Here is a 1,153,433-nt window from a genome sequence, read left to right as displayed (position 1 = left end):
GTTTACATTCTAATGGGGGAGACAACATGTACATAACTTGGTACATATAAGATATGTACAGAATGGAAGGAAGGGAATCTCAAAGGGGAAGGCACTGACAATTGGGAGAGGACCTCTTGTAGAAAGACAAATTTGAGCTGTCTTTTTTTTGGCAAGGCAGGGCTAAGTGACTTGCCCAGGGTCACACAGCTAGTAAGTGTCAAGTGTCTGAGGCTGGATTTGAACTCAGGTCCCCCTGAATCCAGGGCCCATGCTTTATCCACTGTGCCACCTCGCTGCCCCCCTTGAGCTGAGTCTTGAAGGAAGCTTGAGAAAGCCAAAGGTAGAGGTGAGGAGGGAGAACATTTCCAGAGGGAGGGACAGCTAGTACAAAGTCATGGGGATGAGAGATGGAATGTCATTTATGAGAAACATCATATGGGTCATTGTAGCCATTTTATAGAGTGAATGGGGGGCAGCTAGGTGACCCAGTGGATAAAGCACTGGCCCTGGATTCAGGAAGACCTGAGTTCAAATCCGGCCTCACAAACTTGATACTTACGGGTTGTGTGACCTTGGGCAAGTCACTTAACCCTCATTGCTCCGCCAAAAATAAATAAATAAACAAACAAACAAACAAATAAATAGAGTGAATGGAGAGGAGAAAAGTACAGGAAGATTGGAAAGGTAGAAATATAGTACAAATAGCTTTAAATGCCAAACAGAGGACTTCACGTTTTGATCCTGGAAGTAACAGCCACTGGAATTTATTGAATATTTTGTGTGTGTGTGTGTGTGTGTGTGTGTGTGTGTGAGACAAAGGAAAACCTACACTTTAGGAAAATCACTTTGGGAACTGAGTAGAGCATAGATTCTGGCATGTGGATAGGGGAGAAGGGAAATGAGGTAGGGACACCAAAGAAGGCTATTGCAATAGCCTGATGAGAGACGATGAAGGACTGAACAAGGGAAGTTGCTGCATGGATGGAGAGAATGTGTATGGGAGATCTTGTGAAGTTGGAAAGCAAATCTATGACAATGGACTAGATATACAGGGTGATTGGATATATAGGGCAAGGGAGACACAGGAATTGAGGATGACACTGAGCTTGCTAGCCTGGGCGATTGGGAGGACAGTGGTGACCTCAACAGTAATAGGGCTTTGGACATATTGAGTTAGAGATGCCTATGGAATATCCAGTTCAAGATGACCAATAATAATCATAGCTAGCATTTATAGGGTTTGCAAGGTATTTTATGTGTTACCTCACATGATTTTCACAAAAATCTTGTGAGGTAGGTATTATTATTATTATTTCCATTTTGCAGATGTGAAAAGTGAGGCTAAGAGGTTAAATGACTTGCTCTGGGTTACACAGCTAGTAAGTGTCTGGGGCAGAATTTGAACTCAGGTTTTCCTAACTCCAAGTCCCATGCTCTATCTATGATATCACCTAGTTACCTAAAAGGCATTTGTTGATACATGACTGTAGCTCAGCAGAAAGGTCTATTATGTAGATCTGAGAATTATTTGCATAGAAATGATCACTAATAAGAAATAAGTTCACCAAGTGAGATTGTATAGAGGGAAAATAGAAGAGAACCCATGACAGAGCTTTGGGGGGACATCTGGGATTAGTGCGGGAACATGATGTAGATGAAGATTCAGCAGGTTTGGTCTAACAAATGGGAGGAAAATTAGAAGAGAGCAGTGTTAGGAAATTCTAGAGAGGAGAGAGAATATATATACAGGATGAAAAGGTGTTCAACAGCATGTGCTGCAAAGTCAAGAAAAGAATAAAGACTGAGAAAAGACCATCATATTTGACAATTAAGAGATTATAACTTGGGAGAAATCAGTTCTAGTTGAGTATTGAAGGTGGAAACCAGACTGTAGAACTTTTAGAAGAGAGTGTTAGGAAATGAAATGGAGGCATCTAGTGTAGATGGCTTTCTCAAGGAATTTTTCCTAATTAAAGGTGAGATAAAGGATAATAGCTATTAGGGATAGTTAATTCAAATTATAATAATGATCATAATAATTCATGTTTACATAACTTGTTTATGCAGTTCTATGATATTTATTTATTTATTTATTTATTTTTTTATGAGGCAGTCGGGGCCAAGTGACTTGCCCAGGGTCACACAGCCAGTAAGTGTCAAGTGTCTGAGGCCGGACTTGAACCCAGGTCCTCCTGACTCCAGGGCTGGTGCTCCATCCATTGCGCCATCCAGCTGTCCCGGTTCTAAGAGATTTTTAAAAAGCACCTGCTTCAAAAAATCCTGTGATTTCAGGTGTAAAAGTATTTTTTTATTTCATCTTACATATGAAGAAACTGAGACTTGGAGAAGTTAATGATCATAATCTAGTGTTTCTGATCTGTTTTTCCTCTACAGTCTTTCCATTTCATTCTGCAGCCTAGCAGATATTTGAAAGAGAGGGGTGAAAAAAGGGAAGTAACAATAATAAGATCTCACTCTCAAGTAGCACTTTTTTCCCCTGGGTTTGTGATTTTGTTGGTATAGGTAAGCAAACTCTTTCTACCAATGCAGGTTGTCACCTGTGCTTCAGTTTATTATAGCTTCAAAGAGTGGCTTGGGCAGCAACATTTAGGTGACTTGTGCAGCATACACTGCCACTGTGATATAGGCCTTCAACCCAGGTTTTCCTGACTCTGACTTTCTAGTTAGTAACTTCATACTAGATCTCATAATGAATCTTATCATTAACTTATGAGAGTATTTCGGGGTGCTGGGTGGTAGAGCTCATCACTCCGTAAGTCATGGTCAGTAGCCACAGCTTGACCTAAGTGGAGTCAAATGAACCTTATTTGCTAAATTGTAGATGGCACAATGGACAAGGTTGCTTAGAAGTTGGACCTGGGTTTGAATCCTGGCTAGTCTATACATTGTGGACAAATCATTTAATCTCTCTGAGCTTCTCTGCTACCTCAAAAACAAAAGGTTTAGGCTCAATAACCTCTAAGATCCCTTAAGATTTGCTATGATCCTGTGGATGTCTTAGCTCTTGTGCCAGCTGAATGGGCATTGGTAATTTTGAGGGTCTTCCAGAAGATATATAGATCACTCAGGGATAGTAATAGAATGGCTTTATTACAAGAATAGTCAGGGTTATTGAGGGACTTAGTTTTTTCAGAGAGAGTGGAATCAGCTCTGGGCAGCAGTCCCATAAGCATAAACACTAAAGGTCCTGCTTCCTCCCTCTGGCATATACTGGATCCTGGATAGCCAGTATGAAATAGAGATCCTTAGCAGAAGTTAGCCCTCACACATGAAGTGACTCACCCTTCTCTAAGTGCTGAGGGGTTTTCTATTCCCTCAAGAAGCTTGGGTGGAAAAGTGCCAGCAGTGCCCTCATGACCTGAGTAGGGGATGTATAGCTGTCTTATCTGCCAGCAAAGTCTTATGCAAAGGCGAAAAATACCCTATTCAGTCAGGAGCCAGGGATGAATGGGAACTGTTTGCCACACTGCTGTTTGTGGAGTTAATGCTAATTGCTATAATGGACAGCTGTTGTTTGATTATGGTAGTGGGAATGAGGCTGCCAGATGTAGGAACAGAGATGAGATGGCAACGAGCATCTGCCCAAATCAAGAGTCAAAGGAGAGCACCAAGCTGGAGGGAGCATTGAGATATAGAGATGGTGAGTGGTACAAAGCTTTGTTGAAACAATGGATGGGCAGTCAGCAAATAGCCTGAAGGGAACTCAAAGATTCAGGGGAACTGAGGTCAAAACACCAGAGAAATAGTTCAATTGCAACAGCAGGAGACATCCGGGAAATTGAGATGGTTTGTGAGGATGGCATGGGTTTCTCTTTTCATCCTTTTTGTCATGAGAAGCGATTCAGAAATTTCGACCCAGGCACAAGGTTCTCTCTGACTCATAGATAGGGTGCCAGAAGCCATGCAAACTCTGGCCAGGGGCTGGACGAAGGCCCAGCTACATCATTCTCCTTCCTTGCTTCCCTTCTGCTGCTGGCAAGGAAGTGAGGCAGAGTTAAATGGAGCCATGCCCAAAGTTACTGAGTTTTCTGAATTCAGTCTTGTGCATTTAGCCAATGGGGCCCATTAAGTGTCATCTTACTTCTGTCTTCAAATTCAATGAGACTGTAACTGGTGAGCCATGGAATTGTGAGTTCTGCCCCTTTTTTCTCAAGCTTTTTTTCCTCAGGGAGGTGAGGGCAGCCTTTTCATATAAGTCATTCAATAGTTCTTTATATATCTCCTATTTTTCATTTTTAGAGGAATACTGCAATTCTATTACATTGATATGCCACAATTTGTTCAACCATTCCTCAATCATTGAGTACAGAGGTTTTTCCTAGGTTTGTGTTTTTTTTCCTATTACAAATAAAACCACTATTATTATTTTTATGTAGACAGGTTATAGAAACATAGATTTTGAGAAGAACCCTCAGAAGCCATTCAGTACAATCACGGCATTTAAAAAAATTTTTTTTAATTAAAAAAATTTTTTTTCGATCCCATCATTTTTATAGAAGAAGAACCTGAGACCTACTGAAGTTAATAAACTTGTCCAAGGTCACATTGACAGTAGCAACAGAGCCCAAATTCAAACCCAAGTCTTTAAACTACAAATCCAATATTATCCCCATGGTGTCTACCTTAAGACTTTTTTTTTTTGTGGGGAAATGAGGGTTAAGTGACTTGCCCAGAGTAAACACACCTAGTGTCAAGTGTCTGAAGTCGGATTTGAACTCAGGTCCTTCTGAATCCAGAGCCGGTGCTTTATCCACTGTGCCACCTAGCTGCCCCCTACCTTAAAACTTTTAAAACCTGAAATGATGCAAAGTGAAGCGAGTGGAACCAGGAGAATAATTTATGCAATAACAATACCATAAAGACTTTGAACTCTGACCATTATAACTTTGAAAGACTTGTGAACTCTGACCATTATAATGTAACCAATTACAGTTATAAAGGACTCATCTACCTCTAGATAGTGAGCTGATGGACTCAGTGCAGATTGAAACATTTCTTTTTTGGACTTGGCTAATGTGATTTTTTTTTCCATTTGATTATACATATCTGTAATGGTTTTTCCCATTATGATTTTTTTGCCATAAAATACCAAGGATTTATTCATTATAGTAGGACCTTTGGGTAAAAGGGTCCATTCAGTCTCATAACTCTTTTTGTATATTTCTAGATTATTCTCTAAAAACATTATCAGTTTCTAAATGTAGCAGAGCTCTTGTTTCTCCACAGCCCTGTAAAGATTTTTTTTTTTGTCTGAGGCCAGATTTGAACTCAGGTACTCCTGAACTCAGGTACTCCTGAATCCAGGGCTGGTGCTTTATCCACTGTGCCATCTAGCTGCTCCAGCCCTGTAAAGATTTAATTTTGTTATTTTAAGATATTTTTGCCAGTTTGCCAGTTTGATTGGCATAAGTATGGGCTTTATTTTGAACTACATGTCTACCATGAGAGGCATGGCCTTGCAATTCAAAGAGCTTCATCACCATTTTCTCTAAGTAGAGGTCATAGCCTTATCTCAAGGAAGGGCAGTAGACTAACCTTAAGGATCAGTTATTTGGAAGGTGGGGAGATAAATAACATCTCTCCCTCTCTGCTATAGCTAAATTGTGGGATGTCTCCAATACAATCATACCTACCTTATCCCCCATTCCCTTCCCTCTACTGTAGTCTCCCATTCTGAACCAATTGCCCTTAGAAGGTGGGCTCCATGCTTAAGGTACAGTGATAATGGATAATAACTATCACTCTCTTTTTAAAATTTTAGGTGGGATGGGGTAAGTCACAGATGATGAGAAGGCATGGATGGTCACTTTATGATTATCTTTTGTTTTGTTTTGTTTTTTGAGTGGGCCAATGAGGGTTAAGTGACTTGCCCAGGGTCACACAGCTAGTAAATGTCAAGCGTCTGAGGCCGAATTTGAACTCAGGATCTCCTGAATCCAGGGCTGGTGCTTTATCCACTGCACCATCTAGCTGCCCCCTACAGATTATTTTTTGCTCCAAACCCATTCCTATTCCAAACTTCCCTATTATTTTTGTGGACACAGTCATCCTTCCATTCACCCAAATTCTTACAACCTTGGCAAAATTTTTGATTCTTTATTTTCCATCACCCCATATGTCTAACAGATGTCAAATCTCTCACATTTGTCCCTTTCTTTCTGCTCGTACACATTCAGGTCCTCACTACCTCTTGCCTAGATTAGTTTTTTAAATGAAAAAATTAATAAAAATATACTTTATTTTCTTTTCAGAGTTCTAGTTTTCCTCTAAGGCTCAGCTCAATTTCTTTTTTTAAATAAGTTTTTATTGATGTATTTTTAAAAATATCTTCATAATTTCCTCCAGTATCCTTCTTCTCCTTCCCAGAGAGCCATCTCATAACAAATAATATTTTCAAAGACAAAGAAGAAAGATAGAGCTAAGGAGAAATCAACATAATTGATCAATATGTTGGAAAAAATTTAAAATATGTGCAATGTACCATACTCATGACATCTTCCACCAATAGAAAAGGGGGTCAGTGGGATGGGAGTGTTTTCTCAGATCTCTTCTTTGGAGCCATGCTTGCTTTTTGTAATTTTACAACATTCATTTTTTATTTTTTTGTGGTGGTTCTCTCCATTTATATTGTTATAGTTATTGTTTATATTCATTCTTGGCTCTGCTTATTCCATTCCATATCAGTTTATGTAGATATTTCCATGTTTTTCTATACTCATCAAATTTGTTGTTTTATACAGCACGGTAATATTTCATTATATTCATGTACCATGATTTGTTTATCCATTTCCTGATTGATGATCATCTATTTTGTTTCTAATTCTTGGAATCAAAAATGTTGCAGCAAATATTTTGGGGTATGTGAGGACCTTTTTCTTAGGTGGCCTTCTTGGGATACAATGGAATCTCAAGGTAAAAGGGCATGGGCATTTTGGTAATTTTGTTTTTATAATTCTAAGTTGCTATATTGATCTATAGCTCTACCCATAATTCATATATGCTTATTTTCCTACAACACATCCAACATTAACTGTTCCCCTCTTTTGTCATCTTTGTCAACCTTTTGGGTGAGAGGTAAAACCTCAGGATTATTTTGATTTGCATTTCTCTTATTATTAGTGATTTGGAGCATTCTTTCATATGAATGTTGATAGCTTGGAATTCTTTTGAGAATTGTTTGTTCATACCCTTTGACCACTTATCTACTGGGGAATAACTTTTGAACTCAACTTCGTATTTATAATATACACATATCTCAATTATTTCTATATCTTAGATCTGAAATATTATCAGAAAATTTTATACAAAGTTTTTTTCCTCATTTGGTTGCTTCCCTTTTTATTCTGTGAGCATTAATTTTGTTTGTTCAAGAGCTTTTCAGTTCATGGTAATCAAAGTTATCTATTCTTACTTTTGTGATTGCCTCTATCCCTCATTGGTTCAGAATACATCTACCCTAAAACCAAAACCAAAACCAAAACAGAATACACCTCTCCATAGCTGTGATGTTTCTCTTCTAAATTTAAAAAATAGTATTGTCTTTAATATTAAGATCCTATATTCATTTAGAATATATTGTGGAATATGGTGTAAGGTGTTGGTTTAAGCTAATTTTCTGCCAAACTGCATCCCAGATTTCCAAGATCTTGCTTAGCCTCTTAATTAGAACCCATGGTTCACTCTCTCCCCATTACAATTCATTCTTTCCATGTGCATGCCTTATCATGTTACTCCCCTATCCCTAAACTCCACTAGCTTCCTATTGACTATAAGATAAAATATTATTTCATATTTATCTCATTCTTTAAAAATTTATATTTTATATAGAAATTATAATATACATAATCACCAGTATAGTGTACACAATATAATTTATAAATAAGTAAATACATACCTTGGAGTGTGTTAAATTTTTTTTGGTAGGCGTGTGCAACCAAGTTTAGTGAATATTGCTTGATGGGATGAAAAAGTTTTGAGCCACAGCAACTATCAAGCACCATAATACTGGATGTTGGAGTTGTAATTTAATGGATAGACAAAATTACAGACCCTTTAGTATTGAAATTTTGTGGCATTTTATAATTGGTTTAAGTTGTATTTAGCTGTTTAGAGAATTTGGAAAATTTCTAAAATAATTATTTAGAATTTGTGTTAAGTATTTCAAAAATTTCATGTTCTTAATTTAAATGTAGAACACCAACAGTCACTCCCTAGTAGATAGGTGGTCAAAGGATATCAGTAAACAGTTCTCAAAATATTTGCACACTATAAATAAACATTGGAAAGATTGTTCCAGATCTTTTCTAATAATGTAACTATGTAGAACAAAATATTTATAGCAGCTCTTTTCATGGTATCCAAGTTTGGACTTAGTTTCCAAAGGGGTATTATCCCATTGGAGAATAGCTAAACAAATTTTGGTATATGAATGTAATGGAATATTATTGTGCCATAAGAAATGATAAAATAGAAATTTCAGAGAACTGGGAAGATTTTATGATCTGATGCAGAGTGAAATAGAACCAGGAGAATAATTTATACATTACCAACATTATAAAGTGAAACAACTTTAGAACTCTGATCAATATGATGAGAAATAATATATCCAAAAAGAATGAAGATAAAATATGCTACTTGCTCCTGACAGAGAGGTGATGAACTTAAAATGCAGAAAGAGACATACATTTGCTGACATGGCTAACATGGGAATTTGTTGTTGCCATTATCCTGTCTGATTATAGACATGTGTTGAGAGATTTGTTTAGGGGGTTAAAAAATTTGCTCAAGGAGTAGGGTAGGGAGCTAGTAGGAAGTACAGATGGGTAAAAACACTTGTTACTTGAAAAATAGAAATAATAAACTGAAAATCACTAATAATAAGATAAATGCCAATCATAACAACTATGTGGTTTTACTTCACATCCTGAAAATTTGAAAAAAATGAAAAAGATTGGATTTGTGAATGTTGGAGGTGTTATAGAAAGATAGTTACAATAATATAATGCTGATGGACCCAGAGACTCAACTCCTACACATCTGTAACAAGGGGGCCAGAAAGAGAAAGGCCCCATATATACAAAAACATTTATAGTATTTTTTTTAGCAAAAAATGGAGACAGTAGAAATTCATCAATTGGTGAATGGCTAAATAAATTGTGATATATGAATATAATAGAACAATATTTTGCTTTAATGAAGAACAGGATGAATACAGAGAAACATGGTAAATGAACAAATGCAAAGTGAAGGAAATAGAACCAGGGAAGCAATATACACAGTGCAAATGGAAAGAAAAAAAAATAGAAACTAAGCACTATGTAATTATAATGTCAAGCTTGGCCCTGATGAAGAAGGATAAAAATGTATCTTGTTCCTTTCTTTGCAGAGGCAGAGGACTAATATGGAAAACATTGTGTAAACTTTACTATAGGTGGCCAGCTAGTGTAGTGGATAGAGTGTTAGCTTCAGAGTAAAAAGGCATGAGTTCAAATCTAGCCCAAGATACTTACTAAGTGTGTGACCCTGATCAAGTCACTTAACTTTTTTCTACCTCAGTTCCTTCATCTGTAAAATGGAGATAATAATAGCACCTTCCTTCCAGAATTGTTATGAGGATCAAATATAATAATATTTGTGAAGCCCCTTGCAAACTTTAAGGCATAATATAAATCCTACCTGTTATTATTATTACTATGACTACTACTACTAATATTACTACTACTGCTACAGACTATTGATTTATTCTTTGATACAAGAGTTGGCTTTCTGGTTAGGGAAGGAAAATGAATTTATTTGTAAATGAATGTGATAGAAAACCAAAAATATTAAAAATCACATGTTCTTATTCTTTGACTTTTTAATCTACTTGGGAATGAATATTACTCCTTTAAATTTGTATCATTTCCTTATAGATTCTTGTGTGAGAATTTTTTTGGCTATTTACTGCAAAAAAGAAAACAACAACAAAACAACCTAATTCTCCCAATCTGTTTCTTTCCTTTCCTTTTTATTTTGGGCATGTTGTGTCTTGTTATACAAAATCTTTTTAGTTTTCTATAATTAAATTCATCCATTTTGTTTCCAAAATTTTTTCTATTTATTTGAAAGATAGACATTTTTTTTTCTTCTTCCCTCTCCCAGACTTAAGACCTACCTCTTCTTACTGAAACTTTCTCTCACCCCTCTGTGTTGCCAGCCTCTGTGCTTAATTCACATGGACACTCCAGTAGGGACTTTTGAGCTGTAATGTTCTCTTATTTCATGCCTTCAATACCTGTCCATATGTTCTTCATGGGGTATTCCTTCCTTCTGAAGGAGAACCACACTACTCAATCCCTTTTTTAAAGAATAGACATTTCAAATCCTTTCTCTCATATCAATTCTTGGGTTATGGGGAAAGTCTCCATACTAAGTGGTCAATTTAATTAAAAATTATTAAAGGTATATATGTAAGGCACTAGTCAAACAGGAATAGAAAGAAAACAAGGCAATCTATTTTTAATCTAGGAGGAGAATAAGATAAATGTGTAAATAACTAATGACACAAAAGATAGATGATGTCCCAAAAGTCTTAGTGCAGTTTTAAGTTTTTTTAAAGCTATTTAAAGCTTAAAACTATACCAAGACTTTTAGGACACCCTGTTCAAGTACATAAGAGATGTCCAAAAAAGAGTGGCCTAAGAGATTTTGGAAGGGAGAGATAAATTCTAGCTGGGGATAAAGATGATATGGAGGGAAGGAGAGGATCATGGGCTACCTTGTGAAAAAGCATCATATTGATGGAAGAAGGAAATTCTGTTAGGAGATGGGGGTGGAAAGGGAAAAGAGGGAGGCCATTCTTGGCATGGAAGACTGCCTGAACAAAGGAAAAGAAGGGAAGGATTAGATCAGGGAAGAATAGGTAATTAGTCTTCATAACTATTGTGAGTCTGTTCCATAGTGACCATTTGCTGTTTGGGGCATAAAATTATCTATAAGAGATTCTTTTTTGGGGGGGTGATGCAGGGCAATGAGGGTTAAGTGACTTGTCCAGGGTCCCACAGCTAGTAAGTATCAAGTACTGACCCTGGATTCAGGAGGACCTGAGTTCAAATTTGGCCTCAGACCCTTGACACTAGCTGTGTGACTCTGGGCAAGTCACTTAACCCTCATTGCCCTGAAAAAAAAAAAAGAAGGCCAAAGGGACAGCTAGGTGGTGTAGTGGATAACTTAATCCTCATTGGCCAGCCCCAAAAAAAGACATGTTGTAGGAGAGGAAACTCCTAAGGAAGAAGACAGCCCAATGCAGGAGGACCTGCTTTATCCACTGCACCACCTAGCTGCCCCAGGAAATTCTTTAGGATCCTTTCTGGCTCTGGCATTTTAGGAGTTCAGAACCAAAGCTCTGGGCTTACACAGACCAGGCTTAATTTGGTGAGGGGGGGGGGCTCTTCTCAGTAATCATACTCTTGGAATGCAAGTTTGATAAATGAAAAATAATGAATGAAAAAGAATTTATTAAGCACTTACTATGTGCTAAGTACTGTGCTAAGCCTGGAAATACAAATAATAATAGATATTTGATATAATGCTTACCTGTGTCAAGCACTATGCCAAGCATGTTATAAATATTATCTCATTTGATCCACCTGTGAGGTAGGTGCTATTATTATCCCAATTTTACAGATGAGGAAACTGAGGCAAATATTGCCTAAATAATTTGCCCAGTGTCACATACCTAGTAAGTGTCCAGAGGCTAGATTTGAATTCAGGTCTCAATGCTCTATCCATTGCACCACCTAAATACAAAAGCAAAAACATTCTTTTCCCTCAGAGAGTTTATGCTATAATAAAGTGGCAACGTATATAAAGAATAGTGACACGGGAGGGATATTTTTTTTTTTTTAGTGAGGCAATTGGGGTTAAGTGACTTGCCTAGGGTCACACAGCTAGTAAGTGTTAAGTGTCTGAGGTCGGATTTGAACTCAGGTACTCCTGACTCCAGGGCCGGTGCTCTATCCACTGCGCCATCTAGCTGCCCCAGGAGGGATATTTTTGTTTGGAAAGTTACAGGAGGGTAAGTGGAGCCACAGGAGAAGAGATTGCCAGTATTGATTTGATTATGGTTACAGAACTGGAAAATTCATGTGTGGGAGTAGGTAGATGGTGACATAAGATGGGTATGAGGGTAGAGTAAAGTAAGAAGATAGCTAGGAAGTAAAGTGATATATGTATGGTGCATAGCTGGATCTGGACTAGGTGTAGTGGGCCACCTGAGGCACTCACCAATCAAGACAGCAGGGGCTTCAAGGTGGGAGTTGTGGAGCAAAAAGGTCTATACCCTCTAGGACACGGTCTCTAGTCTAGAATGCAAGACAGCCAGGAAGAAGATTGATAGAGTAAAACAAATGGGGCCCTCTCGATCAGTTAAGTCCCCCAGGTAATGGAGACAGTGAGTGTGAGGGGTTTGACCCTTTCAGAGTTGCATTCATAGCCTGCAAAGGGGCATTAAGCACTTAGGGATTCATATCTGGTATGACCTCTTAGGTTGTAAAGGGGAACTGGCAGTGATCCACTGACATTATGTAAAGGGGTCACCTTTTTCAGATTTTCCTGTGCTTATATAAAGGAAATGTAAATGTTTATACTTCTTTAATCTTTTAGGTGGGGTTAGAGGGCAGCTGGCTAATGAGAAAGATCAGCTATTGTCTCTGATGACCTTCAAAAAGCAAAAGATACCCAAGGAGATTCAATTGGAAAGAAAGTCAAGAAAAGAGACATCTATGGAGGAAGCACCCAGTTCTTGAGAGGTAATTGTTCTTTTCCATGTGCTGTTTCCAGATCTATCTAGGAGATGGGATTTCCCTCTTCCCCCATCATTTGGCAAGGACGCCTTGCAGTGGAGCAACTGGGTAAGGGTTGGATTAGGTGGCTGCTGAGATCCCTTGCAATTCTCAAATTCTGAGATTCTGTGAATTTAACCTAGTAGTTCAGGAGATGTTGCCTAGCAGAAAGCAGGCCAGCTGCAGAATTGATTTGAATTGTAGAGGTCAAGGGAGTCTATTGGAGTGACTTATGCATCAGAGATACTTCACTCAGAGGGATGAACTTGAGGTCACCATAAGTGGAGAAAAACATCTGGACCCTCCCATGCCAGGGGTGTGAGTTGCCTTGGACAAGTGGGTGCCTCTTTATTAATGTACTCTATGTGTGTGCCCACTTTTCCCACTTGTAATTTGTGGGAAAGTATGCCACAGTTTAATGGGGAAAATGTTTTATTAGTACTGTGTGTGCTATGCCATTTCAGTTAATACCTTGGTTTCAAGCTAATTGTGTCATGGTTATGAAAGGTGAACACACCTGTGGGGGCTTATTAATGATAATTTTTAGAATGCAGATCCACAGAGAACCTGGGGTAGTCATTTCCCTGGGAGCAGGGAGAAAATCCAACCTATGGCTTTGAATTGAGGGGTAGCACTGAGCAGAGGTGCTATACTTTTTTTGGCTGACCCCCCATTTTCCTTCAGAACATTGGATTTTAGCTTGTGACAGTGTTTTCATAGAAAAAGCAAAGAACTCTTGTACTCCTATGCAAATATTTAGGCTGGAAAATAAAGTTGACACTTCTTTTCACTTGAATAAGCTCTGTTTCCTATTTACCCTTTATGTAACACCATCCTGGAGTTGAGGAACTCTCAGAGGTAAGCACTTGGGATGATGAGAGAATTATCCCCATTCTTATTCTTTTTTCTTCCTTCCTTCCTTCCTCCCTCCCTCCCTCCCTCCCTTCCTCCCTCCCTCCCTCCCTCCCTTCCTTCCTTCCTTCCCTCCTTCCCTCCTTTCTCTTTTGGTGGGGCAATGAGGGTTAAGTGACTTGCCCAGGGTCACACAGCTAGCAAGTATCAAGTGTCTGAGTCTGGATTTGAGCTCAGGTCCTCCTGAATCCAGGGCAGGTGCTTTATCCACTGTGCCATCTAGCTGCCCTATCCCCATTCTTAGACTCACATAGTCCATATAATTCTCATAGTGAAGGACACATTTTTGTTTTTCTTCATCATAACACTGTTACTTGTTCTCAGATGCCAATTGTTCTGGGAGCTCTTCTTGGGCCAGGAGGCTTTGTCCAGGAATTTCTCTGTTGCTTTGCCATTGATATTTTGCTGCTTCCAGTTTACATTCCCACAGCTCCCAGATTGGCTCAGAAACTCTTCCCTCTGACTACTGACTCTATTTGCTGCCATCTCTGAGGCCGTGTGATTCCTTTTCTCCACAGGCCATACGGACACACAGGCCTCGCTCCAGGAAATCAAGTCTGCTTTGAGTATAGCCTTTTGCTTTTCTGTCTCTCTCCAACTCTAGCTCCTATCTGCCTTTCTCTCTTTTAAAGGTCAAGAACAAAGGTGCACAAACTGACAATTAATCTTTCATTCTCAATATGGTATTAAAGAGGAAAGGGGAGCAGGGTCAGGGGAAGAGAAACTTCATATTTTATCAAAGAATTACTTTAGTCAAGGGATTAATACCTCATTAAGGAGAAAGAAGAGGAATTCAGGATGACCTTATCAGGATCCTCCTGGACACACATGAAATTGCTAGAAATATTTCTGGAATCCAGTGAAGATATATCCATGTATAAAACATAAAAGTTATAGCATAAAATATTATGAAAATGGATCTTTTCTCATCAAAGTTTCCCATCTCTGCTCTCGTCAAAGTGTGGAGAACAGAAAGGTTTGGTACAAGGGAACTTGACCTTTTAGGGTAGGAGATTCTTGACCTTGTCTTTTAACATGTATGTCTGTGACAAAAAGAATCTTCCTAGAGCTAGGGTTCAAAATGTTGGAAAAAGATTTATTCTAAGTCATTCATTTTACAGAACAAACTGAAACCCAGAGGATAAGTACTAATCTAAGGTTACATGGGTATTTCTGACAGAGATAGCTCAGGTCATCTGATTCCAAATCCAGAGCAGTGTTCTCTTCATGCTCAATGTATGTATGTATGTATGTATGTATGTATGTATGTGCGTGTGTGTGTGTGTGTGTGTGTGTGTGTGTGAGAGAGAGAGAGAGAGAGAGAGAGACATGGGGGAAGGAGAGATGTGATTAAAACTTTCATAGTATCAGGTAAATCTGCCTATCCTGACAATGGTTATAGATACCTAAGAGCCAATTGAGAAATGAAAAATTGGAAAATTGGGCCTGGCAATGTAATCACAGCAATCATAGTAATACATGAGCTGCTTAGTATTTATGTCTAGTTACTATGCAGCACAATAGGGACTATTGTCTAATGTTATTTTGGTGTAATGGGCTGGACTCAGAGCCAGGATGACTTGGGCTTTATTTCTGTCTCTGATACATGTTGTGTGACCCTGGGTAAGTCACCTTAACCTCTCAGTAATCTAGCTAACTCTCTAAGATACTACCTTACAGAGAAAGTGCCAACCTGCATGGGTATAAGGAATTTCCCATCCAAGAGTTACCAATAATAATGAAAGAATAGGTATAGCCCTAATCTTGATGAACTCTGTTGCAAATTTTATTTGAGGACCTTTACTTTCATAGGTAGTTTCATAGCTTAGTTCATGCAGCAAAGTCATCTGCTCACAACTTAAAAAACATTAGAGAGAACATTGCCTGAGGTCTGATCTCCATTTATGTCTTTTAATTCCATTTTCCTCAGAGGCTAGGCACACATTTTGCCATTAAATTATCAATGTCTAGGCTTAGTTTAGGCATTCTCTACAATCTTACCTTCCTTTCCTTCCCTCAGTCTATCCTTCTCTTGATCCACCCTTTCTTCTATTCTTCCCTTTATCCTTCCATTCTCTTTCTCCCTCCAAATTTGACCATTTTCATATAGAATCTCCCTTGTTTTATTTCCCTAAGAGCCCAGTGATAAAATGGCATTCCTAAGATGCTAAACCAGAGGAAACCTGTATCTCATCGAACATATCTTTAGGCAAAAATGATTCAGAATGAGAAGGTTTCTAGGGGCCATGAACTGTTCTGATGAAGTGAACACCCAACATGATTACCTAATGTGCCAAAGTGCCAATAATGGAGAAGTAGGTTATCAAATAGATGATGCGATTTTGTCACTAAGCTGAGTGAAATAATTACTGAAGTAGAATGACTCTTTGGCAATCTGGTCCATTGATTGGTAATAGGCCTATAAGAATCTTTAGACCTTATAGGAAAGAATAAGACTGGATCACCAGAACATATATTCTATTTGGGGAAGGCAATACAGTTTCTAGAAGGGAGAATTATAGCTCACTAACTTATTAGAATGTTGTGAAGGGAAAATAAGCATGTGGATGAAGAAGAAACAGTGGACATTGTTTATTTATGCCTTTAGAAGCTTTTGGCAAAGTTTCATTCCAAAAGCTACTTAAAAATTGGTGCTAGCATGGAAAATGTTTTGATATGGAAAATGCCATTGATAGGGAACTAGATAAATACTGTGAAAGTTCTTCTTGGATATCATGATATTGATGTGATCCTGGGCACTAACAATGGAATACCTGTACTGGTAGGTACTACCAAGCTAGGAAGGCTTCAAGGATGGGATCAATGATGTATGTTGGGGGCAGCTAGGTGGCGCAGTGGATAGAGCACCAGCCCTGGATTCAGGAGGACCTGAGTTCAAATCCGTCCTCAGACACTTAACACTTACTAGCTGTGTGACCCTGGGCAAGTCACTTAACCCCAAATGCCTCACCAAAGAGAGAGAGAGAGAGAGAGAGAGAGAGAGAGAGAGAGAGAAAGAAATGATGTATGTCTATAAACCGAGGCCTTGCCTGACCTGGCAAAGCTAATCATGAGAAGGTTAGATACCAAATAATGAAATTGTTTGTTTGTTTGCCACTACTTATGAAGACAGTCTATTAAGGCATGAAGGGGTTTTGATCTGGGAAAGGTTTTCTCCAGAAATGAAAAGATCTTTTGAAGTATTGAATAAGGCAAAAGCCTTAGCAACAAAACAAAAGGTGGGGATAAATGATCACCTTTGTTAACATAAAAGGGTATTTACCTTTCCTGATTCCTCATTTGTTATTTAATTGTACTTTTTCTGGGATTGATCTGTGCATGTAAGCCTTCTCTCCCCAACAGGATTGTAAGCTCCTCGAGGACAGGGACAACTCTTGATATTTCTTTAGTCTCCCTGTTAACTGTCTTGGTAGATGCTCAATAAATACCACATTCGTCCAAATATAGACTGTGCTTTTCCCCAAATCTGGCTTATATAAAACCTTAGTGTGAACTGTAATTATGTTCTTAGTAAAAGAACAACAAAAGTGATGAAGATAAAGAGTGAAATGATGATAAAATGAATAAAACATCTTCATTTGAATTTAAAGAACTATAAAAATATCTTTCCTTGGTAAATATATTTTAACATGGTAATTTCTTGCAATTGTTGTTTGTATATTTTAATGTGTTTTTCTCCTTTCAACAGAATCACCTTTTAGGGATTCACTCACTATTTGATGGCAGTCTATATTCAGGCTAATATGGTATTTGTTGAATGAATGAATTAAATTAAGGTAGTGAGGTGCCCCCCTTCAACTCCCCCCCTTCACCAGCCAGGGATCTATGCTGGGCATAGTCTTATTTTCATTTTTATAAATGATCTGGAGGAGGGAATGAAACCTCCACATTTGCAGATGACACTGAGCTGTGCCGAGTAGGGAAATGCCAAGTTGATGGTGATAAAACCACCGGGAGATCTCACAATGCTATGTGAGTGGGCAGAGAAGTGGCAGATGATGGGCTTCAATGTGGGCAAGTGCGAGCTACTGAATTTAGGAGAAAAAAAAAACAATCCTAAGGATACTTTTTTATCTGATGGGTTCCATGTTCTTGGAGACAGTCCAGAAGAGGAACTTAGGAACCATTGTTGTAGTCCATGTCCTGAAACTCTTGGCCTCATGTACTGTGGTACCCCAAAGAGCATTACTAGCTTTCACTTCTCTCCACCTTTATAAATCCTACCTACCCCTCAGGGTCCAGTTCAATAATCACTGTTCATCTTCTCACTCCCCTTCAGCAAGTCTTCCTTAATTATTACCATAGATAAGCCACTTCTTCGACTTCCTAGAATACTCATGGCCATGCAGTGCCCTCCAGTTTGGCATTTAATTACTCACTAATAGTTGTGTTGAGGCACAAGCAATGGTGGGCTAGGCAAAGCACTGAATGGAGTAGGAGCCATAAGTTTGAATCTTAATCCTGCAGCTTATTATTATAGTGTAACCATGGGAAAGTTATTTCCCCATGCTGGGATCAGTTTTGTTTTTCCATCCATAATGAAGAGGTTGTACTAATTGATTCATAATCCACCTAGAATGATGAAGTTGGACTAATTGATCTCTTTTTTTAAAAAGTATTTTATTTTTTGACACATATATGACATATATAATGTAAATTTTCTACATTATTACATTTAGATATACCAAGATATATTCTTCTTTTTTTGTGTGTGAGGCCATTGGGGTTAAGTGACTTGCCCAGGGTCACACAGCTAGTAAGTGTCAAGTGTCTGAGGTCCTCTTTGAACTCAGGTCCTCCTGACTTCAAGGCCAGTGCTCTATCCACTGTGCCACCTAGCTGCCCCTAGATATATTCTAATACATATAACGTAGTATTTTAATTCCTTAAGTAGCTGTTTTATAAATAACAAATACATATCAATTTATATGACAAATTCATTTAAATAGAATTACTATGTAAATAATACCTAAATAACTCATAAATGTACAACATATATATTTATGTGTGTATATAGATACATATATACCTCCTGTCCTGTACCCATCCCAGCACACCCCTCCCCCAGCTTTCCACATGAAACATTTTAATTTATATTTTTCGGGTCCAATCTCTATCCCTCCCTTGCCCCCTCCCGGAGGTGGTAAATAATTCAAAAAATTGATCGGATAATTGATCTCTAAAGTCCCTTCCAAGTTGCTATGATCCTATTTTGCTACTTGGCTATGGGATCTGAGGCAATCCATTTACCTATTCATACCTCAGTTTGTCCATAAGATGAATATAGTTTTTATGGGTTTAAAAGGGTTAAATTGGTTAGAGGCTTGGATAAATTGGTTCTTGGGTTGGAGATGTGGCTTAGGTCACAAAATCTTAGGAACATAGATTTAGAACTGAGGGAGTCCTTAGATGGTGTCTGGTTCAATCCCCTCATTTTTCCTAGACGAGGAGCTCAGGCCTAGAGAGCTTAAATGCTTTGTCCAGTTTTATGCAGGCAGTAACTAGCAGAGTTAGGATTTGAACCCAGGCCATCTGATTTCAAGCACAGGATGCTTTCTACTACTGCTTCCTATATGGATGTGAAGTAGAAGACTCCTCAATGATAATTCCAGCTTCTTCTTCTTTTTTTTTGGTGGGGCAATTGGGGTTAAGTGACTTTCCCAGGGTCACACAGCTAGTAAGTGTCAAGTGTCTGAGGCTGGACTTGAACTCAGGTCCTCCTGAATCCAGAGCCTGTGCTTTATCTACTGCACCACCTAGCTGCCTAATTCCAGCTTCTTTTAAGATTATACTGTGATACATGTACAAAAATATTTATAGCTGCTCTTTACGTGGTAGCAAGGAATTGGAAGTTGAGGGGGTGCCCATCAATTGGGGAATGGCTGGACAAGTTGTGGTATATGAATACAATGGAATACTATTGTGCTGTAAGAAATGATGAGCAGGAGGAGTTCAGAGAAACCTGGAGGGTATTACATGAGCTGATGATGAGTGAGATGAGCAGAACCAGAAGACCATTGTACACAGTATCATCAACATTGATGGACTACTGTGATGGACTATATTCTTCTCACCAATGCAATGGTTCAGAAGAGTTCCAGGGAACTCATGATGGAAGAGGATCTCCAAATCCAAGGGGAAAAAAAAAAGAACTGTGGAGTATAGATGCTGATTGAACCATACTATTTCTTTTCTTTTTGGTGCTGTTTTTTTTTTTCTATTTTGAGGTTTTGCATCATTGCTCTGATTTTTTCTCTTATAACAGGATTAATGCAGAAATAGGATTAATGTTATTATGTGTATAGATATATGTGTATAGATATGTATGTATATGTATATAGATATATAGATATAATGTATATCAGATTACCTGCTGTCTAGGGGAGGGGGGAGGGAGGGGAGGAAGGGAGAAAAATCCGAAATTGTAAAGGTTGTATAAACAAAAGTTGAGAACTATCTTTACATGTAACGGAAAAAATAAAATACCTTATATGTAAAGAAAAATTTTTAAAAAAAGATTATACTGTGATAAACACATTATCCCAAGCAGAGAGAGGGAGGCAGGATGCAGGGAAGGAATGGAGAGGCAGTCTTTGACCACTGGGACAAAAACAGGTTCCACCAGATACTAACAGTCTTCTTCCAGAAGAAGACTCCAGGGATGCAGAGCCACTGGTCAAGATATCCTGAGGGTCAACTGAGTCCTTAAGTAGGCAAACATGGAGGAACTTTCATTTGGAACTTGAAGGAAGCATGAACATGAGTAGGACTATGAAAATGGATGCCAGTGATATTATAACAAGGGTAAATTATATTAGAGGTTGGTCATCTAGAGAGAGAAGTCAGGAAGGAACAATGGCTTCCAGCCTGACAGCATCAAGGTGGGGTTTAGAAGAGAGTAGAATTTTCATTTTTTGACTACCAAGCCATGTATACAAAAAAGTATGTGGGTTTTTCATACCTAAATGAGGTAGTTTCCCATAACTTTTTTTCTTTTTCTTTTTCTTTTTCCTTTTTCAGTGCAATGAGGGTTAAGTGACTTGCCCAGGGTCACACAGCTAGTAAGTGTTGTGTCTGAGGCCAGATTTGAACTCAGGTTCTCCTGAATCCAGGGCCAGTGCTCTACCCACTGCACAACTTAGCTGTCCCATAACTTAAAAAAAATTTTTTTTGGGGGGTGATGCAATTGGGGTTAAGTGACTTGCCCAGGGTCACATAGCTAGTAAGTGTCAAGTGTCTGAGGTCGTATTTAAACTCAGGTCTTCCTGAATCCAGGACCAATGCTCTATCCACTGTGCCACCTAACTGCCCCTGCCCCATAACTTTTTGATGAAGCTACATAGGCTTAGCTTAGATGAAGAATTTTTAATCTTCCTTCCTTCCTTCCTTCCTTCCTTCCTTCCTTCCTTCCTTCCTTCCTTCCTTCCTTCCTTCCTTCCTTCCTTCCTTCCTTCCTTCCTTCCTTCCTTCCTTCCTTCCTTCCTTCCTCTCCCTCCCTCTCTCTCTCTCTCTCTCTCTCTCTCTCTCTCTCTCTCTCTCTCTCTCTCTCTCTCTCTCTCTCCCCCCTCCTTCCCTCCCTCCCTCCCTCCCTCCCTTCCTTTGTGTACCTTTGGCAGTCTGGTGAAATCTATGGACCCATTCTCAGAATTAAGGTTTTTAAAAACATATAAAACAAAATAAGTAGTATTAGAAAGAAAACAAATTACATTAAAATACAATTATCACAATATATAATTATATTAAAAAACCCAAATGTACAGGGCCAGGGTAAGAATTCCTGGCATCTTTTCCATGTTATCTCCTGCCCTCATGGCCAGAATAGGAAGGAAAGGCTGGGAGCAAACCTAGTTGTTATATTTATATTGGCTACCTGTGAGGGTTGTTAGGAAGATCAATGAAGCTAATGTATATAACAATGTGCTTTGTCAATCAGTTAAGATGTATTTAAGTGTTTACTATGTGCATTGTGCTAAATGCTAGAAATACAAATCCAGTCATGAAGAAAGATAGTCCTTGTCCTCAAGGAGCTTACTTTCTAACGGAAGAAGACAACACATAAAGGAATCTGTAAAGTTGGCCACAACACCCTTATTGTTATTGTTATATTATTATTACTACACTATTGTTGCTGGTGTTATTTTGAACCACACCTGAGATTTATTGCTATTGGTAACTTTCAGTAAGGGACTTCTCTACTGCAGCTTAGAGTCTTGGAGAGGTAACAGTGTAGAAGAATATTAGCCTTGGGTCAGGGAAATCTGGGTTCAAGTCTGACCTTTGATATGTACTGGCTGAGTGACCCTGGGTAAGTCACTTACTTTGCCTCTCAGGACCCCAGGTATTAATGCTCTTCATATTGGAAACTCCACATGAGACCTTTTACTTCCCTTCTGTACGGCCACATGGCCACACCAGCCTAGAATTCCATATGTAAGACTTGCCTCTCTCTGGAGCTCGGGGGGAATACTTCAAGTTGCTTCTCAAATAATTTCATGTGTATATATTTGTATTGACATTTGAAAATCCCAAGAAAGGAAAATCTTAATGACTCAATCCACAAGAATTTGGACAAACCTGCTATTGACTGAGCACTGTTATGTGCTCAGAAAGGTATAACAAAAGGAGAAGACACGATCTTATAGTCTGGTTGGAAAAATGAGGACTCCTTACATTTCTAGAGACTTTATGGTCCATAAAGCCCTTTCCTTCAAACAAAATGGGTGGTACAAACATTGTTTCCCCCTATTTTTGGTTTGGATGTACTAACATCCAATGTTCTATATTCTAAAGTCCTTCCTAACTCGAATATTCTATTGTATGCTCCGAGGTGCCTTTAGTTCAAACATCCTGTTTTCATTTCTTTTTTAAAAATTTTTTATGGGGCAATGAGGGTTAAGTGACTTGTCCAGGGTCACACAGCTAGTAAGTATCAAGTGTCTGAGGCCAGATTTGAACTCAGGTCCTCCTGAATCCAGGGCCGGTGCTTTGTCCACTGTGCCACCTAGATGCCCCCTGTTTTCATTTCTAAGGAGACATTTAGCTCTAATATTCCATTGTTCTAAGATCCCTTCTCATTCTAACATTCTGTGTTCTAGGGTGTAGGGTCTCTTCTAGCTCTAATATTCTAATGTTCCATGAGTTTCTTTGACTTGTGATAGCAGGAAATGGGGGATTATTGAATGATATTTAATAGGAGTGATATGACAAAAGTGCCTTTTAAAGGAGATGAATTTGGCAGCAACATGCAGGGTGGATTAGAGGAGGGGAGACAAGGAAAACAGCCAGGGTATTTTTGTAATAGTTTAGGTATGAGGACTTGAGAATATGGGCTAGCCTGGTGGTAGTGAGAATGGATAGGAAAGGAGAAGTGCCTTAGAGATCTCTTCAAAAGTTTGTGCAACAGAACTCGGTGACATAATAGATATAGAGAATGAAGAAGAGGGAAGAGTTAAAGTTTTCTCTAAGATTTCTAAATTGGAAAAATGGCGATTTCCCTAAGAGAAATGAGGTAGTTGGTAAGGGGAGCCAGATGGCAGGGAGAAATGATTAGTTAATGAGTTAATTTTTTACATGTTGTATCTTAGGCAAATTTGAGACATAGAAGTATAATAATAGCTAAATAATCATAGCTGAATTTCTTTCAGTATGTTAAAGCTCATGAAGTATTTCCTTCACAATCACGATGGAAAGTAGGGAGTGAAAAGAATAATATCTACCTTGGAGGAAACTGAGTTTCAGAGAGGTTAAATGATTTATTCAGGGTCATAGATAGGAAATAAATGAGAGATCCAGGATTTGAATACAGGTCTTCTGACTTGAAGGTTAGTGCTTTTTCTACTGTATCAGGTTGCATCCCCTGATGTAGATGTGCAATATAGGTAGCTAGCAAAATAAGATTGGAGAATAAATAGAGGTCAAGGCTGGAGAGACAGCAAAACGTTGTTCAATCTTAGAAAAGATGGATTATAGATAGTGAAGAGTAAAAGTCTGTGTAAAGATGGCTGTGAGGAAAACTCAGAGGATGGAAAGGAGGTGAATCAGCAGAGATGGCTAGACAGAAATAGTCAAAGAGGAAGGAGCAGACCTTTAGAAAAAGAACAGTGTCATGGAAACCCAGGAAAGAGAAAGTTTCAAGGGGATCAGGTGTGTTCGTGTGTGTGTGTAGTCAAGGGCACAAAAGAGATATTAATCTGTCAAATGCTATGGAGAGAACAAGGAGAGGTCTGAGAAAAGCCATAAAATTTGGCTAAAATGATAGAGAGACGGGGCAGCTAGGTGGCGCAGTGGATAAAGCACTGGCCCTGGATTCAGGAGTACCTGAGTTCAAATTCGGCCTCAGACACTTAACACTAGCTGTGTGACCCTGGGCAAGTCACTTAACCCCCATTGCCTTACCAAAAAAAAAAATGATAGAGAGACTTTCTCTATAATGATAGAGTCAGAAGCTGGACACCAGAGAGTTATGATGGGAGTGTACATATGGTGTGAAGACATATTTTAGAGATATTTGGTGGTGAAATGGAGAGGAATTCAAGGGTAGTTAGGAGTCAAGATCAAGTGAAGTATGTATATATATATATATGTATGTATATATGTATGTATATATACATATATAAATACATAGGGAGTGTGTTTGATGGTGGAAGGGACAGGTATCTTGGGGAAGACATTTGAAAATTCTGGAAATGGAGGGAATATTTATGAGAACATTTCCTGTTAAGGTAGGAAAGAATTGAATTCAGAATATAGGTGAAACAGTTGACTTTAGAGAGGAAGGAAATTTCTTTTGGTTTCTAAAGGAAACAATTATCCTGTGTTTAGTATCATATCAAGGTTAAGGCATGTGTAAATGAGGAAGTTCAAGAAGGATATAGTCTAACTTTTTATCCCCTTGTAATCTGTCTTCTAACCTTATCATTCAATTACAAGTGATTATTCAAAATATAACTCATTATCCCCTCCCTTCCACCAAAAAAACTCTAATCCTTCCAACTTCCCTATTTCTGTTAGTGGCTCCATCATTTTTTTTTTTTTTGGCAGGGCAATGAGGGTTAAGTGACTTGCCCAGGGTCACCCACCTAGTACACTAGTAAGTGTCAAGTGTCTGAGGCTAGATTTGAACTCAGGTCCTCCTGAATCCAGGGCCAGTGCTTTATCCACTGCATCACCTAACTGCTCCTATGGCTCCATCATTCTTATAGCCACCACAGTTTGACCTTTAGGAGTCATCCTCAATTCTTCATTTGCAAGACCTCTGTCTTACCCCACCCTGGAATTTCTAATCATTTGCCAGTTATTGTTGATCCTACCTACTCAACAACTCTCACATATGTTTCTTTCTCTCTATTCACTTGATAACTCTACCAGTCAGGACCGTATTGGTTTTGGCCTACACCATTGCAATTAAAACAAAAATTGATGACCCCAAATTCAGTCTCTCCCCCCTATCCAATCAATTCCCCAAATAGCTGCCAAATTGACAATTCTGAAGCACAGGTCTGACCATGTTACTGCCCTGTTCCAGAAGCTTCACTGGCTCCCTATTGCCTCTAAGACAAAAACCCAAACTTCTCTGTCTGGCAAAATACCTTAACAAACTCATTATGATCTATTCTTTTGGACTAATTATAAATCTTTTCCTTTTTATACTGCAGCCAACTTGGCCAGTTTTCTGTTTCCCATACATGCCATTCTATTGCACAGGCTTTCTGGAATACCTTGAGTTATCTTCCTCCTTACTTTCACTTCCTGGAATCCCTAAGTCCCTTCAGGACTCAGCTCAAATGCCACATCTTTCTTTCTTTCCTTTTTTTTTTTTTTTTTTTTTTGCGTGGTGCAATAAGGGTTAAGTGACTTGCCCAGAGTCATACAGCTAGTAAGTGTCAAGTGTCTGAGGCTGTATTTGAACTGAGATCCTCCTGAATCTAGGGCTGGTGCTTTATCCACTGTGCCACCTAGCTGCCCCAAATGCCACATCTTTCAAAAAAAAAGCCTTTTCTTATTCCTTCTGTTATTAGTGCCATCTCTTTCCCCAATAAACATATACTTATTTTGTATCTAGCTTGCATTTACTTATCAATAATCTTGCTGCATCTTCTCAGGAAAATATAAGATTCTTGAGGGCAAGGACTTCCTCACTTTTGTTTTTGTAGCTTCAGCACTTGGTATAGTACATGGAATGTAGGAGGTACTTAATAAACGTTAATTGATGGATCTATTGCTTACTCCAATGACTGTTTCTCAATACTTATCCTTCATGTCCTTTCTGTAGCATTTGGGGTTATTAACTACCCTTCCTTTTTGAAGACTCTCTCTTGGTTCTTCTACTTCTGTGGTTACTCCTTCTTTTGCTTATCATCTTCCTTAAACTTGGCATTGTTTCCTACCTCCGTACCATTGCACAGTATATCCCCTATGCCTGGAATGTATTCTCTCTCTATCTCCACCTCTTTAGATTCCCATCTTCTTTCAAAATTCAGCTCCCACGCTACCTCCTTTCAGGAAGTCTTTCCTGATTCTTGTAGTTGTTCGTTATGTCTCCCTTCTCAATAATTATACATTACTTATGTGTTTATATTTTAATGATCTTGAACAAATTGTTTGACCTCTATGGGCCTCAGTTTACCCATCTGTAAAATGAGCAGGAGGATTAGATCATATAACCTTTGAGGATTCTTTAAGCTCTAGAATTATGATCTTATGATTCTATTTTCTATCTCCCAAGTAGAATATAAGTCCTTTGGAGGAAGGAACTTCATTTTTTTTGGTCTTTGTATTCCCAGAACCTAGCAGTGTTTTGCATATTTTTAGGGTGTTCAGAACCATGATATCACTGGTGTAGGGTTGATGTAGGGAACTCTCAGTGTAAAAATCCTCTATACCAATGAAAATGAGTAACTTCTGCAACTTATAGTCTTAGAGAGTTGCCTTGCATCTACTAGGTTCTTTTTAAAAATAATAAACCTTTTTATTTAAAGTTTTGAATTCCAAATTTTATCCTTCCTTACTATCTCCCCTTCCCCTTTCCTGAGGCTGGAAGCAATCAGATATAGGCTTTAGATGTGCAATTATGTAAAACATTACCATGAGTCATTTTGTATAAGAAAACTTGAATAAAAGAAAAAAATGAAAGAAAGTGAAAAATAGCATGCTTCAGTCTTTGTTCAGTCAATATCAGTTCTTTCTTTGGAGTTGGGTAGTATGCTTCATCATTAGTCCTTTTCGATTGTGTTGGATCACTGTATTGCTAAGAATAGCATATACTAGGTTCTTAAGGAATTTTTTTTATTGAATAATAGGATTTCTGAACAAGAGGAACGGACTTATTTAAGCTGGGTAGCATGGATTTTTAGTAAGCCAGTTTCAATGTTTCTCTATCTTTCCCCAGCAGTGGTCTGAGAAAGGTGGGATCTAGTTTGGCATTGGCTTCTGGTATCTTCTTGGGAAAAGATCAAGAAATTCAACAGAGAATTTAGGGTTCTGGAGATGTGATGTTGAATTATGGCCATGTTTTCTTGGCCAAAGAGGGAATTCGGTGAAGCCAAGTAGGGTCTGGCTACCTGACTGAAGGTCTGAGTGAACTAACATGACAGGGAATATTAAGAGACTACTATATGAATACAGATTAAAGGATAGCACTCTTTGGTCTGAAAGAATGATGGCTGAAGGAATGTGAAGTGTATAACATCATGAAATGTAGGACAATGAATGTAGAAGGGTTGGTACAGTGAGAAGAGTCTTAGAAGGGCTAGTAGAAGAAGACTTGAGTTCTAGCCAGAGCTTGCCATCCAAATACTGTGTGACCTTCCCTAGTCCTATGAACCAATAGATTCAATGAGTAAAACAAGGAGGTTTGGAGTAGAAGAATGCTAGACTTTCCTTCTATCTCTGGAATTCTGAGACATGGTTACCTATCTGGGAATATTGGAGCCAGAGACATCCTTTAAAGCTTGACTTGAAAGAGACAATTTTAGTATAAGTAAATGGGTAGTAAATTATACAATTTATCTGTTCTAAGAAATGGTTCAGATTGGAAATAGAAGTAGTTTTGAGAAGTGTTTAGTCAATAAGTAAACTGTAAATATATATGTTAAATGTCTAATCTGTACAAGGTGTTATGAGTACTGTCCAGATAAACTAATATATGATTTTGTTCCCTATTTGGGAAGTTATGGATATTTGGGCCTGGTCCCTAACCTTTGAGGTTGATGTCAGGGAGGACGCTATGGGCCTTCCATTACAAATTCCTGGGGCAGCTATGTGGCACAGTGGATAGAGTACCAGCCCTGGATTAAGGAGGACCTGAGTTCAAATCTGGCCTCAGACACTTAACACTTACTAGCTGTGTGACTCTGGGCAAGTCACTTAACCCCAATTGCCTCACCAAAACCAAAACCAAAACCAAAACCAAAAAACCCCAAAACAAATTCCTAGCAGTCTCTGTCAAATAGAATTCTGGACTTAAAGAATCCATGGAATAGACGTAGCCTGTCTCTATTTGGTTTATGATGCTCTTACAAGGTTATCAGGGGGCTGCTGTTTGTTCTTCTCTCCTGTGGAACTCCAGCGCTAGACCTAGCTTTAGTACCTTCCTTTCTTCTCTTGCTGCTCTGAAGACAATGGGGATCATTGGGGACAAAAACACTTTGGAAGCTCTTCTTTCCCAGTGAGGAGAACGAAGCAGGACGCAGAAGCAACTGGTCACCAGGGCACCACCGCTCCCTTAAACTCTTTTTTTCTCCCTACCTCCCAAACAGTGCAATGAGCTTTTGGGTTTCCAGGACAAGACTGAAGTGTCCTCTAACACTGCCCAATGAGTGTCTCAAGTCTTCTTTTTAGGTGATTGGAAGGGATACTTCAGAAACTTGGCTGTGGAAAACACAAGTGATGAAAGCTTCCCAAGGCAGAACTCTGAACATTTGATAGAGGGTAAATATCTTCCCCTCCGCATATGATTCAGTGACATTGACCTTTTGGTTCTTCCTCACATATGACACTCCATCTCCTGACTCAATGCTTTTTCACTGACTTTCCCCCATACCTGGAATGTTCTCTCACCCCACCTTCACTTCTTGGCTTTCCTCACTTCCTTCATGACTCAGCTCAAAGTCTACCTCCTGCAAGACATCTTTCCCAGTCATTTCCTCTCCCTCCCAGTTCATTAGTGCCTTCCCTCTGAGATGACCTGCCATTTACATTGTATATGTTTTGTATGTTTAGATATCTTGTCTTCCCCATTTGAATGTAGCTCCCTTTAGTTAGGGGACCATGTTTTTACCTCTCTTTTTAATTCCAGTGTTTAACACAGGGTTCAGCACACAGTATTGTTACTTGTCCTTCATTTTTTTTGGTGGGGCAATCAGGGTTAAGTGACTTGCCCAGGGTCACACAGCTAGTAAGTGTCAAGTGTCTGAGGCTGGATTTGAACTCGGGTCTTCCTGAATCCAGGGCCAGTGCTTTATCCACTATGCCACCTAGCTATCTCTTTGTCCTTTTTTTCAGAGCAATGGGGGTTAAGTGACTTGCCCAGAGTCACACAGCTAGTAAGTGTCAAGTGTCTGAGCCTGGATTTGAACTCAGGTCTTCCTGAATCCAGGGCCAGTGCTTTATCCACTATGCCACCTAGCTATCTCTTTGTCCTTTTTTTCAGGGCAATGGGGGTTAAGTGATTTGCCCAGAGTCACACAGCTAGTAAGTGTCAAGTGTCTGAGGCCAGATTTGAACTCAGGTCCTCTTGAATCCAGGGCCGGTGCTTTATTCACTTCACCACCTAGCTGCTGCTGTCTTTCATTTTTGAAGAGGACCAGTGACATAACAGGGTGACACCTTATGAGTGAATTGGATTTAAGTGAGGCAGAATTGCACAAAGTCATCAGCCTCACTCTCTCTTCCAGAGTCATCAAAGTCCAGTGAGAAGACAAAAGTCAAGATGACTGATGATAGCCCAGGATGCAATAAATGACCTCGTTGTCTTCAATGTCTGATCAAACTCTAAGTGCTTCATAGCACCTGCTTCAGCCTCCTTTATGCTCATTGGAACATTGTTCTGATCTACCCATTCTGTCAGGGTAAGTATTCACATACTTGGGTAGACACCACCCCCCAGCTCACCAAGGATTCTGAAGCCTGTTGGTTACCCTGAGCCTGGTTTAGCCCACCTGGTGAGATGGTTTTACTGGAGTGTGGCTGCTGCACGTGCTACAGCTTTTTGGAGCCACAAATGAGGGTTGAGTGCCAGGGAGACCCCAAAGGTGGATGAGCAGCCCTGGTTAGCTGCTTGGTAAGCTTTCGCACCAGAGGTGCTACTCCTCCCTGAGCACCTCACCCAACCCACAGTAAGTACTTATTAAATGTTTGTTGAAGATGATAATGGAGACAACAATGAGAACCTGGTAAGGCTATTTCCCTTGGCCCAACTCACCACTCCCACCACACACAAAGATGGAACTCATAAGGACTAATCAGAGAGACAGATGTCCCATCATTACATGTCTATACAGTGAGAAGGGGCTGAAAAAATACTCCAAGACTTCAAAAGATTTTGTGACTTCATCTGTGTGGTTATTCCCTTCCCTGATGTAGATTGCAACTCCTTTATCCCCCTTAGAAGATGGTATTCATGAGCTGATATGGCCCCAAAATCCATCATATGCTGGTGAACCTTCTGTTGATGAACCTCTCTAAACTTAGCAAGGCTGTGTGTCAGGTAACAGGCATAGAAGCCTTTGCTAGATTCAAACTCAAAAGCTATTCTAGCTTGGTAAGATCTAACTTCACTATTCTGCTAAAAAACTTTCAATAGCTCCCTATTGCCTGTGGGATAATTATAATCTCTGTAGCCTGATATAGCCAGCGTCTGGCTTCATCTTATATTTTCAACTTTATTTTGCATTAGTGTCCTTCATACATTCTCTATTCTATCTTGGACTATTAGTTGTTTTCCTGAGCTCAACATGCACCATACATTTGATGACCATACATTTGTACTAGCTCATTTTCCATGCATGAATGCAATTTCTTCTCATTTCTACCTTTTAGAAATCTCTTTTCCTTCAGGGTTCAGCTCAGGTACCACTTTCTCCATGAAATCTTCCTTCCTTGTTCCCCCATATTTACTACCTCAGCTAAATGTGTTCTCAATTTTTAAAATTTCTCCTTTGTTTTAATCACTCTCTACTTTATATTCTACTCAGCTGAGTATGTCTTAAATAGGATGTAAATTCCTTGAGGGCTGGCACTATTATTTATTTATTTATTTATTCATTCATTCATTTATTTCTTTTTGTGGGGCAATGAGGGTTAAGTGACTTTCCCAGGGTCACACAGCTAGTAAGTGTATCCACTGCACCATCTAGCTGCCCCTACTATTATATTTTCAATATTTGTATCTCCGGTGTCTTTCCCACTGCTTTGCATATACTAAGCATTTAGTAAGGTTACTAAGTGGATTGAATTGCTAGAACCTGTTAGAGCTCACACTTGACTGGCTTACCCTTTGGGAGGCCAGGTTACTTCCACACTGCAGTGAGCCAAATAAATGGCAAGGCATGAGAGTTGGAAGCAACTATAAGGAGATATTACCATCAGCTTATGCATCTTCCCTGAAAACTTATAGGTATCCAGTAGCAATCATGCCCTGGTGCCTGTGAATTGATCTGGCTTCCTGCCTTTGCTCATATAAGGCAAGTTATTGCTGAGAGAAATTAATACTGATAGACAATTACAGTGACCATTTGTGTTGAGTCTGTGTTTCCCTCGGTACCCTGACATTTGGGTCTGGGTCCAGGAAGTAGTGTCCCATTTGTATGTTTCACTGGAGGGGAAGGGATCCTTGATAGATGTACCTCTTTGTGTCTTTTGGGAAATAGCCATGGTGATCTGGCAACTGAACTTGGTGGATAAATTTTGGAAGGGGAGTCAGTGGGCCATAGATTAGGTTAATTCAACTATTGCCTAATAAAATAATTCTGAGGACCCTCTCTTCCATAGGCACTACACCTTGGGGAGAAACGAGTGCCTTTACAGATAGGCCACAGCTGTGGTATTTCACCAACTAACTACCTATTGGCTGATAGGAGAATACTTCTAGGCTTAGGAAAAAATTCAGCCAGTGGCATTGTTAAATCCTCATATATGGTTCAAGGTTTCAGTTCCTGGCAGCTCCCAGGGGAGAGAAGTTCATATGGTGCTGGGAAATCACTGGAGTAGGTAAAAACTTCTGCTTTCTACCCAAGTTTTATGCCCTGCTCTTGTATAGGCACCAGAATTTTTCTAGGAGGAAGGGAGAGGGGAAATGGCTTCTTGTCTTTTTCTCTCATCAAGAATATCCAGAAACAGATTTGCTAATGCAAGAGTATTAATTTTGAGGGTTAGGTCCTCAGAGAGAACTGAGATCACAGAACCTTAGAATACAGAATGTCAGAATTGGCATTGACTCTAACTCCCACATTTCATAAATAGGGAAAATGGGGTTCACAGAGGGGAAATGACTTGGATAAGGTAAAACTATAGTATGTTTTAGAGCCAGAACTCATGGATTTACAGACTATAAATCTGAGAGGAACTTTGGAAATTCTTTTCTCCATTGTACCAATGAGTAAAGTGAAACTCCTCAGCATGGAGGATATGACTGGGGCAAGTAATTTGTTCAAGATAAGTTAATGCCAGAGCTGGTACTCAAATTCAGGTCTCTTGACTCTTAATCCAGAGATCTTTCTATAAGATTTTATTTCATTGTTCTTTTCCTGTCACAACATGAAAACTTTTATTTTTTCCCTTTTTTTGGTTCACTTTAATCTGAGGCTGTTGGTGAAAGAATGGAATTTAATTTGGTTCCCCTGGCCTAGAGATCTGTCAAACTTTTTCCAGGTCCATGACCAGTCTGTTGATTTGGATGAGCAGCCCTGGTTGGCTGCTTGGTAAGCTCTCGCACCAGAGGTGCTACTCCTCCCTGAGCACCTCACCCAACCCACAGTAAGTACTTATTAAATGTTTGTTGAAGATGATAATGGAGACAACAATGAGAACCTGGTAAGGCTATTTCCCTTGGCCCAACTCACCACTCCCACCACACACAAAGATGGAACTCATAAGGACTAATCAGAGAGAGCTATTTGTGTGAGATTTTAATTCATTGTGTGGTGAATGTAGGCATGCTGTTTTCCATTTGTGAGTTCCTCAAGACTGTTGTGAAGGACAGGTGACAGGATTTCTTCGATGCCATGTAGCACACATTTGGGAATATTGTTAAAGCACTGGCCCTCGATTCAGAAGGACCTGAGTTCAAATCTGGCCTTAGACACTTGACACTTACTAGCTGTGTGATTTTGGGCAAAGAATATTGTACTTCCCTCTCCTAGTGATGGGCCCTTCAAAATTTCTGGGTTTCAGCATCTCCAGAGTGGAGGAAAGATTGAGTTTGGGTTCAAGGTAGATAAAGCAGAAAAGGGAAGGAGATGGAGAGAATTGGGTCCCAATTCAAATGAAAAGTAATTTCTTAAACATATGCTCTAAGCAGAGAAGTTGCTAGGTACTGGGGGAGATGTAAGGTTTAGTTAGGACACATATCTGCCCTACTGGACAAAAGGGTCCAAGGGAATATGATAAAATATAAATAACAATAATATAAAATGGAAGTGTAAGAGAGGTACAAAATATTATATGAGAACTGAAGAGAGAGATAATTTTCAATGGCAAAAGGGAGGAATAATCAGAGGAGCATTTGAATTAGGTCTTGAAGAATGGATAGAATTTCAACACATGGAAATTAATGGGAAAGATAGAAACAAATGCAGGAAGGCAATAGAATCCCCAGGGCATATACTGGGAACAATGAATAGTCTAGTTTGGATGAAATATACAATATGTACATGTATTTTCCCCCTCCCCCCATTAGAATGTAAACTTCATGAAGACAAGGGAGAAGAGCAGTGCATGATTAGTTTGAAGAGGTGTGGGGTTGGAAGAAGGTGAGATATATGTGTGAGATTATGGATGTCCATGAATTCCAAGGTAAAGGGTTTGAATTTGATCTAGTAGTTGGTAGGGAGACATATTTGAGCTGAGGAGTGATAAATTAAATTTCACACTAAGAAGAAGGATGAAGGATAAAGGATGAAGGATGGGTTGAAGGAAGGAGAATCTGGAGGCAGGTAGGCAGATAAGGAGACTGGTGATAGGTAGGCTCATAGGAACATACATATAGAGCTGGAAGGGTTCTCAGAGGTCACCTAGTCCAACTATTTCACTTTACAGTCAAGGAAACTGAGGCCCAGTGAGGTTAAATGACTTGCCCAAGGGCACAAAGTAGTGGTGACATTGAGTCTAGAAAGGAGGGGGTGGAATCAACAATAGGACTTGGTGATGTTTGTGAATTGAATAGTTAAATTGAGTTGAGGGGCAGGGAAATGTTAAAGATAAAGATGAAGCTTTAGACATGAGTGGAAGTTAAATGGTGGTTTCATTGACAGATATGGAGAAGTCAGAAGGATTGGGTTGGGAGGTAAAGATGATAATGCTGAATTTTGGTCATGTTGGCATGCAAGTGGAGATTTTCTTTAGGACACTGGAGATTTGGGTATAGGTCTAGAGCTTGTAGATGTGAGTGAGTTCTGGGTATCAAGCTCATACAGCTGATAGCCCGAGATCAGGTTTCTGAATTTGTTTTCTTCAGATAGGTTTATCCCCCTGTTGAGAAGAGTTTTCTATTGACTATTGATTAACACTAATCTCATCTGCCTGACATTCCACATCTTCCATAATCTGGTGCCAGCCTGCCTATCTAGCCTAATCTTTCAGGAATCCTCTATGCCTGTCAAATTGAATTGCTTGACATTCCCCCGCCCCCCAACTTCGTGTTTTTTTCCTACCTCTGTGTCTTAGCTAATACAAAAATACCAGGTCCTCCTTGTCCCCATATCCGTTTATATTTATCCTTTGAGTCCCAGCTTAAATGTCACCTTCTCCAAGAAGCCTTCCACAATTCCTTCTCAAATATCACCTCTCCTATAAAAAATTATTCTGCTTTCTTTGGACGCCCAAAGTATTCTATACTACTACTATCTACCTCAGAAATCACAGAATGTTAGATGTGGAAGGGACCTTAATGACTGCTTTGCCCTATCCTTTCTCTTCACAGATGAAGGCCCAAGGAGGTGAAATGACCTGTCCTAGGTAGCTTCAGAGCCAGGAATGAAATGCAGATCTTCTGATTTCAAAGTCTACAGTTTGATGAGGCAGCAGGTTAGAGAGAGTACTGGGTTTGGGGTAAAGAAGACCTGATTTTTAAATCCACTTCAGACTTTTATCAGCTATGAAACACTGGGCAAGTCACTAAACCTTTCTAAAACTCAGTCCCTTAATCTTCATACATTAATTACACTTACCTCTTAGGGTCATTTCAAGGATCAGATGAAATTAAGCAAGAAAACATTTTATAAACCTTAAAGGTCTCTATAAATGTTAGCTATTCTTATTATTCCCAATAGAAAGTCAGTTTGTTGAGGGTAAGGATTTGCTTTCTTAATTGTATCTCCCTGGTACCCCAAAGAGTGCCTTGCCCACCATATTCATGCCTTCTCCTTCTTTAAATTGTATTATTTTTATTTATGTGTTTTATCCCCCAAATATTACTAGACTATGCATTCCATGAGGGCAAAGATTGTTTTACCTATACTCCCCCCTCCCCCAATACCTAACATATTGTTCTTTATATAGTAAATATTTAATAGATGTTTATTAATTGATACTGAACTGTGAGCCTCATCAAGCAGGGTGTTCTCTTCTTTTTTGTTTATTACCTTCAGGACCTAGGATAGGTCCCTATGTATAGCAAGGGATGGGAAAATGTTTGACACATGGAAAGGTTTATTGTTGAATAGAATGCCATAGATCAATCAGACTAAGCAGAATGTGTCAGGCGATTGGTGGGAGCTCCGCTTCCTCCTGGCTCTATAGGGCGACTTGTTCCACAAAGACAAGGAAGAAACAAAACACCTCCAGTTCAATTGGTTACAACAAGGCAACATTTTTAATAACACAAGCGCTCATGACATTAGCCGTGTCAGTGCTTGAACGTTCTTGATTTCTAGGCAATTTCTTGTAACATGTAACTATCAGGTTAATGATTCCCCCTGGGGTGGGATTCCCAAGTCACTGGATCTGCAGAGGCTCAGTGTGGATGGATGATAGGGATATACACCTATTCACATGATTGATGGAGCCCTCACCCAATCCATTTGGGACTCCTCCGGGTCCTTTCTGATGAAGAGGAAAAGAAGGCCAAGATCTTTCTAGCCAATGAAGGAAGAGGAGGGAACATCTGGCACTGAGAGACCCAGAAAGTGATTGGTCATGTAGGGCTGGCTTCCAGGCTGGGACCTCAGAAAGGGAAACTGTCTCAGAAAGGAGGGCCGAGGAATAAAGACTGGTGGGGGGGTGGGGTAGGGCTGAGGCCCATTTGGTTTTATTCTTTATAAACAAGGGTTTCACTGGTAATACCATCACGGGGACTATGCCATGCAATCTGACAGACACCTCTGTACACTTCCCCCAAAGGCTGCACTGGGCATGGGAAAGACTGGGCAGAGGGCAGAGGGCCAAGGTCCACTCAGACAGGTGTGGTGCGCCTGTTGGCAGGGTTATTGTGCAGTGACTCCTTGAACTCTTTGGGAATGGAGTTGTGGAGCTGTAAAAACGTATGATCTCGATCGGAGTTGAGGAGGGTCCCCATTGTGACCTTGGAGGGATCCCGGGAGAGGGTGAACATAGAGATGTCAGTGGAAGGGATGGTGTGGAAGCCTTTGCTGATAGGGGACAGGTCTCGGGAGCAGGGTTCTGTGGACCGGGAGCTGGATCGCCTCCGGAACCTGTACCTGTAGGGTGGGAGGCGGGCGAAGGTGGATTTCTTCAGCAGCTCGGAATGTGACTTGGCACGGATCTGCCTGTGCTTCTCAATGTATATGTGCACGGCGATGACACCCACAATTTCTGCGATGATGAAAGATAAGGCTCCGAAATAAAAGGACCAGCCGTAGGAGTAACTTTTTTTGGAGTCACTTTGGCCAGGGTCTCCAGCATTTGCTGAGATATAAACTATAATCCCGATGATGTTACTTAACCCTAAGAGAAGGGAACAGAAAAATGTACCTTTTTATAGGAAACAGAAGTGCCCTTACCAAACTTAACCATGAAACATTTATAGTAAGTGTGTCAAGAGAAGGACCAGAGATCTCTGAACTGCTACTAGTTTGTTACAAATGCTTCTGTAAATCCTTATAAGGTTCTGTCTCATGGGAAGCACTGAAAATAACAGAATCAGAGAAGGTTAGAGTTGGAAGAGAGGGGAGAACATAGAAAGTTAATTCCATTAAACAAACCTGGATTTAACATCTGTTGTGTACAAGACCCTGCTGTGTGCTTAGAATACAAAGAAAAGTCCCTGACCTCAAGGAACTTCCATGTTACTGGGCTAGTAGGACTGGAAGAATGTAGATCATAGAGCATTTCCCAAATTTCCCCCACAATGTGAGAAAATGTTGATGCTAGCAGTATTTCTCCATTGAAAAGATTAAATATAAAATTATGCATCTATCAAGACACTTATATCAGGTATTTTTAGGCATAAAAATAGGTTTGGTTTTCTTTATTTGGCCCCCACATTTCCTTAACCCCCCTTTTTTGCTGGTGTCTTAGATCTCAAATTCCCAATGCAAATATTTATATGGAGGTTGTTTTTGGAGGAAGTCAGTCTGTTTTCAGGTCCCAAGTGTTCTATGGCCAAACTAGTTTGGGAAATGTTGACTTAGAACATGAGAGTTGAAATATCTTACCTTAGAGATTATCTAGACCAACTTCTTTTATTTCATAGCTATAGAAAGAGGGGTCCACAGAGAAGTGACAGGTTTAGTAACAAAGCTTAAGTGGCCACAGCTGGACTCAGTCAGGTCTTCCTGATTGAGTCCAATGTGATATCTACCATGCTCAATCTGTTCACACCAAGCTGTGTTTCAAAAGGTTCATGTATAATGGCTCTGTGGAACTTGGAAGGTATTTCTCCACAGAACTGACATTATACCTATTAATTAGGCTCTCTGGTGAGCCCAGGGAGACCTACTTAACCCATAAAAATGTGGAAGCCTATTTGTTTTGTACCCTGGGTCACATTTTCTTAGGGATAGTGTATTTAGTGTCCTAATTGGGGACAATAGGTGTATTCCTCTGGTCCTTTGGTGACATTGGTGACATTGGAGGCTACATGGTGACATTGCCTGTGTGTATGTGTGACAGAATAATGGTGATAGACAGTGACAGAGAGACAGACAGACACATACACTGACTCTCTTCAATGTACCTATGAGGAAATTGCTTTCTTGGTAAGAATGTTCCCCAGGTATTGTGAAATGAGAAGCAAAGCACAGCTGTCCGTTGGCTAGGAGGGTCTCCAGACTTGGACTCCACCTGATGACTGTGCTTTTTATCAGTTGTTCACAAGTTGAGCATCCCGAAATCAGGATGCCTACAAACTGGAAAGATGACTGTATTTGGTGTCATAGGGTTATCAGTTTAGAGTGGGGGGAACAAGATGGACCTTTGATGTATTCTCTTCCAACCTTCTCATTTTATAAATGAGAAAACTGAGACCTAGGAGAGAGGCTATGACTTGCTCATGGAGACACAAGTACTAAGTGACAGAGCAATGATTGGAATCCACATCATCTGACTAAATCCAGTGTTTTTTCTATTTTTTTTTGGGTGTTGTTGCCACCAGTAGTTTGCATGACCTTTCAAAAGTGACTTCTTTCTATTGTTAGTAAAGTTAAGGGTTTGGATTAGGTAATTTCTAAAAGCCCTTCCAGGCTTGACAGTCTTATGTTCTCTGGCTCTTTCTGGTATTATGGGAGTTTTAGGGTATCCTGTAATCACGTGACAATGGGAGGTTTTCCTAAAAGGAGGCATGCTGGGGAAAATACTTCATGTCTGGAGTCCAGGACTTTGAAGAAGGCAGAAGAAGTGAAAGTGATCCCAAAGAACAAAGTATATTATTGCTTATATTGATAAATGTTCCTCATGTGCCTGTTCAGTCTAAACATGGGAGGTTTGGATTTCAAACTGACAGTCCTTCAGCAGCTTATGTGTGGGTATCTCCCTGGGAAGATTTAATAGGTGGAAATGGTGAGATTGTCATTATGGCTCAGGAGTGCTGATATCCCCTTAGATGGCCTTGGTTTGTATAAAGTGATAGAAAGTTAAAGCTGGAAGGAATATTGGAACATAGACCATAGAATCTTAGATCTGGAAGGAATCTTAGATATCTCATCTGACCTCCACATTTTTCTAGTCAGTCGCCTTAGGCTCGAAAAAGAAAGGGACTTTGTAGCATGTAGTTGAGTCCTTTCATTTCACAGATGAGAAAACTGAGGCCAGGAGAAGGGGGATGACTTGTACAACATCATGCAATTAGTCAAGGTGAGGTCAAATTACTGGTCATTTGACTCTTACTACTATATTGGGGTAATAGGAGTAGTTCATTTTGTCATTATTTTGTATGCTATGAATGTAGTGACCCACTATGACCAATATGAGGGACCCAAAGACCCTCAGACTTTACTCTTCCTTTCTCTAATCTTCCTCAGCACCAGGAAGCTGATTAGGTAGATTGTCATATCTTTGTATAATGTGGAGCCTTTAGCCCAGGGCCAGATGCAGCCTCATAGTTTGATTTCATGTAGCCTTCTGGGTGCTATCTTGCTTTAGTCACTGGGGCTTTAGCTCAGAGTATGGTTTCCTTCTTGATATGCTGTTGGGGTTATTCTGTTTGGGTTAGATTCACTAAAGATTTATGCATTAGAGCTGGTAAAGAAAAATGGTTGGGCAGCTAGGTGGCGCAGTGGATAGAGCACCGGCCCTGGAGTCAGGAGTACCTGAGTTCAAATCTGGTCTCAGACACTTAACACTTACTAGCTGTGTGACCCTGGGCAAGTCACTTAACCCCAATTGCCTCACAAAAAAAAAAAGGAAAAAAAAAGAAAAATGGTTAATCAGCTAATGAATAGCATCCCCTAAGAAGTCTATAGCCCAAGTCAACAGAGATGACCTTCTACTCACATTTACCTCAAGAACCATTGAGCTTCTCTCCTATCATCTCCCCCTTTTCTGTCTTCTCTTGATCTTTGTGCATTTCTAACTCACTTCATCTTTCCCCTTGTCATTCTTTTTCTTACTCCTCTTTTTCTTTTCTTTTTTCTCTACTTCCTATCTTCCCACTCTCCTCACCCATCCCCTTGACCTTTTGGGCCTTACTCTTTGACTTACCCTTAGTGATCCTTTGTCGTTTGTCTTTTGTTCTCAAAAAGGACCATGGCATTGGGGCGATGTCATGAGTTGCACTGAATTGGATTTAAGTGAGGGAGGGCTGTGCAAAGGCACCAACCTCATTCTCTTCTCCAGAGTCATCTGGGTCCAGTGGCAAGATATGTATCAGAATGACTGCAGATGGCTTGGATATTTAAGGCAATTGGGGTTATGTGACTTGCCTAGGGTCACATAGCTAGTTAGTATCTGAGGTAAGATTTGAAATCGGGTCCTCTTGACTCTATCCACTGCACCACCTAGCTGCCCCCAGGTGATCCTTTAGGACAAAAGTATATGTGCATTGTGTGTATATGTGTGCATTTGTTATGTTTGACAAGTGAGTTGGATATTTTATGTGTCTTTCAGGACACATTCTATATGAAGCCTTCAGTTGTATTATTTTTCCTGTTTGGCCCATGTTAGGAAAAAAAAAGCTCCTCACACTAGTCTAGAAGGATGATTCATGGAGTCTTTAAGCACCGACATGGACAATGAGCATTTTGTCCAATCCCTTCATTTTACAGAAGAGGAAAATGAGGCTCAAGGAAATTAAATGACTTTCCCAAGGCTGCGTGGATAGTATCATAGCTGGAATTTGAACCCAGGACTTCTGACTGCATCCGCCCTAGTACTCTGCCTCCCCGCAGAGGCTGTCTTTTAGTGAGTGGGTCTTGGCTCAGTTGTGTCCTCAGCTCCCCCAGTACTAGAACTTACCTGCAGATACAAAAAATATCCCCGCACTGAGAATGACATTGTGCCTGCTTTTGTAGAACTCGCTGGCGGCCACACAGAGACCCCCGAAGAACAGCAGTCCCACACTGAGGATAGGAAAGACGCTGGATGCTCTGACAGCTCCTGTGTATTTGTGGAGGAAATGGCAGAAGATCAGAGAAGGCTGCACTGAGCAACTAGAAAGGTTCAGGGTTCAAGATCGCATGACCTTTCACTGAAGAATCAAATTTCTTTCAATTCAAGACCATTTATTAAACACCTACCGTGTTCAGAGGTCTGAGCTAGGCTCTGAGAAAGGAAAAGACAGTAAAATGAGATGTGAAAGAGTTTCCATTTCTAGGGTGCTTTAAAATTTAAAAAGCGCCTTCCTGGCAATAACCTTGTGAAATGTTTTATTTTATATGTTTTATTTTATTTTGTTTTTTTTTTTGTCCCAGATTTGTGATTTCATTGGTATACAGAGCTCTCTGTGAGGAACTTCCTCTGTTGAGCAGATTGGCACCTTTTCAGTAAACTTAGTCAAATCAACAAGCATTTGTTTTATTTTATTTTATTTAATTAATTATTTATTTTTTGGGTGAGGCAATTGGGGTTAAGTGACTTGCCCAGGGTCACACAGCTAGTAAGTGTTTAAATGTCTGAGGCTGGATTTGAACTCAGGTCCTCCTGACTCCAGGGCCGGTACTCTATCCACTGCACCACCTAGATGCCCCTCAACAAGCATTTATTAAATGCCTATAGTATAACAGGCTCTTTGCTAAACATTAGAGATACAAAGAATGGCAAAAATCACCCCTGCGCTTGAGAAGCTCATAGTGGAATGGGGGAAACAACATGCAAATACCTATGTACGTTCAAGTTCTAGTCAGGATGAATTAGAGATTAATGATGGAGGGAAGGTGCTAGTATTAAGGGGGATCAGGAAAGCTTTCTTGCAGAAGGTGAGATGAGGAGGGAGATAATCTTGTAATTGGCAGAAATGAGGAGGGAGAGAATCCTAGTCTTTTTTTTTCCCTAGGGCAATGAGGGTTAAGTGACTTGCCCAGGGTCACACAGCTAGTAAGTGTCAAGTGTCTGAGGCTGGATTTGAACTCAGGTCTTTCTGAATCCAGGGCCGGTGCTTTATCCACTGTGCCACCTGGTTGCCTCTGAGAATCCTAGTCTTAAAGAGTTCTCTAGGGGGTTGAGAGGTTAAGGGTTGTACAGCTAGGCAAATATAATAATAGAAGCTAGCTTTTATAGAGTACTTCTAATTTTTTCAAAGTACTTCTCATATATTATCTCAGTAGATCAACATACCAAATCTGTGTGCCATAATCATCCTCACTTTATAGATGAGGAAACTGAAGTACAGAGAGATTAAGTGACTTGTCCATGGTCACACAGTTGACAAGTGTCTGTGGCAAGATCCAGACTTGGGTCTTTCTGACTCTAAGTGCATCGTTCTATTCACTACATCACCCAGCCAGTTCTTGCCTCTTGCAGGATATGATGATACCGTATGGGTCCAGTCCATGCTGTAAAATGGTGGCATTGGTGACTTATAAGTAATGGTTGTATTGATTTACTACTCGAAATATTAGTATCCTATTAGAGAGAGGATTTGGACACTGGTCTTCATGATTCCCAGGATGGTTATCTGGTTATTGTCACACTCTGCCTCTCAAGTGTAACTGCAAGTATTATTATTACCACTTTATAGAAGATAAAACTGTTGTTGTTCAGTCATTTCAGTCCTGGCAAAGATGCTATAGTGGTTTGCCATTAGAGCCAGAGAAATGAAAGGATTTCCCCAAGGTGATGCAAACAGTAAGTGTTGGAGATGAAGCATTGACCCCTGAGGGTTCTGGGTCCTAAGAACATGCTCTTTGTATGATAGCACTTTACTCTTGCAGTACCTTAGTCTCTACCTTATTAGTCCAATTCAACAAATTTAACTAGCATCTACTGTTCTGGAGGTCCTGTGGTAAGCACTGGGGATGTGGAGAACCTGTGACCTCTGTCCTCAAGGAACTAATAGTCTAGTAGGGAAGGTAAGGCAGGGGCATGGTTATAATAAAAGAGGATAAATGCATAAGAGAGGGACAGACACAGTGCTATAATCTTGAAAGTCAGTTGGAAGAAAAAAGGCTTGGGTGAGTTCAGGGGAGAAGTGGGAATAAATGTTAGAAACAAGATAGAAACTGACTCAACAACGGGGTCACCTAGTCCCACCCTTCTATAAATATCCTCTAAAACCTCTCTGACAAGCGGTTATCAAGCCTCTCTGCTTGATAACCCCCAGAAATAGAGAACTCATCATCTCCCAGAGCATCTTATCTGATTTAGAGGAAGACCTAATTGTTGGGGAATTTTCTCTTAAGATGAGCTAAAATTTGCCACCATTGATCCTAATAACAATAATAATGATGATGATGGCTAGCATTTATATAGGCTTACTATATGCCAAATATTGTGCTAAGTGCTTTACAATTATGATTTGATCCTCACAACAACCTTGAGAAGTAGATGCTATTATCCGCCCTCCCTCCCCGCACTTTACGGTTGAAGAAACTGAAGCAAATAGAGGTTAAAAGACTCGTCTAGGGTTACACAGCAAATAAGTGTCTGAAATTGGATTCAACGTAGATTTTTCTGACTCCAGGCCAAGCTCCAACTACTATACCACCTGGCTGCCCCAGTAATACCTGTATATGACTTGTATAGTAGTAGCTGCATATTCCAGTTTAAAATCTGTTAGAAACAGAGGGCATCCTTCTAAGATTTGGAAGGGACCTCAGGGATCCATCAGTGTAACCCCTGTAGGCATCTACTCTGTCAAACTTCTGAGTTGGTACAAATTAGTTCTATCTATTGGTTTGGTTGTGTCTTTGGGGACAATGGAGAAGAAAAATCTCTCTGGTTTCTCGATCCTTCTGTCTCCTTTCAGCCCCGTATTTCCAGGCTCCTACTCCTTTGGGTCTTCACTTATATTTCTAATACCTCTATGGAGAACCTGGATTTGTTTGAACAAATAAATCTCTTTGGGAAAATCTGTAGAAATATTTCTGTCTTACCTCAGAGATTCATGCTGGTCAACCTATGCTGCCCAGAAAGAACCAAAGCATTTCTTCATTGGAGGGGTCTTGGAAAAGCTACCTAGTTGACTCTTCTGTCTTCAGACTAAACTTTGTCCCCATAACCCATGTCCTCCCAAATTTGTTTTTTTAACTAACAATGAGACTACATTAAGTTAAAGAGAAGCCAAATTTGGTTCATCATTAAAGAATACAACTTTCTGACCATAAGATTGGCCCAGCAATTAAGCATGCTGATTGGGTAGATAGTGAGCTCTTCACCAAGAAATGTCTTCAAGTGGAAGTTGAATGACCACTTGTTAGAGATGTTGCAGAGGTATATTCTCAGGTATGGGTTGAAGAGGATGAATCTGAAGGCTCTTTGGAGTTCTTGATTGCATGAGTGTTATACTCTGTGCTGGGCACAATGGAACAGGTTAAAAAAAGAAAGATGGAGAAGCAGTCCTTCGCTCAGGAAAGTTAGCCTCCACTTTGGTAGATGCATCTCCTTCCTTCTCCCTTTGCCTCCTCCCCACCCAATGACTATGCAAGCACTGAGGGTATATGGAGTGAAAAGGTGATAAAAGTGGGATAGGATTAATCAGGGAAGGTCTCCTGGAGTTTTGAATTAGCCATTTTCCTGTTGATTAGGGGGATCTTTTTTGGAAACCTTGGCTGAGTGCCAAAGAAATGATTGATTCCCAAAATGTTTGATCCAATTTGGTCTCTCAGACAGCTCACATCTGGTTATTTAGACTGTTTCAGGAACTGAATTGGATTGACTGCTTGGTGCTTAGCCAGTAGGATGAAAAAGCTCAGTTGGCTCCAGAATGATCGATTCAGCACAGCTTGGGGGGTGTGGATTCATCTCCTCTTCCTTTCATTAGCTCTATGGCTCTTGCCATCCAGGGATTTCTGGGGACAGTGGGGTCATACTCCTTATAGTTACTTATACTAAGTACTTCTGGAGACCCTTTAGTAACAATGTCTTGCACAGGGTCCTGATGTGGTCACAAGCACTTGGTATGTGCCTCATTACTGTGTAGCACTGACAGCTCAATATCCTAGAGGCCCTCTGGCTGTGTCTAGTGGTGAGTCTCAAAAAACTACCAAGCAAAATTGAGGAGGCAATGTGATATAATTGAAAGTGTACATACAATATTGGGAGTCAGGCCAACTTGAGTCTAACCCTTGTTTTTCCTCTTACTCATTTCTCGACATTTGGCAATTCACTTAATCCCTCTGTGCCTCAGTTTCATCATTTGTAGAGTGAAAGGCTGGGATAAACTCATGTGATTTAGACGTAGGAAATATGGTGGAATGGAAAGAGTATAAAGACTATAGGTCTTCTAGACCAGGGTTTATTCACCTAGGGTTTACAATTTTCAGAGGGTCTAGGAACTTAGATGGGGAAAATTGCATTGTTATTTTTACTATGTTCCAACTGAAGTTTAGCATTTCCTTCAATTAAAAATATAGGCAATGGGGCAGCTAGGTGGCGCAGTGGATAAAGCACTGGCCCTGGATTCAGAAGTACCTGAGTTCAAATCTGGCCTCAGACACTTGACACTTACTAGCTGTGTGACCCTGGGCAAGTCACTTAACCCCCCATTGCCCCCCCCCAAATCCAATAAAAATATAGGCAGGGGGCAGCTAGGTGGTATAAAGCACTGGCCCTGGATTCAGGAGGACTGGAGTTCAAATCCGGCTTCAGACAATTGACACTTACTCTAGCTGTGTGACCCTGGGCAAGTCACTTAACCCTCATTGCCCTGCCCCCCCCATATATATATATATATACACACACACACACACACACACACACACACACATACATATACATATATATAGAGAGAGGGGGGGGGCGGGCAATAGGTGTTATTCTCAGGAGGGGCCCATAGACTTATCGGACTTGTCCAAAAGGTTCGTGATACAGGAGACTAGTCTATGTGAATAGATCCCTTCTATAGCATCCTCCACAAATTGTCATTCAGCTTCTGATTGAAGACATTCAGGGATGAAAAAAACCCAACACTTTTCAGCTGCTTGTGTGGGAAGGATGTTTTTCCTCATATAAAACCCAAATCTGCCTCCCTTTAACTTCAATGTATTGCTCCTCACCTTGTCCTCCTGAACGGAATACCTCTAACACATGATAGCACTTGAAATAACTAGATGGTTATTAGGCCTCAACTCTTCTTCAGAATAAGTATTCCTGATTTCTTTAACCATTCCTTTCACAGCATCGTTTCTTTGTCTTGTATATTCTTACCTGGACGTGCTCTAGCTTGATCACTGCCTCCTAAATAATCTCTCAGGTCCCTTTAAACTCTTAAGGATATATATTCCATCCTAAGGTTCCTTTCAGTTTTAACAACCTTTCCTTAGAGCTTCAAGTCCCTCCCAGTTTGGAAAATTCTATGTTTCTATTAAAATATTAATTATAATTAACTTTAATTTAAAAAGAAATACAGAATGTACTTTGGCAGCATGTCATTTCTCAAAACTAATGAATAAAAATAGGACATCAACAACTACAACTAGGGTTTAATCTGGTCTTGCAAGTTAACACGGACCATATCCAGACAGTGGAGGTTCAGGACTGCAGGGTTGGGGGGAGGGTCAATTTCTGGGTACTTTACCTCTTGTCTTTATTCCAATAGGTCACTAGACATCGTAGGTGTATTTACTAGCTTCTCCAACCTGTATTTCTTTTCTTTCTTTCTTTTTTCCTTTTTCCTGATCACAGAAACCTCATTAGTTATTTTAAAAAATGACTGAAAGAAGACAGTGTAGGGGAAGAAAGAATCCTAAGCTAGTTAATCTCTTGGGTCCCTTTCAGCCCTAGATTTAAATCTTCTGACTACGTCTAGGATCTTATCCTAGCTCTGTCATTGATTAGTCGTACAACCTTAGTCAAGTCATTTGCCTCCCCTCGACCTCAATTTTCTTCAACTTAAGAAAATGGGAATAATCCTAGCCTGAGCCTAGGGGTCTGAATGAGGTAATGTATGTAGAAAGTGCTTTAAAAATCACAACTTATTTTATAAATGTTTGGGAGCTTTTATAGTAAAACTGTTGGATCCAGGTCCTATGATTCTCAATCCTTGCTACCATATGCATACCATATTCTAGAATCACAAAATGTCAGAATGGTAAGGGATCTCGGAGGAACTATAACTTCCCTCATTCTGTGAATTATACTTTTGTTAAATTATTGTCATTGTTGTTGCATATATTTGAAGGTAGAAAAGACTTTGGAGGCTTTCTCATACAACCCCTTATTTTATTTATTTATTTATTTTTTGCGGGGCAATGGGGGTTAAGTGACTTGCCCAGGGTCACACAGCTAGTAAGTGTCAAGTGTCTGAGGCTATATTTGAACTCAGGTCCTCCTGAATCCAGGGCTGGTGCTTTATTCATTGTGCCACCTAGCTGCCCCAACCCCCTTATTTTGCAGATAAGGAAACTGAGGTCTAGGGAGGTGAAATTTCTTGTCCAAGGTCACACAGGTAGTAAATGGCAGAGCTGAGATTTGAACCTGGGTCCTCTATGTCCGATTCATGTACTTCACTGCATTGGGTTACCTACTGTAGCCTCTAAGGTCACATGAGCTTTCTTGGCCACTGTGTTGCACTGTTAACTCACCTAAGGCTTGTTGTTAAAACAGTCAGAACTGTTAACAAGTACTAGGGGACCAAGATGTATTCTCCGGCTCCTTTTAATTGGACTTGCTATGGTTCCTGCTTTGAAAATGAGGGTGAAGGGTAATTAATTCCACGAACTACTCTTTTGCTATAACTACTGTCTTCAATTTAAATTACTCAGGTTTGAGTCCTTATTAGACTACTTAAAAAAATCACACACCTATTTACCACTCCTGTGATCATCTAATTCTGGTGATTAAAAATGAAAGGAACACTTTTTTTGAGGAAATCTGCAGTAATTGATGAAGTCAAGAAAAAATTACTGTCTTGATTTTGCTCTCTGAAATCAAGAGAAGCAATGTAAGGAAATGGACTTAGAGAATCAGAAGAGACCATTCAGCAGGTCCACTTGCACCTAATGGCCTGTGAGAGTCAAAGTTGCTTACTGGAGAGAGCTAGGGGAAGCCCCTGAGCTGGATAATGATCCGGGACCAGCCAGATATGAAGCAGAAGTTCCAGACTATGTGAATTAAACAACACTGAATCCAAGGTCAAGGGATGCTGTAGGGCTTCCCTAGTCATAGAACATTGTGTTAGAGATGAGAAGGGCCTTAGAACTTAGAACATAGACTAATTAGAGGTGGAAGGCACCTTGGAACCCTTTAATTTGCAGAAGGAACTGAGCCCCAGAGAAAGGATATGACTTGTCCAAGGTCATCCAGGGAATCATGTTGGTGTTGGAATTAGAACCAAGATGTCTTGACTCTGAGAACAGGGCTCCTTCTGGACTGATTCTAGCCCCATTTTCTGTAGGGGAACAATATTTATTGGCAGAAAACAGAAGAGACCACAGACATGACATGTTTACCACTGCCACCAGTCCGTGTCTCTCAATTCCACATCCTATGAGTGGAGAAGCTGTACCATAAGCCTGTTCACTCTTGGGCAAAACCACAATAAAGGTAAAGTTTTATAGCATAATATAGATTATGCTATAGACTATTGATATGGACTATTGAACTCGGTGTCTGAAGACCCAGAGAACTGGCTCTGTCACTGACTCATTGTGTGATCTTGGGGAAACTATTTCTTCCAGCCTCAGTTTTCTTACCTGAAAAGTGTCTAGATGATCTAAGAGACTGTTTATACTTTTAATATTCTATATTATAAGGTCACTTCCAACTTTAATGTTGCATATCCTAATATTCTATGTTTTATTTAAAGGGCCCTCAAGCTCTAACACTGGGTGATCTAAGTTCATTTTTAGCCTCTCTGTCATTGGATTTAAAGCTGGAAGGTTTCTTAGAGTCCATTTGGACCATCACTTTACAAATGAGGAAACCGAAGCCCAGAATGGTCACACAGGAAGTAAATGAAAGAGCCAGGATTTGAAATCGGGGTCCTCTGACTACAAATTTAGCCCACTTTCTACTATGACAAACTATTTCTATTCCGACCACCCAAACTATAGAATAGGGACTGAGGTGCCCTTAGCGTCACGTGTCTAGAGATAGATCACCATCCTTTCCCTCATATTCTTTCCCCTCCCACCTCCCCAGGAAAAAGAGGAGAGTGGAGAGACTTACTCAGCAGATACTCGGCTGTATCTTGTTCATAGTCTGCATCTTCAGGGAAATGGTCAATTTTCTTACATACCCCTCGGAAAGCACCTGCAGAAACAAATTCAACTTGAAGAAGTCCCCAGAGGACTCAGCTTTGGAGCTCTGTCCTTGGTGATGTATGGGGAGGGGCGGGGGGAGAAAAAGAAAAACCATTCCAGTTTCCTGGAAACACACATCTATAATCAAAAGGTCGCAATAATGTTAGCGCCTTGCAATTGGCAAAGGACCTTCTTCACACAGCCAAGTATGGTTATTCCCATTTTAAAGATGAAGACTGAGGCTCAGGTAAGGGAATTGAGTTGCCCATGGTCACACAGCTAGTTGCAACTGGAATTTGAATCCGGGTCTCCCAAACCAAATTGAGTGTTCTGTTCACCAAGCCAGCTTCCCAAAACATGTCCCTTGCAACCTTTTTATTTTCTGTAACATGAATGGGGATTCCATGAGAAAATGTCAATGATAGGGATGTTTTTCCTTTGAAAATATTATATTGGAAACTATGTATGCCTTAATAAGGATTTGTTATATGTGGTGTGATGAACACTTCTTTTTGTTCCAAATTTCCTTGACATGACTTTTCCTCCTTACCCCAGAGATATTCCATACCCTCAGAGATCCTGGATTAGTATTTTAGGGTTCCATGAATATATTTCATGACCAAGTATGTTTTGTGGGGAAAATTAGTGTGTGAAGCATTGCTTTTGCTGGACCCTAGTCTCTACCTTTTCCTCTTTTATACATTTAGTTGTCTTTGGGGGCCTCTGTGGGTTCAATGCAGGGGGAGTGGGTCAGGGGAGAAGGTACAAGTGTCTTCTTCCTCTGCTGTATGGCAGAGGACAGCAGTCCTAGAACTGGGCTTACTTACCTACCTCAGTTGAGGGGGTCAGGTCTGGAGCATCGAAGATTGCAGAAGACTATGAGACAGATGAGGGCAGATCAGAATGACCAATGGAAACTGGTTCCATGGTGGAAAGGGCATGGGAGCTGGGGGCTGCTAGTCAGTGCCTGGGCATCCAGGAAGTTGCTGATAACATGCCTTAGCACTGAAATAGCTTAAAGGTAGTGTATAAACCTATATGTCTGAGGATTTGAACAGCAAACAGCATGGTGGAAAGGAATGGACAGGGTTAGGTTGGGGAAGGGCAGTCAAAAGGACCTGGATTTTTCCTGTTATCTTCTGATGATTAAATTCATGACATTGAGCAGCCACTTCTCTGGATCTGTTTTCTCTTTTAAAATGGGAGTTGAACAAGAGAGGCTGATCTCTTAGGTCTCTTCCATTTTTGACATCCCGTAGTCTTAATATCAGCATATATGTACATATTTAATATAATAATACACTATATTATGTGTATTATACATAATTATATGAGATAATATAATGCCGTTCTCATAACAACCCTGTGAGGTAGGTCGGTCAATAAACATTTATTAAGCACCTACTACATGACAGGAACTGTAAAGCACTGAGGGATACTAAAAAGAGTAAGAGAGAGCTCCCCCCACCCTGCCATTCTCAAGGAGCTCACAGCATAATGGGGAAGACAACATGCAAATAGCTATGTACAGACAAGCCATATACGGGTTAAATTAGAAATGATAAACAGAGGGAAGGCCCTAGAATGAAAGGGGAGAGATAAAAAAAAAAGTCTTCCTAAAGAAAGTGAGTCTTGAAGGAAACCATGAAACCAGAAGGTAGAGATGAGGAGGGAGAGCATTCTAGGCATGGGGAAAAGCCAGTGAAAATGCTGGGAGTTGGGAGGCAACAGCAGGGAGGCCTGTGTCCCTGGATTACAGAGTACGTGGAAGGGGTGAGAGATGCAAGGTGTAAGAAGAAGAAGAATGGAGAGATGATAAAGGTGGGTAATAAAGGGTTTTGAATTGCAAACAGATTTTATAGTTGATCCTGGCAGTGATGAGAAGCCACTGGAGTTTATTGAGTAGAAGTGGAGTAGGGTGGAGAGAGGAAGAGAGAGGAAGAGAGAGGGAGAGAGAGGGAGAGAGAGGGAGAGGGAGGGTCAGATGTGTATATGCTTTTGGAAGATAAATTTCACATTTAAGTGGAGGATAGACTGTAGTGGGAGAGTCTTGTGGCAGGTAGACCAACCAGCAGATAAGACAAATATAGTCATTCTTATTTTGAAGATGAGGAAAATGAGTGTCAGAGAGATGAAATAATTTAAATGGTAGATAGAGCCAACCTTGAACCCAGGCCTTCTTGGTCCCATGTTCTTTCCAATATGTGCCTGCAATTGAAACCCCAAATACCCTCACCCCGCCTCTTATAGAGTCTGTGATCTATTTTACGAGATCCTTGCAAGGTTTGACATTATATGTTCATTGATATTTCTAATATTGTCTTTTATGTTCATATATCATAGATATAGAGGTAGAAGGGTCCTTAGAAGGTATCTAGTTCGACTCCCTCATTTGACAGATGGGGAAACTGGAGACGAGGGTGGTAGCACAATGACTTGTTCCAGGTCAAAAAGCAAGTAAATGACAGATCAGGATTTGAACCCAGGTCTCCTATCTATAAAGCACATGCCCTTTCTGAAGTACCATGATGCTCTTAGGTCCTCTCCATCTTTGACAGTCTCTTCTGTGATTCCATGAACTGATCTCCTCTTGAGTTCCTTCTCTTCTACCTCCTGAGAGGCAGTGTGTATCGTGTGCATGGTATACCAAGCCTTTGGAGTCAGGGAGATCTGGGTTCAAATCCTGCCTCATATACTAGCTGTGTGACATTGGGCAAGTCACTTAACCCCTCTCTACCTCAGTTTATATTTTGTGGCTTCTAAGTTCCTCTCTAAGCTCTACATCTTCAGTCCTCTAATCTTTCCTCCCATGCTCTGTTGGAATTGGCTTAATGGAAAGCTCATTTGGACATGGTGTTGAAGGATCTGAGTTCAAATATTACTTCTCTCACTTGCTACCTGTATAATAGCCTTGAGGAATTTTCTTGGCCCTTTCTGGTAGACTTAGTTTTCTCCTCTATAAGATGAGAGATTTGGGCTCCATGGTCTCTAAGGTCTCTTTCTAGTTCTAAATATATGATCCTCTAAAGAGCACTGCAGGCATTTCTTTCCAAATAGTCTTCCTGGTCTGTACCTCTCTGCCCGCTCCTAATTAGGAGCAGGATCCATAGGGGCATTTCTCACTATGGTAGATATTTGGAAGCAGAGTTAATCTCTTTCTTTATTTTCAAGTCATTTGTGCTCCCCGGACTTAATACTTTCTCCTCTCATAGCGCTGGACTCAGAACTACAATTGCGGTTCTGCCCTCAGACAAACTAAATTACACACACACACACACACACACACACACACACACACACACACACACACACACACACGCGCACGCGCAGTATCAGGTATGGTTGTATGTATTGCATTCATTTGCTTCCTGCTCTGGATTTTACCGCAGCCCTATTCAGAAGCAGAATAAGGAGACTGCCTACATGTGTGAGAATTGCCATAGTCCTCTTTTCAGTTATCAACCTCACTGAAAGGCCAGAGGCAGCTAAACTCCCAAGACCAATTACTCCTTTAGGTTAGTGTATTAGAGCCTTTCCTTAAGAAGTGAAAACATTAAGACAATGAATCATTAACAGCTCAGTGGGCACTCATTTATCAGATTATCTCTTTTTTTTTTTAATTTTTTTTAGTGAGGCAATTGGGGTTAAGTGACTTGCCCAGGGTCACACAGCTAGTAAGTGTTAAGTGTCTGAGGCCGGATTTGAACTCAGGTACTCCTGAATCCAGGGCCGTGCTCTATCCACTGCGCCACCTAGCCGCCCCTCAGATTATCTCTTAATACCACAGTCCTTAAGAAATGGGAATGAGGTTTGGGGAGTTTGGTGGAATAAATGTAGATTTATTACCATTAGGGAGTAGACTTGAGTTCAAATCCTGCCTCAGATACTTACGAACTGGGTAATTCTGGGCCTCAGTTTTCCTCCTATAAGACATAGACTCATTTATTTCTAAAGTCCTTTCCGGCTCTAAATCTATGATCCAATGAGAAGCAGGTGTGGATAAGAGAGAATTTCCTGGCAGATGGGGGTCCCTGGGACTTGGTGAGGTTCTGAGTACTTGGGGGTGGGACCAAAAGGCAGCAGGAAACACAACCAGGGAAGAGTGGAAGGAAGGGGTAGTTGGACATATGAATGTAGTATGTTTGGATGTTGTAGTATGGATGGATGAATGCATGCTGCTTAATTGAAAACTAGTTTAACCTGCTTCACAGCATTCTACAAGGCATACCTGTAATGTACCCTCAGTTCTCCTGAAGGTTTAGAGCTGAAGGGACATCAGATCAGAGAATAGAGAGTGTCAAAGCTGAAAGGGACCTTAGAATAGAATGTCTTTTTGTTGTTGTTGTTGTTGTTGTTTTGTGGGGCAATGAGGGTTAAGTGACTTGCCCAGGGTCACACAGCTAGTGTCAAGTGTCTGAGGCTGGATTTGAACTCGGGTCTTTCTGAATCCAGGGCTGGTGCTTTGTCCACTGCACCACCTAACTGCCCCAAATAGAATGTCTCAACAGGAAGGGACCTAGGAACTTGAACCGTCAGAGCTGGAAGGATTCTTAGAATGTAGAATCATAGGATATAAGAGATGTAAAGGACCTTTGAACATTAGCATGTGTGAATTGGAAGGTCTCCATCCCACCTCTCTCGATAATTAAGCCATAATATCACACTGCCAGGCATGGGTATGTACGGAACACCAGTAGAAGATGTTAGGTCTGAACATGGTGATTCACTGACTCTGCTTCCTACGCAGCTCCATTTATTTATGTTTCCTTTCCATCACTATTGTCAGCAAACTCTCTGGAACAAGAAGTATGACTTGGACTTGGTTTATCTGCATGGCCCCTTTCCCCACTTCTCTTCATCTTTTTTTTTTTTTTTTTGGGTGGGGCAATGGGGGTTAAGTGACTTGCCCAGGGTCACACAGCTAGTAAGTGTTAAGTGTCTGAGGCCTGATTTGAACTCAGGTCCTCCTGAATCCAGGGCTGCTGCTTTATCCATTGTGCCACCTAGCTGCCCCTACTTCTCTTCATCTTCAATTTATAGCAGTGGTTCCCAGGGTCTCGACAGGTAGAGGGAAAAGAGCAATTCCAAGTATTATGTTTAACAGTTTTCTCCTTGGGGCATTGCCTCCCAGGGAGAGACCTGACGCTTGGGAGATGTTGGCATTGAATAAACCAAGGGCAAATAAGATGCAAATTACCAGGTAAATTCACTCCCGATATTTTAGAGTGAAATGTTGTTCATCCCCTAATGGTATAATAATGATGATGACGATAATGATAATAATAGCTAACATTTGTATATCATTTTAAAGTTTGCAAAGCACTTTGCATACATTATCTCATTTGATCCTCCTTGACAACCTGGGAGGTAGGTGATGTTATTTACTCTATTTTAAAAATGAGGAAACTGAGACTGAGAGAAATTAAGTGACTCGCCCAGGGTCACACAGTGTCTGAGGAAGGATTTGAACCCACTTCTTCCTGACTCTATCTACTATGCCACTTAACTGCTAGAAGAACTAAGTAGAATTAGGAGAGAACTTAAACTCCCCAACATTTACATTTGCAACCACCATTCAATAATGGTGGTTTTCTACCTTTTCCCTTTCCTTTGCTCTAAAGGGGAATTGTATCTCTGCTCCCTCCTGTCCCTCCCCCCAACCCCATCAGGCACTCTTCCACGCATAACCCACTTCCCCCTCCAGAGCTGAAACCAGAGGACCAAGTCGCCTGGGCCCTCACTGTGCTTCCTAGGGAAATCCAGATGCTGTTTTGGGGGCAGCAGGGGAGCTGCGCAGGCTTGCATGGAATCTTGCAAAGATCAAGCTTTTGGTAAATTAGACTCATCCTGGGGTGCTCGACTGAGATGATGAAAGTCAGAAAGCTTTTTCCAACCTTTAATTTCTCCCTCTGCACTGCTTCTTTTCCCTCTGCCTATAAGCATGCTTAAGATTTTCAGACTCTAAAACATTTTTTTTTCCTTTTAAAAAGGCCTTCTTTAGACCTTACTACTCCCTCAGGCTAGTGTTTCATCTCTCACTTTCCTTCCACAGCCAAACTTTTAAAAAGAAGAGCCTGCCTTCATTGCCTCCGCTCCCTTACCACCCACATACTCCTCAAATCCGTGCAGTGTGAATTTCAGCCTCACCACTCCATCTCAGTTGTGTTCTCTGAGGTTACTAATGACCTGATAGTCGCCCAAATCCAGTGGTCCTCACTGTCCTAGAGCTTTCTGCGGTATTTGATGGTATTGAATAGCCCCATCTTCTTAGAACTGTCTCCTTTCCTTCCGTGCCATCACACGCTCTGGGGCATTTCTTGGCCAGCCGCTTCTTCCCTTGGCTCCTCTTCCTGCTTCCGTCTATTAAATAATAGCTTCCTTTGTCCCTGGCCCTCTCCTTTTCTGTCTCTCTAACACAATCTCTCTAGGAGAGCTCATTCATGATCACGACTTCTGCTGTCCTTTCTATATGTAAGTGAAACCTGTGTCCCCACTTCTGACTCATCTCCTTTTTATTGGGAATCATAAAATCATGGGTCCAGAGCTGGAGGAGACGTTAGGGACTATATGATCCATGTCTCCCTCCCCTTTCCCCATTTTGCCAACCAGGAAAAGTTCTATGAATCAATCAATTAACAAGTATTTAATAGATGCTATGGGTCAAGTGCTCCAGATGCCAAGACAGAAATGAAATAGTTCCTGTCCCCAAGGAACTTAAATTCTATTGGGGTGGGGGGGGGAGATCCTGTTTATGTATACACATATAATAGCACATTTTCTTTTGGATACCCAGCTGGCAACTCAAACTCTCCATGCCCTGAACTAAATCCATCACCATTTCACCCAAAAGGAAGCTATCCATTTTTTCGTGATTTACCTCTTGCTGTTAATGGTGCTTTCCCTAGGAATACAGGTTTGTTATCTCAAAATTGTAGAGTCCACAGTCTGAATATATAAGTGAGTCAGGAAGGCACTTGAGAGATGTTACCTGTAATTATGGCATTATAGCTGTGGGCTAGGGAGGGAGGGAGGGTGCGCAACTCCAGCAGTTGTCTTGGAAAGGTTGAGGACTTCTCAAAGACAGCTTGATATATACAACTGAGGCTACTATGTGGCATTAGCGGATGGAGCCGTAGCCTTGGAACCAGGAAGACCCTAGTTCAGATCCTGCCTCAGACATTTAATAGCTATGCAACCCCAAGCAATTCACTTAACTTCTATCTACCTCAGCTTCCTCATCTGTAAATTAGGGTTCATTATATATACCACCTTCCAGGGTCGTTGTGAGGTTCAAATGAGACAATGTAAGTAAAGCGCTGTAAACCGAAAAAACTGTGTACGCGTTAGTTGTTACTTTCCTAAGATTGTGCATCCTGGTTCCTGATCTAGCTTTCATTCCCTGGCCTGAAACTTTGCTCTAGTAATTTTTTGGGGGGTGGGGGGGCAGGGCAATGAGGGTTAAGCGACTTGCCCAGGGTCACACAGCTAGTAAGTGTCAAGTGTCTGAAGCCGGATTTGAACTCAGGTCCTCCTGAATCCAGGGCAGTTGTTTTATCCACTGCACCACCTAGCTGCCCCGCCCCCCCCGCCCCCGTAATTTTTTTTATTCCTTTCAGGCTACTGGATTTTGGAACCCTGATACCAATTTGGCTTGCCTTCCTCAGCTTCAGCTATGCATCCAGGACCCAAGTCTATTCCTAGGTAAAAACTGTTCATACCCAGAGGGGTGTATACCTTGACCTAGCCTCAGGTAGGATATGACAACAATCTTCTTTAATTCTTCCTTCTTTCCCTCCCAGTTATTATGTTAAATCAACTTTTTTGTGTGTGTGAGGCAATTGGGGTTAAGTGACTTACCCAGGGTCACACAGCTAGTAAGTGTCAAGTGTCTGAGACCGGATTTGAACTCGGGTCCTCCTGACTCCAGGGTCAGTGCTCTATCCATTGTGCCACCTAGATGCCCCTAAATCAACTTCTAATGTGCACGTTACTTTTATAGTATCTCTCAAATCCATCCTCTCTTCTCTCAGGGCCAAGTCAGCAGTTTCCTTTTCTCCAAATGCTCTGGGATCTAATCCAACTGGACTAAGCTCCCTAAACATGCTGTGTGCTTTCCTACTTCTGCATATGTACTTAAACATTCCTTCTGCCTGCAACATACACCCTTGCCCTCTTTGCCTGTTGAATCTCTACCCATCCTTTAAAATCCAACTCAGATACCACCTCCATGTTCTCCCCTGTTAGCAACACCCTTCCTCTTCAACTCCATATAATACTTACTGTGCACTGACTTAGAACTTATCATGTATTATTGTGTATTATAATTAATTAAGTATGTATACTGAAGCTGAAGCTTAGATGCTTTGGCCACATAATGAAAAGACAGGACTCATTGGAAAAGACCCTGGTGTTGGGAAAGATTGAAGGCAAAAGTGAAAGAGGATGGCACAGGATGAGGTGGATATATAGTGTCATGGAAACAATAAACATTAGCTTGGAAAGACTTTGGGACATAGTGGAGGATAGAAGAGCCTGGCATGCTAAAGTCCATGGGGTCACAGAGTCAGAAATGACTGATAGAATGACAACGTTTGCATCTTCTTTGACTAGATGTTTATATGTTATGGTCTATAAACTCCATAAAGGAAGAGACCTTTTTCAAATCTTTTATTTCCAGAGTAGATGCTTAATTAATATTAAATAAATGCTCAATCATTAAGAATTGATTAAGCAATTAATATTTCTTCATTATTTAAATCTGATTTTATTTATGTAAAAGCTTTTCATAATTTTGTTCTTATAGTTCCTGGGTTTGTTTTGGTAGGTTTATTTTATTTAAGCACCTACTAAGTGCTGAACACTGTTTTAGACACTGAGAACACATAGACAAAGATGAAATAGTCCCTGTATTTAAGGAACTTGCATCCCATAGGAAGGAGTGGAAGGAGTAACTGCTAAATAACTGTAACCTTGCAAAATCTGTTTTCTGCTGCTAATACAGCACTAAAACTGCTTTATGGAAGATTGGCAATGATATTAGCTTGCTGTATGACTTTGGATGAACCATTTGTCCTCTCATGGACTCATTCCTCAGCTGTTAAACTCGTGGGTTGGACTAGATGAGGTTGAAGATCCCTTCCAGTGCTACCATTATGACTCGAGGACTTAGCAGTCACTACCCATTAGGGGGAAGACCATATATGTAAACAACACAAATGTATGTCACTAGGTAATATGGAAGGCAAATACATATGGATCATGTGTAGCCAAGGAACATACACAAAGAGCTACATACCAAGAACCCATGTACTAAGGGTACACATGCAGGGGATATATGTGGTTGGACATGTGTGGGCAGGTAATTTGAATCTGAAAAGTTGTAGACTGCAAATGTCTTCTGGTGATATCATCATGTTGGTTTCTGCTGATTTTTATTGGGTGAATCTTCTCTGCTGAGCACATTGTTTCTGTGCTGGGGTAAGGCAGGACAATATGGCGGAAAGAATACTGGATTTAAAGCCAAGAGATCTGGCTTTGAATTCCAGTTCTGCTACTTAACTACCTGTGAGAATTTAGGCAAATTACTTCCCCTCTCTGGGTATGAGTGGGGCAAATTCCCAAGTTCTTTCCTGCTTGAAATCTAGGACCGTTTTATCATATCAGTGCCATATATCTGTTGTCCAGTGGGTACCACATTGTTTCTTCTGGGCATCTCTAGTGGCATCTCATTTGCTGTTTATCTGTGCTATCAGCTTGGGGGCCACCTGATGGCTATCTCAGCCCCTGTCTGCTAAGATGTGATGACTTGCAAACCTTTCCCTGGTAAGAGGAGGCTGACATCTCTTTTAGTTCACAGTCAATGTGATGATGCCCAACTATAAGCAACCGAACAAAAGCTTGGTTGAGTGCCTCATCCTGTCACTGTCTGTGTTAAATAGTCTGGTGCTGAGTAGAAGTCTCTTGTCCCAGACAATTGTTTGAATTAAGGATATAAATTCTTTGTAATTCTAGTTTAACCCTTTGTGGGGAACCTATTAAAATCCATTTTAGAGAACTCTGCCAATTCAGAAGTCCTACAGGAACTGAGTGGGTATTCTTTCTGACAATTTGGTTCACAACCCATTGGTGCCTTCCTGTCCCTTACGATTCTCATTTACATCTTTCTATAAGGGCATCCAACCAATATTATGGAGGTATTCCTCAAGTTCTTTTGACATTGTGAAGATACCAGTGAAGTCTGTGGGCTGGCCATCAATTACCTGTCCCTTTCCTCATATGACTTGCTCGGCTTATCTTTTAACTACACGTTTCTTTGATGACATCCTTTTACCACTTATAATTGTAATATATCACAGTTTTCTCATGTCCACCATGGGCCACTCCATTGTCAATGTGATTCTTGCTTTCAATTCTTCTTTCCTCATCATGGCTGTTCAATAATGAAAAATAATATAATAGGTGTTATTTATTAAGATGATCAAAGTATAAGATGCATATAATCTCATTTGATTCTCATATCAACTCTGGAAGGAAAGTATATCCTGAGTAGTATTATTCTCCTTTTATTGATGAGCATGTGGAGGCTCAAAAAGATTAATTTACTTGCCCTTGGTCACACAGTTAGTTCAGAGGTATAATTTGAACTCTGGTCCATTTCGACTCTAATTCCAGTGTTTATTCCATTTCATCAAGCTAAATCAGCAAGTACTCATTAGCTAAGTAATTAGCCAATCATTGGAGTGACTAATGACTCTTGGACAATTCTTAGAAACCACCAGGAAGCCATAGCCATTTCCCAGAACATGATAGCACTGTGTTTTACAACTCCAATATATTCTCTGCCTTGGAACATCTGAACATGTCCTCTTCCCATTTACATTTGATTATCTTTTCATCTCTTACCAGTACATGGTGGGCAAGGTGCCACCTCTTGAATGGATCTGGTAAATATCACCGGCAGGGAGAGAGAGACACAAGGTGACATTTCTTCTGAACTTCTAGGCCCCAAAGGCTCTTCAGGAAAGAAACCAAACTTTCATAAATTCCTAAGGCGCAGAAAGGGTCACCTGTTTGATTCTAACCTGGCATGAGGGTGAGGGACCAAGTACTGTCAGCAACAGTTAACTTATACTTCAATCCTGTTTTATGGTTTGCAAAGAAAGTTCTTGAAACCAATCTTGTGAAGTTAGGACGAATCCGAGGCTCAGGGAAATGAAACGAATTGATTGAGGTCATAGAACAAGTAACAGGCAGGAGTAGGACTTGATTCCAAGCATATTTCCACTCTTCCTCCTGTGACAGCCAGCAATGAACTTGGCTAGATGCCCACAGCTAAGAAGACAATTTCTCCCAATGATTATGATTGGAAACATAGACTGTGGGTCCTTGGAGGGGGTGGCCCTCTGGAGGAGAGGGGCCTAAGAAATCCAAAGAGCACATAGGGGCTCTCCTGACTGCCCCCTTGAGAGCTCCTCAAACCTGATGGACAGGCTGCCTCTATCTGTGGTTACTGAGTGGCCTTTGCAGACTATGGGAGGGCATGGGGAATTGTGCTCATTATGTACATTACTGCTATTGCTTAAGCAAAGCAACTGTTTGGTTGCTTCTTTAAGAATAGAAAAGATTTTGAGTTTTGATGGGGACAACCACAGGGACTCTTTTTGTTGTTGTTGTTCCAGACCCATGATTTCATCAGCATGGAGAACCGATGGCATGGAAACACCTTCGGCTGATTTTGTTGTTCTTCAGACCTTTCAGTCCTGTCCAACTCTTTATGACCCTATTTGGGGTTTTTGTGGCAAATATACTGGAATGGTTTTCCATTTTCTTCTCCAGCTCATTTTACAGATGAGGAAACTGAGGCAAACAGGGTGAAGTGACTTGACCTGGATCACACAGCTAGTAAGTGTCTGAAGCTGGATTTGAATTCAGGTCCTCCTGACTCCAGGGTCAATACTCTATCCACTGCACCCCTAGCAGCTGCTGTATGTAATTTACACTTAGAGATTTGCTTGGAGCAGAAAGAGGTTAGGAGACTTGCCCATGGTCACACAGCTGCTATGTGTCAGAGTTAAGACTTAAGTCCAGGTCTTCTAGATTCTAGGACTAGCCCACAAACTATTCCACAATGCTCTTTCACTTCTCATCTATTCATGGGCAATTCCAAACAAGCCCTTCCTGTAGCTAACACTTCTCTTACTAATGCAAAGACTTGATGGAGTAAGGCTATGAAGGTAGATAGATGTTGAAGCAGGGACATGAAGAGTGTGTGCGTGTGTGTGCGTGTGTGTGTGTGTGTGCGCGTGTGTGCGTGCGCGCAAAGTGGGTGGGTGGAGGGGGATGGACCCAGAAAAGGGAGATTTTGGATGAAGAAAAAACTTTTTTTTTTGATGGCTAGCAACCTCAGGTTCTTAGGTTGCCTTGGGAGTTTGGGAGGGAATAGTGAAGAGGCCAGTATAAGGTCACAAGCCTGGGGGGTACATGGGAGGAATAATTTCCATAGATGAAAAAGTACGGGATTTCTCTTTGAAAATAGAAAAGTTAAATTTCCCTCCTTTCTAGCTCATGTCTGAGAGAACCAAGAAGATGGTTCATAGTCATAACTATGTTTGATTTAATCCAAGGAGTTCTGTGCGGTGAAAGGGAAAGAACAATAACTTTGTAGTCATGGGACCCTGGTTCAAAACCCTGCTCTGTATGACTTTGGTCAAGTCACCCAGGGCTCCAGGCCTCAGTTTCCTCATCTGTAAACTAATGGGTTGGGCTAGGTGATCTCTAAGGTTTCTCCCAGCTTTAAAGTCTGTTATCCCATGAAGTCAGTTATTTGCTTCATTAGGAGAAAAACCTGGGCATTTGTTTGAAATCCTATAATTTTCTTGTTGTTGTTGTTGTTGCTTGTTGTTTTGTAGGGCAATGGAGGTTAAGTGACTTGCCCAGAGTCACACAGCTAGTAAGTGTCAAGTGTCTGAGGTCAGATTTGAACTCAGGTCCTCCTGAATCCAGGGCCAGTGCTTTATCCACTATGCCATCTAGCTGCCCTGAAATCCTATAATTTTCAAGGGTCAGACCAGATGGATCTCAGACTGAGAAGGGTTGGTCTAGAATGGGACTTAGGAAAAATAATTTAATTGAATGTATTGGAGAATTGGGGGCTTTTGAAGACTTATTTCCAAGAACAGCTGGGTTCCTGTGTCAGGAGTCATTGTCTAAATAAAGGTTTATTTCTCTTTCCCTAACCTCTTTCCTGAAATAAAGTTCCCAGAAACCAGAAATTCAGAGAGAGCATATTAGATGAAGAGGGGACCTTAGAACACATAGAATGTCAGGGTTGGAAAGAAACTTGGAACATAAAAAATCCAAACTTTTAAGAGGAACTTTAGAATGTAGAGTATAAAATATCGGAACCATAAGTACAGAGAATAAAAATGTCAGTTAGAAAGGACCTTAGAACCTAGAATTTAAACCTAGAATATTAAAGTTCGAAGGTCTTTAGAGATCATTTAGTCCAACCTCAGGCACTTACTAGCAGTGAGACTCTGGGCAAGTTACTTAACCCTGTTTGCCTCAGTTTCCTCATTTGCAAAATGAGCTGGAGAAGGAAATGGCAAACCACTCCAGCATCTTTGCAAAGAAAAACCCAATTGGGATCATGAAGAGTTGGACATGATGGAAACAACTGAACAATGACAAAGTCCAACCCCTTTTTATAGAGGAGGAAAATGAAGCCAAGAGGGCAGTGGCTTGCCCAAGGTCACACATGTAGTACCATCTTTTCTCACAAAATTTCCCCCTTGACTGTCACTTGCTCCCTCTTTAAAATAGTAAATATGTCTTCCAGGAAAAAAATCTCCTTGGGAGGACCAGTTTCATGTCTGGTTCTTCCATTAAACATAATTTTCACCTTCATAAAGCCAAATATACTTCCTTTATGTCAGGAAGGAAGAGTGTTAAAAATTCAAAAAGTGATGAGTTTGCAGTACCTTCATGATCTCTACTGGCTGAGATGGAAAGGGGCTGGAGGAGGCAAGGAGGAGTTCACTCCTTTATTTTATTCACTCCTCTACTTCTGTCAGCCGCCTCTCTCCACCTTTTTCCTCTCTCTGTCTTCCTCCCCCATCCCCTGTGCTGTTGAAACTAAACTTGTCTTCTAATTTTTGGACCCTGAAAGAAACTGAAAACTGGGGCTGAAGCAGCTGACTGGTCCTTTCTTGACCAGACAAAAGGTGTTTAGTCCTTAACCTTTAAAGAAGAGAACATTCTAAGTATAAACATCTCCTTTCAATCATTTGCAAATTACTTTACATTAAATTTCTTTCCTTGCCCAGTCTTTCCTTCACAAATATGTCGACATGCCCACTCTTACACCTTCACACAGTCTCCATAGTAATTCCTTGTTAAAGGTTTTTCACTCTAAGCTGAGGATGGGGGTGGACAAGAACTCAGATGCTCCTATAATCCTCCCCAGTTAAGAGTGAAAATGCCAGAATATTCAATTCAACAACAACAAAAAAATTCAACACATTTATGGAGCGCCTGGAGAAACTCTAATGATACTTCACTTTGGGAAACCACTTTAGTTGGGCAAGAATTTTCAGATGCATTTGGTCTAGAAGTCAGAAATCTTGGAGTCAATTCCTAGTATTGCCACTTAATAGTTGTATGATGTTGGATAAGGTATTTCACCTTTTTTCAGACTCAATTTCCTCACCTATAAAATGAGAATAATAATATTTGAACCCACAGGGTGATTCTTTTCTAATTTCTATTTTTTCAAGAAACAAAAATCTATTTTCTTTCTCTTTCACCTTCTGTCTTCATGTTGGGGGATGGGGGGCAGAGGAAAAAAAAAACCCTTTTCTAGCAAATAAGCAGAGTCCAGCAAAACAAATTCCTCAATTGGCCTTATCCAAAAAAATTTTTTTTTATTCTACGTTCTGAGTATATAACTACCCTGTATGGAAGTGGATAGCTTTCTTCATCATTGCTTCAGAGGGTAGTTTACAGTGAACTGTGAAGTATTATATAAATGTGAGTTACTATGACTGAGATTCATAATAAATAATGTCAGGGGCAGCTAGGTGGTGCAGTAGATAGAGCACTGTCCCTGGATTCAGGAGGACCTGAGTTCAAATCCAGCCTCAGACACTTATTACTTACTAGCTATGTGACCCTGGGCAAGTCACTTAACCCTCATTGCCCCACCAAAAAGAAAAAAACATAATAAATAATGTCATTGGGTTTTTAGAGTTGGAAGTGACTTATGCATGATCTAAAGAAGTCCCATTCCCTCAGCTTACACATATGGAAACTGAGGTCCAGAGAGAAGATAGGTCACATGATTAGTCAGTGAGAGATGTGAGGGTGGAACTCTGATCTTCTGCCAGCTCTAGTGCTTTTCTCAGGATACTGCCCTACTCCTCATTTGCATAATATGGATGCAAAGCCCTGCTCCTGAGAAATAATAAAACATGAGTCATGAGAGTGCTGGAGTGTTAGATCAGGATTCTAAGTCCCTCCTGCCCAGGTTTCTTACCCTGTTGAGTTTGACACACCATGATCCAGTTGCTCCTTCACACTGGAACTTTCCTTAGTGCCTGGGACCTTCTCACCCTTCCATATCCCTTCACCACTTTTCCTTTGGGGCCTCTATATTGCATTCCCTTCCCTGTTGTGTTTCTGACTCTATGGATTTTGACCCAATGTCCCCGTGGGGGAACACCTTTATCTCCCCCACCTCTACCTCCTTTTTACGTGTTGTTTAACTTCATTAGAGCTGGAAAAGGAAATGGCAAACCACTCCAGTAGCTTTGCCAAGAAAACCCCAAATGGGCTAAGAAGAGTTGGACATGACTGAAAAACAACTGGACAAACAACAACCCCCATTAGAATGTAGGGAACTTGAGGGCAGGTGCTGACTTTTTGCTTGTATTTGTATTCCCAGAACTTAGTATGGTGCCTGGCACATAATTAGTCATTAATCAATGCTCTATGCCTTGTCTTGCCTTTCAAAACCTTGGAATGTCCTTAGGATCCTCGGATTTTAGATCTCGAAGCAACCTTAAAGATCATCTCATTCAACCCTTTAATTTTATAAATAGGGAAACTGTAGCCCACAAGAAAAACATGACTTGCCCCAAGGTCATATGGGTAGTAAGTGGCAGAGGCAGGATTCAGTTCTCTAGGCATACCTGGTCTTGGAAAGGCAGAGTTGGGGTAATGGCGAAAGCACTGGATTTTTGAATGAGAAAACCCAGTTTCAGATTCTGCCTTGCTACCTCTTAGCTGTATGATCATGAGAATCTCGTTTTCCTTTTCTGAGCCTCATTTATCCCATCTGTAGAATGGGAGAATAGTATTTGTGATATTTACTTACAGGGTGGTTGTGCTCTACTGCAATTTTTGTTTAGTCGTTTGTACTTATCATCATGAATTTCTTGAAACTTGGTTTGCTCATGAAGTCATCTTGGCTGGCATGTTATAGTTAAGAAACCAGTTTATTCAGACAACAATTATAAAATTACTCATTGGATTTACATTTAAATGCTCTTTTCTTCCTTGCTAACACCCGCCAAACCTGGCTTGTACAAATCTAGATTGGCAAGTCCAGAGAGGGTGTCAGTCAGTGGGGCTGCTGGTGGGAGAAATGAAAATATGGGATTGGAGTGGGTGAAGCTTTCCTTCTTTTTGGGTCTTTCTTTTAAGACTGAAGAATTGTTTGTCATTTGGAAAATGTGTTAGCAGTTTAGGGAAAGGAATAAAGATGTTAATGTATCTTTGGATCAGTGAACCCACCCCTCTGCCCTAGTGGGCACACATCCTGAAAAGACTTGGAATCTTCCATTCATGCCCTGGAGCTGCCCACTCAATAGCGGTTTTTTTTTGTTTGTTTTTGTTGAGGCAATTGGGGTTAAGTGACTTGCCCAGGGTCACACAGCTAGTAAGTGTCAAGTGTCTGAGGCTGGATTTGAACTAGGGTCCTCCTGAATCCAGGGCCGGTGTTTTATCCACTGCACCACCTAGCTGCCCCTACTCAGTAGCTTTTTGAGCTTTGACAATTTATCCAAACTCTTTGAGCCTCAGTTTCTTCAGTTGTTAAGTGGGGAGGTTGTTAACTGCTGTGAGAGAAGGACTTGGCAAACTGTTGGTAACTATAGAAAGATTACTTTATAAAGGGTTCCTTCTTCCCAGGCATTTTCGAGCTGAATGATAACTTGCTGGGGATATCATAGATGGGATTTCTGTGAAGAATGGAAAGAGGGCCAAACATGGAGTGAGAGGATCTGGGTTCAAATCCTCTCTCTCCCACTTTTTACCTGTGTGACTTTAGACTTTCTCTGGGTCTCAGTTTCCTCATCTGTCAAATGAGAAAGTCGAACTAGATAACCAACTATAAGTCTCTGATTCTATATGGCCATTGAAATCCCTTCCAAGTCTCATTTTGTGAAGGTTTCTTCTTTCATCAACCTATGATGTTTATCTTGTGATTATTTCTATTCTAAATGTACACGTACGTGGCCATATTCACAGCAAAACACATAGTATGGGACACCATGATGGAGATTTGTGAGTGATCCCAATGTGTCTTCAACCTGAAATTGTCCAGAGTAGGAAAAAGTTAGAGTCAAAGGGGGGGCCTTCCATCAGAGCTGATTCTGTGGTCCTCAGTCCTTTGTGGCTGTGCTATTGATTTAATGCTGATGTACAATGGCTTAATCCATTCTCTAAGATACTGAAATTTCTGGGATATTTTGATGGTTCCCATGGCCATCACCCTCACCTGGCCTCTTAATGGGTCTCCATTCTTCGTCTTTCTTCTCTCCAACCCATCCCCCACAAAACCCAAAATGAATATTTATAAAACAAAGGTTTGGCCATGTTACTCCCTTGCAAGACGCTCTGGTGGGGCCCTATTGCCTCCAGGATAAAATAAAACCTCTTCTGTTTGGCAGTAAAAGCCATTCATGATCTGGTCCCAGTCTTTCTAGACTTGTTCTCATGTTCTCTCCCCCTCCCGCCCCCCCTCTTTCTCCCTCTCTTCCTCCCTCTCTTTCTCCCTCTCTCTCTTTTGTATCCTATATATTCCAGCCAAATTATCTTACTTTCTGTCCCTCATAAAGACATTCCATTTCCCACCTCCCTGCCTTTGCACAGGCTGTCCCTCATACTTGGATGGCACTCCCTCATCATCTCTACCTCATTAGAACCCCTAGTTTCCTTCAAAGATCAGTCCAAGTGCTTCTTCCTCCATAAGTTCTTTCATAATATTTCTAACTGAAAGTCCCTCTCTCATGAAATTACTTTTCATTCATCCATTCATTCATATATTCATATATATGTTTCCTCTTATAAAATCTAGACTCTTTGAGGACAAAGACTTTTTTATTTTTGTCTGTATTTCCAGTGCCTGGCACATAGTGGTCCCTTAAAAATGCTTGTTGACTGAGAAAGAAACTATTTGAAACTGGTAGCTTTAACAACCACAGATATATGCTACTCACAATTATACTCCCTCTCCTATGAACTAAGACAAATTGTGGGCAAGGGAAGATGTAAATTTTTGTAACAACTCATATTTGCCTGACAGTTTTCAAGATGCTTTCCATATCTTCTCTTATCTGATCCTCACAACTCTGTGAGGTAGCCCATGCAAGCTGTATCACCATTTTATAGGTGAGGAAACTAGTCTCAGAGAAGTTACAAAACTTGCTTGAGGACACACAATTAGAAAGTAGTAAAGCCAGGTCTCCAACACAGAACTTGGAGTCTCCCATATGCTAATTTTGCCTCATAGGTTCCTGGGGGAAGCGAGTAGGAAGGGGATGGGATGTTGGGACCTCTCTGATTCAGGGAATGTATGTGTTCCCCTCACACCCCTTCCTCAACCTCCATTAGGTACCTCCATGAAGTAGTTTCCACCCTCCTTGAGCAGCAGATCTTGGCTAATGGCCAAAAGCAACTTTTCTCAAAGAGATATTATTTATTGTTTTGTCTTTTTATTGGCAGGGCAGTGAGGGTTAAATGACTTGCCCAAGGTCACACAGCTGGTAAGTGTCAAGTGCCCGAGGCCAGATTTGAACTCAGGTCTTCCTGAATCCAGGGCTGGTGCTTTATCCACTGTGCCACCTAGCTGCCCCTGAGATATTATTTAGAGGAGAAAAAATCCCATATTTTGAAAATATTTGGTATGAAACCAGGAGAAAAATAAAATCCAGCGACAAACCCATGTTCAGTGAAATTTCTAATCAGTTCTCTTGAAATTTCCAATCCAGTTTCCAGGCCAGAGGGGCCAATCGTGGGATGTTCTGAGGATCCAATCCATATTTACTACCTCCATTGCTAGGGAGTTTATTGAGGGCACAATGGTGATGGGAATTCTCTTGTTGAAAGGGATTCAGAAGAAGTTAGTTGGAGGGTTGAAACTGCTGGTCATGGGGGTGGGGATGGTGATTCTGGTCCTATGTTGTGGAGCTCAACAACTTGTAAACACCAATGTGATACTGCATTCCAGAAACTAGACTTTTCCTCATGACGAGTTTCGCCTTCTGTAGACCTCTTGGACTTAGTTATGATCTGGTTTTGTGCTGAATTCCTCTTTGGAAACCACTATTACTTTAGACCCCTTCAGCTTCTTGGCAATTAATGACTCCTGACCTTAGCTTCCACTTCAGGCACTTCTGTTACCTCTGGCCCATTCATTGCAAAGATCTATAGCCCTGATCACTAACCTTTGCACACATGTACTATGTTTGAATACTTTGCTACCCTCCACAGCCTTAGCAAACTCAAGCTGGCTGCAGCTTCTCCTTGGCTGCCACCTTCTCCTTTGTAAGCATTCTCTGTTTGGTCAATCTCATTAGACAGTTAATAAACATTTATTAAGTGCTTGCTTACTGTGTGCCGGGCATAGTGCTAAGGCCTGCTAAGTCTCACACATTCAGAGATGAGAGCCAGGAAGGATTATAGGGTCATTAGGCCCAGTCTCCTCATTTTACAGATGAGGAAATAGGCCCAGAGATGTTTAGTGATTTACCCAGGTCACATAGCTAATAAGTGTCTGAAGTAGGTTTTGAACTCGAGCCAGCCATACTCCAAGTATAGGACTCTATCCACTGTACCACACTACCTCTCATCTACTCCATGAGTATGGAGCTTTGGTCACTGCCAATGTCAAACCATAGCCACTACTTGTTCCAGTGAAAACAAGAATAAGATTCTTTTTAAGATCATGGGATAATAGACAAAGGTTTTTCAGAGGTCATTTGGCTGACCCCCCTCTCATTTGGCTAGGAAACTGAGTCTCAGAGAGTTTAGGTGATTTGTCCAAGGTAGAAAGTGGCAGAGATGAGATTTATATTCAGGTTGCATGGCTGTCCACTTACCCACACTCCCATGCCATCACTGACATCTTCCTCTCTTCTCCCATTGTCACTATTCTAATTCAAACCGATTGCCACAACAGTTGGCTTCTTAACCTATTCCCTTTATTCCATTTTCCACTTCAATATTCAAACAGCTGCCTAAATAATCTTTTGGAGGAACAGATCTCCCCTTGTCAGTTCTTCACTTAAGAAACTTCTGTAGCTCCCTACTTCATATAGGATAAATGACAAATGCTTCAGCCCAGCATTTGAGGCCATTCTCAGTGTGGCTCCCACTTATATTTCTAGCCTTATTTCTTACTAGGTAATCTACCTTCTAGTCAGATTGGACTAATAAATGTTTTCCAATCTTGTCCACCTCGACACATCCCCCTTCCTCTTCCCATTTCTCTATTGCCCATGCCCGGAACTGTCCCCTCAGCTCAGCCTGTTGAAATCCTTCTCTTCTTACAAAATCCAGCTCAGATACATCTTCTCCCATGAAGATGTCCCTAATTCCCTTGGTTGAAAGCATTTCTTCCCTCCTCGTGTTTTCCTGGGGCACTTTGCCTGAACTTCACCCTTGCTCTTATCACATGCTATCCTGTATCTTGTGTACGTGATATATTCCCTTTCCCCATCCTCCTCCCATTAGACTTGAAGGTCCTTGAAGTTGCATGCTGTTTTTCATAGTTTTGTGATTCGCATCTTGCCTGGCACATAGTAGGTGTTTAATAAATGTTCCCTGAATTTAATTCTGACTCTGAGATTCCATTATTCCAGGACCCTACTGATCTAGCCTCCTAGAGTCCTTGATAACTTCTAGTCTAAAATTCAACTCAAGAAACAATTATTAAGTGCTTGCTGTGTGCTGATTTTGGCATAGTGAGTAGAAAGCTGGCCCTGAAGCAATGATGACCCAGGTTCAAGTCTTGTCTTCAACAAATACTTGCTATGTGATCCCTTAACTTCTTAGTGCCCTGCGCAGTTCTCTAAGACTAAATCTTATAGACGGAATTTCTTTACATCGGAGGAAGGAAGGAAACAAGAATTTAGTAAGCACCTACTATGTGCCAGACACTGTGCTAAGTGCTTTATAAATATCATTTCATTCTCACAGCAGCCCTGTGAGGTAGGTTCTATTATTATCCCCATTTTATAGTGGGGATAAACTGAGGCAAACGGAAGTTAAATGACTTGCCCAAGATTGCAAAGCTGATGAGTCACAAAGCTAATAAGTGCCTGAGGATGGATTTGAACTCGAGTCTTCCTGACTCCAGGCCCAGTGCTCTATCCACTGCACCAATACCAGTGAAGTCACCAAGTCTAGTCCCTATCTCTTATATACCAGGTACTAAATCAGCTGCTAGGGATATGAAGATAAAAACAAAACAGTTCCTGCACGCAAGGAGTTTACATTCTATAGGGGGAGGGGAGAGAAAATGCACCCAATTAAGTAAATACAAAACTTATAAAAAGTGTTATTAAAGGAGCAGCTAGGTGGTGCAGTGGATAGAGCACTGGCCCTGGATTCAGTAGGACCTGAGTTCAAATTTGACTTCAGACACTTGACACTAGCTGTGTGACCCTGGGCAAGTCACTTAACCCTCATTGCCCCACCCCCTAAAAGTTACAGAGCATGCTACTGTATGGTGGGATCCAGAAAGGCATCATGTGGGATGGGACACTTAAGCCTGTGCTTTGAAGGAAGGTGTGTGTGTGTGGGGTGTCTACAGGGTGGATGTGTAGACATGGGGGGAACAGTTGGTCACTGTTCAAGGTTCTGGATGGAATGTTGCACCCGGAAAACTGCTAAGAGGCTGGTTTTACTGAAGTGGCAAATTCAGGAAGCAGAGTCATAAGAAATAAGTACGGAAAGGTAGGTGAGCTCCAAGATGGGCGAAGCTTTAAATGCCAGGCTATGTGTGGCCAGGAATGTACCTGGGCCCTATTACCCAGACTGGTCTCATCCTTCATTTACCTCTATTTCCAGCTTTGTTTTGGGGGCTGGGGATGTCGGGCTAAAGCTTGTCGGTGAGTGTCTTAGGTTGGGGGCTCAGACCAAAGCCTCTTAACTGATTAAATGATTCAATATCCCGCTGCCCCCCGCCCCTTGAATCTCCTGGGTAGACAGAAGGGATTCTTGCCCAGGAAGCCCCAGCCCTACAGGAGGATGTTATGGACAAATGATTGTGTGTTCAGGGTGAACAGATCTCTGCTAAACCAGGACAGGCTAGACCACAGAGAAGGGCCCAAATCTAGACTGTAGACTTACAGAGCTTAGAATTCAGTTCAGAGCTGAGCACCCAAGGATCAGAGCCAAAGTGGCCATCAAGAATTTAGAGAATGGCGCTGGAGGGAGAGGAGAACACTTACTAGCATCTGAGCAGGGGTGGAAGGAAGCTGGGGGCCCATCGGGGCACACAGCATGGTCGTGGGTCTTTGTTCTCGATGTCCAGGGCCTTTGCTCTTGTGGCTGAGTCCCTAATCTGTTTCTGTGTCTTCTCTAAATGAGGCTATGTAATAACGACTTCAGAAAGCACTCTGTTGGCTGAGAGCCACTGTGATAGACTGTGAAGCCCTCCTTGACAGGAAAAGGCCCAGCGAAGACATCATCACTTATACCTTTGCTTGGTAGGAACAGTTTATATGAATCCTCAGCCTTCCATTAAGTCACACAAAGAACCCTCAAAGAATCACTTTCGCTCTAGAGCTGAGGCAATATCCTTGACCTTGAGTCAACACCCTGTTTTTTCCAGAGCTCTTTTCCCTTCTGGTTTTTTTTTTTCCATCAGACCCTAACAAAGGTCCTAGGTCATGAGCAGGCCAAGAGTGAATGAAACTCTTGAACATACAGGGAAACTGAGTCACGGGGAGATTGAATGAAGTGACAAATAGCTGGCTAGTGTCAAAGCCTAGACTAGCACCCCAGGGCTTCTGTTTCCTAATGTAGGGCCATTTTCACAGCATATGTAAACAGTGAGCACCATGTCCAGTCAACATTGACTGCTGGGGCTTCCTGACCTATGCATAATCAAATCAGTCAGTTCACCCATCCTTCCCAGGCCTTGCCATCTGTGTATAGTCAGGCAGTTTCTGACCTGGTGGGTGAACCTCTCTGGGCCCCAATAATAAACAGAGCAGAGTGAACTGAGGAGAGACATGAGTGGCCCTCAGTGGCTGTTTCCAGTCTCAAAACAGAAGGCTCACTTGAACCTGAACAGGTCAAATGTGCCCAGTGATCACAGGTCTCAGCTCCCCAGCAAATCTGTTCTGTGCATTGACATTTATTGAGGATGTTTTATTTCATTCTATTCATTAACCACGGGGAGTTGCCATGGCAACTCTTAAAGGCATATGCTGCCCAGGAATAGATAGAATTTCTTTATGGTTTTAGGAACAAACATCGCAATAGCATTTAGTTTAGGAACCAAAAACCTGCCTTCTCAAAGACACGCATGGGCTTCCTTGGCATTCGAGGCCCTCAGTTTAGGCTGTCCTACCTTTTCCCTCCCTCCTCTTCTTCTCTCTCCTCCCTCCCTCTCCCTTCCCTTTCCCCTTTTCCTTCTTTTTGCCCTTCCCTCCCTTACTTATTCCTTACATCCTTCCTTTCCTCCTCCCTTCCCTCCTTCCTCTTTTCCTCCCCTTCTTTTCCTCCCTTTCTTCCTTCTTCTTTTCTTTCCTCTCTTCCCTTTCCTTCCTTCTTATCTCTTTTCCCATTCTTCCTTTTTCTCTCCCTTCTCTTCCTTCTTCCCTCCACTCCCTCTTTCCTGTTTTCATTCCCTAGCTTCCTCCTTCCCTCTGTAGCTTCTTCCCTCCCTAGTTTCCATACTCTCAACTTCCTCCCTCCTTCCCTCCAACTTCCTCCCTTCCTCCCTAGCTCCCTCCCTAGCTCTTCCTTCCTTCTTCCTTATCTAGGAGTGGGCAATTTTTTTCTGCTTAGCTATTGGGGTAGAAGTGTCTGTGTTTGGAGTCAGTGGTGGTATTTGTAGATGCAGAGGTGGGGCGTTTCTATGTGAATGTGCACAGGTCTGAATGTGTGAGCAGGTATGCATTTTTAATGTATATCTGTGTACAAAGGGGTGAGTGTATATATGTGTGTAAGGGGTAGAGGAGGAGTTGGGAGGGAGGGAGGGGTAGCTGTGTGTGAGTTATTGTGCATGGAAGAAAGAGGGAATGTACTATGTACTAGTTCTATGTGAATATGTCTAAATTTGTGGATGGAAGTAGGTGTATGTTGTATGTCTGTGTGTTGGGAGGGGTGGGATAGGTATGTATATGAAGTATGAGATTATACATGGAGGGTAGGGGCATGTGCGTGTTGGGCTTAGTGGGCATCTATGTGGATGTGAGGGACATATGTCAGTGGGAGGGTATGTGCCTAGGCGTGTGTAGAGATATGCACGAGTATGAACTGTGTGTGTGTGTGTAACTTCTGTGACTGTTCTCTCTAGGTTCTCTTACTTCTCTGTTTTTTTGTCTAGTCTCCTTTCCTACTTCCTTCTTCTTTTCTCTTTCCTGAAGGGTTAGTGGCCCTTACCTTGCTGTCCTGTCTTCCATTCCTTTTCTCCACACTCCCCTTCCTGGTAAGTTTATGCACTCCATGATTCCACTGATTACCTTGATGCAGAGGACTCCCAAATTCATATCTTTGGCCCTGAATGATCCCCTAGTCAACCATCTGACACAACTGTCCACCCCATTGGACATCCCCATCTCTGGGTCTGGTTAACACTACGAAGCCATCTTATCCAAAAGCTACCCCTTCCTCTAACTACTGCCGCCACCCCTCTTCTGATCACCCAGGTTTATAATCTGGGATTTATCCGTAGCTCCTCCCTCTCCCTCATCCACCACACACCTCTTTCAGGCTCCCATTTGGGTTATTGTAACGGCCTCATAATTGGTCTTCCTGCCTCTGACCTCTGTACTTCAATCCATAATTTATATGCTCCCAGAATAAGCTTCCTAATTCACAGATCTCATCATGTCCCTCGATCACGCATAAACCTTTCATGAGGCCCCATTACCTACAAAATGAAATCTGTACTCCTGTGTCTGTCATTTGTGCCCCTCCACAATTGGGCTCCTTCTCATCTCTCCAGCCTCATTTGACACTATTTGCCTTTGAGTTGTTCGAGACAAGCTGAACTTCTCACTCTTCTCTGATATTGTCCTGCTCTTCCTTCCTCTTTACATTTGCACATGCTGCCACTCATGTCCGGCATATGTCCCCGGGTATCCTCTTATTGAAGTTTTTCTCTTCCTTTTAGACCCTGCTCAGATCTCACCTCCTATCTCATACCTTCACCTATCATGTCCTTGCTGGAAATGATCCCTCCTTGTCTTATCCCCTGCTAGACTGTAAGTTTCTGGAGGGTAAGGAAGTTGCCATTTATCTTTTTATTCCTAATTCCAAGTACAGGGTTTTGCATTTAACAGGTGCTTAATAAACATTTTAAAAATTAAACTGAATTGATAGAATGGGGACATATGTGTCTCTGTGGAAGAGGTATGTGAATTGTGTAGATGTGTTTGTGGGTAGGTGAGTGTATGTGAAGGTATGTGAATTCCTGTGTTCATAAGGAGTGTGAGTAGGAATATATGTGGGGTAGGTAGACATTTGGACAGTTAGGTGGTTCAGTGTATAGAGAGACAGGCCTGGAGTCAGAAGACCTGAATTCAAATCCCATCTCAGACACTTACTAGCTATGTGATCTTGGGCAAGTCACTTAATCCTGTTTGCCTCAATTTCCTTATCTGTAAAATAAGCCAGAGAAGGAAATAGCAAACCCCTCCAGTATCTTTGTCAAGAAAACCCCAAATGGGGTCACAGAGTCAGACACGACTGAAATGACTGAACAGCAACAAGAGGTAGACGTATGTATATCAATGTTTATATATGTGGTATGTGCGGGGTACTGATGAATGTACATTGTATGAATATGTGAAGAGGTTAGAGGGATGGATGTGTATGTATCATGTGCATACATATGAGTGTGGGGTGGTATTTGTATAGAGGGTGCAAAAGTGTGTGTGTGTGTGTGTGTGTGTGTGCACGCACACGCGCGCACGGACAAGTGTGTATTTGGGGTATGTGTCCAAGTAGGGTACAAGTGTGTATATGTAGAGGGCATGTCTAGGGTACAAGGTGTGTGTCTGTGTGAGTTTGTGTATAGAGGGTACGAATGGGCATGTTCATGTGCTGGGTTGTCTGGGTGCCTGTGTGTATGTGGGTGGTTAAGTGTAGTCATGACGATGTGTGTGTGTATAGATGTCTATGAGTTTGGGGACATTTGGGGATGTCGATAGAGGACAGGAATATATATTTTGGGACATGTTAGGCCTTGTATAGAAGACACAGGAGGGAGGATAAGAGACTAGGAAAGGAGCCCCTTACGGTCCCCTGTATTCTGTCCTGTCTTTTGTGGGTGGATTCTGCTTCTCTATTCTGAGACTTACTGCTCCATTCTCACTATCTCCCTGGAGACTTCAGCCTGGGGGTGCCAGGTTCACGGATTCAAGGGTAGAAGGGGCCTCATAAGCCATCAAATGCCCCATTTTACAGATGAGAAAACTTGGGCCCAGAGCACTGGCTCTAGAGTCGGAGGTTCAAATCCTTCTTCTCACTTAATATATATGTGTGACCTTGGAAGTCATTTAATCTCATTAGACCTCAGTTTCCTCATCTAAAAATAGGGGTGGGTGGATAAAACCCTGGCCCTGGATTCAGTAGGACCTGAGTTCAAATTTGACTTCAGACACTTGACACTAGCTGTGTGATCCTGGGCAAGTCACTTAACCCTCATTGCCCTGCAAAAAAAAAAAAAATAGGGGTGGGGGTTGGACTAGGCTAGACTAACTTTTCTCTGGTTCCTTATAGAGCACTGAGCCTGGAGACAAGAAGTCCTGAGTTCAAAACCAGCCTCATACATTTATAAGCCATCAAGAAGTCTAATTCCCTCATTTTACAGATGAAAAAAACCAAAAACAACTAAGATATGGAGCACCAGCTCTAGCTATATGACCTTAGTCAAGTCACTTAACCTCCATTTGCTTCAGTTTCCTCAACTATAAAATGGTGAAAATAGTAGCATCTACTTCATGGAGTTGTTGTGAGTATTGAATGAGATAATATTTTTAAAAAACACTTAGCCCAGAGCCTGGCACATAGAGGGTCCTAGATAAATGCTTTTTCCCTTCCCTTCCCACCTTAGAGTTGGAAGGCACCTTAGAGATAGTTTATTCCAACCCCTTCAGTTTATAGATGAGCATACTAAGACCTAGAGAGGGGAAGTGAATTTGCCCAAGTTCACAAGGTGGGTACAACCAAGTCCAGCACTCTGTTTCATGTCCTTGTCTGTATCCTGTCTTAATAGTCCCACACTTTCCCCTCCCACCAGCTCTCACCACGACCACATCTTCACTTACTCATCCTTCAAGGACCATCTTAAATACCACCTCCTCCATGAAGCCTTCCCTAATCCCCTAAATGGGAATTCTTTCCTTCTTTGGATCTTCTAGCCCTTTCTACTTCTTTAATCCACTCATACTATAATATATATTCTGTTCATCTATGTATGAATATAATATTTCACTTCCCCTACTAGACTGTAAACTTCTTGAGGGCAGACATTCTCTCCTTTTTCTTTGTATTGCTCTAAATGCCCATCCCAGGGAATTGAAGATAGTAAGTGCTCAAGGAATGTGTGCTGAATGAAACAATGAGTAAAACAGAAGTAGAATTTGACAACATGCTATAAACATAAACACAATATGGGAGTGTATACATATGTGTGCACCCCGTGTGGCCACATGTATATGACATCTTCCCATAACCCTGTGAAGAAGATGGTGAATCATTATCCTCATTTTACAAATGAGAAAACTGAAGCTTCAGAGGGTTGGCGTGTCCCATAGTGGTTGGTCCAGGGCAGAGCTGAGATGTGGGTCTTTCCCATACCAAATCTATTTTTCTGTTACACTGTACTGCCCAAAGAACTGGATGGATTTGGGCTACATGGGCACATCTTGAAAGAAGTAATAGTGACATCATGGTACCATGGCTGACCCTGCCTTTTCATGATGCCCTCTGGTGTGACCTGCTCCAAGGTGTTGTACATTCCCATATAGCTGGTCCCAGTGAGGCTCTTTCGCTTAAGTTTGTTTGGAGCAGCTCTGCTGGAGTCGCCTGGAGTCCTTTCCTTCTGGCTGGTTACAAATAACTCCCAAACTGCCTTTCTAGCTCTCTCTCCTACATCTGACCTCTTGCCTGGAATATCTTAATAGGCTCCCGACTGGTCTTCATACTGCTAGGTTTTTTCCTCTCTCCAGTCTATCCTTCACACAGCTGCCAAAATCTCTTCTAGATGCACAGGTCTGACCATTATTCTCCTGCTTAAAAACCTTCAGTGGCTCCCTATGGTCCAATTAATAAAATTCCAATGACTTAGCTTGGCATTCAAGGCCCTCCATAGTCAGATTTTTAAAAAGTCTTATTTCACTCTATTCTCCTTCAGGCTGGTTCTTCTTTGTTTGTTTGTTTCCTATTATCTTTGTGCCACCTCTCTTCTACCCCCTTCCCATTTATGTAGGTTATTCCCCATATTTGTAATGCAACCCTGAGAGGTATGTGCTATTATTGTATCAATTTTGCAGTTAAGGAAGCTGAAGCCGACAGAGGTTAAGTGACTTGTCCAAGGTCACACAGCTAGTGAGTGAGGTAGCATTTGTATTCAGTTCTTTCTGACTCCAGGTCCAGCATGCTCTAACCACTATTCCACCTTGCTGTCTATTATGATAATAACTATTCAATTTGTATCCCTAGTGCCTGGGCTAGTGTATTTCTCATATTCTTGTTGTTATTATTGCTTATCCTTTGTTCTGGAAGAGTATCAATGACATCAGGAGGGTGATGTCTTGACTTGCAAGTGAACTGGATTTAAGTGAGGCAGGGCTCTTATATATATATTAGGTATTTATTAAGTGTTTATTTAATCAAATTGAATTCTCTTGCTGGATGGTTTCATTCCTGAAATACACCGTGTTCATTCCTATCTTTCACTCAAATCACTTGGCTTCCATCTTCCTCTCCAATCCTACCCAACCTTCCTCCTCCAGGAAGCCTTCCCTGACTACTCTAGTTCCCAGCTCACGATTGTCACATCTCAAGAGAGTCTGTGGTTTCCAAGGGTGACCAGGGCACTAGGGGCCTGACAGTGGGATGCTGAGGCTTCTTTGGCCAGGGGAGCTACAGAAAGATAAGCAAAGCTTTGCTCTGGGTCCAAACCCTCCCAAATCTGTGGGAGTTTGATTAGCAAGTGGGGGTGTGTTATCAGGCAGCATCAGCCAGGACTCTGACACAGGCCTGCCCAAGAGAATAGGGACATAGCTGTCATTTGCCATATGTCTCAAAGTCATCATCGCCTAAATTCTTCGGTGTTTTTTTTGTGCCCAAGACTTCTGGTCAGCTTTCAGGATAGCCTGGCATGTGTAACTTCTCCAGGGACACACACAGTTCGGGGGAACACAAAGGCACACATGGGGAAAATCCCTAGAGCCACACTACTTTGTTTCACAGAGGCCTCCCCTGGCTCATTATCTCTCCTTTTTCCAAAGACAAATAGCTCTGCAAAAAGCAGTAGAATGAGACAGCCTAACACCAACTAGGAAGGCTTTCCCTTCCTGCTTTTATCTGCTGTCTGCAGACAGCCTCAGAATTAGAGAGAGGTTGGTGCCCTGCTCAAGGGTATTGCCTACAGCGGCTGCCTCTCGGCTCCCAAAGCTCAGCTGTTCTGGCTTCTTTAATGTGGTAACAGGAATCCAAGCTGTTAATGGGGAACCCTTAGGAGAGAACACCATGAAAAGGGAAAAGAGTTGTGTATCACCAAAGCCAAGAAATGATAACAACAATTTACATTTGTATAACTCTTTATATTTTACCAAGTGTTTTTGAAAAGGGAAGTCTGGTGAGCCAGTCAGAAATAAGTATGGAACAGGCTGGAATGAGAATCTGAGATTTGAGAAATGTTAGTCAACAAGTCTTTATTAAATCTTTACTATGTGCTGGGCACTGCTCTCAATGCTGAGGATACAAAGAAAGGCAAAATAGCTCCTGGCTTCAAGAAGCATGAATGCCAAAGGGGGAGCCAACATATTAATGGGTACATACAAACTATACAAAGTGGAGATGGAATGTAATCTGGGTGGGCAGAGCACTGAAAGCTAGAGGAAGCAGCACAGGCCTCCTGCAAAAGATAGCACTTGAATTGATTCTTTTTTTTTTCCTTTTGCAGGGCAATGAAGGTTAAGTGACTTGCCCAGGGTCACACAGCTAGTGTTAAGTGTCTGAGGTCATATTCCTGAATGCAGGGCCAGTGCTTTATCCACAACGCCATCCAGCTGCCCCTCTTTTGCCCTCTTTTATATCTCCAGTGCTTAGCACAGTGCCTGGCCCCCTTGAAGGGGTCCAGCCAAGTGGGCATCTGACAACAGTGATCTTTCCTTCCTCTAAATTTCAGAGTTTAGTAAGTGTTAGAACTAGGAGTAGGACCTGGTTTTCCCATTCTATGTATGGTACCATTTCTACTATCACACACGGTTTCTTTAGACTGGGAACTCATTGAGTTGCCAAAAGAACTGATAGGAAGAAAGAAAAGCTACAGCTGGAGCCCATGTCCTCAGCGGAGGACCAGTAATCAGGGAGCGAGGTTTCAAAAGGCAGGGTTTTGGGGGGTGGGGAGGTGTCTGGTTCCACAAGCAACACCACACTTGGAGCATACAGCTCCTGCTTTCCATTCCCCACTGTGCCTACCTGAGTGTCTTCGGAGTGGGGGGAGAGGGTCTATGCAGGAATAAAAAAGAGCAAGCGTAGGTGGGCAGAGGAGGATGAGCCTAGAAGCCTTTGGAGGATTTGCCGAACTCCAGAATGTATCTACCACATGTCTGCTTCAAGGTTGCCACCACGCCGGGGAGGCTGTGGGAACACAGGGACGTATATATACCGTGTATGCTGCAACAGCCCACACTTGCAGAAGGCTTTGGCAGTTAATAAATAAATATATGGAAGAAATTGCTAGCCTTCCTCTCAGACACTTTCAGGAGCTGCCTTTTTCCTAAATACACCCAGTAGGGTAATTATGAGAACCCCTAGATCCTTGCTTCCTTAAACTGTGGGTCTCAACCCCATTTGGGGTACCATACTGAATGTGGGGATCGGGGAGAATCTGGCAACAGTAAAAAGGTTATGCATACCTCTTTTATACCTGTATACCTGGGGTTGTGTAAAAACGCAAAGGCCAAAAGTGGGGTAGAGAGAGGGAAAAGTTTAAGAAGTCTTGTCCTTGATGTCTCCCTGTCCTTCCTCCAGAGCAGATGTGAGATAATGCGGCTTACAGGGGGATGGGAATAATCCCACCAGTTACTTGGCCAAAGACACTAAAATCCCAAAGTCCTTTGAGGCCCAGAGGGAAGGGAAATGTGGTCCAGAAGCCCAGGAAAACCATTTTGAATTCCAACTCTGTCATTAACTAGCTGTGGGGACTACTTCCTCCTCTCTGGGCCTCGGTTTCTTCCTCTGTACATCAGAGCTAAGACCTGAACTCCCTTCCTCATAGGTCTATTTTGAGCTCCAATGAGCTAATGAAGACCTAGGTGATCTTCATAAATGAACAAAACCCCTTTTGTTAGAGTCAAAGTCACTTATAGCATCACTTATGTGATGCACATTTCCTTTGTATATATACTTAGGGAATTGTATTTTATTGTATAGAGGCAAACTTCAATCGAATATTAAAATGTAAGAGATGGGCAGGTGGCTTAATTGAAAGAGCACTAAACCTGTAGTCAGGAAGACCCAAGTTCAAATCCTATTTCACATGCTTGCTGGTTGGGTGACCCTGAGAAAGTAGCTTTACCCTTTCTTTTTTTTCTTTTTCCCTCAGGGCAGTGAGGGTTAAATGACTTGCCCAGGGTCACAGAGCTAGTAAGTGTCAAGTGTCTGAGGCTGGATTTGAACTCAGGTCCTCCTGAATCCAGGGCTGGTGCTTTATCCACTAAGCCACCTAGCTGCCCACCCCTCCCCCTGCTTTACCCTTTCTTAGCCTCAGTTTACCCATCTGTAAAACGGGGATGATAATAATAGTGGGTAGGACAATACTACACACATGTGCTGGTTCTACTGTCTCCTTGAAGCTGGTTCTTAGCTCCATTTTAGGCGGTCTGGGTATTTGCTAACTAACCCCTGCCAAATTAGCACTTACCCCATAGGGTGGTTGTATGGACCAAATGAAACAACATGCAAATCTTAGTGTTATATAAATACTAGGTAATATTATTTAGATTGAAATGATAATTACTCATTAAATAAACTAAACTAAAACTTTAAAAAAATGAACACTTATCTTAATTAGGAAATTAAGATTTTTGCAAAGGCATCCTTGAAATCAAACTCTTCAGTTTACTCTAAAATATAGAAATACCCTTTTCAGTCTTATCTTTTTGGCTTAAAAAAAAGGCATCTTTTGAGTTGGATCCAGCTCACTTTGCCCCACACTTAGCCATGATGGGCGGGTGGGGAAGTTTAACGAGATACCTCCTTGTGAAATTTAATGTTTTAACTGTTCTGTCTTCCTCGTCACTAACAGAGGCCCAGGCTGAGACATGGAAAACAAGGTGGCCAGAGGAATAAAAGGGGAAAATAATATCTAATATCTAGGTGAAGTTTCCTTGAATTGGCTACTGCCTGGAGATGTTGGGGAGTTGGGGGAAGAAGAGAGGGAGGCACTTCTGGGGCCTGGAAGGATGGCAGACAGCCTATATCAGACCCAGAATCTGGGCTCTGCCTCGAAGTTCTATGGGAACAAATGGGAACATATCCTGGCTGAGGATAGTCAGCCCTGGGCTGTTGGCTACCCAATCACTAGGCATGCTTCTTCCTCCCTCATGGAAGTGAGGGAGGGGAGGAAAGGAGCAGGATACATGGAGGCCAAGTCACCCTTATTCCCTTTGGGCTTCTGATCCTGGGCTAACCTACTTGGGTGAGAAGGAAGCTGGGTGCGCATGGCACACCCAATACTCAGGCCTAAGCTTACATGTCATTTATGTAGATCTTCATTCATTACGCTTCTCTTCCAGGAGGGGATGGTGGGTCCGGTCTTTCATGGACACTGAGATTCAGAGCCCTTGAATTTGCTGGTGGAAGATCTGACTCTCTGTGCCCTACAAAAGTAATCCTAGGGGGCAGCTAGGTGGAGCAGTGGATAGAGCACCGGCCCTGGAGTCAGGAGGACCTGAGTGAAAATTCAGCCTCAGACACTTAACACTTACTGGCTTGTGTGACCCTGGGCAAGTCACTTAACCCCAATTGCCTCACCAAAAAAACCCACAAACAAACAAACAAAAAGTAATCCTAGTGGAAGCGGCCCATAGGGTCATCCTATCAAATCTGAAGTGTTCCCTGGAGGCAAGTGGGCAGACCCTGTGTGTTCGCTGGAGGGGCCTCTGGTTGCCAACTGTGGCAGCAACAGTTTGTACTTGTCCCTCCCTCCCTTCCCCCACTTCCTTAGCCATAGTCTGCCTGGAGATCACTTCCCACTACTTGTAGCAGATGCCCTGGATTTGTTAATGGCTCACTTCTGGCCTAACACACTCTCACACTGATAGAGCTTTTTACAGTTTTTAAGGCACCTTCACATTTTTTTGACCCCTGCCATAACCCTATGAGGTATATAGGACAAGGCAGGGCAGGGCAGAGCTGAACAGATGTGATTTTTGTGGTACTTCAACAAATTCTCTTCGTTTTTGTTGTTCCTTCACAGAAGATTATGCCAAATTCTATCTATTCATAATTTAGCTTGCAAAACCATTTCATCTCCTGTTGGGCTACTAGTAAGTCTGGGATGGTTCTTTTAGGAATCACAAAATCTGGGAACTGGAAGAAAACTTAAGAGATTATTTAACTGAACCCCTTTATTTTATAGCTGAAGAAAATGAGGCAGAAATGAGGCCAGTAATGGGAAGCAGCTTGTCCAATTTATCACAAGTGGCAAAATCTGGGTCTTTTTTCCTTCAGTGTTATTTCCTTTACAGCTTCCTTGTTAAGGTGGCCACTCTTCTTTTATCTATTTTTCCTAGATGGGGAAACTGAGGCACAGGTGAACTAAATGACTAATTAGAACTAAACAAGGGCAAAGATGTGTCCTGGTCTTTTGTTTTCATAGTTCTCAAGGACTATATCTTGGTAGTTGGCTAGGAGATGAAATAACTTAAGTTCAGCATGCTGGAATCTCTGAGATGTCATTCTAGGGAATCTGAAGTTGAGATGGGAAGGGGTCGTGCTTGCTAGTTCCTTTCCATTTATTGCTTTTCCACCTTTCAATCAGTGACACATTTCATTTCTTTGTTACCTAGTGCTATACTGCCTCAAGCCCAGCACTTGGGTTCATCATTTCTTCTGACCATCCCTTTAGATTTCCAACAAATTGGTAAGAAGCAAATTTAACTTTCTCCACAATCAACCAAGTTATTTAAATAAATTATTCAGAATCAACATATTATTCCCTGTGGCTCATCTTACCAGTTGGAAACATTCTTATATGAGCGGTTCTGCCCGGTAGTAGGTTCACAATTGACTGCACCAAATTCTATCCTTTATGGAATTTACATTTTAACCATTGATCTCCTGTTGGATGGTAAACTAGCAAGTGCACACTTAGGAGCCATTGGCCTTGGGAACTGGAAGGGACCTTGGAAATCATGCTGTAAAAACCAACTCAAATGATGCCTCTTCCATGAAGCCTTCCCTTGGTCCTCCATGCTAGTACTGACCCTCCCCACCTTGGGCTTCACAGATCACTTTGCTTGTACTCTCTCATGCTCTTGACATAAATTATTTTATATTAAAGTTATTTTCATTGTATAATCTCCTCCTACTAGACTGTAATCCCTATGAGGGCTAGAGTTTACCTAAACTTTCCTGACTCCCAATCTTCCCTCATAGAACATCATTGCTTCATTCATCTATCTATCTATCTATCTATCTATCTATCTATCTATCTATCTATCTATCTTGCTGGGCAATGAGGGTTAAGTGACTTGCCTAGGGTCACATAGCTAGTAAGTATCAAGTGTCTGAAGTTGGATTTGAACTCAGGTCTTCCTGAATCCAGGGCTGGTGCTTTATTCACTGTGCCACCTAGCTGCCCCCATCATTGCTTAATTTAAACCCAGTGAATGCACAGTAGGCATTTGCTGAATGGTTGTCAAACTGAATTAAATTCGTCTGACTTCCTTATTTTACAAATGAAGAAAAAGGCCAAGAGAAGGGAAACTCCTTATTCATAGTCAAGCAGTTAATGGAAGATGAGGCTTGAATCAAAGCCTCTTGAGTCTTAGTCTATTTTACTTGCTGATAGTCTAATTCCAAAAGCACTACTAGCAACTTTTGCTTCTGGGTTAAATGAGAGGGAGGAGTGGGGGGGAGGAAGGGAAGAAGGGAAGAAAGGGTGGGGAGGAGGAGGAGAAGGAGAAGAGGGAGAGAGAGAGAGAGAGAGAGAGAGAGAGAGCGCGCGCGAGCGAGCTTGAGCGTGTGGGTGTTGGGGAGGGCAGTAAGGTCACCTATGTAGAAGTCCTTAATATAGTCCATGAACTTGCTTTTAAATATTTGGACAAATGAATTTCAATATAAATGGTTTCCTTTGTAATGTTACATATTTTATTTATTTAAAAACACTGTTCTGGGTCAAGGTTCATAAGCTCCGCCAGACCACTAAAAGTATCTGTGATGCAAACAAAGAAATAATTAAGAACCTCTATCCTTGAGTATAGCTCCCAGGGAAGAAAGTATACCCTGAGATACCACACTGTTTCTCAGCTGCTAAAAGAGGAGGAAGTCTACCAATGAAGCTTCCAGGTCAGTCAAGAGCTGAAGTACATTTTATGATATTGATATCAGCACCCTTGAAACTTTCTGCCCTGCGAGATCTTGCATATGTTGTTGTTTGTCCTTTATTCTCAAAGAGGACCTTGACATTGGGGTGATGTCATCACTTCCACTGAATTGGGTTTGAGTGAGGGAGGAATGTGCGAGGTTACCACTCTCTCCTCCAGAGCCATCTGAGTCCAGTGGCAAGATACTGGATATGGCCCCAAATGTTTAAGGCAATTGGGGTTAAGTGACTTCCCCAGGGTCACACAGCTAGTAAGTATCTGAGGTGAGATTTGAACTCGGGTCCTCTTGCCTCCCAGGGCCCATGCTTTCCTCACTGCGCCACCTAGCTGCCCCACTCTGGGACAAAAATAACAGCTTCTCCACCCTAGTCTTGGCTCTGAGTATGCTGTCTCATTTCTTATCTTCTTTCAAAATCATCATGGAGGCAGCCTCAAAGATCTCTATAGACAACAAGGTTAGTTCTTTTTTTTTTTTTTGGTGAGGCAATTGGGGTTAAGTGACTTGCCCAGGATCACACAGCTAGTAAGTGTCAAGTGTCTGAGGTCAAATTTGAACTCGGTTCCTCCTGAATCCAGGGCCAGTGCTTTATCCACTGCACCACCTAGCTGCCCTAACAAGCTTAGTTCTTAATGAAGGAGCAAGGATTAGACTGTCTAGACTTGGATTGGAAATGGTTTCCTTTGTGTTGGGTCCTAGTGCAATGGATGAGAAGAGAGGGCTTATGGGGAGGGGTAGGGTAGTACTGAACCCCAAAGCCATGGCCAGCAGGAGTTGGGTGTTGCCCTTGATCTTCATTCTCCTGACTAGGGGAAGCTCTGGAGCTGGGAGCCTCATTTGCATGATTTGGAACAAACCTGGCTTCTTTACATTGCATCCTTTGGGCATAAATGACACGGGGGAGTAGTTCTATTAAGACATGCTGTGTGACCAAGTCTGAGTCACTCTGAGCTGGGTTTAAATGAATCAATGGTGTCTTTTTGCTGATCTCTGATGACAGAAAAATGTGATGTTTCCCTCCTGCTCCAATGTCCTCCCCCTCTCTTTCTCCCTCTGCTTGCCTCTCCTCTTCTTTTCTCCAGTATAGTGTATTACAGCCCCTTGGCTCCTTCTCTTTCTTTCTGGGATAAATAATAGAATGGAAAAGGACAGACTAAAGAACATAAAAAGCAGGGGTGGAAAAGATGCTAGGACATAGACTCTTAGAGTTAAAGAGACCTTTGTAACATAGAATGCCAGGGCTGAAAAGGAACCACAACTCTTTTATTTAAAGATGAGAAAACTGAGACTCAGAAAGGGAACATGACTGGCCCTTACATAGCTAGTAAGTAGCAGCCAGGTCTGAAATTTAGGCCTTCTTAGTCCCAGTTGAGAGTCTTTCCTTTCTCCCTTCCTCTTTTGTTTCTTCCTTCCCTCCTTCTCTTCCTCTACCTTTCCCTTTCTCCCTTCCTCCTTCTCTACTTCTTTCCCCTCCCTTCTTTCCCCTCTTTCCCCTTCTCTCTCTTCTTTCCTATACATTTTATTGGTGACTTGGAATCAGTTATTACAAGATATTCTCTACCCCTACCAGTTCTAGAATTAAAACTCTCCCGTATACCAAATAAAAATAAATAAGGAAAAACAATTGATATAGTATCCACATATGACAATATATCTGACATTGTGGCCTCCTGGTGCCCTGTCTCTCTCTTCAAAAGAGGAAGGTACATACAATATGTTGCATTATCTTTGCTCTGGGACCATAATTGGTTTTGAAATTACTCAATCTGGTTTCCTTTTAGTAATCATTTCAGTTGTATTCTTCTAGTTCTCATTTCATTCTGCATCAGTTCCTACAAATCTTGCCATTTTTCTCTGAATTACTCCTATTTGTGATTTCTTATTGCACAATAATATTCCATTACATTCATGTGGCTTAATTGGTTCAGTCATTCCCCAGTCGACAGACACCCACTTTGTTCCAGGGCTCTTTTCACTCTATTGACCTGTATCCTCTTTTGCTTCAGACCATGCATCCCACTTTCTTTCCATGACATTCCTGAGGAGCATCTCTATCTCTCTTTCTCCCTGGGATGAAAAACCTGGACTTACTCTTCACTTGTGACATCTGTTATGTGCATAGGAGTTTCACATCTGCACATTAGAAGTTTCCAAGAACATGATACACAGTCAGTCCATGGGCAAAGAGCCACTTCTGCCTGTATGAGCTGATGTCAGTGAACCCGTCAGGCAAGTAAATAGTTTAGAAGCCAATGTTAGCAGCCGTGCAGAGGGTTAAAGCCAACCTTTCCAGAATTATTCCACTGGGAGGGAATGTTCCATCCAGGACTGGTGCTACTTGCAAAGTCAGCTCTTATCTTGGGAGTAAATCTTATCATTTCCATTGGTTTGAATCCTCTTCCCCAGCCCCCACCCCATATCCCCTTTCAGTCACCTAGCCCCTTGCCCCAGTCCTAGCTCCTCTATGGAAGCAGGGAGAGGAGAAATACAGCTTGGGCTCTGTACCCAGGTACTAGTAGGCTTTGCTGTGAATGAACTAGAGAAGGGAGAAGAATCTCTGTTGATATTCCAACCTGACAAAAACCCCAAAACAAACCCAAACCCATTAGCCTCTAATGGGGTAAGGGGAATGGGAGGTGAACAATGGCTATATTCTAGTAGGAATCATTCAATTTAATTCAATTCAACTCGGCAAACATTTACTAAGCATATGTGAATGATCGTTCCAGGCTCAGAAGATATAAAGATGAAAAGCTTCACCATCTCTATCCTCAAAAAATAAGTTAGGAGCAATGTCCCCTCCAACTCATACAAATGCAAACTATCAGAGTTATCAAGGACTGAGATCATCTAGTTCTATCTCCTTTCTGAAATGTAAATCCTACCATAACATCCCTATGAATATGCTATCTCTATCTCTGTCTCTGTCTCTGTCTCATCTCTATCTCATCTCTATCTCTATCTATCTGAGTAGACTATAAACTCCTTGAGGAGAGAGACTGTGTCACTCCAATGCCTGGCATATAGGAAACAATAAAAGTTTGTTTATTTCTTTGATTGAAGCTGATTGTTTGATTGAAAAGGGATCATTTAGCCTTTTCTTGAATATCTCTAGTAAGGAGAGAACTTACCATGTTCTTGAGACTATGCCCATTTCACTCCTGGGCAGTTCTAATTGCTAAGAATTTCTTTCTTATAAAATGAACCAACTTCTGTATCTCTATAATGTCCATTTCCTGGTCCTAATTCTGTCATGTGGCCAGAAAGACTAAGTTTAATCTTCATTCCACATGAGAACCTCTCAGGTATTTGAAGACAACTGTGGCTGTCCAGTCATATTAATGAACTCCAGTATATTAATGTTCTGCCTAATCTATGAAACTGAGAACTGAATATCATATTCCAGATATAGTGTGACCAAGGCAGAGGATATTAGAAATATAAACTCGCTGAGGAGACCATGTTAATGTAGTCTACGATACCATTAATGCTTTTTTGTCTGTCATATTGAACTTGAAGGCCACCAAGACTGAAATCTTTCTCACATGAGCTGCTTACTAGTCACTTGTATTTGTGCCATTGATTTTTTGAACCTTGTTATAAGTCCTTACTTTTATCTCAGTAATTCTAGACTATCTAAGTTTCTATTGTCCAACGTTTTAGTTGCCTCTTCCCAGTCATGTTATCTGCAGATTTGATAAATATTTTACAGTTTATTCCAAGTCTTTGGCAAGAATGTTGAACAGAAAAGGGCTAAGGACAAAAACCTGGAACATTCTACTTCTACACTGTTCTTTGGAACTACGCAAAGAGAGTAATATGCAACATTAAACTGGAAGAGACCTTTCAGGTCATGTAGTTCAACCCTCTCATTTTGCAGTTATAGAAGATGATTGTTCCAAAGTCACCACTGACTGCTGAGTAGTATGGCTGGAATTAGAACAAAAGTCTCCTGACTTTCAGAATAGTATCCTTTCTGTGACAATGTACTATCTAGGGATTAGGGAAAGATGGGCTGATAGGGTAGTTATTTTCATTGCAAGAAAATCATAATTAAGAACTTGATTGATTTACCATAAGTCTATATTGTTCCCTATGGTGTAAGACAACAAGCTACTTTACAAACTTGGGCTAACAATGTGTTCTCTGTAAATTGGAACCATAGGGCAATTGATCCTATAATGATTCTCCTGAGGCCTACAAAAGCATAGAGTACCAGTCTGAGTAGCCCTTAGGGCAACATTCAGAAAGCTAAAGAAAGGAGTGGAAGCAGCAGGTGAGGAGAGACTTTGTGTCTAGCCAGATGAGGTTGCACATAGTTCTCTGTCTCAGCATTATTCCCCATAGCTGCTTTGCAAGAGGCATGGGAGAGGGAACCTGGAATCCTTCCTGAAGTTGGTTTCCCCCAAACATCCAGAGGACCTAATGCCTATTTTTCTATGATACTGAACTTTCACATTTGTGAAGCTTCTCTTGATGGAGATAGCTAGATGGTCAGGAAGAACTGAGTTCAAATTTAGCTTTAGACACTTAGGAACTGTTTGACCCTAGGCATATCACTTAATTGCAGTCGGCCTCGATTTCCTCATCTCTACCAAAATAGTACTGACATCATAGAATTGCTGTAATGATTAAATGAGATAATATCCGTAAAGTGCTTTGCACACCTTAAAGCGATATATAAACGCTTGCTATTATCACCATCATCCACCAACATCATCTGTCTTCACAAAAGGTAGTTAGTGACATATGACTGTTTCCATTTTATAGATGAGGAAACTGGGACCCAGAGGGGAATTAACTTGTTTGAGGTCACAAGCCTAGTAAAGAGGAAGATCCTGAGCTTGAACACAGATCTGATTTCAGATCTGTTCTTTTTTTCCAAGGCCATTCAAGAAATATTTATTAATTGGGGGCAGCCAGGTGGCCCAGTGGATAGAGTACCGGCCCTGGATTTAAGAGGATCTGAGTTCAAATCCAGCCTCAGACCCTTGACACTTACTAGCTGTGTGACCCTGGGCAAGTCACTTAACTCCAATTGCCTCACCAAAAAAAAAGAAAAGAAAAGAAATATTTATTAATTGGATATGATGTGCAAAGTCCTATGCTGGAAGCTGGGGGATAGAGAGACAAAAACAAAAGAGTTCCTGCCCTCAAGTATCTTATAGGCTATTGGGAGAGGAGTATACAACATGCCCCTGAAGGCAATACTATAAGGCAATTTGAAGAGAAAGAGAGAGGAAGTTGACAACTGGGGAAACAAGGTGATTATTCAAAGGTGATGGCCCAAGAACTGAGCATTTAAAGAAGAGGAGGGGGTGGTGCAGTGGATAAAGCACTGGCCCTGGATTCAGGAGGACCTGAGTTCAAATCCAGCCTCAGACACTTAACACTTACTAGCTATGTGACCCTGGGCAAGTCACTTAACCCCCATTACCCTCCAAAAACCAAACCAACAAACAAATAAAAAAGACGAGGTTTTGCATAAGAAGGATAGTAAAAGGTATTGAGATCATGCCTTATGAAAGTTGGCTGAATGAACTGGAGAAGTTGAACCTGGAGAAGAGAAAATTTAGGGCATAATATAATAATTATCTTCAAGTATTTGAGGACTGCCACTTGGAAAAGGGATTAGACTTACTCTACTTGGCTTCAGAGGACAGAATTAGGAGCAATGAGTGAAAGAAGTGTAGAGGTAGAATTAAGTTTGACATAAGGGGGAAAAATACAACTTCCTAACAATTAGAACTATGCAAAAGTTGAATGGAGTGCTCCATGAGATAATGAATCTCCCCTCATTAGAGGTTTTTAAACAAAAATCAGATGATTATTTATTGGGTAATTTGTGCAGGGATGAATTGAAGTAGATTGCTTTTAAGGTTTCTTCCAACTCTAATATCCTGGAAAAGTGAGATGGGGAGGGAGTGAATCTTAGGTATAGCAGCCTGTGCAAATGAACAAAGGTGGGAAATCACTAGTAGGCTACCTTGTGTGGCATGAAGTTCTAGAGTTTATGAAAGTGAGTCATATGAAATTAGTTTCCAAAGACAAGTTGGATCTAGACTGTGTAATGTTTTAAATGTTGGGCTGAGGAATTTGTATTTTAATGTAGAGGCAATAGGGAGCTGCTGAAGAATTTCATTTAGGGGAGTGACATGGACAAACCTTTGCCTGGGGAATATTGTTTTGGCACCTGTGAGGACAGATTTAGAAAGGGAAGAGCTTGAAAGTGGAGATACTAATTAGGAGGCTGTTGCAATGAAGGACCTGTGATAGGGTGGTGGTGATATGAGGGGAGAAAAGGGGGTGAGTGGCAAGTAAGTACATGAAGATGGAATCAATGACTTGTCCAACCGAGTAGAAATAGCAGTGAGGGAGAGGGAGGAGGTGAGGATATTTGCTGTGTTAACAGACCTTTCCTCTACACTAAACTGGCTCTCTACAATAGTAGACCAATCTTTAATGTCACAGCTTTCATCTGAAAGGTTTCCTGAGTTTCTAGCTGGAAGATAAATGTTTTTGAAAAATAGACTTATCCTTTGTGTAGAACTTTTCATCAGGTCAGAGGTAAACCAGGTCAGAAGGTCTCAGTTACTGCTCTGCAGGGGATTTCAGGGATGGGAAATTGAAGAGCAGAGGAAACATGCCACATCTCTCTCTACCATTCAATTTCATCTTTGTTTCTGCTCTTAATTCTGGTGGGATGGTGGGGTGCTGCTGGTGGCCTCGATTTGTAAGGGTCTTGCGTGGTGTAGTGTGTGGTGGAATGAGAGCTGAATATGGAATCAGGTGACTTGGGTTGAGTCTTCCTACTGTGGCCAATCCTGTGATCTTAAGATTTGGAATTGGAAGGGATCTCAGGGGTGATCTAGTTGAACTCCTCGATTTTACAGATGAGTAGACTGACACTTAGATGTTTCTGAGCCTCCATTTGCCCATTTGTAAAACAGAATTCACAATAAAAGTAACCTCCCAGGATTATCATGAAGAAAGTGCTTTATAAACCTTAAAGGGTTACAGGAATGTGAGTTATTATGACAGGAGGTAGCATCATACAGTGAAAAGAACATTGGACCAGGAATCAAAGGACCTGATTTGAACCTGGCATCTGCCACTTAGTAGGTATGTGGCATAGGACAGAATCACTTCAATGCTCTGGGTTTTCTCATCTGTAAAATAGAAATGATACTTCTTGCCTCATGGACATACTTAGGAAAGTGCTTTACAAATCTCAAAGGCCTAAGCATAAGTTTTTTTCTTGTCTGCTATGTTTTGCACAACTGCACATGTACAACTTATATTGAATTGATTGAGTTCTTAATGGGGGATAGGGAGAAAGGATGAGAATTTGGAACACAGAGTTTTCAAAATCAATGTTACAATTTGTTTTTCTATGTAAGGTGGGGAAAATTCTAAATCAATCAATCAATAAGCAAACAAATGAATAAATAAATAAAGGTCTATGCACTATTATTTTTATTAGCTTAGTTGGGAGTGGATAATGGTGGATTCCTGTGTCCACCTGAATCCCTGGCTCTTGAGACATACAGTGCAGAAGAAAGGGAAAGTCTCTTTGAACCCTGAAAGCCTATAATGATTTCATCTGCTTATGTATCCCTTCCATTCAATCCATTTCAAACTGAACTCTTCATTCCCCAGCCTCCTCCCCTACTTCAAACTTGGTTCTTCTTTCTGACTTGCTTTTGTATGTCAATGATACCGCCAATCATCCAAACAGATTTGGAGCGGGATGATAGTTTAGACACCATCTGGCCAGCTTCATCATTTCACAGTGAAGGAAACTGAGGTTCAGTGCTTTCTAACTGACCCTATAGATAATAGGTGACAGAAGTGATATTTGAACCCAGGTCCTTTGACTCCAATTACATTGTTCTTTCCAATGTACCACATTGCCTCTCAATTAACCTTAATCATTGTTGTCTTTCTCCTTCTTTTATTAGACCTGATCCTGTCGACTCTTCCTATATTTAATCTCACATCTTTTTCTCCTTACCATCTCCACTGCCCCCATCCATGTTCAGACCCTTATTAATTCTCACTTGGACTCTTCGATAATTTCCTTTCCTGTTTCCAAGTCTTTCTTTCCTCCAATCAGAAGGAGCTTCTTTTATGTTACAAACATAGTCCAACAAGAAGAGATAGAGAATTCCATTTAAAATAACCATAGACAGTATAAAAGACTTGGGAGTCTACCTGCCAAGACAAACTCAGAAATTATACAAACACAATTATAAAACACTTTTCACACAAATAAAGTCAGATCTAAACAATTGGAGAAATATTAATTGTTTTTGGGTAGGCCTCTACCCAAATTAACTTATTTATTCAGTGCCACACCAATTATTTTATAGAGCTAGAAAAAGAATAAAATTCATTTGGAAGAACAAAAGGTCAAGCACATCAAAGGGAATCAATAAAAAAAATGTGAAGGAAGGTAGCCTACCTGTACTAGATCTCAACCTTTATTAAAAAGCAGTAATCATCAAAACATTATTGTACTGGCTAAGAAATAGATTGGTGGATCATTGGAATAGATTAGGTACACAATATACGGTAGTAAATGACTATAGTAATCTAGTGCTTGGTAAAGGCAAAGATTCAAAATTTTGGGACAAGAACTCATTATTTGACAAAAACTGCTGGGAAAACTGCAAAACAGTTTGGCAGAAACTAGGAATAGACCAACATCTCTACTGAGTTAAGGTCAAAATGGGTATATGATTTAAACTTGCAAGGTGATATCAAAGCAAATTGGGGGAGCATGGAATATCTGACTTGTCAGATTTGTGGATAAGGGAAGAATTTATGATCAAACAAGAGACAGAAAGCATTGTGGAATGTAAAATGAATAATTTTAATTACATTAAATTGAAACACTTTTGTACAAACAAAAGCAATGCAGCAAAGATTAGAAGGAAAGCAGGAAACTGGGAAAATTATAACAAATTTCTTTGATAAAGGTCTCATTTCTCAAATATATAGAGAACTGAGTCAAGTTTATAGAAATGAATCATTCCTCAATTAACAGATAAATGGTCAAAGGATATGAATAGACAGTTTTCAGAAGAAATCAAAGCTATCTATGGTCTCATGAAAAAATGTTCTATATCACTACTGATTAGAGAAGTGCAAATTAAAGTGTCTAAGGTAGAAGAAAAGGAAAATGACAAATGTTGGAGGGGATGTGGAAAAAGTGGGACAGTAATCCACTGTTGGTAAAGTTGTGACTTGATCCAAACATTCTGGAGAGTAAAAACTATTCCCAGAGGGCTATAAAACTGCATACTCTTTGATCCAGCAATATCATTACTAGGTCTGTATTCTAAAGAGTTAAAAGAAAAAGGACCTATATGTACAGAAACATTTATAGTGGCTCTTTTTTTATGGGGGTAAAGGATTGGAAATTGGGGGGATGATCATCAATAGGAAGATGGCCAAACCAGTTGTGATATACAATTGTGATGGAATACTGTGGTGCTATAAGAAATGATGAACAGGATGGTTTCAGAAAAACTTGGGAAGACTTACATGAAGTGATACAAAGTGAAGCGAGCAGAACCAGGAGAACATTGAACACAGTAACAGCAATATTGTACAAAGACCAATTGTGAATTACTTAGCTGTTCTCAGCAATTCAGTGGTCAAAGACAAGTCTGAAGGACTTAGATGAAAAATGCTATCAGGGGGCAGCTAGGTGGTGCAGTGGATAAAGCACTGGCCCTAGATTCAGGAGGCCCTGAGTTCAAATCCAGTCTCAGACACTGTGTGGACCTGGGCAAGTCACTTAACCCATCATTGCCCCACCCAAAATAAATGAATGAATGAATAAATAAATAAAAGTAAATAAATAAATGCTATCCACCTCCAGAGAAAGAAATGTTGGAGTCTGAATGCAGATCAAAGCATACTTTTAAAACCTTCTCTATTTTACTTGTTTTCTTTTTGGTCCTATGTTTTCTTTTGCAGCATGATTAATATGGAAATATGTTTTGCATGAGTGCACATATATAATTGATATCAATTTGCTTGCCTTCTCAAGGGGGAGGGAGGGAATTTGGAATTCAAAATTTTAAAGAAAAATGTTAATTGTTTTTATATGTAATTGAGAAAGTAAAACAGTAATTAAAAAATGCTAGATAGGTATATTAGAAACAGGAATTACTTGAACGTCAGAAAAAAGAGGTGAACAAGGAGTCTTCATTGTTTTCTAGATTCAATATGGAGTCCTTAGATTTTTTGGCAGGATAGCAACATGACCAGAGCTGATCATTAGGACAGTTAATCTAGTAGTTTTAAATATGATAATGGAGGTAGGAAGCTTTACAACACTCCAAATGAGAAGCAAAGGAAGTGAAGGCAGTTAAACAGGATGCAGTAGGTATATATATGTGTGTGGTGTGTGCAGAATGGGCAGTGTCACCACAATCAAGGTATGAGAGCCATTGATCTATGGAGCATAAAGGCAACATCTGTTGCCTGCAAACTTAATGAGGTCTTCCCACTCTAAGACTACATTTAAATATGATCTTTTTAAGAATTGCTATCTAGGCTTGTGCATTGTATACTACAATGTCAGAACAGTATGTATTAGAAGGAAAAAATAATAAAAGTAGATGAAGCTTCTCAAAAAAAAAAAAAAGGTCCAGAAAAAAGCAAACTCAATCATGGAGAGGAATTGGGAGCTGAAGGCAGAAGGAATTGCTGTGCACTAAGAAATTGGAGGATAAAACAAGCCATTAGTTATATGAGGGAAAATAAAGAATGCAGGTCCTTGAAAATTATGAGCTATTGATTTAGGGTTCCTTATATTATCCCTGCCTAGGGAAGTATTTAACTTGGGACATTGGCTAGAAATGGACATAGAGTTAGGGTTAAGTATGTATAGTTGATAAGCATACTGGAATGACAAATCTAGGCAGGTAATTACAGTGAAATTCCCCCTGCATTACAAACGAGAACCAATCTTTTGGTTCAGAAGGTTTTTTTTTTGTTGTTGAGGCAATTGGGGTTAATTGACTTGCCCAGGGTCACACAGCTAGTAAGTGTCAAGTGTCTGAGGTTGGATTTGAACTCAGGTCCTCCTGAATTCAGGGCTGGTATTTTATCCACTGTGCCATATAGCTGCCCCGCGCATGCCTTGCTGCCCCAGAAGGTTCTTAATAAATGCTTGTTGACTAGGGGAAAAAGATGCTTCATGGGATTCTTTTCTTCCTTCAAATTGAAGATCAAACTCTAGTTACTCTCCAAAGCATTTCTAGATCCCTTCAGCAACTAGGGCCCTCCTTCCTAAATACCTTATATTTAACTGCTTTGTATTTATTTTGCATATAATTATATATGTTTGGGTTATCTCCCTAGATAGATATAAGCTTCTTGGGAGTAGGAATTGTTTCATTCTTTGTATCCCATGCCTAGGACAGTGTATGGCCTAGTAATATAATAAGCCCTTAATAAGTCCTTGTTGATTTATTGATTGACTGATGCCTGGTTCTGACAATGCCAGTCCCCTGCTTATTTATTTTATTTCGTTTATTTAATTTTATTTTGAGGGTAATGGGGATTAAGTGACTTGCCCGGGTTCACACAGCTAGTAAGTGTCAAGTGTCTGAGGTCAAATTTGAACTCAGGTTCTCCTGAATCCAGGGCCGGTGCTTTATCCACTGTGCCACCTAGCTGCCCCAAGTCCCCTGCTTATAAATCATCAATGACTCCCTATTGCCTTCTCCCAAAAGTCTGAACTCCTGAGCCTCACATTCAAAGCCCTCTACAATCTGGCTCCGATCTATTTTTTCCAGCCTCATTTCACACTCTTCCCCCTCCCATATTTTATACTCCAGCCAAACTGGACTATTCACCATCCCACCTACATGCCCAGAGCTTTCCCACCTACGTTCTTTTGCTCATGCTGTTCTCAGTGCCTGGAATACCTTCCCCCTCATCTCTGCATGCTCAGCCCCACATCAATTTGTACCTTTCTTAGGGTTGTTGAATGAATGAATGAATGAATGAATAAAAAGCAAGGGCTTCTGGGGTTAGAGGCTTGTTCCTTCAATAAGTACTTAAAATCTACCACCACCTGTGGCTCAGAGACAAAGGGACCATATTTGGGTTAAAGATATTTGCAAGGTTGCTTATATTCACAACCCCCTCTCTACTGGTGCTGTTGCCTTGGTTCAAACTTTTCTTTCCTGTTGCCTGGACTTTTAATAACCTCCTAACTGGTCTTCCTGTCTCCACTCTTCCCCCTCCAAACCATCCTACACATGCATATGCTGTCAGATTAGCCTCATTAATGAATAGCTCTGGTAGGTTCAGTCCTCCTGCTCAAAGAACCTTTAATGGCCACTATTATCTACATCCTGGACTGGTCACATGTGGAAGCAAAGTAGGTGACTGCCTATATGATTTCTTGGGAGCTTGGAAGGATTTTCTACCCTTTCCCCTAAAATAATTTTTCCATATATTGTTCACATGCTTTAAATTCCACATCAGGGTTTCATTCCTTTAGCTAGTGCCCCATTGAAATGCAAGTGCTATCAGGAGGTGTCAAATCATTAATCATTGATCCTTTGGTATGAATGATATTATCAGGTTGGTTTCTGAATGTTGTTTTTGTTAAGGGTAGTGCAAGAGAGAGAGAAGGGAGAGGAAGAAGAGCATAGGGGTTTAGGAATACTTAGAAAAACTCATTTCCGGGGGTAGCTAGGTGGCACAGTGGATAAAACACCAGCCCTAGATTCAGGAGGACCTGAGTTCAAATCCGGCCTCAAACACTTGACACTTACTAGCTGTGTGATCCTGGGCAAGTCACTTGACCCTCATTGCCCCCCCAAAACCAAAACAAGACAAAACAAAAAAACTCATTTCTGTGATACCTTAAGGATTATAAAGAACCTCCCTCACAACAATCCTGTATTGTAGACAGCACAAATATTTCCCCCATTTTATAGACTGAGTCTCAAAGAGGTAAAGCAGATATCCCATGGCCATTCTGCTGAGAAGTAGGGGAGCTGAAAGTTGAACCCCAAGTTCAGGGTCCTTCCCCCTACCTCATGCTGCCTCCCCCTCCTGAAGGCTTAAAGGAGGAGGGTGAGAAGGATGTTCTAGAATGCGAAGGTCAAGGGGGTCAAAGACAACTCACCTTGACACTTCTCCCTAAGCCAGCCCTCCGTGGCACAACAAATCTGAATTCTTCCCTGCTATCATGACACTTAAATCCTTCTGCAATCTGGCCCTAATTTACCTCTCCATTTTTCTGTTCTCTCTTCTTCACTTAGTCAGTTCTTCCCCACCCTCGAGGGCCCACCTCCTCCAAGAAGCTTTTCCCAAGGTTCCAATTTATAATGATCTCTCCCTCTTCTGTCTGCCTGAGGTAACACTCAGTCATAACATAGAACTCTAAGAAAAAGTTAGGAATGGACCATAGAGGTGGAATCCACCCCCTTCACTTTACATATAAGTAAACTGAGGCTAGGAGGGGCAACATGGTCATAAACCAGTAGTCTCATTGGAGGGATTTGAACCCAGATCTTCTTGATTCTAACTCTGGCACTCTATCCATTAAAACATGCTGTCTTTAATACTTAAATTACATTACTTTTCTACCTAAAACCTTTCCTCTCCTTCATTCCCATTGCCTGCTGAATAAAGTATAGACGCTTGATCTTGGCATCCAAGGCCCTCCACAATCTGATTTTAGCTTACTTTCCTATTTTATCTTACATTACTCTTCTTTAGAAACTCTAAAATACAGTTAAACTACCCTACTCACCATTACCCATTCTTGCCTTGTCTCTTCCTATTTACATGTTTTTGCTCAATCAATCAAAGGCATTTATTAAGTGCCTACTGTGTTCTCTGGGGTCAATATTGGTCATTGTAATGAATCTGTTACTCTGCCTTTCAGGGTGGCCTTCTTTTTCATTTACATCATCATGATCATTTTCTATATCAATTCCCAGTATCTTTTCTCTTTGCCATGCAGGCAACAGTAGAAATAGGCATTACCATGTCATAGTTTTATGTATCTATCTAATCTTCTTCCCTGCCACCCTTTCCCCTGACTCCCCATCCAACAACCATTTGACTATGAAATCAATGAGGGTGGAATCTATGTCTGATTTCAGCATCGTGTCTTTCCAGTAACCAGTACAAGATGTTGTAAATTTTGGGCACATAATATCTTTTGAATTGAACAGGATGCTGTTTGTTAGTTTATTCATTATTTCACATAGGGGTCTTTTAAACCACTTGAGGGGAGACCCCATGTTTGATCCTTCTCTTTTGTGAGAAGGATCTCTGTAGATCCCCTCTACCACAAGGGATTGATTGGGTCATCGTAGATGCTTATCAAACTTTTGTCAAATGCACTTGGACATTCTAAACTAAAATATCCAGTCAATCTCAGGGTGTCGGAGTAATCGCTCATATCATTTAGGACTTTACAGTTATGAGTCTTTCCTTTCCTTCCTAGAATCCTAGAGAGGGGTGTAGTGACAAATATTTTGAGCCTCATTTCACATCTGAGGAAATGAAGACTCAGAAAAATGAAGTGATTTGCCAAGGGTTACAGTTATTGATTTCAGTCTGCAAATTAAGTCTTCTGGATAAAAATAATGTATTATTCTTTACAATATACCACACCTGCTTTTCTGGACAAGAGGGACCCATAATCCATAGATTTCATGGCCTTGATTGATAATGTGTAGACCCCATTTGTTCTTAGGGTCCATGAGTTGGTATTCTGTCCCAACTAAGATCTTACCATCTATAGAATGCTTTTCCAGATTTCCCTTAATTTTAGTGCCTTCCCCCTGTTGTGCATCTTCAGTTTATCCTGTATATATCTTTTTTATACACGGTTGTTCACATGTCATCTCTCACATTAAGCTGGGACTTCCTTGAGAACAGGGACTTTTTTTTTTTGGCCTTTCTCTGTATCTTTAGTGCCAAGCACATAGTAGCCAATTAATAAATGTTTATTGATTGACTTACTGACTTTGCAAGAACTTGACATTAAATGCCAGCACTGGATTGTCCCCTGAGAGTTGAGTGGCCCTTGTTTAACACTATAGATAGCAGAAATTCTTCCCCTCCCTGCTCATAATGGATGGTCCAGTTTATCCTATCTCTATATAGATCACTTCAAAAGACATTTATTTCAATTCCCTCCTAAATGTAGCAATCTCATCTACAACTTCCCAGGCAAGGTCTCATCTGGCCTCTGCTCTAACACTTTTTGCAATTGCCATCTTCCTCTCTGCTGAGGTAGCCTGTGGCAGTGCTATATGATGGAAAGAGCATGGAACCTGGATTGGGGGACTCCCACCTCTAACACTTACTACCTGTGCAAATTTGGGCAAGACACAACTTTGTTTTGAGCCTATTTTCTTGTCTATGAACTGAGAAGTTGGAATCTCCATAGGAAGGTCCCATGAAACTACAAGTATAGGATGGTAATGTTGTCATGGTATAGTCGAGTGTTGGCCAAACATTTAAAATGTCAGATTTGGAAGGAATTTTAGAGGTCATCTCATCCAATGGGTACTTGGATGAAATGGCAGCTGGGTGACACAGTGGATAGAGCGCTGGATCTTTGTGGCTTCTTCCAGCTCTTAATCTATGATTCTTTAGCAAGCGGCTCTAATGATTAGGAAGTCATCCTTCTATCTGCCATTCAAAAAGTCTTAGAGTCATAGAGTTAAAGAATCTAATCCAATTCAATTAAGTGAGCTACTGAAAGTCAACTCTTTCACAGAATCCCAGAGCTGGAAGGGACCTTGGAGGTTACCTGCTCCAACCCCAACTGGAACAAGATTCTTTTCTACAACATCTCCACTGAAAGGCCTCCTATTGGTGACATCTGCTGGGAACTCACTGACTCCATGCCTCTTTTGGACAGTCCTAATTGCTATGAGGTTCCTCCTTAGCTCAAGCTGAGGTCTGCTGCTTTCTGACCCCTGTCACATTTCCCTTTTTTGAAATTATACAGAATAATTCTAATCTTTTGTCCCATAACAACCCTTCTAGTATTTTTTGTTGTTGTTGTTTTTCAGGGCAATGGGGGGTAAGTGACTTGCCCAGGGTCACACAGCTAATAAGTATCAAGTTCTGAGGCCAGATTTGTACTCAGGTCCTCCTGAATCCAGGGCTGGTGCTTTATCCACTGCACCACCTAGCTGCCCCCAACCCTTCTAGTTTTTGAAAATGATTGTGTCTTCCTTGCCTTACATCTCCTCTTCCTCAGGCTAAGCATTCCCAGTTCCTGTGGCAGTTAGTCCTCATACCTAGTTTTAAGTCTGATGACCTTCAGTTTAATTCAATTCAATGAGTACTTTTTATTTTCCAGGGTAATACGCATTAAGTGACTTGCCCAGGGTCACACAGCTAGTAAGTGTCAAGTGTCTGAGTCCAGATTTACACTCAGGTCCTCCTGAATCCAGGACCGGTGCTTTATCCACTGCGCCACCAACGAGTACTTAATAATAATAATAATAATAATAATAATGATGATGATGATGATGATGATGATAAACATTTATATGGTACTTACTATGTGCCAGGCACTGTATTAAGATGGTGAATACAAAGCACTGGGCTGAGTGCTGGGGATGCAAAGACAGGAGTGAAACAATCACTGTTCTCAAAGAGCTTACATTCTATTGGGAAATATGACATGTACATAGATAAGCAAATTTAAGGCAATTTGGAGAGAGAGAGAGAGAGAGAAACCAGGGAAGGTTCTAAGTAGGAGGTTTCTCTTTCACTGTGCCTTAAAGGAAGCCAAGCAGTCTAAGGAACAGAGATGTATATGTAATTGTAGAGAGGAAGTGAATTCCAGATAAGGGGGTGCAGCTTGTGTGAAGGTAGGTGACGCACTGCTGAGTTCAGGAAGTAGCTAGTAGGCCTGTTTGGCTGGAATATAAGTACGTCAAGGGAAGTAATATGAAATAACTCAGAAAAGGTAGGCAGGAGACAGATTGTGGAGGCCAAAAATGCCAGGCTGAGGTGTTCATGTTTAATTCTCTAAGTGATAGGGAGACACTGAAGTTTCTGCTCAGAAGAATGGCATATCAGATTTGTTCCTTGCAAAGATGATTTTGGTATATGTATGAAGGGTAGATTGCAGGGGGCAGTTAGGTGGCACAGTGGATAAAGCACCGGCCCTGGATTCAGGAGGACCTGAGTTCAAATCCGGCCTCAGACACTTGACACTTACCAGCTGTGTGACCCTTGGCAAGTCACTTAACCCTCATTTCCCTGTCCCCTCCCCCCACCAAAAGAAGGGTAGATTGCTGATGGGAAGCTGGGAAACCACTTAGGAAGTTATGATGGTGGTCCAAGGGAAAGTTGAAAAGAGTCTGGACTAGGATTGTAGCTGTGTGAGCAGAAAGAAAGGAGCAGATTTAAGAGCTATCATGAAGAGTGAGTCCACGAGACCTGGCAACTGCTTTGATGAGGGAGATGTGGAAAAAGGAAAAGTGAAGGATGGCTTGAAGGTTGCAAACCTGAGTGAGTAGAAGGATGGCGGTAACTTCATCAGTGATATGGAAGATGCAGAAGGGGCAGGATTCGCAAGGAAGATTAAGAATTCCATTTTGGACATACTGAGTTTAAAATGTCAACGTGCTATACATATACATGTGGATCTATCTATACAGTAGACAGTTGGAGACAGAAGTTGAGAGATTAGAGCTAGATATACAAATTTGGGCATCATCTGCATAGAGGTAATGATCTAACCATGGGGGCAAATGCGTTTGCCAAGGGACAGAGTATAGAGAGCAAGGGAGACTAGTACAGAGCTGTTCTGCTTTTTGTGTGCTCTAGATTGTCAATGTCCTGCTTAAAATGTGACATTTTTGACCCTGGGTCCTTTACTGTATAAACTCTCTTAAGATGAGCTTGACATGCTTCCCATTTGGGGCCTGACAAAACAAGCAGCTTAGAATGGTCCAACCTTTGGCTTGTGTATGAATGCAAATCAAGCAATTGATGGGACATCTCAGGTTGGTGAGTTAATTTCCACCCATGTTCTTAAAGTTGAAGAATGGACAGACCATTGTAATTATTGTCAGAAGACTTGGATTTCAACCCCAGCTCTTCTACTTTTTACTTATGTGACCTTGAACAAAGCATTTCCCTTTCCTGGTCCCCTTGTTACCCCTTCCACTGAAAGGGACTGAGAGAAGTATTAAATTTCTATGCTCCAGATCCTGTGAATTTTTATACTTTAGAAAAGAGGTGTCAAACTTGCTGGACTTCAAGGCTCCCAAGTGCTGCCCAAACTAGATTAAAATGTAATTGGGAAATATTTGACAAAATAAATAAAAATAAAATAGAACATAGATAATATTACTATGTGGTTCTCTGCACCAACATGATGCTGCAGGGATCCTTATGCGTGATTCAGTCACTCCCATTTCTATTTGAGTTTGACACCACTGCTTTAGAAGATCCCTAGATCAATTCAACTCTCATGGTGTCACTTTAAATTCTCATGACAGAATGGATAGGGCACTGGACTGGGAGTCAGGCAGACCTGGGTTGAAATTCTGTCTGAGACACAAGTTGTGTGACTCTGGGCATGTCATTTAATTTTTCTGTGTCTCAGTTTCCTCATCTGTAAGTTGAAGAGTTTGGGCTTGATGGCTTCTAAGGTCCCTTCCAACTCTAAACTTATGATAATAAGTTTGTCATTAATGAATTTATTGGGTAAATGATTCCCTTCTTGCCTCAGGCCTAAGCTTTTTTCATCTATAAAATGGCAGGGGGTAGGGAGTAGACTATATGATTTCTAAAGTTCCTTCCAGCCTCAACACTATATAGTTCTAGGAGAAAGAGGTGCAGAAGAAGAAATACTGAACTGGGAGTTGGAGAATGTGTTTAATTGGTGAGAGACTCTTCTGTTGGAGAGTGGTCTCAAAGCTTCCTTGTGCATAGTAGGGTGGGTAGAAGCCTTGTTCTGGCTTTGTGGAGGATCCATCATGGGCTTCCATAGGAAGGTCCTACAAAAGTAAAGATTTATGATGGTAAAGGTCATCATGGGATAAGTGTTGGCCAGACACTTAGAATCTCAGATTTGGAAGGAATTTCAGAGGTCATTCATCCAATTGGTACTTGGATGAGATGGTAGCTAAGTGATGCAGTAGATAGAGCTCTGGTCCTAGAGTCAGGAACATCTGGATTCAACACTAGCTGTGTGACCCTGGGCAAGTCACTTAACCCAGTTTGCCTCAGTTTTCTCACCTGTTAAATGAGCTGGAGAAGGAAATGGCAAACCTCTCTAGTGTCTTTGCCAAGAAGATCCCAAAAGGGGTCACAGAGAGTCAGATAAGACAACAACAGTAAAACTTGCTAGGTATATGACCCGGGACAAGCTGTTTCACCTCTGCTTGCCTCAGTTTCATCAACTGTAAAATGGAGAGAATAACAGCTCTGTTTTGTGAGGATCAAATGAGATGATATTTGAAAAGCCTTTAGTGTAGTGTCTGGCATATAGTAGGTACTACATAAATGCTTGTTATCTTTCCCTTTCTTTCCACTTGACTGAGAATCCCATATACAACACACACCCCTCTCAAAGGACTTAAATAGCTTTTGTTTGAAGAGTGACAGAGAACTCATTTCTCCCTGAGGCAGCCCTGCCACTTTTGGACATATCAGATCTTTAGAAACATAAATCACAAGATCATGGCTTTAGAACTTGGATGGAACTTGGAATTTAGTCCAACCTCTTCATTTTTTCAGATAAAGAAACTAAGACCCATATTGCTGATAAAGGGAATTGTCCAAGGTCACATGGGTAGCAAATAGTAGAGGCAAGATTTGAACTCCAGTCTTTTGACTCCAAATCTAGTGGTTTTCCCACTATTCCATGTTGTCTCCCTCAAGTGCTTCCCCAGACTTCTCTATGTTCATTTATCCTCATGACAGAGAGTTGTCCATGCCAGAATGTTCCTGGCTTCCAAAGTGATGGAAGGGTAACACCATTATCACCATCATACATCATTATATCAATACCATCTCTCACATTTTTCTAGAACGGGACAATTTGGGGCGGGGGAGCTTTCTTATCCACTACCTCATTTGATTCCCCACAATAACTCTGTGAGGTGGGTGGGGCAGAACCTTGTTCCTATTTGATGGATGAGGAAACAGAAACCTAAAGAAGAAAATTATTTGCCCAAGTGGCCCAGCTAGGACTAGAACCCACTTCCTTGTTCTTTCCCTGGCTCCCCCAGGCTGCCTCTCAAACCTTTGTCCCAGGAGCTAAGTGTGAGACGGCATTATCAGCCTTGCCATCTTTTCTAGAATGTGCGCAGTCTCTTGACCTCCCTCCCAGTCAAGCAACCTATGGCAATATAAACAATTATCTCCTCCAATGCACTGGCTTTGGGGCCTGGCTGTTCAGTCAGGGATGACAGACTTTGAATGCAGCCCCGTGGGCTCAACTAATGAACAGCAGCTGTGAGTTCCCCCTCCTCTCCACTCCCCTCCACTCCCCCCCATCCCCACCCCCAGGCCTGCCAGCAGAGCCCTAGCCAACAGCAGGAACAACAGCAGGCTTCTCTGCACACTGACAGGTGTGGGGGGGTTGGCATTTCTTATCAGAGGCCAAGGGTTCACTGGCAAAACTGCCCTGCCTGTGGATCTACCTGGCACCTTGCTATGATGTCCTTGCTTCCTGGAAGTAAGGACCTAGAAGTAAGGACCTGGCTGGGAGTCAGGAGACCTGAGTCCCAGCTCCAATTCCACTGTAGATCTGTGGTGTGACATTGAGAAAACCGTGAAGCCTCAGTTAAATGAGGGGATTGGACTAAAATGATCTCTAAGGTTTCTTGTAGCTTTAAATCCTAGTGTCCTTTGAAGGAGTTGGGAGATGTGGATTCTAGTCTTGGCATTGTGTGACCTTTAATAAGTATGTGCCCCTCTTTGAACCTCAGTTTCTATAAAAAGAGGGGTTTGGATTAAGTGATGTCTGAGGATCCCTTTAGTTCTAATATGATATATTCTGTGTGGCATTCCTCTCATTCCTGTCACTGTACTCCCTCTCCTCCTCTGGACATTAAGGAGCAGCGAATGCATGTCACTGTCTGGAAGCATTGGTTAGGAAGCCCAAGAGACCATAGGCAAGCATAGACCATGCCCACTTCATTCTGTTGAATGCCTCATGTATTAAAATGATGCTGTTGGGTTGGGAGGAAGGCAAAGTGATGACTAGAAGCCAGTCCTGGCAAGCGAAGAGCTCTGGAGTATGATTGAGCCAAGTAGCATCTCATCTAGTCTCTTCAGCCAATCTGCTGTGTGACCGTAGTTTAGTCACTTGCCTTTTCTCAGGGCCTGAGCTTCCTAACCCTATAAAATAAAAATGATGGACCGAATCTCCAAGCTCCCTTCCAACTCTGACACTTTTATGCTCTGAGTTCCCTTCCAAATCTTAAAAAGGTCTTTTCTTTGAATGATCCAGTTAATACAAGTCACACTCCATTTCCTAAGCAATTCCAATAAATGACATCCTCTGAAAGTATTTTGGGCTATTTATTTGGTACCTGCTTACATGATGTTTTGTATGTGTTCAGTTATGGCTTTCCTATCTTGTCAGCTGGGTTATAAATTCCTTGTGGGAAAGAACCACGTGGTTTGCTTCTTCATTTATCTCGTGGTCTCCAATATGGGATAAAACACCTTTCAATAAATGCTTGAGAAAGGGAGGAGGAGCAGAACCGTAATTAGGTTGGAGTGACTGTGGCCGTTCCCCAGGGCTCTGATTTTAGAGAACATTGGTGGAACTTGCAAACCTTCAGCAGTGTAAAAACAATAGCACTTATCATGTAATTTGCAAGAATAATTCATTAAATTGAAAAGCTCCTGGATGACAGGTTTCAGTAAACACTCTCTGTCCCACTCACCCCTACCCCACTAGGGGTTGAGACCGTATCTTCCAGTTTCCCAGAATCCTCACCATCTCCTCAATTAGATAATGTCCCACGGGATATACTTCCTCTACCTTTACACGGTTATTCCAGGAAGACGTCTTCCCCTCCTTCTCCCTCCCTCTTCCCTTTTCTCCCTGTTCTTCACTCAATTAGTGAACCCCAAACATACCCTAATCAAAGCTAATAAGCATAAAAGTAGTTCCAGTGATGCACTGTTTCAAGGAAATGAAAAGCCCTAAATTCTGAAGTCTAATTAGGAAGAATAGAAACAGTGCCATCAACCGCCAAAGCCTTGGAAAGTGTCCAAACGTGCCCTTCAGAACCTCCTCAAGACTCCATTTACCTTGTCTTCCTCATTTCATTGCAAGCACTGCAATGAAAACCAATCACCTCTTATTCAATTTTATTATTATTATTATTGTTAATAATAATAATATTTTATATACTAATACTGCAATAGTGTTGTTTCCTATTCTTCTTCATGACAAATAGCCAGGTCCCAGTTTACAATTGGGTCCTGTTCTAAAAATACCTTATTTGGACCTTGGAGCACACTTCCCCACAGAAGCAGTGCTATAAATGACGCTTCGATTTCAGGCCTCTTCTACTAATAGTACTTTAATGCTAATAGTTCTATTTCTGTTGTGTTGGGGATTAAATAGCTCTCTCTGGGCTAGCCTGTGAACCTATTCACCAGGTATAATGTGCCTCCCAAGGAAATGATGAGCCTTTGGGGTTTCATGGGGAGAAGGATGTATGAACATGCCTTTAAATTAAAGGGACAGTAGAAAGAGCATTTGGCTCTGGTGTCAGAGGTCCTGGGTTCAAAGTCCACCTCTAGTACTTCCTACCTGTGTGACCTTGGACAAGTCACCTTCCCTTGACCTCAGTTTTCTGCTCTATAAACTGAGGGAGGGGACAGACTCGACCTCTGTGGTGCCTTTCTTTCTATATCTCTGATCCTGTGATCTGCCAAATCCCCTCGTCAATCTCCCAGGCTTTGCCAAGGAACACTGAGGGGACTTCAGCTATATTCATCTCTTCCCCCACTGCTGTTGGAGCTAGAATAGTCATTGTAGATGCCTGGGATTAAAAAATTAAAAAAAAAAACTTTTAGAGATGGAAGTAGACCTAGTTAGTCTCTTCATTTCATATATGAGGAAAATCAGGCAAAGAGAGGCTGTGATTTACCCAGCTAGCAAATGATGGAGCCAGAATTGAAACCTAGGTCTCCCAATTCCAAATCTCAGTACTACTCTATAATGCATTAATGTCTGAGCCTCAAATTCCTCCCTTCTCCAATGTGTGTTCAACATGGATGCTAGTGATTTTCCTAACGCACAGGTCTGTAGGGGCAGCTAGGTGGTACAGTGGATAGAGAATCAGGCCTGGAGTCAGGAAGACCTGAGTTCAAATCCAGCCTCAGATACTTACTAGCTGTGTGACCCTGGGCAAGTCACTTAACCCTGTTTGCTTCAGGTTCCTCATCTATTAAAATGAGCTGGAGAAGGAAATGGCAAACCACTCCAGTATCTTTGCCAAGAAAGCCCCAGATGGGGTCACAGAGTTGGACGTGGCTGAAACGACTGAACAAAAACAAAGTGCCCGTATTGAATTTCAGCTACACTAAATAGGCTTTGAGGGGGGGAAGCAGGGTACACACTCACTGGGAAGCCTAAGTAGCATTTATAAATACTTTACCGTTATGGAATAATGCATTCTGAGTTCCAAACAACTGAATTACAAATGAGATTTGGGAACATAACACATCTCTAAGTTGGGGATTTCCTGCATTAGAGACTGTCGCTCAGATACCTAAACATGTCCCCATTTGAAACATCTCTAGGGGGTAAATATTTAAAGTTATCAGCCAGTTCTCTTACAGAAATTCTCTTGTTAACCACAGTGTCTCTACTCTTAGGGTCTTCAGTCAATTGAGATTCACTGGTTGTTGTCAGAAGCCAGGAGGGACCTAAGATGGGCAAGTAATAACAGCCGTGCTGTCCTCTCTGTAGTCTGTAGGTATTTTGGGGGTATTGGGGAGAGCTCCACTGGAGGATCTCCTCCTTTCCCTCTCCCCACCCCCTCACTGTCTGTAGCTTGGCTAGGCCCCATCCCCTCCCTTGAACTGAGAGGCCTTCCCTTCAGGCTCCTGGCTGTATTGGCTGTGGGTGGTATGCAGATGGGAATAGCATTTTACAAACTGCTGCTTGGATCACAGGATTTGGTGTGTAAAAGGCACCTTAGAGATAATCTACTCTGGGAACTCTTCCTTTTTTTGGTGTCATGGACCCCCAGTGGCAATATAGACCCCCTTTTCAGGATATTGTTTTTATATGCAGAAAACCAGATGTGTAGGTTTACAAAAGAAACCAGTAATATTGAAATACAGTTATAAAGATATTTAAAAATCAGTTCATGCCCTGGGCAAGTCACTTAACCCCAATTGCCTCACTAAAAAAAAAATTAAAAAAAAATCAGTTCATGAACCCCAGTTTAAGAACCTATCTCCTTATTTAACAAATGGGGAAACTGAGGCATAGAGCGATGAAGTAATGAAGTTACACAGCTAGTAAGTGTTGGGGTGGGGTGAAACCCAAATCTCTTGACTCTGAGTTCAGCATTCTTACTTTTGTTGTCAATAACCACCAGGACAAATCCAAAAATTCCCAAGGGAGATTCAGTTTTGAAAATACAGGTGAGATAATTTGCCTACAGTTTCTGACTTGGTCCCTCCCCCACCCCTGAGCCCTACCTCCTACAAGGAAATACTTTAATATAATGATAAGAGCTTTAAGATTTACAAAGAATTTTGTATATGTTAATACATTTGATCTTCACAACAACCCTAGGAAGTAGGTACCTGTAAACTGGGGATGAAAACACCTACCTTCCAAGGTTGTTGTGAAGATCAAATATGATAACATCTCTTAAGTGGTTTTCAAATTGTAAAGCTATACCAGTACTTATTATTATTATTATTATTATTCCCATTTTACAGATGAGGAAACTGAGGCAAACAGCTGTGAAGCAGCTTGCCCAGGGTCACACACCTTGTAAGCATTGCTGTTGTTCAGTCATATATAACTCTTTGTAACAACATTTGGGGTTTTCTTGGCAAAGATACCGGAGGGGTTTGCCATTTCCTTCTCCAGCTCATTTAACAGATGACAAAACTAAAGCAAATTGGGTTAAGTGACAACCATTAAATGTCTAGGGCAAGATTTGAATTGAGGTCTTGATTCCCAAACTCTAAGTCCTATAGTCTATCCACCAAAGAACTTAGCAACCAAATATAAAAGACTTCCAATTTCATCTTCATCTAGTAAAAAAACCTCAAACATTTATAAAGTGGCCATTGTACTAAGTGCTAAATATATATATATATACATATATATATAATATATCATTATAATGTATTTTAAGAATTATATATTATATAATGTTATATAATATATTACATAATAATAATAGGTATGTATATAGACTACACACACACACACACACACACACACACACACACACATACACACACACAGTAGAGCAACTATCACCACAGTCAGAAAACTTGGGTTTAAATCCTGACTCTAGCATGTCACCTTAAGCTAATCACTTAACTCCAGTGAGCCCCCATTTCCTCATCTGCAAAATGAGAATAAGAATACTAGCATTCACAGAGTTGTGAGGAAAGTGCTTTAAAGAATATAGAATTTCTGGCATTTGTTATTAGTCAAATAAGGCATGGTCCCTGCTTTTTTGTAATTTAGATTCTAGGAGAGAGTCAAGACACCAACACAGCCATGGGACACATTACATAATGAATGCATCAAAGTGTTATAAAACAAAATGCAAGGTGAGGCTTGAGAGGGCCTCCATGCAGATCACTACTGTACTTTCCCTTTAAAAATGATTAGTTTCATGTGGCCAAAAATATTCATTGCCTAGTAGCCAACCATCTGGCAACAACTATATGGGTTGTCAAAAAAAACCCCAAACCCAAACCCAAACCCCCAAAACCTAATGAAGCAGTAACTCTGCTAATATACGTCTTGCCTATTTATTGCTGCCTATTACATCATAGTTTCCTCCATCAAACATATCCACAAAAAGTTCCCAGACACCTCAAGGATCTTTGGCAAGAAGGTCTACTAGTCTACCTGGCAGGGTACCTATCTCTTTTAAACAATATATTTCTCCCAGTGACCAGCACAGTATCCTGTATGCATTAGGTGTTTAATAAATGTTTGTTGAATGAATGAATCATCAAGGATTCCCTAGTTCAAAGAGAGTCCCTAGCTCAAGGTAACCAAGGGCCTAAAGGGTCAATAACTCTGGCCACATTGACCCATTGTCTCTCATGCAGGAAGCCAGACCATCATCCAGACATATCCAAATACCCAGGTGTTTGGCACTGGGTAGACCAGAAGTCCGGATGACTAGATGGCTTATTCAGTTCTCATTAGCTGGTTTGAGAGTCCTATAAACACTGCCCCAAGCATGGTTTGCTTTCTCTCATGCACAGTGTTCACAAAGCCTTCCTCCCCACCCCTCCCTTCCCCCTCATCCGTCTGGGAGCATTGGGTTCTTTCCCCAATCCATTTTTTAGTATAATTTTTGCTTTATTCTAGTCTAGGTTTTACCCAGATTTCTTAGGACTGACTCAAAGAAAAAGGCATTTTGCTAAAATAGCTATGTTGCTTTGAAACAATTCTTACTCCTACTCACTTTTCTTTTTGGAAGACAGTGACTGAATTTAGATTTGAGAGAGAAAAGGAGGGAGAGAGCACACTGGAGAGAGAGAGAGAGGAGGTAGGGGAAAGGGGGAAGGGAGAAAAGGAAGGAAGGAATCAGGGAGGGAGAAATGGAAAGAATGAGGGAGAGAGTTGGAGAAAGAAGTGAAAGAGATAGGGAAAAGGAGAGAGGAGGGAGGTGGAGATGGGGGGAATTAGGAGAGACAGGGGGAAGGGAGGAAGAGATTGAGGGAAGGGGGGAAGCTGTAGAGGCAAAAAGAAGGGAGAGAGTAATATGGAGGAGAGGGGTGTGGGAGAGATGGAAGGCAAAGAGAAGAAAAAGACAGTATGATATGGGGGAAGGGAGGGATATAGAGAAAGGGGGAATGGAGGAGGACAAAAATAATATATAGATAAGGGAGGAGGGAGAGATGGAGAGAGAGGGATAAAGGAAAGAAAGGGGGAGAATGACAGATGGGGGTAGAAGTGGGAGGGAGGGAGAGAGGAGAGGAAAGAGAAAAAGAGGAAGAGAGAGATAAGCTTAAGGGCAGACCTGACCGGGTAGGGAAATTACTCCAAATCTTGAAAATGTATAGCATTTCTAGTTGTCTGTCTTTGTACCTGAACTCTTGTTCATTGACTAGAGTGGGGCTCACTCATTTCCCAGACTGATCATGTTCTCAGGTTACATTGAACAGAAAACCCTTTCAAACATGCAAGGAGATGTTTCTAAGCTTTTCCTAAGCAGAGATTGTGCGGCCCACTGGGCAGTGCAAGATTAGGACAGACTCAGACTGGATGCAGTGTCCTGGTTTACATTGACTCCTCTTTCTCCACCTGGCTGAAAACAGATTCCAGAATGTCAGGGTCTTCAGGAAACACTTCATTCGACTCCGTTGCCCAGGCGATATGACTGAGGCCCACAGAAGTGAAGGGACTTGCCCAGGGTCCCCCAGTGAGTCGGTGACAGGATGAGCGTCCAGATTCTCAGTTAGTTCTGCCCACCTCCTGCTCCCACAGCACTGTCTCTTATGATTGACATGGAGGTAGTTAGAATCCTATAAATACAACTCCAACTGTATCTTATATGAACAGGCTTCCAGTTCCAGGTTTATGGGAACAGAGCTATAGCCAGGATCTGTAGGGTAGGAAGAGGAGTGGGGTGGGATAGAGAGGAAGCTTTTACTTTTTGTTGTGGTCTTCCAAACTGATTTCTAGTCTGTATCTGCCCCTTTCCTTTGACCAACCCTAGGCTAATACCAACAAGGTCTTATTACTAAGGCCTCTTTCCTGTGGTCCCTTCATCTTCTGCTTCTTCTGCAGGGTTAGGGGGTGGGAGACCCTTGACTATATAGCACAGGCATGGACCAGAGTCTGAAGGATGGGCTGTCCCTTCTCTAGGGTCAACTGCACCTGGAGCAGACTGTTTTCTGTGTGACACCCACTCAAATGAGTTTGACCCTTAGTGCAAGAATTCCTAGTTATAAGCCTGGATATAAAATAATGACAGGGGAAGGAGAATTCATCTTTAGCATCACCCACACATGCAACTTGGAGTTGATTGTCTATAACCTTTCCACATCTGCTTCGATCTCCCCTTCCTTACCTTCATTTCACATTATGAGGACCCACACAAGGAAGCCCAATCCTAGCCTTCCCTGCTGGACAGATTTCTTACACTTGTAATACCCCCCATACATCCTACCCATACTAAGTACCATCTTGTCCATGTTTCCTGGATCATCCCTACAGGGACAACATCTCTGAGGTTTACACAATCATAGTACATCAGAGTTGGAAGGGACCCCTAGTTGACTAGGGTCATCTAGTCTAACTAATTGCCTAATTGCCTTGAAGGCAAAACCTCTGTCTTTTACTTTTTTTTTTTTTTTTTGGTGAGGCAATTGGGGTTAAGTGACCTTCCCAGGGTCACACAGCCAGCAATTGTTAAGTGTCTGAGGTCGGATTTGAACTCAGGTCCTCCTGAATCCTGGGCAGGTGCTCTATCCACTGCACCACCTAGCTGTGCCTGTCTTTTACTTTCTTTTTTTAAAATTTTTTTTTAATTTAATTTTTCTTTTTTTGGTGGGGCAATGAGGGTTAAGTGACTTGCCCAGGGTCCCACAGCTAGTAAGTGTCAAGGGTCTGAGTCTGGATTTGAACTCAGGTCCTCCTGAATCCAGGGCCGGTGCTTTATCCACTGTGCCATCTAGCTGCCCCCTTTTAATTTAATTTTTCTTTTTTTGGTGTGTCTTTTACTTTCAATGTAACTGTCATAATAGCTTGTAGATTTGCAAAGTGCTTTACATAGATTAATTATCTCATTTGACCCTCACAACAGCCCTATAGGTAGGTTCTATTATTATCCCCATTTTCATATGAGAAAACTAAAGCTAAGAGAAAAAAAGTGACTTAAGCCCTTAAGAAGGTATTGTTCTCAGAAGCTAGACTTTGAACTTAACTTGAGAACACCTTGAAGTTCAGTGAACCAATGGATTTGGAGGACACCAACCAATCAGCTTGAAGCAGTGTGTAAGGACCGCCTCTGTTCCAGACCTATAAAAAGCTTCCACAATCAGTTTGCTAGAGAGTTCGTGGTTGAAGCAGGCTGGTGGGGGAGGACTTGAGGAAGAACCCGACCAGGCTGGAACTCTAGGCTAGGTAGGCTTTTCTTAACTTTCTGAACTCCATGTGAATACCTGTATGCTTTAATAACTATTTAATGTCCAAAGACTGGTGCTGAAGCTTCTAATTTAAGGTGACCACAATTTAGATTTTAAACATCACAACATCATTTATCATATCCTCCCTAAGTTATGCAGGCTAGATATTCCTAGTATGTGCAAGTGCCTGACACACAGTAAGCATTTTATAAATGCTTGCTGACTGACTGAAGTGTGGTGAGATTCCAATTTGTGACATGGAAGAACTACCCATACCACTGCTCCACATCACTCTATTGCCTCATATAGAGCTTTTGATCCACTAAGATTCCTAGATCATTTTCACTTGAACTATTGATATACTTCTCCTGTACTAATGTAGTATATTTTAAAACTTCTAGGGTGATGTCCAAAAAATGTGTCCTAATCAGCAGATTGTTGAAATTTCAGTGTGAACATTTACACCATGGAAATCAGTAAATGCTACAAATCAGGACTTTATTTATTGTTTTGTTGACCGTGTAGACACAAGAAAGTGGTGAATAAAATGTTATTAATGGAAATCACACTTAAAAGTCTGTCCTGAATTTTTGGAGACCTACATCTATTAGCATACTACTAGTAGTATATTTCAAAATGGGTTCTCTAGAATCATGCTTAGTTATTATGTTCATTAGAATTCTTATGTCTTTCAAAGTGGTTAGTGCAAGGGGATTATGGGCAAGGAGAACATAAGCATTCCAAGGATCATGAGTCAGAAAGTTTATTCCTCACAAACATAAGCCTTTGGCCCCCTTGTCCTGTAGTCCCACTGGTACAGGGTACAGTGGTGGCTGGGACATACAGTGTGATATATAGCCTAAATCTCCTGTGTCTCTGCTCTTATCTCTGATTGTTGTTGTTGGACAGATTCACAGCACCTGAGTGGGATGGGGATCTTAGGGACTGTCAATCTGCAGGTGGTTTGGACTGCAACCTCCTGTATCAAACACAAGGGGATTGTGACTGGTAATGCTTGCTAACTTCATATACTTGAATTAGATGAAGTTTGCTAAGCTGGTAGTTTGCTAACCTTGCATTCCTAACCCTAAATGTGGCTGACACACATGGGTAAATATAAGCTGGTCAATCAGTGGTTAAACATGGAGCCACTTCTGTCAGCTAGGGCCTCACAATAGGCCAAACCTCACAGTTTCTCTATAGTGTTGGTCATTGAATAAAGTGTTCTCTTGGTTCTTTACTCTGCATCAGTTCATACAAGTCATCTGAGGTTTCTCTGTCCCCTTTGTCATTTCTTACTGCACAGTGGTATTCTATTGCATTCATATAACATATTTTTGCTTGATAATGTATTTTATACAATTTATGACAAATTTACAAATTATGATAAGACAAGGATTTTGTTTTTCATTTTCTTTTCAGTGGGAATGGGGAGGTGGGAAGTAGACAAAATATTCTTGTTAACTAAAAAAAAAATTTAAAAGACTAAATGAGGGCATTGGGGAAAAGAAATCCTTCTAGGTAATAGCCAGATAATTTGATAAGCAAATCAAGTGGAGATGCTAACGAGAGAGAGAGAGAGAGAGAGAGAGAGAGAGAGAGAGAGAGAGAGAGAGAGGGAGAGCGAGAGCGCAAGCGAGCGCCCAGAGACCTTTCTTTAGCTTCTAGGCCATACATATGCAGAGATTTATTTGCTTCTGAGCCAGAAAGGACCTGAGAGAACACCTAAGATGGCCCTTTCACTTTGAAGATATAAATACTGAGGCCTAGAAAAGTTAAACAACTTGCCCAAGATGGTGACATAGTAAGGAGAGGTTAAAATTCATCAAGCCCAGGACTCTTGATTCCAAATCCATCGTTTTTTCCCCCTGTACCACAGGGGATGCTATGTATCAGAAGGCGGGGGGCAGTTCTGGAGATGATATGCTCCTCTTTTTTGCCTATCTTGTTATTGATTCTAATAAAAGGGATTATATCGCACAACACTATTTACAGGACACTTTGCTTAAAACAAATTTATGAGGTGGTTAGGTGCTGGCCCTGGTCCTGGAGTCAGACAAGAGCTGGGTTTGAATCTTGCATCTGGCATTTCAGAGCTGTACGTGAATGGCAAATTACTTAACCCCTCTGGTCATCCTCAGATTTCTCAAGTATGAATGAATAATAATACTTGAACAAGCTTCCTCATGGCCTAATTATGAGAAAAGTACTTTGTAAAGCTTGAAACAGGATAGGAACATCCTGTAATATGCTCATTTTATTGAAGAAATAAATGGACTCTTGAAGAAATAACACATTTCTTTCTAATTAGCCAGTTAGTTGATACATGGGGTCAGGACTTGAACCCAGTACTCTATCCTATACCACACTGCTTCTCATGGTGGGAAATTCAACCCAAGGAGGAGAGGTGAGGAGAGTGAGACTAAGACTATTGGTGGCAGGTGGGGTTGTGCTGTGCCCTCCAATCACATGGCGGTAGGCACCCACCTAGTCCGCCTACATGTAGGACTTGGTCCTGTGATCATACCAACACTTGGAGATGAGAAGCTTTGCAAAACACTTCCCACTCTCTTCCAATTCAACTTGCTTTGCTGACTTCGGTTAGAATCCTGCCAACTTTAAAGTTTATCATTTCAGCTGGTAGGGAATTACACAAGCCCCCAAATGCTAGGGTGCTTTTTTTAGAGTGACAGAGTTGCATGTCTTCCCCCCCCCAAACTATTTGAGAGGGTTTTTGCAGATTACTTCCATATATATATATATATATATATATATATATGCAAATATATATTTATATTTATTTATATATCTGCAAATTTATAGTTATATTTACATATCTGCAAATATATATACACACACACACACACACACACACACACACACACACACACACACACATTTTTAAAAAGATCTTTGGCTAAAGCCCAAGAATGGAAAATTTCAGGGAGATGTCAAGGAAGTTCTCCAGGCTTATGATGAAGGGAAATAATTGTAGTCCCTCTTCCAGAAGAGATTCTAAGTTTGCTATGAAGGATGCTGCTTATCCACAGCTTTCAATTCTTTGTCTGGAGAGAGCTCTAGCTACAGGTAGTACTCTTGGCTGAGAGCCCCTGAATGTCAGTGCCTAGGCTGGGAAATGAGCCCTTCAGACAGGTCTTCTGTGAGGACTCTAGCCGACAGTAGCTGAGAAATAATACCCCTTGAGCTGGTGGCCACTTTTTCAAAATATATAATCACTCTATGGACAATATTTTCAGACACACACACACACACACACACACACACACACACACACACACACACATACCAGTTGCTGGATTTATTTCTCTTTGGAAGCTCAAAGCTCAAAGGAACCTTGGAATGTAGAACACTGGACACCAGAGCAAGAAAACACAGGACTGGGGCAGCTAGGTGGTGCAGTGGATAGAGCACCAGCCCTGGAGTCAGGAGTACCTGAGTTCAAATCCGACCTCAGACACTTAACACACACTTACTAGCTGTGTGACCCTGAGCAAGTCACTTAACCCCAATTGCCTCACTAAAAAAAAAGAAAGAAAGAAAGAAAGAAAACACAGGATATCAAAAATGGAGTCTTAGAATTTAGAACATGGTAGGATCTTAGAACATAGCACAAGATTGTTAGAATGGGAAGGAACCTTAGAATCTTAGAACATAGAACACAAGTGGGATCTTAGAACATAGGACAAGATTGTCAGAATGGGAAGGGACCATAAAACATAGACCACAGGCTATCAGAGAAGAGACCTTAGAACATGGGCCATCAGAGCTACAAGATACTTTAGAGAATAGAATAAAGAATATCAGAGCTAGAAGGGGCTTTGGAAGAGAATCCAGGTTATCAGAGCTGAAAGGGAGCTCAGAACGTAGAATATAGGATGTTAGGGTGAAAGAGACCTTAAAAAGATAGATTGTCAGAGTCGGAAAGAACCTTAGGGAACAGAATATAAATGGACAGTCAGAAGTGACTTTAGGATATAGATGTAGATCTTATAAATGGAAGGGACTCAAGAACAGAGAACACAGTATTCAAGCCCTGTAAAGGGTCATAGAACCACTATAGGTCTAGCTAGAATCAGAAGTGACTTTAGAGGTCATTTAACCCCATAATGTAACAGGAAACTAACACCTAGGTAGTAGGATTTGAACCCAAGCCCTCTGACTCCAGAACCAGGGCTCTTTCCACTATACCACACTTCTTTTAGTGATTATAAAACTAGAATGTTAAAGCTGGATAATATCTTGGAACGCAGCGCATAGACTACCAGAGCTGAGCCAAAAAATCTTCCCCAAACCAACCCCATTAAATTGAAGAGTATGAAACATGATCGGATGTCTCCAGATGGGGAGATCTTCTCCTTGCAGATCTCACACAGCTCATTGTTTTGCATTTTGAGGGCCCTTCTCATGTATTACTGTGTGTTACAGTTATTTCTGCTTATTTCCTAAACCCCCACACTAATGTCTTATCATCACAGATGATGGAGGCTATGCCTTTGGAATGAGAGCTCCAGCAGGTCCTAGAAAGTGACAAAGGCTTCATAGATGTGCTCAGTGTGCTTATGATTGTTGGTCCTCACAAAAATCATAGAAGCCATCACCAAGTTAGCTTTGGGGGGAGGAAAAGAGGTCACAGTTCTCAAAAATGACATAAATTGTGGGTGACCTGTGATCTGCCTCAGTGGAAGGGATACCTATACTGACAAAATCATAAAGATCCTTGAAGTATGCATGAGTCACATGTCAACCACAACCAACAACAATGACTGGCACTTATATTAGGCATCTTATGGTTTGCAAAGCATTTTAGAAATATAACCTCATCTGATCCTCACAACAGTCATGAGAGGTATATGCTAATATTGCCCCATTTAACAGATGAAGAAACTGAGGCAGAAGAGGTTAAGAGATATGCCCAGGGTCACACAGCTAGTAAGTGTGCAAGGCTGGATTTGCACTCAGGTATTCCTCGATTTGCTGTGCTGCCTAAATGCCCATTGAATTGCTTAAAGTCACATACTCTACCAAACCATGAATTCCCTGAGGGCAAGGAACCTGTCTCACTTAAACTCTCTATCTTCCTCAGATCCTAAAGCATTGTCCTTTTTACCATTGAAGTATTTAAAAAAAATATTTGCTCAATTAGATCAGAGCTAGAAGGGATCCTAGGACATTGAATGTGAAAGGTGGAAGGGAATCTCAAAATACAGTATCAAATAATGGCTTTGAAAAAAAATAATAATAGCTTTGGAAAGACCCTTAGACTATTTCAGCTTGAAGGGACCTTAGAACATAGAACATTATAGTTGGAAAACAGAAACAATCTGTCCAGTCTTTTAATTTTACATGTGGGAAGAATGAGGTCCAGAGGGAAGAGTATTGGCCCTGAAGGCAAAGGACCTGGGTTCAAATCCTGCTTCTAATGAAGACTTTTTTGGTCTCTTGGTTATTTTTGTTCTTTTTACTTTGTGTGTGTGTATGTGTCATGGACACCTTTGGCAGTCTAGTGATGTCCATAGGCCCCTTATCAGAAAAAAAGTTTTAAAATTAATCAAATAAAAATGGACTGCAAAGGAAATCAAAGATTAGTGAAAATAGGCATGTATTTCCCCATCTGAGTTCATGGAACTCCTGAAACCTATGCACAGACCCCAACTTAAGAATCTCTGCTATAATATTTACTACCTGTGTGACCTTGAGCAAGTCACTTCATCTCTATGCTTATCAGTTTCCTCATCTGTAAAGTGAGCAGACTGTAATAGCTGACCTCTGAGGTATCTTCCAGTTCTAAATCTATGTTAATTTATGGTGCTAAGACTTTGCTTAAGGGAACATGGATGATTAGGGTCAGATCTGACACTCAGATTCCGTCCTCCTGATTTATTCCTCCTCCTTTACAATAGTACTAATTGTCAGACTCTGTGTGTGTGTGCATGTGTTTAGATACCACAAACACTCCCGCAGAATGAATCAGCTATACAATCATTTTACAGTATTTCAGCCTCAGATTGCAAACATCCCCCAACAAATAGGATTCTTGCTTTCTAACGAGCTGGGAATGTGTGGAAAATATAATCAATCACATTAGTAGTGAGCCACAGATGTTCCATGGATCAGGCAGGCTGTTCCAAGCTCAGACAGAGTTTGTAGCAAGGAGGGGTGGGGGGTGGGGGGACAGGGATCCAACTGCTGTCCACTCTAACAGAGCATCATGAGATGGAGACAGATGGGGACATGGATTTTGGATTCCATCGATGAAGCTATGACCTTACGGTACTACTGCTTGTGGGACTACCTCCTGGTATTTCACTTATGCTGACTCTCCCTGAAATGCATCTGTTCTCCAAACCTACTTTTCAATCTATGTATCCGGTCAGCAACCATTTTTAAAGCACCTACTATGTTTGATGCATTGCACTAAGCTTTGGGAGAAGTACAGAGATGAATAAAACACAGTCTCTATCCTCAAAGCAGAATACTAAGACAGATCCACAAACATTCTATGACTCTTCAGTGAATCAGTAAGAGTCAAAAGTGCAGGTGAGGGGCAGCTAGATGGTGCAGTGGATAGAGCACCGGCCCTGGAGTCAGGAGTACCTGAGTTCAAATCTGGCCTCAGACACTTAACACTTACTAGCTGTGTGACCCTGGGCAAGTCGCTTAACCCCAATTGCCTCACTAAAAAAAAAAAAAAGTGCAGGTGACCCTGAGGGCAGTGCCCACAGAATGGGGTGGGGGTGGGGGGTTAAAGGGACATCAATGATTTGCACGGGAAGAATGAAGGAAGAGATGATCAGTATAGCCAGGTCCTGATTAATGTGAATAATGAATTCCCTGATGGAATCATATCTATTCAGGTCTGCATTATTTGAAATTATAGTTATGTAAAATATGATAAGTGATTCTAGGCCAGTGGAAATATGCAGAGTGAATTAATGTGACCCTTGATTATTCTCATTGATCAGAATCTAGCTCTAATAGCTTGCCTTTAAGCTCTGAAAACCATTTTACATAGCTCTTACTTGATCCTTACACCGACCCAAGGAAATTAAGCGCTGCTATTATCCCATTTTGCAGATGAGGAAACTGAGGACAAGATAGTTTAAATTAATTGCTCAGCTAGGACGTATTAGAGATGGGAGGTTGGCCTCAGATCTTTCTGTACTAAGTTCAGGGCACCACCACTAAAGCCACCTCCAGGGCAGAACATGTATAACTGGAAAAGGCTATGGGTCATGTACTGAAAGTAAAGGGTGACTGATGAATGGCCCAAGGACACATCGATGGCCATGGAATATTAAAAGGACTAGAAATCTAGAATATTGTGTAGATCCATCATTATGTATTATTATTATTATTATTATTATTATTATTAAGCATTTATATGGTGCTTTGTTTTGCAAAGTACTCTCCATATATTATTTTATGTGATCCACACAGTTATTCTGTGAGGTAAGTGCTATTATTATTTGAGGAAACCAAAGTTCATGTAAGTGACCTTCTTTAGGTCACCCAGCTAGTAAAGACAAGAATTGCACAGGATGAGAATGGATGGAAGGATTGCAATTTCCCCTAGTAGAGGGAATGCCCACACTCATGAGATCAGCAATCTATCAAAGGAACAAAGTAGCCATATATGATATGCAGAATAGATTAATAATGCTGTATAGAATTTGATAAGTCAAGTTAATAAGAAATTTAAAAGTCCCTACTAAGTGCTAAGCGCTGGGGATATTGAGAGTAAAGCTCTGTGAGCAATATATAAAAGAAAGATCATTTCTAACTGGAGGTGGAGGAGAAATCAGGAGAAGCTTCGTGGAGGAGGTAGCATTTGAGTTGGGCCTTGGTAGAAGAGTAGGATATCAATAGGTGAGGAAAATGTAATTGAAAGGCACCATGTAGTGGGAGGTTTTTATTTGTCAGGCTAAAGAGGATGGACTTTCTTTTAGAGGTGATGGGAAGCCACTGTAGAGTGTAGCATCTGGGAGAAGAAGGAATGATGGGAGAGAGGAGATTCACAAAGGGCAGCAGAGTATCTCAGGGTTCCTCAAGGCCAAACTTCTCATTTTGGTAGTTCATGCTTTGATCCAGATCACCCTTCAGCTCAGCATCACCCGGAGGCAGGGCCTCTTTCCCCCTTTACTGTCTTACTTTTGGACCTGAGACTTGGGTACTAGTTCAGGGGAGACAGGTTGGGTCCTTTGTGTCCCTTGGAAGGTAGAACTCTTTTGCTCTGCTTTTCTGAGTGTCTTTGGTACACCATCTTGGGGACGCCATCCTTGCTTCATGTGTTGTGGGGTAGGGTTGACTGGGAAAAGTGGAAATTCCCTTTGGGCCAAGAACATGGGATCTGCTAGTCCCAGGGCTATGATGAAATGCCTATCTCAGCAGCAGGTACAACAGTGGAGAGTATACTGCAGGCAGCAACTGGGGGTTAAGGCTATCAAAGATGGATACTTAAGCTAATCACTCCTGCAGTTTGATTGGTTGAGAGTCCAGTTCCTGACCCACGGGAAAACAAAATGACCAGGAGGCCTAGACCAAGACACTGCAGTGGTGGTCAGAAGAATCATGAACCTCAGAGTTGGAAGAGACCTTAGAGTCTTCCCCAGATGGGAATAAAATCCTCTCTACATAGACCTTTCAAGTAGACATCCTATAATACTAGATCTGGAAAGAGACCATAGAATTGAAACATTTTTTGTACAGAAGAAGAAACTGAGGCACAGAATAGGCAGGTGACTCCCCATAAATCACCCACCTGGTGGGTGGTAGAGTACTCTCTTTGAATCTTGTCTTTGCTCCATTCCTTACTTTTTTTTTTTTCAGGGCAATGAGGGTTAAGTGACTTGCCCAGAGTCACACAGCTAGTAAGTGTCAAGTGTCTGAGGCTGGATTTGAACTCAGGTCCTCCTGAATCCAAAGCCAGTGCTTTATCCACTGCGACATCTAGCTGTCCCCATCCCATTCCTTACTACTTCTGCAAACTTGGGCAAGACATTTAACTTCTCTGGGCCCCAGTTTCCCTGTTCAGAGGTTGAGAGGGTTGGACTTAGATGATCCCTAAGGGTTCTTTCAGCTCTAGAGCCTATGATTCTGTGTTCTGGAAAAGCTTACTGTGTTGGGGGGATGGGTATCAGGTGGAAGAAATCCAGGGAGAAAAAAACTGCCAGATTTGACAAGCTCCCTGACTCATTGTCTGTGAGGCAACAGAACCTGTTTGTATCTGGGGGAGAGGGGGGGTTCATATCCACAGCAAATCTTGATTATTGTACCATCCCCCTAACCCCCCTCCACAAATACTTCCTGCTTTACTTACTGCAGTAGTTGATTATGAGTGAGCTCCCTGATTTGTAAGGCTGCTGATATGCAGAGGTTTGGAGTTAGGCTCTGAGTTGGACAATTTGCCAGACATTGGTGGTCACTGATAAAACTCTTGAGGTTCAACCCATGTCTAGAAGACAAGGAAGACATGAGACAACCCAGGCCCCTTACAGAGCCTGCCAATGGCAGTCCCACCAACTAGATGATGAAAGATGGGGCCATCCATCCCCTGACTCAGCGTGCCTTTCCCTGAGGGAAATTTGGTGTCTACCAATCGATTTTATAGGATTCAATAATGGCCATGACTTTATTGGTCATTTCTGTCTCAGATAGAGGCAAAGCCTTGTAGGTCCATTAAATTTTTTATTGTTTTTTTTTTTTGCTTTTACTTTACCTTCATTTCCAAAAGTAGTCCCAGAGAACCATCCTCTATACCAAAGAGCAAAAAAAAAAAGGAAAAGAAAAAAGAAGAAAGAAAGAAAGAGAAAGGAAGAAAGAAAGAGAAAGGAAGAAAGAAAGAAAGGAAGGAAGGGAGGGAGGGAGGAAGGAAGGAAGGAAGGAAGGAGGAAGGAAGGAAGGAAGGAAGGAAGGAAGGAAGGAAGGAAGGAAGGAAGGAAGGAAGGAAGGAAGAGAAAGAAAGAAAGAGAGAAAGAGAGAAAGAAAGAAAGAAAGAAAAAGGGGGAAAAGAAGTTAATTAAAACTAATGTGTTCATCAAGCAAATAGGACAGTTTGGGTGATATTCCAGATCCATAGTCCCCCACTGTTACCAAAAAAGGGAGGAAAGTACATTTTCTTCTTTCTTCTTTGGGGCCAAACTTGATCATTATAACATGTAGGTTCACTTTGAGAGTCCTATAGGAGAGAATGATTGCTTCTAAGAATTTCAGGTATTGCATTAGGAAATAGGAAGCCTGGGCATGTAGAAATTAACCTGAGAGAATGGATCTAGAGAAGGAAGAGATACCTTGAAGGGGCAGCTGAGTTTCTCAGGTTCAGATATCACCTTTCTTTGTGAATTCTTCCATGATGTTTCAGGTAGAAATTAATTTTTCCTTCCTGACACTTCTTTTATGCCTTTTGTACTTTTTATGGATACATTCTTTCATGGGCAACTAGGTGACATCATAGTTCACAGAGCTCTGGGCCTGGAGTCAGGAAGACTCCTCTTCCTGAGTTCAAATCTCATCTCAGACACTTACTAGCTGTGTGACCGTTGGCAAGACACTTAACTCTGTCTCCTCTTCTGTAAATGAGCTGAGAAGGAAATGGCAAACCACTCCAGTATCTCTGCCAAGAAAACCCCAAATGGGGTCAGGAAGAGCCAGACATGACTGAAAATGAATGAACAACCACCATATTCTTTCATAGCTATTTGTGTATGTCAGCAAGGCATGGGATCTCAAAGTTGAATGGGATTCCAACCTCCAACCTGAACATGAATCCTCTATACTATATCCTGGGCTTATGATCAACCTGTTGAAAAGTGTGTAGAGTCCTAGATTTGGAGTCAAGATCCAGTGTCAAATCCTGCCCCTGAGACTTGGGCAAGTTGACCTTTTTCAGTCTTGGTTTCTTCATGTGTAAAAGCGGAGAAATGATAGCCCTTATCTCATAGGCTTGTTCTGAGGATAAAATGAGATACTGTATATGGAGTACTTTGTAAAACTGTAAAACTTTTCATTAATGTAATAACTAGTTTTACTTGAAGAACTCCACAATGGTGAACTCACTACCGATTTATGGCAGGCTGTTCTATTTTTCTGTTAGCTGTGATTGTTAGTGTTCCCTTATATTTAGTAAAAATTTGCCTCTCTGCAACTTTTTACCCTTGCTCCTAATGCTAACTCCGGGAAGCTGTCCAGAAGTAACTTAATTCCTCTCCTATATTAGAGTCATTCAAATATCTGGAGATAGCTATCATTCTCAGAATTCTTTGTTTCCCCCACCTCCCTTCCCCAGCCAATGCTTCTCTTATGCTAAACGTCCCTATGTCTTCAACTGATCCTTTTATTACATGTCTTTGTTTCTCCTTCCATTCTTGTCTCTTTCCCTTGAAGTTTGCCAATGTCCGTGAATGAATGGACAAACAAAAAAGCATTAAAAAAAAAAATTTAGCACCTCCTATGTGCTAAGTACTCGGGATACAAGCTAGAAAAAAAGATAGTCCCTCCTCTCAAGGAACTCCCATTTCACTGGGAAAGACAGATACCACACATGGGAGGCTTCATCTGCAAGTCAGATGAAAAGGTCCCGGGATCCTTAGGGTGCAGAGGCAAAGCAGATGGTAATGAATCGTGATGTTCAGAAATGAATGCAGATCTTTGGGTACAGAATAGCCAGAGGAGACTGTAATCTCTCTTGCTTTGTTTGTGATGTGCTTCATCACCTGGCTGCTCTGTGTAGCCATGGGACCCTAATCTAATAAGACAAAATGTCTTTTTTCCTCTTCTTAAAAATTTTACTTTTTTATTATTAGTTTCAAGCCATTATTCCAGCTTGCTGTATTATTCTTTCCCCATCTGCTTAGACTGTAGGCTTCTTGAAGGGAGAGATTATTTCTTTACGTTTCCTCACCATGTCTAACAGAATGTTCTTTTTTTTGTTTTTATTTTTTTTATTTTTTATTTTTTTGGTGGGGCAATGGGGGTTAAGTGACTTGCCCAGGGTCACACAGGTAGCAAGTGTCAAGTGTCTGAGGCCGGATTTGAACTCAGGTACTCCTGAATCCAGGGCCGGTGCTTTATCCACCGCGCCATCTAGCTGCCCCTAGATTGTTCTTTTAATTATAACTTTTAAATTATTAAGTTATATATATATGAATTTAAAATTATTTCAAAATTAATAACTATTGGCTAAATTAAATTGTATTGAATTGGCTGTTAGGAGTACAGAGAGCCTTGTTTGACTTGCTCCCCATCACACAGCTAGTAAGTACCTGAGGTGGGATTCAAACTCATGTCTTTCTGATTCCAAATTTAGCATCCTAGCCCATCCATGGTTCAAAGAGAAAGTTCCATCTCTAGTCTTTATACTCCAAAGGGTTTTGATGAAGGCAGTTTTTTTTTTTTGATGAAGGCAGTTTTTAATAGTTTTTTCTGTCAGAGTATTCAGAGGCTAAGGAGAGTAGGAAAGGGATTGGCATGAGTGGCTTGGTAGGTACAGTGCCCCAGTCTTCATGCTTGGAGAGCACAGTAGTGATGGACTGTGGCTTAGTCTCCTAATTTCTGCTATCATTTTTCTGATGTTGAATGCCTGCTCCTTTGGTCTGCTAATTTCTAGAGGCAGCTAGATGGTCCACTGGATAGAGGGCTGGACTACAATCTAGAAGACCCAAGTTCAAATCCAGTCTCAGAAACTTACAAGCTGTTTTATCCTAGGCAGGTTATTTAATTTCTGTCTGCCTCAGAATTTAATTAATAATAATAATAATAATAATAATAATAATAATATTACACCTGTCTTCCAGCATTGTTTTGAGGGTCAAATGAGATAATATCTATAAAGATCTTTGCAAACCTTAAAAGGTTATATATGAATGTTGTAATTATTATTAAATTATCTATTGCCCCTCCAATCCCGGCCTGGACTGACATTCTGACTCTATTTTTACCTCTGCTTATAGTCATAATATCTGACTTGTCCTTTCTCACAGGACGCAGAGAGAGAGGTTTCAGATAATGTTTTCTTGGCTCCCACAGAACTCCCTACCCCACCCCCTGACTGTCTGTTCCTAGATTAATGGCCTCCTGGGTATGTACCTATGTTTAGATCCCTGGCCTTCACCCAAACCCTTTGGGGATATCTGGCCTTCCCCTGGCTTGGCTTGTTCAGATTTATGATCCTATATGATGAATGCCAAGCCAGCATCTGAGACAGGCCACCTCTCTGCTCATAGGATTATGTAGATGCTATAGTAAATCATGGAACGCAGAAAGGGTAGAGCAGAAAGGGGCTTCACTACATAAAGCAGAGGCTATTAGAATTAAAAAGAGACTTTAGGTTAGAACATAGAATGTTAGAACTAGAAGGGACCTTGGAACATAAAAAACATTATAAGGTACCTTAGATGTTATCTAGCATGATAACTGAGCCTTCATCAGACAGATGAGGAAACTGAGGGTCAGAGAGGAGGAAATGATTTTTATAAGGCCTCAAGTCTAACTACTTTTTTTCTTTCTTTTTTTTTGTGTGTGAGGCAATTGGGGTTAAGTGACTTGCCCAGGGTCACACAGCTAGTAAGTGTCAAGTGTCTGAGACCAGATTTGAACTCAGGTCCTCCTGACTCCTGGGTCAGTGCTCTATCCACTGCATCAACTAGCTGCCCCTAAGTCTAACTACTTTCAGAGCTGGCTCTAGAACCTTAGTCCTCCAACTCACAGTTCAATGTTCTTGCTCTCCCATCACCTAGTTGGCCATTATAATTATACAGAGCCTAGATTATCCCTCTACTTCTGAGGGAAACCCTTCTTTTAATACCCCTCCCCTCATCTACCCTGTTTATTTAAATAATAAATAAATATTAATTGAAATAAATATTTATTAGGTAGCAAATGTATTATCAGTCAAGGTATTTTCATTTTGTATATATCTAGTATTTGCCTTTCTGGGTACACATTGTATCCCCTCTACTAGAATGAAAGCTTCTCGTGGGCAGGTACTGTCTCAGTTATTTATTTATTTATTTATTTATTCATTCATTCATCCATTTATTTATTTATTTAGAGAGGCAATTGGGGTTAAGTGACTTGCCCAGGGTCACACAGCTAGTAAGTGTTAAGTGCCTGAGGCTGGATTTGAACTCAGGTCCTCCTGAATCCAGGGCCAGTGCTCTATCCACTGCGCCACCTAGCTGCCCCATGTCTCACTTTTGTATTTGTGTCTCCAGTACCTTGGGAAGTACCTGGCACATAGTAGACATTTAAATGCTCATCACTGGATTGATTGAGTGTACTAGTATAATACACATTGAGATTATAGGAGAATAATTGGTGTTCTCTATCCCTAACTTTAACATACTTAATATTAGTTGATATTAATTAGTAAATGTTATTTAATGAGTTACTTAATGAGACAGCACATTTAGGATCTAAGTCCCATGTGTCCTGTACCCAGCTTACCCAGGGTACACACACACATATTTTAATAACAACTAGGATCTATAGGTAACAGAATGTCATAGGAAAATGGAGTTGGACATGTGCTTTGGGCATGTTATCCTGGTTACATATGTAGTACTTTATAGGCACCAAGCACAAGTAATAGGGAATATAAGAGGAGAAATGGAGATTCAGAGAGATTAGGGTACTTGATCAAAGTCATGACCAGGAATAAGAATGCCACAGTCCTACCATACCCATGTTTCTTCTAGAGGTCTGAGTTCAGTTCTAAGGGCCATTCTTTAGGAAGGACCTTCCTTGCCAAAGCAAGTGTGTCCAGAAGAGAGTGTCCAGGATGATGAAAGTACTGGAGACCCTATCATGGAATGATGAATTGATGGAACTCGATGGAGAAGTTTAGCCTGGAGAAGAAAAGACTTGTGGGGAGGGGAATATGTTCTTTTAACATGTATTTGAAGGATGTCAATGGAAATGGGATTAAATGTGTTGTCCTTGGCCCTAGCAGGAAGAACAAGGAGCAAGGAGGGCAGATTTAGATTCTGTATAAAGGAAAAAAGAATTCTAATACTCTAACTTCCCCCTAGGAGAAAGACTGCCTTGGATATAATGTGTTCCACATTACTAGAGACTTTGAAGTAGAGGCTGGATGACCAGTGGGGAATATTACAAAAGGAATTCCTATTTAGGCAGGGATTTGATGAGATGGCATTTTTTTTTTAAAACATAACTTTCAAACTTGAAATTCTATTAAGTAGTGGAGCTATGACTAGAACCAGATCTCCATATCTAGGTCCAGGGCTCTTTCCTACCTTTCCAGGCTGTTTTCTGTTCTCAAACTATCTCTGTGACCTTTGGATGACATAGACTTCTTGTCGGGTCCTCTTGACATGCCCATATTTGTCTCAAGCATACGGTATCTTATAAGGAATACTGAGCACAGACTTTTTCTAGTCCCCAACTCAGAGCAAGGTAATAATGAGGAGCCACATGACCCCAGCTCTCAGACATATTCTTCAAGCCTGACCTATATCAGATGCCTTGAGGCCAGAATGACAATTAGTCAGAAATCACAATTTCAGATTGCAAAAGGTCATCACTATGAGAGCAAGCTTCAGAGTTCATGTTCTGATCACAAGATAGGAAGGGGTGGGGGGAATGGTGGCAGATGATGTGATAAAGTAGATCATATTTGGTACGCCCCAATAAACAACAATCAGGTTGCCAGGATCTCCATGTATTCATAGTATTCTGACCCTCACTGAATGTTGTATCTGTCAGTGTTCTGCACACAGTAGCTGCCAACAATTATTTGTTATCTTGAATGATTCTTTATATATTTTCCTGGTTAAAATATCTAAATAGGAAGGGATGCTATTTTTGAATACAATAGACAAGAACATCTGTAGATCCCAAGAGGCAGCAGGCTATCTATCATTTGAAAGAATTCTGTTCTGGAAGTCAATGGACCTAGGTCTGAGTACTGGTTGGGCCACTAAATTTACTGTGTCAGCTTGGTCAATGGATGCTACTTCCCTTAGCCTCAGTTCTCTCATCTGTAAAATGAGTTCAAATAAATTAGATGATCACTATTTCCCCTTCTAGTTCTATATTTTATGTTTTTTATTCTTTTCCAGCTCTGACATTCTGTGATCTGTCACTTTTATGACATCTTTTGTGCTGTTCTTACACCCCTTCTAGCTCTTATGTTCTGTGTGCCAAGCTCTCCTCCAGCCCTAACATGTTATGATCCTATTCTTTATGTACTTTGGGGGAGTAATGCGTTGTAGTAAAGGGAAGAGGAATTGATCTGTGATTGGTTGTCAAATTCTGGTGCTAATTTTCCCACTAATTTAGAGACAAATAATTAACATCAGTATGTTTCCCTTTCATCATTTTTGTAATGGAGAGTGATCATATTTGCCAGGTTTACTTTCCAAAGATATTGTGAGGATCCAGTGAGTTTCATTTCTATGTGTACATAGGGAAAGAGTAAAGATATAGGTATGTATAAGAATGTATGAGTATGTGTGTGTATGTGTGCGCACACATGCATGCAGGAGATGGTGCAGCAACTCACATAGAAAATCCAGGTTGTGGAAAATGGAGTATATGCTAGGGTCATGTCTCATAGCATCTGTAATAGGCAGGAGTTCTATGTGGTCAAATGGAGCACACCTAAGGAAGTTTGTATCTGCTGAGCCCTGAACTGTGTTCTCCTGCCTTTGGCTAGAGCCATGTGAACCATCAACTCTTAGCTACACATAGGGGCTTGGAAGGAGAGAACATAAGTTCATTGAGAGGAGGGACTTTTAAATAACTGGATTTGTTTTTATCTCCAGTGCCTAACAAAATACCTTGAAGTAACTTCCTTGTCACTTAATAAATACTTTTTGAGTTGAATTGAGTTGATTGAACAGCAGAAACAAAGTTGAAGATTTGAAGCAAATTTCAAGAAGAAATGAACATAGGAAATGGGGAGGGGTGGGAGGAAGGAAATGAAGCATGCCCTGTCTCCTAGGAGAGCTATGAAAGGAAAGGATAGGAGATAGTAGTGAATTCCCCATCAGTGATGATCTTCAGGCAGAGACTGGATGAACATTTTTCTGATATGTTATAGAAGAGTTTTAGGTATCAAAAGATTAGCAAGCCTCTGAGATGCCTTAGAGTTCTCAAGCTTCTGTGATCTATAAGAGAATTTATGAACTCTTACTAGAGGAGCATGGTAGGAAGTTGCCTTGAAGGGGAACATTCATGAGAATGTGTTATAGAATCACAGACTTTTTTTAAGTGTGATGGGACTTCAGAGTTTACTTACTCCAACAGTCTTTATTTTCTTATTTATTTATTCATTTATCTATCTAAATCTATTTATTTATTTGTTTGTTTTTGGTGAGGCATTTGGAGTTAAGTGACTTGCCCAAGGTCACACAGCTAATAAGTGTCAAGTGTCTGAGACAGATTTGAATTCAGGTCCTTCTGACTCCAGGGTTGGTGCTCTATCCACTGCAATACGTAGCTCCCCCCCATACCTTTTTAAAAACAGTCTTTATTTATAGCTTCTCCTGGCATAGTTGGAAATATACTGAGTTTGGAGTCAGAAGACCCGAGTTCAAATTGTGATGGTTATTTCCTATGTGACTTTTGGCAAGTTTCTGGGCCTCAGTTTCCTTATTCATAAAATCAAGGAGTTGAATTAGATGATCTTTAATGCTACTTTCTTCTAACTCTAATTCTTTTCATCCCTTACAGGGGACCATTCAGCTTGTAATTTAAGAGCTCCACTGGTAGGGAACTTACCACTCCCAAGACAATTCATTTCCTTTTTAGACATTAGTAAGTTTTTTTTTACATCAAGGCTAAATCTGCCTCTTCCTATCTTCCACCATTTGGAGGAAGCTGGGTGCCCCCATGGATAAAAAGCCTGGATTTGAAGTCAGGAAGACTTGTATCCAAATCTATCCTTAGACACCTTACTAATTATATGATCCTGGGCAAATCACTTAACTTCTGTCTGCCTTAGTTTCCTCTACCTTCCAGGGATGTTGTGAATATAAAAAGAGATCATAGTTGTAAGGCATTTAGCATGGTACTTGGCATATAGCAGGTTCTGAATAAAGGCTTATTTTTACTCCTTTCTTTGCAGCCCTTCACAGATGAGCAGAAAAAGCAGAATTGTCTTTTCATAAAACTGCCTTTCAAATGCTTGAAGATGATTATTGTTCTCTCATTAGTCTCCTCTTTTTCAAGTTACACATCTTCTGTGCCTTCAACTAATACTTTTATGACATGACTTCAAGACCCCTCACCAACTCAGTAACATTCCTCTAGAAGTTCTATATAAAGTCAGCCTTCTTCCAGCTGCAGTAGGGGTTGGATTGGAATATAGTCCATGGACAGTGGAACCTGTACCCAAGCCACTTCAGAAAAAAAAAATAGATCAGGTGGCAGCTAGGTGGTGCAGTGGATAAAGCACTGGCCTTGGATTCAGGAGGACCTGAGTTCAAGTCCAGCCTCAGACACTTGACACTTACTAGCTGTGTGACCCTGGGCAAGTCACTTAACCCTCATTGCCCTGCAAATAAGAAAAATTTTTTAAAAATTAAAAAAAAATTAAAAAATAGATCAGCACTGAAGTACTTGCAGGCTGTGGGGTGATGAAACAATCTTATTGGCATCTGAGCAGGGGAAACTGCTGATTCAGCATATCTTCAAAAAAGTAATAAGTAACTTCTTCCTCTCCTCTATTTAGAGTCTTTAAGTCTTTCTCTAGAAGGGGTAGGTAGTGGAGGCAGAGTCTTTACCTGGTTCTTGGGGGGAAAGGTAAAACTGTGAGCATATGGGAGGCTAAGCCTTTGTATACCCCTTAGGCAAGCTTGATCCCTGGTTCTGGAAGCCCCTAAGCATTATTTCTGTTTTATTTCTTTCTGAATATGTGATCAAATATGTGATCCTGAGATGGGGATGTGTGTAGCCTTTGAAGAAGCCTTGTGAATTTGAGGGGTTCAGAGATCCTGGATTTCTTGGTCATAGCTGACTAGATGGAGAGGGAGATTCTGTATTGGAGAGGTTGGCCACTAATGGGAAAGGGGGACGTTCACCCTGGGACTAGATTGCCAGAAGACATGGTCTTAGAGGGAATTGATTGGACAGTGCACAGCTAAAGTGAAATGTAAAATGCCTATTGAGCAGTCTCACAGACATCTTGATGTTTTAATTATCGATATTCTAGGAGGATAGAGCAGTACTAAGTTATTGCTGCTACTTTAACATTTTCTGTCAATAAGTGTTTGTGGCGCTTTTATGTTGAGCATTTCTCCTTATGAAAAGGAAATAAATAGCTGTCCTATGTCTGATCTACATTAAATATTAGGTACCTTTCCATCCCTCATTTTGAGAGAGACCCTAGAAATGAGACAAAACATAAGTACTAAGAAACTACTCCCAGGCCTCGGGTGGAGGTAAGGTATAAAGAGTCAAAGAATAAATAAGGCAAAAGAACCTAACTCCTTTCTTTCAAAGTCAGACTCCCCCCAGTATTAAACCTGGTCCAATATATAGGTCTAAGGCTGAGAAGGGGACCCTTTAGTGGGAGATGGATGGTGCACAAAACTCAGTGCCCTTGGGTCCATCATCTATTATTTAGTGTTATGCTGAAATGTGGCACCCATAAATTAAAACTAATCCAGATATGGTCTGTTCAAATCGGAGTATCCAGCATCTAATATCTCCTTTGTTCTGGGTACTATGTTAGTGCAGCCTGAAATATCATTAGCTCTTTTGACTGTTGTAAAAACACAGTTGACTTACATCAAGCTTGTGGTCTACTTGGACACCTAGTTCTTCTTTTTTACATGAACTGCTTTCAGTTTCTTCAAGGGAAGAGAGCAAATGATCAGCAAGGTAGAACTCCAAGTATCAACTCACTTTAGACAAATCTAAATAATACATTTGTAGTGATTCAGATTCTCCTGAGGAAGGACTTTAATATGAAACAGATCATGAGAGATTATATTAGGAGAGAAAAGACAAGGACTGCTAGGAAGGGACTGTGTTAGAGGTTCCACTGGAGTAAATCAGGCTACATCCATTCTTTTCAGTATTAAAATAGTGGGCTAAAGGAACTTAAAAAAAACACAACCAATCTAACTATGTTTAATAAATTGGAATAGGACCTGTAAAGGGGGGCAGGCTCTTTTGGGGTTTGGGAGCTGTGAATAGAGTCTGCAGGGAAAGGACACTGGAATGGAATTCAAGAGATTTGGGTTCAAGTTACAATTCTGCCATTAACTAGAAGTGTGATTCGGGGGGAAACCATTTCTCCTAACAGAGCCTCAGTTTCTTCAAAAGTTAAACCAGGACATTATATCAAATGGTCTCTTAGACCTTCTAGTTCTGACATTGGATGGTCCTCTGGTTCTAGAATATTTGAACAAGAACCATAATAAAGGGAGGAAGAGACTAACTTGCTACTAGGGCCTTTTCATTTAGGGACAAGAGAAGGTTTTGTTTGGGATGAGGGATGGCTAAAGGCTTACAATAGATATGACTCATGAGACTGTCTGAGTGCATTGTCAATTCAAGAAGAGCATTGTAGGTATAGAGACCAAGAGACTAGCAGTTTCTTCTGTAAAAAGAAGGACAATTTGGTCAAACATCCCCTAATCAAATTCTAGTATGAGAGAGACACACTTCTGGGGACCCAGGAGAAAAAAGAGGAAATAAAACAACAGAACTAGTAACATCTGCTGAAATTGAAGGCAGGCAGGCCACCTGGAAAGATAAGAGCCATTTATTTAGAGGAAGTTTCGGGAAGAGGCAAGGAGAAAGAAAAGATTTGCTTTGCATTGTGGTTGGGGAAGTGAAAGAAAACAGGAAAAGAGGAATGAGAAGTATATGAGAGAATCATAGGATTTGGGGCTGGAAGAGATTGGAGATCATTTAGCTCAATTCTTCAAATGTTACCTATTGGAGAAACTGAGGCCCAGGAGGAAATGGAAAAAAATGAGTTGCTCAAGGTCCTAGAGTTAATAAGTAGATAGTCAGGATTTTAATTTAGTTTTTTTTGACTACAAATCTCTATTCACTATTTCTTCTGCATCATCATCCCCTCCCCTTGGTCGGCCTCAACTTCTAAAAGTATCTTGGTCATAAATTCACTGGCAAGTCAATTTGGAACACAAATCGTACTTTTTCTATAAAAAAACAATATTTTAAATGGAAAGGTTAGGGGCCCTAGGCTAAGCCACAAAACTATTTATAACCCACAGCGTAGATAAAATATTTTACATGTGCAATGAAAAGCAAGTTTAAAATACTTTCAAACAGTAGCATTAAGCAAAACAGAACAACAAAATTAAATAAACAATATTTATCTCAAATGCTGACATTGTGAGGGAAAAGCAGGCTTAATTAGAAGAGGTGAAGAGGTAATGTAAACTTTCATGAAGAGTCTACAGAGAATTGATTAGTACATTTCAAGGGCTTTAGAGGTTGGTGACTTGTTCATTATTCTCCCCTCCCCAAGCTTTATTTTTTAGTTTTTACTTGATCTCTCTCTCTCTTTCTCTCTCTCTGTCTCTCTCTCTATGTCTCTGTTTCTCTGTGTCTCTGTCTCTGTCTCTGTCTGTCTTTCTCTCTGTCTGTCTGTCTGTCTCTCTCTCTCTGTGACTCTCTCTCTCACTCTTTCTCTCTCTTTCATTTCTGGTTAAATCCCTCCCTCTTCAGCAAGCCATCCTTTGTAACAAAGGATCAAAAGGGAAGAATAAAGAAAGCAGTTCAGCAAACCTAAGCAATACATTAGCCATCTCAGATGGTACATGCAATACCCCATTTCATAATTCCTGCCTGTACCCAAGATGGAAAGAAAAGGTATGTTTTTCAGCTCTTCTTCAGGACAAAGCTTGATCATTAGAGTATACAAGTTCAGGGGTTCTTTGGGTTGTTATTGTTCTTTTCATTTACTCCAGGTTTTGGGTTCAGGGATGTGGGAGCTTGGATTATTTAGAACAGGTGAATCGAAGCTTCTCTCTGCTTAATTTCTGGCAATGGGCAGCCTGCCCAGTTGTGACCTGGAGATTATTGCAGATGTCCAGATAGAATTAATGTTTAGGTGTGACTGAACCTGTTACATGGGCACTGTTTGTGGGACTAGGCATGGGCACCTGAGTGTCTTTAATGTGACTTCCATGTCTGTAACTGCCTGTCTTTGTAACTGAGCTTCCCAGTGTCTCTTTCCTTTGCAAGATGAAGACTGCTAGCAATTTAGTAGCCCAAGGCTTTCATGATAATGACAGAGCAATCAGTTGTGATATGATAATGATGTTGTTAGCAATCAATAATGATTTGAAACCCAGGGCTTTTGACTTTAAGGCTAGTTAATCTCTTAAAATGCTCTGTCCAATTTCATTTTTTCCTTTCTCTATCATTTCCCTCAGGGGAACATAACATAAACTCTATCATAAGGGAGAGAGTCATTATCATTGCCTTAATGACATTATTTTACTGATAATTCATCCCTCCAAAAGGTGAAAGTAGTGACCAAAAGGAACTGATGGCTTTGATTGATTGCACTAATAAGAAGGAACTGGTTCCTAGAGCTGAAATGATAAGAATCCTGGGGATAAGTGACTACTCATTATATAATTGCAGATAGAAAAGGATAATGAAAGCATTCTATAAGTACTTATTGTGTACCACACTCTGTGCTAAGTACTGGGAAAACAAATAGAAAAGGAAGACCCGTCCCTGCTTCTCAAGAATTTCACATCCATTGGAGGAGACAACACCCATGGAAGGTTTCAGCTCTGTCAGAGAGAAAAAGTTCGTGATCTGTGGAGGGCAGCAATAAAATATATGTAATGCTTCTTCTGCTGTCACTTCTACTGATAAAATCATGTTTCTGATGTTGAACAATTTGACAAGTGCTGAAAGAGAGGGACACTATGCATAGGATGACGCGAACCCTACAAATTTAAAGAGAGCAGATTTCAAAGGGATCCAATGGCCCTAATATTTGAAAAAGAAAGTTGGCTAAGAAGATTACAATGCTCTTTATTTATTTATATATTTCCTCTATTATTTGTTTTTTTGGAGGCAAATTGGGGTTAAGTGACTTGCCGGGTCACACAGTAGTAAATGTTAAGTGTCTGCGTTCGGATAGAACTCAGGTCCTCCTGCATCCAGGGCGATGCTATTATCTACTGCACCACCTAGCTGCCCCAACGATGCTCTTTAGAGAGAAATTGTGAAAAACACAAGCAGAAATGATTCTAGAGAAGGACAAATGACATTGAAAAAACTGTGGTGTAGGGGGCAGCTAAGGTGGTGCAGTGGATAAAGACTGGCCCTGGAATTCAGGAGGACCTGAGTTCAAATGCGAACTCAGACACTTAACATTTCTAACTAGCTGTGGTGACCCCTGGGCAAATCAGTTAACCCCTCATTGCCCTGCAAAAAAAGAAAGAAAAGAAAAGAAAAACTGTGGTTTTTTCGGGGGGGGGGGGCAGGATGGTAACGTAACTATACCATATAAAGATTGCTTGAAGGAATTGGGAATGTTTAGCTAGAAAAAGACTTCATGGAGGGGACAGATGGCTATCTATAGTGTTTGGAAGACTGTCACAGAAAAAGAGGTATTCTATCCCAATCTGCTTGGCTCCAGGGTGCAGAATTAGGAGGAATTGGACAAAGTTGTGGAGGGGATAGAGAGCATTACAAGATATAAAAGGATAATTTTGATTATATTAAATTAAAAAGGATTTCCCACAAACAAACCAATGAACCAAGATTAGAAGAAAGCAGAAAACTGGGGAAAATTTTATAGCTTGTCTGTCTGATAAAACTGAGTCAGATTTAGAAGAATATAAATCATTCACTAAAATAAATGGTCAAATATATGAACAGGAAGTTTTCAGATGAAGAATCAAAGCTATCTATCATCATATGAAAAATGCCCTAAATCACTATTGATAGAGAAATGCAAATTAAAAGAAATCTGAGAACACCCCCTCATACCTATCAGATTAATATAACAGAAGAGGTAAATGATAAATGTTGGAGAGGAATGTGTGAAAATTGGGACACTAATGCACTGTGGTGGAGTTGTTAACTGATTCAGCTTTTTTGCGAGAGCAATTTGGAACTATGCCCCAAAAGGCTATAAAACTCTACACAACCTTTTATCCAGCAACACCATACTAGATTTGTAGTCCAAAGAGAGAAAAAGGGAAAAGACCCTATTTGCAACAAAAGTATTTATAGCAGCTCTTTTTTGTGGTTTCAAAAAGTTAGAAATTGAAGGGATATCCATCAATTGGGGAATGACTGAACAAGTTGTGGTATATGATTGTGACGGAATACTGTGTTGTTATAAGAAATAATGAACAGAATGGTTTCAGAAAAACCTGGAAAGACTTATACAAACTGATTTAAAATGAAGTGAGTAGAACCAGAACATTGTACTCAGTAACAGCAATATTGTATAATGATAAATTGTGAATGACTTAGTATTCTCAGCAATACAGTGATCCAAAGACAATTCCCAAAAGACTCTGATGAAAAATGCTATCCACCTCCAAAGAAAGAACTGATGGAGTCTGAATGCAGATTAAAGCATAATATTTTTCACTTATATGTTTCTTTTAAATCTGTGTCTTCTTTTACAATATAACTAAATGGAAATATGTTTTGCTTGATTGCACATGTATAACGTACTATAAAATTGCTTACCCTCTCAGGGAGAGGGGAAGGGAAGGAGGGAGGAAGGAGAATTTGGAACTCAAAAATTTTTAAATGAATGTAAAAATGGTTTTTACATGTAATTGGGAAAAATAATGTATTGTTCAAATTAAAAATAAACCAAAAACAAAAGCCAGAGTTGTAGGGGGACAGATTTTGGCTTGTAAGGAAAATCTTCCTAATGGTGAGAACTATACAAAAGTAGGATGGGCTGCCTTGGGATATGTCCAGAGAAGGGGAGCCAGAAAGCTGAAGGAATTTGAAACCATATCATGGAAGGGACAGTTGAAGGAACTGGGATATTTTACCTTGGGTGCGAAATGTATTTATGGGGAGAGCTCTGTTAGTGGTCTTCAAGTACTTGAAAGGCTTTGTTTTGCTTATCTCTTTGATGATGCCTTTTTGTTAGGTTTTGTGTTCCTTTTTTCTTTTCCAATGGGAGGAGAGGAGGAAGGGAGAGAAAACAAATCCTTGCCCAACTGAAAAAAATATTAAATAAAAATAGAAAAAAAAAATTGAATTAGGGAATAATGGTGGAAGTTATAAAATAACAATTTTGGGGGCAGCTAAGTGGCGCAGTGGGATAGAGCACTGGCCCTGGAGTCAGGAGTACCTGCGTTCAAATCCGGCCTCAGACACTTAACACTTACTAGCTGTGTGACCCTGTGCAAGTCACTTAACCCCAATTGCCTCATTAAAAAATAAATAAATAAATAAATAAAATAAAATAACAATATTTTTTCATTCATCTAAGGAAGGACCTCTGCAGGGTAGCCTAGAGAAGGAGTGCTGAATCTAGGAGGTAGAGGATCTCAATTCAAATGTAGTCAATGCCACTAATTACCTGAGTGACCTTGGGTAAATAATAACCCTTGTAGACCTCAGTTTCCTCATATGCAAAATTAATTGATTGAACTAAAACATCTGAATCCCCTTTTAGATTGAATCTAATAAAATTGGATCCATCTACAATGGATTTTCTTGCGAGGTGGTGATATCCTCTCAATCCATGGAAGTCTTCAAGTAGAGGCTGGGTGTGATTGTCCAGAATGTTCTTAAGAACTTCCTCCTGTAGCTGCAGAGGCAGCTAGATGGTATGGTGGATAGAGCACTGCACCCTGGAGGTCAGGAAAGACCCGAGTTCAACTCTACCATCAGACATTTACTAGCTGTTCAACCCTGGGCAAGTCACCTAACGTCTGTTTGCCTCAACTTTAAAATGAAGTGGGGGGAATCATCTACCTGTTGTACTTGTGACAATCAAATGAAGATATTTGGAAAACTCTTATCATAGTGCCTGGCAAATAGTAGGTGCTTAAGAAATGCTTGTGCCTTCATTCCTACTGGTTAGATCCTTCTAAGTTCCCTCCCAACTGTGAGCCCATAAGATATTTCTATGACTAAAAACATCATACTGCAGCATAGTCAGATAAGTTTGCTTCCTGGTTTCAGGATGCAGGTTTAAACCCTCTCAGGCCAGGACTGAGTCTCATCTGACCTTTAATATTATTGAGTCAGGCTATAGTGTGCAGTGTTCCATGTCACCTTCCTCCCCTCCCCAGTCAGGTAATTGGCCTGGCTGAAAGCAATAGATTCTTTTCTGGGGTAGTGGCAAATGAAGGAATGATCAGGAAGAATAACCTTTTTGCTGCTATACGAAGATATGTGTGTGTGTACTTGTCATCCTTTATAAGTAATTTCCCTATTAAAAATACATCACTCGCTTTGGGATGGCCAGAATTCTTCTATTGCTGCTTCCTTTAGATAGCAGAATTTGGAGCTATGGGGCTTAATTTTTCTCTTTTTTACTGAAGACTTCTTTTCCCTTCCCCATGAATGGAGGTTTATGGAAGGAGCTTAGAGCTAAATTTTTAGACTATCTGTCATCTGACTAGAGCAGGGGGTTCTTAACCTGGGGTCCACGAAACTTAAATTTTTTTGATAACTATATTTCAATAAATTCGTTTCCTTTGCAATCCTATGCAGTTTATTTTATTCATTAAAAACGTTATACTGAGAAGCAGTCCATGGGCTTCACCAGATTGCCAAAGGGGTCCAGGATACACAAAAAAGGTTAAAAACCCCCCTGGTCTAGATATACTGCTGACAGACTTTGGTCCATTCCTGCTCATGAAATGCTGCAAACTCTTATGCAAAGGGCAGCACTGGCATTTGAGAAAAGGAGATAATTGATATCATCCCTAGGCATCCGTTTCTACATTTGCAAACTGGAGAGAGAATTGTAAGTATGGTAGAGTGACCAGGGCTTGGCCTCAAGGTTCACATTTAGAGGACACTCTTATGTACCCCTCCAACAGGTGGTGACAAGTGAGATTAGCCCCTTAAGAGCAAAGGTTGTTTCATTTTTTGTGTTCCCATCTCAGCACTAGAACAATGTCTGAACATTAGTAGTCACTTAATACATACTTCTGATTGATTGGTTATTAAAGAAGAACCATTAGTTAAAATAGTTATCATATGGGCTTTCTTGCCTACCAGGAGCTCAAGTGGAGTTCCTCCTTAAAACTAGCCCTTTCTCGTTTCCTCCTCTGTCAGTGGTCAGTGTTACTGTATGTCACCAAACAGGGCCCTTACATCCCCCAAATTCAAAGTTTCTTTCCATATTTCCCCAAGGATTTGTTCTTAAAGCCTTTTTATGAGGGTGCCCTTTCTTGCCTAGGGGGATGCATGACTGCGTACTAAATAATAGCTAACAATTTAATAGCAATTAATTTGTGCCAGTTACTGTCCTAAGTGCTTTATAATTATATCATTCAATCTAACCTGTGTAAGACTGTGCTTTTTGTTGTTCAGTTGTTTCTCCAGTTGTGTATGACTCTCTGTGAACCCCATTTGGGATTTTCTTGGCCAAGATACTGGAGAGGTTGCCATTTCCTTCTCCAGTTTGTCCCTCCAGATGACGAAACTGAAGCAAAGAGGGTTAAGTGACTTGCTTAGGTCACACAGCTAGTGTCTAAGGCCAGATTTGAACACATGAAGATGAGTCTTTTGATTCTAATCTGGCGTTCTATCTCCTGTATCATCTAGCTGCCCCAAGACCATGGTAGATGATCTCAAGATTCTTTCTACTTCTAATATTCTATATTAGATGCTAGAAAATTTCGAACAACTGTAATATCTGGGCCTTTAACGTCCTGAGGTTCCTACCACGTCCTAAAATTCTGCATTCTCAATTCTGGAGTTCCTAATAGCTTTAATACTCTATATTCTTTGTTATTACGTCCCTTCTCACCTTGAACATTCTATGTTCTATAGTTCATCTGGAATGCAACCATTGTATTATTTTAAGGAAATTTCCATATGGTTGAATATTATTATTCCAACAAATACATTTCCCCTACCATCCCTCTCTCTCCAAGCAATGTTACACATGAATTTCTTTCTCTGACTGGTCCTGGCTTTGTGCCAAGTTGCACCAACCCCAGTGCAAGCAGTAGTAGCCACCCACCACTCAGGAATGAGGCTATCCTGGAGTGACTTGTGAGAGGCTCTGTTGCAAGGAGATAAGCTTTACATATGGGGATGAAAGTACTTACAAAGAAATGGTCAGGGTACCATTTTTTCCCTATTGCACCCTGAGAGCTGACCTAGCATTCTGAGTGCTGATTCCCTCCTGAGCCTTGAACTGTCTTTGCCTTTAGACATGAACGATGGGATCCTGGGTGGAAGTAGTTAATCTCTGCTTGTAAAAGTCAGGAGTCCTTTTTGAGTGTGCAGTCAAAACAAAAATTTGGGGATGCTGCGGAAATAAAGGCCTCAAACGGATTGAGACTTTATTAGAGCAATAGCTGATACAGAGCTGTCTGTGAGCCAGAGATCTCTCTGCTTCTGACCCTCAATTACCTTGAATCACTTGATTTTGCCTTAAGCATGGTCTCTGGCTAATACCTCTAACCCTGTTGACACAGGCCACCTCCTTCTGCTTTCCCCCAGTCTTTGAGAGTGACATTAACTCTGCCGAAACCTTGACTGTCTAGCTCTGGAAATGCCTGAGTTCTCCCATCTATTTCATTCTATCCTAGGGTCTCACCTGGGGCAGAGGTAGAGTTCCCCCCTCTTCAGTGTGAAACAGGTGACTGCTTACTAAAGGTCTTAGGATCTGTGAACTAGTTCCTCTAGGTATTAGAACAGAATGCCCCCTTGTGATATACAACTTTTGCCACTTATCTGATAGGATCCCTTTAGGCACAACTCCAGGATCTCAGTCCCACACTTTCATGGGGTTGGTGAGAACATGGGTGATACCTGATGACCCACCTTAGAGCCAGAAAAAATACAGGATTGAGTAGGTTCTTCCCACTTACCTAGTAACCTGTACTACCTTGGGGTTCATCTCCCTAAGCCTCTAAAAAATGGGGATGTCCTATTGTTAGTGTGATATATTCCATAGGGATTATTGTGAAAGATAAGGTGAATAATTTAGTGAATTAAAACACTTATAAAAAGACCAGTATTTATGGAAAAGCATGATGGCCATGCTTTTTTCTGATCAGGATCAGAGTCAGGAAGACCTAGGTTCAAGCCCTGCCTCTGACGTATATTGCCTATGCGATCCTGGATTAGATATTTGATCTTTTAGTTCATAAGAAACTTCTAAGAACAAAAGTAGCATAGTAAGTACCCATCTGCATGGTGAAGGGAGTTTTCCTACTGGAAAATCCGTACATGGATGAAATATCACCAGCCTGGTCTCCACTTATCCTTTCTGCTTTCCCCCCACCCATTAAGAATGTACTTCCTGCTAACCACTAACGTCACTTTAGTAAGAGAAAGGAGAGAGAGTCTTCCATTCCTATAGGGAGAAACAAACATGTGTAGGACAGTGATAGCCAGGGCACAGGTTTTGGTTTGGCAAATTACTACAAGATTGTGAATAGAGCCACTGGGAAACATGACCTTTCTAGAAACAAGGTAATATTAATTTGATCATAATTCCCAGAGCAAGAAGTTAAGAGGAGGATGGGTGTATTGTTACATGAATTTGTGGCAGGTCAGATGGCAAGAAGATGACTGAGGTGGATAGCTTCATGGGGATTTGAAGAATGGCCCATTGGTCTGGGGCTGGCTAGATGTGGTAGGCAATGTAAGTTTGTTTTATTCACCAGAACAACTCACCATCAGAGGAGAGTTCAAAGCTGAGTGGGTTGTCTCTCAGGGGGCTTAATGAGATTAATTAGAGTAAAATTCTTTTTTAGCTAAAACTGAAACCTGGACTAGTGATCAAGAAGATTACTGAGCCATTAGCCCCGACCTGTGGGCCATGGTTCTCATTTATTTTAGTAGGATTTAGAAACTTAGACTTGAACTTCCTGGGACCATGCTTCTTCACCTTGGTACCTCCTGACCTGACTAGTATATCATTCCTTCTTTATCTCTACCACATAAATACTTTCCACCTCTTTCATTGAGAGTTTGTCAAATCAATTGCTTCTGGAAAGGTCATGTCAAACATCTGCCCTATTATTTCACTCGCCATTCCTGTGACCTTCCAGACAAAATATCTTTCCTGCCTATCATTCACTTCTACTTTTGTTTACACCATTAGAATATAACCTCCTCCTTTCCAAATGCCCTAAACAAAGATACTTCATTTCACTATAACCTGACGAATGCCCACAACTGCCTTGACATCATATTTATCCAGAATGGAGTATATTTCCTTAGTCTTTGGCTTATGCCAGGGAATTTAATGGACTTTTGACCTTGGAAAAACCTCTTCAGAACTCTAACCTACACTTTCTTTATGAACAGTCTCATTTGTAATATATCAAAATCTAAAGTCAAGGTTCACTTGTCAAACACTCCCCCCCACATACTGATAGAGAAAGAAGGAACCACATGTATGAAGCTGCTCTGGAAAGAGTTGTGCATAAAGAGTTAGCAGATTTTAGGGGCAGCTCCTAGGTGGCACAGTGGATAAAGCACTGGCCTTGGATTCAGGAGGACCTGAGTTCAAATCTGGCCTCAGGACACTTGACACTTACTAGCTGTATGACCCTGGGCAAATCACTTAACCCTCATTGTCACACACACACACACACACACACACAACACACACACACACACACACACACAAAGAGTTAACAGATTTTGGTTCAAGTTTCAATTCAGCCACTAGTGAGCCATGTGGCTTTGAGGAAGTCATTCTCTACTCTGGCATCACTAAAATTTGGGGGTCAAACTAGATAATCTCTAACTGTCTCTTATAGTCCTGATATTTTGTGTTCTAAAGTCCCAGACATTCCTTTCTTTTCTTTTCTTTTTTTGCGGGGCAATGAGGGTTAAGTGACCCAGGGTCACACAGCTAGGAAAGTGTCAAGTGTCCGAGGTCAAATTTGAACTCAGGTCCCTCCTGAATCCAGGGCCAGTGCTTTATCCACTGAGTCACCTAGCTGCCCCCAGACATTCTAACAACATATATGACTCTGCCTCTTTGGAGACTAATAATTCCACATACTCATAGACCTTTAAGATCTACCAAGCATTTCTGTATAGCAACATGAGAGATGAGCAGTGAAAGAATTATGAGCCTCATTTTAACGGATAGGAGTAACTGAGATGTAGAAAGGTTGAATGACTTTTCCATGGTCACACAGATAAATCATTGTTGCAACCTTGAATAAAACCCAGACTCTTCAATGCTAAGCTAGGTACTCTATCTACTATATTAAACTGCTATTCTCAATAAGAAGTTGGACTTTATTCATGCTCATTGCTCACACAGTAATACTAGTCACCATTTTGAAGCACAATTTGTTTTTTAGTTAAAAGTAGCCTATGAGATCAGGTAGATGAAGTAAAAAAAAAAACACACACCAGGAAGCCCCCATAGGTGTACACCTGATATTTCTTGACTGTAAAACAAATTAAGAAAAGTGATGTTCACTTCCATAGACCTTTCCCCAAAACTCAGACAATAAGCTCTGTGGCCTTTATATGCATAGGTATAGTGAAAGACACCTGGACTTGGAATCATCAAATCCTGCATCAGTCCCTTTCCTAGTTGAGTGACTCTAGGCAAGCCACTTAGCATGCTATAATGGGAGAATGCTAGACATTGAAGTTAGAAAACCTGGGCTAAAATCCCAGATTTTTCTTTCACTCCCTGTGTGACTCTAGGCAAATTGTCTAATCTCTCTGGACCTCAATTTCACTGTAAAATGGGGACAAATAATGCCTATACATTCATCATCTCATGGGGCTATTTAAAGATCAAATGTGATAGTATGTTGAAAACATCTTGCACACTTTAAAACACTATGTAATATCACCCAAAAGAGTAGTTTGTGGCATAGTAGATAGCAGGGCTGGGCCTGGAGTCAAGAGGACCTGAATCCAGCCTTAGACACTTATTGTGTGACCCTGGACAAGTCACTTAATCCTGATTGCCTCAGTTTCCTCAACTGTAAATGAAACCAACAGGAGGAAATAGTAAATTGTTCTAGTATCCTTCCCAAGAAACCACCCTCCACAAAGGGTCACAGAGAGTCAACACTACTGAAAACCACCAAACAACAACTGCAAACATCAGCTAAGTGATATCTCACCATTCCCTACTCTACTTCAGGGAGTCTGATGAAGGACTTTAGTCCCTGGCCCATGTCTTCCCTGCTCTTCCACAGAAGTGATGAGGAATTTAGAGTCACATCTCAGATTCAAATATCCATCTCAAGCAGTTACTGTACCTGATTGATTAGAAAAGCTATGCCCACAAAGGCCATTTCTGGGAACTGTTCATCAATCTGCAAAAAGCTGGTCCTTTCCCAACCCAGGGAGGATACTGGGAAAGAGGGTTGATTCAGGTCCCTGTTGTCAGGACTGCTTCCCCCCACACTAAGCACAGAAGCTCTGATAAGAGGAGGTCAGACCTTCAGCCTCCAAGCCTAGAATATCTTCTGCCTCTGAGCTCCAACCCAGCTGACTTTCACTGCTGAGCCTCAAATCTGGCCAGAGGCTATTGGCCCTGGCCTTAGGCATGGATATTGAAGGCTTGGGGGTGGATAGATACGATTCCCTGCTTGAAAAGGTCAGGACCTATCAAGGTCCAATTAATCCCTGAGAGTTCTGCTCTGTGGGACAGAGTTGACCTGAATAAAAGCTTGCTACTTTAGCTAGAGCAATTCCCATGGAGCTGTCCTTAGTCCTGAAACTGCACCCTGCTTGAGACCATCTGACTGCCGATTACCTGACTGCCTTTTACCTTGGTCCTATGCTATTGACGTTAACCCTCTGGTCTCAGCTGGCTGATAAGGCTGTCGTCTGAACCATGACATCCATACCCAGGTCTTTGTGGTCCCTACTCTGTGCTGTGTGCTATCCACAAGACCAGCAGGGACGGGCTTGATGCTCTCTGGGCTACCTTAGCCTATATAATCATTAGTTGGATTCTGCCTAATCAAACCCAGTGTTGTTTGGGACTAAGTTATGGGAGACCTCCCCATCCGTTCAGAAATGACCTTTATTTTCTCAAATCTTAGGAAGTCCCTTATTTCTACCTTTGTTATGCATTGCTCTATTTGTGTTGTACTTATCTTTGTATGCATTTTATTTTCCCTATATTACAGTGAGCTCCATGAGCAAGGATAATAATAGCTAGTATTAATATAGTGCTTTAGGGCTCACAAAACACTTACAGATATTATCTCATTTTGTCCTCACAATAACCTTGTGAAGCAGATATTATCCCAATTTCACAGATGTGGAAACTGAAGACAGTAGTTAAAGTGACTCAACTCATCTTTTGGAATCCCCAGCATCAAGTATTGTAATCGTACCCAGTAGGTGCTTAACATTTGCATTATTGAACTAACTTTCAGTCTCTTTTGAGGGGAGATAGAATATTGCCATCCTACTTACCTACCTTTATAAGATCTCCGAGGATCTCAGCTTTATTATTGGAGAAGGCAGAACCAGACTGCTGATATCAGCCCAGTCAGCTATTGACAAGCAGTGCTCCTGGAAAAATTTATCAGCCTCTGACCTCAATGACCTAGTAAGGTATCAGTAACCCAAGAAATAAGGAAACAGAGTTCAGATGTGGCAAGAGCCTGAGGACCTAACTCTGTTGTGGGGGCTGTCTACCAAATATGTAGTAAAAAAAAAAAACCCTTGAGCTGTAGTCCCAGGTTTATCACTTCCTAGTTGTGTAGTCTTGGGAAAGTCACTTAAATTCTCTAGACTTATGGTTCCTCATCTGTAAAGATGGAGGTGACACATTTGTATTCCAAATTGCTCATGCTTGTGAGGATCAAATGAGATAAAGTATTCAAAATGTTATTTAACCTTTAAAGTTATATATAAATATAAATGCTAACCCCTCTCTCTACTTCTTTCTCTTCTCTCTAATACTCCTTTCCTTCCCCTACTCTTCCTTTGCCTTTCCTTCCCTCACCCCCTCTGCTATTTCTCCCTTCTCTCCCCTCTTCCTCCTTTTCTCCCATCCTCCTTTCCTCCTCCTTCTCCCTTTCTTCTTCCCTCTTCTTTTTTCCTCTCTCCCTTTCCCCCTGCTCCTCACCTCCTTACTTTCCTCTTCTTTTTTCCTTCCTTTCCCTGCCCTTCCATGCTTCTCCCCATATCATTCTTTTATTTTTGGTGGGGCAATGAGGGTTAAGTAACTTGCCTAGGGTCACACAGCTAGTAATGTCAAGTGTCTGAGGCTGGATTTGAACTCAAGTCCTCCTGAAATCCAGGGCTGGTGCTTTATCACTGTGCCACCTAGATGCCCCCTATCATTCTTGAATGCTTACAGTTTTATTTCCCTTCCTCTGCCCAAATTCTTGGTGAATGTTTGTAGATCTATGTTTATAGTTATGTATATGTGTATATTCCTTTAAAAAACCCATTTTAGAAGTGAAAAAAAGGCTGATTTCAGTGTGATCTATATTTATACCAATAAATGATTTCCTGATTCCAAGGCTATGTCTAAATAAGGTCTGATGGAAGCTTAATAATCTAGTCACTCACTTAAACGCTAAAAGTTATACAGATATTGGTGATAACTATGGGTGGGAGAAAACACCCTGACCCAGAAAGTCATGGGAACTGGGTTTTAGTCCCAAATCTTTTTACAAATTAGTTGTATTATCTCTCTTTGGGCACCAATTGGCTCCTCTGTAAAGTGAAGGGTTTCAATAAGATGATCAGCGAGGCCCCTTTTAGCTCATATTCTATGACTGAAACAAGAGTTAGTATGCTTTAGAGACAAGAAACAGATTGCTGATGGCATTTTTACACTTCATCTGTCTTTTAGCCCCAAGTATGGCCAGCTAACTCTACTCACTCATTTGAATAGCATTTTAAAACTTGCACAGTGCTTTTCTCCTGACACCCCACTTTCTGTAAGGTAGGCAGCACAAATATTATTGTCCCCATTTTAAAGAGGAGGAAACTGAGGCTCAGAGAGATGTAGCTACTTGTGTATAGACATTTGGCTGATAAGTGACTGAGCCAGAATAAATCATTTAAGTCCCAGGGCAATGTGGAAGCAAGATTAAAGGATCTGACACTCAAGGCCAACCTTAATTAGTAGATTTAAGATTCTTGAGGGCAGGGATATGTTTCACTTTTTGTCTCTCTCCAGTTCCTAGGATGGTAAAAAGTGCTTAATAAATGTTTACTGAAGCGAATTGAGTTAAATTAGGAAAGAAACCTCATGCTGAGATGTGGGTTTGTCACATGTGAGTGGCACATGTGCAAGACTCCCAACACCCATACAGACTGCAAGCCTCAGCAGGTTTCTTTACAGAATGAATGATTTAAAAATACCCCAAGGTGCATTCTCTTTAATTAGAAGTTGCCTGGATGGCAAGGATATAAGTTGTAGCAGCACTATCATTAAGCTGAGTAGTAGCAGTTCGGTTACTTTGTTGTGCCTGACATATAAGACATATGAAATACTGCATTGTTTCCTGTACAGAGCCCTGAGCATTTGCCTGGGCTCTGTCAGTGTTCAGGAACAAAGAATCGAGACACCACGAATAGCCCACAGGCTCCGTCATTGCTTTCCTGTGGCAGGATGGCTTTTTAATCAAAGCACTTCTCTCGGTGCCTGATGAAAGCTTGCTTTGCCCCCCTTACATCTTGGTTCAGGCTGAACAATGGCTTGCTATAACTTGAACCATATAGAACTCAAGAAAGAATACCAGAAATCTGTTCAGTGTTGATGTGCTGGCCTCCAGAGGACAGGGACAGCAAAGATTCCTAAAGGAGAAGGAAGGAGATGAGAAGGAATGATGGCACTGAACCAGAAGGAAATAGCCAATTCAGAATAGAGATGATCTCTAGGGTCTCTTCCAACTGGAATCTAGAATAAATCTTTCTAGCTTTATTATACTACTCTATACTCGACCAAACCAGACTATTTACCCTCTCTCATTCACTCAGCAAATATTTATTAAGGACCTATGATGTGGTAGGTAGTGAGGATTCAAAGACAAAAATAGAAACAATGCCTGTTCTCAAGAAGCTTATATTCCTTGTTTCTCATCTGACTTCTCCCATCACTGTGACTTTATTCGTGCTGTCCCTTATGTCCTATCTACACTCTCATATTCCCCTTTAATGGATTATCCATGCCCCAGACTTCTTCACATCATCTACATGTTCTATTGATTGAAATCATTCCCTTCATTCAAGGCCCATCTCAGGTGCCACCTCCTTGATGAAACTTTCTTGGATCTGTCTCTACCACCATCCCAAAGTTGTGGTAGTGGAAAGTAATATTGGATTTAGATTCAGGAGCCCTGATTTTGAATCCTAGCTTTTCCACTCATTTTCTTTTTTTGTTTTGTTTGTTTTTTGTTTTTTGTTTTGTTTTCAGGGCAATGAGGGTTAAGTGACTTGCCCAAGGTCACACAGCTAGTAAGTGTCAAGTGTCTGAGGCTGGACTTGAACTCAGGTACTCCTGAATCCAGGGCCAGTGCTTTATCCACTGTGCCACCTAGCTGCCCCCTTTGCCACTCATTTTCTCTGTGATCTTGAGCAAGTCACTTACCTTCCTGGAGTTTCAGTTTCTTTAGCTGTAAAACAGTGTAAAACAAATATTTACATTGCCTACTTCACAGGGTTTTTTTTTTTTTTGTGGGATCCAAGTGAAAGAACTTATGCAAGCATTTAAACAATAAAACACTACATAAATGTGACTGATTACTATTTTGAAGTATTACTGCTTGTCTTAGCTTTCTGATGAGGCTATAAACATAGTACATTGGAAAGTGCACTGTTCTCTGAGTCAGAAGACCTAGGTTCAAATTTCAGAATTTTCATTTAATGGCTCTGTGGTCACCTTTCTTCATCTCAGTTTGTTTATCTAAGAAAATAAGGTGCTGGACAAGATGGTCTCTAAAATCCCTTATAATTCTAACATCTTACAATTCTAGGTCTTATATCCTGTGTTCTATGATTCATTCCAGCTCTAAAATGCAAAAACTCTATATTTTAGGGTACTGTGCTGCTTTAATAGTCTCTCTTCTAGCTCCCTTTAAGTTCTAGCATTTATGATTTGGAGTCCTGGGGAATGGGGAAAAGAAAAGAAAGGTTAAGTAGCATGGAATAAATATTTATATAGTACCTAATGTCTGCTAATTTTTATATATTTACAAGTATTATCTCAATGATCCTCACAGCAACCTTGGGAGGGGTGGGTGTTACACTTGTCATCATTTATAGTTGAGAAACTGAGGCAAACAGAGGCTAAGTGACTTGCCCAAGGTCACAGCAAGTAAGTGTCTGAGGCTGTATTTAAATTTAGGTCTTCCTAATTCCAAGCCCAGTATGCAATCCACTCTACCACTAGTTGCCAAAAGAAGGAAAAGGAGCAGGGGAAACAGTGATTCCTCACACTGGTCTTTTGTTCTATCAGAGAATCTTGAACCTGACTTCTGTCCCCTCCCCTGCCCCATCCTCCCATCCCTAGAATATGTGCTTTTAAACTTTTAAAAATGATATTCTTTCCACTTAGGTTCTTCAAAATGGTCCATTTTGCATTAGACACATTACAAAAGAATAGATTTCTTCTGTGACTGATTTTAAAATTCCTACATTCTGAGTGGAGACCCATCCTTTCCCTCCCTCCCCATGTTTCAAATATTAGGAGTCACCAGATTAGATTTCTGTCTCTGAATTTGTCCATTACATGCCCTCTCTGCACTTTGGCTTCATTGATTCATTCCTATATTGAGCACCTTGATTGTACCCAGCACTATACTAGGCTCATGGGAAAAACACAAGGATAGTAGAAGACAGACTTTCTTAGAGTTTATAGTTTAGGAAGAGAGAAAAGATATACAGATAAAAAATCTCAGTGGTCATAATAGCTTACATGTCTGTAGGTTGTTACAGTCAAAAAGCATTTTATATCGATTATTAATTTTGATCCTCACAGCAAGCACATGAGGTAGACAGAAATGTATTGTTCTTCCATTTTTACAGGTGAACAAATGGCAGGCCAGAGACTTAAATCAGTTATCTAAGGTCACATAGCTAGTAAATGACCAAAGCTAGGATTTGTATCTAGGCGATTATGACAGAGGAGAAAGATGTGGAATTCATCTACAAAAAATAGTTCATCTGAAAATGCACTGCAAGCTCTATATGGAAGTCAAAAAGCAAACACAACTTTAGGTTCCATTGAGAGAGACATCACATCTAGGATGAGGGAGGTGATGCTGCTGATGTACTCTCTCTGTTCTTAACACAACTGGAGTATTGTGGGGGGGTTTTGGGGTGCTCTATCTTAGGAGAGATACTGATAAGCTGGATGATATCTAGAAGAAGGTAGCCAAAGTGGCAAAGGGAGAGGAGTTCATGCTATGTGAGGGCCCTGGCTACATTAAGCCTGGAGAAGAGAAGACAACAGAGACGTGCTAGCCATCTTACGATATTTGGAGGTCTTGCACATGGATGAGGGATTAGATGTGGTCTGCTTTGTTCCAGATGCAGAACTAGGAGTGTCGTGTTGAAGTTGCATAGAGACAAAGGCTTGATGTCAAGAAAAAAACAACAAACTCCTAATGATTAGAGAAATCCAGTCGCAGGAACTAGTCTCCTTTCTCCCTGGAAGCATTCAAGAAAGGGCTAGACAATCACTTGTTGAGTATGACTGAGCGAGAGAGGATCTTTGTTCAGATGGTGTTTACACCAGATGGCCTCTGATGCAAAACTTTCAACTGTGAGGTTCTGTGATAATGTGGATGAGATAGCTGGGAAGGCTCATGGAAGGCGACAAACTGAACTGAGTACTTAGGGAAACTAACTTATTGATATGGATTGGTGAAGTGTCTTCAGTTGTAATATAAGTTCCTTGGAGGGCTAAGCCATGCATCCCTACGCAATTGGGAAATGTCTTCTGGGGCGAGCCCCAAGCCAGTCTTCTTGGGTGAGAACGGATCTAGAATTTTAATAGGGGACATTGCTGAGTGTATTCTCTCCAAGGGTGAGACTCCAAATAAAATTCATTACAAGCAGATTGCTTAATTCAAAGGTTTCAGCCTGTGTCCACTAGGACACTAGGATCTTGGGCCACATCTTTTCCTCTGTTCACACTCTGCCCACTGGTGTCAAAGACCACATTGGGTGTCAGAAATGCAAAGCAAAGGTCTTTGGAGACCCAATTACTGTGATCTCCAATAGATCTTTGGCTCTGATTAACATCACAACCACTTAATTTTGTTTCAAAATACCTCAAGCAATTCAAGGCTAGCATCTTTTACTAAAATCATTAAAAACATACACACCCCCTCAAACCAGTGCCCACTGTGAGTTATGCTTTTGCCAAGGGGGTTGTTTTAATCTGATAAACATCTAATTTGTTTAGGTCTCATGTAATTTTCAAAGGGTCATAATGCTTTGTTTTAAACATGATTCTAAATGCCCATGGCTTCAGCGTTGAGTAGATTTGCATGACTGAGAACTGGCATTTCTATGAAACTATCTACAGAGGATGAGAATGGCAACTGTGAAATAGTATCCCCTTTGCAGCTTGTTGCTATAATTCACCAGGGTTTTCCCTGCATTTCAAAGGCTGTACAGTGCACACTGCAGACCATACAGCAAAGAATATTTTCCTGGTCAGAATTTCCATTTCCTTTAGATCCAGGGAAAAGTCATAAATTCTTAAGCATCAATGAGGAACAGACCCCTTAGCACATATACTCCCCCTTTCAATTTCCCCACACTTAAACTCTCCCTTGAAATAATTGAATGGTTGTCACAGGGAAGAGGCATTAGACTTATTCTGCTCAGCCCTGGAGGGTTGAACTAAAACCAATGTGTGGAAGTTACAGGGAGTCTGATTTGATTTCAAAATAAGGAAGGAACTTCCAACACTGAAGCAGTCCTAAATGAATAAAGAAGTGCTTTTTGCTCTCTATGTGCCAAGCACTGGGGATAGAAAACAAAAAACAAAACAACCCTTGCTTCTAAGGATTAGACATTCGATTTAAGGAAGACAGCATATATAGGAGGACTTCTGTATGTTTACCTTTATCTAGTCCAGTCCCTTTGAGAAGAGACAGAAGGCAGAACTAGGCTTATGTTTTGTTGTTTTTTTTTTTTGTTTTTGTTTTTTGGTTCAGAGAACTCTCAGTGAGTTGACTTGGCTCACAAAACTAAATATATACCCAAGGTGGGGTTTGAATTCAGATCTACTCCTACTTCTAGCCTTACTCTTTATCCATTAAGCAGTACCATACTACCTTCAACCATTGAGTAGTGTCACATGTGGAAGGAAGAGAGATCAGGAAAGGCCTTGTGGATGAAGTGGTTCCTCTTTGAAAGAAGGGAAATAGTTCAGTAGGTGAAGATAGTGTTTGCAAAAACATGAAATCAGGAGGGGGCAGATAGGAGGTGCTCAAGCAATGCTCATTGGGTGATTTGTTAGGTAGTGAGTTCATTGGGGGTGTCTAAGCAGAGACTGGATAACCACTTGTGAGGAAAAGGGGTAAAAGGATTCCTTCTCATGTATGTATGGCTTTGACTAACTTAACTTTGGTTTCCTTCCAATTCATAGGTTCTATGATTCTTTGATTAAAAAAATAATTCAATTAGTTCCTATTATCAGTGGTTGCAACATCAAAAGTGACAAAACAATGGATTTCAGGTACAAGATATTTGGTTATTATGTTCTTTTGATATAATTTCTCAAGGCTAGGGCTTCCAAATAAAAATTCCTGACAATTAGGTTGCCTAACTATACAGTTGTATTATATCTGACATTCCCAGGGGAGTCTGGGCTAGGATTGTGTCCTTACAACCCTCAAACATCTGATCAATTCATTTAGATGTTTTGATTACTTGTTACTAGTAGCTAAGTGTCATCATAAAACAGAGTGCTGAACCCTAGAGGTCAGGAAGACCTGAAGTTCAAATCCAGCCTCAGATACTGATTAGCTATATGGCCCTAGGTAAGTAATAATATCTAGCATTTATATAGCACTTTAAGGTTTGCAAAGCATTTCATAAAATCTATTTTATCATCACAAAACCCTGGGAGGTAGGTATATCCCCCCCATTTTACAGATGAGAAAACTTAATCTCTGTCTGACTCAGTTTTTGCATCCACAAAATGTTAATAATATAGCACAATGTTGCTTTGAGGAGAAAATGAGGTAACACTAGTAAAGTCTTTTGCAAACCTTAAAGTGCTATATAATGCTAGTTATCATCAGCATCACCAGAATCTTCATCACCATTGTTATATCAGTTGACATAATGGTTTCCTATATGATGGAGATTGTCTAGCAAGGGGTTGAGGGGAGGGCATTGAGAAGGGGAAAATTAACATTCGATGTATGTCTTTGCAGTTCACTATAACCCTAATTACACTTTCCTACTCAGTATCTTAGCTTCTAGACTTATAGAACTTTATAATACCTCTTTTCTTTCCTTCTTTCCTCCAAACATACAACATCCAGAACATTGATGAGCTACTACTGATGAAGCACTTTAAATAATTTTGACATGAGCTGTCATAAAGACTTAGTCTACTTGGTCCTCGAGGACAAAACCAAGACTAACGAATGAAAACAACAAGAGTGTTTCTAGTTCTTGTGACCTGAAGCAGGATTTCCCTCTATATCAGGAGCTCTTCACCTTTTTTTTTTTTCCTGGACCCCTTTGGCCATCTGATGAAGCCTCTAGACCCCTTTTCAGGAGAATGTTTTAAGTGCATAAAATAAAAGATGACATAGGGTTACCAAGGAAACCAATTATACTGAAATTCAATTATCAACATTTATTTTTAAAAGTTCATCAACCTCAGGTTAAGAATCCCTTCTCTAAAACATCCCCTTAGTTGGTTGCAACTCTTTATCACCTCCAGTGATAGAGAACTATCTGCCTAATAATGAGATGATATTTATATGTTGCTTTATGTTTCACAAATCACTTAGTACACTTTATCTGAGCTTCACAATAACTCAGTGAGATAGACCCTATGGGCATTATAAACCCCATTTCAAAGATAAGGAAACTGAGGATCCTCAAGAGATTAAGTGGCTTGTCAGTGATAGCAAAGCTAATAAAGGTCAGTATGTGGATTTGAACCCAGCTGTTTCTCTTTTTTTGATAGGGAAAAGGCTTTTCATTATTACAATTTTAATAAAAATCTTGACAGATATTTTAATGGTTCTTTAATATTCTTCATATTACAGCCTTAAATGCTCCTGGGGTGATTGGGAGAATTGGATCTCTGGCCAAGTTTTCTGTAAATATATTTTCTTCCCGTTGTTCCTCACTCTTTTTTTAAAAAAATACAAAAACAATTGTTAGCATTCATTTTTAAGCCAGTTCTTTCTAACTCCAAGTCTAGCATCCAGGGGCAGCTAGGTGTCACAGTGGATAGAGCACCGGCCCTGGATTCAGGAGGACCTGAGTTCAAATCCAGCCTCAGACACTTAGCACTTACTAGCTGTGTGACCCTGAGCAAGTCACTTAACCCCAATTGCCTCACAAAAAAACAAAACAAAACAAAACAAAAAACCCTCTGGTAACCAAGTCTAGCATCCTATACACTATGCCGAACTGTTTTCCAAGATTTGTTGACAGCTAGATGAGGCAGTGGATAGAATCTAGGAATTAGAGTCAGTAAGACCAGAGTTGAAATCCTGCTTCAGACACTTACTACCTCAACATTCTAGCCAAGTCACTTAACATTCATATGTTTCAGTTTCCTCATTTGTAAAAAGGTGATAACAATAGCAGCTATCTCACAGGCTTGTTGTGAGGGTCAAATGAGATAACATCTAGAAAGCACTTTACAATCCTTAAGGTGCTATATAAATGTGAGCTATTAGGAACAGGGTTGATTGTTAGTTAACTAGCACTTAGTAAGTGCCTACTATGTGCCAGACACTGTTCTGAATGCTGGGAACACAAAGAAAGGCAAATTTATAGTCCCTGTTCTCAAGGCGTCCACTGTCTAATGGAATGGGGGAAACAGTATGCAAAAAACTATGCATACTTGTTATGACGTTCTTTCTTATATTTAAATCAATAGAAGGGACTGAGAACACTGAATATCAGAAGAATCTTTGATCATATAGTTAAATTCTAAGGCTATAAAACTAGTCAATGACATAGCCAGGACTAGAGTTCAGAACTACTGCTGCTTAGTCTAGGTGGCATGGTATTAGTTTAAAAAAAATTAATTTGGAGTCAGAAGCTAAGTGATCTTGGACAAGTCATTTAACCTCTTTGAGTCTAAATTGCTGTCTACAAAATGAAGATTAAAAGGACTTGTACTATCCATCTCACAGGCTTATTGTACAGGACATATTTTGTAAACCTTTAAAGTGCTGTAGAAATGGTGAGAGCTAATATTCTTGGTCATTTGCCATACAATTTTCAACACTGCATGTGGATTTTCCCACCTTGTGACATGATGATTCCCCAGATACCCTGCAGAGGCAAGAGGAAAGGGCCCTGAAAAGCATCCGAACCTACTCTGGCTGTTTTTGTTGTTGTTGTTGTTTGTTTGTTTGTTTTTTGTGGGGCAATGAGGGTTAAGTGACTTGCCCAGGGTCACACAGCTAGTAAGTGTCAAGTGTCTGAGACCAGATTTGAACTCAGGTCCTCCTGAATCCAGAGCCGGTGCTTCATTCCCCTGTGCCACCTAGCTGTCCTACTCTGGCTGTTTTTATGAGCTCTTGTTTGCATCTGAGGTAGGATCCAACAAAAGAGTACATTTCTCCATTTGCTTTATCTGGCAAAATGAAACTCTGGAGTTACATAAATGGAGACCAAAAAGGCTATTCTTTGCCTGATGGTAGCACAATCCTCCCTTACCTAGGAAACCCTTGTAGGGATGAGAGTTAGGTCTACTTTTAGTATCATGGGAAGGTTTGTCCCAAGGAAGGCAGAGGGGTTCCATGGAAAGAACAAAGGACTTAGAACCTATGGACTTGGCTTCAAATATTGGCTCTAGGGGCAGCTAGGTGGCACAGTGGATAAAGCACTGACCTTGGATTCAGGAAGACCTGAGTTCAAATCTGACCTCAGACACTTGACACTAACTAGTTGTGTGACCGTGGGCAAGTCACTTAACCCTCATTGCCCTGCAAAAAACAAATAAACAAACAAACAAAAAGCCCAAAACAAAACAAATATTGGCTCTGCCACTTAATAACTAAGCAAGTAGGTAATTTCATTTCTCTGAACCTCACAGTCTCCCTCCCTATTTGTTCATCAGTTATATAGCACATGTAAATTCAACAAGTATTTATTAAGCTAATGTATACACAGTGCCACACTGGGGAGAGATATGAAATTTAACTAATATATTTATTCTCTGCTTTTGTAAAACTCACAAAGTAGTAGAAGGAGAGGACATGAACACAGATAGCTACTTGAAAAATAACCTCCTGAAGCAGTGAGAAGAGTAACAAATAATGTGCTATTAGAGACTTGCGGGTAGAAGATCATTCAGGGAAATCAGGAAATTCCTAGTGGAAGCAGCATTGTAGTAGAACTTTGAAGGGTAGTTAGGAACCTCACTAGATGTGAAAGGACGTTGTAAAGTCCAAATAGAAATGTAACCTATTATGATCATTCTTGAGATGGCCATGAGGCAGTATGCAAAACATCATGATGGATGACAATGAATATGAAATGGTCTTTGTGTGACTTTGTGAGGCTGAAAACTTGGTTTAGCATAAACATGCCTTACATAAGGGGAAAAAAAGGAGGAATGAGTAAGGACAGGGCAAATCCATATTGCTAAGGAAACTGAGGTACAGGTAGGGAAAGTATCTGTTCCTGGGAGCCATCAGGCTCATTGATGGAAGCGAGGATGACAACAAACTTTTATTAAGTGCCTATGGTGAACAAGGTCCCATGCTGAACTGTAGGAACCACAAAGATGAAATAAGCTAAAACCCCCTCCTAGTATGGGTTGGGGAAGGGAATAAGATATTTCCATATTGCTATATTACAATTTAGCACATAAGAGAGCTCAAACAAAAAAGAACAAGAGATTCAGGGACAGAAAGATCAGTTCTAGGGAGGGCTGAGTAAGAAAGATCAAGGAAGACTTCATGGAGAAGGTGGTGCATCTGAAGAAAGACAAAATGTTCAATGACAGGGATTGGAGCTTGGGCAGCGTGTCTTCCCAGAATGGGAGATAATGTGAAGGCACATGGAGTCAGGAGAGGGAGAGCAAGATGAGACTGGAAACAGAAAAGAGTTTAGTTTGGTGGGAGCATAGAGTTATAAAGGGCAAGTAGTGTGAGATAAATCTGGAAAAGTCAGTTGGAGCAAGACTGTTGTTGTTGTTTGTCCTTTGTTCTTGAAGAGGACCTTGACATCAGGAGGTGATGTCATGACTTGCAGTGAAGTGGATTTAAGTGAGGGAGGTCACCAACCTCACTCTCTCCTCCAGAGCCATCTGGGTCCAGTGGCAGGATATATATCAGGATGACTGGAGATGGTCCTGGATGTTTTTAAGGCAATTAGGGTTACACAGCTAGTGCCCAGGTTACACAGTTAGTAAGTATCTGAGGTGAGATTTGAACTGACTCCAGGGCCAGTACTTTATCCACTGTGCCACCTGGCTGCCCTGGAGTAAAACTATATAGAGTTTGAATGACAGTCTAAAAAGTCCACATTTTATTCTGTAGGCATTATGAACTAAAGCTCCTGATACCACCTAAGATCTATGTTGGAGGTGAGCATAGAGAACCAGCCACTCATTCATCTGATTGGAGAATGACAAGAGGTAGCTTTCAAGAGCATCTCAAATATCAACTAGATATTGTCAAAGATTTGGGACTCCACTGGAGGACCCACCCTAATGGAGGGGGGAAGTTCTCAGGAAGATGTGTCAGATAGACATGCAGCATGTAGCTGACCTGTGGGAATTCTCTTAATCATTGGTCTTTCCTCTGGTGCTTGTGTTGCCCCTGTCCCCATGTCACCTACTCTTGTAGTTTCTAACTAATGGTGGCAAGGTTACTCCTCCTAGGGAACATAACCACTAGACGCATCCTCTGGGTGATCAATTAATTAAGCTGATCGAATCCCTTGGAATGCCAAAGAAAGTCATACATAGGGGAAAGAACTTAGGAATCTATGACTGAGTCAGCACCGTATGATAAAGGCCAGTCTCAAATGCCTCTGACATTCAAATTGCCTGGCTCCCTAGTTTGCCATGGCAGATGACTGAGGGTCACTTTTTTCCCTGTGAGGCTATGAGGGTTAAGTGACTTGCCCAGGGTCACACAGCTAGTGAGTGTCAAGTGTCTGAGGCCAGATTTGAACTCAGGTCCTCCTGAATCCAGGGCCAGTGCTTTATCTACTGTGCCACCTAGCTGCCCCTTGAGGGTCACTTTTTTTGGGGGTGGGGTTTGTGGGGCAATGGGGGCTAAGTGACTTGTCCAGGGTCACACAGCTAGTAAGTGTCAAGGGTCTGAGGCTGGATTTGAACTCAGGTACTCCTGAATCCAGGGCTAGTGCTTTATCTACTGCGCCACCTAGCTGCCCCCGAGGGTCACTTTTTCAATCACCAATGGCATTATACTGCTGAAGCACCACAAAGTAGCATTGCTTAAAGGTGTCAGCATCCGTGCTCTGCTCTCTCCCTTTTCTGGATTGTGCCCCTGCATGCTGGGGACAGAAAGAGTTGGGAAGAAGCATTGTGGTGAAGTGGAGAGACTGCTGTATAGAGAATCTGAATGTTGTTATTGTTGTTCAGTTGTTTTAGCCAGACTCTTCACGACTCCCTCTGGGATTTTCTTGGCAAAGATACTAGAGTGGTTAACCTTTTCCTTCTCCAGCTTATTTTACAGATGAGGAAACTGAGGCAAATAGGGTCAAGTGACTTGCCCAGGGTCACACAGCTAGTATCCAGTCTGAGACTGGATTTGAACTTCGAAAAAATGATCCTTCCTTATTCCAGGCCCAGCAGTCTATCCACTATGCCACCTCGCTACCCCCATGGAACCAGAATACTTCTGTTCAAATCCTAGTTCAGCCACTTGCTAGCTGTGTGATCTTGGGGAAGTCACTTTTCCCTTCTGAGCCTTAATTCCTTCACCTGTAAAATGGGCAGAAATGACATTTGCAATCACAGGGTTGTTTTAAGGAATGTGTAAAACATGAAGGACCATGGAGATAGTAACAATTATCATTAGAAAATCTTGAATACCCTCAATCTGAGTGAAAAGCCAAGAAAACCTCCTTTCTTTGGCTCTTAAAGTCCTTCACAAATTGGCTTCAGCACACATTATGCCATTTCACGCACTGAGTTACAACAAAAGTAGTCTATTTACTGTTCCCCATACACAACATTTGATTTCCTGCCTTTGTATAACAATCTTCCATGCCTAGCATTCATTACCACCTCTCATTTAGCTCTGAGAATTCCTAGTTTCCTTCAACACTCAGCCTAAGTAACACACCTTCTGCATGAGGTCTTTCCTGGTCTTTCTCTTCTCTTCCAGCTATTAGATCTATTTTCCTTAGATTGGATATATTTTGCATTTACCTATGTATGTACATGTACCCCATCCCCCAATTGATTGTAAATTCCTTGACACCAGGGACTATTTTAATTTTTTTGTCTTTTGTGCCAAGTACCTAGCAGAGGGTAGGTAATTAATTAATGCTTATTGAATAAATACACAAAACTAGTTTAAACTAGTTTCTGAATTTTATATCACTGCTCCAAAGTGGAATTTCCTTCTTATAGGTGGTTCCTTAAGCCCACTACCAAGGATCTATTGATTTAGCTAGGGAAGATTGATATCAGATTGGGAGTGTGATGGTGAAGGGAAGAAGTGCTCCAGGGGAAATTTGCTATGGAGTAATATAGAATCCATAGACCTGTCCATGGACTTGTCCATAAATAGATTTCAGGGAATCTTCCAACTCCAGGGAGAAATAATTACAATTTCATTTCAATATGATTGGTTTCCCTTGTGGTCCTACACATTTTATTCTATGCATTTAAAAACTTTTTTTCCTGAGAAAGGGACCCTAGGCTTTCTTAGACTGCTAAAGTGGTCCATGACCCCCAACGGGTCCAGAAGCCTTGCTCTAGAGGGTCTGGAAAAGTGGCTACATTAAAGAGTATCTGGGGTCCAAATATCATCATGAGCCAAGTTGATAATGACTACAATTGGCTTTCTCAAGATAGTTCGCCAGTCCTGGGAAACAAATGGATCATCTTCGTTTTTGCTTTTTCTAATTCTCCCAGTAAGGAACCTAAAATGTCTGGATGGAAGGTATGAATCGCTTGGTTACATTCCAGGGCTTTGTCCAGGTGAGCATGGGTACCTCTTGAGAGGAAGCTCAGTGTAATGGAAAGAACACTAGATTAGGAAATGTTGGCCCCAGTGTTATCTGTCACTTTCCAGGTTTGTGGCCTTGGGAAAGCCACTTCAGTTTTCGGAACCTCAGCTTTCTTATCCATAAAATGGGGAGAATAATACATTACCCTTCTCTGCCTTCCATCTGAGATTACCTACAAATATATCCCATATGCAATTCACATATACATGTATATGCACATGCACATTCATATTATATAGGATATAGGATACATACAACATGCAGATTGATATTATGTCTATATCCCCATTATAACCCATGTATGCATCATGTAAATGTGTGTGATATACATGTGTGTATTTATTTGCATGTTATCTTTCCCATTAGACTGTGAGCTTCTTGTGGGCAGTGGCTGCTTTTTCCCTTTCTTTTTGTCCCCAGTGATTAGGACAGTGCCTTATTTATGGTAAGTGCTTTAAAAAATGCTTGGTGATTGCTTTGCTCTTACTCATCAGATCATTGTGAAGATTCAGTGAAATAATGTGTGTAAAGTTATTTGAACTGCAAAGTGCAGCTCTTGTTTTTATTGTCTGGATGCTGAATAAAAAGGGGGGGCGTAAGAAATCCTAATGGACTTTCTTAGAGAAAATATTGGGGTAAATAAGAAGGTTCCCAAACTGGACCTCCCTGACAGCAGCTGGATTAAGAAAATAGCACAAGCCTATTCCATTGTAGTGTTGAGCAGTATCTGTGGGCAAGTCACTATCTCAATAGCAGGGGCTGATTCTGCCTTCTTCCCCCATTCCAGGAGCTGTGTATGCAACTGCGGCAAACCATACCTGATTCCACTGTACTGCCAGAGACCCTGCCTGGTAGGAATCCTTAGCCTGGTGCTCTGGCAGCAATGCATGTTGAAACTTCAGTCAATGGGAAGGCAAAAATTCCCTAATGTGACTGACTGCACTAGACAGTCACAGTACCCTTTGCTTTGCTCATAATTAGAGGAAAAATTGACGTGGAATAATCTGCTACCATTCAGATGAAGTAAGAGTGGATGACGTCAGAGCTTTGTGTGACACTAATATATGAAGGTAGCAAGGGACCTTAGAACATAGAATGGTGGTATTGCAGCAGAATGTTAGACAACAACAACAACAACAACAAAAATCAGACCTGGGAGGGAAACCATAGAATGTTAGAACATGCTAAGACTTGGTAGGGACTTTAAAACAAAGAACATCAAACGTCAAAACTGGAAGATGACTTAAAGATCATCCAGTACTACCTCTTCACTTAAAAGATTTGGAAACTGAGATTCTCTGTGGTGACAGAGATAGGACCTAGGTGTCCTGCCTCCCAGTTGAGCATTGCTTCCACTAGACCAAATTGCTTCTCAAGTGGTTTTTCCACAGCTGCAGCCTCACAAACTGCAAATTTGTAGTATTGAAGACTGAAATAATTTTAGCTGTGCTACAATCAGGACAACAGTTTTCCATGGTGTCAGGACTATGGGAAGAAGGCTGAGAGATGATGTAATATTCCACTGGCAAGTGAAGTCATAGCACTAGCTACTGAGGCATTTGCACAAAGGCATTTTTCCAATTAGTGTGTGAGAAGCACACTATTAAAAACAACAATAATAGCTAACATGTATATAAATCTTTGAGGTTGTCAAAGGGGTGGTGTGATGTAAAGAAGGTGGGCAGAGGCCATGTGGTATAGTAGAAAGAATGCTGGATTAGAAGCCAAATGAGATAGATTTTAGAACTATGCTGCCATTAACTATCTGTGTAATGACCTTGGGTAAGTTATTCCTCAGTTTTGGCTTTAGTTTCTTCATTTATAAAATGGCTGGGATGAGGGTATGACTATGGGATCCCTAAGATTGATCCTAGCTTTGATATTCTGCTTCTCTGCAGCAATGGTATTATATGATGGAAAAATTCCAAGTCAGAACTCTGCTACTAACTTGATGCAAGACCTTGGACAAATCACTTCCTTTTCCTGGGTCTCAATTTCCCCATGTGTAAAATAAGGAATTTAGACTGGTGGATTTCTCAGGTTCCTTCAGCTTTATATTTGATGCACCTGATCTCTTCTCCCATTGATGAAACTCTGAAAAATTGTGTTACTTTAACTAATTTCCCTTCCAAGTCATTCATAAAGCTTTTATACTCACTCAGTAAGAGCAGCACCAGTTGCCATGTTGGACTCTCATCAGTATTCTGAAACAGTTGTCTTTTCCCTGCCTTATTAATCACTCACTTGGTTTGAGGTTTTTATTCATCCGTATTGGTAAGTTACACACCAACAGCAACACAGACATTTTTCAGTTAGTGGGTAAATGGCAGTCATTGAAAAATCAGCATAGAAAGCATGTGGATAGAGGGGAGGAAGAGACCCTGGCTGTTCATAAACTCAAAGGATGTTAGATATAGGAGAGACCTTAAACATTGACTGTTAGAAATTGAAGGCACCTTAGAACATATCACATGTAATGTTCGATCCAGAAGGGACCTTTGAACGTAGCACATGGGATGGCAAAGCTGGAACAGACTTTAGCAGTCCATGAGTCCCATTCCCTCAATTTGAAAATGATAAAACTGAGGTCCAGAAAGGGGAGGTAACCTCTCTGGGTTCCAGTTTCAGGATCCTCTTCAGGTGTGCAAATCACTGTAGCTCTTGCTCCGGTTCAAACATTCATCACTGAGTCTAAGGGAACCTCAATCCTGGCCTTCTTTTTTGATCAACTCCCTCCATCCCCTGATCCCTAAAGAACCTTTATTTTCTACATGATCTGCCTAATAGTTTCTACTTGCACTTGTACACTGCCCTATCCCTCTTCAAACCTCTTTTTCTACAGTTAGAACAAGTTTCATAATAAGAAAGATTAACCAGGACCTCCTACCACAGCCAAACAAACACCTCTGGGGAAGGCAAATATTTGGCCTATATTTCTAATTACAATTTGGAAGATACCCTTCTAGTTTAAGCCAAAGACAAATTTTGAATTAGAAAAACCAGTTGCAATGCTTCTGTGTCTTGAGGGATCAGTCCTGACACCTTAGAATCATCGCATTTTAGATCCACAGAATATTAAAATCATATGATCACAGAATCTTAGAATCACAAAATCTTAGAATTGTAGAATCAGAACCACAGAGGTAGCCTCACAGACTATAGGATAAACCCATATACAAAGCATTCATTCCCTACATGACGTACCCAACAAGTGGCCATGCTTCCACAGGCTGCTTCCAGAGACAGGCAGCTCACTACCTAGAAGGTACCCTATCAGTCTAAGGGGGTCATAAGGAAAATATAGACTATAGAAAGAATATAGAAAGATAAGATTTGAGGAAAGAAAAAACTCTACTTTTTGGCAATAGATGCTTTCCTGGGAGTTGTCAGCCTGAATGCTAAGGTTTCAGCTTTCTTTGATGTGACAGTGGGTGGCAGATACCCTGATGTGAAATAGGGGGGAAGACGATGAAGTTTTCCTTAGTGTGTGTGTGTGTGTGTGTGTGTGTGTGTGTGTGTGTGTATGTGTGTTCGTTCGTGTGTGCCTGGGTTTAGTAGGAGTGTAAGTTACCATGACACTGTATGTTTTTGAAGGGGGAGGGAGTATATGGGAATATTGAGAGGGACAAGGAGTCTGTGAAAGGCACCCACTTGGGAAAAAATAAGACTAGCTAGGGTTTCTGGTGAGAGATGTAAAAGGGTAAAAAACTCTAAAAGGATGGAAAACTGTCCCTGTCGTACATTGCACCCAGTCTGGTGCAGTGTAAAACATGTTGGACTTGGAGTCAGAAGTCTTAGGTTAGCGTGCCCTGTTGACCACTTATTAGTCCTGTGACCTTGGGCTAGTTACTTCCCTCTCTGAGCCTCAATTTTTTCCTCTGTCTGCATCCCAAGCCCTTGGGAGGAAGGCACTTCGTAAATTGTGAAGCGCTATGTAAACGAGAGCTTTCAAGAGAATGCCTCCTCTGGATAACTCCTGGCCAAGGAATGCGGATGGCAACTAGTACTGGGGAGAACCTTGGAAGCCAACACCTCCTCCTCCCCCCTCTTTGCCGCCCCCCACCCCCAAGCTCTAAGAAGCCTGAAAGACATTGGAAGGCTCTAGGCTTTGGCAAATGACTTCCTTAAACACCGTTGCCACCTACAGTCCTGTGGAGTCCCAGGCCAGCATGAATCCATTCCTCTACCTCACACAGCTACACATCTCTTGATGCTATTCCGAGTCTACTGTCTCAGCCTGAGTACTGGACACCTAAATTTTCTCAGCAATGCCCTGAACTAAGCACCCCCTGCATCGCCCCCATCTCCCACTCCACCCCCACCCCCATCTCTTGGCTTGATAGCGCTTGGGAACCTTGAGAGTCAGTGCGAGGAAAGATGTAAATACCTTCCAGGCAGCAGGTCCTCCAAAGCCCTGAATGGGTCATGACTTCCTCGTTCTTCCGACTGGTTTCGTTATCACTTGTAGACTTAGTCCTACATACGCCTCGGGAATACAGCCAGTAGTCTGTGCCCACCGCAATGGTCATTAAACTAAACGCAGCGAAAGCTCCCACTGTGGTGATCAACATCTGGATACCTCTGTCACACATCCTCATAATTCTTCATGGTACGCTGGTAGATTGGGGGGTGGGGGGAAGAAGTGGAGGGCGGGGGTCCAGGGCGGGGATGGGAGGGAGCTGAATTACCCCACAGCTAGACAGCTGGAGCAGGCTGTTACCCTTGGAGATCCCAGGGCAAGCTCTTCAAACAAGCAGCTTCTTCCCTTGCCTGGGGCTTTGGCAAGGCTAGGACTGGTGCTGCTTGTCCGGGAATGGTCTCTCTCCAGCCCGCCGCCTTGTCTATTCCCCTCCGAGGGGGGCGGGCTCCACCGGGCTTGCCAGCATCTCCTGGTCCTCCCCAGAGTCCCTGGGACTCCTCTCATTCCTCTCGGGCCTCGGGGCTTGATTCTGTGTGGGGCATGGCCCCTATGGCGGGAGTGGAGGGTTCCGGGATGCTTGGCTGTCTGGGGAGGATCCAGGCGAAAGAGAATCAGAGAGGTGGCAACCGGACTGTGTGCGTGCGTGTGCGCGCCTCTGTGTGTGTGTGTGTGTGTGTGTGTGTGTGTGTGAGAGAGAGAGAGAGAGAGAGAGAGAGAGAGAGAGAGAGAGAGAGAGAGAGAGAGAGAGGGAGGGAGAGGGAAAGCGAAAGCGTGGGGAGGTGGGTGGGTGGGTGGTGAGGGTGGATGGTAAAAAATAGCTGTTATTTCAGCTGTGGGGACCAGCCCTTGAGAGGAGTGCCCTCGCCTTTCCCAGCCTCAGGAAAAGCTATCTGCATGTCCCTGAAGCCCCCGCCCAGTTGGGGAGGAGACGCTGTCCAGGGGACATAGCCAGCGGGACCAATAGGGGCTAGAAGAAGGCAAAAGGATCTGTCTGTGGTCCTGAATGTACAGCTCCCAAGACTCAGCCATCCAGCCACTGGGCTGAAGTTACAGGGCATTAGTGGGATAGGTTGGGGGTGACTAAATGACTGTGTGCGTGTGTGTATGTGGTAATATTGTGTCGATGATGGCTGGAATAGTGCAGATTGCTCTGGCTGCCGTCCTCAGATGCCAGCAGCCTCAATCCCACCAAGACACCAAAGTTTCTGGGGCCAAAAGGGCAGTAGAAGGCTCCCTACCCCCTGACTTACCAGTCAAGTTTATATCTTGCTGCGGGCTCCACCAGAACCCACTGATGCGGAGAGAATGAAACCCAGGAGAAGACTCCTGCTTAAAGGGACAGGCTGCTCTGGGGCGCTCTACCAGCCCAGCAAGAAGTGTTGTCAGCACAGCTGTGTGTAGTCTGTCTCAATTTGTCCCCACAAAACAAACCAAGATGTCTACCCTTCTTTCTCTGGAGTTCTGGCTAACACCAGATATGATAATAACCACTTAAATGGTATGTGTATATGTACACACACACACACACACATATACATACATATATATATGCATATATACACATAAATACATAAGTATATAATAAACATATAAGTATACATAAGTATATAATACATATATACATCCATGCAGCCATACACACATATTGAATGGTCAGAGGAATTTGTCTTTGTAGATCACCTTTGCATCAATATCTCTTATTCTCTCATACTAGAAACTGGTTAACAGAATATTAGACCTTTGCATCTGAGGTAATCATAGATTACAGATAACTGAAAACCCTTGCAAACCCTTTCTAGGTTCAATGACTACAGCATCATAGAACCTAGAATGTCAAAGCCAGAAGAGACTTTATAATAATAACATATTTAAAGAGCCTACATTATGATTTATAAGGTCCTTTTCTTCTAACAATCCTGAGATATCAATAGTAAAACTATCCATTTAACATACAAGGAAACGGATTTCCACTGCATCATACTACAAAATTCTATGTTCCACTTCAGGGCATAGAATATAAGAGCTGGAAAAGACCTCCAGAATAATCTAGTCCAAATCTGCCATTTTACAAATGAAGAAAGTGAGACCTTGATTTGGAAAATGACTTGACAGAGGTAAAGAATAGTCTAGAACTTAGATCCCTTGATTTGCAATCAATTGTTATTTCAGTCCAGCATAAGTACCATCCTAGAAATGTCATTCTGGCTGTGAAAGCCTAGGGACAATCAAGATATGGAGCTAAGGAAAGACTGAAGTAGGCTTGTATTAATGAGATTTTTGTAGGGGGGAGGAATATGTGTCACCTTTAGAATGATAAATAACTTGTTATGACATGGTTAATCATTTTCTTTTAGATTAGTGTCATGGGAAAACAAAATGACCCAGGAGTCAGTTGAGGAATGTCAATGATTCCAAAACTATGTTTGCTGAGTGATTATACAAATTAGATCAATAAGCAACTAAAGATCCTCTAGCCTAAATAAATAAACTAACTAACTAACTAACTAACTTTGCAAAACTTTCTAAAATAAGTTTGGTCAAATAAGTGATTTTTATTCTATACCAGTCCATCCTACTTCCCAAATGCTCCTCCACTGTCTTCTCTGTAAAATAAAGAAGTTGGATTGGCTAATCTCTAAGATCCCTTGAAGCCCTAAAATGTATTCTAAAGTTTTTTTCCCCCCAATTCTTACATTTTGTGTTCAATATCCTAAAATCCATTACATCTTTTACAGTTTAGGTTTTAAAGAACCTTCCAGCTCTAACAATCCATGTTGTGAGGTTTATTCCAACCCTAAGATTCTTCAAGACTCAGAAAGCAAAATCAATGAAACCCATATTTGTTGTTACTGGACTGCTACTTTCCTAGCCCATCCTCCCAGGATATTAGGTTCTACTTCCTCCTTGCAGATTTCTGCTCCTGGTGATTTCAGCCAATTTTGATCTCTCCTTTCTCTGGCTCCATTTGCTTTTATTGTCTGTACCAAGCAATTTACACCTGATCACAGGTATAAATGGAAGCAGCTTGGTGGTGCCATGGGTAGAATGCCAAGCTTTGAGTCAGGAAGACATGAGTTTAAATCTGGCCTTAGATATTTAATAGCTGTGTGACCCTTGGTCAGTCACTTAACCTCTGTTTGACTTAGTTTCCTCATCTGTGAAATGGGAATAATAATAGCACCTACTTTCCAGCATTGTAAGGATTAAATGAGATAATAATTGCAAAGTGCTTAGCATAGTGCCTACCGCATAGTAAGCACAATATAGATGTTAGCCTATTATTATCCCAAGCCATCCTGTAGGTAGAAAAGAAAAATGCATGACAAATAGATGATATTTTAGAGAAGGAAGGAAAGAGTGACTGAGAGAAGATAGTGAAGGACATATAGGATATAGAATATAGAAGGGTATAAGTTATAGAAAGGATTATTATAGAGAACACAGAATGTTTATGGGATGGTGAAGAGGAGATAGGGTAGTAGGAAAAGTAGGAGTTAGCATAAGTTTTGGTGCCAAACCAATTGAAATATGAAGAATACCTTTGGGGTCACAACTGGATGGGCTCCCCCCAAAACTCAGTGAGCATTATTAAATGATGACCTTTCTGGAGCCAAAGACCTCAGCAGAAGTCCTAGTGCCTTCATGTGAGCTCAAAGGGTCAATTCCAAGTGCTTATGAAGATGTTCTGATTAAATGAGAAGCTATCACAGAAGGGATAAATAGTCTAGTAGTGCAAAGTTACTCTCTGTGTGCTGGAACTAAATCTGAAGTGATGATGGTAGGGAGGCTGAGTGTTTTCCTGATGTACCATTCCTCTCATCCAGACCTGAGCCTTTTATTGTCCAGGAGAATAATCTCAGAGATGGGGCCTGGGAGAGCCCCTCTGGCAATTCATCTTGATTCAATTTAATCCATTTCAATAAACATTTATTAGATATTTATAGTGGCAGACATTGTTTTAGATGTTTGAGGAAGTTTGGCCCCTGCACTCACAAAGTAGTCCAGTAGCCCTAAAAAAACGGTGTAGCAGCTTGGCCTCTGAGGCAGGACAGCTTTGGTTCAAGTATCGCCTATCATTTAACTTCTCAGTGCCCTAGAATCTAAATCTCTAAAACTATAAATTGTGGAACAGTTGCCTATCTCAATTGTATAAAGAGTCTCCTGACCTGGAACTCCTCTCCTTACACTGATCACTTCACAAGTCCATATTAAAAAACACACACATCTTCCTGAGATGCTTTTTTCTGTCCCTTTTTCCCCATCTCTATATTCTTATGTTCCTGCTCCTCTACCCACCATCTTTCCCCCCCTCTTTTCTCTTCCATCTTCACTTTTCTCTTTGTTCTGTCATTTCTTTCTATTCTTTCATTTCTCTATTTTGTTCCCTTTTCCTCCACCTTTTGCTTCCACCTCTTCCCTTCTTTCCCTCTTCTCCTTTCCTGTTCACTTTCCATCCCTCTAGTTCCCTTCTTCCTCCTTTCTTTGCTTTCCCTCTCATTCTTTCCCCTCTCCTTTGCCTTATTACTTTTTCTTCTCTCCCTTCATCCTATATCCTACTCTCTATGTGTGAGTGTACCCCAGGTTATTGTTCTAGGCCATTTCATCTTGTTCTCTCTGTAGATAAACTCATCAACTACCATACAGAACTCCTGATCTATATATATCCAGTCATAGTATTTCTCCTGAGATACAGTCCTGAATTGTCAAGTGTTTGTTGGGCATTTCTCACTGGATGCCCTAAAGGCACTGCAATATCAGCATACTCAAAAAAGAACTCAATGTCTTTCTCCCAAAATTTACCCCTTTTCTTAACTTTCCTATTCCCATCACTTGGGTTTGCAATCTCACCATCATCCTCAACTCTTTGTTCTCCCTCAACCCCCACATCCAAACAATGAGCAAATCTTGTTGATTCCACCACCTCAAAATCTCTTGTATTCTTTCCCTTATCTCTATTCACAAGTTTGTCATTCTAATTTAGGCCCTCATCACCTTCCTCTAGTGGGTCTCAATGTATGGGTCAGGGCCCCCGGGAGTGTCCTTTCAAGTCAAAACTATGTTTATAGACACACTAATATATTATTTACTTATTAAAATTTCCCACTGGATAGATGAATGATGCTGGGGGATTTTTTGTGTATACTTTACCCAAAACATATTACAAAAGATTTAATGCAGAAGCAGATATGGAATCCAGCTATCCTCTATTAAGCCAGACATCAAAGAGATTTGTCAAAATATGTAAAACAATGATATTTTTGTTGCTAACATTTTGTTTTAGAAGAAATAGTTATTTTAAAAGGAATTAAATAATTTTAAACTATTCATCTTAATTTTAATATTATAAACATCAATAGACATAACTCACAAAAACAACTCTTTGAGGTCCTCAATCATTTTTATATTCATTAAGGAGTCCTGAAACCAAAAAGTTTAAGAACTGATGCTTTAGACTACTGTTAATGGTTGCCTAATTGATTTCCCTGGCTAAAGTGTCTTTTACTTCCCATATTCATCCTTCAAAAAGTTGCTAAATGGATATTTCCCATAGCACAGGTCTGACCAGATCACATTCATACTCAAAATTATTTGGTGGCTCCCTATTGCCTCTAGGCTGAGATATAATCTCCTCTGTCTTTTAAAGCCATTCATAATTTGCCTTTGTCTTATCTTTCCAAGATTATTGTGTGCTATTCTTCTCCCCACATTCTACTTTTCACCTCACTTGCTCTTTCCCATATACAACATTCCATCTTTGATCTTTGTACAAAGCACAATCTGTTTCCCTAGACTAGAGAGTACTCCCTCCTTCTCCTAGAATCCCTAGCTCCCTTCAAAATTCAGATTAAGTCCTATGTCTTAAAGGAGTCATTTCCTGAAACTCCCAGATAATTCCCTTGCACTGATTAATTTTATAATCTTGCACATATTTTGAATTTACTTGTAAGTGTATTGGGTTTTTTAAGTGTATTAGAATTTTAAATTTTTTATTCTCCCCCCCCCCTTTTTTGGTGAGGCAATTGGGGTTGTGACTTGCCCAGGGTCACACAGCTAGTAAGTGTCAAGTGTCTGAGGTCAGATTTGAACTCAGGTCCTCCTGAATCCAGGGCCAATGCCTTATCCACTGCACCACCTACCTGCCCCTAAAATTTTTTTTCAATCAACAGCAATTTATTTTCTTGCCCCCTTCCCTATAATTGAGGGGGAACAAATGAAAAACAATTTCCTTGTAGCAAATAAGCATAGTCCAGCAAAACAGACGTCCACATTAGCCATGTGGAAAAAAAAAGTCTTAATTATCATCCTGAGTCTATCACCTCTCTTACAGGAGATGGGTAGCATATTTCATCATGGGGCCTCTGGAATTGAGACTGGTCATTGAATTGATCAGAGTGCTTGTGTTTCAGAGTGGTCTTTACAATATTGTTGTTATTGTATAAACTGTTAAAGTGATTTTGCTCACTTCACTCTGCGATAAGTTCTTAGAAGTCTTTCTAGGTTTCTGTGAAACCATTTTATTTGATCATTTCTTACAGTATAATAGTATTTCATTACATTCATATACCATAATTTGTTTAGTCATTCACCAGTTGATTGGTACTCCTTGTTTACCTAGGTAAACAATAGGGTAGGGACTATTTTTTTTTCTTCATATGCCAAGTGTCTGAAACATAGTAGATACTTAATACATTTTTTATTGGTCGAGTTAAAGTCCTATCCCATATATCTCTGAAATATCAGACTAGTTATTATAAGTACATTACTTATTTAAGTACTAAAATGAAGTTATATATCTTTTTCTTAAATAGGAATAGAATGGGTGTAGAGGGCATGGGAGATGGCAATGTAGAATGAGAAGGGCAAAGCAAGAGGGGGCACCAAAGACAAATTGATTTCTTCAACAATTTGCCCAAGATTGTCTATGAAGAAAAGCAGATACTGAGGAGAAATGCCTTAACTAGAGTTGATTTTGTTTCTGGGTCTCAGGATCTCCATCTATTAAATGAAAAGTTTAGGCTGAATGATTTCTAAGGTCTCTCTGGCTCTAGAGTTTGAAGAATCTATGATTCCATGGTTTTATTTTTTATTTTTTTGGGGGGCAATAGAGGTTAAGTGACTTGTTATGGGTCACACAGCTAGTAAGTATCAAATGTCTGAGGCTGGATTTGAACTCAGGTCCTCCTGAATCCAGGGCTGGTACTTTATCCACTGTGCCACCCAGCTGCCCCCAGTTCTATGGTTTTAAATCCTTAGGAGCAGGAGGAGAATGGGGGAATTGTTCAGCACTATCAGCTTCCTCTCTTCTTCTTGACAATGTGATCACTCCATATCCCTGCCCTATCCCTTGACTTCCACATAGCATTCTTTGCCATGAGCCTACTCCACATCAGTTCATTCTCTCCTTTGGACCTCATGGAATGAGTTCATTTGGTCTCTTTCCAACTCACAACACCCCTTGCTTTTAATGAAGTTTTTTTCCTCTCCAAGAGCAACTCAGAATAGACCTTAGTCTCCCCAATTTGCCCGTTCATGTTCCCTAGTTATTTCCTGAACCAAGCCCAGTCCCTGCTGGAGTTTACAAGACATTTTATGACTCAAAGTTATAGAAAAATAAACATAGAGTAAAAATGACAAATGTGGGAATAGTAAGAAAATTTCACAATAAAAGTTATCCATGGACAATAAATGGAAGTGGGTCTGACTTCTCTTAATTTCCTGGTTCTATAGCTACATCATTACTTTTTTCTTATCATAATTCCTGTAGGCTTTTGTGGTTCAAAAAGCATTTTATATATTGTTGTTGTTGTAGTTACTTTCATCTTCATCATCAAACATTTATTAAGTGCCTTAAGTGTTCTGGGCACTATGCTAGGTGCTAGGGTTACAAAGGAATGAAGCAGTTTCTCCCCTTGAGCAGCTTGCATTCTAATAGAAAAGACAACAAGAAAAAATATGTTATGCTGAATAAATATAATGAGAATAAATATTAATAAACAAGTTATATAGCAAGGACATTAGCAGTTGGGGAGATCAGGGAAGACTTTGTGTAGTAAGTGATGTTTGAGCTGCATCTTAAAGGAAGAAACTGACTCTAAGGTAGAGTTTAGGAGGGAGTGTATTCCAAGAATGAAGGCACAGAGATGGGAATTCAGAGTCATGCCTGAGAAACAGAGATGGCAGTTTGGTTAGATCATAGCATGTAGAATAGGAAGTAATGTACAATAAAGTGGAAAAGATAGGTCTAGGCCATGTTGTGAAGAAATATAAAGGACATAGTAAGAAAGTGAGGAGACAAGGATAATACTCAGGCTAAAATCTGGAGAAAGGAAGAATGGTGGCATCTTCAGTAGAAATAGGGGAGTTTGGAGGGCAGCTAGGTAGTGCAATCGATAAAGCATTGGCCCTGGATTCAGGAGGACCTGAGTTCAAATCTGGCCTCAGACACTTGACGCTTACTAGCTGTGTGACTCCGGCTAAGTCATTTAGCCCCCATTACCCTGCAAGAAAAAAGAAAAAAAGAAATAGGGGAGTTTGGAAAATGAATGGGTTTGAGTGGAAGATCTGTTTTGGCCATATTCAGTTTATGGAAGATGCCTCTGGGACATTCAGCTGAAATGTCCAATATGTCATACTAGATTGAAACTCAGGGAAAAGACTGGGGGCTGGATAGATCTGTGTGACCTCTACATAGAGGTGATAATTAAACCCAAGGGAGATGATGAAGTTACCAAGAGAGAGTAGAATGAGAGAAAAAAAAGAGAGCTTAGAACAGAACTTTAGAGATCACTCACAGTTTGTTGGGGAAATATGGATGGCACTGCAACAAAGGAGACCAATAAGGATTGATCACAGAGGTAGGAGGAGAATCAGGAGACAGTGGTTTCAGGTTCTAACCTGTGGGTCACGTTCTATAATTATTAATATAGTTATATTATAGATGAAAAATTGAGACCATGTGGGAATAAATGGTTTGCTTTCATTTAGACAACTGGGGTTAGAGTGGAGACTCTCAAAATCACTTTCACATTCCAAGTCCAGTGTTCTTGCTACAAATCCTCTGTACACCTTTAGTTTCCAAGCTGGTTTTCTCCCCATTGATGAGAAAGTCTCCATCCTAGGCGCCTTTTCCCCCTTTTCATTTGCAAACCTTGTAAGTGGAGGAAAAAATAACTCTATGTTGTAATGATGGGTCTTTGGGTGCATGAAACACAGAAGGAAGATTTGTCTTAAAGAAAACTTGGGTATTATGTCTCTTTCTCAGGTATCTTCCTTCTTCACAAAGGAAGGTTAGCAAACATTGTCTTACTGTGACTCATTTAAGTTTCTATTTGACTGGTCAGTGGCTGTCAGGGCTCCCCTCTAGGGAGAACTTAAGCCTGAAATCAGCTGGAATTGGGGCTATCCTTGGGTTTCTGTGAGGACCCAAAGTAATCCCTATGGGGAAGAGATCCAAGGATGTACTTGGCAGTGTGATTTGGGAACTCAGAGTAGCTTGTAGAGGAAATGTAGGGCCTGAGGTAATCCTTAAGAGGGACTGTGGAGGGAGCAGCTAGGTGGTACAGTGGATAAAGCACCAGCCCTGGATTCAGGAGGACTTGAGTTCAAATCTGACCTCAGACACTTGACACTTATTAGCTATGTGACTCTGGGCAAGTCACTTAACCCTCATTGCCCTGTCCAAAAAAAAGAGGGGCTGTGGAGCTGTTGACTATCTTCTGAGTTGTATGATGGTCCTTGACAATGCCTGTGGAAGAATGACTTAGAGTTAAGCCTCAAGGTTGAGGGGCCCAGACCACCCTTAGTAAAATTTAAGGTATTGTGTCAATTACATCTCCCCCTCTCCACACTCAATTTGTATGTTTGGTGGAAGAGGTTAAAATTAATCCTTGAAGAGGAAAAAGATCACCAAAAGGAAGAGAAGGGACAGTCCTAGTCCCCCCCTCCCCTCCTTTGCTTTGTCAGTGGTGGGATACTATTGAATACTTGCACGTGCAGGAGGCTTACGTTGTTGTTTTTGCCCAGGAGATCATTATTACCAGCTAAGGCCCGAGTTATTTGTCTAATTAGCTTATTGGCATGATGCTAGCCTGGTGTCTGGCACCCTTGGATAAAGCAAGAACTGGAAGACATATCTGGATGGTGCTTTTCTTGGTAGTATTAGCATTAATGCAGTCCAATTTAAGCAACATCCTTGCTCAAACTAAGGGGTTCAGGCTCCCCACGCCACTAGATTCTGGTACCCATGTACCATGTAGAGATGACTATTTGCTGTGAAAGATAATGAGAAAAACAAGGGTAGCAGAAAGCCTTCAGATGAAAATAAAATCAGTAGAAGCTAGTAGCCAGGGCCTGGTCACATATACCTGGGTTAAAAATGCAAATGCACTCATAAAATGTTGAGTGCAACAAATTATAAAATGCTTGTGAAAAATAAGTATTTAATTGATTTTAAATGGCATATTATTTTTCCAAACCCCTCCCTCCAACAGAACTCTCCCTCATAACAAAGAAAAATATTGAATGAAAGAAACAGACACAGTGGTTTTGTTTAATTGTAAATGAAACATTTTACACCTATAGTTCACTACAGGGGTGTGCTGGAACCAGCTCTAACCAGAAAGCTAATTGTTAAAATTTTCAGTGTGAGGGGATAGCTAGGTAGTGCAGTGGATAAAGCACTGGCCCTGGATTCAGGAGGACCTGAGTTCAAATCTGGCCTCAGACACTTGACACTTACTAGCTGTGTGACCCTGGGCAAGTCATTTAATCCTCATTGCCCCACCAAAAAAAATTCAGTGTGAGCATTTACACTGAAAATTAGCCAACTATAAATCAGGGCTTGATTTATTATTGTTATTTTTAAACTACGTATACTTAGGGATTAATACAGATTAAACTTAAAAGGATATGTTCACACATGTTCCCTCCAGAGAGCCTCATGGTTACATATTTACTAGCATACCCCTGTTTTGCTCTGTAAACCATGTTTGTCTCAGCAGAAATGCAGTAGATGGTTCAAATCACCTCTGGACTGAAGGCCTTGTGACTGTAGGGTAATCGTAACAATAATAAAAATAATTGACATTGTACCATTCCATAAGGTTTGCAAAGTGCTAAATTTACATACATCATCTCATTTGAGTCTCACAACACCTTTGGTTCACCCTCTCTTCCATATTGGGAAAGCTATGTTTCACGATCAGTCCTTCAGATCAGAATTGGCCATTGCATTTAATACACATTCTGAACTCTTTTAATATTTATTTCATTTACATTATTACGGTCATCATATTCTCTCTCTTTTTTTTTTTTGGTGAGGCAATTGGGGTTAAGTGACTTGCCCAGGGGCACACAGCTAGTAAGTGTCTGAGGCCGGATTTGAACTCAGGTACTCCTGAATCCAGGCCCCGTGCTTATCCACTGTGCCATCTAGCTGCCCCATCATATTCTCTTAGTTATCTTATTTTGTTCTGCATCAATTTTCCAGGTTTCTCTGATTTTTATCTCTAGTAGGCAACAGTAAAATAATATCCCATTACACTCATCTGCCATAATATGTTCAACCATTTTTCAGGTGATAGGCATTCACTTTGTTTCTAGTTTGTTTTTGCTACAAGAAAGATATTGTTACTAACATATTGATATATTTGGAGCAGTTCTATTTATGTCTTTAACTTCCTTGGGTTATATTCCTAGTAGTGGGATCAGTGGGTCAATGGGAATAAAGTTTCATTATTATTATTGTTTTAAATAATAAAATGGATTACAGTTAGTTCATCTCAATAGGCCATGGTGCCAGATGGTAGTGCACCTCTGCCTTGTTACTCTTAGTTTTTACTTGCATTTCAATGTATCTTTTTCTTTGACCCTATTAAAACCAATGTCTTACAAATACCCTATTTGTAGGCCAGTGTAATCTATGCCAAGAATCATCATTAGGAAGGGTATCCATTCTTCAACTTGGATACCTTAGGAAAGATTTGAGCCCATGTAGACATGGTATTATAGTCATAAAATATTTATTTGGGGATATATTTTTAAAATTCAATTTTAATTTATTTTCAGTTTTGAATTCTCTTGTTTCCATCCCCCCACATGCATTGAGAAATTAAGAAAAATAAAACCCATTACAAATATGCAGAGTGAAATAAAAAAAAATTCTACATTACTCATATCCAAAAATATGCTTTAGTTTGTACTCTGAGTGCATCACCTGTCTATCTGGAGGTGAATAGCACCCTTCAACCTGAGTCCTCTGGCATTGTTGTTGGTTATGGGGTTGAACAGAGTTAAGTCCTTCTAAGTTGTTTGTCTTTACAATATTGCTATTTTTGCATACATTGTTCTACTGGTTCTGCTCACTTCACTTTGCATCAGCTCATGTAAGCCTTTCTAGGTTTTTCTGAAATCATTCCTGCTTGTCATTTCTTATAGTATTCTATTACATTCATATACCACGACTTGTTCAGCTATTTCTCAATTGATGGATAGCCCTTCGATTTCCATTTTTTTTTGCCACCACAAAAAGAAGTGTCATAAATATTTTTGTGCATGTGGGTCCTTTCACCCTTTTTGTGATCTCTTTGGGATACAGACTTGGTAGTGGTATTGCTGGATCAAAGGGTATGCACAGTTTTATAGCCCTTTGAGAGTAGTTCCAAATTGCTCTCCAGAATCACTATATCAGTTCACAACTTCACCAACAGTGGATTTGAGTTTGAATTTTCCCACATCTTCTCCAACATTTATTATTTTCCTTTTCTGTCAAATTAGCCAGTCTTATAGGTGTGAGATGTTACCTCAGAGTTGTTTTAATTTGCATTTCTTTAATCAGTAGCGACTTAGAGCATTTTTTCATATGACTATAGGTAGCTTTTATTTCATCATCTGAAAACTACCTGTTCATATCCTTTGACCACTTAACAATTGGGGAATGGCTGATACTTTTATAAAGTTAGCTAAGTTCCCTTCATATTTTATAAATTAGGCCTATATCAGAGATACTTGCTGTAAAAATTGTTTCCCAAATTTCTGCTTTCTTTCTAAACTTTTTTGCACTTGTTTTGTTTGTACAAAAACTTTTAAATTTAATATAATCACAATTATCCATTTTACATTTTGTAAAGCTCTCTGTATCTTGTTTGTTCATAAATTCTTCCCTTCTCCATAGATCTGACAGGTAAACTATTCCTTGCTCTCTTGATTTGCTGAATAAGTAAATTAATCTAGGCAAAATTGTCATTTGTATTATATTGGTGCAGCCTACCCATGAGCAATTGATATTTTTTCCAATTGTTTAGATCTGATTTTGTATGAAAAGTGTTTTGTAATTGTGTCCATATAGTTCCTGGGTTTATGTTGGCAGATAGACTCCCAAGCATTTTATATTGCCTATAGTTAGGGATGGAGAAAAATCTATTATGCTTCAGCTGAAGTTAAAAAAAAAATGCAGGGGTAGCAGTTATTATTTCAGACAAAGCAAAAGCAAAACTAGACCAAATTAAAAGAAAAAAAAACAAGGAAATTATATCTTGCTAAAAAGTACCATAGACAATGAAGCAATTTCAAGTGGGCATCAAGTAATGCCCACTATCTACCCTCCTATATTCCTCTCCACTATAATGGATCTTTCATACCTCTCCATGTGAGATAAATTACCCCATTTTACCTCTCCCTTCCTTATGCTCCCTTGTGTAATCTTTCTCACCTCATAATTTTTAAATGTCCTCCCCTTAGTCACCTTATATACACATTCTCTTTGTATACTTATTTTAACTATACTAATAGTGATATAGTTCTTAAGAATTACAAGTATCATTTTCCCATGTAGGAATGTAAACAGTTTAGTCTTACTGAATCTCCTATGTTTTCTCCTTCCTTTTTTACCTTTTTATACTTCTCTTGAGTCTAGAAATTGAAAATAAAATTTTTGTTGTTGTTCAGCTCTGGCCTTTTCATCAGGAAAACATAAAAGGCTTCTATTTCCTTGAATGACAATTTTCACCCTGAAGGATTATGTTCAGTTTCACTGGGTTGGTGATTCTTGGTTGTAATCCTAGCTCCTTTGCCTTCCAGAATATCATATTCCATGCCCTCTGATCCTTTAATGTTGATGCTGCTAAATTCTGTGTAATTTTGACTATGGCTCCCTGATATTTGAATTGTTTCTTTCTGGCTGCTTTCAATATTTTCCCCTTGACCCAGAATTTGACTATAATGGTCCTGGGAGTTTTCATTTTCAGATGTCTTTCCCAAGGTGATCAGTGGGTGTCTATTTTACCTTCTGCTTTTAGGACATCAGGGCAGTTTTCTTTGATAATTTCTTGAAGTATGATATACAGGTCGTTTTTTTTTATCATGGTTTTCAGGTAGTCAAGTAGTTCTTAAATTATTTCTCCTGGATCTAATTTCCAGGTCAGTTGTTTGTCCAATGAGGTATTTTACATTTTGTTCTACTTTTTTACTCTTCTGATTTTTTGTTTGATTCTTGATGACTCAGTCATTAGCTTCCACTTGTCCAATTCTAATTTTAAAGAGTTATTTTCTTCACTTAGCTTAATTTTTTTTCCATTTAGCTAATTCTACTTTTAAGGGAGTTGTTTTCTTTGGTAAATTTTTGTACATATTTTTCCATTTTTTGCTACTTCCTTTATCAAGCTTTTGACTTTTTCATGATTCTTTTGCATCACTCTCATTCATTTTCCCATTTTTCTTCTACCTCTAATTTGATTTTAAACTCCTTTTTGAGCTCTTCTAGGAGTTCTTTTTGGACTTCAGATCAATTCACATTTTTCTTTGAGGCTTTGCACGGAGGCATCTTCTCACTGTTATCCTTGTCTGAGTTTGTGTCTTGATCTTCCTTGTCACAATAACTGTCTATGGTCGGGTTCTTTTCAACTGTTTGTTTTTGGCTCATCTTTCCCAGTCCATTTTGTTACTTTTAAAGTTGAGCTCTGTTCCTGGGGAGTAAGGGGCACCACCTCAAGCTTCTTGTGCCAAGGGTTCTGGGCCCTGGCTGTTTGCCTGGTGCTGAGCTGGGGCTGCATATTACTGTTCTGAGGTATGGATAGGGTGGGTGGGTTGAGGGGGTGGCTGGTGCTACTTGCAGCTCACCTGGTGCTGCACTGAGGCATGTGGTGGGACCTGGTGCTGGCATTTGTCTGTTCACCTGGTCCTGTACTGAGGCTCAGGGCCTCCCACTGACTTCCAGAGGCAGGGCCTGCTGCTGGCTTGCCAAGATTCTGTCTGCTTGGACTGTACTCCCCTTTTATTTGGGTGAGACATACCTTTCCTCCTAACTATCCAAGTTGTCTTGGGCTAGAAAATTGTTTTACCCCATCTTTTTGTTGGTTCTGCCATTCCAGAATTCATTTTAGTGAGCTATTCTATAATAATTTGGAGATGAATATGGGAGAGTTCAGATGATTTCCTGCTAACTCTGCCATCTTGGCTCCCAGAAATCCTAGTTTTCTTATATGTAAAGTGAATTTATTAAACTAAAGTATATCTACAGTCCCTTTCAATTATGATGTTCTTATGGTCTTCTAAGGTCCCTCTAAGCCCAAACATTCTATGTTCTACAAAGTCTGAAGACTGTGTTCTTTCCAATGCTAGACTTATATGGCTTATTTCCTAACATGCTTGGCAGTGCTAATATTCTAAGTATATGAGATTCAGTGTTAAAGATGCTGATCTTACTCTAGGAAGCTAATGGATGAAGTTGGGTTAAAGAAAAGATAGGAGACAAGTACCAGCCAACAAAATAGACTCATTAGGGAGAGTAATCTTGGGGTATAGAAAGACTTTACCTGATCCCAAATCTCCCTATTCTGGTGCCATGAGATACTGCAGCATAACACCTAATGTATAATTGTGGCCTAGGTACACTCTGACATCTCAAGAAAAAAAAGTTATATTTTGTTTTCTTTTTCAAGTTTGTATTTTGTTGTTGTTGGGGTTTTTTGTTTTTGGTGGGGCAATGAGGTTTAAGTGACTTGCCCAGGGTCACACAGCTAGTAAGTTTCAAGTGTCTGAGACTGGATTTGAATGCAGGTCCTCCTGAATCCAGGGCCGGTGCTCTATCCACTGCACCACCTAGCTGCCCCAATGAAATTATTTTTAATTAATGACTAAACTTTACTTTAAAAACACAAACTTGAGGGGGCAGCTAGGTGGCGCAGTGGATAGAGCACTGACCCTGGAGTCAGGAGTACCTGAGTTCAAATCCAGCCTCAGACACTTAACACTTACTAGCTATGTGACCCTGGGCAAGTTACTTAACCCCAATTGCCTCACTTAAAAAAAAGAGAGAAAGAAAGAAAAAGAATTTCATTAAGTATTTGTTTCTTATGATGAATTTGTGACCATTTAATAAATGCTGACATCAAAAAAAAGTAAAATTTCTTGGCTGCATACACTGTGCTTGCCTATGTCGTGGGATCATAGCTTTGGACTAGAAAGAGACATTGAAAATAATGAATCCAATCCTATTATTTTAGAGATGAGGAAAATGAGGTCCAGAGAGAACTTGTCCAGGTTCACATAGCTAGTATTTGAGGTGGAATTGGAACCCAAGGCTTCCTGATTACAGGTCCAATAATCTTATCCAGAAGCTATCATAATGCCTCATCTAACCTTAAGGTCTACGCGAATATGTGAATTTCATCTTGGTTAAGACATTAGAGTTAGGGTCACAAAATCTTGGAGTTAGAAGGGGCCATAGAAATAATCATAGATGGTCATCCCTCCTGTGCTCTCCTCCCTCCATTCTCTTGCCTAAACTAGCATTACCTTTTTCCTCTGTCTCTTCACTTATGGAGTTCTTCTTGAAAATCTAACTCAAATCTCTTTCATTCCATTTCATTCTTCTTGTAAGTAATGACCTTATAATTCCCCTTTGGATCTCACATAAAACTTCATTTTGCATATTGTTAATATACTTATTGAATAAGAAGAGGTAGAAGAGAAGAGTAAGGTTAGTTTGCAGTCAAGAAGTTCTATGGTTGACTCTCAAGGTTCACCCTGACACAACAGCCCATCTTTTTTTTTTTTTTTAGCACAATATCCTCCCAGAGATTCCTATATGCCTATGAATCAGTAAACATCATGATTAAAACTGTAGGTGAGCTCCAAAGGGCAACACAGAGAGAGTCATATTGGACATAAATAGACTGCAACATTATACCAGTGATGACTTGTACACAAGAGAGGGCATAAAAAAAGTGTCACCCAACACATGTACCATTGAAATGGAAAAGGATGTGGGCAGACCATATCGTGAGAGTGAGGGAAAACAGATGGACAGTCTGAGTAATGCTTGAGTACCTAGAAAATGGTAGAAGACCCAGAGGAAGGTTTCTAGCATATGGGGTATCAATATTACTTGGAGAATTTTTGGGAGAATGTGGATAAGTTACCCATGATTAGTAGGCATAGATGGAGTGCTATATCCACATCAATAAAATCATAAATTGATTTTAGTATTTGAAAAGTATTACTGGGGGCAGGTAGGTGGCACAGTGGATAAGGCACTAGCCCTGGATTCAGGAGTACCTGAGTTCAAATCCAACCTCAGATACTTGACACTTAGTAGCTGTGTGACCGTGGGCAAGTCACTTAACCCCCATTGCCCCACAAAAAAGTAGTTACCTCTATACATGACTGATAAGTCATGTGTCTTAGTAGTCCATCTAGGCTGCTCTATAAGGGCATAATTATACTATTTATTAATCTAAACATTGAGTTTTCTAAGTTCCTCATTCTTTAGGTGAAGAAACAGGAACCCAAAGTGTGAAGTGATTTATATTCATGGGCACACAGCTAGACAGCAGGAGGGATAAGCAAACAAGCACCAGTTTATTTGATTTACCTGTTATCACTTATTAACTATGTGACTTTGATTGAATTCATTTGTCTTTCTGGGCCTTCAGCTCTGTGAATAATAGCAGAACAGTTCAAGGTTTGCAAAGTGCTTTACATGTGTTATCTCATTTGATCCTCAAAACAACACTATGAGATAGGAGCTGTTATTTTCTCCATTTCACAGATGAGGAAACTGAAGCTAATAGAGTTGAAGTGACTTGCTCAGGATGACATATCTAGGGAGTGTCTGAGGCAGGATTTGAATGCATCTTCCTGACTCCCAGCACTCTATCCATTGAACCACCCAGATGCCTGAAATTGGGGGAGAAGGAGTAGGCATAGGGAGAGAGGGTTGGATAGACATCCTCATAGAATGAAACCAGAGTTCTGGACTGGGAGTGGAGACCTGGGTTTTAGCCCCAATTCTATCACTAACTAGCTGTATGACTTTGCATGTGTCATTTCCTCTTTTGTGGAACTCAAGTGCATCCTCTGTAAAATGAGGAGAGTTGGATTAGATGCCCTCCAAGATTTCTTCCCACTCAAAGGATAATAATAAATCAATAGCTCACATTTTATAGCCCTTTCAGATTTTTAAAGTACTTTGTGTTTTGTATATATGATATATATATTTCATAGAAATAAATATAGTAACAGAGTAATGTCAATAATTAATATTATATATATGAGGGGAAGGGAGAGAGACAGAAAGAGGAGGAGAGAGAGAGAGGTGGGGGGAGAGAGAGGGAGAGGGAGAAAGAAGTGTTTCATTTTATCTTCTTAAACAGCCTTGGGAGGTGGATACTATTGTTATCACCATTTTACATATGGAGAAACTGAGGCTGTGAGAAGTTAAAGGAATTATCCCAGGGTTACATAACTTCTAAGTTTCTGAGACAGGATTTGCTCAGGTCTCTCCTGATGCCAAGTCCAGTTCTCTGATAACCAAGTAGCACTAGCTAACTATATTTATATCTATATCTGTATGTATATGTATATATATATATATACACATATATACATATAGTTATATATATAGTTACACATAGTATACTCACATATATAGTCTATGATTCTGAGTAATCATATATAATCTTTAAAAATCATATATTATAAAAACCAACATGAAGATTTGAGAGTCATGCAGGGACAAGTGGCTACATTTTGTGAGAAATGAAATAGAAACTCTGCCTAAGTGACATAGTAGGCAACTAGTAGAAAGGACTAGGAAGCATGGGTGGCCCTTAGGAAAAGAAGTTTTTCTCTTTAGCTTCTGGAATCTGTGTGTCTGAAGTAGTGGTCAAACAAGGCAGAGACTATAATAGCCGCTGTGATTTTAGGGTATAGAATGTGTTGCAGCAACTCGGGGGAACATTCCCTTTAAGCCTTCCCCCAGGGGTCAGTCTGGGTACACCTGACACTCTATAAACATCTATGTTTTAGGGATAGTATAAAGGGGTTAAACCAGTAGTGGGCTATGGCCATGGGCCCTTATTATTCCATGTGACCTACAGAGGTCGACAGTGACCTCAATGAGCAATGAAGTCACTGGCCCAAAGGTGGTAAATGTCCCTACTAACCAAGTCCATGAAGTGAAAGGAGTATTGGAACTTGATTATTGATAGTCATATTCTATGCATACCTCTTCCAGGGAAACATTATGCAACCCTGAAGAACAGGGTTTAAATTTATCTGGTTGGGCCATGGTAAAGGCTCCTTAGTGATGATGAATGAGGCACTTTGTTCAGTTTGGAGGCAACCTCACACCAGACTGCTAAACTGTACTGTTTATTATGCTTTTGTTACTCCTATTTCCTGAAACTTCTTCAGTTCCTTGCCTTCCATTACAAAAGGCTGGCTCTTTATCTAAAATGACAGCTAGCCAGAGCATTTATTTTCTTCGTATCTATTCTTTTACTTTATCTTGAGCCATGGCTGGGAACCTGGCCTCTAAACCACCTTTCATGTTGAGGAATTTCTCCACCTGAGTTCTTGGAGAGCCCAGGAAGAATCTTGCCTGGAGATCAAATAAAATAAGCAGCCAAACTGAAAAGAAAAGAAAAAATTAGAACAGAAAAGAAAAGAAACCTATTCAGTAAACTCCAATTTACTTCTGATAGCGGTTTTAACTTCCTATTGGCTTCTAAGATTTGGCTTCCAAAGTTTTCCCAGGCCTGCTTAGGAGACACAGCCAATCAACAGCATCCTTCAACACTGAATGGACCAATGGGATTCATTCTCTTCCTATAAGGAAGTTGGTCTAAAAAGTCCCTAGCTGTTATTGGGTGCATATTTGTGGGGTCCTCTGCAGCCAAAAAGTACAGCTCATCTTTATGTATTGAGCCCAAGGTGGAATAAGTTTTCAGCTCATAGTTCATCCTTCAGTTTTTGAAGAGAACCAATGATAACGTAAGGTGATGTTTGACTTGTACAAGAATTGGATTTAAGTGAGGTAGAGTTGCTCAAAATCATCAGCCTCACTCTTTCTTCCAGTGTCATACAAAGTCCAGTGGCAGGACAAAAATCAAGATGGCTGGTAATGGACTGGGATGGAGTGGATGACATTGGTGTCTTGAGTGTCTGGCCAGGCTCAAAGAGCTCTGCAGGACCTGCTCCAGTCGCCTTCAAACACTGGAACAAATTTTTCTTATTCGCCCATTCCACTGGGAAAAATCTTCACATCCTTGTGATAGATGTCCCACAAACTTGTCAACAGGTTTGAGGCCTGTTGGTTACTGTTAACCTGGTTTAGCACATGTGTTTAGATGGTTTTACTGGTGTGTGTGGCCACTGCACATGCTACAGCTTCTTGGAGCCACAGGTGAGAGTTTAGTGTCAGGTAGACACAAAAGGTAGATGAGTAGCCCTGAAAAGGGCTTGGCAAGCCCTCAAACCAGAGGTATAAACATCCCATATACCCCTCAGACCATAGTGAATGGGAAGGGGTGTCCACAGTTCAGTCAAACAACATCAAGGCTATCTTCTATGCTGGGACATGTGTCCCTCCTTCTTCCTCTTTCTAAGTCCTCTTCATGTGTTTTCTTCTCCCATTAAAATATAAGGTACTTTAGGGCAAGTACTAGCTTGCTTGCTTTTATTTCCATCTCTAGCACTTAGCACAGTGGCCTGGCACATTTTTATTATTGTTCAGTTGTTTTCAGTGGTGTTCAACTCTTCATGACCCCATTTGTGGTTCTCTTGGCAAAGAGACTGGAGTGGTTTGCCATCTTATTTTCCAGCTCATTTTACAGATGAGGAAACTGAGATAAATAGGGTTAAGTGACTTGTCCAGGTTACACAGCTAGTAAGTGCCTGAGGCCAGGTTTGAACATGGGAAGACTCCAGGCACAGCTCTCTGTCCATGGTACCACTTAGCTGCCTATCCTGGCACGTAGTAAATACTTAATATAATTTCTCTGTCTAACTTAGTATAACAAATATTTAATATAATTTCTCTACTTACCGACCTACCTCCATTCTCACCCACTTCTGCATAGCAAACAAAGTAATAACAGAATATAACATGTAACCTTTACATATTTGACTCCTCTTGATACATTGCTTCAGATGTGCCTGACAAACATTTGTTGAATCCAATTGGGTATTTAGGAATTGCTCCTTAACCACCAAAGACTAGATCCTTTCTGTTCTGGGTTTGGAGAGATTCTGGATGTTTGAAGGTTCTGGAGTTCTCCTCTCTGAGTAACATAAGGTTTGACTGTGTCTAGTGTGATTTCTTCACACTGTGATTAAAGTCGATTTACTTCCTCAGTGGCTAACTGAATGTGGGTGGCTCTGGAGAGGATACTGGGAAGAAGGGGGGTACCAGAGTGAACTAAAGCTTAACATGGGACTTTTCCTCTAGTGTGGGTGTTCATTGAATGCTACATAAGCCAGCGATTAGGAAGGCCAGGGTCCTAGTATCTAGCAACACAGAAAAGCTGATATAGTGAAGAAAGTGGGGGTGATGGAGAGAGGGGGATGGAAGATAACTAGCATGTAGCTATATTAATAAAATAAAATAAAAACATCTTAGTGGGAGAAGTTGCATGGGACCATCACGTCACTGCCATCTACCACTTGCCATCATGATGTATTCTCCTTGATTCTGACCTGACTTTTCTGGCCACTGTTATAAACGTTTTTGTTTCCTGTCTCCTGAAGAGAGCCTTGTGTTTGGTCACCCCATGAATTATCTCAGTGCCGTCTGCTGTTTACTCTCTTAGATCAGGACTCCAACCTTGCCCTCTTTCCCAATGAAGTTTCTTTCATTAGACACTGCTAATTGTCCCCTAATCACCAGCATGAGTCTGGTCTAACTCTCATCCTCTCCCCACAGGGCAGTGATTTAACATTCAGAGGTGAAATGTAAGGAGGAGAAAGCCCTAAACACTTGGGTTGTGGAGGGAGGGAGGGAGGGAGGGAGAGAGAGAGACAGAGAGACAGACAGAGAGACAGAGAAAGAGAGACAGAGAGACACAAAGAGAGACAGAAAGACAGAGACAGAGAGAGACACAGGACACAGAGAGAGAGACATATAGAGACAGAGAGGAGAGAGAAAGACAGAGACAGACAGAGACAAAGTCAGACTCTGACTCTCTCCTTTTTGGGGCCTGATGTGGGGTTTCAGGTGGTCACTTGGAGATTCACCTGTGTCAGAGAAGACAGTGGTCTCAGCATTCTCCCTGCAGCATCTCCACCACTCAGCGCAGAAGGCTCAGAAGATGGTGGGTGGAGTAGGCTTCTTCAGCCGTGAAATTAAGAGAAGAGAAATAGTTACATTCCTCATTCAGCCAATGGGGCTCTGGCTCAGCTCCCCCAGTGAGAAGTGTAATCTGCTAAAGCCCATCCGTCCATCCCCCTCTTCCCTTCAGTCCCCTAACACTTCCATTGCAGTCCCAGGATATCTCTGGGTTTTGTGATGATGCTTCCCCAAGGCAAAATGATGTAATGCTAGTTTTATGCAGTCAGAGCAGATCAGTCTGAACCCCCTTTAATGGTGTTAAATGGAGAATGACAAGGGATGTGATATAAGCCTCCGGCTTCAGACACACCCAGGTCCTCCTCCAGCATCCCTGCTCTCCTGAGGCCCTCCTGTCTGAAGGACACTGGTGACATTCTTTTCATTTTACATTTTAGCTTTGCAAGTTCAGCACTTAAGTCACTGCTTCCTGCTTCCTGGATATTCTGTCTTCAAACAAGCTACCCTGTTCCCCAATAAAGTAGGAAGTAGCATTGTTATAGGGAAAGTCAGATGGGTGTTTGGGATAAGGGTCCTTAGGAATTCCTCTTTAAAGAATTACACCTTCTTGCACACAAATCCAATTAGAATAAAAAATAGTTTATTAGGTGCTAGGGAAAGGAAACCAAGAGAGAAATACTTGGACTTCTCATGGGGAGAAGGCATGGCACAGAGGCATGGCTCTCTGAAATACTTATCTCCCTGAGCAGAAGACAGGCAGATACTTTTATAGAGGACTGATGGTAGTGGTCCGATGGGGTCATCATCTGACTGTGGGGAGGACCATCCCCCCATTGATGGTGGTTGGGGGAAGTTGGGTGAAGGGTGGCTCCAGATCTCTCAAGCCATCTCTCTCCCCCTCAAGCCACAAAGGCAGCAACTACACCTAATCTTATCTCCCCAAGGGGTGGGGAAGACTGGAATGAAGGGTGATGGTCCTGGAGCTAGCTCAATCCTGACCTGGTTCACTTATCTCTTTAGGTGTACCTGTCCTTTGGTTTAGTTTCTCAAGGAGAAGGTTCTTTGATTTATCCCAGAAAACTTCTGAGGTACCCCAACCTATTCAAATGAGGAACCCCAGCCCATAACAGCATCTTGTAGGTAATAGAACAGAGGCTATGGAAAACTGGTCCTTGAATTTTTTTTTTGTCATATCTGACTCCTTGTGACCCCATTTGGGGTTTTCTTCAGAAAGATACTGGAGTGGCTTGCCATTTCCTTCGAATTTTACAGATGAGGAAATTGAGGCAAACAGAGTTAAGTGATTTGCCCAAGGTCACACAGCTAGTAAGTGTCTGAAGCTGAGTATGAACTTGGAAAATGAGTCTTCCCGACTCCAGGCCTGGCACTCTACCCATTTTACCATCTAGCTGCCCTTCTGAATCTTAGCTCTGATATTTCTTGACAGTGTTACTGTGATTAAGTCACTTAAAACCTTGAGACTGAATCTTAGCATCTGTAAAATGGAGACCATTCTACCTACTTTATAGGGCTCTAAGGAAAGTTTTTTGTAAACATTAAAGTGCTCTAGAAATGGGACTACAGTAATTCTTATCCTTGTTACAGTTTCCTTTGCCTAGCACATAAGCCTTAGCTATAGGTATAGTTAATTGAGAGAGTGAAAATCATCCATTCACTACTCACTATTTTTTTAAACATAGAGAAATAGACCTCTTTAATAAAGCAGTTAAAAATAATTGGTATTACTAAATTCACATCAAATAGAATAGGATTTTAAAGAAATAGTCAAATATAATTTGATACCTTTCTCAATAATCCTTAACTATTAGCAACCACCACTTTATCTAACTCTAGTTTTATCTTTTGGTGTTAGTAAAAAACTCACTTCTAACTTACCGTGTGATCTGACATTCCATAACACCCCCTGTTTTGTTCTTTATCTCCCAATCACCTGTGCTGTCATTCAGAAGCAGCAGACACTTCCTCTTTTGGAGGTCAGCTTTTGGGCCCCAGTTTTCATCTCTCTTTTTCCTTGTCATCCTTTTCTCCTCACCTCAGTCCAAATCATGCAGAATTCACAACTCAGTAGGTCATTTATAATTTGGTACTCAGCTGAGACTATTCAGGGTATGGGCTAATGTACAAGAGCAATAAACATTAGCTCAGCTTACATTTTTGTTTGTTTGTTTGTTTTTGGTGAGGCAATCAGGGTTAAGTGTCTTGCCCAGGATCACACAACTGGTACATGTTAAGTGTCTGAGTCTGGATTTGAACTCAGGTCCTCCTGAATCCAGGGCCGGTACTCTATCCACTGTACCACCTAGCTGCCCCCAGCTTACATTTTTTAGTTTTTATTTTATTTTCATTTAAAAAATGTTTTTATTGATAGCTTTTGTTTTTACCTCACCTTGATTTCCCCCAATATTTCTTCACGACTGATTCCACAGAGCTGTCCTTTATATTACAGATTAAAAAAAAAAAGAAATACCTGAATTAACTACAAAGGACATATGAAGGAAGCCACTTTCTACATCCAGAGAAAGACCCAATAAATAGAAATATGTAGAATGGAGAAAATCATGTAGAGTGATTTTACATATGCATACATATTTGTGTCTAATGCTGGCTAACTCTAGGGTGGGGATGGAGGGAGAAAAAAAAGAAATTTACATGATAACTTTATTACATATTTAAAAGGAATAGCAAGTTGTACATAATAGATTTGCAGTTTCATGTGCAATCATCTTTTTTATTACATTATGTTATGAAAATGCTTGTTTTATTCTATAAATTTAAAATAAAAGAATTTTAAAAAGGAAAAAAGAAACAAAGGAAAAAATAGGAAAAAGAGAAAAAAGTCAACAAAACCAATTATTACAGTGGGAAAAATCTTATATGCAATAGTCCACACCTGTGGACTTCCCACTTCTTAAAAGGAGCCATGGGAAGTATCATTTCATTTCTTCTTTGAGGCCAAGCTTGTTCTCTATAATTATAAAAAATCCATTTAAAAAATTGTTTTGTGGCTTACTCACCTTTTAAGACAATATTAAGGGGGCAGCTTGGTGGCACAGTGGATAAAGCACTGGCCCTGGATTCAGGAGGATCTGAGTTCAAATATGACCTCAGACACTTGACACATACTAGCTGTGTGACTTTGGGCAAGTCACTTAACCCCCATTGCCCCGCCAAAAAAAAAAAAAAAAGACAACATTAACCACATAAGGGTCAGGAAGTCTCAGGGGTATTGCCTGTCTTCATTTGGTGTCTTTACTACCCCTGCCTTCTGTCTTCAGGCAATCTAGTTTTTATATAATTAATATAGGTATTCAGATATACTCTATGCTCCACCCTGCAAAGACATGTGTGCACACAAATGCACATGTACATGTATGCATGCATACTTTTTTATACTTTTGTTACTGACAGTCGTTTTCATGTTTCTGAGAATCTTGCTTGATTTCTATCTAACCTTATGAGAAAGACCTTGAGAAGATGTATGTCCATACACGTATGTGTATGAATGACCCACTACTAACATCTGCCTTAAAGGCATTCTTGTGATGTGGAAGTATGCTAGGCAGCACAAACTTTGATAGGCCATGCCAAGCTGGATATACTCCAGGTACAGACAAAGCAATATGCCATGTATCTGTCACCTGAGGGCCAGCCAATTAAGTGCAGAGGGGTTCTTTACCAGGTTGCAGAACTTATCTTTGTTGGTTACAGTGACTCACAAAAGCTATCTACTAAAGTTGTATAGGACTGGGACTTGTAAATTTGAAGCCAGTGCACCTTCACTAATGAAATCATGAATCTTTTGAAACACTGACATACCCTATTGCTGTGGGAAATGGCTGACTGAACATCTGGACCTAAAGAGGGATGATTAATGGATTGCTGAAAATTTGGAGGAAGGTCTCTCTGGTGGATACAACAGGACCCTCTTCTTTACCTTGCTTCTGTTCAACATGTTAATTAATGGTTGGGATGCAGACATGGATGGCATGTTTATCAAATCTGTGTATGATATAGAGATGGCAGCAACAGCTAATACATTGAATAAGATGATTAGGATCCAGAAAGATTTAGACAGACTGGAATGCTGGTTGAATCTAATAAGGTAAAACTGAATAGGAATAATTATAACACCTGGGACCACTGCAGAGGGACAAGGTAGGAGGGAAAGGTGGCTGGGCAACAGTTTGTGTGAGAAAGATCTTGGAGTTTTTAGTGGATTGCAAGCCTAATATCAATCAACAGTGAGATGTGGCAGCCAAAATAACTAATGCTCTCTCAGGATGCCTTAACATAAATGTTGTTGTTTGTTCTTTGTTCTCAAAGAGGACCGTGATATTGGGAGGTGATGTCATGACTTGCAGTGAATTGGATTTAAATGAGGGAGGCCTGTGCAAAGTCACCAACCTCACTATTTTCTCCAGAGCCATAGGGGTCCAGTGGCAAGATATACATCAGGACGACTAGAGATGGCCCTGGATGTTTAAGGCAATTGGGGTTAAGTGACTTGTCAAGGGTCACTCAGCTAGTAAGGGCCAGTAATCTGTCTGCTGCGCCACCTAGATGCCCTATGCAGAAATGTAGCATTCTGAACAAGGAAGCTGCTAATTCCATTGATCAGACCAAATCTGGTGTATTGTGTCTGGTTCTGGGAAGTATACTGATAAACCATATTCTGAGTATATCCTAAGGAGAGTCACCAGAGATGATGAGAGGACTCAATTCATGTCAAATCTGTTAAAGCTGAGTCTAGAGGACATATAATCATGGTCTTTGAATATTTGAAGGTCTTTGAATATTTGTTGTTATCTCATGTTGAGTTCATATCATGTTAAGTTCACCTGGGCAATAAGCAGCAGAATAGGGATTCGAACCCAAATCTTTTAGCTCCAAAGCCAAAACCATTTCCGTTAGACCATGCTGCCTCCACTTAGAACGTTGGAGCTGGAATTGACCTTAGAATACAGAATATTAGAACTTAGAGGAATCAATTCAATGAATATGGAATGTTGGAGCTGGAAGGCATCTCAGAGGCCATTTAGTTCTGTCCCCTAATTTTATTAAGGCAAGGGCAGCTAGGCATCACAATAGATAGAGTGCTAGGGCTGGGGTCATCTTTGTGAGTTCAAATTCAGCCTTAAACACTAGCTGTGTGACCCTGTTTGCCTCATTTTTCTCAACTGTAAAATGAGCTGAAGAAGGAAATGGCAAACCACTCCAGTATCTCTGCCAAGAAAACCCCAAATAGGGCCACGAAGAGTCAGACATGAGTGAAATGACTCAGCAACAACAACAACAACAAGGAAGTTTTAGGAATGATGGAAGTGAAGCCAGTTCTCCGTCACTGGGAAGGTGTTAAAAATACTCATAGAAGCCAGGATCCAGGTTCTAAGGATCATAGATTTAGAGTTGGAAAGGACCTTGGAAGCAAAGAGCCCATGGAAGAAATGAGAACTAAGGAGACAGTAGTCAGAAAGGGCAGGAATGGGTTTATTAAGAATAAATAATTCCAGATTAGCCTTGGTTCCCTTTTTAATAGGATTGTTTGAGTGGTAGTTTAGGGTAAAAACAAGGCTGTAGTATGCCTAAATTTTGGCTGTGTATTTGCCAGTGGTCATAGAGAAAATAGAGAGATGTGGATTAAATGATAGCACAGTTTAGGTGGGGACTGGAATGTTTGAATGACCAGACCCAAGGAATGATAACCAGTGGGTTAATGTCAATTTGTGAGGAGGTCTCTTGTGGGATGTCACAGGATTCTATCTTTTAGTTAGTTCATTTCACCATTTTCATCAATGTTATGAATGAAGACATTAATGACACTCTTATCAAATGTATACGTAACAGAAAGTTAACAGGCATAGCTGATACATGGGATAGTAGAATTGTAACATAAAAAAACTTTTGACAGGTTGTAATGAATAAGTAGGATCTAATAAAAGACAGTTTAATAGGGATAAATGTAAAAGTCTTGTGCCTAAGCACAAAGAAATCAACTGAATTAGTACAGGGATAAAAATGTGTGGCTATGTTCATTTGAAATTGGATCTGGGACTCTGAGTAGACTTCATATGAACCCTCACTGTGACATAGCAGCCAAAAGATCTGATGCATTCTTAGGCTGCATTAACAGAAATATAGCATCCCAAATAAGGGAGCTGATAAATGTTAACTGGCTAACTGACTTGGACTTTGCCCAGATGGACACCATCAAATAGTGATGGGGATTAAAACCCTGAGTACCACAGTGGATAAGGCTCTGGGCCTGGAGTAAGGAAACCTGACTTCAATTCCAGCTTCAGTCACTTATTAGCTGTGTGACTACTGGGAAAGTCACTCAACCTCTGTCTGTCTCAGTTTCCTTAACTATAAAATTGAGATTGTTACTTCATAGGTTTGTTGTCAGGATAAAATGAGATGTTTTTAATGTCCTCAGCACTTTGTCTGACACATAGTAGGCACTTAATTATTTCTATTGTCTTCCCTTCTCTCTTGCCATGTGGGGAACAGTCAAATCTCTGACCTGGAAAAGAAAAGACTTAGCCAGTCCATGGCCACTATCTTCCTTAAATAAATTTTTTAAGTTCTCAAGAAATACCACACAGAGTCTTAGCTTTCTATAAATTATAGATTTTTATTTATTTTCATACATGCAGCAAGTAGAACTGAGGTTATATATCCATCTATGATGCAATCTTTAGAATTCCTTTAGTCAAACACATTAGATTTAAGATAATGTATCAAAATTATCAATACTTGCAGATGAAAAGTCACAGTAGACACAAAATGAAAAGGCGGATCATGGCATTTTTGCATTCCCCATGAAACATGATCAGAAACAATGCTATGTGGAATCCAAAAGCCCCTTGAGAGCCCTGCCTCTTGTGGGGGACAATGTAGACAGCCAGGCCAGGCTCTTCCTCCTCCTCTGGGGTTGGACTCTTTTCAGGTTCATTTCACAAAGAACAGCCATTTTGGCACAGTGCATGGAATCTAACCTACTTAGGGCCACTTCCTTTGGCTAGGCCAGCAGTGGATGGTGTTTGGGCTTTCTGGAACTTGTGTGGAGAAGCAGGACTCCAGGCAGGAAAGAAGAATGGCTGGATTGAGCTCAAACTCTCCAACTCTGCATGCACTCTTTATTGGTTGGTGCCTAAAGCTCTGGGGGTAGGAGTAGGCCCTTATATAGCTTTCTTCCTCTACTGTCAACCTTGGTCTCGTTTGGCTTAGATATTCCCTTCTTTTTCCCTTAGAGAGACAGAGTTTGGTTTTTGAGTTTTTTCAAAGAACTTCACTAGTCCTTAGGAAAAGTAAAAGTACAATAAATGTACAGATCTTTAAAGCTACAAGCCCAAGAATCATAGGTTAAGAAACCCCATTGTTAACCAAACTGGCCAGCACAAACTACCAGGGCTTAATCAGGTCTCCTTTCCTCTCTGGGGATTGTTTCCTCACATGCTTTGGGGGCAGTCTTACTGGCCTGTTTGAAATAAATGCATCAGACCTAGAATCTATTCATCACATTGGTCTTGAGGCCTTGGTCACCTCTGCTCAGGGAGTAGCCTAGGAAACTCCCTGAGAGCATTCTCATCTCATCCGTCAAAGACTGCCCACACTAGGACCTCTATAGGAGGTCCTAGCCAATAAGTGGACCTGGTTTAACTGTTCTACGTCACATGGGAAATTGGGCCCGGTAATTGATCAAAGGTGGTCCATCTCCCAGGAATATAATTTGCATTTACTTTTCTTAGTACATGTTATTTCCTCTCCCCACCCCCACCCCCAGGAGACTGCACGTTCCTTGAGGGCAGGGACTATTTTGTTTTTGTATATTCCAGTCCTTACACAGTTCCTGGCACACAGCAAGCACTTAATAAATACTTATTGCATTGGTTTTGATTGAGACCAATCAAGAGTTCAGTCTTCAGCAGCACTGGGAGACCTGGGTTTTAGTCTTGGTAACATAATTTTCCTTCTTTAGGCCTGAGTTTCCTCCTCTATGAAAGGAAATGGCTGAACTAGATAGCTTTTCCCAGCTCTGACATCCCATGCTCAATATTCTAAGGTCCCTCCTAATGCTGAGCACCTGTGTCCTTGTTTGAGAGCCTCTTCCAGCTCTGACTTTCTCTGTTCATTCGCAAATTTCTAAGACTGTTAAGTTGTAGAGCAGATGCTGATAGGGGTGGGTGAAGGGGGTTCCCTTAATCAACCTAGCTTGAACTAAAATTCAGCTGAGCCCTATGGCTTCAAAGAGCATTTTGGATAGAGTTTGGCCTTTGTCAGTTTGACATGGCTCTATCAAGGGGACAGTAAAAAGAGACTGGGAGGATGATGTCAGACATAAGCCAGAAGGACAAATAGGGAAAAGTTTGTTTTTTCAGGGTATTGACAAGTTTTATTTCTCCCTATCTGTCATCTGAGAGGAAGGAGAAACATCCAAACCGACTTAGGCCTTCTCAGGCCTCTATATATCTTTATGATGATCTGCCCCATTCCAGACAAACTGTTTAATGGCTCTCTCATTTTTTAGGTGAGGAAATTGAGTCCTAGAGAAAATTAGTCCCAAGGTTACATGGCCAGCTGCTCTTTATTCTGTTCACTTTGTTTTGACACATTCGGTGGATTTTTGTTTTGGGGTGTGTGTGTGCGTGTGTGTGTGTGTGTGTGTGTGTGTGTGTGCGTGCGTGTGTGTGCATGTGTGTGTTGAAATATTTTTTGCCAAAAAAGATCTTTTCTGCCCATGGAAAAAGTGGCTGTGGCTGGCAGAGGGATGTGGGGGAGAGCAGTTGCCAGGATTGCTACAGCTTGCTCCCTTAATATATCATTTCAAAAGAAGATGTGTCCAGTGGGAAAACATTGACATTTATAAAAATGACAATCTGTTTTTTCATAATAGCTTGCAAGAAGAATATATACATTTTCTAACCCCCCTCCCCCAGCTTCCATTCTCTGGTTCTTGATGGGTACAAATTATAATGGGCAACACTTCCAAGTCTTTGGGAAGATAACCCTAAAATCTGGTGGGTGCATGTGTGTGTGTGTGTGTGTGTGTGTGTGTGTGTGTGTGTGTGTGTGTGTGTGTGTGTGTAGATGGAACCGCAAACATCTTGACACAGGTCTTAAGTCATAAGATAAGAGCTGTACTGGGCATGAGGTGAGTGAGTGGTGGGGGCGGGGAGGACTGTGAGTCATCTTTGGAGAGCATCACAATTCATTTGATCTGACAGCAATGCTCTTTGCTACTGCCTACTAGCCTTGGCAGGAGCAGAGACCTCTTGCATGGTACATCCAGCCTGGGATTACCATGTCTTCACAAACCAAATCAAAGGGGGAAACAATATAGAAAGAAAAGCAGAAGCAAATAGCAGTGGGACTGGATTTTGAGCAGGGCTGGAAGACTGTTGAGAAATGTATGGAGGCTAGGTAGGCCCTAGCTAGAAGCCTCCAACCTGCTTACTTTTGTTTTTGCATGCTACATAAGGATTTATGGGGATTTTTAGGCCTCATCAGAGAAAGGCAGAGATGGGCCAAAAGGAAAAGCATTCATCAGATGTGTCAGAAAAAGAATATAAGGTCCTAGAATGTCAGAAAAGAAATGTTAGAACAGAGAGTGTCAGGGCCACAAGTCTCCTTATAACTTACCTAGTCCAAACCTATCATTTCACAAAGGAGGTGAACATAAGGCATAGAGAAAAGGAACTTTCTCATGGCGCAGAGGCTCCATAGCTTGCCAATGACCTCTTGAAACCACTACTTTACTGTTCTCTGCTGAGTTTAATGGGCAAACATGTCTTTGGAGAGAGGAAGATAGACATATACCTTTTACAGAGTAAGGAAGCCCTCACACAGCTCTAGGGTCTGGGCCGTCCCTCTCTCCCATGCCTTCCTCCATGGGGTGACTGCAGAAAGAAGTACCCTTTTAATAGAAATATCCTATTCAGTCAACTCAAAGATAGCGATTCCCCAGGAGCCATTCCAACTTTATGAAGTTGGCTTTCTCTTTTGCTTATTTAGTGCTGCGTAGACTTTTTTTTTTTTGCCTGAGTCATTAATAAACATGAAAAACAGTGAATGAATGGCCAAGTGGATACATTTCCTATGAGCGAAGGAGGAAGACATTAGCTTCATCAAGCCTGTTATACTATATACAATGCACTTAAAAATAGGAATGGGTAAAGCGTACATCTTCAATACATTAATCAGATTTAATCATCTCAACTTCTTGAACAAAAGGTTCCTCTAAGAGACACTAAGTTCACAGTAACAGCAAAGCTTACTCATAACTCTTAAAAATACCGACCATGCTTAGCATTCGAAGGAAAAAAACAAAAACCCACTGTGGAATAACTGTAAAAACTTGACCAGAATGTCAGCTTCTGATTTTAAAAATTACAAAGATGGAAGCATTTTTGGGACCAGACACAGGAGTTGGAATATCTTTTTTTGCTTGTTCAATGCATAACTAAGGTTGGATTAGAGGTTGGAAAAGTCAGACCTCTTGCTATTAGGTTAATGCATTTTACTCCAAATGAAACATTTTCAAATGTAGAAAACAAACTGGCAAGATACACATACAAAGATAGGCCCCAGAAAACAATCTCTCCACATGGTGAATGGTGGCATATGCACCACAAATCCTGGAAGACTAGAATTTCTATTTACAGCTTGGTCTGAAGTCACTGACCTCAGGCATGACAGAAGGGTTACACATCTCATCTACACATTAATAACAAATTCTGGGTTAGTGTAGGAGAATCCAGCAAACTCATTTTGGTCCAAGTTCATGATGAAGAGTTTATCAGTGGGAGTGAGTTCCACAGGCTGTCTGGTGAACTCTTTATCGAAGTTGGACGTATCACGCTTGTCCCTCTGTCAAACGGAAAGCAGACACATTAACACAGAATGAGAAGGGAAAGAAACAAGACAGAGAAATGCCCCATCACCGAGATTCTGACACCTTCTTGGATGCAACATCAGGAGGCATCAGTGTTTTTGAAAGTGGGACCGGACACGGCAGCATAGCACTGGAATTTCCATTAAACATTCAGTATTCACTTCAATACAAGACACCCAAGCAAACTTGATTGGAAGTTTGCAAAATAATAAACAAACGAACAAACCACAAACAAAAACTGTTCTGTAACAGATGCCTTGACACGATGCAGTCTTCTTGGATTATAAAAGATTATGATGTAAATATTCTTTTTATTTTCATATAGTTGTCCACACAGAGACAGAAAGACACAAACACACACATATACACACATATACACACTCACACACCTGTGTGCTTTGTCCTTCCAGTGGAATTATTTTTAACCACTACATTTTTTTTAATATGCAAAACAATTATTGGAAATAATTGTGGGTCAGCTCTCCCTGGAAAAAAGCCAGTTGATTACTGCCCCGAGTGCCCAGAAAAGAGTTCTTGGTACCCCTGTATTCGGCCATTCAGGAGGCTGGATATGAATCATCAGAGGATTCCTCTCTGCTTTCTGCTTTAGTGCCACAGTTTTCTTTTTTACTGAGGCTTGTCCAAGTGACCACATGGGAAACCAAGTGATGCCCAAGCTGAGCTGTAGCTGACAGCTATAGGGAGGGCCCAAAGCAGGAGATTTTCTCCAAGGGCATTCAGGACTAGATAATAGCACTCACATTAGTAGTAACAAAAGCCCCAAATGGAAATAAGCTACAGATGTGTAACCTTTACCAAATAGGATCTCTCCAAAATTGGCCCTTAAACAAAAACAATCACTGAGCTGATGTTATTATTTTAATTAGGTTGATAGTCTCCTCAGAGTCATTAAAATTCAGTCAGTTAACAAAGAGCTATAGTTGGCCCCCTGAGTTGTACCAGAGAGTATCTTGGTGGGAGTTAAAGCCCCTAGCACCTGTGTGGAGCTTTTAATTTTCCCAAAGTCCTTTCACACTAGTGTCTGTTTTCCTTCTCAGGACAACCCAATGAGGATGGTAGATTGCTTATTACCATCTTTATTTGATAGATGAGGAAACTGAGGATGAGAAGTGAAATGACTTGTGTAAAGTCAGCTAGTGGAGTTAATGAATGAGATGAGACAAGATTTCAAGAATTATGTTGACTCTGACATGCAGGCTTGTTCTAGACTCCAAATATCTAATTATGGCCTGGTCACTCAACTCCTCTGGCTAGGAGCCAGTATGGTGGGAGAGCAATAGTGGCAGGCCCTTTTTTGGGTCAGGAAGCTGAGTTTCATTGATGCTACTGAGAAGAGAGTTTCAAGCCATGTAGTCTGGGCTGGTGTCTGATCAGTGAGGCAAGGTATTCTCAGAATTGTTCAGAATGGAGGAATAAGGCAATTCAATTTCTTGTTAGAAGTTTGGCCTCTAACAGAATCCTGTCTTGAAATAAGGACTTGAGGGTGACCTAACTTGGTGGCATCTAACAATTTACAGTTTTTCTGCTGAGTATGGCCCTCTGTTCTTTTCAGACTTTTTCTATCCATTGACCATGTGGTCTTCCTCCTGCTCTCCTTTCCCCACCCCTCCCATACCTTGAACTTGGTATACTCCCAAGGCTCAAGGATCGCATTGTGAGATCAGATGAGCAAATAGCTGTGAAGCAAATGGGCTGGGAAGGATGATTGTCTACAGTCACAGGGTGGGTGGAGTTAGAGGGGGCTGTTCAGGTAAAGGCCTGGAGTTACATCATGAAAATGTGGCTGAGGGTTGGGACTGCTGAGTAGTTTAACAATTACTGCTCCACTAGCTTATTCCACCCCATGTGGCATCACATTGTGAGACTGGGGCTTGGACTGTGACTGTGAGACCCTTCCTTCCTTACTGCTGTTTAGTTAGTATAGGACACCAACTCCCAATGATTATTAGACTTATCCTGCAAGATCCCAAAGGACTGAGCTAGAACCAAGGCAAGGAAATTGTAGGGAGATATATTTTGGCTCAGTATAAGGAATAGCTTCCTCTCTCTGCCTCTCCCTCCCTCTTCCTCCCTCCCTCTCTTTCTCTCTCTCTCTCTCTCTCTCTCTCTCTCTCTCTCGCTCTCTCGCTCTCTCGCTCTCTCGCTCTCTCGCTCTCTCGCTCTCTCTCTCCCTTCTTTCCTCCCTTCGTTCCTTCCTTCCTTCCTTCAGCATTCATGGTTAAGTGACTTGCCCAGGGTCACACAGCTAGTAAGCATCAAAGGTTAAATTCAAACTTAGGTCCTCCTAATTCCAGGCCTGGTGCTCTTTCCACTGTGCCACCTAGCTGCCTCATTAATCTTCTGATTATTAGGGTTGTCTGATGATAGTTAGATCTCGCTCAAGGAAGTGAATGGTAAATCAGAAACTGAATGACCACTTGAGTTGTTTTAGAGGGGATTCATGGTGCAGGTAGAGGCTGTTCTCTTTGAGAACCCATAAGTTACTCTCTAATTTTGAGACTAAGGAGTCTATATGAATGGCACTGAGATGTTCAAGAGGACCCATTTCAAGTTATCTCATATGACATAGTGCCATACTGTGAGCCCTTAGCCTTGACCCAGATATAATGATACCTCTCATAAGCAGTGGGTCAAGGCTAGGATTTTCCTAGAGTTTAAATTCTTTTCTTTAGTAACTTTTCTTTAGTAATTCAGGTTTGTCATCTTATTGGCCAGTATTCATGGTACCCATGTCTTTAATGCATGTTCCTAATAGGACACAATTTTTGTGGGAGCAAAGTAGTGTTTCTCTCAGCTCAGAACAAGCCCTTTTAGCCAGAAGGACCACAAGGGAGTTTGGCCTATGAAAAGGTCTTTTATGGTCTTCAATGGTCTCTGAACTCATTCATGCTATTTTTGGTCCTCCATTCACTAACTTTCCCTTCTTGAAAAAATTCATTACGTGTCTGAAAGTTGGAAGGAATCTTAGAAATAATCCTGTCCATTCTGAAGAGGAAGAAATCATGGCCCTAATATGTTAAGTGAGTTGTCTAAGGTCACATAATCTAGACTACTGACTTTGAACTCAGTGTTCTTTCTATTATTTTAAGATGCTCTCTTTCAATTCTCTGCTCCCTCCATCTAACTGTTTTCTTAGAAGGCAGTGTAACATAGTAGAAAGGACATTGGTTTAAAGATCAGAAGATCTTTTAAGCATTGGCTCTGCCATTTCAACCCTGTGTGTAATCTCGGGGAAGGCACAGTTGCTCTCTGATTCTCTGTTGTAAAACAAAGGGCTCAATGATCCTAAATCTCAGCTTTCACCTCCTAGGGTTTAAGGAAGTGGCCATGTGAGGTGAGCATCTCCATAAGAGGTTGTTCTTGCCCTTCTAGCTGTATGATCTCCATAGTTCTTTAATGCTCAGAGCTCTGGCTCATTTCATAGAATCAGGATTTCCATTTGTCCAAAGGAAAGTCTGCCAGTTTTTAATTATTTTCTCTTCTTTCTAAAACAAAAGAAAGTAGACATATTTCTTCCTGAATAAATTCGGGAAGCTGTTCTTAGAAGACACTAAGGGACAGTGAGGCCATAAGACAAATCAATTGCTTAATCTTTTGGAGCTTTGGTTTCCTTATTCACAGGAGACACTTAAAAAAAAAAGATCCAATGATAAAGTCCACAGTCATAGAGCTCCATACATAGATGTATGAATTATGGGTGATAAATGAAGACTACTGGATATCCTAATACAGGGAGACAAATTTTACTTTATAGCTATCACTGAGACTTTTGATAGGATGTGACCAGAGACTAGAACCAGAGATGCTAGCAAGGTACAGAATGAAAAGAAAGGAGATGGTAGCAGAACAGCCTAGTAAGATAAAAAGGTATATTCATATAAGCACTATCCACAATCCTGAGTGGGTGAAACATGGTGGGAAGCCTTTAGGGAAAAGTGATGGAGAAAACAATAGAAACCTGGATAAGAATATTCTACTTGGTCCCAGAGGGCACAACCAGCAATAATGGGTAGAAACTGCAAAAAGAAAATTTAGGTTTAGTGTAAGGAAAAATTCCCTAATAATTAGAACTATTCAAAGGTAGAATAAGTGGCCTTGAGAAGTGGTGGGTCCCTTGTCTTTGGAAGTCTTTAAGGAAGGGTTGGATAAACACTCGTTGGGTATATTCTGTTGGAGATTCCTTTTGTGTATGGGTTAGCCTGGAAAGCTCTTGAGATTCCTTCCCATTCTAAAATTCTGTGATTCTATAAGTGAGAAAATAAGAGTTAGGAAGCATCACAAGCCTGACACAGAGAAATTATATAATAGTATTGGTTTTGGGGGGGGGCATACTACAATTATCCGGACATTTACTAAACTTATTACTCTATGTTAGGCAGCGCTTTCAGTAATTCCTTATATGTGCTTAATGATGATTTTATCCTTCAAGAGATAGAGGAATAAATGAGGGGAACTCTATTCTGGATCTGATTCTTATAGCAAGGAGAAAATGGTTGCTGGTTTAGAATAGATGGGAACCTTGTGGGTAACATACAGTCCTGTCTCAGAATTTGTGCTAGAGGAGAGGAAAGCCAGGGACAGTTAGTTATACATCCAAGATTTTGAAAGCAGATTTCAAAGGACTCTGAGGAAGGGTCCTATGGGGGAAATGTATAGGGGAAGTCCACCTAAGAGCTAGGGAAGGCTCTTAAGGATGAAGTTTTGAAGAAATCATTCCGATGGGAAAGAATAGGAAAAGCTGTCTAAGATGGACTCATCAACCAGTAAAAAAAAAAAAAAAAGACATGCAGAAGATAGAAGCAAAGGCAGGCAGGTAACAGAGAATGAATACCAAATGTGATGTGGTCCTGTAAAAATCTTGACAAGTGCGCTAAAGCTCAGAATGAGCTGAAGCTGGTGAAGAAAGTTAAGGCCAACAAAAGGGATCTTTTGGCTATATTTGGGGAAAGAGTAGGATCAGAGAAGGGATAGAGCCACTGCTTAGGGTGAATGATGAAAGATGTCAGAGTATGGCGTTGCTTGACTTTTATTTCTGCCCCCTCCCCCAAGGAGAATGATATTTGGCCTGAAAAAGAAAAAAACAAAAAATGGTTAATAGGGAATTGTTGTCCAAGATAACCTGGAAGATTTGGGAGAGTGGGAGAATGTGAGGATGGGAGGAATGCTGCAGGGTTGGAGAAGGGCAATATTTTTCTTTAATGAGGGGAAATAGAATGGTACCTGAAAATAAGCCAGGGAAATTGACTTGTATGCTTGGGAAAATGCTAGAGCATACTATTAAAAAGGGATAATTAGTGAACATTTAGAAAAAGTAGCCTCCAGGATGACTTCATTAGGAGTAGGTCATGTCAAACTTACCTTATTTATTTATTTATTTATTTTGGACAGACCTACTAGAAGCTCTGTAGAACAGGGCACTGTTGTAGATATGGTTTACCTAGATTTTTAGCAGAGCATTGAACAAAAACCTCATACTATTATTGTAAAACAAGGGAAGCGAGGTGGTCTAGATGGACACAGGTGGGAGAATTTGTAACCTGTTAAATGAGCAGACCCAGAGTCAGTGGTTTAATGTCAGTTTGGAAGGAGGTCTCCAGTGTAGACCCAAAGACTCAGTAATTTAATGTCAATTTGGAAGGAGGTTTTCAGTGTAGGCCCAATGAGTCAGTGATTTAATGTCAACTTGGAAGAAGGTTTCCAGTGTATTGAATAAGAAATCTGTGATTGACCATGTACTTTTTGAATAAAAAAAATCAATGACTTGGTTAAGAGTGTAAATTACACATGCTTATCAAATTTTTAGATGTGTGTCATCTAAAATCTGGGAGGCATACTTAACATCAAGGATGACAGAGACAGGATCCATAAAGCTATGGACCAGATATTTCATTGGAACAAAGATAATGTGATTCTAGCTAATAAGGACAAATGTAAATGTTGACATTTGGGGGTCATTATTAACTTCACAAGTGTAAGATGTGGGAGATCTGGCTATTTCTAAAAGAAGATATGGAAGTTTTACAGGCCTGTGAGCTCATTATGAGTCACCAGCCTAATACACAATCAAGAAAGCTAATGCACATTTAGTTTTTGAGACTGATATAGTGTTAGAAATGACAGTTGTCCTGCTTTCTTCCCTGGTCAGATCACACCTAGAATATTGCTTTCGGTCTGGTTGGCTCATTTCAGGAATTGATAAACTGGAGAGCATCCAGAGAAGAGTATGAGGGTGGTGAAATGTCTTGAGATCACACCTGTTAAAGGATGTTGAAGGAATTAGGAATATTCAGACTGAAGAATTAAAGGCAGGAAATTTGTATTTGAATGTTTAGTCACATGGATGAGGGATTAGACTCTTTCTGTTTGGTCTTAGAGGACAGAACAGGAAACAGTATGTAGAGGCTGAAAATGAGTAAATTAAGCTTAGGGAGAATTTCACAATTATGGTTACCCCAAAGTAGAAAAGACTAACTTCAAGTCACAGTGGATTCCACCTCACTGGCTGCCTTTGAAAAGTGGCTGCATGACCCAGTTGAGAAAATTTCTAAGTCACAGGGTTAGATGAAGAAAAACCAAAGTCTCCAAGCCATAGAAAATAGGTTTATTGAGAGAGGGCCTATCACACAATAAAGCTGGTCTCAGGCAGGTCTACGGCCTGAAAGACCTCAAGCCACAGGGAAGAGGGATACTTATACCCATAGAGTCCCCAAGATTAAAGCAGTAAAAATGCTATTAGTTATTTCTGCGATAAGTAATTATATAGCATTGTCTTCTCATCTATTGGTTCTCCACATCAATGTTGCTGGGTTACATAGCTCATGACTTTCACACTTCGGCAGTAGAAAACTCATCAAAAACTTTAGAGGCAGCCATCTTGGGCCTAGCTATTACACAATTCTGCCGCTTTTAAGTCATTTGGTCAACTTTGAGGGTTGTCATCAAGGTCTTGCTTTTATTACTTATTCTACCAGTACTTATTGGTCCAGAGCTACTCTAGAGTAGCTATTTTGGGAGCTCTGACCTTTTCCCTGATTATTCCATCCTAACCACAGACTTTTAAAGGTTTAAGGAGAATGCTTAATGTATGAAAAGACAAAACAGTTACAGTCTATTCTATATGAGAGCATTTATAGTCTATCCTGTATGAGACGAAAGACTGATTCAAGCCTTTAAAGCATCTCTATCTGTAGAGAAGTAAATTTTATATATATATATATATAGGGTAGGGAAAATCTCACTCTCAACCCCTGGTTGGAATGTTATGGTGAAGGTCCTGATTCAGGTATAGCTTAAACTAGATGGTCTCTGAGGTCCCTTTGAATTCTGAGATTCCCATTTATTTCCCCATGTATTTAGGGATATTAATGTGAAGAGAAGATATTTGCCTGGTATGAATCCTTAATCTTTTGTTAAAGTCATACACCCTTTGATGCTTCATTGGCAAGGAGGTGACCATGGGTTCTTGAAACCACATTCAATAGAGGTCAAAGACTGGGAGGTATTCCCAACTCTTCCTCAAAATCAAGTCAATAATCTTATGCTCTGGGGACTATTTGGAAAGGGCATAACTCAGTCAATTTTCCAGGACCTTAGAGAGTCTTTCAGCTTTAGTTAGGGCTTAGACTATGTGTCTGTAAATTTCAGATGCTTGTCATCCAGGGAATAGCCTAGCTCAATAGGAAAGGCTCATGACCAGGAAGTTGGCTTACCCTTATCAAACCTGGATCCCTGGAATACAATTCCTATTAAGTTCCCTTATTTTTTCCCTTTAAAGTTCTTCATTGGCCCCTCTGACAACAGTACTACTAGAAAGACTAGGAAGTTCAGTGATAGAGTATTCTGAGGAAGAAAGGAAACTACCATAGAGAAGAATTAGGGTCTACATTGATATTTCTAAGAATGAAATAATTAAGGTACAGGTTAAACTCAGTAAGGAACAGGTTGAATCTGAAATATGATGTTGAAAGAAATATTTTTTCTCCCAACACTGTCCATGAGATAGTCTTACATCTGACATTTGCAAGGGTCAAATTGGTCCTTTGTTACACATTTCATATGAATTAATGGCAATCATCTTTGCCAGAAAAAAATGCCTGTGTTTACCAGATGGCCACTCTGAAATCAGAACTGTCAAAGGAACTAACAGTTCAAATAGTCTAATTAGAATGAACAGCCAGGTGAAGATTCTAAGAACTCAAGTAGCCTGTCAGCTGGTGGATGTGGCCCAGGGCTAAATAAGAAATTCTGTTTTGTGTGTTTTGTAGTGTAAGGGGCAAAACAATGGAATGAAAGTCAGGAGACCAAGGTAGTCGTGGCAGTCTTATTGACTAGCAAATCACCTCTCATTTCTGAACCTCATTTTTGTACTAGTTGACTTCTGGGGTTTTTTCTAGAGCTAACATTCTATGTTATGTCTAGAATAGACATCTCACATTTTGTGAGTCTAAATGAATTAAAGACCAAGGCCACTGGTCCTTCCTAAATGGAAAAGCAGTTTCTGCTATCGAGGATTGTTTTCCTTTTTCACAGAGGAAGAGCCACTAACTCCTTTTGAAACTTTATGAAAGTTACTTCTCTTTGAGCCTCCCTTTATCTGTAAAATGAGTTTTGGGGTCTCATTGGTTCCTAAGTTTCCTTCTAGTTCTAATATTCTACCGCTCTCAGCTATAACTTTATTTTTTCCATTGCTTGGATTGTAGGCAGTGATAGCAGAGAAGGAAATCCCATGGTATAGAATGATGGGAAGAGAAAGGGCAGAAGAATAGATTTCTGGCTTATAGGAGATGAACAGAATTCTGGAACATTTTTTCCCTTTAAGGATAAGAAATCTTACCTCAGTGCTGTTGGTCAGGTTTTCTAAATGCCTTTGATGATCTTTTGGAAGCTCTGGATCTTGGTGGAATTTAAGCTCCTTGAGGGTAGGAATGATTTCATTGTCCTCTTTTTATCCTCAGTACCTAGTTCAATGTCTGACATATAGAGTAGATGCCAAATAAATGGTGATTGACTGATTCTAAAAGATGCCAGGACTCCAAGGAGATCCAAGCTGAGAGCCACGGGGGATGGCAGGGAGGTCATTTGGGAGTGTTGTTATCCATCCCCAGTGAACAAACATTCCTCTCCAATAACTTTTGGGTCCTTTCATTCATCAAAGGAAAAAAACCCCACACTTATTTTACTAGTTGGGGAGGTGGCAGTAAGAGTGTGCACCCACAGGAACTCTTCCAAACCTCATGAGAATTACTCCCAGTTTGGGCAGTGGAGGTTTTTCAATCCTGTCTCCTTCATTCTTCCCAATGTACAGAGTGGAGATCAGGGAATGCTTTTCTTGGATCTACTTTGGCCTCATCATTCAGAGCTTCTGAAGAGAAGAGAGAAAAGCCCATCTGGTTCTTTTTACTGGCCCAGATAAGGAGAATTGACTTCAAGTTGTGACTCTGCCCCTAGCCATGGGACCACAGGTGAGTCACCATCTCTGCTTGCCTTTACTTCATATACAAAATTAAAGGTATGGGCTGGCTGCTTTATAGGGATCACTTTCATCTCTAAAATTCTGCGATTCTACTCTTTCCAACAAGTTACAGTAGCATCCCCTCCCCACATACTCCCTGTCTTAGGGAGCATTTGGATGGGGCATAGCTCAGCACCTCCTCCAGGGCCCTGGTTCAATTGGAGATTGGTGGCTGGTGCCTGATCAACCATGGGCCAGAGGTAAGGAGGCTGGGCTGTGGGAAGAGCACTGAACTTGGGAGTCACAAAATCTGAATCCTAGTCCTCGCTCTACCACTGACTAGTTTGGTGACCTTGGACAAGTCACTCACTTTCTCCACTGGATCTCAATTGATCCTCAAAATCCTTTCTAGTCCTAATTTTATGTTTCATGATCTAAAATCTGTTCCTACTCTAATATTCTGGTGTCTTTGCATCCATCTGTATAATTCCAGTTACAACCTTCAAGCAGTTTTGAAAAGCAGACTGGAAATGGAGTCAAAAGACTTAGGTTCAAATCTAGGTTCTTTGATTTACTAGCTGTGTGACCTTAGGAATGTACCTTTACCCCTCTGAGCCTTTTTTATCATCTGTAAAATGGGTTTAATAATATTATGCTACCTAACTCATGGGCTTGTTGTGAAGCTCAAACGAGGTTATCTCTTTCAAAGTGTTTTGAAAACTGAGAAATGAAAGTGGCAATTGAAATTATTAGTTGTTGTTATACTCTAAGGTCCCTTCCAACTCTGACATTCTATACTCTCTGATTCTGAGGAGGAAAAGCTAGAGTAGACTGTGATAGGATAAGCCCAAGGGAATGAGAAAGAAAACCAAGAAGAGAGGACAGGGGTCAAGCAGAAGAGGATGGAAAATAGGGCAGGAAAAAGGTGAAGCAATAAAGGGTGGAATGAGAAAGAGAAATCCACATACAAAGGATTAGATGAGAAAATCAAGAGCCTGTGGAAAAGAGCTAAAAGAGAAGTGATACAGGGCAGAAGAGTATTGGGAAGGAACACAAAGGGCTTGGCTGACTTGTCTTTTGCTTGATTTGGCCGTGGAATAGAAACATTTCTGTTAGAGGACTTCCTGAGTTTTACCTCCAGCTGTTATCCCAACCCCAGGTAGCCAGTATCTGCTCTTTGAGCATAAGTTGGGTTGTTGGGTCATTCAGGAGAAATTGTCTCTACTGGGGCAAGAGGGGTGGGGCACAAGGAAAGCTCTCTTATCACCCCCAAATATATCTTGTAATTGAAAGGAAATGCTAAGAAAACTGGAGTTAGACACCAAGGAAACTTGAGAAAAGTTGGGGAAAGAAGTGAGGAGTAGGGGATGAAGTTAGGGAATTAGGGACTCTGGTCCCTAGTCCTCTAATTACCATAAGGAACATGCTGTCAAAGGTCATAGATCTAGGAAAAGAGTGGGAATATTGGTGACTAATGACTATTTTTCTTTTTGTAAGCTTTTTATTTCACTCTTTCAACTTTACCTTAGACCACAAGGCCAGAGCCAGCCCCCTAATCAAGGGCTGACTAGACCTGAAAAATCTATCCTTAAACTTCTACAGGCTATTTTGTCTGACCTTTGACACTGCTTGACACTGGCATAGTGATAGAGATTGGACCTGTGCTTTCACAGGTAAAGAGAACTCTCTGATGAGTAAACACCTTTTACCAATGTATGTCAACACTTTCTCTGCAGTGTACAGTTTTAGTTGCCTAAAGCCCTAAGAAGTTAAATGGCTGGGGATGGTGTTGATGATGAAGAAGAAGAAATGTTTGAATCATGGTATTTATGTAACACATTGTATGGTTTACAAAACTTTTATATCTGTTTCTCTCATGTGATCTTCACAACAGCTCCATGAAGGCATGTAGAATTTCCCTTGTCTTTTTACATTTAGGGAAACTGAGACTCAGTGAGGTTAAGTCACTTGTTCAGTGTCACATAGGTAATGGCATGGCAGAGCCAGGCCTCAGGAGAAATTCGAGCCTCAGGGTCATTATACTTTTTATAAGAAAAGGAAGAACTTAATTTCGAGGGAATTTAGGTCTTTGTTGGACTCCTAAGTTTGGTCACTTTAACTCCTAACTGATTCTCCTGTGGTGACTTACTGTGTTCTGGTTTGGGCTTCAGGGTTCCATGGTCAGTGTCCAAATTTCTTCCCCTCCCAATGAATGTTAGATGACCCTGCACCTTTCTATCTCATCTGACTCTCTGCTGGTACATGGCATCAGAAGGCCCCAAACTATAGCACAAGTCAGCATTTATCAAAGAGAGCAGTTATCTTTTGATTAGCTTTCTTTCCATTTTTATTATATCTCAATACTGGAAAAAAATTGGCACATTACATATATTAAGCATACCAATACAAACTGACACTTCCACAAACATCTCACAAAACATCATAAAAGGAAAAATAATAAGACTGTTTCAAGAGACTTGTCCTTCCCAAAGCTCTTAATTATCTTCCCAACGGCAGAAACAAATCCAGACAAATCCTATATCCAAAGGCAAGTATCTGCATGAATATCCATTCTGACACTTTTTTTTTAAAACAGGTGTGGTTAGGTTTCACACGGCTCTTCTTTTTTAAAATCATAGCAGTTCATTTTTGTTAACATTTTGGACACATATTTGAAGCACGCATAACAAAGTGAATAACTGTTTTGGCATTTGGATGACAATTGAACCCCACTCCCCACCCCACCCCCACCCCCAAGAAAATCAAGTTTGGAATGTAATGCAAAACCATGTTATGTAGGGAGCTAACTAGAGTGACCATGAGCTTTCAAGAGAGTGTTCCAAAGTGCCTTTTTCAAGTAGTTTAGAGATGGTGGTGAATATGTGCTAGTTGGAAGCAAAAGCATTTAGGCTGAGTACTGCATTGTAATATGGCCATGACAGTAACATAGCAAGCAGCCAGATCAGATTACCAGCAGCAGGATTCCCATCGCTGGTTCTTATAAACTAGTTGCCTATATGGCAGAGGAAGGGCTAGAGAATGACAACCTGGATCAAATGCCTGTTTAGAGTTGATTCTTCCCTCAGTTCTACCATAGAAATAAAAAAGCATAGCCTTAAAGGAGAATGTGTAATCTTAGTTTGTAGATAAAAAAAGGAATATGGTTCCTTTTCTGGCTTTACTTTAAAATTTTATTATTTTCTTTTGACCAGGAAGGATAAATGCACCCTTCATTTCTTTGGGAAAAAAGGAGAAATTTTCAAATATTAGGTTACTCTGTTCTGGATCCTGTGACAAATTTAGTGCTAAATCTTCCAGTCTTTCCTGCTAGAACAAGAAGATGGCTAGTCTACCAAAGTGGTCTCAGATTGTTGGATTAGATATCTTACCCAATGGTCAACTAGATCCTTAGCTAGCTCTGAGGATCAATAAAAATGATGGGGGAGAACAAGAGAGATGAAAGGAAAGATAAGATTCCTTTCTTTTAACCAGGTCTGGTTAGCTAACATATGGGTAGAATCAACTCTGAGCACAACTTGATAGTGTGCATTTATGTGCTGTGGCATTTTATTCACCACATCTGCATGACCCCAGACGTTAGTGATACTCAACTACTTGAAGACACTTGTGGCTTTGAAATATGGTCACTCCAGTTCAACTACAAAAAAAAAAAATCACAAATGCAACTTTGCAATGAAAAAGGTCACCAAGACAGCTGTTGGGATTGCATGATGGAAATGAAGGACGGAGATCTACACAGCTACTTAGCTCTTGACTTCAGGTTTTAAAAATTCAGAGTTAACAAAGGAAAATCCTTCGAATTCTGATTGGTCAATGTTCCTGATGACTTCCTGGTCAGGAGGTGTTAGGACGGGTGGATGGCGGGTGAAAAACCGGTCGAAGTTTTCGGCATTTCGCCCACACTATGAGAGGGGAAGAAAAGAACTTGTGGTGGGTGGAAACCAAAGCAAATTAAACAAAACAAAACTGGAGTGTGGTTCACTTTCTTCCCATTCACTCTTTGTCCAGATTAGTTCAATGATCAGACATGATAGAAAAGAAAAGCAAAAGCAAAATATTTATGACTTTGGGTTTCTGCCATGTTGGGTTAGCTCATGAGTAGCTCTTATGATTTTGCAGCCCAGCCAGGGATTGTGGAATAGGAATGAGATGGCAGGGCCAATGACATGTGGCGTAGCCCCCCAGTTCCAGCTCATTGGAAACAGTGAACCGGACTTTAGAAAGAAAACTTGTTACTTTAATAGCAGCTTCTGTCTGACATGCTTAATTTCTTACAGTATGCAAACTGATATCTGGAAAACCATTTATACATCACCTGAGAGCTTCCAGTACCTTGCTGCTGAGCAGGCACAATCCTGTCTTCCTGTTCTTGGTGAGAAAGCAACAGATGTTTTCCATCTTAGCAGAACATATAAATTTTAAAATTCCCATTACCTGGATGGCGTTGAGGGGACTGGGAAGTTGCATGGCAAGGCATAGATCTTAAGGTTGGCAGGTCAGGTCAGTCACCCATGAGATGTTTGTTAAATATTTGTTATTTCAACAAGTTAATATGTCAACACTTTATAGGGATACTTAACTTCTTGAGCAAAGTAATTTAATGAGCAGATATGGGGAGATCTTTAGAGTTATTCTCTTAGACAAGACCCACTTACTTTACTTGGTCTGGGGCCAGGTCTCCTCAGCAGTGGCTACCCATTGTAATCTACTTGGATCTTCCAGTAGTCTATAGCTAAACACAAATCCATTCTCTCCCATTCACACACAAACCAAACTCTATTCCCTGGATTCAGACCTGGATAGGCCAGTTCCTAGGGAACATCCACTCACACAGTTGAACAAGAAAAGGGTGTGTGTGTGTGGGAAATCTCAATACTGCAGATGGAAGGGTTCCAGTTCCTGTGGTGCTATGAATGTTCCAAGGCACCAAACAATAGTTCATCCAACCTTAATCCACTCTGCCCAAGCAGAAGCAAGTGGTCAGATCATATCACCAAATGATAGTGTCTGGGAGAAGCTGCTGGCTTTTATGGGTGGGTTGACTTGAACTTGTCCCCATTGTGTGCCTACTGATACTGTTCTTCCCCTGTGCCATGACTGTACATTGGTGCTTTTACTTTCTTGGTGTATCTGATACCTGCCTCCATTGTTGCTCCTTATCTTGAAAGGGTGTGGTTATTTACCAAGTGCTTATGAGTGTGTGGATGGTTTATATGTGTAGGTACACATTGCTTTGTAGCTGGGAGAACTAGGCAGGAATTATTCTAGATAGTTAAGTGAGGTGTGTGCCAAATAATGGCTAAGAAGGAATTTTCCAGACCAAAGGCAAAAGTCATTGTTCCTCTCCAAACCCCCTATTCCCTAGGTTCTCTCCAAAGATTAATACCTACTAGCCACTGACAGGACAGCAGAAGCATCACTACACTCACAAAACAGATTTTTCCTTGGGGGAACAGTGAAAATCCCAGATCTAGGAAAGGTATGAAATACAGTGTTCTTTGCTTCTTCAAGAAATCTTCACTAGAACACAAGAGGATGATTCAGCTCTGGCCATTAGTCATATTCCTAGACTCCTTGGCCCCTATCTTGTTTCCTTCCTCAGATCAGACCCTGAGGACCAACAATAATGAAGATCTGCAAGGGAGAGTAAGAACTACCAGAAAACTACTAAAGAAACCCTGGGGCCCTTTGAACTTTATCTTGGTGGTTATAAAATATACTGTCCTCTCTAAATCCATTCTCCTTAGCAGATTAACCTTTGTTGTGTATAGATAACATCACATCACCTCTCCACTCAAAATATTTCTGTGGTTCACTATTGCCTACCAAATTTCTGAGCACGGCATTCAAGGCTCCCCCCAACAGGATACTACTTTGGCTTCCTAGACTTATCTCCTATGCACCAAGCAGGACACCTGGTCATTTTGCCAAAGACTGCTGCTCTGTAATGTTGAATGTTCCCTCCCTCTACCCTTCCTCATCCCTCATTTCTATTGAAATCCTAACTCATCTTCAAAGAACCCATATGGGGTACTGGCTGGAGAGCTGAACTTAAAACCAAGAAAATTGGGGTTCAAGTCATTCTTATGACACAGACTTGGCAGAATGGCCTCTCAGTGCCACAGGCAACTCTCTAAAGCTAGAGATTTCAGAAAAGGTGTTGACTTGCATTAGTGGAGAGATTGTCAACGTGGGAGAGCTACCAATGAAATCATAGTCAACAGTTGATGATGGAGGGGGTATTTTCCTATTATGGATATAGGGAAGACTCTTTTGGTTTGGTGCTATGGACCCCAAGGAGGGAGAAAGAGCTCTCTTTAGGAGCAGCTAGGTGGCACAGTGGATAAAGCACCAGCCCTGGATTCAGGAGGACTTGAGTTCAAATCTGGCCTCAGACACTTGACACTTACTAGCTATGTGACCCTGGGCAAGTCACTTAACCCGCATTCCCCCCCCCCCCCAAAAAAAAGAACTCTCTTCATTTAATGAGGATCAGCTTCTGTGTCTACCAAACTTACTTCTTCTTGGCAGAGGTTCCAGTGTCAATAGGCATCACATCCAATCATCTCCAAGGAGGTGGATTTGGTAACTAAATTCAGAGCTGGAAGGAACTTTAGAAGTCATTTAGTCCAACTTTCCCAATGAAATTGATGAGGAAACTGAGGCCTAGCAAGGTGGAGTAACTTGCCTGAGTTCATGTAAGTAGCAAGGAGCAGAGCCAGGATTTCAAGTCCAGATCCGGTCCTGGTCCCTTTTCCACTCTGACAAGGGTTTCCTGGGAGGCACATGACCCCAACATGTGTGGCCAACAGGAGTGGGTGGGGCTTCTGGGGTTTTGTACTTTTTTTTGTTGTTGTCGAGGCAATGAGGGTTAAGTGACTTGCCCAGGGTCACACAGCTAGTAAATGTCAAATGTCTGAGGCTGGATTTGAACTCAGGTCCTCCTGAATCCAGGGCCGGTGTGCCACCTAGATGCCCTGGGGTTTTGTCTTTGACTTTACTTCTTGCTTGCCTTCCAGAAGTGGGGGCAGCAGGAATCTGGCAACTCTATGCCTACGTTTCTTTTTTTCCCCCTTTTGGTGGCCCAGGAGAACTTTAGGTCTCCTTCCTTCTTGACTCTATGTGCATGCCTGGATTATTATTCCCATTTTTATTGATGAGGAGACTGAGACCCTGGAAGATTAAGAGACTTGTCCTTGGTCAAATAGTTAGTAGCCATCTGAAGTAGGATTTGAGATGAAATCTCTTGATTCCAAGGCCAACACTATTCCCTATGCTTATCCTGACTCTCAGTGTTTATTTATTAAAGTCTTCTTCAACAAATTTATTGGAGAGACTTCTATCCTTTCCACAAACATACTTACATCATTAAATCTAAAGCACCTAGCCTTGGGGAACCTGTGACTTTAAATGAAGCCTTTCTTGATTTTCCACAATTCTAGTCTCTTCCCTCCATTGGGTATTTCCAATTTATCCTGTATATAGCTTGCTTAAGTGGTTGTTTGCTTACTGTCTGCCCCATTAGTTTAAGAGCAGGGACAGTCTTTTACTTTTCTTTGTATGCAGAGTGCCTGGTAAAATAGTAGGCGCTTAATAAATGTGTACTGACTGATTTCTGGTGATACGTTTTTTTTTTTTTTTTCATTCTTCTCTAAGCAAACAGAAACTGGAAACTGATGTGGATACCAGTTAGTGTATGCTAACAGGTGCGTAAGAGAGAATGGGTTTTGTTTTTTTTTTTGGGGGGGGGTGCTTTATGTCACAATTGTTTATTTCTTTACTGCCCCAGGAGCAGTTGTAATGTAGTTACATAAAACTCAGCAACATTTCTCCCTGTTTAAAATGGGCCTCATGCACTCGAAGAGCCTTGGTGTGAATCAACATTTTCACACATGACTCGAATCAAAACCATGGCTGTGATCACAGATGTCAGATGCTCATTTGGAAGACCAAATGAAATGGAATTCAAGTGTCACACCAAGTTCTGAGTTTACAAGCAGATGCAAAAGGGCTCATTAAATGGGGACTGCTTCTTGGTAACTTGTGCTTTGATTATGGTAAACATGAAGGACAGTACTAAAGGTTGGCCAACATGGGGTGCTTTTTTATTTTTTGGCAATTCATGGAGCCTAAAAAAATGGAGGTGCTGTCATGTCTGCCGATAGATGGAATACTCATTTCTGATGGAATCCTTGATCTTTTGAAGGAGTGAAATGAATGTGAAGGGATATAAGCAACTCTGGTAGGGGCATAAAGCACCTACTATGCCCCAGGCATTGTGCTGAGTGCCCTTTAAAAATATTATCTCATTTAATCCTCAACAATCCTGGGAGATGGGTGCTTATTATTCCCATTTTACAGTTGAGGAAACTGATGCAGACAGAAGTTAAGTGACTTGCCCAGGGTCACACACTAGTTAGTACCTGAGGGTGGATTTGAATTTGAGTACTCCTGACAAGAGAACCCCAGTTACTATTTTGGGGAATCTTTCATAAAGTCTCTCTGGATCATTCCGGTCACACCTACACAAACTCTGGGCATGTTAGTGAATGACATTTCTCCAAAAGGAGTGCACTTGGCTTCCCTGCCAGTTTAAGGCTAAGACATAAAATGTAGAACAAGTTTTATTTAACACAATAAAAATACACTAGAGACTCGTACCTAAGCCTATATAATAGGCAATAAACTCTCCTCTTTTTGGTGCCTCTTCCACACCCTTCCAACAGGAACCTACAGAATCCTCTTGACTTTTGTACTACTTATGTATGAGTGCCCTGCCCAATAAAAGAAAGGGAAAGAACTAGGCATTACTAGAATCAAGCAAGCCTCCCTTCCAATTTTGTGTATCACTAGGGCACTGAGTCCCTACACCTGCAGAATCTATGTGACCTTCTGTACCAGTAAGGGTCAAGGTCTGAGTTTATTTTTCTAAATGAGGGGGACCCCTGTTGCTCCTCAGTGATCCCCCTCAGTGAATTAGTTAATTAATTCACTGGTTCCTATCAGGTATGTGTCTGTCTCCCCATTGATCTGTGCCTCCACTGCCATGGCTCTAACTATAGGATGCCTTGCTTGTCCTCTGTCAATTCCTCAGGTGGGAACACCAGGGACCCTTCTCCCTACCTCTTACCAGGGCACACCAGTGTCTGCCCTTTTCAGTGTTCTGTCCTCTGCTGCCCCTATTTCTGCTGTTTCTTGCCACTGTCTTCCTCAAGAAAGTACAACATCAGGGGGCAGCTAGGTGGCACAGTGGATAAAGCACTGGCCCTGAATTCAGGAGGACCTGAGTTCAAATCTGGCCTCAGACCCTTGACATTTACTGGCTGTGTGACCTTGGGCAAGTCACTTAACCCTCATTGCCTGGCAGAAAAAAAGTTTATTAGCTTTGGGGCAGCTAGGTGGTGCAGTAGATAAAGTACCGACCCTGGATTCAGAAGGACCTGAGTTCAAATCCGGCTTCAGACACCTGACACTTACTAGCTGTGTGACCCTGGGCAAGTCACCTAACCCCAATTGCCCCAGTCCCCCCAAAAAATAAAATAAAGAAGAAAGTACACCATCTCTCTCAAGGATGTTACAGCCATAGCCTTTAGTCATTTACTGCTTTCTGTTCTTTTTATTCAGGTCTTACCATCCTGTCCTTCACACAAAAGGACCCCAGGAGGTGCCTATGAAGAACCGCTGACTTATTCTCAAATGGAAGTCTGGATCCATTTACCTCTTCAGTGCCTGAGTGCCCATCTGGTTCAGGTATCTCTCTGCTCTTGATGTAGTCACCACCAACTCTTGGGGCTTCTGGGAATTGGAGCAAAACCTATCCTACACCCTTTTTCATTTGCCATTCTATTTCCTATCATCCCCTAATCTTCACTCTAGTAATTGGGGTTAGAATATGCATTTTTTTCCTTGAGACTCTGAGAAGCCTGGAAGAAGTACTAGAAACATCAGTGTAGTATAAGGACCTTATCATTGCCTTTCATGTGAATTATTGGAACAACCTCCTAATTGATCTTCTTAAATCCAGTCTCTCCCCTCTTCCGTCTACCCTTTGCACAGCAGTTAAGTTAATATTCTTCTTCCTTTTTTTTTGGCGGGGCAATGAGGGTTAAGTGACTTGCCTAGGGTCACACAGCTAGTAAGTGTCAAGTGTCTGAGGACAGATTTGAACTCAGCTCCTCCTGAATCCAGGGCCAGTACTTTATCCACTCTGCCATCTAGCTGCCCCCAGTTAATATTCTTAAAGCAAAGATCTGACCTACCCTGCTCAAGAAGCTACTGTGTTTCCCTAATGCCTATAAGATAAAATGTAAACTCCTGTTTGGCCTTTAAAATCAGGCTTAACTGATGTCACATGATTCTCCCTTGCAGTTCCCCAGCACACTTATCTCTTATCTCCTACCTCCAGATTCCTCTTCCAGCTGGAATGTTCACTCCACCCACCTCTCTTCATGGAATCTCCATAAATCAAGACTGCTCAGGTTACAACTTTCAACACAAAATCTTTCCTGATCCTTCCCCTCTCCAACCCCAGTTGTTAAAACTTGCATCCAAATTACTTTGCATGGTAATGCATGTTTACATAGCACTTTACAAGTTTCATTTCATTTATCCTTACAACAATCCTGGGAGGTAGGTGTTATTATGGTCCCCATCTTAAAGATGAGGAAACTGAGGCAGATAAAGGTTAAGAAACTTGCCCAATCTAGTCAGTGTCTCAGGCTGGATTTGAACTCAGGTCTATCTGGCTATAGGTCCAGCATTCTATCCACTGTATTATGTAGTACATCTATCCATAGACAGAGAGAGTGCCTATGTTTTATATTTACTTATCTATGTATGTGTTGTCTCCTCCTCTCCTTCTGTTGAGAAGAGGTTCCTCATCTCTGGGCTAGCTTTCCTTCACTAACATAGGCTCAGTATGTGATGCTAAGAAATGGGAAACCTAACCATTTTATTCTTTCTCCTCCAAGGAGTATACATTTGTTGGGAGAAGGAGGTGTTGAGGACTTTTACTATTTCAAGGTACTATTGCTTACTTCCTTGCACCTCCTCTTCCCCACCCTCCTCACTTCCAAGGCTCTGACCTCATCCTGTCTAGGGTGCTCCAGTCAAGGTTTTCATTATGAGAGGCCATATTCTATATAAGGGACATCTGGTGCAGATGTCTCAAAGACAGAGGCTCCATCCATCTACTTAATTGGTACCTGAAGCCCTACTTTGCCTACTTTGGCCTTGAGTAAGTCATTTTACAGTTGAGGTAACTAACAGTATTATCTATCTCATGGGGGCTATAGTAAGGATCCAATGAGACAATGTCAGTAAATTGTTTTGTAACTGCAAAATGTCTTATATAAATGTATCTCTCTAATTCAGGGGTTTTTAATCTTCTTGTGTGTGTCATAGACTCCTCAAAATGTTTTTTTAATTTCCTAATGGATGGAAGGAAAAGTTAAATTTCAGCTAGAGGTTAGTGAAAAAAAAAAAAGATGTAATTTTTTTCCCATCAAAGTTCACAAATATCCTTCCCTTAGGGCTCCATGGACCTCAGGCTAAGAATCTCTATTCTTCACTAAAATCTTCTTTTGAGGTGACCCTGTGTTATCCAAGGCTAAGCCAGTGGAAGTTCTGTTGGTTTCTATTATGCTGAAAAGACTTTAAGCATAGAGATGGACTGCATGTCTATTTACCAAGGACCTGCTTAGTCAAGTCTGGACACATTCATCACTAGAAGATTGGCCACTGAATGTTTGAATCTGTTTGGTCAGAGCTGCTCACAAAGATTGTCTGCTGAGGGATGGAGGGAATGAAAGTCATATTAGTAGAAAGAGCAAATCCCCCCAGCAATGAAATAATGGATCCTTTTAACTATTGAAGTACGTAGGAGTGTTACCCATTCTCTTGACTTACATAGATACCACCTTAATGCAGGCTCCCATCACCTCTCTGCTCCCCTCTCACCCCAGGCCATCCTAAATACTATTTTTGTTGTTGCTCAGTTGTTTCAGTCGGGTTTGACTTTATGACTCCATTTGGGTTTTCTTGATAAAGATACAGGAGTGGCTTGCCATTTCATTCTCCAACTCATTTTATAGATAAGGTACTGAGGTAAACAGGGTTACGTGACTTGCCCAGGGTCACACAACTCATGTCTGAGGCAGGATTTGAACTCGGGAAGATGAGTCTTCCTGATTTTAAGCCCAGTACTCTATCTACTGCACCACCTAGCTGCTCTTATATGCTATTACAATGTAATTTTCCTTAAGTTCAGATATGACTGTGTGACTCTTCTACCCAATCAACTCTAATCCTCTGTTTAACTTTTAAAGACCTATGTAAACTGGCTCCAATCTGTCTTCCTATCCTCAGTGGACACGATTGTCTCTCTGTTACTCATACAAGATACTCCATTTTTCAACTCTGTGTCTTTGCTTCAGCTGTCCAAAATATGGCCGGAAGATACTCTCTGGACTCTTTCCCATCCCTGCCGCCCCCTACCCCCATGGTAGTAGCTTCCTTCTCATGCTACTTTGTATATATTATATTTATTCACTTTATATTTATGCTGCATATTATTTTTATATGTACTTGCCTTCCCCATTAGACCAGAAAGAACCTCCTTGTGAATAGAGACTGTTTCATTCTTTGTAGTGTCTAGTATAGTTTCTGGTATATAATGGGTGTTTAATAAATATTGATTGTTGTAGACACAGCATGGTATAGTGCAGATCAAACCAGATTGGGAATTTTAATTGGGAAATTGAGAGATATTTAAGGAAATAACTAAAACACAGATAATGTTTGGTTTTCTAAGTCAATATGTGGCCCCCAGGGATTCTCATTTACAGTTTAATGGTCCCATTTCTATTTGAGTTTAATTCTACTGATTAGTGGATGGAAAGCTGGCCTTGGAGTCAAGAAAAATTGGGTTCAAGCCCCATCTCTAACACCCTTGCTGTGTGCCCTCAGGGCAGATCATTTAGTTTCTTAGCACCCTCACATAAAGCTCAAATGCTAAATTGTAGAGCAGGTCTTAATCTGAATTGATAGAAAGAATTTCATCAACAGGAGTTCTTTGTTCCAATGAAATTACGGGTCTGGTCCAAAGAAGCTATAAAAATTGTTATTATTCTTGCAGATTTTCCACCCTTCTCCTAGGGAGATCCATGATTTCTCTGTAAGTTTTGAGACTGAAAACAAAGCATGTGGAATAGAGGTGAATTTATAAACACATTTAAGTTGATGACCTAAGATAAAAAACTAAAAAAAAACAACAACAAAAAACAACCCCAAAAAAACCTCTCTCCTGCCCTCCTGGGGCTGTGAATTCCTCAAGGGCAAGTCCAAGTCTCAGGACCCAGACAGATGTCTGCTTAGCACATTGTCCTCATCCAAGGAGTATCATTTCCAATTCTGCTCCTTTTCTCTAGTCCCTCACCAAACCAGAGATCCTCGAAGGCAGACCTGAGAACATCTAGATTAGTGACTTGAAAAAAAGGTGCTCTGGTCTAGCAGGACGGTAGAGCCCATAGAGAACTGGACTTCATGTTACAGATCCCAGAATGTTAAAGCAGCAAGGGACATTAGAGATTATCTAGTCTAGAATGTGATTTGACCTATTATCAATGTCCTTCCTAAAAAACAGCAGCCATAGCTAAACATAGTACAGGTATCCCTTCCACATCATGATTTGCCCCATCACAGTTTCAATATATCACAGATTGGCATAAGAAATCATACAGGGATTTGGGGGGAGTTTTGCAGAAGCTGCAGATGACTTGTGAAGGGTCAGCAGATGACACAGAAAAAGTTTAGATACTCAGAAATACATAAAATACATGTATAGTATTGTATAATATAGCCTATGACCGAATACTCAACCCAAATTTTAATAGGTTACTGTAAACACTTCGTAAAAGAAAAAGAAAAAAAAAACATTCAGACCTCTCTTGTACAAAGGGAAGACTCAAAAATTTGATGTGGATTTTCCAGATCACAGGGTGCCCCTAACTCCCGCAATGCAGAAGAGATAACTATACTACCTTTGGGGTCTGAACAAGGCATGGTGGAACCTTATCTCCTCATTCTAGACACTATGCCTCATTCAATGTAGCCTAAGACTTTGTTAGGGTTTTTTTTTTTGGGGGGGGGTGAAGGCTCCCATATCACATCATTGACTCTTCGTTCTCTCTTTTTGTTGTTGTTGTGGTGGTGGTGGTTTTTTTGGTGAGGCATTTGGAGTTAAGTGACTTGCCTAAGGTCACACAGCTAGTTAAATGTCAAGTGTCTGAGGCTGGATTTGAACTCAGGTCCTCCTGAATCCAGGGTCGGTGCTCTATCCACTGTGCCACCTAGCTGCCCCTACATCATTGACTCTTATTGAGTTTGTGGTCCACATGAACCCCAGTATTTTTCTTATATGGACTATTGTCTACCCACATCTCCCCATTGTATTACTTAATTCTTGAACTAAAGCACAAGACTTTATATTTATACTTATTCTTCTCATTTTATGACATTTAGCTCACCAGAGTCCTGGTGTTGGCCATCCCTCCCAGTTTTGTCATCTTCAACTTTGATAATCACGCTGTCTGTGCCCTCATCTAAGTCACTGACAAACATTCCCAATAGTACAAGGCTAAGGGCAGACCTCTCAACTTGATGTGGACTAAGTGACGGACTCCTGTTTGATTCTTTTTTTTTTTTTTAGTTTAGTTTAGTTTAGTTTAGTTTAGTTTAGTTTAGTTTAGTTTAGTGTTTTGTGTGTGTGTGGGGCAATGAGGGTTAAGTGACTTGCCCAGGGTCACACAGCTAATAAGTGTCAAGTGTCTGAGGCCAGATTTGAACTCAGGTCCTCCTGAATGCAGGGCTGGTGCTTTATCCACTTTGACACCTAGCTGCCTCCCTCCTTGTTTGATTCTGTTCCATGTTCTGTACTATCACCTGGCCTACCTAGTTCCATCTTGTCAGCAGGGATAGTGCAATGGACTTTGCCAAATACTTTACTGAAATCCAGGTAAGGATATGTTTATGACAGTCTCTTGATTTAACAGTCTAGTAAACCTGCCAAAAAAGGAAATGAGGTTATTCAAGCATGACGGATTCTTAATGAAGCCATTCTGGTTTCTAATCCATACCTTTTCCCTTTCAAGATCATCCCTCATAAATCGTCCTTTTAATAATTGGCTCTTGAATTTTTCCAGGAACAGCAATAATAACAGTATCAACAATAATAGTTGCCACTTACATAGCACTTTAAGGTTTACAAAATGCAGTATGTATATTATTTTTCAGATGACAAGAAAGCCAAATTGGTGATGATGCAGTACTGTCAAATTAGAAATGGGGCCACTAAACTGTACATAAAGATCCCTGTCAGCTGCATATCAACTTAGAAAACCACATATTAACATTATCTACATTCTAGTGGATTTTTACATATTTTTGTCAATCACATTTTATATTTGTCTCTCTCCATATTTATGTATATATATGTCAATCAAATTTTAACCTGGTCCTGGCTGTACTTGATAGTGTACTTGACATCCTCTCATCCAGAGGATGGCCTCCCCAACCGCTTGAAGGGAAATAGGCCCAATCTACATAAAATAGGAGTTGCTTCCACTACAGCCTTGTGTTTATAATATGCTTCCCTTATAACTACTCTGTGAGGTAAACATAACAAATATCATCCACATTTTACAGATAAGAAAACTGAGGCTCAGAAAGGTTATGCCAAATGAGACAATATGTGTAAAAAATGCCTAGCACAGTGCCTGGCATAAGAAGGTATTATATAAATGCATGTTCTCTTCCCTTAATGTACTCCAGGGTGATATGGCTAGTATTAGAGCCAGGATTTGAACCAGATTTCTGCATCCAAGTTCAGCCCTCCTTCCACGTCACCATCCTGTTTCTAGTGAAGATAAGAAGAGAGCTTCTCTCTTAGGTGCCTAACAAGTTCTAGATGAAGAGACAGTTGTAAAATGTACCTTGCAAGAATATGCTCCTGTGAGCCTTGTGGGAGTCACTGATTTATAGAGAGAACACTTGCTTCCTGAGGAGTTAGTCTGCTCCATGCTAGTATTTGCCCCTGACTCAATTTCTTCCTCCAGATTGTTCCTGCCACTCAAGTTGCTGAAATGGGTGGCATCTTAGGACAGGGCAGCAGGCACAAGCTCAGAGGAAGGCTAGCCTGGGGTGACTCACATTGTCTTGCTCAGACCCCTGCTGTCTTGATCAGTGTACAACCTGCCTCCAAACCTTTCTTGTTCCACCCAAATACACAGAGACCATCAAGGAATTCTCATAGGGAAGTCTTGTTCTCTGAGGGACACAGTAGACAAACTGCTCCCCTCCCGGGGCACAGAACAATGCATAGCATAGCATCTGAGAGCTTAAGGGGATCTTAGAACAACATCCTGATTTTATGGATGAGGAAACTGAGGCCCAGTGCTAACATGACTTATCTGTGATCACCAAGAAAATTGGGTGCAAAAATGGGACCAGAATTCAAGTCTCTAGACTCCTAACTTGTTACCCTTCTCACTACATGACAAAGTAGGGCCTAGTGCTCCTAACAGCAGACACTTTAGACAGGGGACACAGCAGAGCTCCTTGGAAAGAGGATTCTGTCAGCAGCTCACCTGGTAGGTGAGGAGAGTCATTGTCTGGAAGCAGTCAGGTTATTATAACTAGTCTTGGATCTCTGTTTTGTGCTGGGGCAGCAGCTCTGTGGGTGATGTATATATAGCTCCCACATCTGAACTCTGGGGCAAGTGGGCCTGCCAATTACCAGACCGCCCTCTTTCTTCAGCAGATGTATACACACATGTATATGTGGATATATGCTTGCATGTATATGTATGGATAGATAAGTGTATATATAAACATGTGTATAGAAATATATGTGCACATACAATTTTTATATTTATATGTGAAAATCTAGTGGGATGCCATTAGAACACTAGAATTGGCTGCCAAGGAGAGTACATGGGTTCTAAGTGGTTAGCTACCGAGTTCTCTCCTGTGAGATTACTTTCCAACTGGGTAAAGGAGGAGGCAATATCTCAGCAGTAGCTCTCAGGTACATGTTAGCCAGCAGGGCATGTGGTCAATTATCATCATAGAGAAATTCCTGCTGTGTTCTTTGTGATCCAAAGCACATTCCTCACAATTCTAATTCTCTCCTTTAGCCCACAGACCCACAAAGACCATTTCTATTCTCCAAGAGCTCAGAGACAAGCCAGGCTCCCTATGGTTGATTTCTATAGAAGAGTACCAGTGAGAGCTACACAAAATCCATATGTAGTAAGGAAAAGAATAGGGCCCAATGCCATTAAGGAGAGATGGGAGCTCATATGGATGTTTGACTCAACTTGTCATCATGCAAGTGTGCACCAATGATTCAATAAGAGATAACTGGAGAGATTCCCACTATCCCGGTACCTCTCCTCTCTGGACAAGCTCTAGTTGGTCAATATCCTTTCCTAAATATGCTACTCAGAACTGATGTGGGTTAAGCAGGGCACACAACAGCCTAATGTAGTACCGAGCAGCAACATAGCACAATGGAGAGAGGGATGGCCTGGTGCTCAACTGGAAAATGAGGATTATGATAGTACCTACCACCCAGGACTGTTGTGAGGATTGAATGAAATAGTATTTGTAAAGCACTTAGCACATGGTAGGTGATTAATAAATGCTTATTTCTCCCCTCAGGAGACCTGGAGTCAAGTCCCATTTTTTATACATACTAACCGAGTGTCCACAGGTAAATCACTTAACTTATCAGTGTCTCTCTCAGACAAATGCTCTGAAACTAAATTACAGACAATGTGTTGATCTTTGTTTATTCAGGGGTGCAGGGAGGAGTGTCTATAACCGATCTTTTGCCACACCAACAAAATCACACACAAGAAATAGAATGCTATTTTTTGGTGTATATATATATATATATATATATATATATATATATATATATATATATATATGTATATATATTGGGTTGCTATACCACATAGAAACTTAACACTGAATGTACAGCCAACAATAACCCATTGTTGCACGTGAAGCCTTGCCTCCTTTGTTTTGTACTTGTGCAGTGTCGTTTACAGGATGTTCCATTTACCCTATGAAAATTTCATCTGGCTTACTTTGATTAGTCAAACTAGGTTATCAAGGTCTTTTGAGTCTCTAATAGAATATATTAGCTGTCCCACCCAGCACCCTGCTACCTGGATGCTGGTAAGCATTCTTCTATCTATGTGTTCATCTCAGTATTCAGGGCATCTCATAGCCTATTTTGTGGCATGGACCCCTTCTCAGAATAACACTTTTAAACATACAAATTAAAACACATCAGAAACCAAGGATGTTGATATACAGTTGTTAAAATATTTAAGAAAAAATAAAGTTCATAGGTCCTAGATTAAGAACTCCTAATGCAAGTCAAGTGATAAGAGGTTGTCTAGTCCTCCAGAACCATTGGTTCATCTTGACAGTCACCAACCTTACAGGAATTGGTGTCCTGCCTCTTCCATGTTGCTCTTAATCACTCCCCTGGAGGACAGAATTGCCCACAGCTGACTCCAGAATGCTGGCCTGCATTTCCTTGTGCCTGACTGCATGCTCTTCATGTTGACATCTCCTATTTTGACACGGGAAGAGAGTGTACCCTGGTTTCTATGAGATTTTTTTTTTAATCTGGACTTACTGGCATTTTCTTAGTGACAGCAAAAGAGATGAGATATAATGGCTCCAGAGGACCAAGGAACACAAATTGCCCTAAAGGGTAATCAAAGTCTTGGGATGGCAGAGGGCTTTCTCAGGAGACTTGCCTGAACTTCCCTTTCTCTTCAGGATCATCATTACCCCTAGAAGAACTGATTGTCCTTGAGAGAAAGTGTAATGACAGAAACAATCCCCTCCTCTTTTTGCTCATTGGCAAGTGGAGACTGATTGAGAAATTAATCATGTGATGGCTGAACCCCAGCAGACAAAGGTGGGTAAAGCTAATGTGCCTTTGGTTTCACAAATGGAAGTAGATAAATTATCCATTTAAAATGATCATACCAATAAATGATATCATGGCAGTGGGGTGGAACAACTTGACCTCACTTACCAAGCTCTATCCAAAGTATCAACCTCCAAGATATTAGCAATGTTACTGGCTCTGCCGTACCCTGATATTCTAGGTCTAATACTTTCATCCCTCATATGCTGAAATCATCTAATAGTGCATCTGATATTAAGACAAACTAAAGGTACCATCAAATACAGCATTTGTTCAGGATGTCGGTCTAGTTATCTTTCCTGTGGCAAAAATTGAGAAATCTTATTTCAAATTATGAAAATTCATTTCCTATACAAAGAGATGGTACTAATGTAATAGGGTTTTCATCAGATTCATAAATCTACTTATTAACTAAATCAAATCAAAACAATGAGAGTGACAATTCAATTCAACGAATATTTACAGAGTACCTACTATATGCAGGACCCTCTGGGGAACAAAAAGAAAAATAAAGCATAGTCCCTGCCCTTATGAAGTTTACAGTATTTTAGGGAGTGATAGAGAGAATAAGAAAGGAACACAAATAAATGTAGTACAAAGTAGGATATGCAAGTAAGTGCATACTAAGACAACTAGGTAGTACAGTGGATAGATAGCTGGACCTGGAGTCAGGAAGATCTGAGTTCAACTGCCATGATATCATTTATTGGTTTTCAACTCTAGCCTCAGACAATGAATAGTTATGTGACTTGGAGCAAGTAATTTAACCTCTGTTTGCCTTAGTTTCCTCATCTGAAGAATGGGTATAATAATAGGATTTTAGCTCCCAGGGTTGTTGTGAGGATCAAATAAGAGAATATTTTTATAGCCCTTTGCAAACCTTTAAGTGCTATAAAATGCTAGTTATTATCATCATTATCACAATGTGCTATGAGTTAGCTAGAACCCATGTCACCTGATGGTAATCTTGAGCACTTTCTACCATACTAGGCTTCTTGGTGCCACTTAGGAATTACCTTTTTTTAAATCAAAGATTATGAAGGAATTAGAATTTTACATAAAAAATTGCTCAGTAATTTGGAATATCCCATCTCAGCGTCCCAGTCTAGAATTAGATTGTGCTTAATTAGCTGGCAATACCATGATTTTCTCATAAGACAGCAAATTGTTATTTAGTTGGATTCCACTAATTCAAAATTTGGGAGAATTTGAATATGGCCCAAGTAAAGCTTGCCTGTGTACTCCTTCTGGGGGAAAATGTTTGTTGAACATTTAATAAGATTTTAGGATGAATATAGTTAGCCAACTGAAGAACAATTGTTTCTGAGGATACTTAAAACCACACCAGCAGTGCCAGTTCTGAAGTTGCATATTATAAATGATTGTTGTATATCTATGCAAGGTCTGGAAGGGTAATGACTTTGTAACACCTTATTAGCTACTGACTCTATTATGTTATATAATTCTTCAATGTGTCTATGACCTCACCATTGTGGGTACTGTAGAGAAAAAGAATCTGATATTGCATTTGATTTTGGGAAACTTCCAAGATTATAAGGTAGATTTTCCACTACTTTAGATAAGACTCCTTATTCCCATTACTTTACTTTTTCATTAGGATCTAGTGAAGCCTGGATGACACAGTGAAAAGAACACTTAACCTTGAGTTACAGGATCTGAGTACAAATCCTGCCTCTGATGTTTACTTCCTCTGTGACCTTGTACAAGTTACTGAGCCTCATTTTAGTTTTTAAAGAATCTTCTTTTTTTTCTTTTCATAGGCAGAAGAGGAAAGAAGCTCCATAGACCTAATGCAGAAAGGAACCTCACAGACCATCTAGTCTAACTCTCGTATTTCATGGATTAGGAAATGTAGGTTTGGGAATATGAAGTGATTTGCTCAAGGTAACTTAGGTTTTACATATCAGAAGAACAATTCAAACCTAAGACCTCTGACATGAGGGCTAGTGTTGGTTTAGGGTTTAAGACTATATTTGTCTCATAAAATGATTCTAGTAGGGTGCTTGCTTTCTTTACTTTTAAAAATAATTGGTAATTATGGGTATTAACTATTCTCTAAAAGTTTGATAGAATTCACCTGTGAATCCATTGGAACTAGGAATTTTTTGCTTTGGTAGTTCTCTCACACCTAGATCTTTTGCTGAGACAGGGTTATTTAAGCTCTTTATCTTATCTTCTGATATTTGGGGTATTTTGGTTTTTTGAAAGTATCCCTCTATTTCTTTCATGTTCTCAGTTTTGTTAGCAAATAACTATAATATGTTCTCATTTTTAAAAATTTCTTTTGGATCTGCTATAATTTCATCTTTCTCATTTGCTATTCATTGATTTGACTTTCTGCTCTTTTTAAAAGCAGATTGGCTAAAAGTTTATCAATTTTAATAGTTTTAAAAATGTTTTAGTTTTATTTGTCATTCCTATTGTCTAATTTGTTTCCAATTCATCTATTTCTCATCTGATTTTTAATATCTCTTCTTTTGTGCTTATTTAGGTTTATTGCTTTCTCATTTTTGAAAATGCATATTTAGTTAATTAATCTTCTATTTTTGTCTATTTTGTTACTGTCTATTTGTAAGGATATGATTTTTGCCCTAAAGACTGCTTTAGTTGCATCCCAGGAATTCTGTCATGTCTATCTTTATCATAGCATCATTATCTTTTACACAATTATCATTTTTTCTGATTTGTTCTTTCACCCATTCATTTAGTACTTGATTATTACATCTTCTTTGGGTCTATATCTTTCATTTTTGGTCACTGAAACAATTCCCATTTTTATTACATTATGGTCTATAAAGGATGTATAAACTATTTCTACCTTTTAAATTTGTTTGCAATATCTCTGTCACTTTTTATAAAAGTTCAATATGGTGCTGAAGAAGTATGTATATTCTTTTGCTGTCCCCATTTAGAAGATGTCATAAGTCTTTTGACTCTATATTCTTCAGGAATTTGTTCAGTTTCATATTTTCCCTTTTGTTTATCTGTCTGCTAGACTAATTAAAAACAGAGAAAGGGATATTGAAGTCTCCTGTCACTATTGTGTTACTGTTTGTGTCATCTTGTAGTACAGATAATGTTACCTTTATGAATTTTAGTGCTAAGACATTTGATGCACATAAGTTTATTACTAATGTTTATTTGTTGCATATGGTTTCTTTAAGGATAGTTTTCTTATTTATCACTTTTGTGAATACATTTTTATTTTGTTAGCATGATTATAACTTCTGATTTTTAAAAAATTACTTGAGGCATAGTAAACCCCCCCCCCTTCACTCAGTTTTATTTTTGTATGTTTTTAAAATGTGTTCTTGTAATCAACAGATGGTAGGATTTTGTTTTCTTATCCAGTCTGTTACTCTTTTTCATTTTGTTGGATTGTTTAATCCATTCGTATTTAAAATTATGAGAGGAAGGTTATATTTTCTTCCATCTGTCTCTAAAATTGGGTTTTTATTAAAGTTATATTTCTTCTCTTCTTTTGTAAACACAGCACTATGTTCCTTTAACAATTTAGTCTTACTCTTTTTAAAAGTAGCTCTGTTGCCATTGGCTTTCTTCACTCACCCCTAATTCCCTCCTCTCCACTGTTATTCCTTTCCCTTTGGGGTTTTGCTTATGTTATTTTTTTCTCTTGTGCTTTTATCTTGTTACATAATTCTATTCCCCTCTTCTTCCTCTCAGTGAGTCAAGTAGGTTTCTCCTTTCCTCTCCTCCCCTTCAACTAATCCGGTTCATTAGTTTTTTCAATTTCATTTTATGAGCCCCTTTCCAAAAAGGATTTCTCTCACTCTCTTCTATCTTCTCTAGACCCTCATTTTCTGATTTATGACCCCTATAATTATCTAGTCTCTTTCTTTTCTTTGTATTCCTCATGCAATCAAAGTTTCCAAGGTATCCATTCTAAGCTCTGTCTTCTAGGTGGTTTCTGCCACTGCCTTAACCCATGGGACAGAGCTTGTCCCATAGATTGCCCTTTTCCATTGTGCCTCACCCCCAGAAGAACGCTGATTATTTCAGATGTCAGAGAGGACACTACCCTCATGATAAGGTCCTTTTCTCACCACATTCTTGAGTATTCAGCTCACCACAGATCTATGCTCTCCCCTGGTTACTTTTCCCCCTCCTTTTGCCTCAAAATCTCCCCCCTGAATCCATGCTTTCTTACTCCCCTAGGTGCTAGTTGTCCCCGGCTCCCTTCACCAATAGGAACATTCACCAGTGGAGTTCCTTTCCACTACCAAAGCAAGACCAATTCCTTTCCCCCCTTTTCGATCCTCTCCCCTTCCTTCTCACCCACTCCCTTATAGTTTCTTCTCTAATACCACAGAAGTCACCTTTTCTTCATTCTTATCTCTTGATTTGATCCCAGCACATTACACATTCCTCCCCATCTCCTTGCTCCCTTCCTCTGTTTCATGTTTCCTCCCATGTGGTAATGTAATCCCACAAAAACATTGATTCACCTGTAGGCAGCATGTCACCAGGTTCCGTCTATAATGCCCTCTATCCTTCTCTTCACTGATGCCTCCACAGGACTTCTGCCTTCATCCCCGTCTCTTTGTTAGAAAGGAGTTTCTCATTGGTCTCTGTGTTTTCACTCTGTTGCTACTGCTGTTCTTATCTATTGCATTTATCCACTCCTCCTATGTTTCTGTTTAGTTTTTTTTTTGGGGGGGGGTGTTATAGAAACAAATAATTTCTTCACTTCTGGTTTTCTTTCTAAAAATGTTTCAAACACCTCTGCTATTTAATGCCCATCTTTTTCATTTTATAGTTAAGCTCAGATTTGTGGGGTGGATCACTCTAGACAGAATCCTAAACTCCATTGCTCTCCAGAACACATTATTCCATTCCCTCTTACGTTTTCTGGAGGATGCAGATTATTCTGCATTATTAGAGTTTCCTTTCTTTTGTATTTGAAGGTCTTTTTCCTCATCACTGGTAGAACTTTAATTATTATGTGCCCTGGAGTTTGCAGTCTTAGGGTTTTATTTTGTTTTTCATGAAGGTGATTTATGTATTCTTTCAATTGGCATTTCATTTTCTGTCTTTAGAAGTTCTGGTTGGGGGCAGCTAGGTGGCACAGTGGATAAAGCACTGGCCCTGGATTCAGGAGGACCTGAGTTCAAATCCAGACTCAGACACTTAACAATTACTAGCTGTGTGACCCTGGGCAAGTCACTTAACCCTCATTGACCAACAATAACAAAAAAAGTTCTGGTTAATTCTCTGGTGTTGTGGTTTGTCATGTAGTGTTCTTGTTCTGAGAGACCTATGAGCCTTAGGATATCTCTACACATCCTGTATATGAGATCAGTATGCTTTGCTTGCATAGTGAACATATTTTCTTTTAAAGTTATTGTCTTTTGTTTCTCTTCTTCTAGCTTGGCCTTCACTTTCATACACTGGAATTACCAATCTATTGTTTTCTCTTTTGTCCTTTATTATTTTTGTTGTGCACACCATACATTCTGTTCTCATAATTCTCATTTCTCTATCGAGCCACTCAGGAATAGCATGTTATGGTTCCATGTTCTCTTCTCATTCCACAGGGTCCTTTGTCTCATCAAGTATTGAATTGTTTTCCCCAATTTTGTAGTATTTATTCATAGATGCCTGAACTTGTTTACTAGATCTGGAGGCTAATATTTCCTTCTGTTGTTTGTTTGTTTGTTTTTTTAGTGAGGCAATTGGGGTTAAGTGACTTGCCCAGGGTCACACAGCTAGTAAGTGTTAAGTGTCTGAGGCCGGATTTGAACTCAGGTCCTCCTGACTCCAGGGCCGGTGCTCTATCCACTGCGCCACCTAGCTGCCCCTCCTTCTGTTGTTAATGTTTATGTCTACGTCTTCTTCTGAGGTCTTTGGTCATCTCTTTTTCTTTCTCTTGATTTTCCCCTGCTTACTTTCTGACTCTGTCCACTCCAATAGTGCTTTCCTTGGGGGCTGGATCTTGAAGTGTCTCAGCCTCCTCTCATGCTTGGCAATTTATGGTTCACTAACCGAGGTTTCTGGCCTAAGTGACTTCTGGGTGGTCAGAACTGGCCTCAGCGAGATGCTGTGTTTTTTCCTTCAGGCTTAGTGGAGTGATGCCCAGCCCCCCTCTTCCCCCTCACATGTAGTGTCTGGTACTGTTCTACTCCCTTTGTTTTTCAGTTCCCCAGCAGATCAGAGAGTTTGTGAGTTTGTCTCCCAAGTCCTGGCAGTTTAGAGCTTTGTTGTGCTGGTTCTATGCTGTCATGGCCCCCAGCAGGCCTTTGCTTCTGAAAGGCTGCAACTTGTCATGCTAGCCATTGCTTCCTGAGCAAACTTCTACACCCTGGATCCAGGGTCCCCGTAGCACTGGGAAGAGGGGGTGGGTGATGACCAGGCTGTGCAATTGGGTTTTGTTGCAAGCCCTGACTCATGTGTCCAGTCTTTGGGTCTGCTAATGCAACCTCACTGCCCATAGGACAGGGGAGAAGTGCTGAGAAAGTTCAAGGTCAGTGAGGGTCAGTTTTTTTGGTTTCTGGACATCATAGACTATAGCATTGATTTATCATGCAGTTTCTAGTTTGGATAGGTTTTGCAGATAGAGAAAATGTTTAGTCTTCTATCTTGTTGCTCATGTGACTCCGAAGTCCTGGCCCTTCCTTCTCAAAGGCTAAGGAAGTGGAGGGCCAAGCAAGCTGGAAGGCTTTGAGTATGGGTCTGATATAAGGACCAGCATTGCTAAACTTAGACTCCCTGGAAGAGTGACCACCAGGTGAATTGTTTTGACCATAGCAACTTATTAAGCTGTCTTCTAAGGCTCAGGGGGCAGCAACCCACATACTGCTAGGAGTTCTCAGTCTGATGAAATCATAGCCTTTCTGAATGACTGTAAGATCAAGTAAGTTCAGAGAGATGTATGGCTTATACACCTCTAGACAACCCAAATTCTGTGCTCTCTTTTTCAATATTTGAGGACCACAACAAGTGGTGAATACAGTTTCTCCATAAGAACTTTGCAAAAATCTCAAAACCTGGGGGCAGCTAGATGGCGTAGTGGTTAAAGCGCTGGCCCTGGATTCAGGAGTACCTGAGTTCAAATCCAGCCTCAGACACTTGACCCTGACTGGCTGTGTGACCCTGGGCAAGTGACTTAACCCCCATTCCCCTGCAAAAAAAAAAAAATATATATATATATACCTCAAAACCTCTCCAGGCAGTCCTTTCCAAGCTGCAGTAGCTGTAATTTTCAGGTGAAAACCATCCTGATATCAATGTCCCAATCCGGCTCCTTAAAACTCCCACCCACTGACCCCTGTTTTACTCTTTTGGGCCAAGCAGATTACGTCTAATTTTTCTTTCACCGGGAAGTCTTTCAAATGCTGGGAGACAGTTATCATGCCCAACTCCCACTCTTTAATTTTCTCTTCTGTAGGTGGGAAAAAAATAGGGATTTTTAGCCTAAAGGGAATCAGATATGTCGGGGAAGGGGGAGCAGATGATTGCTGATTTCAAACATTTGAAAGGCCCTCTTTTTGATTTTTTAAAAATTATGAATTTCATCCACAAAAAATATAAACATTTCACTATACGAAGGAGATCAAAGGACAGGATTGTATAATGGAACCATGAACTTTTGTCATATTATTTTTACAAGAAATATTGGAGGGGTCAGCTAGGTGGCGCAGTAGATAAAGCATCAGCCCTGGATTCAGGAGGACCTGAGTTCAAATTTGAGCTCAAACACTTGACACTGTGTGACCCTGGGCAAGTCACTTAACCCTCATTGCCCCCCCCCCAAAAGAAATATTGGAGTTACTCTCCTTGATCCCAGAGAGGAGAATTGAGACCAGTGCTTTGAAATAAATATAAACAAGAACTTCCTAACAATTTGAAGACTGAAAAAAATCTAGAGGGGAGGGATCAAGGGTAAGAACAAATGAGTACTCATTGAGTACCTGCTATGGGCCATGCTAAGAGCTTTTAAAAATATCTCATTTGATCCTCACAACAACCTTGTGAGGTAGGTGCTGTTCTATTATTTTCCCCATTTTACAATTGAGGAAACTGAGGCAGAGGTCAAATGACTTGCCTAGAATCACATAGCTAGTATATATCTGAGGCCGGATTTGAACTCAGGTTTTCCTGACTCCAGGCCCTACACTCTATCCACTGTGCCACCTACTTGTCTGTTTAGGGAGGCAGAGCCTTCTCATGACTAGAATTTTGAACAAGTTTCCAGAGTAAATAATTTCCTTCCTTTTTTCTGCCTAATGCTTCCCATTGAACTCCTTGGGGTCAGAGAAATCCTGGGGCACTGAATCAGATTTACTCCAACTCGCTGGTCATGTCACAAAGGCCTGGCACAAATCGTTCCGTGAAGAGTCGACCCAGCAAAGTCAGCTGAATTGACTTCTCATTTTTCCTTCCTTCCCAACACTCATCCCTAAAGATAACATATGCTTCCTGCAAGGGGGCGTTTTCATGGTGCTTAACTTCTATTTACAGAGAAAATGGACTTGCATTTTTAATAAACTCCACGTCAGATTTTAAAGCACACACTCATTATTCAAGTCCAGTTCATGTGAGCTGTAGTTTCACAGGCTCAGGAGGGAGCTCTCTGGGAGCCAAGTATGCATAATCACCTCCTGACAGTCAGTTTGGCTTGGTACACTTGACCAATGTGCTCCTGAACACTCTATTTTCTCATTTGATGGAATTAGGGATAGTTATTCTGAAGAAGAGAAAACTTAGGGGGCACAGGATTAGCTGTCTTGAAATATCTGAAAAGCTATGTTGCAGAAGAGAAAAAAAGCCTGAGTTTGCTTAGCCTCAGGGGTCCCAGCCAGGAGCACTGAGTGAAAGGGGAGGGGAAGGAATAAGCATTTAGAAGCCCCTAGTCTCTGTCAGACACTGTGGCTAAGCGCTTTATAAATATTATCTGGTCTGGTCCTCACTTCAGATGAGATGAGTGGAAGTCACAAAGAGGCAAAATTCTGCTCTCCATAAGCCAAAAAAACAAACAAACAAAAGTCTTACCTTCCTTATAATTATAGGTGTCCGTGAGTGAAATGAGCTACTTCCAAGGGTAGTGAGCTGTTACTAGAGGTTTTAATTGGAAGTTAGATTACTACATGTCAAGAATGTTGTAGAGGGAATTCCTGTATGGCTTTGTTGTTGGTGTTCAATCATTTTCCATTTGTGTTGGACTCTTTGTGACCCCATTTGGGATTTTCTTGGCAGAGATACTGGAGTGGTTTGCCATTTCCTTCTCCAGGTCATTTTACAGATGAGGGAACTGAAGCAAAAAGGGTTAAGTGACTTGCCCAGGGTCACACAGCTACCATCTGAAGCTAGATCTGAATTCAGGTTAGATCTTGTCTATGTTGAATTTTAGCAAAGATTTCAATTTGCAGATAAATTACACATCTTTGCCCAATCTCCCCCCTGGAATATCCTCCCCCTTTCCTATCAAGTCTTGGAAGTTCCTCATTAGTTGTAAGGATTAAAAGAAATTAAATCATTTGCCCCTGCAGGGGAGGTACCTGACTACAGATTGAGGGACGTATATTCTGGTCTGGAGCTCCTTCCAGCAATAAATCTTATGACTACATCTTCCTGTACTTCCAAATAATTGGAACAGGGAAAAAATTCCTTTTTTATCTTTAGCCAGTTTCTTTCTTCTTGTGGGATTGCTTGTCCTGGAACACAAGCTACTGAAAGTCTTTTGCCCTCCTTTGTAAAGCAGGACTAGCCTTAACATCTGAACTAGCATCTGTGACTGGCTGTCTGCATATCTTTGGGATGCCACATAGTGGAATGGGAAGAGAACTGTAATTGGAATTAGTAAATTGGGATTCTAGTTCTGATTCTTCTCACTGTGCCACAATTTCTTTATCTGTAAAATTTGGAGGTTGAATTAGATTAAATCACTGAAGTCACTCTTCCCCATCTAATCTAAAATTCCATTTGGGAAATTAATCTCTATTCCATTATAATAAAAAAGCTCATATATTTGTTGCACTTGGCAATTAACAAAAGACCTTTCATCTATGATCTCATGTGATTTGCCAATTTCTATTATTCCCATTTTACAGATGAGGACACAGGCTCAGAAGGGTAAGTTGACCTGCCTGAACTTGCAGAATTAGTAAAATTCAATGCTCTTTCTCTTTCTTCATTCCTGCCCTAGAAAAAATGGCTTCTGAATCAAGAAAATAGTATACAGCCTTTATTCCTTCCTCTCAATGGCCCATGAAACTGAGGTCAGCACCTGCCCTTTTGGATGAAATAAATACCATATTTCCAAAAAGTCAGAGAGGACAAGCAGGTGCTCTGGGGTATATTGTTTACATTTTTAAAAATTAATCTTTGAATTTGACACAATATACTGTATGACACGCGACTCAGCGGCTGGCACACAGAGAAAGGTCTGGTGAGACTATATAACAAAATTTTCCAATCATTAATGTCTAGCTATACAATAAAAAGGTCACTATGCACATTGGAGAGGGAGAGAGTTATACTTCCTGCCTCCTTTCTTCATCTCTCTTCTTATTGATTAAATGAAGGTAATTAGGCCCCCAGAGTATCTCTCCCCTTTTCCTCTCAAGGGATTGGTTGTGCCCAGCCAGCCCTGGATAGAAGAACTCTCTAATTTTGGGAGGTGTCTTGGGCCTTATATAAACTGATTGCCCAGGCTTGATGCTTTCAAAATTGTTGCTCGAGAACAAAAGAATTGATGTGAAATCACCCCAAGCTGAACAGATAGTTGTTACATTTAGGCAAAAGGAAAGGAGAAGGGAGAAGGGGAATGAATTGCATGGTAGAATTGATTAACTGATTAGGAAAGGAAGGAGAGGAAAAGGGTGCCTTCCCTCTTGATCATTTGGGAGTCCCAGATCTCTGATCTGTTGATGAAGGCTATAACACATTATTCCATTCCATTCTATTCTTCAATACATTCATGTATCTGGGCTTCACCTCCTTGTCAGAGCTGTCCTATGCCGACCATCCAGCCCCACTTAGCTCCTGCTATTTTTCTTAGTGTCTTTGTTCTTTAAGAATCAGAACCACAGGGGCAGCTAGGTGGTGCAGTGAATAGAGCACTGGCCCTGGATTCAGGAGGACCTGAGCTCAAATCCAGCCTCAGACCCTTGACACCTACTAACTGTGTGACCCTGGGCAAGTCACTTAACCCCAATTGCCTCACCAAAAAACAAAACAAAAAAAACCCCATCACTTTAAAAAAAAAAAGAATCAGAACCACAACTAGGGTGCAGCAGCTGGAGTTTTAGCCAGCTGCCAGCAAGGATAGAGGAACATGCTTCCTACTTGTGGCTCGTACCTTGTGGCTACCCCATCCCTGAACCTCGTCTCTCCCTTCCCTCTCCCCACTTCCACCTCCCTACCTCATCCTCACCCAGGGAAAAAAGCAGGCCTGGGAGAGAATGAGAAGTTGGGTCAGAGGCCAAGGAAGATATTGGGGCAGGGGTGGGAAAATAAGACTTTCTTATGTACATATTTCGCTCTATCATTATCCTTTGTACCCCATGCCACCCCTACCCCAGCCCCTCTTAGCTCTTCCTGCCTCATTTAAAAAAATATCCATTTATATTTCTTTTTTTAAATTTTTTTTTTTTTAGTGAGGCAATTGGGGTTAAGTGACTTGTCCAGGGTCACACAGCTAGTAAGTGTTAAGTGTCTGAGGCTGGATTTGAACTCAGGTCCTCCTGAATCCAGGGCCAGTGCTCTATCTACTGTGCCACGTAGCTGCCCCTCCCATTTATATTTCTGCTAGGATCTATTCTTTATTCTGAATGATTGGCCAGGAAACTGCATACTTGGTTGGTACCTAAGCTTTTCAAAAGTAAAATTGCACCTTCAGGGGATCCCCGCTCTGCCTGTCTCCTGTCAGACATCTATTTTCCATCAAGGCACAAATTGCAAAAGGCAAGTTGAAGCAGTTGATCCTTTGCCTTCTGATATTATGAAGTGCATCAATTATTCCCTGTACGTGAAGTGGAGATGGGGTCCTTTGAATCTTCCCCTCTGGAATGCTGTAGCACACAGGCCTCCCTGACAGAAGGCTGCCCCGTGCTGCCTTTTGAAGATGCCACAACAAATTAGAATTCCTACATCCTCTTGGAACGATGCAGTCTGTTGTCCCTGGGGACTAAAGTCTGTGTAGCCTTCCTCCATTAAACCCATAAGCTTTAAACTTCTTAATTGAACTTGGGCAGGGAGATATCTGTTGCACTGACAGGCAGTTTTTACGTGGAGGGGAAGAGAAGACCTATGGCTTTAGCTCACATGCATACAGGACCTGGGCTTCTGCACAGAGGGGATTAGCTGTCAATTTGACCACAGGAAGAAGGGATACACAGTCCTGCCACCAACAACAATAGTAATAATAATGACAATCACTTTCACTTATGCAATAGTTTATGGTCGGAAGAGTTGTCACAGATGCTCTCTCATTTGCCCTTTGACATTGGTAGAAGGAAGGAAGGAAGGTAACAAACATTTAGTAAATATCTACTTTATGCCAGGCACTGTGCTCAGTGCTTTACCAATATTATCTCAGCTAGGGGGTGCAGTGGATAAAGCCCTGGATTCAGTAGGACCTGAGTTCAAATCCGACCTCAGACACTTGACACTTACTAGCTGTGTGACCCTGGGCAAGCCACTTAACCCTGATTGCCCTGCAAAAATAAAATAAAATAAATTTAAAAAATGAACCTGACAACAATCCTGGGAAGTAGTAATCCCCATTTGATTGATGAAGAAACTGAAGTAAAATTTGAACTCAGATCTTCCTTATTGCTATAAGCACTTATTGCTCAGCACTCTATCCACTGGGCCACCAGCTGCCTTCTAGACTCATTTTACAGGTGAGGATCCTAAGAAAGAGAAAGTGACATGAATTGCCTTAGGATATATGGCTAGTAAGAAACCAGCTCTTCTCATTCCAGGCCTTTTTCCAAATTAAGTATATGCATAGCCAGCCTCTAGACCACAAGTATAGAGGGGAAGGAGAGAAGAAGTGTGGCAGTCAGTGGGGCTGCTGATGGGCATAGACTGTTCTAAGGAGGTTCCTACCATGTTGTGGCTATAGCCAGAAGCTGCTAGGAAGCAGGCTGCCTGCCTTGGCACTTCTGCCCAGGGCTTTGGGAGGCAGGGCAATTAAAGGAAGCAGGCAGAGTAAATAGACTGGGGCATTCTCATGAAAACTGGCTGTGACCTCTTCTCTCATTTAGCAGCCAAAGTGACTGAAGTCCAAGTACGATCAGGCCATACCTCCCCCTTCCCTCCCTCCACTGGCTGCCTCTTACCAAGATTAAGTAGGAAATCCTCTGTTTAGCTTTTAAAATCCTTCACAACTGGGTCTCTTTCTAGCTTTTCCAGTCTTCTTAATGAATCCCTTCCAAATACTCTAAGATCCAGTGACACTGGCCTTCTTGCTATCCCTTTGACACAGTACAGATCATCTCCAACCCCCATTACTTGTCCCCCATGTCTATAATTTTCTCCTCTCCTTCTACTTCTTGGCTTCCTTCAAGACTCAGTTCAAATCCTACCTTTTGCAGGAGGTCTTTCCAAATTCTTCACACTTCTCTCAGAGACTACCTTCCATTTACACTGTTTATCTTGTATGTATATTGTCATTTGCACATTTGTCTTCCCTGTCAGTATGTAACCTCCTTGAAGGCAAGGCCTATGTCTTTTTAAATTTTTTTTTAAATTTTTTGGCATTTGGGGTGATTTGCCCAGGGTCACACAACTGGTAAGTGTCTGAGGTAATTTTCTTCTTCTTTTTTTCTTTTTTTTTCTTTTTGTGGGGCAATGAGGGTTAAATGACTTGCCCAGGGTCACACAGCTAGTAAGAGTCAAGTGTCTGAGGCTGCATTTGAACTCAGGTCTTCCTGAATGCAGGGCCAGTGCTTTATTCACTGTGCCACCTAGCTGTCCCTGAGGTCATATTTGAACTCAGGTCCTCCTGACTTCAGGGCCAGTGCTTAGGCCAACCTAGTTGCCTCATTATGGGGTGTGTGTGTGTGTGTTTGTTTTAAACCATTCCTTGTAGCCTTGGTTCTTAGTATAACATAGCAACAATCTAGTTGACAGATTGAATGGTCAAGAATTGTATGTGAAGGGGGCAGCTAGGTGGCACAGTGGATAAAGCACCAGCCCTTGGATTCAGGAGGACCTGAGTTCAAATCTGGCCTCTGACACTTAACACTTACTAGCTGTGTGACCCTGGGCAAGTCACTTAACCCCCATTGCCCTGCAAAAAACAAAACCAAAAAAAAAAAAGAATTGTGTGTGAATATGAATTAAGAGTCAGGTAAGTGGTTGTGACTGAACAAGAGGGACACAGCAGTTGAAGATAGTGCCAAGCCCCCTTGTATGTGGCACTTACATATTACTCTCAATTGCCTTTGGGAATTCAACTGTGGTCTTTGTATCCTGGAAGTACAGCCTATGGGATTTGGTGACCTTGCTGCACATTGCTTGGGAGCCAGTGCATCCGAACCCTCATCCGTAGATAAGGCATGCCCAAGTACCTGGTGCTCTATCCCTTTCTGAGTTACTCCCTCATCTTGAGGGCATCTTTGTACCTGCAACCCTAGTAGGAAAAGAGCTGAATATTGGCTGTGGAGCCTATAGAATGCACCTCTCCTCACCTCTTCCTGTAAGCACATGAAGATCCGGCCCCAGAAATAGATCATAGGATCTTAGATTTCGGGTTAGAAAGGGCATTCGAAGCCAAAGGGTCCAACCCCCTCATTTGAAAAATGAGAAAACGGAGGCACAGAGAGGTCATGTGATTTGCCCAGCTTGTAAGTCTCTCAGGCAGGATTTGAACTCAGTTATTCCTCAATTCAAACCTAGGACTCAACTACTGTGCCACCAAATAGTTACCTTCTCACTATCCTCCTTCTTATCGTCCTCATCACTACCACTGACTTCCAGGCCTGGAAACCACTCAGTCCCTCACTGCCAGTGAGTACCGCATCTGCCAGATATACCTAGGAGACTTTGAAAGGACATTTTTTAGAAGTTCTCTGGCGGGAGGAGGGGGGAGAGGGGGGCAGCTAAGTGGTGCAGTGGATAAAGCATCAGCCCTGGATTCAGGAGGACCTGAGTTTAAATCCAGCCCCAGACACTTGACACTTGCTGCCTGTGTGACCCTGGGCAAGTCACTTAACCCTCATTGCCCCACAAAACAAACAAACAAAATTCTCCAGAAATGGGATTTATGTCTTGCTCAGAAGAAGTGGCACCTATCACAATTTACATGTTGCTTCCCCCTCCCAGCCCACTTATTGATCTCAACAAAAAAAATGCACTCCAAAACATGAAGCTTTTTTTTTCATGTGTGTTGGGATTTGCCTCAATTTCTTGAACCAATGGGAATATTGTATCACATTCTAGCCACCATTTGAGAAAAGACATTGGCCAGCTCTCATAAATCCAGAGGATGTTGGCTGAGATGATATGGGGGAATGAAAAACAAGCCAAATGGGGAGTTCCAATGAAGGAACTGGGCATGCTTTGTTGCAGAAGAGAAGATTTAGGGAGCACATAATAGTGATTTCCAAGTATCTAAATAAAGGACTGTCACATGGAAGAGCAATTAGATTTGTCTTGCACGGCCCCAGGGAGCAGAACAAGGATGAATGGGTAAAAGTCAGTCAAGCGGAATTCAACTTGATAGGAGGAAAATTCCCTAACTAAGGTTTTATCCAGAGGTGAAATGGGCTACTTTGGTGGGCTCCCTCTTCCTGGAGGGTTGTCTTCAAGCAAAAGGTGGCTTGACCATTGGTCAAGAACACCAGGATGACTTGCAAAGGAAGAGAATGAGCATTTAAATAATACCTACTACACGTCAGGCCCTGATCAGAGTGAGTGCTTTACAAATATTATCTCATCTGATCCCCATGACAACCCTATGAGGTAGATGCTGTTCTATTATTGTCCCCATTTTACAGTTGAGGAAACTGAGGCAAATGGAAGTTGAGCGACTTGCTCGGGGATATACAGCTAGAGTGTCCGAGGCCAGATCTGAACTTAGGTCTTCCTGACTCCTGGCCCAGCACTCTATTCATTGTACCATCTAGTGGCATTTGGACGTTTGACCACTGATGGCCTCTGAGGTTCTTTTCCAGTCTGAGATTCTGTGGAAATCTTCATTTTGTTTCCTGTTCTTTCTTCTCCCTTCTATGACTCCATGCTTAGCCCTTGGTGATAGATTCTCAATTGGCTCATTCTCCCTTTGGGATGCAGATTTTCTCTTTCCCCATAAGACCTTGGTCCTGATGTCTACAATCTGTATGTGCTTTTTGGTGATCCCTGTTTTGGTGGGAGAGCTTCCCCCCCTTTCTTTATGAATATCATTTCCTAATTTCATCATTTTCACATCCTCAGACAACTGTCCCAAAATTCTTGTATGTAAATAGTTATTTGAATGTTGGGGCTTCCACGAGAATGTGAGCTTTTTGAGAGTAGACTGTGTTTTTATCTTTTTTTTATATTCCCCCTCTGTCTTGTATGGACAGAGAGTCCTAAGGTCCCTTGGCATGGTACCTAGCATATAGCAGGTGCTAAACAAATGCATATCGACAAACTGAGACCTTTAGAAAGGCCAAGATCACCCACTGCATCTTGGGCCGTCACCAGTCATCTTGACTTTTATCTTGCCACTGGACCACAATGACTGGAGGATAGAGTGAGGCTGATGAGTTTGTTCAGCTCTGCCTCACTTAAACCCAATTTGCTTGAGCCCAAGTCAAGACATCACCCTCATCATGTCATTGGTCCTCTTCGAGAACGAAGGACCAACAACAGCAACAAGGTTGTCCTCCTGGCATTTAAAGCCTTTCTAGTTCTTGCCTATCTTTAAAGACTTTTTCCCCCTACACTGCTCCATTTAATACACACGTTCTATGTTCCAACTAAACCAGCCTAATTATTATTGCTTCCTAAATGCATCCTTCCAGCTCCTGCTCTCTCTCTCTCTCTCTCTCTGTTACCTTTCTTCAAGGTTCCACCTCAAGAACCCTTTCCTGATGGTCTCCCTCCCCTACCTGTTAATGCTATCCTTTCCCTCCTGAAATGATGTTACATTTCCTTATCTGTATAAAGGTTGCTTGCCTCAAGCAGCCACAGCAGCAGTGGCAGCGGCTCACATTTCCAAAGCAGTTTAAGGCTTTTGCAGTCTTTTACACACTTCATCTCATCTGGTTCTCCCAACAGCCCCAAGAGGTGGGTGCTATTATAATCTTGGTTTACAGATGAGGAAACAGAGGCTCAGAGAGTGACTTGGCCAGCGTCACACAGCTGGTGTCTGAGACAGGGCTTAAATCCAGACCTTCTCTGCTCCCTGACATGTATTCTTCAGTCCAGCGACACTGGCTTCTTGGCTGTTCCTCAAACCAGACGCTCCATCTCTCAGCTCCAGGCATTCTCTCTGGGCTATCCCCTATGCCTGGAATCCTCTCCCTTCTCTGCTCCAACTACTGACCTCCCCACTAGATTCCTTTAAGTCCCAACTAAAATCCCATCTTCTACAAGAAGCCTTCCCTAACCTTTCAATTTAAGTGCCTTTTCTCTAGTATTTCTTCTTCTACAGGAAGTCTTTCCCAATCCCAGTGTTTTCTCTCTGTTAATTATTTCCTATTTATCCTTCATATAAATCATTTGTACATGGTGGTTTGCATGTTGTCTCTCATTAGATTGTAAGTGCCTTGAGGACAGGAACTATCTTTTGCTCCTCACTGTATCTCCAGTGCCTGGCAAACAGCAGGTGCTTATTAACAAATTTTTGTTGATATGAATAATGACAGTAAAAATAACATCTAACATTTCTATTCTATAGTATTTTTTAGGTTTACAAAGCACTTGACAAATATCTCATTTGATCTTCACAAGGACCCTGGGAGATGAGTGCTATTATTATTCTCATTTTACAAATGAAGAGACTGAGGCAGCACATGAGTCACTTGTCCAAAGTCACACAGCCAGTAAATGTTTGAGGCTGGATTCGAACTCATCTTCCCCAACTCCAGGCTCAGCACCCTATTCACTGTGCCACCTTGCTGAATTGATGGCAGAGACAGGCTTTGAACCTGGGTACCCTTGTTTGGTGTTCTTTCTGTTACCTCAGTGATTTTTCTCCTTCCTCTATACATGCTGCTGGTTTTGACTAATAACCTGCTGTGTGCACTCCACAGGCCACAGACTGGATCTCGGTTTTGCTCTGCCCTGTTTATTTCATATCTCAGGCAGTCTTTTATCTAAGAATTCTTTTCATCTCATTTCCCTCCAACCTTTCAATGACTGTTTTATGTTTTTATTACTTTTATTATTCCTGCAATAGCTCTTTCTATGGACCTCTCTCTTTTTTTGTTCTTTAAGGGAGGCAGCCTGCTTTTCAAGGTAAGAAAACTACTTCTAACCAAATTTAATGAGTATCAGTAGAAGAGATTTAAATATTGAAAAACAAATCTGTCAGGAAAAAAATCTAACTCCTAGCCAAAGAGTTCATAGGCTCTTTGGCCATATTGTTGCAAAGGAACCTGGATATCAATGAGATCAGCGTTCACATTTTGTTTGCAATGAGGAAAATGAGGTACAGACTCCAAAAACCACTGGCCTAAGGTCACATAGCAAGTTGAAGGCCTAGAATTTTAATTCATTCACTCCAAATTCAGTGTTCTTTCCACTGTACTAGGTTCATAACCATTGTATGGCAGTATCTCCCAGGATCAAATCTTGGGAGACCTTCAAGGGTGGTGGTGTGGGGATGAGAATAACATCGGATTTCTGGTCTGAAAGGAGCGGAGGGCGGGATGGGAAGAAGGTACCCAGATAGCTAGCTTTTGTTTCCACAGTGAGCCAGCTGTGTGACATTAAGCAAGTTCTACTCTCTGAATTTCAGTTTCTTCTTTTGTAAAATGAGGTATCAGAATAGATGGCTGTATTCTAAGATCCCTGCCAGCTCTAACCTTCTATGTTTTCACCTTCTATAAGAAATCTTTCCTGGGCTATTCCCCCTCCCCGCTGTTAATATCTTCCCCTTTCAGATTGCCTAACATTTACACTGTAAAGTATGGTATATGTAAATGTATGTATATATGTATGTATTCACTACGTCCTAAGCTCCTTTCTAATTCTGACATTCGATATCCTTAATGTCTATAAGTAAAGACAGACACCTGCTTATTCACTATATCCCTGTTGCTTACGAACTTGGAAACTAGAACAAGTAAAAGGTCTCCAGAATGTTCTCCCCATCCCCAAATTTGTGACTGTTCCCGGTGGTCTGCGTATTAAGCCACAGGCTGGGCTATCAGATGGCAACGTATCAGATGGGAGATGCAGCAATGCCTGCAAATGCTTTCAATTTTGCATCAAAACCAGAAAACAAATTCATCCAAATGATGCTGCTCTCCCTAAAGGCTAAGTGATCGCGCAGACAGATACGGACTCTGCTCAGCTGCCACTGTCTGAATCCCCACTGTGTCAAGATAAAATTAAATAAAATAAATCTCTCGGTGAGATAACTGAGAAAATATACAAGAAAGACTGGAGGTTATCAAAAGGGTAAAATCCAGCCCAACAAGATTTCCCTGCTAATAAGCAGCTTAAGGTAATCGTGGATCATATCCATCCTATTAAGTCTTTGGGTGCTTTTAAAACCTGGTTGTCACTGCCCATTAGTTCCCTGAGATCTTTGGGCAAAGGGGCGACAGCCCATCTGAACTGTCTGACAGCACTAAGCCTGCTGCTGCATCCTTTGAAGCAAACGGACTGGCTGGGCTTTCGCCTAATAGTGAGAAGGCGTGCTCACATAACAGCTCCTTCTCCGCTTCTCTCAGGCAGGAGGGATAGATTTCTGTCTCCCTACCCTCAGCCACAAAGGCAATCAATGATCCCACGGTCAGAAAATGCCCACAGGGTGCTGGATAGCCAAGATGCTGGAGAGAAATCCACTGCTCACATCTGGTATTATTTACCAAGGTGAGGCTTTTCCAGATCTGAAAAAACAGAATACCAGGATTTTGCACTTTTGGAAGGGGTTTAGAACTGTGAGACCCAAAGAGCTTTGAAAAAGCACATCTGTAGGATGTTTTTCTTTTAAAAGAATGAAAGTTGTGATTGTCTCATAAACATCAAACCTCAGAAAGTGCCAAGAATTCAGGTAGATTCCAAGTCTACGAAATGAGGGCCTATTCTAGAAGACTAATTGGCTTAAGACTGACTTTCAGCCTGAGATCTCCTTTACTTAATAATCCATCTTAACTGTACCACCTGCTACCCCCATCCTGACAATGGCAGAGTGTATCCATTAATCATTCAACAAATATTTATTAAGCACCTGCTGTATGCCAGGAATTGTACTTGGTACTAGAAGATAGAAAGACAAAAGTAAAACAGTCTCTATCCTCAGGGAGCTCAGTCTAGAAGAGAGGCAATGTATGGCATATCTATATCCATTTATGTATATAGACATATATAATATACTATAACATACATGTATGTTATAGTGCTTGTAAAGACACATATCAGACCACCATTTCATACACACATATATGTGTATATATAAATACATATACACTAGGTTTGAATGTGATTTATAACCTGAATGGCCCTGAGCAAGTAACTTTTCCTCCCTAGGCATTAGTTTCCTTATCTGTATGATCAGGGAGTTAGACTACAAGATTATACCTTGAAATCCTATAATCTTAAATCCTATGAGCCTACTTCCTTGGAATGCTCTTCCATCTTCATCTGTAGTATTCAGATCGTAGCTGAAATACCATCTCTTCTGTGAAGCCTTCCATGATATGCCCAGCTAGAAGTGAATCCTTTTCCCACTGATCTCATAGCAATTTCTATTTCTCTTATGTTGCTAATCACATTTTAATTTGTATTATATTTATTTGAGTCCATGTCTGTTCCTCCACCCCCTTCTAAACTATAAGATCCATTAGTGCCTCGATTATGTCATATAGAAACTTAGTATATTCCCCTAGCTCCTGAAATACAATAAAAATAAATAAAATAAATTTAAAAAGGTTTGGATGCAATAAGTACTTAATATGCGCAAAGCACTGTGTTGTAGTGGAAAGAACACTGAACTTGGAGTAGGGAAACTTGGGTTCTGACTCAACTCTGACCCTTTCTAGCTCTGTCACCATAATCATCAATAAATTCTCTGACCCTCATGTTTCTTTTTTTCTTTTTTGTTGAGGCCATTAGGGTTAAATGACTTGCCCAGGGTCACACAGCTAGTGTTAAGTGTCTGAGGCGGGATTTGAATTCATTTCCTCCTGAATCCAGGGCCAGTGCTCTATCTACTGGGCCACCTAGATGCCCTCATGTTTCTTTTTTTTTTTTTTTTTGCCCTCATGTTTCTTAATTTATAAGAGAGAATAAAACACCATCCACCTCATAGAGTTGTTATGAAAAACATGCTTTGTAAACAGCAAGAGCTAAATGTATGTATGTATGTATATATATATATACATACACACACACATACACACACATATATATGAAATTATGATTATATGCTTGCTGTCTACGTTCAGATAAAATGTGATAAATAATCTTGGTTCCGGAGGATGAGTGATTAAAACCTATCTTATTCCTGCTCAGTAGGAAGGTGGGGGACTACAAAGCAGAATGTTGTATATGCAGCAAATCCAACATATCCAAAAGAGAACTCACTACTTTCCCCCTAAACCATTTTCACTACTAAATGTCCTTTCTATGAAAGGCTCACTATTTTTTCAGGCTCCCAGGTTAGTAAACTTGCCTTTATTTTTGACTCCTCACTCACCCTCATTCTATATATCCAAACTGTTGTCAAATTTCTACCTCCAAAACATCTCACCCCTTTTCTCAACTCACAGGGCCACCAATTTAACATGGGCCTTTGTCACCTCTCATCTAGACTATGATGATGGCCTCCAAATTAGTCCCCCTGACTCAAGCCTCACCCCCACTCCAATTTTTTCTCCACAAAGCTACCAAAGTGTATTTCCTTAAGCGCAAAGCTGACCACATCAATCCCCTACTCAGTCAACCCTAGTAGCTTTCTATTGTCTCTAAAATAAAATATAAACTCTGGTTTTTAAAGTCCTTCAACAGCCTAGCTCCAAAGCTGTTGTTTCAGGCTCATTATATATTATATCCCTTCTCACACTCTGCTGTCCAGCCAAATTGACCTTTTCTTTGTTTTTAACACATGGAATTCCATTTCCAATCTGTATGCCTTTGTGCACTGGCCCTCTCCCATGCCTGAAATACATTCTCTCCTCACTTTTACCTAATAGATTTTTTTTTCACTTCAAGATACAATGTAGGAAATGTCTATATTATCTTTATCACACTAACAGTCTATTTTCCTTCCCACTTTTTAACTTATTGTGTGTGTGCATGTGCATGTTGTGTCCCTGGCTAACATGTAAGCTCCTTGAGAATTGTGATTTTGTGTTCCCAGCACCTAGTTCAGAAATTGTCACATAATAGGCATTTAATAAATAAATACAGGTGGGTGGTACAATGGATAGAGCGTCAGGCCTGGAATCTGGAAGACCTGATTTCAGATCTGGCCTCAGATACTTGAGAGCTGTGGAATGCTAGGCAAGTCACTTAATCCTGTTTACCTCAGTTTCCTCATCTGTAAAATGAGCTGGAGAAGGAAATGGCAAACCACTCCAGTATCTTTGCCAAGAAAACCCCAAATGGGGACACAAAGAGTTGGACATGACTGAAATGACACCAACAAAATGCTTATGATTGACTGATGCCGTGAGATAGGAATCACTGTGTTGACTGGTTTTGCTCTTTGGAGACAGTGTAATGGTAAATGACTATGATGTCAAAATAAAAGCTATCAACACACCTTAAAAATGTTTGCTGAATGAATGTCTCGCACAGTGACCTACCACTGGGTCTCTGGACCTAATCATTACTATTCGATTTTAGTAGGTTTCCTGATCGATAACTGTGATGGTACCGCTAAGTCATGACATCAGATGGTCTCCACAAGCAAGATTCTAGGTTGGCATGGCAAAGGCCTTGGTGCATACTGCCCATGTTCTCCTCATCTAACTTTGCCTTTTGTTAATATCTTAAAATACAAGACCCAACCCAAATGGAATCTCCTTCCTGAAGCCAACCCCGATTTCTGTAGCTCAATGTGAACTCTTCTTCAGATGGATGATAGTACTTTGGAGCTTTCCTAATGCACTGATCACCTCCCTCTTCGTATAATAACTACATGTATAAATGTCTTATCCTTGCTACTAACTTTTTGAGGCTCTCCTCATTATTCTTTGTATCTCTAGAGCCTAGCAGAGTGCTTTATATACAGTTGGTGCTTAATAAATGGTAACTTGAATTGTAGATGAATTTAGTGTCTTGGGCTGAAATGCTAAAGAGGATCTGAAGTGGGGGGGAGGGGGGGGCAGAGCTTAGCTTTGAAAGGAACCAGGCATTCCAGGAAATGGAAGGGAGGAAGGAAAGTATTCTAGGCATCAGAGATTGTCTTTTAAGGTGGGGTTTAGTTTTTCTTGGCTAAATGGATCATTATTTTAAGAGGTTAGCAAGGAAGTCGGTGCCATGTCATCGTATAGTACTATACCTGAAAACAAATGTGCTAAGGGATGAAATGAAGGAAAATATTGTTGGTCTCTGTCATCAAAATACTTTTTATATCCTCACACCAGCCTAGAACTTTCTGATTATTGTTATTTCCATATTGTGTGCTGACAACTAGTTACTCCATTAGATTATAAGGAGAGGGCAGAAACTGTCTTGCTTCTTTTTGTATCCTTTGCCATTAGCACAGTGCCTGGTACATATTAGGCACTTAGTAAATGTTTACAGAATTTAATTGAGAATCTAGTTTCTCTATTTGCATTAGCATCCTTCTCTTTCATTATTATTACTTTTTTGTGGGGCAATGAGGGTTAAGTGACTTGCCTAGGGTCACACGGCCAGTAAATGTCAAGTGTCTGAGGCTGGATTTGAACTCAGGTCCTCCTGAATTCAGGGCTGGTGCTTTATCCACTGTGCCACCTAGCTGCACCCCCTTCTCTTTCATTTACAGGCCCATAGGAGTTGGATTATATTAAAGCTGGATGGAGACATGAGAACAAGGAACACAGAATCTTAGACCTGGATGCGATAGATGATGCTGACAATGAGAACAACTGACATTTGCATAATTCTTTAAAGTTTATAAAAACCTTTTGTATGTTTGTAAAACTTTAAAATAAATCTCTTTTGAGGTTCACAACAACCCTGTGAGTTAAGGGCAAGAGGTATAATACCCCCCTTTTATGGATGAGGAAACTGAGGCAGAGAAAGGAGAAATAACTTGCCCAAGGTCACTCAACAAGACTAGAATCTAGGTCTCCTTGCTCCCAGTTGAATTCTTTTCCTGCTACACCAGTCTGGTCAGAATCATATTTTTGGCTGCAGAAATAAAGTTACTTATGTGACAGCTTTTCATTTTTCCAATACACAGTTTCATTTCTAAAAGGAGAATGTACATATGCATAATTTCTCCCCCTTCTCTTCAAGAGGAGGTGACAAAGCCTCTGTCAAAATGTCCCTGGCTTCGGTCTTTACCATATGGAAGACTCCCCTCTTCTCACTATGCCAGTAGAGTACTCTAGTGGTAGGACCTTGGGAAAATAACAATGTCACAACCTCAATTTCACTATCTGTAAAATGGGGACTTGAACTAGATACCTCCTAGGGTTTGAATTAGGGCTACCTCATTTAGAAGGCAAAATACAATAATGAAGGTGAAATAAACATTCACTCAACTAATATTCATTAGAAATTTGTTACTTAGATCATGTTCACTTAATGATTCTTCCTTCTATCCAGGAAATGGAGTTAGGGAATCAAAAAATTTCAGAGGTAGCAGAGGTCAAATAGTTCAATCGCTGCCTGGAAAAAAAAAGAATTATTTCTACAGCATCTCCAACAAATAAATAAATGGTCTCTTTACCTGGAAAATAGAAATGAACCACCTTTAGATAGCTCATGAGCCCTAGAACACTTGTGGGAAGAAGTATAAACCACATGCTACTCATTGTTCAAAGCCCAGCTCCAGTGTCGTAAAGACTTCCAACCTAGATAGAAATGACCTCTCTCTCCTCAGATTGCACAGCAATTCACTTGTATTAAATTCCTAGAAATTAATTATATCCTAATTTGCATTATAGTATTTCTTGTTTTCCTATCAAACTGTAGGCTATAGGAGGGTAAAGAGCCAATATGAGCTAAACCTCATACCTCTCCCTATGCCGAGAACAACATTCTCCAAATCAGGTCCTTCCCTGACTTGGCATTCTTTGTTCTCTGGGTGCTCAATAAATATTCATTGGAGAACCAAACGAATTGGTCATTCCACATTTCATCAGAGAAAAATGATTGATTTAGGACAGTTTTCTCCTCAAGCCACCAACTACCCTTACCCTTTTCTTTCTCAGTAGGCTAACTTGTATTTCACTGTCCTGAGAAGATTGAGGTCATCCAATATGAATTTCTTTATTTCTTCTACTTTATACCTCAAATGATATATTACATTTTTTTTTCATCTTCTACTTTCCTGTGGATGTGATAGCCTTCTTCTTTGCCCAGGAAAATCTTTCTACCTGTATCCTTGATCACTTCTTCTTCCAATTCCTGTATTGTAGCTCTATCAATTTTTCCTCCTTTTTTGCATCTTTAATGTGTTCCTTTCTATTGAGTTCTTTCTTTTGGTCTACAACAATGTTTAGTTCTCCCCATACTTAAAAAAATAAACAAAAAAAAAATTCCTTGGTCTTGGCTACCATCTCAAGCTATTGTACTTTCTCTTCTCTCACTCAATGCTAAACTTATAGAAAGAATAGTACATGCTTACATTGTCCACTCCTTCACAATCCATACACTTCCTAATTCCCTGCATTCTGGTTTAAATTCTAACCACTCTACTGAAATTTCACCCTCCAAGGTCATGCTGACAGCTTATTTGCCAAATACAATGATATTTTGTTAATCCTCATTCTCTTTGACCTTTATGTAGTATTCAACAATCATGACCACTTCTCCCCCTTCTTGACCTCATCTCCTCCCTTGGTGAAAGGGAAACTGGTTTTGTGTGTGTGTGTGTGTGTGTGTGTGTGTGTGTGTGTTTTCTGGTTCCTTCTTAATTTTCTGAGAACACCTTCTTAATCTCTTTAACTGGTTCCTCTTCCTCCTTTCTTCTCTCCATGAAATGAAGGGATTGGACAAGATGGGCTCTAAAGACCCTCCAGCTCTCAATCTATGATCCTTTCCAATTAACTCCTTATATAATTGGTCAAGGTAATAATCTTAATGTATAGATCTGAGAATAAATTACTCCTCTACTCAAAAATATTTAGTAGTTTTTACAAACTGCATAACACACAAAATCCTTAGCCTAATTATTCAAGCCCTTTTGCCATATGAGTTTGATTTTTCTATCTTTATTTCACAGTTCTGTATTCTCTTTCATAAAGGCTGTGTTTCCGCAAAAGTGATTACTAGCTATTCCCTCATGGACAGCATTACTAGTTGTTTTCCAAAAGACGTGCTGTCCCTCATGACTATATTTGATTTCTCTTTTGCCATTTTTGTCCATTGAAAAATTCTCCCTTAAGACTCAGCTCAAATACTTCCTATTTCCCCAAACCTTTCTTGTTACTCTTACAATTTCTTTCTTGAATTTCTTATGCATCTTTTTGACCTCTCCAATGTACAATGATTATTTAAAACTTGTATTCTAGTTTTTGTTTTCATTTCTAATTATACACTCTTCCCTGCCTCTGTCCCCCATGTATTATTTTTCCTTTCTGTCCTCAGTATATAGACCAATGCTTTATCCATAGTGAACATTTAGTTAGTGATTGTTGAATCATATCGTATTCTGAGTGTCATTTTACTCATCAGTCACAGAGTATGTAATCTGATGAATAGAGCCCAGAAGAGTTAACGTTTTATGGCCGAAGACAATCACTTTTTTTGGACCTAAATTTCATAGAACTCGTTATTATTACTTAACAATATGGGAAACTCCTCTTTTCTTTCTTTCTTTCCTTTCTTTCTTTCTTTCTTTCTTTCTTTCTTTCTTTCTTTCTTTCTTTCTTTCTTTCTTTCTTTCTTTCTTTCTTTCTTTCTTTCTTTCTTTCTTTCTTTCTTTCTTTCTTTCTTTCTTTCTTTCTTTCTTTCTTTCTTTCTTTCTTTCTTTCTTTCCTTCCTTCTTTCTTTCCTTCCTTCCTTCCTTCCTTCCTTCCTTCCTTCCTTCCTTCCTTCCTTCCTTCCTTCCTTCCTTCCTTCCTTCCTTCCTTCCTTCCTTTCTTTCTTTCTTTCTTTCTTTCTTTCTTTCTTTCTTTCTTTCTTTCTTTCTTTCTTTCTTTTTTGGTGGGGCAATGAGGGTTAAGTGACTTGTCCAGGGTCACACAGCTAGTAAGTGTCAAGTGTCTGAGGCCAGATTTGAACTCAGGTCCTCCTGAATCCAAGGCTGGTGCTTTATCCACTGCACCACTTAGCTGCCCCCAGGAAATTCCTCTTTTTCCAGAACCCAAACTATTAAAAAGTACAAATAAACAGAATTTTTCATGGGCATAAATTAAAAGGGGAATTTGTTTCTGGGAAGTCCTTAATTTTAAATTTAAATCCTTAAATTGAGGCTGATCATCATATCCATTTAATCTCCCTACAGATTCAATTTCTTCATCTGTAAAATTATGGGGTTGGACTGCTCTGCCCCACCCCCACCCTCAATCTGACATTCTCTAAAGCAGAGGTGACAAATACCTCTAGGATCAGATTAAAATGCAATTAGGAAATATTTAACAAAATAAATAAGATACCATACAACATAAATGACATCACATTTTAAAAATAAGTCGGGGGGTGGCTAGGTGGCGCAGTAGATAAAGCACCGGCCCTGGATTCAGGAGTACCTGAGTTCAAATCCGGCCTCAGACACTTGACACTTACTAGCTGTGTGACCCTGGGCAAGTCACTTAACCCCCATTGCCCTGCCAAAAAAAAAAAAAAGTCAATATGCCATCCCCACTCAAAGATCCTTATGTATGGAATAGTGGTCCCCATTTCTATTTGAGTTTGACATCATTGCTCTAAGGCAAAGCTTCTTAAACTGCGGGTCATGACCCCTTATGGGGCCACCTAACTGAATGTGCGGGTCATGAAAAAATATGGCAACAGTATGAGGTTAGGTATGCCTATTTTTTTTTTGAGGTATACCTATTTTTTATACCTATACACCTGGGTCCATGTGAAAATTTCTCAGGCAAAAAAGGGGTGGCAGCATTGTGGAGAAGAAAAGAATCCTGTTTCAAGAGCCCAGGGATTTGGGGACAACTCCCAGGGTGATCATGGTCTTGTTCTTTTATTTTTCTTAAGTCATTTTGTTTCTCTGTATTTATCAGTAAAGAAAGAGTTTGGACAGCTTTATGATTCTGATAACCATGGTCTATTTGGGAAATGGCAGTGAGGTAGCACAGTGGATAGAACACCAGGCCAAGAGTTCAAACCCACCTTCAGATGATGACTAGCTGTGTGACCCTGGGCATGTTACTTAACTCTGTCTCAATTTCCTCATCTGTAAAAGGATCTGGAGAAGGAAATGGCAAACCATTCCATATCTTTGCCAAGAAGACCCCAGATGGGATCACAAAAAGTTGGACATGACTGATAAGTGACTGAACAGCAGGTTTTAGTCATTAAGGGTTTAGGGCAAGAAGAGCCTCATCCAATCCTCTCTACCCCATCTATCAGAGGAAGAAACTGAGGCCCAGAGACTCTTAAGGGACTTTCAAAGAATTACAAAACTATAGAATGTTAAAGCAGAACCCAGGGGTTCTTCACTTTTTTGCATCATAGGACTCTTTGGCCAATTCATGAAGCTTATGGGCCCTTTCTTAGAATCATAGTTGTTTTTAAAAAAATTCAGAACGGAAATAAATATTAAGTTTTAATTAGAGTTTCATAACACTAAAGCTGTACTTTTTTCCTATCCAAGTTTATAGACCCCCTAAAATCTGTCTACCCTAGTCTAACCCAACTATTCCCATTTCATTGTATAGCAGAAGAAGGTGAGACCCAGAAAAATCAATGAATTTGCCCAAGGTCACCAAAGCTGGTCAGTGGCAGGTCTGGTACTTGAGTGTTATTAAGGCTGAAGTCGAGTAAGGGCAGATGTACTTTTTTAATCTATGCTAATGTCAGAGGCTTTTTCCACTCAGTGCTAGGACATCTATTTTGTGTTTATCTTGGATGGGAGAAAAGTGAGTAGAGAAGAAGCTCTTTGCTCCTAACTTCCTGGCTTTTTTTTTTTGTTCTTTCTTATCACCAATCTTTAGATCTATTTTTAATAATAATCATAATCCCTACAATTGTACAGCAGTTTAAAAATTCACTAAATTCCTTCATTTATTATTGTACTCTGACAATAGCCCTGGGAAGTAAGTAGGGCAGGGATTATCATCACTAACATAAAGGGCAACAGAGGCTCAGAAGGAAAATGTGATCTCTGGAATAGAAATGAGACCTGTGTTTGAATCTTACTTTATGCTAGTCAGTTGAAGAATTGAGTGAGATTCAAGTTTCCTGGTTTGTGATGCAGGGCTCTCTCCTCTGTGCCATGCTGCTGATCTGATGGGGAAAACAATTTTCATGCTCACATCACAGGATGGAATGAGATTTGCGAAACGGTGGCAAACTAAGGCTAGGGATACTGGATTCTGGTTCAACACATCCAATGGTAACTCAGTCACTGATAAATCTGTACTCTCTTTTCCTGGAGTCTATTTACATGAATCTCTGCCACCATGTTTTTTGATATAATGGTCAATGGCACCATCAGAGGTGGGGAATGGGGTGAATATAGGAAGAAAGAAAAGGTGGTGAAGGGTAGTCAAAAGCCTGGGGGCTCAGACCACAACCAACATCACATATCCCATTTCCTCCCACTATCAAACTGAGCTCTCAAAGAAGCTAAGGATTCTATAAAAAACAGGAGTGAGAAGAGAATACATTTCAGGCATAGAGGAAAAACATTTTTTTGCAAAAGCACAGAGAATGGATGTGGGAACGACAGGGAACAGCTAGCAGGACATTGTGGCTGGAACATAATTGTTGTTGGTGGTCCTTTGTTCCCAAAGAGGAACATGACATGGGATGATGTCATGACTTTCAGTGAACTGGATTTAAGTGAGGGAGGGCTGTGCAAAGTCACCAGCCTCACTGTCTCCTCCAGAGCCATCTGGATCCAGTGGCAAGATATATATATCAGGACAACTAGAGATGACCCTGGATGTTTAAGGAAACTGGGGTTAAGTGACTTGCCCAGGATCGCATAGCTATTAAGTGTCTGAGGTGAGATTTGAACTCAGGTCTTTCCAATTTCAGGGCCAGTGTTCTATCTACTGAGCCACCTAGCTGCTCCTTCTGGAACATAGAGTTTATGAAGAAAAGTAATTTGTAATAAAGCTTCGAAAAGTAGGATGGAGACAGAGTCTGCCAGAGGACTTTGGGGCAATAGGGATCCATTGAAGGTACTGGGGGAGGGGAATGACTGATCAGACCAGCACTTTTGCTTGCAAAACCTTTTTGTCATGATCAATGCCTTGTTCATTATAGGTGCTTATTAGACATTTTATTGAATTGGATAGATGATCTCTCCCAACTCAAAGATTCTATGGGCTTGTCTACATCTTTCATTTTACAGATGAAGGAACAGAAGCCTAGAGAGAAATGGTTTGCCCAACATCGCAGCTTTTCAGTGACCCCATCTAGAACTAGAACTGATGTCTCCTGACTCACAGCTGAGGTAACTGGCGGGGGAAGGGTGGATTTCAAAGGTCTTAATGAGGTTATGGGCCAGTGCCCTGGAACACAGGCCATGTTCTGTTCCTGTTCTAAGATTGCTATTCCTGGACCAACTTCAAACTGCCCCAGTTAATGGTTTAATTAGGAGAAAATCCTTGACACTTACATAAAGCCTTCCCTATGAGGAATGGAAAATTAAAAAAAAAAAAGCCAAGGCAAAGTGTGAGTAAGGGGAGCTGTGGGGTCAAAGCAGATCCTAAGGCTGCTTTCTCTGTCCCTGAAGTGTTAAGGCGAGGATAAACACAAGGGCGGAGGGACACATTTCCTCACCCGCACAATAGATTTATCCACTTAAAGAAAAAATCACAATATTGAGGTAGTTTCACACCCATCTTTTCAAACAAAGTTGTTGTTTTTCATACCCCACTTAGGGGTAGATTTTTTTTTTAACAGAAATTGATATAGTAAAACAAAAACCAAGATCTGTTCCTTTGCCTTTCTGGGTCACGGCTGTGTCCCTTGAACGGGGGATTGGAGGACACAAAGCTTTCTTTAGCTCTAGTAATGACAGAGGAAAAGAAGCAAGGCCTCTCCCACCTGCAAAGAACCAAAGTCCCAGGGATCTCTCAGGCTCCCAAGGATGAGGACATTTGATTATATGACTTGGAATAAGGGCCTCTGACTTGGGGTAAAGAGACCTGTTTGAGTTCCAACCCTGGTGAGGCAGTTGAAATCATAGATTAGAGATTTAGAGCTGGATAGGATCTCTAAAGTCATCTAATTCAAATTCCTCATTGTTAGAGATGTGGAAATTGGAGCCCAGGGAGATGAAAAGACTCACCCAAGGTCACACAGGCATTAAGTTGCAGAGCTAGGATTTGAACCCATGCCATCTGACTCGGAATAAATAACCACAATCTGTACTAACAATGTGGTCCTGGGTGAGTCATTTAACTTCTTGAGCTTCAGTTTCATCATTTGTATTATGGGAATAGTAACATTTGTCTTAGTTACTTTTTCTCTGCTGAATTCTGGTGACTCCGTATTAATATTACTCTTTAAATCAAATATACACTTTTCTGCCTGGTAATTATAGCCCTTCACATGCTGGCTTCAACCTACCTTGCTAGCTTTAGAATGTTTTATTCCTCATCATGTACTCTTTAGTCTAGCCAAACTTGCCTTCTTGCTGTTTTTTTTTTGGGGGGGGGGGAAGGGTGGAGGGGCAATGAGGGTTAAGTGAGTTGCCGAGGGTCACACAGCTAGCAAGTATCAAGTGTCTGAGGCTAGATTTGAACTCAGGTCCTCCTGAATCCAGGGCCAGTGCTTTATCCACTGCACCACCTAGCTGCTTCTCCTCTTGCTGTTTTTTTTTTTAACACATGATGATCCATCCCCTAACTCCATACCTTTCCCTTGCCTGTCTCCCCACCTCTTTCTGTCCCTCCAAACTTGGAATTCAATCCCTCTTCATCTCAACTTTGGAGAACTCATCTCCTTTAAAGCTCAGCTCAAATGTCACCTCCTACATAAAGCCCCTTCCTTAAACCACCGCCTCCCCAGCTGCTCAGCTCTGCTCATTAAATTACTTTGCATTAGGTACACACGTTTGCATTTTGTCACACCCTACCTACAGAATACAAGTTCCTCAAGGTCAAGTATCCTTTCACCTTTGCCTTCACATCTCCAATGCATTCCATGGCACTGGGCTCACAGGAGGTCCTTAATAAATGCTTCTCGTGGATAGGGACATGTGGAGGAAGAGTTATATAAAAGGCAAAACATGATGGAAGTGTCAGCTATTGATAATACTATTGTGTCATATCCCCCTGATACCTTCTAGGATGGTCCAACTTGGATGTCTCACCACAGCATGGCAGCAACCCTGGCTTATTGAAGAATATTCCATGGAATACAAATTCTGGAAGGTTCTAGTTTCCTGGAAAGGCTTTCGGGATGGTCCCAGCACATGACTGTATCTTCAGCTCAGGGACCAGACTAGTTAAGTATGGAGAAACTTCGCAGCAGTAGGGTAGCCACCAAGTGAATAATTCTTTGGCCATGGAAGCCCATGAAATGAAGAGAAACAAAAAATGGCCCATGGTGTTGTGAAGTTTTCCTTCTCATTCTCTAGTGATGGTAGCAGAAGGGGGTGGGGAGGGAGCCGGAAGAGAAGGCTAATAATCATGTGGTTTTTGGATGCTCTTGAGACCTTTATTTAACTCTTGCTATGACAAATGTGAAATCTTTGTCAATAACCGGTGAGCTGACATACTCCTGGAAGAAGTGAGCCACATGAATACTGATCTTCACTCAGGGCATGGGATAATAAATGGGCCACCCAAGGACTGCATGGGTAGCCATACAATGCTAAAAGACCTTGAGAAAGTCTTCCAGGTCATTGGGTAAATACTTTATAGAGGAATTACAGGAAGAGCATGGTAGGCAACTTGGTAAAGTGGAAAACACTCCCATTCTAAAGCCAGACATCCTGAGTTCAAATCTTGTTACTGACACTGGGTTGTGTGACATTGGACAAAGTCATTCAGTCTCCCTGGCTTTCAGTCTCTTTGTGTGTAAATCGAAGGAGGGGTTTTACCAGATGGCTCCTGAGGTCTCTCCTGGCATATCTCTGATGCTATGACAAGAATTACACAGGATCAGAAGAAATGGATGAGAAGGTTTGTACCTCGGGGGCATTCTCCACCATCATAAGTTCACAGATTCATGAAAGTATCTCCTCACTCAAGTAGGAACTCTATGGAGGCAGACACTGTTTTATCTACACCTCCCCCTCCCCCCACCCCAGAGCCAGGCACAGTACTCTGCACCTAACAATAAATGAAAGATTTTTCATCTCTGAAAAATAGCCTTCTTGACTATGTATTGGCAGTGGGAAAGCAGACTTATACTTCACTGAGATAATTTCTAGAACTCATCCCTCACTTGCTTCTATGACCACCAGACCCCACTGCTCCATCAAACATTTTAAGCCAGGACAGGAAACAGCATAAATCCTGTCTTGTGATGGAGTTGGATTTTAATAGATATGAGGCAATGTACTATAGTGGATGGTATAGTAATAGGTATGGAATAAGAAGACCAGGGTTGGAGTCCAAGTCTTCCCTCTTCTAGACATTGGGCAATTCAACCCAGGAAATATTTATTGAGTTGAGTTGAGCCTACCATTTACAAAGCACCAGGATATGGGAGATGCAAATGCAAAGGTAAAGAATACAATTGTTACCTGTTCTCAAGGATTTTATGCTACAGTATCTTTCTGGGTCTTAGAATATAGAATATTAGAGGCTTCAGAATCTATGATTTATGGTATTACAACTGGGAGGGCTCATTTATTTTTTTTAGATGAGTAAACTGGCTCTTAACATCATCCTACATTCAAAGTTTCCTCCCAATTCTAAAATTCTGATTCTTTAAGATCACAGATTTCTCATAATTCCAAAATCCTGTGATTCTTCAGATATTATGATTGAAGTAATGAGCACCCTAACATCTTTACCACTTTAAGATCTACCCCCTTGGGGCAGCCAGGTGGCGCAGTGCATAGAGCACCAGCCCTGGATTCAGGAGGACCTGAGTTCAGATCTGGCCTCAGACACTTGACACTTAATAGCTGTGTGAGCCTGGCCAAGTCACTTAACCCTCATTGCCCTGAAAAAACAATCTACCCCCATGACTGCTGTCTAAACAGGTTCCTGTTATGTGCCTCAGTTGGTTATCTTCTCATCTCCAGCCCCGTATAGGAGGTATTTATGAGAACTGACTATCTTTCTAAGTCAGGGGTTATTAACTTGGTGCCCATGAATTTAGTTTAATTTAAAGAAAAATAAATAATTGTACTTCAATATAATTGATTTCCTTTGTAATCCTAGGTATTTTATTTTATACAATTATACATTTAAATCCAAGGGTTTCATCAGACTGCCAAAGGAGTCTTTGAGACAAAAATGGTTAAGACCCCTTGTAAATAAAAGCCATAAATTTGGGAAAGTAAGAGGCTTGTTTGTTCCTCCAGAAACATTCTCGTTATGAGAACAGAGTCTCATACATTTAAAATGGGGCCCATTTAACTTGAATTTCAAAGGGCTCTCCAGCGATTCATACATTCAGATGGGTTAAGTGTTCCTGACCTAAACCATGGTTGGTTAGTTCTTAGTCACTGGCTGAATCTAGGCCAATCTCGTGGATGGAATAATAGGAAACTTAGAGCCTGGATCCTGAAAAGAGCAGATAAAACAGAGCAAAGAAACATGAGCTCATTAATAAGCCTTGTCTTAATACCTCATCCCAGATTCTGAAATGCCCTGTTTCCCTCGGTTTGGTGAGCTCTTGTTAATGACTGCTTCTCTGTGGAAGCTGGCCTTCAGGGAACGAGTGAGATTTGCATCTTTCTAAACTCTGACAGTCGATTACAGAAAGTGTGAACATGCTACGTGTTTGTTGTCATCTTTTAAAATAAACTTTGAATCATTTGAATTCTATTAATTTTTGGTCTTTTCTGTTTCATAACCAGCAGCATTAGAGTATGTTATCAAGATGTTCTCTGCCCTCCCTCCTCCCGCCAAACCCAATCAATGCAATTACAATACTTTAGGAAAAAAAAAATCAGGCTGCCCCCAACACAGGACATCCCCAACAGGGTCATTCAATAGCCCTGGGGGAAATAGAATGATTCATAGTTATCAGCCTGATTTCTAAAGGTTTGTACAGCTTAATACCTTTCACTAAAGAATTTCAAAGCAATATTGGACATTACATATCAACCCATTAAATCACTTCTGAGAGGAGAGGAGAGAAGGAGAAACATTTATAGCTGGGAAGGATCTTAGAAATAATATAATCCAACTTAATTTTTACAAATGAGGAAGCTGAGGTACAAGACAGGGCATTAAGTTGGCCAAGGTCTCAAAGATAAGAAGCAGCCCTTTGGAACCAGATCTTTTGACCCCCCAGCCTAATGCCCTTTCTACTTCTCACTGCTGCCCACACCAGAACTGTAGGAGGCAGACAGGGGGAGAATTATTATCTCCATTTTACAGAGAAGGAGCTTGAGGATCTAGAAAGGTAAACTTAATCTGCCTTTGATCACATGGTAGAGGCAGGGCCAAAATTCAAACCCTGGTCTTCTGATTCCAAATCCATTATTCTTTCTCACATAAAGCATTTTCTCCTCTTTTACTCAATGAATGGATGTGAGTTTCGATTTCAGTAACTCATGGGTTTCATACCCCACCCCCACCCCCTGCGCCAAAAAAAAAAAAAAAAAAAAGCTATTGTAGATGTGTCTTTGGGGTCTTCTTATAGGAAATGAGATGAGTCTTCCTCCAGGCCAGAAACTCTAACCACTGTACCACCTAGCTGTCCCAAATGTGGGTTACGAAGAGTCAGGCATGACTGAAAAATGACTCAACAACAAGATTAAGTTTGCATGATCTTTTTTGGCTACTGTTGACTCATGCTGAGCTTGCAGTCCACTAAAATCCTCAGATTTTTTTTTTTCTGATGAACTACTCTATTGGCCATGTCTCACTTGTCTCCCACTCGTGAAGATGATTTTTTGAACCCGTATAAGACTTTATTTTCCCCTATTAAATCTGACTCCATGTTCTTGCCTATAACTTGGGATCCTGACTCTGTCACTTAGTATTTTGGCTATCCCAAAAAACTTTGTGTCACCTACAAACTTGACAAATAATGACATCTATACCTTCCCTTGGCATTTAGGACAAATATCAACAACACAGGGCCATGGGTACGGATCCCTAAAGCATCCAAAAGAGACCTCCTTCCAAGCTGAAACGACCATATTCAATCTTTATTTAGGTCCAGTCATTCAACCAATACCTAACCACCTAGCTGTATTATAATGTAGCCTAGATCTTTTTTTTCCACAAGAATGACATGAGAGACTTTGTAAAACACTTGCCCAAATCTAGACAAGTTATGGCAACAGCTTTCCCTTACTCTACCAGGTCTAATAGACTTGTCAAAAAAGGAAATGAGGTTAGGCCGAATCTCCTTGGTCCTAATGAACCATGCTTTTTATGCTCACTGCTTCTTTTCCCAGCTGTTCATTATTTGTTATTGTTGTTGAGTTATTTTTTTCAGTCATGTCCAACTCTTTGTGACCCCATTTGGTTTTGTTTTTTGTTTTTTTTTGGCAAAGACACTGGTTTGCGATTTCCTTCTCCAGCTCATTTTACAGATGAGGAAACTGAGGCAAACGGGGTTAAGTGACTTGCCCAGGATTTCACAGCTAGTCAGTTTCTGAGGCCTGATGAGTCTTCCTGACTCCAGGCTGGGCATTCTATCTATCGTGCCACCTAGGTGTTCATAATACATTCTTTTTTTTTTTTTTAAGTGGGGCAATTGGAGTTAAGTGACTTGCCCAGGGTCACACAGCTAGTAAGTGTTAAGTGTGCAAGGCCGGATTTGAACTCAGGTACTCCTGACTCCAGGGCCGGTGCTCTATCCACTGCACCACCTAGCTGCCCCCATAATACATTCTTTTAATAACACATTCCAGACTTTCATTTGGAACCAAAACTCAACTCAACTTTAGAGTGTATAGGCTCCATTCTCTTCCTTTTGTCCTTCTGCAATGTTATGGTACCTTCTCCCTTTCACCATGAGCCCAGGCATCCTTCTCCGCTGCCTCACTGTGCCATGGAGCTGACCCCAGATTCTCAAAGGCTATTCCAGCAGACCACAATGTCTCCCAGTCCTACCAAGCTGGAAAGGCTCCAAGAATGGGTCTGGCAATGGATTAGGCCCCTGTCGCCTGAACGCCAGTCTAGATGAATATAGAAAGGTTCATCACCAGGGGGCTGGTTATTTTGGTCACAGTTACCTGTGAAGACAACCTATCTACCAGCAAGGCACAGAGAAGTTGTCATCTGTACATGGCGCTCTATGCTGCTAAAACTGCTAATCTGGTGAAACATGGCCACGAGCATCATTTTGACAGGGAAGGAAGGAGGAGGAAAGGTAGATAGAGGTAGCCAGAAGCTTGACTTTATATTTAAGTAAAACATATTAACCCAAAGTTAGATCCATTATTTAAAAGTAGCATTTGGATTTGGGGTAGAAACAAAGGCTCTCCTTTCTCTCTCTGATTGGGAAACATCAGCACATCAAACACACTCGCCCGAGCAGAGCTGCTGCTTGCAGAGTTTAAAGGGCAATTTGATTTGGCACAAAATGTTATACTAACAGAATTTCATCTCATTAAAACCCAAGTTGAAGCTTTTGGCCTGAGATAGATAAACAATGTTTTCAAATAACAGAATTACTGCAAATCTGAGACTCATGAAGAGCCTTATTTTTTTTCTGAAGCAATTCATCACTGGAGCCCCCAGAGAGATCTGAGTAATGCAATATGATCGGGTGATCTACGTGGGCCATGAACATGGCATTTAATTAAGGATAGTATTAAAAGTAAATGGGGGAGGAGACCATTGCTCTGTCAGCCTTCCAGATCCCTGTTTCCTTATTTCAAACTGTTGACTGTTTAAACTGTCTGTGAAGGGAATGTGATTAAAGAGAAAACATGGAAGCAGCAAAATTGACAATTATCTCTATCAGAACCAATATGGTGAGGTCCAGGATTGGCAGGGGAGAGCTATGGGGATGGGCAGAAAGTCAGGGCAGATGGCATGTAGTCTGTGGACCTTTGTCAGAATGGCCACATTTACCTCTCCGTGTTGGGATCTGAAGTTTCTCTCATAAGTAAGGAAGGACCAGAAAAGCTTCCCTTCCTTTCTCTCTCTACCCCCTGCCCTCTCTGGCTCACCCCTTCCCCTCCCCACCCCTTTCCTCATTCCCCATTCCCTGTTTCCCATTCCCCTATCCCCTACTCTGGGCTACTGTTTTCTTCATGGGATTATGTCCAACATGTGGATACTTATACAAGTGAGATCAGCGATGGGCACAAAGCCTGTATGCCAGGTGCTCTCCCCACCTTTCTAAGTGTCTCAGATGGTTTAGAATTTATTCTTTAATTGTTTTAAAATTCTGAATTTATGAATACAAAAAAGAGCATTCCAGCATACAAAGTAGAAGAAAAAACTATATATGGAACAATAAATCTCTATTACATACTTGTTTTTTTAAGTCCATAATAAATTTAACATGTTGCTTTCAAAATTGTTCTGCTTAATCTGTTTTTCCCTTTGGATTCCCTTTTCTAAGTGCTCATTTTTCAGTTGCTATATTCCCAGACTTTGATAAGACCATGTGTTAACTGACTATAACTCCCCCTCCCCAAATTTTATCCCAATAAATTTGACTTCAGATACATATGTTCTTTGCATGGGCATCCATCGGATGGGTTACTGCTAAGTGGCCCACTTAGAGAGCGTTTGCTGCTAAATGGTAGAAAAGACAATACGTGCCCTGAATTATCCTTTAACTCAGCACCATATTCTACATGCAGGAGTTCATGATGTTCTTGGTTGAATTGAACTAAATGATTTCATTGCCTACTTTACAGGGCTATTGTGAGGATCAAATGCTTTAGCTTCTTTGCTGTAAACTAAGGGGGTTGGACTAAATCATCTCTGAGGTCCTTTCCAGATATATTTTGTGGAAATTCAGTTCAAATGAGATAATCTATGGAAAGCACTTTGTACACCATAAAATGCTTATATAAATGTCAGTTATCATCAGTAGTCTCATTTGTTATTGATTAAGTTTTCTTACCAGTGCCTCTAACAAGTTTATGGTCAAAATGAAATTGTCAGCTTCAGAAGAGTTTATCTCGAAGTGTTTCAGGTTCAGTTACTCAGAGATCGGAGCATAGCGTTGAAAAAGACAAGTTGCAGGGTTTAATACTCTTTTTGACCAGTAAACTTCACACTGAGAATAATACTCTACTCCACTATAATTTATCTATTCATTCCTCAAGCATCTATATTAAATACTTGCCAAGGGCAAAGTGAACATTCCCAATCTTGGCCTCAGAGAGTAACTTCTTAAACCCTACCACAGAATGACCCTCTTACTCCCATTTGGCCGTTTTGTGAATTTTAACTACTGGTCACAAGGAAGGCAGACCAAGAGCGTGGCTGGTTGACAAAGTGGAAAGAATCTCTGGATTTGGGGTCAGAGAACTTTGGTTAGAATCTTGCAGATGACCCATGCCAACCTTTGAGACCTTGGCAAGTCAGTGAACCCCTCTGGACCTCAGTTTCCTCATCTGTAAAATGAAGAAGCTGGATTAGATACCTCCAAAGTCTGTTCCTGTTCTAAATACAAGATCCTAAGATCATCCTTGATCCTTGAAAACCAATCCTGATCTCTGCTTCATTGATGGTGGGTATGAAGCAATAATTGTGTACATGATCTATCATTCCATGGAAACATCTTCACCCTGGAAGTTCTCTCCCTCCCTGAACCACTTCTCCATTTACAAAAACCTTCTGATTGGCTGGCTCCTCTCAGAACCTCCATTTAAGGAACAGGCCTAGGTCAACCATGTCTTTATTCCTCTCTAAGGAAAGGTATTCTCATGACTCATCTCCACAGGACTTAGTCTATCATGCCCTTGCAGAAGGCACCTTCTATGAAGAAGGGATGATCCTTCCTCCACTTTTTTCGGCTCCTATTTATGTGTTGTCTTCCCCCCCGCCCCCATTATAATGTAAGTTTCTTTCTTTCTTTTTTTTTTTTTGGTGAGGCAATTGGGGTTAAGTGACTTGCCCAAGATCATACAGCTAGTAAGTGTTAAGTGTCTGAGGCTGGATTTGAACTCGGGTCCTCCTGAATCCAGGGCCAGTGCTCTATCCACTGTGCCACTTAGCTGCCCCTAGAATGTAAGTTGTCTTTCTGCTTGCATTAGTATTCTCAGCACTTAGTACAGGCACATAGTAAGCACTAAATAAATTCTTGTTGACAGGCTGAAGAGTAATAAAATTTTAAAATGTTATTTCCTAGTAACTGGACCATAGATACAAAGGGGCCTTTCTGAGGAGTGAAGCTGGACCCATATTCCTTTTGGAAAGCAATAGCAGAAACCTTCTTGGGACCCACTAGATTCTAACGGCTCAGAGGGCAAGGGCCATCTCTTACCTAAATGTTTTTTACCTTCTCTCCCTCATCCCTACCCAGTACAAAAAAAGGCCCTTAGTATATACCTGTGGACTTCAGCAGAATGATGACAACAGTAACTTGCATTTCTCCAGAGCTCCTTGGCTTACAAAGTATTTTCTTCACACTCCTTTAAGGGGAATAGTGTATTACATTTTCCAGATGAAAAAAAGTAGCTCTCTCTCTCCAGAAGCTTCAAGTAATAAAAGTTCTAACTAGTTAAGAGTGGGCAGTAGAACTGCACTGGAGGGCAGGTCTTCAGATTCTGAGGCCAAGGTCTTTCCTAACCACGAAGGTTCCAGGACCCAGTGGCAACCCTGCTGCCATTTTTAGGCAGGTAGGATGTTGTTCAGAGAGATGTGTAGGCTATTAATCATTGTGAGAAATGCTGGGAAAATGCCTAAGGAATTCAAAGTTGCCTCTTTTCCTAGATCTATGTCCTGTCTCCTTAGCTAGACTTCAGGTTCCCATGGGGCATAATAATATCAATCAATATGAATTTCTTAAGTCCCTATTGTGTGCCAGGTACTGTGCAATAATAGGTAGGATTTGAACCCAGCTATTCTTGACTATACTACTTTTTATGACTATACTACTTCTTTCCTCTTCCCCCATAGCTCTTAGGACAGGGCTGGGCACATGCATTTTTGTTGATTGTTTATACTGAATGATCTAGTATGGTTTTGGGGGCAGCTAGGTGGTACAGCAGGACCTGGGGTCAGGAAGACTCACCTTCCTGAGTTCAAATGAAGCCTCAGACATTTACTAGCCATGTGATCCTGGGCAAGTCACTTAACCCTGTTTGCTTCAATTTCCTCATCTGTAAAATGAGCTGGAGAAGGAAATGGCAAACCACTCTAGAATCTTTGCCAAGAAAACCCCAAATGGGGTCATAAAGAGGCAGACACAACTGAAAATGATTGAATAACAACAATAAAAGTGTGGTTTTAATTTTGGTAGTCATCTCACTTTTTGTTTAACTTCCCTCAAGATTCTAGAAATCATCTAAAGTACCTGACCTAATTTTCTATGAATGGTCTGCTTTTGGACCTCAGTACTGAAAGGATTTTTTCCCCTTTATCACTTGGTTTTTGAATTCTTTTTTTTCAGATTTAGGAAGAAATAAACCCACAAACAATAAGAGCTGACACTAATATAATAGTTTATTAAGACCAACTGCTTTCCAGCCATTAGTTCATTTGATCATCACACCCACTGAAGAGGCTGGTGATGTACACAGGAAGGTTTAAATAAAAGCTGATTGTCACAGAGCATTGGAGTTTTGTCTCAGAACAAAGAAGCCAGAATATCAGAAGTGAAAGGAATGTTAAAACATCGACCATAGAATGTTAGAGCTGAAAGGGGCTTAAGTTGTCATCAGGTGAAGGCCCTCTTTTTTTGTTGTTGCTTATTTAAACAGTGAGGAAATTGAGGCTCAAAGAGAGGAAGTGACTTTCCTAAGGTCACACAAAATTAGTTACAGGGCCAAAGTTAAAACTCAGGTCACCTGACCACCAAACCAGTATTATTTCCATCAAGCCTTGTTATCACCCTGGATTTTTTTTTTGTTTTTTTGTTTTTGTTTTTGCAGGGCAATGAGGGTTAAGTGACTTGCCCAGGGTCACACAGCTAGTAAGTGTCAAGAGTCTGAGGTTGGATTTGAACTCAGGTCCTCCTGAATTGAGGGCCAGTGCTTTATCCACTGTGCCACCTAGCTTCCCCCTCCCTGGATGATTTTAAATTGATAAACCAATATACTTAAGGAGCTCAAACTTTGGAATATAATTTCCATAATAGGGGTGCGAATATAATAAGTTAAAATTTGTGAAATGACTTAAAAATATTTTATCCTCACAAAAACCTTGTGAGGCATGTGCTATTATTATCCCAAATTTATGGATGGGTAAACTTAGGCTGAGAAATGATCAGGGACACAACTAATAAATGTCTGAGGCATGATTTGAACTCAGGTCTTCCTGACTCCAGGTCCAGTACCACCCAGCTGCCTTCAGGGTCACAGGCAAAAACATTCATAAAGATTATTCTCCCACAAAACCTTTCTTTTGCTGTCCACCTATACTTGCTCTAGGAACAGCATCTCCTTTATGAGTAGCCAGCCACCTTCTCTCTCTCTCTTTTTTTTTTTAGTGAGGCAATTGGGGTTAAGTGATTTGCCCAGGGTCACACAGCTAGTAAGTGTTAAGTGTCTGAGGTCGGATTTGAACTCGGGTACTCCTGACTCCAGGGCTGGTGCTCTATCCACTGTGCCACCTTCTCTTGCAATTTATCTTCCAGAGCCTTCAGAACCTCATGGCACAGAATCATACCATCTCAGATGAGGAAATCACCTCAGAGGTTATGTGGTCCAACCCCTAGTTAAAGCAGAAATCTCCATATAACACCCATAACAACTAGTCATCTAGGACCGGTCCCAGGGAACGCTCGATCTGATGAGGCAGGTATATTCTATTGTTGGATGTCTCTAAATGCTAGAACATTCTAGTTTCTATGAGCCTAAATATACCTCCCTTGAAACTTCCACCTCTTCATCCAGATCTTCAGATATATGGCCTGCCTCCAAATATGTGAAAACCCCAAGCCTTCTCTTCTCCAGGCTATATGACTTTGTTCCTTCAATCAATTTTCAAATGAAACAACTTAGACCTCTCTCACCATGCCATTCTCTCTGCCCTGGAGGCTTTTGGCTTTTCAAGTCTACCCCTATAACACAACTCTTCAATCTGGACATGTTTCCTGATATAATCCAACCAAGCAGCACTGGGGTTTGTTCTTTTGACCCCTTTGTCACCTGTTTACTTCTGGATACACTGGTTAGGGGTCCCCTTCCTTTGCTGATTACCCATCCTTTCCTATCCCATCACCATACTTCGGTCTGCCAGGGGAGAAGAATTGATCCCATGTGGATTCATTATAGTGGATTTGAGAGGGCAATATATTTTCCAAGCAAAACCTGCAGGCACCAGAAACCTGAACTGATTCAGTTGCACAGATTGCTCTCCCTTGACTGTTACTGAAAGATTTCCCAAGGCAAACCATTAGGAGAGAATCGATAAAGCTCGCTTCCCATTTCAGGGCCTCAGATTGAAGAGGACATTCATCAGGATGCAAGGGCAAATTGCATAGAGTGAGAAGTGTCTTCAGAAAACATTTTGGGCAGATCTTAGCCCTTCAGATGAAGGATGCCTATAACATAACCCTTTGGAGGAAGGCTGAGGACTTGGAAAACCTGGAATCTGAGGAGAAAGAAAAGAAGCCAAAAACAGAAGATAAAAGTAGAATTTATGTATGAAAGAGGAACCTTTCCTTTTTTTGTGGGGCAATGAGGGTTAAGTGACTTGGCCAGGGTCACAGAGCTAGTAAGTTTCAAGTGTCTGAGACCGGATTTGAATTCAGGTCCTCCTGAATCCAGGACTGGTGCTTTATCCACTGTGCCACCTAGGTACCCCAAGAGGAACCATTCCAACAGGATTTAGGGATGCTGGACACAGTCAAGAATAACAATGATCTCTTATTACTTCTGTCCATAGTTTCTCTGTGTTGCCATCTTGGTATGACCTTAGGCAAGTCATTTCTACTCTTTGAGGTTGAATTTCTTCCTTATAAAATGATATAGTAAGATTAGAGGACATCTAATGTTCTTGCTGGGTCAAACATTCTATGTTCTATTTTCTGAGGCTCTTTCTAATTTGAACATTTTAAGTTCTAAGGTCCTTTCCAGGTGTAACATTTGATGAGCTTCATCTACCATTATCTTGGGATTTAATGATTGAATTGATGACATTCAATTTGGGCTGGTCCCTGGGGATTCAGAATTCTGGCTCATATTCTGCACTGACTTTCTCCTTCATTAGTTCACCAGCGTTTGCTAACATGACACTGCCACCTTCTTACATTGAAGGGTCCTAGAAAGTTGAGACCCCCACTAATTGGTACTACTAAGTAAGAAATTTACTTCTCCTGCTTCCCTAATCCCAGCCATTAGGGCAATTAGGTAGCATAGAAGATAGTGTGTGGAATTTGGAAACAGGGAGATTTGAGTTTGAATCCTGCTTTGGAACTTATGAAGTGGTTATATAACCCTGGGCAAATGACTTAACCTTTTCAGCCCTTTCCAACCTCCTATGGGTCTCCTTCCTCCCATCCTCTCAGTTGAAAATCTTTTCTCATATTTTTTGGAAAAAAATTGGTGCCATTCTCCATGAATTTCCTCATCTCCTCACTCAGATGCCTCCTGCTACTATCTCCTTCACCCTTGTCTCAGAGGAAAAGGTAGCCTTACTCCTTACCAAGGACCGCTTTCCCACCTGCACAATTGATCCCAGTCTATCCCATCTCCCCCAACAGACTGCCCTTCTGTCACTCCCACCCTATTACTTAGCTTCAGTTTTTCCCTCTCGATTGATTCCTTTCCTACTGCCCACAACATGCCCGTGTTTTCTCCATCCTCAAATAATCCCCACTTGATCTTCATATCCCTACTACCTATCATTGGACCATGAGTTCATTGAAAGCAGGGACTATCTTTCACTTCTTTTTGTCTCCTTGGTGCTTTAGCAAAGTGATCTCTTAACTGCTGTATCTTAACAAAATCCTCATTGTTCTTGACCTTTTTTTCTCTTTTAACACTGTGGACCACTCCCTTCTTCTAAACATTTTCTCCTTTTGTTTCTGACACCGTTCTCTTCTGGTTCTTCTCCTTGCCTCACCACTCCTCAGTTACCTTTCCTGGATCATCATCCATCTCTTGCCTCTGTCTAGCTATTCATATGTTTTTTTTCTTTATACAGTACACTCTATGAGGTATCGTCTACTCCCATGAGCTCAATGATCACCTCTTTGCAAGTGACTCCTAAATCTATATATCCAGAAATCATTTCTCCTCTGAGTTCATCACTCATCAAATATCTGTAGCCTTCTCTAATTCATGTCTAAAATGGAACTTATCTTCCTACCTTAACTTGTCTCTTCTCCAATGCTTCTTTACTTCCAATGAAGTCACCAGGTTTCTTAAGGCATCATCCTTGATGCCTAACTTTCCTTTATCCTCCATAGCCTACCAGTTGCTGAATTTTGTTGATTCAACTTCCACAAATATCTCTTGGTATCCATTACCTCTTCTGCACTCACATAGCCAGCACCCTCACTCAGAATGTTATCACTTCATGCCTGAGCTACTTAATCTATCTCCCTGCTTCCAATGTCTATCTTCTCCAATCCATCTTCCACTCAGCTGCAGAAATAATCTGAAAGAGCATGGATTCACCCCTGTTACTATTCTGCTCATTTTGTGTTACCCTATTTTGTGGCACCCTATTGTTACACTGATTTTTAAAAATCCAAACCTAGGATTTTATTGTTATGGTAAACTTCCAGGATGTAGTAGTAAGGAGGGAATTCTTTCCACTGATGCACATCCACAAAAGCAATGGTTCTGGGATTTAAAGTCTAAGGAGAGGGGCAGCTAGGTGGTGCAGTGGATAAACACTGGCCCTGGATTCAAAAGGACCCAAGTTCAAATCCAGCCTCAGACACTTGACACTAGCTGTGTGACCTTGGGCAAGTCACTTAACCCTCATTGCCCCCCCCCAAAAGTCTAAGGAGGCTTGCTGCAGGCAATAAGCAATTAAATCAATTGCCTAAGATTGTCCAGAAAATGCACATCAAGGCAGGACTTGAATCCAGGACTTTAACCCTGGCCCTTTATCCACTGCAGCATGCTGTTTCTTAAACTTCTTAGTCTGGCACTGAAGCCTCTCTGTAATTTGGGTTCCATCCACCTTTTCAATGTCATTTATGCTAGCCTTTAAAAAAACAAACTCTAAATTCCACCCAATCTGGACTATTAGCTGCTCCCCAAACTTGATAATCCATCTTTCATCTCCAAGCACTGCCCAAAGCCATTCTCCATACCTGGATGCATGCTGACACCACCTTTGCTTCTCAGAAACCCTTTTTACTTTGAAGGCTCAATTCAACCCCAACTCCTTCATGAAGCTTTCTCTCCTGTTTTCCTTTCCCCCTACACCCTGCCTGAGTTGTTAGTGCATTCTCCCACTTTCATTTTTTATGCTTATTAAGACATGTTTTTTCTTCTGAGTGAGATGTAAACACTTTGAGAGGCAAAAGCTACATTTTTTTGTCTTTGTATTCCAGAACCTAGCAAAGTGCCTAGGTGCCTTGCCACCTCTGAAATTCTGGTTTCTATATGTATTTAGCTCTAGCACTTTTATGTTCTAAGGTTCCAAAGAAACCACCATATGATAGGATTCTAATTTACATTTCTGTCATGTATGTCATGCTGGCTGTCAAGTTTGCTATTCCCTTCTGGGTTCTTCTATCCCATAGAGCTTTGGCATCCTTTGAAGACCAGTTCAGATATCTGTCCAAAGAGCTGCCCTTTCTCTGAGCTTGGTTCCTGTATCTCTCTGGTGCCCATGGAGCTCCGGGTCCCCCTGAGGGGTTTGCTCAACAACACTACAGCTATGCTATATTTCTGCACAATTTCAAACAAAGACCTCTGAGGAGCCATTTGCCTCTGGAATGGATAGTGCTGAAAACAACCTTTAGAATCCCTTTTTGAAATTATTTTCCTGAGCATACAATAATAGCATGCTTTATTGCTCTTTGAATATTATCCTGTTATTGTTACTTGAGTTTTCTATTACAACACTTGGTTTAATAGCATCCATGAATCAATAAGTCCTGACAGAAGAATTTATTCTTTTTAATATCCTTTATGTAACACGTATCTTTGTGCACATGCTTTTCCATAAGCCACTGGAAACTGATGGCATATACAACAGGTAGCTAAGAGGACAGAGGTGTGAGAAGGGAGGCTACCTCAGGTGCTACAGATGGTGCTACCACAGGGCAGGTAGGTCTTAATTTGAATTACAGACAGGAGGTAGGAGGGGGTGGGTGTGTATATGTTGTGTCTGTATGTATACTTGTGATTTGATTGGCCTAGGGAACTGTTGGTGGGGAAACTGTCCATCAAGGCAGAGCTACAACTACTCTGCAACTTACAGGAGCGTTCCCTGAGGTACTAAATGGTAAAGTGACTTGCTCAAGGTCAAACAGCTTGTATATGTTAGCAGCAGGACTTGAATCCAGGTCTTTGTGACTCTAAGGCTAGCACTCTGAATGTTCTACCTTGCTGCCTATGGGGGAAGGTCTTAGGATCAAATAAATGGCAGAGCTGCACTGTATCTTAGCCTATAAGACATAGAATGCCAGGGCTGAAATTGTTCCCAAATAGGAAGTAGATACTCAAGGAAGGAAAGGATCCTATGCTTTGCTAAAGGTAGAAGAGAGTATGGTTGATGTTTACATGGTAGTGTCCAGTATACATCCACTGAAGCTTTCCTCCAAGAGCTGGCAAAAGAATGAAGATGACCTTGAGATCTTGAAGTCTATGTCCACAGAGTGAAAGCTATCATAAACCCGCCAAACTAGAAGGGCTCCGAGAATGGGTCCAGTGACAAATTATGAATTTGTTGTCTGTGGACCAACCCAGCTTAATTCAGAGACACTCATCCCCAGAAGGTGGTAGGACACAAGGTGATGATTTTATTTTGGACACACAAACTCATGAAGACTGTTTAGTGAGACTGAAGATGCTGTGATTTGAGTAAAGTGATCCAGTGAGGTAAGCCCATAGTAGGTCTCAGTTATTCATCTACAAAAGAGAAGAACTGTACTAGACAATGCCTAAGATCTCTCCCAGTTCCAAATCCTATGATTTTATGACAAGTAGCAGAGAGAAGGGGTACCTCAGGTCCTTATCACATCACTTCCCTAAACTAGTTTAATAGCTTTTTAATGTGGTACTCTGTTCCCAGTCTTTCCCCTGCCCAGTATATCTTCCAGATTCTATTAGAGCAATCTTTATGCTGTAAAGCACAGGGTTTGACTAGGTCACTTTCCGAGTTGAAGATCTTAAGAGGCTCCCCATTACCCAAAGAGTAAAGTACTGACTCATTAGCCTGACGTTCAAGGCCCTGCAAAATCTGACCCTAAACTACCCATCCAGCTTTATCTCACACTGTTCCTCTTCATGCACATTATATGCCTCTTATACTAGACTGCCCTCCAGGCCCCATTCTTGTCCTACTCTCTCATGCCTCAGTACATTTGCCCATGCCAGCCCCTGTGTCCACTTTCTTCCACATGTCCAATTGTTAACATTTTTTCCCCTTCAAGGCCCAGCTCCAGTGTCACTTCCCTCCATGAAACCTTCCCTGAGGCTTCCAATGGGAAATGACCCTTCCTTTTCCAACTTTTCATGCCTTTCTGTTTGGTATCCCCAAGTGTATACTTAACATCTTTAATCCTGACTTTTGTATGGGGATCTCTCCTGCATTTACAATGTCCTTGAAGTCAAGGACTACAGCTCATCATCTTTTATGTCTCCGGTGCCAGCTGGTATGTACTAGGAGTTTAGGAAATGCTAGTATACTTAGTTCGAATCCCATTTCAGACACTTTCTAGCTGTGCGACTTTGGGCAAGTCACTATGATTGCCTTATTTTCCTCATCTGTAAAATGGGGTGATAGTAGCACCCACCTCATATGGTTACCATGAGGATAAAATAAGATTTTTGTAAAGTGTTTTGCAAAATGTAAAGCACTAAATAAATGCTAGCTATTGCATTTGAGTGATACTCTCTTAGTCCACTGTCTATTGCTGAAAAAGTAACTCACTGGGGCCTAAGCACCATCTCCAAGGGGCAAAAGGACAAGAGGTCATTTCTCTTAAGAACCCATTCTTTGAGGACACTTTCTAGTCTAGGCTGCATCAGCCATTGTGGAGTATGGGACATCAAGAGTATTTGCAGCTACCCAAACTTTTAGCACTAAGAGGCGGTTGTGGGTTTGGGTGTCCACTCATATCACTCAGAAAGTTTGGGATTCCCCTCTCAAATAGAGGCATCCCCTTCCCCATCCCAGGGTGGGATTTCCTAACCAATGAGCTCCCTTTCTTTACCCAGGCTTCATGTCAAGCCTTGTCCCATGTAACTCATGAATTAATTTTAAGTGGCTATCTCAATGAGGAGATACTTTCCCCACCTTCCTTCATGTGACACTTCAGAGAAGACTACAGCCCTGTGAGCATCTTCCCTGTCCTTCAGGGACATGGCTGTCAGAAGCAGTTACATCAGTGCCTTAGGGTACTCCAGATTCACCCATTTTAAGGGCACAACAAACAACACGCCCCAGGCATGAGATGATGCTGGCTCAATGTCATTGGACCATAAAGGGGTCTTCAAACTACAGGACAGGCCTAAGCCTCCCCACTCCCATTTTCTACATTCCACGACCTAAGAGCAGTGTTTACAGTTTTAACGAATCACTAGAAATCACAGCAGGCCCACTGCCATCTACTTAGGAATCAGATACCCAGACAAGTAAGAAGTTATTTGCCCAAAGTCTTGGAGCTAACAAGTACCAGAGCTGGGATTCAAACCCATGTCTTCTGATTTCAGATCTGATGCTTTCTGTTGTACTATATTTTTCTGTTCTTTATAAAGGAACCAATCATCTAGAAGGTGGAGAGGCAGGAGAGAAGACTAAATATCTTTTTTTTTTTTTTTTTTTAGTGAGGCAATTGGGGTTAAGTGACTTGCCCAGGGTCACATAGCTAGTTAAGTATTAAGTGTCTGAGGTCGGATTTGAACTCAGGTACTCCTGACTCCAGGGCCGGTGCTCTATCCACTGCGCCATCTAGCTGCCCACTAAATATCATTTTAATTGATCGTGGTCCTATTTACATTACTGGTATTTCAAGGAAGATTCCAGGGAAATGCAAGCTCTGATGGGTCTTATCAAATTCCAAAAGGTTTGGAGTAGAGGACCAAGGACAAAAAGCATCTTTCCATTGAGGACCAGTTGGGCTACCAAGTTTGGAGAGGTTTTACCCCAGGTGATCAAGTTGTCACCTGCACAGGCATAATGAACAAACAGCTACCCTGAAGAGATTACAGATCTTTGAAAGTGTTTCACATAATGATAATTGGTCTGAACTAAGCCCTTTAGAATTTATTAGAGTTGTTATATCAGTCAGTTAATTAACTTCAGCAAGGCATTCAACAAAGTCCCTTATGCTATCTTCATGTACAATGTAGAAATATAGCTTTGATAATAGCATAGTTAGTTGGATCTTGAAATGACTGAATACCCAGACTCACACAGTTTAGTTAACCTGGAGGTGAGACTCTAGTCTAGTCTAGCCCAAGATTTTTAACAGTGACTTGGGTGAAGTTCTCCCTGGACTCTAAGGCTGGGCTTCTAACCTTCTTGAGTTCATGCTGCCTCTACAATCCTGTGTCCTGTTGTTAATCCCAAATCTGTCACTTGTTAACTAATGTGACCTTAAACAAGACATTTAATCTCCTTGGGCCTCAGTTTCTTCATTTGTAAAATTAGGGGATGCATTAGATCATGGCTAAAGTAGCGTCCAGCTCTAGATCTATGATTTTTGGCCTTGGAATTGGGAAATACTTGCCTCTGATTGGCTATATGACTAGAGGCAAGTTATTTAATTTCTCTTAGTCTTCACATATAAAAAGGGGATAGTGATATCTGCACTGTCTATAATAATGAGGCTATTGTGGTTATAAAAGTATATGTTACATATAAAATATATAACATGTATACACAAATATGAATAACACATTTCTGCATCGACATATACACATAATTAGCATCCCAAAAATCTTAGTGCGATTTCAAGCTTTAATAGATGAAAACTGCACTAAGACTTTTTTGTTTGTTTGTTTTCATAGGGCAATGAGGGTTAAGTGACTTGCCCAGGGTCACACAGCTAGCAAGTGTCAAGTGTTTGAGGCCAAATTTGAACTCAGGTCCTCCTAAATTAAGTGCTTTAAATAAATGCCAGTGCTTTATCCACTAAACCACCTAGCTGCTCCTGCACTAAGACTTTTAAAACATCATGTGTAGGTATATGTGTATGTGTTTGTATGTATAACATATTTTGCAGGCTCAAAAAGATACCCCAATGACTGGCATGAAGATATGGATGGAATGATAACCAAATCTACAGATGACTTGCCAATATGTTAAATGACTGAATTAAGATTTTAAAAAGTAATCTCAATGGAATGGAATAATGAACCCAAACCAGGAAGTGATGTGTCTACTTCAATATTTAGGATCACAGAAATGTTAGATTTACAATTGGAAGGAAACTTGAAGGGCATCAACTTTAATCCCCTCATTTTACAGACAAGAAAACTGAGGCACAGAAGGTTGTCTTGTCAACAACTCCTAAGTGTCTGAGATAGGACATGAACCCAGGTCTTCCTGATTCCAAGTCTGGACCTGTCTCCACTACACTTTAAGGACCGGTTACTGTATCAGTTTTCTGTGTGTGTGTTTTTTTTTAGCGAGGCAATTGGGGTTAAGTGACTTGCCCAGGGTCACACAGCTAGTAAGTGTTAAGTGTCTGAAGCCAGATTTGAACTCAGGTCCTCCTGACTCTAGGGCTGGTGCTTTAACCACTGCGCCGCCTAGCTGCCCCTACTGTGCATCAATTTTCTACAACTCAGACTCCACACCTCCCATGCTTTAGTCCAGAAGTATCAGACTTTTGGGCAACATGTCTGCATCACTCCCAGGAGCTATCTGAGCCATATGAAAATTTAAGTGGAAAATACTTAACAAAACAGAAATACAAAATTTAAAAAAAAGACATTTAAAAAGGAAGCTAATATGTCAATATGTGACCTGCAGGGATTAGTAGGCCCCTATCTCTATTTGAAGTGGATGCTGTTGCTTTGGTTGACCATCTTCAGGATGGTTGTGATCTTCATGAGAAGCTGTGTACGAACAAACAAGAAACATCACTCAATATCCAACTTGCCAGTCATGATTCTTCCTGAACTTAAGTAAGCTCATCTTCCAATGACAAATTTTGTTGCCAGGCTCATACAAGAAATCTTTTCATTTGGGAAGCTCCACTCCTAGCTTGCATTGCCCTAAAAATAAACATAAGGAGGGGGCGGCTAGGTGGCACAGTGGATAAAGCACTGGCCCTGGATTCAGGAGGACCTGAGTTCAAATCTGACCTCAGACACTTACACTTACTAGCTGTGTGACCCTGGGCAAGTCACTTAACCCTCATGGCTCTGCAAAAAACAAAAACAAACAAACAAACAAAAATAAACGTAAGGTCTTGCATTTAGGTTTTTAAAAAATCGAGTCAAAAGAATAGGATCAGGGATGTCTGGCTTGAGAGAAATATGTGGTGGTGGGGGGGGGTATTTGGCTTCTACTCAATCAGAGCTCAATAGGAGCTAAAAGGACAGGGCAGCTGCTAAAAATATAAGTAAAATTTTAGTTTTTATCAGTGAAAAGTTGAAGGAGATAATAGATGCATTGTACTTTGCCCTGAGCAGAGCACATGTGGAATATTATTTCCTTTCCTGGGACACTTTAAGATGGACATTTACAAACTGGTGAGAAGTGTCATTTCTCTCAGTCCAAGAAACAAAGCAGCAAAGCTGTGGAGGTGGGAAGGAATCAGCTGCTTCCAACAGCTCTAATAAAGACCTCAGCTTCTCTCCCTCTCTCAGGCTGCCTGTTAGCCTGTAAATGCAGAGAAAGTTCAGGCCTCTCTGCTGGCATTCTCTAAATTGATCCTCATACTCTGTTGTTAAGTGATGGGTATTGATAGTAGGGAAAGAAAATGAGCCAGGTGAGCCAGATTATGGAAGAGCCGCAGCTCTCTGGGGAGTCTGCTTAGCTGGGAGGCTTTCCACTCATCTTTATGTTTGTGTCCCCCAGTATGTGTCACTGAGAAAACTCATGGGCTCTGGGCTGTGCTGTAAACTGTCTGAGGTCTTAGAGACAAGTATCATAGCAAAGGGCTAAACAATGATGACTGTGTCATAAGGACAGCAACAGCTGTGCCCTTGAGAACTCCTGAGCGCTCCTCTATTTTCTCAGGCATACCCACGTTAGCAAGTGAGAGACCCTTAGAGTTTTGAAATTGTGTCATATTAGAAATATTTGAAGGACTTAGGGGAGGGTGAATCTTTTTTCCAGGAAGAATAGATTCAGTTGGGATGTGACTGCTGTCTTCAGATATTTGAAGGGTTGTTATTGGAAGAAGTAGGTATTCTATGTGCTTTCAAAGTATGAAAGACCTGAGATCTGACCTCAATGTAAATGAAGCTGAGCCTCTACTGATTATAGACATCCATCAGTTCAACAGGCTACTTTTCAAAGGAGTGAGCTTCCTGTCAATAGAGATACTCAAATTAAATTTGTCATGATTGTAAGAGATTTCCATATTGAATGAACTAGCCTACCCCTAGATTTCCTAAATTTCTACAATACATAATTCTAAGATCACCCTAAGATTGAGTTCTTCCTACACAATAAAACTATGAATCAAGTCATAGAGCCCCATCTTAAACTACAAATATTAGGTAGAGTTAAGAGACTTGGGTTCTAATGCTGGTTTTGCCTTTGACCAGCTATATGACTTTGGACAGGTCCTCTGTAGACTTCAGCTGCCCTTTTATTGTGAAATTATAATGATGTACTAAAAGACCTCTAGAATCTGTTGCTTCCATTTCTGAAACTCCTTGACCTGTGGCCTCTAAGAACTAACCTTCCTAAGTGAGGCATAAACAAAACCTGAATTAATCAGAGGACTAATTGTTCTTTCCCGTTGGGTCCTTAGCTATGACAAACCCTCTCAGGCACAAGGGGAAAAATTAATAAGTATTCAAGAACACACCCACATGTGTGTGTACACACACACACACACACACACACACACACACACACACACACACAAAACTGTGTAACTTAAGTTCTTAAATTATAAAAGCAAAAATGCCAAGTCTATTTCCATTGCCAAGATCCTCGGGGTGGGGGGGCGGGGCTGACTAACATTCATAAACTATTCCAGCTCTGATTTGTCCTGTGTTTCACCTTGGGCAGAAGTGGATCAGAGAATTACCACGAATTACTGACTCAGACAGCGGGCATGTTTCTGAATTAAATTTAAATATGGTTGAGATAAACAATGTGACCTTTTCAACACCAGTATGAAGAGAAAGTGACATAATCAAACCAATGGAAAGAACCCAGGTGAAATTAGATTCTTCATCACAGCCCACAAGGAGAGCAGGACTATTTGGCTTCATGAAGAACCAACCATTCTCCAAAAAATTTCACCTAAGACACTCATTATAATTACAATCATAAAATCAGAACTCAATAGCCCTAATACATTTTCTATAACTTCAAAGGGCAGATGGTCTACATGTGGAATTAGAGTTCTAAATCTGTTGGTATGTGGTTATTTTGCAGACATCCATATGTTTTGGTATATAGGCCTGTGTAGACGCATGAGGAAGTACATAAATACATACAGCATGTCTATATCTCACAGTGCCAAGAGCACACATACCCTAAGGAGGAGAACGGAAGAGAGAATATGTCAGAGGAAAAGAGAGAGAAGGAAGGAGCAAAGGAAAGAAGGGGGAAGAGAGAGGGGGATGGAAAAGAAGGGAAGAAAAGGGAAAAAGTAAAGAGGGGAGAAAGAGAGAGGAGGAGGGAGGAAAAAAATGAAACAGTTGACTTACAGCCTTTGGCTTGTATGGGGGCTGGATCTCCTTGCGTTCAAGTTTCTCCCAGTCAATATATCGGAAAAATGCATGTTCCTTAATATCTCGTTCACCTTCAGGCCCACATCCTAGACGTTTACCTGGGTGCTTGGTCATCAGCTTCAAGAGAAGAGAAACATTTCATTCAATTGGTTTCACAAATGGAATCAATACCCTGAAATATTGTTTCCCAGCCGAATTAGTAAAGGCAATGAATAAAAGAATTTAAAAGGTTTGCCCTCCATCCATCCATCCTTTATCCAGATGTTCCTTGCCAGCATCTGCCTGTCCCTCATCAGCCCTAATGTCTAATGCAAATTTATCTCAGAAGTCTCTCAAACAAAACCAACCTGAAGCCTAGTCAAATGTAAGCTCCTGGAAGCCAGGATGTTGTATTTAATTTTGTATTACCAGTGCTCAGCACAGTAATTTGGACATTTTAATTTTGGAAAAGATCTCTCACTTCCTTGGTGGAGAGAATTTCTGATGTGAAATCTTATTCTACCAATTCAGAGCTGCACCTGCTTTCCAACTTAGTATGAGAGAGTTTCTTGGTGAACTGAGAAGTTAAATGGCTTCCCCAGGAAGCCATACTGGTCACACAACCAGTATGTATCAGAGTGGGAACTTGACCCCAGCCACGTCTTCCTAATTGCAAATTAAGCTTTCTACCTATTTCACCACATTGCTATGTTGCCAAGTGCCTTGGATATAGAATGCACATTATACATGTTGGTTTGGTTTTTAACTGTTGGACTACTCCAACACAATCATTTCTTCTAGGAAAAAAATTTGTGAACCTATAGGTGTAATTCATGAGGATGCCTTTAAATCCTTCAAATTTCATATCTACAAAATCCATTGAGGGAGGCTAGTTGAGTCGACAATAAAATCACTGTAAAATATTAGAGTTGGAAGGTATCTTAGAGTTCATAGCTATGACAAATGGGGTAGGGGAGCAACTAGTTCCATTCCCCTCCCCCATTTTTCATAGATGATGAACTCTAAGATGCCTTTCAATTTTACCATCCAATTATAATACCTTACCCATTTTTTCCTAGATGGGGGAGGAGCAGAACTAGTGGCTCCCCACTTTTCATATGAGGAAACTGGGGTCCAGAAAAAGGAAGTAACAATCAAAGTAAGGAAGGAATACAACCCAGTATCCTATCTCCCAGTCTGGGGCTCTCTCCATTACAAGAGGCTGCTTCCCTTAAGAAACTGCCAAAATATTAGCGCAAACATTGGTCACCAGTAATTACTTTTTAAAGCTCATTAAATAGTCAAAACACACATAGCTCTTTTTTCCCCTGGATCACGCACCAGGCTCAATTCCACTGAGATTTCTCTGGTTTGCTGTTTAAATTACTTAGTTATCAACCTGACATCTTTGTATCTTTGAGCTAGTGCAAAAAAACAAGATGAATAGCAGCTCTGAGACACAAACAAAACAGCCTTCCTTTTTTAACCCAGTCTAAAATGCTGTGAAAATTTATTTGATCTCAAGTCTTCAATATATTTGGGGGCAGTTGTGAGAGGCAGCTGGTGTAGTAAAAGGAGCATTAGGCAGCTAAACAGAAAAAACCTAGCCTTCAATCCCCTCCTTGCCTCTCATTATTTACATGAATAACCTTGATAGAGCAAGTCAATTTACCTTTCTGAGTCTCAGTTTCTTCATCTGAAAAATGGGACTGATGCATTACCCACTTCACAGGGTTGTTATGAGAAATGCTCTTAGTAAACCAGTAAGCACTATATAAATATTATAATATGTATAATATATATATTATAATGTGTATAAAATGTGAGCTGTCAGTCTTATTGTAACAATGATTATGGGACTGTGAAAGAAAAAACAATGATGAGCAAGAAGGCATTCAAAGGGGATGAAAAAGGCTGAAGAGAAAATATAAAATATTAATGGCCATTAAGTACCTACTGTATACAAAGCACTGAGCTAGACAATGAGGAGACCCAAGGTTTATTACATGAGGCAAGCTCATTGCCCTCCTTTAATTTAAAGCCTAGTAAAGGGAAAGAAAACCTACACAAATAATTATAATACAAAATAACCCAACATTTCCAATCAATTCAACAAACATGTTTTTGGGTGATCACTACGTGCAAGGCATGGGAAATACAAAGAAACAAATGAAAGAGACTCTGCCCTTGAAAACTTACTAAGGGTAAAGGACTGTAGGTAAATAAAAATTGTACAAAGAAAAATTAGGTGGGAGATAGACCACTGGAGGGATTGGGAATGGCTTCAGAGTCTAGGTAGCATCTTTGCAGAGTCTTGGGGAAAAAAAACCAAGAGTACCCAGTGATGAAGATGAGTAGGGAGGTGATTTCAGGCACAGGGAGCAGCTTCTGTGAATTCAGCAAGGTGGGAGATAAGAGTGTCAAGATCAGGTAACATCTTGACTGAAATGTAAATGTAAATTTGGTAAATGGGTGTATAGGGAAAAGTATGTACGAGCCAGATTGTTAAGGGTTGCAAACATTAGGTTAAGGAGTTTGCATTTTATTCTATGGGCAGAATAAATGAATAAAAGAGGTACAAGTGAGTCTTGGGGGAGACATGATGATGACTATGAAGAAGACAGTGGTGGTGATAAGGATGATAATAAGATTAGGTCTATCTGTCTCATTCAGGCTGAAAGTACAGTAGCCACTCATGGGCTGGATCCCAATGCTGATTGTTTCAGTAGCCTTGCCCAGCTCTATCCTGATCTAGGCCATTTTGCCCCTCCATAGGCAACCTGGTGGCCTCCTGATGCCAGGGCTTCACCATACTGCTACCAGACTTAGTGTGGAGTCCGACTGACTTCTGCCCTTCTACTGCTCAGAATTTCCAAGTTTATGCATTCCATGAATCTCAATCTCCCTGAGAAAGTGACTTAAAGGTAAGCACCACCACACTTGGTTAGAATGGTCGTTTTTGAACTGTGGGGTCAGAGTAGGCTTTTTTGGAGGAGGTGGCCTTTGATTTGGGCTGCATAAAGTACATAGGAGTTCAAAAGGAGGAGAAGGGGAAAGGAATTTCAGGCTTAAGAAACAATGTCATTTGAGAATCAGAGGTAGAAAAATAGAAGGTCTCTAAGCAAAGGCTGGATAAACTACTTGTTGAATATACTATAGAGGGCATTTTCGCCTGGTTATAATTTAGACTGACCTCTTCTATCTCTGAAATTCTATGGGGTGTGTGTGTGTGTGTGTGTGTGTGTGTGTGTGTGTGTGTGTGTGTGTGTGTGTATGTGTGTGTATGTGTAGTATGTTCCTATAGGTAACAGGAAGTAATTTAGTTTGAGTGGAATATAGAATCATACTGTTGTTGTTGTTTTTGTTTTTGTGAGGCAATGGGGGTTGTGACTTGCCCAGGGTCACACAGCTATTAAGTGTCAAGTGTCTGAGGCCAGATTTGAACTCAGATACTCCTGGATTGAGGGCTGGTGCTTTATCCACTGCGCCACGTAGCCGCCCCCATATAGAATCATACTGTATGGAATCATGCAATCATGAAACTCAATAATCTATCAGGTCCAGTGGAGGAGGAGGAGGAGGAGGAGGAGAAGAAGGAGAAGAAGAAGAAGAAGGAGAAGAAGAAGAAGAAGAAGAAGAAGAAGAAGAAGAAGAGGAAGAGGAAGAGGAGGAGGAGAGGGAGAGGGAGGGAGAGAGGGAGAGAGGGGGAAGAGAGGGGGGAGGGAGGGAGGGAAGGAGAGATTACATAGATACTAAGAAAGAATTGCTCTTTTCCCTGTGTTGATTTTTGAGAAGAGAGGAAAGGAGGTGGTTTCATAAATACACTATTAGAAATATATATGGGTGACTAATATGGAAATGTTTTACATAATTGCACATGTATAACCTACATCTAATTGCTCACTGCCTCAGAAAGAGGGAAGGGGAGAAAGGCAAGGATAGAATTTGGAACTCAAAGCTTTAAATAAAAATGTTTATCTAAAAAAAGAAATATATTTGGGAAGTAGAGTCATGACCAGCCCTTTGTTATCTGACCTCTCCAGCCCATCTTCCAACCCAGCACTAACACATCTACTAACCAGGGATTTCTGCCCTTCTGGGGTAGGATAGTCCTCCCTAAGGCTGAACCAAGTAGTAAAAATATCCAGGAAGACACATATTCATCCAGGTGTCCCCTACCTCCAGGGACATGCTGACATCTCACATCTGTAAAGTGCTCTTCTCATTATGACTTGAGTTAGTCTGAGCTAGGTTAAGTTTCAGATTTTGGCTGTTCCTCATAGCAATTTAGTAGCAAGGCCTTACCCCAGAAATTCCAAGGGAAGTCAATTGATGAGCAGATCACTAGTGTTAGAGCTGTCTCTGTCATTGCCTTGTATATCCTAGTTGTTAATTGCTTTCTTGAGGAGGAATCAATTGATCAACACTCACATATTAAGTGCCCATTACATTCCAGACACTAAGAATACAAAGATAAAAAGGAAATAGTTCCTGCTTTCAGGAGGCTTATAATCAACTGGGGAAGACAACATAGTCACATATAAGTATAAACAGAAGAAACACTATTAAAAAAAAAAGATAAAGTAGTCTAGGGAGCGAGGGAACTAACATTTGGAAGGTTGGGCTTCCGGTAGATCAGAAAGGTTTCCAGTCAAAGATGGTGCTTGATCAGAGTCTTGAAGGAAGTAAAGGATTCTACAAGGCAGAGATGAGGAGGGAGTTCTTTCCAAGAATGGGGAATGACCAGTGCAAACGCATGAAGACAGGAGATGGAGCAACATATGTGAGGAACAGAAACCTGGCCAATTCAGCTGGACAGTAGAGAAGGAAAAAAAAAAAGGAAAGCAACACACCACAGAGCTGGAACTGCAGTAAGGGCCAGGCTGTGAAGGACTTTAAAAGTCCAACAGAGGAGTTTGCATTTTATTTTGTAGGCAATAGGGAGGTATTGAAGTTTAATGAGTAGGGCAGTGACATGGTCAGACCTTTATTTAAGGAAAATCACTTTTGTACCTGTGTGGGAATTGACTTGAAGTAGGAAAAGACAGGGCAGCAAGACCAATTAGGAGGCCAATGCAATAGTCTACGCAAGAGGTGATGTGAGGTCTTAAACTAAGGTGATTACTATGTGGGTAGTTAGAAGGGAACAGGCGAAAGCAAAATGGTAAAATTTGGCAACTAACTGGATATGTAGGACATGGGAGAATGAGAAATAGAGAATAATGACAAAGGATGCTTTGTGCCCACAACAGAAACAGAGAAGTTTGGAAAATGAGTTTTAGGATAAGAAAATGAATTATTTTGAGTAAATTTGAGGTTTCTACAAAATTTAGAATGTCCAATAGGCAGTTGGTTATTAAGGAATGAAGTTTAAGGAAAAGACCAGAGCTGGATATAGAAATCTGTGTCATGTACATAGAGATGATGCTTGATATGGTTACCGCCACACCTGGATATTTACTCTTGTCTCACTCTACCTCCCTAGTGGAAACTCACCCATCTGTTTGTGACTGAATGGGGGAGGAGGATGTTCTTTTCCAATGATATGTGGCATTGTTTATTTCTCTTTTGATTCCTGCTAAATGACAGATATATACAGAATGTCTGGAAGAGAGATTGCCCAGAACTGTCATGAAAACTGACAAATGGAATTACCACCATTTTGTTAAGCAAAAGCAGCATGGTTATAAAAATGATAGATGACATACTTTCATCTATTACCAAGGGTTCAATGATCATCTCTATGTAGATGACATACACCAAGTATGTCTAAATCTAAATCTCCAGTCCTGCATCAACAACTAACTACTCGACATTTCCCCCTTGATGTCCCTATTAGCTCCTGAAATTCAACATTTCCAAAACAGAATTCCTTGTTTCCTCTTCTTCAAACTTTCTTGCTTGTATCGAAGGCATTGTCATCCTCCCAACTCCCATATTTACAAGCTTGCAATCACCTTAGACCATCGATTCTTAACTTGAGGTTTACAAGTAGATTTCAGGGGGTCCAGGAACTTGGATGAGGAAACACTACATCTTTATTTCAATAAAATTGGTTTCCTTTGTAGTTTCATAAATCTTATTTCATGCAATTACAACCATTCCAAGGAGTCCATAGACTTCATGAGTGTGCCAAAGGGAGACATGACACAAAAATGGTTATAAATCTCTGGATTAAATGCTTTTCTCTCCCTCATTTCCCTTATCATTGACCAAATCTTATCAATATTTCTTCCATGATATTTCTCTTATCTATCTCCTCTCCACTTACACAGCCATCATCTTAGTATGGGCTCTTACCACTTCTTGCCTGGAATATTTTACTTGTTCTCCCTGCTTCTAGTCTCTCTGTTCTCCAATCCACCCATATAGCTGCAAAAAGAAACTTGCTAATCTGGCAATGTCACTCATCTACCTTAATACCTTCAGTGGCTCCCTAGGATAAGCTCCTTAGCCTGGCATTTAAGGCCCTCACATTCTACTTCCAACCAATGTTTCCAGCCTTATTACTCTTTGTTCCAGGCAAATAGGATTACTAGATGTTCTCTGAACCTGACATTTCACCCCCTTCCTCTGTATATTTTCCTAAACCAGAAGTCTATGCCTAGAATGCACTCTTTCCTAAGCTTTGCCTCTTCCCAGTTATTAGCCTTATCTTCCTTTTTAGCACAGTTCAGGTACCACCTACTTTGGGAAGCTTCCCTGACACCCTGGTGTTTGATTATCTTTTCAAATGACTTTATCTTTACTTATATGTGTTTATGCTATATCAGTCCAGGAGAAAGAAACCTTCAGGAGAGCAGGGATTGTTTCCTTTTTTTTATTTGTTTAATAATGGGTTTTTGATAAATGTTTGTCAAATAATTTAAGTGAAAGAGATAACTTGCATGTTGAATGAGAGAATCAGGTAAAAAAAAAATCTCAAGTGGCTACAATAATAGGTTAAATCTAATGGGATGGAATTAATAAGGATAATTGTTAAGTCCTACAGCTAGGTTCAAGAAATCTACTGTTGAGTAGAAATTCTGGTGTAATGGCTTGGCAGGACAAACTGTCAATAAGTGATGTGCTACTCTTTTAGATTTCTTTGCATATCCTTGATGTTTTCTTTGGCTTATCTCCTTAGAATTTAAGATGTGAAATTCCTGGTCCTGGTGTAGAGCTCACCTGACTTTTTTTTTCTTGGAAAATACTTTTTTTTAGCCAATTAATTAGCACATTTGAACCAGGAAACCACTCCTTGTATAAATGTTGTGTAACTGGTAACCATCTACCTATTACCAGGTGTCATGGCAACAAGACTTGGATCACTCCTTAAGAGTAAGAAATTAACAAGGTGTACAAACACGGATTTCCATTCAACATCAAAAATACTTAGATGTTTGTGGCTTGTTCTAATCCTTTTCCATGGACCTGCTTTTTGCTCTTCTTTGCTTATTCCAATGTTCCAAATAAAGCCTGTAAAGTCTGAGTTCAACTCTTTCTTATCTCGAATGTCAAATGCATTAATACTTTGACCACCATCTTCCTTCAGATCCCAATGAAGACGTCTCAAGACCCCAAATCCAAAAGTCTTGGAAATAGCAATGCTTTAAACCTAGAGGTAAATAGTTCAACATAAAAACACTGATATGATTTTATCCATAGAAATGCTAGTTTAAAAAGCTGCTCTGCTGTTGCACTCTTATGACCTCGAGTCCCTTCCATCTGACTCGTAATTGAAACTATCTCAATGTGTCATCTCCCCCCTTATAATGTGAGCTCCTTGAGAGCAAGGACTGACTTACTTCTCTATTTGTATCCCCAGCATTTATCACAGTGCTTTGCACATAGTAAGTCCTTAATGCTTTATTCATTCATTCAATGTCATAGTGCCTTTTCTTTTTGACTCTGGCCTTTGATCTTCACTTCTGGCTACCTCATTTGCTACCTCATTGCTACCTCTGCTCCCACTTTCAGACATAAAACACTCTACCCTGTGCAATTTTTTTTAAAAAAAATTATGTCCTTGACCAATAGCGTTGCAGGTATTATTCTTGTCTTTATCTGGATAGACAGGGATATGTCTGGATGTGATGACTCTTCTCACCAAAAAGAAGAGTTGTGGTCTCAAATGGAGGGTACAAAAGGACATCTTCTCTATACTTTTTTCCTTTATAGCTGTGGATAGGAAAGAATATACTTCATACTTAGAGAGCTGCTCAGGAATTCAATGAAGATGACTTGAAGACAGCTGGTTGGTATAGAGGAAAAGGTATTGGACCTGGAATCAGGAAGATGTGAGTTCAAATCCTGCCTCAGACACTTACTAGCTGGATGACCTTTATCAAGTCACTTAATCTCCATTTGCCTTAGTTCCCTCTTTTGTAAAATGGAGATAAGAATAGCACTTGTCTCCCATAGTTGTAGTAACAAATGAGAAAATATAAAGTTCTTGGTAAAGGGCAAAGCATTATATAAATACTAATTAATTAGTAAAAAGTAGTCTGGGGTAAAGTTCTCTCACCAGACTTGTATAAAGACTCCAATAACCTCCCCACCCAGGATTGTCTAGAAGCTCAAATCCCCTGAATCACCAACAGAAGTGAGGTTATGGGGTTTGAACATCAGCTAGCCACCCATTTCCTGGATGTTCACCCCTAGTAAAAATCAGCACTAGTCCTGAAGGCACACCAGGTCCAGGCTCCCTGCTTCCTCTCCTCAATGCCTGGTCCTTCTTGACCTAGAAAAGAACTCTATAAAATCCAACTGGCTTTACCAGTCTCGGGGTGTTCTACTAGGGGCCCCATTGGGATCTGATGTTTCCATCTGCCCTGACTGTCCCTCTGATTGTATTTCTTATCTGACTCATTTATTTTCTCACTTCCAACTCCCATCTTCTGCATATTGTCTTGTGATCTTCTGCCCTCCCTTGTAGTGCAAATTGGAATCCTGAACCTCACTCAAACTACATTAAGTGAAGTAGTCCAGCTGGAGAAGGGCTACAAGGGTAATGATACCCAATAAAACTATAGGAAAAAAACCCGAAGGATCTACTTCAAGAAAGATTCAAGGTTAACTAATAAATTAGGGCCTGTTCCAATCTGAGACAAAACCAAGGTTAGATTAAAAAGCGAATAAGGCTAGTGAGCAACATTAGTTTATACACCATGTTTATATTCTTTTAAATTTTGCCCTAAAATTTTTATCAACTTAATATAATATTATTCTAATTGTTGTTCAGTCATTTTTTCAGTCATGTCTGACTCTTCTTGTCCATTTTTGGGGTTTTCTTGGCAGAGATACTAGAGTGTTTTGCCATTTCTTTTGCCAGATCATTTTATAGATGAGGAATCTGAGGCAAAGTTAAGTGACTTGCCCAAGGTCATACAGCTAGCACATGTCTTAGGCCAGGTTTGAACTCAGGCAGATGAGTTTTACTGACTCTAGGCCAGCCACTCTATCCACTGCACCACCCAGCTGCCTTATTATCCTAATACTAGTTAATATTTAACAAAAAGTATGTGACCCTGGGCAAGTTACTTTATAGTCTATACAGAAAATGATGGAGGTCTACTAGTTAACCTTTAAAAGCCTTTCTAAGCTCTAAGATCCTGTTTCCTATGACCACTGAACCATAGTCAATATATCACTGACCATATAGTGGCAGCTTACTCAATTAGCAGGTATAATACCTAAGGGGAGAAAATAAAGACAGCCATGCAAAACCAGATGTGTAAAGCCACTGCAAATACTACATTAACTCTCCTGGAATGATTATTTTCCTTTTGTGTCCTGGGGGTAGAAACTCTGGCTTTTGCAGGAATTAAATCCATAAGGTTGAGGGGTACTATGCCCTTCAGAGCCTCAGAAAAGCAGCTGAAAGGGTGGGGGTACAGAAATCTGTGGGAGGGAAGAGCAGCACACAGGAAGCAGGAGAACAGAACAATGTTGGTTTAGAAAATGCAGACAATATATAAAGGAAGGATTTTTAGTAGTAAATGTTTTGTAGGCCTGTAAATATATGTTCCAGGCTAAAGATTGGTAATACTGGGGAAGAAGTAGACTAGAAACTTCTTGAGGGTATGGGACTTTTTTGGTATACCACCTTCCTCACTGCTTAACATAGGGCTTTTGAATACAGTAAGCACTTGGGAAATGTATACTATAGTACATTTTTTATTTTATGGACTGAATGAAGCAGGGTAAAGAGAGATAGTGTGAATTATAGTACCTATATAATGTCAAGGGATCCAGAGCAAAAACCCCAGCACCTCTTCTAGAAAAGTTACAGGAGGACATGGAAAACAGTCACAGAGGCATCACTTTGTCCATAACGACACTGAGCTCACAGATAAAACCTCTCGTGAGATGGGAGAGGATGAGATTGGATGGTGTGGTGTGGTATGATGCGGTATCAGTGTGCTATGGCATCATGTTGTATCATTCTATTATATTGTGTTATATTTTCTCATGTTCCATCTTGTTGTATTATGGTGCATTAAAGTTTCTCATATTCGAAGCCAGTGAGGAAAGGGACCCTTGAGAATTGGAAATTGAATTTAGGATTGCTTGGCTGTCTTTTGAGAAAGGAGACTGGAACTTTTAGCAACAAATGGCCCATTTCGGTGTTCTGTGGTGACAAATAGGGGTTCCCACTAAGAGCCAAGAGGAGGAGAAGGAGAGTGAAAAGAGAGAGACAAGGATGGAGAGAGGAGAAAGGGGAGGGGCCACAAAAAGGTGAAAGGTGGAAAGACCAAAGTTAAGTGAGTCAAGAAGAGAAGATCATTTGGGAAATTATCATCCTCTGCCTCTGACATGACTTTCTAATCACTTTTTCTTTCATGCATGTCTTCCTGAGTTCTCTCTTAAAAGTCTATTCTAGTGGAGAAGAGAGAATAGAAAATGATCTTACTGGGTCTGGAGACCTGGAAAATTCAGAGAAGGCTTGAGAGAAGAGTTGGCGGCGGCTACCAGAAGGCTCACTAATAACCCCTATAAGGGAGTATAACACCAGAGGTCACTTAAAGAGATCACCTTTATGAAACAGTTCAGGAGTTGGTAGACGGTGTCCTTTCCCTGCTACTTCAATGTGTGTTTGCTTTGTGAGGTCTCTGATGGTCCTGTGCACAGCCAACCCTACTTAATGATTGTGGATGACTCCATATGTGGATGATGCTAACGAGAGTATTCATGGGAGCAGTTGTGATGCACTCCTTATTAAGACAAATTAACCTTGCCATAGACCCACAGGAAGAATAAATCATTGTGGGCAGAATGGCTTACTCATTTCTAAATTTTGACAGTCATTAATTTAGCAGGTGTAGCTCAACAAAAAGTCAACCAAGGATTAGGCAGGCGATTTGCAGGGTACCCAGAAAAATGCAACAAGGAATACGCTAGAGTAGGTAGCATGTAGATATTAGATGGTTAAAGGGGGTACCAAAGAACAGGTGTTATATCTTGCCCAAGGGCCTCTATGTGCATGTAGGTGTTTAGGTAAATACTCAGACAGGGAAAGACAATCCCTACCTGGAGTACAGGATACAGGGTCTGAGTTGGGAAGGGGGTAAGTATTCATGATGATGATGATAGCTACCATTTATGCAGCACTTAAAGCTTTGCAAAGCATTTAACATCTATTATCTTATTTCATCCTTAAAAAGTCTCTTTGAAGTGGCTGGTATTATTATGTCCATTTTACAGATGGGAAAATTGAGGCTGAATGAGGTTAAGGACTTGCCTAGGGTCATATAGCTAGTAAACATCAAGAAACAAAACTGTAGGGAGGTATAGGGAATCAGCTATTTGACTCAACCCATCTTCCCCAAATTTCTTTTTTGTTTGGTTTTATTTATAAATAATAAATCAATAAATGTCATTTATTGAATTTCTACTCTTCATTCCTGTGCTGATGTGGTCAGGAGTGTAGTCTTTCATGCCTTCTGACTCAGCAGGGCCCAGAAGGCCATGGAATTGGGACATAGGGGATGAGATCACAGCTGAATGGGAGATAGCTTTGATTGGAAAGAAGAAAGCTCCTGAGATTAGAGAGAAAAAAAATTCCAAGAATTAAATACTGCACACATTTTCTAATTCCCTTCTCAAATACTCATTCCCTACAGGGTAGATGCTGAGAATATCCCCACACTTATCCTCAACCTTTCCTAGAGCTTTACTCTTCACTTTTGCTTAGGACTACATTTTAGTGGACTCGTGCCCCAGCCTTCCTGGAATACACTTCATCAGGGCACATTCTTATTGCCACCATTGCCACAGAACACAATTTCTTCATGCCTTTAACAGATGGTCTTCATGAGTTATGTTTTTCTGGTCAAAAATAGTCATCATCCAGGGCAGCTAGGTGGCGCAGTGGATAAAGCACTGGCCCTGGATTCAGGAGGACTGAGTTCAAATCCGGCCTCAGACACATGACACTAGCTGTGTGACCCTGGGCAAGTCACTTAAGCCTCATTGCCTTATGCCCCCAATGAATAAGTAAAAATTTTAAATTAATTAAAAATTTAAAAAATAATAGTCATCATCTGGTAGCCACCCCTAGCCACACAACTAATCAAGCCCTAAGATGATGGAAATAAAATCTGTCACTGGGTCTGTGGCTGAAGCCTTTCTACCTTGAAAGGATTGGCTAAAACTTGTGCTCTACACAGAATCCTTAGGCCCCTAGGTCTGTAATGAAGGGAGGGTTGGAAGAGGACTTTGGTGCAGGCATTCTCTTTATACATTTTAAATGCTGCCTCCCCCTCTTTGGCTGTTACCAGTGTGATGTTGTAAACAACCACCAACTCATCAATCAACGGGCATTTATTAAATGTCTACTATGCACCAGGCATTAAGATTGGTTCCCAATTAAAGTACTAGAACGTTTTATCTGGAAAGAACCATAGATGTTTCAAAAAACAAAAAATACAAAGCAGCTTAGAGCATCTGTTCTGGGTTGTTAATTGGTCAAAAGTGGAAAGAATGAAAAAAATTTAGAGGCAATTTGTCATTGTCCTTTATACAACATTAGGACATAGAAATGAAATGTTAAATTATTATTGTTAAATATCATACTAGTAAATACCTGTTCTTTATTAAATGTCTTATTAATCTACACATAATCTATGTGTGTGGTTTTCTATTTCATAGATCAGAGTAGTCAGACAGGCAGACCAAAAGGTTCTTCAGTTTGGCCATTAAAATGTAATTGGAAAATATTTTACAAAATAAATAAAATACAATAGAACATTAAAAAGGAGGGGGAGGTTGATATGTTAGATCTCTGAGTGTTTGGATGTGTGTGAATTCTCTAGCACTGTTTATGTACTTTCCTCGATATTAGTCTTCATAAAAGCTTTAACATCAAAGACCATTCCTTTTTATTCTGGCAGGTAAAATGAAAAGCTCTCCTACTTCCTAGTGGATATTAAACCATATGTTAGCCTAGAAAAAAAAAAGAACCTTAGAGATCATTCCATACACAGATTGTGTTGTGGAAAGAATGCCGGATTTGGAGTGAGAGAGCCTGGGTTCCAGTCCCACCTCTGTTACTCTCTGTGTGATCTAGGGCAAGTCAAGGGGCTGCTTTCCTTTAGCCTTGGTTTGCTGCTTTTTAAAATGAAGGGGTTGTATTAAATAGCCTTGATAGTTCGTTTTAATTCTATATCTATAACAGAGCTGTTAAGTAGCTATAGGTATACTCCCTAACTGTGCTGGGTACTTTTTTCTTGCTCTATTCTTTCACTTGACTTCATCAATTCCCATCCCTATGCAGAAAATTGCCTCGTTTCTATATCCAGCCCTACTCTCTCTTCTGAGCTGCATTTCCACATCCCCAACTGTCATTTGTATATTTTGAATTGTACGTCCCATAGGCATCTCAAACTCAACATGTCCAAAATAGAACCTCTAATCTTTCTTCTCCAAATTTCCCCTTTGCTGCATTTGTCTATCATTGTCAAGGGTACCACAACCTTTGCAGTCACCTATATTCACAGTTTGGTGTCAGCCTTGACTCCTCACTCTCACTTATGCCAAGCAATTATCAACTCTTGCCATTCATCTTCACAATATTTCTTGCAAATGCCCCCCCCCTTCTCTCTGTTCCAAACAGCTAAGTGATGTGTGTAAAGAACACTGGGCCTGTAGTCAGGAAGACCTGAATTTAAGTTCTACCTTGGCCATTAGCTGTGTGACCTTGGACAAGTCACTTAATCTGTTTGCCTTAGTTTCTTCAAATGTAAAATGGTTATAAAAATAACACTTACCTTGCAGGGTTGTTGTGAGGATCTAATGAGACAATATTTGCGCAACACTTAGCAGAGTTCCTGGCACATAGTAGGCTCTCTATATAAATGCTAGTTATCATTATTTTTATTATTGTTATCTAGTCACACAACTCTCTTAATTTAGACTCTCATCACTTCCTGCCTGGACTATTGCAATAGTCATCTAACTGGTTTCTTTGTCTCAAGTCTCTCTTCATTCCACTCTTTTCTTCATATAGCCGAAGTGATTTTCCTTAAGTATGGGTCTAATTATGTTACCCTGTTCCTCAACAAACTATAGCTACCCATTACCTTAGAGAACAAATATAAACTTCTCTGTTAGACATTTAAAACTTTTTCAGAGCCTGGTCCCACTGTACTTTTTCAGCCTTCTTAGGCAATTTTCCCCTTCTTATAGTCTATGGTTTAGCCAAAGCTATCCACGCTTTTAAAATTTTTTTTGTTTGTTTTTTGTTTTGGTTTGCTTTTTTTGCTATCTACTCTCTCACAAATGATGCAATCTACCATCTCCATGCCTTCATATTCATTATCCCTCATGCCTGGAGTTCTCTCTCTGTTTTCCTCTGGCTCTGAGAATCTTTTGTTCCCTTTAAGACACACCTTAAGTATCTCCTTTTCCAGACAAATTTAATAAATGTATTTATTTGCCCTTCATGAAGGTACTAAGAGTACACTTTTTATTTTAAATATTTTATTTTCCCCAATTACATATAAAGACAATTTTAAACATCCATTTTTTAAAATGGATGACAACTGAGACAGTAAGCAATTTGATATAGGTTATACATATGCAAATATGCAAAACAAATTTCCATATTAGTCAAGTTGTTAAGCATCTCCTTCTACATGAAGTCTTCCCTGGTTTCTCTAGCTGATACTGGCTTTCCCTCCAAGGTTACCTTTTATCTGTATCTGCTTAATGTATGTTCTGGATATATCTAGATATGTAAAAAATAATAGCTAGCAGGTCTGTATTCCAAAGAGATCAAAGGAAAATGAAAAGGACATACACATATGTAAAAGAAATATGGCAACTCTTTTTTGTGGTAGCAAAGAATTGGAAATTGAGGGGATGCCCATAGATTGGGGAATGGCTGAACAAGTTATTATACATGATTGTGATGGAATACTACTGTGCTATAAGAAATTATGTACAGGATGGTTTCGGAAACACCTGGGAAGACTTACATGAACTGATACCAAGTGAAGCAAGCAGAACCAGGAGAATGTTGTATACAGTAACAGTAGTATTGTAATGATAACCAGCTGTGAACGACTGAGCTACTCTGATCAATACAGTGATCTGAGACAATTCTAAAGGACTCATGATGAAAAATGCTATCCACCTCCAGAGAGAGAACTGATGAGCTCTGAGCATATTTTTCCACTTTCTTTCCCCACCCCTTATCTTTCTTTTTGCAACATGGCTAATAAGGAAATATGTTTTGCATGATTTCATATGCATGGTTGATATCAAATCACTTGCCTTCTCAATGAAGGGTGGGGAAGAATTTGAAACTTTAAAAAAATGTTAAAAATAAATGATATAGGGCAGCTGGATGGTGTAGTGGATGTAGCACCAGCCCTGGAGTCAGGAGGACCTGAGTTCAAATCCAGCCTCAGACACTTGACACTTGCTGGCTGTGTGACCCTGGGCAAGTCACTTAATTCCAATTACATCACCGAAAAATGATAAATTTATCTAAAATAATAATAATAGGTAGCATTTAAACAGTGCTTCAATTCTTGCAAAGTACATTTTGAATGTCATCTCATGTTATCCTCACAATCACCCTAGGAAGTATATACTGTTATTATTATCCTCATTTTACAGATGAAGACACTAAGACTGAGAGACATCAAGTGACTTGTCCAGGGTCACACAAGTAGTAAATGCCTGTGGCTGGATTCAAACTCAGGTCTTTCTGATTCCAGGTCCAGTACTTTATCCACTGTGCCACCTAATTTTCTCATGCTGTTTATCTCTTCCACTGTATTGTGGGCTCCTCAAAGTCAGGAAATGTTTCTATTTTTTTCTTTATGTTCCGAGTTCTTATGCCCAGTTCTTATCTGCCTAAAACACAGCAGATGCTGTGGTATGGTCCGTCATTTTACAGAGAAAGAACCTGAGAGTTATGGATCTGACCAAGGTCACAAAATAAGTTGAGGCATTCATATGCCTGGCCTCTTCATTGTCAGTCCGGTGCTTTTTTTTTTCCCCCTCATTACAGCAAACTGGGATATCGGCCAATCTCTCAATAAGTATGTCTAATTTTTTCATTTTCCTTGAAGTACCTAGAAATTTTTTAATTTAAAGACAAAACTGTGGTCTCTAATTACATTTTACTGTTACATTTCATGTCTCTTAGTTAACAAGCCGCGAACTGGCTTTAACCACCAGATTCAGGATTTCACAAAATTAAAAATTTAGAGGTAGAAGGTACCTTCGAGGTCATCAGACACAGTTCCCTAATTTTTCAGATGAGGAGAGGCTCAAAGAATGACCTCTTGGGACTTATTAAGTATCTGAGGAAGGATTTGAACTCAGGTATTCCTAAAAAATGCTCTATCTGCTAAGCCACCTCATTTCAGGATGATTGTTGTTGTTTGTTCTTATTTTTTTGTTTTTCATTTTTCTTTTTTGTTTCATTGGTTTTTGGTTTTTTTTGGCAGGGCAATGAGGGTTAAGTGACTTGCCCAGGGTCACACAGCTAGTTAAATGCCAAGCATCTGAGGCTGGATCTGAACTCAGGCCCTCCTGAATCCAAGGCCAGTGCTTTATCCACTGTGCCTCCTAGCTCCCCACTTTGTTCCATTGTAATGAAGAATCTTGGTAACATCAATAACCAATGGTGTGATGCTACATCAATAAGAGCCAGTGAAGTTAAGGTTTGGGAAACTATACCCTTAGGCTCTAGTGACCTCCGGCTGTATGGTTTGACTTGACTAGGAATGTTTGCTACAAGCCCTGCAGTAGTGTTTGAGCCCAGAGGAAGGTGAAGCCATGCAAATACTCCCCACATTTGTTTGGGTGAATGTGGTATGACCCAAATGACTCCTGTGACTTTGTACTATATATGTATTCTGTATTTAATTATATGTGTACATGCTATTTCCTTGCAGTAGAATAAAAACTCCTTGAGGGCAGGGACTATTTTGTTCCTCCTTCTTTCATTTCCAGTGCCTAGCAAAGTTCATGGAGCATTAAATGCAAAGCATTTAATAAATGCTTGTTGAATTGAATGACACTGTATGTCATAATCCCTCTTCTACTGTTATGCTCTTCAGTCTCTTAAGCTGGTCACGTGCTACTTCAGGAGAGAGTCCAGTGACAGGAACCAAGGAAGCAGCTCTGACTTATTTGCTTTGTCTCTCATTTCTTTCCTCACTCAAACTCTGACCCCAGAAATGCCGATCACCTTAGTATATAGTGATCTCACATATATGAGCAGTGAATTGAGTACCCATACCTTTAGAACAAGGGGTTCTTTGTGTCATGTACCCCTTTGGAGGTCTGGTAAAGCCTATAGACCCGTTCTTGGAATAATACATGTATTTATTATATAAATGTATTTTATACATATATATGTATATGTATATATATACATATTATTTAATTCTATACTATATAAATATATTGTATTAATATTATAAATATATAATTTACATGTATAAGAAAAATATGTAGGATTACAAAGGAAAACAATTAAAGTGTAATAAAAATATACTTCATGAACTTCCTGAAATCTATTCCTGGACCCTAGTTAAGAAGCCCTACTTTAGATGATCTGGTAAGACAAGCATAGCTTACCTGAACAAAAAGTCTAGTCTGCTTTAATCTGATGCAATGTTTTCCCAACCTCCCTACTTCAGAATGTTACATAATATTGTCTGAGTTCTCTACGTAGTGATCTCCCACACTCTAATGGAGTGACTAGAATTGTACAGTCTGAAGGGATGAAAGGAAGCTCTGTACCTCATCTGCCATTCTTTGTCTGACCTAAGCCAAAAGAGATTTGGTCCTACTCTGAACTACCATGGTGCAAACCACTTAATTGCTGTTTTCCTCAGTTTCCTCAACTGTAAAATGGGGATAATAATAGTACCTACTTTTCAGGGTTGTAATGAGGATCAAGTGAGATTAGTATTTGTAAAGCTCTTAGCACAAAGCCTGGCAGATTGATCAGTCCATCCATGCATCCATCCATCCTTTCTTTCCTTCTTTTTTCCTTCCTTCCTTCCTTCTTTCCTTCCTTCCTTCCTTCCTCCCTCCCTCCCTTCCTCCCTTCCTTCCTTCCCTTCCTTCCCTTCCTCCCTTCTTCCTTCTTATCCATTCCTTCCTTCTTTGTTGCTTCCCTTCCTTCCTCTCTCTTCTTCTCTTCCTTTGTTCTTCCCTCCCTTTCTTCCTTCCTCCCTCCCTCCCTCCCTCTCTTTCTTCTTTCCATACTGTAATGCAGTATAATTCCCCCAAAAAGAGCACTGAATTTGGGAGTTATAGACCTTGGGTTCAAATACTGTTTCTTTTACCAGCTGTATAGGTTCTTGGGAAATCACTTCATTTCTCTAGGTCTTAGTTTCCTCATCTGTAAAATGAAGCTTTTGTTCTAGATGACCTCTAAGGGCCTTTCTTACTCTAGCTCTATGAGTCTGGTAAACTATGGACTGAAAAAACATTCCTCTCTTCTGGAACTGTGACAGTCTGGCTTTGATTCTAGGTATCTATACACATGCTAAATCTCTCCTGCTCTACTGAAAGCTTTCCTTGGGAACTGAGACTATGTCTTAACCATCTCCATTTCTTCCACAGGACTGAGAGCAAGGCTGTGCCTGGAGCAGGTCCTCAATACATAGATGTTGAATGAAGGAATCTCATTTGCTCTGTCGCCCTTTGCTGCAGAATTCTAGCAGAGTCTTATTATTAATATTTAGCTATGCCAGTGGCTCTGGTTTCTAATATCCTCCCTTGCTCCTTTTTCAAATTTCACAGTTAATAGCCCTTTCTGTCACTGGCTTAGTCATTTATCTTTTCTCCCTCCCCTCAATACTTGATGAAACACTCAGCTAACATTTGCTACAATGGCCTTCATAAGCTCCCTGGGACCCAGCTGTGAGAGAGACCATCACACCCAGATACACTTCTCTCCTTGAACCCTGATGAAACGCTTTCATCCTTATTCTTGCTGACATTTCCTGAGTTCTTGACAGTTTACAAAGTGTTTCACATCCCTTATCTCATCTGAGTTTCCTAACAACCCACTCGGATAGGTGGTGTCAGTATTATTATGATTTAGAAATAAGGAAACTGAGGCTCATAGGGCTGTTATGACTCATGCCTAATGCCTTTCAGCTATTCCGTGATGGAGCTATCACACACACACACACACACGTATATATATGTAGGTTTTATGATTCTATATTAAATATTTTTCTAATACATCTTGCCCCCTTTCATGATATTTTTGCATTATTTTATCTCACTGATGCCCCTACTACCTTAATGTCTTTACCCATGGATCACTAGTTTAATGTTATTTGTTAATTATAATGACTAAACTCTGTACTTAGAAGAGTTTAGAAAATGTACTTCCTTTCCTTCTTTGCAGAAGTGGAGGATTATGGGTGTGGAATATTGTACACACTGTCTGATAAGTAAGTACATTTTGCTAAATTGCCTTTCCCCCCAATTTCTTTTTTTTTGTCCTCCCACTTTCTTTTTAAATATTTCCTACGAATAATGACTCAGTGGACAATGGGAAGTATATATTTGGAAATAAATGTGATATTAAAAAGGCACATATTCATCAATAAAAGTAAAATAAGCATTTTTAGCACTAGGCCCACTTCTAAGAGTTTAGTGAGACTCAAATGAGATAAATGCGAGGTACTTTGCCAACCTTAAAGTGCTATATAAATGCCACTTACTGTCATTATTATTATTACTGCCATTATTATTATTGCTACTACTATTAGCCTCTAGTCACCAGGCCTCTAATCTGGTGATGATTTTATATCCTGGCATGTAAACACTTGCTTACTTGTTTGTTTATTTTTTTCCTTCTTTCCTTTAAGCCTTCTATTAAACATCTGTTGAGTTCAAGCAATGTTTATGGAGTAATAAGGAGCATGGTGATAAATGTTTAACAATCAGGCTCTTTGAGAGAAAAAAAAAGCATGCTATATACTCAAGTCAAATCTACATTGTTAATACTTTTTAAGTCTAGAAAATGAACCAAAAAAGCAGGCTCTGATTTATAAGACTGCTGATTTCTGAGGTGTAACTCTTCACACTGAAAATTTAACAATCAGTTCTCTCAAGCAGGTTAGTAGTGGAGGCATGGGGAAGGGGTTAGTGTAGCAACTCTGAAGTCTGAGGATCTAAGTTCAAATCCTTCCTACCATGGATAGCTAGGTGGAGAAGTAGAATACTGGGCCTGGAGTCAGGAAGACTCATCTTTGTGAGTTCAAATCTAGCCTCAGACACTTACTAGCTGTGTGAACCTGGGTAAGTCACTTAACAATGTTTGCCTCAGTTTCCTCATCTATAAAATGAGTTAGAGAAGGAAATGGCAAACCACTCCAGTATCTTTGCCAAAAAAATGGGGTCACAAATAGTCAGACATGACTGAAACAACTGAACAACAACTTGTTTGACCTTAGACAAATTACTGAACCTCCTTTTAGTTTTAACATCTATAAACTGAAGATTACTGGACTGGATGAGTTCTGAGGTTTCTTCTAGTTCCTTCCTATGGCCTATGACCTTTTCCAACCTCAGAATTATTTCAAGTATTTCTTGAGCATCAACTATGTGCCCAGTTTTTTACTAGCCTCTGAGGAATTCAAAATACAGTTCAAGACACAGTGCCTGCCCTTAGGATGCTTATAGTTAAGAGAAATAGTGTTAATGATATATGAAGCCATGATTAGGGAAGGATAATGGCTGAAATTAATCCATGACTGAGTTCTGTCATTTATTAGCTTTATGACTTGAGACAACTCATTTAACATCCTTGGGTCTTAGTTTCCTTCCCTAAGGTAAAGGAGTTGGACTAGATGGTCTCTGAGGGCCCTTCCACCATAAGATTGATTGATTGATTGATTGTTTTTGCAGGACAATGGGGGTTAAGTGACTTGCCCAGGATCACACAGCTAATAAGGCTGGATTTGAACTTAGGTGCTCCTGAATCCAGGGTCAGTGCTTTATCTATTGCACCACCTAGCTGCTCCCCACCTTAAGATTTATGATCTAGACTCTGTGATCTACTAGCCATGTGGATTCAGGTGAGCCACTTAACCAATGGGCGCAATGACCCTTACCCTACCTACCACACATGGTTAAGTGTGGGGATATAATGAAATGAAGTAAGCAAAAGTACTCTGTGGATTGTAAAGAACTGGGAAAAAGTTAGGTGGTATAATTCCTAATATAATTTCTCCACTAAAGTTGCCCTTTGTAGCATCCCTACAATGAAGAGGTAGCCTTGGGATGGAGATAAGGAGATCTCAGCGTTTAGCAGGACCAGCCAAGGTGGAAAGGCTTTGGGAATGGGCCTGGCAATGGACTGGATGTCTGTTGTTAAAGGAGTGAAGTGTGGGGACTGTGCTTTTTCCACCCCAGAACTTCATGGAAGTTTCTGTTAAGTGGGGGAGAACCCTTGTGATCTACATAAGTGAAAGGAACCCTCACACTTAAGTTTCTCATTATTTTGAGACAGTATAAATGCCATATTGTGTGGGACGGACAAATTTTAGAGAAGTAAGTTTCAAGGAGGGAGAGGTAAGTGGAGAAGAATTCATAGAAGCGATAGGAAATTTTATAGTCCTGCCCCATCATTTTACATTTCTCTCTATAAAGGGAGGCCAAAGTAGTAATCTAGGCATGAAAGCCTGCATTAGTGATGCCATAGGGGGATGACAGTAGAAATGGATTAGAGATGGGTATTAGAGATAATGTGAAAGAAGAAATATCAATTCAGGATTATACATCTGGAGGAACAGTAGTGATGGTAACGAAGACGGGAGGGAGAACTTTCTTGGCTAAGATGTTTTGGTCACTGTGGGAGATGGTAGTGGCAACTGGACAAAAGCTGTCTAGGGGATTTAAGGGTGAGGTCAGGCCTGGGGATTTAAGTAACCAGAGCCACCACTATACAGGAAATACCTATATCCATGGGAATGGATCAGGTTTCTGAAGGACAGAGTGTAACCCTAGCCTCTGATGTGTACCAGGTGTATGCATGTGTACCAGGTGTGTGACTATGGACTTAACCTGAATCTCAGTTTTCTCATCTGCTAAATGGGGACAATTGTACTCACAATACCTGTCTCATAGGGTTGTTGTGAGGCTCAAATGAAATAATGCATGTAAATTATTCTGTTAGCCTTTATTATCAGTTATTATTATTACAAAAACTGAGTTCTGTATTCTGAGGCCCAGCATAGGCCCACAATTAGAAGGAAGGAAGAGGGATCAGAAAGGGGAGTAGAGAGAAGAAGGGGGAGAAAGAAATGGGAGATGGGGAGAAGAGGGAGAGGCAGGGAGAGGGGGACAGGAATTGGGGGAGAGAGAGAGGGAAGTATAGAGAAAGGGAAAGGAAGAAGGAGAGGGAGAAGGGGAAGGAGGAAGGATAGAGGAAGAATAAAATAGAAAGAGGAAGATGGGGGGAGAGAAAGAGAGAGGGCAAAGGATTGAATAAACAGAAATGTGGGAAGAAAAGCTGGATCACATGGTGTTACAGAAACCAAGGAAGAAGAGGGAGGTCAGAAGTTTCAAATGCTACAGTGCGGTCAGGGAAAATAACAATGAAGAAAAGGCCATGAAGTTGGCAAGAAGGAGGTCACCAGTGACCTTTGTGAGCAGTTTCAGGACAGTGATGAGGAGGGAAGCCAGATTGCCGGGGGTTGAGGAAGGAACCATGGTAAGGCAGCAGGTGTCAACCCACTTGTTCAATAAGTTGGGTCTTAAAAAAGGAGAGAAATAGGACAAAATAGGCCATAAGGACTAACTTCATTTCTCCTTTATTGTGGTTTCTAGATTTGCAGTTTAGGGGGATGCCACACATATTAGACCTACTAGGATTTCTGCATGGCCTCTGAAGAAGTCTTTCCCATCCTTGTGGGGAAGACAGTGGAAGACAGCCCTTAGGTGGACTCATAGCTGGTGGGAAGACTACTTTGAGTGTTAATGTACTACCCTAACCAGGAATCGGGGTGGGGTGGGGCTCTCTCGAGGCATGCTGCATGTTTTTAGTCCTGGTCTGTTCAACCTTGATATAATGGCTTAGACAAGAGCCTAGATGCCCTACTTAACAAATCTGCAGGTTAAACAGAGCTGTGCGTGGGAATCCAGTGCCATGAATGACAGAATCAGGATCCAAAGAGATTTCAACAGTCTGAACTATAACCGAGATAAATAGAAATCATTTAGGTCCCCCAAATCTACAGTACAATTAGAGATTAAGGAAATAGGTTTTAATAGTAAATCCCATGAAAAATACCTAAAAGTAGTATTAGACTAAGGCAGAGGTGGGCTGGAGAAAAATCTTAGCAGCTCTCAAGAGCTGATTATTAAATTTACAGTGTAACTTGACATTTACTAGCTGTGTTACCCTGGGCAAGTCACTTAACCCTCATTGCCCCACAAAACCAAAACAAAACAAATAAATAAATTTACAGTGTGAGCATTTATACCTGGAAAATCAGCAGTTGCTATAAATCAGAGATTGAGTTATTGTTTTATTTATTGTCCAGACTTAAGAAAGTGATGAGGAAAATGTTACCAAAGAAGATTAAACTTAAAAGGGTATCATGGGGGCAGCTAGGTGGCACAGTAGATAAAGCACTGGCCCTGGATTCAGAAGGACCTGAGTTCAAATCTGACCTCAGACACTTGACACTTACTGGCTATGTGACCCTGGGCAAGTCACTTAACTCCCCATAGCCTCGCCAAAAAAAAAAAAAAAAAGGTGTCATGTCCACACTATCCCTATAACCAGAGTTGGTTGTTAAACATTTACCAACATACCTCTACTATAAGGTTAACATGGGCCAAAAGTATGACATAAATGTGTCCTCCTTCCAAAAAAAATAGTGCTAGTAGGTTTATCAAATAGAGATATATAGTATCTAGAGCATGAGAGGTGATAATTCTAAGCTCACAATCTGTTCCACAAATCCTTGGAGAAGCAAACCTGTCTCCTCTTCCAAAGAACTTCATGCAGTTCTGGATATCACACTTTGAGATAAAGTGAGAAAAAGAATTTTGTCCAGAGGAGAAAAATCAGGATGGTGAAGGTCTTGGGAAACGTGAGGATCAGTTTAAAGAAATAGAGACATTTAACATGGAATTCAGAAGAGAGAGAAATGGGGAAATGGGAACATGGCTGTTACTTTAAAGAATTTGAAGGGTTAATACATTTAAGAGGACTGGGTTTGTTCTGTGTGGTTTCAGAATGTAATGTTGACCAAATAAATTAATTAGGACCAATTAGTAGTTGCTGCAGGGAAGCAGATTTCAGTTCAATGTAAGGAAAACTTTATTCCCCCCCGACATACACATACATTTTTTCCAATGCTTTAAGCTTTACAAAGCATTATCCTATTTTGGGGGGGAGCGGGGCAATGAGGGTTAAGTGACTTGCCAGGGTCACACAGCTATTAAGTGTCAAGTGTCTGAGGTCGGATTTGAACTCAGGTCCTCCTGAATCCAGGGCTGGTGCTTTATCCACTACCCCACCTAGCTGCCCCCCACAAAGTATTATCCTTGACAACAAATTTATGATGGAGGGAGTCAAAATATTTTACTGACTTGCCACAGTTGGTGTTGGCTATGGGATCTGAATCTAAGTCCACTGCTTTTTCTTTCTTTCTTTCTTTTTTTTTTTTTGGGCAGGGCAATTGGGGTTAAGTGACTTGCCCAGGGTCACACAGCTAGCAAGTGTTAAGTGTCTGAGGCTGTATTTGAACTCAGGTCCTCCTGAATCCAGGGCCAGTGCTCTATCCACTGTGCCACCTAGCTGCCCCTACACTGCTCTTTCAAAATACCACTCTCATCTCTAATGAAAGTTGGGAAAAATGTGAAGGAGGCAAAGTTTGCCCCTGGAACAATCCTACCTCCCTTCCATTCATCCCTCTATCCTCTTTTAGTACCACCTTACTCTCCCTGTTTTGCTTCAAGATGAGTATTTTCAATGGCCAAGTATATGAGCTTGAATTGAAGGGCTGAATATCTTGAGTCAATCTAACATAATATTCATATTATAATTATCTGTGTTGCTGGTTTATCCCTCTACTTTAATAGAACAGCAACAATAGTGAGTATTTACATAATGCTTTCTTGTTCAATTGTGTCTGACTCTTCGTGACCCTATTTGGGGTTTTCTTGGCAAAGATACTGGAGGGGTTTGCCATTTCCTTCCCCAGCTCATTTTACAGATGAGGAAACTGAGGCAAACAGGTTTAAGTGACTTGCCCAGGGTCACAAAGCTAGTGTCTGAGGCCAGATAAGTCTTTTTGACTCCAAGACCAGTGAAACTCTACCCACTGGATCACCTAAGACATTCCTAAGCTTAAGACTAAGAGTTGGCTAATCATTAAATGGGAAACCATGGGAAATAATGGGTGCCCCATTCCTCCCGTCAAGCAGATGTTGAACAAGCATTTGTTGGGGATATTATAAATGGATGTCTATTCCTAACAGGGATTGGACTAGCTGATCTCTGACACCCCAACTCTAGGATTCTGTGGTCCCATGATTTTAATGAACAACAATATGATTCCAATAAACAATCCATTCTGAAGTATGGTTTTATAGCGTCATTGCTGAAGATTCCATTTCTTTACACAGATCTAATCTTTTTCCCATTGTAACATTTTGTTACAGTGGCTGGCTCTGTGTTATAGATGCCCAAGATGAAGGGCTTATTTTTTTTCAAGCAATCTTTGCTATATCAGGTTCTAAGAAGGCCAAATAACGGAAATGGGTCCTTGGAGTTTCTGTCAGAGGATTTGACCTATATTTGCTTTCATTCTCATTACCATGGAGGTACCATCTGTTATTGAAAACCAAGGCCTGCTCAAACCAATGGACTGTTCCTCCTGACGTCAGGAAGAAAATGTGTTTTAAGTATGTGTGTTATAGGAAACAAGTTTGGTTTCATTTGGGTGGTAGAGTTATGACAAATGTACTTTGGCATATGTAGTTTACAATCTCACAGGAGAGAGAGGACATATATACATATGTCGATGAAAAGATACAGCATAGAAGGCAGTGTATAGATGTTAAAAATATTTCATAGAAACATGAATTTAGAGCTAGAAGAGATCTCAGAGACATCTATGCCAGTGAGGTCAAACTCAGAAACAGGAACCACTAAACAGTACATAAGGACCCCTGGAGACACATACTAACTTAGAAAACCACATATTAACATTCTATATGTTCTATTATATTTTAATTTTGTTAAATATTTTCCAATTTTATATATATATATATATATATGGTTCTAAGTCCCTCACTCTAAATCCAGTCTCTTTTCATTGTACTATGTATGATGCCTACAGGGAAAAAGTTAATCATAGAATGTTAAGAGCTGGAAAGAACCTTAGAGCATAGAATGTTAGAACCAGAAGGGGAATGAGAATACAAATGCTCAGCGGTCAGACAATAGAGACCATAAATTCATAGATTATAGGATTATTGAACTGGAGCTAGAAGCAACCTTTGTTGTTGTTTGGTCATTTTTTAGTTGAGTCCAACTCTTCATGACCCTTTTTGGTTTTTTATTTCTTAACAAAGAAACTGGAATAGTTTGCCATTTCCTTCTCCAGCTCATTTTACTAATGAAGAAACTAAGTCAAATGGGGTTAAGCGACTTGCCCAGGGTCACACATTTATTACATGTCTTTGGCCAGATTTTAACTCATGCGGATGAGTCTTCCTGACTCAGGCCCAGCACTCTATCCACTGTGCCACTTAATTGCCCAGAAATTATCTTAGGCATCATCAAATACAGTCTTATTTTATGGATTAGGCACTAAGGCCTAGAGATCTTAAGTGACTTGCTCAGGGTCTCACAGTTAATAAATTCTCTGAGGTGGAATTAGTAACCAGGTCTTTCTTATTCTGAGTCCAGTGCTCTGTCCACTATAGCCTGTTGTCTCTCCAGGTCAAACTTCTTCATTTGATAGATGAGAGGGGAAATTATGTGGCCAAGGTCACAGAGTTAGGGATTGGTTTATTGGCAGCACACCAATCCCTATAAATCAAAGCTAGGACAAAGCTGCTTATAACCAGTGACAGCTTTATCTTTGGGCCTAGAGGCTATAGGCTGGAGTGTAGTAAAAGAGAAGTGAGGGTGGGGCCCCTAACCACTGTGGATGAGAGGAAGGAGAGAAGCAGACTTAATGCCTTTGCAGCATTTCTTTGCAGCAGGATCAAAATAGTGCTTGAGAAGCTTGATTCTCATTTCAATGTATCCATGGACTAGAATGGGGAGAATGTTGAAGTCAGGGAAACGAAGGAAATAAGGGGGCCTCAGTCATACAAGCCCTGGTGATCTGAGACTAGAGAGCGAGAATCAATCAATATATGAAGTCCTGATTGAGTACTACTCCATGCAAGGCATTGGGAGAGCTATGGCTAAGACATAAAACATAGCTCGCTGCCCTGGTAGTTAGAAGGAGAAGGAGAAAGAGAGGGAGAGAGGAAGGGGAGAAGGAAGGAAGGAAGGAAGGAAGGAAGGAAGGAAGGAAGGAAGGAAGGAAGGAAGGAAGGAAGGAAGGAAGGAAGGAAGGAAGGAAGGAAGGAAGGAAGGAAGGAAGGAAGGAAGGAAGGAAGGAAAAAAGAAAGAAAGAAGGAAAGAAAGAAAGAAAGAAAGAAAGCTGTTTTAAGTACAGAAGAAGAGCAAAAAATAACTGAAACCCAGAATCAGAAAGTCTTCACCTTTGAGGAAATGTTGTAACAGGGAAAACGTCCCTAACAAAATTTCCCCAGAGCTGGAGTCAGAAAACTTGAGGTTTGAATCCTAGCCTTTCTATTTACAACCTGTGTTACCTTGAACAAATCATTTGCCCCCCCTCTGGCCTCAGTTTCCTCATCTGTAAAAAGAGGGGCTTGAACTCTATGAACTAGATAGGGTCCCTTTTAGCTCTTAGTCCTGGTATCCTAGGAGGGGATTCTTAAGCTGGGGCTTAAAGGGTTCTTGGAATCCAGAGAAACAGAGCAGGTATTGCAGGCGGAGGGGGTGGGGGGGGGACAACTCCTACCATTTTTATCACTAAACTGATCTTAACAAAACCCCACAAAGCTATGGAGGACAATAAAAAGTCCTGACCTGCCTGGGGCAGAGGGATTTATAATGGGGAAATAGTGGGAGGTCAGGAGAAAATATCATGTCCTGTTTTACACAGTATTATACTGTGAAGACACTGACAAACAGGAATCCATTCTGAGGGGACTATCCAGGATGGTAATACTCATTCCCCTCATGGAGTTTTAAAGGAACGAGGGCTGTTTAGCCCAGAGAAAAGAAAAATTGGAGGGAGAGGGAAGGAGAAGATAGCTGACCTCAAGTATTTCAAAGTTTATTGTATAGAAGGAAGATTAAAGGATTCTGGGTAGCTTGGAGACAGTAGAACGAGGCAGGAAGATACAGAGAAGCAAGTTTGCCCATAATAGAAAGAAATACTTTGGGACAACCACCACTATCTCAAAGTGGGATGGGTTGTCTTAGAAGGGAATAAGTTTCCCTTCACTAGACATTTTCTAGAGGAGGTCAGATGATCATTTGTTTTGGGATTTGATTGAAGGGATCTTTGGTCAGATATGGCTTGGACTAGATCCTCTCATATCCTATAATTATGAAAAGGGTAGGCGGGTTGGCCTTTGAGTCACTCAATAAACATTTCTAGGTACCCTGCACTATTCTAAGAGCTGAGGTTAGAAAGAAAAGAAAAGACAGCCCTTTCCCTGGAGCTCATGGTCTCCTGGGGGAGACAATATGCAAAGAACCATGTATCAACAAGCCTCACACAGGATACATTTGAAATAATCAACAGAGGGAAGATACTAGAATGAAGGGGGATTGGAAAAAGTTTTCTACAAAAGGTGAGATTTTATGGAAGACTTGAAGGAAGCCAGGAAAGCTTGGTGGCAGATTTGAATGCCGAACAAAGGAGTTTATGTTCTCTTTCATGCATCATCATTCTCAGGTACTACTGAAGTGTTTTTTGTTTTTTGTTTTTTTTTGGTGAGGCAATTGGGGTTAAGTGACTTGCCCAGGGTCACACAGCTAGTAAGTGTCAAGTGTCTGAGGCTGGATTTGAACTCAGGTCCTCCTGACTTCAGAGCCGGTGCTCTATCCATTGCACCACCTAGCTGCCCCTCCACTGAAGTGTTTTTAGAGACACCCTTTCCCTCTTTTAAGCCAACATGGTCTCATTCTGAGGACCGTTAGCATGATGGTCTGAAATTTCTACTTTTTCTACCTTCGTTTTTTCTGACTCTCATTTCAAGAGTCCTCTTCTCTATTCAGTGAGATCTTTCACTTTCAACCCCCACCTCCACCCCCCCCCACCATGAGATAAGCTGTGGAGAGTACTTTGTAGATTTTAAAGTGCTATATAAAAATCAGTTATCATCATTATCTCAAACAGAATAAAGACTTCTAGAGAAGGATGAATGTGCAGCAAATCAAATGAACCAAAACGGGATGGGAGGGATTTGGCTAGATAAGAATTCATCTGAAAAAAAGATGGAGGTGAGTAGGAGTTGGGGGTTTGTGAACTAAAAAGCTCCATATGAGTGAACATCATGGCATGGAAACAAAACAACATCTTAGATGTATTAGTAGATACATGATGTCCAGAAGCAATGGAACCGATAGTTTCTACCATACTCTGCTGTGGCCAGACCCCAGTTGGAGTCCTTAGTCCAGTTTGGGGTAGCATTTTTTAGTATAGATTTTTGACAAACTTGTAACATGCCCAATGAGGGTGACCAATGGGAAGTTTCAAAGTCATCATATATGTGGATTAGTTGAAAGAATTGGGAGATATTTAGCCTGGGGAGAAGACTTGGGAGCACAGAAGGGATATGACTATTGTTTTCAAATATTTACAAGGTTTCCAGGTGGAAGAAAGTTTAGACATACTGTTTAACTTTACAGGACAGAACTAGGTAACTTTAAGAGTTATCTTTCAACTCTGATATCCTATCATTATGAATAGTTAGTGTATGATTGTGCTTTGAATGCCAAGTTAGATGCTGCTTAACCTCACAGATTCTCTAGATATTGGGTAGTGGTGGTGGTGGTGGTAGATATTGGCTCAATATAAGGAAGAATTTCCTGTCTATAAATGCTACTCCAAAATGAAATAAATTACTTCTTGAGTCAGTAAATATTTATTAAGCACCTACTATGTGCCAGACTGTGAGTTCCGTATTACTAGGGGTATTCAAACAGAGGCTGGATAATTATTTGTTTGGGATGTTGTAGATGGGGCTCCATCTCAGGTATAAGCCTATTTGCATGAGCTGAAATTCTATGATTGGGTGATTTGGTTAACCTAGTCAAAGCTCTGATGAATTCCACTCTATTAAGGACTATTTGGGCTTCCATTTTTCCATAACGGGAATGATTATGCTTTCATTCCTTCTTTTTAGGCAAGAAAAATACTTTTCACGAAATGTACACAGACTAAGGAGAATAGACTTAAGAGGAAGGGTTCAATCTTTCTCCATGCTAGGGGACGTCTGGTAAAGTGAGGGAAGTCATCCTAGCAACATCCAACAGCTGTTTCCATCATGTTCTCATCTCTGCCCATATCCAGCCTTCAGGTCCAGACAGATGTGACAGAAATGATGCAGACAGCTAGATGTAATCACTGCTCCCCTCGCTAATCACTCACCAGAGTGATTCCCCAGGGCGCATGGTGAATAACAATGTGTTCTGCTGTACTGTTAACCACCTCGCCTTCTTCATTTAGAACCAGCCTTTTAAAAGAAAGTAGTCCAGATCTGGCCTAGCTTTCCACTTAAAGCCCAATTTCTCCCCCTTTCCCCCTATATTGCAATGAAAGAAAAATGGTTTAGTTCACTAACAATGTTGTAAATTCCAAAGAAATACGATCACACCTCATCATAACGGCTTTCTGTAGATGAAATTGACTGCTAGTTGACCTGGAAAAAAAATTAACTTCTCCATGACCCATTTAAAAACTAGAGCCCTTCAGCAGACTGGCCTGGCCAGGGGCAAAATGGGGGAGTTGGCAATGTTTGCTTTTAGTTTCCTAGCTCCCCTGGCAGAATGTATTGAAAAGACCTATTTTCAGGTCTTGAATTCAGAAGACTGGTCATGTTATTTCTTACCTGCATAATTATCTTGAGCAAGTCACTTTAGTCTTCTAAACCTCAGCTTTCCTCATAGGTAAAATGGGTGGGTTGAACTAGATGATCTAAGGTTACTTCCCCTTTTAGTATTTTATGATTCTTGTAGTGTATTTCTATTCTCTTATAAACCATCCCCCCCACTAAAAATTTCTCTCAGTGACCTTAGGCAGCCCCTCATAGCAGGGCTTCCCATGGTAATGCCTTTGCCCCAGGCCTTCCCTTTTGCTACAATGCTCCATGATCCAAATCTCTTTGTCCAAACTTTTAAATTTAAATTCCCTAATTGCCCTTATCCTACCTATTTATAAAAGGCAAGGCAAGATAAAACTAAATCACACTGAAGTATTAATGAATAATGTTTTGTATATAAAGATCTCTTAATAAATGTCACAATTTCCTTCAGAAAACTTTACCTTTTCTCTTAACTTCTCTACTACTCTATTGGTGACACTGTCATTTCCCCTGGCCCCCAGGCTAAAAACTTTAGCATCATCTTAGGAAGTATCACGGTTTTGTGGAAAGAATGAGTGCTGGACATGGGGTCATTAGAGACCAGCGTTGGAATCTTGCCCATGACACTTTATAGCTGTGTGACCATGAACAAGCCATTTAACCTGAGCCTCACTTGATTCATCTGTTAAACAGGGGAAATACCTACAATTCATACCTCCCAGGGGAGTTTTGAGGACCAAATGAAAATGTCTGTAAAATGCTTTGCCATCTTAAAGTGCTGAGCAAATATCAGGATTATTATCTTTGACTTTCCCTTCTTTCCGTCTAAGTTGTTGCTAATTCCTTTTAGTTCTATCCCCACAACATCATCTCTTATACCTTTTTCCTTTCCATTCACACAACGTAACATCCTCGCTCAGCCCCTTACTATCTATTGCCTAGAATACTGCAATCGTTTTTTGGGGTTTTTTTTGGTGGGCAATGAGGGTTAAGTGGCTTGCCCAGGGTCACACAGCTAGTAAGTGTCAAGTGTCTGAGGCCAAATTTGAACTCAGGTCCTCCTGAATCCAGGGCGCCACCTAGCTGCCCCTCTGCAATAGTTTCTTAACTGGTTGTCCTGGTGTTGCTTCCTGTCTACCTCCTTTGCAAGTTATTATTATTTTTTTAATTTAGGGAATAAAACAAGCATTTCTGCAACATAGTATAATAAAAAGACGATTGCACATGACACTGAAAATGCATTAAATGCAACTTGCTATTCCTTTCAAATGACTATTATAAATACCTAAATTAACTATAAAGGACCTATGAAGGAAGATGCTATCTGCAGCCAGAAAAATAACTGATAAATAGAAATATGTGAAGAATTCTTTTCCATATAAATGGCAGTCATCTCCAGGGGGAAGGGGAAAAAAAGAAAAAAAAGAGAAATTTAAATGCAAGCTATTCTTCACCACAATACAAGTAGCTGTCTTAGTCTGATCATGTCTGATCAGTCATGACCAAATCTGATCATGTCACTGGCTTGCTCAAAGACCTTAAGTGACTCTCTATTGATTCCAGAATAAAATACAATCCTGGCACTGTATGTTATTGATTGTATTCATACAAGACGCTATAAAATTTATCAATAACTCCAACTTACCTTTGCAGCCTGATCTCCTATTACTCTTTTTTGTATACTTTGCAGTGTCTTAGTCAATAGGACTGGTAGCTATTCTTTTGATCTCAACCTGTCTTCCCAGGCTCCCAAACATTCTCCTGGACCATCGCTATTCCTGGAACACATTCTTCTCCTTTATATCTCTGCTTGCTGAAATTTTTTTTTCCTTTTAAGGTGCCACATTCAAGGTATATCCCCTAATGTTCCTAACTGAAAAGTGATTTCTTTCTCCCCGTGTTCTTCACTGCATTTTATCTACATCTTTCCTTTGCTTGTCTCCTTCAGTCTTGCATCATAATTATTTGTGTACAAGCCATAACCCTTTCACTAAATTTCAAAGTTTTTTTTTGAGGGGAAGGACAATGGTGGTTTTCGGATCTGTGTCTTCAACTCCTATCACTGTGCTATACACACAGTAGGAACTTGATAAATGCTTATTGAATTTAGATTACTGGTGAATTGACCAAAGGGATGATTGAAAATTCACTGAAGCAAGAGTGTGGCAGGCCTTGTGGCAGGGTGATGAGAGACGTTTTAGGGATTGCAGGCGTGCCCTGAATCCCTCAATTCCCACCACACAGATGCTTACCTATTCTGCCTAGGCCTGTTCTCCTATCCGAAGGAATCCACAAGCTCTAACAGTCTGATTCTACACTTTTCTACAGCTTTCTGGCTTTTAAACTTACACACAATCACAAAATGTTTAACACTAACTGGTTAAATACTGAACTGCAACTCCCCAGAAACTTTTGCTGCTGTCCTCTGACACACACTGCCCATTTTTACAGGGAACTTGCCCTTTTCCCCAGAACAGGGCCTTTTGAAAACATTAATGCGAAGTACATGGAAGGTTTTTGAACAGTGATATAAATGTGACTTTTCTCTAGTCTTTCTTGGCTTAAAATGTCTAACAGGAAAGGGATTGGAGAGTGAGGTTGTCCTTGGTTTTATGAAGTAATAACTCTCCCTTCAGTTGGCCTGTTGTTATCTGGACCATTAGGTGATAAAGATCCCTGGGGGATTGTACTTTCCATTGCCTTTTGAAGGGCCCCTGCTCTCCTTTTAGTGTGCCCCACACTGTGGAGATGCTCAGTAAGCATGGCTGAATACTTGGCTTTATCCCTAAGATTCTAAGGCCAGAACTTGGTGGAAGAACTTGGCCACCTAATGACTCCCTCCACATTGCCTGGGTACCATGTTTTCCTGACCCACTGGGAAGGAGTTATGTGGAATTTCCTTGTAGAAACCTCAAGGATCATTTTTCTGCCTACCTGTTCACCATGGTTTGCAATAAGAATTATTTCTGGTAGATGCATTTGCTACATTCAACTCATCTAGCACACAGATCTTTAAGATGAAATAGTGGGAAGACCATTGGATTTGAAGGTAGAGAATTTGGGTAGTTAGGTTGCTCAGTGGATAGAGTGCTGGCCCTGGAATCAGGAAAACCTGGGACTGGCCTCAGATACTTACTAGCTGTGTGACCTTGGGCAAGTCATTTAATCTTGTCTGTGTTAGTTCCTCATCTGTAAAATGAGCTGAAGAAGGAAATGGCAAACCACTCCACTATCTTGGCCAAGAAAACCCCATACAGAGTCGTGAAGAGTCAGACATGCCTCCCAAAAAAAGTGGGTTCAAATCTAGGTGATGCCTATCTCCACGTCAGGTGAGGCAACAACTTTCCTGGGCCTCACTTTCCTCATTAATAAGATGGGGGAAAGGGAAATTGAATTAGATAATCTCTTAGATTTCTTCCAGCTCTAAGTTCTATAACCCTACAACAAGCAATGGCCATCCCTCTGCTACATCTGGGCTGGTGGAGCTCCAGGGGCATCTCTTCTCCTTCCTATACTAAGTCAACTCACCACAGGCACTGGCATTAGAAAGAAGCTGGGGGGAAAACAACTTGGAAAGGGATCTTCATCTCTTATAAATTCCTTAAGTCCATCTAAGCGGATCACCCTGAGGACAGGGAGAGGGGGGCTAGCCCCAATCAGAACAAGCTGACTCTATACGGCAAGAGAAGCAACATCAAAACCCAAGGCCCAGGAGAACTGGAGATGGGACATCTGGTGCTGTATCGACACAAAATTCATTATGGAACATTAGAAGTAGGCATGGGGTGGGAGAGGGAACAGGGAAAAAAAAGAGACTGAACTATATAAACAGTTGGGAAATAAAAGAATGAACGGGGATGATCTTCAACTCAATTCAGTTATTATGGAGTGCCTACTATGTGCAGAAGCACACAAAGCATGATGTACTCTGGAGAAAACATATGCTTAATTCCAAATCAGCTTGGGGAAGTAGATTTCTGTTGGCTTATGGAGGCTCATTTTGTAAGGTTAATAAATATTAGCATAATAAGAATGACAGTATTGGTGTGTGGGAACAGAAGAGTACAGATGGGATCACATACAGGAAATGGCCCTCTGTTCTTCCCCCTGTTCTGGGGCTACAGTGAGCAACTGTGCTGAGTCTGCATCAGCATTTCCAGCTAGGGCTGCATTAACCAGGGTATTAAAGAGAAGGGAGCAGACAGAGTGGCACTTGAGGGCTGATACAATTTTGTACTTTTCAGATTGACTGGGAAGTCAGAGTGAGGACAGGAAGGAGCCAGGTGAGACTTTTAAGAGTGGGTGGGCAGCACAATTCATGGTGCTTGGTGGACTTAACTTTACTCCTGCTTTTAGGTGCTCTTTTTATAACCCTTCCTTGTAGCAGCAACTCTTTCTAGGACAGATTGTTAACCTTATTTATGTCATGTATCCCTCTGACAGTCTGGTGAAGGATATGGGCCCATTTTAGAATAATGTTCTTAAATGCATAAAATATAATCCATTGGATTATAAAGGAAACCAATTATATTAAAATAAAGATATAATTTTTTCTATCCAATTTTACAAACCCTCTGAAGTTTATCCACAAATCCTTTGGGGTTTGTGGTGCCCTAAGTGCTGCAAAGCACGTGTGTGTGTGTGTGTGTGTGTAGATATACACACATGTATGCATGTGTATCCTTGGTGTGTTACATCTGTGGCTCACAAAAACACAAAATTATAGCATTTAGATCTGAAAAGGAACTCAGAGGTCACCTAGTCCAATGGCCTCATTTTATACATGAAGAAACTGAGACCAAGAGAGGTAAAAAAGCTATCCAATCAAAACCATGCTGGTAATAGGTAACAGAATTGTATTGGTCACCATCCTGTGGTTGGACCTTCCTAGATATGAGGGTTTAAATGTGAAGCAGCATCTTCTATGGTTTCTGTGAGCCACTTGTCAACCCCTGAGAAGCATGTCTCCCAGGGGTATCCAATATAATAATAATGTGCTGCTCATGACCCTGTGCTTAGAGATTGAAGAAACAGTCCTGGGACCAGTACTAGTAAGCTGGGAGTTAAGTGTTGGTGAATGCTTGACTTTCCCCCTAGGACTCCAAGGCAAGAGCTTGGTGGGGAAAGCTTGGCGACTATTTTTGCTCCATACTGCCTGAGTACAATGCTATCCTGATCCATTGGTAGGGAGAGGGCTATGGGATGTCTGGGTCCACTCTAGAGTTTCCTGTGGAAAGTGGCCAATTCTCACATCTTTAACCCTTATTCCCACCAAGAATTCTAGCCTATAAGAAGAGGAATCTGAAGGGGCCAAGACCAAATGCCTTCTCCTTAGCTTAGAATCCCTGTGGAGTTTCTGGAACCACTGAAATCCCAAGGAGAACTTGGAGAGTTGGTTCAATCCCTTTCATGCCTAGAGGAACTCACAATCATCATGGAGTACATAGTGCCAGTCTCTATTTCTGATACTTATACGTGGGTCATTTATAAACCAGAGCTTGCCCCATACTGAGAAGAACCCCTTATGGGAAGGGTTATATGTTTTGGGATTATAGTATCATCAATTTAAAGTGGAAGTAACCAGAGAGGCCATCTAGTCCAACCCTCTCACTTCACAGGAGAGAAACTGAGGCTCATGGAGGTTAAAGGACTTGCCCCAGGTCACACAGGCAGCAAGTGGCACAGTCAAGATTGGAACTCAGTCCCTCTGACTCCAAATCCAGTGCTCTTTGAACAACATCATGCATGCGATATAGCAGGAACTCTGTTCCCTCTGCTTTCCCCATCCCTCAAATGCAGACATAGCTGTTCCAAGTTCAAGTATTCCCTTACCCCTTTGCAGATGGCCACAGCTTCCTTTGACATGGACTTGGGGTATGCCACGTTGTGCTCCATGATAGACTGGAAAAGCTCATCTTCATCTTCGCCTTCAAAAGGAGCCTATTGTACAGAGGTCAAGAAAAGAAGGGACAACAATCAGTAAGGAAAGAGGCTGTCTTTTGGGAGATCTGGGGGTGACCAGTATGTCAGGTGAATTATTTGAGTTTTTAAGGCGGTTAGCATATTGACTTTCTAGTCAATATTGACTATGTAGTCAACATTGACTTTCTAGTGACTTGGTTTTCCCTTGGCTGGGAGAGGGAAAGTTAGATACTGAGTGATTTAAGAAGAAGGTGACTGGAGCAACAAATGCCTGCTAGTAATCAAGGGCTATCATGGTTGGCAGAGAATCAACCCAGGTCTATAGAACAGGCAAATGAACTAGATTTAGGATGGCTAGGTGGGAAAATCCCAAATTTGTGAAGGAGAGATGAAGGGGAGGGAGAATATTCTGGGTTAGAAAATGACATTCTCTTCCATCTTTGTAATGACCAAACTTGGTCCCAAAGAACATAATGAGAAAATGTACTTCCTTCTCATCTTTGCAGATGGGGACCCTATGTATATGGAGCTTTGGAGAGCTTCTAGTGAGTTGGTTACTTTGGCTGCATTGTCTTTTCCCCCTTCTTTACTATAAGTTCACTGGATATCAGAAGGGTGAAAGATACATTGGGAAATAAAAGTGATATAAGAACAAAATATATCAATTTATTTATTTTCTTTTTAGAGAAATCCATTCTCTGGTATGGGCTGTGAGAGTGCTACATGCAACAGTATAGGATTCCAGAAGATCATGAGCCATAGATTAGCTTAAAGAGTTTAGGCACCATGCAGGACAGAACTCCCATACATGTTTCTAATAACTTTATCTTGGGTTATAAGTTTCGAATGATATGTGTATGATATTATATGTGATATGATATATGATATGATATATCCTAGAAAATCCAATCATGTGGTGTGGAGTGTCCATTAGACAAGGATAGTAGAAATGGGTGTCCAGTTAGGGTGGCAGCAGCAAAGGGGAGAAAAGGTAATAAAGGGAGAGGGGAGGCAAATTTCTGAACTTGGGAAGCCAAGCTGACTCAGAGACTTTAAAGAACAGAAAGCCTAGCACCTTGAATTGGAAGTCAAAGGTCAGGTTACTATTTTCAAATGTAGTAAAGGGGAAAACTATGAGACTAATAGCAAGGTCCCCTGAATTGGTTCCAAGATGGAGCCAGAATCCCCAAGAAAGTGGCTCAAGCTCAGCAAGCCTAATGTCTAGGGCTGGATCTAAAGCATCTCCCTCCATATAACTTCTCTTCATTTAGGATATTGGCTCATCCTAAGTAATGTATCTTTTCCTCCTTGGATTACCCTCTCAGCACCAAGGAGGAAGAGATTGGACTGGCGGCCTTGGGTGTGGCCAAGAAGGAAGAGGATGACAGGACAGTTGTGATCCAAGGCTAGATATTTTGAGCTTGGCTGCCCAGAAGGTCAATTCCCTGTCTTTCATACGCTATAAACAACCCCTGACTGGATGCCTATTAGCACATGGACTATTGGTGAAATACACAGACCAGGAGGAAAGCAAGTCCTGTGTGAGTCACTTAAAATTCAATTACCTGGCCAGCCAACATTTCATACAGCAGCACTCCAAATGCCCACCAATCTACCGACTTCCCGTAAGGCTGATAGGCAATTATCTGGAAAACACAAAATGTGCCATCAGGATTATGAGCAGATTTGCGTCGCTCTGGGCAATACCACAAGATAAGTCTACTAATGATAAAGACCTGTACCCAGAATATGTGCTACATTTAACTCATATACACCCAGTCCCTTTCACAGTGTCACATGCCAAGACTGTGTTGACAGTTAGGAGAGGAGAATGTAGTTATTAAGCCTTTCCCTCCAAACCTCAAGCAAGGCAAGGAAATTTGGACACCTGGCAAAGACCCTTTGACCCCAATCTTGTCCTGTCCTCTCCCACCTCCCTCACAGACCCTCAATTCTACCTTTTAAAAGCCTTCCCTCCCCTCAAAACCAACTTCAGGTGCCATAAAGTCTTCCCTGATTCTCTGTGTTAGAAATAATCTCATCAGCTTCAAATGTCCTGATCATACTCTAAGCAGATCATGGTGATCTGTATGTGGTCATTTGTGAGAAACAAAATGCTACAGTGGATAGAGAGCTGGCTTTCAAGTCATGACACCAAGAGCTCATGTCCTCTCATTTCACATACCATGACCCCCTTTCTTCTACTCCTCTAAGTCACCACTTCTCAGGCCCTCTGGGCCTGATTTCTGTTGGCAGAGGAAGATTCCAATGAAATCCTAGATCTAAACACCATAAAATTTCAGTAGGGGCTTATCTCCTCCACTAAACTACAAGGGAATAGAGACTATGTAATTTTTGTCTTATTTCCCAAATGCCGAGCGTGCATAATGCCCATACAGAGCGAGCACCTAAACATTTACTGAACTGAATTAAATCAGCTGAATGGATTTGAATTGAGCTGAATTGTTGACAGGGGAAAAAATACTTGCCAAAGCTTTTCTCTCATTTGACTGTATTAGCTATGGCACATTCTTGTTATGGAAGAAGAAGTGGAGTTACATAAATCATAACCTTAGAAAGAAATAGAACTTTAAAGGAACAGGAGAGAAAATCAACAGAATAAATAATATTAATAAAACACAGGTCTGATCATGTGACACACACCCTCTCCCCCCCCCAAACTCTTCAGTGCCTCATATACTATATACTACTGCCTCATATAATATAAATTCATCAGCTTGGCACTTGTAGTTGTTCAGTCATTTCTGTCATGTCTGACTCTTTGATCCCACTTTTGTTTTTTCTTGGCAAAGATATTGGAGTGGTTTGTAATTTCCTTCTCCAGCCCATTTTACAGATGAGGAAACTGAAGTAAAAAGGGCTAATGGACTTGCCAAGGGTCACACAACTTGTATGTGTTCAAGGCCAGTTTTTGTTTTTTGTTTTTGTTTGTTTGTTTTTGCAGGGCAATGGGGGTTAAGTGACTTGCCCAGGGTCACACAGCTAGTAAGTGTCAAGTATCTGCGGCCGGATTTGAACTCAGATACTCCTGAATCCAGGGCCGGTGCTTTATCCACTGCGCCACCTAGCTGCGCCCCCAAGGCCAGTTTTGAACTCATGGAGATGAGTCTTCCTGACTCCAGGCCCAGCACTCTACCTCACTGTTCCACTTAAATGCCTCTTTAAGCCTCTGGCACTTAAAATCCTTCATAATGTGACTACCACCTACCTGTCTTGTTTTATTTCCCATTTCTCCCCTTTGAACAATACCTGTTCTATCAAATTAGCCTGTTAGCAATATGGCTAACATAGAGTCTATCTCTATGCCTTTGTATAAATGGGTTCACATGACCTAGCCATGCTCCATCCTCATCTATACCATATAGAATTGCTCACTTTCTTCCACACACAGTTCAGGTATATAGCTCTAAAAGGAAACCTTTTCTTATTGCTCTAGTCATTAACACCCTTCCTCTTCTGAAACAATTTCATATTACTTTGTATTTACTCATGCACATACTTCATCCCCTACTAGAAAGTAAGTTCTTTAAAAGCAGGAACTCTTTCCTTTTCTCTTAGAATCTCCAGTTCCAGCAGAAAGAGCGGGTGCTAATAAATATTTGTTGAAATGAATGACCATGTTCTCAAACATTTGTCTAACATTTAATAAACTGGTATTACTTGCTTTTACCCCCCAAAAGGTATTTTCCAGTAAAGCTGACTATGAAATGAATTTCTGCAAAGGCAATCTATTTTTCTATTTCCATTTTCCCATTCTCAAATTTTTAAAAAAAATCAACATGTTATCATTGGGTAAAAACAAAGAAAACATTACACTGAAATGAAAATGTTGCTGATTAAGGAGTCCTGGTAAACCTGAGCATACTGGACATTACACTGTAGCAAAAGACACTGTCTTCTGGGAGTTGGGGAAAGAAAGTGGAGTATAATGGAAAGATGGCTGGACTTAGAGCCAGAAAAGACTGGTTCAAATCCTGCCTCAGATACAAACTAGCTGTGTGATCATGATAAAGTCATCCATGTTTTTCATCTTTAAAATTGGGTGGGTGGGGGGTAGTATTACCCACCTTGCAAGATTAGTTTGAAGACCATGAGATCATTCATAAAGCCCTTTGCAAGCCCTGTTGCAGCTGTTTTAATTTAGTTTCTACCTAACTTTGACTTGTCCTGGTCTTATTCATGGCCCAAAATGGGCTGTGGCTAAATAATTCTAATGATGCTCATCAAAGCCCTGTGATTTAGAGAATGGGGTCTTCTTTAAAGAAGGGGAGAAGTTAAAGGATGAGAATCAGCAGATTGGCTTAATGATCCATTCATTCAAGATTTTCACCCCAAGGAATTCCCCTTCCAGATGTGCTTTTGACTCTCTCTAGGTTTCCCCATCATGACTTCGTTTTCTTCTAAGAACTTCAAATCTTCTCACCCTTAATTATCTTTCTGCCATACTGGTCCCTACTTCCATTGGCTCCCAGGGGCCTCCATTTTGGGAATAGGCCCAGGCTGGCCAGACTTCAATCCCCTTACAGCTATGCTTTTAACTTTATAGATTTTGACACAATTCCCCCAAGAAGGGACTACTTCCCTTTCAGCCCCCTGCCCCCACAACTTTTTAGCTTTCTTTCATGTGTTGTCTTCTCCCATTAGAATATAAACTCTTTGAGGGCTAAGATTTTCTTTATTTTTGCTTTTTTTTGTATCCCCAGGGTTTAACACAATGCCTGGTTCACAGTAAACACTTCTGCCAAGGGATGTTTAGATAATTAATAAATGCTTGTGAAATTGCATTAAATTCATATGTCTATGTAGAGGAGCTGTAATCACAGAATCTTATTATAAGAAGGGACTCTAAAAGTCATTAAGTCCAACCTCCTAGGAAATACAATTCCCATTTCAACATCAATTATAGCTAATAAGCTAGTCTTTGGGTGAACACTTCCATTGATAGGAAGCTCAAGACTTTGTTTTTCCTCTTTTTTTTTTTTGTAGGGCAATGAGAGTTAAGTGACTTTCCCAGGGTCACACAGATAGTAAGTATCAAGTGTCTGAGGCCAGATTTGAACTCAGGTCCTCCTGAATCCAGGGCCACTGCTTTATCCACTGTACCACCTAGCTGCCCTGAAGCTCAAGACTTTGGAAGGCAAATCATTTCCACTGGGGGAGGAAGGTAGCTCATAATCTTTATATTTAATAAAGATGTCCATTTGGAATAACACAAAATAAACTTTTTCCATCTACATGAAAAGTCTTCAGACACATAAACTTAGCCAAGTGGCACAGTGGATGGACTGTCAGCCATGGATTCAGGAAGACTTCCACTTCCTAGCTGTGTGACCCTGGGCAAGTCTTAACCCTGTGTACCATACTTTCTTCATTCATAAAATGAATTGGAGAAAGAAATAGCAAACCACTCCAGTATGTTTGCTAAGGAAACCCCAAATGGAATCACAAAAAGTGTGACATATCTGAACAACAATACCAATCATGTCCCACCCAAGTCTTCAGTTCCCTAAGCTTAACATATGCCTATTTCCTTCAGCCATTTATCAAAGGACAAGCTCCCTTGTCCTACACTTACATAATTTATTTTTTAAATCCTAAATGTAGAATTTTATATCCTTGAAAGAGAATGTTATTCTTGTTACAGCTCATTTTCCCCCTAGCATTCCAGGCTGTTAAGATAAATTTAAATCTTTATTCTATCACCCAACCTATCAATGACCTCTGAGGGCCCTTAAAGCTCTAAATTTATAATCTTGTGATCCTCTAAACCATCCCTCCCAGCTCCATGCGATCTATAAATTAGTTTTTTTAAAAAAACTTCTATTATTCTGGGAAGCTTGTATATAGTATATTTGTACTGTTAACATTTTTAAGGAGGATGAATTTTCACCTACAATGACATCATTGTACTTTCTTTTTTTCTGTACATTGTTTACCTTCTTATGTGTTATATTGTCCCTTACATACAGTGCTGCAGGATTCCAGCCCAACTGGCCATGTTTTGCCTAGCGAATTTTTACCTTGGCAGCACTTCATTCAAAACTAATACATTCATGTTTATATAATACTTTAGAGGGCAACTTGGTGGATAGAGTGCTGGGTTTGGAGTCAGTAAGACTCATCTCCATGAGTTCAAAACAGGCCTCAGAAACCTACAAGCTGTGTGACCTTGGGCAAGTCACTTAACCCTGTTTGCCTCAGTTCTCTCATATGTAAAATGAGCTAGAGAAGGAAATAGCAAACCACTCCAGTATTTTTGCCAAGAAAAACCTAGATGCAGTCACAAAGAGTCGGACATGACTTATCAGCTCAACAAAAACAACAAAACAGAGACAATAATAATAGCATCTATCTCCCACTGTTGTGAGGATCAAATGATATATTTGTAACGTGCTTTGTACAACTTAAAAGAATGATATAGACGTAAACCATGATGATGTTTTCATAGGGCATTTCATATTTAGCCAGAATTTTATATTGTTATCTTATTTTTAAGCATTTAATTTTTGCAAGGTTCTATGCTTGGTTCTGGGGAAGACAAAGGATAAGTAAAACATGGTTCTTGCCCTCAAGGAGTTTATGATCTGGTAGGAGATGTATATGGTTATACAAGTAAAAGACAAAGAAGAATGTAAGGACAGATTGTTGCGGGGCAGCTAGGTAGTGCAGTGGATAAAGCACCGGCCTTGGATTCAGAAGGACCTGAGTTAAAATCTGACCTCAGACACTTGACACTTACTAGCTATGTGACCCTGGGCAAGTCACTTAACCCTCATTGGCCCACAAAAAATACAAAAAACAAAACAGATTGTTGTTGTTGAGTCATTTCAGTCATTTATAACTCTTCATGAACATATTTGGAGTTTTCTTGGCAAAGATAATGTAGTGGTTTGCCATTTCCTTCTCCAGCTCATTTTACAGATGAGGAAAGTAAGGCAAAAGGGTCAAGTGACTTTGCCTAGGGTCACACAGCTAGTGTCTGGAGATGCATTTGAAATGAAGTTCTCCTGACTCATGGTCTGGAGCTCTATCTCCTTCACCACTTAGTTACCCTGTAAGAATAGAAGAGGGGATCAAATGAGGCAGATATCATTGTCAGATGGAAGGATTAAGGATGGTTTAAAGAAAGAGATAGAATCTGAGCAGGGACTTGGAAGATATGTCAGCAGACAGACTGAGATGGGGGCAAGTACAGCATTCCTTTTATATGGAATGGAGTGAACAAAGATACGAAATCAAGAAATCAGTGATCATATTAAATAGTAATCAGACCAAGTTAGTTGTACTTCTGCTTTTGATTTTTGATACTATAAGGTCAAGCACTGGGCACTGACTCCAAACTTCCTGACTTTACAATGTTGCCTGAGCTTAGCCATCCTAATACCTTTGTGTTTAATTTTTATGGGAATCGGTGTTTAGGAGGGAACCCTTTGAATTTAATGGATACAGGGAGATGTTGGTACGTGTATCCCTCAATTTAGAAAATAGGTGCATTACTGACATACTGTGTATAATTTTGTGATATTTTGGATAATGATGGCTATTTTTCCTTTGACTTTCATTAAAAAAAAATGTTGGTTTTGGGTAATTGGGAGGAAAATAGTTTCCACAACTGAAAAGTTTAGGCAGAAAGAGGGTTAAAGTTAGGCCTTGATTCTAAGGTATGCTAGCTAGTGTACAATAGACATGCTGTGCCTGCTGGGCTTATAGCCCTTACCAACCATCCACTATAAAGCTGGACTAGCTCTTCAAAGGATTAAAATAAAAGCTTTGCTAGCATGAACTCTGGCAATCTCTCTGGCTACCATTCTGAAGGGCCTTTTTAGTGGGGCATCACTTGAGATGGGAAAAGGAGACTCGGTGGGGAGCTGAAAAATTCATAACTATAAAAGATAGGGTAATGTGTGGGGGAAAAATATCTCAGCTTTTTAAAGTTCACAGAGTTACAGAATCTTGAAGCTGGAAGGAACCTCAGAACAGAGAATAGAGAATTCTGGAGCTGAGAAGGACATTAGAGCATAGAATATTAAAGCAAGAAGAGACTTTAGAACTTGGAACATGGTATATGTGAGCTGGGAAGGACCTTAGCACATAAAATGTTAGAGCTAGAAGGGATTTCAGAGATCATAGCATCTCAAAAGTAAGACTGATCAAGTCCTCTGAGCCTCAATTTGTCTCATGCATGAAATGGGGACACCTGAATAGCCTATTTATACATTGTTGCTGTGAGGGACAAATAAGATAATCTGTACAAAGCATGGAAGGGATTCTTAACCAGTGGTCCATGGAATCCTAGGGACTTGTAACTAGATTTCAGAGGCTCTATTTATTTGTATGAGAAAAATATACATCATTGTAGTGGTTTAGACATTTTGCAGTTGTGTCCAACTCTTCCTAACCTCATTTGGGGTTTTCTTGGCAAAGATAATCGAGTGGTTTGCCATTTTCTTCTCAAACACATTTTATAGATGAGGAAATTTGCCCAGAGTCACATAGCTAGTAAGTGTCTGCAGTTAGATTTGAACTCATGAAGGTGAGTCTTCCTGACTACAGTGCCAGAGCTTTAACCACTGTGTCACTTAGCTGCCCCCAAATAAATACAAAGTAAATAATACAAATAAAACAAAATACATAGTTTTACAAAGAAAAATTTTTTTTAAATATACATGCATATTACATATTACTGGAATATATATTTAATATGAAGATATATTTGAAATATACATGTGTAATATACACATATATTTGAAATGCATGTAATATGCATGTATATATATATTTGAAAATGTAATACGCACATATATTTCAACATAATTGATTTCCTTTGTAATCTTATGTATTTTGTTTTATACATATAAAAATTATTCCAAAAAGAGGTCCACAGTCTTCGGACTGTCAGAGGGGTCCAGGTCAAAAAAAGGGTTAGGAACCCCTGATCTAGACCAACCACCTCATTGTATAGATAAGGAAACCATGGTTCAAGGTCACATAGTTAGTGGGAGAGTTGTAAGGGGAACCTAAGTCTTCTGATTATCCTTTTCCTATTACACTTAGGGAATTACTCAGAGTACAGAGGGACCTTGTGGCATCCATTGCAAACTTTATTGTCTACTTTCTCCATTTCTGGGGCAAATTCCAGAAACTCTAGACCTCTTCTGGGCCTATGAATAAACAATGATTGGCCTAGTACATGACCCAGCTTGACAACTTTGCATTTTCAGAAAAAATGAGTCCTCTCCCTCCTGCTATGAGGCTACCTTTTTATCTATAACTAGTACAGTCCTACCATGACCTGCAGACCCAAGAGTTTGGGCTATTTTAGAGGAACATTAATCTTTCAAAGCTTCATGGCCAAATGCCAACAGGCTATCAATCTTAATCTAGACAGTGGCCAGAGTGAATAAAATACATCATCTGAACTAATAGGATGTCAAATACATTCCCAGGTACCATAAATCACAACTGAGTTTAGAATTGCGATAACTAATTCAACACCTTCAAAAAGGCAATTTGTATCCTAGGGATCTTTTCATCTTCAGGTGCTGCAGTTTCACCAGAAGAGGTGAAATTTAAGAAGCTGAAATGAATATGTTTTATAATGTAATAACTCCATGTTTGTGAGAAATGTCAACATCAAAAAAACTATAGAACTTGGACAAATACTGTTATATCTATGACAAAAAGGCCGCTCATTGTGTGTGTTCTCATGTGTATTGGAACATTAAGTCTTCATGAGATTTAGTTGATTGGCATCAAGCTAAAAAAGTGTGATGACTTCCTATTGGGGAGGTATAGAGGCGAGTCCAGTATTGGATGAGTGGCTGGGCTAAATGAACACTAAGATCCCTTCCAATAGCAAGATTCTAGGATTCCTATATTTTAAGTTTGTCTGATTCTGAGTCAGATTCCTTGAATCTATGATAAGACATGTGACGTCTGATACTAGGTTGTTTATATTGCCTATGACAACACTGAGCTTATCCCTAAAAGTCAAAAGAATGGCAACTCAGAAAGTATGGATTCTCTCTTCAGTTATAATCTAGGATATACAAAGTACCTATTTCAGACTTTAGCCAATGTCCTTCCCTTTAGTCTCCAAAAGCACTTAGTTCCCCTTACCTTCCTATTCTCCTTCCCTGCTATCCCTTTTACCAACATACATTCACCCAGAAGAAGTATCTGTATTCTAGTTCTTTTCTAAGCATCAATGATTGGGTTTTTTTCCTAAAGAAAACTGTCAATGCACCAATTTCTAATGGGTGAGTTATTGGGAAAACTTGCTTGCAGTTCACCACAACCTAGGGAAAATGTGCTACAGCCATTTTGGTTCATTTAAATCTTAGTCACAGGAAGAAAATATCAGGCTTCTTATGGCAGACTCAGATGCAGGTTCAACATACCTATCAGCCCACAAACCATATTGCTACCCAGTCAAGTTTCACTAGCTCATCCCACACATTCCAATTTCATAATTATGAGATTATGAGGCATCAGATGGCCATGGACAGCAGCAGCTTGAAAAAGGACCTTATTGATGCTTGGATCATAACTTCAAGTTTTGCTTAAATTCCTACTTTTCCAAACTTTGATGTGTGTTGGACACTGGGTCTTGTATCTCTGCCAAACTGACTTATGTGGCTACCTGTACTTAGAGCCTAAAGGGAAGGTTTCATATTGATTGCAAGCCTGAAAGACCAGGAAGAGATTGTGGCGGCATGGAAAGTCCAGTAAATTTGGAATCAGAAGACTTGAATTTGAGGCCTGCTTCTGACATTGACTAGACTGAGTTTTTTGGGCAAGTCTCTTTACCCATCTGACCTTCGGTTTCCTTACTTGTAAAATGGTTATAAAAATGCATCTTCTACCAATCTCACAGGATTGTTCTGAAGACCAAGTGAGATCACGAGTGAAAATTACTCTGTATATGATAAAGCACTATATTAATACAAACTGCTTTTAAGCTTGTACTAGCAGACACCCCCAAATACTCTGTCTATTGTGACTACCAGGGCATGCAATATCCACTTGGTCCACTCTGCTTACTTTTCCCTTGCAACTACAGGAATAGAAGTGGGTTTCAAAAGGCCAGCAATTATGTTTGTTTGTTTGTTTTTTTGTTTTGTTTTTTTAGTGAGGCAATTGGGGTTAAGTGACTTGCCCAGGGTCACACAGCTAGTAAGTATTAAGTGTGTGAGGCCGGATTTGAACTCAGGTACTCCTGACTCCAGGGCCGGTGCTCTATCCACTGCACCACCTAGCCGCCCCCGGGGCCAGCAATTATGAGAAAGCAGACAAAAATACAAAACAAACTTATAGAGGATTATAGCTTTGTGATATCCTCTTTGTGTGGCCATGAAATAACTGGTGCCTGGCTGCTTGACTTGGATAGCTCCAGTTCCCATCTTACTAGAAAGGAGTCCTGGATCTACATGGTGGCAAGCTGCCATCTTGCTTGAGATCAACCCATCTCTTTATCTACTGGTTCAACTGAACCCCTAATAGTAATAATAATGATGATGACAGCAAAAGTCACTCGATATGATATAGTATGTGAAGGTTTGCAAAGTGCTTTACATGTTATCATATTTGATCTTCACAAGAACCCTGAGAGATAGAGTTATTATTACTATTTTATTACTATATCATCACCCCTATGTTTACAAAGGAGGAAATTGAGGCTGAAAGAAGTTAGATCACTTGTCCAGGCTCACAGAGCTAGTAAGTGTGTAAGGCAGTATTTGAAGTCAAAATCTTTCTCATTACAAGTGTTCTTTATCCCAGGCAATTGCTTTTATCCCAGAGCAACTGTCCTTTATCCCAGGAAGCCTACCACTACAACCCAGTCCTTCCACATGTTTTCAGGGATTTTAGAAGACTTTATAAGTAAGTCTTCACCCACTTCTCAGGAATAGTCGACTGATGTCTCCCTTCCACCCCAAGGAATGATAGGTATACCTTTCCCTCATCATGGAAAACTTGGAGGGTTTTAATAATACACGGCAATAATACATGGCTGATACATAGTCATATACCCACATCCGACCTTCACTCAAGGTATGGGATTTCCTCCAAAAAGTTCAGAGACTGGACACATTTCTAATTAACTTGCTCAGCAGTTCAGTCCATCAGGATTGCCTTCTGTTGCTACTAGCCTTACCTCAGGAGCAATGTAGTCTGGAGTGCCACAGAACGTCTTAGTGGTCACCCCATCCCAGATGTTCTCCTTGCACATGCCAAAGTCAGCAATCTTGATGTGGCCTTCTGAATCCAACATGACGTTGTCAAGTTTTAGATCTCTGCAACAGAATTACGAAAGGGGATTTGTATTCAATCTTTCAGTGGAAGTATGATTTCATCAATGTGAGTATTCCCTTCATTGGTGCAGAAATGGGCATGCATCAGCGCTTTTGGTTTGGTTTGATTTGACTTTGTCGTCAAAAGAATTTTAAAGCTTCCCTTTATGTTTTAAGAAAACCCTCCATTTGGAAAAAAGATACTCAAAGGAAAAACTTACTAATGGTCATAATATCAGAGTGTTAGAGATGGAGGCGATATTAGATATCATGTAATCTAACCCCATTTTAGAGTTAAGGAAACTGAGGCCAAGATATGTTAACTGACTTACCCAGGTTCATAGAGGTGGAAAATGGCAGAGCTGGGACTCGAACCCAATTCTCCACCCTCCAAAGTCAAAACTTCTTCCATTACACCAGGGCAGATATTTATACAAATTGAACCTTACTATCCTGCTCTCCTGGGCCCAACAATGTACTCTGACTGGCCTGTTAAGGAAGAAAATCTCTAGAATCTGCTCCTGTCATAGGGGAAGCTAAAATCTCCAGGCCCTAGGGAGGACAGCTCTAAATGGATTTCTGACACCTTAAATGGTGACAAGCAGGACTGAAGAACTGAGGGCATGATTTGGAAAACCATTCATTTCATTTCATAACATTGCTATCATAGCTCCCTTATAATTATTTTTATTTTATTTTCTAAGATATACTATATATATATATATACATATGCACACACATATTCATATATATATACAAATACACACACACATATATATATTGTGTATACATATATGTACACACACATACACATATATACACACAGAACTAGGTAGTACAGTAGATGGAGTACCAGGTTCTGAGTAAGTCACTTAACCCTGTTTGCCTTAGTTTCCTCAATCTGTAAAATGAGCTGGAGAAGGAAATGGCAAACTATTCTAAAAACCTCGAACTGGGTCATAGAGGGTTGGACATGACTGAAAAAAAAGACTGAACAACAAAGTATGTATGTATGTATGTATGTATGTATGTATGTATGTATGTGTGTATCGATGGATGGATGGATAGATGGATGGATGGATGGATGGATGGATGGATGAATGTATAACCTTCCCATAACCCCAAGTAAGCCTTCCCTTTTCACAAAGAAAAAACAATTAAGCAAATTAAAATAATAGTGACCATGTCTAATAGCATATATAACATGCCATGCCCCATAGTTTGTCATGACTCCAATGAAAGGAGGAAGATATATTTTCTCATTGCTTCCTTACGACCAAGTTGAGCCATTAAATTTCATGATATTTGGTTTTATTTTTATCATTCTTTTCATTTAAATTGTTATAATAACTCCATTTTATAATCCTTTAGAGTTTTAAAGCACTTTCTTTACAATGACCCTACAAGCTAGGTCATCATAGCTTTAATATAACGTATAAGACAAGGATTATGCCTGAATCAAAGACTAAAGGGTCTCCATCATCTCTTATTCTTGGGCTCTCTTCCTAATTGTCCCTTTTAAGAAACTGTCCAGGAAATCCAAATCTAAAAAGTGATACTCTTTGGAAATTTTAAGTATGATTTACAATCAGAAAGGCCATTGCTGTGTGATTAATCCATTCGTCCTTCATAATCAAAAGCAATATCTGAATGGTTACTTATTACAGGAAAGTAATTGTTTCTTGAAGAGTTTGTGTGTGCCTTTATTTATTCCAGAATGGACACAAAAGCAGCAAAGCCTACCTGGCCCATTGCAGTCCTCTAAACCCTCTAACTTCAAGGAACTTGCTGCAAGATTCACATTAGTAATCAGCCCCGATATACTTGATTCTGTCATCAGGTGATGGATGGCATCTATGCCACATGGACTGAGCCCATGTGGTTGGTACTCAGCACATCAAGGCCTCAGAATAATGACTGTACAAGTGGCTAGAGAATCAGAGCTTTCTCATTCTGTTTAAAATCCTTATCCCCAATCTCTAGCATCAAGGTTCTGTCACCTCTGACTTCCAGGGTCCTGTACCTTCTGACACAGGAATGGCCAAGGGAAAAATAAAGGGCTTAGGAGACATTTGCAAGGGCAAGGCTTAGCTTGATCTTGTTCTATAGAGCCATCATGATCCAAACACTTCAGTGTTTACTTGTGCCCAAGACCTTGGGAGCCTTGTAAGCAAAGTATAATCAAACAAGATTTTCCTAAGGACACAAAACATGCAGGACAACACAGAGTCATATTCCAGGTGTTGATCCACCCAGAATCAATAGGCCACTAAAGTGATACTGCTGATGGATGCGCAGAGGTTTCACCTGCCTCTTTCTCTTCTGTTCTTCATAGTAGTCAACTGTGTGAGCAACAGTAGAATGGGTCAACCTAGGGGACAGCTAGGTGGCACAGTGGATAAAGCACCGGCCCTGGATTCAGGAGGATCTGAGTTCAAATCTGGCCTCAGACACTTGACACTAGATGTGTGACCCTGGGAAAGTCACTTAACCCTCATTGCCCCACCAAAAAACCAAAAACAAACAAACAAACAAAGAATGGGTCAACCTATAATACCTTGCCAGGAGGAGAATTCTGCTGGTTTTTACCTTTTGCCTGCAGATTGTCTCATGGTAAGAGATAAGCTGGTGCAGTCCTAAAGGTTACTACTAGTCAATTAATAAACAACCTATTAGGCGCCTACTATGTGCTAGGCACTGTGATAAGTGCTACAATAGTACCCAGAGATCCTGCCTGCTGGCTCCACATCTCAGTAGCCTTGGCTTCCTTTCTCTGGCAACATCCAGCAATTAAACTTATCTTTCCTTTCCTTTGCTATTTTCCTCCTCCTCTTCTAATATCTAGTTATCTTTGAGTGTGAAAGCGAAAGTATCCCCATGCCTTTCTTTCTCACTTTTCAAGGCAATAATTTAAATCAAAGTCCTATTATAGATAAGTGTCAAAGCAAGAACCCTAGCCCACAATGGCCCTGATTTCAGCAAGAATAAGGCATTTTACTCTGGTAACAAAGTTGTTATAATTTAATTTACTTCTTGAAACAAGTTTAAGTTCTCCATTAGTGACTCTGGACCCATTCTGACTTTTTTGTACCAAGGAAGGAGGTAAAGACTTAGAAATCATTGTCAACAATAAAGTTTATTCTTCTGACTTTTGGGCACAGATTTGCCATTAGTAAGACCCCTTCATGTTCTCTGCGATGGAGTTTGGGCAATTTGAAATCACTGCCCAGCACACAAGGCTTCACTAATGATACAACACAAGAGAAATGAACTCGGACACATTGGGAAGGCCAACCAAGGATACTAGACCCCTGTAGCTGCACAACTCCAATATAAAGGCTCCATACTTGGCTTTTTCTTCCTCCCTCTTTTAAGGCTAATTAACTTTGCATTGGCTATACTATTGGGCAGCTGTCACACATTAGCAGACAAGCCCTGCTTCTCCAAGATTTTATGTGCTGGCTATACCACTGTGGAAAAAAAGCCAGTAATTTTATTGGGCTACTGGCTAGAATTGCTACCTTCCCATCCCCAAAGTTCAACTGCCTTGCCTTCCTTAATGAAACAACAGCAGGAATCTTGATATCCCCTGATTAGCAAAAGAAAAGAGTATGTCAGGGGTACAATCCCCAGTCTGGAACTAGATGTCCACTTTTTTTTTTGTTTTGTTTTGGGTTTTTTTTTTTAAGTGAGGCAATTGGGGTTAAGTGACTTGCCCAGGGTCACACAGCTAGTAAGTGTTAAGTGTCTGAGGCCAGATCTGAACTCAGGTACTCCCGACTCCAGGGCCGGTGCTCTATCCACTGCGTAGATGTCCACTTTTGTTGTTGTTGTTCAGTCATTCAGTCATGTCTGACTCTTCATGACCCCGTGGACCATAGCATGCCAGGCCCTTCTGTCTTCTACTATCTTTCAAAATCTGTCCAAGTCATGTTCATTGCTTCATTCAGGACACTATCTATCCATCCCATCCTCTGATATTCCCTTTTCCTTGTGCCTTCAATCTTTCCCAACATCAGGGCTACTCCATTTCTTCTAAAGGATTCTTGTCCACAGTAGTATGCGTAATGATTGCTTGAATTAAATCCAACTATTCCCATACATTTGAGTTCACTGACACTCAAGATGCCAATTTTTAATCTTTCCATCTCTTCTTTGACCACATCCAGCTTACTTTAGTTCACAGATTTTATATTCCAGGTTGCTAAGCTATATTGATCCTAACAGCATTGGACTTTCCTTTTGTAATCAGACATGCACAACTGACTTTCCTTTTGGCTTTAGCCCAGTCACGTTATAGCTACTTGTAGCTTTCCTCCACTCTTCCACAGTAGTATGCTGGATACCTTCAGGGGCTCATCTCCCTAGGGGCTCATCTCCCAGTGTCATGTCTTTTATCATTTTAATACTGCCCTTAGGGGTTTCTTGGCAAGGATATTAGAGTCGTTTGTCATTCCCTTCTTCAATGGATCACCTTTTGTTAGAACTCTCCACCATGACTTGCCCATCTTGGCCAACCCCGCATGGCATAACTCATAGTTTCAATGAGCTACACAATGAGTTACATTGCCACAAGGTAGTGATACAGGAGAGGCAGAGTCCACTACATTTTGGATTTTATGGTGTTTAATAAAGGTTGTAGTGGTATAGGGAGTTCTCTAACTAAAAGGAACTTGTTAGCACATGGCCACGTGTGTTTGGACAAAGGTAGAGGGTGGTCCTGACCATACAGAGTCAGGTTTAAAACTCTCATGTAATGTGATAAATTGAACCCACTTGATCAACTACTGAGCAAAACCATTTTCTATTACTATGCATGGGAATCGTGTAGTTTGAAACCCAGATCTTGCATTTGACTACTCCCAATCTTCAATGTTATTGTTAATTTCTAGCTTGACCCTGTTTTCTTTTTGTACATCACCTCCCCTACTGAGTCCTTTTCCACTTGTTGACTCATATCCTTACTTGCTGACATTGGCTTGGTGCGCCATATTCCTCACCTCCACAAGTGCTGGGACTGCTTCACTACCTTTTTCTCTTCTTCTCAAGCAACCAACTATCAGCCTGTTCATGATTCTCACCAGATCCCAGCACGGTCTCCTGCTTCTCAGAAAAGCAGAGGGCAGACTACATAATCACTTGACATGATTAAGTGTGTCAGAATGACAATATTTTACAAACAGAGTGGTTCATGCCTAGGACAACTGCTATGATGCTTACTTGGACAATCTGAAGGCTGAGGACTTGGCATGATCAAGCTCACTTACCTAGAATCACAGGATATCTGACATGGCAAGAAAAATAATACAGGCATTAAGAGCACTGTGTGCTTTTTTTTAGATAGCCTGGTACCACTTCAAGGGAGAGTGGTGTGAACAAAGAGACTTGTTTTGTCCTCTTTTGCAAGCCTGAATGAAATGATATATGCACAGATGCTTTTGCCTCTTAAAGAAATATGTATGAGGAACTACATCCTGAATCAGTAGTAATTAATTTTTTGAGTACTTCTGTATTGCTATTTTATTTTCTAAACGCATCCTTTTTTAATCTTCCACCTTCTCTCTAACTTCCCTATTAGTGGATATACCCCCAAGTATGAACATAGGTGACTGGAAGTTGGTGCTGCCATCTTTGACTTTTATATCCCATATCCAACAGATGTCAAATCTATCATTCCTACCTTTGCAATACTTTTTGCCTTTGCCTAGATCCTCTTCCTCCCACTTCATTGACCCTTGGTTTTATGCCCCCTGCTTTTGGTCTCTCTAATTGATCCTCAATTTGACACATAAGTAATCTTCCTAATATGCCATTATTATCTGCCATTTCTCTAATTAAAAACCTTCAGTGGTTCCCCATTGCCTTCCAAATAAAATATAAATTCCTCATCCTGGAATTCAAGGCTTTTCACTATCTGAAATCATTCCAGCTTTTCTACTACATCTCATACTCTGCTCCAGTCAAACTAGCATATTATTCATCTCAGCTTCTCATGCTGCTCTCACTCATCACCATTGCTTTGCTCACACCATGGCTCATCTCAGGAGTGGACTCTTCTGTCATCTTTATCTGCTGAAGTCTCTTCTTTCCTTTAATCCCCAATTCAGATGTCCCTTTCTCCATGAAGCCATTTTTTAAAAAAAAGGATTTAACATTTTATTTTCTCCCAATTACATGTAAAAACAATTATAGCACTTAAAATTTTTTTTGAGTTCCAAATTCTCTCCATCCTTCCTGCCCCTCCTTCCTCATTGAAAGGGCAAGCAATTTGATATAGGTTATACATGTTCAATCATGCAAAACATATTCATGAAGTCTTTTCTGAGCCTTTCAACCAGTATGAAATGAATTTTCCCTTTTTATACTTCTCAAAGCCTGGGAACTCTACTTTGTACTTATTTCACCATCGTTTCTGACAGAGTTACTTGGGTACTTATCTTTCCCCTCTCCACTAGATTGTAAAAGCCCCTTTAGAATAGGGTCTCTTCTGTAACTGTAACTATACTCTGAATGCCTAGGACAGTGTCTTGTATATAGTAGGAACTTAACATATATTTGTTTAATTCCATTGCCTATGGAATCTATGAGAAAAGGTCAATGACCCATTAATGCCTTGAGGTCTATATAAGACACAAAGTCCTTTTCCTCCCCTGGTCTCAAGAGATAAAGAAGAACTCCAAGATATCATTTGATCTGGCTTGTGTGGTCAATGAAAAACTTTAGAACTTAAAAAGTAGTGGGATGGGATGGTTTTGTGATGCAAGGGGCAATTAAGGGGGATAATATGCTTGTTATATTATTAAAATTTATTGAATTGTACACTATAAATTTTAGGGGTAGACATCTGCTCCCAAATACCTGGCTGGTGGTGTACGGTCATTGAGGGGAGCGAAGGATCCAATCTTGGCCTCCTCACATTGGTATAGTACTTACTCTAAAACATAATTATTCTAAATACATTTACTGTGATGTCACTGGGCAATTGCAACTGTTTTCCACATGTGCCTGGGAGCTGCTCACGGCAGAAGGTCATTTAGTAAAATAACTTAGGTGAGCTTAGCCAGCATGTTCATTCAATCAAGAAGAACTTATTGGGGGCAGCTAGGTGGAGCAGTGGATAGAGCACTGACCCTGGATTCAGGAGAACCTGAGTCCAAATCCAGCCTCAGACACTTGACACTTACTAGCTGTATGACACCTTGGGCAAGTCACTTAACCCTCATTGCCCTTGGGGGGGAAAAAGAAGCCCTTATTAATCACCTACTGTATAACAAAGAATTCAGTCAGTTGAACTGGAAACAGATCTTTTTTTGCCAAATGTGGTTGAGCACCTGGTTTACTGAACTCTTGCTTGGCATTTTCCCCCCTTTCTGCCCCTTGGATCTCACTGATGTACTGCTCACCTATACTTTACTCAGAAGCTCATCTCCTGCTCCTGTTCCATGTCTTTTGGTTCTGATAAGAGACCTTGTTTTCTCCATGGCCACTGAGGTCCCTCAATTAACTACTTAACTGCAGTGTTATCCTGGAAGATGACCTTTTCCAAGGTGAGGCCACATAGATCATTCAGGAGTAATTCCTGACTCAGTCTGCTAGCAGCCTCACCTATAGGTGTGACACCATGAGCCCTCCATCCAGGGACCTTCTCTATCCTAACAGTAAAACATCAAAACAGCTATGAGTAGAAAACCATTTTTAGCTGTGCTCAAGAGCCCCAGCTGAATACTCCATTTCAGAGGGAAAGAAAACACGAAGCTATGTAGACTCTGTAGAGGCAACTGGTAAAAATCTCTTCTTGGAGCCATATTCCAGAGAGATGGCTGTTTCATGGAACACAATCAAAGCTGTGGATGCTCTTTATACCAGAGAGTTAATGGTGTCCAACATGCCCTGTGAATATGAGACTCCACAGTGAACTTTGCAGCCAGTGTGGCATGAGGGGAATGACACAGATGGGTCTTTGTGATGAAAGAACAACTTTAGGTTCTGTGATCTTCTTAGCTAGATGTCTAGACAATCTAGATAAACCACGTATGAATCATGAGGCTAGGATCAAGTTTAATCTCCCTTTTCATCCAAACATACAAATGCTAAGGCTTAAGTTTCTCCTGAAATGTCAAATTGGCAGAGGAGGGGAGAGGTCAGAAGCATTTATATAGCACCTACTATGTGCCAGGCACTGTGCTAAGGACTTTCAAAATATTATCACATTTCAATAGACATTTACTGAACACCGACTGAATTGTTTGTTCCGGCTACTGGGGATACAATGACAGTTCCTGCCTTCAAGGAGCTTAAAATCTAAGGGAAGGGGCAGCTAGGTGGCGCAGTGGATAGAGCACCGGCCCTGGATTCAGGAGTACCTGAGTTCAAATCCGGCCTTAGACACTTAACACTTATTAGCTGTGTGACCCTAGGCAAGTCACTTAACCCCAATTGCCTCACTAAAAAAAAAAAAAAATCTAAGGGAGAAGGGTGATGATGGAAACGTGTAGACAAATAACAAAAATATAAAGGAAAATGTGCTAATGACAAAGGAGAGGTGGGGGAAATGTATGATGGGAAATGAGAGATAGAGTGATCATATTCACTTGGGAGGCCAAGGGCATTTTCATAGAGAGGATGACACCTATGTTAGACTTTAAAGGATGGGAGAGACTATGACAGAGATATAGTAGATGTAGTAATTTCCATTCCCAGAACATGGGTGGGCCAAAGTCATGATGTTTCAAAAACTTTTTGAAAATTATTTTTTCTTTATTTTTTGCCATTTATGAGATTTTATTTTTGTACTTGTAATGTAAATTCATATGTATGCACACATACATATATATATATATATATATATATATATATATATATACACATGTATATATCTATATGTACACATACATATACACATTCTGTATATAATACTCTGGTATTTTAAATGAACTCTTTTGTGACTTTTGGCCCACCCTGTACAAAGAAAGCAGAGGGTAGGATGAGAATTGGGAACAGAGACAAATCTAGTCTGGCTGAACTGCAGAGTATGTGAAAGGGACATCAGGAGTTTCTATTGTATTTGCCAGGCAGCAAGGAAGCCATGGGAAGCTTTTAAGTCAGGAATTTCAGGACTCAAAATATTTATTTCCAAACTAATAGTTAGGACATGATAAGGCTGTCACATCCAAATGACAGCTAAACTGCTTTTCTTCCTGTAGAAACATATTATTTATGGGTAGGAGAAACATCAATGCTCCATTTGTTGAGCCCCCAGCTCCGTGGCATAGAGCAAAGGATGAAATATATTCCTGCCTAGCCCTGCCCCTCTCCACTGTAAAGAGCCACCAAGCCCATTTAATGTCCTTGTCTCCAGGCTCCCAGGGCTAAATAGAGCCCCAGTGTAGTCCCAAGTTGAATCAGCTACAATTCAAGGAGTCCCTTGTATTTCTGTTCATCTAAAATTCCAATTTGGAGGTAATTCTTTTTTGGGGAAAATAAATGAGAGACAAGAAAGGAAGGAGTAGAGGAACAAGGGAAGGGGGAAGGAATAAAACGCTCACCCACCGATAAATGATGCCTTTGCTTTGTAAGAAGAATAGACCGATAGCAATTTCTGCGGCATAGAATCTGAAATACAAAAAGAAATCAACAGAATAGGCCTGTTAAAGCAAATATGTTAAAGTTGAGTGCTTTCTAAATCTCATTACACAAAATTCAATTAACTGGATACAAGGTACTAAAGTCCCGCCAGCCACACAGCATGCAAACATGTATTTATACAGGTAACTTTTAATAGCACTGACAGCGCAGGATAATAAACAGAGTAACGGCCGCCAACTACAGTGTGAGAACATATCTGTTCCTTTTAAATCATATGGCTTCGAGGGACCAGCTGGCTGAGAGAACCAGTTTGAGAATCAGACCTCCTAGGCAGAGATCTGATTCCAAACCATTGTCACCAGGGACACCAGCAGTCCTGAGAAACCTATGTGACACCCACCAGAGAGCTCGGTCTGTTATCTAGCAGATAGAAGCCAATGGCTCATCTGTGAGAATATGGATCGGAGAGGCCACATAGAGGAAGAATCAGCCTAAGAGAGTTTCTATGACTAGCACTGATGTTGGGATAATGGAACACTTATTGACTACTTTAGCACCAGAATATACAGGTGGGTAACTATGGTTTCTGAAAGAGAGATGATTAAAGGCCCTAAATGTGCCCACTTTCTTTTTGCTTATCTTGCAAAGGGCAGGGGGAGAAAGAGGAAGGCTCTCACTTAGGGATAAATAATGCTTTTGATTTGTAAGAAGGACAAACTAGCGGTAATTTCTACATGGTTTATACATTCTTTACACACAGAAATACGTATGATACAGGTTTCTATCTTCTCCCAATTATGTTTCTTGCTCCTGTTTGTTAACTCATAGAATACAAGACCAAAACGGATTCAGAATTTTCCCCTCTCCTCTTGTCATTGTTGGGGAGAGGAGTAAAGAAAAAAAAAAGTCTGACTAGGTCAGTACTAAAAGATAGACCCAAGATGTAGGGCACAGCAAAATGAAACAGAAATGGGGTTAGCCTAATTATTTCCCCTCCCCTCATTCCCACACATCATCACCTAGACCCTGGACCTAGATGACCAAAAATGATGATCCTCATTCTCATCGAATACCACTCATGTGGGTCTAAACCAGTTCCCGATCTTTTCTATTCAACCACAGTTATAGACTCCCATATTATAGCAATTGAATATATTGTGTTGGAACTAAATAAAGATGAGGCATCTAGCTGGTGGAGTGGATAGAATGCAGGGCTTGGAGTCAGGAAGACCTGAATTCAATTTTGACTTCAGACACTTACTAGGTATGTGATACTGTGCAAGTCACTAAGGTTCTGTTGGCCTCATTCCTCCACTGTAAAATGGGGGGTAATAATAGCAATTTTCCTCCCAGATTGTTGTGAGGATGAAATTAGATACATTCGCAAAATGCTTTGCAAACCTTCTAAAGCACTATACAAATGCCATCGATTTTTTTTTGGGGGGGGGCGCAGGGCAATGAGGGTTAAGTGACTTTTCCAGGGTCACACAGCTAGTAAATGTCAAGTGTCTGAGGCCGGATTTGAACTCAGGTCTTCCTGAATCCAGGGCCGGTGCTTTATCTACTGCACCACCTAGCTGCCCCAATGCCATTGATTATTAAAGATCAAACTGACAATGCTTGGTAAATATATGGATATGTAGACATTTTACAATAATTTCTTTCCACCTTCCCCTCTTCTTCACCAAGGGCCCTGGGAACCACTGGTGGGAACAACTACTCTCAAGTGTCTTTTCTGTTTCCTCAATTCACGCCAACTTCATCTAACCCACAATTTGCTTTTGTGTGGATATGGTGTCCAGTTAGGGAGCTGTGTCTGGTAACTACTAGGGTTAATTGTTTTCTGAGGTTATATTGAGCCCTATGCACCATTAGGCATCTCCAAGGGGGTCATTTCCTCAAAAGTGGAACACAATTAGGCCCTTTAGTTAAAACTACAGTCACTGACCTTAATCTTCTTGACCAAACTAGCTGATGAGCATGCTTGATAATCCCATACAATCCACATATGTGACAAAATCTCAGACTCTCAAACTGTAAACATTATCTCTCATACTGTCTTCTCCCTCTGCACTTCCACAGTCTCTGATGACCTGTATAACCTACAGATAGAGCATCCTACCTGTTCTAGGGCAATTAGAGGTCATCTAGCCTAATTGCCTGGCCAATAATCCTAGTAAAGAGGCAAAGAACAGAATTCACCTGCCATTTCCAAAAGATATAGTCACAGACAATGGTCAAGACACTGAATGGAAAGAGTAGGGATGCAGGTAGAATATCATAAGCAAGAAGAATGAGCTGAACTGAGACTGATCTCTACAAATACTCCTTTGCTTTTCTGGTAGCTGATAAATAAAATCCTAGAATCCCAGAGTTCTAGATAGGTGGCATAGGTTAAACTTGGAGACAGGAAGATCTCAGTTCAAATCCTGCTTCAGACACTTATGCCCTATGTGACCCTGGGCAAGTCATGGAACCCCTTTCAGCCTCAATCTTATTACCTATAAATGAGGCTTCTAATAAAATCTTCCTCACAGGGTTGTTATAAGGATCAGATGAGATGATCTATGTAAAGCAATTTTGTTAAAGTGGGCAGCTGGGTGGCACAGTGGATAGAGCACCGGCCCTGGAGTCAGGAGGACCTGAGTTCAAATCCAGCCTCAGACACTTGACACTTACTAGCTGTGTGACCCTGGGCAAATCACTTAACCCCAATTGCCTCACCAAAAAAAAAGTGTTATATAAATGTTAGCTCTTATTTTTTATCATCATTATTATTTTTATTAGATGGAAAGGGACTCAGAGGTCATCTAACACCACTCCTGTTGTTGTTTGTCCTTAGTTCTTGAAGAGGACCATGACATAGGGGTGATGTCATAACTTGCAGTGAATTGGATTTAAATGAGGGAGGTCTGTGAAAGGTCACTAACCTCATTCTCTCCTCCAGGGCCATCTGGTTCCAGTGGCAAGATATATACCAGGATGACTGGAGACGGCCCCAAATGTTTAAGGCAATTGGGGTTAAGTGACTTGCCCAGGGTCACATAGCTAGTAAGTGTCTGAGATGAGATTTGAAATCAGGTTGTCCTGACTTCAGGACTGGTGCTCTATCCACTGTGCTACCCAGCTGCCTCTAACACTACTCCTATCCATAACATGAATACCCTCTACAATGTCCCAAAATGTAGTCAACTTGCCTTTGCTTAAACTATCTCAGGGATGATGAACTCACATCCCACTTAAGCAGCCCATTAAATTTCTGGACCATTCTGACTATTAGGATGTTGTTTCTTACATTGAGCTGAATGAAAATGCCTCGATATTCAAGGTTTCCCATGCTGTACTTTCTTTAAAGCCTGATTCAGCTTTTAAAAATAATTCAATATAATTTGAAACTCATGCAGATTGCATAATAAAACACAGATATAATTCATCATATAAAAGATAAATATAATAAAAATAAAAGTTGCTACTTACATAACACTTCATAGCATATAAGGCATTTTACTCACAAAAAACCCTATGAGCATAAGCAGTTTATGTGATTTGCACATGGCTATATGCTTAGTAAAGGATAAATCCCAACCTCAAGCCCAAACAGTTTGTCTAAGTCTGTCATTTTGACTAAGCAGACTTACTGGGTTGCCTCAGTAGGCAATGAGTTCATCATTCCTGAAAAGTTTCAAGCAGAGAGAAAGGAAGGCAAGGGAATAAAAATTTATTATGCACCTACTATTTGCCAGGCACTGTACAAAGTGCTTTACAAATATCATCTCATTTGATTCTCACAATAATCCTTTGAAGAAGGTGCTATTAATGATCCCCATTTTACAACTGAGGAAGCTGAAGCAGGCAGAGGTTAAGTGACTTGTCCAGGATCACACAGTTAGTTGAATTCACTCCCCCTCCCCCACCCCCCCCTCCATGGCAATGAGGGTTAAGTGACTTGCCCAGGGTAACACAGCTAGTAAGTGTCAAGTGTCTGAGACCGGATTTGAACTCAGGTCCTTGTGAATTCAGAGCCAGTGCTTTATCCACTGTACCACCTAACTGCTCTAGAGGCAGTTAGACTACATTTTAGGAAGCTAGTGAGGATATTCAGGTCAGGTCAGAGGTGGGATATCTTAGACGACCTTTCTAACCCTAAGATTCTACCCTGTTATGTATCAGTCATGGGAAAAGCGTAGCAGTATCTGAGGAAAGGGCACAGTCCGATCCCTTTTGAGGATAGCTACGGTTAAAAGCCACAAGAGAAAGAGGAAGGTTGATATCACTCAGGCAGGCCTATTTTCCATTCTGGCAGGTTCAGATGCTAGACTCACATGGCCCTACTTAATCCACTTATCCAGGTGGCATAATAGGTAGAAAGTTAGACTGGGAGCCTAGAAGTCTTGACTTCAAATCCTGCCTCAGACACTAGCTATGTGACTCCAGGCAAGTCACTGAACCTCTTTCATACCCAGTTTCCTCATCTATAAAATGGGAATAATAATAGCACCTATCTTCTCCCCCCCAGTTACTTTGAGGATTGAATGAGGATGGTCAGATGAGGATCACATAAGAATAGCTAGCAATTTTGATCAAATGATTGAATGTGCAGAGCTTTGCAAACTGTAAAGTACTAGATAAATGCTAGTTATTGATTTAGAGGGCAGCAAGGAGTTCAGGCCTTCTCATTTGAAAGGAGAATAATGCAGGAGTCTTTAGGACATGGAGTGAGAATACAGAGCCAAGAAGGACAAGTCTGGGGGCCCTCATCTCCCCTAATGATGCTTCATTTAGCATTCCCTTGGCAACTTCTCTGCACTCAATAGTCCTTATCAGAACCCTAAGAAATCTGTAGGCCAACTCCCAAATCATAAGTGAATCCAGCACTCCTCTCAGGAACAGTGTGCCAGATGTTAAATATTCATCAGAACCAGTCGAGTGAAGTCACCACCACTGGCCTGCAACAGACTGAAGAAAGGGCCTAATTCGAAATAGAAGCCAGAGGAGAAAAGCAGTCCTCACCACTCCTGGTGGTGAAGGGGGGGGGGGTTATGTTTTCAAGCATGGAACTCAGACCTTGCTAAGACTCAGTCTGCTAAGCTGATCTAGGAGAATCACAGGCTTCTAGACTGGCAGAGCTAACAGGGACCTCTGAGGTCACTTGCCTCATCTTGTTGCAGATGAGGAAAACTGAGGCTGAGAGCAGAGAAATGATGACTTGTCCGAGGTTACACCACCTAGACCAGAAGGCCCATCATGTGGCTTTTGTGTACTCTCCTTGGAAAGAGAATATAATCCCGGGGTAGTAGCACCTCTGCCATAGAGTTCAAGCAGAGAAAGCAGTATGCATAGCCTTGAGCTTCCTTAACTCTGAGCTCAAACAAAGCACCAGAACAAAAACCCTACAGAGCATCTACTAATCTGGGGATGAGAAGAATATGCAGCCCAGGAGGGGAGAGTTTAGAACAATGAGTGGGAGCTGCAGAAAGATTTAATTATGAAATCAGGGAAAACTTCCTAACCACTTGGCCCATCTGCAAATAGGATGGGCTGCTTTAGGAGAGAATGAGCTCCCTGTCTCTGTGGGTAGCCAAGCAGAGTCTGAATGATGACTTTATGGGAATATTGCAGAAAAGGGTTCTTGGTGAAGTCCAGGTTGGATTACGTGGCCTTTGAGGTCTCTTCCTGTTACCCTTTCTTCACAGAATCTCACAGTTGAGAGGAATTCCTGAGGTTGTCTATTCCATCCCCTACCCACATAGCATCTGGAGCTCTGATGCTGGGAGGGAGACAACGTTTTAACCTCTAAAGAGAGTGCCCCTCTCCTCTGCCATGGCCAGTGCCTCAGCCTGTGATATCTATTTGGTGTAACTTATGCTGAAGTCTGTTGTTATATATTAATTACTGGATCTAAAGTTTTAGCATTAGTTGGTAATGGTAACTGGTAAGAAGTGCAACTCCTGTTTCTGCCCTGACTCTGGACCCTCTCCCCTTCCCTCCCCTCCCTCATAACATATCCAAGGAAAGAGGCATTGGCTCTGGGAACAAGAGACGAAAGAGAAATATTATTGAGTCAAGTGAAAGCTTGAAACCACCTTCCTCAGTGATAAGTGAGGAATCAGTAAGTAGACAAAAACAACAATAATAAGATAACATTTATAGAGCACTTACTACATGTGCCAGATACTGTGCTAAGTGTTTAACAATTAATACCTTATTTGATCATCACAAACACCTTGGGAGGTAGGTGCTATTATTATCCCCATTTTACAGATGAGAAAACATAGTGGATAGAGTGTCAGACCTGGAGTGGGGAGAACTTATCTTCTTGAGTTCAAATCTGGCTTCTGACTCTTACATTTTCCATTTTTTGTTTTTGGTGGGGCAATGAGGGTTAAGTGACTTGCCCAGGGTCATACAGCTAGTAAGTGTCAAGTGTCTGATGCTGCATTTGAACTCAGATCCTCCTGAATCCAGGGTTGGTGCTTTATCCACTGGGCCACCTAGCTGCCCCATCTCTGACCCCCCCCTCCTGCCACCCCCTGCCCCAGGCAAGCCATTTAGCCTCAGTTCCCTCATCTGAAAAATGGACTGGAGAAGGAAATGGCAAACCCATCCAGTATGTTTGCCATGAAAACCCCAAATGGGGTCACAAAGAGTGGGACACAACCGAAAAGAGTGAACAACAAATAGGGGTTAAGTGACTTGCCTGGGGCCACACAGCTAGTAAGTATCTGAGGCCAGATTTGAACTCACGTCTTCCTGACTCCAGACCCAGTGCTCTATCCACTGTGCCACCTAGATGCTATGATGAACAATGATAATGATCAATGGGAGAGTTCAGCCTATATATGCCAGGGTACAGGGAAGGTAGGAGCTGGGAAAAAATAAGAAAATATAGGCCTCCAGGATTGAAAGGTAATTTAACCAACCCCTGGTCAAAATAAGACTCCTTTTTACAACATTGCTGACAGGTGGTCATATATCTAGCTTCTCTTTGATTCAGAACTTGCTGACGCCCGAGGCAACCCATTCCACTTTTGGACAGCTCTTAATTGTTAGGAAGTTTTCCCTTGTATTTATCTTCCTGTAACTCCTGTCCATTCCTCTAAATTCAGCTCTCTCTAGCCAAGCAGAACAAGGCTAATCCCTCTTTCACATGACATCCCTTCAAATACTTGAAGACAGTTATACAAGGGAAAATGGAGGACATGGGTTAGAACAAGTCAGATGAAGGAAAATGGACAGAGGCAGTGAAGGCTGAAGAGTTTTTAAGTGGGAAGAAATCTAACCTGGCCACATCTGGATTTTATATATACAGTTCAACAGTTAGAGGGATGGATGGTGGGGCAGGGTAAAGACAGTGTTCCTAGATTGCTCCTGATGGCTGAGTACAATGAAAAATGGCTAACCAGGAATTAGGAGATAAAGTGGTTAAAAAAAGTATGTTCCTTTAACCCCAGACTCCCAGAGAATGGAGAGTCTGCTAGTCTCTCCTTCCATTCATCTATCTTCCTTCTATGTCCTATTGTTTTTAATCCATTCTGCCTATAATCCTTTCCCTGAGTCATAGAAGATCAAAGTTAGAGGATATATTGTACAATTCAAACCTGAGCAGGAATCCCTGCTATAAAATCCCTGAAAATTTCACATCAAGCCTTTGCATCAATCCCTCTAGGAATGGGGAAGACACAATTTCCCATGGGAACCCATTGCACTCTTAAGGGAGCTAGGCGGCATTAAAAATAGAATCCTGGGTTTGGAGTTGGGAAAAACTTAATTCCAACCCTATCTCAGATTCATTGAACAAGTTACTTAACTTCTCTGTCTTGGTTTTTTCAACCAATCAATAAACATTTATTAAATTCTTTTTAATTTTAAATTATTAATCCCTACTATGTGCCAGGGCATTAGGTGGTGCAGTGGATAGAGTGCCACGTCTGGAGTCAGAAAGATTCATCTTCTTGAGTACAAATCTGGTCTCAGACACTAACTAGCTGTGTCACCCTGAGCAAGTCACATAACTCTGCATGCCTCAGTTTCCTCATCTGCAAAATGAGTTGGAGAAGGAAATAGCAAACCACTCCAGTGCCTCTGCCAAGAAAACCCCAATTGGGATCATGAAGAACTGAACTGAAACAACTCAACAGCAATAGCAAGAACAACAACATGCCAGGCACTGTGCTAAGTACTGGGGAAACAAAGAGGCAAAAGGAAGTCTCTGCCCTGGGGGCAGCTAGGTGGTGCAGTGGATAAAACACCAGCCCTGGATTCAGGAGGACCAGAGTTCAAATCTGACCTCAGACACTTAACACTTACTAGCTGTGTGACCTTGGGCAGGTCACTTAACCCTCATTGCCCCCCAAAAGAAAACAGTCTCTGCCCTCAAGGAAGTTATGATCTAATGGGAGAGACAATAAGGAAACATATATTTCACAAAGGTATATATAGGACAAATAGGAAATAATTAAAGAAAGGGAAGGCAATAAGGAGATTAGATTCAATGTTCTCTAAGGTCCCTTCTAGCTCTAAACATTTGATCCTATGAGCTCCAATTTTTCAAAAGTCTCTTATTACATCAAATCAAATCCTCCACTTTTCTCTCTAGTTCTGTCCTTCTGGGCTGAGTAGAACTAGTATAATCCTCTTCCATGTGACAAACCTTTTAAACACTCAGCAATCATTCTCACACCCACGTCTTGTCTTCTCCAAACTAATCATCCCTAGTTCCTTCAAATGGATATCTTATGGTCCCCTCACCCTCCTGGTCACCTTCCTCTGGACAGATACCAAATTGTCACTTGACTTCTTAATATGTAACATCTATAATTTTATGTGATCTGATCAGGGCAGAAACTAGTGGAATAATCATTCTAGACACTAATCCTCTCTTTTTTTTTGCAGGGCAATGAGGGTTAAGTGACTTGCCCAGGGTCACACAGCTAGCAAGTGTCAAGTGTCTGAGGCCAGATTTGAACTCAGGTACTCCTGAATCCAGGGCCAGAGCTTTACCACTGTGCCATCTAGCTGCCCCACACTAATCCTCTCTTAATGAAGCCTAAGATTAGATGATAATGTTTGGTTGGCATTGTTGATTATGGACTGCATCCCCCAAGACCCCTACATTTTTTCCCCATACAAGTCTTTGTTTAGTAACACCTCCTCCCATCCTATACTTAGGAAGCTGATTCCTTGAACCCAAAGATAGTATTTTACATTTATACCTTATAAATTTCATCTTATCAGATTCATCACATCATTCTGCCCAGCACCCACTCTCCTTCAAACAAGAGACAAGAATGATCATGGTAGAAACTTACACAGCATGTGGCTCCTTAAATCGTCCAACCTGCTGGATCTGGTACATGAGATCTCCACCATTCACATATTCCATCACAAAATACAGGCGATCCTGGCAATGGGAGAAATGGAAAAATTAGTCCTCTGTGGATCACTAGCTTTGAGTGTGAAAAAACCCTCTGTTTTATAGTAAACACCCCCCCCCAATTGTGATTCCAGGCAGCCAGATGGTGTAGTATATAGAGCACTGGACTTGGAATCAGGAACACTCATCTTGCTGAGTTCAGACACTTACTAGCTATGTAACCCCGGGAAAGTCACTTAACCCTGTTTACCTCATCTGCAAAATGAGCTGGAAAAGGAAATGGCAAACCACTCCGGCATCTGTCAAGAAAACCTCAAAATGGAGTCATCAGATACGACAACAACTTTGTGATTATGGCCTAGCATATTAAATACAAATAATGAGATATAGAAAGTTGAACAGAGGCAAAGAAATCAGAGATGGGGAAAGAAATGGGAGATGTATTCTTCTATAGCAATACCCTGGGAATAAGCAGACTGTGAGTTTGTCATTAATGTACTTTGTAGCCTTGGTCCAGTTCCTTCATCAGCTTCAGGTTTTCTCATCTCAACAACAAAGTGGTTAGACCAACTTATGTCCTTGCATGGGCTCTCCCTGCTAAGTACAAAATGCACTCTTCCCACACACTATTTCTCAGAATTTTCTGCTTCCTTCCAGCTTCAACTTACATACCACCTCCTACAAGAAGGTCTTCCTTTTTAGTGTTCTCTCCCTTCTCAAATGATCATGAAACATCCCATGGCCTAGGTTTTAAGGTCCCTGCCACCCAGCTCTACCACTCTATAGTTCCAGAAAAAAGAAACCAAAATAAAAAATATACATGAGCTCCACAAAGTAGTGGGTGCAGAAGTAGGAAGGAGGGGACCCAAGATGGAAACTAAGAGAGCAGGCCAAGAAAAGAGGGGGCTCTGCAAAGGAAATATGAAAGGTGCAGTTAGAGTAGGAAAGCACAGGTAGTTGACAGTAAGAATAAAGAAGCCAGGACAAAATGGTACCCAATAAATAATAGCAGAATGTATATAGGTATAAAGGATCTTTCAATCCTTTCAAAATAAGCCTCAAACATTTTAATATTTATGTTTACATTCAGGTTTATAAAATGCCTGGAAAGTAGTCAAGCAGTGATTATTATTATTATTATTATTATTATTATTATTATTATTATTATTATTTTCAGTGGGGCAATAAGGGTTAAGTGACTTGCCCAGGGTCACACAGCTAGTAAATGTCAAGTGTCTGAGGTCGGATTTGAATTCAGGTCCTCCTGAATCCCAGGCTGGTGCTTTATCCACTGTGTCTCAAGCAGTGATTATTATACCCATTTTACATACAATGAACTTAAGGCCCATACCAGTGAAAAACTAGAAAACCTAGGCTCTGAACCTAGGTTTTCTGACTCCAGGTATTTTGTGTGTATATATATTTCCACTCTATTAGGCTGCCTCTTATTATTCCCTTGTTTACCTCACTGGTAAAAATAAAGGAATTGCATCCTTTGCCACTATGATTAACTATTTCAATTCTATTTATAAAATAAGTAGTCATCAATGGATAAAAAGAATAGTCCCTGCCCTTAGGGAACTCACATTCCACAGGGAAAAAGGTTAAATCATTGTTGCTTGTCCTTCCTTCTTGAAGAGGACCACAACAGATGACAGATGTCATGACCTGCAGTGAATTGGATTTAAGTGAGGCAGGGCAATTCAAAGTCACCTGCCTCACTCTCTCCTCCAGAGCCTTCTGGGTACAGTGGCAAGATATACATCAGGATGACTGGAGATGGTCCCAGATGTTTGAGGCAATTGGGGTTAAGTGACTTGCCCAGGGTCACATGAGGGGTCAAACAAGTAATCAGAAAATGCAATTTGGGGACAATTTGAAGAGAGAGAAGTCACCAACAGAAAAGATGCTCTGTCAAAGGTAGGATCTGGAATGAGTCTTTAGTATAGCTAAAGATTTCAAGGAGCAAGGTAAGGAAGGAGTGCATTCTAGGCTTGGTAACCAGACTGTACAAAGGGAGGGAGGAGAGAGATGTTATACTGAATTTGGACAACAGCTAGTTTAGTATAGAACATGGCATGGCTAAAGAAAATCAATGGAAAATACTGTTGGAAAGGTATGGTGGACAGGCTCCAGATTCTGAAGGATTTTAAGTACCAAGCTGAGAAATTTACTGTAGAGACAGTAGTAGCTACTGAAACTTCTTGAGCAAATACATGTTTTCTTTACAAAGATTATTTTAAGAGGAGGGTAGAAGATGGATTGGAGAGGAGAGAGACTGTCTACAGAGAAGGTAAATTAGACTATTATAATAGTTCATGTGAGAAGCAATGAGCACCTCTACTAGGGTAGTTGCCATGAAAGGGGAGAGGAAACAGATTCAGAGGATGTCTTATTTAGTCCTTGATTCACCTATAGTTCCTTAACTATGTCCCTTAAATTTGCAGCAGCTTCCAGAACCTACCTCTTGTTTCTGATTCTATAATTTTTTCCAGTTGTATTTTTCAAATGGAAAATGTTACAAGGAAAATACACTTTTGTGTTTTCTATTCCCCAAAAAAGTCTATTTGGGAAGTATCCAGGACATAGCAGGCAGATGCTTGTCCAGAAAAACAGAAAAAAATCACATTTGGACTGTTCAATGTCATTTTGGCAACAAAAATTTCAAAACCAGAAAAAAGTATAACTGAGGAAACTAATGAGTCCAATCTAAAGGGACAATGCTAATAATAACTTCCACTCAGAGTGTTGTTTTGTTTTATGGGGCAATGAAGGTTAAGTGACTTGCCCAAGGTCACACAGCTAGTAAGTGTCAAGTGTCTGAGGCCACATTTGAACTCAGGTCCTTTTGAATCCAGGGCCAGTGCTTTATCCACTGCACCACCTAGCTGCCCCCACAGACTGTTTTTAATTTCTGGAGAGTTTTCTACACAGCCAATAATAAGGGCAAGTATTATAATGACCATTGTATAGATGAGAAAATGGAGGCCCACAACAGAAATAACTTGCTTATGGTATAGTATTATGGCTAATAAATTTTGGAGTCAAGACTTGAACCCAGGACTCCTGATTCCCCATCCAACATTCCTTCCATATTATGCTATCTCTCAGGCATGAAGAACCAAGGTGAGATTAAAGCAATCAAGGAAGCCCCTTGTCAATGGGGACCCTAGACTGGATTGGAGCATTGGAGTCTGGGTTTCCAGCTCTGAAGGAGGGACCATTTAAAGAAAAATGAACCAAAACCACCTAAATGGAATTAGCATCTGTCCAGCCTCAAAACCTTGGATGAAATCCAAAGTCTTCCACTCTGAAAACTTGGGTTTCCTTAATGAATTTTTCTCAGGTCATTAGCCATGATAATATAGTGCTCATTAGAGGCTCTTACTAATGCGTATCCACTCCTTTGTGCCTCCTTTAATGGACGACTCATGCTGTCTGGGTCAGTTAATGCATGGCCATGCTGGACCGTAGAAGGTCCCAGGTGAATGTATGTTCAGACTTATCTGGGGGCTGGGAAGACTTGCAGAGGTTCGTGAATTTGAGTTTTATTCTGTAATAGAATCAATTCACATCCCTATTACTATTCAGAGCATCACCAGCCCCCTGGGCTCAGATACTTGGAGTCATCCTTGACTGTTCTCTCTCTCTCTCTCTCTCTCTCTTGCCCATCTAATAAGTCACCAAATACTGCTGATTTTACTTATGCAGTATCTCATATACTGACCTTTCCTTTCTACTCCACTATTGCTACCTTCATTCAGGGCTTCATCTGCTCATACCTGCTCATACCTTCAATAGTCTCCTCACTTCTACTCTTCTCTGTCTTCAGGCCATTCTGCACACAGATCAATCTTCCTAAAGCACACCTCTGATTATTCCATTCCCCTGCTAAAAGACTTCTATTGTCTACTGTCTATAGTCATACCTCCTTACTGTGGCATTCAAAGCTCTCCAAAATTTTTCCCCAAATTCTATTTCTGATCTTACCTCTTGCTACTCCCCATTCTAGATTCCAGTGCAAACCAATTTGCATACAGTTCTCTGAATGTAACCTCATACTTTCTCACCTCTGTGTTCTTTCTGTTATCTCTGTCTGGATTGCCTATAGCTCCATCTACTCTTTTCTTCATTAGTGATGTGTGATTTCAGCACTGTCTGGCTAATGACATGGATAGCAAGCATTTCTATGATTTATCAGAGAGTCTTTGGGAGTTTCTAGAACTGAAAAAGTCAACATTCTATAGCCAATATGATTATGGAACTCTGGCCAGTGCTTTATCCACTGCACCACCTAGCTACCCCCACCTATTCATTTAATTTTTAAATTTTTTGCAGGGCAATGAGGGTTAAGTGACTTGCCCAGGGTCACAGAGCTAGTGTCAAGTGTCTGAGGCTGGATTTGAACTCAGGTCCTCCTGAATCCAAGGCCAGTGCTTTATCCACTGCGCCATCTAGCTGCCCTCACCTATTCATTTTAAATGTCACTTCCTATAAGGACTCTTTCCTCTATTTCTACCCTCACCCACAATAAATAATATTTCAACCAAATTCAATTAATATTTGTTACCAAATATATGCAAAGAGCTCTGCTAAGTGGAAGAGATATATTTTTTAAGTTCCTTCCCTCAAGGAGCTTACATTCTATAGGGGAAATAATAACAACATGATATACATATACACAAAGAATCTGTGATTTTACTGCTCTTGGTAATTCCTGAGGCAGATTTCCTTCTACCAAAATAATAAAGTAATATCAGCCTATGATTTATTGGATAAATCCTAGCTTGACATCTTGAGTTTGAGATGTCAATGGGGTACCTAGATGGAGGTGTCATTCAGGAAGTTAGAGCTAAGGGACTAAGGTTCAGGAAAAAGGTAGAGCTGAATAAATATATCTTACTGTCATCTGTGTAAAGTTGATATTTGAACTCAGAGTTGTAATGATATTTCCAAGGGGAAAAGGGTAGAGAAAAATGAGGAGTAGACAGAGCAAAAAGTCATCCACAATTAGGGTTTCGATTGACTGATTGATTGTTGCTGTTCATCCTTCATTTTTGAAGAGGAACAATGATGTCACAGGGTGGTATTCTGACTTGTGCATGAAATGGGTTTAAGCAAGGCAGAGTTGTTCAAACTTGTCCAGAGTCATCAAAGTCCAGTGGCAAGACAAAAGTCAAGATGACTGGTGTTACCTCAGGATGCAATGGATGACCTTGGCATCTTTGATATCTGACTAAGTTCTAAGCACACCACAGAGTCTGCTTCAGTGGCCTTCATAGCCTTTGGAACAAATTGTTCTCATCTGCCCATTCTACCAGGGTAAGTCTTCAATTACTTGGGGTAGCCATCCCCTAACTCACCAATGCATCTGAGGCCTGTCAATTGCCCTCCACCTGGTTTAACCCCATCTGCTGAGACAGTTTTACTGGTGCATGACTACTGCACAAACTTCTTTGAGCCACAGGTATTGGTTCAATGGATAATGACTCAATAAAGAAGACTGGAGAGTAACATCTTGATTGATAGGAAAGAATGCATATAAGTCAAGGGAGAAGATAATATTGGAAAAGAGAGTATATTTCAAAAGCTGCAGAGTTCAAGGAGGGTGGAAATGGAGAAGAGGCCATCATTGCATCTAGCTGTGAAGAGATCATTGGCAAAGGAAAGCAGTTTTAGTCGAGTGGTGGAGTGAGAAGCCAGATTGCAATGGGATGAAAAATGAGTGGGTGAAATGAGTGGGCAGTGAAGATAGAGAGGCAAAGTATTAATTTTTTTTTCTAGGAGCTTGGCAGTAAAAGATGGTAAAGGATCATATCTCGGACCTCAGGTAGCATTTTGTTTGCACCTCTCTTACCTACTTATATATTATCTTGTATTATTATTTCTCTCTCTCTCTCTCTCTCTCTCTCTCTCTCTCCCTCCCTCCCTCCCTCCCTCTCTCTCTCTAATATATCCATTTGAATGTAAGCTCCAAGAGGCCAGGAAATGAATGTTTGTGGAAATTTGCATATTTCCCAGCATCTACCACAGTAACTGCTTAATATATTTTTTCTTGAATGCTAACTCATTCAAGTATCCATTCCATTAAAAAACCCCAGATATTTATTAAGTGCTTAATTTTTTTTAGTGAGGCAATTGGGGTTAAGTAACTTGCCCAGGGTCACACAGCTAGTAAGTGTCAAGTGTCTGAGGCTGGATTTGAACTCAGGTCCTCCTGAATCTAGGGCCGTTGCCCTATCCACTGTGCCACCTAGCTGCCCCTATTAAGTGCTTAATAAGGGAAGGATACTGAAATTTGTGCTATGAATAAAAAAATAGCTATATCACAGATCTACCTCTCAAGTAGCTTCTAATAGGGGAATGACATTTGCTCAACTAACCAAGAGCAGGAGAAGAGGGCAAAGTAGAAGCCTGGGCAAAGAACCATGAAAAACGTAGAGAAAGAAATCACTTTCACCTTTGAGGTCTGCCTTGGAATTAGATTAACCTTTCAAGAAGAGGTAACACTGGAGTTAGGCCTCGAAGGGAGGGAGGGAGGGAGGGACTTTTAGCAGATGGAGATGGAGGCTGAAAGAAGTCTATTCCAAGCATAAATAAAAGCATCAAGATAGAAAAGAGTAGGATGAGAACTGGGGGATAGAAAGGAGTCTTGCTTGGCTAGGACATAGAATATGTGAAGAGGAGTATATAAGATAAAGGAGGAAAGGTGGGCTGGAGTTAGATCTTGGAGGCCTTGAATGCCAGGCAGGAATAGGAGTGAATATTTTATTCATTAGGTGATGAGAAGTTAAAGAAACTTTTGAGGTGAATCCAGTAATGTGGCAGACATGTTCATTAATCAAGGGTTCTTAATTTGGGGTACACATAACCTCAAGGGGGTATGGATAATACTATTTATTTGAGAATTATGGAGAATATTTATTTACATGTGTTCTGATAGACTTTTTAATTTTTTTTTTTGCAGGGCAATGAGGGTTAAGTGACTTGCTCAGGGTCCTCCTGAATGCAGGGCCAGTGCTTTATCCACTGTGCCATCTAGCTGCCCTCTGATAGACATTTAATAAATTTATCATGCCCAAAATGCTATGTACTAAAGTTTTCTTTGTGAAAAATTAATTTTTGTTTCTTATGTGCATATGCATAGTAGAATTTATTTCCTTTAATATTAAACAGGAAGTAGAGGAAGGTTTATTGAAAGCCAAGAGGTATGGGAATAGAAAAAGGGTGGAAACATCTGCCATAATCTAATAGAAACACCAAATTAATGGCTGGGAACAGAAGTATCAAACTGGCATGGGACCAAGAAGGTTTTAGGATGATGAGAGAACTTAAAATCATATGATCTAAGAGTCAAATGAAGGAACTAAGGATATTTATCCTGGAGAACACTCAGGATGGGGGAGCATTCTAATAATAGCAAAACATGTTACCTCTATAAATTCATTTGAGATAATGATGATGACCCTGCTATAGTGGGTACTAGAGACATTCATTATGCCTGTTTTACAGGTCATTTTCCTGAGCCTCATTTTCCTTTGGTGATTTCCTCAGGGGCCTAAAACATCAGAGAAGGGATTTGAAATTTTGGGTCCTCCAAACTCTAAGTCCAAAACTCTTTGTACTATAGAGTTACTTCTCATACTATTCTTTTTTGGGGGCGGGGGGCAGGGCAATGAGGGTTAAGTGACTTGCCCAGGGTCACACAGCTATTAAGTGTCAAGTGTCTGAGGCCAGATTTGAACTCAGGTCCTTCTGATTCCAGGGCTGGTGCTTTATCCGCTGCGCCACCTAGCTACCTCTCTCATACTGGTCTTTCAATGATCATAAAATTTCTGGTTGAAATTGGAAAGTGAAGCAAACACAGCACATGATAGAACTGGGGCTCCAAGGAGATTTCAACATGTTGTAACTATTGTTTGAAACTAACTGGATTAATAATAATTAAAATAATAATTGATAATTGCTAATAATAATAATAATAGATATTCTTATAGTATTTTAATATTTACAATGCAAATTTTTATATAATCTTATTTCATACTTATGTGAAAGAAGCACCATGGTAATGATTATCCCCACTTTACAAATGGAAAAATTGAGGCTAGAGAACTTAAGGGACTTGCTCACTGTCACAGAGCTAGTAAGTGTTAGAGGTAGGACTTGAACCCAGGTCTCCCCTTAGCATAAAGGGGAAAATCAATTACACATGTAAAGTGTAGAGGATGTATAGCTAGAAAATAGTTCCTGTGAAAAGGATTGAGGGATTTTTATTGAGTTACAAGCTCAATATGAGCACCAAGTATGATGTAGCTGCTAAAAGACCTAATGCAATTGTACATGGCATTAACAAAAGTATAAAACCCTGAACAAGGACAGTTATAATCCTATCATAAATAGTCTTTTTTTTTTTTTTTGCGGGGCAATGAGGGTTAAGTGATTTGCCCAGAACCACACAGCTAGTAAGTGTCAAGTGTCTGAGTCCAGATTTGAACTCAGGTTCTCCTGAATCCAGGGCTGGTGCTTTATCCACTATGCTACCTAGCTGCCCCTATAGTCTTAATCAGGACACATTTGAAGTTTGGTATTCACTTCTAAGTGACAAATTTTAGAAGGGATGAGGGACATGTAGAAGATGGTGATCAGGATGGTGAGGTGAATTAGAATCTTGGTATATAGAAATCATTTGAAGATACCAAAGCATTTGGCTTGGAGAAGAGTGGACTTTGGAGGGGCAGCTAAGTAGATAAAGTGCCAGGCCTCAAGTGAGGAAGATTCATCTTTGTGAATTCAAATCCAGCCTCAGTCACTTACTAGCTGGGTGACCCTAGGCAAGTCACTTAACCCTGATTGTCTCAGCTTCCTCGTGTGTAAAATGAGCTGGAGAAGGGAATGGCAAACTACCCCAGTATCTCTGCCAAGAAAACCCCAAATAGAGTCATGAAGAGTTCGAAACGACTTAACAAGAAGAAGACAAATTTCAGAGAACACAATGACAATTTAAAAATATTTGAAGGGTTGTTATGTGAAAGGGGGATTCACATATTGGCAGCTAGGTGGCGTACTAAATAAAGCACAGGCCTTGGGCAAGTCACTTAACCCTCATTTTCCCGCAAGGAAGGAAGGAAGGAAGGAAGGAAGGAAGGAAGGAAGGAAGGAAGGAAGGAAGGAAGGAAGGAAGGAAGGAAGGAAGGAAGGAAGGAAGGAAGGAAGGAAGGAAGAAAGGAAGGAAGAAAGGAAGGAAGAAAGGAAGGAAGAAAGAAAGAAAGAAAGGGAGATTCAATTTGTGCTGCCTAGCCCTAGAGAAGAGAAGTAGGACTAATGGAGTGCAAGTTACAGGAAGAACTGTCCAACAGTTAATGCTATAAAAATAGAATGGCCAGCTTTGGTTGGAAGGGAGTTCCCCATTACTGGAGACAGTTATGCAGTAGCTGTAAGAAAACTGGTGGGGTTGTTGTACACAGGGTTTGGATTCATGGTTTGGACTATATGACCACTGAAGGCTTACCCATCTTTAAGGTTCTGATTGACTGATGCTATGACATTTTTCCAAATATATTCTCTATCTTAATTACTTCATTTTTCCTAACGCCAATGCAATCTGACATCTATCTCCTTTGGCTTTAAGTTTATGCAGAACTTTGGAAATAATTGCCAGCATTGCTCTTACTCCAGAAACCCAGGCAGCTCAGCTCCCATGGGGTAGCCTGGCAGGACGAGCAACATGACAACATGGCTGCTCACACCACTTGGATGATCTGGGAATCACTAACCAGTCCTTTCAGTGAGATGGAGGACCTCCAAACTCTACCATCTGCCTTGCCATTGTGTCCTAGTGTCATCCAGGCCTCACCCCCTATCCTGTCATTGGGCCCACTATACTTTTGTTAGCTGCCATTCGACCTAGTGATATGCCCTATAGATTCCTGGGATTTTCCCAACTGAAGCATGCTTAGGATGTCAGGACCTTTCCATTCATCCATCAAGCAGCTTAACTTTCTTATATGTGTTGTCTACTCCAATTAGAGTAGAGTTACTTGAGTGTAGCAAGATGAGAGGGATCACCTTGATTTTATTTACTTGTATCACCAGCGTTTAGCATGAAAACACATTTTCATTTATTCACTCTTTCTTTCATTCCTTCATTCAATAATACCACCTCACTGGACACATTGATGCATGCCCCAACTACCAGTGAAGCTGAGGCTGATTGATATCTTGAGTTTATAAGTTCTGAGCTGCAGTGGGCTATGGCCATTGAGTGTCACACTAAGCTAGGAATTAATATAGTGAGTTCCAAGGAATGGGGAAGGGAAAGGTGCTACTAGGTTGCCTAAGGTGAACTCCCTTAGAAACAAAGCAGGCTAAAGCTTCCACGCCAATAAGTAGATGATTATGGTCTGTTCATAGACCCCACACTTCCAGTCTGGGCAAGATTGACCTAGTTTTTTTCAAAAAATAAACAAATAATGTTACCTTCCCCCACCCACTCCTCTGTTAGTTGCCCAGCAGTCATTTTCTAATTTCTTTTTTCAATCATCATCCTGTTGGCTTTTTCAAAATGGTTACAAGTCCCTCCCCCCATCCTTGATATTTTATGATCCTATCACACTTAACTGATACAACAGGGCTCTCCTACCAGTCTTTCTTTGTCTCTTTTCCATCCCATATTTTCCTTTTTATCTCAATTCACTGTCCTTCCCTTTAAATATGAGCAATGCCCACAGTTCAGTCTCTGACCCTCTGTTCTTCCACTTCCTTCTTCCCATCTATAAGGATGCATCACAAATTTCATGGTTTTGCCTGCCAGGTGCATAGAAGACTTTTAAACCTGAAATGGTAGTTGAACCCTCTCATTACCACTAATGCCTCAGTTGGTCAAGAGGACATCCCCATTTATGTGCCCCACCTACCTCTGAAACATATTGGGAAGAACTGAAAATCTATTCTAATGAATCATCATTCTAAGCTCATTATCCTTTTTCTGTCAATGGTACTCATTATTCAATCCAAACGTTACCTCATTTCTCAAATTGTCCTTTTGATTCCTTCTCTTCCACAGTGATTCAAAACCCAAACTACAGAAATAGCCCCGTAGCAGCTCCCCACAACAGTAATCTGCCCCAACCCCATGTCAATTTAACTCCAAAGAACAGAATCATGTTCAAACACTATTTTGTTCCTGTCACTCCACTTTCATAAATCTTCAGAGGATTCCTCCCATATGCAATGTGTCATCAAGGCCTTCAAGGCTTTCTCCATTCACTTCTTATCTCCTCCTCACTTTTCCTCATGGATTCTCAATTCAGTCTAACAAGCCTGTTTGACGTCTTCCTTACCTGGCTTGCATCTTGGGACAGGTCACTCTGTTTAGAATGCTGCCCTACCTCCTTTCCACCAATTATATCTTATTCTGAACTTATTTCTTCCCCTAAACTACACATAACTCGAATCACTCTATTACTCTGCCCCTTTCAAGCTCTCAAACAGTTTACACTTTATGAAACTGGACTTATTTGTAGGTTTTTAGTCATTGTTTTTATGTCATATTTGTGGTGCTTCCTCAATTTGATTGTAAACCCAAGGGTAGAAATCAAAATCTTGTTTCTTTTTTTAATCCCCCTGAAAAGATTAAGACAACGTTTCACACATAATCATGATCATTCATCCGTTCAATGATTCATTCAAAAAATATGTACTGATCAACTATAACATACAAGGTACAGATATGAGGGATACAGAGAAGAGTAAGAGAGCATCACTGCTTAAGGGCTTAGATTCTAGTTGGGGAGGTTAAAGCATACAACAATAACTAAAATTATATGGTGTGATAAATGCCATAGAAGACATAGTAGTTTTCTTCTATTTTTTTTTTTTTGCAGGGCAATGAGGGTTAAGTGATTTGTCCAGGGTCATACAGCTAGTAAGTGTCAAGTGTCTGAGGCTGGATTTGAATTCAGGTCCTCTTGAATCCAGGGCTTGTGTTTTATCCACTGCACCACCTAGCTGCCCGTACTTCTTCTATTTGTTGTTGTTGTTGTTGTTTTTTGCAGGGCAATCAGGGCAATGAGGGTTAAATGACTTGCCCAGGGTCACACAGCTAATAAGTGTTAAGTGTCTGAGTCTGGATTTGAACTCAGGTCCTCCTGAATCCAAGGCCAGTGCTTTATCCACTGTGCCACCTAGCTGCCCCCCTCTCATATTTGTTGTAAGAAGCTTTTTAGGCATGCTAGAGGTAGCATGTGGCAAAAGAACACAAGATTAAGAGTTAAGTTCTTACTCTGACATTATCTGGTCATGTAAACTTTGGGTAAGTCTTTTAATCTTATTAAGCCTCCATTTTCTCATCTGGAAAATAAGATGAGTGGATCAGATGAAGCCTTTACAGTCCTAACATTCCAAAATCTAAATGATCTTCTTGATGTACCAAGGAGGTGAGGAGGCTAAATTTTTTTTGCCCCTATTTTCAGAGTGCAGGTCACATGAGGATAAATGATTTGTCAAAAGGTCACAACACAGCAAGCTAGAGGTAGAACAAAGACTACAACCCTAGTCTCCTGATTCCTGGCCCAAAATTCTTTGGGTATTTGGTAGAAAACAAGACTAAAAATACCACTTGTCTTCGCCTCACTTTGAAAAACTAAAACACTTGCTTTTAAAAATTATTTTTAAAATGAGCAGATGGCACCTGCCACAAGAAGAGAAGAAAGTAAATGAGTGCTGTTGATAGAAGAAGAGATTTCACTCGGGGATTCTGCAAACCTCAACCCAACCTATCATGCAGATACCCATGAATCAGGATGTTCTAGGGGCCTTTTCCATTTCTGAAAAAGAACTCAAACAAAGCTCATATTCCACACTCGGTCAGTCAACAAGCTCTCCTTAAACAGTCACTAACTTTATTAAGCACTTATTGCTCTGGGCCAGCCACAGAGCTAAGGACTAGGGATACAAAGGGGAGAAATGGATTCCTGGCATTCAAGTGTGAAAATGTGGAAATTAATCATCTCTATATACTTCTATACTTTTTTAACATATTGGTGCATTATATGTAATCAATAAATATTAAGCACCTACTAAGTCCCAGGCAATATCCCAGATGCTAAAGATACAAAGACAAAAGCAAAAATCCCTTCCTTCAAAGAGCTCACATTCTAAGGAGGGGGATGGTACACATATACATAGGTACAGAAAAAAAAAATAAACCAGAGAAGAGATACAAAACAGTCTGAAGGAAGGTGGAAGGAGAGAGGGAAGGGACAAATCATTAGCAACTAGGGGGAAGGGGGAAGTCCTCCAGCAGGAGGCAGCTCTTAAGCTGAGTCATGAAGGAAAGGAAAGATTCCAAGGTGGTGGAAGTAAGGAGGGAGTTCATTGTATGTTACAGGGGCCAGTCAGTGTAAAGGCACAGGGACAGGACATAGAATGTCATGAGAAAGAGCAAGAAGGTGAATTTGGCTAGACCACAGAGTATGGGAAATTGAGTGATGTGCAAGAAGGCTAGAAAGTCTGGATTTTGGAGAGCTTTGAATGCCAAACATAGGAATTTCTCCTTAAAGGTAATAGGAAGCCACTGGAGCTTACCAAGGTGGGAGGGGAAGGATAGAAGTGACACAGTCAGACCATGCTTGAAGAAAATCACTGGTAGCTTTTTGAAGGATGGATCAAAGTGCAAAGAGATATGCAGCAGGGAGACTAAATAGAAGGCCATTTCAATAGGTAATGACCTGAATGAACTAGAATGGGGGCTATGTGAATAGAGAGAAGGGGATATGTCTGAGATTTTATTGAGGGGAGACACAATGAAATTTGGCAACTAGCTGGATATGGAGTGGGCTGGAGTGGGGTACTTAAGGATAAAGAGTCAAAGTATAGGGGCAGGTAGGTGGTGCAGTGGATAAAGCACCGGCCCTAGATTCAGGAGGACCTGAGTTCAAATCCGACCTCAGATACTTGACACTTACTAGCTGTGTGACCCAGGGCAAGTCACTTAACCCCAGTTGCCTCACCAAAAAAAAAAAAAAAAAAGTCAAAGTAACACTAAGGTTGCGAACTTCGGAGACCAGAAGTCACATGAAATCAATAAGCATTTATCAAGAGCTTACTATGTGCTGGAAAAAGACATTGTCCCTGTTCTCAAGGAGTTCACATTCTCATGGAAGAGACAACACAGAAACAACTACATGCATACATCACACATGTATGTACGTGCATATACATATAGTGTAAATTGGAGGTAATCTTAAAAGGAAGTACTAGAAGTGGTGGGGTGGGGGTTGAAGGAGGGGCAACAAGACCAGGAAAAATCATAGTACTCTCAATAGAAACAGGAAATTTGAAAGACAGGAGATTCTAAAGAAAAATAATGAGTTATGTTTGGGCTATGTTGAATTTGGGATGCATATGAGAAATCTACTTCAAATTTCCAATCAGAAGTTGGTGATAGAGGGCAGCTAGGTAGTGCAATGGATAAAGCACCAACCTTGGATTCAAGAGAACCCGAGTTCAAATCCAGCCTCAGACACTTGACACTTACTAGCTGTGTGACCCTGGGCAAGTCACTTAACCTTCATTGCCCCACAAAAATAAAATAAAATAAAATAAAATAAAGTCAGTGATATAGGAATGGAAGTAGAGAAAGGGACTGGGGCTGAATATGCAAATCCAAGAGTCATTTGCATAGAGATGACAGTTAAACCCAGGGACATGCTGGTAAATGTTTAACGAATGGTTCTCCAAAAATGAAATGGTGACATACTTTTAAGTTTAATCTACATTATTACCATTCCCTCACACATTTCTTAAGTCTAAACAGTCAACAAAACATGATTAGTTGCATTTGTTGATTTCTGAGGTATAAGTGCTCACATTGAAAACTGAACAATTTGGCTCTCTCAAGTTGGTTCAAGCTGGTTCCAGCAGCACTGTGGTTAAATCCATGGGAGCTGACAAGGACATCAAATGAAAGGGTTCAGAGAAAAAAAGAGAAAAGGATGCAGAACAGACAGAGCCTTTGGAAACATCCCCAGGTAGGTATGACATGCACGACGATCAGACAAAGATGGAGAAGGAATGGTCAGTCAGACAGGAGGAAAACCAAGAAAAATAAGTGTCACGAAAGGAGAACGGAGAGTTTGGTCAACTGTGTAAAAGGCTGCAGAGAGATAAAGAAGGATGAGGATTGAGGAAATGTCATTAGATTTGGCAATTAAGGAATCACTAACTTGGGTGAGAGCAGTTTCAGTTGAGCATTGAGGTCAGAAGGTAGTGTGATATAGAGGAAAAATCATAACTTGTTCATGGAATCCTCTGAATTTTAATCCTGGCTTTGCTACTCACCAGATGGGCAAGTCTTGACTTCTCTGGGCTTCTGCTCATCAGCAAAAACAAGAGGTTGGATCCAGTGCAATGTAACATCCTCTCCTAACATCCTCTAACATAGTCTTTGATTTCCAAAATAATAAATCCCATTTCTTCTTTATGTTACAATTTAATCATTATAGTTCATACCTTCTTAAGGAGTTTTAAAATTAAATGTCTTATTGAAAACAATACAGAATATCAATACAACTATTTAAACTTGTTAAGTAACCATTTAAGTTAAGTGAATCAGCTTCAGTGGCCAGAATTTGGCCAGAATTGGATTTCTTTCTTTTTTTCTAAAGGTATAAATGCCATTGAGCATAAATTCATCAACATCATTTATTCTGACTTTTATATATGGCTCTCCCAAATGTCCCAGCTCTAAATGCCTGGTCCTAAGTTTCTCTTTCTCAATTAAAGCAGGAATATCATATGATATCTTTTCAACAAAACTACAAGCTCATTGGAGACAAATTTGGTATTTCTTTATTCCTTTTGTCCCATCAGCACCAAGCAAAGGGAAAGACTGGCCAGTAGACATTTAATAAATACTATCAGATGACTAAAAATACTATATACATTTACATAATGCTCTATAATTACAGTGCACTTTCTGTTCCACACAACAAACCAGGGTAGGGTAGGAATTATTATCTATTTTATAGATAAAGCTGTTTGTAGATTAGCTGTTTTATAGATAAAGAAACTTAGTCACTGATTCATTAAGATAAGACTTAGAATATTCTCATGTTCTGACCCACAAGGTGAATCTGGCTGTAGAAATACAAATGATAGAAAGTTGGCCATTTCTAAATGGGTTTCTAAGAGTTCATAGAAAGGATCTTTATAGTAGAATATTTAGGACTCCATATTCTAAGAGTCTAAAGTGAAATCTTAAGAAGTAGTATTGTAGTGAGTGAATAGAGCAAATGGGCTAGAGTCAGGAGGACCTGAATTCAAATGGAGCCTCAGACATACTAGTTGTATAACCCTAGGCAAGTCACTTGACCTCTCTTTGCCTCAATTTCTTCTGCTTTAAAATTAGAATAATTGAAATAAACAAACTAATTAATTAATTAAATAAATAAAAACAAACAAAAAAATGAGAATAATTCACCTACCTCACAGGGTTGTTGTGAGGATAAAACAGAATATTATTTGTAAAGCACTTTGCATCCTTAAAACACTATATGAATGCTGGCTATTATTATTAGGTTGAAAAAGGGTAAGACTGTTATAAATGAAATTCTAATAAAAGAACATGCAGGATTCCAAAAAAGAAGTGAAACATCATGCATTCATAAGTGCATAATGTCTAGAACCAGATAGGAAGGAGTCTTACAATATTTTTCCATAGTAAAATATACCATAAGCATATCACAGAATGTACACCACTTAGACCACATCTGGTACATGGAGACCATATATAGTTCTGCAAGGTTGTTTTGAGGATAAAATGAAACAATATTTGTAAAGTATTTTGCAAATGTTGAAGCACTATAGAAATGCTACCTATTATTCTTAGTGCCATATTTTCATAAAGTTATTAACAAACTGGAGTGCGAGTAAAGAAGAGTTGCCTTGAAGTTGAGAAGATCCAAGATTGCGCCACATGAAGATCAGTTGAAGAAGCTAGGAATGTTTAGCCTGAAGAAAAGAGCCATACCCAACTTCAGGCCCCTTAGGTGGAGCATGGCTGCTGTGTGCAAGTATTTGAAAGGATGATATGACTTGTTTTCCTGGGTCCCAGAAGTCAGAATTATGAACAATAAGCAGAAGTGACTTAATGGCAGATTTTGACTTGATGCAAATTTTACAATTAGAAAGGTGGATGGCTGGACGGCTATTTATTGGAGTCATTATATAGATGACTCCTGTTCAAACCAAGGTCAATAGCTCTGTCACACTCCAACCGTGATGATCTAGAAGTCAGAGGCTTTTGTTCAGTTACAGGGTATATATTTTGCAGGCATAAGACCCCTGGTTCTCTTATATCTCCATTTTTTTTTACCTTTGTTATGTTATGGACAATGTCAAGCACATGAGCATAGCACCTAATCCTCAGCATGATGTAATGGAAAGGATACTGGATTCAGAATCAGAGGACTTTAGTTTGAGTACCTAACAACTTAATAGCTTTGTGACCCTGGGTTGGTCACTTAATCTCCCTGAATTTCCCTTTCCTCATGATTAAAATGGGGATAAATGCTTGTCATGCCAACTTATCATCAGATTATAGATTTAAAGATGGAAAGAATCTTAGAAACTGAGTCCAGTCTCTTCATTTTACACATGAGGAAACCAAAGCAAAGAGAATTTAGGTCACTTGACCCAGAATAATATGGCTATTAAATGAATGATACAGAATTTGAACCCAAATCTTCCTAATTTCAAGACCACTGTTATAACCATTCTAGCACATTCTCTCTCTATTCATAGGGTTGTTGTGAGAATCAAAAAAGATGTGTAAAGTTTCTTGAAAACCTTAAACTACTACATAAATGATTAACTACTAAATTTAGTTAGAAGATCAGGGTCCAACTCCTGGCTCCACCTGTAATATGTTGTGTAACACCAGGTAAGACAAGTCACTGCTCTGGACCTCCAAGGCTATTGGATTCCATAATCTCTAAAATCCCTAACATGTTATACTTAGTCTTTTAAAATTTCTTCTAATTCAAGGTAATAATTATTTATAAAATACCAACTATGGGCAAAGTTCTGTGCTATAGGAAAGGAGTGACAGTTGAAAAAAAATACAATGTGGTAGGTAGCAAAATGTTAAAATTGCTAACTCAGAGCCTGGAAAATCTAAGTTCAAATCTAGAGACCCAGACAATTATTAGATGTGTGACTGTGCAATTCACTTAACCTCTCTCAGTCTGTTTCCTCATCTGTAAAAATGGAGTTACTAGGGGTAGCTAGGTGGCAAAGTAGATAAAGCACAGGCCTTGGATTCAGGAGGACCTGAATTCAAATCTGACCTCAGACACTTGACATTTACTAGCTGTGTGACCCTAGGCAAGTCACTTAACCCTCATTGCTCTGCAAAAAAAATGGAGTTACTAATAGGATCTACCTCACAGTGTTGTTATGAGAATGAACTCAGATGATATATGTAAAGTGCTTTTCAAACTTTAAGGCTTCACATAAATGCTACTTATTATTATTATCTTTAAGGAGCTTAGAATCTAATGGGGACATTCAGACAAAAACAAATCAGTATGATATAGGGTAGAACAGGGCTTCTTAAACTTTTTCCACTCATGACCCCTTTTTGCCCAAGAAATTTTTATGTGACCCCAGTTTTATAGGTATATAAAATATGTATGCATAACCTTTTACTGTTGCTAAATTTTTTGCAACCCCCACATACAGTTACATGACCCTATATGAGGTCACAACACACAGTTTAAGAAGCTTTGGGGTATAATATGTAAAGACAAAGGAGAGATCCAGAGAAAACACAGTAAGAAAATCTGAGGCTGGAAAGATCACTCCTACCTCTCACATACTATTCTCTTTGATTTGCCAAAAGGCACCCAGTGAGGTAGTTAAAGAGAAAGATTAAAATCTAGGCTTCCTGATCTGAAATCCAGAGTCCATACACTACAATCTGTTGTCTCTCTTAGTCAAGCAGGAATGAGAAGAAAAGCAGCCCTTACTGAGAGAGTGGATTAGAACAATTAGGGAAGGAAGTGATGTCTCTCAGTAATTCAAAAATAACTAAAAAAAAAAATCTAATTGGGAGGCAGGGGTAAAAAAAGCGCTGTTCACTTATGCTTGATTAAAAAGTTCATTAAAATAGAGAGAGGCAGGAAGTTATAACAAAAAGAGGGCAAGACTGAGAGACAGAAAACCTATGTATATTTAGGGGCTAGCTCTGCCTTTCCATGTGAACTTAGGTAATAATGATAAGAATAATTATTAATAATCTAGCATTTATATAGCTATAGAGATTTTCAAAGCACTTTGTAAAAAGTATCTCACTATCCTCACAACAACCCTGGGAAGTAGGTAATATTAATATCATATTATATAGATAAAGAAACTGAGGCAGGGAGAGATTAAGTGATTTGTCCAGGTTCACACAGCTATTAGATGTCTGAGGCTAGATTTGAACTCAAGTCTTCCTGAAGACAGGTCCAGTGTCCTCTCTCCTGAGCCACGTAATTGCTTAAATCCTTTTATTGCTCTGAGCCTCAAATATCGTCAATCTGTTAACTTGGGACAATAATATTTGCAATACTGTGGGGAAGCATATTCAAAACCTCTTTTTAAGTTAAGTTGAAAATATTAAGGAATAACATTTTTCTCTAAAGCTCTTTCCAGATTCTTGGGGAAAATCCTTTAGGGAGGTAGGTGATGGGTCAGGACAAAAGGTACAAAATCCCCTTTTTTCCTGGGTAAATGGATTAAAGGTAGAGTATTAAAACAATATCTCTTCTTTGGGTCATATCATTGCTCTCCACTCCCCCCCCCCCACTTGAAGCGATTGGCACCATTATCCACTGAGAAAGGATTAAGAGATCTACTGTGGGGAGGAGATTCCTTTGTTTAATTCCTCCAGTGAGGGGAGGAGTGAAAAAGGAGGGAGACAGTAACTTAGGGGCTTAATTTTGGAATGTTACCCAAGACTTCTTCATGAGGCAATTGGGGTTAAGTGACTTGCTCAGGGTCACACAGGTAGTAAGTGTCAAGTGTCTGAGGCCAGATTTGAATTCAGGTCCTCCTGACTCCAGGGTTGATACTCTATCCACTGTACCACCCAGCTGCCCCCCAAGACTTCTTAAAGATATTTTTTCCACTGTTTGAGATGCCTATAATTGGGTTACCTGAAATCTTGGTATAAACTCATGTGGGAGGGGGGCATGGGGATCATGCTAGTTCAGACATCTTTTTTTCTCCAAGCTAGAAATGGCTTGGCTCTCAGATTCATGATAAATAAAATAAAATTGTTTCTGGCAGATTTGAGACTCAATCAAGCTTCCTCAGTATAATTAGATGGCCCACTGAATAGTGTTCTGGAGTCAGAGAGATTTGAATTCAAATATGGCCTCAGGCACTTACTAGCTGCATGAGACTGGGCTGAACCACAACTTCTTTTTGCCTCAGTTTTCTCAACTGTAAAAATGGGGATCTTAAATGTACCTATGTCACAGGGTTGTTGTGAAAATCAAGTAAGATAATATCATAAATCACTTAGCATAATGTAGCCACATAACAGATGCTTAATAGATGCATGTCCTCTTCTTGTCCCTTCAATTGCATGTGACTCTGTGCGTGTGTGTGTGTATTTTGTTCTTGTTAATGTCGTTTCCCTTTAGCATAGGGAAGAGAAGGTGCTTTTAAGTTGTTGAATGCTATATACACACGTACATGTAAACACACAAATGAGCTAACATAAATTAATTTTCCAGTATTGTTATGTTATTCCATCTTTATTAACTGAGTTTAATATCTTGCATCAAAAGATCTCTAAGGCTTACTATAGAAGTCAGTCTCAAAGCAAAAGCCACAATCCTCTGGTCTATAATCAGGAAAACACTCTGATCCTCAGTTTCCTTATCTGTACAATGAAAGGGTTAGACTAAATGATTTGTAAAATCCTTTCTGCAACTCTGTGTATTGCCACTTATGATTCAAGTCTATTAACCAAGAACTAGTACTTTTGTTGACTAATAAAAAAATGGGGTGGACCACTGCTGGTTAGAAAACATGAGTATAGCTGTCATGAAATTTTTTCATAGACTTAAAAGTTGGATGGGATGTAAGAGGCTACCTAGTCCAATCCATACCCAAGATAAGAATCTCATCTACATCAAACCTGGTCATTGATTATCCAGCCAGCCTCACTTGAGGGTTCCTGGTAATGAAGAGCTCGCTCACTGACATGGCAGCCCATTCCATTATGGTATATTCCTAATCTTTAGAGTCTTTCCACATATCAAGCTGAATTCCCTATAACTTGATTCCCTGTAACTTTCACTCATTGGTTCCATCTGGATCCAAGCAGAAGTCTAATCCCTCTTCCATGTCAACTCTTAAAATATTTGGATACATCTTACATGACCCCCCCCACCTTTCCAAGTCTTCCCTTCTCCAGTCTAAGTATCTCTGTTACATCAGCCAATCTTTGCTTCACAGTAGTTTTGTGCCTCCTTAACTTTCTTTTTCTTTCTTTTCTTTTTTAAATTTTTGTGGGGCAATGAGGGTTAAGTAATTTGCCCAAGGTCACACAGCTAGTAAGTGTCAGGTGTCTGAGGCTGGATTTGAACTCAGGTCCTCTTGAATCCACTGCACCACCTAGCTGCCCCACCTCCTTAACTTTCTGGTTGCCCTCCTCTTGGGGCAATTCAAATTGTAGATGTACCTCCTAAAATGTGGTTCTTAGAATTTGTCACACTATCCTAGATGTGGTCTGACTAGCACTCTGGACAGCAACATCATCTCTGGAGATACTATACTTTCATTATATCCTTTTTAAACTGCATAGGAAAATGGCCTTAAAGGGTCAATATACTTTATATCTCAACCTAAAATGGCACGTTCTCTTTGGGCTTTCATGTAATGCTTCTGCTTATGACCTACTCTCCCTAGGGAGGATCCGGTAGAATGAGCACTGGCTGACTCCATGTGTAAGAAGAATGAACTATAATTCATCTGGAACAAAGTTCACACAAAAGCTACACTGGGAATACTGAGGCAGGCTATTGGGGAATAAGTAAAAGGGCAGGGAAAGTATGTATAAACAAGACACCTAGAGAAAAAGTATCTTCATGCTTGGTCTACTTGGTGAATGGGGCCTCTGCCAGTATAGAGAAGCTATGTTGTTTCACTGTGCCCCAGTTCTTGACTTCCTCTCTTAGCAGTGGTTCAGACAAATCATTGTTTTCCTAGTTCTAAGACTGGGTTAACCATAGACCTAGTATCCAGGATCACTAGTTTTATAGGGTGTGGTCCTCTTATATTAAGAGATTTAATGCAGTATAGAGAAGGGTGCATTGAGCAGGAAATGTTAAGGTTCTGCCACTTACTACAAGTCACTTGTGCACATGACCATGTACAAGTCACTTCGACTCTATTTTCTCACTGGCAAAAAAAGAGAGGTTTGGTTTCAATGGTTTCTAAAGTCCATTCCAGCTACTAGAGGACTCTGGAGAGCAGATAAGAAGGACTCCTGGTGGGAGAGTAGAGACAAGTGAAACACTGGCAACAGCACTGCAATCATCCCTAGAATCTTATTTCCCACATTAATAGCCCAGGAATGAATGATGTAAGCAGCCCACAGAGGAAAAGCAGACTCTTGTTTCCTGTCCAAAAAGGCATTGCCTCTTGCCAGCTTCCACAAATAGCTATGATAATAATAATTCCTTATATTTATCACTTTGTGACCTTTTTGTGGGCAATGAAGGTTAAGTGACTTGCCCAGGGTCACACAGCTAGTAAGTGTCAAGTGTCTGAGTCTGGATTTAAACTCAGGTCCTCCTGACTCCAGGGCCGGTGCTTTATCCACTGCACCACCTAGCTGCACCCAGTTTATGACTTTTGAGGCACATTCACATGCTTTATCACATCTAAGCCCTGTGGTCAAGGAAGAATTGCTATTATTCTCTTCATTTTCCTAATGAGGAAACTAAAGGAGCAGTTGAGTAACTAAGGTCTCAGCTTGTGAGGGAGAGGTCTGTGAATGTGAGGAGACAAGCTGACTGACATTTCTCAGGTTCACCAGGTTCTCCTATAGTCCAGGACAAACTGCAGCCATATATTAAAGAGGAGTTATCACTGCTCTCTCTAGGAGGCTTCAGCAACTCCCTATTGCCTACAAGAGGAAACACAAACTCTTCTATTTTGGTATCTAAATCCCTTCACAATGGAAATCCAGCCTATCTTTCATTGGTTATTTATTGAGTTCATACCTGGTTTGGCTTTGCAAACATGAGACAGAATCTCAGAGTAGAAATGTTTCTGACAGCTGCTTAAAAGTAGAGCAGGCAGCTTCATCCGCTTGTAGGGGTATCTATCCCCCCCTCCCATACCTCCCCCCTCAACCTTTGTACCCTGGGCTCAGTGCTATCACTGTAGCCAAGATAGCAAGGTCTCTCCTATCCCTGATCCCAAAGTCACAAACCACCTCTAATTAGGAATGGGTAGAGTCAGGTTTTTTTTTAAGTTAAGGTTCTATATTTCATGTGCACAAAAAATGTGAACATGCTGGAAACTTCCTAAAACCACTGAAGTTCATGCCCTCGTCACCTCTCACCTGAAATATTATAATAGTTTTTTTTTTTAAATTGGTCTCCAGGCTTTTAGTTTCCTCCCCTCTCTAACCCATTCTCCACACAGTTGTCAGCACAGGCCTGACCATATCACTCCCCTGATCAAGAAAGTTCTAGAATAAAATACAAACTTCCCCACTTTTCATTTACAGTCTTTTACTGTGGGGATCCAACCTACCTTTCCAGTAATTTCAAGCTATTTGTTTTTTTGCATCCTCCATTTTTATAGGACTATTGAATAATACACATACAGCTAGAAAGGACTTTAGAGATAAGTTAGCACAAGCTTCTTACAAGTGGAAAAAAATAAGACTCAGAAAAGTTAAGTGACTTATATAAGGTCATACAGGGAATAAGTGGCAGAGACAGAATTTTAACTCAGGTCCTGTGATTCTAAACTCACTGTTCTTTCACTGCACAGTGATGTTATGTACATGACTTTCCAGGTCCCATCTGTGTGCCTTTCCCCATATCTGCAATGTTCTTTCTCATCTCTGCCTCTTAAAGGTTCAAGTCTGGTCTGTGTACAAGTCCTCTCCTAACGTCCCCAGTTCTTAGTGTGCTCCCTATTCCAATCCCACCAAGATTATATTGCATTGACCTACCTTTGTACACACTACCACAGTTATCATAGGGCTAGAACTGAAAAGGACCTCAGAGGCCACCTAGTTCACCTCATTTTAAAAATGAAGAAATAGGGGCAGAGAGGTTTAGTCACTTGCCCAAAATCACACACGTAGTAATCATCAGAGGTAGAATTTGAACCCAGGTCTTGTTCACTTTAGAACCAGTGTTCATTATGCTGTTCTGTTGTATTCCTCTAGTAGAAGGTCAGTTCTTGAGAGCAAGGACTACTTCATTTTTCTTTGTATTCCTAGAGCTTAAGCAAAGTACCCTGCATATAGTTGGCCCTTAATAAATGCTTATGGATTAAATTATGATTAATATGCTATACACATACACAGGCCAACATAGGGGATATAATTAGCACTTTTGTTAGCAGTACATGGTGGGGGGGAGGGTGTGCATACGCGCATGTGCACAAGTGAGAGAATAGCTGCTTTTGATGGCTATACATGAAGATTGTGTTAAATATGAGAAAATCTGTTTCTGCTGGAGGTACATGGTTTGACTGCATCCATCACAGAGTAGAAGAAAAGACATTTCTGTAAATGTAGATGGTATGCATACACATGTGCGACAGAGAATAGCTGTTTCTATTGAATTTATGTGGCATGGGAGGTGAGGGAAAGGGAGAGGGGAAGAAGATGAGGGGGAAAGGGGGGGAGGAGGAAGAGAGAGAGAGAGAGAGAGAGAGAGAGAGAGAGAGAGAGAGAGAGAGAGAGAGAGAGAGAGAGAGAGAGACTGTTTCCATTGTAAAATTTTATGAAGAGAAAGCTCAGTCCATGTCTGTTATTGGTAAATTAAATTCTTTAATGGGAATTGAATCTTGGGCTGAGCTATATAAATCACTATCCTTTGGACTTGCACGGGAGGATACTCTCTGCCTTACTAAACATTTTGATTACATTACAAGCCTGATTACAGAGAAGCTACTGCAGGTCTCTAAGGAATAATTCTGCTCAGTCTCCCTTCAGATGGCAGGAAAAATGGCTTGAAAAATTATTTCCCATGCCACAGTTTGATTACTGTGTTCTAATCTGGTCACATTCTCCTCCAGACACTTAAATTCAGTCATTGCGACTGAGAATCAAGCTGCTGGGATACGGACAGTGTCACCTTCAGGAAAGCCATTCTCCCCTGTGCACGTGCCGGCAGAATACCAGGCAATTCTGAAGTCTGCACGTAAAATCCTGTTGAGCTGGATTCTGTTCTCCCAAAGGTGTTTTCCCCCCTTTCTGATCTGCAGAAATTGATGATGCTGTTTACTTAGAGGCGAAAGCCATTTGCATCCTGAGCCGCTTGGTTCTCTAGTGCTTCTGCTCAGCTGACAGTTTGTAAACCCGGAGACTTCACAAACCCTGGGTGTACCCCTAAGCTACTGATGGAGTCAGATTCTGGTGAGAGAGAGTTGGGGTGGGTGGCAGGCCACTCTAAGGTCAGAATACAGGACGAATCTGGTTGGAAGGCATCGACCGAGTGGCTTATGTCTCAAGTCCTCTTTTGTAAAAGGGTGGGTGTGTTTAGGATGTGATCTGAATTCATGAATGAAGGCAAAATACTCTGAAAATACCTTGCTGTAATCCTTTTCCCAAAGACTAGGGCTTTTCGTGCCAATGTGCTGAAAAGGCATAAAATATATGTACAATTCAGAGCCAGAAAATAAAGCTGGCCAATACCAATCCCTTTCAAAGATAGAGACTGTTATATCTGGGGATGCAATTTTTTTTTGCAGGGCAATGAGGGTTAAGTGACTTGCCCAGAGTCACGCAGCTAGTAAGTGTCAAGTGTCTGAGGCCAGATTTGAACTCAGGGCTAATGCTTTATCCATTGCACCACCTAGCTGCCCCTTGCAATTCTTTTTGATGACTCCCCAAATCTCTTGCTCCTTACTTTCATCCAATCACTTGCTAAATCCTAATAATTCTTTCATTTTCATGTCTCTCACATTTGACCCCTCCTTTCCACCCTCAATCAAATACTCATTCTTATCAGCATTTCAGCCATGTCTGACTCTTTGTGACCCCATTTGAGATTTCCTTGGCAAAGATACTTGGAGTGGTTTACCATTTTTCCTTCTCCAGCTAATTTGATAGATGAGGAAACTGAGGTAAATAGGGTTAAATGACTTGCTCAGAGTCACACAGTTAGTAAGTGTCTGAGGCTGGATTTAAATTCAGGTCTTCCTGAGCCCAGGCCTAGCATTCTATCCCCTGTACCACCTAGCTGTCCCTCAAATATTCATGACTCTGACATTAATTATCACTTTCTGCTGTCTGGACACTAGTCTCTAGTCCCCCCTGTAAAACTTACCTTATACATGCTGTCAAGTGTCCTAATGCATTCCTCTAGAGTCTAGCTTCTTAAACTGTGGGTCAAGACCCTATATGGGCTCGCTTAACTGAATGTGGGGGTCACAAAAATTGGCAACAGTAAAAGGTTATATAAACTATTTAATATATCTATATGCCCAGGGTTGAGTCAAAATTTCTTGGGCAAAAGAGGGTCGTGAGTGGAAAAAGATTAAGAATCTAGAGCACTGGACCTGGAGTCAGGAGAACCTGAGTTCAAATTGGACTTCAGACACTTACTAGCTGTTTGACCTGAAGAAATCACTTAACCTTTGCCTCATTTCCTCACCCATTAAATGGAGGTAATAATAGCACCTACCTAGCAGGATTGTTGTGAGGATCAAATGAGAAAGAACTAATGTTTTGCACACCTTAGAGTACTATATAAATGTTAGCTATTATTAAGAGTACTCAATGGCTTTTCATTTCCTATGGAACCAAACCCAAACTCCTCAGCCCAACTTGGCTTCAAACTACCACTCCAGCTTTATTTACTAACTCCCCTTCCCATAATTTGAGTTTAATCAGGAGAACTGTGCATCTCCCAAACACATTAAATAATTTCCTTTGTCTATCTTTACCCAGCTTTTCCCACCATCTAGCTAATCACTAGCTAATTGTTGACTTCTTTCCTCCTTCAGTGATGAGTTCTAATATTACCTTTTCCATGAAGTCTTCCATGATTTTCCTAGTAGAAAATGGTTTTTTTTATTCTAGTAAACAGTCATAATACTTTTGTACCTACTACACATTCATCACCTTCTACTTTGCATTATATTCCTACATAAATTTTATTTCCTTTTCTAAACTGTAAGCTTCACAGAGGGCCCATGTTATTCATATTTTGCTACTTCCTAGCACCCAATAAATACTGTAGAATACAGCAGAATGAATGAATGAATACATGAATGCATGTGTGAATGCATACATGAATGAATGAATGTCATTTGAGTTGGGTAGATTTATGTGAAATCTAGGTTAGGCAAGTTCAACCTAATTTAGAAGAAGCCAAAAAAGTGGGGGGGGGCATAGAAACCAGAGTTAGAAGAAATTTTAAACATTTTTCCATCAGATGAATATGACCCCAAATACATAAAACATATATATGTATGTATATATATATGTGTGTGTGTATATATATATCCTATCTATTTCTACATCAACAGCTTTGAGGTTGATTTGCAATTAAGATCATAGAACGTAACATGGCAATAAATCTAGCAACAAGCATTTCTTAAGCACATTCTAGGTGCTAGACACAATGTTAGGCACTGAGGGTAAAAACTCAATGAATAATACATCCCTTCGCTCAGTGGCAGAAGGGTCTTTAAAAAATAGAACAAATAAATGTTCTAGTTAGAAGGACAAGCCCTTGGAACCCAGAGAATCCAAGCTGAAATACACAATACTGAATGTCCAAACTCAAAGGAATGTTAGGGATCATTTGGTTCAACTCTCATTTTAAAGATGAGACACACAGGCCCATAGAGGGGAAGAAATTTGTTCAAGGCTATTTAGCTCATGAATGGCAGAGCCTGCACTCAAACCTTCATTTCCTGTCTCATAGTCCAGTACCCTTATCATTATCGTGTCATACAATCCCTCTCTGCATAGTAGAATTCAGTTCAACATGAGACCCCATACTTAAATATGGACAATACCTCATTATCAGGCACTATGATTTTTGAAGTGGCCTCAGTGCACAGCCCCTAAGGACAGGTTTGTTTTTATTTTTAAAACATGGTATTTCTTTTCTAATGGGACTGGAGCACTGGTGATAGCCATTCTTAAATGAATTTCACTCTGTGAAACACAACTGACATTATGGCCAATCCAGAGCCACCCAAACTCTGTTTCCTCTTTTAGTGCAGTTTTGTATTTAAATCACAAAACAACTTGCCTCAAACTCCTTTATCATCTCTGAGAAGGCTCTGCTTCAGGGAAACTAAGCTTTGAGAACAGGAATTAAATATGCTTACTGGCAGCAATGAAATTTTCCTAGTGTAACTCTGACCTTGGGCAGTTCAATTCAACAAATTCAATTCAATTCAACACACATTTATTAAGTGCTGACTATGTGCATGGCATGGTGCTAAGTGTCATGGACACAGTAATAGATAAGACACAGATATTACTCTCACTGCCATGGTCTGGGTCTTAGTGTCCTCATTGTTATAATAAGTGAATTGGACTAGATTGTATTTCTAAGGTCCCTTCTAGCTTGGATACTCTATGTTTTGATGGTCCTTCCAGCTCTAATGAAAGGTGATCTATGGTTTAAAGGCAGCTTCCTGTTCTAAAATTCAACAGGCTATATGACCATAACCTAATCAACAGTCTGACTCTTGTACTTTCCCTATAAAAGGCAGTGTGGTATAGTCGATTGAGTACTGGACTGGACATGGGTTAAGAAAGAACTGGGTTTGGGGGGCAGCTAGGTGGCACAGTAGGATAAAGCAGCGGCCCTGGATTCAGGAGGACCTGAGTTCAAATCTGACCTCAGACACTTTTTTTTTTAAAGTGAGGCAATTGGGGTTAAGTGACTTGCCCAGGGTCACACAGCTAGTAAGTGTCAAGTGTCTGAGGCCGGATTTGAACTCAAGTACTCCTGACTCCGGGGCCGGTGCTCTATCCACTGCGCCATTTAGCTGCCCCTGACCTCAGATACTTAAAACTTACTAGCTGTGTGACTAGCAGGGCAAGTCACTTAACCCTCATTGCCCTGAAAAAAAAAAAAGAAAAGAAAAAAGAAAGAAAAAACTGGGTTCAAATCCTGACTCAGACATTTGTGACTCTGGACAAATCATTCAATCTCTCTGAGTCTCAATTTCTTTATCTGAAAACTGGGAATAATATGAGCACTTTATCTACCAGGATTTTGGTGGGGATCAAACGATGTGATTATGTAAAAGCACTTTGAGATGGGAAAGCAATAAATAACTGTGAACCACTATCAATCATCAATATCCATATTATTATCTTGCATTTTCCTTGAGAACTCTCAGTGGAAGTTTGTTTTGGGAGGACAGGGCCACTCAAAACAAAGATTTCCAAGCTATCCTGGATTTAAGATACATACCCTCTTCCTCCAAAAGTACCATAGTAAATCCAATAACATTCTTTTGTTACAAATTGTCTCACTATTGCATGGCTTTGAGTATAGCACAGATCAAGTGATGTCCTTTGAAACATAAATCCCTATGTACAAAGTGGTGGGATGAAACAGGGTTAAACCTAGCTCATGGATGTTAATGTCCATCCCATGATGCCAGTATGATAAGAAAGTTCTTCTGCGTTACTTTACCAAAAAAATGAATCAAGATCAATTTTAGCATGAAAATTTTCTGGGAATTTCTCAAGTCCTGTAAAAACTGTCTAAGAAGCCCTGGCAATATTGGGCAGTGAGGGCTGGGATTTCATGACTGAAATTGAGAAAGATGCATAAAAATATGTGTATAAATGCATATCCATAAATATCTCACATTTACACAGCTTTTTCTTTACCAACACCCTTCGAAATAGGTAGGGCAAGCACTGTTACCTCTATGTTACAGATGAAAAAACTGATACTGATAGATCTAGAGAGGCTTGCTTAAGGGTACATAGTTAATAAGTATTAAGCCAAGAATCATGACCAATGCTCTTTCTTCTTTACCTACTTGCCTCTCTACATTCTGAGAAATGTTTATAAAATCTTTGGAAGTATGAATATAGGATGACCAAAGCTCAGAATGCTAGAATGACCAGCTTCCCCCGACCCCTGAAAGTGGACAAAGAACTCTTTTCAGGACAAAGAACTCTTTCTTCCTACAGCACGTGGCAAACCTATTGAAAGGTCTACCTTAGGAGGTGATAAAAGCTAAACAAAACTGCTTCAAGAAATGTTGAGATAAATTTGTGGTTGCCTAGGAAAGAAAAAGGAAATCTGGGGATATTCTTGACCTTTGATTAATGGCCCAATCAGGCAGGAATCTGGGCTGCAACAAAGATTTTGCTGACATAGGGAGGCATTTCTCAGCTGTTTGAAATATGTTTTTCACCTTGATCTTATGGAAGTTTTCATTGGCAGGACAATCTTAATAAGCATCAAGAAAGGCAGTGTGGTGTACAGAGTGAACAATTGACTTGAAACCAGAAGATCCAGGTTGTAATGCCTCTCACTAGCTATGTGACCCAAGACAAATCATTTCATTTCTCTGTGCCTCAGTTTCCCATTCATCAAATAAATGAGTATAATAATGCCTGTCCTTTCTACCTCACAGGATGGTGATAGATCTTTGCCAACTGTAAAACACTATAAAAATATGAAAAAACTGTCATCAAACAAATAGTTTCTTGGGCTCAAGTCACCTGGGGCAGCCTCTTTAAAAGCCCAAGTTGTTAATATTGAAGTGTAGTGGAAGAAGGACTGAATTTGTCTGATCCTTTTTTTGTGGCATGAATTTAGAGTGGATAAAGCACCGGCCCTGGATTCAGGAGGACCTGAGTTCAAATCTGGCCTCAGACACTTGACATGCTAGTTGTGTGACCTTGGGCAAGTCACTTAACCCTCATTGCCCATCAAAAAAGAAAGAAAGAAAGAAAAGAAAAGCTGGGTTCAAGACCTGGCCCAACCAGGTCCAGCTATGAAACTACAAACAAGTTGTAAAATGCCCTGAGTTTAAGTTTTTTCATCTATAAACTGGAGAGCATAACACTTTCCTTTCCTGCTTCAAAGGGTCCATGAGATGTAGAGATAAGAGACCAGAGAGATCATTTAGGCAACTCTTTTAGTATTACTGCTTAGATTCAAATTAATAAGCATTTATTAGGTGACTACCAAGTACCAGATGCTATGGATAAAAAAGGCAAAAAATGAAATAATCCCTTTCTTTAAGAAGGGACAAAGATAAATAAAAACAGAGTAATTTAAGGAGGGAGGGAGTACTAATGACTAGATATGTCAGGAAAGGTTTCATGAAAGAAGTAGCACCTGAGCTGATCCATGGAGGAAGCCAGGCATTCTAAAAAGTGGAGGTGAGGCAAGAAGCATCCCACTCTTGGATGAAAATGTGTATAAGGGTACAATAATCAACCTCATGGGTGTTTTGAAAGGAAATCTCCCTTTAAAGTACTATATAAATGTAGTTTACTATTTAAAAAAAAGATGATCAGGATGCTATCAGAAAAACCTGGAAAGACTTACATGAGCTGAAGCAAAGTGAAATGTACTGTATACAAAATATCAGCAATATTATAGGATGATCTGCTGCAAACGACTTAGTTAATTTTCAGCAGTGCAGTGATCCAGACAACTCTGAAGGACTTATGAAAAAAAAATGCAATTCATCTACAGAGAAAGAACTGATGGTATCTGAGTATGGATGGAAGTGTATTTTGTTGTTGTTGCTGATGGTTCCTATTTCTAAAGTTTTTTTGTCTGATAAGTTTGGCATGGCTGTACATGTATAGCTTGTGTTGAATTGCTTGAGTTCTTAAGGGGAGTAAGGAGGGAGGAAGAGAATTTGGAACATGGAGTTATAAAAATTGATTTTACAGATTGTTCTTTAATATGTAAGGTGGGGGCAGCTAGGTGGCACAGTGGATAGAGCACCAGCCCTGGAGTCAGGAGGACCTGAGTTCAAATCTGGCTTCAGACACTTAACACTTACTAGCTGTGTGGCCCTGGGCAAGTCATTTAACCCCAATTGCCTCACCAAAAAAAAATGTACGGTGGCAAAAATCCTAAATAAATAAATAAACATTAAAAAAGAAAATCTGTATGAGGGGCATAAAGAGAGTAGATGGCAAATTAGGTTTAAAAAAAACCAACAAGTAGACAAATTTGAATAGAACAAAAATATGTAAAGAAGAATAATGTAACTTAACCTTTACAGGTAGGTAGAAGCCAGCATGTAGAGGGCTTTATATGCTACAGTGAGAAATTTACATTTTCTACTAGAAGAAATAGGAAGCCATTAAAGATTCTTTTAGCAGGGATATGACATGGTTAGACCTAAGTCTTGGGAATTTTAATTTGGCAGCTATAATAAAGATAGACTCAATTAGCAGAGAGATGAATGAGAAGACTATTGTAATATAGTCCAGGTGAGAGGGAAGAAGAGTCTGAACCAGGGAGTGATCACATGATTAGGGAAATGGGGGTAGGTGTGACCAATGTTGTGGTATTAGAATCCATAAGTCTTGGAAATTGAACAAATATGGTGGGGAGGGAGAATTCTGTGAACCTGGGTAATGGAAAGAATGGTGGTGCCATCAACATAATAGAGAAGCTTGGATAAGGGTTGAATTTGGGAAAAAATTTAAATTCCATTTTGGATGAATTGAATTTAAGACCATGATGGGGGCATCTAGATGGAGAAACTAATGATGTAGTACTGGGATTCATGAGGGAGATTGGGGCTGCATATGTAGATTTGAGGAGAATCATCTGGGAGATGATTATTTCAACTGACAGAAGTGAGGGCCAAAGAAGAGAATTCCTTCCTAAGTTCATCAGCTAATAAGCATCCAATCCATGATCTGGAACCCAGTTCCAATGACTCCAAATACATGGCTTTTCCTACAACACCACAGTACCTTTTAACATGAGAAAAGCATGAGCCATTATTATTATACCTAGAATAGAATGATTATTGGCAGAAGAGTTACCATTGTCTGGAAACAGGAATGAAGCTGGGTCAGGAATGGGGGCTTCCCAGCAAGAGCAAGCACCCTCTTCTCCACCATCGTACATTCGACATCATCATCTTGGATCACGACATCTTTCTTCAGGATCTTCACAGCATAGAGTTCATCAGTACCTTTTCTTTCAGAGAGCATGACCTACAAATGAGAGGCAGTGACAATTAGGATGCTTTGGGCATGATTCACCCAATGTTTAGTGAACAATTATTGCATTCCTACTATGTGCAACATATAGGAAAGGCAGTGAAATAGAGTGGATATATGGAAAACTACATTCAGGTTTGCTTATGACACATGCAAGTTGTATAATTATGCACACATCATTTAACCTTGTAAAGACAGAGTGGGGGACTTGTATCTTTCCTCTCACAGCATGAATGAGTGTAGTTACAAATGAACCCATTCCATAGAAGTAATAGCTATCCACCCATCCCTTTAACTCACATTTATGTTTCCCAGTTTTCTTCCTATGCTAGCCATAGAGAAAAACAAAGTTATTTGGCATGGTTCCCTAAGGCAATGACAGATGACTAAGCTTCATCCCTTATGCCAAGAAGGAAGGAAGGAAGGAAGCAAGGAACAAACAAAGGAAGCAATGAAGGAAGGAAGATGAGGAAGGAGGGATGGAGGGACAGAAGGAGAGAGGGAGGAAGAAAAGGAAAGAGAGAAGTCTGGTTGTGACAAACGTCACATACCAGATCTTATAATAGAGCTAAAAGGGAAGCACTTAAATTTATTGAGAAGGATCAGATGATCAGAGCTACAGTTTAAGAAAACCTTCCTGGGAGCTGTGTGGGGAAAATAGACAAAAATAGATGGGAACTTGAGAGCACAGGAAAAATTAGAAGGCCATTGCAATAGTCCAGGTGAAAAAGTGAGAGTTGATGGTATGATGTTTGTTTAAGGGTAGTGTTAAAGTTAACTGAAGAGAAAGGTATGTATGTATGTATGTATGTTATATATATACACATATGTGTAATATTTTAAAGGTGTATATGTAATATGTAAAAGAAACAGAGAGAAAGAAATGGCAAGGTCCGGTAACTGATAACATATGTGGGATGAGTATGAGTGAGTTGAGCATGACAATGAGGTAACTAGAAGCATGATGGTACTCATGACAGTAAGAGGAAATTTTAGGAGAGAGGAGGGTTTAGAGGGAAAGATAATTAGCTCTGTTTTGGACATGTGGAGTTTGAGGTGTCTATGGAACATCAAGTTTGAGCTATTCAAGAGTCATTTGGTATTTCAGGATTGTAATTTAGAAGACAGACATAGGAATGCTGTCAATTAATTGATCTTTCCCTGCCAGAGCCTGTAATAAAAATAAAGCTTCTCTATCAGACCTATACCTCAGACTTATGAACTGTGGTCTTTTTACCATGACAAGACTATATGTTACAGAGGAATTGCTGATCTATATCAGTGGAAAGAATTTCTTCACTCAAGTTCTTTCTATTGAAGAAACAAGACAACTGCCACCCCACATCCCATTAAAACAATACAGCAAACTGTACCAAGAATTTGAGGCTAGAGGACAAATATGGCATAGTTCCCACCCACCTGCCATTGTAGCCATCAAGGACCTCCTTACCACAAAAAAATCAAGGTCCTTTTTCCCAGTCTTCATTTTTCTTCTACCTCTAAATAGTTTCCCCTTTCTTGGTTTCAGAAACACTACAAATTCCTGATTCTCCTGCCACTCCAATGAGTAATATTTTTGTCTCCCTTGTTGGCTCATCTTCCCAACTCCTTAACATGAGTATTCCTCATGTTTCTGTTCTCACTCTCCCTAGGTCACATCAGTCATTCACATGTCTCTGATTTCTAGTAAAATGACTTTTTCCTTAATCTTTGGGGCAGCTAGGTGATGCAGTGGATAGAGTGACAGATCTTGTTGTTTATCCTTTGTTCTCAAAGAGGACCATGACATTGGGATGATGTCATGGCTTGCAGTGAATTGGATTTAAGTGAGGGAGGGCTGTGCAAGGTCACCAATCTCACTCTCTCCTCCAAAGTCATCTGGGTCCAGTGGCAAGATACATATCAGGACTACTAAAGATGGCCCTGGATGGTTTTCTGGCAATTGGGATTAAGTGACTTGCTCAGGGTGACATAGCTAATGTCTGAGGTGAGATTTGAACTCGGGTCCTCTGAGCTTCAGATTCAGTCCTCTATCCACTGTGCTACCTGGCTGCCCCAGAGTGGCATACCTAGAGTCAGGAAGACTCATCTTCCTGAGTTCCACTCCAGCCTCAGCTACTTACTGGCTGTGTGACCCTGGGCAAGTCACTTAATCTTGTTTGCCTCACTTTCCTCATCTGTAAAATGAGTTGGAGAAGGAAATGACAAACTACTCTAATATCTTTACCAAGAAAGCCCCAAATGGGGTCATAAAGAGTTGTACATGACTAAAATGACTGAACAGCAAGAAAATTACCCAATCTGAGTTATAAATTTATATCACCAACTGCCTATGGGATATCTATATCTGGATGTCTCACCAGTACCTCAAATTGTTTAAAATTAAGTGATTGGTCTTTCACTAAGTCTATTCTGACTTCTGGCTTCATTATTTCTATCCATGGTGCTATCATTCACCATCTCACTTCTTATAACCTTGAGGTTACCTTGGAGCAACCCTTTCCTATGCCTTTTCTCTCTCATCATTTACTTCTGGAAATGTAGCAGAGTGACTTGTTTTTTTCATTAATGCCAGTTCTCTGTTATCACCTCAAAACAGCAATAATAGCAACAAGTGTGCCAAATAACATTTTTTAAAAACCTAAGGCAGGGGATAGAGCAATAAATAGACAGGAAAAACCTTGTAATAAATAATTAAAAGTGATAAAAATGAATAATAAAAAAGAGACCCCAGTACTACAAGTGATTAGTATGGGGTAAAAGAAATAGAAGTGGAGTCTCAAAAGAGAAAGTACAAGATTGTATCAACAACAACAAGAACCCCAGAAAAGAGAATAAATCTACTGTAAGAACCTGACCTCTTACATCTAATCAGTTACCAGGTCCTGGTAATTCTGCCTCTACGACATTTCTCCCATTAGTCTCCTGTTCTCTATTACACTGTCACCATTGTAAATGTCTAGTAATAAGACCTTGGTAATGAGACACTTACAAAGGTGGCCCATGGTGGTAATGAGGCACTTACAATGGCAGGAAAGAATGGCATGATTAGCATCCTAATTATACTCCTTGTCTCCACTCCCTAATTCCTCCAATCCATCTTTCATGATACCACCAAAATAATCTTCTTCATTTATAGGTCAAATTACTTTAGGGATCAAAATTCTGCAATGGCTCCCTATTGCTTACTAAATAAAATTCTAATTCCCTTACCTAGCTCTCAAGATCAACTCCATTTTGGTGCCATCTTGTGTTTTCAGCCCTATATCTTATACAACTTCTGATCTATGAACTCTCTACTAAACTAGATAACCCTCTGGTCACCATCTCTACAACATTATTTCCCATATCCCATTGCTTTCATTCCACCTACCTAATTTCTATCCTTTTAAAAGCCAGGTTAAATGTCACTTCCTTGAGGAAGCTTTCCCTAATCCCTCTAGTCAGTAAAAACCTTTCAACCCTTAGATTTCACAAAAAACTTTGTTTATACTTCTACGATACATTTAATGCCTATAATTTTCTATTATGTGTATCACATTCTTCTAGTACACTAGAATCTCATTTGGAGGCATTAACTAAGTAGAAACATAGGAGAACATTGTACATATTAATAGCAACATTATGTGATGATCAATTATGATAGATTTAGCTCTTCTCAGCAATACAATGATCCAAGACAATTCAAAAAAAAATCATGATGGAAAATGCTCTCCACATCCAGAGAAAGAACTGTGGAGTCTGTATGCAGACCAAAGCATACTATTTTCCCTTTTTTGTTGTTTTTTGTTTTTTATTTCTCATGGTTTTTCCCTTTTGTTCTGATTCTTCTTCCACAACATGACTTATATAGAAATATGTTTAATAAGATTGTACTTGTATGTATTATCTATATCAGATTACTGGAGGGGGAGGGAAGAGAAGGAGGGAGAAAGATTTTGAATTCAAATTGCTGAAAACTATCTTTATGTGTAATTAGGAAAAAATAAAGTACTATTAAGTGAAAATTAAAACAAGACAAAACCCACCTCAGACATGTCCTAGATGTGTGTTTGTCAATTAAACCTGAGAAAGTAATTTAAATTCTTTGTGCCTCAGTTTCCTCATCTATAAAATGAGGAAGATGAACCAGGGGACTTCTAAGTGTCCTTTTCACCTCTAAATCAATAATACTATGGATCCAAAGGAAATAAATAAGCAGAGAAAAGGATAGAGAGGACATTCAAGATTCAGGGAATAGCATGGAAAAAAGGCACATGGACCATTATACAGGTTGGCAAGTAGTCCAGCTTCCTTGAAGCATGGAAAAGATGAGATAAGAGTGGTGTGGTGGGTATAGCTAGAACGTGCTTTGGCCAACTGGATTACCTTTTTTGTTTGTCACACAGATAGTAAGCATCAAGTGTCTGAGACCAGATTTGAACTCGGGTCCTCCTGAATCCAGGGCCAGTGCTTTATTCATTGTGCCACCTAGCTGCCTCCCAACTGGATGACCTTTGATTTTGAGATTTTAATACAAGGTTAAAGAGTATATAGGTTATTTGGTAGACAATGGAGAACCACTGAATATTTTTAAACAATAATAACAACTCAATCAGAGTTTACTAAATGCCTACTATGTGCAAGGTACAGAGGATGGAATGAAAAGGTTGAAAGACAATTCTTTCCTTTAAGCAGGTAACACTATTTGTGAAAAACGAATCGTCATGCTTGTGCTGTTTGGGCCTTATGTTGAGCAACTCAGTAAAAAAAAAATCAACTTAATATGCTTCTCCTTTCCTCCTTAACACTTACCATCTAGTAGGGGAATATGATACACACTCATAACTAATTATTGCTCCCCCACTCATGCCAAAAGTCAATTCAAATCAAAGGATGTTTCCTGAATCCATGCCATCTGCTTATATCTCCAGGTGATGTGGGCATATTACCTGTGTAGCACGAGACAAAACAGACTCTCTGCCTTCAAAGAACTTCAACTCTTTTTGGGGAGAAGAAATGGACAGAGAGAACAAGTAATAGGGAACAGTGTAATACGTTAGTTATGTAATGTCTGCCTAACAGGTCTGTTATAGGTAAAAGATTGCAAAGGTAAGGGGCAATGTGACCTAGTGGCCAGAGAACTGACCAAAAAATGTGATATGGCTTCAGATCCTATCTCAGACACCACCTGTGTGACGCTGAGCAAGTCACTTTGTTTCTCTGTGTCCCAGAAAACCAAGACTATAAATTGTATAACAGTTGCCAATTTGCGTTGGTAGAGGAAACTTCTTCACAAGGAAATTTCTCTGAATTGATGAAATCACAAGTCTGGTCAAAAATAAAAGAAAACTAAACCACAATCCTATTTACTAAGAGAAACCTGCTCTGCCTGAAGAAGCCAACTATGCCCAGACAAAGAAACCACAAATAATCAATGGAATGAGAAAAGAAAAAAGTATCTGTTGTCACACAGCTAAGCCAGGCTCTAATTAGCTGAAGCCTTTTTTATTATTCTCTAGAGACAGTTAACATAGAAGAATCAGTGGAAGGCACCCAATGGACACTAGTGATGTGATTAGCCACTTGTATCTGCTTCAGTGAGGTAGTTTATTTTTGAGTGAAATGAGTTGGGGGTTCTAGAAGAAGAAGACTTAGAAAAATTTGTGAGGGCCCCCCTTAAAGTGTTAAAATGTTATTCTCTTATTGTCTAGCCATATGAACTAATGCCTCTTACTCATTAGGGTCTGGCTATAGGAAGCGTGTCTTGTTGATGTGTACCTGCAAGAAGATGGACTACTGGGTATTTACTCTATGTATCTCTACACCACAGAAGGTAACCAAAGGAGCTGACCTGGGTCCTATTACAAAGGGTGAACCCAATTAATGGATGAGCTATTTCTTAATAGAACCTTGCTTCAGACTAGGCTCGATAGACTTTTTGTTTTGTTTTTTATCTGAGAGAGGAGCTTAAAAGTGCTCCCTAACTCTAAAATATATAGCCAGGAAGAAGATAGCACAGCTTACAAGTCACTACCACAATCTGTGGTCCACCTCCTAAGTGCTATGGTTCAAAGAAAAGAGAGATCAGTATACTTTTATCAGCTTTTCTCCTTGCTCTGGAATAAACTGTGCCACTAATATATTAAAGCATTCATGCCGATCTTTATTATGTATTTATTATAATGAACAGAGGCTATAATATCTCCTGCTATCATAACTTTCTCTCCCTAATCAAAGCAGGCAAACGAGAACTCCTAAAAGACTCCCAATGACACCCCACATATTATGAAGATGCATGGCCGCAATTTGCAAGGAACCTCATCAGGGAAAAAAGGCTTGTTTGCCAGACGCCTAATTCAGATTTCCAGGTGGATGAGACTTTTTTCCCTTCCCATCTGCACCTCAGTGTTCAGGTCAAACACTCGGAGTAAACAAAAAAATTTTCCATTTTGTAAAGAATTATTTGATTTTGGGGCAGCTAGGTAGCACAGTGGATAAAGCACCGGCCCTGGATTCAGGAGGACCTGAGTTCAAATCCAGCCTCAGATACTTGACACTTACTAGCTGTGTGACCCTGGGCAAGTCACTTAACCCTCATTGCCCCCCCCCAAAAGAATTATCCGATTTTCCCCACAGTCATATACCAGTATAAGCAAGTACTGCCAATGGAAGTGATGAAAAATAAACAGAGAATTGTGGATACTTCTTGGCATAGTGGGAAAAGCATTAGACTCAGAGTTGAGAGACTTGGGGTCAAATTCCATAATTTTTCACTTTTCTTGTATTTGTGGGCAAGTCCCTTCTCATTTAGGAACTTCAGTTTTCTAATGGGTTTTCCTCATAGATAGTCTCTAAAATATCTGTTCCAGCTCTAATACCATGCTTGGCTTTATATTGCATCATTCCTTTCAGCTCTGACATTCTATAATTCTACACTCAGAATGTAGAGTCTAAACAAAAGCCAGGTAGTGTCTCATGGACTTGGATGGGAAGGAGAGAACTATCTTATGGTTATGGTAAAAACAAATCAATTCCACCATCTGGGCTAGCTAATCCTAAAATTAACCAGTCACCAAGGATATCCTGAGTGCCCAATGTGCTATCTGTACAAAAATATGCATGGTACTTTTATTTGCAAGAGTAAAAAATGAAAACTTGTACGTTCACTAATTAGCAAATGGCTAAATAGATGCTGACATATTAATAGAATGGACCATTATGGTAATGTGATCATAATAAATAGGAAGCATAAAAGGAAATATGATGAGGCTTATATAATAGAAAACAAAGCCCTCTAACTGAAGAGCCACTGACTATATCTGTATAATTACACAAAAGCAAGGAAAGGAAAGAGGTAAAGAGAGTAAAAAGGTAGGGAAACTATCAAATGGTCTAGAAGGGACACACCACCAAAGACTTTGCTTTTTTTCTCATTTCATAATTTATTTGGCTCTGCCTTGTGAAAGGTTAAATTTTACATCTTGGTTTGTATGTTTATTTGATTTTTTGTAATTGATTTTACAATTTACAATAAAAAAAATTAAGATGGGAGAAAGAAGCAGGAAAACTGCTATTCTGGACCTAATTCTCACCAGATAAAAGAATCTGATTGTTAAAGTACGAATGATGAGAAGCATGGGGAAAAGTGACCTCCTCATCTGAGAATTTGTGATAAAGGTGAAGAAGGGTCATTATAAGCTAAGGTGTACATTGGATTTTGGGGAGAGCAAGAGTTCAGAGAAAGGATTGGAAGGATCTCATACTAAAATTCTATAGGGGAAGCCAGTCCAGGAGGGATAAAAACCGTTAAGAATGAAATTCTGAAGACACCAAGAGAGACAAGTCTAGTGAGAATGAAAGGAGACTCCAGGATAGGAGAGGAAGTTCTCTAAAGAGACTAATGTCAGTAACACAAGGAATTCATCAAATAACTTGGAGTTGTTTTTTTTTAAATATGTATAGAATTTGAAACAAAGAGAAGGTAATAGATAATGAATTCAAAGGCAGAATGGAGTACTGTAAGAATAGTGTTAGGAACACTTGAAAGAATCAAAAAAATGAACACAGACCAGCAAGGAATGCCAGGAGTGGAGGTAGAGGCCAAGTGAGTCACACAATCAATTTCCTCACCCTTTTAAGGTAAATGATGCTTTTTGAGTTGAGAAAAACCGATCAGAAGTGTGAACTAAGTGTGAACAAGGCCTAATGGATTGGTCATCAATCATAGGTGTTAGACTAAATGTGTAAAGTACTTGATCAACTGATTTCCTTAAAAGTCATGGATGAACTGATGTGATGTTATATAAGTAGTAAGAAATGTATTCAAACTAGTTTGGGAACAACATCTTGTGTGTCATCCATCCACCTATCCATCCATCCATCTACCTATATATAGAGGGATGTAGACTTAAATAGATACTATTATCTATAGATAAGTACTAATATAGATAGATACTAATATCTATGTATATATGTATGTATATGTGCATATAGATATTAGTAACACAAACTACTTCAAAATTCAGAGCTTTGATGGTCTGTCTATATAAAGGGGAGCCATTCAATCCAAAACCCTCAGATAGAATAACTTGGAAAGGAGGAACAGAAAAGCCTCAGCTTCAGCCTTGGTCTCAGTTTCTTTCCTATAACCTCTTTGACCAGAGAAGGACTTTTGGGAATTTCCAGAGGGTTGCTTTAGTACTATAAAAGGATCCATACTATTCCACTGTTTAAAATGAAAGAACAAAATGGATGATGTTGATTACATTAAATTAAAAAAGGTTTTGTACAAACAGAAGCAATGCATCCAAAATTAGAAGGGAGGCAGAAAGCTGGGAAACAATTTTTATAGCCAGTACTTCTGATGAAGGCTTCATTTCTAAAATATATAGGGAACTAAATCAAATTTATAAGAATCCAAGTCATTTCCCAATTGAGAAATGGTCAAAGGATATGAACAGGCAGTTTTCTGATGAAGAAATCAAAGGTATCTATTCCCATATGAAAAAATGCTCTAAATCACTATTGATTAGAGAAATGCAAATTAAAACAACTCTGAGGTACCACCTGACACCTATCAGATTGGCTAATATGACAAAAAAAGGAAGATAATAAATGTTGGAGAAGCTGTGGAAAAATTGGAACACTAATGCATTGTTGGTGGAGCTGTGAACTGATCCAACCATTCTGGAGAGCAATTTGGAATTATGCCCAAAGGGCCATAAAGCTGTGCATACCCTTTGACCCAGCAATATCACTATTGGGTCTTTTTCCCAAAGAGATCATAAAAAAGGGGAAAGGACCCACATGTACAAAAATATTTATAGCTGCTCTTTTTGTGCTGGCAAGGAATTGGAAATTATGGGGCTGCCCATCAATTAGGGAATGGCTGAACAAGTTGTGGTATATGAATGTAATGGAATTCTATTGTGCTGTAAGAAATGATGAGTAGGAGGAGTTCAGAGAAACCTGGAAGGACTTGCATGAATTGATGATGAGTGAAATGAGCAGAACTAGGAGAACACTGTACACAGTATCATCAACATTATGTGTTGATCAACTGTGATAGACTTGATTCTTCTCAGCAATACAACAGCCCAAGATAATTCCAAAGGACTCATGATGGGAAAGGCTCTCCAAATCCAGAAAAAAAAAAGAACTGTGGAATATGGATGCAGATTGAACCATACTATTTCTTTTGTTTTTTGTGCTGTTGTTTTTCTTTTTTGAAGTTTTTCCTTTTTTCCTCTGATTCTTCTCTTATAGCATGACTAATGCAGAAATACGTTTAATGTTATTGTTCATATATAACCTATATCAGATTACTTGCTGTCTTGGGGAGGGGAGAGGGAGGGGAGGGAGGGAAAAATTTTGAAACTAGAAATCTTATAAAAACAAATGTTGAAAACTATCTCTACATGTAACTGCAAAATAATAATATACTTTCATAATTAAAAAAATTAAATCAAAGAGTAGATTCTGCAAACCATAAGGTAGTGAGCTTGAAAAATTCCTAATAAAACTCAGAAGCTTATTATTAAGGTGATGGTTAGGAAATATATAGGAAAAAGGAGTGGCAATTTCATAAGGTAAATTCAGCTTTTCAAGAACAGGTCATGCCACACTAACTAGTTTGTGTTTGGTCAGGGTCATTAGATTTGTGGTTTGGAGTACTATCAATATAGTTTACCTAGATTTGAAGCATTTGACAAATCTCTTGTGCTGTTCTTGTGGACAAGATAGAGATATGTGTTCTAGATGAGAGCACATATAAGTGGATTAAAAACTAGTTTAATGGTCTCACACAAAGAGTAGTGATCAATGGGTTGGGGTGAACCAGAAAGAGGAAGAGTTCCTTTATCATTTTGGGGCACTTTGCTATTTAATATTATATTTTTATTAATGACTAAATGGATGAAGAATGGATGGTATTGAGATGATATAACTAGGAAAAATAGAAAATCTATTACCATAAAGAATAGACATCCAAAAAGATATAAAGAGGTTTGAACATTGGGCTGAATTCTAATAAATAGGAAATTGGATATGGATAAATAGAAAGTCTTATATTCGGGTTAAAAAAATCAACTTCACAAGTACAAGATGAAGGATGCTTGGTTATATATTAGTTTGTCTGAAGAAGATCTAGTAGGTTTTGTGAACTAAAGTTCAAATGTATGAATGAATGAAAAGATTATTATGGGGCAGCTAGGTGGTGCAGTGGATAAAGCACTGACCCTGGATTTAGGAGGACCTGAGTTCAAATCTGGCCTCAGACAGTTGACATTTACTAGCTGTGTGATCCTGGGCAAGTCATTTAACCCTCATTGCTCCCCCCAAAAAAGATTATTAAGTGCTTATGTGTCAATAGTAGGGATAAAAATGCAAAGGTGCACCAGGAGGAAACAATACATATATGGGAGCAGGGGGGTGGGGGGGCAGGGAAGGGAGTCAAGGTTTGGGAAGTCTCAAAGTTGCTGAGTGGAATAAGAGCTGTCCAGCACGAACACACTCTTTCCAGAAGCAAATAGAATACTGATTCAATTACAGTTTTTAGAGAAATAGGAAAAAGAAGTTGGTTAAGGAAGAAAGTGAATTCCAGGGTCAGGGTAGACTATGGTCAGGGGAAAGATGAGGCCAAAAAGCAAACCCAAGCAGCCTAGCTCCTCCAGGCATGAACTACAGTAATCCCATTTGAAGGATGAAGCAACAACAGTACGATGGCAGACAAGATAAAGTAATATAATCTTTTTTTTTTTTTTTTAGTGAGGCAATTGGGGTTAAGTGACTTGCCCAGGGTCACACAGCTAGTAAGTGTTAAGTGTCTGAGGCCGGATTTGAACTCAGGTTCTCCTGACTCCAGGGCCCGTGCTCTATCCACTGCACCACCTAGCTGCCCCAAGTAATATAATCTTATGTTATATTGAGAGCCAAAATATCTAGAAATGAGATCTAGAACATATCTAGAATCATAGATCTAAAGTTCAAAGGGACATCAAAAGGCATCTAGTCCAACTCTCTCATTTTACAGATGAAGAAATTGAGGCCAGGAAACTAAATGACCTGCCTAAAGTCATGCAAGTTTTAAGGGTCATATTAACAGTGATGAATGGAGTGCATCCAGTATAGGGTAACAAGGAAGGTAAAGGGCCTTGAGATCTTGCCACATGAAATACATTTGAAGAAAGTGGAGAAGTTCCAATTTGGATAAGAAAATACTTAGAGGCAGATCCTGCAGAGCCTAGATGGAGGAGGAAAGGCAGTGAGCTCTCAAACTCATGACATGATTGCTCCAAAAAACATTCAAATAATGCCATAGGACAATTCCTAGAGCAAAAAAATCCACAGAAGAATGTGCTGAGATAATTTTCCAACCAAGGATGGCTTGGAAGGTCAGAAGGAGGGAGCTGCTGTGCTGAGACAGGAGTGAAGCCTAACCCCAGTCACCCTGACACAGGTCCAGTCCCAGGAAGGCCTCACCAGAGAAAGAGAAAAAAAGAAATAAAAAGAAAATACTTAGAGGGGACATGATAGCTGTATTCGAATATCTGAAAGGCTTGTATGTGAAAGAGGAATGAAATTTATTCTACTTTTCCCCAGAGGAAAGAGTTAAGTATAATGGAAGGAAGTGAAAAAAAGGTAAATTTAGGTTTGATAGAGGAAAAAACCACCCTAACTATTAGTGTTATATAAAAGTATGATGGGGGAGCTAGGTGGCACAGTAGATAGAGCACCAGCCCTGGAGTCAGGAGGACCTGAGTTCAAATCTGGCCTCAGACACTTGACACTTACTAGGTGTGTGACCCTGGGCAAGTCACTTAACCCCAAATGCCTCACCAAAAACCAAAAACCAAAAAGTATAACAGGCTTTTTCAGAAGGGAGGGGGCTTTCCTTCATCGGAGATCTCCAAGCAAAGCCTTAATGACTACTTGGGTAGAGGACAGCCTTGTTAGGCAATGAAAACTTAATTAGGTTTCAGAAAGGGAAATTTACCTGGTGTTATAGTAAGAAGCATGGCTTGAACTAGAAAGCCTCTACAAGTTTTTACAGCCTTGAGATTCTATGATTCATCATGTATAGAGAATATTTCTCTCACTTGAACTCTGTGACCAGCATTCTATGGTAAATAATGTCGGTGCATGTCTTAATAATCAGAAGATAGTTATCAGCCTGAAAGTACTTTACAAATGTCAGCTATTATTATTATCATCAGAAGGTTCATTACCAGCAGATGATTTTTTGTGGGGTGGGGGAAGGACACCAAGCTACTCATAAGGAACTGTCTTGAGGGGCTATGATCTGTGCAGTCAATTAAATCATGATCATCTGTAGCATCAATGTGATTACTATCAGCAGCAGCATAATAGAGTGAAAGAGTTATAGCCTTTAGGTAACAATGAGGATAACCATATTCAAATATTTTCCCTCAATTAGAATTTTTCCCTATTAAATTTGAAAACAAAAGCAGTTCCTAAAGAGCAAGCTCTAGTAAATAACACTGGGCTGGTATTTAGGTAGTTTACTCAACTGGCCCTACCCCTTAAGGGGAAGGATTCCAAGAGATTGATTGGACATGCTAAAGTGATGTCAGCATGCTATGCTTGTCAACCCCCCAGGCCATATCTGTCACCCAAGTGGCTTCTCAGCAAAGAGACCAAAGAACTGCAGATTAGATAGAGAAAGGGATCCCACAACTGGGAATATTTCATCTCTTGTACCCAACTGACAAATGCAATAGAAGAATGTACTGGCATATGTGAGCATTTGACTATCAAAGGTAAGGGATGGGTCCCAGCAAGGGACCATATGGACTTTGTATCCAGGGTGAAGATCTGTCTACAAGTGCAGGCAGAACAGTGCTAGAAGCTAGATTAGAGAAAGGGTATCCCTGCACTGGAGGGAACATCTAATTGCCATCTCACACTGAGCAGAGATGTTTAAACTTTTTGTATTATGGACTCCTTTGGCAATCTGATGAAGCCAGTGAATCCTTCTCAAAATAATGGTTTACATAACCGAAGGAGATGCTAAAATTCAGTTAGAGGTTAATGAAAACGAAGATGCACTTTTCCCATCCAAGTTCAAGGACTCCCTGAAATTTATCCACCAACTCCTTAGTAGGTGGATGAGTGGATTGTGGCCCCAAGCCCTAGAGGGATGAGAAAGTAGCAGAACAAATTTCCATGGATGAACATCTCTGAACTCCATGGGCAAGACAAAGACAAATGAACTCTACTAATAGCTAATTCACTGTGTGACCTTGACAAAGTCATTTAATCTGTGACTCCCAGTTTTCTCATTCATAAAATGTGGGTAATAATATTTGCAATGCCATCATCATCACATCATTCCTGCAATGACAGAGACCCCTGTCTATGGGAAGCTGTTCTACCACCTTCTCAGCTCTTTGTGACCTGGGAACTAGATGTTCTCCTTAGTGGAGGGACACCCTCCCTCACAGGGTCACAGTGAGGATAAAGTGAGATAATTTATGTAAAAGGGCTTTGCAGACCTTCAAGTTCTGAAATAAATATCAGCTATCATCATCACTGAATTGATAATTTATGAAATTATGAAATGAGGCAGGCATGCTCAGTTCTTTGGGTACTCTCCAGGAAAGACCACGATGGCAGCAGAGAATAAGTCTTCAATCACGCTAATAAGGTACAGAGGGTATAGGGACAAAGTTATAGAAAATATGAAGATAAGTGGGGGAGGGGAGTGCAGAGGCAGACAGCATGGGGTCAGAGATAGGATAGTGAAGGAAGGCAGGCAGTGTCGGGGAACAGGATGGGGAGGGAGGACGCACAGATAATCACACCCACAACCAATGGACCCAGTGGAGAGGTAAAAAAGCTTCTGGAGCAGGAGCTTAAGGTCTCATTTTTGTAGGGTCCTTGAAGGGAATAGACTAACTCTTATCTGTGCCCCCTTAGGGTTAGTTCATTAACATATCAAAACCATAACAAAGTTGTCAACAAAACTTTAAAGTTAACACGTCCACATCATCTCAGAGTTATCAGCACCATTTCATGTTCTGGTGGATGTTTGGAATTTGACTGAGATTTGCATATTATAAGACCAAAAGTTCCTGCCACTAAAGCCTAAATGGTTTCCCTCATTCAGCCCACATTACCAGGATGTGATTTTCAGTTACTATGTGATATAATGTATAAATTATACTCTTGATCTTTGGCACCATTTGTAGGTGACCCTTTGCAATCTTTGCTATTGCTACTTTAATTTTATTTACTTTTAAACACTATATTGACTAGAAAGGGGGTGTGGCCAGGGGGGACTAGAACAAGATAGATTCTGGTGTTTTTTTGGTTTGTTTGGTTTTTTGTTTGTTTTTTGTGAGGCAATTGGGGTTAAGTGACTTGCCCAGGGGTCACACAGCTAGTAAGTGTTAAGTGTCTGAGGCCAGATTTGAACTCAGGTCCTCCTGACTCCAAGGCCAGTACTCTGTCCACTGCACCACCTAGCTGCCCCCCAACAAGATAAAGTTTTAACATAATCATAACCATCTTTATCATTGTTCTTTAATCAAATAGAATAAGAAGCAGAGGAAAGGTCTTGGTGCCCCATCGGGTCTTAATCCACTGTCAAAACTTGATCACTTCTACCATTTCCCTCATATTACAATGGGAAGCTAAAAATGGAAGACACTTTAAATATGGGGAACTTGAGCTTTAGGGAGGGGTTCAATGACCTGTCCACCAGAATACAGGTGCATGCCTTCCAATTTCCTGCAACAGATGTCCTTATTCTGTCTTGTGGAGTAGGGGAAAGACCCCTACAAGTGTCAGGAGCCCTGGGGTGTAGTCTTAAAAAAGAAATGGTTCCTGATTTAGTCCCATAAGTGAGTCATTCATTAGCAAATTTAGAACAGTTAGATCCACTCCATCTAATGCAAGTCTGTCCCTTTCTCAAAAGTTCGCTTTAACTTTCCAAATGGTTTATCAGTTCTCCTTCTCCCCAGTCCCTTCCTCCACACCTGTAATTGAGGCACTTAATCAGAAAGGCAATTTAAAGCCTTATTTCCACTTGTCAGCATGGAAGGAAATCATGGTTATTCAATTAATTCACCATCCCCAAGGGCCCCCAGCTATTTCCATGTGGAAATACTTGGGGGGGGGGAGGGACGACAGCCTCCAATGGACTGGGAACACCTCCAGATTGCAACAAGGTATCACCTCACTCATCAGCACCCCCTCTAATTAAGAGTGACTCTTTTAGAAAATTCCAATCCATTTAAACTCTACCTCTGGTCCCCTCCCACACCTGGGTGGCCCACAAGGATCACAGTGCTTGTGTCTCACAATGAAAACTTTTACTTCCTTTCTACCTACCAAGATTCTGTGGTAAGCTTGTTCTTTGGAAGTGAAGGGTTAAGGAAGGTGGAAAGGTCAAGAAGTCTGGCAGGAAGTATAAAGCATTAAGATGATTCACGTTCATAAAACATTGACTAAATACCTACTGTGTTAAATGATCTTCTTGGAGCACACGTCTGACCCTGTCAGCCTCCCGACTCAATAAACTCAATAAACAGCGGTTCCCTTTTATCTTCAGGATCAAATATAAAATCCTCTGTTTGGCTTTTAATATCCCTTCATAATATCCCCCTCCTACCTTTCCAACCTTTTGACGTCTCTCCAATGCAATGACCCCAGCCTCCTTGATGTTCTTTGAAGGAGACATTCCATCTCCAGACTATGCATTTATTTGCCCTTGCTGGCCCCAAAGTCTGGAATTTTCCCCCTTCTCACCTCTAACTCCCTGCTTCTACAATTTCCTCCAAGTCTCAACTAAAATTCAGCCTCCTTCCAGAAACCTTTTCCTGTCCCCCATCCATACTAATGCCTTCCCAATAAGATAACCTCCAATCTACCTTGTTTGTATACTGCTGTTTGCACGATGTCTCCTTTCTTAGAATCTCAACACCTTGAGAACAGAGACTGTTTTGACCTTTCTTTGTATCCCGAGGACTTAGCACAGTGACCAGTATAAACATCTAATCCATGTTTGCAGAGTAACTAAATGCAAAATTCTCCTTTCTTGGGTTGCCAAGGAAGTGAGTGGTCAATGGAAGACAAGTATAAGCAGGGGCCTCTCACACGAGGGAGCTAATCTGGTGATTGGAAAGGGAGATCTCAGAAAATTGCCTTTCCTTTTTGGAATGGGGGAGAAAAGAAAGTGAGGAAATGGGGGTTAAAGGAACACCTCCATTAAGGCATACTCCTATATGAAACCCTTTACTCTCTCTATGACCTTGAACAAGTCATTTTATTTCTCTGGGCTTGTTTCCTCATCCATAAAATGTGGAAGAGATGCTCCCTATGGTCTCACCTATCTCCAGTTGCTATGTTCTTTCCCTGACTCCTCTCACTCCATAGGTAGAATTCTTCTTGCCCTCTGCAGAAGGTAAGTGGTGCCTTAGTGCAAAAAGTGCAGGGCCTCACTCAAATCAGGAAAATCTGAGTTCAGATTGGACTGTGGACATTTAACCACCTGTGTAATCCTGGGCAAGTCACTTAATTTTTGTTAGCCTCAGTTTCTTCAACTATGAAATGGGAGAATAACAGCACCTATCTCTCAGAGTTGTTGTGAGGAACAAATGAGCTGCTTAGGGGCAGCTAGGTGGTGAAATGGATAGAATGCAGGCCCTGGAATCAGAAGGACTTGAGTTCAAATTTGACCTCAGATGCTTATTTGTTGTGTGACCTTGGGCAAGTCACTTAACCCTGACTGCCTCCCCCAAAAAAGTGCTTAGCACAGTTCCCTGCACATAGTAGGTACTATATAAATGCTTATTCACTTCCCTCCTTTTTTTTCCCTCCCATGAGTTCAGTATGGTAACTCTTATATATTTACCACATTTTAATTTAAGAGTTTCATGTACTTGCCTCTCCTGCTAGACTGTTAAACCTTCAGGTGATGAGACTTATTTATCTTACTATCACCTCCATTTTCTCGATGGAATGTCTTACACATACTAGATGCTGAATATATTTTTTAAATTAATCAGCTAACAGGAGGAAGGGTCAGAAAATAACTACTACTTTAAAGATTGAAAATGTTATCTCCTTTATCTTCACAACAGTCCTATATTATAGATACTATTATAATCCCCATTTTACAACTGAGAACACTGAGGCAGAGGTGAAGTGACTTGTGCAGGGTCACAAAGTTAGTGTCTGAGACCAGATTTGGACTTAGATCTTCCTGACTCAGGTCCAGGGCTTTATCCAAATATGATAGTATCAGGAAGACCCCATCTCAAGGCCTTAGTCAGACCATTTCCATCTAATTTTTAGCTGTTTCAAAACTCCTGTCATAAAGTTAAGATAGATGAGAACACTGGGAAGTCTAGTCCTGGGGCCAGGGACCTGTGGATGTAAGAGGCTGTGGGGGTAAGCAATGTAATAGATAAAAAGCAATAGATTATACTCAGTCAATAGTCTATAAATATTTATTAACTACCTACTATGTGCCAGGCACTGGGCTAATTACACCTCATTGCTTTACTATCTGGCCCTACCCCTTAAGGGGAAGGATTCCAAGAGATTGATTGGACATGCTAAAGTGATGTCAGCATGCTATGCTTGTCAAACCCCCAGGCCATATCTGTCACCCAAGTGGCTTCTCAGCAAAGAGACCAAAGAACTGCAGATTAGATGGAGAAAGGGATCCCATAACTGGGAATATTTCATCTCTTGTACCCAACTGACAAATGCAGTAGAAGAATGTACTGGCATATGTACATATGTGACATTGAATAAGTGGATTATCCTCTCTGGACACCAGGTTTTTGTTTGTTTCTGCCCCTAAAATGTCTAGTATGGTAGTGGAAGGCTTGAGTTGAGCTCCTCAATCTAATATTTACTAGTTACGTGACAAGTCATGAACTCCCATAGCTTCTATTTTCTCATATGCATGGGGAACATTCTACATTTTAAGGCCCTTCCCAGCTCTAACATTCTTTTCCTAACTTTAAGCTCTGACATTCTGTGTTCTAAGATCCCCTTCATGATCCAATGATCCAAGTTTCAAACTAAATCTTTCTCCTTTCCTGTCTTTTTGGATGTTCTGTTCTAAAGAGTCTATGAGAACCTTCATCCCTAGGGTCACCTTTAAATCCAATAGAGCAAAAGATTTAGATTTGGGGCCCTGGATTTTAGTACATGAATTTAAGAAAGAGAACAGTAAAAGCACTTAACCACAATTTATGCTAACTATAACCTTTACAGAAGATCATCCTGTTATAGCCCATGTTAGTGCCTGTAAAGTACAATAGGAGACATTCTCTTTTCCAATCCACCTATGACATGGCCCTAAAAGAAGCAGGTGGCCCGAACAATGAGTTCCAGATGGCAGCCTCCTGATTGCTTTCTTCTTGGAAGCACGTTCTACACCTGTGTTGTCACTGGATCGCAGCTGCTCCAGAAATAGGTGACTTAATTGGAGCATCATCAATGAAAATTCCAGTTATTTATTTTTCAGATCCAACACTGAAAACTGGGGCTTGCATGTTCCTGTGTAAAATAGCATAGGGTCGAGAGTCATGGGTACCTAAAATATTAGAGATAGGGGGGATCCTAGAACTGAGAGTACAGAGTGTCACAGATGGAAGGGAACTTGGAACATGGAATGGAGGGTCAGAGATAGAAGGAACATCAGAACATAGAGTGAAAATGTCAGTGATGAAAAGGACCTGAAAACACAGAACATAGCATCAGAATTGGAGAGACTTTGGAATAATATGCAGAATCCTAAGGTTGTAAGGAATCACAGTCATAGATCTAGGCATAGAAGAGACTCCAGAGGTCATCTAATGAAATGCTCTCATTTGACAGATGATGGAAATGAGGACTACAGAGGTTAAGTGACTTGGTCAAGGTCATGCAGATTGTGAGTGGGTTTTGAACCCAGATCCTCTGAATCCAGAAATGGCACCCATTCCATTATACTGCACTGAGATTTTATGTATGGGAAAAGTTAGGTTCACAGAGGAGAAGAGGATCACACCAGACTTACAGGCAGAGCTAGGATTATAACCTGAATCTCCGAACTCTAAGTCCACAGTTCCTTCTACAACATCAATCTCCCTAAGGCACTGATGATGGCTCATGGGATTCTTCCTCTGCCTCATACTCTTTTAGGCAGGAAGTCCCTTGAAGATCAGGATGACTTCCCCTAGATCACTGATGCAGTAACTAGCAAAGGACCTGTGCAGCTGCATATCGATAAATGTGTCCAAATGATAAAGTGAATAATAAAGCTACTTGCATCCCACATTAGCTCAGAGAAGGCAGTGCAATGGAAATATCCTAAACAAATGGTATAAACAGAATGAGAATTTAGGTTGTTTTACTTTTAATCCAGTAGTTTGGTACTCCGGACCACGTTGTTGCTTTGTTAAGACAGAAAACAATTTTAATTGTGCCAAATTCAGTACCCAAATCCTAGGAATGCTCTTTTGCTTGTGAAGCAATTATTGCCAAGTTATACTATACCTTGCCAAAGCTGCCTTTCCCCAGCACCATGAGGAAGTTAAAGTCAGTCAGTTTCATCCGATCTCGGTTTCCATTGTTGTCTATTTTAGATACTGCATTGGCTGTCTTTTCTTCAGTAACCTTGGTTCCCTGGCCAATCTTGGCTCTCTGAAGGGGAAAACACATAGAACATTTAGAAGGATCCACAAAAAGCATTAAAAAACACAAGTAACCCACTCATCTAAATTATAAATATAGGGCAGCTAGGTGGCACAGTGGATAGAGTGCCGGCCCTGGAGTCAGGAGTACCTGAGTTTAAATCCGGCCTCAGACACTTAACACTTAACTTGCTGTTTGACCCTGGGCAAGTCACTTAACCCCAATTGCCTCACTAAAAAATAAATAAATAAAAATAAAAAAATAAATTATAAATATAAATAATGTGGACGCACCCATAGCAAAAGTAATAACCACTATTATTTTTTCTGGATCTGGACCTATGATTTCACAGGCTTAGGGAACTACAAGCATAGAAACTTTCTCCAGTAAAGCAGATCAGTAAGTCACTTATAACTTAAAGTCTTAGGAAGCTGCCTGGGAGAGTGAGGTTAAATGACTTGCCCAGGATCACATAGTAAGTTAGAACATGTCAAGGTAGAGTTGAATCTAGGTCTTTTTGACCACAAAAGTCTTCCTGACTCCATCCACTATGCTACACTTCCCTTCTAGTAACAATAAGACATTTTTCAATGATATTGTGTAATTGAAAAAAGAATATTCCTCACAATAACGTTGTGAGATGGGGTAGTGTAAATATTATCACTACTATCCAGATGGGAAACCAGAGGCTCATAGAATGAGCATTACTGCAGTCATGTGCCTTATCAGGACTGAGCTTTCTTTGACCTCAGCACTGACTTCTACTTTGGTACTCTTGTCTGGTGTCTCCCCTCCTCCTCTCATTGACTTCTATTTATTTTGTACAGATTTAAATATACTTTAAAGTTTCCATGTTGCTTACACCAATAGTATATAAACTCGAGAGAAGAAATTGTTACATTTTTTTTGTATCCCTCATGCCTAGCACATAGTAGTCATTTAATAAGTCTTTACTGATTCATTGATTCAGAAAGAGCAGAAAGCCCCCAAAAGGCTCCCTGTTGAGGTGTGCATGGTTCTAAATGACATTCCTCCTGCTTCAGCACAGCTGTTGCTTCCCATCTGGTCTCTTGTGCACCTCCATTCTCCTCCTGCCTGATCCAGACCTCTAAACACCTGCATTGACTTTCCCTCAAGCACTGTGCTTGCTGGGTTTCTGACAGTTTGGTTCCTGGCCTGTTAGTTGTATTGACTCCCTGTATTCATGTATGCCAGACTAAAAATCCTGGAATCCCAGAGCTGAAGGGCATCTCCAACTCATCTTCTTCAATCTGTCTCCCAAGGCAAGAATCCTGTTTGTTGTGGTTGTTTATCCAGCTTCCACTTGAACAACTCTAGGTACATGGAATTCACTATTCCCCAAGGCAGCTCATTCCATTTTTAGACAGCACTAGAGTTTAGGAAGTCCATCTTTATATTATATTCAAAAGTGCTTTCCCTTAATTCCACCCATTGGCCTTGGCTCTCCCCTCTGGAGCTACTCAGAAATCTATTTCCTCTTCATGTAACAGACTTTTAGATATAATAAAGTAGCAGTAATGTCTCCCCTACTCATCCTCATCTGAAACTGAAGCTTAAATACTTTAGTCACCTAATGAGAAGACAGGACTTACTGGAAAAGACCCTGATGATGGGAAAGATTGAAGGCAAAAAGGAAAGGGGATGGGAGAGTCATGGAAGTAATGAATGTGATTTTGGACAGACTTCAGGAAATGATGGAGCAAGAAAAGGCCTGGATTCCTATGGTCCATGGGTTCACAAGGAGTCAGACATGACTGAACAACAACCCCTCCTAATAAGCCTTTTTTTTCTCTGCAGGCTAAGCATCCCTAGTACTTTTACTGTCCCTCAGAGGAAATTCTTTCTAAATCCTTTTTCATCATGGTTACTGATCTGCAGATATATTCTACTTTGTCAATGTCACTTGTAAAATTTGGCACCCAGAGCTGAACACGATGTTCCAAATACATCTGGTCAGTGCCAAGGGCAAAACCATCATTGCTGTCCTCATTTGGGACATCAGATTTCTTGAATGACTCTTCACATCTTGATGGACCCTACCCTACGCCCATCTCCACAGTATGTAGACATGGCTACTATCTTTAAATTTCCAAAGAGTTGTCTCATGGAATAAGTAGACATATTATGAGCAAATGTAGGCTACTGCTAAGTGCTGGGGAAGAAACAAAAGTTTGGTTAAGACAGTACCTGGAACTTGGAGCTTATAGTTTAGGAGGAAGATAGGCCATGTACCATACACAAAATAACACACAATAATTGCTTACAGAGTACTCTGTGAGGAAAAGTCATTACTGATGAAAAGTTTTCCAAGGAATGTAAAAACTTTGTCTTGATTTTTTTTTTTTTACTTTTTAAAACAATTAACTGGGGTGTTTTGTTTTTTTACCACTCTTAAAATTTTGAGTTCCAAATTCTCTCCTTCCCTCCCAAACCCTCCTCATTGAGGGGGCAAGCAATATGATATCAGTTATACATATAAAATGAAGCATAGCATATTTCCATATTAGCGATATTAGGGAAAAAGTAGAAAAACATAAAATGAGAAAATTATACTTCAATTTGCTCTCAGAGTTCATCAGTTCTCTCTCTGAAAGTAAGATAGCATCTTTTCATCATGAGTCCTTTGGAAATGTCTTGCATTGCATTGATCAGAGTAGCCAAGTCTTTCACAGTTGGTCGTTATTATAACTTTGCTGTTACTGTGCACAATGATCTCCCAGCTCTTCTCACTTAATTTTGCATCAGTTCATAATAGGTCTTGCCATGTTTTCCTAAGAGTATCTCCCTCATCATTTCCCACAGGACAATAGTACTCCATCACAATCATATGCCACAACTTATTCAGTTCTGCTTTTTAAGAAGTTCTTTTCATTGAATTTTGCTATCTCCATTTACATTTGACTTATTCTGTCTTTTAAAAGAGTTCTTTTTTCAGTGAATTTTCATGCCTTTTTAAAAAACATTAGGTCAGTTCTGGTTTTTGAGGTATTTTCTTCAGTATTTTTTTTTACTAAGCTGCTAATTTTACTTTTTAAAAACATTTAAAAATTGTCTTTTCTTAATTTCCTTAATGTCCCTTTCAATTATTTTCCCAATTTTTGCTTTACCCTTCCTATCCCTTTCTTTAACTCTTCCAAGAATTTTTGTTGGGCTTGGGTCCAATTAACATTTTTCTTTGAGGCTTCAATTGTAGCTGTTTTCACATTGTTGTCTTCTTCTAAGTTTGTGCTTTGGTCTTCCATGCTACCCTGGTACCTTTCTATGGTCGAGTTCTTTTTTGTTTGTTTGTTTGTTCATTTTTCCAGGCTATTTCTTCTTGACTTTGAACTTTATGTTAAAGTTGGTCTCTGTTTACCTAGGGGTAGGGAAACACTGCCCCAGGCCTTAGGCTTTTTCATGATGTTTTTCTTGCAGCTAGTTCTGTCCAGTATGTGAGTGTTCTGATTCCAAGGTGGTATAATTTGGGGAGAGGCATAGTCACTGCTCTCCTGTTCTATACTGGTCTTTATCTAGAAAAGGCCCCTGCCCCACTGCTGTCACAAGCACCAGCTCTTCTATTTTTGGGGAGGGACAATGAGGGTTAAGTGACTTGCCCAGTGTCACACAGCTAGTAAATGTCAAATGTCCGAGGCCAGATTTGAACTCAGGTCTTCCTGAATCCAGGGCCAGTGCTTTAACCACTGTGCCACCTAGCTGCCCCCAGCACCAGCTCTTCTATTAACCCTGCCACTGTGACCAGGTTCTCTGTTCTTCTGAAGCCACCTCATCATACTCCTCTTTACCTTAGAATTGGTGACCCCTTATGAAGTTCCCCTGTGACTCCACTCAGGAACCACAATCAGAACTGCATATGAACAATAGAGTTGCCAGTCAATGCCAGCTGTACTGAGTGCCAGCAAAGGATCCCCTGTGATCTCTTTCTAACCAGTGGTCAAACCCCTAAAGCTGCTGCCTCAGGTGCTGCTGCTGCAGCATGTGTGTGCTACAGACAGGCCTCTACCCTGGTATCACCGATCTCTTCTGCCCACCCTCTAAGTTTTTATAGGCTGGAAGAAGTCCCACCCTGGCCTTTTGTTGGCCCTGCCACTCCAAAATTTGATTTGAAGAGTTATTTTAAAGTTTTTTTGTAGGGGAATGTTGGGAGAGTTCAGCTGGGTTGCTGCATCTAATCCAGCTTCTTGGTGTCATCAACACTTCCATCATTAAATTGTTCTCAGGTTGTCAAGTGATCCCTGAATCATCAATTTATAAGTTTTCAGTATTAGAAAGAAACTTCTTATGATGAGCAGGAGGAGTTCAGAGAAACCTGGAGGGTCTTGCGTGAGCTGATGATGAGTGAGATGAGCAGAACCAGAAGAACATTGTACACAGTATCATCAACATTGAGTGTTGATCTACTGTGATGGACTATATTCTTCTCACCAATGCAATGGTACAGAAGAGTTCCAGGGAACTCATGATGGAAGAGGATCTCCAAATCCAAGAAAAAAAAAAAAAGAACTGTGGAGTATAGATGCTGAATGAACCATACTATTTCTTTTGGTTTTGGTGCTGTTGTTTTTTTCTATTTTGAAGTTTTTCATCATTGCTCTGATTTTTTTCTCTTATAACATGACTAATTCAGAAATAGGATTAATGTTATTATGTGTATATATGTGTATATATGTACATATATGTGTATATACGTGTATGTATATATGCATGTGTGTTTATATATATACATACATATATATATATATATATACATATACATATATATATATATATATATATATATATATATATATATATATATATATATATATATATATATATATATATATATATATATAAAACCTATATCAGATTGCCTGCTGTCTAGGGGAGGGGGTAGAGAAGGAGAAAAATCTGAAATTGTAAAGCATGTATAAACAAAAGTTGAGAACTATCTTTACATGTAACGGAAAAAAATAAAATACTTTATTAATTAAAAAAAAAAAAGAAAGAAACTTCTTGCCATAATATTGGGCACCCCAGGCAGGGTTTCCTTCTTCCTCTAAATCCCTTCCTCCTCATACTCTGTCCTACTCAGCACTTCGCATTCATTCCTTTGCATTGCTATTCAATTTTTCCCATAGATATCATCTCCACAAATAGAGTGAAAGTGCCTCAATTTCAGGAACTGTGCTTTGGTCACCTCTGTATACCTATAGTACAGGAAGGGGCCTTGAGTAGGAAGTCAGTTAGTGAATGGAGGTTACAGAAAGGCAAATTGGGGCTTGAATTTAAGTAAAATCTTTCTATCTCAAAGTGGAAGCAACTTCCTTAGCAGTGAATGGGTTCACCCATATTGGAGGTCTTGAAACAAAAGCAGATAATCATTTGCTAGTATACCAGCTCAGCCCCTGACTCTCCAGACAGCCTTTCCCCCTCCAACCCAGTGGCCTTCTCCCAATGGTAACATCTCCATTCCTAGAGCCTCTTCCTCCAACAGGCAAATTTTTCTTTAGAATCTCCATTTATGGCAGTACCACATAAGCCCTGCTCACTCTCTCCTGGTTCAGGTCCTTTTCCATTTTGCCTCTTTTTTCTACCTGCCATCCCTTTTCAACAGCCTTTTTTGTGTTGTCTTCCCCCATTAGGATGTAAGCTCTTTAAGGTCAATTACCTTCTTTTTACTTGTATTTGTAGCCCCAGTAATTAGTACAGTGCCTGACAAAGAGTAATGGCTTAATAAATGCTTTACCTAACCAAATCTCATGTTATATATATAAAGAATTCCTGTTTTGGTAGAGGTTTAACTGGATGGTCTCTAAGGTTTCATCTAACTATGAGATTCTGTGAATCTGTGACATGTATGCTGAAGGTTGTTTGTTCAATTGGAGCAGGGATAATTTTTTTTCATGTATAAATACAATTCCAGAAATGAAAATGAACAAATTAGTTTATGCTCATACCTGAAGTTAGAGGCTCTTAAACTCAGTATGCAAGTGGAAGCAAATAGATTTGCCCATTGTCCTTTTGAACAAAGAACGCTGACATTTTCTAAAAACAAATAGCATGAAAATAACTTGCATTTATATAATACTTTATAGTCTGAAAATCATTTTGCTCGCAGCAGTCCTATGAATCAAGCAGCACAAGTATTATCTCCATTGTACAGATAAGGAAAGTGAGGTAGAAGGAAGTTAAAATGACTTCTCCAAGGCCATTCCTTTATCAGAGCCTAGTCCACTGAACTAGGAAAATCTGGTGTCAAATCTTCAACAACTCTTAAAGGGGTCTTTTTTCCCCAATTAATGATTCAGCAACTGCCTCTAAAATTAGATGTTCTTCTCTAAGCCCATTAAGTGGGTGGTAGTGTTGTTGCTGATCCTTCATTGGATAAAGTAGTAACTCAAAGGGCATACCTGTTCATGGTTCACTTGCTTCATCTCCAGGCTCCACACCTTTCCCCTGGTTGTCTCTCCTTTCTTCACACCCCCCCCCCTCTGCCTCCTGGCTTCCTTTAAGACGCAACTCAAGTTCCATCTTCTGGTTCAAACTCTTTTCCTTCAGCCACTTTTCCCCCTTGCTACTGCTAATGCTTTCACTTTGAAATTACCTTCCATTTACTCTGCCTATATTTTGTTTATAAATATTTATTAGCATGCTATCTTTCCCCTATCAGAATGGGAATTCCTCAAGGGCAAAGACCAATGCTTTTGCCCTTCTTTGTACCCCCAGCCCTTAGTGCCTTGCATCTAGTAATCCATGCTTGTTGACTAACTTGGTAAAATGTTAGGGTCTGAAAATTCCTCCCTTGTTTCTGATATTTTCTTCATCCTACTAGAAGTTGTCCACAAAGCAGTTTCCTAAATCCTGACTCAGAGTAACAAAAGGGATTCCAGATAAGCTCTCATATCCAGTCTGCCTGCTTGGCAGATAGAACCTCATAGATTGAATACTAGGATTTTAGGACAAATGTGCATTGATTATATGGGCATTGGAAAGCTGAGCACCTCAATCAGTTAAGAAGGAGACAGATGTATGTCTAGAATATGAGGTTGAAGTAGATCGGAGAGAACAAAAGAAATAGTCCAGGCCAGATGAGAAGCAAAAGGAAGGACAACCATCAGGATGAGGGGAAGGGAAGGAAACAAGCATCTATTAAGTGCCTACTATATGCCAAGTACTGTGTTAAGTGCTTTACAAATATTATCTCATTTGATCTTCACAACGGTCCACTGGGAGGTAGGTGTTATTATTGTCCTCATTTTACAGTTGATGAAACTGAGGCAAACAAAGATGAATTGACTTCTGTGGGCCAAGGGTCCCACAGCTAGGAAGTATCTGAGGTAGAATTTATAGCTGGGTCTTTCTGATTCTAGGCACAGTGCTCTATCTACTGTACAACCTAGATATTTCCAAATGAAACAAGAAAGCCCAGAAAACCAAGACAAAAGAGGAGCAAAAGACAAGGGACTAATAATTTGAGTTATATTGGGACACAATCCTTTTTCTTTCTTAAGGAGGAAGTGCTACAAAGGTGCTGGTACTGCACACAATTCAACTATTCCCACCTAAGTAAGCTTCTTAAAGCCCTGGTGTGGTCAACCAACTAAAGTCAACAACCAGTGATAAAGCACTTTCCCCATATGTGTATGGCAAGGTGGAAGAAGAGCAGAGAACAAGCATTTATTAAGTACCTACTGTGTACCAGGCACCATGTGGAGGACTTTACAACTTGGGGGCTTATACTCAAAATTAAAAATATATGGAACTAAAGAATTCTGGGGTTAGATGGAATCTCAGTAGCTGTCTAGTACAAAATAGCATCTCGATATAACGCACCCAACAAATGGTCATCCAGTCTCTTCTTAAAGACACCCAATGAAGGAGAATCCATGACCTCTTGAAACCGTGGCCTCAAGGAGATAACGTTTCATTGGGTGTGTATAATAGAAGACTTTTCTTATTACAAGACAAGATTTAAGGTACAGAAACGTATTTCAAAATCTCAAAGATCTATGATTACTCCAACCCAAATCCTCTCCCCATCCATAAAGACTTTACCCCTTAGACAATTAAGTGGGCAGTCTCCCCTCCCCAATCATCTATCATTTAACAAACACTTATTATTACATTAGGTAGTAAATAAACATTTAGTCCCATATTGTATGCACTGTGATACCCTGGGGCACCAAAGGGAACTTATAGGGACACAGCTGGATATTTTAAATTTTCAACTACTGATTGAAGTACTCCACAGTCTCAACATTAATTCATAGTCTATCTTTTTTCAAGAATATTCTTTAAAGTTTGAGAAATGTTTTTGTTTACTTGATAAACGATGTCTCAAACTTTATTATTTTCACCATCACATCTCTACAAAGCTGGGTTTTCACTTAACACAATGCCTGGAACATAGCAAGTGCTTAAGAAATGTTTACTGATTGACTGATTGCTCTATTGGCAATTGCTGTGATAAAAATGCAAAAGTGAAATCAGAAACGAAGATGGTGGCATCCAATCTGATTCCAAGGTTTAAGAAGGTATGCAGTGCCCATAGGCTCACACATCCCATCAGGAAGTAATTGTGGTTATTTAACAATAATATGAAAATATTATTTTTCTTTTCAATTTATGTGTGTCATTTACCTTTCCAAATTTGAATGGGAATTAGGACATAAATACTTATCAAATTGTTTGGACCTAACTACTTTAATGAAACTGTTAGGGATTTCTTTTGGCCTAGGGTCAACACAAAAATAAATAAGACCCTAAGGGTGCCGTGAACAGGGAAAGTGTAGCAAGGTCTGGTTTAATAGACAGTAAATCAATGTCATATTAGAAATGTAAAGAAGTGATCCGAGAACTCAGAAGAAAGATCTTAAGTGGACAATCTTCACAAGTTGCTGTGCCACCTTCCCCGTGCCCGCCCCCTCCCAAATTCCTTGTCATTAGGTATCTTTGGTTCTGGGATCACAACCCTCCAAACTAAACTGGCCAATTCCTAAGAAGCAAACTACAGGCTGTCACCAAACCCATGGGAATCTGTGGGAGAAGCTCTGTGCTCTCTTGCCACAATCTTGGGGAACCCCTGATCACTTCCTAACACTGTGACTCCTCTAAGAAAGGCTTTAGTTGAGAAGGAACAGAATCAGGTGATTGAGGTCCTGCAACTCTTATCAGGCCAAGCTTTTGTTATTCAATGGTATGGAAAGCTGAATTTATAAAGGCAGCAAGTGTTCTGAGAGAATATACAATGCTCTGTGGGAGTCATTGGAGGATGCAGAAACCAAAGGGCCTGAATTCAAGCCTTTGGCATTTCTTATTACAGTCTGGCAGAACAGCCATTTGAAAACACTAAATCTCATCACTGGACACAATCTTTTATTGCTCCAAGAGCCATCTCCTTTTCAGAGCCAGAATTTGTAAAGGCTATCTTCAAGAAAGAGTATTTTAATTTTCTGAAATATGCCATATTGTGGAAACTGCACAGAGCTCAGCCTACCATGAAATTCCATTAACCCGATTCCGGCAGCTCATTCTTACTGTCGCTCAGACCTTCTCCAAAGAGGAGGCTCGAAGGTAATTTCTGAGTTTCTGCTGGCGCTAATTGGTTATCGCAAGGCATCATATTCCTCCCATTCAAGGTCATTCAAAACACCTCTTAGAGCATTGGGGGGCACCATGAAAACAGGTTTTAAATCTGCTGATGCAGTGCATGGGCTGACTAATGATGAAGAGGAGTTATCCACAAGTGATCTCAGGACAATACATAAATCTTTGACTCTCATGAGCGGGGGGAGAGGGAGACCTTAAAGAATAAGGATAAAGTATGCCTTAGCTTCAAAGTCGGAAATGGTCTGTACCAAAAGTTTTATTTATGTATGAAATGGTTTCTCACCACCACCCACAGATTCTGAGGTGGCAGTACCGCTTATGTATATATGCATGTGCTCTAATAAGAAAAAATTCTAAACTCACTTTTTCTCCCCTTTGCTCCCCCACCCAATTCCTACCCCACCCCTTACTCTGCCACCATGTATAATAGCTGCTTCCCCTAAACTGCTCTTCTCAAAGGCCATGAAATTGAAATGCAAGCACTTGGTAGGGGGGTGGGCAGGGCTAGAATGATGTGTGGTACTAGTTTGATGATAGGATGTATGCCCCTAGTCCAAGGACCATCTGAACTTAGTACAGAAAAGCTCATCACCATAAGATTGGCCCCAAAATGAATGTAAAGATCTAAATATATTGCAGTATGTGTATGTACATGTATGTATGGATATGTGTATATATGTATATACACACATGCATGTATTCATGTATATACTGCAGCTCATGACAAGTTCAAACAGGGATAACAGGTGTGTATCACCACCGTGTCTGGCTAGCATATACTTTTTTTTTTCCTTTTAGCAGGCAGTATGAAATGGAGATTCCTGGTTTCATACGTAACTCTTTTTGCATTCGGCTATACATATAGATGTATACAAACATGTACACATGTATCTATAGCCAAACAAACTCACAAAGACTCATTTACTAAGCTGTAGAATGGATAAGCTATATCTGTGCCAAAAGACAAAATACCATGCCAATGAAATCATGGGACTTCTGAAATAGATGAGACATTGAAATAACAGAAAACCTGAGACAAAAGATGTCACATAGTTTAATGCATCACCAAAACACAACTCCATCATGAAACTAAAAACTGACTGAAAAGTGGTCCTCTTACCTATGCAGAGAGGATTCCTCAATAAGTCAGTGGTATTATATAGTTGCCAAACCCACTGATAATAATAGCTGTTATTTATATAGTGCATTAAAACTTCCAAAATGTTTTGCCTACATTATCTCATTTGAGCCTCCCAACAACCTGTTGAAGAGCTTCTTGTGATTTGGGTCATACCCATTTAACAAATAAGGAAACTAAAGCTCAGAGAACTCTTACCCCTGGTCAAACAATATCAGAGGTGGGATTCAAACCCAAGTTTTTCAGACTCTAAGTTCAGGATGTGGGGGCTTTTTTGTTTGTTTGTTTTGGGGGTTTTTTTGCCCAGGGCAATGAGGGTTAAGTGACTTACCCAGGGTCACATAACTAGTAAGTGTCAAGTGTCTGAAGCTGAATTTGAACTCAGTTCCTCCTGAATCCAGGCCCGGTGCTTTATCCACTGTGCCACCTAGCTGCCCCCATGTTCAGGATTTTAACCACAAGACCCCACCACTTTGAATTTAGGCTCTATAGATAGAAATACAATAATCATAATGAGGGAGGTTATATCCCTATTTAAAAGCCATAATATGGAAGGAATTGATTTATTCTGTTGTATAAGACTAAAATCAATAGTCAGAGACTATAAAAGGCAGATTTTGGCACAATATAAGGAAGATTTCCCCCAAGAATAAGAATTATCCAAAATTGTAATAGCCTTCCGCATGGGTATGAAGTTATCTATCCTTGAAGGTAGGATCACTGAAAATTGAAAGGGGCATCATAGGTTATGCTGTACATATTTCTCATTTTACCTATGAGGAAACAGGCCTGTAGGGGTGAAATGACTTGCCCAAGGCCAAAAGTGTAGTGAATAGTAGAAGCGGTATTTGAATCTAGGTCTTTTGATCCCTAGAACCAACATACTTTCGACCTTGCCTTCAAGTGGAAGACAAATAACCTCTATTTGAGAACTTGAAAGAAGGAGCTCATGCATGCTTCTTGGAAGACCCCCAAAGGCCCCTTCTAACTCTCAGATCCTAAGATCCTTCAATTAACTCTTTCCTAGCTATAGACTGCATGAGAAAAGGAAACATATATAGAGTTGGCTATATATACACCATGATGCTAATTTGTGACTATTTCTGGCAGGACGTGAGTAGTGTCTAAACCTTGATGGGTTCACAAGGGAATTCATGTTCTGTCTCTAGCTCTGCATGTTCAGAAGCTCAATGTTTTTGTTTACCCAGGGGGTGATCAGGCTTTAAGGAATTCGAATCAAGATGGCTTTTGACCAGAAAGTGACTTCTACAGAAAAGCAGATGGAGAGGTGTTATATGGCACTGATAGAGGCACAGGACAGAGTAATAATGATACCAAAAAAGGGGGCATTGAAACTATTTTTTTGTGAGGCAATTGGGGTTAAGTGACTTGCCCAGGGTCACACACTAGTAAGTGTTAAATGTCTGAGGCCAGATTTGAACTCAGGTCCTCCTGAATCCAGGGCCAGTGCTTTATCTACTGCGCCACCTAGCTGCCCCAAAACTATTTTTAATGCACAGAAGTAAATAGAGGGAAGTTCAGAAGGAAGCATAGACAAGCAGGATAATTTTGAAGGTAACGACAGGAACTCATTATGTGCTTTTTCTTTTCTTTCATTCCTTCCTTCTTCCTTTCCTGCCTTCCTTCTTCCCTTGCACCCCCTTCCTTCCTTCCTTCCTTCCTTCCTTCCTTCCTTCCTTCCTTCCTTCCTTCCTTCCTCCCTTCTTTCCTAAAATAAAACTGAATCTATCTTGCCCAGGTTGGGAATGCAAAAACTTACATGGGTCCATTTCCACTACTTACTGGCACGGGAGCTTTGACCTGCTCTGTTTCCAAACTGAGCTCATTTGACCCTCCTTAGTCAACACAGAGAGAGGCTCCCTACTCCAGGGTCTTACCATATTGATGCTCTACTTAGTAAGGATGACTGACTGGCTTAGCCCACTTTAGTTCATAACCCCTGAGTTCACAACAGTTTCTACTTTCAGCCTCCCCAGTAGCAGGGATTATAGGTGTGTACCACCATGTCTGGCTTTCATATACATTTTTTTTTTTAGCAAGCAGTATGAGAAGGAGATTCATGGTTTCATATGCAACTCTATTTTTGCATTCTGCTGTGTTTATGGAAATGCTCTCTTTTTCAGTGCTTAAGTTCAGAATTTAAAAATAAATTAAAATAGAAAGAGATTGACTCAAGATAAAAACTCGCAAGACAGACTGAAAAAACAGAATTTACAGTGAGAGCTATTTCTAGCTCAAAAGCTAGGGTTGAGTCCACTACACAGAAAATCTCATTCCTGATAAGAAGCTTCTCTTAGGAAACAAAATTATAGGTTGTATATTTGGGGAACAACTCTGTGGAATTCAACAAGTTTTTTTAAGCATTTACTATAGTCAAGATATTTCATATTCCAATGGAACTTGATGGAAAGATGATAGTGGGGGGACAAAAGATCCTTGTCCTCAAAAACCTTATATTCTTATGGAGGATACAACATCTAAACAGAAAAATAAATCCAAGATAGTTTGAAGAGGAAGAGGGCACTACTTAATAGAGATGTCAGGAAAGGCTTCTTAGAGGTAGCAGGATATGAGCTTCCCCCTGAGGAAGCTAAGGATTCTAAGATGCATCAGTAAAGAGGGAGTGAATTCCAATTGGGAATGTGGTGTGCATGAAGGGGTGCAATGTAAAATAAGTCTAGAAAGAGGGCTAAAGCCACACTGGATGAGTTTTAAGTGTCAAAGTGAACAGTTAACATTTTATCTTAGGAAAAATAAGAGGGAGCTACTGAAGGTTTTTGAGTGAGGGACAGTCAGGAGATTTAATGTGTCTGTGCTTGCTTTTCATTTTTTTCAACCCATGTGTGCTTGTTAATAGTCTGGAACCGTACCGTGAAAGGTTAAGCAACTTGCTCAAAGTCACCAATTTAATTAGTGACAGAGCCCATTCTAGAATCCAGCTTTCTCAGATACTAGTCTTGTGCTCTTAGCTTAAGGTACTTAGCACAAAGTATAGCACAACTGTAAAGTCTAAAATTCTAGCTGTGATGTCTAAAATCTAATGAGTGGTCACCTTAAATTAGAAGCTTTAGCAAGAGTTTAGCCTTTTAAGTATTTATTAAAGTATATTAGAAGTTAGTAAAGAGAGTGAAAGAGGAAAACAGATTCCTTATAGCATGGAAAATCCTAGCTTAGATCTATTTGGTATAGCCAGAAGAAAAAAAAAAAACCTTTCTTTCCTAGCAGCCCACATGAAGTCCCCCACCATGCCAAAGTTCGGAATCAAAAAGGCCCCGGTTCCCCGAGGCTTCTCCCAGAAGCCTCCTGGGAAACAGGAAACAGGGCCGTCCACACACACAGCTCCAAGCTAATTGACTGGTACCTCTGATTGACAGGACCCACAGGCAGCAGACATCACTTCCTGATGCCAATTTAACCTTCAAAACCTGAGAAAAGGTCACTTCCAGACGCTAAGTCACATGCTTTCTTTTCATGGCAGAGCTTCCCTGCAATTTCTTTCTCAGCAGGTTGGTAGAGCTCTGATTCTCACACATAGTAGGTGTGATATAAAAGCTGATTCCTTTATCTTACCCCACCCCCTTTCCATTCTATAACATCCTATCCTACCCATTTTTCCTTTGGAGGACTGCCAGGTAGTTGCTTACCTAACATGCTGAAATATTCTAGTAGGTACTAGTTATTTAGGGCAGCTAGATGGAGTAGTAGATAGAGTGCCCAGACCTGAGTTCAAATCTGACCTGACACTACTAGCTATATGACCCTGGGCAAGTCACTTAATCCTGTTTGCCTCAGTTTCTTCATCTCTAAAATGAACTGGAGGAGGCAGCTAGGTGGAACAGTGGATAAAGCACTGGCCCTGGATTGAAGAGGACCTGAGTTCAAATCCGGCCTCAGACACATGACACTTAATAGCTGTGTGGCCTTGGGCAAGTCACTTAACCCCCACTGGCCCACAAAAAATAAATAAAATAAAATAAAATAAAATAAAATAAAATAAAATAAAATAAAATAAAATAAAATAAAATGAGCTGGAGAAGAAAATAGCAAACCTCTCCAGTATCTTTGCCAAGAAAATCCCAAAATGGGGCCATGGAGAGTTTGACAGGACTCAACAACACTACTTATTTAACCTCTCTGAGCCTCAACTTTCTTATCTGCAAAATAGGATAATTATACCACTACTATTTACTTCATAGAACTTTTATGAGAATAAAAAAGGGATTATCCAAATATTAAGCACTTTGAATACCTTAATGTGCTATATGCATCAAATATTAACATTAAAATTGGGATAATTTATTGTCACTCCTGTATAACATGTTTGCATTGAATAGGGGCTTTTGAGAAACATAATGTCTTACTCCAAGGAAGTGTTTCTATGATAGGCATGTTAAGGACCATTGTTGGTCAGTGGGGATGGGGTTTTGAGACAAGGGCAACTCTACCATAGAACATCAGAGCTATAAGGAATCTTCACCATTATTTATCACAATCAATTCATTTTACAGGTGAGGAAACTGAGGCCCAACTAAGGGGAAGTGACTTGCCCAAGGTAATGGCAGCTAATGGCAAAGCTAGGGCTAGAGGCCTGGTCTCTCAGTCCAAATCACATCATGCTCATTCCACAACACTAGCATTTCCTAAGTCATAGTATGTGGTCCCCTGCTATTCCAAACAGTGTGAAATAGAGCTTTGGGGAGAAAATGTCCATGCAACAATATTTTTTTCTAAAGATATTGAATATGCAATTATATATGGGAAGTCACTGCCTAAGCATAATAAACAGATCCCATCAAACCTTCATTCTGAACATTATCTCCTTTGGCACCATGCTCTTAGATGGTAACTGAGAAATTGCATGATCTACTAGAAATAACACTGAAAATCAGAGGTTCTGGATTCAAATTTAGCTTCTGTAACTAACTAACCTAGGATCTTGGGCAAGTTAACTAACCTCTGTGGGTCCTGATTTCCTCATCTATAAAATAAGAAGGGGTTGAACTAGTTTCTTTTTAAGGTCCTTCTAGCTCTCTGTCAGTCCAATGATTCAAATGAGTAGTACCAGTTTTGTGCAATTTCCAAGAACCACAACCCTTCCCCTGGAAATCAGCTGACCCTAAGCATTTCTGAGACCTGCCTCCTAACAGGACAGTAGAAAGGTAATGGATACCGTGGGTAGGTAGTGAACTCAAGACATTCATCAAAAGTTGAAGAGGCCATAGTCACAAATGCATCACAGACAGATGTTTGAGTAACAGATCCATAAGTGGCTCCTTTAGCAAAGCTGAAATATGGCCAGAATCAACAAGAATAACATGCCTTCAGAGCTAGTCTGCCAAAAGAACCCTTTGAGAGGCAATGAGGTACAGGGGAAAGAGTTCTGGATTGAATAGGAGTAGAGAGGGTTTGTACCAGTTCTTCATCACTGAATTTCTCTGAGATGCCATTTCTTCATGTATAAACTGAATTTTAGACCAGATGACCACTAAGTTCCTTTTCAGCTGGACCTTTGATCTGATGATCTTTCCTTGAATCTGAGATCAGTCAGAAGAGCTCCCTTACAGGTCCCATGTGAGTTTGATCTTGGGCCAATTCATTTACTAGCTATAATCAGGCTTCTACCTTACCAACAACTATGACTCACAAATAAACTGAAAGAGGGCAAGGTTGTAGTCTACAGTCATGGATAAAGTGAACTTGGTCTTGGGGCAGCTAGGTAGGGCAGTGGATAAAGCACCGGCCCTGGATTCAGGAGAACCTGAGTTCAAATTTGGCCTCAGACACTTGACACTTACTAGCTGTGTGACCCTGGGCAAGTCACGTAACCCTTATTGCCCCACCAAAAAAATGAACTACTGAAAAAGGGAAGCTAAGGGGCACAGTGGATAAAGCACTGGCCCTGGATTTAGGAAGACCTGAGTTCAAATAGCTGTGTGACCCTGGACAAGTCACTTAACCCTCATTACCCCGCTAAAAAAAAAAGTGAACTTAGTCTTGTTCATCCAATTGTGTAATACTGGAATGTATTGAGAAGCAAGTTTAGGACAGATTGTTATCTAGAACAAAAGTTTAGGCCAAACAAAAAGACCTGAGCACACCTGCATTATCTCATTTTGAATATCTTTCCCACCGAACTATCATTTTCCTGAAATTCGTAGCAAAAAGACCAATAGAGCCTCAGAGGTGTTCTAACCCCTACCAGAACAGGAATCCCTTTTACATTATTCCCAACAAGTAGTCTCCATCCATCCATCCATCCATCCATCCATCCATCCATCCATCCATCCGTCCTTCCTTCCTTCATCACCACAAAATAGCTGCTAGAAATATTTTGTGTACATATGGATCCTTTTCCTTTTCCCCTCCCTTTCTTTTTCTTTCTTTCTTTCTTTTCTCTTCCTTCCTTCCTTCCTTCCTTCCTTCCTTCCTTCCTTCCTTCCTTCCTTCCTTCCTTCCTTCCTTCCTTCCTAAAATAAGACTGAATCTATCTTGCCCAGGCTGGGAATACGGAAGCTTAATCATATACTTATATAAATATGCATATAATCATAATACTTTGTTGTTATTTTTGTTCAGTCATTTCAGTAATGTCTGACTCTGTGATAACACTTGGGATTTTCTTGGCAAAGAGACTAGAGTACTTTGCCATTTCATTCTCCAGCTCATTTTAGAGATGAAAAGACTGAGACAAGCAGGGTTAAGTGATTTGCCCAGAGTTACAGAGTCAGTAAGTGTCTGAGGCTAGATTTGAACTCAGGTCTTCTTGACTCCAGATCCAGCTCTCTATCCACTGTCCTTAAATATTTGGATGCTTACAATGATGATGACGACGAAGACAAGGAGGAATATATTACTTATTAAGACAATCCGTTATTGGACAGCACTAATTGTCAGGAAATTCTTTTCATTTTGAGCTGAAATTTACCTATATGTAATTTCCACCCCTTTCTCTTTGTCTTTTTCTCCAGGAAAAAGCAGTTACTATTCATGCTAAACCATCCCAAACAAAAGAGCCCTTCAAATGTTCAAAAGATGATCAGGATTCCTTCTAGTTCTTTCTTTTCATAGAGCGAAGAACCCTATCATTAAAGTCAAACTGTCGGGTTAAAGCACTTCATCTCTGGGAGGCCCCTGCTGAAATGAAAGCATGTTACCTGCAAGGATTAGTACATTAACCTGTTAGTACCCACTACTATGGATCAATTTATTGCATCAGCTTGTAGTCACATAGGGCCTCATGGGAAGGCAGACAGCCCGGATGAGTTTTTATGGGTTTGGGAAACAAAGAGGTAACAGTTTATAACATTAGAGGAGGAGGCTTTAGTGGAAGAAGCTGGACAATGGAAGTAGGAAGGTGCTTACTGCTTTGGGCAGGTCGAGGACTTAGGATATTCATAATAAGAGGAGGTAGTCATGAAACCTACCTAGGACGCTGAAAGGATGTTTGAGTAGCAGACTCACGAGAGGCAACTTAGGGTCAATCAGCATTTATGAAGTGTCTACTATGTCTTCCCCAAATGGGCCCATGAAGAGTTGGACACAATGGAATGTGCTAAGTGAGGATTTAGAAAAAACTAGAAAAGATGTGAGATCGGTAAGAATAACCAGAGCCTGGGGCAGCTAGGTGGTGTAGTGGATAAAGCACTGGCCCTGGAGTCAGGAGGACCTGAGTTCAGATCCAGCCTCAGACACTTGACACTTACAAGCTGTATGACCCTGGGCAAGTCACTTAACCCTCATTGCCCAACCAAAAAAACCCAAAACAAAACAAAACAAATTTTAACTTAAGAAGATAAGTCTCCCTGTTTCTAACTAAGCCTGACACTCTATCCACTGTACCACTTAAATGCCCCATTCGTTATAATAGGAGATAATATTAGCACTTACCTTCCTGGGAAGCTTGTTATTGTGACAATTCAAACTCTATAAAGTGCCTTGCAAGCCTGAAAGCACTAGCTATTATTATTGAATTATTGTTACTGTTATTTGTTGTTGTTATTGTTATAGAGAGGTTTGCTGCTTCTAGTAAGGCTAGATGACCTTTGAGGTACTTACCTTCCAACCCTAAGATGCTGGAATTCTATGCATAGGGGAGACGAGAACAAGCGTGGATGAGAAAAAGCAAGAGAACAAACACATGGTACATAGAGAAACAAATGAATGAGTGAGTTGTGACAAAAGAGCTCACAGAAATGAAGTACAGACATTTTCAACTATCTTGAAAGAGATACAGGGGTTTCAGTGAACTGTCAGTTCCCTAGGATGACATAATAGACAACAAATGGGGTGGGGGTGCAATTTTTGGTTGCACCAGGAAAAGTGTGCTGGCTTAAAATGAGGAAAGTGACAGTCCTGCTGTGCCTGCCAAGGACACACTGTTTTTGAGTTCAACCTTGGCCTCCCTATCTAAAGAAGGCCAATGATAAACTGGAGGTCATGTAATAGATGTTAACCAGGATTAGAAATGGTCTCAAAACTAGCCAAAGTTTGGTTGATAGAGGTGGGGTTCTTTAGCTTACAAAAGGTTACTTACAGAAGACATGGTAACTGATTTCAGGTATTTAAAGCATTACATCAGGGAGCAGCTAGGTGGCACAGTGGATAGAGCACCGGCCCTGGATTCAGGAGGACCTGAGTTCAAATCCAACCTCAGATATATGACACTTACTAGCTGTGTGACCCTGGGCAAGTCACTTAACCCTCATTGCCCTGCAAAAAAACCCAAAAACCCAAAACCAAACCAAACAAAAAAACCCAAACTCAAACAAACAAACAAAAAAAGCATTATATCAAAGAGAGATTAAAATGGAAGAACATTTAGTCTCCAAAGGTAAAGGATATTTGGAGTTGGTGTAAGGGGGAAATTATCCTAACAATTAATTCTATGCCAAAGTGAAACTGTTTTTTGTTTTTTTTCAGGAGGTAATCAGAGTCTCTTCCCACTAAAGATATCTGAAGAGATCATTATGTAGCAGGAATGGAAGACTGATTGTAATTGAGTCATGACTGTTCTTGCCAGATTCTCCTCCTACCTCTTTGACTAGTGTCCTTTACTAGATCATCATTCACAGTCCATACGATAAGTATGGGTGAGCTATAGGGATGAATCTTTTCTCATCTGTCTATACTCTCTCCCCATGACCTCTCACTGGTTCAGTTATTATCTCTCTATAGATCTAGCTCTCTTCTCTCTCCCAAACCCCATATCTATGAGCCTATTGGACATCTCCAGTTGGATGCCCTAAAAGCATCTCAGACTCAAACTATCCATAATTATCATCTTCCCCTAAGGCCACTCATTTTCTAAACTTACACCTGTTTTTGCAGTAGGTACCACCATCCTCTAAGGCACCCAGGTTCATGACCTCTGAGATGTCTTTGCTTCTCTTTAATTCCCAACTACTTTTTTTTTTCTTTAGTGAGGCAATTTGGGTTAAGTGACTTGCCCAGGGTCACACAGCTAGTAAGTGTTAAGTGTCTGAGGACGGATTCGAACTCAGGTCCTCCTGACTCCAGGGCAGGTGCGCTATCCACTGTGCCACCTAGCAGCACCCCCCGAACTACTTCTTCATGGAAGAACCATATGTAATTTGTTTCTAAGGCTTATCGAATTTGCCTTCACATCTCTTTCATCAAATCCCTTTTCTCCACTCATATGAATATAAACAGTTCAGGCCCTCATCATTTCCTGCCTGTACTATTGCAATATCTTTCTTATTGGTCTTCCTGATTCCAGTTTCTTCATTTTTCAATTCATTTTCTACATGGCTGCAAAAATAATCTCCCTAAAATACATCTGACCATGTTGTTCTTTTCCTCAAGAAACTCCAGGGGTTTCCTGTGGGATCTAGGTTAAAATACAAATTTCTCAGCTAGCATTTAAAACTCTATGTCATTTAGCTCTAACCTACTCTTCCAGATTTAATTCACATTATTCCCCTTCATGCACACTACATTCTAGAAAAAATGGCCTACCGGCTTTCTCCCAGACTCAGAATTCCATCTCTCACCTCTCCATTGTTGCAGTGTTCTCCATCCCTGGAATACACTTCCTCTTCCCCTCCACTCCTTTAGAACCCTTAACTTTCTTTAAGGCCCAGCTGAGGAGTCACTTCCTAGAGGAGAACTTTTCCAATTCCCCTAGTTGTTGGTGTTCTCTCCCACCCCAAAGTATCTAATATCTATTTACATATGGTAACCTCCAATAGAACTGAAGATCCTTGAGGGCAGCAGTGGTCTTGCACTTTTTGTCTCTGGATTCCTTGTACCTAAAATATTGGCTTTCACATAGTAGGTACTTAATTGATTTTTTTTTTACAGGGCAATGAGGGTTAAGTGACTTGCTCAGGGTCATACAGGTGTCTGAGGCCGGATTTGAACTCAGGTCCTCCTGAATCTAGGACTGGTGCTTTATCCACTGCACCACCTAGCTGCCCCCTACTTAATTGATTTTTGTTTAATTAAGGGACTTTTAAGTCAGCTACAGGCTGCTGGAGTCTATTCTATATCTGAGCTGGCATGATGCCTAATTTCTGAGAGGGTTAGACAGACAAAACAATGCTTCCCAACCTTTTTATCCTCTTAGTCGATCATCAATCAACAGCTTGCAAAGAAAAGCCCATTTAAGACCTTGAAAGACTTGCAAAGGTGATGCTGGAGTCACTTACAACAGAAAATCAAATCCTTAATCCCCAATAAGTTGAAGAAAGCATACAGCCCTTTTTCTTCCTAGCTTAGTGCTATTAGGGGGACTGGTGACTATGATTGCCAGAGGGACAGATCCACTACCAAAGAAGTAGTAAGTGCTTACCTTCCATGAAAGCCAGTGGGAGGGGGCTAAGGCAGGTCAGGGACACTTGGTAGTATAATCTTTGCACAGTACAGATAGCCCATTACAACTCGGAACTCAACACAGTTTGGATTATCCATGAGATCACAGACTGTCCCTATAGAAAGCCTTACATAATTTAACAGTGAAATCTTATTTGGTTGGAACACACTTCCAGAAAAAAAATTACTAACAAGGGATGCATGTGGATCAAGACCTAATTTCTAATGCTGGCTCTGCCATTGTTTTATTTTGGACAAGTAATTTCTCCTACTAGATCTCAGTTTCCCCAATGAAGAAACAAGGTTAGCCTAGAGATGAACCTTTCCCCTTTGAACATTATGTGTTCTAAATTATAAAGTCCCTTCTGCTTCTGACATTCTGGGTTCTAGAGTCCCCATACAAATTAAACAGTCTATGCTGAAAATTTTTAAGCTTCTTAAGGAGATAGTTTCTATTTCTGCTCTTTTCTTTGTATCAGTTACTTCCTAGCTACTCCAGGAGTCACATGAAGTATTTTACTAACATAATTTTAATTTTGAAAACATTAACTTTCTAGGAAGTAAAATTAATTGGAAAGAAATAGTAGGAAAGAGTCAGAATTCATTAGAAATGCTTCTGATGAGATGAGGAACAAATGCTGCTCCTTCAGAACCACAGAATCCCAGAAACTGAAAGGAGTCTTGGAGGAATCCAACATTTTCCATGATTCATGAAGGCCACAAGTAGTCATTCAGCATGTTTTTAAAGGATCATCAGGTCATAGTTCTAGAGCTCAAAGAGACTTCACAACCCTCCCATTTTAGAGATGAGAAAACTGAGCTCTAAAAAGGTTATAATTATGGAGGTGTCAGGGACAGAATTTGAACTCCTATCTTCTTCCTCTAGTGTTCTACTTTATCTCTCTGCCAGTGAAGAGAAGTTTTCTTTCTGACAAGATAAGAAATGTTGTCTTTCTTTTTCAGAAGATTAGGGTGGTATTTCAAATTTATTTACTCCTATGTGGAGGGACAGTCCAGAGTAGCAGATAGAGAGCCAGCCTTGGAGAGGATGCTAGTCTTAGAATCAAAAGACCTGGGCGGGGGCAGCTAGGTGATGCAGGGGATAGAGCACCAGCCCTGGAGTCAGGAGGACCTGAGTTTAAATCCGGCCTCAGACACTTGCCAACTTACTAGCTATGTGACCCTGGGCAAGTCACTTAACCCCAATTGCCTCACAAAAAAAAAAAAAAAAAAGACCTGGACTTACATTCCAACCTTTCCTAGTTAACCCCCATGTGACCTTGGATGAGTCATTTAGCTTCTCTGGGACTCAGTCCCTCACGTATAAAATGAGAGGATTGAACAAAGTGACCTTAGGTCCCTTTCGGCTCTAGATCTATGACCTTAAGACCTGACTTCAAGTCTCAATTGTGACACATACTGGTTGTGGGATCCTGGACAAGTTCTTTAATCTCCCAGTGCCTTAGGCAACTCTCTCCAACAAGAAAGTGACAGTTGCTGATCTGTACTGATAGAGGGCATTTCCTCACCAGTAGTTCTCAACACCAATAAATTCAGAGGTGAAGTCAAAACAAATAAACAAACCCCAAATAACAACAACAAAAACCCCATGAAAAACCTCACATGTGATCATTGAGTGGCATTTTAACCTAAAAATTCCTCATAAAGTCACTATTTCCTGCTACCCACATGCAGAGAAAGAACTGATGGAGGCTGAATGCAGATTGAAGCAAACCATTTTCACTTTATATTTTTCATGGCTTTTTTTCTTTTGGTTTGTTTCTTCTTTCACAACATGACTAATATGAAAATATGTTTTAAATGCTTGCACAGGTAACCTATATCAAATTGCTTACTCTCTTAGGGAGAGAGGAGGTGAGAGGAAGGGAGCAAAATCCGAACTCAAAATTTTTTAAATGAATGTTAAAAGTTGTCTTTACATGTAATGGGAAAAATAAAATACTATTTAAATAATTTTGAAATCAAGTCATTATTTTCATGATAGTTGCCAAAGGGGGAAATCATTACATCCCAAACCAACCCAAACTGTCCAACCAGGGAAACAAGACATATTTAGTCCAACTTAATCAGAGTTTTTGAGAAATCCTAGCTTATCTTCAGGTTCTCAGCCAATACAGGGGAATAGAAAGGGCACAGAACAAAAGTAGTTATAATATTTATTAGCAGTATAGTCTTGAGCAAGTTGTCTACTTTCTTAGCTTTAATTTTCTCACCTGTAAAAAAGGGATAATGGAAGAAAAAAAACATGCTTTGGACAGAGATAATGAAGAAAATTTGTTCTTCCTGACTATGCATATTTATTATAGGGATTTTTTTCTTTTCCTTTCTTATTAAAAGGAGAGGCAACAAGGTTGACAGTATTGAAAATAAATCATCGTTAATTGAAAAAAGTTAAAAGCAATAGGGATATGGTTGTAAGGAAAGCTCTTTGTAAATGTTACAGTGCTCTAAAATGTTTTTTAGAAAATCACAAAATGTTAAAACTGGAAGGTACCTTGATTACTATTGAGTGCAATCCTTTCATCCTATAGGTAAAGAGATGGAGGATCTAATAAGGGAAATGACTTGTCTGAGTACACAGCTGTACGTAGAACCCATCAATGATATAGAGATATAGGTATGTGTATGTGTATATGTCTGTGTGTAGCCTCTCTATTGAGTGTGATTGCCCACGACAGCACTTGTATGATTCATCTACTGGGCTGAGATGGGCTAACTGCTCTTTTTATACAAAGAAAATGTGCAATGGGGTTGACAGCCCATATTGACTTGTTTTACATAGCTGAATCAGTTTTCTATAAATCTATAAGTGACTCAGTCATTTGTAAACACTAAATATGAGGGTCATTCACAAGGTGTGCCCCCTCTGAATCACAGAATCAAAAAAGAGAATGTTGAACTCAATAAACCTGGCTGAACACTGGATCCTAAGCTTCATCATGACCAGGTTCATGCCCAAGATTCTCCAAGTTCCCAGTAGTCTGCCTATATAGTGCTCACCTCAAGGTCTAAAAAGCATTTGAGACAAGGAAGTATAAACATTTATCATTCCTTAACAAAAACTAAAACAAATTGTTCTGAACTGTCTGTGGGACATGTGGTTCAGACAAATATCTACTGGCCTACCTAACTCATTTTACCCATGACTTCAGCTAAATTTGAGGGCTCCAAAACAAAAATCTAATAAAATATACTGGAAGAATATGGAAGAGGTTAGTTTGTTCTGGGAACCAGAGAAATGGGCAGGACATCTGGGCTGATAACAATCTTAAAACATAGAATGCCCAAACTAGAAGGCACCTTAGAGATTATCTGTCCCAATCCTCCTAACCACATTTTAAAGATATGAAACTGAGGCTCAGAAGAGAAATGATTTGCCCAAGACCACAAAACTAGAACCCAGGTATCCCAATTTCCAGTCCAGGAATCTATCCACAATACCACATGGATCACCACTTATATTCCTATTGGTCTTATAGTCCTTTAGTATTAATGCTATAATATTCTTCTCAGAATCCTTTTCTGTTTAATGAATTAGACTTTTTCGGCCTCTTTTCTTGGTGACCCATCATCTCCCATACATTTAATTATAATCCCTATCCAGATGACTCACAGATCCATATCTCTAACCTCAATCTTTCTCCTAAGCTCTAGGCTCATATCACCATCTCTCTTCTAGAAATGTTAACTGTATTTCCTATAGGTATCTCAAACTCAACATGCCCCAAACAGATTTCATTATCTTTCCTCTGAACACCTCCCTCCAAAAAAAAAAAATCCCCTTTGCTCTTTTGACCTTTCCTAATGACCATCAAGGACATTAGCACGCCTTCAAGTTACCCAGATTTGCAAACTTCGTGTCATTCTTACATCTCACTCTCACCCTACACATCCAAAAGGTTGCCAAATCTTGTTTTCATCTCTACAACATCTCTAAAATATGTCCTCTTCTCTCTACTCACACAGCCACCATTTTCTTTCAGATTCTCATAGACCTACTGTAGTAGTTTTCTAATTGGTCTCTCTGCCAAGAAGTCTCTCCTGGGGCAGCTAGGAAGCACAGTGGGTAGAGCACCGACCCTGGAGTCAGGAGTACCTGGGTTCAAATCCAGCCTCAAACACTTGACACTTACTTGCTGTGTGACCCTGAGCAAGTCACTTAACCCCAAATGCCTCACCAAAAAAAAAGTCTCTCCTTACTCCAAGCCATCCACCACAAAGCTGCTAAAGCAATCCTCCTAGAGCTTAGGACCGACCTTTTTACTTTACTACTAAATGAAGTTCTATTATTCCTAGCATCAAATATAAACTCTTCCATTTGATACTTAAAGTCCTTCACAACCTGGCCCACCTTTTCAGCCTTATCACATATCACTCCCCTACATATACCCTACAGTCCACCTAAATTGATTTTCTGAATGTTCTTCTTTGTTCTGTATTTATTGATTGATTTTATATTCTAAAGCTCCTTCTAACCCTAATCTTTTCTGTTCCTCAGTTCCCTCCAGTGATGACTTGCTGAGTCTATAAATCCACAAAGGGGAATTACAAAATACTCTACGTGAACCAGCTATGTCAAAGAGATAAAGGAAAAAGATCTGAGAAATTGATACCTCTGAGCCTAAAGATGATGTTGTTGTTTGTTGTTGAGTTGTTGTTGAGTTGTTGTTGTTGAGTTGTTTCAGTCATGTCTGGCTCTCGCCCCATTTAGGGTTTTCTGGGCCAACATACTGGAGTAGTTTGCTATTTCCTTTTCCAGCTTTATTTTACAACTGAAGAAATTGAGGCAAAAATGGTTAAGTGACTTGCCTGGGGTTATAGCTAATAACAGTCAGATTTGAACTCTGAAAGATGAATCTTCCTGTCTCCTTTATCCACTATGCCATCTAGCTGCCCTGAACCCAGAGATAGGTGACAGCTAAAAAGTAGAGATATTGGAACTGAGCATGGTAAGAAAAATATGTAAGCCATTTAGCACAGAGACTTAATTTCCTCTGCCAACAACCAAGAGTGTGCTCTCAGCAGACCAAGAAATACCGGCAGCATTTAGAAACCTATCCTATCAAGAGCAGAACATATTTAATATTCTTCCACTGTTGAAGTCACAATTGTTGGTGTTGACTCAGAGTCATCCAAATTCCTGGCCTTTTGAAACTAAGCACCTTGTAAACAGCTCCTCTTCTATGATGAGTGAGGATTAATACTGCAAAAGGACAGAGAGGATGCTGACTTGTGTCTCAGACTATTTGCTGAGTCCCAGGTGGATGTGAGGTACAAACTCACAGCTATTAGCTTTTGATCTAGCCATCTCCTGCAGGGGAGGTCAGGTTCATAAAAGCTGAGACTGGGGATGGGGATATGGGGGAGGTAGAGGTGGAAGAGAGCTTTTTAGGCTAGTTTTGTTTGTTTTTAAAACAAGGATGTACTAACTGGTCAGCCAAGACAGCTAAGATTTACAGGCTGTAATAGAGGAAACAGCTCTGGCTTAAGAATAACTTCTAATTCAACACAGATCAAAACATACTATTTTTTCACTTTATTTTTTCATGTGTGATTTTTTTGGTCTTTTTTTTTCTTTCACAACATGAGTAACATGGAAATATTTTTGCATGATTCCACATGTATAACAGATCAAATTGCTTACCATCTCAAGGAGGGGAGAGGGTAGGGAAGGAGAGAGGATTTGGAATTCAACATTTTTTTAAACTGAATGTTAAAAAATGTACATGTAATTGGTGGAAAGTAAAATATTATTCAAAAATAGAATTCAAAAAGTAAAATATTATTCAAAAATAGAATTCAAAAGTACTGACGTGGGAGTTAAGTGGTATGAGTTCTAGTCTTGACTACAACTAGGTGATATGAAGCAAGCACATTCTTTAGTTAGGATTGTTTTCTTATTTGTAAAAATCTCCCTTCCCTGGGGGCAGCACAATGGATAAAGCACCAGCCCTTGAGTCAGGAGGACCTGAGTTCAAATCTGGCCTCAGATAGTTGACACTTACTACCTGTGTGACCCTGGGCAAGTCACTTAACCCTCATTGCCCCACCAAAAAAAAAAAAATCTCCCTTCCCACTTTGACAATCTATATTTTAAAAGTCTTCTGTAGCTCTGACACTGTATTTCTGTATTTCAAGTTTTCTCTATTCCTCTAATATTCCATGATTCTATGGTACCGAGACCACCATCATCCTCCTCAGCCTCCATCACACACGCACAATTATGGGCCCATAATCATGAACACATTTAGAATTGTAAACATAACTTTGCCCCTTTTCCTAGGATGCCAGATTTAAAGAGAGTTGCTAGTCTTTCAGAAGCACAGAAACAACAGAATATAAAACAGCACTAAATGGAAATAAAAGCATCTAGTAAGGCGAGAACAATTAGTTAAACTAGAATGTTACCAAATGACTCTTCCCTCTTTTCCTGGGCAGCACCCTTCCTCATACATCTGTGTTCTAGAGTTATTTTTTCCCTCACGTAACTAATGGGATCCTTTAAGCTACTTGCTTCAGATATGTTTTGTGGTACTTGCCCAAGGCGCCAAAATTCTTAGGTATGGCTTTGTGCACACAAAGACACAGATGCATGCAACAACATCCATACACATGTAGTAACATGTAAACATACACGTACACAGAGTATCAAGAAGAGATATTGCTATACCAAGTGGAAGATATTACAAAGAGAGGCCACGGGATTTTGAAATGGAAGGGGAATAATAGTTTGACAAGATTGCAGACTAAGTAAGGAGTCACAGAGCCCTTTGGTGGGTCAAGGTGCATTCAGTTTTGTTCAACAAGCATTTTATTCAGTACCTACTATGTGTCAAGTAGTTTACTAGGGGCTAGAAAGACAAAGATGGAAATAAGATATTTTCCTCAGAGAGGGAGCTTATAAGGAGACTAAAACAGATACGGGAGATTTGTCCTTTAAACTCTACTATGTGGAGACAATGGACTGCTGAGAATGTCTGGCCCATGACTCTTTGATAAGAAAGTGATGAGTCTGTAATTGCTAAAAATATCCTTTGAGGTTCCTTTCTGCATACTGTGTACATGTCAAGGCAAGTCTAGCACAAAACAATACAGGTGCTAAGGCATGAGTCAGGACACAAAAACAGGATGAAAGAGTATATACATCACACATATTTTCATTTTCTCTCTCTGTTTCTCTGTCTGCCTGCCCCCTCCCTTTCCCTCCCTCCCTCCCCTCCCTCCCTCTCTGCTCGCTCTCGTTCTTGCTCTCTCTAGCTCTCTCTAGCTCTCTCTCGCTCTCCCTCTCTCTCTCCCCTGTCTTTCATTTTCTCCCATCTCTGCCTCTCTCTCACATCTCTCTCTGTGTCTGTCTTTCTATCTGTCCAGTGTGTGTGTGCCTGTCTTTCTCTTTCTGTCTCTCTCCTCCAGCCCTTCTCCCCATCTGCAAAGTTAGGATAGTAGGGGTATTTATTACATAATTGCCTAGAAACATCTCAGCTCTCCAAGATGTAAGGGACTCTAAAAGTCACTTAATCTGCTTCCTACCTGACCAGAAAACTTCTTTATAGCATCCCTGCTCAGCTTCCTCTTGAAGCCTTTCAATGACCAGAAACTCACTCTCCTATCAAGTTCTTGTGGAGAGGACCATTCTAAAGCCTATTTCCCAGGGTTGTTGTATAGATAAGATGAGATCATATTTATAATGTATTCTGTAAACATTAAAGCACATATAAATGCCAGCTATCAGCATCCTTTCTACCAGAGGCCTTTCCTGATTCTAGGAAAAAAGAATGATGATGCTAGGTAGAAAGTAGCACAGTAGATAGAATGGCCAGAGTTCAAATTCTGCATTGTGTCTGCTGTGTGACCTTGTACAAGTCATTTATTCTCTCCTATCCTCAGTTTCCTCATTTGTAACATGGGGACTTAATAAATCATCTGCCTCACTGTGAGATTAAATGAGAGAACATATGCAAAATGCTTTGCAAACCTTGAAGGGCCATATAAATGCTAAATGCTATCTTCCCAGCTTTGATGCCTCCCTATCCCCCCCATTATCTTGCATGAATTTTGTACGTACTTATATGTGTCCTTGCTGTTTCCCCTGATCAAATGATAGCTCACTGAGTGAAGGAATTTTTATTTCTGCCCTTGTATCTCCAGTACCTTGTAGCGTCTGCTGCATGGTAGGTATTTAATAAATGCTTGTTGATCGATTAATACATAATTTTAATCTTCCATGATCATAACGTTTCATGACTCAGCCACAGAGGATTACAAAAAGAACCCCTGAAAGAAAAACTGAAAAGGATGCCCAGGGTACCCCACCACCACCACCACCACCACACCTTGACCTCTAAATAAGCCTAATCAGGCAGAACTTAGTGGGACTTGAGCTCTCGTTTGATATTGGCACATACAATAAAGCCTTTGGTGGTTGCCTCACTGGAGTCTGGAGGTGACAGTGGGTTCTGTTAGTCTTAGTCTTTGCCAGTACAACACTAGCTCTGACAGTCCCTACTAAGGTAGAAAAGCTTGGAGTACAGGATATATGAACGCTCACCTCCATCACGTGAGGCCCAGCCTAGCTATACATGGAGAAGCTCCTCACCAAAGGATCAGCCACCACCTTATGATTGTTTGGGGTTATTTTTTAAAGGGCTGTAACAACGCAGGAGTAGGTAGTAAATATTATTACTAAGCACTTTATAAAATGCTGTGCAAAGGGAAAACATCACTGTATTTTGCAAGTATTAATAACTCCAGTGCTGCATAAGCAGGTGATTTTAGGCAGATCATGGTTTCATTTGTTTTAAAGTACAAAAGCCAAAATGGATATTATATAAGCGCCCGAGGTCAGCGTGGAGGGCATCGTTTTCTATGGGGAAGCAAGGAACTTCCGATGACTCCACCATTTCCTGGACTCCAGGAGATTTTGCTGCTGACAGGCAGCAAAGAGATCTGTGACTTCATCAGTGTGGGGTATGCCACCCACTAAAGCATTTGGCATTCATTCCAGGATTTGTCATGAGATTTCATAATTTATTATAGCAAAAAAAATGATAATAGTAAAATATTACCCACCCACCCATCCATACTCAGTAGCCAGCCTTCAAATATTGAGTCTCATAGCACTTAACTAGGCTGCTAATCAGACCATAGACATGGTCCTACCATCAAACCAGTTGGGTAAAACCAAAGCATACTTTTTGGCCCAGCCTTGCAGAACTCAAGGGTCCCCTCCATGTCTCAGTAAAGCTTCAGAAGAGGTCCCAGTATCTAAAAATAATTTTTAAAAGACCAGGTTCTACAGAATTTGGTTAGGTCTGTCTATTCTTCAAAGGCCAGTATCTGGCAGAGAAAGTATTGTGACCACACATGGGCTTAAAACAGCCCACCCTGAAGCCAATTATTCTGCCCAAATCTTTGCCAAGAAGACCCCAAATGGGGGTGGTGAAGAGTCAACACAACTGAAAAGACCAAACAAAGGGGAAGGGGAGGAAGAGGATAATCAATAATAATGCAAGCTTATCATATCCTCCCCAGCCTCCTAGTAACATGTATGAACACAGTATCCCTGCCCAAATTGAGTTAGCCCTTAAACAGCTGGTAGTGATTGTTTTATTTATTCTGTTTTAAACTACATCTATCGAAGCAGGAACTTGAGAAACAGTGTAGAATGCTGTGGATAGCTGACCTCAGGGCCAGGAAGACCTGAGTTCAGTACCACCTCTAATGCATACTGGCTATGGGATCCTGGACAGATCACTTCAATTTGTAGTGTCATAGGCAACTCTGAAAAGCCCCAAGTTGGAGAGAAGGAGCCGAGTGGCATAGGTGAGGAGGAAGGCTGTCCTATTCCAAATGCAATCACAGGGACAGTCCTTATTCCTACAGAAAGAAGTTAATTAGACAGCTTGTTATTGATCAAAAAGACAACTGCAAGAGAATTGTGAATAAGGGGCTTTGTAATTGGCAGAGAAATGAGAATGTCTGCCAGGCCAGATAACTGGGCTGGAGCAGAAAAATATTAGAGCAAAGAATTATGTACATACCCCTGTTGTTGCAAAGCAAATAAAATCTGGGTGTTGCAGTTTAGAGGAGAATATGAAATTGAAGAGCAGAGGTAGGGCTGCTTGGACCAAAAAGGGACTCACTCTATCTCTGAGTTTGGCTTAGAGAGGACCAAGAGTATGGTGTTCTGATGTTCTTTCTCTCTCTCCCCCATTTTAGAGGAAGCAGCTAGGGAAGTGCAGTGGATAGGGTGCTGGAAGGTGGTGTGTTCAATTCAGCTTCAGGAGCTTACTAGCTGTGGGACCCTGGACTATTCATTTAATCTCTGTCTGCCTCAGTTTCCTTCCTGTAAAATGATGATAATAATAGGACCTATCTCCCAGGATTGTTGTGAGGATCAAAGGATTAAATATTTGTTAAAAAAAAAAACAGTTTGCATAGTGCCTAGTACATAGTAGGTACTTAATAAACACTTGTTACCTTGCTTCCTCCCTCTCTTCATTCCCTCCCTCCCTCTCTCCCATCTTCATCTCCTCCCACCCTTCCTTCCATTTTCCTCTCTTCCCTCTCTCCTTTGCATCTTCCTTCTCCCCTTGCACCTTCCTTCCCTCCCTCCCTTCCTTCCATCTTCCTTTCCTCCCTCCCATTGTTCTTCATTCCATCCTTCCATCTTCCTCCCCATCCTTCCTTCCTCCTTCCTTCTTTCTTTCCTTCTTTCCACCCTCCCTCCCTTTCTTCCCCTTTCTCTGACTGTCTATCAACAAAGGTTCAATGGGGCCCTGGGAAATGTATCTTCATTGCCTACTCATATCCTTTCCTACTCTCCTGATTCACTACAGTCACCATTTCATCTCTACCTTCCCAGCTCTGTGTGCATATCTCATCCCTCCCATGAAACAGCCCTATCTATCTCCCCTAGGTCTGTGTGCCTTCTCAGCTTGACTGGTGTGCAAATTACTGTGAGAAGTTGCTAAAGCTTCATTTTGCCACCTGATTAAATTCTCATTTTTGATTAGCAATATTTGCATATTTTTCTTTGAGCTAAAATTTCCCAACAGTGAAGCATCTACATAAAAATCGAAAGAGGACTGGCTGGGCATTTAGAGACCTGGTTCTCTCCACCACTAGTTGAGTGACCTTGGGTAAGTCATTCACTGCTTTCTGAGCTTCAGTTTCTTTCCCTATAAAATGAAAGAGATTTATAAGCTCATAGATTTAGAGCTGAAAGTGACCTTACAGTTTCATTGAATCTAATCCCTTCATTTTACAGATTAGGAAAATGAGATCCAGAGAGTTTATGAAACTTGCGAAGGGTCACAAAGCTAGTAAGTGCCCGAAGCAGTTCACATGCAGGTCTTTCTGGCCCCAAGTTCTGTGCTCTACCTACTCTACCAAGGGTTCATATCTGGAGTAAAAGAAATTTGTCAAGGTAATATAAAGAACATTTGGTAAATAAATTACATTATCTTTTTGAAATTAATGAACATGCACATAACGGGTCAACAGTAGAATTTATTTCCTCTCATATTAAATAGGGGGTTTGGGAATGTTTACTGAAAGCCAAAGGATATAATAGGAGCAAAAAAAGGTTGGGAATCCCTGCTGTCAGCTAGGTGGTACAGTGGACAGAGCAGCAGGCTTGGAGTCAGGACGACATGAGTTCAAATCCAACTTCAGAAGCTTCCTAGCTGTGTAACCTTGGGCAAGCCACTTAACCTCTGTCACTGAAGAAGGAAATGGCAAACCACTTCAGTATCTTTGCCAAGAAAACCCCATGAACCGAAGTCCACAGGGTCATAAAGAGTTAGACACGATTGAAGAAACCACCACCTCTACCACCACATCTCTTCTAGCCCTAACTCCATGAATTGTTGAATCAATATTTAAATCATTCATGCTGAATATAGTTACACTCCTGGGTGACTTCTTGGCATCCAAGCACCAGAATCCTAAAATCATGACTCTTGAAACAAATGTAAGAGAAGCACATGGCCTCAGAAAGAAGCTTGGTAATAGCAAGCATAGCAGGTAGTACTATCAACCCATTTTGTGGACCAAATAACTGAGCCTTAGAGAGATGAAATGACCACTCAAGGTTCATAAATGGCCTCAAATCCAGGTCACAGGATTTGGATCATAGGTTTAGAGCTTCAGGTACATTAAAGGCAACCTAGTCCAAATATCTCATTTTACAGGTGAGGAAATTAAGGCTCTGAGGGGTAATTTCTTCTACCAAACCCAGTGGCCATCATTCTACTACCTGATGCCACCCCTCTGCCAGTCATATGACCCTCCAAGAAAGGACTCCAGGCAAGGAGTCTGCCATTGCAATTATCCCAGTCAAGCTTCTCTTCCCCCTCCCAGTTTTGGAATCACAGCTTTGTGCTCTCTACGGCTAAGTGCTGCAATCAATCCTGAAACCCCAACTGAGTGAGAATAAATCAGGCAGGAATTCCTCAGCTGGCAACCCTCCCTTCTCCTCTCTAGTCTTTAAGCCTTAAAGCCTCCAGGATGGCAATTCACATCCCAGTTCCGAAGACAATGTACATCTTATATATAACCTTGAAGATCTGCTTCCAGATCCTTTGGGAGTATCACAAAACCAAAGTTTTGGTTATTTATCTGATTGTTGGGTTTTTGCCCTTGACTGAGTCCCCCTTCCCAGGCCAACCATGTAGATTTGAGGCCTTAAAATAGAAATAATAGAAATATATATTTATAATATAGATTATGCATGTAATATATATTGTAATATAATAATAGTATCATGTTTTATTATTATAATCTAGATTATGTACATAATCTATATCAAAACAATATGTTGTTACATATACAATATATTGATTTACTATGTTATAATATAGATTATATACAATATATAATATAACATGATATATGCATGTCACACCTACACATGGCATGATATGTATATTATATATATATATATATATATATATATATATATATATATATATATATATGTTCTATATTTTTACTTTCTGCATTTATACTAGCACTGGATCATTCAATAAGCATTCATTAAGCACCTACTTTGTGGCAAGTTATTCACTTTTATCTTTGTATCCCCAGCACTTAGCACAAGGCCTAGTACATGGTAGGTGTTTAATAAATGTTAATGGATTGACTAATTGCCAAAGCACTGTGCTAGTTGTCTGGATACAAAGAAAAAAGTGAAACAGTCCCTGCCCTCAAGGAACTTACATTCTAGTCAGAGGTATAAGTATACAGGGTTACAGATATATGCAAAAGAGATATGAGGTAATTCCACAGAAAGAACCTTAGCAGCTGGAGAATCAGGCAAAATCTCATGTAGAAGGGAATTCTCGAGCAGAGCCAAGATTTGCAAAGAGCACAAGATTCAGAATTCAGGAGTCAAATCTCTGCTCTGTCACTTACTGGCTTCTACTTCTCTTTGCTAAGCACAAAACGAAGAATTTGGACTAAATGATCTCTGAGCTCCCTTCTAGTGCTGACACTCTGTATTCTGAGTTCCTATGTTCTAAGATTCCTCCCTACTCTGAAATTCTGAATTCAAAGGTACTGCTTCCATTTCTGACATTCTCTGTTTGAAGGTCCTTTTAGTTCTGGCATTCTATCAGAATATTCTAATGTTCTATGTTATAGAGTCTCTTACTGAACAAACATTCTGTGCTTCTGGTTCATATGAGTGAGGTTTTACTGTACTTGCCTGTTTTTGTTCTTTACATCTTTCTCAGTCACATCTGGCTCATTGTGACCCCTTTTGGGGTTTTCTTGGCAGAGACACTGGAGTGGTTTGCCATTTCTTCCTCCAGTTTATTTTACAGATGAGGAAACTGAAGCAAACAATTAAGTGACTTACCCAGGGCCACACAGCTAGTAAGTATCTGAGGCCAGATTTGAACCCAGGAAGATGAATCTTCCTGACTCCAGGTCTGGCACTCCATACACTGCACCACCTAGTTGCCCCCTAGTTGCCTCTCTAGCTTTATGGATCACATGAGATTTGAAGATTTTCCCAGGATTATATTGCAGATTTTGATGTATTGATAACTACCTTATGTATATAGAAACACCATTTGTAATAAAAATGCATATGTTTCCAAAGCCTCTCAAAGCAAAGTCAACACTTCAGGCCATTGGTTATCAAGGTGAAGCTATTAGCCGAACACTTACAAATCAAATCACAACATATTTTGCCTTCTTCTAACCAACCCAAACAGATGAGATCCTCTATAAGCACCTAAATAAACCTAGGGCAAAGAGCACAGTTTCTTATTGCTGAGTTTCTTTAAAAGATTTCCTTTCAAGCCTTGTCTCCAATCCAATTATACCCGACACTGAACTGATTACATTAATTTAGATCTAGACACTGTCGTAAAACACAAGAACAAATCCCATGGTGTGGGGGTATCAAACAGTATTTCCATTGTTCTGAAATCAACAGCATGCTAGGTTAGGCTAAAGACAACCTCTTTTTCCTTAAATTAAAACATAGCTTTGGAAGCATAGGGTATTATGTACTAATACCCCCTTTTGGTCTGACTACCCTTGGGCCATTTTGAAACACTAATTTTAAAAGCACATCACAAAATCACTGAGCTGGAAGAGAATCCAGAGGACAGAATTTGGAATGTTCAAACTGAATGGGGATTTAGAACACAACAAATATTGTATCATATGGAGCTGAAAGGAGTCTAATAACACTGAATTTTTAGCTTCCTTTTGTGTACTGTCCTCCCTGTTAAATTATTAAGCTCCTTGAAGGCAGGGACTGTCTTTTTCTTAATTGTATTGCTTGGTATAAGGTCTGGCACACTATGGGCACTTAATAAATGCTTACTGAATTGAACAGGTCTTAAGATACAGAATATAAGAGTTGGGAGAGATCTTAGAAGATACACCGGGAGCGGGGAGGGGTGGGGTACAGCTAGGTGGCACAGCAGATAAAGCACTAGCCCTGGATTCAGGAGGACCTGAGTTCAAATCTGGCCTCAGACACTTGACACTTACCAGCTGTGTGACCCTGGGCAAGTCACTTAACCCTCATTGCCACGCAAAAAAATATAGACCAATAACAGCCTCTTCCAAGCTTTAATAGACTAGTCCATGAGTTGTTATACTTAAAAATTTTATCACTGGTAGTTAACCATCTGGGGATGAACCACTCCATACTTAGGCAGGGTGGTGTTCAGATGACCATGCATTCCCAAACCCCTGCATAAACCCTTTCTAGATCAGTAGGGCCTATCTCCTGAACACATCACACTTGTTCCTATCCTTGTGACCTTGTTCATATTACTTCTTCACCTAGCTTTCCCTCCACCTACTCTCTGCCTATCTAAATCCAACTCAGCTTTCAAAGCTCCATTCACAAGTGGCAATAAAGAGTGCTTCAGAGGGACACTCTCAGATAAGGATTTACTTAGCTTCAATATAAGTTAACAGTGTGACAAGCCATTCACTAATAGGATCTTGGATTGTGTTAATAGAAACATTAGGACACTCTCACAGTATACTCTGTTCTGGTGAGAGCAAATCTGGCGTATTGTGTTCTGTGATACATGCTATGTTTTAGGAAGGATAGTGGAAAGATGGAACCCATCCAAAAGAGAGCAATAAGAATGGGGAAAGGACTCTAAGCACTTAATCAATGCTCTATTTATCTATTTGTGATCAACTTAAAAAAACCTGAGGATGTTTAGCTTGGAAAAAAAAGGACTTGGCTAGGAGGTGAGGTAATCATTTTCTTTAAGAATATGAAATGCCTTCTGTGGAAGAGGGATTAGACTTGCCTTGATTGGCTCCAAAAGGAAGAAGTAGAAGTAGTGGGCAGAATTATAAATACTGACATTTATATGAGAACTTTACATTTTACAAAGGGATCTCCCATGCACATGGAAGTGTTTCATGAAGAGATTTTGACAACATAATTGATGGGGGGACGTCTTAATAATTTGTTCTATAAGAGTTGAATGAATTGGAAAGTACAGAGTATCCCATCCCCAGAATTATTCATGTAGAAGATGGATGACTACTTGTCAGGGATTTTTTGTAGGATATTTCTGCTCAGTTAGGAATTGGACTGGGTGATTAACTATGAGATTCTAAGCTCCACTTCCTCCAGGAAGTCTTCCATAGCTACTCTGTTCTACATTGTTTTTATCCATCTTTAAATTCACTGAATCATAGAATCACAGATTTAGTAAACCATACAGTATGGCTGACCCAAGATGAAATACTGGCTAAGTTTTGGTAGGTAGGCCTCACAAATTTTATTTGGTTCATTTTCTTTTCTACCCAGGGAACCTGACCACTGCCTAATTTGTTGCTTTAGGGGCCCTCTCACTTCCCTCCACATTTTTCCTTTTTCCATTCAGGTCTCATAGACCAAGGCTTCATAAATATGGGCCTTCTTAGGTGGCTGTAAAGATTTTTCCATTCATCCTTTTTGAATAAAGTTGAGAATTCCATTCACCTCTTCCCAGATTAAGATCTCAGGGAGCATGCATGCCACAATAAGTCTTTTTTGTTTGCAGGGGTGGAGGGGGGAACAGTTGAGTCTATTGTCTTTATAACCCCTGTCCCAAAGCCCAAAGGTATGGGACTCTCTATTTACTGGTAGAGATGAATGCCCTGCCCTGCAAAAGAGACAGGGCAGAGTTGGAAAGAGGGCTCCAGCCTTCACCATTCCTTTTTGGGATTCTGCAAGAAAGGATTCCCTTTGAGTTCCCCTTCAGTACTCTTCAGGGATTCCTTTGGGATTCCTCAAGCTTAAGTCTTCCAGCATCAAGTAATGTCTTCAGGTGTTGAGTATCATCTTCAAGCATTGAGTCATGTCTTAAAGCCCCAAGTAGTATCTTCAAGCATCAAGTAACATTAAATTATTTCTGGCACTTATGGTTTCCAACTTCAAGAAGGAAGACTGAAGAGGAATCGCACTTCAGGTTGCTGAAGGAAAAGACTCTAGGAAAACATGAGTAAAGCTGAAAGAATCCATCATCCTTTTTCTAACCTTAGAGACTAGGGAGTTTTGCCTTGGGTAGAAGGACCCTCTTGGTTGAATTGACTTTCCTTGCTATAAATGGGATAGCTCCTTCACTTTGTATTATCTGGTATATATTTTCCTACATATACTTTCTTTGATTTCTATTTGGCTATGATTTGTATAAATGACTTTATTTGCTATTTGCTATGTGTGTTCATTGTGGAACTGGTAAGAGGTGGGAAAGGGGTCAAGCCTTGAATATACAGCTTGGGGTCAATTCCCCCAAATATAACAAAGCAATTAGAAGCTATAAGGAACCTGATCACATGCCATAGATGCATAATATTTAAGGAAAGTTGGAGATGTCTACTCTGTTTCCTTTAGAGACACACATGGACAACTCTCTTTCTTATACCTTTGTCTCTTACTTCATTTCAACCCTCATCCCTCCTCCCCTCCTCATTGCCAACCATGCAAATTACCTTGAGACTTAAAGAAATCTAGAAACATCAATAGAAATATTGATGGTAAAAGGGGAAAGTTGATATCCACTAGGGCAAACACATCCCAATAATGAAGATACATATCCCCATCATACTCCTATATTGTACAGTGCTGGGTACATAAGTGCTCGATAGGTTTTTTTGTTTGTTTTTTGTTTGTTTGGGTTTTTTTGGGGGGGGAGGCAGGGCAATGAGGGTTAAGTGACTTGACTAGGGTCACATAGCTAGTAAGTGTCAAGTGTCTGAATCTGGATTTGAACTCAGGTCCTCTTGAATCCAGGGACAGTGCTTTATCCACTGAGCCACCTAGCTGCCCTGCTCAATAGTTTTTTATTAATTGTATTGGTGAAAATATTTGAAATACCATATGGGAAAATAGAAAGTTGGAATGGATGAACTTTGGGTTTTAAATCAAAATTTAAATATAATTTGTTTTTATATGACCTACATTATTCTCCCTGTATTCTTTCCCCTTTTATCTCCCAAAGAGCCACCCCTTACAACAAAAAAGTTTAAAAAGGAAAGAAAAAGGAAGAGAAAAAAAAAAAGCAAAACTGATCAATACATACAAAAGAACCTAACTGTTATGTACAGTGTTCTACACCCATGAATCCCTAACCTCTGCAAAGAAGTGAGAAGTCATCTCTCTTCTTTGGGGCCAGTTTCATTTTTGTAATATTGCAACATTCATTTTTCATTTTTTAGATGTCATTCTTTCCATTTATATTATTATAGTCATCATATTTTTTCTTGCCTCTGTTTATTCCATTATTCATTAATTAATGTCAGTTTTCCCACATTTTTCTGTCTTCATCCATCATATTCATTGTTGCTTATAGCACAGTTCTATTTGATTATAATCTTGAGCCATTTTCCAATTGATAGGCATTTATTTAATTTATAATTCATTGCTACCACAAGAACTTCTTCTGTAAATATTTTAATATTTCTGGAGCCTTTATGTCTTAGATGCCAAACCCTCATCCAAGAAATCTGATAGAGATTTTTTCCCTCATTCAGCAACTTTCCTTCTTATCTTGAATGCATTACTTTTCTGTGTGCAAAAGCATTTTAAATTCATAATAATCAAAATTAGGAGGCAGCTAGGGAACTCAGTGGATAGAGCACTAGGCCTAGAGTAAGGAAGGTCTGAGTTTAAATCTGGCTTCAGACACCACTAGCAAGTCACTTGACCTCTGTTTGCTTTGATCCACTGGAGAAGGAAATGGCAAAACACTAATATCTTTTCCAAGAAAATCCCATACGAGATCATGAAGAATTGTACATAACTGAATAACAACAATAAAAATTACTTATTTTATTATTTGTAATCTCTTCTATCCCTTGTTTAGGTAAGAATTTAGCTCTTACTTCTAGTTGGAAAAGGTGTATTATGTACTTCTCTTCTAATTTTTATGATATAATTTTTAATACTCAGGTTATGTATACATTTTAAATGTATTGTAGAACATGGTATAGGATACTGGTCTAAGTCTCATTTCTGCCAGACTATTTTCTAGTTTTTCCAGCAGACTTAATAAAAAAGGGAGTTCTTTCCAAACTAATTTATTTTTAAACATTTATTGGACATTAGTTTATTGAGGTTCATTATGATTCTTTTTATATAATCTAATCCACTGATCTATGCTTTTATTTTTCTGTTCTTATGTTTAACCAATATCAACTGATTTTATGGTACCTGATTTATAACATAGTTTGATATTCTAGATCTTTTGTTCCTCCATATTAATTTTATTATTTTATCAAATTCTGCAGATTATACATTTGGTAGTTTTACTAGTAGAACATTGACTATAAAATTTTGATATTATTAATATTTTATTATACATATATTTGTACATTCCAGACTGACTATTTTTTAGCTATTTAGTTGTTTTCCATTTTTTTTTCCTGGGCAATGAGGGTTAAGTGACTTGCCCAGGGTCACACAGCTAGTAAGTGTCAAGTGTCTGAGGCCGGATTTGAACTCAGGTACTCCTGAATCCAGGGTCGGTGCTTTATCCACTGCACTACCTAGCTGCCCCTGTTTTCCATTTTTTTAAGGAAGACTTTGTAATTGAATCTATGCAAGTATTGAGTGTGCTTTGGTAGGCTGAATTCCAAATATCTTAATGCATTTTGTAGTTATTTTGAATGATATCATTTCCTATTGGATTGTGCTGTTATTGTGTAGAAATTCTATTGATTTATATGGGTTTATATTTTATCCTGCAATTTCACTGAAGCTACTGATAGTTTCAATTAGTTTCTTTACTTATTACCTATAGTTTTCTAAGATAATTATCATGCCATCAGAAATAGGTATAGACTTATATTTCAGTTATCTAGCTTTATGTCTTTAATTTTTTTTCTTGTCATTGCTATTGCCAGCATTTCTAGAAATGTTAAAAACAGCAGTGGGCAAAGTGGTATCCTGGCTTTACAATGGTATTTACTGGGAATGCTCCTAGTGCATCTACATTGTAGGTGATTTTTGCTTTTGCTTTTAGATAAATATTTTAGTGATTTTAAAAATTATACTTCAGGGTAGCTAGGTGGTACAGTGAATAGAGCACTGGTCCTGGATTCAGGAGGATCTGAGTTCAAATCCATTCTCAGACACTTGACACTTACTAGCTGTGTGACCATGGGCAAGTCACTTAATCCCCATTGCCCCGCTAAAAATTAAATAAACAAATTTTTTAAAAAAGAAACCTCTATGCCTAAAAGTTGTAGAGATTTTTCACAAATTATCTACACTGTGTTAAAGGCTATGTGTAACTATTGAAATAGTTTTTAATATGTTTAATTATACTAATTGTTTTCTCAAAGTAAAATCATTGTGACTTCCTTAAAATAAATTCAATCTGGTAACAATGAAAGATTCGTTAGATAAATTTCTATATTCCGTTTAATATAACCTTATTTTTTGTCATTCTTAATAGAATTTTATTTTCCAAAATATATGTAAAAACAAATTTTGACATCAATTTTTTAAAACTTCGTGTTCTTACTTCTCTTCCTCCCTCTCTTCCCACCTCCCACCCACAAGAACTCAAGCAATTCAAAATAAGTTATACACGAGTAGTCATGGAAAACATTCCCACATTAGCTAGGTTGTGAGGTAAAACAGTTAAAAAAACAAAACTTCAGATTAAGGAATTGTCAAAAAAATTGTTTTTAATGTGTTTCCATCTGTTTTCAGATACTATCAGTTTTTTCTCTGTAGATGGATTGTAATTTTCATAAGTCCTTCAGGGTTATATGGGATCATTGCCTTGCTGAAAATAACCACATGCTTCCCAGCAGATCATCTTACACTATTGCTGTTATTTTGTATACAGTACATTTCACTCTACTTCAGTTCATGTAGGTCTTCCCAGGTTTTTCTCATAGTATCTTGTTCATCATAACCTGTATATAGTACCTTAAACTTCACAGAGAATTTTCTTCATAATAGCTCAGCAAAGTAGGTACCATATGTTTTGCCATTATAATCAATCATCATAACTATTTCCTTCCAATTATATTTACTCTATTTTCTATCTTCTTTTAACCTATTCTTCCTCAAAAGTGTTTTACTTCTGACTGCCCCCTCCCCTGCTCTGCACTCCCTTTTTTAACCCTTCCTTCCTTATCCTCTTTCCCTCCTACTTTCCTGTAGGGTTAAATAGATTACTCCTCCCAATTGGGTGTGAATGTTATTCCCTCCTTGAGACCACTCTGATGAGATTAAGTTTTTTGAGCTAATTCTGTGTTCTAAATTTTTCTTCCTCCCTCTCTCCTCAACCCTCTCTATGAAATCAAGCAATTCAATATGTCATACTTGTGCAGAACATCTTCACCTTCCTCGAAAGTGTTTTGCTTTTTCCTGTTCTCTACCCCAATCTGCCCTTCCCTCCTTCCCCTCTTCTCCCCACCCCCCATCTCCCTCCCCTCTCTCAGGGCAAAAATATATTACTTTACCTACTTGAGTATTATGTTAGACCCTCTTTGAGCCAATTCTAATGATATTAATATTCACTCACTCCCCCACTCCTTCCCCCTCTTCCCCTCCCCTCTATAAGCTTTTTTCTTGTTTTCTTCATGTGAACTACCTCTTCCCAGACCATCTCTCCCCTTCCCCCTCCCCCAGTCTATTCCTCCTAAACCTCAACCCTATTTTAAAGATGTCATCATGGGTTAGTTAGTTGGCACAGTGGACAAAGCACCAACCCTGGACCCAGGAGGCCCCAAGCCCGAATCTGACCCCAGACATAAGACACTCTGCCCTGTCTGCCCCACAAAGAACAAAACACAAATGTTTTACAGATATCATCCCTTCATATTCAGTTCAGACCTGTGTCTTCTGTGAATTTCTTACTGAGAAAGTTCTTATGAGTGAGAAGTATTATCTTCCCATGCAGGAATGTAAACAGTTTTATCTTTTAATATCCCTCATGAAGTCTTTTTCCTGTTTACCTTTTTATGCGTCTCCAGAGTCTTGTATTTGAAAGTCAAATTTTCTATTCAGTTCAGGTCTTTTCAGCACAAAGGGCTGAAAGTCCTCTTTTTCATTGAAGTCCCATTTTTTCCTATGAAAGATTATACTGAGTTTTGCTGGGTACATGATTCCTGGCTGTAGTCCCAGTTTCTTTGCCCTCTGGAATATCATATTCCACACCCTCTGGGCCTTTAATGTAGTTGCTGCTAGATCTTGTTTTAGCCTTGCTGGAGCTCCACAGTATTAGAATTCCTTTTTTTCTAGCTGCTTGCAATATTTTCTCCTTGATCTGGGAGATCTGGAATTTGGCTATAATATTCCTGGAGGTTTTCCTTTTGGGATCTTTTTCAGCAGGTGATTGGTAGATTCTTTCAATTTCTATTTTGCCTTCTGCTTCTAGAATATCAGGGCAATTTCCCCTGACAATCTCCTGGAGGCTGGTTTTTAAGCTCTTATTTTGGTCATGGTTTTCATGTAGTCCAATGATTTTCAAATTATCTCTCTGGGATCTGTTTTCCATGTCAACTGTTTTTCCAAGGAGATATTTCATATCACCCTCTATTTTTTTATTCAGTTGTATTTGCTTTACTGAGTCCAGGTTTCACATAAAATCACTAGCTTCCAATTGTTCAATCCTAATTCTTAGGAAATTATTTTCTTGAGAGAGCTTTTCTATTTCTTTTCCCACTTGGCTTTTCAAACTGTTGACTTTTTTCTCATGACTTTCCTGCAATGCTCTCATTTCTCTTTCCATTCTTTCCTCCATCTCTCTAAATCTTCCTTCTATCACTCCTATTTTCTCTTCAAAGTCCCTTTTGAGTGCTTCCATCGCTGGAGACCAATTCATATTTTTCTTGGAAGCTTTGACTTTGTTATTATCTTCTTCTTCTGATGGTGTATTGTGGTCTACCTTTACCCCAAAGAAGTTTTCGATGGTCTGCTGCTTTCTCTGCCTACTCATCTTGGCTGCCTATTTCTTGGCTTTTACCTCCTTCTTAAAGTGTAGTGCTGCTTCCAGAACAAACTGTTCGAGCTAGAACATGGCCCAGGTGGTGAATGGGCTTCTTCTCAGCCTGCCTGGCCTGTGAGTAACCACGGCTGCTTTCTCTTTGACCCAGAAACAGAAATATTATTGAACTCTGATTCTCTATGGTCAGAAGCTTGGCGTGCCTGTGCCCCTCCCCGACTAGGTGCCACTCAATTCAGCCCACTGGTTCAGAACCAGGGTGCTTCACCCCAACTCCAGCAGAGACTGCCTCCACTTCACCCTAGCCTACCACCAAACCCCCTCACCAGTCATGATCAGAGCCTCAGAAGCTGCTGGTGCTGAAGACTCTGAGGCACTCTGGAAGCACTGTCTGTTCCTGGCTGGGTCTGGACTGTGCACTGAGCTGTTCAGCCTGATCAGAAGGTGATTGCAATTGCCCTCTTTTGCTGGAAAATAGTCTCAGTCTGTTCTTATGCACATTAGGCTGCTCTGTTTTGTTGTTATTGTTGTTGTTTGTTTGTTTTTTACAGCATTATTTGGGAGCGAGTAGATGGGTTTATCTGGAGCTTGTGGGAGTCACAGCCTCTCCTCTGCCATCTTGGCTCCACCCCTCTCAAAACTTTATTTAAAGTTATTAATTGACATTAATAATATTGGTCAATAATTCTCCTGATTTGCTTTAGCCTTCCATAGTTTAAATACTAGGACTATATTTATCTCATAAGAGGATTTTGACAGACTGCTTTCTTTCACAAAATTTTAGAATAATTTGGGCAGTATTGGTACTGAATGTTCTTTAAAAGTTTGATAGAATTCTCTTATAAATCCATCAGGAACAGGAGGTGACAGAAATAATATTAAACACATGTTGATTTTAAAGGAAAAACATAAATGTTGTTGAAACCACCTAAGTGACCTGATAAAGGAGAGCAATTTTACTTAATCCATTCCTGTATAACCTCTTTCTAGGTTCAATTTACTAAACCATGAAGAAGAAGAAAAGCATTTTAATGTTCCAAAGTTCTTCCTAAAGGATAAGAAGGGTCATGAAGAGCTCTGGAAGAAATTTGTTTTATATTTCCTTTTCTTTTTATTTTATTTTTAGTGAGGCAATGGGGGTTAAGTGACTTGCCCAGGGTCACACAGCTAGTAAGTGTTAAGTGTCTGAGGCCGGATTTGAACTCAGGTACTCCTGACTCCAGGGCTGGTGCTCTATCCACTGTGCCACCTAGTTGCCCCTATATTTCCTTTTCAATTAGTTCTATTTCCTCTTTTTAAAAATTGTATTATTTAAAATTCTATTTGGTGTTCTTAGTGTAGGTATTTAAATTTTTGAAGGTAGCCCTCTTTCTTTTATATTCTTAATTTTGCATAATATTAAATAGCAGGTTCTGATTATTCTTTTCATTTCTAATAGGTTTATGATTTCACCTTAATGTGTTATTTGTTTTTGTTTTTTCATTTTAATCAGATTGGCTGAAGGGATATGTGTGTGTGTGTGTATTGTTTTGTTGTTTTCAGTTGTGTTTGAATCATCATAACTCCAATTGGGGTTTTCTTGAAAAAAGTACTGGAGTGGTGTGTCATTTCCTTCTCCAACTCATTTTACAGATGAAGAAATTGAGGCAAAAAGGGTTAAGTCATTTGTTCAGGGTCACACAGTTATTAAGTGTCTGAGACCATATATGAGGTCAGGAAGGGAAGTCTCCCTGATTCCAGGCCTGATACTCTACCCACTGTACCACCTACCTGCCCCAAAGATTTCTTTAGTCCTTTTAAAGAATCAGGTTATAGTTGCCTTTTTCCATTTCTATAATCTATTTGGAGTCAATTTATCTATTTCTCCAATAATTTTCAATATTTCCTATTCCTTCCTCTTTTGGATTTATTTGAGGTTTATTTGAGCATAGATGCCTAGTTTTTTTTTTTAAATAAATATGCATTCAATTCATCAATCTTCTACCTTTCTATGTTTAGTATATTTTTAAATTAGATTTTCCCTTTGAAATCTACTTTAGTTGTTATCTCTAAAATTTTGTTATGTTATTTCATCATTGTCATTGTTCTTCACATAACTATTCAGTTAGTAAATAAGCACTTATCAAGTCCTTAGTATTTGTCAGTCACTGTGATTAGCACTCGGGATACAAAGAAAGGCAAAAACAGTCCCTTACCTCAAAGAATGTACATTCTAGTAGGGGAGACAATGTGTAAATAATTAGGTATATAGAAGACACAGGTATAGTTACGTGGATGGTTCATTGTATTCATTGTGTCTATACATTGTTCTTTTTTTTTTTAATTAATAAAGTATTTTATTTTTTTCCCATTACATGTAAAGATAGTTCTCAACTTTTGTTTATACAAGCTTTACAATTTCAGATTTTTCTCCCTCCCTCCCCCCTCCCCTAGACAGCAGGTAATCTGATATAGGTGTTATGTATATATATAGGTGTTATGTGTGTATGTGTGTGTGTGTGTGTATATATATATATATATGTATATATATATATATGTATATATATATATGTATATATATATATATGTATATATATATACATAATAACATTAATCCTATTTCTGCATTAGTCATGTTATAAGAGAAAAATCAGAGCAATGATGAAAAACCTCAAAATAGAAAAAAACAACACCACCAAAAACAAAAGAAATAGTATGGTTCATTCAGCATCTATACTCCACAGTTTTTTTTTTTTCCCATGGATTTGGAGATCCTCTTCTATCATGAGTTCCCTGGAACTCTTCCTATACATTGTTCTTTGACCCTTGTCATTATTTAGGATTTCATTAACTTCCCATTTGGGTATGTATCTGTTGTTTGTGCTTCCTAAAGTGATTACTATTTTTATTCTATTACAATATTTAAAGATTATGGTTAGCACTGCTGCTTTTTTACATTTAATTAAATACCACTATGCTCTAATATGCACTCGATTAGATTAAAAGTTCCATGAAAAATATGTATAGTATTTAGTCATCCAGTACAAAAGATTCATAAATGTTTTGGCTCTAATTTCTCCAAGAATTTGTTAAATTCTATATTTTCCTTTTTTTGTTTATCTTTTTAAAATTTATCCAACACTGAGAGAGGAATATTAAAGTATCCTATGATTATTGCTTTGCCATGTCTTCTTTCAATTCAGTTAATTTTTACTTTATGAATTTAAATGCTATAGCATTCCATGTATATAAGATTAATATTGATATTGATTTGTAATAACTTTGTTTACTTCTGTTTATATTGTAAATTTTTGGTTTTGACTTGTCTGACTGCATAACTGCAACACTTTCTTTTTTTAATTCATCTCATGCAGATTAAATTTTGTTCTAGCCTCTCCTTTTTATTCCATGTATATCTGTGCTTTATAAATGTGTTTCTTTTAAGCAACATATTTTTAAGTTTTGTATTCATAGGCAGTCTGGCCCTCTCTTTTGTTTCATTGGATATTTTAATCCATCCACATTTAAAGTGATTGTGAAAGCTAGAATAATATTTTTTGCATATTTTTTACTGGTGACATTTTCTCCCTTGTTCTTTCAAAAAATAATTTGTCCCTGTGATTAGTCTTGTTTAATTAAATTTAAAGCAACCCTATTTTTATAGGCTCTCTTCCCCTCACCCTCAAACCTCCCCATTATTGGGTTTTTGTTCTTTTTTGGTGAGGCAATTGGGGTTAAGTGACTTGCCCAGGGTCACACAGCTAGTAAGTGTTAAGTGTCTGAGGCCGGATTTGAACTCAGGTACTCCTGACTCCAGGGCCAGTGCTCTATCCACTGCGCCACCTAGCTGCCCCCCTCCCCCCCATTATTGTTAATCAACCTTTTTCCTAGTATAGGAGTTTTTCTTATCTCATTGACTGCTTTTTTTCTACCTTTTATTTATTTACCTAATTCTTTCCTTCCTTTTCATCTTTTTTCTTCTTCTCAGTTAAGTAGTTAATTCAAAATCCTTGTTCCTTTCTTCCCTTCCAACTTTTTTTGTTTATTAGTTTTCCTCTTTTTCAGTACCTTTTATTCTTTGGATCATGATCTTTTTACTAATTTATTCCATCTTTAATCTCCTTATGTTCTTCATAGAATTAATTACTAAAGTATGAAGTTTAAGTTCCTCCTTCCAACAAATATCTATGTTATTGCTTTATAAACCCCCCTAATCAACTTTTTTTCTATTGTGCCTCACTCTCAGAAGTATAAATTTCTGTTGAAAGTAAGAGCTTAGGGCAGCTAGGTGGTGCAATGGATAAAGCACTGGCCCTGGCTTCAGGAAGACCTGAATTAAAATCTGCCCTCAGACACTTGACACTTACCAGCTGTATGACCCTGGGCAAATCACTTAACCCTCATTACCCAGAAAGAAAAACAACAACAGCAAAAGAAAGTAATGAGCTTAGATGTCTTGTCCTTTTATGGGGGTGGAGGAAAGAAGACAATAAGCCTTCACATAGTACTTTATGCTAGGCACTGTGCTATGCACTTCCACAATTATGATCTCATTTAATCCTCACAACAAACCTCTTGAGGTAGGTACTATTATTATCATCCACATTTTGCAGTTGAAAATCTCAGGCAAATGGAGGTTAAGTGGCTTGCTCAGGGTCAAACAGCTAGTAATTATCTGAGGCTGTACTTAAACTCAGGTCTAACCAAAAACAAACAAACAAACAAACAAACAAAAAACAACCCTTAAACTCAGGTCTTCCTTACTCCAGGCCCAACTCTATCCACTGAACCACCGACTCCACTTGCTACCATTTTTCTGTGTCACAATTCATTCAACCCAATTTTATCTCTCACTTTTCCATGATGTTTCCTTCCCAATTTTCCATGCAATCTTCTTCCTAGGTCCACACACACATGCTGATTGCTCTGAAGACCTCTGATTTCCTTTGTCTAGAGGTAGGATGTTGTCCACAGAAGTACAGAGGAAATGGGCAACCCATGCATCAAACCCTGCAGGCCTACTCTTTCATTGTCACTTCTATTTCTTAAAATTTATCTTCTGGTGTACTTTTAGAAAGAAATGTTTTAGTGCTCTCTCTCTCTCTCTCTCTCTCTCTCTCTCTCTCTCTCTCTCTCTCTCTTTTTCAAACAAGAAAGTTGCGAGGATTTACTGTACAGGTGCGCTACACTAAGCCACAATGAACAACCGGTCTGGAATGATAGGAGTCCCACGGAATAAAATCAAGAAGTAGGTAGGTGGCATGTCCTTTTGTCAGGGAATTGTCAAATGGTAGTCCGAGTCCTGCGTCAGATGGTAGAGCTAGCAGCATAGTGCTTCGTAGGGAGATGAAATTTCCAGATGATTTCTGCCTTCGAGAATGTCACCAAGGGTCATTCCATCTCTGCTCCTGTGGCCTCAGTGCTCAGCATGGTCTGATTACTTGGACCTCTACCTCATCTTTCTCCTCTTGAGTTTCAGCCTACGCATTCGCTTCTTCCTCCACTTGGCTCTCCTGGCGCAGCGGAAATCGACAGGATGGCGCTAAGAAGAAGTCTCTCTCTCTCTTTTTAACACAATAGGTGTCTCATTCATTATAGATTTTTCTTTTTTAGTTTATTAAAATGGAGTAACTTATTTCATTGTGTTTTTGCTTTCCTTGGTAGTGGTATTTACTTTGCCCATGTTTCTGTTGTTTAAGGAATTTGCAAGTCAATTAATCTACTTGAGATTTTGTAGGAATATTTCAGATCTATTTCTTTTATTGAGTCTTTTTCATTGATAGGATCACTTTTTCAGATTATATCCTTATGGGTTGCATTTTAAGCTTCTTTGCTTTTTCTGAATATATTATTCTATTTCCTTCTGAGTTTTTTTGTTTTTTTGTTTGTTTTTTGTTTTGGGAGGGTTTTTTGGTTAATGTAAAAATAATCTTGTCTCATTCAAATTTCTTTTCCTTTACATTTGAAAGTTATCTCCTGATCCCTTGCAGAACTTATTGTTTGTTACTGGAATCGTAAGATTTACTTAGTATATATTTTGGAGTTTGTTTTTCTGGTGGCCTGTGGATTCTTTTAAGTGATTTTTTTTTCTATATTATGAAGTTCTGGGCAATTTTCCTGTATTATTTCTTATATTATAAAGCTCAGGTTTTTTTTAAATTTCCATGTCCTTCTAGGAGGTCTATGATCCTTAATCAGTTTCTATGCATCAAATACAGATTTAAGATAAGTTCTTTAGGCATCTATAGTGATCAGGTGTTCATTTAGCATTGCTACGTTTTGTTTGTCTTCTTCCAGATTATACTTTAGTTTATTTGTATTACCAACATATTTTTAAATTTTTCATTTATTTAGACATGTTGGACTTATTACCGTGCATTCAAGTTTTACTATTCTGCTAATTCTTTCTGCTGTTTAGGCCATAAATTATGGCATCTATTACTTCTAATTTCTCTCAACATATTGATTTGTCTCTCAAACCATTCGGGAATATTCTATTGTGGTTTGATGATCTCTTGGGAATCCACAGGGTTCTGTGCTTCATCAGATATTGGTTCAATTTCTTTTTGTCTTGAAGTATTATTTATTTAGAGATTTGTAATCTTTTGGATGCTTTGGCACTCACATCTAATTTTATTATCTTCTCTGCTGATTTATCTGTGCTCTAGTTTGTTTTCTTTTGTTTGTTTTCTTTTGTTTTGCAGGGCAATAAGGGTTAAGTGACTTGCCCAGGGTCACACAGCTAGTAAGTGTCAAGTGTCTGAGGCTGGATTTGAACTTAGGTCCTCCTGACTCTAGGGCAGGTGCTTTATCCACTGCGCTACCTAGCTGCCCTGTGCTCTAGTTTTTTAACTGAATTTTCTTCCTCTTAAAATCTCTATTGCTTTTTGCCTTTTCCCCTTTATTATTCCCTTGCTTTTTTTTTTTTCCTGATATCTCTATAATACCTGATTTACCCTTGTAGCTAGGCTTCAATTTTGCCTTGGGTTTCTTCCATGTTGGTTAATTCATTTTTCCCTGTCCTGAGTCCTTAAACGTCTGTTGGTACATCATTGGCCTCAGAGAGATTCTAGTCTCTTTTCCCCTCAATCCTGGTACAGTCTCACATTAGTTAGATTCCTATCCCAGTTTCCTCCATTCTTCGATTCTTTGGCTGGCCTGAGTAGGTTTCTGCCACTTTTTGTAGGACTGTAGGAAAGCAGAATGGATATTCTAGGCAAAGTTTTCACCACCTTGGAGTTTTATAACTGTAGGTAGAAGGGAAGTATGGAGGCCTGCCCCTATTCATTCCCCTCATCTGTTACTGGGGAAAATTAAAGTCCACTGCTTGTTGCTGGGGGAAAGACTCTGGCAACATATGTCAGCAGAGGATGCAGCAAGAGGAAAATCCATAAGAAGTTTCCAAGACACAAACCAATGGGTTGTTTCATAAGCTCAGTTAAGGCTTGGATTCAGGTAGAGAAGGAGTGTTAAGCTAAAGAGTTACTGATTAGCATTCCTCACTGCAAATTAATAACACTATTTCCTTGTTGGTCTTGCTTTCTCTTTTCTATGGAAACAGTCACAATTGCTTTACCTCTGGAATATAATTCCCCATTTGTTTTTCCTTGCAAGTTAGCCAGGACTGGAGAAATAGCTTTCTGGCTTCTTGGTCACATGACCTGGCCCTGAATGAAAAGTCAATGTATCTCTTAGTTCTTTTACAATTCTAAACAGATATCTCAATTACTCACTTCTGAAACTTAAATTTCTCTGTAAGATTTCAGTAAGATACCCGAAAGAAAACAACAGTTGCTCCTTCTTCTGAATAAAGATGACATTCCTTTGTCACCAACAAGAGGGACTATACTTTGAACTATTTCTTTGCTAAAAGGGATAAGCAGCACAGAACCATCCACATTCTCTGACTCTGCATGGTGAAAGACCCACATCTGCAAAATGGCTACTTGGCTTAGGTTAGGGTGTTTCAAGCTAACTTGCTCACATGTATATTACACCCATCACTGCACTAGCATGATCAGAAGCAAACATCATTGTTCACATCACACTTTTAAATTGATCCACCTTGTTAATTAGTCTTTTCTCTTCCAGAAATACCTTCAGCTATGCTATTTGTAATGGGGTGGGACTACTGAAGTTTGACCTGACCAGCTGACAGGAGTCTTCTCCTTGAGACACACCTTGAAGCAGGAGAGATAGAGATAGGCCCATTGGGCGTGGCTGCTGCCTTTGTGGCATGAGGGGGACAAAGATGGCTTGAGAGACCAGAGCCATCTCTCTCTCAACTTCTCCTAATCACCACCAGTGGGAGACAGTCCTCCTTCAGGTGCACCCCCAATAAGGGAACTTTCCACAGTCAGATGATCACCCCATTGGACCACCATTGCTCCTCTATAAAAGTATTTGCCTGGTTCCTGCTCAAGAAGATAATGATCTCAAGGTTTTCCTTTCTCTAGCGCCCAAATAAAATATAATTTTATTCTAATTGGATTTGTGTGCAAGAGGGTGTAATTCTTTAAAGAGGAATTACTAAGGGGCCCAACCCCTACCCCAAACCCCCCATCAATTACCCCCATAACACTGTTGTATGATATTGTGAGGGTCCTGCTTCCCTTGGTGCTATGAGACAATAACAAATGTAAGGGGTACTGTAGAGCTATACTCTGATGATGCCTCATGAAGCCTATTCTAGACTTAGTACTCATTAAAGGTTAGTTCCCCAACTACTTTCTGTCACCTGTGGAGAGATATGGCCTGACTACACCAGGAAGATTTCTCCCTTGGGAACACACAGATGAGAAATCATTCCCTAGACCTCTTCTGAATGATCAGGTTCAGATGAAGACATACAATCTCACAAACAGACAACCAAGGTCAGAATCCCAACACTTCGCAAAGGCTTCACTGGGTCGAATGATCTCTTCAGTTACCTAACTATGAAATGCACTAGAGATTCAGGCAGAAACAAAACAAAACAAAATCCTGCCTTGCCAAAGAGCATCAATGAAACATTTAACAAATACACAGAAGGAAGTGAAATTCTGAAAAGAGACAGAGAGAAGTAAGGTAATTGTTACTGCTTTGTTAAGCTTAATGCACTCTAAAACATAATAGTTCAGAGATTCATGTACATTTTTTATGTTCTTTGTATAATGAAATGTTAGTTTTGTTTGATAATTATCAGGCTTATAATATCTTTCCCCAAATCTGTCTTAATAGAGGCAAATAGTCAAAATGAGATCTCTCTAAGGTTATGCCTACTGCTGTTTCTTACACGTCTGTTGCATTTATAGGTATCAGCTGAAGAGTATTTATTTCAGGTATGTGGCCAGATTTGCTTCTTACACCTATATGTTTTCATGATTTCTCCTTTAGAAATATCTGATAACTGTCATGACCAGCTGTACTTGCATGATAGAAGAATCAAGTAAGGTGGTGGCTTTTGTTGATTGGCAGTTTCTGTGCTTTTTATTACTATAGAACTATGGATTCCCCAGTCCCCCAGCAAATCATACCTTTCTTCTCTCCAAACTCTGCCCATTCAGGCTTTTGCTTAACACAATGTTGGCAGTACAATGTAATGGAAAGAATGTTGGCTTTGGGGTCAGGTGACCTGGGATATTTCCTCCCCCCCCCCCCAATTCTGCTGCTTACACTTGTGTGACCTTGGGCAAATCATTTAACCTCTCAGTTAAAAGTTGCTTTTCTTATCTGTAAAATGAGGGTGTTGAATTAAGTGGCCTTTGGGGTCTCTTTCAGCTCTAAATCTATGTTCCTGTAATCTTTAAGGTCCCTTCCAATTCTATATCTATGATCTTACAAAGACCATCCAATGAAAGGAAGTCATCAGTAGTTCAGAATCTCATGTAATGCCAAATAGCTAGCACTTAGATAGTGCATTAATTGCATATAGTATCCCAGCTTATCATCACAGCAACCCTGAAATGGCAGAGCTATCATTATCCAAATCTTATAGATGAAGAAACTAAGGTAGACAGAGGTTAAGTGACTTGACCAGGGTCACACAGCTAGCAAGTTGCTAAGGCAAAATTTGAGCTCAGGTCTTCCTGACTCTGGGTCAAACATGCTGTCCTCTATGACACCTAGATGTTGATTGTTTATCACTGGAAGAAATAATATATCAATAGCAATGTAATTGGGCTATATTCTTGAGAAGTACCAAAAAACTATGCTATAAACATGAAAACCATCACCTATTATGTAGATGCAACTCTCCAAATGACCAGAAAAAGTACAAAACATTTACCTCAAATTTCTGCCGGAGTTCTTCATTGCCTTCTTCTCCTTCCGGAGGAACCGGAACATTAAAATACTCTCCCTCCTCTTGACTTAGCAATTTAAACCTAGAGAGAGACAAGACAGAATCAGAGTTAGTAAAATGGCTCTCCCTCATCATCTGGTTTCAACAACATTTATATTTTGCTCCTAAAATCAACATGTGTTTAATACTGTCAGTAAATCTGAATCCCCATTTTACAGAGGAGAAATATGAGGTTTATTCTGAAGTGAATGATCCAGTCATGTAGCTAGTAACAACTCACATTAGTATGAGACTTGAAAGTTCACAAAGAGCTTTCTCCAGAACCCTGTGAGATATGTGTTACAGTATTACTAAGAAACCTGGTTAAGTGACTTGACCAGGGTCATTAACAACTAGTAATGTCAGTATCCTGGCTAGAGAGAGAGATTTTAAGAGCTATGAGGGGTCAGCACTCTAGCAAAGAGCAGGACCCAGCTGCTCAATCAGAGCTGTAGTAGGCTGCTTTTAAAGACATATTGGAATAACACGAAGAAAGAAATTTTTAAAATTACAGAATACACATTTCTGTGAAGCTAAGTAGCCATTTTGATTGCCTTCAGAGAATGGCTTTGACTCAAGCAAGCCTCTGAGGCATAGGAGTCATTGGTACACTGTTAGAATTTCTGAAAGACTTTGAAGAAGATATATCTCTGGGCATCTCCCCTATGATACTAACGCCTTGGGAAATGACTGGAAGGAATGTTGGATGTGATTATATTTTCCCTTTGCCTACTAACCTTAGACACTATGGCTATGTCTAGTACTTCTTCAATGGCCAAGAGTTGGCCTTCTCCTATCTAAATTTATAATAATAAGTCCTTCTTTAGTCAGACTGATAGCATCTCAGATACAATGCCCATCCCATCAATCTCAGGGATGACATGACAGGAACCATGGATCTGGCTTCTTTTCTTCTTCATCCTCTTACTAATGGTTCACAGGTTAAAGGATCATTTGCATGGACAGCAAAGAGTGATTACCAAGGGTGTATTACAACAATATTGATCCATTCACATCAACATAACTGCTTCCTCAGGCTAGTAAGTTGCTGTAGCCATATCTTACCCTGCCCCCACCCCAAGCAGAGCATATGGCCAAGTAGCCATGAATATTTTTAGTCCATGTGAATTGGCTTTCAAGACATGCCCTCAGCTCTTTGTAACAGATCAAACATGGGTGGTCTTCCTGAGAAGGAAAATTAGGGGAAAGTTCCTACAATTGGACAGTTACCTTGATAGAAAGAGAGCCCCATATTGGGAGATCATAGGTACCTTAAAGGACAGTCCTTAGTGGTGTTTGGGCACCATAGATGAAAACATAATGCAGTTATTGAAAGATCTGGATTAAAATGACAGACTTTTATAGTGCTTTAAAATTTACAAAGCACCTTGTATGGATTATTTCATTTGATATAACAAGGGGACCAGACAGTAGTTGCCTACAATCAATGAGTGTCAGCAATGATATTCAGTTCAAGACTAGAAAGAAGAAATAATTAGGAAGCTGTTGAACAAAGAGCTAAAATACTGAATTTCAGGGTGTTAGGTTCCCACATACTTGGTTAGAGCAAAAAAAAAATCAATGTAACAGATAATAACAAACTGGGGAAAAAATAAAGATGGAGAATTTGCAGGCAAGAGTCTAACAAAAAAAAAAGAAGCCATTAGGGAGCACAAAAGTCCCAAACCAGTAGAGTTAAAGGCAGCTGTGGGGTTGGGGGGAGGGGGGGTATAATTTCCAAAGGCTTTGTTTCTGTTTCAGTATCACTGACCATCAGAATCAACAATGCTAGGTAAGTACAACTTGATAATGCTTGTACAGTTGAGATCAAGCAGGAGTAAGACAGAGATTTCTGAAACAGAGAGGACAGGACAGGATAGGATAGGAGAGAATAGGACAGGACAGGATAGTGTTGGATAGGATGGGACAGGATAAGATAGGATCAGATGCAATTTCAAGGCAGTTTTCAAAGATATCTAGGGAAGATTTTTTTTTAAGTCAGTCAATCTTTCAAGTGATTTTTTTTTCTTTTTCTACACTATTCTAAATCACCATCAATGTGAAAGCATCTGGAAGTTTGGCATCATGAAGGTCACAATCTGGATAACTGACAGTTCCAGTTAATCCTGTCATGAAACGGAACCTCCCGGAGGGTAAAACATCCAGATGTGCAGCCCTGGGTGGCTCAAACATCCTTATGGCTGATTCAGTTTTGTACTTTTTATCCAAATGTTTTGTTGACATATAATGAAGAGAGAAAAAAGATTGAGTCATATGAGTTTACTTGGTAGACAAGCTGGTCTTAGGAAGGAAAAAAATAAACATCCAATTTATTTCTAGATTCAGGAAAAGCTCAGGGGAGATGGGAAAAATCAATTAAAAGAGAAAATAATAATTTCAAGAATGTTAAATGACTAACAGCAGCTAGGTGGCACAGTAGGTAGAGTGCCAGGCCTAGAGTCAGGTAGACCTGAGTTCAAATCCAGACTATGTGACCCTAGGCAAGTCATTAACACTGTTTGCCTCAGTTTCCTCATCTGTAAAATGAGCTGGAGAAGGAAGTGACAAATTACTCCAATATCTTTGCTAAGAAAACCCCAAATGGGATCACAAAGAGTTGGACGGGACTGAAAACAACTGAACAACAAATACCAGCCCTCTTAAAAGTTTTCTGAACTTAATATGAAATTGACCATGAGAAATCTGACTAAAAACCCAAGTTTTCAGCATGGATCATACAAGGAGATGCCCTCCACCCTCCATAATACGTACATTTTCACCTCTTTCTTATTGTCCCCTTCCCGATCACAGAATCTTAGTTGAAATAAATGTTCTCTGTTTCCCTTATGCCCTATTTCCCTTTGTCCATATTTTCCTTTCTCCTCTTTCTTCTCTGCCCATCTTGCTTATATATAATCTTCAAATTAGAATCAACTCTTCATCTTCTTATCTCCTTCCCTGTTTCCCAATCTTTTTTTCCCTCCTCCCCCAATTGCTTTATCTCCTCTCATTCTGCCACCTCTGTCTCCTAATTATATGATTGAGCAGAACAACCTGAGGACACTGCCACTCAGAGGTTGGGCAAACCAGTATATTGCCTCGATACAACAGGAATAATCTAAGGCTGGATTATTCCTGCTTTCTGAGCAAAGTTGAGCAAACCTGATAATAGAATTTCTAAAAATCACATCAACTAGAACCCATATTATGAACCAACAGTAGTAGGAAAAGCAGCAAAATCGGGGAAGAACTGAGTAAATAGAATTCATTGACAATAGAACTTCTCCTCTTCCTCCTCCTCATTTTCCTCATCACCATTATCCATCATGATTCCAAATTTCCATGACATTTTACGTTTTATAAAGCACTTTCCTAAAAACAATCCTGTGAGGTAGACAGAACACATATTATTGTCCCTTATTTTGTGGATGAGGCAACTGAGGCTTAGAGAGAGAAAGTAGTTTTGTCCAAGGCTACATCCTATTCTTGATCAACTTGGATAACAGGCCCATTGTCAAGGTGTTTCACTTGAAAACGAGGAACGTGCTGCCACTTTTGTTTTATCGTATCCAACATATTGATTGGCTCTATCTACCAGCCCAGTCATGAGAAAACTGATTTACTTGCAGAGCATTGGTATTCCCTTTATACAACAGATATGTTTGTGAAAAGTTGAGTGTAAAACATTTTGAAAAATAAATCAACTTCTCTCTTAAACTGGAGGAGCTGACTATTGAAAAGAATTTCTTCGTAAAATGAATTCCGTAAACAAAAATCACTCCCTCCCTAATTTAGCCTTTAGGGCAACTAGGTGGTGTAGTTGATAGAGTGGTAGGCCTGAAGTCAGGAAGACTCATCTCCCTGAGTTTAAATCTGGCCTCAGACACTTACTAGCTGTGTTACTCTTACTAGCAAGTCACTTAACATTGTTTGCCTCAGTTTCCTCATCTGTAAAAAATGAGCTGGAGAAAAAAAAGAACTGTGGAGTATAGATGCTGAATGAACCATACTATTTCTTTTGTTTTTGGTGCTGTTGTTTTTTCTATTTTGAGGTTTTTCATCATTGCTCTGATTTTTCTCTTATAACACGACTAATGCAGAAATAGGATTAATGTTATTATATATATATATATATATATATATATATATATATATATATATATATATATATATAACACCTATATCAGATTACCTGCTGTCTAGGGGAAGGGGGAGGGAGGGAAACAAAAGTTGAGAACTATCTTTACATGTAACGGGGAAAAAATAAAATACTTTATTAATTAAAAAAAAATAAAAACAAAAAAATGAGCTGGAGAAGGAAATGGCAAGTCAATCCAGTGTCTTTGCCAAGAAAAACCCAAATGTGATCATGAAGAGTCAGAAACCTGAAAAAAATTACTGAAACAACAAATTGTTAAATTTATTTTAAATTTAGAAATTTATATGATAGGTATGCTTTAAAAAGGGGACTTCCTTCCATATCCATAATTCTCAGTACTGTGGATCATGGGAAATGGTATATGAACATGGTTATGCTATTACAAAATGTGAAGAATGTTAAATTTGTGAGGAACAAAATTGATGGACCCTTAGAAACATGGTAGACTAATGATGGCTAGAGCGACGTCAGAGCATCACCTTTGAATGGAAAGGGGAATCTGCAAATGGAGTCTGGAGGTGGATGGGAAGAGCCCTAATGGGTTATTTTTCCCTTGTTATGACAGAGACTGGTTATATGGCCAGGTAAAGTTAGTCCAAAAATATACAATGGCCTGATGGGTAGGAAAGAATTATTTTAGGACAATCCCTCGTTCTATAATTTAACAATTATCTGTTCTGTAATTCTGCTTAATGCTTTAAAAAATATATATATATCCAGTTGAGCTGATGAGAAGAAAAAACGTGAGGGTGGGGAATTGAATAAAGCTAGACTACGACGGGTGGCATGCCAGAATGAAACACAGAAGAATCTCCCTCACAAGACCTTAGGAGTCAATCTAAGGTATGGGGCAGAAGAGAAAGAAGACCCTCCATGTGGAATGGAAATTCATCCATCTCCATACCCACCCGCATCCTATTTCTTCACAGGAATGCAAAATTTTAAAGATTCATTGGTTTACTCTTTTGTAGGTCAGAAGATCAGAAGTCCTGTAATAGGTTGTATAGATGTAGGAGAAAAATGCTTAAATCACCAATTGACTTAAATCAAGAAAATATTCAGAGGCAAAGCATTTCATCTAACCTCGGGCTGAGCTCCAGTTCAATCTATGACCTCTTTCTGGGCAGAGATAAGGAGAACATTCTTTCAGTTGGGCTTTATCTACATAACAGATATCTACATTGAAGCAACAAAATGTTATTCCACTGTGCCTAGCATTGGATAGCCTCTTCCTCTGAGTCACTTTCCCTCATTTACTGCAGATGTTTAGATATAAAAACCATCAGACCATTTCCCTTTGCTTTATTCCAGGAAAATCCTGTGACAAGGAAAATAATGTGGCTTTTCCCTTGCAATAGTTTAAAAAGTAACATTAAAAAATTACCAGATTTCCTTGCAAAGTGGTCATACCTTTTATCCCAATTTTTCAGCACTTAAATAAGAATTTTACCATTTTTTCATATGAAAGAAACTAGTCAGAGCCAGCAGTGGGAGGCAGATGATAAAAGAAGCAAAGAATATGCAAGGGCATTGGGGAAAGGAGGGGCAGGGAGGAGATGGGGGTGAAGGAGAAACACAAATTCTGCTCAAGAGATATTTGTATATATCTAGCCATTCTATTCAGCACCAAATGAAAGTGTGACCATTATATAATTGACCACAATTACTTGAATCAATAGACCACAGAATGCTGGGATGTTAGAGCTGGAAGGGTCCTTAGAAAACAGAACATCAGGGCTGGAATGAGACTTGAGACCATTTTGTTCATTCCATTCATTTTATAGATAAGGAAATTGAGACCACAGAAAGAAAGACTTGTTCAAGAGCACTCAGCCAGGTGGGGACAGAGCTGGGCCTATAACCCAAGGCTCTTGATTACCAATCTACCACTTTCGTATTTTTTTTTTTCATTGCTTAATGGGCTTGTTTGTTTCTGTCTGGACCTGTGATTTCATTGCTATGAGGCAGTAGTCTCATACTCAGAAAGAGATCCCTGTGGGACACAAATTGATTTAGGAAACCACAGATTAACATTATCTATGTTGTGCTGTCTTTTTGTTTTTATTTAATGGAGGGGGTCAGGGCAATAAGGGTTAAGTGACTTGCCCAGGGTCACACAGCTAGTGAGTGTCAAATGTCTAAGGTCAGATTTGAACTCAGGTACTCCTGAATCCAGGGCCAGTGCTCTATCCTCTGTGCCACCTATCTGGCCCTACACCAGATATACTTTTTTTTTGGGGGGGGGGTTAGGCAATTGGGGTTAAGTGACTTGGCCAGGTTCACACAGCTAGTGTTAAGTGTCTGAGGCCATATTTGAACTCAGGTCCTCCTGAATCCAGGGCTGGTGCTCTATCCACTGCGCCACCTAGCCACCCCTACACCGGATATACTTTTAAGTTTAATCTGCATTAACATTTTCTCCATTACTTTCTTAAGTCTAGACAATCAGCAACAACAGAAAACCAAGCCCTGATTTACAGCATTTCCTAAGGTATAAATGCTCACATTGAAAATTTATTAGCAATACGTGCCTCTCTACAGCACTACAGATTAACATACTCCTATGGTCAGAAGGGACATTCATTGGGAATTGTTTAGGATAAGCCCCTCGTCCTACAGAATAGAGACCTGAGACCCTCAGGTGTTGTATGATTTGACCCAGGTTCCACAGAAAGGAGATTAGAAGGGATAATTTACAAAGGACAGGGAAAGTAGTGAGAACACAGGACAAAGAAAATCAGTCTCCTGTGCTAATTCCGCTGCTAACTTGATGCCCAACCTTGGGCAGATCAATTGTTTGCCCTGTGTCTTGTTTATCATATCTTTAAAATGAGGACAGTGAGGCCCCCAGGCATGGTGAATAAAGAGCTGGTTTCTGGAGACTCAGGAAAACCTGGATTTATATCCTACTTCTGGTATACTGGCTGTGTTACCCTGGTCAAATCACTTAACCTTCTTGCCCCAGGTAACAAGAATATAATTTGCAGAGCAGTTGCTGATCTGCCCTGGGAGACAGTTTCCTGGATGGTAATTCCCTAATCCAGTGAAGTCACAGGTGCTGTGATCTCTTTTAAAAATTTAGGGAGTTAGAGTAGATTAGTAATACGATCTTATTTCATTCATTCATACATTCATATATTTATTTATTTTTTGTGGGGCAGTGAGGGTTAAGTGACTTGCCCAGGGTCACACAGCTAGTGTCAAGTGTCTGAGGTCGGATTTGAACTCAGGGCTGGTGCTTTATCCACTGTGCCACCTACCTGCCCCAATATAGGATCTTATTTTTATGCTAATATGCTATGTTCACAGTGCCTTCCATTTGAACATCTTGTGTTCCAAGGCTCCTTCTAACTCTGACACTGTTTGAGAGTCTTTTATAGCTTTAATATGTAATGTGTCTGTCTAATAAACTTGTTGGGTGCAACAAAACCTGTCCTTCTGGTTTAAGCCTTCTATCTGGTTTAAGCTCCCAGAGTTAAACTTCTGGAGCCAGCAGTCATGTCCCAGAAGTGTGAAGACGATTCATCGGTTATTTTGGCAAATGCCCTGAGCTCCAATTCTCATCAGGGAAGCTAGAAGTTAACAAAAAGGAAGTGATCCATTTGGTTTCTTCCAGAGAAACCTTCAAATGGCTAATCTGGTCATAAGTGGCTAAATTATCTTAGGACCTTAGAGCAAGAACTGGAAGGGACCTTGGGGAACATCTGGCCCGACTCATTTTACAGAAGAAGAAACTTGGTCTCCGAGGAATGGAGTGATTTGTCAAAGGTCACACAGTTCATAATGGCAGAAGAGGGGTATGACCCTCGGTGGCCTAACCTCAGACTGCAACACTACTTCCCCCTTGCTCTGTCACCATATTCCAATCACCTCCTTCAGTGAGCAGGCTGCACTGTTATTCAGGCTGGGGAAGAGTGAGGAGACATATCATTTCAAGCTTTCCTTCTGAGCATTCTGCAAACAACTCCCTGAGCTCTTAGATAATCAAAGAGGGGCTCAGGTGGCAGGATTGAGCATGTGGACATAGTTTGGGGTCTGTGCCATCTGCAGGGGAGGTGAAACTCACTTCGAGGCCCTTAATAGGAGACCATGGCTCTGGGGGCACCTCAGCATCAGAGAGGGAAATTAACAGGGCATACATCCTGCTGAGAAAGCAGTCAGGAAAATGAATAGACCAATTCAGGAGAGGCTTCTTAGACCTACTGTGCTCATCTTCTGGATGGTAACAAGAGCATGTGGACATAGTTTGGGGTCTGTGCCATCTGCAGGGGAGGTGAAACTCACTTCGTGGCCCTTAATAGGAGACCATGGCTCTGGGGGCACCTCAGCATCAGAGAGGGAAATTAACAGGGCATACATCCTGCTGAGAAAGCAGTCAGGAAAATGAATAGACCAATTCAGGAGAGGCTTCTTAGACCCACTGTGCTCATCTTCTGGATGGTAACAAGAGCATGTGGACATAGTTTGGGGTCTGTGCCATCTGCAGGGGAGGTGAAACTCACTTCGTGGCCCTTAATAGGAGACCATGGCTCTGGGGGCACCTCAGCATCAGAGAGGGAAATTAACAGGGCATACATCCTGCTGAGAAAGCAGTCAGGAAAATGAATAGACCAATTCAGGAGAGGCTTCTTAGACCTACTGTGCTCATCTTCTGGATGGTAACAAGTGACAGTAATTACAGGCTTTGGACAGAGTCTCATAGGGGACTGAAAACAACCCATAATCAGCGCTTCTTTGAGGCCCTGGCTCCAGAAGTCAGTGTCAAACTGAATTATTCATACCGATTCCCCTCCTGAGCTACCTCTTAAACAGCTCCGAATGGGGATTTGATGGGCTCCTACTGTGTAATTAGCAGGAGGGTAAGGAATTCTGGATGTGGGAGTAAAAATTTGATGACTCTAGCACAAAGAAGATGACAAGAATATCACCTGTTAAGTCCTCTGAGGCTAGATCAATTGTCCTGTTTAAGGCAACCCTGGGAAGAATGAACCTACAGTTTGACCACTTCTAAAAATAGTAATAGTAGGTCACAACTCTGAAGACTGTTACAAACTCTAGTGTACCCATTTCACAGATGAAAGAACTGAGGCACAGAGAAGTCTAATGACTTTCTTGTTATCACCTATCAGCCAGTAAATGACAGAGGAGAGGCTTGAAACATTCTAGGCCAATAGCCTTTCCACTGCACCATGTTATCCAACAATAGTGACCCAAGTTCAAGTAACACTTTACAAGGCAATTTATATCTATTATCTCATTTAGTCATCCCAACAATTCTGGAAGGCTTCAGTATAAGGATTGCTGTCTCCATTTTACAAACGAAAAGACAGAAGTTCAGAGGTAAAAATGACCTGCCCACTGTCACATAGCTAAAAGCAATACTTGAACCCGGGTATTGTGACTTCAAGTTCAGTCCTGTTTCCTTAAATCATGCTCTCTTCTATTAACAGCTCATTCATTCATTCAATAAACATTTATTAAGTGTCTACTATGTGCCAGTCACTGTACTAAGCTATGGATCACACAGCTCAGGTACAACATGTTCAAACAGGAACTCATCATAATTTCCCTTAAACCCATCCCTCCTCTAAATTTCCCTATTTTTTGCTAAGGGCAGTCACATAGGTTCTCAACTTTGAAGTCATCTGTGCTTCGCCCTTTGACCTTGACACATCCATCCAGGGACCAAATCTTATCAACCCTACTTCCACACTATCTTTCAGATGCATTCCCTTCTTTCTAATCACATGTTACCCTAGTTCAGGCCCCCATCATGTCTCATCTGGAGCATTGCATTTGCCTCCTAAATGTACCCCCTGCCTCCAATTCTTTTTCTTCTCCAAATCTACTGCCTAAACAGCTAACAAGTTAATATTCCTAAAACTTCCTTGCCCCAAACTTAAAGGCTCTCTATTATAACTAGGATCTATCTCAGGGTGGCTGGTGTGCTAAACGTTCCTGAGGTCAATTCCTTCTCTATGCACCTTTGTACCAACTTGCCTCCCCAACTTTGCCTAGAAGGAGTTGTTCCTCTCCTCTGCCTGATTTGGATTCATAAGATCCTCCTGGACTCAACTTTCCTGTTATCTTCTGGGTGAAGCCCTTCTTGCATTTTCCAGGACACTGTACTCTCTCTTCCCTCAAAAGATCATGTATTATTTATTTATTTATTTTAGTGAGGCAATTGGGGTTAAGTGACTTGCCCAGGGTCACACAGCTAGTAAGCGTTAAGTGTCTGAGGCCAGATTTGAACTCAGGTATTCCTGACTCCAGGGCAGGTGCTCTATCCACTGTACCACCTCGCTGCCCCAATCATGTATTTATTTATCCATGTATACCTTTCCTCCATCACCTAAAATGTGAGCTCCGTGAAGTTTAGGATTATTTCCTTCCTTTCTTTCCCCCAGCACCTAGTCAAACATGATAAATGCTTAATTGAATTAACCACTTAATTCAATGAAGCATGATAAGAGTTTGGTCAATTAAACTGTTTGTAGTGGTGCTTTATTCCTACTACCTCAATTGGTGCTCCCAATAGCTAAGTTTCTTTATTCCCATTTTACAGAAGAGAAAAATGAGTCCCAGAAAGGCATACAGACTTATGTAAAGTCATTAGTAAATGAACCACATCAGGATTTTCAGTTTCCAAATCCAGTGCTTTTCCACTCTACTAAGTGGTTTGTTCCTCTTTCACATTTGCAGATTAATAAAAAAAAAAAAAGATTAAAGAAACTCAATTTTCTTTCTTCCTTACTTTAATCCCTGAACTTACAAGAGAGAGAGAGAAAGATTGCATGTAATATTGGGTCATTATGGCCTTTTAGGTATGGCTTTTGTAAAAAGTAAAAGCATTTCTCACCATCCATCAACACCAGCTTTCTGCAGCTCCGAGATCCCAAAGGACAAGGACCCCATGAAGTCATTCCTGCTGGTCAGATCCCAGTCCCAAATCTCCACAGAAAGTCGTCTGTCTTTGTCGGATTCTTTCAGTTGACTACAAAGAAAAAGATTTCCAAAAGACATTCTTTTACATTATGACGATAACCATCATAAGAATTTATATTTCTATGGGCTTTAGGCTTACAAAGTCCTCTCTCACAATCACCCTTTTGAGGCAATCATGGTTCTCCACATTTTATAGCCCGAAAAGTTAAGGAATCGGAGGGAGGGAAGATGACTAGCCAAATTTCTTACACAGCTAATAAGCATTAGAAGCTCTTTAGACTACTGTGCTTCTTTGACATTTCCCAGGCAAATTATAAAGGACATGAAGAAGTGTGTGCAGAAACTTTTTTGATGACCCTGTATCTGTCCATCAAAGCCCTCATTTTCCACAGCCTCTAATTTCTTAGGGTTTGAAGTGAATTTTTTTTTAATTCTTTTTTTTTTCTTTTGTGAGGCAATTGGGGTTAAGTGACTTGCCCAGGGTCACACAGCTAGTAAGTGTCAAGTGTCTGAGGTCATATTTGAACTCAGGTCCTCCCGAATCCAGGACCTGTGCTTTATCCACTGCGCCATCTAGCTGCCCCAAAGTGAATTTAAAATATACTACCGATGCTAGGAATGATATAAGGGGAGGACTGCCATAGGCATTTTACTGAATTCTAAACTACATGGTTTCCAGAGAAATGTATCATCCCTGGTTAGAAAAATTATAAACCAATCAAGAGTAGAAGAAGAGAAAGAATTCTGGACTTGGACTCAGGATCTGGATTCAACTGCTGGTTCTACTACCTACTATGGTGGATCATCTTGGGTGATTTTGATAGGATTTCAATCTATGAAGAGACCTTAGTGATCAGTTTACCCAAACTCTGTACAGTTTCCCGATGTTTTTAATAAGTCCTTTATAATTCTCAAGTTGTGATAGTAATCTGAAACTGATAAAAGTGGGGGGTGCAGGGGGGAAGAACACTGGAAGTGTAGTTTCTTGATCATGTAAGGAAGGTACCCAAAGAAGTCTGGAAAGGGTTAGAAGTTGTGTCTATTTTGGTTTTGTTTTTGTTTTTTTTGTTTTTCGGGGCAATGAGGCTCAAGTGGCTTACCCAGGGTCACACAGCTAGTTAAGTGTCAAGTGTCTGAGGCCGGATTTGAACTCAGCTACTCCTGAATCCAGGATTGGTGCTCTATCCACTGTACCACCTAACTGCCCTGTTGTGTCTATTTTAAAGGGGAAGAAGAACCAGAGTGGTATTTAGGCAAAGTAAAGAAAGAGAAACAAAGAACAAGGTACATAGTAGATAGAAAACTGGCTTGAAGATCAGGAAGATCTGAGTTCAAGTTCTGCCTCTGACACATATTGGCTATGTGACCCTGGGTAAGTCACTTAACTTCTTAGCGCTTTATGTGGCTCTCTAAAACCATGAATTGCAGAGAAGGCAGCATCCTTCATTGGTAGAAGATCCTCACCAGGAACTCCCTCTACAAATGAATTCACAGGTTCTATCCTTATCCATCTCTTTCAAGAAAAAGGACACATGGAGTATTTCTCCCATGGAATTATTATAGCAATGCAAAACAGATGAGATTGGAAATCATTAGTCCAGGAATCTGTGTCCAATCAAAACATCTGTAGTCTCTTCCACCAATCCCTGTATAGCTTTCCATTTCAATCCAACTAACTTTTATTAAGCCCTAACTATTTTTTTTTGTGGGGCAATGAGGGTTAAGTGACTTGCCCAGGGTCATGCAGCTAGTAAGTGTCAAGTGCCTGAGGCTGGATTTGAACTCAGGCCCTCCTGAATTCAGGGCCAGTGATTTATCCACTGCACTGCCCCAGCCCTAACTATTAGATAATCATTTAGCTTGAGATCAATGACAAAAATGAAACAGAATCCACCTCATAGATCTTCTGTTCAGCTACAAGAAATACAATATGCATAGAGATATGTAAATTCAGAGTTATACAAAATAATTTCAAAAAGGTGAGGTATCAGGGGAACCTAGGTGGCGCAGTGGATAAAGCACCAGCTCTGGATTCAGGAAGTCCTGAGTTCAAATCTGACCTCAGACACTTAACACTTACTAGCTGTGAGACCCTGGGCAAGTCACTTAACCCTCATTGCCCACCCCCCACCCCCAAAGCAAACAAACAAACAAACAAAAGGTGAGGTATCAATACCTAAAGGGGATCAGGAACAATTAAAAATAATGTAATAAATAAATAAAAGGCTTTGTCTGGGTTCCATATGAGTGACACATGCAATGTGGGAGGAATCTAAGCATTGATATGGATCAGAATGAAGAGGTAGGATGATCTAGACATGGGAGACCACCTATGCAAAGGATAGAAGCAAGAGATGTCATATATGAAGAACTAGGAAGCCAGTTTGACTGGAAGCATGAATGTATGAAGGGAAAGAATATGAAATAAGATGGGAATTAGACCATGGAGATCTTTACATGCCCAGCAGTTTGGGTCACTTTCCAGTTATTGTCAGTCTTCCATGTTTAGAAAGATGTATTTACTTTCCCAAGGTCCTAGATTTAGAATTGGAAGGGATTTGGGAGATTGTCTAATTCAATGTCCTCATCCTTATAGATTAGGAAACTCAAATCTACAGAGTTCAAATGAGTTGGTCACTAAGATCTCTTCATAGCTCTAAATTTTATGAAATTCTCTTATAGTCATAAACTAGTTGTGATGATTTAAAAATTCTAAGAGACATAGTTTCCAGGTAATTTAATCATTTTATTAATAAGGCCAATATGTTTATTAATAAAAGGGTGGTTAGGCACAGCTAGGTGGCACAGTGGATAGAGCACTGGCCCTGGGGTCAAGAGGACCTGAGTTCAAATTCGGCCTCAGACACTTAACACTTACTAGCTGTGTGGCCCTGGGCAAATCACTTAACCTCAATTGCCTCACAATAAATAAATAAATAAACAGACAGACAGACAGGCAGCCAGGCAGGCAGACAAATAAATAAATAAATAATAGGGTGGTTATTTGGACGTCTCTTATTAGATCAAAGATGCCTAACGGCAGTGGGCTCACAGTTTATATGCCTTTAAAAGAGTAGGTGTTCTGGAGGGGTGTGAATCAACTCTGACTAAAGGGTGAATTCTATGATAGCCCATTAAGTGTTAATAAAGTGTCTTTGAAAAACCCAACCTCTGTCTCAAATGAACTTCGAGGAAAGAAGAAAGGATTTCTCTGCTTAGGTCAGAAAGATCAAGGGGAATTAGAGAATAAACTCTGGAGGCCAGCCACAAACTGGTGGAAATAATATTGTAGAGATACACAAAAGGGAACATAATCCCTGGAGTTTGGGAGGGCAGCCATCAAAAACTGAACAAAAAAAAGCCCATGGAGGATTGATGGAAGGACATGTACCAGAGTTACAAAAAGGATGAGAAGGCAGGCATGGGCTGCAGTGTCGAAGAATACCCACATCAATGAGATCATGAATGTTCCAGACTATTGAGGCATAAGGTAAACAGTCAAAGAGTAGGAGAAAACCCCAAGTTGGATTAGATTGGGCAAGTTGTCTTCCTAACATCCCATTTTCTTGTAATGACCTTCTGAAAACCCATACTGATTTTTTTTGGGGGGGGGTAAGTGACTTGCCCAGGGTCATATAGCTAATAAGTGTCAAGTATCTGAAGTGGAATTTGAACTCAGGTCTTCCTGAATCCAGGGCTGGCGCTTTATCCACTTTGTCACCTAGCTGCCCCTGTACTGGAAATTAAGGAAGTGTTTTCATATCCAGTTTGAGAAAGGGCTAGGTCCCATCATCTGCTTCCTTCTCTATCTTGAAAGGGATACTCCAGAGATTGAAGGAGTTTAGGCCTGAGATAAGGAAAATCTTACTAATAATTAGAAATATCTGAAAATAGAATAGGCTTCCTCTAGACATAGTGGATTCTGCCTGTTTGAGAGGAGAGTTGAGAAACTTGATTAGGAGAAGAAGAGAGGGAGAGGGAGAAGGAGAGGAGATGGGGAGGGGAAGGGAGAAGGGGAGAGACATAGGAGAGGAAGAGGAGACAAGGTAACAGAAAGACCCCAAATCTCTCAGTGACCTGAGCCCAATCCCTACCAACCCACCCAAATGGAATTATGATACTTACAACTTAAATGTCTCATTCCACTCGGGGTTGAGGGAACACTTGATGGTTTTGGTCTTCTGCTTGCTCTCACTCTTGGGATCAGGGATGAGTTTCAGTTTTACATAAGGATCTGATAGACCATTAGGGTCCATGGGTACTAGATTTTTTGCATCTCTTACTGAAAAGAAAAAGAAAAAGAGAGGAAATTAGGATCTAACACAGAAAAATCAAAGCAAAAACATTTCAAAGAAAAAAATCTTGAAGGATACAGTTCTTTTTAAGAGAATGTTTTTCTGTATCCTTTTTGCTTTATGTCTCCTAACAGGATGAAAAAAGTATATCCATATTTCTCTATATATATACATAAAATACATATAAATATTGTCTGCCTAATAAAATGTAAAATTCTTGAGGGCAAGGCCTTTTTTGTCTATGTATACTTAGGACAGGGCCAGTTACATAGTCAAAAAGCTTTAAAAATGCTTGATTGCTGTAATTACTACTGGAACAGTTGGGGGCAAATACCACAAATTATTCTAGGGAATGCGGCATGAAAGAAACCTTCCACTGGGGGGTATTTGGGTGGGAAGCAAGGGATGGATGCTATTCTGTGAATAAAGGCAGAATCCCCCAGACTACCAGCTCTAATATATGGTGGATGCATGACTCTCCAAGGCCCTCCACAAGGTGGGGAACAGACAGATGCTTTGAGGAAGGAGGAAGAAGAAAAGTTTTGAGCCCCCCTTCCCCCTCAAAAAAAGCAGAATTTTAGAAATCAAAGCAATCTTGGGAGCCATAAAGCTCAATTCCTTCATTTTGTAAAAGAAGAAGCTGAAACTTCAGAGGGAAGTCTCTTGGACAAAGTAACAGAGGGAAGGATATTCAATTTTTATTGAAACTGAGGCTGAGTTGACATGGAGTCAAATGGAAGACCCTAATAGAGTCTCATATAATGATGCTAGATGTTATCCTGGATAGAACAACAAAGCTGGAATCAGGAAAACCTGAATTCATAACTCATCTCAGACTCCTCATAGTTGTGTGACCCATTGAGTCACATAATCTCTCTCAGCTTCAGTTTCCTTCCTCTGTAAAATGAGGATAATAATACCTATTCCCAAGATTATTGTGAGGATCGAATGAGATAACATGTAGAGAGAATTTTACAAACCTTAGAGCACTATATAAGGGCAAGCTTCCTTTGTTATTGTTATCATGATCAGGATCAGGATCCTATCTGGGAGGGTCCTTCAAAGACCATTTCATCCAAATCCCTCATTTTATAGATGAAGAAAAAGAGGCCAAGTGTAAGAATTGGGATTTCCTAGAGAGCCAGGTTTCCTGCTTTCCAATCTAACACTCTTTCAGCCAGATTGCTGAAACTTGACATTTTGAGATATGACCAAGGCTCCCTTCAGGGTGCTGGCCCTTCCTGATAACTAGTCCTTGGTCTCATAACCCAGGACAAATAGCTGAATAGGAAAGAGGATACGTCCTCCATTCTTCCCAGGTTCCATCTGGCCCCAGGCTCACCTATCCCAGTGAGGGCAGCCTAGCAGCTTACTGTGGATGGTGAAAAGGGGTTGGGGCAGGGGTAAGGATTTAGGACTGCCACCAGACTGTGGCAGAGTAGGGTGAGGTACAGGCAACAGATTGTCCAAGCACCTGTTGTCCCCATCTAATCCCCTGGGCTCTAAATCCATCCCTTGAAGCACCAGCCATGCCTGGTCCAAGCCTCCTTCCTTACTCATGAGCTAGACTGGAGTTCCAATCTCTCAACCTCAAACTTCAACCTCTATCTCTCCTCACCTAAGGAACCCTGCTAGATGCACTGAAGGCCAAATTGTGCTCTCCTCCTGCTGCTGCTATCATCATGTTGTCACTGAGCTTAGCCCTAGCTATTTTCCTAAAAGAATTTCAAGTGCTGTTAGCATACTTCTAAATTTCCTGCCCTGGGGCAGATCTTCCAAGATCTTGGCCAATTGACCAAGAAAGGTTCATTTCCCTGGCCCTAGATTTGATACTGTACAAAGAGACCCACTTATTACTGTTATATCAATGAGGTTGGCAGAAAGAACAGTGCACCATCCGTAGTAGTAGCGACATGACATACCCATGGCAGTCCATTTGTCATTTCACACACATGCACACATACACATATCCCAATTCAAGGAGGGAAAAAGTATATTTTCAACTCAGGGGAAGCATGAGAAATATCCCCTTCTCCTTAAAGACTCACTATCTTTTTTTTTTAACTGACATGAAGTTAATTTAATTTAATTTTTTTGCAACAAACATTTATTTTATTTTTTCCGGGGTAGTTTTCAACATTCATTTTCATAAGATTTAGAGTTCCAAATTTTTCTCCTTCCCTCCCTCCTTTTCCTCCTCCCTCCACAAGATCGCAACCAGTATGTATAATCCACAAGTGTTCTTTTTATCAGTTCTTTCTATGGGGGTAGATAGTAAGCTTCCTCATTAGTCCCTTGGGATTGTCTTGGATCATTGCATTGCTGAGAGTAGTTAAGTCATTCACAATTGCTCATTGAACAATACTGCTGTCACTATGCACAATGTCCTCCCAGCTCTGCTCACTTCAATATACATCAGTTCATGAAGACTCACTATCTAATGAAGACTAAAAAGCCTGTTCATAGACCCAGGGAACACAAATATATCTCCTAAAATCAAGATAAATTCCTAATGGTGATTCTTGATATATTAAGAGGTAGCAAGTAGGGAGGATAACATGGGCTATATGTGTGTGTATCATGTATAAGTCAAGCATATATGATATTACTGATAAGTGAATGGTGTCTATGTTGTGTGTATATGTGTTGTGAGCTGTATTTATGACACATGTGTAGCATGTCTGGTGTGTGTGTGTCATATATATGGTATGTGTACAATGTTCATGGTATCCACAGAGATTTTTTCAGTAATCTCAGTCATGTCTGACTTTTTATGACTCCATTTGGCTTTTCTTGGCAAAGATGCTAGAGTGGTTTGCCATTTCCTTCTCTAGCTCAGTTTACAGATGAAGAAACTGAGGCAAATAGGGCTAGTAAATATGTGTGTCTGAGGCCAGATTTGAACTCAAGTCTTCCTGACTCCAGGCCTGGCACTCTATCCACTAAGCCACCTGTCTATTCACAGAAAGCACATGTATTATTTGTTTGTTTCATTTACATGTAACAGACATCCTATGGAAAGGACTGTATTCTGTGTAGTATGCTTGAGAAGTATATATGAGCCATAGATACATAGTGTGCATCTTGCTAGGTGCCAGATTACCTAAAAAGGCAAAAAAGAACCCATTAGGGCTCTTCCAATTCTTTAAACTCAATTTGCAGATTCCCTTTTCCATTCAAAGATGATTCCTTCATGTTGTTCCTCCAACCATCATTAGTCTATGACAGCTAGGTGGTACAATATATAGAGGTGAGGACCTGCAGGAAATCTGAGTTCAAATCTGGTCTCAGACACTATCTATATGACCTTAGACAAGTCACTTAACCTCTGTCTGTCCCATTTGTAAAGGAGGGATAATTTTGGCACCTCATCTGTAAAAGAGGGCCAACAATTGTATCTACCTGCCAACAATGTGAAGATCACATGGCTTAACACATGTAAAGTGTCTTGCAAACCTTAAAGAGCTATATGTTTGCTAGTTATTCTCATCATCATTATTGTTATTATTATTAAGTGGATAGTGTTCATTGTGTGCATGATAAGGGATGTAGTCATATGTACAGCTATTAGTTAATATGGCAAAGTCCAAACAGAATAGCGAAAAAGGCTTGGGTAGCCAATTTTATAAATAACAGTAACAATTCACATTTATGTTAATTCTGCAAGGTTCACAAAGCACTTTCTTCACATAGATATTCAAATAGGCTTATGGTATGTGTAGCACAAACATTATTATAACTCCAATTTTAAAAAGAAGGAAACAGAAGTTCAGCAAAATGAAATTATTTCTATGTGACCCTGGGCAAGTCACTTAAACCTCATTGCCCCACAAAAAATTCCATTCATTCAACAAGGCTTTATTAAATGTCTATTATATATCAGGCACTGAAGACTCAAACATAAAATGAAACAACCCCTGCCCTTAAGGAGGTTATATTATATTGAGGAAAACAATGGGAATACAGAAAAATCTCACACACACACATACATATATATATGAAGTAATTAACCAAGGGAGGGCACTACCAACTGGAATTGGGACAGGAAACAAGAAAGAAATGGCATTTAAGGTAAAAGTTGAGAGCTTAAGAGAATGGAATGTTTTCCAGGCATGGGGGACAGCCTGTACAAAGGTTCAGAGGTGGGAAATGGAATATTGTGTTAGGACCAGAAAACAAGCAAGCTTGGATAGAATATCTACACCTTCTAGGCAAATGGCTATGATCTCATGATCCTTTAAGGACCAAGTTCCTCAAGGAGACAAGAGAGGATAGGATCAGAAGCTCAAGTTGAAGGTCTGGCTTCGACGAAGAAGGGGGTCACCTCTCCATCTAAGCCTGGGGCAGGGCTGGAGGAAGAAAAGATGATTTTAAAGTGGAGAAATGAGAAGAGGCAGGAACTTGTAGCTGATATCCTGAGTGTTTTCAGTGAATTGTTTTTGTTTTTGTTTTTTGGCAGGGCAATGCATGGGTTAAGTGATGTGCCCATGGTCACACAGCTAAGTGTCAAGTGTCTAAGGCCAGATTTGAACTTAGGTCCTCCTGAATCCAAGGCCGGTGCTTTATCCACTGTACCACCTAGCTGCCTCCAAGTTGTGGGGGGTTTGGGGGGGTTTTTTTGGGTTTTTTGGTGAGGCAATTGGGGTTAAGCGACTTGCCCAGGGTCACACAGCTAGTAAGTATCAAGTGTCTGAGGCCAGATTTGAACTTGGGCCCTCCTGACTCCAGGGCCGGTGCTCTATCCACTGCGCCACCTAGCTGCCCCTTCAGTGAAGTATTTGATGAGATATTAGCATAAGCAATGAGGGCCTGCCTAACTGAGATTATGCAAAAGTATGTAATGGAACCAGTCTTCATGGTTGTGTTACTTTCTTTATTGGTATTCAACAGTACAGGTATAGGAGCGCAGGAGGCAGATGATGAGGGTGGCCCAGGGTCAGAACTTACAAAGGGGTGAACAGAGACTGGACAAAATGGCAAAAGTTTCCAAGCCAGAAAATAAAGTTGACTTGCCCTAGTCACATAGTTAGTGTCAGAGTCAGGACTAAAACCTAAATTGCTGAATTTCAAATACAGTACTTTATCCATATCTAAAGAACTGCAGAATTTAACACAGACTGGAAATACCTGATTAAGATTTAATTTTAAAGTCTCTCAAGAGGAGGAAACTGCATTTCACATCTTGTATTGAGGATTCATCACTCACCTCTAATTCACTAGAGAGCAGGCTTCCACTATCTCAAAAGAATTAGGATCAGAGCACATAACCCTAGTCATTCCAGTAAAGTAGGCAGAAAAATATGGCACTTAAAATCCAGTTTCGTAAGGTTCCCTAGCGTCTTGGACAATGGATGCTAAATACCCAAGGAAAAGGTTGAGATTACATAATCAGAGAAAAACGAATCACAAATTTAGGAGTTAAAAGGGACAGCCAAGCATGGTACCCTGGATTGTGGTTGCTCCTTTTCACTGAGAATCTAAGATTTGAAGGGACGTCAAAAGACAGAATCCAACATGAGTACTGTGGAGCCAGCCTTTATCAGCTCTTAGGAACTAACTGTTAAATTTTCATCATGAGAATTTACACATAGAGAATCAGCAAAAGTTACAAATTAGGATTTGATTTAGTGAAATTATAGAGAAAATAATAATTCAGGCCAAAACTAAAAGGGCGTTGTGGTTACATTTTTTCTAGAAAGTCAGTTATTAAATATTTATCTGCACAACTCATAAGTCCAACCCACATTTTTCTGAGGCTCCTTTCCCCCCCTACTCAACAAATGGTCATCAGATCTTTGCTTGAAGATGTCCAGTAAAGGAAGACCCACTTTCTCTCTAGGCAGCCCATTCTATTTGTACATATTCCTGATTGACATTAATGCTTTTCCTTAAGACAAGTCTAAATTTATTTCTGTGTACCTTCTGCCTACTTCTACTTTCCAAGGCCAACTGGAATAATTTTATTGACTTTTCCATGTAATATACCTTCCAAAACAAGAAGAAAGTAATTATATTTTCTACTTTACAAGCCATCTTTTCTCTGTGTTGAAGATCCTCAGTTGTTGGTTTTTTTAATTGGTCAACTAATCAAGAATTTATTAAGTGCCAGACATTGTTCTAGGCACTGGGAATGCAGAGGGAAAAAAAGCAAAACATGGATGTTCTAACCCTTTCCCCTCTTCCTTTTAGCCTGAACTATTAGACCTTATAAAGGGACACTAGGTGGGAACATCAACTACATCCCTTCTCCACAAAACTTCCTGCTGATGCCCCTTCCCCTCTCCTGGCTAGCCACTGCCCTTTCTATCCCTCACCAATAGGTCTCAGTAATTATCATATGAGACTGAAAATAAAGGCATTTAATATTATTCTTAGAACCACTCAGAGATTCATGCAGATTCATTTCAGGGGCAACTATAGGTCAGGTGAAACTCTAAAGCTTCCTTCTTGTTTGTGATCTACTCTAGCATCCTGCCTTATATGGCTATCTACCCCCATTGGTTATGTCTCCTTAAGGGTACCATGCTCTTACCAGCTTGTCAGGCATGGAATTGAGAGTTTCCAGTCTTGAATTCCTTGGCCCAGGATAGGAAGCAAAGCTTTAATGGTACTTTCCCTTTACTTACTGGAAGCATAGATGCGATTTTATATAACTATCACTAAATTTGGTTCTGTTGTGTGACCTTGGGTACATCACTTCTCTATATAGGTCCTGGTTCCTCTTCCAGAAAATAAATATAATAAAATTTGTGTCATTTCTTTTAAAGGGCAATTAGGAAAAAAAGTGTTTTGTAACCTATAAAAGCACTAAATAATATTTGATAAATCAGTCTATGTAGGGGTGGGGAGCATCTTCAGTTTATATATATATATATATGTGCATATATACATATATACATTCATTTGAGCCCCTGAAAATAACGAAAAGCAAACTAGACTGCATCCATTTATATCACACCTTCTTCATATAACAATAGTTCACATTTCTGTAGTGCTTTACAGTTTACAAAGTTCTTTCCTTACAATAGCTCTGTGAGGTAGGTTATATAAGAATTATCTCCATTTGATAGTTACGGGGGGAAAGGCTTTGAGAGATTACCTAACCTGTCTAAGATCACACAGTTAAGTGGAGCTGAGATTCAAAACAAGGTCCTTTGATGCCAAGCACAATGATTTTTCTCCTGTACCATGTGTAGTAGGAGCAATATTCTCACCCTTAGCCCCATGCAGGTTAGGCTATTTTTTTCTTAAAAACTATTGAGACCATCTTCAAGTCTTTATTGTCTCAGTGGACTAAAGACTCAGGCTGCTGATTTCATTTTCTGGTCACTTGAATACAAAGCAGCCACAAGGAGTTCCAAGGGCTCTCTTTGATACTTGGTTGGGAGAACATGATGGGCTAGTGAGCTTCACTTAGCTGAATCAACATGAGGTATCCTCGGTGCCTATCCTTGATGAAAATCTTTCTGTTAAAGCTACGTGAATCTCTTTTTGCTAACTGAATGATGTCTGAGTATCTCATTTCCCCCCCAATATTGAACCTAAACTACCAGGAGACTGGCCAGAGTCAGGGTTAATCTAGAATACCACCCCCTCTGACACACATGTGCCTTATATGGTGCATGCACACACCTGTGTATGCATATACAAAGAGAGTTTTCCCTTTACATAAGTGGGCCATTCTGCAGATGCCTACTTAAAGTGATTTTTACATAATGCAAATTTTCCCCACCCACTTAGTCTACATAACAAAGGAATTCACAAAATAATACCTTTACATAAGCCATAAAATATACTAAAATGCATGCATATTAAATATTGTACCATGATAATAAACAGAATTTTGAAATGAGTTACAGTTAATGACAAACCATACACAATATTATATATAAAATATACAATATTTATATATTATAAAATGATTAGTATTTTATTACATATAATTACATAATATTATATTATATATAATAACATACATGCGCAGTATGTTTCCCCTTTCCCCCCCACTGCACCTAGCCTTTATCACCTGTAGTTGGCTGCACAACTTTTTTTTATAAAACTATCAATTGATGTTTGGACAGTGACTACCTTTTTTTTAAATCATATATCTGATAATAGTAAGCAATATTATCCTCAACGAGTCTTTGAACTCTAAAAAATCTTGAAGTATTTGGATCCATCTTTTCAATACAAGAGAAAAATCCACTCAAATGATGAATGCTTCTGCCAACTGTTTCATTGTGAACCTTTTTGGTTTGACCTCCGGTTCTGCATCTTCCCTTTCTTCTACAGCAATCTTTATAACTAGCAGCTCAATCAGATCCTCATTCAACAGTTCTTCTCCATGAGACTCAATCAACTCCTCCACATCATTCTCATCCATTTCTAGCTCCAATTCTTGTGCTAATTTTACAATCTTGTTACTCACTTCTTCAAGCATTTCATCTTTGTCAAATCCACAAAAATCAGGAATGAACTGCAAGCATGCTATTTTCCAAACTTGTTTCATATGTGTTTCTGTTACAGCTTCCCATGCCTTTTAGAATTCCTTACATAAAGCTGAATTTGTGTAATGTGAATTTATATAAAGAACTGTCTTGTGTGTGTATATATGTATTATATACACACACATATATAAAATATACACATACCCACATATATGTTTGTATATCTTTCTTCACCATGAAAATAGGGAGATATTTGCCTAATAAACTGGCACTAAATCCAAATACTCAATTCTATATCTAGCAATGAATGCATCTAGCATTTCCATTTCAACATTTCAGTGACTGAGTTTGAGATACACATGTTTTTTAACCACATACAACTCATTCTCCAGGTATTGCTTCAATTATTAAACAAGCCACCAATACTTCAAAGGAAATTAGTAGGTGTAGTAGGAAAACATTGAATTTTGAGAGGACCTGGGCTTGAGTCACAAGCAGGTCTGCTTTTCAATACCTATATGATCTTCAACAAGTTACTTAGCCCCATGCTGGTTTTCAGACTCACCATTTTTTTAAAAAGGAGGTTGAACTGGAAGATCTCTAAAGTCTCTTCTAGTTCAAAACCAATGGTTTTGTGTGGTGCTTTCTAGGAGAAGGAATTTGGAATGCAACATCTAACACATGGAGAGCTAAATAAAGATAGGATTTGAGAAGATTTGTGGCATCAGAAACTTCACTGTCTGAGTGATTGGCAGCACATTTCCAAATAAAAACCTAACAGTATGCTTCCCCTGGTAGAACAAAGGTTACTTTCTAGCAGATCCCTTTCATTTTTCTTCTTTTTAAGTTGACACTGCAGTGAAGACCACCTGTTTGAGACATTTGGTTTATTCTTCCCTTCTCTTTAGCTCAGGAATTCATAGTAACCTTATGGTGCCCCTTGTACAACAAGAAAATGTGTTATACATTTAAGCTGTCAATGTCGCAGCAAGTGATATTGTTTAAAATACAGATCCTTGAGAAGAATGACTAGAAATAAAGTCCATTTGTGAGGATATTTCATTTTCCCTGGTTATCCCTCTGTCTATAATCATAACCTCTGTCACTGGACTGGGTAGTTTCCTATATAGTTGACAGCAGCTGGGAGCTGCCCAATGCTGAAAATCACTTGGAGAGTTGAAGCAAAGAGAGTAGGGTCAGCACCACAAGGCAGAGTCTTCTCAAAGGCCATCTGGTTCAACCCCTCATTTCACAGACAGGTGACTGAGTCATAAAGAGCTTGAGTGATGGGGGAAAGGGACCCACATGTACAAAAATATTTATAGCTGCTCTTTACGTGGTAGCAAGGAATTGGAAGTTGAGGGGGTGCCCATCAATTGGGGAATGGCTGGACAAGTTGTGGTATATGAATACAATGGAATACTATTGTGCTGTAAGAAATGATGAGCAGGAGGAGTTCAGAGAAACCTGGAGCGTTTTACGTGAGCTGATGATGAGTGAGATGAGCAGAACCAGAAGAACATTGTACACAGTATCATCAACATTGAGTGTTGACCTACTATGATGGACTATATTCTTCTCACCAATGCAATGGTACAGAAGAGTTCCAGGGAACTCATGATAGAAGAGGATCTCCAAATCCAAGAAAAAAAAAAAAAAGAACTGTGGAGTATAGATGCTGATTGAACCATACTATTTCTTTTGTTTTGGGTGCTGTTGTTTTTTTTTTTTTTCTATTTTGAGGTTTTGCATCACTGCTCTGATTTTTTCTCTTGTAACAGGATTAATGCAGAAATAGGATTAATGTTATTATGTGTATATATATATGTGTGTGTGTATATCTATCTATATGGATGTGGATATGATATATAGATATATAGATATAACCTATAACAGATTACCTGCTGTCTAGGGGAGGGGAGAGGGAGGGGAGGGAGGGAGAAAAATCTGAAATTGTAAAGCTTGTATAAACAAAAGTTGAGAACTATCTTTACATGTAACGGAAAAAATAAAATACCTTATATGTAAAAAAAAAATGTAATTAGAAAGAGCTTGAGTGACTTGTTAGAGGTTACACAGGTGGTATCAGAGGTGGAATCTGAATTAGGTCCTCTGACTCCAGAGCTAGATCTCACCATAGTGAGTATTAAAAATTATGTACAGCCTTTTTGCTCAAACTCAAAATTATTTGGACGCATTTGGTTTCTTTGAACTTTATCTTGAAAAGGTTTTTTTCTTCCTTGCCCCTGAGATGCCTTTGTCACCACATTGTCAGCTTTCTTTTCCAGCCCACAGGTAGAATATCATGGTGGAATGCAAAGAGTACAAAACTTGGAGTCATAGAATTTGTATTTGGATCCCAATTCTGCTACTTAACTACCTGTGTGACCTTGGGAAAGTCACTTAACTTCTCTAGGTCTCCATTTCCTCAGCTATAAAATGAAAGCATTAGACTAAACATTTACTAATATCCCTTTCAGTTCTAAATCTATGCTCCAATTATTTACTATCTAAGGTTCTTACTGTCTGATATTTCAAGCTTGCTATCCTGGTAACTAACTTTTCTACATTATGGGACCCATCTGTTGCCTGTTTCTTTTTTTTAAGTAATAAACATTTTTATTTATAGTTTGGGGTTCCGATTTTTATCCCTCTTTCCCTACATCTCCTCCTCCCTCCTTGAGACAACAATCAGATATAGGTTATACATATATGGTTATATAAAACATTACCACATTAGTCATTTTATATATGAAAACTTGAATAAAAGAAAAAATGAAAGAAAGTGAAAAATAGCATGCTTCAGTCTGTGTTCAATCAATATCAGTTCTTTCTTTAGAGGTGAATTTGGAGGATTCAAATTCAAATTCTGTGACTCCAAGTTTTGTACTCTTTGAGTTCAACCTTGATATTCTACCAGTGGGCTGGAAAAGCAAGCTGACAGTGTGGTGGCAAAGGAGTGCCAAGAGCAAGAAATAAAAAAAAAAACAAACCTTTCCAAAGTAGAGTATGTTTTGTCCATAGTCCTTTAGGATTGTTTTGGATCGTTACATTGTTGAGAATAGTTAAGCCTTTCATAGTCCTTCATCAACTGTGCACAATGTTCTCTCAGTTCTGCTCATTTCACTATACATCAGTTCATACAAGTCTTTCCAGGCCTTTCTGAATCATCCTGCTTGTCATTTCTTATAGCACAATAATATTTCATTACAATCATATACCACAGCTTATTTAGCCATTCCCCAATCAATTAATAGGCATTCTTCTGATTTCCAATTCTTAGCCACCACAAAAAGAGCTGCTAGAAATATTTTTGTACAAATAGGTCATCTTCTCTTTTTGAGGATGTCTTTGGGATATAAACCTAGCAGTGGAATTGCTGGATCAAAGAGTAAGCACAGTTCTATAGCCCTTTGGGCATAATTTCAAATTGCTCTCCAGAATGGTTGGATCTTTTCAAAATTACGCCAACAGTGGGTTAGTGTCCTAGCTTTCCCACATCTCCTCCAACATCCAATGTTTTCTGTTTTTGTTATATTGTGTTGCCTGTTTATAATCCCTTTTAGAAGGATGCTTTGCTGTTGCTAACTTTCTCAGCCCATTTAGACTGGCCAATAACAACTGCAGTCAATGCCATGTAGGGCTTTGGGTCATAATACTTGTTCAGTCCCTTCCCCTGATTTTACCCCTAAGCAGCACATACAGGTAGCTCCTCAGAACACATACACAAGCAAGATTCTCTGACCTAAGTTGAATTCAATTTTCATAAGGTTGCCAGGTCCTGGTTATCCCATTGACCTAGAACCAACATTAGGATTCATCTACTTCTATACAGATATATAAAAACAAGGAAAAGCCCATAGAGGACTTCTACTCCCTTTGTGATATGAAAAACAAAAACCCAACATGCCAGAGCAAGAGGAAACACTCAATGTGCCACATCATGTGATGCTTTCCCAGTAGAATCAGGGGTAAAGCAAGAGTACTCCTCCCCTTGATTATTTGGAAATGTTAGCTACACCAACAAGCCAAGAGTTAAAATTAAAGATACAAATATTGTCAAGGAAGAGATAAATTTATTCCTTTTTTCAGATGACATGATGATGTACTTTGAAAACCTCAGAGATTAGCATGAGAAAATTAATACATAAATGCACAAAGATCCTCAAGATTTCTTTACACTACTAACAAAAACCAGGAAGAACTAAAAAGAGAAGTCCTATGCAAAATAACTAAAAAAATGCATAAACTATCTTGTACTTAACCTAACAAGACACAATTTATATAAATATAACTATTCTTTACAGAAATAAAAAGAGACAAATGATTGAGCAGATAATCACTGCTACTGGTTAGGCTGTGACAATGCAGTAATTTACAGATTTTATGCTATAACAATCAAAAGGAGATGATTTGATATAATAATAACAGAATTCATTTGCAAGAACAAAAGGTCTACAATTTCAAGAGAAATAAAAAGTAAAAAATTATAAATGACGGGTATGTGGAATTCCCATACTTCAAACTATATTTAAAGACAGTAATCATCAAGACAATTTGGAACTCATAAAATGCTAAATCTTCCATAAAAGCCTTCTCTGATTCCTCCCAACCCCCAAATACAAGTGATTCTTCCCTCAAATCTCTGACAGCTCTCTCTCCCTTCCTTTCCTGTGTATTCATATACTATTCTGTATTATACTTATTTTTATAACTGTTATTTATATCCCCTAAAATGCTATAAGCTCCTTAGGGTCAAGGACCATGTCAGTCATTCATTTTTGTATTTCCTTTTTGTTATTTCCTAAAATAAGAGAACTTAGAGCAGGAAAGAACCTGAGTGGTCATTTAGTTCAACATCCTAATTTTACCGATGAAAAACCACAGGCCCATAAAGGTAAAACAACTGGATGAAAATAACATGCATAGTAATAGAGGATTTGAGTTTAGGTGTCTAATTCCATACCTAGGCATCTATTTGATCACAAACTATATTGTACCCAACACAGAGTCTTTTAAGTAAAAACAGTTATTATTTTTTATTTGTTTGGGTTTTTTTGTTTTGTTTTTTTGTTTCTTTTGTTTTGTTTTTGTGGGGTAATAAAGGTTAAGTGACTTGCCCAGGGTCACACAGCTAGTAAGTGTCAAGTGTCTGAGGTTGGATTTGAACTCAGGTCCTCCTGAATCCATGGCCAGTGTTTTTATCCATTGTGCCACCTAGCTGCCCCAACAGTTAATATTTTTGAAATCATCACTTCCTACAAGAGGCCTGCCCCAATTCCCTCAGTTATTCATGTACCATTTCTTTAATAATTTTGTGTTTATACATCTTATATGTATTTGTCTGGGATAATCATGGAAGGGGGTCCAACAGTCAAGGTTTAATCATTTAGAACTGCATTAAGACTTTTGGAATATCCCATATTTATGTAGCTTATATTTACACATCCTCCAAGTAAAGTGTAGGCTTCTTGAAGGCAGGTACTACACCTTATCTTTTTATTCTTAATTTCAGCACTTATCACAGGGCCTGGCATATAGTAAGTGTAACCCCGGTCTCAAAGTCAATTGTTATGGCACTCTCTCCTTATTGGTAGAAATCAGTGCCCCACATCTGTGTCAGGAAAAGTTGGCAAGAGTGAGAAAGCTCCAGTCTCTTCACTCTTCTTCTGGTTCTCTTCAAACTTCTAGTCCCTTTCTATCTCTTCAAATCTCTTTGAGTTCTGTAGCCTCTTTAGGTACTTCTAATTTTCAGCTTCAAGAGAGAAGTTGAAAGATGTGAATCCCACTCATGGAGGGAAAGACTCAGGAAAGAAGCTGACTTGAGAAGAGCTTGCAGTCTCTATCACGTCCTTATCTCCAGCTTGCCTCACCAAATACTTTTGAGAACTTCGCCTTGGGTAAGATCTAGGACTCTCTCTCTTGGGTGAGCTGAGTTAGCTCACTCCCACTGGGGGAGATTCTTCATTCTGTACTATCTGGAATATATTCTCATAGGTCTGCTTTCTCTGATTTCTGTTTTTGCTGATTTAGATAAATGGGTTTCTTTGATATTTGCCATGTTTGTTCATTATGGAACTGGTATTTGGAAGGAAATGGGTCAAGCATAGGATATAATGCTTGGTGTCCTCCTTCCCTCCAATAATGAAAGAGATCAAAAGTTAGCTTGAATCTGAAACCATTCCCTCTAGATAATAATAATTAAGGGAATTACAAATAGATGTAATTCAGTCTCTCTTTCTAAAGAGAGGAGAGGAGCCAAACTATCTGACCCCATCTTCCTGTTTCTTTTTCTGATAGGAATCAAAGTCTCCCTTGGAGAAGGGTAGAAGAAGAAGAGGCTAGAGATAGGTATTCTGCCTCCCTTTGAGCTACACAACAAAATCCCTCTGCTGCATACAGCTCAGAGGGATAAGAAAGGTAAGGGGGACAGCTCTTGAAACACATGGGCCACAGGCATCTAGGTGGCGCAGTAGAACAAGCACCGGCCCTAGATTTAAGAGAATCTCAGTTCAAATCCAGCCTCAGACACTTGACACTTACTAGCTGTGTGACCTTTGGCAAGTCACTTCACCCTCATTGCCCTGCCCACCCCCCCCAAAAGAAAAAGAAACACATGGGCCTCACCATGTAAGCATTTAAAAAAAAATTTGTTAATTGATTGATTGAAATTAGTTTGTTACAATTTCAATACTAGTCCAAAATGTGGTCATTATTCCTTAGAAGGAAATATCTTTGAAATAAATTGTATGTGTGTATATATGGGTATCAGTCATGGATTGTGCATGTATTCTATGTGTGCATGTATACTGCATATATATGTGTATTATATATTATATATGTGTGTGTATATGTGTGTGTGTGTATATGTGTGAATATACATCCATATGTCAGCACAGCAGTGAAAATTAGCCTCAATGTCAGGAAGATGTGGGTTATAATCCTGCCTCTAACAGATATTGACTATGTGACTCCAAGCAAATCACTTAACTTCTCAGTATCCTTAAGCATCTCAGACTAGCTGGTGATTTGCTTTGGAAGAGCTTCCTCATAAGGAGTCCCCCATAAAAATGAAATTAAAAGTCCAGATATACCTATATGCACATTGTGGGAAAATGTGGGTTCCCCCCGCTCAAAAGTTGAAAATGCTAATGTCCACAAACAGGGCTTCTCCCAGTCTAAAAAAGGGCTGCCTCCCTTCCCCTCCCCACTGAACCAAATCACATGATGAGTGAGACCCAAGCCTGGTCACGTGGGGGGGAGTTTAAAGGGCTGACTCAGTGTCACCTCCCCACATTGGCTACACTGCATTCGGATTGGCTAGTTTTTGGCCCCAGATTGTAACTAGGGAAGAAGGGAGGGACCAGCTGTGTTAAAGGATAAAAGAGCTCAGGGGTCCATGTTTCACAGTCATTTCCATTAGGGAGCTGACCCATTCTCTGTAGAATGTAAATACCTTTGATATTTCTCTAACACTGAGTCCCAGAAATTTTTAAATGGGGTTTCTAACACACATACATATACATATATATATTTATCTTTCCATCTATACTATACATTCATTTATACAAATTAATGCACATATAAATGCATATGTGTGTATGTATACAAATAGATACATACTCATAAATAAAGAAAAAATTCCCATTATAGGTCATGTCCTGGTTTTATTTATAGAACATATTGGGGTGGGGCATAGAGTGAAGCTGTTTGGGGGCTAATACAGTATGAATACATGATGGACATTGGGGACTAAAATCCAGAGACAGTTATTTCATTCTTTACATTTCATTAAGAAAAGTGCTATGGACCAAAGTTGACAAAGCAATGCTAAGCAGAATATGGGGTAAGGAAGGAAATCTCCCTGGACTGTGTTTGGCAAGAGTCGCTTTGATTTTCTTGGTTAGATGTCTCTTCACTATCTTTGTTGAAATCCAGCCAGGCCAGATGGTACAAAACGCTGCACATGATATGGAAACATTTGGCAATTTTTTCCCTGTCAGATAAGTGTGAGAGCAATGAAGAAATGGGCCCTCTGATTTCTGCAACTGTCATCTTTCTTGAATGAGGAGATATACCATTAATGCAAACCATTTCCAAGTTGGTTTTACCTAAGTCCACTTTAGGTAATAGATCAGACTCCAGAAAATTTATCTATAGAATTTTAAGAACTTGATATTGATGAAAAGCTGTGTGTGTGGGAGGGCGGGCAGGGAGGACCAACATAGATTGCTTTCATGGAGGTCACAGCAGCAGAACAAGTCAGACTTCATAGTTCATCAGGTATAACAGTGTGGACTGGAAATTCTCTCCTACCCTTACTTAAGAGTACAAACTCACTCTCAGCTCATTAAGCAACACAAAGTATGTCAATTTCTTGCTTGAGCAGTTCTTCCAGGCATTAAGTGGTCATTGTGATAATATAGGTGGGTAGTAATAAGGTGGAGCTGGATTAAAAAGATATTGTAGGAGTATAAAGGAGTTAATAACTGATTGCCTAAGAGTAATAAGGAAGATGTAGACTCAAATACAAAGCAATAAAAAAAGTTTGTGGTCAAGAGGTTAGCCCCAGCCCTACTCTCACAAAAGATTCTAGATTTTTAACCATTCCATAAGATCAGTCCCTAGAAAACTGAAGCTTTATATTGGCTTAGTACCCACAGATCTCAAAATACTTTTCAACACTTTCAATTCTAAATTTTCCAAGAGCAGTTTGTCATCTGGAGATAACCAGCTTTGCTAATATATAACAAATGTGGTTCTCAAATTGAATTACTTTGCTCTACCCCTATTAATTTGAACTTTAAAATAAGCTGAAGGAGGTGAGGAACGAAGAAGGGAGTTGGTAAGAAGAGGCACTGTTCATTCAGCTGTGTGTCAGTCCTTTGTTAATCTTTGGAATTCCTACTCTGCTTTAAAAATGACAGTGACTTGCCTAGAGTTACACAATCATAAGGGGCAAAGGTCATCATAATATAGAAAGATAACAATACTAAGTGAGTAAAAAATAGTGGTCAGAAGTATAATTTTATTCACTTTCATGTTTTACTCTCGAGGTTCCAATACAAAATGTCCAGGTTATTATTGGAGCAGCAAAACTTTCTAGGGTGAAAGGGACACCAAGGACCCCACTACTTCACATCATTAACTCTGCAGACAGAAAAGGGAATTAAAAATCAGAAAGGAGGTAAGGGAGAGGAGAGTGTTCTGGTTTTCTTTCCTCCTCCCTCTGCCCCGCTAACTCAACAACAGTAACAACATTAAAGTCCCCCCAAAGTATGATTTGGGGGATCATTGTTACCGCTTTATATATTCAATGATGGGGGCTTCTGGGAAGCCTGAAAGCTTCCGCTGGAAATAAATGTTTATCTGACAGTTCCAATCTGGAGAAATCAGCAACTAAACTATAGATTCCAAATATTTCTCAAAAACATTTCTACAGATGTTTCTTTTTTTCTTTTTTTTGTGGGGCAATAGGTCACACAGCTAGTAAGTGTCAAGTGTCTAAGGCCAGATTTGAAATCAGGTCTTTCTGAATCCAGGGCCAGTGCTTTATCCACTGTGCCACCTAGGTGCCCCCTCTACAGATGTTTTAAATGTGGTTTCTAAAACTACTATTTATTTAAAGAGGAGCTCAGTCTTAGAAAATTAAATTCAGCAAACATTTATTAAATTATATACAAGTCACTGTACAAGATCCTAGGAATACAGAGGCAAAAATGAAAGTGTCCAGGCCCTCAGACAGCTTACACTCTACTAGGGGGATATAACACATACAGAAATAAGTGGAATTCATGAAAACTGAAGGGAGAGCATAAATAATTGGAGGAATCAGTGAAGGCTTCACAAAGTAGGTGACATCTAAGTTGAACTTTGATAAAGATTAGGATTCTGAGAGGCATAGATGTAAAGGGAACATATTCCAAGATTTGAAGAAGGGTTTATGTGATCATATCAAGGCAAGATATGGAGTACTAAATTCAGAAAAGAGACAGCAATCCAGTTAGTGGAGTAAAGTGGAATAAAATTAATAATAATGATGATAATAGCTGAAATTTAGAGAGCATTTCCCATCTGCCAGGCACTGTGCTAAATGCCTTACAACTATTATCTATTTGAGCCTCAAAACAAATGGGGGAGGGATATGGGTACGTGTTATTATTATCACATTTTACAGACGTGAAGTGACCTACCAAGATTCACACAGCTACTAAGTGTCAGAGGCCAGATATGACTCAGGTCCACCTGACCTTAAGCCCAACACTCTATTGCAGCACCTAGTGAGAAGCAAATTGTAGGTAGCCTTAAATGCCAGAATGAGGGATTTATATTTTATCATGTGGACAATGGGGAGCCATCGACATTTTTTGATCAGGGAAGTGACATGGTCATATTTGCGCCATAGGAAGACTATATAAACTAGCATGTGTGTCAAAGGTGGATAGGAGAAGGGACATATTAGAAGCAAGTAAGCCAATTAGTAGATTATTAAAATATTCTAGATAAGAAATTATCAGGGCCTAGAGGGATAGCTGTGGGAGTAGAGGAAAGGGATTCTGTTGTTGTCATTTGGTGGTGGTGGTAGTTGGTTGTTGGTTGTGTGTTGGTGGTGTTGGTGGGTAGTGGGAGGTGGGTGGTGGATGATGAGTGGTGGTGGTATTAGTGGTTGTTGGTTGTCCTTCATTTTTGCAGAGGACCAATGATAGCACAGGGTGATGTGGCTTGCATGTGAAGTGGATTAAGGTGAAGCAGATTTAGGCAAAATCATCAGTCTCGCTCTCTCTTCCAGAGGCGTCAAAGTCCAGTGGCAAGACAAAAGTCAAGATGACTGGTATTCAGTGGATGATCTTGGCATCTTTGATGTCTGACCAACCTCTAAACTCCCCAGAGTGCTTTCTTCAGTCACTTTCAAGGCCTTTGTAATAAATTATTCTCAACCACTCATTCCACTAGGGGAAGTCTTCACATGCTTGGAGTAGACATCACTTCTAAATTCATTGATGGATTTGAGGCCTATTGATTACCCTCAACATAGTTTAGCCCATTTGCCAAGAGAGTGTTAACAGAGTGTTGATGCTGAGCATTCTATAGCTTCTTGGAGTCACAGGTGACAATTGGAGTAAAAGGTGAACATACCAATGGTGGATGAGCATCCCTGGAGAGAGATCAGCAAGTTTTCCCACCAGAGGTGTTAGTCTTCCCTGAACATCCCATACACTTTGAAAGGGATTCTATAAATGCTGTGGAAATAGAATGGACAAGACAAGGCTGGATATAATGGGTGAGGGATAAAAGGATTAAAGATGATTCCAAGGTTGCAACCCTGGGATGGTGAAATAGAAGGAGATGAAATAGAATTAGGATCAAGATAACATGAGGAAGTCATTCTTATACTATCTAGTAAGCCTGCCTCTATTCATAGAATCCCAGAACTGTGATCACAGAGGTCACTGGGTCCAATACAAGCCTGAACAGGAATCTCTTCTGTAACATTCCCAATCAGTGGTTTATGAAGTCTGTTTAAGAAGTTCCAGTGATGGGGGGAAGCTAGGTGGCGCTGCAGTGGATAAAGCACCGACCCTGGATTCAGGAGGACCTGAGTTCAAATGCAGCCTGAAACACTTGACACTTACTAGCTGTGTAACCCTGGGCAAGTCACTTAAGCCTCATTGCCCAGCAAAAAAAAAAAAAAAAAAAAAAAGTTCCAGTGATGGAAGAGCTCATATTATTCAGGGCAGACCATTCCACTTTTTGGATAGTTCTACTTGTTCTGTGAAACTTCAACCTCTAAATTCTGCTCTCCCGTTCAAGATGGAACAAATTCTCATCGAAAGCTGATGAAAACCTGACTGATCAATCACTGAAGTGTACAAATAATTCTCACCTCTGTTAGCATCTTCTGCCTAATCAAGAATGAAATAGAAACAGCAGCATACTTTAAATGCATTAGAACCATCATTGCACCTTAATTCCACCTTGTGGATACTTGATTTTCTGTCATGGCTCTGCTTAGACATTACGCTTATTATAATTAAGCACAGTTCTTGGCACAGAGTAAGCATTTTAAATGTTCATTAATTCATTCTGGGATAAATTGACTTAAGGGAGAGATAAGGAGACAACAACTTGCAAAGTTGTTCAAAGGAGTGGGAGAAAAGGGCTTATATTTGGTTACCCCATTAATGTGGTATTAAGAAGTACTTCAGTTAACTTTGATGAAATTAGAGGGCAGTTAGCATCAGCTGGCTGAAGAAAGTCAAGAAAGGAAATAACTGAGTACTAGGAGATCAGGCAGTCAAGTAGAGAGCTAGCTATAGAAGAAAAACCCAACTTATGGGAGAGAATCACTCTTGCCCTCTTTAGAGAGGACTGGTTTCTACCAACCCAATTGGCCAGCAAAGGTACCTGTCCAGAAGGATATACCACACCCAGGGGGAGTAGCATGAGAACACATGAAAGGAGAAAGAACATCAAGGCCCTGCAATAGGAGGTACCAGGGCCATGAATATTCTCTATGTGTATGTTCCTCTATTAGTGAATTCCATGTATGTGCCAGTTCTCACTGATGCTAAATGTATTTGTTGGAGAGTAAGCCCCAGGTTTATGTTGGGTGATGAGGAATATTTTGATACTATTGTTCTTATAATGCCAGCTCAGTAAATGCCTTTGTTTTGTACTAAATTCTTTCTCCAGTTGACTGTTAAAGGTAAATGAGTTGGGACTCATGAGCTAAAGCCATGCAGATCTAAGGAGTATCTTAAACTCAAGGATAGCTAGTTCTCTAGGGGCTCAACCATTGAGTGTGAGTTGGGAATAAGGACAGCACAGAAGGGAGTTCTACACTTGGTTTTTACTTCTCTATGTACATTGTACATACATTGTACCCCCTTTCCCCTTCTGGTAGATTGTAAACTCCTTGAGCACAGGGAATGTTTTGATTTTGTCTTTGAATCCCTGTGTAGGTGCTTAACAAACACTTTTTTAAATTGAATTCAACTCTACCTGATTAATTCAAATAAAGCCACTTTGTATAAATCAGAGAGACTAACAAACAATTTAGAGAAAATTCAAAGCAAATTTTATGTCTCTTTTCATTTTATTTTTCCTCATTAAAATGTTTATTAGGACAGCAATAAGCATTATGTATCTTGTCATTAATAGTATGAATCACAGCTGTAGCAAACACTTGGTCTTTTTTAACTTGAAACAAAGTTGCTTGTCTATTTGTACTCTTAAATTTAGGATGATTCTATTCTATGGCATGACACATTTAGTATCCTTTGGCATGTCAAAAGATTCCTGATCTCATCAATGTTTGTGATACCTCTGCTGACAGTGATCACCTTAGTAGATGTATTTTGAGTTACTGTGGCCCAAAATAAATTAATTCCCCAGCAGCCACCAAATAGTCATTTGAACTGAGCCTTGCCAATTCTTGGATAACAGAAACAAAAGCCTCCATTTAGTCCATACTTGAAGTTTGTCCAACTTGGTAGTACCTGCCTAATCTTGAGCTCCATCGGTTTAAGCCTGGGAAATGCCCAGACACACCTTTATGTCTGTTATAGTGCAGGATAGATTCAAAGCAAAATCTAATGCCCTTTGTGTGCCAAAGATGAATAGCTTCAAAAGGGTATGAGTAAATTGTGGAGATTGTCTTTAATGAAGCTAAAATACTACTTGCAGTCTGATATAGAAAACAATTTGTTAGGATTCATCACAAGACAATGAAGCCATATCTAACCTTACCCTTCCTGGCAAGAGAGTCTGAGACTCTGGGACATAAAGCAAATTCTCCAAGGTCAAATGACTACTGAGTACTGGAGCTAGGATTTGAACCCATAATGCCCTGGAGGCTTTAAAAGCCTGGCACATATCCAAATCCTGTGTGCTAGTGCTTTTTTGCTCCCTAAAGGAATTCTGTGTTTATCGCTTCACAAAGGACATGAAGGCTACACAGAGGCTTAGTAGTAACAACAGACAAGTAGCCCAGTGTTGTGGAAAGATTAATAGACTAGGGCAGGGGTCAGCAAATTACAGCATGGACAAAATACCCACCTGTATCCCCACACTCCTACCCAAGAGCTAAGAATGTCTTGTTATGCTTTTTGTTTTGTTTTTTACACTTTAAAAATAAAAGTTTTATTGTATTTAAAAGTGTAAAAACCATTCTTAGCTCACAGGCTGTACAAAAACAGGCAGCAGCTGGATTTGACCTGCAGATTGTAGTTTGCTGACCCCTGCTCCAGAAGTCAGAAAGTTGAGTTCAAGTCTTTGCTCTACCATTTACTGCGTGGCCATGGGAGCAATTCATTCTTCCCTCAGACCTTAATTTCTTCATCTATAAAATGGAGGGGGATGGGGGCGGGAAATACATCAGATGTTGTCTCGGGGCCTTTCCAACTCTATTATTCTATGATCCTAATTCCCTTTCAGTTCTGACATTCCATGTTTTATGGTTCCAAGATCCATTTCAATTTGGTTTTTCTATGAGTCTATGATATTTAAATGAATCTAGCAAATACGCTAGAACCCTTAAGGTATTCCCTGTTCTCCTTACTTCTTTTACCCATAGGGCTGGGCATTTGGGGGTGCGAGTCCTTCTCACCAAGCTCTCCCTCACAAGAGTAGAGAAAGCAAAACACATTAGACAAACCATCTTTAGGAAGCATCTGGCATAATACATTCCTTGCTCAGCATGAGTGCTCATGTATAAGAGTGGAGGCAGGAAGGATTGGGTGATCTTCCAATTCCCCATCTTCCTCTGTTCTCTTCTCTTACTCCAATCTCAGAATTTTAATATTGACTTTTGCATAAATGTATGCCTGGTTATGTGCTGCACAATCATTAATGGGGAGCCAGCATGGTGTTATTTAAATACAGCAAGATGGAGAAGACGTGTTGTTATTTGCCCCTCTAATAAAGGCTGCCAGGGACAGGAGCAGCAAGAAATCCTCTACAACACTGATAAAAATGACTTCCCTGAGCCATTTAAAAACGTGATTATTTTCAAAGTTGTGACATAAATACTAACTCTGGGCCTCCAAAGCTGTATAGAAGCTATTTGGCAGCTTAATTTGGACACTCAATCAAAATCTTATACAGAAAGCCTGGTGCAATCCAAGCAAGAAGGGCCAGAGGACTTGCGATCTGTTCTGAGATCTCTAAGTGATGAGTTTAATTTCCAGAGGCTGGAAAACGTTCCATACCCAAGCATCTGGAAGGGAGGGTGTTTTTTTTTCTCCCTTTGCTACAGAAAACAATATATATTCCCTTGGCATTCGGATGGGCTTTAATTTGCTTGCTTTTCGAAGGAGCAGCCATATCTGTAGAGCCACAGTCTTCCTTAAATTATGAAATCCAAAGCACATATGAAAATCTGATAGCTGCATTTGAACACAGCATCACAAAAGCAGAAAGTGAGGTGTGAGAGGAGGAAAATGACTGTTATTTGGAGATAAGTTTTCGGTTACTTCAGTTGTCATTTGGTATTGGTATAAGAAAATGTCTATTAGGCAAGGTCCAATAGGAGAACATTTCCCCTTATACTTGTCTCATAGTCACAGTTTCATTGGGATAGTAAAAACATGCTTTTTCCTACTGCATCTTTTTCCCTCATGTTAGCTTAGATTGGCAAAACCTTATAAATCTATCCATACACACACACACACACACACACACACACACACACACACACACACACACACATACACACATATATCCATATATACACACATACATATAATACACACACACATATATATCCACATATACATCTATCTATCTACCTATATCCCTTGGGGATATACATACATACATGTGTGTGAGTATGTGTGTGCACATCTCCCCAGATATCCACAGAAAAGTAAAGTTGGAAGGGACTTTAGAACGTAGAATTATGTAATGTCTATAGGAGAAGATACCTTACAACACAGACCAAATAAAATATTAGGAGTGGAAAGGATCTTAAAACATAGCTCCTTATGGCCTACCAGAGAAAGTTAAAATTTCTTTGCCTACAATTCATTAGCTCCAATGGTCACAGAACCAGTAAATGTCTCATACAGGATTTGAACTCCAAGTCCATCAACCTATTCAATGTCACCTCACTGCCATTGTCTTCCAGAGGTGTTCTGAGTGTACAGTGTGGTCTGTGTAAGATGCATAATGAAGAACCAGGTAGGTATTTAAGAAGAGAGTGACTGGATTGAAAATGGCATCTAAAAAAAAAAAAAAAGAAAATGGCATCTAATTTGAGGTAGAATATTGAATCCATAAAAGGGTTTTCTCATTGTGGCTAAAAAAGTGAAAGTTTCAGTAACCTCTACAAACTCTTTCTATATTGTTTGGCCAAGCCAGAATCAGCATTTCTTCCCTCTCCCTCCACCCTTTACCCACAGAAATATGCACACATGGACACAGCAAAAAATTGATTGGGACTGGTATTGGAAGAACAAGGTCCTATTCCCACCATTACAAAACTAAAGTGTTATGTGATCTTTGACAAATTATTTTCCCTTTATAGCATGTTAGTTTCCTCATCAACAAAATTAAGGTATTGGAGTAAATAATCTTTAAAGTTATTTTCAGCTCTAAGAATCTGTTCTTTTTTGTTTTGTTTTGTTTTTTGGTTTTGTGGGGTTTTTTGTCATTTTTTTTGAAGTCCATTCCTGGGGGCAGCTAGTGGGCACAGTGAATAAAGCACTGACCGTGGATTTCAGGAGGACCTAAGTTCAAATCCAGCCTCAGACACTTGATATTTACTAGCTGTATGACCTTGGGCAAGTCACTTAAGTCTTAAGTACCTAGGCGGGGAGGGAAGTCCATTCCTGCTGTGACATTCTCTTTTCTATGCTCTAAGGTTCCTTTCTTTTCCAACCCTAATCTTCTATGAGTTTCTTACAGCTACATTTCACTAATTAGCATTAGCATTGTAATAATAATAACAATAACTAGCATATGATATTCTAAGGGCTTGCAAAGTGTACTGCATACATTATCATTTGATCTTCATAACAACTCCATGAGGAGGGTGCTATTATTAACTCCATTTTGCAGATGAGGAAACTGAGGCTCAGAGATGTTTGTTACCTGTCCAGGCCCATACAGTTATCAAATGCTGGAAACTGAATTCAAAACCAGGTCTTTCAAGTCCATACACTCTGTAAGTTCCACTCTACTGGAATGTTTTAGAACTTCTGTCCCTGAAACCATCCTTAGCAAGAGAATTCCACATTATTAGGCTGGGTAGAACCTAAGATATCCTGGAATCACTTAAAAATGACAGCACTACTGCAGTTGCCCCAAATCTACCAGATGAAAGATCTTCTCCTGAAGGTCTGGGGGTTTTCAAAGACTAGATTTCAACCATTTTTTTCCAGTACAGAAAAATAGAAAAGAGATAAAACTCAATACAAATTTCATGATTGCTTGTGCCACCACTAGACCTTTTTTATTTTTATTTTTATAAATGGGCCAGTGAAAAGAGCTTTTCTTTCTTCTGCGAAGTTACTTATTTTTATGGGCTGCTTTCGGGAAGTAAAAATCAATTTCTGAATACAAGTAATATATTTTACACCCCCAATGATGAAAGTTGGAAAATTAAAGGCCCCAAGGAACAATCTTTATGTTCTGAAAAGATGTAAGTTATGAAAAAAAAAAACTGTTCTTAGGCTAAATGTTTATATAAAAAAAACCCTTAAGCATTATTTAATGGCTTAAACTGGGAATAGCTCATGGAAATTCACAAAGGGGTTACATGTAGCAATATTATTAAGTAAGGCCCCACCTACTTTCACATACTAATCCACGAGTCACATCTGTGTACCCTGCTCCAAACATTACTGCTCTGAAGGGCAAAAACAAAGACATTCATGACTGTGGACAGAAAATCGCATTAGTGTATATTACTAAGGTCTCACTACTAATGAAAATGTAGAATCCCAAGGTTGGAAGAGATCATCTGGTCTAACTTGAAAATGATGGAAAAATTCCCCCTATATCATTTCCAAAAAGTACTTGTATAAGCTCTGATTGAAGGCTTCTAGTGATGGGGAGCTTACCTCCTAAGACGGTCTATTTCATTGTTGGACTAATTATTAAGAAATTCTTGCATTTATCAAATCAAAACTTGCCTCTTTGTAACTTCTATCCTTTGGTCTTAGTTCTACCAGCTGAAGGCAAGCAGAATTAGTCTAACATCTCTTCAACATGACAAGTGTTCAAATATTTAAAGGCAGTTAATCATAATCCCTTCCTCTGATTAGTAGCAGCTTTACCTGGTCCATTATTTCAGGCATTCCCCAGTTATGATTCACTTCACTCCTTACTCTCTTGCTATCCCTCACCAGCTGCTTCAGAGACTAGAGACCATGCCCCAAAAGCTTTAACACTTCATCTATGCAACTTCTTCTCAGGAACTTCTTGTTCCCAAGGGCAACTGTCTCATACAAACTACAATTTCAAGGAGTTCCCAGATATGTTTCACTTCTCTTCCTACCTCCCTAGTCTTCTTCTTAGCAGTCTTGCTAGCTGCCTTGATGCAATCTCCATATCCTCTCAACTTCTATAACTTCCTATCCCAAACTCTATAATGTTGGATCTATGAACAAATTCTCTTCCATAATTCCCAGAATGTCAATATGTTCTCTGGTGACCCAACCCATAATCTTTTTAATTTTCCACAAAGGAATGCTCTTCTCTGGCCACCACTTCCTCATTTGTGTTGTCTCATTCCCACATCCAATAGACAGTAAAGTTCTTTGAAGATAAAGACTGCTTTTACATTTGCACTTATATGAACAAAACTTAAGCCAGACAATGCTTGGCACATAAGATCATGGTATCAAAGAATGGTCATTAAGTCCAGCCTCCTCATATTACAAATGAGAAATTTGACACTTAGAGAAGCAATAAATGTTTGTTCATGCATTGTTTCATTCATTCATTCCTATCTTCTCTTCTATAATCTCACAAAAGCCCCAGCTACTTTAATTAATACTTAATAAATACTTTTTAGTCGTTCATTCATTCATTCATTCATTCATTCATTCATTCCTGTCTTCTAGTGGTTCAAAAGTTTCAGTTACTTTAATTAATATTTAATAAATGCCTTTTCATTTATTACTAAGTCTTTACTGGGGCTCAAAAGCCCCAGTTATTTTAATTACTACTGGGATGACACAATTCTAAGCTTGCTTCCTTCTCTGGCTATACTCTAACTTGTTAACATTTCTCCTAAATGTGGCACCCAGAAACAAATAAAATCCACCATCCAGATGTTGTCTGACCAGGGCAGAAAACAAGCAAGTATTAGCCCTGCTCTGAATACCATACTTTAATTAGTACAGCTAACATTTGCATTAGCTTTTGTTTGACCACCATGTCTCACTGCTGACTCATAATGAGTTGAGATTCAACTGAACCCCAGAGGTCTATTTTTTTTTTCATGCTGTCTAGCCGCATCTCTCCATCCTGTTCTTGTGCAGTTTTTTTTTTTTTAACTCAAGTGCAGGACTTTATGATTATCCTAATCAAATTTCTTCATGTTAGATTTGTCCCACAAACCAATTCTATGGGGAAAAAACCCAGCCAGTTGCCTGCCTATTTATGCAAAGAAAAAGGTTTGTTAGACTAGATGGAGAGGCACTGATTTTTTAAAAATGTTTCCAATGGAGTATCTTATAAGGAATAATAATAAAGGTTTAAAAAATTATGGGCATAGGGGTCAGCTAGGTGGTACAGTAGATAAAGCATTGGCCCTGGATTCAGGAGGACCTGAGTTCAAATCCAGACTCAAACACTTGATGCTTACTAGCTGTCTGACCCTGGGCACTTAACCCTTATTGCCCCACCCCCCAAAAAATGATGGGAGTAGATAAGTAGGGAAGGTTTATAAAACTTCTACTAGCTGCAGGAGCCCTCCTATTGTTCACACCTAAAACTTGAGGGGTAAATATTGGGATGAGAAATATTGGAACCAAAGAATCAGAAGTAATTAGAGGGGCAGCTAGGTGGCACAGTGTATAGAGCACCAGCCCTGGAGTCAGGAGTACCTGAGTTCAAATCCAGCCTCAGACACTTAACACTAGCTATGTGACCCTGGGCAAGTCACTTAACCCTAATTGCCTCACAAAAAAAAAAAAAAAAGAAGAAGTAATTAGAAATGCAAGTCACTTCCCTATTTGGGTTTCAGTTTCCCTATTTGTAAAATAAAGTCAACTAGATAACTTCTAAAGTGCCCTCAGGTCTTAAGTCTATGCTGTGAGATACCTCCCAGATCTGACATTCAGTGTTCTAAGGTCCATTAGAATAATAATGTTTTTGTTTCTGTGGCCTATGGTCTTTTCCAACTTTAACATTCCATGTTTTGTGAACCATTCCAGCTCTAACATTTTGTAGGCTATGTTCTAATGTTCCTTTTAGCTCAAAGATTCTATGTTTAAGCCTGTTATCATGCTAGCATCTATGCTTTTAGAATTCTGATCTTGCTAGCCTGTTACGTTCTTGTGACTCTAACTGGTTATAACTGACAAAACACTTGTCATTTGGGAAAGACTGGTTTTCCTGGTCACTGAGTTTGGATTCTCAGTCTCCATAGTAGCATTCCCTGGGGCACAGAGGTCTTGGACAGTATCTTTTGAGAAGTGGTATAAAAGAAAATTCATCAACAATTGTTATTTGTACCCTAACCCCTACCAACCATCATGCTCTGAGACAAAAAAGATGTGAGCAAACAGCTCTGTGCAAACCCTCATGCCTGTGAGGCCAATCATAGAAATAACAGCTGCTTTAGGAGCCAGGGAAATTCAAGGAGAGTAGACCGTGAGAGAGAGAGAGAGAGAGAGAGAGAGAGAGAGAGAGAGAGAGAGTGTGTGTGTGTGTGTGTGTGTTTTAGGAGAAGGCAGGAAAAGATTGTGTAGGGAAAAGCTATGCAAATAAGCAACCAAATGAGTGAATTTTGGACCAAATTAATCCCTAAGCTATAAGCAGAAGCTCATTTTAACAAGTCAGAGTGGACAGCAAAATTTCTTCAATATATTCAAACCTCTTCAGAGGCAAAGCTGCAAATCACCTAGGGAGCAATGAAGAAATGCACAGTGGGTGTGAGGAGAATGCAGCATATGAGGAGCAATGAATTGTGCTGGAGGATCAGCATAAAAGACATTAATGGAGAAATGCATGACCAGTAAGGAGGTAGCTGTTCACATAGTGCGCATAAAGCATTACCAGTGAACAGCCTGTGTGTTCCTTTGACATCCACGCAATATCAAGATCTAGTTATGTATGTGGGGTGGATCCCCTGTAGAGGAGTTTGGGGCATATATAAGAATGAATCACATTACAGGGAAGGTATGGGTGGGTCATGATCTACACCACTGGAGAAAAAGAAGCTTTCAAACATCCATGGAAGTCTAGATTTCATATTATTTCAGAACTAGAAAGGCCTTTGGAGAACATTTAGTCTACATCCCTCATTTTTCTTATGGATGGGGGGATGGAGGCTAAAAGACAGGAAATTGTTTTAGCCCTCAGATGAATTGTAGAGGTATTAGAAAGAATGATCTTAGATAATTCATTTATCTCTGCATCTCAGTTTCCTCATCTGTAAAAGAAGGCATTTGGAGATTCTTTAGAAGTGACTCATGAATAGTAGTAGGAAAGATTTATTTCAAGGACTTGAAATCTGTGATTTCATTGCTGTCTCTCAGTTCAGAAATTCCCCTCACAGAATCCGATCCCTAATTAATATGTAACTCTTACAGAATTTCCTGGGGAACTGAGAGGTTAAGTGATTGGCCCATGGTCACATAGCTAATATATGCCAGAGGCAAGATTCAAATCCAGTTCTTCCTCCCTTGATCCACTATATACTGCTTCTCATTGTAAGGTTATGCAAAGTAATACAGGCACTTAGTAGTTCTGTCAGAGATGGTGGAAGAAGACCTTGGCAACAGTTCTCTTAGCATCAAAACCCCTAGTTCCCCAAATGCTATCCATAGGCATATTAAGGACCCTGGACAGAAGGCAGAACTGGAGATACTTAGTGGGACATATTTAATATAAGATGTTATTAACTGAATTGGAAAAATTGAAGTTCAAGGTTGGGAGGGGTTCTAAAAGATCATCCTGTCCAACTGTCTCATTTTGGAAAACAGGAAAATGAAGCAAGGAAGAACAAATGATTTAACGAAGATCACTGATGTTCTCTCTGGAAGCAAGAAGGCTGTCCTCCTCCAGACTGGTGGTTGGGGTGAAGAAGGGAAGGTTGGGGGTGGGCGGCAGTGGTAACAAATATGTAAAATTCACAGCTTATTTACAAACTAGTCACTTTCAGCCCAGAAAAGCAGTATTTCCACTGAGATATATTTTCCTGAAGAAATTAGATTTTGCTCTATTTCCAAAGACTCGCAGTAGAGAGTCTTCAAAGAAAGACTGAAAAATCCAAAATATGCTGGGTTGTATCTAGGACAATGCTCAAAACATGCACAAAAAGTCAGATTTTAAGGTTGAGAGAACATAAGGTTATTAAAACAAGTCCTAAAAGGTAAATAGATGCATGTGGATTAAATCAGTGAAAAGAATCAGGAGAGATTTTCTCACTGGAGCTTGTGAAACTTCTGGAAGAAAGCAAAGACAGAATGATAGAAGTAGAACAGGATTTGGAATCAGAAGAAGTGGATAGTAATACCAGTATTACCACTTTGTGTCTGTGTGACTTTGGAACAATTACTCACCCTCCATTGAACTCAGTTTCCTCATGAATAAATGGATGATCTCTAAGACCTGTCCAAAATCTAATATCCTGTGTTCTAATGTCTCTTTCACCTTTAAATCCTATGAGAAGCAGAAGCAGATTTAAACAGCAAGCACTCCCTTAGAGACCAGAAATCCTGAGACATGGTACATAATCTCACACATAGTTTTAAAATAATAATAATCTCAGCTCTCCCTTTAACATTACAAAGTAGGCTTGTCTTTCTGCTACATTTTAAATAAGTCCGTCCTTAAGCCCAGAACTGAGCCCAGGGGTGTGGTAATTTATTCTACCCTAGTAGAAATCACAGGACAAGTAAATCAACTGTTTAATGGTTTTAGAGTTTAAAGCACAGGACTTCTGTTCTGGAGGCAATCTGTGTATTTGTTGAATTGGTGCTTTGTATTCTGTCCTCAGAAGTTGTGAATTTTCTCTTATTATTTCTTACATGAGGGCATGCAAATTTTTGAACGTGTAATATTCTTCTGCTAGTCTATGATCTTTGTTTCTTTGAGAACAATGTATTTTGCTTATTTAGAGGCCATGTGTTCTTTTAATATGACTGCTTTTGGCTTCTTCCAGATTGCCCTTACCTTAACATATTTGTATTCCCAATCCATTATTCTCTCTTTTAGTTCTGTGAAGAGATTAACACCATAGATTCTACTTTTTCTATACTCAGCATTTCTGCTGTGCAGAATATAAATTCTGCCATATACTCCCTTCTAACATCTTCTTTCAATATTCTGATTTCTCTCTTGAAGCATTTAGTCAAATCCTAAGGTGTCAAGCTATATTGGGATCTAGAGAGTTATATGTTTATCAGATGTTAATTCTACTAGGGAGAGGGGACTCATAGTATTTATTTTTTTAAAGTTCTTAATCTTTTGAGTGATTTGGCACTCACTTTCTCTCCTAATTGTTTAAATCTTTTCTGTTGATATATCTGTGCTCTAGATTTTAAACTGAATTTTCTTCTTCTTGAAACCTTGTGTATTTTTAGACTTTTGAAATTATATGTCCCCACATTCACTTTCTGACTCCTTCCCCTTTGATAGAACATATCTCCTGAAGTTTAGACCACAATATTGTCTCATCTTCTTTCCATCTTAGGGAATTTACTCTTCACTGGTCTTGTTCCCTGTCCCAAGTAGCTTCTTAGATGACCAAATGGATCCCAACTGGGTGCTAGTTCATTTTCCTTAGGGTCCAGTGCAATCATGCATGCTGGTCAATTGCCCTAGTTCACTATATTCTTTAATACTATGGCTAAGCTTACTCAGCCTTTGACACTTTTTAAAGGGTGGGGAGAGAGGAGGGTGGATGTTCCCAGCAGAGTTCTGTTACACTGGACTTCCATACCTAGGTGCTACCCCAGTACAAGGAGCAAAAAGGAATTCTGATTCATTCTTATTCTCTCCTAATATGGCTGAGCAGAGTCAACATCTACTGGGTGTAATATATTTTATTGGAGAAAAACTAGAGTGGAGTATGCCAGTACTTTCTACAGATGGAGAGAAACCCTGAGTGGGCACCATATCACAAGCCTATGGGTTACTTCATGTGATTTGCTGCAGCATGAAGTCTGATGGAGAAGGGGTGCTGAGTGAGAGCTTTGTGTGGTCTCTAGTGCTAATTCATAAAGCTGTTATCTTCCTAGGCTTTTTTCTTTTCTCTTTTGATTCACTGTGATTTCTGTACCTCTAGTACATAATTCCTTTTTGGGGGCTTTTCGGAGAGTTTATGGGGCCTGGAGAAAAGGTTTAGTCCTTCATATTGTAAGTCACATCACCTAGAAGTCCAGATCAGTCGACTAAATCACTTAGAATAACTCATTATTTGTATCATATTTTAGGAAGGACAATGAAAAGCTGGAATGTCTAGAGGATTTTGATGAGGATGATGAAAAGACTCAAAACTGAACCATACATGGATCTGTTGAAAAATATCAAGAGACTTTCAGCCTAGAGAAAATACTATTGGAGGGGATTATAGCTATTTTCAAATATCTGAAGGATTATCATCTAAAGGAAGGATAAGACTTACTCTGTGGGCCACAAAATAGAGAACTAGGAATTAAAGTGTAATGGGAAGAGAAAACTGCTTTCCAACTTAATATAGTCCAACTTTATTTTCTACAAAACATTTTTAGGAACATATCTAATTTGGATGAATCAAATTTTCCCTATTATAATGTTGGAGATGAATTCCTACCCATGAAGAAGTTTCAATATGACATAAAATTTTAAAAGGAGAATCATAATATTTCCCTCATGAAATTTCTTCCCATTGTTAATATTGAGTCTCTGTACATTTAATTCTTCTACAGAATTCCCACAAAAAATAATACTCAAGACCAGTGGAAAGTTTCTGTACTGAAGTCCCAACACATGGGTATTTATTGCCAAAGAGGAATACTGAAAATGCACTGCATCATCTTGGTACTAAAGTAAAAAGGTATTTCAATGGACTGAGTTATCAGGAAGGATTGCTAGTGACATTACTATTATTGGTAATGAATAAGGGATTTTTAAAAAAATAATATTTTAAGTGCAAAGGAAACTTTTTATGTATTTAAATTACTGTATCACAAAGACACAAAATAAAAAAGAAGCAAGAAAAAGGGAGTTGTCTGGTGATAATGAGAGGTTGAATGACCTGTCCAGAGTTACACAGCCAATATTTGTCAGGATCAAGAAATTAACATAGATCTTCCAGACTCTTGAGACCAGCTTTCTAGCTGCTACATTTTCTACCTGCCTTTTCAATTGTCCTTATGTAAAACTGAAATGTGCCTAAATGAGACTATGACCCATTTGGCCCTAAATCTCTCCCCTAAGGAAAACTCTGAAATGTTATGATTATAACATTCTATCTAGCTATTTCCTTATGAAACCACAATTTCACATTGTCATTCAAAGCAAGCCTGTATTAACCACCCATTCAATGCTCATTCCATTATGACAATGCTTAGTATCTGATTGTTTAAACAGACATGATGTTTAAACAACTATGTCAGGTATTATTCAGCAGATCTCACTGGATAGAAATTCTGTACTGGTCAGACCACATTAATCAACAATGAATCAAGAAGTATTTATTCAAAACTTACTACATGCCAGTTGTAGACACTGGGGTTACAGGTACAAAGAATAAAACAACTCCTACTTGAATGGACTTTATATAGTAATAGAACAGTGTAACACATCCAAATATAGAAAGCTTAAATATAAAGTGAATAAAGGTGATTATATATGTGCTTTATATACAAGGTAGTTTAATAGGAAGGGAACCAGCAGTTAATGGGAATCAGGAAAGGTTTCATGTAGAAGATGATATGCATACAAGCTGCATCTTAAAGGAAGAAGAGTCTAAGAGGAGAGAGGTAAGGAGGAAGGGCCCTTCAGGTTGATGGGATGGCTAGTACAAGACAAGACTAGGGATGGAGTGTTGTCTGTGAAGAACTGCCACATTTTACGAAGAACCTTGACAAACACATACATCTAAAGAAGGGCAATGAGGATGATGTGAGGACTAGCATAAGGCCAAACAAAAACCAGTTGAAAGAATTAAACACATTTGGCCTAGAATGGAGATTTAGGGAAGACATGATTGCTGTCCACTAAGCATTTGAAGCATCATTGTGAAGAAGAGGGATTTGACCCATTCCACTTGGCTCCAGGACAAAGAACTAGGGAAAGTTACTGCACGATCTGATGTAAGGAAAAGCTTTCTAATAAATGAAGTCATCAAAAGGTACAGTGTTGCCCATGACCAGAGGTCTTTGAGGAGTGCTGGATACTACTTGTAGAAGAGATTGCTATTTGCATTCTGGTTAGCCTGAATCTGGATCTAATATTTGTCAAATCTGTCTAATTCCCTCATGCTCTTTTGCTTTTAAATATTTTTAAGTATCCACATGGCATGTCTTTGTGTAATCATGGCATGACCATTATTTCAACAACAAAAGGAAAAGACACAGAATAGACTTGAGTTTTGCCAACAGGCATCTCTCAGCAAATTAAAAGAGATTTAATCCCTTTACAGACATGAACATTTGAAAAAGACCCAGAAGGACTGTAAACATGTAGAAACTGCCCTGCCTATCCTGGAAGTACAGCAGGCAAAGGTGTGTCAATAATGTCTTTAAAACTGGGGGAGCAGAGAGCCAAAATGATAAGTAACAGTCAGTTACTGGTATACGTGCTCTAGAATTGAGAGTGACAGGCTAAGCCAAGATGGCCGAGGAAAGACGTTAAATGCACAGAGCTCCTGATACAATTACCCCCAAAACAGCAATAATAGAATTTAGAGTGGCAGTACCAAGAATATCAGGACAGAGAGGAGAAAAGGACACAGACACATGGTGAAAGAACCTTCTCTGTATCTTCTTCAGTCCTCATCATGTAAAGCCTCTCCCCATAAAGTCTAATCTAGCATTTGTCCCCCCCCCCCCCGGCAAAAAAACAAACAAACCACACTATTCTGCAGGCTATAAAACACATAATTCTTTACCATCTATTGTTTTCTGCCCTCGGTTGCCTCAATGTAGTTGCTCTCAGAATCTTAATCATGGTGATCAGGAACTTGAAAGAAGAAAGCCAGGAATGGGAAGAGCAGGATTGATGAGGGAAAAAGAGGAAGGAAAAGGGAGGGAAAGGAAAGGAGGAGAGGAAAAGGAAAAGGAGAAAGAAAAGCAGCAGAAAGAAGAGGAGGAGGATTCAGGAAGGAAAATGGAGAAAAGGAGGAGGAAGAGTGACTTGGGAAAGTTTGTATATTTTAAGAAGCAAAATGTCAACTTCTTCAGTGCAGGGACTAGGGTTGTTGGGGTGGGTTGTGTGTTTGTTCTCTTCTATACATGCCTAGGGCCCCCACACAGTGCCTTTACATATAGCTTAATAAATGTTTGCTGAGTTGATTTAGTCTGATTATTTTTAGCAATAAATGTCTTGTAGACAGATCAAAATCGGTCACAAACTGGTCATGTGCAAGCACTTTACAGTAATGCCACTTTCTGCCTATGAAACCTTCAGCAAATCACTTCCCTTCTGGGAGGCTCAGTTCTCTCAGCTTGCAAACTGGGGACAATAATACTAAAACTCTCCATCTCCAAGTGTTTTAGTGAGACTCCAATGAGATGATGGATATGCAACATGCTATAACCATAAAAAGGCTATGTGAACATCAGCCACTATTGTGATAAGCAGCATTTGCCTCAATGTGTCTGTGGATATGTGCAAAACTCCTTATAAGCACATAGAGATGCCTTCCTCATGGCAGTAAGTGACAGACTCAGGACTCAAAAATTCAGGTTCTCCATCCCTTTCAACAACATCAAACTCTCTCGTGCCCCATACAACTAACCGCTGACCATCTTCCCTCCAAGAGCCAAAGGCCAGCAAGGAAAAAACAATCCTTCAAATATCATTCTTCTTCTTCTAACCACCCCTCCACAAAGCCCAGGAGGGTAAAGGATGCCCCAGGCATGAAAGAGTCTGATTATTGCTTCGGAGAAAGATACACGTGCACAGACTCTAATAATCAAGGGGAGGACTGAGTATGGTTAATTTATTAAGGTAGGCATTGCCCACCCCAGTATCCAACTGCTCTTTATCAGAGTGGTTATAACTTGTGTGCTGCCTGAAGCCACAGGTAAGGAGAAAGGGTGGGAATAAAATCCACAATCATCTATATGCAGAACAGGGCTGGTGGCATTAAACCAAAGATCCTGTGGAGATCTGTTCACCATATGGAGACAGATCCCTCTCTCCCACAAGGCCTATGGAAATGCTGCACATCCAGCCAGTGTGTTCCCAGGGATAGAAATCAAGCTCCCTACCCATCTCTCGTATAGCAGATGACTCACATGGCACCTGGGGGTGGGGGGGGAGGCTCGGAGGTCAGGGCTGTTATGATTTCTCATCCCTGCTAAACATTCTCAGGGCCTTGCAGGCAGCCAATAACAATACTTCAATAGAGTTTGACAGTCCATCTGGGGTTTACTGTCTCTCCTATTTCCAATCTCACAGTGCCTGGAGGGGTTGCAGAAGTGATGGGTTTCTGACCTCACAGAGAGGCCTGTAGTAGAAAGAGAAGATGAGCTCTGGAAGATGCTTGCTTAGAAAGACAGAGAGAAAGACAGACAGACACAGATATATAGACCAATATGTATGTACATAGACATAGATAGAGTTGTGGTTAAAGTTAAATACTTGTAACTAAACTATATAGTTTACATAATGGTTTCCTCTGTAATCCTAAGGATTTTATGTTATGCAATTAAAAACATTATACTGATAAGGGGTCCATAGGCTTCCCCAGACATCTCCAGGGGCCCATGACACAAACAAGACTGAGAAGGCCTGATGTGTGTATACTAGTAGGATTCATATTTTCAATGGAAATTGAAGAGGAGGAACAACATGATAGAGAGGAAATAACACTGGAACTGGAGTCAAAGAACCCAAGTTTGAATCCTGGCTCTGCAGCTTATCACGTACTTTGTAATCTTGAGAAAGTTACTCCCCCTCTCCGGGCCTCAGTTCCCTCATCTGTAAAATGAGAAGGCTGGACCAGGTGGTCTCCAACGTCCCTTTCTAGTCTAAATCTAGGTGGCATGGTATATAGAGCACTGGACTCACAGTCAGGAAGACTTGAGATCAAGTCCCACATAAGATATTCTATTAGCTGTGCCACCCCAGGCAAGTCATTTAGTTTTCTCATCTTTAAAATGGGGATGATATTAATACCTACCTACCTACCTACCACCAAGGTTGAGATGAGGATGAAATGAGATATTTGTAAAGTGCTTTGTAAACTTTATAGGACTCTATCATTATTATTATCCTATAATCTTAAGTATCAGCATAATCTAGTCCAAAAAAAGCATTTAAGAGTCATGAAATGCAGGCTATTATCAAATCAACAAAGATTGATGAAGAGCCTACTATGTGCCACGTATGAAGCTAAGAACTGAGGATCAAAAGAGCAAAAGTGAGACAGCTCCTGTTAACAAGGAACTTAACTTTCTGATACAAGGGACACTGACGACTTGTCCTGTCATTGTCTCTGCCTTTAATTAGCTTTCCGCTCCTGTGCAAATTCCTTCTCCTGTCTAAGGTTTTACTTCCTTATCAGAAAACTTAGAGGTTAGGATTATAGAGTACCTGAGGTCCCTCCAAATTCTCAGCATTCTAAAGCTCCTTCCAGCCTGGATGTTCATATCCCAAGGTGAAAGTCCAGTTCATCCAGTCTTCATTTTATGTTTTGTTCCAAGGTCCCTTCTAGCTCTGATCCCCTATTATTCTATCATCTGGCTGTGTTTCTGCATGAGCCCTCATAGCAGGCATTATACAGTGGAAGCCATATGTGGAAGTTCTGTACTAAAGGAAAATATAATCATATTTTCCTTAATTTTCAGATGAATAGAAATGATCAGAGACTGAAAACATGCATGGAAAGGAAAACTGAGAAAGGTACAGTGCCTTTTAAAGACAGAATAAACAAATTCCTCCATTAAATCCATGTAAGTCCATACAATGTAGATGTTAGGATATGTTCCATTTGTATCTCAGCAAAACTGAAGGTCTTAGGGAAGCAAAAATAGCGCTATGTTAAGACCTAAAGGAGAAGGACTTTCAACGTAAAATATACATTTCAAACCTTTAAAAAAATAGTCTGAGGCTTGAATATCTCAGTTGTCTACCCAGAGAGTGGTGGGATAATGAGTCTGGCTCTAGGACATACACTGCAGGCAAATCTTTGGCCCTAGCCACTCATCTGCCTCTAAGGCCCAAAAAGAAGTCTGGGAAGTATAAATGGTTGAGCCTGAAGTCAAGGAAGCATTTCAAGTTAAGGGAACTAGCCCAAAGCCAGGAAGAATTGTCAAGCAGGAGAGGTTAGACTTTCCTACCTCCTGCAACAGCTGTAAGAGAGTCAACAAGATCTTCCTGCCAATCCCACCTAGAAGAGCCTAGTAAGACCCCAGCTAAAGAGATAGCAGAATCATCCAGCCGAGTCAGTGAATGAAGGTAGTGAAAGACAGTAGCTAGCTGCCCATCAAAGACTGAACCAAGAAAGTCTAGTAGACTGACCGAATGTTGACAAAAGAGCCCAGTGGCTGAGTATTCTTGCTGGCTCTGCCTGGGCAGTCACAGCCCAGAGACCTGCCTGACTCTGTCCAGTAGCAGCTACCCTGCAAGAAAATAACCTACCTGGCCCCATTTAGCAACAGCTATCAAGGGTTAGGCTGACCTGCCCGGACGAGTCCAAGAACAATGTGGCAGCTAAGTGATCTGTCTGGTTCAGCCCAGCAGCATCCAAGCCCAGAGAAGAGCCAAGCAAACCTTGACCCAGCCCAATGGCAGATTAACCCATCCAGCCAACACATCACAGTCCACAAGGTGACAGCCAAACTGAGCTGTCAATCCAGCGGACACATTATACCCTTCAAGGAACCATCCAAGCTGAGAAGTAGAGCAACTTATCCATCACTAATACCCTAGCCTGAAGCACGAGAACTCTCTAGAGAAAGAAAGGAAATCAAAGCCTTCTAGTTCCAGAGGTGCAAGCTAGCCAGGCCCCGTGTGTTTCCTACACACATGCCTCATTACTATTATACTCAAAGTTCATACCCAATCTTCCTCCACCTCAAGCTCTGTGCATATTTGTGGAAGAGAGTGTAGCCAAAGCTTTTGGAGGAGATGCTTCACAACTACTGCATTTCTTATGTCAGTGGAATAAATGTCTCTGCTAAAAGACTCAATCTGCCTGCTGGTTGTTAGAGGAAGCAGTGATGGTGGTGACTTGTGGGTCAGTAAGAGGCTACTTTTCACAGGGGAGCCCTAGAATCCTTGAAGCAGCATGGGGACCCAGGAGGACTCCTCTGGGGACTCAGCGTGCCAGTAATGGGGTGGATCGGGGGAGTGAGTCCAGAGAGGGTCCTCTACACAAGTTTGTAGCTGTGTTCCAGGCTCCTAGAGGATACCATTTGCGAGTCTACCATCAAATGAGATAATGGACATAAAGCACTTTGTAGCCATAAAGGAGCACATAAACGTCACTCTTTTTTATTACTGTCATTGATACTCCCTAGTCATTTTAATGGCATTCCTTGGCTGCCAGGGGTTCTCACTATCCAAACCATTCACTTCACTGTCTTTCCCTGCATGCTAAGGCTGGTGCCAAGGAGCATGAGAGTTTTTGAGGTAAACCAAGACTGAATGTGGTTACAAGAGATATACCCAGCTCACCTGTGACTTATTCATTTCCAAATATGCATTTGTGACTCAGAAAGTTTAAAGACTCATTCTCAGAGTTTCAAAGGACCTAAGAAGTCCTCCAGAAATATGAATACTTTCTTTGGGGGGGGCAGGGCAATGAGGGTTAAGTGACTTGCCCAAGGTCACATAGCTAGTAAGTGTCAAGTGTCTGAGGCCAAATTTGAACTCAGGTCCTCCTGAATCCAGGGCTGGTGCTTTAGCCACTGTGCTAACTAGCTGCCCCCAACATGAATACTTTCAATGGTAACTTAATAAATGACCATTCAGGTTCTTAGGCTTTACCTGATTCCTTTCCAAGCTGTTAGCACTGTTTACCCTGCCCTGCCCCCACTCCAAAATTACCTTATTATTTGGTATATATTTTATATTTACTTACCTGCATATACGCTGCTCGAAGGCAAAGACTTTCCTTTTTGTCATAACTCCAGCACCCATACCAGTGCCTGGCTCCTAGCAGATCCTTAGCAAAGGCTTATCAATTTACTGGAAGGTTCACAATGTTGGGAAACTCACTACCTCCCAAGTAAGCCCATCCTAATTCTGGACAGTTCCCATTTGTAAGGAGACCACTACATTGAGCTGAAATATGCCTTCCCTTAACTTTGAGATCAAGAAGAGAAAGTCTCCCTACTTCAAACAACTGGAAAACACTCTGACCACTAAGCCAGACTCTTTTATCTGCCTAGAGGGGTAGAACAGTCCCTTCTCTAGATCTTTCCTGACTTAAGGATAGAAAGTCTCGGGGGCAGCTAGGTGGCACAGTGGATAAAGCACCGGCCCTGGATTCAGGAGGACCTGAGTTCAAATCCAACCTCAGACACTTGGCACTCACTAGCTGTGTGACCTTGGGCAAGTCACTTAACCCCCATTGCCCCACAAAAACAAACCCCCCAAAAAAAACCCACAAAAAAAATAGAAAGTCTCAGTCACAGGAGACTAAGGGTCACTGGAGACAGGCAGGGGCTCTGCTCATTACTCCCACAGTAATCCTGCTATTCCTAACCAGGCTGTCTTATTGAAATGCATGAGCAAACAGGGTGAGCTGTATTTTACAGGGATTTACCATTGCCCAAAATATAATTCACACAAAGATGCAATCTCAGTTTCCTCATATGGAAAATTGGAGTTAGACTAGACAACCTCTAAGGTCCCTTTCAGCTCTAAGTCTTTGATCTAAGAATCCATCAAATGCCCATCTTTGCTACTAATCCTTGAGTGTGGTTAATTTTCCATCCCTGAGCAAAACTGACTGATGTCCATCAGACTTGATTACATGCTTGTTACTTTTACCTTGGAAAACAGCCTGAGGGGGAGAGCATGGTATAGCTAGTCATGGTAATAACATCTGAAGCTGCTCTGAAATCTCTCAACGGTTCTGAAGACTTTATTCCAAAATTCAGACTGTAAATCTCTGTGGCCTAAAATCCTTTCAACTAAGAGATCCAACATCAAAAGTCCCCCTAAAAGAAATGTATGTATAATATATTTATAATAAATGTGTAATAGTTTTCTTCTCTGTCCCACTCAAATGGACCCATATGACTCTCCTCCTAGGCAACATTCCATCTTCCATCTCTATGTGTCTGTGCAGGCTTTCCCCATGTGGGGAATTGAATGCCCTCTTCACCTCAACCTCTTCTAATTTCCCTCTAACTTTCCCTAACTTCCCTCAAAATGCAATCCAAGCAGCCTCTCTTACACGAGGTCTTTTCTGATGCCCCTAGGTCCCCTGAGGCCAGAGACATTGTCCCCACTGTATCTCTCTACTTTAAAATCATTTTAATAGGTTTTTATAATTTAACTACACATTATGTCGAGACGTATAAAATACAATCTGTGGGACAGGAAAGAGAAAAACAAACGTTTGCCTTGAAAGCCATTTTTGATCATTTCTCTTCATTTAACCATCTCAGAATGAAAACTAGAAAGGACATTAAGAATCGAGTTTAACTACCTTGTTTTGAAGATAAGGAAACAACAGAGCTGCAACTAGTAATTTCAGGACCTAGGGCAAGAAGCAACCACACACACACACACACACACACTCCAGAAATGAAAGCCATTGGAATATCAGGCCTTATGAGTGTTGAAAGAGTAGGATGGGGTAAGGTATAAAGCATGTCATTTGGGAAGCTTCTTATTTTAATGAACTATTTTTGGGGGGAGGGGCAATGAAGGTTAAGTGACTTGCCCAGGGTCACACAGGTAGTCTCAACTGTCTGATGCACCACCTACCTGCCCCCTACCTACCTAGATACAAAGTCCAGCTATTTCTACCTAATGAATATAAATTAATATAATGAATATAACTCTCTGAGTTTTGGTGCCTTGAGGCAAAAGCCCCATTTGCCCTCCCCTAACATGGGCTCACCTATACTTGAAGTCTAAGATGAAAAATGGTTCTCCAGCACGACTGGGACCAAGACAACACGAACAAACAGACACACAGTGGATGTTGCTTTGGATTGTCCTCATAAACAGATGCTCCATTCCTGTGAAGGTAGTCCATTTAAAAACAGGTGTGCAGAAATTTTTTATCAGTCCCTACAAACTTGCAAGAAACAACTCATGTCATATCGACAGAAATCCTTTTCTTATCCTTTAGCTTTAAGTGATCTCTCCCTTCTCCTTAAATTATGCCCATTCATTACGTAAACAAAGGATTCTCCTTGTTCACTTGGTCTTTCCCATGAGGAAGAGTCAAGCCAAAATCTCTTCAATGACTTGGGATCTCTTCCAGGAGGCTCTGCAATGTTCTGGGACTTAGTGCAACTGGAATGATGTCATCCACAAAATTTGAGCATCTAAAGAATCTCTCCACTCACAGGGAAACCCTCTTCAACTTCAGCTCTCCATTGGATCATCTTCTCATAGTGGCACACACACACCTTTTTGAGTTTGCAGCCACTCATTTATGCCCCACCTGATATTCATCACTAGAGGGCCAAGAAACTTGCTTATTTCTATTGTAATATCTTTTTAAAAATAAAAGTATTTTGTTATTTTCCAGTTACATGTAAGGATAGTTTTCAATATTTGTTTTCATAGAATTTTTAGTTCCAAATTTTTCTCCCACCCTCCTTTTCCTCCCTCCTCCCTAAGACAGAAAGCAATCTGATATAAGTGACATATGTTATTGTAATATCTTTCAAGAAATCCTGAAAGATTTCAATGTATGGATTGGAAAAATCTTATTAGAAAAGAGCCTTTAAGGCAATGTTTTGTTCTATTTTGAGTCAAATGTGTTTTTTCCCTAAACGACTAATAATAATCACAGTGGAATCTTGTATTTTTTACATCTTTCAGTTAACTGCAAAATGGCAAAGATGTGGTCCATTGTAAACTATTGATTGAAAAATCCTGCCGGTTTCCTACTAATACCTTCACTAAAATAGTCTCAATTCCAGGATAGATTAGACGTGAAGTTAGATAGAAAATCTATTTTTTTGATGGTTAGCCATTTCAGTCATGTCCAACTCCTGACCCCATTTGGGGTTTTCTTGGCAAAAATACTAAAGTTGGGGGTAGCTAGTTGGTACACTGGATAAAGCACTAACCCTGGATTCAGGAGGACCTGAGTTCAATTCTGGCCTTAGACACTTGATACTTACTAGCTGTGTGACCTTGGGCTGACTTAAGTCTCATTCCCCCCCCCCAAAAGATACAAAGTGGTTTGCCATTTCCTTCTCCAACTCATTTTACAAATGAGGAAACTGAGGCAAACAGGATTAAGTGACTTTGCCCAGGGTCAAACAGCTTTTAAGTGTCTGAAGACAGATTGGAAGTAAGGGAGATGAGTCTTGCTAACTTCAAGTCCCACGTTCTATCCACCGTACCACCTAGCTGCCCAGACAACCTATACAGCTTATTGATTAGTATGGACATACAGTACAGATGAAAAATTAATTTGGCCAGTATTAAACTGAAAGAAAGAGCTGAATTTCCTTCCAGAAATTGTAAAGCACTTTTAATGACCCTAAGCTTCTCCTGACTACAAAGACCTATCTTTTACATACAGATATTCTACCAGATTTTTATGTATTCTTTTTTTTTTTCCCCAGGGAAGTGAGGGTTAAGTGACTTGCCCAGGGTCACCCAGCTAGTGTCAAGTGTCTGAGTCTGGATTTGAACTCAGATCCTCCTAAATCCAAGGCCAGTGCTTTATCCACTGCGCCACCTAGCTGCCCCCAGGTTTTTATCTAGATCATGAAAAGTATGGAGCACAACAATCTCCAAAGAATGGGAAATAAATATCGGGCTGATGGCGATGTTGAATTGTAAGCAGGTTGCAACATACAATAAATGAAGAATTTCAAAGAAGAGGAATAAAATATGTACACACAATAGGGACATACAACATGGGAAAAGAAGATGAGCTGGTCATGTGAGGACAATGGATGATGGGTAGGAATGCTAGGGGTTCTACAGAATTAGAAGAAAGTGAAGTGAATTGTGAGAACCCCTTGTGGAGAACTTATGAGAGGATATGGATGAGTCTTACAGGTTGGAAAGGGAGGGGTAGCTTGTTGTCTGTATCATCCAGAGGGAACACCCAAACTGATGAGATCAAAGATCCATGAGTATTTCTTTCACCAGTAGAATGAAAGCTCTTTGAGAAAGGATGCTGTTGGTTTTGCCTTTTATCCCCATCCTCTAACACAATGTTTTACATGTAGTAAACACTTAATAAATGTTTCTTGATTGCATTGCAAGGTCTTTACTATAAAAGGTCCCAACTACTCAAAACCTAAAAACTTCAAATTTGACTGATTTTTCTCTCACCTGCATCCTGGTTCTTTTTCTGCCTCCCTGAGCATGAAAAGTCTTTGATGCTTAACCTGGGAAGGGGCACGTAGCCTACATGGAAAATGTGGCTGTTTCACTAATTGGCAGTATAGTTAGGGAACAGGATCACTTTTCAGGTTCTAAGCTCCCTTATAGCTCTAAAAGTCTATGTTCAAAGGTTCCTTCTTGCTTTAACATTCCAGTGTTTAGCACAATGCCTAGCACATAGTAGGCACATCATAAATGATTATTAATTGAATAACATTCTACATTGTTCTAAAATCCCTTCAAGGGCTAACAATATATGATTCCTGAACCAAAGTGATGCTGCTTCTCCATCAATGTCTCCAACAGTTGAGTCTTCTTACTCTCACACATAATTCTGAGGACCAGATTCTGCCTCAGTCCTGATGTACAAGGTAACAATTGGGAGCAAGAACAACACAGGAAGAAAATGAGTCAATTAACTTCTATAAAGTTGTTGAAGCCTGGTGTCATGGCACATATAAAACAATGCTGCCCCCCCAAATATATATATATATATATATACACACACACACATATATACATATACATATATATACACATACATGTATACATATATACACACATATACATATATATCTGTATATGTATATGTATATATGTGTATATATATGGGGCAGCTCAGTTAGGTAGTGCAGTGGATAAAGCACCGGCCCTGGATCCAGGAAGACTTGAGTTCAAATGTGTCCTCAGATACTTGACACTTACTAGCTCTGTGACCCTGGGCAAGTCACTTAACCCTCATTGCCCCATCCAAAAAAAAAAAAAAGACAATACTGTGCTACCTTCAGGATACATTAGCTTTTTTAAATTTTCAAAGAAAACGTCAGGTCTAACACTTCTACATCAATAGGATAGGGACACTACAATACTATATTAAGATAAGAGTGTATTTTCTGGATGACGTTTTAACGTCTCACAACGTCCTACTTTATGCAGCAGTCTCTCTCCATCTAAGAAAGTACTTGTTGAAGTTCACCATCTAACAGAGATAAATTACAGAAAACATGTGACACCCAAGCCAGAAGAGACCTAAGTATATGGAATATAATGAGGAAGCAAATAAGTAATTTTATCAGCAGTTTACAGAGATATCACAAAGTCTTTGTACCACAGACCCTACATTTTACTAACAGAATTGTTCATGGCCTAACTTATAGTTTATTTACTCTTACTTTACACAAAACTATAATAGATTCATTGAATTTTTTCCCCAATTCACAGCAAAGTAAGAAGACAAAAAGCAAGAGACAGACATTCAACATCAAGTGACAGGAATGGAGGAGGCAAAAACACAAGGGATCATGCTATAATGAAAAAAGAGATGGATGGGAAGTTAAGAAACCTGAGTTCTAGCCAAGGCTCTGCCATTCAATGGTTATGTTAGCTTGGGGAATTCACTCACTCTCTCTGAGTAATAGGTCTTTATTAGTCAAATAAAAAGATTGGATTGAACAAACCCTAAAATCCTTCCCAGACATCTGACATTCTATAATTTTATGAAACTGCTATATTACATGGAGCACAATAAATAATAGATGCTCATTAAAATAATCATGAGTCACCATTCTGGAGATCAATCTGGAACGATGCCCAAAGGGCTATAAAACTAAGCATACTCTTTGATCCAGCAATACTATTGCTAGGTCTTTTCCCCAAAGAGATCATAAAAAAGGGAAAAGGGTACACATATACAAAAATATTTATAGCAGCTCCTTTGTGGTGGCAAAGAATTGGAAATTGAAGGGATGCCCATCAATTGGGGAATGGCTGAACAATTTGTGGTATATGAATATAATGGAATACTATTTTGCTGGAAGAAATAATGAGAAGGCAGATTTCAGAAAAACCTAGAAAGACTTAAGTAGACTGATGCTGAGTGAAGTGAGCAGAATCAGGAGAACACTGTACACAGTAAGAGCAACATTGTGTGATGATCAACTATGATTGACTTAGCTCTTCTTAACACTACAAAGATCCAAAACAATTCCAAAAGACTCATAATAGAAAATGCTATCCACATCTGAAAAAAGAACTGATGGAGTCTGATTACATATCAAAGCATACTATTTCCACTTTTGGGGAGTGTTCAGTTTTTTCCTTTTGTTCAATTTCTTCTTTTATAACATTACTAACATGGAAATATATTTTACATGATTGCACATGCATTACCTATATTAGATCACTTGCCATCTTGGGGAAGGGGGAGGAAAGAAGGGCAGGAAGGAGAAAAATGTGGAATTCAAAATCTTTCAGAATGTTGAAAATTGTCTTTACATGTAATTGGAAAAAATAAAATACCATTACATTTTTTTTAAATCATGAGTTATCAAGAAAGCATGTGCTATATTCAACATATACTGTTAAAGAAGATAGGGAAGCAGCTAGGTGGCACAGTTGATAAAGCACTGGCCCTGGATTCAGGAGGACCTGAGTTCAAGTCAGGCCTCAGACACTTCATACTTACTAGGTGTGTGACCCTGGGCAAGTCACTTAACCCTAATTATTCAAAGAAGAAGAAGGAGGAGGGGGAGGAGGAGGAGAAAGAGATGTGTGCTAAGTATTTTTCAAAAGCTGTCTATCTAAATTGGTTAAAATATGTTCATGTACAAAAATATTTATAGCTGCTCTTTTTGTGGTGGCAAGGAATTAGAAATTGAGGGGCTGCCCATCAATTGGGAAATGGCTGAACAAGTTGTGGTATATGAATGTAATAGAATTCTATTGTGCTGTAAGAAATGATGAGCAGGAGTTCAGAGAAACCCGGAAGGACTTGCATGAACTGATGATGAGTGAGATGAGCAGAACCAGAAGAACACTGTACACGGTATCATCAGCAATGTGTGTTGATCAACTATGATGGACTAGATTCTTCTCACCAAAGCAATTGTACAAGAGAGTTTCAGGGGACTCATGATAGAAGGGGATCTCCAAATCCAGAAAAAAAAACTGTGGAGTATGTATGTTAATTGAACAATACTATTTCTTTTATTTTTGGTGCTGTTGTTTTTCTTTTTTAGGATTTTTCCTTTTTGCTCTGATTCTTCTCTTATAACATGACTAATGCAAAAATATATTTGATGTTTATTTATATATATACACACACACACACATATATATATACATACATATATATACATATATATCTCAGATTACCTGCTGTCATGGGGAGGGGGGAGGGAGAAAAATTTGAAATTGGAAATCTTACCAAAAAAAATGTTGAAAACTATCTCTACATGTAACTGGAAAATAATAAAATACTTTTATTAAAAAAATAAGTTCATTAATGCCACCCTAAAATGCTTTCAACAGAGCATTGAGGCAACCTTGAATTATTGGAGGTAAACAAGTGGAGTACAAGTTCTGACAGGACCTATTTAGATGGAAAACCTTCAAATACAATGGCAAGGCATATATGTCATGTGAGAATCAGTCTACCTAAATGTGGAGAGGTTCTGGACCAGAGAGTGTTGATTACTATGGTTGATGGACTTGAAATTTGATGGGTTTTTGTTTTTTGGCCACAACTTCTCATGAAGAACTATCTACTATCTCACAAAGGAGCTGAGGTCTGGATTGGCAGAGGAAGTGCCAACAGCAATTGAATCACAAATATTCTGAAGCACTAAAGTGTAGTTAAATCTTAATTTTTTAGGGCTTAAAGGTTAAGCTTCAGTTATCTGAGAAATTCACTGCAGTTCAAGTCACCAACAATTTATTAATGTGAATAAATCTTAATAAAATTGAAAAACTCTAAAAACTCTGTGTTAATGCTGGGAGAAATATAAAGTTCAGATGAGACATTTTCACTATCTTCATGGACAGGGAAAGTCTAGTAAAGAACTAGGACATGATTAGAAGGAAGTAATATAAAATTATACTTAAGGGTATACTAGGGAAGCAGACTCAGCTATAGGAGGTCAGAGAAGGAATAAAATGTCTAGGAATATGGGAGGAGGGTGAGAGAGGAGGATTGGGCAAAGCTTCACACAAGAACTAGCATCAACTATTATGGTTTTCCATTTGAAATTATGCAAGAAAATGCCTATCTATACCCTTGAATATAGCAATCTTACTACTGGGCATCTAGGATATTAAAGACAGAAATAAAGGTCAATTACATATCAACATATTCATCTTAGTATTCATGTGGTACTAAAAACTGGAAATAAAGTGGGAATTCATCAATAGGGGAACAGCTGAAATAGACATGATACTACTACTACCACTACTACCACTAGTATCACTACTACTACTACCACCACCACTACCACTACTACTACTTTACTACTACAAGTAACTACTACTAGGAATAACTACTGCTGCTGCTAATATGCTGTTACATAGTACTTTAGGGTTTGCAAAACAACATACATGTTATTTTACTTGGTTCGAAGAACAACCCTGAGAGGTACATGCTCTTATTATTCCCATGTTACAGATAAGGAAATTGAGAGATGTTAAGTGAATTGCCTTCAGCATCACAGAGCTAATATTCGGAATTCTATGTCCAGTACTCTTACCTCCTGGACTGCCTAGCTACACTACCATCTTTTGTGTGTCATGAACACCTTGGAAGACAGGTAAAGCCTCTGGAATCCATCTCAGAATAATGTTTCTAAATATATGAAATAAAATATATAATATTACAAAGGAAACCAATTGCATTGAAATGTATTTATTTTTAAAATTTTTAAAAATAAATACATTTATTAACATTAATATATAGGTGCAGCTAGGTGGCACAGTGGATAAAGCACTGGCCCTGGGAGTCAGGAGTACCTGAGTTCAAATCCGGCCTCAGACACTTAACACTTACTAGCTGTGTGACCCTGGGCAAGTCACTTAACCCCAATTGCCTCACTAAAAAAAAAAAAAACAAACAAAAGACAAAAAAAACCAAAAAAAACATTAATATATAAACTTTAAAAAACCAAAAGTTCATAGATCCCAAGTTAAGAAGAGCAAATCCCCTGAGATATCAATTCTTCACCTTGACTTTATGGGTCTTAGTCAATACTAAAGGTCTTTGGAAGTAGCTTGTGAAGACTTTCATTCATGCCTAAACTTCAGAGACAATTCCTGAGGGCAGCTGAAAGGAAACAAGCAGCTAGTCTGACTTAATCCAATGATTAAAGAAGGAACCTATAAGTCAAATGTAGGCCTAAGGAGGATAAATTAAGGCCATGTCTCACAGTGTGTCTCTGAGCTTCCTCATATATTCACTTTCCAAGACCTTCATCCAAGGCAGAACTTCTTAACCTAATTAATTCTTAACCTATGGTCTATGAACTTTTGTTATTTGTTTTGTCTTCTTTTCAACATTTTGATAACTTTATTTAAGTATAAATGGTATCCTTTGTAATCCTATCTTATTTATGCATTTAAAAACTTTGTTCTGAGAAAGAGTCCAGAGGCATCACCAGATGATAAAAGGAAACCAAAATATTTTTTAAATGGAAAGCATCTCTCTCACTCATACACACACAGAGTATCATAATTTCCATTAATATATACTTTCTTTTTTCCCAGTGAAACCATGGTAAGATTTACTATGAATTTGGGTCTAATTTTCTCAGTCTTCCCTTATATTCTATTTTGGTACATCATTTCCCTAAGTCATCGGCTATGATTGAAAAACAGCTTTACAGAACTAATTTTTAAAATTTTATAATTTTTTTGCTAATTTTATTAATGATGGGGCTACATTTATAACACTGCATTTTAGAGTTAAACTATGATAACTTAGCTCTGGTTGAAAATGTGAATTGGAAAGAAGCCTGGGCTTATGAGTTAAGTCATTTACTGGCCATGTGACCCTAAGCAAATTGATTTAGTTCTATGAGCCTCAGTTTCTCCATCTATAAAATGGGGAAAGGAAAAAGCGGCAACCCATAGTGTGTTTTAAATAGTAAATGGAGTCAGGAGGAAGGTTATACACTGGACAGCAGAATTATAATCCCAAAAGATCTCTACAATCATTTGGACCTAGTAAGATGAAATTTGATTTGTACAAATATAAACTCCTGCTCTTGGATTTTAAAAATCCCACTGTACAAGAACAGGATCAGGGTAGTGGGGCAAAAGAGTGCTTCCTAGGATGAAGTCAGAAGGGTTTCTCATAGCTTGTGAAGGGAACAAACATTTATTAAGCACACAATGTGTGCCAAACACTGTGCTAAGTGCTTTACAATTATCTCATTTGATCCTCAAAACAATCCTGGGAGGTAGGTACTTTTATGATCCTTATATTACAATTGAGGAAACTGAGGCAGGCAGAGGTTAAATGACTCACCCAGGGCCACAGTCTAGTTGTTTGTGAGCTCAGTATGAATCAGCAATATGACATAGCCAGAGCTAATGTGATCTTCTGTATTAAGATGACTGACTTTAAGAGATGCAGAGAACGCAATATGAGAGGGGATAGTAATGTTATACTCTACTCTCTGCAGACCATATTTAGAGCAGAGATCATCATCAGATCCAGATGCCACACTTGGTATTGATAAGCTAGAGGATGCCCAGGGGAGGTGATGAGGATGAAGAAAGGACTTCTTCATGAGATATGGAATCAGGTGAAGGAAATAAAGATGTTTAATCTAAAGGAGGGGGATAATGATTGCTTTCAAGTGGCTTAAGAGATGTCCTGTGGAAGAGGGTTAGCATTGTTCTGCTTGGCTCCAAACAATGGAACTAGGACCAGTAAGTGGAAGGTACGAGAAGGCATATTTCAATTGCACATGCAGAAAAACTTCCCAAAAATTAGATTAGGGGACATCATGGTATAGTGAATAAAACATAGGGTTTAGAGTCATGAAGACTTGGGTCTCAGACACATATTAGCTGTATAGCCTTGGACAAGTCACTTAAATTCTCTGTGCCTCAGTTTCTCTAGTGTCTAGGGAGATATTGGACTCAATGCCTTCAAGCTCTCCATCAATGATCCCATGAATCTGGAAATGTATTTCCTTCATAAGTGTTGACTTCATTGGAGGATTTTAAGTGGAGGCTGAGACAGCACTGAGTTGGAGTGTTGAAGGATTCTTTTTCAGTCAAGAAGTGGATTGAATAGTCCATGAGATCCCTTCCAACCATGATATTCTCTGGTTTTATGATGAGAAGATTCAACAAATGCCCCTCGATTAAGAGGCAATGGAAACAATACTAACAGTATTCTCTCATTTAAACTACCTAACAATTCTTTAAGACAGGGACCATAGCTATTATTAGTCTCACTTCACAGACGAGGAAACCAGGGCTCTTATCTGGGTGTCTTTAGGTCACTCATTTAGGCACTTATTTCCTCAACTGTAAAATGAAGGGTTGCAGTAGATAGCCTCTGAGGTCCCTCCCAGTTCTGGAGCTATGAGCCTTGATTTGCTGTTGGCCACATAGGTAAGTGTCAGTCAGTCAATCAGCAAGCAAGCTGTTACCATGTGCCAGTCACCGTACAATTACAAGTATCCCTGTCTTCAGAGAGCTTACATTCTAATGAGGAAAAACAACACAGACAAGGCAACTGCAAAGATGTGGACAGAAAAAGGTGTTCTAGAGCAGAGCTAAGAAAGAAATGAAAAATGGACAGTGAGTGTCCCTTCCCAAGATGGAGAAAGAATTTGAATCTAGTTCTCCCTGACTCTAAATCCACCACTATCCCCTATGCCATGATATGTCACAAGCAAACAGAAGTGTCTGGAAACCTTGCTTGATTGTCTCAGTGGGTGTGAAAGGAATACCAGTGGTTATTAGAAAAAAATCTCTGACATCATTCACCACAAGACTTCTTGTGTCCATGTCTCCTGGAGCCTGGATCCCCTTTTCTACTCTACATGGTATATTACACAGTCATGTCAGGTTATTAAACAAATTAGGCAGCTCAGGCATGCGGTAAGCTATTATTGCTGCTGTCCTAAAGCATTTAGGACTACAGCTTTATGACTGACCGACGACCATGGCCAATTCCAATTGTATTTACTAACACCTGCTGCAAGAGGAATGTTAATCTGAACCTTACCAGAGGCAGAATTTCTCCAAGGGGAAATGTCGCCATCCAGTGGTAGTCAAGCCATCATACACCTCCAGTGGCTTCATTTGCTACAAAATTTCTAGCTATGCTAAGGAAGTCCCTGGATGTCACCTAGTCTATCTCCCTCATTTTGCAGATGAAGTATTTGAGGACCAGAGGGGTGAAGCTACTTGCCCAAAGTACCCCATTCCTGAACTGAATCCAGGTCTCACTGCCAGATTCAGGACTCTTCTACAATATTTTCAATTGTTACACAGATAACAAGTCTATGGTCTATTTGGATGATTTTCTGAAATTGGTGCTTTCTGGAGCAGAGGGAACGTCCAGGGAGCAGCATGATTCAGGACAAAGTCAGAAGGCTAATGGAGGACTGGAATGGGTTACAGAGTTGCAGAACCTGAAGGCATCGTTGATATCAACTCCAACCTCCTCTCCCCTCACTCTCCATTTTACTGATGAGAAATCTGAGGTGGAGTGACTTGTCCAAGGTCCCACACAGTGAATTACTGGCAGAACCAATGCTAGAGAGGTGTCCTCTGATTCTTAGCCATGTGTTCTCTTCATTATAACCACAGAAACATGGGCTGAGGTTAGAAAACAGAACTCTATGACTCTAGTCCATCCCATTTTATACTACATCATACCAGACCCCTTCATCTCAACCATTTTTAATAGAACCATTGAAAAAGAAGGGAAGAAACACACCGTAGAATTTATGGGTCATAAAATATGTGAAGTAGTACAGAAGAGAGAGGGCAGTTAGGTGGCACAGTGGATATTGTGCTGTCCCTGTAGTCAGGAAAATCTGAGTTGAAATCCCGTCTCAGTTGTGTGACCCTGGACAAGTCACTTAACCCTGTTTGCCTCAGTTTCCTCATCTGTAAAATGAGCTGAATACAGAAATGGCAAACCACTCCAGTATCTTTGCCAAGGAAATAGGGTCACAAAGAGTGGGACACAAATGAAACAACACAGAAGAGAGGGGGCAGCAAAAACACATCTTGGCAACTAGCAATCCAAGTGAACAAAAAAGTAGGATGGGAGAGAGAGGGAACAAAGGGGAAGAAAGTACATGGAACCTGGAGTTAGAAAACCCAGGTTCTGATTCCACTGTGTTACCTAAGAAGAGATGGCCTAAAAACCACTGAAAACCACACTGACTTTCAATTTTCTAATTTATAAAAGAAGAACTGTCTCACAAGGTTGTGTTGAGAATGAAAAGAGATAATGTTTGCGAAAGCATTTGTGCAGAGTTAGCTACACACTGTGTTCAGGGTGAGATCATAAGATTTAAAGCTGAAGCAAGCTTGAGCAACAGCTAATCCAAGGGTCACCAAACTACTTCTAGACAGCAGGCTGCCTGTTTTTATACAGTCTGCACCTAAGAAGGGTTTTTTATGTTTTAAAATAAAGTCTCATTTATTTTAAAAAAGCAAAAATTCTTTTTCTTTCTTTTTTTTGCAGGGCAATGAGGGTTAAGTGACTTGCCCAGGGTCACACAGCTAGTAAGTGTCAAGTGTCTGAGGCCAGATTTGAACTCAGGTCCTCCTGAATCCAGGGCCAGTGCTCTATCCACTGTGCCACCTAGCTGTCCCCCAAAATGTGAAAATTCTAGATTTGGTCCTCAGGCCAGTTTTCAGATCCCTGATCTAATCCCAGAGTTCTTAAAAAATAAGTTCACAGACTCCAGGTTAAGAACTCCTGATCTAGGGGCAGCTAGGTGGCACAGTGGATAGAGCACCGGCCCTGGAGTCAGGAGGACCTGAGTTCAAATCCAGCCTCAGACACTTAACATTTACTAGCTTTGTGACCCTGGGCAAGTCACTTAACCCCAATTGCCTCACTAAAAAAAAATAAAGAAATAAAAATAAATAAAGAACTCCTGATCTAGTCCAAATCCCTCATTTCACAGGTAAGAAAACTAAAGCTCACTGGCTTGCCTAAGATAACACAGTTAGTTTTGGCAAAAGAACCAGGATTTGAATCCAAATCATAGGATCATAGCATCACAGATTTAGAACTGGAAGGGTCCCCAGAGGTCATCGACAACCCCCTAATTTTACAGATGAGGAAACTGAGGCCCCAGAGGTTAAGTGACTTGCCCAAGATCACAAAGGGAGTATGTATAAGCAGCAGAGTTGGGTTGTGAACCCAAGACAAATGATCATAGATTTTGAAATGGAAGAGACAAAGAAGGTAACTTCCACAGTGAGTGGCACATCTTTGTTTAAAAGATTAGGAAATAGGGGCAGCTGGGTGGCACAGTGGATAGAGCACCGGCCCTGGAGTCAGGAGTACCTGAGTTCAAATCCAGCCTCAGACACTTAACACTTACTAGCTTTGTGACCCTGGGCAAGTCATTTAACCCCAGTTGCCTCACTTTAAAAAAAAAAAAAGATTAGGAAATAGACTTTGAGACATAAAGAGATTAAGTAAGAGAAGTGGGATTTTAACATAGGGCCTTTGACTTCCAATCTAAATCCAACATACTTCTTCTGTACCATGCTGTCCCTCCTGTGCCATCAATGTTAGATAATATTTTGAAACCTTGAAAAGGTAATGGAATATAAAATTGGAGAAGCTGGAAGAATGGGATTAGGGAAGGTTTTTGTCCCTTTTTTAATGAATGGGTAAAATGAAGCAATGGTGCACAAACCATCTCAGAAAAGAGGAGATCATTTTTTTCAGGTGGCAAACATTTGGGTGGGGCATGAGAGATACAAGGAGCTAAGGCAAAGCTTCAGGGAAAAGCAGCAAATTGCAATGAGCAGTAACACAGCTTCTTGTGTCAGCAGAGGGCCTTCTAAAAGGACAGACACAAAAAGTGTTACTCACTGGTAAATGACTCAGCAAAACCCCATTTACTGAGACATGACTCCTTCCTTCCTGGGAAAGGCTGTGCCAGCTTAGAAATCCAAAACATCATTTGTCAACATTCACACCTGATTCTGGATTCCCATGCTGAGGGTTAGGGAACTTCTGGCCCATATGCTAAATCTGGCCTTGGGGTTTGTTTTAATTAGGTCAAAAGCAAATGAATCATACACTAGAATCATACTAACACCTGAAATTCATTCATATAAGTGGTTTAAGGTTTATAAACCACTTAACAGATATTATGCTATTTGAATTTCACTGCAAACCACTTCAGGCATTGTGATCGACATTTCAAGATGGGGAAACTGAGACCCAGAGAAGTGACTTGATCATAATCACAAGGTAAGTAAATGTAAGAAGTGTGATTCAAACCTAGACCTTCATAACTCCAAGTCCAGGTCTCTCTTTACTATATCACAAATGTCAGAACAAAACATGACCAGAGAATATAAAATGTGAATGCTAGAAAGGAATTTAGAATCTATAAAGTCAGAAATGTGTGTGGCAAATTAGAATATAAAATCACAGCAAGTCAATGTTCAAAGGTACATACAATACAAAGTGATGAACCCGAAGAGCTGGGAGGGCCCTAAGAGATCACTTATTCTAATTTCTACCTGAGTGGAAATCCCTCTGACGCCCTGCCTCCCTAAAAAGTGCCCATCTGGCCCCTGCCTGAAAGAATGTCAACTGGGATGTTCTAGCGATGGGAGAACTATGAATATGTGAAAGTAACCTATTCCATTTTTTAAGAGCTCTCATCATTAGTAAGAGGCAGTTTGGTAGAGTGATGTGAAGGAAGCCTTAGAACCAAGAAAACCTAAATCCATTTTTGTTCTACCACTGAATTTCCTCTACCAAAGCTCATGAGCCCCCAACAATGTGTTCACTTTTAGTGAACCAATCAGACAAAACACATTACTTCCAAAAGAAATATATTTATTCAAACAAGCCAGATTTAAGTTGCCTTAATGCTATAACTTGCTATTGTCTTTAGAATTTCTTGCCAAATTTAGATCATTCTGAGCTTTAGTATTCCTGATACTATTCTTATAGGACTATGTCTCCTCCTGAGTCAGGCCCTCATCACCTCTCACCAGGGCTAGTACAAGAGCCTCCTAAACTGGCCTCCCACCTTAAGTCTAGCCATTCTCCAAGTCATCTTCCACATAAATACTAAAGTAATATTCCTAAAGCAGAAGTATAGCCATACCATGCAGTCACTCAAAAACCTAGTGGCTCCCTATCACCTCTATGATCAAATCAAACTTCTCTGACATTTAAAGTCTTTCAGAGTTTGTCTCTAACTTACCTTTCCATACTTATTGCACATTACTCCCATTCACATGCTAGAATTCATCCACTCTACCCTATGTACAGGTTCCTCACACACATTCCATTTCCCTCCTCTATCCCTTTGGATAGGCTGTCCCCTTTCTCATGGTCACATTGATATTAAAAGTCAGGAGCAGAATTAAAACAATTCTGAAGTACTGCCTCATCCCTATCAGATTGGTGAATATGACAGAAAAAGAAAATGATAAATGTTGGAGAGGATGTGGGAAAATTGGGATGCTAATGCACTGTTGGTATATGAACTGATCTAATCATTCTGGAGAGTAATTTGGAATTATGCCCAAAGGGCCATAAAACCGTGTACCCTTTAACCCAGCAAATACTACTACTCAGTCTATATCCCAAAGCAAGAAGGAAGGGAGGGAGGGAGGAAGAGAGGGAGAGAGGAAGGAAGAAAGGAAGGAAGGAGGGAGGGAGGGAGGGGAAAAGGAAAAGGACCTATATGTACACAAATATTTATAGCAGCTACTTTGTGGTGGCAAAGAATTGGAAATTGAGGGTATACCCATAGATTGGGGAAAGGCTGAACAAGTTGTGGCAAATGATTGTGATGGAATGCTATCGTGCTATAAGAAATGATGAGAAGGATGGTTTCAGAAAAACCTTGAAAGACTTACATGAACTGATGCCCAGTGAAGTGAAAAAAACCAAGTGAACATTGTACACAGTAACAGCAATACTGTATGATGATCGACTGTGAATGACTTAGCCATTCTCAACAATACAAAAACCCAGGACAATTCTGAAGGACTTATGATGAAAAATGCTATCCACCTAAAGAGAAAGAATGGATGGAATCTGAATGCAGATTGAAGCATACTGTTATTTTACTTTATTTTTCTAGGGTTTTTGTGTTTTCTTTCACAATATGATTAATATGGAAATATGTTCTGCATGACTGCACATGTATAAACTTCATCAAATTGCTTGCCTTCTTGCGAAGAGGTGGGAAGATGGGAGAGAATTTGGAACTCAAAATTGTAAAAGTAAAGGTTAAAAATATTTTACATGTAATTAGAGGGAAATTAAGTATTAAATTTTTATTAAGGTCAGGGACAAGATTCAAACTAGAGTCCTACTGGCTATCAGTCCAGCATTCTTTCTGTTATGTCACATTGTCTCTCAATGAAAACATGTTAGTTAAAAACCCAGATAAACTATTTGGAAGGCAGTTGTGGCTGCTGAAAAGATACAGGTTGCCAGGCAGCTAGGTGGATAAAGCACCAACCCTGGAGTTAGGAGTACCTGAGTTCAAATCCAGCCTCAGACATTTGACACTTACTAGCTGTGTGACCCTGGGAAAGTCACTTAACCCCAATTGACTCACAAAAAAACCCCAGAAACAACAAAAAAGATATGGGCTGCAGCACCTTTAGATTGGACCTTTACTGTGGCTGCTGCTCTGGATAATAGCTGGGGCAGGGGGTGGGGGTGGGGGTGGGGACTGCTATTTCTAGAGCTGTTAGAATATGGAGGGAGGTTGGTCTACCTATCACTTGCTTCCTCCTGTCCCTCCATCAGGGAATTTTGCTGCTTTGACTAGGCTGTCCTATCTGTTTGTCAGCGGCAATGGGTCCATTGTTGACTTTGTTGGCAAGGATGGTGGGCCCCTGTCACCACAAGGGTTGATCCCTTCAAAGATGATCTTTGGGGGTCAGTCTGGAAGCATATTTATTGGTCAGAGGAAGGGGCTATTTCCAGGTACAGATCTAAGGTCTATAGGGAGATGGTGAAGGTAAACAAAGACCTAAGAAAAAATTTTAAATGAACATGACTACTTTTATTGTTATTGTTATTGTTACTGTTACTATATGTATAGCATACCAAGTCAACAAGAATTTATTTAAAAGTCAAAAGGCCACTTGGAGCTTTGGGTGCCTATATACTAGGCCATTTCTTTTCTCTTATTTTTTTTTTAAAGGGGATGGGGGATGATGATTAAAGCTAAGCACTAGCTGTTAAAGTTTACTATCCCCTCAAATATTACAAACTCAAATCTAAATTCCAACACCACTAAACAATACATATGTACACACAAAGATTCAAGCATTTGGAAAAAGTAAGATGGGGTAAAAGAAAAGATATTATGAGTCCTCCCTTTTCATCATGTAGCAGGAAGAAATTGGTTTAGAGCCAAGATATCCGAGGTATATAGTCTGAGCCACAGTACTTCAAAACTGTGTGACCTTGAAAAAGGCATTTAACACCAAGGAGTGGGATTCAGTTTTCTCATCTGTAAAATGAGAGTAATAATACCCAGCACCTCAAAAGGTTGCTATGAGAAAAGCATTTTATAAACCTTAAACTGCCATGAAAATATGAGATTTTAAAATCACTTGCTAATTAATTTACTGCCCACTTCAGAAACCAGCTAGACATCAGCTTCTCAGGCCAACAGTACTATTTTTCATACTGCATCCATTTGAACAAAACTGAATGACAATGAAACAAGCGGGTGGGTGATTTTTAGTGTGTTGTTTGAAATTACCCTGTGAATTTCTCACAGTCTAACTTTTATTTCAATTATCTGTACATTTATCTTACCCTCCTGCTAGATTTGGGAACTGCTTGAAAACAGGGATTATCCCTTTATCTTTGCATCCCTCCATGTGATATACACAATAATCACTTAATAAATGTTTGTTGAGTTTAATTTAAATGAAGAGAACTGGCTCCCTTTGAGAATGGACTGCTGAAAGTAGTGCACTTCTGCCACCTTGTGGCTGTTGGTTTGTGCACATGTGGTCCTATAAGAATTAATTTCTTCAACTGAGTTAGCCCTCACCAAGCACCTCTGCCACAGCATAATGGAGGGATTTGGTGTTAATGGAGATTTCTCCCTAGAGTTAGGGGGCACATGTAGATAATAACTACAGCTCAAATGGATTACACAATGTTCTCTCCTACACATTAAAATGTTCCCCATCTAGGACATTGTATAACAGGTCTACAGGGGAGGAGACTTAAGAAGTCAGAGAAGGTCCAAGGAATGGGGAAATGTAGCAGCAGAGCGTAGTAAAAACATACTAGAAGTCTTGGTGTCGAAGAACTTGGTTAGCTGACAAACTCTCTGAACCCCATTTATAAAATGGATGTAATTTCTGCCTTAGAACATAGAAGTATGTATGTATGTATGTATGTATGTATGTATGTATGTATATATGTCCAGCCCTCTTAGCCCCTTCCAATTCTATAGATAAATATATACATAACTATGTATATGTTTATATAAACAGAAACGTGTGTGTGTGTACACATATAGACACAAATTTATTTTTTTTCTAGGACATCTAGATAACATGTTGGACAGTGTGCTGGCCGTCAAGCAGGAGGACCCAAGTTCAAATCTGGCCTCAGATACTTATTAGTTGTGTGGCCCTAGGCAAATCACTTCACCCTGTTTGCCTCAGTTTCCTCATCTGTAAAACGAGCTGGAGAAGGAAACGGCAAACTACTCCAGTATCTTTGTCAAGAAAACCTCCAATGGAGTCATGAAAAGTCAGACATGACTGACTAAAAAACAATGTTCCTACAATCCCACAAAAAAAAGGATGAAGGTACTGAGTAATCAACTTGAGATTATGAGGTCCTACCAACAAGTAGTAGGTAGGTGTAAGGAAAATGTTCCATATCTTTACTCTTTTAAGAGGCATGAAACAGTAACATCCTGACCTTTGGGTGAAGGCAGCTGAAAACGTACACAAAGGTCTAGTGATTGGTTGAATGAATCATCTATGCCCTTTGAGTCTATTTTAAAAAGCAAGCCTGGGGGCAGTTAGGTGGCGCAGTGGATAAAGTACTGGCCCTGGATTCAGGAGTACCTGAGTTCAAATCCAGCCTCAGACACTTGAAATTTACTAGCTGTGTGATCATGGGCAAGTCACTTAATCCCCATAGCCCAGCGCAAAAAAAAAAAAAAAAAAAAAAAAGCAAGCCAACCACCTGAGAAACTCCCCGGCAGTGTAGAAGAGAGCCATTCTTCGTATTTCCCCTTGCACTCTCACAATATGCAGTAAGGTGAGGGAAGAGATGTTTCTCTCTTCCCCACTCTCACACAGTATCTTGTAGTACATGAACACAGGGCTTCTTCCGGTGCTGTCTCCATTCACTCATTGATATGGATGGAAATAAAAAACTCAGAAGTGAAAAGAGAAAGAGTCAAAACTGGTAGGGGGTCTAGCTTTGAGTTGAGTGAGTCAGAAAAAAAGATTTGAAAGTACGATATCCAGAGCTGGGATACCACCCTGGAGTTGGCAAGCCCCAGAGCCAAGACTTCTGTTAGAACGTGATCTCTAGTTCTCTCCAAAAATGTAGAGAAGTATACTGGAGGCAGGATGTTGGGCAACCCATTTGACATAAGTCAACCAGCACATAGTAAGCAATTACTATGTTCCAGGCACTGTGCTAACTACTGGCAATACAAAGAAATGTACAAACACATTTCTTGAGTTCAAGGAGGTTACATTCTAACAGGAGAATGAAGGCAGGGGGACAACACACAAATAACTGTGCAATGGTGTGTATATGTGTGTGTGTACATATACAGTATAAAGGGTAAAAGGAAGGTAATCTCATAGGGAAACCTGGAAGCAGTGATAACTACAGCCAACTAGTGAAGCAAAACCCAGTGAAGACTACAAGACCAGTGGGAGTATTCAAAGGATACTGGTGACCCTGAGACCTTGCAGCATCACCTGTGTGAGTTGACCCTTCTCCTATGTGCCTCAGACACATGTATTCCTGCCATGTGTGTCTCTCTGATAGTGTACCCAAGGTGTATATTAACTCTTCTCAATGACTTTATTTATGGAAAAGTATGTCCCAGGTTTAGCAGGGAGATATTTTATTACTATTGTTCTTTTTTAAAAAAGATAACATTTATTTGTTTATTTATTCATTCATTCATTCGTTTCTTTTTTGTGGGGCAATGAGGGTTAAGTGACTTGTCCAGGGTCACATAGCTAGTTAAGTGTCAAGTGTCTGAGGCTGGATTTGAACTCAGGTCCTCCTGAATCCAGGGCCAGTGCTTTATCCAATGTGCCACCTAGCTGCCTCTACTATTTTTCTTAATATGAAAGTTTAGGAAATGACTTTGCTTTGAACTAATTGTATCACCTAGCTGATTATTGAAGATGAACCCATCAGTGGGGACTAATGAGCTATAGTTTTAGGAATACAGACTCAAAGATTACCTTGAACCACATGTAGTCACATTCTAGGAGTCACAATTTATGAGTGTAATTTGGAGATATAGCTCTATTTATCTTTAGATATCGATACAGAACTGTCAAGTGATATATAAAAAACATGGCACTATGATTAATATCATCATTAGGCTAGGGAGATGAAGGTTGATCCAAATTTATAAGACTCCAGGTATAGTTAGGGTAAAATCCCTGAAGATCAGCAGCATTAGGGAGTTCCCTTAGCACCTGATACAAGTACTATAGGTTTTTAGATTTTTTTTATACATAAATACAATGACCATATTTCCCAACAGGAAAATCATAGATTTTATACAAATAATGTTTTAAGGTTTAGGAAGGAAAAAGTATTCATATATTAAGTACACTGTTCTAGATGCTTTATAAATACTTCATTTAATTCTAACAACAACCCCGAGTCATAGGTACTGTTATCATCTCCACTTTACGAATGAGGAAACTGAGGCAGACAAAGGTTCAGTGACTTGGGTAGGGTCATACAGCTAGTAGGTATCTTGGCAAAATTTTCAGTCAGGTCTTCCTGACTCCAGGACCAATTCTCTCTAACTGCACACATCACCTTTCTTCCCAACAACTCTGAAGTAGATTGTCGAAGTATAATGGGAATCCATATCTCAGATTAGCTCTTCCCATAGAAATAAAAAGCTGAGGAAAGTCAAAGAGTTGGGAGTGATGTTGATATAACCCTCAGATGGAAAAAATGGTAAATGAGGCAGCTCTTCCTTACATACATGCCTGCTCCATAGTGATAATCTTAATGCAGTGAGAAGCCCCCAGAGGTCTCTGCTCGTTCTAGGACGATGAAAGGAAAAACATTGGCTGTAGCAGCTTCTGTCTGCACCTATATTCACATCCCAAACCTAGAATTTCTGAGTCATTCATCTAATGAATGACCCTACCTGGAAGGGTAAGTTGAACATTAGTTGGGAACTATGTTATGTTTTCTACACTCTTTTGCTTACTTCGAGGAAGAACAATTGTTGGAGATTAAGTCACCAAGCTGTGTCTTCTCTTCAAGTCCTGAGTTCAAAGCAGCTTATTTTATGGAGCCTAGCAGCTGTCCAAGTCTAAGAGAATCTGCAGTTCAGTGAAAAAGTAGATGTTTTATTACTGTTTCACTGATTTCAATGATTATACAAAGAATACAACACTTAATAGAATTAATATGTTCTGTCTGTTCCTGGGGGAGGTGATTCCGTTGTGCTAAGGTCATGTGACGAGGGCTCAAGTGAATTTTGTTGTTGTTGTTGTTGTTGTTGTTTTGTGAGGCAATTGGGGTTAAGTGACTTGCACAGGGTCACACAAGTAGTAAGTGTTAAGTGTCTGAGGTCGGATTTGAACTCAGGTCCTCCTGAATCCAGGGCCGATGCTCTATCCACTGTGCCACCTAGCTGCCCTGCTCAAATGAAATATTGAAAAATCAGGGAGAAAATTGATTGGTTGGTTGATTTTTTGTTTGTTTTTCCAGTAGGTTGAGGCTTAACACTAACCTGGCTAGTTAAACCCATACAAATCCTACTCCCTAGACTCATAAGATGGTATAGGGAAGGTGGTGGGGAGGTAGAGGGAATGAGGAAAGGTAGGGACTGATTCCACCTTCTGAGGACTGCACAAAACTTGTTACTTCCTCATAGCTGATAATTTCTGTTGAAAGGTTAGCAATTAGCTGCACTAGCTTGTGATTAAATAAGAATTACACACACACACACACACACACACACACACCCCTACCTCTACAGAGGGGGAAACTGAAGCTTAAAGAATGAATGATTTGGGGGGGGCCGGCAACTAGGTGGCACAATGGATAGAGCACCAGCCCTGGATTCAAGAATACCTGAGTTCAAATCCGGGCTCAGACACTTGACACTTACTAGCTGTGTGACCCTGGGCAAGTCACTTAACCCCAATTGCCTGGCCAAAATAAATAAATAAATAAATATATATATATATATATATATATATATATATATATATACACACACACACACACACACACACACACACATATATATAAAGAATGAATGATTTGTCTAAGATCATACAGTTAGAATGGCTCTTTGGGATTTGAACCCAGATCTCCTAAGATGAGATCCTATACTCTTTCCACTAAATAGCCCAACAAAGAGTCTTGTGCAAAGGGAAACCTAGCATAACTAAAAGGACACTCTAGTATCAAGGAAAGAGTACTAGCCTAACAATCTGGAGAGTAGTGCTCTTGCCCTCAATCATCCACTAGTTATCTGTGACCTGGGCCAAGCCAACTCATTCACTCATTTAATAAATACTAATTAAGTACTTAGTATGCTCCCAGGGCAGCTTGGTGGCATAGTGGATAGAGTACCAGGCCTGGAGTCAACAAGATTCCCCTTTGTGAGTTCAAATCCAACCTCAAACTTAAGCCTGTTTGCCTGAATTTCTTCATCTGTAAAATAAGCTGGGGAAGGAAAGAGGAAACTACTTTTGCCAAGAAAACTCCAAATGGGGTCATGAAGAGTTGGAAACTACTGAAATGACTGAACGACAACAAATGTGCACAGGACTATGCTAGGCATTTGGGAAGATAGAAAGTGAAGTTAGCTATCTGGCCCGAATTCATTGAATTTACAGTTTAGTAAAGATATTAGATGCTGATTTGGGAGCAGCTCCTTTCTTATCCCAAGCTAAGTACCTGTCCACCTTCAGCCTGCCTGCTTCTCTCTAAAAATAGACAATACAAGGTATAAATATATATAGAGAGAGATTATAAGGGAGATACAAGGAGTAATGGTGGGAATTAGAACAGTCTCTAAATCAGTAGCACTCGTCCCTCCACAGCATAGACTGACTCCAGGGTTTTCCTGGCTTGGGATCATGTGCAGTCAAGTTTCTCAGGAACAGTGCATCTCACAGACAGACACACGCACACACACACAGTGACTGGCCTACACAATTACTAATCAGACAGACACAGTGTCACTAGTGGGAGGCACACCACCATCCACAATCTTCATATCCTTAGAAAAGACCACATTTCGTGTATGATAATTGGGGTCGATTCAAATTCTGGGTCTCCAGTGAACAGATGGGCAGTTCTTGGTGCACTTCCAGGATTAGGAATAATATGAAGCAGAAGAAGTGGATATCTGGAGTCAAAAAATAGGGGGTTTGATCCTCTCTCTGCTACTCACTTGACCTGTAAGATCTTAGTTAATTATTTCCTCATATGTAAAGGGAAGGACTGGGATTAAGTGATTTCTAGTCCCCATCTGGAATAATTTGCCACCCCACATAAGCAAAGGTATGAAGATGATACTATATTTATACTTCTAGTCTGAAAGAGAGTGGCAGGCCTGTCACAATGGGTACATGCCTGTAGTCCCTGCTACTGGAGAAGCTGAGGTTGGTGGATTTCTTGAGCTCAGGAAATCTGAGCTGCAGTAGGCCTCAGGCTGAGTGTCCATAATGAGTTTGGCATCAATATGGTGAACATTCTCTTCCTACCCCCTCCCCCATTCCCCAGGAGCTGTAGGTCAACAGGACTGCCTAAGGAAGGGTGAAGTCAAACTCAGTTTCTCCTAACTCCAGCACTCTGGCCAAAAAGTCATTTAGCCAGTATAAGGTACCTCTCCTCCTTTACAATGTACTCTTGATTGCAGCTCATTCACCATCCTCACTACTGCAGCCCTGATCTTGCTACCAGGGACCCAAGAGGTTTCAGAACAGATTTCCAGGGACCTTATTATTTTGCCCTCAAGTAACTTAACTGATAATGTGTTCGACTTGGAGTCAGGAAAACGAGTTCAAATCCTGCGTCAGACACTTACTAGTTGTATGACTCTATCCAAGTCATTTACATTTTTCAGCCTTGGTTTTCCCATCTGGAAAACAGGGATAATAACAGCAGCTTCCTCCCTGGATTATTGTGAAGATCAAATGTAGATAGAATTTACACACTTTAGTGCAAAACTTAAGGCACTAAATAAATGTTGTTGTTATTACATGATAGTTTCCATATGTTCTCCAATTTCTGAGATTTTTAAAAAATCATCTCTGACTCATTATTTTAAATATTCTTTAGGCTTGCTTCTGCAAAGTGTCCCAATGGGGCACTTGCCATTTTCTTTGGAAAGGGCTTGGCTTAAGATAATACACTGTGTTGTTAGTTGATAGTACACTGTAAGAGCTCAGTATTTGGAGTCAAGAAGGCCTGAATTGTGTCTATGCTCTGTCACTTACTAGGTATGAGACCTTAGGTAAGGCAGAGAATTAAGGAATTTTAGTGTGAAAGGGATCACAGAGGTCATCTAGTCCAATCTATTTTTTTTTCAGGGCAATGAGAATTAAGTGACTTGCCCAGGGTCACACAGCTAGTAAGTGTCAAGTTTCTGAGGCGGGATTTTAACTCAGGTCCTCCTGAATCCAGGGCCAGTGCTCTATCCCCTGCGCCACCTAGCTGCCCCAAAATTACCTATTATCTTTCTCTCTTTTTTTAAAAACATAGGTAATGTTACATTTTATTGGGTTTTTTGTTTGTTTGTTTTTTGTGAGGCAATTGGGGTTAAGTGACTTGCCTAGGGTCACACAGCTAGTAAGTGTTAAGTGTCTGAGGCCAGATTTGAACTCAGGTCCTCCTGACTCCAGGGCCAGTACTCTATCCACTGCACCACCTAGCTGCCCCCAGTTTATTTTTTAATTCCTCTCTGTGAAGTCTCCCATAAATGGCCACTCAATCTCTGTTTGAATACCTCTAGTTCTGGGAAAATCTTCCTCCCTGTAATTTCAATCTACTTGTCCAAATTCTATCTTCTTAAGTGAAGCAAAACATCTACATCATAATAGCCCTTTGAACACTACCACATCGCCCCAATCCAAGTCTTCTTTTCTCCAGGCCTAACATTCCCAGGTCCTTCAAACCACCCTCGGAGTTCCATATCTTGTTACCATCTTGGTCAGCACCCTCTGAATTTCAGTGTGGTCCTTTCATTTAGAAAGGTGATTCCTAAATGAAGGACAAGAAATGTTGCTATCATCTACCTTTTCTTGTTTTTAATTCACTCAGAACTGGACAGAATATTCCAGCAAATGTCTGGCCAAGAAAAAGGACATAGCAAGACCCTCTACTCTCCCTCATTCTGGGTAACATTTCTCCAAATGTAGTCCAAGCCCACATTAGCTTTCTTAGTCACCATGTCACATTGTTGACCTAATGGAGATTGGAATACCTAAATTCTCCAGGTCTTTTTTTTTTTTATATGAACTCCTTTGCCTCTAGTCTTTAAGTATTTTAAGTAATCCCTCTGCCTCTAGTTCCCATCTCCAGTCCCACCTCAGTCTAATCCTTTCTTCATAGTTGCCAAAGTGATACTTCTTCTTCTTTTTTTTGGTGAAGCAATTGGGGTTAAGTGACTTGCCCAGGGTAATACAGCTAGCAAGTGTCAAATGCCTGAGGCTGGATTTGAACTCAGATCCTCCTGAATCCAGGGAGAGAGCTCTATCCACTGCACCACCTAGCTGCCCCAAAGTGATACTTCTAATGCCCAGGCTTGACCACATCATTCTCCTGCTCAATAACTCAGGGGCTTCATATTGCCCATATGATGAAATGCCTGGTTCTTTAACCTGGAATTTAAAGCCCCCATAATCTGGCTACAGCCAACCTTCCTGAACTTATTTCACCCTGCCCTGCTCCAGGTACTCTACTGTTTTGACCAAATTGTCCTATTTATTTCCTGAGCTTGGCATTCCTTCTTCTACCCCTGTTCAACATCCATTCCCTATGTCTGGATTTCCCTGCCCCTCCATAGCTCTCCTTGTTGAAATATGTCCCTTCCTGCAAGGCACAACTGAAGTGTCCTTCCTCCATTAACCACCCATCTCTCTCCTTCCTCAAAACTTCCCAGAGCACTACACAATTCTTCTTCACACTTAGCATATTCTACCCTATATCATACTTTTCTGTGCACATGTAATTAGATTGTCTATTACATCCAATTTTCCTTGAGGGCTTTTTTTCATCTTTAGAGCTCTAACGCCTTTCACATATTAAATGCTTTGCACTTAATAAGTTTTTGTTGAATTAAATTTACTTGCACTCTAACCAATTTTTCCTCCATGATGTACTTACACATTTTTTTCAAACTCAACTACATGAAGTTAAATTAATTCCTCTTCTATTTTACTTTATCAGCATTGGCCTATTTGTTCTAGCCAAGATCTTTCAGGGATCTTGATTCTGTCTTCCAATGGCAGCTATCACTCCCATTTCTCATCCATAAATGTGAGAAGCATGCCATCTATGCCTTGTTTTAAGTCATCGCTAGAAATATTGAATAGCACAGGGATTATGATAGTTTTCCTAGGTTACTCCACTAGAGATTTTCCTCCAACTTGAAATGATCCATTGATTGTCAGTCTTTAAATCTGACTATCTAATCATCCAGTCCACATTTATCAATAATAGTCAATAAGGATATTATAAGAGAATTTGTTAAAATCATTAATAATTGTCTGGCATGCCACATCTATGGAATTCTCCCTATCCAAGTTTAATAGTACTATAAAAAGAGGAAATTAAGTTAGCCTGGAGGCAATTAGGTGATGCAGTGGATAGAGCATTGGGCCTTTAGTCTGAAAGACCCGAATTCAAATCTGGTTCCAGATACTTACTAGGTATAGGACTCTGGGCAAGTCATTTAAGCCTGTTTACCTCAGTTTCCTCATGTGTAAAATGAGTTGGAGAAACAGTTTCTTTGCCAAGAAAATCCAAATGGGGTCCTGAAGAGTAAAACACAACTGAAACAACTGAACAACATGTTTATCTGACTTGATTCATTCTTGATGAACTTATCTGGCTCATAATGACTAATGTTTCCCTTTCTAAAGACTCAGAGTCTATCTATCCTTTTCATCATTCTTCATTCTCCTCCTGCATTTGATCTTGACAATTTAAATTTCACCATACCACCCCCCTAAGGCTGGATTATCCTGGAATTTCCCTCAATGCCTTGGTCTTCCTTGTCCTGGGACAGCTTGCCAGTATAAAGATCATATAATTTGAATGGAGGTCAGTTAAGAGAAATCTTACTATCATCTGACTTATTTTGGTTTTCAATTCCTTGTTAACTATTTTTATTATATTGTCCTGTCAAAAGATAATTCTCGGGGCAGCTAGATGGCGCAGTGGATAGAGCACTGGCCTTGGATTCAGGAGTACCTGAGTTCAAATCCAGCCTCAGACACTTAACACTTACTAGCTGTGTGACCCTGGGCAAGTCACTTAACCCCAATTGCCTCACTAAAAAAAAAAAAAAAAAAAAAGATAATTCTCCCTGTGAAATCAAAAATTAAAAAGGTGTCCCAGCTAGGTCCCAGTTAATATGAATAATGAATCCCCTGAAGTGGTTGCATGTATTCAAATTTATGCATTCCAAGTTATAATTATGTAAAATGTGGTAAATGGTTCCAACCCAATAGAAATACAGAATAAAAAATTAAATAATGCAACTACTTCAGGAGATTAATTATTTGCACTAATTTGAGCCGTTATAAGTACTCTATTAATTCCGATCATCATCATCACACCAATCACCAAGAATTAACTTTATTAATTGCTTATTTTTCTTCTTACCATAAAAATAAAAGAGTTAAAAAGTCCTTGTTACATTTTTTTCCCCTTCAAGTCCCAGTTTATCCTGGCTCCTCAAGATTATGTCTTTTGTGGGGGTTTTTGTATCCTAGGAGCTTAGCACAGTGCCTGACATACAGTGTGTATTTAATAAATGTTTGTTGACTAGGCTTGAAATATGCCTAAGAAGATAGTGTTGGAAAATGGGGTTAAGTTTTCTGAAATATAACTAATGAGATGAGAATGATTGGCTCCTAGCCACTCTAATGAATCTAATCTGATGAAGACCTGGAAGAATGTGTTTGTTTCTTGACTCCATGGAATGATCCAATGGGTTTACAGTTCAAAATGGAGAGGAAAAAGAAAATGTGTCTATATCTATCTGCTAAGCCCTCAGATGGGAGGGCCAGAGGATGAAGCACTGAGTTCTTCCCAAAGCTTTCCTTTACAGAAGCACACAACTTTCCAGTAACTCTATTTTCTGCTCACTACAGAACATGCCTTAGAATACCACATCCCCCAAGTGACCAGATCCTCTAGCTTTTCAGCTTCCTTTTATGCATTAGTTCCCTCATCATATTGTAAGCTTCTTGAGGTCAGGGACTGTCTTTCTTTTTCTTATTTGTATTCCCAGAACTTGGCACTGTGCCAGACACACAGTTGATGCTTAATGAATGTTTGTTTATTGATTTGAGATGTTAAAAGAGGTTTGAGAGTGGTTTAGAATAGTAGCTCTAGATTCTGTGAGAATTAAATTTATTATGTTCAAGGACTCATAAGATTTAAAGCTAGAAGATAATGTGAAGATCATCTATCCCAAACCCCACATTTTACAAAAGAGGAAACTGAGGTATAGAGAGATTAAGTGATTTTCCACAAAGCTAGTCTGTTTCTATGACTCAGGCCCTATGTCTTGACATCCAGATTTCATTGGTTCAAAGCTTCTCTTTCCTCTACTCTTTACTGTCTGTCTTCTATCATGTAAACTCTTAACACTGGTCTGGATTTCCCTAAACAACTTCACCCTTTTCCATTGGAAACATACTTTGGTATGCATCATTCCTTTGATCCTTTTTAAGAATACTTTTTTATTCTCTTTATCTATCAGGCTGTGGATGAGATGAGTTATTTGTCCAGACCTTTCATTTTCTCAGCTAGCAGGGAGTCCAATTTACACTTAGTGCCTACATGGCTGTTAATTACTTATGTAAGAACTACAAACACTGTCCAATGTTTCTTATAGTTTGTGAAAACAGAGCCCTTGATCTCCACACAATCCTGGGGTCCCTGTTGCTGTTACTAACTACCCCCACTGCTACCTAGACATCAGACTTTGTCATGCCTTCATGCTGAGTCCTGTGGTACTGGGGAAGGAGTACCAGCTTAGGAAAAGTAAGAGGACCTTGGTTCACCTTGGACACCTTTGATATTTATTATTTGTGTTACTATGGGCAAGTTACTTTGTGCCACTGGACCTTAGTTCCTTCATCTATAAAATCAGGATCAGACTACATAGACGTTGAAGGCCCTATCAGCTCTAAATCTAAGACCTTTTTATTTTTTCTTTTAACATTTTAACAAACATTTATTAAGTGCTTACTATGTGCCAGGCATTGTGCCAAGCACTTTACAAATACTATGTCATTCAATCCTCACAACAGCCCTGGAAGGCAAGTGCTATCATCAATCACATTTTACAGATAAGGAGACGAGAAAGATGAGATTTGGTGAGGGTCACACAACTAGTAAGTCTGAGGCCATATTTGAACTTAGGTCAAGGGGCGGCTAGGTGGCACAGTGGATAGCGTGCTGGACCTGAAGTCAGGATGACCTGAGTTCAAATCTGGCCTCAGATACTTACTGACCATATGACCCTGGGCAAGTCACCTACCCTGTTTGCCTTAATTTCCTCATCTATAAAATGAACTAGAAAAAAAGAAATGGTAAAGCTCTCCAGTATCTTTGCCAAGACAACCCTAAATGGGGTCATGAAGAGTCAAACATGACTAAAATGACAGACTGTTGTGTGTTTATCACATAGTAGTCAGCACAGCAAAATGGCCTGAGTTCCCATCTCAGCTCTGACTATGTATGTAACCTTGCTAAAAATCACTTAACATATCTACATTTCAGTTTCCTCTTATCTGACAAGAGGAGGAAAGAAAAAGGAAAGGAAGGTAAGGGAGAAAGGGGAAGAGGAGAGGGAGAGAAGGAAAGGGAGGCAGAAGGGGAAAGGGGGAGGAAAAGAGGGGGAAGGGAGGAAAGAGGGGTGAGATGGGGGGAAAGGGAGTAAAGGGTAAGGAAGAGGTAGGGAAAGGAGGGGAGAGGGAAAGAAAGAGGAGATGTTCCTAGTTTCAGGACTTCAAAACCATGCACCTGCACTGGGTACCTTCATTCTCTTCCCCCACTCCTTTTCAGCTATTGTGTGTTATCTTCCCCCAGTAGAATGGAAGCTCTGTGAGTACAAGGACAGTCTTTTTATTTGTATTTATATCTTCAGCACTTAGCACAGCACATGGTAGGTGTTTAATAAATGCTTGTTTCCTCCCTTCAACAAAGTGCAGCAAACAATGAGTAGAATGAAGACATCGTAGACAAATGAAGCCTGTTCAAGTGAGATCTATGTATATTTAGAGGTGATGTGGGCAACATTCTAAAAAAGTCAGGAAAGGAATGGGAATGAAAGATCCAGCTAAAAAAAGAGGACCAGACACTGACCATAGTGCTAGACACCAAGGGCACACAGACAAAAATGACAAAGTCCCTTGGGGGCAGCTAGGTGGCACAATGGATAAAGCACCTGCCTTGGATTCAGGAGGACCTGAGTTCAAATCCAACCTCAGACACTTGACACTTACTGGCTATGTGACCCTGGGCAACTCACTTAACCCCCATTGCTCTGCAAAAAGCAAACAACAAAAAAAATGACAAAGTCCATACTCTTGAGAGGATTATGTTCAGATCTCATAGTTCCCACTGACCCCTCCTCCCTTGGCCCCTGTCTCTGAAGATGGTCAACTTGAATAACAGGAAGACTCACTCAGGTGTTTTAGCATTGTTTTATAGCCGTGTTAATTTTAGAGGAATGACAAGCTTAAAATTTATCACCGGCTGTGTTGAGAAATCAAAGAAATCAAATAAAGAATAGAAGAATACCCCATTGTGGGGACCCTGGGGTCAAGGGGATTCTACTCTGAGAGGGAAAGATGTGTCACAAACCATCTGGTCTTGGCTTCATTATCACATCCTGTGCTTGCTTGCAGAAAAGTATAAAAATGGCTTGACTTATTGCTTTGGGGTGTCTTATGTCTTGATAGCATGAGCACCTTCTTTTGAAAGAATAAACGCGTTCTATATGCTTTGGCCTCCTTTCTTCCTGAGTCCCGAGTATTGAATTGGTGGGCAAATTCCCCGACCCACTCACTCTCAAAAGGCTTCCCTTCTACTAGGGGGTTACCTATTCTCCTCCTTGAACTTTGACAAGCTTAGTTTCAATTATGTGAAAGGACATATCTAGTTATAAAACCTCAGAGTTGACAGGTGACTTGAAGGGTCATCTGGTCTGAATCATACCTGAAGCTACAATGAAGGGTTAACCAGTTTCCATTTGAACACCTCCATTGACACAGAAGTTCATTAGCTATAGAATTTGTTGGTGTTTTTTTTTTAACGCAAGTGCAGTAGTTGCTCAGTCCATGAGAATTCTCTGTTTTAGAGTTCTAATGGTTAAGAAAGCTTTTCTTAAATATACAGCCAAAATGGACCTCTCCATACCATCCACCCATTGAACAATACTCTGAACATGGAAGATATTTAATAAATGTTTGTTGAATTGGATATATAGCTTTTAGTCCCTGGAACAAAGATGACTACAATTCCACTTCCAAAGAAAGGATCTTTAAATAACTGAAAGATACCTTTCATTTTTTCCCAAGTCTCCCCTCTAGATTAAACATTTCTCCACTCCTCCAACTGTGATACATAATGACTTCAAGCCTCTGTTCATCCTGGTCATTTTCCACTGTGGGAGTCTTGTCAATGTCCTGCCTAAAACGGGGTGTCCAAAAGTGGACACGACAATCCATGCCAAAGCAGAGGACAAGGAGATTACTTCTTCCTTGGTTCTAGGCATCATGTTTTCTATTGATGTGGCTTAAGATTGCTCTAGCTTTTGTAACAATTATATCACACTGTAGCCTCCTACAGAATATTTAGTGGCATACCCCACTCCCATTCTATCTCCCCAAGCCCTTTTTACCTGAGCTGCTGTATGGGTATTTCTCCCTTATTCTGAATTTTTTATAGTTGAGTCTTTGATCCTAAGCATAAGATGTCACATTTATCTCTAATACATTTTACCTTATTAGTTTTGCTCCATCATTGCATCTCTGGCTTTATCCAGGTCAATAATTTTAAAAATTTAAATAGAACAAGATCAATTTTACTGTTGAAAGACTACATTCATTCCACCTGAAAACTTCATGATTTCAAAGACCTAAGCTTATCCCCCCTTAGCCTGTCTTTTTTTTTCTTTTTTTGTGGGGCAATGAGGGTTAAGTGACTTGCCCAGAGTCACACAGCTAGTAAGTGGCAAGTGTCTGAGGCCAGATTTGAACTCAGGTTCTCCTGAATCCAGGGTCAGTGCTTTATCCACTGTGCCACCTAGCTGCCCCCTTAGCCTGTCTCTTTAAACCACAAGATCTTAAGTTTGGGGTCTGTGAACTTGTATTCTTTCAATCTTAATAGTATTTTATTTTTTCCAGTTACATGTAAAGATAGTTTTCAACATTTGTTTTTATAAGATTTTGAGTTCCAAAAAATTTTAAAATAAAAAAAAAACATTGTTGAGTTCCAAATTTTTCTTTCTCCCTTACCTCCCCCTTCCCTAAGACAGTAACCAATCTGATATAGGTTATATATGTAAAATCATGTTAAACATATTTCCACATTAGTCATGTTGTGAAAGACGAATCAGAACAAAAGGGGAAAGCCTCAAGAAAGAATGAAAAACACAAAAAAGTGACAATATATGCTTTGATCAACATTCAGATTCCACAGTTCTTTTTCTGGATGTGGAGAGCATTTTCCATCATGAGTCTTTTGGAATTGTCCTGGATCATTGTATTGCTGAGAAGAGCTAAGTCTATCAGAGCTGATCATCACACAATGTTGCTGTTACTGTGCATGATGTTCTCTTGGTTCTGCTCACTTCACTCAGCATCATGTGAATTTGTATTCTGATAACTGTTTTAATATAATCAGTGTCCTTTGTAATCTCATGCATTAAAAAAAATTATTTGAGACAGGGTCCATCCATAGGCTTTACTGGATAACACAGGAATATTAAGATAATCTATTCTATGCAGACATGACTTACCTCCACTATTATGTCATCATGCAGCATCCCTTGCCTTTCCCTATTACCATCTTAATCTTTTTTTTTTCCCAAGCTCAGCTTCCTTTAACACGTATATTACCTCAAGAATGTCACAAGGTGGCAGCAGATGCTCATTTTTGCCACAACTACTGCAATGACTCCCTTTGGAGCCATCTGTAAGCAGTGAGTATCAATGATGAAAACATTCTGTATTTAACCGGCTCCTTACTCCTTCTCCCCACCCATAAAGCTCCATTTATATGCTACCTCTCCCAGGTCCAGGTTTACATGCGGTTTCCCCAAGCAGTTTATTCCTGGAAGGGGGAGGGGTGGGCAAAAGGGATATAGTTATTCACTACACCAAAAGGAAAAAGTAAAAGACATTACCCTCAAGTGGTAACAGAAGGGACTAGTCAGAAGAACTTCCCCACGGTAAATTAACGGGCCAGGCTGTGAAATCTCTCTCAAATCTTTTTCTCAGCAATTTCTAAGAAGTAGAAAGCAAGCCATCTGTTTTCCATTCTGTTACTAGCCAAACCAAGGTAGAGAATAAACTGTTTTTCTTGTCCCAATCCATGGCATAGATTACAGTACTAGTATAGCCTGGCATTCATTACCTTCCCATTAAACTTAGGAAAGCCAAGCATGATAGACCTCTTCTGGGTATGCCAAAGGACTAGGTTAATCTACCCAGAAAATACTCATCAGGAGTCACCTGCTGCCCTCAGCTGGAACAATTACGTACGGCACCCTGATGAACTCAGTACTGCATAGACTCACAGAATTCATGTTAGCTGGGTTGAGTCCAAAGCAAATCCACTCTGCAGGTGCCATTGGCACCTTCTGTTTCTCCGAAGTTTTACTTAAAGATAGGAGAAAAGAAAAACAAAAAATTAAAAGGGGTGAAGGAGGTAGAGGGGATTAAAACCCATAACCCATAACCCAGTCCAGCTTCGTAAAGCAGCTACTCTTTGGTCACCAGTATGAACAATGAAAATGCCCTAGGAGCAGGACTGGAAGGATGAGAGATAATTAGACATATGGAGCTATACCCAGTAGGGGACCATGGATAGCAGGTAGACTTCAAAATGTTCTCTTCTGCATAGGAGTTCTCCACAATAGCTGAAAAGAACATAAATATGTCTTTTCTCTATACACAATTCTGCCTTCTGAAGCTATCCAGTATAAATCCAAAATGCCACTTAGAGTTATAGAATCTAAATGCTGAAAGAGATGTCAGAAGCCACCTAGTAAACTAATACTTCACCAAGAATCACTTCCTTTTCTTTCTTTCTTTTAATTTTTTTGAAGGCAATTAGGGTTAAGTGACTTGCCCAAGATCACATAGCTGGTAAGTGTCTGAGGACAGATTTGAACTCAAGTTCCCCTGACTCCAGGATTGGTGCCATATCCATTATACCATCTCACTGCCCCCAAGAATCACTTCCAAATTGTTCCAGCAGGAAAGATACACTTCTTCCCAAGGTAACTTAGACCACTCGGGCCAGCTCTGTTTATTTTGGAAAGGTTTTCCTTACATCAAACCTAAACCTACCTCCCTGCAATCTGCCCCACCATTATTCCTAGTTCTGCCCTAGAGGCCAAGCAGAATAAGCCCAATCTCTCTTCTTCAGGACAACTCTTCAAATAATTGAAGACAGTTATCCATCGGACCCTGTGGTAGCTTCTCTTCTCTAGATGAGAGCTTTCAAGTTATGTCTTCTGATCTTGCCATGAAACATCTGGAGGCAGCCCTTTGCCATTCTGGTCTCCCTCCTCTGAATACTCTCCAACTTGTCAATGTCATTCTTAAAACGTGGCTCCCAGTACTGCATAGAATACTTTAGATCTGCTCTGACTAGGGCATAGTACAGAGCTTCAATAACCTTCCTCCTTCCCATATACCACACCTCTCCACAAAGTATTCGCTTATTTGGGGCTGCAATATCACACTGATGATCTCTATATCGAGCTTGCCATGCAGATCTTTAATATAGGAATTGACTTTATGTCTCTCCCATCCTTAACTTTTTAAAGTTGCCCTTTTTTAAAAGCCAACGCTTGGAACTTGACACTTATCCCTATTAAATTTCATCTTATTCTGAGCTAACATGTTGGCTATTCCTCTGAGCTTTGTGTCATCCACAAATTTGATAAGAATGCTATCTACAATTCCATCCAAATTATTGATTAAAATGTTTAACATCACTGGACCAGGGACAGATCTCTGTGATGCTCTACTAGAAAACTCTATCCAATCTGAAATGGAACCATTAATAATTATGGATTAGGTTTAGTCATGCAACCTGTTCCAAGTCCCCTTAGCCAATATCTATCATCAGCTAGATAATCCCTCTCCATCTTTTCCATGAGGATAGCATGATAGATTTGGTCTAATGCTTTGATGATATTTAAATATGCCATGCCATATCAATTTTACTGATAAGTCTATATACCCAGTCCAAAAAAGGGGGAAGTTGTCACATTCAATCTTGACCTTTTTTTCCTTTAGGCAGGCAACTAATGGTTAGGGTTTAAAAGGCAACTGATGAAGCAATTGCTTTTCTGGTGATCACATGAGCTGGAATGGCCATTCCTATTAGCTTGCTGGGGGTGTTGCTGTCAATGTGTGTTTTTCAAATATGAAAATCCCTATTAGTGTCAGGAAGTTTTTTTTGTGAATGGCCTGTTTCCTGTGGGCTGTGTGCTATGCTATCTCTATGCCTCTTTCTAGTCCCAGAAAAGATCTCCAGATCTCTATGCTATCCTCTGTTTCTTTCCAGTCCCCGAAAAGTGTGTTTATGTTTATATTATACTCATGGTGGGCAGAATTCTTCTGGTTGAGGTTTCATTAATCTATTTGTCTGGGGCCCTAATCCCCATTTCTTTTCAGTAGAGGTGATGACAGAACTGCCTGCAGACTATGCCAGTGAGCACATGTGTATAAAGGAGGAAGGGCTTCTCCTGTTTCTGTTCTTCATCTTCCAGCTTATGGAAGTGACCATTCGCTCACACTCAAAAACAACCTGTATTCTACCAACCTGGCCAGCTAAGTGACCACAGTCTCTGTCACAGCCTTGACTCCCCTTAAGCTACTTAAGGGACAAGAGGTCAACCTATAGGATGTAGGACATCTAGTTTACGTGGACACCAAACTCAAACTTGCTGCCACATTCTGGAAGCCCGCTCTTTCCTCCTCCCCACGCCCTGCAGGTCAGTGGGTACTGAATACTTGCTTCCCACGAGGATGTCGGTAGGAACCAACTTGCCATTTATGTACTATTAATAAAAATCAAGGGTTTTGAGTACAGGGAGTTTAAGAGAGCCACAAAAAGACAGGAAGAAGGAAACTCCACAGGGAGTGCTCAGAACTCCCTTACAGAGGCCCCAAGCTGTCTGCAGTGCTAGACCACACTGCTCTAAGGGCTTCACAAACACAATAACAATGACTGTCATAGGAAAGACCACCAATTGTGAAGGCCCATAGAATTAGACTAAAATGTGACTAAGCTAGTTGAGAAAGGGCAAAGTTCACAAGGCAAGAATAATAAGGCAGGCAAATCCACATATCTAAGGTTCTCCTGCCCACAGACATTCCCTGCCCTCTTCCTTCATCAGCATACAAGTTAAGTCAAGAATAAGTCAAAAAATATATTTCAAAAGATCCCAAGGTCATATTCCCCCATCCCAGGCTTTCAGATGTCAACACCTACCAACAACAGTGAGAACATCTTTATCAATCTGGGCCTTGATGTAGATTCGTCCTCGGCGCTCAGTATGGTCCGTTCCGCAGAGGCTGGGAACATTCATCACACAGCGTTTGTGCACGTTCATCATGCAGGCTGGACAGAAGAAAGAAAAGAAGAAAATCTATGTGATGGAGGTGTGGGCTTTGGATAAGAGGACTTAGAGTCAGAAGGGACCTGAAAGATCATTTGGTCTGACCCCTACCTCAAAATGGGGCCTCAGGTACAGTGATATATTGGTGCCCAAATCCCCAATGTCATCGTTATCCCCATAGCTCAAGGAAGAGCAGAAAAAGTCAACAAGTAGGGGCAGCTAGGTGGCACAGTGGATAGAGCACTGGCCCTGGAGTCAGGAGGACCTGAATTCAAATCCAATATCAGACACTTTAGCTGTGTGACCCTGGGCAAGTCACTTAACCCCAAATGCCTCACCAAAAAAAAAAAAAGTCAACAAGTAGCCAATACTGTAAAGGAAAAAAGTATGGCAGAGGAGGGAAGAAAAACAGGAAGGGGAGGGAGAAAGAGGATGGAGAGACAGACAGACAGAAATAGAGAGACAGAGCTAGAGAAAAATAGAGAGGAGTGCACAAAAGGGAAAGAAGGAATGATAGGTCATTTGTCCCGAGTCACAGTTTGGATTTGAACCTGGTTCCTCTACCTTCAAGTTCAGTATGCTTTCTACCACACCACACAGCCTTTAGCTTTGGAGAAGTACTACAGAGAAGTGTAACTAGTAAAAAATAATGAGAGATGTGTATAGAGGGCCTCACAGTTTGCTCAGTGCTTTCCATACATCATCTCAATTGAGCATTACAAAAACGCTTTGAGGTGGCTACTGCAGATTTTTCTTGCTGTTGTTCAATCATTTCAGTCATATCTTATTTTTCATGACCTCATTTGGGGTTTTCTTGGCAAAGACACTGAAGCAATTTGCCATTTCCTTCTCCAGCTTATTTTATAGACAAGGAAACTAAGGAAAACAGGATTAAATGACTTGCCCGGGATCACAAAGCTAACAGGTATCTGGGGGTGAATTTGAACTCAGGTCTTGCTGCCTCCAAGACTCACACTCGATCTACTCCACTAGCTAGCTGCCTAGAGCCTTTTACACATAGGGAAAGCTGAGGTTCTGAATGGAACCAAGCAAATATCCATTCTACCTGTGTCATTTCTCTCTGTATTGCTTAGCATAAAGGATACAAGATGGACGGCACAATTCATATTTTTAGTTTCCACATATCAGAGGGACAGATTCCAGGATCAAAAGAACAAATTTCTCACTCTTCAGAGCACTATATCACAGGTCTTCCCCAGAGGAGTCAAGGAAAGATTCAGTTACAAGATACTACTGGTGAAGCTACTTGTCCACCCTCCTGTTGCCAAAATCAGCCCCAGAGCTCCAGGTAGCACTAAGATGTCACTCATTAGTCAAAATTGTAAAATGAATACTGAGTAACAGAGAGAACATAAGCAAGCAGAATGGATGATAGAGCAAATGAGAGAGAAAGAAACGGTATGAGAACTAGAGTGCAAGAGAAGAAAACACAGTGAGAGAATGAGAGTATTAGAGAATGAGAGCATGCTGTGTTTATGTGTACATGTGAGAGAAAGTGGGGTGGGAGAAGATGAGTGAGGAAGGAAAAGGAAAGGGGAAACAAGGAGAGGAACAAGGGAAAGGGGAAGGGGAGGAGGGAGAAAAAGAGAAACAGAGAGAAGAGGAGGGGGAGGAAAAGGGAAGATGAGAAGGAATGTAGAGAAAGGGGGAGAGTTAGAGAGAAAGGGAAGGAGAGTGGCAAAGAGAGGGAGGGAGAGAGAAAGGAGAAGGGAGAATGAGAGAAGGAAAAGAGGAAAGAGGAGGGGGAGAAGAACATTATTTTGTCCCAAACTCCCTTCAGGCATCACTGGTCTCATTTGCTATTCCTGAGTTGGCATATTATGTCTCCCAACAGTCAGAAAGGGAGAACAGAGAAAGGGAAGTCCCTAGAGAAACTCCCTGTGAACATGTTTGGGGTGGGAAATGGCACAAAATTTGTCGCGTCACCACACTTAAAGCTCAATCACTGGGCTCAGTTATCAACTCTCCAAGGCTGGTCAGATTTAGAAGGGTGACGTGTCCTCTGCTATGCCATTTTTGTCTCCCACCCTCTCCTTGTATGACAGCTCTTGGCCACCTTCCACCCACTGCTTCTTGCTGCCACCAACCCTGAAAGATCATCATTCCACTCACAAACCCTGGTTGGGTACCCAACATATGGAGAGTCAACTACTGATTTCCAAGCCTCAAACCTCCTCCTGGGTCCTGGAGCCCATGTATTCAAGGTCCACTCAAGGATATCTGAAGAAATAAGAAGCTAACAAAGCCATCTCCCAGCCTGCCAAATCAGAGAAGCTGAATGGATGGTAGAAGAAAAACCATCGAGTCCCAGGGGCGCCTTCCTGCTCCCTTGAAGTAGTAACAGCCTTAAAAGAGAATTAACAAACACATTTCTCTGTGACTTGGTCTTTGGGGACCAGCTCCAAAAACAGAGCTGGCAGCAGAGACTGTGTGTGCCTGAGGGGATGGGGGAAGTCGGGATGACAGAGCTTTCATGGAGGGCAATGTTTATATAATAATACAAGTGAGTGTTATCTGGGGATTTTAGGGAATTGCAAGCTCAATACCTATCAGCATTGAGATATAGAAGTCAGTCCCAAAAGCTAACATGATCTTCAGCTGCATAAATAGAAATAATGTCCAAAAGGAAGGAGATATTGTCCCCACTGTGCTCTACCCTCATCAGATCATATTGGGAATACTGTTTTCACTTCTCACCACTGAATATTAGATAGAAATTGACAAGCTAGTGTGCGACCAAGTTGGTGAGGAAATGAGAGACTACGTGATATAAGAATGGGGCATTGACAGAACTAGGGACATTGAGTATGGGAAAGAGAACACCTAAGGAAAAATGACCGCTGTTTTAAAGGAACTACTGTGTGGGAGGAAGGATTAATTTTATTCTAGATATCGAAGGAAGACAGACCTTAGTTTCATGTAAAGGAAAACCAGAGAATTGAAGCAGCTCAAGAATGGAATGAACTGTCTTAGGGGGTAATGAGCTCCTTTGAAGGGGGTGGGGAGGTTCTTTAAGGAGTTACTTGGTGATCAACTGTCAGGGTTGTTATTGAGTAAGATTCCTATTCAGAGACAGGCTGTCCTAAATGATGCCCAAAGCCCCTTAAAAGAAATGAGATTCTGTGATTCTGTCACTAGAGATCTCAGTAGATGATGGGACACAGTATGGAACCAAGAGCATTTTAAGCTTATTTGGTAATTAATGAATTACTACCCAGGGATATATCTTCCTAACATTTCTCCAGGTGCCTAAAAGAAGCTAAAATACAATTACCTTCCTGTTAGCCTAATAGAGATAAATAAAATTTAAAGGTTTTTTTAATCAACCCAAAATGGAAAAGAAGAGAGGCAACAGAATTACCAGGATCCCTAAACCTTGAAAAAAGAAATGAATCTTTGAAAACTGAGTGATGAAAAGGACAGATTCTGATTCCCTACTTTTATGAAAGGGAGATACTAAGACCCAGAAAAAGAGGAAATAACCCAAGGTCATCAGCAAAGTCAAAGTAAAAGAAAAATATAATCCTGGTATTTGGACTCCAAATGCATACCCTGGGCTTCAGTAATGGGGAGCAGAAAGAGTTTGGAGTCACAAGTCGGGAGAGTGGAAAAAATATTAATGAAGCATTTTTCAAACTTTAAGGTACAATGTAAATATCATAATCATCAATATCACCGCCATCATAGTGAACATCTTCAGCTTCATCATCATTCTGATCCAGCTCTACTAAAAATACGAGTCATCAGACTCAGTTTCCTCAACTATAAAATGAGGGGAGAGAGGATTGGACTAAATTACCTCTGAAGTTACAGGAGCCTAGGCCTTCAAGATCATCGAGACCAATAGGGGCCCAAGACCAAAGTCGACAACTAACTTTCCCAAGGTCAACATTAAAAAGTAGTAGGCAGTTGAGTTGGGACTCCAACCCAGGTCATAAAGTCATAGAATCTCAAGAGTTAAGAAGAGATTATCTGGTCCAATTTCTCACCCAATATAATAATCTCCTCTATAGAATCCCCAAGAGATGACCACGTGGCCTCTGATTGAACATGTCCAGTGACAATGAACCCACTCTGCCCTAAGGCCATCCAATACACTTTTTTTCTGGGGTAATGAGGGTTTAATGACCTACCCAGGGTCATATACCTAGTGTCAAGTGTCTAAGACTGGATTTGAACTCAGGTCCTCCTGAATCCAGGGCCAGTGTTTTATCCACTGCCACCTAGTAGTCTCCATCCAATACACATTTAGATAAGGAATCTTCCCTTTAAAAAGAGAGTCAAAATCTGCATCTTTCACTCACTGGTCCTACTTCTAGCCAAAACAATTACCCTTCTACCTGATACACTCATTGCATTTTTTATTGTACCTAGCTATTTGTACACCTGTCTTATTTCCCAAACAAGATCATGAATTCCTAGAGGCCACAGATTGAATCTTATTTTTCTTTGCATCATCAGAGTGAAGCAGAAGGCCTTGCTCAAAGGAAGTATTCCATAAGTGATTCATTTTAAATTGTTTTAGAGTAGATAAATGTCCGTGGGGCACCAAAGACAAAAAGAACAATTTATTTGACTAAATATCCATTATATGGTTCTCAGTATAGACATCCTTGGTCCCCACTGTTTCAAAAGGAGTGGATGCACTCCTGATTTTAACAATAGCTCCTATTTCTATAGGACTTTAAGGTTCAAAGTGCCTGCAGAATCATGCATAGAAGACTGCCCTCAAAGCAAAGAAATGGGTTCAAGTCCAATCTCTGACACACAGTGGCTCTATGATCCTCAGCAAGTCACAGCCTCTCAATGTCCTGGACAACTTTCTAAGACTTTAAGTGGGAAAGAAGGTGCTAACCTACACTGGTGGGGGGGTTTCCTTGCTTGGAAGTTCCCTATGCTAATGAAATCCTGAAAAGAATTCTGTGAGACAGTATGAATAATATTATCCCATTTCATGGATGAGGAAACAGATTTGAGAAGGTGATCTACACTATACTTTGTGCCCTGGCCAGTTAATATCTGCAATATTGGGTTCAATTCTTGGCACCACATTTTAGGAAAGACAATGAGAAGCTGGAATGCCTTTAAATGAGAAGAACCAGGATACTCAAGGAATTGGAAGCCAGGCTGGAAGACCAAGGATTGAATGAACTGCAGATATTCAGCTTGCAGAACAAGAGGCTTAGGAGAGGACACAATAGCTGACTTAAAGTATTAGAAAAGCTTTCATATGGAAAAGATTGGTCTCATTGTGTTTAGTTGCTGAGAGCAGTAAGAAGGGAAAATGAGTGGATGCTGTCAGTGGGGGGTTGATTTTGGCTCCCAATGCAGAGAAGAAGAAAACAATTTCCTAATATTTTGAGCTGTCCAAAAGTGTCATTTGGGCAGCTAGGTGGTACAGTGGATAAAGTGGCAGGCCTGAATCATCACCGTCATCGTTATCATATCACAGGTTCGTTATGAACAAAACATGTTATAAACTTGAAGCGCTCTAGAAACGTGGGTCCTCATTGTCATCATTTCCATCCATACACAGATCCACACCTGCTATTTGCAGTCATTCCAGCTGGACGGAGGTGACTCTTGGTTCTCAAAGGCAACAGGTAAAACCAGTACAATCTGCAGCTAGTTCTATTGATCTGGAACAGGCTCAGGAATAGGCTGCATGCTTACTGACTGATGACCAGCCTAGCTAAATTCTGAGGATACAGGCACAGGGAAATGGCTATCCCAGGTCTGGTGTTGCCTTTTCATAAGGGCACTTCTCAAGAGGGGTAACTAAAGGCCAAATATAAAAGGCAATGCTCGTTATCTGCCATTGCTTATGAGTACAGACTGGTAACAGGGGTTCTGGCTCATCCCTAGGTTGCTAGAGGGAAATGCATTGTTTTGGGCACAGCCAGTCTCAAAGACCATATATTGACTGCATTTGGGGGGCTGTGATCAGTGGAGAGAGTACCCACACTGATGAAATGACAGATCCCTGAAATAGCAAAGTACCCTTGCCTGCCCAGCCTCCAGCTGTCTTCCTCTCTGCCTTAAAAGTTGGCTCTTTTCTTTGCTTGATGAAGTCATTCTCAATTACGAAGTGCTCCAGACGATGTCACTCAACCTAACCTCAAAGGTTCCTAGCAGACATGGACTAAAATGTATCTAGTCTAGCTGACTCTGCACCACTACTCCCCAAGGAAGGACAGCTTCTGCTTGGAAAAAAAAAAAAGATAGCAGATGATTGCTAAATTACACTGTCTTTTAAAACCTCCTGGTCCTGACAGATGAGAAATAATCATACCTTTTTGTAAAAGGAAAGCAGTGTAATAGAAAGAGTCCTGAACCTGGGAGTAAGATGTCCTAGATCTGACATTTACAAGTTTGCAGCTAGGTGGTGCAACAGAGCTCTGGATGTGGAGTCAGGAATACCTGAGTTCAAATTCAGCTTCAGATACTTGCTACCTATGTGGCCCTGAGCAAGTTACTTAATTACTGCCCTCAGTTTCCTCATATTTAAAATGGGGATAATAATAGCACCTATCTCCCAGGGCTGTTGTGAGGATCAAACAAAATAATCATTGTAAAACTCTGCATAGTGCCTGGTATATGTTATCATTCAATCATTTCAGTCATGTCTACCTCTTGGTGACCCCATTTGGAGTTTGGGGTTTTTTTGGCAAAGATACTGGAGCAAAGTGCCATTTCCTTTTCCAGCTCATTTTACAGATAAGGAAACTAAGGCAAACAGAATTAAACAACTTGTCCAGGGGTCACACAGCTAGTAAGCATCTGAGGCTGGATTTGAACTCAGGTCTTTCTGACTCCAAGTCCAGAACTCTATCCACTGCACCACCTACCTGCCTTTCAGGCACACAATAAGTATTATATAAATCTTAGTTATTATTATTTTATTATGTCACCTAGGGCATGTTGTTTGATAATTCTGAACCTCAGTTTCTTCATCCATAAAAAGAATGACAATTCTTTTACTTTATACCCCCATGAGGCTGTGCCAAAGAAGATGTTTACTAAGTGGTAAAGGGTATGTAAGGAGAAGCTTTTATTATTTTTCCTTCCCTGAAGTCCTCTCTGGATGTTCCATCATCCCTGAAGCTAGTGTTTTTGGAGCCTAAGAGCTAGCAAATTATCTCAGAGCCAGGCTAGCTAAGTTCAGCCAGCCAGTGGTACAGTGAATAGAATTCAAAACATAGACTCAGGAGGACCTGAGGTAAAGTCTTGCCTCAGATGCTCAGGATTTGTGTGACCCCAGCAAATCACTTACCCTTTCTCTGCCTCAGTATACTAATCTGTAAAATGGAGATAATATCACCTATCTCACAGGGTTGTTGTGAGAATCAAATGACATAGTAAACAAAGATCATTTTGCAAACCTTAAAGTAGTATTATTATTATCATTATCATTATTCAGAGAAGCTTTATCACCAGAGTGTTGGTCATAAGAGCATAATTTTAGAGCCAGATAAGACCTTAAAGTTCATCCAGCCATATACATTATGAGTTGGAAATAAATTTAAAGTAAATCTAGCCCAAGTTTCTTATTTTACTAAGGCCCAAGAAGGTAAGCAACTTGTCCAAATTAAGTGATTTAACTGAACCCATGTGCTTTGACTCCAAATTCAGTTCTCTTTCCATTATATCTCACTGTATCTAAGCCCCTCATCTTATAGATGAGTAAACTCAGATTTGTCCAGATCAAATGAGCTGTCTATAGTCCTGGAGAAGGTAGCAGAGTCAGGATTCAAACCCAGATTGTCTGACTACAAATCCAGTGCTCTTTTCACTGAGCCATGCTCTCCCCGAATCCAAGATAAGGAGGCATTGCATTTGAGGCAAGAAGGATCTCTTATTGAAGGAGGCAGTTTAGGTTTCAGGAACTGTTCCTAGTTTTAATTTAGCTGGAACATAGAACACATGGAGTAGAATAATGGGAAATGAGACTGACCACTAGTAAATTTTGTCTGTCAATTCTCATTTTATTGCAGAAGCAATAGGAGATCACTGAAGGTTTGGGGGCTGAACAAGCACATGGTTATATTAATCTGACAACTAAGTTCTTGGATGATGATTTTTTTTGACACAACAATTTATAAAAGACCATTTTAACAGGTGTGGGGAAAGCACCATTTACACTGAAATAGGGAATGCCCCCATTGATGACACTATACATCTAGAAACTATTGAAGAGTTACCATCATCATGATTATTCTCTCTCCAGAATCCACTTAGCCTTTCAATATTAGGCTGGGGTAATAGATGTCTTTCTACCCTAAACTAAGGAGACAGTAGCAATCACATTTCTTTTTCCAAACCACCCAACCTTGACCTAAGGGAAATTCACTTTGGACATAAACACCAAATCCAACAAACAGGTCCCTCTTGTTTGCTTCCAGCAGCCAATAAGTAGACAGAAAAGAGCTGAGTGAGCTTCACTTACTGTCACATTTCATTCCTTGGTGAATGAGCCCATATAGTAAAGAGCCACAGTGATCACAAAATGTTGGACTGGAATAAGTGTGGATTTTAAACTTGTGCTTGCTCCGTGGATCCTGAAAAATCAAGGAGAAAAAAAGAACGACAATGGATTTATATGAATTTCCAATAAGCCAGTAATAGGTAAAAAGACTCTAGGTGTCAACATATTTATAAATAACTGTATAAATAATAAGTATATAGTCAACTCTTATTAAATGAGTGCACATTGTATAGAGTCAAGCCTAAGTTCTACTCTGTTCATGTTATTCTCCCAAACAAAATCCTTCAATGTTATCCCACTGCCAATAGGATAAAGACCAAATTCCTTAGTCTAGCATTTGAAGCCATCTACAATCTATTTTCAACTACCTAGGCACCTTTATCTTGCACTATTCCTATTCACCTCCTATTTTTCAGACAATTGGCTTGCCTGCCATTCACCAAACACACGTTTTTCCTTCCAATTCTTTGCTCATACTGTACCCTCTGCTCAGAATTTCCTCCCCATTCTTTATTATATCCATCCTTAAAGGCCTAGCTCAAGTGCCTTTTCCATTGTGACGTCTTCCCCAGTATTCCCAGCCATCTCTTCCTGATTTCTACTGTCATAAATGGCATTTTGTTCATAATTTACTTTGCTCCACTTCAGAGAAAAATGTATGGACATTCCTTAATTTCAGTTAAAAACAACAACAAATACTCCCTAGGAAATAAACTCTTAGATGGAAGTAAGAAATAAATTCTGAATGGGTTGGACCGATTCTAGGATAGATTTTTAAATAATGATCATCAATAGCTCTAATAAGTCTTCAGAATCAAGGGCAATAGAGTTCCAAAGTGAGCAAACAGAATTTGAGTACATCTTAGCTTTAAAACATCATGAAATTTTGAGCCGAAAGGACCCTTATAGATAATCTGGTCCAATTCAATCATTTTATAGATAAAGAAAGTGAGGTGTAGAGCAGTTAAATGACTTGTCCATGAGTACATGTTGTTGTTCAGGTGTTTCAGTTGTGACTGACTCTTCATTAACCCATTTGGGATTTTCTTAGCAAAGATACTGGAGTGGTTTGCCATATCCTTCCACAGATCATTTTTATGGATGAGGAACAGAGGCAAACAAATTTAAGTGACTTGCCCAGGGTGACACAGCTAGTAAGTGTCTATTTGAACTCACAAAAATGAGCCTTCCTGACTCCAGGCCAAGCTCTCTATCCATTGTACTACCTAGCTGCTCTTGGTTGCAACCATCCCCATGGTTGCATAGGTAATACCTAAATGAGGATTTGAACCCAGACTTTATCAATCCAGGACTATTTCCACTATATCATGCTGCCTCACTACTATATTCTAAGTTCCTTCAAAAAATTTCATCTCCTGATCTTAGAGAGGAAGATTGTGGATGATGAATGAGCAGTAGCAAATCATTGTACATAGTGTGCACTTTATCAATATGTCCTGAACTGGATTATATAGTGGTCTTTCCCTGAGGTGTTTCCCTAAGCATATGTATTCCTTTATATGGTCTATTATACCCTTTCCAAGATGATTTATCCTGCTAAAGAGATACACTTCAGTTGTAAGGACAAATAAGGTACATATCAGTCAATCCACAGGCTCCTTGACTGTAGACCATTGTCTTCATCAAATATTTCAGGATCTACTTATGAGAAAGGCATGGGATCACTTAGGAAACAAAAATCTCAAACATGGTTGTTATTGGGTGATACACCATTTTGAACAATCCTGAAGAAAAAAATAAAGAATTCAAATTAGCGTGAACCATTTTAATTTGCTACTATTTTTCTTCACAAGGCTCTAAATTGATGCTGTGCTGGTGAGATGAACAAATCCGCCCTTAATTCAGTAGAGCTAAAAGAATGAGACACTTGACTTTAGACTCCTGCTGATTTAACAGCATAGCATTCCACACTAACACCCTGTCACATGTAGAATGGTATAAGCATAGACGTTCTTTCTTGTGCATGATCCAAATGGCTACCTTCTAATAGCTGGCTTTGCCAAGTCTATAGAAAGCACTAGGAGTTTCTTTTTTAATGACAATTAGCCTATCTCTTGGAGGTTCCCAGACGATGAAATGTAGTCTATTAAGTCATGTTTCCAGCAATATTCCCCCGCCTTCATCATCATTCTGGCATGTTTCCTAACTTCTCATTTCAAACTTTACTTTGAAGACTGCAACTTACAATCTGTCCAGTTCTCACTTCCCAGCATGCTAAGTCTTTTAAAAAGCCAAGATATATAGAGAACATGGTCTAATTCATCACCAAAAGAAAGTCAACAAAGTTGAGCACTTATGTATGGCAAAGTATCCATACTGCAATAATCTTCTGAAGTTAGTGAGTGCTTGATTCTGCTTTCCTGGCATCTGGCCTCAAGTTTTATTTGGTCCTGAATTTTGTTTTGGCTGCACATCAACCTGTCATACCTCAACTGTTTAAAGTATCATGGGCATCCTCAGTATCTGGTCATGATAATACCCTGGCAATGTTTTCTCCCTATTTTTAACGTATGCAAAAAATTACTTAGCGGGTTGACTCTGGGCAATTCACTTAACTTCTCTGTGCAACAGTTTCCACATCTGTAAAATGAAGGGGTAAGGCCTGAAAAAGCCCCTAACATCTTTTTCCAGCACTAAGTCTATGATACTATTATCCACCTTCTTTCAACTATTACACTCTTAACTAGGAAGGAAGGCATCACTTTCGGAGACACTGATCATGTTTATACTACACTAACCACCTTCAGATTAGCCTCTTATCATAGGTGGTTCTCTGAGTGATAGTAATAAATTCTAATCTCTTGCTCACCTATGTTCTGTGGTTCTCTAATATCGAATTCTAATCTCTTGCCCACCTATTCTTAAAACCAACAAGGAATCAGGGCTGCCCTGAGATGCCCTGCATTGCCTGTGGTGAACCCAGATACAACTCCTCAAATTCTATGGAAAGACTCCCCTGGGAACTACGCAATTCACAAGAAAATATAATAAGGATGGTGGACCTGACATGCTCTGAGTTACAAACACTGGCTGAATCCTGGACCAAGTCAATTCAGCAAAAAAAAAAAAAAATCATTTGTTAGGGCTTACTCAGTGCAAGACACCGGGGATGCAAAGACATAACAAACAAGTAGGGCGAGGTCAGTATTCAGGAGAGCAAACAATGATTTTTTTAAATGTTGATGTAAGAGTTATAGTTAATAATAGCTAAAATTTATTTAGTGCTTCCTAAGTGCCAGTAAGTGCTTTGCAAGTATTATCTTATTGGAGTTTCACAACAACCCTGGGAAATAGGTGCTATTATTATCCCCATTATATAAATGAGGAAACTGAGTCAAACAGGTTAAGTGACTTGTCCAGGGTCCCTTTATGAGACTAGATGTGCACTCAGGGCTTCCTAACACCAAGCTCAATGCTTTGTCCACTGTACCACCCAGTTGCCATGAAGGGTCTGTCTTGGGGAGTAGGAAGAAATAACTTTGGATAGCTAAGGTAAGCAAAAGGAATTTGGTCCCTAAGTTTCTGAGGAAAATAATGAAACAGGTGAAATCTAGATTTTAATGTCAGTTCTAATATTGGCTGTGGAATTGTAGGCAAGTTACTTTACCTCTCAGTCAACAAAACTGTATTAGGTGTTTATCATGTACCAGACAGAGTTTTCCTAACAGAGAAATAAAGATAATTATCCTTGTATTATCCTGAGAGGCAGTCCAGTGTAGGCAAAAGACTGAAGAACTTAGAATCGGGAAGATCTGGGTTCAAGTCCTGTCTGACACTTAGTAAAAATAAATGAGTTGCTTAAGTTATTGGGGACTCAGGCAAATCTTTAAGATTTGCCACAAATGGATTGCAGTCTACATTGAGGAGGGATTTCATTGTATTAGTTACCTCATAGGGTTGTTATGATAAAAAAGACTGTATAAAACCTATAAGACCATGTAAATATGATTGATTTTTGTTAGAAAACTAACTCTGGCAGCCCCATAGATAGATTGAAGGGAAGACTAGTCAGGGATACCAAGTAGAAAATGGTGCAGTAATCTAATCCTGAGTTGGTTAGGCCTTGGATTGGTCATCAAGTGGGTTGGGAAAAGGGAAATCAGGGAAAAGTTGTGGGAAAGGAAAGAGAAAGAAGAATTTGATAAATTCTGTAGAGAGAATTAATAGAACAAAGGAGACCTATAAAAGTGACACTGACTCCTCCCCAAAGGGAAAGCCCAGATGATATATCTATTCTGAAAGGGAAAAGTTATGAAATGATGCCAATTGTCTGGGATGACAGTGCCCCTGACATATTAGCTAGCATGCCACTAATGTTACATAATACTGTACTCCTAGTGAGAGCAATTGTGTGAGAAAAATTCATCTAGCCCCCACGTATTGTTCCCTTTAAAGCATGGCTGGGCTGATCTCCCAGGCTTTGATTTCCTGTTGCAAATTCCTTTCCTTCTGTCTGCCTAGTATCTTAGATTTGATTAGTGCATGATTTGCTTACTACATGAACTTTATCCTGACCCCAAACACTTGGACCACCCCCATCTTCTCTAGGATTATTCTTATCCTCAGATCATGTTAACTGTTCCTCCATTACCCTACCATGCCTCAATCCCCTTCCCAAGTTTAAGTGATTCAATAATCATCAGTCAACAAATTGTTAGAGTTCTTTAAAATTTTGTATTTTTAGTTCTACTTAAGAGAAGGCAGGGGGCAGCTAGGTGGCATAGTGGATAAAGCACTGGCCCTGGATTCAGGAGGACCCGAGTTCAAATTCGGCCTCAGACACTTGACACTTACTAGCTGTGTGACCCTGGGCAAGTCACTTAACCCTCATTGCCTGACCCCCCCCCCCTCAAAAAAAAAGAAAGAAGAGAAGGGAGTCTAAATTCTCATCCCTCTATCCTTCAAGGCCCATCTTTTCCAAGAAGCCTTTCTTAATCCCACCAGCCCACTTTGAAGGTCTCTTTAAAGTCATTAAATCTCAACTCTATAAGGTCTTGAGTCAGTGATTAGTGGAACACTTAGAGGGAAAGCCTCCATGAAGGGAAAGAAGAAGAACCTCAAGTCTAAACTGCCAAATAAATAAAAAACAAATTAATGAATTAATAAACAAATTTATTAATTAATGAATAAATTAATGAATGAGTGAATGAATGAATGAAAAATAAATAAATGAATGAACAAATAAATAAATCAAATGATTAATAAATTAATGAAAGGCAGGCAATTCTGGATCAAGGCGACGTTCTGTGGACAGAGGCAACAAAGATATGGTCTAGAGAAGGTCTAACTATGTTAACTAACATGGTATCATGATACCATAAAAGTGATAAAATTTTTTAAAATTTAAAAACAAAACAAAACAAAAAGTCATCATAAGTTGGTTTTTCCCCCCTCACACAACTTCCCTGCCCCAGACTATATATATTCCATTGCCTCCTTACTCTGCCATGATTTTAGGATTAAATACTTAGAGTGGGAATGGACTTTAGATGTTACCCACTCTGATCCTCTCCATTTTGTAAATGAGGAAACTGAGTGAAGCCCAAAGAGGTTGAGTGACCTGGCCAAGGCCACATAAGCAGTAAATTTTACAGTGTCAAGACTTAAACCCCCATCTTTTGACTCCAAATCCAACACTCTATCCACTGGACCATACTATCACCCAAAAGAACTATTATTCTATTTTTATATATGAAGAAATTGGGGCACTCAGAACTTAAGTGATTTACTGATGGACACACAACTGCATTTGAGAAAGGATTCAAACTCAGGTCTTCTAACATCAAATTAGGTATATCTGCCATGCCCCTGTGCCTCCCTATTGGTCCTGGACAACAAAAATGAATTTGGTTTTAATTAACATGTCTATTAACGATATGTCAGGGCTGCTTCTAGGAAGATGAGAAGTCGGGCTGGAAAAGGGGAGTGGAGAGGAGTTGGAGCTTCCAATCTAACTATTCAAACAAGTGCTGACATAAACTCAGCTGATCCTGGGCAGAGGAATATAATGCGGTGGGGGGGAGGGGGGCACAGCACAGGTCCCAACCACATCCCTGAGCACTGGTATGTCCCTTCAGTCTAGCAACACATCACATCTAAGGATGTCACAGAGACATTAGCAAATAATTAGGAGGTAATGTGTGAATATGAAACAGTAAACCTGGAAATACTGGACAGCAGTCAGAATAAAGATTGCCTCCCAAACAGAGGTCGTCACCACCACTGATGGTCAAGGAAAATATGCATATACATACTGTATATGTATGTATGTATACACATATACATATACACATATGATGTGGGTACCATTCCTATTGCAACTTTCCCTATCATGGTTTTGATATAGCACAGGTAGGCATAAGAATATAAATGGGAATTTTTATGAGTTTTGTGGAATCCATAGACAACATATGAAGGCCAGCAGACAACATGGGAAAAGCTTAGAAACTCAGAAATGCATAAAATATATGTATAGTATAGTATATCAATATTATCTTTTAACCAGACTTCTTCTCTGGTATGAAGGAAGGGCCAAAAAAATTTTATGAAAATTTTCCAGATCTTGAGGGCACTGTGTCCCTAACCCCCATGAAATTGAAAGGATAACTGTATATATGTATATGTATATATGTGTGTATATGTATATGTGTAAATATATAAACATGAGACACTGAAATAATGAAAATAATACTCACTGATTATTGTTTACACTCCAGAGTTATATAAACTATATTTAGATTGAAGCAGGGCAGGGCGGGGCAGGGGGGGGAAGAAAGAAAGAAATATGGAGACAGATTGTTGTTTGTCCTTCATTCTTGTTTTTGTTTTTTTGTTTTTTTGTGTTTTTTTTTTTTGTTTGTTTGTTTGAGAGGCAATGGGGGTTAAATGACCTGCCCAGGGTCACACAGTTAGTAAGTGTCAAGTGTCTGAAGCCGGCCTTGAACTCGGGTCCTCCTGAATCCAGGGCTGGTGCTTTATCCACTGTGCCACCTAGCTGCCCCTGTCCTTCATTCTTGAAGATGACCATGACAGTCCTGCTTTTCACCTGTGGATCTCTACAGTGGCTTGTACATCCTGGGCAATCAATAAAGGTTTGATGAATGAATGAGAAGGAAGTGGAAAATTACACTGATATTACCAAAGCAAAACAAAAACCAGGGCTTGGTATTCCTTCGTGCTGGATAATTTAAACCTTACTTTGACTAAGAACAACATGGCAGACGAGTGGCTGACTGCAGAGACATAAATTAATTTCCTGGTCTGATCTTCTTTGGGGCTGTACACTCGGATTAACCATGAAAGAAAGGAAAGGATGAGTGATGGTGACATAGCTGTGTTTCTAAGGCTAATGACCTGCCCATCTACTGCCAGGCCTTGAAACAGGAATAGAGTGGGTTCAATGTTTATGTCTGAGGCATCCAAGACCAGAGTTATTTTTTAAAATCTTACTGCAGATGCATTACAAAGCGATGGGACAATATAAAATCAACTCTGTAATAAAGTATATAGTAGAAAGGACACTGTACTTGGAGTCTAGACACCTGGGGCTGGACCATATTCTACCACTAGCCAACTGTATGATTGTAACCAAATCATATCCCCTTTCTATCTATAATTTCCGTTTTTGTAATGAGAAGATTAGACAAGATCAGCGGGTCTTTACCTGGGATCTATGAAAATATGTTTTAAAAAGAAAATATATATATATAGATAACTATATTTCAGTATAATTGGTTTCCTTTGTAATTTTATATATTTTATTTTCTGCATTTAAAAGGATTATTCTGAGAAAGGTTCTAAGGTATTCGTCAGACTGCCAGAGGGGTCCATGGCAGAAAAAAAAAAAAAGGATTTAAAAAAAAAATCCATTTCCTACATGGTCTCTAAGGCCCTTTCCAGCTCAGATAATCAATGCTTTAATGGCTTTTCCAATGCTGACATTCTATGTGTTGAGGACACTTCTAGCTCTCAGACTGTGCATTCTAAGGTCCTTTCTGGGATCCTATTATCCTATGTTTGCGTACAGCCTATTTTTATGGAGACTGTATTTTAGCATCCGATGTCCCCATTGAGTACAGTAGCTGTTTAAGGGAATATTCACACTGCATCAGATCACACCCTCAAGTTATAAATAAATCCTCTCTCACCCACCAACACACACACACCCCCTCCCAGCAACCCCCTTCCCCAATCATGGCAAATGCCAGGGATGCAGCACATTCTCTCCTCTCGCTGCTGAATTTGGAATGCTTGAATGCAAATGTATGACACGAAATTACATAACCTCCGAAGTCCCTGTCAGCTTGATTTATGGGTGTATTTCAAAGCTCCCAACTATGCTACCTCCCCACTCTGCTCTACCATGGTAGACCTCAGAAATGTGCTTTTCAGAATAGCACACAGAACCTTTTTATAGCAGAATTAGTGAATTACAAGTAAACTCGCTCAAACTGTGCAGTTGAAAGAAAACACTTCCTTCCTCCTCCTTTCAGGGTGGCTAAGAGCCAAGGGAAAGGCCCCAGGCCAGAGATTGCCAGAGACCTGCCCAGGGAAGGAAGTAGACTTCACTTTTTAATGGCAGACAACAACAAACACTGCCCCCAATTAGGAAGAAGGAAGTCTGGAGGGCACTGGGGTCAATACTTACTGACTGATATTTTCTAGACCAGAAATGAGTCTCCCTGACTCCAAGCCTGGCACTCTATCCACTACGCCACCTGGCTTACCATAGCCAAAGCCAAATTAATCATCTTCTCCCTGAGACCAGTTATCCTTTCCATCTTCCTTGTTTCTTTTAGTGGCATAACTATTTTCTCAGTCTTCCCTACTAGAAATCTAGTCACTCTCTTTGATATTTCCCCTTCTCCAAGACAAACACAGCCTGATCTCTCCCCCTAGAAATTAAGAGAGGAAAGGAAAAATAGTTTTAAGAAGAGGTGCCTATAACCCCATGGCCTGAGACTTTAGGACAGAAAAGATTGAGAATAGAGTATCAAATTTCAGCTCTTTATAAAGAACAACTTCCTAGTAACAAGAGCTGTCCAATGAGAGAATGGGCTAATTCAGTAGGTCAGTAAATGCTCAGTTCTAAGGTGTTCAAGCAAAGCTTCAATGGGCACTGGGCAGGGGCACTACAAAGGGCATTTCCACACTATGAGAAGTTGGACTGGATGACCTCTGGGATCCCTTCCAAATGTAATTTCTAAGTTAGCTGAAAAGGCATGGAAGACTGTCAAGAAACAAAACTGAAGGAAACAACCAAAAATTATTTAGGTAAGGGAGAAATCAATGATACATCTAAAAAGACATGTGATGGTATATCTGATGAAACTTATAACTTAACTTGTCTGGATGCTTGAACAAACTTGAAAGGATGAAGGCAATGCCATGCTATCCAAGGGCAAATAAAAAACAACAGTGGAGACCTGTCAGTAAGACTGAAGCCCAGTATGAACCAATACTCACAAAAAAAAAAATCTAAGAATTCCTTTTAAATGTTTTAACCCATGTTGGGGGCAGCTAAGTAGCACAATGGATAGAGTGCTGGGCCTAGAGTTAGGAAGACCTGAGTTCAAATCTGATCTCAGACACTTAGGAGCTGTATTAGCCCTGGGCAAGTCACTTAACCTTGTTTGTCTCAGTTCCTCAACTAGAAAATGAGCTTGAGAAAGAAATACCAAACCACTCCAGTATCTTTGCTAAGGAAACCCCAAATGGAGACACAGATAATTGGATATGATTGAAATGACTGAACAAAGTAAAAACCATGTTGGGGTGGGGGGATGGGACAGGATTGTTATTGGTGATGTATATTACAATGGTAACAGAAAACAGAAGAAAGAGGATTTATTGAACAACATTTTATGTGTCTCCTCTCTGTTGCTGTTCAGTCATTTTTCAGTATGTCTGACTCTATGACCCTACTAGGGGTTTTCTTGGAAAGAAACTGGAGTAGATTACCATTTATTTCTCCAGCTCATTTTACAAATGAAGAAACTGAGGGTTAAATGATTCATCCAGGGTCACACAGCCAATAAGTAACTGTGGCCAGATTTGAACCCATGAAGATGAGTCTTCCTAATTCCAGGCCTGGCCTGGAATTATATATATATATAACAAGGATGATAATCCTCACGTGCAATGCTTCATCTGCTCTCTCTTTGTCTTTTTGCTGGCCACCCCTGTAACTGAAATATCTTTTTTCCTTACTTCCACCTCATAGATTCCTTCTTTTCATTTAAGACACAGCTCAAGAACTATCTTCTGCATAAAGCCTTTCATGATACCCTCAATTGATGGTTCCCTCCTTCCCAAACCACCTGGCATTTAACTATTTTGTATCTGCTGTATTTGTTTGCTTTTACATTCATGATACTCATAATTATACACACACAGACACATATGTACAGACTTATTTTCTCTCTTATTAGCATGTAAGCTCATGGTGAATAAGGATTATTTCAATCTTTAAACTCCAATTTTTAGTACCTAGGAGAGTCTCTGGCACATAGTAGACCCTTAATAAAAACTTATTGATCAACTAATCTTCACACCAGAAAAGATTGGGGGGTGGGAGGAATAATTAAGAAAGAACCAAAAAAAAAAGAAAGAAAGAAAGAAAGAACCAACACTCACCACAAGTTAGTGCATAGCTATACTTGATGAATTCATGTCAACTGATTTGAACAAATTACATCCCAGAATACTAATAAAATGGGGGATACCATTCTTAATTAAATATTAGCAATCTTTGATGAATAATGGTCATCATCCTCATTTTTTCTCAGTATCCAACACTGCTTATTCATTTCTCTACCTGAAATTCCCACTGACACTTCACATTCAAAATTTCCAGAATGAAAAATGTCATCTTTCTCTCGAATTCTCTTTCTGATTTCTGCATTTCTGCAAATAGTATCACCATTTACCTATCACTTAATAATCAAAATCTTATTGTCACCCATTATTTCATCTTCCTCACCTTCCACATGCTATGAATTGTTGAATCTTCTCCATTCTACCTCTATGATATCTCTAGCATCCATCCCTTACTTTCTGTTCTTGCTGCCACCACTCTAGTAGAAGCTTTTTGCCTAAACGATTTCACAGAACACATTTCAACAGCTATTTATTAGCCTAATTTGGTTTCCCTTTCCCAAAATTATAATCTATATGGAAACAAAGTAATTATTCCCTATTATGTAGAGCTAACCATACAATAACAGAATATCAGGATTGAAGAGAACCTAAGAGGCCAACTAGTTCAAACTAGTTCTAAGAAAAAATCCTGCCCCGCCCCCACAACATTTCAGATAAATGGTTATCTAACTTCCACTTCACTATAATTCAACAAACATTTATTATTTTTTTTTAGCATCTAATCATACCCAATATTTATCATGCATAGTTCTAGGTGGACTGAGTCTACAAACATGAAAAACAATAAAATCTTTCTCATGGAGCTTTCAATCAATTGGAGGAATACAACACAAATGCTAATGAACATGGAAAAAAGGTAAAATGTGTTGAGAACAAAGGAGAGATACAAAACAAATGTGCTTTTAAAAAACATCAAGGATAGGTTATTTTCAGCCATGGCAATTCAGGATGGCTGAATGAATGAATGAATGAATGAAGCAAGCATTTGCTATATGTCAGAAATGGTGATAATTTGATGGGTATACCAACCAATACAAGCAGTGAGAACGTCTCTGACCTTGAGGACATGACTAGTATTCTAATAGTCAAAGACAACACACATGGGAAGTAATGGAAATTGTACCTTAGCTATAAGATAAGGATTACAGCAGAAACGTAGATGGATTATGCCCAGACACAAGAAGCAACCTGATAAAATGCAGAGTTTTGAGAGGAGACAGGATGAGATAACGGATCTCCTAGTAGGTCAATTTATCTGAAATACCAGAGTGTTTGAAATACAGTTGCATGAAATAGGCTCCAGAGGTAGATGGGAGCTTTACAACGGATGGGCCGTACATGACAGGCTAAAGAGTTTATATATTATCCTATGAGGATAGGCTATCACTGAAGCTCATAAGCAAGAGAACATTCTTTGGAAAGAGTATTTTGGTAGCCATAAGAAGGATGGATTGGAGGGGAAGGAAAGATTGGATGGATTCAAGATGAACTGGAATCAGTGAAACCAATCAGAAAACTTTTGTAACATGTGAAGGGATAAAGGTTAAACCAGAGTAGTCACAGTGAGAAGAGAGAAGAGGATGGATTCTAGGCAGAGTACTGAAAAAGAATACACAAGATATGACATAACAGAATGAGGGGATGAAAGAGAAGAAATGCAAAACAAAGTAAGGTTTTAAGCCCTAGTGTCAGGAAGATGGAGCTATAGGCAGAAACAGGAAAGCTGAGAGGAAGGACAGGTGTTAGAGAGGAGTCATCATGGAAGTGGTGAGAGTGGTGGATCTCACATAGCACCTTACTCTTTTTGTGTTCTATTTTGTTTTCTAGCAATGCATATGTCCAATCCCTCTCCTTCACTTTAAGGAATAGAAGCAGGTATGTGGGTAGTGGATAGATATCCAGAGTTGGAGTCAAGAAGACTTGAATTCAAATCTGACCTCAGACACTGACTCAATTGGGCAACTCACTTCTATGCTTGCCTCAATTTCCTCATCTGAAAAACAGGGATAAAGTAGCCCCTATCTTCCAGAGTTGTCGTGGGGATCAAATGAGATATTTGTAAAACACAAAAGATAGTGTCTGGTACATAGTAGGTACTTAATAAATACTTTACAAAAAGAATTTTTTAAAACTCCATGAGGTCAAGGCCCATGTATTGTTATATTTATTAAATTTGTTGTATTACTGATATAGTGATTTTGTTGTTGTTGTTGCTGTTGTTGTTTTGGTGAGGCAATTGGGGTTAAATGACTTGCCCAGGGTCACACAGTATCTGAGGCTGGATTTTAACTCAGGAAGATGAGCCTTCCTGACTTCAGGCCCAGCACTCTATCCACTGCACTTAAGCTGCTGTCTATAATCTTTGAAAGATTATGTAGAAGGGGAAAGGTGCTGCTGGACATATGTTAATCTTATTTTGAAAAGGTTGGGGGAAGATAGTCAACAAACTACAGGCAAATGAGGTTGGCTTTAATTTTTGGCAAAATTCTACAGTGTATTATTAAAGAACTGTTAACTGAATATTTAAAATAGAAAGCAATGATTGCAAGCTAGGATGGCTTTGTCAAAATTAGGTCATGAAAGACTGATCTTTTTATGACAGTTACTAAACTAGCAGATCAGAGCAATGAGGTAGGTATCATTTACCTATATTTCAGAAAAACAACTGACAAAAGCAAAATATGGGCAACACAGGACTTTGAGGGCGGAGCCAAGATGGTGGAGGAAAGGCAGTGAGCTCTTGAACTCATGACACAATCACTAAAAAAAACCCATCCAAATAATGCCATAGGACAATGCCTGGAGCAGCAAAACCCAGAGAAGAATGTGCTGAAATCATCTTCTAACCAAGAACAGCTTGGAAGGTCAGAAGGAGGGAGCTGCTGTGCTGTGACAGGAGCGGAGCCAAACCCCACAGTCACCCTGACACAGATCCACTCCCAGAAAGGCCTCATGAGAGAAGGAGACCCCCAGAGCCTCTGAATCAGCTGAAGCAGTGACATCTGGAACTAAGCTCACAGTCTGGTGAGAGGGCTGAGCCCTTGGCAAGGGGGAGACTACAGGGGTCTATGCTGGTGCTGGGGCAGAACTTGGGTTTTTCACCCCTGCTGGGAACCAGGAGGTAGGCTTGAGGAGCAGTGGCCCAGGTTGGGGAGGGTCACAGGCTTGTTGGAGCTGACAACCACAACACACAAAGCTGGTTGATTAGCAAGTTGGTCTGGGGTCATCTAACGACCAGGGAACAGTCCGGGCAAGGGAAGAACCTGATCCTCCTTAAATCATACCACCTGGGACTTCTGAAGCTTGGGATACTGCAGCCTGGAAACAGTGCCCCACTTTAAGGAGCTAAAAGTCAAGTAAAAGAAAGGCAAGATGAGCCGACAGAGAAAGGTGAGGACCATAGAAAGTTTCTTCAGTAACAAGGAAGATCAAGGCGCACCCTCAGAGGAAGATGTCAACATCAGGGCCCCTTTATCTAAAGCTTCCAAGAAAAATATGAATTGGTCTCAGGCCATAGAGGTGCTCAAAAAGGACTTTAAAGACAAAGTTAGAGAGGTAGAGGAAAAAATGGAAAGAGAAATAAGGGTGATGCAGGAAAGACATGAGAAAAAAGTAAACAGCTTGAAAAGCCAAATTGGTCAAATGGAAAAGGAGGTACAAAAACTCTCTGATGAAAATAATTGCCTAAGAATTAGGATTGGGGCAGCTAGGTGGCACAGTGGATAGAGCACCAGCCCTGGAGTCAGGAGTACCTGAGTTCAAATCTGGCCTCAGACACTTAACACTTACTAGCTGTGTGACCCTGGGCAAGTCACTTAACCCCAATTGCCTCACTAAAAAAAAAAATTAGGATTGAACAAATGGAAGCTAGTGACTTTATGAGAAACTAAGACACAATAAAGCAAATCCAAATGAATAAAAAAAATAGAGGGAAATGTGAAATATCTTCTGGGGAAAACTGCTGACCTGGAAAATAGGTCCAGGAGAGATAATTTGAAAATTTTTGGTCTACCTGAAAACCATGATCAAGGAAACAACTTAGACATTATCTTCGAAGATATTCTCAGGGAAAATTGCCCTGAAATTCTAGAAGCAGAAGCTAAAATAGAAATTGAAAGAATCCACCAATTACATGCAGAAAGAGATCCCAAAAGGAAAACTCCTAGGAATATTATAGCCAAATTCCAGAGCTCTAAGGTCAAGGAGAAAATATTGCAAGCTGCCAAAAAGAAAGAATTCAAGTACTGTGGAGTCCCAGTCAGGATAGCACAAGATCTAGAAGCTTCTACATTAAAGGACTGGGGGACATGGAATATGATATTTGAGAGGGCAAAGGAATTGGGATTACAGCCAAGAATTACCTACCCCAAAAAACTGATCATTATCTTTCAGAGGAAAAAAATGGGACTTTAATGAAAAAGAGGACCTTCAGTTATTCCTGATGAAAAGACCTGAACTGAATGGCAAATTTGACTTTCAAATACAAGACCCTAGAGAACCATAAAATTTGGAGTTGGGTGACATACCTGGGGTCATGCAGTGGGTGACTGTCTCGTGTCTGAGGCTGGGTTTTAGCTGGGATTCCCCTGTGTCCAGGGTGGATGCTTTGTCCACTGTGTCACCTAGCTGCCCCATGATGACATCATTAGGGTTAAATTGAGGGGTGAGGGGAATGCACTGGGGGGATGGGGAAGGGCAGAGGTAGCATAAGGTAAAATCCTTGATGAAAGAAACAAGGAAAGGACTTATGGAGTGGGGGAAGAGATGAGGGAGGAGCAGGGCAGTAAATGAATTTTACACATCAGAAAAGGCTCAAAAACCTTAAACTCATCAGAGTTTCCTCAAGGAGTGATAAACACACACACCCAATTGGGTGGAGTAATCTATTTAACCTGGGCAGTAAATAGGCCTAACAATCATCAGACCTCAGTCTCATCAGAATTGGCTCAAGGAGGGAATAACATACACACTCAATTGGGTAGAGTAATCTCTCTAACCCTGCAGGAAAATAGGAGGGGAAGGAGATAAAGAGAGAGGCGCAAAAGAAGGAAGGGCAGATTGGGGGAGGGGACAGACAGAAGCAAATCCCTTTTGAAGAGGGATAGGATGAAAGAAGATGTATAATAGAATAAATATCATGGAGAAGGGAAAAGGATGGAGGGAAACAGTTAACAATAGTAATTATGAAAAAGAGAAAAGAGGGGAAAATTGTACAAAAAAATATTTATAGCAACTCTTTGTGGTAGCTAAGAATTGAGAATCAAGGGAATGTCCATCAGTTGAGGAATGACTGAAGAAGCTATGGTGTATGATTGTAGTGGAATGGTATTGTGCTATAGGAAATGACAAACAGGATGATTCCAGAAAAACACAGAAAGATTCATGAATTGATGTATAGTGAAGTGAGCAGGACTGGGAGGATATTGTGCATAGTGACAGCAGTATTGTTCAGTGAGCAATTGTGAATGACTTAACTACTCTCAGCAATACAATGATCTAAAACAATCCCAAAGGACGGATGATGAAGCATATTATCCACACCCATAGAAAGAACTGATAAAAAGAGCACTTGTGGATTGTACATATATAACCTAGTTGCTGTCTTGTGGAGGGGGGAAGAAAGGGAGGGAGGGAGAAAAATTTGGAACTCTAAATCTTAGGAAAATGAATGTTGAAAACTACCCTTGCATGTAACTGGAAAAAATAAAATAAATGTTTGTTGCAAAAAACATATATGGGCAACACATAATACATGTGGATTTATAAGGAAACTGATCAGATTCAGAAAGCTGGCCATTAACCAATCAATGTTGATATGGAAGGAGATCTCAATCTAGGTTGTTGTTTCTCATTCCTCTTCTTGACTGAATGGTATTTAACATTTTAGGAGATGAGGAGAACAGGGTAGGGAGAAGGAGTTTCCTTGTCTTTGAGTGAGTGGGAAGAGATTGATAGTTTTGGATGCCACAGAGAGGTCAAGGAGACAAAGCATTGGATTTGGAAATTAGGAGGTAATAGTAGACCTTGGAGAAAGCAGTTTCAGCAAAGTTCTATGAAGGTATGAAGAAGACTTGAGAAAATAGTATGACACCGTAAGTTAGGATGTTTACACTCTAAGTTCAGAATATCTGACACCAAATAAAGGAGCAAAAGGATTGTAGATAGAACCAGGGAACTTCAGATCTAGAAGGTATCTAAGAGGTCTTCTGTTCCAATCTATAACTAAGAAGGAACCTACAGATCCTCTGGTCAGCAGGAGTTTTCCTTTACCTCCCCTGTCAATAAAATATCCCAAAGGCAAGCAGTAGGATGAGGATAAAAAGGTAATCAAATAAGACACAAAAGGAGAAGGGAGTCATTCTCCTCTGTGAAAAATTGAGAGTTTGGCTGTATTTGCACAAACAGTTCTTCAGAATTCATGCCTCCAAATAGTTTTGGCAGGAGAATGAGACGAAACACTAGGCCTTATTTTGACTCCAATCCAGTAACTACTCACCACTTTGGCTCAACTGAAGCATGTTGAACTTATTACTAAAAAGACAGGCAACTTCTGTATTCTTGTTGTGCCATGGAATACTTCAACATTCCTGTAACAATTAGAGACTCATAGAATGCTACCAATGGAACAGCGTGAGAACAAAGAATGTCAAAACCAGAAGAGACCTTAGAATTTATAATGTCATTTAAAATTTAGAACATATGTTGCCAAAGTTGAAAGGGACCTTAGAATTTAGAGTTTTCAAGCTAGAAAGAGATCTTAGAATCTAAAAATGTTAAAGCTGAAAAGGACCTTAGAACATAATGCTCAAGCTGGCAAAGATTCTAGCAATCATATCATTCAATGCCATCATTTTACATCTAGTTAAACTGGAGCCTTGAAATATGAAGGGTTTAGAGGTAGTATAATCTAGTGGAAAGAGGACAGTGAATAGAATTGAGTCAATAAACATACACACCTACTATCTGACAGGCACTGTGTGAGGTGGTGGGGGTACAAAAAGAGGTTAAAAAAAATTCCTACCTTCAGGGAGCATCCAACCACATGAGAGAGACAAGCAATTACATATATACAAATAAGCTATATACAGGATAAATAGGAAAAATTAAAAGAAGAAAAATACTAGAATGATGAGGGAATGGGAAAGGTTTCCTATAGAAGATAGGGTTTCAGTTGAGACTTAAAGGTCAGAAGTCAGTTGAAAGAGCTGAGTTCAAGTCCCAGATCCTAAAGTCACTACCTATGTGACCTTGGACATGTCATAATGACCTACAGTTTTCTCATTTGAAAACTTGTTGTTTGTCTTTTATACTCGAAGGGGACCATGACATCAGGGTGATATCATGACTTGTACTGAATTGGATTTAAGTGAGGGACAGTTGTGCAAAGTCACCAACCTCACTCTCTCCTCCAGAGCCATCTGGGTCCAGGGGCAAGATATATATTAGGATAACTGGAGATGCCCCTGGACATTTAAGGCAACTGGGTTTAAGTGACTTGCCCAAGGCCACACAGCTAGTTAAATGTATGAGGTGAGATTTGAACTTAGGTCCTCTTGACTCCAGGGCCAGTGCTCTTTGTAAGGATCAAATAAGGGTAAATGATGGTTTTGAATAGGACCAGGTTTCCTGAACCTGGACCAGTGCTGCCATTTCCTTCTCAAGGCTATTTCCTTCCCCTACCCCCATTTCCCCCAAGTCTAAAGGTTCTCAGGATCCAAGGGATTATAGGAAACGGCCTTTTGTCAGACTGTGAGATCTTTCCCCAAAGAGAAGCCAGGATGATGCACAATACAAGGCATATGCAGCCTCTCTTCATGTCACAGCACTTTCCCCTTCATGGGGAGAAGAAACAGTTGGTCTCATTTTTTCTGACACTGTCTATCATGGATTTTTTCCCCTCCACAGCATGAGATAGTTTGTCTCCTTGACAGTAAAGGACAAAGGAGGCAGCTGGAAGCAATTCTTTCTGACCTTTCAGTATTTCATTTGCTTTTAAGCTGTTCCCATTAACCCATGGTAGGTATACAAGAGAGTACATTATGAAATTCACAATGGTTAATGAGATCTTAGGTGGCTCTAATAGATAGCATCCAAATGAGAAAGAGGATCACTCTGAAGTCCTCTGCCCTGTTCACACAACATATAGAATATTGTGTTGAGTTCTAAGCCGCCTCTTTTAGGGAAGCCATCAACAAGCCAGAGCTTATCCAGAGGAGGGAACCAAGATGGTGAAGGAACCATGCCATATGAAAATAGCTTCATGGAGTTCCAAGGGCAAAGAATCAATCTCCTTGTAGCCTCTCTGCACTTAGGCTCGTCTGCAAGAAAGAGCCTTGATCTCTTGCTGAGACCATGCACAATCCACAATCCCCAGCTCTGTAGAAATCTGTCATAACTTGCAGCTATTGGCATAGCCCTCAAGAACTTCCACCGAATGATGAGGGAATCAGAATAGAAGTTTGCGGACGACTTTAGCCTGAAAAAAGAAGATTTAGGGGCGAAATGATCATTTTAAGTATTTCAAGGGTTGTCAAGAGAAAGTGATCAGGGATTGCTGTTGATCCAAGAGAAAACAAATCAGTGGACAGAAGTTGAAGGAGGGCAAATTTCAGCTCAATCTGAGGAAAAACATCCCTAATCATTTAAGCTGTCAAAAATGGGAATGATCTTCCTCAGAAGCAATGTGGTACAGTGGCTAGAGAGCCAGTTTAGAGCAGGTAGACCTGAGAGCCAGATCTACCTCTGACACAAGATGATTCTAAGACCGTGACAAATCATTTAGCTTCTGAATGGTATAGATGACTTTCTGAGACTGCAAGTTGCAGAATCAGGTGCCAACTTGCATTAAAAGGAGGCAATATTCCCAATCCTCTAGTTCCTTACACCGATAAAATAATATCCTGATAATTATCCTGATCCTTTACTTAGATGGCATTGAAGCCTTCAAGCAGAAGGTTGGATGATCATTTTTAGGGAAGTTATAAATTAGATTCCTGCTTGGGTTCAGGTGGGACCATGTGACCTCCACCTCCTCTGAGGAGTCTACAATCCAATGATTCTACTGGAGTCTTGCAAAGGAGCCATAACCCAACGTTTATAATGAAAATCACTCAAGTGGAGCCAGTGAGCATGGTAGTTTTTATGTACAGCACCACTTTGTGTAGTCTGAATAGCAATGAACTTGGGAGTCCAGATATTGGTGTTCTTATTGTGGTTCTTGTTATGAATAACTATGTGGTAATGATCCAGTTATTTCACTTTGCTGGATTTGTTTCCTCATCTATGAAACAGTAATGATAATATTCACATGAGTGGAAAGAGTGTTGACTTCAGTGTCAGACAGAGAGCCTGGATTTAAGTCCAAGCTCTTCTACTTCCTACCTGTGTGACCTTGAGCAAGTCACTTATCTCTTCCTGGACCTCAATTTCTTCATCTGTAAAATGAAGGGACTAGATGATCCCTACAGCCCTTTTCCAGTGCTAAATCCATGATCCTCTGAATCTTGAGGTTTCGATTACATGATTTTATCAGTTATCCAAGGTAAACTTGTCAATATATTCTTATTTCACAGATGAGAGAATGGAGACACTATTTTGTAATCACAAAGCTGATTTGAAGACCAAGGTGTTTACTTCTAATTTTTGTTTGTTTGGTTTGGTTTGTTGGGTTTTTTTTTGGGGGGGGGCAACAAGGGTTAAGTGACTTGCCCAGGGTCACACATCCAGTAAGTGTCAAGTGTCTGAAGCTGGATTTGAACTCAGGTCCTCCTGACTCCAGGACTGGTGCTCTGTCCACTGCGCCACCTAGCTGCCCCCTTTACTTCTAATTTTTAAGAACTGCCTGTTCCTAAAGGCTGAGTACCTTGGAAAATGAAGGACAGAACTTGAATTTGCCAAGACCACAACTCATTTCAATTTTTAGTCCAGAGCTGTGATTTCATTGGTCCAGGGAACTCCCATTGTAGAAATTTCCTCCAGCAAAGCATATCCTTCCTCTGTAACTTAATCACTGAGAGTTGCCTGAGGTTCTGAGAGGTTAAATTGCATGTTCAAGGGCACACAGTATAAATCAGAGACAGCTAGAATAGACAGCCCTCCATCCACAGTACCTCTTAGTGTTTTTCAACATGAGGTTAAAAAAAAACACCTGTCAATGCACAAATACCCCCAACTCCAAGCGTGGCCTGAAAATGCAAGCAGATACTCATTCTTGATAACCCATACTCAAGACCATTTCAGCCATGATATTTCATTTTTCCTGAACAGAGGGTCATTTCTTCAAATGTATCTAGTAATCCAGTCTTTCAGAAAGAGGAATGGAAAAATATGAAACTCACAAAGACAAGAATACTTAGTGTGGTACAATAGGAAAAACCACTGAGGTCAAAGAGCATAGGTTCTAATTGTGGCTTTGCTGCTGTAATGGGCAAGTCATTTTACCTTTCTCAGGGTCTCAATATTCTCAACTATAAGATGAGAGGGTTTAGTTAGATGCTTCTCTTCCAGATTTATTAATCTATGACCATTACATTTTTGCAAGGAAAATATTCTTTTGAGTATAAAGGTTAAGAATCACTAGATAAACAAACTATTCATTAGAATAACAGAAGGGGATCAGGCATCAGAGCAGGAAAGAAACTTGGAACATAGAATAGTGAGGATGGAAGAGATCTTAGAACACTCAACAGAGAATCTTGGCACAAGAAGGAACATTAAAATATAGACAATCAGGGTTGAATCTTGGAGGGCTAATTGAGTCCAACCACCCTATTACATAGATAAGGAAACTGGGACCTCAAAAAAGGGAGTGACTTGCCCAACACCACTAACAATAATGTTAGTCCTTCTTTTCAAAGACCAATGACATCACAGGATGATGTCTTGATTTGTTCATGAATTGGCAGAGTTGCACAAAATTATCAGCCCCACTTTCTTCCTGAGTCACTGAAGTACAGTAGCAAGACAAAAATCAAGGTGACTTGTGATGACCCAATATTCAGTGGCTGACCTTGTCTTCAATGGCTGACCTTGGTGTCTTCGATGCCTGACCAAACTCTAAGTGCTCCATAGTGTCTACTTCAGTTGCCTGTACAGCAGCTGGAACAAAGTTTTCATCTTCCCATTCCACTAGGAAAAGTCTTCACATGCTTGTGGTAGACATCCCCCTAACTTACTGGTGGGTTTGAGGGCTGCTGGTTACCCTTAACCTAATTTAGCCCATCTGCCAAGGCAGTCTTACTAGGGTGTGGCCACTGAACATAATAAAATTTCTTGGAATCATAGGTGAGAGCTAGGGAAAAGGTGAACACCAAAAGTGGATGAGCAGCCCTGAAAAGGGCTCAGAACATCCTCACACCAAAAGGATTAGTCTTCTCTGAACACCCTATATACCCCCATCAAACAGCAACAGTAGCAGGAGAAAGACTAGAATGCAGTTCTCTCAAATCCTAGATGAGTCCCTCTCTACTATGTCAGAATTGTCTCAAGGTTACAAGAAATATCAAATGGGAACAACAGTGCAATTTCCAGTTTTTCATCTCCCAGCTGATCCCATACAACATATCTGGGAGGATATGCCTCTATCAGTCCCCCTTGAGGTTATTACAAGGGACATCTTGCACAAGAGAAAAGACCCACAGCTCTACCCAGAAGTGAAGATGCCACTGAATAGGTGGGAAGAGGAAGAAGAGCACATCTCCCTAATGAAGGAATCCTATAGTAAAGAGGGGATTAAGAAGAATCCTTCCGATCCTGAAATCTCTAGAGCTGCTAATAAGGGATTTCTTTACAACATTGTCTGGACACTGGGATGGTAGAATTGGAGAATCACATAATTGGAAGGGACCCAAAATATCACTAATGTCCACTCCCCTTTTCCACACACCCCCCCAAAATTAATACTATTTTTCCTTAAACTTTCAAGCCTCCAGAGAATGACATCATTGAAGCCGTCTATGTATAACACGTCCCCAGGGATACCTGAGACCAATAACTAGGATAGCATCAGTAACTCGATGGGAAGTCCCCAAGCAACATGGTACCAAAACAAAACAACAACAAAACCCACTGAACTGGCAACTCAAGACCTGAGACTCAAAGCATAAACACCAGCACCAAGACAATTAAAATGTACTAAAAAGAGGACTGGATTTAAAGTCCAAGGACCTGGGTTCAAATTCTTGCTTTACTATTTCCTACCTGTATATCCCTAATAAATTCACCTGACCTCTCCATAAACTCAGTTTCCCCATCTGTACATTTCTAACTTTGTATTAGATGATCTCTAAGGCCCTTTCTCAATATAAATAATGTGACCTCCAAATTAATACTGGAAGCTCAACACACAATCTCATGGAAGAACTTACAACAAGTGTCAATGTGGACCTAGGATAGGAGAGCCTTCTATTTAGGGGCAGCACACGTCTATCTTACTTGACTTGAAAGAATGCATGCATTACAAAATGAAAAAAAAACCCACCCAATATGTGAAACTAAGAAGTAGATCCAAGAGAATAAAGCACATGATGAAAATAAACACATAAATGAAAATAATATAAAAATGTCAGAATTAAGATTAAATGTAAAGATAATCTTAATTCAAGAAGTCATTTTTTTTTCAATTCAAGGAACTCCTTTCTTCTTCTCTCTGTAAAGAAGTGGTAAACTAAAAAAAAAACCAAAAAAACAAAATTAATTAAGAAGTGGTAAACTACAGGTACATTCAGTCTACTTATATTTATTAAGCACCTACTATGCATCAAACACAGCGTTAAGTATTAGAATATGTCCCACAGATGCAGAATATTGTACATACTGTGAGATTATTTTTGCATACTTTTTCTTTGCTACAAGGTATGATTCTACATGGAGAAGAGGAAATCAGAAAGTGGCAGCTGTAAAAAAATAAAATAAAAAGTACCACTGAAAACAAAAACTTTTAATTGAAAAGGTCATTAAAACAGTTACCCATATTTTTCTTTAACGTTAAAATAATATTAAACAATACAAAGTCTCCCAAAAATCTCAGTGCAGTTTAAAGCTATGAAAGCTACAAAGCATTTTTACATTCATGGTCTCATTTTATATTCACAATGCATAGCACAAGCACTCGGGTAGTTTAAGTGACTTAGCAAAGATCACACAACCAATAAATAGCTAAACTGGGATTCAACCCCACATCTTCTGACACCACATCCATTGTCTTTTCAATGCATGACATCACCTCTCATAAGGAAGGATTAATTGCTGCTACTGTGGTCCTGGCACCTGTGGTGGCAACAGGACACTTAACAGTTTGCCCATCTCTCTCCCTCCAGAGAAAAACTCTAACCTTGTTTCTATAATCACACATCATTCTTACCCTGTTCATACCTTTGCAAGGGTAATTAATGCTGAGCAAATCCCCATGAGCGGAAACCTACATATGCTTCTGATATCATCTGAGGGAGTTCTGGGGTTCTCAGCATCTTAGAGCACTGGAACTGGAATCATGAAGACTAAGGTCAAAATTCTGTTTTTGACATTTAGTAGCTATTGGATTTTGAATGGACAAGTCACCTACTCATTCCAAACCTCAGTTTTCTCATCTGTAAAATGAGAATAATATTGTCAGTACCCACCCCCTCAGAGTTGTCAATGAAGCTAAAATGAGAAAGGATGTATCTTTTTTTGTAAACTTTAAAATGTTATATAAAATCAGTTATGCTGTTATTATCTGGAAGAATAATTTTGGAGCTCATCTCTATGAAGCCTTTGATAACATCTTTGATTATAAGGTTGTGTGATATAATGGATAAAGCCAGGACCTGGTACCAGGAAGATTTGGGTTTGAATTCTGCCTCAGATGTCTACTATCTGTGTGACCCTGGGCAAGTTACTTAGCCTCTGTTTCCTCCACTGTAAAATAAGTGGATTGAACTCAAGGACCAAACCCTAAGGCACCTTGTGGTTCTAAATCCATAATCCTATTAACCCCTAACTTCTTACAGTCATCATTTCCTATTCCTGGTCCCCCTCCTTAGGGCTGCTAGGTGGCACCATAGTGCATAGAGCGCCTATCCTGGAGTCAGGAAGCCTCACTTTCCCGAGTTCAAATCTAGCCTCAAACATTCACTAGCTATGTGACCCTGGTCAAGTCACTTAACCTTGTTTGCCTCAGTTTCCTCATCTGTAAAATTGAGCTGGAGAAAGAAATGCCAAACCACTCCAGTTTCTTTGCTAAGAAAACCCCAAATGGGGTCATGAAGAGTCAGAAACAAGTGAAACAACTCAACAACAAAAATCACCCTCATAGTAACTAGATTCCACTCTTGTTCCCTCTTGTATCTAATCTGTGATTTCCACACTCCACTGCCTCAGATTACTAAAATGAAAGACAACTATGTTATTTAAAGGCAACCTTAAATACTACTGTGCAATAAGAAACAATAAGAAAATGGATTTCAGAAAAACCTGGAAAGACTGACATGAATTGATGCTGAGTGAAATGAGCAGAACCAAGAGAACCTTGTACACAGTATCAACAACATTTTGTGATCATCAGCTGTGATAGACTTAACTCTTTTTAGCAATACAATGATCCAAGACAATGCCAAAAGACTTACGGTGGAAAACGCCTTCCACATTTGGAAAAAGAATTATGGAGTCTGAATGCAGACTGAAGCATACTATTTTCCTTTTGTTGTTGCTTTTTTGTTATTGTTCTTGTTTATTTTTTTCTTGAGTTTTCTTCCCTTTTGTTCTAATTAACGTGGAAATATGTTAACATGATTGTAATAGATAACCTATATCAAATTGCTTGCTAGCTTTGGAAGGGGAGAGGGAAGGATGGGTGGGAGAAAAACTTGGAACTCAAAAAATATCTTCATATGTAATGGAGAAAAATTTAAAAGAAAAAGAAAGAAATAAAGGCAACCTTGGTCAAAGATGTTTTAAGAAAGACACTGACAAGTTGGAGAATGTCCCAAATAAGGTGACCAAAATGGTGGGGTGGGAGAGGGCTTAAAAGCATTAATGGAACTAAGAATGTTTAGCCTGGATTGTTGTTGTTGTTTGTCCTTCATTCTTGAAGAGGACCTATCAGGGTGATGTCATAACTTTCACTGAACCAAATTTAAATGAGGAAGGGCTGTGCAGGGTCATCAATCCCACTCTCTCTTCCAGAGCTATCTGGGTCCAGTGGCAAGATATAGATCAAGATGACTGGAGATGGCCCCAGATATTTAAGGCAATTGGTGTTAAGAGGCTTGTACAGTGTGTCGCAACTAATGAGTATCTGAAGTGATATTTGAACTCAGGTTCTCCCAACTTCAGGGCCAGTGCTTTATCTACTGCACCACCTAGCTGCCCCTTAGCCTGGATAAGAGATTATGAGAAGAGAGAACAAGACAAGAGAGCTGTCTTCAAATGTTTGGATACAGCATCATGTACAAGAGAGAGAAACTGGTACCAATCAGTAGAAGTGATGGTAAAGTTGAATTTAGAACATAGGAAGAACTAATAATTAGAACTGTTGAAAATGGGATGTGATGCTTCATTAGTTAGTGAATTTCCTATCACCACAATTGTTTAAGCAGAGACTGTCAAAGAATCAATAGAGGGGGTTCTAACATTGGACAGGAGATTGGATTACGTGGCCTCTAAGGTCCCTTCTAAAAATTCTATGATTCTATATTCCAGGAATTTACTCTTCCTGTTTTCAGAACAAAGCTAATGATCATATTCATTATCAGGACACAACCCCTGAGAGAGCACTGCGTATCAGAAGCTGTGCCAGGGACTGTTAGCAAAGTGTGCAGGAGGAGTCAGTGGCTGGCTTTCTCCAGAAAGGCAGAGTTTCATTAGATGCATAAAGATGAACCAACAGTTTAAAAACACCCACTGTGTGTATAACACCCCTGGGCACTAGGAAGACACAGTTGTTGCTCTGAGGAATTTATTATCTAGCTGAGGATGCATAACATACATACACAAAGAAGGATTGAGAACCCTTGCAAAATAAGTGCAAATAAATGAGTGCAAATCAATGTCATGCATCTAGTAAAATCATAGAGTTAAAGATACAATGAATAAAGGAATTATCTGAATGAGAAAATACTCCTTAGGATCAAATAATTTCTAGACCTTAGGACAGGGGTTCTTCACATTTGGGGGGCGGGGTATTAAGTGACTTGCCCAGGGTCACACAGCTAGTGTCTGAGGCAGGATTTGAACACAAGTCCTCCTGACTCCAGGACTGGTGCTCTATCCATTGTACCATGTAGCTGCCCCCTTCACTTTTTTTAATGTATGTCCTCAACCCCTTTAGTAATCTGGGAAAGCTCATAGAGCCTTTCTTAGAATAATGGTTTTAAAATGCATAAAACACAGGATTAAAAAGGAAACCAATTATGTTGAAATACAGTTAATAAGATTGCTACCTTAGAAGTCAACTATTCACAGAATCTTGGAACTTTCAGAAAAGAAAGAAACCTCAGAAGTGATGCTATTTGAACTCAGGTCCTACCGACTTCCAGACCAGCACTCTATCCACTGTACCACCCAGCTGCCAGGTATCATGCCTCCTGAGGGAAGCCTCTTTCCTTGTAATGTTCTCCCCTCATCCCTCTCCCTCCTGCCCCCACTCTCAGGATATATTGTATTTATTTACATGTTTAAATTGTGTATCTTCCCAGAAGAATGTAAGCTCCCTGAAGGCAAGGATGATTTTTCTTTTTGCAATTATCTCCCTAATGTCCAGCATAATACATTCCACATATTAGGAATTTAAGGAATGCTAAATAAATGAATGGGAACCAACTACCTCCTAAAATAGACCTTCTACATTGGTAACTCCAATTGTTAGGAAGTTTCCCCTTTAATAGATGCCTATATCTGCCTCTCTATAATTTCTATTGATTGCCCAACCATCATGAGGTGAGGTCTAAGTGAGGAAGATGATTAAAGTATTCAGAGGGGCAAGAGGTTGAATATGGGTAAGATGGGGATCCAGTATAAAAGGGTATAACCTAAGAAATATTAGGCTCTTTCTCCCTTTTCTCCCTTGCTGTCCTGTGGCACCTTGGTATGACTATTAGTAGGACCTCTCCCTAGTCCCTGACATAAGACTGTGGCCATAAACCTGCCCAATAAGCTGCCTAACATCAGAACAGAGAAAGTTCATCACCTCTTTTTAATTAGAGAAAGAGTTAAGAGAGATGATTTCCCAAAATGCACCAGGCCAGCTGTAGTAACAGTGGAGTACATTCAAGGCAATGGCAATTCTGGTAAGGTGAGGAAGGGATTTCTTTGGGAGCAAAGCCTTTAGGTCAAAACAGAGTTCTTGAAGAAGCTGCACTCTGCAAAGAGGACTGCAGATATAAACCCCAAGACAATCTTTTATAAGTCCAAGAAAGACAACCTTCTTGTGTACAAGGGGTGGATAACCCTCCACTTAACACAGTGTGACTTAGCTGTTCACAGGCAGAGTATGGATAATATTTCTTTGGATATGGCATGGACAAAATGCCCATGGCGTGACAGGGCAAGGCACGACAATGCCCTGAACAGCCCATAAGTCATCCCTGCCATGAACATATATTTAAAGGACTGGTCATCCTCTCATACATAGAAACAGCACAACATGCAGTTACCAAAGCAAGTGATCCCGCTTGGCTATATGCCAGAAGCATCTAAGCATTTGTATTTCTCAAGCCCTCAATAGGAGCAGGAATTATTTCCAAGGCTTTGTTTGAATGGCTACTCGAAGGATTTCATATCTGTGTCTTCTCAAATCCTAGGGAGAAGAGCCTGAGAAATATTCTTGCTTGGCATAGGAGATAGATAGATAGATAGATAGATAGATAGATAGATAGATAGATAGATAGATAGATAGATAGATAGACAGACAGACAGATAGACAGACAGACAGACACACACACACACACACTTTGTTCTTGGGAAAAAATGTGTGTGCATGCACCTAAAACTTCTAATTCATCTTCTTTTAGAGTCAACAGCAGAACATCAGAAAGGCTCTTTTTTTTTCCTAGTTGATGATCGATTTGAGAATAATGATAATATATAACAACAACAGCAACAACAACAATAAGAGCTTACATTCATAGTGCCAGGAACTGTGCCAAACACTTTGAAAATACTATTTCATTTAATCCTCACAACAACCTAGAGAGGCATGTGCTATTATTATCCCCATTTTATAATGGAGGCAGACAGAGGTTAAGTGACTTGCCCAGAGTTATATAGCTAGAAAATGTCTTAGGCTGTGTATGAACTCAGGTCTTCCTGATTTTGGGCACAGTGCTCCATACACTGTACCACCTAGCTGCCATATTTCACCATATTTCTCATATATAACACTTTCAGTTCTGCAGAGTACTCTCCTTTCAATCTTCTGAGGCAGGGAGTATTTTTATTCCCATTTTATGGATAAGGAAACTGAGACCTTGAGAAATTAAGAGTCTTGCCTCGATCATGCAGTAAGTAAATGTCTGAGAAAGGATTCAAATCCAGTTCTCCTGACTCCATGTCTAATGCCTTACCTACTATTCCAGTCTGCCTTTCAAAGTAAGGTAGGGATACCATGTACTTCAAGGTCTATTCACTTACAAAAGAAAAAAGAAATCAAAATTTTCTCTAAGGGTCAGAGATGGCTTTGTGGGCCAAATTCACAAGTTGGATAAAATACAGATGAAGTATAGAATTGAGACAGCCTGGGAAACCCCCCAACGTTTTCTTCCAAGGATTATAGATTTAGAGCAAAAAGGGACCTTAGAGACTATCTTGTCCAAGCCCCACCATTTTACAGATGAGGAAACTGAGGCTCAGAGAGATGGAGCAATTTCCCTGTATCAAAACTATTACTTGGCAGAACTAGGGTTTGACCTCAAATCCTCTGACTGAATGAAGAATGAAAGAGACCTCAAAATTCATAGGCTAACCTCTCATTGTGACTAGTTATTTAATCTCTTTTCTTTGGACATCTTATTAATTCTAAGACTAGAATGGATTTTCAGTCATAGGAAGGCTTTAATACTTCAAAAGATCCATGATTCTATCTGTGCTTGCACTCCCACTACTGACTCAGATCATAAACCTTCCATGCCTTAGTAAGTGAATTTATGAGTTGCGAAAGCCAAAAAAAAAAAAAAATCTATCACCCAGTAGAAAATCTTGAATAATGTGCCTCTCTGCACTTAGTGAGTCTGGTCTTTCTGTAACAGAGACACAATCTACCACCAGACTCATATTCTTGGAGGGTTAAAAAAATCATGTATTTAAGTAGACATAAACTTGTAATAAGGGGTCTATTTCTAAGCCAACTCAATGTGGCCAACATCATCCTCTTGAGATACATTATGAGGTGAGGACCCTACCCTCCTTGTAGCTCCAAAATAGCTTCAGCTATGTTCCACTTCATGCCTATGGTGATGCTTTCTGCATGGAAAACTGCAATGCATGTACAGTGATGGAAAGAGAAAACTGAAATTCTGATGATAAGATCACAAATAATTCCAAAGGAGGAAAAAAGGGCGAAGGCTTAGTGATCTAAAATATCACTAAATGGAAAGCTTTCCAATGAGCTGACTTCAAAAAAGCTCATGTAAGAGATGCAAGGAAATCAGGGCACATGACATGTAGGGAAAATATGAGAGAATGATGGGATATAAAGGGCTAGTAGGGACTTTAGAAACCACCTAACCCAGGGGTTCTAAACTTGGGGCCCATAAATTTTTTAAAACGATAATTTAAAATATATATTTTTCTAACTATTTCAATTTAATTCTTTTCTTCTATAACCCTATAAATTTTCTTTTATGCATTTAAAGACATTCTGCGAAGCGGTCCGTAGGCTTCTCCAAGCTGCCAAAAGGTTCCAAGCGGGGAGGTGGGGGGGGTGAGGGAATTAAGTGCCCCTGATATAATCCAATCACTTTGTGGTGACCTGGTTAGTCCAATTAAGTAGTAAAGATGGGACTTGAACCTGCATCTTTTGACTCCAAGTCTAAGATTGTATACAATTTTGCCTCTGTTATTCTCCATTGGGCAGCTAGGTGGCACAGTGGATACAGCACCAGTCTAGGAGTCAGGAAGCCCTGAGTTCAAATATGAACTAATACACTTACTGGATGTATGCACCCAGGAAGGTCACTTAACCCTCTTTGCCTCAGTTTCCTCATCTGTCAAATGAGCTAGAGAAGGAAATGGAAAACCACTCCAGTACCTTTATGAAGAAAACCCTGAATGAGGTCATGAAGAATCGGACATAACTAAAAAACAACTGAACAACAACAAATTGTTCATAATCTATTTTAAAGTTACTGCTCCTAAAAGGACAAGACAAAAGAAAAGTCCTGTGCATTCCATCCCCTATAGATAAGCAGGGATTCTGTTCAGGCCTTTTCTCTGAAAACAGCAAGTTTGTCCTCTAGCTATGGGATACCTGTACCATATCTGGGGATAATGTATTTTACAAGTTTGCTACCTTCTTTGTGAAACAGTGGCTTCTTTTATTTTAAACAGTGTGTTGCTATAGTGGAAAGAGATCTAGAACTGGAGTTAGAAAAGACTGGGTTTGGAGCAGCTAGGTGGTACAGTGGATAGAGCACCGGCCCTGGAGTAAGGAGTACCTGAGTTCAAATCTGGCCTCAGATGCTTAACACTTACTAGCTGTGTGACCCTGGGCAAGTCACGTAACCCCAGTTGTGTCGCAAAAAAAAAAAAAATACTGGGTTTAAAGTCTGCCTTAGATAAACCTTGAGTCTCTGTTTCCATAGCTAAAAAAAGGGGTGGGGCTAGGTGGCACAGTGGATAAAGTACTGGCCCTGGATTCAGGAGGACCTGAGTTCAAATCCGGCCTCAGACACTTGACACTTACTAGCTGTGTGACCCTGGGCAAGTCACTTAATCCTTATTGCCCCGCAAAAAAAAAAAAGAAAAATGGGGATGGTGTCCATAGTATTTCCCTCACAGTGTTGTTGAAGATTATGTAGAATCTTGTTTGTAATGTGCTTTTCAACCTTGGAGTGCTGAAAAATATCAGGTTTTTCTTATTATTTCTCACTCTGAGAAAAATCCTAATATTCCAAGATTCTGTCAACAAGCATTTCTTTACTTTCATCCTCTTATCTTTCCTAACATCTCATTCTTCCTTTTTTTTCCAGAAGGGGCAGCTAGGCGGTACAGTGGATAGAGCACTGACCCTGAAGTTTGGAGGACCTGAGTTCAAATCTCACCTCAGACACTTACTAGCTATGTCACCTTGGACAAGTCATTTAACCCCAATTGCCTTTAAAAAAACATCCAGAGCCATCTCCAGTTGTTCTGATCTATATCTTGCCACTGGACCCAGATGGCTCTGGAGGAGAGAGTGAGGTTGGTGACCCTGCGCAGCCCTTCCTCACTTAAATCCAATTCAGTGCAAGTCATGACATCACTCTGATGTCATGATCCTCTTCAAAAACAAAGGACAAACAACAACAAGGTTTTTCCAAAAGAAAACTGTTGAATTTGTCCTGTTCTAGAAACTCCTCTGTCTGTGGCCATTTTATCTATCTTTTTGGATACCACTGCCACATTTTTGTTTCTTCTAACACACAGTGACCAGAAGGTGAGTTTTAATGCACAAAGAAGAAAATTACTGATGATTGGTTTATGTGTCCTGCTGACAACACACATTAAGTGAAGGGAGTTGGAAATCACTAAAACCAAAGAAGAGCCCAGAATCTCAGATGAAAGAGAAGAAAAGGCTGAGGATTAAAGAACTGGGACCAGCAAGTTGATAAACTATTTGGAGAATTAAGGGAAGATTGGTTCTGTCTGATTTGAGAGAGAGAAATGATTCAGATTCTGTTAAGAATAAATTTCTGAGATCCAGGCATTGGTAGAAATGCAATGTAGATAAAAACTAGAAGGAAAACTGATTAGACTCTAGGGGCTAAGCAGAGGTATATCAAGATAAACGAAAACCAGTAAGAGAAGCTACAAATGCTGGCATCCACATGTACTCAATGTATCTGAGATTGTCTAATTGGGAAATGTTTATAACTAGAGTATCCTCATTGCCTGTAGCAAAGTATTTTTGTTTCAGACCAGTATTGTTGAGTTCAAGTGTGTTGTTGCTCTTGAACTAAATAAGTACAAAGAAGGGAACAAGTAATGAAGAACAGAAGACATTCCCAAGTTCAGACATGAGAGACAATACAGATGGGGTTGGTTGGACCAGGAATTGCCTCTTATATATAGGAATTTTTAGTCCTGATTTAAGATTGTCTCCAGACTCCTGGAACTACAGTAGTTTTTAAGAATCATTTCTGAAGGGGGCAGCTAGGTGGTGAAGTGGATAAAGCACTGGCCCTGGATTCAGAAGGACCTGAGTTCAAATCTGGCTTCAGACACTTGACACTTACTAGCTGTGTGACCCTGGGCAAGTCACTTAACCTCCATTGCCCCACAAAAATTTTTTTAAATCATTGCTGAAGCATTCATTACCCTTCAACTAATTTGGTAATGAAGCTCCCTGAAGGCTGGTCCTTGAGATGAAAATCAATCAAAAATCAAATCAATAAGCATCTATTAAGTGCTCACTATTTGCCAGGCACTCTTCTTTATACAGAGGATACAAGGACAAAAAACAAATAGTCTCTTTCTTCAAGGAGTTTACATTCTATTGGTGAGGACAACATATGTATGTCAATATATTTATATTTATTTATATATTTGCATCTATACATACACATACTTATATACACTCATATGTATGTACATATAGTATGTATAATATATTACATATTTTATATATGTGTGCATGTGTGGGGAGGGAGAAAGAGGGAGGAAGGGAGGGAGGGAAGGAGGGAGAGGGAGAGAGAGAGAGAGATTGATTATACATATTCTGAGAGAGGAGAGGAGAAGAGGGGAGGGGAGGGAAGAGGAGGAGACAGGAAGGGTAAAGAAATAGCATATAATGGGGGCAGCTAGGTGGCACAGTGGATAAAGCACCAGTCCTGGATTCAGGAGAACCTGAGTTCAAATCCAGCCTCAGACACTTGACACTTACTAGCTGTGTGACTCTGGGCAAGTCATTTAACCCTCATTGCCCTGAAAAAGAAAAGAAATCACATATAACATAAGTTAAAGTTCAAGGAAGGTAATATATCAGGAAATGTCATCAAAGTTAAAGATTACAAATAGTAAGAGACAACAGGCTAATCAGGTAAGTTAGAAGTAGATGCCCTGAGAACAAGCCCAAACTGTAGTAATATCAGCACTAAGGATAGTTCCACTTAGTAATGCTAACAAGCTTGCAGGGCTTGGTTCCACTTCATACACAGATTTTTTTGCATGTTGAAGGAGACTCCATCACATGGCTAAGGTGGGTTATAATAGTCATTCATTTAAAAGTCTTTAGTATTAACGTATGAAGGCATTTCTGCTTTCTGGAATGATCCAGTTCTCAGTTCCCTAGGGAAGCCTTCAGGGTTGGGTGTCAGAGTTAATGGATCAGCCTTTCTAACAAAAGGCAGTGATTTCCTCTTCACTAAGGCTTTACATGGCAGGGATGGCCTGCAACAGTAGAAGCAGTTTCCTCAGAGACACTGGCCAGAGCCCTGCTATACATTAGCATACACGACAACAGGCCCTAGGGTATCTGAAAAGGTAGCACAGGAATAAGAAAAATCACTTACTATAGGGAAAAGGCAGATGATTGAAAAATGGACCAACAGGTAGGAAAACAGAGGCACCATCCTTGTATAGAATCTCAGAATAGTAGACTATCCAAGTGGAAAGGGACATTAGACACTTTCTCATCCAACTGCTTGGAGAGAAAACTGATGCTCAGAGAGGTGCCACCAAAGATGATTGTGGCAATCCCAGAGTCAAGTACTACCAAGTACTAATAACACACATACACACATTTAATACATTATATGTGTGTGTGTATCAATCACATTAGGGTTGCCCATACATGCATACATGTATATACATGTATATGTACATATTCTCTCAAATAACCCTTACAACAATTCTGTGAAGCAGGTATTCATTTTTTTTTTAAATCTCACTTTACAGGAGAGAAAATTGAGGCTTAGACAAGTTAAATGTTTTGTCCATGGTTACAAATCCTAATCTATGATGCTGAACCATTGCCAGTAATCCGATGATAACAAGGAAATGTGAGAATGAGGATTCAAATCTGGGTATCCTTTGACTCCAAGGCCATGCCTCTCCTAGGACATAGATCTTCTGACTTCAAACTCCATCTTCTTTCCACTATACATAAGTCTCCCTGCCCTGGACCCTGTCCAGTTACTTACATCAGAATGATCTGGCCTAAATCCCAAGGATTTTAGGTTTCTTCTGTTTTTATTTATGCTACTTTGAAAATACAAATGATTACAGCAACTCTGGGTAGGAGATGATGGACAAGACAAAAGGATTCTTCTGACAGTTGTGTTCAAACCAGGAAAAGTTACCAAGGGAGCACTATGTTCTCGCATTTTATTTTACTTATTCATTTTTCATAAAGCAGACAACATATTTCATTGATTTGTGTATGTTGGCTTGAAACAATATTTATGAGTTGGTATAAAGATGAATTACTTGCCAAGACTGCTTGCCAAAAAGTTTCTAGCTTGCATTAACAGTGGACAAAGGACCACTTGATATCTAATGTTAAAGCATGAGGTATAATTTTTAACTAAGAGAATTGGATTTGGAATCCAAGGACCTGGCTTGAATCACAGTTCTGCTACATACTAATTGTGAATCTGGGCAAGTTATTCCCTTCTTCATGCCCCATTTCCTCATAAATACAACAAAAAGGGTTGGTTTAGATAGGATAGAAACAGGACCACTAAATCATACATAAGGACCTCTGTAGGCTGTATATTCACTTGAAAAACACATGTTAGGGGGCAGCTAGGTAACTCAGTGGATACAGCACTAGCCCTGGAGTCAGGAAGACCCGAGTTCAAATCCCACCTCAGATACTTGGCATTTACAAGTTGTGTGACTCTGAGTAAGTCACTTAACCCCAATTGCCTTGCCCCATCCCCCAAAAAGTAAAGAAAACCACATGTTAACATTATCTATGTTCTTTTGTGTTTTATTTATTTTGTTAAATACTTCTCAATTACATTTTAATCTGGCTCTGGCTGCACTCGAGAGTGTTGGTTGCCCAGGCTGTGTGTCTGACAACTCTGGTTTAGATCATTTCAAAAGCCCCTTCATGATTCTAAATTACATAGATATAGATATACATATACACACATATATACAAATATATAATTATATGCACATATACATATGTACATATGGCTGTATGTCTCCCAATAAAATCCCCTTCCAATATGTCACTGTGGTATTAAACTAGCAGTTGGCTTTAAAGGCTATGCCAGTTAAGCATAAGCTCTAGCAAGACCCAAAATAATGCAAAGGCTTTGAACTAACAGATTCAAAAGTAGGCCGAGTTTGTTATCCAAGCACCAAGATTTGAAGTGTTGAGTTAGATTTTTGAAAAATACGAGTTCCTAGTTAGGCTGTAGACTGACTCCATCTAACACCAGGCAGAGCTACATGAAGCAAGGTGAGTAGCAGGCTTTCACTAGTTAGGCAGCATAGCATAATGAAAAAACAAATCAGAGAAGCAATCAGGCAAACAGGTTTTTACTGCAAGTTCTGCCTCTAACTTAAATTATGCTTAGGTCAGAGGCAGTTGTGAAAACAAGTAGGGGTCAATGGTACGATCATTCACCTTGATTCCCATGTGGGAAATCTTGGCATTAGCTTTGACTTTTCCCTCTGTCTCTCACCTTTCAAATCCCAGTTACCAAGTCCTGTTTGTTGCTCATTCTGCAACATTTCTTTTTTTTTTTTTGGTGAGGCAATTGGGTCTAAGTGACTTGCCCAAGGTCACACTGCTAGTAAGTGTTAAGTGTCTGAGGCCGGATTTGAACTCAGGTCCTCCTGAATCCAGGGCCTATCCACTCTATCCACTGCGCCACCTAGCTGCCCCTCATTCTGCAACATTTCTAACACTCATCCTTTTCTCTATATTCCCACTGCAATAACCCTGATATAGGTTCTTCTTTTTCCTCATCTGAATTGCTGCCAGTGACCTACTGATGGGTTGCTTGCCTTTATTTCCTGTTTCAATCCATCCCTGACCACAATGCAAGGCAAATCTTCTTGATACACAGATCTGGTCTTGTTACCCCTTTGCTCAAAAACTTGTACTGGTTCCCTAATTCCAACTGCGTAAAATGTCAACTCCTCAGGAGGACATTTGAGGCCCACATATCTAACAATATCCTATCCAGTCATCTCATGTTACTATTAATAGGGTATTGATAGATATGATAGGGTCAATATGGCCCTATCAAACAGGATTCTTCACTCTTCCCCATACAAACCTTGAACTTTTTGATCTCCATACCTTTCCTCATACCTTGTACCAGGAATATCTTCATCCCTCCCTATCTGCCTCCTGAGTCACTACCCATGATCTATCCATGATTAAATGCCAATTCTTTCAGGAAGGTTTCCATAACAGAACCAATACAGACTTCATGTAATATTTTATTTATTCTTTCCTTCATTGCGTTATTGAAAGAACAATGGTCTTTGAGTCAGAAATCATGAAGTAAAGTCCTGGATCTAATTTGCTATGTAATGATAAAAATTTAATTAACTTCCTTGACCCCCAATTTGCTTACCCATAAAATGAGATAATTCATTGACTACCTTTGCATTCACTAATATATTATTTTGCATTATAATTATCTGTGTATGTGTGCTATCCTCTTGCTAGAATATAAGCTTCACTGAATGAGTACCACATCTTACCTAAACTCCAAATCTTCCCCTGGGCTTCAGATAGGATTTTGCATATCAAAAATGCTTTGAGAAATTTTTGCAAAATTGAAATGAATTGAACAAAAAAAAATGTCCCAATTTCTGTGTTTCATTCTATGTATCTATGTGTCTTTCCATTTCTGTCTATGTCTCTAAGTGGATCTCTATTTCTGCCATATGTCTGTCTCATCCTCTTCCCTGAATGTCGTTTCTAAGTGTATAGCCCTGCCTCTCTGTATGCCTCTGTTTCAGCATGTGTTCATGTCTCTGTTTCTATCTGCCTTTGAGTGTCTCTAAGAGGGGATATTTATCTCTCTGTGTACTTATGTCTGTGTGTCTATCTCTGGGCATACTTCCCTTTCTCTTGGTGTGTCCCTCTCTTTGTATCTCTATCTTTGAATGTGTATCCCTATCTCTATGTGTGCAAAAAAGTCAGGAAGATGACATAATGTGGTACAAATGGTTTGGTACAAATTATTTTAGGGTGATGAAAATGAGCCCTGGGCAGGGGCAGGTTATGAATAGGAAGGGCAGAGGGAGAGGGAGGGCAGGGAGGGCAGGGAGGGAAGGTGAAAGGTACAGACATTGACCACACTCTTCAAATATGGAAGGAAACTTGCTCAGGAGTACATGATGGAGAGGACAGAGTAAAGGGGATGTTTGTCTTTAATGTACTGCATAGGACTTTGAAAAGGCCTGGGTTCTATTCTCATGTTTGCCTTGGTTTCCTGGGATCAAACTAGATGATGATGGTTAAGATTCCTTTCAACTCTGATATTCTGTGATTTACATGAAAATCCTTTGGAAAGTAAAAAGCATTTGTACACACAAAAAAAGTTTATAGTCTAGAGATTTCCACACTTCCCTAATTATTAACATTCTTCTCCCCCATGGAGATTCTACTAGCAATCCATATTCCCTCTATAGCTTTAGAATCATCAAGAGCTAGATAGTTAACATTTACACAGACCTTCAAGGTTTCCAAAATACCTTGCAACAATCTCATGAGGTGGGCATTATTATTAACCCCATTTCACAGATGAGAAAACTGAGGCAGGCATAAGTTAACTGACTTGCCAAAAGTCGAACAGCTAATAAGTATCTGAGGCTGGATTTGAAATCACATCTTCCTGACACCTGGTCCAAGACTTTATCCACTGTGCCATCTATCTAATGCTGAGGTTTAGCATAGTTGGAGAAAATTTAAGGAATCCCGGTTGGTAGGATACAATAAGTCAAAAGACAGAACTACTTCCTCCAGCACCACACTCTCTTATCACAACAAACCACCAATCAGTTTACAAAGGCCCCCAAGTACAACAAGGTATCTGGTTCCATAGCTAGAGGAAGACAGAAGTGTTATTTTGTGCCAGTTGTGTCTATGAGGGCAAATGGGCACATGTGTATGTATAGAGGTATGGGGGGAGGTGGGGCCAAGCACAAAGGGGAAATGATAGCAATATGCAATCAGTTCCTTTTACATTAAGAATGATAATGGGATAAAAAAAAAGAATAATAATGGGAGGGGCAGCTAGGTGGCACAGTAGATAAAGCATGGATCCTGGATTCAGGAGGATCTGAGTTCAAATCCAGCCTCAGGCACTTGACATTTACTAGTTGTGTGACCCTGGGCAAGTCACTTAACCCTCATTGCCTTGCCAAAAAAAGTTATAATGACTAAGTCATCAACCTGCAAGGAGAGTAGAACAGTTTTTCATGAAAAGACTTGCAAAAAAAACCCAAAAAAATCAGCCTGTGTCCCTCCAGCCAGTAATAACAGCAATCATACTAGCTTCAATCCTTCTAGGATCTATGATTTTGCTGCTGGTGTAGGGTTCTCTCTGTCCACTGATGTAGATCACAAACCCCGTGACAACAAAGGCATTAAGAGTATGGCTGTAGGCTGAAAAATTCATCACCCCGAAAACAGCCTCACGATGAACTTCTGCAAATTGAGTTAGGCTGGCCCTCCGATGATGATGCATGCAGTCATGGCTGAGCCCTGATGTGACGCCCTTTTGGTTTAGCTGTACCTACCGAAAGTGGCACTCCACTGTCCAGGATCATTGTAAGGCTTCACCCAGCCATTAGAGCAGGCCTTTGGTGAAGGAATTAAAAAGAGTTTACATGTAGAAAGCATGTAAAGACTTATAGCAGGGATTCTTAACTGGGTGCCTATGAACTTGGAGTTCTTTTAAGTGTATTTTGATAATTATATTCCAATATAATTGGTTTCTTTTGTGTAATAATATATAATAACATATAATAATAGATTGGGCAAGTAGGGGGTACAGTGGATATAGTGCCAATCCTGGAGTCAGGAAAACTCATCTGAGTTCAAATCCAGCCTCAGACAGTTATTAGCTGTGTAAGCCTGGGAAAGTCACTTAATCTTATTTGCCCCCATTTCCTCATCTGTAAAATGTGCTAGAGAAGGAAATGGCAAACTACTCCAGTATTTTTGCCAAGAAAACCCCAAATGGATCATGAAGAACTGGACATGACTGAAACAACTAAACAATACAATATAATATATAACAATAATGGTGGTGGTGGTGGTGGTGGTGATAGCTGGCATTTATTTAATATCTATGTACCAGCCACTATGCTATTATCTCATTATATCCTCATGACAACCCTAGAAAATAGATCCGAACATTACCCCCATTTTACAATTGAAGGAAACTGAGTCAAACAGAGATGAAGAGACTTGCCCAAGGTCATATAGCTAATAAGTGTCTAAAGCTCAATTTGAACTCAGGTCTTCCTGACTTCAAGTCCAGTACATTATCCATTGTGCTATTTAGCTAACTGAATTTTTGTAATTTTATACATTTTATCATATGCATTTAAACACATTATTCCAAAAAGGGGAAACATAAGTTTCAACAGATTGCCAAAGGGGTCTATGACACATGCTAAAAAAAAAATGGCCAAGAACCCTTGGTTTTACAAAGTATATTTCCCCATTTGACCATAGGTGAGTAACTTGAGATCCAAAGTTTAAATATGGAAGGGAATTTAGGAGTCATCTAGTCCCACCCTCTCGTTTTACAAATGAGGAACCTGGGAGATTATGGGATTTTCACAGAGCCATGTAGGTAATGAGAGGAATCAGGATTGGAATTCATGCCCTACTCCAAAACTGGTAATCTTTCCACTCTACCTCACTACCCCTTAAGTTCTTTTGAGTCTGTGTTCTTTTTTTAATAAATTTATCATACTAGATATATCTAGCACTTCTAACACTCACATTCTATAGTCTAATGGTCCCTCCAGTTCTAGTATTCTATGGTCTATGGTCCCTTATCAAGCTGAAAATACATGTGTTATATTCTAAGGCCTTTCCCAGCTCTGATATCCTATGATTCTATAGTTTCTGATGTTTGCCTTGGGCCAGAAATATCAGAAAGAAGAGAGCTATCCTCCAAAGACCCCCAATTACAAATCTTTCCCCCTATTTTCTCTTCATCAGCTTTATCCCTTACTGCTTCCTACTTATACAGATGGTTCATGGTCCATTCCAGTTTATAATTAGTGAATATAATGTGAATGAACCATAAGGTACATACTAAAAGAGGTTGTGCACTGAAAAGAATACTGGTCTCTGAGTGAAAAGACTGGGTATATGAAAACTCAGACTAACAGGCTAGGATCATATTCTTTTGAGCAGGCTTCTAAAATGTGATGCATTATTAAAGAAGCAGTTTCAGAATTTTACTGGGCCTCATGATAGATAGTCATAGACTTGGAAAGAAGCTCAAGGGTCATCCATCCAAACCATGCCTGTCATAATAACCCCCCTCCAAAATCCCTAAAAAGTAGTCATCCATGCTAATGAGTGAAAAACCCACTGCCACTCAAGGGAGCCAATTCCACTTTGGGCCAAGTCTAACTGCTAGGAATTTTTTTTTTAACATCAATCCAAAATCTGTCTATCTCCAACTGCCATCTACTACTCTTATTTCTGCCTTTTAGATTGAAACAGAACAAGTCTGATCCCTTTTATAGCACAAAAATCCTTTCAAATATGTAAAGACGGATATTATGCCTATGTCTATCCCCACCACCAGTCTTCCCTTCTTAAAACTAGATGTTTCCAGTTCCTTCAGGTGATCATTGTATAGCATGGGCTGAAGGCTTCTCACCATCCTGGTCACACTTCTCTGGACAGTCTTCAGCTTATCAATGTCCTTCTTAAGATGTAGTATCCAGATAAGAATACAACACTAGAGAAGGGGTCTGATTAAACTATACTAGAATTATCATTTCCCTCACTGTATTCTATGCTTATGGGAATGCATCTGCGATTATATTTGCTTCCTTGGCTGCCATATTGTTCTATTCACTGACCTTGAACTTCTGGTCCACCAAAACTCCCATGTCTTTTTCTTTTTATTTTGGGGGGGCAGGCACTGGGGGTTTAGTGACTTGCCCAGGGTCACACAGCTAGTAAGTGTCAAGTGTCTGAGGCCAGGTTTGAACTCGGGTCCTCCTGAATCCAGGGCCAGTGCTTTATCCACTGAGCCATCTAGCTGCCCCCCCCATGTCTTTTTCAATGAAACTCTTGTCTGCCTATACCTCACTCATCCTGTAGTTACGAGGTTATTTTTTTTTAATTCAAGCGGAAAAACTAATGGATTCAGAGTCAACCTGGGTTTGAATCCCAGCTTCACCACTTTACTATCTTTACAACCTTGGACAAGTCACTTAAAAGCTCTCTGGGTGGTGCAGTAGATCAAGCATGGGGCCTACCATTAGGAGGACCCAAGTTCAAATCCAATCTCAGACATTTTCTAGCTGTGTGACCCTGGGAAAGGCACTTCACCTCTATCTGGTTCAGTTTCTTCAACTATAAAATGGGGAAAATAATAGCACCTACTTCCCAAGATTGTTGTGAGGATCAAATGATATAACATTTGTTAAGCATTTTGCACAAGGGAGGTAGTTAATGAATTCTTGTTTTCTTCCTGCCCCTCAGTTTCTATAATTATAAAATGAATGGGTTGGATTAGATGGCCTCTGAAGTCTCTTATGTCTCTAATTCTATGATTCTATGACTTTATATTAATTTCTAGTAAATTTCATTTTATTAGATTCAGCCCAAGGTCCTAGCTTAATGAGACATTTTTGGATACTAATTATAAGATGAAACTCCCTTTTCTCTTCTCCATAGAGAGGTAGTAGACTATAAGTTCAGCATGTTTCCTTTATCTCCTTGTGAGTTTTAGATCCATGTGGGTTTCCATTTGATTTCCATGTGACAATGGAAACCAACATCCCATGTGGCTATGGTTGTCAAAGGGAAGAAGTGTGGCAGGGGAAGGGCCTTAGTCATTTCTTTATGTTCTCTGGGAGAGTGGAGATCTCTGGGAAGATTTTTACTAGTCTCTGTGAGAAGATGTACTGCTGCTGTGGTGATAGTGAGGTAAAACCAATGTAGAATCTCGATGATGTCAAGAGTAATTGAGAAGAATCCTCAGGTCTTTAGATAGGTCCCTCATGGGAATATATACACAAACACATATACACATGAATGTATATATGTGTGTACATGTGCATATGTATGTATACATTCATTTATGTAAACAGTTTCTGGTTTATTTCATGTAGACACACACACACATATATGACAGCTGGGTGGGGGGAAATAGGACCAAGGGAATATGCACATTGTGAATATCATAGATATGATTGGAATAACTTCCATTTGTGGCTCATGGAGATAAAATGGGAGCTTGCCTAAGATTAGAATAAATTACTACAGCAATAAATGTATAATGATAACTGACCCTAAGCCCTGTTGGCTAGGGACCTTCTGAGAGCATCTTTTGAGGCATTCCTTTTCCCCATCAGAGAAAGAAAACTTCTAATCAATAAGATTGTGTATATTATTCCATCTAGAAAGTTAGAAGACTGTCTATGAATCACTTTCTTTACCTGGCAACCTAATTTGGGAATTTTGCCAAATGGTAATTGAATTTTAATTTGGGCTAATAAAATAACTGCAAGTGTTTCTTTTCATGGTAGTAATAAATAGTAGTTAGCATATCATGCATTGATTCACTTTCCCCAACTGAAATTTAAGCCCATAACCTATCAACTTTTAATTTGAAAAAATTTTATTTAAGTGCCCATTTGACATCTTTCATTCATGCTTTTCCTAGTAATAAGAAATTAATGAAATGGTCAATAAAGATAGTCTGTACTAATTGGTCACCGAGCCAGAGAGAGGGCAGTGGGCAGAATTGCCTAGCAACGCTGATGTGCTAGGGGAGGTCAGGGAAAAGAACATAAAAATATGTGAGAGGAGGGAAGATCAACCAGAGGTTTCACAAAGCATCCTTTTCAGCAACCTCAGCCTGTGCTAGTTACTGGCCATAATTCACCCAGTGCAAAGGCTGGGTTGTAGCATTGATAGTTGGAAGGACCCTTCAGAATACGGAATATTAGAACAAAGCGCATTCAAGTTCAAGGGGATTTTAGAATAAGAAAGAGGAGTGTTAGAATCAAAAGAACTCTTGGCACAAAGATAGACACCGTTGAGATGGAAAGGCCCTTAGAGGTCCTTTATTTTTCAGACAAAGACCCTGGGTTCTCAAGGTGAAGCGATTTTCCCAAAACCACAAATCTAATTAATGGCAGAACCAGGACTGAACCTCAGGTTTCCTGAAAGTCCAGTTGAGTTCTCTTGTACTAAGTCATGCAGCCTCTCCCTAAGGGGTTCTAATCCAGTTGGAGAAAAACACTATAGAAATCAAAATGAATTACTTTCCTCCTCCAGAAGCTGTAAGGCTACTCTCTGTGTGCGTCATTCCTGCTGATGGACACTCCATTTACAAGGTGACTAATACTTTGATTACTTCCTCCCATTCAGTGTGAAGGTTGGTTCTGTGGGTGGCTGTGTTAAGTGCCAGTTTAGGAGAGCCCATAAAAGTCTTAGCCTGGAAGAATCATTGAGTGGTCATCTAATCTAATCTCCTGTCTCCAGAGAAGATTGTAACTAAATCATCTTAATCAGATAGCTCCTGGATTCCTTGAAATCTGCAGAAAAGACAGCCCACATCCTTGCTCAGCACTGTGGTATTTCACTTATCTGGAATGACCAGGAGAAGGGAGTCAGTCCAGTGTAAAGGAAGTGGTATGAGAGTAGAAATTCAGATACCTGATGTCTCATCCCCAATTTTACCACTAACTCATGGGACATTGGACAAATCACTTCATTTCTATTGGCCTCACTGAAATTCACGGATGTATCTAGGTGGTACAATGAGTAGAGCACTGGGTCTGGAGTCAGTTAGACCTGAGTTCAAATTCTGCCTCACACTTATGAGCTATGTGACCTTGGGCAAGTCTTTTGACTTCTGTTTACCTCAGTTTCCTCAAGTGAAAAATGGGAATAATAATAATGATGAGTATAATATGGGGATAACAATGGGACCTACCTCCCAGGGTTGTCGTGAAGATGAAATGAGATAATTTTTATAAAGTGCTTAGCACAGTGTCTGACACATACAAATGACAATATAAATGTTTCCTTCTTTCTTTCCTTCCCTTATAAATGAGTCAAATGGACTAGCTATTGGATTAGAAGATGCCTGCTAGGGGGCAGCTAGGTGGCATAGTGGATAAAGCACTGGCCCTGGATTCAGGAGGACCTGAGTTCAAATCTGATCTCAGACACTTGACACTTACTAGCTATGTGACCCTGGGCAAGTCACTTAACCCTCATTGCCCTACCAAAAAAAAAGTTAAAAAAAGAAAAAGAAGATGCCTGCTAGAAAGGTACCTTAAAATTAGAGTTAGAGTTAATCAATCAACCAAGAAGCATTTACTACATAGTAAGCACTGCTAAGCAGTGGGGATACAAAGAAAAACAAAAGTTGTTCCTGCTCTCAAGGAGTTTCCATTCTACTGGGAAAAGACAAAATTTGCATAAATCCACACATTCAAGATTTATTCAGAGTAGGTCAAAGAGGATTTTAGAGGAGAAGGCAGGAATAATCACCTAAGCACAAGGACCATAGCCAAAATGCAATGGTCAAATCAGGAAACCACAGAAGATTCCAATAAGGTGACTTGGGAAGTCAGGTAAGGTAGGCTAGGGAGGGTTAGTGATGCAGTGACTAGAGTTTGAATCCTAGAATGAAGAAGACCAGAGTTTGGATCCTGCCTCAGACAGTAAACTGCAAGTCACTGGGCAAGTCACTTAACCTTTGTTTGTTTCAGTTGCTTCATCCATAAAATAGGCATAATAACAACTACATCATAGGGTTGTTGGGAGGATCAAATGAAACAACATGTAATCTAAATGTTAGTAGTTATTATTATTTATATATACCAGTGGGGGCAGCTAGGGGGCACAGTGGATAAAGCACCAGCCCTGGATTCAGGAGGACCTGAGTTCAAATGTGGCCTCAGAAACTTGACACTAGCTGTGTGATCCTGGGAAAGTCATTTAATCCTTTTTGCCCAGCAAAAACAAAAAAACAAATAATATATACCAGCCAGAACATCTGAAAGTAAATCAAGGAATCGAGACATTACCAAACCAAGAGGAGCAAAGAAAATAAGGAAGAACCAAAACTGAGTTGTAAAGCCAGAGCCACTTGGGTACCAATCAAGTCTCAGGCACAAAGCAGGAAGTGGTGACTGGTAAATGGCTTCGGTGAGCATCAGGCTGACCTTCACCTCCTCTTGATGTGACAGCAGCAAGTGGGCTGTGTAACAACCAACTTTAAATGGCCCTTAACTTGAAGAACTATACATTTAGGCACAGACATCTTGTTCCAATTCGTTTGGATGGAAATCTATCTGAACTATTTGTTCCTGCCTCCCCCATAAGCAGAGGGCAAGGGCAAAATGTAATCCTTCCTTGATGACATGGTGCATTGTTATGATCAATTATTCTAGAGAACCATAAGCATGGATGGATTGGGATCGCTAGGCTGAACTGGAGCTGCCCTGGAACTTCTTTGGATAAATTCATATCATGGGGGCAGCTAGGTGGCACAGTGGATTAAGCACTGGCCCTAGATTCAGAAGGACCTGAGTTCAAATCCGGCCTCAGACACTTGACATTTATTAGTTGCATGACCCTGGGCAAGTCACTTAACCCTCACTGCCCCGCAACAATAAAATAAAATCACTTCATATCATCTTCCCTTTTGATCTTTTGTTTTTGCTCAAAGAAAACTTTCCCTCTTGTCTGACCCAGTTCCAAGGCTCCTTGTGCTACCTTCAATCTTCCCCACTCCCACCCCAGCCATGAAGAGAAAGGCAACCAGAATACCAAGGGGATTAGAAATTATGCCAAAGGATAGACTGAAGAAATTAAGTTATTTGGTTTGGAAAATACAAGCTATTGTATTTCTGGGCAGAGGAAGAAGGCAAGATAAGCTACTCTTTAAGTATCTGAAAGGCTTGATCTTAGAAGGAAAAACTAATAAATGATAAAGAAAGGGAGATAGATTTCTATTTAATATAAGGAAAAACTTCCTACCAATTAAAACTAGCCCAAAATATAATAGGCTACTACAGAAAGTGAGTTCCCCATTACCAAAGAGGTTTAGTGACCCTTTTTTTAATTTTGAATTTGATATCACCCATAAACATGAACATTTTATATGTATTAAGGACAGAAAAAAAAGATGGTATGTGAAACCTTGACACATTAGCTGTTACTCCAGTTCTCATGATGGAGCAGAAGGGAACAGGAGCAGGCAATGACTTTCATAAGTGATAGCAAATATCTGATACATGCCACTGAAAATTGGTCCCACAAGGCTTCCTCATTGTGCGTGCTACAGATTTCTAAGTCCCTTGCTGAGGGTCTATTGGCCAACACTAACTGGCCAATGCACAAGGTATGCTGCTAACTGTTGGGGGATACAAATATGAAATAACTCCCTAACCCCAACTCCTACCTCTCAAAGGGAGGAGGATAGTCTAATAAAAGATTTTACTATCAAAAAACTATGAGGTTTCTACTAATTCTAACATTCTATGTCTAATTTAAAGCAGGCTGATTAGGAGATAGTGAACCTTTCTCCCTTTCCCCAAAAGAAGGCTCTCATCTTCCTCTTCCTAAGTCTGCTTCCCCCCTTGAACACAGAGTCCTAGAATCAGGTTGCGCTCATACCATGATTCAGCCGGGTAGTCAGTGATCTATACCCATATAGTATAAGTCCCTCCCCCACTAAAATCTTTCCTGGAAAAAAAGGGGGAGTTGTACAACACCCTCCCCATCCTCATTGTAGTGAACTTCAGCTAAGTAATTAATAGGATAAAGCAGATAGTATCTACCTCCCAGAATTGTTATGAAGATAAGGTTTTTATAAAGAACATTGCAAACCTCAAAGCTCTATAGAAATTCTGGTGGTGGTGGTGGCGGCTGCAGTGGAGGATAATGGGGATGAGGGGGATGAGGGGGATGAGGGGGATGAGGGGGATGAGGGGGATGATAACAATAACAACTATGATGAAAAAAGCCCAAAACGTGGAGTAAAAAGAGTAAGTGCTGGTCTTAAAATCAGGAGAGACTTGACTTCCAATTCCACCTCTGACTCTTATTTATTTGGCCAGAAATAAGTCACTGAACTTCTATGAATCTGTTTCCCATTCTGTAAAGTAGAGATTCTAATAACCAATAATACCTACTTCAAAGGGTTCTCTTGAGGATAAAATGAGATGATTTTTAGCAATGGTCTCCAAAATTTTTTTTTTAAATCATGCACTCAAAAAATGTGAGCATGGTCCCACACTTAATTATCTATTTATGAATTATATTCATGTGCTACTTCATTAATAATTGCCATGTATATGGAATACTATTGTGCTGTAAGAAATGATGAGCAGGAGGAGTTCAGAGAAACCTGGAGGGTCTTACGTGAGCTGATGATGAGTGAGATGAGCAGAACCAGAAGAACATTGTACACAGTATCATCAACATTGAGTGTTGACCTACTGTGATGGACTATATTCTTCTCACCAATGCAATGGTACAGAAGAGTTCCAGGGAACTCATGATAGAAGAGGATCTCCAAATCCAAGAAAAAAAAAAGAACTGTGGAGTATAGATGCTGATTGAACCATACTATTTCTTTTGTTTTGGGTGCTGTTTTTTTTTTCTATTTTGAGGTTTTGCATCACTGCTCTGATTTTTTCTCTTGTAACAGGATTAATGCAGAAATAGGATTAATGTTATTATGTGTATATATATGTATATATATATATGTATATGTATATAGATATATAGATATAACCTATATCAGATTACCTGCTGTCTAGGGGAGGGGGGAGGGAAGGAGAAAAATCTGAAATTGTAAAGCTTGTATAAACAAAAGTTGAGAACTATCTTTACATGTAATGGAAAAAAATAAAATACCTTATATGTAAAAAATAAAATAAAATAAAAATAAAATAATTGCCATGTATATTATAAAACATATACCAAAATAGACATTTAAAAAGCATTGATTAAAAATGAAGTAATATTTTATTCTAGAGTCACTAGGGAACCAGTGGATTTAGCATGGGAGAGTAACATGATCAGACCTATGCTTTAGCAAAGAAAAAAAGACATTTTGGCTGCTGTATGGAGGATAAAATCGAGATTGAAGGAGACTTGAGGGAGAAAGACCAATTAGGAGGCCATTGCAATAGTCCAAACAAGAAGTAATGAGAGCTTGGACTAGAATGATGACTGTGGTTAGTAGGGAAAAGAGAATAGAGATGAGGCATATGGAAATAAAAGCAAGAGGATTTGCTAATTGAATGAAGATATGGGTTAAGGGAGAGTACAGGTCAAGATGACACCAAGGCTATATAACTGGGTACCTAAAAGGATGGCAATATGTCCTTTGTAATTATAGGGATCTGGACGAAGAATGGATTCAAATGAAAATATAAAATAATAAGATCTGTAGATTATCAAAACCAGTCCACAACTGCTCTTTTGGTGGGACTCACTCTCCCAACAGAACATGAAAAATAGAGGAGTGTGAGCTCTTATTCTTCAGTCTCTTCTCTAAAGCAAAGAACATGTCCTCCAAGAGTTATCTGCTACAGTCATTTGGTGATCTGAAGATATGGGTTAAAGATTCTCTAAGCTGGCCGAATTTGTCCAAATGGCAGCTGTGTAGCTACTGCTGTGGGTACCCTGATGGCAGTTAGGTTAAAACTCTTAGTTCTAAGATGGCAACATCTGGCCCTCAACATCAGAAAGGGGGATTTTGGGAATTGATACAGTGAAGGAAGGGGGTAAAGTAGGTTAGGATTAAGGAATTGGGAGGGGGCAGATATGGTTGTTTTAGAGACAAGCCCTACTGAGTATTGCAAGGAGAGTAGCCTGGGACCTATCTTCTCACCCTCCAATTAATTGATCATATACTCTTTGGGGTTAGGTCATGGCCCCTCAGGAGACCCTAGTATCCATTTTGGAGATGATTACTGTATATATAGTGCTTTGAAAATCTAGATAAATGCTAGCTTTTATTCAAGAAGCCCAGTAATAACTGAAGAACATATGAATTTACAGAGACCAAGAATTTGTGAATTCCCAAGTGAAACAAGTCAATCAATGACTTGTGAAGACCAGAGCCAATTCAGCCAAATGAGGTGTTAATAGGTCTCTCTAGGGTATTGGAGCACAGAGTACTATCCTCAAGAAGTGAGTTTTTTTAAGGAGGAATCCATTCTTCAATCAAGACCATGCCTTTGACACTGAACTAGAGGGAGACTCACACAATGGGACAAGTTAAGTGGAGCAAACCAAATCTCACATTATACCATATATACCATATAAACCACTTTGACTCAGTAGGCACACAGAACCTTCACTATTCAAGAATTTCCTAACATTCTGGAAAAGACAAGGAATAAAAAAACCCACAGGTGGGGAACATGCATCACCAGCATTACACCATTCACTGCCACTGCTTAATACAAACTTATCCTAATTACCTCCAATTGGCATCCACTCAAAATGTTTGGGGGAGGCCTTAGGTATGTAATTAGGTCTTTCTGGTCTAAATGTCTTAACTGTAAAGTGTGAGAATTCATCTGAGCTCCCTTCCAGCCCTAAATCCATAAAACTAAAATTTTCATTTAAACTTTTTAACCTATATAGCTAAGCATTGCTACATATGACCTCTGTGCTAAATATGACTATGGAAAACTCAACAGGACAGATACTGATAATTATGGTTTTTACAACCTTAATTAAAATTTTACCCATCTTCCAAAAAAGATAAACAGGTAGAAAAACTTACCTTCTCATGCTTATTATATTTAATATCTCTACTGCCACCACCTATAGTCTATACTTCAGACAAAGTAGACCACTCACTCTCCCCTATACATATCCCAATTATCCCCACCTGGATGAATTTGCTTATGATGTTCCATGTGCTTAAGTGTCCTCTCCTTCTTGCCCATTTAAATCCTAGCTGTCTGACATTGGTCTGGCTTTTTGTCCTACTCAGAACAGAGCAGAACTGGATACTATCCACTTCTGCAGCTCATCAGGAAGAATGGAGGCGAGAAGGAAGGGATAAGACTAACTCCCCATTCCTTGGCTTAATATAATGCCATTTATTTATTCATATAACATTTTATATTTTTCAAACTGCTTTCACCTATATTATCAAGGCATTATTACTATCTGGGAACTTGAGTTGGTCCCAATATCCCTGGGCCTCAGTTTCCCCATCTATAAAATGAGGGGATTGGACTAGAGGACCTAAAAAGTCCTTTCCAACTCTAAATCTATTAACCTATGATCCCTAGTTTACAGATGAGGAAAATGAGACACAGAGAGGTTATATGACTTGCTATTAGCATATAACCAGTAAAAGATAGAGTCTAGAAATAAAACCAGGTATTACTCCACTATTCTTATTCACTCGCTTTAAGTATTTGAAAACTCAGGTGAAAGAAGATTTATATTTATTCTTCTGGGCCTTAAAGAGCAGAATAAGCACTCTTCTAAGCGCTGGAGATACAAAGAAATACAAAAAACAGTCACTGCCCTCAAGAAGCAATAGGTGCAAAATGCAATAACTCAGATTTAGATGATGTAAAAGAAAACTGTGTCATATTTAGAAGTCCAAAATTAGCAGTTGTCATGTGTCAAGTTTGACTGTTGTCCAAGTAGAAACCATAGAATGATAACTATATGATACATATGTATGATATAGTGGTTATCAGCTAGATAACCAGTCACTGGCCATGTTGCAGAGGTATTTTTCTTCAATTTCTTTTTCTAATATGGGTTTATTTAAGGATTTTTATTTCCTCTTCAGTTAACCTGGGCAGTTTGTATTTTTGTAAATATTCATCCATTTCATTTAGATTGTCAAATTTATTGGCATACAGTTGGGCAAAATAATTCCTAATTAGTGATTTAATTTCCACTTCATTGGTGGTAACATCACCTTTTTTCATTTTTGATACTGGTAATTTGGTTTTCTTCTTTCTTTTTTTAATCAAATTAACCAATATTTTATCTATTTTATTGGTTTTTTTTTCATAAAACCAGTTCTTAGTTTTATTAATTCTATAGTTTTTTTGCTTTCAATCTTATTAATTTCTCCTTTGATTTTCAGGATCTCTAATTTAGTGTCTAATTGGGGATTTCTAATTTGTTCTTTTTCTAGCTTTTTAAGTTGCATGCCCAATTCATTAATCTCCTCTTTCTCTTTTTTATTCATGTAAGCATTTAGAGCTATAAATTTTCCCCTAAGCACTGCTTTGGCTGCATCCCATAGATTTTGATATGTTGTCTCATTATTGTCATTCTCTTGGATATAGTTATTGATTGTTTCTATGATTTGTTGTTTGGCCCATTCATTCTTTAGAATGAAATTATTTAGTTTCCAATTGATTTTCATTCTACTTTTCCCTGGCTCTTTCTTACATGTAATTTTTATTGCATCATGATCTGAAAAGGATGCATTTACTATTTCTGCCTTTCTACTTTTGACTATGATGTTTTTGTGCCCTAATACATGGTCAATTTTTGAAAATGTGCCATGTACTGCTGAGAAGGTATATTCCTTTCTATCCCCATTCAATTTTCTCCAGACATCTATCATGTCTAACATTTCTAGTAATCTATTCACCTCTTTCACTTCTTCCTTATTTATTTTTGGGCTAGATTTATCTGATTCTGAAAGGGGGAGATTCAGATCTCCCACTAGTATAGTATTACTGTCTAATTCCTCTTGTAACTCATTTAACTTCTCCTCTAAGAACTTGGATGCTATAACACTTGGCACATACATATTTAATATTGATATTACTTCATTATCTATAGTACCTTTAAGCAAGATGTAATTTCCTTCCTTATCTCTTTTAATGAGATCTATTTTTGCCTGCACTTTGTCTGAGATAAGGATTGCTACCCCTGCTTTTTTTACTTTAGCTGAAGCATAATATATTCTGCTCCAGCCTTTTACTTTTACTCTGTGTGTATCTCTCTGCTTCAAATGTGTTTCTTGTAAACAGTATATTGTAGGATTCTGGTTTTTAATCCACTCTGCAATTCACTTCTGTTTTATAGCAGAGTTCATCCCATTCACATTCACAGTTATTATTACTGACTGTCTATTCCCCTCCATTCTATTTACCCCCTTTGTACTTTCCCCCCCTTCTTTCACCCTATTCCTCCTCATGGAGGTTTTACTTCTTACCCCTGCCTCCCCCAATCTGCCCTCCGTTTTTATCACCCCCCCTTTTCTTTACCCTTTTCTCCTTTGCTTTTGTCCTCCCTTCTATCAGTCCCCCCCTTTCCCTTCCCCTTTTGCTTCCCTAAAGAATGAGTTAAGTTTCTTTATCGCAATGAATGTATATGTCATTCCTTCTTTGAATCAAATCTAATGAGATTAGGGTTGAAACAATGTTCACCCCTCCTTTCTTTCCCTCTATTGTAATAGGGTTTTTTTTCACCTCTTCATATGATATAATTCATCCCATTCCACCTCCCCTTTCCTCTCCTCCCCATAGATTTCCTTTTTAACCCCTTAATTCTTTTTTGTATCATCACCTCAAAGACAATTTATATTTATACCCCCTGTGTAAAGTCCTTCTCTCTGCCCAAATACATTTACAATTCTTAAGAGTTATGAGTATTATCTTCCCGTGTAGGGATATAAACAGTTTTACCTAACAGAGTAACCTTTTTTTTCCCCCCTCTGTTTACCTTTTTAAACTTCTCTTGAGTCTTGTATGTTGAGATCGAATTTTCTATTCAGTTCTGGTCTTTTCACCAGGAAAGATTGAAAGTCCCCAATGTCATTAAATGTCCATCTTTTCCCCTGAAAGAAAATGCACATTTTTGCTGGGTAATAGATTCTTGGCTGCAATCCAAGCTCCTTTGCCTTCCAGAATATCATATTCCAAGCCTTGTGGTCCTTTAATGTTGAAGCTGCCAGGTCCTGAGCAATCCTGACTGTGGCTCCATGATATTTAAATTGCTTCTTTCTGACTGCTTGGAGTATTTTCTCCTTCACCTGATAATTCTGGAATTTGGCTACAATATTCCTTGGAGTTTTCCTTTTGGGGTCTCTTTCAGGAGGTGTTTGGTGGATTCTTTCAATGATGATTTTATCCTCTGATTCTATGATATCAGGGCAGTTCTCCTTAATAATTTCCTGGAGTATGGTGGCTTTTTCTGGTCATGGCTTTCAGGCAGTCCAATGATTCTCAAATTCTCTCTCCTCGACCTGTTTTCCAGATCAGTTGTCTTTCCAATTAGGTATTTCACATTTTCTTCTATTTTTTCATTCTTTTGATTCTGCTTGACTGATTCCTGGTGTCTCATGGATTCCTTATCTTCCAACCGTCCAATTTTAATTTTTAAGGCATTGTTTTCTTCAGTAAGATTATGTACCTTTTTTTCCATTTGGCCAAGTGAATTTTTTAAGGCAGTGTTTGCTTCAATGAGATTATGCACATTTTTTTCCATTTGGCCAGTCAATCTTTGTGCTTCCTTTTCCAAGCTGCTGATTCTTTTTTCATAGTTTTCTTGTTTTGCTTTCATTTCTCTCCCCATTTTTTCTTCTACCTCTCTCAATTGATTTTTTTTTTTTGCAGGGCAGTGGGGGTTAAGTGACTTGCCCAAGGTCACACAGCTAGTAAGTATCAGGTGTCTGAGGCTGTATTTGCACTCAGGAACTCCTGAATCCAGGGCTGGTGCTTTATCTACTGTGCCACCCAGCCGCCCCCTCTCAATTGATTTTTAAAATCCTTTTTGAGCTCTTCCAGGAAGGCTTTTTGTTCTTGAGACCAATTCACCTTCCCTCGTGAGGCTTCACATGCAGGCAATTTGAGGGTATTCTCCTCATCTGAGTTTGCATTGGCTTCTTCCCTAGTGATACAGAAGCTCTCAATGGAGAGGGCTCTTTTTTGCTTCTTACTCATTATTTCAGCTTATTTATTTATTTTTTAAGTTGAGTTGAGGTCTGCTCTGGGGGCACCAGGGTCCCTGTTTTGGGCTTCTTGTGCAGGGGTATAGGTGCTGTGTGACCGGCTTTTTACTCTGAGGCCTTTATAGTGTGTGCAGTTCAGCCCCCTGCACTTCCTGTCTCAGTGCACTCGGCCAGGCGCCCGATCCCGCCTGGCCCGTTCGTGGCCCTCCCGGCCACTGCAGATAGGTTTTTCCACTGTCCTTCTTGGCCACCAGATTTTTGAGCCAGGTTCCAGGGGCCTCAGTTGGTGGCCCACAGCTCCTGCTGACTTGCTCCGACCCCCTCGGCGCTGGGTTGCTGCCCTGCCCTGGCCTCCCTTTTGCCTGAGTCAGACCGACCTTTTCCTGAAGTCATTCTAAATGATCTCTGGTAGGAAGACTGTGTCTCTCTGTCTCTTTGCAGGTTCTGTAGTTTCAGAATCTGTCCAGGGGCTTGATTTAATGTTCTTTTTGAGGGAACAGAAGGAGAGCTCAGGCAGCTTGCTGCTTCCTCTCCGCCATCTTGGCTTCCCCCCCCCTCCCCCGCCATGCGCGCAGAGGTATTTTTAAAATCAGGTTTCTATTTAACTTAATGAGGCTATTTAACTTCAGAATCCCTTCCTGATCTGAAATTCTGTGGTCCTATTGGAATATGTGTAAGGCCATTTGAGATTAGCCCATTGTAAGGGGCTAAAATTCTAGCTAGTCTGTCTAAAATATCTAATGAGTGGTCACCAATAAATTAGAAGCTTTAGCAAGAGTTTAGACTTTTAAGCATTTATTAAGGAGAATAAGAATTTGGTGAAGAGAGAAAGAGGCCTAGATTCATCTATCTATCAAAGGGAGAGAACATTTTAGCTCCATTCTCCATGAGAATCCAGAGGAGAGTGAGCCACACCTCCTTCATCCCACAAGCCTCCTGTGAACCTGGGAACATCCCATCCACTGGCACACACATCTCCAAGCTAATTGGCTGGTAGCCTTGATTGACAGTACATACCCTCGAGAAAACGTCACTTCCTGACACCAAGGAAAGCTGCATGGCTTGTCCTCAAACGCCTTCTCCTCATGGCGGAGCTTTCCTATAGTAACTCTCCAGCAGGTGGCGTCATTCCAATCATTACACCATTCTATGGTTGGGACAGCTCGGTGGTACAGTGGATAGAGCACCAGGCCTGGAGTTAGAAAGACTCATCTTCCTGAGTTCAAATCTGGCCTCAGACATTTACTAGTTGTGTGATCCTGAGAAAATCACTTAACCTTGTTTGCCTCTGTTTCCTCATCTGTAAAAATTAGCTGGGGAAGGAATGGTAAATCACTGCAGTAGCTTTGCCAAGAAAACCACAAACAGGATTATGAAAAGTTAGACATGACTGAAATGACTGAACAACAACATTCTGTGGTTGGATGCTTTTAATTAAGTTCTTATTTTGGAACTAAAATCGGATTCCCTTGAGCTTCCACTCATAGGGGAACAATTCAATACTCACAAGGTTGAATTCTTTTTCCACATAATAACACTTCAATTACTTAAAGACAGCTATCACATCCCTTCATAATTCTTATTATCTCCAAATGAAACGTGTCCAGTTTAAACAACAACAACAATCCCAAATACCAGAACTTTGTGGACCCAACATTTTCATTGCCCTGAACTAGCTATGCTCACAATGGAAGAACACTGGATTTAGCATCCATCTACCATTCCTGACTCTCCTATTTGTTTCCTGCATGCATAACTTTGGGTGACTCATTTATCTACCCTGGGCTTCACTTCTTTATATATCAAATCAAATGATGAAGATGAAACAATCTCTAAACTAGGTCCTAGGAACCTTACCTCCAAAGTTTCCATCTCCCCTTTAAAATATGGTGCCCAGAACTTAACACAATACTATGGAAATAGCCTGACAAGAATTGAGTGAATTGGGATGGCCACTTAAATGGCTCTGGATGTTCTCCATTTTATGCAGCCTAAGAATGTATTAGCTTTTTTTGGCAGCCATAGGTCCTCTTGACCAACCAGTCACTCTATTGAAAAATCCAAGGTTTGGGCAGAATTTCTCAAAGGTGAACTTTTGCATGCCTCTCCTGACAATTTTGACTTTGTTAATAAGTGTAGCCAGGCAAGCCAAATGGACCCTCCTTCTTCAGCTTCACAGTCATCCACCATTCCCCTTCCTCATTTCATACAGACTTGCAGGTCTGCCTCCTCCCTACCCAAGAGGCAGTGAATAAATGAAGACAAGGCATGTCACTTCTCCAAAGAGGTTGACCCCTGATTGAGCTCTTTTCTTCACTAAGAGCAGGGAAGATAATTAACTGTCTAAAAGACCTTTCCCAATAGCTAAGCCTCAGCGAAAGAGAGAACTCCTCAGACTTGCTGTTCTAATTCTGGCTAACTAGCAAGACTGCCCTTGTAGCCAGTAGAAACAGAAATGATGACAGTAGCAACATAAGAATCGTTTATGCTATATTTCACAGAGAGGTTGGTGATTTCATCCTGCTTCTGTGAGACTACAATGTGATCATGTATATAAAACTTCAGAATCATCATGCCAGCAGCTGTCACTATTTCTCTGCTAAATCTCAGTTGTGGTGTGGAGGGACTCTGAGTTCTGAAAAAGCCATCTTGGGCTGGCCCGACCAAGATAAGAAGACAATAACAGACCTTGTGACTGTTATCAAAGATCTAGTCTGTCTTAATGTGGAAAGGTTTCTCCCCAGAAGGATGGCAGTTTAGAGGGAATTTTCCTGAAGGCGGGGAGAGAAGGGGGAGAACCACAGCAATTTACGAGAAGAATCCACTGAAAGTGTGGAGAATCTACATTCTTTGTGGCCAGGTAGAATACCCATAATGTTTTTTTCAAAGTATTGAAGGAAAGAGGAGGGGGAGGAGGAGAAAAAAGAAGAGGGTGACAGGGATGATAGAAGTGATGAATAAAATTTGCTGGCCTTAAGGTCAAGAAAACTTGGCTTCAGGGGTAACTAGGTGGTGCAGTGGATAAAGCACCGGCCCTGGATTCAGGAGTACCTGAGTTCAAATCTGGCCTCAGACACTTGACACTTACTAGCTGTGTGACTCTGGGCAAGTCACTTAACCCCCATTGCCCCACAAGAAAACAAAAACAAAAACAAACAAAAAAAACTTGACTTCAAGTCCCATGTTCTGACCATGTGACCTTGAGCAAGTCACTTAAGCTCTTGTGTCCTATTTTAAGGCTATAAATGGCAGAGTTCTATATTGGTAGAGGGAATTCCTCATTGGGAACCCCCCACCCCAATAACATCAAAGGACTGAGGGCAAAACCAAAAAATGGGTGAAGGACAATTCATTTAAAAGAGTTTCTTCTCTCCCTATTTATTCCTCCTGATTACCCTGACTACCATATTTCCCCACTCAAAAAACAAACAAACAAGAGGCAGCTAGGTAGTGAAGTGGATAAAGTGCTGGCCCTGGATTCAGGAAGCCCTAAGTTCAAATGTGACTTCAAACACTTGACACTTACTAGCTGTGTGACACTGGGCAATTCACTTAACCCTCATTGTCGCCCCCCCCAAAAAAAAAACCAAAAATAAACAAATAAATGAATGAATAAACAAATAAGTTCCTTAATGAAGACCTGATTTTGTGACATTACAAAAACTCTAGCAGTAAGAGGACTTTCTGGGGCTATTGGATGGAAATAATTGGCTTTCCAGCTATGGATACCTACATACAGGTTTGCAGGGACTCCTGAGGATTCTTGAGGGCTATTATGTTAATAATGTCCATCCACTCTCCCATAGAGAGCAGAAAGAAGGGACTTCACACTTCCCTTAGAAAATGGAAATCAAATGAAAACTTGAAGGCTGCTTGGTCTTGCCCAAATTCAGTAGACTGCTTGATAACAATTGGAAAACTGGACAGGCTTCTTTCTTCCTACTGTAATCACTATGTATTGTTGTTCATTGTAAAGAATGTGAATGTGATGCAATATTCAGAGCAGCCATGGGGTATAGTGGAAAGAGCATTGAATTTGGAGACAGAGACCTGGATCAAAGGCCTATCCCTGGTATTCATTGTATGTCACCTTGGCAAGTCATTACTCCTCTCTTGGAATCAATCGGTTCCCTTATCTCTAATCTCAAGGGTTTAGGGTATATGAGCTCCAAGGTCCCTTCCATTTCTAAAATTCAGTGACTGATTCTGGCTCCACTGAACAAGAGTAGCCTGTCCTCTTCAAAGACAACAAAATTGTGGAATCTTAGAGCTAAGGGAAATTCTTTGGCACAATGGATAGAGTGCCGACCCTGGAGTCAGGAGGACCCGAGTTCAAATCCAGCCTCAGATACTTACTAGCTGTGTGACCTTGGGCAAGTCACTTAACCCTGTTTGCCTCAGTTTCCTCATCTGTAACATGACCTAGAAAAGGAAATGGCAAACTACTTCTGTATCTTTGCCAAGAAAACCCCAAATAGGATCATGGAGAATAGGACAGGACTGAAATGACTCATCTAGAACAACAGTTAAAAGGGATTTAACAGGTCATCAAATCTATTGTCTTCTACAACTTCCCTGGCAAGTGTCTGACCAGGTATCTTTTTGAACACTTACTTTAAGGATCCATGATTTATTACAAGTAGGTATACCCTTCACAGATAAAGCTTGCCATCTCTTCATGACTTTGTTCACAGACCACCTCCACCACCCCTCAAAAAAGAAGACAATCCATCATCTGGTAGGCAGCCTTCTGGTGATGAGCCTCTCTGAATTCAGCTAGGCTAACCCTCAGATGACATGCATCTGTTGCTAGGACCATACTTGAAGTCTTGACTTAGCAGGACTGGCCACAGCTTGCACCTTCCCCATCCTTACTTTCCATAACCCTGGCTCACCCAACTTCATAATGAAGCATGAGAAAGACAACTTTCAGCCAGGCTAAAGATCCTGGACCCATGACAAGACTAATGTGCTTGAAAATTCTTTCCAAATGCAGGCTGTGAGAGTTAAAGGAAGCTCTATTATCTATGGAGGGAACCCAGTGAAAGCAAGAGAGTAGGTGTAGGAATGGGGCTGGAGGCCGGCTCCCTGGAGCCAAGTTCACCACCTCACCAAGAATGGCTTAGAAAAGCTTCCCCACCAGCCAACTCATGATCATGTCCCCAGGAGACTCTCAACTCGAGGCCACCTGCCATTCAGCTTCCTATGCTACACCCTAGCTAATCATCAAATATATATTTAACAACATTTATCTCAACTTTAGCCTTTTATCTACCCACCATGTCTATTTTTAATGTTGTTTTGTGTCAACAGACAATTATTTCTGAAAATCCAAATTTTTTTCTCCTTTTTTTCTCTTTTTTGTTCTTTATGCTCCCCCTACCCCCATACTTTTGATCAATCCCTGAAATTATCTGGTTTCCATGGTAAGAAAAAAAAGTAAAATGGGATGGATAGGATTGTGCAGGGGAATTCACACAGCATACGATATGGGAATCTTGTTGGACTAAGATGAACTCAAAGGCTCCTTCCAAATCTAATCATCTCTGTCCTGAGGACAACATGGCTTACTTAACTTGGAGAACAAGTTCAAGATCAAACCTTGACTCATCTGCATACTAGGCATATAACCTTGGCCAAGTCACTTTTCCTCTCTCAGCCTGAGTTTTCTTAGCTGCGAAATGGGAACAGCAATCCTTGTACTATTTATATCAAAAAGTTATTGGGAACTGCAAAAGAAATAATGTCAGTAAAACACCATGTAAGCCATACGGTGCTCTGTAAATGTAACCTATTATTAATGTCAAGATCTCTTTCATCTTGAACAATCTGAGTTCTCAGTCCTACTATCCCTTTCAGGTTGGAAATTCTAAACTCTTGAAGCAATGATGTTCCTTAGTCAGTATCCTTGGCCTCTTCCTGCTAGAGCATTTTAAGTTTGGTGCCTGGGTCAGTCTGGAACGTTTATCCCTAGGGCAATGGGGAAGTTCTCCAAGATGGCTTAATGATCAGAAGATTCCTCCTTTCTTAGAATGTTTCCAGTCTCTTCTGCCTCCTCTGTCCCACCTCTGGAGGCCAAATTTCAGGGCTCACAATCTCAAGGTCATTCTTCACAACCATGACACTGCTGGGAGTGAGAATTACCTTTCCTAAATCCTCAATCTTAATCCAACCTACTTATCATCTAGCTTTATCTCATGCTTCTCCCTCCTCATATATTCAATGCTGCAGCCAGCCTTCCTAATGGGCTACCTTACCTTTCTTCACTCTCCTTCCTGTGTCTGGAACACCATCCACTTTCCATTTCTGCTTCCAGGCATCCTAGATCAGTTAACTAACTCCTTTTTCAAAACCTTTGCAGATTCCCTCCCCAAGATGGAATTTACTCTCTCCCTCATCTGACCTTATAGTATTTTGTATTCTCCTTATATTTCTGTTATATTCTAATTTTACATCATATTTATCTGGTCATCTCCTAAACATTTCCACAGTAGGCTGCCCATACTTTGGCCATTTTCCTCATTCTACTCATTCCCTTTCCATTGGAACCTTCAACTCATTCCCTGGGACACGGGGCTCCTATTTGAATGCAAGTTCCTTGAGAACAGGGACTATCTTACCTGCTTGTATTTGTATCACCAAAGTGTAGCACAAGGCCTGGTACATAGTAAGCATTGAACAAATGCTTTATCACTCATTCATTCATCTGCAAACATTTCTGATCTTCTCTACCAGGCTCTGCTATGTTAGAAGTGCCATACCATAGTGATACAGGGCCAAGGGCCACATCTCCTAATTCTCTCCCTCATAGCACCTTTTACAGTGAATTATTTATAGAAGGTGCTTAATAAAATGAATGTTAAGTCATTTATCTGATTGGTATATGGAACCAGACCGTAATCAACAATTCAAAAAACACTTATTAAGTGCCCACTATATACTGGGAACTATTCTATAAAAATAACCTTCATGAAGGCAAGGAAGACATTTCATATTTACCTTTTCGTTTGCCCTAGTGCTTATTAGAGTGAATTATATATAGGAGCTACTTAATAAAATAATTGTTAAATGACTGAATAAAAGGAAGGAAATGGGCTATCAAAGTTACTGGGCCTGGATGAAAGGGAAATAAATGTTTCTTAAGGGAAAAGAGAGGGTGGGAAGAGAAAGAATAGGTCATTTCCCCAGGAAGCCTTCACCAAAGCCTAATTTTCCAATTTGCAAAAGGCACTGGGAAAAAAAAAAAACTTCAGGTATTGGGTCATGAACAATAGACCTAGTACTACTGATACATGGGCAAAGAAGAAGCGTTTCACCTTTGAAAAGAGCAATGCTGTGTTTCAGACCAGTCATTTAGCTTGAGGCAATATGGAAAGAGTACAGGACTGAGTCAGCATAGCTGGATGGATATCTCTTACCTGTTTGTGCATTATCTGTACTTCTAAGACATGGAACTTCAGCTCTCGAGGCTTTCCTCCCTCATCTGTAAAATGGGGATAATAACTCCTCTACCTTCTCTGACAGATGGGCTTGGCTCGGTGTACTTTCTGAGTGGTGTTACATTCTATTTTCGAGGTGATGGGAACACTGCATCTGTTTGTATTTCCTTGTCTTTCCCTTATTCAGGGAAAGGAGGAAATTAGAGAGCAAGTGACTTCATTGGAATGTGGGTGGAGTACCCCAAATCCTGCCAGGCAATTAGAAGGATTCCTGACTGGCCAATGAAGAGCAAGGAATAGAGCTAGTCCAGAAAGGTAAAGTATCTAGTGGGCACAAGTATATAAACCCCAAGGGGTGAAGGAAGGCTCTGGGGAAGCTTGTGCCTCATTCTCTTGTGGCACCCTGAGGAAGCTACATGTTCCATATGATCATTGACAAGTCGGTCAATAAGCATTTATTAAGTACCTATTGTGTACCAAGCACTAACTTGGGGATACATAGAAAGACTAAAAATAAACCCAGTCCTGCTCTCAGAGTCTACTATCAAGAGTCAGAGGATAAGTTCACAGGATAATATAGTGGAAGGAGCACTGAATTTAATAACAACTAGAAGAGGTTGTCTTCCCTATCACATCATAAACTGCTTAAAGTCAGGGACTATCTTTTGCCTTTTTTGTATCCCCATTGCTTAGCACAGTGCCTGGCACACAGTAAGTACTTAAAAATGTTTAATGATTGATTGATTAATAATAATATTTTAACGTTTGCAAAGCACTTTATATACAATATCTCATTTGTTCTTCAAAACACTGTGAGGGACAGCTAGGTGGTATAGTGGGGCACTGACCCTGGAGTCTGGAGGACCTGAGTTCAAATCCAGCTTCAGACATTTAGTAGCTGTGTGACTCTGGACAAGTCACTCAATCCCAACTGCCTCATGTGCGCACGCGCGCGCACACACACACATACATGCACGCTATAAGGGAAGTGCTATTATCCCCATTTTATAGATTAATAAACAGACTGAGAAAAGTTAATTAACTTGCCTAGGGTCCCACAGTTTGTAAGTGATGTAGCCTCTGAACTCATGTCTTTCCTGACTAAGATCTGTGCTCTACTCCCAAACATACCATGGAGTTCCAAAAGGATTTTTTTTTTGTGAGGCAATTGGGGTTAAATGACTTGCCCAGGGTCACAACTAGTGTGTGCCAAGTGTCTGAGGCCAGATTTGAACTCAGGTCCTCCTGAATCCAGGGCCAGTGCTTTATCCACTGTGCCACCTAGCTGCCCTGAGTTCCAAGAGGATTGACCATCGTGAGGAAGGAAGGTTTCTAACCTTGAAGATACTATATAAATCTAAGTTATTACAGAACTGGAAAGGACCACAGTTATCAAAATCTAGTCTAGTTCTCCTTATTTTGTCCCAAGAGATTGAGTGACTCAGAGCTTTGATTTATTGTTTTGTTGATTGTCTAGACTTAAGAAAGTGATGGAGAAAGTATTAATAATGGAGATTAAACTTTAAAAGTATGTCCTTTGGATCTGGCCTCAAACACTTAACACTTACTAGCTGTGTGACCCTGGGCAAGTCACTTAACCCCAATTGTCCTGCCAAAAAAAAAAGTACGTTCTGTAGATTCCCCCCCCCCTCCTCCAGAGAGCCGGTTGTTAAATGTTTACCAGCATACCACTGACTGGACTTGGAGCTCAGACCCGAATTCTTCCTCCAACTTTGTCACTAATTAATTAGATGTGTCCCTAAGTCATATTTCCATTTCTAGGGCCTCAGTTTCCTCATCTGTAATATGGGGGAAAACATGTGGCACTCCCCTTAGAGGACTACTGGGCCGGGGAAGAGTTTTATAAATTACAAACCTGGTTATAGGACCTTGCAGCCAGAAGGTATTTTAGATAAATGTTTGTTGAATTAAACTATAAACCACTGTCAAGATGGGGAAAAAACCACCTTTGCTCCCCCAGCTCCCTGAGCTATTCAGGTGCCTGCTGAGATGTGACAGTAAAACCCTGTGTTCTCCCTGATAAAGAGCTACAGGAGGGGAGCACAAAGTACCCATCACAGCTACTTCTGTTCCAGGACAGTCAAATAAATACTCCAAACTGGTGAAATTCAGCAGGATTCAAACAGGTTAACTCATTTATTTTCACAACCCAAATCAGTTGCAGCAGCTACTTAGCCCAAAATACTTCCCTTCAAAATTGATACCATCTGTTCAAGCCCTCATCACCTCCCTCTTAGATTATTGAAACAGCCTCCTAACTGGACCTCCTGCCTCCCTGCGTCCCCCCCCCTCATCCATTTGGCACTAACTGTCAGAGTAATCTTCCTAATTTACAACCCTGATTAAGTCACTTCTTTACTCAGAAATCTTCAGCTTATGAACCTTTGCTTCTCTACTCAAAACCCGACGGCCTCTAGCATAAGATGCAAACTCCTTAGCCTGGCATTCAAAGCCCCTGACAACCCAAACCCAGATCATTCTTTTCAGCCTTCCTTCCTTCTGCTTCTGTTCACATTACTGTATTCCATCAGTATGCAGCTACTCACTGATTCTACATCTCATCTTCCCCTCCCTCACTCTGCTCATTTGCACACATTGTGTCCCATGCCAAGAATAGACTCTGCCCATATTTCCCAACTGTCTTTTCTTTTCAAGGACCTCCTGGGGTGTCACTTTCTCCCCAAAGTCTTCCCCAAGCCCTGTAGCTAGAAGTAATCCCTCTTTCTCTGATCTTTCCTAGCCAATTGACATATTCTACCATATACTTAGTTATTGTGCAAATGTTTTATTCTCTAACCAGGCTGTGAGCTATCATGTTTTTGTAACCACAATGCCTAGAGCACTGGGTATGTTTTTCTTCCCCCTGGAGGGTGGGGAGGGGTGTTCAGTTATGTATTTCATCAATACAAGGAGATTTCTCATAAGGAAATTACACCTACCCATGTAGATCAACAACTCCTTTGAAACTTAATGGTCTCAGGAGAGTTGCCTGGGGGACTGAGAGATTAAGTCCCCTGGTAAAGGTCAGACATCCAGTATGCATCAGACATAGAATTAGAACCCAGATCATCCCGAGTCCAAGGTCAGCTTTCTCTCTACTGTCATGCTGTCTAATACACACCAAAATAAACCAGACAAGAAAGCAGGCCTTTTCTTGATGCAACCAAAGTGAACTGTAATTCTTGAGAGTCATGTAGACACAGTAGCCCTTGCTATACAGAGCAGAGAGCCTTTCTCTCCATTTATTTTCTTCCAAACTCTCTGGGTTTTCTTCTCACTGACTGCCCCTAATGAGCATGATGAGAGGTTAGCAAGTCCGGTTACTTACATCAGAGGCTGGGCCCTTATCAGCACCCGGGCAGGAGAAGGTGACAAATTCATGGCATCTCTTATGGACAACGAAACAGCACACTGCAAGAGAGAGGACAGCGTACACACACAGAGACACACATACACACACACACAAACACATACACAAAGAGATCAATAAACCAATGGGTCAATTCAAGGTTTTATACCAAATTCAACAGACATGTTTTCCTTAGTTGTACCCTCAGTTTTGTTTTGTTTTATAATTTTTTTGGGGGGTGGGGCAATGAGGGTTAAGTGACTTGGCCAGCGTCACATAGCTAGTAAGTGTCAAGTGTCTGAAGCCGGATTTGAACTCAGGTCCTCCTGAATCCAGGGCTGATGCTCTATTCACTGTGACACCTAGCTGCCCCCTGTGCCCTCAGTTTTTGAAGCAACAAAATCCTTCCCTGGGAGTCTTTGCTTTCTGGAGCTTAAAGTTATATGGGAAGCCCAACTAAGAAGCCCTTTGCTTCAGCTGGGGCAGTTCAGAAAGCCATTCTTCATAGGATTTTTTTTTTGGGGGGGTGGTGGTGGTGGTGGTAGGGCAATGAGGGTTAAGTGACCTGTCCAAGGTCAAACAGCTAGTAAGTGTCAAGCGTCTGAGGTCAGATTTGTACTCAGGTCCTCCTGAATCCAGGGCCAGTGCTTTATCTACTGTGCCACCTAGCTGCCCCCTTCTTCATAGGATTTGGGGATTTCTAAGGGTTTTAGAATTTAGGTTTGGAAAGGACCTCCCATTTTCCAGATCAGGAAACAGGGGCTAAGAGACATAAAGGAACTTATCCCTTGTCACTCAGATAGGAAATCAGAGAGACAGAACTTGAATCAAAGGGCTTCTGGTTGTAAGGGCTGAATCTTGCTGAGTGTGTGTGTGTGTGTGTGGGGGTGGTCATCTAAGAAGGTGCTCCAAAGAGAAGCAAGTAGTTTATGTGACTGAAGACAGCTTCTTTTGTCTTTCCCAGAAAGGATTTGAAAGAATAGGTCCTATCTTGCTGGGTTCCACACAGTTCTAAGGCTTTGAAGTTTATGAAGAGCTGCCCTTTAAACAAACCTGTGAGGGAGGTAGCAGTGCAGGTCTTATGCCCATTTTTACCAATGAGGAAACCTGAGCAGAGAGAGGGAAGGTATCTCACCCATGGTCACACAGAGTTTGGAGTCAAAACCCAAGCCTGCTGATCCCAAGGTCAGCATTCTCTCCCACCTCCCATGAATGCCTGTAGAGACAAGAGCTCAGTCATGACCAGTGTCTAAGTGTGCTGCAGGGCCCCAGGTACAAGGAGGCAAAGGCTCTCAGTGCTAATCAATGGATCAAGTCCAGGATTTGGAGTCCTAAGACCAAGGTAAATAATGTGTTGTTATCCCCATTTTCCAGATGACGAAAGAGCCTCAGGGCAATACAGCGCATTGTAAAAATGACATGACTGGTGAATGTTGAGGCCAAGACTACAACTCAGGTCTTCTGATGTCAAGTCCAGTGGTTTTCCACAGTGCCTTCCCACTCAACAGAAAGCCACCAGCTAAAAGCTAATCAAGGGACATAAGGTGACCTAAGGTATTTGTCTTTGCCAGACTCGGATAGCAAATGGAAGTAGATGCTAATAGAGTTAGCGACATTGTAAAAAGGAAGTGAGTAATACTTAACGCAGGGTCCTTACAATGAAGACCATCTAAGAGGCATTCAATATTTCACTTCACTATAGTGTGCTGGAAGAATGTAGAAACAGGACAGTAACTTACAGTGGTCGGTAGGGCAGTCATGTGAAAATAAGTGGACTTTTTTCCCCCCAAAATTAATATGAATGTGAGATGTATTTTACACATAGTCTTATGCAGAGAGTACCCATTTGGGCAAGGGGATAGTTATGTTCTAACCCCAACAATGACACTAATGAGCTATATAAGCAAGCCACTTTCCATAAGGGAAGTTCTATGTTCTGTGTTTTAAGGTACTGCTCACTTCTAATATTCCAAGTACTATAGTCCCTTCCAGTTCTGACATTCTATGGTCTAAGATTCTTTCTTTAGATTTGCATAAGAATAAATTCTGGCTCATATATTCTTTGCTCTAAGTTCAAAGGTCATTCCAGCTTTAATATTCTATGATTCTATAATATTTATGTTATCACAACTTTCTGGAATCCAAGTTCTCAATTCTTCAAATTCCTCAAGAAGCACTCCTTTTTCCACCGACTTCAGCAACAAAGCTATACGACCACATCTTAGATCTTAGGATCTTCCATAATTACCCCATTTCCAAGATTTAGAAAAGAGAAATTCCACTCCCCAACCAGAACATCCAATCCCATTATCCCTTCCACTCAAATTAAACTTACACTCTTTCTTTATGGTGATCCACTGAACCATCCTGGTTGACCCATCTATTTCTACTCCACTGGCTTAATTTTCCCATCCTACCTAGCCATGGTGTGGCCACTTTAACGTCTCAATAGCTACTGCCCAAAACACTTGCCCTTTCACGTTTGATTGTTCCTCACCTGAGAATCTTCCTGCCTGGATAATTCTCACCACATCCAATTTCTCTGCTTCTGCTCCTTGCTGTCTCATTGCTACTAGAGAAATCATGATGTCAAGCTTGTTTCAACCACAGTATATAATCTCACTTCCACTTTCATTGCTACCCCCCTCTATCCAACCCTAACCAACACCTTATATTATTCCCTACAACTGTTCCTAAAATTTTTTCTTCTCTCACCATCAGCCCCACCCCCAGCTCCCTAACTTACAGCAGATGGCCTTGCCTCCTTCACTGAAATTGAAACCACCTGCCATGAATTGGTTTTCCCCTCCTCCATTCCTCAGAATTGTTCAAGATCATCATTCCCTCTCTCCTCCTTCCCTGTCATAACAGAGTCTTCCCTACAACTCACTAAGACTTAATGCCTACCTGCACCTTGGACCCTGTATCCTCCACCCCAAACTAGCTTTAGGAGGTACCCAAAACTGAATACCATACTCCAAACAATTTGACCACAGCAGAGCAGCTACAATATGATCATCACCTTTCATCCTGGATACTATGCCTCTCTTCATAATGCCCAAGACTAAAAGTAGTTGAGGCTGCCATGCCACACAGCTGACACATCACTGAGCTTGCAATGTACTAAAATTTTCACAGGAAACCTTGTCTAGGCATGTTTCCCCTCATCCTTTAATAATTAAGATGATTTTTAGAAGCTGAGTGTAAGAATTTACATTTATTTCTTCTAAATGTAATCTTATTGGATTTTGTTCATCTTTCTAGCTTGTTGAGATCTTTTTGAATTCTGACATTTCCACTGAAGATGTTAGCTCTCTCTCCGGGATTCATGTCATTTAAAATTTTATAAGCATGCCATCTAAGACTTTTTATTTGGGTCATTGACAAAAAATGTTTAACAGCCCAGAGCCAAAGGCAACTGATTATAAGGAGATGAGTGTTAAACCGGGTTCAAATTCTGTTTTAGACACTTGCTAGCTGTGTCACTCTAGGCAAATAACTTCTCTGCGCCTCAGTTTTCTAATCTGTGAATTGGGGGCAATGATAGCACTTACCTGATCAAGTGAGATGATGGATGTAAAGTACTTTGCTAATCTTAAAGTGCTATGTAAAGGTTAGATATTATTTAAAATAATTACTATTATTTCAAGTTGACATTAGCCCATTAAGGATAACTCTTTTAATCAGCTTATTTAACCTACTCCAACTCCACATAATTACACATTAATTTAGCTATTTCTCTTATTTCAGTGGCTGCAAACTATGATGCCTGGGCCTAACCACTTGCCTAGCACAAATTAAGAATGGTTTTTTACAGTGTGAAAACCATTTTTACAAAGTAAAAACCATTCTTAGCTCATGGACCATACAAAACCAGGACAAGTTGTGGTTTGCAGACCTCTGCTCTGTCTTGTCCACAAGGATCACATGAAAGATTTCAAATGCATTGCAAAAATGAAGGTGTATTGTGTCAATAGTGGCCTCATGAGGGATGTCAATCTGGCATGGCCTACTCTTAATGAAACCACTCCTTATCACTTAGCAATCACTCCTAGACAGTCTGCAGGCTTTACCTTAGATCATAGATTGGGTTATTTCATAGATTGGGTTATTGGCCATCCTCTGGTCTGGCCAAACCTCTGACATTCTCAGCATTCCATCAGATATCTCTGCCAGTCACTTGGCATTTGGTTCTGCATTGGACAATGCAAAATATCTAGACCTGGTGACTCATACACATTTAGGACAGTTAAGTGGTCTCTTACTCTCTCACCATTTATTTTGGGTTTTAACTTCCTGCTAAACCAATAAGAAACAAGAAAACCCAAATTCAGATCCTGCCTCAGATACCTACTTGCTGTGCAACCCTGGGCAGGTTATTGGCTCTCTACACCTCAGTTTCCTCATCTGTAAAATGGGAATAATAAGAGCACCTACCCCACAGGATGATTGTGAGAAATCAAATAATATAATGAAAGGACTTTGTAAACCTTAAAGTGCTTTGTAAATGTTAAGCATTATCACTTTTCATAGTAGAAAGACCATTATTAGTAAAGAAAATGGTCATAGAAAGATCTGAGCTCATGTCTTCCATATCATCATCCCATCACCTTGGGCATCATTCCCATCTCTTCCTTGATTTTCTTTTGTCCAAGATATATTTTTAAAAGATTTCGTTCCTTATCCTCAACATTCATTAGCAGTTTCACCTTCATCTGAAGTTGTGTTCCTGTGCTACTTTTATTGGCCTGCATATTCCTCCTCTGCCCCTGCATCCATCTGTTTTTAAAAACTTAAATGAGCTCATAAGTGTCCAATGCATTCACACCAATCTCTTTACATAGTTCTCCCTTTGCCTCCTATTTGGAATTTTCTGTTCATATGCCCAGAATTTAATTCCTGTGAGTTTCCCATTCCTCTTCTTCCAACTTCCTCTATAGCATCTTTTTTTTGGGGGGGGTGAGGCAATTGGGGTTAAGTGACTTGCCCAGGGTCACACAGCTAGTAAGTGTTAAGTGTCTGAGGCAGGATTTGAACTCAGGTACTCCTGACTCCAGGGCTGGTACTCTATCCACTGCGCCATCTAGCTGCCCCCTCTATAGCATCTTAAGCTATGCTATTCCATATGATATATCTCAAATGACATAAATGTTTAAAACACTTAGCATTGTGTCTGGCACAGAGTAGGTACTTAATAAATTCTTGTCCTCTTCCACTGCCTCTTCCATACCCTACCCTTATTTTCTCTGAACTCTTTGCAATCTGTTCTCCCCAACTCTACAGAGAACAACAGTCCATGCTTGGCTTTCCTTTTCTGTTCTACTATGAATACCAAGATGGAGTGGTTGCTTCCCAATAAATTTCCCATCATTCCTACTCAGCCATATTTGATATTTGTGTACAAAAATCCAAGACTGTGTGTTTGACTGCTGGATTAATACTTGGATTTTGCCTTCTGTGAATTACTGGACTTTTGGGCAGCTCTTATTTTTCATAGCAAAGGATGCACAACATAGTGGGTAGAATGCCAGACTTGGTGTCAAGGAGATTGGATCAAACAATTACTAGCTGTTTAACCCTGGGTAAGTGACTTAACCTCTTTGATCATCTGCTTCTTCATTCCCTCAAAATAAGAACAGCATCTACCTCGCAGCATCATCCTAAGAATCAAATTATATAATAATATGCATTAAGTGCTTAGCAAACCTTACATCCATATATAAACATGAATTATTATTATTATTACTAGCATACCTTATAGCAGATATCCTCTGGCTTTGAAATAAGTTTTTTTTTTCTCTACTCTCTCCAGGTCCCATCAAGCTCTAGCACTATGATCATCCTATATTCAAATCCCAGTTCCACCATTTATTACTTGGGCAAGTCATTTAATGTCATTATCCTTTGGGCCTTAGCTTCTTCATCTCTCAAATGAGTGACTAGGTGACCTTGAAGGCCCCTTCTGGCTCTTAATCTAGTATCTTTCAGTTGGAAGGTCTATTATTCAGATTTGCAAAATTCCTGGAAAATAACAACTTTTCCAATCTTCTTTGAACATCTTCATCCCTGGGCAAAAAGGCTCATAATTTCTATGCTTTAAACTATAGTCTAAAGTTAAAATCCCATGTTCAGACACCATTTCTTCTTTTCTTTCTTTTTCTTTCTTTCTTTTTTTTTTTTGGTGAGGCAATTGGGGTTAAGTAACCTGCCCAGGGTCACACAGCTAGTAAGTATCTGGGCTAGATTTGAACTCAGGTCCTCCTGAATCCAGGGCTGGTGCTTTATCCACTGGGCCACCTAGCTGCCCCTCAGACACCATTTTTTAACCAGAAGTTCACTCCCCAAATTTCCACCTTTGCTTCTTTTCCTTCCTCCTCCTCCTCCTCCTCCTCTTCCCCCCTCCCTTCATCTCCTTCTTCCTTCTCTTCCTCTTCCATTTTCCCCCTACCTTCATTCAGTCACACTAATGAAAACATCTGAATGTCTTCAGTTTCTTGCCTAGGATTTTTAAACCCTAGCAGTGTTCTCTAGGCTACTTCTGGTAGCATTATTAGTCCCCATAAAAATCACCAGTAGTGGGTAGTGGTTGCCAGATTTGAAAAACCTCGTAAGACTTTCCAACATGTCCCAGACATGTGATCCAGGAATACATCAGCCTTTGCTATTATTAATCTATGAAATGTGGGCCTCAGTTTCCACATCTGTAAAATGAAAGGGTTGTATCAGGTGATCCTTAAAGTCCTTTTGAACCCTAAGTCCTAGTTTTCTAATGTAAAGTTGAAAAAAGAACTGCCTTGGTAACTCTCAGCAGTGAGTCACCAGCCATCACTATCTCTTCACATCACTCATCTCTTCCCCTGACACTTGCTTGGATAATCTCTCTCCTGCTGCCACCTGTGAATCATCACTGCTTAGATTGCTAGAAGCTGCTTCCTCCTGAAAAGGTACTGCTTTGAATTCCATGGGGAGAGTCTCATACCTACTATTTAGCTTTACATCTTCAGTGGTCTTTCTTCCTTTCCTCTCTGCCAGAGTGTTCCAACCTCTAAACCTCATAATGAAATTCAGAATTCCATATTTGTTCCAAGTCTTTCTCTTCTTCATTTCTGACTCAAAAGTATGTCTTCCATTCTTTTAAGCAATACTTCATTCTCCCTAAAAATTTGGAGAATCATGGGACATTCCTTTCAATCCTTTAACCTTTCTCTTTCTAGGGTAGGGGTTTTTAACCTAAGATGGATGGATAGATTTTCAGGTCTTCCAAGAACTTAGAAGTGGGAAAATTACAATTTTATTTTCAATACCTTCTCATTGAAACTGAGCATTTCCTTTGATTGTGAATGTAGAAAATCAGAGGTAGGAATGGAGTCCCTGGATTTCACCTGACTGCCACAGGGGCCCATGGCATGTCATAGGTTTCACCCAGCTGTTAAATAGGCCTCTTGTTCTCCATCCTTCCTAGAAGCAAGACCCTCAGTCTCCTATTTTCTTATTGTTGATCTTAGGGCCAACTCACCTATTTTACAACTGTGACCAAAAAACAACCTCTTGTCCTGACCTGTTTAACTTATTTGAAGCTGGGACAGTGAGGTGGCACACTAGATTGAGCACCAGCCCTGGAGTCAGGAGGACCTGAGTTCAAATCTAACCTCAGACACTTGACACTTACTAGCTATGTGACCGTGGGCAAATCACTTAAACCCCAAATGCCTGCCCCTCCCAACCCCCTGCCAAAAAAAACAAAACAAAAACAAAACACCTTACTTGGGACTAAGTTACTATCTTCACAGAGACTGGCTCTGCAAATAGGGGGTCCTGAATGAGGTTTTATTCGTTCAAAGTTTTCTTCAGCTTTTCCTCTTGAGATAAGCATTAACCCATTCTCCCATATTCTCTCTCACCAGGTATTATCAATCCCTGTTTACAAAATTTCTCAAACCTGTGCCCTACTTTCTTGTTCCAACCTCACTACCACTCTCCTGAACTATTCCAATATCTTTCTTACAAATATTTGTTATATTTACAAATATTCTTACAGATATTTGTAATATTTACAAATATTCTTACAAATATATTTCCTTTAATTATGAATAGTGAATAGTCTATCGCTTAGGCCACTACCAGAGAAAATCTTATCTGTAATTTTGACCATGTTATTCCTCTACTCAAAAATCTTCAGTACTTCCCTATTGTCTCCCAGGAAATGTTCAAAATATTTTATCTAGAAAGCAAGACCCTCCACAATCTGGTGTCACCCTATATTTCTTTTTTTTTTCTTTTTCTTTCTTTTTTTTGTGGGGCAATGAGGTTTAAGTGACTTGCCCAGGGTCACATAACTAGTAAGTGTCAAGTGCCTGAGGTCAGATTTGAACCAACCTATATTTCTAGCCTAATCTTTTATTATTCCCCTCCATGCTTCGGCCTGAATGCACACCCTCAAAATATTCTTTGCATTCACACTTTATGCCTATTATGCACAGGTTACTCCCAAGGCTCAAAATGTGCCCTTTCTCCATCTTAACCTCCTGAATCCATACCCATACTCTAAAGCTTAATTGAATTGCTACCTCCACCAAGAAACCATATTTGATTCTCCTGGATGATAATAGCTTTCACCCCTGAAGCCTGAAATGATTTTTTTGGTAACTAATGTAATTATGATGCAACTCTGTACCACAGTCACATATCTCGGCACCCTATGGAACAGCTAGGTGGCACAGTGGATAAAGCACCAGGGTCTGAAGTCAGAAAGACCTAAATTCAAATTTGGCAAAATACTTAATCCCTGCTTCCCTTGGTTTTCTCATCTGTAAAATGGGGATAATACTAGCATCTACCTCCTAGGGTTGTTGGAAGAATCAAATGAGATAATAATTTTTTTTTTTTAGGCAATGGGGGTTAAGTGACTTGCCCACGGTCACACAGCTAGTGTCAAGTGTCTGAGGCCGGATTTGAACTCAGGTACTCCTGAATCCAGGGCCGGTGCTTTAACCACTTCGCCATCTAGCTGCCCCAAATGAGATAATAATTGCTTAGTACAATGTATGGCTAGGTGGCACAGCAAAGAGTGCCAGGCCTAGAGTCTGGAAGACTCAGCTTCCAGAGTTCAAATCTGGCCTGAGACACTTACTGGGTATGTGATCCTGGGTAAGTTACTTAACCCCATTTGCCTCAGTTTCCTCATTTGTAAAATGAGCTGGAGAAGGAAATAGCAAACCATTCCAAAATCTTTGTCAAGAAAACCCCAAATGGGGGGTAGCCAGGTAGCACAGTGGATACAGCACCTGCCCTAGATTCAGGAGGACCTGAGTTCAAATCTAGCCTCAGATACTTGACACTTACTAGCTGTGTGACCCTAGACAAGTCACTTAACCCTCATTGCCCCACAAAAAAAGGAAAGGAAACCCCAAATGGGGGTTGGACACAGCTAAATATGTTATAATCATCACCACCACCCCTACTAGTTTAGAAAGTCCCCAGAGGACAGGAATCATGTCATCTAAATTCTTTTATCTACCACATACTACAAAATTTATGTGCACTCACAGTATTCCTGCTGAATGAAGATCTTGAGGCTGATCCAGCATATGATGAAATCCCTTTAGTCCATTCCTATGCTTTTCCCCCTTACTTAGTCAAAATGTTATTGTCTGAGTGAAATGTGTCTATGGGAAGAAATGCAGCCTGCCTTAATTCTGCCTTGATATAAGCATAATAAACAAATCTCTGAAGGACAGCTCCCTGACAACACAAAGTTCTCAAAGTCTTACCGTCTCTCAGAGCCAAAACTAATAAATGCAATGCTTATGTGCATTCATGTTGATCCAGCAGCCATTTATCAGGCATCTAAAAGGTGCAAGGCATAGTGCTGGGGCTGCAAAGACAAAATGGTCCTAGCTCTTAAGGAGCTTCCATTCTATTGATAGGGGTGGGGGGTGGGGTGATGCACACTATTAACTCAAACTGCTCAATACATAAATTTCCAGGATTGATAAAACATAAAACTGCACTAAGACATCTGGGACACACTTGAAACCAAATTTTACATAGTCATTTGAAGAGGGAGTATTAACGACTGGGGAGATCAGGAAAAGGCTGCTGTCCAAGGTGGCACTGGCTGTTTTGAAGGGAGCCAGGCTTTCTACATGGCAGAAGTGAGAAGGGAATACATTGAGGATACAGGGAAATATGTCTGAGAAGAGTATGTTAGATGAGGGAATGCAGGAAATGACTCTATATGCCCCCTTCTTAGGGTTTAGCTATAACAAGGAGAAGAGAAATAGTATGATAGCTTGACAGGATGGCAGAGTGAAATTTTTTTCTAGGGATAGGGGAAAGTGGGGCACAGTTGGGGTTAATTGGGAAGAAGCCAGTGGATAAGACAGAAATTGAAGATGAGACAAAGAGAGAGAATGATCCAAGGGGCAATCCCTGGAGGTTACAAGAGCACAAGTAGGGGATGGCCTTGATAAGGAAGAGTCACCTCTAAATCAGAAACTATGGAAAAGGAAGAGAAAAAGGGACGTGATGAAGAGGGATTTTGAGGTGTAGGATAAGAATGAACTCCCAACAGAGGACTTATTATTTCTCAGTAAAGTTAAGAAGTGATATCCTGGGCTGAGTTCTATTTAGTATTATAATAGATTGTGTATGGGGGTTCATTCCATTTGACAACATTGTAAGCTCCAAGAGGGCATGGACTGGGTCGTTATGTATTCCCACATGAGTACATGGGTAAATGTTTACGGAATTGAATTTGCATCTACTTTCCCATTTAATCTGTACAAAAGCCTTGGGTAATACCCTCAATTTACAGATGAGGAAACTGAGATTCAGAAAAAGAATCTGTCACAATCACAGTTGGGAGCAAGGATTCAGTCCTCCTCCAAATTCAGTACCCTTTCCAATACCTGATGCTAACTATGTGCTAAGGCCTCAATGGGAGCTAGAAAGTGGTGTCGAAATAACCATTTGTTCTGATTTTTACTTTGCCCTGTTATTAAATTCTGAGTAGACCTAACAATAGCTGATCCAACTGCTTGTAGATCTGTGTGCACCCTTCTCCCATCTTTCTTCAATTTTCCTCCTTTTATATCAATGCATTTCTCCTGAAAATAAATTACAGGAAGACTTTATTGGCATGAAATATGTGAAAAGTCTGCACTCTTTGAAAGAGCTTCCCTGGAGCAATGCTCCAAGAATACCTTTAAATTAGTTCCAATCTCCATTCCAAATGAGCTATTCAATCTCTATTCAGAGACTGAAAGACAAATTCAATGAAGCGATTCAGAGAACTGGTGGAGGTAAGATTGGTCTCTGGGGTGGGAGGTGAAAAGGGATTTTCTATATTATAGGGTCCTCTCAACAGAACCAAGGATAATATAGACTTTTGGAATGGCAACTGAATAGGACCACAGAATAGAAAAAACAGTATGTGAGAAATGAATGTCAGAATTCTTGAGAGGAGTGATCACTGCAAGCTAGCATAGTTTCATTAAGAATGTCACATCAGACTAATCTCATTGCTTTCTTTGAATAGCATTACTGAATTGATAGACACAGCATGCTTGATTTCAACAAAGCCTTTGAAAAAATTTTCTCATTTTATCCTCATGGACAAGTCTCGAGAGATATGGGATGAGTGATAGGGACGTTTGGCCAGTTTATATATAATAGGTTAAACCTCTAGTTGCAAATAGTGGTGTTGAATGAATCAGTCATTTTGTAGGGAGGTCAGTAGTGGAATGCCACTGGGATCTGTCATTTCCTCTGTTACTCAACGTTTTTATTAATCTCTTGGATGAATGAATAGCCAATGTGTCAAGTCTAAAGATAACACAAAGATCACAAAGATCTAACGTGTAGCTAATGAAGATTTTTTTTTTAAAAAAGAACTCAGTGGTCTAGATCAATGGACTGAATCTAATAAGATGCAATTTAATAAAGGGGAAAGCCTACACTTGACTTAAAAATATCAAATGTACAAGCACTGGATGGGGGCATATAACCAAAAATATTCATTTTTTAAAATCAGAAAGTTGATGGACAATACAAGTTATATACAAATTAACAAGGTGATAAAGCAGCCAAAAACAACCACCACCACCAAATAATGTGATATTGGACTTTTACAATAAAATCCTACTATCCAGAACAGGGGAGGGTTGTACTCCTATTGCACTGCTTAGAGGTCACCTGGAATACTATGATCAGCTCTGATAACTGTTATTCCAGGAAGGACATTGACAAGATGAACTCCTGAGTTAAGGAAACCAGTACTTCAGAAGGACTTATATCCAAGCCATATAAGGAATGGTTCAAGAAACTTAGGCTATTTAAGGAGATGAGGGGAATATGAAAGGAGAAGATTTGGATTTGTCTTGCTTGGCCCCAGAGGAGGACACTAGGAATGGGTAAAAGTTACAGAGAGGCAAATTGCAGCTAGAAAGAAGAAAATTCTTGACAATTAGAGGTATCTGAAAATAGAATAGGGATGAGTTCTTCTCTAGATGTCCTTGATGAAGGCCATATGATGACTTATCAGGGATATGAAACATCCTTTCAGGGAGGATAAATTCTACTTCAGGCATGGATCGGACTCTCCCTTCTGGCTAGCCCCAAAGGATATATAGCAGAACAAAGAGGATTTATCTTGTACACTGTGGCCATAAAGTAATACTGTTTTGAGATAAAAGGTTTCATGAGTCAAATTACCATTTCACCATTAACTCCCACTTCATAAAACATTTCTGTGATCTCAGCCATAACCTGTCTATTTTTTGATTGCTGATTACCCCATATGCTCTGGCTTGATGAAGCATAGCATTCTCTTTAGTCTTCTTGATTATAGCTTGGAGAATTTTCTTTCCCAGGATTCCTTTCTTTGGGTCCTGTTGAATTCCCTTAATCATCAGCCTTTGTTGGCCCTATACTTTCATTAAGAGCAGGGACTAGATACGTTCCAAGTAGGTGAAGAGATGGAGAGTAGGAGAAAGGAAACTTGAGAGTCTAGAATATAGACTATTAGAGCTAAAAAGGACCTTAGAGATTCGCAAATCCAATCCCCTCATTTCATAGAGGAAATGTGATCCAAGAAATAAAAGCATATTTAACAGGTGATTTTAAAAATTAATGAATTGAAGTGACTGGAGGAGTGGAAAGAGGATAAGGGATACCATCAAGGAAATATATAATTAGAAAAAGAGACTGGGCACCTTGAGAGAATAAAGGAGAACAAAATGGGTTCCACAGGTACTTATGAACTATAAAAAATGCACAGAGGAAAGCCTCCAGTACTTTGATCAAATCTCTGTTCAGGAAGTAGGGAAGAAGAGAGATCCAGATTCATCCAGGATGAGAAGTCATGGGGTTGAGATCTAAAGGGAGTGTTCACACTGATGACAGTGCAGACCCACTGAAGTCTTAGAAGTGGGAAAAGCACTAATTTTGGAGACAGGAAACTTGAATTCTCCTGACAATTGTTGTCTGTATTTCCAACTGTATGCACCAGCCAGACTAATCTGTTTGTTTTACCTTGTACCCAACACTTCAGCTTTTACCTCTTTGTTTTTACATAGGCTGTTCCTCATTCCATGGAATATTCTCCCTCCTCAACCAATAATCAATCAACTGATCAATCAATCCCTCCCTCTCCCACTGTTCCCTCTGTTTCCCAATCTTGCACAAGTTAGAAGTACATGGACTGGGGCAGCTAGGTGGCACAGTGGATAGAGCACTGGCCCTGGAGTCAGGAGGACCTGAGTTCAAATCTGGCCTCAGACACTTAACACTTACTTACTAGCTATGTGACCCTAGGCAAGTCACTTAACCCCAATTGCCTCACCAAAAAAAAGTACATGTACTACTCACATGTACACATGTATGGCTAAATGGATGTATACATGCAACACACCTGTGTATGTGTTTATACTGCATTTATCTATAAAGATGTTATTTCCCCAAGTAACATGTAAGCTCCTTACAGGAAAACTGTTTCACTTTTGTATTTGTATTCTCAGTGCCTAGCATAATGTCTAGCATTTAATAAGTATTTAATAAATGCTTGTGGATTTATTGGTTCTTATTAATTAGGCTCTCTGACCTGACAAGTCACTTTCTTTTCCCTGAGCCTCACTTATAAAATGGATTTTTACCACCTTACTTGATTCTTTAAGGTCAATTCTGGATATAGAATGCTGAGGCTAAATGAGTTACTGCTGATCACATGGGAAGTGAGTGACATAGCCAATACTGCATCCTGGGTCTTCAGGCACTTAGCCCATTATTCTTTCTACTTTCTGAGTGATGTAATTCACTTCAGTTATGATCTAGTTAACCATGGGAATTGTTATAGGATGATCATTATGAACTGATAGGAGTTTAGAGTACAGTTAGTGTCCACACCTCCTCTCCTTTCCTTCTCCCTCAAATCTTCAGATGGAACTGTATCACTAGGCCCTTAAAGTCACAGAATATCAGACCTAGAAGGCATCTTAAAGCCCAATTCCCAATCTACTATGTGGGGGGTGGAGCCAAGATGGCAGAAGAAAGACATTAAATGTACAGAGCTCCTGATACAATCACCCCAAAAGTAGCAATAAAAGAACCCTTAGAGCAGAAAAACACACAAAAATATGGGCTGAGAGTTTTTTCCAGCTATAGATAGATTTCAGGGGGCCATGCTGGGCCACTAGTAAAGCCTAACCCCACATTAAGGCCGACACACCAGACACTTGCCCAAGGAATTTGCCCCAGTGCCTCTGAATTGGCTGCAGCACCAGTGTCTTCTGGAACTGAGCGTGCGGTCAGGTTGAATGGCTGACGGTGGGGGGGGGGGGGGTAAGTGCAAGGGTACCAGTGAACTGGGGGCAAGATTTCGACTGTCCCACCCCAGTGGGGAACCAGGAAGAAATCCTTTGTGGTGGGAGGCCCAGGTGGGGGAGGGGAGCAGGCTCATCAAAGCTAAGAACCATACCACAGAAAGCTTTGCTGGTTGGTTGTTTAGTAAGTAGGCTTGAGGTTATCTCTGGATCAGAGAAGAGGCCAGGCAAGATTAAAACCTGCCCCCCCCCCTCAAACCAAAACACCTGGGACCCTCTGAAGCTGGGAAGAGGAGCGGAGCTGAGAAGCAGCCCCCCCCCACACACACACACCCATGGAGAGTTTAAAATCAAATAAAATCAAAGCCAGGCAGACTGAGAAGAAGCCCAATCAACCCCCCGGCCACACTGTAGCTCGAACAGTGTGTCCAGGAAGCAGTGCTACACTTTAAGAAGGAGTTAAAAGCCAAGAAATAGTAAGCCAGGATGAGTAGGCAGAGAAAGCAGCAGACCATCAAAAACTTCTTTGGGGGAAAGGTAGACCACAATACAACCTCAGAAGAAGAAGATAATAACAGGGTCAAAGCTTCAACATCCAAAGCTTCCAAGAAAAATATGAACTGGTCTCAGGCCATGGACGCTCTCAAAAGGGACTTTGAAGAGAAAGTAGGAGAAATAGAAGGAAGATGTAGAGAAAGGGAGGAAAGAATGGAAAGAGAAATGAGAGCGATGCAGGAGAATCATGAGAAAAAAGTCAATAGTTTGAAAAGCCAAATGGAAAAGGAGATTGAAAAACCGTCTGATGAAAATAACTGCCTAAGAATTAGGATTAAACAAATGGAAGCTAGTGACCTTATGAGAAACCAAGACACAGTAAAGCAAATCCAACTGAATGAAAAAATAGAGGGCAATGTGAAATATCTCCTTGGAAAAACAGCTGACCTGGAAAATAAATCTAGGAGAGATAATTTGAAAATCACTGGACTACCTGAAAACCATGACCAAAACAAAAGCTGAGACACCATCCTACAAGAGACTGTGAGGGAAAATTGCCCTGATATTCTAGAAGCAGAAGCTAAAATAGAAATCAAAAGAATCCACCGATCACCTCCTGAGAGAGATCCCAAAAGGAAGACCTCCAGGAATATTATAATCAAACTCCAGAACTCCCAGGTCAAGGAGAAAATATTGCAAGCAGCTAGAAAAAAAGAAATTCAAATACTGTGGAGTTCCAATAAGGATAAAGCAAGATCCAGCAGCTTCTACATTAAAGGACCAGAGGGCATGGAATATGATATTCCACAGGGCAAAGGAACTTGGACTACAGCCAAAAATCACATACCCAGCAAAACTTATCATAATCTTTAGGAGGAAAAAATGGGATTTCAATGAAAAAGTGGTCTTTCAGGCATTTGGGATGAAAAGACCTGAACTGAATAGAAAATTTGACTTTCTTGGAGAAGTATAAGCATAAAAAGGTAAATAGGAAAAAGACTTCATGAGGGATATTAGAACATCAAACTGTTTACATTCCTACAAGGGAAGATAATATTTTGAATTCATAAGAGCTATCTCAGTAAGGAATTCACAGAAGACACAGGTCTGAACTGAATATGAAGGGATGATATCTGTAAAGCATTTATGTTTTGTTCTTTGTGGGGCAGACAGGGTGGGGTGTCTTATGTCTTGGCCTGGATGTGGGCTTTGGGCCTCCTGGGTCCAGGGCTGGTGCTTTGTCCACTGTGCCACCTAACTAACCCATGATGACATCTTTAAAATAGGGTTGAGGTGCACGAGGAATAGACTAGGGGAGGGGGAAGGGGAGAGATGGTCTGGAGAGAGGTAGTTCACATGAAGGAAACAAGAAAAAAGTTTATGGAGGGGAGGAGAAGGGGGGAAGGAGTTGGGGAGTGAGTGAACCTTAATATCATCAGAATTGGCTCAAAGAAGGACTAACATACATACTCAAGTAGGTATAGTAATATATTTTTGCCCTGAGGGAGGGGAGAGAGATGGGAGGGGGTGGAGAAGGGAAGGAGGGAAGGGCATATTGGGGGAGAGAGCAGTAAAAAGCAAAATATTTTCAAGGAAGATGAAGATGTTCTGCATTACTGCACAAGTATGACATATTGAATTGCTTGATTTCATAGGGAGAGTTGAGAAGGGAGGGAGGAAGAAAAATTTAGAACACAGAATTGGCTCAAAGACCTTAATCTCATAAGAGTGGGCTCATGGAGGGAATAACATTCATACCCAATTGGGAGGAGTAATCTATTTAACCCTACAGGAAAGTAGGAGGAGAAGAGGATAAGGAAGGAAGGGTGAAAAAAGGGAGTGTAGAGTGGGGGAGAGGATAGTCAGAAGTAAAACACTTGAGGAGGAATAGGTAAAGAGAAGATAGAAAATAGAGTAAATATCATGGGAAGGGAATAGGATGGAGGGAAATAGTTATGATGATTGATTATAATGGCAAAACGTATGGTACCTACTTTACTGTGCTATTATGAAGAAAATTCTCTGTCAAGTTTAAGGTACTATATACAGATTATGATGAACAGGATACTATCAGAAAAACCTGGGAAGATCTACATGAACTGAAGCAGAGTGAAATGTACTGTATACAAAATAACAGCAATAGTGTAAGATGATATGCTGGGAAGCATGTGGTTATTTTCAGCAAGGCAATGATCCAATATAACCCTGAAGTACTTATGAAAATTGCAACCCATCTACAGAGAAAGAACTGATAGTATCTGAAAACAAATGGAAACACATTTTTTTTAAATTTTCCTCTTTGACAATTCCTTAATCTGAAGTTTTGGAGTTTTTTGACTGTTGTCTCTCACAACCTAGCTAATATGGGAATGTTTTCCATGACTACTCATGTATAACTTATTTTGAATTGCTTGAGTTCTTGTGGGTGGGGGGTGGGAATTGAGGGAGGAAGAGAATTTGAAACACAAAGTTTTAAAAAATTGATTTGTTTTTACATATATTTTGGAAAATAAAATTCTATTTAAAATAGAAAAAAATAGAAAAGTCCAATTCCCTTTATTTTACAGATAATGAAGAAAAGAAGGAAACAAACATTTGTCAAATGCCAAGCACTGTGTGCATTATCTCATTTGGCCCTCACAACAACCCTGGGCAGTGGATGTTATCAGCCCCATTTTATACCTAAGAAAATTGAGGCAAACAAAGGTTAAGTGATTTGTCCAGGATCACAGAGCTAAGTGTCTGAGGCTGGATTTGAATTCAGGTCTTTCTGACTCCAGGCCCAGTACTCTATCCTCTGTACCACCTTGATGCTTCATAAGTTTTATTGCTATATTGTATCTTTATATTATCAAGATTTCCAATATATTCCCCCCTCTATGATTATTTCTATGACATAATCTATCTCACCGCCTGCTGTCCCCTTTTCCTTTTCCCTTCAATCTTTCCCAACATCAGGATTTTCTCCAATGAGTCCCATCTTCTCATTATGTGACTCAAGCTTCAGCTTGAGTATTTCACCTTGTAGTGAAAGGCCTGAATTAATTTCTTCAAGTATTGACAGATTTGATCTCCTTGCTGTCCAAGGGACTCTCAAAAGTCTTCTCCAGCACCACAATTCAAAAGCATCAATTCTGAGGCTCTCAGTTTTCCTTATAGTCCAACTCTCACAGCCACACATTGCTACTGGAAAAAACATAGTTTTATATGGACCTTTGTCTGCAACCTTCTAAATATTTGTAAAGCATTTAGCACAGTGCCCAGCACATAGCAGCAACTTGATAAATGCTTGTTCCCTTCCCCTTTGTGCCTTACTTTGCCAAGCCTAATTTCTATCTGATTTTGTATATACTGATATATATTCATGTTACATTGTGTTATTTTTTAAAATTTTGTTGTTCAGGAGCAGTTAGGTGGTACAGTGGATAAAGCACCGGCCCTGGATTCAGGAGGACCCGAGTTCAAATCCAGCCTCAGACACTTGACACTTACTAGCTGTGTGACACTGGAGAAGTCACTTAACCCTGATTGCCCTGCAAAAAAAAAAATTGTTGTTCAGTTGTGTCCAATTCTTTATGACTCCATTTGGGGTTTTCCTGGCAAAGATACTGGAGTGGTGTGCCATTTTCTTCTCCAGCTTGTTTTACAGATGAGGAACTGAGGAAAACAGGGTTAAGTGACCTACCCATGGTCACACAGCTATTGTGTCTGAGGCAGATTTGAACTCAAAAAGATAACTCTTCCTGACTTTGGGCCCAGCACTCTACCCACTGTACTATGTAGCTACCCCTGTACAACCTACCTGTCTGCACTACCTAGCTATATATTATATATACCAATAAAAGTGTGTGTTATATTATATACGCCAATAAAATATTCTTGTGATATTGTATATACTGATATATGTGCATGTCATATGTATCAATATGTGTTCATGTTCTTTGCCATTAGGATGTAAGTTACTTGACAGGATAAATTGTTTCAATCCCATCTTTGTATCTGGCATGTAGTAGGTGCTTAATAAAAGGATCTTGATTGAATAATTCATTACTTCATAACAGCCTGCTTCAGGAGAGGAATGTCTTTTTGGGTGGCCATGTTTCCATTCCTTGGTTTTTCCAGTTTCTATGGCTTGAATATATTCCCCCTTTTTTTGAATCATCCAATTCTCTTCCATTTCCTCTCCAGTTACTCAGAGGTCATTTGTGTACAAAAGCAATAACAGAAGGGAAGCAGGAAGGAAGAAATTAGAAATCTATTAGGGAGAATTGTTTGGGATTGAGGAGAGTAATGTGTGTAATAAAAATTCAAGAATGGGGACAACCAGGGGCATGCGCTGAAAGCCCAAATGCAGAAACTACTGCAACAGCAAAGGGGTTTCATTGACGCTGGAAGGCTTTGTCCCCTGGTGTTTATGTAACGAGGAAGTAACAAGACAGCTGGATTCAAATCATAGAACAGGAGTCATGCTCATAGTGCAGGAGAGCTAGAAGGGATCTCAGAGCTCATGGGAGACAGAAGAGGGGGCAGGGAGGAAGGGAATAAACCGTTAAATGGTGTCTATTATGTGCCAGGAACTGTGCTAAATGCTTTACAAAGATTATCTCATTTGGTCCTCACAACAGCTCTGGGAAGTAGGTGCTGTTATTTGTCTGTTTGTTTGTTTGTTTTGGTGGTGCAATGAGGGTTAAGTGACTTGCCCAGGGTCACACAGCTAGTAATTGTCAAGTGTCTAAGGTCAGATTTGAACTCAGGTCCTCCTGAATCCAGGGCTAGTGCTTTATGCACTGTACCACCTAGTTCCCCCCCCCCAAGTTGGTATTTTACAGCTGAGGAAACTGAGGCAAATGGAGCTTAAGTGATTTATCCAGAGTTACATGGCTAGTAAGTATCTGAGACTAGATTTGAACTCGAATCTTCCTGATTCTAGCCCCAGTGCTCTATCCACTACTCCACCCAGCTGCCTCTTCCAGCCCAATGCACCCCTTGACCCTGAATTTTTCCTCCTCCTCCTCCTCCTCCTCCTCCTCCTCCTCCTCCTCCTCCTCCTCCTCCTCCTCCTCCTCCTCCTCCTCCTCCTTCTCCTTCTCCTTCTCCTTCTCCTTCTCCTTCTCCTTCTCCTTCTCCTTCTCCTTCTCCTTCTCCTTCTCCTTCTCCTTCTCCTTCTCCTTCTCCTTCTCCTTCTTCTTCTTCTTCTTCTTCTTCTTCGATATCTCAGATGAGGACAATGGAAGTGATTTGTCTAAGATGACCCAGCAAAGAAGTTTTGGGATCTGCCAATACTCCAGTCTTTTAACTTCCAGTGCAGGGTTTCTCTCCATTAGAGCCCACTGCCTCCCATCTGTGATGTTTCTCTCTTGAATTAGGCTGAAGGTCAGATAAAATCCCAACTGAGTTGTGTCTGAGGATGACAGGTGAATGTAGCAAAATATTTGAGCACATTGTAGAGTAGAGGTTCAGTCAATTATTCAGTGAAAAGCCATTCAACTGGCACCAAGGCTATTGATTCCATAGGAAAAAAAAGGCAAAGTGGGGCTTTTGTACACAAAGCCATCAAATTAATATTCTTTTTTTTCCAGTTACTCAAGGGGCAGGGAATTCCCAGATCAGCTCTGGACTAAAAGTTTATGAAGAATCGTAGAACATCAACTGTCAGAGCGAAAAGAGACTTTAGCCATCCTCCAAGAGATAAACAGTGAGCCCCTCAGAAATGAAGTGGTTGTCCCAAATCACACAGTTAGCAAGTCAGTGACAGAAAAGGAACTCACACACAGCTCATCTGGTTCTACAATTCAGTCATCTTATTCTACCAGCACAGCCCAGGAGAAGCAGAATTATACAATGAAAAAAGAACTCTAGGTTTGATGGCAGAATCAAATGTTTAAGACTTGTTTATATGCCTTGTAGAAATGCCTTTCTTATCCAGCTACCATCCTAGTAAAGGATCCCAGCACCTCCTGCCTAGACTATTGCAGTAGCCCCTGGTCTTCAATGATTCTGGAGGACAGAGTAAGGCTGATGACTTTGTTCTGCTGTGTCTCATTTAAATCTGATTCAAAAGCAAGTCAAGACATCACCCTCATGATGTTACTGGTCCTTTTCGAGAATGAAGGATCAACAACAACAACAACAGCCTGGTAGTTGGTCTCTCTGCTTCAGATCTCCCTACTCCATCCTCCACTCAGTTGTCAAATCAATCTTCCTAAAGCCCAGGTCTGACCAATGCACATTTCTCCTCAACAAACTCCAGTGGTTCCCTGTTACCTTCACATCTTAGCCCCTTCCTGCCTTTCCAGGCTTCTTACACTTCACTCCCATTCATATACTTTACAATCTAGTAAAAAAACAGTCTTCTTCCTAGTCCTCAAACATAACACTTCATCTCCCACCCCTGCCTTTTCAGTAACTCTCTAATGCCTTCTCACTTGTGACTCCATGCTTTCCTGGACTCCTGCATGACTCATCTGAAATTCTACCTTCTGCAAGAAGCTTTTCCTGGTTTTTCCCTCCCACCCCCAATTAATTGTATCTTCCCTTTGGAACTATCTTCCATTTACACTGTACATATATCTTCTATGCACACTTTTTATATGCTGTTTCTCTCCATTACAGTATAAACTCCCTGAGGGCAGGGACTGTGTGTGTGTGTGTGTGTGTGTGTGTGTGTGTGTGTCTTAAAAACTCTCCAGTGAGTGCTTAGCACAATACCTAGCACAATGGTTCTCAATGGGGATCAGTGGAAGGGTCCCTGAGGTCAAAATTCTTTTCATAATAATACCAAGAGATTTTGATATCTAATATGGTAAATATTAACAGATATAACTGATATTAACAAAGGCTCTTGAGGGAAGGCCTCAATAATTTTTAAGAGTATAAAGGGGGGCAGCTAGGTGGCGCAGTGGATAGAGCACTGGATTCAGGAGGACCTGAGTTCAAATCCAACCTCAGACACTTAACACTTACTAGCTGTGTGACCCTGGGCAAGTCACTTAACCCCAAATGCCCCACACAAAAAGAGTATAAAGGGGTCCTGGGACCAAAATGTTTGAGAATCACGTTACTCAATCTTTACTCAAAACATGAATTCATTCTAAATGTCCTCAGAAGGGATCATCTGGTCTGTTTAAAGTCCCCCCATATTATTGAGGAGCTAGCTCTTTTTCTCTTCAGAGCCCTTCCCCTTTTGCTTTGTTGAACACCTCTAATTATTAGGTAGTTCTTCCTAGGAGTGAGCTAATGAAGACCAGGGCCTGGAAAGCCTCTGGGTCGCAGTTAGACTTTGATTTGTATTATAGCTTCATTAGTTTGGGGTTGACCTAATTTCCTTTAGGCCTAGCCTTGTGGGCCAATACTGATTTGCATGTCTGCTTCAAGTTCTGAGAGGATATTTCTTTCCCAGGCATCTCTGCCCTGGGCAGTCGGTAGCAAAGGAAAATGATGCTCACTTGGTGAGTTAGCATTTTAAAAATCATGTCTACAAAATGAATCAACTTATCTCCTCTGCTTGACTATGACAGAGTCAATATTCTAGATATAGCTCCATGAAAGTGAAAGTTGTAGGTGTTTTTGATTAAAAGAAAAAAACATCAATGCTTAAAAAAGTGAATTCTGTGCTACTATTAAAAAACACATTAAAGCATTTATTAGTTGTGGGGCTATTGCTTAATTATTTAGGACATTTTTTCCCTATGAGTCATTTGCTTATGCATTTTAGGGAGGATTATACATTTATTTTCATAGATTCAGAGCTGTAAGGGACCCTCACAGGTCATCTCATCCAAATCTCTCATTTTATAGATAAGGAAACTAAAGTTCAGAGAGGTTAAGTCCCTCTCAGTCAAGCAACAAAAGATTATTAAGCATTTACTATGTGTCAGGCCATTGATTCTCAAATTTTTTGGTCTCAGGAACTCTTAATCTCTTTTAAAATGATTAAGGATCCCAGAAAACTTTTGTTTATGTGGGTTATAGCTACCAATATTTGCTATATAAGCAATTAAAACTGATCACTTAAAATATTTATTAATTCACTTGAAAATAATAGTGAACTCATTACATGTTGACATAAATATTACATTTTAATGAAAAATAAAGCTATTTTCTTTTATAAAAACAAGTGAGAAAATGCATAGTTTTACATATTTTTGCAAATCTCTTTAAGGTTTGGCTTAATAGTAGACAGCTAGATTTTCATATCAGCCTCAGCATTCAATCTGTTAGAATATATAATCTTGGATGAAGTATATAAAGAAAATCTGGCCTCACACAGATAGGTAGTTGGAAATGAGACGAGTATCCAAAAAGGCAACTAATTTCTTAGGCTATTATGAAATTAGTTTTGATTTTAAGGACCCCATGAAAGGGTGTCCAGACCAAACTTTGAAAACCACTGGGCTATATGATCTCTTTCTTTCTTTTTTTTTTTTTGGTGAGGCAATTGGGGTTAAGTGACTTGCCCAGGGTCACACAGCTAGTAAGTGTTAAGGGTCTGAGGTCAGATTTGAACTCAGGTCCTCCTGAATCCAGGGCCGGTGCTTTATCCATTGCGCCACCTAGCTGCCCCTATATGATCTCAGAGATCCCTTCCTATTCTGAACTTTTAGAACCTGTGACTTTTTACTGCTTCATTTCTACCAGTGGGAAAGGCAATTAGAGAAGATGATGGAAATCTATAGATTTCCCATTGTGCATTCACATCCTCAACAAATTTTTATGGAAGGTCTACTGTATGTAATGCTCCACTCAGGGCATTGAAAGGAATATGCATGACCCAAATCTGGCACCACTAGGCATATACATAAGGAAGTTGTGAACAAACAAGAAAGTCTCTAGAGCCACCAGAACTTTTCCTACGAGAGTTTTTGTGGTGGCATAGAACTGGAAACAAAGGAGATATCCATGGATTGGGGGGGAGGCTAGACAAATTATACAACATGAATGTAATGGAATATTATTATGCTATAAAAAACAAGGAACATGATGAATACAGAGAACCATGGAAATACTTATATGAACTAATGAAAAATGAAGTAAGCAGAGCTGGGAAAATAATACATATAATGACTGCAATATTGTAAATGAACAGAACAACCACCACAAAACAAGGGAAGGAGAGAAAGAAGCAAGGAGAGGGAAAGGGAAAGGAGCAATTATTGAATGCCTACTATGTGCCAGGAACTATGCTAAGTACTTTGCAAATATATCATTTGATCCTCATAACAACTCTGGGAAGTAGGTGCTATTTTATACTTTGCATTACCATTTTATAGTTGAGGAAACAGAGGCAGACATAGGCCAAATGATTTGCTCAGGATCACAGAGCTAGTAAGTGTCTGAGGCCATGTTTGAATTCAGGTCTTCTTAACTCTAGATCCAGCTCTCTAGTCACTGCTTCACTGAATGGTGTGAAATTTTAAAGACCAAACTTGACCCCAAAGAAGAGATATGAAAAGGCATTTCCCCCTGCTTCTTTGCAGATGTGGGGGTGCAGTTGTGGAAGAGAGCAGATAGTGTCATTTTTTTCTGATATATTGATTGGTTTTACTGATTTTTTTCTCTTTTTCCTCTTAAAAAGATATTTTAATCAGTAAAAATCTGCTGAATTCTTTTCCTCATCTTCTTTTTAAAAATTGTTATAAGGAATAGATTTCCGGGTGGGGATAAGGAGAGAGATGTGGGAAATATGCATCAACTGAATCTTAGGAATGTAGGCAATGTAAAAACAAAAGATATCAGTAAAATCTATTTTTAAAAAAGAAAGGAATATGCAGATGGATAAGGATATCTACCAACTTATTTCTCAGTTTCATCTTTTCTGTCATCCGTATGCTATTAAATAAAGAACCATAGTTCCTGTTCTCAAAGAACTTAAATCTAGTGGGGAACAAAACACATGTACATAAATAACTATAATCCACATAGAATGTGCTGAGAACAGAAGAAAGGTATAAAATAAAGTGTTAATAATATTCAGAAGAGGGGAAGATAACTCCCAGCTGATAGCGATAAAAGAAGACTTTATGGCAGAGGTTAATTTGAGCTGGGCTTTGAAAGAGAGAGCTAATGTCAGCAGACTGAGACTGGGGCAGTGGGGGTGGGGGTGGAGGGGAGTATTACACGAAAACATAACAATATGGATGAAAAGATAGAGCCAGGATGCCATTTGGGGAAAAGCAGGTGGTCTTTTTTGACTGGAGTGTGCAACAAGTAAAAGTGAAAGTTATGAAGTCAGCCTGGAAAGGTGGGTTGATCCAGGATTGTGAAAGGTCTCATGCAGGCATAAGCAGTTTGGACCTTAATCTGTGTGGCATTTAAAAAGTTTGAGAGACATAATTTCTGCATAATTAATATAATGCTACCATCTAACCAATGAAATGGATCGGAGAATCAATATTATAATAAGAGGTAAACTTTGATCATGTCATTTACTTCCAAATCACTCCCAGCCTCTTTAGAAAAAGAATCTATATCTCCCACCTAAGGCTGAGCAGAACACAATGGGCTAGGAGTTTCACCTTCAGTTAAATTCCTCCTAGGATTGGATGGTCCAGCAATACCTAGATTGAGGAGATGATTAATCCTACCTGCCATCATCAGTCCTATCCTTCAGAGACTGAGTCTTGAAATGAGGACATTAGAAAAAGGGGGAGAACTCTGGATCTCCCCAAATCATTGGTTATTAATAATAATTTCTCTCATCTGTAAACAAAGAGTGACTACAAAGGATTTTTTTGGCTAACTAGTGACATTATAAGAACAATGTTTATCAATTATAAAATGAGGCTAACTCCTGTCCTACCTACCTGCCATATTGTATATCTATCTATCTATCTATCTATCTATCTATCTATCTATCTATCTATCTATCTATCTGTCTATCTCTCTCTCTCTCTCTCTCTCTCTCTCTATATATATATATATATATATATATATATATATATATATAAATTGCTTTGTACTACATAAATATGAGCTGTTGTTTTATCCTGCCTGCTAAAATTGTACGCTATTATTTTGTCCTAGCATGGAAGGGGCCCTGGTTTTTTATGGCCAATGCTGGCAAGACACAAACTCTTTTAGGAATTCCAGCACTGGTCCAACAGTTTATCTGTCATTCAAAGACCATCCTAGCCAAGGTCAGAGGGGCTCATTCCCAGAAAAGGGACCGGTGGGTGGTATTTTTTTTTAACAACAGCAAATGACCAACACCATCTTCTAAGGCATGAAGGGGTTGCAATCCACATCAGGTAAGGTAGTTTCCATGCCAATTAAATTATGTTTTTTTTTAAATACTGAAACTTTGTGGGGGCTTTCCTCAGTGCTTTGCACATAGTAGCACTTAATAAACATTCCTTACACTATTTAGTTGAATAGTTTAAAGAAGATGAATCTTTCATGTATAGCAGCACCATAGGCAACAAAGTCCAGGATATATCAAAGGGAGTTTTGACTAAAAGAGACCAGCTAAGAGACTATTTCTCTGATCCAGGGCTAAATCAATCATCAGGATTAAGGTGGTATTAGTAAATATTGTCAAAATAGAAGAATGAACCTAAGGTTTCCCACTAGATACAGACTTATCAGACTCCATCCATACATAAGTCAAGAAAGGGCAGGAATTTACTCTAGGTTTGCACAATTGTCAAACCAGCCCCTCATTTGTAAGATTCAAGGTGCATAATAGAGAAAAAGACAGGAGGTGACCAAGCCAGGCAAGACTCTGGGAAGCTTGCAATGGTTCAGACATGGTTCTCATTAGTCCTAGCTAATGATCCAGTAGGGAAGGCCACCAAAAGCTCATGTGACATACCCTTTCCCTTCCTGTTTTTGCTCATGGTCCAGTTAGGTCCCATCTTGCTCTTGAATCAAAGTACAGTATTCACAAAGGAAAGAAGTTCTAAGCACTGATGACCCACCCTGCAAATTCGGCCTGAGTACTAAGTATCTGATTTTTCAGGACAGAACTCCATCACCCACCACCTCATAAGGGTGCCCAGTAGTGTTCATCTTGGGGAACAAGTGATGGCTGTGGAAATGAACAGGAGTAAGAGAAGCTGAGAGGAATTTAGAAGGATGAATGAACAAAAGCTGATGACAGGTGGTACATAGGGTAGGGAGGAGCACAAAGACTCAAAGATGATCCTCACAGTTCTAGCACGAGACATAAAGAATGGCATTGTATCTCTCATATATTCCCCCTTCTCTTTTCTGACATTATTACCACTTCGTGGAAGACCTTTATCACTTCACACCTGGACTATAGTAATAGACATCTAGGGAATTTCCCAGTCACAAGTCTCTGCCCACTACAATCTATCCTATGCTCATTCACCTGACAAATTAATCTTTCTTGATCATGTCGTCCTCCTGTAAAAAAATTAATTATTAATAACTATAACTAACCTGGAAAAATTATATATAATTGGATTTATTAAAAATTATGATTATATGAAAAATGATAAATTTAGAAAATTATAATTGGTCCGTAAGTCCCTTCGTGGTCGCCATTAAAATGTGAAAATATTTTGTTAACTAGGGTTAATTTGGGGGGGCTAAACTATGGATGACTAATCTGGGGACTGTTGACTAACTGGCTATCTGACTTCGTTAATTTAATGTGGGCCGTTTGTAAAGTTCTACCACACTGCTCCACTCCCAAATTGATAAACTAAAGATTAAAAAGCCTCTTAACCAAATAATCAAAGCAGAGTTTATTTATGAGATACTGTTGAAAATTAAGAATACAGGGAAATGAAATAAAATGTACAACCTGACTGCTTTCCTGTAGTCTCTTTCCACTGTGTCTCTTTCCCACCTGCTGCACTTTGAACTTCTTGAATACAATAAGGGCCTTAGCTGCCTGAGGCCTTAGGGCACTCAGGTCCTTTATTCTAACTCCTCTTAATCTTCACTTTCTCCAACCTGTATCCTGTGCTGACCTGCTTCTGTGCTCTCTACTGTCTCCTGGTCAGTCTGTCTTCTGCCACCTTTGCTCCTAGTCCTGCGTTGCTGTTCGTCTCGTCGCCCCCCCCCCCATTTCTAATCTTGTCAGCTGCATACCTTTTCTTCTCTCCACTCAAATCTGGGGGCTTCCTTCGCCCCCACAGACCAAGCTAATCCTCCGGCCAGGGCTGCAGCTGGTTGGGGGTGGGGGGGTGGGGCACTCCCACTTTATGTGCCTCAGCACAGGCTATCCGGGAACTTTCGGATAGCTTCGCTCAGGTCAGAGGGAGCTGGGGCTTTTTTTCCCCCCCCAGCTGTCTGACCTCGTGTCTTGTATAGCCCACGGGGCTTTTTCGCTCAGCTGAAGCTGAGGAGGAGGGGGAGAGACCCTGAGGGCCTAAGGCTTTCTAATCTCAGCCTAAAGGTAGGGTCCCCAATACAAAATAAATTTCCACACTCCCCTACTTAGTAAACTCCATTGGCTCCCTTTATCCAGGATCAAATATAAGACATTCTTTTTTGGCATTCAAAACCCTTTATAACTTCTCCCCCTCTTACCTTTCCTGTCTTTTTATGCCTTACCTGCTGGTTCCTCCACCACCACCACCACCACATACTCTACAATCCTGTGGCATTGGTCTCCTTGCTATTCCTACCACAAGACACCCCCATCTCTCAACTCAGGAACTTTCATTAGTTATCCCATATTTCTGGAATGCTATCCCTCCTCATCTCTCCCTCCTGGCCTCCTTCATGTCCTAGCTAAAAATCCCTCTTAATGCTAATGATGTCTCTCTCTTCATTATCTCCAATTTGTCCTAAATATTTCATACACAGTTATTTGCATTTTGTCTCCCCCACTAGATTGAGAGCTCCTTGAGGGCAAAGACTGTCTTTTGCCTTTATTTGTATCCCCAGCACTTAACACAGTGTCTGGCACAAAGCAGGTCATTAATAAAAATGAGTTCAATGACTAACAGAAACAGAGAAGTGAGCAAAGGAAGCTTATTTGAAGGGGGGAAGGATGAGAAAAGGAACTGCTGATTATGGCAATGACTTTAACATGAGTGATGGGGGTAATGTGGATAGTCCCAAGGGGAGATGCCTTTTTAGACTAAAGTTACAAGAAAAGAGCACAAAGGAGAGAAGTCAGAGCTGAAAATATAAGTTTCAAGGGCTAATAGAACTTAGAAATGGAACAAACCTTAGAAATCACCTAGTTCCCCCTTTAAAAATAGTCTCCACTTTATAAATAAGAAAACTGAGGCCCAGGACAGTCACTGGATTTGTACATCACAAAGGTAGTAAATTACAGAACCCAGATTCAAACCAACGTCCCCTAATTCATGATCATCTGACTTCAAATCCAGCCCTTTTCATACTAAGCTATTTCCAGGTTACTAGTACAGAGGTTATAGTTCAAATTCTATAATTAGATTGATGGAGGTCTCTGACACAGCGTTCATAAAGAAATAAGGGGGGCAGCTAGGTGGTGCAGTGGATAGAGCATTGGCCCTGGAGTCAGGAGGACCTGAGTTCAAATCCGGCCTCAGAGACTTAACACTTACTAGCTGTGTGATCCTAGGCAAGTCACTTAACTCCACTTGTCTCACCAAAATTTAAAAAAAAGAAAGAAGGGGAACAGACTTCTTGGGTGAAACCCATATTTTGGAATCAAAAGGAGGCAATGACAGCAAAGGGCATAGAGAAGTAGTGATCAGATAGGTAAGAGAAAAACCAGGGAAATATAGTTTCCTGTGTATACTCATTTCCTACTCTCAGTTCAGTTTAAAAAAATAATAAACCACTCGAAGCATTGTACTATTTGGCTCCTCTAGTTATTGTAATCAAAGTTGAAATGGCCTACTATCTTATTCCTATTTTTGCAACTATTTCTCTACCTCCTTCCCTTCCTTGATGTATTCCTCTTTTCTTTTTCTTTTTTTTCTCTTTCTTGAAGTATTCTTCTTTTCACTGGTGAACCACCACCACCAGCCACACTGCTCATTTAACTTCTGACTCACTCTCTAGTCTGCTCTACCTTTACACTGCATGTTTCCCTTCCCCCTTCCCCACACCTTTCCAGCTCCCATTTATATTGTCTTCTGCCATTAGAATGGAAACTCCTTGATGGTAGGGACCATCTTGGGTTTTTGACTTTTGTTTTTGCATACTTAGCACTAAGCTAAGTTCCTGAAACACAGAAAGTACTTAATAACAGCGCTATCACCCATCTATGTTTCTATCTACTTATCTATCAGATTATAAATTTAGCTAGGATGGACTTTAGGACTCATTAATTTCTATCCCCCTAATTTCACTTATGAGGAAACTGAGAAATCATAAATTAGCCCAAGTTATTTACCTAAGATCACACAGAGTGTTAAAAGAGCCAGTATTTAAATACTCTTGGGGAGGCTAGGTGGCTCAGCAGATAAAGCACCAGACCTGGAGTCGGGAAGATTCATCTCCCTGAGTTCAAACATGGCCTCAAACACTTATTAGCCATGTAATCCTAGGCAAGTCACTTAACCCTGTATGCCTCAGTTTCCTCATCTGTAAAATGAGCTGGCAAAGGAAATGGCAAACCATCCCTGTATCTTTGCCAAAGAAACCCAAATGAGGTCATGAAAAATCAGACACAGCCGAAAAAAACTGAACAATTCAAATACCCAAATTCTCTCATTCCAAATCCAGCACACTTTCCACTGTACCATGATGCCCCCCATCTATCTTGGGTACTTATTTATCTTCTATCTACCTCTCTATAACCACCTCCTTCCCTTCTTTCATATGTTTCTACAGACTCCTTTGGGCAGCCAATTCAGACCTACCTCCTAACACTAAAGCAACTGGTAGAAGGAAGGGTTGGCAGATCATAGCAACCAACTTTCAACAAGTTCTCATGTAAAGTAAGACCTAGATGAGGAAAAAATGATGCCTAATTCTTCACTATATGATGTATATAATAAATCAGAGTCAGAGCTCAAAGAACTCTTGGGAATACTGTCAACAAGGAGGCAATTTCAATTTATTGCTCTCTGTCACATTCCCTCTGGGGAAATGATATGAAAGCCACAGTATGAATATGTCTTCAAACCAAGTCAATAGGAAATTAGAGCTGGAAGGGACATTAGAAATCACTTCAGCCTCCTGTCAGTCATTTCAGTTGTGTCCAGCTCTTTGTGACCCCATTGAGGGGTTTTGGGCAAAGATACTGGAGCAGTTTGCCACTTCCTTTTCCAGTTCATTTTACAGATGAGGAAACTGGGGCAAACAGGGTTAAGTGACTTGCCCGGGGTCATACAGTCAGTAAGTATCTAAGGCTGTATTTGAACTCAAGAAGAGGAGTCTATCTGACTCCAAGATGGGCACTGTATCCACTGCACCATCTAGCTGCCTTCCTCAGGTTACATGATATATAAACTTAAGCAAGTTACTAAAGGAGTGCCAAGTCGTAAACCCAGGTGTTGTGAACCCAAGTCCTGGACTAACTATGTCCACCTCACCATATCCTTTCAATGCTGCCTTACTCACAGAAGAAAACTTCTCATTGTCTACAAAAATATCACTTTTTGACCAAGGGCACTATTTATAAGACAGTTGGCCAGGATTAGGTAGGGCTGGTTTCTGTGGCCAAGAAAATGAATTTTTCTCAGCATGAAACCCAGATGGGACCGGACTTGTAACCACGGTCACATTAACACCATGCTTATAATCACTCATCTAAAACTTCAGTGGACAACTTTATATGAGGCACCTTTATTTGCCAACTCTATGAACTGTACGGGAAGATAATTATGGTTCACATGCCAGTAGACCTATTCAGATTATTAAGAAAAATGGCCTTTTTCTTCCTAGATCGACAGGATATGGGTAGAATCCTAAAATGTCTGAGAATCAAGGACTTAAAACAGAACATGTAATTCTGGAATTCTAGAACCTTAGAACCTTACAGGCAGTTACATAGCAAAGTGGATAGAACACTGACACGAGTCAAGACGACCTGAGTTCAAATTTGACCTCAGACACTCACTAGCTCTGTGACTCTGGGAAAGTCACTTGATCTCTCTGTGCCTCAGTTTCCTCAACTGTAAAACTGAGATAATAACAGCATCTATTTCCCAGTGTTGTTATGAGAATCAAATGAGATGATATTTGTAAACTGCTTAACACAGTGTCTAATACATAGCAGGTACATAGCTTAACACAGTGTCTAATACAATACCTTCTCCCTTCTCTTAAATGTGGTACAAAACATCAGATAATATTTGCCTAGGTTTCACAGCCTTTAGATAGCTTGTAAGCTCCGTGAGATCAGGGACCTTATCATTTAAACCCTATATACTCACCTTCCTTAGCAACCAGGACACACTAGTTGCTTAGTACAGTTGGATTTGAACTTGTAGTCCAAGCCATACATTCTAGGTAAAAAGTGTTAGGGTGAGACTTGGTGAGACTAAATATGTAATGGTCCACATGTAGAGAAAGAGGCACCAAATAAGATGGTAGTGATGTTGACAACGATAACGATGACAGTGATGACATTTGGATATATCTGTGGTTTTCACTGAATATGATGATTCCATTGGTGTTCCTTCCCATAAGCTATTCCACTGAGCATATGTCCAACCCAGCAGGCAGCCAAGGAAAATCATTAAGTACTTCTGTTATGCAGAATACATAAGTATAGCGATAGCATGGGGAAAATAGTGATGGCTTTAGAGTGAGGAAGACCTGGGTTCAAATACTGCCTTTAACACAATTCTATGACCCTTATTTCTTCAGACAACTTCATAGGTATGGAATATGATTGAGTAAAAACAACAACAACAGCAACAACAAAGCAAAATGGCTTTGTACCCCCAAGGCTTTGGCTTCAAGTCTAGACTCTGCTACTTATTTCCCATATGACCTTAAACAAGTCCCTTCTCAATGGGCCTCAGTTTTCTTTCATAAACAATGAGGGGACTTCTGAGGTCTCTTTGAGTCCCAAATCTATGATCCCCAAATCCTATGATTTATCTAACAAGTTGTATGTGGATTTTGCTGTGATTTACACCAGATAGAGTTTCTACATGCCAATGACATTAAAGATCATTCACCAATTCCCTATCATATTGTACCAGCTAAAATGTCTTTCAAGTCAATCTTGGAATGGGACTTCTTCCAAAGCTTGATTTCAACATCTCAAATGCAAGGTATGAATAGAGAGACATCCATTTCTAGTTATGTAAACCTCAGGTTCCCAGAAGTCCAAACCCATTCATTCTGTGGTAAGAGAGGGAGCTCACATTCATAGAGAACTTTAGGATTTACCAGTCTTTTTCACCGATGCCACCTCATTTAATCTTCACAACAGGGCCATGAGAGAGATGGTGAAAGTAGTATTGGCCACATTTCGTAGATAAATAAATTGCAGGGGGCAGCTAGGTGGCACAGTGGATAAACCACTGGCCCTGAATTCAGGAGTACCTGAGTTCAAATCTGGCCTCAGACACCTGACACTTACTAGCTGTGTGACCCTGGGCAAGTCACTTAACCCCCACTGCCCTGAAAAAAAAAGATAGATAAAGAAATTGCCTGGGAAGGTTAAGGGGCTTTCCCTAAAGTCACTATAAGATAATTAGCTAGCAGAAGCAGGACTGGAATTCATGTCTCCCTACTCCAAGTGCAATCAGACCTCTTTCCACTCAGCCCCACTACTTCTATGGAGCCTTTAATTTTAGATGAAATTTGAAATTAGATCCACTCTTTTCATATTTAATTATGAAAAGGGTCATTAATCATATATTAAATTTAGATGTCTCATTCACAGCACATTAGATCTACAGGGCTCCTCACTAAGTAAAAATAAAATTTAATATGTTCCAAACATTGTATTTGATCATTCAAGTAAGGCAAAAATGATATTTGGAGACTTATTCCATTCTGAAAAGGTAAATCAATTAAGTCTCAGTTATGATAGGTCTACCACTAACTTGCAGGAACAATCTATCTACATGGATTCATTTTGTTAATAGAAAAATGTACTAAATGTTATATAAATTATGTCATCTATATATAGATATGCATACATCTATATATGTTACATATATGTGGATATATGTAGTTGTGTGTTGTATGGATGTATATATACATACTACATATTATATATTACACGTAATTATAAATTAGATAGAGCCATGCTATATAAAATAACCTACAATGAAGAAGCAGAAACAGGACATTTCCAGAGTCTATCATTGAAATGTTCTTACTAAGATAATTACATACTACCTCTCTTCCAATGAACTCACACTTCCTATTACTTTTCAAAACTCAAAACACTTGAGCTGTTTAGGTTGGTGTTAAGGACTTGTGAAATAGTTTAAGAGGATCAGAGAGGACTTTTTCTGGAAAGGAGATAGATAGGACTGAACATCAAATGTTCAGTGGCGTGCCAAAAAATAAAAGGTTGGACATTCACCATAAATTCATGCAAGGTATATAACCTTGACATCATACTCCCTCCTTGGCCCATCCCTGGTCTTTGGCACTGAGGTGGCCCTGCTCTTTGCCAAAGTCAATTTCTCTTCATGTGCCCTTGATCTCATCTCTTACTGACTTCTCCAGTGTGCTTCAATCTCTCTCAATCAACTGGTTCCTTCCCTAATGCAGTTAAACATGCATTACACCCCCTCAGGTCTTTAAAACAAACCAAAAACCTTCACTAGAACCTGTTATTCCTTCAAGCTACTATTCTCTCTCCTTTTCTCTCAGCCAAACTTTTAGAAAAAGCTGCCTATGCTCACTGTCTCCATTTCTTCTCTCACTGACTCTTCAGCCTTTTCCAATGTGGCCTCTCACCTCATTGCTTAACTGAAATCACTCTTTCCAAAGTTACCAATGATTTCTGATCTTGTAATTTCATGAACAAATAGTCTTTTTTCAGCCCTCATCCTTCTCAACTTATGTGTTACATTTGACATAAATGATCACTTTTTCATCCTGGGTTCTTTTTCTTTTCTGGACTTTTGTGAAACTACTTTGCTGGTTCTGCTCCCTGTCTTTCCATTTTTTTCAACTGCTCTTTCTCAATCACCTTTGTTGGTCCATTATCTATAAGTACAGATATTCCCTAAGGATCTGTCCTAGACTTCCTTGACTTCCTTCTCTTCTCATTCTCTCTCTCTCTCTCTCTCTCTCTCTCTCTCTCTCTCTCTCTCTCTCTCTCTCTCTCTCTCTCTCTCTCTCTCTCTCTCTCTTACTTTATTATGCCATGGACTCCTAGCTCTATTGATCCAGCCTCAGTCTCTCACCAGAGCTTCAATCTTGCATCATTATTTATTGGACATGTCATACTGAATGTCTCAGAGATACCTTAAAACTCAACATGTTAAAAAAAAAAAACACCAGACCTCAATATGTACAAAACAGAATGCATTACCTTTCTCCTAAAACTCTCTCCTCTTCAAAATTCATTCTTCCAGTCCCCTAGGTGCACAAGCTCAGTATTATCTTGGATTGATTCCTCACTCTACCTCCACAACATTTTTTGCATACAAACCCTTTTCTCTACTTACTCAGTTGCAACCTGAGTTCAGGCCCATGTCATATCTATTCTGGATCATTGCATTATTCCCTAAATACAAAGCAGAATTGAAAGAGCTCAAATGAAAGGTGAGATATGCAAATTTAGAGAATCCACTCCAAATGTCCTCGTGGACTATTTGTGCCCCACCTATTGTAGAGTCTTCTGAGCTTGTATTGATCTGATCGGACAGTTGGACACACCGTAACATGATTCTAACATAGTGATATCATTTTGGTCCTCTTTGAGAACGCAGGACAGCAACCAGCACAGCGTCTAGCACACTGTATGCCCTCAATAAATGTTTATTGACTGGCTGATAGATTCATAGCTCTGAGCATTGTCTGGAATGCCCTTTACTTTCATCTCTAAGCTGTAAGAGTCTAAATCAGATGCTACCTCTTCTAAGAAGGTGTCCTTGATCCCCTCACCAGCACTGACATTCTCTCCCCACCCCCAACATCACATCAGACTTTGTTTTGTACTTCTCAGATGGATTGTCATATAACATAATTTATAGTTACCTATACCTATCCCATTCCCCCTGCTAGACTGTAAACTTATTGGAAGCAAGAACATTCTTACCTACTTACATTTATATCTTTCCCATGCCCAGATATGGAAGCTCTTACCAAATATATGTTTATTTGTTGCTAAAGGGATCCATATTTGGAAATAAAAAAGGCTGGTTAAATTATACATAAGGATCTTTATGACTCTGAAGTAGGCCATAAAATAACATTATCAAAGTAGTTTAGAAAGAAGAGGGGATGGGGCAGCTAGGTGGCGCAGTGAATAGAGCACCGGCCCTGGAGTCAGGAGTACCTGAGTTCAAGTCTGGCCTCAGACACTTGACACTTACTGGCTGTGTGACCTTGGGCAAGTCACTTAACCCCAATTGCCTCACTAAAAAAAAAGGAAGAAGAGGGGATAAACCCAAAGACTCCAGCTTCTGGGATTGGAACGCAGTATTTGACAAAAACTGCTGGGAAAATTAAAAGAGAATATGGCAGAAATTAAGCATAGACCAACATCTTACACCTTATACTAAAATAAGGTCAAAATGGGTACATAGTTTAGATATAAAAGGTGATGCCATAAGTAAATTAAGAGAGAAAGGAATAGTTTACCTCTCAGATCTTTGGAAAGGAGAACAGTTTATGACCAAACAAGAGATAGAGAATATTATTAAATGCAAAATGAATGATTTTGATTACATTAAATTTTAAAAGTTTTTGTACAAACAGAAGCAATGCATCCAAAATTAAAAGGGAGACAGAAAGCTTGGAAAGAATTTTTATAGCCAGTACTTCTGATAAAGGCCTCATTTCTAGGAACTAAATCAAATTTATAAGAATCCAAGTCATTCCCCAATTGAGAAATGGTCAAGGGATATGAACAGGCAGTTTTCTGATGGAGAAATCAAAGCCATCTATTGCCATATGAAAAAATGCTCTAAATCACTACTGATTAGAAAAATGCAAATTAAAACAACTCTGAGATACCACCTGACACCTATCAGATTGGCTAATATGACAAAAAAAGGAAAATAATAAATGTTGGAGAAGTTGTGGAAAAATTGGAACACTAACACATTGTTGGTGGAGCTGTGAACTGATGCAACCATTCTGGAGAGCACTTTGGAATTATGTCCAAAGAGCTATAAAGCTGTGCATACCCTTTGACCCAGCAATACCACTATTAGGTCTTTTTCCCAAAGAGATCATAAAAAGGGAAAAGGACCCCCATTTATAAAAATATTTATAGCTGCTCTTTTTGTGGTGGCAAGGAATTGGAAATTGAGGGGTTGTCCATCAATTGGGGAATGGCTGAACAAGTTGTGGTATATGAATGTAATGGAATACAATGAGCAGGTGGATTTCAGAGAAACCTGGAAGGACTTGCATGAACTGATGATGAGTGAGATGAGCAGAACCAGGAAAACATTATACACAATATCAACAACATTATGTGTTGATCAACTGTTAATCAGCAATACAATGGTCCAAGATAGTTCCAGGGGATTCATGATGGAAAATGCTCTCCAAATCCAGAAAAAGGGGAACTGTGGAATCTGGATGCAGATCAAACCATGTTGTTTCTATTGGGGTTTTTTGTTGTTGTTTTTCTTTTTTGAGGTTTTTCCTTTTTGCTCCGGTTCTTCTCTCATAACATGACTAATGCAGAAATATGTTTGGTATGATTGTACATATATATATATATATATATATATATATATATATATATATATATATATATATATATATATATATATATATATATATATATATATATATAGCCAATATCAGATTGCTTGCTGTCTTGGGGAGATGGAGGGAGGGGAGGGAGAGAGAAAAATTTGAAACTAGAAATCTTATAGAAACAAATGTTGAAAGCTATCTCTGGATGGGGATGGAAAATAATAAAATATTTATATCAAAAGAAAAAAATGTAGAGGGGAAAGTGTGGCTCTTCCAGTTCCCTAATTCCAAAGGTGATGAATGAATCTGGTTCAGTGAATGGTAAAAATCATTAGGCTCTTTGGATGATCTATACAGATCTTGAAGGCAGCATGTAGATTAAGGGAACAAACATACATAACTGGTGATTAGACCTGGGTTCAAATGCTGTTGTTGTTCAGTAGTGTCCATTGTGTCTGACTATCTGTGACCCTATTTGGGGTTTTCTTGACAAAGATCCTGGCTTTGCCATTTTTTTTCCAACTTATTTTACAGATGAGGAAATTCAGGCAAGCAGGGTTAAGTGACTTGCCCAGGATCACACAGCTAGTAAGTGTCTGAGGTCACATTTTAACTTGGGTCTTTCTGACTCCAGGGTCTGTCATTCTATCCACTGTGCCACCTACCTGTCACCCTAGAATCTTACTCAGACCCTTGGCCAAAGCATTTAACCTTCTCTGAAACTTATGGAAATTGGGTGGTAAGTATACTAGGATCACCAAGAATCTGGTAACAATGTATGAAATCCAATTCCCTTAGCACCACAGCAACTTACAGAATGTAGAAATACTAAGTATCTTGTCACTATAGATCAGATCCTGCATGTGGCCTCCAGCAGTGGCTAATGCTTCCAGAGATTAGCAATGATGCCCCAAACCCACTGGGCTCTGTTCTCTGCAGGGAAAAGCTCAGGGGGAGGAAGAGGCTACTCAGGATTCTTTGCTGATTCCTGTGCCTATGGGTTCGGGGCCCCAGGGCAAGGGGTCCTGTTGGGCATCTGGTCACAAAACAGCAGTAATGACTCTTCTTATAAAAGAAGGAAGGAACTGGAGATCACAGAACATGGAAGGCAAGAGCTGGAAAGACCAACTGCAGAGCAGCTATCCCCATAGTTATTGGTCAGTGTCTTCTCTCTGCCCAAATTATCGAGTATAAGCTTAAGTGTTTACATATTATACCATCCCTCAAACCCTGGCCCAGTGGGTTTCTTGAAGGAAAGGATGGCTTTTCATTTTGTCTTTGTTTCCCCAGAGTCTACCGTATTTCCTGGCAAAGAGGGCAGTCTTAACAAAGGCTTGCTGAATTGAATTCTATTTAAAAAGCTTTGAGGACTGATCCAGCAAAGATTTTTTTTTCACCAGAGAACAAGGTTAGCTATTCTTGGAGAGGCTTTATCACCAAAAGGTGAACCATTTAGGGGCTTTTCTCCTTCCACAGTCACTTGCAGAGACCATCTTCTAAGGTATGGAAGGATTATAATTATAGGATTACAGATACAGAGCTGGTAAGGACATTAGAGGTCATCTAGTCCAATCATCTCATTTTACAGATAAAGAAACTGAGGCTCAGGGAACTGAAGTGGTTGCACACCAAGTAAACATCAAAGGCAGGATTTGAACTCTGGTCTTCTGACTTCTGAGTCATTGATCTTTCTCCTATGCAAGGCTACTTCCATTTGTGACATTACAAGGTCATAGGACTTTAGATTTAAATCTAGAATGTATGGGACAGCTAGGTGGTGCAGTGGATAGAACACTGGCCCTGGATTAAGGAGGACCTGAGTTCAAATCTGGCCTCAGACACTTAACACTTATTAGCTGTGTGACCTTGAGCAAGTCACTTAACCCCAATTGCCTCACACACAAAAAATAAACCTAGAAGGTATCTTAGAGATAATGTCCAACCCCCTCAAATTTCAGAAATGAGAAAAACTGAGACCCAGAGAAGTTATGGAACTTGTCCAGGTTCTCAGGGTTAATAAACATTTGAGGCACCAGAAGTCCAGCACTGTCTCATCAATAGCTATACTGCCACCAATGAAACCATAGATTTCTTCAAGTATTTCATTATAATTATATAATAATTCATATCAATGAAGCTCTTTGAAGTTTGCAAAGCGTTTCCTTCATGACAAATCCTTTTAGTGAAGTGACACCAATTATAGAACACTGGACCTGGAGTCAGGAAAACTTGAGTTCAGATCTGCCCTCAAACACTTACTGGCTGTGAGATCCTGGGCAAGTCACTTAACCTCTTGGGGCTTCAGCTTCCTCATCAATAAATTGAGGGTCTTAATAACACCTGCCTCCCAAAGTTGTTTTGAGAATCAAATGAGGCAATATTTGTAAAGCACTTTGCAAACATTAAAATGCTATATAAGATGCCAGCTATTGTTACTTTCTCTAATTTTACAGATCAGGAATCTGGGGCTCAAGAAGGAGACATGCCTTGCCTAGCATTCATTGTTGTTGTCTACTCATGTCCAATTCTTCATGATCCCATTTGGGGCTTTCTTGGCAAAGATTGTGAAGGTTTGCCATTTCCTTCTCCAGCTCATTTTACACATGAGGAAACTGAGTCAGCGGGGTTAACGACTTGCCCAGGGTCACACAGCTAGTTAGTATCTGAAGCCAGATTTGAACTCAGGAATATGAGTCTTCCTGACTCCAGGCCTGGCACTCTAATCCACTGTGCCACCTACACTGTTACTAAATGTCAGGAGCAGTATTCAATCCCTGGTCTTTTTTTTTTGGCAGGACAATTGGGGTTAAGTGACTTGCCCAGGGTCACACAGTTGGTAAGTGTTAAGTGTCTGAGGCCAATCCCTGGTCTTTTAACCCCAAACCTTTTGGTTCCTTTTTTTTTTGCACCTACACTATTGGATACAAGCAAATTAATATGCTCCCTTTCCTGGTGTGACAACATTCATTTCTTCAATGTGTCAAACTGAAAAAGTGCCCTACAAGTAGTCAAGATGACACAAGATCTCAAGTGTCTTCATGCGGAAAAGGGATTAGACTCTGCTTTGCCTGGCCCCAGAGGGGAGAATTAGAAGCAATAAACAAATTTCAGAGAGGCAGATTTTAGCTCCTTAGAAGGAAAACCTTCCTAATGATTAAAACTCTACCAAATTGCAACAGCTGCCTCAGGAGGTAATGAGTTCCCCATGATGGCAGGGCTTCAAACAGAGGCTGAATGACTATGACTGCTTGTCAAGGATGCTGTAAAGAGTATCCCTGCTTCAGTTAGTTATTAAGCTGGATGACTTCTGAGGTCCCAAGATTCTATTTTCCCAGATTTTCCCTATGTAACCCAATTCTCCCAAGGCATTCCAGAAAAGGATTTGTATAGAGGGGGAGAGTATCAATCACGTAGTGGGGGAGAGTACCAAATTTTGGAGTCACTGGGTTTGGGTTCCAAATTTTTTTCTTTTCTTTTTTTTTTTGGTGAGACAATTGGGGTTAAGTGACTTGCCCAGGGTCACACAGCTAGTAAGTGTCAAGTGTCTGAGGCTGGATTTGAACTCAGGTCCTCCTATATCCAGGGCCAGTGTTCTATGTGCTGCACCACCTAGCTGCCCCTCAACTTTTATTTAATAGACAGATGAACAATATGCCTACTATTCACTAGGCACAGTGCTAAATGTTGAAGATACAAAAAAAAAAAGATAAAAGAAAGTCCCTCCCCTCAAAAAACTCAAAACTTGTTGGGGAAATGAACATGTACCAACAACATAGATACAAGATAAATTGAGAATTATCCGAGAGGGAAGATACTAGCACTAAGGGGGATGGAGAAAGTAGGATAAGGTAAGACCTGAAGAGAAGCTAGGAAACCAAGAGGCAGAGATGAGAAGAGAGAGCATTCCAGGCATAAGGAAGAGCCAGTGAAAATGCATGGAATCTGGAAAAGTATCATGTGCAAAGAGCAAGGAGGCTAATGTCATCATCACCATATGTATAACATGGATCAAGATACTTCCTCTCAGGGCAGCTAGGTTGTGCAATGGATAGAGCACTGGCCCCAGAGTCAGGAGGGCCCAAGTTCAAATCTGTCCTCAGACACTTAACACTGGCTGTGTGACCCTGGACAAGTCACTTAATGCCAATTGCCTCACCAAAACAAACAAACAAACAAACAAACAAACAAACTTCCTTTCCCCATGCCTCAGTTTTCTCTTCTGGAAAATAAGGGAGTTGACCCAGATGATCTCTAAGATCCCTTTCAAATCGGCATCTATGATCCTATATATAGCAATGGCCTTGAAACTTCTCCTGTTGTGCTATCTTTGCAGGGCAAGAAGCCCAGAAGGGTAGCAGGACTGAATAAGAGACACTGACTCGGAACTGGCATTGAGTCCTAAAACAATGTTAGGGCTTTGTAACATCCCGAGATTTCTTGGGGTATTAGACACCAGAAAGCTAGGTGTATTTGGCCAATGGTAGTCCCTGAGGCCTGGAGGCTACTTGGGACCTACTACCTCAGCTGTTGCTGCTATGTTGGAGAAACCAAGTGTGAAAAGAAATGTGAAAAGAATTTTAAAACAATAAAAAGATATGCATGCTTATTTATTAGAGGACCCAGGTGAGCAATTTTATTATTATGAACAACTCCCAGTGATGGAACTCCCTTATGGGTGCAAATCAACACTCAGGTGACTTAGCATCTTGGGAAGATGCCTGGGGCTTTGAAAGGTTTTGGTAGATTCACAGAGCCATTATGTGTCAGAGGTAGATTCTGAATTCAAGTCCTAATTTCACAGCTGATTCTCTTCCCACTGTACCATCATCTTTACACCTTTATTACAATTGTTATTTTAAATATCAGAATGACTCTTTTAACACTGCATCACAATAAGCCATGGAAATAACAACAGATTCCAGTGAAGGAATAAAATAAGTCATTTAAGTTAATTTGTTTGGCTCTTTGTGCATCTGCTGATGGGAAGTTGGAACTGGAAACATTGAGAAAGTTAATAAGATTCTGGTAGGAGTGAACCTCACTTGGTGCATTAAAGGGGATCCTAGCGAGATACAGAAGTCAAAATTCTGTAACTGAAAAGATCATAAATAAACAAACAGAGCTGTCTATTTCAAGAAACCTCAGGCCAATTCCTTTGTAACAACTGTTAGCTCCCCAGAATTAATTTTGATTTTGCAAATTTGGTTTTGAGTGAGTTGGGAATTCTTAAAAAGGACCCAGCCCTTATTATTTTCAAAGTTCATGTGAAGAGCCCTGGGCCTCATTTGAAGGCTCTCCATAAAACATTAGATCTAGAAGGAAGGAGTCATGGAACTTTTTATAATTTTAGAGCTGTAAAGGACTACAGAATCTGGACCATCAGAGCTGAGAGGAGTCTTAGAATGTAAAACATTCAATATAAGAGCTAAATAGAGCCTTGGCACATAGACTGACAGAACTCAGAGGGAAACACATACATCACTAGTCTACACCTCCTCCTCATCTTACAGAAGGAGAAACTGATGCTCAGAGAGGTAAAGCAACCCACCCAAGGTCACACAGTGAGTTAGTGGCAGACTCAAGAAGAAAACTTGTCATAACTTCCCTTTAATTCAGTCAACAACTTCTTGGCAGACCAGGAGGTTTCAAAGCCTGAGGTGCTGAGAAAGATCTCACACCTTCAATTGCTGGGTACATAGTAAGTCCTAAATAAATATTATTGTTGAGTCATTTTTCAGCCATGTCTGACTCTTCTTGACCCCATTTGGGGTTTTCTTGACAAAGATACTAGGCTGGTTTGCCATTTCCTTCTCCAGTTCAATCTACAGATGACAAAAATGAGGCAAACAGGGTTAAGCGAGTTGCCTAGCGAGTAGCTGAGGCCCGATTTGAACCCACGAAGAGGAGTCTTCCTGATTCCATGCCTGGCACCCTATCCACCATGCCATCTAGCTGCCCCATATAAACATTAAATATCATTATTATTACTATCAATAAGGAACACATATTAAGTAAGTTCTGCATTCAAAGTCAACATGGCTGTTGTCCCTGCTGCCTCACTAAGAATCCTCCCCGTAACCAATCCAGAAGGCCCTCCATGATGATTGAAATCACCTCTCGTCCATCATCTTAATAAAGCTTGCCAAAGCTGTAAGCTAAGGACTATGCTAAAGCCCCTACCATCCCCCCACAAAGGTGATAGTAGATCCCCTGCCACCTCATTTATGTACAAGGGGGGAAAATCCACTCATCAAAGGGTGAATTATTTCTCCACAGTGTATTGTCTCCTTCCCTCACAATCTCTGTCACTATTTTTGAAAGCTGTCAGCTTCAGAAAACAGTCTCTCACATATATACCACATAAATCCCAGAGAGGAAAAAACTTTGCAACAGCTGTAGAAATCTGTGATCTGACAGAGGAAAAAACTAATTTGTGAATCAACAGTAACTTCCATCTCTCTCTTTAGAAGGGTCACGTCCTCCATATTCTTTTTCAGATCTATTTCATTCTCCATTCTCATTATCCCCCACCATGGCTCAGAACATGATCATCTCCATTGTAAATGTCACAGATTCCTACTTGGTCACTTCACTTCCTATCTCCTCCTGTCCTGATCTAATCCTTCACATTGCTGACCATCCCTTTCCTACTGGACAGGTCTGATCCCATCATTCTTCAACTCAAAAAAACCTTCACTGACTCCCAATGCCTAGCTATTCAAAAAGAAATGCCTTTAGCCTGGCATTCCAAGACCTCCATGACATGACTCTACTCCACCTTTCCAGTCTTATCTCACACCTTCCATTTCACATACTCCAGATTTTAGGAAAACTGAACTATTTTCCATGCACTCTTCTTATCCTACCTTCTACTATTCACATGATTATATTCCCACCATTACTGTGCCTGCTACCACACCCAGATTGGATTGTCCCTACTTCTCTCCTTATTGAAGTCTCTTCCTTCTTTCCTTCAAGGCCCAGCTCAGGTGCTACCTCACCCATGAAACCTTTCCTGATTCTGTTATCTGGAAGTAATTTTTTCTGCTCAAATTTATCAGGATCCTTATTTTTTTCCTGACTTTTTCCTTTGTTCTTATCAGAGACCCCCTATATAATAGTTAGATGTGTAAACGTCTTATCTCTGTGAGTTCCTTGAAGATAGGATCCATACTTTATTCCATCAAATGGATTTCTCACCAAATCTACACAGTACTTTACTCCTAGAAGATACTTAATCAAAATTCATTCCAGTGAATTCAAATGGGCCAGGAACGAGTCAAATGGAAGGACTAAATCCAGTGGTATTTTTGGTTCATTGCTACTGGCTAAACTGACATGAAGCACCAGAAAGCCCCTCTACAAAAAAAAAGTCCAAGACAGGTGGTATGGGGTTGTGATTCACAATGCAAAAAGGGAAGAATATTATTACTAAATAAACAGCAAACATTTTCCTTCATATGGCCAGACAGACTAATGCCTTACAATGTAGCACAGTGAACAGAATGTTGGACTTGGACTCAGAAAGTCCTGCGTTCAAATCCTGTCTCTAAGATCTACTAGCCATGTGATCCTAGGTAAATCTCTTGACTTCTATGAACCAAGTTCAGTTTTCCCATCTACAAAATAAGGGAGGGATGTGGATTTGATGACCTCTAAGGTCCTATCAGCTCTAAATCCATGACCTCCACAATAGAAGTAAGGCCAATGCTCATGCTACAGTCCAAACAAGAGTTGCTAATGCCTTGGGAACCAGTAGAAGCACTGTCTGTGTAGACCATAGGCTAGTAAGCTAATAAGTGATATTATCACCCTGACCTTCCAACAGGTCATCAGGGACACCAAAGAGAACATTTTTCTGTTGGATAAGACTTGGAATCAGTGACTTCAAAGGTTCCCTCAAATTCAAAGGATCTATGGTCCCTTGACAATGGTTCCCAAGAACTCAGCAAAGGTATTTCCCATAATCCCTATGAGCACAAGTTTAAGGACTGAATGAAAGGCTGTATAAATGAGTAAGAAAGTTGAGGGATGAGAGAGCTTTGAAAGGCCTCTTAGATCTGTGGGTGAATATTCTGCCTTTCCATAAGTACTTCTGTGATTGGCACATCCAACACACTGATAAAACATGGTCCTGATTTATGCAATCTGCCTACTGCCGTCATCCTATCATGTCAGCAAAACCCCACTTAGCCACTAGCACAAGCCACTGCTTGACATTACAAATGAGTCACACATGCCAAACTGTGCCTCCAGAGTCAGGCTGTTTGAAGCCAGCATTAAAATTCTTGTCAATTCTAGCCTCCCAGCCCACTCCACAGAAAAAATGGAGAGCAAAGGCTCCTTAGGAAGGAGAGAGACCAGTGGTACCTCTGAAAGAAGAGTGACTCCATCTTCCCTCTTCCTTTGTCCCTGGACAGTACCTTGCATGCAGTAGATGCTCAGTAAATGCCCATTGCATTGGATGAGAAGTAACCAAATCTTAGAGTTGGAAGGAGCATTGAAGGTTATACTATCCAACCACTAATGCTATGCAGGAATTCCTTCTATGTCTCTAAAAGATGGTCTGATTGACCAGTTGGAGTAGGAGAGTGGTCATCAAACAACAGTCAGTAAGCATCACTAAGTTCTTATTACATGTCGAACACTGTTCACTAACTTGTGAGCAGCACCGTGCTAGGCACTGGGAACACCAAGACAAAAATGAAAGAATCCTGGCCCTGGAGGAGTCTACATTCTACTAGGATACTCAGGAGACTTGATTGTAGTTTCAGTTCCAAACTCACAACTTTACAGTGTTGTGCTTGGGGAGGGGGAAGTAATAGTGCTTGGTAAATCCAACAGCATTATATAAATATAAGTCCCTAATAATACTAAATGTTAAGTAATGGTACGGAAAACAATTTGTAGAAATTAAGGGAAAGAATTGGAACCATCCCCTTCCCCAATTCTTCCAGAAACCCAGGTACAAATAATAATTAATAATAATAATAACTTATAAAATGCCTTATGGTTTGCAAAGCATTTTACAAATATTATTTCATTTGATCCTCACAACAACCCTGGGATTCAGGTGCTATTAGTATCTTCATTTTACAGTTAAGGAAACTGAGGCAGACAAAAGCTAAGTGACTTATCCTGGGTCACACAGACGGCAAATATCTGGGGCAGGATTTGAACTCAGGTCTTTGGTTCTCTCTACAGCACTACCTGGCTGCATGCAAGGTAGAAGATGAAAGATTTTTAAAACCAGTAGACCAAAGTTATCTGTCCTTAGTAGAAATTTAAAACTTTTTATAAAGGAATGAAGCTCTTTCCCCCTTTAGCTGTGGGCTTGACAGAAAATTCAAGTACAGTATACCAAGTACAGTATATAAAAAGTGCTCAACGCCTTCTCTCCCTGGTGCTCTCAATCAACCATATCTTCCCTGGGTAGACTTCATTCTCTTCCTATTCTGTAATTCTACCCACAGTATCCTTTGGGAACATAGGCTGTTATTACAGATCCTTCTTCTTCCTAAAGAGCCCAAATTTCCTTTTCTGAATTGTACTAATTTCACAAGAGTCAAAGTCTACCCTGCTAATCAAATCCAGCATGCAAGCAAGGCAACTAGAAATGATTTCTCAACCTACAAACAGGATACAGCATACAGAAGCAAAGGACAATGCTGGGGATATAATGAAAGGTCACTGGTTTTGTAAAGGCAGATTTTTTTTTTTTGGTGGGGCAACGAAGGTTAAGTGACTTGCCCAGGGTCACACAGCTAGTAAGTGTCCAGTGTCTGAGGCCAGATTTGAACTCAGGTCCTCCTGAATCCAGGGCTAGTGCTCTATCCACTGTGCCACCTAGCTGCCCCCCATCACTGGTTTTGTAGCAAGGGTACATGGGTTCAAATCCCAGCTCTGTGTAGTGTTAGGAAAGTCACTTCACATCTCTGGCTTTCAGTTTTCCCATTTGTAAAATGAGAGGGAGGGCTGAGCTACATTCATAACACCTTTTTATTCCATGGTTTACTGACTCACTGAATCCTAATGTTGGGCAAGGCCTTAAATATCATAACTTTTTCTTGTCTAGTCATTTCAATCATGTCCAACTCTTTGTGATCCTATTGGTTTTCTTGGCAAAGATACTGAAATGGTTTGCCATTTCCTCCTCCAGCTCATGTTACAGATAAGGAAATGGAGGCAGAGTTAAGTGGCTTGCCCTAATAAGTCTCTGAGGCAAGGTTTGAACTCAAGCTGAGTCTTCCTGATTCTAGGCCCAGCACTCTATCCACTTGTACCACCTAGCTACCCTAAGATGAAATTTGCTTCCTCGTAACTCCTATCCATTGGTTATACCCTTAAGAGTCATGTAGAACAAGTCTACTTCCCTTTCCATATGCCCTTCAAATGCCTTCAGGACTTGGGTTCTATGGTTCTGCACTGTTCTATACTCCATGGATTGCCCTTTCAAGCAGTTATCACCCACTCACCACTATGATCACACCATTACCTTCATCATATTGGAGCACTTTCATGTTTAGATCTCTTGGTTTGTTTCTCTCTCTCAACACAACCCCCTTCCCTGTCATTTTTCCACTCTCCACTGCCCTGAACCCCTACATATGACTTTTATATAGCTTCTTCTCAGTTCGCTCAGTCTAATCTCCTTACTAAACTCCTTAGTCTTGATACCATGATCAACTACTTTCATCCTAATATTAATATAACCCTAGATTCACCTGCCCAACCCCACCTTCAACCCTTGGATCTTCTGCTATGATTTCTTATTCCATTTATCTCTTTGTCTTTACGCACCAACCTCAGATAAAGATCATAAATTATCACTGTAAAAATAGAAAGGACTTCAGACGCCACCCTGGCCAAATCCTTCATTTGTGGATAATGAAACTGAGGCTTGGTAAGATTAAGTGGGGCAGCTAGGTGGCGCAGTGGATAGAGCACCGGCTCTGGAGTCAGGAGTGCCTGAGTTCAAATCCGGCCTCAGACACTTGACACTTACTAAGCTGTGTGACCCTGGGCAAGTCACTTAACCGCCTTTACCCCACAAAAAAAAAAGGTCACCCTAAACACAAACACACACACACACAATAAAACAACAGAACACCTACCATTTTGAAGTCTCATTTGCCTCCTCTAACATATTTCACTCCTTCTCACTTTCAGATTTCTTTAATAGTCTATACTCATTGGGGCAGCTAGGTGGCGCAGTGGATAGAGCACCGGCCCTGGATTCAGGAGGACATGAGTTCAAATCCAGCCTCAGACACTTAACACTTACTAGCTGTGTGACCCTTGGCAAGTCACTTAACCCCAATTGCCCCGCCAAAAAAAACCAAAAAAGTCTATACTCACTGCCATCTTCTTTCACTCACTTATTTATTGACTCCCATCATTACAGCTTCAGTCACCATTGTTCTCCCAAAGATTAACAGTAATGGCCTAACCACAGATCTAATCACTCTAGTCAACGCAGTCCCCTCATTGTCCCACAAACAAACCAAACCTCTGAAATGTTCTGCTCAAGTTATTCACCTTGCCAGGCACACCCATGCTTCAACTTTTTACCTCTCTAGTACTAGCCCCTCCTCTTCCAGGAAGCCCACCTTGACCAGCCATGTCCATATTGATGTCAGAATTATTCCCATTTAAGAAGTAGTCATATCCATCTTGTCCTTTTCACTATAGTTTTGTGTGCATATTGCTCATTGTTCTAGATTATGAACTCTTTGAGGGTAGGAATAGAGTTTTATATTTTTTTGTGTTGCGACAGTGCCTGACACTGTACTCAATAAGCACTTCTTAATTAAATGTTGAGTCCTTTTACAGAGGTAGGATTCTAAGAGTGTCAGCCTTGAATAATACATTTCTAAGTAGACCCCAACATTCTGTGAATCTTAAGAACTTCAGCTTTCATAAAATTATTATTGGTTAAAATTCTGGGCAAACAAAATAGTCAAAATCAGAGGTTCTCATTATTATTTTTAATTCCCTAATCCATCTCTGTGGCTTGATTTTTTTATGGGCTCTGAATTTTCTTCCAGTTGGCTCAAAGGCACTTTCCTATACTTTCTCTAGTGTAGCACTCAACTTCCTTTGTAAAACAAAAAAGGGGGGAGGGGGAGGAAGAGGAATAAGCCAGAGGAAAGAAAAGAATTCTACTTTCTTTCCTGAAAGAACATGAACCATACACAGTGGACAGTCAGCAGCTCTGCTGGTAGCTTTCACATCCATTAAAGTGTCAACAACATGGCCTTGAGAAAAATGACTTTCCAGGAGTGAATTGGCTTACTTGTTGTTTAAAAGACAAGGTACTGAAGTAAAAAAAAAAAAAAAGAAAGAAATTGAGAAGGAGTAGAGTCAGTGGAAGAAGGCTCTCTCTCTCTCTCTCTCTCTCTCTCTCTCTGTGCTGGTGTCATTTATATACTGCATTACCCTGAATGTGATTTTACCTTTCTGTGACTCATCTTCCTCATTGGTAAAATAGAGAAGTCAACCATCATCTACTTACTCAGCTGAAAATAGTCTGCTTGCTCTGGTGGGTGGCAATACAACACCCAAAAAAGCTCATGAGATCATAGACTGCATGGAGAGGAGGCCTCATTGTCCAGGTCTTAGAAGGTGATTTTCCTACCGTACTCTGCCTTGTTCAAACTACCTGAGGACTGTAATCCATTCTGGATTTCATATTTTAGAAAGGATAGGGATAAGATGGAAAGTGTCAGAGAAGATAAATAGGATGGTGAAAAGGCCTCAAATCCATGTCCTATGAGGACTGGTTGAAGAAACTTGGGAAACCAAAAACTCAGAGGGCTAAAGGGGTAAGGAAGGAGAGATATGAAGAGTGACTTCAAACGTTTGAATATGTGGCAAGTTGAAGAGCAAATAGATTTGTTCTGCTTGGATCAAACAAGAGATAGAGAACATTATGAAAAGCAAAATAGATGATTTTGATTACATTAAATTAAAAAGGTTTTGAACAAACAGAAGCAATGCATTCAAAATGAGAAGGGAGGCAGAAAGCCAGTGTCTCTGACAAAGGCCTCATTTCTAAAATATACAGGGAACTAAATCAAATATATAAGAAACCAAGTCATTCCCCAATTGAGAAATGGTCAAATGATACGAACAGGCAGTTTTCTGATGGAGAAATCAAAGCCATCTATTGCCATATGAAAAAATGCTCTAAATCACTACTGATTAGAAAAATGCAAATTAAAACAACTCTGACATACCACTTGACACCTGTTAGATTGGCTAATATGACAAAAAAGGAAAATAATAAATGTTGGAGAAGTTGTGGAAAAATTGGAACACTAAAACATTGTTGGTGGAGCTGTGAACTGATGCAACCATTCTGGAGAGCAGTTTGGAACTATGCCCAAAGGGCTATAAAGCTGTGCATACCCTTTGACCCAGCAATACCACTATTAGGTCTTTTTCCCAAAGAGATCATAAAAAGGGAAAAGGACCCCCATTTATAAAAATATTTATAGCTGCTCTTTTTGTGGTGGTAAGGAATTGGAAATTGAAGGGATGCCCATCAATTGGGAAATGGCTGAACAAGTTGTGGTATAAGAATGTAATGGAATACTAATGGAATACAAATGAGCAGGTGGATTTCGGAGAGACCTGGAAGGACTTACATGAACTGATGCTGAGTGAAATGAGCAGAACCAAGAGAACATTGTACACAGTATCAACAATATTGTGTTTTGATCAACTGTGATAGACTTGATTCTTCTCAGCAATACAATGGTCCAAGATAGTTCAAAAGCACTCATGATGGAAAATGCTCTACAAATCCCAAAAAAGAACTGCATAATCTAGATGCAGATTGAACCATACTATTTCTACTTTTTTTGAGGTTTTTTCCTTTTGTTCTGATTCTTCTTTCATAGCATCACTAATGCAGAAATATGTTTAATGTGATTGTACATATATAACCTATATCAGATTGCTTGCTGTCTTGGGGAGGGGGGAGGAAAGGAGAAAAATTTGGAACTAGAAATCTTATAAAAACAAATGTTGAAAACTATCTCTACATGTAACGAGAAAATAATAAAATACTTTTATGTTTAAAAAAAGATTTATTCTGCTTGGCCTGGAGGGGGGAGGAATAGGAACAAAAGGTAGAAATTGTAAGTGGGGAACCTTGAATATTAATGTAAGTAAAATCTTGCTAGCAATTTGTGCTATCTAAAAGTAGAACAAGCTGTCTCTAGAGGTGATGGGATCTTGCTCACTAGAAGTCTTCGAGGCAAGGCTGAACAACCATAGGCAGATCTATAGACAACAGGATGGGGATTCTTATGCAAGTGGTCTCTGAGGTCCCTTCCAATTCTGAGGAGGTGTGCTTCTGTAACTAATGACTGAAGCATATATATATCAGCATTCTCTGACTCCAATAAAAAAGATCCTTTGTTAACTCATATCAGTATGATATGTAGTATCTGTTCTTCTCTCATCTGTCCTTTCCCCTTCATTTTATTTGGGGCATTTTTCAAAATAGCTAATGCTTGATTCTTCAGAGGTTGACTTAACCAAGCTATTTCTTCTTTTTTCTTGCCCCTTTCCAACCCTTTATACCTTATCGGCACGGTCAAAAGAAGAGGAAGATAAGAAGACACACAACTGTTGCACTAGCCATGAAGTCAAAGAATGTTAGAGCTGAAAGGGACCTTAGAACTGAGAAGTTAAAATGTCAGAAATGGGAGGGACCATAAAACTTAGAACCTAGAATTGAAGGCAAAGAGGTATCATCTTTTAAAAAAGAGTACAGGATTTAGAGTACTTGCGTTTGAATCTCTACTACTAATTACCTATGTGACCTTGGCCAAGTCATTTTGCCTCAGGTTCCTCATGTATAAAATGGGAGAGTTGAACTACATGGATCCTAAGGTCCATCCCAGACTGAAATCTATTATTCATATGATTTTATAAACATATTATTGATATGATTTTTTTGCATAGAACATAGTTTGTTCTATTGAGGTCAAAGAGTATATTTAATATAACTCCTTCATTTTGAAGATGGAGGAACTCAAGTAATCAATTATCTCAGATACCAGAAGGCTGTAGAAGAAAGAATCCAAACCAGGCAATTTTCAAAAAATCACTTAAAATGGGCTTGGAGAATTTGTTCTCATTCTCATCATCCAATACAGGCATGTATCATAGACTCAAGTTTCAACAAAAAAAGAGGCTTATGATAACAGAATTTATATATTGCATTACTTTAAGCTTTATGAAGCACTTTGCAAATATTATCCTATTTGAGCCTCACAATAACCCTGTGAAGTAAGTGCTATTGATTATCTCTGTTACCCAGCTACTAGTGTCTAAGGTAGGATTTGAACTCAGGACTTTCTGATTTCAGGTTCAGGGTTCTATACATTGCACTACCTAACTACCTAGTGATAAAGATGTAACTTAGAAGGCCATAGGAAACAACTTCATTTTCCCATTCTTGAATCTATTCAAACTGTTTTCTGTTCTCCATTCCATTCTGAAGGCAAGATCTGTTCATTCTCAGACCTGCATTTCAAAGGAGATATCTGATGCAAGAATAACCTGAGAATTTCTTCATTTAAAAGACACTTGCAGTCGCTTTGGAGATATTCACTAAGCCATAGGTATATCAGGCTCTGCTACTGATCACAAATGGATGAAGAACACCTCACCAAAGCAAGTAAGGAAATGGGGCCTGTGGTATGTCAGTTAGCAAGGGTAGATGATCATAAAGCAATAGCAAAAAGGGGGAATCCAATCAATAAGACTCAACTGTCCTCAACAGCTCTAGTAAAGATTGCAGGCATGGTAGCAATTAGGTCATTGAACCACGGAACATGAGGGGTCCAGGAGATCATTTAAGAGAAAGTTAGGGAGGAAGCTATGTGGTACAGTGGATAAAGCCCTGAATTCAGGAGGACCTGAGTTCAAATCCGGCCTCAGACACTTGACACTTATTAGCTGTGTGACCCTGGGCAAGTCACTTATACCTCATTGCCTTGCAAAAAGAAAAAGAAAAGAAAGAGAAAGTTAGAAGAGGAAGTGACTTCTTTAAGATTATACATTGAATCAATGATAGAATAGCGATTAGAAACTAGAGTTCCAGACGCCTAATCTAGTGTTCTTCCTATTAAACCATGCCACCTCTTCTTGGAATTTTCTGTTCCATTACCCATATCATTCTTATCTCTCAATCATCCTGGATAATCAAATCTGGAGTGGGAGTTGGTTTGATCTATTTCCTTTATTTTTAATTGATTTTCCAGATCTCACATCTCTCTCTGTGCCATCGCAGTGTTCCTAACTGCAATGAGCTCCCAGGAAGTGATTCCATAAAGGGAAGAATGGAGATGAAAGGTCTTAAAAGGAAGGAAGGAAGAGCCAGATGTACTTAGTCCTCAGTAACAAGGTGGTCATTGTCACACGAATCCACTAAACATCAGATCATAAAGGAAGCTGAAGGATGAAGAAAGACCCCTCCAAAAGCAGATTTTCCCGGAGTGACATTCACTAGTACTTTAGAAACAAGTATGTTCTATCAAGGCAGAACTTGCACAGCACAAAATGAAAGCCCGAGTCCCCACCCCCCAATAAACAACAGCATCAGCCACCTTATACTGATATTAGTGGAAATAAATCCACTTCAAATCTAGAATGTGGCCTTTCTCTCAAGAAGCTCTAGAGCTGAAGTGGGTGTGAGAAATGTGGAGTAGATTAAACCTAGAAGTATAGAACCTCAGATTGGGAAAGAACCTTAGCATTCTCCTTGTTCAAAGCCTACCCAACATATGGCTACCTAGTCGACCCTTCTACAATATCCCAGATAAGTGGTCATTCACCTTCTGCTAAAAGATCCTTAGTAATGTGGAACTCAGTTATGTTCTGAGGCATCAAATTCCACTTGTGGATAATCAACAAATATTTATTAAGTGCTTGTAGGCAACTAGACGGTTCCCTTGATAAAGAAGCTGGACTCAAAGTTAGGAAGACTCAGGTTAAAATCTAGCTTCAGAAACTTACGAGCTGTGTGACCATGGACAAGTCACTTCATCTTTTCAACCTCATATTCCCTATTTCTAAAGTGGTGATAATAATAGCACCTGCTTCCCAGGGTTGTTGTAAGGATCCAATGAGATACTTATATAAACTTTAAAGCTCTATGTAAGTGATAGCTGTTGTTGTTGTTGTTGTTGTTGTTATCACTACCATGTACCTGGCACTGGGAATACAAAGACCAAGGTGAAACAGTTCCTGACTTCAAGGAATTTATATTCTACTGAAGAAGAGAGTTACAGTTTCAGAGATAGGTGAATACAGAATATATACAAATTAATACAAAGTACTAGGAGGGACACTAACACCTGAAGAAATTAGGTAAGGCCTCAAAGAAGGTAGTACTTAAGCTAAGCCTTGAATGGAGGTAAGAGTTCCCAAGGTCCAAAGTGAAAAGGGAGGATATACCAAGTATGGGGGCACAGCCTGGGTAAAGGCATGGAGGTAGACAATAGAATGTTCTATATAAGAAACAACAAGCTGCTAGTTTGGGTACAAAATAAAGTGTACCAGATTCAAGGTCAGATGATATAGGTTCAAATGCCAGTCTGGCTAACTAGCTATGTGAACTGGTACAAATCATTGTCTCTCTGATCTTTTGTTTAGTCCATCTCTAAAATGTGAGGGATGGACTAGACATCCTCTGAAGTCCCTTCTTGCTCTAAAATACTAAGATCCTTAGACAAATTGAGAGAAGTGGGAAGGCTCAGGGAATTATAGAGTTAGAGCTAGAAGGGACCTCAGAGGCAATGTTGTCTTACTCTCTCGTTTTTTGACAAATGAGGAAACTGAGGCCCAAGGAGGTTAAACGTCTTGCCCAAGATGACACAAGTACTATCAGAGGCAGGATTTGAATTCAAGACTTCTGAAGCCAGAGCTAGTATTGTTTTATTTTTTCCTTCACTGTACCACATTACCTACTGAAAGTAGTATATATGCAGAGTCTTCAAGGAAAGAAAGAACTGTAATTCATAGGCACAGCCTTCTTGTTCACCTTGCCACTAACTGAAGTATCGAACTCCATTGACCAGAGGTCCTTCATACCCTTGAGACTCCTGCCCTCCTAAGCTTTTTCCTACCAGATGATTGAAAGTATGGGATATAGTGGAGAAAGAAAGGTGCTTTCTCCTCTCTCATGGCTTCAGTGATCTAGTCCTTTTGTAATTCTCCCTTGGGACCCAGCTAGTTGAAAATAAAATGTTCGAAGCTGCAAGAGGCACCTAAATTAGGCTCTGTTGTTCCATCTTGATATCCTGTCATTTAAGCAACACTCATCCACTGAGCACTCTGAATCCTCCTCTGTTTATGTTCTGAAAAAAGAAAAGAAAAGGGGGGAGGGGGAGGAGCTCAAGTAGGAAATGAATAGGCACTGACATAACATGGAAGAGGGTGCATGTGAGCAAGAGGTCCTCAAAAATAGCAGAGAACTTTTCAAAGGGATGTCCATGGCAGAGTGACAAGCAAGCTACTCTGCATGACAAAGAGCACACTCACTCCAGTCAAGCAGGAGCCCCCTCTCTCACACACAGATCCATCACTCACTGAAAGGCAGAGTCTGTAGGAGGGAGAAGAGATGACAGCACTGTCAATGAAGAGCTGGGAAGGACTGGCAACATCAGCTCCATCCAGATTGGATCTCTCCATTTCGAACAGGTTGCTTGTACCTCAGCCCTGCCCACGACCTAAGGTAGAGCTAATCATTGTAAAGATAATGACTGCTACTCCTCCTCATGTTTGTAGGGCAACCCTTAAAATTCCCAGAGCTAGCCCCACAACCACCTTGTGAGATAAGTCAGGTCAGGATCATTATTTCCTTTCTATAATGATGGTTCACACCTAGTAAGCTGGTAAGAGGGAGAGCTAATACCCAGGTCTTCTGATGCCCAAGTTAGGGTTGTTCCCATTCTACCAATTAGTTGGTCAACATTATTATTGGAAGGCTGAGGGAGAGGGTTAGGGCACACTGTGTCAGTTTTTTTAAAAGCCGGAAACTCCCAAGTTCCCAAGTGAAATAATCTATGGATTCTGTGTCCACCTTATATATTGCAGTAGTGGTGGTGGTAGTAGTGCTGGTAGTGGTAGTGGTAGTGGTAGTAGAGGAGGAGTCAGCAGAATTGATAGAGCACTGACTGGACTGGGAATCAAGAAGATTCCTCTTTCTGAGTTCAAATCTAGCCTCAGATACTTGCTAGTGGTGGAACCCTGGGCAAGTCATTTAACCCTGTTTGCCTCAGTTCCTTATCAGTAAAATCAGCTGGAGAAGAAAATGGCAAACCATCTTTGCCAAGAAAATTCCAAATAGTGTCATAAAGAATCAGACACAACTGAAAAACAAGTCGTAGTAGTAGTAGTAGCAGTAGCAGCAGCAGCAGCAGCACCAGTAATAGTACCAGTAGTAATAATAACTTTTGTAGAACTTCAAGGTTGACTGATAGAGATAACATAATAAAAACATAACATATGAGGACAGTGATTTTGTCTGGTTTATCTTCCTCTCCCTCTCATTGGTGTGCATCTCCAATTCCATTCAATTAGCTTTCCGTTTTACCTTTCTTTATATTCTCAGTAAGTCTTTTGGCTAATGCTTGAAGTCATTCAGGGAACAGAAGTCCACTGCACCCTAAAGAAATCCATTCTTCTTTTAAATAGCTCTAATTATTAGGAAGTGGCTCCTGACCTCAAGCCTAAACTTAACTCTTTGCAAATTCTATCTAGTGCTTCTAGTTCTACCCTCTGAGGCTAATAAGAACAAGTTAAATTCCTCTGCCACAAATTCAGACTTTCACATTCTTGAAAGTAAGTATTGTGTGTCTCCTAAGTTTTCTCTTTTCAAGGTTAAACATTCCGATATGGCATCATCTCCAGTTTATCAATATCCTTTCTAAAATGTGGGGCAGGGGCAGCTAGGTGGCGCAGTGGATAGAGCACCAGCCCTGGAGTCAGGAGGACCTGAGTTCAAATATGGCCTCAGACACTTAACACTTATTAGCTGTGTGACCCTGGGCAAGTCACTTAACCCCAATTGCCTAGCCAATAAATAAATAAACAAATAAATAAATAAATAAATAAAATGTGGGGCACAGAATGGAACACAATATTGTAGCTGTGTTCTGATGAGGGCAAAATATGACAGAACTATGGCTTCCTCATCCTGGAATTTGCAATACAGCCAAAGATCACACGAGCATTTGGGGCTGCCATGTCTTATTCTTGACTAATTGATGAGCTTGCAGTTGACTAATACTCCCTAACCCTTTTTTCAAATGAACTGGTACAATCTCCACGACTTCCTGTGTTTTCCCCGTGGCATTCTTTTGAACCCAGTTTTTGTACTATCAATGAAATTTAAGTTTATTAGATTTGGCCCAACATTCTAGCCTGTCAAGGTCTCTTTCAATTCTGACTCTGTAATCCTTTGTGCTGGCCATCCCTCTCACCCTTGGGTCACTTCCAAATTTCATAAGTAAGCCATCTATGACTTCATCCAAGTCATTGGCAAAAATGTCACATAGCATGTAAACAAAGACAGGTCCATTAGAGATACCTCTAGAAACCTCCCTCCAAGTTGTCTGCAACCCATTGATAATTATTCTTTGCATAGGGTCATTTCACCATTTCTAAAGCCATCAAATAAATATGTATGTAGTCCAGACCTTTGATTTTTGGGGGCAACTCCCAGTATAGAAAAACCTCCACTGAAGCAGATCAGCAACAAGTCTATAATATGAGTCTTAGAGAGTTTACCACCATCCCGCTTAGAGAAGGGGTCCTAAGAAGTTAAATAACTTGTCCATGAACACACAGCAAAACTAAGACACTGATACCCCATGGCCTCATGGATGTTATCTAGTCCATAGTTCCCCATCTTGTTCATAAGGATAATATGAGAGATTTTGTCAAATGCTTTGCTAAAGACTAGGTGAAGAAGACCTTTAATATTCTACTAGGTCAAACAATTTATCAGAAAACTAACGGGGATTCCATGGATACAAATAGGTCTCCTGTCCCTTACCTCTTTAGGTCATTCTTTTTATATCTAAAGGGTCAAGGAAAGCAATCAAAGCTTATGAACAAAGGAAATGAAAGTAATATTAGAAATCATTGCCTGCATACCCAGTGTATTAGCAGAGCCCTAGGAAGACAACATTTCACCTCTCCTGCTACGATCCCTTCTTTGGAAGGAGAGATACCTCCTGCCTCCACGTACAAGAGGCCTTCTATATCCAGGAGAATAAATCAGGTTGGCAGAACAATTAAGCAATGTCAAGAAGGCAAAAGCTTTTTGTTCATTCATCATTCATTTGTTCATTATTTACAGAGTTCTTGCTATTGGCAAAAGCCTCCCAGATGCTAGGAGGATCTCAAGGTAAATAAGAGGCAGGGTCTATAAAACAAAGAGCACTGGACTTGGAGTGAAGAGGAGGAAGAGGAGGAGTAGGAGGAGGGGGAGAACAACAGCACTAAGGGAATTTACATTACACTTTAAGGTTTACAAAGTACTTTTAGAAATATTATCTCCTTCTATCCTCACTACAACCCTGAAAGATAGGTACTATTATCCCCATTTTAAAAAATGTTGAGGGGGCAGCTAGGTGGCACAGTGGATAAAGCACCAGTCCTGGATTCAGGAGGACCTGAGTTCAAATCTGGCCTCGGACACTTGACAATTACTAGCTGCAAGACCCTGGGCAAGTCACTTAACCCTCATTGCCCCGCAAAAAAAAAAAAAGAAAATAATTTTTTTAATTTAAAAAAATTTTTTTAAGTATAAAAAATTGTTGAAACTGAAGCAGACAAAAGTGACTTGCCCAATGTCTGAGGCAGGACTTCAACTCGTATCTCCCTGAATCCAGGTCCAGCATTCTATCCACTGTGCCACCTAGCTGCTTCAGTCTGGCTTATTATCTGTGTGATACTGAACCTTTCCAGTTTCCTTTCTCTGAGCTCAGGTTCTCTAGAACATAAAAAGGTTGAACTAGAAGATCTCTCAGGTCCCTCCTAGCTCCAGAAATGCTCTGAATAACTAATGATATATACATTTGATGAATTCAAATTCAGATTTTTACCAAGCATCTACATTGTGCTACATGCTGAGTTAGATGTAAAGTTTAGATAAGGTATAGTGCTGGTCCTTATGAACAATCTAGAAGGGGGATAAGATAAATTACAGAAATAAGCACAATAAGCAATATTGGAATAAGTGCCTCAGAGAGGTAGAGGCCTAGTTCCCAAGTAAAAAAGTGGAAAGCTTTCTTCTTCTCACCTCACCGAACAAACAGCCTTGCTATCACCATTGCCTAGAAGGCACTGAGAGAAATGATCATTTCCTATTATATTCATAACCCATTATTAATTAGGATCCAGGCTTTTCATTTCCTCATTCAGGGCCCAGCCCCCGTAGACTATCAGTCAGTCTCTGAAGGACATGGCTGATTGATGAGATGTCCCTAACTCTTGGGGAACATGCTCCTCAATCTTGGGCTGGACCCCACCCAATAGGATAGGGGATAGTGTAAACCAAATATAGTCTAGATGAGTTCTTGTCCCAAGGACAACAGCCCTGTCCTTCACTGGAATTTAGGGTGATAGAAATGGATTCCTCTGTCCAAATTGCTGGAGGTGACTGAGTCTTATGAGCAAGTCATGTTCTCAGCAAGAGGACTGAAGACTTTTCTACCCTACCTCCTCATTAAATGTCCACCTATCAGGGTTGATTTTCACTTTTTCTTTAAAGCATTTCATGCCTCCATTGGGGAGTCTTTGGTTTTCTGAGAGAAAAAAAACTGGCCATCAATTTATTGATTGTTAATAAATATCTAATTAATAATAAATGTTAATAATTAATAAATTGGTCATTAATTGCCCAGACACTCTGTCTCCCAGGTTTTTCATTTGTCACAGCTTCCTCCTCCTCAAAAAATCCCTGTTATTCAGTTGTGTCCGATTCTTTGCAACCACATAGAGTATAATGCCCATGGGGTTTTCTTGACAAAAATACTGGAGTGGTTTGCCATTTCCTTCTCCAGTACATTAAGTCAAAACAGAGGCTAAGTGACTTGCCCAGGATCACAAAGCTAGTAAGTGTCTAAGGTCAGGTTTGAACTCAGGTTTTCCTTGTTGCAGGCCCAGCACTCTATCCATTGAGCCACCTAGCCATCTTTGCCATTTCCTTCTCCAGCTCATTTCACAGATGAGAAGACTGAGGCAAACACAGTTAAGTGACTTGCCCAGGGTCACACAGCTAGGAAGTGAACTCAGGTCTTCCTGACTCCAGGCCCAGTGTTCTATCCAATGAGCCATCTAGCAGCCTCTCATAGAATCCCTAGTTTTCTTCGAAGCATAATTCAAGTAATACATTCCTATAAAAAAAGCCTTTCTTTTCTGATCTCCCCTACATCACCCCCCCCCCGTAATAAGCACCCTTTTCCCAGCATCCAGAGCTGTAAAAGACCATATTGCCCATCTAATCTAATCCTCTTTATTTTAGAAATGAAGCAGTACAGGTCTAGCAATTTCACTGAATCCCCCAGGATCACACAAGTGGAGAAGCATCAGCACTGGGTGCCAAACACGGATCCCTCTAACTTCAAACCCAGTGCTCTATCCACCCTACCCTCCATTCCTCCCCCCTACACACACACACACACACACACACACACACACACACCACACATAGTGGCCAGTCTTATCTCCTCCTATCTCCCAACATTAGCCAGCCTCCTCACACACTGTTTCTCTCAAACACAAAGCGACTCCTTTCCAGCTCTGAGTTTTTTATCATTCTTTTCTCCCTGCCTGGGTACCCTTGGAGGCCTTTTCCAATTATATAAGTCCTAACTGTTTTTCAGGGTCTCAATCGCATCTCATTTTTGAAGCCTTCCCTGGCAACTCGGCCTGCACTGATCTCCTTTCTGGGAGCTCACACAGAGTTTACTGTCTGAACCATATCTCTTTTAACAAATACCCGGTGAGGAGAATGCTGCTCCCAACTTCAGGAGGGCACAAAGAGAACAGACACCATTCCCTACTGCATCCAGCACACACCGGGATGAACTTGCTCTCTTCAGGGACAGAAATGGGGCTCTAGTGCCCCACTTGGATTTTCTGGGTTGAGAATCTTGAGGATGAAGGAACTGAGATGTTCACACTAATATCTGTGGAAGCATTTCAAGAGGTGGGTGAGAGGGAGAGAGAGAGTGAAAAAGAGTGAAAGAGAGCGAGAGGGAGAATGAGAAGCCTGGCTTTCTTGGGGCCTGGCTGAAAGGAACCCATGAGCTATTTTCAAGTCTTCTGATCTCGTCTGGGATAAGGGCAAAAACTGAAGGTAGAATTTAAAGATAAGCAAGACTTCAACAAGCAAAGATAATAAAGAAGGATATTCTAGGCATAAGGAACTATGTGAGCAAACTGTATAAGTGTAATGGATGTTCAGAAAACAGAACTTACCTACCAGGGTTGTGGTGAGGGTAAAATTAGATATTTGTAAAGTGCTCTCCAAACCTTAAAGCACTATATAAATGCTAATTATTATTATTATTATTCACATATATGTTTGAGCTTCTAAAGAGGCTACAAGTTGGGTTTTTTTTTTAACAATTATTGAATCTTTTTCATCTTTGGTATTTTTCACTTTGCCCAGCACCAAGCCATAACCAGGTGTTCAGTGAATGTTTGGTGAATAAATGAATGAAGGACTATGTACAAGAGAGAAAAATGTCCCTATCCCACAGAAGTGATATAGCAAGGTGTGTGCTGGTAAATATTAAACAACTGACTCTCTAGGGTAAAATGCACACAGGATACATTTTAAGTATATGTATAGTATTAAGATTTCTCCATCACTTTCTTTTCTTTTTCTTTTTTTTTTTGGTGAGGCAATTGGGGTTAAGTGACTTGCCCAGAGTCACACAGCTAGTAAGTGTTAAGTGTCTGAAGCTGGATTTGAACTCAAGTCCTCCTGAATCCAGAGCTAGTGCTCTATTCACCGCACCACCTAGCTCCCCCTTTTTTACTTTTTTCTTTTCTTTTCTTTTGGCAGGGCAATGGGGGTTAAGTGACTTGCTCAGGGTCACACAGCTAGTAAATGTCAAGTGTTTGATGCCAGATTTGAACTCAGGTCTTTCTGAATCCAGGACTGGTGCTTTATCCACTGAGCCACCTAGCTGCCCTCTCCATCACTTTCATAAGTCTAGACAATCAATAGATCAACCCTGGATTTAAGCATTTGCCAATTCCCTTGGGGTAAATGCTCAAACTGAAAATTTAACAATCAGCTCTTCTGAGGCAGTTCAGAGTGGCTCCCCCATACCCCTGGATTAAGCAGAATGAGAATTGGTGCTATGAAATAAGAAACTGAGCTTCCAATATCAGCTCTTTGTTGTTGTTGAATTATTTTTCAGTCCTGTCAGATTCTTTGTGATCCCTTGTTGGATTTTTCTTGGCAAAGATACTGGAGTGGTTTATCATTTATTTCCTTCTCTGGTTCATTTTACAGCTGATGAACCAGAGTTAAGTTACTTTCCTAGGGTCACACAGCTAATAAGTGTCTGAGACCAGATTTGAATTTATGAAGATGAGTCTTTCTGGTTCCAAGCCCAGTGCTCTATCTACTGTGCCACCTAGTTGCCCTGATATCAGCTCTAACACTAGCTAAATATGTGACTGACAACCTCTCCAAGCCTCAGTTTTATTATCTGTAAAATAAAACTGCTGGACTAGGTTAATGGTTCCTAGTCTTTTTTTAGTAGGAAGATGGCTTTTTTAACATTAAATATTTTAGCAGACCTTCATCATTATTCCCAATTCCATTATTCCCTCTGAGCACTAACAATTAAAATTATAAAAATTATAGTGTTATTTTCCAACATATAAGTGATATTACTGATCAATGTAAAAATATTTGCATAGGTACGAATGAAAGAAAATATCACAATCAAAACCAACCAATGCTAATAGTGAGAAAATAGATTTATTAAATAAAGAAACCCAAGTGTAAGTAACTTAAATCCCCCTTCATTATGAGAAGACCCCCTCACCCCGAATGACCAGAAAATGTTGGTTTTCCTATTTGACCAAAGAAAGAATATATAAAACTGTTGACGCAAAACCCTCTATTTATGGCATATATTTTGTTAGGGCTAAATAAAAGTGAAAATGATAATTATCAGAACACAGATGGATTTTTAGATCTCTTAAAACAACTCTAAGATCCCTAGTCTATGATCCAGGTTGGAGTAAAAAAATACCATCTTGCTCTAACATTCTACATTATATTCCTTCTGGTCTCAACACTGTATTTTCTATTTTTAAAGTCCCTTCCTTCTTTAACATACTGTTTTCTACGGTCCCTTCTAGTTCTAACATTCTGAAGTCAAAGGTCCCTGCCAGTTCTGATCTTCTACATCAAGGGTATGCTGTTAAATGTTTGTAACGACCAGCTGCATAACACACTTTTATATTAATCTACCTTATTTACATTTTACACATCATTTTCTTAAGCCTAGACAATGAACAGAACAATAGATCAATCCCTGATTTGTAGTTTTTGCCTATTTCTGGGGCATAAATGCTCACGATGAATATAATAATTGGTCCAAGCACATTAGAACTGGCTCCAGCACATGCCTGCTCTAAAGTCTCTTGTAGGTCTGGTATTGAATTTAATCCAACATATATTAAGTGCCTACTGTGTTCAGAGCACAATGTTCTGTGATCTAAACTAAAAAAGAGAAGATCTCATGATATATGATCATGAAGTATTTGCAGTAAGGTGTCTGAATTAATTAGCTCTGAACCCACTTAAGGAGATGATTCACAAAACTCAAAAACCGTCAATTCCCTAAGAAGCTAACTCAGAGGGCCTAGCCATTCCCTACCTCCTACTTATCTATAGATGTTACACCACTCTCTTATCCTCTGTTCCCCTTCTGGATCTCACAGTAACTATGTGTTAAATTACAGATGGTCTCAATAAAAACTTAATAGGCTGAAAAAGACCAAGAGAGAAGAATCATTAAAGACTTGGCTGGCCTACTCTGACTCAGGTGACCTGGTCATTTAACATTGTAATTGAAGCTCTGGACAAAGCTGCTCATACCAAGGCTACTCACTCTTTAAAATTGAATGAGGGCTGGGGCAGCTAGGTGGAGCAGTGGATAGAGCACCGGCCCTGGAGTCAGGAGTACATGAGTTCAAATCCGGCCTCAGATACTTGACACTTACTAGCTGTGTGACCCTGGGCAAGTCACTTAACCCCAATTGCCTCACTAAAAAAAAATCGGATGAGGGCTGTGGTTTGAGAAAAGAAGTAGGGAACAACTCTGGTATGTTGAGCATGGAGGAAAGCAAGAGAGAAGAAGGAAAAAGAATAAGGTTCTCAAGGTCAACAGCTATGTTCCTGCTGATACAAGGAACTATTATTGGGAATAAATTGGTCTCCTTAGATAAGGGGAGTGAGACATGACAGAGATATTATTAGGGAACTGAAGAAAGATAAAGGGCAAGGAAAACCTTCTGTGACAGCCACAGGAAGTCCTTGAAAGCCCTCAGAATAAAAGAGCATGTAGAAATATAATGAGCATCAGAGGATAATAGGGCAATATAGATACTCTCTCCTCAGATCCAATGAAACAATCAAGTGCTAGAAATAATGAAACTGGGAACCACCATAGAGTTGTTAGAGAGAGGAAGATCACTCATTCCCTCCTCACCATCTGCAGTGGTGGAGACAGTTGGGAAAGTCCTACAGGTGCATTCAAGGATCAAGTCCAGAGAGTCACCTTGCTCTTGTCTCTGTTAGTTGCAACACAGAGAATATTTTGCAGTGAGACACAAGGAAAAGGGAAACAAGTCAGCATTAATTCCAAGGTTCCCAGTCTGAAATGAATGGTGTGGAATGGTAGAAAGAGCACCAAGAATCTGAGTTGGAATCCCAGCTCTGCTACCCATACCTGTATGGCCATGACTAGTCACTTAACCTCTCAGAAAGACCAAGGTCGCTCACTGAATCCTGTGCCATCTCCAGCTGTCTTGACCTTTGTCTTGACACTGAACTCCAATGACTAGAGGAGAGAGCAAGGCTGACAACTTTGCTCAGCTCTACCTCACTCAAATACAATTTACATGAAAGTCATTATGTCATTGGTCCTCTTTAAGAATGAAGGATGGAGGGCAGCTAGGTGGCACAGTGGATAGAGCACTAGCCCTGGATTCAGGAGTACCTGAGTTCAAATCCGGCCTCAGACACTTAACACTTACTAGCTGTGTGACCCTGGGCAAGTCACTTAACCCCAATTTCCTCACTAAAAAAAAAATTTAAAAAAAAAAAAGAATGAAGGATGGGGGGGGCAGCTAGGTGGCACATTGGATAGAGCACCGGCCCTGGATTTAGGAGGACCTGAGTTCAAATCTGGCCTCAGACACTTAATAATTACTAGCTGTGTGACCCTGGGCAAGTCACTTAACTCCAATTGCCTCACACACACACACACACAAAAAAGAATGAAGGACGAACAACAATGTAACCTGTCTTTTCTCTGGGCTTCTATTTCAACTCTTCAAAAATGAAGGGTTTGGAATAGACTGATCAATTGGCAAGCACTTACTAAGCACCTACTATGTGTTAAGCACTGTAGTAGGTGCTCGGAATATAAATCTAAACAAGAGACAGCCCTTGCAGAGCTCAAATTCTTCTCTCTAGTGTTCCTGCCAACTTTAAATTCAATGAACTTCTGCTTGTTTTATTCATCTCTATGTCCTGCTTAGTGCCCAGAGTGTGAGGATATTCTTGATAGTTATTTTTTGCTTAACAAGTGCTTAAGAAATATTTGATAAAAGGAAGGGGAGCACTATCATAAGGAGGAAGGGTTGGAAATAATTAACTTGATTTGGTATATGTTGTTTTCTAGGTACCGGGCAGAGATACCCAACAGTCAGTTGGAGGAATAGGACTAATGCCCACCATGGGGGCTCAGGTTTAACTAAGCAGGTTTTAAAAATCCATCATCAGGGCAGCTAGGTGGCGCAGTGGATAAAGCACTGGCCCTGGACTCAGGCGTACCCGAGTTCAAATCCGGCCTCAGACACTTGACACACTTGACACTTACTAGCTGTGTGACCCTGGGCAAGTCACTTAACCCCAATTGCCTCGCAAAAAAAAAAAAAACAAAAAACCATCATCATTACCATCAAGGCTATCGTTGAAATAAGTGAATGAGCTTACCAAGGGAGCAAATCCAAAGAGAGGTAATCAGAAGCCTAAAAAGATGAGCACTTGTAGTAAGGGGCAAGAAGAAAAAATGACATCAGCAGAAAAGACAGAAAAAGGGGCAAGGAGGTAGGAAACCAAATAGGAGAGTACAACACCACAGAAACCAAGGGAATATGGAGGGGTTATTCAATAGTGTCAAATGCCACATGAAGGAAAATGAGCATTGCTGACTTTTAAAAGTAGTAGTTTGGATCCACAGAAAGAACACTGAAATGATGGGAATGAATTAGGGTTAATGAGGGAATGAACAATCTGTAAATGGAGGGAGATGAGGGGAACCACTCATTTGAGGCATCAGTGACAATCGTTACTATCCTATCATATTCAAGCTCATGTGTATTTGTGCTGGAAAAACTGCCCCACTTAGCAGAGTGTTTTATTGGCACTGCCTAGCCTTTCTACTCTTTTCTTCTTAAAACCTATCATCAGATCCATTCCCAGCACTGAAAACAAAGCAACAACCGCACGTTCCAAACATTTCAATAGGGCAACCAAACATACTCTGTTATTATTACACTGAAAGGTTTGGGAAGGCCCTGACTAACTACTATAAATGGGGAAGGTTGTATTCCAGTGGGCTGCCCCCACTTCCATTTGTCATTGTTCTCCTTCAGCCTATAGGGAGTCAGTTCATTGGGGATTCACAAGGTGAAAAGGACAGGATTTTTATTAGATACACTGAGCATGTCATGGCTTTCAAAGCATGTTTCTCTATTCATGATCTCATTCAAATCCCTCAATAACCCCTTTGAGGTACCCAGCCAAAGGATGATTCCCATTTTTAAAACTGAGACGTGGTCAAGTGATATTCCCAAGACCATAAGGCTAGTAGATGGCAGAGCCAGTACTATGATTGGTTCTTCTGAATCTTATTCCAGAGGTTATTTGTTTGGTTGGTTATTGGTTTTTTTCCTAGTAGCTATTGTTAAGGATGAAGTCACTTTAAGATTGAAATCTACTTCTGTTTCTAACCCCAACAAAGGCTTGCAGCCTGATACTAGTTTCTAAAACTCTACTAAAGTAATGCAAAGATAGTGGATAGAGCAGGGATCCCCTCCTGTAATATAGTGCTAGGATTCTCTGGGGGGCAGGTAGGTGCCTCAGTGGATAGAGCATCAGGCCCAGAGTCAAGAAGACCTGAGTTCAAATCCAGCTTCTGTCACTTACTAGCTGGGTGACCCCGGACAAGGCACTTAACCTTATTTGCCTCAGTTTCCTCATCTGTAAAATGATCTGGAGCAAAATGGCAAACTGCTCCAGTATCTTTGCTAAGAAAACCCCAAAGGGGGTCATAAAGAGTCAGATATGACTGAAAAACAAATGAACAATAACAAATATTCTCTGGGGCTGGGCATCCTAGGCCTACTAGAGCTACCAATAATGTTGTGCTTTCATGAGCTTCCCCTCTGAACTCTAAACCATTGGGCATAAACGCACAATGAGAGAAGGACTCCTGAAATACAGCCAATTGATTGACTAGCATTCCAAAGCACCATTTCCTGCAAGACCACCCTAGAAGCCACCAGATCTGGGGACAAAAGGAAGGCAGGACTCTGCCTCCTCTCCAGCTACAGATGGAAAAAGGAGAAACATCTGGAAGCTGAGCTCAAGGCACAAAGAGCAAGCCACAGTCTGGAAGACTACAGCCTTACCAAGGGCTCTGGGGAAATACCAACAGATAGAGCAGCCAGCAGGGCACTGGAGGTGAGAGGTGGGTTCTTTCCTTCAAATGGAGGTGTCAGACAGACTATGACTAAAGAAGAGCAAAAATTGCAGATGCAGCAGACTCATCAAATAGCAGCTGTAACCACCAAACCAGAGATCAGCAAGCTGCATTGGTGTGGAAAAGGCTGACAGTCACGGGTATGTCTACAAAGAATATATAGATGAATGATATAGGCAGGGGCTGACTTCTCCCAGCTGCTCTCCTAAGCAACTCAAGGTGCAGGCCCTGACTAGCAAGGGCAGGCCAAGAAGAGTTCCTACTCTCTAACTAGAGGAAGAAGTAGTGAAGAAAGTGAGAGGGCACCAAAGGGAAGGTGGTACATGAACCCAATCCCTTTTGGAGGGTTTTGTTTTAGGAGGCAATAGATGGTAAGTGACTTGCCTAGGGTCACACAGCTAGTAAATGTCTGAGGCTAGATTTGAACTCAGGTTCTCCTTGACTCCAGGCCTCGTCATGGCTAGATGATGAACCTGGCCTCTCACAGCCAAGGGAAAGCAAGTGGGGGTATGGGTTTTGCCAGCAGAGGGTAATCCTCAAGAGTCCTGAACTCTTAGGAATTTATTTCTTTTCCTTGGATAAGATATTCCATCTCTGGACTCCGGGTCCTTTCTATTGGCTGTCCCCCATGCCTTGGAATCTCCCCCTCCTTGTCACTATCTCCTGGCTTCACTAGCTTCCTTCTAGTCTCCACTAAAACTCAATCTTCTTTTTTTTTGTTTGTTTGTTTGATTTGGTTTTACTAGGCAATCAGGATTAAGTGACTTGCCCAGGGTCACACAGCTAGTAAGTGCCAAATGTCTGGGGCTGGATTTGAACTCAGGTCCCCCTGACTCTAAGGCCAGTGCTCCCTATATACATATACATATACACATACACATACACATACACATACACATACATACACCTGTTATATCACATGTATATGTATATAGACAAACATATATACACATACAAATCAGATATAAATATGTATGTACACATATACAAGAAAAATGGCATCAGCAGAAAATACATATATACACATATATACATATACATGTGTATGTACATATACACCTATACACTATATGTTTCTTTATATACATACATGCCTAGATGTGTGTGTGTGTATGTGTGCATGTGCGCACAAATCAGCAACAACTTTCTGATTTTAGAGTGCTACCCAAAGGCTTAAGAAGTTACGTGGCTTGCCCAGGATCACAAAGCAAGTACATATCAGAGGTGGTATTTCAACCTAGGACTTCCTGAATTGAGGCCTTCACTCTATCTATCATCTGTAAGCAACTGTCTCTCTATTGCAAAATTATCATTCCCGTTTTATAAACGGAGAGGCATCACGGCCCAGGAGATACAAAGCCAAATTTGCAGTGAAGACGAGTTAGATTTGAGCCCTGTTCCTTACACATGCTGGCTGTGTGACCCTGGACAAGTCCCTCAGCCTCTTTGGGCTCCAAACAACTCTATGAGAACATATAATTTGTAGAGAAAAAGCTGATCAGAATCTGTAGAGGTAATTAGCTCCACAAGAATCTCTTATGAGATCACAGGTTCAATCCAATAATAAATAAATTACTAAAGTGGGGTTTTGGATGTATGTATATGTACAACTGCTCATGGTTCTTATTTTGAGTGTGTGAGTGTGTCTGGTCTCTGTTAAGACTTTTGAGGCTTGGGGAGGGTTTTCAGAATAAAAGCATTTCCTTTCCCTTTTCTTTTCTCTGCTCAAGCTTAAAGGATTTAGGCATTATTTTACTGCCTCATGATCTGATCTCACTTCACATAAAATTAACAGAATCCCTCTCTCTGTCTGGAGGTCCAGGCTCTGCCCGTCCTAAGACCTTCTGGGCCCTTTCAGTATACCCAGTGCTCTTATGTTATGGCTGTTAGAATCTCCTGAAATTAAAGTGCTCTTCTGATTTTAATCAACAATAGGTATTTTCAAAGACATTTCCAAGTCCCAAACCAGATTGGGTCATGGGAACAGGGGTCAGTATCTATAATAACCAGTTCACTAAATAAGAAAAATAAGGTACAGAAAGTCCCTCTGACTAACAGGGCCCAGATCAACAATTACATGTCACCAAGAAAGCTCTGAATTCTGATCACTCCCAAAGACACCCTCCTGCTGGCACTTCCATTGATGTCCTCAGATCCAGGGCTGATTAGCTAGTATTAGCACCAGACAGACTCTCCCTTCTCCTTCTACTATCTGGCTTGTTAACTGTCCCACTGCTATTGGCCCCTTTCCCAAATGAAGGTGAAAAGATTTGGAAATAATGAATTTTGTTATTTATGAGTGGCGTAGAAGAAAAAAAAGGAACAGAAATTAAATTTAAGAAAAAGAGCATTAGAGATCAGTTTTGATCCTAAAGGAATAATGATGAAACAAGGCAGAGATGCAGGGAACTGTTTGCCTCGCTGGACAAGGTACATGTTGTCAGATATACTCAGCATGTGGAGTTATTTTGTTCAACTTGACTTTTTCTTTCAATTTTACTTTAATTGCTAAAAGAGAGGGTCTGGGGGCAGCTAGATGGCGCAGTGGTTAAAGCGCTGGCCCTGGATTCAGGAGTACCTGAGTTCAAATCCAGCCTCAGACACTTAACACTTACTAGCTGTGTGACCCTGGGCAAGTCACTTAACCCCCATTGCCTCGCAAAAAAAAAAAAAAAAGAGAGGGTCTGGCAGAAAACAATCTAACTAAAAAGAATGATGTCATCAACAACAAAAAAGAAACTGAATGCTACATACTGTAATTCTAATGACCAGTCTTGGACCCAGAGAAGAGATACATTTGGCTCCTTTCTTTGCAGAGGTGGATGATCATGGATATTGGATAGATATTTACTGAATATTGCTTACACTCTCAGGTTCAGTTAATGTATTGGTAGTTTTGCTCATTTTTTTTCCTCTTCTTTTAAAAAAAATTGTTTCAAGAGATGGCTCACTGGATAAAGGGAGGAGGAGGAATATGTTTGAAAATGAAGGTGATGTAAAACAAAAGATTAATAAAATATTTTAAAAGAAAACTGTGGGAATATTGGGAAATGACAGCTATATTTTTAAAAATCAACAAAACATTAACTTTGGGGTGTTTTTTTTTTGGTTGGGCAATGAGGGTTAAGTGACTTGCCCAGGGTCACACAGCTAGTGCCAAGTGTCTAAGACAGAATTTGAACTCTGATCCTCCTGAATCCAGGGCCTGTGCTTTATCCACTTCCCCACCTAGCTGCCCACACATTAACTTTTTTTTTTAAGGAAAGAGCCCTGAATGCTAAGCTTAGTTGCAGCTGTGCCATTATTAATGGCTATGTGACCACAACAAGTGTATGTATAAATTCTATTCATACATAAACTGGTCCAAGTTCTAATAAGCCTGCTAGTTTCTTATCTCCTCTCTCAGCCTCATTTTCCCCTTCTACAAAATGGCTTCAGATTAGGTGATGTGTAAGGTCCCTGCCAGCTCTAATATTCTAAAGTCAAAGGTACGGTCTACCTCTATCATTCAATCATCCTCCAGCAGGTGTCCTTCTCTGTGTCCTTCTATTTGGTAAAGGGCCCAGCCATGTGTTTTGGGGATTGTTCACACTCCCTCCAGTAGAAAATAAACTCCTTGAGGGTGGACCTGTTTTTCATTTTGTCATAGACAGCTAGATGATTGGTGAATGGAACTGATTTGAATTTATTTAGGAGACTGCCTTTGGGAGTTTATGTGTCAGGGAGATAGCTGAACTCAGCAGGACCACTGGGCAGTGTTTGATTCAAGTGGTTCAAGTTTAGGTTTAGAAAGAGAGCAAATAAGAGTAAAACCTGTCCCTGGTGAACAATTAAAATTATTGTCTAAGTTTTTTTTTTTTAATTTAGCCAGAGAACTTGGCTACAAACATTCATATGATATTGGACTCAATTCACTTCCTTTAGTTTGAGTGACTAAGAACAAAAATGAGCCCGAGAAGAATAAAATCGTTCCACCATCCCCTATCCAATTCAAAATGCTTTTAGATTATACCTTTTGAAAAAGGATCCTGGCAAACTAAAGTGTCAGTCTTCAACATTAACGTGTTTAACTTTCAAGACTTCAAGCAGTCACATGATTTTGTTAGTAACCTCATTTTCACTTTCACGTTAACAACAATGCACATTTGCAGCTATGAGAAGAGAGAGGTATGCAAGTTTGTGGAGTGGCTGGTATCCTACTAGACACTTCACTGGTCTTGTTCACCCTTAAATTGTAGAAAGAAGAGATCCCCCTCTGCATTCAGAGTGTTGGAGGTGACATCAAGACCTCAGCATCTTAAAAAAGCAGTGACTAAAGTCCCAGAAATCTCTCCCTTAGTTTTAAGAAGACCAAGGTAGAGAGGTTTATGGCAGTAATTGTCTGAAATTAAGGGATTTTAAAAATTGAGATGTTACAGAAAGGTCACAGGGAATTACTAGCAAGAGAAAAAATGTTTTTCATGTTACCAATTTTATTTTGTGTAATGCATTTTATAGGTTATTTCATGGTTTCTGTGTTAAGAAAATACATATGGGGGGGGGCAAACTAGGTGAAGCAGTGGATAAAACACTGGCCCTGGATTCAGGAGGACCTGAGTTCAAAGCTAGTTTCAGACATTTGACACTTACTAGCTGTGTGACCCTGGGTTAGTCACTTAACCATCACTGCCTCACAAAAAAGAAGTGTATGCAGAAAGGTCTATTTTCAGAAATCTCTAATGAAAGATCATAGCTTTTGGCTTTTGTAGGAACTTAACCCCAAATTTCCCATAGGTTCAGTTTATCGATATTTGCATTTTTGACTTTTGTAAAATTTTCTAGGAACATGACCCCTGCAAAAGTTGAGAGTTGACTTTATATGAAACCGAGGATCATTTCTTTTGAGTAGCCTTATCTGGCTAAATTGGAAGTTCTGAGAGTGTTGGAGAAAAATTAGAAAAGCAGGTAGGCCTTGATGCCAAACTTCAGAGTTTGGATATCCTTCTGCATATAGTGCTTTTTATGAAGATTAGTTTGGCATCAAGTGCAGAAATGGGAGATTGGGTAGGAAGCTACTGCAATAATCCAAGGGACAACCACCCTCCCACAAAGAAAAAAAAAACAACAATAGGATTCAGTAAGTGACTGGCAATGGGAGAGAGTTTCTCAGACTTGGCCTGAAGCATTGAAATTCTTCACACACATAACCCAGTCCAGTCTCTACTAAGCCTGCCAATTTCTACCGCATCCCTGCATCAAGTCACTCCCATTACTCACACACTCTCTTTCCCAAGAGATAGGAACCATTAGCCAATTCCACTGTGGGCTCTAGGCTCCTGTGAAAAGCATTTCCATATGAATAACCTGTTCTGTAAAAGGTACCATAAATATTTACTCTTTTTTTCTCACATTGCAGATTATTTGGGTCTACCAAGCTGACTGACAACCACGGAAACAAACTTTCCCTGTTTCCAACAACGGCAATAGAAAAATCAGTGTCTAGGAACTGAAGTTTGATAACTCATGGGCTATACTGATTATACAAGTTCCCTCTACCCAAAGCTAGCCTCCATTTTCCCCTACAGATCCAGAGAAGTGTAGAAACTCATCTTGCTTTGACTGTGTGGTAAGAAATAACAACTGTCAGGAATATAGAAAAGCTTGGGAAGATCTAAGAAATGATGCAACACAAAGGAAATAGAACTAGAAAAATGATGTAAACAGTGACAGCGTCCATGAAAAGAACAGAAAATTCCAATCTGAACATTGTGGGATTAGAATGCCTGGGCTTGGCCCCAAGAAAAGATGAGTAAATGCACCTCCTTCCTGTCTTTGCAGAGGTGGGGAATCTATGGGTGCAGAACATTCCAGATATTGTCAGATTCCCTTGATATGTTGACTAGTTTGGCTGAATTGCCTTTCTTAAAAAATTATTTTCCCCCTCCTTTTTATTCTTTTCTACAGGGGAATGGTTCTCTATGTAAAGAAGGTGGAATGGTATATTTGGAAATGCAGGTGATATCAAAACAAAAGAATCAATTTTTAAAAATGTAAGCATCTTATACTATGCCTCCTAACAGCTATGAACAGCACACCAGGTGACTTTAGCAGACACGCAAGTTTCATAATTGGTGTGACAAAGTTCTGCCAATAGCAATGCATTCTACCTGGAAAGAGCCAGAACACAGTCGGTGAGTAGAATCCAAGCAAAGGGAAGAGACTTCACTATGTCATGTGGCCCGGGGAAAACATCCACTTCTCAAGCACCATTCATAGGCTTTAACGTTCACACGAGTTCCCCCTTCATCTAATTTAGGGGCAAATACTCTGCATTCCCACCTCTGAGTTCTTCCTAGTGCTCACCCATATTGTTAACCTGAAAGCTAATATTGAAAATTCAGTCATCCCATAAATAGGAAGGCTTAGAGAATATGGTGTTTCATGGAATGGGAAGGGATGATAGGAAAAGAGACATGGAGGGGTGTGAAAGAAGAGGCATCACAGGATCATAGATTTAAAGCTAGATGGGATTTTAGAGATGGCACAATCCGACTTTCCCATTGTAAAGATGAAAAAAGCGATCTGTCATAGGCCATGTAGCTAGTGTCTGAGGTAAGATCTGAATTCTGGTCTTGTTGACTCTGAGTCCAGTGTTCTGTCTACCAAGCTAGTGTAGTCTAATGGAAAGAACACTGGACTAAGAGTCAGGAGAGCTGGGATCTATCTAATCTTGGTTTCTTCATCTATAAGAAAACAACATGGTGGAAAGCAGAAGTGTCAAACAGGAGGACCTCAGGCTCTTTCAAATGCAGCCTGAACCAGATTAAAATGTAATTGGGAAATAGTTAACAAAAATAAAAACACAATAAAACACAGGCAATATTAATATGTGGTTTTCTAAATCAACAGGCAGCCCACAGGAATACATCCTTATGTGTTTATCTGTTTGAGTTTAACACCATTGAGGTAATGAAAAGAGCACTTTATTTGACATTTGGAAATAAAGGGTTGAATCCTGATTTTGATAACTTGCTACTTGTATTTCTTCAGGCAAGTTACTGCCCCTATCTGGGGCCTCACTTTCCTTATCTGTAAAACAAGATTAGACTACATGGGGTCCATCTCTAAACCTTATCATCCAAGCTAACTGACAAGCACAGAAATAAATTTTCCATTTCCAAAAACGACGATAGAAAATCAGTAGGACAATAGGCACAATAATCTTTGTACAATCTATTTTCACTGGTCTCTTGTGAGTAAAATTATCTTTAAAGTAAAACATTATAATAGGGGCAACTAAGTGGTGCAGTAGATAAAGCACCAGCCCTGGATTCAGGAGGACCTAAGTTCAAATCCAGTCTCAGATACTTCCTAGCTGTGTGACCCTGGGCAAGTCTGCCTTAGTACCTAATCTGTGAAATGAGCTGGAGGAAGAAATGGCAAACCACTCCACTATTTTTGTCAAGAAAACGCCAAATGCAGTTATGAAGAGTTGGGCACAATTGAATGAACAACAATATCAGCAATGGTCATTTTCCTCCCTGTGAGCAACTACAATCCTATGGGGACCTCCTGTGGAAACATGGGAACCTCTAGAGAAACTCATCCCTCAAGAGAAAAGCATCTCTAGCTCTACTCTTGTATGAGTTGTAGATAACCCATGATCATAGTTTATAGTTGAGCAGATCTTGACATCTACCTGGTCGCCTCTTCCCTTGTTTTCCCTGGCCTATCAGGCCATCCAACATTGGGCATGTCAAACACTGGATTTCCCCATTAGCCAAGACAGCAGGTGTAGTTGCTTCCCTTTGCCTTGGGCGAGAATGCCCCAAATCATCTGTGCAGGAGCCTCTAATCAGCCCAGCGCTGCCTGTACCCACATGCCAGAGGGCTCACCACAAGATTACTCACATGCATTGGCCAAGAGCACCCTCCCCCAGGCCCAGGCTCTGGGCCCATCAGTGGACACCATCCAGCCACAGGAGATAGCTACAGGAAGTCTGTGGGTGATGCTGCCGGAGCCAGGAAGCAAAGCCACACATGTTTCCTGTAGCATTCAGAACTGGGACTAGACTGAAGCAAAAGCAGGATTGGGGTAGAGGGAACTCCAAAAACCAACCCCATCCTGCCAGGATGATGCCATGGGGTACACAGCTTAGACAATTTCCTGGCCCTAGGAATAGTATCAGGGCCATTGAGCCTGTGAAGACGAAAATGGAAGACAAACATATTCCTATTACACAGGCCCCAGAAACTGCTGAGCTCGTCCACAGGGGCTAACCTGTGAAAATAGAACAGCTGGATGCCTAAGGGCTGGAAGCAGAGGACTCCAAAGTCTCTCTTTGCAGTCCTGATGAATCTTCTATGTCTCAGATCCAAAGCCCAAACTGCCTAGGGGACAAATCCACCTGAATGTCCATCTGACTCCTCAAAGTCAGCATGTTATAACAATGCCCATTATTCTTCCCTGTAAACCAACCAGTTAGAAATGAATTCCAGCCCCTCAATATACCATAGCAACCTGTGTACAGACCCATATCACAGAATGGTGTGTATTTTAGATATCTGTGGGCCAGATCTCCCATTTATACCGTAAGCTCCCTAAGCGCAGTGACCCTATCGATGTCAACTGTAAGTCTCCTCCAGAACCTAGCACAGTACTCTGCATGGACATGGGGGAGGTGACAAAGAAGGAGGAGGAGGGACCTGTTCTCCCTTCTGATAGCCATATTTCAGTCAGTGACAACAGTAATTCCTCGGCCTTCTATGTTCAAAATCTGGGCGTTACCTTTTCCTCTTCCTTTTGCCCAGCTCCCAACATCTAATCATTGTCAAGCTGAGGTGCCTCTATTCCTGAAATCTTTCTCACATAGACTCTCCCCTTCCCCCACTTTAATTGCATCACCACCATCCAAGCTCTGAACCTGACTACTGTAATAGCTAAGAGTGCTTAGTACATGTTGGATGCATAATAAATGATTGTTGAAGTCCTGAAGTGGTGCAAAGAAACTTTGTGTCAGGTGTTAGAAAAACTAGATTGTAGTCCCAGTTCTGCATCTAATTTACTATGTGATCTTGGCTAAGGAATTATGGACCAGGGGATAGTGCATTGGCTCTGAAGTCAGACGGTCTGGGTTCAAATTCTACCTAGGATGCTTACTTTTCATCACCAAAGTCCTTGGAGCTATCAATGATGTCTCAACATCAGAAGCAGATATCATTATTTTATCAATAGGAATAACATTAAAGGACATACATCATCACCTGCTTTCTCACAGTGCCCTAAGGACCATGAGATCATCTGACTTGTATCTGAAATCTCTTAAATGTGTTCTCTCTCCCTCATTTAAATACAAGCTCCTTTAATGCAGAGCCTTTTTTGCTTTATTTATTTATATTCCTAGTGCTTTGTACATAGAAAACTCTCAATAAATGGTTTTTCATCCATTTGCTCATTCCCACTTACTTCCTTTATACCTGTGGGCAAGTCACTTCACTTTCCGAGGCCCCAGTTTCAGTTTCTTCATCTATAAAATAAAGATGTTGGACTAGATGACCTCTGACATCCCTTCCCAGTCTAGATCCATGATTCCATTCTAGGAACTTTTCCTTTGTGTCTTTATTTCCTTGTTTTAAAAATGAGTGTCTTATACGCAATAACCAATATGGCCCCTTTCAGTTCAATTGGCCCTTTACAGATTCCCAAGTACTTTCTTCACAACAAACCATGGAGGAAAATGATGTGAGTTAACCTCAATGAAAAGAAAACTGAAGTATATAGACAGGTAAAGGTCATGATACTAGGAAGTGTCCATGCCCAGGCTGGAATCATTGACCTCTGGTTCCAGGTCTAGGCCAGTGCTTTCTTCCCTACTCTAGGCAAGCTGCCCCCACCCCTCTTCCTCCCTGACACACTCTCTGTCTTTGTCTCTTTCTCTCCCTCTCTCCCTCTCCCTCTCTTACTCCCTCTCTCTACCCTCTCTTTTCCCCCTCTTCCCCCCCCACTCTTTCTCTTTCCCTCTCCGTCTCTCTCTTCTCTCTCAACTAGCCCATGTTCAAAGACCCATCAAATGCCACATAGCTCAGTTATAGAGAATTCTTGTCCACTTAACAATAGAAATGCTTCACAGGGGAGCTATCAGTTAGCTTTGCATGCAAAAGCTAACTGTGCTTGCTAGAAATGAGTCTTTCCTCTTTGGAAGCTTGAAAAATTCCCCAAGCTGCCCAGCTATGATCCCAGTACCCTACAGAAGTACAGTGGGTACTCTATTTCAAAGCATTAAAGCTACAGTATACTGAGATCAGAAAGGGGCCATGTGGGTGGTAGGAACAGAGGCTTCAGGAAAAGGAAGGAAAGAAGTTAAGACTCAGAGGAGGAAGGCAAAAAGGGGAACAGACAGTGAGAAGCAAGAGAGGGGCAGACAGCGGATGAGGTATGGGTAGAAAGAGAGCCAAGATAATGGAGAGGATGACAAAGCAAAGAGGGGTGGTAGAAGGGTGGGAGGAAATAGGATGTAGAGGCACACAGAGGGAGGGAAGAAAGGGAAGAAGGGAAAGGAAACAAGCACAGTGAGTTGTCACAGCTTTCCCAAATGAAGACTACTTTGAAAATGGTGGTGATAACGCAAGGAGGAAAACTTGGCTTTCCAAATGCCAATTCTAATTGCTGGGTCAAAGAAGGAGACTATGGTGCCTCTTCACTTTGGAGATAGCATAGCATTGTGGAAAGAGTGTTAGATGTAAGAATCAGGGGACCTGGAGCAGTTAGGTTGTGCAGTGGATAGAGCACCATCCCTGGAGTCAAGATGACCTGAGTTCAAATCCAGCCTCAGACACTTACTAGCTGTATAACAATGGGCAAGTCACTTAACCCTCAAAAAAAAAAAAAGAATCAGGGAGACCTTAAGTGAAATACAACCACTGATACTTAGAAGCTGTGTCACTATGGGCAAGTAACTTAATCGTTGTTTGCCTCAGTTATTTTATCTGTAAAATGGAGATGCTCATAGGACCTACCTGACAGGGTTATTGTGAGGCTTAGATGAAGTAATGGACATAAAGCTCTTTGAAAACTTTAAAGCACTAAATAATGTCAGTTATTAGTATAATTCCACTCTGCCTTTCCTGTACACTTCAGTCCTTACTGATTCCCACCCACCCCACCAACTCTCCCTTTCTTGGAACTACAAGAGAAGCTTTCAATAGTATCAAACAACACTTCATTTGAGACCATCCTCTTTAACACAAATTAGTCTTAGACTAATTATAATGGTGATGGTGATTAATAATAATAGTAAGAGCTACATTTCAATTTACAATTTACAAAGCTCTTTCCTCACTACCACTCTGTGACGTATGTTGGACAAAATGATCCTCCTTTTACAGATGGGGAAACTGAGGCTCGGGGACATGATGATATTTGCCCAAGCAAAGTCACACAGCAAACTGGTGACTGGACAAGGATTAGTCTCCTGAACCTAAGTCCAGCACCCTTTCCATTCCCCAAGAGATGCTCCCTAAACATCTACTCCACAGTCTTCCTTTTCATCTCTGGTTCCTGGTATGCCCATCACTAGGCTAGTTGGATCCCTTCAGCCAGCTGACTCTAACTATGGTCTCTATCACAGCCTACATCAACCACAGGAAAGAATGAGAGTCTCATACCTGATCTCGAATGCCAGCTGAGAGTAGCCCCCAAAGGGAAACACTCAGGCCTTGCTGCCTTGGCAGCCATTAGGAATCTGCCTTCTGTTTGGAATGAAGTCACCAGGGCAGAGCCGACTTAAGCTGCAAGGACATCCAGGATGCAGGATGCTCTCTTGGCAAAGGCAAGAACTTTTCTTCTGTGCTCTCATAAAGCAGATTTCAACAGTCATGTTTCCCCCAGTTTCCCAGTGTCCAAGGGCCGTTTAACTGTTAGCTGTAGAAAGTACCAGGCAAAAGAGAAAAGGAAGAGGGCAAGAAGCACTTCAAAATATAGATGTAGATAGGTTGCTCTCTTCTGACAGATGGGCAGATGCCATTATCTATGTCTTTTGGTTCTTTTTTTTGGTTCTTTTTCCAGGGCAATGAGGGTTAAGTGACTTGCCCAAGGTCACACAGCTAGTAAGTGTCAAGTGTCTGAGGCCGGATTTGAACTCAAGTCCTCCTGAATCCAGAGCTGGTGCTCCATCCACTGTGCCACCTAACTGCCCCCATTATCTATATCTCTAGCACAGTCCTGGGAACCAAAGACTAGCAACTTCTTAGAAACAGTCCCCAATCTTTCTAACTCAACAGTGATCCCTCTCTTCTCTGAATCCTTGTTATATCACACTGAATTGTCCTCTAATTGGTTCACTGATGTTAGCTACCACCACCATATGTTTCAGGAGCTAGGTGATGCAGTGGATAGAGTAGTAGACCTGGAGTCAGGAGGCTCTGAGTTCAAAAGCAACCTCAGACACTTACTAGGTGTGCAACCCTGGGAAAGTCATTTAACCACTGTCTGACTCAGGTTCCTCATTTGTAAAATAGGGTCAGTAATAGCACCTACCTCCCAGCATTGTTGTGTTGTTCATAAGGAGCTTATTAAAGTACTACATAAATAATGCTGCTGCTGCTGCTGCTACTACTACTACTACTACTACTACTACTACTACTACTACTACTACTACCACCCCAACTTCACCAGACTATAAGCTCCTTGAGGGTCCAGAAATCTAGCTTAATACTAAAAACAATAAACTCACATTTCTATAGTGCAATAAAGATTGCAAAGTGCTTTCTTTACAACAATCCTGGGAGGCAAGAATTACAAGTAGTATTAGTCCCATTTTACAGATTGAGGAAAGTTCCAGAGTAAGGAAGTAATTTACCCATTGTTACACAAATAGTCATAATGATGAAAAATAATGATAGCAATTAATGATATATTTCTATAAACCAGAAAGCAGAATGGAGTATCAAATTCAGAGGTGGCTTTGGAATCAGGAAGTCTTGGGTTAAGAACTGACTCTAACAAATACTGTTTATGTGACTACCCCCACCGCTTTGTGCTCCCAGGTACCTCTTTAGGGCTCTAAATAGGATAGTTGGTGGGGGTAGTTTTCTCAGAGGAAACTCCCCATACCAGTGAAGTCCTAAGTCCAGTCCCAAAAAATATTTATTTCTACCACACTAATATTTACAAAACACTTTCCTCATGACAACTCCATGAAATAGACACTAGAATCGGAAAAGATTAGGTAACTCAACCAGTTTTATTCAGGGAGGTAGCAGGGTATAGCCAGAGGCTCTGACATCAGAGGATCTGGATTCAAATCCCACCTTTGACACTTATTACTTGTGTGACCTTGGGCAAGTCATGTAACCTCCATGGACCTCAGTTTTCCCATCTGTAAAATAAGGAGGGGGGGGCAGGAAATTAAATGGTTTCTTTGTTCCCTTCCAGCTCTAAATGCATGATTCTATTATACTCAAGTATAAGTGATTTGTTGTTCAGTCATTTTTCCGTTGTATCTGACTCTTCATGATCCCATTTGGGGTTTTCATGGCAAGATACTGAAGAAGTTTGCAATTTCCTTCTCTAGTTTATTTTATAGATGAGGAACAGAGGCAAACAGGGTTAAGTGATTTCCCCACGGACACATAGCTAGTAAGTATCTGAGCTCAGATTTGAACTCATGAAGATGAGTGTTCCTGACTCTAGGCACAGCACTCTATCCACTAAGCCACCTGGCTGCCCCATAAGTGTTGGTACCGGAATTCAAACCCAGGTTACAAGAGAGGTACAATCCTGCTTCACATAAGAAGGAATTCCTTAACCATGAGACAAAAAATGATGAAAGTGGCTGTTTCATAAAGCAGTGAGTTCTCTAGCCCAGACTGGGTTCACACAGAATCTGATTGACCACTTTTCATGGATGCTATGGAATGGATTTCTATGCTGGGTGAGAAATTGGAATAGACCATCTCAGATCCCCTCCAATTCTAATACTCAGAAAGTTCAAGTCCAGTATTCTTTCTTCTAACCCAATCCATTTTTCCTCTTGGGTTTTTTTTCCCCTTGTGCAGGGCTGGGCGCAGGACTGGGCAAATGGAAAGCACTCAATATAAGTCTTGTTAGTTGATCAGTTGCCCCATGACATTAACCTTCACTTGAGCAGTAGCCATTTATCAAAACATGCCAGTGTGTATGACAAAGCAACCAACCATTTGAAAAGCCTACCTTGGGCTTACCATGAAAAAGAAGGCAGCTTTCAATCAGCAGCTACACCCAGAATACCAGATTATTATTCTTTTTACAGACACATGGAAAGGCCCAGCTGATACATTGCTTAAACACCATATGACAGATTTTCCTTCTGATTTACTGGAATTGAAGGCCAGGGGCAGGCACATTTCAGGAAGGACATTGACAATTTGGAGATGAGAGCAAGCTGAATGACAGGGGCTCTCAAATGCATGCCAGAGAAGGATCACTCGGAAAAACTCTAATGACAAAATCACAGAGTTTATACCCTTGTAAGTCATCATGCCTGTAAAAAATTGTTTTTTTGCTACATTGAAGAAAAACTAGCCTGTTTTCAGAGGCATAAGACAAGAAGGGAACAGAGAAGCTAATGAGAGCTATAGGAAAGAACCTCTGTAACAACAGCTGACATCTCAGTAGGGCTTTGAAATTTGCAATATTCTTTACATGTATCTTCTCAGTTGGTCATCAAAATAAGCCTATGAGGTAGATATGTTTATTATCCCCATTTTACAGATGAGGAAAGTGAGGCTAAGAGAGGTTAAGTGATTTGCCCAGGATCACATAGCAAGTGTCTGAAGGAAGGCTTTCCAACTCCCAAGTAGAGTGCTCTATCCACTACACAACATAGCCCAAAGCCTTGCTTATAAAGTGAAAAAGAAAAGGTTTGGTGGTAGAGGGGGAACAGAGAGTTGTCATTAAGCATTTAAAAGGCTGTCACATCAAAGAGGGATTATACTTGATTTGCTTGGCCCCTGAAGGTAAAACTATCAGCCAAAGGTAGAAAATGGCAAATTGAAAGACTTAGTTTAATATAAGGAAAGCCCGCCAAACAATTAGAGTTGTCCAAAAACATAATGGACTGTCTTTGGGAGGTAATGAGCTCCCCATTCATCAATGGAGGTCTTTATTGGAGTTCCTCATCCCTGGAGCAGAGCCCAGGCAACCATTTTGCAAGAATGCTGTGGAGGAGATTCCTGCTCAGATAGAAGTTTGACTGGGCAATGTCTGAAGTCCCTCCCGGCTCAAAGATTTGTTTTTCTATTGGACACCTCCATAAGACAGATGCAGGTGCTAGTCATTCATACAGTTAAGTAAATGATGCAATGAATACAGCATGCAGCCTAGAATTAGGAAAACATAAGTTCAAATCCTGCCTCAAACATGTATTTCCTGTGTGACAACTAAGGAGGAAGTCTTCAGTCTGCCTCAGTTTTCTCATTTGGAAAATAAGGATAACAGCCTCTACTTCCCAGGGGTTTTGTAAGAATAAAATGAGATAATATTTATAAAGGGCTTTTTAAACCTTAAAATGCTTTATAAGTTATATCATCATCATTGTATCATAACTATCATAAGTATTATTACAATAATATTATTAATATAAGTATTATTCTAATACTTAGGATTTGCATAGGTCAGTCCCATGCAATAACCAGGCCCTCAGCACTCCTGTGACTGATAGAACCAAGACACAGGTCCATGAGTCACAACAGCAACATATCAGGCTCCCTCCCTTGCAATCTCCACCCAAGGCTCTGGGCTCCTCTACTGTGGCTCCAGTTTCCCCCTTTGCTTCTGAATCCTTTCTTTTATTGTCACAGAAAATACCCTTTCAGCCTAGTTGTACAACAAAGGCTATTTTTTACAAATGGGATGATTTCTGTGAGTATAAACTGTAATCACGATGGTAATTACTGGTCCATGGAGTCTATACTGTGTACAGCTTGGTGCAGTTTAGAAAGGAAATCCTAAATCAGGAGGCCACAGTTGGGAATTCAGTTCAATTCAATATGTAGTTATTAGGCACCTATTTTGTGCCAGGCACTATGGTCAGCATGGGGCTTTGATGGCAAAGCCCAGAGTTTTCCCACCCCAGCACCTCCCACAGTGCCTTGCACACAATGTAAGCATTTAACAAATGTTTGAACTGATCATTCTATATGCCAACGTCCCTTCCCATTTTGTCATTCTGTGTTCTGAAGTCCCTTTCGGCTCCCCAAACCTGTGATTCTGTGACTCCTGTACTCCTCATTCCTTCTCCCAGCTCAAACTGGCCTGTATACCACCATTCGCCCACCTCCCACCCCCCATGAGCTACCAAGCTGTTCACGGAGGTCTAATTTGGTTCCCACCTCCTACTAAACTGTCATGAACTGTCCTCTATCTTCCTCCTTAACACCAACACCCTGCTTTGCCTTATTATTCCAGAGCTGCCTCCTCATATAGCAAGGAGACTCCATAGCTATCTGGCATAAATACCGTAGTTTATTAACACAAACAATTGCTAGCCACCGTCATAATCCTACCCTTATCTTTCCACCAGCATTTCTTTCTCTTTACTACTCTCCCTTGTTCTCTTTATCACCTGCAACCTGAACTGTACCTAGGCTCATTCATTATTCTACAGGTTCCATGGTATGACTTATACATAACCAAAGTGTTCCTAGAGTATTTCAAATACAGACATTCTTTCATTGCCCTCAAGCCAACTACCCGAAAAGATCACATAGAGCAGCTCAAAGAAAAACCTTAAAAATAATTGTAATTGGGGAACCTAGGTGGCACAGTGGATAGAGCACCGGCCTTGGATTCAGGAGGACCTGAGTTCAAATCAGACCTTAGCCAATTAACACTTACTGGCTGTGTGACCCTGGGCAAGTCATTTAACCCCAGTTGCCACACACACACACACACACACACACATACACACAAATAAAATAATAGTAATTGCATTTACATTTTACTTTCTTTCAGGTTTCATAGTAATTCACTGTGTCTATAAATGCAAAAAAATAAAAGTATCATTTTCATTCTTACATATGGGGAAACTGAGGCTCAGAAGTAAAGTCATTTTGCCCAAGCTTATCTAATGACAGAGAAGATACTAAAACCCAGGTTTTCTGGCTCCAAATCCATTGCTCTTCCCACTATACCCTGTCTCTTCTCACCATAATCTACTTCCCTTTATACTGCATATTTACGGCCCACTCTCAATTACACACACCATCTGACCAGTGGCATAAATAATCAGAAAATATTCAGAACATATTAAGTAACAATTTCCAAGAGCAGTGGATTTTCCTTCCTATTTCAAGAGACTTTTCTCAGAAATATGCTCAGTGACAGAAGGAAGGCAGTTTGTAATTTTAAATTACCATTAGTTAATAAGTAGACTGGATGCCTGGAGTATCATTCAGACCTGTAGAACCACTAATGTTTATTCCTGTTGCGGAATCACAGATGTTCATTGATCAAAAGAAACCAAAAGAACCTGAAAGGTAATCCAGTTTAAACCCTTTGTTTAAGAAAAAGTAACTGGTCCAAGGTCACATGGGAAGTTACTGGAAGGGCTAGGAAGGGGACCCCAGTTCAAGAGGCTAGTACAGTGCTCTTTCTTTCTTTTTTTTGGTGAGGCAATTGGGGTTAAGTGACTTGCCTAGGGTCACACAGCTAGTAAGTGTCAAGGGTCTGAGGCCGAATTTGAACTCAGGTTCCCCTGAATCCAGGGCCGGTGCTCTATCCACTGGGCCACCTAGCTGCCCCCTTTATAATGTTCTTTCAATTATACAATGCACTTATATTACCAGATCTTTGTTCTGATTAAGGGAACTAAGATCTACTACTCAGTAGACAGTCTGGTTCAGATGTTGAGGCCAATACCTCTCCCACTTTCATTTAGGTTACAGTCGTCTATTCTTTCCTCCTCCTGAGATTTCAATCCTATCTCTCCTCCCTTCTTTCCCTTTCCCCCCTTTTTCCCCAGGGAGAAATGTTACCATTCTAAGCCTAATTTATAGTCTCACTCAATGCAATCTCCCTGCCAAATCAAAGTGTTTATAAGAAAATCACATCACTAGCATGGCTGCCATCAATTACACCCCCTTGAGAAAAATGTGCCTTGTCACCGAAAACCCTGCTGGCATTCTTTACACTGGATTGGTTTTATTGAAACATTGAGCTAAAGAAAAATTATTTCCAAAGAATTCTTTGCACACTGGTGTACTTTCTGGGCATCCTTTCTATTCTATTTCTGTGGAGTTCTCCTAAAGGGCCCATGGGTCCCAGGTCATCTCTGTACCTCTCCAGGCCTTTATCTTATATTGAAGTAATAAAGGGAACAATAAGAAAAGGAATGTATGCTTTGGAAAAAATTTTGAAAACATAGGATGGTGGGCAGCTAGGTGGTGCAGTGGATAGAGCACTGGCCCTGGAGTCAGGAGGACCTGAGTTCAAATCTAGCCTCAGGAACTTGACACTTACTAGCTGTGTGACCCTGGGCAAGTCACTTAACCCCAATTGCCTCACCAAAAAAAACCCAAAAAACCATAGGATGTAGCATAATTAAGTCCAGCCCTCTTTTCTCCAGAGGAGGAAAGTGAGGTCCACAGAGAAGGGACTTGTCCAAGGTCATGCAGCTAGTTATCAGCACTGGAAGCTTTTTTTTTTTTACAACATAAATATGAGTCCAAAAAAGATTTCTACTACACAGGATGAGTCTAGAGAAAAGACTTCTTACCCATTTTAGTTCTAATTCAAACACTCCCTTTTATATGAGGCTTTTTCTGGTCCCCATTCTCACACTCTGAGATTATCACCACTTTATCCTGTTGATATAAGCTATGGAAACAGTTGTGACCTTCCACATTAGATTGTAAGCTCCTTGAGAGCAGGGAATATCTTTTGTCCTTGTTTGCATCCCTAGCACTTAGCACATTCCCTGGTACATAGAAGGTGCTTAACAATATAGTAGGCATTGACTTGACTTGACCCTAGCTGCTATTGCTTCCTTCCCCAAAAAATTACTTTGCATTTATGTATGTACTTACATGCATACATATTGTCTCCACCAATGAAATAGAAAGTCCTTGAAGGCAAATACTATCTCATTTTTGTCATTATGGTCCTATTTGCTTAGCACATAGCAGGTACTTAGTAAATGCTTGCTGGCCATTTCTGTGACTGGTTCCAGTGTCATTCTTTTAAGGATGAGGAAAGCAAGAGGAAGAGAAGGGAAAAGACTTGACCAAAGTCACTCAGCTAATTAGTGAAAGAGCTAAGACAAGGACCTGAGTCTCATGATTCCTCTTCCCATTCAACCTCATCATCTATATGAATACGATTATTCCATGGTCCTTAAACCCTCATGTGCACAGTTCAGAGCATAGTTACTTATTCTTGTTTTTGTTTTTGTTTTTTTGTGAGGCAATGAGGGTTAAGTGACTTGCCCAAGGTCACACAGCTAGTAAGTGTCAAGTGTCTGAGGCCAGATTTGAACTCAGGTCCTCCTGAATCCAGGGCCAGTGCTTTATCCACTGCGCCACCTAGCTGCCCTATAGTTACTAATTCATGCATATTTCCCTTTCTTGATCTGCATTAGGTCTTTGTTCATCCTACTTTCTCCCTTGACAGTTTCTTTCACTCCAACAGTTTCAACTAGCTCCTCATGGTAGAGCAGAAAGGAGGCTAGATTTGGAGTAGTAAAAAATTTTTTTCTTTTAAAACCTGTGTTCACATCCCAACTCTGCTGCTCTGTGAGCTTGGACAAGCCACTTTAACCCTTTGGGACTTAATTTCTCATCTGTAAAGTGAGGGAGGCTGACTAGATTGCCTCTAAGGACCCTCGCTGTTTTAAGTCTGTCCTCCATCCAGATAACTCTCAAATCGACTTCTTCAACCCCAACCTCTCTGCAAAGCTCCTTGCTATCATCACCAACTGCCCACAGAACATGTCCACCTGGATCTCCCCAAGAAAAGCTCAAACTCAATTTGTCCAAAGCCAAACTCATCCTTCTGACTTCATTATGGTCAATCATGCCACCAAGTCTTCTGTGTTTTAAACTGGTGTTATCTGTTACCCTTTCTTCTCCCTTATTTCTCATATCAAATCAGGTACCAGGTCCTGAATTCAACCCCTTTCCCATCCACACCCTCCCTTCCCTCTAGTCTCATTCCTGTCTTTCTGGAATTATACAAAATCCAAAGCTGTAACTACAGTAGGGCCATCAGGGCTTTGCTCCAGTGTGCGGATGTTTAGAGAACACATATGGCTTCAGCAAATAGAAATAAGTGAGCTTGCCACCTAGTTAGCAAGAATAATTAGTTAAAATAGGAAGCTACCAGATGGCAGGATTTCTCCCCCCTGCAACTACACCCCAGGTGAGTTCCTCCTGCCTGCTCTTCTTGGCTCCTCCCCCCTGGCAGCAGCCTTCCCAGCAGCACTTTTTTTCCATAACTCTCTCCTCCAGAGGAACTAGAGTCCTAAGATCCAAACTCTCTCCTTCCCCACCCAAATGACCTTTTCTTAAAAAATGACTTGAGTCTGAGGCTAGAATTAAACCTAACTCTTCCTAAGTTCAGCACTGTCCAAATCTATTCAACACAGCCTTTCAGAGATATAAATACTAGCTTTGGGTTGTAGAGAAAGTAATTTCCACCTGAATAAAATATTAGGAGAAAAGAGAGGCAGAATGATACAGTGGGAAGGGTCCTGAATTTGGAGTCAGAAGACCTCAGAATGAATCCCAATTCCGCTTACCCAAGGAACATTGAGATAGTCACTTCACCAGTCTGGGTCTGTATTTCCCCATTTGCAAAATGTAGGGTCTAGATATGATCTCAAAGATTCCTTCCAGTTCTAACAATGATGATCTGATGAAAAGAAACCCGTTAGAACCAGGGTGAATAGTAAGATGGGTAACCTGGGACAGAACTAAGGAAGGGAAAGGAAAGACAGAGATGGGAACTGGACCTGTGATTTAATTAGTATAGAGAATTCCTAATTAAGAAAATACCTTCTAGCAATGCAGATAAACACCTTTTTCACATCTCAGAGTCTTCAGATGTTGCCTGGACACTGCTAGGTGGTAAGTACAGTGGAAAGAATTCAGGACTTGGAGTCAGGAAGACCTGTGTCCCAATCTCACCTCAGATACTCAATATCTATGTGACCCTGCACAAATCACTTAACCTCTCCCAGCCTGTTTCTTCATTTGTCAAATGGGGATAATAATAGCAACTATCTCACATGGTGGTTGTGGAAATCCAATAAACAAACAAATGTAAAGTACATTGAAACCTTAAAATTCTATATAAATGTTAGTTATTATTATTTTTATAGCACTGGGAAATTAAGTGACATGTCGAATCAGACATAAAGTATGTATCAGGGGCATGGCTGGAACTCTGGTCCTCTTGGTTTCAAAGTCAGCTCTCTATCCAATACTGTATAGGGAAGAAGAAAAATTCATCCTTCTAAACCCAACCAGACTGCCTCTCCCCTCCTCTGCCTGTGGTTCTCCTTATGTATGTATCTCTGTCTCCCCTACCTACTAGATTAGAGGAAGAGGCTGTTCCCCCAGTATGGACATACAAGAGGATATGACTAAATGATCAGTGGGATCCAGGGACCTTGGGTTAAAGCTAATTGGCTAACTGTCTTTCTCTTGGTCCTTGTCCCTCAAATGAATATCTCAAAAAGGAGTAATAATAATAAATCTCAACACTACCTTTCCCTCATTGCTAAATCGGCTCCCTGGATTTTAGTGGCTCTGAATGAAGGTAAATAACAATTGTTTCTGTTCTGATCAGAAACCCTGAGAGTCTTCTCCTCCCAGTATGTTTTTGTTTTTGAGTGAAGAAAATAGGCCATCTTTTGCCTCATTTCTTACCTAGCATTAAATCAGTGAATGGGTATTGCCTCAGACAAATTGAGATCTGAGAAAGATGTTAGCTTAAAAAGGTCAAGGTCTCCCACAACATCTGGGGTCATCTCCTATCATCCTGACCTTGGTCTTGCTACTGAACTCAGATGACCCTGGAGGAGACAGTGAGGCTAATGATTTTGCACAGCCCTGCTTCACTTAAAGGACAAACAACAATAACAAATTAGCTCCCTATCTCTTAGATGCAAATGAGGAACAAATTATCCCCTTCTAATGGGACAAAAATAATCATAGGTCATTTAGATTCTATAGTGATAGACCTCCCACATGCTACCCATTTTGGAGCAAAAAATATCAAGATAAAGGACAGTGAAATATTTGGCTGAATAAGAAAGGAAGTTTGGTATGATAGGAAGAATATTGGACAAAGAGGAAGAATTTGTATCCCAGTCCCCTTAGATATACACTGCTTATGTTATCTTGGGTAAATCAATGAACCTTCTTGGGTCTCAGTTCTTTCTTTTTTTTTTTTTTTAGTGAGGCAATTGGGGTTAAGTGACTTGCCCAGGGTCACACAGCTAGTAAGTGTTAAGTGTCTGAGGCCGGATTTGAACTTAGGTCTTCCTGACTCCAGGGCCGGTGCTCTATCCACTGCGCCACCTAGCTGCCCCCTCAGTTCTTAATATATAAAATGAAAGGTTGGAATACATGATCTTTGGATACTTGAATTTGTTTTAAAAAAAATGTATAACAAGCTCCATATTTCAAATAGTATAGTCTATGATATCATAGTAAGGAACAGCTTGGGGGGTTAAGGGGGGAGGATCACCACAAATAGATGAACAAGAACAAAAGGTCACAAAGGATTCAAGGCAAGGAAGATTCCAATTTTGCTAGCGGCCAGCTCCAAGAGGAAGAGATAGAGATATTCAGGAACTCAGCAGGGTCAAAAAACGACTTTGGTGCATTTCACATTTGCACAGCCAACGCTTTCACACAGCGAGTGAGCTTGGTGCTGCTTTTTGCTTGACCCCAATCTTGTGCATCATAGACAAAGGCCTGTGTGGACTGACCTTCACATCCCAGAGGGGCTATCTGAAGGGAGAACAAGCCAATTGGACAGCCCCATCACTTGGTTACAGATGTCACATGGTGGCTCTGCCAGAAACACACAGCCTGCTTTGTGCTAATCTCTGCTGGCTTAGCAGTAGACCCAGGCTAAAGGCCTTACCTTAGGCAGGCCTGCCATTTTTGTCACTCTCCCAGTGTATGTGCAGCATAATAATGCAGTAGACAAAGACATAGTGAGGTAAAGCAGAAGCAGTGTAAGAACCCCTGGGTCCGCAGCCCATAGCAACATTTGCTAGGTGTCCAGGGGCAAAACACTTAGATCTCTCTTGGTCTTAACTTCCTCATCAATAAGGGAATCAGACTAGATGATCTCTGAAGGCTTCTCCTGGATCTATATCCTCTGATCATATAATATATGATAATACTAGGTAATATAATAATATAACAACAATATATCATGTCATATAATCAATATGCTATAATAATAGAGAGATATCCATTAGCTAAGAAGATGAGAAGTCTCAAGGCTTATCAGAATAAAAGGTAGGAAGACCTGGCCTCAGGTCTTTCTTCTGACTCCTGCTGACTGTGTGAACCTGGGCAAGTCATTTCACTCCTCTGTGGCCCACCCAACTTTCTGAGCCTCCAGAATAGTTAGTTGAATATCTGCATAGATAGAAATAGTTTCTTTCCTAGGAGTTCCCTACACGGATGAAATAACAGATCCTGACCAAAAAGAAAGAGAAAAAATAGGGGGAAAGAGAAAAGAAATAAAGCAGAAGGGGAAAAATCTAAGAAGATTTAGTCTAGCAATGGTACTAAATTGTCAGAACCTTTGACAGAGATAAGGACAATACAGGGAGTGTAGAAAACAGTTACTGAATAACAATACTCCTACACCAATATAACACTTCACCATTCATACAGTCCTTTCCTCAGAATAATAGTGAGCAGGGTAGCACCTGCTCCAATAACTACCAGTTTAGGAAAACTAAGAAGGACTAGAAACCAAAGCCAGGTATTCTGAATCCAAATCCTATACCCACCTCATTTCATCATGTCATCTCCTAATCTATATTCTAACCATGTGGTTTGTTGGTTGGTTGGCTGGCTGGCTGGCTGGTTGTTGTATTATGCTATAAGGACACTGGGGGTGGGATAAGGTGGCCATTTTTCATCAAGTAAGAAACCTTAGCATGACTATGCTGAATAGCATAGGGAGAGGGGAAGAAGAATTAGCAAAACTAGATGTGATTTTTAATGAGTGGAGCCCTGGTGGGCTCCCATTTCTTAACTTCCTCTGAAGAAGATTTTGGAGACTCCCTCCCTCCCTTCCAGACAAGGAAAGCTGCAGTTATCAGTCATCAACACTTCTTTAATGGAAGCTAATGGAAATATCCCACTGATGCATACAGGCCTTAACCTGATCTACACCTCCTTCTTACTCAGATCACTAAAGCATGTGAAACCCTGCAGTGGTATTCCTTTTAAAAACTATTTTTATTTTTTTATCACAGTCTTAATGTACCTAAGAGAATAGGCTCATAGATTTAAGAGCTGGAAGGGATGTCAAAGGCCATCTACTACACTGCCACCCCCCACCTTTTTTTACATATAAGGACACTGAGGCATAGAGTGATTAAATGACTTGTCCAAAATCATACAGGCAGTAACTGGCAGAGCTGGGATTTGAACCCAGGTCATCTGACTACAAAATTAGCATTCTTTTAACTATATCATGCTACCCACATCATGCTGCCTTTGAGGTTGGACACAAAACATTGTTAGAGTTTTCTCATTTTCAGCCAGCCTCCCCACTGAAAAACACTGAGGAGATGAAAACTTTCTTCAATTTTCAGCATGCAGAGATATGAATGAATGTGTGTACATAATATAAATACAAGTCAATGAGGGAGGATCCTTATGGTCACATTCAACTGGAGACATGACCTGAATCACCTCAGACCCAGAATACACAGGGGGAGGGGGGGAAGGAGATGAGGGGAGGGAGAAGGAGAGGGAAAGGAGGAGGAGGAGAAAGATGAGAAAGAGGGAGGAAGGAAGGAAGGAAGGAAGGAAGGAAGGAAGGAAGGAAGGAAGGAAGGAAGGAAGGAAGGAAGGAAGGAAAGGAGGGAGGGAGGGAGTTCCGAACTCTGTCTCTATCTCTGTCTCTGTCTCTGTCTCTGTCTCTCTGTCTCTCTCTGTCTCTCTCTGTCTCTCTCTGTCTCTCTCTGTCTCTCTCTCTCCTACTCTCTCCTCACTCAAAGCCTTTATATTTTGCTCCATTCAGACATACTTTCAAAGTCAATTTGAAAAAAAGAAGCTAGTTGGATTCCTTTCATTTAAGTTTCATTACTTGCCCTTTAAACTTGAAATGAGAAGGAAAGAGAGGGCTTCATCCCAGAAACATTCTGCTCAAGTGTCTCCAACTTCCCAGAGTCAGCAAGATTTTGGCTCCTAGCTTCTAAAGCAGACAAAGTATGTCTAGTCCAAGTGGTCCTAGGCTGCCATCTCCTTGTACCTAATCTCCATGGTGTACCCAGCAGTTATCCCTTGGAATTTAGCTCTGGATTTTTTCCTCCCCCTTATCACTTTTTTTTAAAAAAAACCTTGAGCTTTACTAACATGCTAAAAAGCTTGCTAACACAGATGATGCTACCAGGAAACTTGTCCTGAAAAACATTTCTAGACGATGTTTCAACCACGAGGCTAAAACTGAGGGCATTTCAAGGTCCATATAACTCAAGAGCTCAGACAGGAATCCTCCTTCCCCTGACCTTGTTACAAATTCTCTCTCAAAATCTCCCCTACAAGTATTCTCAGTAGTTATTAGTTCAAGGCTAATGATATGGAAATTCCTCATACAACAGCAGTTTCAGTTCCTTGTTTTATCCCATACTACCTTACAATGACATTTTTCCTCCTCGTCCTCAGTCCTAAGGTAATTAAAAATATATTATTTCTAAAAAGTCAAATTACTTTTTCTCATTAGCCTCCCAGGAAAAAATGTGGGTTTTTTTTTGGGGGGGGGAGATTGAGATATTGACTGTAGTCATCAGAGGGAATGAAAGCAAATGTTGTTGGTACGAGGCAGCTTCAGATTTCTATCACAAACAGGATATGGATATTATGAACTAAGAAAGGTAGCAGGAATATTACAGAATATGAAATGTCATCCCCAGTAAACACCATCCTGAAAGCAACATTCCTTTCCCCCTTGAACATGCCTACATACTCCCTTTTCACCAGGGCTCTAACGACCCCTCCATATGGTAACAACCTTGGCAGAATGATTTGCCTTCTTCAGAAGAAAAGAAAAATCCTAGCTGATGAATAAGAATGGGACAGAAATTACATTTTTCAAGTACTTTATGCTTATAAAGTGATTTCTTCACAGAGACCCTGTGAGGTTGGTGATGAAAAACTCAATGTATCCATTTTATAATAGGAGAAACTGAGGCTTTAAAAGGTGAAGCAATTTGTCCATGAGTTAACGAGTAGAGCTGGAATTAGGACCTATGTCTCTAGATCAAAATTTCCAGTTTTCCCATTTCAGTACCTCATACTGTTCTTGCTTCAAGATATAACCTTGACAGCCCAGTACCGATTACTAGTAAGGTTAGGTAATCTCTAGGGTTACTTCCAACTCAGATCCTAGGATTCTACAACCCTGCCTACCCAAGCAGTTATATAACTAACTCTTGCCAGGAGCCTTGAAGGGCCCCAAATCCCCAAATTGCCTTTTGCATAGAGTAGAAACAGCTCATATAAAGAGTGATAGCTAAGTCAGATTGGAAGCCACTGATCACACCTGCTCTTGGATACACATCTGAGTTTCTAGCATTCGCCGCAGGCCTGAGGTGTTCATTCACCTGTGAATGAACAACCAATACAGAGGCAATCAGCCAAGCCCAGAAGCCATGTTGGAAACATATTAAAGTTGACAATGTCTTGCCCTCTCTTTTGCTATCCCCACCAATGTTATCTATAGGAACAGATGCTGAGCAAGGAACACACATAAAATCTGTGTGCATCATGGCTAACTTCAAAGACAAAAAGTAAAAATTATTTCTAAAAATGCTACATTCACAGGTACTGTTCCCTGGTGGACTCATCTCCCTCTATGGCCTTTTAACACTTTAGATGTTAGAAACTTACTGAAATGGCCAGTGATGCTGATTCCTCTTCATTCTAGTGCCTTCCTTCTGTTAATTTTATTTCCAGTTTATTCATTTTATAACTTGTTTGGACATAGTTCTACATATGTTGTCTTCCCATTAGACTATGAAAGATTGCCTTTTGCCTTCCTTTCCACCCCCAGCTTTTAACACAGTTCCAGGCACATACTGGGTATTTATTTAATAAAGTATATGTGCCAATGTCTGACATTTTAGTGGGTGCTTTATAAATGTTTATTGACTTTATCTTTGACTTTTATATTTCATGTAGTTGCTGTAGAATCACAGAACACAGAATATCAAAGTGAGAAAGGACCTTAGAATGTTAGAGCTGAAATGAACCTAATTACATAGCTTGTCAAAGCAAGAAGGTCCATTGGAGATCAAGCTCCTTCCCCTGTCCCCATCTGCCCCCCATTTTTTTTACAAATGACAAACCTGAAGTCAAGAGAGATGAAATGACATCTCTACAAGGTCACAAAGCTAATTGGTGGCAGAACCAGTACCAGAACCCAATCCAGTGTTCTTTCTACTTTATCCAGCATCATTTTAGCCCCCACTCTGCAGGGTGTAGAAAAGCCAATTATTTTATTTTTTATTTTGAAAAAAAATCTTTTAAAGGATTTTCTAAATTTAAAACCTATTATGAAAAAAAATGCAACCTATATAAAGATAACTAAGATCTGTTGAAGCTCAAAGATGACATCATAGGATGGGGATCATAGCTGCTAATTATATAGTATTTGAGATAATATATTCATGTAACCCTTTTAGAAAAAAATTATAAATAGCTCAGCAAAGGCTGCGGAGTCTCTAAAAGGGGTTCATTCTAATGGCACTTCCAAGGGTTCTTCTACAGATTATTTTAAAAGAAGGGTACTCTACCCTAGAACAGTCAACATTCAGTCAATCCAATGGATAATAAACATTAAAAGAGCAATGGTGTTTAATAGTGAAAAGAACACTGGATTTGGAGAAGACCTGAGATCTCATCTCAATGCTGTTACTTACTTTATAGTCAGCTAGGTGGTACAATGCAGAGATCAGAGAGAGTTGGTCAGGAAGATCAGAGTTCAGATCCTACCTCACACATTTACTAGCTATATAACTCTGTGCCTCAGTTTCCTCATCTGCAAAATGGAAATAATAATAGCACCTACCCATCAGGGTTGTTGTGAGAAACAAATGAAAAAACAAGTAAAGCACATGGCAAATCTTAAAGTACCATGTAAATGTTAGTTATATTATTACTTCCATCTATATGTGTCAAGCAATCCCTTAATTTCCTTGAGCCTCAGTTTCCCTTATAGATAAAATGAGGAAAATGAAATTTGTACCACCTACCTCCAGGGATGTTGTGAGGATCAAATGAAATAAAGAGATGTGGAACCATAAGATATTATAGAAATGTAAGTGATTATTTATTTTTGTGACTATCATAATCATCCTCCAAAGGTTCCTTGCTTTGGTTTTCATGCTGGGGATTTGTGTCTCCAAAGATAGTATGCTTATTAGCAATATAATAAATAAGAGACTTAATCAGCCTCATTGTCTACCTGTAAGTCTGAATAAATGGAATCAAGCCCCAGAATTTCTCTAAAAGTATCAGGGTTCCAGGTGGGAAATGTAGGATGTTGGTAAACAGAAGTGTTCTGGCAAATGTTTAACTACCAATTCTCCAGGGTGGGGGAGGGGGTGAATAGCACAACAGACTTTTACATTTAATCTGCAATATTAACATTTCCTCCCTCATTTTCCTAAGTCTAGACAACCAACAGAATATTAAATCAAGCTCTGATTTGTAGCATTTGCCACTTTCCAAGGTTCATATGCTCTAGAACTGGCTCCAGCACACACCCCAGTTGGTGGATGCCATAGACCCGAGGCAACAGTAGAAGTTTCAAGATAAAGTTGAAAGGGTGCTAGATCTGTAATCAGAGGGCCTGAGTCTAAATCCTGGCCCTGATACTTGTTAAGGAATAGTAAGGAGTCACCTGAAACATTTTTCTTGTAATAAACCTAGTTTTCATGTAAGTTTAATCAAGCTGTGATTGCCTTTTGACATACTCACTATGTACATTATGCTGAGCAAATCATTTGGCTTCTCTAACTTATTTTCCTTATCTGTAAAATAAGAACATTAAAGTAGATGACCTTTAAGGTGCCTTCTAATTCTAAGTCTAGAGAAGGAAAGACAATGGCAACAACAACAAAAAATTAATGCAAAGTTCATACCAAAAAAAGCATAGATGTGTGTCTGAGCTATGATGGATGGCCTCTGAGATAAAATGCAAACTCCTTGGATCAGTATTAAAACCCCATCACAATGTCTCCAGACTATCACTATAGGTATGATTATACCTCACACATTCTGGTCCAACTAAAACAAACTATTGCTGTTCCCCAGATATGATATTCCATTTCCCACCTCCATGCCTTTGAACAAGTTGTCTCCATACCTGGAATATCCTCCACCTTCAGAACCTCTGTGTCATAAAATCCCTCATTTCCTTTAAGGTGCAGCTCAGGCTGGACAAGTCACTTAACCCTCATTGCCACATAAAAACAAAACAAAACAAATTAAGTGCAGCTCAGGAGATGCCCATCAATTGAAGAATGGCTAAACAAATTGTGATATGGGATTGTGATGGAATACTATTGTGCTATAAGAACTAATGAGCAGCTTTTTGTGGTGGCCAAGGAATTGGAAATTGAGGGGATGCCCATCAATTAGGGAATGGCTGAACAAGTTGTGGTATGTGAATGGAATGCATTACTATTGTGCTGTAAGAAATGATGAGCAGGCAGATTTCAGAGAAACCTGGAAGGACTTACATGAACTGATGCTGAGTGAGATGAGCAGAACCAGGAGAACATTATACACAGTATCAACAACATTGTGTTTTGATCAATTGTGATAGACTTGATTCTTCTCAGCAATACAATTGTCCAAGATAGTTCCAAAGGACTCATGATAGAAAATGCTCTCCAAATCCAGAAAAAAGAACTGTAGAATCTACATGTAGATTGAACCATATTATTTCTATTTTTTTCTTTTTTGAGGTTTTCCCCTTTTGTTCTGATTCTTCTTTCACAGCATGACTATTGTAGAATTATGTTTAATGTGATTGTACATATATAACCTATATCAGATTGCTTGCTGTCTTGAGAAGGGGGGAGGGAGAGAGAAAAATTTGGAACTAGAAATCTTATAAAAACAAATGTTGAAAACTACTTCTACATGTAACTAGAAAATAATAAAGTACTTTTATGATTTAAAGGAAAAAAAAGAACTAATCAGCAGGATGCTTCCAGAAAAACCTAGGAAGGCTTATATGAACTGATGCAAAATGAAGTGAGAAGGACCAGTTGAACATCATACACAGAAACAGCAACATTATAATTTTAACAATTGGAATGGCGCCACTTGCTGGAGACTTATTGTAGAAAAGCTCCGCCATGAAGTGAAGGTCTTTGAGGGCAAGACCAGGAGTCTTTTCTTTGGCATCAGGAAGTGACGTTTGCTTGTGGGAGGAAGAAGGGGGGAGCCTGGTGCTCTGACTCGGGATCTTTCCTGAGGACTCCAGCGGAGAAGGGAGCTAGAAATGTGTTCTCCCTTTAACAGATAGATGAATGTAGGCCTTTCTCTCTTTATGAAATTCTTATTCTCCTTAATAAATGCTTAAAAACCTAACTCTTGCTAAAGCTTATAATTTATTGGCAACCACTCATTAGATATTTTAGACAATAGAATAGAATAGAATTTTAGCCTTAACAGAATGATGATCAATTTAGCTACTCTGATCAAGTCATTCTGAATGACCATTGATGAAAAATACTATCCACCTCCAGAGAGAGAACTGATGAATTCTGAGTACAGATTGCAGCATGTTGTTTTTTATTTTCTTAAATTTTATTGCTTTTTGTGTGTTTTTGCAACATATCTATTAAAGAAATATGTTTTACATGAGTTCAAAAATGTAATTGGGAAATATTTAATGAAATAAATACAAATATAACAAAACATAGATAATACTATATTTTAGAACCAAAAAAAGTGCAGCTCAGGTACTTCATTCCTACAAAAGGCCTCTCTTAATCTTCCCATATGTTAATGATTTTCGCCTAACCTTGAAACTACTTTGTATCCACTCATAATATATACTTTTGTGAGAAGCAGCATGGCATGATGGATAGAGAACTGGACTGAGAATCAAGAAGATCTGGATTCAAGTACTTCCTCTGTCATATATCAACCATGTGACCCTGGGCATCTCTCAGGGCTTTAGGCAAACCTCTCACACCAGGAGTTGAAAGCACAGGTGGTGGTCTGTATTTGTAAAGGAAGTTTCCTATAATAATAGGAATAGGCATGATATAAGTGAGAAAGAGAAAAATAGAGTGAGAATAAAAGAAAGTAAGACTGAGGGAAAAACTAAGAGACATCTCCCCAATTATTTCAACAAAATATTTAAACATGTGCATCTTTTCTGTCTCAATAGAAAGTAAGCTCCTGGAAAACAATGGCTGTTTCTTTTTTGGCTTTATATTTCCAGAACCTAGCATAGTTCCTGGCACATGGTAGGTGCTCAATAAATGTTTGTTGAATCAAACTGTATCACCACGAATATCAGATAACACTACACATCTAGCTTAGAGCAGGTGGCTTTTTCTACTCCAAATACTAAGGGGGAAACTAAATTCAGAAAAGGGAACACAATTAATGCCAGGACTAAATCAAATATAGCTCTAAACTGAATCTGATAATGAAGTCTCAAACAATTAAATTAAAAGGCTCTATTAAAAGTTTCAACCCATTAGCCTTTCTATAAATTGAAAAAAGTTCAACTAATTCCAGAGCTCTCCAATGGAATCACCTTATGCAAGATGATGGTAACTTTTACATGAAAACAAAAACACTGTGACTTTGCAATGGGGTAACCAGAATGGTGAAGGTCAATGAAAGACCTAGGGAGGTTGAAGAGGAAAAAGAAATATTTATAATAGGGGGATTGGGGAAAAGATTACAGATCTTTTCAGATATCTGAAGGGCTGTCATATGGAAGACAGATTCGTTTTATTCCTCTTGGTTCCAGAGAGCAGAAATGAATGGAAGGTGAAGAGAGGAAGATTTTAGGTTGATAATAGGCAAAGTTGGGGGCAGCTAGGTGGTGTAGTGGATAAAGCACTAACCCCGGATTCAAGAGGACCTGAGTTCAAATCCGGCCTCAGACACTTGACACTTACTAGCTGTGTGACCCTAGGCAAGTCATTTAACCCTCATTGCCCTGCAAACAAAAAAGATAATAGGCAAAGTTTCCTAAGAAAAGGAGAGTTTTCTAAAGGTGGAAGAGACTGCCTCTCAAGGGAGTAAATTCCTCGCTGATGGAGGTCCTCAAGAAGAAGCTAGATGATGATTTATCAGATGTTACACAAAAAGATTCTTGCCAAATATGGGTGGCATTAAATTATTTCTGAGGTCTCTTCCAGCTCTTAGATTATAATATTCCATCCATCCTGCTATCACCAATAAGAGAGGTTTAAATTAAAAGGCAAGCATATGCTACTTTTCACTAACTTAGCTATTCATTATTATTAAAGTCTCCCTATATTGGAATCAGGAAGACTCATCTTCTTGAGTTCAAACCTACTCTCAGACACTTACTAGCTGTGTGTCCCTGGACAAGTCACTTAACCCTCTTTGCCTAAGTTTCTCAAGCATAAAATGATCTAGAGAAGGAAATGGCAAAGCATTCCAACATCTTTGCCAAGAGAGTCAGACTACTGAAATGACCAAACAATAACAACATATAATAAGAACTCAGAAATATTCCTTTTTTTGGTTTGTTTGTTTTTTTGCAGGACAATGAGGGTTAAATGAATTGCCCATGGTCACACAGCTAGTAAGTGTCATGTGTACGAGGCCAGAATTGAACTCAGGTCCTCCTGAATCCAGGGTCGGTGCTTCATCCCCTGCACCACCTAGCTGTCCCCAAAATATTCCCTTTTTAAGACTACTCTAACTAGTTCGAGGATATTTGCTCCCTGACTCATTCTAATTTCATTATCTTTTTCTCACAGGCTAACCCAAATCCTATATACCACCACAAGATTTATTTTCTTTTTCTTTCTTTTTTTTTTAAAGATTAATCTTCCTAAAGCACAATTCTAATCATGTCACTTCTCTGCTTACAAACCCTCAATGGCTCCCTAGTTCCCAACAAATCAAGTCCAACTTAGGAGTCTGGCATTCAAGACCCATCCAATTTTAGCTCCAAACTGCATCTCCAGTCTTGTCTCACACAGGATCTGTTGAGTTGCCAACCCAACATCAAGATACATGTTATTATTTACTGCTCCTCATACTTTTAATCATGATATTCTCTAAATCTGGAATGGTCCCCAATTTCTTGCTGATGGTATCTGTGTCATCTTTCAAGACCCAGCTCAAATGCCACCTGTTTTGTGAAGCCTCCACTGATCACCCTAGTTTATGGCATTTCTCTTCTTCATCTGATTCCCAAGGACACTGTATTCCGATAACAAGGCAACTTCCTGCTAGCTGCATGACCAAGGATATCCAGTAGGCAAAACCAAACAGATGTGGGAATAGAATAGTAGATGCTCTTTTTGCATACTTCCTAAGGGACATAAATTGTCCTCAACAACAGTATGGAGATATATACAAACTACAAGGTCTTAAATGTGTACTTACTATATTATGCAATTATCATATTCTATATTCACATGTGTATGTATCTTATCCTGCCTATTAAACTATAAATTCTCTGAGAACAAGGACAATAACTTAATGAATGAACAAAGTGTAAAGAATCCAGATAAAAACAATACAAAACTTGGGGCAGTTAGGTGGATAAAGCACTGGCCCTGGATTCATGAGGACCTGAGTTCAAATCTGGCCTCAGACACTTGACACTTACTAGCTATGTGACCTTGGGCAAGTCACTTAACCTTCATTGCCCTGCAAAAAACAAAGAAAAAACACACAATAGTCTTTAAAAGACCCTTACCTATATTTCTTTCCTTTTTTGCAAGGCAATAAGGGTTAAGTGACTTGCCCAGGGTCACACAGCTAGTAAGTGTCAAGTGTCTGAGGCCACATTTGAACTCATGTCCTCCTGAATCCAGGGCCAGTGCTTTATCCACTGTGCCACCTAGTTGCCCCCCCCCAATATTTCTTTCTCATGGAAGAATATTGGGATTAAACAATGTTAAACAACAAAACTAAAGCTAACAATTTTTTTTAATTATTAAGGCTTAGCATTGGGCCTGGTCCTGCTGATGCCTAGCCCCTATCACCACTACTATTCTCCCCATTACCAACTTCCCATAAATTTTCATTTATATAGTATGTATATATACATGTATATATTTATTTTTTCTTATTCTCATGATAAGCTATCAAAGCAAGATTTTTAAAAAGAAACAAAGCAAAATCATAAAACGCAGTTGGCTTGCCAAGCCCAGATTTCATATATCCATGTAAGGTTATCTTCCAGGGTACAATTCATATGTTCCACCATGCCTGATGACAGGATGTGGTAGGCGATATGAGGTTGCTATTGAAACTCTCTAACAGACAAGAAAGTGATTTGCCCTGAGAGGAATGGAGAACTAGTCCCATTTCTGATTCCACCACATGTGACATTCCCCATCAACAAAACTATCAAAAAAGAAAAGAGGAGGGATGGGAAGGAAGACAAAGAATGAGGGAGACCTGGACAACAGTTGGCTCAAGAGTTTTTAGAAATAACCATGCTAATAATAACCCACATGTACAAAAATATTTATAGTTGCTCTTTTTGTGGTGGCAAGGAATTGGAAGTTGAGGGGATGCCCATGAATTGGGGAATGGCTGGACAAGTTGTGGTATATGAATGTAATGGAATACTATTGTGCTGTAAGAAACGATGAGCAGAAGGAGCTCAGAGAAACCTGGAGAGTGTTGCATGGGCTGATGATGAGTGAGATAAGCAGAACCAGGAGACCATTGTGCACAGTATCATCAACATTGTGTGTTGATCAACTGTGATAGACTAGATTCTTCTCACCAATCCAATGGTACAAGAAAGTTCCAAAGGACTCATGATGAAAAAGGCTCTCCAAATCCAGAAAAAAAGAAAAGAAACTGGAATATGGAAGCTGATTGGACCATACTACCTCTTTTGTTTTGGGTGCTGTTGTTTTTCTTTTTTGAGGTCTTTCCTTCTTGCTCTGATTCTTCTTGTATAACATGACTAATGCAGAAATATGTTTAATGTTATATATCAGATTACCTGCTGTCTAGGGGAGGGGGGCAGGGAGGGGAGGGAGGGAGAAAAAATTGGAAATTGGAATTTGGAAATCTTATCTAAACAAATGTTGAAAACTTATATAAATAAATAAATGAATGGAAAAAATGCTAGAAATAACCATGCTAAAAGAACATGGGCAGCAGCAAGTCTTTCAGAGACATAACCATATTAAAAAACTGGATTGAAGGTGGTGCAGTGGATAAAGCACTGGCCCTGGATTCAGGAGGACTTGAATTCAAATATGGCCTCAGACACTTGACACTAGCTGTGTGACCCTGCTCAAGTCACTTAACCCTCATTACCCCACCCCCCCCAAAAATATAAAAAATGTAAATAAAAAGCTGGAATGACTGGAGAATGGCCAAACAAAATGGGGTACACTAATATAATAGAATATTACTGTGCCATAATAATGGCTGTGTGGAAGAGAGAAACAGGGAAAGATATATGAATTGATACAGAATGAAGTAGGTAGAACCTATGTTTGTCTTAGAACCTATGTGTATTAGTGTATCTCTGTCTCTGTCTCTGTCTCTGTCTCTCTCTGTCTCTCTCTCTCTATATATATACATATATATACATATATATATGCAATACTACTAATAATCATAACTAACATTTATATAGCACAGAGATAATACCAACCTCCATTGTTAAAAGAAGTTTCTTCACCACTGCTTTATCCTAGAAAGTTTAATTGGCAAATACAAAAACTTGAGTAATAAGAAGAAAGAGTCTGCTGCTAGCTGGAGAGTCTGGGGAGTTTTCAATGGAGCTCAACAGAAACATTCACAGAAAATTAAAAAGAAGAATATTTTAGAACAGAAAAAGAAAAGAGTAAGGAGTTGAGATTATGAAGAGCAAAAAAGTCACATTGAGCAAAAAACCTGTTTTATGGGCTAATTAAACAATGGCTACAAGAGAAGCAAAGTCAAATCAGGGCAAAGGTTGTGAAATATCAGACAACCACTCATGAATATCTGCTACCAGCATCATAATTAGAATAGACAGTGGATCATATTGTCTACTGAGCAAAGAAAAGCTTGGGCCCAGGATCAAAAGATGTTAGTAGGGCTGGAAGAGAATTCAGAGACAAGTTCATTCAACTTTCTCATTTTTACAAATGAGGAAAATGAGGAACAGAGAGGTTGAAGACTCATCTAATGTCACAAAGATAGTTGTATCAAAGGCTAAGCATAAAGGGAGAATGCTTCACCTGGGCCCTGTGTAATAATGAATGCCAAAACTAATCCTCAGTGAGATCTAGGAGAATGTATTCTAATTGGTTATGACTGCGTGATTGGAGGACATAAAGAAGATTCCTGCATTTGTTCATACAAGTTTTTTTCCCATGTTTCTCTGTATTCTTCACACTGTTGTTGCTATTGTTTGTTGTTGTCTGTCCTTCATTCTTAAAGAGGACCATGACATCAGGAGGTGATGTCATGACTTGCAGTAAATTGGATTTAAGTGAAGGAGGACTGTGCAGTCACTAACCTCACTCTCTCCACCAGAGTCATCTGGGTCTTGTTAAGGGCTAAAATTCTAGCTAGTCTGTCTAAAATATCCAATGAGTGGTCGCCAATAAATTATAAGCTTTAGCAAGAGTTATACTTTTAAGCATTTATTAAGGAGAATAAGAATTTGGTAAAGAGAGAGAAAGGCCTAGATTCCTATCTGTTAAAGGGAGAGCACATTTCTAGCTCCGCTCTCCACCAGAGTCCAAAGGAAAAGAGAGTGAGCCCGCACACCAGTCTCTTCCTTCCTCCTCCCACTAGCCCGTGTCACTTCCTGACGCCAAAGAAAAGACTCCTGGTCTTGCCCTCAAAGACCTTCGCTTCATGGGCAGAACTCTTCTACACTAAGTCTCCAGCAGGTGGCGTCATTCCAATCATTACAGTCTAGTGGAAAGATAAAGATCCAGATGACTGGAGATGGCCCCAGATGTTTAAGGCAATTCCAGTTAAGTGACTTGCCCAGGGCCACACAGCTAGTAAGTGCCTGAAATAAGATTTGAACTCAGGTTCTCCCAACTTCAGGGCCAGTGCTATATCCACTGTGCCACCTAGCTGCCTCCACTAATTGTTAAGGTTCAGTAATATAGCTATGTACCCTTATTTGCTTGGATATCTCCAATCAATATATACATACATACACACACACACACACACATATGTATACACTTTCCAGTTGTTTAGCAAGGTTTTTCTAAAACTCAAGAGGGCCTATCTTTGTGCTTGAGCCAACTGCTGCCCATGTCTCCTTCCTCCTATCTTCCTTTACATACCCCTATGGGGAACAAAAACTGTAGGTCTGAAGGACCCCAGAGCGAGGGACTGAGGAGACAACAGAGATTGGCAAAGCAAAGTTAGCACAAAGTTAATTAGACCTCAGCATCTTGCGGGAGTTGAAAAAATATAGAATGCAGAACAGAAGATTAGAACTGCCATCAATTTTATCTGGCAAATTCCCCATCACAAATATGTAGTTCTTCACCCCAAAGGGAAAGAAGTCTATGTCATGCACCAAATTCCATACAAGACTCAGTGCATCAGGAAATCAGGAATCAAATTAGAGATGAGAAGAGCCAACAAGAGTAGTTACAGGATGGAGTCTAAGGGACACAATTGTCCTCAGCAACCATCTGGATGAATAAAAGCTGTAAGGTTTTAATCTTTGCCATTCATTAAGTAAAAGAACTCCAGGTAACATTCTCTAAGAAAGGAGATAACATTCTTAAAAGTGGGGAACCTCCCAGAAGGAAAAGGGGAGAGAGAAAGAAAGGGATCCCTACATTCCTTGTAAGTTCTCTTTCACAGGTGCTAAAAGATTGGCACAGACTCTCCAAAATTAGCTAATATTTAGCCTCTTTCAGGCAAATGATGACTTTGAAACTTGGATTCATGGTTAATCACATGTGTGTTTGTGTGGATGTGCATGTGTGGCCATGTGTTTGTGAGTCTGTTGTTTAAATGTGTGTATGCTAGTATATTTAGTTTTTAAAGTACTATTTTTTTCTCTTACAAGTAACCAAATGTTAAATAAAAATTATCTAACTGCATGTGTGCATGTCTTTGCTGAGCTGGGATGGATGAAGAACACAGGGGAGTTGATAGTTTTAGGTGAAATTTCCATTATGGAATTCCAAACTATTTAAATTATGAAGTAAGAGCTCCTTTGATATTGGCACTTGAGGTTAATAAAAATGTATATCACAAAATTATAACTGACACATCTTATTATACCTGGTTAGTATGAAATGACATTTCTGATCTAAATTCATTGTGACAAAGACCAATATGGAGTTGCTTGTTTTATGATTGGTTGTGAATTCATCTACAGAATGCATTTTTCTCCACACAAGGAACCAAAGAATATCTGAATTTTACTTTCTAAACTTTTTCTTTCTGATTTGCTAAATTTTGCATTTGGGGTGTTATTAGTTGAAATTCTTTATAAGAGAATAGCTTAGCAAAAGGAATAATGCATTCCTACACCTTTTTTTTTTAATTGTATTTTTTGTTTAATTAGTATTCTTCTGGATAAAGTAGCTTAATGAAAATAATTGGGAGGGGGCAAATGGATTCACAATCATAAAGTTCTGAGCTTGGAGCCAGCCTAGTTTAAATGCTACTAGCCTCTTCCAAGAAGTTTCAGATCAGAGGTTCTTGTTCAACTTTCTCATTTTACAAATGAGATAGATAAGGCCAAAAGAGGCTTTGGGATCATAGAATAATGGATTTAGAGTTGTAAAGGGCCTTAGAAGTCATTGAGCTTAATCTCCTCAATCTATTGCTATCTCTATCGCTATGTTCCAGATGTAGAGATGGAGATAGATATAAATATACATATATATATATATACACATATACATACACATACACATATACATATACATATACATATACATATACATATACATATACATATACATATACATATACATATACATATACATATACATATACATATACAGAGAGGAGAAAGATAAGGATATAGATATATGTAGGGAAACTAAGGCCCAGAGATTTACCTAAGGACAAAGAAGTAGTTAAGTAGCAGACCCTGGATTTGAACAAAGGTCTCCTCAGGCTAAATTCAATTCTCCTTCTGCCCTCTGGAAAAGTCACTAATGGATCAGTCACAAATTCAGTTCTTTCTGAGGGCATAAGAAGCAGCTTTCAACCCAGCTCCAACTTTCAGATCATATATCACTGGTGAACATTCTGAGATGATGACTTGTGGATTACAAATTATTACTTTGTAAACTGTCACCTTGATTGTCCTTATTTATGTGAATCCATTTGTAGCAGGATGTGGTATGTTATTGTGGAAAGACCACTACACTTGGAAGCAGAAGACCTCAGTCTGGCATATTTGTTAACTATGTGACCTTGGGCAAATCACTCTACCAAGTCTTCAAAGACTGGAAAGGTTGTCATGTGAAATATGCATTAAACTTGTTTTGATTGGCTCCAAAGAATAAAACCAGGACCAATGTATGAAATTTACAAGAAGGAATTTCATGGAGCTAGCTCAAAAGTCTTACAAGAAGTGATTGTTAAATTTTCAGTGTGAGCATTCACAACTCAGAAATCAGCAAATGCTATGAATCAGAGCTTGATTGTTTTGTTGAATGTTTAGATTTAAGCAAGTAATGGAAGGGGCAGCACAGTGGATAAAGTACCGGCCCTGGATTCAGAAGGCTCTAAGTTCAAATCCAGCCTCAGACACTTGACACTTACTGGCTGTGTGACCCTGAGCAAGTCATTTAACCCTCATTGCCCTGCCAAAGAAAAGAAAAGAAAGTAATGGAGAAAATGTTAATAATTAAGATTAAATTTAAAAGTGGACCATGCCAGAGAAATGTGGTGTTAAATATCTACCTACATACCACTGGTTAAAAGGCAGAACTCACCATAAGGAAAAAACTTCCCAATCATTAGAGCTTCCCATTGGAAAGGCTTCAAGGATGGGCTCAGGACAGACAGTACCTACTAAATGTGGGCTGGTTAAGTTCGAAGAGGATGGCCACCAGAAAGTCAAACATCAAATAATGAATTATTGTTGGAGGAATTTTGGCCACAGTAATCAAAACCCAGAGTGCTAAGACATGGTGACCTTGCTCCAGGAAGAAAGGACCCACATGCTGATGGATCTTACACCAACTGTAAGAATGCCATGAGATGATGAAATCAATCCGCCTTCTATCCTGCCTGGCTCGGCTCATCTTAAACTATTGTTTCGTGTATGTCAAAAGCTCATTTCCCTTTCATTTCTTGCTCATTAATCTTCCTGATTTCTTTCTTCCTACCTTTATTTCTCTTGTTCTTTTTCTTTCTTCCTTCTCCCGCTTCTTTTCTTTCCTTCATAGTCCACTACTCTGATCTACTAGGTTACCTCCCACAAGTAATTCCCAGCTCTATTCTGGGCCATCCTTTCCAAAATACCTTCCCACATGAAACAAGACAGAGGTCCCCTTTCCCCCCTTCACTTTTCAAGTTCATGTGTGTAGATCAGAAATTAGCTTTTTCTATTTTAAGCTATTTAGCTGTTGGCCATCTGCCTCATGTAGAGGCATCACAGTTTGGTGGGGAGAAAAAGGAGTAACAGGGAAATCTAAGATATCTTTGTGCTTCTACTGTTATCTATGTGACCTGAGAGAGCTTATTTAACTTCTTCATGTCACAGTTTCTCCATCTATAGGATGGAGATATTATCACCTGCCCTTTGCCTAATTTATAAATCATGAATCTAAAATGGTACCTCAGTGTAAAAGAGGTTAGAAAACCTATCACACAAAGGCAAGGTGATCTTATGATCTTATTGTTAACAAGAATGTGAGTTCCTTGAGGGCAGAGATCATGACTTCTTCATTAACCCTATCCTCTCCTCCCCCACACCACCACCCACAACAGCTAGTATGGTGCAGGCATTTGTACTCTTGCTCCAATGTTATAAAAGGTCTGTGATATTTTGGTTATTTCTATGAGCTTCTATAGCTGAAAACCTTTGTGAACCAATGGGCTGAAACTCCACTATTGAGTTTCTCCAAATTTACAGTATATTGACTGGTATTCAGATAAAAGACAAACAATTTATTTTCTTTCATCCCATACACAAAGCTTTTCCCAATTGGTAGGTCTCACTAAATGCTCTGAGAAGCCACAGTCACTTCCATGCCACGACAAGGCAGCTGAGCAAGATTTCAGTGAAAATAGGTAACTGGGAGTTACCTATGTTACTTCTCTTCCCCCTTCTAAGTTCTATGGTCCTGTGAACGAACTATAAGAACCCTGCCTTCTGGGTTTTCTTCCCTGTCCTACCTAAGACAACACGATCAACACTCTGCCCTGGTTTGTAGTAAGGCCCAGGGTAGAAGAATTTCATTCTCAGTTATTCATTACATCTTCTCAGGAAGAGACAAAGATTGAGGCTAGAAAATAATGGTATTTCGTTTTCATGTGGCACTCTGTGGGTTACAAAATAGCTACACTTCTTCAAAATTGCCTTGTGAGGCAAGTGATACAATCGTTATTATTATTCCCATTTTGTAGAAGAAACAGAGTTTCTAACCAGGCTCAAAAGTAAGAGCTACCGTAGATCCAACCAAGTCAAAGATAGAGGGAGGAGCCCAAGCATCCAATTGTGGCAAAATTCAAGGCAGTAACTCACAGCTAGTTTCCTGCTAATTGCTGATCTGAGTCACTGAAATTTTCTTAAAAGGGTCAACTTTACAAACTCACGTTAAAAACAATGACAAAAGTACCCAACCAACCTACGGCAGCAGCCCATTCACGCCAAACCTGACTCAGCTGCACTATGGGAATGAGAAAATGTAAACCTGCTGCTTCTGACATACATGTATATGTCTATAGCCATAGTCTTGAGTAATGAAAATTCTACATATTTAAGTCACATGAAACCTGGCTAAGAACTATAGTTTGAGCAAATTTTCCAAGAAACATGCTTATCTCAGGCCACCCATTCCTGCTGAATATTAGATCCTGAGACATACCACCTCCTTACCAAATTCCCAGAATCCCCAGGTCATACCTCTTGTGTTCATGCCTATCATGAGATGGGCTTCCTGGAGCCTCACAGAACACAATACCCTGCCACAGGAGATCTTGAGGGATGAGTTTGAACTTTCCAATCACATGCCTTTCCATTCACTGTTACTCTGCCTAGACTCATTCCTCAATAGTTAGGCTATTCCCACTTCCTCTTCTTCTCCCCACTCCAGTGACTGAATCCTCAAATTGCCAAAAAACAACTCTCTTCCCACTTGCTCCCTCCTTCCCATTCACTTCAACCCTACTTTTTATACTGTTTCACTCCCAACTCTTATCATTCCTTTCAATGGGATATTTCCTCTAAAATTAACAATTTCCATCTCATCTTAAATCTCTCCTACGCTTACCTCGTCCATCTTCTGGTACTCATTTCTGGTACTCAGTGTGCCACTTAACAACATCCTTGGCCAACTCTTTCTAGCACTAGTTACACTTTCATATACCCACTGTCCCACCACCACCACCACCACCACCCCACTGCCCATGTAATAGTCGTGACAGGGAAATTAGAACACTGCTTGCATTCTATTTCTGTGGCCAGATGCTATTACCACCATGCCTCCTTTGAAATCCAAGGTATCCATATTAATTACCCAATCCAGATCCTAGTGGTAATTATCTCCCAACCCCAGGACATTCTCCATTCCTCAACAGGTTCAGTGCCTTGCTCTCACAATCTTGGCTTCCGCTCTAGTTCCTTCTTCTGTCCTATGGGATTTTAACATATATACCAATGCTCCTTCAAATACCCTAACTTCCATAAAATAATGCAGTGAAATCTGGCAGTGTGTGGTTGAATGACATGGGGCAGGGGGCAGAGGGAGGGAGTATATTTTAGGGAGGATGTAACAAAAATTGGAGGAGGAATCCTTTGAAACTTTTCTGAGGTGTGTCCTTGTACCTTTGGGATTATATATTATGTTTCCTTACAGGAGAGACATCACAATTTCTTAATTAGCTAGTGTTTACTAGGATTCAGTTGATGGTTACTTAGAAAATAGTTAAATGGGAAAGTGTATTTGGCAAACAACAAAATAACTATGAATCACAAAGCTTTCTCATGGGCTGAGACTAAGACTTGGGCCCAGAGAAACTAGTTTCACCAATCAGTATCCTATCAATTTGTGAGGGAAGAGGAATAGTACAATATAGATGTATTGTAGGGGGACAAGGTAGAGTGGATGTAAAGACACTCTTTTCTTTTGGCATCAAGAATGAACAGGATAGGGGCAGCTAGGTGGTACAGTGGATAGAGCACCTGCCCTGGAGTCAGGAGTACCTGAGTTCAAATCCGGCCTCAGACACTTAACACTTACTAGCTGCGTGACCCTGGGCAAGTCACTTAAGCCCTTGAGGATACGAGGTAGGGGAAAGGATGGAGATTATGGTGGCAAGTGATCTAGGAAGTTTCTCTTAATAGAATAGTTTAGGAATAATGGTTCCGATGTCATGGAAATTACAAAGCCCTGAATGAATAAGGGGCAGGTAGGTGGCACAGTGTACTGAGCCTGGAGTCAGGAAGACTACTCTTCCTGAGTTCAAATTTGGCCCAGACATTTATTAGCTGTGTGACCCTGGACAAGTCACTTAACCCTATTTGCCTCTGTTTCTTCATCTATAAAATGAGCTGGAGAAGGAAATGGCAAACCACTCCAGCAATGTCAAAAACAGAACTTGAAAGAATCCAAATCTTCTCTAAGACTATAAGTTGCAGAGAAGGTTATCAATCAATACTTACAGAGAGTTTCCTCACCAGGGAGCTACTTATACTAGTGAAATCCCAGATTCAGCCTCTATCCCTAACCCTGTCCAAATCTCCTCACTGCAAAACCAATATTTCCTCCACAATACCATGTCTATGTTGGGTAGCATCCTTTAAGAAGAATTTTTTTTTTAATTTCCAGAACCTTATTAATAACATTTCAGTAAATTGTCTTTTTCCTTAGAAATCAATGCCCGAGGAAAAGTGCAACCATGTCACAGTTTGAAGAAAGTGGCAAGGATAAGAAAAGCAGGATTTAGCCAGATGTGATAGCAAGTAGGTATTTTGGGGAAAGGGAGGAAGTCAAAACAAGGTTAGAGTGTAGGCAGAACATTAAGCTTTAGCTGACTTAGCTGTATCAAGCCAAAAATTAGCCCTTCCCCACTTTTTGTTAAGGATAGTGTAGAAAAACAACACCTATACCCAAGGCAAAGGGTTTCCCATGGTTAGTTCAGAGAAGAAGCTAATAGCCAACAGTCAGTCAACAAGCAGCTGTGATAAGTGCTTACAATGTGCCAGATACTGTGTTAATAATAAAAAAAAATCCAAGAAGAGGAAAATAATCCCTGACCTCAAGGAGTTTAAAATCTAATAAGGGAAGACAACACATTTTTATGGAAGCAGAGGATGGGAGAATGGAGGGAAATGATGATTCTTGGTGCATTGAGAACAGTAGAGAAGTCCTGAATACAGCCTGGTGAGAAATAATAACCCCAGAATCTGAGATCAGCAGCAAGACCTTACCTAGGGTAGAATTCTCCACAGAATAATCCTGGGATTTAGAACTAAAAGACTCCTGAAAGACCATCTAGTCTAACCTCCTCGATTTATAGGCAGGGAAATGGGTACTGGGAAGTAAAGTAACCTGTGAACATCCCTCACATAATAAGTGAAGACCCAGAATACAAACCCAGATCTTTAAGCCCTCAGGATTAAAATAACTACTGCCTATCATTTCCTAAGTAGCAAAGGTAGATTTCCAATCATTTCTTAACTCAACTCGGTGCTCCCCAAGACTAAGAGGGCTAACAAAGAAACACCCTAGGGAAAACATCTTTCATTAAGAGAGGGAGCTGCTAGGTGGTGCAGTGGATAAAGCAGCAGCCCTGGATTCAGGAGGACCTGAGTTTAAATCCAGCCTCAAACACTTGCCACTGGCTAGCTATGTAACCCTGGTCAAGTCACTTAACCATCATTACCCTAGGGGGAGGGGAAAAGAAGCAACAGAGGGGGGAAAAAAGAGAGGAAGCATACTATCCTTCTGAGCTTTAATAAAAATTTTTTAAAAGAAGCATGTATACTCATAGGATTTAGAAGTATAATCAATCTTAGAGATTAACTAGTCCAACACAACCCCCCCCCTTTTTTTACCAATAAGGAAACTGATCCAAGAAGGCAAGATGCCTACAGTGTATTAGATGGGTACATTTCGAAGAAAAAGTGACAGGATAAGAATAGGATCATAGGATGATAGAGATGGAAAGGACCTTAGCAGTCAACTAGTCTAATCCCCCCATTTTACAAATGAGGAAACTGAGTCCCAGGGAAGTGAAGTAACTTGTATATAGTCATTTAGTTAATAGGTGACATAGCCAGGATTCAAATCCTTGTCCCCTAATGCCAAGTCCAGAACCCTTTCTAATGTGCCACAAGAAGTTGAAGAAGCAGTGATTAGTACAAAGGAGATCCTTATTAAATGCTTGTTAACACTGAATAATGGGTTATAATTCATTTCAGTATACAAGCTATCTGTACCAAGGAGACCACAGATCCAAGTGCTATCATTATCACCATCATCCTTGTTGTCATCATCATCATTTCTACTTCATGAGTCCTTGCCTTTGGGCCATTACATATTCAGTCCCAGCTAGCATTGCCCAACACCTTTTACCTGGAATGTATGGCTCTGACTCCAATTTCAAATTCAACTGTACTAAATACCTATACAGAGTTTAAATGACGGGGTCTCTGATCTCATGGAACTTATAATCTATCCAAAGGCTATGAAGCATATGCAAATATCATCTGATGTTCTACACCACAGTTAAGAGAGGAGAGAAGGGAACATGCATTAATTAAGCACCTACTATATGCTAGACACTGTGCTAAGCACTTAAAAAATATCATCTTATTTGATCCTCACAACAATCCTGGGGGGTAAGTGGTATTATTATCCCTATTTTATAGTTGAGGAAATTGAGACTAAGAAAGGTTAGGTGACTTACCCAGGGTTACACAGCTAGGAGGAATTTCAAGCCACATCTGAAACCCAGGTCTTCCTGAGTTTAGACCTAGTACTGTATCCACTCACTCACCTGGCTGCTTCAAAGTATCAAAAAAGTCTGAGCAGGGGGCAGCTAGATAAAGCACCGGCCCTGAATTCAGAAGGACCTGAGTTCAAATCTGGCTTCAGACACTTCACACTAACTAGCTGTGTGACCCTCACTGCCCCGCCAAAAATAAATTTAAATAAAGTCTGAGCAGGGAGAGACCATTAATGATTAGAGTTTATATGGGAAGTCTTTCTGGAAGTGGCAGCATTTGAGTTAAACCATATAGTATGGATAGGAATTCAACAGGACTAGGGCTGGGGGTAAAGAGAGAAGAGATAATGTCAGGCATAGAAAATATGAACAAAAGTAAATACAAGAAAGGGTTGGGCATACACCAAAGATAGCAAGTAATCTAATTTGTCTGGAACATGTTCTATAAAGGAGGGAGTGGTGTGTGATCTGGCTAGAAAGTAGTAAGAAGGCAGTAGAGGGCTTTGAACAGAGGAATAAGAAGCAAGACTTTGGATCTGCACACAGAGAAGACCTGGACCTTGTGATATCACATGGGAACTCCTGGATAAACACAGAGACAAAGACATAGGGAGAGACAGTCAGAGCCAAAGACAAGAGACAGAGAGATACAAAGAGAGAAATACAGACACAACAAAGCAGAGAGAGATACAAAGTGAGAGATTTTTTAAAAAGAAAGAGAAAGAAACAGAGACAGAGAAAGAGAATGAGGCAGAGAAGGAAACAGAGACAGAAAGAGAAAGTGACAGTCAGGAAGAACTAAGTTCAAATCTAGCATCCGATATTAAGTAACTATGTGAGTGTCAGCAAGTCATTTAAAGTCCCTCAGTTTCAGCTCCCTGTTCTGTAAAAAGGAATTAATAATAGTACCTACCTGAGAGAGTTGTAAGATTCAAATGAGCATATGTGTAGGAAGAGTTTTCCAAACCTTAAAGTGCTATATAAATACAAGTTTTTTATTATTGTCAAAATGATATGATGATGATGATGATGTTTGTAATTTCAGCTCTGTCATTAATCGGCCATGTGATATTACACAATATTACACTTCTTCTCCCTGAGCCTCAGTTTCCTCCTCAGGAAAATGTGGCCTAAATGAGCGCCAAGATTGCCTCCACTTCTAGCTCTATGAAGTGTGGGACCCCCTCCAGAAAGCCCCGCCACCCGCTCTGAGTTCCTTTCATTCCCAAACCTTCCCTGATGGTGCAGAGGGAGCAGAGCAGGCTTGAAGCTGCAGAGCACTCTCACCCACTCTTTTTCCCTGGTGTGAGCCCACCCCAAGAGCTCCTCCTCGTTCACAGCTCCCACTCACTGCCTGACAGCCGCACTGCCTAACCTCTACATCGCAGGAGGCTTTCCAGAGGCTCCATTTCTTTCAGAAATTACATTAAATTGTTCCATTAGTGTCAAAATGGAAGATACATGCTATTTTTCTTAATTTTTAAAAGAAAGTTCCCTTCCTATCACTTCCTGAGAGCTGAACATTATTTGGAGCCAGAATTTAGTTATAATTGCTCATAGAAGAGGGTTTTGGTTTGGTTTTTGGGGTTTTGGTGGGTTTTTTTTTTTGAAAGATGAGTCTTGATGCATCTAAATCCATTCAAATCAGATTGCCTGGAACCCTCCAGGCATAAATTTGTATTACATCTTATATAACATAAGATATGATTAAATTATACAAAACCATCAGGTTTAATAAATAATATTTTTGTCTTTTAAAGGCAGATGTGGTGCATTAGGAAAAGCACAGGTCTGGTAGTCAGGGGAACTGGCTTTTAGTCCCAGCTCATCCAGTAACCTTGAATAAATCACCTTGCTCACAGTGAACTCCTGTGTACTATGATGACGATGACAGTGAGGAGGAGGAGGAGGGGAAGGATGATAGTGATTTAAAGTTTGCAAAGCACTTTGCATATATATCATTCGGTCCTCACAACCACCCTATTATTCCCATTATATAGATGAAGAAACTGAAACTGGAAAAGGTGAGATGACTTGCCCACAGTTGCACAGCTATAGTAGGTGTCTTAAGGCAGCATTTACAGTCAGGTCTTCCTAACTCTAGGCCCAGTACTCTACCCAATGCATGATACTGCATTCCTGGGATAGGAGGAAAAGGTTAGGGTTAGAAAGAGAGAGGGCAATTACCCTCCTGAAACCAAGTCCAGGGATAAAAGAAAGTTATCACAGTGGAGTGGAAAGAGTTCTTCCAAGTTTTTACTATTTTATGGCCTGGGGTGTTATCCTTCTCACATTTTATGTTTCGTGTTCTGGTTTTTATTCCTTTTGGTTCTAACATCTGTGGGTGGTTTTTATTTTTTTTTTTTTGGTATTACAAATTTATTTTATTTTCGAAACAAGCATTTCCATAACAGTACAATAAAAAAGATGATTGCACATGAGCTACAAATCTGACATGTACAACTTGTTATTCCCTCCAAATATACAACAAAGTTATTAAGTAAATTTCTTTTTTTTCCTTTCCTCCACCCATCACCCTAGATATGGCTACCAATAAATGCAAATAGGTAGCTATATATATATAAAATTATTTTCTACATACTCTCTGGATATAGATATCATCTTTCTCCATACACCTTTTATTTTTAATGTCTGTGAACTTAGCTAACATTTCTATATCCAACTAATAATCTATTGTCTTCATGTCCCTTGATTATTTTCTTTTGGATTTGGCCTGTGATTTTATTGGTATAGGAAGATTCTTTCTGCCAATGAAGACAGGCAGGCACCTGATCTGCAATGTGGAACCTTAGGCAGTTAGTTGCCTGGGGACACTGAGAGATTGAGTGACTTTCCCAGCCAGGGTCACATGGCCAATATATATCAGAGTGAGGATTTGAAGCCAACCTCTCCTGATTCTGAGGTCAGCTTTCTACTCAGTACACTGTACTGCCTCTCGTGACAAGCCAGGGATATGATTCTCCAAAATGGGCTGGGACTATAAAGCAATACAGCTGACTTTCAGATAGTCAAAAATGAGTGCTGATTGTTTGAGAGCAATCCCTTTGTGAAGACTTACAGTTACAAAGATGCTATGATTGTTTAAAACACCTACTAGGACTCCTCTAGATAGTCCTTGATAACTTGTGACACATTAACAGTCTATCTAATAAGGAGGACAATTGGGTTTTGAACCTGGGTCCTCTTGAGTATTCCTTCTACTATATCAGGGTGCCATTAAGCCACCCCCTTAATCCGCAATCACTTTTTGGGAAAGGGGGTATTTATGGGACAGACAGACTCCTTTCATCAACATAAACTCTTTTCCCTGTCAGGTCAACCTTTAGGACATCATTTACCTCATTATACTCTTTCTCTGCGTTGGAAACATCTGATCCTCTGCCTGGGTGATTAGTCTCACTCTATAGTACACACACTCTCCCACAGTATTCTCTTTTCCTAAGCTCTCTCTCCCCTTTTCTCTCCTTTTCAGTTCTCAGCCTGTAAAGCATCACCTTATCCAAATAATCATAATTCATATTTCAAGCAAGTTACATTCTACAAAGTAGTTCCCTTTTAATAATCCTATAAGGTGGGTTAATTTATTAAGATTTATAGGAATTGTGATTTTGTCATTATGGAGCTCCCAATGTGAAAATACCCTTCTCCAAGACAGAACATAACCCATTTATAAATTAAAGTTTTAGAAAACCTCCTGAGACTTTTGTGTTATTGTTCAGTCACTTCAATTGTGTCCAACTCGTTGTGACTCCACCCATTTGGGGTTTTCTTGGCAAAGATACTCCAGTGGTTTGGCATTTCCTCCTCCGGAACATTGTATAGATGAGGAAATGGAGGCAAACAGAGTTAAGGGACTTGCCCAGAGTCACATAGCTATTAAGTGCCTGAAGTCAGATTTGAATTCAGGAAGATGAGTCTTCCTGATTCCAGGTCCAGCACTCTATCCACTGTACCAAATACCTGTCCCTTCCTGAGCTTTAGAGACATTAAATGACTTACTCTTCCTAATTCCAAATCTAGTACTCTTTCTACTATACCAGAAAAGGGACTAGATAACTTGGTAAGAAGCATGGTAGATATTATTCCTACCCAAAGAGATTCAAGTTTTCAAAATATACCAGTGTAACACAGCTAAGATCATCTCACCTCCCAAGAATCAGAGATTTTGAAGCATCTAAAATCATTACGATTTGGTGAGCTGGAACATGTGTAAACATACACTAACCTGAGTCATTGGGTTTTCAGCTCTTTTGTCCTCAAAGGGACTTGAAGCTAGGGACTTTTGGTGGGCATGGAGTGAGAGATAGAGAAGGAGGAGGAAAGAACAGGTGTCCAAGACTACATACTTGTCCTCATTTATGGTAAGGAGAAAGGTGGCTGAAAGTGAGAGAAAGAGGAAGTAAAAATACAGGAAGTAGACTGATGATGACTGAACTCAAGAGAGAAATGGAGACAATGGGAGAAGACAAAAGGTAGCCATGCCCAGAAATTCACAAGATTGAGGGTTGATGAGCAGTAGAAGAAAGTGAGAGAAAGTATAGTTTTCTCCCCTTGCCTCCTCTTAGTGTTGTGCTGAGGAAATTCCAGGCCAGCTTTTAAGTCTCAATCCCTTTCCCTTCTGTTCCCCTCAATATCTGCTTAGAAAAGGGGCAAAGAGAAATCAATCCTACATACCATCTAACAGCCTGCTGTTGAAAACACCACTTATTTTTAATGTCTATTTGCATTTCTTTTGTTATTTATTATATTAACAAACCACATGGTCATTAGCAGTAAATTATTGAATGGCAAGATTTTAGAAAGTTGAGAAGTGGACATGAGAAATGGGGGAAAGTAAAATTGTTCAGCTTGGGGTTTTTTGTTGTTTACAATTTTTGTTAGTTCTAGTTATACTATAGAACATGACTGATATTGAGCTTTAAGAGACTGAGAGCAAAGCAATGAGTCATGGGTACTGTGGTTATCCCCAAATGCACCTTTTAGCCCAATACATGTCAACACACACTGTACTGACACCCTGCATCCTGTCACCAGTAAGTTATGCTTTGGTTTGTGAGATCAACTTCTTCCTAGTGAAGAATGATACTATACACATCAATGAGGTCAAAGAACCAATGAGGTGTTATTTCCTGGGCAAGGCTGTGGCTTAAATAAATCAAGATTTCACGTCTAATATGTGTTTTTTTTTTAAAACAGAAAAGATGGGCTAGTAAATCCACCTGTGGTTGACAGCAGACAGAAGGAATTGGTGCTTAAAAGAGGGATGGAAATGAAACCCTAGGCTAGAGAAATCCACTAGCTCCCATTTCAATCATGTAAATAGCCATATGTATTTATTAAAATTGTATCACCCTAAGGAGTCCCCAGAGATCAAGTCTAAGCAGTGGGGGAAGAGAGTGGTAAGCTGCCAATTACACCTATTTTATTTTCTAATGCAATCCAAAAAGACATAAAGTATGTTTCAAAACAGAGAGCTATGGAGTCAAAAGAATTTATACCATTTTTTCATTCACGCACCCCCTTTCCAGCCACTAAAATCAGGTATATGCTGATAATCAATATCTTTGCTGAGGAACCAAGTCCTCAGTGATGCCTTTTATCCATTATTCCTATAATTTGGGGCCTTTCTTTCCCTTTTGCCCAAAAATCCTTTTAAGTGAACTTTGAAAAAAGGATATTAAAGAAATCAGAACTATCTTGTTGCACTAGCTGCCATCTTGGCATTTTCTGATTTTGTTGGCAGCAAAATTGCTAAGCCACCAACATCACTATGGCTGCCAATATAAGTAAGCATCCTCCAAAACTTGTACATGCTTCTCTTCATCTTCACCATTGTCATTTATGTAACAATCTTGAAAAACATTTCTCACAATGCCCTGGTCTGCTATGTAAAGCAAATATGAATTCCATTTGAGAGACAAGGAGTCTGTGACTCTAAGAGGATGAGCTGACTGTCCAGGCATCAAGCTATTACATAGAGTATGGTGGGAACAGTACTGGACTGGTAATCAAGATAACTGGGTGCTGGCATCACTCCTGCCACCAATACACTAGCCTCTTCACCACTCTGGACCTTAGGTTCTTCATCTTTAAAATTAGGGAGTTGGAACAAATGATTCCTAATACTAATAAATAACCCTATGACTTCCAAGTGTCAGAAGCTAGACTCAAACCCTTTCCGAACTCAAGTTCTTTCCAGTGTACATCTGTTGGCAGTTTTAGAGACAATGGCCAGGGCCCTGTGGGCCAGCCCAGACTATGTAGAGAACCAATTGTTTCCCAAATTAGAACTTTCCCTCCAAACTCAAACTCCTTCTCTACAACTATGACCAGAATACTCTGGAGAGTCGTCCTTTATGCCTGAAATCAAAATGGAAGAGACATAGGCAAGGGTATCAAGAGACTTACATACCAGCTCTGCCTCTTCCATTAACTATGCTAGCTTGGGTAAGTCCACTTTCCCTTTTTGCTCCTCATTTTTCTCCGCTGTAAAACAAGGGGTTAGAATTGATGGTGTCAATGTTCGCTGTAATCAATTAGTTAGCAATTTTCTATTAAGTACTTAATATGAAGCAGCTAGGTAGCACAGTGGATAGACTGCCAGCCCTGGAGTGAGGAGGTCCTTAGTTCAAATGTGGCCTCAGACACTTATTAACTGTCTTACCCTGGGCAAGTCACAACCCTATTTGCCTCAGTTCCTCATCTGTAAAATGAACTGGAGAAGGAAATGGCATACCACTCCAATATCTTTGACAAACACACACACACACACACACACACACACACACACACACTCACACACAAATGGGGTCACAGAGAGTTTGAGATGACTAAAATGACTCATCAACAACAACAAATTCCAGTACTAAGTACTAAGATTTCAAAGCCAAAAACCAAATAAATCCTACCCTCGAGGTGCTTATATTCTATTGGAGGGAGACAATATTTTTATATATTAGAATATTCAGAATATACACATGATAAATACAAGCTGTTTGGGGAAGGGAGATATGGGAAGACTTCATGAAGAAGGTAGGACCTGAGCTGAGATTTTAAGCCTAGGGATTCCAACAGACAGAGGTGAGAAGAGAGGAAATTCTAGGCATGAAGAACAGAGAGCAGAGATGTGGTGTCATGTATGAGGAAGTGAGAGGGCTAGTGTGGCTGGATGGTAGAGTACAGTAAAGGAAATAATGTATAATTAAAGTTGGTTGGGTCCAACATGTAAAGAATTCTAAACACCAAACAGATAACTTTATATTTGAAGTAATAAGGAAGAGTGACATGAACAGACCTGAACACTATGAAAATCACTTTGGCAGTGGAGAGGAGAGAGGTTTGCAGCATCTTTAGCTCTATCATTCTATGTTCTCCCGTCCCTTCTAGCTCTGACATGCTATGTTCCATGTGCCAAAGTCCTTTTAAGCTCTGACACTTAATATTTTATGGTTCCTTTCAGCTTGGAATGTTCTATGGTATATGTTCCATTGCACCTCCCAACTCTCTAGCATTCTATGATAGTGGGAGATAGGACAATAAAGGGAGTGTGACTTCTGCAAGTACCACTCAATCAGCATCATCACTACCCATAATTGGCTGTCCCTTCCTCTTCTCTGCCTGGGATGGCACAATACCTCCCTATGCTATTCTCTCATTAGGCTGATGACTGCAATTAGGCTGGGGGTGTCAGGCAAGCACCCCCAATGCTAACCCCTACCTCCTTCCTGTTTAAGACTGACAGATTTGAAATGCTTTATACTAGAACATATCAGCAGACTCATACACATCACTCACTTTCTCCCCAGATGTCTTTATTTATAGCTTTCAATGCTATAAACTGCCTTTGTCACATTCCTTAAGTTCTCCCCCCTTTTTCTTCCCACTCACAGTGAGTGAGAGGACTTCTTCCTTCTGCTAAGACTTGGGTAGAGGGAGGAAGAAAGATTGGGACTCAAGGCTTACAGGATGAGAAATCCTAACTCATGTTGCTGGCCTCACTGCCAGGGTTGTACTACTACAGGGACCCTTCTTATGCCTCTCTGGGAAATCTTAGGATGTTAGAGGTAGCAGGAACTTGAAAGATGATATCTTCCAACTCCTTTTTACAGAGGAAACTGACATCCAAGAAGAAAAATACTTATCCAAAGTCATACGGATAGGGATGAAAGATGCTATCTATCATCTAGTTCAACCCAAAACAGAAGTCAGCATTCAAAATCCCTGACAAGTGACCATCAACAACTCACGGTCTCCTGGAACCCCTCCATTCTACTTTTGTACAGCTCATATTGTTAGTATATTTCTTCCCTTATGCCTGGAATAAATTTCCATCCACTATTCCTAGTTTTATCTCCCTGAAAACAAGCAAAAATCAGCATCTAATTTTTCTTCTATTGAATTTGAAGTCAGTAGGGGTCTGATTCTCAGACATTTGCTCTTTCCAGTAACCCAACTTCCCTATTACTATCCTTTGATAAACAGTCCTGTACTAGGCTAAGCTAAAAAGCTGGTTATGAGTCACAAAATCAAGCTGATTTTGCCCACTGTCAATTTATGGGGCATGAACTCAGGCTGGGCTCTCACTTGCCCTTCAGTAAGCTTTTTCTAACTTTTACTGACTCCCTAGCTTGAGTTCCACCTTGATTGTTCCAAATGTCTTTCCTATCTCCTGAAACTCCCAGGCAAACTTCCTCCTCAATTCTGCTTCTGCCACTTCCTGCCTATGTCTCTGTGGGCAGATACCTTCATCTTTTCTGGACCTCAATTTTCTCATTTATAAAATGACTTAGGTGGATAAAATGAACCCTGGGGTCCCTTTCAGCTTTCATTTATGATCCCAAGCCTTAAAGTAAATAACACTTCACTGAGAAGAATGATCCAAAGGAAGCTTCCCCAACTTCCCTTCTCCCAGTCTCTAAAACTTCTTAGCATCACCCACCCACCCTCTCCTCCTTTTTCTTGTCTCAGTAGGTTTTTCTTGTGGCTGAGGCCAATTCCCACCACCTACAAATTAAAATTGAACTCTCTGACCTGGTGATCAAAGCCCTACCTAATATGATACTGTTGTATCAGTTGTTGTTCAGTTATGTCCAACTCTCCTTGACCCCATGGAATATAGCATGACAATTATGTACATGGTGTTTCCTTGGCAAGGACACTGGAGTGGTTTACTATTTGCCTCTCCAGTGCATTAAGGGAAATAGAGATTAAATGATTTGCCCAAGGTCACAAAGCTAGTGTCTGAGGCACAATTTGAACTCCAGGCCCAGCTCTATATCCAGTGAGCCACCTAGCTGCCTCCAATACTACCCTATCTCACCAATTTCACATATTAAATCAATCTCACCTGCTTTATACACAAGACAAATTAAAACACTTGTTGTCTCTAGTACATAGAAACACAGGAAGCCAAACTGAACTATTTACTTTCCCTAGTACATAGGGAAATTGGAACTTTACCACTTCCATGCATTTGTTTATGCTTTTTTTCTATGCCAGTAATTCCTGTCTCCAACATTTCTAGCTGGCACATTTCTACCTATCCTTTAAAACCCAAGTCAAATACCAGCTCCTCCAGGAAGTCATGGATGAGCTCACTGCAACAATAATAATATTTATTCCATACAAGCAAGGCCTCAAAAAGCATTTTTAATAGCATTGTATTTTTTCCAATTATATGTAAAGACAAATTCACTCATTCATCTTTAAATATTTTTGTTCTGGGGGCAGCTAGGTGCCACACTAGATAGAGCACTGGCCTTGGAATCAGGAGGACCTGAGTTCAAATCCAGACTCAGACACATGACACTTACTAACTGTGTGATCTGTGCAAGTCACTTAACCCTAATTGCCTCACCAAAAAAAAAAATTGTTCTGAATTTGCTCCATCCCTCCCTTACCTCCTCCTTCCCATAGATGGTAAACAATTTGATATAGGTTATATATGTGCAAACATGTAAGATATATTTCCATGTCAATCATGTTGTAAAAGAAGAAACAAACCAAAAGAAAAAAATGAAAAAATATGAAGTAAAAATAGTGTGCTTTGATGTGTATTCAGATTTCATCACTTCTTTCTCTGGATGTGAATAGCACTTTTAATCATAAGCCCTTTGGAATTGTTTTGGATCATTGTATTGCTAAAGAATAGCTAAGTCACTCATAGTTGATCATCGTACAATGTTGCTTTTAATGTATACAATGTTCTCTGGGTTTTGCTCATTTCACTTTGCATCAGTTTATATAAGTCTTTCCAGGTTTTTCTGAACTCCACCTCCTCATCATTTCTTATAGCATAATAGTATTCTATTACATTCATATACTAAAACTTGTTCAGTCATTCCCCAATTTATGGGATCCCCTCACTTTCCAGTTCTTTGCCACCACAAAATGAGCTGCTCATAAAATATTTACTCCTCTGCAACACATGTATTACCTAATGTTTTGTAATATAGTTCTTTGTGTCATGCAGGTAAGTAACTGGTGTAACTAGGGTTGAACTCAGGTCCCAAGACTGAAGGACATCTAGAGATGAAAGAGACCTTGGAGACACCTGGGGGAAAATCACTAATTTTATAGATTAGGAAACTTAGACACAGGGAGGTTGTCTAACTTTCCCAAGGTCACAGAATATTAACTGAGAGATCTGGGATTTGAATTCACACCCCATTCCTCTTGAGTTCAGCCCTCCCTGTTGAGGTTCTCTCTACTTCACCATACTAATTAAAGCCAGGTAAAAGAAGACAGCAGAAGCCAGGTTAAGGGATCTGGACTTGATCCTCAAGACAATGAGAGAATTATTGATGGGTTTTGTTCAATGAGGAAAACAAAAATGGTCAAAGTGGCAATTTGGGAAGATGAGTCCAGTGACTGTAAAGGATTAATTGGATGGAGGAAACTAATAGTGGATATGCTACAAAAATAAAAGGCTTCCAAATATAAAAGTACACAAACAAATGGCTCAAGGCCTAGTTGAGCAGCAACAGAGAAGCTAAATCATAGGCTTTCAAACCAAAAAGACTTGGGCAGGAGATCCAGACAGAATGGCAGGGTAGGTATAGAATTGTAGAAGCTCAGGGCCAGAAATAACTTTGGCTATCATCTCATGAATTCAATCCTTCCCTGAAACATGAATCTCCTCTACAATGTCCTGTAGAAGCAGGGTCAAAGACCTCTAGTAATGGGGAACTATTTTCTGCCCTGGCAGCCAGTTGAATCTTTGAACTATCCTAATTTTTAAGAAGCTCTTCTTTATGTTGAACTGAAACTTGATTCTTAGACACTATGGAACGAGTACTAATTCTCTAATTTCTCCCAGCTAGGTCTAATCTCTCTTCCACCTAACAGTCCTGTGACTGTCTGAAGTTAGTGATTATACCTTAGCTCCATAACAAGACTCTCTCCTCCAGGCAAAACACTCCCAGTTCCTTTAATTAATCTTCCTCTCTCCAGGACTCTTGCTTTCCTAGGTGACCCTCTTCTGGACACACTCTAGCTTGGCAATGGCCTTTCTCTCTCTCTCTCTCTCTCTCTCTCTCTCTCTCTCTCTCTCTCTCTCTCTCTCTCTCTCTCTCTCTCTCTCTCTCTCCCTTTCCCTCTCCTTTCCTTCCTTCCTTCCTTCCATTTTGTTTGTTTTTTGTTTTTTGTTTGTTTTTAGTGAGGCAATTGGGGTTAAGTGACTTGCCCACGGTCACACAGCTAGTAGGTGTTAAGTGTCTGAGGTCAGATTTTAACTCAGGTCCTCCAGGGCCGGTGCTCTATCCACTGCACCACCTAGCTTCCCCACTTCCTTACATTTTTGGAGGCAATTAGGGCTGAAAGTTATTTGTCCAGATTTACATGTCATCTTTACTCAACTATAACACAAGACCTTCCTCCTCCCGGAAGGTTCCCTTGAGTAATCCCACCTCTTCCTGGACAGCAAGCAAAATCTTCAACCCAGCCTGCCATTCCTCTAATCACTTTTGTAATTATATTATATGAGACGATAAAATGACAATTAGCAAATTCTGAAATTATCTTGTTTATACCTCAAATTAGTCAATTATGTATTTAGCTAATAGGTTCCCTGTCACTGAACACCTTTTGTTCCCATCAATTATCAAAAGAAACCATGTATTCATTTCACAAGTATGTCTAAAAGTCTTAAAATTTTTAATTAGTAACAACATGGGACAATGACCTTGGGTTCAAATCGCACATCTGACGCATCTGTAACTTTGGGCAAAGCCACTTAATCTCTCAATGTCCCAAGCAACTCTCAAAACTATAAATTGTTGGGTAAGTGCCAATTTGCATAAGAAATAGTTCTCACCAGGAACTCCCCATATGAAGAGAGAGAGAGAGAGAGAGAGGAGAGAGAGAGAGAGAAAGTGTCAGTCTTGCATTATTTATAAGGGAGCCAAACTCAGTCAACACTTTCCAATTCTAATACCCACATTCTAAGAATAAAGAATGGCAAGAGAGGAGTTAAGAGCCTTCATAGATGGCAGCTGCTATATGTAGCTTCATTACCTCAGAGGGGCCCTTGGGCCCTAGGACACAGCAGTGGAAAGTTGTTACAGCTGCAGTCATGCCCAAAGATCAGCTGTCATTCCCACCTAGAAGCAGCAGAACTGATATTATATAAAGAAACCCCAGAGATTTCCTGGTCTTGGTCAGTTCTGATTCGTCCCTTCCTAGTTTCACTGTGGAGCAGTATCTGCATGTAAGGATAGATTGAAGGGGGTCATTCAAAATCTGGGATTCTAAAGAATTCCATCCCTACAGACTCTTGTGGGCAACCCAACTGTGTGTGTGTGTGTGTGTGTGTGTGTGTGTGTGTGTGTGTGTGTGTGTGTGTGGCCATCCCTCTGGGTCAGAACCTCTCGCCCTCATCCAGTGAAAATAGAGATCATATTCTATATCTTCCTTGAAAGTAGAATCTTTATCTTGGACCTTTGTCTCTCTATGGGTATGGTGGAAGGATGGGTTGGTCCCATATGGTCAAGTTACTGAAGGTGGTAGCCACTGATGAGAACTGACCTCCAGAAAAGTCTAGCTATTCTCCCATGTGACACACCATGTGTCTCTGTTGGAAAGTGCAATGGGTTTGGAATTAAAGGAGCTGGGTTCAAATCATTGCTTTGCTACTACTATCTTGTATGACCTTGGACAAATCAGATAACTTCTCTAGGCAAATCATATAACTTCTCAATTTCCCCATCCTTAAAATGAATGACCAGATCAGGGATTCTTAGCCTTTTTTGTGTCATGGACCTCTCCTTTGGCCAAGTCATGAAGCCTATGGCCCACTTCTCAGTATAAGGCTTTTAAATGCATAAAATAAAATGCATAAGATAACAAAAAAAACAATCATATTGAAATAGTTTCAAAATATTTGTTTAAAAAAAAGTTCATAATTTAAAATTAGAGCTGTCAAGAAGTAGAATGGACCTACTCAAGGTGATAGATTCCAATTCCTTGGAAGTCTGCAGGAAGAGGATAGATAGAAGAGATTATTTTCAAGTATGGGTTGGACTAGATGACAGTTGAGGTTCCTTCTGATTTTCAGATTCTGTGATTCTAGGATGATAAAGGCCATCAAATCAAACTAGACTTGAAAAAGACTTCCTTCTTCAACTGACCCAACAAACATAACAACTCATGTATAGTTTAAAATAGATTTTGCCCTTTGGCCTATTATATATACTGAAAATATAAAAATAACAAAAGTTTTCTTTTTAAAGTTCATAGACACCAGGTTACAAACCCCAGGACGATGTGATCTTTAGGGCACCTCCCAGCTGTAAATACTATATAATCCCAAAACTGCTCATGAGAACTACCAGGAAAAAGCAACTGAAGACTGACCATGCCAATCAATGGACTTGGATGTTACCGGCCACTTAGCTTAGATCAATGTACAGTGACCCCCCACCCACCTTTGAGAGGATAAAAGCCCTTGGGGGGGTCTCTGGCCCTTGTTGATCTCTTCCCTCTCCCATGCTGCCCTCTGGCTCTCCCTCTCTATTCTAAGTATGTAGGACTTCTGAACTTTCGGAGCCATGTGCTCTCTCTTTACTAACATTTAATATGCTTTAACAAATGCTTAATGCCAAAGACTGGTTAAGAAAAAAAAAGAAATTGAAAACTGACTAGAAGGATAATTCATTGACTTACTAATCATTCTTCTCCACCGGGAAATTAGCTTGGTAACACATGCATGCAAACTTTATCTACTGATTACATATCGGTCCATTAGTTAGTTATTAGGTATAAGAGACTATAAGCCCTTTAAGGACAGAGACTACAGCCATTCTTCCCCTACGACCCACATGCCTAGCAGAGGACTCCATAAATCGTGGTTGGCCAAATGCCTTTGGAGTTTTTCCAATGCTCAGGCACACTCTAGCATGCTCTAATCTGTACTTCTAGTAAAACAGTCCCTGATCCCAGGGAAAGCTGGCACTGTAGCAACATAAGGCTTTGTATAAATTACAATAAGAGGATTCTATATTCCCCACAGTCCAGAGATCCTGAAAGCATTCTAAGCTAAGTTAAATTCCAGACGTCAGCCGGCTAACTACCAACAGCATTCCAGGATCACACTTAAGTTTACATTTATGTGGCCCTGTACAGGGCAGCCTCTCAAAATGGAAACAAACTTCAGATTCCCCAGCAGCAAGTCATCAAACCACAATCCCAATCTTTTCATTTAAACACAGGGCACGAGGGGGAAAAGGGCAGAAAACAGTATTCTTTTAAGGGAGTAATCGACAGAGGGTAGACTAGAATTTGACCTTTCTCTTGAGTATAAACAGTGGAGACACTAAAATATTAGATTAAATGTTCAACCTGGCTTTACTTGGCAGTGTGAGGTAATGGAATGATTGCTGAAATAGCAGCCAAAACCTGCATTCCCAGCTTTATTACTATCATTTTAGGCAAATGACTTTTACCTCCCTGAGCCTCAGTTTCCTTGTCTGTAAAATTGGGGAAATATTACTAGCATGACTGACCTTATAAAGTGCTTGGATCATCATGTTGTATAATGTTTCTAAAGTGCTTTGTAAATGGTAAAGAGCCATACAAACATCAGCTATTATTAGGAGTACTATTATTACTATGGGTAATGATTAGATACATATGCTATTTGCCAGCTCACCAAGGTACTAAGATAAATTATTCAATTTTCCATTGCTCATACACAGCTCATGAAAGCATTCCAAGACCAGTTAAGCCTTAGGTATATTTTGTAAGTAGATGATAGAATGAAATCAGGGGCTGCAGTGCCAATAGCCAGAAGCAGAATTTTCCTTTATAGGAGAGCCTCTGAAGGCTGGTCAGAGGACAATTTACCCTTTCACACCTCCAAGTGATCTTCAAGCATTCATTAAACACCTGCTGTGTGCCTAACAATACCTACTCTCTAGGAACTTCAAGTCCAAAGGAAATCCGGGAATCATCACCTCCTAATACTCTCTATTTTTAATCTTTTACCAAATCCCATCAATTCTTCCTCTCAAAACTATCTTGGATTCAATCCTTTCTTGTACTGCTACAACAGTCTCCTCCTCACTGAATTCCCTGGCTCCATTCTCCCTCACTGTGTCCCCATCAGATTAATCTGCAAAAACATAGCTTTGTTCCAGTGCTCAGAAATTGGTCCATGTTGCCTATAGGCTCAAGCTCATGGTCTTCCCTGTAGCTTTGATAATGAAAAGGCATTTATTAAGTTCTAACTGTGTATGAAGCACTGGGCTAAGTGCTGGCTGGGGGATACAATTAATAAAAGACTGCCCCTTTTCTTAAGACATTCATTCTCATGCTTTTGTTCAGATATTTCTCAGTCGTGTCCAACTCTTCGTGACCCCATTTGGGGTTTTCTTGGCAAGGATTACTGAAGTTATTGGCCATGTCCTTTTCCAGCCCATTTTACAGATTAGGAGCTGAGGCAAGCAGGGTTAAATAATTTGCAAAGTGTCACACAACTACTAAGTGTCTGATGCCGGATTTGAACTGAGGAAGAAAGTCTTCTGACCCACTCTATGCACTGTGCCACCTAGCTGCCTGTTCTCATTCTGATGGAGGAGAAAACATATGTAAGACAGATGCCAAAGTGCTTAGAACAAAGCATCAATACAAATAGCAATACCTCTCCTTTAAGGTCATTTTCCACTGACAAAATTATATTGAACTGACAATGTCAAGGACTCGGGCAGAAAGAACTTTCTTTTCTGGGTCATCAGTAGCTGTGACTGCAGCCCCTATAGGAGCATTTGCTAGGCTGAATCTCCAGAGAAATTCTTTCCCACATTGATGGCTAGGCAGGAGGTAGAGGGGGAGGTGAACCAGAAGTAGGATTAGTGAACATGAGGTGCTGCCCTTAACTCCGCCCCATCTAAATAGGTCTTGCCCATCTTGGAAATCACAACATAGGTCTTGCCTCCTCAGGAAGCCTTCCCTGATGACCATAGTCCAAACTGTTCCCTGACTACACTTATGTTATAATTTTCAACACAATTTATCACTTAATACGAACTACTCATCTCAAAGTTCTGTGATTTCGTCAGTGTGGGTACCCTTTTACCTATGCAAGTCTCAATCCCCCCATGACCCAGTAGATGGAATCCTGATTTGCTGCATTCCTTTTCTCCCCCACTCCAACCCCCAAACTCAAGAAATCAACTGATGGTCAACCTTCTTTTGATGAACCTCTGTCGGCGGATCTGCCTCAAGGGAGGCAGTACAGGCAAAAACATAATTATGAACCTTTTGAAATACTGCTGGGTAAGAACTGTCCCCTGCTAGATTATAAGCTCAAGTGCCGGGATCTCATTTTTTACTTTTTTCTTATCTCCCATAATGGTAGGCAAAAATTAGGAAGCTCAAGAAATAATTACTGAATGGATGAATATCATACAGTGGATAGAAAACTGAGTCTGGAGTCGGGAAACCTGAATTCAAATCTAGCCTTGGATACCTACTAGCTGTGGGACTCTGGGCAAGTCATTTAACCTCTGCCTGCCTCAGTTCCCTCAACTGTAAAATAGAGATAATCACAGCACCTGCCTCACAGGGTGGTTGAGAAGATCAATGAGATACTATTTATAAAGTATACAGCACAATATTTGATACATAGTAGGCACTAAATAATGCTTGTTTCCTTCCTTTAACTCTCCACAGAGACATTCAAACCTGACCCAGGTTGGCTGCAAACAACCTCTGCCTTTGCCACCCAAACAAAGGAGGCTTTTAGGAGTAGAGAACTGCTTATTTCAGCAACACATAAGAGAGTCTAAAAGGAGAAAGGAAGAGGTAGACATGGATGAATACACTGTGCTGGCAGGCTCCCTCCAAACCACCATCATACAACATGACGATACAGCAGGTTCAAATGGTCATCTGAGAGGAGACCAAATGAGCCCCGGGAATCCTCAAATCTCATAGAGAACTGTGCACTCTAAGAACATCGGGAGGGAATAACAGTTCAACAAGGATCATGGGATTATAGCTAGAAGGAACCTAATAAACCATCCAGTCCAACTCCCTCATTTAAAAGATGAGGAACCTGAAGCTCACAGAGATTAAGTGGCTTGCCTGGAGTCACAGACTCATCCAAATCCTTTTGTACAACGTGCCTGACAAGTAGTCTTCTAGTCTCCACTTAAAGACTTCTATTGTGGGGGAGGGGAGGTGCAGCTAGGTGGTGCAATGGATAGAGCACTGGCCTTGGAGTCAGGAGGACCTGAGTTCAAATCCAGTCTCAGACACTTGACACTTACTAGCTGTGTGACCCTGGGCAAGTCACTCATTGCCCCATCAAAAAAAAAAATACTTCTATTGTTAGGGAATTTATGAGGCAGCCCATTGCACGTAGGACAGCTCTGATAGCGAGAAAATGTTTCCTTCTAGCAAGTCAATATTTGCCTCTATGATAGTTACTCATCGGTCTTAATTCTTCCATCTCAGTCCAAGCAGAGTTGGGTCTAATCTTCCTTCCACATAACAATCCATTGAGTATTTGAAGCCAGCTATCACGTTCCTTCCCACCTAACCAAAGTAAGCTTTTTTGTCAAGGGGCAGTTAGGTGGCATATTTCATAGAGCACTGAACATAGTCAAGGAGATGGGAGTTCAAACTCCTGCCTTGGATATTTACTGTGACCCTGGGCAGATCCCTTAACTTTTCCCAGCCTCAGTTTCCCCATCTGTGAAATGCATAGCATAATAATACCAACCTCACAGGATTGTTGTGAGGAACAAATAGCATTATTTGTGCTTTGTATACCTTAATATGGCAGCTAGGCGTGCTGGGCCTGGAGTCAGGACAACCTGAGTTCAAATCCAGCATAAGACACTCATTAATTATGTGACCCTGGGCAAGTCACTTAACACAGTTTGCCTTAATCCACTAGTAAACCACTCTAGTATAGTTGCCAAGAAAACCCCAGATGAGGTTCAGACACTACCAAATGACTGAACAATACCTTAATATGCTGTGTAAATGCTACCTGACATTATTGTTACTATCAATATCAACCAGTTGGGATACTACATCGGTGGACAATGAGACTGAGTGTAGGTGCTGCCTACACTCAGATTTCCCTACATGGCTCATTCCTTTCTGCTAGAATATTTAGGGGTTCTAGATAGCAGTAAAGGAACTGGTGTATGAATGAGTAGTCAATGTGGGTCCAGGTGGCATTTGTTGGCATACAGATGATACAACAGGGGACATTTGGTTAAATGTTAATGGAGATGGGGCAGCTAGGTGACACAGTGGATAAAGCACCAACCCTGGATTCAGAAGGACCTGAGTTCAAATCCAACCTCAGACAACTTGACATTTACTAGCTGTGTGACCCTGAGCAAGTCACTTAACCCTCATTGCCCTGCAAAAAAAAATGTTAATGGAGATGAAGCAAAAGAACACCCACAAGGGACCAACCAGTAGGACCTGGAAGGCATAAGGCAGCAGCAGCAGCTCCCAAAGTGCTGGACTTGGGCCATGTCCCCTCAGCTCATCTATGTGGCATGTGGGGGTGTTTATGGATGGGTGTTTATATCTTTCTGGGTTCTGCTTTCTGTAGCCACTGAGCCTACACATGGCACTTCTTGCTCCTGGACCTTGAATTAAAATGCCACAAGTTGCTCCATCACTGGGCATCCATAACTCTTCAGACTAACCATTCCTAGTTTTTTCAATGAATCCTCATGTGATCCTATTTTCCCCCTCTTCTTGGTCCCCTTTTTAAAATGTTACCCAGCTTGTCTGCTTTTAATTCCCACTTGGCTTTACAAAGGAAGTGAGAGAGCTGCCTTTGATATCCCTGTTAAAAGAGGGTGCATCTAACATCGCCCTTTAATTCTCCTATCCCAGAGTGCATTCGCCCCCACTACAGTTTCCTGTAGATAACTGTCTCTGCCTTGCTGCTGAGACTACAGGCCTTCAGTAACCACCCCTGTTTCCAATTCTGTTTCAGGCTTTAGCATGAAATGAAAATTCTCAAAATGAAGGCACGTGAGGATTTTGCATTATAGGTAAAGAGGAGAATGACAATACAGTAAAATACCGCAATCAATTTGAAATGCCAATTTATAAAGGGCTCAATGGCAAGAAAAGAGGCAGCCCAGCTTATTTTCTAAGCCAAGAGCGATCTGAAAAGATTGGTCTTGGCATGTACAGGCTCTCCTAGCCTCAGAGCAGCCAAAATAATTTGTATTTTAAAACAAACATTTGAGTTCAGAAAATGCACAAACGTAGCAGTCACCTTTTAAAGTGCACACTGGGATTGAAGATTATTATTGCAATGGGACAGAAGGGAAAGCTAATGTTCAGGAGGCAAGTTGCTTTGCCTAAGGACACAAGCCTAGATAAGTGGCAGAGTTTGAGTTAGTATCTTCTAACTGCAAATCCAATGCTCTTTCCTCTATACTACTAAAAACTACTTTTGAGGCATCTAGGTGGTATAGTGGATAGAATACTAGGGCTGGAGTCAGAAACATTTGAGTTCAAATCCAGTCTCTGACACAGACTAGCTGTGTGACCCTAGGCAAGTCCCTTAACCTCTGTCTGCCTCAGTCTCCTCAACTGTAAAATGGAAATAAAAATAGGTACCTACCTCCCACAATTGTTGTGAGGTCTAAATGAGACAGTATTTGTAAAGTGCTTTAGCATAGTCCCTGGCACATAGTAAGCACTTAATAAATGGTTAGTGCCTCCCTTTATTCCTTCCTTATGAAGTTCTTTTGGAATTGATCTTATTAGTCAAGGGGAGGAAGGAAAACAGACTTTTGGCTATCAAAGTCTTTTGGTACCTTTCAAGTCAACTTCACTTGATCATCAGACCAGTCCAAACCCAACAATAAGGTCTACCCCCACCTTCTAGAAGGGATATAGGGAAACAAGCCAGAAACAGAGAGATCATAGATTCACAGTCACTATTGGAGTTGGAAGAAATGTCAGAACACATTTTACAGAATATCAGAGATAGAAGACCACTAATCCAACTCCCTGATTTCACAAGGGGAGAAAATGGCAACCAGATTAGAGAAGTGACATATTCAAGGTCACCCAGCTAGTACATGCAAAGGCTGCCAATGGAACCCAGGTCTTCTGCCTCTAATCCACCGTATCATGTTGGCTCTGAGAATTCAAGATGGATGAGTTCTCATATCATTTACATTCTAGTAGGATGGATGGCACCAGAATACAAATACCTAGAAATGCTACAATTATCATTACCCTATTTGAGAAATTCCATTAGTTCCCTAAACATTAATTTCAGGTCAAGGGACCTTGATGTCTTTAAAGGATCATGACCAATTTCCTTGAATAGATGGTGGGGGATGTCTCCTGGAAGCCATGTAATTAGTATCTGGCCAAAAAGAATGAAATGAGCCTCTGCAATATAAACTACTTCTCTTACCTAAAAAAGACACCAAGGGACAACACCTGGATATTGATTACATAGGTGACTGGACATGTACACATGATTGGACAACTCATGCCATGCCCCTAAATACCCCTACCCCTACTTACTCCCAGTGGGATTTTTCCAGTGTTGCTGGGAGCTGTTGGTTGATCTATATTTCTATGTCTGTAGGACCTGAGGTATTAGAAAGGGCAGTGTTGGTTTCACTGTCAATCAGTATCCAATTCAATGACCTTCTTACTAAATAAAGGGTATTTGATGTGATGCCAGAAGGGAAAGGATGGATGCAATATGGTCACCACCCTCAAAGAATTTACACATTTGTGGAAGGGATAAGCCAAGCATAACGAATTATAAGCTTTGGATAATATAAAGACTTCAGATATTTATGTACAAGTCTTATCTGTACATCTCCTCCCCCAGTGTCTATAAGCTCTTTAAACAAACAAAGTGCTGGGAGCTATTCTAGGAAGGGGAGATTACCCACCACCACCACTTCTGGGGTGGGTGGAGGTGGAGAAAGCAGGATTTAGGAAGACTTTATGGAAAAGATTTCACAACAATTCAACAAATATTCATTAACCCTACTATTTGTCAAGGCATTGTGGAAGCTACTGGGGATCCAATGACAAAACAATAAAGTAGTCCCTACTGACCTCAAGGAATTTATCGTCTAATAATAATAGCTTGAATTTATATAGTGCTCTAAAGCTTGCAAAAAATTTTACAAAGCGATCCTCACAGCAACCCTGGGAAGTGGGTACTATTATTATCCCCATCTTACAGTTGAGGAAACTGAGGCAGGCAGCGCTTAAGAGACTTGCCTAGAGTCACACAGCTAGTTAAGTGCCTGAGGCCAGATTTGAACTCAGGTCTTCCTGACTTCAGGTCCTCCATCCACTGTGCCACTTAGCTGCTAGTAGGACAATGTAACATGTACAAGAGAAGTCAAGTCACTAAGCATGTATCAGTTCATTATGTACCAAGCTGGGAATTCTAAGAAAGACAAAAACATGGTCCCAGCCCTCTTGAAGCTCACATTCAAATACATAAAATACAAAGTAATTTGGGGAAAGAGAGGAAAAAAATTTCACAACTTAGTGGGATAAAGGGATAAGGGAAGATTTCATGGAATAAGTGGCCCCTGAGCTAAGCTTGGAATAAAGGTGGAAACGATATTGCATGAGAATTTACCAAATGCCTACAGCATGTCAGGCACCTTGCTAGGAGCTGGAAGTATGAACAGAAGAAGAATGAAGGGGCCTACATTTTCCCCTCCCCCCCCTCAGGGCAATGAGGCTTAAGTGACTTGCCCAGGGTCACACAGCTAATAAGTGTCAAGTGTCTGAGATCAGATTTGAACTCAGGTCCTCCTGAATCCAGGATCGGTGCTTTATCCACTGAGCCACCTAGCCGCCCAGGAGCCTACATTCTATGGGGAAACAAGAGAGTTAAAATAAAGACAAAGTAAATTTAAGGTGATATGCAGGAGAAGGCAAAGAATAAGGAAGGGCCTCATATAGGAAAGGATGATCTCTGCTGAGCTTTAAGGCAGCTTGGCATTCTGAGAGGAAGAGAGAATGCAGTCCATGCACGGCAGACAGCTGGTGCAAGGCATGCAAACAGGAAATGGAGGGTTATATATAATGAACAACAAGTAAGCCAGTTGCCTGGAACATAAGGGGGAGTGAAATTTAAGTCTGGAAAGGTATGTTAAAACCAGATCATGTCATTGTTGTTCAGTCATTTCAGTCAAGTCCAATTCTTCATGGCCCCATTTGGAGTTTTCTTGACAAAGACAGTGGAGGGGTTTGCCATTTCCTTCTCCAGCTTATTTTATAGATGAGGAAACCGAGGCAAACAGGATTAAGTGACTTGCTCAGGGTGACACAGCTACTAAGTGTCAGAGACCGAATTTGAATTCAGGAAGGTCAGTCTTCTGTCTACTGCATCACCTGGATGCACCCAGAATTTAAAAAACAAATAGAAATTCATGTTTTGTTCCAGAAGCAGTAGGGAGCACATGAAGCTTCTTGAGCACGAGAACAACATGGTAAGATGTGTACTTTAGGAATATCCCTTTGGTACCTTTGCAGAGGATGGCTAAGCAAGGGGACACATTTGACAATGAAGACCAATTAGGAGGCTACCATAACAGTCCGTACAAGAAATGATGAGGGCCTTAACTAGAGTGATAGTCCTATGGGTAAAGAAAAGGGGATGGATATGAGAGATGTTATGAAAGATTGAAATCATGAGTTTGAAACTATTTGGATATGGAGAATGAGGAAAAGAGGATAATGAGGATGTTGCTGCTGATAACTATCATTTACAAGTCCTTTTAAGGTTTTCAAAGATATATATATATATATATATATATATATATATATATATATATATATATATATATATATATATATATATATATATATATATATGATTCCATACTGACAACAACCCTCTGAGGAAGGTACTATTATTATTCTCATTTTCAGGATGATAAAACTGAGGCTGAGAGGTTAGGTGACATGCCCACCATCACAATAGCTATTAAATTCCAGAAACAGTATTCAAACTTGGGTCTTCCTGTTTCCAAATCCAGCATTCTATGAACACAAAGCTACCTGTCTGCCTATTACCAAGTTTGCAGATGTGAATGACAGAAGATGGTGGTGCCCCCAAGTAAGTTTAGAAGCTGGTGGGTCTGAGGGAAAAGATAATGAGTTCTGCTATGGAAACAATGAGTATGGCACATCCTGTCGGAAATACCTAATACTGGTTATAGTTTTGGAGGTCAGGGGAGAGAATGCAGCTGGAGTTCTCGGGGATCTTGAAGTCATTTGCATAGAAGTGATCACTCAACTCATGAAAGTTGATGGGATCACCAGAAGAAAAAGTATATAGAGAGAATAGGTTCCAGGTCAGGGTCTTGGAGTACACTCATGGAGGGGACAGGATATGAATGATGATCAAGCAAAAGAGACTGAGAAGGAATGGCCAGACCATTGGGAGGAGAAAGGAGAGAGATCAGAGTCATGGAAACTCAAAGAAGATATTTAGTAGAAGACGATCAGCAATGGAAAATTCTGTAGATAATTCAAGAATGATGACTGAAAAAAGGCATTTGAAAGATCACTAGTAACTCTGGGAGAAGGCAATTTGAGTTGAGTGATGAGGTCAGAAGCCAGACTGCAAAAGGTTTGAGAAGTAATAGAGCAAAATGTGTCCATATATGGGAGAATGACTGAACAAATGTGTTCTATAAACATAATGAAATATCATTGCACCATAAGCAATGACAAATATGATAGATTCAGGGAAACTTGGGAAGGGTCCTATGAACAACACAGAAGATGTTAGAAGCCAGAAGATAAAACAGAAGATGGAGGAAATAAGAAATAACAGAAAGGACAAAATCTTCTAGGACAGAGGAGGGAAAGGATCAAGGGTCACAAATACAGGGTTTGAAATAGGGTCTTCCTCAGAGAATAAAGGAGAAAATTGAGAAAATTGTTTAAAAAAATGTTTTGAGGTATGGAGCAGAAATTAAGACATAGCTCACAAAGAGTTAGCATTGATTTTCCCAGTAATAACAGGGTCTTTTGCTTAGAACAGAGACTCTTAACCTTTGTGTGTATGTCATGGACTCTAATTTGGCAGCCTAGTGAAGACTATGAACCACTTCACAGAGCAGTGGTTTTTAATGCATAAAATAAAATACATGGAATTAAAAAGGAAACTGATTTTATTGAAAAAGAAGCAATTATTCCCATTCAAGTTCACAGATTCCTAGAAGTTGATTCACAGAAGCCCTTAGATTCCTTGAACCCTAAATGAAGAACCCCTGGTTTAGAAAGGAAAGTAGAAAGGTGCATGGGAGGGTTGAGAAGTTCTAAATGGGGTACATGCCAGTTAATCAGGGAACAATTAAGGGTTTAATTAAAATGAGAGAACATAAATTTTTTGTGGGTTCAGTTGGCATGGTCGTGTGATTTCCTTCTGTGTTATTCAGAAAGACAGGAGTTGAGACAGAGAAGACAGATGATCGGGCTAATTCGAGGCTACAGTTGGTCATGGTGAGAATGGCAACAAGACAAGAGATCAAAGGACTCAATGATAGAAGATAATATATAGTGGGAATAGGTGACTATAGGGTTAAGACTATGAAGGGAGGTAACTGAGACCAAAGCAGGGGTGATGGCTTGGAAGAACAGAAAGAAGAGATATGAGAAATCCCCAATGAGAATGAAAATGAGATCTAGGAGTGAAAGAGAGGGAGAAGTGGAAGGACAAGAAATTAAAATCAGACAGGGTCATTTTAGAATCATTTTTCTTAGATGATGCAGTGATACAAAGCCCAGTAGGTCTAGCTCCACCCATGGAAGTAGATTCTAAGGTGAAATAACTCCAAATATAAGTCCTGAGAAAGGAGAGGGCTGGGGTACCCATCCTTGCCAGTCCAGTGATGGGGGCTCTACTCCTATCTGGGCATACAGCTTTGATCATCTACTTCCGCATAGCCTTCAGGGACCTGAGTTGGATTTTAAAGGAAGGGAATAATTTTAAAAGGTGAAGATATGTAAGGGGGTTAGGAAGGAAAGGGAAAGAGAGAGGGAGAGAGAGGGGGGGAGGGAGGGAGGGAGGGAGAGAGAGAGAGAGAGAGAGAGAGAGAGAGAGAGAGAGAGAGAGAGAGAGAGCTCGCACATTCTAAGCAAAGGGGACAAGGTGAGCAAAGACATGTTAGAAGGGAGAAGGCAAGATGAAAACAGAGGATGAAAACATAACCTAGTTTGACCTTGACCTTGACAGGGGATACTAGAATGAGGTTCCAAAGGCGTGGTGGTACCTGATTAGGAAAAGTCTTAAATGCTAGACTAAATTAGAGCTTGAATTTCATTTGGTATATGATAGGAAACTGATAGGCAGCTTGTCACGGTGGAGAGAAAGTTGGCCTTGGAGGCAAGAAACCCTGAGCTTGGGTTCCACTTCTGACACATACCCAGAGATAGTCACTCAACCTCTCAGTGATGGTGCAAAACCTTGAAGTTGCAAATTGGGTACAGCTCTTCTTTGGTAGAGGCAGCCTCTTCACAGGTTATCCCCATACCAACAAAATCACAAAGCTGATCACCCATCCCCCACCATCACTCCCCCCAAAATATGGGGAGTCATTGAAGGGTTTTGAGTAGAAGAGCGGCAATGGTCAACCTTGTGCATTAGTTAGATTGACCTGGCAGCCCTATGGATTGAAGAAGGGTGGAGTGGCAATAAGAACACTGGTTATGAGGTTATTGCAGTAACCAAAATCAGTGGTAATGAAAGCCCAGATCAGGGTGTTGGCAATGGAGGTAAGTAGGAGGGGATAGATGTAAGAGATATTTCAGGGGCAGGATTGACAGTATTTGATGACTGATTGAGTGTAGGAGGTGAGGGAAGGGGGAGAATGGAAGCTCCCACTAGCTCTGTGGATTAAGCTGTTTAAAGTGAGTTCTTATTCCTGTTTCAATGATTTGCAGTCCTGCTTTTGCAAAGCTAGTGCCTTCATTTATTTCAAGGGAATGTCCTATAATTCCCAAGAGAAAATTAAATTACATTTTTAAATCGCTGTAATGACTTTGACATTTTTGAGCTCTTTATATGTTTCAAGAGAGTCAGAGTGATATAGTAGAAGTCAGGAAGACCTAGGTTCTAGTCCTATTTCTAAAACTTCCTAGCTCTGTGTCCTCACCATCTCAGGGCTCCAGGCAATCCTCCAAGACTAGAAGTTGTAGAGGAAGTGCCAACCTATATTGCTAAAGTTCCTTACACCAATAAAATCACAGGACCAGCATGTTTCAATATTTTTCAAAAAGCTTTCCCTAACCTTCCCCACCACCCCATGTCCCTGTTATCTCATGCAAATCCTTCCAATAATCCAGGGAGGTAGGCAGGGCAGGAATTATAATCCTCATTTTAAAGATAATGAAATGTGGACTCCAAGAAATTAAACAAATTGTCCTACTTCGCACAGCAGGTGAATTGACAGTGCTAAGCACAGAACTCTGGTCTCCCAGCTCTAAGTACAATGCTTACTGCATGCAAGGGGAGTCTTCAGATCCTGCAGTGATAGCCTGTTACAGCTACCCAGAAAATGAGAAATCAGTGCTTTGCTTGGTCACTGAGAGAAAGTCACTCAAATTCTTTGTGGTTCAGTGTAACTATCTAGAAAAGGGAGATAATAATATATTCTCAGAGTGGAAAAAGAGGGAGCCAGGGCAGCCATCAGAATTTGAATGAAGGATGGAAAGGGCATTAGTTACTTTTTTTTCCTTTCTTTCTTTCTTTTTTTTTTTTTTTTTTGGTGAGGCAATTGGGGTTAAGTGACTTGCCCAGGGTCACACAGCTAGTAATTATTAAGTGTCTGAGGTCGGATTTGAACTCAGGTACTCCTGAATCCAGGGCTGGTCCTCTATCCACTGGGCCATCTAGCTGCCCCAGTTACTTTTAAAATAGTGAGAAAACAATGGCACTTCTTGCTGGTGCTCCCTTTGCCTTTCTACCAGACTGTTTCCTAAACTATGTACATACAATATATAATAAAAAATAGTAATTTGGAGGCAGTCTCACAAGGAAGGATTCACATTGAGGGGAATCTGAAAAGTCTCTCACAGAAGGTGGGATTTGAACTGATTAGAGTTGTCCTATTAACATATTGCTCAGTCATTTCAGTCATGACTGACTCTTTCTGACCTTATTTGAGATTTTCTTGGCAGGGATACTACAGTGCTTTTCCTTTCCTTCTCCAGCTCATTTTATAGATTACAAAAATGAAGCAAACAGGATTAAGTGACTTGCCCAAGGTCACCAAGCTAGATAAGTGTCTGTGGTCAGATTTGAACTAAGGTCGTCCTCTCTCCAGGCCTGGCACTCTGTGAACGGGGTCACCTAGCTGTCCTATAATGACATATATAATTATATATATATATAATTATATATATAATTATATATATATATATATATATATATATATATAAAATCTTTATAATAAGAGGCTGTTAGGTGACTCTTAGGTAGCTAGAGTTCTAGGCCTAGAGTCAGGAAGACAGGTCTCAGACATTGGGCAAGTCACTTAACCTCTGCCTTAATCTGCTGGTGAAGGAACTGGCAAAACACCCCAGAAAACACTGCCAAGAAAACACCATGGGGGCAGCTGGGTGACACAATGGATAAAGCACTGGCCCTTGATTCAGGAGGACCTGAGTTCAAATCTGGCCTCAGACACTGGACACTTACTAGCTGTGTGACCCTGGAAAAGTCACTTAATTTCCATTGCCCAACAACAACAACAACAACAAAAACCCACCATAGACAGCCCTGGCATGCTATGGTCTGTGGGGGTCATGAAGAGTCAGACACTAATGAACAATAACAATAGTTGTTAGAAGGAAAGAGCTTAATAATAATAATAGTAGTAGTAATAATAATAATAATAATAAATCATCTCACACTTATATAGCATTTTAAGATTTGCAAAATTCTTTACAAATATTAGTTCATTTGTTCCTCACAGCAATCTTTGGAGACAGGCACAATTATTATACCCATTTCACAGATGGGGACACTGAGGATGAGGGTGTTTAAGCGGCATAACACTAGCAAGTATCTGAGTGAGTTTTCAGACTCCCACGTCTAAGGCCCCATAGAAATGTGATTCATCTCCGGACACTGCTAAGCACTAAGAATAGCTCACATTTCCAAAGCGCTTTCCTGTTTACAAAAAGCACTTTTATCGCCATTACACTGTGGGGGGTGATTACCCTCATTCTTGGGTAAGGTAACTGAGGCTTAGAAAGAGGAAGTGGCTTCAACTAGAGTCTCCATATTAGTAAGAAAGCAAGCTGGGTCTCAAGCCCAGATCTTATGACTTGCCCGCTCAGTGCTCTTTCCACCACATCACAATATTAATTCCTAATATTTCCTGAGCTCCTCAGAGACTGGAAACAGTGGATTTTCAGCTAAAGGGGCACGGAGGGGGAGGGGGAGTCGGAAGGAAGTGAAAGGAGGAGGGCAAAAGGGAAGGAGGAGTGGTTGAGTGGCAGTGATGACTTCAGTCATAATTACTACTTGGATGAAATGCTTAGTCAGGCTGATATTATGTTATTAAGGTATTTCCCAGAAAGTACCCAGTGAAAAAAAATCAAAGAATGTCAGAGCATCTCACCTCTGACATTCTACTACCTTGTAACCTTGAGCAAAGCCATTAACTTCCCAGAGGCCTCAGTTTCATCATCTTTAAAAGGGAGGTGGGGGCAACTAGGTGGTGCAGTAGATAGAGCACTAGCCCTGGATTCAGGAGGACCTGAGTTCAAATCCAGCCTCAGACACTTTACACACTTAATAGCTGTGTGACCCTGGGCAAGTCACTTAACCCTCATTGCCCCGCAAAACCAAAAAAAAAAAATTTAATTAAAAAAAAAAGAGAGGTGATATTAATGTAGTTGGTCAGTCATTTTTTTCAGTTGTGTCCAACCCATTCTGATTGCACTTGGGGGTTTTCTGGCAAAGATGCTGGAGTGGTTTGCCATTTCTTTCTTTAGCTCATTGTACAGATGAGAAAACTGAGGCAAACAGGCTTAAATGATTTGTCCAGTGTTACACAGCTAGTAAGTGTCTGAGGCTAGATTTTAACTCAGGTCTTCATAGGGTTGTTGTGAGGATCAAATGAGTTAACATGTGTGAAGTACTTTGCAAAGCTGAAAATGGTATAGCAATACTAACTATTGTTATCATCAGATATGAGCAAGAGTCACATGGGATGAGGAGTGGATGAGTTGCCGCCTGTATGGATGAAGGGAGTACATAAGGTGATGAGGTCATGGACCTGCTGAGTATAATGATAACATGCCACCTTTACAGTTTTCTAACCAGACCAAAGCAGTGGTTCTACTTAAATGAAGATTGCTATACACTCAAATGTCCAATAAAGGGGGCAGCTAGGTGGCGCAGTGGATAGAGCACTGGCCCTGGATTCAGGAGGACCTGAGTTCAAATCCACCCTCAGACACTTGACACTTACAAGCTGTGTGACCCTGGGCAAGTCACTTAACCCTCATTGCCCCACAAAACAAAACAAAAAAGTCCAATAAATCTTTCAAAGTTCTTTCTATCTTTTACTTCCAAGTCTAGGTGTAAAGAAATATGTTCTGAGTTCTGTGTTTTACATCTAACTTGGCCTGAAAATCAGATTCTGTGATAACATAATGTGTCCCCTAGTTACGTTTGCAGTTAGACTTAACCTCTCCCCTTGTTCATAGACTAAACCTTTATAAATTTCTAAGATTTAACATAAAGATCATAACATTTCTCTAGGGCAGACAGAAGTTAAGTGACTTGCCCAGGGTCACACATTTAGTATCTACCTATCTTATTTGTATTGTTCTATTGTTGTAGTCATATCCAACTCTTTGTGACCTCATTTTGGTTTTTTTTTTCCTTGGCAAGGTTACTAGCGTTTTATGCCATTCCCTTCTCCACCTCATTTTACAGATGAGGAAACTGAGGCAAACAGGGCTAAGCAATTTGCCCAGGATCACGCAGCTAGTAAGTGTCTGAGACTGGATTTGAACTCATGAAGATGAGTCTTACTGATTCCAAGCCCAGTACTCAATCTACTGAATCACCTAGCTGCCCATAAGTGTCTTACTTTTAATTCAAATATGAGTCTAACTAACAGTCAGATCATTAGGGGTCTATCAGCTCAACCACTCCAGGGACACCTGATTCATTTCAGGAAACCAAGAGATGCTGAATCATTCATTCTGAGTGCTGCCTGGGTTTCCCAGAGTCACAAAGGGATGGAATGTTTGTGCTGAAAGGGATCTGACATCACAGAACAAAGAGTACAGTACCTTAGTCAGAAGAGCCCTTATCACATAAAACTATAGAATAACCATGCTAGGAGGGACCTTTAAATTCAGAATGTAGAAATGCAGTGACTACAAAAGACCATAAGGCCTCCAAACTAAAAGAAACCTTTATTAATTCAACTGCCTCACTTTACAGATAAGGAAAGTGAGGGTCGGATTTGCAACCCAGTGAGTTGATGGCCAGAAGCACCTGAACTCAGCACCCAGGCATCCTGGGCACAAATAATTTGAAAATGAATAGGTGAGGAGATAGCTAGGTGGCTCAATGGATAAAGCAGATGCCCTGGATTCAGGAGGACCTGAGTTCAAATCCAGCCTCAGACACTTGACACTTACTAGCTATGTGACCCTGGGCAAGTCACTTAACCCTCATTGCCCCGGAAAAGAAAAGAAAAATGAATAGGCTATGTATTCTCAAATTACAAAGATGTAACATGCCTCTCTCCCCGAGGGCCCCTCATGCTGTGAGGTGATCTATCATTCTGTATTTGACAGATCAGTAAATTGAGCTTCAGAAAAGTGAAGTTGACTTTCCCAGAGTCATAGAGCAACCAAGGGACAGAGCTGGAACTCAACCCCATGACTTCTGACTTCCAGTCAATTTAAGGAAACTTGCATGGGGCTATCTTTGGTCACCCTTCTGGGATTTCCCATACAGGGACATTATTTGGTTTATTCAGAAAGTCCCCAATGTGATTAATACAAATTCTTTTACCCTGAGACCTACCCCTCTCCTCCTAACTTCTCCTTCCTGTGCCATTTTTTTTTCCCAACTGAAAACCTCACACTCATTTTTGGTCACGACAAGTTTCAGAAACAGAAAATATGAAATGGTTATCAAATCCTGTCAGTTTTATCTCTAGTGTAGCCCTACCTCCATCTCCTCCATTTTTCAACTTATATTGCCACCACCCATCATTCATGGTACAAAGAAAAGTCCACTGGATTTGGAATTAGAAGACAAGGGTGGATGCCTGGCTCAGTGAGCTAGCTATGTGACCTCAGGCAAGTATATTCAAGCTCTGTAGAGCTTAGTTTCCACATATGTAAAAAGGTGTTGAATCAGATGACCAATCCAAAGCCCAGAATGGGAGGCCTCTTCTCCCACTATACTGTTTCACTTGGTAATCTCATCTACTCCTGTGGATTAAATTATCATCTCTATGTAGATGATTCTTAGCCCTAATATGTGGCCCTAACCCCTCTCCTGACTCTTCATCTCCCAACTCCAACTATCCATTGGACTTCTTGAATTTGCTGTTTATAGATATCTTAGACTCAATATGTTCCCAGATTAAACTCATTGCATTCCTCCTCCCCCAACTCTCCCCTCTCCTGAACTTCCCTCTTACTATGAAGGGTACCACCAGATGCCATCTTCAACCCCACACTCTCTCTCACCCTCCAAAACCATTCAATTGCCCTGTCCTCCTGATTCTACCTTCGTAACATCTCCGTATTCTTGGCTCTCTCTCCTTTGACCAGGCCACTGCCTTTGTGCAGGGTCTTATCACCTAATGCTGGACCACTGACGCAGGCTCTGGTTGCTCTCCCTGACTCAAATCTCTCCTCACTCCAGTCCAACCTCTACTCAACTGGCAAACTCATCTTTCTAAATTATAAGTTTAACCATCTCTTAGTCATCTCCTTAATTGATTTTGGAAGTTTCAAGGGGAACCTTTATTGATTCACATTTATATATTACAGGGAATAATGAAAGTCACATGAACACTTAGTCCAAACTCTAGTGACGAGCAGCTAGATGGCACAGTAGAGCACCGGCCCTGGATTCAGGAGTACCTGAGTTCAAATCCGGCCTCAGACATTTAACACTAGCTGTGTGACTCTGGGCAAGTCACTTAACCCCAATTGCCTCACAAAAACAAAACAAAAAAACAAAACAAACTCTAGTGACTCCCTATGTCCTCAAGGATCAAATATAAAATGCTCTACTTGGCTTTTAAAGTTCTTCATAATCTAGCCCCTGTGGCAAGCTAGGTGATGAAGTGGAGTCAGGAAGACTCATCTTTCTGAGTTCAAATCTGTCCTCAGACATTTACCAGCTGTGTGACCATGGCCAAGTCACTTAACCCTCTTGGTCTCAGTTTCCTCATCTGTAAAAATGAGCTGGAGAAAGAAATGTCAAACCCCTCCAGTAACCTTACCAGGAAAATCCTAAATTCAGTCACAACGAGTCAGACATGACTGAAAAATGACTGAACAACAAATCTAGCCCCTTCCCATTTTTCTAGTCTTCTTATAAACCTTACTCCCCTGTCCAGACTCCATAATCCAGTGGTACAATTTTCTTTGTTAATCCTTGCACAAGACACTCCATCTCCCAACCCAGTGTATCATTTTCACTGCCTATTCCTCATGCCTGGAATTCTCTTCCTCCTAATTCCTGATTCCTAGCTTCCTTCAAGTCCCAACTAAAATCCACACTTCTGAAAGAAACCTTTGCCAATCCCCTTTAATCCTGGTGCCTTTCCTCTGAGATTATCCCCAATTTATCCTGTATATATCTTGTTTATAAATAGTTATTTGCATGGTGTCTCTCCCATTAGATTGTGAGCTCCATGAGAGCAAAGGACTGATTTGTTTTTCTTTGAGGTTTGGGTGGTTGCTTCTCTCTCCCTCCCTCTCTCTCTCTCTCTCTCTCTCTCTCTCTCTCTCTCTCTCTCTCTCTCTCTCTCTCTCTCACACACACACGCCTTTCTTTATATCTATAGCATTCATCATAGCATCAAGCACTTGTTAAATCTTTGTTGACTTTCCTTGCAGATTTTATGAATATAATTCAGGACATCATTTCTCCTATCCCTCTGAAATGATAACAATATCTTAAGGGGATCCTTTGCAACTCAGCCAGCATAATCTATCTACTGCAAAAATCCAAACGCCAGCTCAAACATCTTCCTTGGCTGTCTATTCTCTACCAAATAAAATCAAATTCCTTCCTTACTCTAGCATTCCAGGTCCTCCACAACCTGGCATCATTCCTGACTCTGCCACTTGGCCTCATGTTACTCTTCTCTTTAAATTCTAAGCCCTAACCATGGGGAGCTTCCAATATCCTCCATTCTCTTTCCCAGATTCCTCACTTTTGTTTAACCCAGGTATGTGGAAAAATGTGTATAGACATAGGCCTGGAGTCAGGAAAGCCTGAGTTCAAATATAGCCTCAGACAATTACTAGTTGTGTGGCTCTGGACATATCACTTAATCTCTGTTGACTTCACCTATAAAATGGCAATAACAATAGCACCTACCTCCCAGGGTTGTTGTGAGAATCAGATGAAATAATAATTGTAAAGTGCTTTTGCACAGTGCCTGACAGCAAGTGCAACATAAAGGTTAGCTATTATTTTTTGTTTTGTTTTGCTTTGGGGGGGCAGGGCAATGAGGGTTAAGTGACTTGCCTAGGGTCACACAGCTAGTGACAAGTGTCTGAGGCTGGATTTGAACTCAGGTCCTCTTGAATCCAGGGCCGGTGCTTTATCCACTACATCACCTAGCTATCCTCAAGGTTAGCTATTATTATTGTTGTTCTTCCTATATGTTTATTGTCCTTCCCTTCATCCCCATTTTTCTCAGTCTGAAATCAAACTCTCCTTTAATGTTAGCAACACAGGAAAACAGCTGGGGCAGTCTTAGAAGCTATCCCTGTGCCAGACAAGAAAAAGTCTTTAAGAAAGGTTGGTGTTGCATCGGGGTGCTGGTGTACCATTGTCAAAGCTGGCCCACCCTTTATGAGATTCAATCTGCAGTGCATGGGAGGCTGTGGGAATGAATGGCCAGATAACACTCCCAGGAGCCCGCAGCAGCTCTGCCTATTGTTCTGGCCCAGTCAGAAGCTCCCCTGTCTATGTTCCTTTTGGCCTGCTGTTGCTGTTCTTAGAGAAGCAGGAATGAGATCCCATGTGTCATGCGTCTATACTCCTGTAGGTGTCTGCATGTGGAACTAAGATTAGAAGACGGGGCCCCCAGAGGGCCAGGGTGCAAGAATACAAAAGAGCAGAGATGGGAATCCATATACCAGGGTCTGCATCTGAACTCACTCTCCCAGTGGTGACATAAAGAAGGTGGTTGTTTGTTTGTTTGTTGTTTTTGTTGTTGTTGTTGAAGGGGTGGTGGGTTGGACCAGACCTCTGATTTACTTGGCACTCCCTTTGCAATTTACAGTCTTATAAAGTTACTTGAAGGCACTGAGATATTAAATGACCAACCCCAAATTACCCAGAAGTAGTACTTGAACATGATTGTAAGACTGGGCCTCTATCTGCTAAACTATGCTGCCTCTCAGAAGCAGTCTTTAAAGGTCTATTCAAAGCTAACTCCTCAATGAAGCCTTTCTTGTCTCCCTCCTTCCCAGAACTCCAATAGCACTTAATTTGCACCTTTCTCAAACATCTATCCCATGTCAGTTTGTACTGTAGCTATTTGTAAAGCTGTCATATCTTCCTTACTAGACCTTTTAAGGGAAGGAGCATTTCATATTTAATTTTGGCATCTCTCAGACCCTAACAGTGCTCTGTACACAGAAGGTGCTCAATAAATATTTGCCCAAGTTGTTAGGCCACTAATAATATGTCTGCCCTGACTATTCAGAAGGTATGTCATTACTTAGCCTAACACATCAATAAAAGGGCTGGCCCAACACATAGGCCTGACATCAATCATAATTTGCATTGGTGCTATCAGGGAAGATCTCTACTGAAAAGTTTCTAATGTAGAATTATGGATTCTTAGCTAAGGACCACATTTACATTAGTACTGAGCTGAAAGTATCCCATTTATCAACCAGCAAATATTCAGTCTACATATAACATCACAGCAATGTGATAGCTACTGGGCCTGTCAATATACATCAAAGCAAAAATGTGGAAGGAAGGTAGGAAGGAAGGGAGAGAGGGAGAGAGAAAGGAATGGAGGGAGAGAGGAAGGAAGGAAAGAAGGAAGGAAGGAAGGAAGGAAGGAAGGAAGGAAGGAAGGAAGGAAGGAAGGAAGGAAGGAAGGAAGGAAGGAAGGAAGGAAGAGGGGGAGGGAGGGAGAGAAGAAAGAAGAGAGAGAGGGAGAGAGAAAGGAAGGGAGGGAGAGAGGAAGGAAGGAAGGAAGGAAGGAAGGAAGGAAGGAAGGAAGGAAGGAAGGAAGGAAGGAAGGAAGGAAGGGAGGGAGGGAGGGAGGAAGGGAGGGAAAAGAGGAATGAATATGGGCAAAAAAACATTTATTAATGCTTACTATGTGCACTGTGCTAAGCACTTGAGATACCAATAGAAAAGGTGGTCTCTTCTCTCAAGGAGCTCACCTTATAATGGAAGAGACGACATATATGGGAGGTTTCAGCAGCAAGTCAGACGGATATGTTCCATTGCCCTTAGGGTACAGCAGCCAAGCTGATGGTGCCACATCATTTTAAAATTTCATTTCCACTGATAAAATCACATCCATTTCTGATTTTGAGCCATCTGACAGTGCCAAAGACTTCAGTAGGAAGAACTAGCTTTTCTGTGTCTTTGGTAGCTGTAGCCACAGCCCCTGCAGGACAGTTAGTTGTCAGGCTGCATCTCCATGGGGGTTGTGTCCCAGGATGATGGCTGCTAGGACTGGCCTGGAAGCAGAACCAGTGGTGTGGAGGTGCTTTTGAAGCTTTGGGGCTTATATGACCTTCAGTGGCAGTGGGGAAGGGGTGAGTAGTAGTGGTGGTGAGGAAGGAGGGCTGATCGCTCCCCTCAGATTGCAACCTTCCCTGCAATATTGTTCTTATGATCAAATGAAAAGTATTTCAAAAACCTGAAAAGATGCCAACTATTATTATTATGGTCATTTTATCCTCCTGAGGACACAGTGACTTGCCCAGAGTGGTCCCACAGTTTTAGTAAGGGTCATGGGCAAGATTTTAGCACAAGTCTTTTCCAACTTCAAGTCTTTTCACCTGTCCACTCTTCCATGCCAGAGGAGACTGTGTAATATAGTAGGTTACATTGGGGGTAAATCCAGAAGACCTCAATTCAAGTCCAACCTATACCACTAATTTTCCACATGACTTTAGGTAATTCCTCTCCTCTCCTTGGAGAGGATTGAATTAACTGACCTCTAAGGTCATTTTAAACATTCAATATTGTAAATCAGGAGATCGTGTCTCATTCATCTTTGCAAACGCCGCTCTTATTAGGTTGACAGTATAGGAGGGCAATTTGACATGTAGAACTATAAATATAAAAGAATAAATGCCCAGATCAGAAAGAAAAGGATTGTCCATGTCTTATGTGAGGTTCTACACAGAGAGAGGAGAAAAAAAAAGGTCATTATATGAGTTGGTCAAAAAGCAAATTATCTTGGCAAAAAGAAATAGAGGGTCCACAGACAGAAATATCAAGAAATTTATTAAGGAGATAAGGCATAATCAGGTGTGAGCCCATTTGGATGGGGAAACCCCATTTGGAGGACTCTATGACAAATGCTAGGGAACTTAACCCAAATTCACAGAGTGATGGGGGAAGTCTATCATCTCCAAACAAAGGAGTCATTATTTGAGGGGGAAAAAATTAATGTCCTACAAAAAATGGGCCGGGTGAAAAAGATGGACCAGAGGCAATGTGTCATGGGGCTAAGAGCTCCCAAATAAAAGCCAGGCCCTAGTTCTAACTCCACTCTTCACTTACTGTTTGATTTTGGCAGTGTCCACACAGAGACATTTGAATTGTATCCTTGTGAACTAATATCCAAGGGAGAATGTGAGCCTTTATTATAATACATCTAGCTTGACATCACAAAATAGATGCCTATTTGGCATGATGAGTTAAGTTTCCTGGCATTAAAAACTTGTTCAAGGAGCAGCTAGGTGGCGCAGTGGATAGAGCACCAGCCCTGGATTCAGGATGACCTGAGTTCAAATCCGACCTCAGACACTTAACACTTACTAGCTGTGTGACCCCAGGCAAGTCACTTAACCCCAATTGCCTCACTAAAAAAAAACAAAACAACAACAAAAAAAAACTTGTACAGTTGTTTACAGGAAACACATTTGAAATAGAGACAGAGACACAGAGTTAAAATAAGGGGATGGAGAAGAATCTATTATGCTGCAGCTGAAGTTAAAAAAAAGGGGGGGACAGGGATAGCAACCATGATCTCAGACAAAGTGGAAGCAAAAATAGACCTAATTAAAAGAGATAAGCAGGAAAACTACAACTTGCTAAAAGGCACTAGGACAATGAGTAATATCAACACTAAAAGCATATGTATTAATCTCAAAGGAAAAGTTAAATAAATTACTAGGGAGGGACTTCAACTTTCCCTTCTCAGAACCAGATAAATCTAACCATAAAATAAGTAAGAAAGAAGTTAAGGAGATGCATTGAATCTTAGAAAAGTGAGAAATAATAGACCTCTGGAGAAAATTGAATTGGAATTTTTAAAAATACCTTTTTCTCAGCTGTACAAGACAGCTTCACAAATAAAAACCTCACAGACAAAGGCAGAAAAGAAATATTAAGTGCTTCCTTTTCAGATCATAATGCAATAAAAATTTTCATTTAATAAAAGGCAGTGCAAGCATAGATAAAAAGTTTATTGGAAACTAAATAATCTAATCCATGAGTGTGTCAAAGGACAAATCATAGAAACAATCACTAATTTCATTAAATAACAACAATGAGACAACATTCCAAAAGTTGTGGGATGCAGCCAAAGCAGTACTTAAGAGAAAATTTTATATTCTAAATGCATACATCAATTAAAAAGTGAAAGAGCAGATCAATTAATTTGGACATGCAAATAAAAAAATTAGAAAAAGAACAAATTTAAAATCTGCAAGAAAACACCAAAATTTAAGTCATGAAAATTAAAGAATTTAATAAAATTGAAAGTTAAAAAAACATTAAACTAGTATATAAAACTAGGAGCTGATTTTATGAAAAAAGACAATAAAATAAATCATTAGAAGAAAACCAAATTACAGTATCAAAAAATGAAAAGGGTGAATGCACAGCCAATGAAGATGACATTAAATCAATTATTAGGAGTTATTTTGCCCAATAATATTCCATTAAAACTGATAATCTAAGTGAAATGAATGAATGTTTACAAAAATATAACCTGCCCAGATTATAGAAGAGCAAATAGAATACTTAAATAGCCCTTGAAGAAACCAACAATGAACTCCCTAAGAAAAAATCCCCAGGACAAGATGGATTCACAAGTGAATTCTACCAAACATTTAAGGAACAACTAATCCCAATACTATATAAACTATTTGAAAAAATTAGGTAAAGAAGGAGACCTACCAAATTTTCCTTATGACACAAATGTGGTTTTGATATCTAAAACCAAGAAGGACAAAAACAGAGAAAGAAGACTATAAATTAATTTCTTTGGTGAATACTGATGGAAAAAATTAAAGTAAAATACTAGCAAGGAGATTATTGCTATATAGCACAAAGATCTTACACTATGACCAAGTAGTATTTATACCAGGAATGCAAGACTGGTTCAATATTAAGAAAACTATCAGCATAATTGACCAAATCAGTAACAAACGCAATAAAGTCATATGACTATGTCAATAGATGCGGAAAAGGCTTTTGACAAAATATAACACCCATTATTATTAAAAACACCAGAAAACATATAAATCAATAGAGCCTTTCTTCAAATGATAAGCAGTACTTATCTAAAGCCAAGAGGAAGAATTATCTGTAATGAGGAAAAACTTGAAGCCTTCCCAATAAGATTAGGGATGAAGCAAGGATGGCCATTATCACCATTATTATGCAATATTATACTAGAAATGCTAGCTACAGCAATAAGATAAGAAAATGAGGGAATAAAAATAGGCAATGAGAGAACAAAACTATCACTTTTTGCAGATGATATGATGGAGAGGTGAACTGATTCAACCATTCTAGAGAGCAATTTGGAACTACACCCAAAAGTCTATAAAACTCTGCATACCCTTTGACCTAGCAATACCACTACTAGGTCTGTATCCCAAAGATATAAAAGGGGGAAGGGGAAAACATCATATTTGTACAGAAATATTTATAGCAGCACCTTTGTGGTGGCAAAGAATTGGAAATCAAAGGGATGCCCATCAATCAGGAATGACTAAACAAACTGTAGCATATGATTGAGAAAGATCAGTATAGTTCTATAAGAATTGAGGAACACAAAGTGGTTTCAGAAAAACCTGGGAAGACGAACATGAAAGACTTGGCTATTGTGATCAATACAATGATCCAAGACAATTCCAAAGGACCCATGATGAAAAATGCCATCTACCTCCAGAGAGAGAACTGATAGACTGTGAATGCAGATTGAAGCTTACTTTTTTTTTTTACTTTTTTTTTTGTATGAGGTATTTTATTTTTTCCGTTACATGTAAAGATAGTTCTCAACTTTTGTTTATACATGCTTTACAATTTCAGATTTTTCTCCCTCCCTCCCTCCCCTCCCTCCCCCCCTCCCCTAGACAGCAGGTAATCTGATATAGGTTATATCTATATATCTCTATACATATACATATAGATATATATATATACACATAATAACATTAATCCTATTTCTGCATTAATCCTGTTACAAGAGAAAGAATCAGAGCAGTGATGCAAAACCTCAAAATAGAAAAAAAAAACAACAGCACCCAAAACAAAAGAAATAATATGGTTCAATCAGCATCTATACTCCACAGTTCTTTCTTTCTTTTTTTTTCTTGGATTTGGAGATCCTCTTCTATCATGAGTTCCCTGGAACTCTTCTGTACCACTGCATTGGTGAGAAGAATATAGTCCATCACAGTAGCTCAACACTCAATGTTGATGATACTGTGTACAATGTTCTTCTGGTTCTGCTCATCTCACTCATCATCAGCTCACGTAAGACCCTCCAGGTTTCTCTGAACTCTTCCTGCTCATCATTTCTTACAGCACAATAGTATTCCATTGTATTCATATACCACAACTTGTCCAGCCATTCCCCAATTGATGGGCACCCCCTCAACTTCCAATTCCTTGCTACCACGTAAAGAGCAGCTATAAATATTTTTGTACATGTGGGTCCCTTTCCCCCTTCCATGATTTCTTTGGGCAAAAGACCTAAAAGTGGGATTGCTGGGTCAAAGGGTATGCACAGCTTTATCGCCTTTTGGGCATAATTCCAAATTGCTCTCCAGAATGGTTGGATCAGCTCACAGCTCCACCAACAATGCATTAGTGTTCCAATTTTCCCACAGCCTCTCCAACATTTATTATCTTCCTTTTTTGTCATTTTAGCCAATCTGATAGGTGTCAGGTGGTACCTCAGAGTTGTTTTAATTTGCATCTCTCTAATCATTAGAGATTTAGAGCATTTTTTCATATGGGAATAGATAGCTTTGGTTTCTTCATCAGAAAACTGCCTGTTCATATCCTTTGACCATTTCTCAATTGGGGAATGACTTGGATTCTTATAAATTTGATTTAATTCCCTATATATTTTAGAGATGAGGCCTTTATCAGAAGCACTGGCCTCAAAAATTGTTTCCCAGCTTTCTGCCTCCCTTCCAATTTTGGATGCATTGCTTCTGTTTGTACAAAATTTTTTTAATTTAATATAATCAAAATCATCCATTTTGCATTTTATAATATACTCTATCTCTTGTTTGGTCAAAAACTGTTTTCCTTTCCAAAGGTCTGATAGGTACACTATTCCTTTCTCTCCTAATTTACCTATGGTATCACCTCTTATGTCTAAATCATGTATCCATTTTGACCTTATTTTAGTATAAGGTGTAAGATGTCGGTCTATGCCTAATTTCTGCCATACTATCTTCCAGTTTCCCAGCAGTTTTTGTCAAATACTGAGTTCCTATCCCAGAAGCTGGAGTCTTTGGGTTTATCAAACACTACATTACTAGTGTCATTTACTACTGCATTTCCTGAGCCTAGCCTATTGCATTGATCTACCACTCTATTTTTTAGCCAGTACCAGATAGTTTTGATGACTGCCGCTTTATAGTAAAGCTCCAGGTTTGGTACCGCTAACCCACCTTCCTGTGAATTTTTTTTCATTATTTCCCTGGATATTCTTGATTTTTTGTTTTTCCAGATGAATTTTGTTATTATTTTTTCTAGCTGTGTAAAATAATTTTTAGGTAGTCTGATTGGTATGGCACTGAATAAGTAAATTAATTTAGGCAGTATTGAAGCTTACTTTTAAAAAATATATTTTTATTACTTATTTTGTTTGTGTTTTCTTTTGCAACATGCCTAATATGGACATGATTTGTATGACCTTACATGTATAATTGAAATCAAATTGCTTGCCTTCTCAAGGAGGGGGGTGGGGCAGAAGGGAGAGATGATTTAGAACTTGGCATTTTAAAAAATTATTGTTAAAAAACTTTTCCATGTAAAAGGGAAATATTTAATGAAATAAAAATAACTTTTTAAAAAATTGCACATAAATAAAATGTTTTAAGACTGTCCCTCATTGCCTTCCTATCCAATTCTGCATACATGTATGTTATCTAGTAGTTAACATTTATATAGCTCTTTAAGGTTTGCAAAAATACTTTATATAATATGAAGTCATTTGATAACTTTTAATTCTCACAATAACCTTATAAGGTAGGTGCTGTTATCATTTTTAGATGAGAAAACTAAAGTGGAGAGAGGATAGATGCCTTGTCCAACATCACACACAATTAGTAAGAGGCAAGATTCAAAGGTAGGTCTTCCAAAATCAAAATCCAGTGTTCTTTCCTGTTCCAAAATTCCTCTCAAAGTGTCTCTCTTACTCCTTGCTCTGACTGATACAAGCCACTTTCCTTGCCTGGGCCTCAGTATCCACATATATAAAGTGAGGGCATTGATTAGATTATTATCTCTCAGGTCTTTTCTACATCTAGAATTTGTTGTTACATCCTCACGGCCCTGCCAGCTCTGACAGTCTGTGACTAATGGGCCCTACCTGTTCTAACATTCTCTGAGTCACTGAAACTCAGGACCAGCATTCAATTCTTTAATGTTTGTTGTTAGAGTAACACATCTATTAGAAAGTAAGTTCCTACTAATGCATTGTTGGTGGAGCTGTGAACTGATCCAACCATTCTGGAGAGCAATTTGGAATTATGCCCAAAGGGCGATAAAGCTGTGCATACCGTTTGACCCAGCAATACCACTTTTTGGTCTTTTGCCCAAAGAAATCATGGAAAGGGGAAAGGGGAAAGGGGAAAGGGGAAAGGGGAAAGGGGAAAGGGGAAAGGGACCCACATGTACAAAAATATTTATAGCTGCTCTTTTTGTGGTGGCAAGGAATTGGAAGTTGAGAGGATGTCCATCAATTGGGGAATGGCTGGACAAGTTGTGGTATATGAATACAATGGAATACTATTGTGCTGTAAGAAACAATGAGCAGGAGGAGTTCAGAGAAACATGGTGGGCTGATGATGAGTGAGATGAGCAGAACCAGAAGAACATTGTACACAGTATCATCAACATTCAGTGTTGATCTACTGTGATGGACTATATTCTTCTCACCAATGCAATGGTACAGAAGAGTTCCAGGGAACTCATGATAGAAGAGGATCTCCAAATCCAGGAAAAAAACAAAAAAAGAACTGTGGTGTATAGATGCTGAATGAACCATACAATTTCTTTTGTTTTTGGTGTTGATGTTTTTCTATTTTGAGGTTTTTCATCATTGCTCTGATTTTTCTCTTATAACATGACTAATGCAGAAATATGTTTAATGTTATTATGTATGTGTATATATATATATATGTGTGTATGTATATGTGTGTGTGTGTATGTGTGTGTGTGTGTGTGTGTGTATACCTATATCAGATTACCTGCTGTCTAGGGGAGGGGGGGGAGGGGAGGGAGGGAGAAAAATCTGAAATTGGAAAGCTTGTATAAACAAAAATTGAGAACTATCTTTACATGTAACGGAAAAATAAAATACTTTATTAATTTTTTAAAAAAGAAAAGAAAAGAAAGTAAGTTCCTTGAGGGGAGGACTACCATTTTGCCGTCCCCTGTATCCCTAACACTTAGCACAGCATCTGACCCATAAGAAGTGTTTAATAAATGCTTTATTGGCATCATTCCTTAATCATGGGGATAAGGAGAAGGGGGTGGGCTGGTGGGCTGGGAGCTCACAGCACATTTATAGCTCAACCTGCATCCTCCATCCCAAGTATCCACACAGTTTTTGCTTACAAAAATACCAGCTATTGCAAAATTTTTTTTAAAAACCCTAAGCTCAAGTTGGTCAAGGCCTGGTCTTTGGTTGGGTGTGTATGTGGCTACTTATCAAAGTTGTTACTAAAGGCCTTCCTGTTGGCTTTAAACCTCAAGGCCTATACATAGTCCCTTCAACAGTTATTTCCTTTATCAGCTGGCAACAGGCCGTGGTCTGGGTAGATTTGAAATCGATGGCCTTGCCCTGATGCCTGGCTAGTGCTTGAGGAAAAAGAGAAAGTTGGGGGTGGAGTCAAGACAGCCTGTGGAAAGGGCTGGTACCGATGGGAGGCCACCTCCATGTTAGCTGGCTGGGGAAAGGCAGACCAGGGTCTGTAGCAAAGTTGACAACTGTCTCAGAAGCAGTGTATTTTGTGAATTCTTCCCACCCCACCTCCCCAACCTCCTCCCACATGTGCACATGATTAAAACAGGAAACAGTTACCAAGAGTCCTTCTGCTTATTAGAGAGAGAAAGTAGGGTAAGGCAGATCTCTCTATGCCAGGTGCCAAAGGCCTTCACCCAAGGCTAGAATATCCTAACACACAGCATCATAGGAGAGCAAGTTTACACCATCTTCTGCTATAAACAAATCAGGAAGATGCTTCCTACAATAGGGAGGCATGCTGACTGTGGTTCTTACATGTACAGGGTGATATTTTTCAAAGTAGGGTCCAACAAACTCTTAAACTTATCCAGGTGAGCACCTGATCCCCTCAAAAGCTACTGTCATTCCCAACTCATGACTGACTAGGGACAATACAGCTGGGTAGATTCATATCTAGTTTAATGACTATATATATATAGTCACCAAACAATGGTGATTAATGGATCAATGTCAGCCTGGAGAAAGACAATTAGCAAATTGCCCAGGGCTCTGACCTTGGTCCAGGTCTGCTCAATACTGGAATCAACAACTTGGATGAAACCATTAAAGATATATTCACTAAATGTTTTGATAATACACAACTGAAATAGATAACTAAGCTCTTTATGTGGTGGCAAGGAATTGGAAGTTATGGGGATGTCCATCAACTGGGGAATGGCTGGACAAGTTGTGGTATATGAATACAATGGAATACTATTGTGCTGTAAGAAACAATGAGCAGGAGGAGTTCAGAGAAACATGGTGGGCTGATGATGAGTGAGATGAGCAGAACCAGAAGAACATTGTACACAGTATCATCAACATTCAGTGTTGATCTACTGTGATGGACTATATTCTTCTCACCAATGAAATGGTACAGAAGAGTTCCAGGGAACTCATGATAGAAGAGGATCTCCAAATCCAGGAAAAAAAAAACAAAAAAAGAACTGTGGAGTATAGATGCTGAATGAACCATACTATTTCTTTTGTTTTTGGTGCTGTTGTTTTTTCTATTTTGAGGTTTTTTATCATTGCTCTGATTTTTCTCTTATGACATGACTAATGCAGAAATAGGATTAATGTTATTATGTATATATATATAAACCTATATCAGATTACCTGCTGTCTAGGGGAGGGGGGAGGGAGGGGAGGGAGGGGAGGGAGGGAGAAAAATCTGAAATTGGAAAGCCTGTATAAACAAAAGTTGAGAACTATCTTTACATGTAATGGGAAAAAAATAAAATACTTTATTAATTAAAAATAAATAAATAAAATAAAATTTAAAAAAGAAAGAAAGAGATAGCTAAAACACTTAATGAATGAATCAGGTTCTCAGAAGAACAGGCTATATTGATTAGCTGAAATGAAGAAAACAATCGAATGGGGTTAACTTGTTAGCTCCTTATTAACTATTATATCCAACTCCCATTTAAATGCATTTTAAGTGCCAAGGATTTCCTCAGAACAAACCTATGAGGCAGTATGGGTTTTATTATGATTTTTGTAGATGAGGAAACTGAGCCAACTGAGTGACTAAAGGACATGGCTTGGATCACACAAATAGGTTCAATGTTTTAGTTGGATTTGGAAGGTAGGTCTCCCGACCCAAAACCTAGTACTTCTCTCAGAGGCTCAAGCTCATCTCAAAATGAGTCTCCCAATTCTTTTAATAATAGTTAACATGAAAATACAAACTCTGCATTTACCTGACCACAAGTTCAATGAATCAGTAGTGAGATACGATTACCAATAAAGTAATTTGAGTTGAATCTTCATTAAGAGATATAGAATAACCATCCCATAGAAGGAGGAGGGGAGGGAGGAAGAGAATTTGGAACTCAATTTAAAAAAAAAATGAATCTTAAGGGGACTGCTATGTGGTGCAGTGGATAAAGCACTCAGGAGTACCTGAGTTCAAATCCAGCCTCAGAAACTTGACACTTCCTAGCTTTGTGACCTTGGGCAAGTCACTTAACCCTCATTACCCAGCTCCCCCCCCCAAAAAAAAATGAATCTTAAAAATCATGTTACATGTAATTGGGGGGAAATAAAATATTATTGAAAAATCAAATGTAGAGTATCTAGAACAGGGGTTCTTTAACATTTTTGTGCCTTGGACCCCAATCTGGAAGTCTGGTAAAGCCCATGGCCCTCCCAGAATAATAGAGCTTTTTAATTCATAACTAAAGAATATGCTAAATTTCAGTTAGAGTTAAAAATACAGATGTAATTTTCCCCATTAAGGTTTGCAACCCCCCTGAAATCTATCCATGGACCCCAAGTTAAGAAGTCATGGTCTAAAATAAAGTAGGAGTCCCACTGTACTATCTCCTGGCCTGACCCTATCTAGAGCTGTATGTAGGTGGAGAACTAGTTTAGAAGGGGTTTGAAAAACTGAAGTTTGTCAGGAGGACAAGCAGGATGGAGAGACACCTGGAAAATATGTAATATAACAAATGGGTGAAGAAACTCATTAACAATTACCCCGGAGAGGAGAAGTGTTCACAGGGGCATAAGCATTGCCTTAAGTATGTAGTTGTCATATGAAAGAAGTTATAGACTTTTATGTAGCGCTACAGGGAAGAACTAAGCCTGATTGGCAGAAATTATAGCAAGGCTTGAAACTTTAACATGCTATTAAATGCCACTTATCATAATTCTTTCCATTTACTATGCATGCAGGAGCCATACCTTGGTCACCTTCATATCTCCCCCAACCCCAAGCCCAAGTTTCTGTCCAGAGGAAGTACTTAAACAGTGTTTGCTGCATGAGTGAGTGAGTGAATGAATGAATGAATATATGAGTGACAAAATACATGGATTCATTCTGGTACTGAGCAGAGTCTGACAAAGTAGGCACTTAATAAATGCATGGTGACTTTTAGAATCACACACACACAATCCTAGGAGCTTCCAAAGAGAACTCTGGAGCCCTAATATTAAAGGGATCCCGTTCAGAATGACTTGTATATTAAAGGGATCCCATTAAGAACGACGCCCCAGTGAAGATTTTTTCAAATTCCTGAGAGAAGATGGAACACACACACACACACACACACACACACACACACACACACAGGTGCCTTATAAAATCAATTTAGGACTACATAAGAGTACACAAAAGAAACCTCCAACAACTCAGAGTATCTCAGAGAAATCCATATTAAAAAATAAAAAAGAGGAAGATGCAGAGGAACAAGAGAAAGAAAACAAGACACATCTAGTTCTCCCTTCTTTGTAAGATGAAGCTGTGATTTCTTAGTGTCAGCTCTCTGGACTTACTCCACCCCGCCTCTAGGGAGCCCCTATAATTAAGTTAGTAGCAAGAGGAAGAAGACAGTATATTTAGCTCTCATCAGTGTGTCAAGCCGAGTAACTGACAAGCCAGGTAACCCTCATGTGGCAGAAGGAGAAGAGAAAAGAGAAAACTGGCAGCTGTTTCACTGGTAAAAGGCTGAATAACAATGACAACAACTCAGAGTTCTCTAGGACTCTGAGCTGTACTGGATACATTCATTCTCATAAGACTTTGAGATAGGTAGAGAAAGTATTGTGTCCATTTTACAGATGGGGAAACTGAGGCTTGGCCAGCTTAAGTGGATTGTCCAAAAATATATGATTGATGTCAGAGAAGGAACTAAATTCCAGGTGTGACTCCAAGTCCAGTGCTCTCTCCACTTAACCTCCCCAATAATATATAACCTATGAACATAGACTGCTGTCCAATGTGTCCATTCTATACTCATATTTGTGCTAGGGAGAAAGCACAAACCACAATCATCTGTTGAGAAAAGCAATCTTGAAATGCACATGGGACTAAACGGGGAGCGGGTGTGTGCATGGGGTGGGGGGAGTTAAATTATTGTAGCACATCTGCCTTAAGTTAAGCTTCTGGAAAAACTGATAGGCAGAACCTCAGAAGTGGATATCAGTGAGTCTTAACACAACTTGGTAAATCAAACACGTTTGCCCATCAAATTACTTTCATGTTATTGGGTAAACCTCACCACAGATTATATTGGTCAGGAAATTCTCAGTTTACATCATTCCCAAGAAATCCCAGACTCAGCTCTACTTGACAGAACCTCAGTCTTAAAGGCTTGACACAACAAAGAATGTGGCAGAAAATCGAGGATTTGGTTTGGATTGGAACAGAGATGGGATTGAAAACAGGGAATCTTCTAGAGAGGTATCACAGAGCATTGAACGTGGGGTCAAAAGGCTCCCAAGTTTAGACTTTATATGTTAAGACCTCGGTCAACTGACTTAAACCATCTGAACCTCAATTATTTCATCTCTAAAAAAGGAATGTAAATACTGATAATAACTATGTCAAGTACCCCCCAGGCAACTTTCTAAGACAATAGAGACAAGTGAGATCTTCATTGGTGGAGGGAGTTCCCACACTGGAATTCCCCCACAATGAATAAATCACAAGTCAGTAGGTCCAGACCTACCCTTCTACCCCACCTCCACCCCTCACACTTTATTCTATACTTAACCTTCCAGGGTTGTTGTAAGGCTCAAATGAATTAATGAATATAAAGTACTTTATAACAATAAAGGGTCATATAAACATGAGATATATGTATATGTGTATATACAAAGAGAAAGTATGTATGTATATGTCCCTGCTCTGATACCTCATCGTGGCATTAGAGTAGCATCTCAAAGTCTATGCCAAAAGAAAGTAAATTTCTAAGGGGCAGCTAGGTAGCCCTGTGGATAGAGTACTGGCCCTGGAGTCAGGAGGACCTGAGTTCAAATCCAGCCTCAGACACTTGACATTTACTAGCTGTGTGACCCACTTAACCCCAACTGCCTAAAAAAAAAAAAGTAAATTTCTCGCAGGTCCTAAGGACTGGAAAGGCTTTGAATACAGGCTTGGTGATTGACCATTCTTGCTCACCCCAGCTACAGGGCTACAGGAAATGAAGTTTATCACCAGTTGGTTGGCTACTAGGTCACGAATGTGTTTTGGCCATCCTAACTAATTAGGATCATCTACTGATGTGAGATGCTGGGAATATAGACTGGTTAAAGGAAGACCTATAACAATGAAGGTACCAGATCTCTTGAAATATTTAAGCAATAAGTTGTATATTTCATATTTAACTAGTATTAAATACAAGGTAGCTAAATAGCACCATGGATGGAGTGCCTGATCTAGAGTCGGGAAGACTCCTCTTTGTGAATTCAAATCTGGCCTCAGACACTTATTAGCTCTGTGACCCTGTACAAGTCATTTAACCCTGTTTGTCTCAGTTTCCTCAACTGTAAAATGAGCTGGAGAAGTAAATGTCAAACCACTCCAGTATCTATGCCAAGAAAACCCCAGATGGGATCACAAAGAATTGGACACAACTGAAAAATGACTTAACCAAAAAAACCCAGTATTAAATATAATATAGTCTAGGTGTCCTCAAGACTAATGTCAAGTTAAATTTGCATAGCATTGCTTTCACATTCGTCCTCTCATTTGATTCTTACAATCACTCTGAAAGATAAAGTAGCCACAATGGATAGAGTATGAACCTGGAGTCAGAAAAACTTGAGTTCAAATCCAGTCTTAGACCCTTACTAGTTGTGTGACCTGGACAAATCACTTAACCTCTGTCTGCCTCAGTTTCTTCATCTGTATAACAGGGATAAGAATAGCAATTATCTGTAGCCTGGACTGGTCAGATCACAAAGGGAGGGGAGATAGTGGGACACAGTGGAAAAAAGTCCTGGAGATAAGGGAGCAGAGTTTGACTCTTGGCTTTGTTATTCAATAATCTATGTGACTTGGGACAAGTCTCTTAACCTCTCCGCCTCATTTTCTTAACCTCTAAAATGGGAGGGCTCTATCAGTCCCTTCTGGTTCTGAATATTGTGATCCTAAGGTGAACTCTTGTGGAACACATCCCCCACTCTCCTCAAACAATTTATTCTGAGCAGTAATCAATAATGAGGAGTTCCAAAGACTTGAGTTCAAATACAGACTCAGACACTCACTAGATGTTTGACTCTGGGCAAGTCAGTTTGCTTCTGTTTGCCTAATCCACTGGAGAAGGAAATGGCAAACCGCCCCAGAGGCAGCTAGGTGGTGCAGTAAATAGATTCTGGGCCTAGAGTCAAGAAGATTCATCTTCCTGAGTTCAAATCCAGCCTTGGACACTTTTTAGCTCTGTGACCCTGGGCAAGTCACTTAACCCTGTTTGCCTCAGTTTCCTTATCTTTAAAATGAGTTGGGGAAGAAAATGACAAATCAATCCATATCTTTGCCAAGAAACCCGAAATGGCGTCATGAAGAGTTGGACACAACTGAAATGACTCAACAAGAGTCAATAATGAAAACTTGGGCTTGGACTCTGCTGATGTAGGTGCCTCAGAGGCAAAGGATTTGGAGTCAAAAGGTTTGGCTTAAAATTCTGACTCTGCTACTTATCACCTGAATGACTTTAGACAAACTACAAACTCCCTTGCTCTTAGTTTCCTCATCTACAAAAGGATAAGGTTGGACCAGATCATCTCTGAGGGTTCTTTTAGTTACTATATCATATGATCTTCCCCTCTCAAGAAAAAGCAGACAGTGGAAAGAAGAGTTTCCACACAGGGGATGACTTAGAAGGTTGCATATTTCCCTTCCCCTTAGTGTGTGCTTGGCAAATGCCAGTGTCAACCTGAGAAAAACAGGACAGGACAGCCATTCTGCTTCAAGGAATCCTATAATGCAACCCAAATCCAGGTACAAGGAGCTCTCGATCAGACCAACTCTACAGGCTACTTCCAACTCTCTGATGCCATCATTTCTGGATAAGTTGCAGTTGTAATAACCCCTTCACAAGCACAGATAAAAATAGTTCACTGAATAAACAGGGGTATTTACTATATGAGGTATTCCCCACTTCCATGACTTTCTACACTGATCAAGCTATTGTTAGAAAACTTTGTCCACTTTGGAATCTTTGGGGGGGGGGTGAAATTGCTTAGCATATTAAGTTATTATCAAATAATGTATCAAATGATGTAACATGTATCAAATTCATGTAATATGTTTACTGAGGCATCCAATTTATCAGGTCCATCAGTGAATCAACAAGTATTTTTTAAGTTTCTATTATATGCCAGGCACTATACTCGGCTCTGGGAATACAAAGACAAAAAGGAAAGGAAAACAATCCCTGCCCTCAAGGAGCTTACGCTCTAAGAAGGAAGACAATATGTACACATATAGGAATCTGTAAAATATACAAGGCAACCTTGATGGGGAGAGGCAGCTGCTGGAGTGGACCACCCAAATACATAAAGTTATGCATGGATTGAGCTGTGAAGGAAACAAGGGATTCTCTCTAAAATACAGAGGTAAGGAAGGAATGTAGTAGAAGCACGGACAGCCAATGAAACTGCATGAATTCAGGAGATGGAGTACTATATGTACAAAACAGTGAGGTCGGTTTGGCTGGACCATAGAGTGCTTAGAGGGGAGTAGAGTATAGTAATGCTGGAAAAGTAGGATCAATTAATTCCCTGTGGATTACTAGAGTTGGGAGCAGGGTCCTTAGGGCACTGACAGAAGGCAAACCAATTTGAATAAATATAAGGAGAGGGGAATCTGTGCAGGAGTCAAGAGTTCTAGTCTCAGATAGGTCAATGTCAATGACTTGCTATTCGACCTTGGGTACTTACCTTCTTATATCTCATTTTCCTCACCTGTAAAATAGGGGATAGAAAGGAAAAGCAGATCTAATGGGGTGATGCAATGGGAAGCACTGGCAAAACAAAGTATCTCATGAGGGTCTCAAGTGTTAGGAATAGGGGATGCTGCAGGAAAGGGAAAGAAACATCAGTAGGGAAGTGGGGGTGAGGGGCAGCCCCAGAAAGGGGAGGTAGGATCCAAAGACAAACTCTTTGCCTTTCATAATTTTGTCTCAGGCTAACCCTGACCCTGAGTACTCTTATCTTGAAATCTTTAGGAGAAAAGCAAAACATACATTTATAAAATATGCAAATGAAAGTCTATTACACAGCTGTTATTTTGCACTGAGAGCCTAAAGGGATGGGCTTGAAAGGACAGTGGAAAGTATACAGGAAACAAACAAAGGGGGGAAAAGAGCCCTCCTCCCCCCCCCACACCCCACCCCCGCCAAAAAATGTTCCTCAGAACTAAGACTCCAGGGGGCCTTTCTCCATTCTTTGGAATGTTAAATAAAATGGTGTAATACCAAAAAAAAAAAAGGTTTTAAAGATGACACTTTTTTCATGAAGAATCAGATTGTTGCTTTATTTTGTTTGCAAGCTGTTCTTAACATTTCAATTTATATCTTAAGATTGAAATATAAAAATAAGCCATTCATACAGTTCTATTTTTACTTCTGAAAGGGAAAGAGAACATGGAAAGTTGTAGAAGAAAAACTGGATTCAGAAAATACAAAAATTATACGAATTATAAATTGAATGAAGCTATAATATAAAATCAAAGAACAGGGATTTGGGAACAGCTGACAATCATTAAGGGGAATTTAAACATTGACAAAATTATGCATTCTCTCCCAAATTACATGAGAATAATAGTCTTACATATTAACTATAACACTAATTCCCTTAGCATAGAACAGGGAGAGTCATACAGACACAGATGTTTATGATCTGACTTGGGGATCCAAAAAAAGTCAGGTCAAGTTCACTCGATGCAAACTTGGGAGACTATAGAGGTCACGGCCCCTAAAAACACTCAATGTCATAAAGTCCCAGAATCCAAAGTTCTGAAGCTAAGCAGAAGGTTGTTTGGTGAAAGAGGCTAAAAGCAGAGTCAGCACATATACAACCTGTTTAAAACCTGCATCTTATAGCATGTTTTCCACTTGCTAATCTCTTAGCTCCCACTTGTACTGGCAGCCACTGGGCTATAGCCTTGGGTAATTTATCTATACCACAAAATGGGGGGGTGTCCCCACCTAGAATAGGATGGTCAGGTCTGAATACCTCCTGTGAACTTCTCTATTACTTGTTTGGTTATGAATTCTCCCCCTATCCATGGATCTGACAGGTAATTTCTTCCCTGCTCCAATAATTTGTTTATGGTGTCACCATCCCTATCTAAATTATTCATCCATTTTGAGCTTATTTTGGTATTCAGTGTGAGATGTTGGTCAATACCCAGTTTCTGCCAGATTACTCTTTAGTATTCCCAGCAGTTTTTGTCAGTGAGTTCTTGCCCCAGTAGCTGGGATCTTTGGGTTCATCAAACACTAGGTTGCTGTGTTCATTTGGTTTTATATGTTATGTACTTATTTTGATTCATTAACTTTATCATTTTGCAACTGAAGAAACTGAAGCCCAGAGAGAAGTGACTTTCCCTAGGTCCCAAAGGGACAGGGTTAGAACTCAGGTCTCCTAATAGGGGCTAGCCTCTGTCCATTACTTTTTTCCTATGCTGTTATTTGACAAGCATGTAGTAGTGCTGTCTGGTAACTATCTTTTTATATCAACAACTGATGGCTTAATTCAAAAAATCATTTCTAGTCTAACAACTAACAGAGAACCCAGACGCAGCTGAGAAACAGATGAGCATCCCCTGGAGCAAAACAAGAATGGAAAATGAAGAAGCCATCATCAAGTCTGGATGGGGAAAACATCTTTCATACTGAATAGGTGACAATTCCACACTGCTGGGATAGAATTGGGAGACTCTATATTAAATGGACCTTCCATTGTTTAGGAACTAAATTTTTGCAAGACCATTTTCAAAGGGACCTAGCCAGTTCTTTTCAGTTATGTAAAGCCAGCCCCCCTCATGAGCTCAATTCAATTCAGTTCAACAAACCCTTATTCAATAAACATTTACAAAGTACCAAAGTTCTGTGCCCCATATAGGAGGTACAAATACAAAAACAAAGCAGCCTCTGCCCTCAGAGATCTTATGTTCTATTGTTAAAATAGTAGCAGCAGCTAATACAGTATTGATATACTAATTTATGGCTTATAATGCATTTTCTTGTTCAAAAATGTTATAGAATTAGGTATTGCAAATGTTATCATCCTTACTTTGCAGATGAAATGGAAATGCATTGATTATGTGCTTATTATGTGACAAGCATAGAGATGAGCCATCTGAGGGTTACAGAGATTAGATAGCATGCCCACGCTATTAAAAACCAGTGTTGGGGGCAGCTAGGTGGTGCAGTGGATAAAGCACTGGCTCTGGATTCAGGAGGACCTGAGTTCAAATCTGGCCTCAGACACTTGACACTTACTAGCTGTGTGACCCTGGGCAAGTCACTTAACCTTCATTGCCCCACCAAAAACAAAACAAAACAAAACAAAAAACCAGTGTCAAACCAAAATAAGCTATTATTCTTACCATTCATAGCATTACTATTATTTAAATCAATTTCTTGATTTAAAAAAAATGATGGAACTCCCTGACCCCATTCCTTTTCCCAAGGAGGCTAGAGTGATAGATAATAAATAAAAGACACTAGAAATCCAAATAATTATCTTTAGAATCACAAAATATTGCATATCATATGGATGTGAATCAGAAATGGAAAAGTCCAACATATCCCACCCCAGTCACAAAATTCTGTTTCCTATCCTTACTCCCAGAAACCTGGATTGTTATTAATAGTTTTCTGTTGGGGACAGCTAGGTAACACAGTGGATAAAGCACCAGCCCTGGATTCAGGAGGACCTGAGTTCAAATCCAGCATCAGACACTTGACACTTACGAGCTGTGTGACCCTGGGCAAGTTACTTAACTCTCATTGCCCCGCCAAAAAAAAAAAGAAAAAAGAAAAAAAGGAAAGAAAACAATAGTTTTCTGTTTATGTACCATATGCCTCTAAAAGACAATTAGCAATCTCCATGAAGGCAAAGGCAATGTCTTGCCTAAATTTTTAATTCCCTACTGGCAAAGGGATCTCCCAACAGTAGCTAATTTTAAAATGTTTGTTGAATGAATAAACACTATTGTTCCTATCATATATCAATCTGTATTGCAATAATGAGGATATGACTAAAGATCATCCCTACTTGCCCCTAGAATAGTGTTTTATGTTCATCAGCAGGCAGTTAACACATTTTGATGGGAGTTGCTGTCCCTGGAGCAGAGAAACATGGATGTACTTACCTTCGATTTCTCCTGCCCCACAATTCTTTGCCTTTTTTCTTTTTCTATCTTTCATCTTTTTTTAGCTGGCCTAGAGTCACCAAACAGGCTCTGGGGTTATAGGTCTCTTTCCTTCCTCTTCTTCCAGTCCCAGGGAAGAAAACACTTTGAGAACAGTAACCCAAGGCCAGAGGAAGATAACATCCTGAGCTAAGCTTAGATAATAGTGACACAGCAATACTTTTGAGAGGAAAAGGGGAATTTCAGGGAGAGGTTGGAAGAAGGGGAAAAAATGAGCAAAGAAAGAGCCTGGCAACCACTGGGGCATTGGGGATAGCATCTCATTCCTGACTGGTTTAGGAAACTGAAACTCAGATGGAGGAAATAATTTACCTAAGGTCATATAGCTAGTTCATAAAAGAGCCAGGACTGGGTCCCATGACTCCAGTCAAGTGCTCTTTGATTGACAGTATATTACAGGCTGCTGAGAGGTACCAAGAGAGAAGCATGGTTACAAGTTTCATGACCATACCCTCTGGGTAAATTACTGAGGAAGAGAGCTCTTGTCCTCTGCCAGCCTCAGAAACATTGTTTATGGAGAAGCTCTGGCAACAATTTGGAGGAACCTGCAAAACTAGTATAATTTAGAGATTTGTACCATCAGATTCTGGGCCTCTCCCAAGAGTTAACCCAAATAGACCTGAAATTTCATGTAGGTAGGCATATCCCAAGCCTAATTTTTCTTTGGAGATAAGGATGAGTTTCTTTGAGTTCATCATTAGGATGCTTTTCCTAAGCCTTAAGATACTATCCCCCTTTTTATATATGGGAGAGTAATTTGTTTTTATAAAAATTCATATTTTTGTTATTATGGGCTTCACAAACACCTAAGATATCAACATTCCCACACACAAAGAATAGAAAAATAGGATTGTTTGAAACTTCAAATCTCTACTATATCCAGTGTGTTTCCTTTTTAAAGCATTTAATAAATTCATTACATTAATGTCAAAGCTATCCTGTTTATATGTGTCTCCCTCTGAACCTCCTTCTCTTCTCTTCTCTTCTCTTCTCTCAAAAGTTTCATTATTCAATGCTGCTCAAACTTCCTTGCGTGTGTTGACTCTTCCTGTTGGAATGCACACGCCTAGAAAGCAGGGACTGTATTCCTTTATTGTTGTTGTTGTTGTTGTTGTTGTTGTTGTTGTTGTTGTTGTTGTTGTTTTGGGGTGGGGCAATGGGGGTTAAGTGACTTGCCCATGGTCACACAGCTAGTAAGTGTCAAGTGTTTGAGGCTGGATTTGAATTCAGGTCCTCCTGAATCCAGGACTGGTGCTTTTTTTTACATCAAGCCTAAATTTGCTGGAACTTCCCTCAATGGCTGTAGCATCCTCACCCTGAAATATCCCTCCATTGTGCTGGCCCGTTCCTGCCAGTGGGGACTTTCTCTGAGTGCCTCCATTTTGGTGTGGGATCCAGTGTGGTCAGCCTCCATTCCCTGGTTCCCCCTGATCCTCTGTCAACAGAATTCAACTGCATATCCCAGTGCAGGTGCCTTCTCCTCACCCCCACGCCACCTAACTGCCCCTGTCTTCCTTTTCAATTAGTACTTAGCACATTCTTTTTGCACTTAGTGATTAATAAATGCTTAATTCTTTCTGTTCTCTTTTTTCTGGCATCTCTATCACTACTCCTATTCCCCCAATTTTTTCAGAACCCTATTTCACAATAAAAACAAACAAAACAAATCCACACTTTGGTCATGTCTGAAAATATGTCTCATTTTAAGATAAAGGCAACTTAAAACTTCTGGCTATAGGCAGATAGTTTGGAAGAAGAGGAAAAAAGAAAATATTAAATAATATCATGCAAACAGTTTTCCTAAGTAATTACAAAAGCTTCAGAGCACAGGAGTTCAAATCTTTGTTACTTTAAAGTCAGTCAACAAGCATTTATTAAGCACTTACTATGTACCACCCAACCATGCTAAGTGCTTTACAAACATCTCACAACAATCCTGGGAGGTGGGTGCTATTATTAGTCTCATCATCCAGTTGAGGAAAATGGAGAAATTAAATGTCTTGTCCAGAGTCCCACAGCTAGTTTTCAGTGTCTGAGGCTGAATTTGAATTCAGGTCTTCCTGACCCCAAGCACAGTGTTCTCTCCAGTACCCCACCTAGCTTCCTGGATAATGTGGTAGTCACAAAAGTTAATGCAATTGCAGATTGCATTAAGAAGCACCTTGTGTCCCAAACTAAAGGGGTGATGGACTCACTTTACCCAGATCAGACTTTATCTGGAGTGTGACATCCAGTTCTAGGTGCCACGCTTTAGAAAGGACATTGACAGAGGGCAGCTAGGTGGCACAGTGGATAAAGCATCGGCCCTGGATTCAGGAGGACCTGAGTTCATATCTGGCCTCAAACACTTGACACTTAGTAGCTGTGTGACCCTGGGCAAGTCACTTAAGCCTCATTGCCCCTCGAAAGAAAGAAAGAAAGAAAGAAAGAAAGAAAGAAAGAAAGAAAGAAAGAAAGAAAGAAAGAAAGAAAGAAAGAAAGAAAGAAAGAAAGAAAGAAAGAAAGAAAGAAAGAAAGAAAAGACATTGACAAGCCATAAAGCATTCAGAGGAGGCCAGCCACTATAGTAAAGATCCTTTCCATGATGCTCCATGAGGTCTGGTTGAAGAAATCAGGGATATTTAACCTGAAAAGAAGTCTGATTGGGACATGATAGTTGTCTTCCAGTATTTGAAGGGCTGTTATTGGAAGGGGGAGGTTTATGTTTTTTCTAATTGGTTCCCAAGGACAGGCTAGGAGCAAAAGGAAGGCAATAAGCCTTTATTAACTACTTACTATATATCAGGCTAAGTGCTGGTGATGCAAATACAAGCAAAAAGAAAGACAGTGTCAAATCTAATAGGAGAAGATAACACACAGAGGATGCTGAAACGTGGGGGTGAGGAGAAGGCACCTGCACTGGGATATGGGGTTGAATTCTGTTGACAGAGGATCAGGGGGAACCAGGGAATGGAGGTTGACCACACTGGATCCCACACCAAAATGGAGGCACTCAGAGAAAGTCCCCACTGGCAGGAACGGGCCAGCACAATGGAGGGATATTTCAGGGTGAGGATGCTACAGCCATTGAGGGAAGTTCCAGCAAATTTAGGCTTGATGTAAAAAAACAAAAATAAAAACAAAAACAAACAAACAAACAAACAAAACTTCCTCACAGCGAGAACTGTCCAAAAGAGGAATGCGCTACCTCTGGAGAGAGCAGAGTTCTCTCATGGGAGGTCTCTAAGCTAAGGTTAGATGACACCTTCTCAAGTAAGTTGTAGAGGAGATTCACATTCAGATATGAATTAGATTAAATGGTATCTGAGATTCCCTCCACCTCTGAGATTCTGTGCTTCTCTGACTCTGGGCAAGGAATTGAACCTCTTAAGGACTCAATTTCCTTATCTGTAATATGTGGGTGATAATAATTGTACTACCCACTTCACAAGGTTGTTAAGAGGGGATGTATACCTTTGCATACCTTTAAAACACTATATAAATGTAAAGTTTTAAAAATAAAAAACAACCTCCCCAAATTAATATAAATAAATAAATGAATGAATAGATGGATGAATGGAGGAATAAATAAATAAATGAAATAAGTGGATGAATGAATGAATAAATAAGTTAATTTGAAGTTTTACTATTATTTACCACTTGGATGAGCCTAGATTTATTTGTTACTCAGTTTTCTAATTTATAAACTGGGAACACATACACGTGCTCTACATCAATCTCTTAGTATCACTTTGCAAATGAAATATCCCTTTAATGAAATCAAAGCTACCCCTCCTGGGTCCAAAAAAATGTATCCTACAAATACAGAGAAGGGTCATTTAAAAAAAGGAAAGAGGGATAAAAATTGGAACCCAAAACTATGAATAAAAATGTCTATTATTTAAAATTTGTTTTAATTAAATTTTTAAAAAGGAAGTTGCCCGGTTCTACCATCTCATCAGTTTTCCCTCTCAACATCTTTCTGACATCCTAGTGAAAAGAAGGCTACATTAGAAATCTAGAAATCTACATCCTTATCCTTGTTCTGCCAGTGTATAAGCATTTGAAAGTCACTCCCCATCTCTGAACTTCAATTTCATCATCTGCAAAATAAGGAGAGCAATATAAAGCTGGGTCTGTAGGATTATATCAGGAGCTGATATTCTTTGAAGCTCTGACCACATCTGGGCAAAATACTACCTTGAGCAGTTGTTTGTTTGTTTGTTTGTTTGGGGTTTGGTGGGGGGATTGTTTTGTTCTTCTGTGGGGCAATGAAGGTTAAGTGACTTGCCCAGAGTCACACAGCTAGTAATTGTCAAGTGTCTGAGGCCCCGTTTGAACTCAGGTCCTCTTGAATCCAGAGCCCAGTGCTTTATCCACTATGCCCCCCTGAGCAGTTATTAAAGGGTAAAATAAGGTTAGGAGACATAAATCAAGGGCTGGGGATTTGCAGTTTGGATTTCAGAAAGAAAAACTTCTGGAAACAAGCCCCTCAGTTTGAAAAGCTTTCCTCCAAGCGGTTGTGCTTTTTGGAGACTAGACGCTAGCTCTCTGGATTGACATTCTAAAGGCAGGAAGCCCCTCTGTGAATAGCTGGAAGACATCTGCCTTATACTATGGGCTTCCAACAGAAAGGTTTGTCACCAATTGCTTTAAAAAGATATGAATAATTAAACAGGCTTTACTCTTGAGATATCTAACTCAATTATCTTTGAGTAATAATAAAAGGTTAGAGAATAATCACATCTCTGTAACTGGAGGTAATTTAACCTATTCTAAGACTAAAAAAAATGCTTACTCTGCAGTCTGCCCTCTTTCTTTCTTTCTTTCTTTCTTTCTGGGGCAATGAGGGTTAAGTGACTTGTCTAGGGTCACACAGCTAGGAAGTGTCAAGTGTCTGAGGCCGGATTTGAACTCAGGTTCTCCTAAATCTAAGGCTGGTGCTCTATCCACTGCACCACCTAGCTGCCCCAGTCTACCCACTTTCACTACCACCAATAATCAACCAGGGTATCTTGGTAATTATCAATAGGGAGAGGAGAAAAGGAAAAAAGCATTTAATAAGTTCCTACTATGTGCCCGGCACTGTGCTAAGCACTTTACTAATATTATCCTATCAGTGCAAAATATTATCATAAAAAGAGCCCTAACCTTGGAGTGAAGTGATATGGGATCAAGACTTGGATCTGATACTCCATAGCCAAGTGCTGATGGGTAAGTAAATAAATCTCTTGAAGCTTCAGTTTTCTCATCTATAAAATAAGATTATGCTACCTTCCCTGAATTACTACATCCTATTCCCTTCTGTGTATTCAACATTCCAGACAAAGTAGATTCTGACCCCTGAAAAGACTCTACTCTCCATCTCTGTAGCTTTAACTCCCACACTTCCCTACACTAGAAGGCCGTTTCTCACTCTCTTACACCTACAGATTTAGAACTGGAAGAGTTTTGGAGGTCATCTAGTCCCACACTGTTATTTTACAGATGAGGAAACAGAGGCTGTTAAAGGTGAAGTGACTTTGACTTGCCCAAGGTCATAGGCAGTAAGGAATGAAACAGGACTCAAGCAAAGGTCAGAGTGTGCAAACTGAAGGTCTCTTGCCTTGCCTTCAGTTTTTTTGGAAAATTCTAGAATTGATATTCTAGTATTACTATTAGTAAAAATTTAAAAGATAGTTGGCAAATATCTCAACAAGGAAGTGGTGGCTACAAATCACCATGGTTTTATCAAGAAGAAACCACTGATTTTATTCCATTTTTGACAGGCTTACTGAAGGAGCAGATGAGGATGGTAATATGGATAGCATTTCAGCAAATGCTATGCATACATATGTGAACAGATTTTATCTGATATTATTCTTCTGGAGAAGATGGAGTTATATAGATTAGAAAATCATACAATAAAGTAAATTCAGTACCCATTGGAAGGTCAAACTCCAGAGATTGGTTGTCAATGGTTTCATATGGGAGTGGAAGGAAACCTTCAGTGGTGTACTCCAGGGATTTGTACTTGATCTTATACTAATTAACATTTTTGTTAATGACTTGGATAAAGTCATAAATGGTATATTCATCAAATTTGCTGATGACCCAAAGCTGGGAGAGATAGCTAACTCAATGGATATCAGAGTTAAGATCCAGAGGGGTCTTGACAGGCTGGAGCACTGGGCTAAATTTAATGAGAGGAAATTCAGTAAGAATAAATTGACCAGCAATCCCACTTTTAGGTCTTTTGCCCAAAGAAATCATGGAAGGGGGAAAGGGACCCACATGTACAAAAATATTTATAGCTGCTCTTTACGTAGTAGCAAGGAATTGGAAGTTGAGGGGGTGCCCATCAATTGGGGAATGGCTGGACAAGTTGTGGTATATGAATACAATGGAATACTATTGTGCTGTAAGAAATGATGAGCAGGAAGAGTTCAGAGAAACCTGGAGGGTCTTACGTGAGCTGATGATGAGTGAGATGAGCAGAACCAGAAGAACATTGTACACAGTATCATCAACATTGAGTGTTGACCTACTGTGATGGACTATATTCTTCTCACCAATGCAATGGTACAGAAGAGTTCCAGGGAACTCATGATAGAAGAGGATCTCCAAATCCAAGAAAAAAAAGAAAGAAAGAACTGTGGAGTATAGATGCTGATTGAACCATATTATTTCTTTTGTTTTGGGTGCTGTTGGTTTTTTTTTTCTTTCTATTTTGAGGTTTTGCATCACTGCTCTGATTCTTTCTCTTGTAACAGGATTAATGCAGAAATAGGATTAATGTTATTATGTGTATATATATGTGTGTGTGTGTATATATATATCTATATGTATATGTATATGTATAGAGTTATATAGATATAACCTATATCAGATTACCTGCTGTCTAGGGGAGGGGGGAGGGAGAAAAATCTGAAATTGTAAAGCATGTATAAACAAAAGTTGAGAACTATCTTTACATGTAATGGAAAAAATAAAATACCTCATACATAAAAAAAGAATAAATTGAACATTTTTCACTTTATTATAAAATATCCACTTCACAAAATGGGGGATGCATGGATCTTGGGGTTTTCATAGATCATAAGCTCAATATGAGTCAGCAGCATGATGCAGCAGCCAAAAAGCCTAATGCAATCTTAAACTTCATTAAGAGGTACACATCCTCCAGGAACAAAGAAGTAAGAGTTCCACTATACTCTGACCTCATCAGACCTCATCTGGAAGACTGTATTTAGTTCTGGGGGCCATAATTTAAGGAGGACATTCAGAAACTGAAGAGTATCCAGAAGACTAGAGCCAGGAAGATGGGGAAGGAGGCCCCTGAGGCTATGACCTATGATGATCCATTGAAGGAACTGGGAAAGTTTAGCCTGGAGAAGAAATGATGGATATTTCAAGTATGTGAAGGGTTGTCTTGTTAAAGAGTGACTAGGCTTGCTCTGTTTGACCCTGGGGTACCAGGAGAAGTGGGGTGGAAGTGGCCGAGTCAAATTTAGGCTTGATGCCAGGAAAGGCATGCTAACAATTAGCTATCCAAAAGTAGAAAGAGTTGCCTCTAAGAGGTGAGAGGCTTCCCCATCCATCCTTAGAGATTTCCATGCATAGACTAGATGAACACTTGTGGCTCTATTACAGCAGGGATTTCTTTGATTTACAAGTTGGATTAGATGACCACTGAACACTCTTCCAACTCTCAAATGCTATCATTCTGTGATACCCTAAATCCAGCATTCTTTCTATGCACCATGCTGCCTTTATAATGCCTAACTCTAATGCAGTCTTGTCCAGGAAGCCTTTCTTGAGCTCTCAGTCAATAAAGACAGAGTAGTTTAGTTCCATCTTGGTTGTGTAAGAATCACGGTGTGTAACTTCTTTCCATGTGCCATGTTGTCCAGAGAGAGTATGGATAGGATACAAAAATATGTGGAGTTCTACTCTAACCCTCTCATTTTACAGATGTGGGATCTGAGGCCAAAGTAGAAAAATTGAATTACCCAAGGTCACATAGGTAATAACTGTCAGAGGTGGGATTTGAACATTGTCTTGTCTAAATTGTTTATCTTTTCCCTATCCACCCCTATCACCCACACTGACACAGTGCTCTGCACATAGAAGACATTTAATATTTGACAACTGAGGTGAATCCTTGTATTACCTTTCTTATGGGGACATTTTAAGGAAAGTCTTTATAAAGATCATCTATTACTTTTGTCATTTAAGCTCATAATCTGTCCTCCATGGACAATAATTGAAAAACAAATAATTCTCATCTGGCTCAATAAAATCCTTCATACAGATGAATATAGTCATCGATGGACCAATAGCCCCCTTTTTTCCCAACTAAAAAAATAGTCCAGCTTCATTAAGCGAAGTACTGTAGCTAGTGAATCCTGCCCTGTCCCCTCCCCACCTCTTCCAGCCATGCTGATTGGGCATATCATCTAAAACTAGAGATCTTTCCATTTTTTGTGTCACAGAATCCCTTGACAGTCTGTTGAATATTACTGATCCCTTCTCAGAATCATGTCAATGGTGTCATGAACCCCTGTGACAGTCTGGTGATACATATGAACTCCTTTTCAGAGTCATTTTAAATGCACAAAGTAAAATATATAGGATGGCAAAGGAAATGAATTATTTTAAAATAGAATTATAAAAAAATTCAAGCAAGTTCATATATTCCAGGTTAAGAACCAATGGTCTAAAGGGAGGTGGGGTAGAGGAAGCAAGAAGGAAGAAAAGATTAGAAATGGTAGTCTTTGAGTTCTTTTCACACTTGATAATAGAAAGTTCAATTTGACTGTATTGTATGGTTTTCAAGATTCAGTATATCACTTCAAGGTAAGAGGATTCAGAAAGGAAAGATCAACAGCAGACTTTACCCTGGCTCAAAACCTACCTCAGTTTTTATTTTCATCCAAAAGTAGAGTGGAGAAAACACAAATGCACAGAAAGCCCACTGTTTCATGCATCTTCCTCTTCCTCTCTCTCTCTCTCTCTCTCTCTCTCTCTCTCTCTCTCTCTCTCACACACACACACACACACACACAACTACCATCCCTTCTCCACATTCATTCTCTAGTCCAGTCAACTCAACAAATATCTATTAAGCAACTACTTTGTTCAAATGGTATGGTCAGCACTGCTGCGATGGGGAAGGTCAGGGAAGGCTTCAAAAAAGGAGACTATTTCATCTGAGTCTTTAAAGTTAGATAGGGAACTCTCAAATAATCAAATAAATCTGTGAATTCAGATTTGAATGTTTGTTGCAAAGATGCAGATTATAACCCATCCATGCCCACCCATCCTGTCAGTCACAAACAAGCATCTGTCAAGCACTTAATATTATTTGAACACTGTGCTAAGCACTGGGGATGCAAAAAAAAATTCCCTGCTTTCAAGGACCTTATCAAATCCTACATATGGAATGTGTATGTTAAAGCTAATATTTTTCTATCAATTGATTGTTAGCTCATCTATATAACATGCTTGAGGGCTTCCTCAATTGTAAGGATACCAATTGGACATTCTGCTTGTTAATGTATCTCTTGCCTCTCTTCTCTTCCAACTATACATTTCCTTGATGAAGACATCTTTTATTCCCATTCTTTCTTTTTTGGCTATATGTCATAATCTGCTCATGTTCATCATCCTATCCATTGCCCTCTGTATGATATTCATTTGTGGTTTTCAAGACAATCATGAATTCCATGTGCTGCAGAACTCAAGGAATAATAATGTGGATGGGTGAGAGATGTTATCGACAGCATGAGAAAAGGATCAGGGAAAGGAAAACAAGATGTATGTGTATGGGACAAACAAGTAGTAGAATATAGAGTAGATGAAGGGGATAGGTATGCAAAAAGGTTGGAAATTTACAGTGGCTCAAGACTTTGGATGGCTTTGAATGCCAGACCAAGGAATCAGGACCAACCTTTGCAGCAAGTTGTTTTGAACAGAGTAACATGAAAATATTTTTAAGCAAGTCAAATTAATCTAACTATGGGGTAAGTAAGTGGTTGGATGGATGGATAGATTGATGGATGGATGCATGGATGGATGGATGGATGGATGGATGGATGGATGGATGGATGGATGGATGGATGGATGGATGGATAGATTAGGGGGCAGAAACTAGAGGTTTAGGACACCAGTGTCCTTAGAACTACCTGAAACTCACCTAAGTGAATGAAAAAGTCAATAATGTTCACTTCAAAGAGGCAGCATAATGGGCCCTCCCCCAGCAGTTTTCCTTCCAGGTTTCTCCCTAAAAAGATCATGAACCTCAGTGGTATTAACTCATAGTCTGCCCTATGAGACTGACATATTTTTCTTCCCATTGTTAATTAACAATGCCTTTTCAGTGTTGGTAATTCATTTGCAGCAGCAAGTTGTGAAAGGAGCTATGTGGACTTTTCCCAAGTACAATAGGAAGAACAAGAAAGGGCTTCCAGATTGAATGGCCAAGTGGGAATGGATTTGTAGGGGAGGAGAGGAAGATCCTGGACCAATCTGGGGACTGTGGGAATTGTTAAAACACAGGTAGCCTAGAATCAGGATAAAAGCTGCAGATGGCAATTGCAAAGGAGCATAGATTCCAAAAGAAGGAAGACAGGATAACACCAAACTGGCCTAAACCTGCAAGAACAGTATAGGAAGCAGAAACTCAACTAAAGCTTCTATTGGACAGTCAAAATCAATGTCCATCAGCATCTCAAATTCAACATGTCCAAAACGACTCATCTTTTCCCTAAAACTCACGCCCAGGACTTATAACAGTGCCTGGAAAATAGTAGTAGGCACTTAATAAATGTTTATTGACTGACTAGCCCTCATTCTGAAGTTCCCCATTTCTTTACAAGCACCATTATCCTTCCAGTTACCCAGGTTGGCAATCTTAGATCCATCCTCACCTCCTCACTCTCCCTCATTCCACCTATCCAATCAGTTGCTAAGTTTTTTCAACTCTTTCTATATCATCAAGTTCCCTATACAAATGGCCGCCTCCAAAGTCAAGCTTTCATCAACTCTCACCTGGACTTGTTTTTTAAAATAATTTTTATTTTTTGTTATTCTGTTCATACTTTAAAAACACAAATGAATATAAACATTTCCATATGCAAGGAACATGAAAAGAGGATTGTATATGAAACCTTTAATCTCTATTATAAATAGCTTGCTTTTTAAAAAATGTAACATTTAGGGGGCAGCAGCCCTGGAGTCAGGAGTACCTGAGTTCAAATCCGACCTCAGACACTTGACACTTACTAGCTGTGTGACCCTGGGCAAGTCACTTAACCCCAGTTGCCTCACTTAAAAAAAATGTAACATTTAAAAATATGTTAATTTTTAAAACTGACATGTTTGCATTCTCAAACCCCTTTTTGTCCTCTTCAGTATGGTTTAAATGCCTCAATGACCTTCTTTTCTTTCTTTTCTTCTTTTTTGACACTGATATCACTCCCTCCCCTCTAATGATCCTCCTGATTTTTTTAAAACTTCCCTTGTGACAAATAAAAATAGTCAAGGAAATCAAGTCCACACATTGTTCATGTCAGAAAATGTCTATCTCATTCCTCATCTCAAGTGGCCCTCTCTGCCAGGAAGCAGGCAGTATAATTCATCCATGGTCCTCCAGTTCTGATAACTTCATTCTGCATCAGTTTCCACAAGTCTTCCCATGTTTTCTTCTGAATGCATGCTTTCCATCATTTCATATGACACAAAGATATTTTATAGTACTTTTATTCCATAATTTGTTCAGCCTTTCCTCAAATGATGGGCATCTCCTTGTTTTCCAGTTCTTTGCTAAAATAAAAAGAGTTTCTATAAGTATTTGTGTACAGAAGACCTTTTCTTTTTGTCTTTGAGCCCTCTGACATATAGTCTATTTATCTGTGGAAGGACTGGGTCAGAGAATATGCAGAATTTAGTGACTTTTGAGATATAATTGCAAATTTCAATCCAGAATGGCTGGATCATTTCAAAGCTCCACTAACAGTGTATTAGTGTGCCTGTCATCCCACATCCCTTCCAACAATTGTTATTTTCTTTATTTGTCATCTTTGCCAATCAGATATATCTCCCATCTGGACTATTACAATGGCCTCCTATTTAGACTCCCTGTCTGAAGTCTCTCCCCTCTTCAATGCATCCTCCATACAGCCACCAAAGATGCAAGTCTAACCTGTAACTTCCCTACTCAACAAACTTTAGTGACTCCTTATTGCCTCCAAGATCAAATACAAACTCCTCTTTTGGTATTTAAAACCTATCAGAAGCTACTTTCCTAGCTTTATTACGTATGACTCCCTTTCACATATTCTATGATTTAGCCAAACTAGCCTTCTTGCTATTCCTTACAGAATAATCCATCTCCCAACTCTATGCTTTTGCACAAGCAACGTAGCCCCCCATGCCTGAAATGCACTCTATCCTCACCTCCAAATCCCTAGTTTTTTCAAAACATCTCAAATACTACCTCCAAAAAAGGCCTTTTCTGATCTCCCCACCTCCTAGAACATTCCCTGAAAAATTACCTTGTATTTAAATTTCTTTATATTTTCTATCCATTTATATGTCATTTTGTTCTATAAAACTTAAGTTCCTTGAAATCAGGGATGAATTCATTTTTCCTTTGTATCCCTAAAGCTTAGAACAGCTTAGTGGAAGGAAGGAAAGGAGGAAGGAAGGAAGGAAGGAAGATAGTGAAGTAAGGATAAGGAAAGAGTGGGGGTGGAGAGTGGAGAGTTGAGAGAAGGGGAGAGAGAGGAGGAAGGGGAGAGAAAGAGCCTTACCCATGAGGAGCTTACTTTCTATTAGAGAAAGTAGATACATAAAGAGAGTGGTGACCAAGGAAGAGAGTTAGGAGTAGTGAGGAAGAGAGCTACCCAAGAAGTGGCAAATAACAAGACAGCACGAGTGGAAGGCAAGCTGAGATATTAAGCTAAGGCATGGTCTGACATTCACAGAAAGCCATTAGATACAAGGCTAAGTGACCTCATTTGTGCCCATTAGTCATCGATCCATTGGGTTCTTGATAAGTTCTCCAAGGGAACCTAGTCAAAGCAAGTCCAAGCCGGTACTAAGAAACCATAATTAACCCTATTCAATGTGAACCCAAAGCTATGGTTTTGAATCACAATTTACATATAAATTAATAAAGTTGTTGTGGACCATTCTTGTAAGTAGGCACTCCTTCACCAAGGATTAATTGAAAATGAAAATATAAATAGAGCCATGAACCTGGAATCAAGAAGACACAAATTAAAATCCTGCCTCAAGAACTTATTAGTTGCGTGATCCTGGGCAATTCACTTAACCACTGTCTACCTCAACTTCCTTATCTGTAAAATGGGGATAATTATTCCACCTACTTCTAAGGATTGTTGTGAAGATAAAGTGAGGTAATATTTCTAAAATTATCTGCAGACTTTAAAGCACTATCAAAATGTTGGCTATTGCTGTTGTTGCTATTGTTGAAAATATGATGGTATAGCAGGAATCCTTTCTCATTTGAGCAGACACCTCGACAAGGGTGGGCCAAGAAAGAAGACTATGAGAACTTTCTCTGGCATAGTTAATAAGGGGGTTAGACAAAAATTAGAGATAATCATGATCACTTCCATTTTAGACCTGTTTTGGTCATGTGTAAAATGAAGGCTTTGGCCTAGACAATCTCTAAGGTCCTTTCCACTTCCAACCTTCTATTATTACATTCTAATCTCCCTCCCAGCTCTGACATCCACTTTAAAGCTCCTCTAGTTCAAACGTTCTATAACCAATGAGGCTGTGGTGTTGAGAGAGGTCAGTACCTCAGAGGAAAGTGTCTGCCCCTAAGCTGGTAAGAAACAGTATAGAAGAAATTGCCTTGCTTCTTTCCCATGGATCCAGGCAGTGTTGTCCTAATCAACAAATTCCAGTTCTTCCTTCCCACCCTCCCCTCTCCCATCCTTGCCCCCACAGGGAAATGAGATTCCTAATGCCAAAGTGTCAAGGCTTAGCTACAGACTGCCCATGGGTGGTCCTTCTAACTCAGCTTCTGTCTCAAACACTAACTAGATAGAAAGTGAAAGTGGCAGCTTCCTCTTTTTCTCTCTCTTCTAAAGAAAACTGCCTGAATGCTGAACTTCCTCTCTCTTAACCACAACTCACTACTGCTTTTGACTCGGTATGATTCTTATTTAACTTTAAAAGCCTCACCAGGAAAGGATGAATGTCTGACAGAGCAACTGCCCCTAAGGTTACTGGGGTGAGGAGGGGGAGGAAGGGTAACAGCATTAAGTAACAGAAACCTGAAGCAACAAAAACCATGGATCCAGTTAGAGCATCTTTTGTAAAAGGTGGCTAAGCACTCTGAATTCAGATGTCCAGCTTCAAGTCATTACAGAATGTTAGCATTGACAGGAACCACAGTGCATCTGAGCTGGAAGAAACCTTAAAACATTTTACACAGAATGGGAGAACTGGTAAAGTCCTCAAAACACAAAAGTCCTAGTCTAATGGAAATCCCTCTACCATAGGTATGCAAGAAACATCAAAGCTATTCATTCATCAGGACTAAATTCATACAGCTAAAAGAACTTGGTAAAAGTGAATATGTGTGGGGCAAGTAGGTGGCACAGTAGATAAAGCACCGACCCTGGATTCAGGAGGACCTGAGTTCAAATCCGGACTCAGACACTTGATAGTTACTAGCTGTGTGACCCTGGGCAAGTCACTTAACCCTCATTGCATTGCCAAAAAAAAAAAAAAGTGACTCTGTGCTTAGAGACCATCCTGGCTCACCTCACGAAGAAGACATAAATGACAAGAAATGTTGAGAGCACTCTGTCCTTTAATTGCACTTTTCTGACACATCTGTAAGTTATTCTTAGTCATATGTATTTTCCCCCCAAAAAAATGGAAGAGTCACCCTTATCTTGGCATGATATTTCAACCTTATTTTCCAAAGTGGCTTTGAATCAGTAGCTACTCCTTTACATGTGTTCTGCTCATTCATTTAATTTTTAAAGTATGGAGGGAAACAAATCAACAACAATTCCTGCTCCTCTACTGGTTCTCTGATCTTGCTACTAGAAACTGACCTAGAAACTAGTCTGGAGATAAAATATGGGTAAGTCACTTAACCTCTCTCTGTGCCTCCATTTGCTCATCTGTAAAATGAAGGGAGTTGGACTTGCTGGCCTTGAAGGTCTCTCTAAATCTATGATTCTATAAGTATACAGTTTGAAAGTGTTTTCCTCAGAACAACCATGTGAGGCAAGGAGTCATGAGTATTATTAGCTCTATTCTTAGGGGAAAGAGTTGAACCTGGAAGACACCATTAGCAGAGCTCTCCTTCACCCAGGGATCCTCCACTCCACACATGAGCCTCAATCTGGTCAACAGAACCACCTTCATAATAGCATTCAGGTGAGAACTTTGGGGCCAAATGAGTCTGCAAACTTCTCTAACCTCAAAACAACTCCCTCCCTCAAGGCTAGCCATGTCCTGCCTACCTCCTACTACACTAACCTCTGTAATTCAGAACCACTATCTGCCCTGCTCAAGCAATAACATTTTTCCCTTGATACTTTTTGTGAACTTTGACCCACATATAATGCATTCATATCCTCTCCCCAGCCCTCATTCTCTTCTGCTCATCCCTTACTATTCCCTTGTTAAAACCCCGTTTTGTAGGGCAGCTAGGTGGCTAAGTGGATAAAGGGCAGGCCATGGATTCAGGTAGGACCTGAGTTCAAATCCAGCCTCACTTGACACTTGACACTTACTAACTGTGTGACCCTGGACAAGTCATTTAACCTTCATTGCCCCACCAAAAAAAAAAAACACTTTTTAGTTAATCAATTGAACAAGCAAAAAGTATTTATTAAGCATCTAAATTGTGGGTGGTAGGCTCTGGAGATACAAGTACAAAGAATGAAACCCCTACTCACAATGAGCTTACATTATAATGGGTGAGACAAGTGCACATAAAAATATGTGCAGCATAAATGTAAAGTGAATATAATTAGAGAGGGTGGGCATGAGCAGCTGGCAGGGTGGGGAAAGGGAGATTCAGAAATGGCTTCATGTAGAAGATGGTGTTTGAGGGGCAGCTAGGTGGTGCAGTGGATAGAGCACTGGCCCTGGAGGACCTGAGTGCAAATCTGGCCTCAGACACTTAACACTTACTAGCTGTGTGACCCCAGGCAAGTCCCTGAACTCCAATTGCCTCACCAAAAAAAAAAGAAGATGGTGTTTGAACTATGTCTTTTGTGTGAGTGTGTGAGACAATTGGAGTTAAGGGACTTGCCCAGGGTCACACAGCTAGTGTCAAATGTCTGAGGTTGGATTTTAACTCAGGTCCTCCTGAATACAGGGCCAGTGCTTTATCCACTGCAACACCTAGCTGCCCTTGAGCTATGTCTTAAAGGAATAAAAGATATCTTCTCAGTGAGCTGGAGGTAAGGAGGAAGGGCATTCCAGGCTTGTAAGATCAGTTCAAAAGCACAGAGCTAAGGGATGCTAAACTCCCCTTCTTCCTCAGTCTCTTCTTCTCAATATACTTATCACTAACACTTCTATGCCATCATCACTTATTGATTGTCCTCCTTTAAATTTCTTACTATCTAATTCTATCACTCCTTCTAGATACTTGTTGCTGTTATCTATCCTTGTCTTCATCATTGTAGGTCAGTCATTTCAGTTGTGTCCAACTCTTGATGACCCCATTTAGGGTTTTCCTGGCAGAGATACTGGAGTGGTTAGCCATTTGCTTCTCTAGATCATTTTATAGATGAGCATCTGAGGCAAAAAGGGTTAAGTGATTTGTCCAGAGTCACACAGCTAGTGTCTGAAGCCAAATTTGAACTGAAGAAGATAAGATTGTCAGGCCCAACACTCTATCTATTGGATATCCAAGTGGATAGAATGCTTTTATCTACCAACTTCCAGATAATTCTTCTTCAGTACCTAGTTCAGAGTCAACTTCAACCCATGCCCTCAAATTTAATAACTCTAACACTGATACTGATTGCCAACATGTCAGCTTCCCATATTAGGAATTTGAATCACTAACTTCCCTCGAGGCTTAACTCTGATCCCCCCCACTCTGATTATTAGGGTTTTCTTCCGCCTTAAATTTATCTTGTATTTATCTATCTGGATATATGCTGGATCATCTCTCCTCACAACAGAATACAAAGTTCCTTGAGGACTTGAGTTGTGTTGTTTCATCTTTGTATACACATTTATTGAGTGCTTAATGAACAGCTTGCTGAACTGAACTCGATGGAGGAAACAGAGGTATCTGACTGTGGTCACATGGCCAGCCAGCTAGTAGATGTCAGAGCTAGAAATCTGCCTCTAGCTCTCAAACACAACATCAAAGAATGTTGGAATGGAAAGGGACCTTAGAAATCAATCAAAGGATCAAAGAGTCACAGACATCTAGTCTAAGCTACTTCTTCATCAGATGAGAAAAGCAAGACCCTGAGGAGTTAAGCAACTTGCCTGGAAATCACACAGTGACAGATCAAGCATGAATTCCAACCACTTTTCTGACTCAAGTTGGGGTTCTTCCACAACTACATCTAAATGGCCTTTTCTTTTGTCTTCATCCTCTTAGATCTCTCTATAATTAACACTGCCAAACCTCACCCTACTGCATTCTCTCTCTTCTATGGCTTCTAAGACAGTGTTCTTTTTTTTTCAGTCACCTCTGTTGGAGGATCAGGCATCTCTTTCTCCCTTAACATAAGTGTCCTCCAGAGTTCTATTCTAGGCCTTTTCCCTCTATGGTATTGCTCTGGGTGGCCTCATCACTTCCCATGGTTTGTTATCATTTCTATGCTGATAATGCAGGAAGAGACAGAGACGGAGAAGTATTTAATAGATAGATTTGCAGCCTTAATCTTTCTCCTGAAGTTACCTCACTTTATCATCTACTTGTCTGACATCTTCACCTGGATGTCCCATAGGTATTTCAAACTCAACATATTCAAAATAGACCTCTTCCTTGGACCTTGGAAGGGGGATTATCTTCCCCTAAAACCATGCCCTCCACCAAACATTTATGCTGAGAGCATAAGTACCATCCTCCAAAATATTCATATTTAAAACCTCAGTCACCCCTCTCCTCTCATATCCAAATGCTTGCCAAATCTTCCCAATTCTCTTTCCATCCCTTTCTCTCTACCAACACTGTCAACATCCTGATTCAAGGTATCTTCACCATCTCCTTGATGGCAAGTTCTTCATTGGTGTCCCTACACCCAATAATTCTCCTCATCAGCCATTCTTTTTACAGAGCATAGGTCTGACTATGTCCTTTCACCTGCTCATAAATCTTCTCACACATTCTGCATACCCCTAACTCAACATGCCATCTCCAGTCTCCTTGTGTTGACACATACTGTTCTCCTTAGCCTAGAATATATTCCTTGCTCATCCCAGTCTTTCAGGATCATTATCCTCCTGTGAAGATCACCTCAGTTGCCACCTCCTCTGTAAAGTCCCCCTTCACTCCCCCCCAGTTTGTTAATGGTTTTCATCCATTTGTCAATTCACATGTTGTACAACACCACCTCGATAGAAATCAATCTTCTTGAGGTAATGTACTGTTCCTTTTTTGTTTTGAATACTCATCACCCAATATAACATCTTATACATCAGTGCTTAATAAACATTAGTTGAATTTTATGACACTGTCCTCTGCTAGATCCTAGTTTCTTAAACTATGGGTTGCAACCCTATATGGGGTCACATAAATGAATGTAGGGGTCATGAAAAATTTGGCAACAATAAGAGGTTATGTATATCTATTTTATATAACCCTATCTGGGGTCTCATAAAAATTTCTCAGGCAAAAAGGGATCTAGAGTGGAAAAATTTTAAGAAGCCCTTTGCTAGACCACAGGCCTCTCCACAATTAAGTGCTCAATCTCAACTACAGAATCAGTGATGGAGTAGAGAATATTTGTGGATTAAAGAGATGACTGGCTCAAGCAAAAAGCCTTCCCAAATTAAAACCAGTTCCACTTCATGAAAAAATTAAGCTGAGTAACTAGTGAATTAACATGGAACTCATACTTCTACAAGACAACACTCTTCACTTTAATTTTGGTAATATGAACCTTTCATTTTTGTCCTCTTCCTCTTCCTCTTCTTCATGAATGTGTCTATGCATATTATCTCATACACCCATCAGACCTATCTCAGTTAACATAAAGGAGTAATTTACCATGTTCCCCCCTCTACCCCCTACCTCTTGTCCTCAAAACAACTATAGCCATAAGATGACATGACATCCCTAGGACCCTTTCCTGCTATCAAGAATTCCTAGGGGCAGCTAGGTGGTGCAGTGGATAAAGCACCAACCCTGGAGTCAGGAGGACATGAGGTCAAATCTGGCCTCAGACACTTGACACTTACTAGCTGTATGACCTTGGGGAAGTCACTTAACTCTCATTGCTCTGAAAAGGAAAGAGAAGAAAACAAGAAAAAAAAGAATTCCTATACTTCCACATACTTTGTGAATACCATATAGAGTATCCTTTTACCTATTTTTTTTTCTCCACCACACTACAGTCAGCTTCTTTGGAAAGATACCAGATGTGAAAGTCAAATGACCTCAAAAAATCCCTGTTCTAAATCCTGTCATCCTTCCATGTAGGATGAAGAGAAGTTATAGTACTTGCTATTGGTACAGAACTATACAAGTTACAAATAATAATTCTTGAACTGTCAAAATGATTACTAGATACTCATTCAATCCCGGGGGTAGAGACAGTTTAGCACTGATGTCTCTCCTCCTCCCTCCCTCTTCCCTTCCCACACCCCAAACATTTAAAGACCAGAAAAGTAAGGCACAAAAAGAAAAGAGGTTTTCTCGAGATATACATTTTTAAAGCATATGAAGCCCCTATGTATAAAATGCTGGTTTAGGCACTGTGGGAAATGAGATACATGACCCAGAGGAGCTTATGATCTTTGCTCAACATCTTCAAGAGCTCCCAGCTGACTAAATACTAAATAAAAACTCCTTAATCTGCCAGTCAAAGCCCTCTAAAACCTAGCACCACAGGAGCTTTTCCATACTGGAGAAAATTCTTTCTAAAGCCTTTTCAGGCTCAGAGGGGGTAGCTTCTTTACTGGTCAACATCATCACTTAATAACCTGAATAAATGTTTAAGTTCATAGTTCTGTGATTACCAGCTTTTCGCCCATTTGTCTGGTAGCAAGTGAACAGATCTGGATGATAAGACTCGCTTCTAGAAAAGATACTCTAATTCCTAGAGAGGGGTATCTGCTTTCTCCTTTCTCTTGTAAGCTAATTTGTTAACTGTGATGCTATCTGATGAGGACTACAGAGGTTTCCAGAAATGAAACACCTTTCTTGAAAACGTGCTTACAGTAGCCAGGTAGTAATGGTTTTGCCCCAGCAGCTGATCAGATTTGCTACTTAGTGCTTCATATTTTACTTTTTAAATTTCATTTTATATATAATTTGGAAGTCTTGAGAGGAAGGCTTGTAGAGTGGAAAGAGCACAAAACTGGGAGTCAGAAGATCTGGGTTCTAGTCCTGCCCTTCCCATTATCTGTTTAACACTGTTCTGGTCATTGTTCTGGGCTTTCTTTGTTTCTCTTCGGTAAAATCAGAGGTTGAACCAAATGATCTCTAACCTTCCTCCCATCTCAGGCTTTCTATAGTCTCATGTTCTTTCCAGTTCTAGCATTCTGTTTTAAAGTTTCTTCTAGTTCTAACAGTCCGTGTTCTGTATTCCAACGTCCTTTCCCACTCTGACATTCTTTTTATTCAAGTCCCTTTTTACTTTGGGATATCATGTTCTGTATTTTTAAAGATCCTTTCTGGATGTAACATTCCATATTGTAAGCACCTTCTAGCTCTGACACCCCCTGGCTGCATTTAATACTCCAGAAGCTTCATTGAGATCTATGAGATACTCAACTAGTAATCAGGATAAGAGGTTTTAATGTCAGCCTTATTACTGATTTGCTCTGTGGCAACTCACGTCACCTTCTCATGTCACCATTCCCCTTCTGTAAGATGATAATTATTACTTCCTCTTCTCCTGCTGTTCAGTACTTCAGGATCTTTGAAGGGTATTTTACAAAGAGCTAACATGGTAGATGAGCCCACCAGTGAAACGATTTGAAAACTGCAAGATCAAAGATTACTGAGTGTTAACATCCTATGTTCCCTTTGTCTACTAGCCACATATTCTCTTCTGCTTAGACCTTACCTTCTACCTTTTTCCATGTACTGGTACTTCTACATGTATGCCTGAATGTTGGGAGTAGAGCAAACAGGAATGGGAAAATTTACAAATGTTTATCTAGATGGGTGGTATCTGTTTGTGTGCGTGTGTGTGTGTGTGTGTGTGTGTGTGTGTGTGTGTGTGTATTTCTCTACTTTGATGAGTCAGTTCCCATCAGATCACAGAATCTTACTATTGGGACTATGGAGGTCGGCTAAGCTAGCTACTGAAGCATAAATGCTTTCTATAACACCCCTAACCAGTGATCCTCCAGATTCTATGTGAACCTTAATTTTTTTTCTCTCTTCTCTTCCATGCACTAATGTTCTCAGAGTATGTTTCCAGATAAAGACATATCTGCCTGGGAGACAAAATCTGGTTTCCAGGGAGTAAGAATCCTATCCTTCAATGATTTTAATGATAAATTGGGTGTGATGTTATCTTAGATTGCTAATGTTTTTCCACTTTCCCTCTGGCCAAGTAGCTGTTAATACTTGTAGATAATTTAAAGTTTTTCAGACTAGGTCTCAGAGATCCCTGATAAATATTGAATAAAATTGGTTTCCTCAGAAGCACAAGTACATGATTGAAGAAACACATTATATTTCTCTTCATGTGTAGATATAAACATTGGTAAGTCTTGAGAAGATTCTTCTAGTTCTAGATCTGACCCTCAGGAATTACCATTATCTGTTTAACACTGTACTGGCCATTGGTCTGGGCTTTCTTTGTTTCTCTTCTATAAAATAAGAGGTTAAAAGGAATTATCATTAAAGTGCTGCATTCAATATACCAACAAATTTGGAAAAAACAGTGGCCACTGGATTGGAAAAGCATGTTCAAATTGCCAAACAATTGTGCTCATTTCACATGCCAATAAGGTTATGCTTAAAATTCTGCAAGCTAGGCTTCAGCAATATGTGAACTGAGAATTACCATAAGTACAGGCTGGTTTTGGAAGAGGCAGAGGAACTAAAGACCAAATTGCCAACATTCACTAGATTATGGAGATAACAAGGGAGTTTCAGAAAAAACATCTACTTCTGCTTCATTGACTACCCTAAAGCCTTTGACTGTAGGGATCACAACAAAATGTGGCAAGTCCTCAAAGCTATGGGAATAACAAATCATCTTATAAGTCTCCTGAGGAAATTGTATGGAGGTTAAGAAACAACAGTTAGAACTGAACATGGAAAAACTAATTGATTTAAGATTAGGAAACAAGGACAGCAAGGCTATATATTGTCACCTTATTTATTTGATTTATATGCAGAGTATATCATGTGAAATGCCAGGCTGGATGAATCAAAAGCTGGAATAAAGTTGCCAGGAAAAAATATCAACAATCTCAGAGACGGAGATGATAACACTGATGGCAAAAAAATTAAAGAAGTATTTTAAAACCTCTTGATGAGGGTACAAGAGGATAATGTAAAAACTGGCTTGAACCTTAACATCAAAAAACTAAGATGTTGGCAACTGGTCCCATAACTTCCTGGCACATAGAGGGAGAAGAAATGGAAGCAGTGTCATATTTTATATTCATGGGCTCAAAGATCACTGTTGACAAGGACTTCAGCCATGAAATTAAAAAACACTTGTTCCTTGGAAGAAAAGCTATAGAGAATCTAGACAACATACTAAAAAGCAGAGGCACCACATTGCAGACAAAGGCCTATATAGTCAAAGTGATTTTTTCCCAATAATAATGTATGGTTGTAAGAGATGGAATATAAGGCAAGCTGAGCTCCACAGAATTGAGGATTTTGAATTGTAGTGCTAGAGAAGACTATTAAAAGTCTCTTGAGGGCAGCTAGGTGGCACAGTGGATAAAGCACCAGCCCTGGAGTCAGTAGGACCTGAGTCCAAATCTGGCCTCAGACACTTGACACTTACTAGCTGTGTGACCCTGGGGAGGTCACTTAACCCTCATTGCCCCGAAAAAAAGAAAGAATGAAAGAAATGAAGGGAGGGAGGGAGGGAGGAAGGGAAGGAAGGAAGAAAGGAAGGAAGGAAGGAAGGAAGGAAGGAAGGAAGGAAGGAAGGAAGGAAGGAAGGAAGGAAGGAAGGAAGGAAGGAAGGAAGGAAGGAAGGAAGGAAGAAAGAAGAAAATTATCAGCTTCCAGTTGTTGAGGTTATCTTAAGTTTGAGTGCATGTTGTAATCTCATGTGCATGAAGGAGAAATAGAGAAGAGTACACTTGCTCCCTATAAATATCTAACCTAAGTTCATTGGAACCTCTAAGTAGAGAGGTAATGTGATTTAGTGGAAAGAATAGTGAATATGACATCAGAAGACCTGACCTCCTTTCCAGTAACTAGCTCTGTTTCTAGACATCTCATTTCGCCTTGTTAGATCTCAGTTTCCTCAATGGCAGAAAGTAAGCTCCTTGAGGACAGGGTCTGATGATCATTTACTTTGTATCCCTAATGTCTTATGACAGGAGGTTTTTACTAAATCCTTGATTTTATTAGATTCTAGAGTCCCTTCCAGCTCTGATATTCTCTCATTCTATTTATATTCTATATATACACCAAAAGATTCCCTAGGTCATGAGACATCACCACTTGCTGAGGATGAAGCAGTAGAGGAATTATGGGTTTAAACAAAGATCTGGCCACAGGTGTCTCCCAGTTATTTTCCTATGCAGGTCTAACTCCCACACTTGATCCAGAGGCTTAAATTTCATCAAATGCAGAGATTATTTGTACCCTAATTTCTAACACCCTCTGGAGATCCAAGAAAGGCCTGAGTTGTCTACATTCTACAAGTCAAAATAAATAACTGTAGGATTCTTCCAACAATACAGCTGCATATTTCCCTCTGAGTCAAAAGAAACTATATAAAAAGAAAGAAAAAGTTCTATTCATCTTAAAGTTCCTAAAATGCAAAAGTAATGGCAGAGCAACTAGGATCCCCTACCACACCCCACTTTCTTCCTTTGCAAAATGAAGCCAAAAAAATCCTCTGCAAAGAGGCCATTGGGATAAATGAGAATACCACAAATACCCTGAGAGATGCCAGAAAAAGGCAAAGCAAAATCCAATATACGGTCATTGTTGTAACGGAGGTAACAATATTCTTCTTTCCATGACCCTTTTTCTCCCAAGAAATTGACTAGTTGACCATCACCATCACCATCATACATTTACTGATCTGTATACTCTGTACAGGATACCAGATTTCATTAGCCTTCATTCACCTAGCAACTGAATTCAATAAATGGTTGTTGAGCACCTAATACTGTACCAAGGTACTCTGAGGGAGAGCTGAAGATAGTAAAGACCAACATTTCTATGGCTTCTTAGGGGCTACCAAGCACTTTACATTCTTTGTCTAATGTGACTCATACCCAATTGGGAGGAGTAATTAATCTAACCCTACAGGAAAGTAGGAGGGGAAGACGATAAGGAGGGAATGGTGAAAGAAGGGAGGGCAGAGTGGGGAAGGGGGCAGTCAGAAGCAAAACACTTCTGAGGAGGAATAGAGTAAAAGAAGAGAGAAAATAGAGTAAATATCATGGGAAGGGAATAGGATGGAGGGAAATAGTTATGATGATTGATTATAATGGTAAAACGTATGGTACTTACTTTGCTGGGCTACTGTGAAGAAAATTCTAATGTGATCCTTCTCTCAAGGACCTTCTAAACTAAGAAGGAAGAAAGACACATTCCAGACAAAGTTCTGGAAGAAATTTTAGGAGGGGAATATCCTTTTCAGCTTGAGGCTTAGGAATGCAGTATGGTAGGAAATTTATTGAAGGCTTCGTGACAGAGGACCTCTGTTTTGACCTTGGTCTGATCAGGCCTCTGATCTGGAGAAAAACAACTTCAACAAGAAGATATGAGGGCTATGGGTAAAATCCACTCTAACAATGAAACTAACAAAAGTACCAAGACCAGAGAGGGAGGAATGGAAATGGGAGATGGAAAACAGTATAGTTTGGTGGGAACATCAATAGGTAAAGGAAAGCAATGTGAGATCAAGACTGGAAAATTATAATATGTCAGAGGAAAAAATGGGACTTCAATGAAAAAGAGGACTTTCAGGCATTTGTGATGAAAAGACCTGAACTGAATAGAAATGTTGACTTTCAAATACAAGACCCTAGAGAAGCATAAAAAGGTATACAGGAAAAAGAAATCATGGGAAATATTAAAAGATTAAACTGTTTGCATTCCTACATGGGAAGATAATACTACTAACTCATAAGAACTTTCTCAGTATTAGAGTAGCTGAAAGGAATGCACTTAGAGGACACAGGTCTGAACTGAATATGAAGGGATGATATCTGTAAAGCACTTATTTTTTGTTTATCCATGTTTTTGTGGGGCAGGCAGGGTGGGGTGGCTTATGTCTGTGGCCAGATTTGGGCTCAGGGCCTCCTGGGTCCAGGGTTGGTGCTTTGTCCACTGTGCCACCTAGCCAACCCATGATGACATCTTTAAAATAGGGTTGAGGGGTAGGAGGAATGTACTGGGGGAAGTGGAAGGGGAGAGGTAGCTCACATGAAGGAAACAAGAAAAAGCTTATGGAGGGGAGGGGAAGAGGGGTAAGGAGTGGGGGAGTGAGTGAACCTTACTGGCTCAAAGAGGAAATAACATATATACTCAAGTGGGTATATTAATATATTTTTCTCTAAGGGAAAGTGGAAAGAGAAGGAGATAAGAGGGGGGAAAGAAGAGGGAAAGGAAGGAAGAACAAATGGGGGGAGGGAGCAGTAAAAATCAAAATACTTTCAAGGAAGGTGAAGATATTCTTCATAACTGCACATGTACGACATATTTAATTGCTTGATTTCATAGGGAGGGTTAAGGAGGGAAGGAGGAAGAAAATTTAGAACACAGAATTAGCTCAAAGACCTTAATCTCATCAGAGTGGGCTCATGGAGGGAATAACATTCATACCCAATTGGGAGGAGTAATTAATCTAACCCTACAGGAAAGTAGGAGGGGAAGACGATAAGGAGGGAATGGTGAAAGAAGGGAGGGCAGAGTGGGGAAGGGGGCAATCAGAAGCAAAACACTTCTGAGGAGGAATAGAGTAAAAGAAGAGAGAAAATAGAGTAAATATCATGGGAAGGGAATAGGATGGAGGGAAATAGTTATGATGATTGATTATAATGGTAAAACGTATGGTACTTACTTTGCTGGGCTACTGTGAAGAAAATTCTTTGTCAAGTTTAAGGTACTATATAAAAGTTATGATGAACAGGATGCTATCAGAAAAACCTGGAAAGACCTACATGAATTGAAGTAGAGTGAAATGTACTGTATACAAAATAACAGCAATAGTGTAAGATGATCTGCTTGGAAGGACGTGGTTATTTTCAGCAATGCAATGATCCAATATAACTCTGAAGGACTTATGAAAATTGCAATCCATTTACAGAGAAAGAACTGATGGTATCTGAAAACAGATTGAAGCATAATTTTTTGACAGTTCCTTAATCTGAAGTTTTGTTTTTATCTTTTTTCTCTCACAACCTAGCTAATATGGAGATGTTTTCCATGACTACTCATGTATAACTTATATTGAATTGCTTGAGTTCTTGGGGGTGGGAGGTGGGAAGAAGAGAAGTTGGAACATAGTTTTTAAAAATTGATGTCAAAATTTGTTTTTACATGTAATTTGGAAAATAAAACTCTAAACAGGAAAAAAAGACTGGAAAAGTACGTTAAAGCTGATTTATAAAGGGCTCTGAATGTCGAGATCAATAGTTTATGTTTTATCTACTAGACCAGTGGTATCAAACTCAAATAGAAAAGAGGGCCACTAAACCATATATAAGGATACCTTATATGGGCTACATATTGATCCTGAAAAGTACATATTACCACAATCTATATTCTTCTGCATTTTTATTTTGTTAAGTATTTCCCAATTACATTTTAATCTGGTTTAATAGCACTGGGGGGGGGGTGTCACAGGTTAAGTTTTTGATATTTCTTCAGTAAGCAATAGGAATGCACTTAGATGGGAAAAGGTGTGCTAAATATATTTGTATTCGATATTGTATAGAGAGACTAACAAGGTTTGTGTTGGATACATTGCAATATAAAAATCAATGCTTTGGTTGATGTCAGATGTGCATAATAAAGGCAGAAATGTGGATAGAGTCAATGACCCTGACTGCCCCAGGTGAAAATTTTATTCTTATTCTTAAACTTAATTACATTCCAATCAGGGAGAATTAAGGGAAGTAAGGAAAGCCTCCTCATCCAAATCTCCATAAAGCTGCTCTGGGGTTTTGCTGAAATGGAAGAAAGTTTTCAGGAAAGCAGATTGATGATCTGAGATTTAACAGGAGTAAAAATAGTATTTCTAACTTTTAGTCAAATGTTCATATGGGCCAAGGACCTTGAGAAAGCACCAGGAATAAAGGAGTCCAAAGTATATACTTAACCTTAACTTGGAACATTCTGCTCATTTTGGTTGGCTGCCTGGCTAAATATGATGTCTCATAACTTTTGACTTTGCACTAGAAGAGATTTGGCCCTCCACTGCCAAAGAGAAGCTTACTAGAAACTATATCCTAGGATATGGTTATGAAGAGGGTGAAGAACAGTAGACAGTAGATGAGAACATCCCACCATCTATGAAACCAAAAGAGAAATCCATCAGAGAGTATAGACACCATTCCTAGAGTTGAACAAGGCAATTATATTAACTGAACAAAGTCATAGCCCTGAAGCAACAGGGTACTAATTTTCTCATACATGTGCACCTGTTACATATCCATTAGTGTATATTTCTTGGCCATGAATATGCATGTGTATCTTTCATTCTTATTTTGTGTCATACAAGTCCCACCCACCCCCTGACAATGTTGGTTTGGTAAGTGTAGAAGAGTGCCCTTGTGTGTATGGGAATGGGGGTAGGGGGGATTTTCTTTTCATTTGTATTTTTATGCTGCTTAATTAAATGTCTTTTGCTATGAATCAATGTGTCCTTTTTGCTTGGCTTAGAAGAAAGAAAGAAAGAAAGAAAGAAAGAAAGAAAGAAAGAAAGAAAGAAAGAAAGAAAGAAAGAAAGAAAGAAAGAAAGAAAGAAAGAAAGAAAGAAAGAAAGAAAGAAAGAAAGAAAGAAAGAGGAAGGAAGGAAGGAAGGAAGGAAGGAAGGAAGGAAGGAAGGAAGGAAGGAAGGAAGGAAGGAAGGAAGAAAGGAAGAAAGGAAGAAAGGAAGAAAGGAAGAAAGGAAGAAAGGAAGAAAGGAAGAAAGGAAGAAAGGAAGAAAGGAAGAAAGGAAGAAAGGAAGAAAGGAAGAAAGGAAGAAAGGAAGAAAGGAAGAAAGAAAGAAAGAAAGAAAGAAAGAAAGAAAGAAAGAAAGAAAGAAAGAAAGAAAGAAAGAAAGAAAGAAAGAAAGAAAGAAAGAAAGAAAGAAAGAAAGAAAGAAAACACATTGGTGTAGCTATGGGCTATGGTTTTGCATGAATGCTAATCCACACCACAACACACCTCAAACCTAGGGTAGCATTGGGGGAAAGGGAGGGCTATGCAAATGTAATCATTACAATAGCTAATTCCATACCCCAGGACCTTTTAGCTAAAACCACATATCTGTTCTGCCCAAGAGCTCTCACATACCTGGCAAAATAAGGAACAGCAAAGGCTTAAAATTTTTCCTAAATAGTTTTTAAGAGAAGGTAGGGAGAGAATCAGTGTTCATAACCCTTTTAAGTTCTCCTCCTGGACCCAGTTCAAATTCATCCATTAAGCTATCTGAATTCAGCCTAGTTTCCTTTGTCCTTAACAATATCCCCCGATAGCCCTGTACTTTAATAGGCTTACATTTAAACTTCCTCAGAAGAGTCTGGCAGGATTTCAGGAACAGGACTGAGGCCAATCTATGCTGCCCAGAATTATGCATAAGGGGTGTTATTAAGAGCCAGGGATTTTCTGGGTGACCTGGAACAAAGAACATTTCTTCCCTGTGCTTCACTCTCCGTTTCAATAAAAAGAATATATAAAAATAAAAATTGCTTAGAAATTTTCCCCAGAAAATCTAGTGAATTAGGTTATATAAATATTATTGTCCCCATTTTATAGATTAGGAAACTGAGGCTAATGAGTGGCAAAGCTATAATTTGAAGCCAGGACATAGAATTATAGGATTTGAAACTGGAAGCATCTCAGAAATCATTGGGTCCAAGTGCTTCATTTTACTGATGAAGGAGTTGAAGACCAGAGAGGTGAAATCATTTGCTTAAGATCACATAGCTAGTTAGTGGCCAAGAAAGGATTTGATTCTAGCTCTTTCCATTATATCACCAGTCTTCTGATTTTGAGTCCAGTGTTCTTTTCTAGGTTCCTCATAAAGAATGGGCTTTTAGTCTGCTCCAAGTTGGTAAAGATGTATGAGATACAAAGCCCTCAGCACAAGTTCAGACTCTTAATAGTGTACATTGCTTCAATACCATCTGGTAGATTAAAACCATGGAAGTACTAAAAATCCCCACAGGTAGATCCATCCCAGTTTGCAGAATAAGGCCAAATAAAAGCAAACTAGACCAATTTAGGGGGAGGGGGTGGAAGCTGGGTGATTCTGTAAATAGAGTACTGAGCCAGGGAGATCTCAGTTAAAATCTTACCTCAGACACTTATTAGCTGTGTGACCCTGGACGAGTCACTTGACCCCTATCTGCCTTAGTTCCTCTTCTGTAAAATGGGGATACACTGGAGAAGGAAATGACAAACCATTTGACTTGCCAAGAAAACCCAATAGACAAAGTCCATGGGGTCATGTAGATTTGGACAACTGAACAACTAAACAACAACAGCAAGACTAATTTTGCCTGGTAGGAAAAAGAAAGTTCTGTCTCCTGATGCCTGGGGAGCAACCATTTAATCAGCATGGAGAAACCAGACAAATGCAAGGAAGGGCCAAGATTACAGGGACAACAAGAAAAGATGAATTATGCTTCTATAGTTAACTGTCAAATGAAGAAGCAGAAAGCTACTTAATTCAGTGGAAAGAACACTGACCTGCATCTCCGGAGATGCAGACTCATGTTCTAGACCCTTCCACTCTCACTAACTGTTAATCATGCATAAGTTAATTCATTTATCTGAGCCTTGTTTTCTCCATGGATATAAATATAGCCCATACTACCCAGACAACCATCTGAAAGCCTATAGCCATGAAGGAAAAAGTGAAAACACATGCCTGGGAATGAGTGTTTCCAAATCCAACTATTCATTAGCCACTGGATCTTAAGACATTTAAGTCACAATGGAGACTTCCCAACTTGGAGAAGTATCCTTCCTCAATGGGCAAACTGTGTAGATCTGAAACTGTATTTTAAGTGCACAGCTAACCATTAAAAATTCCTTAATGGCACCTTAATCAGTAAATAGTTACGTAACTGTGCTACATATATAATTTTTCCTCTGTGACATCAAACATGTGCATGTTTGAAGCATACAGCCATATGTATCTATGTACACACACATACATGTATACAGATATGTATGCATATATATCTGTATATGTGTGTATACTGTGTGTATGCTTATACATGTATACCTATATATGTGTGTGTGTGCTATATACATATATGTATGTATATTTATGCAGACACAAAGGTGTATCTATATCTGTATATATGGATACATACATAAATACATATATAAATTTGTATAGATAAATATATACATATTATATATAAAAACATATACATATATAAATTTTAATTTGGTGGTTTTGGGGTTCAAAAGTTATCATTGGGGCTATCCTAAGTATTTACTGGATAACACTAAAAGAATATTATGAATTATATATATATAACCTATATCAGATTATTTGCTGTCTTGGGGAGGGGGGGAGGGAGGAGAGGGAGGGAGAAAAATTTGAAACAAGAAACCTTATAAAAACAAATGTTGAAAACTATCTCTACATGTAACTGGAAAATAATAAAATATTTATATGGAAAAAAGAATATTATGAGTAGTATATTAAATATGCCTGGAGGTTCACAATACTTTTTGTGTTGAGAAGGATTCAAGGAATAAAAAATATTGGGAACCATTGGTCCAATGGAAAAAAACAAGGATACAAATCACTCCAATATAAAATAGTACATCAGTATATATAAAGAGTACAAGATTCCACAAGAGATTAAGGAGCAAAAGTTCATTTCTGATTTGCAGGAGAAGTGACGCAGAGCCAGGAAGAACTCATGGAACAGGTAGCATTATAAACTGATCCTTGAAGGAGGAGTAAGATTTAAATCAACAGGGGGCAGCTAGATGGCACAGTGGATAGAGCACCGGACCTAGATTCAGGAGGACCTGAGTTCAAATCTGACCTCAGACACTTAACACTTACTAACAAGTCACTTAACCCCAATTGCATTGTAGAAAAAATAAAAAAAGATTTAAATCAACAGAATCCCATTTTCAATACATCCAGGCAGTTGTTTTCTTCACAAGGATACTGTAAAACCTAGTTAGTTAGTATGCCTTCAGATCAACTTCTACTAAAGGGAAGTAGAGTGATGTCAAAGGATCTGGATTCAAATCCTGACTCTGCCACACCCCATCCTTGTGACCTCAGACAAGTCCTTTGACCTCACCAAGTCTCAGTTTCCAAATATGTAAAATAATGAGATTGGAGTAGGTGACCCCTAAGGTCTTTTGCAGCTCTAAATCTATAATCCTGTGACTTTCATTTCAATGTTCCCTCATAGTAAAGGGGTGACCCTTAAAAACTACATCAGCAGGATATGAGCTCTGGCACAGCCTACGAAGGTTTCACTACCTGCCAGGGCAACAGACTGCCTGTCTGTTCCAAGGACCAGCCTAGAAAAGTGCAGAGAACATTAGAGTACTAGGGATGAAAAACAAGACAGGAAGAATAACTATGAAGGGCCAGAGGAATACCCTTGCTGATAAAACCATGAGCCTTTTGAAGTGCTGAGATGAAAGTTTGGGATTTCAATAGCATCTCCATTTGTCCCAAAAGGCTTCAAGTGCTGTTAAAGCTACCGTCTTATCCTCACCGATGGCGCTGCAACAGAGAGGGGAAACTGCTCTAATTTCTGTTCTAGAGGTGCAGGAAAATAAAGGAAAGAAGTCAGGAGGTGGGTGAAATAGGCCGCAGCAGAACCCTAAAGGTGGGCTCTGCGAGAAGAAGCACCCATCTCTAGCTGAAGAGAAGGAACAATGCAGTGGAATTCCACGAAACCTATATGTCTCTCATATGTGGGAACCTACACCTCCCATCAAATTTCATCCTTTCTTTTTTTCCGCCACGATGTTAATCATAAGCACCAAACGGCCACTGAAATGACATCTTCCATCCTCTTGATCAGCAAATTGTACCAGCTTATTGTGCACAGATATTGATATGAGACAGAATTTCTTAATTTATCTCCAGCGTTTCTTCTCTGAAGCATTCTTCTGAGCTACAGAACTGGCAGTAAGAGTAACTTCTCTCTAGTTCTCAGGATAGGGCAGGATTCTGGTCATCACCATGATCAAGCCTTCGCTCAGCACTTCCTATGTTCTAGGCACCATCCTAAGTGCTTTGGCTGGAAAGGAGAACAAAAGAGTCCTAGCCCTCAAGAAGCATACATTCTAATGGGGAGACCACATTCAAACAATTATGTACACACAAGATATATGCTGTGTAAACAAAAGGTAATAACGTCAGAGAAGGCACTGGGTGAGGGAGGAGAGGGGACAGGGAAAGGCTTCCCGGTAGAGCCTTAACTGAATTTTGAAGGAAGTCAGGGAGAGGTAAGAAGCAGCCATTGAGGAGGGAGGGCATTCCAGGTATGGGAGATGATAGCCAGTGAAAATGCCATTAAGAGTTTCATATGAGGGGCAGCTAGGTGGCGCAGTGGATAGAGCACCAGCCCTGGATTCAGGAGGACCTGAGTTCAAATCCGGCCTCAGACACTTAACACTTACTAGCTGTGTGACCCTGGGCAAGTCACTTAACCCCAATTGCCTCAGCAAAAAAAAAAAAAAAAGAGTTTCATATGAGAGAAAAAGCAGGAAAGCCAGTGTTCCTAGATCATAGAATACATGGAGGAGAGTTAAGGATTAGAAGACTGGAGCTTAGAGATCCAATCCCCTCTTTTTAAAAATTAGGAAACCAACACCCAGCAAAGATGACTCACCCAAGGTCACAAAGCCAATGAGTGGATGAGCCAGGACTTTTCATCACACCCCAGTGGGCTGCTCACTTAAAAGTTAACTGCTCCCCATAAGGAATGGGATAGAGGAAACAACAAATGAGCTTTCCTTCCTTTCATTTCCCAACTTACTAAACTTCTGGTCTAACCAACAATAGATTCATTAATTTCCCCAAAGGACAATTGACAAATTCCCTTCTGTGCCCCAGGAATAAGGTGTAGGAAGACAGTCTGTGCCCATCAAACAAGTCAACACCATTTGGAAATCAGCTTTCAGACTCAATGTTTCAGGAAGCATGTTAAGTCAACATGGGTATCATCCCACTATCCCTTAGCACCTTCTGGTGTTTGCAACAACAAAGACAAGCAAGAATGGCTCTTTTCCTGGTTTCCTTACCCCCACCCCCACCCCAGGACCTGATATTTTTCTCCTTTCTCATGTCCACTGTAGGTCCTAAATTCAAAACAGTTGACAGTGCCCCAGGAAGTAAAAGACATTCTTTAGTAGGCAGGAAAAAAGAGGAAAAAACTGTTGACCGGGTAATAACTTACTCATCTCCCTTCATTTATTTCCCAGTAGCAATAGGTGACACGCAAAGAATTCCTACCATGAAGGTCAGCTCTTAGAAGTCCTTACCCTGAGAAGCTTCTTCCAGAAAGGTCACATCCTGACTTTGACCTACATGTGGGCTAGCACATTACATCGCATGTCTCCCTGCAGTTCAGTGAAGCACCTTCTTCAGTCTCCTCAATCTGTTTACTCCACTGCTTGTCCAAGGCCAATATAAACCCGGCTAATAAAGTAACCTCTTCTCAAATCTATGTCATCCCAGGATATCTTCTGTACAAGGGAGGGAGAGACTTCCTCTACTAATACCTGACACAGCCCTATTATATGTCAATCTACTTAGTACAAATAGAGTCAACTAAAAGAATGATTTTTTTCTATTTAAATATGTACTTATAAAAAAGACAAATTAAATGTTATAGGGCGCTGATAACAATTTGTAATATTAATTAATGGTTTTAACTTACTAGTTGTGTGATCTTGTGCAAGCCACTTAACCCTGTTTGCCTCAGTTTCCTCATCTGGAAAATGAGGTGGAGAAGGAAATAGTAAACCACTCCAATATTTTTGCCAAGAAAATCCCAAATGTAGTCACGAAGAGTTAAACACAACTGAAATGACTGAGCAACAATAAATTAACTGATGACTGGGATATACTCCCGAACACCTCCCCCCCCACCCCGTTCACTTACTGAAACCTTACCTATCCTTCAAAGCCTGGATCAAATATCTTCTCCATGAAGCTTTCCCTGAGCCTCACAGCTGGAAAGTGACTTTTCCCTCATCTGATTTCCTAGCACTTAAGAATGCCCATATCAGACAACAATCTGTATATATGTCTTATCTTTCCTACAAGACTATGAGTTCCTTGAAGACAAGGGATCATACTATTTATTGACTGACTGACTGAATCTTGCATACGGTAAACACTTCATAAACTTTTCTTTAAAAAAATCAAGTTTGAAGGTACGATGTGTCACATGGAGGCAATATGTCTCTAGGATAACTTTAGACTTTTATAAGGAGGAGGCAACAGGCCGTGCACTCTATTATGATACCAATTTTATGGGCTTCACTGAAGGTTTACAAAATATTGAAGATAAGCAGTTGGCAATTCTTTGTCAGGACAAGATCCCATTAAGTAAAGTATATCACACTGTGGTTTTGAGTCTTCAAAGATAACACACTCTAACCAAAAATTTTAAAAAAACAACCATATGCAATTAGAACTGTCTGACGTTGAAACAGGCTTCCTTGTGTGGTAGGTAGTGAGTTTTCAGACTCTAGAGCTTGTTAACCTCAACATATCGAGAAAGACTAGCTCTGACTGCTCTTTTGTCTGTAACTCCATGTATAAGGGATCACTACTCTCTGTAAAATGTATAATACAGGCTTGGGTGGAAGTCCCAAGTCTGCCACTATACTCACTATGTGACTTTGGTTAAGGCACTTCAGTACAGGCGGAAGAGGAGAGAGGGTTTACACTCTCTGACTTCATCTATCTCTGACGCTGTAAGTTCAAAAGTCCCTTCAAAACTAATATTTTAGGGGCAGCTAGGTGACGCAGTGAATAGAGCACCGGCCCTGGATTCAGGAGGACCTGAGTTCAAATCCAGCCTCAGACCCTTTACACACTTAATAGCTGTGTGACCCTGGGCAAGTCACTTAACCCCAATTGCCTTACCAAAAAACCAAAAAACTAATATTTTATAATCTTAGCTCAAGGCATTTTCTCTGGCTATCACCCATTCCTGGAATGCTTTCCCTCTTCTGCTTTGACTACTGACCTCCCTAACTTCCTTTACATCCCAACCAAAATTCCACTTTCTACACAGGGAGTGCAACCTCTAATCCCTCTTAATTCCAGTACCTTCCCTCTTTTAATTATTTCCTAGTCATACTGCAAATATCTTGTTTTTATATATTTGTTTACATGTTGTCTCCTCCATTAGATTGTAAACTCCTTGAGGGCAGGCACTGACTTTTGCTTCTTTTTGTATCCCCAGCACTTAGCACAGTGCCTGAAACATAGTAGGTGCTTAATAATTGTTCAATGATTGATTGAATTAAGTTACTAAAATGTCTAACTTCACTAAGACACTTAGACCACTTTTTATATGAGGCTTAAATTCCTGAGTGTAAAGATAGCTTCATAACTTCTCCTTAGTGATTAATAATGATTTCCTTAATAGGATCATAGATTTAGAGCTGAAAGGAACTTTAGAAGTCTCCTGTTCCAAATCATCTGACAACCTTATGAGAAGCTGGAATCACTAACAACACTTCCCACGTAAGATTATGCCCACCACCCAGGGGGTACAGTGGGCATCTTCCAGAGTTAGGTTCCTCTTTTTTCTTCCTTCTTTATCTTACAGGGTGATATTTTCATTCTTCTCTAGTCCTTGGTAAAAATGAGCCTTCTCCCAAACTCTGAAACCTCAGTCAAATCCTGCAGCAAACCCTCGGTTCCCCCTTATTCCACCATTCCTTCTCCTGGTGTTTCATGGCTCTATTTTTATAGGATTTAGCTCACTTTCCAAAATGCTAACTCATAAAGATATAATCCCAGCCTTCCCAAGTCCCATCCTTCAGCAGTTTCCGACACAAGAGAAAGGGTCCTGCCTAACTCACAGAGGTGAAAGCCTCCAAAATCTATTTCCAAATTTTAGAAAGCAGTTCTCTTCATTGAAAGCAATTTGTATTCTACATCCCCTCTCTGAATCCAAAGTACTTTTGCATACACAAGTGGTTGCACAAATTCTATGCCTCAATGTCAATGAGCCTACAAAATGTTATCAGATCTACCAATTAGAGAAAATAAGTGGATTTCAAAACTTGATTGGCCACCATTTTGTTTAAAGACAGCAGGCATCCACATATCAAAATTAAGGTACATCTCACTTACCCTCTGAAAGTAGGCCAAGTGATATGGGGGGGCGAGAACAGTGTATTCTTTCAAATACCTTTTCTTGCTCATAATAGAGCACTGTAGGGGAATAGAAGAGACCAGAGCCCAAGCTTCTAATTCCCAGTTCAATGGCAATTCCATTGGCTACATGGTCACAGTATCCCGCACACATCAGATGCTTAGTATCTGTTTGTTGGTTTAAATTGGATCTGAAGATTTTAATTTTTTTACCATTTTAACAGTAATAACTGACATTTATCTAATACTTTAAGGCTTAAATTTTTATCTTGTTATTATATTGTATCACCTTCATCTCCAAATATACCCTTCTTATCCCCACTACTCTATAAGTCATCCCTTTTCACAAAGAATAAAAAAGGTGGGGGAGAAGCAATTCAGGAAAACTAACCTATACATCACCTAAATATGACAGTACATGCAATTTTCCACCCCTATAGTCCTCCACCTCTAACAAGATAAAGGTACTTTTTTTTTCATCTTTTCTTTCGGATTTAGTTCATTCATTATATAACAACATTCGACTTCAGGTTTTTCATGTTGGCAACTAGGGGGCACGGTGGATAAAGAACTGGACTTGGAGTCAGAAAGACCTGAGTTCAAATCCTTCCTCAGACATTTACTAAACTGTGACCCAGGACAAGCCACTTAACCTCTGCCTCAGTTTCCTCAAATGTAAAATGAGGCTCATAATAGCACCTACCTTTCAAGGTTGTTGTGAAAATTACATGAGATGATATTTGTAAGGTGCTTAACACAGTGCTTGGCACATAGCAGGTGCTTAATAAATACTTGTTTCCTTCGCCCCCAACCCCATCTTTTTCTTTCCCATTTACATTATTGTAATCACTACACATATTGTTTTCCTTAGGCATTTGTAAAACTCTTTCTGTTGATCTCATCTGATCTTCACAGCAGCCCTGGGAGGCAGCTACACAGGTATTCCTCTCCTCACTTTTTGGAGATGAAGACAACAAGGCTCAGAAGTTAAGGGTCTAATGGTCAGATGTTAAGTGCTGAGGTAAAAATTCAAAAAACCTGGTAGTTCCTGACTCCCTAGAGGAGGATTCTCTCCACTCTATCACATTGCTAATAATATCACCATTTTATAGATGAGGATATTCAAGATCTCATTGGTTCAGTGATTTATCCATAACCACACAGATACTGAGTGTCAGAGATGGGATTTAAACCCAGTTCTTCAAACACCAAATCCAGGGTTCTTTTCCAGGAACTATTTAAGGGGCATATTTTTAATGGCTTAATATCCTATAATCATAGCTCACATTTCTAGCATATATCACAATTCTAGGGGGTGGAAAGTGAGGTGGATCACCAGGAAAGATTTCTATTCCTTCAGAGAAAGTCAACAGCTCTTCTCTAAACAACCCCGGAAGCTTTCCTGGAAGTGTCTGAATGATGAGAGAGAGACGGCTTGTCTGGGGGCAGAAGAAAGGAGGAGGCACATTCCACGCAGATAGTCCAGTTTGGAAGAAGCCTTAAAGTGGGAGCAGGATGAACAAAGAAGCCTCCAAGCACATGTGTCTGAGTCAATTAGAGGAGGTGGCCTGAATTTGTAGGGGGAGCCAAGGAAAGAGCACAAGAGGCTCTGGCAAAGGACTTAGAAGCCAAGAACAAGGACTTTGGATAAGATCGTTTCAATGGAATTAATTTAATTATTAAACTAAACTAAACCATGTCTGTCTCCAGAAAGTCAGGCTACTGACTGAATGTTCAGAGGCCATAATATATCCTCACCTGAGGAAAGGACATGGACATAGGCAGAATGGAAAGTCAATGCAAAATTTTCCAGAACAGGGTACTTTGTTTGAAGTGATAGATGTTTGTATGAAGTCACTTGCATGCTATCTCCTCCATTGGATGGTGGGCCCCTTGGAGGCAGGGAATATTTTGTTTCTATATCCCAGGCACTTAGGAGACTGCCTGACACACATTAAGTGCTGAATAAATGTTTGTTGACCTGATCTGAGAAAAAGAAGAGACAGTGTTAAAGCAAGAGTCTGGGAAGAAAGTGGGGTGCAATAGCCAAGATGAAAGAAGACCAGAGAGAGGAAGGAAAAGGAAGATGCAAAGGAAAAAAATCATGAAGGATAACACGGAACATTTATCAGCAGTCTTGAGGGTTGTAATAAAGGCCTGGGATGAGATGGCTATGAGTTTTCTTGTTTAAAATACCAGATTAGGCAGCATCTGGGTGGCACAGTGGATAAAGCACCAGCCCTGGATTCAGGAGGACCTGAGTTCAAATCTGACCTCAGAGACTTGATGCTTACTAGCTGTGTAACCCTGGGCAAGTCACTTAACCCTCATTGCCCCACAAAAAATAATAATAATAATAATTAATTAATTAATTAAATGAAATACCAGATTAGTTTCTGGGTTCAACCTATGATCTGAACACAAGGATTGCATTTGGCTTTGTTTTCAAAGCAGTTAGTTGTCTAGTTAGTTTGAGAGGGTGGCTGTCCTAAATTCCTGCTATAGACCGACTGACCTGAAAGGAGAAAGTCGGTGTCAGACACATAGACATCTGTGTCCTTTATTGAAAAGGTATTTGTTTAGCATTCATAATGTACCATCAATTAATTCAGGGGAGTCAGTGACATTCCTCAGGATTATAGATTCATAGACTGCCAGACATGAAAGACACCTTAAGAAATCATCTAATCTAACCCTTTCATTTTACAGAGGGAAAAACTAAGGCCCAGAGAAGTGAAGAAATTTTTTCTTGTCATCATAGTCTATTAGCAGAAGAACTAGGACTAGGGATCAGGTCTGCCCTAATAGCTTTTTGCTACCAAGTCAATCAGTTAATAGGTATATATTAAGGACCTACTATGTGTTGGACATTGTGCTAAACTGCAAATGCCTGAATAATAACTGAAAAGGAGCCAAAAACAGATCCCTGATTCCTTGGTTAGCGAGAGGTTTAAACAATCTTAAAAAAAAAAAAAAAGGATTCTGTGGGCACAATAAGGAAGGTATAGCCAGAGGGAGAAGAGGAAGAACAAGTCTAAAGAGGGCATTTTATGGGATAGGTTGCCAAGGATTGTATTCAAAAGCTGCAAAGAGAAAGGATAAAAGTAGAAAAACATTGTTTATATCTGGCAAGGGGAAAATGACCTTTTAAGCCTGGCCACTGTGAACTGGGAATGAAAGCTAGACTGGCAAGGACCCAAGAGAGTTAGCTGACAGGAAGTCCATGATGAAATGGGTGAATTGGCACACTCTAGTATCAGAGGAGCAAAGATGTCTAAATGTAACATATTTCAGAGGTCATCAAGTCCAACCCCCTCATTTTATAAATGAGAAAACTAAGTCCCCAAGAGGTTAAACACCTTGCCAGGGGCACACAGCTAGTGAATTTGGAAGGCAGGCTTTAGACCCAACTCATTCTGACTCCAAATTCAGTATTCTATCCAATATACTATGCTGTTTCTTGGAGAAAAGATGGAGAGAGATGGGGTAGTGGCTGGTCAATGCCCAAGGATCTAGTGAAGGTTTCTTAAAAATGTCTATGACCTTGATATATTGCAAAGAGAAAGGAACTATGAGAGAGGGAAAAGTAGAAAACATTCTTAATGAGGGACAAAATTTGGCACTCTAAACTTTAAATTAAAATGTTTATTATTAAAAATAACATTCTTAATTTCTTTTTTTTTCTTGGTGAGGCAATGAGAGTTAAGTGACTTGCCCAGGGTTACACAGCAAGTAAGTGTCAAGTTTCTGAGGCCAGATTTGAACTCAGATCCTCCTGAATCCAGCTTCGGTGCTTATCCACTGTACCACCTAGCTGCCCCACAAACATTCTTAATTTCTGATGAAGTTGCTCAAAAGCAATGGTGGGATATAAGGATATAAGGATATAAGGAAAGGAGTGATTCCCTATTGTCTATGGAATAAAGTCCAGCTTTCTTAACCTGGCATTCAAAGTCTTTCATAACCTGGATTTTGTTGTTGTCATTCAGTCATGTCTGACTCTTTGTGACCCCATTTGGGATTTTCTTGGCAAAAATATTGGAGAGGTTTGCCATTTCCTTCTCCTGTTCATTTTATAGATGATGAAACTGAGGCAAAAGTGTTAAGTGACTTGCCTAGGATCAACCAGCTAGTAAGTGTCTGAGGTCAGATTTTAACTCACAATGAGGAGTCTTCTTGACTCCAGGTCCAGCACTCTATCCATGGCACCACCTAACATTAGTCTATCTATACAGTTTTTACTCACACAACATAGAACAAATCCATTCTACTGAAGCTAAAAGACAAAAAGACAGAAAATAGGGTAGGGGTTCTTAAACTGGGGCTAATGCTTTGATAACTATATTTCAATATAATTGGTTTCCTTTGTAATTGTATGCATTTTATTTTATGAATTATGAATTTTTAAAACATTGTTCTAAGTAGGGGTCCATTTTATTTTATGAATTTAAAAACATTATTCTGAGAAGGGATCCGTTGGCTTCATCACACTTCCAAAGGAGTCGATATACAAAAATGGGTTAGAATCCCTAGAGTAACAGGATCAAGGATGAATAGCAAAGAGGACAATCTGATGAGTTGAGCTGGGGGAGGAAGGAAAAGAGGGAGAAAGGGAATAGGGAGGAGAAAGGGAGGGAAGAAATAAAAAGCATTTATTAAGTTCTGAGGAAGACTGAATGGAGTGGGGAGAACAGTGGTTACCGCAGATAATAATTACATTCCATGGAGATAAAACTTTCTGCTTTAAAAAGGAATGTACTAGTCATGTTTGTATCTTCTCTCTTTGCCCAACAAAGTATCCTGGTACATAGTTAACACTCAATAAAGAAGTGAATTAAAGTCAATAAGAGCTACCAAAAGTAGTTCAGACAAGAGCTGATGGCATTATGATAAACTAAAATAAGAAACATACTTTTTATATTTACCCATATTCCACTCATGTCTTAGGAGTACAACGGGGGCTGCTTTTGCCCTGCCTAGGAAGTAATTAACAACTTTAAAAGTCTAGAGTTTGATATCTCAGTCTTACGGAAGTCAGAGACAAAATTAGTTATGTTACCACAAGGAAGGAAAAGAAATATGACTTCAGTCACATTGGGGATAAATTAAAACTCTGAACCCTAAAAATAGTCCCTATGGCCAATATAAAACAGATGCCTCCGTAGGAAGGCAAAGGGCATTGTCATTCTAATTTTTGACTTTAGAAGAATTTGTGCCTTATATAAGAATTTTATTTCTGGGTACAAAGGAAAGAGTGGAATGGAAAGAGTGAGTTTGGAAACTATTTGTCTTTATGACTGTAAGGTTTTCTCAAGTTACATTTCAGAGAACATAAATATGAATGTTTTTCAAGATTAGAATCAGATCCTTATAGAATGTTAGAGCTAGAAGGAACCTTAAAACATAGGGCAGAGAATGTTAGAACTTGATGGCTCTTTAAAGAGCATTTTAAGATAAGAATCAGCACAGTGCAGTGGACAAAACACTAATGGTAACCCAGACACCTAAGCTGTGGCACTGACTGGTTGTGTGACCTTGGGTAAGTCAACTTACATCTTTATACCTCAGCTTCCTTGTCTATGAAGTAGATGGAGTTGGATTAGATGGTTTCTAGGGTTCTTTCTAGTTCCAAAACTCTGTAAGCTATAGTCTAACCTTAATATTTTATGAAGTAAGAAACTAAGGCCCAGAAGAGAGACATGACTTATATGGATGGTCACATAAGCAGACAGCATCCTTGTCTGTACAGTGAATGGAATTCGACTGGATGATTTCTAGGGTCCTTTCCAGTACTAAAATTCTATTACCTATAAGAAACTGAAGCCCAGAGAACAGACATGGCTTATGCATGATCATACTGATTTGCAGAAACACAGGATTTCAAAACTGAAAGAGATATCAATAACTTTTATCAATCAATCAAAAAGCATTTAGGAAAGTGGTACTGGGTACCATGCTAAGGACCAGGGATACAAAGACAAAAGTGAAAAAGCTTCTGCCCTCAGGGAGGTTCCATTCTAATAAGAGAAACAAGAAATATACATGTAAGTATACTTACTTAAGTATACAAGAAGTATACAAAATGAAAATGAGTATTTTAAGGGGGTGCACTAATCTGGAGGATTGAAGAAAAGCTTCATGAAAAAGGAAGCACATCAGGTGAGTCTTAAAGGAATCCAGGGATTTCAAAAGAGAAAAGGAAAAATGGAGTACATACCAAGGATGGGAGACAACTAGTGCAAAACCACAGAGCTGGGAAATGGATCAGTGTGTGTGTGTGTGTGTGTGTGTGTGTGTGTGTGTGTGTGTGTGTGTGTGTGTGTGAATTTGACGAGGGAAGTCAACTGTAAGAAGACTGAAAGGTAGGAAGAGACTAAGGTGTAAAGAGCTTTAAATGTCAAAGAAAGGAGTTTATATTTGTTCCTTGAAGCAATAGGCAGCCACTGGAGTTTGGTGAGTATGGAGGTGACCTGATCAGAGCTAAATTTTGGGAAAATCGCTCTGACCACTATGTACAGTTAGAGTTGGAAGAGGCATGAGACAGGGAGACCAAGTAGGAGGCAGCATTCTAGGTGAGAATTGATGAGGGCCTGAACTTGAGTAGTAGCTGTATGAGTTTAGAAAGCACTAGTTGTTTTCTAAAAATGGGGTAGAGAGAGAAATGAGAAGGTTTGGTATCTCAAAAGTTCATGGGGTGAGATAGTGAGAGGTCAAGAATAGCAATAAGGATGTAAACCTGGGTGATTAGAAAGATGGTAGTGCACTCAATAGTAATAAGTTTGGAAGTATGGAAGAAAGGTGAGTTTGCATTTGGACAAGGTGATAATAAATTCTCTTTTGGGTATGTTGAGTTTGAGATGCCTCTGAAAAATTCACTTTGAAATGTCCAACAGATAGTTGGTGATGCAACACTGAAACTCAAGAATAGAACTGGATTTCCTTGAAGATGTCCAAAAAGAGGAAACCTCCTTCCAAGGCAGTCCAGCTTTTCAAAGAATTGATTTAGTCTTTGCTACTAAAACCAGATCATGGAAGAAAGGCTTCAATGGGGTGGCCAGGTTGTTCAAATGACATATGTTCATCTGCCTAAAAGACTATTTTTAATGGAGAACTTACACAAGGCAAGTGCTCACATGGAGGGCAGAAAAAATGATACAAGGATATTCTCTCAAGGTCTCTCTGAAGAACTTTGGAATCAATTGTGTGACATGGGAGACACTGGCAAAGGACCACCCAGGATAGCGTGCCTTCATCAAAGAAAGCACTGTGCTCTATGAGGGAAGCAGAATTGCAGTAGCTCAAAAGAAACATGAGATGCACAAATTTAGAGACATCTCCACTCCCAAATGGACTATTTGTGCCTGACCTGTGGAAGAGCCTTCTGAGCTCATATTGATCTGATCAGCCACAGTCAGACACACTGTACCTTGATTCCAACATAGGGATGTCATTTTGGTCCTCTTTGAGAATGAAGAAAACAATGACAACAGCCAAGAGAAATTTCCATGTTTATCCCAGTTTATATATGTATTATGAAAAATAAATAATTGCTTCAGGGAATATCTTTCCTTTTTATAACAATTGTTTAAAAATATCAATGGGACATGAGCTATACTATAAAATTGACTGGTCTTCATACATATTTGTCAAAGTTCAAGTAAATTGTCACCTAAAGATTCTGAGGAACAGAAATGTTAGTTAACTTTCACATACATAAATGCAATTATACTACTCTGCTGTAAGATGAATACAGAGAAACATGAAAAGATTTACATGAACTAATGCAAAGTGAAGTAAGCAGAGCCAGGAAAATAATATGCACAATGATTACAATATAAATGGAAAAAAGAGCAATAAAACTATCAAAACTGGATGTTGTATAATTATAAAAATCGAGCATGTCACCAAAGAAAGGAGATGAAAAGATACCTATGCCCACTTCTCTACAGAAGTGAGGCATACATGGAGCAGGATATTATATATAGTTTCAGATTTCTCTAATGTAATTATCTGGTTTGCTGATTTTTTTTCCTTTTTCCTCTTGTTTCTTTTCTTTTTTTCAATTCTTGATTATAAAGAATTGCTGTCTGGGAGAATGGTTGAGGATTGGATAGAGAGAGAAATCTAGATGACATTATTACAAAAGATATCAATAAAATCTATTTTAAAAATTCACTGAGCACTTTATAATTACAAAAACATTATTTCTTTTGATTTCCATAATAATACAAGCTTTATCTATACTTTATAAATCCAGAAACTGAGGCTCGAAGGGGCTAAGGATTACACCACAGTAAGAATTCAGGTCTGTTGATTCTATACCCAATACTATTTATACTATATCTTAAAGTACTTTTATTATTAGAATTTTGAAATAACTAATGAATTGAACTTGGGGTGGAAACAGCTCTTCATTTGAACCTATCATCCCTTTAAGCTATCATCCTTTAACCTATCTATACTGCATTTCACTGCTAAATTCTGCTTGCTGACTTCATTTTCTCTCCATCCATTCACTTTTTAAACCTTTGCAATCCAACTCTTGAACCCACCAATTCCCTCAAAGGTTATCAATGATCAATAAACTTCTCAATTTATGGCCTTTTCTTGAGTCCTTATCCTCCTTGCCTTTCCTATAGATTTTGTTTTGTCTTCTAAGATACTGTTGTCTTTTTGTTCTACTCTTACTTCTCTAACTACACCTGTCAACTGTCTTCTAATTTCTCAGCATGAGTGTCCCCCAATATCTTACCCTAGACCTTCTTTTCTTCTCTATGTTCTATCTCTTAGGTATCTCAATCACTCTCATAGTTTCATTCCCATCTCTATGCAGATGACTCCAAAATCTATATATCCAGCTTTAACCTTTCATCTGAATTTTAGTCTCTTATCGCTATCTGTCTCCAAGATATCTCCACCTCAAATCAAAAATTCCCTATTTCTGCTGAAGGCACTATCATTCTTCCAGTTACACAGGTCTAAAAGTATAGAATCATTCATGACTTTTCCACTAGCCTTTTATTTTAGTCATATCAATTACCAAGTCCAGTCCATTCTACTTCCACAACTCCCATTTTCATTCCCTTTTCTCATTCACATATGGCCACCACCCTAATTTGGACCCTCCTATTCTATCTTCAACCTGGCTTCAGACATTCACTACCTGTGTGACACTGGGCAAGTCACTTAACCCTGTTTGCCTCAGTTTCCTCGTTAATAAAATGAGATGGAGAAGGAAATGGCAAACCACTCCAGTATCTTTGCCAAGAAACCCCCAAATATGGGCATTAAGAAACAACTGAACAACAAAATTCTATCTTCTAGATCATTTTAATTATCGCCCAACTGATCTCCCTGCTTTCAGTCTTTCTTCTCTCTAATTCATCCTCAACATAGCTACTAAAATAATCTTTCATTATTTTCTTATTCTGAATTTAAGAAATATGAAATAAAATATTTCTATAAAAAGGCAGAACAGAAAAAAGATTGTATATAAAACCATGAATCTCTATTAAATTTATCTTACTTTTCCTTTTAAATATTTAATTTAAAATTCAATAAATAACTTTCAAAGCTGTCCAACTTGTCTGTATTTCCTCAAAATAATCTTCATAAATTATATGACTATTTCACTTCACTACTCAAATGACTTCTGTGGCACCCTATTACCACTAAAATAAAATATAAACTCCAGTTTGCTATTCAAGGACCTCCAGAACTTAATTCCAATCTACCTTTCCAGTCTTATTTCACATTACTCTCCATCATATAGTCGATATTCCCTAAACTTGACATTTCATCACCCACCACTATTCATTAGCACAAGCTTTCCCCTGGGTCTGGAATGTACTCTCTCCTCATCTCTGTCAGATTTTTTATTTTCTATCAAGGCTCATCTCAGATGCCAATTCCTTAATTGCTCCAGTTGCTAGTTCTTTTACCCTTCTCAGTTCACCTTTTATTTTGTTTGTTTGTTTGTGTGTGTGTGTTTTATATCCTCCCCCACCCCAAGTAAAATGTCAAGTTGCATGAGGGGGGCATAATTCACCATAGTACCTCACACCCACCCCCCAGTAGGTCTTCAATAAGTGCTTGTTGGATTACAATGAAGGGGAACTGTGTTCAAATTCTGGTTCTCCTACTTATTAGCTTGGTAACCTTGAAAAAATCACTTAACTTCTCTGGACCTCAGTTTCCACATATGTGAAATGAAAGTTCAATTATATAACCTGTAAAATTCATCCTAGATATAAATCCCATAACTTAGTCCCCCATAAAATCTAAACATAAGATTCTATCTTTCCCTTTTCAGGCTCTACTTGTCAGTAAAGTCAGTAAGACCTTAGAATTATTATTTCTGGGGGCGGCTAGGTGGCACACTGGATAGAGCACTGGCCCTGGATTCAGGAGGACCTGAGTTCAAATCCAGCCTCAGACACTTAACACACTTACTAGCTGGGCAAGTCACTTAACCCCAATTGCCTCACCAAAATTTTTTTAAAAAGAATTTTTATTTCCAGTCTATATTATCTATACTTTTATTACATGGACTATGGGTACGTTAGGTGGTAGGAGAACAGGAGGAGGATGACAATTCTGCAACATTTCCCCATTTAGACTTCCATTTCACAGGAAGCAGCAAAATGGCCAGATTAGATAATGTCAAAGGATCACAGATGCAGAACTGAAAAGGACCTCGGAAGAAACTGAGGGCTAGAGAGATGAAATTTGCACAAAGCCACAAAGGAAGTCAGGGCAGAGCCTAGATTCGAATTTAGGTCTTCTGATTGCAAATCTAGCTTTCCTCCAACTAAACCAGTTTCATTTTCAGAGAGGTATTCCTAAAAGTTTCCATTTCTATTTTTCTTACTCCTTTCTCAAGTTCTTCACCCACTCAAAAAAGACACCAGTTTCCACAGATAGAAGAGTAGTTTTATCCTGTTATTGAAGAGACCCCATACTAGGCTGAAAAAAGAAAATACGGCACAGTTGGAGAGGCTGTCAAAAAGTTTCTAAATAGGTTCATGTAGGATAGGGGAGAGAGGTAGGAGGAAGAAGATCTCAGACAATGCTTCTACTTTCTGGAGTTTTCTACATAACACAAATGGTACTGTAAATGGCAGGCAAGAAGAGGTCTCTAAATCCTGAAGGGTATTCAGCCCTGAACATGGGAATCAGAAAGCCCAAGTTCAAACTTAAACTCCATTCATTACTTACTAGCCTTCAACTCTCTGGACCTCAGTTTCCTCATCTGTAAATGAGAAGTTTGGACTGGATGATCTCTGGGGTTTCTTCTAATATTCCAAGGCTTCAGAATGAACATCATTTTGCTAACTATTCTTCCCCACATAAGTCTTTCCCTCCACAGCACCTAAGGCACAGAAAAACTTACCTGAGTCCTAGATCACAGGTTTCCCAACCGCTAAATCCCAGAGCTGAAAGGGACGTCAGAAACTATCCATTCCAAACCATGCACAAAATGGGCATTTTTCTTACAACATCACTTAGACTTTGATAACCTCTGCTTGGTCTAAGAACTTTCTGGTCTGTTTCATTTTTGGACATCTCTAAATGTTAGGACTTTTTTCATTCCACCAAGTCGAAATTTGCCTCTCTGACTTCCATCTATTGTTCCTAGTTCTAACCTTGGTATCCTTCAATGGATCTCTCTAGCTTATCAACATCCTTCCTAAAACTGGATACCCAGAAATGAAGACAACACTTGCAAGTGTAATCTGGCCAGGGCAGGAGGCAGAAGGACTACGAGCTTCCTCATTCTTGGCATTATCCTTCTGTAAATGCAGTCTTTTGACTATCACGTTACACTGTTGATTGATGATGAGCTTGAAGTCTAAAAAAGCCCTCAGGGTCTTCTTTATAAGAAGTGGTCAATCCACATTTCTCCTATCTTGTATTTACAAATGTAGGATTTTACATGTATCCCTGTTAAATTTCTAACTAGACTTAGTCTACTATCTCAATCCATAGAGAGTTGGGGAATCCTAGTTCAGTCACCTATTTTATCATTAATTCCTTCCAGCTTCTTATTTTCCTCACATTTGATAGGAATGTTTCCTATGCCTTCACCTAGGTCACTGATAAAAATGATGACTAAGGGGCAGCTAGGTGGCACAGTGGATAGAGCACTAGCCCTGGAGTCAGGACCTGAGTTCAAATCTCACCTCAGACCCTTACTAGCTGGGTAACCTTGGGCAAGTCACTTAACCCCAATTGCTTTAAAAAAAATCTGAGGGTATCTATAGTCATCCTCATATAAAAATGATAACTAATATAGGACCAAGGTCAGATCCTTCTGTCATATCACCCAAACCTTCCCTGAAGACTGATGTGAATTATGTCCAATTATTCTTTGTATATTTCTCTAGCTTCCTCAATTAGATTATGAGCTCACTGGAGAACTACATCTAATAGCTATGATACCTCTCCCAGGGCTGAGGACACAGTAAATAATTCAATATAATAGACAGAACATAGTCCTGAGGGCTAGGCAACAGGTTGCTACCAACAACAACAACAACAACAACAACAAAATTTGCATCATCTTGAGCATCTTACTTCTTGTCTCTGGGTCTGTTTCTTATTTATAAAGTGAGGAAGTTAGAGACTAGATAATGAGAGATGAAGGGAGACTTTTCACTCTAATATGCTATATTTGGAGGTTCCTTTCGGCTCCAACATTCTGTTTAAAATGCTAGCATGACATTGAAGACCCTCGAGCATCTCACAGCATCTTACCTTTCTAACCTCATTTCCTATTACTCCCCTTCACATACTCTGCATTGCAGCCACATTGGGCGCCTAGCTCTTCCACGGACTCAGTGTACCATCTCCCACCTCCATGTACTCATGCAGGCTGCCTTTCATGCCTAGAATGAACTTTCCTTCTTCACTTTTATTTTTTATAATCCTCCTCTTCCTCCGAGGTTCAATTCAGGTCCAAATTCCTCAATGAAGCTTTCTCTGATCCCTCCAGCTAAATGGATTCTCTGCCTTCTCAAATCTTCACAGAGTACTCTACCTGGATATTTCTTCACATCCTCCCATCCCTGTTTGAGGCAGCTAAGTGGCTCAATGGATAGAATCTGGAGTCAGGGACACCTAAGTTCAAATCCAGCTTCAGATTCTCACTAGCTGTGTGACCCTGGGCAAGTTATTTTACCTCTGTTTGCCTTAATCCACTGGAGAAGGAAATGGCGAACAGATCCAGTATCTTTGCCAAGAAAATCCCATGGACAGTATGGTCCATGGGGTTACAAAGTGTTAGATATGACAGAATGACCGAACAACAACAAATCTTTGTTTTGTACTATCTATCACTATGGGGGTGGGGAGGGGTGGGGGTTAGGTACTAAGGCATAATGTCTCAGAACCAGGAATATCTGGATTAAATTCTGCCTATAACAGACACTGGACCTTGGAAAAGCCATTTAGCTCTAGATTGCTCTAGGCCAGAAATCTCAAACTCAGAGGCAGAGGTCACATACAGCCTATAACACTCCCAAGTACAACCTAGACCCAATTAAAATATAATCAGGGAATATTTAAATAAAAATATTAATAAAACATGGGTGATGTTAATATATATAGTTTTCTAAGTTAATATGTGGCCCACAAGGATCTTTATGGATTATTTAATGGCCCTTGATTCTATTTGAGTTTGATGCCACTGCTCTAAGCAACTAAAGCTACAGATTTGAGAGAAAGTGCCAAAATGCATTGGTAAAGGGAGACTCCTCATAAGTGTTTCCTATATCAATGAAATCACAGGCCTAATTCTAGTGGCAAAGAACTGACATAAGGGGTAAGCCTCTTAGAAGCCTTTCTGCCTCATGTGCCTCTGAGAACTTTATCTGGTTCATTTTGCCACTACCCAAATGACACTTAGAAACATCATTCTATGTCATTCCCCACTAAGGAAATGTGAGATCCCCTGCAAGCACTCAAGCTAATAAGAGTATTAAGCATAGAAGTTTTATTTAACAGAGTCAATGACACCAAAAATATTTTACTAAACCCACAGAAATTCAAAAGAGCTTTTTTTCCCTTCTGGCTAGACCCATTCCTTCAGGCTCCTACAGGGTCCCTGTGTTGCATAATACTACACAGAGCCAAACACTGGGGGCAGCTGGGTAGCACGGTGGATAAAGGCTAGCCCTGGATTCAGGAGAAGCTGAGTTCAAATCCGGCCTCAGATACTTGACACTTATTAGCTGTGTGACCTTGCGCAAGTCACTTAACCCCCATTGCCCCACCAAAAACAAAACACATACACAAATGAATGCTTGTTGACTTGATTTTACATACATTTGTAACTCAAAACTGTATTTGGAGGCTGCCTCTCTCACAATTTGTATGTACTCTATTCTTCAGATACAGTGTACATTTAGAACAAAACCCTGACCAAAGAGAAAAATTAGGGCTAACCTCTTCTATTTTTAGTTTTTCACAGTGCCTGTACAAGCCTACTATTGCTCGTGATCACTTCCCACAACTACCTGTCAGTTTCCCTTACTTCCTCTATATAGCTCCCTTTGCTATGCCTATGCAGTTCCCATCATTTCTCTACATTGCCTACCTAACTCTGCTGGCACCAAAGACTCTGTTCATAAACTTCCAGCTTGATCTTTGACTTACTGTTGGACTCTGTGTTGTTTGCCTTACCCAGAAGCCATTTTGCCTTCATGTGTGCACCTCCTCCAGGACTCCCCATGTACAGGGGTGGAAAAGAGGACAAACCCAATCTGACACAGAAATTTGAGCCTGCCACAGAAAATGTATTTATCACAGTAAAAATAATGTAATTCTCAAATCCCAATTACATACAATCATATTATACATGTTGTAGCCCATCCCTACTCTCCAAAAATGTAGGCTCCTTTAGGTCAAAGACCTGGTCACTATTTATCTTTATATGTTGTTGTTCATTCATTTCAGTTGTGTTCAGCTCTTCATGACCCCTTTTGGAGGTTTTCTTGACAGATACTGGAGTGATTTGTCATTTCCTTCACCAGCTCATTTTACAGAAAAGGAAATCGAAGCAAACAGGGTTAAGTGACTTGCTCAGGGTCACATAAGCAGTAAGTGCCTGAGGCTAGATTTGAACTCAGGTCTTCCTGACTCTAGGTCTGCTGCTCTATCCACTGTATCACCTAGCTGTCCCTTATCTTTATATTCCCAGTGTCTAACATGGTCCCTTGCACACACAGAGTAAGTATTTAATGGATTTTTATTGAATTTTAATTCCTGTTTTAAAATTTTTCCCAGCCCTAACATTCTATATTCTATCTTCTAAGGTCCCTCCCAACTTGACTACTGGGGTCTCTTCCAGCTGTGATATTCTATGCCATATATTCTAGAGTCCCTTCCAGCTTTAACATTCTAGATCAAGAATTCTTTTTTTGGTTTGTTTTGGGTTTGGGTTTTGGGGTTTTTTGTGGGGCAATGAGGGTTAAGAGACTTGTCCAGGGTCACACATCTAGTGTCAAGTGTCTGAGGCCGAATTTGAACTCAGGTCCTCCTGAATCCAGGGCCAGTGCTTTATCCACTTTGCCACCTAGCTGCCCCCTAGATCAAGCATTCTTAACCTGGAGGCTCTGTACTCATTTTGGGGTTCTTTAATATTTGTATAACTTTATAACTCACAGTAATTGGGTTCTTCTGTAATCCTGTGTATCCTATTTTATGCATTCAAAAGCATTATATTGAAAAAGGGTCTATTGGCCTCACTAGATTGCCAATATGTTTCATAACACCAACAGAAAAGGTTAAGAATCTCAACCTTAGGGGCAGCTAGGTGGCGCAGTGGATAAAGCACCGGCCCTGAAGTCAGGAGTACCTGAGTTCAAATCCGGCCTCAGACACTTAACACTTACTAGCTGTGTGACCCTGGGCAAGTCACTTAACCCCAATTGCCTCACTAAAAAAAAAAAAAAAAGAAAGAAAAGAAAGTATCTCAACCTTAGGTTCTTCAAGTCTCTTCAAACTGAGACATTCTATGATTTGAAATACTTGTTAATTAATAGCTGAAATCAGTAGAAAGTTGCTGTGAAAGAATACTAAATACTAACTTCTCATCTTTAAAATTATATAAGAGAAAAAAATAATTTCTAAAAAGATGTTATCTCTCTAATTACACAATACTCCTAAAGATGTGATAGAGTGATACACTGATTGTTAGAATCACAAAAATAATCTAGCAACCACACTAAAAATAGATCAATCAACAGTAAGACTGACATGAAAATCCAAATGCCTCCTTTTTAAGCTAAGACAACAGATTCAAAGAGCTTTCATTAATGAAAGCAGAGTTTTTAAATGCACTTCAATGCCCAATTCCAACACTTTGACCTTAGTAGTAATTTCACTCAGTCATCAAGTCCTGTTCCTTTGATATCTCTCTCCCTCTCCTTCCCCCCCCCCTCATATTCATCACTGGCTTTCCATTCTCCTAATCACCACAATAATGCCTCATACCTGGATTACTATAAGGGGTTATGCCTCTAACAAGCCTTTATGCCTCCAGTGCCCCTGAAAATTTCTTTATCTGGTTCATTTTGCCACTACCAAAGTGATACTTAGAAACATTCCCCAGGTAAATCCCCTGCAAACACTCAGGCTAACACTGGTATCAAGCATGGTAGTTTTATTTAACAGAGTCAAGAAGACCAAAAGGACACCAGGAGAACATTTTTGCCTCAGATCTCTTCTGCCTTCAATTCATCCTGCACACTACCTACCTTCTTATTACAGGGTGTCCCAAAAGTTATCATGCAGTCTTAAACTATTGAAATCACAAAATTCCAAAGTTAGAGGGGATGTCAGTGGCCATTAATACCTTAACATGAATCATTTCTATGATATGACTGACAAGCCATAATGCTACCTTTGTTTGAAGATCTCTAACAAAGAGGAATACATGACCTCTTGGGATAGCACATTCAACTTTTGTAAAACTCAAATTGTCAGGACATATTAAGCCTAAACTTGTCACTTTGCAGCTTTGACCTATTGCCTTAAAATAAGGATATGGAAATGTATTTTATTTGCCTGCTCTAAAACATTATATGACTCATTGTGGTCCCCAGGATAAACACATAGGTTCAAAGCACTGTAGAACTGGAGAAAATCTTAGGTATCAACTTGAACTACATCATTGTACTAATGAGGAATAAGAGAAAAAAAGGCCTAATTTCTTCCTGAGGCCACAAAGCTAAGAGTAGGACCTAAGACTAATCCATACTCCTCATCCTTGAATGTCAGACTATCCACAATTTGTTCCAAAACTATTTTTTCAGCCTTAGCTCCTAGTACTTTCCTCTGCAAACTTTAGTCCCTCTTTAATACACCATGTTGATAAAGATTCCCAAGACTGTAATATCCTTTCCGCTCTTTATGGAATCATAGGATGTCATAGTGTAAGAGGTCCTATTTGTTCAGTCATTTCAGGCATGTTTGACTCTTCATAACCCCTTTGGGGTTTTCCTGGCAAAGATACTGGAGTGATCTGCCATTTCCTTTTCCAGTTCATTTTACAGATGCAGAAACTGAGGCAAAAAGGTTTAAGTGACTTGCACAGGGTCACACAACTAGTAAGTGTCTGAGGCCAGACTTAAACTCAGAAATATGAGTCTTCCTGACTCCAGGTCTAGTACTTTATCTGCCATACCACCTAGCTGCCCAGGAGTGCTCATAGAGGCCATATAAACCAATCTGTACTCAGCAAAAATCCTCTCTACAATATTATTGTGAACTGGTTATCCATCCTTTGCCTATTTTCCTCTAGTGACAGGGTACATGGGATGTCCCACAGCATCTCATTTCATGTTTGGACATTGCTAATTGTAACAAAGGTGTTCCTATAAAGTGCTAATAATTTTCTCCTAGTTCTTCTCACTGTTGTCAAAGGAAACAAGCCTTCCACATTCCAAATGTTCAAATACTTGAGTGAAGTAATCCTTCCTTCCCCACACACACACCTTCTACTCTTGAAGCTAAGAGACTCGATTTCTTCATCTAATTCTATTATGCCAATGTCCTTTCTCCATCCTAATTATAAATTTGTCAATATTCTTAGTAAAATGCAACCCCCAGAATTGAGAATGAGAGCGAGAGAGGGAGATTAAAAGGACCATTCTCAGTTTTCCCTCTTGCTAGCCTATTGAACATGCCCAATAAAAAAAGGATTGCTGAAGCATGAATAGTTGGTTTTTTGTATCCTCTTCACCATCATGGAAACATTATCCCATCAGCCAAGTCTCAGTTTCCTCATAACCAAAATGGAAGTAATCACCCCATCTCTATCTCCTTCATGGGATTGCTATAATGATAAAATGAGAAAATACATTGCAGTATTGAATTATGCCATTTCTCTCTCCTGGTTCTCTCCATACATCTCTGAATGATACCTCTTCACATGCTTCTCTGTCCCTTCCTCCTGCCTAAGTGTAAATATACACTATGGTTTTGTCATGGACCCTTTTCTTTTTTTAAATCATAAAAGTATTTTATTATTTTCTAGTTATATGTAGAGATAGTTTTCAACATTTGTTTTTTATAAGATTTCTAGTTTCAAATTTTTCTCCTTCCCTCCCCTCCCTCCTCCCTCCCCAAGACAGCAAGCAATCTGATATAGGTTATATATATACAATCACATTGAACATATTTCTGCATTAGTCATGGACCCTTTTCTTTCCTCCTTCTATACTCTGTGCCTTGGCAATTTCATCTTCTCCCATGACTACAATCATTAATTCTATGCAAATTACTCCCAAATCTCTAACTCTAGCCCTAACTTCATTCTTGAGCTCCAGTTCCACACTTCCAACTCCCAGGTATACATGCCCCTATGATTGATATATTGGAACCTCTAAACTCAAAATGTCTAAAAATGAACTCAACACCTTCCTTCCTAAAACCTGAACCTTCTCAAATCTTAAGTATTTCTGTTGACAACATCAGTATTCTCTTAAAATCCCAGGCTAGAGACTGACTTCAGAGTCACTCTTAACTCTTCCTTCTTCAACCTCCCCATCTCCAATCAAATAAATAATTTCATCCTCCCAATTCGACTTCAGAAATGTCTTTCAAATTTATATATACCCTCTTTAACACTGATGCTATTACCACTCTACTTCAAAGTCTCATCACCTCTCACTTGAACCAATGTAATAGCTTCCTCATTGGTCACCATATCTTTAGTCTCTCCTCTCTTTAACAAATCTATCACATCATTTCCCAAGTAATATAATATACACAGTTCTCATTGTGCCATTACCATGATTGCAAATCTTAAGTGTCTTCCCAATTCATACCAAATAAAACAAGCTCATTAGCCTAGTATGCAAGGTACGTTATAATCTGAGTCTCCAAAAGAGAAACAAGAAACAAGTTAAGGACCTGAATAGAACATTAGAAAAGTTAGATATGATAGATCATTGGCTATTACTAAATGGGAAAAGAGAGGAATATATTTATTTCTCAGCTACCCATGGCACCTTTAGAAAAACCTATGTACCAGACATTAAAAAGTTCATAAACAAATGCAGAACAGGAAAAATATTAAACACAATCTGGCTCCCACCTACCACTGCATCATTATTTCATACTATTTCTCATCTCAAACTATTCTCTAGCCAGAAAGGCCTAGCCATTCTCAGAATTTTTACTGCCTTTTTTCATTTTTGTGTATATCGTACCCGATGACTAGAATGGTCTCTCTAAGTTTACTATTTCAACCTCTTTAAATTTCCCTTCCTTTAAGTTTCAACTCATTTATAAACTCCTCAACAAATCCTTCCCTAGTCACTTCAGCTAAAAATTATCTTTTCCACCTTCAATATCTCAGGACTCCGTAACTGACTTCATGAAAAGACAGGATAATGCCATGGAAATAGAACTGGATTTGTAATCAAATCTCAACTCTACCACTTAACATGTGTTTTAACCTTTGGGCTTCAGTGTGGTTATCTGTAAATTGAAGGGGCTTAGATTAGATGACCTCTAAGGTCTCTTCCATCTATAAGTGTATGATCCTGTGATCCAATAATTTCCTAACTTTTATTATGACTATTTGTACAGATCTCCATGGAGGAGGAACATTTCATCTTTGTATCCTTGAGATAGTTCCACCTATAAGAAAAAGGTGACATTCACTTCCTTTTAACTTCCATAAACTGACTCTAGCTTTCTCCCAAGGATCAAGCAAAATGACTCTAATTATTTTCCCACAAAACAGTGCTAGGCAACTAGGTAGCACAACACTTTGAGCTCTGGGCCTGGAGTCAACTCTGAAAGATATGAGTTCAAATCTGACTTCAGATACTTACTAGCTTGTGTGACCCTTGGGAAGTCAGCCTCTGTCTGATTTAGTTTTCTCAATATATAGAGAGTGTAATAACAGCAACTACCTCCCAGAGTTCTTTTAAGAATCAAATATTTGGAAGGCCCTTAGCACAGTGGTATGTACTTAATAAATGTTTATTTCCTTCCTTCCCTGCCATACTTGACGACAGTATTCCTATATCCCCTAAATATTCTTTTATCCTCCTAGTGCTTTCAACTATTCCTTATACAGCATAATCTCCAGGCCTCTTATCATTCTGCTTGCCCTCCACTAGATATGCTTAGTTCAAGAAATTATAAGATCATGTGGCAAGAAAGGACATCAGACATCAACTGCTCCAACTTGCACTTATTTTTATTTATTTTTGCAGGGCAATGAAGGTTAAGTGACTTGCCCAATTTGAACTCAGGTTCTCCTGAATCCAGGGCCAGTGCTTTATTTATGCTGCCCCCTCCAACTTGCACATGAACAATAACTTCTCCTACCACATACCCAACAAGCATTCATCCTGACTTCCCTTGCAAATCTTTAGTAATATGTAACTAACTAATACCTAAGTTATCTTATTTCACTTCCAGTTGTTGGGAAGATCTTTCTCATGGAAAGCTGAAATTTGTTTCTCTATAGCTTACATCCATTGTTCTGAAGTCAGCCCTCTGGGGCCATGCAGAACAAACCCAATTCTTTTTCTATACAACAGCCAAATACCTGAACTATATGGGGAAAATGGGTGGCACAATTAATAGAGTGCTGAGCCTGGAGTCAGGAAGACCTAAGTTTAAATCTGGCTGCAGCCACTTACTAGGTATATGACTCTGAACAAGTCAGTTAACCTCTGTTTGCCTCAGTTTCATCAACTTTATGATGGGCAGTAATAAGGGCAACAATCATAACACCTACCTCCCAGGACTGTTATAAGGATCAAATGAGATAGTATTTGTAAAGTGCTTAGCAAGGTGTCCTGCACTTAGCATTTAATTAATACTTGTGTCCCTCTTCCTTCTTCCCTTCCTTCCTTCGCCTCAGTGCATTACACAAGTGGTTACTTTTAATATTTGTTGATTTAAATTAAATAGATCAAATTATTTCAGAGGTAGAATGGAGGTTAGAAATTAGGATATTCAAATGGAAAAGAAGTCTGGAGATCAATTAGTCCAAAACTTTCATTTGACACGGGAGGAAACCCATGCCCAGAAAAGCAGAGACCTGCCAAAGACCACAGAGCTCGCTAGCCATATAGTTAGGACTAGAACCCAAGCGCACCTTGCTACCAGTAAACCAGGGTTCTTTCCACTTCACTGTATCCAGTATTTACCAAGCAAAAGGTTGCCTGCCTCTGGGCCTTGGTACTGTCTTATTGCAGAAGTGTAACTGAAAGAGAGCCAAGACAAAGGTTCATGGGTAAAATTTAGTCCCTCCAACTTGCAAACTCCCTGGGGAGGAAGGCGAGCTAATTTCCCCTGGGTCAGCACTTCCCCAAGAGCAGCTCCTTTGCAAGGCCACCTGTCCTGTTAACCTTATGTAACTGAAGTGCTTTATCACTGTTACTCCCAGAGTCCACACTTAGGATATAAAATAACTTAATGAGAGCGGCTGATGGTGGCATGGAAACAATGTGTTCTTCATCCTCCTCTAGCTCAGTGGAACAACATTACCCATCTGGCAAGAAGGAGAATGGGAAAGTGAGAATGAAATGGGGAGGCTGCAATGACCTATTAAAATAAAATTGCAATAATAAACTTCAAAAAGAAATTATATTGCTTTGTTCCAGCCCTGGCCTGGGCCACTTTTCTGCCCACTACAAGACAAACAGATCCCCTAATTCCCCTAACAGTCTCAAATAAACACAACTGATTTCTCATGACCATCCTTCACTTTCAGATGGTGTGTTTTAAAACTATAAAGCTAAAGTAATTGCTCTTCACAATAGCCCTTTGAAGTAGGCAGCTTAGTAATTATCATGCCCATTTTACTGATGAGAAAACTGAGCTTTCACCTCGCCCCCTCAAAATAAAGAAATTAAACATTTCTAATTTAGTTGCTTGGAACTAGAAATGCATTTTTCCCATAAAAATGTTCATTTGTGTCCAAATTTGCATGACCCCACTTGGGGTTTTCTTGGCAAAGATACTAGAGTGGTTTGCCATTTCCTTCTCCAGCTCGTTTTATAGATGAGGAAACTGAGGCAAACGGGTTTAAGAGATTTGCCCAGGGTCACACAGCTTGTAAGTGTCTGAGATCAAATTTGAACTCAGGAAGATCACTCTTCCCGAGTCCAGGCCTGACACTATCCACTGCATCACCTAGCTTCCCCATAGATTTCTAGCCAATCCTATAAATGCCTATTTAAGCCATATGTTTAAAGATTAATACTAACCACCATTTTGCACCAATACTCTTTTAGGGAAATATTAAGTCTTTTGAGTCTCACACCTACCCCATGAGGCAGGTAGTACAAGTATCATCACCTCCATTTTATGTATGAGCAAACAGACTTAGAAAGACAAGTGACTTGCCCATGGTAACATAGTTACTAAGTGGCAAAAGCAAGATTCCAGCCCAGTTCTACTGATTCCCAGTCCAAAACCCTTCTCATTGTATAATGCTTCTTCTTTTCTAATTCAGCTTTCAGAATGATACATAAGAAGCCAAGGGAAGAGTTAGGACTCATCAAAAGGTCAATGACAACAAAATACGTCTTCAGTATTCCCTTAACTCCTTCCAACACTCCCCTTAGACTTTTGTGCTTGTGATGTCTTCTCTATTCACCAGTATCATAACCTGATCTCCAGAGAAGCATAATGGTTTAGGAAGTCCCATCTCCCAATGTGATATCCTTGGTCAGAACTGAGATTCCTCCCCATACTTCATGCAGCACTTTGCTTTGGATCTCTTTTAATTCACTTACCTTATAATGTTGTCTATTAGAATAATCAGTGTTTGTGGCTGCTCATCCTACTAGAGTTCAAGTTCTCATTAAGTACAAGGACTGTGTCTTAGCAAAACTTTGAAAATTCCCCAGGTGTACTGTACAGTGATCTGTGTTTTATAAATGTTTGTTAACTGAAATGTCACCCTTCACCAAGAATTTATAATTTTACCAAACCAACAAGTCTTAAACCAAAGGAAGGAATCCCTAATTGTTTAATTTCCAAATTCAAGGAGTTCACAGTCTAATGGGGGAGACAACTTGCAAATGATAACATACAAATACAATGCAGACAGGATAAATTGGAGACAATCAACAGGGGAGGGGAATAGGAAAGGCCCTAAGGTTAAAGAAGTACTTGGAAAAATGGTTGGAATACCCATCTATAGCATTTTGCAGGTAGTACAAGTTTGATTATCCCCTTTTTCAGAGAAGGAGGGAAGGAAGAAAAGTACCTACTATATGCCAAACACTGTAGTAAGCACTTTACCACACCCTTTGAAGTAGGTAGAATTATTATCCTCATTTTACATCTGAGGAAACTAAGGCAGGGGTCAAGACTTAACCAGAGTCACACAGCCAGTAAGTGACTGAGTGTGGTTTTGAACTCAGGTCTTCCTGACTCCAAGTGCTGTGTTCTATCTACCATATCACCCAGTTGTCTCTAGACTAAAAATTAAGGCTCAGAGCAACCTTACTTGGTACCACAGGGCTGACCTTGGCCCCAGGTTGTCTGTCTCAAAAACCAGCCCTCTTTCTACCTTACTTCACGTGTGCCTCAACTGTCCACTTACTCTTCTCGCTTATTCATTCAACAAACATTGGTTGAACTGCTTTTCTTTTTATCTCAATCTGATAATTAGGGCTTGCTCTTCAGCTCTTCCTCAATCAACTCAAAATGCAACTAATGGACAAAGAGGAAGTCAGATTATTATCTGGAATTTAGTCAACAGAAGAGTAACACCTCCTGATGTCCTATTAAAGCAACATTTCCATCCCCACCTTAAAGAACAGGGTGTTTTACTTCTTAGGAAGAAGTTTCATTCAAACTTCCAATGGATATGTCTAACAAAGACCCATTTTGTCCATTAGCTCCACCCCACCTTCTTTTAAGAGGGACCCATAATGTTTAAGTGCTGCTCAGGTAAGATTTATGTAGTGTTACAAGTAATTCCCAATCCTGGTTTCCTGTTAATGGTGGTATAGGGTTTTTCAGATTTTAAGGCACCTTTATGTGTAGAGAGGCAGCCTGACACAGGCTGGTAGGATATAGAGCCACAAAGACCTGAATACTAACTTTGCCTCTGACACTTCCTAACCAGATGGCCATGAACAAGGTATTTAGCTCCTCCAGGCCTCAGTTTCCTTATCTGTAAAATGGAAACCTATCTCAAAGGTTGTTGTAAGGGTCCATAAGGTGTCTGGACATTTCCATTGGCAGTCTCCCATACCTGGAATTCTTTCCCTTCTCATCTCTGCCTCCTGGACTCCCTGACTTTCTCAGCATCCTAAGGAAAATGCCACTTTCTGTGAGAAACTTGCTAATCCCCCTCCTCTACTGATCATCTCCATTTTATCCTGCAGGTGTTGTATTTGTACATAATTGTTTGTGTGTTGTCTTCCCCATTCAACTGTGTGCTCCTTGGGAGCAGGGGCTGCGTTTTGCCTCTTTATATAACCACCACAACAATACTAATAGTTAATATTTATATAGTGCTTATTGTATGCTGGACACTATGCTAAGACTTCACAAATATTAGCTCATTTGATCCTCAAAACAACCCTGAGAAGGAGATGCTATTACAAGGAAACTGAGGCAAACAGAGATTAAGTGACTTACCCAGGGTCACATAGCTAGTAAGTGTCTGAGGCTGGATTTAAACTCAGCTATTCCTGACTCCACGCCCAACACTCTATTAATTGTGCCACCTAGCTGAACCAGCTTTTAGCACAGTGTCTGGCACATAGTAGGTACTTAATAAATGTTTGTTGACTGACAAATTGACTGACCTTAAAGTACTATATACATTTTAATTATAATTATATTACTTCATTTGACCTCACAATAACTCTGAGAGGGAAGTGATGCATCTAGTATTATATCCAGTTTACAGATCAGGAAATGAAGACTCAGAGTAACTTCCCCCAGTGTCACCAAGCTAGTAAGCAGAAGAATTGGGATTCAAAACCAGTTATTTTTGACCCCCAAGCCTAGGGTTCCTTCCACTAAGCCACATGAGTAAATCTGAAACTGAAAGGGAGCTCAGAAATTGTCTAATCCAAACCCTTGAGTTCACAGATGAGGAAACTGGAAATACCACCTTCATTTCTCTCAAGGAAGAGTGGAAATATTTCAAAATAAAATGAAATTCACTTGAATCCTGTGCAAAGACAAATACAGAGGCACACAGGGCTTCCTTGGCAGGAGAAAAAGGGCTGTGAGAAATCAGAAAAAGAGGTTCTAGAATCATTGGGAACCAGATCATAGATGCATCATCTAAAATCTGAACATAACAGCTTCCTTTTAAGATTTCATTCAGCAAGAGGGTATTTTGGAATGGCAAATAACAGATTTTATGTTACGAATCAATGACTTAACTACCTATAGCCAAAAAAGGTTTCCTTTGATCCCAAAGATGTAAAGGTATCTATATATCTCAAAACCCTCCAAAGAAATCATCAAAAAGAGTATTTTTTATTGTTCTTCAGTCATTTCAATAGTATCCGACTCCTAGTTGATCTCATTTGGGATTTTCTTGGCAAAGATACTGCAGCTTCTCCAGCTTATTTTATAAATGAGGAAACTGAGGCAACAGGGTTAAGTGACTTGCTTGGGGTCACACAGCTAGTAAGTGTCTGTGGCCAGATTTGAACTCAGGTCCTCCTGGGCCCATATAGTTCTCAGAAACCCCTGAAGAACTCGTCAACAAGCATATTTGAAAGTACACAATTATACTTTTTAAAAAAAAATAACTATTCAACTCTCTTTCCCAGAGTGGATCCTTTTCCCTGTTTATCCATCCAAATTAGGAACTCTTTGAATTGGTCTCTGGGCAGGACCTTCCATATCACTGGTACTCAGAAAATATTATTTTTCCTAAAGTCAATATCTTGGAGTTAGTCTACAATATCCACCAGATTCCAAAAAGGTCACATTTTCCATATTTACTTAGTATTTTGTTGCACAGATCTCCAGACCTGTATTTCATACCATGAAACCAAAAATAAGACTCTTATCAACTGCTGCTAATAAAGCAACTCCCTTTCTCAGACAAAACCCGTCATAACCCAAAGATTTCTACTGCATTTTTGTCATTAGACTCTGAAAGGGCCAACCAACTATGACCTTGGGCAAGTCACTCAACCTCACTTTCCTCTTCATTCCTGAAAAGACAGATGCTCTAAAGTCATTTTCAGCTCTGAAATTTTGTAACAAACTGAACTTCGACTTACATAGCATAATAAACAAAGCAGGAAGGGGCCTTAGAAGAGGAATGGACTAATAGAATCAGAGCTGGCAGGGACATTAAGGACAAACTAACCCAACCTTCTTAATTTGGCAGATGAGTACACTGTGACTAAGTCACTCTCTCATTTGGTCCAACAAACTGGTTAATGACATGCAGTTACTAATCGTTAACGAACCCTCCTCACTTATCTGTGGGCTACACGAATATCTCTATGCCTAATGAGTAAAGCCTGGCAAGAGCAACATGACTAAGAACATGTAAAGGAATAACTAAAAGAACCAGATCTTTATTCTGGAAGAAAGAAGATATGATAGCTGTCTTCACAGATTAAAAGTGCTGCCATGAGCACAAGGGAATAGGCTTGTTCTGTGGAGTTTGAGAGGGCAGAACCAGGCTTGATCGGCAGAAGATACAGGGAGGCTAATTTCCAATGAAGATAAGGAAGAACTTCTATCATTTACGTCAGTCCAACGAATTGCTTCATGAGACAATAAACTGCCTATCACTGGCTTCTATTTGAATACCTCTCAAGAGGATAGAGTGCCAGGCCTGGAGTCAGGAAGACTCTTCTTTGTGGGTTCAAATCCATCCTCAGACATGTACTAGCTGTGTGACCCTGGGCAAGTCATTTAACCCTGTTTGCCTCAGTTTCCTCATTTGTAAGATGAGCTGGAGAAGGAAATGGCAAACCACTCCAGTATCTTTGTCAAGAAAACCCAAAAGGAGTCACAAGGAGTGGGACACAAATGAAAAACAATTAAAAGGATAACAACAAGATTGTTATGGAGGAACTAGGGTATGAAATACTGTATACCTTGTAAGACACAGTTGATGGGTTGGTTAATTCTGCTGAACTGTTTCCCCCAACTTTTCTCTTTTATTCCGTTACAAAGGATGGTTTGTTACAACAGAATAGAAGGTTAAAGGAGTAATATATTTGGAAATGAAGGTGATGTTCAAACATGATAATCAATAAAAAGTTTTTTAATGTTGTATTCTTGAACTGGGAAGGAAGTTGAACTAGAGGTGATCTCCAAGGTCCTTCTACCACTAAAATACTGTAATTCACTGTAACCAGAGAAACTATAGTAATAGGCAAGGTAAATATGAGTACAGGGATGGTTCTATATGAGAGATCACCAAAATCATTATCTCCATTTAGTACCATTTGGTGTCCTCTACTTTTATGGCCAAGTTCTCCATCCTTCTCCTAGTATTCACTCAAGGTATCAAGATTCCTGGGCCTGTCTTTTCTGTCCCTATCTATCCAGCCTAGCTGTCATTCTAACCAGTCCAAACAGAAAACTCTATAATGAAGAGGAGGAGGAGATAGCAAAATGTAGCCAGAGTTCAGGGGAACATAAGTCTTGTCTTTCTAAAAGCTGGACTCACAGGGTTCCACCATGAGATCTCACTGTACCTGATCTATTGGCTATATAACTGGTCCTGCCCAGCTCTTAACTTTCACCAACATCATGGCTGTGATGTGGAAGAATTGAGAAGAGGTGGGGCTAGTGAATTCTACATTGAGAATTTGCACATTTTATTGGGAACTTGAAAAAATGGTTGTGGTTATTCGGCTGTGCTCTACTCTTTGTGACCCCTTCTTGGGGTTTTCTTGGCAAAAATACTGGAGTGATTTGGCATTTCCTTCTCCAGCTCATTTTACAGATGAGGAAACTGAGGCAAATAGGGTTAAATGATTTGCCCAGGGTCACATAGCTAGTAAATGTCCAAGGCTGAATTTAAACTCAGTTCTTCCTGATTCCATGCCTGGCACTCAAACCACTTAACCACCTAGCTGCCCAAGTTATTCTTCATTAATAAAATAGAAACTGAGTTCCTAAAGTTTCCACAAAATTTGCCCATTCCTAGAGGAGATGAATGCCAAGGGTCATCTAAATGATTTTTCCTCTCCATTGCAGATGTGAAGTCATCTGGAAACCTTGGCAAGACTAGATCGCACCTTATGACTTTTGATGACTTCTCTGATTTTTAATAATAGGTAACTAAATAGTAGGCAGTATGCCACAGTGGAATGAGCCTTGGTATCAGAGTCAGAGGCCTTAAAGTTCAGGTCCTAGCTTCAGTACTTCCCACCTGTGGAGGCAGCTAGGTAGCACATTGGATAAAGCATCGGCCCTGAATTCAGGAGGACCTGAGTTCAAATCCGGCCTCAGACACTTGACATTAGCTATGTGACCCTGAGCAAGTCACTTAATCCTAATTGCCCTGCAGGGGGAAAAAAGTGCTTAAGGAAATATTTGAATTCAGGTTTTCCTTACTCTAAGAAGAATCTTAGCCTTTAAAATATAGCCAGATTATTTTCTGGGAAGACTGAAAAAGAAGCTATTAAAACAGCCCAAAATTAGTCTATGCCCACCTTAGTCCCATTAAGATGAAATTAGCCCTCTGGAGTCCTTTGCAAGGTATTGAGAGTCTCCAACTATAAAACAAGCCTGAAGTTGGGTAGCTCTGGCCAGTTTTTAAATGCAAATTTTCTCATGAACAAAGGCTTCACTGATCACCACTTAACCTTGTTGAAATATTCAGCTGTTGCAATTGTATTTATATTTAACATGAGATTATTTTTTTCCGTTGAGGGCTCTGGAAAAGAAAAGGGGGGGGGGAAACCCTCAAACTAGCTTAGAAGTATAAGTGAAATCACTGACTGTCAAAGAAAATGACAATCACTCATCTGATTAAAGGATCCCATTAATTCTGGACATAAAGAAGCAACACGGTGTTATCAGGTAGCAGAATGGACTAAGAGTAAGGAAGATATCTATGGGTCCAAACCCTATCTTTCACACTTGTTAGCTGTATGACCACAGGTTAATCGCTCAACCTCTCTGAGCCTCAATTTCCTGATCTGTAAAATGGGAAAAATAATACCTATATTTCCCTGGGTTGTAATTCTCAAGTGAGATAGGGGAGAAGGGAAAGAGCATCTATTAAGCTAAGCACCCACTATGTGCCAGGCATGCTACTAAATGCTTTACACATATTAGTTCATTTGATCCTCACAACAACCATTTGAGGTAGGTGCTATGATCCCCATTTTATAGTTGAAAAATTGGAGGGAAACAGAGGTTAAAAGACTTGAACAGGATCACAAAGCTAGTAATTGTCTGAGGCCAGATTTGAAGTCAGGTCTCCCTGGCTACAGTACCAGTGCTCCATTCAACATTTATGTGATGTTTTAAAGTTGGAAAAGAGCTTTATATGCTTTATTGTTATTAATGCAGGAGGAAGAAAGTGCACAAAACTTGGAGTCAAAAGACTCTAGTCCCACTTCTGCTGTATCACGTTGGGCAAGTCATTCACTTTTCTGAACCTCAGTTTCTTTTTGTAAAGAAAAAAGGAGGAGGGAGGGATTGAACAAATGATCTTTACTAAGGTCCTTTCTACCTCTAAGTCCTATGATTCTATGGTTTCATAATCTCTAAGATCTCATACAGTTTCGACATTGTGATTCTGATACAGTCAGAAACTTCAGCTACCTCTCAGTTCTTAAAAAAAAAAATTAAACACCTTAATGAGCTCCTAAACACTGAGACAACTGAGTCTATCTTGTAAATAAATGCTGAAAAGTATTTATTTACTGGCCAAACTCAAGGGATTTAAGGAGTTATGGATCTCAGCAGATATGTAGAATGGCAAATGGCAAGGCTGTGTTTTTGCTGTGAATGATTTTTGAGGCAAATTTCTGAGGAAAATCAGTCTGACTTTAATTACCACCTGTAGCCCTAACAGGCCATATCAGAAAAGTTTCAGAAAGAAATTGGATTCTTTTAGGTTCTGAAGAGGAGAGGGTTGGCTATTGCTGGAACCCATGGCTTTGGTTCACAGTTGAGGCAGAAAAATGAAGGCAGAGATGAAGTAAGTACGACAAGAAACAGAGTTGAAATGAGGGAAGAAGGCTCATGTGTCATTTGAACGTTCAAATCAAGGCTGATGACCAAAATCCTTCTGTGGTCTCTCTTTTTGTTCTTTTTTTGTCTCGAGGAGGGAGATTATCAACGTGTTTAAGGCTGGGATAGGACCATGATGACACTCCAACCTAAATTCACTGGCCTAATACTTTGGAGAAAGATTCACGGGAGGAGGGGTAGCAGGAGAGGAAAGTAGAAGGAACCACCTTCTCTTGACATTTCAAGCCATCCCTCTTTGCCCCCCAGAGGCTTGGAGATGGAATTAACTGTATGACAGGAAGTTCAGCGTGAGCACCATCACATCAGCCAGCCAGCCCCCACCTAGGTGGGTGGCCCATCGGCTGGGGCAGTCGAAGCTTCCTGCCTTGTGTCACCCCCGGGGGTTAAAGAAACGTTTCCTTCTCTCCCCGGGGCCTTCCTCCTGAGGCTAAGGACTCTTATCTTAGAGACGTACCGGGAGGCTCCCCTTGCTTAAACCTACCTACTGGTCCCAAACTTTATATGGACCGGCTCTAGGCTTAGCCACACGGCCGCTCAGGCGAGCTCACACCCACCCACACTCAGGCCTGCTTCCACAGACCATCGCAGGCAGACATTTGTTCGCACACACCAAGCGTCTATGCAGTGGAGAATCCTCAGGTAACACCTACCTTGACACTGAAATCCCTGCTTTCCGAATCCCCTGCAAAAGGAGACGGAAGACACATTACCCTGAGAGTCTCTCTCCCGCCCTCTCCTTTCCCTTTCTCTCCCTCTCCCACCTGCCCCGGGGATCCTGAGGGAACGGGATGCGCTCAGCAGGCTCCCGCTCCAGGGGGCCGCAGGGAGCCTGGACGCCGTGCCCCGCCCCGCCCCTCTCCCCCCAGAAGTGGAGCCGCAAAGTTATTGGTTGGTCTTGGGGCTCTGGGGGAAGCGAACTAGTGGCTCAGAGGGGGCTCCCACGGTGGCCCCAGGATCCGGAGTCAGTGCGCGCTTGCCAAGCCGGGAGCTGGTTAAGGCGGGCTTAAGGCTCCAGGTCCCTAGCGCCGGGGCCGCGGAGAGGGCGGGGGTGCCTTGGTAGCAACAGGGGACAGCGGCAGGAGGAGACGGCAGGGGATGGGCTACAACAGAGGCATCTGTCCCCGAAGTGGGGCTGGCGGGGGGGGGGGGACTTCAAACCCCTGAGAGAAGGACAGGTTCTGGGGCCGGGATTCTACTGCAGCGGTGGCCGCGGAGGAGGGCGGAGGTTGCGCCAGCCGCCGGGGGGGCCCGAGTCGGGGAGGGGAAGGAGGGGGTTAGATGGGGCGGGAAGTAAGAGGGGGCCAGAGGCAAGTGCGCCCCAGGGCGGGTGGGGAGTGGGGAAGCTGAGATCCCCCCGGGGAGGAGGTGGCGGGGGACGCCTCGCGCGCGCGCGCGCTCACCAGATGAAGTCGGTGCAGTGGCTGCAGAAGGTGGGCTGCTTGAAGAAGCGGGCGGTGAATTTGTGGTTCTTCACCTCGTGGACGTTCTTCTGCCGGAGGGCCCCTTTGCGGGCGAAGCGGACCGTGTTCTCCTCGCCTTCGCTCGGCGGTGGCACCGCAGCCGGGTCAGCCATCTTGCGCGCAAGGAAGAGCCGAGAGGTACCGGGGGCTGGGAAAGAGGCGACAGCAGCTGCCGGGGCCGCTCGGTCTTCCTTCCCTCGCCGTGCGGTTTGTCGCCCCGCCGCCGCCTAGCCTAGCGGAGCTCCGAGCTGTCACTGCCCCCAGCTGCCGTCGCTCCTCCAGCTGCGCTCTGCACCGCTGTCCACAGCTGCGGGGGTGGGAGGCGGAGACCACAGGGACCGCCCCTTCATTTGCATTACTCTTTCAGGCCACACCCATCACAGGCTTTCATTTACATATTCGCACTCCCTCTGCGGTTTCAGACCTCCCCAACCCCCCTCTCCCCTCAGCTCGCGCATCCGCAGCGTGGCCAGAGCTGTCCCAGCGCCCCAGCTCCCGTTTTGCATAACTGAGCCAGGCTGGACTGCTTGGCCCGCCTCTTATTTACATTAGGACCAGCCAAAGTCCTACCCCAGCAGCTTCTCCTTTGCAGGGTTCGGGTATCACTGCAGCTGCAAGGGTAGGCTCCCAACTCCTACATGGACCCCAATGACACCACCACCACCAGCCCAATTGCCCCTAGATGCGGCTCCTTTCCGCAATCAGCAGAGTCTCCCCATTCATTCTCACCGTCCTTACACCGACCACGGTAACAGTGAAAGAAGAAAGGAGGTCTTAAATTGAGATGAAAACCAAATGTGGAAATCTGCCTGGAAAATCGCGGGCTTAGCTTCAATGACAGTCACCTTTTCTTTCTCTATGCTGACTGCCCTTCCCTGCAGCCGCGGTGCCGCCCCCTCCCCTTTTCAAGATCTATTTTAGGGTGTCATCTTGACAGTAAGGGACATAGATTCAGTGAAGAAATGTCCATCTCCTTTCAACTGCCATTCATAAAGTCTTCTTGACGCACCTCCTGCTTTCCAGTTTCTGCAGAGATGGTGATGGGTGCATATGTGACAAGGAGAACTGAACAAAACCAAAAATGTCCCTGTTAGAAAGAACTCTACCTTTGGGGTCAGATAAAACACCTGAAGGTTTAAAAGAAAATTCTTCACTTGCTAGTTGTGAGAGCTTGGCCAAGTCACTAGATCTCCTTGAGAAGTTTTCCTCATCAGCAAAATGTAAATAATAATCTCTACTAGACCTACCTCACAAGGTTGTTGTGAGGGAGGGAAGCACTTGATAAAATAACCACAAAGCTCTATATGAACATAAGCTATGTATCAGAGAACTATTAATATTATAAATTAACATGTGTTCCAGTATAATCTGGCCTCAGACACTTACAAGCTGTGTGACCATGGGCATGTCACTTAATCCTTTTTGCCTCAGTTTACTTACCTGCAAAATGAACTGGAGAAGAAAATGGCAAACCACTTCAGTATCTTTGCCAAGGAAACCCCAAATGGGGTCACAAAGAGTCCATCAGGATTGAAAATGACCAAACAACAACCACTCTAAGGTAGGTTTAAGCAACTATGATTCCTGGCTTTGCTAACACTGACATTAAAGGTCCCACCTTCTGTCCATCTCCTTCACAGAAGGGGCTGAACAGATCTCTAGAGATAAATAAAAGTAGTATTTGGCAGAGCTGTAAGACCCTTTTTTCCCCGATAAAGATCAATTCTAATCAGATTAATTTGGCCCTGAAGCTGCTGAGATAAAAGTTGTCATTTCATAGCTTCCAAAGAAAGTTGCACTATAATAATGAAATATTCCTCCCCTGCCTAGCTGTGCAAAGAATACAGGAGGAAAAAAATAGAAGTCATTTTAAGGGTACAACATATCTGGGAAAGTTGACCATGGATTACTATTCTTAGGTCTTCAAAAAGCCCCCACAACCTCCTAGGAGATTTGGGGAAATGTTGTAGCAAAAGACAACACTGCAAAGGTTTGTCTCCTTTGAACCTGTGAACTAGAGGCTTTTATCCAACATCCTGCCCTTTGAATGAAGCCCACTCACTCACTCACTTCTGTGACAGCAAACAATAAATAGCATCAGCCTGTGGGACTGGAAGTGGAAATAAGGAATGGTTAGTGCCCTGCCACCACCCTCTGACTTCAAAGCAGCCTTGGAAGGGAGTTACTTAGTCCTTAGGGAAGGGAATTTTAGGTAAAGACTTCTCTGAGGAAGCCCAGAGAAACTGCAGGGAGGAAAAAACCCACTTGTCATTGAGTAGGCTACATTCAGTGGAGGCAAAATGAGCTAATGAGCAGCCCTGTTGCAAATGTCCCAACAAAGTTTGAATAATAGCCTATCAGTTATGATTCTATGATTCTTTACTGTTTATCATTCCTTTTCCTTTATGGGAATAAAACAAACTGATTGTGTTTGTATTCTGTGGGTACCTTTTTTACTTTCTTTTCTTTTCTTTTTTTTTAACCTCCTAAACCAGGACTCCTTAGACTAGAGCCAAAAATAGAACTGTTCCTCAGGAATCTGAGGTGGAAGTGGAATTGAAGCACTGGGGAGCCTAGTTCCTCTATTGAGGAGACAGGCAAGTCCAGAGCAATGAACCCAGGGCAAACTGCATGGTGGGGTACAAGACAGGGATTGGTGAAGGTTGCCAGCCCCTGTGACTTCAGCCTATTCATGCCTGACTAGCTACTGTGCTAAATTTGTATTGCCAGTACCTAGCAGTTGATTAATAATTTTTTATTGAACTGAATCAAATCAAAGTGCTTTTTTTGCCAAACAGTTGCCAATTTCCTCAAAAATTTCCAGGGTCTCGGCAACCACAACTTCCTCCAATGGCTTGTCTTTTGGAAACAATTGCCTCTGAAAGACCAAAGGCTTTCTCTCACCCCCCAGGCATTTACTGGGTTCCTTTTCAGAGGGGGGAGTGGTAATGTCTGCTGCTTGAAAACAGGCTTCCTCCAAGAAAGGCTTTCCCCAAGACTCCCTTCCCCTAAAGACAATAGTGGAAAGAGCAGAGAAGGCAAGAGAGTGAGACACTTAAACCAGAACTTCAGTGGTTTAAAAATTATTTGAAAAGCACCTTGTAAGGACCTGTAAAGACAATACATGAGATGTTCTTTAAACAGCAAGGGAGAAAGCCAGGGACAAAGAGAAAGCCAGAGGATGGAGAACAAAGAGGAGAAAGACCGAAAAGATATTTTTAGAACTACATTTTTATATCTACCCTCAATTTGCTAAGAAGAGAAATTCTCACTCCCAATCCAGGTTGGAAGACCTAGAACAGAAGTATGAATACATGGTATGTTCTAGGATTAAATAAGAAAGGATGTCTAAATCTCTCATTGAAACCTGCACTTATATCTGGAGGAAATCCCAAATGAAATGATACAGAACTCAAACTGCCCATTATAATAATGCACTATACACTAATAATGTGCAATAATCCACTACACAGGAGGACTGGAAGATTCCAAGCAGGGTCCCTATCTATAAGAAGGACTCCTCTGGGCTGAGAGCCTCAGCCTGAATTCCATTTCCATACTGGGCATATCAGTAGCATCAACAATAGGATAGGCTCCTGCAAGGATTAAGCAAACATTCCATTTGGGGAGAAAGGCAACATGGTTCCTGTAAGGACAAATCATGGCTGATTAGTTTTAGTGGAGTTCTTTGAGGGGAGGATTCTAAATAGTGATGAGGAAGGTACCAGTAGATTTCATTTATTCAAAATTTCAAAAAGCTTTTTATACCAGTCCCAACATTTAGAAGAATCTAAGTTGGTTTGGCAAAGTGGAAGAGAACTTAAGAGGGAACAGCTGTGGGGCAGTGGAGACAACAGAGGCATTAGAAGAAGGGTTCAAATTCTGCCTCTGACATTTATTGCCCATGTGACCTTAAGCAAATAACTTATTTTTTCTAAGCCTCAGTTTATGTATCTATAAAATGAAGAAGTTGGACTACGTGGCCTCTAATGTGTATTATAGCTCCAAAGCTATGAAATCAAAGGATGAAATCTCAGCTCTGACACTTCTTACCTTGGGTGAGTCACTTATTCATTTATAGACCTCAGTTTCCTCATCTGTAAAATAAGAGGATTGAGCTCAACAATCATAATCTCTAAGGCATTTTCTAAGATCTAATTTAAGAAAACATTTCCACTTTCTTTAAGAAGTGGAGAGAATCTTAGCTAACAGATTTAAAATGTTACAAAAAGGACAGTCTGTCAGAGTGCACCTGAGTTTGACAAAATGATATATAGTCATTTTCTGAGCTCTTGATTCAAGGCAGCTTTCTTTTTTTATAATTGAATTTATTTTTTCCAATTAACAAGTATTTATTTTCTTTCCCTCCCTGCCTCACCCCAACTGAAAAACAAAAATAAAACCCTTACAGCAAATACACATAATAAAGAAAAATAAATTCCTACATTGGCCATGTCCAAAAATAGATTTCATTATATACCTTGAGTCCATCATTTCTGGCACGAAGAACCTAGGATGTTTCCTCATTCATCCTCTGGAATCATGTTTGCTCATTGCAAAGAACTCTTCAATCTTTCAAAGTTGTTTGTTTTTACAATCTTGTTATTGTATAAATTTTTTCCTGGTTCTACTCACTTGACTCTGCATCAATTCATACAAGTCTTCACAGATTTCTCTGAAACCATGACTTCAGTCATTTCTTATGGCACAGTAGTAACATGGGGCTTAGGATAAATCTGAAGAAGTTTTTTCCTGTGAGAAGCAAAACCAAAGATGACCATATAACAGGATAGAAATATAGAGGAATTAAGGCACTATTAAAGTTTAAATTGACCAACTAGATAGACATACTTAAGTAAAGGGAGAAAAAAAAAGTAGGGGGAGATAAAATTCTACAGCAGGAAGTCAATTAGGCATGGCTACTACCTGACTGGAGCTAGGAGACAGAGATAACCCCAAAGGTCAGGACCATCATTTCAAAAACATTCCCCTCGATTCTCAGGAATATGACAAGCATCCAAGCTTTCCCCACCCCACCCCAAAAGGGAACTTTTGAGTTTTCAAGTGGACACCCCATCTATCCTCTATAAAAGCTTTTGCTTTCCCTCTGTTCTAGGAGGAGGATGTATTTAAGCCCTCCTCCCAAGGGGTGAAGCCTTTGACTTCCCACTCCACCACTTTCCTTAGCGCCAAATAAAAGACTACTTTAATTCTAATTGGACTGTGTAGGAGAGTGTAATTCTTTATTTATCATAAAAGTATTTTATTATTCTCCAGTTACATGTAAAGATAGTTTTCAATATTTGTTTTCATAATATTTTAGTTCCAAATTTTTTCCTCCCTCCTCCCCAAGACAGAAAGTAATCTGATATAGGTTATATATGTATAATCACATTAAACATATTTCTGCATTAGTCATGTTATGAAAGAAGAATCAGGGCAGCTAAGTGGTGCAGAGGATAAAGCATCAGTCTTGGATTCAGGAGGACCTGATTTCAAATCCAGCCTCAGACACTTGGCACTTACTAGCTGTGTGACCCTGGGCAAGTCACTTAATCCTCATTGCCCTGACCAAAAAAAAAAAAGAAGAATCAGAACATAAGGGGGAAAACCTCAAAAAAGAAAAAAACAACAATAACCAAAAAGTGGAAACAGTATGGTTCAATCTGCATTCAGAACCCAAAGTTCTTTTTTCTGGATATGGAGAACATTTTCCATCATGAGTTCTTTGGAGTTATCTTAGATCATTGCACTGGAAGTCTTTCCAGGTTTTTCTGAAATCTGCCTGCTCATCATTTCTTACAACACAATAGTATTCCATTACAGTAATATACCACACCTTGTTCAGCCATTCCCCAATTGATGGGCATTACCTTGATTTCCAATTCTTTGCCACAACAAAGAGAGCTGCTAGAAATATTTTTGTACATGTGGGTCCTTTTCCCTTTTCTATGATCTCTTTAGGGTAAAGACCTAGTAGTGGTATTACTGGGTCAAAGGATATGCCCAGTCCCATAGCCATTTGGGCATAGTTCCAACACAACTCCACCAACGATGCATTAGTGTTACAATTTCTCCACAGCTTCTCTAACTTTTATCATTTCTCCTTTTTTTCATATTAGACAATCTGATGGTGTGAGGTGATACCTCAGAGTTGTTTTAATTTGCATTTCTCTAATCAATAGTGACTTAGGGGGGCAGCTAGGTGGCACAGTGGATAAAGCAACGGCCCTGGATTCAGGAATACCTGAGTTCAAATCCAGCCTCAGACACTTAACACTTACTACCTGTGTGACCCTGGGCAAGTCACTTAACCCCCATTGCCCCCCCAAAAAACACACAAAAAATAGTGACTTAGAGCATTTTTTCATATGGTAATAGATAGCTTTGATTTTGTCATCTGAAAACTGCCTGTTCACACCCTTTGACCATTTCTCAATTGATAAATGACTTGCATTCTTATAAATTTTATTTAGTTACCAATATATTTTAGAAACAAGGCCTTTATCAGAAAAACTGGCTGTAAAAATTGTTTCCCAGCTTTCTGCTTCCCTTTTAATTTTGGCTGTATTGCTTCTGTTTGTACAAAACCTTTTTAATTTAATGTAATCAAAATCATCCATTTTGTATTTTGTAATATTCTATATCTCTTGTTTGGTCATAAATTTCTCTCCTCTTCATAGATCTGAGAGGTAAGCTATTCCTTCTTCTCCTAATTTACCTATGATATTGCCCTTTATTTCTAAATCATGTTACCCATTTTGACCTTATTTTAGTATACAGTACAAGATGTTGGTCTATGCTTACTTTCTGCCATACTATCTTCTAGTTTTCCCAGCAGTTTTTGTCAAATAGTGAGTTCCTATCCCAAAAGCTGGAGTCTTTATATTTATCAAATAGTAGATACTATAGTCATTTACTACTGTGTCTCCTGTGCCTAACCTATTCCATTGATCCACCAGAGAGTGTAGTTCTTTACTGAGGAATACCTAAGAACTACCACTTCTCCCTGTGACAGTAGTATTCAATGACATTCATATACAATAATGTACTCAGCCATTTGTACCAACTGATAAATTAATGCAGCTTTCCTGGCATTTCTGCCAGTCTCAGAACTTGAATTCTCTAATTTCCACTGTTCTGGTTTCTGATCCTTAAATATTCCATCAATCCTGTACTTAATAACCTCCAACTTATGCTTTCTTTCATGTATCAACTTCATTCTCACTAACTCCCTAGTATAAACCAAGGACCATATTCTTAACAACCCTAAAGGCTTCTGTCTGATTTTGATTCTCATGTTCCCAATTCCTGTACAACAGAGTTGTCCTCCATCTGCAGGTACCTTCACCATTAACCCTTTAATAGCCAAATGGGACATCTTTGATGAATTTCTACACCAAAGACTGGGTTTTTTTTAATTGAGTCACCATGAGGTTGGGGAGACTTATTTGTCATTGTTAGGGAAGGGATCAGTACTAGGACCTATCTTATATAAGATTTTTATACATAATCTGGAGGAGTGAGTATGCAGTGACATCTCCAAGTTTGCAGATGACTCTGAGCTCTTCTGGGTGGTGAAATGCCAAGCCAATAGGGATATGCTGTAGGAAGAACTCATAAAGATGTATGAGTAGGAAGAAGAATGACAGATGAGATTGAGTGTGGGTAAATGTACGATACTGCATGTAGGGGAAAATAATCTGAACTATACTTATGTGATGACTGAATCAGAGCTTTCACTAATGACCCAGGAAATAGGCATAGGAATTATTGTACAAAAAACTTAGAGCAGCTGCTTGGGTGAGACACTTGATTTTCAATTCAATTCAGGACAACAAACACTTAATAAGCACTGACTGTTTATAAGACATTGTCCAAAGTACTTTGGTAAAGTAATGGAATTTGGCAGACACCTAGGGATCTGGCTAGGGATGATTGGATATGGGCCACACCTGACCTGCCCTGAGTGACATATGCTGCTGATGTCAGCAGGAGAACCACTCTCCGATCCAGTTTGAAGGACCTCCCTTTTGGGGGAGGGAGAGTAAACGCTCGCTGAGGGAAGCTCTGTCCTTTTCCAGTCAGGTGAGCTTCTGGGAGCTGACAAGAGAGAGGTTTTTCCTGGTGGTTTTGTCCTGTGGGCCTTGGCTGCACAGCTGTCTCCCATTGAAATTACGGACCCCAGATGGTGAGCTAATAAAATGAGCCTGGCTCTTTGAATTAGCTGAGCTGGAAGTGAGTTTGGGGATTGTATAGGCTTTTGTTAGAGCTAGGGGGATTATCCATTTTTCTTTTTCTCTATTCCCTTGTCCTTGACTTTATTAATTTCACCTTTGCTGTGTGTTTTATTCCCATTAATAAAACCTGATTCGTTTGTGGAAAAGAGGCTGTTAAGCTCTTTTCTTATTGGCCTGGGAGAAATATCTAAAAAAGGCAGTTCAGAGGGGAGAAAGTTTGGATCTAGAGGTCCCTCCTTATCTTCTGAACCCCAATATTATGGTGAGCCACCAAATTAACTCTCCACATATTAAATTTGGCCCCTACAGTACTTAGGATACAAAAATATATACAACACAAACCCTACTCTCAAAGAGTTTATAATATACCTGGGGAGATAGAGTACAAATACACATTTGTGCAACTATGACAAAAGTACAGGGATACAGTCTAAGAAAATGCTATAAGTAATTTAAGGAGCAGGAGAAAAATCACTTTCATTTAGGGAAAATCAAAGAAAACTTCATGGAGGAGATGGCACCAGAATTAATCTTGAGGGAAGGAAATAATTTCATCACATGAAGACTGGGGCTATAGAGAATACTGTTCATTCCAGGTATGGAAAAACAGCATGGGCCTAGTCATTGAAAAAGAAAAGAATGAGATAAGAATAGAGGATGGAGTAGTCCAATTTAACTAGACTGAAGAGTATGCGAAGTGAGAGATAAGGCTAGAGAGGTTGGTTGGAATACCCTTTTCTCTTTCTGAGTCTTCTACCTCACTAGCTGCTTTGTTCATGGATCCCACAGAGCCTCATGGACCACAAGTCCCCAAAGGTGAAGAGCTATTTTTAAGATGCAGATAGACTTGTGTTGCAGAATATAGAGCCAAATAGTTGCTATTCATTGAATTGGAATAGCATGGTCACAAACTAGGTAAGAAGGAATAAGAACAATAAACACTGGCTAGGAGTTACTATGTGCAAAATCCTAGACCAGACACTGTGAGAGATAAAAGATGAGGATCTAGTTCCTGTTCCCAGAGAGCTTACAGTCTAGTAGGGTGGATAAAATAAGAATAAGAATACTTTTAAGTACACTTTATGCCAAAGTACAGAGGTGTCAAACATTCTCAGGAAATACTCTAGTGATACTAGAACCAGATTAAAATGTAATTGGAGGAGGCAGAGCCAAAATGGCAGATTAGAGGCAGCAACCCAATTGAACTCTCAATATTCCCCTCCAAATAACTTTAAAATAAGACCTCAAGGGGCAGCTAGGTGGCACAGTGGATAGAGTACCGGCCCTGGATTCAGGAGGACCTGAGTTCAAATCCAGCCTCAGACACTTGACACTTACTAGCTGTGTGACCCTGGGCAAGTCACTTAACCCCAATTGCCTCATTAAAAAAAAAAGAAAAAGAAAAAAAAGAAGGCCTCAAATCAAATTTTGGAGTGGCAAAACCAACAAAAGATTAGGGTGAGACATTTTCCTTGCCTAAGAAAACTCAGGAGGCTTGCAGGAGAAGTTGTGGTGGAGACCTATCTGGAGCACATGTGTGCATGTGTGTACACACATTCACACACACACACATACAGAACAGCAGCAGCAGAAATAGTTTACAAAGCTCTAAGCACAGAGATGATAAGGGGATCATGCAATTGGTCAAAAAGAGATTACAGGGTGCCCAATGCTGACAATGGATACAGCTGGTGCTACTTGCAAACTCCATTGCCTATATGGAGTTTTAGGTCATGGTTCCAGGTTAAAGTTCCAGGGAAGAGGAGCTTTTGTACTTAGTCACAAGGGAGCAGGGACCCTGTTCACAGTTCCAGAGCCAAGAGGAGCACCAGCATTTGCAACAGCAGAGCAACAGAGGACCTGGCCATAGTTCCAGGGCCAAGAGGAGTGCTAGTGCTTACAACTACAAGGGAGCAGGGGCCCTCCCTGGGTAAAGACCACAATACAAACCAGGATAGCAGTGACTACAGTCCTCCCCAGATCATACCATCTTGGAATCACTGAAAACTTGCAGACCCCCAGAACTAGCTCTAAAAATAGCAGCATGAAAGAATCTGAAGCTTGCGACAGTGCCTCCCCACTCCCAAGTGAGCAGAGCCCAACTGGAACATAAAGTTCAAAGATGAGAAATACACTATAAAAATGAAAAAAAAACACCAAACAACAAAAAAGAATTTGAACATAAGACACTACTATGGTGGCAGGCAAGACCAAGATACAAACTGAGAAGAACACAATAACAGGAAAGTAGCTGAAACCAAAGCCTCAAAGAAAACTGTTAGTTGCATATAAGATCAACAAGAATTCCTAGAAGAGTTAGATAAAGTGATGAGTGGTAATGGGAAAACTGGGAAAGGAAATGAGAGTGTTGCAAGGAAATTATAGAAAGATAATTAACAGCTTGGAAAAAAGGCACAAAAATATTGAAGAAAACTAAACCTTTAAAACACAGAATTGGCCTAATGGTAAAAGAGGCACAAAAATTCACTGAAGGAAAGGAGTCCTTTAAAAACAGAGTAACTGAAATTGAAAAGGAGATACAAAAGCTTACTGAAGAAAACTATTTCTTTTTTTTTTTTTTAGTGAGGCAATTGGGGTTAAGTGACTTGCCCAGGGTCACACAGCTAGTAAGTGTTAAGTGTCTGAGGCTGAATTTGAACTCAGGTACTCCTAACTCCAGGCCCAGTGCTCTATCCACTGCACCACCTAGCTGCCCCAAGAAAATGATTTCTTAAAAATTAAATGCTAATGCTTCTGTAAGACATCAAAAAAATAACAAAGTCAAAAGAATGAAAAATTAGAAGAAACTGTGAACTATCTCCTCAGACAAATAACTGACCTGAAAAATAAAGGAGAGATAATTTAAGAATTACTGGAATAAAAGAAAGAACTGATATTGCTGGAACACAGACTGAAGCATGCTATTTTTCCCTTTCTTTCATTTTTTTCTTTTATTCAAGTTTTCTTGTACAAAATGAGTAATTTGGTAATGTTTTACAAAATCCTACATGTATAACCCATATCTGATTACTTACCACCTCATGAAGTGGGTAGGGGAGGGAGGGAAGGAATTATAAAAATTGGAACTCAAAAATATAAATAAAAATGTTTATCATTATAAATAAAAATGTTCAGTTACTGGAGTAACTGAAAGCCATGACCAAAAAAAAAGAGCCTGGATATCATATTTCAAAAAATTATAAAGAAAAACTACCCCAATATCTTAGATCCAGAGGGTAAAATAGAAATTGAAAAACTCCTCTGATCACCTCCTGAAAGAGATCCCAAAATGACAACTCCCATGAATATTATACCCCAATTCCAGAGCTCCCAGGTCAAGAAGAAAATATTCCAAGCATCCAGAAAGAAACAATTCAGATATGATGGAGTTAAAGTTAGGAACACACAAGATTTAGCAGCTTCCATGTTAAAGAAACAGAGGGCTTGGAATATGATATTCCAGTAGGCAAAGGATATAGGATTTCTTTTCTTTTCTTTTTTTTTTTTTTTTGCAGGGCAATGAGGGTTAAATGACTTGCCCAGGATAAGTTTCAAGTGTCTGAATCTGGATTTGAACTCAGGTCCTCCTGAATCCAGGGCGGTCGATTTGTCCACTGTGCCACCTAGCTGCCCCCCAGGATATAGGATTTCAACCAAGAATAACCTACCCAACATAATTGAGCATAATCCTTCGGAGAGAAAGTGGATATTTAATGAAATGGAAGACTTCCAAGCATTCCTGATGAAAAGATCAGGATTGAATAAAAATTTTGACATTCAAACAAAAAATTCAAGAGAAGCATGAAAAGGTAAACATGAAAGAATAATCATAAGGGACTCAATAAAGTTAAACTGCTTACATTTCTATATGGGAAGATGATACATGTAACTCTTAAGATCTTGGTCATTATTAAAGACCTGAACTGAATAGAAATTTTGACTTTCAAATACAAGACCCTAGAGAAGCATAAAAAGGTAAACAGGAAAAAGAAATCATGAGGGACATTAAAAGGATAAACTATTTACATTCTTACATGAGAAGATAATACTTCCAACTCATAAGAACTTTCTCAGTATTAGGGCAGCTGAAAGGAATATACTTAGACAGAGGGCACAGGTGTGAATTGAATATGAAGGGATGATATATATAAATCATTTATCCTTGTTTTTTTTGTAGGGCAGGCGGGGTGGGGTGGCTTATGTCTGGGGCTGGATTTGGGCTCGGGGCCTCCTGGGTCCAGGGCTGGTGCTTTGTCCACTCTGTCATCTAGCTGATCCATGATAACATCTTCAAAATAAAGTTAAGGGGGGGGCAGCTAGATGGCGCAGTGGTTAAGCACCGGCCCTGGATTCAGGAGTACCTGAGTTCAAATCCGGCCTCAGACACTTGACACTTACTAGCTGTGTGACCGTGGGCAAGTCACTTTACCCCCGTTGCCTGCAAAAAATAAAAAAAAAATAAAAAAAAAAATAAAGTTAAGGGGTAAAAGGAATGCACCGGAAAAAAGGGAAAGGGAGAGGTGGAAGGGTGTAAAATAACTCAAATAAAAGAAATAAGAAAAAGCTTATGAAGTGGAGGAGAAAATGGGGAAGGAGTGGGGGAGTGAGTGAGCCTTACTTTCATCAAAATTGGCTCAAAGAGGGAAAAACATAAATATTCAAGTGAATATAGTAATATATTTTGCCCTGATGGAAAGTGGGAGGGGAAGGGGAAAAGGAGGGGAAAGGTGAAGGAAGGAAGGGCAGATTAGGAGAGGGAGCAGTTAAAAAGCAACACACTTTTGAGGAGGGATAGGGTGAATGAAGATAGAAAATAGAGTAAATATCAAGGGGCGGGAATAGGATGAAGAATAATACAGTTAGCAATAATAACTGTGAAACAAATGATGAGCAGGGATGCTATCAGAAGGACGTATGAAAAATGTAAACCATCAACAGAGGAATAACTGATGATATCTGACTACAGATTGAGGTATAATTTTATTTGTTAGTTCCTCTGAGGGAGATGAGCAGAACCAGGAGAACATTGTACATAGTATCAACAACATTGTGTGTTGATCAATTGTGATAGACTTGACTCTTCTCAGCAACACAATGGTCCAAGATAGTTTCAAAGGACTCACGATGGAAAATGCTCTCCAAATTCAGAAAAAAGAACTGTGGAATCTAGATGCAGATTGCACCATACTATTTCTACTTTTTTGTTTTGCTTTTATGAGGTTTTTCTCTTTTGCTCTGGTTCTTCTTTCACAGTATGACTAATGCAGAAATATGTTTAATGTGATTGTACATATATAACCTATATCAAATTGCTTTCTGTCTTGGGGAGGGAGGAGGGAAAGGAGGGGAGGAGAAAGATTTGAAACTAGAAATCTTATAGAAACAAATGTTGAAAACTATCTCTACATGTAACTAGAAAATAATAAAATACTACATTAAGAAAGAACTTTATCATTATTAAAGTAGTTAGAAGGCATCTACATAGACAAAGGGCATAGGTGTGAGTTGATTATGTTGAGATGATCTCAAAAAAAGGAGGGGTGAGAAAGAGGAATGCACCAAGAAAAAGAGAAAAGGAAAGAAAGAAGGGGGACAATTTTCTGACTTAAAGAGGTATGTAAGGAAGAGCTTTTATAGTGGTGGTGGTGGAAATAGGGGGTGGCAGACAATGCTTAAACCTCACTCGCATCAGAATTGGTTCAAAGACGGAAGAATAAATGTGTGTGTGTGTGTTTGTGTGTATACAACAATGTCCATGGGGGTCACAAAGAGTCAGAAATAACTAAGTGACTGAACAACAATAACTATTGTGCTACAAGAAATTATGGGGGGAAAGGGTTAAAAAATGGCAAGACCTATATGAATCGATGTAAAGTGAATTGAAAAGAATCAAGAAATCATCATTGTGCACAGTAACAGCAGTATTGTAATGATGATCAACTGTGAACGAACAACTCAGCCACTCTAATCAGTACAGTGATCCAAGACAATTCCAAAGGACTCATGAAAAAAAATTCTATCCACCCCAGAGAGAATTGATGAATTCTGAGTGCAAATTGAAATGTAATTTTCTCACTTTCTTTTGCAATATGGCTAATATGGAAATAAAAATATGTTTTGCCTGTGATAGACTTGATTCTTCTCAGCAATACAATGGTCCAAGATAGTTCCAAAGGACTTATGATGGAAAATGCTCTCCAAATCCAGGAAAAAAAAGAACTGTTGGATCTGGGTACAGATCAAATCATACTATTTCTATTGTTTTTGTCGTGGTTTTTCTTTTTTGAGGTTTTTCCTTTTTGCTCTGATTCCTCTCTCATAACATGTCTAATGCAGAAATATGTTTATTGTGATTGTACATATATAACCTATATCAGATTACTTGCTGTCTTGGGGAGGGAGAAAAATTTGAAACTAGAAATATTATAAAAACAAATGTTGAAAACTATCTCTAAATGTAACTGGAAATACTAAAATATTTATATGGGGAAAATATATATGTTTTGCATGTGGTTTTCTACATCACTATGTGTTTGGCATGTATGGGTTAGTGGTTCCATTTCTATTTGAATTTGATACCACTGGCCTAGTAGATTAAGAGCCAACTCAAGTCAAGAAGATGATGTTTCAAGCCCTGCCCCTGAACATACTGGCTGTGGGACTATGAACTAGTCACTTAATTTTCTACCACCCTGAAGCAACTCTCTAACATTATAAATTACAAATCAGTTCCAGTGGGGGAGAGTATTTTCACACCAGGAATTCACCTCAGACAGATACAATCTCAGGTCTTGAGAGCAGGAGTGCTTTAATGTTTTCAAAGTGTTTTCCTCATAACCACCACGTAATTGAGATATTCCCCCCTTATATTCCCCATCATAACCATAAGGAAAATAAGGTTTACTGATTTGCCTATGAACATATATCTAGGAAGTGACAGAGCCAGGATTCAAATGTCCATTTCTTTACTCAACTCTTTCCATTACATAGTGCTAACTTTAATAGAAAGTAGAATGAAATCAGTCACATAAGAGAGGTGGAGACAACATTCCATGAAGGTTCAGAAATTATCTCTGGCTGGTAGAATTGAGGAATACTTCAAAGTGTTCATTATTTTTTTTTAATTTAGGGATCATACCTTATTTTTTCCCCCGATATAATAATACTTTTCACGTAGTAAGGGCTCAGCAAATGTTGAATGCTAAGTGAATAAGGTAAGTGGCATTTGGGCTGAATTTTAAAGGATTGATAGGCCTTTGTAAAAGGCAAAGAGAAACCCTCTGTAAAGGCAAGGAAGGGGTGAAAATGGGGGTGGAAGAAGCACAGTGCCCATGTTGGGAAGGGTGAGTAATCCAGTTTGACTAATACAGGGAGTGTGCATGAATAGTTAGAGTGAGAGATAAGGCTGAATGGGTAGGTTGGGACTAGGTTATAAAGAATCCATAATACCAGTCAAAGGAGCCTGGAATTTATCCTGACAGCATTGGCACCTGTTCAGTTAAAGAAGCTATATGATCAGAGAAAGATCTGTGGTACAGGGCAGCTTGGTGGAATAATGGATAGAGCACTGGGCCCGAAGTTAGGAAGACCTTAATTTAAATCTAGCCTCAAACACTTACTAGCTGTGTGGCCCTGGGCAAGTCACTTAATCTCTGTTTGCCTTAATCCATTGGAGAAGGAAATGGCAAACCACACTAGCATCTTTGCCAAAACAAACAGGTTGACAAAGAGTCAAACACAACTGAACACCATGATCACAATAGTTCAGGTAAAAAATGAAGAGGGCCTGGACAAGAGTAGTGGAAATGGAAAGGGAATAGATTTGAGAGCTAGGGTACTTGACAACTGATTCAATGTTAGGTTGAGGGAGAGGGAAGAGTTAAAGATAACTCCAATATTTCAAGGCTAGGTGACTAGGAGAATGATGCTGCCTTTCTTATGCAACTGATTTCATTGTACTTTCCATTAAAGTTAGCACTATGTAATGGAAATGGAAAGAGTTGAGTATATTAGAAAGCATTCATGGCCCTGGAATTAATTTCAAAAAGATATGAAGCCAATGATAAGCAGCATCTCATTTCATATTCCATAAACCTGCCTTTGTCTGGCATATCACACACCCTTTCTTCCAGTCCTCTCCCACCCATACTTCTTGGGTTTTTTTAATGCTGCTCATCTGTTTGCACTAATACCATGTAAACCCTTGTTTCTCTTCCCAAAGATTTGTCCATCTGATTGCATGGTCCTTTGAACAAAAGAGCAAAAGACTACATACCCCTACCTTATAGGGAGGGCTGTGAGCTGGTCAATGTGGCCCATGGTCTGTGATTTGAGAATTATCCTCTATACCATGCAAATTGAAAAAACAACAACTCCTATCACTGTTTTTTATATTTGAACCAACAAGCATTTAATAAGTGCCTACTATGTGCCAGGCAATGGGACTACAAAGACAAAAATGAAACAGTTCCTGATGACATCATCATCATTATCCTTGTCATTATTAGCCCTTACAGAGCACTTTAAGATTGGTGAAGTTTTTGCAAATATCTCATTTTTATCATCACAACATTCCTGCAAAGTAATTACTATTATAATTATCCATTTTGCAGATGAAGAAACTGAGGCAGTCAGAGGTTTAAGTGGCTTGCTTAGGGTCACACAGCTAGTAAGTGTATGAGGCTATATTTGAACTTTGGTCTTCTTGACTCCAGGGGTCCTGAGTTCTTTCCACTTTATTCTCTAATTACTCACAAGGAATTTGCCTGTATAGCTAGTTATCCATCAAGGAGCTTATATTCTATTGTACATATTGTATAAGTGTACACATAGATACAGGACAAGTAGGTGGTGCAGTTGATTAAGTGCTGGACATGGACTCAGGAAGATCTGAGTTCAAATCCAACCTTAGATACTATTACTTGGAATGTTACTTAACCCTGCTTGATTCAGTTTCCTCATCTGCAAAATCAGCTGGGGAAGGAAATGGCAAACCACTCCATTATCTTTGCCAAGAAAATCCCAAATGGCATCTTGAAAAGTTGGACATGACTACAATGACTCAACAACAACAAAAACACCTATATGCACATAACTATAAAGTATATACTAAATAAATATAAGTATAGAGTGGGTCAAAAGTCACAAAAGGATTTCAATGTTTAATAACTCCTTTATTTTTTAAAGTACAAAACCATAACATCATATACAGTATATAAAAGAAGTAAATATATAGGGCATAAAGAAAAATAATTTTCCGGGCATCTGGGTGGCACAGTGGATAAAGCACTGGCCCTGGATTCAGGAGGACCTGAGTTCAAATATGGCCTCAGACACTTGACACTTACTAGCTGTGTGACCCTGGGCAAGTCACTTAACCCTCATTGCCCCCTCCCAAAAAGATAATTTTCAAAAAAGTTATTAAGCCACCAGACCCCTCCATGACTCTTGGTCTACCCTGTATAATATGTATTACAATAATAACAAAATTTCTATAGCACTTTAAAATTTATAAAGCACTTCATTTACAATAACTTTGAAACATAGATAGTACAAATATTATTATTTACATTTTGCCAGGTGGGACAAAGTCTTTCTAAGGCTCAAAGAGAAAAAGGGATTTACCCCTGTGGTAAAACTGGAAGGTGAACCTCAGTCTTTTGACTCCAAGTTCATAACTTTCTCTTTTCCCCCTGTGCTTTTCCCATTAAACGATGCTGGCTTTCTGAATTAGCTGTCACTTTAATGAAAGTGCTCTTTTTTGGAGTCATGAGATCAGTGGTTTTTCCTTAGGTCTCATCCTCTTTGAATGATGCATTATCCTCCCCCTCCTCTTTTAATCACTGTCCTCCTTTGGCTTTGGTGGTTCTTGGCCGGAGTCTGGCTCTCCTGCTACCTTTCCCTCAATCCTCCCGTTCTGTCACTCCCTTAATGTTCCAGGCACTTCCAAACCATCATATCCATGTGTGTGTGTAGGCCTCCACCAGTCTGGGACAACCATAGATCAGTGCCTTGAAGAGCAGCAAGCCACAGTGTGGCTGTGCAGTCCGATAAGGAGCTGCAGCTCCTGAGTGACTTCTAACCAGTAACTTCCGTATACCCTGTTGTATCTACCCCATGAGGAGTAGCTGGAGTGTCCTCTCCAGGACGCTGGCCTGGGAGGATCAATATGGAAAACAAGCTGTTGCCCATGCAGCAGTTTTACCCTCTCCGCGACATTGGTGGATTCAAAGGAGAGGCAGAGCCAGTACAGTTTGGCACCAGTGCTGTGCAGGAATTGCCAGAGTGATGTGATGTCCAACATCCAACTGCCTAAGGGACTCTGGCTCCTGATTTTTCCTCAGGGTTAACTCCCAAAGCTTTTCCCATATATGGGTATAGCCGCAAGGCAGCGGAGGTTTAAAATCAGGGTTTTCCTTCCCCTAGGCCGGTTGCCTGCTGAGGCTGACGAGCCCCACCTGCCCGAAGCGACTGGTTTTAAGGTGCCAGTGGCTTGCCTTCGCCCCTTCTCCTGTTAGTGGAAACAGCTCTGCTATGAGAAGGCCAGGAGTTGGGCTTCGGTTGTCAGAGGCTATTTGAGACGCACACTATTGGAGCATTTTATAGAGTGGGAATTTATCCCCACTCCCACCCCAGCATGACAAACCTTTGGAACCACCAGCATATCCAAACATGAACTTATCTTCTTCTTCCCTTCTTCCCTTCTTCCCTTCCCAATTCTTCACCTTGACTTTCCTAATTCTGTCAATAACAGTGAGATATTTTCGAAGCTCTTCCTCAACTTTAAAGTGCTCTGTAAATGCTAATAATGACCAGGATAATGATGATGATGTCATCAGGAACTGTTTCATTTTTGTCTTTGTAGTCCCATTGCCTGGCACATAGTAGGCACTTATTAAATATTTGTTGGTTCAAATATAAAAAACAGTGATAGGAGTTGTTTTTTCAATCTGCATGGTATAGAGGAGAAATCTCAAGTCACAGGCCATGGGCCACATTGACTGGCTCACAGCCCTTCCTATAAGGTAGGGGTATGTAGTCTTTTGCTCTTTTGTTCAAAGGACCATGCAATCAGATGGACAAATCTTTGGGAAGAGAAACAAGGGTTTACATGGTATTAGTGCAAACAGATGAGCAGCATTAAAACAAACAAGAAGTATGGGTGGGAGAGGACTGAAAGAAAGGGTGTGTGATATGCCAGACAAAAGCAGGTTTATGGAATATGAAATGAGATGCTGCTTATCATTGGCTTCATATCTTCTTGAAATTAATTCCAGGGCCATGAATGCTTTCTAATATGGTCCATATGGGATGCAATCTGAAGGTAAGCAGTTCTTTATTTGTGTTATTATGTAACAAGGATATGCCAGAGGCTAGAACAGGAGGCTCAGAGAAAATAGATTTTGCCATTTCTCTAAGAGGCTAAAAGGAGCCTTCAGGTTTAAAAGAAAATCTTAATGAAACATCTTTTCTGCCCTGGAATTCCTCTTGTGACCAGTTGGCCGACTTCATCTTGTGTTGGCTATGTAAGACTCCAATCCATGGAATGAATCTTTCGAAAAAAGACAGGGTAGGAGACTTCTAAGAGAAAAAGTTTACAATCTGATCCAAGAAATATTTACTGAGTGCCTACTTTGTGCAAAGCTGTAACACCCCAACCAGCCCCAGGAGCTCACAGAATACTTGGGAAGGAGGGTAAGTCATGTAAACAAATAACTCTAGCAAAAGTTAAAAGGAGATCAATACATTGGAGAGGTCAAACAGAGTGACCCAAGAGATCCAAGAAGGAAAGGAGATCACTCCGAGCTGAATGGCATCAGAGAAAACTGCTATAGGGAAGTGGTCCCTGATCTGGGTATGGACTGGCAAGGAAGGGAAGGATGTTGGCAGAGAAGGGGAGGGCAGGAAGAAATGTAAATCACTTTAATGAATGATGCCACACCCCAAAGCACACAGGTTGGAAAGGGTAAGATAAGATCTGGGAAGAGTGAGGACATTCCAGTTTAAATGGCATGTGGAAGGCATGAAGGAGAAGACTATGAAATAAGGTCAAAGAGTTGTGTTGAAGCCAACCCAAGTTGAAAGCTACTAAGTTCCTGTCTTATTTGGTGAGCAAAAGGGAGCCATTGAAAGAGTTGAAGCAGGTGTTATCTGTAAATTGGGGGAGGGGGTAATAACAGCCCCTCCTTCACAGGGTTGTTGTGAGGATCAAATGAGATAGTCATAGAGTCATAAGATCCTAGAACTAGACTAGAAGGAGCCTCAAAGGCCATCCAGTCCAGCCCCCTTATTTTACAGATGAGGAAACTAAAGTTCAGGGACATTTAATAAATGCATGCAAAGCTTTTTGCCTCCTTTAAAGCCTACATAGATATAAACTGATGTTATTATTATTAGTAAGTGGCATGGTTCAAATCCACATCTTCTAACTCTTAGTCTGATATTCTCAATACACAAAAATGGTATTCAGTACAATGCAATATAGACTATACATGAGTGAATGAACAAATGAATGAATGAGCACATGTTCTCTACAAAGCACTATGGTAAGTACTAGAGACACAGAGAAATATAAGATAGTCCTTGCTCTCAAGGAGCTAATATTCTAATTGGGGGAAAGGGTGGGGCAGAGAATACATATGAAGATATCAACCTCAGATGGAAAGGTCTCATGGTCCTGAAAATACAGCAACAAAGCATACAGTAATACCTCTTGATTAATGTCCTTTTAACACTGACAATTATTTGCATTTCTTTTTTTGTGTGTGGGAGGCAATGAGGGTTAAGTGACTTGCCCTGAGTCACACAGCTAATAAGTGTGAAGAGTCCGAAGCCAGATTTGAATTCATGTCCTCCTGAGTCCAGGGCCAGTGCTTTATCCACTGCTATTTGCATTTCTGATTTGGAAATATTAGCCACTAGGCTGCTGTTCCAAAGGCATTTGGGTCCATGGTCATGAGCTCTCTCTATCAGGGTCTGAGGGGAAGCAGTGGTCACAGTTGATTTGACCTGCCCAGTGTACGTGGCCACTATTCATTCCCTCAATGTGCCTTGCTGATTCACTTAGACTCATTTGTATGAATGGCAGTTAGTAGAGATGACCAACTCCTTCTCCACAGGAGTTGCTCTTGCAGATGATTGCTGTGAGGGCTGGGCTGCAAACAGGACTGATGATCTATTGAGTGTTGCTACTCCCAAGGTTCTTGTGCCCATCTGCCTGTTAGTGAGTTGGTCAGCAATTGTTGCTGGAAGTGATGAGAGAGGTGGCCCCCTTTTCCATAATGATTTCTCCCCTCAATGATGGTGTCAGAAGGTGGGCTGGAAGCAGATCTGGGGGCTTGGAGCACATTGCTATTCTCAAGGTTCTTAGGGTTGTGGGTTGTCTCCATCAGGGTCCAAGGGAAGATGATGGTCAAAGTAGTTCTGGTGGTTTGCCTTGCCTGGTATCTGCTGTCTCCCATCTTTCTCCTCAGTGTGCCTTGCTGTTTAATTTTTGCAATGAACCTACACCAAATAATTTGGCTTTGAGAATTCAATATTCAAAATTCTCCCTTTTGAGAATTTAAAAGAATGGTTATTATTAACATGTGGGGAAAAATCTGCCAAGAGAAAACACAGGGTTAACACTAATTCCACTCAAGGAGAATAAGCTCCCTGGAAATGATTCCTTTGGGAGAGGAGAGGCAGAAGAAGGGAAGAAAGGGAAAGTCTCATTTGCTTATCTTTGGATCTGAGGGAAGAGCTGGAATTACTTTTAAACAAGCACAAATTACATGACCACTTACAATATATGTTATAAGGGGGTGTTTCTTTTAGGTATCAGCTGGATTAGATAGCCACTGAGGTCAATTCCAACTATGAAAAAGAATTCTGTGACTGTTAGTTACTAGGGCAAAAAAAGCAATAATGACCCTGGGTCAACCTTATTCCATGTCCCTTCATTCATTTTTTCTCTTCTCTTCTCTTCTCTTCTCTTCTCTTCTCTTCTCTTCTCTTCTCTTCTCTTCTCTTCTCTTCTCTTCTCTTCTCTTCTCTTCTCTTCTCTTCTCTTCTCTTCTCTTCTCTTCTCTTCTCTTCTCTTCTCTCCTCTTCTCTTCTCTTTTCTCCTCTCCTCTCCTCTCCTCTCCTCTCCTCTCCTCTCCTCTCCTCTCCTCTCCTCTCCTCTCCTCTCCTCTCCTCTCCTCTCCTCTCCTCTCCTCTCCTCTCCTCTCCTCTCTTCTCCTCTCCCCTCCCCTCCCCTCCTTTCCTGTTTTCTTCTCTTCTCTCCTCTCCTCTTCCCTTCTTTGTGTGTGTGTGTGTGTGTGTTTCCCAAGAGTCATAATTCTTTAGTTCTAAGCTATAGCATAAAGGATGATTTATGAACTAGCACACCATTATTTGATCATTTCCAATAAGTAATGGGAAAAGCATGGATGGACATACAGAAGTTGAAACATATTACTAAGCAGTGACTTGCATAAGGAGAAATTTTCTAAAATATACCATCAGTCACATGTATTAAAAAAAAAAATGATAGGGTCATGGATGGCCCAAATGTTGTACACATGTTCATAAAATGTTTAAACATCAAGATAATTCCATTGTGTTTGGAAGGAGGGCCTCCTCTAAAGAGAAGTTATTGAAGGACATATAAATAAAATTAGACTAGACAATTCTCTATTATATTCTTTACTGATGTTTAGAGTATCTACACCAATAAAATCCCTTCATTCCTTTTTCTTCACCTTTGTCTCTTCTGTCACACACACACACACACACACACACACACACACACACACACCCTCAGTTTGCTCAATTTGATTCAACAATCCTATCCTAGAACTTACTATGTACAAAGTGGGCTGGGTCAGGAGTACAGACAATACTAAAACACAGCTCTGGCCACCAAATAGTCTGTGTTAGCCATTTTGCACCTGAAGCAGTTTATCCTATGCTGATAGTATAATAAACTTCAAAAGCAAATGACAGAATTCAATGAAGGATATTAACTGGGCTGTGAAATTATAGAAATATCTTGGCTACTTGAGTAATATAAGGTGACTTCGTCTCCACAGGCACTAGCTAATCTTATAACTAACTTTCCTATTTGTTTCCCTTATAAGAAAGCTTATCTCCAACCTAGCTCTCCATCCCATTCTTTCTCAAAAATATATGCTATCTATAAAAAGTGAAAGGTATCATGATCTAATGGATCCAGATATCTGGTCTTAGAATCATGTTCAATCACTGCCTCTTATACTATCAGTTGTGTGAACCTGGACAATTCATTTAATCTCTTAGGTCCTCTGGCAAATTGAATACTATGGTTGTAGACCAAGTGCTGATATGTGTGGGTGAAGGGAGTTTCTGAACCAAGGGGCAACCCACAAAAATGACATCACCGGTCCAGTCTGAGGAAAACTAAACAAAAATGTTCATAAAGGACAATTGAGTGGAAATGTTGATAGTAAAACATAAATTTAGCTCCATTATTGGAATGATATGGTTTCCACATGTATAGAACAGGGATAGTAATCATTACATTCCCTACCTCATAGTTATTGTGATTATCCAATAATGTACTTTATAGAAAGCACTTTTAAAATGTAAAGCTTTATATAACCAGCTCATTATTAGTTGCAGTATTATTATTTTATGTAAATTATAGTGGTTAAGATAAAGACACCTGATGCCCAAAAGTGGGTTAGTGATGGCTCTGAGTTTTTGAACACGAGTATCAGTCTGTTTTCTGTTGAGAACCAAGCTAGCTAAATGCAGAGAGGTTCATCGCCTGAAGATGACAAATAAAATACTCCATCTTCCAACTCAGAGAATTTTTATTGATGATACCTTACATCTGGGATTCTCTCCCTTTTCATCTCTATATCCCAGTCTTCCTGGCTTTCTTTAAGTCTCCAATGATCTCCCAATGATCCTGAATCATAGTGCTTTCCCTCTGTTGATTACCACCAATTTTTTTCTGTCTGTATCTTCTTTGTAATTACTTGTTTACTTATTGTCTCCTCCATCAAACTGTCCACTCTTTGAGAGGAGGGACTATTTTTGCCTTTCTTTGTATCCCTGGTACTTGGCACAGTGCTTAGCATGGTAGGCACTTAATGAATATTTGTTGACTAACCAATTGACTGACTAAAGGTTGGAAAGCAGGTGCTGGGATGTTTTGTCCATGGAAACCAATGAAGATCATCTATCTACCCAGTAAGGTATGGAGAGATTGCAAATTCTGTTGGCAGAAGGAATACTCTAGTCAATGAAATTATATTTGTTTTGGTGAATTGAAATATATTTTTAAAAACTCTGGTTTGATGCCGGCTCAAAAGAGGGGTGTTAATTGGCAGCTAGGTGGCACCATAAATAGAGCATTGGGCTTGTAATCAGGAAGACTCATCTTCCTGGGTTCAAATCTGGCCTCAGTTACTAGCTGTGTGACCTTGGGCAAGTCACTTAACCCTGTTTGCCTTAGTTCCTCATCTGTAAAATTACCTGGAGAAGGAAATAGCAAACCACTCCAGTATCTTTGCCATGAAAACCACAAAATGGGGTCAAGAAGAATCAGGCACAACTCAACAGCAACAACAACAAAAACCATTAGTCCTACTTCCAACATTTACCAGCTATGAACACTTAGATGCCATTTTCACTCTTTCTTCCTCAGGTTTCTAAGGTGCTCTTTAATCCTAAAATCTATGACCCTAGGTAGAGTGACTTGCCTTTGGTCACACATTCAATAGGTGTAAAAACCAAAATTTGAACCCAAATCTCTTGACTCTAATACCCCTCTTCTTTTTACTATAATCAGATCCCCATTTGGGGACCCATTAGAGAAATGAAAATATTTCCCGTTCAATTGCATAGGCTACCTGAGCAGTCCAAGCTTGATTCTCCATTGAACTAGCTCTCCCCTTTGCACCTTAAATGTTATTATAATTATCAAAAGTTATCATGAGATTTTCATGGAACACAGAGCTAGATCAGATCTCAGAGATGATCTAGCCCAATCCTTCTCAATTTTAAAGATTGGGAAACTCAGTCCCAAAGACAGAAAATGACTTGACTAAGGTCACATAGCTAGTCAGTAGCAAAGTTGGCTTTCAAACCTGGGTCCCATAACTCCAAATTCAACATGCTCCTCCCACTACACTTCATCAACAACTACTCACCTAATTCCAGTCCATGATGCAAGTAGATCTTGAATAGCAAAACCCTCTATCCCATAACATCAGAGACTCCCATTGAATACTACCATCCCGATCCCCAACACCTCAATGACTAAACAAGAGAAGGATATCCAAGATTAAAAATCACAGTCTTTTGCAGCCAGCAGCAGCCAGCAGCAGCCAGCTACTGCCAGCAACTGCCTGGGTTTAAGTGGTTTCCGCTTGGTACTTCTCCTTGTCATCACACACTTAGGTAAAGACGAGTTTAAGCCAAGAGACACCAGCCCCCTTTCCCCTATCTGTTGCCCTTCAACAACTTTAGTCTCCACTCAATTTATATGTTTCCTGAAGTCCTAGTGACATAAGCATATCCCAGGGGAGGCCAACTTACTCAACTCAGCTCTGCTTGTATTCTCTTTTACCCGAAGACTCCATAGCTCTTCATTTTTCCCCTAATATTTGGGGCAGCTAGATGGCAAAGTGGATAGAGTATAGGGCCTGGACTCAGGAAAACTTATCTTCCTGAGCTCAAATCTAGCCTCAGACAGTTACTAGCTGAATGACCCTAGGCAATTCACTTAACTCTGTTTGCCTCAGTTTCCTCATCTGTAAAATGAGTTGGAGAAGGAAATGGCAAAACATTCCAGTAGTTTTGCCAAGAAAATTCTGGGGTCACAGTCAGAAACAACTGGAAAATGACTGAAACACTACCAACTTCTGAGCTACTTCAATGTTGCCTTCTTCACCACCCTAGATTCCTATACCCTTTTGAACTTCTACTTTGGCTGCCAAGTCATTTCCTAATCACTCTTTCCATCTGTTTGTTCCTTCTCCCCAGCTTCAGAGTACTGCTGGAGAAAGATGAAGGATCAGGCTGACCTGGCCCTCTATGAATCCATGCTGTACAATGCCAACTGGGTTCAGTTCACATTGCTTCTCAACAATCCTATCATCAGTCCAGCTTTTATAAATTCCCAGAAGCACTACTCTAAGCAGCTTTTCTAAACCTTTTCTTTCCTTGAGCCCTTAATCCTGCCCCATCACTACTCTTAGCAGATGAATTTGCCTCCTCTTTTAATCTAGTATGAGCCCCTAATCTAATGCCCTCTTCACCTCAGTGTATTTCTGCCTCTGCCTCTGTCTCTGCCTCTGTTACATCTTCATTCTCCCTAATGCCAGAATAAAAGATGTCCATTGTCCTTTCAAAGGACTGAGCCCTCCCCCTTAGTGCCTTGGATTCATTCATTTAAGGAGTTCTCAAAGAAATTACCCATTTTATGCCATTGAAACTCTGAGCTAGATTTTCTCCTTCAGGTTTTAGGGATTGAAAAAGAATTCCTTTTCCAGCTAGGGTAGGGGTAGGGAGAGAGCGGATTGTAATTCTCTATGTTCCCTATCTGGAGAAGCTGCCTATGGATACCGTATCCTGACCATGTCCAATGTGTACACAGAGGCCACACAGGAAACCTCTAGATTTCCTGTCTAATCTAGAGCGGAGACCTGACATTCTGATTGCCATTATGGTATTTGCTTGTAATTATAACCCTATCCTTCCAGAAGTTGTTTGTTTCCTTCTAGGTCCAATACCTCTAACTGTGGTAGTTTCTACCAGATGAGCCTTGGATTTATTGTTTCATAGACCAACTAGCTAGCCTTTTCCCAGGAGTAGATAATGGACTAAAATCAGTAATATGATAAATAACAAATAATAAAGTCCAAAGTAATCATCATCCTCACTTTTACATTTTTATAGACCATTTTAGTTTTCACATCCATTATCCCATTTCGTCTTTACAAAAACACTGTTAGGTCAGCAGGACAAGACAATACTATTATGCCCATTTAACAGATGAAGTATATGGAGTTCAGAAAGATCATGTAAATTGTGTAAGGTCACACAGCAAGCAAAATAGTCAAGTTGAAACTAAAACTCAGGTCTTCTGACTGCTAATACAGTACTCTTTCCATAACACTGTCAAAACCGGACGAAAATGAGAAAGAAAACAAGCATTTAATGAGTTCCTACTACACATCAGTCACTGTGCTAAGCACTTACCAAATATATCATTTGATCTTCAAAACAACCCCTAGGAGTTAAGTGTAATTATGATTCCCATTGCACAGAGCAAGCAAACAATGAATCATTTAACAATCCTGGCCCTCAAGGATCTCACAATCTAACCTGGGAGATAACACATAAACAAATATATACAAACAAGCTATATATGGAAGAAATAGGTAATAATGAATGGAGGGAAGGCAATAGAATTAAGGGGGGTTGGGAAGGGCTTCCTGTAGATAGTGGGATTTTTGTTGAGACCTAAAGGAAGAGAGGGAAAGCAGCAGGCAGAGTTGAGGAGGGAAAGTTGTCCAGACATGAGGAACAATCAGATAAAGAATCAAGGAAGACAGTTTAAGCACACAAGGTCACACAGCTAATACATGTTTGAGGCTTGATTTGAACTCAAGTCTTCTTAATTCCAGGTCCTGCACTCTATCCACTGCACCACATACCTGTCTCTAGTGAACTATTAAAATAATAGCAAAAAGAGCTAATGATCAGTTCCAAAGTGTGACATGTCACTGGCAATTCCCATAACCTAGCCATGGTATTAGACCTTATACCCTAGAACTCTTTAAAATTATATGTACTTGTGGGGCAGCTAGGTGGCGCAGTGGATAAAGCACTGGCCCTGGATTCAGGAGGACCTGAGTTCAAATCCAGCCTCAGACACTTGACACTAGCCTGTGTGACCCTGGGCAAGTCACTTAACCCTTATTGCCCTGCAAAAAAAAATGTACTTGCAATGGGTGTGATCTGCTCTTTTAGTTCGAGAATACTTACTGTTTTGATACAAAGCTGCATCTATTCAATATCTCTCTGATTCTTGAGGTTCATCAAGCAACTTTTTCTCCCTTTCACTATTTGGCATTTGAAAAGAATTGAAGGACATCACCTTGTCCTTCTTAACCAGTCAACTGTTTTTTCAATCTAGCTTTACAACTAATTTTTAATATGCAATACATTTCAGGGCAATATAGAATACCATTCAAAGCAATATAAACATGATAGAAAGTGGCTGTTTGCTCAATAAAAACCATTTCTGCCTGGTAATTTTCTACTCTGGTTCTCCAGTATTCCCCAAGAAAGCACAACTTGCAAAAGCAATTTCTGTAAACCAGATCTTTTAAGGAATTTCTGTACTCAGTGTTCCTGCATTGACTGAGTTTGTTATTACTAAAATCTATAGCCTCACCCTCTGGCAAAGTTCTTCTGGACTCCTGGTTAGAGCTCTGTCACTGGGAAATTATCACTCAGTCTTCCCTGTTTGGCAATGTGGTGGAGACTGGCTCCTCCCACTAACTCAAATCTCATTGCAACTAAAACTCATTGAAAATATGACTGTATATCCCAAAGACATACCCCCCAAAAGAAAAAAAAACTATTTGTAGAAAAATCTTTATAACAGCTCTTTTATGATGGCTAAGAATTGGAAATCAAAGAAATGCCCATCACTTGGGGAATGGCTAAACAAGCTATGGTATATGACTATGATGGAATATTATTGTGCTATAAGAAATGACAAGCAGGGTGGTTTCAGAGAGGCCTGGAACTGATATATAGTAAAGTGAGCAGAAGTAGGAGAACATTGTGCATACTGACAGCAATATTGCTTGATGAAGAACTGTGAATGACTTAACTGTTCTTAATGATTCAAGACAATCCCAAAGGACTAATGATGAAGTATACTATCCACCCCCAGAGAAAGAACTGATACTGATTGAACACAGACAGAAGCATGCTATTTTTCACTTTCTTTCTTTCATTTTTTCTTTCATTCTAGATTTCTTATACAAAATGATGGAGGGAAGGGAGGGAAGAAGAGATAAAATTTGAAACTCAAAACTTTAAATAAAAATATTTGTGTGTTTTTTAATATGCCAGTCTTTTCCTTTGTCCACTCAAGAATTTTATCCAATCAGGAATACCCCGGGACAAGAATTAGGTATACCTTTAGCTCAAAGAAATTTTACTATTTTAAGGAATATATAAAGTGATTCTGAACAAGTTCCTGGCATGCCTCAGTTGCCATTTACAAACTCTGCTTTGGAAATACAAGAATAATAACAGCTAAAGCTTATTGTTTAGTTTCAAAGTGCTTTTCTCACCACGGAAGTAATGATGCAATTGGTGGAAGCCTTATCACCATTTTACAGATGAGACTGAGAGAAATAAAACAGATATGGGTTTTTCAAAATTTTTAATAAGTTATTTATTGATGCCTTCTTTATATCACCATCATTTTCCCCAGAATCCCTCCCCCTTCAAGTGCAGTCCCATATAACACATAGTATTTCTAAGATAAAAATACAAAAAGAAAAAAAGAGGGAAAGCTTCATAATCTATCAAAAAGTATAAAAACAGGGGCAGCTAGGTGGCGCAGTGGATAGAGCACCGGCCCTGGAGTCAGGAGTACCTGAGTTCAAATCCGGCCTCAGACACTTAATACTTACTAGCTGTGTGACCCTGGGCAAGTCACTTAACCCCAATTGCCTCACTGAAAAAAAAGAAAGAAAAAAAAAGTATAAAAACATAAGTGATATACAACACTTGTGGACTTTCCCCTTCTGCAAAAGGGTAGAGTTGGGAATGTCTTTTCATATCTTCTCTTTTATGCCACATTTGTGTTTATTATAATTTGCAGCATTCGCTTTTGATTTCCATGAATGCTTCTTTCCACTTCAATTTTGTCATGTGTTTCTATATGTATTTATATACACATAGATACATGTACTGTTTTGCTCTGCACACTTCCCTTTGCTTCAGTTCACATAGATCTCTCCATGTTTTTCCAATTATAAGAGTTGCCAGAAGTAAAGCTTTGTTTCTTCCCCCTCAAGTTTTTCTAGAGTTTCTAATCTTCTTTTGAACCTTAGGGGTTTTGCATGGTCTGACTGACCTTAGTCACAGGAAGGGGTAGAAGGAAGGCATAAGTATTTTTTTTGTGGGGAAATGAGGGTTAAATGACTTGCCCAGGGTCACATAGCTAGTAAGTGTCACATGTCTGAGGCAGGATTTGAACTCAAGTCCTCCTGAATCCAGGGCCGGTGCTTTATCCACTGTACCACCTAGCTGCCGCAGGATGAATATTAAAAGAGCAATTGAAAGGTGCTGATAGTTTGGGGGCACATAGTTGTTGAACCCTGATGTGAAGAAAATTCAGTTACCCTAACTTATCTAAGCATGAGGTCTGAAGACAATCATTTGAGATCTGTGTAGTGGCCTACCATAAGGGGCTCTTTGGTGGATAGGAAAGAATAATGGGAAGAATTACAAAACAACTGAAAATGAGTTAACTAGCCCAGAAGCGTATTGGCCCTGGCCACCATACTGTAAAAGATATAACACTTTTGTGAGGAGGTTCAAGCAGATAACAGTAATAGAAGTGGGGGAGCAACCATGAATGAAGTAGATGAAGACAATGGTTTTAGGGAGGGGGAATGAGTTCCTAGACAAAGTAGAGGAGTTCCTCCATCACCCTGAGACGGTCTTGAACCATACAGAGAAGTTTGGGGTTTAAATCAGGAGCTGCTGGAAGAGCAGTGAAGGCCAGTATCACAACTTGAAAGAGCAAACCTAGATTCTGTCCTCTTCTACTGTGAGTCTGGACAATGGGGAAGGAAGGTCAACTTATCTCTAGCAGCCTCATGTTCTTCCTCCTCTTCAGGGGTGGAGAGAGACATAGCCTTACCTCAGTGTAGTCTTATAGGTCTAAAATGATTAGATAGGTCCCTGAGGAAGGTGGGTGGAACTCATTAGAGGGGTAGGTTGCTTGATTCTCTAAGAAATCCAAATTATTTTCCCATAAGGGGAACCTCAATACCAGTATGGTGCTATAGGTTAGGGAGGAGGAGACTACAAGAAGGGAAGATTTTCTTGATGCCCTATGGGCTTAGCTACATCTTCTATATAGTATTGATCATATACATTAAACTTCTGTATTTCCAATTTTTTTTGTCTCAGTTTCTTACCAGGGAACTGAGCATACTTGGAAGAAGAGTTAAAGAGAAAGCGGTATAGTGACCAGAATGCCAGTCTTGGAGCCAGGAAAACTTAAGTTCAAATGCCAACTTTGACACTTATTAAATGTGTGACCCAAGATAAGCCACTTACCTTCTCTAAGCCTCAGGTTCCTCATTTGTAAAATGAGAATAATAACTGTAGTATATACCTCCAAGATAGATTATTGTAGGGATTAAATGAGATCATATATGTAATGTGCTTCTAAAACCCTAAATAAATAATGTCAGATATTACTCTAATGCATCAATGAATTTGCGGATATTTTTCCATAATTATGGATAGTCTCTCTAACAATGAAAATCTCAACCCATCTACCTTTGTCTGTCTTGTATAACTCTCATCCATGTCCTCCTCTCAATTTGTAACAGACCTTCATATGATGTTTATATTATAAGGATATTAATGGAGTCATTAGGCTATCTATCCATCTCTAATGGTAGGGTTTCCATCCACACCCTAATTAATATAATCATAGATAGCTTAGAGACCTTAGTTGGATCAATCAATAAATAGGTTCTGAGGAATTTTCCTATAATTTCCTCACAATGTGTGAACAAGTTCTCTATCAGTCTGAAAAGATTATAAGATTTTTGACCATTAAATGAAAGGTATTTGACTTCACACAGTACACATCTGGTGACTGGTTAATAAGATCAGGTCACTCCTCTTAGGCTGCATATAAAAAACTGGTTAGTGCGGCTCTATTGTGGTTAGCTAGTCTAGCAGTCTCTCTTTCTCTCTCTCTCTCTCTCTCCCAACATTGATGATGTCACCAGAAAGAAAGAACCAGTAGTAGTTAAGGCATCCAGTCAAAAGCATAGAGACCAACCAAGAATAAGTGTAGGTGAATATAGAATGATAGGAAAGAAGAAATAGCTTAGGAATATGATCCCTTGCACCAAAAAAGGAATGCCAGAAATGGACTCAAACAAGGACCTTCAATAACCAAGGTGTATACTCTTTGATTTCATGTCTGCCTCAATCCCTTTGGACCTTACACCCAATCTCCCCAAGCCCCTTGAGTGTGAGTGACCCTAGTTTGGGAAGAAGGCTTTTGTAACTCCTGCTCTTGCTATACCATCTTAGTAAAGACCTTTACTTAAAGGTAATTGACAGATTGTTAATGGGAAGTATCTCAGTGGGCAGGGTAGTTGTTAATTAGGAGGAAAGGGAGGGGAATCATGAACAACAGTTCTAGAAATTGTAGACATTCAAGCCTGCTCCAAGATCCTTGAGGGCAATAGTAGTCCTACCCTCTGGGGATCCAGCCTAATAATGTGAATGTGAGTTGGGTGAATAACCCCAGGGAGTGCCTACATGTCACTCTTGCTTCATAACCAGATTATCTTTTTTTTCAAGCATACATTTCTTTGATGACTCTTGCATAATTCCTCATTTGTAATGTGTTTCAGCCTACTCACACCCACCATGTGCACATCATTTGCCCTTTGGATGATCTTCAACTTCAATTCTTCAGAGACTATAGTGTTCTCTAATTTGTAGCCACACATTATTGGGATTATATTTGTATTAAAATATTATTAAACAAGCCAAATTCCTATTTTTTCCAATAAAGCAGAATGGTAGATCTGGAGCGACAAGATCTGAGTTAGAATTCCAGCTCTGCTATATATTAGCTGCATATTAACTTTGGACAAATTATGTAAGCTTTCTGGGCCTCAGTTTCCTCAATATTGATTATTGAGAAAGCACTGAAATTGAATTTAGATCTATGTGGATCTGGATCTACTCTCTTGCAGTTGTTGGGCTGTGGGTTACACAAAGCTAGTTGTGATGAAGACCTACCTGAACTTAGGTCACAAGTCCCCTGACTCAGAGTATGATGAACTTATGCTGCCTCTTATTTATTAACTTCAACTAAAAGTCTATGAGTTTATTATAATGATGAGCTAGTAACTGACAGATAAATGAGCTGACTGAAATCCTACTTTGTTTTTTAAAGTGAATTTTATTGATATCTTTTACATAACCAGAATTTCTTCCAGTATTCCTCTTCTCCCTCCCAGAGAACCAACCCATTTAATAAATAAAATTTTTAAAGAAAAAAAGAGGGGAAAATCAGCAAAACTCATCAATACATTGAAAAAATCTAAAAATGTGTGATGTGCCAGATTGTAGATTTCTTGCAAAGGAGTGGGGTAAAGATGTCTTCTTATATTTCTTCTTTGCAAGTCTGATTATTTTTATAATTTTGCAACATTCACTTTTGATCAGTTTGTAATTGTTCTTATTCTTTTCATTACTGTATCTATTGTGTATATTGTTTTCTTGGTTTTCTGCATCATAATATGTAAATCTTCCCATTATTTTCTGTATTATCATATACATATTTTCTTATAGAAAAGGAATATTCTAAGATGGCAGAAGGAAGCCAGGAAGTTGCCTGAGCTCTCCCAAGTTTCCCTCAAAAACAACATTAAATCAAACCTCTAAATGGATTCTGAAGCTACAAAACCTACAAAAAGACAGAGAGCCACAATCTTCCAACTTGAGATAATTTAGAAGACATCAGGAAAGGTCAGTCTCACTCGGGCAAATGGGGAGCACATTGCAGCTCAGTGCAGCACAGCATGGAGGGGGTCTGGGAAATTTAGCAGGAAGCTCTTGGCCACAGCAGAACAACTGAGGTCCCTTGATCCTGGCTCGGCAAGCTGGTGGCACAGGGGTCCAGTTGTGAGATCAACCAGCACCAGCTAAGAGGGCAAGCTGCCAGCTGGAGGGCCACCCACAGGATAGGCACGACTGGGCCTGACCATCCCAGCACCTGGAGAAAGTGCAGGGAGCAAGCCCAGGGTGGTGAGAAATCCATGAGCCATAGAGGCCTCAGAGTAGAAAGTCAGTGATACAGCCCCTATCCCCCAGCACAAGAAGCTTGAAACAGTGACCTTTGTGCCCCAGGAACAGACTTCAACTTTAAAAAAAAAATAAGCTGCAATATTAGTAAGAAACAGTAGAGGGGGCAGCTAGGTGGCGCAGTGGATAAAGCACCGGCCCTGGATTCAGGAGTACCTGAGTTCAAATCCGGCCTCAGACACTTGATGCTTACTAGCTGTGTGACCCTGGGCAAGTCACTTAACCCCCATTGCCCCGCAAAAAAAAAAAGAAAAGAAACAGTAGAGGGCTCTTACCATTGAGAGCTTCTGTGTTGACAGGGAAGAGCTAAATACAAACTTAGATGAGGACAATACTCTCAATTGCTCACATGTGAAGCCTCAAGAGGGAAGATGAATTTGTCTCAAGACCAAAAAGCCTTCTTAGAAGAGCTCAAAAAGGATTTTAAAAATCAATTGAGGGCAGCTAGGTGACACAGTGGATGGAGCACCAGCCCTGGAGTCAGGAGTACCTAGTTCAAATCTGGCCTCAGATACTTAACGTTTACTAGCTGTGTGACCCTGGGCAAGTCACTTAACCCCAATTGCCTCACTAAAAAATCAATTGAGAGAGGTAGAAGAAAAAATGGGAGAGAAATGAAAACAACACAAGAAAATTATGAAAAAAGAATCAGCAGCTTGGAAAAGGAAGCACAAATATTGACTGAAGAAAACAATTCCTTAAAAAATTCATTTGGCCAAATGGAAAAGGAGGTACTAAAGCTTACTGAAGAAAACCATGCCTTAAAAATTTGAATGGACATATGGAAGCTAATGACTCCATGAGACACCAAGAATCAATCAAAAAGAATCAAAAGAATGAAAAAAAATAGAAGAAAATGTGAAATACCTCATTGGAAAGACAACTGACCTGGAAAATAGATCCAGGAGAGACAATTTGAGAATTATTGGACTTGCCTGAAAGCCATGATCAGAAAAAGAGTCTAGACACCATATTCCAGGAAATTATCAAGGAGAACTGCCCTGATATTATAGAATTAGAGGATAAAATCATCATCGAAAGAATCCATCCATCACCTCCTGAAAGAGACCCCAAAAGGAAAACTCCAAGGAATATTGTAGCCAAATTCCAGAATTATCAGACAAAGGAGAAACTACTCCAAGCAGCCAGAAAGAAGCAATTTAAATATCATGGAGCCACAGTCAGGATTGCACAGGACCTGGAAGCTTCAACATTAAAAGATCACAAGGCTTGGAATATTATATTCCAGAAGGCAAAGGATCTTGGACCTCAACCAAGAATCTATTACCCAACAAAACTTAGCATTCTCTTTCAAGGGAAAAGATGGACATTCAGTGAAAAAGGGACTTTCAAGGTTTCCTGATGAAAAGACCAGAACTGAATAGAAAATTTGATCTTAATATACAAGACAAGAGAAGTTTAAAAAGGTAAAGAGGGGGGGAAAGTTATTCAATAATGTTAAACTTTACATCCCCACACAAGAAAATAATACTTATAACTTTTTTAAATTAATTAATTAATTAATTTTAGTTTTCAATCTTTGTTTAGACAAGATTTCCAATTTCAAATTCCTCTCCCTCCCTCCCCCCTCTCCCAGATAGCGGGCAATCTGATATATAACATTAAACATATTTCTGCACTACTCTTGTTATACAAGAGGAATCAGAGCAAGAAGGAAAAACCTCAAAAAAGAAAAACAACAGCACCAAAAACAAAAGAAATAGTATGGTCCAATCAGTGTCCATATTCCACAGTTCCTCAAGTCCTTTGGAACTTTCTTGTACCACTGGGTTGGTGAGAAAGATCTAGTCTATCTCAGTTGATCAACACACAATGTTGATGATACTGTGCACAACATTCTCCTGGTTCTGCTAATCTCACTCATCATCAGCCCATGAAAGACCCTCCAGGTTTCTCTGAATTCCTACTGCTCATCAATACTTATAACTCTTGAAAACTGTATATCTATTTGGGCAGACAGAAGGAATATACACAGAGGGAATAAATATAAATTGTCTTTGATGTGATGATATAAAGAAATTAAGGGGTGAAAAAAGGAGTTTATAGGGAGAAGAAGAAAGAGGAGGTGGAATCGGGTTAATTACATCATATGAAGAGGTGCAAGAAACCTATTACAATAGAGGGAAAGAAGGGAGGGGTGAGCATCATTTCAACCTTGTTCTCATCAGATTTGGTTCAAAGAGGGAATAATATATGTGTTCATTTAGATAAAGAAATTTAGCTTATTCTTTAGGGAAGTAAAAGGGTATGGGGAAAGGGGGGGCACTGATAGAAGGGAGGGCAGAAGCAGGGGAGAAAAGGGTAAAGAAAAGGGAGGGGGCTGATAAAAAGGAGGGCAGATTGGGGGAGGCAGGGTAAGAAGCAAAACATTGGTGAGGAGGAATAGGGTGAAAGAAGAGGGGGGAGTACAAAGGGGGTAAATAGAATGGAGGGAAATAGACAGTTAGTAATAATAACCGTGAATGTGAATGGGATGAACTCTGCCATAAAACAGAAGTGAATAGCAGAGTGGATTAAAAAACAGAACCCTACAATATGCTGTTTACAAGAAACACATTTGAAGCAGAGAGATACACACAGAGTAAAGGTAAAAGGTTGGAGCAGAATATATTATGCTTTAGCTAAAGTTAAAAAAAAGTAGAGGTATCAATCCTTATCTCAGACAAAGCAAAGGCAAAAAATAGATCTAATTAAAAGAGATAAGGAAGGAAACTACATCTTGCTAAAAAGGTATGATAGATAATGAAGTAATATCAATACTAAACATGAAAGGGAATATTCCATTACATTCATGTACCACTGTTTAACCATGCCCCAATGAATGGGCATCTAGTTTGTTTCCAGTTCTTTGCTAATGAGTGCTTTACTAATAAGTGCTGCTATATATTTTGGTGTATGGGGGCATTCTTTTGGTTTCCTTGAGGCATAAGCTTTGTAGTAAAATCACTAGGTCAAATGGTATGGACATTTTGGCTACTTTTTTACATAATTCTGAATTACTTTCTGAAATGGTAGCATTGGCTCACATTTCCACCAACAATGCACCAGTGCATCCATCTTCGCACAATCCCTCCAACATTGATTATTCTCATTTTTTGTCATCCTTACCCATTTGCAGAGTGTGAGGGGAAACCTCAGAGTTATTTTGATTTTCATTTCTCTTATTAGTTACTTCTTTCATATAGTTGTTCATGGTTTGCAATCCTTTTAAATACTATTTATTCATATTCTTTGGTCAATTATCTATTGGGGAATGGTTTTTGGATATGTATACATATCTCTGAGTATGCATGTATATGTATATGTGTATATACATATATATAGGTACATGCATTCCTATCTATACATGCATGTTATTGTTGTTCAGTCATTTTCCAGTCATGTCTGACTCTTCATGACCCCATTTTGGGGTTTTCTTGGCAAATACACTGGAATGGTTTGCCATTTCCTTCTCCAGCATATACAAACATACACACATGTATATATACACAATGCATATACCTACAGATATGCATAAACACATTTATATGTGTGTATGTATGTGTGAGTGTATTGTATATTCACTGGTTGTTTATATATGTTGGTTACCAAACTCTTATCTGAGAAATTTCACAGATATATTTTTCCCATACCACTCAAGATCATAGGACCATAACATTTAGAATTGAAAAGGGTCTGAAAGACTATATACTCTACATGAGAATAGCTTATAAATACATTAGAAAAAGTAAAAAATTACAAGTAGCTTCACATCACTATCTAGAGAAAAAGAGCAGAATAATTTGTCAACTGACCAATTTACAGTCACTTAGAAAAGCATAAGCATCAATGACAGATGGGATCTGTCATTCCTATCTAAGTTAGGTAGGCTTGAAAAGTAGATGACGGATGATAAAGGGGATGGTTTCAGAGAAACTTGGAAAGACTTGTATGAGCTGATAAAGAGTGAAGTAAGCAGAACCAGAAGAAAAAATTTATATAATGATGACAATATGTTAAAGACAATTAACTTTGAAAGACTTAGGAACTCTGACAAACATAATGACAAAATGCAGTTCCAAATGACTCCTGATGAAACAGGCTACCTACCTCCTCATAGAAAGGCAATACTCAGTATGCAGATTGAGATATGTATTTTTTACGTGGCTAATGAAGGGACATTTTTGACTTGACTACACCCATTTGTAACAGTGGTTTTGTTTATATAGGAGAAGAGTTGATAGGGAAGGAAGGTGGATCTTCATTTGACCATTAATTAATTTGTTTAAAATCAAGTTACTACTTACAACCTGGGATTCTACTGCTATCTGTGGCCTTCTTTCCAGCTCCACTGTCTCCCCTTAACTTTAGCCTGGAAAACTAGTAGATACCCCTATTTGTTTTCTCTTCACTTGTCCCACTCTATCCCCTCTTATCTTCCTTCATCATGACCTGAATCCTATCAAAAGACCATGTCTTCGGTTTGACAACAGCTCCACTCAGCTCTCTTTGGTTCCTCTCATTCATTGTCCCTTCCCTCATTGTTCTACTAGGCAACTTCCCAACTTTATTTAGACTTGCAAAATGCAAGATACCCTATCCAGTCTGCAACAGTTAAGATGGGTTGTGACCAGGGATGTGCTGGAGCCAACTCCTAACAACTCTGAGCAGAGTGTTAAATTTTTAGTGTGAGTATTTATACCTTAGAAATCAGCAAATGCTACAAATTAGGACTTGATAATATAGATTAAACTTAAAAGTATGTTGTGTATACATTCTTTTTCTCAGAGCTAGTTGTTAAACATTTACCAGCATGCCCCAGGCCATTACAGTAAGATACTCCAGAGCACTCTCTAAGGTTTTGAGAAGAAAATGGGTTCAGGTCCCCTTTGTGTTAGAAAAGAAATGGAAACAAAGTGGGTTTCAGGCAATTAGGGAATGGCTGAATAAACAATGGTATACAAAGCTAATGAAATAGTATTGTGATCTAAGAAATGATGACTGAGGAATTCAGTGGAACATGGGGAGACTAGATGCAGAAATAAATAGAACCAAAAAGAACTACATATGCTATTGCTACAACAACATAATTAAAAAGATCAATAAAAGGAAGCCAAACTCTCAGTAATAGAAAAAAATAATGGTCACAGAGAACAGATGATAGGCTATACTCCCTCTACTAAGAAGAAAAGCAGGGGACAACTAGAACAGAATATAGTATACATTGCAAGACATTGTCAGACTATGTGGCCACCCAGAGTTTCTGCTTAACTGTAACAAGAAAAATTCTATTCCAAGAGGTGGGTCATTTCCAGAAATAATTAAGATATGTCATGGGAGGATTATGGGCCCCGGTTACCCCAAAAGTTCTCTGGGGAGTTCAAGGAACTTTTTTCCTTGAAACCTCAGGGGTTTTCCTTTGGAATCAAGTAGGCCTCTCCTTGAACTCAGTCAAGGACACACACACACACACACACACACACACACACACACACACACACACACACACACCCCCAACGGAGATAAGCAGCACCAGATCGAATTGAGCATGCTCCAGGACCACCACCCTACATTCCAGTCCTCCTAAGCACCTGGATGAGGTAATCCAAGAGAAGACCACCTGGAACTGCCCATCAGCAGACTGCTTAGACCCATCAGGACAAAGTTGACACCCACCACCAGATCGCTCACAAGGGATTCCTCCTACCCCAGCGCAACTCGGGAAGACCACCAGCCCCTCACCCAATAAGAGACTCTTACCCACCCCATCTAAACCCTATAAGATGGTTTTGAGGCCTGTTGGTTACCCTCAACTTGGTTTAACCCATCTGACGAGATTGTTTTACCTGGGTGGGGCCACTGCTCATCCTATGGCTTCTTGAAGCCATAGGTGACAGCTGCTTTTTCTTGGCTGTTTTTAAGCAGAAAGGGTTCAATTTCAGGGAAAGTGAAGGAGGAGTTTCTAAAAATGACTAATGTAAAAAACAAACAAAAGGCATCAATGGCAAGAGTGCTATCCTGTGTAATGCCCTTCTATGAGAGATAAACATAACTAAAAAAAGGGAGTCCTGAAGGTTCTGTTTGATCTCTAGGGCAGGGTGGCCTATCTGTACCATCATTAAACAGATAACAAACAGGCTTGAAGGTCTGGCTCAAAGGGTCATTCTCAAGGAGTCAAGGTCAACAGCCCTACTGGGCCACACAATACAACATCTCACAAGAAGAAATTCAGACATCCATTCTTAGTCAATCTTTTTATTAATGGCTTGGACAAAAAAGTCTAGAATGTGCTCATGAAATTTGCAGATGATACTAAATTAGGTGGAGTTTTTAATGTGCTAGGAGACAAAAATAAGATTTAAAATGACTTTGACTAACTAGTAAAAATGATCCTAATAAAACAGGATAAAATTCAGAAGAGACAAATGCAAGGTGATTTCTTTAAAGGCAAAACTGGTGATTTAATATTGGATAAGGCAAGGTTGTCTAAGCACAAAAAAAAAAAAAGCCTAGAGGCCATAACTGACCACAAGTTTAATATTTAGAAGCAATTTGGTGGAAAATGCCTTCATGAATCCAGGCTGTGTAAAGAGGAATGTGACATATAACGGATGGAAAGTAATCCTTAGTCTAGTCTCTGCATTAGTCAAATCCTCACTAGAGAATTGTACCCAGCATTAAGCATGGAAGTTTTAAAAGATATAGATAAACTGGAAAGGGTTCCAAACAGACATCAAAAGGATATGCAAAATAGGTCACAAGAAGAAAAGATGAAGGAACTGCTGGTGAGGGAGCGGGGAGGGGAGAAGAGGAGGGTTTATCCTGGAGGAGACTATAAAGTATTGGGGGAAGGGGAGGAGAAAGGGAGGCTGATGTTGATCTACTATTTTATTTAAAGAAGGGCTTTGTGAATAGTGGTGGTGTTTGTCCTTCATTCTCGAAGAGGACCATGACATTGGGTGATGTCATGACTTGCACTGAATTGGATTTAACCTTATTTTGTCCTCTAGAGCCACTAGGTCCAGAGAGAGAGGGGAGAGAGAGAGAGAGAGAGAGAGAGAGAGAGAGAGAGAGAGAGAGAGAGAGAGAGAGAGAGAGAGAGAGAGAGAGAGCAGGATGACTGGAGATGACCCCAGATGTTTTTAAGGCGATTGGGATTGTGTCCCAGGGTCACACAGCAAGTAGGTGTCTGAGATTAGATTTGAAATCAGGTCGAACCAACTTCAGGACCAGTGCTCTATCCACTGTGCCACCTAGCTGCCCCAAGGACTTCCTGAGTAAGGAAGAACTAAGTTCAAATCCTGCCTTGGATACTTAGCAGCAGTCTGACCTTGGGCAAGTCATTTAACTTCTCAGCTTCAGTGTTCTCATATGTAAATTGGGAATAATAATAACATCTAATTCACAGTATTTTTGTAAGGGTCAAGTGAGATAACTTTAGGTCAAGCACATTGTAAAGTACATGTGCTAGTTATTATTATTTCTGATCATCTGGGCAATAAATCACAGGAAGTACCTAGAGATATATAAAAGCAAACCATCCCTCTGACCAGAACAACTTACCTGCCTTAATGTTGAGAACTAGACCCAAAGGCCTCTCCATGTCACATCTACCTTCAGGTTCCCCATCTCTTCCTTGACATGTCATTGTTCTTATGCCACACCTGTAGGATATTCATGAAATGGAGTTTATATCCCTAGATGGATATATGGGAAAAATCAAGGACTTTGCTGGAAACTGAAGTTCCTTTGAACTATGCTCTTTCTTTTTAACCTCTCCTCTGCACTTAGAAAATTTTTATTTCTACACCTGTTATTTTTGTTTCTTATTTCCCCTATACTTAGTCACCCCTGGGTAAACACATACTATCCTTCCCCTTTCCCAGGAGGTCAAGAATGAATTGGCAAATATGTATTTATTAAGCATCTACCATAGTGCCCAGCACTGTATATATATATATATATATATATATATACATTTAATGAATCAGTGCCTCCCCCAAGGAGTTTATGTTCTATGCACTTCTCCCTCCCAATGCTCTGATTCAAAGGGTATAACTCCTTCATGAATTTAAACATACTATCAGAGAATAAAGGAAACCCAGATACTATAAGGATAGAACTCTTCTGACTTAAGAGTCCTTTAGGAATATCCTGCATAGAGAATTATGAGAGACTTCATTTTACAATAACTTTTGCCAGCAGAGTGCAAAAGGAGATGATGGTGGTAATGGAAGCAAAAAAGCAGCATCAGCAGCCACACCATCAACAAGCAAATCACCAGCATTAGAGGAGTCCCTAATGCTGACTGATAAAACTCAAGTCTGACCATGAACAGAGTGGCTGAGGACAAATGAATCTCCAGCTTCTGTGTTTGTGAGCCTATTCTCAGTATCTCCATCCCCATATCCTGAATTCTCTAAGACTTCTCTAGTTGTGTTCTTGGTCACAACTAGACAAGAGCATGGGTCCCAAGCTCTTTTAAAAGTTCAATACCGGGGGCAGCTAGATGGCGCAGTGAATAGAGCACTGGCCTTGGATTCAGGAGTACCTGAGTTCAAATCCGGCCTCAGACACTTAACACTTACTAGCTGTGTGACCCTGGGCAAGTCACTTAACCCCAACTGCCTCATTTAAAAAAAAAAAGTTCAATACCTAATGCCATTGCCTGTTTCTCTAGTTCCCCAGATGGTCTTCAATTAAATTCAACTCAACAAGCATTTATTGTGTTCTACCATGTGCAACTCAAAAACATATTGTGTATTTGTCATATATATGCTGTGGGTAGAGGCTCATCACCACAAGTATGCCACCAACAGAGGTAGATCTGTCCAAGCTGTATGCATGGCTATAACCACCAAGTAATGATTTTTGTTTCAACCACAGCAATTCAATAAAGGTATGGATGGGTTAAGATCTGTGTGGAGGGAATACCTATGTTAAACAAATCATGAAAGTTTGAAATATTGACATCTAGACATGACCTTGTACTCAGAACTGAAGACACAAATACATTCCTCACTCTCAAGGATATTAATGGGAAGGGGAAGGAAGGAAAGAATAAGATACATATAAACAAACACGATATATGGTAGAATGTAACACATGTAAAGGAGAGATCCTAAGGAAGTATTATCAGAAGCTTGAGGAAGGAGAGATCAGTCTTCCCTAGGCATGATAGGTGACAACTCTTCTTCTTTAAAAAGAAGAGTTCTCACCTGAGCTAGGCCTCTAAAGGAAAAGAAACTGTTCTATCCACAGGATGGATAAAGAAAACATGTTCATCCATCTTTATTCATCCAGTAATAATAGAAAGCCTTCATAATAGATCAAGGGCCTCTCACCCCACAGTGCCATATTTATGAGTAAATGTGGAAGTGTAAGATACTCTTAAGTGGTGTGACTAGTCATTACAAAGATCTTAGGAGATAATCCATAGATGGTTGCTATGAGATACTGCTTGGAAGTGAGCTGACTAGTAAGAGTATTGTTAACATCCTTCTTGGAAGTAGATGACACTCATTGTTTGTGATACTTGAGAAAGTGAAAAGCTTAGGGAAAAGGGATGCTCCTTCTTATAGTCCCAGTTCCTACAGTATTTTTCAGAATAAAGAGTACTCATGTCAAAGTACTCTAGATTGGGAGTCAGCAGAACCAAGCTGTTGTCTTGACTCTGTTACTAAATACCTTAGTGAATTTAGTTAGGTCACATACCTTCTAGTTTTTGTGAGGCAATTGGGGTTAAGTGACTTGCCCAGGGTCACACAGCTAGTGTCAAGTGTCTGAGGTTGGATTTGAACTCAGGTCCTCCTGAATTCAGGGCCGATGCTTTAACCACTGCACCACCTAGCTGCCCAGATCACATACCTTTTTTAGGCTATAGTTGTTTATTTGTTTTTTTCCATTGGCAAAAGCAAGGGGCTGGACAAGATTTCCAAAATACCTTCTAGCTCTGACATTCAATGCCATATGTCCCTTGGAACATGCCTCTTCCAGTCTACAATTCAATATTAATAAAACTACTCCTTGCTTTTCTACTAAATGGCTGCTTCCACATAATCCAACAATTTCTTACACTATTCAGCATCTAAAAGGTCACCAGTTTTACCTATGTGTAATAAGACTGAATGTTACATGGAAACACTTGTAAGACATTTTTCTAGGGATTAGCTACTAAAAAAAAAACTTGTCGAGGTTAAATTCTTGAGGAGGAAAACAGAATATTCTCAATCACAATGTTCATCTTTGACAATTTAGAACTGAGCTCAGTAGACAATAAAGGGAATGAATGGGGATCTTAAGAAGAGGAATTGAAAGGAGTAATGATTTCATCTTTATGAAATCTCCAAAGAGAAAAACTGGTTCAATTCATTCTCTGGCACATACAACTGGAGGGGCAATTAATAGACTTAGCAGATAGTGAGATACACATGAGGTGATCCACATTTCATTCAAGACAAGAGCTAGGTCTGTAGTCAAGTGGGACCAGATGTGAAACTCAGACTTCTTTTTGTCTAATCTGGAGGAGGCTTCATAAAGCAAGTGAACCTTTTTTTCAGAATTTAGAAGGATTTCCCTTCAATTCAGTATCTATTAAGCATGTACTATGAGCAGATTTCTGTGCTGGGCACTAGGGCACATACGATATTAGACATAGCTCCTGCCCCTTGCCATAATGGAACTTACAGCCTGGGAAATGGGGGTGGGGGGAAGGGGACACAGATTAAGAGGACATATTTATAGATCACCAAGATGAATGGTTAGGAATAATAGCTCACAGTTTTATATAGTGCTTTAGAGGTAAATATTTTATATCTCATTTAATACTAACAACCACCATACAAGGCAGTAGAAGAACTATTAACCCCATTTTATAGATGACAAAACTGAGACTTAAAGAGGTAAGTAAGGTGACTTGCCCAAGGTCATACAGTTAAGTGATGAAGTCAGCACTTGGGCACACATATACCAGGCTTCTTTTGCAGTGTCTGTCTCCCATGCTTGGAAAGCACTCCACCCTTACCTTGGCCTCTCATAATTACTAATTCCCATCAAAACTCAGTTCAAGTGGCACCTTCTATATGGGGTTCCCCCCACACCCCAATCTCACCCCAGTTAACCATTGCCTTTCTCTGTAATGTTTTCTTGTGCAGCCAACGGCCATTGCATTGAACAAGCTGAGTTGTTCTCCTTTGCCACTTCCAGTGACACACATGGCTCAGGAGTTAAAGACTTGCACTTTGTAATGACACAGCAATGCCCTTATTGGTCCCTTGGTTTCCATGATGGCAGCAGGAGTAAGGGATTAGTTACTGGAACAAGGAGTCCTGGCCACTGAATAGGAAAAGCTGCCTACTTGGTTGGTGTAAAAATAGGAACAGCTGCTGACTCTCTCTCTTCCTGCCTCTCCCTTGGACTTCCCATAAAAGAAGAAGCTCCTACTCCACAGCAACATCAGTTATCCTCACATAGAACCGAGCTCATGTTTTTGTATGGTGGATCCCAAGACCCCAGAAGCCTCTTCCAGTTTGTGTCTCTTTCCTTGAACACAAATGACAAAACAGCAGTACCAAAATGATCATTTCAAGCCTGCTTGTGAAAGTTATGGAGTTCCTTGGCTCCTCAGGAGATTCTGGATACCCTCTAAGAGGTGCTCCCTACTGCCACAATATCTCAGAGGAGAAAATTATTTCAGATGAGAGAATGAACTAAGTGTGCAGGGAAAGCCAGAAAACATAGACATTGAGTTAATTGCTTCGACAGCCAATCTGAAGTGAAAGTGAAATGCCTGTTTGGCAGTCCCACAAAGTGTTTCATATTTTAATGTTTAAGAATAAACCCCTTAAGAGAGTATGATAGGAGTTATGAATTATATCATGCTTTAATATGCCAACACACATTTATGAATCTTTTGTTTTAAGGGGTTTTTTTGTGGTGGAGGAAGTAAATAGCTGTCCTATACTTGATCTTCTTTATATTATGAATATGTTTCTGGTAGGAACCCTGTTAATCCCTTTTAGGGAAACTCTAAGCATAAGTGAAACCTAAGCTTTTGTAAATTGACTCTTCCCAGAGCACTATTCTGCCAGTGACAATGGGGAAAATGTTTGATCCCTCTCTGTGAAGGCCAGGCTCCACTAGGTTTGAACCAGTCCAGTACCCATGAGTCTAGAGAGAAGGCTCATGAACCCCCTGGAACAGTGAGTCTGTTAAACTTATATCTATTTTATATATGTTTGTGTATATACTTATATATGTATAAGTTGTCTATCTCATTAAAATGTCAATTCTTTGAAGGTAAGGATTCTTCCATGTTTGTTTATGTACTGTGCTTGGAACCTAGTAGGTGCTTAATAAATACTTGTTTTATTGATTCATCCCACTACACTGGTTTTCTAGAAGTAGCCTGATATATGTGTTTATATGCATGCTATTGTAAATATTGGGAGACAGAGAGAGATAGAGATAGAGACAGAAACATAAGGAGAAGGGGAGAAGGGGAGAAGAGGAAAAGAGGGAGGAGGGAGAGGGAAGAGATAAGGAAGAGTAGAGAGAGGAAAGAGGAAGCAGGGGATACTATATGAGTCCAAGACACTAGACATGAGAACAAGCTAGAAATGATAAAGAATGACCTTTTTCTCCTAAGTGAAAGTTTCCTGGCTGATATGAAGTGGGGGACTACAAACTCAGAATGATTTAAAAGAACAGGACTGTGGGACTTTGGGTCAGGAAGCCTCCTCGCTCCCAGCTGTACTGTGGATGAAGCAGGAAAGGAGATGGGATTGCAGATGGAGAGATCCATAAGGATAGAGACTCAGTGAGATTTAAGGAATTATGAAAACTAAACAGTGCAGAAACACTGTGCCAACTTTTAACACAGAAAGGATTGTGGGGGGAGGGAAAGACAGTTTAGGGTAAGTTTAAGAACACTGGAACTGATGAAGTAAATAGCACTGTAATAGAAAGGAACAAAACTCATCGGGGTTTGAAATCGTCCCATTTGTTTAAAACCCCTCTCCTCCCCCTTTATCCAGGGCCTGCCTCCTTTAGGCATCAGGGCTGGTGTTGGAACTTTCCCATCAGTCAAGTCTGGCATTTGAAACATCTCATCTTGGCCTGATTTCAGATATCATGCAAATGAATTTTTTCTCCTTCTTCATTGTGAGAAAAATACCCCCTCACAACCAGAAGCATGATGGGAGACTTGGTGGGAGAGACTGTCAAAATAAAGTAAAAAAAAATTAGGGTAGAGCCTAAAGTATTTTTTTAGAATTTAATGCAAGTCAGAGAGAGTTGTTCTTAAAATCCAGATGTGCATTAAGAATCTGTGAAGATACTATTAAAGAGGACCTGGGAGTACACGGGCCTGGTAGGAACAGGTGGTGGTGGGTAGTTAGACTCTCACTCAGAAGAGATGACAAAAGTGAGGGAAAAAGAATTGGGAATTAACATATGAATGCAATACCAGCAAGAGATGAAATGTTAAAGTGGACCAAGAAAAGAGAAAGGAATTGAGGGGAGGAAAGTGAAAGGCATTTGGAAGAAGACCGGAATTCAGTTCAATAAGCAAATTTTAGAGAGGAAGTTTGATGTAGAAAATAGAAGACACAAAACCAGGATTTAGAACAGCTTCTTCCATATACTGACTGTATGTCTCTGAACCTCTCAGTACAGATGGGGTCTAAGTGATTTCTGAGACCCCTTCCTAGTCTCTCAAGTAATGATTCAATTCTAAACTGAAGTCAACTCTTGTCAGTGGCCACTAATCTGACAATTCAGACCAAGTCAGAATCTGCTTCCAAATCCTCCTAGCCTCATGCAGAGACAGAGGTCTGCAGAGCAGCTCTGTCTTCCTAGGGATGTGATGGCCCAGACTCAGCTCTCAGTACCAACACCCAAAGTTTGGGCCCAGAAAGAAACACTCAAATTTATGACACAAGGCAAGAGAGGTCCCGATCGAGCAATCAGATGTGATGCTTTGCTGCAGGTCAGCGTTTCAAAGTGATGTCCATCTACACACATCCCCAGAACTCTCCCTGAATCCTGGTTCTACAAATCTCTCCCCTCAATGGGATGCAAGCTGGGGTTCTATAACCAGCACTGAAAGGGCCCTGATGCTAGGTCCTCCAAATGAGGGTCATTAAGCTGAAATGTGGGGGATGAACTATAGCAAGATGCTTGTTAAGTGTCACAAGGGCTTAAGTGTCCTTGGGCTTAAGGAACTAGGGCATCCTCTCCCACTGAGGTGCCTGAACCCTGGACTCAAGCAGGGACTGGGTTCAGTTCTGGGGGATCCCAACTTCTAAAGAAAAGGGTTGGGCTCTTTTTTCTTTTCTCTGGCTTTTTCATTTCCAGTCTAGAACCCCAGAGCCCCTGGGAAAATCACTCAAAGCTGAAGTTCGGCTCACATACATTGTCTCCCCAAAAGGGAATCCAAAGGGAAGGTAGATCTGGAATAGAACAGCTATTTATTCCCAGCACACAAAAGAAATGCTTAAAACACAAAAGACTCATAAGCGTGCACTGACAAAGACTTAAAATGTGACATAGTAACCTATAACTCCTATTATGCTCTCCTTGGAAGTCGATACTTAAAACATCAAAGGATGAAACATTTTGTGGGATTACTGAACAGCCCTTTCACCTTCCCTTTGGCTCGGTACTTTCCAACCTGACAAAGGTCTGTGTCTCCTGGGAACTAAGGCATGGCTTCTGTTCGGTCTCCTGTCAGTGATCATTTTCTCCTCCAAATAGAGTAAAATTGCAGAAAACCCCTCCTGTTGCCAATCAGTTCTGCTTGAGAAACCCAGGGCCTCCTGACCTCTCCAACTCATGAGACTCCTGCCTAAGCCAGGAGCATCCATCCATTGCAGGATTGCTGTTTGGTCACCTGCTCTCCGAGAAAGAAAAATCTATGCTGACTTGATTTGATAAAGAAGGTGCAGCTGATGCTTTGAGACCAAGTTTCAAATACACCTAGGATTGAATATGCAAGTATGCCTGGTGCATGTGTAGTCATCGCTGCAGCAGTGCAAGGCAGAGGAGGTGGAATGGGGAGGAGAGCCCAGAAAAAGTTCTAAGCAACATATTCTGAAGAAAGGAGCAGAGATTTTCTCTCTCTTTAAAGTCTATTGGGTGGGAGGACCTGAGTTCAAATCCGGCCTCAAACATTTGACACTTACTAGCTGTGTGACCCTGGGCAAGTTACTTAACCCTGATTGCCCTGCCCCCCCCCAAAAAAAGTCTATTGGGTGGGCAGCTCTTCCCAATTCAGTGGGACATGGTCTGACACAGATCCCTCCCCTACTGCCATGACACATATCTAGGTGATTCCTAAGACCTTCAGTGCTGAACTCAGGTGTGCACAGAAATGTCCCAGGATGCTCATGACATGCCTACTCTGTGGGATGTGGTCTACCTCCATTACATAAAAAGGGGGCAGGGGAGTTCAATGTTTGGAGGAATTTTGTCCAAGCACTGGATCTTATTCTCTGATACATTGCCTGGTTTGCATGTCCAAATCCCAGCTGGAAAGACCCAGTTTCTAACCCTGAACTGTTTAATCACCTCAACATAAGAATGCTTCAGCCTAGATGGAATATTAGCAAATGACTCTCTATGTAGAGTTCTCCACAGTGCTGACTTTCTGCTTCTCCGTCCCATCCACACCAATGTCTTGGCTCCAGTGGCTTTCCATTACTTCCAGGACAGGAAGTCCTAACATCTTTTGTGTCATGAACCCCTTTGGCAGTCTGGAGAAGCCCACGGACCCCTTCTCAGAATATTATTTTAAGTGCACAAAATATGAAGGAATCGAAAGGCAAGTAATTTTATTGACTTAGTTATTAAAAATTATTTTAATTCACAGACCCCAGGTTCTGAATTCCTACTGAAGGATCAGCTATGAGCTATTTTTTTCACCTAAAGCTTTTTGCAATCTGCCTACATCCTATTTTCCTGATATATATTATTTCCCTCTAAGCACCCTCTGATTCAGCCAGATTGGAGTTCTTGCCAGTCTTCAAAGATAGAGCTCCATCTCCCATCTCTGTGCCTTGGTACTTGGCATCTCCCATGCCTAGAAAGCACTCCCCACCTACCGCTGCCATTAGAAATACCTGCTTTCGGGGCAGTTAGATGGTGCAGTGGATAAGCACCGGCCCTGGATTCAGGAGTACCTGAGTTCAAATCCAGCCTCAGACACTTACTAGCTGTGTGACCCTGGGCAAGTCACTTAACCCCAATTGCCTCACAAAAAATAAATAATAAAAAAATAAAAAGAAATACCTGCTTTCAAAAAAAATAAAAAGAAATACCTGCTTTCTATCAAGATTAGCTCAAATGGACTCCAATGGCCCCAGTTCCTATTATCTTCCCATACAGTTACCCTGTATCTGCTTTGTTCATTTTGTATATGCCTCTAGATGTAATTATTGCTTATAGCATTGCTTCCCCAACACATAGCACAGTGCCTGGATATAGAAGGTACTTAATGTATGTTTGTCGATTGATTGACACCAACTTGACAGTGTCAATGGAAAAATAATTGGTCTTGGAGTCAAGAGACCTGGATTTGAATGAAAGTCTTAATCCTAGCCATGTAACTGTAAACCAGTCCTTTTAATCTCTCTAATCCCTTAGTTTCCTCTTCTATAAAATGGGGGCGATAATCAGGATCGTATTGCCTCTCATTACAGAGAAGTATTCTGTAAATCTTAGAGCTCTCTATAAATGTACATTGTTATTCCAGGTCACATTCCCAAGCAGGGGATTCTTTCCCTGAATGTTTCTACCAGTAAGCCCTTGATTCCCTGTAGTGAAGCCATGGGATCTTATATCTTGCTCTGCCTCTTAGCATCCCAGGTGTTGACCCTGTGTATAACCTAGGCTGTCCCTCTACAATTGCCCTCCATCTTGTGAGTCTCTCCTGCAGCCACACAAGGACCTGATGTAGTTGTGGCCTTTACAGCTCACTGTTGAAACATCAGTTTTGATGCTGAGACTGTGTGTACAAAATTGTAGAAAACTAGATGGGGAAGCAGCAGAACTGATGGAGAAACCTTGGTAGAGGGAGAAAATACTGGACAGAGGAAGAGATTGAATCTGTGAGGTATTCAATTGCCTGCCCTGTGCAAGCACTGTGATGGACCCTAGAGGTACAAAGACAAAATTTAAAACAGCTCCAGCCCTCAGAGAGAGCACATTCTACTGCAATTCAGACATTTGTCCTGGAGGAGATATATTCTGGGCATGGAGGGAAGGAGTAATGTTAAGGTACAGGGTATAAGATATGACTACAAGTGAAAGTGGAAAAGCACGATGTCTGCTCTGGGTTTCCCTAACCCAACTTCTAGGTCTTGGGGACTACTGAGGTTTAATGTAAAGTGTAGATGATTCAGAATCAGAAGGCCTGACTCTGAGTTCCAATTCTGTTATGCAATAGCTATGTGACCTTGAAGCAACTTAATTTCTCTAAGTTTTCATTTCCTTACCTGCAAAATAAGCTTATTTTACTTTAAAATAATTTTATTAGTGTCTGCACTGGGTACTTCACAGGGCAAGTAGGATCAATGACACTGTGAAAAGAAGGCAGGGGTCAAAGGACAGGAGTTCAAATCCTTGCTTTGTCATTTGCTATACAGGGGACCCTGGGCAAGTCATTTGAACTCTTTAGGGTTTAACTTTCTCATCTTTAAAATAAGGGTTTGGGACTTGATGACTTCTAAAGTCTGCCATCAGCTCTAAATCTATGACCATAAGTTCAAAATGAGGTAATTTATATGAAGATATTGTATATCCTAAAGAGCTATGTAAATGGTGGCTGTTTTTAATCACCGCATAGAGAGACCAGCACTTTTGTCCTAGAAAGAACGCATGTAATAATAATGCTGGGTTTGGTTTGCCTGGACTGGACCTGTGATGTCAATGGTATATAGAACTCCCAGTGAGCAAAGTCCCTCTGCCAATGCAGACAGGCATCTACTCTGCATTTTTTCTTAGAGAGTTCTCTAAGGGCCATGATAAAGTTAAATTACTTGCCCAGAACCATTAAATCAATATGTATCAGAGGCAGGACTCAAAGCCAGATCTTTCTGATGCCAAAATCAACCACCTATCCACAGCTCTCTAATCACTGCATTATGGTTGTATACTCTGTCAGTATTATTGGTACTGATAATAGTAATGATTACATCATGATATATAAACAACTATTTTAAGGCCAAGAAGAGTAAAGCCTGGGAATTTTAACTTCTGACTCCTGATCTTTCAGCTCTTATTGTTCCCTGTGTAGTACCCCTTTGGGGAAAATCTCCCCAACTTCCTCTTTCACTTCTGGGTCAAATCACCAAAAGGATACTTGCTACTTACTCCCAGGGTTCTACAGGGAACCCAGAAGGGCTGAGTTTTTAGTATTGTCACTCATAAGCCCCTACTGGTGTGTTTACCATTGACAAATACTCAGTCCGACTTAATTGGCTTAAAAAATAAAAACCTATTTCCTGAGAAGGTATAGTAAGAACAGAAATTACAAAAATATTATCCTAAATTTGATGTCGGGGGGGAGGGAAGGAGTGCTCTCCTCTTATACACAGAGTCCCTTGGGAAAATGAGCTCAAACTTAAAACACAATATTAGTGAATCATATGTGTGTAGAACATATTGGCAAAAAAAGATATCTCATGGCTCTTAGTCACTAAAAGTACTTTTCTCCTTTTGTAGAGTCCTCATGGAATTCCCCTTAGCTACAGTTCTCTTCTGGGCTCCAAGTATACTTGTAGTATCTACTCCCAAAAGTCATGCTGCCTGTAGCAGCCTTTCCTCTATATAGCTAATTTGTCTCTAATGTACCTCTCAGCTCTCAGTGCAGATGCTTTTGTCAGCTACTGGTGGCTCTGTCAGAAACTGCTGCTGATGTAGTGGGACTGCCAGATTTTCTGAACTTTCAAAGTGTGGAGATTATACTGTGGTTATAAGTTTGTAAGATTATGACCTATTCCATCTCTGGCTATGATCAGGGAACAAACAAAATAAGAGAGAGGCAGCCAAGTATTCATAGCTTCCATGGTTGCAGGGTAGATAGAGCAGCCATACTTCCCCTGTAGCTCCCTTAGGGCATAGCCATAAAACGTGTCACCTTCCAGGTAGGCAGTGAAAGAACAGGAGGGCAGTTTCTCTTCTTTTTTTTTTAATTTTATTTATTTATTTTAGTTTTCAACATTTGTTTAGATAAGATTTCCAATTTCAAATTTTTCTCCCTCCCTCCCCTCCCTCTCCCCCTCCCCTAGACAGCAGGTAATCTGAAATAGATTATATATATATATATACATATACATATATACATATATATACACATAATAACATTAAACATATTTCTGCATTAGTCATGTCATACAAGAAGAATCAGAGCAAAAAGGAAAAACCTCAAAAAAGAAAAACAGCACCAAAAACAAAAGAAATAGTATGGTCCAATCAGTGTCCATATTCCACAGTTCCTTTTTTTTCTGGATTTGGAGAGCCTTTTTCATCATGAGTCCTTTGGAACTTTCTTGTACTGTTGGATTGGTGAGAAGAATCTAGTCTATCACAGTTGATCAACACATGATGTTGATGATACTGTGTACAATTTTCTCCTGGTTCTGTTTATCTCACTCATCATCAGTTCATGCAAGTCCTTCCAGGTTTCTCTGAACTCCTCCTGCTCATCATTTCTTACAGCACAATAGTATTCCATTATGTTCATATACCACAACTTGTTCAGCTGTTCCCCAATTGATGGGCATCCCCTCAATTTCCAATTCCTTTCCACTACAAAAAGAGCAGCTATAAATATTTTTGTACATGTGGGTCCTTTTCCCTTTTCCATGATCTCTTTGGAAAAAGACTCAAAAGTGGTATTGCTGGGTCAAAGGGTATGCACAGCTTTATAGCCCTTTGGGCATAATTCCAAATTGCTCTCCAGAATGTCTTCACCAACAATGCATTAGTGTTCCAATTTTTCCACAGCTTCTCCAACATTTATTATTTTCCTTTTTTGTCATATTAGCTAATCCGATAGGTGTCAGGTGGTACCTCAGAGTTGTTTTAATTTGCATCTCTCTAATCAATAGTGATTTAGAGCATTTTTTCATATGGGAATAGATAGCTTTGATAGTGTCTCTTCTTAAGAGTCCTTCTGAGGGGGCAGCTAGGTGGCACAGTGGATAAAGCACCGGTCCTGGATTCAGGAGGACCTGAGTTCAAATCTGGACTCAGACACTTGACACTTACTAGCTGTATGACCCTGGGCAAGTCACTTAACCCTCATTGCCCCACAAAGAGAGAGAGTGAGAGAGAGAGAGAGAGAGAGAGAGAGAGAGAGTCTCCTTTCTGTCTTGGGTATGTAGGCCTCTACTCTTTCTACTGGTCCGATCTCTCTGATAACATGACCAATGGGGAGGAGATATGAAAAAGAGGGAGAAACTCTATTCTCCCCACTGTCCTAAGAGCAATTCTCTCTTAATTGGCCTGGACATCCCAGCTTCAGAATTCAGAGGCCTCCATTCAACTGTATCACTGCTCAAGCAACTTGCTGTTTTTATATATAGCCCAAGATATGTAAGCATATCGATCTTCTAAGCTAAATCACATCTCAGATGTAGTAGCATTTGTCATATGTACAATCACCTAAAGTCCTATGCTCCTTTCAAATCATCCACATGCTGTGATGAGGTTACAGGAAAATTCCTTAATACAGAATACTCTATTTGTCGACTGATTCAATTAGGCTCTCTGTGCCTTCTGGCTACATTGGTTAGAGTAGGGATAGAAACCTCCATTCTTATACTTGGAAAAGGAAAAAGAGGAGGGGGCAAAGCTCAGAAAGTCCTGGGTTACAGTTCCTCCCTCGTCTCTGTAATTGTCTGCCTATTACCTTTCTCTCTCACATTTCACTAGAGTCAGCAAAGAATGGACAGTTGGGCCAGGAAGGTTAAACTAAGCAGCATTTATCTGTTTGGTCTCTCTCCCCAGCTGCCTCCTTACTCCTGAGGCAGGATAAAGAAATTCCCATATAGCCTGGGAAAAGGAATAGGAGATAGGGTTTTTAATTCATGAAACCATGTCAGTAACTCCTTCATAAATGTTCAGGGTCTCCTCCCATTGTCTACCAAATAAAATATACACTCATTTGTCTAGCATTCTATCTACCCCCAATTTATCTACCTAGCCTTCTCTCATACCACTTTCCTTTATATTTTTTATATTTTAGATGAACTAAATTACCAGCCATTTCTCCATCTGACCTTATGCTCTCCTGATTTTATGTGGGTTTTGCCTTTTTTTTTTTTTTTTTTTTGCATCTCTGGTGCTTAGCACAGTGCCTGCCATACAGGAGGTAGTTAAATGCTCGATGACTTGAGTTATTGACCACTTTTCACAGTAGGATCAAACTCTCTCACTAACTCTCAACCCCTGGAATTTTTCCCTTTCCTTTAAGGTTCAGATAACATGCTACCTTCTTATTTAAACTTTCCATGATTCCCTTAGCTCTAAGTAATCTTTGATTCTTCTTAACTCTCATGCCTCCTTGTCTGATTGTTTACTAAGTGTTATAAAACTGTATACATCTTTCCCCCCCCCCATTAGCCAGTGAATTCTGTGAAAGTCGGCATTGTTTCATTTTTCTCTGTAACTGTCCTAGCACCTAGAAGAATGTTTATGTGTCAACATATGTACACATGCCTATGTATACATATATACACATATATAGCATTTAATAAATCATTGTTGAATTGAATTCGGGAATGAACATATACATATATGGGGATGGATATATACATATATATGGTAGCTATGATTATTATTATTAAATGCATTAGCAAATTAAAAATAATAACAGCTAGTATTTATATAGCACTTTAAGGTTTGCAAATTGATTGACAAATATTACTTCATTTGATCCTCACAACAATCCTGGGAGGTAGGTGGTATTATTATCCCCATTTTACAAATAAAGAAACTGAGGCAAATGGGGCTTAAGTGAATTGCCCAGGGTCACACAGCTAGTAAGTGTTTGAGGCCGGATTTGAACTTGGGTCTTCCTGACTCTGGGCTCAGTATTCTATCTATTGTGTCTTCTACCTGCTACTACTTGAGAACTTTGGAACTGATCCACTGACATTCTTGACATACATCGTCGTACTCTGAAAGCCACCCATTTATTAAAGGACAGTGATTCATCTAGAGTTACACAGAAATCAGTGGTTAACTGAGGCATCACAGTATAGTGGATAAGGTACTGTACTCAGAGTCAAGAAGATCTGGCTCAAATCTCACCACAGACACTTCCTATCTATGAGACTTTGAACAAGTCACTTGATTTCTCTTATGCCACAGTTTCCTCATGTGGAAAATAAGAGGATTGAACTGGATGGCCTTGAAGGTGCCTTCCCCCTCCAAATCTCTGTCCCTATAATATCTCAGTTGTAAGTACCCCTGCTGCTAGTATTTCTCTGCTAATACTGCTTACAGGGGGAAAAACATTTAAGTAAGACTGTAAGCTTCATTTATGCTAATGACAGAAAAACAAAGAATAAGAGAATGAAGGTCATTTAGAAGTCATTTATCGATTCAAAAAATATTGATTGAAAGGTCCTATGAACAAAGTATTATGCAATATACTCCAGGAGATAAAGGGCCCTGAATTCAAAGAATTTATAATTTCATGCATACATGTGCCAATGAGAGTTCAGTTACTAGCTCTGCTACTTATTGGTTGTGTGACTTTGGGTAAGTCACTTAACCTCTCTCTGCCTCAGTTTCATAATCTAAAAAATGAGGTGGGTTGGGCTGGCTATTCTTGAGGGTTCTTTTGTATTCTGAGATTCTATGACCCTTAGGATCAATTTTGCATGTATTAAGCACCACAGAGGTCCAAGAGGGGAAGAGACCAATATAGTTTGGGAAAGCCAAGAAGGTTTTATAGAGGAAGTGAGATAAATTGGAGGAAGTGACATTGAAGGATGGAAACAGTTTCTATCTGCAGAATATCATGAGCACAGTCATGGATGTGAATGGCATGTGCAGGAACAATAAACCAGCTTGGCTAAAAACAGGGGGCCCATGTTAGGCATGGTGGAAGAGTGAGCTATTGTTATCACATTGAGGAAAGCCACGCATCTGAGCTTTAGGACAGGACAGGACAGGACAAGTTGCATTAGTTAGGATACCATCCTTGCTTTTGCTCTGAGGTAGGTGATAGGCAGCAAATAAAAACTGGGTGAACTCTGGTTTGGTTTGGTCCATTATACCATTGTGGTTAAGCTGTGTGTGATGGAAAGAGGAAAAAGAAGAGTAAGAAAATGAGGTGAGACTTCTATGTAGTAGAGCAATAGGAACCAGATGTTCTTATATGGGCTTCTATAAGTGCTTGTGTTTTGTTCACTCTGTTGTTTGTGTCAAAGCTTTATTGTAAGCACTAGAAATACCAAAGGCTGGATGATAACTACATGTTCCTGGGCTAGCACAAGCTATACCCTTGCCTATGTCCTCTAAGCACCCTCTTTTCTCTGGAGTGTTTGTCACATGGGTCTCTAACATCTGGAGAAATTGAGTAGACCCAGATTATAGAGGGCCTTGAATGCCAGGCAGAGGAATTTAGTCTTTTTCTTATTATTTGTTTCTGTAATCAAGAAGTCAGGGTAATTGACCTGTGGGAACAAGAAATCCCCTGAGTGAGGACACCAGACTTTGGCCCCCTCTGAAGCCTCCTGCAGACAACATCAGAGCCCAGAACTTCAGAGCTGATGTTTCTGAAATGGTGTTTATTATTGAGGGTGATTATTTGAGGAAGGAAAAAAAACAGAGCCAGCTGAGAACCCTGTGGCACATCATTGCAATTTAAGAGAGTCAGATTACCTTGGATCCCAGTGAAGGAAAGAAACTCACACTGCTGCTGTCTCTCCATAGAGCTAGAAGCACTTTTGGGGTGAACTTTACCACCCTGCATCTCCAACCCAAAGGAAATAAAAGTGAGTCAGAGACAAAGATGGAGAAGGTTGAGAAGCAACTGAAGTCACCAAAGGTTCATTCTCTATCCCTTTTCATCACCCCACCCCAAACAACGTTGAGCATTTCCTCCTTCAATTGCCTTCCCTGGCAAACACAGAGCATATCCTGCTTAAGGGAGCTGACACCTGCAGTAGCAGCTGCTATCTCAAAAGAGAAACATTGGAGGTTAGATGGTTGGGGGAGGAGAGAGTGGGGAAAGGGGTCATGTGGGGAAAACATTCATTTTGATCTCAAAGAAGGACCTGCTATGCTGCTGCTAATTCCCCACGTCTGTTCGCAGGCCAGTTTAGGTTATGGCTAAAGACAATAGGGAGTAATGTCCATAAATAGGGAAGAATAATTAACACATGCATTAATTATGGTCCTCTTTGCAGTCACACTCTGAAGGGCAATCATTTGTTAGCTTCTACCTTGATTACAGCTGCAATTTTGTGAAAATATTAAAGGGGCTGAGTCCCTGGTAGGACATGGAGAGTTTTGAAATTCATACATGCACTCCTTGGAGAAATCAAGCACATTCTCCCTTAGTGACAAATATTAATGAACTAAGGAGACCTTGGTTCAATGGAGCCAGCTTCGGGTAGGACCTAAAAGGATTTCTATGATTTTAACAAGGAGATAAAGAAGGTGGGAGTAGGGAGGAAGGCATTCCAGATGTAGGAAAAGGTATAGAGGTGGGTACAGAGTATGTCCATGGCAAATAGCTGACTTTGTCTATAGTGTATCACAAGTACATGTACATGAAGAAGAGTGTGAAATAATAGTCTGTGGAGAAATTGGAAAGGAGATGGAGTACCACAATAAGGAGTTTGCACTTTATTCAGCAAGCATTAGGGAGTCATTGGAGAGTGAACATTGGAAACAGATGTCTGGAATACATGCTTCAGTAACATGTGATGGAGGGTTTCCTGAGACTCATCAAATATGGTGACTTCTAATGACTCATATGGAGATAAATAATGCCATCAGGAGGAACCTAGAAGGCATTCATGGGAATCTTGAAATCCTGAAATGAAACTGAAAGTTATGGGCATAAGCGGTGTTTTTCTCAGGAGAAAAAGGAAAGATTTGGAAAATGAAAACTTGTTTAGGAGGAAATTATCTAAGATTTGGATTTGAGGATCAAGATTTATAATATAGGAACATGTCGGTCTCTTGGTCAGGGATGGGATGTACCTAATGAGAGTCAGCAAATATATGTGTGTATATATAAATATATGTGTATGTTTATATAGGTATATATGTAGCTACATGGATGTGTATTTCAGTGACATGTGTTACATGTATGTATAGATATATAATATCTATACATACACATTTAATTTACATATATTGGGGGGTAGCTAGGTGATACAGGTGGATAGAGCTCTGGATCTGGAGTCAGGAAGACTTGAGTTCAAATTTGTCCTCAGACACTTACTAGCTGTGTAACCCTGGGCAAATCACTTAACCCTGTTTGCCTCAGTTTCCTCATCTGTACAATGAGCTAAAGAAGGAAATGGCAAACCACTCTAGTATCTTTGCCAAGAAAATCCCAAATGAGGTCACAAAGAAATGGACATGACCGAAATGACCAAACAACTCTAACTCTCGCTCTCTCGATATATATATGTATGTATGTATGCTTGTATATACATGCATATAGACACACATATATGTATAGACACACACACACATATATATTCTTTTTTACCTTGCCTGGCAATTGTGATCAAGAGAAAATGGAGAGGGGAGGAGAAAACAAAGTAATAGAAGGTAGCAGGTATAATATATAAAAAGGGAATCATAACAGAAGAGACTGATAAAGTCATAGGAGACAATAGTCAAAAAGAGCCAGCAATAAAGCCTATGGATTCAGACATGTGTTATACATAAATGCATAAAGTATGGCTAGTAAATATGATGAGTAATGCATCATAATGCAAGGAGTCAAATTCAATTCCATAGGTATTACTTAACCTTGGTAAAATGGGACTCATGAATAAGGCAGTTATGGCTCAAGAAGGGTATACCTTATTCAAAAGGAAAAGATAAATATAAAGAAAAGTAGGGCAGCATTATACAGTTAGAATATATATTCACATGAGAAAATGGAGGAACTGAAGAAAGTAGAAAATATAGTAGAAAGTATTTGAGAGAGAAACAATAGAGTTGTCAATTTATTGATGATGGACAGCTGGGTGGCACAGTGTCAGGCCTGGAGTCAGGAAGATTCATCGTTATGAATTTAAATTCAGAGAACATGAGTTCAAATCTCACCTCAGACACTTGTTAGTTGTATGACCCTGGGCAAGTCACTTAACCCCAATTACCTTAAAACATCCAGGGTCAGCTCTAGGTGTCCTGATGTATATCTTGCCACTGGAGCAGATGGCTCTAGAGGAGAGAGTGAGGTTGGTGACCTTGCAAAGGCCTGACTCACTTAAATCCAATTCAGTTCAAGTCATGACATCCCCTCCTGATGTCATGGTCCTCTTAGAAAATAAAGGACAAACAACAATCCTTGTGGATAAAATGAAAAGATATAGTGGTTCAGTTAAATAGATTCATAACTATCAACCAAAATTGTTTGTATTTCAGGAATCTAAGAGTCTTGAATGGATTGATATCAAATTGGAGGAAGCTCTCTAGTGAATTGTCCCAGGGATCTATCCTTGATCCTGAACTGTTCGATGTCTTAATCAATAGCTTGAATGATGGAATGTTTACCAAATTTGTAGATGACACAAAGCTAAAAGGAATATCGAACATGTTGGGATGACAGTCAGGAACCAAAAAGATCTCAATAGGCTAAAATATTGGATTGAATCCAAGAAGATGGAATTAAACAGGGATGAATGTCAAGTCCTACACCTGGTTTCAAGAAAATCAATTTATCATCTAACCTATAGGAAAAAGACAAGGTTCTTCTGAGAGATCAAAATTATTTCATTGGGCTACAAGCTCAATATGAACCAAGAGTGTGATATGGCAACCCAAAAGAAAAGGGCTACATCACTACATACTGACTTGGTGGAAACATAGTACTCAGGATAAGGAAAATAATGATCCTATTGTGCTTGCTGTGGTCAAATCACATCTGGAATATTGTGTTCCATTCTGGGCATCACAGTTTAGGAAAGATGTTGACAAACTGGAGTGGATCCAAAGGAAGAAGACAAGGGTGTGAGAGCGATAGAAACCATGCCATCCAGCGATCAGTTATAAAAGAATATAGAGAACCAAATAAAGAATATAGAAGACTAAATGGAGGACCTGATGGATGTCTTCAAGTATCTGATTATTGCATTGTTGAAGGAGGACTAGGGTTGTTCTGCTTGACAAAAGAGAGCAGAAGTCAGAGAAAAATGTGGGAGTTGCAGAGAGGTAGAGTTGGACTAAATGTAGAGAAAAAACCACCAATAGTGAGCACTATCCAAAAGTATAATGGGCTGTCTCAGGAGGCAGTGGGGTTCCCCAACATGGAAGGTCTTCAAGAGGGCTGGATGATCACTTTTCAGTGATTGTTGTTGAAAGGATTTCTGTTGAGGTACAGGTTATACTATATGACCTCTGAAGTCTCTTCCATTGCTAAGATTTATTGAGCATGATGGCTTTGAATAGTAGAGTGATTTGATCAGATCTGTGCATTAGGATGATTAATCTGGCAGAATATGCAGGGAGATTTCTCTAATCTTCTCTTCCTTTCCCCCAGCCCAGGTAGAAATGTCCCCTCCCTCCTCAGAACCCTTTTTTGGCACCAATTTTATGCATTTCAGATTCAGTTCAACATTTGTAAACATCTAGTACTGTACCTGGGCACAAAGACCAAAATAAAAGTGCATCTGCCTTCAAGGAACTTTTATTATAGGTGGGAGAGGCAAGAGAAAACAAAAGGCAGAAAAAATGTGAGATGGAAGCAAACACATACAACTGGGGAGATTGGGGAAAACTTCCTGGAGGAGGTAAGACTTCATGTGAGAAATAAAGGAAGATAAGGATTCTGAAAGACAGAGACAAAGACAGAGGGAATTTCAGGCATGGGAGATGGTTTGTACAAATCCACAGAGGTGGCAAATGGAATATTGAGTTCAGAGGACACTCTCCAGGTTAGATGCAGTATTTTTTGGTTTTTGGTTTTTGGTTTTTGGGGCTTTTTTGCGGGGCAATGGGGGTTAAGTGACTTGCCCACGGTCACACAGCTAGTAAGTGTCAAGTGTCTGAGTCTGGATTTGAACTCAGGTACTCCTGAATGCAGGGCTGGTGCTTTATCCACTGCGCCATCTAGCTGCCCCCTAGATGCAGTTTTAAAAATATTTATATGCACATATTATCTACCTTCACTAGATTGTAAGTTCCTTTTGTGCAGGGGCCATGTTGGGAGAAAGCATGGCACAATATAAAGAGAGGCAATGTAGCACAATAGAAAGGGCATTAAATTTGTAATGAGAGCACTAGCATTAGAACTTTGGTTCTGTCACCTGATCTATGTAACCTTATATATGTCATTTAACCTCTCTGTTCCTCAGTTTCCTTATCTGCAAAATGCAGAAGTTGGACTAGATAATCTCTATGGTCCCTTCTAGCTATAGATCTACGGTCCTGTTCCTCTTTCTGTTATTCTTGGTGGCAGTGGCTAGCACCATTCTTTACACAAAGCAAGTACTTAATAAATATATGTTCAATGAATAACAAATGATTCCAATTGGTGAAGTCAACATGACCCTACATTAATAAATTTGCTCATCCTGTCCTCTTGTCTCTAGAAATGGTATTAGATAAAGTCTATCCTAGCAGCAGAAGCCAAGGCTTATAGACAAAGGCAGAAGCAGCCGATTACCAGCAGATACGTGCATCTATTATCTCATAAATATAGCCTAACAGAGTCAGCCAAGGAGAGCCCTGAGAAAAGCCTAAAGAGATTGTCAAAGGATATCTCAAAGGGTGACGTTATAAACTAATGAGTCATACCTGACTGCACACACCTGTCCTTAGGATAAAGAGATCATGGCATCCAGCATCATAAGGAGACAATCACCTGCTCATGGAAACCTCCCAATAACTCCTCTGGTGACTATTCAACAAGTAGGCTAGATTTTTCTCTGACCAGTAGGTTTTATGGACATGACAGCTGTCTTCAAGTTTGAAGGGTTTTCATAAGCATAAAAGACCAGACCCATTCTGCTGCAGAAGGCACAACTGGATTGAAGCTTGTGGGGATAGAGAGGACAGATTAGGGTATGGTATAAAGACTAACTTGTTAACAACAAGAGTTGTCCAAAAGTGGAATGAGTTCTCCATTACTGGTGATCTTTCTTTCTTTTTTTTTTTTTTTTTGCAGGGCAATGGGGGTTAAGTGACTTGCCCAGGGTCACACAGCTAGTAAGTGTCAAGTGTCTGAGGCCAGATTTGAACTCAGGTACTCCTGAATCCAGGGCTGGTGCTTTATCCACTGTGCCACCTAGCTACCCCCTACTGGTGATCTTTCATTGAAGGCTGCATGACTTCTTGGTAATTGTAGAAGAAAATCCTATTCAGCTTCAGGTTAAACAGGATGAGTTCTGATGTCACTCTCCTATCTCCCCAAACCTACCATTTCAACAAGAAAACCCTACTTTGTAATGAGAATTGCAATAAAACAAAACAAATGAACACATTATCAATGTCTGACATATTCATCAGGCATGGTAGATGTACTGCAGAGTCAAAGGGTCTGCACAATTTAGTGGCTTTGAGGGCATAGTTCTAAACTGTTTTCCAGAATAATAAGTAAATCACATCATGCTAATATGTCACTGATTGTGTCACTGCCTTCCTTAGGATCTTTTATCAGACTCCTTAGTCTGAGATATAAGGTCCTTCACAGCCTGGTTCTAACTCATGTTTTCAGCTTACATCTCCGATTCTCTTCTATATGAATACTATACTCCAGTAAAGCCAGTCTCTTCCTTGTACCCCTTACATGCCATCTTCTCATTTCTATTCAATGATCACATTGCCTCTTCCCACATAAAATACCATCCCATCTGCTCTGCCTTCTCAAATCCTTCAAGAGTAGCTCAACTCCCAGTACCCAACTGCTCTATTGTTTTTGTTGTGGTTTCTGATTCTTTGTTCTCAAAGCTGATCAATGACATCACAAGGGTGATGTTTTGACTTACATGAGAATGGAATTCAAGCGAGGCAGGGCTATGCAAAGTGATCAGCTTTACCCTCTCCTCCAGAGTCATCAAAGTCCGGTGACAAATCAAGAGCCAAGACAACTAGCAATGGCCCAGGATGCAGGGGGGTAACCTTGGTCTTTCTAAAATAAGGTCTTTATCTTTTTTAATCACCCCCAAACCCATCTCTGAACTTTCAAGTGTAAAAATAAATGTGCTTGGGGATTCTTATTAACATAGATCTCAGAGGTCTAGGTGATTGATAGCAACATTCTTCCCCTGTTTGCAGGCTTTTAAATTGTTTGCCTTTCTCTAATTTCTGTATGCTTGGGCTTGCTTATGCATCACCACTGTAACTGTAATGGACTTCCTTTTGTAATTACTTAAACCTTGACATTATTCCACTTTGTAGTGCTCAAATGCTAGCTTTAAAGTCTTCAAAATTGCATGGGTATTATAAGTCCCATTTTACAGATGAGGAAATTGAGGCTCATGCAGTTTAAGTGACTTGTCCATGATCACTCACAGTTTTAAATGTTAGAAGCAGGATTTTTAACCCAAGCCTTCTTAATTATAAGTCCAGCATGCTATCCACTGCACCACATAGCCTTGTCTGTTATGTTATTCCCTCAGGGCTATTTATGTTGAGTCATGTCACTCACAATATTAAAATTTATCCCTGGATTTGTCCCAGCCAGGCCTCCCAGCTCTTTGGTATGTGCATTTTGCATCTAGCAAATATTCCAGGGACAGTTCTGCCATAGTGTGGCTCAGAGGCCAAGGGTTCCAGGACCCAAGGGGCTTACTATACAGGGAGAAATGGTACTTTGTTCCTTTGTCTAATAAAATAGTCCATCGGTACCATTAGTAAACATGTGTTCCTTGCTTGTATATTCCTTGGCTCAATGTCCAGAACTGAGAGAGCCTATCCATTTGATCAATATTGGCTGATGCAGTCATCATGCCAGTTGCAGTCAGCCAACTACAGTTGGCATAGAAAAGTACCTTAATTACTCACAATTTTTCCCATGCCATTTTCATTTTAGAATTGGTGACTTTTTTGCATAAAAATTATTCCACTTAAGTTATAAGAAAATAAAATTTCTAAGTAAATGAAACCATAGGCACAAAGCCTTGAAAGGTTGTTTTCTCCATTATGTGATGATTTTTTTGTCTGTATATAAATCTGTCACACCTCCTCTACCTGACCCCCCCCCAACAAATGCACTTTCTCATGACATGTATATGATGCAAAAAGGAAATGTAAATATAAACATGATTTATAGACCGTTTCCAAGCTTGTGACAGGTTACATTCCTGGGGAAAAAAATGGTATAAGTTGAAATGCTTTAGGTTGAATCTAACTTTCTCATGGAAACAATGTTATACTAACAGATAAAATTTCCAGCCCAGGGCCCAATGGCTATCTTTAAAAATATAAAGTGCCAAATTAATTTGATTAAATGAAGCACAACCTATTAATGCAGCACTAGTAGAGCTGTGATTTACTTATTATTCTGGAAAACAGTTTAGAACTATGACCTCAAAGCCACTAAATTGTGCAGACCCTTTGACTCTGCAGTACATCTACTATGCCTGTACTCCAAAGAGGGGGAAGAGACAGACAGAGAAATACAGACAAAGAAGAGGGAAGAAAGTAAGGAGAGAAGGAGGGAAGGAAGAAAGTAAGGAGAGAAGAAAGGAGGCAGGAAGGGAGGGAAGGAAGGAAGGAAGGAAGGAAGGAAGGAAGGAAGGAAGGAAGGAAGGAAGGAAGGAAGGAAGGAAGGAAGGAAGGAAGGAAGGAAGGAAGGAAGGAAGGAAGGAAGGAAGGAAGGAAGGAAGGAAGGAAGGAGGGATGAAGGGAAGGAAGGAAGGAAGAAAAGAAGGAAAGAAGGAAGGGAGGGAGAAAGAAAACTCATATGCAAAAGTATTTTAATAGCTCTTTTTTTGCAATGTCAAAGAACTGGGAACTAAATAGATGCAAATTATGGTTCAAGAATGTAATAGTATACTATTGTGCTATAAGAAATTGTGAAATTATTTCAGAGAAAACTGGGAAGACTCCTGTAAACTGATGCAGAGAGAAGTGAGCAGAATCAGAACAACTTATATAACAATAACATTGTAAAGACAAACAACTCTGAGGGAATTCGGAATGTTGATCAACATAATGACCAATCACAATCAGAGGACTAATGAGGAAGCATGCCCTACTACCTCCTGATACAGAGGTGATGGACCCAGTGTTCAGAATAAGACATACAGTTTTTGGACATGGTCAATGTGGAAATTTTGTTTTCCTTTACCATGTATATTTGTTAAGAGTGTTTTGTTTTTCTCTTATTTTCCAATAAGGGGTAAGGTAGGTGGGAAAGAAAATACATCATTGTTAATTTAAAAAATAAAATTTCATTTACAACCCAATACCCTCCCCTTTCATTTTACAAATATAGAAGCCAAAGCCATTACATTACTTTCCCAAGATCACTCAAGTAATAAGTGGCAAAGTAAAAACTAAAATCATCTGACTCCAAAATTTAGGATTCTTTCCACTGTACTATATTGTAGTATCTCTCTTCCTACTCCCCAATCAATATTTTATTTCACCCTGGCAATGACCCTAGCTTTTCAAAGTCAACCTGGAGGGAGCCCTCTAGTGGAGAGCCAGAAGACTCTAAACTCTGATAGGTCCTTCAAACTGGAAAGGCTTCAAGTAAGGACCTGGTCATAGACTGGCTAAGTTCAGAGCCATCCATGATTGGGTTATCAATAGAATTGTGAATTTTTCAATCATAAGAACACTAAAATACCATCTACTGAATTGTAATTAGAAGTTATAGGCAGCATTTTAAGTTTTGCAAAGTGCTTTACAAATATGATCTTGTTTTGCTTTTCCCAACAATCCTAGAAGATATTTGCTATGATTATTATTATTCCCACTTTACAAATGGGGAAAATGAGGGAGATAGAGGGTTCCACAACTTGTAAGTACCTGAGGTCAAATATGAACTCAAGTCTTCTGGCTTTGTGTGGGTGGGGAAGAGATACATATCAATGAAATGATATGTTCTTGAAGTATTAAAGTCCACAGTGATATGACTGTTTGCTGTACAACACAATATGCCCAGCAAAGAGCAATGATAATGGAATTTGAAGACCTGGTTTTAAGTTCTTACTCTAACTTTAAGATCCTATACAAATAATTCAGCCTTCCAGAGCCTCAGTTTCCTCCTCTATAAAATGAAGACCACCTATATCAGAGTTATTGTGAATAAAGTGATTTGCAAAGATTAAAAAGACTACATATATAGAAAGATTCTAGCATTATGATTTTTTAGTCATTTTTCAGTCATGTTTCTTTTCTTTATGACCCCCGTTTGGGGTTTTCTTGGCAAAGATATGGGAGTGGTTTGCCATTTCCTTCTCCAGCTCATTTTACAGATGAGGAAACTGAGGCAAACAGGGTGAAGTGACTTGCCCAGGGTCACATGGGCTAGTTAAGTGTTTGAGGCTGGATTTGAACTCAGATCTTCCTAACTCTAGACCCAACCCTCAATCCACTATGCCACATAGGAACTTAATAAATGTTTTTGGATCGAACTAAAGCGGATGTAAGAGTAACTCTGAATTTCTCAAATTATGTTCCATAATACATTGCAGTTCCTTGGAGCAATCCAAGTTTTCTAAGTTTCTAAATTCTAGTTTCTAAGTTGCTAGCCTTCTGATACCTTAGAACCTCAGGCAGCTTGCAACACAGCACAGCACAGCACAGCACAGCACAGCACAGCACAAAAGGCTTTCATATGAAACATAAAAGAATAGACACACTGGGAAAACCAACTAGGAACAACAAATTTCCTTGAAGAACAGCTTCCTTGAGTTCTCACCTATCTATCTGTCTCTGGCCCTTGTGTCTCTGGGTGTATCTCTCCCCATCCCACCCTCTTCCCTCCTCTCCTCTTCCAAGATGAGAAATTCTATATATAATAGCAGTAAAATGGATACTTCTTTCTTATACCTTATACTTGCTGCCTGAAGGCTGCCTCAGAATACAATAAAGGATGGCACAGTCCTCAGAACAATTGCCTGCAGCTGATTCTCCAAGGCTCTTCTTACCCAGTTTCCCTATGGTACAAACCCTGTGGACTTTTGCTCATTTCAACTGGACAGCTATGCCTCCTGACTTTTTGCTTTATTCACCTTCTTACCTAACCCAAATTGTCCTCTACATCCTTGCCTACTGCATCCTATATTGTTCAGTGTTATAAGGACTGGGCTACTTTTCTCACTCTTTCCTTGTCTATTACAAAGGAGAGGTTTTTTTGTTTGGTTTGGTTTAGCATTTTCTAATGTCTGTAGTGAATATAGGATGATTCTTGCTGGGCAAAGGAAATCCAGATTTTCACATCCAATACCTTGCGGATAAAACAAGATTGTAGTGAATTCCTATAATATGCTTCTTTATTCCCCTAGTGTCTTATTAATCTTTTCTTCTTACAAGTTTCCCCTTGACCCTCTCCCTTCTCACAAAGCTTTGGATAGCCAGAGGCAACTATGTCTCTATCCTCAGCAGTCATCTTACAGAAGTGTAACTCATTCCTTACCTGGAGGAGAAGGAGGAAAGGGCTATGAGTTGGTGGGTGATAGGCAAAGAGACAAAGAGCAGCCTAGGAAAATGGGTTCTGTCTAGTCCAGAAAGTGACAGTAGATGGTATAACAGTGCATGTCTCCCCTCTGGCTACTAGACAAGACTGAAAAACCTGTATAAGTACTACCCTATCATGACCAACATTCCCTGTATTTGCTTATATAAAAGGAGAAAGAGGGGGAAGGGGAAAACATTAGTATTAACACCTAGGTAGTCCAAGTTGCTAAGACTAAAGTTGATTGCCTCCTCCAGTAGCAATAGGAGGGGGAGATTTAGGTCTAAGCATGCAAGTTCTGTTCCCTAAACTGATTTGAGAGCATTCCCATAGACTAATAAGCTTTTGGATTGCCTAATTTAATGGGGGTAAGGGGAGCACGTGATGCATAAGTACTTCAGTAGTTGTTTTGATGTATTTTATTTTTGTCCCCTTTTCATCTACAGCTATGATTAAACAACTATATAAAGTTCAGTCATGCTGGCGTGACTGACTCTATTGAAATACATAAGCAAGGGGTAAAGTTTCCCAATGGTCATAGGGTCGACGAGTCATATGACTATAATATGGATAAATAATATATGCATCCCTAAACAAATGAGATAAGTGCCACCATTTGCAAAAAGTTCAGAGCTAGGGAATAGAGGTAACCAGCTCTCTGAGAGCCAACAAGAGCTTGACATGTCCCCACCCCCCACCCCCTGCCGAGTTCCCTCTGGCATTCAGTAGAAAACAGAACTGCCAGAATTAGCATGGACTGCTAATATTCAGCCCTCATCACTGGATGGTCTTAGACATTTAGTTAACAGGGACCCATGGCTGTTATACAAGAAACCAAAATAGGTCTAAAGCTTCTATCCAGATGTTTGATTGGCAAAAGTCTTCCTACCAGTAAGTAGAGACTATAGTTATACAACTACAGATTCATTAAATGCTAGATCTGGAAAGTATTTTGGAACACAGAACAATAACTGTCAGGATTGGAGAGGACCTTGGAACATAGAGCATTGAATGTCAGAGTTAGAAGGGACTTGGGGATACTTTAATCCATCTCTCTCATTTTAAAGCTACAGAAACTTAGTCATAGAAATACAAAGTGAATTTCATACAACCAATAAGTAATTGTGTAACTACTAGAACCTAAGTTTTTGAATCTCAGACCTGTTCTCTTCATTGAAACATGAGCAGAGAAGAGGAAGAGGAGGAAGAGGAAGAAGGATAGTAATAAGGGATAATAAGCAACATTTACAATGCTTTAGTTTGTAAATTACAAATAGTATCGTATTTGATCCTCACAACAATCCTGGGAGATAGGTGCTATTATTATCCTCCCCATTTTACAGAGGAAACTGAGGCTGGCAGAGGCTAAGTGACTTACCCAGGATCACACAGCCAGTAAATGTCTGAGGCTAGATTTGTACTCAGGTTTTCCTAACTTTAGGCCCAGCACTCTGCGAGAAAATTATTAATAATGGACTTTTTGCAGACACAGGGACCCCCACTTGAAGGCTTAGCTCAGAAACTTTAGCTAATCTCTTTTGGGACCAGCCCAGCAGCCCATGGGTGGAGCAACAGAAATAGAAATCATTCTAACTCAGTAGAAGCAATAGAAACCACACCTACCTGAAAGCCTTTGCCATTAGAGGATCCATTTTTCACTAGACCCTGAGGTCAGCTGGGTATAGCTCATTAATATAGACCACCCCCAAGTCATGTCAATCATCAGAGTTGAATGATGCTGGCCAATTAGCTTTGAGCGGTGTGTAAGAGCCTCCCCTAGGGAAGGAGGAACTGGGGTAGACCGCAGCAGGCTTGTGTTCTCTTGCTCTGGCTTGAACCCCTGGGGGACCCACTTGAGTTGGCCATTCACTCTCCTCTCCCCTTTGGAAAAATGTGCTAGGTATGTAACTAGTAGGGAAGTCAGTCAGAAAAGTGGTCAACTCTTTACTAACATTTAATATGATTTAATAAACACTTAATGCTAAAAATTTGTACAATAGCCATTACTTTATAAGTAGCAATATCTTTGAAACCCCAGCCAAGTTCTCCAATAATTTAGAACAGAAAAAGGCTAGTCTCCCTAATATTTCAGATGACACAACTCTATCCACTGTACCTAGTTTCATCTCCTCCCTGTCTCCACAAAGAAGTATAGCTAATAAATTAAGGTAGAAAGCTTTGCCCTTTGGAATATAGGCTGAATCTCAGTCTGTCACATACTCCATGTCCTTCCATGTCATTTTTCTGCAGACCCCAGACTTGAGATGCATAGCAAAAGTGACCCTTGCCTCAGCTGGCTGGTTGGCCTCCTTTAAAAAAAAAAGGCTCTATTTTCCAATGACATTGAAACAAAGCAAATGGAAAAAGCTATCATACTTTCTCCTCTTTTTTCTGCCTGCCCTGTAGCTTTTTCTCTCATCCTAGGAGCAGTACACAGCAAAAATCTTTTATAAATATTTAAACTTCTGGAGCTGCCAGGTGGAAACACAAGTTGCTCTTTGGAAGTCCCATTGGCAAGAGATGCCATGATCTCATCCTGCTGCTCCTCCTCAGTGTTGGATGGGGGCCTGGGCAGTCTATCCAGACAGGGAGGGCAATGTTATGTCCATGTACTAAAAGCCTTAGTACCCATACCTTCAAATACTGCCCACATACTTTACCCAAAAACACAACACACATGTCCACAAATGATATCTACAAACATATCAATACACCCTCACAGAAAGAAAGACACCATGTATGTAAACCATATGTGTACACAAATGAAGCACACATATCATCCACATACATACACCTACCACCACACAGCTCAGTGCCTGCTGCTCATTCACAGAGACCATAGGCTTTAAGACCGAAAAGAAGATCAGAAATTATAGCAGGGCCAGAAAAAAATAAGCTAAGGATTGAAGGGAAGTAAAAGGGGAAAAGCAAGCCATTGTCTGCATTTTGGCATTAGTCAATTCTTTCTTGCCTGTGCTAATGGAAGCAGAGTAAAGATGAACACATTTTCTCATCTTTCCTTCACAGTCAACATTCTCAAAAGAGTGACCTTTATCTACTATCTTCTCTTGGGGGGGAGGGGCAGGGAAATGAGGGTTAAGTGACTTGCCCACGGTCACACAGGTAGTAAGTGTCAAGTGTCTGAGGCCGGATTTGAACTCAGGTCCTCCTGAATCCAGGGCCAGTACTTTATCCACTGTGCCACCTAGCTGCCCCCTATCTTCTCTTTAATTAACATATCATCCATCACCCTTCTTAACCACCCCCCTACCAGAGATAATCTAACATATTGGCTTAGGGGAGGGGAAAAGAGAATACTCTGCTGATTTTTCTCTCTTGGATGTCACAAGCAACATAATGATCTTTTCTCAGGTCTCATCTTGTTTGGCCTGAAACATTGGCCACAGCTAACCAGTTTTTTTCCTCTCAGAAATTCTCTCCTCGCTTAATTTCCATAATTTTTCTCTTATTTCTCTGACTGTTCTTTTTCTGTCTCTTTTATAATCCATTCATTTGATCGAAATTTATTGACTACACTACAAAGCAGTATGTATGTTATACACTCCTCTTCTTCCTCCTATCCGCTAACTGTTATTGTTACCAATACTCTAATCTTCATTAGGCCAGTGGTCTTGACCTTTGTCTTACCACTGGACTTCAATGACTCTGGGAGGAGAGAGTGAGGCTGACAACTTGGTGTGACTATGCCCACTCATATCCAATTTACAATGAAGTCAAGACATTACCCTGGTGATGTCATTAGTCCTCTTTGAGAACAAAGGACAGACAACAACAATCTCCATTGTTAGTTGTTCTTTCTCTGTACTAACCCCTCCACCTTATTCACTTTACAGGCTTCACCTTTCAGCCTCTAATCATACATCTATGTAAGATAGCCTCCCAAATCTACAGTTAGAGTTCTAGTTTCTTACCCAAACCCAGCTCTCAAATCCAAGGAGGTCACATGGAAGAAGGAACAGACTTGTTCAACCTTACCCTAGAGGACAAAACTAGTACTTACAATGAGAAGTAATAAGGAAGCAGGTTTTAGCTCAGCAAGAGCAATATTGGCTTGTCAGGGATATTATTGAGAGAATTTTTGATCAAGTACAGGTTGAACTAGATGCCTCTGAGGTCTTTTCCAATTCGGAGCTTCTAGGATTCTGTTCCCAAAATGAAATTCAGCCTCTTCTCCACATAAAACTGTCTCCAATTCTCAACCATTCAATTTAATTAAACACATTCAATTGAGTAAATGTTTATTGATTCGAAAAAGTTTGAGTGCCTGCTAGTCCATCAATTGTGCCAGTGTTCCAGTCTACTAGGCTAGAAATCAATCCATCTATCAACAAGAATTTATTAAATACTTTCTATGTGCCAGGCACTATGCTGGGTACTGTGGATACAAAAACAAAAGGGAAATAGTACCTGCCCTCAAGGAGCTTACAGTCCGATAATATGAACGTATATAGAAACTATAAGGTTACCTTTGAGTCTTCCTTCTTGATTCCCTTTATTCCCTCTATTATAATAGGTTTTTTTCCACCTCTTCATATGATATAATTCATCCCATTCCACCTCCCCTTTCCTCTCCTCCCCATAGACTCCCTTTTTATCCCCTTCTTTTGTATCATCACATCAAAGACAATTTATATTTATACCCTCTATATAAAGTCCTTCTCTCTGCCCAAATACATTTACAGTTCTTAAGAGTTATGAGTATTATCTTCCTGTGTAGGGATATAAACAGTTTAACCTAATAGGGTAACTTTTTTTTTCCCCTCTGTTTACCTTTTTAAACTTCTCTTGAGTCTTGTATGTTGAGATCAAATTTTCTATTCAGTTCTGGTCTTTTCACCAGGAAAGATTGAAAGTCCCCGATGTCATTAAATGTCCATCTTTTCCCCTGAAAGAAAATGCACATTTTTGCTGGGTAATAGATTCTCAGCTGCAATCCAATCTCCTTTGCCTTCCGGAATATCATATTCCAAGCCTTGTGGTCCTTTAATGTTGAAGCTGCCAGGTCCTGAGCAATCCTGACTGTGGCTCCATGATATTTAAATTGCTTCTTTCTGGCTGCTTGGAGTATTTTCTCCTTCACCTGATAATTCTGGAATTTGGCTACAATATTCCTTGGAGTTTTCCTTTTGGGGTCTCTTTCAGGAGGTGATCGATGGATTCTTTCAATGATGATTTTATCCTCTGATTCTATGATATCAGGGCAGTTCTCCTTAATAATTTCCTGGAATATGGTATCTAGATTCTTTTTCTGGTCATGGCTTTCAGGCAGTCCAATGATTCTCAAATTGTCTCTCCTCGATCTGTTTTCCAGATCAGTTGTCTTTCCAATGAGGTATTTCACATTTTCTTCTATTTTTTCATTTTTTTTATTCTGCTTGACTGATTCTTGGTGTCTCATGGATTCCTTATCTTCCAACTGTCCCACTTTAATTTTTAAGGCATTGTTTTCTTCAGTGAGATTATGCACCTTTTTTTCCATTTGGCTAAGTGAATTTTTTAAGGTACTGTTTTCTTCAGTGAGATTATGCACCTTTTTTTCCATTTGGCTAAGTGAATTTTTTAAGGTATTGTTTTCTTCAGTGAGATTATGCAGCTTTTTTTCCATTTGGCCAAATGAATTTTTTAAGGCTTTGTTTTCTTCAGCTTCCTTTTCCAAGCTGCTGATTCTTTTTTCATAGTTTTTTTGTTTTGCTTTCATTTCTCTCCCCATTTTTTCTTCTACCTCTTGCAATTGATTTTTAAAATCCTTTTTGAGCTCTTCCAGGAAGGCTTTTTGTTCTTGCGACCAATTCACCTTCCCTTGTGAGGCTTCAGATGTAGACAATTTGAGGCTATTGTCCTCATCTGAGTTTGTGTTGGCTTCTTCCCTATTGATACAGAAGCTCTCAATGGAGAAGGCTCTTTTTTGCTTCTTATTCATTATTGCAGCTTATTTATTTATTCTTTAAGTTGAGGTCTGCTCTGGGGGCACCAGGGTCCCTATTTTGGGCTTCTTGTGCAGGTGTATAGGTGCTGTGTGACCGGGCTTTTACTCTGAGGCCTTTATGGTGTGTGGAGATGCCCCGCCCTGCACTTCCTGTATGATTGTGCTCGGCCAGCCAGGCGCCAGACCCTGGCGTCTGATCCCGCCGTTCGTGGCCCTCTCGGCCGGTACAGGTAAGTTTTTCCACTGTCCTTCTTGGCCACCAGATTTTTGAACCAGGTTCTGGGAGCCTCAGTTGTTCGGCTGTGGCCCACAGCTCCTGCTGACTTGCCCCGACCCCCTCGGCGCTGGGTTGCTGCCCTGCGCTGGGCCTCCCTTTTGCCCGAGTCAGACCGACCTTTTCCTGAAGTCTTCTAAATTATCTCTGGTTGGAGGACTGTGTCTCTCTGTCTCTTTGCAGGTTCTGTAGTTTCAGAATCCGTCCAGAGGCTTGATTTAATGTTCGTTTTGAGGGAACAGAAGGAGAGCTCAGGCAGCTTGCTGCTTCCTCTCCGCCATCTTGGCTCCGCCCCCCTTGATTCCCTTTATTCAATTTATTAGGGAGTTGGGGGGGTTGTTTCCTCCTTCAACATGTTTCTTAGAGTGCCCTATTCTTCTCTGCTTCCCAAGGGTTCAAGACTCTAGTTCAAGACCAACCCTTGAGAGGACAGCCTCAGGAGACAAAGAATTTCCCATAACTTTAAGTTTTCAAGTAGAAGCCAGATGAGCCTTATGTGGTTCTTGTAGAGGTGGGTTATAGGATTGGACCTGATGTTCCCTGTGGTTCCTTCCAGCTCAGATGATTCTGTAAGTCTAGATTTCTAAATCTGTGATCCATCATTCTGGAGTTACTGCATAGTGGCTACTGCAAATAGTATGTATCAACTGTTGACTGAATTGGACTAACAACGTCACATTGCTTAAACAGTCCCTTTCTGTCTTATCCTCCTACCTAAACTACACATCATTTATATGTTGCCTCTCGCATTAGAATGGGAGTTCCGTGAGGGCAGGGAGCCAGATTTTTACTTTCTTTGTATCACCAGTACTTATGTATCTAGCACGTGATAAGCATTAAATATATGGTTGTCCATTGATTAATTTATTGGTGTGCAGAACTATGTCCCTCAACTAAATCAAGGCTTTGCACATGGTGATCACTGCTTCCATTTTTATAGCACCTTATTTACCAAGTCTTTCCTCCTTTACTTCTGTGAAGTAGATAATATAAGTGTTTGTTGAATGAATGAATGAATGAATGAATGGAACAAGGGTCATGAATTTTAGTGCATGGTGAGGGTAGGGGGATATGTTATCCTGTGATGCTGTAGAATATGATTACTCCATTTTTCCCATTCTGTAAACTCAACTATATATTCTTCCAACAATCCTAGAAATATTTGGCCTTTCAACCATAGAGTAGACTCTCTAAGCAAATTCATGGCCAGAGACCCTACCAAGGCATAAGGCCTAAGAAGGATGAGAAATTCTCAAGAATGAAATTATAAAGTACAATCAAAAAATTATCCCACTAAAGAAAAATAACCCATGTGGCTGCATGAGGTGCTCTTTGATCATCTCAGAATTAAAATGTTTTTTACAATCCTAAAAAATTATTTGGTTCTGCTCTAATCTTCTGCCCAAGAAGATGTCCATTTTCTAGTCATGCCTTATCTTCCAACATTATTCCCTCTCCCTTGTTTCCTGCTTCTTCTCTGGAAATACCTTCACCACAAGTAGAACCTTCTACACTCAGAACAATCCAGGCTATAAAACTCCAGTTTCCTAGTTTTGATGTCCCTAGTCAGTTCTGCCTGAGCAAGAGACCTCCCCTATAAAACATCTGAGCTGCTCATCTCTGACACAGCAACTTCCATGAAACAGAGATCAAAGAGTACTAGAATCTTGCTGGCTTAAATTCAACCTTGATGGTGTGGGGTCCCTGGAGACTCTGGAGGACTGACTTAAGGTTGGAAAAGAACAGAGAAGGGTGGCATACTGAGTAAAGTTACTCAGCATCAAGAAGAATAAGATTCATATTCTGCCTCTAGCCTAACACATAGTACTTATATAATCCTGCTAGCCCCTTAACCTCTCAGTGCCCCCCAAGGATACTCTCCAATGCTAAAAGTACAGAGCAGATGCTGACCTGCATTGTTAAAGGGACTTTCCTTATATTGAGAGAATTGTGGTTCTTATTTTTTAAAATGCTTCTAACAGTGATTGGGTTATTTTAATTCTTTTGTAAAGCAACTTTTAGTTTCAACCATGGAATCATATATATATATATATATATATATATATATATATATATATATATATATATAAAATAGATGAATCCAAGGACAAGAAAGTGAAGACAAATAGAAAAGAGTAGCATCTTCCTGTAAGAAAAGTGTCAGAAAAAACTTTCAAAGATGATAAGGATAGTTATGTTCAAGGCAAGGAGATGACCATGAAGGATTTAAGGGGTGGGGGGGGGGGATGTAACATGAACAGATAGCAGAGCGAAAGGAGAAGGATTTCTCTCCTGTTTTGTTTTTAGCTTCTATATGAGGGAGGATTATCTTCAAAGTGGAAAAAGTAAAACAACCCCAGATAACAGGAATTTGAGGTCCAAGGTTGATGAGATAGGCAGAGAAGAGCTTAAATTAGTGAATTTTAAATGAGTCCAAGTCTCTAGGGACTGAGAGACTACACTTTGTTAGTTTAGTCTCAACATTCAAGTCTGCCAAGATCTTTTTTAATTCATCCAGCAACGCTACCTATCACTCACAGCTTTGTGTTATCCATACATTTCATAAACATTCCTTCAGGGACTTCAAATGATAAAAATGTTGAGCAAGACTGTGTTATAGAAGTAAGCCTGTGAATTTCATCATTAACTCAATATTAGTAATCTTTCAGAACCTGTATCGGGTGTCCCAAAAGTCATACTTCAGCTTTAATCAATTAAAGATTAAAGTTTCATTAAGGCTTTGGAATACCCTGTATAGCAACAGAGACGTGCTAGAAAGAATTTATTGTTGTTGTTCAGTTGTTTCAGTCATTTCAAACTCTCCATGACCCTATTTGGGATTTTCTTGGCAAAGATAACAGAGTAGTTTGCCATTTCCTTCTACAGTTCATTTTACAGATGAGGAACTCATACAAACAGGGTTAAGTGACTTGCTCAGTCACATAGCCAATAAGTATCTGAGACTAGATTTGAACTCAAGTCTTCTTGACTCCAGGACCAGTGTTCTATCTACTTCACCACCTAGCTGCCCTTGCTAGGGAGAAGGGGGACAAGCAAATGTTCCAATTTTCCAAAAAAAGAAAAAGGTTTTTAAAAAAAATTTTGGCGGGGCAATGAGGGTTCAGTGACTTGCCCAAGGTCACACAGCTAGTAAGGGTCAAGTGTCTGAAGCCAGATTTGAACTCAGGTCCTCCTGAATCCAGGGCTGGTGCTTTATCTACTGTGCCACCTAGCTGCCACTTAGCTGCCCCCTAAAGGTGGGAGGATTTTAAAAGCTACAAACCAACTGGGGAGTTTAACTCCATTTCCTGGGATGATTCTAGAATAAATTTTTTTTTTTTTAGTGAGGCAATTGGGGTTAAGTGACTTGCCTAGGGTCACACAGCTAGTAAGTGTTAAGTGTCTGAGGCCGGATTTGAACTCAGGTACTCCTGACTCCAGGGCCAGTGCTCTATCCACTGTGCCATCTAGCTGCCCCTAGAATAAATTTTTAAACAAACAGCTTTGTGAATGTGTTTTTTAAAACCCCCACAAAGCCAAGTCTCTGGGGACAGAAAGACAACATCTTGCTAGTTTAGTCTCAAAAAGCTACAAACAAGCTAAGAGTTTGACTCCATTTCCTGGGATGAATATAGAATAAATTATTGAACAATTATTATGTAAATGCTTTTAAAAAAGAAGGAAAAAAAGCAGTGATCACCAGGAACCAGAATAAGTTCACTAAGAAAAAATCCTAACAACCTAATCTTATTTCCTTTTTTAATAAGGTACTAGACTAGACAAGTAGATCACAACTGCAGACAAAATACATACACCACTAAAATCCCATTTTATAAAGTGCCTCATGATATTCTTAAGGAGAAGATGGGAAAATGTGGACTATGGTCAAATGTGATATGTACAAATGTGATAGTTCAGTTGAATGGATTCATAAACAAGAGGACCAAAACAAAGTTCATTAGTAGACTGATATCAATTTTATGTGAAGTTCCTAGTGGCATTCAATTGAATTCAATTGAACAGGATTTATTCCACAGATTTACTTCTTCAGTTCTACATTTTCATCGGTTGTTTAGATGAAAGCCTCAAAGGCATGTTTATGAAATGTATGGACAACATGAAATGAAAGTGACAGATAAAACATAGGATTGAAATTCAGGAAGGTTTTGGCAGACTCAAATATTGAGACAAAACTGATAAGATGAAATTTATAGGAAAAATGGCCAAGTCCTGGACTTGGGTTCAAAAAAATCAATTTTTCAAATATAAGTGGGGAAAATTTGACAATAGTGATTCATGTAGAGAAGAAGAAATAACAGCTCACTACAAGCCAACTGTGTAACATGACTGCAATAAACAAACAAATGCATGAACAAATAAATGAATGAATGAATGAATGAATAAAATTATGGTGTCCAGAACAAGGAAAGTTAGCAAAGGTGTCACTACTCAAAGTATATAGAGAGTATTGTGTCTCATTCAGTTTTATAGGAATTTTTATCATAAGGGGCACATCTGGAGGAGGGTAACCAAGATGGTGAAGGGACTTGAAAACATCTACTATGACAACTAACTGAAAGAACTGGAAATGTGAACCTTGGAGATGAGAAGACCTAGAGAGACATGATCACTCTCTTTAAATAAAACCTCAATAGACTTGCTGTCCCCAGATCCCCTTTTAATTCCCAATATTCTACAAGTGATTCTATGTATGTATAAATCATGGAGCACAACCATTTAAGAAAAATCAGAATTGCTGATGACCCAAGGGACAATGAAAAGACATATGATGGATATAGATAGGCTATAGAATATTACCAATGATTCCTCACACAGAAGAACACATGAGGATAGAAAAGGAGATGGACTGGGCACAGACAACTCAAATGCCATATTAGTAGACATGAACTAGTAAAAGAACGAACCACCATTGAGTTGGTTAGGTAAAGGATGGCATATTGGAGGGAAAGGGGTGTAGATAATTAACAAGAATTACACAGAATGACAAGCATAATTGGGTTGTGGTCTATATCAATGAAATGACTATTAAAACCAATGATCATGATCAAGAGTCCATTAAAGTATAAGTCATATAGCTGAGGGTTTGACTTAAAAGTTTTTTTCCAAAAGGCAAAACCAGGATCAGTGGTTGAAAGTTAAGGACAATAAAAGGAAGATTTTCCCCCCATAACTAGAGCCATTCAAAAACAGAACTGAGGGGCAGCTAGGTGGCGCAGTGGATAGAGCACCGCCTTGGAGTAAGGAGTACCTGAGTTCAAATCCGGCCTCAGACACTTAACACTTACTAGCTGTGTGACCCTGGGCAAGTCACTTAATCCCAATTGCCTCACAAAAAAAAAATAAATAAAATAAAATAAAATAAAAAACAGAACTGACTTTCATTAGATATTGAGCTCCCCGACACTGGATTTATTCAGGCCGAGGCTGTATCTGTAGAGAAGATTCCTTCAGTAGGTGAAAGATTGGTGTAGATACCCTTTACAATTCTTTCCAAATCTAAGAATCAATTAAAGATAAATAGGTAGCATCTTAATTAGTTTGGGCTCTGTGTATGTGTGTGTTTATACTAGTAAAGTGCTGCCCAATAGAAGCCTTCAGTAAACCTGTATTTATAAATAAATAACAACAGTTATTCATTGGTTCTATTGCATAACTCTAAACGGATGCTTCTGAAATGCATGAAGTAGAAGTAGTTGAAACATGTCCCCTGCAATCATGTTTAATTCAACAAAAGTTGATTAAGTTCCTGCCGTGTTTAAGGTACTATTAGGCACTCTGGATACAGGGATGAAAAATGACATCATCCCTATCCTGAAGGAGCTTAGAGTTTACTAAAAGGTTGAAGCTTAGACACAAATGACCTCTAACAAAGGTGAGAAGGTGGTCAGTACATACATAGGAGAGGTCAAGCAGAGTACCATGGGGAATTCAGGGAGAAAGGGATGGATGACTAGAGGAGATCAGGAAAAGCTTCATGGTAGAAGGGGTGCCTGGGATGGTCCCTGAAGGTTGGAAAGGCTATCAGTAGGCAAAAATGGAGGAGGGGGTCTCTCCCTAAGTGTGAGGGATGATGTGAGAGAAAATAAGGGGTTCTATAGGGAATCAGTTAAAAATTCAGAATGGCTAGAGCAGAGAACATGGAAAGGGAAGTATACATTCAACACTCAGAAAACACTATCTTCATTGATAAAGTCCAGCCTTCTATCAAAGTTATCACAAATTTCCAATACTGTCAGCTGGGCGAGAATGTCCCCATCTGTTATGGGGAACTCCAGCATCCTCAGAATCATTCCCTGAGAAGCTGACACCTTCCTTCTCTAATCTCTCAAGGGTCTACCTCCTCTGGGAATATCCTAGTCATCCTCTAATTTGTGACTTTCCCTGGGAAAGTCTTTGTTAACCCCTAGTACTGTGCCATGGGCTGGAACATAATAATAATAGAAACTGACATTCATGTATATAGTACTTTAACACTCACAAGGACAGAACATGTTTTCTCATTTGAGCTTCACAATAATCTTGTAGGGTAGGTACTACAGGCATTATCACTCCCATTTCACAGATGAGGCACCAGATTCAGAGATGTTAGCCTACCTTCTGGTGGTCATACAATCAGCAAGTGTCAGAGGTGGAATTTAGACCCAGGTATTCTCGATTCTGATTCCACACTCTACCTACCCCAAATTGCATGATAGATGATGAATAAAGATGTGTTGTTTGTCCAAATGAGACACTGGATTAAAGTATTCTGCATTTTATAATATGCTAAATAAAAGCTAACTGCTGCTAGGCATTGGAACACAATCTCTCTAAAACAAACTAGGGACAGAGATCGTCATCCCTTTGCTGCAGATGGCAATGCCTTGACACATGATGGAAAAGTTATCTGCCCACAGGCACAAAGCCAAATCTAAAGAGCCAGGCTAGAACCCCCAAATCCTCTTTTTATTTTTTTATCCCAATACCTGCCTTTCTTTGGCATTATTTCTCTCTTAAATCAAACCTCATTACATTAATTCTGGCTGTGCTTATTTGTCATCTGGAATCATTCCCACAGGGACTGAGCTCAAGCATGTCTTTTTTTGTTAACTGTGGATTGCAAAGTAAACACTCCTTATGTACCTTGGACAAGTCCCTCTCCCTCTCTGGGCTTTGATTTTGTCATTTATAAAATGAGGATGTTTGGACTAGTTCATCTAAGTGCCACTTCTGCTCCACCATTTCATGTTCTAAAAATCCCTTCCAGTGTTCTTGTACCTCATGACCCGACCAAGGATGATGAGCTTTCATATACAGGGTTTCATCTCAGGGAACTGCCTTAAAAGGGGTCATTAAACTTTCTTTGACTTGTACTCCGCACCCCATAGTCTCATTCCAGGGCATCTCCAAAACAAAACTTAGATGTGACTGGAGTCTAAATTTCCTCAGAAAATGGATAACAGGCTTTCCATCTTCTGCAGAGACACCCAAAATATAATATTGACATCAAGTAATCTCTGTCTCTGTCTCTGTCTCTCCCTCTCTCTCTCTCTCTCTCTCTCTCTCACACACACACACACACACACGCACACACACACACACACATCATATGATCCAAAGAACTCCCAGAAGCCAATGAACAAATACAAAAATATAAAATACTCATTCCATTAGACCCTTCCTCTAGTTGGTAAAGACAATTTGGGGGACTGCTGAACAAATGATCCCCATTTACCTTCAACCTGCACCACCTGAGCAACTCTTTACAACAATAATGTAGGTTGTTCCAGACTTCTTTCCTTCCTTATGATGCAGTTTTAGTCCATCAGAGGCTGGATAGTTCTCTGGGGAAGAACCTCTTCTTTCTCCAAAAAGCAGGCAATATCTCATTTAAGCTACATGGCAAACCTATGAAGTGAATTATACATATGCATACATATATATACACATGTGATATATGCTATATATGTGTCTGCTATGTAGCCTATCCTTCACATGCATCCATGTGCATATTTGTATACATATACATGCATATGGCTCAGAGAAGTAATTTGTTCAAGGTCATACAATTAACAAGTGTTCAAGACCTGAAGCTAAGTCTTCCTGTCTCCAAATTCAGCACTCTATATACAGTGCCATACCACCTGCCATGATCTTTCAACTATGATATTCAATTTTGTAGGATCCCTTGGAGTAGAGTAGGGAGTGGTGATGGAGCAGGGAAAGATTTAGAAAATCTAATCTAACACTATCTTCCAGAATGATCCAGGATGTTTAAACTACTTAAAAGAAGAAAAAAATTAAAGCAAGTAATGAAGCATTTTAGAAACATTTTAGACCACAATTACAAAACATTCTCATTTATTGATTAAAATAAGTCCCCTAAGGAGTCCTAATAGGCAAACTTTCTTAGTTTAGTTCCAGTGATTGTTAAGAATTCAAACTTCTCATTGAGCAGCCCACTTTCACCTTTTCCTGAAAATCCTACAATTCAATTCCATTGAACAGACATCTATTAAGCTCTAATTGTGTGCAAGGCATTATACTTGGCACCAGAGATGCAAAGACAAAAAAACCAAAATGTCTATTGTCAATGAATTTACTTTCTATTAAAGGAAAATAATGTTTACAGGTAAGTAAATAGAGTACATATGAAATAATGCAAAGTAATTTCAAGAAGGAGACAGCCAAGGGTGTGCTAAAGCCCACTCATACTAGCGAAAGATGAAAGGAGATTACTCAATTTTCAGTGTGAGAGTTTATACTTCGGAAGTCAGGAAATGGAAAAATCAGGGTTTGATGTTTTGTTGATTATCTAGACTTAAGAAAGTAATGGGGAAAATGTTAATAACGCAAATCCAACTTATAAGTGTGTCCTGAATACCGTTTCCCACCTCCACCCCAACCTTAACATTTGCCAGCACACCCCTGGATACAATGTCACTAACTGGAGAAGAGCCAAAGAATTCTGGGGTAGAGGTAACTATATCTTGAAGAAAGCTAGGGGTTCCAAAAAATAGTAGAAAGAGATGAGTTCCTTTTAGCCATGAGAGAACAATTGTGCAAAGATACAGAGGTAAGAGACAGAAGGTCTTATACAAGGAACAAGGAACAAGGAACAAGGAACAAGGTAGTTTGGTTGGAACAGGGAGAATGTAAATGGGAGGAGCTACATGAAATGAGATAGGAAAAGTGAGTGAGCCTTCTAGGCTGTGGAGTGCCTTAAATGTCGAGTTAAGGATTTTATCATTCATTCTAAAAGCAACAGGGAGCCATTGAGGATTTTTTGTGGTTTTAATCACAAAAATAGACCTATTTTGTTAAGTTTTGATGACCTAAAAGTGGTGATACCATATGACTCCCTTTTTCCTGTCCTCTTCCACCAATATATCAAATACTTGAAACAAAGTTCAATAGAGTTGTTATGCTTGTTTGAAGTCTTCTGACCTTCATCCAGACAATCAAGATTGCATTTATACTGCAATGATAGAAGCCCCCAAGTCCCATCTTAAAACTGTGTTTATAGTAACTTGGGGACAGAATTTCCCTTCCCCCAAAAAAATATGCTTAGAGGGAGCTAAAATCCATCCTTCTAAAAGAAGTCTTTCCCAGCCCATCAACTCTAGTTCCTTCCTTCTTTTAGTTATTTCCTATTTATTCTGTATGCAGCTTGTTTGTATATATTGGCCATTAGATTGCAAGCTCCTTGAGAGCAGGGATTTGTCTTTTGCCTCTTTTTGTATCCCTAGCACTTAGCATAGTGTCTGGCACATAGTAGGTACCTAATAAATGTTAGTTGACTGGCAGACAACAGAAACCATCAAAGGAAAATGTCCTTATTGTGTTGTGAGTCACCCCATATGGGGTTGTCTTGGAAAAGATACTGGAGTAGTTTGCAGTTTCTTTCTCCAGCTCATATTACAGATGAGGAAACTGAGACAAAAGCATTAAGTGAATTCCCCAGGGTTACATAGCTAGTAAATGTCTGAGGATGGATTTGAAGTCAGGTCTTCCTTCCTCTAGGCCTAGTGCTCTGTCCATTGTGCTGCCTAGTTGCTGCAAGAAAAAAAAGCATGTAGAATCATAGAATATCAAATGTGGAAAGGATAACAGATTGCAGAATGTTAGCATTGGAACAGTCCTTAAAAACCATCTAGACCATTTTACATCGAGGCCCGGCATTTTAGGTGGCCTTCTTTTTGATCAGTGTGATTACTACTACCTACCTCCCAATTCTCTATAGGATGTACTTCATAATTTAAAATGCTATTAATGTATGAATTTCTACCTGAAGAGTAAGGTTAAGTGAGGGGCCAAGCCCCTGTACTTTTCACTTATTGTATCCTGAAACCACAAATACAACCCTCATTTTGGCAGAGTGTTCACACAAAGAGAAAAAACATTTGTATCAAGGACAGTTTATTGTAATCCTTGCTTTTATGCTGAGTTAAGAGTTTTCTTAAAAGTTTCTGCTGGGTAACTTCATAGTTTGTATGCTATAAGTTCAAAAGTTTGGGCTGGTTTTTTTTTTCTTTTTATAACTTTTACAAGAAGCCTAATTTGGTATTGTCTTTATCCTAAACTCACTCACTCCCTCTCCCTCTCCCTCTCCTTCTTCCTCTCTCTCACAGATAATGGTAGCTTTTTTCAAGGTCATTCTCAGAATAATTATTAGTCCTTGAAGCAGGCACACTGCCAATTCTGAGATAACAGCCACCTGGCAAGGTTACTGAATGCATGTCATCCTTATGTTAATTATGAGAAACTGCCCATTATACCTCCCTCTCCTTCCCACCCCCAAAATAAAGCCACCTGTGTTTGAGATCCCTGGGGGTCTTCAATGTGAGCCAGGATGAGTTGCCTGAAAGAGCAATCATGAATTCAGAAAGGGCTTTCCACATCTACCTCAGCCAACTCAGCCATGTGTATTCTCTCCAATAAGCACTCCCTTCAAGGCCAACTGAAAAGTGAGACTCTGCCGATGAGTGACTGACATCAGAAATGGAGCCTTTTCTTTTCATAAGCAAGATTAATTCAGCCTGAAATTGAATTCTGCCAAGGATTCATTCTGCTGAGTATGACTACTGCTGGTAAAGAGCAAACCTGCCCTCCCCAGTCACAAGAACGGAAGAAACATGAAGACCTCTCCCAGGCCTTAGAGCAGCACTGAAAGCAATGCTTAGAGGAACATTGAAGGTGGTCACATTCTAGCACCTTTCTCCTACCTCTGGGGATTTGGCTGACTATATTATATGTTTTAATTGATCCCACTTGGTCATGTCAATTATGCACTGGCCTTTTCTTGTCCTTTTTAGTGGTGCTGTGGTAAATGCTTACCACACAACCATTCATTTAGAGAGCATTTCATGTGAAATGATGGGGAATGAGCAGGAGAAACTGATTACTTCTCCATCCTCTGAAATTATCCCCATTGAGTAATATTTATCATGGGGTGGGGAAGAGGGATGAAGGGCGTGATTTTCTTAAAATCACCAGTGAGCTTGAGGCAGATCCAGGATAGTAACTCATGGTTCACACATCTCAACCCAGGTTGCCTCTCTACAGTATGGAATTAAGTCCTATTTTTGTGATTTTATTCTCCTAGTCACTCTTTCACCCTGACCCTCCAGCCTAGGGTCCCTCCTACCCCTGTGGAATATCAAAGGAAGGTTTCTTTTCCCAAAGTCATTAAATAAAGCTATTTTCTGTGTCTTACCCCCAGATGATCTGACTATGTGATCCACATTTACTAGCTTTATCACCTTGAGTATATCACTTCTCATTCTACCTAAGACTCAATTTCCCCATCTACAAAATGGGAATGGGAATATTCACAGTACCTATTTCATAGCATTGTTTAAAACTGGATAGTGCTATCTAAATGTGCGTTGTTAATGTGTAGTGCTCCCTACCACCACTACCATCATTTTATAGCTATAGCTGCAGTTCAAATAATTAGCTATCTTTGGAAATATTTATGATTTCCTTGCCCTTACACCTTGCATGGAAACACTACCAATATGTCCATTGGCTCTCCAGAAAGTACAGAAATCAAATACCAGTCAGCCTGAATTCTTATTATGAACAACTCCCTTCTATAGCATTTTAAGGTTTGCAAAGAGATTTCCTATAGCTTTCCAAAAGCTAATTTGTAAGTTGGTTGCTGAAATTTGGAATTCATTTTCCCAAGGAAACAATATTATACATGGTGGTTGGGCTCCAGGGATAAACCATGAAAATATATTTAGCCCAGAATGTACCTGAAATAAAATACTGCATTAATAGTAACATAGAACCTAACTTCACATTTGATAATATTTCTATGGAGAAATGCATTAAGAATTCTAATTTAGAATGCTAGGTAACCATCTTTTCCCACCACACTTCCAATGCTAAATTTTATTACAATTCCTTCCCCCAATCCCCCAAGTCAACAGTGACCAGGAGCTGTGGTAAGAAATTGGCGGGGTTTGGGGGGGGGCGGTGTTTCAAGGAATTCTGAGCATGAAGATCTGAATTGAATAGTGGAAAGTTGAATAGTGGAAAATTGAAAGGAGGAGGGTGCAGCTTGTAAAGGGTGTCAGGAAGTAGAAATGTGAGGATGGCAGCAAGGACAGGTGAGGCTATGAGGCAGGAAGTGGGATTATAAGGGAAGGAGCCTTAGAATGGGAGAAGGACATCAGAGGTTAGATAGACATTTGCCTTCTTCCCCTTCAACTTCACCATCTTTCTTCTCCATTGAAGACCTGGAGCAAATCCGTGGGGCCACTTTCCTTTCCTAAGACCCACAGGAACTAACTTTGACCGATTCTCTTTACAGAGCCACAATTAAGAACATCTCCTTCTCCCTGTGGCTCTACAGAGTAGAGTCCCTGCTTCTCTCCACCCCCTTCCAATCCCTGAAACTAGCACAGAGCCTCTTAGAGGTTTGCTGAAAGCACAACAGGAAACAAACTGAGTAAAAAAATCACTAAGAAGGGGCAAGTTATAGTTTCAAGAAGTCTCATATGTGGATGTAAATGAAACAGCCTTCTCTTTCTTCCTCTCTAACAAAGGTCCTGCTCTCCCTCCACAGAGCCTCTTCAGTGATTTATCTTCATCTGTCTGTTCTTTGTCAAATGGGAGATAGGGATCCTGTCTCTCTAAGAAGCTTTGAGCTTAAGTCTCTGTTTTACCCAGCTAGTTGCCATGTCCCACCCTGCTCCCTTCCCTAGCCCCAGGCCACCCCTCCAACCTCCAACACAGACAGCCTCTTTTGTATTGTTTCTCTAGGTAAAATTGGAAAGACCTGCTTATTACACTGGGCAGCTAGTTGGCACAGTGGATAGAGTGCTGGGTCTGGAGTCAGGAAGACTCCTTGAGTTCAAAGGTGGCCTCAGACACTTCCTTGCTGTGTGACCCTGGCCAAGTTTCTTAACCCTGTTTGCCTCTGCTTCTTCATCCATAAAATGAGCTGGAGAAGGAAATGGAAAAACAAACAAACAAACAAACTCTAGTAGGTCGCAAAGATTTGAGCATGATGAAAAATGACTGATCAACAAAACTATTACACCGGGTAAAGTCTGGGTCATTTGTTTCACTCATGTCATACCAGGGACCCTTTAATCATCCTGAGAGTCAACTATAGTGCAATGAATAGAGAACATCAGATTGGAAGTCAAGAAATACCTGAACTCTCTTGGACATTCCATTTTCTTGTCATCTGAACGAGAATTGTAGTCACATTTTAGTTCCTTTACCATTAATAGATGCCCCTCTCATTGCACAGAAGGGAAAATTCAGATCCAGAAAGAGGAAGTCACAGTCAAAAATCAAGCAACCAGTTAATGGCAGAATGGGGCCTAAAAGTCAACCCAATTTAGCCAATCAAGAATTATCTGCAAGTGAGATTGCCCAGCAGAAATTATTACCCATCCTGCATAATATAAAAGAACCAGGTGAAGGTAGGGGTTGGGGTTAAGATGATACAATTTACAGAAGGCTATGGATGGGCTTTCCTTCCTAGTGGAAGAGAGGTGAACTTACATATGGAGAAACCGAATAACAGATTAAATGTCTTCTGACAATGGCAAACTAAAAGTCATACACGAAGTAACCACAAGAACTAGGATTGGACCCCAAGTTGTCCTGCTCTAGTGTTCTTTCCATCACATGATGCTATTTCTAGAAAGCTTTCCCATGTATAATAGGGTATCTCAGCAAATTTCAAAAAGACTTTCTGGAGAAAGAGAGAACATTGAGGCTCCATAGTTCTAGAATTTTGAGTTGCCTCATCCTACATGTGCTTCCTACATGTACACTATCATACTTTGAGTCTGTACTTACTCTCCTTATGCCCTACAGATTCTGTATGTATCTGTAGAAGTGGTTGGAGGGATCCTGAACCTCACTCTTAAAAAAAATATTATTGATATTTGAAGCAAGTTTGTCATTATAAAGGCTTCATTTCTCAAACATATAGAGAACTAAGTCAAATTTATTCAAACGAGAGCCATTCCCCAATTGATAAATGATCAAAAGATAGGAACAGTTTTAATATGAAATAATCAAAGCTATTTATATCCATATTTTTTTAAATGCTCTAACTCACTATTGAGTAGAAAATAATTCTGGAGTACCATCTCATTTTGGATTAGATGATAGGACAGCAGAGGAAAATGATAAATGTAGGGGATATGAGGAAAATGAGACATTAATGCAATATTGGTGGAGTTGTAAACTGATTCAAACATTCTGTAGAGCAATTTGGAACTATGGCCAAAGGGCTATAAAATCATGCATACTCTTTGACCTAGCAATACCATTCTGTATCCAAAAAGAGATAAAAAACAAAGTTAAAGTACCTACATGTCTAAAAATATTTATGGCAACCCTTTTCTGATAGCAAAGAATTTGAAATTATGAGTATACTCATTAATTGGGGAATGGCTGAACAAGTTGTGGTATGTGGTTGTGATGGAAGGATATTGTGCTATAAGAAATGATGAGCAGGATGCTCTCAGAAAAACCTGGAAAGACTTACACGAGCTGATGCAAAGTAAAATGTACTGTGTACTAAGTATGGCAATATTGTGGGATGATCGGCTGTGAATGACTTGGCCATTCTCAGCAATACAATAATCCAAGATAACTCTGAATGATTTATGATGAAAAATTCTATCCATCCCCAGAGAACTCATGTTGTCTGAATACAGATTAAAGCATAATTTTTTAACTTTATTTTTCTTGAGTTTTTTTGTCTGTTTTCTTTCACAACCTGATTAATATGGAAATGTTTTGTATGACTCCACATGTATAACATATTGAATTGTTTGCCTTCTTAAAGAGGGGAGGGGGAGGAAGGAAGGAAGAGAATTTGGAACACAAAGTTTTTAAAATGGATGTTAAAAATTTGGTTTTATGTGTAATTAGGGAAAAATAAAATTCTAAATAAACAAAAAATATTATTGATAGCTTTTGTTTTTACATCAGTCATTCCCTTGTAAGAAAGAGAAACAGCTAAGAAGAAACAACCAATAATGCAACCACTTCCAAAAATATATATAATATTCCATAATTTCATGTTCAAGGAGCAACTTGCTTCTACATCTTCTCGAAGCTTCTTCTTTAAAGCATTCTTCTTTGGGGTTGGCAAAGGAAAAGACAAAGCTATTATCAATTAGAAGTCTTACCTTGTATGAGAGTCATTGAGACAGAAAAAAATAGAGAACATATATGTGTGTATGCATGTGTGTATGTATGTAGATATTTTATATCTGTTTTGTTCATGGGTATATACATATACGCATGTGTTTGCATATACATGTATATACATATGTGTATGTGGAGGAACATGCATACTTATACACATATATGTACATACACACATATCTATGTATACACATGAATAAACCAGAGTCTACCATTTCCTTGAAGGGGAAAGAACTAAGGGAATAGGAAGAAATGAATTAATAATGTTTGAAAGGAGCAGCACAGATCAATTTTATCCATATAAAAGAAATGAGTGGTGTGGATAATAGAAAGAATCCTAAATTGCATGTTAATCAGTCTAGGAAGGAGAAGATTTTTTAAAAAAGAATAACAATAAAAAGAGAATCAAAGAATGTGGGCTTTAGATGGGCAGCAGAAGGAGAGGGGGTCTGTGAGAAGATATTGAGAACAGATTGTGGTAAGCAAAACAAACCTAGTGCTATTTTTTTAATTTAATATAACAGAATATGATGGAAGGAAACACAAACTTAACAAGTTTAACTTTAATTTATGGAACTCATCCATAAAACACAAGAGTGACAGAATGGATTAAAGAATAGGACCCCCAAATTTACTGCTGCAAAATACACACACGTTTTTCAGCTGGAATAAAATTTAATATGCTTTAGATAAATGAAAAAAAGAGAGGGGGCAGCTAGGTGGTGCAGTGGATAAAGCACTGGCCCTGGATTTAAGAGGACCTGAGTTCAAATCCAGACTCAAACACTTGACACTTACTAGCTGTGTGACCCTGGGCAAGTCACTTAACCCTCATTGCCCCACCAAAAAAAAAAGAAAAAGAAAAAAAACAAGGGTTAATCATGAATTTGAATGGAGAAACAGTAAAAATAGATAATGTTAAAAGAAACAATAGTTTATGAAACAATGTAAATATTAAACATACATTCACCAAGTGGCACAGCCTCCAATTACTTAAAGAAAAAGTTAACCAAAATGTACAAAGACCTCAATAGCAAGACAATAATAGGTGACTAACATTCATTTTTTGGAGCTTGATAACAGATAACAGGTAACAGAAATATAAGTAAGAAGGAAATTAAAGATAGAAACAAAATGTTTGAAAAAATAAATTTGATAACTCTTTGGTTATTGTTGAAGGGGAAACATTAAAAAATAGTTGTAGGGGGCAGCTAGGTGGCGCAGTGGATAAAGCACTGGCCCTGGATTCAGGAGGACCTGAGTTCAAATCCAGCCTTAGACACTTGATGCTTACTAGCTGTGTGACCCTGGGCAAGTCACTTAAGCCTCACTGCCCTACAAAAAAAAAATTTTTTTAATTTAAAAATGTTTAAAATAAAAAGTAGTTGTTTTTTCACATGTGCCTTGACAAAGAACTGATAAATAAAGAAAAATTAAATGTATCCTTTATATAACATTTATATAACATCCTTTATATGCAATTAAATGACAATCAAGATATGAATAAAAGTCATAAAATTAAATTGTAACTAAGTAAATATCCAAATTAGTGAGTGGGTTAAAGAACAAATTATAGAATCAATTACTAATTATAGTAAAGCTAATAAAAACAGTTAGACATCATGATAAAAAAAAACACGGGATGAAGCTAAAGTGATCCTTAGAGGAAAATTCATATCACTGAAAGAAACAAGTTAACAAAAGAGAAGGTTAATAAACTGAATGTGAGACAACTTCCTGCCAAGATAGCTGGCTAAATGGGAGGCAGGCTGTCCAGTTTCCCCATATGTACTCTACCAAAACACTGAAGTCCACATCAGAATGAAAAATGATCATGAAATCCAATGAGAAACTATATTCAGTGACATCTTCCACCTCAGAACTAAATTAAAAAGTCAGGGAAAAGTTGTCAGTAGAGAAGGGGACAAAGTAAACAGCAGCATGATGAGAAGTGAGACATATGTAGGTATCCTACCAGGTTCTATATCCACAGATAGTAAAAATGGAGTGCTCCTATAAGAAACAATCAGAATGGAGGCATCTAGATGGCGCAGTGGATAGAGCACTGGCTTTGGAGTCAGGAGTACCTGAGTTCAAATCCAGCTTCAGACACTTAACACTCACTAGCTGTGTGACCCTGGGCAAGTCACTTAACCCCAATTGCCTCACTAAAAAAAAAAAAGAAAGAAAAAAAAAGAAACAATCAGAATGGTCAGAAACCTTCAGGGGACCTTGGAATACCCAGGGATTGACAGTAAAATGCCACAGAACTCAACCCAGGAAAGCCTAGCTACTGGGGTTCTGAAGTTCCTAACATTTTGTCCTGAGATATCAGAGAAGGCCCTGACGATCCATTGCTTTGAACCTCAAAGATCCTGAGGAGGGGTGGCCTAAACCTAAGAAATAAAGGCCAAACCTAGAGGACACAGGGCAAGATCAAGGAGGGCTGACCACTCCAACTAAAAATGCAATATAGGGCAGAGTCTGGCCATGGCACAAAAACCCAATTCAGTAACTAAACCTGGAGAGATTAGCAAATCAAAGAAAACATCACCCAGAATTTTTTTAAATTACTGTAAATCAAATTCCTAACAATTACAAGCAGAGATTCAAAGGATAAAGAAAAAATAGATTTCCCACAAGGGCTATATGAATACCTAGAAGACATGAAGCAGTAAAAATAAAATAAAATAACAACTCCTGAGGAAACAACTGGAAGCAGAATAAGTAGCTTAGCAGAGAAAGTTGTAAACCTTTCTCAAGAAATAGAATTCCTGGGGGCAGCTAGGTGGCACAGTGGATAGAGCACCAGCACTGGATTCAGGAGTACCTGAGTTCAAATCCGGCATCAGACACTTAACACTTACTAGCTGTGTGACCCTGGGCAAGTCACTTAACCCCAATTGCCTCACTAAAAAAAAAAAATTAAAAAAAAAAAGAAATAGAATTCCTTCAAACAGAAAACAATTACTTCATGGGACAAAAATAAATCAAAACAAAATCAAAAGACAAAAAAAAAGAAACAATTATTCTTTTAAAATCTGGACATTATTTATCAAGAAATCATAACTAAAAACTGCCTAGGCCATTAGAAACAATTGGCAAAGTAGAAATCAAAAGAATCCACCAATCATCTCCTGAAAGGAATCCCAAAAGGAAAAGTTCCAGGAATGAAACAGCCAAAGTCCAAAGCTATCACATGAAAATAAAAATATTGCAAGTATCCAGAAAGAAGCAGCTCAAGTACCAAGGAACTGCAGAAAGGATCACATTAGAACCTATAAGTTTCTACTAAAAAACCAGAGATCTTGGAATACAATCTTCCAAAAAGCAAAAGATATAAGATAATAGCCAAGTTATTGTATTTCCAAGTTCCCATTAAGCTCAGGTAATTTCATCAGAAACTGTTGAAAGTCTTATTTTCATTAAAAGTTTGTTTTTTCGATTCTAGAATTATGTTCAGCTTTGTAGAGCTGTTTCTTTCTGGATATTTGCAGAAGCAAATGTAAGATATCTGGTCTAAAATATCAAAAACAAATGATCTTGCAAAGAGTTCAAGGGTTCCTTCAGAATCTTGATGTCTTCACATATCATTAAGGGACTAAATTAAGAATAAGAAAAAAAACAGAGGCTTTGGGAATAGATTGATTCTGCTCTGAGTGCAGAAGCTGGAGAAAGAGAATGGAAGATAAAAGAGAATCCACTAGGGTAGGAAATAGGGAGAGGAGAAGCTTGCTATTTCTCCATAATTGGGGTATCTGAGAAGAACATACAAACACGGAGGAAGGAATGGGGTGAGTAGACATCAGATGAACTTCGCTCTTATCTGAAACAGACCAAGGAAGGCTGAACATACATATATACATACATACATACATACATACATACATACATACATACATAGAGAGAGAGTCAGAGTTTTGGAGATAAGCAAATAAGCAGGATGGGGAGGGAGTATTAAGACAGAAGATATTGAACAAGCCATCAATGAACTCCCTAAGAAGGAATCTCCAGGGCCAGATAGATTTATAAGTCAATTCTACCAAACATTTAAAGAACATTTAATTCCAAAACTATATAAACTATTTGAAAAAATAGGCTGAGTCCTACCAAATTTCTTTTATGACATAAATGTGGTGCTGTTACCTAAAACAGGAAGAGCCAAAACAGAGAAAGAAAATTAAAGACAGAAGATAATATATGGGAGGAGAAAAACACAAGTAAAACAAACTTCCTGATCCTAAAAGAGGATTAAAAATGGGGGGGGGGGGGTGGAAGAAGTGGAGAAAAAAAAAAGAACTAGAATCTAAGAGGATACCTTCATTTCCTTGTAGACAGATGGGGAATGCAGAAGAACAAATGATGGATGTATAGGAATGTAATAGAATAGTACTGCACCATAAGAGATGAGACAATTTTAGAGAATCCTGGATAATATGAACTGATACAGCCACCTCCAGAGAGGTAATAGATTGGGTAGAAACATAAATTTTCAGACATAGCCACTGTAGATTTGTTTTGTTTGGCTATGCTTATTTATTTCAGTGATTCCCCTGCCTCCCCACTGTTTTTTCTTCTTTCAGTTTAGAGGGGAAAGGTGTAGTCAGAGAGGAGAAAATAATTACAATAGTGATTTTTTAAAAGGACCATTGAAAGATTTTTTAAATACACAGAATAGAATGGAAGGAATGTTGGAAGACAAGATAGATAAGCAAAACTGTTTTGAAAGTAACTTTTAGAATTTATTGTATACTTTTTTTTGTGTGGGGCAATGGGGGTTAAGTGACTTGCCCAGGGTCACACAGCTAGTAAGTGTCAAGTGTCTGAGGCCGGATTTGAACTCAGGTACTCCTGAATCCAGGGCCTGTGCTTTATCCACTGCGCCACCTAGCCACCCCCATTGTATACTTTTTAAAAAGAAAGTAACATGAAATGAAGATTGATGGCTTCATATGACTTTCTATGTTCTGATGTGTATATGGAAATACTCTTTGTTTTTAAGTTCAAAATAAAAACATTAAATTTTTAAACAAGCATTTTATTAAAAATTAATATATTAACTGTCATAGAGGGAAGAGGTAGTTCTTAGATATTCCTCAATAAAGAATTACACTCTCCCACACAGTCCAATTAGAATTAAAGTGGTCTTATATTTGGTGCTAGAGAAAGTAACCAAGTGGGAAATCAAAGACTTCAGCCCTGGGGAATGGGGCTTAGAAACATTCTTCTCCATGAACAGAAAGAAGGCAAAAGCTTTTCTAGAGGATAGATGGGGCGTCCACCTGAAAACTGGAAAGTTCCCTTTTGGGGTAGGGTGGGGAAGCTTGGATGCTTATCATATTCCTGAGAGTCAAGGGAGGTTTTCTGGAATGATGGTCCCGAACTTTGGAGTTATCTCTATCTCCTAGCTCCAGTCAGGTAGTAGCCACTCCTAACTGATTTTCCTGCTATAAAATTTTATCTCCCCTTATTCCTTAGGTATGTCTGTGCCAATATCTAGTTGGTCAATCTAAACTTTAATAATCCCTTTATTCTTTGATAGGTCTGTCCTGTTATCCAATCATCTTTGGTTTTGCTTCTCACAGGTGAAATTTTTTCTGATTTATCCTAAGCCCTATGTCATTAACAACATAAAAACAGGCACAAAAGAAGAATGATCGAAGAAGAAATAAAATTGAAAGCAGACTAACTGTTTAAAAGAGCTGATTTTAAGAAAACAAAATTAATAAACCATTAGCTGATTTTACCAAAAAGAGAAAGAGCAAAATCAAATTGTTAAAATAAAAAATTAGCATTAGGAATTAGTAGAAAATAAAATATCTCAAACTACTATACCCAGTTATATGCAGGCAAAAGAAAGTAAAATGAACAATTTTCGAAAAAGAAATATAAACTGCTCTAATCAACAAAACAGGAAACAGAAATCATGTAGACCTTAATTTCAGAAACAGAAGTAAAACAAGTCATAAATTGACTCCCAAACATAAAAAAAAGATAGCCTCACCCAGCTGCATTTACAAATTAACTGTATCAAATATTTTGAAAGCAAGTAATTCCTATGTAAATAAACTTTTCTTAAAAACAGAGAAATAAGGCATTCTATCAAACTTCTTTTATGAGATAAATATGGTTCTGATGCATAAACCTAAAGGGGATAAAACAGAAAAAGAGAACTATAGTCCATTATCATTAAAGAATATTGAAGCAAAAATTGTTAGTGAAATTGTAAGAGACTACTACTATGTCCAAAAAATATATTCATTATGTTCAGCCCAGACATCAAAGTTGGATTTATACCAGAAATGTAAGAAAGGTTCAACATCAAGAAAATAATTAGTGTAATTAATGACATACAAAACAATATAACAAAGCCCATATAATTATAGCAAGAATTTCACAAATAATCCTCCAAAAATATGATAGCTTTTTATAGTAAAACCCCCCGAAATAAGACATTTTTTCTAAAACCAAGAGCTAACGTTATTTGTAATGAAGAAATTCTGTCATTTCTTTCGGGAAAGCTTCTGTATTTCTGGTTGTATTTGAAAATCATGTTTTTCTTGCCCTTCTGTGAGTTTGGGTTAACTCCCCTGTGTTGTTCTGATATGAGGTAGGAAAAAAGGATCAGTCCTTTGTGTGGGATAGCCTAGAAAATGAGGATGCCCTGAGGAATATTTCATTGGTGTTGTTTGTAGGCTGTGGGAGCTGAAAACATGATCTGATTGGGTAAAGGAATTAATTCTGATTATATTTTACAACCACTTTAGCCAAATGTAAGCAAGTTTTAGCCATACTAGGGAATATCTTCATGAGGTATTTCCCTCTCCCATATCTAGCAGGGAAAGGAGGCAGTATACAAGTAGGTTGAGAGATAAAAGGGAGACCAGGGGAAAAGATAAAGGGGAGAAGCTTACTCAATCCCCTTTAGATAGGGTCAAGCAGGGTTAAAGAGAAGAATATCTCTAATCCTGTTTTAACTTTAATGCCTTCAACTTTGCCCACTTTTTAAAAAAAATAGATTATTCTTTCCCATAACTCTGCTGTAAAGCTTCTTTTAAACCCCAAATGCCCTAGACAGGAATTGAGAGAGACATGACAGAGTTCTTTGGAGTTTAGGGATAGGCTGATGGCAATGAGAAAGAAGAAACCTCCAGGGTACTTACTTTAGAATTCAGTACATTCTGAGCTGAGATAGAAGAAAACCGGGTCCTATCTCCTTATTTTGCAGGGGAGGAAACTGTCATACAAAAAGTGGCTCTAAGGTTACTTGCTCACATTGGAAAACTGGGAGGGGGCACTATCGAGTGTGCAAGAGTAACAGGAATTGTGCTGCATTCAGCTGGGTCGGGGGAGAATGGATCTGCCCAACATGCTGACCTAGCATAAAAGATGGCACCACAAAGACTCTAAGTAACACAAACTGTACCCTCAGCATCCCTAATGCTTGTATATATAGATCTTTCCTGATCTATGTTTTGCTCTAGTTTATATGACAAACAACCACTTTTTTGCTTTCAATTTCTTTCTTTTTTTTTTTTTTTTTAGTGAGGCAATTGGGGTCAAGTGACTTGCCCAGGGTCACACAGCTAGTAAGTGTTAATTGTCTGAGGCCGGATTTGAACCCAGGTACTCCTGACTCCAAGGCCGGTGCTCTATCCACTGCGCCACCTAGCTGCCCCTTGCTTTCAATTTCTAACCTTATTTTGTCCCACTGTAACTGTGTGGTCATCTTGATATTGATGGATAGAAAAATAATACAGTGGGTCCAAAAGACTGCATAAGACAGAAAGATGTGAATTAGGGCTCAAGAATCAGCTTCTAGCAAAACAACTATTTTTAAAGGCAATTTCATTTCATTCAACAGACATTTATTAAGCATTTTCTGGATGCAAAACACAAAGTTACACAATGGAGGGGGTACACAATTATTCAAGCACAAAAATATATTTAAAACCAATAAGATTTCAAAATTCTTAAGCAAAAGTCCGTACAATTAGAATTGAGGCAACACCTTAATGAAGAGGCAATGTGGAGTAGCTGATTGAATAATGGATTTAATCAGAAGAAATTCTTCTGAGTCCCTGCTCTGCCATTTATTAGCTATGTGACTGTGGGCAAGTCACTTAGCTTCTCTATTTATAAAATAGGCATAGCTATTATTGTTTTATACTAAAGTCTCCTAATTTCTGATCATGGAATAGAGGTGAGAATGAGTTCTTGATGACTAAGATAGTGGAACACCGGAACATCTTTGGGTATGAGTTGGGTAGCAAGCTATGACTAGTCAAGAATAAGGAAGGAAATCTTACCTCTCATCTCACCATCAACCATTAGTGTTCTACTTCCATTAAAAAAAAAACAACCTCTGGAATTGCCATAACCATGACTGCTTATCATTCCATCATTCCCTGTGCCTTGTTCCTCCTAAACATATTCTTCATCCTTACTATAACCTCTATTCTCTTAACCAAACCAAACCCAAACCCAGTATTCTTCAGGCCATCATCCACTTTGCTTCTTTCAAAATATTATCCTTGTAGGCAACTAGTTCAATTATACATTGTCCTCTAAGCTTGAATCTTTTTCCTTGCCCTATCATTCATACCTTGCCAAAATCCATACCTGGATTGTCCCCACCATCTATTTTCTCTACTCTTATTAATTTGTTGCTGAACAGTAATGAAGTAAATAACAAACCTTGGCCTAATTTAGACATTTCAGTCATGTTTGATCCTTCTTGATGGCATTTGGTATTTTCTTGGCAAAGATACTGGAGTGGTTTGCCATTTCTTTCTCCAGTATATCTATTGGATCCATTTTGTCAGGCAACCAGAGGTTAAATAACTTGCACAGGGTCACAGATGTAATAACTGTCTGAGGCTGAGTTTGAACTCAGGTCTTCCTGACTTGAGGCACAGTACTCTATCCACTGAGCCACCAGCTGCCCCACAGCTTACTAGATCTACTACAAATTTGTTATCCAATCTCAACTGGGTCCTCACTGCTGCACACCAGTCTTTTTACTCCTTCCAACTTAATTCACTATCAATTATGACAGAACATGCTTTCCAAACGTTTTCTCCTCTGTTCTGCCACCTCCTCCCATTTCCTTTTAGCAGAGGATCCCATCTCATATTTTGCTGAAAAAAATGGAGGATGTTCACAAGCTCTGTCTTTTTTCCTAGTCTGCATCTCAAAACCATCTGATAAGGCAGCTAGGTGGAACAGTGGATAGAGCAGCAGCCCTGAAATCAGGAGTACCTAAGTTCAAATCAGACCTCAGACACTTGGCATGTACTAGTTTTGTGACTCTGGGTGAGTCACTTAACCCCAATTGCCTCATCAAAAAAAACAAAAACATTGGCTATCCATTATCTCCTTCACCTCTGCTTGAGCTTCTGATAAAAATATAGCCCCTTTTGTAAAGACCAGCCCTCCACTTATACCTTTAATCCCATCTTTTCCATCTTCTTTATCAGCTTATTCTAGCAATCATTCCCCTTCCCAATTTTCATTCTCTCAAGATCAATGGACTCATTCCCCAGTGCCTGCAAACATGTCAAAATCTCTCCAATCTTAAAAAAATCTTCCCTTAACCCAATCACCCGGTTAAGCCATATCTCTTGTCCCTTTTACGCTCAAAAAACCTGGAAAACATTTGCTTCTGTTCATTGCCTCCACTTCCTGTCCTCTCATGCTTTTCTAAATTTTTACAATCGGGTTTTAGCACTCATCACTTAATTGAAACTGCTTTCACCAAAGCTACCAATGACCTCTTAGTTCTGAAATCCAATGCTTTCTCTTTTGGTCTTTCAGAATCATTTGTCACTGTTGACCCCTCCTCTCCTCTTGGATTCTCTCCTCCTTAATTTTGATAGCATTAATCTGTCATAGTTCTTTGCCTGTATGTTTAACCACTCCTTTTTTACATCCTCCTCTTACATGTGTATGTACCCTAGTGCTCTGTCCTGGGCCCTGTTCTTTGTTGTTTGTTTTTGTTTTGTTTTGTTTTTGTGGGGCAATGAGGGTTAAGTGACTTGCCCAGGGTCACACAGCTAGTAAGTGTCAAGTGTCTGAGGTCATATTTGAACTCAGGTCCTCCTGAATCCAGTGCTTTATCCACTGTGCCACCTAGCTGCCTGGCCCTGTTCTCTAGATACATTCTCTCTCATCAGATCTGGTAGATTCAATTATCATCTCTAAGCAGTTGACTATATATTCAGCCCTCATCTTTTTTCTGAGCTCCAGTCAGTCCTACATTACCTACAGCCTATTAGACAGCTCCAACTAGAAGTCCCATAGGCATTTTAAACTAAAATCTAAAATCAAGCTCATTCATCTTTTCCCTCAAAAGTGAGATAAAAGTAACAGAGAGGTCCAAGCATAATGCTGTGAGAAATCTGAGGAGTGAGAGATGTCACTTTTACCTAGATGAAGGGAAGGGAATCTTGGAAGGACTCATGGAGAAGGCAACATCTAAATAGAGCCTTGAAGGACAAAGAGGCATTTCTACAGATGGTGGAGTTGGAGAGCAGAATAGTACAATCCAGGCTTTAGGGATGACACAAGCAAAGGCAAAGAGGCCTGAATGGGCAGGATGAGAATAGGGATGGGAAAGGATACAATTTGGCCAGAATGTACACATGAAGGTGAATAGCATAAGACTAGACAGATAAGTTGGAGTCAGAATGCAGAAGTCTTCAACTTCCAGAATCAATTTAGGCTTTATTCAGTAGGTAATGTAGAAAAGATTTTGAGTGGGAGAGTAACTTGACTGGAAGTACATTAGGGAGATCATCTGGGAAGGACTAGAGAAGGGATAGGCTAGAGACAGGAAGAGCAGTGAGGAGACTATTATAAATAGTCTAGGAAAAAAGAGAGCTTGAAAGCTAGGCTGCTTTCAGTGGGAATGAGGGTAAAAGAAGGGATAAAGAAGAGAGATCATGGAGGCAGAAACAACATAACTTGGCAATTCACTGGACCTTTGGGGTAAATCTGTAACTTCCTCATGGTTATTTTTATCCATTAGTTCCCCTGTATTTACTGGCAGTAAAAAGTCCCTATTAAACCTACAAAGAGCTGTGTGCTTGTTCCGGGACAAGAAGAGAGTTGCTGTGAGACTATAGTGTTTTGGAAAAGCTTAACAGAGGGGAAGGTGGTGACAGTAGAAGGGTATACATGAACCTTTCCTGGAGTCCCCCAGGAAAGAGTCATTCAACAAACATTTATGAAGCACCTACTATGTGCAAGGTCCTGTGCTAGATACTCGGGATACAAGTCAAAAAAAACCCCAAATTTTAATAAACCCTGCCCCTGCCTTCAGAGAATATATGTTCTATTGGGGAATATTGGCCAAATACATGTACGCATAATAGATAGGAGGCAGTTAAGGAAGATCAAGGAAGACCACCACAGAAACAAGGACTGGATAAAGTAAAAAATGAAAACAGAGGCATTCACTTCTTCATTCACTCAACTGAGCATTTATTAAGATCTTACCATGCTCAGCCCCAAGCTAAGCTGGAGGTTCATAGGTTTCTAGCTTACTATCTGTCATATACTCAGTGTCTACACCAAGGAAATGAACATGTCTTTTGGTATATAAATTTAGGTGGTTCAAAAAGGGCTTTCCTCAGCACAGTTCTGTGAGGCAGGGTCATGCTTCATTTACAGGTGAGGAAACAGAGGCTTAAACAGGGGCAGACGCTTGGCTTAAAGCCAAAGTCTTCTGACTCCAAGTGCAGGACTCTTGCCACTAAACAGAATCCCTAAGCACTTTCAAGATTCTCTGAAGAGAGAGAGAGGCTGAAGAAAGGCAAAAATCTTTCTTTTATGGACAAGAAATGGTGCTTCCTGTATTTCATCCAGGCTATTGAACTTTCGGGGAACTAGGTGGCACAGTGGATAGAGCAGCAGATTCAGGAGAAGCTGGGTTCAAATCCAACCTCAGACACTTACCAACTGTGTAACCCTGGGCAAGTCTCTTTACTGTGTTTGCCTCAGTTCCTTATCTGTAAAATGAGCTGGAGTAGAAAATGGCAAGACATTCCAGTATCATTGCCAAGAAAACCCCAAATGAGGTCACAGAGAGTTGGACATGACTGAAACAACTCAACAACAAAAGTACTGGATTTTCATTGGTGGAGAGGATGCAGAAGAGATGGAATATAGGGAGTTATGAAATAAAATCACAAGGGCATCTGCCCCACTGAAAGTTTAATTCCTCTTGATGGAGAGGAAACTTGGCCTAATAAAATATTACCCCTGGTCCTCTCACTAATCATTGCCCTCAGGAAGGAAAATAACTTTGACCCTTAGAAGATAAATAGTATCTTCCTTCACTTGAATTGCCCAGGCTAAAGAGAGATGACCCTAGCCCCTAAACAACCTCAACATCCTTGCAAAGTTGTCTTCTTTTATTCCACTTCTCTATACCCATATTCCAGATTATTCTAAAATAACAAGTCACATCCCTTCTCAAAGTCTTAGTTCCCTCAACTGTGAAATGGAAATGATTAATCAATCAACTATTAATTATTTACTAAGCAATGTTATGTGTCAAATAATGTTCTAGGTGCTGGGTTTGCAAAGGCAAAAATGGAGCCGTTTTCTTATCTGTAAAATGGGGGAACTGGATGAGGTGGTTTCTGAGAACTCTTCCAGCTCTAAATCCACGAGCTTAAGATCAAGTCCTTGCCATCTTACATTCAGTTGGGGGGAAGCACATGCATATATAAATATCTACAGATGTTAACAATAGCCATGGGGAACCTACAAAAAGGATCCATATATGGACTCAGGGAAATCAGATTTAGTGCTGGATGAACCTGAATCCCAAGTGAATAAGAGCGTTCTCAAACTCTGTGGCTCATTGCCTCAACTCCGGAGTAAAACTCTGGGGAAATTTCCTTAAAATATAGCTTAAGTATGGCTCCCTCCAGTGTCTTCCCAAAATTGATTGTCGGATATCACTTCTAGAAAAGTTACTCAATGTACTAAGCAGTAGATATTAGGCATGGGACTGCTATTAATTTCCTTCATGACAAAAGAAAAATTTAAAACACAAAAAGTTGTCAGTGTACATTGATAAATACTAAAAACATAAAAACAGCAACCTGTCTTTCTTGTTATACCCTCTGGGTGGGCAGAAAAGATTTGCCACAGACTTGGGGGGATGCTGAACAAATTCCACTTTTACCTTAGTCTGTACTAAGCAGGAACTCACTCTTCAGGTGCAGATCTTCCAGTCAGCTAAGCAGAAATGACACATCATCCAGCTGATGGTCATTGTCTCCAACAAAGGTGTAGCCACAGAAAGAATTTCCCACTGGACCTCTCTATGACCTTAAATTTCTTGAGCTCACAAGGGAGCCATGAAAGCTTGGGACATCCATCTCAACATCACTTTTCCATTCTCTGTGCTCAGGGAAAGAAACATAAAGCAGAGATGGCTGAGGACCAGAGATTCCGTCTTGGGGTCACTTAGGCAAGCACATGTTTTTGCTACCATAGAGAGATTGCCACCATTACTCCGCCTGTCTCACAATGTTGTGGGGAGGTTCAAATGAGATTATCTATGTAATACACTTTGTAGGCAAGAGTAAGCTATTTATTATTGCTGAGAATTAGAGGATCTGTAAGACCCTGGCTCCTTCTGGGACCTGAAATCAAGCAGAAATTCAGAAACCCTGCCACCAAAGAGCATGTTTTTAACTGAAAAAAGAATATTATTTGTAAGAAACAAAAATGAGATTGCCTTTAAATGCCTGGCCAATGTGAGCTCATTAACTGAAATACAATGAGATGCAATCAGTGAGAAGGCAGCTTTGGTAATTACTCATTAGCCTTATGGACCAGAATAATTACCATAGCAGAATCCTACATATTTGATGAGCTGCAGCATCACCCAGTCTTTTCCCCCTGAAAGAAGTGAAATATCCCCCATGTGAATGTTTCTCTCTCTGGAGGAAATCCATTTTTCTCCAGAATCACTACACAATAACTCCAGAGACAATTTCATGATCACTCCGTTTCCTCATCTGTAAAATAAAGATAATAATAATAGCACCTACTTCCCAGAGTAGTTCTGAGGATCACATGAGATAATACATGTAAAGCTTTGCAGACCTCAAAGTAGTATATAAATGTCAGCTATTATTCCTGATTATTTTAGAAAGACACAAGATTAGGGCAGCTAGGTGGCACAGTGGATAGAGCACTGGCCATGGAATCAGGAGGAGCTGAGTTCAAATCCAGCCTCAAACACTTGACAGTAGCTGTGTGACTCTGGGCAAGTCACTTAACCCTCATTGCTCCACAAAGAAAGAAAGAAGGAAAGAAGAAAGGGAAAGAAAGACACAAGGTTTGAATTGGAAGGAATCTTGGAGAATAGAACACAGAATGTTAAGGATTAAAGGGCCCTTAGAACGAAGAATGCAGAACATTGGAGCTGCAAAAACCCCCAAAATAAAAAGCACAGAATTAGCATCACCATGATCATGATTATCATAAATAGCTAAGATTTATATAGCACTTTAAGGTTTGCAAAGTGCTTTACAAATATTATTTCATTTTATTCTCACAACTACTCTGGGTTACTATGAATTACTATGTTACAAAAAGCAAATTTCTCAGCTGTCCCCATTATACAGATAAGGAAACCAAGGCAGACAAAGGTTAAGTGACTTGCCGAGGAACACATGGCTATTAAATATCTGATCAGATTTGAAAGCAGAAAAGTTACTAGCTATTTGACCCTAGGAAAATCACGACCTACAACTGCCTCGGTTTCTTCATTTGTAAAAGAGGATAATAATAACACCCAGATCCTAGTGTGGTTGTGAGACTGCATTTGAACTCAGGTCTTCCTGACATCAGCTCCACTGCACCACCTAGAGGCCATGTCTGGTAGAGATGAATGAAACCTTAGAACATAGGACAGAATATAACGTTGGAAAGGATCTGGGAGATCCTCCAGTCCAGACCCTTCATTTCAAAAATGAGCTAAGACAATAGTATCAATACTAAGGAAGAGGATAAGGAGGGAGCCAACAAAACGCTAATATAGGGCAAGGCTTGATCTATCTCCTACCCTCCCCCACCTCCCTCCCAGAGCTCATTATGGGTCCAGGCCTGTCAGGGAGGTGTCACAGAAAAGCCCCAAATACCCTCATAATAGAATGGAAAGAGTAAGGGCACTACAGTCAGAGGACATGGGTTCAAATGCTACCTCAGGCGCTACCTATGTGACTGTGGGCAAGTCACTTTCCCACCTTTCCCTCAGTTTCCTTGTCATATAGTAAGCCCTCAATAAATTCTGGTACATAGTAAGCCCCTAATAAATACCAGCACATGGTAACTTCATAATAAATGTTCCTCAACTCTGTGTGACCCTGGGCAAGTCACTTAACCCCCATTGCCCCGGAAAAAAAACCAACAACAACAAAAAATAAATGTTCCTCAACTGATTGATCTATAGAATGTGGGGTGGGGCAGGGAGGAGAGATGGATGAAGCATCCTTTGAGGTTCCTCCCAGCTCTAAATGAATGATTCCATGATTCAGCAGTTCCCCTCCACCACTTCTCCCCAAATAAAGGCACCTCCCCTACAAAAGCATGATCAGAGTAGTTTTGTACCCCAGGGAAGAGCAGATTCCTGGATGACAAAAGAGAATTCAGGAGGAGAGACAGGGTCATCAACAGAATCCAATACTGCAGAAGAGTCAGAGGACAAGGAGAAAAGGGCCCCTCATTTTGTGAAGTAAGAGGTTACCATGACCTAGGAAAGAGCAGTTTCAATAGAGCAATGGTGGTTGTAGAGTGGACAGCTAATAAGGAAGTGGAAATGGTGAATGTAGGACTGGCTTTTTCTAAAAATTTGGCTGTGAAGGAGAGGAGATATGGAAGACAGTCATAGTTCAAAGGGCTAGAAGAAGATTTAAGTTTTGGAAGACAGCAAGGTATCCAAGTCTGCTTGTAAACAGAGGAGAAATGAGCCTATGCAGAAGGAGAGATTGAAGATATATAAAAGATAACTGGATTTGGCAGCTAGGTGGCGCAGTGGGTAGAGCACTGGCCCTGGAGTCAGGAGTATCTGAGTTCAAATCTGACCTCAGACACTTAACACTTACTAGCTGTGTGACCCTGGGCAAGTCACTTAACCCCAATTGCCTCACTTTAAAAAAAAAAAAAGATAACTGATGCATGTTTCTGGAAGAGATGGTGGAGCGAAGGTTCTTAACCTGGTGCCTGTGAACTTGTGCTCTTTATCTTTTTGAAGTTTAAAACTGCACTAAGACTTCCTGGGATATGCTATGTTTTGATAACTATCTCTATATAATTGGTTTCTGTGGTAATCTTATATATTTTATTTTATGCATTTCAAAACATTATTCCAATGAGGAGTCAATAGACTTCACCATGCAGCCAAAGGAGTCCGTGACACCAAAAAAAAAAAAAAAAAAAGCAAGGAGCCCTGTTTAAAAGGATTAGCCCTCCCCAAAGTGGGTCAGAAGGGTGGCATCTCTTCTTTTGAAACAAAAGAGAACGAAAAAACCCAGAGGTTTGAGGGGGGTGGGAATGGAGGGAAGTGACATGGAGATGGGACCTTGAAAAGAACACAGGTTTGGATGTAATGCTACCTTCTTTTATCTCCCCCATGTCATAATCTCACACAAGGTCAAGCACACAGGAGGTCTCAATTGGTTGATTAATGGATTGATTTTGTGGGTGGGTCAGTTCCAGCTATTTATTCTTCAGGGAATACAGATAGGGTGCCAAGACCCCTGGTTTTATGCCAACTGCCAGGTCTACCCATTTTTTATAGATACAGAGAATTGCTTTAAAAGTTCTATGATCTCCCTTCAGTGTCACAAAGGGCCAAAGCATTTGGAAAAAAGAGGACATTACATCACTCACTAAAACTCTGGTCTATAATTTAAGAAGGGTGAACATCTGGACTATTAGAGTTGAAGTCCAGTGCCATTTGTCAGGGGAAGAAAATTTCTCCAGTCGACCTCTGGCTTTAATGTCAAAATTAATTCTGCCATTCTTCATATTTCATGAGTGGGTCACAGCATGGTCTGACTGTGGGGAGTGGAGACCTTAATTTAGATCCTGTCATCATATGTGGGTTATAAGATAAGTCCTTGGTCACTTCATTCAGGGAATTTGAAAATTCCCCTTCAGTTAACTCAGCTTCCCTGGAGATTATAGAACATAAAATGTTAGAGCTAGAAAGTGCCTTAGGGCATAAAACATAAAATATTATAACTGAAAGGCTCTTCGGAACCAAATATCTTAGGGGTGTAACAACTAGTAGCATCCCCCAACCCACAGGGTTGATCGTCTAGGGGATGGTCATTCCAGGTTCAAGGTTCTTGGTGGCTCCACTAGCCTTTACTAATATGTTTATCTTTAAACATTGGTTAGTCGATTTTCAATTGTGTCCAACTCTTCATGACTCCATTTGGAGTCTTCTTGGCAAAGATTCCAGAGTAGTTTGTTATTTTCTTCTCCAACTCATTTTACAAAATGAGGAAACTAAGACAGAGTTAAGTGACTTGCCCAGGGTCACACAGCCAGTAAGTATCTGAGGCTGGTTTTGAACTGACAAAAATGAGTCTTCCTGACTCCAGGCCTGGTACTCTATCCACTGCAGCACCTAGCTGCCCCAGTCAGCCAGAGGTCACAACCAATCCAAAGCAAAGACATAGACAGGAATAGTTCATAGGATCATAAGAACTGGAAGAGACCTTAGAGGCAATCTAGTCTAACCCCCTCACTTTATGGATGAAGAAACCAGGCCTCAGAGAGCTTAAATGACTTGTCCATTGACTTACTACCTCCATGCTCTGACTCCATAGACAACACACTTGTCCATAGTGCTAAGAGAAGCAGCAACAAAACATTTCCATTATAAACCTTTGCCCCCCTCCTCCACAAAAGCATAAATCAAGAGGAAGAACAGACACACATGGGGAAGATGCTGGGCAGGACATATACATAAGGAACATGTGTGGCCAGGACACACTCAAAAGAGAACTCATACTTCTGATGCTGCAGGGCCACTGTCTTCTAGTGATGCCATCCTTCTGCCCACCAGGCCTATTCCCTACCAGTCTTATATTTCACCTCCCTCCCGTGGCAGTCTCTCCACCAGGAGCCTGCTTTCCTATCTACAGCCTGAGAAAAGAAAGGAGACAGATGCCAAATTTGATCTCTACTGCTCACCACTAGTTAGGCAGCTAGGTGGTACAGTGATTCTGGAATTAGGAACACCTGAACTCAAATTCAGCCTCAGACATTTCCGAGATGAATGACCCTAGATAAGTCACTTAATCACAGCCTGTCTCAATGTCCTCAACTGTAAAATGGGGACAATAATAGCACCTACCTCCCAGCGTTGGTGTGAGGAAGATAATATTTGTAAAGTACTTAGCACAGTGCCTGGAACAGAATAGATGTTTAGTAAATACTCCCTCCTTTTCCCTTCTCTTATATACTACTCACAGGACTCTGCTCTACTGAATAATGTTCTCCTGATCCTGCTCAGCTGAGGCCAACTTCTGTCTCAGAGCAAATTCTTGACTATATCTCCCTCCTTGCTACCCTCTCTTCCCATCAGGAAGGTTCTTGAGTAAGTTAATGAGTCCTCAAGAGGATCCCAATGACGAGATCTCAGAGCAAAGCTCCCCACAGTCCCAAAGACCTCAGTAAAGTAAGATAAACCATCCTTTTCCCATCACTGACAAATTTTAGCTCTGATTAAGTCTCTCTCCCTTTCCAGACAATACCAGGGACACAGATAGAACTTTCCCCATTCAGACTGCCTCCTTTCTAAACTCTGGGAAGACACTTGACATTTTATCACTCATTCAATGTGCTCAGTTTCTATTGAGTCATATCTGGGCCTGGCTATGCCCTGACTTAAATGGAAGTGGATAGTTCCATGGTACATGACTCTTCTTCACTCTCTATTTTCTATCTTGGGCTGCCTCTGTGCTTCTAGGAAGATCCACCCACTGGAAAGGGAGCCTAGTGCTAACTGGTTTTAACATTGGTCAAGGACCATATTCTCCTATATTAGTCAACAATTGACCTATTATATGAATCAGTCTTTTCCAAATGTATTAGGCCAGAAATGAATTGACAAAATCAAGTGGATTTTTTGTCTGTTTTTAAAATTCCAGATGGAAATCCTGGAGGTTAAAATAACAGCTTCCCTTAAGGTCCAGATTTCATACAGTTTCTGTAACAGATCACTTATTTCCTCGGGCTATTATCTTTCCTCTGACAGGAAGATCGTGCCTGGAATTTTTCAACTCTCCTAATAATGTTGATGAAAAAAATCACAGATTAATAATTAATCATCTATTAGGATAGATAAAGCTTTAACACCTATTTAGCAAAGAAGCATTTTGTCCTGCTGCTAAGTCAATCAATCAGCAAGTATTAAGTGCATACTATATGCCACCATAATAAATTAGTCTCACAGGATTGTTGTAAAGAAAGCACTTAGTAAATGTTGTAAACCTTGAAGAACTATAAAAATGTGTGCTGCTATATTGTGAATTCATAGTCGCCTGAAAAGGTGCTAGCCTACATCCAGAAAGAGAGGGAAGGGGTCATAGAATGGGTCACAATAGAGAGGAGTTGGACAGACGCAAGAGCCTCCCAACCGAGATGATTGCTCCACTCCCTGAATCTGTTCCCTCCCTTGGGAAAAACACAAGTTTGATTAATTTGGTTCAACAAATTCAGTATTTATTCAATTCAAAAATATTTGGTGAATTCCACCTGATAGCTATCTAACCTATTAAATAATAAGTGTTGGATATCACATTGTAACTGTCTAAATTATACTGTTTGTGTACAAAAATATTTATAGCTGCTCTTTACGTAGTAGCAAGGAATTGGAAGTTGAGGGGGTGCCCATCAATTGGGGAATGGCTGGACAAGTTGTGGTATATGAATACAATGGAATACTATTGTGCTGTAAGAAATGATGAGCAGGAAGAGTTCAGAGAAACCTGGAGGGTCTTGCATGGGCTGATGATGAGTGAGATGAGCAGAACCAGAAGAACATTGTACACAGTATCATCAACATTGAGTGTTGACCTACTGTGATGGACTATATTCTTCTCACCAATGCAATGGTACAGAAGAGTTCCAGGGAACTCATGATAGAAGAGGATCTCCAAATCCAAGAAAAAAAAAGAAAGAAAGAACTGTGGAGTATAGATGCTGATTGAACCATATTATTTCTTTTGTTTTGGGTGCTGTTGGTTTTTTTTTTCTTTCTATTTTGAGGTTTTGCATCACTGCTCTGATTCTTTCTCTTGTAACAGGATTAATGCAGAAATAGGATTAATGTTATCATGTGTATATATATCTATATCTATATGTATATGTATAGAGATATATAGATATAACCTATATCAGATTACCTGCTGTCTAGGGGAGGGGGGAGGGAGGGGTGGGAGGGAGAAAAATCTGAAATTGTAAAGCATGTATAAACAAAAGTTGAGAACTATCTTTACATGTAATGGAAAAAATAAAATACCTCATACATTAAAAAAAATAAATAGATAGATAGATATAGATAGATAGATAGATAGATAGATAGATAGATAGATAGATAGATAGATAGATAGATAGATAAGTAAATAAAAAAATTATACTGTTTGCTGCCTATCCCAGGCAACTTAGAGTCTGGATCACGGTCCGGGGTCCTTTCTGTCTGTTTTCTCTCCCTCATCAGTAACCTCAAATCCTCAGGTCCTCAATGACTCCTTCCCAGTGGAGATGTGGCAAATTAGGGAAATGGTGGTTTTACCCCACCCAGGGCTATTGTCCTTTCCTCTAGAATATTCCTGTCTAAAATTCTCCCATTTACTTCTCCTTCCTTAGTGAAACCTTCATCTAGCATTCTCCCCTCTACGAGAGCTATTACCTGCCCCCACCTAACAATTACTATCTAACAGATTCACTTCTTTCAGGATTGTAGTTCTCTTTCCTAGGATTCTGTCTTATCTACCACCCCCCCCCAGTATCTTTAAGACTACACAAATTCACAGGCTTTAAGAAATGATTACATGTTTGGTGTTTCCCATCTCACTCCCACCATTGTCTCTGTTTTCCCTCTTCCCACCCACCCTGAGTTATGTATTCTTTAAATTGGTGGGCTCCAAGAGGGGAGAGAGTCTATCTGGATGGGAATATAAATTCCTTAAGAGTAGAGACTATTGGGGCAGCTAGGTGGCGCAGTGGATAGAGCACCGGCCCTGGAGTCAGGAGTACCTGAGTTCAAATCCAGTCTCAGACACTTAACACTTACTAGCTGTGTGATCCTGGGCAAGTCACTTAACCCCAATTGCCTCACTAAAAAAAAAAAAAAGAGTAGAGACTATTTCTTTGTTTTTCCTTTGTATTCCCAGTAAAGTATCTTTTATTGAATAAAGTTGTTGAATCAAATAATAGACAATTTTAGCCACCCATTATGATTTAACAAGGGAGATACATTCAAGCAGAAGGAAGCCCAGGAGCACCAAAGGATTGAGCTAGCCTGAGCCTGGACAACTCACTAGGCAGGGGCATGTGCTGGCATCTTTAGACTAGGATCAGTGCCTAGCAGCACATGCTGGGCATAAACCATACGGTTGGACATTTCAGGGAGAAATGAGTCCAAGAAAACTTAGACCATCTGTGAGGGTTCTGGAGTGGCTAGCTCTAGTGACTGAAATACCTGAGGAGGCATGGGGCTATGAGAAAGAAATAGGCTGAGATGTGCCTGAGAAGGACCTACTAGGAAGGAGGAATGAAGAAGGGGACAGCATTCTCCCCCCTTTCTATATTGTTTTCATTAACTTCAATCATCATTCCCCTGCTTGCTGTCTCATAAACTCAATCACACTGAGATACTGGAAATTCAATAAAGTGGACTCACACTTTACCAGGGGCTACGTTCTGAAGTCACAGGATAAGCTTTGACAATTGTGTATAATCAAAGTTACCCTTGAAAATCCCTTAAATCTTTGTACAGCATAGTAATCTTTAAACAGTTGTACCTGGAAAGGAACTAGGGTCTCTTTAAAAAGAAGGTTGTCTGTATCAGACAACAAATGTGTTGGAAATGGTTGCTATGGAAACAAACGAAAATTTTATTTTTTCACACACTCAGCTCAAGATATTGATCAGGAGAAAGGGAAGACCTAGGACTTTTACTCAAACAGAAAATAAAAACAGGTGAACACTTAGCTGGCAGGAAAATTAATGACTAAGGGGAAACTATTCTTAATGGACTTTTCACATAATTGTGATTACATTCACAACACCTTAGAGCTCTTTCTTCTTCCATAGCACATGGGAACACAAAAGCAGGCATGAAATGATGGCTAGTCAGGCACATCAGCTCCCAAAGTCTCACTGTTCTTCTCTTAAAGGGTCTCATCTGATTCCTTCCCTCTTCCTTCTCCAAGAATAACCACATTAGTATAATAGACCAACCACAAAGAATCCTTGCTTCTCCTAGTTTCTAAATGTGGTCAGCCTCAGGATGAGAGAGCTTGGTGCCCTTTTCAGGGCTCCTAACCACCGCAACTGTCATGCCTTTCTTATTGTGGTAGCCACAGAGGGCCTTCTCTGAATGCCACATACATGACTATCTGTTCCCCTCCATATAAGGTCAGCCCTAGTCTGAGGGCCACGAGTTTCTTGCCTTTGTTAAACTCCTTTATTTACCTTTTTTAATATACTTTTTTCATTTTTTAAAAATTTTTTTGCAGGGCAATGAGGGTTAAGTGACTTGCCCAGGGTCACATAGCTAGTAAGTGTCAAGTGTCTGAGGCCAGATTTGAACTCAGGTCCTCCTGAATCCAGGGCTGGTGCTTTATCCACTGTTCCACCTATCTGCCCCCTCTTTATTTATCTTTTGTGCTTAATATTGCCACCCCCATTTTGGTAGAGAAGAGGCTGAGATGGCCCTAGGGATGAATGACTAACAAAGTAGGAGAGAATTATCAAGTGTCTTGGAAATGTATGGAGATCATCTAAGTACAATGCCCAAGAATCAAATAGAAAAAGCCAGAAATCTAATAGATACCAACTCCATGGGGCCTGGCAGGAAAGTTGATCTGAGTTCAGAACAAAAAGTCCAAAGCCAAGGAAAAGGGAGGAAGAGTTCACACGGAGTAAGAAACAATAGAGAGATATTTTATGCCATGCCCCACTTTTGATGCAGCTGAAGGTCATGCCATTTGGGATTCAGACACCATGTCTTATTTTCTTTTCCCATAGGCCCCAAGGCCTGGTCCCACCACCTAGGTTCGTGTTAACACACCTGCTCTGCCACCTGGATTCTCCTTCACCCAATACCCATGCTGAAAGGGTTACAGGGGTCCTGCCTTTTCCTCACATCCACTCTAATAACTCAGAAATAAGCACACTGACCTCTTTAGGTATTACAAAAGGGTGTTTTGTTGTTTTTGTTTATTTTTTTAAGAATGTGGGATAATAGAAAACTATCAGAGCTAGAAGAGACTTTACATGGCATCTCAGAGATGGAAGGAACCTAAGAACACAGAATGTGAGAACTGACAAGGACCTTAGAAATTATCTGGTCTGGCCCACCTCATTTTATAGGTCAGATGAAAGTATGGAGAAGCAAGCAATTTGCTCTAGGTTATATTAGTTAATTACAGGGTCAGGATTCAAACCTAGTCCACTCAAATACCAGTCCAGTGCTATTTCCACTTATGAGGTACACAAAATGTAAGTAACTAGGGGAATGGTATCTAGGTAGGGCTCATACCCACCTCATTACTGTCCCCATGCCAGATGGTATTCTCAATTGCCCCAGTGCTGTAGTGAACAGCCTAACTCTGAGTGCCAAAGCTCTCTAGGGATCTGGTTAGGTTTTGCACATATTCATTACTGATACTTCTCCAGAGCTATCTGTATTTCTCAAACTCTTGATCTTTGCAAAGTCTTGTCTCCTCCTCTTTAGTCAGACTGACAGCTGACAACAAAGGTGTTCCTGAGCCTGCCTTTTCCTCTTTCCCTGTGGGAAGCCCAGGCAAAACCCAGGAGATTCTGTGGCACTCAGTCCTCATCCTATTCAACTGTCAGGAAGCCCAGAATGAGTGACGTTTCTCCCTCTTCTGAGACAGGAACTGTGTGAAGGATTGTTTTCACTCTTCTCCCAGAACAGCTGTCAAGGAAATCTGTTTACGAGGCTAACTGTATGCTTGCCTTGTTATGAAATGATTTGGGACAAGGAGGTTAGGGGCAAGTACACACACCCACAAATGCATGAACAAGTATACTGAAATATGTACACAGAGGCACATGTGTACACACACATGTACATGTGTGTACACTAAGGCATATGTATGTGTATGGGTCTCTAGAGACATACACAAACACATATAAAATCCATGAGGGAAGGAACTGTTTCATATTTATCTTTATCCCCAACACCAAGCATAGCACCTGGCTTATAAATACTTACTGATTGATTGATTGATGGTTGATATACACACGTGTAGGATATTCACAGAGACACAAACAGCATTGCAATATACACATGAATTCACATACATGTATGTGTATATTTGTATGTAGGAAGGGTGATGCATATACCCAAGGCACATATGAATATACAAATGGAAACACATCCACATTTCTATACCCACTAAAGACACTAATAAATACACATAGGCCTACAGGCCCATAAGCTATAGAAAGCTTGGAAACCAGAGTTTCTCTGTGTCTTGAATGAGGAAAGATTCTCGGAACTTAGCAGTTGGACACATGATTCTTCAATATTAACATGTTTCTTTCTTTTTTTTTATTTTTCGGGGCAATGAGGGTTAAGTGACTTGCCCAGGGTCACACAGCTAGTAAGTGTCAAGTGTCTGAGACCAGATTTGAACTCAGGTCCTCCTGAATCCAGGGCTGGTGCTTTATCCACTGCACCACCTAGCAGCCCCTTAATATGTTTCTCTTTGTCTGGACAAGGTACTGGGGAAGAAGGAAGCAGGAAAGGAGCAAACCAAGCCTCCTGCACAGAGGGAAAAGGGTTCCTCCTCCCTTCCCCCTGATGTGTTGCTTATTACAGGTGCAACCTGAAGCAATCTCATTTGTAAGATGAAGAAGATGCACTGGATGACCTTTCAACTCTAAATCTATGGTTCTCTCATCCCTTAGTCCCTCTTGGGCTTTTGTTCTGGGCAAGGTGGGGAGGGGGGAGGGTTCACAGGCCACATTCAAGATTTCTCCTGGATACATGACCCCGCCTACTTACAATACACATTCATTTACAATACATCCTTCTTGAAGAGGACCATGACATTGAGGTTCTTGACTTGCAGTGAATTGGATTAAAGTGAGGGAGGGTTGTGAAAGGTCAACAACCTCACTTTCTCCTCCAGAGCCATCTGGGTCCAGTGGCAAAATGTATATCAGGAAATGGTCCCAGATGTTTTAAGGCAATTGGGGTTAAGCGACTTGCCCAGGGATACAGAGCTAGTAAGTATCTGAAGTGAAATTTGAACTCAGGTCCTCCCTATTTCAAGGCCAGTGTGCTACCTAAGCTGCCCAACAACACACACATCCTCTAAGGAATGGCCAAAAACCACAATAGTAGAACTAGCCCAGACCCAGTCTCACCCAAAGTTAAGTTGGAACAATTAATAATGATAATAACAATAATGATGATGGCTAGTACTTATATGATGTTTTAGGGTTCACAAATTGCATTTAAAATTGAGTCCTGATTCTTGGGCTGTTATGTCTCAGTTGAGGAAACCAAGAGTGAGAAAAATTATGTGGTTCTATGAGGGTCATACAGCTAATAAACATCTCAGGTAGGATTCAAACTCTTCCTGACAACTAGTTCCATGTTCCATTCATTCTGCTGCCTCGCTGCCTTCTACTGACATCTCTGCTGTAGTCTTCTTGCACACTATATAACACAGGCATGCAGTCAACCTTAAATCAGAGCAAAATAGCGAGAATCACAGGTCCTGAGGATAGAGAAGAGAATGTCAAAACCCTGCTTCTTTCCTCCTCATCCTCTTTATTCTAGAAGGAGGAAACCACTTTACTTTGCAAAGAAGGAACCTCCCTAGAAAAAAACTCACTGAGATCTAGTGTCTATCTTCCATGCACTCAAAGCCCTGCCATTAGGTCTAGGATTGTTTTTGTCTCCCCCTAGTGGGACCTTGTGCAGGAGAGGTGAGGAGGGAAGTCTAGCAAGGAGTCTTTCTCATCCAAGGGTAGAAGGATCCATGAATACAGGAGGAACAAAGAGGCAGATCCAGGATCAGAAGAAGGAAAATGATACAAGTGCATCACGAAGAGAGCCAAGAGACAACAATCCCAGCTCCAAATATTTTCAGATTTTTAATGAGACTGTGGAGGGGTGGTAGGATTTTATGATTTTCCTCATGTGTGTTATTTTTACTTCCTGTTTGCTTCTCTGCGGCTGCTGGCAGTAATAACACCTAGAAAATGCAGCAGGGCTTGGTCCAGGGAAAAGAGCAAAGTAGAGGAAAGTTCCACAAAAACCACCCAAGTGGTAAATATGACACCCATCCTGGGAACTCTTTCCAGGTGACACAAGATGGAGATCATGACAGCCATGCATTTCAGAGGCCAAATGTGCAGAGCATGTCATCGCTATTCAGATCGCCTGTTGTGATCTCCTCTGTGTTCTGGTTCCAGAACAGCATGGGTCTTGACCATGGTCCATATGCAGATCCTCAGGGAAATACAAACAGGCCACATGAGCTCCTGACTGTATTCCCCAGGAGGTCGGCAACCAAGACATTAAAAAAACAAACAGGGAAAAAATAAAATACCTCATACATTAAAAAAAAAAAAACAGGGGGAAAAGGGAATAAACACTTGGTTAGGAATGGATTATATTAAATTACCTCTGAGGGCCCACCCAACTCTTAGAGTCTGTGATCCTATAGCTCTATAAAACCCCAAATGACCATAAATGAGTCACTGCATGCTTCTCAAAGCCTAATAATAATAATAATTTTTAAAACTAACATTTATATAGTGTTTTAAAATTTGAAAATTATTTTATCTATATATTTGGTTCTGTAACGATTGGAATAACGCCAATTGGAAACATTTTGTTTCTTGAGGAACAACAGGGGGTACTGTAACGATTGGAATAACGCCACCTGCTGGATACTTACAGTAGAAGAGTTCTGCCCATGAAGCGAAGGTCTTTGAGGGCAAGACCAGGAGTCTTTTCTTTGGCATCAGGAAGTGACACGGACTAGTGGGAGGAGGAAGGAAGAGACTGGCGCTCACTCTCGCTCTCTTTCCTCTGGACTCTGGTGGAGAGCGGAGCTAGAAATGTGCTCTCCCTTTAATAGATAGGAATCTAGGCCTTTTTCTCTCTCTTTACCAAATTCTTATTCTCCTTAATAAATGCTTAAAAGTCTAACTCTTGCTAAAGTTTATAATTTATTGGCGACCACTCATTAGATATTTTAGACAGACTAGCTAGAATTTTAGCCCTTAACAGTTCTCATAATAATCCTGTGAAGTAGATGTATTATTATTCCACTGAGACTGAGAAAGATTAAATGGCTTATCTAGGGTCACAAAGCTAATAAACATTTCAGGTAGGATTCAAACTCTTCCTGACTCCTAGTTCCATGTTCTATCCATTATGCTGGCTAGCTTCCTCATACTGACATCTCTGCTGCAGTCTTCTACATTGTATCATTAATTTCATAAGGATAGACTGGTTTGATAATTGTATACCAGAAATTTATACAGGAAAACCTTTTGGAGGGGTGGAGCAATGAGGGTTAAGTGACTTGCCCAGGGTCACACAGCTAGTAAGTCTCAAGTGTCTGAAGCTAGATTTGAACTCAGATCCTCCTGAATCCAGGGCCAGTGCTCTTTCCACTGTGCCACCTAGCTGCCCCCTGGAAAATCTTAACTCAATACCTTCCCCATTTAGGTTCAGGTGGACACTTTAAAGCTTATTTCCATTACTCAGCTCTATGTTCCTTCACCTATCCAGCCATTGCTAGCACTGAGAAGGGAGAAAAATCCAGGTAAAAAATAATGGTTGGTGATAATTTTAAGGGAGGAACTAAGCCAATCTCAAGGTAGCATAGGAGAAAAGATGAAAGTGGTAGGAAAGATGTCCTAGATATGAGAAATATCCTCTTTGGAGAAAGAATGGGGCAGGACTTGTGCCAGCAGGAGGCAGAGTGCGCAAGAACCTGTGTTCCTGGTTACAGAGTTGAGAACAGTTCTTGGAGTCCTATGTCCCTGGGCAGGGTGAAGAACTTTGTCCTATCTTGAATGCTTAGAGATACCAAAGGTAGATACTCATGGCTTCTTTTTCCTTGGAAACTATAAAGAACAGAAGAAAAGTCTAGAATAAATGAACAAGGATTTATTTGGTGCTTACTATATATAAATACTGGGTTTAGTGGTAGGAACAGGGGCAGGGGAGGGGATCTTGGCTCCTCATGTCACCAGCTCTTATTAGGTCCTTCAGATACCATAGATGGTCCAAGATCACCTCTAAACATGGTTTCCAAGGTTCTTAAGGGGGTTCAATGAGACCTAGTTGCAGAATCATATAAAGTGATGTCCCAACCAGTGTTACTTAGAAGTGAGGAATCTATGTTCAAATCCCAGCACTGGTATTAGTTTTGTCAGGTCATTTAACCTCTTTGATCATCAGTTTTCTCATCTATAAAATGAGAATGAGACAGTTAAATTATCTCACAAAGTCATTGTAGAGGAACTACTTTGAAAACTATAAAGTACTACATGAATATGAGCAGTTGCTATAACCCATAAGCATCCCTTTAACCACCAAGTCCTTACTTCTTAAAAACATTTTTTTTAAACTAGACCTGAGATTTCATTGCTGTAGGAAAATCCCAACAAGGAATTTCTTCAACTGATACTGGTCATGTTTGTTTTGCAACTTCTGGTCTTAGAGAGTTGTTTGGGGATACTGAGAGCTCGAGACTTCCTCAGAGTCACAAAGCCAATATTTATCAGCAGAGGGGCTTAAACCCAATCTCTATCCACTATGCCATGTTGTCTCTCTTGAAACCCGAACATATAAATAATTGAAAATCAATTCTCACTCTAGTCTTCCCTATATCCTACTTCTCTCACTTCCAGATCTCTCTTTTCACCTTATTCTAGGTCAATCCCACCTTGAGCAATAATTGTGTTGAGATTGTGGGGCTTGGAGCCGTCCAACATAGTCCCACTCTGAGGTTTCATTGTGGTGGGGTTGTAACCTTAGGGTCTCAAAGGTTATGCTACTGGAACAAGAAAGATTTAGACTAACAAATTGTATCAGTTGTCCAAGTACTGAGGGAAACAAATATGGAGTGGCTTAACCCTAGACATACAACCACCAGGTTGTTTTGTTTTGTTTTGTTAGAGTAACTCTTAAAGTAGAAAGAGGTTCAATCTATACAAGTGTAGGAAGTAACTACTCTGATAAAATACCAGCTCTTTACATTTAAGTCAAGTCAACAAGTATTTATTTAGTGTTTCTATATGGCAGATACTTTGCTAAATTCTAGGAATACAAATACAAGTAGAAAGAACAACAGGTTCTGACCTCAAGGAGCTTACGTTCTAATGAGGAAAGATAGCACCCAAAAAGGGAGCTGAAAAGCAGGGGGACAGGTGTGGAGCAGAAGTGGTAGAGAAAGGGCAGCTAGGTGGCATAGTGGATAAAGCACCAGCCCTGGATTCAGGAGGACCTGAGTTCAAATCCAGCCTCAGTCACTTGACACTTACTAGTTGTGTTACCCTGGGCTTAACCCTCATTGCCTCACCAAAAAAAAAAAATGGTAGAGAAAGTATGGAGAATCAAGAGTGGAGTCTGGAGAGGATGAAGACATAGATGGCCTGATGGTTTGGTTTGGTTTGGTTTGGTTTGGTTTGGTTTTCTTAAAATGGAGGTCCTGGGAGGAACCAGCCAATCAGAGAAAAGGGCCTCAGGGACAAAGAGTTTTTCCAGTGTGAGAAGTCCAGGGGAAGAGTGGACTTCTAGTGTGAGGAGGAATCTGTGGCATAGCAGGAGAAGTTTGTAGAGACTAGAACCTGGAGAGGAATGAAGATATGACTGGCCTAGGCATATTCCTTAAAATGGAAGTTCTGGGTGGAAGCAGTCAAGTAGAGAAAGGGGCTCCCAGGGCCTTAAAGTATTTTACTTGAAGCACCAGGACACAAAAAGTTTCATTTGAAAAATGGTGATATAATAGATCTCAGTGTCCAAGATGGACACTAGAAAGACTAGAACCTGAGGGCAGAAAGAGACAAAAATATGGTCATTGCAAATGGTTGTCTTTCTCCCCCTTCTATACCCAGGGCTTTCTCTGACCTATACAACATTGATTAGGTGGATCTGAATATGATGAGTGAGTGGAAAAAACCAATCGAATCTGGCTGTATCTCACAAAGCGTGTTGCTACGCATATCTATCACAAAGGATTCTTCTGATTATGATCCTCAGCTTTAGGGTTTCTCCTTCAACCTACCTTTTCCCTTCTATGCATTTCCTCCATCTCATTTTCCAGGATCTCTCTTTGCCAACATCTCTCTAAATGCAAGAATGAAGATATCCTGCCCCCACTGTATCTCTTGCACACACACATAATAGATATTTGATAAATGGTAGTTGAATTGAATTGTCTCCACTACTCTCTACTCCAGATCTACTGCCTAAGCCCACCTGGGAAGTCCCCCTCTTACACTTTTTTTTCTAGATCACCTACCAGGCTCTGTTGCAAAATATGGAAAAACATGGAGAAGGTTCTCAAGAGTTAGCCTAAGATGAGCATGTACCATCCCAAACAAGGCTGTTCAACTTGTGTGCAGATGAACAGGGACCATTTCCACTGCCTCTCTCAGTGTGGTAGGAACATCATCCACTAAAGTCCCTAGCATGTAGAATGGGATAGTTTTCCCAAAAAGGCTGGAAAACTGTCTTAGATGTAATTGGTTCAAAAGACAAGGGCTTGAGCTATTAGTATGGCTTCCCAGTCATCATGGGCATAAAAGGGCCCTCCTATGAAGAATCAGCATCTCTCATACTTGAAAGATGTCTCCCTGCCATAAAAGTCAGCACAACCTCTTGGCCCAACACTCCCTTCTGACCATATATATTTCCTCATGTAGGCTGGGAGAGGCAGCGCATGGATTTATCTAGTCTGATACTATATTCTTGTTAAGTATCCTTACCATGCAACTATTATTATTTTTTTTTTTGGCGGGGCAATGGGGGTTAAGTGACTTGCCCTGGGTCACACAGCTAGTAAGTGTCAAGTGTCAGAGGCCAGATTTGAACTCAGGTACTCCTGAATCCAGGGCCGGTGCTTTATCCACTGCGCCACCTAGCCGCCCCCTACCACGCAATTATTAAGAAAACTTTTTTTAAGTGCTGGCTGGCCTACAAATGCCTGATTTTATTCCAGTCCTGGTCCGAGTCAGGCCTGATTCACAACAGTTTGTAACTCTCCAAACTTTCTCTGAATTTTCCCAGAACTACCATTCCAGTGGTACAGGCTCTCAAGATGTTGCTCTAAGGCACTCAAGGGAAATCAGTTTCTTTCTCCCTCAGATCCCCTCTAAATCTGATAGGAATTGTCCCAGAGAATTACATCATTTCCGGCCCAACCAGATCACATACTGAGTCTGGCTAGTGACAGGGATTGGAAGGAGGAGGGGAAAGGGGAGAGAAAATAGACAATTTAATTTTATCCTGTCTCAGCCTCCAAAGAACATCCCCTCCCTTGATCAATGTCAGCAGCTTGGGGGAGGGAATGTCTCCTTGAAAGTCTAGTCAATAGTGCAAAAAGGGAAGACAATGGCCTACACAGATGACATGTGAGATTAATAACTCACATTTATATGATGTTTTAAGGTTTACAAACCACAACACTGTGACATGGGCAATTTGTGTGTTTTTAGATTCTTTATTTGATGGATAAAGGAACTAAGGCTCAGGGGAAGTTCCTTGATGAAGGTCACATAGTTAGATAGTTTGGGGCCTAGGATTCAAATCCCGGTCTCCTGATTCAAACCCAGGTTCCCTGACTCTAAATCCAAACTTTTTTCCCACTGCAGTAGATTTAATATTGAGTGTGTCAATCTTACAATGAATGGGTGTGTTCATTACTCCATTTACGTGCACTGACATTTTAAATTTTGCTCCAAACCTTTTCTTGAAGTATTTTGAGACAGTCTTAAATCAAGTGGCTTCTCACCAAATCTCACATTTCACAAGGCTTTTATTAGTTCTGATATTTTTCTTTGGGGATGTGGGAGTGGGAAAGGAAAGAGCAAGAATGGGAGAGGCAGATCTCCAAATGACCTGGATTTCTGCCTATCAATGGGTGATCTCTCAGTCTTGCATATTCCCCTCCATTCCCCCCTAACCTAGATTAGGTCCCCCAGTCACCCTGCCTAGGTCACTGCATGGTACCTCTATTAAAAAGGCTTTCTTCCCTTTAGCCATATTTATGCTATATACTAGGAATAAGATGAGTACTGGAAAATCTGTAGAGCAGTATCTCAGGAAGGGCTTGAGTGGTGGGAGAGACATAACTCACTTCCCCATGGAATAAGATCTCTAAAGATTCCCCCAAAATATTATGATACCCTGCTTTGCCCCATTAATCTGGACCCTCCCTCCAACAGTTCAGACTGAAATCTACCCTTGCCTTCTCATCCTGTGCAATTCTTGCCCAATGTCCTTCCATAAATATCCCATGGGAAGACCTTCTAATGCAGATTTCTTTCCATTTGAAGAATGTGGAATGCCCATCAGTGATTCCTTGCTCATCCCTCCTCCTTTTCCATTCATACATCTCACTGATGCTATCCTTTAAACCATTTCTTCTATGCCATTCTTTGTGAGTAATTTTATGGGTTTTTTCTTTTTTAATGGGTAATAGAGGTCTGGCCAACATGGGCCCAGTCCCCACAGCATGTGCAATATTCCTTGTTTGTTTCCCTGTCACATATGGAATTTGGGGGGATTCAAAATTCAGGCTATGAGGGACAGAGGAACCAGTTCTGTGTGGTGAGGAGACTCTTTCTTGTTTACTTCAGAGGTAGAAGGATTGGAGCTGAAAATAAATCGAAAAAGAAAAAATCTCAATGTGCCCCTTACTTGTGTATTTTTGTGCTTTACTTCTCTCTGGGGGCTATCACTGCACATCAACTGAGTCCGGTGAGGGGCCAGCCCTGAGAGCAACCTGCCTGATCCAGCCCAGCTATAAACTGATTCGGCAGATAAGGAATGGTATACTGCAACTCATTCAATCAGCTCTGCTTCACTTGGAAATGAACTTGGTAGAAAGTCCTCAAAAGGACAAAAAGACTCTCAAAGCCAGAAGATACAGGGAACTGGACATTGAGGGACCATTCCAAATATGAATTTAATAATCATCAACAAACACAAACATTGAATATATAATGAACAAAAAGAAGACTATATAAGAAACCTTGATGGGGGCAGCTAGGTGGCGTGATGGATAAAGCACTCAGGAGAACCTGAGTTCAAATCTGATCTCAGATACTTGACACTTACTGGCTGTGTGACCTTGGGCAAGTCACTTAACCCTCATTTCCCCCTGCAAAAAAAAAAAGAAAAAGAAAGAAAAAGAAAAAAGAAATCTTGAGCTGTTACATACAAAGTGTTATTTTAAAATGCATATTAAATTTAAGACAGTAGTAATAAAATTTCCCCTTCCAGACTTTTTTTGTTTTCTTCTGTGTACTTGTAAATGTTGTATTTTCTTTTCTTTTTTCAGTCTCCATCACTACTCACTCTTACCCCATCTAAAAATGTATCTACCCACTATGTCCTCCTAATCCCCTCTTGTAACAAATAAGCATAGTCAAGCAAATTTTGTTGCTGATTTGTTTCAGACTACTCATGCCCACAATGTGTCTCTTGAATTTATTAAAAATTAATGAGTGGGGGACAGCTAGGTGGCGCAGTGGATAAAGCACTGGCCTTGGATTCAGGAGTACCTGAGTTCAAATCCAGCCTCAGACACTTGACAGTTACTAGCTGTGTGACCCTGGGCAAGTCACTTAACCCTCATTGCCCCTCAAAAAACAAAACAAAACAAAAATAAATGAGTGGGGCAGCTAGGTGGTGCAATGGATAAAGCACCAGCCCTGGATTCAAGAGGACCTGAGTTTGAACCTAGCTTCAGACACTTGACACTTACTAGCTGTGTGACCCTGGGCAAGTCACTTAACCTTCATTGCCCCGCAAAAAAAAAAATTTAATGAGTGATTCCATTTTTATAGTGACAAAGCTCTGTTATATCAATTTATCTGGTCCTCAGAACAACTGTATACAGCATGCAGGGTTGAGATTATATTATTTCCAATTGACAGATGAGAAAGTTGAGGATCAAAGAAATTAAATGACTTGTTCATGGTCACCATGTTGTTGTTGCTGTTGTTGCTGTTGAGTCATTTCAGTTGTGTCTGACTCTTCATAACCCCATTTGGGTTTTTTTTGGCAAAGATGCTGGAGTGGTTTGCCATTTCTTTCTCCAGCTTGTTTTGCAGACGAAGAAACTGAGGTGAAGAGGGTTATGTGATTTGCCCAGGGTCACACAGCTAGTTAGTGACTGAGGCTAGATCTCAACTCAGGTCTTCTTGACTCGAGGCCTGGTGCTCTATCCACTGTGTCATGTAGCTGCCACTTGGTCAAAGTGTTAGTAAGTGACAATACTTGGCCTAGCACCCTGATTTCCTGACTTTCTACTCCAAGATTCTTTCCACTATCTCTCCCTGCCTTTCCTGATATCTCTTGGAACCAGGATTTTTTTGTCTTTGTACATTTTGCTCAGCATGAAGTTCAGAAAATAAACAAAAAAGACTGAGAAGGGGAAATGAAACTAATAACAGGACATAGCGTCTAGTTCATGAAGGCTAAGGGGAATTAAGAGGGACCTTGGCAGGGCAGCTAGGTGGCACAGTGGATAGAGCACCGGCCCTGGAGTCAGGAGTACCTGAGTTCAAATCCAGCCTCAGACACTTAACACTTACTAGCTGTGTGACCCTGGGCAAGTCACTAAAAAGGAAAAAAAAAAAGAGGGACCTTGGCATAATGGAAAGTGTACTAGATTAGACTTATAGTTAGGAGACCTCCGTAATGCCTACCCCTCTCTAGGATTCATCTGTAAAATGGGGGCAGCAGCATTTTCATTACCTACTATTATTGTACGAAAAGTATTTTGCAAGCCTTGTATCACTTACTAAAGAAACATGTCTAATTATCATAAAAATGCACCCAGAAAAAGCAAATCTGTTTTCAAAAGGTCATCCTGAGTCTTTGTTGGGATATATAGCTATTACCAGACATTAGGTAACTGCTTCAGAGGAAAGGGGTCACATTAGAGTAGAGGTTCTTCATCTGAGGAAGTTTCACCTTGCTCCTAAAATCACAGCACATAGAAAAGGTCAGCCTTATTCTGGAAGACAACTCTAACCAGACCCCTTTATAGGATCTGGGCATCTAAGTTGAATGACTTTGGACAAATCATTTCCCCACTCATAAATCAAGGGAACTGAGCTAAATATGAGAAATTCAAAGAATTATAGAAAGATTTATACAAACTGATATAGAGTAAAATAAATAGAACTAGGAAAACAATATCCAAAATGACTTAATGATGTAAATGAAAGTCAATAAAACAAAACTAAATGCTCTATAATATTAATAATAGCTTGCATTTAATAGCACTTTATAAATATTACCTCATTTTATCCTTATAACAACCCTGGGAAGAAGGCAATTTTTTTTTTTTTGGTTTTTGGTTCTTTTTGCGGGACAATGAGGGTTAAGTGACTTGCCTAGGGTCACACAGCTAGTAAGTGTCAAGTGTCTGAGGTCGGATTTGAACTCAGATCCTCCTGAATCTAGGGCCAGTGCTTTATCCACTGCACCACCTAGCTGCCCCCCAGAAGGCGTTATTACTATTCCCATTTTACACAAGAGGAAACCTTGGTAGACAAAGATTAAGTTACTTACCTAGGGTCACACAAGTAGTAGGTATGTGTGGCTGCATTTAAACTTCAGTCTTCCTGAATTCTGATCCAATACTCTATCTACTATGCCACCTAGCCACCCTATAATTATAAAGACTACATATTACTCTAGAGAAGAGATAAGAAAATATACCTTGATCTTTTTTTGGAGAGGTGAAGAATGATACATGTGAATTATTGCATATCACTGTCAGATGTGTTTGATCTGTAGTAGAGTTATCTACTGAATTAAAAATATATATCTTTGTTACAAGAGTAGGCTCTTTATGTAGGGGAGGGGTGGAGTAGTATATTCAGCAATGAACATGATATAAAAAGAAAAGATATTAATAAACCCTTTTTAAAATATGGGAGTTGAACAGGGGGACCCATAAAATTATGACTCTGTAAACTGTAGGCCATGGGTCAGCAATCTCTCAGAGCCCTGAGAGAAGTTATAAATAATTTGTCTCAGGGAAGAAGGGAAATGATGAAATCATATAATAGACCATAACCTCACCTGAGATTTTCTTAATATCCTGGTAATAAGTCACATCTCAAAACTGTTGGGAGGATTGACCCCTGTGTCTCTTCCCATAATGCTACCAAAGAGAGAAAGAGAAGTTGATGGGAGGAAAGAGAGGGGAGACCATGAGAAAAGGGAAAATGGAAGAAGGAAAGGGAGGAGAGACAGAGGGAGAAAAAGAAAAGAGGGAGGAGAGGAAAAATAAAGAGAAAGGAGGGAGAGGGAAACAAGAGACAGAGGGAGGGGGTTTTCCATCTGATGGAAGTAAGTGCTTCACCATTTCCATGAGGGAGAACATAAAGGAAACTTCTAATTAGGATATTATTGAGAATACATCTTTAAGTACTGGTCCCTTGAGAGGAAATGGAAGCCAGGTAGAAAAGGGCCAGATGTAGCAATCTGCTAATCTGCTCTTATCTGCTGAGGGTGGAGGGCTCTGTGTTTCTACTGGGGCTACTAGCCTAAACCTAGCTTCTATATTCTTCAGTGCAAATAGTAGAGCCAAGATTTGAATTCATATCTTCTTGCTTTAAACAACACTGCCTCTTGGTTTAGCAAAATGAGTTTTCCATACCTAAGAGCAATGAAAGTTCAGTATAATGGGTGGTTGAAGAAAGGCAGAAAAGTGTCTCTGAATCATAAAACTTTTGAATTAGACCAGAGCCACCTAGGACCCCTGCACCTGAAGCATGAATTTCTTCTATGACAGTCATCCAATCTCTATCTTAACATCTCCAGGGATAGGAAAATTCATCATCTTCTATGGCAAATTGTTCCATTTTTTGACAGCTCTCTAATACTTAGGAAGTTTTCTTATATTGAAGTAAAATCTGTCTTTACTTGCCACTGAAATCAATCAATGAATCTACAACCATTTATTACGCACTTATTACATGCCAGACACTGTGCTGAGAACTGGGGATACAAAAAATGCCCCCCCTAAAAAAATCTAGTCCTTGCCCTTAAAGAGCTGACATTCTAATAGACAAGACAATATGTAAATAAATAGGTAAATACAGGATACTTACAGAAGGAAACCATAAAGAGGAAGGATGTAGAAGCTAGGGGAAAGTGGAGTGTATAGTGAGTGTGCAGTGGAATGAGCACTTGCCATGGAGTGACAAAACTGCGCCTCAAATCCCACATCTGATGCTTACTACCTGAATGACTTTAGCAAGTAACTTTTTTACTTTTAAATTTTATTTTCCAATTTACAAGCTTTTATTTCCTCTTCTCAAACTCCATTCCATTAGAAAAAGAAAAACAAAACCCATGTAAGAAAGATTCATGGTCAAACAAAACAAATTCCCACATTGGCCCTATTGAAAATGGATGTCTCCTTCTGCATCCTAAGTCCACCACCTCTTTGTCAGGAAATGGGTAGCCTGCTTCGTCATCAGTTTTCTAGGATCATGGTTGGAACAATGTATCGATCAGAGTTCTTAAGACTTTTCATGACTTGTTTCTCTCCACAATGCTGTTGTTATTATGTAAATTATCCTCCTGGTTAGTTCTGTTCACTTTTCTCTGTATCAGCTCATGCAAGCTTTTTCAGTTTACTCTTAAACCATCATCCCTTTCACCATCTCTTATGACAAAATGATACTTCATTATATTTATGTTACACACAATCGTTCAGCCATTCCCAGGATGATGCTCCACCCACACCCTCTTAGTTCTTTACCATTCTAAAAAGAGCTGCGATAAAAATGTTTGTACATATGAGTCTTTTTTCTCTTCAATTTCTTTGCAGAATAGGTCTAGTCATGGTATCACTGTGTTAAAAAACATACACAGGTTAGTCATTTAGGGGGTATAACTTCACATTGTTCTCCAGAATGACTGCACCAATTCACAGCTCTAACAATAGTGTATTGATGTCATTGTTTTCCTGAAGCCCCAATATCTGTTATTTTTTGTCAATTTAGCTAATCTTTGGGGTGTGAGATGGAACCTCAGAGTTGCTGTAATTTTTATTTCTCTAATTATTGGTGATTTGGGTCATTTTATATTACTATTGTTGGCTTGGATTTCTTCCTTTGAAAAGTACCTATTTGTACAATGCAGTGATATTGGACAGTTTATAATTGTACAGTTTGAACACTTATCAACTGGGGAACTGTTCATCATAAATTTCAAACAGTTACTAATATAACTTGGAAATGAGAATTTTATCAAAGTAACTTCTGAAAAGTTTTTTCTACTTAATCAATTACTTTCTTATCCTAGGTACATTCAACCTACATATTCCTTTTCAAAAAATACTTTATTATTTTATTGATAGAAATCCACATTCTCCTCCTCCCACTTCCCTTTCTCCAACTGAAAAAAGAAAGAAAAACAAAACCATTGCAACAAATATGCATAATCAAATAAAAAAATTCCCCCATTGGCTATATATATATATATATATATATTTTAAGTCTTAGTCTGCACCCTGATTTGATCACCTCTCCTTCAGGAGCAGTCATTATGTTTCATCATGGGTCCTCTTGAATCATGGTCAGTCATTTGTTTATCAGGTTTTCTTGTCCCCTCTTTTTTTTTTTTTTAGTGAGGCAATTGGGGTTAAGTGACTTGCCCAGGGTCACACAGCTAGTATGTGTTTAGTGTCTGAGGCCGGATTTGAACTCAGGTATTCCTGAATCCAGGGCCGGTGCTTTATCCACTGCGCCACCTAGCCGCCCCAACTTGTCCCCTCTTTATAAAGAAGGGGATGCTCAGCACCAGTGCTCTAGGTCTCATATGATCCACTTCTCCCCTCTTCTCTTTCACTCATCTAGAGTCCAATGAAAGATCTTTATCCTTTCTTTCTTTCATTTTAAACTCCTCTTTGTAACCTACCCTCCACATTCAGAATTTGTTTTACTTTGGACTGATTTCTTTTTTAATCTACCCTCCCTCTTATTCTCCCTTACCTCTTCTTCTCTTTTCCAGTTTCCTAGTGAAATGTATTAATGTACTCAATTGTGTGTATGTATTCTTCTCTTCTTAGACCAGTTGAAATGAGAAGTTCAAGTGTCAGCCACTCCCCAATGTCATTGGAAATTGTTGGAGATGACCAGTGGGTAGATTCATTTTGTTGACTATACATATTTATTACAAGAGTTTTTTCTTTCAGTTTTTAAATTGGGGTAGGGTGGGGAAATGAGGTTAGTAATAGTGATACCAAATAAAAACAGCCAATGGAACATCTTTAATGGACAGAAGATAAGGAAATTCATAAATACAAATAAGCAGATATTTAAAAGGAATATCTGGAATTTATTATATCCATTTTTAATTGGAGATTCATGGTTTTATATACAATCCCTTTTGTGTTCTAGTGTATATATGGAAATGTTCTTTAGTGCAAAATAAAATATAAAACTAATTTTTTAAAGAGAGACAGAAAGTGACTGTCCAAGATCATAGACGTAATATGTAGCAGAACCAGGTTTTGGTTTTGCTTTTTGTTTGTTTGTTTTTGCTGAGCAATGGGGGTTAAGTGACTTGCCCAGAGTCACACAGCTAGTAAGTGTCAAGTTTCTGAGGCCGAATTTGAACTCAGGTCCTACCTGAATCCAGGGCCAGTGCTTTATTCACTGCACTACCTAACTGCCTCCCAAAACCAGGTTTTAAGATCAAGTCTTCTACCTTTAAATCTAGCACTCTTGCCACTGTGTTATGCTTTCTCTATAACTGTAGAAGCTTTCAAACCAAGAATGAGCAAATGTAAGGGATATCATTGAGGGTATCATGGCATAGGCTCACATGTATACTAGATAACCTCAAAGGTTCCTTCCAATTCCAAGAGCCTATGACTGATTCTCTTTGCCTTAGTCCAACAAAATGTTTCTTTGGAACAAAGAAATCTATCTCTTCCTGTTACAACAAATTGGTGTATCCCAGTTTTAACAATTGGAACATCTTTCTGGGACTTTTCACTTACAATGTCAGAACTAAAATGTAGATTCAAGATCAACTAGGCAAATCTCATTTTACAGATTAGGAAACTGAGAACCAGAGAGGGAAAGTGATTTGCCCAACATGACACAGCTAATTCATAGCAGGATCAGACCTACATCTCAGGTCTCCTAATTGGCAGTCCAGAGCTTTTTCCTTTTCAGCACTGTTCTTACATTTCTTAGCTGCAGCCCGATTGACCAAAAAAGAGATCTAAATCAGATAGTGATACATCTACTTAAGAATGACACCTTGATTAGCTTTGTGACCTCGAGTCACAAAAATGGCTTCCTCCCTGGATCTCAATTTCTTCTATAAAATGAGGAGATTGGACTAAATGATCTTTAAGTTCCAGCTCCAATATGTTTTATTTTCTATGTTCTAAAGTGCTTTCTAGTTTTGATATTTTAGGTTCTAAAGTTTCCCTCCTAGCTCTGACATTCTATGTTCTATAGTATAGGGTGTAGAGTCTCACTCCATTAAATTCCAAACAAAAGGGGGCAGCTAGGTGGCACAGTGGATAAAGCACCAGCTCTGGATTCAGGAGTACCTGAGTTCAAATCTGGCCTCAGACGCTTGACACATACTAGCTGTGTGACCCTGGGCAAGTCACTTAACCCCCATTGCCCCGCAAAAAAAAAAAAAAATTCCAAACAAAAGTGTTTTCCTCTTGGCAGAGACTGATGGCCTGCAGAGGGAGCAATAACACTGCCTGGTAAAGGGTATTTTAGGCTGAGCCAGGGGGTCTGCACCAAGCAGACAAGCTGGATCTTTACTCTCCTGAAGAGGCTGCTATGACCATAATTGCTATGGACAAAAATCAACCACTCTATTACAACTCTTCAGAGCCTTCAATCCTCTTCTGATAAGAGGACTGAGGTCTCTAACCAAGACCTTCTCGCTTACAATTTACTTTCTTTCTCAATAGAATCAAGACGCTGAGTCTATATAGAATGAATATTGTCTACATAGGATATAAAAGATGGAAAAAACCCCTTAGAACATGGCGGGGTGAGAGATGGAGGAGCCCATACATACACTCTCATCACTCCAGTAACCTAAGGGGAATTCCACACCAGAGAAGACTGAGAAAATCCCCATTCCTTCTTCATCACTCTCCCTCCACTATAATTTTCAGCTCTCCTCCAGAATAAATCATCTGAGCAAACTTCCCAAAGGGCAAGTAGAATAGACAATATTCTATTACACTAACATTCTAATTAGAATTTTTGGACCAATTTAGTCTATAAGCGTCTCCATATTTGGAACTTCCCATATGCTGTGGCTACCGTGTCCCTATCTCCTATTCCTTCAATTCTTGTCATTCAAATTTACTGCCTGCCTGGGTGAAAATCCCTTCCTCCTGTTACTACTCCCAATATTATTATCCCAATCCACCTCAGCTCTCCCCCTTTCCTAGTGTCTACCTTACCATGCCCTACTCCCACCTGCAGTTGTATATTCACCCCACATATCTAATCTGATGCCAAGCCTTGTCCTTTCTACCTTCACAATATCTCTCCAATATATTCCCTTCTCTCCATTCAGACAGTCACCATGGTAGGGCAGACCCTCATCACTGGTTCATTATTTCTAATCCATCCTATACATTGCTTATTTGTACAATGTTGTTTGCATGTTGTTATGAGGATCAAATGAGATAATATTTGTAAATTGCTTGGCAAAGATTCAAGCACTATATAAATATTAACATAATTAATTAGCTAATTATATTGATATTCATATGAGTTATCACCATGCTGAACCTGCTCTTTGGCATCAGTGTAGGCCCCGTTCTTCCTTTTCTATTCTTTTTTTTTTTTTAGTGAGACAATTGGGGTTAAGTGACTTGCCCAGGATCACACAGCTAGTAAGTATTAAATGTCTGAGGCCGGATTTGAACTCAGGTACTCCTGACTCCAGGGCCAGTACTCTATCTACTGCGCCACCTACCTGCCTCCTTTTCTATTCTTTTAATACATTGTTCCTGTACTTGATTCACTTCCCTCCCTTTAATCCTTCACAAATTTCATAGATTTAGAGCTTAAAAGGGACCTCAGGGGGCAGCTAGATGGCGCAGTGGATAGAGCACCGGCCCTGGAGTCAGGAGTACCTGAATTCAAATCCGGCCTCAGACATTTAACACCTACTAGCTGTGTGACCCTGGGCAAGTCACTTAACCCCGATTGCCTCACTAAAAACCAAAAAACAAAAACAAAACAAAAGTGGGCATGGGGCAGGTAGGTGGCGCAGTGGATAAAGCACTGGCCCTGGAGTCAGGAGTACCTGAGTTCAAATCCGGCCTCAGACACTTAATACTTACTAGCTGTGTGACCCTGGGCAAGTCACTTAACCCCAATTGCCTCACTAAAAAAAAAAAAAAAAAGAATCAATAAAAGGGACCGCAGGGTCATCTAGCCCTTCAATTTACAGATGAGGAAACTAATTCCCAGAAAAACTAAAAGACCTGATATAATCAAATATGTCTTGGTACCTCATAGATAACCATTTCATCCAAGTCCTGTCCTCCACCTTACTTCCTTGTTCTACTGCTGTTACTGGCCTGCTATAACTTAACCCAGAATTAACCCTGCCATGTGCCTCTCTGCTCCTACCCTTGAGGCCTATTGCTGATGGAGGAAGTCACAGAAAGGTTAAATGGGTCCACTGTAAGTTCATTCTATTTAACCTCAGTGCTATAGTCCTTTGATTCATGTCTAATTGACTCCCTATCACATTCCCCAAAGCCACTTCTCTATCTTCAAGCCTCCAATTCCACCCCTGTCTCCCTCTCTCTCAGCAAATAAACTCACCTCCAGCTAGCACAGGGTCTGACACATAGCAAATGCCTAATGAGGATTGTTGAATTAATGAACGAATGACTTTACTCAGAAAACTGCTATCCCCTTTCATCATTAGTTCCCGTATGTGTGAGCCTTCAGATCTCAAAACTTGTCTCTACTCATTATCTTCTCTGTTCCAGATGCAAAAATTGAGGTGGCCCTTCTCCTTACCAAGGCCAAAGCTTCTATTTGTGCCTTTGATCCCTAGCTCCTGTCTCCTGCAGGACCTTAATCCATGAATCATTGTCCCTCTTTTTTCACTCTCCTGTCCTGGCTCATAGGCATAAGGAGAGCTGGAAAGATAGCAGAAACCATCTAGTCCCAATCCTTTGCTTTACAGATGAAGAAACTTATGCCTGAGGATATTAAATGACATGTCCAAGGTCATACAAGTAATAAGCATGAGAAATGAAATTCCAAAGGCTTATATACATACACATATGTACATATATTACATATAGATATGTGTACATATATACATATACATACACACATTTGTGCCTATTTGTGCCTAATGGTAGCCACCTGTAGGGAAGTGGTGATGGGGGAAAGAAAAAAAGAAATTTACATAATAACTATTATATATTAAAAGAAATTTAATGATATATTTAAATTTTATGATAAATTTATTTATTTAATTATTTTTGGTGGGGCAATGAGGGTTAAGTGACTTGCCCAGGGTCACACAGCTGCTAAGTGTCTGAGCACAGATTTGAACTCAGGTCCTCCTGAATCCAGGGCAGGTGCTTTATCCACTGAGCCACCTAGCTGCCCCTTATGATATATTTAAAAAGAATAGCAAATTATACATAATAGACTTGCAGCTTCATTTGCAATCATCTTTTTGTTATACTATGTTATGGAAATGCTTGTTTTATTCCATAAATTTTAAAGAAATGTTTTTAAATGAAAAAATAAGAGAATCATAGAGCAGAAAATTATCTCAAGGGCCAAATAAGTCAACTGACCCATTCTACAAATGAAGAAACTGAGGTCCAGGAAGGTGAAGTGACTTGCCCAAGATTACATAGGTAAGAGTCAAAAGTAGGATTTGAACCCAGTTTCTCTGACTCCAGAGCCACGGTTCTTTCCCTAATTGTAGACCTATTCAAACCACTTTTTTCTTTAAAAAAACAAAATCCCTTTGTTATTCCGTCAAGATATTATCCTCTATATGTACTTCTCTTCAATGCTAACCCACTAAAACCTAAAATGAGTATACCACATTCACTACCTCACCTACTCACTTCTCAACTCCTTGTGATCTGGCATCCAACCCCACCCCACCCCCAACTCTACTAACACTGCTTTCTCCAAGGTCACCAGAGACTTATTCATTGCCAGAACCAATGATCTTTTTCTCAGATTTCATCCTTCTTGACCTTTCTGCTCGAGACTGATATTATTGACTTCAAAGAAGCAAATTCAAGAGAAACTCTGTGAATAAGCAAACAGCTCTTCCTCTGTTACAAATATTTACACTCAGCTGCCTTCTCTGGAGAATGAACTGGACAAAGAGAGAAAGTACAACTGATAGAAGTAGGGAAACTCAGAAGCACAAGGCACCACAAATGGCTTTGGAGGAGGGAGACAGGCAGAAGAAGCAGCATTTCCAGTGGAGAGGGTGCAAATGCAAGGGCTGAGAATTTGACCAGAAAGAAGTATCCCTGAGGTCTGGAAGTAGAAAGCAAATCTCTACTCTCCTGAGCAGTCCCAAAATACAGAAGAATAACAGAATCTCACAGCTGGAAGGACTTGAAAAGGCCACCTATCTAACCCAGACTTTGACAAGTATTCCCCTCCACTATATATTCTACAACAATCACAGAATGAGACATTTATGTGTATACATACATACATATATTTGTGTGTGTGTGTGTGTGTGTGTGTGTGTGTGTGTGTGTGTATAGGTAGGTAGGGAGCAGCTAGGTGGCGCAGTGGATAAAGCACTGGCCCAGGATTCAGGAGGACCTGAGTTCAAATCTGGCCTCAGACACTTACTAGCTGTGTGACCCTGGGCAAGTCACTTAACCCTCATTGCCCCACAAAAAACAACAAACAAACAAAAAAACAAAGAAAAAACAAACAAATATGTGTATGTAGGTATATATGTATGTGGATATGTAGGTATACATGTTTATGTACATACACATATGGGGGTATATATGTTTGTGTATATACAAATATACATACATACATATAAGTGTGTGTGTGTGTGTGTGTATATGTGGGACATGGCCAATGTAGAAATTTGCTTTACTTAAAAATACATGTTTATTACAAGGGTTTTGTTTGTCCTTTTGCGGGTGAGGAGATGGAAGGGAAAGAAAATTTATTTTTCTTAATTGAAAAAAAAAAAAGGAAAGAGTTATCTGACCTTGAGCAATCAGGAAGACTTGGAAGACTTCTGAAATACACTGGCTCCAAGTTGCCCTCATTGAGCCTCATTCTCTCTTACTGAGTCATCAAAGTCCAGTGGGAGGACAAAAGTCAAAATGACTAACAATGGCCCAGGATGCACTGGATGACCTTAGCATCTTCAGCGTCTGACCAAGCTCCAAGCATTCCACAGGGACCTGCTTCAGCTGCCTTCATGGCCATGGGAACAAACTGTTCTCATCTGCCCATTCAGCCAAGGGGAAGTCTTCATGTGCTGGGCCTAGACATTCCCCTAAGTTACCCTAAACCTGATTTAGCCCATCTGCCATCTAGATGATTTGCCAGGGTGTGGCTGCTGTGCATGCTCCAGCTTCTTGGAGCCCCAGGTAAGAGCTGGGTGAATCAGGTGGATACCAAAAAAGTTGGATGAGCAATCCTGAAAAGGATTTAGCAATCCCTCATACCAGAGGCTCTAGTTCTCCTGAAGACCCCATACACCCCCATACAAGCCTGGCATACAGCTAACATTTGATAAATGCTTTTTAATTCATCCATCTGTCCTTTCCATGCAAAATATTATCTATCCATGCCTATTTTATATTCTACTTATAAAACTAATTTTTAAAAATACAAATATAGGGGCAGCTAGGTGGTACAGTGGATAGAGCACCGGCTCTGGAGTCAGGAGTACCCGAGTTCAAATCTGACCTCAGACACTTAACACTTACTAGCTGTGTGACCCTGGGCAAGTCACTTAACCCCAATTGCCTCACTTAAAAAAAATACAAATATAGGGGTGGCTAGGTGGCACAGTGGATAAAGCACCGGCCCTGGATTCAGGAGTACCTGAGTTCAAATCTGGCCTCAGACACTTGACACTTACTAGCTCTGTGACCCTGGGCAAGTCACTTAACCCCCATTGCCCTGGAAAAAAACAACAACAAAAAAATACAAATATAGCATTCATTTCTACTAAATTTCATCCTTTTAGATTCATACCTTGCTGGTAACCTATAGCAAGATGTTTTGGCATCCTGATTGTCATTCAAGACATGGACAATCTTTCCCAGTTTTATGTCATCTGTAAATTTGTTAAATATGCCAAGGATGCCTTCGATGAAAAAATATCCAAAACAGATATTCAGGTCACCTCTGGTTGACAAATGACATAGGATGTGTTAAAAAGAAGAATGATCATCAAAGATACAGCTACAGAGCTTCAGACTAGTCACCCAAAGTATACCTTACTTGCTGCTTCTTGGATGCCTTGACAAGAGAGATATTATCCTCCCAAGTCCCCAGCTCTCCAGTTCTCCAAGGTGGAGTGTTGTGGAGTCTGAGGTACATTATGTCCGCAGATTCAGAACAAAGAGTCACAGGGTCATAGATTTAGAGCTGGAGAGAACTTCAGAGTCATCTAGTCTAACACCCTCATTTTACAGATTCGGAAACTGAGGCCCAGGAAGGTTGAAGGACTCAATCAAGGCCATGTAGGCTGTAAGTGGCAGAGCTTCCATTCAACCCTACATCCTCTAATTCTGGATTCCTCAGTCTTTCCACTGCATCATATTGTCTCTTATGGGGAAGGAAAAGAGAAGAAAACAACCATTTATTACTATGTCCCAGGCACAGCGCTAAATGCTTTACAAATATCTCAAGACAACCCTGTAAACAAGGTGCTATTATTATTTCCATTTTATAGTTCAGTTAATCAGAGGCAGACATTGATTAAGTGACTTGCCCAGGGTTACATAGCTTGTAGGTGTCCATGTCTGGATTTGAACTCAAGTTTTCCTGACCCCAGTGCTCTATCCATTGCCTCTTGGTGCTAAATCTTGACCCTTTGCCCTCTTCCATACTGACACCCAAAGACTACAAGGAGATGAGGACATGGCCACTTTGGCTCTTTCAAAAGGGCTCCCCCTGAAGGGATGCTCCATCTGTTGAGAGGAGAAGGTTGTAGCATTTTTTTTAGCCTACTCATTTAGGAGATGATCCAGTTGGCTAATGACGTTTTCTGCTCTTTCCATTCTTCTTTGTCTCTGTCCATCCAGCTGTGCCAGGCTAGAAATTTGTGCCTGGATTAAAAACATGTGTCTGTAGTTCCTACTCACATCATGGTGATCTGGGGTGGAGGAAAGGAGAAGCAAACAGCTACATTTAACGTGGTTGCCAAGTCCCAAAACCAAATGAGAATAATCTCATATAGGTCACGGACCACAGACCATAGTCCCAAATTCCCAGGTCGCAACTCAACCCAGCCCAGTGAAACTCAATTTTCCACTAAGAATTCACAGCAATTCTCCCAACAGGCGCCATATGAGAAAAGACAATTAGCAGCTGCTCTTTGCAAAGCCTCTTGGAAAAGGAAGGTAGAAATCGCTTCTCTCGTTATTGTTTATCCAGTCTACACACACACGTGAGGCTAGCCACATCTCAATGTTTATATAAAACTGTGCCAGAGCCTGGAATCATCAGCAGATCTGGCTCAAGACCAATTATTTTCTGTGATGAGTAATTAAGCACTCAAAAGGCTATTCCCTCTGGGTACTTTGACTGAAATTAGGGTGTGATGCAACAAGGTAAGCAGTAATGTCTTGGTCATATCTTCCTGGTTCCAGAAGTCAGGATCCCAGGTCAGACAAAAGTAATAGAAAATGATCAATAAGCTTTTCTCACTGTCCTTTTTAAGGAAGACATTTGTGGGGCAGCTAGGTGGCGCAGTGGATAAAGCACCAGCCTTGGATTCAGGAGGACCTGAGTTCAAATCAGACCTCAGGCACTTGACACTTACTAGCTGTGTGACCCTGGGCAAGTCACTTAACCCCAGCTGCCTCCCCCCCCCCAAAAAAAAAAGATAAGGTTTTTTTTTTTTTAAAGGAAGACATTTGTGTTCCCTATGGGGGACTACATTTTCTATAAGTCTTTTATAGCCAGACAACATCCCAATCTCACCCCACATACATATACTGATCTCAGAATAAAGGTTTTCAAAATGTGTGGAGGTTCTGAGAATAGTACAGGAGACATTAGGAAGCTAGAAGACGAGGATTTCTGTGCTAGGCAGCTAGGTGGCACCATAGTTCATAGGACACTGAGCCTGGAGTCAGAAAGATGTGTTCAAATCTGGCCTCAGATATTTAACTAACTGTATGACCCTGAACAAATCAGTCAATTTCTGCCTGCCTCTGTTTCTTCAACTGTAAAACTGAGATAATAATAGCATCTACCTCCCAAGGGTTGTTGTGAGAATCAAATGAGATAACATGTGTAAAGATCTTAACACAATGCCCAACACATAACAGGAGCTTAATAAATGCTTGTTTCCTTCCATCCTAGCATAAGTGAGAGAAGCAAGAGGCACAGGGCAAGCAGATGCTTGCTTTTAGGAAACAGCAACATGTGCTCTTATCCTACCAGGCTGAGAGTATAAAGAAACTAGATTAAAAAATAAAGTACAAATTCTAAAACTCAGCACTCGTTCCACAGTTAATTGCCTGTGTCCCTCTTTGATTGTATATGACTGCTGGAAAAGTCCGGCGTGACTAGTCTGGAATCAAAAGTTAATTGACTCAGTGCTACTACTGTGCACACCAATTGAACACTCAGCAATTATTAGTGACTTGCTGTATACTGCTTCTTCTGTGATATGGAAGAAGAGGAGAAAGGAGGAGGAGGAGAGGGAGGAGGAAGAGGAGGAGGAGAAGAAGGAAAGGAAAAAGGAGGAAGAGAAGGAGGAGGAGGAGGAGAAGGAGGAGGAAAAGGAAAGAGAAAAAAGACAAAAAGACAGAGAGACTATTAATTTATTAATCACTTACTTAATACAAATTTGTTATTAATCACTTCCTTAATGCAAACACAAGTAATCAGATCGAAGGGAGGGTCAGAAATTCTGTTGGTCATGGAAAGAACAGTGTCCTTGACACTGGTTCAGTTTTGTTTATGTGCCTCTACCCCTCCCACTCATTTGAATGGGAGAGAAAAAGAATGTGTGCGTGGAGAAACTGAGGACCCTGAATCACAAGAGCTCCTGGCAGTTTTTTGGATAGATATCCTCCAAATCTGATGCTGAGCAGAAGTAGCTCAGCCATCAGCAATTAAAAAGTCATATGGACTTCATGAACCAGACAGAGATGCACACCTTGGTGAACATTAAATAGAATTTTTTTTAATTGAAGCCTGAAAGCACTAGCTATCTGGGTTCTGCTCTGTATCCCAAAGCTATAGGCATCTGGGGTGAATCTCCTGCTGGAGGGTAAAGCCCATTCTAGCTAAGCCTCTGAGAAACAGACAAACCCCTGCTTTGGAGAGGAGGAAAAGGCAGGAAGGGGTTTCTCTACTCTGACGATCAGTGATATGTTAAGGTTTTCTAAAAGAGCTATAGCAGAAAAGGTCTACGGCCCTTAAACTAAGAGCAATGGCATAGCCATCCTTTTATGAGACAGAGAGATAGCACCCATCCGTCTGTGGGGAAGAGATAGCACTCTCTTCCCAATCTGAAATCAGAGAGTGGAATCAGAGAGAAGCTACACAACCTTGTATCCAGTGCAGCTGCCTCTCACAGCAAAAAAAAAAAGGAACCACAGGACTAATAATAATCATAATCATATGGCACATTAAAATTTTCAAATCACTTTATAACATCATCTCATTTGATCTGCACAACAACCCTGGGAAATAGATAACTGTTATTATTCTGATTTTACAGTTAATAAAACTGAGACAGACCAGTTAAATGACTTGCCCAGGGTCACACAGCTAATAAGATTCCAAGGCTGGATTTGAAATCTGTTCTTCCTGTCTCCAGGTATAGATCTCTCTGTTACAACACTGAGCTGCCACAATGCTGAGCCACAACTATGAGAGACAAGCAGGGAACAATGCGTAACAGAGAGTATGTATCTGGCACAAATGACATCATGGCAATACATCTGCAGTCTAGTAGAATCAAAGGTAGGAGTTATCTCTTCATGAGTGTGTCGTGGTCACATGTGTTCCCCACAGGTAAGCCCATCCACTCATATCCTTGGACTCACGTGTTCCCTATCTACACATGTCCACTCTTCCCACTGATGGTGTGTAAGTTTGCAGGGAGGTATGTCCCAGTTTTATAGCTGCTTTTCCTACTATGCTATTTCATCAAATACCTTTGCTTTCAACTAATTGTGCCCAATAAAGATAAGCTCATTGATAGGGTTTCATGAGCTGTGGTTTGGAGTGGATGCAGACCCTCCCTGGAGCAGTACCTTGAACCTAAGGGGGCCTCGTCTGAGCAATCTGCAGAGAAAGCTGGAGTACGCTTCTCCAGATCCTCCCAAAATACATGTATATAGCAATATGTTAAAGAAACAAACACCTGGGTACATCGCTCATGAATTAAGTACATTGCTCATGGATCCTAATTATTATCAATCACTGGTTTTATAACCTGGATGAAATAGAAGGCTTCTTTTGAAGGAGGTTGGCTCAATTCCCCAGATTACCACCTTGGGGCTATTTCTAAATGGGGTTAGAGAGGGAGAAATTTCTCTTCCTCTTCCTCTTCCTCTTCCTCTTCCTCTTCCTCTTCCTCTTCCTCTTCCTCTTCCTCTGAAAGTGGTATCATCAGGACCTGGCCGGGCAAGTAGTCAAGCTGTAGAGGGAGGTGCCCCCCCCTTTATGAGGACAAAGTACTGAAATGACCTATTCCATCTCAATGGTCTTCTTTCCTCTCTTCCATTCTCTTTTTCTGTCTATCCTTCTTGTATTGCCCCTTGAGAAGTCTTTTCCTCTCCCTTCTTTGCCCTTCCCCTCCCTCTCCTATCTTTTTCTCCCCCCCCTTTCCTCTCCTGCCTCTTTCCCTTCCTCTCCCCTTCTTTCCTTTTCTCCCCTCCTCTCTCCTGTCCTCTCCTTTCCCACACCTCTTCTCCCCCTTGTCTCTTATCTATCTTCCCTTCTCCTCCCTTTCTTTCCTTTCTTTTCCTCCCTCTCCTGTCCTCTTCTTCCCCATGTCTCAGCTCCCCTCTCTCCCTCTCTCCTCTCCTTTCCTTTTTTCCTCTCCTGTTCTATCTTTGCCTTTCTTTCCCCTTCTTTCTTTCTCCCCACTCTCCATCCTGTCTTCTTCTTTCCCTCATCTCCCCTTTCCCTCTACTAGGGCTATCTTCATCCAACCCAGTCCAAGGGCCCCACAGGACACATTTTTGACATTGCTAAAATTAAAAAGAGAGAGAGCCGGCAAATGTGTAAAAGGGGATTGAAAAATACTGTTTATTGGAAAGTAAGCTGAAGTTTTGCATATCAGTGGAGAGACTATAAGAAGGTAGCTTTGAACAGTACCTCATTGCCCATAGCAAAGAGGAGAACCAAGGGGAGGGAACTTTGCGGTTCCTAAAAAGAATCCCTCAGAAATTAAATAACTGACTTTCTAGTTTCCCTCCCCTCCCTCACCTCTGTACAAAGTGTGAATGGAGCAACCTTTCCCTCTTCTGCCTGCTATTACACCTCCTGCCCCCCACCACCTTAGTAATTTCATTTTATAGGAAAAGCAATTCTATCATCCCTGCTGTCTCTTCCCAGGCCACCTGAAATGATGATAACACTACTTGGGCTTTTTCTAGAACCTTCGGAACAACAAATAGCTATCTAGCAGCCAGAGAGGTGTGATTCAGCATCCCTTTAACAGGAAAGGAATTGAGGTGCTAAGGTAGAAAAGCAGGCCACCGCATTCAGGGAGCGTCCCAAAGCTGGCTTGTCAGTCTCTGCTTTGGGCCAGACTAGGAGATAAAGCAGACTATCGATCTCTCCTGGGGCCCAGAGGGTGCTGTCCACCTGACCAGTCAGATTCTTGATTGAAGTCTTGGGAAATCACAGGGGAGAGGCCCAGGGCAGGCTCATTCTCCAAGGTGAAGGACTCTGCCCAGGCAGAGCAGAGCAGGCCCCACTCCTGAGAAGCCCACCCCCCTTCATTGTTGCAGGCTAAGGCGAACCAAGACAGAAGAATGCAGAGGTGGAGCATTGGTCTTGTGTCTATACAACAGATATGTTTCACAGGTGTTTTAGAAACAGGCGAATTTTCTGATCCCCAATGAGAGTCCTGAGAGGAAGAACAAACCCAGTGAGGGCAGGTCCTGGTCATCTGCAGAGAACGTTATTCTAATAGGGTTGGGGCGGAGGGGGGGGGGGGGGTGGCGAAGAGGAGGGCAATGAATTCCTCTTAACTGTCACAAAAATTCACCTGACTCCTGCTCCCTCCCCTTTAATATTCAGAAGATTTTGGGGGGAGTCACTGAATCTTAGAATTTGGGGGAGGGAATCTAGTCCAACCACATCATTTTATAGGAATTTCAAAGTGCAAAAGCAATTTGCTCAAAGTCACAAAACTATCCAGCGGCAGAGGTGGGACTAAACTCAAACCCAAGACTCTATCGAAACAAAAGAAGCCCCCCACACACACCAAGTTCAGTTGAGGAATCACTGTCTGTGCCTATAACTGGGAGTGAAGTACAAAACCCCAGTGCTATAAATAATAATAAATGACCATTAAAAGTTACCTTAGGGGGGCAGCTAGGTGGCGCAGTGGACAGAGCACCAGCCCTGGAGTCAGGAGGACCTGAGTTCAAATCTGCCTTCAGACACTTGACACTTACTAGCTGTGTGACCCTGGGCAAGTCACTTAACCCCCCCATAGCCCCACAAAAAAAAAAAAAGTTACCTTAGGGTCTGCAGACCACTTAATAAGGTTGAGAGGTAACACTTGTCCTCTGATCTACAAATCTTAGGAAACTGGTGAGTTCTCAAATCTGTATTACATATTCATCATCTCAATTGACCCTAATACCGCTGTGAGGTTGGAGCCACAGGCATTATGCTGATTTTACAAATGAGGACTTGAATCTTGCCTCAGATATGCACCAGTGGTGTGACCAGTGGCAAGCCACTTGCCCTTTTCTGCCTCAGTTTATTCCTCTCTAAAATGGGGACGAGTCAGCCTGGCTTAGTCAACAGAGAGCTAGCCTGAGAGTCAAGAAGACCCAGGTTTAAGCCCACCCAGGGCACAAATTGACTTTGTGACCCTGGGCAAGTAACTTAACCTCTCAATCCATCCAGATAACTCCCTGTGAGCAGAGGATGCAGAAGGGTGCCAATCTGCATTGCCAGTTGTCTCTCACCCTCTCTAAGTCTCAGTACCCTTATTATCAAAGTGAAGGGAACCCTTATATCCTGCACATTTGTCTACTTGGAAGTATTTGGTCTTCCCCTGAGCACTATGGCCCAACCAGATGGTGTCCCCCTCTCTCTTTCATACCTTATCAGTATTCCCGCAATCAAACTAGCTGCCAACGGCCCCAGCCAGTAGACCCACTGGTACCTCCAGTGGTTGGACATCACTGCAGGCCCAAAAGCTCGGGCAGGATTCATGCAGGCTCCAGATATAGCCCCTCTGTGAAGCAACATGAACACACATCTGTAGCTATACTCGCCTACTTGTTCACACACACACACACACACACACACACACACGCACTGGCTTTCCCTATGCCTGGCATGCTCTCTTCTATCACCTCCAACCCTTACCTTTCCTGTCTTCTTTCAAGCCTCAGCTCAAATCCAACATTCTATAAGAGACCTTTCCCAGTTCTCCCCTCTCAGCCCCTTCCCTCTGAAATAACCTTCCACTCATACTGTACAGGGTGTCCCAAAAGTCTTAGTGCAGTTTTAACAACATTAATTTTTAAACAGCACTTAGAGCACTGAGATTTTTGACACATCCTGTACATATCTTGTAGATACGTGGCTATTTGCATGTTGTCTCAGTCATTTGAGTGGGAGCTCCTTGAGATCAGGGACTGTGTTGTATTTTCCATGCTTAGTAGAGCCTAGCATATAGTAAATGCTTAATAAATTCTGGCTGTCTTGGCACACCCAAGATTTACCCTGGAATTTAAGTCAAATCACAGGTTTTTTTGGATATCATCACAATCTACATGATATTTCTTCAATGTAGTCATCTTCCTGTCAGTGACATCAAGAGTCCCCATTGGCTTAGGTTAGATTGCTAAAGAACTCAGCACTGATAAGAGCATAAGTCTTGGGCAAAAACCTTGGGTTCCAATTCTGACCCAAAAGCTTACCAAGTGTGATCTTAGAAACAGCATTTAACCTTATTCAACCTCACTTTCCTCATCTGTAAAAGCAAATATGAGAGGGCAGCTAGGTAGCGCAGTAGATAAAGCACCAGCCCTGGATTCAGGAGGACCCGAGTTCACATTCCGCCTCAGACACTTGACACTTACTAGCTGTGTGACCCTGGGCAAGTCACTTAACCTTCATTGCCGCCCCCCCAAAAATGAATATGAGATCTAGAATGGTATAACTGTTAGAGACCTGGTCCTAGAGTCAAGAAGCCCTGGGTTCAAATACTGCCTCTTATACAGACTGGCTGTGTGACCAAGTCACTTACCCTCTCAGAGCCCCAGATAACCTTCTAAGATTATTAAAATGAAGAGCAGATGCTGTTCAGCTTGGGCAGAATTTCCTTACTGGAAGTCCCCCATACCAATGAATTTACAGGTCTAGCCCCTATCCCCATCCCTAACTTTTTTAAATAGAATTTTATTTTCCAAAATATATGGAAAAACAAAATTTTAACATCAATTTTTTAAAACTTTGTGTTCCAACTTCTCTTCCCCCTCCATTTCCCACCCCCCACCCACAAGAACTCATCCCTAACTTATTAATAATGATAATTATAATAGCTTTTTGAGGTTTAAAATGTTTTCTTCCCAACAATTCTGCAAGTTAGATTGTGTAAATATTATCACCTTCTTACTGAAGCTCAGGGAAGTTTGTTAAATGTCTCGAGTATATTGGCACAAAGCTAATAAGTGTCTAAGCTTGAACTTTGGTGGAATTCATAGAATCCTAGTTTGAGAGCTGGAAGGGATGACTAAGTTCACAGAGTCCAACCCCTACATTTTACGGAGCAAAATGAAGTAACTTGGGGCAGCTAGGTGGTGCAATGGATAAAGCACCGGCCCTGGATTCAGGAGTACCTGAGTTCAAATCCGGCCTCATACACTTGACACTTACTAGCTGTGTGACCCTGGGCAAGTCACTGAACCCTCACTGCCCCACTTAAAACAAAAAGCATTAAAAAAAAATGAAGTAACTTGCCTAAGGCGAGGCAGATAATAAGCAAGATTCAAACCAAAGTCATCTGGCTCCAGAGGCAGAGCTCTTTACCACCGTACCATTCTGCTTTTTTCAAACCTAGGTCTTCTAACTCTAACGCTAGTGGTATTTCCAAAAAAACACCGTGCTTTCTGCGACTTCCAATGACGGAATCCCCATAGTTAGATGACACCTAAGTCCTCTCCATCCTTTAGACCTGAACTAAACACACATTTCCTTGACTACACCCTACATTCCTCTACTAATTCATTTAAGCATCTCACTCATTATGACTCAACTTACCCTGCTAGGATATCCACAGTCACAGTGAAGCCAATGCAGAACGGAGCCAGTGGACTCTTGGTCTTCTCATTGACGGCTGCCATACAGACGGTCAAGAGCAGGAACAATGTCATGATGGCCTCAGCTACCACGGCACTACCCAACTGGTCATCCCCTCTAATGGCTGTAAAGGCTGCGCCAGAAGCATTTAAGAACCTCCCTTCTGAGCTCACTACCTAGAAGGAGAAGCATCTCCATTAGTGCAGAGACCAAAGCAACAGGGTCAGAATCAATAGACAGAGTGGGGAGAGAGAGGGATAGGGGGAGAAAAAGAGAGAGAAAAAAAGAGAGGGAGAGAAAGAGAGAGGGATAGGGGAGAAAAAGAGAGAGGGGGGAGAGAGGGACACAGAGACAGAGACAAAGAGACAGAGAGACAGAAAGAAAGAGAGAAAGAGACAGAAAGAGATAAGCGTACATGGACACAGACACAAAGAGAGACAGAGACAGAGAGGGAAAAAGACAGAAAGAAAGAGACAGAGATTTGATCCAAGGAACAGGGACAAGAATGGAAAAAAACCAGCCAAGAGCTCCCTCTTATGTTTCAAAAATTGACAAACAAAGATCAACCACTTATCTATCTTCTGGAAGACCAGGTGTAGAAGCAAATGAGCTGAGTTGTTTGCCAAAGTCTTGAGAGCTTAGATTAGAGTGGAACAAATGGATGAACCCCAGCTTATCTCAGCCATAAATTAATCAAACACACTGCTGCTCTCTAACTCAGGTAGCATAGGCAGAAAGGGAATGGAAGCTTATTTGCTTCTTCTTTTCAAAGACACACACGTACACAGAACCCAGCATGAAGGCCCTCTGCCCACTGGGTGGACCTTTTGGAATGAACTCATAGGAGGACATGGCTAAGGGTTACGCAGAGTGGAAAGGCATGTATGGATCTTGATCTCAGTCATTGGAAGAAGTGTACTTATCAATAAGATCATGGGCCCATTGGAGTATGTCACACAACTTCAACTGGCCCTGGCCTCCCCAGGGAGGAAGAAAAGGTTGGAAGGAAAGAGAGAAGAGAAAAGAACATGGTAGAAAAGACAAAAGGACTTTACATTGAGTTCTCAATCATTCTTATAATTCTCAAAGCTAAAGTAGAAGTCTGACCAATGGTTCCCAATCTATACTCCAAACCCCATAGACCACTGTAGGACCTCGGATATATTGCAAGAATTTGCCCAATCAACGTGAAAATCTATAAACACAACTTCTGTAGGCTGACTGTCTCTATTTTTCAAAAGTATGTTGTAATTATTAAAATGTAAATTTATCTGAAAGCATTACTGGATTCATAGTAGTTCTTGTCCATATATTTTCTCAACTGATGGATTCTAATAGCATAACTACTGTTGTATGGAGATCCTCAATTTTTTACCTTAAAATAGGGTTATCTTATGCAAAAAAAAAATGGTAACTACTAGATTTATCTATGGATGTGATTGTCTGGTAGACTTCAAGGGCCATTCCAGATAGATGAAATTTAGGCAACTAGTGCCCAAGGAACATGGGCAGGGGGTGAACAAACGATGAGAACATTTGAGAATTCAGTGGATAGTGTGTTTGCCTTATCCTCCATGAGCCACTATGTGCCTACCTACCTTGGCTAAAGCAGCTCCGATGATTCCTCCACACAGCTGTGAGATACAGTATGGGATGAGCATCATGTAATTCAGACCCCCAATCAACATGACAGCCAAAGAGACAGCTGGATTGAAATGACCACCACTGGAACCAATGGGAATGAATCAATGAAAAGCATTTAAGAAGCAATACCACAAGTCTGCCCCCTCTACAATTTCTTCCTGCAAGAACCAGTGTTATGACCAAGGCAGTATGAAGTAATGAAAAGAGCTCTGGATTCCAAACCAAAGGTCTTAGGTTCTAATCCCGACTCAGTAACTTGCTGGTTTAAATGAGTCACTTACAATCTCTGTGATCCTTAGTTTCCTTATGTATGTATGTGTATATATATGTGCATGTATTTATGTATATATGTATGTGTATATATTACATGTGTGTATACATATACTATACATATACATGTGCATATATATGTATATATGATAATACTTACACTACCTTCCTCCCAGAGCTGTTGAGAGGATTACATGAGATAATTATCAAAATAAACTGCTCTATAAAGCACTATAAATATGAGCTATTATTATTTTCAAGGCAGTTAGGTGGTACAACAAAGAGAATGCTGGACCTGAAATCAGTAAGAACTGAGTTCAAATCTAGCCTCAGATATTTACTAGCTGAGTGACCCTGGGCAAATCACTTAACTTCTGCCTTCCTCCATCTTTTCAACTGTAAAATGGGGCTAATAATAGCATCTCCCTCCCCCTAGTGTTGTTGTGGGATCAAATGAGATGTCAATTTTAAGCTGCTTTGCAAACCTTAATGCATTATATAAATGTTAGCTATTATTAACATTAAGGCTTTTGTCAAAGCCTTAGCAGAAGTTAGACAAGCACAGCTCCCTGTCCTCCCTCACACCAAGAGATGGGGTCCCTGCCAACCTCTCTGAGCCTGTTTTTTTTTTCTTCAAAATTTACAGCCCTTCATTCCCATCGGTGTTTACAGCCTCCTGTCTCCAGTAAAGTTCACTGACCTCCAGCTCCTGCACTCTGGACATGGGCTACCCTTACGTTACTTCAGACTTAAAAATAAATGTGACTCTGGCACCTGCTTTAGAATTCCTGCTGCCTCTCCACTCGTCCCCCACTCTCTAGGCTCAAAACAGATATAATGAGGCAAACTGAGAGTTTCTAACTAGCTAATAAGAAGTCAAATTGTAGCTAACAAAACAAGCTCAAGGGTTCCCAGGATTCCTGAGGAACACAATGTGCTGTATCTACCTATCTAACCAAACCAAGGCCCTAGAGCACGAGTCCTTGTCCAGTGACCTAGATGACCCTCCTCCCCCATCGTGCAATATCTATATACAGGTCACATCCTATTTCAGCCAAACTCCTATTTATACTTGAGTCTCAGTAGACTGGGGAGCCATTGTCTTATACCCATTGAAAACTTTATGGTCCCTCAGGGCTGAATCTCCAAAGAGTATCAGAAGGATGTCTTATGGAACCATCAGTGGGCCACTTGTGGGGGCAGTTCATTGACAAAGGGCTGGATATGGAGTCATTAAGACTTGAGTTCAAATCCTATCCCAAACATTTACTAGCTGTATGACCTTGGGTACTTCCTGTCTCAGTTTCCTTATTTATAAAATAGAGATAGGGACAGCTAGGTGACGCAGTGGATAGAGTACTGGCTCTGGAGTCAGGAGGACCTGAGTTCAAATCTGATCTCAGACACTTGACACTTACTAGCTGTGTGACCCTGGGAAAGTCACTTAACCCCAATTGCTTCACCAAAAATAGATAGATAGATAGATAGATAGATAGATAGATAGATAGATAGATAGATAGATAGATAGATAGATAGATAGATGGATGGATGGATGGATGGATGGATGGATGGATGGATGGATGGATGGATGGATGGATGGATGGATGGATGGATGGATGGATGGGTGGGTGGATGGATGGATGGATGGATGGATGGATGGATGGATGGATGGATGGATGGGTGGATGGATGAATAAATTAATAAATTAATGGACAGATGGATAAATAAATGAATGAATGAATGAATAAATAAGTAAATGAAAATGGGGATGTTTTGTTTTGGTTTTTTGGTGGGGGCAATGAGGGTTAAGTGACTTTCCCAGGGTCACAATATCTAGTAAGTGTCTGAGGCCGGATTTGAACTCAGGTCCTCCTGAATCCAGTGCTTTATCCACTGCACCACCTAGCTGCCCCAAAAAAGGGGGTGTTAGCAGCACCTACCTACTTCCTAGGGTTGTAAAGATCAAATGAGATAATATTTGTAGCACTTTGCAAACCTTAAAGCAGTCATGAATGCTAACTATTATTATTGTTAATAACCCAGAGCTGACATCCATCACAGACCAAGCAAGCCACACTTCTCTAGACTTAGTATGATTTAAGAATGTGAAAGAGGGGCAGAGTCAAGACATTCTTGGGTCCATCTCCAGCTCAAGTCCAAGTGCTTCACCTCTTGGAATAGGATAAATCAAGTGCCAAGTCCTATGATTATTCAGGAACTAGGGATACAAACGGGGCCTGCGTAGTTTCAAGGCTGGTCTAAGCCCTGGGCCCTTCTGGGCTATCAGATGGTAATATTCAGATGGAGGAGGAAGGCAATATGGAAATATTCAGGAGACAAATTTAGGAACTTTTTTAGAATACCTCCAAATGCAAAGTATTGACCTCTGTTTCTCTGGGCACATTGAAGCTCAGGTTACCTGTCATTGGTAAGTGAGAAAGCTAGATCACACAGATCTTTAACTTCCCTTGAGAAAGCTGGGTAGAATTCTGCACTGGCTGTTCATCCAATTGTTGTATCACTAGCAGTGTTTAGCATGGTGACTGGCATATAGTAGGTGCCTAGTAAATGTTTAGTAATTGATCCATTGATTGCTTTTGCCCTAAATACATTTTATGTACACAAGCAATCAGAGGAACATAGGGTAATACAATTGAGAGGTGGAGGAGACCTTTAGGGTAATCTAGCCTAGCCCCTTTATTTGACAGATGAAAAAACTGAGGCCCAGAGAAATTAAGCAATTTGACCAGGTCACAAGGGCAATAATAGGCAGAGCTAAGACCTGTTTTCAAAGCCATGTTCTTTCCACTGTAACATGTTGCTTCCTTCAATTTCTATTCCAAATTTCTTGGAAATCTGATTTTTTTAAATCTACCTACCAACATATATTTTATGGGCAAGATGAAAGAAAGATATACATTCAGTCATTTCAATGAAATAGCCTGCATTCACTTGAGAAGTACCAGGGCTCACAAACTAATGTATTTTCCATTTAAAATTTCATAGTCTAATGGAAGTCAGAGGCCACTCCAGGAAGAGAGAAATGCTCCCTGTTGTTAACAATGTAAAACAGGATCATGGATTGAGAACAGGAAGAACACACAGTCTACCCCCCTTGTTTTTCAAATGAAGAAACTGAGGTCCAGGGAGAATAAGTGACTTGACCAAAGCACCACAGGTTGTGACAGAGGCAGGGTTTGAATTCAGGTCCTCTGACTCCAAAGCCAACACTCTTTCAACTTTAGGTCTCGGGAAAAAAAAAAAAAAGGTTTATCAGATTTGCCTGTCATGCACAGTGCCTGGCTTTGCAGAAGGCACCAAAGGGGACTTCCTTATGCATCTGTATGCACCATGATCCAGCTCCATTGACCCACTTGATTTTCCTCTCCCAGGATGCTCCATCTCCCTTCTCCATGAGAGACGGGCCTGTCTCTCCATCCCGAGAATTCTTTCCCTTCTCAAATCTACCTCTTATCTTCCGTAACTACCTTCGAGATTCAGCTCAAATCCTATTTTCTGCAGGAGGTTTTTTTCTGTCCCTTAAACTGCTAATGTCTCCCCCTCTGAGATTATCTTTCCTCTATTTTGCACATGCTGTGTATGAAACTATTATTTACATGTTGTGTCCCTTGTTAGAACATTTATTCCTTAAGAACAGAGACGATGTTTTTGCCTTTCTGTGTATCTCTAGCACTCAGCACAATCTCTGACATATAGCAAAATGACTAGCAAATAATTATTGACTAACCTCACATACCTTTGTTTAACAAGACATTATGCTTACTATCTATGTGATCCTGGGCAAGTCATTTAACCCTCATTGCCTCAGGGAAAAAAAAGACATTATGGTTGTATCAGCAGCTTCAAGAACACACTCCTCCCTTAACTATTTTTCCCTCTCTTCAGTCACTTCCTTGGCTTTTTCTTGTCTGCCAGTCTATCTCCAACTCTGGGTTTGACTTCATCATCTGTCTTACCCTTAGGTGAAAGGAAGAAAAACACAGCAGCAGTATCCAGGGTGCCCAAATAGAGAGCAGGAAAATCACCCCAAAGCACAGAAATGACAGGAGGAAAAATAGCATCTGTTTGGATCTGGCTTTTCAAAGCAGCAAGTGTAGGGGGCAGCTAGGTGGTGCAGTGGATAAAGCACCGGCCCTGGATTCAAGAGGACCTGAGTTCAAATCCGGCCTCTGACACTTGACACTTACTAGCTGTGTGACCCTGGGCAAGTCACTTAACCCTCATTGCCCCACAAAAAAAAACCTACAAAGCAGCAAGTGTGGTGGGAAAAGCACTAGGTCTACCATCAGAAGTCCTGAGTTGAGGTCTCGGTTCTCCATGACTACAAGTGCATTGCCCCAGTTTCCTCATTTGTAAAATCGGCTAATCATACCACTTCTTCCTACCACACAAGGTTGCTTTAAGGAAAGTGTTTTATAACATGTAAATTCTCTATGATTCCAAAATTAAGGAGGATTTGATGATTTCTGGTCTCATCATTTTACAGATGAGGAAACTGAGGCCAGAGAGGTTAAGTAACTTGCCCAGGGATCACACAGCATCTAAGGCAAGGTGCAGATCCAGGTGTTCTTGACTCTTGAATCCATTCCCCTAGCAACTATAGCACGCTGTCTCTCAAGTGCCCCTATGATCCCTATTTATGGTGACCTGATACCTGGAAGTGCTGACCTGGATGTGGGCTCCACGTGACCCCAAGGGAGGTGGGGCACAGCCCCAAGGATCCTAGATTCAAAATTTCCAAGAGGATCTTACCTGATATTTCCCCAAAATGGCAATGTGAGACTGAGGGCCAGCCCAATGTGCCAGTGCAGGGCTGAAGCCGACCAAGGCCCTCAGCATCCTCGATGACGGACAGGCAGCCGATGAAGATGAAGAGAGCTGAGCCCAGCAGCTCCACTACACAGGGCTGGAGGTACTGTTCATACCACTGAGACTGGTATGAGTCATAGCTGCTGTCCAGCTCTTTCTCCTTGATTTCCATGCCCCCTGACTTTGGCTCATACATAGGGATAGCTGGTGGAAAGAAAACACAGAAATCAGGGGTGCTCAGCATCTTTGGGCTCCTCCACAGCCTTGCCTGAAAGAAAAATCACCAGTCTCAAAATGATAAGACATGGGGGCAGCTAGATGGTGCAGTGGATAAAGTATTGGCCCTGGATTCAGGAGGACCTGAGTTCAAATCCAGCCTCATACACTTGATACTTACTAGCTGTGTTACCCTGGGCAAGTCACTTAAACCCTCAATGCCCACAAAAACAACCAAAACATTATCATCAAAATATTAAGACGTACTTTTCCCCCACCATCACCAGAGTTTCCTTAAAAACACCAGTCATAAAGCATGCAAGTGAGCACCCACTCTGACACTTACTAGCTGAGTGATCCTGGGGAAGACATTTCATTTCTTTGAGGCTGAGTCTCCTCATCTATAAAATGGGGACAATAATAATTCCATTACCTAGATCACAGGGATGTTGTGGGGAAAGGTTTTTGTAACTTTTAACGGGTTAGAAAAAATGGGAACTATTGTTATTACAAGTTGATTTAAAACAAAAGAAAACAAAACAAAAATCCGTAGAAATGGAACCCTGGACTTCCATACTCCAGGGCTCCCCTTATAGAGAAAGTCTCCTATGGGATCAAGAGGAGTTCCCATAGGATGTCAACAAACTCTTTTGGTTTCCAATTCAAAGAAAAAAAAAAAAAGAAGACTGTCAGAATTAAAGAGCCAATAATGGGGGGCAGCTAGGTGGCACAGTGGTTAAAGCACTGGCCCTGGATTCAGGAGTACCTGAGTTCAAATCCAGTCACAGACACTTGACACTTACTAGCTGTGGGACCCTGGGCAAGTCACTTAACCCCATTTACCCCCCCCCGCAAAAAAAAAAAAGAGCCAATAATGTTGGCGAACTTACATTTTCCTATAGGTCCTCCTGTCTCAGAAAGCTGGAAAATGAACAGTCTTCTTGCTCTTCTGTAGACTGCAGAAGTTCAATACTTCTTCTGTGGTGGTTATCTCCTAGGTGATGGATGTCTTAAGGCTCTGCTTGTCTCCTCCCAAAGGCTGAGCTTTTAAGAGGCTGGAGGATTTGCCTAGTGCTGAGACAATCATAAAAAAAGGAGGGGGCTCCTCCAGGAGAGAGAAGTGGAAATTCACCTTACCCTCAACAAGGCTAGAGTTCAAGGATCACTAAACTGTGTGTCAATAGAGGGAAAATACAACTTCTTTTACTGCCGTGTCATCCCAGAACCCTCAGTGACACTGCTTAAGCCTTATCATGCCTCACAGGAGCCCGTTAGAAAAGGGATAGAGTAGAGGATTCATGAAAGAGACAGCTTTTTCCAAGAAAAGCAGAAAAGCCAAGCCATTCACCTGTGTCTGAACTGTGTAGCTAGAAAGACTATTAAGTAGCTTTAAAAAAGACGGGGCCCACAGGATGTGGCAGAAAGACTGCTGGATCCAGAGGAAGGAGACCTCAGTTCAAATCCCACTTCAAATACCGTCTAGCTGTGTGTGAACCAGAGGGCCATCCCTTACCACTTTACAGGCCTCTGTTTTCTCATCCATGTAATAGGAATTATAATACCTGTGCCAGGTTATTTTATGGGTTTATTGGAAGGAAAGCACTTTGTGAACCTTAAAGTGCTTAAAGTTACAATCATTTTTAACATGTTATTGTCATTTATATGCCTCATTTTTTTATTCTAACGACAGACAGCTTTATGAGCTCATCCCCATTTGAAAAGTGAAGAAACCAAGACTGAGGGAGGTTCTGTGCCTTCCCCATAGTGTGACTACTGTTATTAAGCTTTGTAATGATTGGAATGATGCCACCTACTGGAGACTTACTATAGGAAAGCTCTACCATGAGGAGAATGCCTCAGAGGGCAAGGCCATGTGGCTTTTCCTTGGCGTCAGGAAGTGATGTTTGCTCATGGGTGCTGTCTATCAAGGCTACCAGCCAATCAACTTGAGGAGCCTCCTATTTTCTGGGAGGGGGACAGGGAGGAGGAAGGAGGGCCTGCACGGAGAGCTCTGTGTCTTTTTGGTTCCTGACTTTGATGGTGGTGGTGGCGGCAGAGGACTTCATCAAGGAAATTTGAGGAAAGATAGGAATGCCAAGCTGTTGGAATTCTGTTCTCAAATCTTTCTCTTTCTATCTTTCAATAAACCCTTAAAAACCTAAACTCGTTTATCAGTGATTTTAATCAGTTTTCCCCCCAAAACTGGGGGAACAGATTAGAACCCACATTTAAAACCTTAAATTACACAGCTTCAAAGAAGCATTCCTCCCAATGTCTCACTGTAAAGGAATTATGAAAGGACCTTAAAACAACAAAGAATATAAGACTTGGAAGGGACCTTAGAACACAGAACCTAACACTTTAGATCTGGCGCTTTGAGCATAGACTTTTAGATTTGGAAGGACCCTTGGAACGCAGAATGTTAGAGCTGGAAGTGATCTTAGAACAAAGTAAACAGAATACTAAAGCTGGATCCTAGAACACTGACTGTTAGGACTGGAGGGGATCTTAGAACACAGAATGTTAGTGCTAGAAGGAATATTAGAGCAGAGGGAGAGACATTGGACGTAACCTTCCATCTCAACATCTGAGATGTCATTGCCACTAGTTCTAGCTTTTTTCTGATTCTTCCTTTTTATTATCTTCCCTGACTTCTCAGAACTGAAGGTCTGTTTTGCCCTGAATTGGAACCAAATTTCATGAGTTTATTTTCAGAATGGATATGAATGCTTTCAACCACAGGCCAATTCCTTTTATGTGTTGAAATCCTGGGCCAAGGCTCCCCTCTCTCCCCTGGAGAGATGGTGGGGGGGAAGCTTTGTATTCTGCAATGTTGCAAAGTCCAGTTCCAACATTAAGTCAATAAGTCATTACCCATTTTGTCAACTAGTCTACTACTGGAGTTGGGCTAGCATCCCAGGGATTTCTGGCTGTTACAGCTAATACACACTTCAATAAATTTGATCTCTTCTATTTCTTTTTTTGTTTGTTTTGTGTGAGACAATTGAGGTTAAGTGACTTGCTCAGGGTCACACAGCTAGTAAGTGTTAAGTGTCTGAGGCTGGATTTGAACTCAGGTCCTTCTGACTCCAGGGCCGGTGCTCTATCCACTGTGCCACCTAGCTGCCCCTGATCTCTCCTATTTCAATGGTTCTATAAAAAATGAGGCAAGGAGTTTGTGAGACATAAATACCTGCCATGTATAACTTTTTAGCACCTCTTTTGGGTCTAAGGTTAGGTTGGAAACATAAAAATATATTTATAACAAACTGGGTTTGTTCATGTTATCATATTTGGAAGTCAGGACACTTGTGATTAAAATCCTTACACAGTCATTAACTGTGTGACCTTGGGTTAGTCAGTCAAACTTTCTTGCCCTCGGTTTTCTCATCTGTAAAGTGAAGGCTTTGAATGAGATGACCTCTTTTCTTTTAATAATATTTTCCCAATTACATGTAAAAACAAATTTTTAACATTCTTTTTTTTAATTTGAGTTTCAAATTCTCTCCCTCTCTCCCCTTTCCCTCCAGATGGTAAGAAATTAGATATAGGTTATATATGTGCAATCATATGAAACATATTTCCATATTTGTCATGTTGTGAAAGAAAACATAGACAAAAAAAACCCACAAAAATATAGAAAGTGAAAAATACCATGCTTTGATCTGCATTCAGACTCCACCAGTTCTTTCTCTGGAGGTGGATATCATTTTTCATTGTGAGTCCTTTGGAATTGTCTTGGATCATTGTTTTGCTGAGAATAGCTGTCATTTGCAGTTGATCTTCATACAATCTTGCTGTTATTGTGTATAATGCTCTCCTGGTTCTCCTCACTTCACTTTGTATCAATTCATGTAAGTCTTTCCAGGTTTTCTAGATGACCTCTACAATACCTTTAAGCCTAGATATTCTATGTTCTTAAGCCTCTTCCAGCTCATAAATTCTATTACTTCCTTCATTCAATTTTAAATTATGGTTTATTCATTGAAAAAGAACAGAAATGGGGGCAGCTAGGTGGCGCAGTGGATAAAGCACCAGCCCTGGATTCAGGAGGACCTGAGTTCAAATCCGGCCTCAGACACTTGACACTTACTAGCTCTGTGACCCTGGGCAAGTCACTTAACCCCCATGGCCCTGTCAAAAAAAAAAATTTCTGGACTTTTTTCAGTCCCCAGTGGAGGGGAAAATTCACCTTTACTGCAGTGCCACAGTAGACATTAATCTTGGTAAGGCCTTTCCATAGCTCTTGTCTCATAGCTGAATGGTGATGGACCTTTACCGGATAAAGCTGGCACACCCTGCCCTTGAACTTGAATCCCAAACCAAATGATCCTCCTCTCTGCCCTGTCCCACACATAAGCCCTGAACTTGAGTCCTTTGTAAACATTTTTTCATCCTATCATTTGTCATTCACTAGCTTTCTGAATCAAAAGGTTCTTCAAATATCTCTCCTCCAGACTAGCACCAAACAATAAAAGTAGCTCACTATAGCCCAATATAACCCTTTGAGGCTTGTCAATGATTAGGATGCCATTTAATCTCACAGCAGCCCTGTGAAATAGATGCTATTACTTGCATGGTAAACATTAAGAAAAGCCCAGAGAGGATAAATTATTGAACCCGGGATACAAAGCTAGGAAGTGCCTAAGGTAGGATATGAATCCATGTCCTCTTGACTTCAAGTCCAGGAGGCTATCAACATTGGTATTCTGTCTCTCAAAGAGGAATAAAGATGATGGCTGCTACTCACATCTCTTCCAAAATCAATAATACTCACTCTCATTACTACCAGAGTTAGTGGACACACCTTATTGGCCCTGGCTATAATACTTAGTAAAAAAGAGTCTTCTGATGCCACCTGATAGATAACAATGATTATCAAGTAGTTCAGGACAGAAATATCCCTCCAGCAAGAAAGAATTATTTGGAGTAAGTCGTTTATTGAAGACAGAAAATGGATCTCTTTAATTCAGGGATTCTTAAATTTGGGTCCACTTGGGGTCCAGCTCTAATAGATAGATTTCAGGAGGCCCATGAATTTGTATAGGAAAAAGTACATTTTTACTTTTACTAACCTCTAACTAAAATTTTCATTCAATTTTTCATTCAATTCATTCAATAATTTAAAAACATAAAAAATGTTCAAAAAATAATTTTTAAAGGTTATTCTGAGAAGGAATCCATAAGCTTCACCAGACTGCCAAAGAAGCTTATGACACACATAAAAATTAAGAACCCTAGCTTTAGTGTAAAAGAAAAATCATCAAACAGTTCTCAAAATAAGAATTTCAGGCCATGAACCATATGAAAGAGTGTTATAGATGACAAGAAGATAAAAGGCAAATCAAAATAACTCTGATTATCACCTCATCCAGGAAATTAGTAAAGAAGGCAAAAGATAAAAATGGTCAATGTTGGAGGGGTTATAGAAAAATGGGCACATTAATGTATTATTGGTGGAGCTGTGAATCAATGCAACCATTCTGGAATGCAAAGAAATTTACTAACATGTCCATACTCTTTGACTCAGCAGTTCCTCTGCTAGGCATATACCTGAAGGAGGTCAGTGATTAAAAGAGAAGAACTTTTTGAATTAGCAAAAACTAGGGACAAAGTAGGTACCCATCAATTGGGTAATACTTGACAAGTTTTGGTACCTCATTGTTAAGGAATACCACCCAGCCATATAAAGAAAATAATAAATGATGAATACAGAGAAATATAGGAAGCCATAAGAAGTGATATAAAGTGAATTAAATAGAATCATAAAAACAATGTACAGTATCTCAAAAAGATTTTTTTAAAAAAGGAAAAGGATCTATTTGTACTCAAATGTTTATAGCAGTTCTTTTTGTGATGGCAAAAAATTGAGAATTGAGGGCATGCCTATCAGTTGGAGAATGGCTGAACAAGTTGTGGTATATGACTGTGATGGAATATTATTTTATTAGAAGAAATGATGAGCAGGATGCTCTCAGAAAAATCTGGGAAGACTTATATAAACTGATGCAAAGTGAAATGAGCTGAACCAGGAGAACATTTTACACAGTAAGAGCAATAGTGTATGATAATCAATTGTGAATGACTTAGCTAATCCCCACAATACAATGATCCGAGACAGTTCTGAAGGACTTATAATGAAAAATGAGGTCCATCGCCAGAGAAAGAACAAATGGAGTCTGAATGCAGATCAAAACATACTTTTTAAAACTTTATTTTTCTTGTTTGTTTTTGTCTGTGTTTTCTTTCACAATATGACTAATATAGAAATATATTTTGCATGACTGCATGGGTATAACATAATAAATTGCTTGCCTTTTCAATCTCAATAGAGGGAAAGGAGAAGGAAAGAGAGAATTTGGAACTCAAATTTTTAAATGAATGTTAAAATTTAAATGTAAATGAGGGAAAATAAAATATTTTTTAAAATTAAAAAAAAAACCCAGTCCAACATTCTTCATAACATTCTAACGGCACCTATCCTTTCAGGTAGATTCATAGCTTACATTTAAGCCTTCTTCTGAGTGGTACACAAATAATTGTTTATAAATAAAGTCTTCTTCTGATCATTCATTATGGAGCAAAGATGACACTGGGTAGTCAATACCTATGTCAGTGGAGCACAGATACACCAAGCTGGAAACACCTAAAGTATGGGTCCAGCATTGGTCCAGTCAATCATTCAGAGGAGCATTTATTAAGTACCTACTACTAAGTACTGTGCTAGGGACTGAGAATACAAAGATAAAAATGAAGGAACTGTCTGAAGGAATTGTCAGACAAAAAGCCTAGCTACGTATAGAGATGTCATCATCCTAATGTTGTCCACCAGTGATGAAACTTTTTGGTCACAATAAGTCACAAAGACAATAAGACAGAAAGACAGTGTGGGAAGGTTGCATTATGGGAAAGAGTAGCCACATTAATTAAATCATAGCTTTTTAAAGTACTGAAATATAGATACATAGAATGTTAGAGCTGGAAGAGCCATTTCAGATGATAGAGGCCAACATTCCCATTCAACAGAGAAGGAAAGAGAGATGGTGCTACATGGCACATTATAAGCATAATAAGAGCTTGGAGAAGGGAGAAATTACTATGGTTGAGAGCATCACTGACTCTGGAGGTTCTTAAGACCCTTTCAGGGGGTCTGCAAGGTCAAAACTATTCTCGTAATAATATGAAGATGTTTCTTTTCCTATAAATATACTCTTCCCTTCTCCCTTTATCAACTACATATCTGTATGAGGCTGGATTTTCTCCATATACATTACTTTGACCAAAACAGCATATTGCAACAGATGTGAGAATCCAGCTGCCTTCTGTTAAGCTAGATATTAAAGAGATTTGCAAAAATATGTAAAAAACAATGTCTCTTTCTTTCACAAGTTATGGATACCTATCCATGATAACAACGGTGAAGTAAAGATAACTAAAAGGAAGTCTAACTCTAAGTAATTTTAATAATAATAATTCCAGAGAACAAATGATGAAATATAACTGCCTACTCTTTGCAAATACAGGGACTACTAGGGCTGAATCTTTTAAACATTGACAAGTGTCACCTTTGTTCCATAATGAATGATCAGAAGAAGACTTTATTTATAAACAATTATTTGTGTACCACTCGGAGTAAGGCTTAAATGTAAGCTATGAATCTACCTGAAAGGATAGGTGCCATTAGTTATGCTGATCAGATGACTTCACTAAGTACAGACAGCATCAGCGTGGTGAATCTTTGAGAGTTGAAGAGAGGACAGGGCAGATGACTGAGCTGCCTGGGCAGCCTGGCTTGGAATCAGGAAGATTCATTTTCGGACACTAACTAGCTGTATGACCCTGGCCAAGTCACTTAACCCTGTTTGCCTCAGTTTCCTCATTTGTCAAATGAACTAAAGAAGGAAATGACAAACCACTCCAGTATTCTTGTCAAGAAAACCTCAAATGGGGTCAAAAAGAGTCAGACATGACAGAAATGACTGAACAACTTTGTTTATTGTATCCTTCCTAGCTCCAGAATAAGGTCCCTTCCGAGTTCTGACATTTTAGAATCCTACCCAAATCATGTCCCTCTTCCTTCTTTCAATTTTCTATTGCAGTTATGCTCAATGCCAGCTTTTCTGTTTCCCTGACAGTGGGCACATATCAGAATTTTTAAAAAAGAAAGCGCTTAATAATGGATTAACTGCTCTATTAATGAGATATGATCAGTCAAAAATGGGCTCTGAACCTGACTCATGGTGAAATAGAGGAGCTGATCTCTGAGGTCCTTGTCAACTCTGATACTCTGAATTAGACAAAATTCCATGTAGTAAAAGTTGTATTCAGTGATACTGAGCCACCTCCTTTTACTCCTTTTTCTTCCTTGGTTTCTTTTTCTGAAAATGATCACCTTGCTTATTTACCCAAAACTGAGAACACCAAATCCAGAAACTTAATACTTTCCTTTGGTTTTACTCTAACGCAAATGGTTCCTTTTCCCCAAAATTGTCCTCTTCTTTCAATACCACCCATCATCTGCTTTCTCTATTTCTATTCCTAAACTGGGGAGCATGACCAGAGAGATTAATGAAATTATCCTGAGTCCACTCCTATCTAGCCTGATTAAAAAAAGAAAGAAGAAAACCAAATTACCAGCATCAAAAATGAAAGGGGTGAACTCACCACTGACGAAGAAGAAATTAAAGCAATAATTAGGAGCTATTTTGCCCAACTATATGCCCAACTATATGCTAACGAATTTGACAATCTCAATGAAATTAATGAATATTGGGGCAGCTAGGTGGCGCAGTGGATAAAGCGCCGGCCCTGGATTCAGGAGTACCTGAGTTCAAATCTGGCCTCAGACCCTTGACACTTACCAGCTGTGTGACCCTGGGCAAGTCACTTAACCCCCATTGCCCCTCAAAAAAAAAAGAAGTTAATGAATATCTACAAACATATAAACTGTCCAGATTAACAGAAGAGGAAAAAAAATCCTTAAATAAGTCCATTTTAGAAAAAGAAATTGAACAAGCCATCAATGAACTCCCTAAGGAAAAATGTCCAGGGTTATTGGGTTTACAAGTTAATTCTACCAAACATTTAAAGAACAATTAGTACCAATACTATACAAACTATTTGTAAAAATAAGTGAAGAATGAATCCTACCAAATTCCTTTTATGAGACAAATATGGTGCTGAGATCTAAACCAGGAAGGGCAAAAACAGAGAAAGAAAATTATAGACAATCTCCCTAGTGAATATTGATGCAAAAATTATAAATAGAATATTAGCAAAGAGAATACATCGATTTATCACCAGGAAAATATTTTCATTTCCCCCCTCTCTATTGGCACCTTTCCCTCTGCCTATAAACATTTTAATTTGGGGGTGGGGGCAGGAGTGCTGATGCATGATTTCATTAATATAGGGAATTCTCGGGGGCAGCTAGGTGGTGCAGTGGATAGAGCAACAGCCCTGGATTTAGGAGGACCTGAGTTCAAATCTGGCCTCAGACGCTTAACACTTACTAGCTGTGTGACCCTGGGCAAGTCACTTAATCCCAATTGCCCAGCAAAAAAAAAAGAAAAAGAAAAAAATATATATAGGGAATTCTCCTGGGAGGAGACTCTTGTCTACTGATGCAAATCAACAACTGTCCTGTGACCTTTAGTCTTAGAGAGTTGTTTGAGGCATTGAGAGGTTAAGGGACTTGTACAAAATGACACAACCAGTCTCTACCAGAGGCAAGCCTTGAAGCTTGGTTTTCCTGACTGCAAGGCTTTATTCACCATAACAAGCTACCCATATCTTTCCAAAGAGCACTAAAGGGAGGGGGAGGGGAAGGGGGAAGGGGAGGATCAAGTGAAGTCCTTCCTATGACTGACTCTGTTATCATTCCTTCTCTCCCCTCCCATTCACTGCCAAACTTCTAGAAAGAAGAGTGCACATATTGTGCCCCTACTTCTCCACTACCTATTTATTCTTTATTATCTATGTGTACATATCTCCCTGATATCTATCTTCTTTCTCTTACCTTTGCTGTACTGAAACAGCACTCTCTAAGGTCATTAATGATCTGATTATGCGAAATTCTGATGATCTTCTTCCCTGAGTCCACATCTGCCTTGATTTCTTTCAGCCATTTGTTTCGGCTCACCGATAATCTCTCCTTATTCTACAATCACTCCCTTTTACTAGATTCTTTTCCTCCTCCTGGTACCTAAATGTTCCTGCCCCCCCCAAAGCCACCATTTCTTTTTTCTTTACTTTCTATTTTACCAACTCATCCAATCCCATGGCTTCAGTTATCTCCTCTCTGCAGATGATTCTCAAAGCATAGGTATAAGTGGAAAGAGCAAAGGCTTTGGAGTCAGAGAATCTGTGTGACATTGGACAAAGAACCTAACTTCTCTGGTCTTTGGTTTCTTCATCTGTAGGGGAAAAGGTTGGATGAGATAACCTTTAAGGTCTCCTTCCACCTCTAAATCAAGGAGCCTATATAACCTTAGCTCTAACATCTCTTTTAAGCGCCAGTACCACATTTCCAATTTCCTAGTGAATACCCACACACATACCTAGCTGTCCCACTGGCAGTCAAAACTCATAATGCATAAAACAGAATTTAGCATCTTCCTTTGAAAAATATAAAACAAAAACAAAAACAAAAAATGTACCCATTCTCCTAACTTCTCCATTTTTATTGCTATCACCCATGCCCAAAGCCACCACCATCTTTAACTCTTCCTTCAACACCCATGTCCAATCATTACACTTCATCTTATTAAAGAGAAGCCTCTAGATAAAGACAGAAAAGGTTCTTTACCTATACCTATATTAAAACCCACTTTCCACTGCCAATGTTAAGACAGCTTGCACTATTAGTCACCAAGTCTTATAAATTCTGTCTGCACACTATCTCTTGCATCAGCGCCTTCCTTTTCATTGCCATTGCCATCATTCCATTTTAGACATCATCTTTCATACAACCTACTTTGAGGACAGCTATAGTTGCACAAGTGCTGGTCTTAGATTTAAGAAGATCATGGATGGATGGATGGATGGATAGATGGTGGTATATGAATATGTGTTAAATAAATTTCTATCTGTCCATCCATAGAGATGGATGGACAGACAGATGAGGAAACTCAAGCCCCAGAGATTGAAGGACTTGATCCTCTTAAAGTTCACACAGGTATTAAGTGACAGAACTAAGATTTGAACCCAGGTCCTCTGATTCCAAATCTGGCATTCTTTCTCCTGTACCATGCTAGAAATGCTTCCTTTCCTTCAAAGAAGGGCCCAGATCTGAGTTATGAACTGCATGGAGCCTTCCTTGATTCCCTGCCCCCCACCAACTAAGAGAGACCTCCCCTCTGTACTCACTAGTCACTCACATTTGCAGAGCCCTTTAACATTTGAAAATCAATTTACATACATTGTCTCATTTAAGCCTCACAACAACACAGCAAGGCACACACGAGAGGTATTATTATCTTCATTTAACAGATAAAGGTGCTAAAAATTAATAAAAGTGAAGTAACTTGTTCAGGATCACAAAACTAATCAGTCTTGGAGTTAGGACTTGAACCCAGGAAGGGCTTGTACTGGTAGATGTTTAACAAATGATTCTTGGGGATGGGGATGTATGCAAGACACATTTTTAAGTTTAACAGGCATTATTAATATTTTCCCCATCTCTTTAAGTAGAGACTATCAACAAAATAATAGCATTTGCCGATTGCCAAGGTGTAAACAAATGATCACAATGAAAATTTAACAATCAGCTCTCACAAGGGGGCAGTTGGAGTTGGCTTCAGCATCCCTGAACCCAGGTCTTCATAATTCTGAGTCCAGTACTCCATCCGCTATGCCATACTGTCTCCCTGACAGCATGTCTTGTATTAGTCACTCCCCCACCAAATAGTGAACTCTTAAAAGAAAGGACTGTGTCTCATCTCATTTTTTTAATTGCAAGCACTGAGAACAATACCTTGCAGATAGCAAGAGCTTTTAATGAATATTTGCTGGATTAAATTAAAGTGCAGAAATGGAGATGCTGGGATTCCTGAAGATCTGCAGTCTTATAGCTCCATCCATGAGAAAAACACAAAGCCTTGGCATGGGAATTCAATTTGTAAATTGGAATTATTGCCCAAGGGCAGCTAGGTAGCACGGTGGATAAAGCGCTGTGCCTGAAGTCAGGAAGAATCATCTTTCTGGGTTCAAATCTGTTCAGACACTTACTAGCTGGGAGGGATAGCTAATGCATTAGACAACAAAATCAAGATCCAAAAGAAGCTTAATAGGCTAGAACATTGAGCTTCTCTCCAAGACCATAGTCAGTAGTTTAGGGTAAGACAAATTTCCTCTTTGTTAACTTATCCGATTGCTTCCAAGTGATATCTACATAGCTGAGAGAAGGCTTTGATATAAGAGACCTGGAAGAAAGTTGAGCCCAGGGTCCTACCAAGGCAAACCAACAAAAGAGATGGTTTCAGCTTGGCTGGGTACTATAGAGAGAGGCCACACAGTTACCATCTCTATGGCTCCTTGACCATACAGTCAGGATGTAGGTCCAGGCCTATCTTCTCCACGAAGCACTCCCTGGTATCTCCATTTCTCCTACCATTTTGTTCAGCCCCTTCATAAACATTCATGCAATCCTCATGTCAGAAATTATCTCCTGATCCCAGGCATTTTTGAGAGGATTGAGGATTTTCTCTCTCTCTCTCTCTCTCTCTCTCTCTCTCTCTCTCTCTCAGGCAATGAGGATTAAGTGACTTGCCCAGGGTCACACAGCTAGTAAGTGTCAAGTGTCTGAGGTCACATTTGAACTCAGGTCCTCCTGAATCCAGGGCTGGTGCTTTATCCATGTGCCTCCTAGCTGCTCCCTTCTCATTCTCTTAGTACATAATCTCCAGTTTGTTCACTCAATATACTAGACCAAATCCTTGCCTTTAAGCGTATGAGCATGTAGTTCATAATATGATTGAAGAAAGTTTTATTAAAAGAAAGAAAATGAAATGGAATGCCTTAAATGCACAGTCATCAGTCCCAGAGGAGTAGATGAATCCAGAGTCACTTACAGTCTGCTGCCCCAGGTAGCTCAGAAGAGGAGGGTTGGGGACATGGTTTTGATCATTCTCCACCTTCCTGACATTTCTCATGAAGTTTCCATCTTTTTAGCCCTCTCGGCCCATCCCAGTCAAGGCAATGAGTCATTTCATTTTTCTGGGCCATCTCACCCAGTGAGATAAGGAAAAAAAGCCTCCTGAATCTCTTCTGAATTGCCACTGCTCTCTTCTCATCTAACTTTACTGACTTGCTCAGTATCTGCCAGTTCCCAGTCCCACCCACTGCCAGGCACCCTTTGAGCAGACACAATTTATTTTCTCTCATTACTCAAACTGAAGAGAGAACATGCTACATAATATTATAACTGAGGATCATAGGTTCATTTCACAAAAGCAATATATCTCCTCCTCCTCCTCCTTTTCCTCTTCTTCTTCTTCCTCCTCCTCTTGTTAGTTCTGGGCCCAACTCATTCTCCATCTGTGTGGACCAACCAAAAATCGTAGCCTGATCAATAGGCACTTTTCACTCACTTAGTTTTTCCATGTCAGGTGGAACTTTCTTGATAGATTTGAGATCTCATTTGGGAATCTCTGCAATGTTGAATGACCTGGTATTGTGGCTGTTGCTGTCATTGGTCCTTTGTTCTCGAAGAGGACCATGACATCAAGGTGATGTCACGACTTACCGTGAATTGGATTTAAGTGAGGGAGGGCAATGCAAGGTCACCAACCTCACTCTCTCCTCCAGAGCTCTCTGGGTCCCCTGGCAAGATATATATACCAGGATGACTAGAGATGGCCATGGATGGTTAAGGCAACTGGGGTTAAGTGACTTGCCCAGGGTCACACAGCTAGTGTCTGAGGTGAGGTTTGAACTCAGTTACAGCACTGGCCCTGAAAGCTGGTGCTGTCTCTCAGGAAGGAAATAGAACTGAGTGCATAGGAGAAGTGAGACCACAGAATATGAACCAGAAAAACAGAGGAATGCTTTTCTGACAGTCAAAGAGAGCTGGTAGGCTACCAGTCATGATGGCATCTACTACTGGAGGCTACACGTCCACTTGAGATATTAGCCAGCAAATGTCACCTGCAAACAGAAGGGGTTGAAGGACCTCAGCATACACAGGGAAACTCTTCATTTGCACTCTGCCTTGGACATCCTTTGTGGCAGTGGCACATACATGTTTGGCAAGCACACTTCTCCTTGTGCTGGATATTAATAATTAAAGGGTCATTGAACAGTTATCACCATTGTCTCGTCTTTTGAGGGATCTTGCAGGATTTTGACAAATGCATGAGAGATACCTTGTAGGAGAGATTTTTTTTAAGGCAGCTCATATTTTCTGGTTTCATTTATAGTAAAAATGTCACTGTTGACATGACAGTTTTCTCATTGTATATCCACTCATTACTGGACAAGGATCTCACACTTAGAGTACTAACAGCTAAGTTACTGTTTGTTTGTAGACAGTTCAAAAAGTGTGATTCTTAGCATTCTGCTCCTTTTTTATGACTACCACTGTCACAACAGAAGGAGAAAGAGGCCCTGCACAGGATTGTGGACCATTTTAATTTTTCTTTGTTTCATGGGTTGCTATGACAACTTATGGACTTCTTTACTCATCACCAATTGGCCATCCTACTGTAGATAAGCATCTCTGTAATTTACTTAGGCTGATCCTACGAGAGCAGACATCTGTTGTTGGGACCATACTGGAAGTCTTTCCAACATGGAAGGATTTGAAAGAGTTTATGCTCTGCTGTTAGCCTTCACGATCCCTAGGACCCCTCCACTCCACAAAGAGCCATTAGAGTAGGATACTGTTACACATAATGTGTATTTTTCAATTAATGTTTATTAGATTGTATTGAAGTTAATCTCCCCTCCTGACTTGCTTATATGCCGTTCAGTTTCTTTGATTCATCATCCATAGTCAGTTGTTAGGGCAGCTTTAAATTAAACAAATCTACATGTAACGGGGAAAAAATACTTTATTAATTTAAAAAATTAATTAAACAAATCAAATTCTTCTTAAGCCTCTACCATCCTAGTCAAACTTTATATGGAACTTTTTTCTACTACGTGAAAGGTACTATGCCAAGTTGGAGAAACAAACATGAAAAGATGGCACAGTAGCTGTCCTCAAAGTGCATACAATTTAGTAAAGGTTCTAATACAAACCTACAGATAACTATTATAGTCCTAGTCATATATAAAGCTCATCCCTTCGCTTTTTGCTATAATATTATATCTTATCCTAATATCCCAAGTGGGCCTATGGCCTCCAGTGGTGGGTGCCATCGTTACCAGGAGCCTTTCTATGGGGTACTAGCTTTCTTTGACTGTTCATAGAGAAGGGTTCTTTTTTCCTAGTTCATAGCTTGTAGTCTCATTTCTTCTGTGCACTAAGTTCCTATTTCCCATCTAAGAAACAATATCAGCTCTCAGTTAACTTTCAGGAAAGAGATGGCTTACTGGCACTAAAGCCAACAAATGATCAAGACCACCTGCTTAGGTTACTAACTCTGTCTACTTGCCCTAAGTTTCCCATGATGACTCATTCTTCAAGTATTCCCAGGGGAGAGGTAAATTATTACCACAATATCCTCAGCCATGGAGAGAAACACGTCCTCCTACAATAAGGGACATGATTCTTGCATACCTTCTTTACAAGATCAGGTGAGATAATGAATTTAAAATCCTTCATAAAATTGTGAAGCACTATAGAAATGTAAGTCATTCTTGGTTTTTTGTTTTGTTTTGTTTTGGTTTTTGCGGGGCAATGGGGGTTAAGTGACTTGCCCAGGGTCACACAGCTAGTAAGTGTCAAGTGTCTGAGGCCGGATTTGAACTCAGGTACTCCTGAATCCAGGGCCAGTGCTTTATCCACTGTTCCACCTAGCCTCCCCTATTCTTAATAACCTAGATTAAGAGCTGGATGGCACCTTAGAGATCCTCTAGTCTAATCTTCTCATTTATTACTTAATAGTTCATTTATATAATTAGTTTATATGGTTTATAATTATGAATATAATTATAAATAATTTGTTTATATTTTAATAATCATAATGAATATAATAATTATAAATAGTTGGTTTATAATTTTTTTTAGTGAGGCAATTGGGGTTAGGTGACTTGCCCAGGGTCACACAGCTAGTAAGTGTTAAGTGTCTGAAGCCGGATTTGAACCCAGGTACTCCTGACTCCAGGGCCAGTGCTCTATCCACTGTGCCATCTAGCTGCCCCAGTTGGTTTATAATTTAATAATTAAGAACTAGGTACAGGATTCAAATCTTGATTCTGTGGCTGCATAATCTTTGGCAAATCAAATAACTGAGATCCAGAGAAGTTGTGTGATTTGCCAAAGATTGCACAGTAACAAAATCAGGATTTGAATCCTGAATCAAGTTCTTCTGATTTTGAGTCCAGTGCTCTTTCCACCACACTAGAATGCTTTGAGGAAAGGGAAAGGAAAAAATATTTATGTAATGCATAGACATGTACATATGTTTATGAAGCCAGAGAATAGGAATAAGATGTTGTAATGATAATAATAATTATAACAATAATAATAATGAAAATATATCTATCAGAGAGCCTACTGAGTTCTAGTGGAAAGAGAATTCACGTGATATTTCAGTCCCAGCTCTATCACTTATTAGCTGTGGAACCTCTCACAAGTTTTTTTAAGCTCTCAGCCTCAGTTTCTTTATACGAAAAATGGAGGTGATAGGACCTCAGCGTCTTCAGTTTGGACTTTGCCCTCGATATCCTCTGACCATTTTTTTCACTTGTATCTTGCATACCTCAAAAGCTTGTTTTGAGGATTCAATGACAAATGTATTAAAATGCTTCATAAACAGTAGAGAGTCATATACATTGTCAGTCATTAAGTTACTATTCCAGCACCTCTTAGGGGAAAGCTGCTAGGCTAAATGGAGTAGTTGGCCTGACCAAACTAGATAGATCTGTTAATATAATATTTGTATAACATTCAAACATTATTGGCTTGACTTTCCAAAGTTCCCTCTCAACAACAATCCCCCTAATAATATATATGTTTGTTCTTCATTCTAGAAGAGGATCATGACATTGGTATGATGTCATGACTTGCCATGAATTGGATTTAAGTGAGGGAGGGCTGCTCAAGGTCACCAACCTCACTCCTCCAGAGCCATCTGGGTCCAGTGGTAAGACACACGTGAGGATGACTTGAGATGGCTCTGGATGTTTAAGGAAATTGGGGTTAAATAACTTGCCCAAGGTCACACAGCTAGCAAGTGTCTGAGGTCAGATTTGAACTCAGGTCCTTCCAATTTCAGCACCAGTGCTCTATCCACTGCACCACCTAGGGGGCAGCTAGTAATCTACCCCCTAAGAATAATTTACATGGCAACTACCAGACTGTAAGGGAAAATAACACTGATTAGTACAGTGACCAATGGTGACTTCAGAGGACTTGGTAAAATGTTCTTCCAGCCTCTTGGAATAGAACTAGGTTCATAGATCTAGAGCTTCAAGGGACTTCAAAGGTCATCGAGTTCCTTCATTTTATAGATAAGGAAACAGAGGCTCATAGATGTTAAGGGAATCACTAATGGTCACATAGCTAGTAAGTGTCTGAGCTAGGATTTGAACCCAGATCTTCATGATTCCAAGCCCAGCATTCTATACACTATTCCTATATAGGTTTAGAAGATAATGTACATGGTCAGACATAGCAAAAGTGTTGATTTGTTTGCTCAAACACTTCTTTATTACAAAGGTGGGTCCTACTAGAGATGTGGAGTGGAGAGTTACTGGGAAGTGATAATTTCTTTAAAAGCATCAATAAAACAAATAAAATCAATTTTAAAAGCTTTCCTTGACTCCTACCCCTGCCCTCCTGCCTGTCTTCCTGATTTTTGATCATTTTCAACATATTACAGGTAATGCCCATATTTTTTTAAATGGTGCCCAAAGTAGAGGATCATTATCTTTTTTTTTAATGAGGCAATTGGGGTTAAGTGATTTGCCCAGGGTCACACAGCTAGTAAGTGTTAAGTATCTGAGGCCAGATTTGAACTCAGGTACTCCTGACTTCAGGGCCGGTGCTCTATCCACTGCACCACCTAGCTGCCCCTGAGGCTCATTATCTTTTAAAATGAAGTGTCATCAAGCAGCTAGGTGCTGCAGTGGATAAAGCACTGACCCTGAATTTAGGAGGACTTGAGTTCAAATCCAGCCTCAGACACTTGACACTTACTAGCTGTGTGACCCTGCTGGACAAGTCACTTAACCCTCATTGCCCCACCAAAAAAAATTTTTTTTAATTAAAATGAAGTGTCATCATTGACCTGACTCTAATTATATAGGTAGAATTAGGGGTAAGATGAGACAGAGCTAGTAGTGAAAAACGTATGTGATCAACAAAGTTGTTAAGCTCCTAATTTAGACCTATTCTCCCATTCTCCATTCTCTATTCTCCCCCTAGGGTCAGCTAGGAGACAAGGTGGATAGAGTTTGGAGTCAGGAAGATCTGTGTTCAAATTCGGCCTCAGACACTTACTAGCTATGTGATAAGTCCAGTAACTGGTCTTCTAGTAACTAATCCTCTGTCTGCCTCAATTTCCTCAAGTGTAAAATGGGTATAATAATAACACTCCCCTCACAGGGTTGTTGTGAAAATCAAATGAGCTGTTTATCACTTAACACAAGGCCTGGCACATACTGATAACTTTAAAATGCTTATTTCTACCTTTCCCCTGCTTTTTTTTTTCCTTGGCTGAATACCAAAGAAATTTTTTTCTTTGCTACTACAAGACTCAAGCAAATTTGGTCCCTAAAATATATATACCTCGAATAAACACATAAAAATCAATCAACCAGGGGCAGCTAGGTGGCGCAGTGGATAAAGCATCTGGCCCTGGATTCAGGAGGACCTGAGTTCAAATCCAGTCTCAGACATTTGACACTAGCTAGCTGTGTGACCCTGGGCAAGTCACTTAACCCTCATTACCCTGCAAAAAAAAATCAATCAACCGTAGAATCTGAGATACACTGAATATTGTGGCTTCAACAGGACTTAGGGCATAGAATTTCAAAACCATAAGAGACCCTGGAATAGGGTATCCAAGCTAGAAGGGATCTTAGAGTATACAACTGTGCTGTAAACTTGGAGGTGAGGGACTGTGTCCTATTTCCCCCTGTATCTACAGTCCTTGGCATAAAGTAAATGCCTAATAAATGTTCACGTAACGAATATCACATGAAATATTGTGTCAGCTGGAAGTGATTTTATATAATAGAATAAAGAAGGTTAGCTCTAGGAGAGAGAGAGTCTTTAGAGAGGATTCTGGGTGAGAGAGCATGATTTGCCCAAGATTAAATATCTAACTTATAGATATTGAAGCAGAAACTCAAACCCATACCTCCTCACTCCCAGATCACAGTTCTTATTAAATTCTGCTACACTAACAATGTATGCTACTTTGAATACCAACTCGTCTCAGATGTCTCCTGATGGAGATAGCTCAAGACCCTGAACCTAAGGGTCTCAGCAAAGTCAGTAACCCTCAGACCACCAGAGCTACTTCCAACCCAGCCCTCACATCCATCATCAGGAAAATGACTCCTTTAGAGAAGGGGACAGCCATCCCAAGCAACTGTGACCAAATGCTGCCTATAAGGGGCAGCTAGGTGGCATAGTAGACAGAGCACTGGCCCTGGATTCAGGAGGACCTGAGTTCAAATCCGGCCTCAGCCACTTGACACTTACTAGCTGTGTGACCCTGGGCAAGTCACTTAACCCCAGTTGCCTCACTAAAAAAAAAATGCTGCCTATAACTAAAGAGCAGGAAAGAAGCCCAGCTGAAACACTGGGGCAACCTGGAGGAGAGATAAGAGATGGCATGTGCTGGGCAAGTTAAATGACCATAACCATCACCTTACCTCAGACCTCCACGGAGATGGCCCAGGACTCTGAAGCTATAAGAGTCCTGGGAATACTAATGTCCTCTAGGCTACTGGTCCTGCTTCCAGCCTGGACTCCACAACCATCATTGAAGGGTAAAGTCACAACGGAAAAGGGACCTGCTTTCTTCTCCACTGCCAACACCAACTGCCACTGACAGGCCAGTAAACCCAGAAGGCAGTCGCCAGTCCTGTATCCAGCACAACCCTAGCAGCCATCACCCTGAGAAACATGAAGAGGCAGCTTGGCAATTGCTTCTGCAGGGAATATAGCCACAACTGCTGGAATCCAGGGGGAAATAAGTTTGCACCAACATCTTTGAACACATGGTTCAACATCAGAAATAGCTATAATTCTATGAGTGGTACAGTGGATAGAGCACTGAGCCTGGAGTCAGGGAGACCTAAGTTCAAATCCAGCCTCAGACACTTACTAGCTGTATGACCTTGGACAAGTCACTTAACCTCTTTTTTGCCTCAGTTTACTCATCTGTAAAGTAGGGATAATTATAGCACCTATCTACCAGGGTTATTATGAGGATAAGATGAGATAAGAATGGTAAAGCTCTTAGCACAGTGCCTGGCACAGAGCAAATGCTATTATCAGTGTTAAAGATGATGCATCGCCATCTGTTTTGTTGCTGCTGCCTAAGGACCAAGGGGCTTTTCCATATGACTTGGGTTGTTTTTGCATGTGGACTCCTTGAGAACAGACTGTCTTGCCTTTCTATGTGTATCCCCAGTGATTATCATAAAGTACATAGTAAGTACAAATACTTTTCCATTCATTAACTCAGAGCATTTGAAAACCTACTTTATACACCAAAAGATATACCAAGTATTCCTGACAGAGGTCGCTATTCAAAAATCTGTGATTTCATCAGTGTAGGAACTTCTTCCACCAAGGCAAACCAAAAGCACAAGACCCAAAGAGGTCCAAAGTGATTTTCCCAAGGTCACACAGATAGTAAGTAGCAGAGCCAGAATTCGAACCCAGATACTTTTAAGTCCAAAGCCTGCAATCTTTCCACTATACCAAACCACCTCATGTTTCCTCATTTACAACATCTGGAGAATAATAGATAGAGAGCAGACTTGAGAATCAACAAGACCTGGATTCAAGTCCTTCCTCAGATGCATAATGTCTCTGCGACCCTGGCCAAGTTACTCCTAGGCAGCTCTTCAGCCCTTTGTAGATGACCTTTAAGAAAGATTCTAGACAAAAGCATCAGTCACCTTGGTGATGGACCCCTGAGCATTTAGCTAGACTAATAAAAGCCATGGGGTAGGGGCAGCTAGGTGGCACAGTGGATAGAGCACCGGCCCTGGAGTCAGGAGGACCTGAGTTCAAATCCGGCCTCAGACACTTAACACTTACTAGCTGTGTGACCCTGGGCAAGTCACTTAACCCCAATTGCCTCACTTTAAAAAAAAAAAAGCCATGGGGTCCATACTCAAAGCCTTCCCCATTAGTATGATCCTAGAGAACCCAAGCTGACCTCTAAGGCACTGGAAGAGTATATTTTTCCTGTTATGGACAGTAAATTTGTGCAACTGAAATGCATTATGTTACTTAGGCAGTGATATGTTTAGAAACTTGGAATCAAAGCTGTAGAGCTGGAAAGAAAAACCATCAAGGTCATCTGATTTTACCTTTTCATTTTACACAGAGGCCCAGAAATGTTAAATGACTTACCCAAGGTCGTATGAAAGGACATATGGAACCAATGAAAATCAGAAAGTTGAGCTGGGGTGTTGTCCCTGAAACATGTGTTATTTGTAATTATGTTGTAGAAAGGGCAATGAACTTGAAGGCAGGAACAGTATCAAAGAATTTCTGAGTCATAAGGGATGTTGGCTGCCACCTGGTCAAGCTTATACCTAGAAAAGTATTCCCTCTCCTACATATTTGGCATATGGTCATCCAGGCTTTGCTTAAAGGCCTCCCACCTATTCCATTTTTGGATAAAACTAATCATCTTTTTTTCTTTTTCTTTTTTTTATAAACATTTTTATTTAAAGTTTTAAGTTCCAAATTCTATCCCTCCTTCCCTCCCTCCCCTCACTCCTCCCTGAGGCAGTAAACAATGAGATATAGGTTATACATGTGCAATTATGCAAAATATTACCATATTAGTCATTTTGTACAAGAAAACTCAAAGGAAAAAAATGAAAGTGAAAAATAACATGCTTCAGGCTGTGTTCAACCAATATTAGATATTTCTTTGGAGGTGGATAGCATGCTTCATCATTAGTACTTTGGGATTTTATTGGACCATTGTATTGCTGAGAATAGTTAAGTTATTTACAATTCTTCATCAAATAATATTGCTGTCACCGTTCTCCTGGTTCTGCTCACTTCACTATACATCAGTTTGTATAAGTCTTTCTATGCCTTTCTGAAATCATCCTGCTTGTCATTTCTTATAGTACAATAATAGTCCATCACCATCATATACCAGTTTGTTTAGCCATTCCCCCAAGTGATGGGAATTCTTTGATTTCCCATTCTTAGCCACCACAAAAAAAAAAAAACCTGCTATAAACATATCTGTACAAATAGGTCCTTTTCTCATTTTGGGGATGTCTTTGGGATATAATACTAGCAGTGGTATTGCTAGATGAAAGGGTATGCACAGGGAGCAGCTAAGTGGCATAGTCAATAAATGACCAGCCCCGGATTCAGAAGGACCTGAGTTCAAATCCAGATTCAGACACTTGACACTTACTAGCTGTGTGACCCTGGACAAGTCACTTAACCCTCATTGCCCCAAGGAAAACAAAAAGAAAGAAAAAGAAAAGAAAGGAAAACAAAAGAAAGAAAGAAAAAGAAAGGGTAGGCATAGTTTGATAGCTCTTTGGGCATAGTTCCAAATTGCTCTCCAGAATGGTTGAATAAGTTTTCAACTCTACCACCAGTAGATTACTGTCCCAGTTTTCCTACATCCCCCCAACAACCAATATTTTCCTTTTTTGTTATATTTGCCACTCTGATAGGTGTGAGGTAATACCTCAGAGTTGTTTTAATTTGCATTTCCCTGATCAATAATGATCCTAGAGCATTTTTTCAAATGACTATAGATAGCTTTGATTTCTCTGTCTGAAAACTGTCCATATTCTTTGACCATTTATCAATTGGGGAATGACTTCTATTTTCCTAAATTTGGTTCAGTTCTCTATATATTTAAGAAATGAGGCCTTTATCAGAGATACTTGTTTCAAAAATTCTTTCCTAGTTTTCTGCTTTCCTTATAATTTTAGTTGCATTGGTTTTGTTTGTGTAAAAGCTTTTTAATTCTATATAATCAACATTATCTATTTTACATTGTGTATTTCTCTCTATATCTTCTTTGGTCCTAAATTCTTCCCCTATCCATAAATCTGACAGATAAATGATTCCATGTTCTCTTAATTTGCTTGTGGTATCACCCTTTAAATGTAAATCATGAGGCAGCAGCTAGATCGCACAGAAGTTAAAGCACCAGCCCTGGATTCAGGAGTACCTGAGTTCAAATCTGGCCTCAGACACTTGACACTTACTAGCTATGTGACCATGGGCAAGTCACTTAACCCCCATTGCCCCACACAAAAAAATTAATAATAGTAAATCATGCATCTATATTGACCTTATTTTAGTATATAGTGTGATATGTTGTTCTATATGTAGTTTCTGACATACTGTTTTCTAGTTTTTCTAGGAGTTTTGTCACACAAAGAGTTTTTGTTCCAGAAGCTTAGATCTTTGGGTTTATCATATACTAGATTACTATAGTTATTTATGCTAGTAATTTGTACCTATTCTATTCCACTGATCCACCTCGCTATTTCTTAGGCAGTACCAGATTGTTTTGATAATTACTGCTTTATAATACATTTTGATATCACATACTGCTGGACCACCTCTTTTGCATTTTTTCATTGATTCCTTTAATATCCTTGAGCTTTTGTTCTTCCAGATGCATTTTGTTATCATTTTTTTCTAGATCTATAAAATATTTTTGATAGTTTGATTGGTATGGCACAAAATAAATAGATCAATTTAGGTAGGATTGTCATTTTTATTATATTGGATCACCCTACCCATGAGCAATTAATATTTTTCCAATTGTTTAAATCTGACTTTATTTGTGTGAAAATTGCTTTATAGTTGTGTTCATATAGTTCCTGAGTTTGTCTTGGCAGGTAGATTCTCAAATATTTTATGTTGTCTATAGCTATTTTAGTGAGGCGATTGGGGTTAAGTGACTTGCCCAGGGTCACACAGCTAGTAAGTGTTAAGTGTCTGAGGCCGAATTTGAATTCAGGTACTCCTGACTCCAGGGCCGGTGCTCTATCCACTGTGCCATCTAGCTGCCCCTATAGCTATTTTAAATGGAATTTCTCTATCTGTTGCTGCCAGGCTTTGTTGGTAATATATAGAAATGCTGATGATTTATGTGGGTTTATTTTGTATCCTGCACTTTTTTTTTTGGTGAGGCAATTGGGGTTGTGACTTGCCCAGGGTCACACAGCTAGTAAGTGTTAAGTGTCTGAGGCCAGATTTGTGTATCCTGCACTTTTGCTAAAGTTGTTTAAAATTTCAAGTAATTTTTTAGTTGATTCTTTAGGATTTCCTAAGTTAACATCTTATCATGTACGAAGAGTGATAGTTTTGTTTCCTCATTGCCTGTTCTAATTCCTTTATTTTTCTTCTCTTATTGCAATGGCTAACATTTCTAGTATAATATTAAATAATAGAGGTGATAATGGGCATCCTTGTTTTACCCCAATCCATCTTTTTTTCAATGTTTCCTTATACCTGGAGGTTGAGCCTGCTTAAGCCAGCTCCCAGTTCTTAAAGTTCTAGTGTGAATTTTTATACCTGGGATATGCACAAATTTGAATTATTATTTTGTTAAATTATTTATGTTAGTTATATTGTTTTGTTTTTTTAAAAGCAGTCAAAGAAAATTATAGAGAAAATATTATCAATGCAGATTAAACTTAAAAGTGTGTTGTGTGCCTACCTCCCCCCCACCAAGAGCCAGTTGTTAAACATATACTAGCACATCACTGCTTATGTCAAATCTAAGCTTACAATGCCTTTCAGCAACTTCCACCTGTGGTTCTAGGGTTATGCCTTCTGGAGCCAAAGAGAATAAGTCTTAATCCTCTTATAAATTCCAGCCACTTCAAATACTTGAAGACAGCTACCATCCATATCCCTGGAGTCTTTTCTTATCTAGATTAAACACCTTCAAGTTGTTCAACCAATCCTTGTATACCATGGACATAAAAAGCCTTGAATGTTCCTCATGGCCTTTCTGTGGATGCTCTCCAACTTATGCACAGTCTTTCTTCAAAGGTGCGACTCTGAACTAAATACAATATTCCAGATATAGTCTGATTACAGCCTATCACTCCTTCCTTTCACCTCATCCACTTAATACAGCCTAAGATTGAAATAACTTCTCAGCTGCTATTTCACACTGTTACCTCATATGATATTTATAATCCATTGAAACCCCTAGGTCTTGCTGGATTCTAATTCAACTACTACTAGGTAGCTGTGTAACCATGCATTAGTCACTTAAACACTTTGGGGTTCAGTTTTCTCATCCGTAAAAGGAGGGAATTACACTAGATGGGTTCCAATGTGCCTTCTAACACTGACATTCTATAATCTATGTTCCGAGGTTCTTTCCAGCTCTAAATCTGATCCCATGATCTAATTTTCTGTGATTCCATTTAATCTCTAAACTGGTCAAAATTCTTGTCTACATGTTTTCACCATAAATGCTACTAGAGATTCACTGTCCTATTTCTCTTCAATATTTTCTCCCACTGAATGTCACAGCCTAGACCTTAAGCTGAAATATGAACTCTTACAAAGTCATGACAAGACTTCAGTGGGTTTTCTCAAGAGTTATTGATAGTGAATTTGAGGTAACAGAGTTCTACTGATCTTCACACTCAACTTTGCAGAGTTTCTAATATGGTGTCACAGCCTTCTGGGTCTCTTCTGGCTGACACCAACACCTGTGAACCTTCTTGGTGATGAAGAAGGAATGAAATTTTGGTGATAAAGAAGGAATGAAATTCCTTTTATGGTGGCCAATAAATATGAAAATCAGATTTCTCTGACTCTTTGACCAGCAGTCCTTTGCTCATATAGATAAGCTTGTGGTTTATTAGCAATTCATCAAGTGCTAGTTTACACAATTTATTTCCAACCTTACAGACTCAGCCTAAAGGAAAAGCTAAATGGGAAGCTCCACTCTTGAACACTGACCCTCCAACTCCTGTGATACAATTAGGTGAGGCACATGTGGACCAACTAGAAGCCTTTGTTTGGTTGTACATGCCATTTATCAGGATGCCAAAGCATACACTTCTTTGGAAGTGGCTGGTACACAGGATCAAAACTAGGGAAACTTGGGGGCGGCTAGGCGGCGCAGTGGATAAAGTACCAGCCCTGGATTCAGGAGGATCTGAGTTCCAATCGGACCTCAGACACTTGACACTTACTAGCTGTGTGAACCTGGGCAAGTCACTTCACCCTCATTGCTCCGCAAAAAAAAAACCCCAAAACAAAAACAAACAAAAAACTAGGTAAACTTGATGAGATGACCACTAATGACCTATTTCCAAGCATGCTCCATGTGTTGGGATCAAATCTAAACTTTTTCTCCCATTACACAAATACTACTGTTGCCAGAGAACCTCAGGAGTGATTATCTTTAATTCATAGAAGGGAGAGTCCCCAAAGATCAATCAGAAGTCTGTCCCCAGGATCTGACATATTATATCAAACTCCCACTGTTCCCCTCCCCCCACTATCATTCTATTAAACATGGCAATGGGAGTGAGGACTAGTGGTTCTATAGGAAGAAACATGATCTCATGCAGGCATGTCTTATTGGCTTCCTAACACTACAGGCAGAAAAATGCCAATTAGCAAAGGTTTCCTGGGAGATGGACATTTAAGTCACTGAACGTTCCAGGCATAGAAGATTCCAGAAAGAAGAGAGGGAATTTCTACAGAAGAGGTAACATTGCAAGAAAGAATAACCCCCTTCCAAAAAAAGAGATTTTTTTTTCAGACTTCCACATATAAGCACTACTGTTGTTCAGGTTTTCATCACCTCTCACTTGGCCTATTGCAAGAGAATCTTCACTGGATGTTCAGCCTTCAATATCATTCCTTCTAATCAATTCATCTTCCAAATAGCTACCAAAATAATTTTCTGAAGCTGTACTCAAAATTTTGATCCACATAATTGAATGAAAGGTATAGAGAATGTAAGAGCTGAATGTGCTAGTTTGTTAGTGTGTATGAAAGAAAAACGTGTTTAATTTAATTTATATACATACACATATACATACACACAAATATATGTATATGTATGTATGTATATTTGTTAGACTAAAACGTCTCCTTAAAAAACTGCCCTGCAAGGTGTTTACTATGAGCATGTTCAATCATAGATGTCTTGAGAGTTGTAACAAGACAATTTTGTTGTTTCTCTGATCAATATGAAGCAATAAACAGGGAAATATATGCTCACCAAAAATGTCAGCTATTAACAAAGAGGAGGTCCAATACAGAGTCCAAATGTAAAAAGAATTCTAAGAAGTGTTAAAGTACTCCAAATGTTCCTGTTAGCAGCAATGTGTTGATTACATCAAGCCCTTGAACATTAGCCCTTGAAAAGAGCTTCCTAAATAAGATTCACAACCACTCTTGGGCAGCTAAATGGTGCAGTGGTAAAGCACCGGCCCTGGATTCAGGAGTACCTGAGTTCAAATCCGGCTTCAGACACTTGACACTTACTAGCTGTGTGACCCTGGGCAAGTCACTTAACCCCAATTGCCTCACCCAAAAAAAAAAAAAAAGAAAGAAAGAAAAAAGATTCACAACCACTCAGAAGACTTGGGCTTAAAAATCTAGATAGGAAAAATGAAGAGGACAAAGAATGTCTATTGTCCATATTATGATTTCAAGACGTATGAACAGTCCACTGGGCTAATCATCAGTACATTATCATGGACAGACAATTCAGGTCAATGAGAGGCTAGATGTTTAGCCCAATCTGCCTACTTGCTGTTCTCTGAACTCAGCCTTGTAATTGCATAAGATGTTCTGAATTCTTGGAATGAACTCTCTCCTTATCTCTGCCTCTTAGAACCATTAGCTTCCTTCAAGGCTCAAATCAGGTGGCACCTTCTTTTTAACACTTTTCTCTATTCTGTCAGTACTCTTTTCCTACTCAAATTAACCTGAATTTACTTATCTATTTACATGTTTCATCGCTGAATAAAATTTAAGTGCCTTAATATGAATAACAAGTATAATAACTAGCATTTATATAGCACTTAAAGGTTTGTAAAGCACTTTATTTTTATCCCATTTGATTCTCACAAAAACCTGTGAAATAGGTGCTATTTTAATCCCATTTTGATGATAAGAAAACTGAGGCTGAGAGAGATTAAGTGACCTACCCAGGGTCATGTAGCTAGTAAGTATTTAAGGATGGATTTGAACTCATGTCTTCTTGACTCCAAGGAGTAAGGACTGGGTTTTGGTTTTTTGTTTTGGTTTAATTTTTGTTTGGTTGGAATTTTTTGTTTGTTTTTGTTTTTGTCTTTTGGTCCCCAGAGCCTGACAGAATGTTTTATACACAGTAATGTTTAATTAGTATTTGTTCACTTAGTTTTTGTACCTCTTTTTTTCCATTTCACCATTTCTACTTTTTTGTTGTTGTTGTTGTTGAGGCACTTGGGGTTAAGTGACTTGCCCAGGGTCACACAGTAAGTGTCAAGTGTCTGAGGCCAGATTTGAACTTAGTCGACTCCTGAATCCAGGGCCTGTGCTTTATCCACTGCACCACCTAGCCGCCCCTTCCATTTCTACTTTTAAAAGGAGTTTATTTTTCTTCCATGGATTTTTTTCCCATTTTGACCAATTGTATTTTTAAAAGAATTATTTTCCTTTTCTAAACTGTTGACTCTTGCATATCCTCTTATTTCTTTCCCCAATTTTTCTTCTCTCTTATTTGATTTTTAAAAGCCTCTTTGAGTTCTTCCAAGAAGGCTTTTTGGGTGCGCTTAATTCATATTCCCCTTTGACGGCTTCATATGTAGTCATTTTGAACATTGTCCTCTTCTGAAGTTTACATTTTGATCTTTCTTGTCACCATAGTAACTTTCTATGGTCAGAGGGTTTTTTTTCCTGTATTTTGCACATTTTTTAGCCTATTTTGTGACCACTAAAGTTGAGCTCTGCTCCTAGGGCACAGGGTATACTGTCCCAAGTTTCTTGCACTTGGGGCCAGGGGCCTATTCACTTGCTTTCTGTGCTGTGGCTTCTGGGGCTTCTGGCTTGCCCACTATCCTGGCTTGGCCTGGTCTAGTCATACCTATTGTACCCAGTTCTCAGGCTAGCAATTTGCCTTCTTCACTGAAGCTAGAGACCTCATAGCTCGTCTGCTGTACCACTAGACTGCTGAGGCAGAACCAAGGGACCTTAGTCGCTGATCTGTGCTGTGTGGCTCCTGATAGCTAGCCTGGACACCACCTGTGCTGGGCTCTGCACCACCCCCCCCTTTCTCCTAAGTGAAGCAGACCTTTCTTAAAGTCCCTCCAAGTTATCTTGAGCTGAAAAATTGTTTCACTTCATCTTTTTGTGGGTTCTCTCACTCAGAATCCATTTAGAGGCCTGATTTAACATTGTTTTTGAGGGAAACTGGGGAGAACTCAGGCAACTTCCTAGCTTGTCTCCACAATCTTGTTTAATATTTGTAGAATTGAATTGGTGAAGAGTGGGTCCTGGGTTGCCTTTACATAACTGTGCAGCACTTTCAACCTCAAACTTCTCCCTGAAAAAAAAATCCATCTTTTTTTTTTTTTACAAATATATGTGATGCGGGGGCAGCTAGATGGTGCAGTGGATAAGGCACTGGCCCTGGATTCAGGAGTACCTGAGTTCAAATCCAGCCTCCAACACTTAATACTTACTAGCTGTGTGACCCTGGGCAAGTCACTTAACCCCAATTACCTCACCAAAAAAAAAAACAAACCAAAAAACAAACAAAAAAACCAAATATATGTGATGCTATATATGCCCACCAATCATGGAAAACAATAGTAGATTTCACATCACCCAAAGGGCAGTGGAGATATGATAGGTGTAAATAAGCTACAAAATATTATCAGTGGTGACTCCCGTATGAAGAAGTATAAAAAATATGTGGTAGGTAGAAAGTAGATGAGCTACAGATGGACATGTGTTACAATGGTACCCAAATACTCATAAAGTCCTAGAATGTTCTCTGGGCTCCTTCTCCTGATGCTCCCAAAGCAGACATGCTCACTCTTCATCCTTCCCTAAATTCTACTCCTGACTCTCTGACTTACTTTTTCCATCATGCTCTGGCACAAATGCACCCCCTCCCCTCCCCACTTTTCGCTTCCTCTCTTTATATGTGTTATTTTCTCCTGTTAGCATACAAGCTTACTGAGGACAAGGAATGTCTTTCTTCTTGTATTTGTATTCCAAAATGTTTAGCACAATGCCTTCTACATTGTAAGCATTGAATAAGTGCTTCTTGCCTTGAATTGAACTAAAGGAAGGCCCTTCGGCCACATAGGCAGGACCTCCTATGGAAGATTTATTGGGAGAAGACATGGGTAAGAGGCTCAAAGTATAAGAAGGTATGGATGGGTTGTGATATACACCACTGATGCAGTCCCCACATCGAGGAGATAATAGAAATTCAATGGAAATATTAGATTCATTGTTATTTTTTAGAGATGGAAGAAGACTTAAAACACCATCCCTTTCCACCCCCTCATTTAATTTATGTCAACTAAGTCCCTGAAAGGTCATATGCTTTGCCAAACGTTACATAGCTTTGTCACCAAAGCAAGGCCTTTATGACACGTGGTTCCTGAGTTCCCCAAACTCTGATAGAGCTTTTTATCTTGCTCAGAATCAAGCCTTCAAATCACTTCCTAGTCATTTCCCAACCATGCCACCCGATATTCCGGCATCCTCCCTCATCACCCCGTCCCACTGGAACCTGGATTCTGCCCCTGGACCTGGGCTCTGATACTTGAGCTTATCACCTTATCCTATCAGAACCAAGTTTCCTTGTCTCCTCCCCCCACCCATTCTTTCCCAGCAATTCCCTCCCCATAACCAATTACTAGCTTCCTCTAATGTGTCTTCCCCATTAGAACCTATAAGCTGTTTGAGGGCAAGGAGTGCCTTGTTTAAATTTGTATTTCCAAGTAACATAATTCTGACCACATAGTAAGCACTTAATGCTTTTATATTCATTGGTTCATTCATGCCCATCTACTACTCCTCATCCAGTACGTCACACTACCTTCCTTGAGACACATAACTTTTTAGCACTCACACTGTTATGCTTCCGTATGGTTCATTTCTTTGGACCGTGGTTTCTTCCTTTGTAAAATGAGTGGAATGGATTAAATAATCATTAAGTTTCCTTTCAGCTCTAACATTCTGGATTCTATCTTTTTAAGGTTCTTCCTGCCTTTAATCTATAACTTCTTTTCTACCATACTTCCATCATACTCAATCAGGCTTCATCCAAGTAATTCAAAGGCTCAAAACCTCTTTAATAGAGAACAGAACTGAGACTAAGACAACAGGACAAGGAAATGAGAACTTCTGTACTCTGCTCTCAGCATCATCAGTGACTTATTAGGAGTTTTTGTATACTTAAGTTTACTGATATGCAAAAAGCAGAGCATCTGGTTGCCCACATGGTGTAGTGAATAGAATATCTGATTAATGATGATGTTTTGAAAATATTAAAAACATACTAGATAGAATATTGTCTGAAACACACACAGTGGCAGTATCAGAGGAGAGAAAAATGTATATAAAGGATGTTATGAAAGTGGAATAACAAAATTTGGCAAGATTGAATATGGTGGGGGGGGGGGGGTATTTTCAGGTGATGAAAGCAAGTTTAGAATGACACCTAGGTTAGGAGGCTGGGTGAGTAGGAGGATGATAGTGCCCTTGACAGTAATAGGAAAATTAGGAAGAGGAAAGGGCTTGTGGGTAAACAAAATTAATTCAGTTTTGGACTCAATTATTTTAAGATGTCTACAGGACAGCCTCTAATCCAAGATATCCAAAAGGCAATTGCTGTTGCAAGACTCAATGTCAGGAGAGGTTTAGGGCATGAACTGGACTAGACATATTACCTGGTCTGTATCCCTAATAAGGCAAGACTCAGTGCCATAGTCCAAAAGAATATATTTACAGAAGGCAAAATCCTTTTTAAATGAGGTGGGTGGTGAAGGTGTTGCCCCCATTTTGCAAATGTGACTCCCTATGCCTTTCCTGCAAAACTTACAACCAGTTTTCCCAAGTACACTTGCTAAATAATGAATCTTTAACCTAATTAGCATCACCTAAAGACTTATCAAACACCTATCTTTTGTATAGTCCGTTCTGCTATCATGCTTGTTTTGAAAATTTAAGTGTTTCGACATGACTGATATATCAGGAAACAATTTAAATGTAATGAGAATTTCAGGTTTGCGTATGTGCAATTTTGTCAGTGAGACAAAAGGACAATAAGCCATATCCATTCATGCATGGTGGCTATAACCTTCCAACCTATTTCCGATTCAGATAACTCTTCCATCACCATTTCATAACTCATAAACCCTTCAGATACCCACTTCCACAAATGCATTATTTATTGACCTATCTTCTGATGCAGTAGGAGCTGTGGTCCACATCCATCCACTATCTGCCCCCCTCATTTCCACCATAGCCAAGCCATGACCTGAGCTGTGTCCCTTCTCTCTAGGCTGCTTTCTTACCTGTATGTAGCCCTTGTCTCTGCCATGCCCAGCCCTACTGAGCAGTAGCTAGAAATCATGGACACAGCCACTATTTATTGTGGTATTCATTTCTTAACCATTTAACATGTATTAAAAAATAATGCTACTAAAGAACTGTGGTATCTAGATGCAGATTGAATCATACTATTTCCATTGTTTTTGTTGTTTTTCTTTTTTGAGGTTTTTCCTTTTTGCTCTGATTCTTCTTTCACAGAATGACTAATACAGCAATATGTTTGATGTGATTGTGTGTATATGCATATATAACCTATATCAGATTACTTACTGTCTTGGGGAGGGGGGAAAGAGGGGAGGGGGGAGAGAGGGGAGGGAGGGAGAAAAATTTGAAACTATAAATCCTATAAAAACAAATGTTGAAAACTATCTCTACATGTAACTGGAAAATAATAAAATACTTTTATGGAAAAAATGCTACTTATTTTTATTAGTTAGTGTGTCATAAATGGATTTCTCCTCCCCTCCCAGACTACAAGAACCATGGTTTTTATTGTACATTTTTTGAGAGTGCAGTGATTTTAGGACCACATATGACGGAAGAGCTGACTATACATTTGGGTGAACATCTTTTACATCTAATTCCATCCTACTGATCTATTTGGGTTTTTTTAACCAGTACTACTAAATTTTCTTAAATAGATGGCAGAGCGGATAAAGCACTGGCTCTGGAATCAGGAAAGCTCATGTTCAAATCTGATCTCATAGTTGCCAGCTGTGTGGCCCTAGGCCATGTCACAACTTCTGACTAGCTCAGTTTACTCATCTGCAAAATGGGGATAATAATAGCACCTACCTTCCAGGACTGCTGTGATGATAAAAAAAAGATATCTGTAAGGTTTCTTGTAAACTTTAAATCACTATATAATTGCAATTATTATTAAATTTTCACTTTGTAATTTTTTTAAAGTCTGGAAGTACAAAGAAACCTTCATTAGCTTTTCTTTTGTCTCCATTCATATTCTTACCCACCTGTCTTTCCATTCATATTTCACTGTATTTTTTTTGTCCAGTTAGAGCCCCTTTGTATTTTGACTGGTATTATCTTAAATATATACATTCAATGATAAGTATTTTCATTTTTATTAATCAAAATCATCCATGAATAGTTTCATGTCTCTAGTTATTTAGGTCCTCTTTTATTTTGGTCATCACAGTTACACTCTATTTACCCTATTCACTCTATAGACTCTATATGCTTCTAGGTGAATTAATTCTCAAAATAATGCAAAATGAAAAAAACTGAATCTGAAAAATAGAAAAGACACTAACATCATAGGGAAAAATAATGAATTGACAAAATTTTGAGGGGTACTTAGAGGAAGACACTAAAAAGTGTTGGTTTGAAATGCTTTGAAATCAATTTATACATAGTTATTTAAGAAAATATAGTTTGTATTACTGTTGAATGTTGAGTGCCCAATAAAAAAATTTTTAAAGTGGTTCCAGGTTGGCCTGAGGTCAGATTCTATGCTTTCTTTTTTTTTTTTTTAAGTGAGGCAATTAGGGTTAAGTGACTTGCCCAGGGTCACACAGCTAGTAAGTGTTAAGTGTCTGAGGCCAGATTTGAACTCAAGTCCTCCTGACTCCAGGGCTGGTGCTCCATCCATTGTGCCACCTGGTTGCCCCTATGCTTTCTTTTTAAAAAGGGAATTAATTATGCAAAAGGTTTATGACATGTTATAAAAATGACAAAATTGGTTACAAAATCACTACTATATGCTAATATCTATATTTTATGGGGAAATAGGATTTCAAAAAATGAATTTATTGTTAAGTCATACTGCCAAACTGAATACTGATCTGGGAGGAAGGAGATTTGGGTTGTAGTCATAACTTTGCCCTGGGTAGTAGCTGTTACCTGGGCCAAATCACTTGGCCTTGATTTCTCATCTATAAAATCAGGGAGGTAATCACTATGGACCTCTTGAGTTTTGAAATTCTACAATTTAAGTCCATCTCAAGATATCATTTTGCATGAATGTCTCCATGGTGTTTTTCCCCACTCTATTCCATCTGGCTGAGGACATAGGAGCTTGGAAAAGAGCCAAGCCATTTGTAGCAATGGAAGAAGTTTCTCTTTCTGTAGAGATAATTGCCTCCTGGGAGGGAATTTACATTTTTTGCAGGGCAATGAGGGTTAAGTGACTTGCCCAGGGTCACACACCTAGGAAGTGTCAAGTATCTGAGACAGCTAGTGTCAAGTGTCTGAGGTTGGATTTGAACTCAGGCCCTCCTGAATCCAGGGCCGGTGCTTTATCCACTGTACCACCTAGCTGCTCCCCTGGGGAGGAATTTAAAGCAGGGAATGTTGAAAGAAAACACAGTTTTGAGAAGTAGACACTTTCTCTGATAAGCTTTGAGCACCACACTGAAGACACTTGAAGCCACATGAGCAGATCAAAGCAGTAAGCTTTTGAACTTAACCATGGTCCTGCCTTGAAGCCCACAAAGATTAAGAATAGCTACTAAGTATGGCTTTGGAAGACTTGTGTCCCAAGGAAAGGAGTCAGGGCAAGTGAAAGATAATTCATTTTTTCCTGATAAAGAAAATTAGCCTTCACTAAAGTTCTACTCCTAAGCCTTATTATATCAGTAAAGGTAACTAGTAAGTGTGGCCTTGGAAAACGTTCCTTCAGAAAGGGAGCCAGGGTGAGTGAATGATAATTCATTTATACCTAATAAGGAAAACTAGCTTTCACTAAAGTCCTACTCATCACATTGTGGTAAATGATCCAGAATTTTCAAAAGCTAAGAAAGCAAGGGTTGCTCTATGAGGTCTTGAAAATTAGAAAGGCTTTGAGTATGAGTCCAGCTGTAACTCATATGAGGCTCCCTCCAAGCATGATTTTAAGCTCTTTCCTTACTGGCCAGCAGATATAACTAATGAAGATAACCAGCTAAGGTGTGCAGAGGTAATGATCTAGAAAGTAGTTCCCACAGTGATAAAATTGTACATCTTTTCAAGCATCAAAGATAGGAAACTAGAACTTTAAGCTTAACAATGATTAATAACAACTGAACAGGGGACAGCTAAGTGGCACAGTGGATAAAGCACAGGCCCTAGATTCAGGAGGACCTGAGTTCAAATCTGGCCTCAGACACTTGACACTTACTAGCTGTGTGACCCTAGGCAAGTCACTTAACCCCAATCGCCTCACCAAAGAAACAAAAAACAAAAAAACCAACTGAACCATTTCTTAGCTGAAGAAAGTAATTTGCACCTAGGGGTTTGCATTTCTTTTAATCTCACTCTATGCATAATAATCATAATGTTTACAATTAGCAATTACTAAGAAGTTAAGTAATTCAAATTCTTTTAACTTTATATTTTTTCTCTAGAACAAGCAAGAGAGTGAAAATTATGCTAAACTTCTGTTTTCCATACCTAGAGTAAGCCTTACTGCTGGTCCTACATAGCTGAACTAAATACCACCTCTGGTGGCAGCTAGTATGACCACATGCATAGTATTTGAGATGATAATCATCCTCTATAAACCCAGTCTTATGGATCAATAATGCCAACACTGTTAAGTGAATATAACTGCCCCAAGCTGATACAACGGTCACATCACTTTTGTTTGTTTGTTTGTTTGTTTTAATTTTAGTGAGGCAATTGGGGTTAAGTGACTTGCCCAGGGTCACACAGCTAGCAAGTGTTAAGTGTCTGAGGCCGAATTTGAACTCAGGTCCTCCTGAATCCAGGGCCAGTGCTCTATCCACTGTGCCACCTAGCTGCCCCCGGTCACATCACTTTTTAACTACAGATTTACCTTCCTAATCAAATTTTTAGGTTATTAAAAAAAATAAATTCATTGCCTGAGATCACACCAAATAGGCATCAGGTAGCACTGGAAGCAGCCCAAAATGGAAAGCTCACTGCAGATAAGAGTGACATCATCATAAAAAGTTAGAGCTGGGCTAGACCAATCACTAGATTGTCTGGTCCAACCCATATGTTATAAGAGCAATACTATATGGGGCAGCTAGATGGCGCAATGGATAGAGCAGGAGGACCTGAGTTCAAATCCAACCTCAGACACTTGACACTTACTAGCTGTGTGACCCTGGACAAGTCACTTAACCCCAATTGCCCCCCCAATCTCCCCCCACACACACACACACACACAAAGTTATACTATGGCCTAAAGAGATGAAGTGATTTGCTCAGGATCAAGCAGCAAGGAAATGTAAAGAATAGGAACTCAAATATTAGTTACTGGCCCAAATTTGATTATACATTTAAAAGTCCCAGGGTGAACTCCTCATTAACCTATGAGAAGCATTAATATATCAGTCCTCTGCAAGAAACACAACAATATTTGTACAGTGTTCATGACTCTGAGTCTTGCTGGTATTCATTACTGTGAAAAGAACTTAGGTGAGTATTTGAATACTGGCAAAAAGCTGTATAATAATCTACCATTCTTCCACAGTGCTCTGGTGTGCTACTGAAAGATACCACCTACTCCTACCCTAGCAAGGAACAAATGTCATTGGTTTTAATCTGCTTAACTTTACTCTTTTGGAAAAAAAGGGAATAGAGAAAACACAGGTTCCTTCTGGATTTTTGGCACCTTGACTAACTACAATATTTATGTCTTATCAAGAAACTATGAGGCTAGGATGTCAGAAGGGTTGTCCACAGGAATATGAAAATGCTGAGGTCATAAAGTCTTTGTCAAATCTTCTCTAATATAATGCTTTGCCTATCGTAGTGTTAAGGGTAAAATTCTAGCTAGTCTATCTAAAACATCTAATGAGTGGTCGCCAATAAATTATAAGCTTTAACAAGAGTTAGGCTTTTAAGCATTTATTAAGGAGAATAAGAATTTGGTAAAGAGAGAGAGAAAGCCCTACATTCGTCTATCTATTAAAGAGAGAGCACATTTCTAGCTCTGCTCTCTGCCAGAGTCCCCAGGAAAAGAAAGTGAGTCAGTGCCCCAGGCTCCCCCTTCTTCCTCCCACCAGCAAACGTCACTTCATGATGCCAAAGAAAAGACGCACGGTCTTGCCCTCAGAGACGTTCACCTCATGGCGCAGCTTTTCTACAGTAAGTCTCCAGCAGGTGGCGTCATTCCAATCGTTACAGTAGGCACACATTAAGTGTATGTTGAGCCAAAATGGGATGAGAAAAAGGCAAAACCAGGAGTCCTGTCATGCCTTTTTATGACATGTCTAGAGGATCCTCCCCCACATCTTGGCCTACTGAAATATTTCTTTTTCCTTTAGTCCTGGGTCAAGAGTACCTTCCTCAATGAATTGAGATATCCTCTGATGTCTCAGTCTATAAGAAGTGACCTATCCCCCTTTGAATTTCATACTTTTTGTTGAACCTTTTCTATGCATTTCTCATAGTATAATTTCTATTAGAGACATCTGTGTATTTGCCTTATTCCTTCTATTGGATTGCAGACCCCTTGAAGACAAGGGCCATATCTTGCTTCATCTTTGCATCTCTGTAGTGCAGAATAGGGCAGTGGTCCCAGAAGACAAAGCTAGGAACAAAGGGTAAAAGTGGCAAAGGGGCAGATTTGGTTTCAACACAAGGAAAAAGTTCCTAGTAATAAGAGGTGTCGAAAGTGGAATGATCTGGGGCAGCTAGGTGGCGCAGTAGATAGAGAATTGGCCCTGGAGTCAGGAGGACTTGAGTTCAAATCTGGCCTCAGACATTTGACACTTAGTAGCTGTGTGACCCTGGGCAAGTCACTTAACTCCAATTGCCACACACACACAAAGTGGGATGATCTGCCTTTGGAGATGATGGGTTCTTCCTCACTTGAGAACAAAGCCTGAATGACTACTTGTTTTGTAAAAAAAGAATTCCAGAAGACTTAAGTGGACTGATGCTGAGTGAAGTGAGCCAAACACAGTAACAGCAACATTGTGTGATGATCAACTGTGATAAACTTAGCTCTTCTCAGCAATACAATGATCCAAGATAATGTATATATATATATAAAAAACCTATATCATATTGCTTTCTGTCTTGGGAAGGAGAGAGAGAAAAATTTGGAACTTAAAATCTAATAAAAACAAATGAAAATTATCTTTACATATAACTGAAAAATAATAAAATATTTTTATGATTAAAAAAATTCCAGATACAAATTGAACTATAGGATCTTTAAAATCCTGTCCAATTAATTCTATTATTGTGCAAATTGAACTGTAATTACAAAAAGTTAAAGCAATACTAAATAAGGGAATTACAGAACTCATGGCAAAGAGCTCCAGTGATAGCTCAGTCAAAAAAAATAGGTCAACTGACACTAGTCATTTGTTTATATTCTTTTCTTCACTGAGTCACTGACTGGGTTACAATAAAAATAAATCGGGTGATAAAACACTTTCTAACTGATTCTTCACTGTCAATCTGGGCCATAGTTAGGCTTTTAAACCCTTAAAGGTAATAACACTTTTGTTTTGTATATAATGTTTTAATGGTTTAAAAAAAAAGATTTTAGCCTTGTCCTTCCTAGGTCCTACTGGACTTCATCAGATTATGTTTCTTGAGGGTAAGAAACATGCCTTTTTCTCCTTGGTATTGCCCAACAGAATTGATCACAAGACCTTAAGCAAAAGTGGTGCACAGTAAATGTCTGTTCAGTGAATAACCTGGCTTTCTGGGATAAGCAGCAAAAAAGCATAAACAAAATTAGTACTATTCAAAGGAAAATCTGAAAGTGTCAGAGAGAAAGGAGAACAAAGCTTTGAAGTAAGGACATAGAGACCATCTCATATCCCCAGAGAAAACAACACCAGGAGAAAGTCAGGTCCAAAAATTCAAACTTGTTTTAATTCTGGCAGCCTTCCTCCCAATGGATCATTTCACAGACTCAGAAATCAAGATGCCATCTTGCACCACTAAGCCAACCTGAGTAAAACACTGACCCCTTGGCAAACAGTTTGCACATTAGTTCTAAATGTAGCCCATGGCATAGCTCACAAGTCTGCTATGCTCAAATGCATTTAAAGAATATCCAAAGACTAAGTGAATGAGTAATAACAGCTTACAAACTTGATTTTTCTCTTTTGCTACAGCAATCTTTGTGAATGGGGAATCCTTGGGTCTGAAAATCTCAAACACCAGATTCTGATGCAGAGCAATAGAAAAAGCCAAATCTGTTCATCAAGGCAATAGAGATTTATTAACACAATAAACCACCAGGAAACATCCCCAGAAATACGGGTTACTTGAGTCTTTTGGGAGAGTGGGAGTGTGGGTGACACTAAAGAGAGGGAGATGTGTACATGCAAGGTTTTCACTGCAGAAAGCTCTAAAGCATTTCTTCCATGGAAGGAGTGGTAGCTTTGGCTTCTGGTTCAACAACTTCCCTGAAGAAATTCTTAGTAGGTGATATCCTTGAGACCTGTGGGGAGAAGAAAACAAATCATTTAAGGATGAAAACAAGAGCTGTGTCTACTTAGGATATTTGGATTCTGTTTTGTATTTATCAATGATTTGCCACATGGCACTGTGCAAGTCATTCACAAATTCATTGTTAGAACTGAAAGGGTCCTTAAAGATTACCCAACTTAAAACACATTTTACAGAGAAGGAAACTAAGGCCAAAAGATATGGTAATTTTCCAGGGTCAACACAGATAATTAATGACAAGGTCAGGCATACAACTAAGGTCTTATGAACTCTAGTTCACAGCTTTTCCTCCTATAACCAGGCAGTATTAAATATTCATGGTTTATAAACAAAAACAAGAGAAAGTCTAAAATGGGATTTGATAAATCTAGGGACTGAGTCACAATGGCAGCCAACATTTGCATTATGGTACCTAGTATTTCTAGTGTGATCTTCACTAAATGGATATATGTGTATGTCTATATGAGATACATACACATGCATACACACATATACAGAGTCCCCAAAGTCTTAGTACAGTTTTAAGCTTTAATAACTTTATAAGCGGGAGCAGCTAGGTGGTGCAGTGGATAAAGCACCAGCCTTGGATTCAGGAGGACCTGAGTTCAAATCTGGCCTCAGACACTTGACACTTACTAGCTGTGTGACCCTGGGCAAGTCACTTAACCCTCATTGCCCCACAAAAACAAAACAAAACAAACATAGAAACAAAAAAACCAAACAACTTCATAAACATGCTATAAACTTTTAAAAAACATTTCAAAAGTTATTAAAAATGTTAAGATATAGCTGTTTCTTATTAAAATTCAGCAAAAACACCATCTTGGGCTACACATCACTCTAGTTTTTATTAAAAACTTTCATCAGCTGCTACTTCATGACTGAAAGGATTGCATTTATAATCCTAGTTTTAAGAGGGACTGAAATAAAAAATTAAAATTATTCAAAATTCACAAAATCAAGTAAGAGTAAGAATAAATTTAAGTAATTAAGGTTTAAAATGATATTTTTGTAAGTTTGTAGTATTTGTACTTCCGAAGTTATTAAAACTTTAAACTTCACTAAGATTTTGGGGACATTTTATTTATTTATTTATTCATTCATTCAATAGCTCTGTTAAGGTACAGAATACAACCCGTCATCTATCATGCCTTCTTATACTGTGCATCTCTTGTTTATGTCCACCTGAAGTCCTCCAGAGGTGGTCTGCCCAAAGCACGTGGAGTTCTATCCTCCATATGAGCACCGAAGTAGCAGGAAGGCTATTCATTTGTTACGAGGACTTGTTTTTCTTTCCTTTTAAATGGAAAAATGAATTTTTTAAACTGCTCCTAAAATGTGAAGTTGACTGCTAGAGTCAGAGGAAATCTGTCAGGTCCTTAAAGGGAATGAGAAAACGTTCAATATTTTGAGGCAATGTTGACTAAGATGGGCAACGCATGTTTACAGAGGCAAAATCTCTCATGAGAAATATTTGAGAGACAGATAAGACTAAGATACATTTGCAACTTCTAATGTTAACAGATTCTAGTCATAGAAGATGTCTACTGGATACAAAGATTCTTCTACTAATCTACAATCGATAATGTCATAGGCTTGAAGTTGTTTTCAAAAGTAGAAGAAAGAGTTTTGTGCTGAAGTTAGAATAAAATTCTCTTTCCCAAACTTCCTATGTGGACATTTGGGAGGATCTTTAGCCTAGATGAAGCTAAAGAAACTGAAAAATAAGAGTGATAGATGTGCCTCTGCCATACATTAATGCCTAGATCTCTAAGTGATTTCTATTAATTATGTAGGTATTATGCAAATGTTAATAGCTTGAATTCCATAGAGTCACGGTAATGGACTTATATTAAAGCTTATGACAGTTTACAAAATAGCATCCCTCCCCATGCTTTCCTTGGTCTTGAAGGAACATAAATATGGTTTTGGGACAGCTATGTTTTCCCCTTGATAGGATGTGTGGCTTCTTAAATAAACAGTTAACATAGAACCCATTATTACTGCTGTTACTCCAACTTCCTTGCTTTATCCTAACCCATGTTACCTAAATTTTAATATAATTTAGTTAACCTGACCTCCTATTCCTACTGTTTACAGTTTTAGTCAGTGTCTGTCATTTGTCCTCTAACTCATAATATCCTTACCAGTGTTCTCAAGAAGGAACCAAGGTGGGGCGGCTAGGTGGTGCAGTGGATAAAGCACTGGCCCTGGATTCAGGAGTACCTGAGTTCAAATCCGACCTCAGACACTTGACATTTACCAGCTGTGTGATCCTGGGCAAGTCACTTAACCCCCATAGCCCCACCAAAAAAAAAAAAAAAAGGAACCAAGGGGATAAAAACCCTGATTAGCAAGCATTTGGGGATTTGTGTTAACACTTGCTGGCTTTGTTTCTGTAAGAATACTGGTGATAAAGCCCAATAAATACAAAATAAATAATTTCATTTCCCATTAATGTTCCCAACAACCATGATGTCTCGGGGTGAATAAAATGGTTAAAAAATGTCCAGAAAGTCAACATACGTAATGTCCTTTTTTTTCAGGCTGTGGATACAGACAAACTTTTCCATTCAAGGCTCCCGTTGGTGAATGGGAAGAATCCTAGAGACCACTTGCTCTGTCAATTCTACTTTCTACCACATCCAACAAAACACTCAACCGAGTGAGGTCTTTGGGGTTAGGACCAAAACAGAAGGGGATGCGTTCTAGTTCCTCTTAAAGCAGCTTTTGTTCTGGAGATGCCTTTTTTCCCCTCAGGACAGTGGGGGGGGGGGGGAGCCGCAGGGAGTTGCAGGGTCAAACACCCTCTAATCTACTATGTCCACCCTAAACCAGCTGCTTTCTACTTCCCCAAAAGCCTTGGGCTGCTCATTACTGCACAGAAACTTGTTCATAAACCCTCTAATGTTCAATGTACTCTTGTGTAAAGTGAAGATGACAGCACCTGCCCTAACTACCTCAGATCCTGCTGTAAGGAGAAAATCAGAAGGTAGTGTGGGTAAAAGGCTTTGTAAACAATGAAGTGCTACAAAAACTGCAGCTATTATTATTTTTGTAATTATAACACAAGCAATCCTGGATAATTATTAACAGTGTCAAGCACATTAGGTGCTTTATTATTTTTATAGTAATACCAACAACACAGAGGCAGTATGGTATTGTAGCTAGAGAGATGGGACTCAAAGACAGGAAGACCTGGGGCTCTGTACCCTCAGTCAATGTCTCAGTGCCCTAGGAAATTCGTTATCCTATAAACTGCTGGGGGAAGCTAGGTGGAGTAGTGGCTAAAGCACTGGCCTTGGAGTCAGGAGGACCTGAGTTCAAATCCTACCTCAGACACTTGACACTTGCTTGCTGTGTGACCCTGAGCAAGTCACTTAACCCTCATTGCCCCACAATTAAATAAATAAATGAAATAAAAAATTAAACTGCTGAACCACTACCATCTTATATTGGTAGAGGGCATTTCCTCATCTTGGTATCTGACACCAGTAATGTCAACTGAAGTAGAAACAGATCCCTGAGGAAAGCATATTGACTTAAAAAACCCACAAATTATCACTAACTATGCTGTATTATATTTTTATTTATTTTGTTAAACATTTCCCAAACACATTTTAAACTGGTTCATACCTCTTATAAGTTTGGCACCACTGCTCTATTTTACTGAAATTGCAGGTCCAGACTCTTATCCCAACAAGACCATCATCATTAATTATCATAAAAGTTTTATTTTTGGCTAATGTCAGTGGTCTCAGGGGACATGTAAAGTATTTACATTGACATCCCTCAACGACACTTGAACATCTGTGTGATCAAGTGAAGACAAGAAGTCTCTTTATTGCTTCCCTGAGTTCCCAATAAGGGCTTTTAATTACTTGAGAAGGTTACACCTTCCCATTTGAGAAGGGTCAATAGATAGTAAGTGCATGGGCAATGGACCTGAAAATCTCTACCCCATCTTCCTTTTTCAGTACAGTTTAAAGAGCTCCCTGTCTCTGGGCCACAAGGACATGTAGGGTACAAAGGCTATACTGACTAATTCTCCAAATCAGGCAGGACTCTGATAGGATGTCTATACTTTCCAGGCCAGAGAATTCGTACTTTAGGACCCAATAATGGAATGTTACATTCCTTCATGGCTGGAGTATTTCAAGTGCTTGTAATCTTTAAAGGAAAATTCCACTTGTCTGGAATAGTCAAGTCAACAAACAGCACAAATTTGGTTTAACATAAAGGGCACTGGGTGTGGAGCCAGAAGGCCCCCACCTGAGTCCTAGTTCCAAGACATACTTGATGTGTGATTGATTATTGGCCAGTCAGTCACTTGACCTCTCAGAGCTTCAATTTCCCTGTCAATCAATCTATCAACAAGCATGTATCAAGCACCAACTAAGTGCCAGGCACTGTGCTAAGCAGTGGAAATACAAAGACAAAAAATGCTACCGTCTTTGCAGCTTTCTGTGAAAGAGGACACTGTTTCATGCTGCTCACCCTTACAGAATGCTGTTGTGAAGGAAGCAGTTTAAAAACTAGAAAATATTATGTAAATGATAGGTACTATTATTCATAAGAACTTACCTAGGTTGTTTCCACCTTTTGTTGCCCAACAAAGACAGTAATGCTGCATAAGTTGCTCAAGAAGCTCCATTTCATCAAGGAATTCGAGTGATTCTATTCTGTAAGAGAATTTTAAAAATTCAAGTCTAAAACTACCAATCTGTTTATTTACAAAGAGTAAAACTTGTTTTCTCCATGCAAGTATGCCATTCAAAAACAAAATTTATTTAAATATTTAAATAACATGGAAAATAGAAATGGGCTATAGTTACAAATATTTACATTAAAAACCTAAATATTAAAATGTGACATGTTTTTCTTAGTATTAACACACTGTAAATACTGATGTTTTTCTCTCATAACTGAATACTAACAAGGAAAAAGATAGTCAGGAGTTTAAACTTAAACACTGTCCTATGAGAACAATGTCCTGAGTCTGTCTATACAGGATGCAAATTTAAGTGTTTAATTTCTTAGCAGCAAATTCAGCTATTATAAGTGTACATGCAACTGTTTTAAAGGCAAAATATTTGCAGAACTCTTTGTAAAATCAGCACTGGACTTGGAATCACAAAACTTGAGTTCCAATCCTGACTCAGGCATTACTAGCTTCATGATTCTAAAAAGGCCATTTTTGCACTCTATGCCTCTGAAGTTATGAGTTCCTCTTCTGTAAAATCATGATTTGCACATTTTATGGATGAAGAAAAACAAAGCCGAGAGAAGCTAAGTTACTCAAACTACCCATTGCAACATGATCATTCTCAGGATTAAATGAGAATAAATGTAAATCAAGTCCACTGCATAACCATAAAGCACTTAAGTGCTGGGAGGTCGTGTGTGTGTTCGTGTGTGTGTGTGTGTGTGTGTGTGTGTGTTTCTTGTTGTTGCTGTTTTTTAACTGCGATTACTACAACATCACAATGTGGGTGTCCTGTCTCTTTTATCTTGTGAATATGATTTCAAGAAGTCCAACCATAATCCTATTGCTAAGTATCTTTTCTAGGAGCTGTCAATACTTTTTTGATTTTTACAGCAGAATCTGGAGCTCACAAAGTTATGTTCTAGGCAATAATTCATAATACTCTAATACGGTTTACAAAGAAATTTTTTTTTTAATTTACCAACCAAATTTCTTATTGACTAGTTACCTATGGGAATTTAAATACTCTACAACTTTGGTCTAGCACTGTCCTTGGAGGTCCATGCTAATGCACTGCCCATTAAGACAGCAAATATTTACTGAGAGTGTACTATGAAGCCATGAGCTCGATGCAGTAGAACACATAAAGAAACAGAATACAAAGTCCTTTAGGTAGTCATTAAACACCCTCAGAAGTGGTACAAGACACATCTATCTTAAACTGAATGCAGCTGCTGAGCAAACAATGTAATAGCAAGGTTCCAAGGTAATAATGGCCACTTTTCTGTTCTTAGTGAAAGCCATTAGCTGTTAGTTAGTTACACTAGGGAGTTAGAGAAATGTAAGGATTTTACACTTACTTGTTTTCGATCTCCCAAAACTTTCAGTACCAGGGGTCACACAGTTTCATAGTAGGTTTTAAATAAGCACTTAGGATCACAGATTTAAAGTTGCAAGGAACCTTAAAGAATGTTTCATCCAAACTCTTGATTTTAGAGAAAATCACTGAGGCTCCAAGAAGTAAGTAAAACTGACCTGCCAGAGGTCACACACACAAGGACCAGGCAGTAGAACTGGGATTAGAACTGAGGTCCTCAGACTCCAGGCCCACTGAATCAGGATGACTTATCAACAAGATCAGAATATAGAAGAGTTTGCTTTATTAGCAGGACAAACCTACAACAGCAATGACATCAGGATCTAGGAAGAGGCTTCCCAAGAGGGCACACTGAGGAGGGTGGGAGCAGTGTAAGAGGCATGGCAACTCTCAGGGGTACATGGGGCCACAGAAAGTAAAACCAAAAGATAAATGTTAGCTTTAAGGAATCAAAAGGTAAAAGGTGGTATCTCTTTGTCCCTTGATACTGTAGATCCCAGAAAGATTTTGATGAAGATAAGTATACCTAACATTTGCTTTTAGGTTAAGAAAGCAGAATTAAGTTGAAGAGCCTTGGTTAATTTGGCATTTCCTTTATCCCAAATGCACCAGCAAATCTTACTGGATTTTTTTGGTGAGATTGTCTTGTGAAATATCTCAAACACAAATCCAAATTTAATACACATGGCAGTTAATGGGAGAGATCAGTGAAATCACTAGAATGGATGGGACATAACTCTAACACCATCTGTACGGGAGAACATCTGTAGCAACCTAACTCATAACCTCAGAAAACCAGGAAGGTTGAATGTCCAGGGAACCAGATGTAAAGGACCCTTCCTTCCCCACTTGCCTGTTAAAGCTCTTGGCCTTAAAAATGGTCTGTAGAGTGGACAGGAATCTCAATTAAGCACACAAAGATCAAAATATAAAACACAAGATTTAGAAGAAAAGTGACTGGATGTGGTAACAGAAGGAAGAGATGGGATATGGGAATACACATAACCACAACTGTGCTTTCTACCAGAAGTGAGAACCAGCCAGCTGTTCACACAGTATTCATGGGGGTCCAAAAAACATGATAGTATTTCCATCATAAGGGCAAAGGCAAAGGAAAGAGGCCAAAAGAAAACAAGATGAGGATTAAGGAGCCCTAGTTTTGACTTCCAGACCTGATACTTACTAGCCATGGGATCTTAGCCAAGTCAGTTCACTTCTGTAAGCCTTGATTTTCCCATCTATAAAATGGGACTTATATTACATTTCTCATGGAGGTATTATGAGCAAAATGCTTTCTAGGCCTTAATACATGAAAAGAACTATTATTTTATGTTTATTTTTTAAATTACCATTTGCTTTAAACTCTGGATTATTGTTATTTACCATTTAATAATAACAGGTTTCCTCTATAAGTACAATAGACATAGTCAATATGTACATTTGTTTTGCTTAAGCTGTATTTCTTTGCTACAAGGGAAAGTGCTACTGGGTGAGGTGAATGAGTAGATGGGAGAGGATAGCAGTATGAAAAAAAGAGCACCAATATAATATTTCTTTTAAAGTCACATACAAATAAAAGCTAATAGCTAGCATCTAAAGAGTGCTTAAGATAAACAAAGCACATTATATCCATTATCTCATTTGATTCTCACAACAACCCTATGAAGTAGGTGGTAATTATCCCTCTTTTACAGAGGAAGAAACTGAGGCTGAGAGGTGAAATGATTTGCTCAGTCACACAGTATTCAAATTCTGGCCTTCCTGACTCCAAGCCCAGAATCTATTCTGCCCCCTGAATGCATCCTTACTCTTGGGAATCTAGTCTATAGACTGGGAATATGCCTAGCATGGGCCAGTACATAGAACAGGAGCTCCATGAACAATTGTTGACTGGAGTGGGGTTTGGGGTGAGGGAGTGGGGGGGGGGAGTGCTCCAGGCAAGGAGATAATTCTATTAGGCAGCTGGGATGTTTCTTATAAACCAAGGATGCCACTCAAATTATTGAAAAGAGGCTTCTATGAACAGAATCAAAAGGTGAACCAGTGAATGTGCACTTCATGTCGTCTTAGGTGGAAAAGTCCATGCTTCACTCATGGTCCAATGACTACTAGTTGAAGGAAAAGGAGAAAGTACCCTTATGTCTAAACCACTATGGAAAAAGGCAATAAGAAAGAAAGCAGGTAATATCTAGAAAACATAACAAAACTAAAAATCGTTCCAGACTCCAGGCACTAGATTTTAAAAAGCAGAGTTCTGAGAATTAGGGAGGGAATAGTCCCCGTCCTCAGCCTCGCTCGCTCCATTTGTGAAGCACTGTGTTCCTTTTCAGAGGGACAATGCTAAAAAGAGACAACTAGGAGGATGAGGGTATTCCAAAGAATTTAGCTAGAGAAGATAAGACTTTAAGAAGAGACAAGAGAATGATTTACAAATATATAAAGGAGATGTCACTCAGAAGGATTAGAATTATCCTACATGGTTCTTAAAGACAGAACTGTTGCAAGGAGGCATATTTTAGTTTAATATAAGGGGAGAAAAGCAGTTTCTAATAACTAGAGCTGTCCCAAAATGAAAACAGCTGCTCAGGAAGTGTTCTAGTGAAGGCTGGATGACAACTTGTTGAGAATACTGGAGAGGGAACAACTGGATCAGAGAGGGAGTGAGTGAACTAGAAGACATGTAAGATCCCTTTTAACTGTAAGATTCTATAATTCTTTATCTTTCCTTAATGACACTCAGGGTAAAACAGTGAGCTCTTGCCCATTAGCATGTGAATTCCTTGAAGGCGGGGCTGATTTGCCTTGCTTTGTATCCCCAAAGCTTAATAGAGCACTTTGTACAGGGTGAAGTGCTTAATAAAGGGCTGTTGACTGACTCGGCTAAAACTACTGGTGACCTTATAGAAGTTATGGGATTTAGTAATTATTTCCATTTCAAGTGTTTCTTGGGATATTTCCATGGATAACTTTATTTGGACTGAAATAATTTGTTTTACAGGGAAGCTAGGTGGCACAATGGATAGAGTGCTGAACCTGAAATGCAAGGGAAGACTTGAATGCAAATCCAGGCTCAGACACCAGCTGTGTGACCCTGGGCAAGTCACATAACCCTATTTGCCTTAGTTTCCTCATCTGTAAAATGATCTGGAGAAGGAAATGGCAAACTGCTCCAGTATCTTTACCAAGAAAACTCCAAGGGGGCAGCTAGGTGGCACAGTGGATAGAGCACCGGCCCTTCATTGCCCCGGAAAAAAAACAAACAAACAAACTCCAAAAGGAGTCATGAAAAGTCAGACATGACTGAAAACAACTAAAAAACAACAAAATCTGGCTGGAAGAAACTTTTTCTCAAATAATAACTAATAAATTTCTCTAGAGATGTTTAAAGAGGTTTTCTTTAAATTAACAAATTCCTTATTTCAAAGCCTGTCTTTTTAGTTCTTTTCACATTAAAAAGATTTAATAAGAAAATAAGGTATGTGTTGGATTGGGGAGTGTTTACAGTCATAAATAACAATTTTAAGAGAGAAAAACTTACACATTTTAAATACACAATGAACTATCAAAGACATACCATCTGGAAGAGATTTCCACTTACGAAAAAAAGATGGTATCAATACCTGCTCACTTCATCTCGGGGTAGACTGCTATATAATTCCATCATGTCAACGGCAAAAGCTTTCTCCCATCCATTTAACAACAGACGTTGTTTCTGGAATGTGCAAGTGCAGAGAAAACAGAACCAACATACAAATCAAATCAATTCAACTAAGCTTAAGCACCTACTATGTGCACTGTATTAAATGACAGTGTGATACAAAGACAAAAATTCAGCAGTCCCTGACCTCAAGAAGCTTGCATTGTACTGAGTAGATAATAGTTTTTTAAATCATCATGAGTTTCCTGAGAAACTACCTCCTTTCCTGAGTCTGCTCCAGCCCTAATCACTGCTTTCTGAATTCCAATAGTCCTCCATGTCCATACCACACAATTTAGTACTTGATTAGAAAATGCCCCCATACTGTTCTTAGGATTAATGCCTCAGGTTCAACTGACTAGATGTGTGAAATAGCTGGGATAGTCATTTAATTTATGTGAAACTCAGGTTCTTCACTTTTAAAATAAGGATCATAAAACAACACCTACCTCACAAAGTTCTCATAAAGGAAGTAATTTTACAAACTTTAAAGTACTCTCTCCACATGTGAGATCTATGATTATTTTCTAGACATCCCCTTCATTTTAGTACAAAATAGTCAGGCTTAAAGGGACATCAGAGATCATCTAATCTAAACCCTTCATTTTAGAGGTGTACCTACATCTTTTCTTCACACTCCCTCATGGCAGTAGTGCCAACTTCTGTTTATCAGTACTTTCAGTACTTACTGACATGATTTCCCACAAGAGGAAGAGAAACATCAAATTAGGGTGCATTTACACTGATCATATAAAATGAGGGGAGGGGCCTAGGCACATGTCAATGTTTCCATGATCCTGTAACCCACAAAGAAACCTTTTTTCTAAATCCACATCTCTGGAACCATTCCTGGGTAGGCAGAGAACCTTGGTTCCTGGCATTGTGCTGTGAAGGCTCAAACAGTTCTGCAGAGGTTTTTCTCCAACTGTGAAGTATGAGTATGTGACAAAGTGCAAAACTATCTTGCTCTGACCTTGCACTCTTGACAAAGCAGATTAGGACTTGGAATGTGTAGGAGTAAAGAACTGGATTCCTCATGCAATCCAGTCAGTTGAAAGTACAAGAAAATCTCTTATAACATTTCCATAATTCTTCTATGAACTTCTATGGTTACATGGAGGAAGTCAAATACTCGCTAATCAATTCAATGATCAGATGACTGCCATTTGGTAAGGATAGAGCAACAACAAAAATATAATATTTGATTGTACCACCAAAATCTTTCAATAGGTTAAAAGTGACATGGTCATAAACTATAACCCATAGTTAATTTCCTTAAAATAAAATCCATTTTTGGGAGTTTCTCTTATATAGTTCACCAATATCTAGAAGTGCCACAAGCAATTCACTTCATCTATGGTGGCCTCAATTTTCTCATCTGTAAAATCATAGGATTAGCATAACCAATCTTTATGGCTCGATGGTTTCAAGATAATAGTAAGTTTTTTATGTATAAGAAGTCATATTCTACTGAAAATAATGGAGGATCAGGAAGATAAGAAAAAAAAAACATCTAAGGTAGAAATCTAAGGGGGACTTGGCTTAAGAAACATTAAGTCTTAAGTCCAAAGGAGTTCTAGAAAGTTAAAGCAGGTATTTTTTAGGATAGGTTCAGAAGTGATGGGGAAATCAGCATAATTATGGGTAGGTATGGGGGTATATAGAAACTATACAGCTTAAGGAGAGGAACATGTTTATCATTAATATGATTTCCCTTCCAGAAATCTGTCTTGGAAATGTCTGGAAATAATTGCTCACATAGAAAGGTTTCCTCCAGATGTAAGAATACCTCCGGGATAAAAATATCATAAGGCATCTTCCCCAGGTAGTTGCCAAGAATAGGAGAGAGAGAGTAGCTGTTAAGTTGGGCTTACCAATAAATGAGAAAAAAAGCAGTACAGTGATGTAGGTGGGGAGTTGGGAATAAATTCAGACAGGCTAGAGTACTTGATAGTCAAAAAGATTATTTGTGGGAGAGAAGGTCTGATGAATGAAGTATCTCAACAAACAACAGCCCAGAATAAGGCTCCATTATGTGTCTGCCTTTCACACGTTCAGTTCCTAGGAATCAGTCTACTCCTCTCCCATCTCCCTCAGTCATTTTATGCAAGTTTGGCACTATGAAACAGCACTCTTACAGTACATTACACTTTTAGAAAGAAAATGGGCATATCTTTGACACACATAAAGGTATTTTCAAGACACGGCAGATATAGGGAGAGGGCCTGTGGTTTCATTAGTATAAAGAATTAACTCTGATTACAAATTTCTCTCTTCCAATGCAGGTCAGCACCTCCTTTGTGACTTATGGTCTTAAGAGGTTTGCCTAGAGCCCTGTAAGGTTAAATTATTTAACCAGGGTGACACAGCCATTATGTGTCAGAAGTGAGACTTTGGGTCTTCCTGGCACTAAGGTCAGCTCTCCATCCACTATGCCACAGGTAACTCATTTTCATTATAACAATCATTTTTAAATTTCCCATAAAAATTTAACTATGTCTTTATCCATAAAAGGTACATTGGTTGTGGGACTTTGCTAGTAATATATTAAATGAACTGCTGAAAAATATTACAACAGCCACCACACTACCCTCTTTTGTTTACAAGGATGTGAGACTGCTTAGAAAATTAGGTATTCAGGAAATTCCTAAATTTATCTTATCTGGGAAGAGGAAAGTGGCCTTTATTAACAAAAACTATATTAATGCTTTGTTGTACCAACCTGAGAGTCTAAAGATTTGCAAGTTTCAACTCCAGCCAGGTCACACTGCCGCCTTCGAAGATTCTCAACCATGATCTGCCCAAACTTATCGTCCATATTAACCTAGAAAGAGAAAAAATTAATCAGGGCATTACAAAAAGGATTTTTTAATTAAGTTGAGCAATAATAGAAAATGTTAGGTAGACAGATTACAAACTTGTACCTCCCATGAATGAAGTGATATGATTGCCTTAAAATTCCTTAATCCACAATCCCTCTACTGAGACTATCACCAAGACTATTCATCGATATGATGGTCAAATAGAGAACTGTCTACCTTAATTCAAAATTCATGGGAAAGAAAAGAAAACTGATATCAACCTATCATTACCAGCAGTCCGTAATACCATTATGGGTATATCACTAACTGTTTAAAAACTCCAACTTGTTTTTATTGAATATTTATTTCAGGCCCATAAAAAGAGCTCTTACATTTCATTAGATATGTTCAAATCTATTGCAGGTCCTTCATCAAAATTACTCAAATTTAACTGAGAAGTCATTGGGAAGCAAAACTTTAAACATAATTAAACTCTGGCAAAAGACTCAAAACATTTTCCTTTTCATTACATTTTCCCAAGGATTCACTAGGATAAGACAGGTTCTAGTTAAAGTCACAATTCTTAATTCTACTAGAAAATTATTTTCCTATAAAATAATGCACCTACACTGCACATCTTTTTAATTCTCCATTCATATTAACAAATCTAGTGTTTGTATTAGTGAAGTACTTGAATCTAACTCAGATTATAAAGCACACATTAAGAATAATACTCAGCATTTACTCAAATATGTATTAAGCACAGTGCTGGGTACTGTGGAGAATATACAAAGAGCAGAAGAGCTCCTTAAAAAGCTAACTGTTAATTAATCATGTATTTAATGAGCCCCAACACTTGAAAATACTGTGCTATAGCCCATGGGAGATACTAGAATCCTCTGATGATAAGATCACAATTTAGACAGATAAGACACATGTAAGTGGAATTGGACAACAATATGATACAAGGGGAACAGAAAATGAAATTTTAAATTGAAAGATATAGCTATAATCAATGTGTTTTATAGTAACACAGAAGGCGTGGGTGGAAGAGGTAGCACATGAGTTCTAAAGGATAGGTATAATTTGGATAGCAAAGGAGAAGTGAGGGCTGTCCCTGCAGGGGAAACAATCTGAGCCACAGCACAAAGGTAAGGCCAGAGAACAATAAGGTAAGCCACCGAAGTGGAATAAAGGTGCTCAATAAGGAACTGGTAGAAAAGAAGGTTAGCTGGGGAAGATGGGGATGATTTACAACATGTCTTAAAAGCCAAGCTGGGAAACTTTAGATTTCATTCTGTTGGCAAAAGGTTTTTAAATACAAAGAAAAAAAAGATGTGATAAAAATAGTCTTTTAGGAGGATTAAATAGGAGAGATCAGTTAGGAAGATAATGATCTCTGGAGTTGTAGCAAAGGAAACAGCATAAAAAAGAAAATCTGAGAGCTACCACAAAAAATTCACAGGACCTGGGGAAAAGCTAGATATAGTAAAGAAAATATTAAGGATGAAGGAAGAGGGGGGCAACTAGGTGACGCAGTGGATAAAACACTGGCCCTGGATTCAGGAGGACCTGAGTTCAAATCCGGCCTCAGACACTTGAAACTAACTGTGTGACCCTGGGCAAGTCACTTAACCCTCATTACCCCACCCCACCCCCCCAAAAAAGGATGAAGGAAAAAGATTAAAAGATAACTTAAAGCCTTCTAGTCCAGAAAAATAATGTTGCCAATGACAGAAATGAGAAAATTAAGCAAAGAAGTCAGCATTGGTAAGGGTTGTGGTAGGAGGAATTTGATGTGTGGAATCTGAGGTGATGGTAACCCTTTTGAGTAAAGAAACAAAGAATTTTAGAGCTGGGAGGAACCTTAAAAAATACAGTGAACCTCCATAGTTTACAGATAATGAAACAAGTTAATTGACTTTTCTAAGGTCAAATAGCTAATTACTGGAAAAGCCACGACTATATAGAAATAGAACATAAGTCACAGTTGATGATACAGATTTGGAAGTTAGCATAAAGATGATGGATAAAAGAAGTCATAGATATGCTTGGTGACAAAGTAAGGGAAGAAGAGAAACAAACAATCTGAGTGGATATGCACAGATGGAGGGTAGGAATAAGGGTCAGCAAAGGAGACAGAGAAGGTCAGAAGCAGTAAATAAAGAAACACCCAGCATCAGAAAAGAAGTATCATGGAAAGGACAGTAAGAAGTTTCAAGATGGGATTAGTGTTGACTGAACAGGAGAGTCAACAGTATGAGGAAAGCTGTTTTTTAGGATGACAAACACCTAAAACAGAAAAGTAGATGGAAAAGAAGCAACAAGGAAGGGAAGGAATAAATGCCCATTGGAATTTTGCATATATTCCACACTGTTGCAGATTGTTACCTGTTCGTAGTTTATGAACATCGCTGTTTCAAAGGTGTTGGCTGCCCATTTTAAAAGACTTGCTGACTGCTCCGGTGTCATGTAAATCAGTACACATTCTGCTATCAGCAGAGTTGGTAATCTTAAGAGAGGGGAAAAAAATTTAGCTATTTTAATCAATTTGGATTAACACATGTTGACCAACAGAGGACAGTTCATACCACAAGCAAACTAGAAGGATTTGGCCAACTATCAAAGTATGAGAGTAAATCTGATCACAGTAAAAATCATTAAGAGTAAAAGCTTCTAGAGAAATGCAAATTAAAACAACTCTGAGGTACCACCTGATACCTATCAGATTAGCTAATATGAGAAAAAAAGGAAAGTAATAAATGTTGGAGAAGCTGTGGAAAAATTGGAACACTAATGCATGGTTGGTGGAGCTGTGAACTGATCCAAGCATTGTGGAGAGCAATTTGGAACTATGCCCAAAGGGCTATAAAGCTGTGCATACCCTTTGACTCAACAATACCACTACTAGGTCTTTTTCCCAAAGAGATCATGAAAAAGGGAAAAGGACCCACATGTACCAAAATATTTATAGCTTCTCTTTTTGTGATGGCAAGGAATTGGAAATTGAGGGGATGCCCATCAACTGCGGAATGGCTGAACAAGTTGTGGTACATGAATGTAATGGAATACTATTGTGCTGTAAGAAACGATGAGCAGGCAGATTTTTGAGAAACCTGAAAGGACTTACATGAACTGATGCTGAGTGAAGTGAGCATAACCAGGGGAACACTGTACACAGGATCAACAACACTGTGTGTTGATCAACTGTGATGGACTTGACTCTTCTCAGCAATACAATAGTCCAAGATAGTTACAAAGGACTCATGATGGAAAATGCTCTCCAAATCCAGAAAAGAAAAAAAAAACTATGGAATCTAGATGCAAATTAAACCATATTATCTCTATTTTTTTGTTTTTCTTTTTTGAGGTTTTTCCTTATTGCTCTAATTCTTCTTGCACAGCATGACTAATGCAGAAATATGTATAATGTGATATAACCTATATCGGATTGCTAGCTATCTTAGGAAGGGGGGAGGAAGGGGAGGGAGGGAGAAGAAACTGAAACTAGAAATCTTATAAAAACAAATATTGCAAACTATCTCTACATGTAACTGGAAAATAATAAAATACTTTTATGGGGGGGGAAGAGTAAAAGCTTCTGTCAACAGTTTTGCCTGGCTTACACTATATGGAAATTATTTATCACATGGTACTTAATGCCTTAGTTTGCTGAATCCTTCAGCATACAAAATCAAAGGCTATAATCATAGTACAATAGATTTGGAAGTATAAGGGAACTTCAATATGTTTAATACCCTCATTTTACAGATGAGGAAAAGGCTCAGAGAAATTAAATGACCTAAGTGATAACACAAGAACTAACAGAAGAGAAAGGACTAAGGATGGTGCTTCCAAAAAGAATGAGAGCGAAGTAAACTTTGTCTTCCTGGTTCTGTCATCTATGTTCCAAGTAAATCTCCCTCCTAGAAGAAAATATTTAAAAAGATTTAAAGAATACCTCCATACTCTGCAGGTTATAAAAAAGAATTAAATGTTTCTTTTTAAAATGGAAGGATGGGGCAGCTAGGTGGCGCCGTGGATAGAGCCCCGGCCCTGGAGTCAGGAGTACCTGAGTTCAAAAATTTCAAATTGAGGGTTCTTTCTACTGCACCATTACACACTAGAAAAAAACACTGAGATCATCTATCTTCTTTTACAAATAGGGATAATGCATCCTTCTGGGGAGTTGATCACAAAAGTTACTAGCAAAAGAAAGGATTGTTGATGATGCTTCTTTTTTTTTTTTTTTTTTTTGCAGGCAACGGGGGTTAAGTAACTTGCCCAGGGTCACACAGCTAGTAAGTGTCAAGTGTCTGAGGCCGGATTTGAACTCAGGTACTCCTGAATCCAGGGCCGGTACTTAACCACTGCGCCATCTAGCTGCCCCGGATGATGCTTCTTAAAAAGAATGGAGGGGGGCAGCTAGATGGCGCAGTGGATAGAGCACCGGCCCTGGAGTCAGGAGGTCATGAGTTCAAATCTGGCCTCAGACACTTAACACTTACTAGCTGTGTGACCCTGGGCAAGTCACTTAACCCCAATTGCCTCACCACCCCCCTAAAAAAAAGAATGGAGAGAAAAACAAATTTTGTTATATACAAGAGAAGAGAAAAAAAAAAAGAGGAAACAGCTACTTGTCTTTCAAAGAAGGGAAGTGAAGTTCCACAGGAGTTTCTGAAATAAATTGAAATAAAAAATGGCAGTAGAGATACTGAACCAACTATCCATTTTTCAATAAGAGAAGTCTGCTATCTTCCTAGGGCATATATGTAAGACATGACAGAGAATGTCCCAAGGTTTGTCAATCTGAGAACTACCCATTTCTAGGAAAAAATGATATTGTGGGGGGCAGCTAGGTGGCGCAGTAGATAAAGCACTGGCCCTGGATTCAGGAGGACCTGAGTTCAAATTTGGCCTCAGACACTTGACACTTACTAGCTGTGTGACCCTTGGCAAGTCACTTAACCCCCATTGCCCCGCAAAAAAAACCCCAAAAAACAAAAAACAACAAAAAAATGATATTGTGACAAGAAATCTAGAAAACACTTCAAAAGATGATAAGTAACCATTAATGAATCAGTCAACTTAGAAGGAGATCTCTAGCAGGGCACCCCAAAGATCTGTGGTTAGCCCTGTGCTGCTGAACCTTTATTATCAACCAAAGCATATATCCTATCCTTATATCACAAATCTAAAATAAACAGCCAACACACTGACAGAGTCAGGATGGCTGAAATAGGCTAACTTTAATAAGGTGACATTTAATAGGAATAAATATCAGATCTTACACATGGGTTGAAATAAATCAATTATAGGAACATAAGACAGAGGGGTGGCTGGACAACAGTTCATCTAAAAAAGAACTAATTTAAAATGAGCCAAATGATATGGCAGCCCCCCCCCCCATTCACATAATCTTAGGCAGCATTAAGATGCACATGATATCCCGCATAGTTCTGCTATTCTCTGTGGAGAGGACTGTTCAGTTACCACATTTTACAAAGGTCATTAATAATCTAAACCAGGTCCAAAGACAGGTGGTCAGATGGTGGGTCCCAAAAATATGCCATATTAAGATAACCTTGAAATGACTGGGGATGGTTAGTGCAAAGAAGAAAAAAACATGATAAAAAGCGGTCATGTGAAAGAAAGATCAGTGTTGTTCCGCTAGGACTCAAGAAACAGAACTAGCATAGGCAGAAGAATTGGATTAATGATTTTGTTGAGGAGAAACTTTCTAATAATTAGAACTATCCAAGAGTGGCCAGGGAAGGTGGTAGATTCTGTTCTACCTCCCTACAAGTCCTTAAGCAAAGCCTGGTAGGGATTCTTGTTTAGGTACAGAATGGACTAGACAGTTTCTGAGGGAGTCAACTAGAACAGGGTTTTAATTGAGTGACTTCTGATTGGTCAGAAAATGACCTGATTTCAGTAGCCAAAAGTTCCAGTGCTGACTATGCCATCTAGTATTGGAAAAAAGATGGTTTGTCTTAAGGGCTGGCTGCTCTCTAATGCCACCTCTGGATAGAGAAGGAAAAGAAGCAAGGGATTGTGTGATTTCTATGGTTACCCTGGAGAACTTGTTTGAAAAGTGAACCTAGGGGCAGCTAGATGGCGCAGTGGTTAAAGCACTGACCCTGGATTCAGGAGGACCTGAGTTCAAATCCGGCCTCAGACACTTAACACTTACTAGCTGTGTGACCCTGGGCAAGTCACTTAACCCCAATTGCCCTGCAAAAAAAAAAAAAAAAGTGAACCTAAACTGAGCTGCTGTGAACACAGTTGTGAGTGGACCATGCAGTATTCAAGTAACTGAATAACCAGCTAGACAGAGCTAGATAGTGCAGAGATAGCTGGTTTGAACTTTGCAATTCTTGAATTTAATGGGAATTGTTTTTCTCATTAAGAGCTAACACTTTCTAAATGTTCTTTAAGGGCAGATGGTTAATTAAAAAGGCTTACTCAAGTAGAGATTTCCCTAGCCGAAGAGTGGTGAGGATTAGCAGTCAAGCAGTGAAAAGAGAAGCAGTTCCACATGATGTAGATGTTCTGAATGGCCCAGTAATACTGAAGACTGTAGAACTATGAGCTGCCCTAAGGACATGAATTTTCATTCCTTATATTTCCCTGCCAGGTTCCTATGAGTATGTCCCCACTAATAGATAGTGCACTGGTAGAAGGATGTGAAATCCATTGATTGGATGGGGTTTCAATATCCAGAGTGCTGAGTAGGAGAAATATGTTTCCTCCTCACCAGGATCACTCCTAGATCTTTGAATGTACCCATGAGGTGGTGGTGAGCTACCTCTAGGAACTTAACTTGTGGGTATGAAAGCAGGTTGTAGGAGAGAGCCAAATCCAGAGAGAAGAGAGATGTCTTTCTACACCTAGGTGTGAGGTCTGAGGCTCCAAATCTTGCACAGTATAAATGCTGACTATACCCCAAGGTAGAACTCCATTTTTACCATTGTTATATTGTGGGAAAGACCAATCTTTTTGTCTCGATAGAAGGTAGTGGTCTCCCTCTGATCAGAGATCTTCAAGCAAAGGAAGATACAGACTAGATGGGCTGTGAGTAATTCTGAGTTTGTGATTCTGTCATACAAAACGTTACTATTATTTTAACAGGCGATGTTTAGCAATCCTATTTTACAAATGAAGAAACAGTATTAAAGAGCCTAAGGACACACTGCAAGAAAATCAGCCAAGAACAATTGAGGTTTCCTGAGACTCTAAATATTTGATGGTTTCCAAAACATGGTCCGCATTTACTCTGGAGTCAAATCTGTGTGCTTTGGGAGTAAAAGTTAACATTTTTAGTTAAGGCTATCTTCATCTTTAGGCATCAGTTAAAGTACTGTGTATGGCTGACTGAACCAGATTTCCAGTAGAAATATGAAAAGGCTGAGGACAAATAATTTTCTAGTTTCCCAACAGTGAATGTTTATAGTGAACAGGGAGAAGAGAAAGGGAAGAAAAGTAAGCAACCCTAACAAATGTGTGACTTCAAGAAATGTCAGCAACTTAATTCAAAAACTCCCAGTAGAACTATTCAAATAAGGCATACAGATGAATAGAATCTTTTAAGTTTATAAAAAACCAGTTAAGAAAGATGAGGTCTTTCCTTTGGGACCAAAATAAAACAAATATATTCCTCTAAGTATATAATTTTTGTCTTTTCTCCTTTTTTGAAGGACCTCTAGCAAATATATCATACTAATATATAGAAGGATGAAAATGTGGAATAGCAATAATAAAACAAATCTTCCTAAAGACATCACAATAGCTACCTGCTTCTGATTTCTACCTCAATCTGTACAAGTACACAAAGACAGAAGCACCATGACATGTACTGTGGAAAGGCACAGGTATCTTTAAACATAAGCCAAATGTTAAGGTGGGATGTGTGTGTGTGTCTATGTATGTATATGTGTGTGTGTATATATGTATGTATGTATGTATGTATACACACACACATATAAACATTCTGCTATCTCTTAATAACCTACTCTGGGTTATTAATGAACTTAACTCTTTAACTATATTCTTATTTCCTGTCTATACTGAATTCCAATTCCTTGGTTACAATAATTTCTCCCTTAACTTTCCTAACCTTATTCCTCTGCATCTTCAAGAGATGCCGTCTAGTTCAAATACTTGTGTATTTGGTGAATATTTGGTACTCACCCTATCTTTATTCTTTATGATTGCATAAAGCTTTAATCTCAAACAATCTTCAATTTTAGACCATTTCAGACCTCATCCAAAGTGTATTTCATCTTTCTGTAACAGGTATCCTCCCCACTAGAAATCTCCTTTACTGTTTTAGCTGCTCTTTAATCAATTTCTTTCATTTCTGTCTTTCTTAAAGTACAGTAACTATACAAGCACTGCATGCAGAAAAATCCAAGTGCAGAAACACAGTGTTTTACATAAGGGAAGAAAATGTTTTATGTTTTTGTTACCCTTTCTGAATAAATTGTTTTAAACTTCCTGTTTTGTATAGGTTCAATTTTAAAGCATTTAAATAATGTAGCTCTTTTAAAAAATAACAAGTTCAGTCAGCAAAGGAACTCTAGCTGGGATAATACAGAAAAGAGGCAAATAATCTGTGAAATAAAATACTATTCAACTCTTTGTAATGGAAAAGATGTGGAAACTAAGGGGGTACCCATTAATTGAAGAATGGCTGAAGAAATTATGGTATATGAATTTAATGCAATACCATTTTGCCATAAGAAATTATAAAAGGAACAGGCTCGGGGAAGCCTGGGAAGATATTATGAAATTACACAGAGTAAATTGAGCAGAATAAGAAGAAAAACTTATACAAAAACAAAACTGTTGTAAATCAAACAAAGTCAAAGTCTTTGAAAGACTTAAAATTGCTAATCAGTGCAATGACCAACCATGGTTTCAGAGGCTGATTTATGTTATTCCATTTTCTGAAAAGAGAGGTAATAGTTTCAGATGCAAAATGAGACATATATTTTAGGGCATAGACAATGTGAGAATTTCTTATGTTTGACTATGTTTATGTTAGATTTTGTTTTCCTTTTAAATAGGGGGGAGGTAAAGGAGAGAAAATAAATGCTTACTAATTGAAAAATGTTACATTACATAATTTCAGGAATCTATAGATATTGTATGGCTACTTCCTGCTACGAGCGAAGAAAGGAACCCCCTTCTATAACTCAGTAAATAGTCTTTGAGATTTGCTGTGGACAAAAAATTCATTAACCTGCAATAAACCTGGCCTAGCTAGGTTTGTCCTCAGGTATCTGTGCCCATATATGATGCCTTTCTGTCCTAGAAAGATCAGAAATTGTATACTTCATTGACATGGCCCTTAAGAACCCAAGATCACCTACATGCCACAATAAGGTTTATAATTTGAATTTCAAAAGACTTAAAATATGACTGTCACTAGAGACAGAAGCAGGGTAAGAACTGATCATTGAAAAGGCACAGCAGTAATGACAGCATATTTTCATCTTCTTGTCTCCAAAATACATCTCTTAAGCTTGAAGCTATTTCAAAAATTCTAGATTTAGTAAACTACTCTCACCTTATCTGTGCTTGTCATTACTTCAAAGACAAAAGACTTTTATATCCCTTTAAGTCTTCCTCTTTTACCCATTAAAATGCTATAAGCCTAACTTACTAGTTAAAGGTTTCTTAGAAAATCAAGTAAATAACATTTACGTTTTCAGTTAGAAGGTTAGATCCTGCTCTTGATTACAAGTTCTTGAATAACCACTCAAGGAATTTCTGGCACTCTGGAGCAAAAAAGAACAGGCTCTAAAAAGAAATTAGTGTCCATTGGTCCATTTTATATTACCTCCCATGCCCTCAGTTTGTTAGTCAAAAAGCATTCATTAAGAGCAATTTGGAACTATGCCCAAAGAGCTATAAAACTGTACATATCCTTTGACCCAGCAATACCACTACTAGGTCTTTTTAACAAAGAGATCATAAAAAAGAGGAAAGGACCCACATGTACAAAAATATTTATAGAAGATCTTTTTGGCAAAGAACTGGAAATTGAGGGGATACCCATCAATTGGGGAATGGCTAAATAAGTTGTGGTATAGGAATATAATGGAATACTACTGTGCTGTAAGAAATGATAAGCAGATGGATTTCAGAAAAACCTGGAAAGACTTATATGAATTGATGCTGAGTGAAATGAGCAGAACCAAGAGAATATTGTACACAGTATCAATAACATTTTGTGATGATCAACTGTGACAGACTTAACTCTTTTCAGCAATACATTGATCCAAGACATTGCCAAAAGACTTAAGGTGGAAAATGCTCTCCACATTCAGAAAAAGAACTATGGAGTCTGAATGCAAATTGAAGCATACTATTTTCACTTTTTTTGTTGTTTTTTTTTCCTTTCTTGAGGCTTTTCCCTTTTGTTCTGATTCTTTTTCACAAAATGACTAATGTGGAAATATGTTTAACATGATTGTACATATATAACCTATATCAGATTGGTTGCTGTCTTGTGGAGGGTGGAGGAAAAGGAGGGAGAGAGAAAAATGTGCAACTCAAAATCTTATGAAAACGAAGGTTGAAAACTATCTTTACATGGAAAAAATACTATTAATATTTAAAAAAAGCACTCAGTAAACATGTACTCTGTGTTAGGTACTATTTTACATGCTGGGGATGCAAAGAAAGGCAAAGATCAGCCCCTGCCCTCAAGAAGCATGCATTCTAATGGAGATGACAACATGTAACACAGTAGGGAGATACCAGATTTATACAGAATAAATGAAGGAAATCTGAAAGGGGAAGGAAGGAGCAGTTAGAGGATGAGGGAAGAACGCTTGTAGAAAGGAAAGTTTAATCTGAGCCTTGAAAAAAGCCATGGAAATGAAGAGGTAGAGGTGAGGGCACTGGGCATTTCAGGCACAGGGCACAATCACTGCAAAGACATGGAGACAGGAGATGGAGTCATGTTTAAGAAACTGCAAGTAGGCCACATTTCTAGATCATAGAACGTGTAAAGGGGAAAAGGGCAAAAGAAAGTTAGAAATGCAGGAAAAAGCCAGGTTGTGATAACTTTTAAATGTCAAGTAGAGGATTTTGAATTCAATCCTAGAGGTGATTTGAGGACACTGAAGCTCAAGGAATAGGTGCGTAAAACAGTCAGACCTACATGTTAGTGCTTAAACAGGAATGAGAATACTAAGCCCCCAAATAGCAAATAATAACATCTATACCAGAAAGAATAATGATCAAAAAATCCACTGTGAAACCACAGCAAGTGACTTCTTCCTGATCAGGAAAGTACAAAATGTCAGACGGAAGCTCATGGGCAATAAAAAAGGGGCATTAGGGTAGGATGATATCCCAGCATGATCAGAGACAGAACACTAGTAGTCTACAATTTCTGTGTCAAGTGGCAGCAATAACAGCAAGTTCCCTGAGGAAATACCAAGGTTGTCAGAAAGTCCCAGAGTGGAGACCTTAGAAGTCCTAGGGCATAGCAGGAAGAAGCTACAACAGAAAACATACAGGGCTGCAGTACTCAGATCCTCAGTATTCAGACCAAGACAGCCCAGGGCCAGGGGCTGACTAATACCATCCTGCAATGACAGAGAGGACCCTGAAGATCCTTAACCTCAAATATCCAGGGAGACCTGAACCTCTAAAAGTAGAGGTTAATATAGGAATCCCAGGGACTCATGGAAAGACCAAACAGAACCAACCACCCTACCCAAAAGTATAGCAAGGTGGAGAATCTGGCCCTGGCACAAAGCCCTAATTAAGGAACAAAAGCTGGAGAGATAACAAAATCAAAGAAAATAACAACCAGTATCAAAAATTATTGTAAATCTAAAGATCTCCAAAAACAAAGCAGAAATAAGTCTCTAACAAACTGTAAGCAGACTCAAAGGAAAAAACAGGTTTCACACAAAGAACACATGTTTATCTTGAAGACAAGAAGCAAAAGCAAGAAAGGAAGTAAGAAAGAGAAAAGAAAAAGAAAGCGAGAGGAAGGCAGGCTGGCTAGCTCTTCTGGGAAGAAGTGGAAGGAGAACAGATGCAGAATGAAAAAAAGCAGAACCAGGAGAACCATTTATCCAAGGGAAACAACACTGAAAAGAAAAACAACTTTGAAAAACTTGAAGAACTTTAATCAATATAACCAAACCATATCTCCAGAGGACCTCTAATGAAGCATGTTCATTTCTTCCTTACAGAGAGGTAACAGACACAAGATAGAAAGACATACATTTTCAAACAGGCCACTGTTTGGATTCATTTTACTTAACTATGCTTATTATAAGAAAGATCTTTTTTCTTTCTCTTTCTTTTTATTGGTTTTTGGTGGGGTAGGGGCTGGTGCTAAGGGTTAGAAGTTAGCAATAATATGCAAAAAAGCCATTTTTTAAAAATGAACAGAAGAGAACAGATGTTTTAGAAGGAAACAGACAAGCAGGACGGTTTTGGAAGCAATGTGTAAAATTTATTATATACTTTTTTAAAAAAAGGAGTATGAAATAGAGATGCATAGTTTCTTATAGAATCCTTTTTGTGTTCTTCTGTTTATATGGAAAGGCGGGGGGGGTTTTTTTGGGGGGGAGTAAGTTCAGAAAAAACTTTTTTTAAAGAATAAAAGGAAAAGCACCTATGTAACTTAGTGGAGGATGTAGAGGATGGGTGGGATTGTGAAAATATTTGAGACAGGGAGACTATTTAGAAGGCTACTACACTAGTCCAGGGGAGAGGTGATCAGAGCCTGAGCCAGGGCTGTAGCTGAATGAGTCAAGAGAAGGGGATGTATACAAGGGATACTGTGAAGGTAGAAATGATAAGATTTGGCAGTTGGACTCAGAATCTTCAAGGGATAAAAAAAAGAAGTGATCTAAAAAAACAAATGTTCAGATGGTCAGACTGAAATATAAAGAGCAGGACAAGAACGACCAAATACTTGGTAAACAAAACACGCTCCTCTACAATTATCCCACTTTTACTGCTTTACGTGTAATTATGAAGGAAAAGATCATTTTTTGTTAGTATTTTTCTCTAGCTTAGTATTATGTACCTAATCAGCACTCAAATGTCTATTGGACTGAATTCTTCTTGTGTCAGCTTTCAAATCTTCTCTCTACCTTCTAAATTCACTTTGCTCCTTAACTTAGGGCCAATCTTCCAGAATAACATCTAGACATGTGCTCGCTCTTCTACAATCTCTGGAAATATTACCTTATTCTCTATTATAAACAGTCCTTAATTGCCAATAGAATCTTACCCTTTTGTCTGATTATGTAAGTGACCCTGGATGCTCAATTTCTATGTCAGGAGAACACAAGCTATGCTAAGTTCTAACAGGTTGTAAAGTCTTCTAGCTTGGGGTTTATATCTATTACCAGAGAGTGAACCTAGCTGAGTCCAGAGGAAACCACCAATGTTGCCAGTTGGCCACCAGGAATGTTTCTGATCTACTATGGCATAGAAGGGTTTGTGCTTTACACTGGTAAGGCAAGTGCACATATAGATAAAATAATGGATCCCTGAAATACTTGTTTATTTCATTTTAACCAGTTTTGAAGCTTCCCCTAGAAGTGTGAAGATTCTGTTAGGAACTGCAGGTACAATATGGAGTAGGGATTAGCACTAACCAACTCTGTTCCTTTACAATTTAAGAAACCAAGGTTGCTTGATCCAAGTTGCTCATTAGTAATAAGAACCATAAAAATCTTCCCATTTTCAGATGAAAATAAGTGTAGACTCATAGGATTTAATGCTCAAAGGCCCTTAGATGTCATCTGATTCAACCCCCTAATTTTACAGATGAGGAAAATGAGGCCCCCAAAATGAAGCAACTTATCCAAAGTCACACAGGTATTAAGCAGTAATACTAGGATTAGAAGCTTAGGTGTTCTGGCTCTTCCTGATATAATGAACTACATCACAGCATAATCAAATTAATCCATTTATAGCTATTCTATATCCAAAATTTATCCTATTATTATACAATACAGGGTATGTGTGTTCACACAGTCCAAAGACACAAACCAAAGACTTAAAATGCAACATGTCTCATTCTACTGAAGAAATCAAGGAAGAAACCCAATTTAAGTACTACATTAAGCAATTAAATGCCACTCTCCTTCCTTCCAGTTTTTTGTTTGTTTTTTTTGCTTTCAATCACACAAAGAACAGTGAGGCTGTTCACAAAAATCCAAATAAAACCACTTCATGTCATATCTCAATCTGAAGAGGTAACAATGCAGAAGAGTAGGAGAATTGTAAGTGTTAGCTCTTCCACCTAGATCACACATTAGTTGCAGAGAGAATATGTGGGAAAGAGGGGAATTCAAGGATTTCCCCTATGATATATTTATTATTTTTTTTTTTAGTGAGGCAATTGGGGTTAAGTGACTTGCCCAGGGTCACACAGCTAGTAAATATTAAGTGTCTGAGGCCGGATTTGAACTCAGGTACTCCTGACTCCAGGGCCGGTGCTCTATCCACTGCGCCATCTAGCTGCCCCTCCCCTATGATTTAAGAAAACCAAATCGTTATCTGGGTATAGACATTTATAGCTCCTTTACATAATGGAGGTTTTTCCGAGGAACTGGACTAGGTCATCTTAGAAGTCTTCTAGCTCTAGGTCTAAGATTCTATGATCCTAAGATAGGATGCCTTGTCTCTTAAAGTCACATTTGCTGCCTATAAATTCCTAGAATTACGATTAAGAAATTTTTTCTATAAATATATTAAACATAAAGATCAACAAATATTGAGAACAGCTATTTATAAGATATTATAGGTCAAGCAAAGAAGCATTAAATATAGCAGTCAGGAGGGGAAGATAATGGATTCAGTTTTATAGTGATAGATTGGCCAAATGTAAATGTCTAACAGACACCTAGAAATGCAAGATTAGAATTCAGGAGAAAGGTCAAAGCTGGAAATAAAGACTTTTAATTCAATTAAATAACGTTCAACATCTATATAGAATATTTATTATGATTTCATATCTATTATCTTATTTGAGTCAAACAACTTAAGAAAAAAATAGGGATAGCATCCCTTTTTAAGAATGAAGATAATAAGGTTTCATTTTGTCTTTGTATATCCAGTGCCCAGCACATAATAGCTTCCTAATACCTGTCAAATTTAATTAAATGTTGAACAATGATATAAAATCAGTTTTTTTTTAAATCTGTAAAAAACACATCTACACTAAAGACCTACTCTAATGGTTCATTTTGAAAAGGTCTGAGTTTTAAATGTTATGGGTCTGAAACTGTAATTTCACTAGTATAGAGAACTCCCTAGCAAGGAAATTCCCTCTATCTAAGCCTCTATCAACACCTCTGCAGCTTACAGTCTTATAGCGACCGAGATATATGGGAGTTTAAGTGACTTACATGAGGTCACAAAGAGGGAGGGGGAAATGGACTTGAATCTAGGTCTCCCACTAGTAACTCCTCTTCTGGGTTAGTAACTTCTCTATCTGTTACACATTGTCTCTTCTAAATATGTATTAATGTACTTTGCAATGTGGAAATTCTAGAGCTTATCTTAAACTTAGCTACCTCGGTAAATGAATCCAACGCACTTATTTTGTAGACTCCTGAATTCTCTTCCTTGGATTTTTAGCATTTCTCCTATAATCATGTATGAGTTATGGTTTTATGTTTGGAAAAAAAGTTATTGTGTAGATACTATCAGATTCGGTTGATGATTTGGCTGAATTGCTTTTTTCTTCATTTCTTTTCTTTTTCTTTTTTTGGTGAGGCAATTGGGGTTAAGTGACTTGCCCAGGGTCACACAGCTAGTAAGTGTTAAGTGTCTGAGGCCGTATTTAAACTCAGGTCCTCCTGACTCCAGGGCCGGTGCTCTATCCACTGCGCCACCTAGCTGCCCCTCTTCATTTCTTTTTTAATCTTTGCTACAAGATAAATGCACAAAAGGAATTATAGATAACTCAGATAAGCAGGCAAGGTTTGGGAACTAATGTGATGAATTTAGCATATACTTTAAAAAACCAAACTGTATGTAATAAGATTCATAGTTTCTATACAATTCGTTTTCTATTCTTTGCATAACGTATATAAAGTATAATAGGCAGTTAAGTGGTACAGTGGATAGAGCTCTGGACCTGTAGTCAAAAAGTCTTGAATTCAAATCCACCTTCAGACACTTACCAGTTGTATGATCTTAAGCAAGTTGCTTAAGTTCTCTCAGTCTCAGTTTCCTCATTTGTAAAATGGGGATTACAGTAGCACCAATCTTCCAAGGTTGTTGTGAAGATTAAATATTTTAAAGCACTTTGCAAGCTTTAGAGAGCTATATAAATGCTAGTTATTATTATTGTTTATGCTTACTGATATTTGTCAAGTTTGGAATAAAATTTTTTTAAAAATTTTAAATGAAGAACATTACCTACCTCCAGACAGAAAGGTAATGACTAAATATGCAAAATGAGACAGATTTCTAGTTACAGCCAATATGAATATTTATTTTGCATAACTGTATGTTTGTTACAAGGGTTTTGTTTTTCTTTTCCTTTTTTTTTTCCCAGTAGGGAAAGAAAATAAAAGCTTGTAAGTTGAAAAAAATAATTTAAAAAAATTTAAAAAATTAAGGTGATATAAAAACAAGAAACCAATTAATATTTGGGGGGGAGGGGCAGGGCAATGAGGGTTAAGTGACTTGCCCAGGGTCACACAGCTAGTTAAGTGTCAAGTTTGAGGCTGGATTTGAACTCAGGTCCTCCTGAATCCATGGCAGGTGCTTTATTCACTACACCACCTAGCTGCCCCCAATTAAATTTTTAAAGGAAAACAGTTACAGATTTTAATATTACAAACAGTCCCTTAACTTACTAATGGGACAAACAATATAAATATGTTATTTGGAGTTCCCTCCAAATTCATGTTCCCACAGAAATGGTATTGTACATCGTCCTCAAAGGTAGCACTCACCACATGCCCAAAAAAACCCTCCATTTAACATACAAAACACCCTAAGTCTTATCACTGTGTTTCAATATTTCTACCTTCAGTAAATGTAAAATACATTTAGGGGCAAAATACTAACTGGGGAATAAGGTACATATCTCCCCCTTCTGGACAAGAAGTAGAAATGTAACAACTGAATCTCAAGTCACTAACAAACAGATACACAATGAGGTCAGGAGAAAAGTGATGAGAAGACAAAACAGGAGACACCCATTCAGGTTAATTTATTGTGTCCCTCTCCTTTTTCACACCTAGGACTTGTGAATTAGATTCTGACACAAAAGACTAATAGCTGCAGAGTAAGACAGAAGCACTAATTATGGAGAAAACAGAACACATGTGAGATATATATTACCAAACACAAAGTAAATTCTTATTCTGTCCTATTACAATACTACATTATCTCACAAAAATTACTTTTATTCACCTAATTCCCCTTAAAGTTCCACAGAGGGAACAAGCCTATCACTTTGCATGTACTATAGGAAGACTCTGGTTCAGTAGATTCCAAGGCTTCTATATGCCCTAATATATACAAAATTGAAAAGCTTTAACACACACAAAATTACTGCAAACAGAATAATAAGGGAAGTAAATGACCAGAAAAAATGCTTTATTACAAATACAACTGTCTGATATCCAAGATGTATCTGTAACTAACAAATATCTAAGACCAAAAGCCATTTACCTAAAAAGAAGTGAGCAAAGGATGTGAATAACAAGTTCTCAAAAGACAAACAATTAATAACTACATGAAAGAATGCTCTAGATTACTAATAATAACAGAAACACAAATCAAAACAACTAAGAGGTTTCATCTCACAACCAAAAGACTGGCTAAGAACCCCCCAAAAAAACCAGGAACACTGAAGGAGATCTGGTGAGATAGGCACACTAACGAAATGTTGATAAAGGTGAGAATTGTTACAACCATTCTGGAAAGCAATTTAGAATTAACACAAATAAGGTGATTAAACTATCCATACTTCTAAAGTATATCCCACTGGTGGGCATATACCCCAAAGAAGCCAGTGACAAAAGGAAAGGCTCCTTATATGCCAAATGTTTACAGCATTAGTTTTTCTGATATCAAAAAACTAGAAACAAATTAAATGCTCATGGAAGGGCTAAAGAAATTGTGATACCTGAATATAATGGAATATTTCTGTTCTATAAGATATAATGACAATGATGAATACAAAGATGCATGGAAAACTTAAATGAACTGATCCAAAGAGAAGTGGAGCCAGGAAACAATAAGCCAATGACAATGCGAATGAAAAGAACAACTACCACAAAAGAAACAAAAATGAATGTTTCAAAATTATACAGATTAAGCTTGACACCAGAGAAGAGATATGAAAAGACACTACACTACTTTGCAGAGGATGAGGGAGTCTGAGAATACAGAACACTACATATAATGACAGATTTTTTTTGATGCATTGGATCAATTTTGCTCAATTTTTTTTTCTCTCCTTCCTCTTTTTATTTTTTCTAAAAAAGCTCTTTGTTATAAGGAATAACTCTGTGGGGGCAGGAAGAGGGGACCCAGAATAAAATCTAAGTAATATTAAAAACAATGGATAGCAATAAACCAAAAACTATGTCCTGATAGGTAAGTAGTCAAAAAAGATAAATAGTTCTTTAAAAAAAAAAGGCATCGCAAACTACCAACAACCTTATGAAGGAATATTCCAAATCACTAACAGTAAGAGAAATGCAACTCAAAATAACTAAGACTCTTTTCATCTTACATTCAGCAATGGATTCTTCTTATACTGGTAGAGAAGGAAAAATGATGGGACCAGTTGATGGTGGAAAGATGGGCACAAAGAAAACTGATATTGTTAATGCTTTGATTTCCTTGTCTTGCTACTTATTTCCCAAATGTTCCATGGAAGAAGTTAGATCAGCTGACAGAGAAACAACACTGTACAGTGTAAAGAGTTCAGGAGACTTGAGCTCTGTCACTAAACTTTACTCTAGGTAAATCACTTCCCTTCTCTTAGTTTCCTCATCTGAAAAGAACTGGACTAGATGGAAGCCATTAAGGAAAAAAGAGATAACCCTTGGGATAATATAATCTGTATTAGGCACAGTGGATTTTAAAGCTGGACATCTGGTGCTTTCCAAACATCACTTTATAGGTAAGGAAAATGATGTACTAGAACAGAAATAACTCCCCCAAAGTTATACATCTGTTGACTGGTAAGGTTAGGTGCCTACACTCAGTCCCTCAGAATGAACAGATTTAGACATCTCCTTGTACCAGAACATACTGTCACATACGAAGGCAAGACTAACACTATACTCTTTGTCATTGAACCATCTGAAAAAATACTACTACTTTAGCCACCCATTACCACAGAAGGCTCAGATAAGTGGAGGCTGTGGATGCCACCAAGGCCCTAAAACTACTCATTCCTTCTAAATCACTAAATCTAGAAAGGTGAGGCCCTAATCTAGGCCCTCTCAGGGATCTGATGTGAAGGCATCCCTGAAGCTACTGTCATGTGTGTAAGCAATACCTACTCTGTCCACCCTTTTTCACTCAAGAGTCTGACAAACATCATCTCAGCCCTAGATAACCATCAAACACCTAAACTTACTTACTTTACTTGTAAGAAGCCCAAAAGGACAGCACCTTAGGTACCAGGTCTGACCTTGAACTGAAAACACATTTCAGTTACTAATTTCCTGGAGTATTTTTGTTAACACCTGCCATCTTGAAATCAAGCAAAGGATAAAAAATCAAATGCAACTTTAAAAAGCCAGATATTTAACAACCCAGTTATCTGAATTGATCAACTATGCTCACCAAAGTGTTTATCATTTTCATAGAAGATGCCCTATATCAGGTCCAAATAGTGAGATTTCCCTATTGACAGTGAACTCCAGATGCTCCTGTTTAGGAACAGAATTATACCAACTGTATCAAGCCTTAAAAATGACATTCTTTTTTTTTTTTAGTTAATTTTTTTTTTGTATTTTATTTATTTTTTTCCATTACATGTAAAGATAGTTCTCAACTTTTGTTTATACAAGCTTTCCAATTTCAGATTTTTCTCCCTCCCTCCCCTCCCTCCCCCCCTCCCCTAGACAGCAGGCAATCTGATATAGGTTATATATATATATATATATATATATATATATATGTGTGTGTGTGTGTGTGTATGTATGTAGATATATGTATATATATAAATAATATTAAACATATTTCAGCATTAGTCATGTTATAGAGAAAAATCAGAGCAATGATGAAAAACCTCAAAGTAGAAAATAATAGCACCCAAACAAAAGAATTAGTATGGTTCGTTCAGCATCTATACTCCACAGTTCTTTTTTTCCCCCCTGGATTTGGAGATCCTCTTCGATCATGATTTCCCTGGAACTCTTCTGTACCTTGCATTGGTGAGAAGAATATAGTCCATCACAGTATGTCAACACACAATGTTGATGAAACTGTGTACAATGTTCTTCTGGTTCTGCTCATCTCACTCATCAACAGTCACGCAAGACTTCCAGGTTTCTCTGAACTCCTCCTGTTCATCGTTTCTTACAGCACAATAGTATTCCATTACATTCATATACCACAACTTGGTCCAGGCCATTCCCCAATTGATGGGCATCCCCTCAACTTCCAATTCCTTGCCACAACATAAAGAGCAGCAATAAATATCTTTGTACATGTGGGTCCTTCTCCCCTTTCCATGATCTCTTTGGAAAAGACCTAAAAGTGGTATTGAGTTGGGTCAAAGCGTATGCACCGCTTCACAGCCCTTTGGGCATAATTCCAAATTGTTCTCCAGAATGGTTGGATCAGATCACAGCTCCACCAACAATGCATTAGTGTTCCAATTTTTCCACGGCTTCTCCAACATTTGTTATTTTCCTTTTTTGTCATTTTAGCCAACTGATAGGTGTCAGGTGGTACCTCAGAGTTGTTTTAATTTGCATCTCTCTAATCATTAGTGATTTAGAGCATTTTTTCATATGGTGATATAGCTTTGATTTCCCCCTTACATCAGAAAACTGCCTGTTCATATCCTTTGACCTTTTCTCCAATTGGGGAATGACTTGGATTCTTACAAATTTGATTTAGTTCCCTATATATTTTAGAAATGAGGCCTTTATCAGAAGTACTGGCCAGAAAAATTGTTTCCCAGCTTTCTGCCTCCCTTCTGATTTTGGATGCATTGCTTCTGTTTGTACAAAAACTTGTTAATTTAATGTAATCAAAATCATCCATTTTGCATTTTATAATATTCTCTATCTCTTGTTTGGTCATAAACTGTTTTCCTTTCCAAAGATCTGAAAGGTAGACTATTCCTTTCTCTCCTAATTTTCCTATGGTATCACCTCTTATGTCTAAATCGTGTATCCATTTTGACCTTATTTTAGTATAAAGTGTAAGATGCTGGTTTATGCCTAATTTCTGCCATACTATCTTCCAGTTTTCCCAGCAGTTTTTGTCAAATACTGAGTTCCTATCCCAGTAGCTGAAGTCTTTGGGTTTATCAAACACTACATTACTAGTGTAATTTACTACTGTGTTTCCTGTGCCTAGCCTATTCCATTGATCCTCCACTCTATTTCTTAGCCAGTACCAGATAGTTTTGATGATTGCTGCTTTATAGTAAAGCTCCAGGTTTGGTACCGCTAACCCACCTTCCTGTGCATTTTTTTTTTCATTATCTCCCTTGATATTCTTGATTTTTTGTTTTTCCAGATGAATTTTGTTATTATTTTTTCTAGCTCTATAAAATAATTTTTAGGTACTCTGAAAAATGACATTCTTAATGATCAATTAAACAATCTATGACTGGCATTTGAATAGCCAGCCCTATGTATCTGTGACAGGTACTATAGATGGGCAATGAGTAAGGCCCAAAAGTTAATAGGAAGAAGAGTGCTTCTAACACTTCCAAGATGGCTCTAAGCTCAACAACTCATCTTATAAACCCATCAATGCTATATGGTTTTCACCACACACCATCACATTATTTTCAACTCATCTTCCCTCATCATTATATATCCAATCAGCTGCCAAATCTTGCTGTTTCTTCTTCCACAATATATCTTGCACACAATCCTGTATTTTTACTTACAGTTACACTCTTGGTTCAAACCCTCATTACCTCTTGCTTAAAATATTGCAGTAGCCTGTTAATTGGCAGGCCTGACCATGTCACTTTCTTACTTGACTCCAGTAACTCTGGATAGCCTCTAGGATCAAATATCAATTCCTCTGTTTACTTTTTCAAGTCCTTCACAATACAGTCCCAACTGCATGGGACCATACTGTCCATAGGGTTTTCTTAGCAGAGATACTGGAGTGGTTTGCCATTTCGTTCTCTAGTAAATTAAGGCAAAACAGAGATTAAATGAAATGCTCGGGGGTCACATAGCTAGTAATTGAGAACGGATTCTACCTCAGGTCTTCTGATTCCAGGCCCTAGCTAGGACCTGAGGTACCTAACTGCCTAAAATAAAATTTTCTGAGTTCTAGATTTACAGTCTTGTGTTTCTGTTGTTGTTGTTTAGTTGTTTTCAGTGGTATCTGACTCTTTGGGGATTTTCTTGGCAAAGATACTGAAGTGGTTTGCCATTTCCTTCCCCAGCTCATTTTAGAGATGAGGAAATCGGGACAAACAAGGTTAAATGACTTGCCCAGGGTCACATAGCTATCAAGTATCTGAGATGAGGTTTCAACTCAGGTCTTCCTGAATCCAAGCTTGGGATTCTATCCATTGTGCCACCTAGCTGCTCCCCTTCTCAAACTATCTTGTACTTAACTATTCTGTAGTCTCTTTATACTTATTCTGTATATACTTAAATATATACTTGTTGCCTTCCCTCTTACACAATCTTTTCAAAAGTAAAAACTGTTTTAAGTCATTGAATTGATAAAAGCTAGTATAAGTGCCTGACACATAGTAGTGCTAAGTAGTTGTTGATTAAATGCAATGGCATATTTATGAACTAAAAGAAACCAATATTAATAATTTAAAGAAACTGGGGAGACAGGCATAAACAGGCACCAAATGAATTCAGCATCCCTGGTTAGGCGAACAACTTACAGAATGGTCATGACACAGTGACTTAAGGGGAAACAACCCTGAAAGACATCACAACTCTGATCAATGAAGTGACCAATCTTGAATTCAGAGGACTGAAAGTAAAACAATGTCCCTCTTCTTGGCAAAGAGATGGCCTATAACTGAATGAACATTGTTATGACACTGTTTTGGTTTAAGAAAGTTTCTTTGTTGCAATGGAGAATTCTAATTTTTTTTTTTACTTTTGGTTGACTGAAACCAGGAATAGCATATCTAAGTATTTTTGTTTTTGGTGGGGGAATGAGGGTTAAGTGACTTACCCAGAGTCACAGAGCTAGTAAGTGTCAAATGTCTGAGGTCGGATTTGAACTCAGGTCCTCCTGACTACAGGGTCAGTGCTTTATCCACTGTACCACCTAGCTGCCCGCAATTTTTTTTTCCTTTTAAGTACCAGGTGACTCAATTGGCAAAAGAGATACAAGGTGGTCACAGATAGATGACACTGTATTTCCACTGATAACCTATACACAAGAATGCATAAAAAGGATTATCATAAAAGAAATATATGGCCCAAAAGAGGCAAATCAAGCCATGTGTTAAGAATAAGAGCCAACAGGGCAAACTATTCTAGAATTTGTACCCATAAAATGTAAAAATCCCTAGAGGTAGGCCTCCAGAACATCAAGATGATGATGATGATTGGTGGTGGTGGTGGTGACAGCATTTATACATCATCTATGTGTCAGGCACTGTGCTAAGTGCTTTACAAATATTTGAGCCTGACAACAACATTGCAAGGCAGGTGCTATTAATATTCCCATTTTACGGTTAAGAAAACTGAGACCAACAGAGGTTAGCTGACTTGGCCAGAGTTACATAGCAAGTATCTGAGGCCATATTTGAATGCAGGTTTTCAGACCCCCAGGTCCAGAATCCACTGTAACACCAACTGCCACTAGTATATCCTTTGAGAAGTTATGGAAAAAACACAGCAAAGAATCACAGGAATTGAAAAGGGATGCATGGGTTAACCTCCATTAATGAGATTACAGAGTTATTTTAAAATAACCTCAGATGGATCCTTCTTGCTACAAGGAAAACCTTTTATTCTTCCATGAACAACCATCACAATGCTTGCACTTTCCCATTCCTCAATTCCCCTGTGTTATTCCATCCTCAAATCCCTTGTAAAAAAAAAATTAACTTCTATCTAATCTGTAAATTTATAACTGTGGGCTATATGAAAAATTATATCTATAAGAAAAATTATAACTAGTATCTGAAAACTTATAACTGGCCCATAAGTCCTGCCATGGGTGCCATTCAAATGTAAAAATTATATTAACTGCTGGTGGGCCTAATCTGTGAACTCCTGGCTGGCTATCTGACTGCTTTTAATTTAGTATGGGCTGTTTAAAAATTCCCACACTAGCTGCCCACATTGGGCAGTTATATGGCGCCGTGGATAGAGCACCAGCCCTGGATTCAGGAGGACCTGAGTTCAAATCCGGCATCAGACACTTAACAATTACTAGCTGTGTGACCTTAGGCAAGTCACTTAACCCCAATTGTCCCCACACACACACACAAAATTCCCACACTACTTCTCCCAAATTGATAAGCAAACAAGCCTCTTTCCATTTAACAGCAAAGGATTTATTTAGGTGAATAAATTTAGGGATAAAGGTAACAAAAGTAAAATAGACCTGACTGTGTTTTAAACTTTCTCTCCTGCCATTTGCTGTCTCTCGCCTGAAGGTATGCTGGCCATCTCTGGCCTGCAGCCACACCTTGCTTGGACTGGTTTGCCTTCAGTCCTCTCAACTTTCTCAATGCTTGCACTTTCTCCTCCCATTGCATCTTTCATTACCTTCCCTCACTCTCACTGTCGCAACCCTTCCTTCTAACTCCAAGCCCCCCTCTCACTTTCACTGCTCCACTCCCTTCTTCAAGCATCCTCCCTTTCTTTACTCCTCCTAGCGTCTCTGTAGCATCATTTCCTTTCTCAACGTCTCTTCTCTCACTACATCTTCTCTACTTGCTCTCCTTTCACTGTTCTCCTTTCTCCATATCATCTCTTTTAGTCGTCCTTCTAACTGTAAGACCCTGTGCTTCACTGTAGCAACCCTTCCTTCTAACTCAAAAGCCCCCCTTCTTCTAGCGTCCTCCCTTTACTCCTTCTAGCGTCTCTATAGCGTCTTCTGTACTTCCTCTCACTGAAAACCCCTCTTTCACGTCTCCCTGCGTCTCTTTTTATTAACCTCCTCTCTCAGGTGAAACTCAGGATGGCAACCCCAGGGCCATGGCAGAGCCCTGTGCTGCCCATGCCAGCAGCTGGAGGCTGAGCGAAGCAAACTCCGGCATCCCTCAGGCCTCCTGTGCACCTCCACACTGTGTGGGGCCTGGGCTCCCAAGGCCTCTGTGCAGGGTGGTCTCAGGAGAGTCAATGCGCTGGGGGAGGGGCGGCCCATTCAGGGCATCCGAAGCTAATTTTAGTCAGTCGCTCACACCCTCAAATAAGTCTAGCTTCCAACCTTCCTGAGAAAAGGCCAACCACGCATTCCCTCATCTCCCCTATTTTATTCTCTTCTCCTCCGGGAAACTGACAGTTTTTGTTTTTGTTTTTTTGCAGGGCAATGAGGATTAAGTGACTTTCCCAGGGTCACACAGCTAGTAAGTGTCAAGTGTCTGAAGTAAGATTTGAAATCAGGTTCTCCTGAATCCAGGACCGGTGCTTTATCCACTGCACCACCTAGCTGCCACAACCAACAGTTTTAATAGCCATTACTATTGTAATGATTGGAATGACGCCATCTGCTGGAGACTTACTGTAGAAGAGTTCCACCCATGAAGCGAAGGTCTTTGAGGGCAAGACCAGGAGTCTTTTCTTTGGTGTCAGGAAGTAACGTTGGCTAGTGGGAGGAAGAAGGAAGAGACTGGTGCTCGGTCTCGCTCTCTTTCCTTTGGACTCTGGTGGAGAGCGGAGCTAGAAATGTGCTCTCCCTTTAATAGACAGGAATCTAGGCCTTTCCTTCTCTCTTTACCAAATTCTTATTCTCCTTAATAAATGCCTAAAAGTCTAACTCTTGCTAAAGCTTATAATTCATTGGCGACCACTCATTAGATATTTTAGACAGTTTAGCTAGAATTTTAGCCCTTAACACTATGCAACAAATGAGGATCTCAATGTTGTCTTTATATCCAGAATGCCTGGCACAAAATAAGTATTTCATAAATGCTTATTGCAAGTCTGGTTGACTATACATAAATCCCATATCTATCCATCTAGCACTAATCTCTTTCCATAACTCCAGGATAGTTCCCAAAAAGAACTCAAGAACTCTTCCTCCCTTCCCCCACCAAATCTACCTATCCTCTACATTTCACAATTCTTGTTGAAGGGCACCACCAACCCTCTGGTTTCCCAGGTTTGCAACTTCCAGGTCATTCTTCATTCTTCTATAATCCTCCATCAGTTCTCTAGCCTTGCTACTTCTACTTTCATAACTCCTGCACTGGCCTCTTCTCTATTCACATGGCCACCACCCCGACACAGGTTGTCATCTTCCTAGATTTCTGCAGCCCTCTACATGACTGCTCTGCTTCTAGTCTTGTTCCAACCCGATCCATACTCCATATGGTTTCCAAAATAATCACCACATGGTCATAAATATTTCATTTCCTTGCCCCAAATCCTTCAGTGGTTCTCTAATGCCTCTAGAATAAAATATAAACTCCTTTGCCTGGTTTTTAAAGCACTCCGTAGTCACTCTCTAACCTATCTCTATTCTCCATTATAAAACCATTCTAATCATTCTCCCTGCCTCCAGTCTCTCCCTTCTCCAATTCAATCTCCAGCCAATTGCACAGATCTGATGGGACCAAACCTCTACTACATACACTCTAGTGACTACCTATTATAGGATCATTGGATCATAGACTTAGAGCTAGAAGGGACCATATATGTCATCAAGACATTTAAAGATGAAGAAAATTAAAAATAGAGAGGTTAAGTAACCAGCCCAAGGTCACACAGCTCATTTCTAAGGCAGAATTCAAACTAAGGTTTTCCTGACTCCAAGTCCAATATTCTATCCATTATTCTAAGCAATCTCTCAGAATAAAATATTCAGTCAGTCAATAAGTATTAAGGGTACGAAGAAAGGCAATACAGTCCCTACCCTCAAGAAGTTCACAATCTAAGGGAAGAAACAATATGCAAACAACGATGCATAAACAAGTTATAAAGAAGATAAGTAGAAAATGATTAATAAAGGAAATGCAATAGAATTAAGAGGAATTGGAAAATCCTTCCCATAGAAGAAGAGATTTTAGTGGGGACTTAAAGGAAGCCAAGATAGCCATGAGGTATAGATAAGGAGAGAGAGAACCTTCAGGTATGGAGGACAGCCAGAGAAAATGACTGGAGCCCAAAGATGGAGTGTCTTGTTTATGGAAAAGCAAGAAAGCCAGAATCATTGGAATGAGGAGTATTGGGGGTGGGGAGGGGGGGAGGTATAAGAAGACTGGAAGCTATGTGGGGGTGGGAAGAAAGGATGGTTATAAAAGGATATGAATGCCATACAGAAGATTCCGAATTTCATTTTGGAAATGATAGGAAGCCACTGGAATTTACTGCATGAGGAGAGGGGTGGTAGTGACATGATCAGACCTGAACTTTAGTGGATGAATAGACAGACTGAAGTGAGTAGAGACTTGTGACAGGTAGACTAACTAGTAGACCACAGCCTCTCTAAGCATGAAGTGATGAGGGCTTGGACAAAGGTGGTGGTGATATCAGAAGAGAAGGGGACATATTTAAGATCTGTTCCAAAGATGAAATCAATAGCTTTTGCAACAGAGTGGATAGGGGAGATAAAGATAGTGAAGAGCTGAGGTATTTACATGACAATTTCCTCTTGGCATCTAATGCCTTTCCCAACTCAGTCCTCATCTTTTGACTCAGGTTTATTACACATTATTCCCCTTTATTCAACTCTACGATGCAGCCAAACTGGCTCTCTTCTTATTCCTCACACATAAAATGTCATCTCCTGACTCCCTTTGTCCTGGCTGCTCCCCATTCATGCAATGCACCGCCTTCCTCACCTCTAACCCTTAGAGCTCCTAGACTCCTTAAAGGCTTAGTTCAAGCACTTAGTTCCTCTACATAAAGCCTCTGCCTGATCCCCTCAGTTTGTAGTGTCTTCCCCTTTATATTACTCACTATTGATTTTATGTACATATGTGTGTGAATGTATACGCTCATGTATGCGTGTCTCTGTGTGTGTATATACACACACACACACACACACACACACACACACACACGATGCCCCCCAACATATGTAATGTAACCCTCCTTGGGGGGCAGGGACTGTTTTTGTCTTTATATTCACAGCACCTGGCACTGTGTCTTATACATAGTGAGCACTTAATAAATACTTGCTGATTGGCGGACTGACTTGAGAGCACACATTTCAGCCAAGCATGCTTACTACCTATTGCTGGAATTTAGCATTCTACCTCCCACATCCACACCTTCACGCAGTCTGTCTTATTTGCCTTCACAGTTCAGTTCAGGCGCCATCTCCACTTGGAAGCCTTTCCTAATGCTCCCCCAACAGGTGTTCTCTCTCCCTTCCTAAATTTATCTATGCATATGATATATCCTTCAGAAACAGGGATACTCTGAGGGAAGCAACTGTTTAATTTCTGTCCTGGATCAAACAAAGTTTCACAGAGAAGTATGCATTTCACATGGGCTTTAAAAGTGTCAGTGAGAATCCTCAGAAAAGGGAAACAGAAAACATCCCAGATATTAGGAAAAAGCAGTGTTCCATTTCTGTCTTTGAATCCCTAGTGCCTAGCACTGCGCTTTGCATTTTTTTTTTTTTTGGTCTGGATTGATGCTTTTACTGGTTTAAGGTACTCCCAGGGAGGAAACTCTCTCTACCAGTGTGGATGGACAACTGTTGTGTGATTTATAGAATCTTAGAGAGTTGTGCCCAGGGCCACAAGAACAGTATAAATCAGAGGTATGATCGAGATTTTCCTGACTGTTGGGCTGGCTTTGTAACCAGTTACACCACACTGCCTCTCTCTTAGCATACAACAGGTGTTTAAATAAATTTTTGATGTACTGAATTGGTTAAAAGTAGTAAGTGGCAGAGCCAGGTTTATGATCCTAGGCAGGACTGGGCTAGACAAACTCTGAAGTCTCTTCCAACTCTAAGACTCTACAATTCTATGTATTGTCCATTTTCTCTTTGAGCTCTAAAATTGTATGACCAAGATAAAGGATTAAAAACACAGCTTATAAACTGTAACATCACTAAAAGCAATTTAAGAATGTTTCAGGTGGATATAATCTGATCAAAGTGAAAAAGGCAGGCTAAACAGAAAAAAATAATCAACAATTATTACTAACTGTAAGGATAAAGTATTGGCTATATTGAATAAGGTGTTATATTCTGAATTCAAGCAATTTCTTTAATTCTCAAAGTTTCTAAATCTTCTACTTAAAAACAGTGATAGTGATGACTGAAATACAAACATAACATAATAATCATACTTCTACTCCCAACTTCTCTTAGTATAACTCCACAAAATACATATGAGGTTAAAGAAAAAGTCTCACTGTGTATTCATGTTACATTTCTTTAGTTTCTCTTCCATGCTGTTTAAGTCTCTGAGATCTGCTCCCACAATGGCAAATCTATTTGAATCCAAGATATGTCCATCTGCAAATAGAAAAAAGTATAAAATGCAACTCTTTCTCTAAAATAGTAAGATATTTTTAAAAGATATATAGATATATACACACACAAATATTTAATTTTTAAAGCCCTTCAATATCCTCGATATACATCTTTTCCAAGAGTCTTCTATGGTAGACAGGTACTCCCTTCAAAGTGAACCCTGGTTCTATAAGAAATTATTTATGTTAGGATTCTTCTCTTTATAAAAATTATGAAATTATATATGCTTAAAAATAATGTGTTATTTGCCCCAATTTTTTAAACAAAAATAGACACATTTACTCTATTTTCTTCAAAATTTTCTACCCTCTTTTATCTTATGGTTATTCATCACGTTACTACCCCAGAGCTGCATTTAGGGATTCCTTCCACATATTTCAACCACCAGAAATCAAGACAAACCAGAGAGAGCACCAACTTACAACATTAACAACTGTGGGAATGACATTATCTGGATTCAAGGAACCTGATGTATGAAACAGTTTTGTTTATTCCAGAAGTCTCCCTATCTAGATTACTATTTGCATCCTTCCAAAGGGATTTCAAGGTGGATCAAGAGTGAAGCAAAAAATCCATTAGAAACTAGTCTTGTGGGGGCAGCTAGGTGGCACAGTGGATAAAGGACTGGCCCTGGAGTTAGGACCTGAGTTCAAATCCAATCTCAGACACTTGATACTTACTAGCTATGTAACCTTGAACAAGTCACTTAATCCTCACTGCCCCCCCCCCAAAAAAAACCAGTCTTGTCTGTACGTAAAGGAAAACAACTCCAGCAGACACTGGAAGTCTGATCAGTGCAATGCAGAATACTGTCTGTGAAACACACCTTCCTCCAGGGATGTTATATAGACACTATGTATGAAATGAGACCTATATTGTTATATATGGCTGATGTGTCATTTTATTTCACTAAAGTGCTTATTTGTTACAATGGAGGGGTAAATTGGGGTGGGGGAAGGGATTATGGAGAAGTGACAGCAATGTAAAAAATTCATCAATAAAGCATCTATTTAAAGGCAAAAAAAGAAAGAAACTAGTCTTATGGTAGGAATACACGATAGGGAAGAGGAGACTGGTGTCAAAATATAATGGTTAGGAATCTACTCTGAAAAACAAGATAGAATTTGCAGTCTACCTGGCCTATACAACGCTAAACATATTCCAAACTTTTTGTACTAAAAGAAATACATTTTAATTATAAATGTCCTTTGAGAATTTAGAAATAGATTTATCTGTTCCTTACAAAAATTTTAAAATATGCATTTTAATTATGACAAAATACAGTTTCAAAATATACATTTCAATTGTGACATGTGTATACAAAATTCTAGTAAGCTGCTTATAGAAAGGAACCTAGTCTTATTTATCATTTGTATTTTACCCACAAACTAGTATCTTACCTTTGTGTCTCACCCTGCAGAAAGTAACTAAATGTTTGATAAATAAACAAATAAATAATCTAAAGGAACATAAACTCTTAAAACTATGAAAATACATTTCATTGATTTGTTCTTAATAGTTGTTTAAAATTGGCCACTCATAAGCACAAAGAAACAAATAAAAAGATGAAAAAAATACTCTAACATATAAATAAAACTATGACAACTATCTCTCTAACTACTAATCCTAAATCCATATACTAGCTTGAGTCTCCCTAGAAATGTATCCATAACAAAATCTACTCTTAACTTTCAGTTCACAGTTCATGGCAAAAATACCAAGTTGTGCATTAGAATCAGCTGATTTTTTCATATTATTGGAATGAGAAGTATGTTTTCAATTCTTCACAGATCAAACATACAAAGGACCAAACCAAAATAGCTCGAAACAAATTTATAGCTCTTACTGTAAAAGTCAATGAAATATTTTTTGCTAAGTATTTCCTTAGGGCTCTCAAAATACTTCCTTTAGGATCAGACATTCGATTAGTAATCAAGACCAGTAAGTATTTGAGTTTCACATATAAGGGACAGGTAGGTGGTACAGTGAATAGAGAACAGGCCTGGAATGAGGAAGACTTGAGTTCAAATCTAGCCTCAGACATTTAATAGTTGTATGACCCTGGGCAAGTCACTTAAGCTCTGTTTGCCTCAGTTTCCTCACCTATAAAGTGCTCAGCACAGTGCCTTGCACATAGTAAGCAGTAAATGAATGTTAGCTATTACTATTATTTTTATTCAAGGTAATATGCTTGGGCTATGGGGGATATTTCAGAAATAGATTATATATGATCCTTACCCTCAAAAGTCTTATTAACAAAACTAGGCATATATACATAAAAGGGTAACTAATGAGAAAAAGACTAGGATGAGTAGGAATTCTGAGAAGAGGGAAATGAACAACCTTTTGGGTATAAGAAACAGCATCATCAGCAAAGGAGAAACATGATGGAAGAGAGTAAAGGGCTTATGTAGGGACAATTAGGCTAGAGCCTCTGAGTGTACTGAAGAACTTAACATATAATAAGACAGGAAGGCAGTGTCAGATTGTGGATTGTGATATATTAGCAATATAAGGACACTGGTGGAAACATGAACAATTGAGTTAAATGGACCCTCCCGATCATTTCTCATCCTGGATAACTCTCAACATCTGCTGAAGCTATCACAAAACCACACACACTGGCTCTACTACAAATTCATGCTAGCCAAACTTCACCAAGCACTCACTATTAAAATACAATTCTTGACCTATTTGTACGAAAATATTTATAGCAGTTCTTTTTGTGGTGGCTAAGAATTGGAAATCAAAGGAATGCCTAAACAAGCTAAGGTATATGATGGTGATGGAATATTACTGTGCTATAAGAAATGACAAGCAGGATAATTTCAGAAAGGCCTGGAAAGACTTGTATGAACTGATGTATAGTGAAGTGTGGAGAACCAAGAGACCGTTGTACACAGACACAGCATTATTGTTTGATGAAGAACTGTGAAAGGCTTAACTATTCTCAACAATATAGGACACACATACATTCAACTATGATACAACAAATTAGACAAGGATGTTAGAAAGCTACAAAACTAAGTGCCATAGGAGATTATAAAAAAGAAGTTCGTTATAAAGGAAAGCTGGGAAAAGAGATCAAGGACTGGAAGTGGCCTTTAGAGGATGAGTAGGAATTCTGAGAAGAGGGAAATGAACAACCTTTTGGGTATAAGAAACAGCATCATCAGCAAAGGAGAAACATGATGGAAGAGAGTAAAGGGCTTATGTAGGGACAATTAGGCTAGAGCCTCTGAGTGTACTGAAGAACTTAACATATAATAAGACAGGAAGGCAGTGTCAGATTGTGGAAAGTCCTGCCACCCACTCAGTCTTCAACTGTTTTTATAATGTAGACTCAGCCACCATGGTAGTGAAACTGGTCTCCACAAGATCAGCGATTCTCAGGAGTCACCAAACTCAATGGCCTTAAAAAAAAAAAAAACCTTCATCCTTCTTGAGCTCCCTGCAGCCTTTCTTTGCCTCTGTTGACCAGCCCCTTCCTTCTAAACATGTAACACTCTTGTGGTTTTCCTATTCTTTTCTGCCTTTTTTGCTGGGCCTAATGATCTTCACGCCCTGTAAATATCAGTATCTCCCCCTCCAAAGCAAATGTTCCTGATAACCTTTTCCTTGGTGATCTCCGTCTCTCACATGGCTTCAATGTAAGTGATAGTTCTTATCGCCAGCTCTAACCTTTCCTGAATTTTCAACTGCCTGCTAAATATCTCCACTTTGATGTCTCTCACTGGACCCTATTAAACTAGGTAATTAAAAATTCTACTCACGTTCCTTTTACATTTACCCTAAGTTCTTTTTTTTTAACTTCTATGGTCCCTCATGGAAGGCATCACCAGATCCCGCCAGTAGGCCAGGCTTGAAAAGCTAGAATCATCTGTGACTCTTAGCTTTCATAAATTCTACAATTCAAGGCAGCTTAAATACCACACACTACATCATAGCATAGTGGAAACAGTGCTGGACTTGGAATCAAGAAAAAACTGGCTTTGGGTCTCTACCACATGTAGTAGAAGTGACATAAATATAGGGAAGTTACTTAACCTGTCTGGGCTTTAATCACCTCATTTGTAAAATGCAGATAACAATATCTATTGGACTTCCCTCATAGGACTGCTGTAAGGATCAAATGAGATAATAAATATAAAATGTCTGATAAGCATTGAGGTCCTAAATACAGCTGCCAGGTGCTATAAAGACTATCTCTGTACTTGGCCTGGCATCCATTGCCCTGCTCTCATTCATACTGTAGCTATCTTCATTCAGACTCTCATCATCCTAGACTGCTCTAATTGCCTCCCAACCAGTCCTCCTGCTCTTGTTCTCTCCCTACCTCTTGTTGCCCAGGCTGTCTTTCTGCAGCAGCACAATGGCCATATCACTCTCCTTAAAAACCTTATACTGTAGGATCCTCGGTTCCTCACTGGCTCCGTAACATGGCATTTCAGGCTCTCTACAATCTGCCTCCAACCAATCTTACATATCACACTAACCCCTTTCACACAGTCTGCATTCCAGTCAAACTCTATTATTCACTGTCCTCCATTCTACTCTTGCCCTCTCCAGCCTTCTTGCCTTTGCTTGTGCTCCCCACTCCTAATGCTCCAATGCTTAAAATGAACTTTTCTCATCTCTGCCTGTTAAAATTACAAGACCATCCTTCAAGACCCAACTCATGCCACCTCCAAAAAGTTCTGACTAATTTCTCCGAATTCAAATGATTTCTTTCACAAATTTCACTTAATACTTGATTTTTTAATCTTATTTTTGACATCTTTTGTTTATATATCACCTGCATTTCTGAATATGTACTCCCACACCCTGACTCAATGAAGATTTAAACAAGAGAGAAAAAAAAGAAAGCCAACAACATATTATGTTTGAAAGTATATGAAATATTCCATACCTATTCCATATCCTCTACTTCTGTTAAGAAGAAAGGTTCAAAATACTTTGTTTTGGGGGTAGCTAGGTGGCTCGGTGAACAGAGCACCGGCCCTAGATTCTGGAGGACCTGAGTTCAAATCTGGATCAGACATTTAACAGTTACTAGCTGTGTGACCCTGGGCAAGTCACTTAACCCCAATTGCCTCACCAAAACCAAAACAAAACAAAAAACAAAAAAACTTTGTTTTGAACACTCCTTTGCATATATCAAATTTTGCCTCACACTTGACTATATATGCCTCTACATGCCTTATTTCTTCCCAATTAGTAAGCTCTCATGTCTTATTTAATTTTTCTATCTCTAAAACCTAGTACAGTAAATATTATCTTGCACAAAGACCACAATTAATGGTTTTGTTTCCCCCACCCCAAATTAAAATGATCAGCTTAAGTAATATAGTAGTAAAACTGCAGGATAGCATTACAGTTTAAAACTAAGAGAGTCTCAAAGGCAATGTTAAGCTTAAAAAATGAAACTCCCACATTGCTATCACTTAACCAGCAGATGTAAGAATAAGCAAGCTTATCTTAATTTAGAGGTGATATGGAAAACTACTAAATCCTGGATGTTTTGGTTTTTTTTTTAATACTGATTTTCAGTCAAAATATAGTGCTAAAAGAATTTGGTTTGGCTTGGATGGAAGAGGGGAAAAAGACATATGGCTGAAAACTATTATCAAATAATTTGTAATCATTAAAAGATGTTGAAGTGCTTTTTAACACGCACAATATTGGTTAACAAAAGAAAAACCAAGGGCTATTCCAATTTAAGTAATTACAAAAGGGCAATGTTAAAATTACAGAATGCACATGTCATGATCTAACTTATGTCTCATATTGCAGGCATAATCTGGCTGTTTAAGCAACTGCTATTTCCCATTTAAGAAGGCCCCACTATTAAATATTAGTAACAAAGTTTTGCATTTCTCTGGATTAAAGGAAATAGCTTTTTAGCAGTTTTACCATACTAAAATAGTTGGGCTAAAACAGAAATACAGTATTTAGAAAAACAGGTCAAACAGTTCCATTGTACACTGTGCTGGTCAAAATACATCAAGGATATTGTGTTTAATTCTGCATGCCACATTTTAAGAGGAACAATGATGTGAGGTGCTATAGATTTTTTTTTTTAAATCACTTGGTGGCCAACCTTTCTTGATGAGGCTTTCTGCAAGTAGTTATACTGGTCCTCAGACAAAAGAGTTCATCACCAGGGTCATTCTCAAAGCAGCTTGGTACAGTGGAATCAGAGGACCTTGGTTCAAATCTCACCTTTAACATTTAATAGTTGCAGGACTCTGGTCAAGCTACTGAACTCCCTTAGTCTTTTTGTTCCATTAAATCAGGGGGTTGTATGACACAACCCCTGGAGTCCTTTCCAACCCTAGATTTAGAATGCTAAGATCCTCTCCAGCTTTATAGGCTTAACCAGGATTGATCTCTATGCTACAGTGATGTATAAAAATTTACTAAAGAAGGCATTTATAAACACATGTATCTTCCACTGTAGTCCTTTTCAGATGCCACATCATGGTGTGATGGTGATGCTGGGCTCTTGGAAGTCTCTGCCAGCAGAACATAAGCTCTGGCCAGATCTTTTCAGAATAGGCCCAGCAACAGACTAGATTCCTATCACTGAAGAACCTAAGATAGGGGAAAGCTCCTACCTACCCAGGTTGGCCAAAGGGTGCTTCATTTTTAAGCCACAGAACTAAAAGACTGACTATCAAGGTGTAGAGGTACCAAATGACATCAATCAAAGGAACCCTTACTAACAAAATTCCAGATCCTTGAGGTGTTATGGTATATGTGTGCACAGACACCTGTGTATATGTGTACACACTAAAATTGTTAAAAATGGAACCCACAAATATTCCACAATCAGATTCCACATTGAACTTGTACTTCATTCTATTAACAGGCCCTAGAAAGTTCTTTCACATCATATAATTTAGAATCCTCTCTATAAGAAACATCCAAGAGCCCAGCATCACCATCTCATCAGAGAGAATTCGGGTCAAAGAATGATTCCTCCTTTTCTTTCCTTCCAGACAGGAGAAAATTAAATATACAAAGGCGCACAACCAGGATGGTGAGGGGTTGTCTATAAATGATATTACATAGGAATCATTGCATCATCTGGTAATGTTTAGCCTGAAATAAAGATTAAGAGAAAACAATGATACTGTTTTCAAATATATGAAATGCTGTCATACAGAAGAAGTATTAGCAGTAGACTTAAACTGTGGTGTTCCAGAGGCTGAAAGCAGGATCAAAGGGTTAGAAGTTATATTAGACATTCAATAAATATTTGCTGAGTGAACAAAAATGATGAATGAAAATTTAAAGAAAGCAAGTTTCAGATCAATATAAGGAAGTCTAGAGTAATAGAAAGAATGCCATTAAAGTACTGTATAACCCTGAGCAAACCACTTACTCTCCTCTGTGACCTTCTTCTGCAAAGTAAAGGGACTACAATGTATTTTCCTTTTGTTTTTAATGGTGCATAAATTAATAGTAATGATAGTTGGTAGTATTTGACTAAAAGAAATAAAGCAGTTGTGTTTTATTCTAAAAAAATGAAGGGGCCAGACAAAACAATCTCCCATGTTTCAATAGAGAAAATTCTAAATTCTATGATATGGAAGAGCTTTCTAGCAACTAGAGTGATCTAGCTATAGAACAGGCCTGATCACTCAAAGTTATTCAAGCAAAGACTAGGAAACTGTCAGAGATGTTGTAGAAAGGACTCCTACACTTCAGTGGGTGGTTAAACTAGATGACATCTAAGATCCATTCCAACTATTATTCTAAAGGTTGCATCAACATCATAATCCAGAGACAGTTCTTAAAATATGTAAGTGCTTGAGCTGAATTTAAAAAAAAGAATCAAGTGAACTCCTCACAAAAATGTCAGACTTTCACATTCCCAAAGGAGCAAAATGTGCTAAAAATTCAATTAAAGTTTCAAAAAAGGCTTTGCAAAGCTGTGCAGATATATCAGCATTGAATCACTAACAAAGACTTAAGCACAGTACTATGAGAAAGATTGCAACTGCATTATTTCAAAAAATAAACACCTAAAAAGTCAACTATGTCATTTTAATGAAGATAAAGCTTTTATCCCAGTTTACTGATCCTTTTTATAAATATGACAAAACAGATGGGATAATAAAGTGCTTGCTTAATATTTATATCAAAAGGAATTTTTTAAATTATTCAAATAATTCGGAGAAGCCTGTGAAAATTCTAAGACTCCCACATCCCTCCTAACAACTCTTCCTTTATCATTAGCGTTCCGGATACTATTTGTTTTTTTGTTTGTTTGTTTGTTTTTATGGTGAGGCAAAAGGGGTTAAGTGACTTGCCCAGGGTCACATAGCTAGTAAGTGTCAAGTGTCTGAGGCTGGATTTGAACTCAGGTATTCCTGACTCTAGGGCCAGTGCTCTATCCTCTGCACCACCTAGCTGCCCCCGGATGCTGTTTTAATAAAAACTGGGAGAGAAGAGAAGCACCAACAAATTTAATACTTTAGCTCTATTAGAAAACAAATTACAACATTAGCTCTATAGATGGTGAAGCAAGAGTTACTAAAGGTCAGTACTGCATTATGTTGCCTGTATAGAAAATTAAAATTCACTAGCCAAAATTAAATAGGAGGAAAACAAACAAAAAAACAACACTTGGCTAGCTATACTATACTTGTATACACAAGACACAACCTGGATTGATCTCTATGCTACAATGATGTATAAAAATTTACTAAAGAAGGCATTTATAAACACATGTCTTCTACTGTAGTCCTTTTCAGATGCCACATCATGGTATGATAGTGACCCTGGGCTCTTGGAAGTCTCTGCCAGCAGAACATAAGCTCTGGCCAGATCTTTTCAGAATAGGCCCAACAACAGACTACTTGTTTTCAGACTTTTTCAATGCACTGATCAATTGTACTGACTTTTTTTTCTTCTCCAAAAAAATACTATTTGTCATATGGAATGGCTCTCCAGGAGAGAAGGGATACATGGGATAGTATGGCGATGTAAGAAACAGAAAATATAAATTAAAAAATATTTTTAAAAATAAATTACATCGGGGGCTGCTAGGTGGCGCAGTGGATAGAGCACTGGCCCTGGATTCAGGAGTACCTGAGTTCAAATCCAGCCTCAGACACTTAACACTTACTAGCTATGTGACCCTGGGCAAGTCACTTAACCCCCATTGCCCTGCCCCCCCCCAAAAAAATTACATCAAGAAAAGGAGGAAGAGAAGGAGGTTTCTGTGGGAGGATTTGAATTCATGTCTTCCAGAAGTCTAACAAGGCCACCACCTAGCTGCTTTGAATCAAACTAACGTCATTTCTTGTTTTGACAGTTATTAGCATGGTTACTTGTGTGATCCAGGGCAACTCACTCTCTCAATTGCTCCAGAGAACTCTCTAAGTCTTTAAGTCATGATAAAAGGACTGACTTGCATTGGTAAAAGGAGTTTCCTATACCAATGAAATCACAGGTCCAAAACCTATCCTTGTCCTTATCACAAAATGGTAAGTAGCACGTTAAGTCATCAAAACGTTGAGCTCTCATGTCAAACTCAAACAGAAACCCCTGATTTAGAAAACCACAAATCAACACACTGTATGTTGTACTATATTTTTATTTGTTTTGTTTAACATTTCTCAATTATATTTTAATCTGGATCTGGCAGCAAAGCTGAGTTTGACAACTCTGGTTAAAAGGATAGAGAACTGGCTTGGGAGTCGGGACACACAATGACTATGTGACAGCTGGGTAAATCACTTAACATTTTAAGACTGTAAATCAGGAAAAAAAAGGTGCCAACCTGAACTGGAAGAACAAATTTCCTTACTAGACATTCCTTAAATTAATGAAATCATAGGTCTAATCCCTAATCCCTATCCCTACCAAACTGTGAGGTCGAGAGAATACTACAAATATGATTTCCCCAGATTTCACTGAAGCACTTAACAAAATCTTTCAGGTAATTCTTGGGACAAGAAAACAAAATATGAGCTCCAGATGACAATAAGGGGGATTTGGAACTGGTTGAATACTTAGACTTTAAAAGTTAGCCATTAATGGTTTAACTAGTATAAGGAATACAGTAGCCTCCCTAACTTGCTTAATGAAGCATCCCTGGGAAAACTCAAAAAATCCTGGGGGAAAGCTGCATCATTCTGTCAGAGCAAGACCATAAGCAATGGCCCAAAACCCCTTTTCTCCTGCTGATGGGGAGTTTGAATATCAACTAGCCTGCAAGTCCTAAGGAAGCTTCCCTTCCCTCACCAGCATAAATCAGCACTAAACCCCAGGTTCAAGGTCTTCCATCTCTTCCCCCAATGCCTGGTATTGCTAAACCTAAATAAGAATTCTATAAAAACCAACCAGACTTTATTGGTTTAGAAAAAGTGCTCCATTCCCTCCAGGGCCCCACCAGGGTAACCAATTCTACCTTAGGGCTTACAAGCCCTGACCAGTTTCCACCATCTTCCCTGACTGCCCTTCATTTTGTCAGTCTCTCCCCCCAATAAAGCTGGCTTGCTTTACTATCTAGGTGTGAATTCCATGTTTCCTTGTGTAAGACTTTGGTATTCTGAATCTTCCTAAGCCTGTGTTAAGTCACCCAGGGATTTGTGTCTGGCTCTGTACTACTGAACACTGTTTCCATGACTTGCATAAAGGAATAAAGGGCATGCTTATCAAATTTACAGATGGCACAAAGAAGAAACATCTAAAAGACCCTGACATAATGTTTTGCATAGTCATACGTGTATAACCCATCTGACTGCTGCCTCAGGGAGGGGGAAGGGGAGGGGAGGGAAGGAAAGAAGGATAAAAATTGGAACCCCAAACTATAAATAACAATGTTTATTATTAAAAATAAAATAAATACATAAATAAAAAATAAAAGACCCTGACAGAGTAGAGCACTGGAATGAACCTCATCAGATGGTATTTAATAGGAATAAATGTAACATCTTAAACTCAAGCTCAAAAAATCAACTTCACAAGCACAAAATGCAGAAGTGTAGCCAAAAAGCAGCTTTCTTGAAAAAAGACCAGGGACTTATGGAAGAACGACTTCCAGCTCAATAATTTGATGTTACATGATAGTCCAAAAAGCTGATGCGATCTAAGGCCTTGAGGTGAAAACACTGATATCCTCTGCTCCAGTCAGACTATATCTGGAGGACCGTTTTCAGTTCAGGGTGCTGCATTTTAGGAAGGAGGAACCAGGAGAGTAAATGGTCTTAAGATCATTTATATAGGGGATCCACTGAAAGAATAGGAGAAAAGAGATCTTGGGAGAAACATGACACTTCTCTTTACATATCTTAAGGGCTGTCACGTGGAAGAAGCATCAGTTTTGTACTGCTTGGTCCCAGAGGGCAAAACCAGAACAAATGGAGCATTAGACCCAACATACAATAAAATGGATTGCCTAGGGGGATGATGGCTCCCTATCACTAGAGGTCATCAAGCAAAGGCTGGATGACCAACTGCCTGGTATGTCACAGAGCAAATCTTGTTCAGGTATGTATTGGACTAGATGGACTATGAGGTCTTCCAAATCTTGTTGGACTGAGATTCAGAAAAGACGAAATTAAAAAGCCTCAAAACTTGCTAAAAGGAAGAAATACATGTTGCACAATTGCTGTGAACTTTGACACTAAGCCTGAAAAGATTCAATTCATTAGTTTTATTATATTATGTAAATACCTACTAACCCTAGAAAATGTGTTTGAGTTGACAAAGATTTACAGAATTTAAGGCAATAGGGGCAGCTAGGTGGCACAGTGGATAGTGCACTGGCCCTGGAGTCAGGAGGACCTGAGTTCAAATCTGACCTCAGACACTTGACAACTTACTAGCTGTGTGATCCTGGCAAGTCACTTAGCCCCAACTGCCTCAATGAAAAAAAAAACAAACACAATTTAGGGCAATAGCTAAAAACACCAAACACCATAAGTGTACTTTCTTGGTGTGGTATCATATAGTTAATGATCTACACTATTTCACAGATAACAAAAATTCCAAGAACTTACTCTTTCAGATATGCTGCTCAGCAGAATGAAATCAAAAATTTTTTTATTTTCCAAATTAACTTGGCCATGGAAAACATTTGTCTCCAAATAAAATTAACACAATTCATAAATTTTTGTTTTGGAAAACTAAATACCCTGGGAAAGGGGGTATTTGGAAAAACATTATAGCAAAATAGGGTATATTAAGCTTGTTTAATGTTTAAAAATACTGCACAAAGCTCATAACTTTATAGTTAATATTTTGAAGGGAATAATAGTTAACCAAGACATCTTCTTAGAGAATCTTTATTCAAATAATACAGAAACCACTACGGCTTCCTGGAACAGTTCTAGAAAAAACACGTAAATTCACAAATTTTATTTCTTCAATAATAGAGTTCATAGAATCAAAGAACCCTTGAATCTTAGAACTGGAAGAAAGCTCACAGGTCAGCCCTTGGCCAAATCATAACGCCAATCTATAATATTTCCAACAAATATCATCCAGCCTCTGGCTGAAGACCTCAAGTAATGGTCCTTTCTCATCCAACAAAGTCATTTCACGTCCAGATAACCTTAATCACTGTTTTATTACACTGAGCAAAATCTGTACTTCAAGTTAGAGGTTGGTAAAAATAAAGCTGGAATGTTAATGTTTAATTGTTTTAAACAACTATTGCCTTTAAACAAATTATTGTTTAATTTTACTGTATAATTGCAAATGGCTCCCAATTCTGCCATTTGGGACCAAGCCCCCCAAAAAGTTAATCAATCTTCCATATGGAAGTTGTTCAAATATTTGAAGACTATTCTCATGACCACCTAAGCCTTTCCTTCCAAGAGGATAAGCCATCTCAGCTCCTTTAATCAATGTTAATTCAACATGCAATAAATGAACTGTGTTATGCATAGAAAACACAAAGACAGAAAGGAAAAACGATCCCTGCCCCCAGAAGATTATATTCTACTGGAGCACAAAAACAAACAAGGAAACAGCTAAGTAAACACAAGATAATTTGAGGAATGAGAAAAATAACAACTGAGGGGTTCAGAAAAGGTTTCCTGCAGGAGGTAACAGGAGCTAGGCCTTGAAGAAAGCTGCTCTAAGAAAGACTGAATTCCAGGCAGAAAAGACAAATGTGAAGAGGGAGTGAAATCAGGTAAAGACAACCCTGGAATGATCAATTAATAGAACAACAAATAGTGGGTTTGGCTGAGGAATAGAATAGTAATATGAGATAAATCTACAAAGGTTGGCTGGAGTCAGATGGAAAGGCTTTACATCCCAAGCTAAGACATTTATGTTTTATCCTAAATGCAATGGGAAGCCATTACAGATTCTTTTTGGGGGGGGGGGGCAGCAATGAGGGTTAAGTGACTTGCCCAAGGTTACACAGCTAGTAAGTGTCAAGTGTCTTGAGGCCGTATTTGAACTCAGGACCTCTTGAATCCAGGACCAGTGCTTTATCCACTATGCCATCTAGCTGCCCCCACCACTACAGATTCTTAATGAAGGGAGTGACAATCCCTAAATGGCACAGTACCATCCCCAATCTTGTTATTATTCTCTCCATGCTCTCTGGTTTGCCAACATCCCTTCTAAAATGTGACATTCAGAACATGAAACTCTAAATACAGCCCACCCAGGACAGAATACAACACTACATAACACAAGCTAAGATGCCATTAGGGTTTTTCATGACCACATCATAAAACCTAACATTTTTTATACTGTCTCCCCCTTCTGTCCTTATAAAATTGTCTTCTTCACACTTATTTCTAGCTAATTGATCTTGTTTCAGTCCACACTATAACCTGTCTATATCTTTGGGGGTTCTAATTCTTTCATTTAGAGCAGGGGTCTGTGGACTTTCAGGGAATCCATGAAATTGGACAGAGGGAAAAATTACAGCTTTATTTTCATTAATTTCTAATTTGACATCTAGTATTTCCTTCAGATACTCAAAAACATGATTCTACAAAAGGGGCCAGAGGCTTCACCAGACTACCAAAGGGGGCCATGACAAAAAAGGTGAAAAACCCCTTTCTAAAACACTGACAATTCATCCCATCTTCATGCCATAAGGCAATGAAAAAAACATGAATTAAGTGCTTACTACATGCAAATCACAGTGTCAGCAAAAAGGATGCAGATTGAAAATTCTTATGTCATACCTGCTGCCTCTAAGAAATCCACCGCAATAGCTCTAGCTGGATATTTTCTCCCCTCTCTCTGTTTCTTACACATACTCATTTTTGATTCAAAAATACTCTAAGCAGATATATTATTTTAGGCCCTTATATAATATACTGTGTCTGAGAAAGTGCTCATCAATTCTGAAACACACTTCTTCGTTTAATAGAGATATGGGCAATTACAAATGTGGAATTACTGTGGTAACTATTTTATTTTCAAGAGGCTTCAATGAGCACAGAGAATATTTAAAGATTAACAATTATGGTTAAAAACAAAAAGTATCAACAAAAACTTTAGCCTGATACATTCTCTAACAAATCTTAGTTTCAATATACATTATACTTAGGATGACCTGAGATGGATTTCTGAAGTGACATATACCATCTACCAAGATAATAACCCCAAAGGTCCAGAAGAACACTAAAGGAGGAAGCAACCACTGGTACCATAAAAGAAGAGAAAAAGTGAAATAGGAAAGAGACTGAAACAGTGACTGCCTAGAATAAACTGCTAAAAAGCATTAAGTTTAAGACACACTAAATAAGTAACCGGAAAATGACCTAATCTGCATAGAATCTGCACACTAAGATCCATATTGTGGTATGTACTCCTTTGTAGAAAAAACAGTTGTAGATGTAACAGCTGACTGTAACGCTGTAGCATAACGGATAAAGTCAGGAAAGGATACCATGAGGAAAAGAGGAAGGAGAGAAGACCACAAATTCCAGGGGTAGGCTATGTGGAAGGAAATACCATAACCTTTGAATATAAGTGATGACAGTTGAAATTTATAATGGAATTCTGCCAGGAACCTGTCCAAACAGACCAAACTCCAAACAGGGCTGCACTAAGCGTACCTGTCACTACATCTGACAACTTGAATACTCAATTAGAACTGCCCAGCTCTGCACAAACTTATTATTTATTACAGTTTTAGTGAAAATTCAAATGATGTATGATTTTTATTACATATGCAATAAAATATTATTCATTAATATTATATAATTAATCACACTCACATGAGAAAAAGCAGTGTCACTAAAGTGTACCATTATGGTTGTAAAAATATATCCATTAGAGAAAAGTGACATTATTTTAAGGATATAACGGTATTTGTTAAAATGGACTTCTACTTGTAGACAACTAAAAATAAGATGAAAGGTAGATGTGAATTTTAGAACCCTTTAGAATGCAAGTTACGGTTGAAAGCATTTCAGTGGTAAATATTTTCTTCAAAGGAGCTTATAAAGATTGTATATATACAACCTATATCAGATTGCTTGCTGTCTTGGGGAGGGCAGAGGGAAGAGAGGGAGAATTAGGAACTTAAAATCTTACAAAAATGAATGCTAAAAGCCATCTTTACATGTAATTTGGAAAAAATAAAATACTATTAAGTGGGAATTTTTTTTAAAGGAGCTTATGTAAGGAGAGAAGAGAGCACTAAATTGTGGTATAATAGAATAGGAACAGGACAGGATGTCAGGAAGTGGGCTCTACTGTCACTTATTGCTTGCTAATTAATTAATTGATTGATTGATTTTCTTTGTTTAATGTTAAATATTTATCTATTACTTTAAGGTTTGTAAAGTGACTATGTGTGTGCATGCATATATATGAAATAATCCTCACAATCACCCCCATACATATTATCTCTATTTTACAGATGAAGAAGCTGAGGCAGAGAACAGTTCAATGACTTGACTAGGGTTACATAGCTACTAAGTGTATGAGAGGTTTCAAACCCAAATCTTCGCCACTACAATTCCAGCATTCTCTGCACTGTGCTACCTAGTGGACTAATAAGTTGTATCACCTTGAGCATTACTTTTCCCTTTCTCTCTGGACTTCCATTTTCCCACCTGCACTATTAAGGGCCTGGCCCAGATCATCCATCTCTATATTCCATGCTTGCTCCAAGTTTCTCAAGTTCTAAAGTTCCTCTCGAGTGTAACATTCTGAAGTTCTCTGAGCTTGGGAAGTGGGGAGGGGGATACTTAGTAAGAGTAGTGACAAATTACATAACCGAAATCAAGAGAGAGGTGATTAAAAGAAGAAGTAACTTTTTGTCCTTAGCTGCCTATTATAGGCCTTAGTATTTTTTTTACCACATCCAACACCCAGGCAGCCAGAGCCCTGGCTGGGCCACTGGCTCTAAAAGCTGAGGGCAGAGAGAATGTAACAGAGAAAGAAGCAGTCAATGATAGAGCATGAGGAGTTTTCGACCTTGTAAAACATTAGGATGACTGGTGAGATTATTTTTAGAAAAAATAAAATGTATACTCAGATAGTCAAAAGCTGAGGTAATTAAAATATTCCAAGTCCAACTCCCTCATTTCACATGCAGATTCTTATAATGTACTTGACCCTTCCAAGTAGTTGCAAATAAAGCAAAATATTACAACATGAATCCAATTTTAAAAGAAAAAAAGGCAATTATAAAAACAAAAGTATCTTGTTTTTTAAGATACTTCATTTTATTACTGGAAAGACCAAGAACTGCCAACCATCTAAGCTTAGGGTTATTTTAAGAAATTTTCCTTAGCAACCTAAAGAGCCCTTAGTTTTATGCTTCTAACCAGGAAAATATTTAAATTACCTGAGAATATGCAAATTTGTCTTCATCTTTTCCTTCTAAACAAGCCAAGAGAACACATTAGCATTCAAGCCTAATGAAAACTCTAAACATTTTCCTAATGAGTACATCAGTGCTTTTATATGTTTGTGGCAGAATGTGAATTTTTAAAGGGCTAACTTTCCAACATTTTTTTTTTCATTTTAATGTTATTTTACCTACATAAAAGGATTTTATTATTTATATATTTCTTATGTCATTTATAAGAGAGAGAAAGTATGGTGAATGCAGCAGAAAGAAGGCTGGATTAAGAAAATAAAGACAAGTCACTGAGCCTCTCTGGTCTTCCAGTTCCTTATCTGTAAAATGGGTGGGTTGGGCTGAGTGGCCTCTGAGCTCTTCCTTCTAACTGTAAATCCAATGATACTGTAAAATGTTAACACAGAACACTTCCAGTGAAATCCTCCTCATGCTGTAGAGGTGACCCTGGATTTTCACAAGTTATGCCATTATACCAAAGCACCAGTGCTAGCAGCTTGTACACCGTGCTGGAAAGGCCTCCAGTTTGGGCCCACCCCAACAGCTCTCTGTCACTGAAGAAGACACGTAGGCAGCAAAGCAGTGTGTGTACCGTTGTGGTGCCTTAGTGTCTAACTCACTGTGATCCTTTTTGGGATTTTCTTGACAAAGATACTGGAATGGTTTGTCATTTCCTTCTCCAGATCATTTTACACATGAAGAAACTGAGAAAAACAGGGTTAAGTGACTTGCCCAGGATCACACAGCTAGTAAGAGTCTAAGGGCTGGATTTGAACTCAGGTATTCCCAACTCCAGGCTCAGAGCTGTATCCACTGTACCACCTAATTGCCTGAAAGCTGTGCCCACGAGGGGATAAACTTTTTTGTCCAGAGCAATTCATGTACACTGACACAGAGAGGAATTCTGATCTTAAGTGGCAGGAGTATCTATACAGATTAAATCATAGATCTTTTGAAGTATTAAATTCAAGAAAGCAATTATGGTTTAGACAGATGCTGAAGAAATAACCATTTCTAAAACTCTCTCTCCTGTTTCAACATCCCAACACTGTTTTAGTGTGAAGCATACAATAATTATGAAATCCTAATAGATCCCTATGGAGAATGGCCAAACAAATCATGGTATATAGAAGCAATGGAATACTATTTATCTTGCTGTAAGAAATGATCAAAACCTGAGAACATTTGTATGAACTGATACAGAGTAAAAGTGAGCAAAACCAGGAGAAAAACTTATACAATAATAATTGTAAAAGTGGACAATTTTAAAAGATTTAAGTAATCTAATCAATGTAATCATGATTCCAGAGGACTAATGATGAACTAAACTACCCACTATCAGAGAGAAAGGTGATTGGCTCAAAGTACATTTTGAAAGTTGACTGATTCAAAGTATACATTTTGGGGCATGGGGGAATTTGTTTTGCTTGACTATGTATGTATATATGTGTGTGTGTGTGTGTGTGTGTGTGTGTGTGTGTGTGTGTGTGTGTGTGTATGCATATATGTGTCTTGTTTTTTCTTTTAAATGGAGGGAAAGTATAAGAGAAATAGTAAAATGCTTGTTAACTGAAAAATAAAATAAAAGGAAAACTCTAATATTTCACTAGATTTCTAAGTATTGAATAACTCAGATGCCAAAGAGTGGTAGAGTGGAAAAGAGTACCACACTGGTTAGACCAGGGTTCAACTCCTGACCCTGACACTTAACTAATGTGTGACCTTGAGCCGAAAATGAAATTCTATGGGCCTCAGGTTTCTCATTTTTAAAATGAGGGAGGGGTGGATTAATTGTTCTCCAAGGATCCTTCCAACTCTAAGACCATGACAGTCATGGACTACCTGAGAGAAAAGACATATTCAAATTAACATTTCTATAAAATGTAAAGATACTAGAGCATATTTAATGCAAAATAGTAACAATTATAGACTTGGCATAAATCCTACATAGAGTAAAACTTAAAGATACTCTGTATGATTTGTTCACTTCAAATATGTATCTTTCACTAAGAATCTAAAAAAACCATAGTGATGCTTATTCAACAAACCTAATAAACAAAGAAACCCAAAAAGGTTCACTACAAAAGCCTCAAGAGGAAAGAATCTTGCTGACACAAATTCAACTTGTCTATAGAAATGGGAGGGGGGGTGTTGGGGAGGAAGGTTTGAACTTGGTTCCTGATAAGGGAAAAGCAGAAAACAAAAATACTACTGGATTAGTGTATAATTCTTTAATTATTTTCCCACACATAATAAATATAAATGTGGTGATGTTAGATACTGTACATAAGAAAGGATGACAGTCAAAATGGCAAAAATAGCAAGAAACATGATAAAATGCAATGCAAATAGGGTTAAAGGGGAAAAGACATTCCAATATATCCTAAACCAACAAATTAAAAGAGCTAGCGTTTAACAGCTAATATTTAAACTGTGCTTTGAGGTTTGCAAAATGCTTTCCAAATGCTATCTGATTTTTCTCCTCACCAAAATCCAGAGAGAGGGAGAGGGTGCTAGAGATTATTTTTGTTCCTATTTTACAGATAAGGAAATTGGGGCTAAGCAAAGATAAGTGACGACTATGCTCACACAGCTAGTAAGTTATCTAAGGGAGGATTTGAACACAAGTTTTGCTGATTCCCAAGTATAGCATTCTATCCACTAAGCCACCTACCTGCCTCAAAAACATTATGGAAGAACAGTAAGTCACTGAAGTGATCATGACTTTATACCCAGCAATTCCATAAAAAAAGACACAAAATACCTATTTTTATAAAAATATTCTTAACTGTTCTATTTGCAATTTTTAAAAAAATGAAAACAACCTATATGACCAACAATTAAAGAATGGCTTAATTTTGATATAATGTAATAGATTATAGTGCTATAAAAAATACAAAGCAGGGGCAGCTAGGTGGCGCAGTAGATAGAGCACCAGCCCTGGATTCAGGAGGACCTGAGTTCAAATCCGACCTCAGACACTTAACACTTACTAGCTGTGTGACCCTAGGCAAGTCACTTAACCCCAACTGCCTCACCCAAAAAAAATACAAAGCAACTAAGAAAATATTTAAAGACACAAATGCAAAGCAAGAATGATCGACCCAGAACTATAAATATGACTACTAGTATATTTTAAAAGGAATGAACACAAATCAAAGAAAGAGGAATTTTCAAGAGACTTGGAAAAGGACATAAAGCAAAAGCACTTTGGGCATGTTTCATTAATTTTGTTCTATTTTTGTCAAAGGCCAAAAGTTTTACATAATATTTCATTATTCATTTCATATGCTTTTTGTTTGTGAGTATTCAGTTTAAACAAAACAAATTTTTTAAGTAATGGAAAAAGTTTGGGGAAACCAGATATAAATAGTAATTCTTTTATACAAAGATCTGTTTGAGATTCAGGATTATCTGTGCCACAAGAACATAGTAAGTGCTACCTCTAGAAGTCCATGTGGGAATGCAATCACTGAGAAGACTGGGGACTGAAGTGCTCTAAGGGCACTTTTATCTAAATCGTTACTTATGGAGAAAAACACTGATTGATGTTTGTTGGATATCTGCTTATTAAGTCTTACTATTATATAAAGCCAGTCTAAATGACTATTTCACGTCAGCAAAGAAGACTCAGCCTGTTGAACCTCTAGACAGCTACAAAATCACAACATTGGAAGACTGGATGAAGGTTAAATATAATTTAGTTATTCAGAAGTACAAAGATACAAGACTAAAAGACATTACAACCACTGTGGTAACATGTTTTAACACGAGAGACAAAGGTGAAGACAAATGTCAATCACTTGCAGTTTTACAGTAACCAAAGGTGTCTCTCACTCATATTTAAAGCAAAGCCTTCTAAAAACTGTAAAAATTGGACCATTCAGAGCTTTAAAATGTACCAATGTATTAAACCAAAATAATTACTTAATGAGCATCAACTATACATAGAGCACTGTGGTATCCATTTACACGGACTCTAAGGATTGTCTAAAAATTTCAACTTTATCTTCTCCACCTTCAATCCTGGAAATCCTAAAATACAATGAAGAATACTTTGGCCATCCTCATATTTCTTATTGTAACGCTTCATTTTATTTATATGGATGTAAGGGAGAGAAAGGTGCTGGGGGAGGGTTCAGGACCAGATCTCTGGTCTTAGGCAGTCAATAAACACTGATGAAGCACCTACTACAGGGGGGCCAAAAGTCACAAAGGGGTTTCACTATTTAATAACTTCTTTTTTGTTGTTTTAAATTTAGAAAACCACAGCATCATATAGAATATATACAGGAAGCAAATATACATCATGTATGAAAAATCCAATCTTGTAAATGGTGAAAAATAAAGAAAAAATAATTTTCCAAAAAAGTTATTAAAATATCATGACTTTTGGCCCACCCTGTGCATGACAGTGCTGTGCTAATGCTACATAAGGAACTCTCAGATGAAGGAAACACCTTATACCAATGCACACTGGAACGATTCGCTCAACTGATAGTTTTCAGAGATTTGCCTACAACATGGAGAGGTTAACATGGCCTGGCCAGGGCCACACCAGCCGGTAGGGGTGTAGAGACAGAAGGTGAACTCAGGTCTTCCTAGCTTTGTGATACGCTCTCTAAGAGAGAGAAAGACAGAAAGACAAATGCATGGACAGACAAATAGAAAAACACAGAGAGATAGAGACCTTTGTAGATATAGATATTGATATACACACACAATCAGCTTCAAGCCAAGGTCAGTTCATTCAGACACACATGTATACAGACATACATACACATGTACATATGTACATATATATGTGTGTGTGTTGTGTGTGTGTGTGCATACATATACATGCACATCTAATGCACACACACATATCACATTACTTTTGGGGTATTAAGTGGGAACAGCAAAGACTGAAACAGTTTAATAGTATGTTTATATGACTTTAACTAACTAAAGTTTCCTACAAAAAAGGGGAAAAAATGACGGATTTTTTTAGAGGAAGAAGGAACCTCAGAGATTATCTAGTCCGGTCCCCTCATTTAATACAAAACTGAAACCTAAAAAAGTTAAATGACTTTTCCAAGGACACACAGATAACAAGTGGCAAGTCAACATCCTCCAATTTCAAATCCTGTCCATGTTTTGCTCTATACTATACTAGCAACAAAGTGCTTACACTAAGATATAAACTAATAATGTCATTTTTCTATTACCTTGATTTAAAATCTCTGATTTAAATATATAAGGAAGGTCTATAAAAAAGCAAATTTTTTTTCAGGAGGAGCAAGGCACATAAAGGACTGTTTCAATATCAGATTACATGCCCCCTAAAATTGTCAACAGAATATTAATAACCCAACATAATAACCCATATTTGTGTACAAAGAGTATTCATGGAAAGATCTTTTGTGAACTGAGAAGCACAAGGAAGGCTGGGTAGGTGGAAGTATACTATGCTTGCCAAAATAAAAAAAGTATACCAAAATAAAACATTCATCCAAACACAGTAAACCTCAAAAAATAAAAATGAATTTTACAGGTACTTTAATGTGTTTTTACTTGCCTAGTATAAAAGATTCTTCTGAATGTAATTCCTGGATTGGTTTTGATAGAGAAGATTTGGCTCTGTGGAAAAAAAAAAAAAAAAGAAGGGAAAAATAAATAGCTTATTTACAGAGAAAAGCTAAAGACTGAAGAATAAAAACTTGCCCTCTACTGGAAGCAAGGAAAACTTCACTGTATTAAAAAGCAGGGATTACTCCAAAGGGCTCTCTAGGTTCCTGGAGTTCTTAGCAAGCGCAGAAAAGGGTCCCTACTTGAGTTAACTCAGATTTATTAACACTGGAATAATGAATCACACCCTGATTACCATGCTTAAAGAAGTCCTTGATTACTGTGGCAAGAGTTTTCTAATTGTACCTTTGTTTTTTGGGTCACTTTTAGCTTTTATGTATCTAAAGAAAACTGCATCTTTAAAATATGTCAATTCTCCAGGATTTCTTTAACCATTCTGCTTTCTCTCTGTATAAAATGTGGAGATTTCCTGAACTGGTCTGAAAATAGGCTGTACTGTTCCCATCCCCTAACATAACCTTTCCAAAGAAAAACCTTTACACACACACACACAGTTTAATCAACAGAGGAACATTCAATCCCCACTGGCCTTTTTCTCTCCAACTAAATTCAAATCTGTGAATGTGGCCATGCTGCCTGCTTCCATGCTTCTCCCCAGAACTCTGCACAGTTCCACATCTCTGCTGATTTCTCACAACACATAAATCAGTAATCTGACATAATTGTGGGAGTTTTTTTAACATTCATCTATGTATTTTTTGTCCTCTCAAAAGATCATATTTTAGGGATACTATCAACACTATCCTTCCCTCTAGTTTATTCAACTTAGCTATCAGACTAATTTCATTTTGTATTCTATAAGAAGTACTTTAACCTGTGTTGACAGTGACTGATAGATCCCGATAGCAAATTAAAGATTTCCATGGAGGGTAAACAAAATACCACAAAGTATCCGAGTTCGATAATGGATACCAAGAAATGGTAAAACAGGGACATATCTAGCACATTTTAAAAAGATTCCCGGGGCAGCTAGGTGGCACAATGGATAAAGCACCGGCCTTGGATTCAGGAGGACCTGAGTTCAAATCCGGCCTCAGACACTTGATACTTACTAGCTGTGTGACCCTTGGCAAGTCACTTAACCCCAACTGCCTCACCAAAAAAAAAAAAAAAAAAGATTCCCATCCCAAATGGTTTAAAAAACAAACTTTGGCAATTTAGCTCTAAATAAAAGTGATTTGTGGGACAGCTGCAGTAGTTCAAATATGATCCTGGGCAAGTCATTTAATCCCTATTTACCTCAGTTCCTCATCTGTAAAATGAGAACACACTGGAGAAGAAGATGGGAAAACAAATCAGTATCTTTGCCAAGAAAACCCTATGGACAAAGTCCACGGGCGTCATGTAGAGTCAGACACAACTGAATGATTGAGCAAAAGAAATTTAGAATTCTAAATTCTAAATAGCTCATTCCCACAGTTAATGGTTCCAACTTCCTTATCATCTGAGCAGAGGACTCCACTTCTATTTTATCAATAGAGGCCATATGTAGTAATCTTCCTTCATACTCTTACTTGACATAGCAAAATCCTCCGACTTCCCTATTCTCACCTCTTTTTCTCCAGTCCCTGAAGAATAAAAGAGCTGTTATAGAACTTTAAATTTTGCAAAGCCCTTTAAATACATCACTAGATCCTTTCAACTTTTTGAGATAAGTACTTACCACTAGTATTATTGTACATATAAGGCACCTGAGGTTCAATGAGGCATTCAATACCCAATTTCTCTAATGCTATACATTTGTATGAACCATCTTCTAGTCAGACATTTGTACAAGACATCCTGTCCCTGGGAGCCATTTCTTTCTCCCCTATATCTCTTGAAATCCTTGTCTTTCCTCTTGTTAATGCTCTTGCCCCAATTTTCCTTCCTTCCATTGTACTTATTTGTTTTCAGTGTAGATCCTCCAGTAGAATCAGTTATTTATTAATGGCAAGGTCTATTTTGTTTGTGTCTTTACTGCTCCGTGCCTAACACAAATATCTTAAACACTGACTGAAGTGAACTAAGTGACTCACCCACTGTCATCCAAAGGTGTTATCTGAATCTGGTCTCCCCCTGACTCCAAGAAAAATATTCTATCCAATTTTCCACACTGCCTCTCTTTGCCAAGATCAGTTCTACTACTTGTGCCCTTGATCCAATCCTTTCCCATCTCCATCTCTTGAGAGACAGTATGGTATAGTGAATAAAAAATTGAGCCTGGAGTCAAGAAGACCTGGGTTCAAATCCTACCTCTGACACTTACAAGCTGTATGACCATGGACAAGTCATTTAACCTCTGTGAGCATCAGTTTCCTCATCTGTAAAATGAAAGGGTTGAATCAGATAGTCTTCAAAGGTCCCTTCAAGCTTGAGATTCCCTTTTATCATTCCTGGGAACCTCCTTGCCCTTTGAGCATTCTCTTTCTCATTTCCAATGAGAAATTAACTCCTGGATCCCTCCATGTTGCTCATAGGCATCCCAAGTTGACCTTGCCCTTAAACCATGAAGTTACTGTCTTATATTTTTTCTTCTTTTTACAATCAAATTTACTGAGAAGCTGTTTTTATTTGCCAGTTATGTTTCAGTAAATCAACCAACAAGTGTTAATTAAGAACCAAACTGTGCCAGAAACTAGAGAAACAAAGTCAAAAATGAAACACAGCCCCATCCTCAGTAAGTTTACATTCTACACTAGTAATTCCTCACTGATCACTTAATTCTCACCTCTTTGAAATCTAGTTTCCAATGTTATGGCTGAAACTCCACCTCGTAATTGTTAAATCAAACTATTGACCCTCTCCCTATTCCTACTTCCCTTAGAAATCCCATTCCTCTTCAGCTTCTATGATTCTGTTCCTTTTGGGCTTTTTTTTTTTTTGGTGGGCCAATGAGGGTTAAGTGACTTGCCCAGGGTCACAGAGCTAGTACATGTCAAATATCTGAGGCTGGATTTGAATTCAGGTCCTCCTGAATCTAGGGCTGGTACTTTATCCACTGTGCCACCTAGCTACTCCCCTTTCAGGCTTTCTTACTTGTATTACCAATTCTTCTCAGTCTCCTTTGCTGAATAATCACCTGTCTCCCAATTCCTAGACATAAGGATCTCCTCCTCATCAAGGGTTAGCAATGAACTCTATTCTCTACATTCTATCCCTTAGTGCTCTTTTTAGTTCTCATGCATTCGATTATCATATATCTACCCCATTTCCAAATTTCCCTATTTTTGTTGAGGGTCCCCCCATTTTTCTAGGCAACAAGTTTTATAAAACTGAAGACAACTCTGATTATCTTTTCTCCAACATCCTCAATTTGGCCCTCCATATTCAATCAGTTGTCAAATATTATTGATTCTAACTCCACAATATCTCTGGTATTCATTACCTTACCCCCAGTTTATTTCTGGATAGCTCTGATCATTAGCGAACCTTTCCTTATAATGAGAACAATTTTGCCTCTGCCACATCCCCATTAATCCAAGGCCTGTCCTCTGGAGATAAGCAGAGTTAAGTCCTCCAAATGCTTGAAGAAAATTATCTCCTTTCCAGGCTAAACATTCCCAATTTCATCACTAGATTCTCTTATGGCAAGATCTCCAGGTCCTTCAACATTTAGGTCATCCTCTACCTTATGAATGTCCTACCTAAAATGTAGCACACAGAAAAGAAATACTCTAAACAATGCATGTCTTGGGCAATGTACAATGGAATTCTTCCTTACTCTGGACATTATCAGCCCTAATATATCATGCTGATATTACATTAGCTTTTTGATTGTCATATCACACTAATGATTTATATTGAGCTTAAAATCCATTAAACCTCCAAATCTTTTCCATGAACTGTCATCTCACAAACACTTTCCCTATCCTATTATTTTTATTTAAATAAATCTGAAAAAAAGTAGCTAACAGGGGCAGCTAGGTGGCACAGTAGATAAAGCACTGGCCCAGGATTCAGGAGGACCTACTTCAAATCCAGCCTCAGACTCTTGACACTTACTAGCTGTGTGACCCTGGGGCAAGTCACTTAACCCCCATATCCCCACCAAAAAAAAAAATTAGGCTAACAACTTTGCACAAATAAATTTGTCTAATTCCAATAATCATGCTGAAACAAAGATGACAAATCCAATCCCCCAAAATCTCTTCTTGCTTGAAGGTCTCATAAGTAAACGCCCCATAATCCTACTTCAATCTTCATTTGTTCCCTTAATTTTACTGTCTTCCCTACAACTCACAGGAATAAAACTCCTACTACCTTGCATTTACAATGAAACTTAATTTTGAAATCATTTTCATTTTTATTTTATCTTTACAACATACTTTTTTGTTTTGTTTTGTTTTGTTTTCTGTGGGGCAAAGGAGGGTTAAGTGACTTGCCCAGGGGCCACACAGTCTATTTACAACATACTTTTAAGATGTTCTAATTTTTCTCCGATAAGAAAACTAGGGAACAGCCAAGGTAAGACTAGCTCCCAATGTTCTATTTGTCTCCACTACACTTTACATAGTGATATAGCAGTATGAGGCAGCTAGATGGCCCACTTGATAAAATGCTGGACCTAGAGTCAGGAAAACCTAAATTCAAATCCAGCTTCAGACACTAGCTGTGTTACCCAGGCACTACCTAGTGACCTAGGCAAGTTATCTAACCTCTCTCTGTCTTCAGTTTTTTCATCTGTAAAATGGAAGATACTAAATAGCACCTACCTCATAGGGTTGCTCTGAGAATCAAACAGAACTTATAAAGCACCTTGCAAAAGATAAAGCACTACATAAATGTTGATTACGTTATTACTACTGTTGTTGTTGTTATTATTGTTGTAGCTGTTATTAGCGGAAATGTATAAGTTTTGAGAATTCAGAGAAACTTAAGCAGCTGCTAAATTTCCTCCATTCCTTGATTCTGTTCCCAGAACTACAGTGTTTCATAGCTCTTTCCAGTAGCCATACACTTTAGTATATAATTACTCAAATTATTTGTGTGTGTCACACCCTTACACCCCTCATTTGATGACTATTAAAACCTACCTTGGGAAACGACTTCTGAACAGCATTGTAAACTTATTTAGAAAAAGTTTTGTAGGTCACTGTTCTACATTTTACATAGGTCCTATTCTTTTAAGATATAAATGAGAGTTTATTACTGTTGTTTTCTTGTATTCACACTTACTCCTTGATATTATATAGTTTTCTTGTGACTATCCATTGGAAAGTCAATTTCAAAAGTATTTTTTTGGAAGAAGATTTTCATCCTGAAAAGAAAAGTAAATTTTATAAATACAAAAGAAACAATTTAAACAACTGTGAAATAAGAAGTCATTTCCCTTTCTCTCATCTATGATCTCTCAAGCTTTTGAGAAATTGATTTCACTCCACCCTTTTCTTCGTTGGAATGGCTTCTGTGTCCCCACTACCACTCCAACTGCAGGTGCTAAGGTGTCAGAAGAGGGGGAGGCTCATTCCCCAAGTTCATCCAATGGGAACTGGGGGGACAAGAGGCCCCATGCAGCAGGTACCAAGGCACCAAGATTTTGAGTAGGCAATCTTGGGTCAGGCATACAGTGAAGGCCTGCTATACAGTGCCTGGGGAGCCCCAATAAGGAAGGAAAGGACATATACTCCTCTTCAAGACAGAGCCTCAGTCACCTCGCCCCAGTTGTAGCTCTATGTATTCTCCTGGTCGCAGATGAATCTCCAAATTGATTTTAGCCTAGAAGTTTTTTAGGAATCTCTGTCAATTCCAAAGCTCCTCCACCAGAATCCAATGTTTGCAAAGTATCATATAGCTTTTTAATTTGGTACTTTGGTACTACCAACCTTCCAAATGAACCAAAACAGGAATCTGTGACTTACCTAATATATTTATACAATGTAACGCATCTAGCTAACAGCAGAGGTAAGAACAAAACTAAGTCCTTCCTACTTGCTAGTTTGGATAGACTTTTCACTTTAATTTAAATTATGTTGCTTCTAGGTAGGATGGAGGTTTTAGAGGAATACTTTCCTTGTGAGTCACTCAGAAAAAAGAATAAAACAGCAATGCACCCAACTGTCATTCCTGAGAATAACAAAGGTATGTATGGCCATCAAAGATATAAAGTGCTGTTTTGCGTCAAAAACAAGAATTGCCCTAACACCTAATCACATGATAATACCATATGTTCTACCTTTGCAAGTCAGCCTATATAATATTGTTTTAGAATTGTTTTAGAAAGCTATATCCAGCAAAACTGAGTATATCTTTCAAAGGAAAAAATTGGGATTTCAATGAGAAAGAGGTCTTTCAAGCATTTGTGATGAAAAGACCTGAACTGAATAGAAAATTTGACTTTCAAATACAAGACCCTGGAGAAGCATAAAAGATAAACAGGAAAAAGACTCATGAGGGATATTAAAAGATCAAACCATTTACATTCCTACATGGGAAGATAATACTTCGATATCATAAGACTAGCTCAGTAATAAACTCACAGATTGGGCACAGGTCTGAGCTGAATATGAAAGGAAGGAAAGGCTATTTAGGAACAGAGAGGAAATATGACTTTGCCCACAGTCACCACAGCTAGTAGACTTGAAATAGATATTTCAGCTGAGCTGAAAGCACTGTCTATGAAAAAAACAAAAAAAACAAAGAACAAAAAACAAAACACCCTTGCCTACGAAAGGGAGATAATTTAAAGAAAGGGCACATCTATCTTTGGCAATCAGAAGCAAGACATATGAATAGAGGGAAGGGGTAATGAATCAAATACTTGGGGAATTATGAAGTCACTACTCGCTTGAGTAAAGAGATCTTAGAAGTTTGGAACTCAAACAACCAGAGAACATTTAATTCAATATTTCAAATTTTTATAAAACTTTACTTCCAAAGCATGTTAAAGTATATTATTCATTTGATCCAATAAACGACCTTGAATTAAGCCAGGAGAGTATTGTTTTCCTAATATTATACCTCAGGAACTTGGGGCCAATAAATGGAAAGAGTTGACCATTAGTCACTTACAGAGCCAGGACCAGAATCCAAGTGTTCTAAATCCTAGTTTAGTGGTCTGATTAGTTACCGAATGCATACAAAGATGAAGTTGAAATTAATAAGGAAGTGGAATTTCAGACACAAGAAGACTTGTAGGAACTGATGCAGAACAAAGAACCAGAAAGAATAATACAGACAACTATAAAAATAATGTGAATGATACAGCCACAATAAAAAGGTAGATGAAACCAGATATAATAAACTCAATAATGAGTCCAGAGGACAAATGATGAACCTTTGTTCCCCTCCTCTCGGAAGAGTGGGGACAGGAGAGGAAGAACTACAGATGCCAAATACTGAAAATGCAGATAGATGTGGTTGCTGTATTGGTTGGCTTTACTTGACTATTTTTATAAAAAATGATGTTGGTTAGGAGAGTGCATATTAAGAAATAATTGTAAGGTAAAAAACAAAGATATTAATAAAGCATTTTAATCACAACCTAAAGTGATAAATCGTTGCAGAAATGGGGAAAACACATGGATATGTGGTAGGTTGTTACATATGACTTTTAGATTCAGGCTGGATTTTCTGGTTAATTCTGTTGAAACCCTATTTTCCCTTTTTAAAATTCTTTTTTACAAGGGATGGTTCTCTGAAAAGAGAAGGAGGAAGTATATTTTCCGAGAAATGAAAGTGAGAGAAAAAACATGAGAGCAACAAAAAATTTTTTTAACTGAGGGAGTATAAATTTTACCAAAGCAATAAAATTCATCTTTAACTCTATAATGTTATGGTGAAATTTAGGCACTGGAATTCATAGTTTGATATGCCTAAGAACACTTATGGGAAATTTTTAAAACTTTTATAAAAATAAATATAAAGCAGGAGGCGTTTCTTCATGGAAAATTAGCATAATGAAAGAATTCCAGACAGGGAACCAGGAGTCACGTGAGCTTGAGCAAAAGAGTCAACATTCATGAACTATTTAAAGTACTCTTCACTTGTACCATACAAAGAGTATGGTACAAGACATATCCTTAGAGAACTTACAGTTTAAGCCAATTAACTTCTGAGTATTAGTTTTCTCCCATATAAAAGGATGTTCCAATTCATCTAATGAACATTTATGGTGTGAAGTAACTACTTTGTTACAGTATCAGAACCTGAAAACACCTCATGACAGGGACAATGTGAAGATCAAATGAGATAATGTCTATGAACGTGCTTTCAAAGCCACAGAATGTTAATCAATCCTAACCAGGCATAAAGTATGTTATTACACTTAACCTTGTGGACCTCTGAACCACGTCACTTTAAAAAGGGACCTTGACAAGCATTTATACTTAAGTCTCCTTTAATTTCCAGAACGTAGTATCCATACCAGCACCAAGATTTATAATACTGAACAATTGCATTCTGTCTTCATTAGGAAAGCCCTTTAGCAGCTGAGTGACACCATGAACCCGAGCAAAGTACCTATGACAGTTCCAAAGAAATAAAATTACATCAGATGAACCCAAAACAAAATATAGTAGATCCACAGAACAGCTGGAAAATAACATGAGTTTTTTTGTCTTAAGGAATTTTTCAGAGGGACAAAAATACATTTGAAGAGAAAAATATGGGAGAAAGCAATCAATTAAAAATCCTTATCTTCATCCACAAACATTCTAACCAAAATAAACAAATATTATATCAGGAATCAAAAATACTTGTGAACCTAAAGATATTACTATAAAATATTTAGTTATTAGTGAGTGTTTAACTCTTAAGACAAATTAATATTTAACCAAATTACTTTACCTCAAACCATATGATCTAAGATTTCCATCATAAATGGAATAGTTATTTTTACATAAAAACTGGCAAAAAATGACACAAATATTCTGTGAACTAGAGAGCACTCCCCAATGTGAGGTCCTAAAACTTACATCTTTGTGTCTAAAAGTTTGGTGAGACATTAAGTGCTTATTTCAAAGAGCATTTCCCAGCTATCCCCTTCTTTCACCTGACAACAGGTGACCTTCTAAGCCATTATTTAAGTTCTCCATCAGGGCTTATTAACAATATCAAAGCAAAAAGAAGCTTAACAAATGTCTTAATGATAATGATGGTAAAACTTGCCTCTGTTAATTTCAGGAGCCTTCTTTCTTTTGACAGCCTCACAAATACTGAATATAAGGGTCATGCCAGTAGCCAACACTTACCAGCAAACCTGAAAGAGATGAACAAAAAGTAGGAGATTTAGTAAAAATAACTAAACTTATAGCATTGGGATCTGAGATATCTAGGATGTAGCTAGTACCATTCAAGGGAAAATTATATAACTCAGAGGAAAAAAAACCCCAACAAGTCTACTTCCTCCGGATTTCCTGTTTCCTTCCCAGAGAGCTCTGCTGAATGTAGAGGAAGAAGTCAACTGACCTGGGAGATCACAAATCAAACTAGCTCTTAGTCTTTCTCCTCCTCAAGTCTTTCATCCATCTCTATGTCACTAAGTCTGCTTAATCCAAACTTATCTTCTCTCCTAAATATCCCAATTCTTACACCTAATATTCCCATACCAATACTCAGACTTTAATACTAATTTGAGACTACCTTGTATAAAATTCCTCATGTACATACCTCTTTAACTATAAACACATCACTTATCACTTCCCAACTCCAGGCACAGAGGAGAAGCGGTTTCTCTTCTCAAAGAAATTTAAATATAAATAGTTACTAAGCAAGTATAATTGTTTATGCTGATGTTTAATGTTAAGTTTGTAGTAAGACATGTTTCAAAAGACATTTCTCTTTCCTAAATCTAACCCAATCTAATATGAACAAATATTCTGGAGCCAGATTTTCCCATATGCAAACAGAATATCCAGGAATATGGACATTTTTGGACACTCAATTAACTCTTTCAAGACATTAGCAAACTTATGTCACATAAGGATTTGTGAACTTTTTTATATTTTGCTAAAAGCATAATCAATGTGCGTGATTTTCCTTTGTAATTTTATGTATTCTATCTTATACATTTAAAAACATTTTATTGAGAATAAGTTCATAGGCTTCCCTAGACTGCTAAAGGGTTTTGTAACACAAAAAAGGTTTAGCACCCTTGCCAGAAGAAAGACTATTTTAAAGGTGAACTATAGTCTAAACTATTGTTAAGTCGGGGCATCGAAGTGGCACAGTAGATTGAGAACCTCTGGGCTGGAGTCAGGCAGATTGATCTACTAAGTTCAAATTTGGCCTCAGATACTTATTAGTTGTATTAATTAACCCTGTTTGCCTCAGTTTCCTTATATGTAAAATGAGCTGGAGAAATAGCAAACCACTCCAGTATCTCTACCAAGAAAGCCCCAAATGGAGTCATGAAGAGTCTGACACAACTGAATGGCTAAACAAAAATAAAAATTGTTAAATTGACAGAAATGTCCTAAACTATAAGCTATTTATAGAGAAGTGAGCTCCAAACTATCTTCACATAGTGGTTAGTCTTTATATCTCAATGAATATTTATTCAAATGGAAAATAAAAACTAACCTATTATATTAGTCCTCTAGGTCCCATTCCTTTCCACTTCCTCTAAGAGCTTCATGCCCAAAATTAGCCGTCTCTCTTGAGTATCTTCAATTTCTCCCTCACCCAACAGAGGCTTCCCTTCCACTTTTTAACATTCAATGCCCTCTAATCTTTAAGCAAAACAGTTAAATGAGGCAGCCTAGTGGATACAGTGAATAGAATGTTGGACTTGAGAATTGGAGTCAGGAAAACTTGAGTTCAATTCCAACCTTAGGTATTTCCTAGCTTGGATAAATCACTTTAAGCACTGTCTGCCTGTTCCCCCATGTGTTACAATGGAGATTAAAAACAGAACCTACCTCATAGGGTTGTTTGTAAGGCTGAAATGAACTAACATGTAGAGCATTCTTGCAAACCTTAAAGTTTGCAAAAGCTATATATATGCTAGCAATAAATAAAAACTTAGGGGGGGCAGCTAGGTTGGTGCAGTGGATAAAGCACCGGCCCTGGATTCAGGAGGACCTGAGTTCAAATCTGGCCTCAGACACTTGACACTAGCTGTGTGATCCTGGGCAAGTCACTTAACCTTCACTGCCCTACAAAAAAATATATGTGTGTGTACATCTATATATGTGTATATATGTATGCATGTACTAATAAACTCAGACTAATCTTCACTACATGGTTGTTCTGTTCATTTCCTTCCACATTTCCCTATTGCCTTCTCCTTTTTAAAAAATTTTTATATTTTTTCCAGTTATGTTAAAAACAATAAACACTTGTTTTTTTAAATTTAGAGTTCCAGATTCTCTCCCTTTCTGCCCCTCTCCTTGAAAACGGAAACAAAGTGGTATTTGTATGCAGTCACCTGCCTTTTCCTTTCAAGTCATTTAAACAGATTCTACTCAGCTTTCAAGGCTCTCTATCCCCTGCCCCAGCCTTTCTTTCCAAGTTATTTTCTACTACTTCCAAACAAACCATCTATGTATGCATCTATGTATGATCAGACAGATCTACTCACAAACCAAATGCTACACATCGTGCTGAAAACTATCTCTGTTATTCTGCTAATCGGTGTGTCACAACTAAAATGCCTCCTTCTTCCTCTCCTTTATCTAAATCCTACCCTATCTTCTAAGGTTCAACTCACATCTCATCTCTTCTTTGAAGCCTTCTCTGTCTATTCCAGCTTGGACAGACTTCAAGAGAGAGTAGAGGATAGAAGGCCTAGGAGTGCTATGGTCCATGGAGTCACAAAAAGTTGAATACTACTGAACAACAACTGTCTATTCTAGGTATCAATGGGTTCTCCTTTCTTGAAACTTCTATTGCATTTGTGGGAACCACAATTTAACATTCCATTTTCAGGTATGGTGCCTGGCACACAGTAAGCATTTAAGTGTCTGCTGATGTACTGTTTTATATACAAAAGTTCAGCCTGCCCCCACTGGAGTGTTAGTCCCTTAAGAGAAAAAATCATATTCCCTAGCATTTCTTTTGAACTTTTCACAGCATTAAGCAGTGTCCAGACCACAAACAGCAACAAAATCTAGAGCTAGAATTAACATTTGAGAGCATTTATAGGTACTCGCACAATACTTTTTGATTCAAATGTATACACTCCATGAGATAGTTCATGTTTTAATGACTCTCTTAAGTATGCCAGTTTACTACCCAGAATCCTCAACTTGCCCCAATATTGCGTCGAGCCGCCTAGCTACACTCCCCCAATGAAAATTTGGCCCCTACAGTTTTGGCAAGCCAGCTAGGAGTTTCTTTAACCCACCCCCATTTGGCCACTAGCCAACTAACAGAGGGGACCTTCTTACCCTTCCCCCACTGCCTCCCTTAGGCAATCTTCCTTGCTTTTAAAAAAACTCTTGCTGGTTAGAGAAAAGTCAGTCCATTTTAAACTGCACCATGATTGACTATTTGCCTCCCTCCTTGTATATTCTAATTGGCATATTTTGGGACAGCATATTGTCCCAATTTAAACTATTACCCTGCTCAATACTTACTCATAGAATTACTGATTTCCTCTTCACAAACACAGTAAAAAAATCTTTGGAAACGTTGGTATGGGAGAGTTTATCTTTCCCACTGAGCACATGTTTAATATTACTGGAAGCATTACAACTAAATTTGAACTTTACTAGTATAATCATAGCTCAAATGGCTATAATTTTTATTCTTGTTATTGTCATTATTGTAATGTGGCATTTTTCCCAAAAAAGCTGTAAAGAGAGGAAGGGATATGACCATAGTAGACCACGTGTTCAAAGAGATGCCAGAACAGCTCCCTCTACCGGAGACAACCAGAATCCAGAATCCAGTCCCCCTGATCGCATCTTAACACTCAACAAAGACAAGATTTCAAAGACTCTAAATGAACATTTCTGTTTTTTGTTTTTCTGTCTGTTACTATATACATCATCTGTAATATGTATTTTCCCTTTCCTATATCATTATTAGTATATTGTTAGCATAGGTTATGATATTCTATTTTTTTATTTGTTTATTGTTTATTATTTATTGTTCCATCAAGGAAACATCCATGTTTCTTAACGAAACAAAGGGGGAAATGTAAAGAATTATTATTTGAAGTTTTTAAGACCCCATCTTTTGGCTAGAATTTTTTAAAAGGCCAGTGCGCATGCTGGGGTTTTTAAAATTCTAGCCAAAAGATGGGGTCATAAAAAACTACAAGGCATTATATATAAATTTTATCTGCTAATATATCATTATTACTCTGTCTTCCAAAATTAACTTGCATTGTAAAACACTGAACTTGGAATCCAGAAGACCTAAATTCAAATGCTACTTCAGACACTTACTAGCTGTGTGACCCTAAGCAAGTTACTTAATGTCTGCCTGCCTCAGTTTTCCCGTTTATAAATGGGGGTAATAATAGCACTACCTCTCATGGTTTTTGTGAAGATAAAAAAGAGTTAATGTCTGTAAAAGAACCTTGAAAATCTTAAAGTACTATATAAGCACTATTATTGAGATGGACTAATTAAAGATTTAATTTTCTTCACTATAAAAACAGGTATACATACTTGCAATCTACCTATAATGAAAGGCAGCATGATAGAGTTAAAAAAAAAAATTGGACTTGGCATCCGAAGATGCTGCAAAATTACAAAGAACAAACTTGGCCCCAAAGTAGAGATGTGAGAAGACACCTCCTCCTTTGCAGAGGTGGAGGATCCAAAAGTGTGGAACATTTTTCCAATGTATTGCTCACGTACTGCAATGTACTTCTCTTCCTCTTTTCCTTTTCAAAACATTTTTTTATATGGAATGGCTCTCTGAGCGAAGAGAGAGGGAAGGATCTCAAAGGAGAAATTTAGTCTATGAAAAAAAAAAAAGATATAAATAAAAAATGAATTTTGAAAAAAAGATTTATTTTGCTTGGCCCCCAGAGGGCATTAGAGAACAACGTGAGATGGAAAATCTTCCAATTAGAACTATCCAAAAGAATAATAGGATGCATCAGTAAAATTATTTCCTGATCACTAGAGGGACATCTTCAAATGAAGACTGGATGACCCACCTGTTAAAGGTACTGAAAAAAGGAATTCTTATTCAGATACAAAGTAGAATTACCTGACTTCCAAAATTCTATGATTCTACCTTTCTCTCAACTCTTAAACAGACTAACTCAGTGATTTAGTATCTGAGGATCTCATTTTTTAAAAAAGGATCACCAAGACTCACAGAATGGCCAAAGGCCAGATGCCGTAAACCACAGACTTTTAGAGCTATAAGGAACTTTGAGATCAAGAAATCCAATCAAGTCCAACAAGTCCAAAATTAAAATCTGGGGACATAAAAGGAAATAATTACAATAAGTAGAAAACAGAATTTTTCTAAAAGTATCAATTCAGAGAGAATTCGCCAAGCAAGATTTTAAAGAATATGTACACAAAGGGGCAGCAAGGTGGCGCAGTGGATAATGCACCAGCCCTGGATTCAGGAGTACCTGAGTTCAAATCCGGGCTCAGACACTTGACACTTACTAGCTGTGTGACCCTGGGCAAGTCACTTAACCCCCATAGCCTCGCAGGAAAAAAAAAAAAAAGAATATGTACAGAAGACAGAAGCAAAGGAAGATCACAAAGAATACAAAGCATTGAAATTCTTTATATAGAATGTGTCCAGGGAAAAGAGAAAAGAAGAAACCTGAGAAACAGACTAGTAGGACAGCTTAAAATTAATATATTGAATTGTATACTTTAAAAAAGTTGCATAAAAGACACTCATGGTTTCATATACAATCTTATTTTTCCAATTTTCTTTGTATATGAAAATGTTTGTCAAGTTCATAATAGCAAAAAGAAATATTTTTTTCGAAAGAGTGTCCAAAAAAAGAATAAGTGTCAAGATTTCTAAAGTTCAAAATGAAATGAAGCTAACCAAGGACAGCAAAAAATGTGTGGGTTTTTTTTTAATGATGTTGGGGAAAAAGAAAGATAAAAAAAGGGATAGAACTGCTGCTTGGAGAAGAAAGAACAGTGACAGGAAACAGAGGCAGAGCTGTTAATTCTTACATTTCTGTTTTTTCTGCCGAAAAAAATTACTTTTGGAGTGGAAAGAGAACAAAAATGGGTACGTACCAAAGATACGTAAGATGAAAATAAGATGTCACTTGGTCGGGGGCAGCTAGGTGGCGCAGTGGATAAAGCACCAGTCCTGGATTCAGCAGGACCTGAGTTCAAATATGATCTCAGACACTTGACACTTACTAGCTGTGTGACCCTGGGCAAGTCACTTAACCCTCATTGCCCCCACAAAACAAAAAAAAAACAAAAAACAAAAAAAAAGATGTCACTTCGTCAAAACTATCTAAATCCTCGGATGCTATCACTAAATCACCGTCAGTGATATTTTAGGGATTGTGGAGAACAGAAAGTATCACAGAACTATCAGAGGTCAAATGCCCCAATTTTCAAAACAGGGAAAAAGAATGGAATGTACAAACTATAGGCCAGTGAGCTTGACCTTGAATTCTGGCAAAATTCTACAAGGGATTATTAAAGAAATGGTTAGTAAACAGAGATAAAATTGTGATTAGAGCTAACACAGGGCTTGACAAACTAACTTTATTTCCTTTTTAGGATAGATGGGGTACTAACTGACAGATGAAGGAAATGCTGTGGATGTAGGTTTACCAACATTTTTTTTTAATGGCAATCAAGGTTAAGTGACTTGCCCAGGGTCACATAGCTATTGTCTGAGGTCACATTTGAACTTAAGTCCTCCTGACTCCAAGGTTGGTGCTCTATTCACTGCACCACCTACTGGTCTCAGTTTATATATATTTTTGTAGGCATCTGATAAAGTAGTTCATCTTTTATGGAATGGAGAAATGTGGGCTAGAAAATAATACAACTAAATAATGTCAACTGATTGAATAGAAGAACCTAAAGAATAGTTAATAGTCACTCATGGCTCCATATCAAATTGAAAGACATTCTCCAGTGGTGTGTTCACAACTGTTAAATATTTTTATCAATTATTTAAATAAACAGATAAATGGTATTATCTAATTTGAAGGTAATAAACTAATAATAAAAACAGGTAAGAAGAGGTAGCTATTATTGTTGTTATTATTCCAATTTTACAGATGAGGAAACTGAGGCTATGATCACAATGCTACCACAAAAAAGGCTGATACTCAGGATCCAAATAAATAGTGACAGGTGGAAAAAAAAAACTGAGCTAACCCTAAAATGAAATTTTATATTTAATTGTGAAGTCACACTTGAGATGAATATACTAACTTTAAAATAAAAGTTGGGAAAGGTGTAGCTATATAATAGATCATTTGAAAAAGACCCAAGACTATTAGTGCACTGAGTCAAATTTAAGTCAAGAGAGCCAAGCAATCTTGAGCTACCCTTGAGAAACAACGGTTTTTAGGAATAAGAATGTAATAGTCCCACTGTACCCTGCCCAAAGCAGACCAAATCTGGAATATTATACTCAGTTCTGGGCACCACATTTATGGAAGGACACTATAAATACGAGTGCTCCAATAAGACACCAAGATAAAAGGGCTTTTGAGTCCATGATAAAAAAGAACTGTGGATGTTTAAACCTAGGGAAGAAAAGGCTGAGATGATAATGATAGCTTTTCTCCACGTATTTGAAAGGCTGTCATGTTGGATGGGGATTAAAATTGTTTGATCCAGAGCAAAGAGCAAGGTGCAATGGGTTGGAAGTAGCAGCCAGAAAAAAAAAGAAAGTAAGTTTAGGCTTGAAGTCAGAACAAACAGCAGCATTTAGAGCGGACCGAGGGTGAGATGGGCAGCCTCGGTTAGTGATGTGCTCCCCTTCTTCGGACTACACATCATCTCTCCTCTGGTGCTTCATAATGGGCGATTTACGTTCGGTTAGGTCTTTGACTAAATGGCAGCCTAGATCTCTTCCCTCTCGATAATTCTGTGATCCCCGGTTCTCGCACGTCGTGGGTTCAAATCATCGTTTTACAGACGAGAAAACCCGAGCAGAGCTGAATTGGGAGTTTCAGAGCCCGGATTCCCAAAGGCCACCAGCGAGGTGCGTAGGGTTCGAGCCTGCTCCAGGACAGCTCCCTCCTGCCCTGCCCTGCCCCGCCCTTACTCCCCGGTCCCTCCGTCCGCCACACCCGGGACACTCCCTCTGCGGCCGCTCCCCACCCCCACCCTCCCACCCCGAAGGCCCGACGGGTCCCTGGGCCCTTCGGCACCTCTTGCACAGGGAGGCGTCATCACAGGTGCCGCGCACGCCCTCGTCCCCTGTGTCGCTGTCTGTGTTGGAGACATGGGGCTCCCGGAGACTACGGGAGGCCATGGGAGGCTCCAGTTCTGTCTCCGCATTAGACTCCAGGGTGGGCTTCAAGGCGCGCTCACCGAGGCGCGCTTCGGGGTGGGTACATGGACTCCCAAACCGGGATAAACAGGTGGGGAAGAGGGGCTGGCCAGGACTGGGCGCCCCGAAGTCGTTCTCTGGCGTCTTCCTCCACCAGCAACTAGCCCCCTCATTGGCTCCTCCTCACCCTGCCTGTTTTGAGGCGCTCATTGGACCGCTGCTCCTCACACGGACTCTCTCGGGGTGGTTATTGGACAAGAACCGCGCACGGCGCTTAGGGCGGGGCAATTAGACGCAAGGGTTCGGCCCCGATGCCTTCTGGGAATTGTAGTTTCACTCCTTCCAGGCTGGGGACTGATTTGTCTCCCTTTTTCCCCTTGGTGAGAGGCCACCTGAAGCGAGATTGGGTCCCGAAGTTTTATAAACTATAGACAGTATTTAAATATACAAAAATGGTACAAGACACTTTCCCGAAATATCCACCTGTAAGTACTGATATCTGGTGGTTGTTTGGTTGATGTCGTTCCTTTTGTCTGATTTTTTAAAAAGCCACAAGTAGGAAGTGGATTTTTACATGCTATTTATGTGTACATCTAATGTCAAAATACACAGAAATTCTTCACCTAGCCCTTCTTATGTATATAATAATGATGTTCATAATATGTAAAGTTTGACTTTATCAACATTTTTACATATATTACATGTTGATAACACGATTATAACTATTAACAAAGTGCTTTGAATTTTGTTTTAGTAAATATGTGTTAATACCTGTACTATGTGCACGGCCTTGTACTGAGATACACTGTAGATACAAAAATATATCCTTATAATAATAATAACTCACAGCTATACATAGCATTTTAAGGTTTGTAAAGTACATTACACATACCCATCTCATCTGAGCTTCACAATAAGACTGTGATGTGAGTGCTTTTATCATCATAGTTTTACAGATAAATAATCCCAAAACAAAGGTTTAGCGACTTATCCAGATACATATAGTAAGTACCTGAAGCAGTATTTGAACTCAGTACTCTTCACTCATCTCCTCACCTCCAATCTCTGTTGTCCTGCTTATACTCTATTAGATCAATGACATGAATAACTATGATACAGGAGATATTGAGCTAAGTGCAAAGGCTTTAGAGTTCTATGAGATATAAGGAAGAAGATTGCACTTGGGAGAAGAAGGGGGAAAATGTCTAGAAAGGCTTCTTGGAGTAGGAGGTATCTTGAATGAAAAGAGGAGCCTTGACAAGATATGAGCTGGGACTGGAGTGGAGTGGAGCCATTGGAAATAGTGCCCATTCCAGGCATGGGAAATGGGCAGTGCATAAACATGAACAAAGGGATGTGGCAGGAGACAGAAGGAATAACATTTATATTAACACTTTAAGGTCTGCAAAGTGCTTTGAATGTTATCTTATTTGATCCCAGCAACAACCCAGTGATGTAGGTGGTGTTATTATTAGCATCTCTGTTTTGCAGAAGAGAAAGCTGAGGCCAAGAGAAGTTAAATGATTTTGCACAGGCTCACACAGGAAAAGCAGGTACATTGTGCTAAACTCTAGAGATACAAATAGAAATCTGAGACATACCCTGATATCAAGGAACTCACGTTTTAATTAGGGAGAACACATCAAAGTTGGTTCTTATTTTATGTTCAATTCACAATGGATTGACAGGCTAGAGAATATTTAAACGAGGATAGTGGCAAGGAAGATGGCAAGTCCCAGAGGATCCTGGGAAATAATTGTAGGACAGATGGTCTCCTACCAAGGGGAGAGTGGATTCAAGTATTAAAGTGGAGTGAGGTTCTGGGAGAGGTAGAGACCCAGAGTCAGCATCCAACTGACATGGAGGGATGAGAGGTGGAGCATCCTACACCTGTTGTGAACTGGGCATTGAGTCAATGTGGGTTGTTTAAGAAAGGGATAATTGTGCAGCTCCCCTCAATGATAGCAGGTTTTACTGGTTTATGTTCCTGCTGCCAGTTAGTAGGTTACAGAAGGTGAGTGAAAGGTCACCATTTCTTTCTATGGTGCTGATAGAGATAGCTAATCCAGATTATTGGGTCTGGCAGGTGGAGGTCTGGGGTTCGCAGTGAAGGAGAGTAATATGAGATGAAGATAGACAGGTAAATGGGAGTCAGATTGGACTCCAAAATTGGAGTTACTAATGCTAGAATTAAGAAATTATACTTGATTCTACTGGCAATGAGGAGCTGAGGAAAAATGTTAAGAGGCAACACAAATATAGCAGTTTTTTAAGATAATTAGTACATTAAAAATTATTACTAGAACAGTTGACTGGAAAATGGATTTATTGCAATAATTTAGATAAGAAGAAAGCCTGAACTATGTTTTGAACCTTTCCACAGAACTATCTGTAATGAAAGCAGAGTATTATTATTCCTACTGTATAGCTAAAGATCAAGGACTTGGCCAAAGTGTGTGACCTCTTCTTTACTGAGAGAAAAGACCATATTTGGACTCTTCTCAGAGCCCTGGGGACAGAGAGTAGATTAGTTAAAATTCCTGACCTGAGTTTTGTTCCTTGAAAATTATATAAGGGGGGCGGCTAGGTGGCGCAGTGGATAAAGCACTGGCCCTGGATTCAGGAAGACCTGAGTTCAAATCCAGCCTCAGACACTTGACACTTACTAGCTGTGTGACCCTGGGCAAGTCACTTAACCCTCATACCCTCATTCCCCCCCCCTCCAAAAAAAAGAAAAAATCAGGTAAGGTATGCTAACACAGAGCATTGTAATAAAGAAGAGCAAACACTCTTGCCCAGAATAGGTTAATGCCTGGTATCTTATTTCATACAATGTGATTGGTCGACTTGGTATAATCTGATTGGCATATGCCGTATGTAAATAGGGGGATGGTAAATACTGCAATGTAATTGGTTGGGAAAAGACCCTCTGTGTGTATAAATAGCTGTGTGATTGTTGCATTCTCCATCACTTTTGTGAAGGTGTATTAAAGAAGCCTTCAACCACACTCTGCTGTCTACTTGGATTATTCAAACTGCAACACTTATTCCAGCTGTTAGCTGCATTTCTAACTTTTACTTCACTTTCTAATAGCTTCCATGGTCTGACAAAGAATGATAGGAGAAATTCTGGATTAGAGTTGTTAATCCTAGAGGTAATCTACCTAAACAAGGGCAAGTCTTCTCTATCTTCTACAAGATCCTGGGCTGAGGCCTTAGAATACAGGAAGTTCTCTACAGGCTCTTACTCACAGATGACACAGAAGTATTACACTGAGCCCCAAGACACTAGAAAACCTCTGAGGAATCTGGAGCAATAAGAAGAGTGGCCTAATTATCTACAGGAAAAGATAAAGTGGGTGAAATTACACATTGTTCATCTGATGACGAGCAGCTCATTGAATTAGTTCATCAGCATGTATATCTTGGATAGGTGCTGTAGGTAGAAAATGAACTGAACCCCAAATTGAGCATAAGTTGGCAGGATTGCTTTTGGAAATCTGAACAGTTTTCTTTTTTTTCTTATATTTAAAATAATATTTTCCCCAATTATGTGTTAAAAAACAATTTAAAAATTTTTTTGTAGTTTTAGGTTCCAAATCCTTTCCTTCCCACCACTCCCCACTTACCTAAGATGATAAGCAACCTGATATAGTTTATATATGTTGAACAGTGTTTTCAGTGATCATTGAGTATTTGCTATGACAAAAGCCCACCTTTTCAGCACCCATATTTTCCCAGTAGTACTATATATATAGTTATGAATCATGGAACATTAACACAATAGGTGCCTGATTAATTTATATAGAATGAATAAATAAACATTGTAATCTCAAAAGAATTTAAAATGGCAAATAGCCCAGTAGACCTATGTAGTCTGTACCATATTAACAATAATGACTTGTGCATGAGAAATAGAGTAAAGGATTTTATGGAGGCCATGTAACAAGAATGAGAGACAGTAGAGTGAGTCACATTCTAATTGACATACTGTTACCCCCCAAGACATGAAAAGAATAAACTTAAGGCTCATTGCCTGGATCCACTTTGGAAAATTTGTAGAGGAAAAAATGGATGTGGACTGCAAAGGATGATCAAGTGTGGTTGGCTTTCAATCCAAATCAGAAAAGGGAATGTCCACATCAATGAATGCAGAGGTGACAGAAGCAGATAGAGGTGTAGCAATGGAGTCCTGCCCTTGGGTACCTAGGTAATAAGTAGCAGAGACTTGTTTAAAAACCTATGTGACAGGGGAAGCTAGGTGGTGAAGTAGATAAGAGCACCAGCCCTGGAGTCAGGAGTACCTGAGTTCAAATCTGGCCTCAGATACTTAACATACACTTATTAGCTGTATGACCCTGGGCAAGTCACTTAACCCCAACTGCCTCACTAAAAAAAAAAAAAAATCTATGTGACTGGGGGTCAGCTAGGTGGGGCAGTGGATAAAGCGCCGGCCCTGGATTCAGGAGGACCTGAGTTCAAATCCAGCT

The 1,153,433-nt window shown here is 39.9% G+C and overlaps 4 protein-coding genes across 5 annotated transcripts; all 4 read right to left on the bottom strand.

Annotated features, from left to right (window-relative positions):
* Positions 1-35,761: 35,761 nt before the first annotated feature.
* Positions 35,762-169,064, bottom strand: CACNG3 (calcium voltage-gated channel auxiliary subunit gamma 3). Its single transcript, XM_043999275.1, has 4 exons — positions 167,742-169,064; positions 49,128-49,211; positions 40,821-40,961; positions 35,762-36,875 (listed from the first exon to the last, which is right to left on the bottom strand). The coding sequence occupies exons 1-4, from the start codon at positions 167,950-167,952 to the stop codon at positions 36,364-36,366; spliced, it is 948 nt and encodes a 315-aa protein (XP_043855210.1). The 5' UTR covers positions 167,953-169,064; the 3' UTR covers positions 35,762-36,363.
* A 29,904-nt stretch (positions 169,065-198,968) lies between these two features.
* Positions 198,969-873,405, bottom strand: PRKCB (protein kinase C beta). 2 transcript variants are annotated; one of them, XM_043975696.1, is made up of 17 exons: positions 872,122-873,108; positions 871,372-871,403; positions 631,901-631,983; positions 566,115-566,226; positions 557,521-557,649; positions 477,860-478,016; positions 473,649-473,783; positions 462,577-462,673; positions 407,637-407,783; positions 387,459-387,632; positions 354,129-354,220; positions 344,785-344,847; positions 335,100-335,238; positions 324,487-324,567; positions 322,832-322,939; positions 285,386-285,526; positions 198,969-201,225 (listed from the first exon to the last, which is right to left on the bottom strand). In XM_043975696.1, the coding sequence occupies exons 1-17, from the start codon at positions 872,292-872,294 to the stop codon at positions 201,073-201,075; spliced, it is 2,016 nt and encodes a 671-aa protein (XP_043831631.1). In that variant the 5' UTR covers positions 872,295-873,108; the 3' UTR covers positions 198,969-201,072. The 2 variants fall into 2 exon arrangements, with proteins under 2 accessions (XP_043831631.1, XP_043831630.1); XM_043975695.1 differs by lacking the exon at positions 198,969-201,225 and adding an exon at positions 203,487-214,645 and having other exon boundaries at positions 872,122-873,405.
* A 142,664-nt stretch (positions 873,406-1,016,069) lies between these two features.
* On the bottom strand, positions 1,016,070-1,026,898 carry AQP8 (aquaporin 8). The gene is given in 7 exon segments (XM_043979158.1): positions 1,016,070-1,016,118; positions 1,017,331-1,017,465; positions 1,019,499-1,019,713; positions 1,021,136-1,021,262; positions 1,026,225-1,026,268; positions 1,026,271-1,026,485; positions 1,026,844-1,026,898. Coding segments are annotated over 7 exon segments (840 nt in total).
* Positions 1,026,899-1,066,524: 39,626 nt separating this feature from the next.
* On the bottom strand, positions 1,066,525-1,149,141 carry LCMT1 (leucine carboxyl methyltransferase 1). Its single transcript, XM_043979647.1, is given in 14 exon segments — positions 1,066,525-1,066,765; positions 1,071,358-1,071,455; positions 1,076,477-1,076,568; positions 1,079,276-1,079,377; positions 1,081,746-1,081,866; positions 1,109,054-1,109,156; positions 1,131,539-1,131,600; positions 1,136,767-1,136,816; positions 1,136,819-1,136,848; positions 1,139,916-1,140,048; positions 1,140,693-1,140,737; positions 1,140,739-1,140,774; positions 1,142,611-1,142,622; positions 1,148,822-1,149,141. Coding segments are annotated over 14 exon segments (1,011 nt in total). The 5' UTR covers positions 1,148,926-1,149,141; the 3' UTR covers positions 1,066,525-1,066,742.
* Between the last annotated feature and the right edge of the window lie 4,292 nt (positions 1,149,142-1,153,433).

The sequence above is a fragment of the Dromiciops gliroides genome, chromosome 1 (assembly GCF_019393635.1).
Source record: "Dromiciops gliroides isolate mDroGli1 chromosome 1, mDroGli1.pri, whole genome shotgun sequence".
NCBI classification, from domain to species: domain Eukaryota; kingdom Metazoa; phylum Chordata; class Mammalia; order Microbiotheria; family Microbiotheriidae; genus Dromiciops; species Dromiciops gliroides.
This window is presented reverse-complemented; position numbering and strand designations above follow the sequence as displayed.

What these genes read in the sequence shown, in the direction of transcription:
- PRKCB (XM_043975695.1), bottom strand. Translation starts at nt 872,294, where the DNA reads ATGGCTGACCCGGCTGCGGTGCCACCGCCGAGCGAAGGCGAGGAGAAC. An exon ending in AACTCCGGCAGAAATTTGAG is followed by an intron (nt 407,784 to 462,576) that starts GTAAATGTTTTG and finishes TTTCCCCTTCAG; the next exon opens with AGAGCCAAGATTGGCCAGGG. An exon ending in TTTAAGGAGCCACATGCTGT is followed by an intron (nt 344,848 to 354,128) that starts GTAAGTTTCTAC and finishes TTTGTATTTCAG; the next exon opens with ATTCTATGCCGCAGAAATTG.
- CACNG3 (XM_043999275.1), bottom strand. Translation starts at nt 167,952, where the DNA reads ATGAGGATGTGTGACAGAGGTATCCAGATGTTGATCACCACAGTGGGA. An exon ending in GAGGACCTGCTGCCTGGAAG is followed by an intron (nt 49,212 to 167,741) that starts GTATTTACATCT and finishes TTGTTTCTGCAG; the next exon opens with GTGCTTTCCGAGGGGTATGT. An exon ending in TACAGCCGAGTATCTGCTGA is followed by an intron (nt 40,962 to 49,127) that starts GTAAGTCTCTCC and finishes ACAAATACACAG; the next exon opens with GAGCTGTCAGAGCATCCAGC.